The sequence below is a fragment of the Chroicocephalus ridibundus genome, chromosome 17 (assembly GCF_963924245.1).
Source record: "Chroicocephalus ridibundus chromosome 17, bChrRid1.1, whole genome shotgun sequence".
Taxonomy (NCBI): Eukaryota; Metazoa; Chordata; class Aves; order Charadriiformes; family Laridae; genus Chroicocephalus; species Chroicocephalus ridibundus.
In genome coordinates this window covers 4,833,017-5,976,728 of record NC_086300.1, presented here as the reverse complement: position 1 = coordinate 5,976,728, position 1,143,712 = coordinate 4,833,017, and the positions used below count along the sequence as shown (strand labels likewise).

The 1,143,712-nt window shown below is 48.0% G+C and overlaps 15 protein-coding genes and 1 long non-coding RNA gene across 42 annotated transcripts in view; 10 read left to right on the top strand and 6 right to left on the bottom strand.

Annotated features, from left to right (window-relative positions):
• LOC134524341 (acid-sensing ion channel 2) overlaps nt 1-363,024 on the bottom strand; it is a 532,610-nt gene extending 169,586 nt beyond the window's left edge. The window contains exon 1 of the mRNA XM_063354278.1: nt 362,235-363,024. Within this exon, the coding sequence (XP_063210348.1) occupies nt 362,235-362,798 (564 nt within the window). The 5' untranslated portion in view covers nt 362,799-363,024. The remainder of the gene's footprint in view (nt 1-362,234) is intronic.
• Nucleotides 363,025-419,497: 56,473 nt separating this feature from the next.
• CRHR1 (corticotropin releasing hormone receptor 1) lies at nt 419,498-447,807 on the top strand. The gene is made up of 13 exons (XM_063354615.1): nt 419,498-419,942; nt 428,373-428,457; nt 438,093-438,212; nt 439,476-439,561; nt 440,653-440,759; nt 441,125-441,245; nt 441,516-441,669; nt 441,916-441,976; nt 442,871-442,943; nt 444,071-444,156; nt 445,936-446,071; nt 446,274-446,315; nt 447,518-447,807. The coding sequence occupies exons 1-13, from the start codon at nt 419,889-419,891 to the stop codon at nt 447,656-447,658; spliced, it is 1,266 nt and encodes a 421-aa protein (XP_063210685.1). The 5' UTR covers nt 419,498-419,888; the 3' UTR covers nt 447,659-447,807.
• Nucleotides 447,808-517,295: 69,488 nt separating this feature from the next.
• Nucleotides 517,296-518,995, bottom strand: RPRML (reprimo like). The gene has a single exon (XM_063354440.1). It carries the CDS (start codon nt 518,474-518,476, stop codon nt 518,141-518,143), a length of 336 nt encoding a protein of 111 aa, XP_063210510.1. The 5' UTR covers nt 518,477-518,995; the 3' UTR covers nt 517,296-518,140.
• A 3,657-nt stretch (nt 518,996-522,652) lies between these two features.
• ITGB3 (integrin subunit beta 3) lies at nt 522,653-544,804 on the top strand. The gene is made up of 15 exons (XM_063354622.1): nt 522,653-522,859; nt 528,420-528,505; nt 532,785-532,977; nt 535,045-535,297; nt 535,792-535,954; nt 536,566-536,727; nt 536,886-536,981; nt 537,177-537,266; nt 537,651-537,785; nt 538,227-538,656; nt 540,715-540,937; nt 541,134-541,234; nt 541,359-541,478; nt 542,555-542,721; nt 543,472-544,804. Exons 1-15 carry the CDS (start codon nt 522,802-522,804, stop codon nt 543,538-543,540), a joined length of 2,346 nt encoding a protein of 781 aa, XP_063210692.1. The 5' UTR covers nt 522,653-522,801; the 3' UTR covers nt 543,541-544,804.
• Nucleotides 544,805-556,949: 12,145 nt separating this feature from the next.
• METTL2A (methyltransferase 2A, tRNA N3-cytidine) lies at nt 556,950-579,661 on the top strand. 9 transcript variants are annotated; one of them, XR_010073574.1, is made up of 11 exons: nt 556,950-557,079; nt 558,909-559,000; nt 562,892-563,253; nt 564,635-564,684; nt 565,166-565,226; nt 566,406-566,545; nt 567,297-567,403; nt 567,623-567,688; nt 569,038-575,253; nt 575,774-575,831; nt 575,975-579,661. XR_010073574.1 is itself a non-coding variant. In XM_063354326.1 (9 exons), the coding sequence occupies exons 1-9, from the start codon at nt 556,991-556,993 to the stop codon at nt 569,187-569,189; spliced, it is 1,119 nt and encodes a 372-aa protein (XP_063210396.1). In that variant the 5' UTR covers nt 556,950-556,990; the 3' UTR covers nt 569,190-579,661. The 9 variants fall into 9 exon arrangements, 1 of the variants encoding a protein (XP_063210396.1); XR_010073577.1 differs by having other exon boundaries at nt 569,038-569,665; nt 570,831-579,661; XR_010073575.1 differs by having other exon boundaries at nt 569,038-569,665; nt 570,645-579,661.
• Nucleotides 579,662-580,920: 1,259 nt separating this feature from the next.
• Nucleotides 580,921-626,035, top strand: TLK2 (tousled like kinase 2). 8 transcript variants are annotated; one of them, XM_063354311.1, is made up of 23 exons: nt 580,921-581,464; nt 583,555-583,640; nt 585,473-585,538; nt 592,371-592,442; nt 594,914-594,983; nt 596,029-596,072; nt 597,166-597,261; nt 600,019-600,186; nt 600,770-600,865; nt 603,994-604,086; nt 605,473-605,583; nt 606,959-607,095; nt 608,467-608,619; nt 612,941-613,007; nt 614,904-615,001; nt 615,332-615,413; nt 617,097-617,188; nt 618,207-618,296; nt 618,795-618,964; nt 620,478-620,616; nt 621,741-621,852; nt 622,849-622,956; nt 623,339-626,035. In XM_063354311.1, the coding sequence occupies exons 2-23, from the start codon at nt 583,560-583,562 to the stop codon at nt 623,510-623,512; spliced, it is 2,319 nt and encodes a 772-aa protein (XP_063210381.1). In that variant the 5' UTR covers nt 580,921-581,464; nt 583,555-583,559; the 3' UTR covers nt 623,513-626,035. The 8 variants fall into 8 exon arrangements, with proteins under 8 accessions (XP_063210381.1, XP_063210379.1, XP_063210385.1 ...); XM_063354309.1 differs by having other exon boundaries at nt 583,552-583,640; XM_063354310.1 differs by lacking the exon at nt 580,921-581,464 and adding an exon at nt 581,660-581,806 and having other exon boundaries at nt 583,552-583,640.
• Nucleotides 626,036-631,759: 5,724 nt separating this feature from the next.
• On the bottom strand, nt 631,760-633,806 carry LOC134524676 (uncharacterized). Its single transcript, XM_063354873.1, has 3 exons — nt 633,725-633,806; nt 633,438-633,616; nt 631,760-632,750 (listed from the first exon to the last, which is right to left on the bottom strand). Exons 1-3 carry the CDS (start codon nt 633,804-633,806, stop codon nt 632,103-632,105), a joined length of 909 nt encoding a protein of 302 aa, XP_063210943.1. The 3' UTR covers nt 631,760-632,102.
• Nucleotides 633,807-635,255: 1,449 nt separating this feature from the next.
• Nucleotides 635,256-665,895, top strand: MRC2 (mannose receptor C type 2). 2 transcript variants are annotated; one of them, XM_063354511.1, is made up of 30 exons: nt 635,256-635,417; nt 646,532-646,930; nt 647,187-647,360; nt 647,592-647,756; nt 647,935-648,048; nt 648,796-648,939; nt 650,091-650,279; nt 651,475-651,629; nt 651,901-652,008; nt 654,359-654,474; nt 654,637-654,785; nt 654,906-655,123; nt 655,341-655,483; nt 655,905-656,007; nt 656,128-656,266; nt 656,548-656,583; nt 656,940-657,100; nt 657,658-657,725; nt 657,955-658,055; nt 658,175-658,320; nt 658,988-659,102; nt 659,190-659,353; nt 659,564-659,672; nt 660,138-660,376; nt 660,462-660,630; nt 660,828-660,977; nt 661,215-661,334; nt 661,699-661,878; nt 662,281-662,307; nt 663,098-665,895. In XM_063354511.1, the coding sequence occupies exons 1-30, from the start codon at nt 635,327-635,329 to the stop codon at nt 663,316-663,318; spliced, it is 4,413 nt and encodes a 1,470-aa protein (XP_063210581.1). In that variant the 5' UTR covers nt 635,256-635,326; the 3' UTR covers nt 663,319-665,895. The 2 variants fall into 2 exon arrangements, with proteins under 2 accessions (XP_063210581.1, XP_063210582.1); XM_063354512.1 differs by lacking the exon at nt 635,256-635,417 and adding an exon at nt 645,126-645,246.
• A 2,761-nt stretch (nt 665,896-668,656) lies between these two features.
• MARCHF10 (membrane associated ring-CH-type finger 10) lies at nt 668,657-707,989 on the bottom strand. Its single transcript, XM_063354872.1, has 8 exons — nt 707,963-707,989; nt 706,909-707,394; nt 697,924-697,992; nt 697,347-697,359; nt 695,926-696,074; nt 690,425-690,602; nt 680,620-680,729; nt 668,657-669,697 (listed from the first exon to the last, which is right to left on the bottom strand). Exons 1-8 carry the CDS (start codon nt 707,987-707,989, stop codon nt 669,500-669,502), a joined length of 1,230 nt encoding a protein of 409 aa, XP_063210942.1. The 3' UTR covers nt 668,657-669,499.
• On the top strand, nt 672,087-1,003,301 carry TANC2 (tetratricopeptide repeat, ankyrin repeat and coiled-coil containing 2). 7 transcript variants are annotated; one of them, XM_063354919.1, is made up of 32 exons: nt 672,087-672,325; nt 724,016-724,154; nt 726,999-727,144; nt 739,564-739,631; nt 771,631-771,693; nt 781,343-781,442; nt 834,345-834,416; nt 839,710-839,889; nt 869,180-869,290; nt 886,211-886,359; nt 893,342-893,528; nt 908,193-908,456; nt 921,241-921,366; nt 928,723-929,004; nt 931,323-931,456; nt 943,294-943,525; nt 947,520-947,686; nt 949,654-950,261; nt 965,602-965,710; nt 970,482-970,604; nt 971,577-971,813; nt 973,742-973,927; nt 976,081-976,174; nt 982,200-982,333; nt 982,763-982,886; nt 987,160-987,335; nt 987,871-988,003; nt 988,591-988,620; nt 989,544-989,635; nt 991,139-991,285; nt 993,322-993,422; nt 995,579-1,003,301. In XM_063354919.1, exons 6-32 carry the CDS (start codon nt 781,376-781,378, stop codon nt 997,539-997,541), a joined length of 6,228 nt encoding a protein of 2,075 aa, XP_063210989.1. In that variant the 5' UTR covers nt 672,087-672,325; nt 724,016-724,154; nt 726,999-727,144; nt 739,564-739,631; nt 771,631-771,693; nt 781,343-781,375; the 3' UTR covers nt 997,542-1,003,301. The 7 variants fall into 7 exon arrangements, with proteins under 7 accessions (XP_063210989.1, XP_063210993.1, XP_063210988.1 ...); XM_063354923.1 differs by lacking the exons at nt 672,087-672,325; nt 724,016-724,154; nt 726,999-727,144; nt 739,564-739,631 and adding an exon at nt 740,625-740,931 and having other exon boundaries at nt 839,710-839,778; XM_063354918.1 differs by lacking the exons at nt 672,087-672,325; nt 724,016-724,154; nt 726,999-727,144; nt 739,564-739,631 and adding an exon at nt 740,625-740,931.
• A 1,034-nt stretch (nt 1,003,302-1,004,335) lies between these two features.
• On the bottom strand, nt 1,004,336-1,008,818 carry LOC134524416 (transmembrane ascorbate-dependent reductase CYB561). Of its 2 annotated transcripts, none has more exons than XM_063354442.1 (7): nt 1,008,753-1,008,818; nt 1,007,513-1,007,708; nt 1,006,549-1,006,748; nt 1,006,248-1,006,346; nt 1,006,068-1,006,171; nt 1,005,809-1,005,966; nt 1,004,336-1,005,145 (listed from the first exon to the last, which is right to left on the bottom strand). In XM_063354442.1, exons 3-7 carry the CDS (start codon nt 1,006,739-1,006,741, stop codon nt 1,004,947-1,004,949), a joined length of 753 nt encoding a protein of 250 aa, XP_063210512.1. In that variant the 5' UTR covers nt 1,006,742-1,006,748; nt 1,007,513-1,007,708; nt 1,008,753-1,008,818; the 3' UTR covers nt 1,004,336-1,004,946. The 2 variants fall into 2 exon arrangements, with proteins under 2 accessions (XP_063210512.1, XP_063210513.1); XM_063354443.1 differs by having other exon boundaries at nt 1,006,555-1,006,748.
• Nucleotides 1,008,819-1,016,572: 7,754 nt separating this feature from the next.
• ACE (angiotensin I converting enzyme) lies at nt 1,016,573-1,034,641 on the top strand. Its single transcript, XM_063354746.1, has 25 exons — nt 1,016,573-1,016,961; nt 1,020,459-1,020,626; nt 1,022,054-1,022,141; nt 1,022,395-1,022,538; nt 1,022,778-1,022,969; nt 1,023,129-1,023,226; nt 1,023,760-1,023,932; nt 1,024,214-1,024,437; nt 1,025,899-1,026,043; nt 1,026,343-1,026,441; nt 1,026,675-1,026,797; nt 1,027,275-1,027,486; nt 1,028,032-1,028,168; nt 1,028,470-1,028,628; nt 1,029,063-1,029,150; nt 1,029,354-1,029,497; nt 1,029,729-1,029,920; nt 1,030,267-1,030,364; nt 1,030,656-1,030,828; nt 1,031,261-1,031,484; nt 1,031,719-1,031,863; nt 1,032,068-1,032,166; nt 1,032,551-1,032,673; nt 1,033,265-1,033,452; nt 1,033,731-1,034,641. Exons 1-25 carry the CDS (start codon nt 1,016,752-1,016,754, stop codon nt 1,033,925-1,033,927), a joined length of 3,843 nt encoding a protein of 1,280 aa, XP_063210816.1. The 5' UTR covers nt 1,016,573-1,016,751; the 3' UTR covers nt 1,033,928-1,034,641.
• Nucleotides 1,034,642-1,035,326: 685 nt separating this feature from the next.
• On the bottom strand, nt 1,035,327-1,043,369 carry LOC134524507 (uncharacterized). Its single transcript, XR_010073598.1, has 5 exons — nt 1,043,193-1,043,369; nt 1,036,289-1,036,796; nt 1,036,115-1,036,214; nt 1,035,877-1,036,040; nt 1,035,327-1,035,577 (listed from the first exon to the last, which is right to left on the bottom strand). It is a non-coding gene; the product is annotated as an uncharacterized LOC134524507 (long non-coding RNA).
• Nucleotides 1,042,971-1,077,145, top strand: KCNH6 (potassium voltage-gated channel subfamily H member 6). Of its 3 annotated transcripts, XM_063354604.1 has the most exons (16): nt 1,042,971-1,043,226; nt 1,046,367-1,046,597; nt 1,054,936-1,055,091; nt 1,058,443-1,058,552; nt 1,060,445-1,060,757; nt 1,062,309-1,062,520; nt 1,066,900-1,067,328; nt 1,068,054-1,068,453; nt 1,068,760-1,068,959; nt 1,071,226-1,071,478; nt 1,071,938-1,072,131; nt 1,072,751-1,072,850; nt 1,073,120-1,073,407; nt 1,073,859-1,074,039; nt 1,075,204-1,075,402; nt 1,075,789-1,077,145. In XM_063354604.1, exons 1-16 carry the CDS (start codon nt 1,043,151-1,043,153, stop codon nt 1,076,074-1,076,076), a joined length of 3,630 nt encoding a protein of 1,209 aa, XP_063210674.1. In that variant the 5' UTR covers nt 1,042,971-1,043,150; the 3' UTR covers nt 1,076,077-1,077,145. The 3 variants fall into 3 exon arrangements, with proteins under 3 accessions (XP_063210674.1, XP_063210675.1, XP_063210676.1); XM_063354605.1 differs by lacking the exons at nt 1,058,443-1,058,552; nt 1,060,445-1,060,757; XM_063354606.1 differs by lacking the exons at nt 1,042,971-1,043,226; nt 1,046,367-1,046,597; nt 1,054,936-1,055,091; nt 1,060,445-1,060,757 and having other exon boundaries at nt 1,058,445-1,058,552.
• Nucleotides 1,077,146-1,078,495: 1,350 nt separating this feature from the next.
• Nucleotides 1,078,496-1,095,751, top strand: DCAF7 (DDB1 and CUL4 associated factor 7). Its single transcript, XM_063354521.1, has 7 exons — nt 1,078,496-1,078,932; nt 1,085,167-1,085,325; nt 1,085,738-1,085,849; nt 1,086,915-1,087,033; nt 1,087,657-1,087,866; nt 1,088,463-1,088,580; nt 1,089,135-1,095,751. The coding sequence occupies exons 1-7, from the start codon at nt 1,078,795-1,078,797 to the stop codon at nt 1,089,305-1,089,307; spliced, it is 1,029 nt and encodes a 342-aa protein (XP_063210591.1). The 5' UTR covers nt 1,078,496-1,078,794; the 3' UTR covers nt 1,089,308-1,095,751.
• Nucleotides 1,095,752-1,101,758: 6,007 nt separating this feature from the next.
• On the top strand, nt 1,101,759-1,143,202 carry MAP3K3 (mitogen-activated protein kinase kinase kinase 3). Of its 2 annotated transcripts, none has more exons than XM_063354266.1 (17): nt 1,101,759-1,102,049; nt 1,108,575-1,108,696; nt 1,109,044-1,109,133; nt 1,112,166-1,112,206; nt 1,116,268-1,116,367; nt 1,117,684-1,117,797; nt 1,121,153-1,121,273; nt 1,125,893-1,126,026; nt 1,126,715-1,126,776; nt 1,128,353-1,128,420; nt 1,128,655-1,128,747; nt 1,129,606-1,129,797; nt 1,131,458-1,131,606; nt 1,133,406-1,133,537; nt 1,134,189-1,134,318; nt 1,135,942-1,136,119; nt 1,138,504-1,143,202. In XM_063354266.1, the coding sequence occupies exons 1-17, from the start codon at nt 1,102,046-1,102,048 to the stop codon at nt 1,138,730-1,138,732; spliced, it is 1,959 nt and encodes a 652-aa protein (XP_063210336.1). In that variant the 5' UTR covers nt 1,101,759-1,102,045; the 3' UTR covers nt 1,138,733-1,143,202. The 2 variants fall into 2 exon arrangements, with proteins under 2 accessions (XP_063210336.1, XP_063210335.1); XM_063354265.1 differs by having other exon boundaries at nt 1,126,715-1,126,788.
• Nucleotides 1,143,203-1,143,712: the final 510 nt, after the last annotated feature.

Genomic DNA, 1,143,712 nt, shown 5'->3' with positions numbered 1-1,143,712 from the left:
CAAGTCCTTCTCCTCAGGGCTGCTCTCCAGCCATTCTCCGGCCAGCCTGGACTTGGGCTTGGCATTGCCCTGACCCAGGTCCCTGATGACAGTGATTCCATTCCTGATCTTTTCCCACAACAAATTATACTCAAATAAGGAATCAACGTTCTGCCTTGCAGCTCAGAGTTCAGGGAGGATGGTCTCTACCCACATGGATGGCAAGTCTTTGGGTGGGCTCTCGGGGTTGGCGGAGCTCGGTGTCTCCTTGAGGAGCACCTGCAACTGAGGCAGAACACGGGCACGTGGCACCAGCAAACACAGCTCCCCACATTAAAGCTTGGAAGAGAAGAGATTTGCTGCTAAGAGAGGATTAATTTTATGAGTCATCAAAATCTCAATTGAGATGCAGGGAAAAGGATTGAAGAGAGAACATTGCAGCGAATGAGATTATAAAACGAGGAAATCTATCACAAACTCCCTCAAAGGTAGGGAGCACATTCTTAATTCTTATTTAATGGCACCATTCCTTGTGTCAATAGCTCAGTTAAAGATTAACTAGAGGCCTTGTCCATCTGCATACTGAAAAAGGAGCTGGAAATGCTCTTTAGGGTAAGTCACAGAGAGAAATAAACAATCACTTCTTCAATTTCATCTGCAACAATTTTAGAAAAAGAAACTGTGTCCTACTTTTTGGAAAACTCTGCAGGTAACAAATCACTTCATCTGCAAAATAATCCATCCCGACTTCTGGGAACAGGGAAAATGTTCTAACGAAGAAGTTTTGCTTTCTCCAAAGCATGAAAAGCCTCAGCCACACGGGAAAAAAACCCAGCCACCGTGTCACACCAGGCTTGAATCACAATAAGTGCTCCCATTTTTCAAGTCAAATGCCCTTGGAAGTGTTAAATTTCCTGACAAATGAAGCTCGGGGTCTCTCAGCATGAACTTCAGAACTGCTTGATTTAAGCTTTGCCGGAGCAGACTACTTGTGAAAGACACTTCATCACCGTGTCCCCAAGCCGGCTTTCCAATATGCCTACACTGAAGTCTTCACTTGTGTTTCTACATATGTTTTACCATTTCCCTTCTCTCTCTGCCAATTCCACTTATTCAAAGCCCTCCAGTACTAGACTGTTTTATTTGAACCTGTGCCTGTCTGTAAGTTTAGGGATGTGGAAAGAAACCCAAGTAAAAACCCCACCTATTCTGGAGGGAGGTCACCACAAGGACCTTCCCGTGATACCTGCCGAAGCCTTGATGCCATCTCTCGGTGGATACCATCAGGAAAGGACCCTGGAGCATCCCACCACACGGAAGCAGAAGAGATTTGTGGACACATCTGGCAGCAAAGACCTCAGCTCAGGGCTCCAGCTCCCACGCAACTGTCCCGTGTGGACAAACTTGGGTGAAAGTTTTGCCAGATCATAAAAACCTGAATGTTAGAGGTGGAAAAGACCTGAAAGACCAGTCCTCACTGCCCCATATGTTAACAAGTTCTATTTTCCCATCTGATTTTAATCTTTTTCAAGTCCCCAGGCTCCTGCCTACCCCTCCGGGGAGATCCCTCCACAGTCTGGGAGCTTTTTCTGCTGGATGGAGGGCGCCCAGCTCACTGCAACACTATAAGGTCCCACCTGGGATTTTACAGCTTGATTATTGCAAGTTGAGAGCGTGCAAATTCTGTCACTGAAGTCCCTGGATGCTCAAAAGCTCTGAAAACAATTCTTTTTCTGCAAAAAGTTGAGCGACGTGTTCTAGAAATGCCTTCACAGCCCTTGGAAACCTAAATCCTTTCAGGCAATAGAGCCGAGACCGTCTCCGTGTGCCCGGGCTGGACGCAGTTACGCTCTGGAGTATGAGGTTGTGCGGCTGATACCCCTCCACATGACAAAACCACTCCGTGTCTGATGATATTGGGGTGGAGATGTCACCTCCTTAGTGTTTGTGATGAATCCACCCCCAGAACCAGCCAAATACTGGAACTAGGTAAGAAACACGCAGGCAGAGCGTTTATATGTTGAAAACTGTATTTCACTGAAATGCTCTGGGGAAAGGTATCATTATATACTACATGTTGGGTTTTGGTTTTTTTTTTTAAGAGGGAAGGCAAAGCATTTTGATGGTGTCGAAACATTATGACAATATTATAATGGAACGTTTCAATTTCTCATTTTGGAATACTCTTATTTTGCTGTGCCATTTTACAAATATATACCAGTAAAAGAATATGATTAACAGTAAATATCAGTAACAGCAGAAAATTTTTAGATTTTATAAGAACGTACTGTTCAGATCAATCCTACTATGAAATCATCTTCAAAGGAGGTATTTTCTTAAAATTCCCAATGTTTTGCGATTTCTATAAATCTGGATATTATTCATGGTGGGTTTTTTCACCTGTGTTTTCATGAAATTAAACTGTCTTGGCCTTGTCCTGCTCTGAGTGTTTTGACACACCAAGTCCTCCTCTCTCCTGTCTCCTAAGTTTGGAATGCCCCGTTCCCGCGGGTTCACCGCGAGCTGTTTGGCTGTTCGCACGGTTTGGGTGGTCACGATGCATCCCTGACCAGCTGTGCTTCGTGTCGCCTCTTTGCCTTCAGACAGCTCAGTCTGAGTCTCACCAGGACTCATCGGCCTCTTCATTTGTCACCAACTGCCTGTCCAAGCCCTGGCAATATAAAGTCTCTGCAGAATTCATAACTGTTAGCCAGCAGCTGGAAATTAGCAGCAATTTTCTTAATATTGGCTACGTAGAAGACAATGAGAACAAACACTTTCACTGATTGCTGTGAATGCCCAGCTAAATTTGCCCATCCTTCTGGCCCATCCCATTCGTCAGACCTTCGCCGCCTACAAAGCCGCGTCTGGGGTCATGATCACTGAAGCCAGCAGCGGTCTTTTAGCACAACGATTTGCAGAAGAGCGGCTATGAGCCAACAGCATTTTGTAGCAGCGCTTATCCCCTACGTGCGAATGAGTAGCAGAGCCATTAGCATCATTTTAGCCACGTGACTGTGCTATGTTCATTTTGAATCATAGGATCACAGAATCACACAGGTTGGAAGGGACCTTTCAGATCATCGACTCCAACCATCAACCCAACTCTGACAAGACAAAACCATCACTAAACCATATCTCTCAGCACCACGTCTACCTGTCTTTTAAATCCCTCCAGGGATGGTGCCTCAACCCCTTCCCTGGGCAGCCTCTTCCAATGCTTTATAACCCTTTCAGTGTAAAAATTTTTCCTAATATCCAGTCTAGACCTCCCCTGGCGCAGCTAGGAATGGAATTTTGGACACACCAGACTCAACAGTCTGAAGTCAGGGGGAAACTGCAGCTTTGGGATACATTTGGCTGTGGGAATGAGGCCTAGTCAAAGAGTTGCTGCCCATTCCCATTCCCATTCCCATTCCCATTCCCATTCCCGCTCAAGCCACTCATTCATCTACGCACTCCAGGACACCGACATCCTCAACATGTTGGGATACCTGTTTGTGTAGCCACGGTGTAAAACACTTTAAACCACTCTGTGCTAACTCAACCCTCCCCTCAATGCATCGCATCAACGTCTACCCGCAGCACGTACCTCTCCTAACACAGTGAGAGCATTCAGCTCTTAAAATGCAGAAGATGCACCTCTAAGATCCAGAAATTAGGAACTACCTGCATGAACTCAACAGGGCAACTTCATTGTTGCTCCCTTGTGCTTGTCTGTTGTTGTACAACTGGATATTAACGGTTTGGCAAAAGTCCCGTCTCGGTCAGTGCCCAGGATGGAACTCCTTTAGGGAAACAATTGTGACCGCATAGAGAACACAGGTTTTGAAACCCTGGATGGAATGAGAAGGTCTTGCTGTGCTGGGACACCCAGGTACACACACAAGAGCAGCCCTTTATTTCTTGGCCATTACCTGGAGAACCTGTGTAAAGTGGCAGTTTCTCCTCGTGCATTCCTCCCGGACCTTTTCTGCCTCCAGAGCGGTCCCGACTTTCTGCAAGAAGCCAGTTACATGCCTGGTTTGGGCTGTGCCTCGGTTTTACGCTCTGTCATAAGGTCCTGATTTCTGAAACGATCTCACCACAAGCTCTTGATGAAAGGGTATCAAAAATGCACGTAACATTTTGATGAGCAGAGATCGCTAGACTGCCTGTAGACGTTGAGGGCACTTCTTACTGCGGCAGAATCACTGAAGTGAACATTTTAGATACTTGTACTTCTCACGTGCTGCTATTCTCAGGGATTTAATCTTGTGCTTGTCACAAGAATTGCTGTTTTGTCCCTCTGCAGCGGCATCAGAGTCACTCATAGACCACGCTCTGTTCTCCGCTTGATGGATGGGAAATATAAACACAAAAACTTTCTTAATACAAGAGTTAAGCACTTGTGGATTTCCAACTAGGGATGAATTTAGACAGTTCGGTATTGGATTTTGTCCCAAATGGTGGGAAGGGGAATTGGAATTGTAATGTTCTATTTTCCTTTGTGGAACAGAGTATCAAAACGATTTCAATTTGGAAATGTCAAATGTCACTTATCAGGTGAAATATTTTGTCACTTCTGAAGCTAAACGAAAAGGCATCGTTGGTTTCCAGCCACGATGGCTTGTATAATTTAACTGATGATACCCTCCTTGGGACAGAGTGGCTGGTCCCTGGAGCAGGGCCCAGCATGTAGGACGCTGTGCACAAACGTGCATCAGGCCCCTGTGCGTGCTGGCCCCAGAAATCTTGCATTTCATCTGCACAGCAATGCCCAACCGCCCAGAGCACGGGGAAGGGCAGAGCCACGCGGCCGAGCCCCCTCAGGTAGAGGCAGCTATGGGCAGAATTGCCCCGGAGATGCTTTAGCTCAGGCCACGTGGAAGAGCTCTAGGTATCCGAGTGGGATCTCTGGCATGTCGTGCCTCACAGAGAAGACCCCAGGTGCCTCTAAGGCACTGACTACTCCTGTAGTAGCTTTCTCCTCTCTGTTTTCTGTTCAGCAAAGTACTTAAGATAGAAAACTGCAGAGAAAGATGAAATGTTTTTTCCAGTTGCAGTTGCAACTGCAAAGTCTGCCGTTGTTCCACTCATGGAAGATCTTAGAATCATAGAATCATAGAATGGTTTGGGTGGGAAGGGACCTTAAAGCCCACCCAGCGCCACCCCCTGCCCTGGGCAGGGACACCTCCCACCAGCCCAGGTTGCTCCAAGCCCCGTCCAACCTGGCCTTGAACCCCTCCAGGGATGGGGCAGCCACAGCTTCTCTGGGCAGCCTGGGCCAGGGGCTCACCACCCTCAGAATGAAAAGTTTCTTCCTAATATCTCACCTAAATCTCCCCTCTTCCAGCTTAAAACCCTTCCCCCTCGTCCCATGGCTCCCCTCCCTGCTCCAGAGTCCCTCCCCAGCTTTCCTGGAGGCCCTTTAGGGACTGGAAGGGGCTCCAAGGTCTCCCCGGAGCCTTCTCTTCCCCAGGCTGAACCCCCCCAGCTCTCTCAGCCTGTCCCCACAGCAGAGGGGCTCCAGCCCTCCCAGCATCTCCGGGGCCTCCTCTGGCCCCGCTCCAACAGCTCCGTGTCCTTCTGCTGTTGGTGCCCCAGAGCTGGAGGCAGCGCTGCAGGGGGGTCTCATGAGAGCAAGGCAGAGGCGCAGAATCTTCTCCCCCTTCCTCCTTCTCCAAGCACACATTCCCAGGAGACGGCATGTCTGCAGGGAGCTGGTCTGCTCTTGGAACCTCTGGGTAGCTCATGTGATGCCCAGTATAGAACCACCAGAGCAACGTATCTTCCCTGGCAATGTCCTGTCCTTGGGAGTAAACGCTCCACTTGTGAGTTGGACACTTCATGCTAAGAGGCAAAGATAATTCTGTGCTAGTGGGAGCCTGGATTTGCAGACTCTTCTGGTTATCTGATAAAATAACTCAGGCACAGGGAGCAGGCTTCTAAGCAACAGGACCGCATGGGGGGCTGATAACACTTTCTTTTATGCTCAGGAACATCTGAATCTCACTTGTGTTATCTAGAAGGGAATTATAATGACAACGATTGTGTCTAACTGAGACCAGGGAAACACAAAATGATCTTAAAGCGCTATTAGTAGCAGGACACTAAGAGGAAAATGTCAATAATTTTACTTCCCCTTTCTAATGTGTTTTTCACCAAAAGCTCTCACAGCTTTTTTCAGTCATTAGCTAAGCAAACCTCACAAACCTCCCGCAAGAAAGGCATTAAACTATTTTACTTCTCACTATTGTGAAAGAGCGGTCAATACGAATGGGGATTAGCAGCCCTGTGCTTAAAGACCAGGATGCTGTGAAACGCCCCTGGAATATGTGTAAGGAAATGGTGTCCTGCTGTTCTCCTCCGTGAACACATCGAGTCATTTCTCACTGTATCTTAGACATATCCTTTCTCTAGTGACTGCTTGACTGGAGTTCGGCCTTTCTGATGCCCAAATTATCCCTGTGGAGGCACCTATAGCTTCTCAGAGCCCTTGTGGTGCCTGTCTCAGCTGTGGCGCCAGCAGGTAATTCGCAGGATGAACATTTTTACCTGCCAGCAGTGTGTCCTGCCCCCCACCACCCCACCCCCCCCAAAGGACATTTGGAGAGTGACAACAGCAGTAGCCAGCACATCACAGCCACCTCCTACGTGCCAGCATCATGCTGAGACGTTCTCCAGATGCTCATGACTTATGGCAGACACTAGAGTCCTGGAGCATCTGGCTGTGCATTTCTGATCTTAGCTCATCTGCTGGGCAACTGCCAGCCTGTTCTTGGCTGCTTAAAGGTTCCCAGAGAGGAGAAGGAAGACAAAAAGAGAGGTCAGACGAGTGCAAAAAGCGAAGTTAAGGAATCAGGCAGGAAGAGAGGTACTAAGTGAAGAACAGTCTTGCTGTCCCTTGCAAATGAATTCATGGCAGCATGAGTCTCTGGTTTTCCAAAGGTTTAGCCCTTACTAAGGCTGTTACCAACATGTTCTGACTGAGACTGTTCCAACAAAGCTAAAATTTGCCTTTGTAAACAACCCTCATCTCATCTCAGGTGCCAAGATTCCCCATGTGCCCATGCACACGCCTGTTCCCACAGATGACTATCAACTCCGACCCCAACCTGAGTATATTTGTACAAAAAATGCGTAAAGACAAAACCAAATTCTACAGAAAAATCCAACTTTGCAATTTTCTTCCCACCTTCATTAAGCTTAAAGATTTATGCCTTGTAATTGCCACAAATGGGCGAGAATCCCTGAATCTTAATAATTCTAAGTATGCCAGGAGTAAATTCTAAAATCCTAAGCAAAAATTAAATGACCATAAAATGTGTGTTCACCTCCCAAGAGACAGTTCTGTTTCAACATGACAGCTTAATTAAAAGCTCAGTAAATTGGTCACAATATTTTTTAATAAACAGTCTTTCTGGACAGCATGCGGGAGGGAGATGGTGCTTGTAATGCGGCAGAAGTAATTGAAGTGATCAAAGGTCCCCATTCCTTTGATGACCTCTGCAGTAGCTAAAATCAGCTCGAACCACTGCTAGGGGGGAGCTGAGGCAGGTGAAGAGCTGGAAACCACGTTTCTATTCCAAATATCCACTCAATGCAAATTAACATCCCCCAGATTTAATTACGTGGGAACGCATTTGAAAGCTTGAAGGCGTGGTTGTGTCTTTGCAGCTTCAGTGCTGGGCGCGTGACCTGTCGTAGATGTTCATGCGAGGCTCTGATTTGTCCTGCTGGGAAATATTTGCACTATGTCCCATTGGGTACAGCACCTGGAGACTTGGAGATGGGCATTCCTTGCTCCCAGGGCAGCTCACTCATCCTTAACGAGTGTGTAACCACCAGGCTGCGGGTGAGGTTGGACAGTTGGGCCCTGGGGTCAGGAATGCCCTTTGTAAGAGACTGCCACACATCCAGGAGCCTCCTGGTCATTCGCACTAACCTCAAATCCCTTTTCAACTTCAGGATGCGAAAAAAAATAATTTGGTTTCAAAATCGCCTTCTGTTTTATTTATTTTTAAACACAAAATACCCCTCGGCCACTCAAATGAGATGTTTCATTTCAGGAGAAATGCAACACTTCGTTCAACCCAAAATGACTTTTTCTTTCCCATCCAGAAGAGTCAGCGAACCAAAAAATCGGTAATTCCCTCACCTCTACTTGTTCCCCATCTCCTAAGCAAGACGGTCCTTTTATAATTTCGTCTGAACAAACACATCCCAGGTCCCTTTCTCATACAAGGGAGAGTCGCCCGGGCAGTCAACTCATGCTCTGATCACATCACGCGAGCCTCTTCGCATTCCAGCTCTGCCACAGCACTGAGCCTTCTTTCAATTATTTATTCATAGAATCATAGAATCAGAGAATTGCCCAGGTTGGAAGGGACCTTTCAGACCATTGAGTCCAACCATCAACCCAAGTCTGACAAAAACCATCACTAAACCATATCTCCAAGCACTACGTCTACTCGACTTTTAAATCCCTGCAGGGACGGTGCCTCAACCCCTTCCCTGGGAAAGTGTTTATCTGCTGTTTCCTTTCCCTTAGTTTAGGGTTGTGGGAGGAGGTTGGGCAGTTCAGAGGTGAGAAAAGAAAGAGCGAGAGCTGCCCTTGGGACGCTCCTTCCCCACGGCGTTACGGGACTCACTGCAACCCTGGTGGCCGAGTCCTTTGCCCAAGTCCTTCGTTCATCTCCAAACCCCAAACTCCGTGAGGGGAGGGCTGGGACAGTGCCCCGTGAAGCAGGGCTGTTCCCTCTCTCTCACATACGAGATGTGAATGGAAACCCCGCTAAGATGTTTGCCGTGAGCTGACTTCCACCCCTTGCAGAGTCACTCGCCTTTGACCTGTCTCTCTTCTCCAGTTCTTTTTTCTGAGAGCATCGCTTAGATCACAAGTCCTTAAAAAATGAACGACAAAACTTTTTTCAGCTCTCTTCTATAAATGGTGTCACTCTTCCTAACACTCTGGCAAGAAATCAAACTAAGGAGCCGGTGGCTTCCAAACCTCCTGACATTTTTTCTTTTGCAAAAGTTATGGAAATTAACTTTTCCATCCAGGACAATTTCCTTTGGACTCAAATTTGTGATGTTTTTGCATTTCCCAACTATTTTCACCTTAGCCTCACGAGAACCTGCATTAGTGGTCACACTAGATATAAACCAACCCACCGCATTCTTCTGCATCTGATATCTTTGTCCATCTGAAGTCTTCATGCATGGGAGAACCCGTCTTTGGGACCAATTCACCGAGACATCAAACCACCACTGATGAGAAAAATTCAAATAGAACATCCCCAAAGACACCTCAGGGTGGATTTTTGGAAAACATTACACAACTAATTATGAAATCTTTGTGAATACCCCCCAAAATATTCCAGAACCAGTTTAAAGGCATTTTTCTACCCCTTGCACCTTTTCTTACGATTCATATTCAACCGGTGATGTACAAGCGAAAAGAATTTACTCATAACACTGTGTTTAACTAAAAGGTAGAGAATATTTTCTAAATAACCTATTGAGGGCCAATGCCGTGGACCAGCGGGTGTTTGTGGATTCACATATCGAAAGGCTTAACACGGTTACCACTGGATCCTCAGGACGGTATAATTCAAGTTCGGGAATTTTTTCCTCTATTGAGTCTACCAATCTGTAAATATGAAGATGAAGTTTCTTGCAAAAGCTGACTATCCGGAAAGAAGCTATTCGGCTGAAGATTTATGAATCATATACAGCGCCGTCAGGATTGGCTTGCAAATGATTTACTAAACAAAAATGGCTGTGAGTTCATAATGGCTGTTACTCAAACCAAGAAATTTGACTGGCACTGTATATTTCATCTATTGGGCATAAAATGCATTTGCTGTAATAAAGCAAAGATATAAATGTTAAATATATTCTTTCTTTTTTTCTTTTTCCCCACATGTGGATTTGTGCTTAAGAATTCTTCTCGGCTGCTGGAACTGTGATTGATAACAGCCTTGCTGACAGCTTCACTGACACCAGTTCGGTGTTGGGCAAATTTGCTTTGGAGTATACTTGCCTCGAACAAATATACTTTGGAGTCCATTAAAACTGTTTGTGAACTCGGGTTTGAAGCCTTTGGCAATTTCAGCAGCTCCAGAGCTTTTGGGAAAATGGATTGTAGCATCTGCTGGTTCATAGCTCCTAAAGCTTGGGGCTGGGAGGAGATAACTGGGAAAAGGATTTTATCCTGCTGGTGGCCACTGCTGGAGACGGGGTGCTGAGTTTGAATAGTTGGTCCTACAGCTTATTTCATAGACTGGAGAGACTAGACTTTGCCTGTGCAGAATTCAAAGACATTCTATAAAAATGATGATAGCAACTTGTCTTCCTCCCTTCCCCAGCACGAACATCCCAGGGGCACTGCACAAACGCAACCCCAGCCTGATACCCAGTTCTGACAAAAGCCAGTGAGATATTGCCGTCATATTTCTGCTGAAAGTCTTCATTCAGGCTGTTCTGCCCACAGCCGCAGATGCCGTGCCCTTCCAGGACACAGTTTCACAGCCATGCTAAGTCCACAGAGGTGCCATTTCCTGACAAAACAGAGGTCCTGACCCTGGCACACGTTTCTCTTCCACCCGTGCCTCACTCACACATCCTCATGGTCATATCGGTAATCATCCCATTGCGTTTAAAATATTTTGTCAGAGAGATGATGGACTTTTCTGCCCTTATCTCCACATTTCGGACTCTCTCTTGGAGGGACTATGAAAAGAAACCCAGTGCTTTTGGCGCTGGGTGCTGATGCCCTGATGCTATGGACACAGCCGTATTATTTGTCACCTTGGTACAAACAGGACTGTGCCAGGAATCCTACCGGCTGCATAAACGACACCTGAAATGGCCATACACCCAGACAGACCCACTCCAGCTGCATGGACAATGTCTAAGAGCCGTCTTGCTGGGATATTTTGACGTACACATCCTAGAACTGGCATAGGTTGAGGGATAACATTTCTACCCCTGAGGGACAGTCCTGTGCAGCCCGGGGACCGCAGCTCCTCGGAAGGAACGGGACCTCCAAGCAGCTCCCCACACTGCACCACCGCGACTCGCGTAGTCCCTGTTTAACTTCACGAGGTGTTATTTCATGGGGGTTTGCGGGGTGGCTTCCAGCCAGCCAGGGGTCTGGAAGTGATCAGAGCTGAATCTGAGCTCACGGGCTCAGGCATACCTGACATTAATTTTAATCACAACAGAACATCGGATTCTTCTTCAAAGAAAATTCTTTTAACGTTTCCCTTTGGTGGGATTCAGAAAGCTTCTCCTACAATTTCTACATTTCCAACAGGACAGAAATTATGAATTCCGTCTGGCTTGTTGGAGAAAATAACTCCTCCAGCCCCCGCACCCTGGAGGCACCCCCCGACCTGCGTGCCTCCCCCGGGAGATGCAGGACCGCCTCGTACCCCAGGGGCTGTACGGAAGCCTGCTCAGAAATCCCTGATCCTGACTTAATCCTGCTTTAAGTCCTGGTGCTATTTCGCTAAAGGAAGCAATGTTTTCAAAGACCATGCACGATATCGCATCTCCAGGTTTGGCCCCAGACCTCTGGAGTCAAAAAAGGAGGCTGCGCTGCATGTGAATGAGATACTAATTAGCTAATAATCTCTAACGGTCAAAGGAAAATGAATATGACTAGCTGTCATTAAGATGGTTTTGAAAGCCTTTCTTTAGTGGAAAAAGCACATTAAAAATGATTTCATGATCCATCATGCCGTATGGTTTCCATGGCATAAAAGAGGAATTATCGGCAATCATAAAGCATACAATGACCATCATTTAGCCTTGTCGTTAACCGCAGCAGTGAGTGAATCAAACTCTGGCTGCAAATAAAGAACAACTAGCTTGTATTTTCAGTCCCCCGGGGTTTGCTTTGTCCAGCCTGTGGGACCACATTTCACAGCAACCTGCTTTCACGGATGACAGCTGAATGGGACTCCTTCCGCGCACCGCACCAGCCTTTTCAGTCCTTGCAGGGATGGCTGCGGAGTGGCCCAGGGCAGCTGTACTCGGGCAGGAATCTTCTGCCCATCCTTAAGAGAGGAGGGCTGCACCAAACCTAAAGCTTCACGAGTCATAGACTCACAGAATGGGTTGGGTTGGAAGGGATCTTAAAGATTATCTAGTTCCAACCCCCCTGCCCTGGGCAGGGACACCTCCCACCAGCCCAGGTTGCTCCAAGCCCCGTCCAACCTGGCCTTGAACCCCTCCAGGGATGGGGCAGCCACAGCTTCTCTGGGCAACCTGGGCCAGGGGCTCACCAAGCCCTTCTGCCAAGCGACAGCTGGCTCCTTCCTTGCGAGTGAAGGAACGGGTGTCCTTCGGTTTAGCCCCGTTCTGTCTCCAGCCTCCCTCGGCGCCGTTCCTGCCAGACAGCTACGACACAGGTTCCCCGACTCCAGTTTGCGTCCAAGTTCACGAAAGAGTTGAGAGCGTGCCAGGCTTTGGAGCCTCACATCTTTGATAACTCAGGGCCAAGAACCGTCAATGAAAGTGTTTCATTTTAGACTGTGAATACCAGAAATTTCTCGATGGGCAAGAAGAAAGGAAAAACAAGAAAGAAAGAAAGAAGAAAGAAAAAAGAAAGGTCAATGTTTCCTGCAAAAATCCTTCAGGTGACACTGGTCCCCTCTGCTCTCCGGCACCATCTGTAAACTGACATTCAGGAGGCTCTGAACAGCATGAGAAGATCCCTCTGCAAAGAGCGGTCAGTTTAAATAAATCACGCCTTTCCCCAAATCAGGGCAGCTGCAGGTGGAGTAAACAGCCACGGAGAGCAACCCTGTTCTGTGCTGACAGCAAAATATCCAAACGCAAGTGACTGGGTGGGCTCTGGCAGCCGCTTTTGCAGCTGAAACAAGTTAGAAATACATCCTATTAACTTAAGGTTTTGGTCTAAAGAGACTGGTTATTCTTCCTCCAGCACAGGCAAAGGGAGAACACCAGCCGTTGGGGTGGCTGTTGGCGATTTTAGGTTGAGGAATGATAAATCTTGCTGAGGTCTCGATGGCAGCACGGCCACAGCGACCCTGGGAACAACTCCACTGGGCTTTTAGCGGCACGGCTTTGAGGAACGGCTTCCCGGAGCCACGCCGCCCCACACGGTGCTCTCCTCTTGCCACGTGGCTATAAATCACCTCCAGAGCCCCATCCCCGGGGCAGCTCTCCTGCCTGCTGTCCCCCAGCTTATACTGGGAGGGGAGGGCTGGTTCCCACAGCAAGACTGGCTGCAGTCACTAAACTATTTTTATTATTCAGGGGTTTCCCTGGATCCGAGACTCCCTAGTAATGCAGCTGGGATAGGTAAGAGATGCACTGCATAAGTCCTTGCTCAAACTGTCACCTTCCAGAGTCTGATTTAGTGCTAAATCTTGAAGTGAGAGATAAATCCTCATCAGCATGGAAAAAGCCATGGACCGGCCCAGCCAACCCTCCACTAAACGTACGCAGCTGACAGACCTAAGAAAAGTACTACAAATATCTCAAGGTCAGAAATGCTTTTCTGCAGCCTTATTTCCTTTTATTAGGTCTTTCAGTCCTATTAAAATGTCCTAGAGAGGCTTTTATGCAGGAAGTGGCAAAATTTTAAGTCCAGTCTTTTCCTATTACTGCAACTCTAATGACTTCTTTGGAGTTAAGCGGAGCTCAGGTTAGTCTACTGCTCCCTTACAAACAAAATAAACCCCAAAGCCATCGTTATGCAAATGGAAGAGGAAAGGAGCAATTTAGCTGTGTTAAAGAGAGGATGGTCTGGCAGGCTGAGTCTTGGAAGAAGAGTCAGGAGTTTGAGGAAGAGCCATCAGTCACCTCTGGTTCCGGTGCCATGAACCAGGGAGGGACCGGGGCTGGGACAATGATGGGGAAGAAGGTTCAGGTGCTGATCCTGGAGACGGGTGACACCTGAGTGACAGCTCGGAGGTGGCCCTGGGGCACCTGGAGAGGGCAGGGCTTCATGTCACGCCGCTGCAGAAGAAATTTGTGGTTTGGGTGGTGCAATTTGCAAAATTATTTTCGTCGATCACTTCAAAAGGCTGTGTAAATGTTTCTCGACATCGCCTCCCTTTTCTCTCCAAGCCCCCAAACACAAAGAAATCCCCCAACCCAGCTGAAACACCATTTCTCTGCATTAAGATCTTGTTTGGGTAACAATTTCTTTTGCGCAGGGCCCAACATGGCCCCACACAGGGCGGCTCACGGTGGATTTTGGGACCTGGAAACATGCCGAGCCTGTGGGAAGGTTTGAAACGAAACCTCTGCTGCTGCACAGCAGTTTGTGTTTCTCGGAGAACATTTGTCTCCTGGCAGGAGAGGACAACTGCCGCTGAATCGGGGCCCATGGGTGGAGGGGGCTGGGGTATCGGGCTGCAGAGGCTGGAGGGGGTTTCACATCCGTGCGTGTGGCCAAGCCCATGAGCACGACGCTGCACAACCGCTTCAGCTGCAATAAAGGTGAAAGGAGTGAGATTCGCAACTGCTCCGGTGTCTCCTAGGGGGCTGCTTTTTGCCTTTTGCATTCTTTCTGGGGGGTACATCTCCCTTCCCACACCTTAAAGACCAGACTTTCAAAGATGTTCTTGTTCTGCAGCACCTTTGAAGATCTGGCCCGAAGCCTTCGATCAGGGGCCACTGGAGGCAAGAGAGAAAAATATGTTCTTTCTGCAGGGGATGGAAAAAAAATAAAATATCGCCTTGTGTTTGCTCTGTTCTTCTGAGCAAATGAAGCGTTGCCTCTTGAAGCAGAAGCATGGAAGGAGGCAGGGCTGGGCCGGGCACAGGGGTGGAAAGGGAGGAGCGGGATGTCGAGGGAAGGTTACAGATCTGATAGCGCTGGCAGCACACCCCCAGCCCGGCTCTGACACGGGAGAGAGGATTTTATCCAGCCTGAAGATATTGCCTGCAGCCTCCGTGCAGATGACGCGGATTAATGGCTCGAAATTAAACCTCTGCTCATGCAAAAGAGCAGTGTGAGTTTCCAGCAGAATATTTCTGTCCTGGCAGGAGAAAGGAACTGCCGTGTGGCGTTTGCACAGGGGGCTGCTGGTGGGCAGGCATCTACGGAAGAGCAACTAAATCATTCCTTTCCCAGCTGCAGTAATATTTCTCCCCGCTGCGTGTTACAGCTGAGCTCCTCTGACTCCCTACTACAGCGGCTGAAACTCAGTGAAGACAAACAAATCAAGCAGTGCCTGCTCCATGCCGTCACCTCGATGCCAGATCAGCTCCACCCAAACCAGGATTAAACCAGATGAATCTTCAAAGACCAGTTCTACGTACTGAGATGTTCAAGAGTATCATCCCTTTCTGCTCTTCTAAAGCTAATGCCTCCTGGAGCAGCAGGGCCACGGGAGACAGAGAAACATATAACCATGATCAGTCTTGAGTTGGAGAAACCTGGTTGTGTCCTTGTGCTAATGTGTCAGCCTTTTTTCACCGGTATCCGCAGCAAAAAACATCCAGAGCACTACAGCTCTCTGGGTGCATCAGAGGTTGGCAGAGGGACGGCTCGGCAAACGCTGCCTGAACAAGTCAACAGGGTGTTCATCGACCACAGCTCCAGCTCCAGGGAACCCGGCTATGCCGTACCTCACCTCTCTCCTGGGCTGCAGTGCCCAGGTCAGAGCAGCAACCAAGAGACAGGGAGAAAGGGAGGGTGAGACGTGCTTTTTCCAGCCTGGAGACAAACGAGCTGAAGGATCTTGCGCACTTGCAGCCCAGAAAACCAACCGCAGCCTGGGCTGCATCAAAAGAAGAGTGGCCAGCAGGGCGAGGGCAGGGATTCTGCCCCTCTGCTCTGCTCTGGTGAGACCCCACCTGGAGCACTGTGTCCACCTCTGGAGCCCTCGGGACAAGAAGGACACGGAGCTGTTGGAGTGGGGACAGAGGAGGCCCCGGAGATGCTGGGAGGGCTGGAGCCCCTCTGCTGTGGGGACAGGCTGAGAGAGCTGGGGGGGTTCAGCCTGGGGAAGAGAAGGCTCCGGGGAGACCTTGGAGCCCCTTCCAGTCCCTAAAGGGGCTCCAGGAAAGCTGGGGAGGGACTCTGGAGCAGGGAGGGGAGCCATGGGATGAGGGGGAAGGGTTTTAAACTGAACGAGGGGAGATTTAGGTTAGAGATTAGGAAGAAATTCTTGGCTGTGAGGGTGGTGAGCCCCTGGCCCAGGTTGCCCAGAGAAGCTGTGGCTGCCCCATCCCTGGAGGGGTTCAAGGCCAGGTTGGACGGGGCTTGGAGCAACCTGGGCTGGTGGGAAGTGTCCCTGCCCAGGGCAGGGGGTTGGAACTAGATGATCTTTAAGGTCCCTTCCAACCCAACCCATTCTGTGAGTCTGTGATCTACCTGGACATACAGCTTCATGCTTCTTGAACCCTGAAAGGGTCTCCAGGCACTGCAGACTGCAATGCAAAGCTCTTCTCAGCTATTCTATGGTTAAAGCAGAAGGTGAGGAGTAGCAGAGATAGGAGAAGGAGCAAACCCAACCGACTGAAGCAGCTGCATGGACCTTTCCACACGCCAATGATCCCAGAGAGGCTGCCTCCAGCAAGAGAAGACTCTTACAATGTTTCTTAGTTCATCTAAAGTAGCCCTAAGCCCCAGCAATGAGCACAACCTGCCATGCAGAGGCCTGAGCACCGTAAGCACAAGCCCCATTTCTCCTCCATTTACACTAAGATTCCAAACCGGTCCCCAGAAGCCCGTGGTGGGAAGCCAGACACAGACCCCTGCATCTCCTCAGTACTCCTGCCACCGTCAGGCCGCACAAGAAGCCCGGATCGGGTATTTAAAAATAACCGCAAGGTATTTAAAAAGCAACTTTCAGTTAAGAAATTGTGAGGTGGAAGCGCCCACGACCAGAACTCGTTGCAGAAGAAAGAAGAAGCTCTCGCTGATGAAGAGCTGAATCCCAAAGGCAAGACGCAACCGCAGGCTCGATTTACCAGGGAGAAACGTCTATTAAGGAAGAACACGCATGATCATTTGGACGCAGTCACAAGTGTTTTTACAGCTTTCCCCAAAACATGATTTTTGCCCAAGGCTGACAGATTTTCTCTTCTTGTCAGACATGGGAACAACAAAGTAGCCCGAGAGAGAGGAGACTCCAACTCCATGAACCTGCAGACACGAGTCTCCTCTGCCTTACGCCCGCAAAACCCAGGAGTGACTCTGCTTTTTCAGACTCGGTGATTCTGCTTCTCCATTAGAGTAAACCTGCAAATGTGGTTTTGCCTTTTCATGGAAAAAGAATAACCATATTTCTGCCTAATATCTCACATTTCGTGTTAGCACACACCACCCCGGGTGCCCGGCAAGGGGAGGGCACAGGATGCTCCGCTCCCTCCTCCTCCCCACCGCCGGGGATGCAGTCAGATGCGGGTTTGTTATGATTACTTTAATTCTGCTTTCATCAAAACCAAATGAAAACCCTTCCCCAGAGGCTATTGGCAAGGATAGAAATGGGAAATGCAGACGAGTGGTATCTACTAATAATTACATTGCGTTTCCCAGCCGGCGGTTCCCAGTTGCAGCACGGAGCCCCGTGGCCACCAGGAGCAGTTCCCAGGATGATGCCTGGGCTGGGCAGTTGCTGTTTAACGCCTGGCAATCTCCTCTGCTTGCAGTGCTTTGTTTGGTTTTCTGATTATTCATCGGTTTCAAACGCCAGGGGTGAGCCGGGGGGGTGTATGTTTGTTTGTTTGTTTGTGCTGGGGGAATTGTTTGGGTTTTATTTTACAGATTTCATCTCTGGGATTTAGTGTTTTCCCCAACGACAGGCCTCTTTTACATCAAAAGAGATTTTTCCGCCACTCTGAATTTATATACTCTGAATCTACTGACACAATACAGCTGGACCAAGGAGGTCATCCCAAATATTTTTCACCTTTTCCTCTTGCAGAGGGAGAATGAAATAGCAATCAAATATTTATTTTAGATCCCAGCGATCTAACACAGATGCTTTGTGTTTACCAGGGGTTTTCAAAGCCCTTCTAAATAAACTCTCAGATATTTTATTTTTTTCTTTTTTTTTTTTTCCCCCTCGTATTTGGAAAAACACAGGCATATGCAGTCCTTTTACTGTGGCACTTCCCAAGCTGTTTCTGACTGTTTACTCTCCCTGTAAAGTTCCTCAGCAACGAAGGCATTATAAAACCTCCCTCCATCACCTCCCCCTTTTCCTTCCCTCCTCCCCTCATCCCACCTTCCCTTCCCGTGCAGATGCTTCAGAACAAACCCTCTATCATGCCTTTAGTGGCTCTGGGCCATTAAAACCCCGATCTGGTATTAGTGCTGGGGAAACGGAGGGCTTTCATGGCCACTCCAGAATGGTTTTTTTATGGGTAATTGATGGGAAGCCACAGACGGCCGTTGACAGTGCAGAGAGATTAAGCAGTTTACTGCGCAGGGGAAGCCTGGCCAGTCCATCCGCCCTGCTTCAGTGCCCAATCTCTAAAGGAATAAATGATGCTCATAAACACATCATTTTTCTCCCGATCATTATGCACTTCCTCGCTACAGCGTGGTCTTGCGGGCAGGGCCTGATCCAACACCCGGGAAGCCCACGGGAGTCGTTCCTGCCAAGCTGGCACAGATGCACAAACCGTTTAGAGTCAGAATGACTGAAGAGTGGAGGTGCCCAGGGAGGAGCTCGGTGAAATTTAGACCCTCGAATGCAAAATTACAATTAGAAAATGCCAGGTGTTCAGCTTAATCCTCAATGTGCTGGACCACGGTGCTCCCTGGCATCTGAAGTTGTATCTCTGTGCTCCCAGTCCCAGTTTCGAGCTCACTTCAGCCCCTTCTGGGTACAGAGAGAAAATAAAGCTGGAGGGACCGTTATCTTCTTTTTCCAAGGTACCCTACTGCTACGAACACCTGCAGAACCAAATCCAGGATCATCTCCTGTTCAGTGAAATTCATACTGCATTTCCTACTAGAAATACAGAGGATGTTTTCCCACCTCCCCTTTTGCTAAAGTCCTGCCATTGGACAGGTAATCAGACCGGAGGAAGACGGAGCAGACGAAGCAGGACTCCAGCACTGGGTAATTGGGACATGCAGGAAAGTCCTGTTCTCCTCAGGTTTACTTTATTGGCTTTGCTGCTGCTGCTCATTTCAAGTAATGTTAGAAAGCAAAATGATAATAAGAAAAAAATAACAGTTACAGATGAAGGCTCTCAAGCGCCAGAGCAGATTTGACGGGAAGCTGGATCCTAACAGCTCTGCAGCATTTGGTGCCCGACTTACCTGTGCAGGATGGGGTTCACTGGGGACTTCCAGAAGCTGGGACTTGGTAGAGGTTTAATGAACAAAGGAGACAAATTCAGTCTCTCCAATCCCTTTTTTGTCCTCTGGTAAATATTGCCCTTGAATTTCACGCTATGCTGTGGGCCAGAAAAAAGCTAATGACCCAAGATGTAAACATTTTATTTCCTGTCTCCCAAGCTGAACACAACTTTAACCCTTGCCCAGCAGCTGTCACGAAAGCTTTTATGGACTTAAAGGGCAAGATCCCGGCCCTGCTGAATTCAATGGGATTTTTGTCATTGCCTTGGGGCATTTTGGGAAAAAAGGAATGAGGAAACCACCAAGGACAGAAACATCCTTGTAATTAGACACTCCCCCCCCACCCAGTAGATGCAGGCTGGCTGCAAGCAGGGACCCTGCGAGTCAGGATGCCCCAGGAATTCAAGGTACAGTTACATCAGGACACGACACCCAAATTGGAATAATTAATGTATCAGGCATTTTGTCCTCCAAAGGCGGGCAACCTACAAGGAACGGGGAGGGTGTTTAGAGGAGAGATGCCCTGCTGAGCTGCTTTGAAGGTCAGCAGACATCAGTTCAAAGTCAATACTGTTAATGGGGTCTGGTGCAATTCTTCTCAGCCTAAAGTAGATGCCTTCAGTTGGCCAGTTGATTCCCACCCTAAATTCCACTGTCTATAAAGGCACCTGAGGGTGACCAGCTGTGATAGCCTTATACGTCTGTAACGGAGGGACTTTGATGTGAGATGAATCTGACCTGTTGAGGGAGGAGGAATTAAACCCGATGTTCAATAGAGAAATGATGACTACTTTAATTTGTCATTCCCTTTTTTCTCTGCAACCACCTGTGGACCACCTACGGACGACGGGGCTGTGCCAGGGATCACGCGACCAACCGCCTGGAAAAACGTTCTCTGGGCTTGTCCAGAAACCACAGCACTTGGTTTGACCCTGAACACAGGATGATGCTGTTGCTTTCACCCTTTCCCAGGCTTTCGAGGATTTTCAGCACATTGGAGGTTTCAGCAGCTTGTGTGTGTACACATTATGGCCATCTTCCCTCCGCCTGCTGCTCTACTCTCAGAGACGTCTGAGAGCATGAAGGAAGAAAAATGAGCAGCCGAGCCATTTAATTCAGTCCCAATCATCATTAATAGAAGAACGGGGGGGAAAATGCCCTTGTATAATTTAAGCAACTGTTTGCTTAATGTTTCTGGTCATGACATGAAAGCGTACAGTTGATTATTCTTAGTAGGTGCAGGATTATTTTTGACCTGAAGGATTTCTTGCTTATTGTGCAACCTCTGTCTCAAGCACTGAGCCCTTCTCTGTCTTATCCAGATGCCTTTAAGAGACACAGCCCGAGTCAAGACTGAGCAGCAATTTGTTTTTGTTTACTTCGCCAATTAGGGTCAAGTTAATGAAGCATCGGGTGGAAAACAGCATCTCTTGTTATGTTGCCACAGCAGCAATTAGAGTTCTCTTGAAAGAAGGTTAAGGAATTAATTGCAGTGCTTCTTTAGATACAAAATATAAGCAGAGGTTCTGTCTTAGCTGGTTTGAGGAACTCACTAACTCGTCTGGTTTTGTGGGCACCATTTACTGACAGCACAGTGGAATGAGTTCATTCTGTATTCAGGCCTTGCTGCTGTTTGAGGGAGGACGCGTTGGAAAAGCCGGCAGCAGCCCTCAGACAGACAAGCGCTGGTAAAGTCATGGGCGTGTTTTCGGGAGCTGCTGGCCCTTGGCTGCCCAAACCTCAACAAGACCGATGGCCTGCTGAGGAAGAAATGCCTCAAGAACAGGCTGAATGGTTTAGAGAGCAAACCCAGGATGATCATGTCCTGGCCCTTCGGTGAGGGTCAACTGACCAAGAGAAGAAAAGAGGGGGAGCAGCTGGGAGAGCTCTGCTCCATCCTCTCTCCACCTCCTCCAGAACCTGGGCTGCTTCTGCTACACCCCTGGAACGAAATCAGTGCGTTCTCTACCCTCCCCACGCTGGGCACGTTTTGACTCTGGTGCCGGTGGCTGCTGGAAGGAGCGTAACCTGTTTGAGCAGCTCCGCTGCTGAGGACAACCGCAGCCTGCTCTTATTTTACTGCCTGAACAAAACGCTCTGTTAAACTGGAAGTTAAGCTAAGAGTTCAGGTCAGGGGCTTTCAGATGAACAATATTACGGGATCATTTTAATCATCAAAAAAATGAGACATGCTATAAACCCATGAAATGAAAATGTAAAAAGAAAAGGCATCATCCGCAGAGGTAGAAGTAACCGAGGTGCCAGGCCAAGGGCCAAGGGCAGGAGTCTGGCCCGCTGGGCTGTGATGCCTTGAGGAAAGAGACCAGCTATAACACAGGAGATTCCCTAAAAGTTGTTGCAAGTGCCAGAATTACGCAGTGCAAGTTTATCCTCTACCCATCGAACTTATCCGCTCCTCTGCTGATTTGGCTCTTGGCGCCAGATTTGGAGGAGAGGACACGGGAGTGGGTGACCCTCCCCAGCCTGGGGAGTATTTTCCAGCCAGCAATGAGAATTTTTCAGGAGAATCCCCCAAAATGCTGAGTGGGACAGTGGGAGGATGAAACTATCTTATTTTAAACATTAAAAGCGCATTGCCTAACCTGGAACATTTGCAAAATTCTTTGTAGGGATTGGCACCAGAAAATTTTACCCTGCAGGTAGCTTTAGAATAGATGAAAAAGCTACACTGTCAGCCCTAAATTATATTTTTCTTCTTCCATCAGCAAAGTCGCACCACAGCAGTCGTCCAGGGTCACTTAAAGCTTGCTGGACATTTTCTTCACAAAGAAAACTTAACAAAACTGGCTTGGCTTGATTTTGGATTTTTCTGCTCTGGATGATTCTAAGGCAAGAATGCTGGAAAGGGGTATTTAGAAAGCACTAAGGCTTCACCCTCTTAAAAGTAGTCTTTTTTTAAGTATTTGTAGGTAGGTGCCCCAAATTGCTAAATCACTAGCTACTTGATAAAAAACCAGCATTGTTGCTGACGCTGAGCTTCGGTGCAAAGCCCTTGAACTTTCTGTCCCAGCCACCACAGCCAGAGCTGAGATTACCCCGTTGCCCTCTGCACTAGCCTTTGTCATATTTAAGGACTGTTGGAAAGTCCCCCCTCGGTCTTCTCTGCCTGCGGCCAAACAGCTCTGGAGAAGGTACGAAAGGAAGCAGCGAGGGTCTATTTCCACCCGTCGCAAAATCCTCCCTCAAACAAAACAGGCTCGGAAAAGCAAACGAGCAAGTGAAGTGTCACTGGGGCCAGTGACTTCATCCAAGGCCCTTTGTACCTATTCCCGAAGCCAGTCATTAATTATATCATCACACGCTATTTTTTTAACTCGTGGTCTCTGACTCGATGCACGAGTTGAACCTGCCCTGGGCAGTGACTGGGGCTGTTGCCTGCAGGATCCTCTTGCCTTAGGAAACAAAAAAAAAAAAAAAAAAAAAAAAAAGAAACAAGAAGAAAAGAAATCAAAAAAGCATGTTTGAAATGGAGGAGATATTTTTGAGCAACTGCAGACAATGTTCTCCCCTGCTTCCTCCTGCCACTCAATACATTATAAATGCGCTTTCTCTGCCGAACGGATGGGGAAAGCAGCCTAAGCCCTGCTGAAATTAATGGCCTGTGTGGTTTACTTTTATCTGGCAGGTTTTGTTTTTCAGAGATGGGTAGAAAGCAATTCATTTTTAAATTAAATAGGTAAAAAGACATTTTGGAGCTGGGATCAAAAGCCGTGAAAAAGAAGATTTGCACAGCGTGACCACAGAGATGACCTTCGTCATTTCTTATGTCCACTCCATTTGTCGCTTATCTGGCTTCGTAGTGTGTTAAACATCCGGAGGTATTTCTGCAGTGACCTTCATGGCCCGAGCTGTACCAGGTATCTGCTACAGGGACTGACGTTTGCGAGCTACGGAGGTAAATCCCTGCTTTCAGCTTTCTTCCTCCCTCCCCAAGGAACAAACCTGCTGGGGAATTTTCATAATCATTATATTCTGCTGGAAAAATGGTATGTAAATAAAATTTCAACATGCTTCACAAAGCGTTTATTGATATTGATGAATTTCTGGGGGATGTAATACTTCCCGAAGCAAATATTCATTTTTTCTCTCTCTTGTGCATTTTCATTCTGATACCGAAGGAAAACGTTCCTCGGGATGGAAGGTGCAAGCTTAAGGCAGCTCCATGTGCAGACCCTGCTCCCGGCTCTGAATCTCCCCTTCTCCCGTGAAAGCATCCCTCAAGAACCGGCCTCCTCGTCTCCCTGGAGTCCGTCTTCGCCAGCTCCACCTGAATCCCTCCCAGACCTGATCCCACCACTGGTCCACTCTCACCTCACCCCTTCTCTACATCCTCATTTTCCCTAGAGAAAATCCCATTGCTCCAAATTGCCTGCTGCCACTTGGCTCACGCCAGGACCCTCAAGAGCCTCTCGGTCAGTTTAAAACAGGTTGGATGCCTCCTTCCAAAGCACTCTGAGCAACCTTGAAATAAGACGTCTCTCCTGCTGGATTTTATTTCTTTGTCAGAAATTGATCCTCTCTTTCCTCTCCCTTACTGTTCTTAACAGAGCTTGAAATTACTGCACTTCTCTGCCGTCTGTCGGCCTTTCCCTCCCCGCTCCGTGCCATGCCGCAGCTCCAGAGGGACCAGATCTCCTCATGGTCCCTCGGGGTGCCCAGGGCTCTCTGTGCACTGTGGTTGTCCCAGCTCCCAGGAGACACCTCACCCTGCCCGTGGGATAGGAGATCCTATAAGCTGGAGCTTCCAGACCAGCTGAGTTGCGTTTTGTGGATACCTTCTCTGCCCTAAAAGCCCTCGAGGACAGCGAGACTGCTGCCTCGCCAACCAACAGCATGGTCCCAGCTCGCTTTTCTGGCCTCGAGGCGCTCCTTCTATCCAGAAGCAGAAATAGCTTTGGATGCTGCCAAAAAGAGTCACCCCCAGTAGCTCCCACAGGGCACACATGGCCCATTGAAGGGACCGTGGCAAGGTGACACCTTGTCCCACCCACAGCACCTGCCCGGGGAAACACACCGGCCCCGAGCTTTTCCTGAGAAGCCAGCTGAGCAGGGACCCCTGAACCAAGAGCAGAAGAGGAAAGGTCAGCGACAGAAAGAGAATATTTGAGTAAAACTCCCCAGGAGCTGCTGGAGCAGATCAAAATAATACCCAAAAATGCAATTTTTCCTGCAGGAATGAATCCCCGTACAGCGTGTGCCAAAATACACCCCGGTGTGTACTTTACTCTGACGTCGACTTCAAGAGAAAGTACTAACGTGTGCCCGAGTCACGGAGCTGGGGAACACACTACCTTCCCTTTCCTTTTTCCCCTTCTCAATCTATTTCAGCCTTCCCTAAAGGGGACCTATAGAAGAGATGGGGAGGGACTCTGGATCAGGGAGGGGAGCTATAGGATGAAGGGGAACAGCTTTATACCAAAAGAGGGGAGATTTAGATGAGATCTGAGGAAGAAATTCTTTGCTGTGAGGGTGGTGAGCCCCTGGCCCAGGTTGCCCAGAGAAGCTGTGGCCGCCCCATCCCTGGAGGGGTTCAAGGCCAGGTTGGACGGGGCTTGGAGCAACCTGGGCTGGTGGGAGGTGTCCCTGCCCAGGGCAGGGGGTGGCACTGGGTGGGCTATAAGGTCCCTTCCAACCCAAACCATACTGTGATTCTATGATTCTATTTTCCTTCCCTAGGCTGCAGCCAAGAATTTAATGCACTGACATTTTTCTGTTTGTTTGAGTTTACTGTTCCAATCTGTTTACACTTCTCAGCGAACATAATGGCTTGAGAGATGAGGAGAGGAGTTAATCAGTCCTCGGTCCCAAAAAAAAAAAAAAAAAAATCTGCTGAAATGCTCCAGCGAGTTCGTCGAGTTTGAAGTATGGATTTGAAAGGACCACGCCAAGCTGTTCGCTTGAAACGTGTTTGTGATGCGGAGTTCACTTCAAAGCCAGCGCGTCTGAAATTGCTGGATGCACCCAGCGGGGGACATGGGCAACCAGTGGGGAGCTGATGATCAACAGAGCCTACCTCGGAAACGTCTGTGGGCTGGACGGACAGGTTCAACCCTCTTCATCACAATACAGGACAGATGTAAGGGTGTAAGAGCGGGCAGGGAGGCAGCTGGGATCTGAGGCAAGCGGCGAGGTCACAGATGTAACTGCATCGTGTTACCCGGGATGTGTAACAGATTGCACAGTATTAATTTGAAGGCTGACTGGAAAAGCAACAAAATCCTTAAAATTCCTCCCCTAAACCCCCCCAAATTAGTCCATACCTGAATAACACTGACTTTCGCAATCTACTCTAATATGAGCAGCTTCTCTCAGGAGACAGGCCACCACTTGGACACTTACATCGAGCCATGCAAGTTCCCCCCCTCCCCGTTTTGCTTTGTCTAAAAAAGATTGTTTGTTTTAGATACTTTTTATGCGGACTTTTTTCTTGGCTTCAAGGAGTGTGCTATAGCAGCGAGTTGAAAAGCAAGCATTCACAAACTCCTCACGTCCTTGAGCAGAGAGACACTAGCTGGAGGTGGCCAAAAAAGCAAATTTGTAAGAAATTCCTTTTTTTTTTTTTTTTTCCTTTCGCTTGTTGATTTCTGTCCAAATTGAACTGAAACCAATAGTATTTTTTTAAATTTATCACAGAGTAGAAACTCCCACGGTTTTGCAGCTGCTCCCGTGAAACTACCATCCCCGTCAGCTTCACTGAGGATAGAAATGGGAAAGGCTGTGAACGGCCCTGGAGCGCTGCTGGGGATGATCCTGCACGTCCCCGAAAACCCTGGCCCTGCCACAGACCTGCCTGGCCCGGTGGCTACCAGCTCCCGCTGCTCCTGGCCCTTGAGCCGACTGGAAAGAAACTTCAGAGAAGCCAGCCTTGGCCAAACAAATTTGAAGCTCAGAAGTGTTAAATGAAATAATTGGTGCTGCCTGAAATGGTGTTTTTCGTGAGGATACTTGGTTTCACCGGCGAGTTTTTGCCTGGCTGTAACGCGAGCCCCGCCACTGCCAGCTGGGATGAGACTAAACTGGGTTCTTACAGGCAGCTCAAAGCATCTCGTTATGAGAAAGATTGGAGTGAGATCAGAAAAATGGGAAGGAAAAAATAGTTAAAGCATTGGTGGGACTGAATTAGGAGGGAAGATTAAAAGAGCGGAATACCTAAACCGTGGCTAAATGGCAAGTAGTTTGGAAAGGTGAGGAGGGAGGAATGTGTGTGTTTGAAGTCTGTGAGTTGGCCGAGGGGAAGACTGATTTGAGGGATGCTCCACATCCTGAGGGTATCCAGGGAGAGGAAGGACATCTAGAAATGGGGGGCAGAGGGTCAAGCAATACACAGGTCTGGAAAGACCGGACACCATCTCCAGGCAGCACACCTTCCTCTTGACGCATCTTGGCAGTGTCCATCCTCCTGTGCCAGAGAAAGGATTGCTACCCCAACAGCTCTTCCTCACGGCTTCAAAATTAAACGTTTCTGGAGAGATTCTTTAACTGGTCTGGTTTACGTCTGCCTGAATACCTGGACTTGCAGTTCCCTGTGCCAACAGCATCACCCACCCGCTCGCTGCCCCCTCTCTGCTGCAGGAACCCGGTCCCCATCTGCCTTTTCCAGGGCCACCTTAAGGCTCCACCACCTCCCACTTGTCCATAATCATCTCCTGATATTTCCTAGTTAAATGTCAAGCTTGACTTTCAATTTGACGGCAATACGTTTCCTTTCAGGTCACTTGTACCTTAACGGAGTCACCCGTGGCCAGCAGAAGCCTCCCTGCAGAGGGGACGTGCCGGAGGAGCCACGTGCCCTGCTCATCCTCCCCACGGGGCTGCCTGTCCTTCGCTCATTAAACTCCAATAGATCCAAACACAAAGAGAGTCTGTGCATCATTACAGCTAAATATGTTTTCTTCTTTGGGTTTGTTTTCGAAGGGATATGTTTGGGGACTTGTATAATGAGGAGCTCGTTGGCAGGGCAGCCAGAGAGCTAAAGGCAATGAGGCAAAGAGATGTAAAAGCGAACGGATGGGCAAGCAACATCCTTGTGTACAGGAGCGCGGTGATGTCCCCTCACACCTGTACACATAACAGCGATAGTCACAAGAGGTCACAACAATCCGTCCTGTTTAACTGGCCCCGTTGCTGTGGTGCCTGAGCATCTCCTGATGCTTCACGTGCTCACACGGGCCCTGGGGAAGGGCAGCGCCATTGACTAGAGCCGAAGGAGAAACCCAGCTTTGTCCCAGGAAGATCTCTGTAACGGTGAAACACCTTTCTGTCCTAAGCTGTGGCAAAAATGGTTGTGAATTAAATAAAACCAAGGCAATTTCCCTTCCTGTGGTGCAGGGGGAGGGATTCAAGCACGAATCAATCAAAATGCTACCGTTTGGTTTGGTTTTAATTTCTTTTTCCTAGCCTAAATAAAGCAACACTTTTGACCAGAAAGCCCCTGGTTCAATGCCCAGAGGCTCCTTATTTAAAAACTGAAATGTTCAGACTATGGCAGCATTTTTCTCCAAACAAATTTGAAGTCAGGCAAGGCTTCCAGCCTGCCTCTTCTGGGTGTCACCAGGGGCATTTTTCAGTGTCAACAAAGGAAAATTCACTGAAAAATTCCCGGTGGCCCCAGCCTTCATTTCCAGTCTGCGCCTGTTGAATACATCACAGTCACGCAGAAAGTGGGTTGCGGTGCAAACGGAGAAGCGTTCGTGTTTAAATGATTAAAGAAACGCTAAGCATAGATTAAAAAAACGCTAAACACAGATTAAAAAAAAAAAGTCCTAAACACTGCCAGATCTTCCCCTTTTCTCCCCATGTCCCTCTTCATGCCAAGGTGCTGCTGGACACCTTTGGTCATTTGTAGCTAAAACTCATTTTCAGAGAGATGGAAGGTGGCGCGTGACAATCTGGAGCAATGTCAGCACTTCCCGCGAGCCCATGGGCGAGTGGAAGTCTCCAGAACAAGCAGCGATAACAAAAAATTGGATTGAGGCATCGCACTGTAAAACTTAATCTCCCATATAGAGACTTAGTCTACCATAAAAGAAACACTGCTGGAGGATGTAAGAAAACACGAGACCCTAGGGATGATTTAATGTCCTAAAGACATAAAGACATAAGCCACAGCAATGCAAAAATGAGCTCGGTAACATAGAGGCTATTACGTTTCAATTGGTTATGTGTACTCTACATAAAACACAATCAAAACACTTGTTTTTAAAGGATGTAAATGCCTTTCTCGGGCTGAGCAAAAGCAGCGCTACTGATCTCGAATCTTAAATATCATTTTAGGCTTTAAACTTGAGTGATGCTACCTCCATTCAGCCAAACTGCCCAGTGAATGGGGAAAGGACCCTGCAAACTTCATTTTGGCAGCGTTAGCGTGAGACCTGGCAGCTAAGGCAGGAAAATCAGGTTCATTTTCTGTTATAGACTTTGTGTGTAGATTGAAAAAAAGCTATTTAGTCCCTGGCTGCGCGTTTATGGGCTTTGCTGGCTGGGCTCTGAGTAACTCCCGGCTGTCCTGCTCGGAGGCCGGTCCTGCGTGGACGATCCCACCCAGCTAGAAGGTTTCTCCTGGCATTGAGATGACCATTCCCAGGACTGTCTTTATAAACTGAGCAAGCTGCTCATTCAGCAACTTTGAACCCCTCAGCCTGCGACCTTTCCAGGGCAGGGTTTGCAAAATTTGCCCCTTTATCGTGTTTTTGTGCCCCCCTTTAAACAGCGGTCTTCTGCTTTTACGGTGGGAAGGGTCTCCTCAAGAAAGACAGACGATGGAGTCTCAATGGAGGGCCTCCAAGCACGGAAGACTAAAAGGCGGTTATTGAAGTGAGGAGAGAGTAAAGCCTCTTCTCCTTTCCTTCATCCCCCAATATCAAAAATTATGAAACCAAACCTCCCGTCCTAGGCGAACATTTCTGAGACCTCTTGCTGGCAGCACCGAGAAGAACTGCACCCATTGCTACAACCTGGGAGGGATGTGTAATGAAACAGTATTTCAGGATAAAAAAAAAAACCTTTTTCCAAAATGGGAATGAGTCACCCTTGGAAATGGAAATAATCTGTCGTCAAAATGGGGCACTTAATTTCCAGTTTCTTGTTTGATTTAACTCTGGTTTTACGCTATTGTTTTAATGTAACACAGTGATGTGTAATAAGAATTTAAATAATATAGAAAGTGCTAAATATTTCATAGGTGTTTAATATTTATATATTACATTTGCTTTTCCAAATCATCCTGCTTCAGCATTACAGAATGAAGCATTTCCAGAAGGGGGTTCTGACGTTTCCAAAATGAAATTTCCGCTTGGTGAAACATTTCTAAATTTCCCCTTTCATTCTGATGTGAAGGGAAAATGAATTTCAAAACGCCGAACCGCCCCAAAGGCAGGAGTCGTATTTTATCTCTCCTTTTGTCACACTGCCCTTTTCCAGCAGGCTTTGAGAGAGGCCGTTCTCTGGACGGTCAAGGCTTCTAGAACAACTTTGGAGGCCAAGCCAGAGCCATGAGGGATGTTTAGTTATTTAATTGCCATGGATTTCAGCAGGAAAGGGCTGCCTGAGCAGCTCTGTGGCTACCGCGGGATGAAAGTGCTGATCCCTCTGTTTCTACCTTCTGGTGAAGCATCAGGTTTTTGCATTTTAACTTCTCTGCCTTCCCACATGTCCAGGCATGCTCAAAGACCATGAATCCAGCAACACTTTTGGCCATGTCAGCATAGGGCAAGAAGGTCGCCGCCGGCTCTATTAGCCTCCAGGCTGCTGCTCCTGCGGCTGCTGGGAAGCAGGATGGGTTTGCAACCTCTGGCTGCTCAGCACGGAGCTCTGCCACCCTCTGCCGGGGACCAGGTCAGATCCGGGGCCCGGCCACCCCGGGGGGCAGCTCTCGGAGCACAGCAGTGCGTCCTCCTCTCCCAAACCCGCTGGTGGCCTTCAGAGCCGGGCCAGGCGAAATCCTCCCCTCTGCTGCCTTTTCCTGATCCACCGTGGCTCTTGCCCCACCAGGGGGTGTGAGTTTCGGGTCTGTAGCTGTGTTGTGCCGCACCGTGAATAACTGTGCCAAAAGTTATGAAGAAAGGCTGAGGGATTTGGGTCTTGTTAGTCTGTAAAAAAGACGGCTGAGGGGGGATCTTGTCAACGCTTATAAATACTTCAAGGGGGGGTGTCAGGAGGATGGGGCCAGGCTCTTCTCAGTGGTGCCCAGGGACAGGACAAGGGGTAACGGGCACAAACTTGCCCCTGGGAAGTTCCATCTCAACAGGAGGAGGAACTTCTTTGCTGTGAGGGTGGCAGAGCCCTGGCACAGGCTGCCCAGAGAGGTGGGGGAGTCTCCGTCTCTGGAGACATTCCAACCCCGCCTGGCCGCGTTCCTGTGCCACCTGCTCTGGGTGACCCTGCTCTGGCCGGGGGTTGGAGGGGATGATCTCCAGAGGGCCCTGCCAGCCCCGGCCAGGCTGGGATTCTGTGAAAAGCTTCAGAACTGCCGTGGCGTTGGGGCTGGCGGCTCAGGAAGATGCAGCTGCGCTTGGCACGGGAGGTGCAGCCTCACGGCCTGGAGCCGGCGGGTCAAGACACAGCACGGCGCACACACAGCACCCTTACCCCCACCTCACAGGAGAACCAGCTCCTTCCACCCCCTTTGCTCTGCTGCCCCTCCCAAGGAGCCCCCCCACTTTCTTTCCCTGCACTTGCCACCCAGAGCCAGCGCTGTTACTGGTTTAGCCTGAAGAAAAGAAGGCTGAGGGGAGACCTCATCACTATCTACAACTCCCCAAGAGGAGCGTGTAGAGGGGGATATCAGTCTCTTCTCCCAAGGAACAGGCAATGGGACGAGAGGAAACGGCCTCAAGTTGCACCAGGGGAGGTTTAGGATGGATATTAGGAAAAATTTCTTCACTGAAAGGCTTATCAAGCATTGGAAAAGGCTGCCCAGGGCAGTGGTGGAGTCGCCACCCCTGGAGGTATCTAAAAGCCGGGCAGACGCGGTGCTGAAGGACATGGGGTAGTGGTGGGTTTGGCAGTGTTGGGTTGATGGTTGGAGTCAATGATCTGAAAGGTCCCTTCCGCCCGAGACAATTCTATGATTCTATGATTTTAGTCACTAAGACATATTTATTCCATCATCTGGAGATGGCTTTACTCAGAGAAAAACAGAAATAGAGCAGCTTGGGGGGCTGAGTGGCACGGTGTGTCCTTCAGTTATTGCTTAGTCCCTAATTTTAGCAGCCTCAGCATCCACCCTTATCTACTGCTCCCAAACACATGGAAAAGACAAAGAAAACATTGAGCAAGGAGGAAATCTGGAAGAAAAAGAATTATTAACTCCCACAGGGGTCCTGTTCCCCACAAATCCAAAGGGTCAGCAGAGACCCCAGGGAGCAGAAGGGGCAGGGAGAGGGGGCAGCGAATCTTGGTTCTTGCGGTCTTGGCAAAAATTATTACTGAAATGGAAACGCCTTCAGAGTCGGAGGAATGACCCAAACCTTGTCGTGACTGTCTGCCTTTTTTAACATAACCCCGTCCTGAACTTGGCCAGCCCTGCAGACACAGCGTGCATGGTTTCACCCATCGGCAGGGCTGCAGATGGGGACAGGAACCAGCTGCCAGCCCCGGCCGTGCCACCGAAGCCCTGCACACGCGGAGCAGGCGCTGAGTCACTTCTGACGAGCGTAAAAACCTGTCGCTGCAGATTTCTGCCTGGGGAGAACTTCTTCCCTCCAGATCTTTACCTTCTGGAGGACTTTGTTTTGAAATCAAAACGCAATAAGCTTAAACTGAAAGATTAGCCAGGCTCTGGCTCAGCCGAGAAGGGATTGTTGACACTCTGGGAAGTTCACGGAGGTTAAAATCACCGCGAACCTCCTGCTTCCGACTGCTCCAGGACTTTTGCTCCCAGTGTGTCACACCCATCGCACACCTCATTCTCCATCATTTTTATTATTAGAACCTTCTGAAGACACCACAGTCTCCAGGGAGGTCAAAAGCCTCTCCACCCACGGCCTCAAAGGATTCCCCCAGCCACCAGCCCAACTGGATTTATTTATGCGGAAAGAAGAAAAATTAACAGGAATTAGCTGTGTCTGGGGTTCAGTGATGGAAGCGTCTGGGCTGTAACAGGGGATGCTCTTAGATGCTTTACAATCCTTCCTAAATAGATGGGTTATCTGAATTACAGGTTATTTCCATGACTGAAATGACACATCTGTTTGCAGGAACCGCTCGCTCCGTTCGGCAATACCCAGCTCACGATTTCCGGAAGGAAACGCTCTTTGTAAATCACTCTTTTATCCTGATTTACGTCAGGCAAATATTTGATTTCCTGCTTTTCAGAAGTAACAAAATGCATTAGCGCACGTGGGAGAAGATACGGGATGGCTCCAACAGAGCAGTAAATAGATGTGCAGTGCTCGGAGAACGGGAGCGACAGAACTGCATTTAGGAGCTAATACAGATCCCAGTTGTGCTGGAAGGGAGCTCATTTGGGTTTATCTATTTTCTGGATGTTTTGTGGCATTTCAGAGAGGTTTATATTCATGGACTTCCCTTTGTATTCCAAAACTTGGCAAGCAAATGAGAAACGTGAAGAAAGGGAGAATAATAAGTCAACCACGAATTTGGGATTTCAGCTTTTCATACTCCTAAGAAAAGGGCAGAAAGCAGAAACAATCCTTCTCTTTTCAAGCCTGGGGGCAGTCTTGCTCGAGGACATTTTCTGTGCTTTTTCTTGATAGGAAAAGGGACGTTTCATCATTTCTGAGCCCACGAATCTGCTGCTGCACATTGTCAGCCCGTGGCTGCCTGTTTGCCTACAACTAGCCACGATCTGTACCCTCATTCTCTCAGCGCCACAAAATCTTTTTGTTCCTGTGCTTTGACTTAGTTTTGCCAGAGGAAAGCAACAAAAGGAATTAGTTATCTTGTTATGAATCATGTTCATTACAAGAACGCCTAAGGATCGACTAGGATTAAGTCCCTGCTGTGTTCAGTACAGCACAGAGCTGTAGGAAAAGGTATGGCCCAAAGAGCTCCTCTTCCTGCCTGCGCGTTGCTGGAGCCCATCCTGTACGAATGAGCTTCGAGGTAGGACAAGGAGCACTTGGCTTAATTTCTAACCAGGGACATTTTGGTTAAACATCGGGGAAAAACTTTTTTGCGGTCAGGCCAATTAAACACCGAAATAAATTGCGTCATAGTTTCATTTGGGATAGAGTTAACTTTCTCACTAGCAGCCAGTACAGTGCCATGCTTTGGGTTTGGGATGGGAATAGTGTGATAACGCACTGGTGGTCTGGTTGTTTCTGAGCTCTCAAGGCCTTTTCTGCTCCTCACACCACCCCGCCAGTGAGCGGGCTGGGGGCCACAAGAATTTGGGAGGGGGCAGAGCTGACCCCAACTGACCAAAGGGCTATTCCATGCCATACGACGTCATGGTCACCATATAAAGCTGGGGAAAGAAGAAGGAAGGGGGGGACGTCCGGAGTGATGGCATTTGTCTTCCCAAGTCACCATTAAGCGCGATGGAGCCCGGCTTTCCCGGGGATGGCTGAACACCCGCCTGCCCATGGGGAGCAGGGAATCATAGAATAGAATCATAGAATCTTCATGGTTGGAAAGGACCTTTGATATCCTCGAGTCCAACCATATACACATAAAAGAAAAACAACCCCCTACAATCTCTGCCGCTAGAGCATGCCCTGAAGTGCCAAATGAACCCCTTGTTTCACTTTGCCTGCATGCGCGGCTTTTGCTTTACGCGTTAAACTGTCTTTATCTCAACCCATGAATTTTCTCACTTTTACTCTGCTGATTCTCTCCCCCATCCCAGCCAGGGGAGCGAGCGAGTGGCTGCGTGGTCCCAGGGGCTAAACCCTGACACACCACCAGACTGGAGAATGGATGAGACATGGATCTCTCAGGAGGGAGCAACCTGGATGCTCCTTTCTTTGGCAGTGCAAACACCACCTGACGTCCCTCCCCGACAAGATTTTCTATTATTTTAACAACTGTTATGATCAATAACTGTTTATGACCTGTATCCTTCATTCTACCCCTGACTTCCCAACATCATGAAACCGCCCTGCCCGAGCCGGCTTAGCAGGGCCATCTCCAGCCTTCTCTGTGCCTTTCCTCATGGAGCAACGCACCACAAAACTCACGTTTTTGCTCTGTCTGCACCATTTATTAAGCAGATCTTGGTCTGTACCGATGTCCTGCTTCCTTATGCCCAGGCTCCAGGACACATGGGAGAAAGCACTTAGCCCCAACCCCTGGCTCTCCTCACTGGATGTTTATGGGCAAAGACAGATCTACCTGGCAGAACAACACACATCTCCACATTTTTGTTAAAATAATCAGTTTTGGCACCTCTCGTTTGTGTTCCTGTACAGGGATGCTCTGTTACTTGCACCACAGCCACAGGAAGGGCATCCGTCCTCTGGAACTGCAATAAGGATCAGGGTGGCTTTTAAATGCCTGTTTCTGATCTTGGGTCAAAGAAATAAGAAATTACCGGGTCAGAATTTATTACAGTTAACGGGCTGATGAATTTGCAGCATTGCTGAACATCTGGATTCAGCAACCGCCTAATGGCAAGCAAGTAAAAATGATCCCCGAGGAATATGAACCCGCAGATCACAACGTCAGCACGGCCATTTGAAGAGACTGACCTTGCTTTTTTAATAGCAGAGAAGAGAGCAGTTTCTGTGCCAGCGTCTGTGCAAAAGACGTGAGAACACAACCGGTCACGCTCCGAGCTAATACTTCGGGCCAAGGCAGTGTGTCTTGCAGACATCCGCAGGAGCTGTGCTGCCAGAGAGCCTTGGCTGTTTGCAGTGTTTTGTTCGAAGCAATAAGCAGGTGGAAAACACCTCTCTGCCAAAGCTGCTGTTCTGCTCCCGAGAGGCCGTTATTGAAATTCAGAAGACAAAAATCTGTATTTCAGCCCTGAGATGCAAAATGCTGAAAAGTAAGTGGCCTCCAGTGGCTGAGCTCTCAAAACCTCATCCCTGCTACCCGGACTGCAGCAAATGCCGGTGGTTTGTTATTCCAGAGGCTGGTGCTGTTTAAGAGTCGAACCTCACCCTTCTCTCTCTGTGCCGGAAGCAAAGCACCACGCACCTCGAGAGGCTGATCTGGAAAACCAGACGGTGCAACCAAACAGAGTTTAGTCCAAGAGAGAAAAGCAATTCCCTCGGGAAAGAGGTATCCAGCTTTGCACTGATTCAAAAGGCCTCTGACGTTGTGTATATTAATGTGCGGATCCCTCATCCCAGCACTGTGGCGTGACTGGGCTGGGCTTCGAGGACACGGAGGAACACTTCATCCAGAAGGCCACAAAAGTCACTTTGAAAGTCACCTAATCAAAGGTAACCCTCTATTTTAGGAGGAGATGACTTGTGCCTCTGAAATCATGCTGATAAACTAAGAGACCGCAGTGGATCAAGGACAGAAAATTCATAGTAGAAATCAGCTGGAGATATGGTGTGACCACAGCTTTTAAGACATTTTTAAATTAAAATAAGGGAAGAAAACAATGATAAGTAGAAACAGAGCATGCCCTCCCTCCACATCTTACCGAGAAATAGCTAATTAGCACTTCCTACCTGCACTGCAAGAACTGTGCATTCAAACTCTGCTTTTGCTTAGATCCTAATTTCACGTCTGTACTGGTGGAGTTCAAATGTTTCCAGGGACTGCCAAACTATCTGAAGCTTTGCAAGCTTTGGGCCTGTGGCCGTCGGCACTCTCCCAAGAAATTCAGAGGCAGGGATCAGCAGCCGGCATCAGACCCATCCGGGAGGATGCTCCCAGGGCAGTTTGCATCCAGCCCCCCTGGCATGAGGGCTGTGAAATCAACCCGCACATCAACGTCGCAACGACCCGTCTCAAGGCTGGAGAACATTCCAGGCACATCCAAGGTACCAGCATAGGCAGAGCCTGTATGTGCCCAGTGGAAAGCAAAGCGTTTAACCACCACGCCGGTTCACATGTTTTATTTTGGATCCAGAGACGCCAGCCTGGCTATGAGGGGTGCTTACGTAAAACGATGCATTTGAAGGCGAAAAAAAAAAAAAAAAGCGTTTTCAGAGAGTTAACATTTTTGGATGGAAAAACTTTTCCTTTTTTCAAAAAATGCCCAACTGACTTATTCTCCCGTGCTCATCGGCCGCTCCAAAGGGTGCCCTCCAGCCAGCAAGTGAAGATGTAGCTTTCGGAAAGATGTCCCGTTCTCATGGAGCAACCTCAGGAGAGCGTTTTGCAGTTCGGGCTAAGCTGAGAGCAAGCAGACGCGCCGTGTCTGTGGCAGATGTCTCTGCTCTCTCCGGGCAAGCCTCGAGCATGATGTTTGCTGAGCACAGCTCTTGTACAAACAACAAATCTTGTTGACTTGGGTTGGACTGGTTGTTGTACACGTGAAGATTCCTATCAGGAGAAAGGAGAAAATGGAGAAAACTGCTTTCTCCTCCACTGGGTGATGTTATTATTTTTTTCTCCTACTCCCCAAATTAAAAAAAAATCCACTGATTCTAGATAGTTCAATTACTTCTCTTTCTGGCATCTCAGGGAGGGAAACACACATGTCCAAACGACTGAAAGTCATGGAAAAATCAGCTAGCTCATTATTGTCTTTTAATATTTCCCCTGCCTTGTCAATGTGGTGATACATCGCACCACTGAGACAGCGTTTCTGTACTAAACCTTTGTTGTCAGTTGCTTAAAACAGTCACACCAGAAATACCTTTATTGGTTTGACATTTCTCAGATGTTTTCTGCATTTCAGAAGAACTTAATCAGCTCGTCTTGAGTTATGTGATCATAAAAAATATCTACAGCCCTTAATTTTTTTTCACATCTTTTTTGTGATCAAGTAGCTAAAAAACCTCTTTGTTTTGAATAGAGCTGCGTGTAAAATGTTCACTCCTACCCCTGCTTTCACAGTAGAATTTTGCCTTTTTGTTAAGAGTTATTTGGGTTTTGACTTCAGGGTTTTCTGATGAATATTGAAGAACAGAAGAGAAGCGGGTGTTTTTTCCCAGAAACACACAGGAAAACCTGAAACCTGATTTTCCATTGCAAAAGTTTCAGGTTCAGTTGGGGTCTTTTTAGTCTGTCTTGGGTTTGAACTCAAACTCATTTTAGGCATAAGTATAATTTTAGAGTTTTAACTTATAAATCATTTCTTCCCCACAAAAATCAAAGCCCCCCCGCCCTTAGACAGGCCATCTGCATGTGGAGATATTTGAAACTAGACTTTTGTGTGTGGTATGTTCTACAAGTGGACTAATAGCCCCAAAATTGAGTAGCCTTTCTACAAGGCTGACCATCTGCTGAAGAGAACACCTCCTTGTCCCACTAGCGACAGTGCCGAACTACCAAGGACTGCCACCGTGTGACACTTGCTTTTGGGGGATGTCAACACCGTGTACCCTCTGCACCAGCCGGGCACAGACCAAGTCTCCTCCTCGCTCCAAAGAGCTCGTTACCGAACCGATGCTGCTGAATTCCCTCGCACAAACTGCCTGTTGCCGGCAAAACCCGACTCACGCTACATCTCAGCAGTGCCCAGGACATGGGGAGGGTGCCGTGCCGGGGAGCATGCTAACGACATCCCTGCGAGGATGAGCACGTTTCGGTACCCAAAACTGTTCCCTGGCACAGTGTTATTTACCGACATAGACTTAGCCAAAGGAACCGTGTGGTGCCTATAAATTCCCCTAGTTTCTATGGCTACAAGGATGTTACAAGTACATCGTAGAGAGAGAGATTCGATTGCCCCAGTAGAAAACCTACGAGACAATCACCGTGCTTCTTGCTGGCTTTAAAATCAATTAATGTGTTGCAGCAGGAGGTCTGTAGGTCAGACCTTAGCAAGCTGCCCGGAGGCATGAGACGGAAGCAAACGGCTCCACGTGTAACCCCGGCAGATGAGCCGACTCCTGCTCGTAGGTCAGACTCTCCCACAGCAGCGCTGGCTCCACAGGTCTCCTCGGAGAAAGTAACACGTGAGCTGCTCGTGCTGTCGGAATGGAGGAGCTTTGATTCGGCTGCAGCCACCGGGGAGGAGAAGGGAGAGGACGGAGCCCGGGAGGATGGGGGCTGAGCAGGGCAGTTGGCTGGTGGCCACTCCGAGCCCTGCTTCACCCGCGGCCTCTCGCTAAATGTCAGTGGACTGTCATCACAGTGGACATGAAAAAACGGTTCTCTTTACAAAAGGAAAAAAGAAAAAGAAAAAGCAAAGAAAGTGCTCGGGATCCCCTGCCAGGAGTTGCAGAGCAGTCATACGCTGTTTGGAGGCTTTTATGATCAAAGAGTCCTTCCCTGCCTCTTTCTTCTGCCATCACAAAGTCAAGCCCTTTTACAAGACTAACAATATGCAGACATTAAAACTGTGATACAAAGGAAACAGCAAGGATTATGCATTTGATTAATCTTTACATTATAATCCTAAAGGGTAGGATCTGCTGTTTCTCCCTGCCTGGAAAGCCCTGGCTACTGTGGGCTCTGAAAACTATAGATTTTTTCCACTCGTTAAATTTCCATTAATAAGAAAGTACAATAGACTCTGCAAACATTGCTGCTTTTTCTTGCTCTCAATCTCCCTGGGTGATTGTTTCAAAATCCCCTGGATCTTGGTAGTGCTACTTCAGGCGATGTCTGTACCGAATGGAAGACAAAGCTCAGACCAAGAAAGACTCTGGCCGGGTTTCTGATGACCTTTTATTATCTTTAATACAAATATGCCGGTCGTGTACAACCAGCTTTCTGGCAAACAAGAACAGCATATAAAATAACCCTGGATCCAATTTCTCGTTCCAAGACTCCTCAGCACAGAAGTCTCCCTGCGCGACAGCTACCGATGATAAATGTACTGACTCAGACGAAGCTGAGCTGTACCGAAACAGTCGGGGCTCCTTCAGTCCTCTCCTATTAGGACAAGTTAAATCCAAGCTTAAAACTAAACTGAAGAAAAGATCTGAGCAATCTAAACATGAACAACACCTTTCGGATAACTGATCTCAAAGTCAGCAGAAACAGGCCCGGCTTTTTTGCTGATTTAGCAAGAAAGTCCGGTTTTATTTTAAGGGCTCTTTCGGGGTAGAGTTTGAAAAATGAGGCCCTGTCTACCTTACCAGCACCTTGGGGAAGCTGCGTGGCCAGTTTCTGCGAACAAGCAGAGCTTTATTTCCCCTCTTCTGTCCAAACTCCCATTCGGTCTCCCTCCAGCAATATTCCCAGGCATGGTAATTCCAGCCAGGGAGCAGCCGCATCTCGGGGTCAGCATCTGAGCTTTGAGGAATTTCATAATCAAGATCTTCATATTTAAGCCCATACAAAAACCGAATATTAATACCACAGTCGCGACTTTTTCAAGCAACCACCCCGAGCCTTCACCAGAAATCCCAGAGATTTCTTTGGAGGAGGTCAGATTGTGCGAGGAATGGGCAGCGCCGCTGGTGATTTTACCATTAAACCAAGGCTCTACTCCAAGGTTAAGCCACAACATCTGTTTGTCTCCGAATAAGACCGGACTGTTCCCACCTCCCCTTTATTGCTGAGTTATTTTTTCTGCCCATCCGGTGAGCTAAGTCAAGGGATGCCCAAGGAATAAGAGCTTGTAGGAATGGGACCACTTCTTAGTGCAACAAGAAGATGGTAGATTTTTTCAGCCTAGCTCAGGAAGTCTCAGATTTTAGTTTTTCTACGCTGGAACTAGTCAAATAATACTCAAGATCCAACCAGTATTTTCCCTATTATGAGCTTAACTGTATTGATCTATGGAAATAATTTGTGGGGGGCTGCAGAAAAAAAATAATCACAGGATGTTCAATAAAAATCTTTGGAAATAATGGTTCCTGTCTTTGTCTCATCCATCACCTGCCCCTCCCGCGGTCCACTCATGATTCAATATCTTAAACTTTTTAAGGAGGCAAGGAATAAAAAAGAAAAGGCATTTCCAATACTTCTCCAAATATAAAACCTACACACAACAAAAACTCAGCCGCATTTATTTATATCGATCGGGAAGGTATTTACTTCGAGCACTGAACAAATGTCTCTGCAAACATCAATATTGGTATTAGACTCATAAATGTCGTCTATATTTCATAATGCGAGAAGCAATGGCTTTTGGGAATGCTCAGGCCCTTCATTCATTCCATCGCCTTATTTATTTTTTTCCTCCCTTCTCTGGAAGGCGGCTGCAGGGCTGCGATATATTTAGACCCATACTTCTGAGCTTGCTGCCACGGCTGCCAGGGAATATAGATTTAGCCAGTTGGCTCAACCCCGAGCAGAGGCTGTTTCAGGAAATGGACGGTGATTTCAAAGGTCTCAGTGCAGTTTCACTTGGCATTAGGTATACAGTCCCCGGAGGAAATGTAAGAAAGAGTCATGATAGTTAGGAGTTCTTGCTAACTTTCGGCCCTGGGACGGTGCCTGGGTATCTTTGCCCCAGCAGCCCAAAGCAAAGGGCACACAAGAGCTCATGCGTTATTTCCAGCCCACAAAGGAAATGGAAGCTCTAAAATTCAGGCTGCTAAATTTGTGGTCAAGAAATTAAATAGGCACTTCAGTAGCTGCACCAGCTCCAACAGCTTCTATCTTTAGACCAGTGTCTCTCCAAGATTCCATTAATTTTTTCCCCCATTCCTTCCTAATTTACTAAAAATCACTTCTTGTCTTACAGCATCACATCTGGAGGAATACTGACACAGTTGAGGTGAGGTTTGGGCAGAGAGCTGAAGCAGAAGGAATGAACACTGTCATCCTCAAAGCTGCCCGGGAGGCTGTGTCTACTGGGGGGGTCCCGAGCTTTGCTGGCCCAGCTGATGGAGACAAACTCTTTGCCACCACTCTTCTGCAAACACTTGAGAAAAGCAGGCAGAGTACCATCCCTTTTTTAGAAATAACTCCCAATCTGTTGTTTTAAGAGCTGGATAAATCCTGTCCTCCGCAATGGCCACCACTAAAGCTGCCACTGCCCTTGTCCCAGCCTTATTTTTGAGTTAAATTGCCCGATGCAGCTTGGGGAAATGTTTGGGACGACAGTGCAGGAGCCCTGCCTCTGCCTGCGCTTCGGTGCCAGTCAGGCATCTGTTATCAGAGTGCTGGAGCTGCAAGGAAGAACTCCCCTGCACACTTCAGAAGCTGTCAGCCAGAAATGAAGGACTATATTATATTCTTTTGGGCACAAAAACATCTTCTAGGCCAAGAAAGGAAACGAATATGTTAATTCTGAAAAAAAAAAAAAAGGGGTGAGGAGGAAGGAGGAGGGTTCTGGTTTATTTCTTGCATTGCCTCGAGAGAGAAATGCCATCTTTCATCTTCTTTCTCTCTTTCTTTTCTTGGTATTTCCTTGCCCTGCTTTCCTCTGAGTTTCTGAAGAATTAGGAACAGCCACCCAAGTATCAGCCTGGCTGTGATGTGTCCCAGGGGAACAGGGATGACACGTGGCCAGCCAGGCCTGAGTTGCAAAGGCCACATCAGGCCACAAGCAGGGCTGATCTAGGCTGTGTCTATCTCAGAAGACACCTGCTATGACAACCTTGCGCTTCACCCAGGCATTGAGAGCCCATGCGCTGACTTCTCCAGGCTCGTAAGGGGCTCAGCTTATTAACGATAGTCAAAGAACATGGGCAAGATCCAGTTTCAACCTCTGAGAGGCAAGAGAGGGAGCCCAGGGAGGCTTTTCCCCACCAGAAGGTCCTGCAGAGCTCAAGGTGCCGTGGGAGGTAGCTCAAGTCAGCCCATTCCCTCACCAGGGGAGAAAGCAAAAACCTCTCTCTGCTTAGCTGCCATAATCCTCTTGAGCAGTCGTGCTCACCAGCTGCAGAGCGGGCTGGTAAGGTGCGTTTGATGTCTGCAACGTGCTTTGAAATCCTCAGATGAAAGGCGCTTGGGAAGCACAAAGTATTATTTTGACAAAGTGTTTCAATAGCTACCGCCAAGCAGGGAAATCGGACGGGCCATGCTCCAACAACACCGCACCCATGAAGGTGTTCAGCGCTGCAGCTCAGGCTGCTTTCTGCCTGGTGCCCAAGGATTTCTGATTAGGGTCTGGGGATTCTGGGATGTCTGTGTCTATGGAAGAGAGAGGAAGACCATGGAAACACATGGGAAGCCATGTGCCTTGGTTTCCTTACAGTAAAATGAAAATGATACCATCTTCCTTTGCAATCTACTTTATACTATATATACAGACAAGAATTTTTTAAGCCTTATGACTGCCCTCCCCTCCTCTCATCTCTGTCTCCTCAATTGTCCATACAAGCACATCAGGACACTGAGCTTATTACATATTGTGGACAGCAGGTCGAGGGAGGTGATTCTCCCTCTCTGCTTCACTCTTGGGAGACCCCACCTGGAGTACTGCGTCCAATGCTGGAGCCCCTACTACAAGAGAGATATGGACATGCTGGAACGCGTCCAGAGAAGGGCCATGAGGATGATCAGAGGGCTGGAGCACCTCTCCTGTGAGGACAGACTGAGGGAGTTGGGGTTGTTCAGTCTGGAGAAAAGAAGGCTCCGAGGAGACCTTCTAGTGGCTCCACCAGTATCTTAAGGGGGCTACAAGAAAGCTGGGGAGGGACTTTTTAGGATGCCGGGTAATGGTAGGACTAGAGGGAACGGATTAAAACTAGAGATGGGTCGATTCAGACTGGACGTTAGGAAGAAGTTCTTCACCGTGAAGGTGATGAGACACTGGAACGGGTTGCCCAGAGAGGGGGTGGAAGCCCCATCCCTGGAGCGGTTCAAGGCCAGGCTGGACGGGGCTCTGAGCAACCTGATCTAGCGGGAGGTGTCCCTGCCCAGGGCAGGGGGGTTGGAACTAGATGATTTTTAAGGTCCCTTCCAACCCTAATAATTCTATGATATTCCTCGTACTCAGAACTGGAGAATGACAGCTTTCCAAGACTATGTTACAATCCTTATACTCTTTATACCCTTTACAGTCCTTCTAAAAAGAGTGGATTAAATGACCAACAAACAAAACTGAAATCTCGATATTATTTAATAGGATTGTCCCTGATATCCAGAGAAATTTAAAGCTGGCAGAAAAAATAACATTTAAGAATATAAGAATATAGGAGAAGGCTTCCTGAGCTGATTCAGGTAGTCAGAGATCACCTCTCCAAGTTTCACTGGGAGTTGTGATGTAGCTGTGGTTTTATTAAAGTTTCCAGACTCAAAGGCATGTGATGAGATTCAGTTTTCAGTTCAGTAACTTCCAGCGCTGCTGATAAAACCCAGCAACTTAAAAATAACACCTCCCCTCCAGCTTCAAATCTCACAAAATAAGTTAGAAAAATGAGAATCTGACAAATTTTCCATTTAAAAAGTCACATGCTTCAAAAGACAACCTCCAGATTCTTTAGAAAGTGACTTCTGAAGTTTTGGAGGTTGCAATACTTTGCAGGTGGGTCTCGGATGAGCGATTTCAAGCGGTTTCCCTGAGCAGAGACCAGCACAGGGGCAAAGTGCTTCCCAGAATCCAGGCTGCTGCAGGGTGATGCTCCCGGGAAACAGTTGTGTGGTGTAGGCAGAGCTGAGTGACGAGTTCTGGATGTTCGGACTTGGTAATACTAAAGAAAAAGCAATATTATTACCCCTTCGCTTCCTTCAACTTAGGCATGCCTTCCCCCACTCCCTGGTATTTCAACAGCTCTTCTGCTCCCCATCGCTGAAGCATGGAGACAGTCAAACCCCTCAGAAGATCATAAGAAGGACAGCTGAGAAGATTTCAGGTCCAGCTCTGTATCTCCAATACATCACAAAGCAGGGGAGGTTCCTGAGGGAAATTTTTCTCTGAAATAGCTCCTCCAGCTCTACAGGGTAGCTCGGAGAAAGGGAAGCTGCAGTTTCTCAGTACCATGAAAACGCAAGGCTTCAATGCCTCACTTGGAAGCATCACTGCAGTAGCGCGTGGTGTACCCCTGCTGTGGGCTATATGAGTGTCCTGCTCAGGGAGGTTTGCTGGTCTGTGGGTTTGCACCTATCACAGAATCATAGAATCATCTAGATTGGAAGGGACCTTTCAGATCATCGAGTCCAACCATCAACCCAACTCTGACAAAACCCATCGCTAAACCATATCTCTAAGCACCACGTCTGCCCGGCTTTTAAATCCCTCCAGGGATGGTGCCTCAACCCCTTCCCTGGGCAGCCTCTTCCAATGTTTGATTACCCTTTCAGAGAAGAAATTTTTCCTAATATCCATCCTAAACCTCCCCTGGCGCAGCTTGAGGCCATTTCCTCTCATCCCAGCGCCTGTTCCTTGGGAGAAGAGACTGACCCCCCCTGGCTACCCCCTCCTTTCAGGGAGCTGTAGAGAGCCAGAAGGTCTCCCCTCAGCCTCCTCTTCTCCAGGCTGAACACCCCCAGCTCCCTCAGCCGCTCCTCACAGGACTCATGCTCCAGACCCCTCACCAGCTCCGTTGCCCTTCTCCGGACACGCTCCAGCACCTCAATGTTTGTCTTGTTGTGAGCAGATCAAAACTGGACGTAGTACTTGAGGTGGGGCCTCACCAGTATCCTATGGGTTCTCCTTCGCATGCTCTCAACATGTCCAGGGTCTGCACCTGAACCCTGGCGTATCTTCAAGGGTGGCGAGAAGTATCTGCGCGTTGCCATTACATGAGCAGATATTGGTATTGCAGCTTGTAGAGGACAAAGGGACGAACCAGGACTCCTCTCTCTTGAGACAGGAGCATGCTTTGTCCGGAGAGATGAGAAATGCTCAGCACTTAGTTAATAAAATAAAATGGAATGGAAAACCTACAGCCCTGCACGTCATTAGGCTGCAATTCAAAACCCAAACACAAATAAAACAATTTCCCTGTTAAGTGAAGCTTGCAGAATGAGAGTCCTGAACAGGTTTGCATATGCTGTGGTTTCAGATGAAAAAGAGAAGGAAAAAAAAGAAAACACACCTCTTTCTAAACAGATGAAGTAATTTTTCTTTGTAATTTCTGTGATTTACATAGTGACGGAATGCACAGCGAGGTTGGCATAAACCGCAGTACAAAGAGCAAGACTGGCCACACCAAGGCATCTCATGGCCCAAAAGATGATTTTCAGCCTTGCAAACCTCCCCCCCAGCCCGGTGTAGTCAAATTGTGTCCCCTGGGCGGAGGTGACGGCAGGGACCTGGCTCAAGGATGCTACAGGAGATGCCCCCAGCGAGCGGCTGCAGCCAAGAGCCCGGGCTGGGGGGAGACTGGGACGGCGGCGAATTCCCAGCAGACACTGTGGCCATCAGGGGCTGGGACAGGGCCCTGTCCCCACCACCCCAACCTTCAGAATTAATTAATCAGAGCAACTACAGATACACAAGTCTTTGGTGTAAAAAGCCCGCTTCAACAACCACAATATTTGGCCTTGTTTTATAAATTATAGCAATAATTATAATCTAATGATCACTCCTATAATTATGACTAACTACAAATGTCCAACCTTTTGTTTAAATAAAATAACAATAATATCAATACCTGATTGTTATAGCTAATGACAAATATACGTGCAATGCAATAACAAGCAATTAACACAATATGTAGATTATTAATGTCTCTTGTTTTCACTGATGTTATTATCATCTGAAGAATGTTTCAGGAACGCTCATTTTTTTGGAATGACCCATGACCTCATTTAGGGATTTTTGTTTGTTTGAAGCTGAAACCAAAGAACAATTTCCATGTCCAGTGCTGACTCCTGGCTTTCTGAGACGGGCAAAGCTTGCAGGGTTTTTCAAGCTCTGACTTTGCACACAGAGAGGCTCTGGGCAGCTTTTGAGCGTAACCGGGGCGGCTCTGCCCAACGCGGGAGAAAATTCAACCATTTGGCTTTTTGGTCTGCTGAAAAATCCATTTGTTCTGACCGGAAAGCGAAAGACGGCAATCAACTTTTTTTTTTATTAAAATAAATTCCTCCCTGACCGATTGTAGCAGCGAGGGCAGGGCGGCAAACGCCAGCTGTGAGAGAAGCACGCCCACGACGCCGGGCCCGAGGAGGGCAGGGGAAGGGGCATGGCTGGGGCAGGTTTTTCTCTGGCATTATCCGCAGGGGGATGGGATGAACCAGCTGCTCCATCAGCTCCGACCCAGCGCAGCCCTTGGGCTGCTGCACTGGGGAGCTCAGGTCCCGGCAGCCACTGGATGCGAGGATGAGGATGAGCTCTGCTTCCTCCGTGCTTCAGCCAGGGAGTCTCTGAACCAGGATGCTCAGTGGCAGGGCATCCTGACCAGCCCTCAAGGGCATGAATGAAGACAGTACCCAAAATCTGTCACGTGGCTACGGTCACAGCCCGGTGACCCTTTCCAGATGAAGATGAGAAACTCAACATGAGGCAGCAACATGCCCCCCGCAGCCTGGGCTGCATCCCCAGCAGCGTGGGCAGCAGGGCGAGGGGGGGATTCTGCCCCTCTGCTCCCCTCGGGGGAGACCCCCCTGCAGCGCTGCCTCCAGCTCTGGGGCACCAGAAGAAAGGGGAAAAAGAAGAGCTGATTATGCACCGTCTATCCCTGCAAACATAAGACATCAACTGGAGTACATCAACTAGGCATGAAGGAGAAACAAATTCCTGGGCACTGGGAGGCTTCCAGTCAATGTAACAGAGGAGACGGAGGAGGAAGCTGCCAGATAAATTGTCAACAGCAAGTAGTTGGTGCAACTCTGCTCCTCTTTGCAGCACATATTCTTCTCCAGTTCCATTCACACTTGCAGCTTAAAAATAGCAGAGTCTCTGTCCCTGGCGAAGAGGTGTCACCCTCAGGTGCTAGATTCACTCAGATAACCCAGCCTCTTCCTCTGGAAAAAGTCCTCTGGGTATGTTTGGAAATGATAAGCTCTCCCAAGGAATGTCTGAACTGAAGGACCCTCTAAAGGCTCCGAACCCACTGCCTGGCCCCAGAGATCCCTCGGGAACCTGACTCCACTCTGCGGCTCTGCTCTCTGCTACCATGCCTGCTTTCTTAAGGTTAGGGTGAAAGGGACCTAAATGTGACCATACCAGGGAAGATCCACCTGCAGATTCAGTGTTTGAGCCCTTGCTCTGTTTTCCATAAGAAGCTGAAATGCCACCGGCTCACTGAGGCAGCTCCGGGTGTTTGCAGGTGTCCCTCCTTGTCTCCGGCATCAGCGTTCCTGTCCTGGGGGTCTGTGTGCTCCTTTCTGTCACCGTCCCACACGGCACTGCCCTGCCAAAGAGCCTGGGCTGGTTTGGCCCTGAAGGCACCCTTCTGGCAGCCTCAGGGGCTGGGGTGGCAGTTCTGCAAGAGGGGACAGCAGCAGGCTGGGAGGCAGAGAGCTCCTGCCAGATGCAATCGCATTGTAATGAAAAATGAAGCATGAAGGTAGCTGGGAGGGATGCTGGCTTCTGGCACTCCCATCCAGCGCCAGATCCGCCGGCAGAGGATGAGGAAGGCATAAAAGCACCTGAAGGTGTCACACAATGAGCAGCTCGGCACCCGGACTAAAGGAGAGCTTGGCTGGCTGTAGGAAGAAAATTAGACAGGGAGAGAATGAAAAAAAGACATCAGGTTTTGCTGCAGGTTAATTAACCTGGGAGGTCATCAGTACCTTGGCTGAGCTGTCTTCAACAGCTCATTAAGAGGTTTTTGACAAATTGATTCCTTCTTTGTCCTCTCTTTCTTCTCAGAACGGGAGAAAAGGGCTCCTGTCCAGAGTACGAGATGCGCCCTGGAGGGTGGCCAGCCCCTGGACCTGCCCGTGCTGCCCAAAGGGCGCTGGAAGCTCAGGGCGAGCTGTGACAGCAAGCGTGTCTCCACCAGCCATGGGAAGAAAGCCCTCCAGTTAGAAGAAAGCAAACAGGCTCTTCATTAACAGCTCTGCTTCTTGATGAAGAGCTGAGGGAGGGACTCCTGCCAGCTGAATCCACAGCTAAATGCCCCATGTCTCTCCCAGCCTCTTCTTTCAACTTCTTCGCGCTCCAGCTCCCAAGGTGGCTGCAGCAGGAGGATCCGGGCGCTACGATGGGCCCGAGCTTGGCTCATCGCTCTCCCCACCTCAGAGTTTGACTATCCCCTCTCTTTGCTTTCTATCGACCGCTGAAGCTCAAGTTGATACCACGGTCTTCCTCATCAGAAAGGATCCTGACTTCGGCATTCCCTGTTCGTGTCTGCTGGTGCAGCCCCACTCAGATGGCTTCCCAGGCACGACGCCAGTTTCCTTATTTTATGTATCATTTGATGAGCGGCTATGAGGTTGTTCTCCCTTTAATCTCTGTAATTAGAGCCCCCAGCTGCCACAGCTATAGAAGCGATACAAGTAAGAGCAATCTAATAATACTCCATAACTCACGCCCCCCCACCTTCTTCCTCTCTCCCTGCCTCTCTCTCTTTGTTGATGCTCTCAGGTGCGACACTCCATCTGGGTGGTGGGACTTGTGAGGGAAACAACAGACCTTTTGCTGGTCTAGCCCGATTCCAGGAACGTCACTGATGCAGCGCAGACACCCGCTGAGGCCAGGGAGAGAAGATCTAAAGGCAGAGTCATTTCATTTCTGTGTCTGATGAGTTCATTTGTGCCAGGATGTATCATATCTCCAACAGTTAAAACCCCTTCGTTCCCAAACCTCATCAACAGCCACAGATCAAGCAACACGGTAGAGAAGTGATGAAGAACCAGAGCTGAAATTATACTGACACAGGAGACAGCAATTTAATGAAATTGGTTCGTGTGGCTTCGGAGCCCTTCAAATTCTGCTGGTCCAAATGAGATCACTCCCTCTCCCGTCCTTTTACTTTACTACTTCTTAATGAACTCAGTGTTAATCAATGGAATGATGTGAGTGGAGTATTACTTCTCCATGGTTCAAGTAATACAGCACGTTTACTCCGTTCACAAGTTATCTGATGGCCAAGTCTCTGGCTCAGAAAATACGACGAAACCTAAACTCTTCACAGGAACCAAAGGCATGCAATGATTTCACTGTAATTTCATGATGAGGGAGGTGATTCTGCCCCTCTGCTCCGCTCAGGGAAGACCCCCCTGCAGTGCTGCCTCCAGCTCTGGGGCACCAACAGCAGAAGGACACGGAGCTGTTGGAGCGGGGCCAGAGGAGGCCCCGGAGATGCTGGGAGGGCTGGAGCCCCTCTGCTGTGGGGACAGGCTGAGAGAGCTGGGGGGGTTCAGCCTGGGGAAGAGAAGGCTCCGGGGAGACCTTGGAGCCCCTTCCAGTCCCTAAAGGGGCTCCAGGAAAGCTGGGGAGGGACTCTGGATCAGGGAGGGGAGCCATGGGATGAGGGGGAATGGTTTTAAGCTGGAAGAGGGGAGATTTAGATGAGATCTGAGGAAGAAATTCTTTGCTGTGAGGGTGGTGAGCCCCTGGCCCAGGTTGCCCAGAGAAGCTGTGGCTGCCCCATCCCTGGAGGGGTTCAAGGCCAGGTTGGACGGGGCTTGGAGCAACCTGGGCTGGTGGGAGGTGTCCCTGCCCAGGGCAGGGGGTGGAATGAGATGGTCTTTAAGGTTCCTTCCCACCCAAACCATTCTGTGATTCTGTAATTCTATGATTCTGTGACTCTATGAAGCTGTTCCTTTGTTTTGTCAGCACGGAGGAACACAGCATTCATCTTCCAGGCAGAGGAACGCCAAGCAGAGACTGAACCCATGTCTCCCATGGCTCAGGTAATGCGGGAATGGAGCGGGTCACAGGGAACAGGAGCATGTGATGCTCAGCACAGTCTGGAGGGATAGCAAGGGCCAACATCGCTCAGCGGTGTCAGCACGGTCCTGCAGCACGCTCAGCCAAGGCTGCCTGCTTTGGGCTGGCCCCGGGACACGCTGCACTTCACGGAGCCACAGGATGTGGCTGCAGTCTGACAAAATCCTCTTTCTTTGCCCCAACTTAAGGTCATAACCATCTTGCCTTAAAGAAGCCCATGGTTCCCCGAAGGCTTTTTTTTCCCTTTCCCTCCGCTGTGAGAGCTGACGTTTATCTCCTGTCTCTCATGAGGAGGAAAGGATCAGACAATCTGCCCAGCTGGAGCAGGAGCCCCGCAGGGGCTGGGATATGCGAAGGAAAATCTGGAGCCATTCCTTGTGTACTGTCATATACTTGACTTCCTTCAAAATTTAAAGGATTATTTCTCCTCTAATCCTCTGGGTGAAGAGCTGAACGCAGACCTGCGAACGCTGATAAGGATCCGGCTCTTCCAGGTGTTCCACACCAGCAGCTCCCGAGTGGTTTCTGCCCCTCAGAGGCATTTCAAACAATTCGGATGGTTTTCTGTCCAGCTTCCATGTCTCAGTGAGCAGAAAGTCTGCCTTGTACTGGTGTCTCAGAGGTCTGGCCACCTGGATGAGTTTGAACATCTTTTTTAAGATGTCCTGCTAACGGGGCCTGGGAGACACGGCAGAGCATCACCCCCAGCGGAGCTGCAAACGCTGCTGCCATTAAACAGCGGAGAGACAAGGATGAACGCGGGGTGTGTGATAGAGAAATATGTCTGCAGATAAGGCTTTAATAGGGTTTTATAGCACCATTAAAATGCCCGAACATCGCCTTTATTATAATCCTTCTTTCACAACCCAAAATAAGATTTCTCTAGACCTGAATTATAGGGGTTAAGTTTTACTGGAGCAGGTCGTTATATCACAGAGAGAAATGGGTCCCGGGGTGAACGTGGCAGCTCCTCTCCCAGGGCAGCGCTGTCTGAGCAGGGGGGCAGGATCCTCACGCTCCGTCCGGAGTCTCCGCGGGAGCCCGGGAGTCCCCCTCACAGCCCAGGAGCCCAAAGGCATCAACCTTGTTTTGTGACAGATACAGCCAAACCAAACCAAGCCATCTTCATTTTCTGGTTTCTATTTTATCTATTTTCAAGAAAAGCACATTTTTTCAGCAAAGGAGAAAGTTTTTCTGGTAAATACCTAATTCAACCTCCCCCAAATTAGCCTTGAATCAGCCTTAAAACTCTGAAACATTCTGAATATTTCTTCCTCCCGATCAGCTCCAAACCTTTCTGCTAATGTCTACTTTGGTCTGAAACCACCAATGCCCAGAGAAGTTCTTCCTCTGCTGTCATTAATCATCTCTGATTATTGTTTCTGCTTTCTTTCCATCTTTTTATTACACACACGGCTCCGCAGATTACACAGGGAGACGTTAGGAAATGTGTCACGAGGGAGACAAACATTTTTGTTTCATCCCGGAGCCGCTCAGCGAGCAGAAAGTGGATGGTAATATCGGCTCCTGAGGAGAATTTTAGCGGTTTTCCTTCCTGCAGAGAGGCATCACTGCCATTATCAGTAGGTTTGATGTAAATACGCCATGTCACATGTGCGACTGGCTGAAGTCCTACAGCTTTATTTACAGAAATGATCTTACGTCAAGCTCAGGGTTTTCTTTGGGGCAGGGGAAAAAAAAAAAAAAATCACGAAAAAATGCTTCTATTTTTTAGCAACAACCACCAAATAAATAAACAAATAAGTAAATCACAGAGTTTTCATTCCAACCTCAAAAAACTGCAGCGCATTGGAATTTTCTGCTTCAAACATCTTGTTGTATTTATTGACTCTGCACTGGCTTAAACTTCTAGTTGCTTTTCAGCACAATAATTTCGGATTTCTAAATCCGATCATCTTTATAAAGGCAGCCGTATCTGTCTCTCTCTGGTAGAGCTTTTTTATTTAAGTAACATAATTTCAAACCGATTTAATTGGATGTGTAATGAGCAAAATAATTGTGCCAAACTATGCATGCTAGTGATAAGCTTTACGTGCGTCATATGACATTTCCAAATATTTCTCAAGTTGTTTAAAAGCATCCTCAGCCACCGGCATGGCAGCACGCATGTTTGCTTGATTCGGCTGGGATCTGGCAAGACAAAGCTAATGACTTTGGGGCAGGCAGTGCATGAATCCACGGGCGCGTTAACGACCTGGCCTTAACAAATAAGTAGCCACAGAAAGAGGCAGGTTTGTCCTCGGCTGCCGCTCGTTTCTGAAAACCTCCACCCTGCGGTGAGAGGTCCTGACACCCAGCATGGTCCTGGCGTGGATGGGGACAGGGTGCAGGCACAGGACAGGTCGGGGGATTCAATGTCAGCGCCCAGAAGGGAGCCGAAACATGCATCAAACACCACAACGGTGGTTGCCGGCATGGGAAAAACTTCCCTGGATTGTAGACCCCTCCAGAGCTGAACAGATGAAGGCACCCCCTCTCTCCTCAGCATTAACACACATGATCTGTTATCCATTCCTGCAAAGGTGGCTTCCTCCATTCTTACTTCTCCATTGGTTTCCCTTTTCTCTCCACTCCGGTCACCCTTCCTTCCACCCCAAACTCCACATCTCCTACAGACACCTGCACCCACCCAAACCACAGAGAAGGACTAACAGCGGCAATTTACCCTCCACGCAGGGCACAGAAACTCTCAAAAAGAGCCAGGGTACGTGCAAAGAGCATCCAAGAAAGGCAGTGCTTTCCCTGGGTGGATCAAGGCTTCCAATTATGTTTCAATAAAGGTTTCTATGAGCTGCAAAGAGCTTTACGTGCAAGAACGTCTTTATAACATCAAAAACTAGTTAAACACTGGGAGGAAAAAAAAACCAAACAACTCACCCGGACAGAGCCTTCTATAACTCAGTGCTGACTTTATGCCTATAATCTTTACATATATACATATATCTTAATTTACTGCCACTAAAAGCCTTTTAGGAAAAATAAAAGTCATTACAGTCTCTTTGTCTGTTTTTGATAACTGCATGAGTACATACATTAGCAAAATTACCGCAAAAAAAAAAAAGGTTTTAAAATTATTTTAATTAAAATGTGATTGTACAATTGTTTAAAGAGATAAAAATAATTCTCACTCATTTTAATTAGTCTTCATTTTTGCATGCCTGGAGCGTCTTCTCCTATGCTAGGGCCCTCGAACGCTCCTCTGACTCCTCCTGCCTCTCCTGTTCCCACGGCTCCTTCCCGCTGCCCCTTCGCAAGGGGCAAGAATGGGGAATTTGGGGCGTGGGCAATACGGGCAGCACAAAAAGAGAGAATTTCCCTGCCACCGAGAGTAAATCTGCTCAATCTGCCACACTCACACCTGCAGAAAGGTGGTTGCAGGTGCATGTGCTGCAAGGAAGAAAAGAAGGAAACGGGAGCTCAGCGTCTGGACGTGGAGGGTTGTGTTGGCGCTGCCAGGGAGCAAAGGAGCCGAGCAAATCCGAGGGATTTGTCGGACAGCACTTTGGGGTTTGACAAAATGTTTTCATTTGGAAAATTTGTAGAAAGTGCACCTTTGCCCCCAGTCTCTCTGAGGCAGGGCTCGGCATCTCCTCCTTTGCTGGGAATGGGATGTGTGGGTGGAAGTGGGTGTCAGAGGGGAGCAAACTAGGTAGCTCCGGTGGGGCTCGGGGAACCCCCGCGGCCGAGGCTGACGGCTTCCGTCTGCCTCCCTTCCCTCCACGGGTGCCCAAGCCGCCCCTCCAGCCTCGGGGCTGTCCCCTCTGCGCTGGGGATATGGACTGAGGTTGGGGACGGGACGGTCTGAGCACCCTGTCCCTAAGCAGGCACGGCCCAAGCGTGTGCCAGTCAAAGGCTCTGACCCGCTCCGTTCCAAGCCAAAATCCACCATTACAAACCATAATCCTTGATTAAAGACACAGAAGAACAGAAACACGCCCAAGCATAAAAAAAGCGGGGCATTATGGCTTCATTATGAACAATAACCCTTAATGCCTCTCCCTTTCACGACAGAGTTTTTAAGATAAGAAAGCATCCCGCTTTGTCAGTCCCTTAGCTGAGAGGAGCAATTACTGCTCTTTTTACCGGACACAACGAGAGAGCCCAGAGAGCTGTCAGGTCTGCTGTCTGTTGTTATTACAATCTGCTCCCGCTTCAGAGAAAACATATCAGGGAGAAGAAAGAATGTGCCAGACTGGTCAACAGGACCAGAGTAACTGGGAACATCTCAATCCTCCGTGCGCAGCGCTGCTGCAACCAACTGGTGCAGCCCTGGAAAGGAGGACGCAGGGGCCAGAGCGGAGCAGCCTCTCAGTGGGACCGTATGATATCTATGATGTCCGATTATTTTTTTCGCAGCACAGCACTGTTCAAGGAGGGGACAAAAATGCAATTTTCTGTGGTTGCCCGAGAGGGATGCCCCGCAGTCTGGAATTTGCCATCTCTCTATCACTGCCTTTCACACCTCCTCAGCCGGCTTTGTTCGGGTTTGTGCGCGGGATCGGCACGTAGCTCGGATGGTTTAGCAAGTTGCCAAGTGCGTTACGCAGTAGCCACGTGATGGGTCTGCTTCGCCCATGAACGTAGTGCCAGAAGGATACTGCTTTTGGTTGGATTCAAACTGGAGAGCAGGTGTCCTGAGAATGACAGAAAAAGCGAGGCCCAAAAAGCACAACCCTCCCGCGGGTGCAACCTGGGCAGCCCAGGCTGGGACTTCTGTCTGAAAAAGTCCTCTGGCCGTTTCTGACTGGGAGTTAAATACTTGCTTTCAGGTGGTGAGGACTGTAGCAGTGGAGGGTCTTAGGTCTAAATACTCTCACTATAAACAAGGACCCCTGGACTGTAAAATGTCCCTGCTCACTGCAGGGGGGTGGGACTAGATGACCTTTAAAGGTCCCTTCCAACCCAACACATTCTATGGTTCTACGGTAAGGTGTCAATGCCACAAAAGCTATTGCAAACCGGCGTCCGGTTGGAAGTCCCGGTGCCTGCGCGATGGCTGCCGGGGCTGGAAGCATCCCTGAGGCATCCTCCCCAGAGGGCGATGCTGGCAGCAGTGGTCACAGCATCACTGGAGTGGGACGGAGGAGCCAAGACCATCTTTCCCAACAACTCACTCCGAAGTTTAACTCAAATTGGACACAGAGATAATAATGCCCTCCCCGTTCCTGGTTATGATGGTTGATTTGTAGCTCATATTCCCCTTTCCCAGTAGGCACGTTAGAAGCATTGTAGGAGACGCTGAAGCAATGATTTTTTCTCCAGGGGTGCTGTCCTCCTGTGGAATTCTCATTTCCTTCCTGTTCTGAGCACCGCTCTCCACGACCGGCACAAAATACCGATGGGTTTTGCAAATACCAGGAAAATGGCAGTACTGCAGACTCCCCCGCCCACCCCGATTTAATTTCTCAAATCATTCTCCCCGTTGCAAATATTTTCTGGTTTGTAACAGCTGAGGTTTGAAAACAATGCTATGTGCACAGATCCGACATCTTTCTCTTGTTTGCTTTTATTCCACTGGAGAAAATAGAACTGATTCATTTATTCATTGCATATAAATTAACCAACTGTTTGACGCTTCTTTTTTTAATTATTGTGTCGCAAAACAAGCCACAGTTTGATTTTTTACAAGTTTACTCATTACTCATACTTGTTAACCAGGATACGTGAGCACTCAGGTGCTAATCATTTATTTAGTAATCATTAGTCTTCGCCAGAATTTCTCATCCATTTCTTGTGGCATTATTTCTGCTTCTCGATTTGACGTCTCAAGCTTTTCTTTAACAGGGGAAGGACAGATCATTAGTGGTAAATAATAAACAATGAAAGATAATTGTCCTTCTTTTCAAAAGTAACTTTGTTCTGTACCTAGAGTTTTTGAATAGCTTTTCTTTACGTCAAGAATAGCCGCACCCTTGATATAGAAACACACTCGTTTTTATTCCTCACTCGGGGCGGTGGGGTGATGGTGGGGTGATGGTGGGGTGACCCTCCCTGTTTTACTGCAGATGACCTCCTTGAACGGCTGTCCCATCCGTAGCTGTCCTGCTCACCTCACACCAACATTTTCCATCAGATTCCCCCCATCCTCCTTTCCTCCAAAAGCTGCGAGCCCGTGCTCGTGTAAATCACCCCCCATCGTGATGCCGACACAGCCATTGTCCCCGCAGCCCTGCCCGCCGGCGGTGGCTCGGGCAGGGTGGTGGCACAGCAACGGTGGCCCTGGCAGACAGAAGCGCAACTTCTCCTCCTCCTTCTCCTCCTCCTCCTCCTCCGCATGGGGAGAAGCTCTGACCCACCACAGCGGGGAACAGCTGGGAAACAAGAATTGCCTTTTGCAAAGTATTGTCAGCGTTTACACTTTCATTTTCACTCCCTGCTGATGTGAAAACAGGACCCTTCAAAACTCTGATCAAAAAGTTGCAAAGAGAGAAGCTGTTCCCCTGCCCGAGGAGAGCCCAGCGGCAGATCGTTTCACCAGGACGCAGGAGAGTCTCGATTCAGGTCCATACCCTGCCTCCGCGGCGGCACAGCTTTCAACAACTACCCCCGGCGGCCGCTCACGCTGTCTCCCGACCGTTGCAAAGCAAGTCCTTCACTATCTACCCACAAATTCAATCTGAATCCCAAAAGCTTCACTGAAAGAGACTTATTTCTATTTTTTTAAATCGGTCTCACTCGTCAAAGTACCATTTATTGCTGTTTTAAAAAGGAGTATTGGCTGAAAAGTTGCCCACTAGGTCTGAGAGGGATTGCTTAGGAAGTTCCACCAGGATGGTCTGGCAGGGAATGAGTTTTCTCTGGGATGCTCCCTAAACTGCAGCAGTCACTGACCCAACCAAGGAGCAGGGAAGAGTTTGCCCAGACCGCGATGGAGCAGAGGGATGATCGGTCAGGAGCTCTCATGGGAGAGCAGGGCACATCAGCAGGGTTAGGCGCAAAAATAATCTCAGCCTTTGCACCAAGTGGGCTGGAACGGCAGTCATCCCTACGGTGGGAAAGCAGCCCAGCACTGGGAAGCCAGCAGTGGCTGTAAGTGTTGGCCCTGGGTTGTGTAGCACAGAGCGTGTCCTCCTGGATAATGGCTCCAGCAGGAGCAAGAGATGGATTTCTGGAGGCAAATGGGGAGTAAAAGCGTCTCTTGTGTTTTTCCACAGCCCTTGCGCATCCAAAGTGAGTGGGGCACCTCTTATGGGTTGCACAGGCAGCAGGGAGTGAGGGAAGGGCTTCGCCAATCAGACGGTACAGGATTTGGGGGTATTTGCAAGATGGTTGGTTAGAGAAGCCAAAAGCAGAGATTCCTCTCCTATCATGGACCCCATCCCAATCCTTTTCTACCCATGCTTTGCTAGTCAGGGATCGGCACAAGTCTCTTGCACGAGGTAACACTGTGAGTTCGTCATTGATCAAGGAAAATAACCCTTGAGTTCTGCATCACTGCTCAGAGCTGCACTCCCAAACCCTTCCTCCTGCGGAGCTGCTGGCAATCTCTTATTTTTCCTTTCTCATTCCGAAGTTGCCAATATCCACACAGAAGCAAAGAAGTACTATTTCACCGAGAAACCTCGTGTGTTTTATGAGATGAGAGTTCCCTCTTCCTCAGCAGCGAGGAACATTCAGAAACGCCCCGGGCTTGTAATTTCCTAGATGACCCCACATTTAAGTGGCTCCATTGCTCACTGTCCTGAAGCACAGCTATCGCCACCCATCCCCAGTCACCGGAGGCACTTCTGGCTATAGGTTTTCATCACTGCATTGAAATCAGAGAGAGATCAGCACTGCTGTCACCCTCTGTGAGGGAGTGATGAGAGGGGAGAGACATCTCTGGGTGCCTCCCTGCCGTGCTGGGATCATTACTGGGCCCTTCCTTGCTAGATAGACCGTCACATTAACCTTCCTCAAAAGCCCAAATGCATTGCTGTGGCATAGTCAGGAAAATAAGTGACTCACTGATGGCTATTACACTGATTATTCCAGAGTGTTTTGAAGTTCCTATTTCTATGGGAACAATGGCTGCAACCAGCCTCACCTCCCACAGCAGCCAGGAAACCCTGAAAACCTCCCAGGAGCGATGCATTAAGCACAAGGGAAGGCAAAGGCCCATTAGTACTTTTTGTGTTGCAGCTGCTGGTAGTAAGGAGAGACGGTTCTGGCCATTATCAGTGAGGCAGGGATCCATGCCGGCTTTGCACATGTCGTGGTTTGGGCCGGATTGGCCAATGAGAACGACAGATGCTCCCCCCCAACCTCTCTCTCCAAAGGGAGGAGAGAGAGAAAGAAAGAGATTTATGAGTTTAGAAAAAAATTAAACTACAAGGTTTTCATGCACAAGGGTTTTGCTGTCCAATTCCCACCGAGATAGGGACTTTGGTGGGAGTCAGGCACTGGTTAGTGAAACTGTAGCCAGATTTGGGAGCCTTTGTTTAACACTTGGGCTGGTGAGTCCCACCTTCAGCCCCAGGGACCATCACCCATGAAGGTGACCTTGCCGCCGCGGTACAGCGCAGGTTCCATTGCCCACGCAGGCCACATGAAAGCTTGCAGTGCTGCAGGGCACAGGGGTACCTCCATGGGGCTGGGGAAAGGGGGTAAGTAGGGTAAGAAGAGCACCCCACTTCAGAGATGGGGCGAGGAAGAATTCAGTAGATGATAATGCCTCCAAGTGTTGCAGAGCGAGCCAGAGAAAGCCTCGCAACAGCACATTTTCTGATTACATTAATGAGAGCGTGTGAAGCAAGAACGAGCCTCACATCATGAAGCTAATGTTTGTTTTCGCTCCATTTGCCATTGAAGGCAATGTCTGAAAGACATGAAGGTCTCATGTCCCATCCCGCCCCCTTCCCCCTCATCCGCCACAGAGACAGAGTTAGATCATGTCTCTCCCGGACGCGTGAGCTTCACAACTCCTCCCAGAGCAGACCCAGACGCTTCCTCACAGCACTGGAGGGGCTCGTGCTGCTCATTTTCACTGACTCATCTCTGTTTCTTCACCAGGTGGCCCACGGCCACTGGACTGGAGCAGGGGGGAAATGCAAGCCAGTGAATGGAGCCAGACCACTGAGACCTCGATGTGCCAGGAAAAGGGAATACGGTTTGCTCTGAAGTCAGATCAGCTCAGGGCAAGATGGGTAGGACGAAAATGAATGGCTCAGGGGAAGACAGAAGGCAGGACTAAGTAATTCCTTTTTTATTTTTGTTTCACTGCATCCCTTAGTGAATACTGCCTTTGCCCCCCGCACAGAGAAAAGGCAGCCGCCGGGGGCCTGAAGAGTCTGGATCAGCACTGGTGAGAAATTTCAGTTGAAGAAGGAAAAAAAAAGCAAGCAGAAAGAGAAATTCATTCTGCTGTTTCAGTTAGTGAAACTCTCTGGGGTTTGTTTTGAAATGACCCAACACGAAGCTCAAACACCCAAACAGAATATAACTGATAATGCCTCTGTTGAAGGGACATTTTAATTCTGTGCCTACCATAGTGCTTCCGAGGATTAACGGGTAAAAGGAACAAGGTAGGAAAGAAACCTGCCTTAATTAGAGGACCCAGAGTGTCATCTGAAAAAGGAACTGAAGAGTCTTTGTCTCAATTACCTGGCTTGTGCCATTAAATTTACAGAGATGGGGCAGGACAACTGTTGAGAACTGGTGGAAGGTACAGGGGGACTCGGCCACAGGCGCTGCGGGCTGGCTGGTCTCTGCCATCCGCACACACACACACACAGACGTGGTAAATTGATGCTGTGGATTACTTGCTGGAAGAAATGAGAGAAGAGCAGAACAACAAGGAGGGCAAAAGGACAGAGAGTTGTGACAGTTCACCGCTTTTCCTGAGCTCCCATTGTGTCTGTGATGGGATCCTATGAAAACAATTTCCCAGGGAAATAACTATCTTGTCCAAAGATTTTCAAAAGGGAAAAAATATTCAAGGGGAGATTTCCAGCCAGTTTTGTTATGGGATAATGAGACTGTCTCAGTAACAGGATGTAAGGGCAGGATTTCTTTGGAGGCTGTGTATCATGATGCCCTTTTCTTTCCTGCTTGGCTCAAAGGAAACCTGTGTATCACGGAGGGAGCAGCTCTTGCCTTCTGTCTTGGCAGTCCATGTACACTGCACACACCCAGGATGGCTCTGCCTCACAGGAAAACTCCAGCTTGCCACCAAATGGAAAAATCAATAATGACAGAGAGAAAGGGGAGGAGGAGATGGGACAGAAGGTGAGGGTGGTGAGCCCCTGGCCCAGGTTACCCAGAGAAGCTGTGGCTGCCCCATCCCTGGAGGGGTTCAAGGCCAGGTTGGATGGGGCTTGGAGCAACCTGGGCTGGTGGGAGGTGTCCCTGCCCAGGGCAGGGGGTGGCACTGGGTGGGCTTTAAGGTCCCTTCCAGCCTGAACCGCTCTACGACTCTCTGGGGCAGACTGCAGGGCTCCAGCAGGTAAGAAGCCAGCCCTGGTGTTTTGTATGTGTGTAGGGAATTCAGTCTGGAAGGTGAAGCACATGGGTGGTGTCCACCACTGCTCAGCTGATCATTTAGTTAGTTTAGTTAGATCATTTAGCTTAGCTGATCATTAGAAGGGGTAAAGCGAGGCACAGAGCGAGGAGGGGTGTACCCTGACTCACAGGGAGTCACAGCCAGTCCCTCATCGCAGACTCTGCAGGGACTACAGGAATACGGTCAGGAGCTCCCAGCCCCATGCCGACCTCACGCAATGTTATTAAACCCAGGCGGGTTTGCCTCATCCATCCCATGGCCACCACCAGCGTGGAGGTGAACATCACCTTCTGCAAGGGCCCCCAAAGCACCTCAGGCTGACCAGCACACGCTGTTGACATCTCTTTTGGAAAGTTTCTTAGCAAGGAAGTAACACAGAAATGCCAATCACCTCCCCTGTTGGAACACATATTGAAATGTTTTTCCAATCTGTCAAATTATTCAGTGCTTGTTAATTATACATATCAGAATCTGCTCTCCATCACATGCTCAGGCCACTGAGCTGAGAAGACTGGCCCTGCCAGGGTCCGGACTAATGAAGCCTTAAAAATCCTGCCTGCCTACATCTTTTGTCAGAAAGTAATTCACCTTCATATTTTGACTAATTACCGGAGTTCAGAATGGCTGGGCTGGCTCAGATCCAAAGAAAAGGAAACCCTCTCTCCAGCTCTAGGCAGTGACTGAGACTTTGGAGAAGGGACTCAACCCCGCTTTACGTCAAGTTGCCTTGGGGTGAGACCCCCAGAAGGGAGAACAGCTTTGGGCTTGATGCTGTGCCCCTGATCCCAGGCAGATGCGGCATCTTCACGGTGCAGGGTCCAATCACAAATAAATTAATCAGCCATGTAAAACACTGGGGAATGAACTCAACCTCATCTAATCTCCAGGCTCTCCCCATTCAATGTCTACCTGGGACCGGGGCTGAGCGTGACCCAGAAGTTCTCATTTCTCTCCCCACGGACACACATACCCACGGCTGGGAGGTGACACTCCCAGCTTTGAAGGGAAGAACTGAAATCAGGACAAGGTTCTGTAAAATTTACGAGTCCAACGCATCAGCTGGTAACTTCACTGATGCAAGCAGCAATTTGTGTGTAAAATATTAGCATGTAGGTAGTCAAAGTCCCCTAACAGGGAAATGTCTCTTTAACTGCCTTCTTGAGGCTTCCTAGGATTTACGGTCTGACAGAAAGTACACTCGCTCACTAGCAATTTTCAACTAAAAAAGTGAAAATAAAGAACAGGCAACTTGTAAATAAACACCTACCTTAAACCTAAAAATTACTTAAATAGAGAAAATCACGACTTAAATCAAAACCATTATTTTTTTTTCCTAGCTCAGTAGCTGGCCTATTCAGCTTCACAGTCTATATACTTTTGTATAGGAGCATGCCCGTCGCCGAGGAGAAACAGTATCATATCGACTGAGGAGATCAATCACACTGGGAGAACAGCAGAGAGATGAACAGGGAGAACTGGAAGCCTCAGGAAAGAAGTTGTGAGCAGATCTACAGCCTGAAATACCTTCCCACCAGCCAGTCTTCAAAACAAGAGAGGCTTGCAAGCATGTCAGTGAAAAGGAGAAGTCATTTGCCATGATCAGAGGAAGTGGCAGAAAGGACTCAGTAAGTGCTTTGCTTCAGAGAGCTCACCTCACTCTATTAAAGAGAGAAAACAATTTACAGTGGTGCTCTCTATCCTTTCGGTTTCAGCAGGGAGGGGCAGCCGGGCAGAGCAAAGCTGGTTTCTGCTGTCCTACATGTGAGACCCTCACACGCAACTGCTTGGACCAGCCTCTGCATCCACCGCCCCCAGCTGCCTCCGCCTGCTCCAAAGCCACCCCCCCAAGGCAAATTCAAACCCTTATCCCAACCCAAGGCTTCTGCTGCAGCACATAGATATAAGGTTGTGAGGAATTATTGGGTCTTAATGAGTCACCACCTCCAGCTGAGCTGCTGTGAGGGCTTGGGCCCACGTGAATGGCTTCATTGCGAATGCAAATGAAACTCCAGACAGCCTGAAGGGATGCGCGCTGATGGCTTCCACAGCGAGCAAGTGGTTGTGAATCCCAGTCCAGGAATCTGACTCTACTGCAGTTAAGTCTTTTGAGATTCAGGCATCAAACTCAGCCATGATTGGTTTGATTGGTTAAATTTTCATTGATTAAATCATGCAGAAAATTGTCTGGGCATCAGGGAAATGAACCCCACTCTCTCAAACCCCACTCCAGCCACTACCTACCGGGTTGGCCTCATTAGCTGCCAGTTCCAACCAAATATATTTCCCGTTTTAAGCAGAAAAGGACCAGCAAGATGAGCTACCCTGCTCACAAACGCGTGTTTGGTGAATGCTGCAAGCCTGGCGTAGCGTTCAGGAGAGGCAAAGTGCCTTTGCGCTGGCTGGGCGGCTCCTCTGTGTCCCTGGCACAGGGTGCCCAGGAGGATGCTGCGGGTCCATGTTCACTTCTCACATCTGCCATCCCTGGGTCATTTAGGCTTTGATTGACAGCGGTGGGGACGTGAGGACCTCTGCCGGTATGTGCCCAGAGAGCGCAGCCCCCTGAGCCCTGCAAGAGCCAGGAAGGGGGAGGAAAGCGCTTCGTTTAGCAAAAAGCCGTGATAAATGACCCTGGCTCTGCAGCTTGATTATCCTAGTGACAATGATTTGTCACCGCAGGATCCGGGGTGGAATCTTTGCGTTGACAAATGAAAGCTTTCACGCCTCTGATGGGGCGGTGGGGGCAGATCCCACTTCTCCCCTCCCTCGCCCAGCACCGGCTCTGCCATTACCCAAGGATACGTGCCTTGGTGGGAGGCAAGGAGACGCTGCCTTCTTTCATGAAAAGCTAATTTTACAAGAAGAAAAAAAAAAGGAGGGGGGAGGGAAGCCTTCACAAAGCCTTTTCTGGTGATTGCTGTGGTGGTTCAAAGCAGAGGAAAGGCCTCAGGGATGTGTCTTTGGGGTGGTGGGAGGCTGGGAGGCTCCTGGAGACAAGCGGGTGCTCGCGGAACCCCAAGAGGAGGCAGGGCAGCCTCACGCATAGCACGTCAGGGTAACGTTAGTGATTCTCTAGCCCCGATTCTCCACAAACCTGATGGATTTCCAGCACATCTCTCCATGCCTCAGTTTCCCCATCTGTAGACCAAGGCTTGGTGACATGCTGTTCCTCCCTGTCCCCCGGGGAGGAGGGTGAGGTGCCACCTGAAGGGCTGGCCAGGGCTGAGCCTGCTCCGAAAAGCGCAGCCTGGGAAGGTCTGCCCCAGAGCGGAGCTGCCCTTGCTTTGGTTGGGGGCTGAAATTCTTAGCTGGAGGAGCTGGTTCTGCTGAAAATCAGTGTGTGTGAACGATGCATTGCAAATTTTTGCAGGCAAATATTCACTCTGGAAATGGATAATACGCACTCCCAGCCACGGATCAGAAATGATACCTTGGGCTTATCAGAGCAATCATAGCCCAGCAGCAGAGCTCAGGTTTTGAATACTGCCGACTACAAACATGATTCAAACACAAGGAAGGAATGAACTGGAAGAAATTGCAGTCCTGAGCAAATTTCAGCTACCAGAGAAATGATTGTTGTGAATGATGTCCCATCCTCAGGGCTGACAGATCGACAAAGCCCCGAGTGGTCTGCGCCGGCTGGGGACAAAGTTCCCAGCCAGTATTTCTCCTCTGTATTTGGAACATTTGGCTTTCCTTTCTCGTTTTTGTCACCTGCCAGCTGAATTATTGCAAAAAAGGGGTTTTAGTGGTTTAGATGAGGGCCGCAGACCTCTGGAAATACGTGGAGCAGGACTGCAGATGCAAATATCTGTACAGCCCTGGAGCACACACAGCTGCAGTCCCTCCTCCTCCCCAAATCCTCCCCTGCTTTGCCCCTCGAGCCTCTACAGGGTTCAGCTGCCACTTTAATAAGAATCACGTTTTAGCATGGCACAGGGAGAGCTTTCCAGCAGATTGGGGTTGGGGTTTTTTTTTGATGGAATTAAAGAAAAAAGACAAATAAGTTCTGACAGAGTGTGTTAGTCTTCCTCCAGACCAGTGGGAATTTCTTTCTGTTGGAAAATTGACTTCTCCGCTCCCACAGCTCATCAAAATCATTCATTTTCAACGCAACACATACATGGGTTGGGGTGGGGCGTTTTTTGTTTGTTTTTGGAAAAGACTGTGTTTCAACAAAAATTCAGCCGCAAATGTCCAAGGAAATACTCGGAAAAGGAGAGTGGGGAAATGGTTTGGGGCTTGTTTTCCACAGAAGCAACAAAATATTCCAGCATTTTGTAATACTTCAGTATTGAGAAGACACTCAAGTCTTCCCTGGCTTTCAAGCTGCTCCCTAATGCAATTCAAAGTATGAGCACTCATCTCGGCACCGAGTGTCGGGGACTGGCCCCAATTCAGCAAGTTCTCAGCCACATGTGCCATCACCATATTGATTTTCCTGGCTTGGCGGCAGAGGTTAAACTCCGCTGAACCGAGGTCTCTCTACTTCACCCACTTATTTAGTCTCAGGCAAGTCCCTTCCTCTCCCAGTCTCAAGATTCACACTCCACTGGGAAATTTTACTTGAATAAAGACTTTGGGGTTTGAGTCCGTTAGCACCTTAGAGCAGTCATTACTTCTGCAAGTCTCTGGAAAGGTCATCGCTGCTCCCCGCACACCTCTGAGCCGCTCCGCAGCTCTTTTGGAAGATGAGGAGCCCAGAAGAAAGCCAGGGCCCGTAGCAGCGAGAGAGCTAAGCGGAGGCAGGAGCCATGGAGAATTTGCAGGGACCTGGCTCGACGGCACAGTGCGGGTTAAGGAGAAGGGGCAGGAGAGGAGGAAGGAGAGGTGGGGTGGACTGTAAGGCAATGGGCAGAGCACCGGTAAAACATTTTGCAATAAGCTTTTCCTGGTGCCTCCCTCCATCACCCGAGGACTGTCCCCTTCCCGGCTCCTTCATCTTCCTCATGTCAGCATTGCCCCCCTTGCACACCTCGTCTGATTATCGCTTTCCGCGTGACACATCTCTAATGTCTCCTACAGCCAGCCTGAGCTTCCCTGAATTTCAGCAGCTCCTCAGCAAACTGTCAGCAGGACCAGCCTTATTCTCTTATCTGCAAACAATATATCTGTGTGGATGTTTCCCTGTCTCTTTATCAATGGCTCCAAAATACATCATAAATGAGATCTGGAAGAATAAACGCAAAACATGTGTCAATAATTATCTTATTTTTCCAGCCATACGTTGCCTCATCCCCCTTTTGCTTCCATAAGGGTGACATGCAAGACACCACACACTGTGTCCTACGAGACGAAAGGCATGTCAGACTTAACCTAGTGCACTTTAAAAATTGTACTGAATTAATTTCCCGTAGGTTGGCTCGATGCAGAAGGAGCCTGTCTGGAATGCAAAGCAGCCCCGAGTTTGCACGGAGAACTAAGAATTCTGGGCAGAAAGTGATGATCAATTGAATTTCCTCTTAAATCAGATTGAAAAAATATTATGCACTGCAGAGCGATCATTAGCTGGAGTGATCACGGAGAGCAGCGCAAGGAGCCAGTTTTCCATGGCCAAGCCACACTGGTTTGTTAAGCCTTCCCTGGGAAAGAAGTGGGTTTAGCGAATATATCAAGTAGGGATGGATACTAAAGTCAAAGACTGTAGTTTGGCTCCTCTTCCCCAGCCCAAGCGGCTTCCTAATCCCAGATGCTTTCTATGTTGCTATAGAAATAATACAAAGCTCTCCTTGAGCGGTGCATTACACACCTCCCCCTGCGTTCAGGCATTTTGGGGTACGATGTGATGAACTGGCATCTCACACCAGCCTCTGCCCCCCCTCCGCCGGCACCGCCTGGCTCCGACACCCCCAGCAGCCCACAGACCATTTCCCTCTGCTTTTCCCCAAATAAACCAGAAAAATTCCTGCCTTCCTCACCCTGGGAGGAAACTCTCCAGGAGCACTGGTCTGCAATACATGATAGGCATTATTCAGCCCTGCTTAGCGACATATTTAAGGCCCTATTATTATTATTTATTATTGGATCCTGCAAACACTCCCCATGCGGAGCCAGTGCTTTATGTGCCTGGGATCGAGGGTGAGTACTCCCTTTCCAATGGAGCATGCAATCTACGTCCAAATCTTGCAGAATATGAGATACTGGACCTGAAAATTGCATTATAATGTGACAGCAACTTTAGATCACTTTTAATTCCCAGCATTCATCATTTCCAATTTTTCCTCTCCTTTCCAGACCCACAGAGTGGCACTCAGCTCTGGGAGGCCTTGCTTAGCTTGCAGGAAGGGAAAAAAAAAAGTAGTCCTATTAAAAAGAATAAGCCCCAAACTCCCAACAACCCTAAAACATTTGATGCATTCCCAACATCACTTGAGGAGAACATGTAATGTAAATAAGTTATGAGCCGGGGAGAGTCTATTATCCCTGACCAGGAAATGATTTTTAGCAAGCATTAATATGGCTTTAGGTATTGCAAGGAGGAAGGGATCCCAAAATCAGGTGAATGAACCATCCCACACGATTTCACATGTGTGTGTGTGTGTCCTGCGAGCACACGTCCGCACCCTGGGGAACGCCCAACACGGATGTGGCCGTGGAACGCATCGCCTCGGGAGGTCGTATGAAGCCAGAGAGGGAGAATAACCTGAGTTGTAACAGTTAATGATAAACAAGATATCAGGAGTCAGAGTAACTCCACATCTCAAATCAGTTGTCGGTTATAAAGGATTAAGAAAGTGGAAAACGGATTATTTCCCATCCGTTTGTTGACGATGAAGCGCAGCCTCCCTGAGATGCAGTAAAGGTCTAGATGGATCTCAGGTCTAATCTAATTTGACAATTCTTATGTTCTCAAGTGAAATCTCCATAAAGTTTGGAAAAATCTCCTCTTACACCTTGTGAATTTTTCCGCTGTATCCCTCCCTGGTTGGGGAAGGTTCCTGCTTCCCGTAGATCCCGGGCAGGTGCTTGGAGTGACAGCTGACAAATATTCAATACAACTTTACCATCCACTTTGACTCTCACTATATTATAACCGAAGCTCTTCATCTGTGCTTTGCCCTCAAATGAGTGAGTCACTAAGCAGTTAATAAGCTTCTCTAAAACTTAATTAGTGGTCATCTCAGATGATCCTTTCTCATCCTTTTTGTTTCTCCCCTTGCTGGAACCGGAAGAAATACTTGCTCATGTGATTTTTTAAAATAGTTGCTCCTATTACAGCTTATAAAATGGCAACTCACACAGGCAGGAACACATGCATTATTGAAATGAACTATTCATTAGAACCACATCTAAAAGCTGCCCGTTAAACACAGGAATTATGGGAGCTCCCAGGTTGATGTGGAAGAGGAGACGGAGATCTCCACGGCCATGTGCAGCTTGAGACTTCAATAAATCCCTGCTCTAGCCTCAGTTTCCCCACTCGTAATGCTAAACTTACAAGAACATAAGTATTCCCTTAATGCTAAACTTACAAGAGTAGGTTTACAAGTAGGACTTTTGCCAAATCCCATGAAAAGCAACTTGCAGTTGTTGAGCTGTGGCTTGGAGCAGTACAAAGAACCGCAGCGTAACCCGGTGATTTCTTTTGTTATGAAGAACAGAACATAAATCGATCCCGATTCAGGAAGAAGTGGTAGCTAAACACTGAATGATCGCGCAACAGGAAAGGAATACTGTGTGCAAAATGAACATAATTACTGGATAGGAAACAGTGTGTTGTTTATTAAAACACAATATTGTTACCAATTCTGCACCTGACAAGAGGGGACAAGAGAATTTGATGCTGGGGATTTCAAAAAAGAATCGACAAAAGTATTACTTTGAACAATTCATTTTCTTCTGTTATGAATAAGTCAGTGGCTTAATGTGCAACTTAATTTCCCCAGAGATAAAGGAAAAAAAAAAGTCTTAGAAACACTTCTGTTCTTTTTAAGCTTTAAAATAAAAATGTGATCCTGTTGGAACTGCTCTTTGTTTTATGGCTTCCCATCACAGTCAAAAAGCATCTGTGCAGTCTCCAGCTGTATCACTTGCTCCTGCGTCTAGTTAAACCCTGCCCTTCAGAAAACCAGCATCCATATTACATGTCTGTGTTTGCTGTAACTCTCCACTGCACAATTTAAAATCTGATTAATGGAATTTCTTCCAATGGGATCTATTGAATGCTCTAATTAAAAAAGAAATTGCTATCTCAGGAGCTCCCCCTCAATCAATCGCCCTTGGTAACGTTGGTTACTATTGCGCTGGCCAATATTAAAAGAAAAAGAGACCAACAGGAAAAAACCCATATAATTATTGTAAGATAAATACAGGCAGTTGCGAAATGCAAAAAGTTCAGCAGAACTTTTGGAAGAAGACATTAGAAGAGCTAGAAGCGCGTGATGCGGTGAGAGCAGTATCTTAGGGCTGCCTGATGAGAGAACCCTACCCCTTCCCCCAAAACATCTCTCTGCTCTTGGGGTGTCTCAGCTCCATGTGGGTCTGGGGCCACACTATAACATAGATAAACCCTCAGGCACAACATTTACACGTTGACTTAGCTCCAACCCTGGAGTCTGATGTCTGAGTCCCCTGGTCTACGGTTTAGGCACCCAAAAATTATCCTCTGCTGACTAAAGGGTGCCCAGCTCCCACCTGGATGTCTGTGTGCCTCCAGCTGGGACACACTATCCTTGAGGCTCCACATTTCCTGTGTCGTGTGTTTTGTGGATGGATTTAGGGAAGGCTGGATGCTACAGCCTCAGATCTACCCAGAGTTTAGCTCTTAGCGCAGAGTGCCATGTCCAGCCAGCGCGGACAGACAGCAGAGTAGCCCAAAGGCACCTGGGCTTGGACTTAATGGACTTATTTCTCCTCTTGAGCCTGCACTAGATTTAATCACAGTGACAGGATACGATGATGTCCAGTTTCACCCCACCTACCAAGCCCTGCGTTCCTCCAAGGGCAAAATGAGAGCAGGTCACCAGAGGACACAGGCAGTAGCCGAGGGGAGGGAGACTGTGCTGGCGCAGGGCTCAGGTGATGTGCCGGAACCAGGCACTTCTCGCTTATTAGAGTTTCTTTGAAGGCTTTCATGCTTATCCTGCTATAATCCTTTGCAAAGAAGTTCTTTGCTTTGGGATTTTTGCTGAAATCTGTTAACCCGGGCTTTCGTGTACTTTCCTGTGGTCAGGACTATTTGGAAAAGCTGAGCGGGGGGGAGAGGAGAGGGTGTTTTGCGAGAAGGGGACAGGCAGGGTGACATTACTCCTCGGCAGCTCCACCTGCGAGCTCCAGCTGCTCTGCCAGCCCGGAGCAGAGCCATCCCCAGCCATGGGCGGGTGGGGGACAGCCTTTGTGTGCCTCTAAGAGCTACGACAAAGCCCCTTAGGAAATGGGGTCCCTGCTCATAAATTTAATAACCTTGTAATGCACCCGGCCCAGCGGAGTTCCTCCAGACCAAGGTGGGCATCACTGAGAGCAGAACCTGCGCTTCAGTGCCAGCTTCACCACCACCACCACCAGTTATTTTTAATTAGATCATGTCATATATTACGTTCAGGACTTTGCAAGATGGTGTGTTGGATGAGACAGGCCCCCCAGCCCATGCTGTTTCTCCACAGCTGCGGTGCGTATACAGTTATTTATTTGAATTATTTGCTCCCATGAAGACACATCATCCCCAGGCCTGGGGCACTAAGGTCCTCATTCCTTTTCCTGTGTAGTCTCAGGAACTTCAGGGCTGTCACTGCTGATTTACACCATTTCAAAATGAAAAAGATTCCGGCTCAAGACTCAATAAATATTCATGTCTCTGGAAAGACTAGGGACCAATTAACTCTTGAAAGGAAATTCTGTTTTGGAGATGAACCCAAGAGCCTCTAGCCTTGAGAGGAATAAGTTTTTGAAAGGATCTCTTTCTTAATTTTTGCTCGAGCATCCAGGGAATCAGACAGAGCTTCCAATAAAACACTCTCCGGAGTATTCGGCCCATCAATCGATTCAGTATTCACCATTCTAAGTGCTATTTAGACTTAATTAAATTGTGCTGGTTTCTGAATAAGAGAGAATTGACTGCTCAATGTGCTTCCCTTATTCATTTATTTCTACAGTAATCAGGCAACAAATATATAGAGTGCTCATGCGTTCCTTCTTCATTAGCAGAGTTACTGGGAATCTCCCTGTATCCTCCCGGGCCTTTCAGCGCTGGTAATTAAGGAGTTATCAGCAAACGCAGAAGTTCCTGCCCTGCGAGGCTCCAGGATGGTCCTGGGAGCAGTTTGCCTTCCTCACTAGCAAACACTTGGCGAGCAGGACTTTTCCAGAGTGCTGTTCCTGAATAAATAACATGGCTTCCTGGGAGCTGTGCAAACCTGGAGCATCTCTGCTCTCGTTGAGACCTTCTTAGTTATAATCATGCAGTGCCTTGTGCCACGAGAGAAGACACAGAGCATCAAAATACAGCGGGCTTCTTACTGAAATCCTTTTTTGTTAAAAAGGAAACAAAGGAAAAAAATCTTCAATCCGGCCCAATAATAGGATAGCCTTTGAGCACCTCTGCTGAATCCGGGGTAGCTGCACACCATTAATGGGCTGCAATGTAACAAGTCCAAATGCCGAATTCTGCACCTAGGAGGGAGTAACGCCAGGCACAAGCATGAGCTGGGAGAGGAGCGGCTGGAGAACAGGCACTGGGCTCGTCCCCTTGGAGAGAAGGAGGCTGAGGGGCAACCCCATGGCTCTGCAGCTCCCTGAGCAGGGGACATGGAGAGGGAGGTGCTGAGCTCTTCTCCCTGGGATCCAGGGACAGGATGTGTGTGAATGGTTCAAAGCTGCACCAGGGGAGGTTTGAACTGGATACTAGGAAACATTTCTTTACCAAGAGGGGGGTCAAACCCTGGAACAGGCTTCCTGGAGAGGTGGTCGATGTCCCAAGTCTGCCAGTGTTTAAGAGGCATTTGGACAACGCCCTTAATAGCATGCTTTAACTTTTGGTCAGCCCTGAAGTGGTCAGGCAGTTGGACTGGATGGTCGTTGTGACTCCCTTCCAACCAAAATAATAGTCTCCCCTCTCCCTCTCCCTCTCCCTCTCCCCTCCCCTCCCCTCCCCTCTCCTCTCCTCTCCTCTCCTCTCCTCTCCTCTCCTCTCCTCTCCTCTCCTCTCCTCTCCTCTCCTCTCCTCTCCTCTCCTCTCCTCTCCTCTCCTCTCCTCTCCTCTCCCATACCATACCATACCATACCATACCATACCATACCATACCATACCATACCATACCATACCATACCATACCATACCATACCATACCATACCATACCATCGATTCTCCAGGACCCTCAAACCTCTCCCTAGCGAGGCCAAAACCTACAGAACACCCGCAAGGAAACCCCATGTCCCCAACGTCACAAGGCAGCCCCTTATTCCACAGTGCTGAGGCCTTCGGTCATAGGACCAAAAGTCTTAAAAACTCCAGTATCCCAACTGGGGAGCAAGAGCCACACAAGCTGGTCATGCAGGGACCACGCACAAGCCAGGACCTGGTGAGGTGGAAATGCCCTGATGGAGAAATGTTTCTCAGCTGCACGGGGGAAATGAGAGCAGCTCGGGGTTCCAGGTCCAGCTCTACTAGTGAGAACCCTTGTCTGCATCCACACACATAATAAGATATTTTTTCTGTTTTCACTTTAGCTGAAGAAGAGTGAAAATGAAGGTTGAATTCACACCTTCACTTCTAACTAAAAGCTATAGCCCGCAAGCAGGACATAAGCCCTTTGGGGAAATTTCCTCTTATCTTACGCTGTTCTTGCCCCTGGAAACTACCTTTCTCAGGGCCATGTTGAGGTCAAAGCCAAGTGCAACAACTCTTCTTTTTTTTTTTTTTTTTTTTTTCTTTTAAATTATAAAAGAGGGCCAAATTCATCCTAAAAAGACCACATCCTTCATTCTGGGAAAACTCGTTTACTCATGGAGTACAACCCTTCCAGACCCAGGCCAACGTTGCAGCACAGGGCAAGAATTTTCCACTGGATGGTTTTGCTCATTGAAAGAGCCCTTTTTAAGCAATCAACTTCCATGGACATTCCTCGGAGGAGTTTTCAAGGAGATGTGACTCTGGGGAAAGTCTCTGGAAAACAGGAGAAAATTGTTTCCACGCTGGAAGGAGAAAAAACAAGACAAAAATCCAGCTTTTCAAAGTGGCTTAATTTTTAATGATCCCCTTCATCAAGGACACGTTAATGAATTTTCTTCCCATGTTACAAAAACACGCTGAGTAAAACTCACAGTCCAGCCTAGTTTCCAAGACAAAATAAGAAGAGACACAAAGATACGTAAAAGGTTTGATTTGAAGGAAAAAAAAAAAAAGGTCCAAATGTAGCTGTACCTGCTTGGTTCCAACTGCGAGATTGCAATGAAAAGAAGAAAAAAAAGTCCCAAGCCAGGCTAGATCCGTGCCCCTTGCCTGAGGCTTTGGCAGAAGCTCATCGCCCAGGAGCCTTGTCGCTCTGCAGATGGAGATGTATCAGCCCCTTCAGAAATCAATTCCTCCTCCTTCCTACAGCCACTTCCAGCCAGACCCAGCCCTTTGACTAGGAATCAGGTTTTAATCCCCGCACAAGGGCACTGGATACAACGCTGGTAATTCTTATTGTATAAAAAGGTTTTGTCCTGCCGTATTTCGTTATTCTGCAGATTTTCCTTTTGTCCCTCGTTGTCTGCTCATCCTTGCAAACTCAAAAACAAAAAAACTCAACCCATTCAAACCGGAAGATTTTCCTGCCTTTCATGTGTGGGGGGAAATTCAGCATTAGCCACACACACACACCAAAAAAAAAAAAAAAGCCCAAACCATAAAACTGACACCGGGCACATGTTTGGTTTTTTTTTTTTTTTTTGCAAAATGAGAAATGTGTTGATGGCACTTCCAGGCTGCAAATGGACATCAGCTGGTGGAGTATTTTTAACCACACGTTGAAACACTAAAGAAGCCAGTGCCGCGGCTTGGAATCCAGTCACACAGCAAATTGGACCACGGATTAAATTTGAATCTTGCTTTGGAAGCAGTAGCGATCTGGGCAGCACATTGCAGTTCCATCACGTACTTGTTGTGGGCTTGTTATGTGCAGAGTCAGGGCCGGTGAAAACAGGCCGCCCAGAACCTCAGAAAGGAAAAGCTAAGAAACATATTTCCCCATTTAAAAAAAAAAAAAATTCGCAACCAACTTGAAAACTGAACCAAAAAATGAGAAAAATCTCTGCTCGTTAAAAGTTTACCACTGTGTAAAAAGTTGTGAAAAACAGAAATAAAGGCCCTTTGATTCACGCTGGCTAAGAACTGCCTTTTCCCCACACTCACATTAACATGCGGTTCTTCGGATGCCAAACAAAAAAGGGTATTTTGAGTCCTAGGAAAAGCGGTGTTTCGGACCAGCGGCTGTTGTCTGAGAAATCTTCCTGATTTTCCATTACTGGGACAGTTTGCACCCAAAAGCAGGTGGGTTGCTGGGGAGCGGGACGCGCTGTGGCGTGGGAAGGCTCACAGGTAAAGTGTTAATTCTTTCCCCAGTACTGTGCGGATTACGAAGGGAAGACTTTCATAGTGATGGAGCTGGTGTAGCTGGAAAGAAATCTTCCAAGGTTCAGTGTGGGGGGCAAAAAAACGCCCTTCAGTTGTTTCAACCATTACATATAAAGTTGGCTTTTAATTTTTATTTAGAAACATGCCATCGGGATTCAGGGACAGCAAGAGTGAGGTTTCAGTTAAAGCAGGAATTAGAACTGGCTGAACCTCCCTCTGCCCTGAAATCACACAACCAAACCGCGATTTTCCTTGTAAGCTTTTAGGACTAGAGACGTCTCTTATGCTGCATCTCTAATAGGTCCGCCACGACGGGTACTAAGTTTGATTACTGCTTCTTTGGTAGAATTGATTATGATTATTAACCATATTTCATAGTGACATTTTCCCCACTATTATGTCACTTTTGATATTTACTTTGCTAAGAGAAAATTAATGGCGTATGAGATCTTGACAACAGAATAAACCCTACATATTTCAAACCGCTTCCAGGTACAGAACATGCTGTCATAGTCTTTTTGCGACCCATCTCCCCTCCCAGCAATACAATTGCCTTGTTCTACAAAGAGAGGTCATATAATTTCCCTGAGACAGCTTCATCAGGGACTTACAAAATCTAGATGAAACTCCTCCAGCTTCTTTTAATGCCTTGAAGTAAAAGGAGCAGTACCATGTGTCCATGTGTATAAAATTACAACAGTTGCTCAAAAACTCTAGATTCACTCTCATGATGCTTTAACAGTGTGGGGCAGACAGTTTTAGACACATCCCACTTATTTTTCCTGGTCCAAAGATGCTCTTTTGATAAGGTCAAGAGGCAAAGACGCTGTCTGGATGAGGGAGATGCTGTACCATGGCACAAGTCTCCCATAATACGGCTATCAATGTTGCCATATCTCATGACACAGTCTTCAGGCTACCCTTTGTTGACATTTATGGCATTTGTTTGCCAACATCCCACTGCGTGATTCACAAGACGGATGAAATATCGTTCCTGACAGCATCCAAGAATGGACTCCTCCTAGAATGAGGAGTCTAACCCAGAGCTTACACTGGTAGGAGAAGAAACTTTAGGACTTGACGTTATCAAAAGTCGTACTATTGAAATGTCCCGCCAACTCCAGCTCCATTCTCCCAGCACAAATTCTGCACAATCCCACTGCATCAATGCTGTCACGCCGCCCTTTTTGCCGGGTCCAAGCACTGCCACACCACTGTCCCCTGCAACACAACTGCCATCTGTCTGCACATGAACTGACGCGTGGCCTTCAAGAGCTCTGCCTTGGTGAATACCAAATATCTCTGACCCTTACCAGTCGGGAGAAAAAGGAGTTGAGTTTAACACGGGGTTTGAGCTCTTTAAAACTGGGAAAATCTGGTGAGGAGATGGTCTGGATGTGACCAATGGGCTGCAGAGGAGTTTGCTGCATTCATCTATGGAAAGCATACCCTACGGGGCTCCCCACCTCCTCTCAGCTCAATTCCCCCCGTGCGGTGGGCTGGCTGGCTCCGTGTACGTAGAGCAGCTGCAGCAGCATTTACTCGGCTGGAAATGAAGCAGTTTCCCAGTGCCGTGCATCCCCCACCACCCTGGTGTCTTTGGGGAGCTCCGGAAATAGGAGCTGCCGACAGTGCAGCAGGGACCAGAGCAGGCAGCCAGCTGGAGGCAACACGGAAATTCAGCTGGCACTGCCAGGCCTAATTGAATATTATCTGATGACTTTTTTTTTTTTGGCAGAAAATGGTTAAATTAAATGTTGGTTTGGCGGGGGGCACCTCTACTATGAGGACAGGCTGAGAGAGTTGGGGGGGGTTCAGCCTGGAGAAAAGAAGGCTCCTGGGAGACCTTGGAGCCCCTTCCAGTCCCTCAAGGGGCTCCAGGAAAGCTGGGGAGGGACTCTGGAGCAGGGAGGGGAGCCATGGGATGAGGGGGAACGGTTTTAAACTGAAAGAGGGGAGATTTAGGTGAAATCTAAGGAAGATATTCTTTGCTGTGAGGGTGGTGAGCCCCTGGCCCAGGTTGCCCAGAGAAGCTGTGGCTGCCCCATCCCTGGAGGGGTTCAAGGGCAGGTTGGACGGGGCTTGGAGCAGCCTGGGCTGGTGGGAGGTGTCCCTGTGCAGGGCAGGGGGATGGAACTGGGTGGGCTTTAAGGTCCCTTCCAACCTAAACCATTCTGTGGTTTTAAAATACAAAGTTTATTGCTTGTTGCAGAACAGCATGATGCCAGCACTCAAAGCTACTTCAGTGGACACCAGAGTGGCCCGGTTTGGAAAGGCCTGGCAGGAGTGTAGAGAAGCTGCAGCCCGGTTGTCCCTTGACCCCAGTTTTGCTGCAGGGAGGTTCCCAGCTCACGTTGCATTTGCCATAATACAGCAAGATGAGGAAATCTCACAATCCCCCTCCTTTTTCTGAGGCAGGAGGCGGTGGTGTACCATGGCAGATGCAAGATGCGAAGGCAAGGGTGGAGTCATAATTCCCGTGTGGACTGAGGAAATAGTGTTAAGAGGAAGATATTTCAGCAAATCAGTTTTGTCACTGCAAAAGGACAGGAAAGAAGCCATTTCTGCATGCCTGGATAAACCTGGGCCCTCAGTAAATTACTGCCCTTCAAGGTCCAGATGGACCTTTGCTCTTTTTCTGTACCATTCAGACGCAGGGGAGCAGGGGACACGGGGCTCTGTCCTCCAGCAAACGCCAACACCGCCCTTCCCGAGCAACAGCGCTGCTCGCACCAGCCGAACCAGCCGACTCTCCTCCAAATCCCCAGACAAAAGCTTGAGAAGCGACCGGTTACTCTAACGGAGGGCGTGATAATTAGCGCAGAAGTGGAACAAGGCAGGAGGCTGGCTGCAGTAAAATGGCCAAAAAGCCTGTGTCCGCAGAGAGACTCGGTGATTGATGCTGTGACTGACGCTAGCACCGTCACGAAGGCGAAGACTGTGAAATGACGGATGCAGCTTCCTCCCGTAAATCTCCCAGATATATTTTCTCCAGAGCCAGGCCTGCTTTTGCCAGCATAACCAGTAGCAATTTCTCTGATAGATAGCAAGGCCATACAGCGAACGTCTAAAATCTGTCCGACAAAGAGACGAACGCTAATTAATGCTGCTTCTCAAGAGCTCGGGCAGCCCAGACCTGGAGGGAACCTTGGGCAAGGAGCACGTGCAGCCAGAGAAGGGAGACGGGACTCGCCAGAGGCTGCAACGCCGGGGAAAGCACCGGGATTTATTCGCGTGCCCACGATGCAGAAACCACACCGTGGAGAGACCTTCAAGTAGGGAGTCAACCTGCTACAGAATATTTTAACAAATATAATTAAAAGGGACTATTTTTGCAGAAGGCAGTCTCTGGAAGGCTAATTAAAATATCGCTGGCCCGTGCTTTACTTCCTCGGCTTTCTTCTAAGAGCTAATGAAATGCAAAGTATTGCTCCCTGTTTTCATCTGTAAGAGAGTTCATCAATGTACCTCTCTGCACTGGATTAAGCCAAGTGCTCAGAAAGAGAATAAATTGAATCTCAGTAATTGAAGACTAACACTTTTTGGCTGCTAGCCGATATTGGAAATGAAATCTTAAAAACTGGGAGGTTCACGTGTAAAAAGAAATGTTGTGGCTTTGGTTCCATTAAGAAAAACTGAGTGTTTTGGGGGCAAGCAGGCACTTCCCTCAAGTTTTATCTAAAAAACTAAGAAAAGTTTCATGAAAAAAATGTTTGGCCAGTCCTTCGACAGGCACTTTGGATGGAGAAATCCCTTCAGAAAAGATTTTCTTTGTTTCAGCTTTAGTCCTGAGGATACATAATACCACGCGCGGCAGGAGGGGATGTTCACTGAGCAGAACAGTTAATTCCTAAGCTAAAAATATCACCTATTAATATAAGCAGGTAATTTTTTTTTTTGCTGCACCAGTGGTTTCTAGGAAGTTGCTACACTCTTCAAGCCTTGCCCTGCAGTTCAGATTTGAAACTGCGTTTTGCTTCGGATTAAAAAGCAAGTAGTTCCTAGAAGAGCAGAATAAAGCCTGGTTTTCAAAGCTGGTTCTTGTGTGGACTCTTTGGTGTCTATGAGGAGGTGAGTTAAGGATATTTTTTCTTCCACAACTGCATAAATTAGCCCATCTTCTTGAATGTTGTTTCCACTAAACCGTAACAGCTTTGAATCCTTAACCGCGAGGTCAGGTTTTACAGAAATTGGCCAATTCAGCAGAGGATGGGGACTCACGGACACACGCACGCACACGTGCGCCACCGTTACACAAACCGTGTTCCTTTGGAAACCGGGCTACAGCCAAGCGACCCCCCACCGAAACCCAGCTACATTCGAACCCCGGAGAAACTGCCTGAAATCAGTAAAAGATTCCAAAAAAGCTTTTGATATTCAAGCTGCCATCTGTACAAGCCTAGGTCTCTCCTGTTTGGTGAAAGTGGTAGGTGTTAATGTCCACGCCTCTGCTGAGCCACTTCTTGGCACAAACAAAGAGACTTTGCTCTTATTAGCAGCATCTTATATCACATCCCGAGCTTCTGTTGCAGCTTCATCTGGGATTTTTTTCCTTATTTTCTCGATAAGGCCACAATCTGCAACTGATAGCACAGATTTTTTGCAATGATTCCAATTAATGACAAATAAACCCAGCCAAACAGATCACAACCAGCTCTGGAGTCTGTATATTAAGCCTTTTTCCTCGGAAATAAACGTTCATGAAAAAAAAAAAAGATAAAATTCTAAATTTGTTGCTCAAAACCAGTGTTGCTCAACAAATATTTCCGTTTAAGTATAACTCTTGAACTGGGCACCGTGAGTTCTCTATATTCATGAGACAGTATGTCTCCGTAGTCGTCTGCTGTTATTTTTCTCTCTTATTGTGTGGTCTCGCCAGACTTCAAAATATATGGAAATATGAATGAGATTGCACTAAAGGAACAAATATGGAAAGTCCTAGAGACTGTCAGATTTGCAAGGGCAGAAATAAGGTTGTAGGAGGTCTGAAATTTTATTTCCATACTCTGTCTTGTTAGCTTTCCTGTAAATCTAACCAAACTCTGAATTTCCTGGAGTATTACATGTTAGCTCAAATCATTCCTGCAGCATTCTCCCAAAACATTTTTTGACCGGGTTACTGCGTTTTGCATTCCGCCTTACCTCCAATTCGATAATTTTATTCTCATTTTGGATGGGGATTTCAAAAGATTGTCAACCTAATTTTACGTCCAGCTAAAAAACAATCTCATCTTGTGATCAAATGAAGCTTGTCTCCCAGGACACAGGTCACATCCTGCATAAACCACCGACCGGAAAAAACCACCCGCTGCTGCCAAGGTTTGCGCGCAAGTGAAGGAAAAGATGCTGCAGCGGCAGCTGAGCAGGATGTAGCCCGGGAGTCACTAAGGTATTTACCAATCATTTTTCTCATCGTGCTGGAAATGTTAACTTGGATAAATAATTCATGGAGTGAGTTCGATGTTGAGATCACTCCTGTAAGCTTAACTAATTACCCCCATAGCACCTGTCTGCATTCAGCTTTCCTTACCCGCTTAATGAACGGGGAAACTGAGGCACGGCTCTCAGGAGAGGAGAGTCGGTTGGAGCTGAAGAGCTTCTTGATCTTTGGAGAGCCTTTTAGAAAATAATTCCTAGTTAATGGTACTTATTGGTTTCTTTTTGACATGCAACTGGTTGGATGGCACTTTATCACCTCGGGCATGCTGTCTAACCCTTCCTGTTCCTTCTCCCCTTTGTGTGCTCCAATAACAAGCTCTTCCGGACAGAAGAGGCAATGGCATTTGCTGGCACCTTTTGGCTTGGAGAGAAGGAGAAAACATTTTCAGCTTGGAGAGAAGGAGAAAACATTTTTGGTGCCAGGAGGTGTCAGCGAGCAAAGGATCCCTTTGTCTCCTCGTTCCGGAGGTGCTGCTGCTGGATATTCACAGCCCTGTTCAGGCTGGAGGGGCAGTATTAGGTTTTCTGAGAAATCATATGCGGCACTCCTGATTTTCTCTGACGTGCTTCAATTTATGCAAATCCCAACTTCAGAGTTAGGGGAAATTCTGAAGACAGATGATTTACATGCCCAAAAATACCAGTGGAATTTGAAATGGACTGGAAGTAGCTGCATATTTGTGCTTACTCCAAGAAAACATTACAGAAACCCAGAAAGAGGAAAGCTCTGGGGCTGGAAGGTGGGATTGGACTGGGGGAGACTCTTGCAGCCCTCGGTGGGATGCCCTGCTCCTCTGGTGACTATGTGAAGACAAACACCATACAAGGGGACTCGGGCTGGGGACCATCATTTCACACCCAGGGTCGGGATGAGGCAAGAGGAGAGCAGCGAGGAGCAATGCAGACGAAGCCTTGAAATTGGTAGGGCCCTACAGGGAAAAGCCTACATGGCGCTGTCTCCCTGCGCGCTGGCTGAGAGCCTGTCGTGTGTAAGATGCATCATCCCTTCCTCGGAGACAGAAGAAGCCCCTGTCAGCTATAAAACACCCCTCATCCTTCAGCAGCAGCCTAACTCACTCAGCATTATGCAGAGCTGTGGTTTCAGCTCATGACTTATGTCTCCCCAGCCGAGGGTGAAGATCCATAATGGGGTCGTGACCAATTATCTCATCCTTCAGTTCTTTGCAGAGGGACACCGATGGGATTCAGTTGCCTGAGGAAGGGAGAGGAGACAGGCATATCCAAAGATTAAATACTCCTGGGAGGTGACCAACCCTCTGCAGCTGGGTGACGCAAGTGAGCAAAGCTCCTGGCAGAAGCCCCTGCAAGGTCTTGGCCAAGGGTTGTCCCTCAACCTGGTGCCTGGGGCTTAGCAAAGATGTTGCAAAAGGCCCGACGTGGGTGGAAGCGCATCTGATTTGGCACTTGCGGGTACTGTCATTTGGGGAACCTGTCAGCTTTTCACCAAAGCTTGCTAGGATGGAAAACGGGCTGCCTGTGGAGAGCTGCAAACATGATCCATGCAGCTGGGGCTGGCTCACCAGCACTCGTGTCGCCCCAGCTCTTTCTCTTCTCACAGCGAGTTGGCATGAGCCAGTGAATTACAAAGAAGGGCAATTAGTCAGACAGGCTGCCATTTACTCTGCATCCCTGTTCTCTTGTAGGCATATCTCTCTGCCAAGCACAGCCGGGCTCATGAAAGCAAACTAAAAGGAAGATGAGACAACGTTTCTCTGATGGATTCTTCTCCCTTTCTCCAAATGCTACCCAAGTCATTTTTCAGCCATCGAAAGGGATCATGATGAAAACGTCTTCTTTAAATCACTAGTACTAATGATTTCTAGCTTGAATGGGAAACTTGTAATTGTCGGCAAGGACAGATAGATAGCAAGGAACAAATTCTGCCAAGAATTGTCCCAATACAGGTCTCTGAAATGTCTTGCTTTTGGTGGAGTGCAGCAGTCGTCAAAGCCTTTCAATGTAACTTTGTAGTTCAACTTTCCTTGCTTGCCTGAGCGAGAAAGGACCATACACCTTAAGTACTTTCCAGCCAGAAACAAGGCTCCTGCCTACCTGCCTGCCTGCCTTTTTGTTGGCACTCAGTGTTCACAGAAAGAGGAGCCGTTTCAGCATCTGCCAGTGGTCTTCCACGTACTTGGGGAGCTTTAATGCTGGCAGAGGTCTGTTGTTCTCCTTGGGGTATTTTCTGAGGTCCAACTTATTTCTTCAGCCATATGGTGATCAAGTATCTCTCGGCGCCTGCGGTGCTTTCAAGAACTTGGCTTTGTTCTGTGACTGGTTCTGGCCAGCTTTGCCTAAAAGCTTCTCCACGGCTGCTCAGCTGGATGCCTGCAGATGGTGTGACACTGCCTGGCTAATGAAGACGCATCACATCACCAGGTCCCATGCCCGGGACAGGTACGCAGCCCGGCACTGGCCTCTCGGAGCCTGTCCTGCTGCTGCATTCACAGAATGTGCTTCCTCCCTGGTGACTTTCTGCAACAGTGCTGTGTCGGTACAGAAAGACACCGATTTGTAACGCTGAATATGACTTTCCTTCATCTTTCCTTGCCTCTAAGGTATTTCCAAGCTTTTATCCTCAGCTCTGATTATTTCTCTAGCAGTTCCCATTTCCAAAGATGTTAAGTCTTGCTCCTGCTCTTCAGCTCAGCTGTCATCGCTGTCAGCCCATCTCCAATCCACTTGCTTTTGCTCGTAGCAGAAACAACACTGGAATCACACAGCGAACAAGAACTCATTTTCCCCTGGGAGACCCATCCTTGCTGGCAGGAACCGCAGAACATCAGTCACGCACCACCAAGCCGGGAGGAGAGAGGAGGGTTCTGCCGGTTACCGCTGGTGCTTCCCTTCTCTTTATTTTGGATGAAGGGCTCTGGTGACCGAGGGACAGTGTGGGACAGTGCCCACCGGGGCAGAGGGCAAGGTCCTTGGTCATGCTGTCTGTCCCTTGCGTGCTGTCTGTCTCTGTTGAAGGGACTGCTGAAATGCAGCCTGGCTCCCCAAAAAACACAGCATCCACTCCTAAGGACTAGGAGAGACCGTAACTTCATAGAATCACAGAATCACAGAATGGTTCAGGTTAGAAGGGACCTTAAAGTCCATCTAGTTCCAACCCCCCTGCCCTGGGCAGGGACACCTCCCACCAGCCCAGGTTGCTCCAAGCCCCGTCCAACCTGGCCTTGAACCCCTCCAGGGATGGGGCAGCCACAGCTTCTCTGGGCAACCTGGGCCAGGGGCTCACCACCCTCACAGCAAAGAAGTTCTTCCTAATCTCTAGCCTAAATCTCCCCTCTTCCAGCTTAAAACTGTTCTCCCTCGTCCCATGGCTCCCCTCCCTGATCCAGAGTCCCTCCCTATCTCTCCTATAGGCCCCCTTTAGGGACTGGAAGGGGCTCTAAGGTCTCCCCGGAGCCTTCTCTTCTCCAGGCTGAACCCCCCCAACTCTCTCAGCCTGTCCTTCTCACCAGGATGATCTCCTGTACATCAGAGGCCCTTGTGCTCCTCTCCTGACCATTCCTCCTTTCCTGCAGTGTCACCTGACATCCACATGCACATCTATCCCACATCAGAAGTGTGTCCCATCGCTTGACGGGAGCCGTGTGCAGTTTTTGTCGTAAGAACACTTTACTCCAGGTCACAGAATGATGCAGGGAGGGAGCTAAACAGCCCTGGAAAGAGGATGAGAGAAAATGGCTAACAGGTCAGGCACGATGTGCTGCTGATCCAGGGGTGGTTTGTAAGGTTTGTAGGTTGAGCTGCTCCAAATTGTCTGTTGCTGCCCACTCCTGGAGACAGCATCCTCAATCAGTCAGCGTATTGCTCTCATCTGGTGTTTCCTCCGGTCCACAACTGTGACAACATCGGAGTAAATCTCTGCACCTCAGTCCCTGGGCGATATGGACCTGCTCAATTACTAAACCCTGGCAAAGTACAGTGGAAACTGTGGGCTATAATACACCCCTGGGGCTTGCTGGCTTTCAGCTTGCTCCTGAAATCATTCTAGAGGGCCATTTATTCGTTTGTATGTATATATATACTCTTAAGTGTGTTTGGGGATGTGAATACGTGCGTATGGGACAGGAAACGAACAAGCGTATTGAATAATGCATGAGAAAAATGGCAGATTACAATGCTTTTTCTAAAATAACTAATAGCGGCAATAAAGCAAATGCCTGAAAGGGCTGTCATCCCATTTGTCAGGCGTGAGACAGATTTTTCAGGCCTGTACCCGAAGCTCCCTCATTGCGGCCCACAAATAAATCACTGCCTCACCTCGTCCCCCCTCCTCCCAAACTCCCTCCCCACTTCTGCCTGTTGGTGTTCTGCTGTCCTGCACCCCGTGGCTGCCTCTGCTGCTCCAGCCAGCTGGGTCCTGTGTTTGGGAGCAGGATTTCTGTCCAGGTCTCTGCTGTGGAAGGGGAGGTTGGGTACAACCCGCTTTTCTCACGCGGTGAGCTCAGCCTCTTGCACTCCGGGCACCAAAACCCCACGTTCTGCTCAGAGACCTACTTCCAAACACCGGCCAGCAGCGAGATCTCATGCAAATAGATGGGAGTGGTCAGAAAACTGACGTGGTGAGATAAAACACACTGTTAGAAGAAGAAGAAAATAAATTTCTTTAATGTGCCAAAATAGAAGGCACGCGCACGGAGAGATTCTGTAACCAGACAGTGTAAAATGGAGAGCTGGAAAGACGAGGACCAAACAGAGAGGGAAAACAGGTGGGGTTAAGAGATGATTCAGACAAAATAGAAATACCTCCAAATTTAGAAAATTCAACCCAATAAGTGCGAATGTAAACTCTTATGCTGGTCTTACGTGTGTTACCCTCCTCAACCTGGAAGGCTGGGTCCCTCGGGGACTGCTCTCAGCATGTCTGCACAGTCTGAAAGCCCCTGCGGGCATCCAAACCAGAACCAGAAGACAAGGGGCTCGCAAGCGACACATGCAAAGCTAACAGGGCAGACCAGCAGACAGAGGGATGGGAATTGGTCCAGAGTATAAATTAGGACTCTACTCATGCACATTTTATAAAAAATTAATTACTGATTAAAGGCTAAAGCTGCAGTCACTGAAATTTCAGAGGAAATGTGTCAGTAATGCGTTAGTGTCCACAGATGGAGCTGGGGAGAGGGAGAAGGAACGTGCTCTCCTGTGCAGATGGCACCCACACGCACATCAGTGCCCCCGGGTCTCCACAGCAGCGCGGGGAGATGGATGGGCTGCACCGTACAATTAGGATAATTTAGTGACCTATTGATAAGAGGTAACAATTTAAATGGCATTAAGCCAGTGCTTCCTGCCCAGGTTGACGGAGGACTCATGGCAGAGGCTGCACTCCCGTCCCCCTCGGCCACCTGCCCTTTCCATTATCCAACAAATCAGCCACACGTGGTTGTTCCTAAAACTCCCGGTCCAGGTTTCTTGCAAGCAAAATGTCTCTTCCCCAGACAATGCCAATTTGTTAAAACCAAAAATATCTGTGAGAAAGGATTGATTTGATGAATCTCCTCTTGGAGGAAAAAAGATGTCGAAAAACTGTTGAAAGCCCATTTTGCCATTTTCAACAAAGCCAGTATTTTTTGTTTGGAATAACTTCTAGCTTAGAAATGTAACTTAGTTTATACTACAAATGTTTTTTAAAGGTCAAATGGAAATAAACAGCTTAAAGACCCAATGTTTTGACTGGTTCAAGTTTTTCCTTCCTCAGTTAGTGATAAAAAAATAGAGATTTTTTGATTCTTTCTTCCCATTCAAAAGAGGAAAATTATTTAAAGATTCTGTCACGATGAAAAGACCGTTCCCATGCAGCACAAATTCCACCTGAATTTTGTTTTAGGGCAAAGCGAAGCACAAATAAGAAAGGATGAGGACCATTCAGAGGTGGTCCACTGAGAAACATGGTGTTGAGGACACAACAACATCTCTAGGGAAAGCGCATGCCCTGGGAATTGCATTCTGCTTCCTCTAAGTCCTCATCTTACTGTGTGCATGTACACGGTTTACACTGAAAGAGGGGAAATTTGCATTAGATCTCAGGAAGAAATTTTTGCCTCTGAGGGTGGTGAGCCCCTGGCCCAGGTTGCCCAGAGAAGCTGTGGCTGCCCCATCCCTGGAGGGGTTCAAGGCCAGGTTGGACGGGGCTTGGAGCAACCTGGGCTGGTGGGAGGTGTCCCTGCCCAGGGCAGGGGGTGGCCCTGGGTGGGCTTTAAGGTCCCTTCCAATCTAAACCATTCTGTGATACTATGATTCTATGTATATATGGGTTTCATATGTGTATAAGATTCTTTCACTATCTTCAGGTCAGGATTTTCCTCCTCAACGTTTTCCATAAGCCATGGGAGATGTAAGAGTGAGCAGTGGATAGGGAGGACTCGGGGGAGTCAGTGTCACAATAACGTTCTCTCGGTGCCCAGGGTCAGCGCCGCCGTCCTGTTCTCATGCTCTGGGCTTCTTTGTTCCAAGTAAGGCCTGGGCTTTTCCCCTCCAAAGAGCATTGCCTGGGAGACATCATTTTTACAAAGCATGTTTGCCTTTTCCAAAGAGCATTGCTACGGAGACGCAGCCGTTCCAGAGGAATATGTCCAGCAGCATTGTCTGGAGAACAAGTCTCTCCTATCTGTGGGGTGGGCGAGGGGTGGGTGGGACATTTCCCAAGGCCTCTTACAAACTGCAGTTTCCTCCTGGCAGCCCATGTAGATATACGCATGTATCCTGAATACGGGGCTGAAAAACTGGGGGAAAAACACCAACCAGGACGGTATTTCCAAGGCTTCCAAGTTTCTGCTCAATTTACCATGGCAGTAGGAATAAGAAACACAGCCACAACCCGATGTTCATCCCTTGCCCGTGTTGCCTGGAGCCTTCAGTGATGGAGGCATTTTGCTTAACACAATGAGGTCTTCCCAAACAACATCTTTTGTTTCCTTTTTTCCCTTTCAATCAGCCCACTCCTCTGCAGGTCTGCCACACAGGCAATTATTTCTCCCCTCAAAGAAGGGAGAATTCAGCCTGATCTCTGAGAGCACAGCCCCTTTATGATGGCAAAAAGCCATACAGAGAATAGAAGGTACTTTAAATATTAACAACAAGAAAACAAATGGAGATTCATTAAACAATGCCACTATCACAGCAAAGCCTTGGTTGCAAAGCTCTGCAATAATTAGCTGTCAGGAGACAGAAATACAGTTGTATTAGGATTCATCCTAATCACTTATAGACCACTTCTCTTTCAGGCGGCTGCGAAGCTCAGTTCCTAGAGCTGGGGGATTTTTCTCCGCAGGCTGCTGAGCTCAGGGACTCAGAGAGCCCTTCTCTGGCAGCAGGACGGGCAGCTCAGTGCTCCGTCCCCTGGTGGGACCCCTCCACCTTGGCCCCTCGTGCCTGCAGCTCAAGGAGTGGCCATCCCACCGCTACTACCAGAGCCACTGCCTACTTTTTTGGTTGTTTTTTTATCATAGAATGGTTCGGGTTAGAAGGGACCTTAAAGACCATCTAGTTCCAACCCCCCAGCCCCGGGCAGGGACACCTCCCACTAGACCAGGTTTTTCCTCGTTTATAACTGGCTAAAGAAAATATAGAAGGTTTGTGCAGATTCTCCAGGGGCAGCTGTGCTCACCCCTGCAAAGCCTCTAAGTCACTCTGGTGTTCTGTAAAGTTACTGCTTTGTTTTAGCTGCAAGAGGTTTTCATTACCCCCAGCCCCGAGTAGTAAATAACCCAGAGGAATTTGCTTCTACCCTGCCTGGAACAGAATAAGATGCTTTACTGGCTTGGCATGTTGTTGCATCTTTCCTTTTGGGAAACTGAAAGTCCTTACCAGGCTGCTTATAAAAGCCAAAAAGGCAGCGGGAAGGAGCCTGTTTCCCTTGAGGGAGTTTGGCAGCTTAATCCACACTGCGAAGGAATTCGTTGAATGGTCGATGAGAACTCACAGGGGTACCACCAAAGCCCATGTCTTTAAAATATCATTTTGTGTGATTTTGCTATTTAGGAATATTTTTTTTTTGATATTTCAGTGGACAGCAAAGTATTTTTTGACAGCTCACAATGGAAAAGGTGCAGTGAAAGACCAAACTGCAGAGGTTCAGTTTTAGTTGTTTGAAACCTCCTCCTTTGACTGGGTGAGAAAGGAAATTTTTTTCATCCCAGATGTCAGTAGGAATATTTTCATCAGAAAATAGCTGCAGAGAAAATTCTGCTTTCTCTTGAAAAGCCTTCACTAGTAGAGAAAAAATGAACTTTGCTGTGACAAAAGACAAGCCATGGGCGTGTATAAGGGAGTCACAGATTGTGAGCTTTACAGCATGGGGTTGGTGAGGGATCCCAGGGTCTCCTGCCCTTCACTACACCAGTAATTGCATTGAAATTGCTCTTCCAGATGAGCCTAGACTTTAGTCTTGCATCGATGAGTAGAACTGGGAGGTTGTGGCTGCTGTAGCCATTTCAGTTCACTTTCGAGATAGCGGGTGGGAAGAAAGCACCATGGTTCGGGGTTACCTTTCCTTCTGCTGGAGGAGATGTTGGAGCTGAAAAACACTTGCTCCAAAGTATCCTGCCTGGGAATCCCTCCCCACACACTGGCAGCTGCTGTGCTTGAGGGGAGCACTTAGGCGAGCTGCGACATTAACCCTTCTCCAATGCTCACACGTGTAAAGAGAAGGACTTGTTTTATGGTTACACCAACCGATTTTCCTTCCTTCATATTTGCTGGCTTCTGCCCAAGATCATCTTGAAAGAAAGTGTTGTGTGAGGACTGAGCTGCACATGCACGTGTCCCCCAGATGTCCAGTGTCATTGGTGGTGATGTCCAGTGGTGGAGTCACCATCCCTGAATGTGTTTAAGACTCGTTTAGATGTGGTGTTGGGGGATATGGTGTAGGGGAGAACTTTGTAGAGTGAGGTTGATGGTTGGACTCGATGATCCCAAGGGTCTTTTCCAACCTAAATGATTCTATGATTCTATGATTTTCTACTTCACTGTTCCAGGGCCAAAATTTCCCAGACTCCTTTGTCCACTCTGCAAACAAACCTTCCAGACGTGCAATGTAGGTTGAGGTGGAGTGTCCACACCTATGCTGGAGGAAAGCACCTCCCTCCACCCTCCTGTGCCTCAGTTTCCCAACTTGGGAAACTTCCAGACTCCAGTCTGAGAGTGAGCCCATGGTGTGAAACCAGTTTATGACTGGGAACTTTGGGTTGGAATGTGACCTCAAGCCCTGGGCATCGTAAAATAGCCACCCCAGGAGAGGAGCTTTTCTTCATAAAACCTGGGTCACTCCTGGGACTAATGAACACAAGTTTCAGCGGCCTCAATGAAAAGAATATAAACACAAGATGAAAATAAACACCATATTTCCAAAACCAATCCAGCGCTTTTGGTTTTTAAATAAGAACAAAAGATTCACAGTTTTGTTTGCTTGCTACAAAACAACAGAGAAGGATCTTTGCTCAGATATACTCTATTTGCTGTTGGGCTCCACTATTTTGATAGAGAATCTAATTCATTTGTTTGCCTGGAGAGAAATTCAATAGAGAAGAGACTTGTGATCAATACCTGAGCAGGTGCTGGCCCCGCACGCCGCAGACAGTCTGTGTTCCAAGAGAATGAGGCCCAAAGCAGTGGGAATCTGAGCTTCCAGAGAGACAGGAAAAACAGCTTGTAGCTCGTAGCTGTAGTTATTCTAGTTACTGGTTATTTATATGATCAAGGTCTGGGAGTCTATGACCCAATTGCGCCAGGTGCGGTACAAAACACAGAAGAAGGATGAAAAGCTGGAAAGGTTTTGCACCAAGGCCAACAGCTGGCTCCGGCGAGGGGAGAACAGGCAGGAGCAATGCGGCAGCGGCGCGCAGCACGGCAGTGATTGCTCCCTGCTGATTAGCAACTGCTGTCAAGTTATTTCACAGATGCCAGGAAAAGGATTTTAGGAAAGGAGGGTTTTGGGAAGGCTCTGATGGGTCTGAGTTGTCTGCACAGCTCCTCTCAGGCATAAGGAACAGCAGGGGAAGCAGCACCAACACTCGTGGCTGAAAACCCAACGATGGGTGATGGGGCATTGTGGAGAGGTCTCCCCAGGGCACTGAAGTTGTCTAGAGGGAATGGGAGATGACAGTAAAGATCCCCAGGTAGGTCTCGCAGGCCTATAAAGCCGAGACAAGTAACTTATGCTTGACACAAGAGAGGAGGAGACAGCACATACACATTCAGAGACCGGGGGGAAAAGCAGCCGGGACAGCCCAGCCCTGCCAAGCGAAGGTAAAACCCCCATTTACTTCACTCATTATCCACGACAAGCATCGCCTCCCGATTACATGAGAGACCATCCTCGGTGACAACAGAGTCAATTGTTTCTTCCTTAGTCTAGCACAGGTTAGATTGGGCTTTGCGTCTGTGTACCCAGCTCTCAAATGTGCGTGCAATGACGAAGCAAGCCCAGGCGCCAGCCCCTGCTTCAACGCCAGCTGTCCCTGCTCCGAGCCTCCCCCAGACAGACACCCCATCCCGCGGCACAGCACAGCTCGAGCACCGAAAGTAGCCTGCAGGAAAGTCTGCTTGAAGAAAAGAGTTAAGACCCGATAACCTGGTTTAGAAGGTGAATAAGCCTGAAGACCGGTTTTGCTCAAAGTCTGCAGCAAAAAAAATAGGGCTAGAACAGAACAGGACGCTCCATCTTCTTTCTGTTCACTTGCCTTTCTTACGCTGCCTTTGTTTGTAGACGATTTTATTCAAGTAGAGCTGAAAACCTGTGGGGATGGCTGTCTTTCAATACAAATTTATTAATACGTAAATATCTCCAGCAATTTCGTTTTTAAAAATCTAAGAAAACGCTGGCACTCTCCCTCCTTCCCAAAGCCTTCCAGTTCAGTACAGACAAAAAGCAGAGCACAAAAGAAAATCTATACAGCCTTCAAAGAAATCACTTTGCTGATACACAGAGCAGAAGGCAATAAATAAATAAATGCTAGGCATACGTAAGCAGATATTGTAGAAATACTGGGAGCAATATCTCCAGATTAACAAACAGCCCGGCGATAGTTGGGAATGCATGTCAGTGCGGCTGCGAGTGAGTGGCAGAAACCACCTTGGGGCAAGACGCAAGTGTGTGGGGTGTGTGAGCGTATGGAAATACATATTTCTGTGAGAAAATTAGGTTGCATCTATGGTGAAATTCTTCATGCCCTAAGGTCAGTGCTTGTACAGACCTGGAATGCAGATACCTGGTTTGTAGATTTCTGAGGTCAGAAGGGATGAATCCCACTCTGGCCTCCTGCGGTCTCGCCTGAAGGCCTCCTCCCCCCTGATTTTCTGGCATTTTCATCAGAAGACACTGGACTGGGGCGGTTCCCTACATGTCCCTGCTTGTAGCAAGCCCTGGTGAGTGGGTCCATGAGAAGGCAGAGCTGCCGGAGGCTTGGCCAAGAGCAGCCCAGTTACTGCTGCCCAGGATGGAAGTGAACTGGTGTGTGGAAAAACAGAAATGCAAAGAAAACACACATCGCCCCCGTCCCAGGCTGGTAACTAGGGCAGGGACTGGAGGAAGCTTCATGCTTTCTCCAAGGCTCTAGATTTGTTACCATTCCTTTGCTTTCTTTTGCTTCCAGGAGAATTCACTCACACTCTTCAAAAGGGAAGGAGGGAGATGACTTGCATTAAGTCGCATGGAAATTCTCTCTGTGCTGCCTTTAATATTTATCTGCAGCATCAGAATAGCTGAACCTATAAATTGCTTTCTGCAGCAACTTCCAAGACACTGAAAAGACTTCACAGGGGACAGGACCCTTTCCTGAGATGAGGAGAGCAGGTAGAGCTTGTAGGCAAGGAGAAGAAGAGGCTCCGCTCCCCCCTCGTATCCATATGTGCCCATTTTCCTTGGACTGCATTCAGTGCCACCGTTCCATGAACAGTGGAGAAGCCCAACTGCATTCCTGTCTCAACTGCTTCCACCACCTTTGAACTTCCCTCTATTAAATGTAATGCTAATTTCATTTAGAATACTTCCAAAGCAAAATCCTGGGGATTTCAGAGCCCATTAAAAATTGATCTCAAGGCATGCTTACCAAAGGGGTCTTTACAAAAACCAATAAACACACTCAAAACCAGACTTCAGAAAATGCCCTTCCTCCGACTCCATGCACACCTTCTCTGCTGCTATTTGCTGTATTCCCAGCCCTGATCTGAAGCACTAACCAAGCTCCTCTGGACACAGCATTTTACAACTCCGTGCTTCAGTTCCTGCATTTTTGTAACTGGGTATAAAACTACAGACACATCCACTTTCTATCTTTCATTTCTTACTTTCCCTAACACGAAATACCAATAAAGATCCTGCAGAGAGCTTTGGGCAATATTGCACCGATAAATATTCACCTATTCCTTCTATTTTTCTTCCCCCTGATTGCTGTTCTTCTTGCTAGCCATATTTGCATGAAAATAAGGTCTTTATTGCTTATGTCCCCAACATGCTATTGCATTTAGAAGCTACAAAGATTATAAAAACTGCAGGAGATGAATAACCACTGGAACAGATGTCTGGAGTAATCAAAAATGTGAGAATATTTTCATCTGTTAAATATAGTGCAATGGACAGTATTGTTTCCAAGCAGAGCCTTTCCTGTGAGCTGCCCACAGAGATCATCTGCCTGGAAGGCTGTCTCATGGAAGTAAAACCTGGCTGGCTTTAAGCTGGCACAGATGGATCCTCTAATTTCCGATCCCTCTGCCCCACGTCAGCTTCTCAGGAGCTGGGTACCCACTTCTGAGTGAGCAGGTTCAGCACAGCCAGTGCTGTGTGTGAGACCCTCTTTTTTAAGCATCATGAACTTGGTCCAGCTCCAGCTCCTACATTTTGCCTCCCTTGTTCTGCTCACCACCGGCCTCCGACTTCATCCCCCTGTCCTCACAGAAAGAGTACTTCATCCCTCTATCCTCATGGCAAAAGAACTTCATCCCCCTGTCCTCACAGAAAGAGAACTTCCTCCCTCTATCCTTATGGCAAAAGCCTCCCTTGCAGCTCCCTCCTCGTTTCATGTTGGCTTATTGTACCTTTTTGACAAGCTTCAGGCTCGGAAGGCCTCAGCTGTTAAATCCTAATGCCTGAAATCAAAGGGCTTGTGATCCTGCCTCTAAAACACATCCTTGGACTGTAAATTGTTTCGGAAGTAGTCTGTCTTTCTGCATATGAATCCTGTGGCGAGGTAGTACAGGGATGTGATTGACTGAGCCCTTAGGCAGAACCGGAGTGTGATTAATGACACTCTGCTCGTTTCCTTTCTCTGTTAGTGATGAGCATATTGGAAATGCCTTGATCAATATAGATTACAGGGATCAAGTCTTCATCTCCTTTCAAATCTGGTCTATAATGTGCTTCCTCTACTTTTGTTGAGCCTTTCAATGCCTGCCTTTTTCCTTCTGCTTTAATTATTTATCTCACTAACATCATTAGCTCCCAAGTACGTTTTGGATGGCATTTGTTTGTGTTGCAAGACACAGACTAAACTAGCATTGATTTTGAATGCTGCTTCTTCACTTGGAAGTAACTGTAGGCAAGTTATAAAGTCTAAAAGATACAGAATTTGTCTCTGATCTTCTCTACATAGACACAGCTCCTCTGTTCTTCATTATAGGCAGGTTTGGTGGAAAGGGAATTGGCCTATGAAACTTTTGTCTCACTTCTCCACTTGAGGCCTTTTATATGCTCTACTTTTGAGACAAATCTGAGAGAGGCATTGGGTACAGGACTTATTAGCACTAATTGCCTCCCAGGGTAAAATCAAACATCCAGATCACTAAAATGTCCTGCTCTGTTTTCATAATAGCCATTTAATTCAACGGGCAGAAGAGCAGGGAACTTTCCCAGGAAAAGGTAATACATGTAAATTGAAAATGTAATGGGATATTGGGACACATTATACCCAGCAGGTCTGCCAGATGTGATTAAACTCACTTCCTTTACAAAAGGATAATAGTTCTCATTGTAGATCAGCAAAAAAAAAACCCCAATTATTCTTATGTTAACACTAAACCAACCCTATACGATGGTACCGTCCAAGTTAAAAGTAACTTTCCCGTCTCTTGTTTCTAGTGCAGGAAGATCCGAGGCAATAGAATGTGATTGCTCTTGGTTTCCAATGATCCACCCTGATTGAAAACCTTATTTTTCATTTGCTTTTGGTTTTATTCCTGATACCTGATAACCATCACCTGAAATTAGTTACACTGGCTCTATCCACTCAGAAAACATCTGGGCAAGTGCTGGATTGGACTTATGCTGGTTCTGGATCATCGTGTAGTTAGAAAATGCTAATAAACTCTGTGAAGAGAGAGACTCACTTCTTTTACGCTTCTCCTCTGTGTCAGCTTCTTCTGAAAGCCCAAGCAAAGTCCCAATAGGTCACAGTTTGATGTCCTGCCCAAGTGAACAATTTAATGGCAATGCCAACTTAGGCAGAAGAGCAAAACTGAAACACATCCACTGCTTAAAATGGTAACCTGAGCGTTTCTTTCTCCTCAAGGATGTCAGTCTGGACCTTACCTTAGAGGTCCCTGCAAGAAGCTGCCTTGGGAAACAGGTCACAGGGCCAGCAGACAGAGCTGATCACAGAGCTGTCTCAGTGTGTAGTGCCTCCTTGGGAGAGACATTCACAGTACTCGAGGGAGTGAGGGAGGATTGATTAGCTTTTCCTTCCATCCCCCCTATTCCCTATTAGCTCAGCATTATCCAATTTTATACTACGGACACGTGTATTCAGTGCTGCTGGATCCTGTCCTGCTGCTGAAACCAATGTTTCCCACTTGGCTGCTTTTAAACCTTCCACTAAGCACAACACACAAATAATAAAAGCAGGAACATCACTAGAAGAATCTCAGTGCCCCTGTGGGCCAATTTCCTCCTGGTTTGTTTCCTTTGCACAGTCTGGTTAGGGTAATCAAACAATCCAGGGCTTGCTAATGACCCAGCCTAATCTCTCCTACCAACACTGCAGGCATAAAATGCCACGTTCACCTGAACCAAGCTAAACCTCCTTCCTTCCTTGGCTTTATCCTCCACATTTCCAGGATGGATTCAAAGCCAGTGGCAGGGGCAGCAGAACATCGGTTTGAGATTCTGAACATTTTATCTCTGTATCTGTGCATCTTCGGCTCTGTGCATTCACCCCAGACAAAGAGCACAGAGGTACAGAGGCCTTAGGAAAGGAATCAGACTGCTTGTTCCATTAAAGTGTTAATGGAAACAGCAGAGGAGAGGACTATGTTGGTAAGAAGACACAAATATTGGCATGTATTTACAGCAGAAAACTCAGCACAAGTATCCAGCTTTGCAGGTGCTCACTATTTTATAAGGAATGCAGCAATACTAAAGCCTCAGTTCTTCAACCCTGTGAAATTCTCAGGTAGCATTAAACAAACAAGAAGTCTAAATCTTGCAGGCTCAGAAGAAAGCTCTTAAGTATAGCCTAAATAAGCCATCAGGTTCCATAAAGCTGGGAGCAAAAGATAAAAGAAACCCTAAAATATCATTTAAAACAAAAATCTCAGTATTCTTTCAAGGCTTGATTCATATTTTCAAATTTGGGCCAGGGCAGGAGTAATTCTCTCCCTTTGGTGCTCTGCAGAAGGTTTGCAACAGTTTTGCAAACTGTAGCTCCAAAGGATGCTTCATCCCTCTTGGGACCCTGAGTTTATGTCTGGGAAAACACAACCGAAAGTCACCTCTCAGATGTGAGATCTCCATTCCCCGCACCAGCCTCCCTGCCCGCAGCGTGTCTCTCCTCCAAGCACACAGCCATTGGCATCGCTTCTGGCACTGCTGGTTTGGGGGTGTCACTCTTCGGGCCTTAACGTACAAGAGGTGCCATCCCTGCTGTTTTCCGAGTTGTGTTTTTCCCTATCCAAAGTTGCTATCTGTTTCGGTACCATGAAAAAATCAAAGCTCTCATCCAAACAATTACCTTCCCTGCACGGCGGAAAACATCACTGATGCACAGCCACGATTCAAGAGAGCTCTGAATTGGGCACGTATCACTCCTGTGGGTATTTATGGGATGATATCTTCAATTGCAGGCACTTTGGGAGGGACCATGAGAGAGTTGTTTTGCCTCCAGATACGGCACAATTTAATAAAGGTAAGATTATTGCCTCCTATTTTACGAGAGACCTTTCATGTTCACAGAATGGGCAAATTCCTCTACTAACAAGTCCTGAGAAAGCCAGTATCTCCAAACACTTTTCATGTGGATACCAAGCAGCGTTAAGCTGCATTTTGTATTCAGCCCAGGGGAAGTGCCTGCTGAAGGGAACTTTTTGATGGAAGCAGCAATGCTGGCTCCGAAGGTGATAATCACGCATGAAATTCCGGGCCCTGCAAGGTGCCAGCCCCATCAGACAACAGATTCAAGGCTGGAGAAGAGGGAGAGACGGAAAGGAAGTGCAGGAACCAAGTATTTCCAGGAATATCTGAACAGCAGCAAGTTTAATTCCAGCCTCCCCCACCCCTCCAGGGGATCTGTTGTTTTGGGGTTTTTGTATTGCTCTCATTTTCTGTGTGTGAATGGCAGTAATGAGGGCAGGGAGTGCACGTCCCTGGCTGCAGCAGTAATGTGCCTATTTATCTCCACCGCCTTCCTTGTCCCTCATGTACTGAATCAGGCCTCCGCACACAGGGATTATTTTGGTTACAAATGGGATAATTTAGGCTTTTGCAAAAGCTCCCTTGCACTCAGGGTGGGCTGGTGCTGGTGTGTCTGGCAGGTGCAGCCTTGAATTTCCAGCTGCAGAAATAGGTAACATTTCCAGGTAAAACCAGAAGAGGTAACAAGGCTTTCCCAATTGGAACAGGTCACTGAGACAAATTCCCTGGAAACAAACTCCTTGAGACAAATTCCCTGGCAACAAGTGGCTAGTCTTTTTGACTTGGTCAAAACCTGCCACCTGCAAACCCCATCCAAGGATGGATGAAGCTCCAAAGGCAGGAAGCTCCAAGGATGAAGCTCCAAAGGCAAGGAATGCGTTAAGCTTGTGTTGGCCCACAGTGAGTTTGACTCAGGACAAGAAGTAACGGGCACAAACTTGAGCACATGAAGTTCCACCTAAACACGAGGAGGAACTTCTTTGCTGTGAGGGTGGCAGAGCCCTGGCACAGGCTGCCCAGAGAGGTGGGGGAGTCTCCGTCTCTGGAGACATTCCAACCCCGCCTGGCCGCGTTCCTGTGCCACCTGCTCTGGGTGACCCTGCTCTGGCCGGGGGTTGGAGGGGATCATCTCCAGAGGGCCCTTCCAACCCTATGATTCGATGATTCTATGACAGTACCCGTGGATGGGGTCCAAGGGGCACTTTGTATAAAGGGTACAGTTCAAATAATTTCTGGTATGTAAAGAATGGGCATGATGAGAAAATCCTTTGTAATTGTGCCTCTTTATGGGAGATGGGAACTAGTCAATGCATTCAAATGAAGGCCAAGATGCCATTTATCTCATCCCCCATTGTCTGTGTGATCTGAAATGCCTACCAGCCTGCAAACATGAGAAACTGAGAAAACATGCCAAGAGAAGGCAACTGATCTGACCCTTTTTTTTTAACACCATTTTCCAGCTTCAGCCCAGATTTCCCAAATGCATTCCCAAAACACTATCATTCGGGGCGAGGCCAGGAAATGAATGACGAATCATCACGACCAAGAGGTCAGCTCATCCCTCATACCTCATGCAAGGTGCAGCTGGTGGAGGCAACGACGGGCAGAGCGGGGGGAATTTGCAGTGTTGCTAACATGGGCATGGGTTTCAGAACTCTCGAATATCAGACTAATGAAACTGAGCAGCTGTTGGAAGAAAAAGCCATTAATGCGTTTAAGGATGCAGTGAAAACCCGTGGCAGAGCAGGACGTTAGATCCAGACCTCCTGATTCTTAGCAGCTTTCAACTGGAAGCTCCATCTGGACAACCCCTGAATGAAATTAATCCTGGAAGATGGTCTAAAAACCACTGTCAGCACATGCCTAAAAGAAGCACAAGCTGCTCTACAAAGGCTCTGTCCTCTGCTCATCACTGCAGGATCCCAGCATCTCTCAGCAGCGTATTAAACAGCGTGATTACCGTTTGTCATGTGACATTTTTCCTGTAGCTGGAGGGAAAAGTAGTATCTGGCAGGAAATCCCCTTTTGTTAAGTGGTATTTTTCTTCTCAATATAGAGCAGCATTGCTTGCACTTTGAACGGTAGACGGTAGAGTTTACAATGGCCCTCAGCTGCTTGAGGCCAAGGGTATATTGATATTGCTTCTAAGGAGGGATGTTGGGCGCAGCACAGAGTGTTCCCTGAGGTGTCCATCTCCTGTTCCCACCAGGGCCTGGCAGACGCCCCGCAGAGCGCTGGCACAGTGTCCGAGGACAGCCCGGCCAGCAGCGCCTGGCAGCTGAACCTCGATGCAGACCAGCAGAGCTTGCTGCTGGGGGGCAGCTGGACACCCCCAGTGCCACATGCTCCTGATGGTGTCCCCAGCTGTGTCTCTACCCGTGCCTGCAGCTGAGACCTGGGCAGCCAGACAGTCTGTGCTCGTTCCATGGGCAGCTCAGAAAAATACACCTAAAATATATTGACTGAGACCATTTTTGGACCTAATGCCCAGCCCATGTTTCTGAGCATCATGCGCAGGACTGGGGCTTCACAGGCCAAGCTTCCGAGTCCCGTGGAAGCGGAGGGATTTTTTGGGAAGCCTTTTATTTGTTGCTCACTCAAGGATGACAGCAGGCAACCAGGGAGAAGTGTACTGTGTGTTTAGTGCCCTAAAGCTATGGCTTTATTACTCCAGACAGAGAAAAAGTTCTCAGGAGAAGGGAATAGTGACTAGAGGTTGAAGTTCACCTTCAGGCTGTGTTGGTTTGTCTTTCTCTTTTCAAAGGAAGGCTCCTGGGGAGAGCTAATATCCTTTATTAGCCCAACAACCCTCTTTTCAGCCTTTCCTTGGACAATGGGACTGATGCTGTGCTACTGTAAAGCAGCCTCATGCAAACCAGACAAGAGGCTTCCCCCCTCTGCTTCTGCCTTCTTTCTAATGTGGCTTCAAGAGCAAGAATGCCTGAACACAGAAGAAAAGAGGAAACAAGATAAACTGTATAATCCCACTTCAAAGGCTCTTTTAGCTGAGTTGCACTGGATGGGAAGAGCAGCCTGAATAGATGGAGTTTAACTGTTTGTAGGGTGTGTTGCACCCTGTCTGTGTGCCACGGGGCAGGCAGGGTGGAGGGAGCAGAGCTGCCCCGTGTCCGTACCTCCAAAGTCGTCTTGGGGAGCAGCCACACTCTTTGAATTCTTTATTCTTTCCTCGACTGCACGTTAATGATACAATCTTTAGTCCCCTGCCGAAAGCAGCATCCTCTCTCTGGCCTATAACCTATAAATTGACCTGTATAACACCAGAGCTGGAGCTTCCCAGAGGATGAGTGCCACACTCACGGGAAGGTGTGAGACAGGGCAAGTCAGGGCCTCTCTCGTGAGACCCCACCTGGAGTGCTGCGTCCAGCTCTGGAGCTCTCAGCACAAGAAGGACATGGACCTGTTGGAGCGGGGCCAGAGGAGGCCTCGGAGATGCTTGGAGGGCTGGAGACCCTCTGCTGTGAGGACAGGCTGAGAGAGCTGGGGGGGTTCAGCCTGGGGAAGAGAAGGCTCCGGGGAGACCTTGGAGCCCCTTCCAGTCCCTGAAGGGGGCCTACAGGAAAGCTGGGGGGGGGCTGTTTGCAAGGGCAAGTAGCGATAGGCCGAGGGGCAACGGTTTAAACTAGAGCAGGGCAGGTTTAGATCAGCCATTAGGAAGAAGTTCTTTCCACTGAGGGTGGTGAGACACTGGCCCAGGTTGCCCAGAGAGGGGGTGGAGGCCCCATCCCTGGAGACATTCAAGGCCAGGCTGGATGAGGCTCTGAGCGACCTGATCTAGTTACAGATGTCCCTGCTCACTGCAGGGGGTTGGACTAGATGGCCTTTAGAGGTCCCTTCCAACCCAACACATTCTATGATTCTATGATTCTATGACACGTTTCTACCATTGCCTTTAGTTTCATTTCCCCAGTTCTCAGTTTACCTAGAAAATGGGAATAGTGTTACATTTCACTCTGGGAGATACAAGAGGAGGAAGCTATGTAGGAATTAACAGCTTTTCCAAATATGATGCTGCTAAAAGCTTTTGAAGAGACACAGGAAAAGATTTATATTTCAGTGTCTGACAAACGTAAAGAAAGGATGTGTCTGCTAGAACTGTGCTTCCACCATGCTGTCATTTAAGCTGTAAGAAAAATAAATGGTGATTTTCAAAGAAAAAAAGCAGCCAAAGGAGGAGGTTAGGCACTACGAGCCTCATGTTCCCAATGAGACTGGTCAAAGTTCATCCATCACAATGATTTTTTGGCGTACAAGTGAGGCTTTTTATGCTAAAAAAAAGTTCACAAAATGTGAGTTGTACCCAAGCAGAGGTTTTTTTGTAAATGAAAAGCCATTTCTTGGCTGAAAAGTAGTGTTTGGGGGCCAAAAAGCTGTTGAATTTTTGATGGGGAATCAATATTTTCAGTGAATAAACCATAACAAAAAAAACCCAAAACAAACAAACAAACAAAAGACAAAAAACCCAAGAACAAAACCACCCCAAATCCTCATCAGAGCAAGAACAGGTAGGGAAAAAAAATTTTAAAACCACACGAATATCCTCAAATTCTAGATAATTTCCTTCCACAAAGAACTAATTTACCAGAAAGCAAGGGTATAAACCACCCTGGAAAAAAGGCAGGAATACAGCCCTCCATCCCGTGTCACCCTCTCTGCATTAACCAAACCACCTCCTCACTCTTGATGAGGGTGATCAGTGACCTCTGCTTCTTTTGCAAACCCTGCAGACCATCGACATCAGAAGGAACGCCCCCCTTCCCACCACATTCTCCTCACCGGGAGACAGATGCCGAGACCCATGGCATTCATCTTGCCTCGGCTAGGGCCAGAATCCAGATTCTCACCAACAAACGCGAGCTCTGCAGCGGAGGCAGGGGTCTGGCATGGATTGTCATGCCATGGTGAGAGGGACTGTCACCAGGGGCTATATTGCATCCTCTTCCCTTGCTATGTTACTCTGTGCTGAGATATGTCTGATGTGTCACAGCTTTGTCTTTGTGACGCAAAGCCAAAATGGCCTACAGTAAATTTTGCTGAGCATGATGGAAACTAATTCTCCAGCTTATGTGATCAGGACTGCACTGACAACAACCAGAAACCATGACAGAGAAGGTAAATTACTAATTAATAAATGGCAGCTAACCGGGTATCAGGGAGGCAGTCAAGGCTGCTTGCTATTATTTATCACTTGTATCGCAGCACCACCTACATGTCCCTGAGACAGAGCACAACTCTGTGTCATCAGGCCCTGAAGAACCACAAAATATAAAGGGCATTTGGGATGTGTTGTAGTTCAAGATTAAAACATTTAAATGCAAACATACATATGTGGGCTAGGAACTTGGCTGAATCGCTGAACCTGAGCACCATGCCATGGGAAATGGCCTGTATCACTCTCGACTTCCAGCATCCACAAAGGTCTGGCCTAGGTCTTAGGTGATGACCGACAGGCATCCCCTGTGCAGATACCTCGATCTCAAATGGCACAGTTTGGGCAACTCAGTCAAGCCCCAGATTTTCTTTGACATATATTTGGGTGTCATCTTTGGGTGCTGAACCCATCTGTTCTACCCCAACAAGTCTCTAAAAGGAAATACAAAAGCAGATGCACAAAGGTTCAATTCTTCTCATCCAGATTTGGGGATGAGAATCATCTGAATAAATGTCAGAGAGACAAACACAGAGGAGCGCATTTCATCTGTTTCTGGAAAGGACACCTATATTTAGACAGATGGATGGTGTTCTGACGTCCATTGCCTGTATTCAGTGACCACCACGGAACTCAGGACAACTCGCTCATTCGGAGACACGCTGTAGGTATACAAAGTCCTTGAGATAAATCCCATCCCTTGTGAATTCAGAGGGATGGAAAGGATCAAAGCCACAATGGAATCATACTTGTCACCTCAGTATAAGCAGTCTTAGCCTTCCACATTTCTTTTCATTCAGATTTTCTAACTGCCTTGGGGAAGACAAGTTTTTGTTTTGGAAAGAAACTGGATAAATACATCAACCCAAAAGATCTGGATTGCTCCATTAAAAAGAAAAGAAAAAGAGTCAGTTCAGTCAGTTCTCCATAAAGAAGAAGAGGAAACGTTGAACATTAAGTATTAGCCCAATCGTGTTCTAAGCCTTACGCTGGAGACGCTATTAATTGTAATTGCAATTCAATTGCTCTAGCGCTGGGTAGCAGCCAATACCGTAATGGATGTTAAAGACAAAGTAGCTGCACTGGAAAGAAGGTGCCTCAACTGAAGCAGATTTGAAAGATCAGCAGTAAAGCCAAGGCACTCATGAGAGAAGAAAGGGGAAGGAGAGAGGAAGACTGTTTAACAGCACCAATATCAAGGCAGAGAAGCAAAGATGCCTCTAAGTACACAGAGCGTTGTTTGGATAGAGTTCTTCCAGCTCACCAGTTTTCCCATTCAGGAAAAAAAGTAGCATAACCATCTTCCACGGTCAACCTGCTTCTGGTGTGTGAGGGAGGGCAGGGGAGCGCTGGAAGCACTGTCTTCTCTGAACAGCCCCTGGAACTCAGCTGGAGAACGGCTTGGAGGTACCGCACGGAGGGATGTGTCTTCAGCCCCCCTCTAGGTGCCGGAGGCTGGGAGAGGTCCGGAGGCTGGGAGAGGTCAAAGAACACCCTGAAAGCTGCAGGCAGTGAGAGATGTGCCAGCATTAGGGAGGAGAAACCTGCAGCCAAGAGTATGGAGAAAGCACTGATTCTGTTCCACGCAAATAAAAACATATTTGGACGTGGATAAGGCATCTAGCATTGCTTCAGAGCAACCATTCTTCTATTCTTTGGAAAAGAATACCCTTAAAGGGCAACAATAGACCAAAGCGTGCTCCAAGGGCAAGTAATATTAAATGTGAGCCAGATAGTGGCTCAAACTAAAAGTCTCTACCCATGGCTGGGAAACATTCAGCTTTAGCTAATGAGCTGTTTGCAAAAGACCAGAAAGAAAGGCAAACAAATGTAAATAACGGCCTCAAGCTACGGCTTGTAGTGAGGCATTTTGTATCTGCACTCCCAGACTGTGAAAGATCTACAGTTACAAGCAGATCACTATAAACTTACAGCATTAGTCCCAAAGTTAAGTTTTCTCCTCTCTCCATACAGCCTGCCAGTTTAAAGCTTTTTTTACAGCTTCTGCTTGATCTGTGCTTCAGCTCTGCTCTCTCTGAGTTTTTTCATTACTTGGGATTGCTTATTAAATTCTTTGTGTGAGCAAAATTCCAACTGGAACTGAACTGTGATTCCCTGACTGCAGGGTATTGTGCTTGGTTATAAACTGTAAAAGGAGGCGCACTGAATAAATGTCTGTGATTCTGAAATTCTAAGAATAGAAAGGAGGAACTCTGGGCAGAGCAGACCTATGAGATGTGATGATTTTTTTTTCCTCAAGGTTTTTCCAATAACTCCATGAATAGAGCATAGGATTAGGATGTGAAAGCCCTAAAGAAAATCACTGCTCTGCCTTGGGAAGAATAGGGACTTGAGCTAAACTCTGTCATTGCAGGTGAAAGAAAAAGCATTGAAAAGTTATCTCACTGCTCTGAATCACTAGACGGGCACTTCTCTAAGAAAAATCTATCTGGACCCATTAAACATGAGACTCCAAGGCCAGAAGTCTCAAATTTGATATCATATGCTCCCGTATAGCCATGATGACACTGATTCAAAACCTCTTCCCAGATTCCCTACCACTGATTTTATTGCCAATTTGACCACGGTGAAAGAACATATTTTTTTAACTGAGTGTACACCAGTCTATAGTGCTCCCTCCATAGAGTCCAGAGGAGGTGGTTTCTCCCTGCCCCCTCTGGCACAAGGTAGGTGGGACCTGGTCTGACCCGGTGAAGTCCCCTGTGGCTAGTCATTAACCACAGGAGCACAATAAGGTCAGAGGTGATTAGAAGTGGCAGAGGAAGGGTGATACTTCCGCAAGGAGCGGTCCCTGGAGCCCAGACAGAGAGGACAGGGCGGATGCTGCAATGGCAGAGAGGTCACCTCAGTCCAGGTGTAGGACTGGGCCAGACCTCGTCACCTCTGTTTTTCACAGTCCCTGGGCTTTGATTAGAAACTGTTATAAAGCAGATGGAAAATGGTAGGCATCTCCACCGGAGTCAATCTTCTTAAAATTGCTTAGGCTCTTCAAATGCCATCTATTTTCACAGGATTGCCCTAAATGTACAGCGTGAGGGGAACCAGGATTTGCTCCGCCAACACTGGTACTTGGGCCTGGTGGCGGGGGGGATGTGCTGGAAACCAATAAACCCCCTGGACTCCAAAATCTCCAAACTGACCGAGCATCTCACCTCTCCAAAGGACATTCACCGTGTTCTGTAATCCCCCAAGGTAATGGACAGATGCCTGAAGTAAACAAGGTGTCCATATGCCTGTCACTGGGGCACCAGTAGAGTCAGTGTGCGAAGCTCCTGTGGGTTCTGCAGAGACCAGGGAAGTCTTACTTCTTTGAGGGAACAGAGGAGGTAAATATCTATATGTTAATATAGGTAGATACAAATAACAAATGAAGCATGCAAAAATAGGAATTTGTTAGTCACGATGCAGAAAGGAATAAACATTTCCTGGAAACAGTTGCAATTTTTCTGCGTTCTGGTTTTTTTCCATTGGATTATCTCTGCTGATTAGCCTTTTCCGTGGGAGTCGGAGAATGACCGGGCTTGAAGGCTGAACTCCTCTTCATCTCAGTAGAAGTGCTGCATCCACTCAGACTGGGCAAGAGGCTGGAAACTGGTCTTGTCCCTGCTTGACCTGTTTTGCGAGCACAGGACCGAAACCCGCAGATCTCTTCTTGGTATTTTTAATTACCCCAAAGGATTCCAGATGAGAAAGAGAGGGGGTTTGTTTATTTTGCCCTGATGAGAAATCCTCCTTCCTGTAGTATTTTTAACCAGTTTGCTCCTAGAAGTGCTTTGGCCCAAAGTCAGGCCCCGAAGACCCAAGGCAGAGGAATACGCCACAAGTTTCATGGTGGGTAAGGCATCACTTGAGGGAGACCTTAGCTGCAAACGGCTAAACCGAGATGGGAAATTCTTCCTCAACTTTTATGTTTGTAATCTAAAATTATGTTGCTGAAGACAGGCTGATTTATGTGTCTAGAAGGGAACACGATTATTATTTTCCAGTGCCTTTCAGAAGCACCTGAGATGAAGCAAGGACCAAACAACACTGCTACAGCAGAAGAATTAAATTGTCTCTTTATTTTAAAGCGTCACAGTAAAATTAGCAGGCTTTGAAATTTCACTGCTGCAAAGAGATTGGTTTCTTTCTTTAAATCTCCCCAACGATAATCTGGTTAATACATTTTTTAAGGATACAAAGTCATCTAGTTTCATTTCCTACTCACTGGGGGGAAAAAATATGCTTTTAAATGGAAAATTATCCATTTTGAATGGAATCTGGATATAAAGGCCAGTTAAGCCCCTTCAGAAATAATCAAACCCATATTATTGTCAACTCCTTTAGAGAGACACATTTCTACAATAATTTCTGACTGATATTCTTTATCCCTTTCTTGTTGCGAAGCCTTTCTTTCCGTTGCTAAAAACCATGAGTGTTGTGAGTTATGACGGTTCTTTCCTGGGTGTTTTATGAGATAAATGCATAGTCCTGGGCAAGCTGCAATATTTCAGTTGAATCATTTCTATACGGGCGGCACATTCAGCATTGTGTAATGTCTTTCAAACCAACCTCACACTGATGAAGCTGTCATAAATCACGGTGTGGGTTATTACCCTGGTTCCATTTATAAGGTAGTTCAACCACTCCACATGACACAGAGCCTACAAAATAAGCCTAGCTCTTCCTCCCCGCTTTCCAAGGCACTCCCCTTCCCAGAGCAGCACACAACAGGCACAAGTGGAGACATCTGACCTTCTGGTGGATTTGGGATGCTTGAGGAAGAAGGCTAAGAGAAGGAGAAAAGGCCAATTTTCCTACTGGGAGAGAATTAAAGCTGTGGTAGGTCTCTGTGCTGTGGCTGGTAACAGATTGTTGTGGTTTGGGAAAAACGGCACATGGATGTAGAAATCCAGACCTGACCTGGAAAACTCAGCTGCTCGACAACCCAATAATAACCTCCAAGATAGGAAGGAAAAGTCCTCCAAAAACCTCCTCAGCTTTCTCCATCCTCCTTAAAGCTCCCTCCTCCTACAATGCCTGCAAGGCTCAGCAGTTGCTCAGTGCTCAGGAGGGTGGAGGATTCCCAACCAGGACTGAGCAGGACAGCAAAAAATGAATCTTCAGATAACATAACGATTGCTTCCAAGTGCCCCTAATATCTCTTAGAGGCCTAGTTCCTCACGTCACCTTCTCCCACACAGAAAAAACAACTGTCAATCAGCATTAATGTGATACCTACTGTCAAGAAAAAACAGCCTAGTCAATGAGTAAGTCACCCATCTGCAGGTGCCCCGAGCTGTCATACAGGAGGCCAGGTCTTTGGTGTGACAGCAGCACGATCATTGCTAGGCAAAGCTAAACCCAGGAATTTTGACTGGGACATGCCCTGGGAGTCGGTGGTTCAGATGCTGTTATTGCAACCTTGTCGAGACATCATCAGGAGGAACGAGCTGTTTCGTTTTGCTCTCCTCACCCCCCTTGTCAGAGATGGAGAGAAGGTTCCCATTTTCCCTGGAGGAACTGTCTCTAAGGTACCTGTCTCATCATACCGGAGCAGCTTGTCTTGCAAAATCCCTGCTCTTTGCACCCACTCTTACCCACAAAAGGGATTCTCATCTGTATTTTTCTGAAGTGCAGGGCAACTCTCAGACCCCCAAATCTTCCTGAACATTTGTTATCCGATAGCTGTCTCCTTATACATCTGCAGGCCCCTAGCATCAGTTTCCAGGGATTCTCATATCAGACAACGTCAGACCTTGTTTACAGGTTTCTGCTAAATAAAAAGCCATCAGGTAGCAACGGGGATCATGCCCTCGAATGCACTGATACAAAATCCAGATCAGAGTCTGATTCAATGCCTTTTGGTTTTGGCAGGGAGCGGGTGTTACGCTAAGTGGAGGTAAATCCACTTGGTCAACTCTTTATCTTGGGCAAAATGAGAAGTCAAGCACCTAAGGGTAGGCGTCTACAGTGTAGGCATCTCCACTGGAGCCAGCCTTGTTAAAGCATCACATAGTCACTGGAGATGCAGTCACCATGGTCAGCTGTCCCTACAACAGTGAAGTCTGATAACCCCATGCACCGTGTTCTCTACGAGGAACTCAAGCCCTTAAAATTCCAAGGTTGGTTCTTCAGCTTCATACATTCGTGACTTTTGTTCCCCATTCCCCCCAGTCTTTTTTCACTCAGTGTGAGCCACACTTTTCATTCTACCTAGAGTGCAAAATTCCTCAAATTTCTTCACTGCAGTTTCTCCATTATTGTCCTGCTTGAGACAGCAGAAAGCTCTTGTGAACAGAAAGTGCTTCAAAATGATCGAGTGTCACAAAAAAAGCTTCCTCCTACCACCTTCCTTCCCAAGAGAGCGTAAGTACAGCAGGTCTTTTGAAGGATGAGGAAGGGATCTCATCCTCCACATGGCCAATGCAGAGATGGTTGCTGAGGGAATACAGACTCAATTAGCAAATCACACTAGTTCCTAGGACCATTAGCCGCAACTGCGGTGGTGTATGCTGGGGCAGCACCCTGCTCTCCCCCTAGACCATACTGGCAAACGACTGACCTTCTACCACTCCACTGAGTGACATTGACTGCCACGTGGCGTGGGTTTTGCTGGGGCAAGAAATGGGAAGAAAGAAGGCAATTTTGCTCTGCTTCCTGAATGGACCCAATTACAGCCTGATCTGGATGCCTTTATTCTGCGTTAAGTACACCCTGAGGCAGTGCTGAGAGGAGGATGCATACACGGGGCATACACCACCTGAATGGGGGAGAGCTGAGACGGTTTCTAATCAGTGACCATTACACTGGCTTGATTACCTCTGGATAAACCCTCTTCAAGCCCTGGCCTCTGAGCTGAAAGAAAAGTCAGAGGTGACCTTTAAAAGCTGAGCTGAGATTACAGTAATTGGGCAATAATATGAAACAGTAAATACGAGTCAAAATGATCCCTTTGACTTCAGTGAGAGGAGCAGCTAATGCATTTGAGAGTGTTCTCATTATTCCCACTCGGCATCAAGATTTCAACCACATCTGCTCAACACGTTAGGCTGTTAAGTGGATCGCTCTTTCATACAAGGGAGTAACATCACCTCTGAACAAGAGCGAATCAGTGTGATTGACGCAACCAGATGTCTGGAGTTCTGTGATTAGAGCCGCATAAATAACCAATGTTTCAGTTCACTGACCAAAACCCCCAAAATGGGGAAAAAAAAAATCTTTTTTTTTTTCCTTTCTTTTTTTCCTGGTATGATAAGCTCTTCAACGTAATTTCTTTTGGGTCAAATTAAATCTTCTGTATTGTCTGAAATGAATCATTTCATTTGGCTTTCAAATTGTCAGCTTCATTCCTTTCTTTTTGTTTTCTCATGTATGAATGGGAGGACCTTGGACACCACCCACTCAAAATATTGTTTAGAAAAGGCTGAAATGGGAAGGTTCGTCTTTTAAGTTTATTTTTCATTGAAATAGTCAAATGAATTTAACACAAATGTGCAAAGGCATTTGATCATTCGGATTCCTGAATTGTTACCAAAGAAAACACTTGATCTATGCATTTCTCTTTATTCTTTGCCTTTGTTTTTGTCTGATCTCCGTTAAATTTCCAAATTATTTATATTTCTAGATGAAGGGTTTCGCCTCAGGACATATTGCCATGTTGAACACCCTGAAGGAGTGATACAAACCAGACGAACATCAGGTCCCCATCGCATGGTGCCTGCAATCCAGGCATCTTTGCTTCATCTCTGCTTGTCCTGCAGCTTAATCTGACTGAAAGAGCCTCAGGACTAAGATCCTCCAACACTAACCCACCTCCCCCTTGCCATCGTCAGGCACCTGGAAAAGATCAACGACCAACTCTTAAAGCATTTCTTCAATGCCAGATCTTAGTAGAGTCTCTTCCCGGCAGAGACATGATGGCACCACAATACGTTTTCAGGCCCAGCCTCAGTGAGATGCATTCGGGGTTGTGACACCTACATGCGCGCAGGATTTCTACGTGTTCGCTTGAAATATTGACAGGCTTCACGCGTGCTTGATCCTGTTCATTCTTGCCCTTTGACAGTAGATGGACCCTTTGCTCTGTTCCTTGTCCACCACCATTTGGAAGGAGAATTTTGAATGAGTGCCCGCAATGCCAAATGAGTGTAGCTTTTTAACGACAACGCAGTCATTACTGAGGCTATTTCTCTTCATCTCTTAAGGGTAATCCATATTCAACCACGATTTACGACCTTGTATGTGAAAATACATAATCTAATCATCATATACCTTTAGTCTCCAGTGAATGCATCTCTTCAGTTCTGAGCAGACAGACAAGTAACCAAAAGTGTTGCAAAGTTTCGCCTTGTAGGACTGAAATGATATTGTTCCAGTCAAGGACCACCGTGTTTTATCACCATGAAGGCCCCTGGTTCATTAGGTGACCTTAAACAAATCGTTTAACTTCTTATGTGTTTGTGAACCCAGCTGGAAAACTTCACACAAAACCATCCAGCAGGCAACTTAGCGCAAGCCACATGCAGTGCTTGCATTTGAGCTTTCCTCGGGGAAATAAAGCACAAATGAAAATTGCAAACCATCATCAACCCATAATAAATGTTTAAAACACATGCTGGAGTCAAGAGGAAAGACTGAAATTTAAACATGAAGCAAGCCAGACTACCAGTTACTTTTTTAAAATGTGGTTGGGGTTTTTTTTCTGTAATTTAGCCCCGCTTAACTCTTCCTGAATCTCAGTTTCTGCACACATGCTTGGTACTTTTTATATTATGACCATATGGGTTGGATGAACTAATTGATGAGCTGACAGCAAGCTGCACCGCGTTCCCCATCTTAATGATTTTACCCTGATATATCTGTCACCTTGGGGCGTAAACAAAACAACCTAGTCCTTCCTTGGGTGAAAGAGGAGAGAAGCGCACACACCTCAGCTCGCTGGCTGACCTGCTCCCGGCCCCGGCGCTGCTCTCATGGCACGGGGTAGGGAGGGAACGTCAGCTTTGTTTGGTTTGACCTATTGGTTGGCTGCGTGGATCATGTCAGCCTGGAATATACAACATGGACATAAGCAGAAGGTGGCAGATGTCCCCAAAGTGCTGCTGCTTTGAAGAGATGTCAGGATAGCCAGCCCTGTCTGATTACACTTAATCTTCAGCATTTCATTATATGGCAGAACTAAAGCCAACACTAGAGCAGGCAGCAGGATCGGTTTCACAGGGAGAGGCAAGACCAAAGGACCACGCAAGGATGGGTAGGAACCGTATGACAGTATTGAAATGCCAAAGAGCTGGAAGTTAGCGCAGTAGTGGACATCTGGCATTCCCCCCCAGCGCCTTCAGCCAGGGCTCGAGGCGTGTGCTAGTTGCACGCTGGTGTCTCACCCAGAAGATTCACAGTCAAGCTAGAGCTTACTGCAAGTTTGGGAGGAAAAAAATAAACGAAGCAGAAGAAAAAAAGCCTTTATGATCAGAGATAAAGTTAAATACCAGAAATAGTCTGAAAATACATGTTCAAGAATGTCGAGCTGGGGAAAGTGCTCTTAAGGTAATGAAAGAATAAGTGGAAAATGCAAACTGATAATGAGACATTTTCCCCAGAACCCGCCCTGACGAAGAGCTGGTGGAATTGGACTTTGTCTTCCAGAGATAAACCCAGAATCACATTTTGGGTTCAGGGCAGATGAAGAGGTAATGCAGAGAAGTGTCATCAGGGAGCTCAGCTCCCAAGGAGGTGGATTATCTGTTGGAGAGGCGATGGAAGAGAAATCAGAGAACAAAAGGTGAGGCAGCTTGCTAAAAATCAGGGGCAAAATGATGAATAAAAAAACATTAGCAAAATACATGCTATTCTTATTATGTGCCAGGCAGGAGGGAAGACAGTAACCTAGGAGTCACTTTTAATTTAGCACAAGATACTAAATTGTGCTAAAAAATGCATCATAATTCTTTGATTCTTCACAGCAGATCCAGAAGCTTTGTGCAAAAAATAAGAAAGCAAGCCTCATCTGAAGCGAATAGCTAACGGCCAGTAAATGTTGGGCCGTATTCAAACAAAAATTCTTTTCGATGTGAGAGGCTTGCTTCAAATGCATGTGGGGTTCTTCTCGCATTATTACGCATGGGAGTGAGTGGATTTGAGATCATAATTTGAAGGAAAGGGCTTGGAAATGTACCCAAAGCAGAGCTGGTCTCAGGCCTGAGAGTCCCGGGAAACACCTCGCCCAACCGTCAGGAGTGCGGCAGCACGTGTGAACACTAACCTGGCAAGTCTTGTGGAAGAGTTTTGGGTTTTGTTGTTTTTTTTTAATTAAATTGATTATTATTTTTTTTTAAATTGAAGACTAGATTTTTGTTGCCTTGTGTGCAAAATACCTCCTCTTCCTCTAAGAAAAACTTTCTACATAAGTCATAAAATGGCACACAGAGATAAGTATGGCGTTTTTTTCTGAGGAATATTAACAACGAGCACTGTGTGGTAGTTTGAACAGAACATTTGGGAATTCTTACGAAACATTTTGGAGGATTTAAGGATATGTCACTCTTTCTACAGGCAGTCCATCATTTCCTGCTCAGTTCTGCAGTACATATTCCCAAAATAAGCACTGCTGAAACACAGGCAGTGGGAAGGTTATTGTCTTCCCTGGCAAGCTGATAAACGAAGAGGCGAGGTAGTGAAACTGTGCATGGATAAAACAGTATTTAAGGCAGCATGAAGACAGCGGTGAAATTGTTTCCCGCAAAGCAGCAACATGATATAAAACAGGACACCAGCACGTGAGTTACCCAGTGATACACGGTGCACAAATTGGGTTTCCCCTTTCTCCAAAGCATTCAAAGAATGGAAAATCAAGTTTACAGCCCCTACCAGTGGCAAGAAATCTGACTAAACATAGATCAAATGGAAATAGTGATTTGCAGCATGCCATTCCTCACCAATAGCATTTCTGTGCTACACAGGCTATAAGCTAACTATCTCCATTTTTCTCCTAGGAGATAAGCATGCTGTCACATCTCTCCCCACAACTAACATCCGCTCCACCGCATACGTACCACCTACCTTTTCTTTCAGAGATGAACTAGCTGATATATCTCTAATTAAACTCTGAGCAATCAGCCTCAACTTGTATTTAGCTTTTAAATCTGATGTTTCTATTCCAGACCTGAATAATGGCAAGTGTGCCCAAAAGCTTCTCTGCTTTTTCCAACTATACTTGATCTAATACAAGATAATACTTCTACCTAAAAGCCTGGTCTCGCAGTAGAAAATCAAACCCTTCATAAAAAGCATTCTAGTTGTCCGTATGGTTTTAGTTAGCATGCTTGTACCAATTCAAATCCATATGGCAATGGGACAGTAGGTGTATGGCCACTGGCGACAGAAACAGGGGGACCAATGTTTGCTGCTCTGAGGTCTAAAGAGTTAACAGGCTTTGTGCCTCCAGGGGATTTTATCAAAGCTGTAGGACCTCAAGGAGGACCTCAGATCAAACATCAGCTCAGGTTAGACAAAGCTAATCTGTTGCTGGCCACACACTTGCTCTGAGGTACTGCCACTTCCCACTGTCCAACGACGCACTGGCCTCTGCCCTTTTTGGCTCAGTAAATCCCAGAGACAGATGCCCAAAAGCTGGCCAGAGTCGCTTGGTTTTCTGACCTTGTCCGGGGTGAAGCAGTCTAGCAACTGCTCTAACTGAAGCTGACAGGAGTATTCAAGGGGCCCATACATCAGATGGCTAATTTAGAGGCTTCTGTGCATCCGTACACATCCCGCTCTGCCAGACAACACCTGCGAAGGGGCATCGGGAGCAGGTTTAGAGCCAGCAGAATGGCAGGTACCACCCACATGCCCAGTGCTGCCTGAACTGCAGCCAAAGATCTAAAATGGAGAACTGACCCCAGAAACAGCAACAGGGGAAATAATCAAAGTCAGGAAAGGCTTGGGGGAAAGCTCTCAGCAACGCGAGACAGAGGACTTCAAACTGTCCTGTTGTCGTGAGGGCCTTTGCTTCCCAGCTGTGTCGTTGTGGCAAAGGCAAGCCCCACTACTGATGCTGCAGAAGGGAGCAGAAGAGCAGAAACAGGCTGGGAAGACCCGGTTTAGGAAGCTTGTGCCCCCATTCTCTCCCTCATGGTGCACTTGAAGCTCTCAGTACACTGCACCCCATGGGGTCCAGCACCATCCTGGTGAATGGAGGCTGCTCTAAAGACGAGGAGCCCCCAGAAGAGCAGAAGTCTGCTTGCCTTGCTGACGTTATCGTTAAGTCTGCTGCATGGTGAACACGCCCCTACTCACCCTGAGCACAGCCAGCTTTCAACTGCATCCACCCTTGACACCCTGTCATAATTACTATGGTGGCTTCCATGCCTGGGCAATGCAACGATGGAATGCATTTGGTAAATTAACTCACCTAACGTGCTTCTGATTAGGGCTGCATCTCACTAGGCTGTTGGCCAAAGGGCTTTCTCTGCTGTCTCCTCTGTAGGAATGGCAAAAGCACAAGGACGGTCCTTGCACCAAGTGCTGCAAGATCCTTTCACAAGGCTTATTCTCCAGAGCTCCAAGTCCAGCGTGGAGCAATACAGTTCCTGCATTTTCTCTGTTAGACTAACACACAGTGTAATTGCTCTCCCAGTGAAGTTATTTTCCTTCCAATTATACTCTGCAAAGTTTCTCCCGTTAAGTCTTTCTTGTCTCACTTCAATCAGTGACTCCTCCACCCCTCTGTACTCAGTATATCACCCTTTGAATATAAGGGATGCCCTGTGAAACATAATGAGACTGTTATTCCCACGCACTCCATGGCAGGGCTATCAGTTTCATTCAAACTCTATTAGCCACTTACAATTGCTCTCAGAAGATTTTCTGTAATGAATTCACCCACCTATTGAGAAAGATTCTACAGAACTCAATTTCCTTCTGCAAACCTTTCTGTCAGCCTGTGATTCCTCTCCTTGCCTGTTTCTGCGTTGCCTCATTCATTCCTGCAGGAGGGCAATTGGGAAACCTGCAACCAAACCCCTGTTAAGCACAGGGATTCTCAGCCTTCTCTGGTGCTCAGCTCACTAAAGAAGGATTCCCATTGACTCCAGTGAGCCCTGGATCTCCGCTCGGGAATACCCCATGGACCCAGCACTAAGCTCCCAGCGCAGCATCGGTGGACGGTGACCCCTGCAGAACCCTGTCCAGGCACTGCCAGGGCAGGCGGGAGCTGGCAGGAGTCTGTCTGCTCTCCAGGGTTAATCAGTCCTTGTTCTCTCTGCTCTGCCTTTTACCACCGCCTGGTGTGGGGGCTGCTTCTCTGATGCGGCTCATCAGGAACTACGACAGGGCCACTGCTCTCTCCAGCTGGCTCGCCAGAGCCAGCATCAGATAGAAATAACGAACAGCCATTTATTGCAGCAAGTCACCTTCAAACCAGAGAGCTGAAGAAAAGCCCTCCCCGACCAATATCCTTGCCTTGAGCCTTGCAGACTTTTCTGATTCTATTAATTTCCTTTAGAAATAGAGTAATGTCACCTGACATCTCTCAGGGCAAACACTGGGAAACAATTTGAAGTTTTACTCCTAATGAGAAGCAAATTGCTGTCTGCAGCCTGTGTTCTGGACTAATGATACAATCACATCAGGCACCATTCATAATTCGGGGGAGGAACAGACAGACAGCTAGAGAAAGAGCCACTGAGAAGCCAAGTGTGGTGAACTGTACATCACTGCACCCATTACGGGGTGAAACTGGAGTTACTGAGTGTAAATCACAACATCAGCTTTTCCTGACAGATGAAGAACGCAATTATCCCTTCACTAAACTGATACAATTTATTCAGCGTGGGTTTACCTCCCTTTTTTTTTTCAATTTAAAACTAATTTGTTGAATGGATTTGATTACAGGCACAAAGATTAGGGCAGAGCTGTAGAGAAGCAGCTGCTCCAGGTGAATACTCCCTTCCACCAAGAAGGGGAATTGGGGTCTCACAAGCCCAGGCCCCTCCATCGCTCCAAGGCCCAGCGACACTCGACAGGTGGGGAAGCGGGGACAGAGAGAAAGCAAATCCTAACCCCTTATAATCCCTTACTAATGAGCACTGGTTCTCGTCAACATTGATGCTTTTTTCAAGACAAAGGGATGGCGTTGTCTGCCTTCATAAGAGTGGGAAATTCAGGCATACGGCAGGGGAATGGCTCGCCTGCGGCCAGACAGGATCGGTGAGGGACTACGAAGAGAAGCCAGGTCTCCTGAATTTAGCTATTGGAAATTGCTTTCTTGTTACTAGCATTTCTGATTAATTGTATGGTGTCACATCAGAGGCAGAGGGGGTTCATTCCAGATGCCTGCAGCAGTTTCTGTATCGAAGCATGAGATTTGATTGTCTTTAGTTCAGCTACCAATTCTAATAATGAGAAAATCCAAGGGCTGTATTTAACACGCTGCTTCTGGTGAAACTTGCCACGGCTCCTTCCTTTTCGCTGCATTCCTTTGTTCGCCGTTCTTTTGCTCAACAAAATATCCTTTGGATTTGGTCTCTTCGTTTCCATGATACCTCTGTTCTCTGCCTGCCCTCACCCCGCTCCTGTCCTGGCTGAAGCAGATAAACTGCAGGTATATTGTAGCGTTATTTGAAGGGCTCGCCTGCATCACATTGCCCTGGCCCAACAAGTGGCCAGGAATCAGCGCAGGGCTGCCACAGCGTGCTCTCAGCCTGCGGCCTCTTAGGGTTACATGCAGTTGAATTCCACCACGATCACTCTGAAATAATTGTATCCTGTGAAAAATGGTGTGCTTGGTGTGAGAGGATGCCTAACTAATTAAGAAACAGCAGTTTGTTTAATGTATTGCAAGGAAAATTCAGAATCAACCCAGACTTCGGGAATATTCCAAGTAAACGTTTCATGAGAAATTTTGCATGTTGGGGAGTGTTGAAAGAGTAGAAACTGCTCTCCGTGACGTTAGGATCATCCTTTTACACAGCTGTGCCCCACAGAGCAACAGACCTCTTCCCTTGGAAGATGAGATCTCAGGAGAAAAAGGAATCTTGAGCCCATCTAGTTCCTCTTTATGAGGACAATTATTTTATGATTGCTTCCAGATGTTTCTTGCCGTATCACTACTGCCAGCGATGAAGCTTTGGACAGACCCCGTGGGAAATCATTACATTCTTCTGATGCCGCTTTACTGCTAGGGTACCTTACTGGAGCCACATCCATCCCTACTGCAAACCAGTCCTGCAAGCGAACATTGAGGGCACGGGCTGTAGAAGAGCATTCAGGCGGGGGTGGAAGGAAAGGAAGAGCAGCTGCACTGCCAACATCCACATCGTTCACCCCCAAACCACGCTGGCCTTGGAGCTGCTCTCTTGTTGCAAAGAGCAGCATCAGAAAAGAGGTGGTTTGGTGGTGGGTACGAGTGCATCCCCTCCTAGAACAAAAGCCCTGATCTTAGGGCCCGTGGGCACTGCGGAAATGAAAAAGAACTCCCTTAAAATTAGACCATGGGCCATTCTGAGAGACAGGGAATGGTTCCTCTCCAACAGCTCACAGTCTTCTCTCTTTTCTCTACCCCAGCTTATTTATTTTGCTTCAGCCACAGATGCTAAGCAAACCACTAAACCAACCAGAGCTGAACAACCAATTAAAAATGGCAGCTCCAGGCCACAAGCAGCTTTTCAATTATTCGTTTGTTTACACCCCTCCCTCCCAGCCCTCTGGTATTGCTTTATAATGGATAATTTGTTGAAAACAACCTCACAGATTTCAAATCCTTAACAGCAAGTCGGCTGGAAAAGCAGATCTTCCCACCGCAGCTGGTGCATCTACAGCTGCTGTGAGCGCTGCGCTGCCAAAGAGGATTTGGGGATTCTCTTGTAAAGCTGGAGGACCTGGGGAGAAGGTGGGGGTCACTCCTAGAAGGAAATATTTGCTCTGCCTCTGTTTGATGAGTGTTGTTGCAAGCAATATCCCTGCTTCATCTTCTGGGTAAACTGGGACCATTTATGTAGGATGTCTACCGTATTATCTTGGTTGCCATGCAGCCCACGATGGGTACCCACCTAAAGCACGATGCCCTCAGCATGCAGAAGGTGGCTGACTCTTAGTCTGTCACAAGAAGACGGCTTCTCCATTTCCACATTTGGACCAAGCACATAGTCCTTGCTTTCAGTCTTGTCTTATCAGTAAGGCAAAAATTTAAGGGTCCACCTCTCAGTGGTGGATATTGGACAAACTTCCAGCAGCTGCAGTCCAAGACAAACCGCAGAGCTCCCCCAAGCCATGGCTTTGGAGAAGAGGTGGCTTATGAGCCCCTTTAGAGATGTCATGAAGCCCCAGGCAAAGTGTGTGGATATCACATCAGTGATGAGATATCCCAAATTATGGCAGCTCCTCAAAAATTACACCAGATAGCCAGAGCCAGGACCCGAGAAGAGGTCAGAGGGAATCCATGCATCAACCACCATATGGGCACCTTCAGTTGCACCACGGGCAAATGTTTGTGGGGCTGTGCTGTAACCCAAGGCTGGGAACGGACCTAACTTTCAACCAAAGACACAACTGGGGATTCGGTGCATTACAGCCCAGGGAGAGAGAAAGCCAGTAGAGGAGGCACAGATGAGGAAAGAGCAGAAATATGTTTCTGCGTGTTGTGCCCATGCAACCATGGCTTTAGAGACACAGAAAGTCCAGGAAAGCCACTGCACAGCTGCAAATTCACTGCCTGCCCAGAGCCCAGTATCATCAGTCATTCGGGGAATTAGTGGAAGAAACTGTCTAAGGCTGAAATATGATTAAAATTACTATCAGCTTAAATGTTACCCTGTTGAGGGCTCACTGGCAGCAAAATGTGATTGCGCATCCTGGGTACTATGATCAATTGGCCAATGCTTCCATTTTTAAATCATTTGTTCTGTTAAGCTAATTTAGAGCCAACACTTTTATGAACCAGTGGTTGGCGGGGAAGCTCTCTTCTGAGCAAAGCTGGGACTCCAAACTTAGCTCCGTGACAGTTCACATGCCACCAAAGCTGCTTTTTATTCTTTTTTCTTTTGACACTTCATGTGTGTGTGCAAATAAAAAGTTTGAACTGATGCTATCTGAAGGGACTGGAGGTCCATAGACTTAAGCTGCTTTTCATCATATCTCAAGATTCTTCTACCGATTTGGAGTTGTAACACACTAATTATTGCCAGGTACTTTGGCAGGAATGCCCAGTTCAGTTTTCAGAAGCTTTTGTGATTCCATTAATGGCTTTCTTTTATGGGACATTAACTAATTTGGAACCTAGTACCAGAAAAAAAAAACCCAGCAGCAGCATCATTTCAACTTCTGCATCATAAGCTAATTTGATCATTATTTCTTTTTAAAGTTATAGCCCAAGCACTTTGGAAATTACTCATGAAATACCATTTCTCACTTCTATTTCTAGATTCTCTGCTGATGTAACCCCATTGACTTCAAAGCATTTTACACTAACAGTGAATTTGGCCATGCAATCAACTGAAGAAAAAAAACCATACCCTGGTACGGCCATTTTGCTCTATTATTTGACGCCCGGGGACCATGTCCCTTGCATATAGCATGCCTTTGGTGCTGCAAAACCCTTAATGAGAAGGTTTTCCCAGGCTTAATTTCTGAAATGCCATTCCCAGATGTCATAAGCAAGCTATAGAAAAGGGGGTAGAACAAACCAAGGTAGAGGGGTGAAAACATGATTAGACTCATATTTAAGATAGAGTTTTCAATGACTGACTATCAAAATGAAAGGGTGCATTGACTGTGTTTCCATGTGGGTCTGTGCTGGGCACCATATTTAGTATTTCTCACACAACCAGGGGCAGAGCAGAGAAGAGCCTTGTGAAACAGATAGCAAGTTGAGAAACAAAAGGAGACGGTTCTTCATACAACAGGTAACATCTCTGAAGCTTCTTGCCAAAGGTGTAGACACAAATCACAGCAGGGTCAGGAGATACTCAAGCAGCCAAAGGCTGGGAAGGCACCTATGGAAAGTTTCACGTACACTTCTCCTGTTCTCACACCCCCCCTGTGACTGGCCGCTTTTGGAGGCAGGATACCGGGCTGGAGTGACCCTCAGTCTGAAGCAGAAGAGCATTTCTGCTATTTTCAGGAGAATATAGGCACTCTAGAAGGATGTTTTGGAAAAACTGGAGAAATTAACTTAAAAAAATCAGGATGACATTCAATAAGAAGTTGTCCTAGGTATTACTTATGCTTACACTGGAACATCAACTGCGTAAATACGTGCTAGATAACACTTGTCAGGCTGAAGTTCTGCACAGAAGAATCTGAACGGTTTAGTGCATCCTTAGGGGAACAGAAATGAGCAACGCGATGCTGTTGTACTAATGGCAAAATCCCCCTTGGGAGGCACCATCAGGAGAACAAGGCAAAGAGCAATCTGTCTGTCCTTCTGCCCATCAGCCCCCAATGGGTCTGAGCGTGAGTCCCAGGTGCGGTACTGGGCTGTCTGTGGACCAGCTGGAAGATCCAGAAGAGAGTTGCGAAATTATCAGGACTCTACAAACCAGCCTACAATAAAAAAATGGAACGAGCTTCTTTAATATAATAAAAAGAGAAGGGCAGAGATAATAACAGTGCACAAATACATAGCGAGCCGCCGCAGAGAGGACAGGAACAAGCTGTACTATGTGGCCAGTGAACGGGACAAAAAGTTGCAGCTAGAAATATTATGTTAAACGTTAGGAAAGCATGAAATAATGTACAGTAAGCACTGAAGTAGATTGCCTGGGGAGACGGTGAGAGTCTCCATCGTCAGAGACATAAGCACAGACCAGACAAACACATAAAGGTTTGGCACAGCCAGTCCTGCCTTGAGTAAGAAAAAGAACTACGCAACCTCTGTGGGCTCCCTGCAAACCTTTGAACACTCACAATTTTCCAAAGCCTCGTGCTGACCCTTTCTCAAAACGCTCTCCATGTGCCCCATCCTGCCTTTTTCATGAGTAGGTATTTTATAACCTGGCATTTTCAGAAAAAGCTTGATACAGTCAACTCACAATTAGTTCCAGTAATGAGGGGGTGGGTTAAACACCCAAAGCAAAATACGTCTGCTATGCAAAACATATGTAAATTAGGCTGCAGCAACAGATTGAGCACATTCACCTTTGAAAAACTTCTGAAGACATTAACATGGCAAGTGGGAACAGCTTTAAACACCAGTCAGCAGCCCAAGAGCTGGAGTAAATTAACCGTGCTCTACATCACAGCGCTTTGAAGCTACAGCGTAACCGAGAGCGCTGGAGGAAAACAGGGCACAAAGACACCACCGCACGGACACTCGGCCTAAGGATGAAGGAGATTTTGATCTAGGTGGGTCCTGCAGAGGATCAGACCCTTAACTGAAGCGTTTAAATTAGGAGCCCTGTTTACATTTGGTGTCGGAGCTCTGCCCATGGACAGCAGAAGGAATAAAGCCCTTCCAGAGCGATTTCGGCCCAGACAGAGCGAGCCACCCTCTGTCCCTGCTTGTACAGGGATTCCTTGCTCCTTATTTTTACCAGGTTTCTCGCTTAGGTGCTTCAGTTACAAGCATTAAGTTAGGTGGGATGTGTCCAGACCTTTGTGACTTCTCCTTGGCTCAGAGCCTAGAGTTTTCAAGACTATGACATTATTCTAGCACAATAAAAAATAATAACTAAACCACCTGTTCTAGGGACCATCTGTCTCAGGGGAGTAGTACAAAATATGATTAATGTAGGACTGGAAAGGACATTCCAGCCGACTGCACCCTGAGAACCATTAACACCATTTTATGAGTCTACCAAAATTCATTTTTAAATTATATATATATTTCTTAATCTCTGCTGCTTGGGTCGGGTAGCTGTTCCACAGCCTCCCTTCCCATTTTCTAGTCTATTGGTGCAAAGTCTGTCCTGTAGCTATAGGAGTTCCTCTGCCACCCTGGGGCCTGTCCTGCAGTGTCTTTATGGAGTTGATCTTATCTTTCTCAGCTGAAAACAGCTGGACTCACTCTTGCCTCTTCTCGCGAAGAGTTTTAAGAGAGAAGCCAGATGCTGGAAAGGCTGTGGGTCTTTATCTCTTGGTCTTAGTGGTGTCACCTTGCAGCCAAATAGTGGTGAGATCCAGAGGTGACACTTTCACGTGTCCTGCCTTGCCCGCTGTCAATCTCCACCCCACAGTAGATACATGGTGGGCTGGCCCACAAGCTGCATCAGGCAGTTAAACTAACATAAACAAAAAAAGAACAAAAAAATGAGAATTATCTCAGAGGCTGGTGTGCGATGGCTGGGCCTCATGTGCAACATGGCACGGGGGGGGTGAATGAGCACTAAACAGGCAAAAAGGCCGAGTGCCGGGGGGGGGGGAAATACCTGACCTGGGATTGAGATGAATTCTTCAGAGAGCGAAACCACAGCCTGGTTTCCATCTCTCAATACCATGGTTTCCATCTCTCAATCCACCCAGCAGGAACCAAAGCGAGTGTAATAGAAAGCAAATTATAGACAAACCAGCAAAGAGATTAAGGTTAAAGAGAATTGTTGTATATCGATCCAGTTAATGACTTGGAAATAGAAGTTTAGAGACACATGAACAGTTTTCTGCACAAAAACAGTGTTGAATTTAATAGGTGAATCCTGGCGAGGACATGTGGGCCTGAGCGGGCAGGCCCTTCTGCAGGGGGCCAACTGCTGGTGACAGCAAGGAGCGCTCTGAGCCTGTCCCTGGCTCTCACGGGTGACACAGCCACCACAGGATCATTACGCCTGTTCCCCAGTTTGCTCCCAAAGCTGGTTCTGGGCCTGATCTCGACCTTATACTGGCACTGAGGCCATGCTCTGGCACTGTCTCATACTTTGGCTGTTCCTGCCTCTCTTGCAGTCCTGCTGGAGCAAGGAGCTGGCTCTGGTGGTGTGGGCACTCAGTCCCGGGATGAACGGGAAGAGAAGACTGGGAGATAACCAAAGGGAGGGAACCACAGAGGTGAACGCTGGCACTGACATGCCTGCTTCCATCCAAAGCTTTTCGGGGTTCATGAAGGCAGGGCTGAGGTGCTCTGCCTTGGGTACAGGGCCAGTGGGGCCGTTCCCTGGACACTGTGCCAAGTGACAGTTACGGGTAACCCCGGCGGCTTCTCTTTGATGCTGACTGAAGTTCTCCCCGCTGTGAAGAAACTTCAAGCTAGTCCTGATCAAAGGGGTTTGGGCTGAGCTGCCTCAGCGCCTTGGCGCCGGAGCAGAGCCCTGCGGCTGACCATAGGACAGGGATGATGGATTCAGCGTCAGGCTCCACACATGCTGGAACCCGCGTCTTGGACTCTCCTGACCAGAAGAGCTGAAATCAGGTCCCTGGCTCCCTCTCCCAAGTCTAATGTCAAGGGCTCTCCTCCGCTCTCTTGTGCTTCTGGCATCACAGGGGTAATTCACTAAACCCGAATTTCCAGCTGGTAGAAAAATTCAGAGTTTCTGTCTGTTCATTGCATTTTTCATTGTGTGATATTAGCTAAATATTAAAAAGCAATCTTGGCGCCAGGCAGCACTGGTAAAGCTGCACAAGGCTCTGATTTACTGGTGGAGAGTGCTGGGCTCATCAGCATCACGTGATATTTTGCAGCATTGAGCCTCCATCACCCACGTTATTTTGTCTCTACCAAAACAGCCTCTATGAAATGCAAAGCACAGCCAGTGAAAGGCCACACCATACAGCAATGGCTTTTTTTCTGCTTGGTCTTTTTCTAACCTGCAGTTAATTGATTGTCAATTAACTTGCAAACCCGGTCACTCCCTGCACATTAATAGCAGAATATAAATGCACGCACTCTGCCCTGCAGAGACATGAAATGTTCCTTGCCTGGACCAAAAGTTAGGGGGAGGACGGGGCTCAAACTAACCTTTACAAATGTGTTATTAACCATCTAGAGTTAATTGGTTACAAATTAACTCAAGGGCAAAACCCTGCACCTGAAGGCCTTAAGACAACTTTTTTGAACATTATTTTCAACCCACCTGGGGGTGAACTGCCTGGGCCACACCAAAAGAAACATGGCCAGCAGGGTGAGGGGGGGCATTCTGCCCCTCTGCTCCCCTCAGGGGAGACCCCCCTGCAGCGCTGCCTCCAGCTCTGGGGCACCAACAGCAGAAGGACACGGAGCTGTTGGAGCGGGGCCAGAGGAGGCCCCGGAGATGCTGGGAGGGCTGGAGCCCCTCTGCTGTGGGGACAGGCTGAGAGAGCTGGGGGGGTTCAGCCTGGGGAAGAGAAGGCTCCGGGGAGACCTTGGAGCCCCTTCCAGTCCCTAAAGGGGCTCCAGGAAAGCTGGGGAGGGACTCTGGAGCAGGGAGGGGAGCCATGGGACGAGGGGGAACAGTTTTAAACTGGAAGAGGGGAGATTTAGGTTAGAGATTAGGAAGAAATTCTTTGCTGTGAGGGTGGTGAGCCCCTGGCCCAGGTTGCCCAGAGGAGCTGTGGCTGCCCCATCCCTGGAGGGGTTCAAGGCCAGGTTGGCCGGGGCTTGGAGCAACCTGGGCTGGTGGGAGGTGTCCCTGCCCAGGGCAGGATTTTGGAACTGGATGGTCTTTAAGGTCCCTTCCCACCCAAACCATTCTGTGGTTCTATGAAGAAAGATAAAACACAATGTCACTGATATGGCTGCTCTGGCATTGGGACAAGCACGGAAATGCATCTTCTGTCCACCAACTCCGGGATCCTGCTCCCTGATTCTCTCTTTGTACCCACATGCCCTTGCCCTCTTTTGCCATGCCCTACAATATGTGTGTGGTTTACACGTGCAAGAGGCAGCTGCACACCCAGGTACTGGGCAGACATCAATGAAACACCAGAAAATCAATGGGCTTATCACCTCGCAGAATTGCCAGATAGAAAGAGCAGCTTCTTCAGGTGGGAGAGTGGGTGTGCTGCAAGTTTTTCTCTTCTCACAATGAAAATGGTGTGAAGAAATTATGTGAGCAAAGGTAGGATGGCAAGAGTAATAGTGCTACTACGCCTGCCGGGCCTGCCTAGTTTTACAGACACATATGCACACAGGCTTTGCAGTTTTGGCTTGTTTCTGAATCCTGGAGTACAGTAAATACCACTGGAGAGTTCATAAACTTTTTAAGAAACCACGTGTTAGTAAGTGTGTGATACATTTATTTCCACAGACCAACAAAACCTTAATTAGGAAGCCTCTTCAAGATTTCTCTGAAGAGTGCCTTGTAATCTTTCCAGCCATGTTGGCCCTCAACACGGTCTTGAGGACTGCTGGACATCCCCGTCAGCATACCTTCGTTTGGGAAAAATTCAACATGCTTCTGCAAGCCACTTACTTACAACAGTTTCTCAACCTATTCATTGCAGGACTACGGCTTTAGGAACCACTACTTTGGAGACATCTTCAGCCTCCCCCAACCCAGGATCACAGCACTACTGAGCAGGACTGGAGGAAGGAGAAGAATTAATGTCATGCCACCTCCCCCACAGAGCCCGAGAGCTGGCCAAAAGTCCTCCTCGTACTTTCTATAAAATTATGTCTGTTTCAGATAAGGACTTTAAGGTAAATAGTTTACAAAAGTGACCTTTCAGAGGTTTTTTGGGGCAAAACTTTCTTCTTCAGACCAGCCTCTAAATGATGGTATTCATGTAGGACTCTATAACCAAAAAGGAGCCGCTCTCCAGCACGTGGGAGCCCGGCTTAGTCAGAGCCCGATTTTCTCAGGTCATTCCAGTCCTCGTAGCCCTTAGGGAGGGGAACCAGCAGGTTTTTTAGAAACCACTATATCGGACCACTTGTACTTCACATACTGTGGGACTATTTATGTGTTCTTGAGATCGACTTGCCTGCATTGCCAAGTCCGATAATAACTAGTGAGACACAAGAGTTAAAAAAGTTTCCTTCCATCACCAGCCCCAGCGCAGGTGGAGGAATGAGAAAAGAACAGATTTGCGAGTAACACATTTGGCAAGCAAAAGATACATGCCTTGGCTGAGCTAAACAGTGGCTGTTATTTGACCACTGGTAGGGTTGAAAACAACTTGAACGTTACAAAAATGTCGAGATAGTTCCAATAATTCATGTAAGAGGTAATAGAAATGGGGCCAAGTCTTCTCAGGAGAGACGTGCTCTGCAGCAAACTAAATTAGATAAAATTAGCTGCAAATATAATGGTAAACAACTCCAGCTCAGCCTTCTTTTTGCTTAATACTGTTGTAATTTCTGTCTAGGAGCACTGCAGCTGGACCAGAATCCCGCTGTACTGGATGAACCCCTTTCATCCCTAGCCAAAGAGCTCTGAATCGAAGAAAACCGACGCATGCCGAGAAAGCAGACAGCAATACCAGTCAGCAACGCAGATTGCAGCCGGCTCCCCGGGGATACAATCGCACACCTTTTAACTCCGCGCCACCAGAGAGCCTCTTACACAGAGGCAGTCGCTCCTTCCAGTAATCATTGCCATGGGAACGAGCAGGTCCCCTCCACCTTCTTCCTAATGGCTCCCCAGCGCTATAATTTGCCCCCTGCTCACCCCCAGGCTGCGCCCCCCCACTGCTATAACAAGGCTTCCAGAGCCAGCAGAGAAACCTTGATCCAATTCCGCTGCTCAGTCAGGAGTGCTTGGATCTGCTGACAGCTCACAGGCGGCAGGAGGCTTCCAGAGGGATGAGGAGGGCAGGGAAGAAAGGATGCTCAGAAGAAGGAACGCCTATCCCCACAACCCCTAACTGTTTTGTTGGTGGCTTCTTCAATGAGAAGAGCTATTCTTGGAAAGGGATTGTTTCATTCGCAGATGCAAGACATTTTGAAGAAACTATCGGGTCAAGATTTTTCTTAACAAACAAAGCTATTTAACACCTGGTTTGGTTTGGGTTGGGTTTTTTTTTACACAACAAAATCAGACATAAAATTGTTGGCCGTGAGTGGGGGCACACAACTTACAATGGAAACTATTTTCAGAAGTTTCTGAGATATTTGGTATAGAAAAGAAAAAAAAACAACAGCATGAAAACACAAAAGACAGTCATTCAACTTCACATGGTCCAAAATGTTTCATCTAGAGTTTCAGCTTTTCAATACTTTTTTCTTTTTTTACAAATTCAGAGTCTCTTTTGAACAGAAATAGAAAAATTGAAGCTTTCTATTTTGCAAATGTCAACAGAAAACATTGTAACTTCTTCAATTTTTTTCAATTCATTCCTGGGGATTTTTTTAACCAGATGATCCATTACTGACTTTTTAGTTGACAGTATTATTTAAAATGCTACGCTCAACCTAAATATGAGCCTCCCAGGGGAAAAGAAGTTAATCTAAAAATATCATCTCCCTCTATAATAAAGTCATATCTCATTCTTTCCCTTGCAAAATGTGGTTCATTCTCCTGCAACCTGTCTTTGGGCATGGTGTCCAGTCACACTCCAGGTCCACGTGGACACGCAGCAGAGCTCATCCCTCCATCTCTGGGATGTTGGGAATTCAACCTCCCCACCTCTGTGCAAGGAGCTGGGGGGGCTCCAGTCACTTCACATTCAGTAGTTACAGAGCAGACGGCCTCGGTTGTCACTCCCAACTCCTTTCATGCTCAGGAGAAAGAAACAGGCAGGATTCACCTGAGTGAGTTCAGAGGTCAGTTAAGGTCCAGTTAAGGAGGAACTAAACGCGCCCTGGAAGTGCCTGCATCTCCACTCACCATGAAGGGTGCTTGGCACAGGAGAGCCCCATGCGTCCCAGGTCCCTTTGCCCACTCATCGAGCCGGCCAAATACAAGCCGGCTCCCACTTTATATCCATTATCCCAGCAAGCTGGTGAAGCCTGGCGCAGTGTAGCTCCAGCGCCCTGAGCACCACACCGTGCTGGTACAGCCACACAGCTTTCCCGTCAGAGCATCCAGCATCCCAGGCGAACAAGCTTGTATCTGCCTAAGCACACTGACGTGGCCCAGATCCACCCAAAAACCTTGTGGCACGATGTGCTACGTGGAGGAAAAGGTCCGTATCGCTTAAATAAATTAAATAAAAAATTTAAAAATCTTTAAGACTCCAGCTCCCACCTCTTTCTCCTTCACATATTTGACATAATAAATTGCCGTTTCCAGAGGATGTGGAGTTAAAGATCTTGGAGAACAGTGATTTTGGTGTATAGAGAATGTTAATCTATTCCTTTCCTAACACATCAGCGTCTGTGAATTTTAAATGAACTGTATTAAATATTGATTTCCTATAGCTCTAACTGCGCCCGAAGGTAGATATGTCCTGAGGTGATTCAGAATGTGACAGCACGTTTCTCAGACACCCCTTCCCCACCCCCGTGGTGCCTCCTCTCCATCGGGGTAGGGAAGAGGGCTTGCTACGGCACTGAGACGGTTTCCCAGGGAATTCAGGGTGTCCTGGTTTCTAACCCGTAATTGCCACCACCTTAAGCAGTTCAGCTCACTCCTCTGTTCCACAAACCACTTCCATCTGTACAAGGGGAATACAAATAATGCATTAGACGTAACTTCTGTTTGCAGAGTTGCTAGCGCCAACAGCAAAGGGGAATTAATATTATTCCAGGATATTTCACATTGTGAGCAGAATAATTTTTCTAGAATAAAGCCCTGAACAGTCTCTATATAGGCACAGCCTTTATTGGAGGACATCCTCTGCCAGACCCGTGCTGGCCAAACGCCCCAGCCGATGAGGATGCCGTACTCCAGGCTGCCTATGAACGGGCACCGTTATCGTCTGAGAAGTGAGTCTCAAAGTGTATCTAATCTAATGAAAGTGAAGGCAGGATGGGACGTTGCACTTTATTTATTGACTAATTTCAGCCTCTTTCTGTGATCATTACCCGAACTATTCCTTCCTTTAAATCAATTGAAATTGCTCTCTCATTGCAAACTGGAACCAATGCAATTCACTTTTCCTATTAATCTAGCTTTCAAGATTAAAAAAAAAAAAAAAAGAAACAGTAAAGCAGAAAAAAAAGAAAATCTGGGAAAAATGGTAAGGGTTTCCTTTGTGCATATATAGGAAATAATCTACCTTTGGTTTAACCCCTGAGAGTCACCATGCTGTGTGCAGAGATGGCATCTGGCTCTGACTCTAGCTCTCGCAGCGGCTCCTGCAAGGAGGCAGCGCACACGCGGTGCCCGTCCAGAGCAGGGATAGTCGCAGCACGGCCGGGAGGGCTGCTCTAGCTGGAACGTCACTTCCCACTTGTTCTTCCCTGCACAAAAGCTAAATTTAAAATGATGTCTGAGGAAGAAGTTCTGCTGCTGAAAGGTTACCGTCACCTTCAAAAGGAGAAGGGAGCAACTGAAGAGTGTGACACTTCTCTGGCTCAGGGTAGGAGTCTTTCTATTCTGACAATACGGCACAAGTTCTGGAAGTCTCTTATTATCAGAGAAATTAGAAAGGGAATTTGTTGGCTGGGAATGAAAGTAAGATTATTCTTAAGGGATCGTTCTCCGGGGCCTTCTACGTTCCAGCTTAATGCAAAGCAAGCAACAGAACTTCCCTACCTACTGCCCAGGTACAGCATTCACTCGGACCTCTGGTCACCATGAAAGGTTACCTTCACTGGAGCTGGGACTGAGAAAACGAGGTTTTAATTTCCTTCCCTCCTGCAACATGCTGGGCCCACCCTGCTTGTTTCCCACTCTGGGCATCCACCAGGATTTGGGGATGTACAGAAGCCTCTGGTTTTGCCCACCATCACTTCGCATCAACCTAAAGGTACATCTAGAAGTTTTCAAATCCCCTTGGCAGTTTCATGCTGCTCTCGAGTTTCTCCTTTCAGCAGGATTTCAAGCCCTGCTGAATTGCTCAGTCAGCTCCTAGGGCAGGGACCAAGATCACTGACGTATCTTGGTGTTGGTATCCGATATTCATGGCAAGGGAAAGGAGCTGCCATAAAGCATACACGGAGCTTTGTCAGGGAGCTTTTGCCGGTTTTACAGCAGCGTGTGCTCTGCTTTCCTCGGGCACCCAGCGCAGAGTGCCTCCCTTCGGGGGGGCTCGTCACATATCAGTGCAGGAAACACCTTCATTGTAAGAGCAGGGGGAAAACATTAAAGCATGTGGACATAGTGAAACACAGCAGAATTTCCCACCCCTTCTTCCAGACAACAGCACGGTGGTGTGGCTCTCAGGAAATTTCCTTCAAAATACTCTGAAGCGCAAATGGTCATTGATAAGCTTTATATTAGAATCATAGAATAGAAAAGAATCATAGAATCGTCGAGGTTGGAAGAGACCTTTCAGATCACCAACTCCAACCATCAACCCGACACTGCCCAAACCCACCACTACCCCATGTCCCTCAGCACCACATCTGCCTGGCTTTTAAATCCCTCCAGGGCTGGTGATTCCACCACCGCCTTGGGCAGCCTCTTCCAATGTTTGATAACCCTTTCTGGAAGAAATTTTTCCTAATGTCCAGCCTAAACCTCCCCTGGCACAACTCGAGGCCGTTTCCTCTTGTCCTATCGCCTGTTCCTTGGGAGAAGAGACTGACCCTCAACTCTCTACACCCTCCTGTCAGGGGGTTGTAGAGAGTGAGAAGGTCTCCCCTGAGCTTTATTATCAGGCTTCAGGTCCCAAGAGCTACCGTCCATCCTTCTGCAGCCACTCTGTAGAAGCCTAATGATGCACGAGCGGAGCTGAGCTCCTCCGTACTCAGCACACGCACCCTGCAGCCGCAGCCAGACCCCGCACTCCAGGGCACAGCTGGGGGGTGGGGAACCCTCTCCCGTTAGCCCAGGCCACGGCACTGTTTTTTTAACAAATTCACTCTGCACATCTTAATCCAACTCTTTCCAGTTTTCCCGTCAATTAGCTCAAATTCCCACACAGACTTGGGAAACGCATTCCCATCCATTATTTTTCCACTGTTAGAACTGTAGACAGAGGCAGAGTTGGAACTAAAGCATCAAAGATGATGCCTGCTTCCCATTTACTTACTGTGGTATAAATTAGAAACAATTAATTTCTTCAATTTTCTTTAAAAAATAACCCAGTTGAAGTGGATTATTCTGAATTTTTATTTTAAAAACCTGATTCTAGGTTGTCTTTAAAGCAAATCGCGTGCTTGCTCCTGGCAGACTGCCAGGGCTAAATTAGCTTGATACATTTAATGCAACTGCAAGCTAATAGGCAGTCTGGTCCTCTGTCAAACCTATGCAATCTTTTAAATGTTTAATCAAGAAGCAAAATTAGGACTTAAAAATCCATTTCTTTCAACATTGTTTTTCTTCTAAGTAAGCATGTAAAAATTTAAAATCCCCTCTGCCAGGGCAGCACTTTCTGTGATGCTGAAGGCGTCTTTCCTTGGTCAACAGGAGATAGCGCTGGAGAACCAAAGCCACAGAGAAAAATGGGCAAAACTATGCTGACGGCTGGGAATGAAGGCTCTGGGCGAAGATGGCGGCAAAGAAGCTGTTATATATACATAAACACACACACATACATGTATACTCCTACACGCAGCTCTGTACGCCCTGCAGCCTCCTGATACACCAGACCCAGCGTCCAGCCCAAACCCGCTGCATCCCTCAGGAACCAACCCCTGGCATTCCCGCATCCTGCCCAGATAACACCAGTCGTTCCCAGCCGTGAGTTCCCCCTTGCACTGTGAAAATGTTGGGCCTCCACGAACATGCAGCAGTGATTATACACCTCCAACACCCCAGGAAGATCTCAGAGCCCATAGGTGCTGCCATGCCTTTACTCCCCAGCTCCGGGTCTCTATAGCGTGGCCAAAGCAGGGATTTCTCATGGCTAAGAGGTATCATTACGGTATTTTCTTTTCCCTCTCACACATGACAAGAAGAGTCTTGCCTCCTCCAGCAGCAATATAACAAAGCAATAACATAGCTAATATTATACTCCCAATCCTCCTCTAACTCATTTCAAATGTTTGCTGAAGCCCAAGGGAAGCTTTGCCTATTTAGAAAACATATTAACTACATGTGAGCCTCGGTACATTCAATGTGGAACCCCAAGAGAGCAGCATAAATGTTTCTTAGTCATCTTTAAAAGAGAAAACACAGCAATATCTCCTAGTAAACCAGAAGCACAGGAACAATATATATCCAATAAACTGCATTTGGACTACTGTGGAAAATGTTTGAGTCGGAGTTAGCAGGCGAGAAGCCTGCAGGGGTGTCTCAGGCTGTCTGCCCTGCTTTCTCGTAACAGCCAAATCTCAGGCTTCAATGTAAAAGCCGCACCACGACGCTTTGGTACACACCTACAAACCAATTTCTTTCTGCTCTTCGTTCAGGGGCAGGATGTCCACCTTGGCAGCACGCTGTGCTGCTGCTTACGTGAAGATCTCCGAACAGGAGACGAAAAGCAGCATCTTCACCTTTTGCAACACTTTGGTAACCTCCCAGCAGGCTGGGCTCACACCGCCTGGGGGTTAATAACTCAGTGGTCCTCGGCTGTAGCCGAAAAAGCACTCTCCAGTTTGGAGCCGGCGCTTTCACGTTCACGTGGCTACAGGCACAGCTGCTCAACACAGGATAAAAACCACCCCCACCACTGAGCAATGAGACGTGGTGGCTTTTCACTGTGCTGGAACCTCATCCTCTCCCGTTGGCATGCCCCGCAAGCAGAAAGCTGCTGCATGGCTCTTCCCTTAACCCACGCATCTTCCCCTTTAAAATGCAACACGCTCACAAGATCGCACCGCGGGGAGACACGAGACTGTGCACAAACATGCCCTTGGGAAGGATTCACTAGAGCTTTATTGAGAAGGAGTTCTGGGGAGCACTTACGGAGAAGGATGTTATCTCCTGAGATCTATCACAAATAGGATGCCAGGCAGCCTTCGGGAGGCAGATGCTCTCTCTCCTCTTTCACAATAGGTAAAAAATCCCCAGATCCTGCCTTGTCACTCCTAAAAGTTTCTTCTGGCATGCTGCTAAATTAAAGTGGTATTACATTTTTGGAAGGTGCTGGAGATGGATGGTTCATGCTGCAGATTTGGATTTGACAAGCAGTAGTAGTGTATGGACCAGGCGCAGAGCTCTCCCATGGACTGGCATGGGAAAGCTGCACGGAGCTTCCCTAAGAACAGCACAAAGTTTTCCATTTGGGAAATACCTGGGCTCTCCCTTTGCAAAAAGTCAATTCTGAACAAGCAGTGGGAAGTAAACTCTGAAAATTACCTGAATGTTTTTATGATGACTTAGTTCAAGAGAGGACTGAAATCAGACCAAATATGTAAAGAAAGTTATCCCTTAAAAAAAAATTCTGCATTATTTCACCTTTCCTTACCCCTCTGGCAGGGGAGGGGAATAATTCAGTATCCAAAGCTGGTTTGATAGGACCATCTGCCCTGGCTAATACGACACTGGCAAAGGGGGATTCCTCACGCTTAATTTGGTTTTTTTTTATCACGGCAACTGAAATGAAATGTGTCAATACAAACCTGATATGGTTAGCAGGAATAATGTCATAAAGAGCAGACACTCTGACAATCTATGGAAAATCCCTCTTACCCCAGGGCAGACTTGAGTATTATGTATCGTCCCAACGGCATCTGCAGAAATTGTATTATGGCTATAATTTCAGAGAAAATACAACTAACAGTCAAAGGAATTGTTTCATGCCAGAAGGTAAATAGATTTTCTAAGTCTCCCAGCAAACCCCCATGGTTCTGAGTCACTCGTGTTAGAAAACAACCTTAGTCAAAGCGCCAGCCATAGAGCCCCTGCATGCCTTTGCTTTATTCAAGTTTTCTCTGATTTCACTTAGACATTGGATATTTCCAAGAGCTTCCTGAGCTAAATACAATCCCTGCTTCACCACTTCACCACAGTGTCCACTGACTGCAAGGAAATTTCTCATCCTTAAAGTGGGAGAAGAGCTTTAATAGGTCTCAAAATGCAGTGTTTGACACGGGGGAGGATGGTACAGAGGCAGGTTGGGATGGTGGGAATTTACTCCAAACCCGTGGAGCCTCAAAGCTCCACCTTGAAGTAAAAAACTCATCTGAAAGCCATGGCTCAGACCATTCTTCCGTATAAGCATCACACAAGACATGCAGGTTTTAAAGAGTTTTCATGATAAATTGAGACAAGAGAGTTTATTCACGCCTTTTTGGAGATGACACGCTGAGACACAACGGGTGGGATTCAGCTCACTTAACGTTAGACACCTAATTGTTAAATGTCTCCATCTAGGCAAGTCACCCGTCCTCCACCACACACACGCACAGTTTTAAGCCTGTATATAGAGAGATGTGGGAGCACCAGACGGCAGCTCATCTCCAGGTGTCTCAGATGCCTGTCTTGTGAGGGGCTGTACTGCCCCGGGGGCATCCTTGGCTGTCTCGACTAGAGAGGAGCTGAAATTATCATCTCAGTCGTCTGCTCACATCTGGATCTAAGGTGACTCCAGCTTGGAGCAACTTGCTCCTGGGCCTATTGCAGGCCAGTGCAACAGTCAAGTTTTGAACTATTTCTCCAGCATACCGTGCCTTGACCGTGGCAGCACCCTTCCTCCACAGGCAGTGAGATCAACCCACTCACTGCTGGGCTGCTGTGACTCAGCAGTGGGGGATGCGCCAAACCATCTTTAAAGGTCAATAAGTTCCTCTGCCAAGGCTGAAAACAGCAGCTTGGCCCTTTCATCTGTCAGGTCTGGTTTATATCATCTGCCAATTGCTGGCATCCCATCCTAAAATAACTCGCTTCACCTCTGTTTCCAGCCTTGAGCCCGTCAGGCTGCTCCTGTCCTGTCACCCCCTATTCCCCTGTGTCACATCATGGGCTTGGTCTGACGTGACAGGCTGAGACACACTGAGCCAGGGAAGCCGTAACCATGGTTCAACAGAGAGAAAGAGAGAGGAGAGGATGGGTCAGAAGTGCAATTAAACAGACCACATTTGATCAGCACTCTAAACTCACAATAGATGTGTTTCCTTTCAGCCCATGGCAAAGAATTTTACAATAGAATCATAGAATCATAGGGTTGGCAGGGACCTCTGGAAATCATCTACACAGCAGGGTCACCCAGAGCAGGTGGCACAGGAACGCGGCCAGGCGGGGTTGGAATGTCTCCAGAGACGGAGACTCCCCCACCTCTCTGGGCAGCCTGTGCCAGGGCTCTGCCACCCTCACAGCAAAGAAGTTCCTCCTCCTGTTGAGATGGAACTTCCCAGGGGCAAGTTTGTGCCCGTTACCCCTTGTCCTGTCCCCGGGCACCACTGAGAAGAGCCTGGCCCCATCCTCCTGACACCCCCCTTTCAGTATTTATAAGTGTTGATAAGATCCCCCCTCAGCCATCTTTTTTCCAGGCTGAAGAGACCCAAATCCCTCAGCCTTTCTCCACCAGAGAGGTGTTCCAGTCCCCTCAGCATCTCGGTGGCCCTTTGCTGTCCCCTCCCCAGCAGTTCCCTGTCCTTCTCAAACCGGGGAGCCCAGAACTGGACACAGTGCTCCAGCCGTGGCCTCCCCAGGGCAGAGCAGAGGGGGAGGATGAACCTCCCTCCACCTGCTGGCCACAATACTTTCTCTCTGAATCATGCTCATTTCTTACAACTCCCTAAGGCATCTTGTTCTTCTCTTGCATTGATCATCAGAAGTCAAAGAGAATAGATTCCCTCGGCTAGTCTGTGTGGACCAGGGTCCCTCTCAGCCCTCCAGAATGTTTCTATCACCAGAGACTTCAAGAATGAATAAATGACTTTATTCTGTAAGGACTTTTTTTGTGCCCAGTTGGAATGATAGAGCAAAATGGACAGCAAAATGGAAGTCCCACAGCTTATAAATTTCACGAGGAACTCCAAACTGGTAGATGAGGTCCTTGGATACACTTGCACAGTAACATTTACACCGATGCAGAAAGCCTGAAAGAGAAATGTCTGTTACTCGCTTTGCAGACATGTTAGACGGGGATGGATTTATGAGATGCCCAAAGGGCAGATATTCAGCTGATGCAAGGAGACAGCTACCTGAAAGCCAGGTGATCATCTGCCCTTCAAGGTCCAAAGGAAGAATGTATCATTCCCTTGGCTGGGAAATGTCAGATGTAGAGGAGAACGAGTGGAAAACACTGTGTATCTCTACAGTTTCTGTGAGGACAGATGGCTTTGCATGCTGCTGAAAGAATGATCCCCTTCCTTATCTTCTCAGTCTTACTTTTTAAAATATCTCATCTTTGGCAACAGGGCAGACTCACTGGACTAAGAGAGGAAGCATGGTGCTGCAGCATGGTGCCTCCTTCCCAGGATGGCCACTGGGAGAGGGGGGAGCACTGACCCCCTGCAGGGTACATGACATCCCCCTGTAGAGCCCAGCCTTCCTTAGGCAGGCGGTAGCCAGGATACAGGCACGTTGGCATGGGCAAGAACTGGCCCTCCATTAAGGATGTCACCTCAATCTTCAGCTTCCCTCCCTGCAATGGACTTCTCTCAGTGGGGAGCTCCCCATCACAAAGCGGCACTTCAGGGATTTTCCCACCTCTCCCGTTTCAGCTACGGGCTCTGCTCTATGCCTTGGTGCATCTCTCCTTCTATTGTACTGTGAGTTTGTACATTCAGACGCAGCGGGGAGAAAAGGTGTGTGAAGGTACGCAGGCACTTCAGCTGCCCACTGTGATGTGGGACTGACAGCACCGTTCAGCTTCACAGCGCTGTTGTGAGCACCAGCATTAAAGAGATTAAACTGATGGCGGCCTTACGCGGATTGGAGATAGGCAGAGACGCTCTCCTTCGAGCCTGTTGCTACTGAAACAGCCAGGCTAGTGCTGTGCAACAATGTCTCCCTTCTGCGTGATCAGAGATTGCAACCAGGAGATGTCTGTGTCTCTTGTCATCTGCTCTGATAGGCTTTAGCAGGAAGAGAACATCAATCTGTTTCTTCAGGTTAATGCTTTGTCTGTTCTACCTTATCAGGTGTCTTCTCCCACCTTCTCCTTGAATGGATGATAGATTCCAGCCAGCGCTCACATCTTAAGGAAACCAGAGACTGAACGAAAGCATGACGCCCCTGCACGCAGCCCCCGACCCTGCAGGTACTGTGCCGTATCATCCCACTTTTATTGAACCCCAGCTTAAATGTTTGATTTCCAAACGCACTCACTCTGGGCCAAGAGCCACAGCCTGCGGGGGATCAGAGGGCACTTCGAGTCATTTTTGAAAGGACATTAATTTCAGAGCTGTGGCTGCCTATAGAATCATAGAATTGTCTAGGTTGGAAGGGACCTTTCAGATCATCAACAGTCCTACACCAAGCCTTGCTGGTGGAAGGTGTCTTGCTAAAGGTGGCCAAGCTCTGCTGCCACAACCCTGCCAGCAATGGAGACAGCACCCAACAGCCAGGTGAATGACACAAATAAGCTGTGCACAAATCAAAGAGATGCAAACCCTCACCTCAGGCCCTAGTCGGCCTCCCAGCTTTTGCTGGGGGTGAACACACTGAGAGCAAGCTGGAGCTTTCCCAGTGTAAATCCAGTGCAGTTCACTGGAGTCACTGGAGTCACAGCAGCCTGTGAGAGCACAGTCCCTAAGGACAGCGAGATACCTCCAAAATCCTCCTTTACTCTTTCGGCAGCCCAGTACACGCAGGCTTCGTGTTTGCACTCAAGTGGTCCTCACAAGCGAGGTTCCTTGCCCAGAGCTGCTGCTGGCTTACTCTGCATATGAATAACCCTGTACACTAATTAACAGGCCTGTGGCTTGGATGAGAAGGGGGGGTGTGGCCTACAAGTGTAATCAAGGCTCAGAGAGATGGTGACAACAGGGACAGAGCCTCCATGGTCCCAAGTTGGCAGCGGGAAAGCTGAATTAATTAAGCTGTTGGTGAGGTAAATCAGGATGGTGGAAGGGAAAGTGCCCAGAGAAATGGAGTGGACTGGGATGGCCTGGAGCAGGCACCGAGCGCCTTTTAACTCTGCACTACCGCTTTCATTTCGTGGTTTGGAGCAATCACTGTTATTACTAAGTATTGCTTCTAATTCTGGGCTCCACTTCCTCTTATAAAAAAGCTTTAAAAAACATCCTCACTGAACCAATTACCTAAAGTAAAAAGCTATTATATAATCGGGCAGCATTTAGAAAAGCGAGTTTGATGTTCAAAATGTCCACAACCTCCAGACGCCAGCTGCAAGAGCAGGACCTCTGCCACAGCAGAGACGCAGATTCTGATGCAGGCTTGTAAAATAAATCTCCGTCCATTCAAACACCTGTGTTTGTCCCGTCACTTTCTTACTCTCTTAATGCAACACCTGTAGCGTGTCCTCTCTGCTGGATGACCGCAGCACAGCTGAATCAGCCCCGCAGCAGAGGAAAATGTGGATCCAAAGAGAGGTGGTACTGTTTGACCATTTAACTTCTGCACAGTAACCCTTTACGTCAACTGAGATGGATTTTGCCCCACTGCTTAGGAAAATTTTAACTTTCGCAGGGCAAACCGGCAATTTCTGCATGTGTGCTTTTCCTTTGGGGAAAATGCACTGAGCTTCAGGGATGCATGGCCATTTCCATACACTCCTGTGGATGCATCACTGCAGAAGAGCAGGCACAGCGCAGGGCACAGAGCAACAGCATCCTTGTGGGGATTCATTGATCCTGACGGCTGGAGAGGCAAGTGTTTCCAATGTCAGCAGGAAATACTTCAGATCTCTGCTTTCCCCTCAGCGTAGAGAGGATTTACCGCACGCTTAGGCAGCACTCATGCTCTGAGATCACAAAACGTCATTCAGCAACGTGCGGCTGCTCCCTCCAAAGCCCCCTGCAAAATTGCTGAGGTTGGAGAGAACCTCTGGGTATCGTCTGGTTGAGCCCACCTGCTCAAAGCAGGGTCAAGTACCGCGGGCTGCTCAGAGCTGTGTCCAGCCGAGTTCTGAGTATCACCAAGGATGGAGAGTCCACAACCTGTCTGGACTGGCCCGGTGTTCAGTCACCCTCACAACAGAAAAGGTTTTTCTTATGTTTAATGGAATTTCTTGTGTTTTGATTTCTGCCCATTGTCTCTTCTGTCGCTGGGCACTCCTGAGAAGCATGTGCCTCTGCCTCTACTCCCTCCCACCAAACATTTACACATTGATAGATCCCCTGAGCCATCTCTTCTCCACACTGAACAATCCCAGCTCAGCCCCTCCTCGTACGGCAGATGCTCCAATCCCTTAAGGATCTTTGTGGCCCTTTGCTGGTCTCACTCCAGTACACCCATGTCTCTCTTGTACTTGGGAGCCCAGAACTGGATGCAGCACTCCAGATGTGTCTCACCAGTGCTGGAGAGAGGGGATGGGTCACCTCCATTGACCCTGTTTGCCTTCTTTGCTGCAAGGAGAGACGCTGGTTCATGTTCTGTTGTTGTCCACCAGGACTGCAGAAGTCTTCCCACTGAGCACTTGGACAAATGCCCCCACACTGATGTCTCAGAAATGCAAATTTGATGTAACTTTGACACTTACACTTCAAAAAACACAAGCTCAGCACAGTACAAAAGGGTATAATTACCATTTCAGAAAAAAATAAATGTTAATTTGACATTGTGCATTATGGCTTTGACAGCTCCCAGGCTCTTGTGAAATGAGTGTCAGAGAGACATTACGAACAAATACAGAAGTGTTTGTTTTTCCTCTTCCTATACTGAAGAGAAGGACAGGGGCCAAGCTGAAGCAATGAGTGGAAAAATCAACTGTTAAAAGAGGAGGCAAAGTCAGTACAAAGCAGTTTGTGATTTTCAGAGCAGGCAAGTGTGGGAATGGTTCTTCTCTAAAGCCCTTGCAGAACAGAAGTGATCACAGATGCACAGAGCTGACTCCTGCGGGCCTCACTTGTTCCTTAAAATCCTCTCAAGCAACCAACCAAAGTCTGCCCCAGAACCAACTCTCCTCTCCTCCTTTGTCCCCTCGGTGGGACAGGAATGACACGTGCTCGGCGTCTGCAGAAGAAAAATGCAGGAGTGATTCTTGGAGTATCCTACTCAAAGAGGTACCCTTTGCATCTACTTACAAGAGAACACTTCTTGTTAACGCTGAAACATTTCTTCTCCATCAGAAAATTGTTTTTAGAAAAAATTGAGGGTGTTTTTCTCTCTTTCCCCAGCACTGCACGCTTTCCTCTCAGTGCAGTCCCTGCCTAGGAAGGCGCTAGAGGAGCACTGTCAGGAGTGGTGCGTGGGGAGCCGATTCCTCCTTAAGAGACAACCCGAGGGTCCTTCTGGCCCTCAAGCCTATGGGTTTTGTTTATTCCTCTTTTGCCATAAAAGCGCTTTTTTTTTTTTTTCTGTTACCACTCTAGACCCCCTCTACAAAAGAATTTAGAGTTTGGAATTTTCAGTAAAATGATAAAAAATGTCCATAAGGGGAATCCTTGAGTTTTCCCAACCTGATCTTCTCCCTAGGGAGGAAAGTGTGTGGCACAAACAGCAAACACGTTTGTTTTGCTGCTGAGAGCACACTGACTTGAGCCTAAACATTTCAGACTGAATTGGTTTCAATGGGTCCAGTACCAGACAGGCTGGAAAATTACCCTTGCAACACAGAACAAGCAGAAGCAGTGAATAAATATTTCAGTTCTGTATTTGGAAAGAATGTGGATGATGTATTCATATCCTACAAGGATAATGAAATACTTCACTTTCCAATGGCCCTAAGCAATGTTTGATTGCACAGAAAGAATTCAATATAATTAAAGAGGATGTTAAACAACAGCTATTCAAGACAAACATTTTAAAACCTGCAGCTCCAGATCATTTACATGTAGGAGTACAAAGAGAAGCATTTCAGGAACATTCCAGAACCTGTTATAATTTTTAAGACATTGTATATGCAGGATATCCAATTCAGGCACAAGATGGCTTTAAAGCTAGAATTTTATTCTCCTAAGGGAATTCCCTCATCAGCAGATGCTTTGCTCTCCTAGTGCGATGTTGACTCCATCTTTCTACCTCTCTCCTCCTCTCCTCCATCACCCAAAGGGATTTCTAAAGGACTGGACTCTGTCTCAGACAGCAAAGATATCACTTATCAAAACCTGCCCCTCCGTGCTTCATTGGCTAAGTCCTTGCCCAGGCATCCTAGAGGGAAGACCCAGGGACGCAGTGGGCAGATGCAGCAGATCTCAGCCACAGAGTGAGAGTGGGAGAAAACCTGCAGAAGCAGGACTGGGGTGAGCTGTGTCTTCCCACCTCACACCAGATCAGGCACTGGCTGGAAGGGCTGGATGTACAACAGGTCCAGTAGCTGAGCCATGCCGAGAAAGCCGCAGACACACTATTGCTGGAGGGAGGCACGTGCAGATGGGGAAGCACTTAAAGCCTCAACCATGACCCCAGCAGGGAATTTCCTTTCCTAGCAGGGAAGGCAGGGTCCTTTCCTCCAGTTCTGACAAGGCCTAACTCAAGGAATATCCAGAGGCATTCACAATGTGCCCACTCTGCCCTACTCCAGGACTTGTCTCATGAGCTAGGCTGCCGACCACTCTGTATCCTTCTCCAGGCGCTCCTGCCCTATATCTGACCTCCAGAGTCCCCACCACCCGACCCCACAGAGACCCCCTGCTCTCTCATGCCCTCCTGACCACTTGTGTCCTATTGCATTGAATTTTTTCTTCTTGGACATCAGTCAGTCACCAGCACATTTAAATATCTCTTACCTTTGTTCAATTCAGCCCCTCAGTGAGTAATTTATTAAACAACTGAGAGACAGTTTACGTGACCTAGATGAACTTTATTAACATAGTACAAATAATTCAGGATTTCTAACAAAAGAAATGGGCCTTGGAAACACTCATTTTGATTCGTAACCAGCTTTGGTGTAGCTGCCACATGGGGTCACATGATGACCTTTTTAGGGGAGTTGTAGGCCAGGGCACAGGTGTCCCAGATTTCTTCTGAGACTGAGCCTGGGAGGACAGAAAGCTGCCTGGTGAGGCTGGGATGGCTGGGAGTCACTGCTCCTGAACTGCTTGTCACTTACCTGCTGAACAAAGGCCCAGCACGGGCGGTGGGAATTCACTATAAAACACTGTGCTTTGAACTCCACCCGCTCAGGACACGACTCGAGCATCTCAGCAGAGGAGAAAGGGAAGCAGGGGGTTGCCACAATCTAAGATAATAATCAGTCCGAGTCCCAAATCTCACAGTTACTGGTTCCTGAAGGGGAGCTTTCCTTTTAAATCCTTAGGGCCCAGGCTGTCTGGACAGAGGACAGTCAAAAGATGTACTTAAGCAAGACTGAACAGGAATTCAGACCCGTATGCCTACACCAAGGTCAGAGCAGGGCGGTGTTCGGGAAGTCTACTCTTGAACTTTGATTTGAACATGCAACGAATAAAGCAAGGCTTTACACAAAGCAGGATTATCCCGGGTTGCATCCACTGAATGAGCCCCATCAGCACTGGAAAACCTAAATAAGTAGATAGAGAAATACTAATAATTTTGTCAGGAGCTGCCGCCTTACTCCTGGAGGGAAGAACCCAAGGTAGATGGTGCTGCAGAGCAGCTGAGAAGCTGGTGTCAGCTGCACAGCCCAGAGATAAGGAATAAAGGAGGAGCCCGTCCATTGCAGATGGATGCTGGCAGCGAGGATTGAGCCTGCGATGACAGAGGGACTTTGATGTTCCAATGCACCAGCAGCCAATCAATAAGTAATTAGGATGATTCAGTGAATTTACTACACAGAGCAATTGATAAAATGAACTAAAAAATGCATATGTAAAGTCCATGGGACAAGTTAACCCTTGTTGGCTCCCGTACTCCAACTCCCACTGCTCGACGTTTCACACATTTCTAGATTTTTAAGGTCCCTACAGCATCTAGCATTTTAATCCCCATAGCATCTAGCAGGAACTTCTGCTCCACTCAGGCTCTGAAGGAAGCTACTAACCCCAGCACTGAGCCCAATACCACGAAGCCAAAGATTAAAGCATTTCTTCTAGTCCTCATTCAAAAAATTATATATAAAATGAGGAAGGTGCAACTGAAAATTAAGATTATTTTTTTTAATTCCAGGGGAAAATAATCGGGATTGAAAAGAAAAAAAAAATCTTTCTTCAAAACAGAAAAGAAAACTGAAGAATTCATAGATTAATAGGGGAAATTAAAATATCCCTCCCAAATATGCAAATATTACCTAGGTATAAATTAAATACTTTATACCAATGATTTTGAAGAGCTTAATTTCGCTTTTGAACATTCTGAAAAGCTTTTGCCCACTTATGTAAGATACACGTCAAAGCAAAAAGCTCTTTTGAATGGAAAACCTGAACTTTGTTTTGAGAACATTCTAGATTATTTTTTTTACTCCTCTCTCTCACAAAAGAGAAAAATGACCTCTTACTTTGAAAAGCGATAATTGTGATGCTTTTTTATTTTCAGTGCACAAAGTTCTACTTGAGAAACTTCAGGGCACCCTAACTACATCTACCTCGTTAGTTTGTTCCAGCTAGGTTAATCAGCCTGACTTTTAGAAAGGTGTGATTTAATTCACTTAGGACTTTGTCTGGCTCTCGGTAACGGGGCTAATGAGAATATCACACTGCAAGCTGCGTAAGGGAAAGGTTACCTTCTCTGACATATCAAATCCAGCACGTGTAATAACACATTCTCTATTCCACTGATCTGGAGGTTCAGCACTGCAAGAGCCTGAAAAAAATAATAATATTGGGTCGCTGGAAAAGGTGTGATGTGGGTAGATCTGGGTGGAACAACAGGTGAGTTTAGCAGTGACTATCAGAATAACTTCTCTGACGTGGAATGGCAGTAAGTGGCACTTCATTACCCTCCAGGTCTAAGTCAGGCTGAACAGCCTCTGTCTTTTCCAGCTGTCCACCAGCCACACCTTCAGCCTGGCTTTCTGTGAAGCAGGAGTTTTAGTTTGGTTTTTTTTCCTGCAGAGACAAACTTCAATGGTAATCCGAAAGGAGGATATTTGAACATTTCTTTCAGAGTCTATTCCACTCCCTTTGTGAGCACACCCCCTATTTTAATTCCCTTTGCTATGAGGTTTTCTCTGTACTGCTTGAGGAGGATACTATTCATATTACTTGGATTATTAAGGATTCTGTATCTTTTTAATATTTTGGAAAGGTGACCTGAATTTCCAAAATTATCCAGGTGACCACCTTTACTGACTCCGAGTCAGCTACGACGCATAAATATTTGTGGGATTCAGAGCTATGGAAGCAGGTATCAACTATTACTTCTGTTATGTTAAATAGCTAAGCTAAGCATTGTAGCTATCGGAATTCCTTAATTATTTTTGATACATTTTTAAAATAAATCTTTTAGGGAAGTCATTATGGCAAAGCTGAATTTTCCACAGACTTTTTTCTAGGAGAAAGTTTCCTCAAGCTTCGTATGGATTTCTTGGTTAAAATTAAAAAAAGACACAGCCTTCAACAGACAACTAAAAAGTTCAGTGTGTTCACAGCGGGGATGAGATTGTCCCTGGCAGATGTGTGTTAATCTGTTCTTAAAATTCTCCTGATCATTTGAGGTTTACAGAAAGGGGCAGGACGGAGCTCTCCAGGAAGGTGCAAGACTAGTTAATCCCCCCGACCGAGCACATCATCCAGACAGCACATTTGTGTCTTTCTGCTTTTATGCTTTCAGCAACCTTGGGTCTCTCTCAACCCCGGGGAGCTCTTTGGCTAAAAGACTGTCAGCACTTGCAGCCACCGGGGTAGAAGCTGTTCCGCAGCCCGCTCTTTAGAGCAGCAGGTTCAAGGTCTACCTGCCGTTCTCCTTGGGAGCACCCTAAAGCATCAGGAGATCAGGTGCCTCTCTGCCTTTTGTTCTTCCTCCACTTTGTGAAAGGCATTAACTATTCCTTGGGGGAGAAGGTGTAACATTGTCAGGCTGTGAAAACCACTTCTCACCCAATTCCTGAGAAGGCTTTCTCCGGAGATCACACGACTGTGAAGACAGTGTGTGATAAGAGGCCTGAAGCATAGGCTCAGACTAAGCAGAAAGGTGAAGGTCTCCATCCTTTTTTTGAAAGGATTCCGTCTCAGATGCAGAGGCTCTTCATTATCTTTAACTCCAAGCAAAAATTAGGCATATTGTAAACTACACAAATTAATTAATTAATTCCCCATAACTTTTCCTTTCACAGGAAGGCTGGAATATAATCAGAAATATGTTAATGTGCCATTTGCTAATTTCACTCTTATTCCATCTGGGGACAGTAAGATCTTCTCCTCTGATATGTTTTCAATGTACTTGTCAGAATTATTAGATCTTGAAGAAGAAATAAAGCATCCTGCTTCTTGCAAGTATTTTTTCATTCTTATCCCTGAGTCCTCACGTGAGGCAAATCAAGATAAACTTTTTTTTTTTTCACCAATTAAGCTAAGACTGTTTCAGCTGCTGCTCATGCTCTATCTTCTCTAGATATCTGGAACAAATTTTTATTGTTATTTTTCTTTCAAGATCTTTTTTTGATCATAATTGGATTCTAAAATTAGCCTGAGAGAGAGACAAATTCAATTTTGTGAATTTAAAGATTGGTCTTTCTAACCATAGGGTGCATTACTGCTGCTTACAGAAACAATATCAGACCATTACCTAACAAGAAAGAAATTAAGGGTTGAAAGATAGTGCTCTCTGACCATTCAGTCCCTTCTACTGCTCCCACGCAGAGAAATAAATTCCAGCCTAGGACAAATTCAGGTCTTTCAGCCTGCCAAGGCTACACAAGCACAAGACCCCGACTCAGAAAATAATCCCCTTGGTCTCCTGGAGAGCCGCTCCTTACCCTCTCTGAAACCAGGCAGAGTGCTCTCACCACCTGCCACAGCTAATACAAGTGGTTAATTTTCCCTGATTGCTCCTACGGTCACTGATGAGAGAGTGGCTCCCCCAGGTGAAGATCCAGAGCTCCCACCCTACAGCAGGTCCAGGAAGGCTGTGGCTCTGCACTGGCTACAGCTGGAGACAGGGAGTAAGTCAGCTGGCAAAGCATCCCCAGCCTCCCACGCTTCTCCAATACCAGCAAATATTCAACTAATCCTCACAGTCTGAGATTGTCAAAGTCCCAAAATTTGGGCTGTATGTCTGTCACAATGTTTTCAGAGATCTACATATGCCTCTGGCTCCTGTCCTCCAGGCAACCAGATTACTTTGATAAATTCACACATATTAATTCACAGCCCAGACCATGCTTCCCTTTCCAAGCAAGATGGAGTAGCTAATTAAATGCTCTTCTAAATCACTGGAGATCTCCCTGCCTGCAGAGAAGGAGACCATGGAGAGATGCTTCTGATTATAATTTTGCCCTTTCTCGCTGATGATTTGATACATGGAGCCCTCACCCCCAACTTCTGACCCACTTGTTAAATTCTCCAGGAGTTTGTAAGTGGCTGTATGTGACATGCAGGCAATTCCGAGGGACAATTCCGAGTTCCAAGGGAAGGGAACAGTGGGTGCGGATCCAACAGTCTGTCAGGCACTGACTTTCCATGTGACTTTGGGAAAGCCGTGATGCTTTTCTGTTCCTCATCTCTACAACAGGGCTAATGCTATTGGTCTCCTTTCAAAGTGCCTATGAAAAGTGCCTATCAAAGCAAGACTTTAGTGTTCTTCCTATTTTAGTACTTCAGCATTTATTTATTTTTCTATTTTTGTTCTGTTCACAATACATTTTTGAGCTTGCTATCAGCAGAGTTCTACAATAGAGGCTTTAATAGTAGAGGGAATTGATACTGATGGGAGCCCTGTTACAATTTGTTAGGTTTTTATGTTCCATGTAAAAAAAAAAAAGAAATTATGTGCTCAGAATTGGTGAAGTTATTTTTTAAGGGTTTAGTGGAGCTTAAATTATGCTTTGGCCTTGTTCTTCTCAGGGGTGCATTTCACCTGGGGTGAAACAGAATGGCCTGGTTAGTGAGGATATAGATTTCAAATAGTAACTCCTACTGGTTAATGATCGCTTCAACTTGTGCTATCATGATACATAACCGCTATTTCCCTTGAAGGTTTCCAGCACGGAATTCAGGTTACCTATTACAGAATTGGGAGGGAGCGTAGATGCTGAGAGTGCTTCAAGGTAGAAGGGAAACAGAAGCTGATATCACATATTACAACCTACGAGCAACCCTCCTCCAGCCCGCCGTTACAGTCAGACGGTAGCGGCTGCTTTGACTGTACAATGATGTGGGGAGCACGTCCAACCGCGCGGCACTTTTGTGTTGATTTCTGCCTTGACAGAAGCACTAATTAGAGCCATGGGCTTCGCTTTGGCCAATGTCATGCCTAGACAAAAGAAGTTTCTCCCGCCAACTTACAGAATCAGAATCAGCTGGGAGGAAAAGACTGATTTTTCAATGAGGCACTTTGAAGGAAGTGAAATTTTGCTTCCGTTTTCCCTCCAAATCACTGGAACACCAATTCCAAACTTTTTATCAACTAAAACTTGATCACCTGTCCATCCGTTAAACTCCCCATTCTTTTACAACATTCCGTGATCCACTATAATTCTTAAGAGAAGGGAAGGAGGGGCGTAAATAAATAAATAAATCCAAAATAAAGGGAACCATTTTGTTTTAACAGAAATCAAAATATAATTTTTCATTTTGATGACCTAATCCATAATCCTGAGCAATGTGAAATCTCTTTAAAGCAACTTTCACTGGCAGACGGTTCTTGCCCACCTCCCCTCCCACCGCTGCGGTGGGGGAAGGCAGCTCTCCCGGAGGGGAGGTGACAGACAACCTGATTTGTGTTTGTCTTTCCATCCTTTCTGTTGCTTTCTTTGTCTCCATCAGATGTTAACTCACTCGTGCAGCTATCAATCTCCTGGGGTGACTGCAGGGATTTATCTGCCACGCTGCGCTGCTGGAGCTCACCACTTCCCCCGGAGGAAGCGGAGTGCATGGGACAGAGCGGGTATGCTCAAGTGCAAGCTATTTTTTGGCTAAATTCAGTCTTTATGAGTCCAGTAAGCACATTTCACCGCTCACTGGTGACAACAGCCAGCCTCCTCCACAGGAGGCTTCAGCCGAGAGAAGTGGGGTCAAGGGACTGACCGTGGAGGAGGTGGCAAAAGACCCGATACAGAAATTGGGGGGTTTTGTACGTGGTACACGAGAATGAGCAGCCCCCAGAGCTGTTCATCTGCAGTAGTGATTCCTGACTGCTTTAGATTCAAATAATGAAGGACATGTGTTTGGGGACTAGGAAATTCTCTCTTTTGTTTTTAAAGCAGTTCTATTTTTTCCCAACTTATTTTTAAATGTGCCTGGAAATATTTGCTTAGAAGTGTTTAAAGAACATCTTTACAAAAAGTTTCTGCTTCCCACATACATTTTTGATATTTTTTTGCCTCCTGCCCTTTGCTGCCAAAAAGCAATCCTCAACACAAATATGTATTCTATGAAAAAAAATGGAATAATTAAAGAGTAAAATGGACTATTTCTAGTGCCAATGCATGGTGTTGCCACAAGGAAGGTGTATCTTGGATGTGAGATGCTGCTTTGGTTTGTTGGGTTTTTTTGATTGGAGACTCTGGCCAAATATCTGTCCTCTGATACCAGACCTGGGGACCCTCCTGTTGCGTGTCCACCTTCCCACCCAGAGAGGCGGCAGCTGCTTATCGCAGCAAGCGTTGGCCCAAGGCCCAGCTCATTTTTGTTTAAAGTTTTCTTTCAAAACCTGCTCCTGTTGTCAAAGTAACTCCAGTTATTTGAACAGTGTAATCCAGCACAGCCTGCTCACAGCAGTCCCCCCCAGCACGGATGCCACCCCGAGCAGGACATCAGAGCCACCAGTGACGTAGCCTGCAGCGAAGCCCTGCCCTGCAACAGAGTCTTGATTCTCAGCATCATTTTCTGCAGCGTATTTCATGTTTTGAATTTGTTGGTAAAACTCCCCATTCCGATCAATACAAACACGTCTGAGAAGCCAGGCAGCCTGCTGAGACTTGGAGGTAACGCCACTCGGATGGGAAGAGAAGGACAATTTCCACTTTGTGTGCGTCTCTGCAAGGTGTCCTGATGGCCATGGGAGAAGGAGGAGAAAAAAGATGGCAATGCCACTTCATTCTCCTCCAGGACTGAAAGGATCAATAAAAAGCATCAAGGATTAAAGAATTAAAGAGGGGAGGGAAGCTGAGATGAAAAGGTAAGAGATTCTTTAACTGAATAAATGGCACACCTGGCTGCTGCTCCCACATGCTTCAAACAAAATGCTCCACACTTCTCACTGCCTCCTCAGAATACGAGGAAACCTTTGAATGAAGCCACATTTATCTTACACCATCGCTTGCTTTGACTCAAAAATGAGGGCGGATCGCTGGCAGACACAGGAGCTCTGTGCTTCATGCTTCCACCTCAGCAAGCAGTACCTGCAGGTGAGTCTCCATCTCTCTTGCTCACTGGTAAAACAAGAAGAACCAAGTCTCTTTCCGTCTGTTGACAATACTATAGATGAACAACTCCAGGCCAAGCAACGTGTGTTTGCTTGGCTATCATCTCTTTTAAAGGATTGCTTGGCTATCATTTCTTTTAAAGGAAGTAACTTTTCCTGAGACTTTTTTTTCTGCTCAGTCTTGCTCCTTTCTCTTTCCTCCCAATGCTTGAGTTACATTAAACATCTAATTTTCAGCTACTTAAAATCTTTCAAAATCACTATGGAAAGCAAAATTTCCAGACAAAACTCTTTCAACAGGAGAATTCAAAACTCATTGCAGAAACATCAAAATAGCATAATTTCAGCTTCTCAAAAGAAATCCCACACCCACTCCTATACATATTTATAGTGGTCAGAAATACATACCAAATTTGAAATGAATTCTTCACTGAGTCAAAACAAACGCATAGGCAGATTTGTTTGCTTCTAAATGGGAAATCTGGCAAATAAACCGTTTTGGTTTTTTGACCCAGTGGGAGGTCACTCAAGCCCTGCAGAGATTTCGGGGCTGGCCGGTGGCTGAGCAGACGATGTGACACGCCGTGCTCCAGCCCCAGCCGGAGGGAGGGCTGCCTGTGGTGCTGCACATACCACTCAGCCGTGGTTTGCTTAATTCCAAGGCTGCTCAGTACCCAGGAAGGAAGGCCACGTGCTTTGAAAGGCTGTATATTAAGTAGGAAAAGACACAGGGAATATCCATCCCCCCAAAACTAAATCAAACCTTTGCTCAGGATCTTCAACACAAGTTTAACCACCATACAATACTCTGAAGAGGAAGAAGAGCAATCACATGATTTGAATGCAAGAATCTGCGCAAGAAGAAGAAACCACTGTCCTCATTGCCCACAGCTACTCTCACATCTCAGCCCTTCAGCCTGAATTTGTCACAGCCTGAAACAAAAGGGTATTACGGCAATCCCGCCAGAAAGCACGCTCAACTGCAACACTGTTTTCTCTGCCAGTAAAAACAGTTTAGTTTATTACTTTTGCCTGTAACAGACAGACGCTCAGATGCTACAGCAGTGAAGTGAAGTGTGTACATGTAAATAGGGTGGGTAGGTAGGTAGGCAGATAGATAGATAGATAGATAGATAGATAGATAGATAGATAGATAGATAGATAGATAGATGGATAGATAGATAGATAGATAGATAGATAGATAGATAGATAGATGGATGGATGGAGACATGCATGCTAAGTGATGAAATAAAACAAGATATAGACTCATATTCCACACAGAGAAGAGATAAAGGCAGGTTCTTCCAAAGCCAGCGACAGTGAGCCTCTGACACAGAGCCACAAGGTCAAAACCACTGACAGATGAGCAGAGGAGGAAGATGAGATTAAAAGAAACAAGGCTTTTTCAGATTACCAGATCAAGCTCTCAGGAGCGTGGGTGACTCTAAAAACGTTCCCTGCTAGCCCTCAGTGACACACAGCCACGTGTCCAGGTGCTGGTAGGAGCGTGTCACGCTGTCATAGTCACCTGGGCTTCGCAGCAGGTTTCTGTGGCTGACCCATCGCTGCTGCTGATAAAAGACCGGAGGAGGGCAGTGACGCCTCTTACTTTTTGCTTTACTTATATATATTTTTTTCGCTATTAAAAAAATACTCCTTAGGTAATAGGTTCCAGAAAGGGGAAAAATGTCCCATTAATGAGGAACCAATAGAGACTTTTCAAAGCACCTGACAGGGCTAAAGCCATAAATTCTCTGAATTAACTAGAGTGGAGTTATGGATGTAAGTAGGAACTCAGCCAGGAATGAATTAAAAGAATTCAGCCTCAAATTCATCAATGTCCTGGTTAATATTTTAGTCCCTCAGTGGTCCAGAAATGATGAGGGAGAGAACGGAATCGACAGTAATAACAAGGCTGTTGAACACTCTTTGTGAGTCTTATCGGCGAGGAGATTGGTGAGAGGTGGAACAGCTCGCCCAGGGCTGGGATCACGGCGGGCGGGCGGTGACTGTCCTCCGGCCACCGCTGCTCTGTCACCCCTCAGGCTCTGCTGGAAGAGAGGACTCGGGGCCATTTCACGCCAAGCCCACGGGAAAAATACAAGAGCCAAGGAAAACCCACCCAAAAGGCAGCTTGTTTTTACCACAATGAGAAAAGGAGGAGACAGATGTAAAATGGTAACAAAGATGTTTCAAAAGAGACTATTAATAGAAAAGCAAACACTTTGCCGTGAAAGTTGGAAGCTTTCTGTTTACAGCCCAAGCAGGTCAATCATCCCAGCGCAGAATTGTTTGACTTCATTTGTGAAATGGTGCTTTGGCAAGGTGGGCTGAAATGTTTCATTTCAATTTTTCATCATGATAAATGACCCTCCATCATTGTTCCTTACATTTAATTTAAATGCGGGCCCATGGTTACACATCCAGGTTTCAACAATATATTAGCCCATCTGTGTTAAAAATGTATGATATCTTTTACGTATTTATTCATGCAACTTGGGAAAAAATGTCAAACCACCTGTGAAAAAATCAAGATTAGGGTATTTTCTTACAGCCAGTTCAAGTGGGATCCTTCACTCGGTGACGGAGTGTGTGGAGGTCGAGGTCCAAAAATGTAAATGTTGCCTTCTGAACTAATTTTTTGTAGTCTCTTGAAGAGATAGGCAGCTCTAAAGCATGATTTACTTCACGCATGTTGATACTGACCGCAAGAGAAGAAAGATGTGCCTGTTTCTTTCAGCTCTTAAATAAGTCCAGACAATTGGCGATGACTGAACTCCTACACTACAGACATCTAAACTGAGACTCAATGACACCCCTCTCTTGAGACCGTTGCAAATCCTTACAGGTCACAGGGCTCCAGGCACAGAAAAAAAGCAAATTCATTGCTTTTTATTCACACAAATATTCTCAGCTACATCAGGGACAATTCAACCAGCTCTAATGAACACTTGCCCTTTTTTCTCAAAGCAAGCGTGCTGGGATGTAACATGCAGCTCACTAAGTTTACTCAAAGCTTTTGAGAGAAAATAATTTGGGGGTTTTTTCAAAGTATTAATAAAAGGTTCATCTACTCTGAAAGCAAAACTGACATTAGGGATAGCAGGAGTGGAGGTTGAGGTGGGGAAGATCAGCTATAACCCTTACTTTTTTACAAAGAAGTTGCTGTCTACATTAAAGATGTAGTTGTCCTGCGTCCCATCAACAATTCTCCTTGTGCCTCACTGATTCCTGGCCACAGTGGAGCCATCCATCCATCCATCCATCCATCCATCCATCCATCCATCCATCCATCCATCCACCCGCCCATCCATCCCCTGCCATTGCTGTTCACTAACACCAGAAGGCAGAGGGCCAGAAGGAGGATCTGCATGATCCCACAAGGCTTTACAGCCCGAGGTCGGTGCAGTTTCCGGGTTTTCATCCAATACCAACATTTGTCAGATGAATCTCACTTTTCAAGAGGTTAAATAGCTATTGACAATTCCAGTTGCCCTCATGCTCCTGCATTTCACCCAGCATGCAGAACTGGAGCCATGGTAAACTCATCCTGTGTCTAACAGCCTTGGGTACCAAGAACGGCGGGACGGACTTCAGCCCTGCCTGAAAGAGCCCAGCGAGCACCGTGCAGAGACACTTGCAGACAATGCTTGTCCAAGTTTGGCTTTATTCACTTTTTGCAGACTTTGTGTCACTTTACATCTCATTTCCACCCCTGAAGAATCCTTGGTGCCTTGCCATGGCATTTAAAACACACACGCATGCCCACTCCTGTCACTGGAGACGGAGTCAGGGCAGGGCTCACCTCACCACATTCACCTGCGGAGTTACGGCTGAGCAACCGGTGGCTCATCATCTTCGCTCTCCAGAGGATGGGAAGGGAATCTAGACTTTGGCACGGAGACTTACACTGCGCACAGCAGAAGTGTGGTGAGATGAATCACACCATCTTTGTCTCCCAGCTTCTCTGCTTACCAAACTGGGTCCTATATCAAGCCCTGATGTGCCTCCCTCTCCCATCACCCTGCCTGGCCGGTCTCACTGAACGCTGCCCAAGCTATTTTGTGGGGGTTTGATGACTTGGGGTAATTTCAGAGGTATTTCGGAGGTAAATAAGAGATAAGTACCTAGACGGATTGCATTCACCCTTGTTTACGGAGAAGCCCAGGCTTGAAAAGGGGTTATACATCCTTTCCTGTGAATTCAGCTTATGACCAAGAGCTCCAGGCTCTGGCATATGATGGGACCCACGCAGGTTTCCAGAGCACACAACTCTGCTTCTACTGGAGATGTCATGCAAACAGATCTGCACGCAAACGCCACTCCACTCATTCTCACAGGCCGTTCTTCAGGCTGGCGCAGCAGTTCCTGTTTGGATATCATAGTCTTTTTTTTTCCCCCCTCCTTTCTAATCAGTCCTTTAGACTTTGTACCCAGGACCCTAGAGTTGATGGTTCTCTGGTAGGTGTAACACCGTAAAGATAAGGTAATGTTAATGTCAGTAATGATGCATAACGTTGGCTCTTCTGCTCTAGGATCCAGGTTTATCTACCTGCTTCCCTGCTCCAAAGAATTATCTATCTAACATCCTCAAATGTGTTTTGTTTTGTGTTTGCTCTCGATAATGCTGACAATGACAGACAATGTAATTTCTTCTGCAGGCTTCAAATACAGACTTACCAGGGCTGGCACCAGGCATCTGCCCAAGCATATGACTTGTCAGAGCTTCACTGCAGGAACAACAAATTGTTTCTCATTGATTTCAGCTCCTTCCCCAGCTGGGGATTTAAAATTGGAGGAGGATATAGCTAGAAAACATGTTCCTCAGACTCTAAAGGGCAATTACCACTTGGTGGCCAGATCCCGAGGAGCAAATACACACTCAGATATTTCAGAGGTAAATAAGAGATAAGTACCTAGAGACACAGACCAGGTTACGGGAGAAACAGTTGTGGTTGGGTTTGTGTAAGAACCAGTAGCGTCAAGCACAAACACACAGAATCATGTGCCAGGTCCAGCAATTGCGATCCTGCCTGAAAAATCATGAGGGCTTAGGGGATTTTTAATAATACATTTTAGGCTCCATTCACTTGGAATCTGGTTTCTGGCCATTTGGAGGGTATGTATTTCATCTTGTCAATGTTTTCTTCACTGGCATTTAGAAATGTATGGAAGGGAAGGGTCTCTCTGAACCCTGGAATTAAAAGATACAGACTTTAAAACAAACCATGCCATATTATAAGGTTGATAATAATAATGAAATTGTAACTGGCAACTGTGAAGAACTGATCTAAACTTTTTCTATGAAATTTAAGCTCAGTGACGTCTAATAAAAATTTAGTGTAAAAAATATCTTTTATCTGGAGAAAATAAATATTAAAAATGCATCCGTTGATTTCTTCCCTAACATGAATCAAGGACACTTTGAAGGTTTAAGTTGGTCCTTGCAAGTTCTGGGACTCTTGTTAGCTACTTCATCTGTTCTTAGTCAAAAAAACATCAAGGTGAGCGCTGCTACCAGCAGTGAGGAGAGTGTGGCAACGGTGAATCACACAAGCCCTCAAGATAAGGTAAAATAATAACAAAAATTATTACAAAACTTCCATTAATTTTGGGAAGGAAGAGAAGAGAGAAGGGATCAAAATCCAGATTTAAGTAGATTTGTTATTAGTTGCCCAGACATAGATTTTAGTTATTCGATGTCAGTCTTCCAAGTCTGAAAATATGGCCCTGTAGCATTTTATTTTATGTTTAAGGCAGCTGAATGGGAATTCATTTTCACATACACAGAGACACTGGGTGTCTCAGGCAGAGATGGATTTTTCATCCCCTTCTTTTTTTCTTTCCTTTTTTTTTTTTTTAAGAAAACTACATCAGTGCCTCAAAGCTAAAGGAATGTCAAGGGCCATAAAAAAACTTTATTTAAACTCCGCCTGCTTCTCCAGGGAATGTGTCTAATCCTGGCTCTGTGACCTCCCTATGCACGGTACCAAGGGAAGCGGTGCCAGCTTACTCTTCCAAGTTTTCATTTCATAATAAGCTTGCACAAAGGATCAAAGAGAGAGCACCCCATACAGACAGAAAAGCCAACAGATAGAGGAAAATTGATACAGTGCAGTTCTCTGTCCTGCAATGAATCCCTGAAAAAAAATCCTTTTTATTAGATTTTTTTTTTCCTCTAAGCATCTTCTTGGCGATTGATGTTGCTGGCAGCCCTGGGGACAAGAGCTCCCTCTTCTCTTGCAGCAAAAACAACAAGGTGATGTATTTCAATGTTTTTTTGGAGTTAGGCTCTTCTGTGACTAGGTAAAACAATCACTCACTTTATTTTACTGGGAATAAAGGACTCAGGCAGAGAGAAGCGAACAGCCCAGGCGAGCAGGCATCTTTCCCTCAGCAAACTCCCTCCTGTTCTGAATTCTGCATCTGTGGAGGACTTTGTCCCTGCAGGAACAAAAGGTGCCACCCTGCCGTGTGGCTTCCTTGTTGCTTATGGCATGGCTAATGAGACTAGATCTGGAGGTTTTAGGAGGGGGACAATAATTCTCTTGAGCTGTTTGGAAAATGCCACTGCACCTAACAGCATTCCTTCCTCTGGATGACAAGGGGGGCCAAAACACTTTTTGGGGTGCAGTAGTGTCGTACACTGAATGTACTGGATGTGCCTTGTGCACCGAATGGGGAAAACAGGAGACATGGTTAAACCACAGGGGGGCTCTAAGCCTGCACTTGCACACCAGCAACAGCCAAATGGATCCTCCTGCCTCCCTCTCCTCCCCTTCCAACCCAAAACTGATGTACGTACATATACCTATATGTATATTTATGCCATACCAGGGCCACAGCCCAGCTCTGCTAGCGAAAGCACATCACGAAGCCACATGCCGATGCTGAAGAGAAGAAGCAAGTGCCATTGCCACTGCCACAGCCCTTCCTCTGCCAGCAGCGTCAGACCGGTGGTGAGCCTGCAGTGCAGTGACCCGGGAACTGATTCCGTTTAATCAATCATTTCTTTTTTCTCTGGGTTAATTTTGACATGGATCGATTCTGCGTGCATCCTCAGCGGTGCTGGCTGGCACCAAGGGGAGGGCTGTGCTTGTGGCAGGAGCTTCCCTTGTGGGAACAGGGGGTAAGAAGGAGCTTTTGGGGCTGGTGTGAATCTGCATTTATCAGTGGCAGAATCAGAACTGTAAGAATGCCCTGAGTTTAAATAAACAGCACCACACAGCTCAGTTGGAGAGCTGTGCCTAAAATCCTGAATGCTCGTCTCTACCACGGTACTAAGTATAGCTCCAGATTTAAATTACACTAGAATGCCTTTTTTCATAGACGGCCACTCTCACCCAGACTAAGACTCTGTCTGTTTGACATACACACACACACACACTAACACCCATGGCACACTCTTGCAGTCTCTGTCTGTCTTTCATGCTCCCTCCTTCCCTCACCTTTTTAGGTTAAGGTGCTAATTTTCTGTAACTAATATGGATGCTTACAGAGCAAACAGACAGGCTATCCCTCTCTTAGAAATTATGAAGAAACTAATAATATATGTTTGCATGTTTAGAGGTGTGGTGGGTTTGAAGACAGGGGGTTTTTACCACCTTGCTGGTTTGCTGCTGAAGTGTAAAATTTCCGTGTATGTCCATTTTACACGCTGTCACACACGCAGCGATCTCTTTTCACAGCCATTTACCTCTGTGCCGTGCCTGTCCATCATGGAACCTCCTTCTTAATTAAAACGATGTCTCTCAGATTGCTTTCTAAACACAGAAATTCAAGCTTAGCTCATGGGAACGTGCCTTGGGAGGCTTGGCGAAGATGAGGGGGAGCTGCAGAGATGACTTGATTTTCTCCTTTACCAGTCCCGTAGGACGGGACCGCAGGATGCCCAGATCTCAGAACAATTGCTGAGGCACAGGAAAGTCCTGACAGTATATTCCTGAGTTCTGTTAACCTGGATGTGCCCATCCGTCAGTCTGAATCCCACAGGCAGCACAAAGCAGCTGAAATCACAACCTTGAACTTAAGAATTTTTAACTTCTCCTAAATTAATGGCTATGGTAGCTCCTCCACGGCCCATCTGTGGATCCAACAGCAGGACTCTGGGAAATATTTCTTTAGACCTTCTAACAAGTTCCACGGGAAAAACATGACAAACTTTGCTGGGGTGTCTAATCTCCATGAGATGGAAGGTTTTCCCAGCCAAGATCTTTGAGCATAGGAAGTTCCATCTCAACAGGAGGAGGAACTTCTTTGCTGTGAGGGTGGCAGAGCCCTGGCACAGGCTGCCCAGAGAGGTGGGGGAGTCTCCGTCTCTGGAGACATTCCAACCCCGCCTGGCCGCGTTCCTGTGCCACCTGCTCTGGGTGACCCTGCTCTGGCCGGGGGTTGGAGGGGATGATCTCCAGAGGGCCCTTCCAACCCTATGATTCTATGATTCTATGATTTGCTTGAAAGTAGCTTTTGTCCTCCAGACCTCATTAGCGACACGGTAGCTAAGCCAACGTGGTGTCACACGTGGTGTCACAAACACAAAACAGCTTTGTGTGAATAGAGGGAGCTTCTCCAGTGGGTGCCTGACAGCCCGGGCCTCGAAGCTCTCTCTAATGTCACAGAGAAAGGGGAGTGCTGGTCCCACCGCTCAGCCTGGGGTCCTGTGCCCGAGGTTAGTGCTTCGTCAGGCCCCCAGACTCCCTCATGGTTGTTGCACAACACTATGAGAGAGTCCAGCTTCCCAAGGCAATTTCCTTTTTAAATGGCAAAAAGGTGCTTTGCAAGAGCCTCCAGGAGGAGGATTTCAGGGGAGGATGAGGAGGGAGCGAAAAAACTCTTTCAGTGCAACTGAAATCTTTGTGCAAGGAGAGTTTTCCCAGGAGAGGTAAGAGCACACGGTGCCTTTCTGCCTCCTGCGGGTCCCCCACGGATGCCTGTCCCAGCTTGCAGAGCCCAGGAGCTGCGCAGGGCTCCCGGCAGAGGAGGAGGAAGGGAAGATGGTGCCTCTGTGCTGCTTCTCAGGATACGTGGCCTTCCTCCCAGACAGAGCGGAGGCTACGAAGGTGATCACCACATTGGCTTCTCCTGGTGAGTGGGACACAATCTGCCTGTAGCAGCAATGGACCAGGATATTTTCCAGCATAACAGCCAGGCAGGTGTCTGGACAGGAGGCCGGAATGAGCTGCAGGCTACAGACCAGCTTCATCACCAGATGGCCGAGGCCCTCGGTAGATGTTATAAATTACTGTCTTCACAGGCAATTTGCACTCGGCATCAGGTACTGACTATAGCACAGGAATGTATTGTGGATTTGACACAAGAGATGTGAAGCAGCATGTTATCGCTACCCCGGAGACCAGCACTGGGAATGTTTTCAATGGACAGAAATGGAATTATCTCACTTCATATTTCCTTTTGCTCCTTTAGCATTTTACAATTAAAAACTTCATTTTAAAGTCTCTCCCTTTTTCCTTTCTCCATTTTCTTTCCTTTGAACAGCCCCTGCCTCCATCCTGTATTTCCACTTTTTTCTCCTTTCTTAAGGACAAAAAGAATGAGCTGAGAGAGAGTCCCACACCTTTCCACTGCAAGTCAGAGGAAATCTTTTCTTTTTCTCCTTCCTCAGATCACTTATTTTTTATTTCCCTCTTTTCTGGACTGTCCCCAGTGTGATTAGTTTAGAACTGTTTTCTTCTCCCGCCCCTCTTCTTTCAAGGAAACCTTGTTGTACTGGGGCAGGAGGGAGAAGCTTTCTCTTCTTTCAAGATTTTGTTCAAGTTCGTTCTACCAGATCTCTCCCAGACCCACAGAGCAGAGAGAGAACTGACACTTCTCAGCCTCTAAATTCGGGGCTTCAGAGAAAGAGCAGCTCTTTTGGGTGACTTTTAGGGAAAGGAGCTCTTCTGTTTTCCAGCTGTTCTCTTAGTTCTGTCCATCTGTGACTAAAGACCTCGTGAAAAATGAGCACCCACTTTTCTCCAGAGACTTGAAAGAGCGTTTCCCATGCCCTCAGCACAAATCTGGTACCCACCAAAGCACCAGGTGTTCCCAATGTATTGATGCCTGCTAGCTCACAAGTGAAACTCAAATTCTGCCTTTCTTCCACAAACTTCTTAATTAGCTAACTGTGAAATTAGGTACTCAACAGCTGCCTTCTAATGTGTCCTGGAGATGTGGCATGTCCCCAGCAGCTGATATTTTTTCCAAGTATTCATCTTCTCTGTCAGAGTGATGAATCAAATGAGGAAACTCCTGCACTCCCCTCAACTGACCCAGTGAGCTCTGGAGGCGAAATGCAGGGAGAGGAAGGCATCCTGCTGGGAATGGCCCACTCATTTCCACAGGGAATTAAAATAAGCTCCTTTTGTTCTTTATGTGAGGGATAGCAGAATGAAAAGCTTTTCCTTGCGGAGCTCAGAGGCGTGGGCAATGATGTTTCCCAGTGCCAGCCGGTGTACAGAGTCGTGGCTTCTCAATGAGACAAAGGCATTTAATGCAAAGAGCAGATAACTGATTTTCCAAGGGACTTAAAACTGAGGGTAAAACTCACATTTGCACCAAGACCACCCTCTGGAGCTGGGCTTTCCTGGCGCCCATCAAACATCCTCTACATGACAAAAGGGTACAACCATGGTGAACACTGCCAGACCAGTAAGTGTCTTGACTTCCACTGAGTCAACACATAGTCTTATTTCTGCCCTCCTTAGCTCCTTAGCTATTATTCAAGTATTTCAGGGGTTTGGGGGTTGGTGGTTTTTTTAGAGTGAATTTTCTTTCCATTTTTGGAGTGAATTTTCTTTCCAGTCCCTTCGTACCATCTAGTGGGGGATTTAGGTAAAACACATCAGCAAAAGATAAATGCTTAGAAAATACCAGCTGGTGCTAGACTGCCTAATATTAACATTTCTGCACCTCTAATTAAATGCAATGGCGATGAAGGTGATAAGTAAAAAGCCCTCAGGTCATACAAACCAATAAACACCTTGGAAACCCAAAATGTACAGGATTTATTCTTCATTTGCAGGAGGAAAAGCAGAAACATGTGAAATGTAAAATGAAATAAAGATTGGAAACAAAACATGAGGGTGAAAATTGATTTTTGGAAGTGAGTGGATGTATTTGATCTGGAAATCATGTGAAAAAACACTGTCATAAAGGGGTTTTTAGTCCTAAGATTGAGCTTCCTTTTTACTCCCTGGGCAGTCTGGAATATTGTTGCTTAAATTGTATAAATACACTGTGAGCTGCAGAAATCTTCACCATAGATGGAGGAGAACAAAAGGGTCCTGAATTAGAGGCAGAGACAGACGTTGAGGCACAAACAAAAATAACCAGTAAGCTTCAACTCATGCAGAAATCCATCCAAGGCCAGAACGTGGAACTTCCAGCTGCTACTTTTACCATCAAATTCCATTTTCCTTTTATCTTCTGCTCTTTGAATGGCTTGCAAAGCCATCAAATCGGGAATTTCATGTCTACACCAAAAAACCATGGCTCTGTGCAGGACTGCCAGAGGAGCCAGAGCCTTTCTGAAGGCTTTTGTGAGCTTGGGTTTTGGTGGTTTGAATGATGCTTTCCACAGAGGGCTGCACAGCTACGAACAACACAGGGAAAACAGGAGATCTGACGGAAATCTTTTGACAAGTTTACATGACAAAACACAGAATATTGTCAAAACGGTTAAAAAGCTTCTGAATCAACATTTTGAAATTTCAATCTGTCAAAAATGACATTTCTCTGAAACTAGGTATTTGTTTTGCTCAAAACAGATGATTTTCAGGTTGCTGTTTCCAAACCAACATTTTCCCGAATAAGTTTAATGCCGCTAAAATGTTGATATTTTGGCCTTTGACCCAGTTAGCAGATAAAAATGAATGCCAAAATAATGGAACTCCTAGTTACAGAAAATCTCTTCTTTTTGTTCTCGAGGGTGAAGGAGCTGCCAGTCTGAGGCCAGACTTTCCCTCGGGTGTCAGAGCCCCGAGCAGGGCAGGTCTCACCCGCTGCTGGGCTGGAGAACTAATACAAAATGAAACACTGCCGTAAAGAAAATGATGCTGGAAATGCTGTTGTCTGAAAGTGGTAAAGAAAAGCTAGTTTTCTGCCTTTAGAGGAACAATTCAGTCCCTGACTAATGACAGTTTTACTTTAGATTAAAAGAATTCAAACAAAAAGGCAAGGGAGTGGCTGATGTATCGGAGGGAACATACCTCCCATAGTTGCACCTCATGCTGTGAGAGGTGCTGGGCTGGTTTTATCACAAATCCAAAGCATCGCTACTATGAAGAAAATTAACTCTATCCCAGCCCAAACCAGTACAGAAGCTAATGTCTACTGAGACTTCATGTTCCAGAAATGTCAAAGGCACAGAGGGAACTCAGGTCACAGAATCATAGAATCGTTGAGGTTGGGAGGGACCTTTCAGATCATCAAGTCCAACCATCAACCCAACACTGCCAAAGCCACCACTAACCCACCTATGTCCCTTCGCACCACGTCTGCCCGGCTTTTAAATAGCTCCAGGGATGGCGATTCCACCACTTCCCTGGACAGCCTCTTCCAGTGCTTGATAACCCTTCCGTACAACATTACATATTGTCCACCCACTAGTCTGAGAAGACAATTCTACAGTTCCTTACTCTGTGCTTGGGGACCCAACAAAGGAGCTGGGAGCTTACAGCATAGACACTGTATTGGCAAACACATGAGTTGAAGCCAGAGACCTCCACAGAGAAATGTGTGCAGAGCAGATCATCTGTTGTGTTAATTTCTGAAACCCCGTTACTATTTTTAGGTCCCTAAGAAGTTTATAAAAGCGACCGTTAGTCCCATTTCTCACTTGCAAAACAGGAGCCATGTTCAGACCACAGAAAGCGAGGTGCTCGACTTGTCATCGCAACCACTCTCCATCCTCTGTACAAAAAGGCCACGGCTGGCAGCAGAGACCAAGGAGCTCTGTGAATCCTCTATGGATCTCAGGACCTCAGATGTCACAAGTACTGAGGCCGGCAGGGTTTGGTCCCTAGAAAGATGGTCAGAGTCTGACTCTCAGGTGACAGTGCTCTGGCTGATAAGCTCTGGCAGCTCTAGCTATGGTCGTTTAAGTCTTTTCTCTCCCATCCCACAGCAGAGCTGACAGCAGGAAACACGTATGTGCTCTCCAGGCCTTGCTGTTCTCAGCCCAATGTGTTAGCTTAAACTGCTGAAAAAAGTGAGTTTACGCAAATATTTCAGACAGAGCTAAAGCAATGACATTTCTGCCAGTTCTGTGATGAAGATAAGGAGAGAGCAATAATTTCTGACTCAGGGTTGGAACAGACAGTGGGGGAAAAGGAAAATCTTAAAAACACCTCAGCTGATTGCTTCAGCGATGTGAATCAGAGACGCAAAAAATGAAGCTATTAAATGAGATTCTCAAGAGTCCAAGTCACCCTGAAAATGCATCTTAGACTCCTAAGTCACTGTTGGGGATTTTACTCCACACCTCAAACCTTTCAGCGTGTTCCAAACCGACACAATTTATTCACAGATGTACTCTAGCCACATCGCCGGAGCACGGTGTCCTGTGGCCAGTTTCCCATCAGATACGATGAGACTAATCCAGCACAGTGGCAAGCATCGGTAAACATGGAAACAGGGACAAACCAGAGCCACTGAGCATTTTGTTGGCTGGTTTGGGGTCCAGAAGGTGAAGCCATATACTGACCCACTGCTTTGGTGACTGAGAAAGTGAACTGAAGGCAAACTGTAACTAATGGGTAAATGATTTTATATTGTTGACCCCTTTCTAAAACAAACCAAAAATTGAGAGCAATCACAGTTTTATAAAGGAGCTTTCAGCAAGGGCTCTAAAAATTTTTTTAAATCTTGACTCACCTGCCCACAGGGGCATGCTAGAGGCCTTGCTATGCTGGGAACAGCAGAAATTCTCTTTAGAGGAAAAAAAAATCTTTCTTCCAAAGTCCGACACTGAAATGTCCTCAGGGGCCCTTCTTCAGATCAGAGACAGGACCAGAAATTTTCCACAGAAACCTTACTATGTGTTGCCATCACAGGGTGATTTCAGCAGAATCAAAGATGATTTTGCTCTTTCTGCCAAATTACCTCCTCAGAAACTCACAGTGATCAGATCAACCCAGATGAAAATACTTTATTTGGCGTGTCTGAATACCAGTTTGCCCAGTACCTCACGAACAATCCCTCAGCCACCCTTTGCACAACCCGGTTTCATGTTAAGGTAGTTCCTTTCCAAGAATAAAACTATTTGGCAGAAGCCAGCGCTGAAGCTGTGATTTCAGGCACAAGGGAAGAGGCCAATCCACCCACATTCCTGCAACCCTTTCTACACACGGGGGAGTTCAAATGGGATCTAGACGTGAAGAGGCTGCCCTGTTCCTCCATAGAGACGGCAACTCCTCCTGCACAACACCCCCAGCCAAAAAGAAAACCAGCCCCCAGCAGCCCCCAGCTGCATTTAGGGAGTTGGGCACCTAAAAGCTTTTAAAGGCATTTACCTGCTGAAATGTTAAGGCACGGGGAAGGAGAAATAGCAGGGAGAGCTGGGAATAGGTAAGGCAGGTGGCCAGAGAGTGCAGGGGGAAGGCTGCAGATGTGTCCAGGCAGATGTGTAAACTGTGGGATAGACACGTCTCTTCAGAAGCCGATCGGTACTTCCATCTCATCTGGAATGTGCTGGCCCAAAGGATTTCTGGAACGCTGCGGTAGTTAAAAGCAATGTGCGGGTGAGCTGACCAAAACCAGACGTGAGTCTGTGGCGCCTGAAGGTTTCCGGGAGCATCCTTGGGCTTTGATATGTGGAATCAGTTCTATGTAATGGTTTCTCAAATGCATCCTGACGCTTATGTATGGTGTCCTGGAAACCAATGGGATTTATTCAGTGTCTTAAGAAGTGTAACACTGGAGCCGCATTCTGATACAGCTTTCTATATGACAAGCACACAGCTCCTGAATCAGCATTCAGCTCTCACGCCTCTCCAGCGTAGAAGAAAAAGCGTGTTTTTCAACTTAATAAACGCAGGGGACTGTTCAGGCTCATAGCAGGAAAATACAGGGCACTGGGGCAGTTGGTGTCACTGGGGAGAGCACAATTTGCTGCACGAACAGAGGTGCTTATCTTGTATCTATAGGATACAAGAATAAGCATTTCTATAGCAGCAGATCACACAGACACATACAAGCTTGCTGTAAAACAGTCAGCTCATAATAGCGCGCACAACTTTATTAGCTATCGTGAGTTTTTTTGCTCAAGCAGTGCCACAGAACAAAGGCAGTCAGAAAATGACCATGCAAACTCTTTTTCATTAGGAACCAGAGTTTTCAGCTGAAGAAATCTTTTGGTCAAAAGTTGCAAAGAACCCTTGGAAATTATAAACAAACCAACTCCCCAGATGTCAGAAAGCAGAAAGAAATTTCGTTACTAGCTTAAATACCGTGATTTTAACATGCAACCAGGTTCCCCCACGGGAATCACAGCTGACTCCATCACTTCTCCATTTCTTTTTCACGGTCCCAGCACAAATAAACAGCCACAATGCACAGGTCCCTCAGCGAAATGCTGCCGAGTGCTCAGACGTAGCCCAGATGCAGACCAAAGCACAAGCCGAACACAACACTCCCTATTTCCATTGTAACTTCAGTCCCTGCCTGACCTGCTCATTGTCACACCAGATTGGACCCCTGTGTCACCTAAGCCCAAAATGCCACAGTGCCATCGCTTCCAAAGGACCAGACACTTCCAAAAAATGCAAAACCTTCACTTTAAAGAACCTTCACTTTAAAACAAAATCAAAACACATCATACCCAATTTTAATTTTTTATCTGCTATTTCACTTACGTGTTTAAGGACTCCTATCTGACCAGAAGGACACGTTTTCCTCTGCAATTTTCCTCCTGTTATATCCTGGTTCCTTTATGTGATGCCAAAGTTAGTTTTAGGTAGAATTTCCAACCTTCACATACACACCTCTAAGTTTTGTTTTTAATTTCCTGAATTTAGTCTTAATTTAATGAATAATTGGTTATTTGGGTAGCGGCTCAGGCACTTGAATCTTAAGATCCATCAGTATTATTGTTCATTGATCCAGTATCTGACAGAGTTAATGGAAGTCTCTCCACTGGAGACTTAGTGACATATTGAAAGGTCTAGTTAGCATCTCTATTTCTCTCTCTATCACTAAAAATACAGCTGAGCTTTGATGTGAGTCCAGCAGTGGATTAGTCAGCTTTGACTACCTACCTCTGCCCCAGTTCCTGCACTTTTACTGGTGCCCTTCACCCGCACAGCAGGTTTTTCTGGTGTCGTTTTATTTCTTCACGGGAAAATTTCCATTTATTGAAACCAAAGCGTTTCTTCACTGAGATTCCTTGGATCCAAAGGGAATCTCTCATCAACAGCAGGAAACAGAGAGAGAATGAATCAGCAGTTACAGGCTGCATTTCCCTCTTGAGATTTCTCAGTTCCTGATATTGTCACTGGCCATGGAATGTGATGGCAAACGAGCCTGGTTAAGGGGTCAGCAGCAGAGAGTGTGGGATTATTATATGGACAACAGGTTACACGCGTTCAGCAAGTGATACACATATCAATTGTAAAGTGTGCAGTGTTCAAACGAAAAATACACATTTTTAAAATTCTATGGCAGACAGACACAAATTTAACCAAAATCTGCATTTTCTGTGAAAAAGCAGTTGAGGAGAGAGAATATTTACCCAGCATTAGTATAAAATAGCTGACACAGAGTCATGAATGGTTCTTGGCATAGGCACTACTTAGAGCTACCTAAAGCTTTGGGTAAATACGCCTCCGGCGGTACCATTAACAATTTCCCCAAGCAAATGGAATTATCACTTCAGACATCCGCAGCATGGCAGAACACCCAGGAAGGCGTTATACAGAGATCGTTTTCGTAAGGCACAAACATGGCAAACAGGGGACTGCAGAGAAGCAGCACTCCCCGTTTTCAGTTCTCTGCTGCAAGTAAAATAAAACACCGAGCGGGAAGCGGCCGGGCCCTGCAGGACGATCCGCAGCCGCCGATGGAAGGAGCCCCAGTGGCCCCTGGATGGTGCTGTTGTTTCACAGCTGGGTTTGCTGCCGGGAGAGCAGTTTGGACTTCACACTCGCAGAGTTTTGTTGTGAGAAAATGAAAAAAAAAAAGCTGAAAAAGCATGAGAGGAGGCGAGGCTGTAAGATAGCAAGGGAACAATCTGTCTTGGTGCTGAGATTTATGGATCAGCCAGCTCAGCACCTGAAATTTGTGAATTCTCACCTGGGGGATTTCACGCTGCTAGAAATAGGAATTGCTGGGTCACTGGGCAGGATGAGCTAATGGCTGAGAGTCGAAGACTTTAAATGCCGTATCGTTGGGACTGACACCCTTGCCTGTCAAAAAGTAGTTATCCAAATTAGAGGCTTGAGGGACCGCAAGAAGGTCTTTTCTCACTTTTATAAGCAAGGAAGAAGCAGCAAGGGGAGGAAATAGAATTCTCAGTCCAGTAAAAATATGCTACAGATCAAAACAAAATCCTCCTAAAAAACTCAGTCACACATCACAGCAAACTAGAATATTGGAGACATTTTCACACAAAAGAAAACAAAACCCATCAAAGAACAGAAAACAGGAGTTGCGTAAACATGAGTAGTCAGACCACTTCCCTCAGAGGTGACCACTTACTTCATCTATGGCCTAATTCAGGAAAATAGGAAATTAAGCTTATGCACTCTAAGCTCATCCACTGTACATTCAGTTACTGCGTAACAGCTACCCCAGAGAAACCATTTCCAGGCTTCCCTTTGAAGCTGCTGTGCTTTGTAGGCACCATCGTGATGAGGTTATTGGATAAGTGATCAGGGCACTGGGATGGGCACTGGAAACATGCCTTATATATATAGGTTTTATAATTATATATTTACAAATTTAATATATGATGTATTTATAGAATTTAAATCCATGATGGAGTAAAGCAACTGTCTCACTGGTAAAAAATCAGGCAGCCACCATGTGTCCAATCTTTTTGCGATAGAGCAAATTGTGCATTTGGCACATTTCATTCTCCTTTCCAGGACACAAAGCCCCATCTGCACCCTGGATTTCTCCTTGGGCTCCGTATCCCACAGGCAGAAGGCTGCGGGGAGAAAGCCCTCCCACACGGGCTGGCTTCGGCAGCCTCTGAGCCTGCGACATCTCCGAAACCCAGCTACGGCAGGTGCTTGGAAACAGCCTTCAAAGAAACTCCGGTTCATCCTTCCTCACCCCAAAAGGAAAGGGAAAGGGAGAGAGGAGAAAGATCACTGCAAACCCATCCCATTGCTTGGCTAATATCTGTCAGTTCTACCTGGCTAAAGGTTTGTAGCGCCTTGTGGGATGGGTGTTTTAATGCAAATTATGTAATAAGGTCATTTTCCTTGCTGCAAATAACCTGCATTCAAATCTGTCTTTACAAAGAGGGAAGAAACAGGTTATGGATGAAAGACTTCTGCTGATGAAAGGAATCCAGTGTACACGCAGAGAAGCAGGCAGAAGGGGAGATTGCTCCCTGCCCTGCACCCCACAATGCCACTGTCTGCTCTGACGGCAGGTCTCTGCCCAGAGCCCAGTCAGGCTCTCTCCCTAACCACACTGCCCCTTCGCATCTCCCCTAAGTTTAACCAGTCTTGGAAAGCTTGTGCAAAACCATGAAACAATAAATAGAGACAAGCTAAACTCCATTAAAGGCTGTCAGGCTCACATTTTGCCAGCTAATGAATGGGGGGGGATTTATTCTCCAGTCTGGAGCATCTCCAGATGCCACCCCAGTTTCATGCCTCCCATTACCGAACAGCAGAGCGGCTGCAACACAAGGCTTCTCCCAAAGGAAGGGTCTTTGCCTAGACTCCTTTGAGTGCAATGTCTCCTGGGGAAAGTCCTGTTCTAGGGCACGCACAGTGGACACAAGCTTGGGGGGCCGATTAGGCATATGTTAGACGAGGGTTTCTTGGGCCAAAAAGCCAGCATTTTAGCCCCATGCGGGATGAACAGCCAGAAACAACATTCTTCATCGGTAGCTTGACAGAGAGATATGTGCAACACAGGGCAATTTCTATTAGCAGAACCACAAAGCTCTTTTCTACTTCTCTATTAAAGGTCATGTACCCGCTGCACAGAAATAGATAAATTACTGGACCCCCAAGGGCTGCTGGAAGAATAAACACTGTTCAGAGAGCGTCACGCTGTGCAGGTGCTGCGCAGTGCTGCTTGTCGGGACTGATAGGTCATTTTGTGCAGAACAGATTGTTGGGCTCTACAACTCCAGTGGAAGAAGCAGTCATGGACTCAGGAGCTTCTGGGTTTATTTTGAGCTGGGAGACTGTGGCTTTCCCCTGGCTCCTCATTACCAAAACTGAGAGAAGAGTTTTCGCCAGAGCTATACACAATACAACAGAGACTGGGACAGTCTTTGACCAAGGGACTCTGCTGCCTCCAGGCAACAGCTACAGATGGTCAGATACAGTTCATTTGCTTCTCCATCTTGCCTATGGATCAGCAGATGCTGACTTCAGACTCCAAACCCAAAGAACTGATGTTTTCCATTTTTCCTCTTAAAATACCAAGTTTACAAGCAGAATGGCATTTCCTCATTGTGTGAAAAATTCAGCTTTTCAGCACAAAATATTTTGTTGTAAAAATGTCACGCAGTACAGCCTGGTTTCCATTGCAGTATGGTCCTTTGGGTTTGGTAGCAGAGAGGAATGAGTTATGACTGATGCTTTCTCTCCCCTGTTCTCTGCACCGGATAAGGGTTAGACTGTAGGAAACAAGCACAGAGCAGTTCTCCCCACAGCTGCAGCATGTACAAGGTCTCCGCCTCCTGCTGAACCACTTATTTCTACAGTTGCAGGAATTAAAAGTGAAAAAAAAAGAAATACAAATATTCTTAAAATGCAGCCCTGTCTGTACATCTCATTCTTGCTGCTGAGCAGCTCCGAGGTTGTTGCCTGCATGCTCTGGGGTCTCCAAAGCACTGACAGTCCAGCTCTCAGCTTGATCAATTACTGCAGCCTCTTGTGATTAGTGCCTGCATGTCAGATGCTAATCAGTTGTCAGCAGCTATGCACAGCAGAAGAGAGAGGAAGATAGGTGTGTGCTGTTGAGCTTATTAAATCCTTAGATCACAGCTGATTAACTTGGGTGTGAGGGTCTTCTTTCCAATACAGTGAATAATTTAGACAAGATTGAAAGGAAAGAATCAAGACCTGGACTGCTTATAATTTTTTCAAAGAAATAACTGTCATAGAATCATAGAATGTGTTGGGATGGAAGGGACCTTTAAAGGCCATCTAGTCCAACCCCCCTGCAGTGAGCAGGGACATCTTCAACTAGATCAGGTTGTGGGGTCCTCTAATTCATAACTGCTCCTCCGTGTTCAGCAGCTGACCAGAGCAAAGACGCCTAAGTGTGTTTTCCATTCCTCTCCCTTTCTCCATCCATCCATCCATCCATCCCTCCCTCCCTCCCTCCCTCCCTCCCTCCATCCATCCGTCTTAGTCTTCCCAAGGAGGCTGGCAGCCCTGTTCTTGCAATGGAGGGGCAGCTGAAGGGACATCTGCAAGCTGGGGACATCCCAGGGAATGCTTTAAAAATGACTTTGAGAGCTCTGCAAGAACCAGGCCACTGCCTTGCTTTTCTGTGGCTTTTTGACAGGGAACTGCACAAGTGAGATCACATGGATTCGAAGTAATGATCCTCCTAGCACAGCCAAGGACAAGCATGTCCTACTTAGCTGGCTCTACTCCCTCTTCCCAGCTCCTTCACAGGTTTTGCGTTTATTTTACTGGCCTTCTGGTCCATTGCCCCTCTGCATAGATTTGTCTGGAAATTCACATGGCAGACGTTTCAGGAATTTAGCTCCATCCAATCCAGCTCTCTTCTTGATTATACTGATTTTCTACCAATTCCATTTTGTTAAGTTTAACAAAACGGTCTGTTGTGTTTAAGCCATGCGTTACAAGCCATAGGAAAGCAAGAAGATAGTGGGCTGGATTCATCTCACCTGCCTTGATCTGAGAGAGATACAAGCACCGCAGGTATTTAGAGTCAGCCAAAGTCTAATCTCAGAGTCAATGAAGGGAGACAGACAGATAAATTGCCTAATTCAGACATTTTGGTATGAAGCAAATCTTGTCATAAAAGTGCTTATTTCTCTGTGCTGCCCATGAAAAGGCTGAAAGGTTTCATCACTCCCTTTCCCTTCCCATAGAAGACACTTGGTTTTTTGGAGTTCAAACACTGAGGCAGGAGAAGTTGAATTCAGCCAGGACGGTGAACACAGAACATCCTCTCACCCCAGAGCGAGCAGCCCCACAGAGGGGCTTTCTCCATCATTTCAGGGATGCTAAAATGTTTCCTCAGTTGGAAATCCAATATGTTATTGGTCAGCACATGCACTACAAGGAGATACAAATTTAAATCCTTCATTTAAAAGATGTTTAATCAGCTACATGAGCTAGTGGGAAGGCAGGTATGAGTCCCAGAGCAGAGCACAGTGCCCAGAAACCTGCAGGAGACAATCACTGGACCACTTCTCCAAGGACATGGTGCAGCCCTGAGACAGCAACAGGGATCTACGAGATGCAGCTTCTTAGTTCATACTAACAGAGAGACACAAAGGTCTTGGAAAAAAAAAAAAGGCAGGCAAAGAAACGTGCAGGATGAAGTGATGTGTCACAGTTTGTGTCTGAACCGTCTCCTGTGGAGTTCAACCCTGTGACCTCAGCACACTTGGTGCCTTTGGCTCCCACTTCCCTCTGGCTCAAACTGGGGAAGGACAGGATGTAACTCGGCGAGAGTTGGTGTCTGCCAGCTCAGCTTAGATCAGTTCCCATCAACCTTGCCTGCAGATCAAAGCAGCCTGCCAGCATGACAGGAGATGCTCCAACTAGAGATTCTGCTGATTAAACAAAAAATCTCATTCAAACTCAAAGACCAGGAAGGACAAGCGTTCTCTCCAAGCACCTGCAGAATCATTCCTTGCCTCTTGCTGCAGCGTCTAAGGGCAGAGGAATGATGCTCACACAAGGGATGAGGGCCAAAACTGACCATGATCTCAGCAGGAGATGCTTAGTTTTGCCTCACAAGCCTGGCAGTGCATGTGCGAGTGGAGGGCTTTGCTGGTGGGGTGCCTCTAAAAGAGTGTGGGGCTTTGAAAGCCTAAAGGAGAAACTGCAGAGGCAAGTAAGGGAGCGCTGCACACATATACCTAATGGTTTAGTTATTGCAGAGACCAGGCATAGCCCTGTGATCCATTAAACTTGACACTGGTTCCCAGTTTGCCCCAGCATTCACAGCTACTGGGCCTTGAATCTCCAGATGCAAATGACTGCCTTAAACTCCGGTCCTTCAGTATCCAGCTTTTTTTTTTTTTCCCAGGCAGGTTTGTCGCATCTGCTTTCCTTTTGTCTCCTCCAAAATCAGTTGCAGAGGAATATAGTTCTACAGTTCTCTTGCTAACCCTAGATGGTGCAATTTAGTTAGAAAGCCTCAAGAGAAGAAACATTGATTATTGGAATCAGAAAGGTTTCTTTGCAAGTCAGGTAGGACACACGGAGAGGTGATGGCAAGGACACATTGGATAACCTGCCCCAGGCGCAAGAAGCCATGGCACAGTCAGTAGCTGGGCCAGTATGTCCATGGCTTGACTGCCTCGCATATCCCACGCCTGCGGTCCCTCCTGTGTCAGCGGCGGATGTGGACGTACAGCTCCATTTGTAGAGTTGGCAGTGACTGTTGTTGCTGTGCTGTTGTTGGTACAGCAGCTGAGGATCAGACCCTCAAAGGTAGGGAACCATCTGTACAGCTCAGCTCTTTCCCTCTGACTTGCGATGGATGGAAACCCCTGTGCTAGCCAAGGCCTACACCTAAGGACCGACTGGCCTCCAAGTTCCAAAAGATATTGCTCACTAGGAGTTTATGTTGTGGAAGTAGGAATTCTTAAATAAATAAATAAACCCCCCTAGAGTAAATGCAGTCTAAGCACAGCAATGAAACATAAGAACATGAGCATTGTAAGAAGCCAAAATTACCTGTCAAGAAGCTTTTCATCCTCCTCAGTGTGTCTCTAAAGCCCTAGCTCTGGGACCTCTCTTATGTTTATTTTGCTTATTATGTGGCTAAAAAACACAAAGAGATGGAAACAAAACACATTAATTCCCCTTCCCAGTGGAAACAGAGCTGGAAAGTCAAAGCCCTAGTCTAGCTCCTCTTGTTTGGCTTCCCCGGGGAACATGTTCACAGCGCGTCACCCGCCTGATAATGCAGATGACCATTGAGTCTTCATTTTAAGATCTTTTAAATGACTAAAATATCAATTAATATCCTTTGCCGCTGCCATAAATCCTCCCATGGGAGATGTGCGTGCTTATCTTTCACCTTTATCCATCCCCCTAAAAAAACCCCACCCCAAGAGAACAGGCGCCGGAGCGCTGTGGGTCTGGTGGCTGCTGCTCAGACCCTCCCAGAAAGCACCAAACTCTACACTTGGGCCAGCTACAAACAGGACTTGAATTCCTCAATCTCAAAGTAAGAAGAGCACAGCTTTGAAAAGGTTTTGCAGCATCTCTGGTGCTCCCTTCCCAAGAGTCTCCAAAGGCTGGCCAAGGTCTGGCATGAGGAGGTTGAGCCTCAACACTGAATCAAACTTTCAACCCAATGCGAAGGACAGGACAGCACCAGCACACATTGCCTGGGGAGGCTGTGGAATTCACTGGAGTTTAACAATTTAGATATGCTTTGGGTAGAGATAACGTGAATTTAGAGCAAAATAGATTGAACTCGGGAGAGCTATTCCAGGCCTATCTTCTTTCAAGTTTTAAATGAATGGCAACAACCATCTTACTATCCGAATTTAATCCACAGGTCTAAACCTGCTTTGGACCTCCCAGAGAAAGAACCTGATGCAAGGTTTGGAAAATGTCCTCATTTTTAGGCCTTACTAAAGTGAGAATGCCTCATCACCTCAGGGTTTCATGACAATCAAGGGCATGGCTAGGCAAGGGTCTGGGACCACAATCAATAGATTTCACCCTAAACAAAGGCAACAGATGTAACAAGAGGAATACGAACTGCCGGCACCGAGAACGCGCAGTCCTTCTTCTCTAACAGACTCTGGCTCAGCACAGCCACAGCACACAAAGAATAACCAACCATAAGAATAGGGGGCAGGCTCTCTGATACAAAAGCATTTAATGCTTCCAATAATATACCATTGTAAATAATTTAATAATAATAAATAAATAGTTAATTACAAGAGCTCTTTCAAATCACTTTTCCTAAGATGAGATATGACATTTTATACAGACATGAATACATCATTTTAAACGCTTATTAAAAACCCATTTCAAGCTACTTGTAAAATGGAGTGCATAACATTAGTTTTATATGCTTCTATAAACATTTTGCCTTTTTTAGTCATTCATACATTCAAATTGCTGTCGTATCCAAGTCACTAAAATTAATATTAAAATAAAGCACAACTCTACATTATTATTAGCATAATTGCTCCACTATACAAACAATAGACTCTCTTACCCTGAATGGCTTTTTCAAAAATAGAAGGAAACAAGTCACACAAGTGGTCTCCAGTAGAGAGAGCAATGTATGCTCACAACTTCTGACAGCCTGCACTAAACTGAACTGGAAGCCAGCTGCCCGTCTCTGTGGACAGGCATCAAGGGCAAAACGAATTTGCCGTTCTAATGATGAGAAAATTTGTCAAGCAATCCCTTTCAGTGGACCACTACTCACAGCATTAAAAAGATTTCACTTTCTAATGAATCTTCCTGCAATTTCGTTTCACTACAGGTTCTCCTACATAGCAGGGGCACGGAGAAGAGACTTCTCCCAGTGAAGACCACAAGAAGACTATAAAGATATTTTCAGATTAGTTAGGCCACGATATACACCAAGAATTTCATGTAAGGAATGTAGAATAAGGAAGGTGATTTATGCAAGAAAGTGTTAGAAACTGAACTTCTGACACAGAACAGTTTGATCTCCATTAACTACAGGATACACAATTAGGTGGTAGACGGCAGTGAAACTGTTGCACAGTATGGGAGTGAAGTTGATACATTGCTTGCTAAACTGGCATTTCTGTAGCTGTAATCAGCAGTCAAATTACATCAGTCTCTGCCCGGAGATGCTGTTCCTCTGACACACAGCTTCTCTTAATGTTGGGGTCTCCACCCAGAGGTGCAGGAAGACTCTTACATCCTTGGAACTTAAGCCATAGTGCTTGGTTAAGACAGAACCCCAGCAGTTGCCTTAATTGCCATCATTGCTTAGAAACACCAGGTGTTAACATCCCTCTCTCCCCGTTAGGCTTGCAGCGATGGGACCAGGCACAGGATTCCCATTGCAGTGTTCGTCGTTTGCTGTATTCTTGTTTAAGGATTTTTGCAAGGTCTTTTCAGTGTGCACCTCTGAAATGATCGGTTCTGTTGGGGTTCCTTGAACTCCTCTCAATTTTGAAATGAACCTCGGTGGTTGAGAGGGCCGAGAGACCCTTTGAACCAGTTTTTCATACGATTCCTCATCCCTCCTGAGCCTTTCTTTAGACCTAATACCTGTTGTAAACTCAGCTGCTCCCCCCCTCCTGTCCCAAGTCTGTATTCCTAAATACACATTTGTGCACCTGATGAGCACTGGCTGTTTTGCTTAGCAGTAGTTGCTGTATATTTGTATTCTAATGAAACCGTTCCCCAGCACGCTATTTGTCAAGATCATCCATCCAGTGTTCTCCCAGCCTTCTGAAAATGTAATAAATGCATTTGCTAGCACACGGTTCAGATAGTTAATGGAAGTACTGAGCAGATCTGGACACAGGACAATTCCTAATGAAACCTGACTCAATTCTTCCAGCCTCCTCTGGCCCACCCTACTACAGTTTTATCTAGACTACATTTCTCTAACATGCTTATAAAAATGTCATATTTCTTGCACTTAAGTACATTGCTTCCCATGACATCTGCTTTTCTATTATCCAACAGGCTTTTCTCTGTTTTAGGAGTAAATTCAATTTGTTTGACATGATTTATGCTTTTCTAATCCAGGTTGGCTGTTACTCATCTTCTTTCTATCTTTCATGTGTTCAACAAACAGTTAAGGTGATTTATTCAGTATTTTCCAGATACTGAGGTCAAGCTGAAACCCCTGTCTCCTCTTTCAGAAAGAAAGCCTTTAAAAAGGCACCCCAGTTTCGGCTGACTTCTCCTAACTGCTGGTTTCTGCCTCTCTCTCCCCATTGAACATTGTTCTCTGGCCCTTCGCACCATACAGCTTGCCCCTTTAAACTGGGTCAATAAAAAGGTTTTGGTTTTAATAAAAAACTGGCAGAATTTCAGTGCCAACCAGTGTTATCAGGACAGCGGGACAAAGAAAGAATCTCAGTGGGGAAGTACGGACGCAAGGCCAGGCTGTGGGGGGTGTCTTAAACTGGTTATGCCCGTGCAGGAAAACTGGAGTCAGGCTGTACAGGTCCCTTTGAGTTCTCCAGTATGTTTTCATCCTGCAGAAATTAACTCTCTCCTCCTCATCATCACTTGACTAATGTCCTTCTGAGCAGCTCATTTGACCCAAATTGCTTCTCCTCTGATCTCTCCTTGGTCTGGGCTTTGTTGCTATATGAGTTACACCAACCTCTTCCTCACAGCATTTTAGTGAGCGGCTCTTTAGCGTTGTGGGGCCCATCTGTGAAAGGTTTTTCCATGGCCCCTTATAGCAATCACTGTATGATCTCATTTACTCTGGGATTTCTCTCATCTCCTGTGTCTGATTTAGTGCTGCCTGTTCTGATTGTGTCCCTCCACACATTGACTATTCTTAAAGTCCATCTTTTCTGATCTAACCTACTTTCCATTTTCTGCAAACATGGTAAGGAAACAAGAAATCAATGCAAAGCTTTTATTTTGTCGAGCTGCCTTTTATCGAGCCTTCTATTCTTCCTCTAAATTGAGATGATTTGTGTTCATAGTCCTACTATCAAACGAAAAATGCCTAGCTCTCTCCTTAGTTTCTTCCCCCTAGATCTACTTCCCATGAGATCTCATCTCCTGCTTTTGCGTTCATTGGAAGTTACTCTTATTCCATTTTTCTTCCTTCTCCTCCTTAGAATAATCATGCTCATTCTCACCCGACCTCTTCACCTTCACGAGTTCCTCCTTCTGTGGGTGAGAATCAGTTTTGTCTTGGGTTGTTCTGCCTCTCTGTCCCAAAGCATTTCCACTCGTGTGTAACAGGGACTTGTTCTTGCATCAGTTTTCCGCTCTTTTCCGTTCCTAAAAGTTTATATAGATAAAATCTCATTTCTGTCCTCCTTACCCATCCTCTCCTTTCCATCAGGGGTAAAGGAGAGTGGGAAGGGAAATCAGAAGGAATGAGGGGAAGAATGGCCTCTGTAGCCCTTAGGGTGGTGACATTAATTGAACAATCCTGCACACCAGATTGAGGACTGAAGGTCGCTGCCACTCTACATAAGCAATGTACGCTCCAGCCTGCTGCAGTGCCACGCTTTATTGTTATGGTTCATAGAAAGGTGAGTGCACATTCATTTTTCAAGCTAAGCCAAATACTTCAAATAAATGCTGCTTCCATTTTCTATTCAATATTTTCCTTCTGTGGTTTAAGTAAACACTTCCAAAGAAGAAGAGAGAAGAATCACTAGTAACAAGAAAACCAGAAACCAACTGATCAAATGAGACAACTACAACTGGATCAGACATAAGGGTCTGAAATGAAGGGTAGTGAAGGGAACCCTAAAGAGTGTTGCTCCTTCCCAGTGGCACGCAGGCTCTGTGTGCCTCAGGCACGCTGCCAGAAGGCTCTTGTGCAGCACACAACCAACCACAGTGAACCAGACCAAGCTGGAGAAGCTGCCAGAGCCGTCCCGGAGGCTCGTCTTCCATGTACGCATCCATTCTCAGGGGTCTCAATCCGCAGACTGAATCCCTCCCTCGCACAGCCTTTGCCTTTCCCTCCCTGGCCATCCCTTAGGGGATGGGCAGGGAGCCACGAGAGTGGCCCTGGGAAGCGCGTGCTTCTGGGTCACACAGCAATGGCTCTGTGCACAAATTGTCTTTCCATGTTTTCTGTGCAATGCCTGTTATCTTGCAGCCATGAGTTTAAATATGCTATAGCAAACTGTTCTCTAATATATCAATGCAATCTATAATCTAATCTTTTAATTAAACTACTAGGAAGAAGCTCTTAATGGGCTGTTTCATCCCAGGCAGCAGATTTATTCCCACTTTCAACTCTCACATCAGGATTATTTAAAAACTTATCCTGTCCCAGCTCTATTTGGGAGCTTAAAACAAGCTCAAAGTCAGAAGTGAAACATATGCTTCTTGTTTGCTTATCTTAAGGAAAATTAAGATTTCTTTGGCATAGATAAGGAAGACATTGAAGTGCTTATATGTAAGAAAATAACATTTATCAGCACTGAGGTGTTGAAGAAAAGCATGACTTAAGTCAACATTTTAACTGGAAATTGAACTTTTGTCAGGTTATCAAGACAGCCTTTTCAGTATTTTGGGTCAAACATTTCCTATCAGATTTCTCTTATTTTCAGAAGGAGAATAAAGACTTGAGTCCATTGGATTATTTCATTTACATTCCTTGGGAAATTCTGACCTTCAGAATAAATTAATTTGAAATAAAAAACAACAATCCAGATTTAGAAGTTTGACAGAATGAACTTCCCCAAACAGGCAAATATAGTCTATTTCATGATAAATCAAGTGGTTTTATTTTGGTGAAAGAACATATTATTAAAACTGATAGCTTAAGTCCCCCAGACTGAAAACTTGTGATTAAAACATGCAAAGTCAGTCATATCTATATCCAGGCTCTGAAAAACACTGGGACACAGCTTGTTGTGTCATAAAACGTATTCAGTTTGTGATTTGCAAGGTCTTATAAAGCCAATAAAATTTCTCATGTTATAGGATGGAGTCATAAAGCTATTTCAATTTACTTCCTAAGCAGAAGGATAAATCTAAAGAGGGAAATACCTATATCAAAGGATATTTTTGTATTGATGTGAATCATTTCCAGGCAAATTAGCATTGGTTTATGTGCATTCTCACAGACAAGGAGAGGTCAAAGCAACCATGCAATAAGTCTTCCTTAAGCAGTAGAGAGGGAGGGAAGGTTGTCCTACAGAAGCGCTGTGCATATCTATTTGCACGCAGCAGCATTTAGGCAACCTCCAGGTTACTATGGCCACTCCAGGAGTGGCCAGCAGGCAAAAATGAGTCAGTAAAAGTTGTTGTTCAAGCGCTAAAGTGCTGCTGAGTGAATTCCTTCAAGACTTCCACCCTTGAGAGGTGAGAGGAACTCTTGGTGAGGACCTGGGAGAGACGGCAGGTAGGTTATACCCATAGCTTATACTTCTTATGTTTCCTTTGCAATTTAGTAATGAAGAATACAACCCTGAATTTTGCTAGAAGAGACTTTTTGCTTAATTTTGTTTTCAAATAGACTCCAAAATCTGGTGTACTCAGAGGTCTGCAGGAGTACCAAAGTGCTTTACTTGCAACTGCTAGCAAGCACTAGGGTTAGGATGTACGTGCCACCAAGTTTCAAATCCCAAGTCTTGGGAGGAAATTTCCCAATAAATACCCAGTAGTAAGATAACTGAAGGCTATAGCTAAGTGCATTTTGTCAGAGAAACATTTGTTTTAAACATTAAAGCAAACACATAGGAACAGTCAAATGAATGTAGTATAGTGTAAAAAGTATCAAGAAACAGGATAGCTGTTTATACTTCTTAAGGCAGGTAAAAACTTGTGTTACTGCAAATGTTGCAAACTGCATGTCCTGACAAAAACCTTTTTATAAAGTACATCCATCTGGGTTCAATAAGGACAAAAGCCAAGTGCTACAGCAGGCACTTGAGCTGAGCTGCAGTGGTCCAGCAAATGGGCAACATTCCCATTTTTGGGTTAGGATGAGGGTGAACTCAAGCTCAGGCGTACCTGCATGGCCATACCCCAAAGGAACGGACATACCAGACCTCCAAAAAAGGCATTCAGCATTTTCAGCTCTACATTTGGGGAAGGAATGCAAGTGGTTCAGAGTAGATAAAACATCAATAAGCTGAAATTAAAGGGCTTTCATTATCACTCCCCCATTTACATGCAACAGACTCCAATCCCAGAGGTTGCCGAAGCGAACCATTGTACAAGCAATGAAATGCCAAATTTTGAGCAAGAAAACAAATTAATCACTGGAACGAGCTAATGCAGTTTGGCTTGCAGTTAAAGTGAAATCTATGGGGTCACTTTCTCTGTTTCAGCTGATAAGCAGGAGTAATTTAATCATTTGCCACTGCAGATCTGTACTCAGAGTCTGATTAAAAACTCAAAACTTACTTGCGGTTGAAACCTAAATATCTTCTGATAGGACTGTCTGCACAATCTACATTCACGTAGTGACACGACTACAGTGAGCAAGGGATGAGGTTTACATTCATCTAGCACTTGTCTCCCAGCAATGGTACACTACAACGAGGACGGAACATGCTGCAGCCTCAGCACACCCCTGCTGAGGTGTGTGAAAGAAGGTGCTTTGCTCTACACGTGCAGAGATCTGATGCTCAGCACTCAGACAACTCTGTGCATGGCTGGGCTGAACAGTTGCAGAGACCAACCCCGTCTTTGTTTCCCATTGGAAAAATGACAAATACTTCTTAGCAAATAATCTATCCAGTTTTGGAGGCTGAGATCCTTCCTCTCACACTAGGTTGCAGTAATGAAGTTTACTACTCTAAGGAACTGAACAGCACAGCCTCTGCCACCATGCTAAAGCAAGTACTTTGTGAGCAGCAGTCCCACAGGCAGACACAACTACGCTTAGCAGAGCGCATTCATACTACCCGCTTTTCAACAGCATCCTCCCTGCTCCGGGGAACTGCTGTTGGCTGCCATCCCTCCTGCTGAAGGAGAGACGCTGATGATGGAAGCAGGCAGAGCTCTATCCCAGACCTCCCCCGTTTAACATGGATAGGAGTAGAGAGACGACCAGTTACCCAACAGCTCAGAGAGATGTTGTTCCTTATCCCACTCCATTTTATGAGCAAAATGGGCAGCTACCTGCTGTCCCTCTTCCTCTTCCTCCTGGCATTGCCTAGCCTGGTAACGGGGCTGAGGCTCTTCTGTAACACAATTTACCATTTATCCTCCTTTACAGGTTTAAGAAGGACCTCATCTACACATCTGTGAAGAGAATAACACTAATGCTGGAGTCAGAAGTTCAGTGGAGACTGCAGAGACAGGATTAATTTGGAGGCTGGTGCTGCTCTGTCCCATTGCCTCCAGGTACCTACAGTTAAAAGAGATGAATTCCACCCAAAGTAGCAGATATTTCTCCCAATGAAAGCAAGATCATTCCAACAAAAAAAAAAGAGGAATCGAGTTTAAAGATATATAACTGCAATGGGATGGGATAGAAAGCAAGAGGAAAATGAAAGATCAAATAGAAATAACCCCAAAACTCTTGACTCTAAATTATTCAAGCTTCTCTCAGCTAAAACCTGAGCAGAGACAAAGCAAGCTTTGCAGTAAAGCCACTGAAATGAGTAATTGCTCAGTGAGTTAAATCACTCAAGAAAAACAGCCTCCTTTTTCTCACTGCAGCTGCAGGAAGGGGGTCTTGCCGTATGCACCATTGCGGTGCCAAAGGGCTACTTTCCTGCACAGGCTGCAGCGGCTGGTTATTAAGCAGCATGAGGATGGGCAGCTGCATTAGTGGGGCCTGATTTCATTGAAGCTGACAACCATTGCACAAGGCCTGTTGAGGGCTGAACTCTTAGGCCTCTCTCAGCACAGCAGAGCAGGGTCTGGCAGCGTTTGCTTCTCAAGTAGAACAGCGGATCAAGCACCAGGAAGCTCCTCGCTGAGCTCTCACTCCCTGAGATATAGGCAGCAGGATTCCAGATACTGCCTAGCCCTCCTGACTGCACAGTGTCTCAGAGATGCCAGGGATAAAAACCACCTTTGCCCTCATCAGGATCCTCGAGGCTTCAGTAAAGAATAAAGTCACTGTCACACATCGCTGCTCTAAAACCAGAACATAGGAGCTCCCAAGCAAACGCTCTCCTTACGAGACACTTCTTTCTGCCTGCTGAGGCTTAAATACCCTTCAAAGTAGGGCAAGGCTGATGGGACTAGTCAGGGACATGGACAGCTGTCTAGGTCCTTCCCTTTCTAGACAGCACCTCCCACATTAGCTTCTCTTCCTGTCTCAGGCTTTTCTCTAGGCTTGCTGCCTTCCCTCTCTCTTTCTCCCCCGTGCTGAGCTTCTCCATGCAATCCTGTTAGCGCTGGCCCATGGCAGGAGGAAAAAAGCTTCACAGCACCTTTTCTGGGTCTCTCATGTCTCCATCTCCTCTTGCTCCCTCACATTGCTGCTTCTTATCCCTCGCTGTAATCCAACAGCTGCAGAGACGCCAGGGAGGAGAGCGCAGACATGTGAATAAAGGCTGTTCCTTCGATAAAGGAAGCTCCAGTGTTGATGGGGAAAATTAAGTGGATGGAGGAAGGGACACATTTTCCTCTCCAGGAGATGGCTGCTGCTGTTTACCAAGAGGTGAAGACTTTGAGTACGAAGAGCTTGCTCAGCTCCTGAGCAAATGAACACTGTGCAGGCGATATATTGACCAGCCAACCAACACAAAATGGCCTCCTATTACGCTTCAGAAACCTTACTCTGTTCTACTAACTCTCCCCTGATGAAGAGCTGTCAACATCGTATCTATTTCTTGACTTCTAAAAGCACCTTTCTTGTAGAGTTCACAGACCCTTTCCAGAAATCTCCTCTTTCGCCAGCTGGAAATTTTATACAAGTGGATTCTGCAGGTGTTGTGCATTTGGCCGAGATGGAACGCCTTGAAATGGCCCCTCAACACCTAGCAATGGGTATGGCTTTTTCTGCACTGATCAGCAGATTCCAGGGGTCGTGACAGGAGTCAAGAGGACAATAAACCAGCCAAGAGTGTTATGACGATGGAGAATGCTTGATAAAGTCTGTGGGCCTGAGCCAAGGTAGAAGCGCAGCATGATTCACACTGTGGTTCTTGCACTTGAAGTGCCTCACCGGTCTTGCATGACATACAAACTAGAAGAAAACTACGTACCGGTTCCTTGTAACTACAGAAAAGTGCACACCCCAGGATGTTTATGCAGTTTTACATTGGTTTTACATTGCTCTTTAATATGCAATTAGGTCTACCCTGCTAATTACTTCCAAAGGTTTGCCCATTGCAGTTTGACCTGGGTTAGCTCAGCATTGGCTGAACTACATGCTGCTTGGGTGCCACAGGCTGTGCGACGGCTACCCTTGAAAGAGTTAAACGGGAGATCTCTGGAGCTGAAAATATGTGCAACTTGCAGCAAAAAGCTAAACCCCCATATCTGCAGTTCCTAGCTGGTATCCCTGGGGGCTGACTTCTAACACAGACACGTTGGTGGGAGCTGTAAGCCCTGCCAAAGGCTGCTTACACAGACAAGTAAAAGCGGCACAACCCTATTCTTAGGCACCATGAGCCTCCCGACAGGTTTTCTCATGGTGGGCTGCAGACGCTTGCAGAGTCTGGGAAACCCCCAGGAGTTTTACTTTGTTGACATCTCACATGTTATCGCTGAACCCCTCAGAGAATCCCTGATCCCTCTGCGCTGGTACAAACCTACTCAACAACAAGTCGTTATCGCAGCAGGTTTGTCCCCCTGCCCAGTGAATCCCAGTGCTCCAGTGCCTCGACAACTGGTGCTCTGCTGCTCATCCACCTCGGCACTCCCAGCTCTGCCCAGGCAGGTCTGCCAGCACATTTCCTGCTGCCAGAAAGCACCAGAAAGCAGCCAGACAGCATCGCATGCCTCTCCTGCAGGCTGCCTCGGGGCTACTGCCTGTCTGGGTCACTTGTGCAAAAGAAACAGCAGGGGCTCAAAATGTAGAAAATCAGTGATTGTAACACCAGCAGAGCCAGAGAGAGCTTGTCAGCATGAGGACAGGGCGCAGAGAAGCCCCAGGCTCACAGATCCTCCTTCCAGATCCCCTGTCCCTGCCTTGCCCCCAGAGCCACCCTGCCTGACGTGCTTTCTGTTCTCACTGAAGGCTTTTCTCTCTGCAGTCTCTCTGTAGCTCAGAAGACCCTTCCCTTACGCACAGGTGAAGAGGGCACATAAGAACGGAGCTGTGTGAACAATGGCAATTTTACTTCACTAGCCATATCAAAAATGGATAGACAGACAGAGAGAGGGAGAAAAGAAAACTGGTTTTCTCTGCTCAACCCGAAAAGATGTATTTGGGTTTGGGGTTTTTTTTGTTGTTTTTGCAAACTGAAAGTAAAAAGAAATCCCTTTCAGGTTCAACAAAAACTGAATTCCCTTAAAAATACTTCTTTAGCCTATTATTTCCTAATTAACTGGAATAATTTCTAGAGTGAAAAGCTCTTTTGAACTGAAATAATGAGAAACCCCAGCTCATGAATATCTAAATGAAATATTCGCATGTTTCAGAATTGCTCAGTTTTACTTTTATCTCACATTTCAGAGTTAACCTCTTGGTCGCTGCCCCCCTTCTCACAGAGTGGGACTGCAAGGACCCATAAAGATTTTCTGATGTTTGTGTGCTATACAAACATATTTATGTTTATCCCCAACATTTTACCTCTACTAAAACATCTCTGACTACTTCTGGGACAGGATGTGAGGCCGGGGGGGGTAGGGGGGTGTCAGTGGGTTTTGGTGCAGGATGCAGCTCCTTGCGAAGGTCTCTCTCTGTACAATCCTTTACTCCACCAGTCCAGGCCTGGTTCCAGTGAGCAGCTGGACAGAGGTGGTAGATGTCTCTGCTCTCCCAACTGACTCTTTATAAATTAGAGGTTTTGTTCTTAACTCCAAACCTTTCAAGCAAAACAGCTGGGAAACTATCTCCCCCCACCAATAAAATACAATCTCCTCCATTCCCTCACCCCCTTTTCTTGCGCCAATTAAAAATTGAAATAACACCCGGCTACAAACCCACAGCTAAATCCCTGGGAACACATTATAATAATTACCTTAAGCAGTATTTCTCTTTCTTTACATCATTCATTAATATTAAAAGATATCATGGGAGCATTTAAGCCAAGCAGTACGAGCACACAGGTAGCAGTCTTGCCCCACCAGATGAGATTTCTTTCCACAAAGGTAAATTCTGCAGTGCAGTCCGGCAGTCTAAGGAACTACAGTTCCTGGAAAGAACCTGAAAACCACGACTGCAGTGTATATATGGGTATTTTTTCACTTTCATCCATTCCAGTAGTAGCAAAGAGCTGTTAGAGATGAAGCGATTTGCCCTGTCACTGCTATTTCTACGTATCAGCAACTGGTAGGAGAAAAAAAAATAAGAAAAGGGAAGACAGGAAAAAAACCCAATGTGTTATCTCATTTCAGTAGCATCTAGATACTGCCCATTTAATAGCTGTTATTTATCCAAGCATTTAATCATGCTGTAAATATAGTGAGTCCTTCGAGTCACAAAACACTTCAGTTAATGAGATTAAAGAAGGATTTACAAGTCAGCTCTGCCTTTTCATTCTCTCCCTTCGGCTGTGCCCCAGGTTTTTAGAGTAAACGTTTACCTGTTTTGGGGAAAGCTCTGAAACCTGTCCCCCAAAATCGCTATGACTGACTACAGAAATAAAGATGTTTAGTACTTGCCATTTTGCATTGCAATTGCCTAGTCTCTCTTAGGGAGAGGCTGGGAAGAGGATAGGGAGAGGTGTTTAAGGCAAGACAGATCCTCAGAAGTAATGGGACAACACCCACAGCATCCCAAAAGGCAGGGGGGATCTTCAGATCCTGCTGCAAGCAGCTGATGGTACTTGCCCTGCGGTGCTGATGGGGAAACTGCCACAAACCCATTGAAAACCATAACGTAACAAATGGCCAAATTCTGTTTCAGGCTGTTAGAAATGCATCTGGAATTCCGCTTAAAACCCTCGGAGCTTTTCCCTGCTTACCCCAGCCCCACTGAGTGACCAGGTTTTGTCCTGGGAGGCTGGCGCTTTATCCACACTTTTGCTTCCTATGGATGGAGCAGTAACAACGCCCCAGCCTCCAGCAGATTTAATCTGCATTTACACCCGTCTAGGAAGGATGAACCCTGCACATGTCCTGATCATATCTGCTGACATGATGATCCGTTTTTACCCCTGTCAGCACCATAAAAGCAACACAGCTCTAGAGCCACAGTCCCCTCTGCCTCAGGCACCCGCAGCACAAATGTGTCAGCAAGTTTCTAATCTTGGAGCGTTTATTGCTCAAGATGGGGCAGGAGAAGCAGCACAGCTTGATTCATTAGCTAATGTTTGTTCAGCGCTCTGAAGGCTCCGAAGTGCTGTATAAGGACTAAGAGTTACTATTATTATTTTTCTGATCTCAGGATGAGTTTTCCTTGCTGGTGGTTAGAAATATTTTGCCATGTAAATTGAACTAATGTGAGTGGGAATAGCAGAGATGCTCAGAGGAGGGACGTGCTGGCAAACATCCTCTGATGTGCTTATCCTCCCAGGAGCGCAGGCAGTTACAAAGCCTGCCTGGGGGCAGTTTCTCCTTCCCTGAATCTGTGCTCAGCCAGGGACCCCCTTCCTCTGCACATCCCTGGTGGCCTTTCCCCACCATGGTCCATGCTGGAGCCTAAATCTAGGTGCCAACTTGTTAAACAAATGCCTGAAACAGAACTACATACCAAAGAGCTCTCAAGGAACAAGTCACTGTGGTCACAGCTTTGCCTCCCCAAGCTGTCAGTCATTCTGATACCTGGTGGCCGAACTACCATGTTGCTGCTTCCCATCTTTTGTAGCACACAGCCTGGTACAGAAAAATTGCAAAGGTCCTTCCCAGAGGAGACGTTACTGTGCAGATCCATCCTGCTGATAGCAACACACCAATACCACGGTGACAGCACGGGTCTGAATGCGACCTGGCGTACGTGACATCCACTGATGTGGCAGTGTGGCATTGTGACATCAATGTGACCTCTATGGTGGTAATTCAGTAAATCATTTGGGTAAGCAGTTCTTGACAAGACTATGGGATAGAAGGAACAAACGGACCTAAAACCAGGTACCAGAAGCTTCAGTGGGCCAATTGCCCAAGAAACTTGGCTATACCTCAGAAAATGTGCCCTGTAGGTGAACCTGACTAACTATACTATGAAAACCCCTCCTCTAGAAGTTGGGATACCCACCTCTGCTTGAATACCCTAACCCACTGGGCCTGCGCAGTAAAATTAAGAGATGCTGTACCTTTAATTGAAGACGAGGACATTTTACAGCAATCAGCTTCAAGATCAGGAATTTTGAGCACCAGTAAAAGACCGGAAACAATGACTATGTTAATTACGTTAATTTACAACCTATAAATGAATGACTGTTTCAATGCTGTGTGTGCTAGCTTTGTGGGCATACCCCCTAGCACCCATAAATAGCAAACACCTCGCCTCTGTGTGTTATTGGCTCGCACACCAGGTAAATGACCCCACCAGTTTGGGGACAATAGCATCCTGGGAGCTGCTGTCTCCCAGGACAGACTGCAGCATCTGACCAAGAACAGGCTAGAGAGGAGAAAAGGCTCTTTGCCCACACATTCACCACCCCTGAAGGCTCACAACTCCTTTGTCCAAAAGATTAAACGGAATTGAAAAACCTGGTGGCATCATCAAAATTTAAGTAGCCGTGACACAGCCACGCAGAGCTTGGAGCCCGTGTGCTGCTCCGACTCCCCCGAGCCACGGGAAGGGCCAGTGACAATCTTGGGCCTGTTTCACATCACACCTGTCACTGTTTCACATCTGCCTCCTTCAATCAAGGTCCTGCCCGCAGAGTTCAGAGGCAGGTCTGCACACCCCTGGTGCTCCGCAGGGACTTGGGCTTCCTTTACTTTTCCTTTTCTTCACACAAAGCAGTTTTCTGAGGCCCAGAACAGGACTGAATCCCAGAGGCAGCTGCCAGCTTTTGCTGGTTAATGGTAAATCCAGATATATTTTTTTTTTCTTTCTTGATGCTCCAGTCTGCCGAATTATGATTCAGTGCCTGAATTTATATGAAATTAAAATGAGGAGAGCCAAACACACTTGTGTGCTAAAATGCTTCTACTTAATTTGATCAGACTTTGGGGTATAGAGTCCCAATAGACCAGCACAGATTGACTGGAGCTCATTTATATTCTCGTACTTCAGATGGAAATGAACACAAAATAGTAGTTAGGTCCAGTCAAAAGTGCTTTGGAGATCTCTTTGCTGGAACCAACAAAACTATAACACTTGAAATAGTTCCCATATCCCCATAATAGCCTGCTGAGCCCTTGATTGACTATAACAGGGCTCTGGGCTGCTGACAACAGGTCGGTTAGAAGCTTGCTGCTGGTCTAGAAAGTTGTTTATACAAAGATGGGAGGCTGCAGTCCTCGCATAGCTGTTACTCATTTACTTTCACCTGCCACAAACTGATTTTTGGCAGCTAAAGCTGAAAAAGCTTTTGTGAATCTTGGCAGGAATTTTCCTTTGTTGGAAAAGATACCGTGAATCTTCTCCAGCTTTATCGTGCTCCATAGGGTCAACCAATAGGCAAGGCTTGTCCATTTTTTAATAGCTCCTTTTCTTGCTGTTTGATTCTGCCAGTGATGAGTCTGTTCCAGATTACACTCATCTCTTCTTAAATTTATTTTTTGAAAAGAACCTGGCTTTAACACCCATCACTCGTATCGCTGCTTTGCTTTAGTGGCTACTTGCCAGGTGATGTTTTCTAGGGAGACATCAACAGCCCCTGAAATGGACCCCACAAATGGTAAAGCATTTGTTCCTTTGCAGGAAGCATATGGCTGGAAAGGAGCAGCCCTGGCATTGCCCGTGATTACATCCTCTCTTGCATTTGCTGTCCTGGAGGTTTTCAAGATCCAGCTGCAGCCACCCCTAAGCAACCTGGTCTGAGTTCAACACTGAACCTGCTTTGGGCCAGAGGATTGACTCGATGATTTCCTGCAGTCCCTGCCACCTTTCCTGCCCCCCTGGGCCACTCCACAGATTCCACAGACCCAAGAGACTCCAATAAGCCAGTGCAGAGTTTTTATCTGGACTTGCTTTCCAGTGATTTATGGAGAGCTCCTTGACAAACTTGGCAGTAGCCCTTAACGCTCTTCCCATCTGAGCCAGAGTTTGTTGGTTGGACGGGGAATATCTGAGCTGGCTGTCTTTGTGAGGGTTGAAGTTTTAGTTCTACAAATAATCTTTTTCTTTCCCTCCTCACACTAGCAGTCCATTAGCACAATGAAGCCAGTCTCTGTGCAACTTGCTCATCCTGCTTACTGTGAGCCAGCGGTGGCACTGGACATTATTCTCATAGGAAATAATAAAGGAAAGAAAAAAAAATAGCATAAGAAGTTTTGCCTGCAGTTGCCATGAAAAGTAGTTGGGAGTTTTCTTGGCAGAATTTCCAGTGTTAAGACATATGTGAAATGTTTGGTTTTCAGGAGTTCAAGTTTTCAATAAAAAAAAAAAAAAAAAAAAAAATCTTTTTGTGGAAAGCAGCCACTTTTTCTCAAAGGCATCTGCTCAGCCACAAATCCAGCATACTGTCAAAAAGCCATTTCAGTGAAGTAGTTTCAACTAGTCCTTCTTAATCACCTGTTTCAGTAATTGATTGCACACCTCTGCAGAGCAGCTTCTTTTCTTCCCCTACAAGCATTTATATTTTTCCTGTCAGTGCCCACAACTCAGACACTATTCACATTTCTCTTCAGATCACTGCTCTGTTTCTTGAGCTGTTTTCGGCTGCCTTTCCTGTCTGATGCAGATCGTCTGTCATTTTTTATGTTCCCAGGTTTGGGGCTGTTTATTTCTCTGCTCTTTGCAACAGTAGCTACAACCAACATGACCAAGATCCACCCTTCAGCCGGTACCACTGATGTCACCTAACGCTGGTGATTTCTGAGGGAGTTTGGTTCGGGATCTCCCTATCGACACCTTGGTTAGGGCCAATAGGCCCCAGAGAGACCAGAGCACCTTCCCTGGCTGGAGGGGGGACGTGTTCACTGATGGAGTGACCAGGTCTCTAAGAGACCCGGTTATGATGCCTGAACTGCCACATCTCTAAAAAGCCAATCTCAGTGACAAGTCTGCATACAGCCCAGCTACATACGAGCCCGTGGTTGCCAGGTTGTTTGATGAGATGCAGCAAACGTTGAATTCCCATGTATTATGTTTCTTTTTCATTTTTCTTTTTTTTTTTTTTTTTGTCCTGACACATCTGAGATTTTATAGAGTACTCTGTTCTTCTTTCAGACCATTTTCCAACTCTTCTGTCCCTGATCTCGCCCTATCTTTCCATTTATTCTGGTCCTGGTATCCTGCCATATCTGTTACATCTTCACTTGCTCTCCACAAGTGACTCGGGGTGAGACCGCTCTCACCTGATATGGCAGTCTTTAGTGAAAGAGACTGAAGCCCTCCCATTACGGCGTAAGTTTTCAGTGTTACAAGAGTCAAACCCTCCTTCACATTAAGACAAAATCCCCTTCTAATGGGTCCAACTGCAAGTACATTAAGAATCAGTCAATCTATCCATCCACCATTAACATGCTCCAGTGCAGGCGCAGTTCCAAGGGGGATTTTCCCCATGCACTGATATTATAACAGATGGGACTAAAAATGGCTCAACAATGTTGTGCAACGGTCAGCGCCGCTCAGACCCAGCACAGCTGAGAAGTAGCGAAGAAACAGCCCAGAACCCATCTACGTGCATGAGAGTCTTCCCATGATTATACTGTGAAAATCGGCTCTGCTTGAAGAAACAAGGACTCATTTTTCCCCAAAAAAGGAAAGGACTCTGCTTGAAGAAACAAGGACTCATTTTTTGTTCCAAAATTTTCACTCTGTAACTTAGCAACATTTTTCCTCAGACAAGGAGCTGTTCTCAAATATATTCTGAAATGCAAAAGTCCTTGAATTTGGAGCAGGTTTATGTTTCCTTGCATACAGAAACGCACAGCAGACAAACAGACAGATGCATCACTGCTACAGACAATTACGGCTTCTTCCTCCAAGATTCAAGAGAGGTCAATTACTTCCAAGCCATTTTGCCTTTTCCTATCTGCCACTGTTGCTTAATCGATGGTCTGCGTTTAATGAGGCAGAAAAACAGCAGAGAGAATAGCAAAGGCTTCGTTCAGTAGAGGAGTGTTTCACATTTAACCATGTCGGAGGGAAGATGATGAATTTGCCCCGGAGCTGGGACTGTGACAGTACTCAGACCGTACAGCCCCCGAGGTGCACCCAGGCTCTGTCTGGTAAATGTAAGCCAGGACTCCACATCAGTCCAAAAGGACTCTAACTCTAAAGGGGCAAAACTTCTAGGAAAAAACCAAAAAAATTAAAAAAAAACCCAAAACTTGTCACTTTTGACAAAGTGTCTTCCTCACAGGGTAGCCTGAAAAGCATGACTGCAGAAATATCCTCAGTTTTAGCCCACAGATATGATTCCTGACTTCCCCCTCACTTATTATCTCCCTGGAAGTTGTGTCTTTTTTACAAAGCTGCTTTTCCCTGTTCTAGCCCACACACAGCTCTTTCTCTGTCAGCGAGAGGTGTCAGGGCAGTGATTTTGGCTCTTGAGCACTGAGTGCTGCTGGTGAGCGCAACTCCGAGTGGACTGCTGCGTGTACAGGGATTTACACAGTGACAAAAAAGCTGTGATATGTCATTTCAGGGTATGGAGAGAACATGAAGAAAGAAAGAAAGAAATACCTGAGATTCATCAAGTCTTGCAGCATAAGGAAGAGGGTGTGAAGGTACTAGAAAAGCCTGGAGCCTCCCTCTACACAACAAGGGTCACAGGACCCAACTGTCTTGTTTCCTCTCCTTCCTAGGAAGGGACTCAGCATCCCTCCCACTGCTTCCTTCCATCAGTAAGTAACACAGGACTCCTCTTTGCTGGAATTTGAGGAAAGGCTTTAAGGGGAAACAGGAGGAAACTGGGAGAAAGTCATGCCCAGCCCATAGAAGCAGCTGTAACTTCCCAGCTCTCCAGCACTTCCACAACTGAATTTCAATTTTACAGGAGTGCCGGAGGACCTTGAGCTGATTCTGTTGGGAAATTCCCAGTGATCTCTGCCTTCCCAAATCCCAGCACTTCAGTGTTGCTGAGAATCCCACAAACCACATCATGTCTAGACCAGTGGAAAAGCACCACGTTCTGATTAGCTTACATCTAAATAAAATGAAATAAAATAAACCATAAGAATTGCGATACGTGGGCTAGTCCTGGGTCCAGTTGGTAATTCACAGGCTGTAGCTTTGCAGCTGCCATTGCCTCCAGTAAATACACAGGGATAGCAATCAGCTGGTATTTAATTAAACCAAAATTACTGTCTTGTTAGGTCTAAACAGAATTCTTATTACGGAGCCTTCTTTTGATCACTGGCACACACTTCCCCAGGAGGCTTTGTTTTCTTTTGGATGGGGTGGAGGGGGGGGGGGGGGGATAGATGAATCGGAGCTTGTGCTGATGGAGATGACCCCTGGCAATGCTGAGATGCCAAGACCACACCAGTGTTTGTGGCATCAATAAGAGAGGTAATTTGAATACTTTCACAGATCATGTTTTGCGTGCAATCGGTAGAAACATCTAAAGTATGCTTAGAGTCAACAGCCCTTTGTTTCTTGAGCAGCGGGGGGGTGGGGGTGTTTTGATTGGGTTTTTTATTACTGCTGTTGTCATGTGATTGTTCTAAATACTCCATCCCTAGAGAGACAAAGACAAGGGGATTTGTATTAAACCAAGTACATTGACATGGTTGGTTGTCTTACACACAAGATAACTAATTGGTGTCAGTCAACTGACAATTCTTTAGCCACTAGCTTTTCTTTTGTTTTCTTTGTTTAAAGCCCTAGTATATAAATTACTTTGCATTTGTAATTTACATTTTTTTTCCTTTCTTTTTCCTCTACAGCAAAAATAATACCAACAGCCTTCATAAATCACACAAAAAGGTAAAAAAAATCCAACATCTGCCTATGGAAGTGAAAGGGGGTGAGGGGGAACCAAACGAAACAAAGAGGAAGGTTCAATTCACCTATAAAAGCATTTGGCTAGCGGATAATTCTCAGTACCTTAGAGAAAACCCACAAGCTTACCAACTGGAAAGAGCCACAGGTAAATTCTGCCACTAATTGGAGAGTATTTCTGTCAGCAGACAAGAAGTGGAAAACATTTTAAAGGAAACAGCGTAAGAGTTGTTAAACTACTACGTTCCTGGATGTTTACTTTACACATCTCAGAGAAACTTCCTCTGTTTTGGGCTCAGTGAGTGTCTTTCACCATTAAGAGAAAAAGAAATTGAAAGACTCGGGTTCATCCCAACATAGAACAAGATAACTTTTGAGCTCCCCAAATTCCTGCAGGATGAGAAAGCTATTTTCTTCTCTGTACAAGACCAGGGAAAACTGGTGCATGACTATAGCAAGAATGAGTATTTTGTAACAGCACAGGTATCTCAAGAGCTTAGAACTGAATCATGCTGTCGTGGTTGCTGTTAGTTTGGGGAAGCCTGGATGCACCCAAGACCGAGCCGCTGCACCTGCAAATTACATACAGCATCTCTGTCCCCGTGAGACACTTGGTCCCTTCTACAGTAGACTCCAAGCCAACTTGTCAACTGTCTGGCTGCATTAACTTAGATGTAGTTATACATTCTCCCTGACTTAAAAGTAACCACTTCTCTCAATTGACAATCTTTCACTAGAACTGGTATGTTTCTGGGAAAAGTTGATTTTTTGACAACTCAAGATTTCACTGAAAAGTCTAGAGACAGGATCTCTCTAGAGATGGGACCTCTCCAGAGACAAGACCTGGACAAAATTCCGTCTATTGAGATTCTCAGTTTGTGTTTTGCTTAATACCCTGGCTCCTAGAGATAGGAAATTAAATGAAGTCTTCTGCATTTCACTTTAAATGTTTATTTTTTATACTTAATGACTTTGAAAGAAATGCAACCCTTAACCAAACAGAAAGAAAGATTCCAACAGTGTATCTTTTAAAATATTTCTTGATTGTTCAGTCCATGCCGTGCGTGGTAGGAGAACATACACTCATGATTTCGGAGTGACTGAGTCTGGCAAATCTCAAGCAACACATGAAGAAACCATTCCCAAGACAACACCAAAGCTACAATTTGTTATTTCAGAAGCTATTCTATAAAGAACAAAGGCCCCAGTTCAGCACATTACATATGGTTATGTCTGTCTTTAAAGATATGTGTAGTAAATCCCCTTGAAAGCACTGGAACTACTCATACACTAGAAGTCGGGCACACGCTTAGGTATCTTGCTGAGCTGATGCCTAAGGATCACGATAAGCTTAATAAGCATTCATCCTAAACACTGTGAAAATATAAGCTGTGAAATTCTCATCAAAAATAAGAGGCCTCAAGACACCCAGAGATGAATCACGGAAAACAAATTGGCAAGCCTCTTATTAAAACATGAGAAAACACAACATCATGCAATCAGAGCAATAAAGAATCTCCAGCTCCACATTGGCTGGAATAATCAAATCAAAGCAACATAAAAGAAATAATGGCAGACAATCAAAACCAAAGGAGCGCAGCACCTAATGACTCCTGCTTGGAATAGTGTGCATCTGTTTTGGAAACAAATTCTTCCCCAACTCATCAGAAAAACTAAAAACTGCTGAGTGTAATCCATGAGTGACAGTATCTGAAGGAGCTGTACATCTTGAAACCATGCTGGTGGCCTTCCCAAGCAGGGCAGGGCTCCCTGGCCATCAGTAGCAAATCTCTAGACCTTGATCCAGCACGAGCAAGAGGATTGCATTTCTCTGAATTTGCCAAAGCATGCAGAATTTCCCTGAGCAAAATCAATTATCCATGGGTTTCTAGGTTGTGTTCCTAGGCTGGAGTGTTGCTTGGGGGAGGTTGCATATTTCTGATGGAATTGAGATGATTTCAATAATACCAAAGAAATTTGACAGCTTTCCCCATTATGGGCTTTACTGACTAGTTGAAAGTAAGAAAACATTGTTTTCCTTAGAAAAGGGTCTGTCTGCACGAAAACTTCATAAAACTGCATACTCCAGCCTTACCTGAAATAGGAGGTGCATGCAAAAAAATCGCAGCTCTGGAGGAGGGGCTGGTAACGCAGTGGTGGAGGATTCAAAAGTAGAGACCCTTGACTAAGAAGGGTACGTGTTAGCAGTGCTCAGTGAATGCCAAGTGCACTTCATGAAAAGGAATCCATCAGCTTAGCACTTCCTTGCAAGATCATGCAGTGAGGTTCAGCAGCTCCTATAATACAATTAGTCTCTCCAAAAGACCAATTCAGGAAGCAATTACACACCATTAGCGATCTATTTCCAAAGGCCTCAGCTCCCCCAGGAGAGCCAGCCACGCAGCTCGACTAAGCTACTCCTCGGTGCCATTTATACCTCTTGGTCCTGAGTCAGGAAGATACTACTGAGAGCTCAGCGCTGATGATTTTACACGGAGAGGTTCAGACGATTAGAAAATGCAAGGCTGGACGGGGAAACCCCAGCAGTGTAAATATATCATTTAGAGACCTACACAAAGCCATTTTTAAGGTTTGCCTACACCAAAGGCAAAATAAAGAGAAGAGGATTTTCAGGTGTTAGCTCCAATTTTCCTCACAGGTGAGTTCTGCTACTGTATTTTTCCACACTAGTTATGTTTATGAAGCATCACTTTTAAACAGAATTAAAACTTTTTAAAAAGACATTTTAAATACAAGAGTTCACACATGGCTGGTCCAAAATAGCTGGCCAAGAACGGCTTCATCTGGAGACAAGCCCTGTGCAGCTGAAAGCATGTTAGCAGTTAGCTAACCACATATTAGCTTCCATCCAGATGCCTTGGCTAGTGTTGGCATTGAAGCCACGGCAGCATGGTTTTCATCATGGATTGCATAGTTTTCATTGGAAACACAAAGGATGCTGGGCCCCAAGCTTATACTATCCACACCTAAAGCTCCATGTGCTGCTTCATGCTATGATTGCCCACCTCAGTACGCGAAAGCCAGCAAGTCTGTGTCCCTCCGTAACACAATCACTTCTCTTGCAGCCACTTAGTTGTACCGCAGAAGCAGCTCACATGTCCCACTCAGGTCCACTGGCAAATTTAATGGGGATAGTGGAACCCCATACCGTCTCCAGCAAAGTCCCCCTACCCATACGTGAGAGATTTCTGTCCCACACAGAAGTGAAGGCTCTGTGAGATTATCTGCTGCAGAGCTCCACAATTCATAACTCAAGGCATTCATGTAAATTCCCACAGATTCCTATTAAAGGTTTGTCAAACTTTAAGATAAAAAGCACCTTTCACCTCTTATACCCTTTACCACGCATAATCATATAGACTGAATAACATACATATATTTACATTCAATTTTTCCTGATTGCTTTCAGACCTCTGAACTGTAAGAAAATAAGACAGTTAAACTACCTGTTCTTTATTAGATTTATTCTTCATCCAAGTTATCTGAAGATTATGAAAGTTACTATGAGAAATATTACACATTTCCATGCTTCAAAACATCAAAATACATAGTTTATACCCCTCAGTAATGTTCACAACAGAAGTTTCTCAACCAAGCCATGCATTTAGCAGTTTCTATAGTCAATAGTTTTCTCTCTGACTTGACAGAAACAGTTTAAGGGATGTGTCAAAGATCTCTTCTTAGCAGAATGGTTTTCCTGTCTCTAACTGCTCTGCTTGTATCTCCAGATACAAGGGAATTTATATATGCATCAGTAAATTCTATCTACTGGTTAGGTACTTCACAGTATTTCTCATATATCTTCCTCTATTGGTTACAATTACACTTGCATTATATCACTAGAGGAACTCACTCTAAAGATTAACTTAGCAAACATTTGGAAAACACAGCCTGACTTCATTAACGTCTTACAAGGACACCCACCAGACACCAAACTGTCTCTATCTCCTACAGTACAAACAAATCAGCCGCATGCAGAAGTGTCTTACAAAGTCAAGTGCTTTGTTAGGAAGAAGCCCCCGACCTCTGTTACAGCAAACTCTTACAGCTTTACTACACTTATTTATTCAAATGTCCAAATTCTCATTTCCTTTGCAGAATTTATACAAACTGCAAGGGAGGAATCTCAGCTGGCTTATAGTTTTTCCTCTTTCTAGGCCTATTACAGCAAAGCATAAAATATCTTGCTGTTTTTAGCAAACTGCTGCCAAATGGTAGCATAATGAGGATATTTATCCCTCAGTGTAACTGTAGTTACGCATGGCTTCTTTGCAAACCACCTGAGAAAACCTCTCCTCAGAAGATCTCAACTAAAATCCAGCAGGCTGATGAGACAAAAAGTTTCCAGAGGAGCTTTCTGTGGCTCAGCTAGCGAGAACCCTGTGCCAATTCAGAAAATGCTGAGGAGCAGGAAATAATACACCAATAAACTCACCTAATAAGCAAAAGAACAGCAGTTGTCCAGACCCTACGGACCTTTCTCCTATTTTTAATGCTTTGTTCTGCCTTGTTCAGAGGCATGTGGCTTTAAAAGCATATGGGAGCCAGGGGATTGACTCATAGGAGGTGGTAGATTCACCTGGGATGCCCACACTGTTAAATTTCTGTCTTCTTAAAGAAGACTTGCTGCTCTTCCTCACAAAGATAATTAAGATAACGTAAGACCAGGGAGGAGATAGGAAACCTACCTTCCAGAGCTCCCTGCCCACCAGCCTTATCTAACTCCAGGCCTAGATGGGATGTACCTCTAAAACTGTTTCCCAGATTATCCTCCTCCACATCCTGCTTTCTACTGAACTCTGCCACTTGTGTTAACCCCTTCCTCACAGCCAAAATCAGCCTTTTCGGGGTGTGTGTGTGTGTGTGTGTGTGTGTGTAATATTTATAGTTTATTTATAGTTTACTCCTTCCTGTGTCTTCCCAGCCTTCACTTTCTCTTAGCTTCTCGCAGGCAATGCATCTCCCTTCTTGATATTCCCTTTAGTTTTGACAAGGTTTATTAAAGAATAATTAAGGAAACCTTTTGCTACCACAACAATGAGACTCTTACAGGCCCCAAATTCCCTGTTTGTCATGAAATCCAGAAAGAAAGAAAAAGCGCAAATGGCAAAACATTAAGAATTTGACTATTCGAACCTTAGCAAGGTGTACCCGTGCTATTATGTGTCAGAGAAATACCAAAATGCTTTGCCAATACACTTGCAGAAGTAACATAAATCTGGTTTTGGTACAAAAATAAACACAGTGGCAGAACCTTCTAAATAATTTGTGGTTCCCAGATGAGTTTTCTGCACCAAGAAGGCAGGAGATCATTCAGGGAGAACCGAAATTATAACCCCAATCTCCTTCTGTTGAAGAGAGGCAGATACTTCAATTATTTATGTGGGCTTTAAATATTTATCTTGGCACTTATACCCTTAAGGAAACTATAGTTACCACTTCATCATTACAAGGAGCCCATCATTTATTCATGGAATCAATAGGAACACAGAGCAGCACTACTGCTTCGTTCTCTGTGTGCACCACAGGGGTCAGGGCATGCAGAGATTCTGTCCTTCTGGAGGAGCAACCTGATTTCTGTGGTCAATGCAGTTACCCATCAGACAAGTACCTTGTCTTGAAGCTGTCTGGTATTGAAAAAAATAAGTCCAAGAAACAGGCAGCAATCCAAAGAGGAGGTGGGTACCACACAAGGATCTCAGTGTGCTCAAGCGTGTGTGTGATTGTAGAACGGAGGAAAAGCCACATACCTGCACTGAGTGTAATAACTGAAGTCACTGAAGATTTTTGGTGGACTACTGGACTTTTACTGACAGGTGATGGTAGGGATGCTGACTGTGACCAGATTTCTACCAGCTGGAACTGAACCTGGGACCTTGTAACCTGAAATCAGAAATATTTATGGCTTCCCTAAGAATCTTGTTTTTAGCAAAGCCTAAAGCAGGACTATATAAAGGTATATAAACAATATTTTGCTTTGTCCTAGGTAACCTCATTCCATAGTAGGGTAGGAAAGTCTAGTTTCCATTGGCATCCTTGGCACATTAACTCATTTTCAACAACCAGAGTGGGAAGCATCCTTCCAAAGCATGGTAGTACAATACAATGTTAACCTATTTTTATTATCCTTAAAGCCCTTTATAGGTCTGTCTCTTTGCTTTGCCTTTTTGTTTCTTACATTTTCTTTATAAACAATGGATAAGGTTGGCACAGAATGAATTCAATGCAATCAACTTTGTTTGAGGTTTAACCAAATGGAGAAGAGCCAAGCAAAGGTGTAGACTCAGCTATTTATACTGTTTGTAAGTGTGGCTCAGAAGCCTTACGTGTCCCCTTTCTCTTAAGAAACCTACAGCACCACCCTGTTAGCTTATACACTTACATACAAAGGAGCTTACACTGATGATGTTTGTAGAACGAGCCACTCTATGATTACCTCTTCCCTGACACACCGATGGCCATTTGTAGCTCCTCGGTTCCCGGGCTTTTTGCCTTGAAGATCACCAACAATACCCCTGCTGCAAACATTTGGGCACCTTTACTTTCTACCATCATTTATCACGGCCGCTTCTTCTGGCACCCATACAAATATAATTTGACATGCCGTAACATCTGCATTGCATTTCATCTGTATTATTTTATTTTGAAACATTACCTGCTCCAGGAATTGGACTGCTCTATGCCCCATTATAAACGAGACAGGAAAATAATGAAAATTAATGGTACTCAGGATGGGTCTCAGCAGATGTTAGGACACTGTCAATGGAGCTCTTTGGGGAAATAACGCTCTTATGAGAAGAAAGGGCAGATGGATTTGTAACGTGAATCATAATTGCATTAACACTCATCATTTCTGTAGTGTGAAAGAGGGTGGTGATTTTTGTAAGCCACCTAAAGGCCTGCTGACTGGTATCCTGCATCTTAAAAAAAAAAAAAAAAAAAAAAAAAAAGAGAGAGAAAGCATTTCCTATTCAATACAGCTGTGAAACACATATGTTTCACACGTGTCTGGCACCTAGGTACCCAGTGAGTCTTCTATTGGATTTACTTTTAATGTCCCCTTTGAAAAGGGAAGTAATTGACTGTAATATATTTCTTTATTTTTAGGTGCCATGTTAACAAATTCACTCTCACTGTAGCTGCACTCTCGCTCCTGAGGTGTAGATTCACAGAGGCAATGCAAACCACTAAAGAAATCCCTGATGGAAGACTCACAGTCCCACAGCCCAACTGGAAATAACAAACAATGTCACGAGACAGGAGAGCCTGCTGAAGCCATGCTTCCCTCACTCCTGCTCTCTCCTTAATCTAATTCTTTATAATCTAATTATAGAGCAGTGCAGGGATGGAGGGGGGTGCACCCAGACAGGTCACAGCCCAGGCTGCAAGAAGCCAAAATCCTGAATGTTTCTGATCCCTCCCTTGCGTCCCACACTCCCTCCCCTCTTGGTTTTGTCAAACATTAGTAAATCCTTCTATCACTGACTCAGAATAAAATCTCAAATAATTGCTAATTTAGCAACAAATACAGCATTCTGTGAAATGGAAAATATTGATGAGGCCAAGGTTCCAATACAGGGCAAGATGGAACACTTGGTAAATGAAGATTAATTGAACTTCATTCATTTTAAAGAAGAGAGGAAGGTCATAAATCAAAAAATAAAGGCAGAAAAAATATACCTAATGCTTGCTGAGGTGATCAGAAACCGTTGTTATTGAATTGGATTTTGCAATCTGAGACTGAATTCTCAGTAAAGGAAAATTCAATTGGTGTCACAAAGCATTTAAGCTTTGGTTCTCTGTCCAGGTTCTGGCTATACAACCAGGACAGTGGCACAGAGAATGATTCCCACCTTCTCTTGTTCGCTTGCTACTGTATCCCATGTCTGGCAGAAAACATAAGAAAATTTCTTCTTCAGACTTCCCAGTGTAAATGGAGAAAAACAAACACTTTCCATGCACATTTTCAAACAGTCAAGGAAGGCCTAATTTCATTTTCTATCAAAGAAGTTCTTACTGGAGAATTTTGCCTATGCCATCTCTGTAGGTACAGATTCTCACATTTATTTAAAAAAAAAAAAAAAATTATCTGCAAAGAGGCTCCAGAAAGATAAATCTCAGGGACTAGAGCCTAGTGATTGAGGATATTTATCCTGGTCCAGTCGCCCTCTGTGCTAGGCAGCGGTAACTGTCTCACTTTCCTCCCACTGAAGCTCTCGGTAAAATCTCACTTGTTTCCCTTTCTGTGGAAAGAATTAGTGGTATTTTAACATTTTAAAAAGCGAAAACTCCTAGCGTGATGAGGAGCACGGAATGAGAATTTCTGTTGGTGCATGTTGGCTTTGATGTCTTTTCCTCTTCCCTTGCCAAATGCAGCAGCAGAACCACTGAGAGTTTGTAATATTCCTCACAATGCTTTCTGGTGACTAAATTGCATCATGGACATCTTGTGACCATAGTGTAGGGCAGAAGATTCCTCTTGGCAGAGGAGTTTTATCCAAAACGCAGTTTAAAAATAAAAAAAAAAGTAATCATGAGGCACACAATCAAAACCCCTACAGCTCCCATGTGCTATGAGACAATTCAGGTCCAGATTGATGCCTAAACGAACACAATACAATTTGTGGATTGTTTCCTGGCAGGAAAATCAAAGCTGGTTTAGTTTGTCAGCTTTGGCTGTATTGATGTTTTCCCACATGAGGGTTTCATTTTGCAAGAACCAATTCTCCTGCACAGAAGCACCGACTGGGCAGAGGAGCCCCTTCAGCCCCACTGCCCAGCTGAACCCATGCCCCTACCAACCGGGCTCCAATAACCCTCTCAGCCAAAGAGGCTGGAGGGTGAACTAAGACCGAAGATGGAGGGAGGGGGAAATAGGTAGTTCCTGTCATTTCCACTTCAGCTTCTTCCTTTTGCTCAGAGATGAGCTAGGAATTAATTTCCTCAAAGCCCAGTATTTAAAAGTATATCCCTAAGTTTGGTTCATTCCTCCAAATTTCTTTCTCAAATCTGAACCTCTCTGTCAGTGAAACGAAAACCAGGGGAACATGACTGCCCTTAAAGCAGGTTTAAACAAAAACTATAAAATAGCAGTGGCTATGGAACCAGTTACATCCTTCCTTTCCTCTAACGGAAACGTCTCCTTATTGCATTACAGTACTGTATTCTTGCAAGGGGATAATTACATCAATATTCCTTGGTAAGACAAACCTGCTGTCACTGTAAATTTGACACAGATTAATATTAAACTGCATTTAAGATGCTGTTTTTACATGATGGGCTTGTAATTACCTGGCTAATAGCAATAACTGTGATAGAGCAGTATTGGTGGTTACTCAAGGAAAATTAAAATCCCAGTTCCACGCTCACTGAAAGGATGTCTAAGACATTCAGTTGAATTCACGTGAAGGATTTCCTTTCTGTTGCCACTGAAAGCACAAGTGGTTCTTGTCTTCAGCTACCGATCTGCAACACCAGCGTAGCCAAGCCTGAATAACATCCACATCACCTCTTTGTGCTAGAGCGGCTGGCTGCTGAGGGGGGCCTTCTCCGAAGCAGTAACGATGACGCATTGTCAGGAATAACAACCCATGATGAGCAGAAAGGGAGAGAAGTATCTACGGGAAAACTGCTGCAGTGGAGCTCTGCATCTTGTCCAAAAGGGAAACTGAGAGCCAGAAACAACAGCAGTGCTTGGAGGAAGAGTCTAAATCTGACTTGTAAACCACTTGTAACACTTCTGTTACTCCCAACTACAGTCAGAAATAAGAAGTCAGGCTCAGGTTGTTTCTCAGGTTTCTAGAAGTCACTGGTAGCTTCTTATATTTATAGCTTGTCTTAAAAAAAAAAAATAATATACAAACACATACACAAAACAAACTTTCTCTGTATCGAGGCACAGTACCATCAACTCCTGCCAAATTAGCTTGCAATATCGTCACCACCACTGTTTACTTCTTTAGCATGTCACTCGTAACTTTCTATACTCAACCATCAAATTATCCCTTCACATAGAGAGAAGAAAAGAGAATTACAGTCATCAGCAGAGAACACAAATAGAAAGGAAGGTTATAATTCAAAGAAAGCTTCCAAAACTTGAAAGTCATTAGCTCTCCTTTCTAGAAAGCTCTGAGAAAAGTTCATCACCCTCTTGTTAGGGTGACAGCAAGGCTGGGGGAGCAGCTTAGATGCTGATTTCCTGGTGTGTCCTACCTTGGCCAGATTACTTGGCTCATACTAATTGTCTGGCGAGTAAATCCCCTTTGGGTCTTCACTCTCAGCCTCCAGCAACACAACCCTGAGCTCGGTGTGGGTAATCTGCCCCCCTGCCTTCTCCACATCGCACACACCACACACACGTGTCCAGTTAACAGAGATGGCATTTGAGTCCTTCACAATAACCAGAGTAAGCCCCAAATCTCAGATTCTGACTTTCCAGCTTAGGAACAGTGGTCTTTTGGAACTGGGTGCATCCCTTGCCTTCCCCACCCCACCTGCTCAGCAGTGCTAAATAGCTACAACAAGACAATTAGAAAGCCCAGGTGAAATTAATTGGTTTTAGAGCAAAAGAAAGCACACAGAGTATTTGGTCCATGCTATATTCCTACTTGATTGAGGATTTTACTCTTAGTTAGGGAAGAGTATTTCTTTCTTAATTAAACAAATATCTGCTGGCTTGGTAGATTACATCTCAAACTTTAAACGGTAAAAAAGCATTCATATTTCTTTTCTTTTTTTGTTGCATTGTAGACATTCTGGCTTAAGTTGAACGTTTGAAGTTAGATGCCCTGTATTTAGCAGCTTAATTGCAATACTTATTACTGATATTACAGAGGGGCCACTAAAAAACAAAGCACAAACACAAGAGCCGAGTACTAGACCCCAGGCTGAGCCCCAGCATTAACGATTCAGTGGAACTGCAGGGATGCAGATCAGCACAGGACTGACTCCACAGCAGACACGGGACTGCAATCTGAAGCTCAGCCCAACTGTGTCCTGGAGCTCCTTTCAGTGAAAAAAAAGTGTTAGAGATTTGATATGACACAACAGCAACATTCCACAGCAAAAGCCAGCGGTGATGTACACACATGCACCACACGCACTCAGATCTCTGCTTCTTCCTCAGCTACCCATACACCAATCTGGGAGAAGTTTCTAGCCCTGATTATATCCCAGTAATCACGTAACTCAGGACTGCTGCTAAATGAGCAATGTTGCCTTACCTCTGTGCTCCTATAACAGCCATAAAGATTTTATATGTTCCCTGTTTCACTTTAGGCTACAGAAACTGCAGAATTTTCACTTGTACATATCAGATTTAGCAGGGATGTCAAATGTGGAGTTGGAAGACCAGATTTAAGAACCATAACTTTGTCTGTCCAACAACCAGTAGTATCCTGCTACTGACTGTATCAGCAGACATTGGCCTACATAGATATCGATACCTACACTGTGTTAAGAGAATTTTTTATAAAACACACATGAGCCAAAGGGCCAAACTCATCTTTTTCAGTGCACTTGTATGTCAGGCCACTGTTTAACTGAGAAATAAAAGATCATCAAGCTGCAGTCTCGTTAGGTCAAGGACAGAATTTCATCTTCAGTGTCCTACCATACAAATAATGATGCAAGGCCAGTAGCCTCGTGTGGTGTCAGAATACTCAACAGCATCAGAAATGGTTTCCTTAAAGCACTATACTTTGAAAAATCACCTGGTTCCAGCAGACGAAAGAATCTATGGTTTTCCATTAGTGCACTTACTACCATAGCATTCAGAAAGGCATACAGTCTTCAAGAGAATGAACTGACTTTCTCGGAAGTATCAGGTATCAGCCACAGCTGGTGGTAGACATTAGATTTGCTAAGCAGGTCATTGGTTGAGAAAAGTGATCAGATTCTGCATTCTTGCACAAAATTGAAATGTAAGTACCAAGCTGGGGCCAGCCGTAAGTATTGCACTTCTTTCCAGAAATTATATTCATAATGGTTTGGATATTCAAACAAATCCTAATTGTGATTTAATGGCTTGCACTGTAATTAGCCTCCAGGGAAAAGTACTTTCAATTAACCAATGTAAACATACCATCTAGTTACACCACTACATGTTCTGCTAAATTTCCTAATTAAGAGATGGAAGTCATATAGCATGGGGCCAGAACTCATGGCACAGAGGAAACGCATGGCTGTGACTTGAAATCATCCCTTTCCTCCTCTGCGTGGAACAGCCTGGTCATCCCTCATGTCCCCTGCTGCCATGGCTACGAAGGAAGTGGTGTGGTCCAGGAGTTTGCTGGTTGGCAATGAGACACTAAATTCCTGCCTACCAAGACACAGTTCTCTGATGGATAACCTTGCTCTTACGCCTAGATCCCAGCAGGCGTACAGCACAAAGTACATCTGCATATGCTTACGCATGGGGTATGTAAGAGGAGCACCGGGGCCATGAAGCACAGGAAGAACTTCACTGCCTTAGGTTCTGACTTTATTTGTTCTCATCATCTGACAAAGCAAAACAATTAGAATGAGTCTCTTTCCTCTCGCATCATTCTTCCTAGAAGCAATAAAATAAAATTTAAAAAAAATAAAACTAAAAATCAGAGTGAACATACCACAGGTGTAAGCTACTTCTGAAATTTACCCAAAGGCCAAGAGAAATTGAATCAGAGCTACTGACTCCAGCAGTCTCTGGCTGTGGAAGCAGGAGCCCCCGTGGTGGCTGAGCGCTGGTCTAAGACTCTTCAGGTTTCCAGCAGGCTGCATTTACTATTTTGCCCCTCACCCGAGTTGTGTAGGTTCAGCGCTTTTGTAAACTGCTTTTCCAGCATCTCAAACAGGCAGTTCACAAGTGAAAAAAGACCGAGGGAGGCTGGAAAAGGGACTCTCTGAGGACTGAGTTCACGTGCCGGGGGGGAGGTACATACCCGCCAACGTACCTGTAAATGCTCTTATCTGGGAGACAGGAGGCAAGATTTGCCTCTTAGGCAATGGGCAAGGCTTATTGCAGGATGTCATTTAATTCTGATCTTTATTTATTCCAAGTTATACTGTGTTATAAAGCTTAGTTTAGGAGCCAAGGAAGGGGAGCAGAAGGCCAGCACACACCCCTCCTTGCGCCTGCTTCACTCCAGGACAGGTCTGTGTCTTCTGCTCAGGACAACCAGGACTGCAGAATGGAAAAGCCGATTCTGTGACATTTTCCCCAGGCAATTCCTTTCTAGTTCTGCACATAAGCTGAAAAGCCAGACTCGGCAGCTTCCCGGAGCTACAGGGAAGTGCAAGACATCCCACTTGGGATTGTAATGTACCTTTCTTTAAGATATTCAGCAACAGGTACAATTTACACACAGCGATAACAGCCCAAAGTCACTGAATAAATTGCTGATTTTGAAATAGCGAATGACATGTTAGCAACAGTGCACACTGAACAACGTGTGAGAATAAAAGAATAGGTTTCATAGCTCTTTTTATCCTCTCATCATGTATATTTGTGTGGGAATTCTTGCTGCCAGAGAGCCAGCATGTCTGAAAGTATCTTGAAGAGTCTTTGACAAGCAGTTCCAGTTTATAAATAGAAAGTTTTGATGGCTCTTTTTTTCTTTTACCATTTCCACAAAACATGAAATTTACATTTTCTACATTTCTACACTTTATTTTCTACCCATTTTTTATTTCCTCCCTCTAGCAAAAGTAAAAATCTAAAAAAAGAATAAAAAGTAAAAGACCAGGACTCAAAAACAGCAAACGTTCAGGGTCCTATCCACTAACAAGCTTTTCAGGAACTGTTTTTTTAAAACAAACAAACAAACCACCAAAAACCCCAAAACACATAAAACATAACAGCAACAAAAAAACTACACAAACACACACCTCACTGGGGAAAATCTGCCTGCAGAAACAAAGGGTTCATGTTCTGCAGGATGAACTTTCTGAAAATGATTGATTCCCTCTGGAAAGTCCTCATTTTTCATCAAAATATGTAAGTACTATTTCAATGAAGTTTTTGTGGAAATCTGACTGCACTTCTCCGCTCCAAGTTATTATTAGCCCAGCACTGGTGGCTGCAACTGGTACTCAGCACAGGTGACTTCACTCTTATCTCCCCGCTCCACCGCTGTTCTCCTTCTCTTGGACCAACTGCCCAAAGAGCAGGGGCCACGCTGCACGACACCGACGCGTTGTGAGTGCTTGGCACCTGGGCTGCTGCTTCAAGCAACAATTTTGAAGCGAGGACATACAATTCGCCAAGATCATCCTTCAGCCAAGCTGTCTTTCTAAACCTGAATGCCTCCAACATCACCCTTCCTGAGCTTCAGCTACTTCTGTGCAAATTTTGACATTTTAAATTGCTGATGAAGCCATCTTGAAGGCAAGATTCTGGACTATGCGTTGAATACATGGAGTGCAGGTGCGTATTCCTTCCTGCCAACCCTAGCACAAGAACACACCACCAGCCAAGCGACAGGACAGAGATCTGAAGGCAATATCACTCCCAACGTGCTTCTCAAAGACCAGACCTGGAGCCGACTGTTCAAAAGCATTTAGGTGTCAACGAGCCGTTGCTAAAGAGGATTCTGGGCCTGGCTGTATCAGCAGCAAAACAAGTGGCCTCTTGTTTTCCTCACCTTTTGTGCCAAGTGTCAGATCACCATGACAGTTTTGAAGAGCCTTTGCCCTTCTCAAAAGAGGCTGATAAGCCCAGGGAAATTTCCACCCTTTGTGAAAAACTTCCAATAAACTGTCAAGAAATTAAAATACAGATTTTTTTTTTTTTTTTTTAAAAACAGAGTCATGCAATAATTCTTCTCCCAAAGAGAGGAATTCTGCTGAAAACAGTGAGCTCATATGTATCCATTTGCTATGCAACTGCATCCCACATCTCCGACAAGATTTTATTTCACCTTGAATATGGACTATTTAATAAACGAAATGTTAATGCTAGGTTTCCTTCCAAGAGACTCAAGATAATGCCTCTTGTGGAAAAAAAATAAATTACAAAATAAAATGAGGGCCCAAAATAGATTTTTGTTCCAACAAAAAAGAAGAAAAAATTGAGGCCTTGAAAAACTTGTCGAAAGACACTGCCCTTGTATCCCCTGCCCTTACTTTTCACCTAGTCCCTCTGGTCACCCGTACTCCAGGAATTAGGGAACACACTTGCAAGACATTTATTAACCAGGATTTACCTGCAGGACATTATTGCCTTGCCCGATAATTGCATTTTGTGAGCTTCACACTCCAAACTAGGGGAAAAAAACACAGATCTCCCACCAAGGGACATCCAAGCTCGTGTCTGCTCTGGTCAGGTAGACAGAGCAGGATCTCGACCTTGCAGGTCCGTTGGGTGGCTCAGCCCCAGAAAGCAGGGCTGGTGTCACCCCACTGACCCCCGGCCCTGGGCACGGGCAGATCACTACTGAAGTGGCAATCCTGCACTTCATGACCTAGTTATGGATTCCTTGGATGTTCTTGTCTGAGTTGACTTAAAAATAGAAATTTATCTCCAGACTTTAGAAAGAGCCTCCCTCTCCCTGCAAAAAAAAAAAAAAATTAAAAAAAAATCCCAAAGCCAACACTTTGTTTTTCCCCTCATCCTTTAACGTCCTTTTCTGTTGTTTTCTATTCAGTGAATTACAATTCTCTAATTTGAAGATTTTTAACTAGGAAAAACTCTTTTCAACTCCAGTATTTACTAATCTTCTGACCTTCAGAATTCATTTTCAGTGATGGAAATCAGAATAAAGGATTTGTTTTTATCCATCTTGCTCCCTTGACACAAAGAAAACAACTGCATTCCCTGACTTTTTTTTTTTAAAACGAAAAATGAAGATGACAACATTATGTTCGTTGTTGCACCATCCCCCAGTACTCTCAATACGCCAAGGCCAATTTAGAATGAGGCATAAACTATCAGTACCAAGAGTTTAAAGGATTTAATTTCTCACTTTCTATACAACATTGCAGGAGAGAATATTTACAGTAAGAACTCAGTGACTTACTTATACTTGAGCTGAAATATTCAGTTCTACTTCTCATAGAAGCTTTGTAGCTTAAAATAGTCTGATCTACTGAGAGAACTATCCCCAAATAGTATATCCACTTCGAATATCAGATAACATAGACAAAGTGTAGACAGCTAATGTGAAGACGATACTGTCAAAGGAACTGCCTGACATGACAAAGATAAAGGACAAGTAACAGGGACACCAGTTAAAAAGCTTAAAGATCAGAGCTGGTTCTGATTTTCGTTCAGAAATCAACCTCATCATATATGAAGTTTCAAAAGGCTTCACTGAGCATTTTCTGCAAGTGTGACATTCGCTTCTGAAGCCCACCCTACAACACACACTTCCCTATGCGTGGCAGTCCCCTACCAAAACTGCGGGGCCATCTGCCACACAGAAGCAGCCACAAAAGTCCGAATAAATCAATGCCCATTCTCCAGCTGTGACTTACATCCTTTTTGTGTGACAGGGCTTCATTGCTTCAAGTCAGTCTTCTCTCAGCAGGTATCAGTCGGTCCTGTCTGGCTGTTCATTCATCTTCAAATCTAACGCATGTTCCCAAAAGCTTTCGTTTGCTGGATACATTTTGCAAGCATCAACATTCAAAGCAGCAATCCTAATGTCTTCCTTTCAAAGGAAGCAAATGGCCCTGTCGGAGAAATCAGTCAATTCCAGTGAAGTATCCAACTACCTATTTTTCATTCCTTTGAAACATACTTACTTGACAGGTTGGTTTCAGTATCAGTGCGGTTCCCCAGACCTATTTTATCCCAGTTACAGACAATGGAGAACATTCTTTGTCTCCCATTCTTGCCTGCTGCTGCTGCTGACCTGCTCCTTGAATCCGTCTCCCTACACACAGGATGGGAAATTAATTTCCGAGATTTGTGATCTGTTTGAAGTGCGTGCAGTGGCAGACCTCACCATATCACTAATGGGCCATCTGGTAAGTGGCATTATCAAAGGAGTTAGTTTCCTAGTCGTGTTCTGCTCTTGCTTGAATATGGAGACATGACTACGAAAGACAGAACCTTTCCTGTCCCCTTCAAGCATAAATATGAACCTAAACAATTTGCATGAAGCATTAAATCTCCTCCACTGAACTCCTTGTTTGAATTCCTAGAATGTGCTCTCTTCTCTTCCATTTATTACCTAGTAACCTATTCTGTTCAGACACTGCCTTCATCTCATTTCTCCTAGAGCCAAGTAAATTTTTGGCACTTAAAACAATAATAAATATTTTCTGCTCATTTTGACATTTTGATAGCACACACAAATCAACTGTCTGGCATCCCCCAGCAGCAAAAATACCGTGAGAAAAACCAAACCGATCTCAGGAGTGAACTTGCCACACCAAGGAGGGATGAACGGACAACAATTTATTTCAACGGTTCATAAAACACGGCTTAAGTTCCTGCCCATCAACAAGATAAAAATAGTCCTTCAGGAAGGTGAAGTTTCCCGAACAAGGCATCTGCTTTTGCTGAACATTTGTCTTCCGAGTAATTCTAGCACCAGCTGAACAGTAAAAAACCCAAATAGTTCAATGTAAAAATAATGTGAGGAGCATGGCAGGTGCTTCCTAGAATCTACACAGATGTAACTCATCCATGTGTTTTCAAGTGACCACAAATTTCATGACAACTTTTGGAATTGAGAGTAAGACATTTCACAAGTCTCAATATGAACTCTTTTTTTCCGTTTCTTTTTTTTTTTTTTTTTTCTTTCGGTGCTTCCCCTTGAGTAGATGAGAAGCCACACATGCCTTCAGCAACACAGTACAAGGATGTCCATCTAGAAGGAAGCTGGTCATCTAGGTCGTATGGATACAAGGAAGTAAAAAGACCTAGATATATAGCTTGTACTTCCTCGTTAGGCAAAAGAGGATGTCGAATTAATAATATGTGTCATCCATACTGAGCTGTTGGAGCTCTCTCACACATCTTCCCATTGGGAATGTGAGAGAGGCTTTTCTCAGTGAGGCTTCCAGATGGTTTGCTCACTTGCTGGATACAAATGAACCCGTTTATGAGCTACCCTTCTTTGAATTTCACAGGATTGCTTATGCTTCCAACATATGGGCCTTGAGCTGACTTGCTTAAGTTTTAAGAGTCTTCAAATGAAGCTGGGTATGTTAAGTTTACGACCAAGGATCATGATTTTCTTTCTCCTTTCTGTTTGCACACCATTCAGCACAAAGAGGCATCTAGTCTTCTACAGAAGATTGTTGGGCATCATGGAGCAGCTAACGAGCTGTACAGACCTATGTCAGCAGATCCAGTACAGGTTCAACATCACAGTTTTAAATCTCATCTTGCAGCACTTCCAGACTCTTCGCTGCTAACTCTGTCCTCACACACATTTCATAACATCATTTTTCTTAACTGTAACTCCCTGATGCCAAAGATAGTCAGCAGCTGGTGAAGACAGATGACAGACTAGAGCATGAGACAAAAACAAACTCTGCTGTCCAAGAATCAGGAAGAATTATGAAGCAAACTGCCAATTCCTTCAATCGTGACCAAAAGGTCCTTTGAGCCCATTTGCAAGACAGAATCGGCAGCACCCATAAATGCTTTGTATGCACTTTGTATGCTGCCTCCCTTTGCACCTTTCAAATGCAATCTCTCCCTCAGTCACCTCAGAAACCTATTTAAGACATCACCACCATTTTGGCAGTATTCATTATTTCAAAGAGAATATTTATTCCATTTTCCCTGGGCAGACAACATGGTTAATACAGTGGGATGGTGTGAAGGAAGCAATACAAAATGAGGGCAGTGGATTATCTGCACTCATAATGCCTTACTTCTCTGTGGAGGTGCAGAAATACAGACGTCTTCCTTTTGTGAGATTTCATTCATGACTGTTCCATTTAACTTGGCGTTCCTGTGATCATCTTAATTTCTATACAAAGAACATACCTCTGGCAAGATTCTGGTCTTTAATAACTGCATTGTAATTCTGATATCTACATCTATTACTCTTTATTTCCATTGCTTGCATCTCTTCAAAGGCCGAAAGAACCAGGGTCCCAAAGGATAAGATTTTCCACACTTCATTTCTAACAATACCAGTGGAGTTGCTCAACAGTGAGCAGAATTAGAGTCATGGTTATAAATTGCTCCTGGGGATGGGGGAGAACATGCAAGAAGTCAGGTAATGAATGCTTGCTACCCTTAGGGCAGGGGTGATCTCAGTTTTATGTGTCCATAGTGATCCTTAGTCACTGAAGGGAAACACTTGTAAGGTGCAGTTCAGCTTATGCTGCAGCAGGTCAGATGAGCTGCAAACTAACATACCCGTTCCCTCCCAGGGCAATTTAAGGGATTCTGAGATTGTGCGAAAGGAGATGTCCAGATGACAACTCAGACATCTAAACTTGGGAGAATTTCTCTCCTATTTGTCTCCAGGGAAGAAGATGAAGGCCTTATGTAAATCTGTCAGTTCTCAATCTCAGACAGCAAGTCCAGCATGGCAGAACTTACGGAAGCCAAGCACCATTGCCTAGATTTGGTTTCCTAACCCTAACCTTATTACAGTTTGCTGGTTGTTAGCGATTTCAAATGTAAGGGAACCACCCGCTCTGCAAACAGAGACATAGATCATTTATACTCCCTGGGGAATGACGTGCCGAGGATTGGGGTCTTCAGAGGTCTTACGGCACAACAAGCACCAGCAGACAGCAAAAGGGCACAGCTGGTACAAGGATGCTGAGCATTGTCACTGTTCTCAAACGATAAGTCTATTCAGATTCTTCCCACATTTTGGGGACCTTCCTGCCAAGCCCCCACTTGCTGGAAGATATATCCAGGAAAGTTTGCCCAGAGACTGTACTATTCCAACAGAGCCCCAGCAGGGAAGAGAGAACAATCAATTGTCTACCTAATGGGTTTTAAAAGAATGGGAACATCTGTTAGCATGAGGATGACAGCTTGTTGGCAGCCTGCAAACAACTAAATCCACTATCATAGCAGGGTATCAGGTCTGCCAAGCAAACACACCACACAATACATGCAGAGAGCACAGTGGAAGCTGGCTATGGCATCTGTGGGTATGAAATAACCCAGCAGTGGGCAGATAAGCATGGAGGAGTGTCGCACTCCTGTTCCCAGCTACCTGCAACCATCACAAGCCTCTTGTGAAACTCTGATGTTGGCCGTAGGACTAAGCCGAGCCCTGCCTCATCCTGAACTTTGGAGGAGTCTTAATGGGGGCAACCGGTCAAATTCCTGTCCCAAAGAGAACTCTTAGGATCTAAGTCTAAGCCAGTCATAGAGGCGCTGTCTGCAGTCGAAGAAGAGAAACAGGTATTCCTGAGGTGTCCCAGGTAGATAAGACACAGTGCTCCCCAGAGAGGCTGTTTCTCTTCATTGCCTACAGAAGGGGCATCGGTCTCAGACATCCAATAATTAGATCACCAAAACCAGGTGAAATATCAGGCCTAAGTGGTGAGCTGATACAGGAAGACTTTAGCATGATAGTTATCTCATATCACTATTGCAGCTATGTGTCTGCATGCCTCTGTAGCAGTCCCAACCCCCAGTTCCTCAAAAAACTCAGCAGAAATTATTCCTATTTGTAGGGCAATGCCAGAAAGAACTAAAGAAATAATTTCATGTTAATTGCAAATATGTGGTACTTACCTAAAGCTTTACATTATCTGAACAAACACTGGGACATCTCCCTCCGTATAATGAGGATTACGGGCCCAGTAAGTGACTTGTTCACTGTTAGAGCAAAAGGTATCACACAGTGAGGACCTGAGCCCAGCTTCTTGAACTACATTCACTTGACCTCTTCCTCTCCCACTGCTATAATCTGTTACTTTCAAATTCCTGCATAAATGAAATGAAACTCTGGCACTTTAATTGAGGCCAGCATTTAGTCAAGGAATCTCCTCTCTCGGTCTCTACAGCTTTTGCAGATACTCTGTATAAGAAGCACGTGGAGTGAGGGAATTAAGTGGATGTAAAAATAATCCATACAGAACAGCACAGCAAGAAACACACTGAGAATCTATCAGTCTGAAATGCATCTGGATACCCTCAGCATGGATGGCAAAGAAAGATGGAATTCAACAGAGCAACACTTAAAATTTGGTTTTTATCTGAAGAGCAAAGCACTTAACAAATTAATTGAGCTTAGCATCCATGTTGAGAGCTCAGCACTGTTATAATCATCACAGGAGAAAGTCTATTTTATGACTGGCTGAAAGAAGCACAACAAGACCTGAACAGACTAATCACTGCCCCGTAGAGGCCAGTAAGATAGAAAAATGGCAGCCCTTGCAATTTTGGCACAGCATAACTCTGGCCTTTTGCTTTTTACCCAAACATTGAACCCAACACTGTCCAAGCACTGTCCCCATGAAGCAACACATCTTACTTAGTCAGGTATGTGACACAGTCTCTGCTATTGCCTTCTTTTTCCCATCTGCTTACCAAAATATAATATCCTGGGCATGAAAGACCTTTTAAAAGCATTTTTTTTGTTGGTTTTTTTTTCTAGCTTTATGACCACTAGCTACACATCCCAATTGGCTACTGAAAGCTGTGAGAAGCCCGGTAGCTCTCCTCCCTCACAATCTACTTCTCTCTTCTTTTTTCCCCTCCCCTGCCGGACGCTGGTGGAATGTGCGTAGTTAGATAGATATCCACCCCTCCTTCCTCCTGACGTGGTTTGAACTAATGTAACACCAAATAGACAGAACAATAAGGTTCTGTTCCAATGAACAAGATTTATCATCCCTTTAAGGAGATACTTACTTTGTCTTTGCTCGGTCAGTAACTGTTTGCAGGCACCTGCAACTCCCCTTACAATCTGCAACCCACCACTTACCTTCCTACCTCCAGTCCCAGAGGAGCTGAGCTATTAACCATTTTTTCTGGATCACAGAAAGAATAAAATATCCTTCCCCCAGAAAGAATCATCACAGAAAGGATAAGGGCACCAGGTATATGACCATTTAGTGATACTTGGGTAACTTTTCCCACTTCACTAACTATTACACTGTATGCATCTAGCCATAGAATATTTTTTATGTGTTCTGCAAAGCATTCAGTATACAAGGATAATTCCATACTAAACAGTACATTAAAGAAACATTAACATTCCAAATCAGCATGCTGAAAGTTGATAAATGCTAGCAGTAAGGTCACTGTGGCCGCCCTTTCCTCTCCAGCTACCTAATGATATATTTTCTCCACATCTCATTCTCAGAAATAACTGAAATAGCTCAGATGGAAGCAGGCACATACACAATTTTAACCCAAAAGCGTTTGGCAGAGTGATAACTGAAACTCCAGTAAGTGTAAATCAAGTGTCATCGTGTAGTACAAACTATCTCAAATATCCACCAGTTCCATCTACAGCAGGTAATTACTGTAGGGGTCACTGACTCTCTGTTTGTAAATTGAAGCACTGAGCATTTCAGCAATTTTCCTATGGTGAGACAGATGGCAAAGGGAGAGCACAGTAATCCCTATTCTCAGTCCTCTGCACAGAGTCCACCTTCCTTCTACATAGATCTTGGAATGGCAAGCTCCTAAAATGTCAAAGGGATTTCCATGGAGCAACCAGGACAAGAAAGTAAGAAAAATACCTGCTCTTAGGAAAATTCCCCAGCAATAGGCTCCGTTTCCTAGAAGGAAGGAAAGATCTGACCTGGGGTCGCTGTGTACTCTGAAGCCACAATATTCGAGTGCTGCTTTCACAGAAGAGTGGAAGAACACAACAGCAAACAAAGAGTTAAAAAGGTAGTTCACATCAGGCCAAACTTTCAAGCCCAAAGTGTTTTTCCTCTCTGCTTCCTCAAATTCCTGAAACCAGCTGGGCTCAACACATTCTCTCTGTTTCACCCTGCATGCAGGATCTGAAGCTGTTTATTTTCCACATCACTGATGAAAAAGCCAACTGCATACAAGTGATAACAAGCAGGTTTTTCAGGATGTCTGGAGATGTTTATCATAAACGCTATAAAGTCCGTTCTCGTTTGACAGAAGACAGCAGCGCATCTCCGAGCCACAATTTCAGGCAGTTGCAAAAGATTCAGAAAAAGTTATTCAGCAAGCACGTAATCTCCCGTGATAAGAAATACCAACTGTCTGGAGCAGGATTTCTCTGTGTAAATTGAAATCAGGTCTGTGTAAAACTGAATTAAACCTTTGTCAGGAAACTGCAGACCTGCCAGTTATATTCTTCCAGGTTAAGCTGGCAATATCCATTGAGAACACAGCCTTTGAACAGTACTTTTACTGCAGTAGTTGCTTTTAGAATAACAGCAACAATAGGATGATCTGTTCTTCAAAATCCTTAAATGATATTGATTTACAGCACAGAATAATGAACTGCACCATGCTGTGCTTAGATAACTGTTTCACAAGCAATACTGATTTTCAGCAATAAAGCTGCTTTATTTCCATAACTGTCCCTCTTGAGAAATTATGTTAATTGTTCCTCCCTCTTCCCTTAGTTTTAATTCCAATTTTCCCTCTCCAGCCTAAGGGAATAAAACCAAACAGTTTTCATCTAGAATTTGGAAAGCTGGTCAGCTTTCATTATGGCCTCAGTCACTTTTAATCAGCTGGCCCTAAAAAAAAACAATTGAAAATAATTAACTGAGTTTCTCCTGGGTGTTTGGGTTCAATAGAAAGGTGATCAACTGAAGATAGACAGAAGGACAACACTTCTATCAAAATCTGGACACTTTCCAAGGCCTGAGCTAAGGATATAAGACCAAGCTTCAAAATTTCTGTCCGTATCAGTTAAGAACCTATGCAACAAGTCTTGCAAGATTTGTATATGATTTATAAGTGTTGTTTATGCTGCTGGTTCCTCTGGCTTTGTCCTGGGCTTTACTTCTCTAACAACATGGGTAAAAGTCGGTGAAGTGCTCTTGCATAGAGACATAACCTAATTTTCAAATCTCCCCAGTGCACACTGCAATCATTTACCTGTGCTGCAGGTAACTGACAGTCAAGGGCTGAGGTGCTTGAAATGAAATGTGAGGCCTACGGTGGCTATTCCACATGGAACAATGCTCAGAAGAGATAAGAACTCCAGAAGCAGCAGAACAGTCACAGTTTCTAAGAGCAGCAGGGAAAAATACAGCATTGCAGTACTTAGCTTAAAGGCTTTGAATGCTTCAGCTTCACCAGATGGGATAAGCTGATCTAACAGCTCCTAACAGCAATCTCTGCTTCCCCTTCTCCCTCGGCTCCCAGGTCTCGCATCTCTCCCTTACCTCAAACCAGCTGCAAGCCTCAGGCAGTCCTTCCCTGAGCAGATTCATCTCACTAACCCAACAACAAGCCTGTTTTCAACTGGCTGAAGTGACCCATCAGACAGTTAATGAGCAGCACCACCACCAGAGCTAGCCCAAAGGAAGGATGAATATCCCATTCAACAGTAATGAGTCATGAGCTCAGCCCAGATGCTTGTGAAACAGGCTTCTGCTGTGCAAGGGCTGCAGAGACAGAAGGTGGTGATGGGGTAAGCAATGCACACTGAAAAGGAACCAAGAGACAGATCACCCATGGAAACTATGAGGCTGTTGTCCAACATTATCAATATTACTCCTCAGAATTTATTTTTATGTTTATGGAGAGGAGGACTTAATCATCATTTCCATCTCTATGCTGCAGCTAAGAGATGGTTATAGTAAGTCTTTTGTTATTCAGAAGTAACCTTCTCTGGCTGCAGGATCTTTGTAGCCATGGTGTGAGAAAGGCAGGGGCCAGCAGGGCTGTCAGTACCCGGGGAAGCGGATGGGGCTTGTAGCTAAAGAGTAGTGCTAATTTTATTCCTAGCTGAGCATGTTCAGAGAGCCAGTCACAAGGGGAATACCCATAGAAAAATGAAGCAGCCCCATTGGCATGTTTGTATGGTGTTTTTATCTGAGTGGAACTGTATTTAAAATGGCTATCACAAATGGGGAAATGTGGGCAAGACTGGTGAGATCCCCCAGCAGAATTTAAATTAGCACTAACATTTACCAAGGGTCTTCCCAGCACTCACCCATTACACAACCCTTGATCCCTCAGTGTAAATTTGCTTTCTGAATTCCTTTGCAGCAGAAATACACACTTAAAAGAATCCTCATTCCCTCTTACTTTTCTGCCTTCTTCACCGTAAAATCCCTTACTACAGTGAAGACAAATCACTCCGAAGCTCTTGGCTGTTGCAGTGCAGGAACAAGAAGGTCCACAGGCAAATGGGGTACTGGGGGCATCTTCATTGCACTGTCAGCCAGAACTGCCTTCCCAGAGCAAAGCACCACGATGGCCGGAGGGGCTCGGCTCTGCTCCAGCCGCCGGTCACCTTCCCTTCAAGCAGGTTAAATACACAGACAGAAAAACCTATCTCCATAGATTGTGTGCCTAGCTTACCAGCAATTAAACTGCGGTTCGAGAGAAACATAAATGTGTATGTTGCTTTGCTTATTAGTATCAGCCCTGTCTTTGATTGCCTGAAGGCCTTTCCAACAACATTGACTTTAATTACTTTAATGAGAGAGAAAATGATCTGAGGAGTGTCAGCTCAATGGGGCAAGGTCCCAATGAAAATGCTAGGTCTAGGATCATTAGTTTAAGCAGTTAATAGTACATTATCTTATGTTATTGGAGCTAAATGTAAACAGCTACTGAAGCCCAACTACTGTCAGGATCGAAGCTGGGGAAACAAATTAGAAGAAGCTTTGAAATATGGTTGTATTGGTTCTGCTACCCACTTTCAACAGAGACTGCTCTTTGTTGATCCATTGTAGAGAAAAAAATGCTTGTGGAGAGAAAAGAAAAGAAAATTTAATATGCTGTGGGCTTGTCTTCAACAAAACACTCATGACAATCATTTAAAATGAACTTTTTGAAGTGACTGAGTTTATTTAAAGCAAATTAAGATAAAGCACGTCAAGGCCACTTCAATTCTTAAGGGAAGCCCAAGCTGTTAAGTAAGATGCCCTACATGGGCTCAGTAGTGTTAGCAGTCCTGTGCGCCTCCTCTCAAGCCATGGGAAAGATGGAGCAATTTAGCTTCATTTACAATGAAAAGGGATTAAATGGCATTGTATGACCTGGTATCTGCTGCAGGTGAAAACCATTCACAGCTATGACAACTCAGCTGACACGTGATTAATTTTAAGCAGGGGTAATGTGATTATAATTCTAAGCCATGAGTATTTGATACCAGGATATAATATGGTTAAATTAATCCCATTTATTTTTTTATTAGACTTGGTGGTGACTGCACTTGTATCAGCCATTCCTTGTGTTCCCATTGTGGAGGATTAGAATTACTGGTTGTTTCAGCTTGGAATTAGAAAGGGAATTGCACAAAATTAGATGAAACTAAGAATTTTACTTCCTGAACTTTCCTCTGATTGCGTAGTCCTATGCGTGAGCCAGGCACAGCAGGCATCAAAGATAACCAAAGCCATCCTTGGAGATTCCAGCTCATCAGACACGCAGCTTCTTATTTCAGGCTTCATGTTTTCTCTGTCTTGGGAATAATTTTGGGTTTTTTGTACAAGTCCTTTGAACAACTTTACTGGTTTCTGGCTTGTGGAAGCAAGCTGCATCTTTTAAGTAACCCTCATCTATTGTGAAAGCCCACTTAGAGAGCAGCCCTCAAATACATAAGTAAGGTCTAAGCAGCACAGCTGAGTGGGTGATTATTGAGAATAAAGACACTTCTGCAGGTAAATGAATGCATTCAGCAGTTTAAAGGCCACGGCTGTCATGCTCTTTCCCAAAATAAGGAAGTTCAGTCTTGAAGGACTGAGGTGAAAAGCTCTAGGCCTAGTATTCCATGTTTTTCTTTAGAGAGGGATTGTAATGGCTATTTAGCATATAGCAGAAACAAGAATAAGTTGTAAAGAGGGAAGTTAAGTAGTGACCTGCTGACTGCAGAGAGGTAACTCTTCATTCTTGCTTCGAAAATGGCCAGCTCCAATCTCTGGTGCAGGTTCACAGGGAAAACGATAGCACTTCAGGCTTACCTGCCTCTTCCCTGTCTGGGACAATGGGGGTCCATAAATAGTTGACTGACCATTAAGATACAAGGCTTGTCCAGGTCTATCTGCTAATCCAGACAGCACCTTTTCTACAGTTTTACATGCTTTTACATTTACTGAAAGGAGTAGCAGTATTTAGTATTTGTTTGCAGGTGTGAGGAGGAAGAAGAGTAGTCCCAGGTGTGGAAGGCCAGACAGCATGTGAATCTGAATACATGGCAGAGGATGAGAGCAGAGAGGTGGCTGCATTACCCCTGTGGAGTAATTATAAATAAGTTACAGACGCTGTCCCTAGGTCTGTCATGCAGAAATGTGTCTTGTCTTCCTCGCTTGAGCACCAGCAGAGAGCAAAAAAGCTGCTGCAGCCTGGACAAATTGGGCCAGGCTTTCAAGTTCCTGCAATAGAGACTAATTCGTCTAGCTCCAGATGGTGTAAGGTTTGTACTCATGCTGCTGTGGAGCTGCCCCCGAGCTGCCTGTGCCTTGCTCACACGTGGTACTGTAGATGCTCTGTGTGGCAGGTACAGCACCCCAGAAAAAGGGCACTTTGAAAATCTCTTGGCTCTCTGAAATTACAGTCAAGATTATTTTTGCTTTTTGCCATTTCTATCCATCTATAAATCCAAAACCCTGAATTATCACCAAGAAAACTACACCAGGTTTGCAAGGAGCTATAAAAACCTCTTCAAATGACATAGTGCAGCTTTGCTGATCCGAACAATGGCACGATTTTACAGGTGGATAGCTCAAGACATTGCAGGAAAGGAAGCAAGTGGCCATGCACCTCATTAGGAAGCCAGTAATTGGCTCATTCCAGTGAGCTTAAATACCTGTTACCACCTCTACATATCAGTGAGATATGAGCCTTCTGTCTCAGCTATGGGCTGCCTGTGTTGAGCTTCAGGATGGAACCAAGACAACTAAGACAGAAATGAGGGAAGGAAACTCTTCTGTAGATTGATCACTGAAATAAAAGTGGCTGTTGGAAGTTTCTGAGTGGTTTTGGAAGGGGGACAGTGCCGGAGACGATGGATGAGCAGGCAGAGTGCTGGTGACCAGGTCAAAGCATAAACACCTCATCCAGACCACTGATGCTTCCTAGTGCCTAATATCTTTGGTCATCATCAATCCTTGAGCACTTCCTTGCTGCTATAAGAGGAAAAGCCAAAGCCAAATGCTGGCTTTTACAGTCTTGAGAGTTTATACTGCAGCTCTGAACTTGATCGTAGGTTTATGTGAGTGTGTCTGTGTGTAATCTGGGAAGTGCCTGTTGCCCGCTCCATGAAACATAAATGCTACTGTCACAAAGCCCAGTTTACCTCTCAGAAGTATGGTACATGTTAGGTTGTATTGTAGCTCAGTTTTAAAGGCATAATACAAGAGATAAGACAATTTCTGTGGTGGAAACGCTGAATCTTTTTGTGGTATTTTGCCTGCTGGGTTGTCTCTCAAGGCTGGCTCTGGTCCTCTGCCTGATCCTAGCATGTATCTTACCTGAGAGCATCACAGGAAGGTCCATGGTGAGGCTAAAAGATGGAAACTAATAATACGCACTTCCAGTGATGTTAATGAGGAAATAACAGATGGTTGTAAAAAGATACCCTGCAAAGGACATACAGGTGCTTCTGGAGATTTCCGAGCTTAAGAAAATGGGAGAGGAAAGGAGGAACAGACTGCAAAGCTGAGCCCAAAGGACGCTTCTTTGCAGAGCCGGGGCAGGAGCACTGGAGAGCAGAGCCTGACCTAGAATTTAACTGTGATTCCAGCCAACTTGAACCTTTGGTGGTTCTTATCCCTAATTCTTAGGGATGCTTTAGGATCCCTCTGTGCTGATTGTCACCACAGGGTGCTGTGTGCCACCTAATACTTTCCTCATCCAGCTGAAAGAAAGAAGACACAGAACATGGCACTACCTCTCCCACACCTAGCACTGTGAGTGGGAGGAGGAAGAGTGGAGCCAGAGAACACGCAGGCATAGCACGGCCTGTAGCTTTTTGTACAAAAGCAGTTTTATGTAACAAAGGAGCTCAGAGACTTTCCAGCCTGCCCTTTAAGACCATGTTTGCAAGGGGAAAGACGAACATATTGTTAACCAGAAACAACAGAAACTGAAACCCTGTGATCTGAAACATGACCCTGATTCAACAGCCAGGAAATCCTGGGAAACCTTCAGAGGCAGCATAAAATCCATTGCCTTGGGGTGAAGGAGGAGGAAACAACCAACATATTTACCCAGACTCAGAAAGGATCAGCCATTTACAGAAAACAAGCAGAGCATGTGCAATGACAGGAGTGAGGATCATAATTACTAGGGCACCCAATTTGTCTGCTTCAAGGCATAAGCCGATCAGCAGATGGCATCCAAAGGAGCTCTCCTGTTCTGGTGGTGTACACGGCATAATTAGCCAGGGCGTGGAATATCTCCGACATGAGTCTCACAGTCACAGCAGCCCAAGAGACAACAAGCGACATTTTCTGATGCTGAAAACAAGACTGCAAGAGAAAACTGTACAAATGCAACGATGCTTGAATGTGGAGCAGCAAGGGGTTGATGACCCAGCCATTTATACCTGCCTGTGTGGACTGGAAAAAACAATCAAATGATGAATGTGTTGGACTGATCCACTTAAAAGTAATCTGCTTTACCCATAGCAAAATGGGAGTTCATGAGCTGACAGCCCCAGGGAGAGCTGTACTAGGAATCTCAGATACAAGAAATCATGGGGCTTACTAGTAGAAGCAAGACTATAGAGAAAAGTTAATTTTTGAGAGGCTGGAAATGGGCAGTGTTGCCCACTTCAGCAGTAGTTGATTTTTTTCTTGAAAATCTCAGATAATAGAATTTAATGGGATAAGGAATATATGTATTTTTTTTCCTTCTTTAATTCAAGTCCTTACGTAGATCTGAATGCAAATGCTGCTGTGCTTACCACTGGAATTGCTGTATATGCCAAGTAGCACTCTCTGCAGGGATAGAGCGAGAATTCCAGATGCCTGAAAGGTGCTATATAGCAGATACGTCACTGCCTCTTTTCTTGTAGATGGGGGACAGAGCCTAGTCCTTTGTAAAGTGTCCACAGATCTGAAATGTTTTATGTTTAAGAAGTGCTGAGCTGCCTCAGTTTGTCTCCACTTCTGATCGAGTTCTCTGGGCTTCACAGACAGCCCTAGAGTTTCCCCTCTGAAGCTACATCTTTAAGCTCATCAGAAACCAAGTTTCTATTTTGCTGGAAATACCAGTCCTTTAAACCCTACTTTCATCTCAAACCTAAGGGAAGCCCAGCATTTTCTAATGAAGGAAAGAAATGGCTTGTTTTCGTCCATGTGGAGTCATCAAGGCATTTCATAAAGATGGTGCTGGCACTTTCATGCACATATTGCAGCACCATTTTAATCTGAATGCACTACACAGATCGTATCACATCCATTTTGTTGGGATCAAACAAAATACAGGATTAGTCAACCATGATTGCTATTGACATGTTCTCCTGAACAGCTTTTAATTCAACAAAATGGCAGCTTCTGATGAAAAAACCTACTATTGACAGTTTTCCTTCTGGCTTCTCTGTCACTATCTGTAGCCGTGCCAGCTCTGCGTTTGGATCAGCATTCAAGCTAACGAATGGGAAAAAGCTGTACCAACTTAACCTCTCTGCAGTCCCAGTATCCTGGTTCACTCTTATGTCCACCATTATGGTTTCCCCTACCGTTTATCAGCTACATTTAGTAGACTCCTGATGGGCACGCCAAGGGTGTACCTGCTTGGGCTCCTGAGGTGTTCTTTAGGGCAAGCAGAACATCCTTGACAAAAGTTATTCCCTTGTATTTATGCCTTAGGCATTGTCTGGTTCCAGCAATAACTGCAGCTTCTGCCGTTTTATTACTTAAGAACTTTTGCTGCACTAAATTCAGGACATGAACCACGGGGATTGCTCATCTCAGGAGTTTAATTACCTCTTTGATTGAAGTAAATGTTGTATCAAGTGGATAGAGGGAGGTCATGGTTGGAATGATCTCCTCATATACAGATTAGAAGCTCAGCCTCCTATATCTACCATTGGCTTCTAATAAGGAATTTCAGATTCACCAGCTTCAAAGTAATCTCAAAAATACAGATGAACAGTGCTGGGAGAGGAGATTCTACTTCTTTGCTGCTCTGAATTTTGCCACCATGCCTCTTTTTTCTCTCCTTTTTTAGCTGTTTGAAATTGTCTGTATTCCTTGTGCTCCGGACACTGTGCATCAGAGACTTTGGGAGCAGCAGCTGGATGATGAAAGTGATTAAACAAGCCAAAGGAGTTGGTTTCTCTCTGCTTGGGTTTGGACAAGGCAAACAAACTTGGCACAGCTTCACAGAGGAAGGGTTATTAACAGCCCCACAGGGGAGGAGAAACATCTTGTTGACATTATTTATTTAGTGTCCCACCTTCCCAGCCCTGACACATTCCTCATAACACTAAATCCAGCCTTACCTGAGCAAAGGGTGAGTGAAGAGAAAATACACCAAGAAATGTTGCAAGAAAATAAAAGGGAAGAAATGCAATTCATTGAATCTGAAAAGTTTCAGTACAAATCTCCAGTAGTCGTGGTGGATCAGGCCAAGGGCTGGAGACTGGGAAACCAGGCCCTAGTCTACTACTTGGTATGTCCAAAGCCAAAGTGTTAGAAGATGTAGCTTATCAGCCCTGGCGACAGGCATGCTGGAAGACAACTGTCTTGAGCTCCAACGTAAGTGGAAATTCATGCTGAGCACTGTACTTGCTTCCAAAGTTCCCTTTTAGAACATACATCTTAAAAATCAGGGAGGAAGGTTGTTCAGCAATAAAACTTGCCCCTTGGTTCTCATCTTTAGACTTCTTGAACTAGGTCCTTCAGAGCTATAAAACTTATTGCAGGAAATTCAACCCCTGAGTGCCCGAAGCTGGGAATCTAATAACTGAAGGCACTTAAAAAGTGCCTAAAAGTAGGAATTTAATAACTGAAGTCTGGTTTTGATCATAACTCTGGAGTATGGGTACCTTGAAGATCAAATTGTTTAATAAGAGATATCCTGGAGGATGGTGTGTTTCTTTTTCAGCAGTTTCCTCAAGTATTTAATGAACCAGAATTCCCCTCCACAAATATACAAATTTCATTCTGTACCCACTCTTGACATGCTGCAGCAGGCTTTCACCTGCGATGCATCAGCGCTTCTCAAGAGTAAAAAGCTAGTTCCACTGACCTTTTAGGAACAATTCAGCTCTTCCAAGTGGATGTTTTGTCCTACATCCAGCCCCTCCCTTGTGATTGCCCTTCTCCTGCCAGGCTATTTTTTTTAGCAGAAAAGTACAGCTGAACAAAGGCACTTCAACCCAGCCTTTTAATGTCCTCCACAGAGAATGCGGAGATTCCTTTCAGCTTTAAAGCCACGGTACATCTCCACGCCACTGAGTATGCCCTTTCCCTTCTCCGTATTATTCTGTCTGTGTGGACAGGGCCAGAGAGATCCTGTCTGCCCCAAGAGGGCAAACAGAGGAGACGTATCCTGCATGAAGACAAGTCATTGCAAAGCAGGTTGTGATGATGTCGGAAATCCAACCCCAGCACAACACAGACCTGATTCTCCCTGATTGCTCTTTCTCCTCCATCAAGCTGCTCTCCCTCCAAACACAACTCCCGGGCAGTCTCCCTCAAGGAGGATGTCAGCTAGGGCCTAACATCTGCTTACCTCCATGCCACATTTGCTTGAAATGGGACCAGTTGACACCAGAGATGCAGACGGATATTTGACTCTGTGAGCTGTTGTTATATATGCTGTTCTGGGCTCAGCTGAGGTAGGTTAAGAGCTTACCAGCCCCTGACATCAGCTGGCATAACTGATCATATAGCTGCTGTCTAACCTGGTTCTGTCAAAATGGGTTTAAAAAATTCAACAAACAAAAACCTACTATTAGCAATGTTTTAAGCTAATCCAGATCATTTTGATAGAATTGGGCTAGTGAACAATGCTCGTTGTCAGATCAGAAATGCTAACCTCTGGCAAGGGACACAGCAATGAACAGGTGGAGAAGGGCAGAGATCTGTAACTTCTCGCTCTGAAGACCACGCAGAAAGACTCGGCTGCTCACACAGCCTGTTTCCAAACCCTGGCCTGCCCAGTTTGCTGCAAAGCATATTCCACAGACAGGTTCAAACCGAGACTGCATCTAAATTAAGTGTAGAACAGGACAGACGGATCTGATGGAATCAGTACAGGTCATACACCGTGCTTTGTCCCCTCAAGTCAGTGCTGAAGTGTCCCCAGCCAGCCAGGAATCCTGGCTGTTACAGAGATCCACCCTGGTTAGTCCAGGAGCAAGTACAAAGGAATGCATGTGGGGTTGTGACAAGGCAATGAACCATGCCACAAACGCTATTCTAACATAGGGTTTGTAAGATATTATCAGGGTGACAGCAGCATTCTGGTTATGATTCACCCTTGGCCCATGGGGCTGAATAATTCAGTATTTCAATGATACCACACGAGTTCAAGCAGATCACCACATACTGCCTAGGACTGAAACAGCGGACTCGCAGCTCCCCAGCCCTGCTGTGGCACCTGTATCTAGGTGATTTTCCTTGAGAAGCCCAGCCTTTCCCACCACTGTGACTAATAAAGAATTTGGCTATAATGAGAGGACATCCTTGACCCAATTAACAATCTAGGTAGGAGAAAATGTGTAGGGAATATTACCCTATTTGCAGATGGGGCACTGAATCACAGAGACTTTGAGGAGCAGATTTCTGGCTGCGCATTAATCAGAAGTGGGGACAGATTGTTTTTTTAAGTGACAAGTTCCCAGCAGCTAAGCTTACATCAGTTACAGACAGATTTCCAGTCAGTTTCTGACTGGCATGCCAGTACAGGTCTCCATCAATATATCCTCAAGTGACTTCTAACTAATAGCAACCTCCATTCAGACCAGCTGTTGAACAATCTCCGGTTAGCCATGTGTGATCATCAGTACGCAGCAGTGACCTTGCTGTGATATTGCTAGGACTTGAATAAATTCCTTTTGGCTCTGACTTGCAAGTGGTTGTGCCAGTGAAGACACCAACCTTGCAGACAGTTGTAGCTGAGCACAAGGAATATCTGTGCTCCACACGAAGACTGCTTGAGCATTCTCCTTCAATCCCTCTGTCGACCCCATTTTAGTCCAGTGCTACTCTAAGTAGGAGTTACAGGCTTTTAAGTGGATGGTTTGAAGTGAAGCTCCACAGAGAGCAGAAGATCTCTGCAGCTGCCTGGGGACAGCAGATGTGTTTCCAAAGCTCTCTACCTTAATAGCTGCTTCAGCATTTTCAAAGAGAGTGGACTGGGGGCCTTTACTCAAGATCCTTCACAGATTTCCTGCATGCAAACAGGTCTCTCCTGTTTTATTTATACCTTGCAAACACAGACACATCCAGCAAAAATCGTCCTTCTTGACTTGAGTAACTAATTTGATGTCATAGGCAACTGTCAGACACCATGGTACCATCTGCCACATTCACATGACTATAATTTGCAAGACACTGTGCATCACCTCCCTGTTTAAAATAATCCTTTCCTCTGAACAAAGACTGTCTTTAGCATATGCACGGTACATCTAAAGGAAAGGAGGAATATGTAATGACTATTTACCATTATCCACAGCAATACATTATTCATGCTTCCCTCTGCTAGCAAAATCTTTCCTTCCCTAATATTAAAGTGGTACATATTGAAGTAGAATGGCAGACCCTCTGGGATTCCAGATGACTTTGCACCGGTCTCATTAGCATAGGCTCTCAGCTTAATCAGTATATTCATTATATAGCAATTTCACTACAAGGACTTATTTGGGAACACGTGCCATGCTGTTTCACCTGGAGTGAGAGCACAGCACCAGTAGCAGCTTTGATGGCAATGACAGAACAAACTGGCACCACTTGCCACTGATGCAGATAACCAAGTCAGTGGCGCACCAGTTGCCAGGTGGGGTGCTGAGGGGCTTGGCACTTCAGAGAGTGTTGGTAGTTACTCCAATCAGGAACAGCTCCAGAAGGCAATGACATGCTGGAAATGTCCTTCATATGAGATGCTATGCAGGTCCTGTCAGCTCAGGATTACTTAAAAGGAACTTAATTTACAGGAAGTTAAATCCTTGCCCCGCTGTCTTGGCAAAATCTCAGCTGCCTTCCTCAGTTCCTGATTTGTAGCACACCATCTTCTTCGCTTTCTATCCCAAAATGGTACTGTGATGTAACTCTACTGTGTTTTACTTTAGAGCTGTGTGAATATGGGTCAGGATTTGATCGTATGGACTCCCGCCCAGGTTGCGGTTTTGAGAAAAAAGAAAAGCATATCCCCTTGAGCGTGCTGCAAAGCCTCTGGAAACACACATGGCCTGTGAGCCAAGCTGTGAGTCAGGTATGCCAGAAACCCAACTCATCTGAAATTATGCCAGGCTGGATGTGGACAGGACCAGCTATTGCCTGTAGAATGGCAGGTGTGGCCGTGGAGCGGCTGGGTCACAACAGGGTCTGGGGAGTTGCTCCCAGTAGCAAACCAGACCTCTGATTCTGATCTTGCACTGAAGTTGGAAACATTCCTGATACATGTGGTGGTGAGAGGCCAAGATGACGTAGCCAGAATAAAGCTCTGAGGGCAGCAGTCTTCAGCACATGAGCCAGCAAGACTATCCTATCTTCCATAAAGCCACCACAGCATCACCTAAGAGGACAGAAATAGCCAAATGTGGCTTTGCTCAAACACAGCTTTGCCCAAACACATTGCTACTAACACTGTTGAAATAATTGTTATTTTACTTGCTGGTGCACCAGAAATTGAGGGGTGTGTCACAGAGACATTAGGTGACAAAGATTAGCATCATAATAGTGAGCTCTTACAGCAGTGTTGCAGCTGTGATCACCTTAGGGTTTTAGACAGACAAGGTTTTCAGGGAGAGGTAATGCATTTTACTTGAACAACCGATGGATTTTGGGGGAGGGGAATATGATGAACTTTCAGGTACAAAAACCTTGACGGATTTGTTTGTTTTCTTCCAGCTGTATCAGTAGAACTAATAAAAGATATTACCTCTGCCAGAAACTTCAAGGGCTGCGTGCCTGAAAGCCTGTCAGTCTTTTTTCTGTATCTATCAGTTACTGTCACTGCAAACCTCACCTCTTACATCTTTGATTTGCACTTTCCCACCAGACCTCTCAAAGACCATGGCGAAATATCATTATTTTCATTTAGCAAGCAGGGAAACATATGCCCAGAGCAGTGATGTGACTTGCAGCAAGGGCAGGAATACGCTGTGAATCCCCCCATCCATTGCAATATGCTGTTGCAGCCTGAACCTGGGGGCTGAAATCGCTGTTCTGTCCCACATCGTGGCTGTGGGGTTGTCCCACGAGTGTGTATGTTGTGACCATCTCTGGGCACTGCTGTAGTCCATCGCAAGGCTGAAAGAGGGCTGCATTACTGTCCACAATACCCAGAGTGCAGCCGCTTCCCTTTCTCACGGATACACTACAAATATGCTCTCATTTTGTAACTGCTGTATAACACTGAAGTAAATTCCAGCCTTGTCTCCCCACCTTATACCATTTCACAGTTTTGTGATAGTTTCCAGTGATGTCAGTACTTCCCAGGTTTTTGATGCAACCGCTAAACGTGCGTTGCTCTAATGTTTGAATTAAAAATCCTAAAGTGAGCTTTGAGTACCATCACATCAAAATGTGTGAGTCTTCCCTCAAAGCTCACTATTTAGAACACAGTTCACAGCAAACAATGTTAGCTCTGATAGGAAACAAAAAATGTTTCTCAGCAGTTAGTATTTACCTGTCTTAGAGGAGCAGCCAAACGGTAGAAAACATTTATTTTGAGAATAATTTATTTTAAAAGTGATGGAAAAGCTTTGTTCCAGGTCTTTTTCTCTCATTACCCAAACAGCTCCTGAGCGATTCAGTGTGAATTCTTGCCATTTCATGACCTCCTCCTCTTCACGTGTGCAGAGAGGCCATGTAGTACAGACACAGGCAATATTGAGCCATCTACAAAGGATTTTGTATCAGCTAATCCACTCATAAAAAATGCAGTCACCTCCAGGAAGCGTGAAGTTCTCCTTTATTTCATCTTCCCTCTTTTCAGTTCCTCTGGGACCATGAGAAGCTGTGTTAAAATTGGTTTTGGTAACAACGTTTCGAATAACATGACAAGGTCTTCATCTCTTTCAACTTATAAAAAAGGGCCCTAAGCATAAATGCTAATGAGGTGCGGAGAAGGGGGGAGTTGTTGGTGAACCATCACGTGTCTCACAGCAACTTCTACTATGACCAGACCTTTACAATTTATCACCACACTCCCCACTGCATTTAGGTCCATATCTCACACCAATACCAGTATCAAGGCTTCCCTCTTTTGTCTAAGGAGCGCACGTGCCAGACACAACTCATACCGCTGAGATACAATTCACCAACCCTGCAGGGTCCATGAGCAGTGAACAGCCACAGAACAGCATTCCACTAAGAGCAATAAGAAAGTGGCAGGGCAGGTGCAAGAAAAACAAATAAAAGCAGTCAGAGAGCTGGAAAGCAGATTCCTTAAGCCAAGCACTGTGTCTGTTAAGGCTGTTACATCTATGAAGAAGAGATCAAACAGTGGTTGTGTGAGATCACTTGCACAGACACAATACTGGGTCCATAAGAAGTCTTGTCTGGAAATGAAAGACCCACTGAATCAAGATGAGAGCCAGAAAAAGGTGAAAGACGACCCACGTATTAAGGACAAACTGGAAAGAAGTGATTAAGGGAAGTGGCGCATTCCAGTTTTCGTGATGCCTCCAGCTAAGGAGGAGCAGTTCCTCCTCTTCCAAATTGAGACATTTTAGCTCAGTAGCCATCCTTGAGGAGCCAGATGGATTTCTACAGTTTCCATTTTGCTGGAGCCAGGGTGGGAGAGATGATGGAGGATGGCGTGCTCCTCTTCTAACTACCACGCTTCAGTGACTTCTTTATAAAATCTTAAATAGTTTCTTCATAAAACAGAAGGTCAAGGACTTAAAGTATAATAACTGTGACCTTTCACAGCCAAACAAATTCTCCAGACAAATGAAAACTTCCAGCACCTCCTGGATTCTAGAAGCTTTCTAGGTTTCCAACTTTATCCCTAGGAATAAGTCACAGTGCAATTTTTTTCTGCGTGTGTATTCTTGCAAATAGCAAAGACAGTTGTTTGCAATTTGACAAAAATCCCCCATCTTTAATCAATTTCCAGAAAAGACAGTTCAGTAAGCAGTGTTCAGACAGAATGACCAAAGCTGCAGTGACAAAGGCTGGTGCCTCCAGCTGCTACAACATTCAGATCAAAAATCTAAGTCCAGGAAAATCAGAAACTAAGGAAAGTGCAAATTGGTCTTATCCCTCCTGCCAAGCCTCGCTCAGCTGCTTCTAAGGCAAGTACAAAGGAAGAATTGCATAAAGTTTCAAAGCAATCTAGCACATACAAAAGGGATCTTCTTTAGATGTGAATGGTAGAGGTGAAACAGAACTGCAGCCAGTTGGAAAATAGTGCCTACACCCCTCCTGGCCCCTTTCTGTCTCCATTCTGTCACTGGAAAATTTCTGATCTTACAATGAAACAAAGAAAAATTGTAAATATGAAAGCTTCTATATACTAAAAAGCAAAACTGTAACTTTTCTCCTAAAATTATTCAGTTGGGAATTTCTGCCAAAAAATAATACAATACAAGGAGAGAGAGAGAAGGCACCGTGTTTTTACACATTCAGCTTGCTCTAATCTAAGTCCCCTTAGACTGTTCTGAGAATGTTGTTTCAAATTCCACCGTGTAAATACACAATTTATTGAAGCTTTATTAAATACAATCTAGTATTCCTGCTCAGATCTGCAAACCTTTTACAAGTTGCAAATGATCTTTTATTGATTTTTCTTTTTATACAGTTTTTATTATTTACTTTTTTTTTTTCCAGGAAAGCCTTTACCCAGGAGCTAAAGCCCTGCTGGAGAGAAGGTTCATTTCACTGCAATTTGGATGAAAATAACTCCATCAGTAACTGCTTAATTGTTTTGAATTATTATTGTTAATTGGAATTGTGTCTTTGATTTGCTGAAAGGCAATGATCAACGATTCAACTTGCACTGCAGCTAATTAGTACCATTTATGATTACTGTGAGCTTCAAGTGGCACTAACCATTTGCAAACAGATTCTCAAGTGATTATTTTGCCAAACATCACAGGAGGAGACAATGGCAAAGCTGCCATCAGGAGAAAGCAGAAGGACACCCAATCAATGGAGAATGATACTCAGAGAGTGGCTGAGCTCTACAGACAGAAAAATCATCACAACCAGGAGTATGAACTGCTGATTGCATAGGAAAGGAAGAAGAATTGTGGGCTGGAGTGCAGGTATGGTGGTAAAGCTTAGCCCTTTATATGAGCCACGCCGATATGTTTGGGAGCGGAGATATTTTTTCTTCATTGCCACATTCACGTTTAAATTTCTGTGCATTTGAAGGGGAATGTTCCCATAATCTGAGGGAACGGGTTTGGCTCCATTTTGAGGAGATCTAGCATTGCTGGAAGGGGAGATGTTGGTGTGTAGGAGGTTTGAAATCCAGACAGAAACAGGATAGAACAAGGCCAACAAGGAAATCAGCACAAGAACCACTAGGAAGAAGACAGACATATATCCTTTTTTTAAGATCCTGTATTTCCTCTCCAATAACAGCAGCTGCTGCCTCCATGTGTGCTTTTAAAATACCTGATCAAGAATTCTCAGTGCTTGCTCCTGTCATATAGAGCATGAGTTAGCTCTGCATCCGGAGCCACGACAGGGCCCTGGGGTTGTGCTCAGCACTGGAAAACTTTTACAATTCATGAGTGGTTCCAGGGTGCTTCTATTAATGCTCCAGCTCCTGGGGTCACACAAAAAATTGAGCTTTGAAAAATAGATGTAAAATGACTGGAAGTAGGTGTCTCAGTTCTTCATCACTGACTTGAAGAACTCGTTTCAGATGTCACAGAGCTATTGTTTCAGGCTGCCTGCAGATTCAGGAAGAGAGCTCTGCATTGCTTCCAGTCAGGTCACAAACTGGGGTGGGAGAAGAGAACAAACATTTGAACTCAAGATTGACTATCTTTTACAAATGTTTAATTAAGTATTTGGAATTGAGACAAAGAGAAATCCTCATTCTGTTGAGTTAGCTGAGAAGGGAGGGGACACCTTTTCTTCTTTTGTACTGAAGGAGTCTGAATTTCCTCTCCATGTGCTCCAGATTAGCCAAAAGCAGGGACCAAAGTTACTGCCGAGAGTTCTCCATGTGCTCAATGAACCCACAGCCAGCCCCTCTGGTTGCAGAGGAGCTCTGCTCATCCCAAGCGCCATGCCAGGCCCACGGGAAGGGGCAGCTTCCACCACAGGACCCAGTTCACAAAAGCTGGCAAATCAGAAGGGGCTCTGGATGGATTAGCGCTGTATTTTTTTTTTCACGCTCTTGCTTTTGCCTCCAATACAGCAATCCAAAAGACTGACTTTTATCACAACCAGGATTCAGCATTCTTTAAAGTACTAAAACAAGAGGTGAAGAAAAAGAAACATGACAAATACTAACTCCTAAATCATTACCGGGCAGGATGGGGAGTACAAAGCAGAGCCACTGTGCTCAGTCCTTCATTGATGTGTCAGTGGAAACTCTTGTTCAAGGAAGACAAGCTGCCTTTGGAGCCTGATTTTTCATCTGTCATGAGGACACTATTTTTTCCCATATGAGCTGGCAATATCTCAGCTTCATTCTACCCTGAAGGTGTTGGCCCTGTTTGCCAATTAGAGATAGGAAACAATATTTATTTGGTGGGTGGGAGGGACGAAAGGAGACTGAAGGAGTATTGGAAAGCTAAAAGAAAAAAAAAAAAAGACACTGAAAGCTGTTGGCAGGTTAAAACCATCATCTTGACAGGATGCTTGACCATTTTTTCAGTAAATCCCAAAGATCTACAAGAAGCTAGGGTAAGGTAGTCCAAATGACTGAGGCATATTAAACATATAAAATAGTTACTTTAGAAGTTAAAAAGGCAAGTCTGAGAAATAGTTTGTCCCCAAGATAAGATCTCTAACATTTCTCCATTCGCTTCTGCCAGGTGAGGTAGGTTCAGGATAGAAGAAGGGTGAAGGGCCAGACAGGCTCTGTTTGTTAAATTCTTTTCTTAAATCTAGTGAGAAAAGATAGTCATTCGGCCTTGTAACTTATGCTTAATCAAAATTCGGACTGTAATAACGTGAAATGAATCACTTTAAAAGACAACAAGCTGCTCTGAAGCAAAGACAAGCTGTATTAATTGGCCCCTGCCCATTTTCAGTCCAATCGGACAGTCAGCTCTTCACGAGTTCCCTACTTTCTGTGATTCCTTGAGTGCAGTCAGTCAGTGCAGGCATAGACAGAATGAACAGACAAAGCACTGGGTGTTACACGACACACAGACATACAATACACAGCTGTAATTAGGAGAGTGCTGTAGGTGTGGGACTCTGGATTTCTTTATCTGATGCTACACCGCAGCTCTGCAGCCTTTTCTGTAGGCTGCACCCAATTCAACAGAGAACCACAAATCTGCCCAATATTGTCCTCAGAGAGAGTAAGAGAAGCCACAGAGAGAGCTGCCTTCGGTGTATGAGCTTTAACTACAACTATGCAGAGACTTCAGTGGACTGATGTTTGGTGAGTGAAACTTGACAAATCTCTTTGCATTGCTGTGACATCACCACTTCCCCAGCGTCCCTCAGGACAGCACTGTGCCAGGCACTGCACATACAGCTCCCAGGCCAGCGCTCCCCCAGAAGACAAGCAGCCTAAATTGCACTGATTTTAAAACACCAGGAAGTGATTTCCTCTGCAATACAAGTGTTTTATAATTCACTAGCTAGCACTGCTGTGTTTAAGCTGCATCTCAGATGACTATAAAAGAAGGAAGCGACAGAGAAAAAGGCCAAATATGTCACAAGGAATGTCCTCAGGGTTGTATTATTTGGAACAGGAGTTGCCTGGCTCCTATCACTGAAGAATCTCTTATGGGAAAGAAAACATAATCACCACGGTATTGAATTGCACTGAAAGATTTATGATCTAATTTAAAGGTATAGGGTTTTATTTGTTAATTGTAATAAACAGCAAGTTCATTACACTCCAGCTTCCAAAGAAATAGCATATTGTAGACAGGGGATAAAGTATTAGTTTCATTCACTTGCAGGGTAGAAGTTAACCACACAGATGCCAAGAACTGAGAACAAAAACACTACTATCACTCTGCCAGTAAATTGTCTTTCAATACGAACCAAACACACATGAAAAGAGGCTCTTCCTTTGAGTGAAAGAAATACCAGATTCCTAGATAGCACTTTCATCTTGAAGCACTATGCAATGGAGGTAGTTATTTTTCTCTCCTTTGTACAGAGACACGAAGACTCAAACAAAATGAATCAGGCTAAAATCCTCTGGGATTTTGCATAGAGTTTGACAGCATTTTACCTGTCCCACATCACCTTCTACCACAGCATCGTATTTCCCAAAGTCTCTGAATTTATCCATGGGATCAATCCCACATGCTGCCATTTTGCCAGTTTGGGAGGAGTGGTCTGTCACAGAATCCCAGAATGGTGGGGGTTGGAAGGGACCTCTGGGGATCACCCAGTCTCACCCCCTGCCAGAGCAGGGTCACCCAGAGCAGGTGGCACAGGAACGCGGCCAGGCGGGGTTGGAATGTCTCCAGAGACGGAGACTCCCCCACCGCTCTGGGCAGCCTGTGCCAGGGCTCTGCCACCCTCACAGCAAAGAAGTTCCTCCTCCTGTTGAGATGGAACTTCCCAGGGGCAAGTTTGTGCCCGTTACCCCTTGTCCTGTCCCCGGGCACCACTGAGAAGAGCCTGGCCCCATCCTCCTGACACCCCCCTTTCAGTATTTATCAGCGTTGATAAGGTCCCCCCCTCAGCCATCTTTTTTCCAGGCTGAAGAGACCCAAATCCCTCAGCCTTTCTCCATCAGAGAGGGGTTCCAGTCCCCTCGGCATCTCGGTGGCCCTTTGCTGTCCCCTCTCCAGCAGTTCCCTGTCCTTCTTGAACCGGGGAGCCCAGAACTGAGCACAATACTCCAGCTGCAGCCTCACCAAAGCAGAGTAGAGGGGGAGGATGACCTCCCTCAGCCTGCTGGCCACACACTTCTTGATGCCCCCCAGGATGCCATTGGCCTTCTTGGCCACAAGGTCCCATTGCTGGCTCATGGTCATCCTGTTGTCCACCAGGACTCCCAGTCTCTTTTCACAGAGCTGCTCTGCAGCAGGTCACCCCCAACCTGTCCTGGTGCAGGGGGTTATTCCTCCGCAGGTGCAGCACCCTACACTTGTCCTTGTTCCCAACTCTCCAACCTGTCTAGGTCTCTCTGTATGGCAGCACAGCCTTCCAGTGTGTCAGCCCCCTCCCCGCCGCAGCTTTGTGTCATCGGCAAACTTGCTGAGGGTGCACTCTACCCCTTCATCCAGGTTGTTGATGAATATATTGAAGAGGACTGGACCCAGTACTGACCCCTCTATGATTGATGTTGGTACCACCAAACAGAAGAGAAGCCCTCAGCATAGACAGCACTGACCCGCACCTTTACCTGAATTCCCCAAGGAGCTATTCAAGTTGCCAGTGGGAATGGACTAGATCTAGGCTTGAGCATTACAAGCAAATTTCTGTGTGTGAATAAGACCAAACTTTTGTAAGGAAAAAGAGACATGTTTCCCTACACGATATTCCTCTGAAAAACATAACTTTTTGCAGAGGAATAGCACCCTGAGAAGCCTTCCCAGTTAACTCACTTAGCCACTTTGGTGTTGCAACATACTATTGCCTTTCTCAGCACTCAAACCGTTTTCAATATATTTCTATATGTGAACTTCAGCTCTTCTTTGCAACACAGAGTTAGTCTTGATGGTTAAATACTTTTATTTACCTGCTTTTATTTATATACCTTTTGATGTCACCTGTTAACAGCACGTTTTCCTCTGACCATGAATATTCACTGGAAAATGGCCGTGGCCTCTTACTTCAGTCTGAATGCAAAGATTTATGAGCTGGTTCATTCAAGAGCTCACTTGCTTCAGCATTTGGATGCTTGGCAATGATTCATTATTAAGGGGACCTGCAATTTGTCATGGGCTTTTGTTGTTGACTTAATTTGCTGATTATATCTGCAAATCACAATTTAAAGTTTAATCTGATGAAGAGGATGGGCTCCCTATGACATGCTCTGGTGAAAATCAAGGAAGCCTTCGAAGTAATCCAGTGAACAAAACAAAACAAAAATATATCAATCAGATGCTAAAAAAAAGAAACCTCTCTTAAAAGTTGAAATACTGCCTATCAGAATTAATTCAGTTCCCTTAGGAAACAGCAGAACATTGTGCCTGGAACACAGGTAGTCAGAATTACTGCTGGGGTGAAGATCGAGGGTGTTATTTTTTTCCCTCTGGAGTTCTTGCAGGGAAATTATCATTTGAATTTTCCCATTGGGAAATAATATCCCACTTGAAATGTCAAATAGGAAAGCCCAGAGAAAGAATACACCCTTTCCCCATTTTTTTCTGGCCGCCTTTACAGTTTTTTGGCTGTCTGGAACACAGCACTGAAAGGAAACAAGTAGTTCCATAACTTGCTTTCAGTCCCACCACTTGTGGCTGGGTTTCCACTGGGCAAAACCTGGAGATACATCAGCGAGAGAGAGGAGTGTACATTTGACAGGCTTGGATGCTTTTCAATTCTTCAGACAGACCTGGACTTGACAGCAGTGCTCTGGGCCCTTTGTCTCCCCATTCCCTTTTTTTCCTGCCTCCCACTCTTGCCACAGAACTGGCACCATCCCCAAGACCATGAATGATATCAGTTGCATGGCATAACGACAAGCAACGGGATAAGTGGGAAGGGTAGAAGCCTTTCCTTTCTCTGCAGCAAGGGAGAAGGGTTCGTTTCTCCCTCCCTTCATTAGTCACATCGAGTTTGCATCTGCCCTGAGCTGGAAAACACTCAACAGTCGTTGCAAGTGTTATTTCTCACACTTTCACCACTCAATACCAGTCAGATTTTGCAGTTTAGGAAATGAAAGTATTGTTCCTAAAAAGGAAAGCAATATCCTACATCATCTTCAAAAATAAGTTTACCCCAACTTTCCTAAGAAATTAAGTTGAAAAGTGTTTTCTTTCCTTGAGGGATACAATTGCTGTCTGGCTTTCCAGTATTTTTATTTGATTCCAAATTTTTTGTAAAAATTCCAAATATTTTTATTCTATTTTCAGGAAAACTGTTTTTTAATTAGCACAAATTCACTGTGAAAGAAACAGGCTGAATATGGAGGGTGGATCCGCCATCTGGACAACAGACCCAGTGTCCACAGGAAACAGAAGCAAAATAATCTGGTACCATTATTCTTCAAAGTATCATCATTTTTCTTTTGCAACTTTACACTCAGGGAGATTTTTGACTAGACAGACCGAGGTTTGATGTTGAAAATTCAGGTACTGTTCAACTCTACCCAGGGTTTTTAACAGGCATGCATAGGAGGACCATGGACTACACACTGAAGTGAGAGCTTCGCTTTAAAAGACAGAGTTTGGTTTTGCAGAGATGTGCTTAGGGCTCACTGAGCCAGGCCCTTGCTTGTCTGCAGGAAACTGCTTTGACTGTATTAATATGCTTCACCTAATTGTCTCAAGTCCAAAGTAGTCATGTCAGGCAACACTTGGAATGGGGTTTAAATGCATTAAACCTCTGCCTCTGTGGGATTAATTTTCCAGCACATTTTCTACCTTTACTCAAAGCATTTTCAGCTCTTTGAAACTATATTAAGTCAGATTTGGCTATGACTGGGAAGACCATTCTAGCTACCACTGAATGTGCTTACGAAAGTGTGGAAATAGATATTCTTTTATCTGAATCAAAGCTGGATCAATGCTACGACATGGAGCTAGAAGGTGCTGTGCCGTTGCAGATGCTGTAGCTCAGAAGAGATGTAAAAGCAAGGGCTGCTTTGTTTTCTTTTGTTATGGCCTGTGGCAGCACCTGTATGAACTCTGGTATTAAACCTGCGCAAACTCTGTCACAGCTAATCAGGTTATGTTTATTAATCTGTCCTTCACAACAGAGGAGAGACAGAATATAAAAATAATAAATGCAAAGGTAGGAGGTTACAGAGGCTGCTGGACTGAGACTCATCCTATGGTTCTGCCTGGTTTTTTATCTGAGTATCACTGCCATAAAGCACTGTTTCCTCAAATCCTCAACCATATTGGATGGGGAAGAAGATACCGAATAAAATAGCCATAATTTTAATTGAAAATATTGATGATTAAGTGCCTGAGAAGGTATTTACACACCATAATCAAGTCAACTCTTTTAACACAAATCCCAGGTAAACAGTTCAGACTCGCAACTGAAACGAGTAAATCAGAAAAATTGCTTCATTAAAGACAAAATACAAAAATATTTACAGAAAAAAGTTTTTGAACTTCAGCTTTTGAATCAAACATATCTTAAATAAAGCCTGTGGGAAAGAATCTGGGGATATGCTTTAGTGAAGTTGGAGAGAAGAAAGGTAAGTCCACTAAAAACCAAATGAGAAAACTAACTATTGATATTCTATAAAGCACTTTGCCATGCCATAAAGTCAATCAAAATAGTGTTAGCAAATCCTGCTTTAACACATCTACTTACATGCCCTTCTGTGACACTCTCTCGCTGATGCAGCAGTGCTGGTCACGCAAAGAAAATAACCTGAGACTGCCCAGAGTTCATAGCGGGTGAGCAACAGTTGGCCAAAGCACAGTTGTCTATATAATTTTGCACAACCTTTAAACTGTTAACCTACTCCAGAGATCTACTTAACTTGCTCTATATCCATGATTGCTTCACCTGCAAATGGAGTTTGTGAGGAGTTTGCTAAATGGTTTAAGAGGCCACTTCGTATCTCGCTGCGCCTCCCATATGTGACACTTGCTGTCCCTACTGCTGAACAGCTGTTTCATAACCTGTAAGAGTTCATTACACCACAGGATCGCTTAAGTTAGCCTCGCTGTCTAGGAATCTACAGAAACTTTAGGATAGAGCTATATGGAGACAATCTAACAGCAAAGGAGGAGAGATAACATGAACCTGAAGGTTACGTATGAAAGGCAGGAGCTGGGTCTCCAGGACAGGATATTTTCAGGAGGCTGAGAAGGATGAAACCATTCATACTGTCAAAAGAACAAGCTTAGAGGAACTCTACACCAGGACTGTCCCTACCTCCAAGGTAAGAGGCCAAGGGAAGAGCCAGTCAAGAGGAGAATTCCCTCCCAAAAGGGTGTTGTGATGGAGAAAATCCTGAAAGAATCAAAGCTCATATATGGGAGAGGCAAAGGCATTACACGCCTGAGAAGGTTTTTTCCCAGCACTAAGGTGGAATATATAAAAATGACTGAGGACCTTAGATGGTTTCTAGCACCTTTGTGCGTGTATATCTTACACAAGTCATATATTGTATTTCTACAGAAGGGTTAGCAAATCACAAAGCTACTTATGATTAATGCTTATTACTAGAGGTGATAGGGAATCTACAACCACATCAGGTGCTTTATTCCTGCCTCAGAGGGCCCACAACTCAATTTTTGGGGAAAAAAGGCTACTAGGGGGCAGGGAAGGAGAAAAGTAGAGCAGACTCTTATCCTTTATACGTATGAGTACGGTACTCGAAAGAAGTAAGAGAGTGGTAGTGGGTAAGAGACTCATTTGGAAGGAAAACACTTTTCACGCAGTTAGGACATCATAATTCCTGCCATATGTAGCAAGTCCTAGTTCTGTCTTCATTTTCCTCGGTGGAAGCCAGAAGCGTTTGTTGAAAAGATAAAGGTGATACAAGCATAAAATTAGTTCATACATCAAAGTGCAGCACAGGGTTCACTGGGGCTGTTGGCATTACTGCCACACCAGGAAAAGAGCTATAACTGCAGCTAAACCCCCTTCTACCAGGTAGCACATGGAAAACGAGGGCCGACATTTGTCAGAATTTTTTTTAGACTTTGTACCTGAGTAAGAACAGCCCAGAGGAGCCGTGGTAACAGCTGTATAAAGCCAAACGTACTGCTCCAAGTGGCCAAGCCAGCCCACTTTGAAAACCACACCTGAACACAGTACTTGCAACCTGTAGGATCAGAGACTGTCTAAAATACAGCTCAGAATCAGGCCCTCATTTTGGGAACTATTTCTCCCCTCCTACAGTGCAATAAAGGCAACCATTCTCTGAATACATACTGTCAGGTCATTCAGATCTCTTTCGGGAGCAACCCCCTGCTCTTGTAGAGGCAGACATGTTTCCTCTTTCCTTTCCTCTCTTCCCAGAGCTTCCAGAAAGCCTCAGAGCAAGTATATCAGGTTGGGGTTTTTTTTTTTAAAAAAAAACAAACCCTGATCACTATCAGACTTCAGGCCAGAGCTGATGGATAGGTACTTTCAAGACTTTCTTGGGAAACCAGGTGGAAAATGTCACTGAGCATAACATCATCCGTACTGCAGATGCAGGAACTGTCCTAGCAAAGGAGAAAGGTAGTTCAATGAGAAGTACCTGGAAGCAGTGTGTACCTCAGATTTTTCATTTGGCCACTGGGCAGAGGGGAGCCAAGGTCAGTAATTCCTTAGATCAAAATTTCATTATCAGACTAAAGCCTTCTGCTGTGATTATGAGCTGACGTGAAAGTCTGTATATCTGAATTCAGGATAAAAGGACTTAAGAGTTTCCAGACAAGATTTTCTGCAACTCTGAGTCACAGAGAAAACAGGACACTTCCCTTGTTTAATTCTGGGCAACGAGATGGGCTGTGCATTGCTTTCTTTGAAATTGCTCACCCCATCTGTTTGCTGCTTTATCTGTAAACTATGTTTGCCTAGTTTCCAGCCTTCCCCATTCTCTTAGGCCTTGCTCCTTATGGTATACAGCTCCTCATGGTTTCCAGCTGATAACAGCAGCCCTGAAGACAGCAGCGGGCAAAGGTCAACCCTGTTCTAAAAATCTTCCAAGGACAAGTCAATGTATAAAGAAACAATAAAATCCTTCCTTTCTATGCTGTGGTTTTCTTAGAAATAAGACTCACTGAAGCCAGAGGGGCTTCAAAAGAGTCATTCAACAAAAAAAATCCCATGAGAAATCACTGCCTTGGGACCATCTACTTTTTCTGTCATAAAAAACACCAAATAATATTTGAGATCATCCACAAATCATTCAGCATTAGAAGGTGGGCTGAACCAGTGGGTACAAAAACTTTGGAAACAGTCACATCCTTATTCCTGGGGTGATACTTACTGACAAATAGAATTAATTTTCTTAAGCTCGTCAGCATCCAAAACAAAGGGACAATCTACATGGAACCAAGAGATCTCACTAGCTAAAGGCTTCAGATCCTTCAAATGAGATTTTTTGTTTTTAAAGAGAAATAGTCAAAAAATAAATTAATATATCCTACCCTCCTTCCCCCACATACATCCTTGTATTATACTTGTAGACTTTGTGGATTTTGTTCTGCAAGAATGGAAAACAACAGATCTCTGTGGATAGTGAAGGGCAGCAAAGTTCATGTATTTTGGAAAGACGTTCTTTGATCTGAACATAAACTGGCTGCCTGTCTCTCTGGACATTTGGTAAAGATTGATAGCAGTTCTCTCAGTAATAACATCAAGCTTGGTCCATATGTTTAATTGCACAGTCCAAATTCACATGTTCAAGTGCTTACGGACCCTTCACTCCTTCTCCATCTACACTGCTCAAGGTCTCTCATCTATGCTTTGTGCCACTGCGTCCCCCCAGCACTCTGCTCCTCACTTCTTTGCACTTGAGGCCACCAGCAATTATTTCTCCTGAGGCTCTTGACTGGACAGGACAGTTCTGCTGCTCTCAGAACTGGTGCCCAGCAGCTGCTGAAACACATATTGGCAGGAAAAGTCCCCTTCAGCACCCAAGTGCTGGGGTACCACAGGCTCCATCTAATGCATCAGGCTGGCACTCCACACAGTCTCGTCACCAACCTCAAAGCTGTCATGTTAAAAGAAAACTGCAAACATGATCTTAAAAAAAAGAAATGATGATGTAACTTCCACAGCAGATGCTAATCCCTCCTCAGATCTGCCAGCAGTAGCTCTTCATAGCTGATTTCTTTAATTTCAACTTTCTTTTTTTTTTTTTTGTGATTTAAAGAGACACACATAAAATCACCTGTGATTCAGGAGTTTCACTGTGCGTGTTTTTTTTAAACCTTAATCCTTTTCCTTGCCTCTACTCTGTCAAACCTTTCTCCTTCCTCACCTTCAAGTTCTCCTCTCAGTTGCCTGGTTGCTTCTTGCATTTTAGCCAGCTCAGAGGAGAAGGCAGACAAACCATTTTCATTCCCTATATACAGTCTGTTTCACCATAGCATCCTCAGCTTCTTAATAGCTTTATTCTACCTGGCTTTCGTAGAAACAAATGAGTCTCTACATATTTTATGTGCAGTACTCTTGAGAATCATACAATCACTACATTTTCAAGTCTTAAGGCTTTGATTAGCAAAACTGAACAAATACCAAATAGAAAGGCATCATTTTATCCAGGGGATCTTAAACCTTTCAATGTTTACTTTTTGATTTTGGTTTGACTTTTTTTTTTTTTTTAATTTTCAGAAAAACAAAACCTTCTGTTTAAGTGTAAATTAATTAGCGGGATTCCTTTCAACATTCTCCAACTCTTCATGTAGCTCTCAGCTGGTAATGTATGTTCTACATCCTTTGGACTTCTATACTACCTTTCATCTGAAAATCTCAAAGTACTTTGGAAAGGACTAATTAATAAGTTTCAGCATGGGTCTCAGCGAGGCAGGTAAACTTGACAAATAGAAGTGCTAACATTCCTGCAAGAATCAACACAGATAAATTCCCTAGACATCTTGGGCAATCGTTAGACCCACAAGAGTTTTCATGCTCTTTGGTTTAACGTAGCATGTTTGACCTTGCTCTGTGGAATGCAGCACAAGGGCAGCCTGTCTCAACACACAGGTCTTTGCAGCTGTTTTAGTCTCTGTTTGAAATGTCTGCATTAAACTATGTATTGAGCGTTCCCCAAGGAGGCAGACACTCTAACTGAACAAGCACACAAAATAGATGATTCTCTCAAGCCAACCAAAAAATTTCTAGCTATCTGAAAAATATCTGAAAATCCAACAGATTTTCCTGGACTTCTGCAGAACTTCCAGCCAAGACCCTCACACACTCTTCTTGTTTTTATTCATGGGTCTTTTCCCTACCACACATTATTTTACCTAATGTGATACTGGATGTAGGAAACTCAAAATACGGAAAGAAAAAACTTCAACATGCTTTGTTCAAATATTATTGACATGTGAATTTGATCAGTAAAGTGGGATTCATCAAACAGGGTTGTCTGCAGTGTGACTCACTAAATGCAGACTTCTACTCTATGAGAACACAGTTCTTACTCTGAGCTGCACTGACTCTCCAAGCATTGGCTAATCACTCAAAATCCCCCTTAGCACATGTCAAATGAGAGTAAACCTATTTATTATTCAAAATCTCAATACAGACACCATTGTTTCAAGTGTCAGGACGGAGATGAACAGGCAGTAGCAAGCGAACATCTGATATCTGCGCATTAAAAGTGCATATCCAAGAGACCTGTCCCTCCTCGTTATCCTGCTAGCGCTGTTTATCTAACCCTGTAGTTACCGCTCCAGTTCTGGTACATGTTCACATCCTTGGGTGGCATTCCCAGAGGAGGATCTAAGCTTAGGGGAATAAACTTGTTTTTATCCTCAGCCTTTTCCTTGTGGAGATGTTCCCCAGAAGTAACCTTGCCCATCATCAAAATGCATGGGCCCATTCTACAACCAAGACACAAAGGCTACACCTCCCAACACAGGGATGTACCTTCCCTATTTCACAACCCAAAAACATGAGATAGGCCCCTTTTATACAGCCCTGCACTTGGCATAAGTTCCCTTTTCCATGACCTGTGCCTAGCCCATCATCTTTTCCTCCAAAAGGCAAACTGGACAGCTTAGTTAAGTCCACATCTGGAAATGTGTTTGCACATAATACAGATAGTGGAAGAATCTGGACAAGTGGTCTCAGAAGCCCAAACAACTTGAGTGTAGACAGATGCCCTAGGATGATTATTGCCCTAAAACAGGAGGCCCCAGCTTACAGCTGCTGGAACCCGTTAGCAAGTGTACTACAGTAAAGGTATGCTTTGTGGCAGCAAACGGCCCTCAGTCAGAGACGAGGCAGAGCACAACAATCTTTTGGTACTCTTTCACCGGCAAAACTTCCAGACAGCATCCCAATACTATAACCATCATCCCCAGCTCCAAATGAGTTAGCTCTATGTCCTGACCGAGCATTCTGCCCTGGTTTTGGCTTACAAGCCTCCCTCATCCCCTTCACACCTCTAGAGTCTTTTCAGAATCAAACCTCACTTCCACTGTGCCCTTTGCACTGGTTGCAGTTTACGTATTCTCACTGAAATCAGTTCATCAGAGCCCTCACTGGTTTAAGCCAAATGCGGAGTGACAGCTCTGAGTCTGTTGAGGAAGCGGGGTTGTCATCTCTGAGCAGTTTGGCTTGCTGACAATGCCATGGGCTAGAAGACGCTCCCGTCACTTTGAATTACCGTCACCCATGCTCCACGGATGCAGAGATGACCCTTAAAGCCCTGCTGTCACAGGAGATGCTTCTCCAGTTGTTGAATGCATAAAGTCACTTTTGAGAAGCGACATGGCAAAGTGCAAAATAGCTTCACACATGCATGCCCAGTCCCCCATACACACCCTCCTGCGTCCTCAGACATGAGGATGAATTGCAGCTACCCATGTTCTGTCTGGACAGCCGCCTGCCTCACTGCTTGCTGCTTCCACTTTAAGAATGCACATCCTTCCCCTGAAGGTTAGTTATAATTCACATTAATGTCTCCACCCTGGAGGGACTGCAAATGAGGAATATATGCTATACCCATCATTTAAAGAAGAGCTATTGTGTTTATAGGTTGATCCAACACTCTTACATATGGCTTGACATCCACACTTGTGCTGGGTGGAGATCTGTAGCATCACACTGTGTAATCCATTCCTGAGTGTCTCTGTTCATAGGTGGATAAGAACTGGTGTCTGTTCCCTGGGACCCCCAGCCAGAATGGCAGAACTGGGATTTTGAAAGTAAACCTCCTGATAAGGTGGGATTCCTATCCTGAAATTTTACGCTTTCCAGATTTATGTTAACCCCAGTGCAGGAGAGGTTCTGAGCAAATATTATAAATTATGTTTGGCTTGCTTCCTCCTACACAGAGAAAGGAGACACTACATGATAAAGCCAAAACATGTCCTCGTGATTTCCCAAAGAAGTTGACGAATGTCAATATCATGCTATGAAGCACAGAGCTGGTGTTTCTCTTACAGAAAATTGGTCTAATAGAATATTTTTGGCACACCTTTTTAAATAACTCTGGTTCTGCTAAACAAACTGAGAAAAGTGAGGTTTCCTGTCTCTCTCGAAAGAACAGTTCTATTGAAACGAGCAGAACAACTACCATGAGCAGAATCCCCTGAATAAGCTGGAGGCTGGCAGGACTAGGCTTTGTGCTTTTCATGCAACAGAAAGGAATTAAGCTTTTTCTAATTTGGATCTGTAGAAGTCCGATAACTAAATCTCACGCTGGGGTTCAGATCTGGAGCTGTGCTCTGGAACGATGGATGATTTTTGCTGAGATGTGCTAGAAGATGGTACCAGGTATCCTTGCCCACAGCAGGGGCATTGGAACTAAATTATATTTTAAACTCCCTTCCAACCCAAACCATTCTATGATCTATGAAACTGGAAGCAGAGAATGTCTTAATTTAGAAGCACCTGAACATTTATTACTTCAGAAGACTAAAGCCTTTCATAGGATGTACAAAGACCTTCAAATTTATATTTTAACTTTGTCACCTTCTCCTTAATTATACATCCACAGAAGGTTAGAAGAATTATTGGATTTAGAATTGCCTATTTCCACTAATTCTGAAAACAGCATCGTTCTGAGGTAGATGCCTTGCTGCTGGCATCTCAAGTGAGACAAGTTGAATCCCTTCCCCACGTTTAAATTCCAGCATAAAACCATTTCACAAGCAAAGGAACAATGTAAGCCTGATTCCCTATGGATGGGTATCCTATAAGCGAAGCTTTCTAGCAATCACAGAACACACCTTCATGCAAGCTTTTTCCCCTTAAGAATCCTCTTATGACTAGTCTGTGAATTCACGTCATTGCCATCTCCTCAGTGGAGACACTTATGGGATCTCTTGCCTTTATCTAGCTTCTGATTTTCATAAAATTCATAGGACCTTTATTATCCTCGAGACCTCTAACTCCTCACCCAAATTCACTTGAATTTGACTGATGGGTTCAAAGCAGACTAATGGAAAGAAGCAGACAGGCATGTGCACAGGCAGCCCAAACACATCAGCCTCTTTTTTTAAGAAAACTAGGCTAGAGAATCTGAAAAGACTTATGAAGCTCAGAATTCCGATTTCACCAGAAATTAACATTTGACAATTCCTTTTCAAGGTATAATACTTCATTAAACAGAAATTCTCTAAGATATCAGCTTTCTAAAAATATTCCCTAGTTTCAGAAAAGGAATTATGTTCCAGTTTATATTAGTTTTATTATTTCCCCATTATTTCATGAAACACACTGCTCCCAGTGGCATAGATAATATGACATCATATGAGTTAATGTAGTCTGGTTTTTAGGTTTTTTTCACATCATTAAGTGCTGCTGCTATTCAGCACTGATTGAAATGTCTCATCTCTTTCTAGATGAAAATGTCTGCAGCTAGGTGTAATCAAACAGTTTGACACTTTACAGTATAAGCAAGAGATATTTGGATGTAGAAAAGATGAGATTTTCAATCAGTGCTAAATAACTGCCGCACTTATCATCTGAAGTATTATACAATTTTTAAATAGTCATATTGCATATTCATTAATAGTAGCGTCTGTTAAAGTCTACTATTGACAAACAATGAAATAAAAAGTAGAAACAGGAAAAATGGACACTATAAATGCTGGAAATGGGAAACAATGTCAGAATGTGCTTATACGAATATATACATCTATTAAATATTTTCTTATAGGAATTTTTCATTCAAATCAAATTAGGCTTTTACATTGGGGAAAAAGCATTCAGCTAGCTATAGCTGCGTGAAACATGACATTGTACCCTGAGCTGGACAACTGTTCCAGAGAAACTGGTCAGCTACTTGACCTGGTTTCTTCCTCACTTGTGGGAAACCTCCGAACATGTCCGGAGCTTGGGCTTCACTGACTATAGATGAAGCTGACAGAAATGAAAGATCAAGGAGATAATTAAAGCAGACATCTAAAACAAGAATGTCCCCCAGAGACAGTAACCATCAGTGTAACACCTCTAATTCAGTGCTAGTTCATTAGTCAATACTTGTTCTGCTATTAAAGAAACTACCCGTGTGTTAAGTTCTTTAGTGCCCAATGAACATAAGGGGTCTTACAAGAAAACCTGCAAAGAATCTGAAGAAATACAAGCTCTCTAAATAAATACAGCTTCATCTAGGCCCATTCTTAAAGTTCCTGAAGCTGTCACAGCAAGCACTGATGCAACAACCCTTCTGCTGGCAGAAGACTACTGCAGCACCAGACAACCAGACGTCTATCCCTTTGCAGCTCTCTTTAACACTTTCCTCAAACACCCATCACTTCCTGTGTTTCAAGGATCTTAAAGTCAGCACTGTTACCAGAGATAACACTAAATCATCATCTCCTGTTCATTTACTTCCCACACACACTGAAGAAAACCCTTTCTCAAAAACCACATCTCTGTCAACATGCTGTGTCCTCAATGCATAATAGCCAGATCCCTAGAGTCACAAAATAATGGCTAAGAGGAGGGGCATTTTCTTCAGGGAGGGAGGGATTTTTGAAAGGAAATAGAGGCATTTACAAAGACACCTTAATCACTTGCAGCAGAGAGCAGTCAACACAAAGGCAGCTTTAGGCCACTTGCAAAGGCAGGAGGAAGTGTTGGAAGGGAACTGTTGGTCACCCAAAAGGGACCTTGGCATACACACAAGGGTGAGAAGAATCAGGCATGCCTAGAAGGAGCCTTCTTACAGAGCTGAGGAACATGTTGACAGGCAGGATACATCCTTCTGTATCACTCAGAAGGATGAGGCTGTGTGAATGGGGGAGTTCCTGGGTCAAACATTTGAGGAAAAGCAAGGTGCAGGTCTGGTGCTTTCTGAGAAAGGAAGGGCTTGTTCTGGAAAATCACAGCTGGCTGGAAAGAACCAGAATGATTGGGCAAACCTAACAAGAATGAAACACAGCTGAGCAACCTGCAGGTCTCATACGTTTATGCAGAGTCACTATGGAAACCAGCAGGCTAGGCCTGCTGAGGAGAAGATGAATATTCAGGGTGCTAAATCCCTCAAGGCTTCCCCTACGTGTCTAAGCACACCAGTCATATCTGCACATTGTCAAGCACACACGTCACCTGGAAGCAGGGATATACAGGTGAAGGATGAGACATGAAGTGTGCCTATGAATGCTCTACAAAATGCTTTTTCAGACAGGCATATATTATAGATTGATCTTATTTATGTTGCCTCCTGTAGTCAAAAAGCAGCTTGTCCTGGGCTGCTCTTGCAAGGAAACCCAGCTTTGCAGGACTGTTCATTGGGATGTGACCAGCAACCAGCATGCTGCTATCAGGTCCTCCCTCCCTGTGACACTACCCTACAGGCCTTCTGCAAACACAGCCCTTCATACATCCTGGGGAAGAAAAAGCACACCTTCACCTTTCAATGTTGCAACAGAAGATGCCAACTTAATGCAGTAAATAGAGAAGAGAAAAATTACTGGCAGTTTTTACAACAGATAAGCACTGTTCCCATATGAAACAAAAGTAAAACTTTTCAGTACTCAAAAAATGAATTAAAAAAATAGGTCAAATTAAAAGTTTAAATTTTGTATGGTTTGTTCTTTTACAAACTTGCATGTTTTCTCTACTTTAGCATCTTTTAAATAAGGATTTAGAAAGATTAAACTCAAAAGTTTTGCAATGAAAATGGAAGTTAAAATGTCAAAACATTTGGATTAAAGATTTTACTGTTCAGTATTTCCATTTACAAATGCACATGCACTCCTCCCCTCTAAACATATTTCAAGTGAAAAGCAAAAAGCTGTCCCATAAAAGGGTAAGTTTACGTTAATGAAAAGAGATTGCCATTTACCATTCTTAGCAAAATCAGCATCTTTGCGCGAAGTGATTCACATTCATGAGTTAGCAGTTTCTGGCTTAAGTTTCCAATCCGCTTTACGCACAGTTTGTGATATAGAGCTTTGTAGCAGTTGAGCCAGGGTGCACAAAACCTGGGAAGGCTCTGATGCAATGAGTCTCTCTTGGAATTGCTTTTTAAAGGCTGAAGAGCAACACATACTCTGCCTGTGGAGTTACGAGTAGTCTGTTTAAATGTATCTCACAGTGAGAGAGCACATTATCCATGATGAATACGGAATAGCGAGGAGCACTCACTAGAAGAGAGGCTGCTTTGGGGATGCAAAGTTCGCCATTCATTTGCTTTGCCAATAATGCACCTACTGTGTGTATAATTGGAGTAAGAGGGTTAATGTATTTTCTGACTGGTGTATTAGGCATTTCATAAAAGTAAGTGCAAGCTGAACTCTAACAACGGCAGGTTCAAGATGGCACAGTGTTTAACAAAAAACCCGCTTATTGTGGAACACGTGTTGAAGAGAGTGAACAGAGTGAAACCCTCGTCAATGATGAGGTAATCTTAGAAGAGCTGAGGGCTCTCATAACAAGCCAAAGACTTATGGATTCTCTCTGCTGAGTTTGTGGAAATATCTTTGGTTGAACTCAACAATATACAGATTGTCAGCATTCAAAACATCATCGTAAGGGCAAAGGAGCAGAGTTTATGGCTGAAAATGCTGCCGTAGGTGAGAGAAGCATTCACTTAGAGCTAGAAAAAATAAAAAGTGTCAGTCAAAAACTGAGACACTGAAGATTTGTTTTGATCCCAGAACTCTGGTGTAACACTGTTTTGTGCATATACATATATCTACAGACTGAAACAGACATTTCAAGCTTGTCTGCTTTAAGTGTTATGGTCTGAATGAGTCCAGCAGTGATTTGTATTATCTTCCTGAAAGAGTTCTTGCTTATGTGCAACTGTTCAAAAGCCAGGTGCCTCAATTTTCGCAAATTGGATATTTTCTTCTTGCTGGACTGAAGTCCCTAAATGCACAGACTGAATGATAAACTCCAAAAGGGGCTTTCGGAAGAAAGCCCATAGAAAACACAGTTTCCCTACATAGCCAGCCAGTCTCAATAGGAGAGAAATAACAATTCAAACTACAAATCTCATAGGTAATAGCTGGCAGGGAAACACATTTCAAGTTCTGTCAAAGCAAGTCATAGACTTCAGGGCAAAAAAGGATCACAATGAACATGAGATCTGATTTTCTGCATAATACAATTCATTGGCTTTGCCTGAATTATTTTGCATTTCAACTGGAAAATATCTTTGCAGGGAAAAAAAGTGATTTTTTTTTTTTTTAACTTAAAAATTGCTAGTGGTTGAGAATCCAACACTGCCCTTAGTGAATTGTTCCAAAGCTTGATTAACCTCTGTTAAACATTTATGCTTTACTTGTTTAACTTCCACATGCTTGATGTCTTGTAACTTTGCCTGGTAGGCTAAGTCAAGAGGATGAGTTGATCACCAAAGTTTTATGCCCCACACACTTAAGTTTAACTTAAACATCTGAAGTATCTGAGTCTTACAGTCCTGGCTCCACTTCCTCCTTGGTCTGCATGAATGAGATCTGATTTCCAAGGCTCTTAACATTTCATTTTGCAATAGGTGTTTTTTTGGGGGGTTGGCTTTGTTGTTGAGTTGTTGATTTGGTTTGGGTTTGTTCTTTTTGTGGGGCAGGGGGGATCTCTCCCCCCTTTAATAGACTCAGAGTCTAACTTTGGGAGACTTTTAGAACAGACCCTTTGTAATCAACGCTCCCTCTCCAATGATCACATCTCTACTGCAAACACTTACAAGCTCCCAGAAGGAGACAAAGAAATGATGAAAGTGAACTATTCTTACAAGTAATTTTCTTGAAGTAACAACGCGACAGACTCTTTGCTAACATCAGGTAGTCCCATTTCATGATGCTAAGCCAGGAATGACTGTAATCCCCTGTGCCTGAGCTACTGAATACTCAAGCAAAATGCCATGCTTTATAAAACAGAGTCCTCCATACTTAAATATACTAATTTGTTTAATTCTCCACAATTGGCCTGCTCCAGCTGCTGAACAGAGGGTTAGATCCAGCCTAGCCATACTGTCCATTCTGTGCTTGCATCACTTAATACCTCTAAGATTTTTTTCACTTCTGGTTTTAAGGTTCCCAACCACCACAGTGATACACTCATGTTCTAAAGTGGCTCCTTCTGCATCTAGGGTATTAAGAAGTACCTGCACCCCTTATCCAGCTGGAAAGCAGTGGGACTACGTACATGTGCAACCAGTCCTAGGGAACAGCTTAATTAGCTGTGATACCCCTCAACAGCGTGAGCACTGCTGAGCAGTACCCCAGTGAGGACAATCTGGCAAGAAAGGAAATTTCCATATTCCTCTGATTCCACCTAAGGCTTTATCATTACCCAAGAATCCCACAACTATACAAAAAACAGAAGCTGCAAACATCAGATAACTGAGCTTTGACTAAGCTGCAGCTTGAATAGAATTTACTAGAAAGGAATAAAGTTATTTGGAGAGATCACTAAAAACAAATCATTCTTTTCTTGGGCAGGTGTCAAATCAGGAAGGAGGGCGGCACAAATAGGTTTTTTCTTAAAGTTACCAAGGTGCTGTGTCTCCCTGCAACGGGAGGAAAAGCCTAATCCCCTATCTTGTTTATCAGGAAAGATAATACAAACGGCAAATAATTCCCTATATCCAATTACGCCAGAAGCAATAAAGACAGCGCTCTAAAACCAAGCCATCTCCATCATATAAAATCCCAGAGTGTAGTTACCAACCTCTCTCCTTAATTACAGGGCCCCAGGAAAACAAAATAATGACCCTACTTACATTGCATAAAGCTTAGTCTGATCTCAGAATCATAGAATGGTTGGAGTTGGAAGTGACCTTAAAGATCACCCAGTTCCAACCCCCCTGCCCTGGGCAGGGACACCTCCCACCAGCCCAGGTTGCTCCAAGCCCCGTCCAACCTGGCCTTGAACCCCTCCAGGGATGGGGCAGCCACAGCTTCTCTGGGCAACCTGGGCCAGGGGCTCACTGCCTTCACAGGAAAGAATTTCTTCCCAATATCTCATCTAAATCTCCCCTTTTTCAGTTTGAGGCCGTTACCCCTTCCCCTATCCCTACATGTCCTTGTAAAAAGTTCCCCTTCAACTTTCATGTAGGTGCCCTTCAGATACTAGAAGGGGCTCTATCGTCTCCCCAGAGCCTTCTCTTCCCCAGGCTGAACCCCCCCAGCTCTCTCAGCCTGTCCTCACAGCAGAGGGGCTCCAGCCCTCCCAGCATCTCCAGGGGCCTCCTCTGGCCCCGCACCAACAGCTCCGTGTCCTTCTGATGTTGGGCAACCCAGAGCTGGATGCAGTACTCCAGCTGGTGTCTCCCCAGAGCAGCAGAATCCCCCCTCTTGCCCTACTGGCTACACTGCTGGGGATGCAGCCCAGGCTGCAGGGGGGTTTTGGGCTGCCAGTGCACCTTGCTGGCTCATGTTGAGCTTCTTGTCCACCAACACCCCCAAGTCCTTCTCCTCAGGGCTGCCGTCCATCTATTCTCTGCCCAGCCTGCATTTGTGCTTGGGATTGCCCCAACCCCCATGCAGGACCTTGCACTTGGCCTTGTTGATCGCAGGGGCCGACCTCTCAAGCCTGTCCAGATCCCTCTGTTTGACATCCCCTCCCTTCAGTGCATCAACCATGCCACACAGTTTGGTGTCATCCTCAAACTTGATGAGGGTGCACTCAATCCCACTATCCATGTCACCAACAAAGATGCTAAACAACACCAGTCCCAGTACCAACCCCTGAGGAACCCCACTCATCACTGCTTGCCACTTGGACAGCGAGCCATTGACTGCAACTCTTTGAGTGCAGCCATCCAGCCAATTCCTTATCCACCGAGTGGTCTATCCATCAAATCCATGTCTCTCCAATTTAGAGACAAACATGCTGTGCAGGACAGTGTCAAATGATTTGCACAAGTCCAGGTGGATGTCAGTCGCTTTTCCCTTATCCAGCCACATTCCCTTATTACCAGCCATATCCAGTAATGTTCTCTTTTTCTAGGCTCTTTGAAATCCACATATAAAATCTACCAGAAAGACATGCTCTATGATCAAGAACAGGATTATCTCTTTTCAGCCAAGCTTTGTCTTTTATTTTTAAATTATTTTTTAAAGTCAGAAATTTTAATTTATTTCAGATCTTGGTCAAAATTCTCCAAAAGGACTCTAAAAAATAAAAACACAAAATAAGGAGTCTTACCAAAAAAAAAAGGAAGAAAATAAGAGGAAAGCAACCATAGAGGAAGTTGAGACATTCACTTTGAAACATGATAAAGTTATCGTTTGTAAGATGTTAACATATTGCCCATCAGCTACTTCTGTGAACAATGAGTTGTGATTAAGAGGTATGTATTAAGTGATCTGTAGGAGGTTTGTGCAGAAATTTCTTTTGCTGCACAGAAGCTCCATCCCCACATTTGAAAATGCATCCTCCTAAATTTCTCAGAGTCTGCTTCTAATTTAACAAGAACCTAATTGCCTGATTATTGATTATCTCTTTGAAGTACAGTAATCATGATATTGCAGCAAATTTGCCATCTGCCTGTCTTGTTAACAACCCGTCTATTTTCACCACAAGCTGTCTTACCAAATGAAAACACATATGGTTTCATTGCAGTGCATGTCCTTAAAAGGGTTGCAAACACAGATGGCTTTGTAGAGGAACACAATGGGGTGACAGCTCAAGTTTGCCACTCCTCTGGGACTGTTGTGATCATCTGCCTCATATCAGTGGGTCTCTGTCCTCCTCTTGTGGTGCCTGGGATGCCTGTGGAGGTTGCTAAACTTCCAGGCTCTGGCACCAAGAACAGGGCTTCGTGGCTTCAGCCGTAATTCTCATAGATCACATATAAATATCCAGAGACCCCTTTGAGCCAAGCAGTTGATTTAGCAAGAATAGGCAGAATCCAGGCTTACAACCTATGAAACTGAATTTGTTTTGGTACCCTAATTACATTCAGACGAGCAATGATTTCCCTAGGATCACCATCTTTGGCATGGGAGCCACCGCCCTAGTTTGTTGAGAATTATCTCAATGGAAAGGGCATATTTCCTACATCCCAGCAGCTCCTTCAATTTCAAGTGCTTTTGTACCAATACAGTTGTCTTCATGCTGAGGGTGGGATCTGTCTCCATTAAGGTTAGATGCCTATAATATAGCCATTGCTGGACACAACTTATTTCATTCTAAGGTAAACATCAAAAATAAGCGCTGTTCTCACTGCTACATGTCCAAAATTGCTCTGGAAAATACACTAGATAACCCACCCAGGTACTCCCAGCCCCAGAAAGACAAATTCCACCTCTTTTGCTGCGACTGCCAAAGTGATACTCCTTGCACATGTGGACAAGCCTTCAGAGAAATTAGAGAGAAGCAACAGGCTGATGATGAACAACTAATAATTAGTGGAGTAATTAGAGCAGGCAGTGTAAGGAAAGAACTTGCTGGCTATGCTCCATATGACCCTGAATGGTAAGGGCCCTAGAACATAATTAAGGTAAAATGGGAAAAGAAAGCAGAAGTGATCCATGTGCGAAGCAGAATGGCAATACTCCCAACTAGCATACTGGTTTCTAAACCCTGACAGCAGAACTGCGGCTGTGAATGCTCTTTCGGGCCCACCACCAGTCTCCTCAAAATGGCATTTTGGGAGGGGTGGGAGAGATTTAATCTTCACCTAAAATATTTGTCCTCCTATTAGCAAGAATTACCTCATGCCTCCATTATCATTCTAGGTCCACTACAAAGCTTGCTGAGGAGCAATATGTTCAAGACACCATTTTTTCAGTTACACCATGCTCCCTGCAGCTCTTCTCTTTTTCAAGAAGCAAGTCTTTGGAAGGATTAGTTCCACCACTGGCTTACTATTCAGAGCTAGGAAGTTCCAAAATGTGTGTATGACAAAGATTAGCTTGTTCTGGGACTGAGCACTATACTGGGAGATTCAGGTAGCTGCCCCCGACCTTATACGATGCACAGGAGCAAGCAAATGATGCCAAAATGAGGATTTTGTTTTATTACAGTTTTATCCAAATGTCAAATAAAACCTGCTAAACTTGACATCTCTGAAATGTGAGCTGCCGGGAAAGAAGCATGTAAAAGCAAAACCTAGTAGTCACTGAGGTTAGCAGGGCTTGTTACAGCCATCTGCAGAGCTCAATGTCTGTGTAAGAGGAATTTCTCTATAACTAGAGTGTGACTTTAGGAAGAAAGATTACCTAAAGTTGAGAATCATGCCTATAATGGTTTTCCAAAGTAAGCATCAAAGCTGTGCATCAAACCAGATGATGCAGCTGGGATGCTGTTTTCATGGAAGTCCTAAAGATTCACAGCTGAACATCGGGCTATCCCCTTCCTAGGTAAAATTATGATTAAATCAGCCCCTCTACATCTCAGTTCATTTTTTCCTTATCTGCAAATTCACAGAAAAAAGGCACCCTTGAACATTCCTTAGAGATCCCTGGCTGCATTCTTGCTCTACCAGTAGCAACAGGAATTGGGAGCTTAGGACAGTAACATATTGCTGTTGGCCGTATCAGAGGGGATTGGAACCTTCCCTGAATGTGTACTTTTTAGATCACATTTTGGAAACATCTGACTTTCTCCATTGACCATATGGGGAGAAGGGATACACTGTTTCAGTTTTTTGGGTACAACTAATTTGGCAGAGACCTCAAGCACTTGGGATCCTAAGTTGTTTACCAAAAGTCACGCAGAAACTTTTCATAGACGCACACTGCAACCAAATCACCAAGCCCATCAGTGCTTCAGTCTCAACACTGTTCTTTCAACAAACCTCCTTCCTACCCCTTAGTTATCAAGCTTGCCCATCTGGTACTTTATACCAGTACTTATGGTTATAGGGGACAAATGAAGTTGTCAGACTTCAAATGTAATTTCATCGTCTGAATTGATTTGCCAAAGCAGCTGTACTGTTTGGAAAACACTCATAAAGGTTTAACATAATTGGATCTTTGAATAACAATTTCTCAAGTCCCCAACTGAATCTCCAAAGCAATAGCCTAGATGTAGGCATAAATTGGAAAGCACAATCCCCCAACACCAGTGCTTGCAAACCATACACAGGGGAAAGGTTTACACCAGAAGACCTCCATACCCAGGACTCTTCCCTCACTCCCCCCTCTTCCACCTTTTCACTCACTCCACACACTGAATACTAACCAGTGATCCAGCCGTCCTCCTCTGTCAGCTGCAAGCCCTTGCACGAATAGCCAGTGGCTGGATGAATACACGTTACAGCTTCCAGCTTTAACTGGTCCTGAGGCGCCTTCTGTAGCGGGTAGCCTTCAAAAGTACGTTTCCTGCTCTTTACATGAAATGACGCCCTCTGGATCAGACTTAAAACACCATCATATTGCGCTGTTTAGCCTTCAGAGAGATGTGTCAAGTAATTGCTGCCCTCTTAAATCATTGCTGAGCACTTTAAATATACAGGAGATTATCTCACACATTTGAGACATGGGTTTTAGAAAGTGTTCTGGAAAATGTCCATGATACAATTTGCCTTGTTAAACAGGCACAGTTCTTCAGGCAAGAGAATCCAAAGATTCTTGGAAGAGAGAGCACGAAGAAGATAGCCCCTGTAATCCAACTGAGTTAGTTACTCCAGTCTTGAGCCTGCAAACAACGCCGTGTGGGAGGAAGCAGGTTTTTCTATAGAGCTGTGTGTATCCAGGGCACATCGCCAACACGGACTGCAGTGGGGATACCCAAGCAAGCTTTCCATTTGTTTGCTCTAATTTTGTACCAGTTATGGTAAGCAATGGCTTTTTCTGGGACCTTCTATGTGTTCGCATTCAGTCTGGAAGCTGTGCATTACCAAAGCTCCAGCCTAGGACTTGCTCCTTCTTGCTAGAGCTGGCCTGTTCCCATTCCTTGAGGCTTTTATCTTAAAACTGTCCCCACTGCAACACCAATTTTCCAGCATGATTGCACAGCTGACTTGAAACAGAGAAACCAATACATTTAGACCTTCAGTCTCTGATCTAAACACACCTTATCTCTGGTTCCCTGTGATTTCTGGCCACAATACCATGAGTGATAAATTAAGCCTGACCAAAGATCATTACAACTTTTTGTTAGCTCTGGGGCAGAGCTGTACCGAAAGACATGGTGCCAGCATCCTTCAAACACTGGCATCTCCTTCCCACACGGCCCCTTCATCTGCTATTAGCCAGACACTTCTCCACAGAGCTGGCAGCAGAGTTGCAGGTTTGCTTCTACTCAGAGGTCTTAGATACTTGCTGGAGTTTTTCAGCATTTAAGCAGATCAGGCACCTGCAACTAGTATTGTGAACTGTCTGTCCATTGTGAAGGTAGAAGGAAAAGTGAATCAAATTTTTCAAGAGAGATCATTTGGTAGCAGGGAGATGATGCTGAGCAAAGACAGATGTCCTTTTGGTTGTGCCAATTAGCTGAAAAATCCTCACCTCACAGGAGTCAGGCAGAGCTGAGGGGCTCTCCATCCACAGGTGTTTTACAATGGCTCAGAAAGCATTTGCTGGTCTTTGAGAGGCATCCTAGAAGTCTAAGGCCAGATTCTATCTGGAGTTGCAATTTCATTCAACAACAACAGCAGCAAAAATAAAAGAGGCCCAGAGAGATGACGCCCACGAGGGCAGGGCGGGTACCAACATGGCGGACGCTGAGGAGAGCCCTGAGGGGGCCCGTAGCCCCGCGGGCACTGAGGCAGCGGGGCCAGGCACGAGTCCCGGCCTCCCCCGGCGCGGCTGGCCCCAGGCCTGGCTCCCTCCCGTCAGGGGCCGCGGCGGCGGGAAGCGGAGCGGGGGAGCTCCGACAGCAGGAACCGACCGTTAGCAGCGCGGCTCAAACCGGCGAGAAACCGTTAGCGGAGCAGTTCAAACCAGCGACCGTTGGCGGGGCAGTTCAAACTGGCGCGCGGCGATGGGCGGGGGTCTCCTCGCCGGCCCTCAGCGCATGCGCCGGCCCCGGGCTCCTCCCTCCGTTCGCCTCAGGGCCCTGCGGGGTTGGGGCACGCGGCAGACAGGTAGGGATGCGATTGTTGTCACGGCCTTCTGTTCGTGACGGCTTGGAGGTTGTCCTCGTCACGTTTTCTAGTTTTAAATGGGTGACAGCACACTGAGGGGAGTAGCGGATGGAGAGCAGCCCTGAGGAGAAGGACTTGGGGGTGTTGGTGGGTGAGAAGCTCAACACGCCCCGGCAACGTGCGCTGGCAGCCCAGAAACCCCCCGCAGCCTGGGCTGCATCCCCAGCAGCGTGGGCAGCAGGGCGAGGGGGGGATTCTGCCCCTCTGCTCCCCTCGGGGGAGACCCCCCTGCAGCGCTGCCTCCAGCTCTGGGGCACCAACAGCAGAAGGACACGGAGCTGTTGGAGCGGGGCCAGAGGAGGCCCCGGAGATGCTGGGAGGGCTGGAGCCCCTCTGCTGTGGGGACAGGCTGAGAGAGCTGGGGGGGTTCAGCCTGGGGAAGAGAAGGCTCCGGGGAGACCTTGGAGCCCCTTCCAGTATCTGAAGGGCACCTACATGAAAGTTGGAGAGGGACTTTTTACAAGGACCTGTAGGGATGGGGCAAGGGGTAACGGCCTCAAACTGGAAGAGGGGAGATTTAGATGAGATCTGAGGAAGAAATTCTTTGCTGTGAGGGTGGTGAGCCCCTGGCCCAGGTTGCCCAGAGAAGCTGTGGCTGCCCCATCCCTGGAGGGGTTCAAGGCCAGGTTGGACGGGGCTTGGAGCAACCTGGGCTGGTGGGAGGTGTCCCTGCCCAGGGCAGGATTTTGAAACTGGATGGTCTTTAAGGTCCTTTCCAACCTAAACTAAACTATTCTGTGATTCTGTGAGTAATCAGTACACTGGAGGACAGTGTTGTTATTCAGAGGGGATCTGGGCAGGCTGGAGAAACAGGCTGAGCACAACCCCATGAAGTTCAACAACAGCAAATGCAAGGTCTTGTATCAGGGGGAGGAATAACCCTGTGCAGTGGTATGGGCCGGGGTCTGGCTGTCCTGGAAGCAGCTCTTCAGGAAAGGATTGGGGATCTCAGTGAGCAAAAAATATAGGAAAAAAAAAAACAACTTAAAAACAATCCTTAAGCTGTAAAAACAACATCAGCATGAGAAGAAGTGCTCACTGGAGCACTGAAGGATAAGTGATTCCTTCAGACTCTAGATTGTCTCTGAAAGGAGCTGGTGTGGTTGCTGCCAGGGTTAGGTGAGACATGAATGAAGTGGCTGCTGAGCTCTGCACAGGTGGGAGTGCCTGGAAAAACTCCATGAACACTGGAGCTCTCGCTCAAACCACAGTTGTTATACATCTGATCTGGGTGTATCACATCTGGGATGTGATAAGGGTGAAAGGTTTCAGACACACTATTCATGTTGAAGAGCTGGGGTTATTTATGTTTCCAGGCATGGTGCTATTCATTTGCATAAAAGATTCTATGTAGTGAGACGGTAGTTGCATGCAAAAAGTGTAATTATGGAACTGCTGAATCATTATTCCTGTCCTTAACGTGGCTGCAGAATGAAGTCAGTATTATCACAGGTTGCGGGTTAATTGTCAGTATCCCTGCACTAAGAATCATTACTGAGGAACTGCTGGGACATTTAATTGCCTAAGCAATTAATTACTGGGCAAAAATGGAGAGATATATGTTTCCATGAGTGATTCCCTGCAAGTGTTAAAAGTTATATCAACTAACTGCAAAATGAACCATAAATGTGAGCAGTCACCATCAGTTATTACATACAGATACTAAGCAGGGAGTTTGCAGGAGAGTTTGGAGAGAACTAGCAGGAATTGCAGTGGGAGAAAGTCTCTTCTAGGGCCTCCTCAAGGAGGACAGACTAACGTTTGCTACTCTGCCTCCTGCAGCTTGGATAGGAAGGACTGAAGCTCATGACACGAGTTCTGATATTCACAGGGAACATAAAGGAGACCTTTCCAAGACCCTGCAAGCAGTGCTGGCTACTACTGGGAATGCTGCCTCCAATATTCCCCAACGTTAAGGTCAGCCATAAACCAAAAATAGCCTTGGCCCTTTTCATTTAGTCTTAAGTGGTTAGAGCTCCAATGAGTCACTCCACCGCCTGAAATGCCCAGTGATGGGGCAGCGTGCTCATGCCCTCTGACATGAGTGTGCTGCTTTGGAGAGACACCACTCCTGTGGGTGGATGTGGATTTGCAGAGGGTGAAATTCATAATGAGCTTGCTGCCTTGTGCTGCTCCGGCAACTGCAGAGGAAACCGGAGGCCAAATTCTCCATGGCCTCCGAGCATGCTGTGCTAAAGCTGGATAATCCACTCATGAGGAATATGCTGCACAGCTGTAAATAGTAGTAAATGCTCAAAGATCAGAACAGCCCCGGGAAGCAGCTAATGGCTAGTGTACAACAGAGATCCTCTCTGGCATAACTACACCAGCAGACTCTCCTCACATAGACCCAGCGTATGGCTGTTGCCAGCTTCATTATACAATGCCCCCAAGTGCCATGAGCTGAGCTGACAAAAGTGGTCTGTTGCCAGTATAGCACCGTCCATGCTGGGAGTTTTGCTGGCATCAGCAGGATGATTTTTTAATTTTTTTTACATTTCTTAGCTAATGTAGTTACGCCAGCCAAATTCTGCAAATATCAGTTCCTTGAATTCAGAAAAACGTCTAAAGTATGTAATCCTCTCCTCCCTGCAAACACAGCTCTCAGATTCATCCATACTTCACACTCTTCCACTTAGCAACACTCCATCAGGGGATCAGGCATAAACACCACGGAAGGGAACTGGGCATTTCAGAGCCACTAGGCTTCAGTTTCAGAAACATAAATGGGTGATAGTCATCCCTCGTTTATTCCTGAAAGCAGTGATCTACCATTCACAAGCTAGTATTAAACTAAATGAATGTACTGGTGGCAGTTACCCTAGAAGTCACCAGTAACAACAAGGAAATTTGTCTCTTGGTAAAAAATGGTACCATATATGCCTATTGTGAAGGAAGAGCTGAACGACAAATCCAAACGGGTCTGAGTCAGACGCAAGTGCTATTCCCCCACACCTAGGACTTGTTCAGAGTTGAAATAAAGAGCTGCAAAGAAGTAATTTGTAGTAGAGAAAAAAAAAATGATGTTTTCGGTTCTTTTAAAGCCTCAAGTACAGTTGCATTCTTTGCGTACCATTTTGTAGCACCTTAGCTATTTGCTGTTTAAACAAAGAGAGGCAGAAAAACTCTTGTAACCTGACCCAGCTCCATCAATTGGTTTGAGTTTCTTGGCAATCTGAAAATAAAGACTGAACAATACACTTTTTGAAGTTTCTTTTCTGGTCATCCCTCTTCTCTGTGCTGTGCTAAAAAAAAAAAAAAGAGAATGTATGCAAGAGAAAGAGCCCAGGTGTTGTATTTTACTTTAGTGAGAAGGGAAGAGGGGGGACAGCTTGTGAATGCAATTAAATCAGCTAGCAAAAAGCTGAAAATCAGCATGCGTGAAAAGAATTTGAAACAGTGAGTGTGGTTCTATATTTAGTGGAAAGTTTCCTTTTTCCTTAGCAGCTTTTGCGTAAAGCCCAAAGGCATTAAGAGAATAGATCTGTCTATAGCAATCTGTAGCCCAAAGTGTCAGAAGTCTACAGTAAATATGTAATGCCACCAAAGGAGGCTCTTAAAAGATGAATGCCCCAAAGCCTCTGAATTCAATGAATTGAAATCTTTGTAATGCACAATACCACATCTGTACAACTCAGGGTAACGTTGCCTAAAATAAATCTGTGTATATGACTCACTAACTCCCTCCTACTTACGCTAATGGGTTACCCATGCATACACTGCAGATACTCCAGGAGCACATGGCATAAGGTCAGATTCAGAAGCAGACACTTGCTTTAATCCTGGGTCATTTCTTTTGCTGGTCAAGAACAGAGCTCCAAGACCACTGTAACGTTCTTAATAGATGGTTGTTGTAAGAATTTTCTTATGTACAGCTTTGTGTTGAATTGTTTTCTGAGGAAACTGCACCATAAGATTCTCTTGTCTATTTTAGGCAATGTATCAGATTGGCTTATTAGCTGGTCAAAAATAATTGGCTCACAGGTGAATGATATTTTTTTGTAAACAGGAATTTATGACAAAAGTAGGAAATCAGATTACAAAACTGTTTCTGGCATTCTTACTAAAAGACTGTCAAACACAGGCCGTGTTTGTTTGATCAGGCAACTATAACTCGAGGTCCAGGAGCTCATGTTTCATGTATCCTTTCAGCAGAGCAGTGCTATTACCCACTCTTTATGGGAAGATGGACAATCATAAGGAAACCTGCTATTATAGCGGTAATGATCTTACTTGATTTTGGCTATCTAAAAGCTAGGAGTCTAGGGTAATCTAAGCTAGTAAGATATGCTACTTGGGAGAGAAAGGTCCAGGGGGCATTTCATCACACCCTAAATATCTAACATAAGTGAGATGTGAGAGGTTGGAAAAGAGGAAGAGGTTATATGGTGCCTTCCTGCATTTCTGAGCACTCTGAGATTACAAGGACAAAGGCCTGTGGCCATATACACACTGCCCTTGGACAGCCACACCCAAGGTCCCTTCCTGGATCCCCATCTGCTCAAGTCTGCTTTGAGGTTTGCTGTAAAAGTGACTGGGGACTTGCCACCTTGTGAGGTATGATGTGGTGGCAATGCAGCACCCCATGAAAATGTATCATGGGGATCTATACAGCAATCAGACCCAAATTCAAAGCTTACACTGTGATTGACCTTCAGTGCACCCCCAAACATGAAGGCAGTAAGGGAAAGCAGCAAATTCAGTTGGTAGGTGTGGGTCTGCAGCTGTGGACACAGGGCAAATGCTTTTATGGGCATCTTTTCAGGAACTCTACCTGAGCTGTGTTTGAACCAAATACCCTAGAGGGACAGGCCTGGTCACAGTAATACTGCTCAAAACCATTTAGATCCCACCCTGAACAAAGGTCTTTGAGCATGTGTATCTGGGAGCAGACTGGCATTCTTCCTCTCACTCCACAGCATTAAATGGCTCTGGCCTGCTCTGAAAGTTTGCTCAGTAGCCAGTCTCACACCTCTGATCTGGCAGGACTCAGGGAAGCTGTGAGCACCCTCAGTGTCTGCCAGACATTGCAGGGCTTCATTTAAAATGCAATTAACAGGCTCTGCAGCTCTCCGTGGAGGAGAGAAAAAGCTGCATTTAAGTCTGCAGACCAGGTGAATGAAGAAGTTGTGAGTAAAAATGAGTGCTGGTGGAAAAATTTCTTTCAACTAAACTTCCTCCAGTTGGAGGAAGAGGGAGGATAACAAAAGAGAATTTTATGAAATCCTTTTCTTTTAATGAGAGATTAACAGGTAAGCTTTCTTTGGATACAGTGGGATTGATCCTTGGAGCAGGAAACTGAAAGCATTTCTGGACAAGGAGAGCATGGTAGGATTCGTGTGACAAGGCACGAGCCCCTCTTCCAGTGCCAAAATAAAAAAGGCAAGGCTTTATTGGAAAATTACTGTTTGCTATTGCAAACCTTAGCTGTTCCACTCAATAGAAGGTGACTGCCTTACCAAGCTCTGTCACGCTTATCCTTTCTTTTCTTGGAGGAATAGGGAGAGGAGGCTAAAACAGCTGCACACTGGACAGCACTAGCTAGGCAAACTGCAGCATCAGTCTCCAACTGCTTGGTCAGCTGCAAGATGACATTAGCAATGGGCTCCATTGAGTCCTTTTACTGTGTCATTACTTATTTACTCACATGCAACTCCCTGAAGACCAGTAAGTTCAGTAAGCACCATTAAATAAAAGAAGAAGATTTGGGAATAAAGCTCCTTCCCTGCTTCTGATAAGCTCCCACTTCAGTCCAAGTTTCCTCCTTTTAATTCGTGAAATCAGGCCCAAGTTGGTAGTATGGATAATATTTGCCTGGTCACACAGTCCCAAATTATTACAGTGACAAAATAGAATTAATTGCATGGGAGACTTTCAAATGAGCTTCTAAGGAAGAGTTTATAGCACAATTTTAACCAGCAACTCTCATCCTCCTGAGACTATCTGCATGCTGTGTGCTTCTTCAAAAAGATAAAGGTCCCTTGTCCCTCCTATGTTTTTAGGAAGCGTGGCTGTCATTCGATCTGAAAGAGCCCCTGCGTTGAGCAGTGTGGGTATCAGCAGGCTGCTGCCATTTGACAAACAACTTGAGAAACAGCCCAGGAATTGAAAACGAGGGGAAGAGGTAAGGGGGCTCGAGCAGAGAAAATGGGATGGAGGAAGCAAAAAGAATCCAGAAGGGAAAGAGGGAAAGTGATGGATGACCTTGGCTTTTGGAGAAGTGCTGAAGGATTTGAATTCCAGCACCTTGTCCCAGGAAAGACATAGTCCCAAGCGACATAGCCCCCAACTCCCAGAGGCTTTGGGTTGAATTCTCACAGCAGAAGTTCCTGGACAGACCCCTAGACCCATAGCACCCGCGAGGCTGTCATAGAGCAGCCTGGGCTGACAGGTTCAGCAGCTACGTGAGCAGAGAGGGAGCCAAGTAGCCCAGCAAGTAGGTTAGGAAAACAAACATCAGCTCATCTCTCAATTCTAACTCCCTTGCTGGAAGGGGAATGTGTTTGCTCATGTCTGCCAGCAGAGCTGCTCTGGTGCCATCTCTGCCTGCCTGCAGAAAATGTGTATTGTCATTTTGTAGAAGCCGAAAAACACCTTAAAGCTATATCACCCTGCATTTGTGCATGGTAAGTCTGGTACCTACCTCTGTTCATTCTCCATGGTCTGATTTTGGGTTATCTGTCATTTCCAGACCAGCAGTCTAAAACATCCCTTCTTGCAGGAGCCCTGCTTGCAAATCTAAGGGATTAAATATTACCATTAAGAGAAAGAGGAATTTAGAGCTACACCTGCTGCATTTCTGGTGCTTGCCAGTCAGCAGGGCTGCCTAGCCAGAGTCTGCAACTGCACCCTCCCAAGAGTAAACAAAAGTCTCCCAAGAGGGAATTTTTCAGAAAACTCCAGATTTTTCCATGTCACGTGGTCATGTGAAAGTTGAGAATGTGCTGTTAAAATTAAAAACAACAACAAAATAATTTTGCTGCAAAATTAATCTGAAGTTACAGTAATTGTGTACAGGGAGAAAGTCAATTCAGGAACTATACAAATAACATGAAATAATTTTACTCTGTTTAAACAGAACACATTGATAGTGTAAAGTCAAAGATAAAAGTTGGAATAATTTGTACTGATTTTTCCTTTAACAAATGGTTATGAAAAAACTAATGTGTTCCCATGAAATGATTTGATTTAAATTAATCTGTATTTTCTAACAGAAAGACATTCTGTCGATGTGTTTTCCAGGCACCTCTGACAACAATAATTAATGCAGTGTTGAAAAGAGGGATCTTATGACTGAGCCATACTGAGGGCTCATCTTTGGTGTACAGAATAAATGGTATAAATCTATAGAATGAAGAGGTACAGTGTCTTTACATTGCTTCAACTTTGGTTGTGCTTCCAAATTCTCAGGAAGAGAAAATGTGACCAGGCTGTGACTACCACAAAACAATAGCCTCTTTTCTACTTCTATGACTATTTCATTGCAGCCCATCCACAAGGACAAGTAGTAACAGTGGCAAATTTTAACCTGCTGTAAAATCATAGCAGCGACACTTCTGTCCTGCTGCCACCCAAAACATTGCTTGAAAATCCAGAGCAAGATCTCCAAGCTGCATCAGTAATCAAATCCTTACAGTGCTAGTGCTATGTCCTCACAGGAGCAAGTGATGATCCCCAAAAGGGCTGAACTGTACATTTAAGAGTACTTTTGCTAAAGCCCTGGTAACATGAGTTAAGTGGTATAGACTGGAGCCCATTTTCAGAGTGCTACAAGTTTTATGCATGGTGAATGGTACAGATAAAATCAAGCATGACCATATATATGGCTGTTGCCCAGGCACGTAAGAAGTATTAGAAATAACAATGCTGATTGTTTTAACTGAGGAATAGTGTGAACGGTTTGTTCACAGTTGCAATATAAAAAGTCACTTACTTTCTCTGCAAGAAAGATTTGTCAGGCCAACAAGAGACTTGTGGCATAAACATCGTCCTTATACAACTGCATAAAGCCCCTGGAGATTTCTCTTCCTGCCTCTTGCAACCATCTGTGCACCACAGCAGACCATCTTTTGATGTCCCTCCCTGTTCTCTTCTCTTCTCTATGATTCATACGAGTTCTTCCAGCAATGCTTTCCTGAATTTATGTTCCAAATGCACTTGCGTTTTCTGTCTAGGCATGAAAGAGTGTGGCCAAGTCAACAGCTTGTGGCCCAAAGGGTTCAAACACTAGTGGACATGGTCCTGCTCTGTTTTCATTCATTTTTACTTAGGAAATCCTGGCCCCACAAGCCCTGCCCTCTGGAGAGATCAAGTTTGATCTTCATACTACACACCAAAGAACAGCTTAGGGAGGGGAGGATAGCGTCACTGGGGCTCAGAGGGTTGGTAAAAACACCACTAAGCTGAGGGGACTGAATTTTCAGTTACAAATTATGATTTTATTGGGCTCAAGGAAGAACACAACACCGCATTTGACTATTCCCTTCATCTGTGAGTGAGAGGGAATTACATTAGCAGCAGTGCAGGGAACTGGGCTGTCGTTAAATCCCCTCAAAATGTTCTGAAATACAGGAGCATGAGCTACTCTCAGGGAATGTGGGGCTGTTTTGTTGTGGGGAATGGAATGGGAATTCACGTCATTGCATAGACCACGCCAGTCTTTTTGCTGAATTTAAACACACCAGACTCCTACATCTTTGCCTAGCCTTGACATCTGGATCCATTAGGAATTTGCAATTCTAATTTGAATCAGCCACACTAATTGTGCTTTTTTTTTTTAATTGGCTGCACTATTGATTTTACAAGATAGTCATGCTTTTCCACCTGTGTGCAAGGCTCCTGCTGGGAGCTGCTAATGGAAAAAGACACCTCAATTAGCAAGAATTCCCTCTGAAATCCTTGAAAATCCAATATTGCTGATTAGTTTGTTAAAAAATCTTATTAAGAAATGCTTGGTGACTTCCCTAATAATATCAAGAAGCAGATCCTCATGCTGGGCTCCCTAGAAGACTAATCTCTCCCTCTCCTTTTTCCTTCCCTGCCTCCAGCAAGGTTCAGAATTTGCAGCATGCAGGAATTAATTTCCGAGCCCCTCCCTAGTGAACCATGGAGGAGGAGAACCATGCTTCCTTTTTTAGCCCCATGCGGGAAGTGTAGCTGTGTAAAGAAATTAATGATGTTAATCCAGATTCAAGGAAAGTGGTGGAAAGTAACAGAAAAAAAGTCCCTGTCATCCCTTTAGTGCTTCATCAGGCAAATTAGCTGTATCCCTTCCTTATCCCTTTCCTACTTCAGTCTTGAATTCCTATTAGCATAGTCAAGCATCTGCTCTCGACAAATGGAAAAGGTGTGTTCTTCCTGCATCTTCTCTTGCCCATCACCTTTTCACAAGAGGTGGCAGAACCCAGAGATAACAAGGCAGTTTGTGCTTGGGACACAAGCTAACGTTCGCTCAAAGCTTAATAATCTCTCTCCCACAGGCGTAAGTTTGGCTTCCTTTGCTTTAACTTGTGCCCACGGTATCAGGTAACAAGCAAATTAATACAATGCAGAATAAAGGCAATATATGCATCTGCACACAGTTTAGCCTATTCCTTTATTTTCAGATAATCATTGCAATTTCTGTGAGCCAGCCAGACTTTTAACTTTCTTAGGAAAAATGACTTTTTCCTCCCTTTGTATTTACTTTGGTCGTATCCGCATTAAAGATACATACTTGGAGAAATGGAGGGATCACAAGTGGGTCCTTCTCCTTTGGCTGCATATAACTGCAACCAGAGGTCTGCAAGAGAGACTTGGCTTCATGATGGTGCTCTCTGCAGCCTCCTAATGTGGTTTGAACAAGTCTGCGTTGGTGCCCCTGTCAAGACAGCGGAGATAACAGTTCTATTTCCAGAAGCATTGCTAGGTGAAGGAGAACTCAAGCAAGTAAGCACAAGCAGTCCTTCCCCTTCTTACCCATCTTAGTTAACATACAAACAGCTTACAGACATTCCTGAGGTGCTGAAGACACTTCAAGTCCTTCACATCAAAGAGATGTGAAGCAGTGCCTCCTATCAGAAAGGCTATGCATTAGTCTAAGTGCATTCCTCATTTCCTTAGCCAAAGAGTTTGGCTGAAGCATTTCCACAAAGTTTCTACAAAACTGCATTTTGTACAAGCAATAAGCCACCCAAGGTTTTGGGAAAGGACTCCCTGACCAGCTCTAAAATTTACAAAATACCACGCCTGCTCCAGTTGTGAGTTGTTTTGTTCATTTTGTTTTAAACACAATATAGGCATGGTGAAAATGAAAATGGTAAGTCAGCAGCTGGTTAGGAAGCAGTGAGACTGAACATAAAGGAGCCTTCCCTCTCTTGGGGGAACCTGGGAGCTCTGGAAATGAGCGTGGGAACCTTCATCTTTTCTTAACTTTAAAGCCTTCCCTTTATTGAGGAGACATTGCTTCCCCCATCAGTTAATGGGGAGGGAAGACACTGCCACAAGGCAATTCAGAGCAAGAGCCAACTTTTGGTCTTTCTCTTCTCATGCTACCACTCTTGAAAAAGTACCAGCTCTGGCAAAAATTGTCCCTGTGGTGGAGTAAGTGCTCTGCAGAGGGCAGGTAGGAGCAGCCACGGCGAGGGGACTGTTTCCCTTCTTCAGACTTTCCTTTCCTTGCTCCTTCTGAGCTGCTGGACTGTAGCTAGGGCCATCCAACATTCTCATTCAGCACATGCTAATTTTGACATTTCCATAATGTCTGCTTGTCATCACCAACTCTTAATTTAACCTCACTGCAGAAATGCCTCCTGCATTTCAACCAGACAGGCTGGAGTTTAATTACACAGCCAGGCAGCTGGACTGTGTTGCAGTATATCCAGCCAGTCTCTTGTTTCATGTGTATAATTGCCAAAATACTTCATTTTCTACCTTTCTCTCTCCCCTCTCCTCAATCTGTGTTCTCATTTAGCAACCACAGTCACTTGAAAATATTTTGCTAGCAAAACAAATTGCTGCTGAGTTCAAGCGGGGCTTTTTCCCCCCCTTGGATTTCTCTATCAGCCTGTTGACATGGAGAGGATGCTGCAGGAGTCATTGAGTTAATGGGGCCCAGAATCCTGTTTTTCTTCAGACCCAACTGATGCCACACCTCAGCAGCGAGCGCTGTTACTCTCTCACATCTCTTACTCCTTGACAAAGCACAGCACAATTCTGAATTCCACCTTTTGAGATGAACGGGGGCTTGTGCTTCTACAGTCTTTTTTTAAATGCTGCAAAGTCTCCCCTGCCTCTTGAGAGCTTCATCTGCCTTTGAATCCCCGGCTCTGGTTGCCCAAAAGACAAGAGACCACAGAAGTGGGCAGCCCCAGGAAGGCAGGCAGCTACACAGCCACACCAGCGCTGCCAGAGCTCAGGGTTACCCAAGGACTTCGGCCAAATCAACCCCTTCTGTCTGATGCATTTTCCCTTTGGCACATTGGGAAGCCCCCAAACCCCAATGCTGCTCCAGGAAAAAAAATTAAATTAAATCTTACTAGCTTTACCCAGTGGGCCTTTAGTAGAACAAACATCTAGCTCTTACCAAAAGGCAGGAGGAGTCTAGCCCCAGTCTTTGCAAATACCACCACTCCACACACCTACTTACATCTTTTGCTGGACTAAATCCATTCATAATTCTGGCTCCCACTTCATAGCTAGTCTTTCTAAACAACAGTCCAGAAGATTAAAAAATAAATAACCTTAGTACTGAGCTGAACATTGTGGGGTTCACAACGTCTCACAAGATCAACTGCCCTTGCAACAAGGGTGGAAATCTTGAACAGAAGTGAAGGCATAAACTGCCAGCAGGGCCGTATTTCTGTTAATTAATGCATCAAACCCCAGACTGAGGACCTATTAAGTACTTAGCGAGGCTCTTAGGACCTGACCTTATCCATGTGCAGGAATTATATCAGCCACCTGTGAATCAAAGTCACTGCTGGTTCAGGGCATGGAGAGAGTGTGTCAGAGGGGTGCTGGAATGGGATACGCCAAGGAAATAGTGAAATATACTGTATCCAAATACAAATAATCAACTGACCTGCTGTGTGGAAGTAATCACTCTTACACTCACCCTGTACATCCCATCCCATCAGGGGGCTATAACAAAGTGAAGGCAGGGAATAGGCCTATCTATTGTAAATAGGAGATTTCTCTATCATTATTCAAATCAGCCTCAATCAGCTACTGCCATTCCTTTGATCTGCTCTGCTAAACAACAGCTAACGTCATTCAGGCGCATTCAGACTCCTTGGGATCCACAGCTAAAAAGTACTAACACCTTTGAGTGGCAGCTAGAATCAAACTGCTTAGGCAAAGAGGAGGAGGAAGAAAAGACAGTAAATGGAAAAATGCAATTCTCCAAGGAAGCTGTGCCGTTGAAACACCTGACTTCCCACTGCTCTGCCAGGCAGCAGAGAGGAACTGAAAAGGGAATTAAGCTGTCTCCTGTCATAATCTTAACTTGTGCTTTTGCATAATCAGCTGGAGTGACTGTGTCTCTACTTTAACATTTTACTATGTTTAATCCCAAAATTTGACTTATTCCCTCTCGCTGCTGGTGATGAGAACGCCCCTTAGCAATGCCTTTGCTTAGGGCTTATTATAAAGATGCCCAAATTTCCAGGAGACTCCTGTGAACATGCCACTACCTCCAAAGAGAGCCTCAGAAATTATATTAAGGCTAGCAAGCCAAGTTATATGGGAATTTGAACTGCTGTGTGGACCCATAGTCACTTTCCCATTGGCAATGGAATTCCTTTAATTAATTCCTTTTTAAATTAGAGCACTGATTTTCAGAGCCAGTATCAACCAGTCCCTCTTGGCCTTAGAGCCTGTTACTGTATGGAGTCTTGAAATCAAGATTAAATGTCTTTCTAAAAGCTCTGTGGCCTAGAAGAGGAGAGCAATGGAGTGGTGTCTTGGTTTAGGGTAAAACAGAACCATTTTTCTTTTCAGTAATTCTACTTTTCAGTTAAGCCTCTTCTAACCCTCTGAAATGAACAGCATTTGCTGACCTGTGCTATTCAGCATTCTGCTAATGTTCAGTTCTAGCTTTAAACTATGTAATTCTCTAAAACTGACTCAATCCATACTCCACAGTTAGGAAGTTCATAAAGAAAAGATGGCTTTGCCCCAAGCACTCTGCACCTTTATCTACCGAGATGTCTGCTTTCCCTTGCATGTTTGTAGGAGTGCTCAGTGAAATCCCTGAAGACTTCAGTGGAGGAAGCCTGTTCTAGAGAGAAATAATAGTGCTCGTAATTGTTCTGCAGAATCCTGGAAAACGTCTTGTTTCCATTTTCCTTTGCTAGTATTAAATTTTAATGCAGGAGTGTCCATTGATATTCATTATTCATCAGCCCTTGAATTTTTAACCAACATGTGCTCGAGATTATTTCAGAAATTCTGTATTTATAGAGAGCTGGGAGTGAACAACTATTCAGCTGGGCTGATAACTGCTGTTACACTTCAGTATCCATTTTCAGCAAAAAATAGGTGGCTGATAACCATAATCAGAAAAAAATTGTTAAATTTCACAAACGAAAGGATGCCAGGAGTCATCTGCTCAGTAAGAGTGAAATTCATCTCTTCTGGGAATCTGTCTCAAGAGCTGTGTGATCTCCAACACCCCCAGTGTGAAGACTCTGTGATACATAGGCCTTGTGTTGGCTCTCAGCGTGATGGATTTCACTTTGCAAGAGACAAGTTACATGATTAGTTACAGAGATTTTTTTTTTTTCTCAAATATAGCTTATTTCTTCATTATTTTCCTCAGGAATAATCCAAGTGCAAACTGCACCTTTCTTTAAAAGCATTTGGAATTCAGCTTTATTTTCTCTTTCCTTTTTTCACTCTATAAATAGTTTGCAAATCAGTATTCACATTTCAGTTGTGTTGACTTGATGTCTATAGCACTCTTCACTTTTTAAATAAGAATCATGATGTTTAGAGTGTGGGGGTTTTTTTCAGCCGCAGCTCTTGGAATCAAGTAGCTGTGTGAGAATCTCAGTTTGCACTTAGAAGGGTATTTGTAGCTTTGTAGCTTTTGAAATGCAGGACACCCAAATCCCATTTACTAGATCTCCAGTAACTACAGAAAGGCTCCTGCATCTGGGCTGGTCCCCCGAGGGTCTGTAGGTTCAATCCCATCCTTTAACCTTTCTGCATAGTCAGGGGAAGGCAACAGGCAGCTCCAGAAGAGAAGTATCTTAGGTGCCTTCAGGAGAGATGTATTTTCTATTTCCTTCTCCCACAAAAACTTCACATAAAGGAGAAAAAGTTGGGGGGAGGGGGGAAAGTTGTGCAGATTTTATTTGGAGACCCTTCTGAAAGGGTCACAATGAAAAGGCAGGAAAGCAGAACGCCTTGCCCCAAGCAAGGAACTGAGTGACTTCTTGACTTAGAGAGGTTTGCCATAGCAATGTGGCACACTACACTGTGTACAGAGAAAATGACAGAGAGAAACAGTGCAAAGATGCAGATTCCACCTGAAAGGCAACAGCATTTTGAGACATACAAGCAGAAAATTGAATGGGCAATTGGAACAAATATTTGCAAAGCTTTTATTTCAGAATTCATAGCATTATGGACATTTTCTTATGCAAATCCTGCCTCCTTCTCTTTGATGAAATCATTTGATTGCTGCTGTGGGTCAATGAATAATAAAAACATGAAGATGTGGGCATGAGTTTCTTGGGATGCTCTGGGCAAGAATCTACTGTGGGATAAAGAGGAAACAATCACCTTTGTGATTCAAAATGGAGACATCTGTTTAGCTTCAAGTATTCCCGGGAGCCAGCTGGTGAATAAGAGCAGATGAAATGAACTACCCTAAACTCAGATGCCAAAAGCCTGCTATGGCTAGGGTTTAAACAGTACTAAAGGCAATCTGAATCTCCATCTCCATCTAAGGAGATACCCTATTTACAAGGGAAATGTGTTTGCCTGTGAAATAGATAGCAACAATGGAAACTAGAGCTCTTAATAGACAGAACGGTGCAAGCGCATCTCTCCAGACACTGGTCTCGTGCCTGTTGTTATTCACCAGAAGAGCTGTCCTGCCCCTGCCCGGCCAGTCTCAACCACTCACCGTGCAGAAGCCAGCACAGCTTGGACCCAGGCCACTTGTAGACAGGCACTGATTTGCAGAGGCTCTGAAAGCCAGGCTCTTTGCGAAAGTTTTTATGTATTGATCAGTCCTTGTCAACACATACCGTGTGCGAGGCTCAAGGACCAAAGAAAGCACTCTCCCTGGGTTAGAAATTCTCCACAGCAGCGAGGAGGGTTCTGCTTAGGGATGTACACACCATGCATTTGTAGAGCTTGGTGGCACCTGTGTGTTCACTAAAAGGCAGGCCACTGTGCCTCCCCTACAAGCTTGGCAATTTCAGCCCTGACATGGCTGTAGTCAGGTGGGAGAGAAAGGAGGGGGGTAAACCTGCTCAATAACCACTTCATAACAACTCCATTGCACTTCATTACCCCATCATCAGGCACTGGTCTCCTCTCCCCAGTTATACTCAATCTCTCTCCATCTTTGAGGGCATTCTCGGCCAGGCCAGTGATTTCCACTCACAGATAATGCCCTGCCACACCATCATTTTATGACTCTTAAAGTGGTTTTAAGACAGCATTGCTGCCAAAAAAAGCTGCTCATACCTCTCCACCCACCTGGGTGTTTGTTCCCATCCTGTCCCTGCCCTGTGCTGGGGCACACGTGGACATGGGATGTACAGTCTGGGAATGTGTGGCTGGGAACGAAGGGGACAGAATTCCATTTCCAGTGGTGGTATGGACGCTACCAGTGCCATGACCAATGCTCACTCTAACCCTGGCTCCGCAGGGCAGTGACTGACAAGCACTGTAGATCACCCCAGGCTGATGTTGGGGGTTACTGCCACAGCAATCTCCTTATTCTGGCTCATTTTCCACTGGGGCATAGCACATAAGGCAGCAGGCTGTAGAAACAGGGTCCCTAACTATGATCCCAACTTTAGTCACCAGAACTTGTGGGCCAGACCCCCACCCTTGCAGGGAAAGCCCATTGCAGCCAGCAGACACTGGCCATCTCAATCATACCCCCACCACAGCTTCCTCCTCTTGCCAGGAACTACTGCAGTATTGGGGTTGGTTTATACAGCACCTTGCACAGCGGGTACCATATTCATGACTGGTCTTTCTCAGTGGGTATAAACCACTGTCATCCCCCCAGCCTCTCTCCTTCCAGATCATCTTTTCCAGCAACTTCAGACTAATTCCAGCACACACTGACTTCATCCTAGACCGCCAGTCCCTTTTTGACTGCAGGAGCAGTTACAGAGCTTAGGTATACGCAGTGAGCATGGGTGACCTTCCCACGCATTCCTGGCTTTTTAATGTATTGCTTGTCCCACGAAATATCAGGCAGGATTCTGTTGTAATGAACTCAGAGGTGACCCTCTCTCAAGGCCCAAATAATGAGGCATAGATCCAAGCGAATTTATCTAAGTCATATTAAAAATCAATGACAATTATGTATTTAAATGCTTTTCAGACTTTGTCTTCTCTGGTGACAGCTATTGAGAAATATTTGGGTTTTTTTAAATTAAAATCTAAATTTTCCATAACCATGGCAATAAAAAGACGGATTGCCGCTAAAGTTTTCAGTTTTCTTTTTTCATTATTATTATTTCCCTGAGGTCAGAAGCGAAAACAATGTTCTGAGCAAGGAGAGGCTTTTCCAGAAAAAGTTACAGATATTTAAGCTCTGTGGAGAACGGAGGAGCCATTCACAAGGGATTGTGTGATTGTGTATCTCTGGGAAGTGACTGTATCATTTCTGACCAGAATGAAACCATTATCAAAAATGTGATCTGAAACAATATTGAATATACGTGTTGCATATTTTTATTAGCATAGGTGGTATATATTTTAGATCAACATTTCATTCTGAGGCTTTTTTATTTTTATTGTTTTGTACAGTAGTACAAGGCACTTGGTTTGCACTGAACTTTAATCCATCGACGCCTGAGTATTTCACAAGATAAATGTGATCCAGCAGAAGTTCATTTTGTGTTGGCCTGCATAGAGCATTTTCTAACATGGCCTAACCACACTATTATATGTTTCTTGATGGAAAAATACTGCAGAGATCTTGCTGAAAGAAAAGAAAAAATGTGAGGTTGAGGTAGACATATAGCATGAAAAATCTTTGCTTAAATTTAGAGTCAGACACATTCCAAAGCAGATGAAGGCTGGGTACTCTAATGAAGAGCATTAGGAAATATCAATATCATTACCAGAACAGCATGCAAGAGATAGAAAGCATCAGTTAACACGGAACAAATTTGTTCCAGAGACTGTTCCATGAGTTTAGTAACAATCAATCTTATTCTTGTGAGTCTCTTGAATTTGCTAGTATAGATACAGCCTTATTTTCTCAGATAGTAGCTTTTATTGCCCTTGAAACTTCACTCTAAAACGGCTCCTTCTATTCACCTTGAAATAACAGTGGTTTGTAAATTCATTTGAAAAGCACAACAATTCCCATTCACAGCAAGTTTTGGACTTGCATGTGAAACAGCCCAGATTGTCTTCCCGGACCTTAGGGAACATCCATGTGTTCAACAGCAACATGGGACCACCGTGACACAGAAGGACCAAAGTAAGGAGATTTTCAACAGCATGTTTCAACAGCTCACAGCTACTTCAAACATGAAGTAGTTTTCCTTGGACCAGCAAAACTGACTTTCTTGATTCCAGAATTACATTAGAAGTGACAGCTAAGTATCAAGATCCTGTATCAAATTTGTTTGAGATCTTCAAAACCAGTCAAAAAAATGGACACCAGAAAGATTTATATCTTGAATTCCTGCTGATCTCTGAAGAGTTTTAACACCTCCACAGCTGATAACAAGCATTTAGAACTGGCCTTCAGGAAAAGTCTATGCTAACTCTGTAAAAAAATCTATCACTTGTGCCTCATGTGCAAGAGTACTCTGTTCCTAATCGTGTTGTTCTTTGAAACAATCCAAACAAACATCATCTCATCCTAATACACTGAGCTTGGCTAAATAAGCAAAAGATAAACCTACTGGTAATGCAATTAAGTCATAATTATACAGAAATACATACGCAATTACTTTCCCATCCTCATTAAAGTTGAATGAATGCTTAGGGGTTTAACTACCTTTTAACTACAGAGCAAAAGAAAGTTAATTAGATAGTTGCAAAATTTTACACTTTAACTTTTCCTAGTAGAAGAGCGACAATAACTGCCTTTGAAAAAGGTTCTTTTAGTTCTTGGAGAGAAAAATACAGCTAAAAATTTTGTGCAGAGAAATTAAGAATGCAAGCAAAGTGTATTAATAAAAATTCAATTACACACTTATTGCATGTGCAATTTTCAACTAATTGCATTGCGGCAAGATTGCTCTCTTGGATAGGCACTACATTTCCACCAGAAAAAACAGCTTGAGATGATATCTAATGAAGCTTTGTTAAAAGAGGGCGACAAAAGAGATTAAGTCCTGTTAAGGGCATGCCAAATGAGGAGTTTCTGAGCATCATGTCAGAAAGGCCCCTGAAGAACAGTGGAGCGTATACAAGGAAGCGTTTACTGAGTTATATCCACCTGTGCAGACACAGGGGGCTCACACAGGTGTCACTAAATGGCTTTGACCAACTCGCTTGTCCAGAAGCATGGGAGGGGTCCTGCTGCCAGGCATGTGGGAATGAGGATAAATTCTAGTAACACCCCCAAAACACACCCTACCAGTTAGGGTTTTCCCTTGATCCACAGTTCTAAGTTTGTAGCTTTAGGGTGCCCGCCCCTGCGTACAGGTGGTGGATGATCAGGATGGTACATTGTGCTCCCAGTAAGAATTTTACAGGAATTAGATTAAATCCTCTTAAATCCCATGCTAGAACAGGAGGACCTAAAAGACCTGCAGCAAGGAAGTTGAGGTTTCTCGACTCATTGCTCTTCCTTGGACAGTCAATCTGCTGAGCTAAAACCAAGGAAAATTAGCTCCAGCAATCCCCAGTCCAAGGGCCCTTGATGACAGGAAACACTGGACAAGTGAGAGACACCTCTCACTTGGTAGGAGAGCTAATTAAATACCTGATAAAGACTGGCAAGGTGGACAGAGAGAGGAAGAAGAGACTAATTTGAAGCACCTGACAAGGCTGGCCACAGCAGGAGTCTTCCCCAGAGGGAATACTGTAATTAACATCTCTTAGAGACATGGTTTGTCACAGAATTGTCTTTCCCTCAGGGAGAAAAATGCAGTACTTTATTATTCTTTCTCCCCTCCCCAGATGATTAGTTGGCTGATGAAATTACACGATCAGTATGTCACACACAGACTAGACCAAAGTCTGGCTAGACAAAATCAGTTAGCATGCAATTACCTTTGGTGTATTAGGGGTAATGCACTTCAGCAGGCCTTGCCTGTATTTTGTAAAAAAGCTAACGGTGCAGTGTCACCTTTGCTCTCTGCCAGTTCCCGTCCTGTGTGGTGGTGAGCACCCAGCTCCCCTCTAAGTCCACCTGAGATGCAGAGAACAGGACTTCTTGCTTGGAACCTGTTTTGCTGTCTCAGCACTGCTAGAGCAGCGGCTTTCCGTCCACTTGACTTGCTTTCTGAGAAATGTATTGCACAGCCTTTGACGCCTAAGGAACAACCATAGATTTGTACTGGTGCAACTGGGATATGTATCTGGCCCTTAGGTCTTGTTCTTTCTCTCCTCCACTGTCAAGTTCTCAGTCATCACCCCAGTCATCCAAGGTGCAGGTTTGCCGTTGCCTGCACCGTCAGTGCGTTCATTTTGCCAGGTCCTTTACCAGCAGAAGATAACTTCCAAGTAAATCCAGAGAGGCAAGAAAAAAAATCACAGCTCTTCGGAGGGGCTCTGCTGAAAGAAGCAGTAAGCAAACTGGGAGTTCCCTCTGTTAACTGTATACCCTCTGTGCCTTGATCTGGTGACCGTGCCTGCACACGGGCGTGAGCAGCAAGCTGTCAAGCTGTTTTACTGGGATGACAGATGAGTCATCCAAGCGGAGATGTACATTCCCTTATGGCATCTGAAGTGTGGGTTTTTCCAGAGCAAAGAAGCAAGCAACCTCCTTTCTTCCCTCCTGCGCCCCTGCTACTATCCCTGGCTAAAAGGCATCAGGCAACCTGTCCCAGCAAACCTGGCATCAGTAAACAGCCTGCTGAGCGATTCCAGGTTGGAGCAGGATGTGTGACAGAGGGCAGATAGGCTCACGAGGGTATAACATCCTTATCTCCAGTCCTCCTCACCTCCAGTATCTTGGGCTTATCCTCAGAGGAAAGATCATTGGCCAAGAGCACGAATCACTTTTGGTGACACTGAAAATAAGCCCAGAGGTATCCACGTTGCTCTGTTGGGTCTAAGTCTTATTTTAAGACATTTAGAGGAAAAGCGGGGAAAGGCATTGAGTGCCCACAGGGTTAAGGACAGTCAGCAGCTTACTGTGAGTCCATCTGTCCTCGTGGGGCCTCCAAGGTCACGGTATGTGAGCTATTCCCTGCTCACAACTGCAGGAAAAGAGTATAAAACCTTAGCTTTGGCAGCCAGGTACCATGATGATTGGTATACCTGGGAGAAAGAGCTTCATAGATAGATAGCAGTAAGTCAGACAGGTTGTCATCTAGGGGTGTCCAGCTAGACACACATGTACAGTCTCAGAGTCTGTCTCACTTCTAGCACGTTGCAGCCACAGAGTCATGACCAAAGCAAGTTTCCGTCCCAGAGATAGCTGCCAACCAGGAAGAAAGTTCAACACCATAACGACACTCGGGCCATGAGAAAAATATACTTGATCAGCTGTTCATTCCCATCGCTGGGAATTTATGGCTGAGAAATCATTCAAGGCAAAGCTTTCCAAAGGGTTTCAGGGAGGGGATGATCATGGTAGAGCCACAGCTTCGGTACCATGTCTGCAATGCTAGGGACAAAAAATGGGGTAGGTGTATGAGTGGATTAAGATGGTGCAGTAAGAAATATCTGTTGTACATGAAGCTTTTGTATCACCAGAGGGGGATACAAGTGGAAGCACAAGAATGAGTATCCCTGTAAAAGTACCAGGGCCTGCTGGTGTAGATCTGAATGATCTCAGGTGTCAGGTAGATGTTCATCCTTTTTGTTGGATTTTCTCTGTTTTTTTGCTTTTTGCCCTTAAGCACCTCAACCCTCAGAACAAAAGGTAACGAAAAGGCACTTGCCTAACACATTTTTTAATCTCCTAGTGATCCGTCAGGTGGAGTGCCTTCCTGCTCCAGCTGGCAGCACAAAGGAGAAATAGGAAAGGCCAATCTAACTTCTTTAGACTGGCATTATTTCATGCATTCCTTTATTTTGTTTTCTCCTGAAGCTCACAATCTCAGCCTTTCAGCCTTTTGTCATTTCTACTGCCTTCCCTCAGCCAGAGTGACTTGACCTTGGTCCAGAACAGCCTGGCAGAGTGAAATTAGTCTTTTGTTAGAGACAAAGAGCTAAACTGATTTGAGGAAAGGTAGATGATGGAAACTAATTCAGGAGATTTTTTTTTTTTTATTTTCTATGGAAGTAGCTTAGAAGATGGGTAGCGGTAAAAGTCCTCAATGACAGGTATTTTCATGGGCATCTTTCATTAGTCTCTTGTATTACTGAAAGCCACAATATTGCTATACTTTTATTAAAGTGAGTGAAAGCAAACAGAAGGAATGAGTATCTTACTCTAACTCTTATCCACTCTCTGATCTGCCAGAAAATGGTTATTGCCTTTCAGAAGGTTTTCTGAAGCCAGCTGCAGTCAGTTCAGAGGCTAAGAGCAAACCATCTCCTGGGCCACAGATAGATCATAGTCACATGCGGTGTTAAACCATCAGCCCTGCTACAAACCGAATGTAATGTATTGTCAAAAGCCACTTCGTTCTTGCCCTCCTACTTCTCACATGCAAGTAGACATTTATCAGCGGTCACTAGTAGCTGTGAGCTTCAGTGGCCCATGCTAAAATGGCTCACTGATAAATGGCTTCTTTTATTCTAATAAAATAGCACTTTACTGGACTGCTGCAAAGGTTTTGTCAACACCGGCCTGCTCCCAGCAGCTTGTATCGCTACCACCACTTACTGGTGCCACTTAACTGGTACCGTTGCCTGGGCACGTACAACGAAACAGTCAGAAGGGTGGTCCCTGTGCACATTCATTGAGGTCTCAAAGATAGAGAAGTTTATTCCTACGTTATTTAGGTCCAGTAATATAACCCTTTTATAGAAAGTCAAGGGATTGGTGTACGCATCTTAAGTCAAGCTGTTAACCACTCCACACACCCCCCCAAAAGTAGTGTTACCTGGTTATCGTCTCATTAGCATGCTCAGCAAGATTGAGGACAAATTCTTCTAACTACGTCTCCATTACAGGCATCTACAGCCCTGCTAAGAGTCACCTGAGACTACTGTTACACCCAGCATATAAGACGGCTTTCTCAAGTGAAGGGCCTGGAGTGATATGGAGGAATTTTTCCTTTTCTGTGGCCATTAATGCTCTGCTTAAAAACAGAAGGACTTGTTTTCCAGAGCTCTCGGCCCTGTACTTCAAAGTGGATGGGGATTGTGTGTCAAGATGGATTTGCATTTCAGGAGAAAGAAGGCTGAGAGAAAAATGTGGCTTTTCTTTCATATTCAATGTTTCAACATTTTTCCATGGGAAATGCTAAATTTTTCATTTTTAGTTGGGGAAGTTGAAACAAAACAATTTAGAGATGGGGCACTGGGGCTGATCCTGAGTCCATCAGATCCCTCACATGAATTTCATCATGGATACCATGCGCTTCTCTTTTCAGATGTGATGCACCACGGCGGTACAGGAGTGATGCATCAGTCCAAAGAGGACCATGAGTTCAAGGTAGGAATGAGTGGGAATAAGGTGCAGAGTATCAATTCTAGAAGGAAACACTCACGAACAATTGAACTGACTAGTATAGAAAGTGTTCTGTGTGGTAGTGTCAAAAAGGTCTTTTTAATGCCAGTCCTTTGATGTTTTCCTTTTTTATCCTTCGCCCAAGTACAAACAAGGGAGAAAATATTGGTAGTTCCTGCAGCCAGAAAATTCCAATTTTCAATCAGCTGCTTCTGCTGCCTTTTACTCATGCTCTGAGAGATGCCTGGGTTGCTGCTTTCCTTGCAGATCGAACAAGGGATGAGATGCTTTGATCTTTCACATTCTAATGGATTAATTTGTTGCCTTCGTCTGAACTGCAATGAATAATTTGAATTACAATTAGCAAACCTCTGTGCAGAGTCAGCACCTGGCAAAGAACAATGCTAGGAAAATAAAGGACCTTCTAGGTGAGACATGATGAAAATATTATAAAGAGAAGGAGCAGCTGGGCACTCGGCACGCTTCCCAAGAGATGAGGTGAAGACATCAGACATCATCACCACAAGGAGTTGTGACAGGCAAGCTAACATGCAGGCGTGATTGAGATCAGAGCTATAAATCCTGTATGTCATAACTCATGGCTGATACACATTTTTACTTAAGCCAGTCAGTTTGTCCATCTCCCTGCTCATTTGGAGTATAGTCACTTCTAGAATCATAGAATCATAGAGTCACAGAATGTGTTGGGTTGGAAGGGACCTCTAAAGGCCATCTAGTCCAACCCCCTGCAGTGAGCAGGGACATCTGTAACTGGATCAGGTCGCTCAGAGCCTCATCCAGCCTGGCCTTGAATGTCTCCAGGGATAGGGCCACCACCCCCTCTCTGGGCAACCTGGGCCAGTGTCTCACCACCCTCACTGTAAAGAGATAGGTGTCTATTAATGTGACCAATGCTATGAAATTTGTCCCACTTCTGGGACATCTTGGGGAGGATGACTAGGATCTCATGAGGCCACCTGCCGTTGAACATTCATTAGTCTCACGGCTTCTCTGGCTGCACAGCCCGTGTAGCAGCTCTGGCAGCTGCCTGTAAAACCAGCTGTCATTTATTTCTCCCTCAAACAGCCTGGAGCTGCGAGGAACAGGGTTGACCCAGTGAATGACCCTGGCCTTGGATAAACAAGCAGGAGGAATGACAGCGAGACATGCTTTTCAGCCGAGAGACCCCTCTCGTTCCTTCTCCTGTTAATCCACACTCTTTCCCAGGGGATCCTCCAGGGGTTCCTTGCTATGCTGTGATGTCTGCAGAAACGCACCACCATCACTATCAGTTTGGATACTGTCACCAAGAAAGCTGGGCCAAGAATATGCCCGAGCACATAGCTACTACCAGGTGGGATGCCCCGAGAACAGACTGGTACTTAAACTTGCCAGAAGACCATGGGGCCTGGAGGAGGAGGAGTTGTATTTCCCTTGTCGTGTGTATCATCTGTGTGGGTCAGGGGTATATAAAGAGGTCACAACTGAGGCAGCCGCAGGATCTCCTTTCCTGGAAATGCTGTACTCCAGAGTTTTCCTTTCTTGATACACCATACCTAAATCAAGTTTAAAAAGTTAAATTTCATTTAAAATAGTATTTTCAAACAAGTGGATAATGAGTTAACAGTGACCATAATGTTCTTTTCCTGTGCCATTCCCCATATGAAACTGTGATGTTTCCTGAGAAAGCAACCTCCACAAACACCCTACATAAATCTCTCATTTTGAGCAGCTCTTGAACCTGTGAATGAAATCTAAAAGGACTGCGCAAGTCCCAAACGCAAGCAGATTCTTCAACACAGGGTTGAATTAGAGAACCTTTTTTTTGTCTTAAAAGGTTCTGGTTTCAGCCTTAAATTCTGGGTCTGTTGCACAACAAAGGAGTCACTGAATCAGACAAAGAAAATTAATTCTGTCATCATTTGGGGACAGGATTTCACACATTTTTGTGCATCAGCATTCAAAAAAGGCTACTGCAAGTGTTAAATTCAATTCAGTGTCCTGCAAGACATGTGTATGTATGACTGCCTAATTATAATTAGAACCACAGAGTTTAAAAAAAAATCTCTTCATTATAAGAATGTAATCGTCTTTGTTAATTGCCGTGAAGTTGCAGATCTTTCTCTTAGCTCTGGCCTCAATGCTTGACTTTGATTTTAAATAGAGACATTGTACTCTAGAAGCTTTGTTTAAATGATGTGGGGTTTGTACAGCATTCTTAATACTTTCCACGATGACTACACATGAAAAAAATACAGATGTCAAGGTTACCAAGCATGCAAAATAATAGCATTACTGAGAGTTTTCTGTACTGTGATGCTGTGTCTGATGAGAGATGTAGTTTAGAGGCCAAATCCCCCCTTTTCTTGTAGGCATGGGGCACCAAGCATTTCCCCTAATAAGCAAACTTGACTACAGTCCAGGACACTAGAGGTGGATTCACCTCGTGGCCTTTGGTCAAGGACCACGGGCGTACACATCTGAGTGCTGACACCAAAGCAAAGCTATCAAAGCTATATAGGCTATAGCATAAGGACCTCATCAGAACCCAAATAAGCTCTTATCCATCCTTAATGGCTTTGTGACATGCTTCAAATGTGCACCTAGGGATTCTAATCATCTAAATCCTATTTATTTAGCTTAGTACTTCAACACAAAATAGGACAGAAGACTCCTAGAAATAAATTCAACCCAAATTGGAAAAAAAGAAAATTCTCTACACAGAAAAGCAGAGTAGACCCGGCGTGTCCTGCCTCTGCCATGCAGAAAACCTTTGATTTAAAGCAGCATTTAACACAAAACTATGCCAAAGGCAACCTGAAGATGTTCTGTCATATCTCATTTATGCTCCAATGCCACAATAAAAAGGAAGAATTCCCTGTCAGCACAGCTGTCCTTCTCTTTCAAAGGCTAAACAAAAATCACCAAGGAATTAAAATTCATTGATGAAGGCTATATGTGAAATATCCCTCTTTCTGACCCTGTGGAGAATGCCTTTCTTCAGACATCAGAAAAGTAATAACAGAAATTGTCAGGGTTTGCTACAGATATTGGTGACTTCCATGCCACAGGAACTGGCTAGCGTCTAATTTGCTTTCAGTTTGCAGGCTGGGGGCACGCTGGCTCATCAATACTGACAAAGTATGCTTAACATATGGTTGCATCTCCCCAAGGTATGCTTGCACCACTCTCAGGCGTTGCTGGAGCAGCAGAGGCGCACGGGGAGCTACTCCTGGACCTCTGCTTTATAGCTCGTAATATTACACCTATGATCCAAGGGGAGACTATGAACTGTTGGACTTCAGCAGCACTTTGAGAAGGAAACACCACCCTAAGGAGGAATGAGCCATTCCCTAAGGTCCAGCTGCCTTTTCTCTCCCAAATACCACATATAACTATTTTTTTCTTATCACTGAGGAAAGTTGTTTCAATATTTCATCAGAAATGAAGTACTGCTTAGCTTCTGTCCACTTCATTTCCATAAGACCACGAGCCAGGATTTGGTTGAAAAATCAAACATGGTGAATATGGGAAAATGCAAATGCTATGCTGAGTTAAATTCTGCCATGTTTGAGTAGTTGGGGCACCTGCCGTGACTGTTATGTGGAACAATTATGTTAGTCTGCTCGGAAATATTTTGTACTGAAAATTATTCAAAAGCTTTTGTGTTATCCATCAGGAACAAGTCTGTGCCAACGATGTAGATATCTCCAATGTCCCGAATCTTGCTGTTTGATGCATTGAGAAAACATGTGTATGTGCATTAAGCTGCCAAAATGAGCAAGCAGAGTTAGTGTTTCATCAGCTTGTTTGTTGGCTGTCAGGGGAAAAGTCCTTTGAAAGGCTTTGGGAACAAAGAATCAGAGAACCTGCTGACATTTTTAGGATGAGAGAGGAGAGATTATAGAAGACAAGGCCTGAATAAACAGTCTGGATTTATGCGCAGATATATTTTTCTATGAAAACTCAACCATATCTTTTCTTGTCATTGTGCTGATTAATTAGCCTGCCTTTTTTATGTCAAAACTGAGACTCTTTCAAAACAGTTTTGCTGATAATTTGGACCCTTCATTCCTTTGCAACAGTTAAGAACTGATGACAAGGATTATGAGAAATATCCCAAAGCTATCTCGCTTTATGAGAAGAGGCAATTTGGAAATTTTAAGGCAACAAAGGATGATCTGGCTCATTCTACATAATCTTTAAAATTTTCTGACACTGTTGTCTCTTAGAATTTTTTGTTGGAGATGCTGATAGGAAAATTCATCCTAGCCCTGAATGTGAATTCGATAACTATGATGAGAATCTGGAAATGTGTCCCTTCAACGGTCTCCTCAGATACTCGATCTTTGCCTGTGGGCAGAAATGGACCGGTCTTCTCCTCTAGGCTTAGTTCTACATGAGTACTTCCAACATCCTCAGTTCCTGTCTTGATTCCTCACTTCTAATGGTGTCAAAATCAGGTTTGCGTGGTGTCATGGCTAAAAAGGACATCCAGAAACCCCACTAGACTGCAATCAAAACATCCTGATTACAGTCGGATTTATTCTGCATTAATTATAATATAGTGCAAACTAACTTCCTACTCCTACAGTGCTTTCGTCCTTTTTAGAAAATAATCATCATAACATCCAACAATAATAATGCAACAATCATAAAGCAGTTCCAGGGTCATTTCAGCGTCTGCCTGGCGGGCAGAATGACCACCATTGTTTTAATACATACATTATATATCTGAAGAACAGATGTGAAAACTCCTTGAGATTAAAGTAAAGGGGAAAAAATCTTTTTTAATATGATTAAACGACCCAAATGTCTACATCAGAATTGGAGCTAGCAACGTTAATAATGACTTGAAATCCTAGCACAACTGTCTAACCGTAAATAGCCATTCTGTCTGCCACACTTTTTTGACAATGTGGTAATGAGCTCTAGCAAGTTATTAAAACAGTATAATAAGGAAAATAAAATACTTTGGGTTTGCTCTGCCTTGTGAGCCTGTCAGGCTGGTTCTCTAAGTGGGCAGTTATCTCACAGGCTCTTGGCAAATGGTTGTGGTGGCTCGTGTTCCCTCCCTCTCCCCTGCTATCTCCCTTCTTACCCATTCCTCCCCTTCTCACAGCGACAGTGCCCCACAGTACGATTGGCATTGTGAGTTCGTAACAGCATCTGAGTCACCACAGGGAAAAAATCACCTTCATGAGCACAGGGCTCTGCCCAAGGTGGTGGTCACCCCAGCTGAGAGGCATGGGGAGGCTGTGAGAAGAGGAAGGGCATAAGCCATCCTTTGCACGTGGAGAGGAAACCTCATTTGGAATTGGAAAACAGACAATTGCTTTTCTAAAATGTTCAAGCAAAGCATTTTTTTTCTTTTCTTTTTTTTTTTTTTCTTTCTCCTTTTTCTACATTCAAAAAGCTCCATTTTCATCCTGGAATAGGAGGTGCCCTATTACCACAAAAGTGTTTGTCTTGGTCTTCTCCTTGACAATAAATCCTCTTGATGTGTTGTTCTCATGAGATTTCCTAGCAGGGAATCTTGGAGAACTGATCTAAAACCTGATCTCTACCACAGGAATCAGCTCCTTTCCTGTCATTCACACCTGATACATTGAGAGAGCATCAAACTGTACCTGCAGTTGATGGCATTGATGAAGAGATACCTCAAAGTTCCCGTCTTTCATGACAAATAAGGCCTTTTAATCTTTCAGATCCTGTCTCTTCTCCAGCATGTCTCATGCCATAGGAAACCCCATTCTGGGACACTTTTCTTGAACATATAAGGTACAATTTTAAAAAAATAAGACCATTTAAATATTCTGAGAGAAACAGAAACACATTAAAGTGTGTTTGCAAAGTACCTAGTTGTGCCTGACATACATATAACCAAAAATTGCATTAAGCTGGTGAATTACTTGTATTCCTTTTCTCCTACTAGAGTTCCTCTAAGCAGTAAACTTGGGTCTATTGGAGTTGTCCTTTCCATTTGACAACTCCTTCCACGCTCTGACTAATGTAATCAGATACATTCAGAGAACTACAGAATGTAAAGACGCTGCCATTACAGCCAAGCCTGTGGATGTATTTTTGCAAATTATATAGCAAAACAAAGCAGTAAATCAGTGTCTGATTAGCTCTGGGATTTGAGGAGGTCCTGATTTGAAAACTGATGAGAAAATTCCCCTCTGGAATGATAGATGGGCGAACTTGTAAGGTCTTTGTTAGTTTTTGGGAGGGCAGACTGTATTATCTTCCCAAATCACAGCTGTCCCATGGCAGTGGTTAGGGGCTGGAAGATCGTGTCGTGTGTTTTAACTGCCCGGGGACATCAGGGCTGTGTTATGCTGCAGCAAATACTGCAAGCATGGACTAGTTGAGGCAGGACCGAAAGCTGCAACCTTCCCCTGTCACTAAAAGGTCTGTACCTAACCTGACACTGCTCCCAGGGTCCGTAGATGTGCCCTTTTCTGAGCTTCAATTTGATGCCCTTTGGTCAGGGCTCGTCAGTCTGGCATCTGAGGTACCCTGGGTCTCAGCTCCGTCTTTCCAACCCCTCCTGGTTCCTGCCTGCTGCTCAGGCAGCAAACTCGTAGGACCCGACACCGGTTTTGTTTTCTGTTTATTCAACATCTAAACACACCAGGATGCTGCTCCAGCACTGTAACACTGCTATTAATAATAACGAAAGATGCAAATTACCCCTTGGATTTCCCCAAAGCCAAAGCTTCCCTGCAGTCAGAGATCACCTCACCTATCACAACTGAGAGATGATTCACTGCTCTCCTTTAAAGATCACATGCCGGTTTAGTTTTCAGTCACTGACATTTTACCCTATCGATATTTTCTGATTAGTCCTCCCTGTTTTGGTGTCCATGGCGACAACTGCTTTTCATCTGCAGCCAGAATCCCAGTGCCAGCGTGGGAGTGCTGATGAGATCCCTCCGACTTAGCAGTGACTCTTACAAACGGGGGCTGCTCTTTCCCCCGTGCTCAGCACCTGGGGTGCCGCGCGAGATCAAGGGAAGCAAGGAGGAGGCACCCCCAGCTAGCTGGGCTTACTCGTTTAACAAGCCAAGTTAAGCATTAACACTTCAGAGCACATTCAACAGCCTCCAGCATGTTTTGGAAAAACAGTGGAGACAACAGTGTGTGTTCGCTTTTACCTGCTGTCTGCTGTTAAATTGTTGGAAAAGGGAGGAAGAAGGAATCAAATATGAGCATTTTATACTGCCTGCTTTAGTTAATTGGACTGACAACAATTCCACTTATACTGGACTTTAATTAGTGACAGTAAGTGAGTTAATATAACATTGCAACTGTCTTTTCTGTATTTTATTTCAGTGCACCTCAGATGCTCACTGCTCAGAAAAAAAAAGCCACACTTTGAAAACACCAACACCTCCTGCAATGAAAAAAAATCAAGAAGCGTTGATCGGAATTGATCTGATCAACTCTGCGGGATTTCAGCCAGCCAGCTAGATGCTAAAGAAAAACATCAGCATCATTTCTAGCCGTGCAGAGCTCCACAACCAGAGTATCTCGGTGCCTTGTCAGGAATACATTAATATTCAGATGGGTAAACTGAGGCATCAAGAAATTAAAATGAAATTATTAAGTGAAGAATAGGACCCTGAAGGTGCGGTTCCAGTGTCATGCTGTTTCGTAAGACTGGCCAGGAATTCTTAGAGGATTTCTGAGATGTCTGGTATAAAGCAAACATTGTATATTAACAGAAAAGATTTAAAGCATGTCTACAGTAAAGACAGTGATTATAAAACGCAGTTCTGTACATGTGCTCTACTTGAGCTGGCGATATGACTCTGGCAAATGCATGACCATTTCACAAATACTTGTTAGAATGTTAGAATTAAATGGAAATAACCTGATAGAGAGTACATGAGCCATACCCAAGTCACTCGCAGCCCACCTTTCAGCTATTCCTCATGGATTCCCCTAGAGAAGAGGAAAGAAAGCAGGCAGTTCAATTTGTAAGGCAATAATACTTGTCCTGCTACCTGGAACTGCTAGCAAGAGAACGTCTGAAAAGAACTGCTGCTAAGCATTCAAGAAGAATGAAAATATAAAGAGACGTTTGTAAGAACGGAGAGAAGGGGAGTAAATGGTTTTTTTCCTCTCTCTAACATCCTCTTGAAATGAATTTTGGATTTGAGGAATGAGTTTATAACTGCAACAGACAGCAGCCGGACCGGGGCAGAACTGAAATGCAGAGGTTGGTACAAGATGTGGCTACCCCTCTCCAGTGTGGGGAATGCCCAGGAAGAATGGGACGGTTGTACCGAGCTGCAGAGCTACAGCCTGACTGGGGTCACCGAGAGGTGCCCGAGGGCAGGAGGGCTGTGGTGGGTGGTTACGCCTCCCTTCACCCATCTAATAAATCTCATGATCTTGGATGAAGCAACAGCGACTTGGAAGAAATGAGAACGGCCCAAAATCCAGGGAGGGGAAGGAATAGCAAAGACAGGACGCATGAAACCGTCCACTGAAACCTTTTGTGAATCACGGTCCCTGCCTCCTGTTCTTGCTTTTGACTTTATAATACATGATGTAATTTTCAAGCTGATTTGATTTACCAGAGCATGTACAGTACTTCATAGGCCTGCAAGTACTTTAATTCCAGAGCAAATAGTGTGAGTGCTATAATCGCTCATCTGACTAGGTAATTATACTTACAGGAGATAAAACAACAGTTTTTATATTTATATGTCATGCCCAACACAAGCAAAACCTTTCATTGTCTTCCAAATCCTCATCCGTTACCGAACCAGGGACTTCGTGCGATTGTTTCAGTCTTCAAAGAGCTAAATGAGGCAATCAATTAGCTCAGTTCTGCCAATTGCAGAGTCCTCGGATGCCCTGCTGTGAAAATCAAAAGAGTAATGGTGCTACTGGAAACCGGAGAAAGCAGCAAGTCACTGGGGTTTGGGTAGCACCAGGTAACAGACGCAAAATGAACAAATGGGAAACCAGGTGCAGAGCAGCCTGAGAAAACATGGAAAGGTTTGTTATTTAAGGGAAGATAACAAGGATGGCCAGAAACAACAATATTTTCAGGGGTAATTGATACATGTTGCACCTTGGGATGAAAACAAGCTTCAAACAGTCAATATTTCTCATTTCCTGTGGAACAGGTGTGAACTATGTAAATATTTTTGTTTCATCTATGCAAAATTCGTCATCAATAGCAACATTCAGGTTTTAACAGAATGCAAGTGGTTTTAGCAAAAGTCAAAATAAAGTCTTTTAGCTTGTTGCAGTGAACCAGCAGCAAGAGGAAATGAAAAGGTTGGAGTGGACATTTCAGCATACTGCAAACAGTCAAAATCCAAACATCCCCACAAAATGTTAATTTTTTTTATCATTTTAATGGAAATCAATTGGAGGGATTTGAAAGGAAAAAAAAAACACAAACAAAACAAAACAAAAAAAAAGACCCAAAACAAGACAGAGTTTTTCATTAGAAATACCAAACGCCTGGTGAGCTGAAATGATCCCAGATCTTCTGGTGCTCGTCTGAACCACTGAGCACAAAGCAGCTGAAGCTGTCAGTCTTCTAGAGGGATATAAGGAGCACAATGAAATCTTAACTCTTATCTATATCCCTTATTTTCCATAGTTGATGTATTTCAGGAGAGCCAGACTCCACGCTCATGCCAGGCTTTGCAAACCTCTGCTCTCCTCTATGGGAGTCACTATTTAGGACTTTTAAGTCAGGTTTGAAATGCGGCACCTAAAAGTTCCCCCAAAGCCATGCTCTGCCCTCAACAGCAGCAGCATTAGGAAGCGGCAGAAAGCAATAAATAAGCATTGATGCCAGCCCATCACATTCTGCTATTACAACTAATTCAGTCCTTTGATGTTTATATTGTTGCTGAAATTAACTTAATGAGTGTTCACTTCACTAGAGGCGTAATCAAATATTAACAGCTGAATGGGATGAAACTCCCTGCCAGGGCTCACCATAGAGAAAGAAACGGGTCTGTAAGCAAGAAGGATCAGACGAACATCAGCGGGTGGCCAGAGATGACTAAGGGAGGCGGCAAGGAGCCTGCATGAACTGGATGGTGGCAGCGGGAAAGCCTTCCCCAAGGGAAAGGGCTGACAGTGCAGCTTGGTGCCTTCATTCCCTGGGTTGTGCTGGGGCACTGGGGATGTTCCCCAAGAGGGCAGCTGGCCAGTGAAGTCCCGGGGGTAGGAGCAAGAGGCAGTGGTGTTTCTCCACTCCCTTTGCTGCCCAGTGGGTCTGATGTTACCGGCAGAGAAAGATGGCTGAGTAGAGACCAGCTGAAAAAGCCCTCACCTCATAACACTGTGTTTGCCAAACCTGACACTCGCCTTTTCTTCTGTTTCTGACTTCTCCTGCTGATTTTCTGAAGCTCAGTTGCAAAGAAGGGAGGAACTTTTGCTTCATCTGGAGTAATTCCTTTTCATTATTTTTACCTACTGAGAATAAAACATGATCTGCTGAAGGCAACACGGTTTAATACAAAAAGGAGAAAAACTAATTAAGTAAACAAAGGCGCATATCAACTTTTGCTGAAAGGATGGAGTGTGCAAAACAAACTGAGCCATTTGCTGGCTGTGCAGGTTAAATAGGGGTGCTTGCGCTTGCATTACAGAAAGAAACTTTAATTTCAGTCTGAGCATCCCTTCCTCATCTGGGAATGAAATAACTACAGCGTACCTGCATCCTTCTGTTTCTTAGTAACCATGGAGCCAGGCTAATGCATTTAATTTCTGTTATGGCCACATATTTCCACTCCAATTAGACAAAGACCACAGCTCTATTAGTAATTCAAACACACATGCAGCATTTAATTTCCACAAGGATGTTTTGTCTGGTCTTGTAACAATAGCAAATGTGGGAGAATCTTTTGCTCCTGGAACAGTACGTTAACTGGATGTGCATGTGAGCCTTTCATAAAGCAGGATGGATTGGCAGGGACTGAACATTGTGTCCAACAGAGAATGGAGGCCCTTCCGTATCTGGATAGCCACATCCAGCAACCCTTCAGTGAAAGGGTTGCAAAAACCACAAGACTGATGAAATTCAAGGAAGGGAGGTCACAGCTGACATCCTTAAGCATCACAAGGTGAAGGTTTATCCACCAGGAACTGGGCGGGCAGGACCTGACCAGCAGCAGCAGCATGGGCTTGGTCAGAGGCAGGGTCTTTGCACAACCTCTCATTTATCGTAGAATCACAGAATGTGTTGAGTTGGAAGGGACCTCTAAAGGCCATCTAGTCCAACCCCCCTGCAGTGAGCAGGGACATCTGTAACTAGAGCAGGTTGCTCAGAGCCTCGTCAAGCCTGGCGTTGAATGTCTCCATGGAGAGTGTGGAAGAAGACAGGACACTTACAGATCCAAAGTAAGCAAGAAGCAAACTCCTAGTAAGAAACCCAGGTACCCCACTGAAAAGATTAATGACAGACTCCAAGAATCTGGCATGGCTGGAAAAGATGAATTGTGAAACTATTTGAGGTTTGCATATTTGTTTTCATTTTGCATCAGAACAGTCAGAAGCTTTTGGAAAGTGTCATTAAGAAGAGAAAAAGACCAATCCATCCTAGAATGATGAACAGCCTGAGCACCGGAGCGCTCAGCGGGGGTGTGGGAGACTCCACTTGGAGCCCTTGCTCTGGGTGCGTCGAGAAAATGCAGTCCTCAAAGTATCGCGTGTTTTGAACACGGTGCCGTCACCTCCGGGCTTCGAGCCCCACGTGCTGCGGTATTAGTTATACAGATGGGAGAATCTTTCATTGCTTTGACCAGAGACTGCTCCAAGGATAGATTTAATAAAAAGAATTTTTCTTTCCAATTAGCAGAGCTTTCTCTATGGAACATGCAAGAGTCAGGCTTTTAGCTAATTTATCTCTTTTCAGCTTACATTTGCCTTTGTATCCATCCTCACACAGTCGTCTATTTGCTTGCTGCAACAAAATCTCAATTTTCTGATCCTTATATAAATATGAAACCTGTACTGAACTGAATCCCTTTTTTATAAAAAAAAAAAAAAAACCACCAAAAAACCCGAACCAACACAACTTTTACAAAGGTTTTTCATGTCTCAAGGTCTTCAAGATATCTGGATTTTTGTCTGGTTGTTCTCCTTTATACAAATACTAACAGAGAATTTTGAGATAACCTTAAACTGCATTGCAAAATCTGAAGTACATGAGTGAATGAGACTTGGGTGTGCATTTTCCTACTGATCTGTAGCCAAAAATTGAAAATTCTGTAAATGGCATGAGAGGAGCAATTCAGAACTGAGAGGTTCAGGGCAGACTTCATCTGTCCCAGTGAGATACCCCAGGCACACAGGTTTCCCAAACACCCATTTTTAAGGCTGGGACTTGACCTGACCTTAGGCAGCTGCCTGGAGTGGCAAAGTGGTCCCCCAGGACCCCATTCTTCGCCTTAATTATGCCCAAGGAAGTGGTGGCCAAGTCTTCATACAGAATAACTGTTTTATGTGTTTCATATCAGAACAGGGCACAGACATGCAGTGCTCTGATGACGGCTACCACCAAGGCAAAGACTGGGTGCAAGGCATGGAGGCATCATGTTTTTCCCAGCACCTTGCTATCCCCACCTTCCCATCCCACCTCGTTATCCTAAATCCTTCCACCAGCTTTCTATGAGCACAAGCTTTGTCTTGCATAAGGTTATAAAATGCAAAAGCAGGACCCTGCATGGCCTTTCAAGGCTTCCCAAGCCTTAAATTTATCATCAGATTGATAAGGCTCATTTAGAGGTCCTGACCTCTCGCCTCCCCTCCTAATAAAACTAGTAACTGGTTAATCTCCAAGGAGCCTTCGGGTATATGGGGAGCGCAAGGCATGGCTCTGGCAGCTAAATAACATTTCAGTTAAAACATAACATATGATGCTGACCTCCTTGCCTGTAAATCTTGATTTATAAAGATGAAAAGGCAAAACAAATTTCTGTGAACAAATACAATACTACACATCAGCTTCTTGGACCTTATGCATTGGCGAGGGGAACGTCACACACCTCATCGGTGAATGCATATGGCCTGTCTTCCAGGCAGCAGGGTTTGAATCACGGATGCAAAGAAATAAAGAAATCAAGGACCGAGGGGTGGCAAGTGGCTGCTTCCCCTATTTTAAGAACTATTTCAGTCTTCTCACCTTTTGCAAACTGCACAACAGGGAAGCACTACAGTTGTCATCGCTGGCAGCTCCAGAGCCAGAAATTTTCAAGCAGATGAAAGGATCCTACAAGGACCCATTTCTGTGACAGTTACCCAGGCGGACCCAGCCAGTGTTAAATGGTTAATTAATGCAGGTCCTTCCTTCGGAGATGGTCGTCCTGGGCTCTGTTGAGGGTTAGTGAAGAGAAAGAGGGATTTCAGTTTGTTTTGCCAGGAAGTATTGAGAACTTGGGGAATTTGCCCAGGACTACAAAGGGAGCATGGATTGCTAGCCCAAATGGGAGGGCTGCGGCTGGCGGTATGGGCGAAAGCCCAGGAAGAGTCATAGTTCTCTACTAAAGAATATGAAAGGCACAGGGTAAGGTAAGACTGAAATCGGCGCCAGGTGACCAATTTCACTTGGTCTACATGAAATGGCTTCTACCATGGGAAAAGTAGGTGGCGTGATAGCCATTCCCATGATACAATAGGAAATGAGGCATGAATAGTGAGATGGACATCATAATTTCTAAAAAGTCAATTATTGTTTGCCTATAGCAATAAGAGGTTCCATCAGAACTCAATAAAAAAATACTTATATTGCAATTTATCTCCCTCCTTTCAGTCAGAAGGAAGGCATAAAATAAATGGATGTGAAGACAGGAGTCTCCCCCAGAGCGAAGCTCCTTGGTTCAGGTAGAAGAGCCTTTGTCAAGAACATGCCTATGGCAAGAGCTTTTGCGTGTACGTGAGCCCTACTGCTTTCAGCGGGAGGTTAGACTAGATGGATCTCCAAAGTGGCCTTAATTGCAGGTAAAGAAACAACAGATGGCCCTCTAGAATATATCATAAAGCTTCTGGGGTTTAAGACCACTGAAGCAGGCAACCCCGTACGCTCTTTTTCTATTACTTCTTAACAAGACTTCAGCGAAAAAGAGCCCTACAAACAAACTCACAGCTGAGCCAAATTCTCCAGCCCATCAATTTAGAATTATTCAGCCACACCAAAATGCACAATAAAATAATAATAATAATAAAAAGATTTAAAATAAATTATGAGATGAAATGCAAGTGGAATTGTACCCTCTCCTTCTGTGTCATTAATGGATATTGAAATCTATGGATTAAAAATGCTGTATAACAGCTTGATATTACTGTATTACCAATACCCTAAACCACCTTCTCTGCTTGTAGAAAGAAATACTGACTCAATTCTCTATGGAGTTAGAATAACATAAATTTGGTCTAAGTGGAAAATCAGGCCCATTTTCTTTCAAACACAGTATCTTGCATGTACTTCTGTATCACCTTCTTTGCCAAAGTCTAAGCATGTGAATCGAGACCACGTTGACTTCACCCATTATGGTTACAAGTGATGTTCAACTGGGGCTACATGCTACTCTCTTGCATAACAGCCTAGAGTTACTCGGTTATTTAAGTCATTAAACATTCAAACGTTTTTGCCAGGGGTCAGACCGCCTGCTTCAGATTCCTACCAGATGGAGATTGTTGCTAAGGTAACAGCCAACATCAGCTCCCTCTGCATCTTCGGTGTCCCCCCCCCTTCCCCAGCAGCACACTCAGAGGCTTATTCCTTTCTGAGTGAGCTATTTGCATGTTTAGAGATATGGATGCCTGATGTGAATCTTCTATTTGCTGCTAAACTGTTGTGACAGGACATCAGAGTCAAAAGGGCATTGGATTTTGGTCTTACGATTGCTAGCGTCTGGGGAAATTCAGTCATCAAGTTCAGAAGGACCAGACTCTGGTGGGTTTTTTTCCCTAAACCATCAGCAGCAGAGCAGAGCCAGACGAGCTGCTGACAAATGATGATGTGTGACCATAGACTTGGGCTCAGCCATTGCTCTGCAACTGCATGAGGCACTTCAGTTCAATTCCACCCTGAGTCATCTACAAAATCTGTATTGACATCTCAGTTAGCCACGTTGACTCCTTTTATAGCCAAAGGATAGATTAGTCATCCTCTCTTTCGAACATCCGAGGATGAGTTGTCTCTGTTGAGGAAGAAAAAAGTCTAGATGCCTTAGCTCAGCTGTTGACATCCACTCTCTGGACACCTAAAGCGTGATGAGATGAATCTCACCCCTCAGACACCCTGGACTGATATTGTTTTCCAAATGTACATGTCCTCAGTGTTGACATCTCCATCTGAGCAAGTTGTCTGGACTCACTTGACAGTTAATGGAGAAAAACAGGCACCCACAGGACACAATTCGTCACAGTGCAAGGGAGATGTGTAAAAATAGGTTAGACAAAACAGGCAAGAGGTGCCCAGAGTTGTAACGGAGATAAAAACAGGAGAATGATAGGAGCCCAAACCAGCTGCTGTTGGTGTTCTTCTCTTGTCAGCCATTGTAGTTTGGAGAGGAAATTTAGTAAATTGGAGGAAGGATTGGAGAAAGAGAGTTTGATTTCCAGAAAAACCTCCTTAGCAGTGGTACGAGACACAGGAATGGAGGCTAATGGTCAACTTGTAAGGGAAGAAACACATTCCTCTCTCTTACAGCAGCTCCCACAAACGTTCAAGGACCCTAGGTGATCACTGGAGGTGATACAAAGAATAGTAAAGGCCTCTACCAACTCGCTTTTCATTCCTACTTAGTTTGGTCTCCATCTGCAGGAAGTGCCAGTTGAGGACACAGAATAAACAGCCAAAGTCCGTTGGAGTTCGTTGTATCAGTTTTTTCAGAGATCTTCTTGCCAGAATGTGTTTCCTTGGGCAGTGAGAGAAGATCAAGTTGCTTTGCACAAAGAAAAGATTCTTCCAAAGTTTTAAAAACTTGAGTGAGAGGGGCTGCTGCCAGCAAAGGCTGCTGGAAATGGAAATGAAATGTCAGCAAGGTTTATGTAGTGGCACTTGGCCAGAGCTGGACTGAATTAACTCAGCCAGGATAACACTAAACACGATGTACTAATAGGCTCTCGGAGTATATTTCAGGCAGATGAAAGCAATTGTCCCTTGACCTTATGCACCACAATTCACCTATGGCATTTACAATTGCCCAATAATATGCGTTTTGGAAGAAGATTATTGCTACCTTGGCAAAACTGCTTCACTCTACCCAGAGCTCTTGATAAACTCCACAACAAAATGGACTTTTCTCGATAAACCCCAGATGAAGCTTCTCTGTGTTGAAGATGTCACACCCTGTGTGGGCTATCTAGAGATTATCCTGCTAAGTCATTAGGCTCTTTTCACAGTCTGTGGAGGAAACGGAGATGGATTCTGCACCTCTGTTCTGTGCCCTAACTACTGGACACAACACAGAAGAGATGCAACAAGAGGCAAAGAAAGTCTTGGGCTGTTTTTCTATTTGTGCAAATCCCCAACCTAGCCTTCAAGACTTGCGTCCAGTAACGTGTTTCAGCCGTGCGCTATTTTATTGGCTGCTCACAGCTCAACACCATTTCTCTGTTGTTCCTTATGGAAGTGTCAGTGATTTCCAGGCCTTCCCTGGTGATGAATGCCCTCTACAGAATCACACAGGGACGCAAGACCGAACATCTTTGAAGCACACATGAACTCTTGGCCTCCATTTATTTACCTCCTCTTGTGATGGTTTTTACTTTGACATTATCTGTTGGAGCATATTTATAGTTTATATTAACAGAGTGGATTTGGAGTGGACTCAAAAGTGGTAATGGGCATGATATATTTTTACTGTGAAGACTTAAAGAAACTCAAAGACATTCTGCAAGAACTGCATGTTTGGAAAAGATGTTGTTCTGCTCATTTATCCTAACGATGAAGCAGCCATCACACGTATAGATTCATATTCAGTCTCCAGCTAATTACAGAATTTTACTCAGGAGACACTCCATGAGCTTGGGAATCACCTCGACCAGAACAGAGGGTTGTGAGTCCTTCTCAGCACAGGCACTCCCTGGATTTTAACCCTCTACAGATTCATTAACATTTGGCAAACTTGACCAACACGGACTGAGGCTAGTGAGAAAAACAACTGTGGAAGTCTACTGGTGTGAGCAATTTCTGTGAGCCTGGAAGGTACCTGCTTTGCAAACTCAGTGCTGGCAGAGTGCAGAATGGTGGAGGCCCTCAGGTGCTGCCCTGGGTTGACGTGTAATTGCAGAATACTCTTCTGGCTCATCGTAGCAGCTCCTTGCCAGGATCAGAATCAAAGCTACCAGCTCAGTTAAATCAAGACAGATTTACTGCTGCCTTCCAGCCTCCAGTGGCGAGCACAGTCCTGGGAGATCTTCACTGGAAGTTCAGTGATGTTGGAAGCAATGCCACCAGAGAGACTTGAAGTTTGAAAGACCAGTTAAACAAAAGCAGGACCAATGGGATACTGCAGGTACCGGGGCTCTTGCGCTGCCTGGTTTATAATCCTGTCACAGCACAGAACACCTGCATTTCCCACAAAGTCTCCTAAATGCATCATTGGTCTCTGTACCTTTGGGGGTTTTCCTTGAAAAATATTACAGCATGCAAGTCTCCGTGAGAAAATAAGCCCAGGGGGGTATAACAGCAGTTGGCATTTCTCATCAGCTCCTGCTGGCCTTGAAATTGATTTCATGACAGCAAAGTTAGGAATAAAAATAAGAACTCTAATAATCAGGTATTCTGTAAAACTGTTTGGTTGAATGGGCCTATATAGCTGACATATTCAAGAAGCAGAGGAAAATATAATGACAGAACTGCGGAAGTTTTACAGAAACAGCCAGGGACAAACCTTGCCCAATTCAGGTATTACATAGGCTGGCAAAGGGTTCATAAGGCTTAATTTCTAGATCCCAGAAAATATAGGTTAGTATATCCAAACCTTTGTGAGAAAGGGTACATCAAAGATCTTGTGCCAATGCATTAAATGGGCAACACATGCCAACAGGGTACCTTGAGATGTTCCTCCACTATGGGAAAGACTCGGCATAATTTGTATTTTGTGTTTGGCTTTAGTATCTCCCCGTGCATCCCGGACCCAGCAGGGAACATGCACGTGCCCTGCTTTGAAGATGCAGATTTACCTTGTGCCAGGTGGACGCGGGTATTCTGCAAGGATAAAGTCTGCTGAAATCCTTCAGAGTACAGACCAGCCAACAAAGAAGTTTAAAGGTTTTGCTAGGACAGCTTTTCTTGGTCGTGCTTTCAGATGGTTTGAATCCTGGGAGCAGGGAGCTAACAGACTCCCGACCTAATCTATGCCTGAACAAGAACAGCAATTCCCATGTAACACTTGTCATGGCTGCATCTTCCAGAAAGTTATAGAGGAACGTAGCACTTATCTCCATTTCACAGATGGAGCAATTGAGGCATCAGATCAAGCCATTCCACTTGGCACATGGCAGATTTAGGAACAGGAGCCGCCTCGGTGGCTGCTCAACCTGTCTTACTTCATGCAGCAGCAGATGACAAACTCGCACAAAGCAATTACTCAGCTGAAGGGACGCACAGAGAAAAACAACTTTCTGTGCAGATCTGGCAGGATGACCCAGACACGTATTGGCTCAGTTTTCCAGCGCGATGCAGTACTCCATCACACAGCCATCACTCTGCAGCGGCCCATGGCTGCATTGACACTAGCAAGGCTGTCATGTCCCAGACTGTCCTCTGGCACCGATGGCAGGCGATGGGGAGCAGCCCAGGTCACTACAATTTAACTCTTACTCTCCTCAGCACGGTGGGAATTGTTCCTTGAACCGCACTAGGGGTTTTTATGAGAAAAACTCATTGGGACCGGTCCAAAACCATGTGGGGGACCAGGCCTAAATCTACCACTGGGGATACTTGAGTCCTTATGCCCAGGGTTGTTCCTTGACATTGTAACTCAGTAGTTCAGATGTTAGAAGTGACACAGAAATGTGCAAGAAAGCCCTCATGAGTAATCAGAGCAGGGGTCTTTCCTGCCAGCTTGCCTTTTCACCAGCACTGTAGAGATGGTGAACAAGGAATTCACAGCCCAGGTTCATTTTGCATCCTCCTACCCAGGAGGAGTTTATTATTCTGCTGGATTGACTTTTTCAGCCTCCTCCTTTTCCTGACTTCTCTCTCCTGGGTGATGTCTCCCAGCACTGCTGATCTCAGTCAGGGCGTCTGCAGTTAATTAATGGAGTGTTTGTTTGTTTGCTTTTGAGAGGACAGGGAAGGTGAGAGGCTGGAGTTCACTGGCTTTGCAGTCGGTGCTGGCTGTGTCTGCTCTGCAGCTCCCACGCTGAGGGCAGCTCAAGGCTAACGCACCAATTAAATTCCACTTAATCCCTCCAATAATACTAAGAAAAAAAAATAAGTAGCTTCACCCTTGCTCCATGCACCACGTTGCGGGGGGGTTTAACCCTGTCCTTCGTGCTCTGCGGCTATCTGTCACTTCTAGCCTCCCACACATCCCTCCCAGCTGCAGCGGAAAAGCCAACTCCACCTCTGCTCTTGTTGTTTGGCTGGACCAGCCCTCTCAATTAAGAGATGAAGATGCTGGAGCAACCACTCTGCCATGCTCGTGGCTCAGGCTGAGCCCAGCCGCGCAGGGAGCATCTCCTGCCCCATGAGCAAGCCCTTCTACCGACCACTGCCAACGACAGAGCATCTTTCCCTCGCCAGAAGAAGGAAAATAACTCTGGGGCTCAGAATAGGGGAAAAAAAGAGACACAAGTCAGAACAAAATGAGCTGAGAGCTGGCACTTGCACACAGACTGTACAGCACCTGCTTCCACCCGCAGCTGCAGACGTATTATTGCATGTGCAGCATTTGAATTTCCATCATGGTGTGATCTTACATACAAGGATGTATTGAACACATGTAAATGGATGCTGAAACAAGCAGAGAACGGCCAAAACCGGACCCCAGTGTCTATGCAAAGACGTATAACCCCACACACAGCCAAATATTTATGCTTTGTATTTGTATTGGGTTGTTTTGATACATGGAATTGTTCTTAACCCTTCAAGATCCTTTCTACAAAGCCCAGAGCATCAGGTAAGATGTTGTCCCTCGTGTTACTCTGGCAGAGGCTGGATCTGCCTGTGTAGGTTGGCAGTGGATTTATGCAAGACTCATTATACTCAGATTGAGCAAAACTTGCTTTTTCTCCTACTGAAAGAATATTTTGGGAAAGATATTTTGTGCAGGACACATTGGAATGTTAATGCATGTGAACACAGACACAACTTGCACTTAAGTATTATTTATATACAAACATTCATCAGCTGCCCCATTAATAAAGTCTCAAGCTGTTTTCCTCAAAAGAAACATAAGTTTGGTATATGTTTAGAATGTTTTTCCTGTATACATTTGAATTTCCATGAAAAGGCCCATAAACTGCCCTGTGCTTTGCCCGGCACACACGAAAGGACAATAACCCGCCCCATGGGAGAAGCTGCACCAGCTCGAGTCCACCCTGACCTGCTGGAACCTGGGAAAGCTTTGACCTTCCCGAGGAATTCTGGCAAGTCAGGCCCTGGCACTTGGATCACTTGGAAAAAAACAGCCCTCGTTTTGTCAAAGTGCTGTCTTTCCCCTGCAGAGAGCAGTAATCATATTTCTCATTTGAATTTCCCCTAAACAGGAGTTATTGCCCATACGTTTGATTTGTGAGGCAATTAAGCAGGTTGGGATTCTCTTCTCATACTTTTCCCATTTTCAGGCTCGACTGCTGACTCCGGTAGACGCAGCTTATTTGTTCTTGCAGATAATGTCATTTATACTGCTAAAAAAATAATTTCTGAGCACATGGATTCTATGGCCCATAAGCTCTGATTGTATTTTCACAGATGCATTTTTTTAAGGCCAGAAGGAAATATTATCATCGCCGTCTAGCGTGACCTCCAGCGTAACACGGGACTTAAGAAATTCACCCCGTAATTTCTGTGCTGCGCCTTGTAATTTCTGCTTCAGCTGGAGACGTGAAGAAACATCCATCCTTCCCTTCATCTCTCGCGGTAAGAATATACCATGTCACTAAGCAAGGTAATTCAACCACTTTGATATTGAAAGAATTTGATTGACACGTGTGAGTATATTTATATCAGATATATTACCTCAAACTTTCTTTGACATATATGGTGCTTTTCTGTGACTGATGAAGATTCGGTGTAATATTTTCTTTCCCCCAGCAAATTTATTACTCTTGAAATTACTGTTAGAGCTGGTCAGAATAGTTGCATTTTTTTTTGCAGGCATGATGGCTTGTTCTGCTGCTTGTAACTGAAAAAAAGTCGGTGTTCACGAAATCAAGTTCAACATTTTTCATTTCTCCTGCTGGAACTTTCCAATCAATATGAAATGAGAAATTTTACGTAAGAGGGATTTTTCTTCTGGTGTGACATTTTGATTTGTAATTGCCAACATCTGAACGTGTTTATTCTCACCTTGAAGAAAGGAAACAGGAGGAAGTTTGCACCAACACGAGACGTTTCCCTCTCTGACCAGGACCCCGCGAGCCCGACAGATGTGCTCAGCAGGGTCAGTGTTTCTGGCGAAAAAGGCTGTTGAGCATTTTGCTTTAAGGTAAAAAGGTGTAGTGATTCAGAAGTCTGCAGATGGCAAAGTGCTAATACACACAGGATTGAAGTTTGGTAGGATTATTTTCTTTTCCTCCACAATATTTTAATTAAGCTGTAGCTATAATTAGTTGAGTTAAAATGGGATTTATAATGCAGTTAAAAGGCCTTTTCCTGCCTTCTCACATTTGCCTAGATTTCTCAGGTGCTTGAAAAAAAAAGCAAAAATCAAGACAACTTGGTACGTGTACACACTTAATGAAGCCAGTGCAGTCCCGCGAGCAGCGCTGCAGGGTCTGGATCCATTGCATCTAAGCTGCAGAGTAACATGCAGTTAGAAAAAGAGATGCAGAGGAGCCTGTTAAAACACTGCCGTACACGGTATTTTATTGCTCTTACATGGATTCCAATTCATCTCAGCCAGAAAAGCTCTTGAGTCTGTATCAGAGGTGAACAAGGGAGATTTTTAAATTAACAGCAGCTTAAAGACTGAAAGTCAATGAGACAATATATGAGAAGCCAAGGCACAAAAGGCCACAGTCATAATACTGTATCCAGCTAGCAGGAGGCTGCTGAGGAGCCATCATGCAGTCGGTATACCTCTCTTGCAAATAAATTGCGTAAAATTGTTTGTCTCCGGTATTTTTCCACCTCTAGTTACTGTGAGCTTCCAAACATCTGATCTCTGATGTATTTACTTCAGCTCACCAGCTGTCTTCTGGAAGGGCAAACATACACCCAAGCACACCAAGACTTGAGTCCACCTTGCTGTCAGTGTGGACAGGTCCTGCAGCCTCAAATATTTCCCCTGTTGTAGTATATTGCCCAGCATTGCCTCTTCAGAGAGTCACTGTCCTGAAGACTAGAGGAACCTGAGCATGTTCCAGCATTGGAGATGGCCAAATCCTTATGCCACATGCCAGGCAGGCACCTGAACATGGCACAGTTGAGAGCCACGGGGTAACTGAAGCAGAGTGGTGGATCTTTGAGAAGATGATGGAGAACATCTGCCCCTGTGACACATGGGCAAGTTGAAAGAGGAAAACTGCTACTATGGCCAAGTAATTGCTAAAAAAAGTCTTATGATACTGGGTTCTAACCCTAAACTGGCTCATGTCTGTGTGAAATGCAAGTTCTTTGGAGCTCTTCAACTCAATTTCTGAATCTCCCAAATCACCTTCTGAGAAATCTGTCCCTCTTCATGCCCAATTATCCAACTTCACATAGGGCTCAGGCGCTTTCCTTTGCACCCTAGGGTGGCATGAAGAGCCCTAAACCTTACAATAACAAGGTGCAACTGGGTCGAAAACCAAAAACTTTTCAGACAACAGGACAGCGCCTCTGACTGATTTGTGGAACCTTTTCAACAGTCTTTGTCTTCATTGTTTTGGAGCAAATGGTGGAGATTTTAACTGCTGCCGCAGTGGCAATTATAACAATGATGTGTCACTTTTAGATTTACTGGTTAAAATCATGCTAGCTGACACTGGCAATTTCTTGTGCGATAAATTCTAAAAAAGAATTTAAACCAAGCTTCTAATTATGTACAGATCCTGCTTTGGTGTTGATTATAATTCCCAGTCCTGCAGAGCGGGGTGTAATTATTATTTTCTCATATGTTGACAGGGGAATAAAATATTAGAAATGTTGACTACGTCCCTGTTTATCAAAAAGGAAAAATGATGGAACTCTTCAGGGCCAACAATGTGAGCCCATGGCCACGGTTGCAGGGTATGGAGATTCACCGTGATGGACCTCATTTAAGATGATACTTCCATGAGGCAACAGCTGAGACAGCACGATTGTACAAATGGCCATATGTAGTGAGACCTGAGACCCAGAAAACGATCGCTGTAAAGAAGGAGGAATGAAAACGATGTTCTGAGAAGTTGAAACGGACCCTGGAGAATCTGACTTACAGTTTATCAGAAAGAGTGTAGAGAGGAATGGAAATAACAATAGTGGCAAACTTGGTTTTCATTAAAAGTTTTTAGTTTCTTGCCAGAACTTTTTGATGTCTTGTTAAAAGAAGTCTGTGGCCTTGAGGATTTTGATTTGTCTGGAGAAAATAATACAATGACGGAAGTCAGGCTCATGCCATGAACATCTCTGCCTCATTAAAACTATGGGTTTTCTCTTGAGAAACATCATTCTGCTTTGAGTAATGTCGATTTGAAGTACTTCTTAGAATCAGGTCTATATCTAGTAAATCAACTTTGGGCAACAACTTTGATCACCAGACCATCCAGAACTTGCATCCAGAACATCAGTTGCATTAGTAGCACTAAATGGTGTTTCTGACAAGGTTTCCTGGCTTTCTGATGAAATAATCCTCAGTTTGTCCTGCATTTCTAAACTGAAAAGCAGGTCAGAAATGTCCAGCCCTGGCATAGCCGAACTGAAACACTTTCATCAGTGATGCGTTTTTACTCCCTCAGAACCAAGTTTGGCACAAAAGTGTGGATGGTCCTTACTGAAAAGAAAGATTTTCTTATCTCTGGCTCTGAAAGAATCAAAGGATTTTCTCCCCCCAGCCAAGTAAAATCACAAAATCCACAGATCTTTGCATTATTCAATGTTTTCCATCTTCAGACTGCAATCACTTATCGCTGCTATTTTAACAAGCATTAGAGAGCCCTCATCCACTGAAGTGGAAAGCTGAAATACTAAGCTATGCATGAAGATAATTTATTGACCTAAAATATCTAGCAAGGTTACCAGGTTTAGATTTCACTTATTTATTCTTTTGCTTGCTACTTCAAAGAGAAAATTAAGACAAATTATTATTTGTAAAAACTGTAAACTAGGTCATTGCAGTTGTCATAGAGGAAGCATTACAGCAAAATACCCACCATTAAACTGCCAGAAGGAATTATTTAGGATAACTTTAGACTTAAGCGGAGTGGAGTGTACTTTTAAACTGGTCCTCCGGGAATTCATTTGTACATTTTCAGCCCTTTTACTCAATGTCATGCGTAGGACTGGGGGCTTTTTTGGTTGATTATACAGGTGGGGGCATTAATCTGCTCTGACTGAGCCAAATGAAAAAAACATCTAGGTCTGAGCGGCCACCTTCGTAGTTAACAGAGAGAAGGAGGCAGCCCTGAAGGACAAGAGATGCCTCTTTGGGAAGTGGAGGTAGGACAGGGAAGATGAATTGCCCTCTAGGAGCATCTCGCTCCTTAATAACTACACAGCAAGCCCGGAATGACTACTTCAGCCTTACACATCTGCATCTAGATGAGGTGAATCTTGTACTCAAGAAAAGAAAGTGTGTGAGAGTCAGGGCATGGCAGGATCGAAGCAGGAAGGCAGCAGCTCAACTGCGTAGTCTGCGTCTAAAATACTAGTGAGCGTCAGCTAGTGCGGAAGAAGAAAACACTGGCAAAGGGGGGATGCCGTGGTATTTTTGAGTAGTGCAAACTGGGCCTTGCTTCCCAGAAATATTTTTGGGTTGGGATAAATGTGATGTTCTCACTCAGCAAGCAGCCTACAGATTGAGGAGACAAAACCTGAACACCTCTCAGCTCTGAAGCTCCTCCAGGCATGAACAAGCTTGTTTGGGGAGGGTGGGGGAAGAGACCTGCAAAATCCAGAGCAGCAAAAGAGCTCTAACGGGCTTAAACAGAGCACGGGCTCAGGAGGGGCAGGGGGTTGGGGTGAAGCTGACAGACAAAACAACACAATAACAAGGATCCCAGCTTGCAAGCGGTTCTGAAGTTGGTTGTTTTTCTTACTATTAGGAACTATATTGTCTCTATAAGCACAAGAGGTAAAGCCTGCATTCCTACCCTCCTGTCTCCTGGGCAGGAGACAATAACACATACTGTGATACGTTCCTGCCTTTCGCCCAGCTGGCAAACAGAATGGATAAACATTTCATTTGTGCCAAAGCTTTTTTTTTCTCAGCAGAGAACAGGTCTCTCCTAAAAACCTAGATGGGTAGCTACATAGGAAAGACAGACGTAAAGACAATATTGCAAAAGACTTCTGCAAAAAAATCCCTAATTCAAGAAAATGCAAATAAAATTAATTCAAACATCAATATCTTGAAGCCATTTTTCAGTGGTTTCACTGGCCTCCGTTATAGCCTGGCTGGTTACAGCAGATCTTGCCTGGCTGGACCAGGGAGGCTCAGAAAACTCATCATTATGCAAAGCCACATGAAGATCAAGCTTGCTCCTCTCAGCTGAAAGGTAACAAGGGATGGAGCTTGACCGCACCATGGATGGAAAGATAGAGTCAGAATGAAATTGTTTTGGACACAGTAGAAATAGAAAAGTAGATTTGCCCTTTGTGGATGGGTAGACTGTGGGACAGTGAGTTAAATGGACAGAGAGTTGACTTGCAAGCAGAGAGCCTGCGGGACAGATCTTTAGCACTCATGACATTTATTCCTAACCACCACGGCAAGTGATGATGACACTAATTGAAAAAAGACCCAGCTGCAGTGGGGGAAGCTGTCACCTGTCACACCCAAGGGCACCCTGTGTCAGGCTCAATGTGGCAGTGGGTAGAGCCTTAAAGCAAGCCATCCACCGCAGCACTTTCTTGGCAGTCACTGAAAGAAGGTGTCAAACCTGAAGGAGAACTTTTTGCAAGCAACAACTTGAGAACATCCTTCGATTTCATTATGCCCCACCAGCCTTGCTGCCCTTAGCTGTACTCTCCTAATAAATCCTCTCGCGAGAGCTATTTTTTTCCCTTTAACCTACAGATGATTCAGGAATCTCTTCTGATGACCAAAAACCTTCAATTGTAGCTTTTATTCATGAAAATAGAGACTTAACTTTCAGGTGCCTGCACTGTCTTGACAAAGCTCCAGTCATAACAATCTCGCGCACAACTTGGGCGCTGATGGATTGGAAGCTGTAAATCTTGCTGTTATTAGAGCCACAGTTCTCCACGCTCATTGCAACAAGTACTCACCAGCCATAAATCCTTGTCTCCTTTTCTAAAAAAGCCCGTTTTGAATGCTTCAGTGAGATCTGGATTATTCTTTAGCTATTTGGGTGCTTCTTAAAAAAGACATTAGAGGCAGTCTTGGAGAGAAAACGAGTCTCCCGGTGAAGCTTTCAAAGGAATCCCAATATTAAAACAAACACCATTCCTGAAGCCGCAAGGGAAGCAATGGAGGAATTTTCTTCCTTACAATATCCGCCTTGTTCTCTAAACACCAATTGAACAGAACTGGAGATCAGACACTTAGAGATTCATTGCTTATTTTCAAGTGAAGGCACCCATAAATAATAAACAAACAAACAAATAAATAAATTTTGACCAGATGTAGAGTGATATTTAGATGTAGAGATGAAAAGGTGAGATTGTCTTCAGATCAGAGTAGAAATATACTCCTGAAGTGATTTTCAAACCCCAAAGCATTCTGTGGGAAAAATAAAAAACCTTTACAGCAGCATTTCCTTATCTTTTGTATGACAGTAGCAGAATAATAACCAATTGCTCCATAAAGCAGATATGGCTAGTTACTCTTTCCAGTAGCAGTATCAAAAAAGAGTTAATTCAGTTTATGAATTGAGAAATGCGTTATCAGTTTTGAATTCTGGCTTGTTGCACTGAGTAAAAAGAAATGTTTTAAAACTTTTACAGAGCTTCCGACTCCCTGTCCCTGAAGAGACACAACACATCCCACGGTGCTCCCAAGGCCAGAACTCTGAAAAAACTGTGCGAATAAACCCTTCAAGACAGATGGGAGAGGTGGAAGGAATGAGCAGCAGTAGCACTGACATCGAGCCGCATGTTCAGGTATCGCCCTTAGAGATCTCAATCAGACCTTCAACGAAACCCAGGAGCGCTCTGCCTAGGTAAAGGGTGGTGGAAGACCTCCATCTCATGCATGTATTCATGCAGCGCTGAGTGTATGAACAGTTACAAACACTCATCTACTCCCACCTGTGCATGTTCATGTAGGTATATTCACACTCTACACACTCTGAAACATCAGAAAACTCAGTGCCAGAGACCTCGGCTCAGCCTCACTAAGATGAAGCTTCTCATTTGAAAGGCGATCCATTGGGACCAAAACCAGGGAAAGAAAAGGGACTCAGTGTGCTCCGCTTCCCAAGGTAAGCATTCCTTGTACAGAAGAAAGAAGAATCCAGCCCTAAGTCAAGGCAAGCACAGCTGACAAAAATACAGGATTTTTTGTTGCACTGTCAACACATTGCTTTGTTGAATGGCAACTGAGAGCCTTTGCCAATTCCTGGATATCTCTGGGTCTTTGTCAAGTAATTCTGGGATGTCAGCTCTGGTGGACACATGTCCATAGTGCAGGTACAAGTATGGTGATCTCTAACATCTTCAGTAAGAGGCTCTCTGGAGACACCAAGAGCAAAGTTACGGTGTGTCCCAGCAGGTCAGGGTTGGTGCATGGCAATAAGGTCAGGAGAAGGACAGCAACCAGGGAGCCACCTTACCTCTGGCATAAGGACACAATCACTGGGAAGGAAATGACCTACCCAGAAAATTTCAAGTGTAATTTAATTGGAAACATTAATGTCTCTAAGCTCAAAGTTCTTTTACACAAACAGACGCACACCCCTAAGATAGCCATTATAAGTATTTTCCTCCTACTCAGCAGGAAAAGGCACCAGGGATAATTTAATGGCTTGAGTCATTAGTTGCATATTGATGGCAGGGGACGAGGCCAAATCCTGAAGCTTGGCAAGGAGACGGAGGTCACATTATAGTCTCTATTAGACTTGCAAGACCAGAGTGTGAAAGCTCCTTACTACAGCATTAAAAAGGGTCTCTTTTTCCCCCAGTGGAAACTCTTGCTGACCAAAATTACATCTTCAGCTAGTATATTCCTTTTTTTTATTTTTTTCTTTTTTCTTTAGAGATGAGAGAGCAATGTATATGCAACCTCCTGGCGCAAGTCACACAGCAAACCCAATGATCCCCTCGCGCTGAGCAATGGGCAGCTCGGCCCCTGCCCTTCTGCACCAAACGCGGTCAGCAGATCTTTCTCGTTCCCAGGGCTCTGGGCCACAGGGCAAAGAGACAGTCAGGGCATGGCCCTACAGCAAGCAACAGTCATGTCCCCAGAACACAAGACTTGAATAAGTATTGGCTTCTCTTACTTCTTTTCTGGTGCTTGAACTTTCAGGTCATTCTTGGGTCTCAGTTTCAAGCTTCCCCTAGCAACCAAGTCAGTGGAAAGCTCACTGTTGGGGAAAAAAAGCAGCATTTCTCACTGATTCACAAAAGCATTCAGAAAATCACCAATTATCACAAGGCAATAAAACCATGAGAGCCAGCAAGGGGTGGATTGCCACAGGATATTGCCTGGAACACGTCATGGGGGACTATTTTCAATGACCATAGTTTTTCCCCTGCATCAAAACCCAAGCCGTATCAGATTAATACCCAGGACTCAAATTAAGCCTTTATTCATTGATAAACACAGATTACCAAGCAGGTGGTAACTGAGGAAGAAAATTCTCTGTTGATAGCATATGTGGAACTGCCTGCGACCCCAGCCATATCGAGAAGGAAGCAGATTTTCTCTCCAGATGGCAAGCTTTACTTATTCTAATTACAGATATGTCCCCAAACACCTGAACACTCTCCACATACACACTGTAACATCACTTTACAGGCTGATGATTGGAAACAAAATTTATTTACTTATTTAGCAATTTTTAAAAATCAGAATTTCGGCTCTCTTTGCTGCTTGATGCCTTTCTCCAAACAGCCTTTTGCAGACAACGTGTAGCACAGGTCTCCTTGGCCACAGCATAGGGCATCTCTGGAATAAAAACTTTTAGAAAGAGAGAAATAAGCTTTAAAATTAATCCTGGGATTAATTAGGAGGGAGGTAGAAGTACAGAGTTCCAAACTGCCTTACTTCCTAATTAAAGACTGCTCACTTCACAGCCTCACGATCCTGAAGCAGTAAAGATAGGGCCAGGTATTTAGCAGTACAAGTCGATATATCCCCATTGACTTTGCAAAGTCAATTTATGCCTCTTCTTGACGTACTCGGAAATCAGTGATGAGACTCGCAATGACTTCCGTGGCACTTTGGGTCAGGCCAATAAAAATGATCCATCCTTATTAATTCTTACAGTGTTTGGCTGGTCCTTAGGAGATTTTCCCCCTTGCCTCCCCCTTTCCCTCTTCAAAGTCCACAGAGGCAAATTCTACTTTTTCTCAGCACTGGACTATTTAAAGGAATGTGTTTCATTTTAATTCATCTCACTGTTTGACAAGATGAGCCAATATAAAGCCTTAGTTCTCTGTCAAATAACAGCTTTACTCAATACACGGGAAAAGCCCAAAGTTTGCTGAGGGAAAAAAAAAAAAAGAGTGATTGTCTCAGGCTGCATGGTATCTGAGCGAAGGAGGAAGTGCCTTCCCCGTTCAAAAGGATGCTTGAGATGTCACAGCAGATATAATTTTTTTTTCTGTTTTTACAAAGTGGCAACTAAACTTTGAAATCTTAAAAAGCGTTGTGAATGCGGTCAACCCGAACATTTCCCAGGACATGGTGCCTCAGGCTGTGATTTCAACCTGTGCGAAATGGAAGTTTGGCATAAATTAGTGTCTGTGAATTTAAACTGAGGTGATTTTTTTTTTCTTTTTATCAGGCAAATGATGTTTTCATTACATCTCTAAAGGTGCTCTCTGTTGCGTTTTCGGAGGTGGAGACAAGGGGAATTCATCAGCCACAGTTCCCAACCACTCTGACAGCTCTGAAGATGACAGACACAAAAAGCCAATACCTGAAGTGTATCCAAATGAGATAAAAATCAAGGATTTTTGTTATAACCCAATACACGCACGTACCCCTCTGCATGCCTAATGCCAGGCATTACTCTGTGGTGACTTGAAATCCAGCAGCAGTTTTTATTGACTGAACATATGCCAGAAAATCATTTCGCAAACGTCAGTGAGCTTGAAAGAGAAAATGAAAAATTCATCTAGGGAAAGAGACAAATGAGCTTAACGCATTTCTTCTCCCCGAGTTAACAAGTGTTTAAAGGATTTTATTCACTATTGCCAGTGTTAAATCTGCAATGTGCTGTAATGCAAATGTACCTTCCTTGTAAAGCCGTTCTACAATTATGGGACCTGTCCGGGAGTTTAATGAAATACTTGGTCAGAAAGTGGTCAAGTGCAGAAATCAAAATTACTTCCATGCACGAAGCAGTTAACGGTGAAAACAAAGTGGGGGTGCAGAAACTGCTGATACGGAATATTTGCAACATTCCTTTTAAATCAAAATGTTTAATTTCAGATTTAAAGGACTTTTCTGTGAAGCATTTTGGAAATCGAATATAATTTCCAACCCCGATCGAGATGCTCTGGGTGTCTAAGTATGTGAACCAAATCCTTCCAACTTCCTTTTCATTGCAAGTTGAAGGTGCAAGCTTCACAGTGGTTTAAGCAGAAAGTTTCATTATGGATGAAGAGAAATTTCATTTCATGAACACTGTTGATTTTCATGTTTTCTTGTCTGCTCTGAATGGGAAAAGTATTTGATCTCTCTAGAAAAATTAAAGAGAAATTGTTTCTACATCCAACAAGGATCTTGGGTGTAAAGCATTTATGTTCTACAATGTGTCATGTATGGCCAATGCGTTTTATATTTTTTGGGCAGTTTAACTTTATGTATCTCCTCCTGGCCTCCCAGACCGAAGGCAGCTTGACTATAATGAGTTTTTCAAAATATGGCTTTTGTGCTTCACTAAGGCAGAAAACTGAATTATTAGGGTCAAGTACAGTGTGGTTCATTATCTGTCCCTGCCCTGCTACGGCCTTCATGATGCTAAAGAGTGACAGCAAAAATGGATTGGCCTCGTGACAAATTTGAAGTGATAATGGTGTTGCTGATTTTAGGGCTGATGACATTTTCCACTTGAGCCTGGAAGGATTGTCTGGCCTGATTGGAAAGCAGCACGATGGCCCACAAACAGCAGAAGCATGAGATCATCTCATTCTAGAAGAAATATGGGTTTTCCATGTTGTCACCAGCTATGTTTGTCTACAGGCGAGTTATTTACTGTCTCTGAGCTTCAGCTGCAGCGTTTCTAGGAAGTTGGGAATTATCAAACCTTGACAAATGATGTTAGTCCAATCCCTCATCTCTGATCCCGGTACATGTCTCTTCTTCAGAAGGCTGAAAACACAGCAGTATGCCCAGCCTTGGGGGGGGCGGTTTAAGTGTCTCCTTTAAATTTTCAGAAAGTCTCCTTGTTCTGTTCTTACGGTCTGACCAAAAAGCTCCTGTTTCCCAAGGCTGCAGCTCACATTTGCAGACCCATAAAGGAGCTACAGTCACATTTAGCATCTCTATGGGGTCTTAAAAGTGTTGGTTAGCTAATGGATATGAAAGGGTTTGAGGCGCCTAGGATAGTGGTTTGTTATTTTTGAGCTCCATGGAGCTAATGAAGGTGCAAAGACTTATAAAAGCACAAGGATAGCCCGTGGCACCCTCATCTCTTAAACACAGGAGGAACACCAAGATGTAATGGCTCCTGGCAACCCTCAGACTATTGCTCTGGCCACAGAGAGCCAAATATTTCTACCACCCCTACTAAGCGCAAAACTTCTGCCATCAGGAAAAATACATTTTTGTGTAATCAATGTTTTCTTAGGAAGCTTCTCGGTTTGGATAGCAGGGGGAAAGGACTACAGGCAACTGTAGTTTGTAGCTTCGAGTTTACCAAAACTGGAATGTTCTTTTATTCTTGTTTATGTCATAAAAGGCAGGGGAAGAAACAACCCTGAAACAGTATGCTTCCAGAGCATTTTCATAACTCGTATACTTAGGTTGGATGTCATGATTTTTAGCCTTGGCGTCACAGGATTGCTAAAACTTCTTCCAATCCCAGTTGCCAAAGCCAGCTTGAACAAATTGTGCCTGGAGGGTATAGCATCAATGGGCAAAGATATAAAAGCAATTGTCTGTAAATACCATCTGGATCTACCTCCCTCGGCAGCCAAAGTTTAAGACCCCTCCCCTCTGTGCGCCACCCTCATCTCCCTCCCTCTCTCGTAATGAAGCTCCCCAGGTGTTTATGGAGGTCAGCTCCCCTCTGTGCAGCTGGGGTTGGTGGAAAACACTGAGCGTCCCTCTCTGTAATTACCGGCTCTCAGCATGGCTGAGCAAATGCTTTGATTCCCGTTCCTGGATGTGCTATGCATCAAATTCTTCTGGTAATCACCATTTAAAATGCTTAGAGCTGGAGATGAAAGGAGAGCGTGCTCTCTCACAAAGGGACAGTGAGCCCTGGAAATGTTGTGATCATGCTCATTGAGGCCCGGGGCTGGCTATTGGTGCAGGCAAGTGTGGGGGTGAGCTTCAGAAAAACCCCCTAATAAGTAATGGGACTAGAACATGATAAAACTCATAAACCAGGTATGACGGTGGCACCTGCTTCCCAAATGCAACATCAGAGGGGACAGGGAATGCCCCAAGAGACCTTTCTAAGACAGTGGCAACCCTTTGATCCAGTACATAATCAAGCTGCAGCACTCATTGACGCAGGATTTGAAGGGTCCCAAAGTGGTCTCAGGAGGGGATTAGGTAGGCTCAGAGGTGCAATCGAGCAATAGTTCGGTGACTGCTCCAGCAAATCTGTCTGAGCTATGGGGAGTGACAGGCCAGTGGATGAGTCTATTCCCACCTACTCCTTGTGCTCTACCCAAAAAAGCTCATGGCTTGCAAGGTGATGGGTGCTGCCCGTGCTGGTGACCTATCACAAATAGGAAGGATCCAGATAACTACAGGTGGCAACACATGGAAAAAGGAAGACCTGTATGGGAATGAAGGGGTCAAAGCACAAAGGGGAGGACTAGCAGATGTCATTGGTGAGTGATCTAAATAGACACCTGAACCTGCACAGACATCCTTGTGTGCTCAGGGGCAAGTGAGGGGTGGTTCTACATGAGGATGGGGCAGATCTCTGGGAGCTAGTAAGCCTGGAAACTGGCATCTAGACCCAGCAGCTGTAGGATGCTTCTTGGCCCTGACCCACCACCCAGCTCAGACAATGAGCAGAGGAGGCTGGCATCGAGTCTCTACACAGACTGAGCTTGTTTCTGCCCACAAAAATAGCACATGGACACCACACAAGGCACAGCATCACCTGAAGCATGTTGCATGGAGGAAAACCCTTCAGCTTTACCCACCCTGTCCAACAGCATGGCATTTGGGGGTTATTTGCTTTTGGGAAGGGCGCTGGGCAATGGAAGGCATCTAAAACTTTAATGCAGCTGGAAAAGCATTAATAAGAGAAAAGCAACTTCCCCTCCCAGCTCAGCTGTGGGACAGGGGTTTTGCATCACCTTCAGCATGTAACTTCTTGGCAGCTGTTTGGACTGAATTCAAAAAACTCCCTTCCCCCATACGGTTACAGGACCCTTTCCTGGGGTTTCTATGGAAACCCAGCTGCTTTTAAAAATATCTGCTCCTTCCTCCAGTGGAAGAGAGTCAAATGGCTAATTTCCTCCTGACCAGTTCTCCCCTTTGGATGGGCTGTTTGCTCATTGACCCACCAGATCAAGGGCTCTCCCTTGCTCTGGCTTGGCAATTGCCAAGCTATAGGCTAAAGCAGCAGCTAAATTCCAAAAGCCATCACAGGGCACAAGCACTGGAAACCTGGACCATGAAGAGCCCCCAGCTCCCAGGAGGCAAAACCCAGGAGCTACTTCCATAGTTCTCCAGCGCTTGGTTAGGCCATGGGCTGAAGATCCCTCATCCTGGCCAGTCCCGCATCCACGTGGCTTTGTTCACCGTACAGCCCAGTCACGAGGCAAAGTCTTTGGGGTCTGGCCCAAGTGCATCTTTGCAGCTTTTTTTCATGAAGTCCTGCCAGAAAATAGCCTGATGTGTCCACGCCTGGTGCTCTGGGGTTGGATGCAGACTGGACAGGCAGCATAGAATCACAGAATGGTTTGTGTTGGAAGGGACATTAAAGCCCACCCAGTGCCACCCCCTGCCCTGGGCAGGGACACCTCCCACCAGCCCAGGTTGCTCCAAGCCCCGTCCAACCTGGCCTTGAACCCCTCCAGGGATGGGGCAGCCACAGCTTCTCTGGGTAACCTGGGCCAGGGGCTCACCACCCTCACAGCAAAGAATTTCTTCCCAATATCTCATCTAAATCTCCCCTCTTCCAGTTTAAAACCATTCCCCCTCGTCCTATCATTACATTCTAAGATAAAGAGTCCCTCCCCATCTCTCCTGTAGGCCCCCTTTAGTTACTGGAAGGACGCTATAAGGTCTCCCCGGAGCCTTCTCTTCCCCAGGCTGAACCCCCCCAGCTCTCTCAGCCTGTCCCCACAGCAGAGGGGCTCCAGCCCTCGGATCATCTTCGTGGCCTCCTCTGGCCCCGCTCCAACAGCTCCGTGTCCTTCTTGTGCTGAGGGCTCCAGAGGTGGATGCAGTGCTCCAGGTGGGGTCTCCCCAGAGCGGAGTAGAGGGGCAGAATCCCCCCCCTCGCCCTGCTGCCCACGCTTCTTTTGATGCAGCCCAGGATGTGCTTGGCTTTCTGGGCTGTGAGCGCGCGTTGCCTGCTCATGTTGAGCTTCTGGTCCCCCAGCACCCCCAAGTCCTTCTCCTCAGGGCATCCCCACCTCTCCCAGGCCACATGCAGCCTCTGACCCCGCTGGGTTCGGCATCAGGAGGAAAACCCTCCCCAAGCCCACTGACTTCTCGACACTCATTACTGCTGACAGGCACCGCTGCCTGCCCGTGTTTGCCATAACAACCATTTCCAGGCAGTTGTGCATCCTGGAAGCACAAGTCCCAGCGCTTTAAATCAGTCTAAACAGTTTCACAGACAAAACATCTTGTCAGCATCTACACAATCTCTGCTGATTGAACCAGTGATGGATGTGACACATCAAAAACACAGTGCTTATACTCTTTCTCTGCTTGCTAAATTTCTCTCGGAGGGGCCGGGAAGCAGCTTCGGAAGTGCAGGGCAGGGGACCCTTGCTTTGCTGACATACAGAGAACGTTCAGGAGACAGCCAGTGATTACTAGCTTGCATTAAAGCACAAATTGTTACTTATCCACCCATTGTCTCATGCAGCCCTCACAGTTTCTCTAAATAGCACCGTAGATGATTTAGAGAGGGCTGCAGTGCTTGGCAGGCGTTGGGGGTAGTGGGCTTTGCAGGTGTTTGCATTATGTTTTGCCAAATATCTGCTCTGTCTGGCTCTCCAAATTTCTGGGACAGAGTGGAAAGAGAAGCCCGGGATGACAAGATCTCCAGGGATGAACATCAGGGTTTGCATCATTTAAAGGTTAGGACGTCTGGAGGCAGAAACGTTGCGCTGAGGATGTAGCCTGGAGAACGGCTCTCGGCACTGCGGAGACTCGGCGAGCTGCTTGCAGGGAGCGGAGGGGTGAGAGCTCTCAAGCGAGGGCTGGAGGGCCGGCAGAGGGTTTGCCGTGCTGCAAGGGCTTTGTGGGCAAGCAGCATGCTAGCCCTACCCCTCTCTCCTGCTAATAGCTCACTAGGCTCACGCGTCTGCAGGGGTACATATGTATGTCTGCGTTTACCTGGGTAAGTACTGAGCTCTCTGCCCCTCCAGAAGCCCTGCTCTAACTGAGCTAGCTAGTTATGCACCAAATAACGAGGTTTTTGCTTGAAGAGAGAGTGAAATGAAAGACCATGAGTACCTTTCACTTACTGCCTGTCTTTCCAGCCTTTTCACTCACACTTGCGACCTTTCCTCTGCAACTCAGAGCCCAGAGCCGCGCTTTGTAATGACATCGGCGCGCAAGTTCACATTGCATCAGACGTGCTGAAGCTTTAAGGAAAACATTAAGTTTTGCAAGATTCATAATAAAATCGCTACAGCTGGCAACCATGTAATCTGAAGTGCACATTTCCAGCCCTTTTTCCTGGCACAGACAGCTGTCAAGCTGATAACTCGCTGCCAAAGCTGAAGTTTGTCCAGATTATTTAGCAAATACACACAAGTACTTCGGCAGAGAATCCACAAACAAGCCACTAATCCAAAAAAGCGGAATTCAAAAAGGATGACTGCAAGTTTGCTATTCCGGGCATGCTTAGAGCATAGAGATATGAGTAATTCTGGTGGTAGGATTAAACACAATTTGTGCTTTCAATCATGTGATAGAAAAGCATATTAGGTCTGCGAGAAAAGCAACGGCACTGAGGTTTTTTTCCATTTTAATGGCACGGGACTTTCGCCTGACTTTTTCAGTATAGGGCAGCCTTCCTGCCAACCCCTTGCACGCCAGGAACATTGCATATACCCAAATGGGGGCGAAAAATGCTATTTGCATAATAGGACAAGGCGCTGTTGTAAATAACTCCTGATGAGCTGAATCACAAGGGAACCCAGGGAGTGGGGCCGAAGCGTAGTACCTGTTGCGTGGCCCATTATGTATTGCTTTAATATGTCGTTAATATGCGCCTCCCCAAGGCACTCCTGTATTTTCTCATGAAAGATTAACGAGAAGGCAATTTCTACTAATCACACAATTTTTTTTTTTGCATTGCTCTCTCACATTTTGCTGAAGGGCAAAGGGAGGACTGCCTCTTCTAACGCAGCACTGAGCCTTCCTGCCACAGCGCTCAGCTCCAGGTGAGGTTACTCAAAGCTTCTTAGTGGAAGGAATAGAGGCAGAAAAAAGACTTTTTTGCCTGTTAACCTGTTCAAGGGTCTTTCATGGACTACATGAAATAATACCCGAGGAGAGGGACCCCAAAGCGTGGGGGTGTGACCGGCTCTGGGTGTGAGCATCCTTGGGGCCGAGAGCGCTGCCCGCGGAGGTGGCTCCGGCTGTGAGCAGAGGGGGTTTTGCCCGACCGCTTGACGGCAGGTTTTTTTCTGACTCCTGTCAACCATCTTTCTGCCCCAATGGGGCAAAGCCAGGGGAGGGGAAGGTTTATGGCCAGCACTCCTGGTGCCCCACTCTCCTTCTCCTGCCAAGTGTAAAACAAACTCACAACAAGTGACAAGAACTCGCTGAAGGCGAGTAAAATACAGTGCAATTCTTTTGACAACATGTTTTTTCCCATTAAAAAAATGTCAAGTCATCAAACCCAAGGCTTTTTTTTTTCATCGTAAGGACAGCGTCTGGTGCACAAGGGACGATTTCTTTTAAACTGAAGCAAGCTTTTTTTTTTTTTCAAACAAGAGTTGAATCAGAATAACTTTTCATTTAGCCTAAGTGAATGATTACCTCAAAGACGTAATGATGGCACCTGCAATCCCAATCCAGCCAGGTCCAGACCCCAAGACCAACAGTCCCTGCAACACCACGCTCAGGGCCAGGATCAGTCTTTTCTGCTGCATTGCTTGGTAGACACAAACTTGCCAGACAAGGAGGTTTTTGCACACGAGCTGTTTTTCTGCCCCAAGCTCTGAGCTGGAGCTGCTTCTGCTTCAGCCGGGACAGCCCTGCCTCCTTCAGTGTACAGCCCAAGGGGGAAAGCCCTTATCTTCAGTGAGCACCGTCCCCTAAGGATCCAGACAGAAAATCAATAGGAGTGCTGAGATTTGCTGGCTCTGAAGTGCTAAAGAGATAGGAGCCCATCGTGCATGATCAGATGTTCTGCTTATCTGCTGATTTTTAGCAGAGGGATTCCTGTAGCAGCTGCCTCTGGCTCCTGTATCCGCTCCTCTGTCCCTCGTCTGTCCTTCTCTGCCTCTGCTGTCCCCTTTCTTGGGTCAGTACCAGGTGTGGTTCCCTGTTTTCACACATCCCTGAGCTCTGGGACCTTGTGCAAAGGTCTGCTTGTGTTTTTAGAGAGAGCGAGGGAGCACAGAGGAGGGGTGGGTGCTCCTGAGAAGGCCACGTTTTGTTTTCCCACCAAGGATGCCACCTCTTATTGCAAATTTTGCACCCATGTCAAAACTCAACAGTAAAGACAAACTGAATTAGCCCATTTTAAACTATCCAGGATTCTTGCTCCTCGCTATGTGGGATGCTCTACCAAGTTTCACTGTACTCCAGTTTAAGCTGCTTCTCAAACTTAGTATTATTTCCCTTCATCAAGACGACGAAGTTGCTTCATGGGCTGCAAGTTCTGGCCACGACAAAGCAAAGATTCCCCTTGCAGGACAGGTTTTTCTAGTGAGCAAAGCAATGGCAATAATTGACAGAAGCAGCATGGACCTCCACAGCTGGTTGATGCAAGTCATCCTTTGCTTCCTAAATGGAACTTATTAGCATACGTGCATGGTCATTTGCATATGGAAATGCTAGCTCTACATGGGCTCTGCAGTCAGTTGGATGCAGCTACCGTGCAAAGTGGACAGATTTTCGGTTTCTACAAGTTGAGTAAAATGCCTGGAAAAGTATGATCCACATCTAGAAATATTGCAGCCAGATTTTCAGGAGCTTATCTTGCTTCCCTCCAGGCAGAGCTCCAAGGTCTTCCAGAGACACTGCAAAGGAGGAAAAAGAGTCTACTGGCATAGAGTTGCTCATTACTATTTTAGCCTTTATCTCATCCCGAGACGGTTCCCGATTCTACACAATCTTTAGAGAAGAGGAATAGTAAATGCTCTGAATAGGAAAAGAGGGAATTATAAAAATTCCATATCTTAACTGCTAACAACAACATGATTTCAATTGTCTTTAAGCTTAATAAATTCCCTCTCGTGACATGCTGGGGACACTGGACAGAATAGGGCAGCAAGGGATTAGACAGAGTAATCCACGTAAGCCTCCCAGCGGGGCTCTCTTGGCTGTACCACGGACTCCTGCTACAGCCTCGCAGCTTGTCTGAACTCCCCTGGCCTCCGTTCTCCTTCTGCAGCAGGAGGGTGGTAACAGTTAATCAATCCCCACCTTTTTCTCGCCTTCTCTGCTTCGGCTGCGAGATGTTGGGCAAGAGGCTGCTGTGGTCCATATTTAGCACACCTGTGTTCTGCCCTTCAACAGGGCTTCCAAACATTTTAATGCAAATATCAGGGAATCTATAATTAGATCTGCAATCGTTTCTAATAGTGGCTCATAAAGGCTATTTCGTGTTTCCACCACTTTTGTTGTAGCGCTTAGCGCTGGACTAAAAGCAGCAGGTATGGTAGATAGCAAAGCATTTCACTGCCAGTCAGAGGTGAGAAAGAAAGGGAAAACAGTGAATTCCGCCTTTATTTCTTCTGCAGTCAATCTACTCTTAAATATTAGTATGAGCAGGTACAATCTGAGTACAGTACTACAACGCTTTTGTCTTTATGATGTTTACAGCTGTAAGCCAGCCAAGTATGACATGCAATTTCCCTAAAGAGCTTAAACACTTACAAGCCTAGTCACATCCACACGAGCCTCAGCTCTTCTGAGAATAAGGCAACTGCACTGGAACGTTTCTACCGAACCCCAAAACCATCGCCCAGGACCAGCCTCTGGAAGAAACAGGAGACTCGTTGCAGGAGGAATAGAAAGTGCATTCCTTCAGCTGTAAATCCTGGCTCTGCTTTTAGGCTAAAGGAAATCAATCATAGAATCATAGAATCTTCATGGTTGGAAAGGACCTTTGAGATTGTCGAGTCCAACCATACACACACACACACACACACACACACACACACAAAATGATTGTTTTATTTTTTTTTCCCATTCTGAAAAGGCCGGAGTGCTACGTGGCTCAAAGTACTTACAAGATTAGACAGCAGAGGTCCCTGCTTCAGAATCCATCTCCTTTACCTACTGTTGTAGCCATTAGATAGAAAGAGGCACTGCCTAGCAGTTTAGGTGAGAAGGACGCTCAGAAGAAATAGTTACACACACCTGCAATGATTATATTAAATAGAGATAGCTAGCACTGAAACAAAAATTGAAGTTTACCCTGAGGAAGAGCTTAGATATAAGCATCTATAGCTGGATTCATGGCTATAAGAAAAAGCAGAGAAATCAGAGCCCGCAGCTGAAACCCTGAGCCCCAGGAGGGACCGGGTCCTGCCAGCGCCCTCCCCGCCAGCCCTGAGCCCCCCCAGACTCCATCAACTGCCTCAAAGGAATGAAACTTGCCCCTGTTCGAGTCTAATGTACCCTGGCAGTGTGGGTGTGCCTCAAACAATACTGAAAGAAAAGTAGGAAGAACTAAGAGGTCTCATTAGGAGTTTAATTGCGTAAAGAAAGTCCCTAGGATTACTAAAAGAACTTTTTGCCTAGTGATCAGCTTTTCTTTTCAATTACGGTGGAAATATCTACCTGCTCAGATAAGGCGTGTGCCAGTGGGATGCTCATTAACCTAGATGTATTTGCTTTGTCGGACTTGGCTGATAATTAAAGTCTTTCCTTTTGCTTCCCTTGGGAATGAAAGGGTCTTACAGTCTCTGCATGGCTCTGTCGAGAGCAGTCCTTGAGGCAACAGGCTTGTCTGGGAGCGTGTATCTGTGACAGGCAAATTGTCTTCCTGCCGAGGAGCCTAAACTGGGACCCCTGGGGTCGTCACTCCCTGGGCTGGAACCCCCCAGCCCGGCTGAGCCTTCCCCATCCCACCACCGCCATGGGACAAGGAGCTGCACCTTCCCGAGGGGCTCCCCCTTTCCTGTCATCGGGGGGGGACGGGACTGTCAGCGCCCTGCTAGAGAAACCTGCTCTTCAGAAGGGAGAAAACACCCTCTATTCCTCCTCCCCTTTCTCAAAGCAGATGGAACTCTCCTTTCTTTTTGCCTGTTCCCTGGCTGTGGCAGGTTTTCCCGCTATGTTTTCCTGGCTATGGCAGGTCCAATGGTTATTTGTCCTGACAGTTATGAGGCAAAATCTCTAGCATCAACCACCCTCCCCAAGTCAGAGAATGGAAGCTGAAGAAAAGAGCTGGTATTTTACCCTGTGAGCGTGAGTGGGCTCCCCACACTGGGGGGCAGGCAGCAAACGGGGCGTTTGAGTGTTCCCCATGTCCTTTAATCCTCAGACTACATAGGAAGAAGTGATTGAACACAGTCCCTGTTTCCCTCCAAAGCAGGTCTTCGCCTGCATTCAAACACCCTCCTGCTACACCACCACGGGGCTCGCTGCCGAGACAGCCCCGTAAATCCATCCAGGGCCCTGTCTGCGCATTCGCCAGCTCAGCAACCTCTCAATTAAAAACCTCCCTGCTACGCTCAGGCCCCGCTGAGACACAACGCCCTGTCCACAGGTGAGACTGCTCTGCTTTCAACCCAGCGCCGGGAGCAGCGGTTGGGCTTTGCTGCAGTAGCTCAGCACCTTCCTGCCGTCATTAACGAAGGTTAAGTGGCCCTGGGGTGGGAGTGAGGACCCGTGAGCTCAGCCAAGCTCTCTTCCCCAGCTGGGAAGGGGGGGTCAGCACTCTGCTGCCATGGGGAGGAGGTGCTAACGGGGTTAAATCTATTAAAGGCTGCAAACGGCCCTAGTTCTACCATGGGTTGGTGGCTCGCACGTGCACAGAGGTGACCTTAGGATGGGGGTGGAGGCAGATTCTCTTTCCTGCATTCCTGGAGGCACCTGTGCTGGTTTTTGGTAAGCATTTCAATTATTATATTCTCTGAGCACTTCTTTACCTGTCAGGCCCCTCATATCAGATGGCTGAGCAAATCCATCAAGACCAGAACCCCATAACTCTGAGATACCAGGTTTTTCATTTCCTTGAACAGTCCTTTCTCCTTCAGGCTTTCCAAAGGCACCGGACCGGGGAGTTCGGCTCTGCCCCTGCCTGCTCTTGCTGCAATGAGAGAGAGGGGGCTCGGGCCCGGGGAGATTTTCTGTGTATTTGCTCAAAACCGGCGCTCCTGCCTGCACGCCGCTTTCCAGCTCAAGGACTAATGCTGAGAAAGGCACTTTGAGCACAAAGTTAGCGAGATAGCTTTCATGCCAAACTTGTGACTTATACGCGAGATTAATCCTTACCTCCCAAACCTTTTCATGTTAAGGAGGAAAAGAAACGCTCTGTCAATGACCAATAAATGATTCCAGAGACGAGCTTTCCACTGGAGGCAAACAGAAATAAAATACAGCAGCCTGGGATTTCAGTATCAGATGTTTAACTCCTTCAGAGCTGGACTGCTCAACAGCCGTCAGAGGTGGCGTTTGCTCACACCCAGAGCAGCTCAGCGCCTCTGGGTCACAAACGCTATCTGGGCGATGGCACGGACCCCTGGGCAGGGCAGAGCAGCCCCTATTAACCTCTAGAGGTGGAAACCTGACAGACGAGCTGCCTCTAGTTGAGGAGCACCTTCAGCCAGATGCTGAAATTTGGCATGGCCAGCTCTGAGCCCGCCTTGCTCACACAGCGACGAGCGTTACCAGACAGATGTGCCCGTTGTAATGCCCATGGGCTTGTGGAGCAGCTTGTGCAGGATCCTGTTGTCTGTGTTTTGCTTGCTCTGGCTCCAGTTGCATGTAAAATATTGCTGGATGTTTTTGCACGGGTACCTACACGCTGCGGCCTCCGCAGTGGGTTAACCCTTCCTCTCCTCCTCCACTTGCTCTTCAGGAGCAAGGCACCTTTCTGCGCTGGATTTTAACCCATTCCTCACACAAAGCTGGGGAAAAGGCTAAGAGACATACACGCACATACCTACTTCTCTGAGTTTTGCTTGTGCCCATGCCCTGGGCTGAATCAGGGGAGCCAAAGAGTTACCAGAAATTTCTAGGTGTAGTGAAAAACCCATCTCTGCCCTCTCCCTTGTCTCTGCTCTCTCCTGTTGGGATTCAGTGCCGGTGAAACTTAAGACTAGACCCGGACACTTTGCTCAGCTCCTTGTAAATGCTGAGGCAGGCACTGCTGCTTGGCAAGGAGGTGAGCAAGCCCCGGATGAGCAGCCTCTGGGATTTCTCTGCTTTTTGCCCCATCAGGGTACAGGGTTCAAAGTCCAGCATCCTTGCTGCCCTCCCAGCACTGCCAGAGTACTGCGGAGCTGTCGGGGTCCAGCTAATGAATGCTCCTCAGCATTTCGCTCCGTCCCTGCCGTGCCTTGGTCTCTCTGGGGGCGTCTCTGAGCCATCATGTCAGACCAGGGTGCTCTGCCTACGTCTATGTTGATCCCAGCTTCTGGGCCATGTTATTTCTCAGACACCTGCTATTTCTGAAGCATTTTAATGTTAAAATCTCCAGGAACTCAAAGGAACTCAAGACTTCAAAAGCTTTGAAGAAGTGATCTCTAGGCAAGCATGAACTCGGAGTGATAGGGCATGGCTACCCGAATGAGAAACTCTGCTCCATGCCCAGACTGTGAGCACGTTTTGCGTGCATCTTGCTGAGGTCCCACATGTGCTGACTCCAGCTTTGCTCGGTTCCTCTCTATCGCTCTCCTCCCCCGACACAATGCCTTCAGAGCAGGGAGCATCTGCAGTTCCTCTGCACTGCCACTTCTTTCTAAGCCTTTAAGTGGTTTTCAGTGAAAGAGTGTGAAAAGGCATAGGGAGAGTGGGGTGAAACGTCATCCCCAGCTATTTCAAAGCCAGACTTAGTTGAAGGCACTTCCCGGGTGCCTGTTACCAAGTCCCTCGGCCTTTCGTATAAAAAGGTGACAGCAGAGCCCCTAGGATTCATGAGGTCACCCAGGCAATCTCCCCTCGGCAGGCTCAGCGCTCCCCAAAACCACTTCAGCTGTTTGTCTAATGTATTGTTATAAACCTGAAGTGATGGAGACTCCACTTCCCCAGCAACCTACCGCAGGGTTTCATTCTCCTTTCCATTAGGCAACTTTTCTTAATGTCTAACCTAAATCTTTCTTCCTACAACTTAAACCCATTATTTCTCATGTTATCCCCCATGGACAAGGAGAACTCGTTATTGCCTTCCTCTTCACAGCGCTCTCTCATGCACTTGAAGGCTATATTTATCTTTACAACATCTCTGGAAAATAGAGCAATGCCATTATCTCTAGAAAACAGACAGGAGCAGAGGAGCTAAGGGTGGGGGTTTCTTGCTTAATTTTAGATATCCAGAAGTTAGAAGTCTAAGCTAGTTGGGTGATGCTCGCTGTTGTATCTAGTACAGATGTTTCCAGCTGGAACTACACTGAAAGAGCTGCCCTGTGCCACCCCTCAATCCCACCACTTCAGTGCTGTGATCACAGAATCCCAGCCTGGCCGGGGTGGGAAGGGCCCTCTGGAGATCATCCCCTCCAACCCCCGGCCAGAGCAGGGTCACCCACAGCAGGTGGCACAGGAACGCGGCCAGGCGGGGTTGGAATGTCTCCAGAGACGGAGACTCCCCCACCTCTCTGGGCAGCCTGTGCCAGGGCTCTGCCACCCTCACAGCAAAGAAGTTCCTCCTCCTGTTGAGATGGAACTTCCCAGGGGCAAGTTTGTGCCCGTTACCCCTTGTCCTGTCCCCGGGCACCACTGAGAAGAGCCTGGCCCCATCCTCCTGACACCCCCCCTTTCAGTATTTATCAGCGTTGATAAGATCCCCCCTCAGCTGTTTTTTTTTTCCAGGCTGAAGAGACCCAAATCCCTCAGCCTTTCTCCATCAGAGAGGTGTTCCAGTCCCCTCAGCATCTCGGTGGCCCTTTGCTGTCTCCTCTCCAGCAGTTCCCTGTCCTTCTTGGCCCGGGGAGCCCAGCACTGGCCCCAGAGCTCCAGCCGTGGCCTCCCCAGGGCAGAGCAGAGGGGGAGGATGAACCTCCCTCCACCTGCTGGCCACGCTCTTCTCGATGCACCCCAGGATGCCATTGGCCTTCTTGGCCACAAGGTCCCATCGCTGGCTCGTGGTCACCCTGTTGTCCCCCAGGACTCCCAGGTCTCTTTCCACAGAGCTGTCATCTTTAGCTCCCCCATCACAAAAATTTTTCTTTCAGGATAAGATGAGGGGAAATGCAGGGTGCTGCTTTCCAAAACACGTCTCAATGTCTGTGGTCCCAGAGCAGCCATCGCTACTAACGGGGGTGGAGAAGGGGGTCTGTTGAAGGGGTGCAAGCACAGCAGTGTTGTGGAGCAAGTGCCGCGTGTGCTGCACAGTGTCTGGGAGCAACATCCATAGGTGGAATAGCCATTTTGAGGTCTCAGGAAAAAAAATATGTTATTTTCAAGTTTACTCCTAATGCTGTCTTTCATGTGCAAAGCAACTGTCTCATTTCATCCGAGCAAACAGCATATATTGGTTGCTCCTTCCTTTTGATTACTTTTTAACACTAAGTTTGTGTTATGTTTGAATTTTGGCAGGAGCATAAGGCTGTAATGAGTAGGAGGTAAAGCTCGGTTAGTCTGAAGAAGGGGAGATACAATAATTTTTTCCAGTTAAAGAAAAAAAAATAATTAGTTTGATACTAATACATGTTGTAAATTCAAGCTGTTAATTGGAAAAAATGAGAGCATAAACATTTCAGTCTTTTTAGTGTTTGTGTCAATCTGGCACTTTGGGGAAAAAACAAGCTTTGATTATTTTTCATTTGAAGTGATGTTTCATTTCAGAACTTCCTTCAGTTGGACCTTTTATTAACTGAAAAATCGCTCCAGAAATGCTTGAATCGTCAGAGATGTTTTCGGTTCATTTCTAAAGTATTTTTTTTAATTATTTTTTCAGCTCCTCAATACTTCGAAGGGCAGGGCTTTTTCCCCCTCTTCCTCTAGAACCACCAGCCTGCCATCCGACTGCTTCACCACTCGGCTCAGCGCAGGTGGGGGTTGAAAGGGAATTTCAGCCCCCGGCAAAGCGGGGAGCGGGAGAGCCGGGGCCGGGCAGGGCTGACTCGCTGCCTCAGCTTCCAGAGAGCCCCCGCATTTTGGTTTATAAAACCTTACACCCCCTCTCTGAAAAATCCCAGCGTCTTGCCAGTTGCTCTTTGCTGAGCTCGGACAAAGTAAAACCAAACCCAAATTAAAAAAAAAAGGGGGGGGGGGGGGGGAGAAAAATATCGGTGAGAGGGAGAGAGAGAATTCTTTGAGACGGAATATTTGGTTTTGAGATGCTTTATTCTGAGAAGGGGCTTTCTTAAAATAAAAAGGAGGTTTAAAACAAACAAAAAACCAAAAAAAGGGGGAAAAGCTCACTTAACCTCACAGCAAACCAAAACCGTCAGGGTTTTGCTGTACCAATGGCAAATAGAATATTCCTATTCTTAAACTTATGTTCTAAAGAAGACTTTTCTCCACCACCACCACATTGCAGTTTAGCCCCGAATCCCAATAAAACAGACAAAAACTAATTGAGCTGGAAAACCCTGAGCCAGCTCTGCTGGTGAACTGGAGGACCGTTGCCAAGGAAAGCTGTGCAGGACGACGGCTCCAGAGCCCAAACAGCTCCTACGGTTTTGTCTATTGGCACGTGATAATCCCTGGATCCCGGGACCGCTGGCTTTTGCTACGCGATGTTAATACGGTCTTGTCTGAGAACGGTGGCGTATCCTTTCCCCAGAGCCTTGCTAGAGCTGCCTGTCCCGTGTTGTCTCTGGCAAGCTGCCCCGGGAGGAGACGGGCGTACGTTTGTTGGTGCCGTAGGATGTTAACACTTGCCTCCATCTGCTAACGTGGCCCCCTGCCTCCCTCCGAGTCTCCTGCCCGTTGCGCACAAAGCTTTGCAACGCTTCAAGTACCAAACAAATCTGGTTTAGCAGGGCAGCTTGCAAACCCACTTAATGGGCCCTTGTTACCCAGCCGACCTGCTTCCCCGGGAAGTTTGCCAAGGAAGGGGGATCAGGGTAGTGCATTTCAATGACGGAGTGACAGCTCAGCATCCCACCAAGCATAACGATTTGTGGTGCTCGTGTCTCCTGACTGTGCTAGCTGTGGGTACTGCGGAACCAGGACTTGGTAGGAAGAGTTTATGGCTTTTTTTGGCTCACTTCCCAGATCCGGTCCAGCTAATGCAGAGACCACTGCCATGGCAGGACATCTTTTCTGACAGGAGTTCTATGTAGTTACTAAAATAATTTGAATGCAAAGCAGAACAGTGTCTTTCTCTTCCAGAACCAGGCAGAGTGTGCTTGGATGATGTTCCCTTTCTCTGGGAACATGAAATCTCTGCAGCACCTTCTAGCAAGTGTAGGCCTTGGCCTGGGTCCATGTGAAGATTGGCCTGGCTGGTTGGATCCATATGAAGTAACTCTAGAAGGAAACCAGCCCCCTGAGATCTGTATCTTCTGGGGTGGATTTCAATGAGCTTCAGAGCCTGCATCATCTCCTCAAATGCCACACTGACAAATAGTAGGGTTGGGAAATGGCTGTCCTCTACAGCAGAATCCCTCCAGATGATCATGGGACAAGAGAACCATGATCCTGATTTCCAGAGCTTCCTAAAATATTCAGTGGTAATGACAAACATCCTTAGTTTTTCCCCATCCTCGTAGCAAAGATCTGTCCTCCTGTGGGTCTGTGTCTGGCGGTTGGAAGGACATTCCCAAAGACTTACGAAGGGCAGACTTCTGGATCTGAAGAGGCACCATGCTTCCTGCTTCCAGGTGGTGCTGCACATTGACAACAGACTGTGGGAACCAATTCATTGCTCACAATGAAAAAGCAGCTTGTGCATGGTGGGAAGAAACACAAGCATCGTCCAGGAGAGAGAATTTTTAGTGAAGCCCTCTGCCGTTACCATCAGTGTTCATCCACAGCAAGTATCATTTGCAAAAGACCTAGATAAATATTCTGTGTTTCCAGCCCATTCTGTATTGAAGCAGGGGAAATGAAATTGTCCCTTTTACCATGTGACACAGGTGTCTGAGCAGAAAGCAAAGCAGATTGCACCCTAACATCTCTAACAAGGAGTCTCAGCCACCTTTACTAGCTAATTTGTGCTCAACCCAGACAGGAACATGGTGCTACAGAGTAAGAAGACAGACTGGAGAACCTGAACGAGAACCAGATACAACTGCAACCATCGGTCAAATCTTGCAGCCATCAGTCAAATATCACCACCTAGAAGCAAAACAGGAGATGCCTCGCAGGAGACCAGTTTCTCCTATGCACACTGCACCTGAAGCACCCATGCTATGACATTGTCAACTCAATGTACAATAACACCGCAAGAGATCCTACTACAACCATTGAAATGAGGAACAGAGGGACACATTCAGGAGTATTGCAGTGTCTGCAATTTGGAGGCCATGTGGGCCAGAAAAAATGATGCTGAGGAGCTATGTTTGGGAAAAGTTTTCAAATGACGGTTTAAGTCTGTTGTGCAGCGGCCGGGTCTTCTGGAAGCTGGTGGAGGAGGTCTTGCTTTTGACAATGTATTTTTTTTAGATATTGCTTAACTTAGAGATGACTCAGGGAATAGGGAAAGATGACATCCAAAGGCTGTCTGAAATCCAAAATTTGGTCTAGTGTTCTCTCCTTAAAACACAGACTGTGAAACGATTCTTCACAAGACCATGAGGTATCTGCTGTTGGGGTGCTCTCCTCACGCAGTCACTCCTGAACCAATGTCCTCTTCTTATGGGACTGAGAAGGTGGCAGCTCCTGGGCAATGTCTATGGTAGAGATAGCCATAGTGACATCCCCCTTTGGGATGGCTGGTCCAAGCTTGGGTTGGTGACAAGTATTGGGTTCAATGCTTCTCCTTCTCCCTGCATGGCCACACCACATAGCTGTGGTGTTTGGTGATTCATGTTACTCCCATCCAGTGGCAGCTGTGGAGAAAGGAAACACATGACACTGACATGATCCTTGCTCCTCCCATGCCAACATCCCGTTCTGCCTGGCTTGGGGGGTATCCATAGTTAAAGGGTCGTGATCTCCTTTCCCTGTGTCATAAAGAGCTTTAGCACTCTTCCCTTCCATCTCTTCGACCTCACCGCCCCCTTTCCCTCCAGAGCAAACAACATTCGAGATTCAGGCTGATCTTATTAGTGCTTTGACACTACCACGGCGTTCTAGTCTAACACATCAAGGACAGACTGCAACCGCGTCCCTGAGACGCGCCATCGAATGTCAAACACATCAAGACTTAACTCCTCCTAGGATATACGTTACCACACGCACTCTGCCTTTCACCTCCTCAGTGGGCGTCAGGACCTCACTTATGGACCTCAAGCTGCAGAATAGCTGAACCTTCAGAAGGAAGTGGAGAGGTGGGCTGCCTACTGGCTCTAGCATTTGCTGAGGGGGTGTTTGGCTGTTCCTGCCAGAAGCAAAAGCTGCTCTGCATGGACCTGTTAAAAAAGAGTAAGTCTGGCTGTAAATAGGCATTTCACCATGATCGCGCTGCTTACAAATGTAATTGAGGAGAGGTGACTTCTCACCAACGCACATGCAGAAAGAACTATCCTAATGTAAACCTAAAGGGGATAAAACTTATTCCCAATTAATTATTAGCCCCAGATGAAGACAACAAGGTAGCGAAGCTGTAATAGTGTGTACTACCCGAAGAACAATCCAAACCAGTGTTACTTCAATGGCAAGGCCCTAGCAACAAAGCTCAGAGTAGAGCCTGCCAGCCACCTCTGAGGCAGTGGGTTATGTCCTCCACTGTGCAGTTACTTCAACAAAGCTGAGAAAGACCTGTTGTGACACCCCTTTGAAAGGTTCCTGGGTTCCCACTGCCTGTCCTTGTGTTCCCTACAATATCAGAGAGGAGGAGAGCAGTATGAACTCCCTTGGATCATCAGCCGTGATCAGTGTTTGTGGCCAACTGAAACAAAGCTGAAAAGGTGTCATCGTTTTTCTATAGCTCATTAGCTTCAGAGGACGTGAAGCTGTTGTCCTGTTCTTCCTGGCAGGCTGATGGCATTATCCAGTTTGTTGTTATGTGGCAGAGGTCCCAAAGAGGGCGAAAGACTCCCAAATGTGACCAGAGCCCTGAGGCATCCTTCTCTGTTGGGGATCAAGTAATCCAGGTGTTGATATGGCTGTGGACAGTGAGATGGAGGAGGTAGGAAGGTAGCCAAACTATCAGTAGCTTATCACTGCTGAGAGCAGAGTCTTGCCTCAAGAACATGATGGCCTACCTGTCACCTCAACCTGGAAACATGACATTGGTGGCAAGCCAGATGGGTCGGCTAAAGAGTTGGAAGTGGGTGAATTGTCCCAGCAGAATAGATTGGGAATAAGGTATAAAAGTTGGCTTGTGTGGCATGTTTGTCACCTTCCCTTCCCTTTAGTAATCATGATACGTACCTTTGCCCTCCCCAGCCAACATTTCTTTGGGCAGGCTTGTCAGGTACTTACCCCAAACCAAAATCTGGTCATAGCTAGCAACATGGGTGATTTTAATGTCTTTTCATGCTCATTCTGCAAACAGCGGTCTTGATGACTGGTCACCAGAACTAACACAAGATGGCTATGGCCACCATGAAGCTCCCGAACCCATGGACACTACAGGGACCCTCAGATTTCCACTGCAATCAAAACCATGGCGCAGCTCCTCTGCCTGGGCATCGCATGTCACTCAGGTGAATCAGAAGGGATGGAGGTGGTAATTAAAGGGCTTCTTTCCCCATGGGGCGCAGAGGCCATGTGCTTCCTGCCCAACATTATGCTCCCAACAGGAGCAGCTCTGAGGCTCAATTTGTCCTCTTAGATCCTGCGTACAATATTTGTAGGCTCTGGGCCAACTCTGTTCTTCATGATACTCCAAAGTAGCTGATGCTGCTCATTGCTTCTGTCAATGATGCCAGTTGGTCATGTACAACTAACCAAATGAGAGATTTCCCCATGAAACTTCCTAACGTCCCCACTCCCCGGACTCAGATTCTTCCTGCATGCCAACTGTGAAAGAAACGTTTCTATTTTTAGCTTTGAGGTGTTGGCAAGAAATGCAGCGTATGGATCTGCATTACAAACAGGCAGGTAATAGCACAGCCCCGAATCCTGTGCCTTCCTTGGTTTCTTTCTGCCTCTACCAAGGATTGAAAACCTTGGTGCTTAATCTAAGTGCCCCAATTGCCTGACAGCCACTCTCCCAAATGCAAATAAGATGGAACAATAGGTAAGGTTTTCCATGAGAAAGTGCATGAGGGATTGAGAAAGCTTTCTGTAGGCTGTGTTCAGTAATGTCTGTGTTTAAAGTCTGGAGTGCTTATTCTATCAATTTTCTCCTTTCTCCCCTTCTGAATTTTATTTTCAAACAGGGAAAAATCTTTTTTCAAGGTCACCGAGAGGTTATGTTTTAAGACGTTTGCAGTGCATAGCTTCAGGCTAGGTTAAAATTCCCTTAATGATCGTAGCCTGTCTTGACTGGGATTCATTTCTTCTGCTATCTTTATCTTCTACCTTCCCGAATCCTGTTAGAGCTATGATGCTGCTAACATGGCACGACACCAAGGACAGAAGACACTTTTCTCCCTCCTTTTTTTTTTTTTAATTTATTATTTTTAACCTACAATAGTAGTTTGTTGTCTCTTTTTGTCTTCCTCCCTCTGCTTTCTCATGGCTTCTGGCTGACAGAAATGAGCTGCTTAGCTCTGTGGTCAGGTTGCTGGCAAAAATGCAGCAATTCTCTTTATTCTAGAGGAAACCGTGTGCGTTGTCTGTGTATTACAAAACCCATTTCTTTTTTCCAGTACAAGAGGTTCCTACTATGTGTCATCTTTCAATTTATAACCCCAAACTGGGCCAAAAGCACTGCAACACCCCTGTTGTGGGATGCAAACCCAAAGACTTGACTATATTCAGGAATTAAAGGCCTGTGGCCGTGCGCTGGGGGAAAATTAACTGCAAGCAAACGCATTGAGCCTTCCTCTATGGTGTCTGCAGCTCCAACCCAACCTTCATCCCCCATCACGAACTGCTTTGATTACAGAACCGGTGCAATGCCTTTGGAGAGGAGAAAGATGCTGTGCACTAATAAATAATGATGAGTGATGATCCGACCTGGGGGCTAGCAGGGAGGCAGAGCTACAAATTCAATGAACAGGTGCAATTTGCATCCTCAGAGCCAAGTACATGAAGCAGCCTGCAACTAAATTAATTACTGCTGAAAGGCCAGGGCCTCTCGTGGGACAACCAGGGATACGTTTTGGCTTCTATCTAGATTTAAGGCCTTGACTTAAGAGACCTTGTCTTCACTCTCATGCTTTAACAGGGGCAGATGACCCTATATTTACAAGGACAGAATATAGCACAGATAAATTGCTTCGATGTTAGCTAAGGCCTTGAAGCAAAATCACTGGATAATAGACTGTTGTGGCCATTCATTGCATGGGACAGCTGCCAGGGCCCTGCTCAGGGTCCCTCAAGCACCATCACCGTTATACGCCATCCATCAGCTGAGCTCCCACCCAGCATGGAGCAGCCCCAGACAGAAACGACTTGTGAGCATCACTGAGAGCTCCCCAAACAGCCTCTTGCTGCTCCCGCAGCGACTCCAAACACTTTGTCCATCTTCCTTCTCTGCCCATGCTTAAATTAATCCTCTGCTGGGATTACTCTCTTCTTGGACTTTGGGTCCCTTCCAAACTGTGGTGAGCATCAGGGGCATTCGTCCAAGGTATTTCTTTAGTAGCTGTCCCAGCTTTCATCCCACTAGCTTTGTTGGGACACAGTTACACAGTTGTAAGTGATTTATATGCTTAAGGGCTCTCCTAACTTTCCTACATCAGATTATGCTTCCCTCCCACCACCTTGGGCTTTGGCAGTTTGTCCCAGCAGCAACCAGCTGAATGCAGAGGAACTGGTGGGTCAATAATGATCCATTCATGGGCGAACAACCTCTACTAGGAAAACGGTTGTTTTTCTCACCGGTCTTGCATTGCCATTGCTAAAGATTTATTGCTACTGCCAGGACAGTGTATTCTGGGTGTTGCCAGAAAACAGGCAACCTAAGGCACGCTAAGGGAAATCCATTTCTTCTATGATTTCTTGTTCGTGTGACCAGAATTTCTCCAAGTACAAGTGTATTAACATTCTTCTATCCCTATTTGAAATGCTTTGCCTTGGTCTGCCTTTGCCTCTATCCTGGCTCGATCACAAGTGGTGGCCTACACTTGTCCCTAGGCCAGCGATAACCCCTGTTTCTCCCTCCTCTCTTTTCTAACCGGTGTTCTCATCACACAGCAGAAATAACATAAACATAAGCACAGTCATAAAATACAAATGAAGGGGATAATACGATTTCTGAATTCAGTGATAGTCATCACGACTATATTGGTAATATTATGGTGTTCCATATCTCAGCTGTTAGGTAGCTACCGTTACCGCTGGTGTTGAATATTACCCCGCTCTTGTAGTATAGGAGGGAATTTATACCTAGACCTGTGCTACCACATCAATTTATGGTGTGTACATAGCCTGCCCTTTAGTTACTTGCAATCGGCATTCTCTAGTAAATTCAGCGAATGAATAAAAACCACAGGAGAATCAAGGTACCTGATTCCCCTACGTGATGCGTCTATGCTGTGCTCCAAAATAAAAGCTGAAAGTAGACACGTTGAGCTTAACTTTTCTGGAAGTCCATACAATGTCTCTGTCTTTAACGCTTTCTCTTCCACAAGTGGAAAAAAAACAATCCCTATTAACAGATTCCCTGTTCCTTGACGTGCTCACAGTTCTGTTACGCTCCTCATGCCCTGCGGAGACTAGAAGCAAAACTGCAACCAGCTCACACTGGGTCAGTGACACCAGTACCACCACAAGGGGTGTGAAGATGCACCCGATGAGCAGAGCCAGCATCAATACATTTTGAGACGGGCTGTTACGCGATGTCTGGAGGAGCTGGCATACGTAATTTCCCAGGGTGAGGGAGAGGACTGTATCTGCACTGCAAAATAGCTGTATTATAACCTGTTAACTGCAGGACAGCATCCAAATTATGTCAAGGCAATGATATTAGCTTGTTAAACGCCAGTATCAGCAATAGCGATTGCACGAGGATACAGAGGGAGCCAAACGTGCCAATAAATCCCGCTGAAACAGTGTTAACAACTACAGAGCCCCAGGGCTGATGGGACCTGGCTATATTTTAAACAAAACAATGTAGTGTGGGGAACGCGGATCACCACGCAGTAGCTGACTAACCCCAATCCAAGGCTGACTGTCCTCAGTCCAAGTGAGAATTGTGTCTCAGACACTGGGGGTCGCCTGCGGCATATCCTCCTCTCCTGAACGGTCTGTGCTTTGAGGCAGAAATGACTTAAAAGAGTTACAGGTCACAGCAGAAGTAGCCTCTGTTCTCCAGGTTTCCCAGCTTTGAGAACAGTCAACTTAAACCAGACTGGGACACACACACAGACGTGTTCCCTGAACCTTCTCCATGGGACACGGTCACCACGGGCGCACAAGAGAGAAAGAAAATTTAAACCTTAGACCTATATGGAGAAGGGAGAAACAGCCCCATTTGTGCAAAAGTAAATTGGGAAACAATTACGTGGTGCAGGGGAAAAAATTACAGTAGTAGCCAGCAGGAAGACTTCTCTTAATCATCCCGTATTAGCTCAGTGAATCGGAAAATCGTGGCCAGTCTGCCAGAGAATATACTGCCCAAACCTCATATCAACTGCCGAGCTACATAATATTTAGCTGCTTGGACAGCAAAATGCATTGCTTCCCATAAAGCATGCCTCCCAGAGAATTACAATCTCTTATTTGTCATGCCATGGTGGGTGTGGGGGGGGAGAGGACTGGAAATAAATGCAACAAATGCTCTCTGTTGCGAGTAGGGAGTCAGTTTATCTCTTCAGCCCAGAACATAAAATCCACAGCTGCGAGTGGAAACAAGGGTTATTTACAGCACAACTTTTTTGATGAAAGCCTCCTAGAAGGGGTGAGGAAGGTGTTCCTTCTTCATCACGAGTCTGACCCTTGCCTTGTGTGGATATGGGAGGAATAAAATGTGTGAGATCCTTGAAGGGAGAAGAAAAATAGTGTTTTCCTATGAGATGTCTTCCCAGGGCCACGCTGACAAATCTGCAGTGCTTTTCATTATGGTGCCGTGGAGCCCTTAACGAATGCACCCAGGAAAATGAATTCCTCCACGTCTCCAAAGCCCCAGGGGTACCTGTGGTTGAGAAGCCACCAGCAGTTCAGGAGAGGAGCCTTCAGGGTGCTCGGGCCGAGCTCTGACACCTACCTGCCCCCCAGCATATCCCGGTCAGCCAGGCACGGGAAGCCGCGGTGGTTGCTTTGGTTGTACACCCCCATGGTAGCTCATAACCAGGGGGTTTTTGCAGTGGTTAAACCATCAGGCTGGGGTTCAGGGGACAGTTTCCTCTATCACAGATGGGTTGCAGAGCCAAAAGAAACCTCTTCTCTCTTTCACACATTCCCCACAGAAAAAGCAAAGAAAAATCAGCCCTTGGGGAGAAGGGAGGTTTCTGGTCCAGTGATTAAGAACTCATGTTCACATTAATCCTATGACGATAAAGATTCAGGGTTTCCCCTTCCATTTGGGGAGCCTCCACTTTAAGGTGAGGAGCTCAGAAATCAAGCGCTTCCTTGAAGCAGTCTCAGACCTGCTGGCCCAAAATTGCTTCTCCTGCTGGCTTGTCTGCTTTCACAAATGCGTGTCACTAGAGGAGCCAAGAGTGGAGCCTGGATGTGTGCGACACCTCGTCGCATGTAACCACCAGATGAACCCAACTGTGAGAATTGCTCTGTGGGCTGGGTGACTAGTGCTGGGGTACAAGAAAAAGGAAGCTTTTGGCAGTTGCTCTTGACTTTGTGGGTGTTCTTGCTTGGGCTTTCTGCCTGGGCACCTTCAAGAGCATTCGCAGCTCCTCCTTCCACCGTGTGTGTGTGACTGCAGGGAGAACTGCTGCCCAACGAATTGAGGTATGAGCGGTCCCAGGCATTAGAAGGCTCCTGAGCCTTGGCACCTCTCCATAGTGCCTTCCCTCCAGGAGCACGCTCACCCAGCCCGTGTGCACGTGCAGCTGGGATTAGGCTCTGTTCAGCTGAAAACTCGGCACTTTGGGAAAAAAAGAGCCCATTTCCTGCACAGGGATATGACCTGAAAGAGAACCAAGCTCACACGCATCTGTTTTATGGGAAAGCAATTCACAGCATCTGAGAGCTGGGAAACACGATGCTGTATCTCATGGCAAGTTACTCTTTAAAACTAGCTGAAGCATACTCAAAACAAGATTTTTTCCTTTTTTTTTTAATATGCAAGATTGTCAGAGAGAAGCTATTTGATATTTAATTTTGCAAGAGCTAAAAGAATGTCCTTAGCAATGCCTAGCTGGCTCCTCTCGTGAGAATACCTCGGCTCCTAAGAAAGGTCTAAAAATCTTTTCTAGAAAACAGCTTCAGAAATGCTACTCCTGAATGCAAAGAACTGGGCTTTGCGGGTGGTGAGGGACTTGTAAGGGTAACTCACAACGCCGGTGAAAGAGTGAGATTCGGGGAATATGCACAGAGGCGTTGACACTCCGTAGTCTTTGGATGGAGCTGGCTATTTTTGCGGATTTCCCCCACCAGCCTGGTAATAAGCAGCAGTGAATTGTAGCAGGAGAACCTGGAGATCCTCAGTCATTTCAACACATGTTCAAGCTTCTTCCTGCTCCCAGGCTGTGGCACGGAGCAGAGGAGGAGAAGGGGAAAGCTGTCCAGTGTGGAACCAGCTCTCGGCTTCTTTCTGTGGTCCGGGAACAGTTTAGGTGTGGGTTTGGTGTTAATGGGTGGTTGCGTCCTGCTGCTCTCCAGGAAACTTCTCTTTTCTGCAGCCCCACGCTGGCTTTTCAGAGCTCTTTTAGGGCAAATTAAGAGAGGCGGAGAATGCAGGATGTCCCCTCCTGAGTGCAAGGGAGGGGATGAGAAGAGGTGATGCTGACCCACCACAGCTACTGGTGCTTTCAGCTGCTTTTACAGCACAGATGCACCTGCGAGGGTGTAAGACAGACCCCAGAGCTCCTGCTTCACTCCCCCCTCGCTCCTCCCGTGGCTGTGGCCACCTCTCCTGTATAGGCTGTGAAAGGTCAGGACATGCCAGTCCCTGAGCCCAGAGCTGGAAGAGGTGGATGGATGGATGGATGGATGGATGGATGGATGGATGGATGGATGGATGGATGCTGGAGGAGAAAAGAGCCCCGAGCACTGCCTAGTCCCCCGGCAGGCTTTGGGAGAGCAGGGATCCGCAAGTCCCCGCCACAGCCCACATCCCTCTCCGATGAACCCGGCACAATTTCTACCCCAGGAGGCGGGCACCAAGAGCACACAAACTGGAGAGGTTTGTAGGGCCTTTTTACTGCATCCCTTGAAGGACATATTTGGAAGATCTGCCGGGATGTCTGAGCCCAAACCGGCCATGGTCTGGCCAGGAAAATTTTCATGGCTCTTTAAAAAAACCCTCCTCTTTCTGCTGGAAGCCATCCCTCGCAGCGCAGCGAGGTGCCTGCTGCCTCGCAGCACTTCACACTCCTTGCTTTGCTGCTAATTTTTCCTTAGGCTTCCCCTGGGGCCGTGTCTTGCCCGATAAACAGAGACAGCAGCAGCAGCCCTGCAGGCACCGGGGAGAGCAGAGCAGATTGCGCAGGGTTTGCCGTGCGGCTCTCGCCTTCCTCTGGCAGAGGCAGCCCTCGCTGCTGTGGCGTTTGCGACCACATCTCAACCCAAAGCTGCTTCAGAGAGTTTTTCTATAACCGAATTGAGCCAAAAAGAGCCTCGTGGAGGTTCTTCCAGGGAGGCAAAATAGCTGCCTTCCTCCCCGAGCTTCTCTCTGCTCCATTTACTCGGGCTCTCCGAAATTCAGCAAAATCCCTCAGCTCTTCCGAAATCAAACATCCAGAGACAAAGCTAAGCAAAAGAAATTCCTCCTGTCCCAGGCTGTCACTCCGAGTGGTTTATACCAATAAGGAAGACATTAGTCACTAATACCACAGGGTCCATATGGATGTTTGTGTATTTTATGGCATGTTTTTCCACGGTGTGTGCCCATGGTGGCTGTCTATCAGGATGCTCAGGTGGCTACCAGCTAACGGAGGGTCTTTCGGGACGTCTGGACTCACGGAAAGCCCAACACACGCACACACACACACAGAGCCCTGCTGCTCTCCAGCTGCTTCCAGTAGCACAGAAAGCCCAAGAGATAAGACCGCGCAGGAGGAGGCAGAGGAATAATCCCAAACCTGGCCATTTTTCCCAAGGTGCTGAACATTTTCCTCCGCAACCACTCAAAACCCTTGCTCTTATTCCCACTTTCCCACCAGCCTCCCAGAGCCCACGGGGTCTCGCTCCCACGGCCGGGATGGGGCAGGCGCCGGGTGGAGGAAGGATCAGAAAACACTTGGGAGGAAAAGGTGGTTTCATCTCATTTCTGACATTTCACAGCAAAGTGTCGATTTGATCCAGTGAAATTCACTTCAGGACAAAACTCTACATGAATCACTTGGACTTTCTTGTTTAGTTTCAGAAATGTTGAAGTATTTTCTTTTTTTTTCCGGTAGGTAAAACAGACAGTTCCAGCTTATCACTTTAATCCCTTTTATTTTTAACATGTTGGTGTACTGAAATATTGATGACATTTTAGAAAAGCAAAACCACTTAATTTATACTAAATATCCACTTAATAGTATATGTGCGTAGAAACCTATTTAATATCATATTTAATATAAACTCTTTATAATATATGAAGCCTACAATAACACAATATAAAACCTTATCGTGTTATACTATAGTTTCATATTTTATGGTAATAAAGAAGTAAAATGCAAACAAGCCCACACTAGCATTGCCTCTGCGTTGCTCCGATTTTTGTTCTGGTGTATTTTACACACATCACGGAGCAAAACAACACGAATCGGGTCCCGGCGTGCGCTTTCCAAAGCAGGTTTGCCTGGGCTGCAGTCCAGCAGGACAGGAACCCGTCGTAAAGCGGCAGCATTTCCAAGGGAAGCTGTGAAACGAACCTACCCCAGCTGGAAGATCTCGACTCAGAAGCACTGTTTCCAAGGCCTGTCTAGACAGGGAGAATAGAGGGCTAATTGCTGCCTGGCTCGGCAGAGCTCTGCTGGCTCGGCTGGAGACGGTGAGGGCAGCGAGGGCAAACCCTGCCTGGGGAAGATGTGCTCTCTGAGGGTCGTGGGTCCACATCCCACACATGTGCTCTCCGGGGGTCGGGGGTCCGCATCCCACGCACAGCTGGGCTGACGAACCCTCCTGGCTGCTCCCACCTGGGGAGATGAAGGGAAGGCAGCTGTGGCTTCGTGGCCTGCAGTCCCAGCTCAGTGGATAAAGGGGACCGGGGCTTAAACTGGCTGTTAAGAGCATCCCTCTGAACAAGAAATCCTGCTCATCTGGTGGGGGATAGCGTACAGCACAGAGAGCCATAAATAATGCATAGATTCCTCACGCGGAGTTTGCTTCAGCCTTGCGTTCCTCAGAGAGTCAGCAAACATTATTTTTCTATTCTCTTTTGCGTTCCCGTTGAATGGTGGGCGGCCCTGGGAGAAGGGAAAGCCGCTCCGAGGTGCTGTGCTGATCTGCTCTTACATCTTCCTCCTCCTCTCCGCTCCCCTTCACTGCCTTCCCAAAAAACCTGCGTTCCCACGCCGGTGTCACATCGGCAGCACTGCCAAGCTCCCCTGGAGGGTTTGCAGTTGCAGCTGGCTTTGGGAAACAGATTGGCTCAATGTGTTAAACTAAACGCAGATTTTAGAGCACGCAGCAAACAGGGCAAACTGCAGCTCGGCGGAGCCTGGGAATGATGCCTCCCAGGAAAACGAAGCAGAAGGATTTGGCTGCTGGGGGATGACAAGGGACAAAATGGGAATTTCTCCCCAGGCTAATGGAAATGCTTCCCTCAAAACAGTTTTGGAACTCCCTGGGACTGCTAACAGAGGGGATCCAAAACTCACAGCTGCTGAGCAGGTGCCTGAAATCATGATTCATTGGTGTCTCCTTTCCAATTCCCGAAACACTAACAATCTATTCAGAACCTGAAACTGTTAATTGTGTGTCTGAGACCTAAAAGTAGTGCCCGGGATGCCTTCATGCTATTAAAATAGTCCTGACTGCATTGCTGACAGATTATCCAGAAAAATCTGAGACACTAGCATCTGAGTGGCTAACCAGCCTTTTGGGACCCCAAATCTGCTAAAAAGGTGCTCAGGACCCTGGTGCTCCTCCAGGTCCTTTCCTTTCTTTTTTTTTTTTTTTGGAAGCAGCGTGAGAATTTGAACCTCCACTCCCATGTTTCTCTTGTGCTGTCCTCGTCTCTGCTTGAGTCCATCCCTTCAGGTGGGATTTGTGACCCAGGGGTTGTTCCAGCTGGATGCAGCATTTCTTCTGTGTTACAGCCGCTCTCTGAACCACACGGAGAGCAGCTCTATTAAAAGCTGCTGTACGGGGTGGTGTCACACTGACACGTATTTCTTCTTCTACAGAGCATCCTGAGATGACTTCAGTTCTACGGAGTCTGACCTACTTTAAAGCCAGACTGGTTTTGTCCGAGCAGCAGCTGCATTTGGGGGTAAAGAGATAGAAGTAAAAGCTTCTGAAGTCCGAGTCCAGTTTCCTGGTCACAGGCTCGTGCCCCCAGCAAGATTCAGAGCTGCTCGACTTTGGCGTCTGCTCTTCTGTCCCCTCCTTGGCTTTCCTGACACGTCCTTCCCAAGCACAGGCTGTAGCCTTGGCTTTCACAGCAAAGAAGAAAGGAAAGCAGGCTCTATTAGTCAATGCATCATTTGCACAGCCATCAAATGGGAGAAGTAATTAACTTGAACATGTTTATCTACAGTAATTATGAATTTGCATTGCTCGCTCTATCAACAAAGTGGATTGGGCTCCCAACACCCTCTGAAGTATTCACACAGACCATGCACTCCCTTTTCTGCATGAGTCCTACATCTTTAGAAGAATCACGTTCAGCCCTGGCTCTGTCTATATCCTTTCTGTCTCTCAGTACCCTCCTGAAGATCTGGGGCTCCTGGGATGTTTCTCAAAGGCCACTCATCACCATGCAATCCATAGACCCTGGTTTGCTTCCATTCTCCATCTGGACGATGGGAACAGCAACCCAGATAACAAACCCTGCGGTGGGAGCAGAAGATGGTGAGGTGCTTCAGTGCGGCAGTGACTGAGACTGCATTTGGATTTTAAGGGAATTTCAGCAGGGCCATGATTCTCCCTGGGATTTTTCCACTGCATTGACAAGAAGTATTCAATCTGCATGGCTGCTAGGACTTTCTTGCAAGACTCCCATTCACAGAGTCCCCCTCCGTCTCACACCGCAGGCGGCATGTGTCACATAATATATTCTTGATTTGTTTCCGAGCTTGATTCCTCGCCTTAGATTGTGTTGGAGGCTGCTGGGATGTGGGCTGGCTCTACGCACCACGCACACTCCCTGGAAAACACTCCAGTGAACAAACGTTTATTAAAAAACAGCAAATGTGAATTATAACTGACTGCGTAAAGGTGCTGGTGAATTGACAACATATGCACGCAGTCAAAGCAAATGATCTGAAACACAACGGCGAGAGATGGAAAACTCTCTCGCATCCCAGCCTGACACGTACCTCAGGGGTGATGCTGAGCTGCCGGCTGGGGCAGATCCTTCGCGCTTCTGTCCTGCTGCATTTTCACCAGCATCAACCTTTTACTGCGGGAGAGGTGACTTCAACATCCAAGGGAGCTCCGGCAAAGCCACCCCCACCCATTCGAATGGCTTAATTGTACTTTGTACCAATCAACTGGTACGGATTTACTTTTTAACCTCTCTCCTTGCTGGCTGCATTGGTTGAGCAGAGCATCCCTCCGTTTGCAGCAGGACCAGCCGAGATCTAGCCGGCCTGATCCACAGCTCTCCTCTACAGCAGGGTAATCCCTCCAGAGACGGGTCGTAGGTGAATCTAGCAGAGCACCAAAGGGTTCGGACAGTACTAGCTCTGCCGGCAGCACACGGTGGTGTGAGCAGGGTCATTGCTGTCCTCGCTTCGAGCGGAGCTTTCCAGCACAAAATTTAGGATTCAAAAGGGGACAAAAAGGACTCAGAGCAAAACCCCAGTGCTGGCACTAAAATCAAGAAGAAAGGATGTTGAACTGCACAGTCAGCTCAAAGCTGGGATGCCAGTCACAGATTTGTTAGATAATAGCCCCTAAGCCAATAGAAAGTGAGTCTTAATTAGTCCACATCTGGACCTTGGTTTGTCCTAAATGTGTTCCCGCGTCACTTGGTGCCAGATTGCCAGCTCGCTCGCTCACTCCCTTCGGGCATCACGGTGCGTCTTGAAAGGGACTTGATTTGCGGTTTAAGCCTGTAACACACACAACCCTGCAAGGCGTGTTTGACGTGGCTCCAGGTTGGCCTGCGAATGTTTCCATACAGCTCTAATTAATAGCAGCAACAATCGCTTTTTAGCCGCGGGAGGGAAACCCCGGTGGGCAGAGCGAATATTTCTCTAACTGCTACCACAGCCTTGTCTCTCTAGGAAACCTGAGGGCAAAATTCCAAATTTCTTCCCTCTTCTGCAGTATTTTCCAGAGCGTGCAGCAGCCCTGCAGGGGAGCCAGGCTTTGTAATGAAAACACGGTGCATTTGCTCGCGCTTATTTATGAGATAATAGGCCAGGTGCTCTCTTTCATGAGACAATAATCAGAGTTCCTAGGTGGATAAAATCAAGACCAACTCATTCATTTCTGCAGAGGGAGTGTGTTATTGTCTTTTCAAGTAAGGTTTGCATTTCTATCTCTGTTTTCTTATGAGCACTGGAAAGCTGTTGGTCAGAATCAATCTAGCTGATGCTTTGCCCTCTTTTTCTCCCTTAAATCAGAGAGAACATTACATTATTTTTAAGCAATAGAAAGGACAGACCATTTTTCTGATCCATTTTCGTACAAAGTCTAGTACAGCAGCATTTCAGGGGCTCACAGATGCTATATCAAGAGAGATGATAAACAAAAATCCCACCGCATCTAGTGCCTTGATTTCAGTCAGACTGAGCAGTAGCAAAACCCCCAGGAAGTTTCTTACCGCCCCTTGAAGGTGAAAACATTGAATAACGCTCAGGGATGTCCTCAACTTGACATTAACAAGTTTGAGAGGTTGTCAGACCAGAGATTGTCTGCAGTTCGGGTGTCTCGCATTCATGTTTTGTGTAGATGCTCGTAGCAAGGAACATCAAACACCCTCGACCACTGAAGCTGCTTCAGCCCCCACACGGGATCTTCACACAGCACTGGACAGGGTTAACCACCCTGATGGACTAAATATTAATATCTCCATCCAGACATAGGCAGGGTCTGAATTAATAACATTTCCAGCTCTAATAAGCTGTGTATTAAAATCTTCTAATGGTCAAGAAACACAGGATTCACACTATGTGCCTCCAAGAACGGAGGGAAAAGAGCTTTCCAGGACATGACTGTGTTTTTCCAGGCATCCCACCACCCTGCTGAACACAGATTAGGTGTGCTCAACACCCACGATCCAGGGGTACCCCTCGTCTTTTGTTCAGAAAATTCTGGTGTGCATCAAATTGGAGAGGTCCTTGAATGCAGCCGCCTGTTACTGGCAACCACATCATATAATCCCATCCGCAAGGGATGATCCTTTTTTAAAACCTGCTAGGCTTTTTATCCCCATTATTCCTACCGAGCAGTTACTTCAGGATTTCATTCCTTCAAGCATTAAACCCCCCCCCCCCCAACTTTCTAACTTCCAGCATAAAGTTATCTATGACCAATTTATACCATTTGCTCCAAAGCCAGCATCATCATTTAGCTGAAATAGCTCCATTTCCCTCTCAGCGCTTATCCCCTTGACGTATTTTCTACAGCGTAATCGCAGCCCTTCACACAGCCTTTGCCTTGCTAGATTAAACAAGCTAAATTCTCATAATCTTCCCTCCTAAAACAGGTGTCTCTTTTTCTTAATCCGCCTCGTAGTCTCTCTCTGTACCTGTTCCAGTTTGGGTTCAGCTGCTTTTGAATGCATGAGACCCACCGGTCGCTCTGCCCCAGCATTTGCCACTGCTTTCTCCTGTGGCATTGACATATCATGATCTCCATAAGAAACAGCTTTGTAAAGATCCTTGGCAAAGTACGTAAAGTTAAAGCGGCCACTTAATTAAAAAAAAAAATAGTCAGGACCTCTGCCTGATTCTGGTACTTTACATATCTGCACAAAATTTCTCAGGTATGGACTACTCTGAGTCACTGCATGTATCTGCTGGGTTCCACATGTGCGAAACAAATAGGCAAGGCTGGAGCACTAAGAAGGTCTTTGCTCAGTGATACCTGAGATCTGTAATCATAGAATCATGGAATTGTCAGGGTTGGAAGGGACCTTAAAGATCATCTCGTCCCAACCCCCCTGCCCTGGGCAGGGACACCTCCCACTAGATCAGGCTGCTCAGAGCCCCATCCAGCCTGGCCTTGAACACCTCCAGGGATGGGGCTTCCACCCCCTCTCTGGGCAACCCGTTCCAGTGTCTCACCACCCTCACGGTGAAGAACTTCTTCCTAACGTCCAGTCTGAATCGACCCATCTCTAGTTTTAATCCATTCCCTCTAGTCCTACCATCACCCGACATCCTAAAAAGTCCCTCCCCAGCTTTCTTGTAGCCCCCTTAAGATACTGGTAGAGCCACTAGAAGGTCTCCTCGGAGCCTTCTTTTCTCCAGACTGAACAACCCCAACTCCCTCAGTCTGTCCTCACAGGAGAGGCCCTCCAGCCCTCTGATCATCCTCGTGGCACTTTCTCTGGACACATTTCAGCACGTCCATGTCTTTCTTGTAGTAATCTTCAAAATATATTTTGTTAATGCTCCATGATGGTGCAATCCTGCCCTACATTGCAGGGTCCACAGTCCCTGCTGAAGGTTCATCCAACCTCCAGGGAGGACAAATCTTTGGCAGGATCAATGAGGAGAAGAGCCACCAGTTGGCTTCAGGGCAGACGATGGTTTCACGAAGGCAGGTCTGGCAATACCAGCTGGCAAGAGCAGCTCCCTGCTATCAACTCCAAAATGCTGTCGTAGACGTAACTCCACAAACCAACAGAAACCTCCTCTCTGGAACTGAGCCTGGGCTGCTCCACGTGGCTCATGCAGAGGAATTCGGTTTCTGAAGAGGAAACCTTTTACTTTGCTCTCTGAGGTCTTAAATACTATTGTTCCCTGTTGAGTGTGGGTTAAGGGAGGAAAATAGTGGTACTTTTCTCTTTGCAGCTCTTTTAAAGGCATATAAAAACAATAATGAGCCACTCCACCACTTTAAGCAGTCAGGCAATGATGAATGAGACCGACTAAAACACTTCTGTCTGTGCCAAGGACACTCTGGATTATGCTTGAACCTGTTTTAACCTAAGCACTTAACCTCCCTTTCCACAAAGTTGCCACTTCATGGCAACAACCACGATGGAGCTCAAAATAACAAGTCAAAGGAATGGTTCCCTAAGAGGGAAGGTGTATTTGCTTTACAGTCAGGCCTGGGTTTTTAAGAAGTGTAATTTATCTACTTGCTAAACCTCTTAATTTTAAAGAAACAGGAAGATAATTCTGTGTTACTAGTAAAGGAGAGAGGAAAGCTATGAAATTCAGCACGGAAGCATTTTTTTATGACAGTCTGGGATGAAAAACATGGGGAAAGAATGGAGCTAAGCATTATTTCCAGCAATGGGGGCTCATACAAATGTCCCTCGCTTCCTTGAATTCAAATCCCTTCTTGGAGTCAGGATCACACAGGCAGTTGACCTCAGGGTTGGGAGAATACCAGCTGACAGCATCAGACCTGCTTCTGCTTGTGCTTTTCCAAGGCCACCTGTGCTGCACGAAGTGATGGAGTTCACAGAGACCCCCAAAATGAACTGGCATTGAAGAGCAGAGCCTGGGCTCCCAAAGGTGCGGTTGTGTGATGCTTGCACTTCGGGACCCGTTTCTGCATCCCTGGGAAATGCAATAACTCGAGAAAAAGCTTGCTGTTGATCCTGCCATGCTGTGCCTTGGTTTTACTGTGTGGAGCGGAGGAACACACATTTCCTCTTCATCCTCGAACTCGGCCAAAGACCTGCAAGTTGGCCCAAAGGACCGAAGGCTCATCTGACGGCTCCCTGGTGCCTGCAAGAAAGGAGCAGACCCTGCCAGCGTGGTCCCTAGGGAATATCCTCTGCCGCAGCCCTAGACAAGAACCTCCCTGATCCCCACTCCAAGCAGCAGGATCCCCTTCCCCTGGCCTTTCCTTCCCCTCCCAGCTTGCACTGGGTAGGTAGAAAAACCCAGTGTGGAGTTACTGGAAACTGTCTCTCATCTCAGGAGCAAGACACAAAAACATCCTCTGCGGGGCTGCCCAGATGGCTATCTCAGGAACATGGGTTTCCTCCAAAGTAGCAAGCATCATATGCATAAAACTGGGTTTTGCTGCATCACTGCTGTAATAAATGATAAAAAATCACCATCTGCATCACTGAACCCTCACCATCCTTAACAATCCAGTGAGACAGGAGCCAGCGTCTTGGCTGAAAAACACCATATTGATGTGGCCGGAGGGGCACCACTGGTTGCACACCCAATAGCTGGAAAATGTCAAGCCTGGATGTGCCTGGAGAGAAAAGAAAGAGAAACTGTTCCAAGTGGGACCATGAAACCCCGCGGGGAGATGGAGCCGCTGGGGCAGACAGCTCAGAGGAGGGCCAGACCAAAGCAAGAACGCATGCTGTTTCCCGGGTTTATTGTGTTTAATGAAAGCGCGCGTGTCTTTTTTGAAAGGTAAGTGTGATTACAGGAACATACCTGACTCACACATTTATTTCTCCTCCTGATAGAAGAAAGCACGGAAGGGATGCACAAGCTACAAGGGCGAACAATAAGAGCGTTTGACAATCCGCTTACACCTCTTCCCCAGTTCCGAGGTTACTTTGCAAATGGGGACTGTGTACGTACCTACCTGATTTGCAACAAAATAAATGCACAACACATTTCCCTATCCCCGGTGACTAAATTGTCCTTGCTTGATCTCTTGAAATAGTTTGCCAGATGAATTCACCTGCGGTAGCTGCGCTTTACTTTAACCCCCTGCGACGGGTACCATTACAGCTTGTTTTGAAACACGGGAGGAAAATATTCTGCGACTAATTGCACCAACAAACAGCCAATGGCACACGAAATGGAGGAGTAATCTTAGGCTTAGAAATACCCTTCCACATTTAACAGCATTCCGAAGTGGAAAGGACGGCAGACGTTTTACTTAGGGATGCTGTTTAGCCTGCAGGCGCTTGCAGGAGCTATCTGGGGTTTGCAGAGCTGGGAATAGCTATGGACGCTCAGGTACACTGTGTACCTGCCTTGCAAATAGAGGAAGCAAATATAGGAAGGCTATCAAAATGTTTTTTGAGTGAAGACATTCGTAGAAAAATCTGTTTGGTTTTAATTCCTTCCAAAAGGGAATGATGGATATTCTTGGCTCTGCACAAAATCACAGCCCACGTCATTCTCTGAGGCAGGCTAAAACAAATCCCCTCCCTTGCTTAATTTTTAATCAATTTTAAAAATAAATGTTTAACAACAAACATAAACCAGGAAGGCAGTCCTCGCCCCAAGGAGCTGACAATTTTATCATCAATCCGAATGGTGGTGTGCGAGCGCTGCACCGACGCGGTATTACGGAGGCTCGGAGCTGGGCAGGCGCCTGTTCCTACCCATGGCCCGAGGAGCATGACGCAAAGCTGTGGTCACCTCCTGCATCCCAGGTCCTGCAGCGCAGGTTCTTACCACCATCACCCTCTCCCGCTGCCAGGAATTAGGCAGCCTCAGGGATAGTTGGTTGGAGGGGAAAAGCCCATGGAGTTAAGCTGGGAGCGGATCCTGGTGAGACAAAGCAGCATCACCCCGTATGGGTTTTGGGGTCTTCTCCTAGTCCTCCTCAGTGTGGCCACACGTACATCATCTTTGGCCATGAATGTCAAGGGGAGTGGTCTGCTCCCTGGGAGGAGGCGCGCAGGGCGGCTCCCACCCATGCCACCTGTCCGGTGCATGACATGGGGCAAGATATCAGTGCCCCTGTTTTCAACCCAAGGAAATTAGGTGCTGGCTCACTTCAGGTTGGAGACCAAGAGCTAACCATGGTGGATGGAATGGGACCAAATGGATAACCTGGATGTTGATGTGAAATGAGAGTATTTCTGCTCACAGTCTTCTGTTCCTGGGATGGAGCAGAGGGCACAGCAGGAGCAAGGCTGGAGGGCTCCATACAGGAACCACTTTTGGAGAGCCATGAGCCTCAAGTGCGAAAGAAGTCACACCGGGATGGTTAGGGACTATTCAGAGCGGCAGAGCCCAGCAAGAGAAGGTGCTAAAATGTTTTAAACTCATAGTTTTCCTGCCCTTTCCCAAGCTCTGGAGGGAAGAATCAGATTCATGCCATTTGTTTGGACTTAAGCTTAAAAATAAAAGGGCGTCTCCACTCTCCCAGTCCCTCTTCCACATCCCCACTTTCTTTCGGAGAGACGGGGTGTGGGCATTTACTGCATAAACCACCTAACACCGTGAGGCTCTGGTCCCCTCCAACCCCTCTCTGTGTGTGTGGCCCATATTGTGGATACGGCACTGTATTCCAAAGCCATGCCTCGCTACAAAATCAGGTGGTTACAAAATCAGGATGCAGCACTTGTGCTCCCAGCAAGAACTGCGGTGACAGCCCAGCAGGTCGACTCATGGTAGACACAGGCATGTGCATGTTCAAGTACCCACACATTCAGAAGAGAATCTCTTCAGCAAATGCAAGGGGGGAAATGAATGCTTTACATAATCTGGGAAAAACCAAAGCCACCATAATAAGTTTTTCTTGAAACAGGAGGATTAATGAAGCTTGTTTTCCTAGGGATGAGGATATTTTGTCTCCTAACCTCTCCCTGCTCTGTCTCAGGTCCCTTAGGATTCCCACTAGGCAAAAGCAGAACCAGCCAGGAGCATAACATCCACATCCACGTGCCTACCTTCACACGCACACACATCTACCTCTGGGTTGTTTCTCCCCGTCCCACGGGTAGCACAGCCCTATGCGTAGTGATTTTTTTCTTCGGTGTTCTGTCTGTACTGTCAGAAAAGTGTAAGCTGTCTTGTTATTGCCAGGCTGCTTTTGGAGAAAGTGGGGCACATATGTTTGTTGGACAGCTGGTCGCTGTCAGACAAAATGTATAATATCATCGTTGACCCTCGTTGTCCTCAGTGGTCTTGAGTTTGGGTCTCTCCCAGCTGCCAGTTTTCATGAAACTTGTAGAAACCAAATGTTTTTGAGGCTTCTGCTCTTTCAAATGGAAGCAAAGTTGCAGAAACCTTCTATTTTCAGGAAATAAGGCTGAAACTGAACCATCTCCAGAAATCTCAGAGGATGGTCTATCAGAAAGCGTCTTGCCCTGAAATCCACCCTTTGAAATAGAGGACTCATTTGAAAGCAGTGTATGAAATGTCCCTCTTCAGGGAAAGCCAGATATAGTATTTAACTCAGGGTTCACGCTTACTAACATCAGATGATACCAGGTTTTGCCCCCAAACCCATGTAAAATAGAGCCTGGCTTGCACCTGGCTTACAAGTGCAAGATGTCGAGATTGCACGTGGTGGAAAGTTCCCCAGCTCCGGGTGACTTTTTTCATTAAATAATTCAGAACTGGCTGAAAATCAGAACATCCATTTAATGAGACATCCCAGGGTTTCAAGATTTTATTTTGCTCTGAGATTTTATTTTTTTTTAATTAATTTCATGGAAAACAGAAATGCTTTAAGACAAAAAGCTTTCATTTTTCTCATGGGAAATCTCATCCCAGTCAGTGTTACTTTAGGAAAGCAATTTTTTTGCATTCAAAAAGCATTTTCTGATGGAAAGTTTTCAATGGAAATGTTCAGACCAATTCCAGGCTCATCAATCTGTTTCAAAAACCCATGATTGCTTCTGATGTGATATTTGTTTTTTCTTTGAGCCAACCTCAGGGCTCTGATTCCTCATGCCATAAACACAGTTTTCTCCCACTTTTGTCTCACTTTCCCTCTTCCTCTATTTGCTCTCCCCGATTCCTTTTTCCTGCCTCATTTAACCTGCCTCTTCACGCCCTGCACAGCACCTCAAGATACACAACACTGATTGAGAACAAGGAGTTGGGTGCCACGGCTCAACCTGGCACGACGCGCCAACAGAAGCAGAGACGTAACACGAGTTTCTGAACACTAACGCATCCAGCAGAGAAACAGTTTTTAGAAACTTTAGAGTCCTACAGGCACTATAGGAGACCCATGCACATTGTTCTAGTATCATGCATGAACACTGTAGAAAAATCCTTTCCCTCTCGATCTGTTTTTCCCTGGAGAGATGCAGATGTACAGAGACATCATCATAGGACTGACCTCCAAGGGTCTTTTTGTACTACCAAGTGATAATGAGAAGAGAATGATTTTTCCAGGGATGGGGGAGCTAACAGCATGACCTCACTCTCATTAATGTCTTTAGGAGGCAAACTCCACTGGGGTTCAACAGAAATAGGATTGGTTTGTCAGCCTGGGACTTCTTTTTCCCGCAGCCCATCCTTAAGAGCCGTCTATACCATTGCATCCTCGCACTCACGGCATCCCTCCCCTGTCATTTGTGTCCCTGTGATTACACGCGCCCTGTAAGGAACTTGTTGCAGTTGGTGTAGAGCAGCAAACGGCACTCATGTTCATTCAACTGCAATCCGTTGTCATTGCCTTGACAGAAACGAATTCATTTGTTATTCATGTGGATGTCACATGTATTTCGGGAGGTGCTCCATCACAATTTAGCATTAGTTAATGGCCACTTAGAGCGTTTCTGGAGCATCTGTAGAAGGGATGGTGGCTGTGGGATTCATTACCAGGGTGAAGTACAAAAAACGCGGTTCAATCAACAAGTATAAAGCTTAACATCTGGCACAGAGACTCCTTCTCTTAACGAGGGCATGATATCCACACCCTGTCTGCTCATGCTGCTCACGAAAACTGGTCAAGTTTTTAACATAAAGGTTGGTTTAGATGGGAATATTGTTTGACAATCTACCACCGCAGCAGTTTTCACAAAAACTTTTGGGAAAACACTTTGTTTCTTTTCATTAAAAAAAAAAAAAAAAAGGAAGAATTCCCCAACATTAAATGCTTCAAAGAAAATATTTCATACACCAGGACTGTGTGACTGCTGTAACTAGCCATCACCTCCCTAGCAAAAGAGGAGACACCATGTTATGTTGCGGGAGGTATAATCCAACCAGGGCGTCCAGAGAAAAATGGAAATATGATGAACTGAAACTCCAGTTCCCAGCAGACTTCACGGTAACATTTCTGGTTCATATTTCCAGTAGAAAAAACAAGAAACTTGGTGACAAAAATTCAGTTCTAATCCAAGACACCCCCCTCAAATAAATCATCACTTTCCGGGTGGCTTAGAGTCCCTCCGATCTCCCAAAACATAATGCCATCGCACATTTGAGGTCAAGCTGAAGCCTCTCTGATGTCCTTGTGCAGCTCTCGCAGGTTTCTCCATCACTGGAAAACTGCTGATGAGTTAACAGCGCTACCGGCGCGGCCGTTCACGCATGGCAGGCGAAGAGGGATCACACATGCTGCTCTTCCAAAGCGTAGCAGGTGGCAGTGGAAGAAATACAGAGGCTCTAATGGATGTCTCTATATATACCATCCATTTTAGTGCCAGGGAGCAGTGGAGTGTGGTGTTGAAAGTTTAGCTAATTAAGGGTTAAGCGTGCATTAATCCCTCGCACTGGTCATTAACTCTCCTCTGCAATTAATTTAGCGCCTTATTGTCCTGCCTATGGCATACTGCAGTGACGTTTTCTTGCCTGCCATTGAGCGATCCCACATGACAGTTATACTCTCCTCTCTGCTGTATTAGGGCTTCAGCTCCTCATTTTCTACTTGAACTGGGGGAAATAAGTCACCCATCACAGCCGCAGGGATCTGAGGCCTTAGGTTATCCTGCTCACGGTACAGGCAGTTAAGTCACCAGAGAGCATTTCCTTGGGTTTATTTGTTCTCTTCTCCTGGCCCGAGATTAATTTCCCTCAAACGTTCAGGCGAACAAACAGTGTGAATCACCGTTATGGGATTCAGCCCCAGAAAGTGAAGTCCTTGCATGACTGTCCTCCACCGCGTGAGCGTGGGATTTCGGAAAGCTTTGAAGGAACAAGAATGAAACATGAAACAAGAAAATATCTAAATGGATTGTTTTGATTTTCTTCCTCCAATAATGTCAAAACCTTTAAAAAGGCAAACACATTTTTAATTATTTTAATTTCATCCCCATCTTTATACTACGTTCATTTATATATCAGCCTTCAACATTGTTGAAACAGCACCAGGAAGATTCAGATTTCTAAAGCAGCTAAAACTTCAGCCCACTAAAATTTTTGGCCTTCAACCTGTTGTTTTTTTTTTTTCAGATACGGAAGGAGGATGGTCTCAGAACTATTTGTTTCCCTCAGGACAAACTCCATTTCCTAACAAACTCACACGGGAAGCAAGACTGACTGAAAGGGAAGCCCGACGGCTTTGCATGAAGCTCCCACCACTTGGGCAGAGCCTGGGATCTTCTTCTCGTGCAGTGTCAAACTGCTCTGAAGGAGCACCCAGTGAGTAGATTGAATTTGGCTCAGGCTTTCTCACTTCTGATTTTCTTTTCAAATTCCAGCCTCTGAGGAAATCACAATGCAAAACTGGCTCATCTGACAGGAGCAGACAACTGAGCAACTTCTACGGCACGTGAAAACGCCCTGATGGCCCAGGTCCCGCTGAGACAGGCTCCTCTCTGGAAATCTAACCAAGTGCAGATTAAACCTGCTTTCATCTATCTCACCCTGAGCAAATATATGTGCATTTTCCATTACCATTCACTTCTTCACTTCACGCTCCCTGACTTAACACACAGGCTAAATCCTTTCTTCAACAGCAGCAACGACAACAAATGATCAAAACAATTCAGCTTCTCTTCAAATAATGGAATGTGCTTCAGTTGTAAATATTCATGGCTGGATGGAAATTGTTTCTTGATGGGCCCTGAGCATACTGGTGTCAATCTGTTTAAATGACTCACAGTCTCTTTTACCTCCAAGGGGCAATTTTGCTTTTCTGATGCTGGTTTCATAGATTAATCCGTGGCAGATGGGAGTCAGACATGTCCACCTCATCTAGCTCATTTTCCATCTTAGCTTGTTGAGCTCGTGATCCCTAAGAGGTTTCTTCGCAGCTATTTGCAGGTCTGGAAATCCCAGCGAGCTTTTAGAAGACCATTCAGGTTATGCCAATCCCTCAATAAAGGGAATATATTTAATGCTTTTTTTTCTTAACATCTCAGCAGACACAGGTGGCAAAATAGCCACTGACTTTTGCAACCTGCAAATATAGCCACAGTTCATGTTTTCCTCCCTCTGGAAGACCTGCGTTCGCCCCCCAACCCAGCTCTCTCATAGCTGTGCTCATCTTGTAGACAAGAAGGCTTTTCATGGATCTTTTTCCAAAGAGGTCTTCCTATGGAAACCTGCACAAAGGGTCACATCAGCCCAGTATCACAGACTGACCGGGCTGGGAACGGCCCTCTGGAGGTCATCTCATACAACCCCCTGCCAAAGGAGGGTCACCCAGAGCAGGTTGGACAGGAAAAAGCATCCAGGTGGGTTGGAATGTCTCCAGAGACGGAGACTCCCCCACCTCTCTGGGCAGCCTGTGCCAGGGCTCTGCCACCCTCACAGCAAAGAAGTTCCTCCTCCTGTTGAGATGGAACTTCCCGTGTCCCAGTTTGTGCCCGTTACCCCCTGTCCTGTCCCCGGGCACCACTGAGAAGAGTCTGGCCCCATCCTCTTGCCACCTGCCCTTTAGATATTGCTCAGCATTGATGAGATCCCCTCTCAGCCTGCTCTTCTCCAGGCTGAACAGACCCATGACGACCCAGGAAGCAAAATACTTTCTATATCTTTTGAATACTATATAGAGTTAGTATAGCTGGGGCAGCAACACATCCATCTAGCACCCTGCCCAGGCCCTGCTCAGGTATCTGAGCAATATATTGCCTTTTATTGCCCGCACCCTGACCATGCGTCCCCCCCGACAGCCAATTAATGCATAATTCTGCCGCACCAGCCAAGCTGAGTCTGGCTGGCACTCCAGGTATAAATTCCTTTAACAAATTCTTTTGTGAAGGCGTAGGAAGGACGCGCAGACGCCGGGCTCTGCCAGAGGAGATGGAGATGCCTCAGATGACCTCGCTGTCCCTGCTGCTGTGCAGGCGGCTGTGCTCCTCAGGAGCTGCGAGGCACATTTTCTCAGTCAAGAGGAGCTGAAGGATGGATTTGAGGTTTTTTTTTTCAGCAAATCTCCACTGTCTCCTTCTAAAACAAACAGGGCTAGTTCCAGGAGGTGGAAAAGGACAGGGGCTCGCTCAGAGAAACTGTGACAGGTTCATTATGGAATCAGAGCTGTGAATGCCTCGGATGCTCAGCACAGAGTTGTCAACAACTGTGTGTTTTAGGCCAATTTTTTTCCTCAGGTCAGTAATGTGAACTCGAAATTGTACGCAATGCTCACAGAAAGGAAGGTAACCATCTTCCAAAGCTGGGTCTCATTTTTCACCCTCACATTGAAGACTTGAGAGTGAATTGAGCATGAAAAAATGAGACGCCTGAAAAACAGCAAAAGGGGATAAGACCCAGCAGGTACGCACCTGCTTTTTATTGTAGAATCATAAAATAATTAGGGTTGGAAAGGACCTCAAGGGGCCACCCAGGCCAAGGCTGAAGTCACACCTGTTTCCTCTTTTAATCAACTTCTCCCTTTTCACTTTATGACTGCTGGTTTCGATTTGTGCCCGTTGCCTTCCATGGGGATCACGGACACTGAACCACCGTGGTCAGGACCTTGCAAAGAGTGTTTAGAGTAAATCCACAGAGTGGTTTACAGCTGTCACATCATGTTTTTTCACACAGCATCACTGCACTTGGACAGATAAGCACAAAGATTCTGCAAGAGGGAGCATCTGGGAGGTTATTTATTATTTGTTAGGAGATCTCCAAGGGGCACTTGCATGAGGTGTATGGAAGAAGGTCATGACAACCTATGTTCTTCCAATTTACCTCTCCAGATGGAAACCCTGCTGGTTATTTTAATATGATCCTGGTCTTTCCTGCCTTTCACTTACAGTTTTGGGCATGACTAGATTTAAGTCTGGTTCATGTAGAAAGCGCACAAGTACATATGAATGCTTCCCATGGTTTCACCCTTCATCTACTGCAGACAGCAGCCTGTACCCAAGAGACCTCTGTCCAAGACCTGTGAGATGAAATGTGTTGGTCACAGAGAACCACGGGCTAAGGAAACACCAGGACATGGTGACTGAAAGACATTTGTCATCCTTGTTCTCTTTTTTTTTACAACCTTGCATCTCCACAACTTTCCAGACCTTTAATTCACAGTGTATCTCTGGGAGAAAGGCTATTTCCCCCCCATTTTGCAGGCATAGATGAAGTGCAAGAAGCCGGATTCAGAGGTACTTTCAATGCAAAGGAAAGCACCCTGCAATTCCCAGGAAAATTTTGATAAAGCCTTGCAGCCCTCAAACATCTCCTCTGTCTTTGCAACTCTAATGACATCCTTCTTGTTCAGCATTTCTTCCTCATCTCAAGGGCAGCATTTGCATTTTGCTTCAGCTCCAGATGCTCTTTTGAGTGCAAATCCCTCATCAGGTGTGGTACGGATCAGGGGGACAGACGAGCTCTCACTTGGCCTCCTGGTGAATAATCGTGATGAATGGGAATCACTTAGAAGACAAGAGTTCTTGATCTCCCTCAAACGAAGCAGCCAGGTGCACGGCATAAGCTGAGGCCACAGGCAAGGGAAGGCTGAGCCCCCAGCTGGCTCTTACGCACAGACGTGCTTTGTCTTTCCTCCTCCAGGGCCCCCCCGGTGCCTCATCTTCCTTTGCACTCAAAACCCACTGATCTCCAGCTGTCTCTGATACTTTGTCTGTGCCCATTTCTGAGATATTTCAGAATTCTGAGATATCTCAGAACATTTAGATTATTTCCCACCTCAAACTCCTAGTGAGGGAGGGGAGTGTGCCTGGTCAAGAAAGAGCTCAAATCAGAACAAAAGACAGACCTTTTACAAGAAAATTAAGGAGGAGTTTATCACCGTGCTGCTCAGGTCTTGAGTCAGACCAAAGTCTCAAACGTGGATCACCCACATCCCAAGTAAATGACCTACAGCCACACTTTTGAATTTTCTGTGCTATGGGAGTTGTTTCATCCATAGAACCATAGAATCACTTAGCTTGGAAAAGACCCTTAAGTCCAACTGGCGTGAATACTTTCAGTATTAAAGGACTTCAAATTGGGTTTCCCATGAAAAGACCCCACTGAGGTTCTACAGCCTTCTCTTCATTAGATTTTAACTCCAGGAACAATTCAAGACCCAGGAAGCTTTTTTCATGAACTGACGTTCATCCCAACTGGCACCCTCCCATGAAACGTTCTGCTGAATTTTAAAGCGTTACCCTACCATTTTGTAATAAATCAAGGAAATACAAGCCCAATCAGCTCCACGGGGAAGCACTACCACACTCTTTTTACAGTTAAATGCTTAAGGGACAGAGAAACTTAGTCCAGCCAAACATTGGTCTGCATTTTCCAAGGGCATGGTTTGCATGTCAGCCAGATACATGACCAGGAACAATCCACCTCATTGTAGATACCCAACCGAGACACCACCAAGAGCGACACGGTAACCCAGCACTCCCTTCTGTGCCCGTGCCCATGGCACTGAAACTCAACAGCACGTGAAAACTCAACATGTTGGGTGCAGACTGGGAAGGCTGCACAAAGATTTGGTCTCAGTGCAAGAACTATCTACTTATGTAAAAAGTATCACAGAACTGCAGATCTCATTCTGGCATCTCAGAATCTGGGGCATACTTTGGGAAAAGTCATGATTTTTCCAGAAAAATTGTTAAATAGAAAGAAGCAATGTTTTTCTGAATCAAGCAGCCATCATCCTAATTTTTATTTTGTTTTTTATTGAGGAAGATGGAAGTTGTATAATAGGAGATGAGAATGGACTAACCAGTCTATAAAGCAAAAGCTGTTTACTAAATACTGGCCTCATGGGCGCACTAGAAAGAATGGGAGAAAAAATATGCATGGAAAGAGACAGATAGATTGACAGAAACTTGTGTCTCAAAATAGAAATATTCACATGAGATACTCTCCATTATGCCGATGCTGTCTTTCAGTAGGAATGCGTATTGAAAATAAACGAGTTATATCCTTCGATTGTCACGGCCACTGAAAATAAATAGACGTCCAGCAACGAAGGCATAGCAGGCACAGGCTAAGTTATTGTGTTACCTCTGAAAGGAACTGGATGTGCGAGGAAGCACACGCTACACATTCCATTTAGCAAATGACCTGCCTGAAAACCACGCTCACACACCAGAACGCACACCCGCCGCCACCGTCTGATGTGTCTGGCAGGGCTTGGCTGCCGGGGCTGACTTTCTCAGCGAGGTGGGACTGAGACAGCCCCTGCTGCACATATCCTCTGTGCCTACACCCAGGTCATCCCACCAGTCGTTCTGCCTTTGCCCCACGGGCTGAAACGGTTTCCACAGACTTTTCTTCCCTCTTGCACCGTGCATTTGCTGTGCCACGCACATCTCCTGCAAGGCTCCCCTGCCGCTGCTCAGTTCATCCCATGCTGGAGCAGCAAAGGACCAGGAGCCACACCAAGGGGCCCAGGAAAAAGGCTTTTCTCCAGCACACCCACAGAGATACCTGGAAAATCACAGCAGTGTGTCTAGGGCTGCTGAGACGGAGCTTTGCCACGCTCAGCAGCGGTAGGATGGGAAGACCTTAATGCCATGTCGAGCAGCATGAGCACAGCTCCTCCAGAAAAATGCCATCTGCGAGGTCATTTTCAATCGAGACCTCCCGGGAGGAGCCACGCACAAAAAAAAAGGAGGGGATTTCCTCAGCTGCTGCTGTTATCAGGCTTCCCCTCCTCCAAATAACTCCAAGGGAATGGCTTTGCTAAAGCGTGTTCTGCCAATTTTCTATTCTTCATTGCTTTGCCTACAGCAGAGGTCTGCATTATCTTATCTGCTGCTCGGTGCATTGCAATGCCAGCTCGGGAATCAGCTAAGACCTTACTGTTCCGTTTGGATGTATCCCTGCAGACAAGCTTAGGGGACTCGCTCCTCTGAGCAGCCCATAATGCAGGGAACTGGTGTCTGAGAGGCATTAGACGCCATCCTGGGGAGAAGGAACAGAAAGTGTAAGGAAAGCACAGCTCAAATCCTGTTAATAAAGCCGCGGCAGGGAATTGAAACAGGGAAGTGGAGGAGGAAGGAGGGCAAAGTCACGTTTTACCAAGTGCCAGGACGCTGCCATTCCGGCGTCTGCTTTCCCTTGCAGCAAAAGCAGGGTGTGCTTTGTTCAGGCGACGCACGGCACACACCACGCACCCCCCTTCGCATTAAAAAGGGCCGGCTGACCAGCTGGCAATACTGCACTAACTTCTTCAGCAGCACCCGACCGCAGAGGTAACTGCTTCGATGCAGCCTCCTCCTGCAAAACTCCTGCCTCTTCTGCTCCCAGATGCGTGAATTTGGGGAGTACAGAAAAGGAGCCGGAGTCCTTCGCCATGCTGACGTATGACGAAACGGCTCTGGGATTTACACCCTCTGTTTCCCGCCGGGAAAGAAATCAGGCTTCAGAGATGATGCTTCTGCTCTTCTTTCACCTGGTGTTGCAGCGGAATGGACGGGCTGCCACAGAGCCCATGTGCAGCTGCAACAGGTCCTTGGCGATGAAATGCAAAATTCATCGGGGACGTGAGGTTCTGATTCAGCCCGGAGGCAGTTCAAAGACCTTTAGAGCATGCTCCCTGTGGAAAGACCTACTCAGCTTTCCAGCAGACACTTTTTGCTGCCTCTTATCTCCGAGAGGTGAAGCCTGGAAGGGGAGCGGGGCTGCTGTGCCGCTTTTGAGTCCTGCTCCCTGGATTGCCATAACCTGAGGGATTACCTGGAGTCAGTGAGACGGGAACACCTGCCTCTGTTGGAAAGGCAGAGCAGGCAATGCTGGGAAGATGTTGTCTTCTGGATGCTCTAGGAGCTGCTTTGAGGAACGGACTGAAGTATTTCACTGCCCTGTTTCTGAATCTCCACAGCACTTTGACAAGGACAAGCACTGTCAGTCCGTAATAGCCTCTCTGTTTCCAGCTGGCCCTAACCTGTTTTAGCGGAGCAAGGATTTATTCGGCAGACAGGGAATGTTTAGTCTTTCTGGAAACTACTGTATCCCCCATGGAAAAAAAAAATAATCATTGTTTCTAAAGCGGCTGCCTCGAAAAGCTCAATGGCCAGGGAGATGACATCCCACCGTGTCCCAGGGAGGCTGCCAAAAGCTCACATCTTATCTGACAACATGACCTGCTCTTTTAAGTCCTGCGGATGTTTTGAATGTGCCGTTTTCTCGCTGGCTTTTGAGGCTTTTGCTTTTGGCTGGTGTTCACTGCGTTATTGGGAAGCCCATGGGCAGAATACCACCCTCTCCCCACACCCTCGCTGCGGTCAGGGGAGGGCTGTCCCTCCTGCTGGCATCTGTCCTCACTCCCCGACTCTTCTGTCCCCTCGACTTTCACATTCGTTTTTCTTTTTCTTTCCCATTCTCCAGACGTAGTCACACATGGCTTTTACTTAGCAAGCTCTTCTCCTGGTGACTTGCTTGATACCTTCCTACGACTCGCGTGGCCCAAGGAGCAGAAGCAAAGGAGCAGTTTGCCTGGACATCCAGTTTGAAACGGGCAAGGCATCAGGGCTACGCACAGGCAACAACGGAGGCATAAAATTCTATGTCCCTGCTCAGACATTTAAAGAGAGCACAGTCCAGGTGATGGCAGTGACTTTGTAGCATGAGTCAGTTGGACTCGTTTGCTGAGAGATCCAAAAGCAGCAGAGGCAGAAAACACTCCCTTCTCCTGAAAACCGACAAAAAGCCTGCTGACAAACCAGACCACCGCAAAACCTGTTATGGCACCTGCCTATCTGCAGGACAGCGAGTAGCCAGCAGAACAAGCAGCGAGAAAGAGAAACAACCGGCTGCAAGCTGTAGCGTTACTGACTCCGGGATCACCGAAACCCCCCAGCTGGCTGAATCGATGCGAAGGGACCGACCAGCGTGGCTTGAGAGCAAAGTACAACTTAGCCCGGTCCCCAGCCCGCACTCGCGCATCTCTGCCAGGACAGGGCTCAGACCGCCAGCCTGGGGGGAGCAGACCCCTCCACAGCCCCCAGCCCAGCCCCCTCCCCTGCCCCAGCAGCGCACTGGGGGCATCACTTCTTCCAGGCAACCTACCCTTTATTTTTATTTTAAGCTGATACTTTTTGTCAGCCAGACTACCCAGGCCAGCCAGCGCAGCCTTCAGGGTGTCATCCAGAAGCTGTAAACTGAGCAGCGGCTGCTTCCTTCAGGATCCTCGGGCTCCCCGGCTCGCTCCACCTCCCCCCCCCAGCCTAAGAGCAGGCTGGGCTCAGAGCAGAGCCTGATTTCTTTTCCGCTTCTCTTTTCCCCCCACTCCCCCTTCTCTCTAACACAGCACCAGGAAAGGGACCCAGCTGCTGCCCACACTGCGCAGCAAACTAGGATTTATAAGCCATGACCACCAGGAACAAGCAGAAATATTCCCCCTTCCAAGACTTCAGCGAGGCTGCAAACACCCAGGGAAATGCAACTGGCTAATGGACATCACTCAGACCATCCCCGAATGCTTGCCTTTCTTGCCGGCCTCTTCCCAGCCCTTTCTACTTTCTTCAGCTGGCTAACATTCACTGGCCACAGCAAGAGACTCCCAAGCCCCTTCTGATGCTTGCCAGGACCCATCTGACGCCCTGGTCTGACACCAAGCAGGGAACCACGGGCCTTCTGCAGGAGGGAGGCTGGACCTGCTGCAAGCCCCTTGCAGGGCGTAATCCCCCCTCCAGCAAACAAACTTCAACTCAACAGGCTGCCTCCTCCTCCTCCTCCTCCTCCTCCTCCTCCTTCTCCTCCTCCTCCTCCTCCTCCTCCTCCTCCTCCTCCACCGCGCCAGAGCCCGGCAGGCACCAGTCACTCATCGCACCGTGCCCACACAGGTTGGCCAGTGACCTCCAGTGCTGTCCTGGTTCTGCAACGCCACCACCGTCCGCACACCCAGAGAAGAGAAAAGCAGAGTGTCCGCTCATACTCACAGTTTTGAAGTCCTCATGGTTGCACTCTTGGCCTTTGAATTTGCAGTACAGCATCATATCCTTCAGGTCGTGGCCAACCCGCGCCAGGAACTCCTGCATGTTGAAAACTTTTGGTTTATACTGCTTAAAGTTGGCCTTTTCTTGGAGGATGGCTAAGACAGCCGGGTCAGCCAGGTGAGGGTTGGGGATCTGTAGGTTGACGTCAAGCAGAGCCAGGAGCTCCCCAGCGTGGTACAGGTCGTTGGTGGTGAGCCGGGAAAAGCGAAACTCGTTGAGGTTACAGATGGTGACAGCGGGGAAGACCAGGCTGTTTGCCACGACCTCATCCACTTTGGTCACGTGCTGGTAGGAGAAGTAGAAAGCCACCCGGTCGGAGCTCTCAACCAGCAGGAGACCCAGCGAGCCCACAAAGGCCAAGGTCCAGAGCAGGCGACGGATGGTGACTGGCCCATAGACGAAGACGTGACGGATCCCATGGAGCGTGGAGGTGTTGGCAAAAATCTGGATGCTTGAAGGCTGCAGGCTGCCCATGCTGCCCTCGCTGGTGCTGTCCTTCAGATCCATCGGGGATAGTTAGTTAAATCCTGGCACTGCTTTTTGGGTCGGTCCGTAGCCGGAACTGAGATCCGGATCCCTCCCCTCCCCTCTGGAAAGTAATTAAACCCTTTTAGGGGTGGGAGAGAGAAGGAGAGTCTCAGGCCAGCTGCTGCGAGTTTATCCCACAAGCTCAGCAGTAGCTTTGTAGGGGTAAATATTTATATAAAATCCATTCAAACTCTCTCTCTTGATTTCCTCGGTGCGATAAGAAGGGCTGGTTTTATTTAGGGAGACACCAAGGTGATGTGGAAGAGATGTGGGTGGGCAGCGCAAGCGGAGCCAATGGAAAGAAAGTCCTCCCCCTACACACACACACATGCACTCACACACGCGCCGAAGGGAGACGAGATTAAGCGAGAGAGCGAGCTTAAAACAAGTGGAGGCAGCTCGCAGCCTGTTAACTAGTGCGTAAAGCCCAAGGATGCCGCTTCCCCGAGCTGATGTCTTGCAGAGCAGCGGGGCTTCCAGACCGACCGGCTGATGCTCCCTGTGCTCCGGGGATGCGAGCGGCTGGATTCGGGCATCTCTCCTCCTCCCCACCCCTCCATTTTGGGCAGGGTTTCAAGAAATAACCCCCATAAAAAACCCACCCTGTGCTGCCGGTGATATTTCCAAGGGCTTCTCCCGGGGAAAGGTGGGCAGCTAATTCAGCAGGGGAAGTATGGGAGGAAAAGGGGGAGGGCAAGGCTGAAAAAAAAAATAAAGAAAAGGGGGAAAAATTGCTGCTCATCTCCATGCGTGCGCACACACACACACACACACACACAGACCGAGCAGGGGAGAAAGCAATCGCATGAAGCCTCTGCTCTGTCACAGCAGCTCCGAGCGAAAAATTGGAGAGGGCAGGACTCGGCAGGGAGAGGCAGCGGGAGGAGAGGGGCTGCAGCATCTCTCTGCTCTCCTGGCTCTGCCTCAGAGCTTCCCTTCGCTCCAGGACTCTCGGCAGGGTGAAGCGCTGAAGCCGTGAGTCACGCATCGATCCTCATCCCCGCATCGGGGCGAGAGCCCCAGGGAGGGCAGGGAGAGGGGGCTGCCGTCACGGACCCCCAGCTCCTGCCTGGGGGGTGAGTCCGTAAGCGGCCGTGCCTCGGCGGGACCCGGGGTGGGCTGTGGCGAGCAGCTCCGGTATCCCCCAAGGCTCAGCCCACCGAAGACTCAGAAGACTTTTGGCCAGCGGGATCTCCAGATGTTTTCTTTGCCGCTGAAAGGCAGCTGTGATGGATGAGTTTGGGGAAGATGCTCCCAGATGTGCATTCAGCCGGGAGGGTTGGGAGGAGGAGGCTTCGAGGGGGGGAGGCAAACTGGGAAAGGTTTCCTACCCAAGAGATACTGCAAAATCCTGTAACGATGCCTCCATACATGAGGGCACCCTTGGTGCATGCTGCAGGAGGTGGTAGCGAGCAAGGTTCAGCCCAGAGAAAAAAGGTGCTGAGCAGGGTCTGGAGTAACTCCCCTCCATATTGTCTCGGTGCAGAGCAGTATTTTTGCCTGCTTTTGTTCAGATCCAGAATTAAAAACCAGTTTCTGTCTCTGTACGGCACCCAGCGCTATGGCAGGTGAGGGCCCCAGGGGCCATGGCAGCATCCAGGAGGCGAATTTCCCAGCTTGGATGAGGTGGGAGCAGAGGGTCAAAGCACAGACAGAGCCTGTCGCAGCCTGCAGGGCAATGCCTAGCGACTCTCAGCCACCCGTGAAGTTACCTTAAGGACAAACCCAAAGATTATCTGGGACAAAACGAGCCCTGTTTTTGAATTTATAACCTCAAGTGCTGTTATCATGAGAGCAGACCCTGAAAGAACCTTTGTGCTTTGCTGCATTTGGACCCTTCAGCACTTGCGGTGCTTCACCATCACTGGCAGAGCCCTGAGTCCCTTGTCCCCTGGCCAGGAGCCACCCTGTCCTCCCTCTGATGATTTTCACCGAGATAAGATAGTTTGAACTTTTCCTACCTCCAAAGCCACATTTGGCCCTGGCAGGCAAAGGCAAGCCCAGCCGCGGCATCCCCCAGCACAGGTTATCCTATGGGAGTGCCTCTCAATCTGAGCTACTCATCCCAGCACCGCTGTATGGCAGCGCAACGCTACTCTCTCTCCATTTCACAAAAGGGAAACTGAGGCAAAGAGAGGACAAAAGACTCGTGAGCAGTCACCCAGAAAGCTTGCAGAATAGCCGTGAATTGAATTTCCCAGTAGATCTTTCAGTGTACCGGGTTGCTGCCCTAAAGCTGAACCTCCTTCTGTAGCCAGAAAGCTCCAGGACTGTGCCGAGACCACGGCTGATCCTCACGGACAGCCAGGGTGCAGAAGGAGCAGGAGCTGCCACGCGAGGCTGGTTTCCTCTTTGGACAATTCCCCATCAGCCCCAAAATGCAAAGCATGGTCCCTCCTCCTCCGTCTCCGCTCATGACTGAAAGCCAGGCTCTCAGTGCGAGCCACGTACGGCTAAACAGAGCTGTGCCCCTTCTTCGTTAAGAGAAATTCAGCCAAGGTGAGGCCTTACAAACCTCCTGCATCTTGTCATGCCCTTTCCAGGAGGGGTGGAGAAGGCAGCGCTGAGCAGACCCAAGGAACATGTGAAGCAGAATTAGAGCAGCCGAGGACAGAGTGGCCACGGCACCCTTGTTCCTGGGTTCCAGACCTCGCTGCCTGTCTACCCTTGTGTTCAACATCTCCCCACGGCCGGGAACAAGACCATTCCCCCACTAAAAATTTCCTGGCAGGAATAGGCTCCCTTTCCCACCCATGACCAACCCATCTGCCCATCCATCCCGTGACCATCCCTCCTCTTCCCCCCGTCTGCATTATTTGGCCTGGTGCGTTAATGCTTTCATTTGTTCACCACGCGCGCTGCCTTTACAATCCTGTTTTCTGTAATTCATACCGTGTACCATCTGCTGCCTTTTATTATTTAACTATGTAGAATGCTTTGGCTGCAGTCTGGAGGAAAAGCACCGTGCCCAGCAGTGCTGCCTGGCACCGGCGCCGGCTCACCAGGCTCCGCTCTGCTGCTCATGGGGTTGGGGACAAACGAGGGGGACAAACGCTCTCCAGCGAGAGCCTGTGGCTCTGGTTTTGTCCAGGAGCTGGCATTGAGTTTCTGCCTCTGGAGACATTCCAACCCTGCCTGGCCGCGTTCCTGTGCCACCTGCTCTGGGTGACCCTGCTCTGGCAGGGGGTGGGACGGGATGATCTCCAGAGGGCCCTTCCCACCCCGGCCAGGCTGGGATTCTGTGAAACTGTGATTGACTGGGGGGGCTTCGTCCTGGTGTCTTTGCTGTCCTGAGAATGGAGGAAAGCAGCTCTGGTCATGCCTGGGGCTGCACTATGGGGTGACACCACCAAGGATTGGGGAGATGTGTCGTAAGGGACGGTAAGGGCTGTTGGCACCTCTCACCACCCATGTAAATGGTCTCTGTGCAGCTGGATGTGCGTGGTAAAGACAAAGTAGCCTGACCAGTCCCATAAAAGCCCCCAGGATGGCAGAGCCCAGCTAAGGAGACCTGCACTCCCTCTCCTTGGGGACAGCCAGGGCAGGGCATCCCTTGCGGGGAGAAGCACCAGCTTTGGGAGCTCGTAGCCCAACCTCAGCCCCTGAACGTTCCTCACAGACCTCGCTGCTTCAAAGCTCCTTCAGAAACAAGGGCAGAGGAGGCAGGCAGGGCCAGAAGCCATGTCCCTCGGGAAAGCCCCTTTTTCCCCCCTCACAGGGAGGGAGTGGTGGGGATGGGACAGCAGGGCCAGGGTGGCTGAGGAACGCAGAGCCAGATCCCTCTCTGGTTTGCACAGCCTGCGCCTGCCCTCTTGTGTCTCAAGCCCATGCTGCACTGCTCAGGGTGAGGGATCCCACCCCCGAAATACGTGGGAAATGGGTTTATTGGGGGAGGGAGAAGAGATGGAGAGGGATCCCCCCACCTGTGGGAGCCCCTCCGCTCCCACAGCCCCACCTGAGCCCTCCCAGAAGCGTCTCCCAGGCGAAGCGTTGGCACTGTGAAAGTCAGGACTGGCCCTACAGACAGAGCAATGGGTTGTTTTAAAAATAAAAGGTGATTCTTTGCCCCCCTGTGTTGTTCAGCACGCGGTCCCCACCGTCCTGGGCCAGACCCCTTTCTGTAGCACTGGAGGTTGCTGTGTTTTCTGCCAATTTGTTGGTTTTATGTTTCCCTCTGGGCTTGATTGAGGAAAGAAAATTAAAAAAAAAAAGAAGAAGAAAAAAAAAAGACAAGAAAAAAAAAAGCAATGATGCTTGCAGTCTGGGAGAGTGGTTTGTCTTCCCTGGCCCAGTTGCAGATCATTTGTGTGGTTGCACTGAGCACCAGGAATATGTCCCCATCGGTGTCCCACTGCGTTTCCAGTTTCACAGGACGCTGCTTTTGCCGTATCTCCGTGGGCTTTGCGAAAAAGAAGGCCAACAGGCATTTGGAGGGGAAGCCAGGGAGTATTTGGCCCATGATGATGACATCTGGAAAAAGAAGGACTTTGCTGAAGACGACCATGGTCCTACAAGTCTCCCTTTCCCCGACCTTTTTGGACCCCCTTGTCACCTAACTGCTTACGGCCAGTGGCTTCAAACTGTTGGGCACCCAGAGCTCCACTGAGCAGAGAGAGCTCGGCTACTTAAATGAGCCTGCCTTTCCAGATGGGAACATAACGTTGAATGCCGATGTTCCCCCTGACATTAAATCCGATCCTTTCCAAAGTAGCCTTGGCTCGGTTAAATGGCTTTTTAATATATATAGAAAATTGAAATTTTGATTGGATTTCAATGTATTTAATATTATGCTCGGATTTATAATGGGGCATAAAATGAAAGCAATTAAGGCAATTAAAGAGGGAAAAAGTCTCCTTGAAAGAAAACCAAAAAAATGAAAATGGCTGCGTGTAGGGAAACACCTGCTAAAGGAAGGATTTGGAACACAATAAAATGCTCCATTTTGATGCCCCTGCACCCCTAAAAGAAGGTGCTGGTTACAAGATATTGACAGACAGTTGAATCGGCATTTTGCAGTGGAAGAACTGTTGTGGGGGGAGGATTTCTCCACCAGCTGCTCCTGGCATCCCCCAGCAGCAGGGAGAATGCTGCAGGATGCCTTCCTCCTCCTCCTCCTCCTCCTCCTCCTCTGCCTGCAGAACCATTATAGCACATTAATAGCTCAGTGGTGGCAGAGCCGAGCCTCCAGCCTCCAAATCTGGCTGGTGACGGCGGGGGGAGAGGCTTCCCCGGGGCATAGAGATTACTCTCAGCCCAAATCAGCCCAGAGCCTGCAGACCGAGTTACATCTACAGATTTTATTACAGAAAGGGAATATTGGATTTGCAGTAGTGTTTTTCAGCAGTCGGAGCCTGTCCCACTCGCTCTGACATTCCCGGCTTCTCTGCAATAACTTAGATTTATCAGCCCTTTCTCCGGGGCCGTGTTTATCAGCCGGGGTTCGAAGATATTCGCATTAGCGGTGACTTGCGTGGCACCTGCTCGGCGTGCAAAGCGCACCGGGGGGACTGCGGGGGCCGCCGGCTCCATCCTCGTGTGCCATTGCTTCGCTGCATCACCTCCTGCAAGGGGTTTTTCTTTCTATGCGCAATTAAAGTAATGGCGCTTCTGTCCTATGTCTTGGGCTTAGAGATTCAGGGATGAAAAATGCAATAGCAGAACGATATTTTTCTTTGGCGCCTCCTCGTTTAAATTGCCCTTGAAATCATACTTGTTGGCCATTAAGTTTTACACAATTTTATTTTGACTTATACGTGTTAGTTCTGCCTGATACTCTTGCACCTCAGGAAGTCTATGGAAGCACTTTGAATTACTCATGAATAATTCAAGTTTAGGACCCGTTCCAGGCCCTTGTTTCTGGATAACGCCAGGCATTTGTTCTTGTCAGCACATGAAACACGCCAGGAAAATTCACCGAAATACATATTTTTTCATTCTTTTTCCCAAAAATGTCTTCATCAACTTTTCTTTAACTTCTCCTTCAGTGCCTCTGCAGCTCCTAACTGAAATTCTCTAAAGGAGGCAGTTTTGATGGGATTACAATTCTCAGAATAATTAAGAGAAAGAATCCCACAAATTAAGAAGTCATCCTTTCATTGCTATGGCAACCGTGATTGTCCTTTCTCAAGTGGCTGAACCGAGAAAACAAGAAAAAAAACACAAAAAAAACCCCAATCTAAAAGATAATTCCTATCCTGCTGCCAAAGGAGCAAAGCTGGGAGGCGCGATGGGACAGAAGGTCCTTGGTGCTCCCCAGGGGGGACCTCTCTGTGCTGTTTCCATTTGACCTCAGCACGGCACGAGGCACTTCTTTAAGCTCTCAGGAGCAAGGGGTAAAACCCTGGATGCAAGGATCTGCTTCGGGATGAGCTGAGTTGCCTTCTGGGCTCCCCAGGTTGGGTTGACCCAAACCCCAGCAACTGCAGAGGGGCAGGAGACACCCAGTACATGGGGGACATTGCCACATTTTGGGTGTCCTGATGAGGATGTCCCCCATCAGGACCTCCCACAAGCTGATGGAGCATTTGCTTAGAGAAGTGCTACCAGTAGGAAACTCAAAACCTCTTGGGCGTAATGAACGGGTCAGGCAAAGAGGGATTTACCCCACTGATATAACCCGGCTGGAAGAGAAGATGCTGCTACCCTCATGGAAAAGCTTATCTTTAGGAGATTGCCAGCCTTAAAGTGGGATAGTTTGAGCAGAAGGAGGGACTCAGCTCTGCTCCTGGCACACCACAGTCCCAAGCAGCTTTCGGATCCAACTCTAACCCCCTCCCGAAGCGCCGCAAGGACACCGCGGGGTTTCCCAGCCCTGACTGACTTTGCAAAGCCAGCAGGTAGAAAACTTTTGTTTGCGTTTGTATCGAGAGCAAATCCCAGTTTGAATTAATTAGAGTGTAGTAATGAGGCTGCCCGGGGCTGTGGTGGCAGAGGTGTGATCCTCACCGCTCTGTCACGGGGGCTGCACTCCCATTCGCTTCCAGTCCCCAGTGCCGGGTCGCCCTGACCTGTGACACCGGCAATGCCGGGGCTCAGCCCCAACCGATGCACAAACAGAAGCTGAGCCAACGTTATGGCACGAGTTGTGCTCGGCCTCTGCCCTTCCAGGCGTCTCTGGAGCTTGGGTTAAGTTGGCTGGCGATGCCCTGGAGGACAAGTGTGAACCCAAGGCCACGTCAGCCCTGGGGTGTTTATTTTAAGCCTGTTTCACCTATATTTGACTAAAATTGTTTACTTCCATTTCCATAAATCAGCAGAGATCTCCTCAATGGGGTTTGGGGGCACTGTAGCCGATATGAAGTGACTCGACTTAAGCCTTATAAAGGCTCCTAGAGACGCTGTATTTTGTGGGGACAGATTGATACACCAAGGCTGTGACCCGTGATGTCGTTAGACCTTTCGTTAGGGAAATCAGAGCCGGGGATAAGGAAGGGGTGAAGTTTGCTGTAGGCCACTCGAGGCACACGCTGTCTGGAAATGTGTTATTTAATTTGTTTGTGCCCCCCCCCGGTGTGCTGAATGGGCCTAATCCTTTCCCCTCCTGGGGGAGGCTGGATGGGTTGGTTAATGTTTATTCAATGCTCTGGGAAGCGGCAGGGACAGGAACTCGACCAGATTATGGTATTTACTCTTCAGTAAGATTATACCCACTCCAGAGAGGAGCTGTTCCTGCACTGATAGAACAAGCCTCATCTTAAATCCTTGCCTTTTCTGAGGAGGAAGTATACACGAAATTTCTGAATTCCTTTGGGATATAATTTAAGTTAGTGCAAAGCGACACAGTAATCACTGCACAGAGTTTTTCCTGTGCAGAAGGGAGCAGCACAGGCTTTGTTGCTCTGTGGAGCTGCCCAGGCTAAACAGAGCCCTTCACATTGTCCAAGATGAGACAGAAGAGGGTTTTACCACGAGCCATTTGCTCTTGTGGAGAGACATCACAGGTTCCCGGAGAAGGTACCTGAGATGGCGGGTGAGAAGAAAGGCCCAGAAAAGCTAACGCAGAGTTTTGCCTGCTTTCAGTGGGGAAAAAAAAGCACAATGAGCTCAACAGATTTTTTTTTCCAAGCTCATCTCTGTCTTTTCAAATGCTGTGTGTCCAAACTTAAAAGAACACAAAAAATAAAAAACAAACATTGAAAAATTAAACTCAAAGGAGAAGGACCCAAGACGCCAATTGAAATGCTCTGTTCCGTCTGCAGCTGACCCTTCCTACTCGATATTCAGACTTCCCAAAGAAGCAAAACCCAACTCTCTTTGATGTCAGTTATTAAAAACTCTGCTTGTGCAACCTGGGCTTCGTGACCCAGCAGTGAAAGGCTTCAAGAGTTCACTCTCACCCCACCAGACAGCAACGCTCACCCTCGCCATGAGGAGGCCATCGCTGACATTCCCTATTGACTATGTGCTGTGTTGATCATTCTCACATGCTCATCCAGACGGGATCCTCCCTCTCCGCTTCCCCAGGACCTGCAGGCGCAGCGGGGGGGAAGCAGGGCTGAAGAAGCAGATCTCCTGCCAGCACCAGAAGCTCCTGCCCTCCTCGCCCTTTTGTTGGTTTGTAGAAGGAAAAGCAGAGCCACAAGTGGACACGTGCATGAAGACATTCCCTGCAAACACATCCTTGCTCGTTCCCATCTGCAAATGCATCACCAGTTCTCTACCCTGGTCTCCTGTCTATAGGAGGATGGGAAGTTCATTCCAGAAGATGAAGGAAGGATCAGTTTTCCCTGGTTTAATGGCATCAGAGGGGGGGAAAAAACCAACCTGCTGAGCACTCTTTGTCTGTGGGTGTGAGCTTTGCTGGCCTGGCTGGTGAAGCAGGCTGGTGCTAGGTTTGCAGAGACGTGAGTGACTCACTGCTCTCACTTGGCAGAGCATTTTAGATGAATTATCTGATCAGTGGAAAAGCATTTTCAGGTCAGCCAGAGCTATTTGTAGTGAAGCTGGTTAGTGATATCTGGGCAAAAAAAAAAAAAAAAGGCTGCCAGAGGATTCAAATGAAAAAACATAAACCTTGTGTAACAACAACAAAGAGTCCAAACAAAACCAAAACATTGGGATTTTGTTGTTGTTGTTGTTGTTTTGAAACAAAGAATTAAAATTAGATCAGCCTAAACTCAATAGAAGAAGATTAAGATGCCCTCGCCCCACCATCTTCCCTGCGGTCTTTCCAGCCGTGTCTCAGCCAGAGCAATGTTTCTGGGTTAGGATTTTACGGACGGAGAAAACTAACTCGAATGTGGGTCTCTGCAGCACAAGCATCTACACTTACGAAGTCCATCACTTGATTTACAGGTAGAGGAGATCTGGGCAGCACAGCAAGGCAGAGGCACAGCCCAATTACCTGTCCACTGCCTTCCCTCTGCTGGTCTGAATTACAGCCGAGCTGCCCCTTCGGAGGACGATCTCTGAGCCTTTTTCCTACAAGACCCCGTTGTGGTGGCTCGTAACATTGCAAACTGCAAACTGGCGGCTTCAGGAAAATCCAGGTGCTTTATTAGCATCGCTGCGAGTGCTCGCAACCTCCGTCAGAGACAAAAGAGGCCAATTCCCCACTCTCATTTACGAAGGTAACAAAGATGGCTCTGTAGGCAACCTGATTTAGAGTTTTAATAACAGCAAGCGAGGAACAGAGCCCCATCTTTGCTTTCCCTGTTATTCATGATTTAATACAGCAACAAATCAACTTTTAATGGAAGAACAAAGCCAGCGCCGCTGATTTAACTGCCGTGGCTCAGTGTCTGGCCGTGATTTTGGCCAGGTGGGATGTGATGGGAGGTTTGCTGCTAGCCAAAAATGAGCCAGGACTTAGATGCCATACGCTGGTCACGGTAGTGAGGAAGCAGTTCTCCGTGGCAGATGGGAAACTAAAGAAGCAAAACCCCAACCAGCTAAAAATTGGCCTTTGCTCACCTTCATTTGGAAGCCAGACATGATAGAGTTATTGGCTCATTATTTTAAGATTGGAAGGGCATTTCAAGGCTTTTGTCTTTAACAAAGTGGCCAGGAAAGCCCCCACTGACCCCGTGCTTTGTGAAGGTCAGCACCAGCCGAGCACAGCCCAGCAAATGGGCAGGATCCCCTCTGCAGCCGCTGCAGCTGACCTGGAGAGAGCAGCAGAGATGGAGGCAGCACGGGAGGCTGAAGCATCTTCCTGGAAGCATCTTCCTGGAAGCATCTCCCTGGAAGCATCTCCCGAGGTGGCATGAGTCCAACCCTTCAGAGATCCACCCTTGCCATTATCATTTCCGCTGTGGTGCCAACAGGGAAGCCCCATCCCCAGGAGCCCGGCTGGGAAGGAGCTGTAAATACAAGACAGACAGGTTTGCAAGCAGCAAACACCCTGAAACAGAAAACTGTGATTCGGTTGAGAGAACCTTGCCAAAACCTGCTTTGTTTCCTCCTCTCGGGGAAATTGCCGATAACTGCAGGGCTGACACTCATTAATCAAAAACAGGACAAAGCAATGCAAGCCATCCTCTTCCAGAGCTCGATGGTCAATCCTTTACCTTTACTCATCGTTACATACCCATCATTTGCAGCACTCAGGGACCGCCTGATCCGGGGACGGCCCCAGGCAGGGGGGAGGTCATCTTCAGCATGGCATAATTTTTGGCTGACTTTCCGGGGGCGGGCTGCTCCGTGGTGGTGTAATTCAGGTATTCAGGAAGCTGAAGCGTTTCTATTTTCCGCCCCCTGCCCGAGTTTTACAAAACCAGCCTATTTCGAGCAGTGGGATCTGCTGTCTGGATGAATCCATCCAAATGGCACTTTTCCATTTACCTTGTTTCAAACCAGTTGAAGAGGAGTCGACACAAAACCACTTGAAAGCAAAGTCGGAGTCCTTGCAAAGCCCTGTGATAATGATCCACCACATCCCCTCTGTTAAATCACGGTCTTCCTGCAGAGACCAGGTGTAAAAATCCCTGCTAGGGATTTCACCAGGATTCCCAAGGCACAAAACCTTTGGACGGTCGTGTTGTTTTGTCACGCTTTCATTCAAGGGTTGCTTTTTATTTGACAAATATCAAATTCAGAAATCAGGGAAGATCAGTACACAGAGTGTATGTCTCTGCCAGGCAGCAGGGGATGCTCTTGGTATTCATTAGGCAGCACACCCTGTGGCCTCTACGCGCTGCATGTTACAGCGGGATGAAATTTAAAGTGCGTAGTAGTTGCAGAATAACTCTCTGTGTGAGTACATTATTCCAGAATATAAATGCCTTGCTCTGGGGAAGGTTAATTTGGTTTCAAAGGTTAAACCAGAATAAGACCCTTTGTTGCGGTTCAAGAGCATCCAAACAGAGTTATTCCAAGAATAATTATTTTTCAGAAAGGTGTATTTGGGGCTGTTTGGTAGCGAAGTCAATGCCAGCAAAATGATATAAGTCTTTGGTCTCTGATCAACACACCGCCATTAGCAAACAGGGCTTTAGTCATCTGGTGGACGGGGAGTGTAAAACGAGAAGTCAAGTGCTTTCTGAGAGCCCCGCGGCTTTTTGCAGGCTTGCCGAGTTCAGCTCGAAAGAAAATGGGTAGAAAGACGTTGGAAAAGTCAAGACTCTCTGTCCTGACGCTTACAAAATGAAAAGTCTTCATTTCTCATTGCAGTGCCTTCATCTCCAAGACTGACACAATGCAATATTGGGAAAACCGGAGAAAAACAGAATTTGAAGGCCTTCTAAAGTAAATGGAAACATTTATATTTTGTTGAATTAAACTTTCTGTTTCACTTACTATTACTGCTGGTTTTAAGGTTGCTAATGGTTTTACTTATAATTTTTTTAGTTCACCTTGTAGGACAAAATTATGTATTTCAAGGAAAAGCGAAGCAAAGCAATAATTCCCGAGCCCACGTAATAAATAAACGAATATTTTAGTGTTTTCATATGATTATTTTCCGGTGCATGTTCAGGAGGAGGAAACATGACTTTAGTTTCATTTGCAGGCAAAGGGTTAAAGTCCGTTAATTCAGTCCCTACAAGAGATTTAAAGTCTCTCGAACGTTTCATGTTCGCTCCCCTCTCATGCTAGTTCTTCCCAAGTTTTAAGAATAGATGGTTTCTAATTAAAACTGGCAGAAACCAATATATTTTTACTGAAGCCGCGGAAAGACAATGCATTTTTCATGAAATCAACTCTGCCTGGAATAATGTCTTTTTATTTCTGCTTGAGTGTGAGCAAACGGCAGGGATGGAGGGCTGCCCCAGTTAGCTATGGACCAACGCTGCAAACAGGCTTGGGGGGCTCTGCCCCACGCTTCACTCCCCCAAAGCACGTCACCCCATCACTCCCCCGTGCTCAGGTCGTGACCGCGAGCAGGCTGCCACAGGATGGGGAGAAACGGGCCACATGCCGTAGCTTTGGATCATGCTTCACTGGGCAATTGTCCCCAAACTCCAGAGTTGGGGGGCCTCTCTGTCTTCTTCTTTGGGAAAATCACCTTCCATTTGAAAGCTGTGCTGGAGGAGTATCTCAGGGCAAACAAAAATAGAAGCCTGTTTGGTCTGTAGGTGAGTAACAGTCACATTGCTCCCTCTTTACCTAATTTGGGGGGATGTGCCAGCACACTGGGAGGAAAAGAAGGTCCTCCAGCTTAGCTGGTAGCCCCTGCGAGTATTAGATCTGAAGGTCCTTAGTTAAAGTCATGGCATGATCCACTCAAACACTGAGACACTTCTCAGAAAAGGAAAAGCCACCCTGGCTCTAACGAACCTCTCCATTTGCACCTTCCAGTCTCACCTTCTACAACTAATCCAGCAACAGGGCTCCGGGAGTCAGGAGGAGTCAGTGGTGGCTCAGCAGCAGAGACCTCCTGCACCACCATGCCAGTGTTGCATCCTTTTGTAGCAAGTCATATGAAAAATTTGCCAGATTGCAGGAATAAGGAGAGCTTTTAAGAATAAATAGGTAGGGTACCAGCCGCCAAAGGAGAGGGCTTGTCCAGGTGGAAGGTGCTGTCTCAGCGCACCTCTCACCAGCTCTCTTGAGAAATGTCCACACCCTTGACTTGCCTGGGGTGCGGTTCACACGTGAGCCTCACAAAAGGTGATGATTTTCCCTCTCCCTCACCCTCACGGCTATCCTGCCTGCCTAGGTCATGCGAACAGGGACTGGGTCAACTTCAAAATCCAGAAAACGCCCTCAGAGAGCAGCCGGTGCAATCACTTTTCAAATTCCCTTTTAGAGCCAATGAACCCAGCAGCGAGTGTTCCCATCATCAAGGCTGTAGAAATCCTGCCCACTTTGAGAACTGTTTGCTGTGGTTAAGAAGAATAAACAGCTCCATGCAGTGGCTCATTTATTAAGCACCAGTTATTCCACCAGCTCCAACGATCGATTGCAATTGCAGGGTAACATCTAAAGGGAAAACATGAAGTTCCAGTGCGCTGCACTAGATGGTGGCGCCTGCAAAGAAAAAATCCCAGCGTGGCTCTGCGGGATGCTCAGCGCCCGGCAGCACATCTCTGCACCTCCAGGTCAGTCACCCAAATTTAGGGTGAGGTATGCAAGAGAGACACATTCCCCCAGTGTGTAGGAGGACAGGATTTGGCCCTTTCTGGTCCTCTACTACAGAGAAATTTGCCAGCATCACTCAGAAAGCAAACAGCACTACGCATCTAAGGAGAAGCCTTCTAAGAAAAAAATCTTCACACTGTAAAGTAATGATCAACCAAGAAATAATTATCCTGAGCTGAAAGTATGCACCTCTCACCAGTAAACCTCTTAGGGCGTCACAAAGCACCACAGTAGCATGAGCTTCGTTGTATGAATGAAGGGAGAAGATTAAGCAGAGCCTGGGGGGAGATGTCTTTCCCCAGATTTCCTCCCTGGCAAGGAAATGATGATCTCCTGTGTCACAGGGGACATAGGTGATGGCAAAACTGCATATGGAAAACTTCAGCTGGCTTTAGTTAGTGACACTTTCTGGGTTGAGCTGGTGTTTTCTCCAAATGCAATTACAGGAGACCCAGGTACATCCATCCATCCTCTGCTGAAGACGCGGGGTATCGGTGCTGTCACACGGGCCAGCATGAACCCTGTGAACTTCTGTCACCAGACGTGATTCACAAAGGAAGAGAGCGGCTGGGCTCCGGCAGCACAGGCTGAGCTTTTGGAGATGGGACTTAATGAAAGGAGAAATCCTCTTGTAAACCCTGAGCTTGTTTGCTCCGCAGTCATTGTCCAACAGCAAATATTTCAGCCTAACCCCACCGCCTGAGAGCTGTGGTATGGGGTGGGGGATGAAACAGGAGTTATTTCAGTACTACCTAATTCCCAAGGAATATTTCCTCCTATGTCAGCATTAATAATTCACCTGGTGAACAATATTTTACTGTCAGCTTTGCCGCATGTTTCCCTACGAAGGGATCCCAGTCACTCCACGTTACCATCTTTTCTTCCTGTGAAAGGCCAAAACTCAGTTGAAAAAGTTTCTACTTAACTCTGTGTCATCAGCTGGAGCCCTGGAGAAATTAAATATAAAATAACCAAACATATCCCTTTTCTTTGCGAGCTGCTCATTTAACCCTGACCCGCTGTGCCCTGGTGTGCTGCCCCACGGAGACGGGGTAGGAGGAGTGGGTGGGGGCAATGGAGGAACGTCAGGATGTTCCTGGCCCCCAGCAATGGACCTGGATGGACATCCTCACCCTGTTCCCAAAATCAGCCACATGGGAAGGCCTGGAAAAGACCAGAGCTTTTATGGAACAGGAGTTTTCATGAGCAGTAAAATGGGTATTAAAACGCTTCAGGGTCTGAGCATCTCATGAACAACCCAGCTGACGCGTTTAACCAGCTTGTTTCCCTTCTCTTTAAACAAATGACCCAAAAGCAATTGTTGGGATGCAGGGAAAATGCAAACGTTGGGAAGAGATGGAGGAAAGCGCTCATGTTTGCTTCTGAGCAGGCCAGCAAAGGGATCCACCAGAAATGCCCTTATAACAAGGCATGGACAATTCCCATGGTCACACTCAGAGCAGAGGGGTCTTCTGATGTGCAAGTCTCAAATCTCTGCTCTGACTTTTCACCCCAAATTGAAATTACTTTTCTGGAATTTTGAAATTCCTGGCATTTGCCTCAGAAATATCACACTGTTTTGTTTTAATAATGTCTAAAGGTTTGAGTAAAGAAAAAAAGCCAAAACGTTCAGTGCTCTTAAACATCCGAGTATATTAAAAAGCACTTCAGTACATCCTACAAAGTGTATCAAAAATACCAGCATCAATATAACAGTGTAAAAATGTAAATGGAACAAGGAGGGCAAGGATTTTCATTCTGTGGGAGTGAGTTTACAGGATTTTTTTTTAACTTTTTCCCCCGTGCGGTGTTAGCCAACCCAGCGTGTTACTATAAAACGTTTCCAACAGATTTGGGCAACTCCAGTTAATTTTGCATCTACTGAGGACACGATACCAAATTTGGCATTTGTAGATAATCAACCGGGCAAAGCATGGGGAGTAAAGTCATATCTTTTATTAGACTAGCTAGCCTAGTTGGAATAAAAAAAAAGAAAAAAAAAAAGAAAAGAAAAGATTTGGGAACAGCAACACAGCTGTCACCTAAGCAATGATATTGCTCTCTTGCTCAATTTTATATGAGTGAGCCAGTAAGTTCATTAAGTTCATATCTTCCCTTCCTCTGCAAGAGTCTGTTTTTCATGTTCAACTCCTACTCAAGGCTAGTTCGTTGTGACTTCTCATCTGCTGAAAGTTATACAGGAAAATTGCTCAAAAAAGGAATTTTTCTTTTCACTCCAGAAAAGTTCAACTCTGTGAAAACCAGCCTGCTGAAGTTTCTCCAAATCACGACCATTTCTAGACCAATCCACAGCCTTTTCGGACCACAGCCATTGAAAAAATAGAACTGTCCTCAGAGAAAATTCTTTGATGTTCCCTCTTGGGGACTACATGGGGTGGAGAACCATGTTGGTCTTGGTGTTTCCCACCACAGTGATGGAACCCATGGCATTGAAAACCTCTTTTTCCACCAATTCTGATGGGAATTTTCAAGATCCAGGTAGAAACAATTCATGTGCTGCTCTGTGAAATCAAGACCCATGAGTTACAGAGTCTGGGAACAGTTCTGCTTGGTTTCCCCTGCCTGTTTGGTGCTCAAGGGGTTACCAGTAGGTCCGCCCACTCAATACCACCAGTCCTGGGCAGCTCCTGCCCCATCACCGGCTCAGCCCGGAGTCAGCTGTGCTGGGGGAGAGCAAGAGCCCATTTCCCAGGTGAGGGCTGCGCTGTTGAGGTCTTAAGTCCTTCAAATGTGGGCCATCCAGTCCCGTTCCTTCACGCAGAAGACGAAAGCCTTGTTACCTGCGTTGTTGGATGGCGATGGCTTGGCATTAATTTTTCTCCCTTGACTTTAATTCCTGCAGGGAGCATCCTCTACAGCCTCGTAGCCAGGAACACGGTTGCTTGTGCGGCTGTAAAAAGCCACATAACATTTATCGACCTGAAGAAGAGAGAGGTGTGCGCCAAAAGCTTTTCCGTTTTCAAACGTTCCAATAAAAGATACCATCCCTCTGAACGTACTCCACCTTTGTCACAACATTTATGGTCTCACCGTGAAAGACTGCGTTATTCTGAGGCATCAGGCGGGAGCGCTGCCCCAGCGACGGCTCCGCGGAGATGCAATTCTCAGCGACACAAAGGCAATCTTACACAGCTCCTGCCTGGAAGCCAATATAAATTTGCACCCTCTTCAATGCTCCCTAACCTGACAAGCAATATAAAGCTATCTTGTTGTCAACAGGAATCAGGGCTAGACATTAAGTAAACCCCTGACCATGAAATCGGCTCTGGGATTAGGGATTTGTTGAGCCAGAGGAAATGAAACTCAGCAGCCTGCGAGCAGAAGGACCAGGGAATGGGGAGGGATGCTGGGATGGTTGGAACTGTCGCCAAGATGCAGCTTTTTCCCCCCATCAGAAGATCTGCCCCTTTTCTTCTATGCAGCATACATTTGCAAAGCCCTCAAGTGATTTTTCTGTGAATTTTCTTTTATCTTTTCATGCTTCAGCTGGAGGTGAATAGTCAAAAGTCCAAAATTTTTCACAGATGAGGAACCTGCTTAAAAGTGCAGAAATTTGAGTGCTATCAACTGCTGTGTTCCTTCATCATTATTTTTTAATATTTTTATATTCTGCTTTATATAAATTCCCAGATTGAAAGTAATTTTGATCCAAAATGGAAATTATTATTATGATCATATCAAAGCAAGCAGTAGATAGTCTCAGAATTTCTTTTTTTCCCAGCTTTTATTATAAATATGACCTTTTCCCACAAGTAGCTGTAAATCCACAGAAGCGGCATTTGGGGAAAAGACTTTCATCAACAGATTCCCAGCCAGCTATTACTCCAGATTTGGAAGCAACATCACATCGTGTCTCCAACTGCCCATTCAGCCCTGCTATAAGAAATCACACAGCGCTGCGTGCCCCATTTCCTGCATTAATCCGACAGCTTTTCCAATCTGTTGTAGACCAGCATGAGTTACCATAGCATTACATTTACCACCAGGTGATCACACTAAGGCTCAGACCTCGATAAGCAAAAGTATTGGCCAGGCCAAGACATGAATCCCGTATTTTATTTCTGCACATGGTAATCTCCGGCTTTTTTTTTTTTTTTCCTCCTTTTTCAGTAGCAAGGCTGCAGTTTCAACAGCAAAGGGCGCGGGGATTTATTACAAGCAGAACAAAAACTGAGTAGCGAAGGGAAGATTAACAGCAGCCCGCTTGCTGAGTCCTGCTATCGGGGACCTTATAATTCACTGGCTTCTCTCAACTTTATGCCTTTAGTGGGATACGCTGAAGCAGCTCGACAGAAACCAACCCTAGAGCGAGCGTGATAGATGGGTTTGCTGCAAAGAAGTATTGCAGAAATTGTGCAGTGGCGGTGGGAAGGTGCCAAAGCTTCCCCCGTGTACCCTGCCGGGCACTGCTGGCCAGACGCAGCAGCCCTAATGCCCTGCGGGTTCATTTCCAAGCGGTCCCTGGTGCGTCCTTGACTTTTTCCTTGAAGATCAGGCACGCTGCAGAGCAAATCACGCGTCCTCCTTGCAGATTCTTTGGAAGGCATCCTCGGCGTGGATCTTGGTGAGGGTCAAGGGGACGCTTTGGCCATCATACCACTCTGCTATGGGTTTGCAGCACCGGAACAGGGAGCGGGGAGGGGAGCGGACTGGTGGGGCTGGGGGAGGGTTTCCAGGTTGCGAAGATGTTTGCTGAGTGCAGACCCCTGGGATTTCCCTCGAGTGAAACCAACCTAAATTGACTCAAGCTGCCAGGCTGTTCCCAGTCCGGGCTTTATCTTTATCTTTTATTCAGCAGGCTAAACGTTCTTGCCAGTGGCGCGTCTCATGTTGCAGCGTTTGCTTGGCCGCTCTGTGCCTCATCAGCCCTTACGATAAAAAAAAAAAGAATAAGCAAACCAGCCTTTCCCCCAGACTCCGGGCAATTTGCTATTCTGATTCAGCGGTTTGTTTGGGTTTAATTGCAATTATGTTCTTGTGTGTTTAATTAACCCGGTGATTTTGTTGTTGCTGCCAGGCTAACAGCAGCACCGAGACACTGCAGAACCAAATGTCTTCTTGGGGAGAAGCTCTGGCAGGTGGGAAAGGAGGGAAGCTGGGCTGTGCCGGCCGCACAGAGATGCCAGAGGAGGAGTTTCTGCCTTGCTGGAGCCACCGTCTCAGCTTGCCTCTTCCCATCGCGACTCCGACCTCCCTTGATTTCCAGCTGTCCTGTGTTGGACCTCCACAGCCATGCAAGAGCCGTGCCTGCCTCCTGCCTTTCTCCAGAGCAGCACAGGGACCAGTGCAGGCAGCGCTGGTGGGCAAGGCAGAGGAACAAAAGGGTCCTAACAGCAATACACCCCTCGGGCTCATTTTCACCCAGGATGGTTTTATGGAGCTGTGCTCAGCCAGGTTCCCAACAGATTCACAAATGGGTTTTCAGCTTTCTCTGGTAGTAACAAGTCCAGGGCCGTGAGTACATGGATACAAGAATAAGAGAGAAAGCACTATGGATGCAGAAGAAAGTGGGGACAAGGACAGCATCTTCTTGGAATGGACCTTCAGGTGTGGCCATGTGTCACCCAGCAAGAGCCATCACAGCGCTGGCTGCTGCATTTTCTGATGCTCTCCGTCTTGCACATCCAGTAATACATCTTGTAATCTTCCAACACTCAGGACAAGTTGAAATTTCTCACTAAACAAAGTCTCTGTGAAGTGTGACGGGTATTGACAAACCTTGAAATGCTTCACTTCAACGTGGTCAGCTGGGTCCATTCCAGCAGCAGCCGTTTGGTTCTCCACCTGAATTTTACAAAAGCGGAAGAAAAGGCTTAAATTCCCACTTCAATCTCTTTCTTGACAAAATCAGTCCATTCAGGGACACACTCTAGTTTCTTTAAATCCTTATTTTCAGCTGAAAAATGGAACCTGTGGGGGACTTCTAGCCAGTGGTGTAAATTAAGAAGAAACTCCTTTGGAAAGCAGAGGAAAACTGCCTTTTGTGTACCCATCAAGTTCAGAAATGTCACACAAAACAAAAAAGTGCAGGTTTCACAGTCCCCTGCGTGGTTCACAGCAACGCTAAGGTCTAACATTTGTGTATTTTCCCCCATTTTTCCCCAAGGACATTGATTTTCAATTGTCCCTAAACCATCTTTTGGTCTGGCCAAGGGAGTGAAAAATTGCACATTCTTTTGTTTGTTTTTTTTGTTTGTTTGTTTTTTCTTTTCCTTTTTTTGGCCTGTAACTTTTGGTCTTTAATACTTTTATTTCCAGTGTTCACGCATGTGTTTAGCTTCTTGAGGCAGCTTTCCCAAGACATTCACCAAGTTGCAACAGTTCAATGTGCGTGTGGTGGTTCCATCCCTTCGCGCGTATGCTAATAGAAATGCAGCCACCCAGAGCCAGAGACACGCTTTAAATCAAATCAAAGAAATAAGTAACTGAAGACTATTAGCCTGAGAATGATTCACAAAGTCCACAGAAATTAATCACAGGGAGCAAGAGTCCTCAGAGGTGGAGAGCCTTGATGAGAGGGTTGTCGGCGTTTTCAAAAGCTTTGGTCAAACACAAGGACTTGAGAATCCGGTGATGAACAAACACTCGCTTTAACCTTCTCTTCATGTCATTACAAAGCGTCGAGTCTCTGCTTCTACAGCCCTCCAGCTATCAAAATAATAATAAAAAAAAAGCTTCATATTAATCACACTCCGAGTTATTAATTTCTCCAATTTTCTTCTGGCTTGTAGTTTAATAAATTAAAGACTTTTAAAATATATCCCTGCCTGTTTCTGCCTCTAGATAACATTTTCTTGGTTTAAAGAGTATATTAAAGAGCAAAAATAATCAGCTGGCAAGAAAGGATTGGCTTTTCCATTGAAGCTGAAGCAAAATTGTACTGGGAACTTTTTTGCGTGGTTGTATGGGCATGACCTGCTGTGTTTGTTTCCCCACTGCTTAAAAAAGGCAACGGGAGGAGGAAAAGGCTATTTCCTACATCTGAAACAAATTGTGACCATTAATACATTGACATTTATGGGCAGGCAGATAAGAGAACAATTCACAATGTAGAAAAGTCTTTTAATAATGTTTCATATTCAAATTGGGACTTAACATGGCTTTCTCTAGCTGTACTTAGAATAATTGCTGTGAATATAATGGATCTTTCTTTTCAGGGATTAAATAAAAGAGATGAAGAAAGAATAAATAACCTTTGGGCAGATCCAGTGCCAAATCCTTGTTCTGTCCACAACAACAGAAAAAAAAAAAAAAAAAAGAAAGGAAAAAGAAAACTGCTTACTTTGGGTTGATTAAAGCATTTTTCTCAAGCTGAGGTGAAATTTTTTCTCCTCATTTTCAGGCTCACCTTTTGTTTTAATTTATCCAGAGAACAGATACATTGATTTCTGAGTCAACATTTTGTTCCAAAAAAAGCCCAAAATAAAATGCTCCAACCACTTCCATGCAAATCCAGAGGCTGCAGATACATGTGCACGCACGCTTTGTTTTCCTCCATCGTTATTAACGAAAGTCATTGTGCTTCAAGGGTCACAGCTGAGACTGTAGGTGTGAGTTGCTCATTCCTGCCAGCAGTGTTTACCTACTGTATCTTCCTAATGAGCCGGTATCATCATTATTGTTTGTGCTGATAACACAGATCCTTATATGAGGAACCGCGCAAGCACTCAAGAAGAAAATGAATCTTCATCCTGTTCTGCCCTTCCCTTCTCTGCCTTTCCCATACACTTATTGCCATATTTTTCTCTCCTGCAACACTCTTTGGCATAATTAGTAGCATTCAAATAGCTGTAAACACTTTTTATTTGGTTTCTTTTGTCTTCTTTCATTAAGTCAGTGATCTCATTGCGTTCATAGATTGTGCAGCGAGGAAGAATCATTCTCCTCTGCCTCGCGCTTCTTGCACAAAACACAAGCTTGGGTCAAACAATGACTTCCGAGAAGGTGCATTAACTTCCACAAACTGTTTTCTAACAGGGAAAGAGTGGAAACCTTTTAAAGATGCCAGGGAACAAAATCTTTCCTCCCCACCCCCCAATTAAAAAATCATTTTCCAAGCGAAAATGACATTTTCTTTGGAACATTCTTCTTTTATCAGAAACCGGTGGGGAAAAGACTAGAAGACGTGCCAGAAGAATTGTCTGAGCTGAGGTCCAAAAGACACTTGTTCGAGCCAAAGTAAAGTCTCATTAAACTCCAGATCAACAAGTATGTTTTAAATGAGCGTTCTAGGCAAAATACAAACAAAACTGAAGATGATGACGGTGGTGTCAGAGCTGTCACTCAAGTGAGGCCACTGGTTTTGACCCAGCCCTATGCCTGTCCCAGTACCAGTACCCTTGTGCTATGTTTTCATCCATCTGAGTGATTTTCCTGCTCTTGCTTGGCCCCGCTACCCACTGCTGGCTCCTCCTTGCTTTGAAAAGCCCAACAAGGGCTCCGTTCTGCTCTGGGTTCCCAAGAAAGCCGTTGAGATGAGCCATCCCTGCCCTGCAGGAAGGCTCTGTGCCTGAAGCCTGTCTTCTCCAGCTCCATCGAGGCCTTTAAGAAGGGCAACACCCTCGTCCTGTTGCCGTTGTCTCGGCTCGACCCGACGCCCGGCATTTTGATGACTAAATTTCATTGAGTTTAATTCCATTTCAGTGACTTAGACTGCAAGAGAGTCATGTACTTTTTAATGCATGAATAATTCCATACAAAATACTTTAAAATTAGCCACTTTGCAAATCCCAGGCACTCAATGATTAGGGGATAGCAGACTTCACTGTTCATTAAATATTAATCTGCCCGGCTCATGCATATCCATCCTGATAGAGCCTCTCATTATACCACTGCACTGTACTTTTTCCAGAGTCCCTGCCTGGAATTGCTATTCCCAAAGAACAGCCCTGAAAGACATTAGGTCTGCCAAGAAACTGCTCATGATATTTCATTTTCATACAAAATGTATTTTAATGCCCCTTCCTAATCCAGCCCTTTAAATCTGTCTTGACAATAACATGGCTTGTTTTACAGAAAATAAATCTTGTTGTGCCCTTAATAATAATGACAATAAAAAAAAAATAGTAATCCTAGGGGAGAGGAGAAAAAGCTGCAGCAGCAGTTTTGTCAGCTAACTTGCGTGTACAGAAAATGGTGGGGAATAAAAGAAATGCAGGTGCGAGCTCGTCTGCTCCACAAAAAGCTTTTCTAAGTGCATCTCCACGATGGAAGGCGCAGCCCCAGATGCACCTTCTGCCTTTCTCCTGCACTGCTCTCTGTTTTGATGACAGTAATTGAGAAAGGCTTCGGGTAGAAAGCTATCCTTGAGACTCTTAAGGTTCCTTGGTAATATGTGCAACACCAGCCTGTGCCTCATCAAAGTGCCCTGCAGAAAGGCTTGCTATTTTGATCCATTTGCAGCTGGAAAACAAAAAGGGGGGAAAAAACGTATAATTCAGTTTTAAAGTCAAACCCCTAAGTTCTCTGAAGGCTTTCTCTAACATTGAAAACTGTGTTTGTCTTCCTCAGGCGTCCCGTAGAATCACACGGCTGTGGTTCATAAGCCCTGTCCTAGTTTTAGGTCCAATATCCAGCTACAACGGTGATGCTGGAGCAGGTAATAAGAAGCATTCCCAAGGCAGAACCGGAGAGGCCACGCTATATCACGGTGACCAGCTTGGTCTATGTGGCCTGTGCCTCAGGAGGGAGCTCAGCCCCTGGCCGTGCCCCAGCTCCTCCTGGGGGCATCGTGCTCTTCAGCCTCAGCCCGATGACGGAGAGTCACAGGACAGAAAGCATCGTTGATATTTAGCACCTATAAAATGATTTAGCAGTTGGCCATTCCGTCCAGAAGCATCCACCCTCAGGTCTCCAGGACCCCCAGCAAGCATCCTGCAAGCCAGAAACCCTCCTGGATCGGCATGAGGAGCTCCCCTCCAAGTTGCAGCTACGAGCCGCATGGCCACGGCCCTTTTCCAGGATGATTCTAATACGAAGGGGCAAACCAAGGTAGCCTGGCAGCCAGAAGGAAGCTGGCTACTTCGACATCCCCGTCAGAAATGGCTCAGTCTTTTTCCAGGTAAACGAGAAAGAGTTAATCTGCCTCCACCGCGAAGGGCCGTGGGGAGCAAGAGACAAAACTTTCCAGTCTTAGGCAAAGCAGCTCATTTCAAGGGGCTCACTCCCAAGAATCCAATTCACAGGTGCCAAACCACTTCCTCCGTAACCTCGGCTAGAGATAATTAGAGAGCATTTAAGGCAGAGCCTCTGACTTCCCCGAGCTCACGTGGTGTGCTGACCCAGGATAGCAATTCTGCAGCTTCCATAGGTAGATATTTGCTTGGAGGCTAACGAAGCGAAGGCAGCGTTATTGAAACCACAGGGCATTAGTTACAGGGCTAAGGAAACAAATCTCACAGCATAATCCTGAGGTGCCTTTCGTGTTCTAATTAAACCTATATATAGAAGCTGCAGGCAGGAAAAATTGCATGAGAAGTTTCTCATGTGCTGAGTATTTTTCCATCCTTCCCCCCACGTACACACACCTCCCTTAACCTGGAGAGGGGCTGAAAAAGATCCCTCGCGTTGATTTTGATGGAGAAAAAGAGTGAGAAATGCCAGGCAGATAGAGATCAGCAGCATTTCCATTCCCTGAGCCCTGTTTGAAAGACAAGAGCCCTGCCGACGCTCGCCGATAAGACCGACTTCTGCCCTGATGAGGCAAGGCCAGCCCAAGCCTCTCACAAGGGGTTGAGCCCAGCATTGTAGGCATCGGTTTTTTCTCTTTCTCTAAGTGCAAGGAAGGGCTGGAGATGGGACAATAAACCTGAGGAGCTGGGGAAATCAGGAAGGCTGGCCGGGAGAATTAGTGTTCAGCAAAGGATGGGAGGTGGACAGGGTGAACCTCGCTGCCTTCCAATTTAGGAAGGGACACGGGAGACAGATGAGGAAGGAGGGCACAAGCCTGTTGGATCTTTTGCCACTTAGCGGAGCCATCAAAGTGATGGATGATGACTTTGGGAGATAGGAGACACTTTGCACCAACAAAGGCTATTTTGTGGGGGCGAGACCTGCTGGGACAGCAAGGCCACCCCAGGATCACGGTGTCTGCAAGGGCTTGGCGTTGCTCAAGCTGTTAAACATTCACATCTTGGATAAATGGTCCTTTTTCATGTAACTTACCATCTGTGTTTGGAGCTTTTCTCCACAATGCAGCATACACATGGGGGCTCATGGAGGGAGCACAGGGACATGCAGTGAGGTCGCGCTTCCAGGTTCATGCGACGTGGGGAGGCTGGAGTTAGTTTAAACGGCAAATCCTGAAGAACAGAATCACAACGCTAGCTGAAACCTCTTCTAATCATGTCAAACGTTACCCAAAAACATTTTTTTTGTCACTTGGAAGAAATGTATCTGCTTTAGCAGAGCTTTCACTAATAGTCACAACCCAGTTTGGGGTCTAGCTCCAGGTGGGAGCTCCCGAGGTTATCCATGCTGTGACAGACACGTCAGTGAGATCCTATTTCTTCATGCCAGGGCTGCCTGAGACCTCTTGCTCCTTTCTTTTATTTCCCTTCACAGGGTCTGCTTCGGAGCTAACAGCCAGGGGTATCTTTATCCCTAAGGCAGCAGAATGAAGGGCTGAGCCTGCTGACAAGGAGGCGGACTGAGATGTTCATTACCACCCTCTCCATGCCACAGGAGCCCCTCCCACAGCAGGAATTATTCTATAATTAGCTTAGAGAATAAAGCACTTTTAATTAAGGACTGATATTCAGCAGGCCATCTGCCTGGTTTTATTTGCAAGCAATAGACATTTCTGCTGGCAACACCATTTTTCCCAGTTCCCTGCTCTAACCCTCCAAGGGTCTCTCTTGGGCTGAGACCAGGACTGAGCATGTGGGTTGGAACCAGGACATCGCACCCGCGCTGCCCGAGACAGCGCACTGCGATTTGTTGGTAATTACATTGCAAGGCTGCTCTCGGAGACAGGCACGGCAGCAGGGAGGGCAGCTTGCTCTCCTTACGGTCTTGCTGCCGCCGCTTCTGAGCTCCACGACAGCGCCTGCTGCAAGAAACCCACCCGGAAAATCTCGGCAGATGATCTTGCCGTTAATTCCTGCAAGATCCCTTTACTCTGCTCTGCAAATACTCAGTGAGCTTCAGAAAAGCCAGAAGTACAATTCCTGCAGCTTGCCCGTCCTGTACATTTGTGGGAGGTAAAGCAAGTTGGGTATCTGCTGATTTGGAGGCCACCTTGACCAACTTGCAAAAAGATGCAGGAGCCAGGGGGGCTCCTACAATTATACAACATTTTTAACCGCTCATTGCATTTCCTTGTATGCTCTATGGGATTTCCGAATCACATGGAATAAGCCATTTCTCATTTTTAGTACCCTTTCTGTAACTGCCATCTCGTTCTTCCTACTCACTTGAGCAGAGGTGAAACAGCACTTCATGGTCTTGTAACAAACACAAAAGAGACATTTCCATTTTTACAATGCTGAGAACTTTCACATCAATCAAAAACTGTTAAAATAATTTGACATTTCCAAAATTACTATTTTTTTTCAGTCCTTCAGATTTTCCCTTTGTTGTGCTTGTAGAAGTAAGTCATATTCAGCTTGGCTGTGCAGGAAAGAGGAGAAGGAGATGCTAAAATAAATCCTTGGTTTGAGGTTTGGATCCCATAGGAATGTCCATGGGCACCTTATAGCCAGAAAAGACCTCACTAAGAGATGCTGTCCTGGTCCTGCCACATCCACCTTGACACACCTTCAGTTCCCACAACACAGCAGCCAACACTGCAATATTTTGGCGGGGAGTAGAAAAGAAAATTGCAGACTATCTCTTCTCCCCATGCCATTGCCCTCTGCCTTTTGGTTCCTTCTCTAGGAGGAGAAGGTCTCAGACTGGGGCAGGGGAATAGTCACTAGCCAAGGCTGAATTAGGATGTTACCAGACTGACCACATGAAGATGGGTTAAATGGTCCTACTGTATTTCTTAGCTGGGCTGATTAAGAAGGGGCAAATGGTTGACTTCTATATCTCAATAAAAGGAGAAAAGCTGCTAATTTGATAAACTGAGACTCCTACTATTCCCAGAATGAAAACCAGCTCATTTAGTAGCAGACATTGGATCAAGTCCACACACAAGCTGTTCACCAGGGCATCCAAAACATCTCTGACATTCATTCATTCTATTCACGTGAATTTATCCAGATCCACTCAGCAGGTACAGTCTGCTACACAAGGAGCAGTCCCTTGACAAGAACTCTGCACCGTGCCGTACCGCCGAGCCCCACCACCCAGCCTCATCCCTCCTCCTTGCCCTGCTCCTCACGTCTCCTACCCAAAGTCTGTCATTCTGGAAGAGATACCTCCTGGGGGTGAAGCGAAACATCCCAGATCTGAACCGCCTCTGAAACTCTTCGTAATATCTGTCATCCGGACTTAGAGGCATCAAGCAGCTTTTCAGCGCCAAAAGATAAAAACAAGTATCAGTCTGCCAGCCATGCCTGAACTGAAATTCAGGCATCTGAAGTAGGTTCATAAATATATTCAGCCAATTTCCGATGGGTAACTAATGTACAGGAAACACACTTCGCTTATTGTGTGAATGCAGAGGCATGCAGCAAATCCATCTGAGGAATTACGTCCACAGACCACTTGAACAGCTCATAAAAACACCTTTCTCGCCAGGCAGGCTTTCAGAGAGACACTAGTATTTCGTGTGGTTTAGTAGCACAGCTGCTAATCTTCATTCACTTATTTATTTTCCCTACAAAGGAGAACAATTAATTTTTAACCAGCCCATTATTAGCTTTCAGCACCTAATCCTCAAATCGAAAACTGCTTCCAGAGTAATATGAGGGAGGAATTATGAAACACACAATAATGAGAAAATCAGATAGTCAGTGACTTAGTCAGGCTTGAAACAAAAGATCCCCCTCCTGAACTGAAGAACTGGGACCGAAAAGACAGTGAAGGTACGAAAACAAAAATTAAACAAAAAATTAAAAGGCAGCTGAAAGCTTTCCCTGTTGAGAGGGGTGTTTGCAGAGCACTTTCCACTGTCTGTCACAGTGACAGCTTCAAAAATCAATAGGAGAAAGGAGAAAATAACATGTCGAGATATTTTTGGAGGCTGGTGAGGCTTAGAGGGAAATTCCTTTGCAGGCAAAGAACAAATATTTATTGCCCTTGCTTTATTTTTCTTCTGCCCACTCCAAGACACAAAGGACTCTTGCTCAGATCTCGATAAACAAGAGCTGACACGCATCCTCTGAATTCTTGCCCAGGTTTAGATCAGTGCTGAAAGCCACTATGAGCTTTTTTTTTTTTTTTAATTTGGGGGGAATTCGTGGAAAATACCAGCATTAGAATTGAGGGAAAAAGGTAATTGGGATTGGGATTTGTCACAAAGTTTACAGAGATTCCCAGCCAGGGATATTGAATGCTAAAGATGCAAACACTGCTCCATCCTGAACGAAATGTCCAGCCTGAGAATCTGCTCCCAGCCAAGACGTGGAGAGATGCTGTGCAGATCTGGTCCCATCTGAAGGTTGCTCTTCTGAAAACCCAACAATTTGTTTTCCCCTTACAGTGGAAAACTCAGCTAAATTCAGTGGCCAAATGGAGTTTTACTTTTTTTAAGTCCACGGGCACAGTGTGAAACTGGAGACCCATAGGAGCTGACACGAAAGGGAGATCTCTCTTGTGTTCCTATGGCCCTTGGAGGGGCATAAGGTGAGTTGATCTCACACTGGAAGGCCGTGGATCACTCTGTATCTAACCCACCGCTGCCCAGTTCACTCCAAGCATGTCAGACATGCAACCAGGACCAGCAGTAGATCCATCGGTTGGGTTTCCCTGTTAGGTAGCAAATGGCAAGTGTAACCTCCTTCTGCCACCAGCTGATAACAGCAGGGCAGTGTAAGCTACCCAAGAACACAAATGTAACCTGCATGTTCCCTTTGTGTGCATTAAGCCTGTCCCTCAGACATAGTGTCAAGCTCATTATCTTCTGTCACGTGTCTGCTTAATAATCTATGTATCAAATGCGCAAGCAAAAAGGCGTACCTTGAATTCATGCTAATCCTCCTTAAAGGCTACATTTGGACATTTCACAGTGTCCACATCCTTCTCCATACAATAGCACAGAGTCTTTCAGAGACCTGTGTTATTCCTTTGACAGTCTACAGTAATGTTGTTTGCTAATCATAGAATCATAGAATCACAGAACCATTCAGGTTGAAAAAGACCCTTGGGATCATCGAGTCCAACCATCAGCCCCACTCTACAAAGTTCTCCCCTACACCATACCCCGCAACAGCACATCTAAACGAGTCTTAAACACATTCAGGGATGGTGACTCCACCACCCCCCTGGGCAGTCCATTCCAGTGTCTGACCACTCTTTCTGGGAAGAATTTTTTCCTAATGTCCAGCCTAAACCTACCCTGTTGCAGCCTGAAGCCATTCCCTCTTCTTCTATCACTAATGACCTGTGAGAAGAGACCAGCGCCAACCTCTCTGCAATGGCCTTTCAAGTAGTTGTAGAGAGTGATGAGGTCTCCCCTCAGCCTCCTCTTCCTCAAACTAAACAGTCCCAGCTCCTTCAATCGCTCCTCATCAGATTTATTCTCCAGGCCCTTCACCAGCTTCGTTGCCCTCCTCTGCCCTCGCTCCAGCACCTCGAGATCTCTCTCGTGTTGAGGTGCCCAAAACTGGACACAACACTCAAGGTGTGGCCTCACCAGTGCTGAGCACAGGGGGACAATCACCTCCCTCCTTCTGCTGGTCACACTATTTCTAACACAAACCAGGATGCCATTGGCTTTCTTGGCCACCTGGGCACACTGCTGGCTCATGTTCAGCCACTTGGCAATTAGAACCCCCAGGTCCTTTTCTGCAGGGCAGCTCTCCAGCCACACTGCCCCAAGGCTGTAGCGATGCATGGGGTTGTTGTGGCCCAAGTGCAGGACCCGGCACTTGGCCTTGTTGAAGCTCATGCCGTTAGCGTTGGCCCATCGATCCAATCCATCCAAGTCTCTCTGTAGAGCCTCCCCGTCCTCATGCAGATCAACACTCCCGCTTAACCTGGTGTCATCTGCAAACTTGCTGATGATACACTCTATGTCCTTATCAAGGTCATCAATAAAGATGTTAAACAGAAATGGTCCCAACATTGAGCCCTGAGGAACACCACTTGTGACCGGCCGCCAGCTGGATTTAACTCCATTGACCTCCATTCTTTGGGACCCTCCATCCAGCCAGTGCTTGATCCAGCAGATCGTTTGCTCATCCAGGCCATGAACAGCCAGATTTTCCATGAGGATTCTAAGGGGAACAGTAATCTAGCATCTAATTGCTTATTACTCATTCCCAGCGCCCTTGTTATTCCAGTCGCACAGCTACAGCCAGCATTTCTCAGACCAATGCACAGCTTTGCCAAAAGGAGCCAGGGTATTTCTTCCAGTCACAAAAACTGGAAGAAAGTCCATGAAGCTGCTGGGGAGGGATGAAGACACCTTTGAAGACCTCAGGGACATAGCACCAGGAGCAGAGAGACAACCCAGAGGGCAACCTAGTGAGCTTTTCCCCAGAGAGCTTTGGAGAAGGGGTCATGCTTGTTCATCCCTGGGTGAACTGGTGTCTCACACCATCATTCACTTGGTGTTTGAGGCTCCTGGGCTGCAGAGCGTTAGGGACAAGGAAATTCCTGGAAAACAGAAGAAGCTTCTACTCCCAACAATCCAAAGCTGCTGAGTTCCTGCCCCATTGAGGTAAGATCTGTAGGCAGGAGCTCAGCCTTGTGGTGGTTGTTCTTTGAAGTTCTTGATAAGGTGCAAATCCTGAGTACCGCCTAGGCACATGCTTGTAACTTGGCTGCTCAGTATGGGCAAGTCTATCCATGCTTGAAATGTTTATCGTTTCCTCCATTTGCTTCGGGCCAGCATGAACCCCAGTTCCTGATTGCTCCTCACAGCCGTGTCTGATAAGCTTTGCTTCCTTCTCCCTGACAGGTCCCCTCCACGCTCCTTTGTTTCCCTTTGCAGCCACGCTCATTTTGCAGGGACGCTCGCGGGCACCAGAAAGTACAACTTTCTTTTTGTCGTTGCTGATTTCCCAAGAGGATGGAAATCTGCAGAGCATCAAGCAGGGGCTGAAAAGGTCACAGCTCAGTGGGTTCCTTTCACAAATGTAGAGGTAAAACGAGATAATGACTTGCCCAATGTATTGAACAAGCCCTCCCATTTGCTGAGCCCCTCCTCCTTATGAGAGGCAGGAAAATGGTTACTTCTTCCCTGCCTAATTTGGACTCCGGTCTCTTTTGTCAGCTTCCTATGTCTGCTTTGACCTCTCATCATGTCCACAACACGATCTCTCCCATGGTGAGGTGGATGAGGTAGGGAGAGATTTAGGCAATACAGAAATAGGCATTTCTGTATTGGGGCTGCAGCCCTGTGTTGTGCGGAGTGGGGCTTTGGTTTAGGAGGACGAGTATGTTTGACGAGAAGATGTCTTAGTTTGCTAAGCAGGATGTCTTTTCAGCTTCTTTTACCTGCAGATGACTGATTCAGGGGAGAAGATGAGGCAACAGGGGTTTTCTTGCAGTGGGGAGCAGTGATGTCAAATGCTTGGAGCTCATCAGGTGAAGAGCACTGTTCTCCAAGCAGAGTGGACCTCAGCCCTTTGCTCCAGACCTCAATTTCAGGTTCAGTTCTGCCAGAAGAACACTTTTCTCTCATTTCCACCTTGTTAATTTGCATGATTTCTGGCACCTCCCCCAGCTGCCGGACCACAGCCACCGCCACCACAGCTCAAACAATACTCCAGTGGAGGAAAGTACGCCCCATCCCAATTAGGCTGGCAAAGACCTGTAGCAGTCCTGATGAGAAACTGCTGTTGAAGTACTATTTATTCCACTGCAAAACCCACCCTTGCTTTCACAGCACATTCAGCAGCACAGCTTTCAGCAGCTCTGCAGCATTCAGAGTTGCCTCCACGTACTGGAATAAATATGAGAAGTGCATTCAGGAACAGGACCTGCATCCCATCGTGTTTTGCTGCATTTGCTCATGTCACAAATTCAGGCACTTGAAAGCCGGGAGGGCTGAGTCATCCTCCTCGCCTTGGCTGCCAAACACAAGCCGAGGGATTTTTGTCCATTTTTTTCTCCTGCAAACTCCTGGTGAGTTCTTTTCTCTGGCAGCCTACTTCAGAGGGTGCGTTCGTCGCAGGTTCAGCGCTGGAAGCTGGCACGAGGTGCCTGCACGTCTGTCAGCACATGGGCTTCCCAGAGAGGTGGGGGAGTCTCCGTCTCTGGAGACATTCCAACCCCGCCTGGCCGCGTTCCTGTGCCACCTGCTCTGGGTGACCCTGCTCTGGCCGGGGGTTGGAGGGGATGATCTCCAGAGGGCCCTTCCAACCCTATGATTCGATGATTCTATGGTTGGTGCCCCACCTTCAGCTGCAGGGAGGCAGTGAATGGAGCAAGAGGAGCGAGGAAGCTCACCAGCCACGCAGACTTGTCGTGGCTGCCTAAATGGAGGTGTCTAGCTCCATGTTCGATGCAACAAGGTACTCCCCAGCCTTTGGCTGTCTCTTTGGAAGGGTGTAATATTTCCACTGGTCCTATATTGTATTTTCCTGCCCCAGGGACCCCACAGATAGCTTGAGGTACCTCAGACAGCAATAGCCACCCAGGTTTGGGCAACTGAACTCAATGTGTCTATTTTAGGCAACCTCTGTTGCAGCCATGTGGCATGAAGGAAGCACTCCTGAACCAAAACCGTCAGAGGTTTTGCTGAAATATCTCCATTTTCTGCCAGATACTCTAATTCTACAGCAGCACCCTCCCAATCTCAAAATGTGGCACGGGAAAAACCCGTGTTGCCCTGGCTCCAGACCTGTGCCCCTACTTTCCGGTGATTCTCTGACCTTGCTGTGCCTCAGACGAAGCCACGGGACGAAGGTGATGGCAGATGCGACAGTTGCCTTTTTGGTTTGCGCTCCATGGCGTCTGAGCTGCCGAAGTTCACGGTTGTCATGCGAGGAACATCATCGTGCTCAACGGCTGGTGGGCGGCTGTCTGGAAGCGGAGTGGAAGTTGTTTGTGGAATATGGAATGAGGATTATGTATGTATGCAGCTCACCCAGAGATTGGCTGAGCTTGGCATCTGGCAAAGATGCAACATCCTTCTTGTCTCATTTTGGTTTTCTTAAACACAGGAGGGCCCTTCCCCCACCAGGCTGAGAAATCAGGATTCATCCTTCCCCTCTCCACCCTCTCCATCAAATTGAGGTTTGTGACTGATTCAAGTCACAATATTTTAGAAATTATAATCGACTCTTGGTGTCTTTTCAAGTTGCTGCTTGATTTTCTAAGCCGGGAAAAGTAAAGATTTCAAACTAAACTGCAAGTACAAATTACCACCCCCCCTGCTTCAAACTGTGTTGGATTTCCAGCACCATCCCTGATTGGTTTTTGATGGGACCACGGAAATCCATGAAAGGAAGCAGCACGGATTTCGTTTTATTGCCTGTTCTCAGTGCTGCCGTCTGACATGTCAGAGCAGCCTTACAAGAAAGACAGCGATGGCAGACAGACACTTGAGGCTTTGAGCTCCCAGCTCCAGGCTGGCGGGGTTCAGCCGTGCCTGCGCCCACCGCCCAGGGTTTCTAAAGAGCACTTTGCTTCCCATAACTGCATTTGCAGGTAGCTCACAGGAAGAGGATAGTCATTCTTTCCTCAAGCCTGGAAATCAGTCTAAACTTGCAGAGCTGGCCTGGGACACGTGAGCTATCCTGCCCTAAATTTCACAGTGCATTTCTTTGGGCAAAACTCCGTTTTATTTTGGAGCTTATTTATTCCTATGTCCACGTGTGTATTTGTTATTAGGAAGTGGCAGAGTGTCTGCCCCACTCCCTTCCTTACAGCCCGGACGGCGCTCACCCCCCACCCTCACTCGATGTACCTGGACCCGGGGTCTGTGCAAGGACCCCTGCTCCCCCCTGCTTCCCGTCCCACTTCGCAAATCCTTCGTCCCTCCGCCTTTGAGCTGGGCTTCGAGGCAAGGGCTTGCTATGGAAGCGTTGGCTCAGGATGGAGACGTGTGGAGGGAGAGGAGGGTGAGCCTTCACTGGGGAAGACATGGGGAGGGGATGTCAGCAATGGGGCGGAGGGGAGAGAAAGGCAGTGGAAGGGCAGAGGTAGGAAGGATGTATTTATACTTTCTCCTGCGAGTTTCTGTTTCGTTGACCGTGAAGACCCGTCAATAGAAAGAGAATAAGTTTTTTCCAGTAAATCAGCTGCATATCCACTACAGCACAAGGGTCCAAGTTCCCATTCGCACAGTTGTGCCGACCCTCAGCAAAGCACTTCCACCAAGAGACACTGAGGTGTCCAGAAGCACCAGGAGTGTAGCTGTACTCACCCCCCTAGCCCTTAAATCTGACTCTAGTCAGCAAGGGAAGCAGGGAGGAAACCTCTGAAGTGTCTGCAGAAACTCAGATTCATATTTCAAACCACTTTTCTGCTGAAAGGTGTTTCAGGGATGAAGCAATCCAGGGCACGGGAATTATTTTGGCAGCCTTGGATATGAGGAACGCTCACCCCTTCCACCGCTTCAGCTGCGTGCTGGGGAGGGAGGGCAGCTGGGTGGGTGTCTGAGATGTCAACGTCCTCCAACAGAAATGAGTGAATAGTGGGATAGTTACTCCATCACTTCTCTTCCCTTCTTCCTTTTCATTTAGCTTTTCCTGAAGGCTTCGTTTTCTCACATCATGTGCTATAAATGATCACTTGGGGCTTTAATGTGCTCTGTGTAATTGTATTATTTCCAGAACAGGAGTCAGAGGTTGCCTTTGGTTCTTCTTTTAAAGTCTTTTAAGAAATAGCTTCCTCTCTCACAAAAACACTGGTCATTTTTTTTCCGTAAGAACATTAACTGGGTTATTTCCAGACTTGTCCTTTGATGAGGTTTCATTCCTCTGTACATCTCTGAGGAACAGATACTTGCTGTCTTGACAAGATCTCCAATAATGTTTATTTTTTATATTTGTGAAGGAGCAGGAAAATATGCTTGTATGACATGAGAGAAAGAAAATACTTTTCAGTCCATTAGTAACTAAGGATGCTGTTAAGCAACGCCTGATAGGAACAAAACTATATTTATATAATTTCAAATTGATAATCCAAGATAATTTTTATTCAGGAGTCTTAAAAAAGCTGGTCAAGCAGTTCTCCAGCAGGCTGATATTAAATACTAATGAGTGAGAAATCCTTCTTATGGAGGAACTTGCAGAACTCAGTAGGGCATTGTGCAGGGAAGACAAGCAGGATGTCCCAGACCACAACACATTCAGAGAATCACAGAATCATAGAATCGTTGGGGTTGGGAGGGACCTTTCAGATCACCAACTCCAACCATCAACCCAACACTGCCCAACCCACCACTACCCCATGTCCCTCAGCACCACATCTGCCTGGCTTTTAAATACGTCCAGGGATGGTGATTCCACCACCGCCCTGGGCAGCCTGTTCCAGTGTCTGACAACCCTTTCTGTGAAGAAATTTTTCCTAATATCCATCCTAAACCTCCCCTGGCACAACTTGAGGCCGTTTCCTCTTGTCCTATCACCTGTTCCCTGGGAGAAGAGACCAACCCTCAACTCTCTACACCCTCCTTTCAGGGAGTTGTAGAGAGTGAGAAGGTCTCCCCTAAACAGGTGCCATTCACTAAACAGGTGCCAGTCAAAGGCAAAATAATGGGGAAATTCATCATGGGATTCAGTTAATTGGGAATTTAAGGCTGGGAATGTCTTGCCGTTGATTGATTGAGGCTGTCTCTGGTCAAGTGGATTTTCAGTCTCACACTTACAGTTGACAAAAATACCCGCTCTGATACAGTAGATTTTCATTGCTGCAGGGCCTTTGGCTTAGTACTGGTTAAAAGATGAGCACTGAGACCGAAAATTACTTCGTCTGCCCAACTGGACTGAGAAAAGATATTAGCTTTCCTGACAAAGCCGGGCTTGCCAGTGCTAATGAAGCAGATGAATAAAGAGCTGCCAGGAGGAAATCACCTTTGGGTGGGATGTTTCTGGTGGAGCGCTGCAGAACCGCAACCAGATGCTTTCTTCCTGTTTCATCACCATCGTTCAAGGAGATAGAAAACCACATGCAATAAATTCATGTGCAAAGCTTGACAAATTGGTGAATAGCAAAGAAGAGAAGACAGGCCAGTGATTACAAGTCCCCCGTACAATAAGCCTGTTCTAATCCATCTCTTTATACCTCCTCCTTGCCCTCATCTCTCCCCAGAAACAAAGCTCTGCATCAAAGGAGAAGCCAGGCTTACCTGTGGGGGGCTGTATCTTGCGATTTGACAGCTCAGAAAATGAACCGGCATCAAACACCAGCCTTGCCGAAAGGGCTGGAGGCAATACGTGTCTGCATTAGAGCCAGAAATGCCCAACTAATAAGTATGTGCTTCCCTGGCTCTGCCTACACGGGCAGCTCAGGTGTTGCCAGCGTTTGTGGTCCTTAAGCGAAGGTGAAAAATCAGAAGGGACTGAGAGCAGGGACCAGGCGTGATTGGAGACCTAAAGAAAATGCCATACTGTGGGAGATTTAAAGATCTCAATCTGGTTAGCTGATCAAAAAGAAAGAAAAAAAAAAGAAGCCTGATTGAGAGGTGATTTGATCACAGTGAATAAGTGTCTCCCTGCAGAGAAAATACAAGGTACTCGAGTGCTCTTGAATGTAGAGGAGAAGGAATCAGTGGTGAGGATCTGAACCAGGGCAGCTTTGCATTGGAAATGAGGCACACGGTTCTTTTACCCCTGCAATGAGCATGACTAATCCATGCAACAAGGCACTAGCCATCCTTCCGTTGTCTCCAGAGCAAAGCTGGGTGCCTTCCTAGCAAAGAGACGGTGTCCAGCAGAAATGATCAGGCTCAAGAGCTCAGCGGTGTGAAAACAGCCTAGTGACTTTGCAATCCCACCTGCCCGTAACAGGCTCTGCAGCAGCGGTGAGGCTGGAAATCATGGGCTCAGCCACGGGAATGAGCCTGTGGCTGGAGCAGCCCGGAGCTGGAGTTTGTCCGGCAGAAAAGCAGGGTCCTCAATACACGCTCTTTGTCAGAATTTAGGTTTTCTGCAGAAAATGGAGGGGGAAAAAAAATTAAACACAAAAAGGTTGTGATTTTTTTCCTTCCAGCCGGCGGGAGTGTCGTATTAGGCCATTAACCTGTGCTGCAGTGATCCAGGTATGGGGAAGTGGACACAGATGTGTGCCCCTACTCCAAAAATTCCGTAGAAAGAGCCCAACTCCTGCCTTTAGCTTCCTCCTCTCGGCAACATGGGGCTCTTCCCAGACTTAAATAATACACGTGCCAGGTTAACTCCTGCTGAGCAAGTGCCCTCCTGGTGGGGAACACGCCGCAGCCGGGCGGCTGGGAGTGACTCAGCCTGAGTGGGAGAATGTGCTGAGTAAATGGCATTGGGGGGGGATGACTCACGGCGCGGGAACGGGGGTGTCTGCAGGTCCGAAGGCAGCAAAGGAATACGCCATCCCCGGCACTGGTGGATGAGATGACTCAGGCGCAACTTCACCTTTATCATCCATTAATGAAAAGCAGAAGTGGGCCGGGTTTGAAATACCTGGAAATTGAAGCCCTCCTTGGGCAGGGCTGACTCAAACGCTGATTTAGCTCTTTGCAGCTACTGCAGTTGTGTCCTTTGCTGCTCCTGAGGGTATTTCTCTCCACCTCTTTGGAAGCGGTACCTATGGCAAGGGAGAAATTCCTGCAGCCTCTACCCAGAGCAGCTGCCAGACGGCACCAGCCTCCCGCCATTTCGAGGAAAAACATCACTTCCCTCCACGCATGGCTCCCCCAGCGCTGCCCGCTGCACACCAGCGACCGCCCGACAGCCTCTCCTAGTCCTGAGGACCCTTAACACGGTTAAAAAAAGACGCACGCGACTCCTGCAGTGAAAGCAAGTTCATCAGATACATGCTAGAAACAGCACAAAACTTCACAAAGGAGCTAATATCCCCCCTTCTGGAGTGCCGTGCAGTTTAAATGAAATCTTGACGACTAATTAAAATCCCTTCATCCATCTCATAAACATCCTGGAATCGTTTTTCTCCCTGACTGAATTATTTAAGAGTTCATTCTCTCAGGATTCGAAATGATTGTTTTAGTGTTGCATCGCTGCAAGTTCAGTGCGGTGAAAACCCTTTGGCCTCTAAGGAACTTCGTTTGTATAATAAACCAATAAAGAGAAGCTGTTGCTCTGCATTCAGACGACTTCCCTCGGTGAAACCCGCCACTGGTCCTGGAAAATAATTAGGCAGAGCCTTTAGGGACACCTCTCCTGCACTTGTGCTGGCAGAAGTACGTGAAAGAACACGAGAGAAGGGGGCAACTCAAAGCTTCAGCTGGTTCCCCCATCCACTTGGCTAAGCAGACCCAGAAATGGCACCTCCAGCACAACCGAGAACCTCGTATGGGATTGGGAGTGAGGGATGGGGTGAGGAGGAGGAGGAGGAGGCAGGAGCTGCTTGGTTAGGCACTGCCACCATGGAAAATAACCCTCGGATCACGACCAAATGGGTCACCAGAGAGAGCTCAGAGGACTTGCAGGATACAACTGCACAGCAGAACAGGAGACCCTCTGCTAAACTCCCCCAACGGACTCCCAGGTTGGTCTCTTCTTCATCTCCGGTTGCATCTCAACCACTTAGAAGGTGGCATGGACACAGTAGGGCATTGAGGACTGCCAGGGCTGGCTGAAGCCCCCAGCCAGCCTGTTTTGGAGGTCTGGAGTCCAGCCACACCTGCTAGTGTGTGGTGGTACCATTAGAACCACGCAGTCTGCTCAGGGGATGTCCCCCTCTCCTGGGCAAAGCTGTCACAGAGGGATTTTCAGCCTGCTGTAGCAGACCCATCCATGGGGAAAGAAACTTCTACACTTATGGCTTAAGCTGTACCTTTACCTACGGCTAAAATTCTTGCCAGCCCAATCTTTCAAAATCCTCCCCTAGTCCTTTTCATGACCCTTTTGGTCGGTCTTGACCCACGAGCAGACAGACCGAGGCTTTCAATTCAGGCAAAGCTCCACGGCCCCAGCAAGAGACGGGCTTACTTCATAGAAAAGAGCAAAGCACTTCCCATCCGCTTAGCTTTTTGGCCCATGAATGATGTCTTCAGAGCACACATTTCCTGGGTCAGGCAAGTGTGTGCCAATGGCAAGGAATGATGCTTCCAAATGGCTTTAATAATGTGGAGAAGTGATTGAACAAGGCATTTCACATGAGCACTATCACTCTGCCTGTCTCACATTCACCCTGGAATTGCTAATCATGGTACATCAAATGCAATTTAATTTCAATTACAATCTCTCTGATAAAGTTTATGGCTTCTTCCCCATCCCCCTTCGAGCACCCTCCTGCACTCCTGCTCTCAGAGCACAGAGCACTTTCAGAACAGGGAAAAGCCAATACAGCTGTTGCATTAACAAAGGCTTTGTGCTGGCATCATCTCCCCTCCATGCATATATGGCATATTGAGAAAGTAGGAACATTATTAAGTGATCATTGCACATAACATTAGGAGCGAATAGATTCCCATGGGAAGGAGACACAGTTCTGACTTCAGTCTGACACTTTGGAGGAATCAGAAGGGAGAACATTCCTTTGTTTGACTGGCGCTCAGCTTGGAAAGCTGCAGAAAATTGTATTGATTTCACTGAGGCTGTAGAATCATTACAAAGGCTCTGGCTAGAACATATAATGGCTATTTATCTATTCTGCAAATGACATCTGCAAGCCTTCGTATGTTCAACAGAAACTGGGAGAGTCAAGGAAAGAAAGAAGTGTTAGGCATCAGCACGGCGCCATGGCAGATGTCGAGGGTGGAGAATTGAGGGGGACAACCCAGACTGGGAACTACCTTCTAAAACTGGGGACACTGGAGAAAGTCTGGAAAAGACCAGAGGGCACGAGGCCGTGGCCAACAGCAACAAGATGGCATTTTTTTTCCTGGCTTTGGTGGGCATGGCTCAAAGCCGACTTTGTCAGACAAACTTCCAGATGATGGATCTCAGTCTGCAACCCCCTTCTCCTCTATTCTAGGCCTGACACATGCACTCACATACGTGTGTGAATTTTATAATTAATTCCTACGTTTAGCCCAGTGGAGCTTTGACTCTAGCACTTGCACTTTATTTATATTTTTTTCCCTCCTTCTATTTGGCAGCTGCTCCTGTCTGCTCTAGAAACCTAGTTCGCTTTGGAAAAGAGGATAAAATGTGGAGAAGACAAAAGCAGCAATTAGGCACAGGGCCCTGCACACAGTCGTTAGACCATGGGAGATCAGAGCCTCCCTCCAAAGATCAAATTAAATGGTGGCTTCGTGGGGGCAAAGAGACTCAGGCAGCTTCCAAGGAATGTCACATCCAGGGCTGTTTACATTTCAGTTCCTTTTTCAATTTATTGCAATTGATTTTGATTTGTAAGGTGCTGTTTATAAGAATAACAAATAGGAAGCCCTAAGCTTGCAGTCAGTGCAAGGGAAATGGTTAAAAACTGAATCTCCAGGCAAGCTCAGGTGGCTCGGGGCTGTGTGTTTGTGGGCTCCCTCAACCCCAGAGGTTGCACAGGCAGACCACCACCAAGAATAGCTTTGGCCCTTCTCCACTGTCCGGGAGCAGGGGAGTGTGTGCTGCACCCTGGCTGCGACGTGGCTAGATCCCCCCAGTGCAAAAGGATGGATTTTTGAAGAGGTTACTGGCTATTTTATTGTGTGCCAGCAGAGCACGAGAGCCTTGAGACTCTCCAAAAGCACCCTACGCTCTCCAGAGGTGACGGCTCGTAGGACAACCTTATAATGTGTGTCTCTTCCCTCACATAAAAGAGAAAAAAATTGCATTTCTCTTGCAAGAGATTGCAGGAAAGGGACACGTTGCAGCACACTGCTTTCTCTCTCCCCTGTATCTGTCTCTTTTTCACTTTTGCTTGTTCATTTCCTCTCTACTCCCCCTACCCAACACACCTTTTTCCTTCTTCCCCCTCCCACAACGCACCGTGCTCCCAGTTTCCCAATTTTTGGGAGTTGGCCCTAGCTAGCTGCAGCCCTTTGGCACTTCTCCCTGAAATAAGCCTTTTTTATTTCATGTGCAAATACTTTTCAAATTGCAGCAAAGCCAGGCATCTGCCTCCAATTGAAAGAGCTTTTCAGAAAGGTGTCTTGAACTGAAGTGTGAGGCCCACCGGAGCCCCGGTACCTGCACAAGTGAAAATGGAAGTTGTCAGGAGAAAATGAGATTAAATCTTTGCAAAGCGTGAATAGCAAATGACCGGGCTGCTGTGAAAAAGAGAAGGTTGAAGACACAAATTGCTTCTAAACACAATTTCCAAGATGAGGTACAATGTAAAGGAAAAGGAAAAGGAAAAAAAGGAAAAGGAAAAGGAAAAGGAAAAAAAAGGAAAAGGAAAAGGAAAAGGAAAAGGAAAAGGAAAAGGAAAAGGAAAAGGAAAAGGAAAAGGAAAAGGAAAAGGAAAAAAAGGAAAAGGAAAAGGGAAAAAGGAAAAGAAAAAAAGAAAAGGGAAAAGAAAACCAAGGGTGGTAGGAGAAGCATTGACTACCATGGATGGAGAAGGCACCCTGGCTGTCTCCAAGCTGTTGCAGGCGGGGTGGCTCTTTCACAGAGGACACTGGGGACACCCTCCTTGCTCAGGTCCCCAGTGGCACGATGTGCGTGGAGCTGGTGAACCCAAACCCTCCAGTGTCTGAGCCGAGGAGGGGACGGCCTGGATGTCCCCAGACACTACCCTTGGTGCAGAGATGCAAGCTCTCCTAGGGACATCCTTTGGCCTGTCTCAGGATCCAGCCCTAGGACAAGATGTAACGTGACCCAAAAATCCCCTAGACATCCCTTCTGACTTAAATTACTCTGGGATTCCTCTCCCTTAATGATTTTAGACAAATTCTTACAGCAATGACTTTCTTACTCAGCAGCTCACCCTTATCCAGGAGGTACCTGGTGCTGGAAGAGGACTTGAGTGGGAATAAATCCTGACCTGGGGGTCTGTGGGGGGTCTGCTGTGAATAGAACCAAAGCTTTCCACTCCTCCTGTAATGAGAGCTGGGTTAGGAGCAAAGAGCACCTTAAATCAGGGCTGTGATGCTTAAACGGTGGAAAGAGTGTGTGGGAACTGATGGCCATGCATATGTGGACATCGGAAATGACTTGGCTGGAAACACTGCCCAGAGCAAGGAGTTCTGGGGCAGCTGCAGCGGCCAGGGCAAGGGCGATGGCACGTTCTCTGCCACCGCCTGGGACTGGCTCATGTCCTCCGGCGTGGCATGCTTTTGTCAAGTCAATTAAGTGCAGAAATGCTCCGCTTTCTAATCCAGCAAAGGTCCCCCCAGGCAGTTCCCCGTGGAGCAGAGCAGTTATCACAGCTGGGCCCACGCAGGGCTCTCCCCCCCATTCCGCCTCCCCCAGGCGCTGTCGCCGGACCCGGCGCTCTGCCTGCCCGTCTGGCACCGCTCAGCCTTTTCCATCTCATCCTTTAGATTTGCTCTTTTGCCTCCGGCAATTCCCTCCGCAGCGACTGCTGCGCTGTCAGCCTGCCTGAGACGAACAGGTCTCCACGCTGTTTGCAAGGCAGCCACGGATGCCTGGAAAAGCCCCTCCATCCCAGCCCCTCTTGGGCTACAGCCTGACACTGTCCCATCACCATCCGGGGAATATTTGGCATCCAGTGATGTGTGCTGGTTTGCAGTGAGAGCACGCGGAAGAAAAATGGGATCCAGTCCTTGGAAATGCAAGCTGCAGCTTTAGATGCTGAAAACAGCGTTGGGAGCCTGTCCCATCCTCATCCTCTTCAGCAGCAACACTGCTGGGGGGTAGAAGGGGATGAATTCAGCCTTGACCACCTCTGCTTTCAAGAGGTGGGGTGGACTCTGCCTTGCAGATAATCTCTGCCATCAGTGGGACCTTCTTCAGTTGTTCCTTGGGCCCTCTGAGTCATTCCCCATGTCTTCATTTCGTCTGAATCCAGTCAGTCTGGGCAGACAGAGGATGTCCCCTCCTTGGTCTGTTGGCTCCAGTGACCTGCTCGTTGTGAGGCACCTTCCTTGGGAACACACCGTGGTCCTCCAAACCCTCACAAGCACAAACCGCAAACCTCTGCAAATCATAGGGGAACGAGAGCCTGCTTTTTTTCCAGTTCACACATCACGCTGTGCAATGCGAGCGCCTTTTTTCCCCTGCCGGTACCAACTCTTACATCCCCAGGGAACGGCTGTTATTGAAATAGTGGAGCTGGGGAAATAAGTTCATACATACTGAGACACATACGGGCAGAGAGACAGACACACACACGTCTAATTACTTTTTTAGGACCAGTTTTTTGCTGGTAGGATCTGACTGAGATTTATTGGCTTCCAGGTTACACTGAAGAGCCCGGGGATGTGCTGTAGCTCACCAGCATCCCCCACACCAGAGTTTGATCCTGCCTGGCTGGTTTTCTTCACCTTCAATATTCATGAAGCATCAAAGCTGGAAACCCATCACCCTCGCCCACCCCCCAATTTCAGAGCAAATGATGATCCGAAGTATTCACTGGCACAGCCAGGCTATCTCCTGCCATGGGTCAGTGCCAGTGACCCTGATTGTCTTTTTTGCCCCCTCTGAGGTGTCTCCGCGTCACAGCTGAGCACAGGGGACCTCTCTCGAGCTCTTGCTCATTGACGCTCTCTCTGTGCTGCTGCGTTTAAGCGGAGACCTAATGCATTGCAGCAGGGAGCTTGTCACAACGTATTAGCAGGGCATTTCCAGATAATTCCCTTCCATCAGCTCAACTACACCCCATTTTACAGGAAGATTTTAGGATTTTTTTGTATGTGTTATACCAGGTTCAGCAACTAGCCCTGACTTGCTTTGCAGAGCTTTCGCACAGCCTGGCTGGCCCTTCACTCGACGCTTTTGATATATTCCTTGAGCTGATTGTTTTCCCTTTTTTGATGACTTTCTCTCCTCTTCTAGCTTTGCCTTGCCGAAGGCTTGATTCATCTGACCTAACGCAGGTATCTTGGTTTGGGTGGGTCCCTCAAGGTGGGGAGACCTCCATGGTGAACAGATGATGACCTTCCCGCACTGAGCAATGTAAAAGTTAAAACAAAACGAACCCAAAGAACGAAGGTGAAAGATGCGGTTTTGCTTTACAAAATATTTCAGTGCTTTAAGGAAACTCCTCTCCCAAGCTCTCCCAAGCTGGGATGCCCTTAGGCTTTTTCCCCAGTGAAGCCGTCGTGATCGCTGTTTCCCACTGAACGGCGTTTCCCGGCCCCTGAATCATTTTGTGTTAAATAATCCCAGCCACCATTACAGGGCTGGTTAAATGGCAGGCAAACATCCATAGATCAGTCTGTCTCATCCTTCCAGCACGGTGATTACATGGAAGATGTATCGGCTGGGTAATATCCGCAGAGCAGCCATTAAGCTGACTGGGGGCTGATCCAGGTCCTTTGGCTGGAATAACGAGGTTAATCACACAAACTCGTTTCCCGACTATTACTTTCGCAGCTCAAGCTCCCCACACGCCTTCATCGCAGCAGCAGCAGCACAGTAGAGAAGCCACGGGGCATGGCATGGAGGAGATCCAGGCTCTGGGCTCATCCCGCTATTGGGAAACAGAGGATGATTTCTCATTCCATAGGGCAGATTTAGGGATGGAAATCTGGCTGAGCCATTGCCATAGACCCAGCATCCCACAGCCAAGCCCTGGTCTGCATCATCAGTGTTTCCCTTCCTCACCCCTGATGGGAGCTGCATCCCTACAAAGCTCCTGTTAGAGTAAAACCTAAGGCACAGTCGAGCTCTCACAGAGACTCACATGAAATAAAAGCAGCTCGAAGGGTCTGACGGGATCGCAGGGAAGAAGGGCTGATCTCAAACAAGCTGCACAGGCTCCTTCACCCCGCCAAGCTAAGCCAAGTGCTTTTGGTCCCTGGCTAACTGAGCATGCGAAATGACGATAACAGAGCGAGACTAGGAAAAAAACACAACACATTGAAGATTGGAATAAAAACCACAGTTCATCAAGATATCTCTGGTCCAGGCAATGTTTAAAACCTGGGTCAACTTTGACAATATTAACATTTTTCTGGACACCTGAGGGCCTTGGCAGAGGTCAAACCAGAGCTTTTTGGTTTGCGGTGGTGGACCTCTGCTCTGAGAACAAACCTCCACTCTCTGGTGTCTGTCACCAAGAAGCAATTTGCCTCTGCAACCCCTTGAGCTTGTAAAAGCTGACAAAGGTCCTGGATTGCCTCAGGTTAGACAGGATTGTATCGGCGATGCTATCTCATTGCAGCATAAACGTAATGGCTATGCACATTAGTTATATTCCCGCATGTTTTTCTTCTTCCCTTGCTAAAAAAATTATGTGTGCAGAGATCAGAGTCATGCCTCAGCAGCCAAGGGGTTATTTACTCATCTGTCTTTTTGTACTCCTTTGCCCCGCAAGTGTGGCAGGACGTCCCTGCCATGGCAGCGTGTGACATTCCAGCAAACCCCAGTAAAACCTAAGCCCAGAAGAAACCTCCTCAGGGGCAGGAGTAGCCTGAAATCCTGAACGTTCATCAGAAGGCTCACGGAGCAGCAATGAGCTCTCGTCAGCCAGCTGAGCACCCGGGTGAAAACCAGCAGTTGGTTTTGGGTCCTTATTTTCATCCCTCTGGGATTTATTGTATAGCCCCTTCCAGTTCCTAAAGGGGCTCCAGGAAAGCTGGGGAGGGACTCTGGAGCAGGGAGGGGAGCCATGGGACGAGGGGGAAGGGTTTTAAGCTGAAAGAGGGGAGATTTAGGTCAGAGATTAGGAAGAAATTCTTTGCTGTGAGGGTGGTGAGCCCCTGGCCCAGGTTGCCCAGAGAAGCTGTGGCTGCCCCATCCCTGGAGGGGTTCAAGGCCAGGTTGGACGGGGCTTGGAGCAACGTGGGCTGGTGGGAGGTGTCCCTGCCCAGGGCAGGGGGTGGCCCTGGGTGGGCTTTAAGGTCCCTTCCCACCCAAACCATTCCATGATTCTATGATTCTGCAAAGTGGAGTGAGGTCTTGCGTGTGTCCCCTAGGTGGCATCTACACACTGTGCAGTGACTGTCCCCACGCTGTCCCCGGCGGGGTGGCAGCCCTGGGCACAGCCCCACACCCAGCAGCAGCACGGTGCCGCCCGAAATCCCCACCCAAGCACAGAAAACGCCTCCTTGGGGATCGACCTTTTTCTCAAACGCAGCACGACTCTTCCCCCGGGGCCCGAAGCCGGGTGCTTGTGTTTGTGGTGAGAGACCCTGTGAGGTTCCTGCACACATGCCCCACTGGGATCCCGCGCTGTAATTCACCCTGTTCACAGCGCTGATACGCTCTGCTTTGCCTCTATAACATCCTTTACAAGCTGGGCTTTGAGCTTAGTTTGCAATGTGGGAAAGGAAAGCACAGAGGAGCCCCCGGTTTGCCCGAGCAGATTGCTCACAGGGCTGAAAAACACTGGAAAGGGGCCTGATTTCCCAAGCTGCCGCTGCTCTCCAGCAGACACAGGCGGAGGAAGCTGCACGGGGTGATGCTGGTCCAGATCCTTCTCGTGACGGAGGGGTTGGCCTTTGGGACTCCAGCTTGGTTTAGCCCCATTTTCGAAAGGTTGCCGTCTGCCTGCGGTCTGCTCTTCCAGCCTTGTTGGTCTGCTGCTGTCACTCCTTCCCTCCCTCTCAGCACCCTCCGCTGTTTTGCCAGCCCTCCTCTTCCTCCTCCTCCTCCTCCATCTCTCCACGCTCCTTTTGTGCTCCCTTCGTGCATCCTCGGAGCCAGTCCCCATCAGCCTCCCGGGATTCCTGCACTGTCCCAGCCAGGCTGGTGGCAGCTGCCCCTGTTTGCCCTGCCCAAACTGGGACGGGGAAAGGGGAACCTCTGGGAAATCCCAGCTCTTGAAAGGCAGGAGCTGAGGAAGTGCCAGGCGAGTGTAGACCCCTGCAAGCAAACATCGGAGGGATTAAACACACCAATGACAGATTGCAGGACCCTAGAAATAATCCTGGAATTTGTCCTCTCCCCCACTGGAGGAGGTCAAAGGGATGGAGGTGCCTCAGAGAAGCAGGTCTCTGACCTACATCACTTCGCTGGAGAGCGGGATGTTGTCTCGGACGTGCTGCCCATAGCGCACACCTGTGAATTTTCTTAGGAGGCAGTTCACTGCCCTGGGGAGGGACAGGGTGCAGCAGGCTCCGGCGCTGGCTCAGCACGTTGGCAGCGTGACATAAATCACCGCTGCTCTCCCGGCCCGTGCTGCTTTGGCTGCTGAAAGCGCTGGACACGCGGTCCCTATAGGTGTACCACGTGGGATAATAAATGTCCGATCTCCGGCCGGAGGCAGTGACAGATCGGCGATTCATTTAGTTCTGACCTCCTTGCACATGGCACCGCTCAGGAGCTGAGGATTCAGCCACGGTGGAAGCCATTTGGACATAACTCGGCCAAGGACAAGGACACATCTCTCCTCTTTCAAAAAATTTTACCTTGCTAAGGCATTTCTTGGATCCTTGTTACTTGGCACCTAAGGACACCAAGACCTTAGAGCATCCCTCTGAGGCCGGACCAGGCTCCCATCCTCTTGCAGAGCCTCGGCTGTAAACGCCCAGCAGCTCGGTGTGCTCATCTGAAACCCCAGCAGCCCAGAGAGACTTTTACGCTGGTTCCTGCAAACGCGGCTTGGTCCATAGGAGCAAAATGAACCTGTGGAGGACACTCTGACCTGAGATACTTGTAAACAGGGAGGAGAGGAGATGTCTTGGCGAACCCACCACTTACTAAATTACTGAACCTGCACAAACCAAGCTTAAGGAGACAGGGCAGGTGATGCTAAGAGACCCGGTGCACTCTGGGGCTGTGGTTAGCTGTCAGAAAGATTAACCAGCACTAGAAATCCCAAGAACGAAGAACCACAAATGATGTTACTGGAGACCCGGGTGAGCAGCCCGAGCAGCCGCAGCACTCACGGTCTGACCTGCTTCCCCCTGCCTGCTCCCCTGCCTCTGCTCCACGGCTAATTTTAGGTTAAAGGCCTTTTATCGGCTGCCAAGCCTCCAGAACGCTCCAGGCACTCTGTAAGAACCAAGTCTCCTCCCTGTGGCTTTCCAAAGGGAAATATTCGGGAAGTTTTGAGGGCGGCAGAAGCGATAGCTTCCCAAGAAGTAGCCGTAGCTCCTGCGATCTGTCCTTGGAACTGCCCAGGAAAAATATCTTTTGGACCAGAACTTCTCGCAAGGTATTTCTGTGCCTCACTCAACCTGTTTTGGCACCTTCATCTTCAGGGGAGCCTCTCACCTGATGCTGAATGAGTCACCCCCATTGCCTGGAAGGCCCCGGCTATTAAAAAGACTAAATTTACAGGTGGTTTATAAAAAAAAAAAAAAAAAAAAAGAAAAAGATCCACTTCTGGGTTCTTACCCTACTAGATTAGGTGCCCTTGGGTCACATTTTCTAGCCATCATTTACGAATTTTCCCGTTTGAACAGAAATTGACCATTCCTGCAGGTTCAGGAGCTGGAGCCTGAACACAGACCAGTATTTTGGGACTCACAGTAAACCCGAGCAGCATAAAGTACCTCTGGTTTGGATGGCAAGCAAACAGAGCGGGTTCCTTCCCATGAGGGAGGAATTCATGGACACGGCGACAACTTCCTTAGCAGCCGGAAAGCTTTCAAAGTGCAGAGTCCTTTGAAAGGCAGCGGCTCGCTCAGCCTTAAACGGGGCAAATTCCGCATTGTGCCTCTTGCTGAGCACATCTTCCAGCTGGAGGTAGCTTTGAGCGGACACCGGCGCACTGAAGTGCCAAGCTTGGAGCCAAGCCTTGCAAAATTAGTTAATTTAGATGTTTATGCTCAAGTTAATGGGAATGTGGAGGCTTTAGCTGTGTTGAGTCATCCCTTGTAGCAACAAAACCCCAAGTAGAAAAAGACCCGTGAGACCACGTCCCTGCTCCGGAGTGGATGTGGTTGCTTTTCTGTAAAGCTCAAGAGCTGGGAGGAAGGATTGTGCCCAGCAGAGCTGAGTGTGGGTTTCATCTGCTCGCAGGTAAGAGCGCTGCCAATGCACCTTCTGCTGGCACACGAACAAAGCAGCAGCTCCAGCTGCTGCCCATCTCCTTCCTGTGCTTAAGACGTAAACCTGCAGTTATCTGTGCTGCCATCACGCCTGGTTTCTGAGCTGCTTCTCTGGATCATTGGCAAAACACAAGCAGCGAGATTGATTGTAGAATTGAATTAGATGCTGAGGCTGCTAGCTGCACGTCCTGACCCTGCTCTGGGGTCCCAGCACCCTGGAGGCTGTCATCGCTGACGCAGGCAGGAAAAAGCAGGAAAGATGGATGGGGAGAGAGGAATGAGCTATAGCAGACATCTGTCAATGCATCCGTGAGGCTCTGCTGCTGGATTCAGTCCTGCTGAATTGCAGTGCGGAGAGGTTCGGGGATGGCGTCCTGTCTTGCTGTGCAGCATACCCCGTGCCGAGCAGCTGGGATACGGCAAGGGAGGATTGCCCTTCCCCAGTACCTGAGCCACATCGTGGGCTCACACGGTCTGGGGCTGACCATGGGGAACTGGGAGATTTGCTGCAGCCCAGCATCAGCGCAGATGGAGCCTGACCCAGGCTGCTTTTTCCCAGTGAGCATCATTCCTGCCAGCAGGCATTCCCTGAGATCCTGAGGTCAAAAACTCCCCATGCAAAAGCCTGCATGTGGAAGATGCCTCTAGCTTCATGCCTGGCTCCATCCCAGATAGCCTAGGACATGCACAGGGGAGGTGGGGGAGTCAGCTTGCGAGGAACAGAGATCTTCTGCAAGTGGGATATGCTGCTTTCAAAGAGGTGGGAAAGGAAGAAAAGCAGGGGTTTACCTCTTCTCTTCTCTTCTCTTCTCTTCTCTTCTCTTCTCTTCTCTTCTCTTCTCTTCTCTTCTCTTCTCTTCTCTTCTCTTCTCTTCTCTTCTCTTCTCTTCTCTTCTCTTCTCTTCTCTTCTCTTCTCTTCTCTTCTCTTCTCTTCTCTCCTCTCCTCTCCTCTCCTCTCCTCTCCTCTCCTCTCCTCTCCTCTCCTCTCCTCTCCTCTCCTCTCCTCTCCTCTCCTCTCCTCTCCTCTCCTCTCCTCTCCTCTCCTCATTTTAAATTTTCTTCTTCATCCAGAAAAGGGAGTGCCCTGCTCCAAAGGCAGCTCTGCCCTGTTATTAACTGCTCTGCAGAAGCAATTACTGCAGCTGCCACGGCAATGCTCCGTGTGCGTGGAGGGAGGCACGGGCTGCCACGCGCGACTTTCCCATTCGCACATGGTGCCCACCACAAAGACGTTCAAGAACATATGCTGGCGAGGGAAATGCACCCCCATCCAAACTGGAGCCCTTTCTGCAGACCGGCTTTGTGATTTCCTCTTTCCCTCTGTAATAAACTGCAGTCCTCTGGTTGACCCTCACTCAGCAGTTAATTGTTGCTAATGAAGGACAAATCCTGGTTGAGCAATGGTGGAGTAAAACATGCATGAGAAACATGGTTTGCAAACTGCCCAAAACCTTAAACCCTATGGAATGAAGCGTTACAGGTATATTAATAATCTCTGCGCTTCTCACGGACCAAGGGACTTTATAAAAGAAGAGAACAGACTAAAAGAAATGCCCAGTAAATGACTGTCCTTTTTTATAGTTGCCCAGCTGAAGTAGTGAGGACCTACAGGATCATAATTAACTGAAGAAAAATGTTTGGTAGAAAGAGGATTTTTATCTACGTGGCCAAATTATTTTATCATTGCAACTAGTAGGCAAGCTAGCTTTCTCATCACTTCCCACAATAACCGCATCACCCATACACAGGCTACAGCTGGAGAAACAGAGAAGGTGGAAAGGTTTTGGACTCATCAAATATCAGGAGCTTGTCTGTAAGATTATTGTAAGGAAAAGATGCACCAACATCCCCAAACACACAAAGAAAATGGGCTGAGAGGATGCAAAACTAGACAACACTTGCCAGGCTTTTTTGCCTGCACATGCAAAACATTTTCTACCAGCATCATCCACAGTAGCCAAGAAGGTTTTCCAAGAGCCATGTGCTTGGTCTTAGAAAGTCAGAGGAGTATGGCTTTGGAGGACATAGTCATGCAGAACACCTCAAACAACGGTTAGGCCCATTTTCAGGTTGCATTACCCTGAAAGCAGATGGAGACGGGGCCTTATATCAGCCATGAGCTTTGAAGGGAAACATCCCCACGCCAAAGCTCTTTCCCCGCGAGACTGCCAGTCGCCGTCATGCCAAACGGCGCGGTTGCTACGAGTAACAGCCGGCACCACCTCCAACACATCCACCATCTGGCTTCTTCCCATCTCCGAGCACAGTGGCCCGAGCTGGCTGCTGTCTTGGCACAAACCCACCCTCTAATTAAGGCATAAAAGAAGGAAGGGGAAACCTTCAAAGAAATCCCACCAACAGCCCTTACAAGAAAGCTTGAGACCTGCCCAAGCAATCGCCTGATCCAAGTCTTCCTCATACCCTTCCCCGTACGGTCCTGCTCAGCATCCCAAGTCCATCTGCTTCAAGGGCACTGGGTCACTTCATCTCTGCCCTTTGTGCCACCAGAGAGACACATTTTACTTTATGTTTGATTTCTTATTTTATTTTTATTTTGCTGCTTTTTGCTCTCTGCACCGAGGCCCTGTGTGTCATTCCTTCTGGGTTTTATTTGATTGCCTTTTGGAGATGAGGAGATTAATATTTCATCAAATGCACAGGGAATAAATAACCAGATTTGAAAGACATCCAGAATCTCTCCTGCCTTGACTGGCATTTACAGACCTGACGAGTAGGGAGGTATTTTTGCCACTAGCTGTTTCTGAAGAAGTCCCAGTCCTTGCCGTGATCGCTGCAGGATGTTTCCACCGCCCATGACATGTCCAGTCTTATGATGTTGTGGTCATGCTCAAAGGAAGAGTGTATCGGTGACAGGATTTGCAGCACTGTGGATGTGGCCATACCACTGGCAGGTCCCAGAAGGCACAGGTGTGTCCCTGCATCAGCAGAGCTGCGCCGGCCACCATTCATCCAACAGCATCAAGTGTGTCCATGCAACAGCATCATGCACATCCATGCAACTCGTACATCCATGCAACAGCATCATGTACATCCATGCAACTCGTACATCCATGCAACAGCATCATGTACATCCATGCAACTCGTACATCCATGCAACATCATCATGTACATCCACGCAACAGCATCATGTACATCCATGCAACTCATGTATATCCATGCAACAGCATCGTGTACATCCACGCAACAGCATCATGTACATCCATGCAACTCATGTACATCCATGCAACAGCATCGTGTACATCCATGCAACTCATGTACATCCATGCAACAGCATCATGTACATCCATGCAACTCATGTACATCCATGCAACAGCATCGTGTACATCCATGCAACTCATGTACATCCATGCAACAGCATCATGTACATCCATGCAACAGCATCATGCACATCCATGCAACTCGTACATCCATGCAACAGCATTGTGTACATCCATGCAACTCGTACATCCATGCAACAGCATCGTGTACATCCATGCAACTCGTACATCCATGCAACTCATACCTCCATGTAACAGCATCGTGTACATCCATGCAACTCGTGTACATGCATGCAACAGCATCATGTGCAATGCAACAGCACCTTGCAAGGAAGGGTCCCCACGCTGCTAACAAAGACACAGCCACGAACAGGACGGCTCGATGCTGGCAGGGTCTCTCTGTCACACGGTGCACAAAAGCAGAGCACTTTCAGCTGGTGGATTGATGGGATCAGTCTCCAGAGTAAAACCGCGGAGTTTTTTCCCAACCACAAACCGCGGCGTTTTGTTTGATCAGAAATGCCAGTCTCCTGGTTGGCAAACTTCGGTTGACTTAGCTAAAAGCATTTTGATTGAGGAAAATAATAATTATGACTATTATTATGATTAGTTTAGCATTCTGCCTTGAGGTTTAATTAGCTGTAAAACAAAAGCTTTTGTGTTTCTGTTCTATTCAAAATTGACACTTCTTCCCAAAAGAAATTTGAAAAATATGACAAGCTATTTTAAGAAACTGAGAAATCAAATGAGACGTTTGGTTAGATCCCAGATCTTTGTGGGCTTCCCAGCTTGCTTAAGTTTGATTGTTTTAATTTGCAGTTTCAGTGTTTTTGTTAATATAGTATCTCCTGTTGATGCACGTAGTCTGGGGAGGGGAGGAGAAAGGGCAGGAGAGAATTATCCATGTACTGAAGGAATCAGTCGTTCAGTGCATGGAGCAATGGGTCAGAGCAAAACCCAGCCCAACACGTGTCTCAGTTGGGTTTTCCTCCTCGCAGGAGGACACTGGTTTCTCTCCCTGCATGACTGCATGGACAACTCGGCATCCCCAGCAGAGTTTGAGGGGACGAAGAGGGGTCTGAAGCGTTGAGAGGCCACCCAAGCCTCTCCCAAGGTCTTCAGGACCAAGAAACCTCTCTGCTCTAAGGTAATAACCGTTAAAGGAGGTTGTTGGTTGAGTAACAAGCCTTTGGCTTCCCTCCCTGCAACGTATTCAGCAGGTCTGTGGTTTAAGATTTCCTGCTCTTCCTTTCGGAGCCACCGTAAGACTTGCAGGGCCAGGACAGGCTATACAGAGCGGTCAAATACAACCGGGCAACCCAAATTTGGGGCAGGATTATATGATACGGGGGCCTGGAATGAGAGAAAACTGGTCCCAGCAACCACTTTCTTCTGTCAGGCAGAATTTGAGAGCGTGTTCTTCCCCCCCCTCACCCCAAGTCTAGGAAGAGGGAAAAGGGACACAGGACAGAAAGCCTGAAACTGGATTTTAAACCCAGGGCAAAAAGCGAGTCACCTGGGAGAAACTTGATGGCTTGTGTGGGTTGTTTTTTTTTCACAGCCTGCAGTTTCTAGCGCAGCTCCACGTGCTGGCAGCCCTTCCTCCACCAAGCACCGCACTGAAAAGCATCCTCAGCTTCACTCATTTGTGCAGGAAAGAAAGAGTGCCGACACAGCGGCAGGGAAACTGAGGCACATTGCTGATCTCAGCTGCGTTTTCAGCTCAGAAGCCAAACTCCACTCTTCCACCAACCTGATCTCTATGTCCATGACACCGAGGATTATTTTTTTCCTGCAGATGTCCCCCTTGGAAGCAAAGCCCCGTGGCCCACACTGCTACCGATGCCTCATGCGGGAAGCAGGGACACATGTGCCACATTCCCCCAGTGCTGGGACCGGCCCCAGTCTCGTCCCCATTGTGCAGGACGGACACATGGAATTGCATGTTTTTCCCAAACCAGGAGAGGGGGTGGCAGCAGGGGATAATGTAGGAGCACTGCGGAGGTGTAAGTCACACAAACAGCCCCACAGGGCAGCCGTCATGGAGCTGCTCAAACACAGGAGCATCAACACATATGCCATTACATAAAACAACAATAAAAACACACCAAAGGCTGATAAAGTCAGGCTAAATCGCTCCTCTCCCTCCTTCCTGGAGATCTGACATTTCTCTTCATTCTCCCCATCCCTAATACCCATCTCCCACGTTTGTCTCTGCGCCGCACCGAGGAGTTTGAGATTAACCATGACGAATGTACTGATTTCCTTGTCTCAGGGACTGTTTTATTTTTCCTTTGCCACATCTGACAAGTTGCATTTTACTATAAATCCCCTCAATTAGGCCTTTCAAACAGCACTGCAGCCATTTCCCTGATATATGGGGAAGGAATTATCTTCATGTCCCTGGCAACCGATTCCTTGACTAAATATAGTTGATATTCACTTTTGCTTTCCTCCCGTCACCTGGCACTTTGGGCACCTGAGAAAGAGTGTGGCCATTGCACATGTCCCACTCGGTGGCCATGGGCAGGCTGAGATGGCTGAGGACAACCCCAGGCTCTCGGCGTGGAAATGGGGTCCCCACCTCAAGGTGCCTCCAGTGCCCTGGGGTGCACAAAGCCCTGAGCAGCGCCCCCAAAACCCTAGCTGTGTCCCCCAGACCCATGACGCATTCGGTGAACGGGCTGAACCCAGGCTGCTCGGGGGTGCGGGAGCTTTCTCAAGCCTTATTTTAGAAAATTTTGCATTTTCGATTGGGCTTATTGAAGTGGAAGGTAACGCAAGGGTGGCTCTGGAGTGCGTCTCACCCTGTCACTTGTCAGGGGTAGGGATGTTAGGAGACCTGAGAAACAAAGAGTTTCCTGAATTTACCAGAGCTTTACATATTTTCAAACTTCTTTGCCAAAGCAATGACACACTTGATTAAATCCAGCTAATGCCGGAAGATTTCTGTCTGTGTTGTTTATTCTCTTTAATTACTGGGCCATGAGCATTTACCCTTTGGGGCCTGGGATGGTTGCACCCGCGTGCTGGGGTGCAGCCCTGGCCAACCACTCGTGCCTTGGTCCCGCAGATGCAGGAAGGACCTTGATCGCCTCCTGCCCTCTCCCAAGCTTCAGAGACAGAAAGCGGCTCAGCGAAGATGGATGGAGGCTTCGGCCCTGAATCCATCAAAGGACACTGCCCTCCTATTGATCCGTCTGCAATACGCCATGGTCTGCAGCCACGGAGGCAGAAGCTGTGGCTGGGAAGAAGAGAGGAGCACGGTCCAGCACCCCGTGAGAGGCTGTTGGTGGATGCACCAGCACCAGATAAGGGAAACATCTTTCGTCCCACCAGGATGGTGACCCCCATAGCAATGTCTTCTGTCATACCCTTCCCAGCGGCACACCTTGGCTCTCCTTATTTCCTCAAGGAAAGAAGAAATCGTAATATGCTGCCTGGCTTTCTACTGCCAGGTCACCATGGGGAGATGGAGCCTGGCTCACTCCCTGGGGTGGGCACAGCAGCCACAGCTGGGACAATCCCCCCAAGGCCCAGGTCGGTGCAGAAGGGATGCCCTGAAACTGCCCTGGCACGGGGGAGCAGGTTTCACCCAACCAGAGATTCATCCAGTTCAGAGATGGACCTAAGCCTGGCCATGGCATCCCCAAGAGACACGGGATGTGGGGCACCCCTCCCCATGAGCCCAGGATGGATGTTGCCAGGGGACAGCAGTAGGTGAGACAGAGATCCATGACAGAGACCCTTTAACGTCTGAGGGTTAGGTTTGGCGGGGGGGAAACCATTAGCCAAGACCCCGGCACCATCATCCAGGTTCCCGTGCACCACCCACTGCTGGTCCCCACCCTCCGCAGGGCACATGTCCCCCAAAACAGTGCTCCCCTCCTCTTGCTCCCAAAAGAGTTGAAGACCCTGTGCTCCTGCCCCATCACCTCTGCCCTTTCCACCACCCACCCCATGAGTAAAACCACCCTCCCAGCAGCATCCACACCTCCTCTGTGACTCAGTTTCCCCCTGTTATGATCAAGTGCCCCCACCACAGCCCCACTGCATGGAAAGACCTACGTCATAGAATCGCAGAACGGTTAGAGCTGGAGGTGACCTTAAAGCCCACCCAGGGCCACCCCCTGCCCTGGGCAGGGACACCTCCCACCAGCCCAGGTTGCTCCAAGCCCCGTCCAACCTGGCCTTGAACCCCTCCAGGGATGGGGCAGCCACAGCTTCTCTGGGCAACCTGGGCCAGGGGCTCACCACTCTCACAGCAAGGAGTTTCTTCCTAAAATCTAATCTAAACCTACCCTCCATCCTAAATCCACCTGCTCCACAGCCCCTCCTTGTCTCAGGAGCATCTCGCTCACAAGAAAGGTCTGAAGCCTGTTCCACCCCATCCCTATGGGACGGGGAAGGGGGGGGTCTCACGTCTCTCCGCATTCTCCAGCCAGTTTGCAAAGGGGCCACAAGGGGTGGCGGCGGGAGGGGAAGCCTCCCCTTCCCCCAGTCCCTCTGCCAGAGCCCTGGAGCCAAATCCCGGAATACATAAACCCTCCCACAAACTGCAGCCCCAAGCCCTTTGCACAGACCCAGGAGAGCCCGCAAAACGGGAGTGCGGGGGACAGAGAGGGGAGAGACTGGTGCAGGGGGAGCCGGGGGTGGGAGGACGGTCCCTGGACCGGTGGGAAGTTTCTGCTGCTAAAGATGCTGAGGGAGGGAAGGCAAAAAAACCCAAAAAATAAAATAGAGTTGGAAGGCAGTAAGGAGGTGGAGGAAGGAAAAGGGGAGGAGGAAGAGGAGGAGGGAGAGAAGGGGGGAGTGGGAGGCTGGCGAGGAGGGATGTAGCCCATCGCCAGGCGAGCTGGAAGGTGGGAAGCCGGAGGAGCGGCTGCGAGGGAGGTTATAAAAGGCAGGAGCCGGTCTCTGAGCAAAGGGGAGGGCGACGGGGACCTGCCCGCCCCCGGGCAGCCCCGCCGGGACCCGGACACGCTCCTTTGCACGGAACCCGGAGGATTTTTATCCCCGACGGCAGAAGGAGCCCAGCGGGAGTGGGGACCGCCGCCAGCCATGCCCCGGCGAGCTGGGCGCAGCGGGAGTTAAGGATGGTGCCCAGCCTACGTCCTGCCCCCCTCCTCCTCCTCCTCCTCCTCCTGCAGGTAAGATGCTTTTAAGTCCTCTTCTGCCTCCCTCCCCATCGCCCCTCCGCACCCTCCGCCGCTCGCTTTCTCCGCAATGACTTTTCCATTTCTTTGAAGGAAGGGAAAAGTAAAAGGAGAAACCGCTACACAAAGGGCCCTCCGGAGAATTCCTCCAGTCCAGGCACGGGGGCTTGACAAAAGCTCACGATGCCCAAAAACTAATGGGGAGGGGGCTGGAGTGGGTGAAAGGATCGTTAAATTGCGGGGGGGACACTGACTTGCAGCCAGGTCCTCCCGAGCGCAGCCCAGCTCTCCCAGCAGCTCCCCGCCTCGCACCTCCCAGTGAAACCAGCTGCCACCAGTTTCCCTTACGCTGCTGGGAGGGGGCGGCTGCTCTGGGGGTGTGATGGATGGGGGCAATACAAATGCAATGCCTGATTGTACCCCTGCTTAACTGATTTTCTAAAGAAACCTCTCCTTTCCCCCCCACCCGCAAAGCAGAAGACTTTCCTCTCTGAATTGCTTGCTCTAGAACTGTAGCCGCTGCTAATTTTGCAGCTCTGCACAAAATGCAAATGCTTTGTCAGAAGCAATATTCCTCCTCCCCAAGGGCTCATCGAGAAAGGAAATGTTCCCAGCCCAAAGCATGTTTAAATCGCAAACCCCGGGGGAAACGAGGAGACGAAATGGTTTACAGTGAAATCCTGAACATTATTTGAACAAACCTAAGGAGGCAGTTAAACAAAATGATCAGGTCTTCGATTAAACCTCTGTGTCAAAGAGGGTTAAAATTAAAAAAAAAAATAAAAAAATAAAAATTTGCCTAGCTCGCTGCAAAATGCTGTCTCAGTGGCCCAGTTGTGACTGCAGAGTTGAGACGGCAGAAGGAGCGGAGGGTCAGCCCTCCCCGTTAGCACCGTTGAGGTTCGTACCCCGCAGGCTGGTTTCTCACCAGGCATTGCCGGCAGTAAGAGCAGGGAGGAGTATTTAGCTGCACCTTTGGGATAGGAAAGTTCTCACCTAAGGGATGAGAAGAGCTGATATACGCCAGGTGACCTCCTTGCCAAGTTGGTGTTGCTTTTAAAGGCTCCTCTTCTGAGCAGCTGCTTTCTCCTATAACTGCACACCCCTGAGCCTGTTTTATAAGAGCTCTTTTGCGGTTATATTCCCCTCTTTGGGTTTGGTTTTGTTCTGATGTAAGAAACGCAGGCGAGACAGGGCAGGACGTCTTCCCCCCCAAGCCCAGGTCCTCCTTGGCCAACATGTGGGGACACCCTTGGCAAAGCCACAGAGTTGGTGCAATAGAGGCAGGGGCTGAGATGGGGACAGCCAAGTGAGCATGACAGCTCCCGATAGCTGCTCTGTGAGCGAAAAGTGCTCGGGGAAAAAAAAAGCCCAAAGGCACCGAGACACAGCTCCCATCCTCTGCTAAACCTCAGGGGTTTCCCTGGCCACCTCTGCATGTCCCCCAAGGGTGGGCTCCTTGCGAGGATGGAGGGCCAAATGTTCAAAAACCTTCCGGTTTGAGAGCAAAACCACTCCCGTGCTGGAGCTGGAACCAGGAGGGGGGTCACGAAAGCCAGCCCAAGCAGAGAGAAATCTCTCCCAGCCAGCTCCAAAAAGAAACACCCAAGCTACAAAACGCCCCTTTGCAACCCAGCTGTCTGTTTTTCCTTCTAAATACATGCATTTAAAATTCAGACCCTTTTCCAGCACAATCCCAACCCTCTCCTGGGGACAATGCAGGCTAAAAAACAGTGAAACTCCAGCCTCTTGTGAGCGCATCCCCGCAGCCAGGCAGCATCCAGCAGAGACCTGCAGCGGTCTGGCCCCAACACAGACCTCAGCAGGGGCGAATCTCCCCTGCTCGGGCAGGTTTTGCATCCCACAGATCCCTGGGCTGGCACAGCGAAGGTGTTCCCCACGCATCTGGCCAGCAGCTCCAGTTCAGCATCCATTTGTGCGCCTTGCCTTGCTGGGTAGACATCCCTCGGGGGGGTCGGACAGACAGGCCGGCAGCCAAACTCGCTGCAAAATGCTTCTCCGGCACGCTGCAAGTCATTTAAACAAACTAAATAAGTGACTAAAAAGAAACAGTTCACCTGCAGCTTTGTCAGGAACCGATGACATTTCTGGGGCTGATAAAACTCTTTGCAAAAGCATTTTGGGAAAAAAACCCAGGGTTTGATGTTGGGGGCGGGGTGGTTTCCTCCCTGCCTTCATCAGCTCCAGCATTAGGAAGCCCAAAAACCAGCCCCCTGCCCCTTCGCTGCTCAAAGCCTGGCGTAAGCCGTGGAGCTGCGGTAGCAGGACACACTGACCCTGGGGATCTCTCCCAGTCCTCGCTTTCCTTAAAAGCCAGAGTTGATTCAGCATGTATGAAATCATCCCCGTGGTTTCGCATCTCTCGTGAAGAAGTGAATGGCAATGGCACAGCCTGTTCCCGGAATAGCTGCTCTGTCGCCATAGGATGAATATAGAGAAATACGGTGAGAATAACCTGCACGGCCGCCTCAACCCTGCCCTGAAATACAGCTCTGCTCGCCAGAAATCCTGCACGGGGATGGCCCAGAAGTTTGTTGCGAGCCACAAGCTCGAGCTGAGGTCCCAGTCTGCGGCATTTAGAGAAGCTGCATCCATGGTTTTGTCTTGGAGAACAGTACTCGGACCCGAAGGAAACCACAAGTCATTAGCATGGGGTTCCCTCAACAAACCGAGCCCAGGAGCCGTTGTCCGACGCTTGAGAGCTGTCACTCATGAGCGGGTGGCTTTTTCTAAAGACGGCATAACATACCCAGAGGCCCATCTGTTGTTTTTTCTTTTTTTTTTTTCCCAACCGTATCCCCTCCTCTGCAGTGTCCTGCTTTATCAATGAGTCGCCCACCCAGAGGCAATCGCCTCCCTTCAGATGGCAGAGGGCAAAGGGTGATGGTCTTTTGCAGGTCATAGTCCCTCTTCCGCCCTGGGATCCTGTACTATTCGCCCTGGAAAGACCATGGCAGATGCCGCTTTGCTGTGGCTGAGCTTTCCCTAGCTGTGAACGCAGATAAACCGGAGGAAAATTATCGGTGAATTAAATGGCAGAGGTTCAGCCCAGGGGGATGACCCTAAAAAGGTGATGGGTGAAGGGGAGGGGGGCTTGGGACAGCCGAGATGTGGGGCTTGGGAGGCAGCTGGGGAAAACAAACCTCCAACCCCAAAATGAAAATATCCGTGAGTGCACATGGGTCCCCCCCGTGTACGATCTGCAGAAGAGTTTCATTCCCCCGCCTTAGAAAACCAGCCCTCCCCTGTGCTTGTGTCCATCACTCCAACTCTTCTTCAGCAGCGTTTGCTCTGGCAAATCCCGATGCCATAGGAGCCACTTTGATTCGCGCAGTGTCCCCTTCCCCGGCGTGTTTGTGCCTTTAGCTTCCAACACCTGAAGGCCGTTATTCTTTTTTTTCACCTGTCCCCCAAAATCCACGCCCCTTTTGATAGATAAGTAAGAATTATTTATGGCAAGTGAGAGAGACCAGAGCTTAATCCAGAAAAAAACCTTTAATTGCTCATAAATCAGGTTTTACAGGGCATTCATTTAGCCCTGATTGATATTCTTTTGTTAGGCTCTGCATCCAGCACGCTCAGAGAGCGACTCCGAACAGAATAAATACTCACACCAAAGCCTCTGTCTGCACACAACGGGGGCTGGCCCTCTAATATGGCTAAATTCATAAATTCACAGATTTTCAATGCCAGATGGAGGCGTTCTCGCTGCCTGTTCTTTGCCACCCGCCCCGCCCCGAGTAACATCAGCCACAGAAAATCCCCCCGTGGTTCTTGCTTTGAGCCTCGGTCCTCGGCCTGCGCTTTTGATGCCTTGACGCGAGCAAGGCTTCTGATGGGGCTTTGCACGAAAGCAAGCGGAGGAGCACTGGGGCGGTGGTTACTCAAGCGGGGGTCGCAGAGAAACCTTGAGCTCATGGTTAAGGCAGGGGGTTGTAGAGAGGGTCCTTCACGGGCCAGGTGCTCCCCGAGGGTTTCATTCGTGGCTTGGGCTGGGGATGGGACTTATCCAAGTGAAAGCCCTCAGGGTGGAGGTGGTAAGAAGCTCACCAGCTGCAGAAGACGGTGCCTGGAAGTCAGAGGAGACAAGGGCAAAGGGATCCCCCCAGCGGAGTGAAGGCAGGGGACGGGGGGGCTGGGCAGCAGGGGCTGGAGGCTCCCTGCCCACCTCCAAGCCCATTTGAGGGGGCAGCTCTTTCCATCAGGCTTTTCAAAGCCACCTCCAGCCTTTGGCTTGCGGTGTTGGCAAGACGTGCTGCTCCGTGCCCTCCCTTCCCGCGCCACTGATGTTGCTCTGCCATCCGAGGTTGGCATCCAGCTCTTTTAACGTTCACTGTATTTAACACCCAAAGTCTGGCACCTTTTTCTGCAGGCTCGGGGCCAAGAGCAGGCTCGATCCCAGCCTGATGCCCCAGGGAACCTCAGCGAAGGTCCAGGGCGGAGAGACGGTGCTCAGCCCTTCCCCTCTCCGTGTGTCCCAGGAGGATTTTCTTCCACGTGGAGTGTCTCAGGAGGCAGCAAGCCCAGAGAAGCTGGGGAGGAGAAGTGATGGGTGAGAAAGGTCCCGACAGCAAGGATGCCTCCAGGGTGGCTGGTGTTGACCCCCCTCCCAGGGAGGTCTCGGTGGCCGTCACCATCCATCGGTCCCGCTCACCTCTCCCTGCTTTGTGCAAAGCCGCTGGCTCGCACTGCTTCGTCCCGCTAATCGCTCCGCTCTCCAATTACAGCCCTGTCGGCAGTGGAAAACCCAAGCCCCATCTTAGATTGCTAATTAGGCTACGAGCCATCTATCTCGCTGCTCAGAGCTGTCAGCCCTTCCTGCCACGCAGATCCGATCTTGTTTGAGGCAATAAGATATCAAGAGGGGACAAGCCTGTCTCTGGGTAGTACGGTGCAGGGGGCTGACGTTTGACTCGGATGTGAATATATTAATTAATATCTGTGGATTGCTTTGGAGAGGGAAAGCACTGCAGGGGGACATTAATTCCTAATTGTTATTAATTGAATTTTGCTGCTAGGTCAGTGGCAGGTCACAGAGACTGATGCCGTGTGTGTGCGTGTGATTTTGCTGCTCACACCCACACTGGCAGCGAGACCCCCCAGCCTCCTCGTGCCCAAGAGCCGACACTGTCTCAGCCCGCTGCGCCGCATCTCCTGACCCGGGGGATCTGCCACCCTGTGTCCCTCACAGGCACAGGGAATGGCTCCGAAAACCCCAGTGGCATTGCAGCAGGACGCGGCTGGTGGTTCTGGATAGGAGCGACCTGCCCCGTGTGGTGCAGCGCAGCCTGAGCCACCTCCGGCAAACAGTGCTCCGTGCCTCAGTTTCCCTTCTGGGACTTGGAGGGTAGCGGGACACCAACTGCCACTGGTGTTTGCCGTGTGGGACACTGGAGCAGCGTCAGGTTTTGGTGCCTGAGCCGTGCAACAAGGACTGGTGGGGGCCGGCTGGTCCCGCTGTAGGAAACATGGGGGTGAAAGGAAGGAGTGAGCTGCTCCGCGAGGTCCGAGGTCAACCCAGTCCCACCAGCGTCTGTGGCCATGCCTCCCTGTGTGCAAAACAGAGGTGTTGCAGAGCCTGGAAGGGAGCTGGGTGGATGCTGAGGCAACAGCAGTGGAGCCACTGGGGGCTCCTGATGGAGGAGAAGCTGCTGCCAGTGTGGGGCCTCACGGGGCCCATGCAGTTCCCAGCAGAACCATCGTCCCCATGGGAGCAACTCCCCCCGGGCTGACCGGGACCTCTGTGCACAGCGTCTGCTTCTAGAAAAGCAGATTGCTTTTCTTTCCCCGTGCAGCCGAACGCTCAGCTGAAGCTCTCCGGGATTTTGGCAGTCTGAGAGAGGTCGTGGAGGTGTCCTTCGTTGCAGAGCATGATTTTCCGTAACCTATGTCCAAGCAGGGCCAGGAGGGCAGAGGGACACAGCCCCTCTCTGCCCTGAGCGCGACCCACTGCCGTTTCGGGGCTGTTGAGGCATGCTTGGCTCCAGCCCAGCCAGCCTGGGACCTGCTGGGCGCCATGTGGCATTACGGCAGCGATGCTCTGGCAGACGAAGCTCTTCAAGGACGGAGCTTTGACCTATTCTCTGTGCAAAGCCTGGGGAGGGGTTCAAGTAACCTGCACAGGGCAAAACAGGCAAGAGCCTGACCATCAGGGTACCACATCGGGATGCTTTTGGCTTGTGCAAATCCACCCGCAGCTGCCACCTTCCCCAGCTTGTTCTCCTCGAGCTGGTGCTGACGGGAGTGGGGAAAAAACCTCTGCCTCTGTCAAAAGCATCGGTCACATCGCAGTGAGACAAGACTGAGAGCCTGGTAAAAAAGCTGTTAGGGTTTGTTGTGTTTTGGGGAACCTTTTTCTTTCTTTCTTCCTTCCTTCTGTAGCTGTTGCAGCTCATTTACAAAGCCTGCAAAGAGCCAGAGACTGCGCTCCATCCACACCCCCCTCTAGCTGCAGCTTGGTCCGTGTTGCTGCTCAGTGCCAAGACCTCTCCCTGTGTCTGGAAGGAGAACGGGCACTGCCAGGCTGGAGCAGGCTGAGATTAGGAGAAACGCATCCAATTAACACTTGAAGGCCCGTTCCGGTAGGCAAACCATCCTGGCCCCTTTTGGAGGAACCTTTTTGTCCCAGCTACTGGTACAAAGAGCCACCAGGCCCGCTGGGCATCAGTGCAGAGGGGAGCCAGCCCTGCTACACCTCGCTTACCCCATGTCTGGAGTTCGGGGGGGGGGGTCTCAGCTTTCAGCAAAGAGACCCAGGAGGTGGCCAGCTCCTGCAGGACCAGCACAAGAGGAGCTCAGGGTAGGGTTCTGCTGCCGGATCCCCTGTGCCATCTGGAGCAGTCATAACAAGGAAGCTATTCTCAGCTCCATTTGTACGTCTGCCTGACATCTCTCTTGCTGTCAAAACCAGCTTTCCAAAGCAGTAAATAGTTGTTTGGAAAAGAGCAAGTGGGTGCTGAGCTTGTCTCCGTGTCTGAATAAACCCTGCTAATGCTTTGGTAAGGCGCAGGGGACTGCTGAGTGTGCCAGCAAGAGCAGCCAGTGTTCATGTGGCTAAAGGGCAAGAGGAGGACCTGCTCCTCCCTACTCAGAGCAGTTTCGAAGGTAGATGGCACTCGGGAAGGGAGATCAGGGACCAGCCTGGCCGGTGGGGAAGGCGGAGGTTGTTCGTTGCATTGGCTCAGCACAGGATGGTGTCCGAGCCCACCGCCCTGGGAGCCGGGAGCTTGCTCGCAAGTAGAGGAGGTGAAAGTAGAGGAGCCTTCCCACCCCCAGGCTCGGGTTTGAGTCCCCCAAGGGATCTGTGAGTGCTTGTACTTCGGGGCACGGCTCCACCGCTCAATCCAGCAGCGGTGAGCTTTCCTCCAAGGGGTTTTTGGACAGCCCTGGCAGGGCAGGCTCGGGGTGGGGGAAGTGGAGCTCAGCCTCGCCGTTGGCGTTCGTCCCTTGAGCAGAGGGGATCAGCGCCTGTCACCATGTCACGCGTCTATAAGCCAGAGGAGAAACTGGGCAGCTGCTCTGGTAGAAATCCATGTGTTTTGCAAAACAGCAGGTCCCCTCCTTCCGCCGTCTGCCTCCCTGGTGAGCCCTGGGTCTAACGGCACCGTCCCTCTGCCGTCTTCCACTTGCAATTGCCTTCCTCGGTTTTAGTTTCCCCAAACTCCCGCAAAGGCACAATAATTCGGTAGTAGCTTTTTCCAAAATAGCTCCCCATGCTGATGGAGTCGATGGTTTTCACTAGCAGCAGAGATGCAGAGCCACCCCGGAGCTGCTCTGGAGAAGGGATGGGATAGATGCTGGTCAATGCTTCCCAATGCAATGGGAATGGCAGCGCTTGCAGACAAGCCCTTCTCCTGAAAAAAGGCTTTAGCCAGACTCGGTTGACTGTGGATCAGATCTCCTTAAGGATGTGTATTAACATCTTCCCGCTGACAGCTTACAAGGCTGTGATTTTAATAAGGTATTGAAAATCTGAGCATGGTGTCAGGCTCATCATGTTTCCCCTGTCCGCTCTCAGGATGCAAAGACGCTAAAACTAAAAGTGTTGATTAAATTGCTAAATAGCAGAAGCCCCGTGGCCTGGCAGGGGCTGTGCAGGGCTGCAGTATGGTTTGCTGAGGGGGATAATTGGGGCAGGAGAGGAGTGGTGAGTGGGAAACAGAGCAGAGAGTGTCAGTCTCACCACCCCGGGCTGGATAAACCCAGCTCCTCTGGGCTGGGAAACCCGTCCCGCAAATGGGTACGTGTCCGTCGTGCAGCTTTGGGGGTGGCATCCACCAAGACATGGACAAGTTCAGATCTGACCCCCCTCCCCTGCTGCCGTGTCCGAGGAGGGATCGGGGGCTGGGGAAGCAGCATATTGCACGTATAACCCTGCCTGTGGTCTGCTCTCTCCCCGTGCAGGCGTTTCTCCTCTGGGATAGCCCAGTTGCAGCCTCCATCCAAGAGCAGTACTGCGAGAGCCTGCCGCCTGTCACCAACCACACGGGTGAGTGCCCTGCGTCCCCAGCGCCCACCTGCCATCCCCGGGGGACCCTGGTGGCAGGGATGGCTGGAAGAGGGGGTAAGGGGGTGTCTCTGGGCTGATCTGGGGCTTCCTGGCTCCTTTTCGGGGGGAGGTGGGATGTGCTGAGGCCGCGTTACTGCCCCGTGCTGGCTGCTGCAGCAGCCTCTTTGGAGGGTGACAGCTGAGGCAGGTAGAAGATGCACAGCTCAGAAGAGCCAAAAATAGAGAAAATAAATGTCTATTGGGCTGGGCTCGAGGGGGAGGTGGGCAAAGAGACATCTGCCTGGCCCCTGCTCCCATGCTGCCCTTTCTCTGCCATCCCAAGGACACTAGGACCTTTAAACCCTGTGTCCACCCCCCTCTGCCATCCCCCTGCCCAGGGGTGACAACTGGAGGTTGTGACTTCATGCAGAGACCACGTCACCAGTGCAGTGTGGCCACCATGTGCTCAGGGCTCGGCCACCCTCCATCCCCCAGCACTCCTAGATGTGTGTCACTGAGCACTTCGGGAGGCCACCAGCCACGAGGAGCTTCTGGGGCCATGGCCATGGCCAAGGCTGGCTCAGCCGAGCTGGGTGAGACCAGCAGGGTCATGGGCAGCTCACTCCTGCTCAACACCCGCACATGGGTTTGCATCCAACCAGGTCAGGCCCAAGATATGTTTGTGCCAAAACTGGCTGCTAGCCTATATTCAAGATGTGACTTGGATGTCACCTCAGCAGTGACAGGTCTGGTTCAGTGACAGGTTTTGAGGGAGGAAAAGTGGCTGAGGGAGAGGAAAGGAGCTCACAGGGATAAGGAGAAAAGTCCTCCCCAGCTCAGGGATGCTGCAGAGTTTGTTTTCCCACGTTTGAATGAAGACCAGAGCAGGCACCGAGCAATTTCCTGGCTTGCCCCGGTCCCTGCTGCTCGGAGCAGGTCTCTCCATCAGGGTGATGGATGGCTGCGGAAGTCCAGAGCTGACAGATGGCTGCCCGCCACCCAGCTCCCATTAACAGCAGCATTAAAAACTCCTTCTTAAAAAATTACAACTCGGCACCAGCTGATTCAGTGCCTGGCCGATTGGCAGAGCCCGGGGCACACAGCCCTGCAAGGAGCGTCCCCAGAGCACCCCCAGCCCAGGAGATGGAGGCGGAAAGCCAAGGAAAAGCAGGGCTGCCAGTGGCAATGGAAATGCCCCCATGTCTCTGGCCTGGGCACGGTGCAGACAAGAAACCTGGTGATCGCTCGTGTGCTTTGCTCCCTGAGGGTTTCATCACTCTGCTCAGCAAGGTGATTGTCCTTGGCCATGTTAGGCTGTGATAAATCATAGAATCACAGAATGGTTCGGGTTGGAAGGGACCTTAAAGACCATCTAGTCCCAACCTCCCTGCCCTGGGCAGGGACACCTCCCACCAGCCCAGGCTGCTTCAAAGCCTCATCCAGCCTGGCCTTGAACCCCTCAGGGATGGGGCAGCCACAGCTTCTCTGGGCAACCTGGGCCAGGGGCTCACCACCCTCACAGCAAAGAATTTCTTCCTCAGATCTCATTTAAATCTCCCCTCTTTCAGCTTAAAACCATTCCTCCTCGTCCCATGGTTCCTGTCCCTGCTCCAGAGTCCCTCCCCATCCTTCCTGTAGGCCCTCTTCAGGAACTGGAAGGGGCTCCAAGGTATCCCCGGAGCCTTCTCTTCTCCAGGTTGAACCCCCCCAACTCTCTCAGCCTGTCCTCACAGCAGAGGGGCTCCAGCCCTCGGAGCATCTTTGTGGCCCTACGCTGGCCCCGCTCCAACAGGTCCATGTCCTTCTTGTGCTGAGGACTCCAGAGCTGAACGCAGTGCTCCAGGTGGGGTCTCACCAAAGCGGAGCAGAGGGGCAGAATGCCTTCCCTCACCCTGCTGCCCATGCTTCTTTTGATGCAGGGGCGTTTCTAGGCTGCAAGTGCGCGTTGCCTGCTCATGTTGAGCTTCTCGTCCATCAATGGCATTTATTTTCTTCTTACCCATCTTCCCTGGTGCAACGCATGTCCAGCTCCATGGGTGCTGACCCGCAGAAGCACCGGCCAAGCACTGCAGGGACTTTTCTGTGATGCACAGACCAGCCGGTGGCATGACCCAGGGTCCAAGAGCATCCTCATGCCCAGTTCGTGGCCTTTGCCACCCACTGCTGAAACCCCCTGAGCCCAAGGGAGAGGGCAGAGAAGGGGGAGAATTTCTGCCGTGGTTTTGCTGATGGATGTGCCATGCCACCCTCAAGCTTTCTACAAGGATTGGGCTTTGCTCTGTAGGGATTTATTAGCATGAATCCAAGCAGGATTTAGTGTACCACAGTGCCCATCACCCTGAGACAGGGGAGCACAACATGTCAGGCTTCAGCTTCACAAAATCTCCAGGGCCTCCGGGCACCCAACCCGTCATCCCTGAGTAACTCATTAATTTGGGATGGGGCTGGCACACGTGAGAGCCGCTTCCAGCTCCGGGAGGGGGCTTGGAACAAGAGGTAGAGATGAAATTAATTGTCTTATGTCTGCTGCTTGGTAAGTGGAGCTCAGCGCCAGCCCTCATCCTCGGGGTCCATTTAAGCCCTGCCTGATTCAGGCAGCGATTCCTAGGGAGGGATATTTACAAAACTGCAAACTTTGTTTTGAGGCTATTTAACATGGAGAGTTGTTAGGATGACGCTAATGAGAATTGCAGCGATGCCGGGAGACTTAATTTGTTAGTGCCTGCGTAACCCTTGGGAAATGGCACATGCCGATAACACGAGCCCAGCGGTGTCCCGGCGCGTGGCTCAGCAGGGCATCAGCTGGATGTGCGGCCTCGCGCCCGCGTGCAGCATCCCTCCTCTGAAACGTAGCCCAGCATGGGTTCTCCTCCTCTTGCGGGTCGCCAGTCCCTTCGTTATTTAATCTCACACTTTTTAATGAGGATGCATGGCTGGACAGTGATATCACCAGGGCACCAGCGCGCTCCGAGGCACGTGCACTGAGCTGGAAAAGTCTCTGCTCACAGAAGTGTGGTGGAGAGAGACCCGGGGTGATGCTCACCGGGCTCATGGGGTGCAGGCGTTGCAAGCAAACCTTCATCCTGGGAAGCAAAGCAGCTGAGCCCCGCAGAGCTCCCTTGTCCTGCCCTCTTATCAGCACTGACTTACCCACCTTCCTTTAGGCGTGCTGTCCCCAACACAGGGCAATGTCCCTTGGAATTGAGAGTCCTTGCGCAGGCGTGATGGTCCAACTTCGTATTTTAGGAACGCGTCATTAATACCTCTCGGTGAGCCCCTGATTCTGGCCGGTGCTGGGACACACGGGCATCCACGCACAATTGGCCACTCCTTCAGAAAGGCTGCTTTCCTCAGCAGCAGTGAATGTTTTCTCCTCCAGGCTGAAATCATATCAAGCTGGACTTGAGGTGAACATGGTGCATTAGGAAAGTCAGGTCAGCGGCACCCCCAAACATCTGGAAGCCAAGAAATTCCCAGATTAGGCTTGCAAAGGAATGCAGCGAGGATCAGCATCCCTTGTCCGGGGTGGATAGGTGCCTGTCCCAAGGGCTCCCAGCCAACAGCTTGCCTCAGACCGCAAATTTGTCGAAGTGATGATTTCAGCTCCCCGGGGTCTGTGTGCAGCTGCTCCTCGCCTCGCCCTGCCACGAGGGGAGGGACAAGGTCACTTCACCCATCGGAGCAAAGCATCCCCCGGCAGCTGCAGGACCGCTTCCCGTCAGGGCACTTCCCTGGAGAAGGAAAGGGGAATCTGAGCAGATGGGAAAGCCTCTTCCTAATTAATAGATGAGGCTTTTCCAAAGCAGCCCAGCAGAAAGCACTCGAGCAGAGCGAGCTCGGAGCGCTCCCCGGGTTGTTTGGCTGTTTGTAGCATTCGAGCTTGGATCAGCCCAAGGAGTTGGCACCCCATTGCTAATAGCCCCGGCTGGTCCTGGCTGCACGATTCACTCCTTTAAGCTGTTAAACTGTTATCACAATAAATTGTTATCCTCAGTCCTGTGTGCGTGCTCAGGAGAGAGAGGGGAGCCCAGCTGATTCCTTCCCAGGAACGCAACGTTTCCTGCCATGCAAGTTCTCCTAAAGCAAAGGAAAAATGACACCAAAGCTAGGCAGAACTGAATAGAAATGTCTTTTTATTTTTTAAACTGGAGGCTTTTTCAAGGAGGGGAACGGAGCGTAGCTTGGCATTGCAATAAAGCAAATCAAGTTGGTCCAGATATAGCAAAAGCCTGTGGCTGAGAAGCACAGGGGAGCAGGGAGCGATGAGAGCATTTCCTTCGCAGGCACTTTATCAGACAGGTTTGGAAACACGTTTCACAGCGGGTGACAGTTTGACCAAGAGACTTTCCACACGCTCCAGCTCAGCTCCCCGAACCGCTGACGCTGCTCCAGCAGTCCCCGCTCCTGCCGCTGCCGTTTCATTCACCCACTGACTCCCCCGGGGGAGAGACTCGAATTTAAATTCATAAAGGTCAAATTAACAACATCAGCGCTTCTTTTCCCTTCAGCCTCGTTGGCATCTCTCCCACCAAGGCAGAAATACTCATAAAGGAGCTGAGCAGGGGCTAAAGAGGCAGCAATGAGTCCTGGCAGGGACTTGGCACCGAGGGAGAGCAGTGACACTGGGGCAGGTTTGGGAACCGTAAAATTTGAACTCATCTATATGGAAAAATCATAGTGCCTTAAGTGGGTACTTGTATCGATAAAGCCATTCTGCTCCATCATCTAGGACATGGGAATGTCAATAGAAACTTGCTTATATTCATAGATTTTATTGTAGGGGAGGAGGGAAGAAGGTGATGAGATTTTCTGGTAGGAAACAGTGTCCTGGCATGTCTCAGCGTGAGCGGCAGCTACAGCAGTTAAACCGCGCTTTGGACTGGATGCAGTAAAATCGTTGCCAGCTACTCTGTTCAGTCGTAGCCAAACTCCGAGTCTTTGCTAGGAAAACTCTGCCAGCGAGGGATTACGCTGCTTCGCTCACCCACCAGCAAAGCCTGGGGAATAAACCACTTGCTGCTACTGTTGGTAATAACACAACGCCAACCACTCTACGGGTCGTATCAGGAGAACAAGGTATTCCCCGAAACCCAGCCCGCTACATTATGCATTCGATAAATATATATGCTGTACATGGTCAATCTCAAATGACAACATTGAGCAGAGGCACCAAATACTAATGGCAGAAGCTAGGTTTGATGCCTCCTATTTATTCTTCTCCAGAACAGAGGCAAAGACCCAAGGGGACCATTGGTGATGGTGAATAGCAACAAGCCGAAAATTCATTACAAAGACACTTTGCTATCATAACACTTAATTAGCCCGTGTAATTATTTTACATTGAGGATCACGGAACTTGAATGCTTGGGAGGATTGCTGGGGGTTTTTTAAGGACCGGACTCCTACAAAGATAAATAGGAATATCCAAGGCCACTGAACGCAGTGCTGGAGGTCGGCTGTGAGCAGGGATCTGAGTATTCGGAGGCAACCACAGTGTCTCCCAGCCATATTGAGTAACCAACCCTGACTCAGAGAGAAGGCAAGCAGCTCCACCACCCCAATTCCAACCCCGCGTTAACATCAGTTGTCCCCCAGTGTCATTTCCCTCAATGCCTTGAGGTGTTATTCAAGCATTTAGCTCCGCAGCTGGGAATGAGCCACCCCTCCTGGGTACACCAGCGGCTTGAAATAAGAGCATCCCCCCCAAAGACCCCTGCTTTGGGGAAATAAGGTGTGATTTGGCCCCTCCTGCTCCACCGGTGTGGTGGAGCTGCTCAGGAGGGATAAGCGACCTTTTGCATGCCGTCTTCAGCAAGGATATTTTGATTAGATGGGGAGATGAAGCCCTGATTACCAAATGCAAATGCTGCAGCAGGGACACCCTCAAGGAGCCAGAGGCTCCAGGCAGCTCAGGAGGCAGCAGCAGCAACGCAGTCACCAAGGACATCAGGGATGGACTGCGATGATTGTGGTTGAGTAAAAGCTCAGGACGGGCAGAGATACGAGCTAAAACCTTTCAGCTGTTACTCAGCCTCCTGAGACGCCTTAGATAAATAACCCCGTCACTCCCAACCATGGGAATGAGCCTGTGATTCAGATTGCCATGGTCTCTCCTGGCCCCTTTGCGTTGCGCAAGGGGAGAGAGGCTTGGCCTGAGGTGTCGCTGGGCGCACAGCAGCAAGCTGGGATGCTGCGTTGGTGCAAAGCTGCGCCTGGTGTGAGACGAGAACGCGTTTACTGGCACGGTTATATCAGCACAACCTTTGCTTTACTCCTCTTCATACCCTCCCCGCAATGGTTGGATGGTACGGTAACGCTTCAGACCTCCTGGCATCAGCTCAAGAGCGCCGTGGCCACGCGTCTGGTGGTGCTGGCCCAGGATAAACACGCTCCATCCTCTTTAAATTTGCTCAAAATCTTTGACAGATTAGCTGGGACCGGAGAGCTTTGCCCTGCCAGGCTTCGCACGCTGCACGCCTTCAGCTCGGAGCCATCTCAGGGGCCTCTGGGAGTGGGGGAAGCAGGCTGGAGAAGGATGTTTTGTATAAACAGGAGGGATATTGCTACTGTTATCCTGAGACAGTTATTGTGATACACTTGTCTCTGTGTAAGTCCCTGGACGGCCACTTTTTTTCCTTCAGAAGAAAGAAAATGCGTTATGTTGCTTCAAAGCAACACAACCCGAAGAAAATAGGGTGAGAAGGGATTTGAGTGACTTCCCCCGTGCCACATTCCCCATCTCAAAGCAGGACTGGCTCCTTCCTACCCAAAATGCCATGTTTGTGTGCAGGAGGGAGCCAAATCGGGGGGATGGGGTGCAGGTAGGAAATTCATTGACCTTTCTTGCCGTAACGCTGCAAAGACCAAAGCCGCGTCTGTGCACCCGACGGTGCTGGGAAAGCTGGAGCAGACGTCTGGAGAACCTGGGAGAATAATCCCCCTGCAAATACGGATGGGCCACGAAGCAGATATGAAAGCATTTAGCACTGATACATATAATTTCCATGCTAAACAGTGCTTGAAGTGCCGGGAGCCGCGTGCCGCTGGGGAGCAGCTGGAGCAGATGGTCGTGCTGGGCAAACGCGATGTCGAAGCCCTCACGGCACCCTTCGCCTTCGCTGTTTTACTTAACCCTTCCCCAGCAGGAGATTTTTTTTTTTCTTCTTCTTCTTCTTCCTTATACGCTGGGGAGAACAGAAAGAGCAGCATCTGCTTTCTGCAGCTTTTCTTCATCAAGCATTTCTTAGTGTGAGCCTGGGAAAAATATTACAGGCACCCGCTAGATTAAAAACTGGTGGGTCAGACCTCAAAATGCCGCCTACAGCGGCGGCGGGGGGAAGCCTGCTGTGCACAGGGTGAAGTCCCAGGAGCCTCCGACAGCCTCTGCTCGCCCGGCTGCAGCCCCCAAGCCCCAATGTCACCCCGCAAAACCGACCCATGGGACAAAGAGGGGGCTGAACTGGTGATGCTGCTCCAGCTTCACCCCACATCCCTGCCGTGGTGGGACTGCCAGACCCGTCCACTCCGGTTGTCATCTGCTGGGTGGCCATAGTGCTTTAATAAGAGTGCCAATTAGCATTAAATCAAGTGCCTTGGAGAAATGTGGAGATGTTAAATGCAGACTTGAGCAGACGCGCAGCAGAACAACGCCACCTTTGTCTGACCACATCATTTCCATGAATCTGCCTTGGGTTTGGTTATTAATGGTATTGCTGCGGTTTTGTTCTCCTGACGGACAGTACCGTTGCTGCCGCTCTCTGGCTCTGCTGACTTTTAATTACTGAGCCTTCCTGCTTGTCCTCCCCGAGCAGTCTGCGCCTGTGCCCCAGCACGGCCCCTGGGCTGCGGGAGGGAAACCGAGGTGTGGGCGGCGGGGGGAGAAAATAGAGTTTGTGCTCAGCCCCATTGGTCACAGGGAGGGTTTTCAACGACTGCATGAGCTGCTCTGGGCATTAGCACTCTGCAACCCCCATTTTCCTATGCTGGGTTATTCCAAGCAAAGCTTTTCCTATTCCAGACACTCATGCGGCTTCTCACCTGGGTGGATTCCCAGGTGGCTAACAGGGAGGGCACTCGCAATTTAACTTTGTCCTTAGTTGAAGCAATTACCGCTTGTTTTTTCTCTACCTGGATGAATATTATCATAAAATTTTAAACAGGGACTTCATTTTCTGTGACCCTCTATTTCTCTGTCAAATTTGGGTCAAAAACAACTAAGGAGCTCAACGAATGCAAATGGCTGCAGATAAGCACAGACACGCACACTAGACGTGATTAAATGCACTTTGTTTCCTAAGAAATAGTGTCTTAAAACAGTTAACTTAAAGTGAAGGTTGCTGCAGCAACCATACACATTAGCAAAGCTAAAAGCAAAGGTCATTGTTAAAATTAATTTCTCACTACAAGCTATGGAAGGCAGAAGGTAACACTCACCACGCTCTGATGCTTCCCCAGCTCACACGCTTGGAAGTTGTTTTCCCTTACAAAGACGTTTGAAGAAACCCCTCCTTTTCTTTGAAGATTTGCTCTGAGAACACCCCAAGAAACCAAGGAGCCGATTTTTCCAATAATCAGTGAGAACAGATATTCCCCCGTGAAAACTTTCATCGTATTAACAACACAATATTTTGCCTTTTTTTTTTTTTTTTTTTTTTTTTTTTTGTTCAGTCGCTCTTTAGCCAGCGCTATCTGTAGGAAGTCTCAGGAAAGGCATTCGAATAACAACCATCGAGTCCGGGTGGAGTGGAAACGCGGTGTTCTCACACCCAGAGAGCTGTGAATTGGGGTGTTTTGTCTTAGGAAATGGCAATGTCTGTCTCTGCGCCGGCAGCACAAACATGTCGGGTACCCGGGAGTGGTTTGCACTGAACTCTGCCCCTTCCAGGGGTCTGCTGCCTGTCATGGATTGTATTATATGGATATTACAGCCGTTGTGCTTCCTACCTCACTTGGAGATGTAGCTAGGGCATATTTAGCTACAGTACATGTTGTTCTAAATATACACAAATTATACATAAAAAAGCCTGCAATCTGGCCTACCTAATGCCTCCGTTAGCACGCTTGTGTAGCTGGGAAAAGCACACAAGTCCTGTTTGCAACCTGAAATAGCAGCAACAGACTTGGAGCTCTCTTCCCAGGAAAGGCGGGAAGAGACCAACGGGAATGGCTGGGCAGGCGATCTTGCAGCCGGGTGTGAGAGGACTGGAGGGGCTCTGAGGAGCGTCCCACCAGCACCAGGCTGGAGTCATCCCTGGGAAAGGGAAAACCTGGCTGTTACGGGACTGGGTGCCAAAGTCATGGTTGAAGAAAGGAGCAAGGCTGGAAGACAAGAGCCAGGGAACCCCAAGCTGACTTGGGAAGCTGGGTCAGAAAACAAGGCTTGTGCCAGAACTGGGCCTAACCCAGGTGCTCAGACAGGACCAGGATGAGAGTCATGGTCATGATGGATCAACCAGCCCTTGGGGAGTCTCGGCACAGACCCCCTTTGGTGTCTGCCATGAGGCTCTTCTGGGGGCTGAGCTTGCCATGACCCATTGTCCCCCATTCTCGAGGCAAACCTTGAACCTTCAACAGCCTGGAGGTGGCCCACAGTGGCCCACAATTCTCCACTAACTCTCTACCCTTCTTCCCCACAGGTCCCCACTGCAACGCCTCCGTAGACCTGATCGGCACGTGTTGGCCCCGGAGCGCGGTGGGACAGCTGGTTGCTCGACCCTGCCCCGAATATTTCTATGGCGTGCGGTACAACACCACGAGTAAGATGAGCAGCACTGGGGGGGGACATGGTGGACGAGGGATGGGGGAGTTCAGAGAACCATGAGCATCAGAGGCATGAGTGACAATACACCCCTGGGTGCAGAACTCATTGGGGAGCTCTGTGGGATCCATCAACCGAAAAAGAAAAATGCCCTCATATCCCAAATTTTGGGAGAGTGGTTTCACAGCAGCAGCTTTATAAGCAGGTCCTCCTGGACAGGGCCTCATGAAGGGGGAGGAGGCTGATGTCCCCATCTTGGGGACAGGGGAAGAAGAGTGAGCCTGCCCTGCTGTCAGAGGTGGCACAGAGGTCTGCAACCCCCAGCTGAGCAAGGACTGGGGGACCTTGAGGCGCATCCCCTCCCAGCATGGGTGACTGCGTTGTCACTGCCAATGATGTGCTGGGAACAGGGGACAAAGCAAAGGCACTTGGAAAGTGCCCAAAGCCATTCCTAGCACCTGGTTGAGTTTCTGACCACCCAAGTGCTGGTTTTGATGGAAAAAAAACCATCTTGCTTCCTGCAGAAAACATCAGTTTTTCCATCCCCCACATTTTTGCGGCAGCGGAAGACGGCGTGCGTACGGCTCCTGCTCTGCGGTGCCTCTCATGCCGTTACAGGATTCTCTCTGCGTTAATCCCTACTTGTGCCTGCCTAAGAGCCATCCCCATCCCCGTCCCATCCCGTCGCCCTGATGAGGCTCACGGTCTCTCCTGTTAATAGCTGAAGCCCAGGATCGCCCCAGTGCTGGCATCACCCCAGCGCTGACGCTAATCGGGGGCTGCTCCGAGGCTGTCGTGGCCGTTCCTTCCCAATTAGCCTTGCCACTCGCCGTCCTTGCTGAGAGGCAAAGAAAGCTCCTAACGCAGGGAAAGAAGTGAAAACCTCATGCTGCCATTGAAGCAGCACTCACAGGATGGCATGCGATCGGTGGAGCAAAGGGCGCAGAGGAGAGGAAAAGGAGAGTCAAACTCATGCTGCCCCCACTGCATCTCTGTGGTGGGAGGCGCTGGGGACCCCAAGTGCCGAGGGGCAGGGCTGGTGCAGACCCAAAGCCCTTGAGCGGGTCTGAAACGTTCCAAGCATTTTGGTTCTGCAACCGCAGCCACGGCAGCATCTGAGCTGGCTTCAAAGCAAAACATGCCGCTGGCTCGATGCCAGCGACCCCCTCCGTAAGTGACAATCACCAGGTCATCTGACAATGCCATCTTTGTGCCCATCCTCACACACCGCTAACCCTTCGACATGCACCCTGTCTTTCAGATAATGGCTACAGGGAGTGCCTCGCTAACGGGAGCTGGGCAGCGCGGGTCAACTATTCCCAGTGCCAGGAGATACTCAGCGAAGAGGTAGGACCTCAGCAGCTCCTCAGCCGGGCTTTGGCAGGAGGGTGAGGGACAGGCAATGGAGTTCTGAAGGACAACAGCATCCAGGTCAGGAATGGCCCAAGGGAGCTGTAGGCTGGGCATGCAGCAGCATCCCAGATATAAGGTTGCCTGCAGCATATATGACCCCTTTCTTGATGTGCATTTTCATTCCCTGCCAAAAATAAAGCCACGCCTGTTTCCTTCCCTGTTAAAAATCCAAGAGGGTTTGTGGTGTGAGGTCTCCTGGCCCCGGGGCCGCTGGATGCAGATCAGCATGCCCTCCCGCCCCATCACCCTCCTCCAGCTCCCTCCTAACGCAAGCACTCAGTGCAAACCCCATCCCTCCCTGCTGACAATGAAATAAAGGAGATGTTTAGGAAGCTGGAAAGGATTTAAAAAAAAGGGAACCAAGAATTATAAGCCCCTGAGTAGGTCAAGCCACCCCTCAGAGCAGAGGGGAAGAGATATGGGCTGTTCATTTGCAGTTGATAACCACCTCTGGTATTTAAGATGCTGACATCTCTTGCCAGGAATGGTTTTCTCACTCAGTTAATTGCTAATTCACAGGTTGGATGAGTGCCTAACAGCAGGAGCAATCAATTAATTTAATTATCACTCACATCTTCCTGAGATCCCCTGCTCCCTCTGCCCAAATTCATCCCAGCCTTTCAGCTGCCCTCAGGGCAACGGGGAATGAACTGAGACATCAGATGTCACGTAGCCGGCGAGCTTGGCTGAGTTACAGCAGGATTTCCTCAGACGAGGGGCTGGGGATGTCCCAGCGCTGAGGAGCGGTGATGTAGGGACAGCAACCCTGAGCTGCCCTGGCGTGGGTAGGGTATGAAATGCCTGAGCCCTCTGAAGGGCCAGGTTGCTGCCTCTCCTGTCCTCTATCCAACCAGCCACGTCCCCTTCCAGCCCCACCTCCACTGTCCTGCACCAGGTGGGCTCCAGTCGCCTTGTGAAAAAGGGCCCAAAACGTGCGGTGCAGCTCTTGGATGTGATGTGGTGGTTTTGTGATGGTGGTGGTACCCGGGGCTGCTGCTGACCCTCTCCCCATCTCCCCCCACCAGAAGAAGAGCAAGCTGCACTACCACATCGCCGTCATCATCAACTACCTGGGGCACTGTGTCTCGCTGGGGGCCCTCCTCGTGGCCTTCGTCCTCTTCATGCGCCTGCGGTGAGTGACCTGACTGGCTGGGTGGACAAGCCCAGAGAGGTCACCCCACGGCCATCATGTTTTGCCATATCCACCCCCATGGCCATTGCTTTCCAGTCTGGAGGGATCGTGCCTATCTCAGGGTTATTTTCCTCCTGCTGCTTTTTTTAACGCACTCGGTTATGGAGGCAGAGGGTCCTCCTTGGTGCCTTCCAACTCCTGGCCTTGGTCCTGTGCACCTCACCCAGGGCATGGCCCCAGCAGCTCACGCTTTGCATCCCAACAAAGACATTCAGCTCCACAAACAGTCCTGTCTCCCAGCCCACATGTGTCCGGCCCCCAAACACCCACCATGCTCTGACGGTCCCTTATCTCCCCATCTCCAGGAGCATCCGCTGCCTGAGGAACATCATCCACTGGAACCTGATCACAGCCTTCATCCTACGCAACGCCACGTGGTTCGTGGTGCAGCTCACGATGAACCCGGAGGTGCACGAGAGCAATGTGGTAGGTGCAGCTCTGCCAAGCAGCTGGCCTCAGCCCGGTCCTGAGCTGTTGAGGTGTGCGGGGAGCTCGAGGACCCTAACAATGATGCCACAAAAGCAGCTTGAGGGGCCAAACAGGGCTGCCTGCTGGTTGGAGGACAACCCCAGCTTATAAGGAACATGGGTTCAATTGCTCGGCTGCAGTCTGTGTTGCTCTGTGTATTGGTTTCACCACCGTTAACACAGAGCTCTGCTCTTCACCCTCCACCTCTCCTCCTAACCCCCTCGGCAGGTCTGGTGCCGCTTGGTCACTGCTGCCTACAATTACTTCCATGTCACCAACTTTTTTTGGATGTTCGGCGAGGGCTGCTACCTGCACACGGCCATCGTTCTCACCTACTCCACGGACAAGCTCCGCAAGTGGATGTTCATCTGCATTGGCTGGTGTAAGTACCAGGATTTCCCCTTCACCCACCAGGTACCCGGGGCTATAGTGATGCCCACCCCCATCCTCTGCTCCAGCTCTTCTTGTACCCAAATAGCTACAAGAAGGTTGCCAGGAGCAGGAGGATGGGATTTGCATGCCCATATCAGCTCACCCAGTGGTTTACCCTGTGCGAGAAAATTGCTGTTACAGCATGATTTGGTGGCAAGGTTGCACCCCTGAGACTCATCCGTGTGTTCATCTGCAGGTATCCCCTTTCCCATCATCGTTGCCTGGGCCATCGGGAAGCTGTACTACGACAACGAGAAGTGAGCCTGATCGCTCTCATTCCCCATTCTCCTTCCTATCCCAATTACCCAGAGCCAGGGGCTGTGGCAGGCATGGATCCTACCGGGAAGGGCTGACACAAGGCAGGGAACATGGAAAGGGTGGGAGGAAGAAAAGATAATATTATTCCGTTCCTTCTTTTATCTCACCTTTAGGCTTTCTGCCGCATGAGCCCTGCCTGCGGCCGCCTGCTGCTGCATTTTTCCCTTCAAAGGGCAAATTTTTAAGGGGGGAAAAAGCAAGATTAAGGCAGAGCTCCTACAATGTGTTTGCTAAATGGAGCTGGAATTTAATCTACCAGCAGAGATATAAACTACCACCACCTGAGCCATTTTCACAGAGACTTGCTAATGGAGGACTTAACAGGCACCTGAGAGTTCATCCTGCGGACTGAGAAGTTAAAAGGAGCCCGTTTAGATGAATGGCAGCTTGTCTTGTTTTTCGGTGCTAGTTCTGCCCCCTGACTTTGGCAGCCCTGTGCTACACACGCAGGCAGGGCACTGATTTAACAAAACCCCAACAAGGTGCTCCCGGGACACGGATGCACCTGCATGAGCTCCCACAGGGTTTGCTGGGGACAGAGCCAACCACCACCTGGGGGCATGTGAGGTTGTTCCTGCTTGTCCTACAATAACCAGTTCCCGCATCCGTACGGGGCCCATAAACACCCCCACAAGCCCCCAGGCGCCTCTATACACCAGGTTCCCAGGGAAGCTATTCCATAACGGCTACAGCAGTTTAAGCTGTAGTGGTTTTACCCTGTGGACAGTGACTTACAGAGATTGTGCAAGGACAGGAGTAAATCCAGGTCACTCACACTGCAGGCTTGTCCCCAACACCAGATGTCCCTGACGCTGCTTGTCCTTGCCTTGCAGGTGCTGGTTTGGGAAGCGAGCGGGAGTTTATACCGACTACATTTACCAAGGCCCCATGATCCTGGTGCTTCTGGTAAGAGCAAAGCGACCTTGCTTGCTAAAATTAGGGTCCTTCCCATCTGCACGTAGGATAAGGAACCAGGGTCTCGCCCCCTCCTGCAGCATCGCCCCGCGGCAGCGATGCCTCTCGCCCTGCAAGCCCAGCTCCCTGCACCCAAACTGCACCTTCAGCAAATCTGGGCGCCTAACCCGCAATGAGAAATGGCGTGCAGGGATCCTGATGGCTTGGGATGGACTAGAAAGGGAGCCTGGAAACCTCATTCCGATAGGGGTGGTCCCATCGGCAGACTCCCACATGCATGAGTAATTCCCTCCATCCCTGCCCTGGCACTATTTGGGTGCAGGTGGGTGCCCTGCCAAGCATTCGCAGCAGCCTGGGGACCTCAAGCCCATTCCCCGATCCACATCGCTTTGCTCCTGGCCCTTGGCTGAGCAACGATGCTTGGACCAGGGGCCATAGGGAGCATAATTTGCTGGGGCTTTGCCCTTTTGGGAAGGGACACAGAGGTGGCATGTCACAAGCAGCAGTGCCAGGGCCCAGCCCCTGTTTGTAGGGGGAGAGCCGTGCACGAGGTCCCACAGCTTTTCGTCCTTCCTTGCCCAGTGCTAAGAAAGCCTGAGGGAGTACTAATCACCAGCACCAACTGGCCTGGCTGAATAATTGAGCCTGCTTCTCATTTCCCAGCCCGTCAGGTAGCCAGGCCACTTCTAATTTGTGTCAATTGTGCTCGGGTCCCAGTGCTGCCTTCCCGTGCCTTTGTTAGCGGTTTGGCAGCTGGGAGAGTGGCCAAGTGGCTCCTTGCTGTGACGGCAGCCACTCTCCCCAAATCCCTTCGGCCGCCTTATATTCCCCCTCCAACTTCTTTCCCTTCAGCCCTTTACTCTAACACTTGCTCTCCCTCGCTGATCTCCTGATGTGTCCTGCTGCCCTGCTCCCTTGAAAAAAACCTCCTAAATCTTATTGCTAAAGTGCTTTAAGAATGATAAATGCAGATGTCCTGTTCGAGTGCGTGGAAGGCAGTAGACCAGGTTCAAGAGGAAACATTCCCATTTCCCCTGGCACAGCCTGTTGTGTGTGCTGAGGAAATGGGATGCAACACTGGGGGAGCAGACGCTAACCAGGTGCCCTCTTCCTTCCAGATCAACTTCATCTTTCTGTTCAACATTGTCCGAATCCTCATGACGAAGCTCCGAGCTTCAACCACGTCGGAGACGATCCAGTACAGGTAAGAGTGCGAAAGAAGCAGAAAGCAGACCTAGAAACTTCATTAGCGCAATTAGTGGGGATTGGAAGAGCCCCATCAGCCAAGTGTCTAGGGGATGGGAGCGTGGAGAGACATCAAAGGATGCATGTGGCCATTGCATCTGGGGTTGTTCAAAAATCCTGGCCAGTGAGAGCTTTGTGATGGAGAACATGGATGGCTCGATTTGCTTTTGAAGGGAGCCATTGGGAGCTGAGTCTCTTTGCAAAAGCCTTTGCTGGTGGGACCTGATCAGCTCACCGGGCTCGGAGCTGTAAATCCTGGCGCAGAGGTGAGAATTAAATCGCTGCTTGGCAGCAAAGCAAAGGCTGAGGGAGAAGTCACGAATCAATGCCACCCCAAACACCTCCTCCGAAGCCACAAGGAGAAGGCAGCACTCTTGGCAGCACAAGGCAGGAAGATTTAACCCTTCCCTGCTGGGGAATATTTTGCAGACAACTTGGAAGGTGCACGGTCAGAGCAGCCCTCCGAAGCAGCTGGAACAGGAGAAGACACCCGGGTCTTCATCAGTGCTTCTCTGCGGATCATTTTCTGGGCAGGAATCAGGGATCTCGCTGCGTGCTGGGTCAAGAGAAGCAGGGCTGGGGTGGAGGGTGGCTTTTCCAGCTGAGAATGGAAAAATTCAGATGCTCTCATTGGGAAATGCCAGCTTGCTTCATCACGGAGTGTTGAGCTGGGATGAACGATTCAGCTTGGGGTGAGCAAAGATGAAGGTTATTGAAATAGGCTGGTTGGCCTCAGGCAGCAATTTTGAGAGACTTCTGGTTTTCCAGTATTTGCCTGATTTTGGCAGGGAAGGTTTTTCACCTTTGGGCAGAAGAACGTTTTTTTCCCAGAAAAATTTTGTGGGACAGGAAAGCTTGGAGAGTTTGGTAGGTTTTTAAACCATGCAGTCCTGCTTAAACCAGGCAAGGGACAGCCCTGGAGGGCTCCTGCTCACCTTAGACGATGGCTTTTGGTAAAAACCTGATGGACGCCCTCGCTACCATGGCTGCTCCCCCGGGGAAGCCACACCAGTACATGTGCTGTCCCTGGTTTGACAGCCTGAAGATGCTCGTGCCTTCCGTTATTTCCAGCTCCTCCGTGCCATCTGCCAGCTTGTGTCGGTGGCTATGGCTCTCCTCCAGGTCAGCGATGCAGCACAGGTCCCGGGCCCCGGCCCTGCCCAGCCCAGACCCGCCAGGGATGACTTTTCCTATTTTCAGCTAATGTTGGAATCTGTCCATTAACAGGATTTTTTAAGCAAAAAGCCTTGGCTTGGCGTTGTTGTTGTCCCCTAATCCAAACGAATGAGATGCCAAGCCCCAACTCTTCCTCTTGTATCAGCACTATTACTTTTCACAAACTGCACTTGTAATCTCATCAAGAAAAGTATCAAATTAATTATCTGAGATAAGTTTTTTCATAAACCCATGTTGAAGGGCGTGAATTATTTTATCCTCCTTAATTCCTTTTTAACCGAGCCCTAGATCAGCCAAGCAATCATTTCACGCCAGCTCAAGGTCAGGCCTCCGCTATCCACCGCCCTTTTCTGGATAAAGGAACCACAGAAGGTGCCCAGTGCTCAAACCAGTCCCATGGCTTGGGGATCGCATCGGAAAATAGCCCGGCTCTGCTCCATCCTCCCCTAGTCACTGGTTTGCCCAGACCCAGAGAGACCAGTCTGGTGCTGGGAGTGGGATGGGGAGAGTTCCCATGCCCAGAGCCGCCCTGCAGCAGCTCAAGTCCATGTTTTCTCCCCAGGAAAGCAGTCAAGGCCACGCTGGTGCTGCTGCCCTTGCTGGGAATAACCTACATGCTGTTCTTCGTCAACCCGGGGGAGGATGAGATCTCCAGGATCGTCTTCATCTACTTCAACTCCTTTCTGGAGTCCTTCCAGGTATGGTCCTCAGCGCTAGCTTCCGACCCAGTCCCCCCACCAAGGGATGCGGAGGAGCACAACCTGTGGCTGATGCCTCACCCTGTTCCTGCCCCCTCCCAAAAACAGACCTCCCCAAACCCCAGGGCTGCTCCAAAGCTCCTGAGCCTGGGGGTGGCTGCTGGCCGTAGCTCCATGGTGACTGCTGCTTGTCTCCTTCCAGGGCTTCTTTGTCTCCGTCTTCTACTGCTTCCTGAACAGCGAGGTGAGCACCAGGGGTTGGGGGCGGGGGGGTGGTTTCTAGAGCCTTCCTTGCCAGCAGATGCAAGCTCAGCCCAAGGCTCTGCCCCTGCACAGAGCTCAGAGGGTGCCGGCACCCAATGCCCCAACTGAAGGCGTCTGCCATATCGGTCAGTACGTTACCTCCAGCTCCAGACACAGGCTGTGCCTGGATGGGAATGGCTGTGGTCGGTCTCCTCCTTTGGAGGAGGAAAATCGACCCCTGGGAAGAGATGCTCTTGGGATGCACCCGTGCGATTTGGTGCAGCAGAAGGGCCCAGTGTCCCCTCATCCCTGGGAAATCCTTCCCCAGGGTGATCTCCGCACACCCGGCATATGGACAGGGGCATCTCCCAGGCTCTGACCCAAACCACAGACAGCAGAAAGCGAAGGAGGTGAGAGCAGAGGCTGATCGTGGGGCTGATCATTTGGGCAGCTCTTTCCTCTGTCTCCTCCCAAATGATCTTGCACCTTTGCTGGCTCAGGAGGGTTTGCCCCAGGCAAGCTTGCTTCATTACAAAATCGGAAATAATTGATGCAGGATGAAAAGGGACTGGACCAGGGCTAGCTGGTGAACCAGGAGCATATCACACCGTGCGATTCATGGTCCTACATCTCTCGAGCCCAGCTGGGCTGGCTGGGGATTTCGGTGCTCACCCAACTGCACCGTCTCAGCCGCCGGCATCCAGTGCCCACCTCCCAGGGCCACCCCACGCTGCAGTCAATGGAAAGGCATTTCTTCACCGTTTACCTGCCACACAAAGCACTTGGGCTGTTGTAGGGTGGAATTAATGTCAAAGAAATGCCACTAGCATGAACCAGACAAGCTGTAAAACCTCCCCAACTATCTCTCACTCCCCTCCCAGCCCCTTACAGCATCCGATGCAGCGTGTGAGATGCCGGCTGTCCTGCAGAGTCCCTTCTCAGATTTATTTCACCACCTTGTTTCCATTTTGTGCTCAGAGGCGCCATTGGTCGGGTTCATCTCTCTTCACAGCTGCAAGGGCTGCGTTTCACCAGCATCCCATCAAAGGGTGCCCTGGGAGGTGACAGGGGCTGCCGGGACCCTGCAGGGTTTTGGCAGCAATTTTGGTTGAAAGGCTGAGGATGGGGATGGTTGGTGCCTCTGAACAACTGCAGACAGCTGTGCGGTGACTAAATGTCCTCTCCTCTCTCTCGCACCCCCAGGTCCGATCAGCTGTACGGAAGCGGTGGCACCGATGGCAGGACAAACACTCCATCCGCGCCCGCGTGGCTCGGGCCATGTCCATCCCCACCTCCCCGACCCGTGTCAGCTTCCACAGCATCAAGCAGTCCACGGCCGTCTGAGCCAGCAGCGAGCTGCCCTACGGGATGGGGGAACCAGCGTCCCTGCTGCGTGGGACCCCCGACATGGCACAGCACAGGACCCGGGTCCTGCCTGCACCCACCAGTCTTGCAGAGGACACACAAACTCGCTGCAGCCATGGCAAACCCTACAGAAGCTCCTGTCCTGCTTGCTGGGGCAGACCTGTAGAATAGGACAGCTGAGATGCTGCTTTGTCATGTCCCTGCCAGCGGTGTGACCTGCTGGGGTGGCAGAAGGCGCCAGAGGAGTTCGGAGGGGTCGCAGCAGCCTCCCTGCCTGCCTCCATCCTGGGTACAACGCCCCATGTCCCACCGCTGCCTCTCTCGAGTTTCTCGCTGCTTTGAGGTGACAGGACACCAGGACATTGCTGGGACAGCTTATGGGGCTAATCCCTTGGGAAGCTGGGTCAGCTTTCCAGTGAGTGCATGCTGGGATACTGCCGGGGGGTGAAAAACCCTCTGGGGGGACCAAAGTCCTCTGGGTCGATGGGGGATGGATGGAGAGCCCTGGACTGATGGCAGACATTGCTTTATGTGGCTGTGTTTTTGTAGCACTGGGATTATTTGAGCCCTTCCCCTGCTCCTCGCCTGGTCCCCAGGAGGTCCCATAACTGCTGCTTGGTCTGACCAGGTCATTTCTCATCTCGACACCGAAGACGTGAGGCAGAGTGATGGGGTGGGAAAGGGGAGGGAACCACGCAGGGGACAGGGATGTGTCCCATGGGCTCCGAACAGCTACACAGAGGCGTGACGGTCTGAGGTTTAGTTAATGGTGTGGTCCATCCCGCCCCAGATGGCCCTACAGGCTTTTGCAAAGCCCCTGGACCTCAGGCTGACGCTGTGCCCCTCCTCAGCGGGTGGAAAGGCGAGGGAGAGCTGCAGCAAAGTGGTGGCTCATCTCCCCAAAGGCAGCTACCATGGGGACGTGCCGTGGCTTCGCTCCCCTCCTCCCTGCCCGGCTTTTACTCTTGCAGGAGGGCTCGGTGCCAAAGCTGCTCCTTGCTCTTACGCAGGGGATGGGGCCAAATCATTCCCACGCTGGGTTAAGTGCCTTGGAGGAGCGGCAGCCTCCCTCCCCCTCGCTGGGGACCCCCTCCCGTGCAGTTCCCAGGCCCCACCAAGTCCCCGATCCACCCCCGCTGCCCTGTTTCACGTGGTCACTGACAGCAGAGAGGTCCATGCAAGGTGGATGGGTTTACCCCAGCCTCCTCGGAGCCACGTTTTCCCCGTCCCATATGAGGTCTGGGGATGCTTGGGCAGGGGGAGGATGCCCAAGGGGTCATGAGCTGAGTCTGCTCTCTATGTCCCAGGGATTTTGCCGCTGAGGCCCTGCAGGGTCTGGCATGAGTCCCTTCACACTTCTGTGCCTCAGTTTCCCCACTCTAAAGAGCAGGCATAAGTATTTCCCACCCTGGGGAGTTTTAAGCATCTTGGAAATTGTAGTAACATGGGATTTCCTCCGGATACACCACCAGAAAGGAATAAAATCTTTCTTTATTTCTTTAAAGTGAGGCATAGGCTAAAACCTCCAGGTTCTTTCTTTAAACGTTCAAGAAGTTCAGTAGCTTGAAGCAAATTCCTCACATTTTCCTCCCGCTGAGATTTCTTACCTGCATATCTACTGTGCAGCCAAAACCAGAAATACCCCATTGCCCCCAGCAACGTGCTGGGAGCAGCGACAACTCCCAGTATGATGGAGTGACCACAATGAGGACCGTGCTCTGCACATGGGGAGGGTTTTGGTCCTTGTACAAGTTGGTCCATCACCAGCAGTCCCAGAAACTGCCCCTTATCCAATATATGGGTGAGAAAAATGCCCCCAGAGATAGGCGATAGGAAAACTGGCAGCTCCTGGCTTTATGGTTGATTTCGGAAGGGGCTGATGCCCTGCAAGGGGTAAACTTGCTCTGTCCCCACTGTTGGACAGTTTGATTTCTCTGCCAGGTGCTTTGGCAGGAGCTAATAAAGATCTACCGGCTACAGAGAAGGGGAAATTCCCCAGGGAGCTTTTTCACTGTACATACAAGTGGTGTTACCAAAAAGTGATGCGCTACGTGTTCAACTTGGATTTTTCTAAAGTGGGGTCATTCTTGGTGGAAAAGAAGATGGTAATTGAAAAACCAAAGAAAGAAACCCAAACAGAAGCGTCTGTGTTTGTGTCACTGTTTCTTCCTTCTCCTCTCAGTGGTCTGCTCTGACTGACGTGACTTTGCTCTCCGTAGCTGGAGAGTTGTGTGTATTCTCAGCCTTCTTTGATTAAAATTACTTTGATTCCTCTCACAAGGACTCTTGGGGCATGTTTATCTTTTGGAAAAGATAACCCCAGCATGGCCCCTCCCCGATTTCCATGGGAGCATCCTCACGCTGCTGTGGGCTCAGCATCCCACAGAGGCACCTGGGGCAGCGGGTGGCTTTTTTGTCTCTTCTCTACTCCGCATCCACATGCCCGTCGCATGGAGGTGGGTTACAGGCTCTCCGCGAAGGCATCCACACCATCTCATCTACAGGGGGGGACGAGAAGCACCCCGTGTAGGTCTCCCACACAAGTACCATCAGAGTTAGAGAAACTCCCCCAAGTTTTCCGTGGTGCTCCCTCTCGCCAGCTGAGCTAAACCAGAATAAAAACGTAATGTGCTTTGCAGCAGGAGGGAGGGCCAATTAAACCCGAATTTCATTTCATACATCAATGTTTACACGTGAAATTCAGACACAAACACCTCTTTCTGGTCAAGCTCTTCCGTTGCAGAATTAATTTGCTCATCACACAGAGCCTTGGAGAGCGCTGTAATTTGGTAAGCGCCATGCCCATAAAGAATAATTACAGGTTCCTGCTGATTACATGATTGTATTTAAAGTTATCAAGTAATTCTGAGATTAATGACCTGCCATTCCTGTGCTCTTGACAAGGCTGTAGCCTCTTGAGATAATCCTGTGTTAACCCTTGGTGTTATCCTGGCGCCTCTCGGGGCTGGGACAGGCAAAGTGGAACCGTGAGGATGGGACCTGGTGGAGCTACAGGGCAGCCTGGGCTGGGAGCAAGGCAGACTCACTAGAGCCTCTCTGGCACACGGAGATGGAGTTTAATTGAGCTTCTTTATTTGATTCACACATGAAACCCACCGTCGAGTTTGCCTCCAGCCCTGGAATCGCTCCCCAGCCTCAGCCCTATCATCTGGGGTTGAAGCCTGGGCGTCCTGACTGCCCTGCGCTACTTCTCCAGCACACCAAGAGCTGGCAAAGAAGAAAACCTGCTGTCCGGAGCCTGAACCAAGGAAGGGAGAAGAAAGCTCACGGTCCTGACCTTCTGTGAAGGATCTGAGCTTTCGTCCCACCTTCCAGCCGGGTTGCCCTGGGCAAAAAACCTCATTGCCAGAGCCAGGACCTCCCAGTTCCAGCTCCACTGCCATGAGCATGATGCACTGTCCATCAGTTGGAGGGTTTATAGCTTGTATTTAAAGCCAAGCTGGGACTATCATTCCCCTTCCTCCACCCTGGCTCAGACACGGCATCTCTGTCTGGTTGTGCACAGCTTTGGGCCATTCCTGGATGTTTAACCCTCTCTGTACCTCCCCAGGCTGGCAGTGATCCTGGAAGGGGTGGGAGGCGGGGAGGGAGAGGACATCTCGTGGCGGTTTATAGCCCGATGGGCTCATTCGTGGCTTTCAGCGCCAGCTGCGCCAATGTGCCTCTTGACTGTGATGTGTCGTCCTTCCAGCGCTGCCAAACCCCGAAATAAATATTTCATCCTTTAATTCCAGTGCCCTGCCGCTCGCTGCTCTCCCCCCAGCGCGAGCCTCCCGCTGACATTTGTCACTGCAGCCGCAGTTAAATGGCTTTCAAAAGCGCGTGGTGGCAAGAGACAGGCAGCTCTCTGCCACCTTCATGAAATTTTCAAAGGGCGGTATTTTTCCCGTTTGGAGGAAATCTAAAGATCAGAGATGTACGCGCGGCTCTCCCTGATCCCATCAGAGAGCCCGTCTGTTCAGCCCTGGAGAAAAGGCTTTTCTGGCTGTTCCTTGAGGAGCCCCAGGGCTGTGCCGGCGGCAGCGCGAGTGTGTGTATCGCACAACGTGCTGGAGACAGGCGTCTGCAAGGAGCAGTGATGGGTCGGTCCCACGACTGAGAGTCACCCTTGCTTGTGGCTCTGGATCCATCCGCAGTCGTCACCCACGCCTGAGTCCATCCTCCCAGCCGGAGCCCCCAGTGATGCTCCCATGGGGATGTGCGCCAAGGGTGGTCCAGGTTTTCCAGGTTTGTTCAGAAATAGTTCGGTCCCTTGCAGTCCCCAACAGCCTGTTCCCATCTCAGCCCCAGCAGAGCCCCTGCAAGCACCGTGGCCTGGCTCGCCTGCCTGCCTTCCTCTTTGCTGGGCAAAAGTTCCCATGGGAAACTATTGCTTTTAGACTGCTCAAATCTGCTGCTGAGCCTCCTGGTAGCAGGGGAAACTGAGGCATGGATTTGCACCATGTTGCAGAAGGAGATGCTGGCCTCCGCCTGCTGAGCACCGTCCTGCCAGACACCTCTGCTGCAGAGCATCCTCCAGCCCCAGTCATCCAGGTCTGAGAGCTGCTTCAGGAGACATGAGTGTGACGGGGGCTCGGGACCCTCCCCAGCAGCCCGCAGCCTCCTTCTGCCCTGGAGGAAATAGTCCCAGAGGGACAAACCCTGACCCAAGCAGCAATCCCTCAAACACAATTGCTTTCTGCTCCGACGGCAGCATCCATTTCCAGCAGCCTGCTGATAGATTGAGCTGCCCTTCCTGGCTCTCACGGCAGGAGATCCTAATTTTAGGTGCAGCAGGGGAAGTGTCACAATTTCCCTTGCTCAGCACCGTGCCCATGGGGACCAATGTCCAGTGGGGTCCCCCAGCAGCGCCGGTGGCAAGTGCTTGAGATCCAGAGGTCCATCTCTCGTGGTCCCTCGCTGCTTCATTTGCTTCATTTGCTGCCTCCCCATTTTGGAGGCAAATCACAAACGACTGGTCCTCACCTGCCCTTTCCAGCACATGGTGTCGGTGACACGGCCGTCCCGGCTCAGCCGGCACAAAGTCTTCGGGGTTTGGCTGCAGAGTGTGGCCCAGCTCCCATCACAAGATGTCAGGGCTTGTGGCTCGGTCCTAAAGGATCGTTTCCAACTGCCAGAGACTGGTAGCATCTCTCTGCTTCCAGAAGGGCTTTGGCTTTGCTTGGGATGAAGCCAGCCTTTGGGAGAGCAGATGATCCAGCCGTGTTGCAACTAGGAGGGTCTCCTGCCCTGCGCTTGCAGCTCTGGGTGCGCTGGATGAGGTCTTGGACGCTGGATGAGGTCCTCCTTTGCAGGAGCATGACTTCAGTGAGGTGGCCGGAGAGTCTCAAGGAGCTGGTGGCTCTGGAGAAGCCTGTGGGTATGTGAAATAAGGGACAAAAAGGGGATCCCTGGCTTAGGTGCTTGCAGCGTTCCCCATTGCAGAGGGGTTGTCGGCACAGCAGGATCCAGAGACCTGGAGGAACAGAAACAAGGAAAACCGCAGCCTGAGCAGCACATGGAAATGAAATACGCTGCAAAGACAGAAGTAGGATCTAAGTACAAGCCAGGAAAAAGCAGTGTGACTGTGCCTGCCGGTTCAACAGGAAAATACGATGAGATATTCAGGAAATCCTCGGATTATAGGCTGGAATGATTACATCCTTATCGAAGTTTGACCAGTGCCGCATCACTAACTCAAAGCCGTGGTAATAGAAATGCTTATGATTCTGATGAAAATGATTTGGGTGGCTAATGGGAGCTATATTTTAATGCATTAATGTAGTTAAGATGTGCTTAGAGACTGCAGGTTGACTAAGCAGATAAAATAGCCTTTTTTTTTTGCTCAACAGGGAACAGCTCGTTCCATAGATCTTTCCACACAGGGATCTTTCTGGCTGCTGCTTTTATGCCAGGCGGTGCTAAGGGAAACTCATCCGATTACTAGCGGTAAAAAAAAAAATTTTGCAAGCCGAAAGCAAGCAAGCTTACACACGGTGACAAGGACATGGGCTGAGCCACTGCAGCTTGTCACCTGCATGCCCTGGAGACTGCCCAGCCTGGTCGAGACCAGCCCACGACCACGATTTGGGGGCAGTCTCCAACCTGTGTTGATGTGTCCTGTGCAGGTGCAGCCTTGAATTAGCAGTGACCTCCCCTCCCTGCCATACGGATGCTTCTGGGACTGCCGGTCCCTCGCTGTGACACCTTCGAGATGCCACCACGTGCTTTTTCCCATTCACCCTCAGCATCCCCAGGGATGGCCAGGATCATCAGGCAGATTCCAGTACTAATGTGTTTCTGGTCCAACTCCCCAGGTCGGTTGAGACCCGACACACAAACTCTAAACTGGATCTGAATGCATCCCACCCTCTCCCAGAGCAGCCTCACTGCTTCCACGCAGCATCAGGTCCTCCCAACACGGTTGAATCCTCCTGGATGCTTGTCCCCAGTGGCAGGGTGGCATTTAACCCCTTCCCTCCTTGGTGTTATCCCTTGCACACAAACCCAACCTGAAGATGGGTCAAACAAGCAACAGGACAAGGGGTAACGGGCACAAACTTGCCCCTGGGAAGTTCCATCTCAACAGGAGGAGGAACTTCTTTGCTGTGAGGGTGGCAGAGCCCTGGCACAGGCTGCCCAGAGAGGTGGGGGAGTCTCCGTCTCTGGAGACATTCCAACCCCGCCTGGCCGCGTTCCTGTGCCACCTGCTCTGGGTGACCCTGCTCTGGCCGGGGGTTGGAGGGGATGATCTCCAGAGGGCCCTTCCCACCCCGGCCAGGCTGGGATTCTGGGATTCTGTGACACCCACATATTTTAATTCAGATCAGCCAACATATGCTTCATCCATCTCTTTTGACCCCCTGGGGAAAGTTTTTTTGCTTAAACGCTAAATTCTGGTTGGTTTGGGTATTTTTTTTAAAGAAGGTGTGTTTCTGTCCTTAAAATTTCCTATCTATGTGTAATTCCCATGCTTTTCTACTTCTTTTTCTGAAAGCAGTGCCCCAATACACTGCTTGATAGCAAGGAACAAAGCCTAGCCCGGTCCCCAGAGATTTTCTCCTATAAAAGCTGCATCTCAGGCACGTTACACCTAAATTGCATGGGGAGATTTGAAGGCCCCGATGCAACCTGAAGCATCACAAATCCCAGCCTGGCAAAACAAGACGCGAGTCAAGCACCGCTGGAGAGGAGAAAGTGCGGAGCCAATGCCATGGCAATCGAGGAAAATCTATGCAAAATGGGTAGCAATTAAATGAGAATTAACCAGGTTGCAAGAGGAGAAAATTGCTTCTTTCAAACCCTCTTGATTATAGAGCTGAAATGGCCCAGAGCTCCCATGGCTTATCACCGGCGTGAACAGATGAAGAGGCTGTTAATCAAGACTGTCAGAAGCTTTCCCAAAGCCAAACATCCTCGCTGGAGCGAGGGCTCGGCGGGGACCTTCGATTTGCCGCAGCTTCATCTGCTCGGCTATTAACCGCAGAAGCGCTGGCCAGAGGAAGCAGACAGATTGTTGGTTTGTTCAGAAAAGGGACGGGGATTTCATGCTGCTGGTGGTGAAGGTGACACCTCTGGTGGGGTAGGATGGAGACGGACCCTCCGCAGCCCGTCCCCATCCCACGCAGCCCTTCTCCTTCCATGTGCCTGACATCCCGAAAGGCCAATGGTGTTTGCCATCAGCACGGCGGTTTAGCAGGCGAACAGGGTGTTTTGTCAGCCCACCTTGCCAAAAGCCAAGCCTTGACATGAGCTGACAGCCTGCCAAGATGCGCTGGGTGCCAGGGAAGGGCTGGGGGTGGGCAGACGTGTGATTCCTCCCCCCTGCCCATACTCACCCCCCCGGCACAGGGACCAGATGGACGGTCACCTCTGACATCCGCATGGCCCTGGGGAATAAAAGGCTTTGGGAGAGGACCTGCATCCAGCCAAGGTCAGATCTGGTCCCCTGACCCCCTAAAAGGATAGACCCCAGCTCCCCCAGTCCCATGGGAAGCAGCTGGGACACCTCTCAGCAGCTCCCCTAAACCGCTCTAGGGGTTTGAAGCAAGGACAGAGGGTGGAAAATTGCTTTGCATTGCAGCTGAAGCAAGAGGGAGCACGTGTGGGTGCACAACCAGGGTTTCACACAAAAACCAGCCCATCCAGCACTTGGAGAGGTGACCACCAGCCGTCCCTTCTCACCACGCTCAGATAACCCCCAAAATAGGTGCCACTTGGCTCTCAGCAGCTGAGCTGCAGCTGCCTTCTGTGCCAATTACATACTTACGCTAATGCCACAGCGTTAATTGCGTTAATAGGAGACTAATCGCACACCTAACGGATGTAAACGGGAGCTAATTACCCGACAGCGACACTGTGCTCCGTGCAGAGCTGTCTGTCTTGGCAAAGTGTGGCGGTTGCCAGAAGCATCCCGTCGGCAGCCCCGGGGCTCTCCGGGTGCCGGAGCCCTGGGTGAGCGGTGGTGAATCACAGAGTGGCTCTTGGGACACATCTGCTCCTAACCCGTGGCAGGAATAGCTCCCTCATGCCTCATCTCATTCTTCCTGGGGCAAATTAAGCCTCTCGCATTGGCTAGAAGGTGTACGTAGATGGAGAGCACCTACAGGCAGAGGTCTCTGACCATGGATCCAGATCACCCATGATGAAGGGTGCTGCCAGTGTCCATCGGGCTCTTGCCCTTGTCCCAGGTCACCAGCACTCTGGGTATGACCAGGGGCAGTGGGTCATACCCAGAGTGCTGGTGGCCTGGGACAATGGCAGTGGGTACGCCCTTGGGACACCCAGTTTGCCTGGCAAGAGGGTAGGAATGGGTTATTCCTGCCTGGAAGGAGCTGGCAGGAGGTGGGGAAGGAGCTGACCCGGCTCAGGGGCTGCTCAGGTGCTGCAAGGCCGGGTTTTGCACCGCGTTGCCGTTCCTGATGCCTGGCCCCGCGTTCCCCGTGCTTCGCAGCCACTCGCTAATACCCATCCCTCGGGCTGCTCCGGCTCCCTGCCTCCGGCACATGAAAACTGAGCTGGAAACTTCTCACGCCCCCAAACCACGGCTCCTCTTCCCGAGGAGCATCACAGCCTGGTGCTAAGCAGGCGGCAAGCAGGATGGCCATGCAGGTTCCTTCCCCATGGGCTCTGCGCCCTTCTCCCCCTTGCTGGAGGGTAATTAGTGCCTCTTGGCTTGATGGTGTGATAAAGTAGCAGCAGCAGCAGCTCTTTGCCGTGGCAGAGCAAGGGCAGCCGAGGGGGAGCGGGAAGCAGCAGGGTGTCAGGACACTTGGCTCCGCAATCCAGCCTCAAGCGATTGAGTCACCCTCTGGGGGTTTTGGATGAGTTTAAGCAGGTTTATCCCCCCATAGCACTAGGCTAACGAAGGACAGATCACTCAGGGGATGTTTGACACTTGTTTGGACACCGTTATCAGCCCGCCAAAGCGCTGCGGTCCTCCAAATACCCTTAACTCCGCCCCTGTGATGATGTGCAGGAACCGAAGTGTTTGAGAAAGCAAAACATGTTTGGGAAGGAGGGAAAAACTCGATTTAGAGGTACCATTTTCAGATAACTGGAGAGCCTGTTCAGCAGGTGGGCTAAAATCTACTGGAGCTGTTGGGCCAAGGCAAAGATGCGTGGAGGAAGAGACTGAAGAAGGCTCTTCCCAGGGCATGTGGCATAGTTAAGGTTGGGATGTACCCTAGCGAACTGGTTTTGTTTGAGAAATGCACAACAATTTATTGTCGTTTAGACAATTATTCTATCACCCAATGACCCCTCCCCACCCAGGAAGAGGAAACAGGAAAATACAAAGAAACCCAAGGGTTGAAACATAAACAGATTTAATAGAATAATTAACATTAATAACACTAAAGAACCAGCATCGATCCCGATACCAATATAAAATATACAAGGACTATACTCAGCCCATTCCATCAGCAGGGAGCTGGGCAGCCCCAGCAGTGACAGCAAACGTGGGACACCGTGAGCGCTGCGGCTCTCGGGGGAAGGGAAGGGCTCAGGGCTCCAGCACCGGGGCAAGGAGTTCTCAGGATGGCAGCCATCAAGGGAGAGAGCGAAAACTCCTCAGCAAACTTTCTAATTTATATAGAATGCGACAATTATGGTATGAAATAACCCTGTTGGCAGCTTGGGTCAAGTGCCCGGGTCTCACTCCTCCTCATACCCACACCTGGCGAGCTCGAAAACACTGAGATTTTCATAGGGATGGTAGAATGGTTTGGGTTGGAAGGGACCTTAATGATCATCTTGCTCCAACTTGAAACCCCCATACCATAGCTGACTATAAAGTAAATATTTTCACAAATTCAGACACCAGAGTCTTCTAAAAGTGTGGTTTTCCCAAGCATTAGAAGAGAAATTAGACTTGTGTCGCTCAAACCGGGACCCAAACCAGGAGCAGGAGGAGCGGAATCACCCATGCCGTGACGAACAGGAGAGGTGGTTTCTCTGTCAAACATACATTGCTCCTCACAACCTTCCCCCTGCCGAGCCTGAGCAGCAGCTCTGCGGCACTGCGCCGGTGCCGCGCGCCGCGAGCGCTCCCGTGCTGCAAAGCAATTGCGGAGAAAACCCCGGCCGGGCTCTCGCCACGTTCGGAGAGGGCGATCGCACGGCGTGAGAGGAATCCTAACGGGACGGCAGGCGGCTGCGGCAGCGTTTGTCATCTCGGCAGTCCCTGCCAGGCAGCGCAGGGCTGCGCTGGCGCCGAAGGCATTCGGGGCACTGCGGGAAGGGGCACAAGCAGCGCTCTCGGGGCACGGATGGCACAGAGAATCAGCGCCTTTTTGTCTCACCGCGATGCTCAGTGCATGAACAGTGTCACGGGCTCCTTAAAACGAGCAGGGAAGATGCTGGGTTCCCGGTTTTTGCTGCAAGGGGATAGTCTAGTTCCACCCCGCGTTGACCTGGCAAACTTGGCCACCCGGGCCAGACTCTGGAGCTGCACGGTGGTACAAGTCAAGAATGTAGGTGGGGGAACATAGAAGAACACAGAAGAGGAGTGGAACTCAAGTCTTTCCCCCATTCCCCAGCACTGACTTTGTTTTGAGGTTAGGAATTCCTCAGTGGATGCGAGTAGCTATGCCAAAAAAAAACCCCAAAAAAACCCAACACACACACAAAAAAAATAATAAAAGACTTTGGAAGCAAATTTCTGCCCAAATCAGTATGCTGGGAGGGATCCACATCATGTAATTTGGAATATATCACAGCAAAATATTTCGAGTTTGAAGGAGGAAAAAAAAAGTCCTTCTGGATTTTAGGGGAGTCAGACAAATTCCACCAGAAGCCCTACACACCCCGGTGTGTGCCAGCACTAATCGTAACACAAAATACTGTTGCCTAAATTCATATTTCCAGCCTCCAACAGACGTTTTCCAGTGGGTGCAGACCTGGGCAGACCGGCTGCCTTTTCCTCTCGGAAGAACGTTATTTATTTTCCCACCCGGTTAAACCTTTGTGGCTACGCCGACCTCTCGCTAAAGACGGGGCTGCATTTCATTAGCCAGGGGAAAGCATGCAGCTTGCAAAGGAAAAATCGATACCTGCCATCTGTATTTATGTATGAGCTTTTATTAATGTGGACTTTGGAGTTTGGCTGATGTTCTCTGTATCTGTCCCTAATACCCGCTGCTCCGTGTGCTCTCCCCACTCCAGTCAATAGCCATTCCTGTTTCCAAAGAGATGCACTTTAAAAAGCATCTGCACCGCTTACTTTACCCAAAGGAGTGGGATTTTTTTAGCAGTTCAATAATATTCATGTACAAGATAAATTAATACAATATCCTTTGATGCCCTAGCCAGGTTGATGGTGTTTCTCTCTTTTCTCCATCATCTCTTTCCTACAGTAAAGGGAAAAAATTAGTCAGGGCTCATCAAATCCTCTCAGTCAAAAATTAATTTTTTTCTTGAGAAGCATTTGGGGATTGATTACTGTTTTCTTCTGTAATAAAGTACCTATTTCTTTCTTGTTTTTCTTTCCCACCAGGAGATCAAAACCCCAAGCATTATTTTATTGGCAAAGCTTTCAGCTTTCGGTTGCTAAAAACCTAAGATGTTTTGGCCTGGAACCAAAATCATGAAAGTCTTTCCAAGGAACATTTTAAAACCTCGAAATTCCTCTTAGTTTTGTAGGTTTTTCAGTTAAGATTTATTTTTAACAAGTCCTGGAACAGAGGTAGTCTGGGAGGGGGTAGTGCATTCAGCACCTCTGTCTACAGGTTGTGTCTCCCACTGCGCTCACGCCTAGGGCAGGACGAGAGCTGAGGATGCCCTGGCACGTCCCTCCCCACCCCAGTTCCTCCTGCACCCAGTTCTGGGTTAATTCAGAGCTCTGAGCTGTTTTCACCTTCCCTAAGCCCAAGCAGGGATCCCACGACGGGACATATTGGCAAGGCATGCGTTTTGGGTAGCAGCAATGCGGTAGCAGAGGCAGCTTTCTAGCTTGGCATCTCTCCACAGCAGCAGCAGCAGCAGCAAAAAAATAATCAAAACCGAAATGAAATGGGGAAAGAGAAACTCAGAGACTCAAGTGCCTTCTGCCTGCAGCTGAGCCAAACCTGCCTTTCCCCCACGGTTCCTGAGGATGCTTTAAAGTCCTGGACCCTCCCTGCCACATCTGGATCCTCTTTCTCTCTTCACCTCATTCCCCACCCAAGTGATTTAACCTGCAGAGCTGCTCGTTTTCCTTTGAAGAAGTATTTGATTTAAGCACCCATGTCCCTCGATCCTCCCCAGCCCCTCCAATCCTCCTCCCGCAAAAAGAAAGCGGTAGCTGGAAATCCCGTGTGTGGCACCCTTGGCACCGGCCTTGGCATGCACAGCACGGCACGGAGCAGCGGGCCACGGCAGCGCTGGGAAGCTTGATTGCCTTCAAATTGAAAACTAACGACTGAACATTGGTGTGGCGGTGCTGGAGAGATTTCCTCCTCATTTACTCAAAAACAAAAAAAAAGGAGAGGCAAGGTGAGCTTCGCTCGCACGGGTCCTTGACGAAACCGGAGTGCAAGAGATTTCTTTTCACTGCATTGCTCTCCAGTAAAGGAATTTCTCCAGGAAATATTGAATGCTGGAAAGGTGGTGTGGGTGTGACCCCATTCCCTTTTCTTCTATTAAATGGCTTTCACCTCCCATTGCCATTCTTACAAAATCAGGGTGTTTTTTTTAATTCACCTGGAAAACTCCCTTCTGCTCCTTTCACCTGAAGAGAAGTTGCCAGCAAAGCCTCTTGTCCATGGAGGAAAAGCTGGAGGCAGACCCAAGGCACCCCAAGGTCTTCTCTGGGGCATTTGCATGCCACACATCTGCACCTCTTATTGCAAAGCGGGTTTCCCGAGCTGGCGGGAGCAGCTCTGCTCCTCAGCAGCTCCTGGCACGTGGTGGGAAGGGTCCTGCAGCTCCTGGCTGGTCCTCCAGTGTCACCTGAAGTCAAGGCTCCCGTTGAAACAGCAGCAGCCAGGATAACACACAGATGATGCGTACCAGTACAGGCTTGCGGATCCAGGACTAGAGAAGCGATTGTCCCACTGTACTGGGCACTGGTGAGGCCCCACCTTGGGTGCTGTGTCCAGTTTTGGGCTCCTCACTACAGGAAAGACATTGAGGTGCTGGAGCGTGTCCAGAGAAGGGCAACGGAGCTGGTGAGGGGTCTGGAGCACGAGTCCTGTGAGGAGCGGCTGAGGGAGCTGGGGGTGTTCAGCCTGGAGAAGAGGAGGCTGAGGGGAGACCTTCTCGCTCTCTACAGCTCCGTGAAAGGAGGGGGTAGCCAGGGGGGGTCGGGCTCTTCTCCCAAGGAACAGGCAGCGGGACAAGAGGAGACGGCCTCAAGTTGCGCCAGGGGAGGTTTAGGATGGATATTAGGAAAAAATTCTTCACTGAAAGGGTTATCAGACACTGGAACAGGCTGCCCAGGGAAGTGGTGGAGTCGCCATCCCTGGAGGGATTTAAAAGCCGGGCAGACGTGGTGCTGAGGGACATGCAGTAGTGGTGGGTTTGGGCAGTGTTGGGTCAATGGTTGGGCTCGACGATCTGAAAGGTCCCTCCCAACCGAGATGATTCTATGATTCTATGATCCTCCCTTCCTGGTGCGAGCTGCACAATCCCGGTGGAAGTGCCCGTGCTGCCAGGCTCTCCTGGCCATGACAGCTCCAGAGAGGTGGATACACAGAAAAACAGCAGCACCGTGACCCTTGTACCCCCGGGGCAGAGCCTCTGGTTGCAGCTGTGACCCCCACACCTGGGTCCAGCTGCCCCTGAGAGACACAAAACTGGTGGCCAGCTCAAAATAAAACACAAGCGGCCGGGCAGGCTGCTGACCCACAGCAGCTAAACACAAGCAGCTGGGCGCCTGCCAACGGGGACGGAGACCGGCTCATTTTTTAAAGCACTGGACAGATCGACACGTCTCAGTGAGTTCAGGCGGCTCAGACAGTTCCTTTCCCCGTGTTTTGGGGAGAGAAGAGTGGGGGTAAAGCGGACGCCTGGCCCTGGAGGCTTTCCCCGCGCTGTAATTTCATCACACGGACAGGAGGAGCGTTCATCGGCTGGAGGCGAACGCCCGGCATATTTATTGCTGTCTGAGCCAGCGGTACTATGCGTGGAGCATCTTTCCTCCCAACGCAGCACTCAGAAACGCCTGGCTGATTAACAGAGTAAGCAGCCGAGCGAGGAGATGGGATCGAAACTTAAAAGGGGCAGCAGCAAAGCCGAGAGGCAGTTAGAGATGACAGAAGCTGCACAGGAAAAGGAGCCGAAAAGGAGCCGAAAAGGAGACTTGTGGAGAGCTGGAGGTGGCATCAGATGGAAATTTCCCCTAGGATTGCAACCAGCTGTGATTTTATCCAGCTCCTGCTGCCTCCCCGGGTAACCCATTAACTCTGTGTGGAATAATCAGGTTTTCTACTTTCATTAACATGCAAAGACGATCTCCCTGAACTCACTCCTGCTCTGCAGCGAGCTCCTGGGGGAGCCGTGCTTGCACACCTGCGAAATTAAAGTCATCGCATTCACTCAGCATCCCAAGTGCTGGGGAGAGCATGGGGATGCTTGCACCCGCCTCCAGCCTGACGCAGTGAAACAGCCACGGCAGCACCAGGAGGGTGCCTCCGAGGAAGCCCAGCGTGGTCCCCAGGTGGGATGGGGTGGGGAGTCCAGCCGGAGTCTTGTCACCCCAGCCACGCGGCGTGGTCGTCACCACCAAAGGTGTCAAGGTTATTTCAGAGCATCTCCCCCCGCAAGAAAAGCAGGGCTTTGGCAGGTGGGTTTCTTGGGTCTCCCAGGCTGAAGCTACCGCAACAAATCTCCAAACTGTGGGAAGAGCCCTGCAATGCTTCCTCCTGGCTCGGGTTCTGTGTTCAAACCTCCGAGTGTGACCCTGCGCCTCTCCGCCAAACCAGGTGGCTGCTGTGTCAAACACGTGGGCACGCACAGAGCCATCCTTATCCTCCCTGCATTCCCAGAGTGACGGGGATGCTCCGGGATGCAGGGCTGTGAGCAGGGAGAGGGAGGGAGAAATTGCCTCGCTGCTCTGCCGGTGAGGGGTTCGGCAGGGGAATCCGTGACATCTTTGCTGACAGCTGAGAAAAATTGCTGCTGCAGTCAGTCGTCCTGTTGTTCGCACAGGGACAACACAGCGTTTATTGTCGGGCTGGGTTTTGTTGGCTTCTCCCCTTCCTTCAGGCAGGAGAATGCCAGCGACGCAAAGATGCTGCAGGGCCTTTAACAGCAGGTTAAATAGAACAAATTGCAGGGAATCTTCGAATCGAGCCGTGCCATCGCTCGAAACCAAAACCTGTGAAAATCCAGTTGGGAATTTATGTGATATGGGTGGAGAATTCCTTGGCCTGCATAAAGGTTTGGGCGAGTGTGACAGAGCATTAAAACACCTCTTAGGCGGGTGATAAATAGGAGCTGGAGCGGAAAGCCAGACTCGGCACGCGTAGGACATTTTACTGCTACCTTTAGCTTCTTCTAGTACTTACAGAATTTATTAACTTATTCCCCCTGCTCATTTTCAGTTCCCCATTCTCCATTTCTTACAGATGAAGTTTATCTTTAAAACATCCTAAGCTGGACCATTCAGGCAGAGATTAGTGCAGAAGGAAGGAGCGGGAGCACTGGCCATCGCGGTGTGGCCAGAGGAACGCTCTTCCCCGGGCTGCTCCCCCTTTCCTGCCTGAGATGCAAAGAATTTAAACCCAAGCATGAACTTTTTTCTGAATTACACTCTTCCATGGGAATTTTTTTGCCCTTTATTCACAGTTATAGACCCAGAAAAAAACCTTCATCTTCTGCAACCCCCAAAAGTGTGTTGAATGCAGCGCCTTTTTCAGCAAGTGATCAGCAACAGCAGGTTGCAGAGATTTCCTTTACCTTTATTTACCTCTCTGTTATGAGTGTGGGTATACTTCGTGCGCTAATTACAATAACTGCCCCTACCTAATATTTGCCTCATCATCTATTTTTCACTGCAACTACAAAGAGCCCACCAGCTGCTCACAAATTGGATTAAACTCGAATTGATTCCGTAAGTGTAATCAGAAATACGAGTAACTCCCAAAGGTCTATCAAGTAATCCTGCAGCGGTAACTACCCAGAAGTTCATAGTACGTGGGTACACGTGCATGCTGGTGCCCTGTAAGACCTGTGATGCTTAGGTTAAGGGGTCCAGTTCCATTTTAATCGCCATTTTTCCGTGGCTAGAGGAAGCTGCTGCTTGAAGACAGTGTTACCAAATGAGGATGCTGCTGTTTTGGGCCCATACTTGGGGACAGGTGTAACTTCAGGGGGAAAAAAAAAAAAGCATGTAAAATCTATATGGAAGCTGTGGTGGGAAGGAGACGGGGATGCCTTTGCCACCAGGGCAGCGCTTGGGGTGTTGAACCCTTGTGCGATGGCACAGAGCCATCCCCTGGTCCATGGGGATGAGGCATCGGAGCCCAGCACCTGAAGGGATGCGGGCTGAGCTTGCAGGGGCTGGTTTTAAACAATTGCTCCAAAATACCTTCCTACAGACAAACTATGTTGAAAGATATAAATGTGCAGGTGTTTGACTCCGAACAGCTGCCTTGCCTTATTTCCCAATATTCTGGCAATTTCAGTGGGAGCTGATTTCAAAGCCGTGGGATTTGCCTCTGAGAAGGGCTCCAGTTCCTGGCGCTCAGCTCCAAAATCAACTGAAGGCTTCTGAAAACCTCCTGCCTTTCCCTATCCAGTAAGAATCTGCTATTTCGAGACTGGATCACCCGCCAACCCTGGCGCTCACCTTCTTATCTTGTCCTGGAGCCTTCCAGTCCCCTGCTCCTCTGCATGGGGACCAGTGAGCCCAGCCTGCTTAAGGCTTAATCTGTGGCTCCAGTCTACCCAAAACAACATTGAAAGGAGAGCCGTCCTTGCTCAAAAGCCTCTTAAAACTGCCAGATGGATCCAAAAACCAGCCAGCCCTGGTCGGGCTCAGCCGGCCAGCGCTCCCACTCCATGCTGGCTTCTCCCCAGCAATTGCAGACAGAGGGAATTTGCTGCGGGTCTGAATGAAGTATTTTGTTAACACGGCTAATCTTGGCTAAACCTCTGCCTAGCCCGGCTCCTGCTTGATTTTATTGCCTTACAGGCTAATTGACAGGAGCCCGTTGCTGTCTGTTCTGGCAAATGGATCCTGCTGCCAAGGGATGGGCACAGAGAGTGGCCAGGAGGGACCGGGGTTCGGCTGGTTGCCTCTGATGGAAAACCAGAGTTTTCCCAAATAGGAACACTGGGGCCCCTGAGCCAAAGGCAACACTTGCACAGGGGTTAAGCCCAGTCTTATCTAATAAAAGCTGTGCCGTAGCGTGTGTCAGGAGGGTACTTGGTGTCCTCAAGAGCTTGTGGCAAGAAGATCCAGCTACATCTGCAGGAGTGTAAGGGGGACCAGATAACCAGGCAGAAGGGAAAATCAGAGAGTTATTACACAAAGAAACCACCTCGGTCTCACAAACTCCCTAAGCCACGGATAGCTGGAGGCTAGGAACACACCTTGGCATGCTTCTCCCCCTTTCCCAAGCACTTGCTTTTGGCCACTGCCGATGTGCTATGTGGTGAGAGGGACCTCCACTGCCACCCGTGAGGCTGCTTTTACTCAGGGCAGGAGCACAATTGCGAGGTGGGGACCTGAGCTCGTGGCTCAGACATCGGCTCAGTCCCAGGGCCAAGCTCGAGCTGCCCGTGTGGCTGCAGGAGTCACCGTAGCCCGTGTTTGCTGGAGGAAGAAGATGCAGGAGCATCTCTGACGGCAACGTAGAGGCTCACAGATGACAGCAGCATCCCCCTCCTGGCGTTAATAGGCCTTCAAGCATCAGGGTAATAACTCAGACAGACAGACTCGATCTTTCTTCTTTTGCTGGAAATGGTGAGGAACAGGAACAGAAAGATCCTGAGCCTGCATTTGACATCAATCAACTATGCATGGAAATAGTTTGGTGGCGATAACGAAGCAGCGGGGAGGAGGAGAGCAGGGACGTGCTCGTGAATCAGAAGCCAGGCATGGGGGGGTGGCTGTGCGGCTGAAAGCAGCAGCCTGAAACCCGCTCCCCGCTCAGCCCTGGAGCCCTGCGTGGAGCTGGGCTAATGTCCTTGTCTGAGGTTTGCCCGCTGAGTCCATGCACCCAGCCCAGCGATGCTCTGCCAGCTCAGACCTCAGAGGGTGAGGAGCCTGGAGGCAGACAACATGCTAATGGGCAGTAACGAGCACCTCCTCCCGGCTGCCTGATGGGTTCTGCAGGAGGGAACCACATCGGGCACCCCAAGGGAGTGAGCAGACGCTGTGGGTGAAGTGAGAAAATGCACCCGATTTAATCCCAAAATGCTCTGGGCAGGCTCTGAACGAGGAGAGCTTGGCAGCACCATCCTCATCCTCACCCTGCACTGGTGACTTCAGAAGCCGCCCCAGCGTGACACCAGGACCTGAGGCAGAGAAACGGTGGGTCAAGCAAAGCAGCCCGGCACGGACAAGTCTCCCTCCAGCCGCCCCGGCTCTGGCCCTATCGATCTCCAGCCACGCGTAACCTCCCTGCTCTCCCTGGCTTCTCTCACATTAGTTTCACACCAGAGCTTCTCCCTCCAGCTCTGCCAGCACTTTGCACATGGGTTGCGGCATCGCGGCGTGTCCGTGTGTTTTCTGCTCCCTGCCCGCTCCCACGAGCAGCTGCAGAGGAGCTGCAGGACCGGGAGCTGGTGGAGAAGTCTTCAGGAGAGCGTGCACCAGTGACGCCCCCTTAATAAACCAAACGGGTCAACAGGGATGCGAAATGAGAGCTTCTGTTGGTGGGAAGCGATTCTGGGTCTCTCCATCAGGCTGCTCCCTGGAAAAACCAGCACCCACAGCCCTGAACTGACTCTGCTCCAGTCCATCTGCAGTCCTGCTGCTGGGACTCTACTCAAAATGAACATTTTCCTTCCGATTAGCAAGAGAAAAAGCTGCAAAGGTTCACCGAAATCTTGCGGTTGCAAAGTCTTCAATCTCCGTCAAACAGTCGTTTAGATGTAAACACCCTCCTGTGGATCCAGAGCTGCTTACAACAGACAGCTGATGGGGATTGGGCTTTTTATGGCATAAGGCTGTGTTTTATTTACCTGCCTCGGCAATAAAGTCTGGAGGTCGTTCAGCAGCAACAGTTCAGCAGCAGTTTCTTGTTAAAACTGCCACACTCACCTTTAATTTTACTGTTTTGTGTGCGGGTGCTTTCCTCCCCACACTCCTGTAAAGCCACCGGGTCGGATGCAGTAAACCGGCATTCCCCAGGTGATGTCAATGGTGCAAGGCTGGTTCACATCAGCTACGGATCCGTCCTGCCCCGTGCGTTTGGCTTCTTGGCACAGAACAATAACGACTTACAACTTCTGAAGGAAGCAGTTCTCAAACGAGGGCAGAATTTCTTATGGAACGAGGGGATTTTTGCAGTGCACATGAAGAACGACCTCTCTAACTTCCTCAGTGCGAGGACACTGCCAAGGTCACCAAATCCAACCCACATGAGGGACCTCTCCTCTTTAGGTTTGGTTGCAAAGGTCTCTGCAGCCGTACGCAGCCAGGGAGCGTACATCTAACGGGAACATTTCAGTTCATCGCTTTCCATTAAGAAAAACCACACACAGAGAGAGCCGAAGCACCTCTTCAGTGGCAAACCCGCTGATGCAATCAAGTCCTCCGAAGTAATGTTGTGATCATAAACCTCCATCTCGATGCGACTGCTCCTGCGCCACCAGACGACAATGAGGACGAGTGGCCAAACACCCACCAGCGCAAATTGCCCCAAAAAACACCATTTGCGGCTCGATGCTCTCAAGCATCCGACACTAAGGCGCAGCACCTGCGAACCAGCCTGCGTTAGAAACGCTGCAGCGAAAAGGAAAAGTTCGACACGACCCCGTGCAGCCATGGAGAGGAGTAAAGGGAGAAAGAGATGGAGAATCGCCCCCAACCACCACCTCCGCTCCCCAAGGAGGGATCAGGAACGCAAAAACCACCACGACTGGGGAATCTTCGTGTATGTGTAGGCACAAGGATGGACCGCTCATGTGTGTGATGATGGTTTATTGGCTCTCTGTGTCCTCCAGTCCGCAGTTTCTCTCCTTCGGTGTTTGTGGGTAGATTTTTCTCTCACTGATGGTTTATTGAACCATTTCCAGCTGCTGTGGAGCAGGTCTGAACGTACAGCACCTGACACACGGAGCGCAACCTGGTACCCCCAGATAGTCCCCGCTGGCCACCACCCCCATGCCGCGCAAGGCTAAACGCTGCAGTGGCTCTTTGTGTCCTGCCCAGGAGCTCATTTAAAAGGGGACTGAGCCCCAACAAACTCATTTCCTGCAGGTTAGAAGGCATTTGCAGGTGGCAATAGCTTTCTGCCACTGTTGGCCTAGAAGGTGTTGAATCTGGACTCCCACCCCATTCCTCACACCACAGCTCGGACTTGAAGACAGAATTTGCCACCAATAAGAAGATCAAAAATCCCATGTCCCCATTTGAGGTGTCTCAGAGGCTTCCAATGAGCAGATGCTGCTCCCAGCCATGTAATTCTCCATGTCCTCATCTTTCCCCCACCTCCAAAAGAGATTTTAAGGCAGACCGTGCTCCTGTTGTAATGTTACAAAATTCGTGTTCTCATGGATTTGGTGCTTTATGCAACGGAGGAGTGTGAATGCACATCTCTCCTCCCCGCCACCACTAATATCACCCAGGGTGCAGTGAGGTTTTCAGCAGCACGAGCAGGTTGCCTGAGGATAGCCTTACTGACGATGAGTCAATTATTTACGGGAAGAGGTTACAAAAATATACTGAAAATGACTTGAGATTAGGTGAGGCTTTCTTCAATAACAGGGGCTCTCTTTCTCTGCCTCTATTGATTGTGCAGTAAAAAAAAAAAAAAAAATAAACACAAAGTTTACAAAAAGTTTTCAGCTGCTTTTTTCTTGAGCTTCTGAAAACTTCAGCTCTAGGGGGGCAAGAGGTGGGAGGCACAACTTGGAAAGCAAACGTGGCTGATGATAGGCGTGAGTGTGGGTCTCAGCAAAGCTGCAGAACGATGCCCCGCCGTCCCACATGGCAACTCTTTGCCCTTCCAGCTCCACCACAACCTCCCAGTGATGCGGGGGGTGTCTCACTGCCCTGATCACCCTTGGTGGGCTGGGCTGAACCAGGACAGGCACTTGGAGAGGGTGGTGTTGGTCTGTAGCTCATCTCACCAACAACAGACACAAGAAGGAGGATCTTAGAGGGATTTTTTTTTTTCTATCCTGACTCCTGGCATTGGAGACTCGCTGGTTATCGGGACAGGAGCCCAGCGAAGAACCCAGGAGTCCTGCTGCTCCACCACCAGTGATTGCAGCTTGGGGATGCGATTTTCAGTGCAAACTTTCAGCTGCAGGTTATTTAAACTTTCTTTTAGCAAACAAAGCCTCCAAGGAGAGAATTTATTTTTTTCTGCCACTGTTCTCCAGGGAGAAAGTATCCCTGGGGGAATTTGCCTCCCCATCCCACTGGAAGTCAGCTCAGCTGCCAGTTTTGCCATCCCCTGGGTGTCTACAAGCTAAAAATACCCTGTGTACAACCAACCTGCCACCCGTTAGCCCCTGGCGATGGGACTGACAGGCGCTCACGAGCTGCGGGAATCTAAATGAGAGCTCCACAAACGAAAACGAGCAACGTTTCAGATGTCGCGCTGTGCTGCACTGCGAAACTCTTCCACGCTGGGCAGGGAAGGGCTCTCAAAGCACCTGGGAAGTCAACGCCAAGCAACGAGACGTCGCGCAGCGCGGGGTGCGCTGGCAGGCGGCTGGCCGTGGATTTATTCGCGCTGCTCGACCCTGAGGGCTGGCTCTGCTCCGTGCACAGGAGCCCAGGGATGACGACAGTGAGCAGAGCTTTTTGCGTGTAACGCTTCTTGTAGCAAAATGAGGGTGGCTCAGGGAGACACCGTGTCCGTGATCCTCAAAGTTATCAGCACCAAGGGCAATTGCAGGGTCCCCACATCCTGAGGACACCTTTACAACAGGTCCATAGCACTTCTGTGTTCCTCCGGCCTATTTTAGGCGGCTATTGGGGTGGAGGTAAAATCTCGGGGGAACGAGAGTGCTCCATTAACTGGATCTGCTCCGGCAGCAGAGCGGTTTGGGGACACCAGGTTGTCTGTGGCTGCCGGCATGGTCAGGTGAATCCCATCCCACCCTGATTACCAGCAGTCGCTCATTGGGATTTTTCCTTTTCTAGGGGAAAAAAAGAAGTCTTTTAAGTCGATGCTGCTGGAGAGAGGAGCTGACTGCGGCAGGCGGCAAAAGCAGTACTGCTCGCCGTGTAATGATAGCCTGGCACCAGTTTCCGTGTCACAGTCACTCCTGTTGTCACCCACTTAAAACAGTAACAACTACTGACAACGAGAGATGCTCAAAGTTCACAAAATACTGTATTTTTCATGGCTTTTACTCTATTAGCAGACCAGCCTCTTACAGACTGCCCAGAATACCTGCAAACCCCCCAGGGTCCACCTGCTCCTACTCTTGCGAGCTCTACCTGGGCTGACAAACCTCTCAGACCCCAGTGAGGAGGCAGCCAAGGAAGATCATCAAAGCAGAGCTGTGGAATAAGCTACAGGCGAGACACAGCGACTCATGAATGTGTTGTCACGCAATTTGTCCCTGTGAGAGCTCGTCAGGTACGGGAGAGCGATGGGTCTGTGAGTGGTGGTGTGCTCAGAAGTGCTTTGGTTCCAGGCATTGTGATTTAGACAATTTAGATGTCACAGAAGATAAAGAGGTGACTTGCATACAGTGGATGAGCATCTTCAAAGGGGAAAATAACAGATTCTGAAAGCTTTTTCATCCAGTAGAGAAAAGGCATAGCAAGATGTCAAATGGCTAGAAGGTAGGCAGACACACTGACATGAGGAACCAGGCATGAGTATGAAGAAGTTGCCGTCAGGGCCTTTGCCAGGCCTGGCAGTGACTTGTAAAGAGACCTGCTGCCCTCCAGAGAGCCCCGGGGGCTTGGCCGGGGTTTGCAGGGGCCCAAAACAGAGCCCCACTGCCCCCCAAGGACTCGTTAACTGGAGCAGTGCTGGGCTCATCCCTTACTGCTCTCATCAGATGGAAGCCAGCAGTGGTCCTGGCAGCCATGGTTTCATGCAATACACCACGGGCTCATACCAGGGGACAAGCTGACATTCCCTGCTCTATGTTGATCACAAAGTCAATTTAAAAAAAAAAAACACAGTGCTCCTTTGTAAGGTGTAACGTGTAGGAGTACCTCTGTGGCTTAAACAGCTTTGGTGTTGGTCATCTGAAAACTCCTGCCAAAAATGATAACCACTGCCAGAGAGAAGCTGCAACAGAGGCAACATGCCTGGCATCTGCTGTGAGCTTACCTGGTTCCAAATGTCACAGCAGAGCATGTAAGAAAGGCCCCAAGGTCCAGATTGCCACTGTCACCTGCCTGTCCAGTTCTCAGCCCACCCCCCGAGGTGGACATCATGGTGGCTGAGATGAGTGGGGAGAGACTGGGTATCTTGGCTTGTTTTCCTTCTCTGCTTTGCTTTGACTCACTGAACAATCCCGTCTGGCTGCTCTGAACGGCAGCATCACTCACCTTGCACTTTATGCTTTCCTGGGGATCAGCAATAAACATCCCTTCAGTCGATAATGAAATACCGAGGAAAATTAGCAGCACTTCTGCCGCGAGCTCAGAGCCAGTAAATCCCAGAGAAATGCCATGGAACAAAGACAGGGTTCAGACCCCTGCTGGGACTGACCCCCACGTCTCCCTTCTTCATCCCTACCTCTTTACCTGTGGATAGTCTTCTTCCTGTGATGCTGAAGGATGTCCCCATTGTAAAACCAGAGCGACGGCAAAACCCTTCTGGAGTGGCGCAGCAGCAGCAGTTTGTGTCCCCAGTCTCCCCTGCCAGGATGGACGTGATTCCTTTCAGACCAGTGGCTCCACAGGAAATCTATTATTTCCTGTTTTCCAGCGAGTGATGTTTCTCCCTCTAAATTGAAGCTTTTCACAGGAGCGGGTGGCTCCTCCACGTATTTCTCACCTCAAGGAGACATTTGGCAAAGCTTTAAAATCATCCAAGTATTTGGTTTCAGCTGCTTTGAGGTGAAAAGCTAGTTTTCTGGTTCAAAAGACGTTTTGGCACTAATGGCTAATGATGGTTAAATAAAATCAATATTTAGATGCAAATGGTGCAAGGCAAAATGAGATGTCATGGATCACTGAACTGTTTGGCCTCATTTGATTTTCTTTTTTGTATTGATTCCCAGTTTGAGAAAAGTTCGCCCTTCTCATCCCCGTTTGCAGTATTAACACACTTTGAACATCCCAACTGGTCGACTGTTTTCCATCCGGCCTTGGAATAAGTCCATTGCTGTAATGCGCCGTGGTTTCTACTCCCGCTGCAGTGCCTTACTCAACCATGGCGTAGAGGAGGAACGAGCGTTAGGTGATTTAACTCCTTCATCCCAGGAGCAATGAAGGGGCACCAGCAGCGCTGCTGCCGGACGGCGAGAGTTTTAGTCTCAGCTGCTGTGAGAGCGGAGGGAGCTTAAAGCTTAAAATCGAGAGCGGGGAAAACCTCTAGGAGGGAGCCATGTCGAGCCGCGGCGAGGCAGATCCAGCTGGCTTTGTGTTGACTCAGCTTTAGGGAGATAATTGCAATCTCCAAATATCATGGGATGTTGCTGCCGAGGAAGGAAAGGAAATATTTATGGTGGAAGAGAGTTCAAAGGCAGCATGGCTGAGCTGCTTGGGTGAAAACAGAGGTGGGATGACCTAGGCTGAGAAGCAAGGAAAAGTATTAGCCTGTGAAATTAGCCCCCTGAGTGTGGAACGAGGTAGAAACTCCATCATTTGGGATGCTCAAAATTACACTGAACAAGATCCGAGTGAGTTCCCTCCAGGGAGCAATCATGGACCAGCCGAGACAGATCTCTCCTGCCTCCCCACCTCTGCATTTCACTACATTTTCTCATATAACTGCAGATGTCAGTAAGGAAATTATTAGATCCATGTCCCCGGCAGTGCCATGATGCTTTCCCTCAATTGGCACTACACCCTCCTGCCAACGGGCTGGGAGATGGTCCTGCCAGATGGGTGGGATTTGTTTCCCCAGGGCTGTTGGACCTCTGCAAGAAGGGAAATGGGATGCCCAACCTCTGCATCCCTCGCCGGCACACAGGCTGCCCCACATCATGTCCCTGGGGCACAGTTATCCCAGCACTGCCACTGACCGCAGCCTGCTCCAACACCAACTGGTTGAGGACAAGTGAAGCAGTTTGGCACCACCCGTGCCTTGGCACCACCGGCCTCTGCACCGTGTGTGGCACCGGGGCTGGGTAAAAAAGAGCAGGAAAGGAAAGGGAGAGCCAGAGAAGCTTGGCAAGATGCCCGTCAGCAGCCAGAAAATAAATGCAAAGGCTTTTCCTGAACAGCTCAAGGACTAAAACATCTGTCCTGGGGCAGACAGCATGAAGGCTGGCAAAGGTTGGACACCACCAGATGTGAAAAATCTTTGTAGAGAAAAAGCCTCCCCACCAAAGAGGGGGAGAAATAAGAGCCTCAGCTTTTGGCTGATGTGTCTGCAGTGAGCAGCAGAGGAGAAGGTGCCCTTTGCTTTCGCCGCCAGCTTTCCTCCAGAAACAGCAACAGAAGGAAGAAAGCTTCACTGCAACACTGCTGAGATGGCGAGAGGTCAGGCTGCTCCCACATCTCTCCAGCAGCTCCCTCCTATGGAAAGCAGAGACTGTTTGCCATCTCTGTGCTACGAAATCCTGCTGCCACTTTGGTGTGACTCCTGTGCGTCTCTAACTTGATGTCCCTGGGCTGCACCATGTTCTCTGCACCTTCCAAGTGCTGGGACAGCTGCATCACCTCCCTGATGTAGCTGGACCCAGTGTTTTGGGTTCTGCCTGGTGGGTGGTAATGTGGGAGGACCTCAACGCTTTCTGTTAAGAGAACGGATTGCATCAATGCCACAGCCATCTGCATCCATCTGGTCTCCTGGGGCCAAAGTCTTCCTGTTTCCAGACTCCCTGGGGATTACTACACGGTGTATCATAGAATCATAGGATCATAGAATGTGTTGGGTTGGAAGGGACCTCTAAAGGCCATCTAGTCCAACCCCCTGCAGTGAGCAGGGACATCTGTAACTGGATCAGGTCGCTCAGAGCCTCATCCAGCCTGGCCTTGAATGTCTCCAGGGATGGGGCCTCCACCCCCTCTCTGGGCAACCTGGGCCAGTGTCTCACCACCCTCAGTGTCAAGAACTTCTTCCTAATGGCTCATCTAAACCTGCCCTGCTCTAGTTTAAGCCATTGCCCCTTGTCCTATTGCTACGTGCCCTTGCAAACAGCCCCCCCCCCAGCTTTCCTGGAGCCCCCTTCAGGGACTGGAAGGGGCTCCAAGGTCTCCCCGGAGCCTTCTCTTCTCCAGGCTGAACCCTCCCAGCTCTCTCAGCCTGTCCTCACAGCAGAGGGGCTCCAGCCCTCGGATCATCTTCGTGGCCTCCTCTGGCCCCGCTCCAACAGCTCCATGTCCTTCTTGTGCTGAGGGCTCCAGAGCTGGACACAGGACTCCACGTGGGGTCTCACGAGAGCGGAGTAGAGGGGGAGAGTCACCTCTCTGGATCTGCCGGCCACGCTTCTTTTGATGCAGCCCAGGATGCGATTGGCTTTCTGGGCCTCGGTGTGCTGGCCAGTATTTGCTCCGTGACTTTGGCAGAAGACAGGATCCTTATCCCCATCTTGTCGAGGGAGGAACTGAGATACAGAAAAATGACTTGGCTGGATTCACCCCGGCCATCTCAAGCAGACCAGAGGCAGAAAGCCATGCTTTCCAGCTCTGAGCCAATAACCCGGTCCACAGATCCAACATCCCACCCTGTTTGCCAACCACTATATTTTTGTTTGCTCTCGCTTTCAGAGAGAGGCTAAATTACCCCTAATTACAATTCAAATGAGAGGAACTGTGGCTTCTTCAGCCATCAGCACAGGGAAAAGCAGCTGGAAAGGAAAAGGTGCTATCAGCTATGTCAGGGATTCAGATCGATTTTTCTCCCCATGTTCCAGAATATTTTGACATCAGAGTGAGACCAAGTGAGGGGAAATTTTCATCCCAGAAGAGCAATTGTTTTCTTTAAAAAGGTATAAAGCTGCTGGAAAAGAGACTTAAATTTGAAGTGACCATTTAGCCATAACTGCAACTTTGCCAGCAATTTGCTGTAATGTGGAATGACTCAGAAATACAAAACCAAGGGGAAAAATCTCTTCCTTTGTTCAAGGGGAAAAAAGAGATGTATCCTTCTTTAAAACAGAACTGAAAGGTCTGCAATATTAGTTTGAATTCAAAGCAAAAACTGCAGAGAAAATTCTCCTGAATACCCGGTCCCAGTCCTATCGCTGACTCCGACTGTTAATACTTGGTCCTGTTATTCACAACAGAGGGGTGTAAGATGTGGTGCTTAAATCAGTAAAGAGCCAGATAAATCAACTCTGAAAATCATCTGCACACTGTTATTTTCCTGCATCAAGTGATGTTTCAAGCTGCCGCTTTTCCAGTCGGGCAGAAAGCACTGTATCCCATGGCCGGGGGAGCGTGTTTGGCTTGTGGGTTCCTATGCAAGGAGGGCAGGACGGTAAGTCTCCAGCCTAAATGGGGAATATGGACCCTGTAAGCCCACAAATGCATTTCGCAGTTGCTCTCCGGTTTGTGACTTCTGTCCTGCTCCACGTGCCTGACACGCCAGACCTCATGGCCATGGGTCAAAACTTAAGCAGAGCCTTGTAGTCGTGCAAGCAGCATGTAAGAGGTTTCCTCCCAGACGTTCCTCTACCATCTGTAACCCACTTACTGTGTTAAAGGCTCGTCACAGCCATAAGCAATGAGAATCTCATTAAGTGCCACCCATGAACACTGAAGATACGGCTCTTGCATCTCCTAAGAGCCTCTGTGGCAGATGACATGAGCCTGAAAACTGATTTCACCATACTATATATGCCTCAACGAGAAAGCTCCACTCCTTCATACTTGGCAGAGTCATCTACAGTCGTCATAAAAATAACTCGGGGAGGATTTAAAAGATTTTTCTGTGAAGAGCAGGGAACAGCCTTAACTCCGCCCTGGGATACCCCAGGTGCCACCAGAGCAGGAGCGGCCGCTGCAGCTGTTTTCCCCCAGCACCCAGGGCTCTGTGCCCTTCTCCACCACCTAAAAAATCACAATTCTCCCTCAGCCAGAGGCTGGGAATGGCCTGGCACGCACGGCCCCGCTCAGCCAGCTCTCTCATGAAGATGAATAATCCTATTTGATGTGACGACATGAGCCAGTAGCTGGGGCCACCTCCCAGCCGCTTTAAGGGCAAAACAAAGCTTTGAGTCTGATATGGGTCATCCATCTGCAGGGAGGAAGGGAGACAGATTGCCCAATAATTAGCCCTGGGGTTAATGACACTTAGAACATTCACAATCACCCCCTGCTCAGTCCCTTGCATTACATGGGGAAGCTGCAGCGCACAATGGGCAGCAGAAGACCCTGACGTGCCAGAGGTGAAGTCTCAGCAGGACCAGCTGTGCTGGTTTGCAGTGGCAAGGTGCTGAGCAGGATTTAGGCACAGGGGATGGCTTGAAGTCCTCCAATATGAGTGCGAAGGACCGCTGCGCTTTTGATTCGTACTTGGCTGGCTGTGTCTGTAAGCATGAAGGAAAACTGCTCCGCTTCTGAACCACTGCGACCAGATGTGGCCTCTGGAGGATGCCCAAAGGGAACGGGGGATCTCCATCCTTGCAGTCCACAGGCACGACACCCCAGCAAGAGCTGGGCAAAGCTCAGACCTGGAAAGTCAGGAAGAATCTGCCCAAATAGCAACCCAGATGAAACGTTGCTACCATTCCTGGGAAATAAAATCCCCACATGGAGACGTTTCTTTTCTTTTGGTCAAAACCTTCGTCTCTGATTATAATCAAAGCATCACATTCTGCCTTGCCTTCTCCCTGGTGGTGATGGGGTCACTGGGGATATCTCAGCAGGAAATTTCTAAAGGAAATGTCTTTCAAAACAAGCCTTTGCGGTAAGAACACATCCGTCTTATCAAAACGCCTTGTTCCCTGTTTTATTTTTGAACAAAATCTGCCCAGACGTGCGCAGTGAATCTGTACCAGGCGGCATCCCCCAGCCGTGCCTGTGGCTCACGCCAGCCCTGCAGGGCCAGGAGAGGAATTCAGGCATTTGCTACCCTCTGCTGTCCTCCTCCTGCTACTTCACCTCCCTCTAGCAGAGGCCACTGCTATTTTCCTCTCTCCTTTATGTCACCTAGAGGCCACAGAGGCATCATCATCCTGCACATCAGAAGATGCTGAGCCTCTCCAGCTGCCTTTGGGCTGAGCTTGCTGCCCCCCTCAACCATCTGCTCCCCCGGAGCACTCAGTCTCCCAAATAGTATCATCTCCATACGCAGAGTAGCTGTGCTGCCCTCCGTCCCCCGGCCTGCTTTTTCACACTGTCCTTTCTGCTTCCCGCGTGGTCCCCCTGCCCCTAACCCTGCCCTTGTGCCCCTTCTCCCTCTGCATCGCTCACAGATACGAAACGGGCAGAGCTGGAGAGCTGGACTCGGAGCTGACGAGCACCGAAAGCCCTTCTGCAGGTCCCGGAGAAGAGCCTGGCATCACCAGGATTAATTCTGAGGTGCTATCAGTGCAGCTCCTGCCTTTATTAACAACTTTTGACCCTTCACAGAGGAAAACAAGCCAAGAGATAAATGCCAGCCTTGTTGCTTTGGTGCCTACCCTGAATATTTATCACCAGAAATATTATTTATCACAGGAAGAGAGACCGGGGCATAATTCCCTCCTAATGAGCCGTGTTCAACTGTCTCCTGATAGGATCTGAAGCGTGGAGTCCCTTTCTCTGAATTCAGTTGTTTACGGCAGCTGTGGAACCATGCTGTCCTCCCCGGGAAGCCGCACGCCACTGCCTGTCCCATGGGCTGGGGGTTTCTCAGGGAGAGAAACGTGACCCTGCGCTGCTAACACAACTTGTTGAGTGCTTATGATAACCGGTGTTGCTGCCTTTAGCAGAGAGCGCTCCTGGAGCAGAATATAGTCACCAAATCATCAATCCCGGTCTGAAACCAAGACACCTAGCAGCTGTGGTGACATTTCTACGTTGGTTCTCCTTGGATCCAGTCTAGATGGTGCTCCTTGGATCTGGTCTAGGTGTTGTTCTGGAAGAGTGGGAGCCCAAAGGATCTCTTTAGGAAGCATCACAATCTCAAGAGATCCAGCTCTGGCTTCCATGGGCCCTCAAGGGCTGCAGAAAGAGGCATGTTTCCTTTGTGCTAAAAAACATCGAGGGTTCAGGGTGTCATGGCTAGGAGCCAGCCACGGTCATAAAGCTCTTGTTCCTCTTGTAACCCTGCAGTATTTTCCCGGATGCCCTTGGAGAGTCCCCAAGGGACCGGGGCACCTTGTCATTCAGTGCTGAAGCTGACGATCTTGTTTGACAAGTTTAATCTCCACTAGAGACCAAACTTGGGCACCTCTGTCTCCTTGTGAATCTGGACTTAGATGTATCCCAGCCTTAGCCCGGCTTAACTTCATTTCTGGCAATCCAGGTCTCCCCAGTCAACCAAAGCCAATTTTAGGGGACCGCTGTGGGGACATACAGACTGTGAGATCCTGTGCCATCTGCCAGCAGGGGACAGGGAGGGACAGCAGGAACAGTGCCTGCGGGTCTGTGTTTGTGCGGCACAACAGGATGCTCCTCCACCCCTGGGCACTGCTGCAGTTCACGTAAGCCAAGGGAAAAGGAAACTTCCTCGATGGAAAACGCCCACGCCATCAGTGTCCCTCCCTCCCAGCCACGTAGGGATGCACAAGCTACTGAGCCTGTAGCTACTGAGCCTGAAACTACTACTCCTGTATCAATTCTTATTTACAAAGTGAGTTTGCATCTGAATATAACTCGCTTCGCTCTCTTGGAGGGAGGGAGGAAGGTTAATTCCTAGCCAGGACAACACAGGGAATGAACTTTCTACGTACTTACTGAAGCGGTGGTTCTGCTCGCTGCAAGATAAGCAAATGAATAACAAATGCTGTAAGATGGTAAGAAAGTGAATTTGTATTCTTGGCATTTTACTGTGGATGACCCAACTTCAGCTCCATACGTGAGCCCGAATTCCGCATTTCAAGCAGGGATCCAAGCTCTTTGCTATGTAAGACGGGTATCCCTTCCCCTGATGCCGCAGCACACGTTCAGTGACTGCTAAACACATTTTCTGAGAACTCACAAACAAATCCCTTAATGAGATGATGAGTTCAAGTGAACGCAAAAAAATAGGAAATTTCAGAAACATCACACCTGCCTCAGGTCATGTATATTTTTAGCCTGGTCCCCTCAGGAAAAGAGATCCATGGAGCCATTCGGAGTCTGGCCTGGCTGGCTGCCCTCTTCGTAATAACTTCTGAACACGGGTTTCACTCAAATTGGATGGAGTGGAGATCTCAAAGATGCTATCAAGCTCCCACATGTTTAGTAAAAGGAGGTGACCAGGGAGAAAAGCCACAGCTGTGCCATGACTCAGCCTGCACCAGGCAGGAGGCAACGCGCAGCCCCGTGCTACAAATCAAAAGGAAACCTTCATTCCTTCTGCTGCTCGCACAAGTCTGTTTTTATCCCAGGCGACTTCTTCGGGCCAGACTTGGTTTATTTATGCTAAAACTGTCAAGAGAAACTTGAGAGCTGGGGTGTAGGTTTTTTCTTGGTTTTTTTTTTTTTTCTTTCTTTCTTTTTAAAGAAACACGATGGATTCATTCATCCTATTATTCACCAGGGCGAAGCTTTCTCCATAGGCACAGCCTGAAAACAAACAGCCTCCGGAGACGCTGGCTCAGCCCTGCCCTTTCCGTCGGCCCTCGCTGGATCTGGCCCCCACCCCTCCCGGCCACCGGGCTGGGGAGTTTAAGGTTTTTCACAGATTTTCTCATGATCTCGTCATTCTGGGAGGACAGGGAGGGAGGGCCACCTTCACTTCTCATGATTTTCCCCAAGAATAATCGCTGGTGCTTTCTACTGTCTCTAAGTCGTTGCGTGCTCTGTATTTCTGTTGTATCTTAAATGAAGTGGTGGGTGTTTTCTGATTTCGCTTGGGTTTGGTTTTTTTTTTAACTTGTGCTGTTTTTTCATGTATACATTTTTTTTCACGTATTCTTTTTTTTTTTCACAAGCCAGTAGGATGATTTGAACACATTTACCCTAAAAGCACTTCTCCCTCCCTTTACACCTCGCCTCCAGAAACCCTGGTACAAGTAAGAGGGAGTTTTCAGCTTTACTCTTCCCAAGTTTCTGACTGGCCATATATTTTAACCGCTCACTTTTACTTCTCAATGGACAATCATAAAAACCTAAATCTCATTTCCAGGACAAACAGGAACATTAAGGAAACACACCCTTTTTAAGAGATCCCGATCTGAACCAAGAGATTGCCTGAAGCGTCCCAGGCTTGAATACAAACTTCCTGCTGGAAGCTGTGGGCTGAGCTCTTGCTTAGGATGCAGCCAAACTGGCAGAAAGAAAGGTCCCCTCTGGTACATGGTCACATCTTGCTCTCCTTTGCTCAGCAGCTCCTGTCATTTCTCCCTCTGAGACTTTTGGTGCCTGTTAATTTCCCCTCAAACCCACAATTTCCTTCTTTCTTCAACGTGTTCCTATTTTTTTCAGATACGCTCCACAGCTAGTTCTAGGTACCCTCCATAGCTGGAGACCCTGGATTCTCCTTCTTGAATTATAGGGCAAATTCACCCTCAGTCTAGGCTTTCTGGGGTTTCCCTGCCTTTTGGCCTGCTAGGATTTGCACCCAAAGAGCCTTGCATAGCACCCTCATCATCTGTCTCCTCCTCCTTCCCTCTGATCATCTCTCCTACTATGTCTCTTCTACTAGGATGTCCCCAGCCAGATTTCCTCTAGTGCCCAGCTGGTCCCCAGAAGAAGGGCCATGTTTCCCACAAAGCCCAGACCTGGTGACTGTGACTAAGGTGGGCAGGAGACATGACGCTGCCCAGCCTGTGAGCCATCACTAAGGTGACAGGGAGAAGCAGCAGATTCCTCATTGCCATGGTAACAAGATATTCCACACTGCGCAGCGGGGCAGGATGCTCTATGTTCCACGCATTTGGCCAGACCTTGGGGGACCCAAGGTGTTGGGGATCATGCAGATCCTGACTTTGGTGCTTTGTAGCTGCTCAGGTAAAAGATCAAGTGGATATATTCTGCTCTGACTGCTTGGAGGGCCAACAGGGGCCCTGGAGAGGAGACCAGAGTGAGGTGAGCACCCTCCAAGCTACACCTGAGCGCTGCCCCTCTGTTTTCCTCCTAGGAAAGACAGCGGCCCTGCCTTGGGACCTTCCAGCCAACTCCAGCTGGGAACACCAAGGGGGTGAGATGTGCAAAGCTCTCCTGCTGGACCTCCCTGACCCATGCGCTCCTCTTTCCTGGGTGAAGCAGTCTCCTCATCCAGCCTGTGTCCAGGTGTTGGTGGGAGAACCCTCTCCTCACTGCCCACTCTGCCAACCACCTGGACAGAGGATGTGGCTTCCCAGTCACAGCCAACATGAGCAGAGATGGCCCAGTCTGACTCTATGGTCTCCACCAGCTCTGCTCACGACAGCCTCACTTCTTGCCACTTACGCCTACATCTCCTGGCATTTTCTCTCCTCTAGGCACATAAACAACCTCAGGTCTCCCTGTAGGATCACCCCAGTGGGGCTGGGTCCGTCCACATGCCACACAGGTTGCCAGCCTGCTCCAGTGGCTTCCCAACCATCCTCTTTCCTCAGGTCCAGGCCTGGTTTTTGCAAGGTCCTGAAATTCCTCAAATGTGTCCCCAGCTTTTGTCTCTCTTTCTCTGGTCTAGGCCTTGTCTTCATCCACACGGAGAGCAGCCTGTATTCACTGCCCTGCAGCCCTATTGAGATGGAGGTGGCTCATCCCACCTACCGCTGGGTGCAGGACAGGGCAGGTAATGTCCCGGCTCCTCAGGTAATGTCCCGACCTCCTGCATGGTCAGGAGCGAGCTGCGATGGGCTCTGTTACTGTGGGGCAGGAGAGGGGTAGGAGGGGAAACAGCCACCCAAGGAAGGAGCAGGTCTGTGGAGCAGGTGAGGGGGGGGCGCAAGAATCTGGAATCTCATGATATTGCATGTGTGGGAGGTGTTGTACTCAAAAAGGACATGAGATTATGGGGTAAAACTGTATGGGGTAATACCCCTTTTTCTGTCCTAATAAGGTCTGAGAGGTTTTGTTAAGAAAGTTTTCAGGAATTCACATAGAATCATAGAATCATAGAATCATAGAATTGTTGAGGTTGGAAGGGACCTTTAAGATCATCGAGTCCAACCTTTAGCCTACCCTGACAAGAGCCACTTCTAAACCATGTCCCTCAGTGCCCCATCTACCCTTTTTTTAAACACCTCCAGGGATGGTGAATCCACCACCTCCCTGGGCAGCCTATTCCAATGTTTAATAACCCTTTCAGTGAAAAAATGTCTCCTAATATCTAATCTAAACCTCCCCTGACGTAACTTGAACCCGTTTCCCCTCGTCCTATCACTTGTCACCAGGGAGAAGAGGTCAGCCCCCATCTCTCTACAACCTCCTTTCAGGTAGTTGTAGAGGGTGATAAGGTCTCCCCTCAGCCTCCTCTTCTCCAGGCTAAACAACCCCAGCTCCCTCAGTCGTTCTTCATAAGGTTTGTCCTCCAGGCCCCTCACCAGCTTTGTAGCCCTTCTCTGGACACGCTCCAACACCTCAATGTCCCTCTTGTAGCGAGGGGCCCAAAACTGAACGCAGTACTCGCGGTGGGGCCTCACCAGTGCCGAGTACAGGGGGATGATCACTTCCCTAGTCCGGCTCACCACACTATTCCTGATACAGGCCAGGATGCTGTTGGCCTTCTTGGCCACCTGGGCACACTGCTGGCTCATATTCAGCCTGCTGTCAACCAACACTCCCAAGTCCTTTTCTGTCGAGCTGCTTTCAAGCCATTCTGCCCCAATCCTGTAGCGCTGCATGGGGTTGTTGTGACCCAAGTGCAGGACCTGGCACTTGGCCTTGTTGAACCTCATACCAAATACATAGTTCTCTTGCAGATATTTGTGGACATTTCTGGCAGAGGAGAGGGTACAAGGTTTCTTAATTTCTTCTTCCCTCTCCCTCAATAACTTATCAGAGAAGGAAGGGGAAGAGGAGCTTTGGGTGTCCTTGTAGAGTCTCAGCAGTGGTTTAAGGAGACCAAATCCGGGGCAGTGCAGGAGAGCATGACACAACCACTCAGGAACTGGGTCAGCTCAGCACAGGACAGCCAGGTCCTGGTGATTACCCTCAACCCCTCTGTCTCCTGCACTAGCCTCCAGGTTGTTCTCGGTCACCAAAGAGGGACGTCTCCTCTTCCAACACTTCCAAGCAGGCGACAGTGGGAATTACTCCTGCACCATCTCCTACATGAAGCACGGGGTCCCTGTGTCTCAAACATTTCACTACAGCATCTTTGGTGAGTCCAGCGCCATGCCAACAACCCAACAAGGGCAGGAAGGGTGGAGAGGCCATGGGGTGAGAAGAGGGTTGGGATCATACTCAGCTCTCTGGACAAGGGAGCTCTCTGTTGGCAGGGGGGAAGAGCAAAGCACCTTTCAGGGTTTTCTCCCTCACAGGCTACCATGTGCTCGGAGGCCTGGACACTGTGCTGCTCTTCCACAACAAGCTCTGTGAGGATGAGCGAACCAAAAGATTCCTGCGGGATCTACAGGATAAGTTGAGGCAGCTGGAGATCAAGCAGCACTGCAAACTCCATCTGACTGCCACCTTCTGCTTCCCCTCGCTCAACAACCCTTCGGATGACTTCATTGTCCAAGTACAGCTAGAAGGTAGAGCCCCAGGCAGAAGCACCATAGCGGAGTCCCCAGGGGGCAACGGGAGGGTGGAGTGAGAGGCGTTGAGGCATCGCAGTTTGTGCCTGCAGGGGGAAGAGGGAGGCAGTGCAGGGCTGAAGGGGGAGTATTGAAATTAGGGGCTTTTGGGAGACAGGGGTGTCTAATGGCTAGATTTGTTCAGGGCTTTGCCCATCTCCTGCTGGAGCTGGGGCTGCCTGAGCTGCACCAGTGACTCTCCATACTCTAGTGTCCCCCTTTGGGTCGCACTGGGACGAACACTGCAACTCCCAGGACATGGAGACGGTCACAGACTGCTACCGCAAAACAGTCCGGCACAACCTCGGGCGGGTAAGCCCTGGGGCCTGCGTACCGGCAAAGGAGGGAGCATGGCATGGGGGCTGTGGGGAACTGGGACGGTCTCTCCAGGCCCAGGTATCTTCAGCAGTGCTGGAATGAAGAGGAGCAGCCCTGAGGGTTTGCTCAGTCTCCCTGGGGCCCAACCAGAGCTCCCACGCAGGCTGGTGTGCAGTGCCGTCCCCCTTGGCTCACACACCACAGCTCCCACACTACGGCGCTGGGCAACAAGGTCTCAGCTTCCCCCTTGGACCCCAGCACTGCCCTGCTGAGCTCTGCCTGCTCTGCCCTCCCCAGGTCCAGCTCGCCCTTACCAGGTTCTTCAAGGAGCACAAGTCCTTCCTCATCACAGGGCCTGATATCCCCAGCAGCAACTTCACCAACGAGTTTGTCGGCTTCTTAAAGACCACGCAGTGCAGCGGGGGCTATGGGCAGACCAAGCAGCTGCAAAGATGTCTCGACTGTTGCAGTGAGCCGAGAGTCCACAGCCCTTTGGTCCCCTCTCTTCGTTCCCCCTGCTAGTCTCATTCCCTCCCCACGCACAGCTCCATGGGTCCTTGCTGCTCTCCCCATGCACACCCAGCCCAGAGGACTGGGTAATTCTGAGCCCTTAAGCATCAGGGCTCAGTCTCCCTGACTCTTTGTTGAATACAGCTTTATCAAGCAGCCAGTGCCGCTGCTCAGAAAGGCCTTTCTACATGTCCTCTCCTCAGTTGTATGCCCACCAGGGACGTCCAGCCCTCCTAAGGCCAGCCAGTGCTCCCCATGCCCTGTTGGGACCTACAGCCCAATCTACGGGGTGGCATTTTGCACTCCCTGCAAGGACGGCATGATCACCAGGGTGCCGGGTGCCAGCTCCATGACGGACTGCATCAAGAAGGAAAGGACCAAGCAGGGTACACAGATCATCTGCTACTGAAGCAGGGCAGGGAGGGGACTGGGGGACTCTGAGGGCAAGCACTACAGTGGGACGCCACAGCAGCTGCCCTAAATATGTTGGCCATGGCAACTTTTACAGCCCTTGAGAGTCTCTTTGGAGATAGGTAGCTCCTGCCTCTTCCATCACCATCCCTGAAGAGATCACAGCTCCCTTGCTGCTCCTCACACCAGGCCAATGCTGAATAATCTGATTTCTCTCTCTCCACCTTGGTGTCCCCAACTTGCCTTGAGCTCTGACAACCTCACTGCTAGGAGCATTGTAGGTCACACCATCCCCACCTGTCTCTGGGGCTGGCTCGAATTAGCATCAGCATTATCTCCAGGGCCTTTTGCAGCGGGACTTCTCATTTTGAGTCAGTCTCACCCATTTCTCTCCCCTCAGCTGTCTCCATCGTGCACAGGATCCCAGCCCTGATCCTTATCATGTTGCCAGCATTACTAGCCCTCAACTTTCTCTTCATCCTGTAAGTCTGAGCTCCTTCTCCCAACATGAGACTTTTTGGGGATTGTTTGTTTGTGTTGAGTCCCCCAGCTCTACATTCCTCCTGGGAACAGGAGCTGAAAGAAAACCTGAGCCCACCACTGTGACCAGCAGGAGGTGGCATGCCAGAATAAGGGTGCAGGACACAAACAGCTGGGATGATCCTTGTCAGTAGCTTACACAGGGATATAGGGAGTGGCTGGGTATGGCCCTGGGGGATCCTAATCCTGAGAGCTGGTGCTGGGTGGCCGCAGGGCTCTGGTGCTGGTTCCTGGCACTAAATTCCTGTTTTTTCACTATGGGCTTCTGTCTCTCTGTAGCAGCTCTTGTTACTGGTTCTATAGAGAGTACCGGGTGTCATCTCCACGGGCTTCCAAGATTACAGGAAGGGCCACAAGGATGGAGATGGTGACCAGTTTCTTCAAGATCCCTAGGCAGGGTCCCCAGGCTGGCCCTGCTGCTGGACCCACCAGTGACACCAGCGATGCGGACACCAGCGCATCTCAGGGAGGTAATGAGGAGCCCACAGATGGAGCACCATCCCCTGCCGTGACCTTGAACCTTGCTGCTGTGACTGATGAGCCAACTCCTGTGCTGACGCAGGAGGACAGAAAGGACACTTTTTGAGACTTGCCCCACGTGCACACCACCACCGAGGGACAGCATCCCCCTAGCCACCGCTGTCCATTTTGTTTGTGTCCCCAGCCACCTCACACTGGCTGAAACACCCAGCAACGGAGAAGAGGGATAGCTGCCTTCCGCTCTCTGAATTTTTCTTCCCAAATTAGCTCTGATTACAACGGCTCCTTTTGCTAATAAAGATTCTATTTGCATTTCTCTGCAACACTAGATGCTGCCGACACAACGGGACTTGGGGGTTAGGAGGGGACCTATCATACAGGTTGAACCACCTGTTTGTCTTTAGTTGGGGGAGGCATCATTGCCAGTCAGCCTTACAGTACAGAATGACTCCGTTTCCTTTCTAAACCACTTTTTTGTACAGCCCTGAAAAAGCAGCCCCCAGGAAGAACTTAATCCAGAGCATTTTCTGGGGTCAAGGTTATATAGGGCAGGGCAGGAGAAAGCTCGGCCTCAAACCTCTTCATTTTCAGAGCCAGGCGTTGCCATGTGAGCGACAGAGGGCTTCGGGCCGGATTCTCACCTTCTTGGCCTCTGCTGCTGAATTTTTCCTGCGCCCAGCGGCTGTTGGAGAGTCCAGGAGAGGGCAGCAATGCCGTGCGGGAGGCACCGCTCCAGCACGCACCGGTCTGGGCAGGCAGGGGGGGATTTTTTGCAGAAATAGGTTCTGGATGCAAAATGCAAGCAAGAGAAGGGGCTTGCTCCGCTTCTTGGTATAGAAGAAGCAAGCTCAGAGCAGGGGCATTGGTCCAGCTCCAGGTCTTGGGTGAGTGTGGTAGTTTCAGGGGCACTAAACTGCCCCAAGAAACTTAGCCAGAAAGTGTGGGCGGGCAACGGGTTGCTGAGGCCAAGTAAAAGAAGCAATGGTGCGATTCATGCGTTGCCTGCAGAGCACTCAGCCCAACAACGGCCAGTCCCCAGGGAGGAATGCCAGAAACTGCCGAGGAGAGGAGAGGAGACGGAGAGGGAGAGGAGAGGAGACGGAGAGGGAGAGGAGAGGAGAGGAGAGGAGAGGAGAGGAGAGGAGAGGAGAGGAGAGGAGAGGAGAGGAGAGGAGAGGAGAGGAGAGGGAGAGGGAGAGGGAGAGGGAGAGGGAGAGGAGAGGAGAGGAGAGGAGAGGAGAGGAGAGGAGAGGAGAGGAGAGGAGAGGAGAGGAGAGGAGAGGAGAGGAGAGGAGAGGAGAGGAGAGGAGAGGAGAGGAGAGGAGAGGAGAGGAGAGGAGAGGAGAGGAGAGGAGAGGAGAGGAGAGAGAGGGAGAGGAGAGGGAGAGGGAGAGGGAGAGGGAGAGGGAGAGGAGAGGAGAGGAGAGGAGAGGAGAGGAGAGGAGAGGAGAGGAGAGGAGAGGAGAGGAGAGGAGAGGAGAGGAGAGGGAGAGGGAGAGGGAGAGGGAGAGGGAGAGGGAGAGGAGAGGAGAGGAGAGGAGAGGAGAGGAGAGGAGAGGAGAGGAGAGGAGAGGAGAGGAGAGGAGAGGAGAGGAGAGGAGAGGAGAGGAGAGGAGAGGAGAGGAGAGAGAGGGAGAGGAGAGGGAGAGGGAGAGGGAGAGGGAGAGGGAGAGGGAGAGGGAGAGGGAGAGGAGAGGAGAGGAGAGGAGAGGAGAGGAGAGGAGAGGAGAGGAGAGGAGAGGAGAGGAGAGGAGAGGAGAGGAGAGGAGAGGGAAGAGGCAGAGTAGGGGACGCGTATGTGATGTCTGAGGTGAGGGGGCTGTGGGTCTTCGGGTGGGAGGCGCAGGCAGGAGATTGCAGGAGGGCCTCTGGTTAGCTATAAAGCTCCCATGGTTCTTCTGTTCCTCATAGCTCTTCTCCAGCTCACAAGGCTCCTCTGCGGGATTGCAGCAGGTGATTTGGCATCAGCAAGCTGAAGGCAGGGGGAAAAGCCAGCGATGGGAGCTCTGGCTTCCAGGCTTTCTGAAAGCAGGGAGAGTGGAGACCTGGAGTAAAGCCCGAGGAAAGAAGATGGTGGGAACAGGCAGGTCGGTTCTGGGTCCGTCACCTTAAAGTTGCTCTGCCAGGCTGGAGGTGAAGTCCCTGGAGGATGGTTGTGGATAGCATCCTGAGACACAGGGACTGAGCACGGGGACTGAGGAGCACTGGGGCTGTCCCCCTCTGCTGAGGAGCCTGGATGTGCTCAACCTCCCCAGTCGCTCTCAGCTTCTCCCCTCTGCAAAATCCTAAAGTGGGCTGCGAGGCCCCTTTGGAACAAACCTGCGTGTCAGCAGGGCTGCAGCCCAAACCGCAAGCACACTAATGGGGCAAAGCTACTGCCCACCCCCTGCCTTGAGAAGGTTGCGAACGTGCCAGAGAGACCCAGCAACGTGTGACGGGGCTGCTCGCTTGGCATCGGCTGGGATGAGGAGGCAGCGGCAGCTTGGAGCGAACAGATTCCTTCTGACTAATCTTGAGACAAGTGTAATTAGCAGGTCTGTGGCGGGGGCCGTGGGCGGGAGCCATGGTTGTGCCCTGTCCCCGGCTGTGTGGGCTGTACCGTGAGTTGGTGGGGAAGGGCTGGGGGGAGCTGGCTCGCAATACGGGCTGGTTTGCCCCTGCTATCAAGGGCCGAACAAAAAGCTTGGCAGTGAAATTCCCCATATTCAAGCCAGGCTCCTCCAGGAGGGTTCAAAGAAGTGAGCCGTGGAGGGGGTCTGGGCAGAGCAGGGCTGGTAGCCCGGAGACAGGCAGATGATGCCCAGCTGATGGCATGGCTGCAGATACACATGGTCTAGCGCACGCGTCTCTCAACGCTCTGTCACGGGGCTGGTCAAAAGCCTCTTTCACTTCATTATGTTTTGTGGGTTCCTGGTTCTTTCCTACAACATGTCAGAGTTGCTGTTCCACATGAACACCAAAAAAAAACCCAGAACAGGCTGCTGTCGTTCTGGATTCAATTCAAAAGTCTGTTAAGCACCCACGTTATTTTATTCAGCATCTGGGGATGTTTGTGTTTAGGTGCTTTCCCTGGACTGGGATCTAAGAGAAAGACCAAGGCCATCGGGTTTCTGGAAAACCAAAGGGATTTTTGGTGTGGGGTGATAAGGCAGTAAAGTGGCAGCAGCACAATCAGTTGTAATCATCTGCCCACACTGCTATTTAACCAGACTGAGAGAACTAATTGATGCTTGTGTTTGCAAGCAATCATCTTGAAAATATCCTTATATGTCAGATTTCAGTCTTGCTGGATCCGAAAAGGTCTTCTGTTAAATCAGGGCAGTTCTGTGCATGTGTGTGCATGTAATAGAACCCTTTCAGAAGTGACTCGGGAACCAAAGTTTCGTCTTCCCAAAGTCCCTCAGTAATTGCCATTTTTTTGAAAATGTTCTGGTCCAGAAATTATTTCATGCCTGAAATCCAACTAGAACACTGTGATCAACTCTATGGGGAAAAAGCAATGGGAAATTTTGATTGGCCGGAATGAAAACAAAAAATGTATTGGGTAAATGGGAACACTAATTTCAAATGGGAAATCCCAAACATTTCACCGTGAAATAATCCGACCTCTCGGTTTTATATCTGGGGAGATGTTATCCTCTGAAAGTGAAAACATGGTGAAACTTGCCTGCCTTTGTAAAACTTCTGGAGGTCACAAAGTCAGTCCTACACAGCCCGGGGGGGGGAATGCTGAGTAAAGCTGCTGCCCAGGTCTCTGCGGGGGCCTGAATCCAGCCCAGAAGAGGTTTAATCTCCCCAGTAAATTCAGGGTTAGGGCCTTCTCCCCAAGCTGCCAAACACATTCCCTTGCGTGTACCTCTTCCCTCCTCTTCCTCTCCACCATCAGCAACTGGGTAGCCCAAAACACATGCTGGCTTTGGGTATTTTGGACTGTCCATGCTGGTTGGAGAGGCTGGGGGCTCTGCACTCAAACCGTTGTCCCAGTTTTGCCCTCAGGCAGACTTGTTTGAATCCAAACTCAGCCCAGCGAAATGGGAGCTGCGAGATACAGCTGGATGAATGAGAGTTAGGAACCAAAGCCACATCCGTAGCAGATTTGGATTTTCAAATCCTTTTCCTCTGTGAATGGGGCCTCCACAGATCCCACACAACAGGGCAAGGGAGGACAGGAGGAGCAGAGCAGTGCAGAATTGGGCCCTCAATTGCATACTGGTATCCATGACAACCTCTCATTTCTACACGCTCACAGCAATTGCTGAAACTCTCCTCCTGCACCGGAGCACCCCTTGCTGGGACTGGACCCACTTGCTGGGGGTCCAAAGGAGCCTTGGGATGGCAGTGTCTGGAGCGAACACACGTGTGATGAGTCGGGGGTGGCACAGAGGTGCGATGCTCACAAGGACAAGAAACTTTCCATGTAGTGCCAAGGTTGTGAGCGTCACTGCCATCAGCGCCCTGGCATCAGTGGTGATGGACAGACCCTCCGGAAGGTGAGTGACTCCGTCCCTCCATCTGCTTGGGGCTCTGGAGGCGCCCCCACTGCCCCTGCACCCCAAGCGCAGAGCAGCCAGCGGGCACGGAGATGACATCTCCCAGCTGAGCCTGCCCTCGGCTGCGTCCCCCACGCGGTGTAAAATCATCCGCTCAGAGCTGCCCCTGCCAGCACAGCACGACTCCGCAGCGCAGCAGGAGCCACCCTGGTGTCGGACAGCATCAACCCCCCCAAGAGAATCCCTCTCGGGAGGACCACCCTGCCCTGCACTGCAAACTCCGTGCTGTTTTCCAACACGGAGGTCTGCGGACTCCCAGGCCCACTGGTTTTAATGCCATGGGGAAATTTCCTCCGTGCAAAGGAAGCGAGTGGGTTCCTTTGAAGCCCAGTTCCCCTCCCCGGTCAGCACCAGCAGGACCACTGGGCTCATGTGACGTCTCATTAGGTAGCTCTCCGGGGCACAGGAGGCATCCTCGGGATGCTGCGCCTCAGCTCCAACAATGAGGCAAATCGGAACCCAATCCCCTTTGAGGTAGTCGCTCACGCTGGTAGGACCAAGCTTGCCGAGAAACATTAAAGACCCCCCATCTGGCTCACAGCCCTCCTGCAAGTGCAGTTTACAATTTGCAGTTCCGGTGCCTGCTTGTGTAACCTCAGCCTTAAGCAAGACCTGCTTTGAGTTTGAGCCTGTGGGATTCTTTCTTGTTAAAGCTGACAAAGCCGATGGAGGTATAAACGCCTTGACGGCAGCCTTGTATTAGTTCACTGCAACTCTAGGAGTGTCTTGGATCCCGACTGCCCCTGCACATGTGGCAAACAGCCTACAGACAGGGACCTGGCAGGAAAATCAAGTTGTTTCTTCTGCTTATGTGCTGTGAGACGGACTTCATCACAGCTCTCTGGGGACCTGGGGCTAGGAAAGAGCGTGTCCCCATGCCTCACCCAACACGTTCCACCCCAAACCATGAAAACGCAGTCTGCCCAGACCATCGTGTCCCACCCGGTACCTACTGGGAGATGCACACTGATTCACCTAGGTGCAGAGGGAGAAGATGGGAGCCCCCAGGGAGCTGCACGGGGTGGGTGGCTCACGCTGTTGTCTCGGAGATGAGCTCCGAAGGCAGCCATAGCTCCAGGATCAGTGCTGGCAGCAGGACCTTGCAGTCAGGTCTGTCTTCAGCAGCCTCTGCTCTCTGGCTTGGTTTCCCTTACAATCCCTGGTCCAGCTGCAGCTGAGGACGCCTGCCTGACCACAAACCCTCTGTGGTTTTAAACTGGAAGAGGGGAGATTTAGATGAGATCTGAGGAAGAAATTCTTTGCTGTGAGGGCGGTGAGCCCCTGGCCCAGGTTGCCCAGAGAAGCTGTGGCTGCCCCATCCCTGGAGGGGTTCAAGGCCAGGTTGGACGGGGCTTGGAGCAACGTGGGCTGGTGGGAGGTGTCCCTGCCCAGGGCAGGGGGTGGCACTGGGTGGGCTTTAAGGTCCCTTCCAACCTAAACCATTCTATGATTTTCAGCAAAAAGGGCTGTCTAGCTGGCAATGTCGTGGTAGCACCTGCCACTGTGAGCAAGCTGGCTTTGGGCTGAAGGTCCTTGGTCACACGAGCAAAGCACAGGCTCCCTGTCACAGTCAACTCCTGCCAAAGGTACCAAGGAAGTGAGAAGCCCAGTCATGAGCCCTCCCCAGAGGATAATGTCTCCCTGAAAGTGCTTTGATCCCTGAGCTGGAGACGGCGCTCTTTGAAGAAATGAGATGTAGAGATTTTTCTCTGCAGACAATAAATGACGGAAGAGATTCACTTTGATCTTATCCAAAACATGAATAAATACAGAGCTGCTCCACCATCTCAGGTGGAGTACAGACTTAACTAATTGTCTGAATGCTGATGGGCAAAGGGCTCTCTTGCCAGCTGCTGTCAGTAGGCAGCAATTAATTAAAAGTGTTCCTGTGTAATTTTGCATATCTTTTATTTCCAGCCCAAAAAGACCACTATCGGCTTGGGTCTGTTCTTTCTCCTCCAAAGATACATACTCAATATCGTATGCAAGATGCAGGAGATAATTAGCGCACTTTGCTCACTGCTGATGAGTTCTCAGCTGGAGACTGTCCGCTTTTGAGCAGCATGCTTTAAAAGATGACAAATTAGAGAGGGCAGATGACATCCGGAAGGCCTGAACCACCCCCCCTACAGAACCGAGAGTTCGAGTGTATTCAGTTCAGGTCAGAGAAGGCTAGGGGGGCAACAGCAGGGGGCTCGTTCCCTGAAGGGGGTTGCTGCAGGGGTTAAGGCTCTCAGAGAACTGCAGCAGTTTACCCACTCTGGCAATTTGAAGGAGAAACCACCTGGAGCTCGAGTTGCCAACCCCACCATCGAGTGCCAAAGCGGGTCTGCGGTTGGGAGCATTTTCTGAGGTAGCTTTGGTGAGAGCTACAGTCGTCCCGGACAGGAAGGTGCTTGGTTTCTTTGCACGACCACTTAGGGGCTGTAATTATTTCAGCACTGCATGGTTTTGCATTGCACAAAGCTTCAGGGGGGTCACCCAGTGGGGGGGTCACCCAGAAGGGGGGTCTGATAGGGGATGCGAGCTGGCTGGAGGAAGGAAAAGCCAAAGTCATCAACAGCCTTCCCGCTTTGCTGTTCTTTTGCGATTTCTCCAATTCGTGCTGAGCAGGAAAGGCAGTCACAATTAAAATAACACCTATTCAAGATGAAATTATAATTACTGTGGGTTGTTTATGCAAATTTGGCAAAGCACGTAAGTGCTGAACAGCAGCCCTGAATCTCCCTGGTCTAAAAGCTCTCCTCAGCTACTAGACTTCTACAGGTATGGCTCAACGCAATGCAACTCTCAACCTTCTGGTTTTCTTCTTTTTCATTTATTGACTCTTTTCTGATTTTTTTTTGTTTGTTTTTAGAAAGAGTTGTATCCTGCTAAGCACTCTGTGAATTCTTTCACGGTGATTGCTAGCAGGACACGGACTTTTGTGGCTTCAACAGGAAAGTGGTGCCAGCAGCAGGTGCTTTCTGAAGCATTCTTCAACCAGCTCTTGAGTTTCCTCTGGCACATTTGAGCCATTACAGCTGATTCTCCTGGAAACAAAGCCCCACAAAACATCTCCCTTAACACAGTCGAGTGAAATGGATGCTCTTACGTCAGGATGTGGCAGGCTAGAATCCTCAAGCCTTTGCCCACACTACTGTCTACTCCCACCTTTTTGTCTTTTTCCATGCTCTTGCTCTGAGCAAGTTGATGGTTTGAACATTGTACTTGTTTCTGCATTTGAAGCAGATGTTTCCGTGGTCACACGAGGCCAAGGGGCAGCCTGGCTGGAGGATGTTAGCTACCAGCTAGAAAACATCAACATCACATGAGTTTCTCATTTGCTTATTCTCACTTGACCTGACCACTTGCTTAGCAACTGCTTGGCAACACCTTCCACATTGAGAGGGCTGTGCTGGTCCCCCAGCCTTGGTGGTCATGGTTGTGTGATTGAGAGACTTCATTTGCTTCAACAGAAGGGCAGCAGAGTTTTTCCAGCCTGTGAGAAATGGGGAGCTCGTCTGATGGGACTGTCATCCTGGCCTTGCTCTGCAGGTCAGGTGGAGCACGGGGAGAGGCTGCGGTGAGGGTTGCTTGTCACTTTGAACTCTGAGGCATCCCCAAATAGACAAGGCTATGCATCCCGCCTGCCCCTTCCATCTGCACTGGGAGATTCGGAGCTCATGGGAAGGCAGGAGAGGAGATGTTTACATTGAGAAAGCTGAAGGCCGATTTGAAATGCCTTCCCAGAAAGCTGTGGCTCCCATCTGGTGAGCGGGAATGTTCGATCTGTAGGGTAAGAAAATGCAGATATGGGTCTTACAGCGGGAAGTGCAGTTCCAGTCTCCCTGGAGCAGTCGGGGCGGTAGGGAATCTCTCACCCTGGCTGATGGAGACATAAGCTCAATTCTAGCGGACGCTCCCAAAGTATTCAACTGGGAACCGCTTTTAGTCTGTTAGTGTGGTTTGGCCCCCTGGGAAGCATCAAGTTGAAATGCAGGTCTATAATTAACAACCGACAGCTTAAATAATGTAAGGGAGCTGGGAGGCTGGAAATACATCCTCTCTCCCACAGCGGAGGCTGTGGGGGTGGGCAGGTAAGTCAAACATTGCCAGAAGGAATTAGTCCCTCGCATGGGGGCGTGTCAACTCGCTTTCAGCACAGGTTCCGATGTGAGGCAGATGGCTGTAGGGAGGAACACGGTCGCTTTGGCACAGAGGTCTCGTTGTTGGTGTTTTCCCATTCCATGGAACAGTGTGTACTTGGATGAGGTGATACTTTTCTCCTCCTCTTTTGGGAAGGTTGAAAAGACTCTTAATGGATGCAGCTGAGCTGTGATGAGTTTCCTGTTCGCTGACTGGTGACGTAACGTTTGACTCGACTTCCCCAGTGACAGGAAACCAACCGGCCAGGGTTGACCTGCAGCTGGGCCACAGCAGTTCCACCAGGAGCAAATGAGGTTTGTGTTGGCTAGAGTCTTCTTGAGTTTCTCTTCCCCTCCACACCTGGGAGATAATTGGTAATGGACAGGCCAGCGATGTGGCCAGGGACTTGGACCGCGAGGAAGAACTGGTTTCACCCTACAGATGTTGTCATCACCGTTGATAGGCTTTTCCATGGGTGTCATGGTCAGGTTCATGCCCACAGCAATGTCTTTCATTCCTCTTCCTCCCCTTCACCACTTCCATGACCACCAGCAGATGCATTTCTGTTTCCTTCAGCCAATCCCATGAGGAAGGAGAGAAAGCTGTGGCTGAGCCAAATGGTTGTATTTCACTTGGAAATAAGCAGATGGAACAGACAGATGGGAGAACAAAGCTATATATATATATTTATTGCACAGATATCTAATAACCAATAAAATGGGTCTGGGACCACAAAAATCTCTGGCATGGTTGCCATGGCAATGTGCACACAATTCCAGTGAGATGCAGGAAAGAAATCTTTTGTGTTGTTAGGGAGCTTTCTAAAATAAAAATAAATGAGATTTAAATGAGTGATTACGGCTGTCTCAAGGAGCACCTGCCAAAAATTCTGGGCCAGACCATCTACCAGAGTATGGTGTGGGTTTTTTTAAAAATTGCAACAGTGGCACAGTGTCCTTTGGAGCCAAAGCTGAGGGGCAACAGGAGGACTTGCCTTTTGGGAAATTTTACATATGAGTTGACCTGTGAAATTTTTTGTGTTATTAAGGTGGTAGAAGTTTACATGAATTCAAAAAGAAACTAGGCAAATTCATGGAAGCAAAATCCACAGAGAATTACTCAATGAAACCACAGCAAGGTCTGGAAGTCTGAAAATAATTGGGAGAAGTGTGACTATCTGAGGAAAGAGTCGTTCTTGGTCATACAGGTGTCTGCCTGCGGCCACTGAAAGACTACTTGGGCCAGAAAGGGTTAAAATTACAGGAAGTAAACGACATTAAAATAACAGATTTATAGGGATACAAGCCATTGTCTGCCTTGCCATCAATCTGACATTGAGCTGATCGCTACAAGCAGGTGAAAGGCTGAATTTGGTTCTCCATGAATTTTTCATAAATGAAGTCCTCCGGGGAGACTGCATGTGGGATGTTTCCATTTGTGAGCCTTGAAGGTGGGGCTCATTGGAGTTTCCATGTATTGCCAACTACTCCTGTGAGAGACTGAAATGGGATAGAAGTATTCACAATCTCCCCATCTAAATCTGGTCTGGTGGTGGTAATATCACGGTCTGTCGTCTGCTGTGTCTGGGCTTGCTGGGGTCTCCACGGGTGCCTCCCCCAAATGGCCAGGTCTCTCCTTTTGTCTGGATTTTCACATGTCGTGTCATCGGTCCCCACAGAAGCAGTCCTTGTCCCGCGTATTTCATGGTCGAAGCACAGTTACCAAGTCTTTGCTTGCTGGGATGTGTCCTGTCAGTGTGGGATGATGTTCTGTGTTCTGGATCAGCACATCGCCTTTGTTAATGAGCGCTGGCCTGAGGCCCGAAAGCAGGTGAGATTCTGAACTTGTTCTTCACTTATGCCTGTCGTTGCCCCCGAGACATCTCAGGGGAGCGGTGGTTCACCGAGTCTCTCGCCCTTGTGCCGTGGTAGTGCTGACAGGGAGCTTTCAGGAAAATTAGTTGTGTCTTCTCGAGGAAGGGCTGGGTCATAATCCACAGCAACCAAGGGTGTTTGGGCACTGCCAGGCCTCTTTGCATCAAGGAGCCAGAAAGGAGTTGGGACTCTTCTCCAGGGAGCCACTAACCTTCCGCTATCCTCAAAACTGGTGTTTGCCCGTGGCTTAACAGCAGAGGGATTCTGAGAGGTGGGGTGGGATCTGCCTGGGGCCAGATCCCCAGGTTGGCCCCGAGCACTGAACCCTTTGGTGTTACCACCTGGGACCTGCCCTTGGTGGGAAGCAGGACACAGCTGCCCGAGACCCGCATGGGATGGATCAGGCCTGCAGCATGCTCCCCTGAGCATGGGGGGAAGCGGGCACGCCTGGCTGCCTTTGGGGCTGTCGGGAGACAAGCAGGGAAGCGGCGTTTATTCAGAGCAAGGAAGCAAGCTGCTGGGTGAGCTCTGCGTGGGAAGGGAGCTGTGAAGTGTGACGCTTCGGGGGGATGAATTCTAGGCAGGCTTTCCGAGAATAGACCAGGTGGAGGTGAAGGGAAATGAATGCTGTGGAGATGCACTGGCCCTCCCTTCCAGGCTGAGCTGCCAGGGGTTGGGGTGTGTGTGATGCACACAAGTGCCTGGGTCTGGTCTCTTCCACTGGGTTTCTTCCCCCACTTGCATGCCTCGCTGATGCCCTCTCCATCACTCCTTTACAGAATCCCAGAATCCCAGCCTGGCCAGGGCTGGAAGGGCCCTCTGGAGATCATCCCCTCCAACCCCCGGCCAGAGCAGGGTCACCCAGAGCAGGTGGCACAGGAACGCGGCCAGGCAGGGTTGGAATGTCTCCAGAGACGGAGACTCCCCCACCTCTCTGGGCAGCCTGTGCCAGGGCTCTGCCACCCTCACAGCAAAGAAGTTCCTCCTCCTGTTGAGATGGAACTTCCCAGGGGCAAGTTTGTGCCCGTTACCCCTTGTCCTGTCCCCGGGCACCACTGAGAAGAGCCTGGCCCCATCCTCCTGACACCCCCCCTTTCAGTATTTATCAGCGTTGATAAGATCCCCCCTCAGCCGTCTTTTTTCCAAAGTGAAGAGACCCAAATCCCTCAGCCTTTCTCCATCAGAGAGGGGTTCCAGTCCCCTCAGCATCTCGGTGGCCCTTTGCTGTCCCCTCTCCAGCAGTTCCCTGTCCTTCTTGACCCGGGGAGCCCAGCACTGGCCCCAGAGCTCCAGCCGTGGCCTCCCCAGGGCAGAGCAGAGGGGGAGGATGAACCTCCCTCCACCTGCTGGCCACGCTCTTCTCGATGCCCCCCAGGATGCCATTGGCCTTCTTGGCCACCAGGGCACATTGCTGGCTCAATTTTTTTACTTTACTCTGCAGACACTCGCATCCATGTGTGAAGCTACTGCCGCTGCTTCAGTGAGTGAAGGGGTTGCCTGAGCTACGTTGAACCTGGCTGCTGGGAAGTTTTGTGCTACGCTGATCTGCTCTGTGACGGCTTCCGTGAGGCGGAGGGGGAACTGTTTGCCATTGTGAGCATGTGGAGATGGCTGCTGGAGGAGAGCCCACCCTAATTCTTCACTGGAGGTCACCCATGGAGCCATTTCTTTCACTTTTCCCAGGCGACAGAACACCTTTATTGGCAGAAGGAGGGGGTTTTGTGTCACTGCGCCAGGACTCCTGTAGATTTCCAGGAAATGGGAAAAGAGAGAAATCTGTCAGCTAAAACACCAGACCCTTTTTGAATGGCTGATTCTGCCTGGGCGCCCCAGCATTCTGTAGGAAGTGCCAGGTACGGCTAGATAAAGCAAACGCCTTTCACCCTGGAAAGTAGGCTGGGAGCCACCCAAAGCTGGCCAAAAATTGGTGAGCGGACTGCAGGAATCCTACAGCATCGCACAGAGCTGCGGGCCTCACACCGTAGCTTTTCCCAGTCCTTCACCAGATTTCTTCCCTGCACACGGAAAAGCATCAATACCGTGACCTCCAGGACATCTCTGGGCCTGAGGCTCACATGCTTGCAGGCTATGGTGCTTTTTCCCAAAATCTCATGTTACAGACTAGAAAATCCTTTAAAAGCTGACAGGCCCAAGGGCGTATCGGCTAGCAGCAGTTTGAATCGCAGTGTTCCTTCAATGCACTTTGTTTCCCAGACCGCGTGGGCCAGTGTTTAATGCACAATCTGGCTTTATCACTGGTTTATCTTAATGCAGGAAATTGTCCAAAAAAAAAAAAAAAAAAAAAAGAGAAAGAAGAGAGGGAGGAATCGGCGGGGGGAGCGGGGGGAGGGCTCATGACTGTTGGCAGCAAATTTTAATTTGGGTTTGGCAGATGAGGGGAGTTATTCGTGGAAATCTTATCCCGAAATAACGCTGCGCCTGCCCTGCGTCAGCCAAGGCAGGCAGGCACGCGTGGAATTTGTCTTTTCTTCCCAGCCGTGGGGCTGAGCGGGACGCGGGGGGTGAGAACGGGCACGCTGGGGCCGACCGAAGGGCACGCGGTGCGGCAGCTGCCTGCGGGCACTGTCGTTCCTCGAAGCACACAAGTGACAGGGCAGCAATAGACGGTCTGGCTCTGCTTCAACATTTTCCTGCCCCAAGAGCAGATTAGGGATTGTTTTATGGTTTAAAGTCCTGGTGAGGAGGTTTCAGTGAGTGCGTCTCGCCCCAGGCCGAGCCTGTCGCTGGCTTTGACTCCTGCAAACAAACGTGAATCCTGCAGCGTGCAAAAGCACCGTGGTGTATTTCTTTCGCGCCTGCTGATTTTTCATTTCTTTTGAGTTCTGCCTTGCTGGTTCTTGAAGAGTAAAGAACGAGCAGCGTTTTCTCCCCGGTCACTGTCTGAAGATCTTCCAAACCTCAGCCATTTCTTTCCTGGCGTTGAACTCTCTTCCAGGCTGAAGATTTCTAGGTTAGTCCATCCCTGTGGAGGAGCTGTTCCACACTCCTGATCTTTGATTCGATTCTGTTAGAATCTGCAACACAGACACATCGGTCCCCTGTCCCTTCTTGTGCTGCCATGGGAGAGGAAGGCTGAAACCACACCATCCCTCTGCCAGAAAAGCCAGAGCATCTCCTATGGAGCCCGGGCCCAATCCATACTACGGGAAGGAGGAGGCAGCAGTAATGTTAAAAAAGGATTACAGCTGTGCTGCACAGAGGCTTCCAGGTTGATTCACGCACAGGATAGTGGCTCTTTGTGCCCAACAAGACCTGTGATAGCCCAGAAGCGTCAGATCTTCTGTGTGCACACATCGATATCCACCATATGCTCTTGCTTTCCTATGGGAAGTCACAATTCATAGGGATCGTGCCCTTCCTGCCTGCGCTGTGTTGCAAGGAGTCCTACGTTAATGGAGCTGCTGGTGGCTCATCCACAGTATCTTCATCCCAAACGCAGTTTGTCAGACCTCTGGTACAGCTCTAACTTCTCAGGAGCCTTTTGCAGGGAAAAGGGCAGCCCCTTTTTCCGTGGGAAGAGAGCAATGTGTATCGCTGCCACCAAAGGTCCTGGTTTTTTGTTTCCTTGTGAAGGTACATACGGGAAGTCTGATGAGGTCCAGAGACTGAGGCGGGGAATGGAGTAACAGCCAGGATCAGACCCAGGTCTGCAGCACAGCAAACTGCGTACTGCAGTACCGCTGCAGCAGCTGAGCATCGCTGATTTCCCATTGTAAATGGGGAAACTAAGGCACGCCGCCTGACTGAAATAACTTAGTCGTCAAGCAGCCCAGAGCCAGGTGTAAACGATCCTGAGCTCATTCTACCCTGGGCTGTCATATTGCTTAACCAGGACTGGGCTCCAGCCGCCCCAGGAAAACATGACAGAACCTTGCAATGACGGTGACTTCCTTTTTTAAACAGTCTTTGCTCTTGTGTAACGAACTGGCTCTGTTTCGTTTGAAACTGGCTGTGTTTCATACGAGGTGCTGCCGGATCAGGCCCTGAGGTGCTGACCTTGGCCAAGCGATCGGCAGTCCCCTTCCTGCGGAGGCTCGCTCTCTTCACGTGGTCAGCTCTGCGGAGCGAGCCGTGCTGCAGCGGGGGAGCCACGTAGGCGGCAGCTCTTTCAGAAAGGCCAGGGAGAGCTGGAAAATAGAGAAATGCCTGACAGATCTTATTTGAGCCTCACCAGCCTCTTGCCTCTGAATCATAGAATCATAGGGTGGGAAGGGCCCTCTGGAGATCATCCCGTCCAACCCCCGGCCAGAGCAGGGTCACCCAGAGCAGGTGGCACAGGAACGCGGCCAGGCGGGGTTGGAATGGCTCCAGAGACGGAGACTCCCCCACCTCTCTGGGCAGCCTGTGCCAGGGCTCTGCCACCCTCACAGCAAAGAAGTTCCTCCTCCTGTTGAGATGGAACTTCCCAGGGGCAAGTTTGTGCCCGTTACCCCTTGTCCTGTCCCCAGGCACCACTGAGAAGAGCCTGGCCCCGTCCTCCTGACACCCACCTGACACCCTGAATGACTGTGGGTACCAGGCAGGAGGGAAGGGGAGGATCCAGCAGGTCTAGCCCTCACTGGGAAGCCTCCCAGCCAGCTCTGCTGAAACAGGAGGTGGCTGTGTGTTGCCCTGCCATCATCTGAGCCCAGACGTGCCCCATCTGGCCAGCCCTTCCAGCTATCTTGCTGGGAACACTCGCTGCCTACCAGCCAGCCTCTAACCTCCGGCCATCTGGCCTGAAAAAACCCCGATTAGGGAACAACCCGCAGGTCTCCAGGCTGGGAACGGGGCCGGTGCTGGTACGAGCCATTTGGTTTGGTGTGAATGCTTGGGAGCACATTGGAAGGGAAGAATAAGAGCGGGGAGATGGTTGGGCTGTGACACGTGGGGAACCAAATACCTGTCTGAAAAACCTCTTTACTTCCAGGTGTATAGCTTCACTGCTTCTATTGTTTTTTCCAAAAGGACTTTTATGAGACTGCTCTCATGCTTTGCCCAGGGAGGTAATGTCAGTGCTAGTCTTTTGCTTCCTTCCTCTTCTGCCTCCATCTTCCAGCCCCATTTCTAGTGGGAAAAAGCAGAGAGGGAGGCAACTGGAGTAGTTGGAGGAGCTTTCTGCTTAATTGACTTCACAATTGCTTTGCTGCCAGCCTCAGCCCCATCCCAGGGCACAGTTAAGTCTCTCGTCTTGCAGCCTGCAGAGTGCCACACCAGAGACCTGCGCTCTGTGGAAGTGCTGCTCAGAGCAGACCTGACGAAGGCAAAGAACGGGAAGTACCAAGGACCTCTGCAGCTCAGAGCTCTGCGAGGTGGGCTTAATCCCACCACCCCACAGGCCACCCGAGTCACACCTCATAGACTTTCTCCGTGCCTTTACAGACCCTTTTCCAGGTCTGGGGCAGTTGGCGTGTGGCAGTGTGGAGGGAGATGATGCTCTCCCGAAGCTGTGTCCTCACAGCCCTGCTCTCAAAGGACCCATCATCTCCTCTCTGCCGAGCACGGAGGAGACATCCCTGTGACAGGCCTGACCTTGACATTGCTCCACGCTCCGGGAAAGCATGTGCCCAGGAGGCTGAGCTCTAGGGGCACCCTGAGACGTGGGAGGTCTCCACAACCACGAGCGGCTGCTCAGCAGCTCAGGAGGAGGGCGCTGGCTCCAGGCACGGCTCAGCCTCAGCTCTTGCTCATCGGCCCCCGTCAGCAGATGCTGGCCCCGGGGACCTGGACTGGTGCCTGGCTCTTACACCACCGAGTAATTCCCCCGGGGCCCGGCGGGCGCAGCCACAGCAGTGAGCACCCGTGGGATCGAGTTTCTTTGCTGCTGCCAACGCTACTTCTGTGGGTAAATGAAGCCAGGTCACGGGCTGGCGTTGCTTTTACGCACTCCCACACATGTGTCTCCCCGCGTAGCAGAATGATATTGCAGAATAATGACCGGGGCCTTCTAGGGAGGTCTGAAATACATCCTGGCCTGTTCTGCCACTTGGAGGAAACCATGGCTCTGCGTCTCACACCTTGCCTCGTTCCTCTGCAGCACAGAGAGCCAGCATCCACCCTGCTCCCCCCACAGAGACAGACGGGGGCCCTCCCTGCCCGCTGAGCCCCAGTCTGCCTCCGTGGGGGGAGCAGGAAGGATGCTGGCCCTGTAAATAGCAAGTCATTTCCATTTCAGTGCTCCTGCTGCGGGGAAGGGCTGGGCCAGGGTGTGTGGGTGCAACCAGCTCTGTCGCTGCCTCTCCCTGCCTTGCGCTGCGTCTCCGCAGAATTTTCCTGTCGTTGTATCTGCCCTGCTCCCTCACCTTCGTATCTGCCCACCGCTATCTCTTTTGCTTTGTTCTCCCAAATAAAGATACTGGCAAACCATCGTGAGATGGGGGTTACCCCTCCCAGGGCTTTGAGGTGGCAGCAAGCCCAGCACAACACTAGCCCAAAGCAGGGATGAAGCTCATCGTCCACTTGCCGTCTCCTGGTCCTTAGGGCTACGAGGCTGGAAAATGCTGTGCAAAGCCCTTTGGTGCTCCCCAGGACCCAGCTCCCAGTGGAAATGAGTCCAGTTCATAGCTCTGTCACCTAGTGTGACACTGATTTTTCACCAGCCTTCGAAATTCAGTTCCCTGTCTTCGGAAAAGAGGCTCTGGCTGCCTTAAACACCGGTGATCCCCACTGCTTAATGCCAGATCCTTGAATTCAGGGTTCTGAATTCAGGGATCTTTGAACTCGGGGAGACTCTTCCTCCATCACAGTCAGGGAGACACAGGAGAGTCATTGCTGAGCCGTTCTGGATCCATATATCTGTCCACCCCTTCTCGTCTGTCTACCCGCTGCCAAGGCAGAGGAGTGTGAGATCTCCTAGTGGAAAAACAGAGGGAGAAGGGGGAGAATTGCCAAGTGCAACAAGGCAGGAGCAGGAGGCAGATAGACGCTGTGCCAAACGGAGATGTCAATCACCAGGCAAGCTGCGAGAGGAGCCGGCGTCCTGGCAGCCGAGCTGTGCGGCAGAAGCGGCTCTCTCCTGCCATGGAAACGGCGTGGAGCCACAGCCACCTGCAGGGGCTGTGTCCCTGCCTGTGTCCCCGCACCGGGGCCATTTCTGCGCCCTTCAAGGTAGAACCCAAGTGACAACACTTTACAGTCACCGGCTTCTCTGTGCTCCCCTTCTCTTGCAGAGGTGTGCTTCTCTCCCTGCTGAATTTCCACGGTATGTCAGGGATCTGGGGCTCTGTCTCTCATGAGCTCAGCCCTCCTTGAGCGCTGCCATGATGCTTGTGCCCCGGGAGGGGAGGCGAGTGGTCCCTTGCCCGAAGATACTGAGTGACATGCGCAAAGGCAGAGGAGAGGCAGCGTCACGGAGTTTCAGAAACTGGCTTTTATCAAAGCTTTGGCTTGTCCAGAGTCCTCTCTGTGCAGTGAGCATTGGATCCATAAGAAGAGCCAGTATTGCACACTAGCAGGCAGAAGGAGCCGCTGGCCTAGTTCCAGAGACCCAGTTCTGGGCTTACTGTGTCCAGTGCGGGGCTCCCCGGTTCCAGAAGGACAGGGAACTGCTGGAGAGGGGACAGCAAAGGGCCACCGAGATGCTGAGGGGACTGGAACACCTCTCTGATGGAGAAAGGCTGAGGGATTTGGGTCTCTTCACTCTGGAAAAAAGACGGCTGAGGGGGGATCTTATCAACGCTGATAAATACTGAAAGGGGGGGTGTCAGGAGGATGGGGCCAGGCTCTTCTCAGTGGTGCCCGGGGACAGGACAAGGGGTAACGGGCACAAACCTGCCCCTGGGAAGTTCCATCTCAACAGGAGGAGGAACTTCTTTGCTGTGAGGGTGGCAGAGCCCTGGCACAGGCTGCCCAGAGAGGTGGGGGAGTCTCCGTCTCTGGAGACATTCCGACCCCGCCTGGCCGCGTTCCTGTGCCACCTGCTCTGGGTGACCCTGCTCTGGCCGGGGGTTGGAGGGGATGATCTCCAGAGGGCCCTGCCAGCCCCGGCCAGGCTGGGATTCTGGGATTCTGGCCTATCTGTCTCTTCAGGCTGAAAGCAAACAGACTGAGCCAGCAGTCAGCACAGGCAGGTTGTGAGAGGCCATTCAGTGGCTCTGCAAAAGCAAACACCCCATCTCAATCACCAGATCGCTTCCAAGCCCTGTCTTTGGCACAAATTCCTGCAGGAGAAGGCCTTGATGTAGGTCACAAAGCATGAGAGAGCCAGGGGAGAAACGTGAGCGAGGTGGCCCGCACTTTGCACCAACCCTTTGCTGTCTCCTCGGCTCTGGCAGCACACACCATCTCCAAACACCGCCTCCAGCGCAGGAGACAGCAGAGGAGGAAACACGGAGGTGACATAAAAAACAGCATTTGCTTTCTTGGCCATCTGTCACAGTGTCGGCAGTCGTCTTCCCAAACACATCCCAGCTCAGCGCCGGCTGGGAAAAACAGGGAGTTATTTTGGTTCATCATCACACAGCAGGAGCGGGACGATAGATCCCACGTGGCAAGCGGGCAGGCGGCGTTCAGCATCAGGATGGCTGGCTTCATAGAATCATAGAATCACAGAATGTGTTGGGTTGGAAGGGACCTCTAAAGGCCATCTAGTCCAACCCCCTGCAGTGAGCAGGGACATCTGTAACTGGATCAGGTCGCTCAGAGCCTCATCCAGCCTGGCCTTGAATGTCTCCAGGGATGGGGCCTCCACCCCCTCTCTGGGCAACCTGGGCCAGTGTCTCACCACCCTCAGCGGAAAGAACTTCTTCCTAATGGCTGATCTAAACCTGCCCTGCTCTAGTTTAAACCATTGCCCCTCGTCCTATCGCTACTTGCCCTTGCAAACAGCCCCTCCCCAGCTTTTCTGGAGCCCCCTTCAGGGACTGGAAGGGGCTCTGTCTCCCCGGAGCCTTCTCTTCTCCAGGCTGAACAACCCCAACTCTCTCAGCCTGTCCTCTCAGCAGAGGGTCTCCAGCCCTCGGATCATCTTCGTGGCCCTCCTGCTGGGACAGGACCCGGCACCCGCTTCACCCCGAGCCACCGGTGGGGTTCAGTCACTCCAGGAGTGGCCACTGGTGGGGTTCAGTCACTGCAGGAGTGGCCACCGGCATCTTTGCTGCTCCGTGTCCCCAGCTGCAGGGCTCTTCCCTCTGCCTCACCGACCTTCCCGGTGGAGAGCTGATTTGTCTGAAGATTCGGCCGCGATCTTGAGGCTGTGGTCAGGGAGGCGCAGGCCATTGCCAGACGGAGGGTCCCATGTTCCCACTTGTCTCCCCTGTCATGGCACTGGCGGCAAATGGGTCGTGTCAGCGAGTTCAGTGAGGAAGCTGGTCCAGAGGACAAAAAAAAGGCCAATATTCAGCCAGATCAGCTCTGTCATCTGCCTCACTGATGGGCACAGGAGAGGGGATGGAAGGAAGGAACCCCCTTCTCTGGTGGCTGCCTGCACCTCCACTGGCGTGCGGTCACGAAGGTGTGATTGCGCTGGTGCGAGCGTGCGGTCAGCACAGGACCTGATTTAGCTGAGCAGGGCTTCGCACAAGGGACTGTGCATCCTCAGAGCCTGTCCCCAGCATCAGTGGGTTTCTGACTGCCTGCAGGCAAAGCAGTGAGGTGCTCGGGCGCAGTTCCAGCCCCAGCACAGCACAATGGCCTCCCTGTGTTCAGCTTGAATGCAGCAGCCGTGCCAGAGCTCTCTGGCCTTCAGGAGATGTTTTCCTCGAGCCTTGCTCTGGGCACACTTCCCCCACTGTCTTCTCATTTTCCTAGTCACGAGGCAGAGTCCCCAGAGCAGACACGGCGAAGGCTGGCAGAGTTTTGACACATTTCATAAAGAGCATTAATAGCGCAAAACTGGAGGCTGTTCTGTTGGAGGGCCTCGGCTCCCTCCATATTCATTTCTCAGGCAATTCATTACCCAGCTGAAATTATTCCTTGATTAAAAAGACAGGTAATTCTCTTACATTGAGCTTGGGATTTCAGGAGGAAGTAACTTGCAGGAGACCCACACAGAGTAAAACCATGACAAGAATGGCTTAGAATTGGTTTCCCTAGGATGTTTTTAAGAGGAAGCATTTCCTTGGAGTAGCCTGGATTCACAGGGAGGTTATCCCAGCTGGGCAAAGGGAGAAAATGTCAAGGAAAATGGGGGGAAAAAATGGAGAAGAGGCAAGAAGGTCAGACATTTTGACATAGGCAAAGTGACAAGGGCCAGTTTTGTAACAAAAAGTTATTTTCTTGTCACATTGCAAAAAATAGAGACTGAAAGAAGGGAGAAAAAGCCTGAGAAATGGAAACGACGTGTGGCAGCTGGACTAAGGCAAAGCAAGCCAAGTTTTATCACGAGATTTTAATGTTTTGTCTCTTTCTGTTTATTTCCCAAGCTCCAGAATTACCCATCAGCAGGAAACCAGTGCCACATACTCCCACCATCTCTGCATTGTGATCCAAACTCAAAGCACGAGTAAAACTTCCCGGCTCCGCTGCAGTGAACTGATCGACGTTGAAGACTTGACGCTGAGCACAGGAGGAAGGTCCCACGTAAGATGCTTTGGGCAAGGCATTTATTACCGTTGCAGGTGGCAGACTCGGTGCCATGCTACCTGTTTCCCAAAAACGCCTCATCGCACCCAGAAAAGAAAAACAAGGGAGAAGCTACTGGAAAACAAGGGGCTTCTGCACAAGGACTCTTTGGTGGCTTGAACAAAGGAGACGGGGATGTGTAATAGGTTTGCAGACACCTCACGCTGGGAGGAGAGGTGTGAGTAACACAAGGCAAGATGAGAGTTCGAAAGGAGCCCAGTAAAACTGAGAAACGGAGCTGAAATGGCCCCGGTGATGGGGTTCACTGGAACAACCGCAGAGTTCTGCAAACCTCCATTGATCATCCATCATCAGCTACACAAACTGTGGATGGGGGACAATAAGCAGAAGACCTAGAGGGGCGGTCCTGGGGTTTAAGTGGATCCAAGGCTGAGGGAGAACTCTTCTAAAGCTGTTTTTTGGGGGAGCTTGAGAAACGCCTTTCACAACATGACAGCCTTGCCCTCCTCTTTCCTGCAGGACAGCATTCCTGTTACCTGTGCCAGCGGTGTTGCCCGGGGGCTGCACGGTGAACCAGAGAATGAACTGACCGACATGCAAACCTTTGTTTAGTGATAGTTTACTATGGGGTTTTTTTCAGATCTCCTGATCTCCTAGGCATGAAGTGGGGAGGCACGAAGAGACAGCGAGGGTGCAGGGAGCTGGGGATGCTCTAAGCTGGAGCCGCTGTGAGCTTCAGCGCATGAAAGCACAGTCCTAAAACAACCCCCTCCTCCAGAAACGATCACAACTGGGAGGCTCAGCCAGGCATTTCCACCACAACAAAGAGGAGAGCGCTGACGCTGAGCTTTGGCGTTGCTGTTCTTCGATTTCTTCATCCCACAACCCCCCTGCCCATGAGGAGGGAGCTATAAAAAGGGACTTTGGCCCAGTGCCTCCGAATGGCCAGCTGTGTCTCTTTGTGTTTTGTTGCCAGGTGTTGTTCCCTCCTGTCTGTTAAAGGGTAACCTGGTATATACCTCACAGAGAATAATGGAGCTATTAGTCAGCCTAAAGCCCTGAAATAAGATACCTGCAGGCAGCAGGCCAGAGCCATTTAAAGTAACTGTGCACGGGGCAAATTCCTAAGCAGGTTCTTGCTAACTTCTCTCTCCCGTCAGCCTTTGCTGCTCCATCTGGAGCCAAGAAGGAGCTGGGTTTGCCGTGGCTCGTACAGCAGCACTGGAGGCTTCATCTCTAGCTCAAAGTGCTTTGAAACCAGCACCTCAAACTGGGTGGGAGGGGGCAGAGCCATTCATACCATCGTGCAATGCGGTCAGTGCAGGGGAGTACTTTGGAATTGCTTTGCAGCCCAAGGGAAAAATGAGATGTCAGGTCTTGACTTGAAACTGGAGCAACATCCAGAGCACCCAGCCACCCCAGAGCTGCCTCCTTTCTTTTTTCTTCCCATTCATTTGGGAAGCACATAAAGCTGGAAACGGTTTTAACCCCAAAAGAAAAGAAATACCCGTAGCGATACTGCCCAGGCAGATGGAAGCATGAAAAAAAAGCTGCAAACTACAGGAATGGTGCAAACGCGATTAGTATCTCCCTCCTGCACCCCCTGCCCGCCCCAGTGATTATTACATTTCTGTACAACGAGATGACGAACAGTCGGTGCTGAGTGAAGTGTGTGCGTAATTTTTCATCCCTCCATGCCTTGCTTCCCCAGGCACTTTATAAACTCCGTAATGAAATGCAGCCACCTGGCACACAGCACACTGCCTAGCAGTGGGAGAGAAGGGAAACTCGAGCCAAGGATGCAGAATAAGCCCAGCACTTTTCTAGCCATGATCCTTCAAGATGAAAAGAACGTCATGTTTGTTCCTACCTGTGCAACCTCTCTGAGCCATCCCTGGCCACCGGGAAACTGCCTTTTGTACCAAATACCAAGTCTTTGCTCCGTGAAACGGGGATGTGGAGTCTCACAAGGGACTTGCTAGAAAAATTGTGTGCACCTGGGCAAAGCAACCTATTTCCTGAAGCTCCTCAGCCAGAATCATTGCTTCACTTTGTCTGGTCACATTCGTGGTGGAGATGTTCAGATTTGCCGAGGTAGAAGGGATCTCCAGTACAGCCAGAGGCTACTAAATCTATGGTTTCCTACCAGAAAGCATTGCCAAGGCAGATCTAGAAGTGTCACTGCCAACTCCAACTTGTACCCTAGAGGTTTCCATCAGCCCAGATCATAAAGATGTCCCTGCTCACTGCAGGGGGGTTGGACTAGATGACTTTTAAAGGTCCCTTCCAACCCAACACATTCTATGATTCTATGAAGCAGGGTTTCTGGAAACCCACCAGCTGAGACAAACCCAGCAGCAGAGACAGGAGAAGGGGCAACCAGCACAGCTGATTCAGCACTGACCATACGCAGCCCGTCTTGGAGGCCGGCCAGCTGTTTGCATGCTGTAATCATGACAGAGGCAAGTGGAGATTAAACGTATTGTCCTTTCCAGCCATAATCCTTTGCCATGCTGCAAATGGCCCGTGGAAGGTCCCATCACACTAGGATTGTTGGCTCCTGCCTGGGTGTGTGAAGTTTAACGGTCCACCACCTCCCCGGTTTGTGATGTGTGGGCTGAAGAACAACGAGCTTTGCTGTGTACATGAGTCACTCAGCCACCCTCACTGCAGCCTGGGGGGTTTAGGGGTTTTAACATCTCTCTGGAGAAGAGAAACTGGGCCCTGCAGGGTACGGCAGGTCAGGGGGTAGCAGTGTTGAGTTTCCAGGCTGGTCCTTGTGCAGTGGTGTGGCAGCTGGCATAGCACACACCAAGCTGGATGGCTGTCTGTACTGGGAATTCATTGCAACCAATTAGTCCGATTTTCAATTATCTGAGAAAATGAACTTGGGTAATTAAAGCCTAATTACATTTTGCTTGCTTCTTCAGCTGTCTTGTCCTATTAAACCTGCATTTTGGGCCTCAGCGAGGCAAGAGGGGAGTACTCACAGCTGCACAGAAACCTGTAAGATGGGAACACTTGTGGGGCCTGCCAGAAAGGACGGTTCTGCCGTGCCAGGATGGAGAGCCAGCACCCAGCACCAGCCAGGCAGCTGTCCTGGGAAGGGAACAGTGCCCAGAGCTTGCTTTCATCCACACCATGTTTTCCTGGAAGGTGCAGTGTTCTGCACAATCACCTGCATCCATCTGCACACCCGCGCTTGTGTACCAGCCTTGAACAACATCAACAGAGACATAAGGGAACAAAACTGGCTTTTAATGAAGAAACAGAGTTGTGTAGCTCTGCAGTTCCAGCCCCTTTCACAGACAGGTCATTCTAGTTGCCTGCTGCCACAGGGTAGATGTTTCTCCTTCCTTTTGTTGATTATTGCCTTGATCATCTCCATTTCCACAGTTAGAACGAGGTGATAACTCATGTCCTCACAGTATTGGACCCTTTCAGAAGAACTGGAGCGTCACAGGAAGGACGGAACTTGTCTCCTTTCCCCCTAGAGACTCTCAGAGCAAAACCAGAAGTGGTGGTGGTCACCAAAGGCACATATCAGCAAGGCACAGCTGGTGCTGCATAAATCAGAAATAGCAAGGGAGCCCACAATGGAAAGAAAGGGCAGATCTGACAAGGGACTCTGGTGCCACATCCTCTAATCTCACAGCTGCTTGCAAGGAGTGGCACTATCTTCAAAGCTCATCACTGGGACAGCAGAACCCCATTCATCTTGAGAAGCAATGTTCAGAGAGATCTCATTAGCTCAAAAAGAGGAAACTTGTTTGATTTAATAGCTGCTCCCTGACTGCACCCCAACGGAGAGCACTCATGATCCTGACCAGCTGAGTACCACGGGCTGACAGAGTGCCAAAACTGCTGCCTTCACCTTGACGTCATCTGTGACCTGCAGCCAAGATTGCCAACCAGACCCACCTCTCAGCTTCTTGCACTACTGTGCTAAAATCTTTGTCATTAAAAAGACATTTTTGCTTGTTGTTGATTAACCTGCCTTAAATTAATGATGTGAAAGCATCACCACACACTAATGAGCTTCTGGGAAGGATGAGAGCTGCAAAGGCATCTCTGAAGCTAGACTTCTGTTATACTTACAACCTGAAATACATGTAGATGAGAAGCGCTTTTCAGATCAGAGACAGTCACTTTAGATACGTGCTCATGTCTTTGAGCATCGCCAGTGCCCCCACCACTTTCCAGCACGTTGACAGCAATATCTTCGGGGATGTGCCAAACCATACTGTTTGCTGGCAACATTCTGATTTTCTCTTAACTGAATTTTCCACAGTCATGTCCTCACGGAACAAACAAGTCCAAGGAATTGCCTGTCTCTAAAATCAGAGGAGTGCAAACTTGACCAGACTGCTGGGGAATTGCTTGGTTAAGTCATCTTAATGGGGGAACTGGTGTCAATCCAAAGACTTGTCCAACACCGTGGAATGGGCAGTTGTCAAGGCTGTTGAGGATGTTTTGTGCTTCCCTGTGTTCACTGTTTTTCCAAAGACGTATTCTCCAGGACTAAAATGTGGGGTTTCCAGTCCCTCATTCATATTTGAGAAAACCAAGTTGGGTTCAAAAAGCCAAATGACTGCTTTAAAGACATCTACACTGGCATGTAAATCCATCGATTCTAACGAGACACTCGCCCCGCACAGACAGCACAGTCCAAAGCAATGCACTTTGGTCTTTTAACCCTGTCATTTTGCCACTGCCCAGGGACTGTTCGGGTCAGGTTGTTCGCACAGGTCTGAACCATACTAAGAACCATTCTCACAAGTTAACAGTATCGTCCGTCAAGTTCCAATGCCCAGGGACATCCCTGGCACTGTTCATTTTCCCACTGCAGATGGAGCAGTAAAGCCCATGTTTTCTACTGAGGACTCTAAATGCTCATGCAATCCCGTAACAGCTCTGATTTGGCAAAGAGCAAGAGGAACAACCCAGATTTACTTGGAAGCGAGGAGCTTCCTGCGCCCCAGGTTTTGTGGGGGGTGCTGGGTGCTCTGCCCACCTCAGTCGGGAGCGAGCCCTGTGCCAGGGTAGCAGCTCCAGGCAGGCTCGAGCAGGAGGCCGGGGAAGGAGAGGGGATCTGAGGAGCTCCAGGCCACAGCAGCAGAGCAGCTGGGAAGACACAGGAACTGGGAAACGTTTCCCTTTCAATCAGGGAAACAGGTAGGCAAAGTCACGGAAGCTGTGAGGCGATGCTGGCTCTTGAATTCTGTTTGGCCTCAGCTCTCCCTTGAGTACCTGCCTCTCGTGGCACCAAATTGTCCCTCGCTGGCAGAGCTAATGGACTAGAGAGGCTTTATCTGGAAGCTAATGGCTCTCACACGGCCGATACAAGAGAACCATGCTGCGCGGCAGTGGGGATTTATGGAGCGATGTTCCTGAGTAATTGCACTGCGCGTTTCAAGCCATGTCTCTGCTAAGTGAACCCCTACTAAGAGGTTGGGCTGCACTGCCTCAGCCTCCTCAATAGCAAACGGGCTCGCAGAGCTGCCGATTTAACCAGCACTAAGTTAAAATTCAATGTGAGGATCAGCTGCACAAACCTGACACGCTTGCTGGAGGCTTAGGAGGGGAGATGGAAGTGGCTTTTTGTCCATTGATGCGAGGGCAGGAGGGAGACGCGGCAGATTTCCATTTTGCCTTAGTGGGTGGCCCTTCGGGGAGCGCCGCAGCCTGGAGACCACAGCTCAGGGAACCTGTGTTTTCTTCTTAGGTCTCCCATGAGGCTTTAGGAAAAGTGGTGTGTCACCGCCTTTCCAGTCCCCAAACTGCCTGCCTCATCTTGGAGACCGGCTTTGGGACCTTCATCCCACGGGATGCAGGTAACCATAGGCAGGCCGTGCACTGGGATCACGGCATCCTTCTGTGGGCTCGGCTGGGATGAGGGCTTGTCCATGCCCGCTCTCTTGTGCGTACACACTTGGGGAGATGCGCGTGTCCTTCCCGTTAGCCAGCTGGGGACACGCCTGAAACCAGCCCAGAGGTGTGGAAGGAAAACCAGGTGGTGACGCAGCATCCCAGAACCCCCATGAGAGGGGTCCAGGCCCTCACCCCCATCAGCACTCGGTTTCGGACCTGCGGAGATCCACTCCAGCCATTCCCCAGATTTCCCAGGGCAATGTGTGTCTGGAACAACCTGGTTCCCTCCACCTACCTACAGAACAAGCCCAGAACTGCCAGACAAGAGACAGGAAACTGCTACTTATCTAATTTGATTTTATTTTACTTCTTTTTCATTTTTTGGGCTCTCAGCAATGTGTTCAGTCTGGATTGAGGTGACAACCTGGGTAATGCCTCCCTGCCTGAAAAAAAAGGCTGTTACCATAACAACCTGACTCTGCGCTTCATTACCATGGCAATTCTCAGGAATTATTAAATACTGTGTATGTTTGGTGCACGCGCTCTAGTACATCTGGTGCCAGGCCCAGGTTGGGATCCTCCCTCCCCCCTAATCTATTTGTCTGTCTCATCTTGTTTAACTCTTTCATTGTCCTCAGCCAAGACTGCCAGGGCAAGGAGAAGGAGGTGGGTATTGTTTGGGACTTGGTTTGGGTTTTTCTCCACCACAGGCAGACCAGGGTTGCTGGGTTTTCTCAGGTGGGTCAAGCCACCCCTTTATTTCTCCAATTGTGAAATCAGTGATTACAGAGGTAGAGGATTTCTCTTTGCAGGCAGGCTGCTCAGCAGGGGGAAATGCTCTCACACTTGCCTTTCTCTGCTGTTTCTCTGCTGCCTGTCTAGAAATAAGAAATTCCTGTGGCAAGTGGGAACCAGCCCAGAGATAGGAAGCTGTTCCTGAAGGAGGACTGTGAAGGTCCAGTGCAGGTTGCCCTTGGTGGGGGTCAAGAAGCAGTTGCCCATCAGCAGGATAACTTGACTGACCATGTAGTGCCTAAAATCATGATTATTTTCAGAGCAAGGATGCAGAGTAGGTGGACTAGTGGCTCGAACCAATGTGGCCAGTCCCACAGGATTGCATTGGTATCTTGTATTCCACTGCTAGGACATGATTTTAAATGAGACTCAATGGCTGGTCCTGGCTTTGCCACCGATGTGACGATCCACCTAAGCATGTCCCTTCTCTCCCTGTGCCTCTGCTGTAGTTTATAGCCAGCAGTGTCTCTCAGTCATACTTGTACAGCCCCTGGTACCCCAGTGATGTTCTGGAAGCTAACATGCTACAAGCAACAATTAAAAAAATAAATCAAAGTAACATTAAACCAGCCTCTATCAAAAAAAAAAAAAATGTCTGCTTAAATTTTCTTGGGAGCCAGTACCCACTTGCGAGCTTAAGCTAAATGAGTAGGCGTGAGACGAAAAAACGCAGCTATTTGTGGGGAAAGGCAGCAGAAAGAGCCATTATGGTCCGCGTTCCTTACGCCAGCCCTGGAGTAACCACCTCATCCTCTGGCTGCAGGACTCATGCCTCTGTGGCACGGCAGCAGGGTTTTCAGGGCCTGAGACGGCGGCTCTTCCCCTGAGATCTGGGGAGCATCATGGTGCCCTCAGCACCCTCCTTTCCACCAGGCACGACCTGCACTGGCATCTGCTCTGTGCGAACAGGATGGGGAAGGAATCAGGGCGGTTAAAACAGCAACCAATGACTTAACCACAAGAGGGTCTTTATACCCCAAATCGCTAACCCGAGGGCTTCCCTCACCATGCCAGCCCTCTGTTGCCTTCCTTCTGCTCTCCCCTTGCCATCTCAGTGCTGGCATCAATCCTCCAGAGGTCTTCTTTTCCCCAAATGATACCTCCTCTCAGTGGGGTAATCAGCCTTTTATTGGGAAACTAACGGGATGGAGACTTGCGTGCAGGTGTCTTAAACCCACTGCAAGCAAGACAGAAGCCCAGTAACCCCATGGGGAGAGTTAAACAATACTATATGCCATATAGTATGGCAACGGTGGATGGTGGCCAACAACTGCTTCACTCTGCAGACCTTCGTCTGTTGGTCCACATGACCCAGTAATGTAGAAATAGCCCTTATTGTCAGGAAAGACACACAGCACGATTAGAGGATGAATAAGCCAATGTCAAGTTGTGCTTTTGCCCCAAGAGGCCAGGAGGAAAGTCTTCCCTCTCCTAGTTGACTCCTGAGCAAGCTCCGTCTGTCTCAGCAGGTGCCCAGCTCTGCTTTCTGGGGCATTACGTTGCTCCTCCACCTCATGTGTACGTGACCCTACTGTGGTTGACTTTTCTCCTTTCCTCTGGAAGACTCCGCAGCACAAAAGGGACGAAGACCCCCATGCCCCACCCCTGGATGTGGCCTCTAAGGACACTTGGCAAGTTGGTGACTATGGGGGGTTGCAGGGCCACATTTTCCCACTCATCAGCAGGACCCCTCAACACGCACAACCAGCTCTCCCAGCCCCTAGCAGAGCAAGGCGGGCAGGGATGGATGAGGTAATTTGAGCAGCCTCTTCACTTAGGGCATTGCTGCAGGTCAGGGTTAAGGTGATTTTGAAGCTTCCTTTGGTTCAGCAACTTCTGTGCCTTGACTTGCATCGCTAACATTGGAGGGTTTCTCGGGATTCTCCCTCGCGCTGGGGCCACGGCTGGTGGATGGATTGCCAAGAGAGACCAAACACCAGCTTAAAGCAGGAGCTGGATGGGAGTTTAGTGAGCAGGTCTGGGCTGTCCCCTGATAGCACAGCGACCTGAAGATGCAGTTACACATTTAGGTTATACCCGCAAGTACACTCCTAAGCGTTTGCAGAGCTGGGGCATCGTATGCATTACGGTGATTTGCGTCTCACCCTGATGTGGTGACCAGGCTCTGCTCCCACAGTGGGAGCAATTTGCGCTCATATGCAAAGAGATCAACGGCCATAACACCCCCGTCAGCAGCAGGGACCAAAATCCCCTTCCACGCTGCGGTGAGAAGCCACTTTTACCTCTGCCGGCAGGGCGGCAAACCCTCCGTGCTGAGAAGGCTGCTCGGGTACGCGGAGCTGCAAGCTGCTCACAAAAATCAGAGCCCTGCCTGTTCAGACATTTCACTGGCACCGACGGGACATTTCAGGGCTTTGAATCCCAAAATGCTGGTCCTGTTGCCACACTGTCTTTGTGCTTTCGAGGCGTTAAAGACAACAGGTTAGTGGGAGCAACCAGCGGCAGCGCTGCACCGCTGCTGCTCTGCATCGGGCTTAGTCCATCAATACCCTGCGGGAACCTTGAAGAAGGTGCTCGGCAAATATTGCTTAATTACAAAAGGTACTCTAATTTTCTTCCTCCTTCTGGGAAAGGCAGAGAGCTGTTCTTCCAGATTTACATCCAAGTGCAGCAGATCATCAGCTCCTCCAGTATCCAGGGTTGCTTTCCCACTACAGAAGCGGAGCCAGCAGGAATACTGTTGGCGCAACAAAACTCGAATTATTTCCATCTCACACCCACAGACCGAACTGTAATTCCATCACAGAACAAAGGTTAGGAGTCCTCCTCCTCTCACATAATTTAGTTTTGACAGCTCATCGGGATCAGAGGAGCTGGAGATTTTAATTCGGAGGCTGAAATCTTGCTTTGCAAGAGGCGCTCAGTGCATCTTTTATGAATCTCTGCTTCGGTGCTGTGCACGTATTTAACACAAGCCTGAAATACATAGTTCCTGAGGAATTTATTTCCAAGTGGTAACTGATACTCGCCTGTGAAAAATGTGTGGTTGTTTCTGCTTTAAATAAACATCTCTAATTGGAGTTCAATTGGAAGGTGAGATGATTATATCTGGAACTAGGCTTGAAATACCTGAACTCGGTACACACAGAGAAAGAAAAGGAAGACAACACCAAATTCTTTTGAAACAGGTTCTTTTGTTTCCCGAACGTTCACCAGTTTTCAAAAAACTACAAAAACCTCAAGGACTGTGACAATATCGCACTTGAAAAAAAGGCTGTTGTGTACAAAATCAAGCATGCTTTTGTTTTGGGGTTGGAGTGGTTCTTTTGTATTTGTCTGGGTTCTTTTCTTCCTTCAGCATGTTGTGAAAGAAGAAAGTACCGGTTTCTTTAACAGGATAGCTCAAAACAATAAGGAAGAACATGCTTTCCCCGTTACAAAACTCTGCCAGAAGATGCATGCTTGAGGTCCGATATACAAACACAGGGACACATTTTGTGGCATGCAGACTTTGTTGTACGGCCCCCACGGCACTTCCCTTCCCGTGCCCCATGGTCAAAGACATGGCCCGTGCCGTGCATTTTGCTTTCCCTTTTGTTTGTTTGTTTGTTTCTTTGTTTTCTTTTTGTAGTGAGTTATTTGCGCTTTTTCTTTTTTCCCCCCTCTTTTTTTTTTTTAGCCCTAAATCCCAGGTAGTGGTATCCAAGGTAACAGCAGAAAAGAGTCCAGATCTGCACATTATCACTGTTCCTGCAAGTTTCATGCAAAACTTAAGCCATTTCTGCATGCAACACGATGCTGGTCATTTATTGTACTTCATACAACTCAGGGGAGATTTCCCCGTTCACCACGACAGTTTGTTGACTGGGAAGCGCAGCTTTGCTTTCCCATGGACACAGACACACTAAAGGAACCCTCCCCCCCCGTTTCCACTCCCCCCCAGCTGCCCCAAACACATGGGAATCTGCATCTCAGCACCAGGTCCAGACAATTCACTTGCCTACAAAAGCCCGGTGGCTTCAGTAAAGTCCCATGATTGCAGCTCCCACATCCTTGGAAGGTCTTCGGTCCTTCACCAGAAAGTTAATCATGCTCTCCGACTTGATGAGCAAGTTGCAGCCCAAAAAGAAGATGCCGAACATCACAGTCAAGGAGAGGACACAGAGGACGGCGATCTGCACCACCCGCGTGATGTAAAGGCTCCTCTCGTCGGGCGCCAGGACCGAGGAGCCACCGTCGGTCGCCAGCACTGAGCCGGTCCCGTTGCAGCAGGCCATGAGCATCCCCAAGCCCTGGGTCCTGTTGGGGTAAGCTCCCTGCTCTAAGAGAGTCTGGTTGAAAAAGGATCCATTCATGGTCTAGGAGCAATCCCAGATCTCCGGGGAAGGCAAGAGGGAAGCTTGCTGTCCCCCTGCCCACCTCTCACATGCCAAGCCTCGGCGCTGCTCGGCGGGCTCTGCTCCACCTCCTGCCTTTCTTCTCACAGCCTGGGATGGAGGGGAAACTTCCGCGAGGCTGCGAGCAGGTGGGAAGCCAATTCATGCAGCCGAGGGACAGCTCGGTCCCGGATCCCTCCTGGCACAGGCAGCCTTAGCGCAAGCCCCCAAAGAAGCAAAAAGAGAGAGAGAAAAGGCGAAGGGGGCGCGGGGAAGGGGAAGGCAGCCAAAGATCACCCCATGCCTCCCGCCCTCGCCACTGCCCCGAAGGTGCCACCCCGAAGCGCAGGGCAGCGGAGCGGTGCCCGTTCCCCCCGGGGGCCGGGGGGTCTCCCGCAGGAGGGAGAGCTGATTCCTGCCGGCTGGGAGCTCCACGAATGCAAGTTCCAAGCTAAAGTCTTCGCCGTGTTCAAAGAAAAAAACAGCAACTCCACCCCCTTCCAGCCTCCCCCCAGGACCGCCTTCCTCCCCCTCCACGCTCACCCAGGCTGCCCACCCCTTCCCCACGCCTGTGCACCCCCCCTCTGCCCTGCCAGGGGTGCCCGCACCCACCCCTGTGCCACCCCCAAGCCACCCCCGAGTGGGGGCTGACCCCTGAGGCCCTGCAGAGCGGCACCCAACTCATCCTTCCTCCCAGCCCCCCCACCTGCTCCCCAAAGCAGCCCCCATGCTCAGTGTCCGTCCCGGACCGCTGGCAGGTTCCCGTCCCCCCCCGACGCAGGCTCCCGTGAGCCTCAGGTCAGCGCTGCTCTCGCCGGTCCCCGCTGCTGCTCTGTGCCACCCACTCCTTCTGAGAGCAGCGCTGGCCCAACGCAGCCCGGTCCACCCCCAGCTCTGCTCAGTGATGCCTGTCCTGTGCTTCCAGACGAGCGCTGGATCCATCCCCCTCTCTGCAACCTTGTCTTCCTCGGGCTGGGGGTTTCCTCCCCCGGCACCTTTGTCTCCCTCTTCTTCCCCTCCGGCTCCTTTAGTCCCCTTGGAAGGGGAGCACTGCGATGCTGCACCCTGCTCTCTGCCCAGTACCCCTGCCCTGCCCTGGCCCCAGCTCTGGGTCCTACAGCGGCATCACGGAGGGCTGGAGCATCGCAGACCTTCTCCCTCGGGCCCCTCCGCCCCACGGAGGGAATCCCAGGGGAAGGTTTGTCGTCACTCCCCTCTCCTTGCCTGCGTAAGCTCCCAAAGCGAAAGCACAAGTCGGGGTGTCCAGCCATGTCTGGCTTAGTCCCGACCCTGCCCGTCCCAGGGCTGTGCCCATGGAGCTGCCGTATCCTGGCTTTCCCCTTTGGTGTTTGCCTGGAAACGTGTCTGGATGGCAGAGAACAGGAGATCGCCCTCAAGCCACGATGTGGGGAGCTTGTCCTGATTTATCTGTGTATATCTTGGCTTGCTTTCTTCGCCTAGACCCCGAAGGGGATTTTAATAAACCTAAATGAGAATTGATAAATCGCAGCTAAGGGCAGGAGCGTGAGGCTGGCTGAGGATGGAGGGTGGCATGGAGATAGCGTCAGTCGGGTTTCCTTTTATGCGGCTGGGATCTGTGGCCCTGTTCTGCTGCTGTGACTTTAGGGGCTCAAAAACTGTTTGGCTTGGGTTTTACTTGTTGCTTTTTCTTCCTTGTTTTGCGCATGGCGTTTCTCTCCCCGAAGGGCTGCCCGGTCCGCGAGGGCAGTTTGCAGCAGAAGCGCTTGTGGGAGGGAAGCGGAAAACCCTGATCGAACAAGAGCGTCTGCCCCTGTTTAACCTGAGGGCCAGGAAAAATCCCCCCGGGAAAGCAGAGCATCCCTGGCGCCCCAGCCCAGCCGGGAGCCCCTCTCCCCGGCTCACTCCCAGACTGAAGGAGTTTCTGCTCCCTCTGGTGGCTCCAGCTCCAGCCTCTCCTCTCCCCGCACGGCTGAGCACGGATTCGGACTGCTGCATCCATCGCTCCTGGGTCACAGCCCGCGGTGATGGGGCAGCGGGGACACTGGGGCCTCCCAGCTCCAAACCCCCCTGCCGGTTTCTTGCCTTAGTCCCGGCAGGGACTTCCATACCCAGAGCATCCCACTATCAGTCACACAGTGCCCGGAGTTACCATCACGGCGACGTTTTCAGGATGAGCAGCACCTTCTTGCAGTCGGCAGGGAAACTGAGTCCAAATGCGCTGATTTAAGTTCACGCCATCCCTGTCCTCAGGCAGGACGAGAGCTCAGGCAGGTGCAGGCAAGTCAAATACTTCATTTTGTGACTTTTCCCTTCTTCTTCAAAGTTTTTGCACCCTGCTGGAAGCAAGGGCTGGAGTTAATGTTAATGCTGGTTAATGCTGGGCGGGGATTTTCAGGACCATCCCCTGCTGGTTCAAGCAACCAGCTGCTTGGCAGGATGAGTCCCTCAAAGAAGAGGGGCCTGTGAGACCGATGGCAGGTCAGATCCGTGGGATGGGCAGAGCCAAGCAGGGCTCCCACATTTCTCTCCATAGAAATTTGGACAAATTCCTCCTCCCTTCCACGGGGCATCAGATGTGCTTGTGGGGGGGGTACAGGGACAGGCTGCCGCATGGCCAGAAAATCCTCCTGCAAAACAGGGAAAGGCCACACAAGCATTTTCAGGTAGGGGGAGAAGGACCTGTGCAGGAAAAGCAGGAATTTGGCTACCCTAAAACTGGCTAATGGGATCTGTGGTGCGAAACGGCTCCGGGATCTGGGGCAGGGCGAGATCTAGAGCCCCCCAGAAAGCAGGTTTGGGGTTTGTATTGATGTCCCAGCCAAGGTGCAGCCCTTTTGGACACTGCACGAGGGGTCCATGGGCTTCTCCTACTCTGTTTTACCAAATCCTCATTAGAAGTTTTGGAGAGGGAGCTGGATCCCAGGTGGAAAATGATCCCCCGCGGAGCGGAGCCCAGGCAGCCGCGGGAGGGCAGCAGCACCCCGCAGGGACTGGGCGGGGGGGCTCAGTGGGGAAGAAAAGGGGCATCAAACCTTCTTCTTTAAAAGCCAAGACAAGTCCCCAGCTCCTGAGGCAGGGTCCCCAGCTCCATCTCACCCTCGCAAGCACCATCGCCTCTCGTTGAAAGCCACATGGCTCCGGGGACGATGCCATTATCCCCACCTCTCCCAGTGTGGGGCTGCGGGTCTCGTACCGCCCCATGCCCATGGCCCCGCAGCTTTCGGCACCGCCAGGCTGCGGCTGCAGCACTCGGCACCCACACGAGCTCTTTTTCCGCTGCCTGGTGTTTCTGTGTGTCGGATCGTCTTGACCCAGGGCTGTGTCATTGCTGTCCCCAAGCCCTGTCACCTGTGGGAGAGAGCATCCCGGGGCTCCAGGGAAACAGCCCTTCTCTCCCTTCTGCCCCCCAGCCTCAGTGCCTCAGTTTCCTCTTCTCTGAGTAGGACCTCGGTATTGCAGGGGAACAAGAGGTTTATCACACCCTTTCGGGAGGCATCCACAAGCAGCTCCAGCATTTCAGCGGGGACAATTCCTGTGCAGATCTGACTCCCTGCACTTGCTCAATACCGGAGCAATTATTGAGGACACAGAGGGGAAAAAACAAGACAAGTGAGAAGAAAACCAGGCCGAAATTATCTGACCCAAACTTCCCTCCCTTTGCGATGTCCAGGTTTACACCCAAACTGCTGGTTTCACCGGGTCCAGTTCTTGGCTGGGTCTCACTCGGCTCCCAGCTCCGTTTCAGCCGAGATATTCCCATTTGCACCCGTGCTCTGGGGAAGGGAGCTGCGAAACCACACTTTCACACCCACGTGTATTTGCTCTGTTGGCCCCAAAATCCTTGAACTCAGAGGCAGCCCAGGCTCTGGCAGGTTTAAGACCCAGGCTGCCTCTCATGCAAGAGTTAATAAAAGGAGGGAGTGAGCAGGATTTTGTCAGGAATTAAAACCCAGGCGAAAGAGCCGATGGGAAAGAGCCTCTTACCAGCCCCAGGGCTGTAGGTCACCAGCGCTTCGTACTTGCTGCCGGGGGGGGTGGTTTATTAGGTCCTTGCCTGAGTTGTGAGAGAGGGAAAAAAAAAAAAAAAAAAAAAAGCCTGAGGAGCTACAGGCAGAGCGGGCGGGGGCACTCCTGACTCAAAACGGAGTGACGAGCCAGCGCCGTTTCCTCCGCCGGCCCCGCTCGCCCTGTGTGTCATACACCCAGACTCATGATTCATCTCCTGGACTGCTCAAAACCTCCGGCTGCCCCAGAGCTGCTCTCCATCGCTCACGGCGGGGCTGGTCCAAGCAGCCCCCCAGGTTCGGGGCTCGGAGAAGAAGATGGGAAAACTCTGCGTGGCTGCGGGGATCCTCGTGCTCTGCGCTGCTGGCGGCTGGGGTAGGTTTACAGCCTGTAGCCTTGTCGCTTGCTTAAAGCCAGGTCATTTAGTGGTTCTATTGCCTGTTATTTCCCCAGATCCCAGGACTTTCTGCATTCCCAGGGTCTGTGATTTCCTGGGAAAATCACTCGGAGCGGGAGGTGGCAGCCTGAAACCTGGGCAGAGTTCCCAAGTACAAAGCTCGGCTCAAGCTGGTTGGGCTTCGGCTGGGTCGGGGCCAGGAGGGTTTCTCAAAGATGTTACACGGTCAAGAGATGATTTGGTGCGTTATTCTCGCATCGGGTGCGGCAAGTTTACGTTCCCTACCTACGCCGCGTTTGGCTCCGGACACTGGTTTGTAATGGAAGGACTGGGGCGTGACTTGAGCTCCATCCTTCATAAACAGAAAATACGCTGGGGGAGTTTGCAGGGCAGGTAGTCCCTGTATCCCTGTCACTTTAAGGGCATGGGCTGTATTTATGTCAGCGTTGCTGTCCTGTGTTATTTTTTCTCATGCTACTTTGGTGCTTTTCTTTATAAACTCTGATTTCTGGCATCAGGTGATTTCAGGACCTAAAATACTTTGTATTTTAAAAAAAACCCACAAACTTCCAATGTCTGAAGCATGGAGAAGAAGCCTAGAAAAGCGTTATCTCCTCCCCAGGTGTGTTCCCGGGGCTCAAAGCGCATCTGGCAACTGCAAAATGCTGCAGTGCTTTCAGCTCCTGATTTATAAATCAGTCCCATTGTTTTCGAGGCCCCACTGGAGGAGGTTTGGGGCAACATTGTTCTGTCTAAAGAATTCCAGACTTTGTTGAATTTGCAGGAAGAGCCTGAGGCTCCGATCTCTGCCGGAGTGAGCTCTCATCAGTACAGAGCTCTCATCAGGACAGGACACAGGATAACCCCTGGAAGAGTTTGTGTTTCTAAAGCGGCAGTTTGGGGCCGTACAGGTGATTTCTCTGGTCCTGTGCATCGCTGCCTGTATTCAGCTGAGCTCCGTTTGGGGCATCCCCTCTCCGGGAAGATGCTGGCAGACAGGAAGAGGTTCAGGGAAAAGGCACAGCCCCAGGATGGCGTGGGCAGGAGATCAGCCAGAAAAACCCATATCCTTATCGCTTAGTCAAGCAGAAAGGCCAGAGAGTAAGTCAGTATGGTTTGTGTCTCCATCAAGTCTTCTAAAATATCTTTATCAAAGTTTTCTGTGCGCACATTCTTGCTTAAATTGGCAGAGAAGGGAAAAACAAAGTGTGTGGCTGGCTCACGCGGTCCGTAGAGGAGGTTATGTGGCGTGCAAGCTCGGGAACTGAGTAATTTTCTCCAGCCAGGGAAGGGTGATGCTCAGCCCCAGACGTCTGGGGTATTTCGAGTCCATCGTTTCACCTCACTCGGGGCCAGGGCTCTGCCCGGCCCCAGGCGGGTGGTTCCCGTACTACCCGTTTCCCTATATTTCGTGTGCTAAGATTTCTTTTGGGTTTTTTTTTTTTTTTAAAGCTCGAGCCTTTAGGATCAGATCGTTATGTGAGACCAGCTGCTTTCGCAGTGAAAAAATGCGGCTTTCGTACTTCGGTTTATTAGTTTTTTATGGCTGGAAAAACAAGCCTCAAAAATGAAAAAAGAAAAACCAAACAAACTGAAAAACGCCAGTTTTAAGTGTTTTAAAAAACGCTAGTTCAGGCTGTGCTGGGTTCTTGTTAACCTGCTCATGGCCAAGCAGTGTCTTGAGCCGGGGAAGCGCTGCTGGGCGCCCACAGGGCCAAAGCCTGAAGGGGCTCAAGCCGCAGCATCCTCCGCTCTCCTCCGCCTGTGCTTTTACTCCTACATCGCCCCAGCGTCCCCCCTTCCTCCCGCGAAGCCCTCCTGACACCGCACCCTGCGTCCAGCCAGGCAAATGCTGCTGGAAATGCCAAAATCGAGACATTTCCCCGCAGTGAGGGGGTGAGGCTGCCTGCTCCAAGCGGGACGAGCTGCGTGTTTGGCTGGTGATAACTCCCCTCTGTTAATCACTGCTGGCGCCCGGGGGAATTCGGCCCCTTTCCAGGGGGAAGGGACGGCCCTGCCCCATCCAGCCCTGGGTTAAGTGCAGCCAAGAATGGCTCCATAGGGTGCTGGAGGGTGGGGAAGGGTCCTCCATCCCCGGGCACATGGCTCAGTCATGGAGCAATTCATGGGGCTGCATCTGGGGCGAACACCCCGGGGCTGGGGCTTCAGGCAGCCCAAGGGGGCCGGTACCCACCTGTGGGGATGCCCTGGGCAAAGCCACCGCTGCCAGCAATGGCAAGGTGGCACAGTGTGACAGCAGACCCCAGGGCAGCCTCGGGCATGGCAGCACCCCTTCCGTAGGGACCCTCCATGCTGCAGCCCCGTCTAACCCCGTGTGCTGCTCCCCGGCCGTGGGGCTGCTGCTCTGCCCGGGCGGGACAGCCCGGCTCCTGGCCGTCGTGACAAAATCTGCCAGAAAATTGGGATTACATCTCCAGCATGGCGGGGGGGGCAGATCAAGGCCTCGCTGGGCTGTGGGGTGGTGGCAGGAGGGGAGCAGAGGAAACCACCAGTGCGGAAAGGCTGTGCGCAGGCAGGAGGTAATGCGTACCAGCTGCGGGGGAGCAGATGAGCCCTCCAGCCCAGAGGGACCATCCCGGGCCTCATTAGCCCCAAAGCTCAGGTTTCGTGGCATGCCCAGGCAAAGCGGAGGCAGCCGGGGGCTCGGCCGGCAGACAGGAGCTTGGAAATCCTCCACGTCGTGTTTCGGTGCAGCCGGGTCTGGCCAGGACCCGGCTGGTCCCCAAGGGCTGGGTTTACGCCAGCGGTTGCACGGGCAGAGCTGGTGGTTCTGGAGTCTCTGCGCAATCTCAAACCAGCAGAAATTCCGGTCCCATCACACGGCACCGCTCGGGTGGGGGCTGTAGCTGCATAGCGTGTGTTTCCCTACAACCTCACGCTGCACAGGGGAAACTGAGGCAGGCAGCAGCTGAGAGACCTGGCTCAAGTCGCAGGCGAAACCTTGTTTGGGATAGGATTTGGACCAGTGCATCTCACATCCCAGATGCTGCTGGGTCCTGTCCCCAGGCTGGGAGCAAGGCTGGGGCACCCATGGGTGGCAGGAGCTCCTACCAGTGGGGTGCTGGGTGTTGGGGCAGAGCCAGGTCGCTAAACCATCCTCCAGTGAGCTAAAACCCACCCCTGGGGGGGAAAACCCACACTGACATTAAATAGGAGTCTGGGCCAGGAGCGCTGCTGGTGGTACCGGTGCCATGACCCTGCCCCAGCCAGGGCCGCAGCCACCGCGGCTGCGAGTCAGCAGCTGGACGCGGTGGCTACGGGGAGAGACGTGAGAGCGGAAAGCAATGAAACTCCTGGCACGGGGCAAGCAACTACTTGGCACCTCTCCCCGCGTCCCCGACTGAGGGGCCGTGGTGCTGGTCCGGGTATCAAAGCATCGGGGCTCCCCAGGGACCTGCAGTTTTGGAAGCTGTTCCCATGTTCGAGCACATGGCCCTGGGGGTTGGCAGCTCTGAGAGTTTAATCCCGAGCACCTCAAAAGCCGCCGGGGCCGTCCCCATCCTCGAGGGCTGCCAGGGCAATGCCTCCCCTGCTGTCCCCAAGGGGCTGAGCCGCTGCCAGCCGTGCCAGAACCGGCTCCCAGCTGCACGGCACAGCGCAAATCCAAGGCATGGCACAGCGCAAATCCAGGGCACGTGCCCCGGCATTGAGCTGCAGCTGCCGGCGCTTGGCAAGGCACGAGGGATTTCACAGGGACGCCGGCAGGAGCAGCGTGAGAAGCAGGAGCCGGCGCTGTCGGTGCCACTGCTGCTTTCTGAGAGCCCTTTGCTTTGTCCCCGCCAAGCCCCGGCTCTCCAGACCTGTCCCCCCAAGGACGCAATAGTGCTGCTAACACATCGCTAAGTGTCCTCGGTGCAGAAAGCACTGGAGATCAACCCGTCGCTCTTTTGGGCAACGCTAAATTTAAAATCTTCCCCATCCTCACAGGCTGTAGCTGGGTATTTTGGTGTACGGCGAGAGCTCTGGGAGCGGATGCAACCCCAAAACTGGTGCTGAGCCAGGCAGTTGTTGGATTTTAGCGTTTAGTTTAGCCCTCCCCTGCGTGGGACGAGTGGGGAGTGGGGGTGTCAGAGGTCCAACGGGGCACACTGTCCCCAGTGCCCTGGGGCGCATCCCCAGGCAACCGTTAGCCTTCGGGACAGCCACAGCGTGTCCAGCTCAGCCTGTGACGCCAACCTTGTAGAGACACGCGCATCTGTGACACACTGCACACACGGCCGCCGTGCTCACACGCGCGCACACACACCCCCACACACCCCCCCACACACACCCCCCATGCACTCTCGCGCTCCCGGGCTGCGTGCCAGCGGGCACGAGCGCACAGTGGCGTCACGGTGGTTCTGCCCAAAGATCTGACGATATCGTTTCACCATTTCCTCTTTCTGCTCTGTGTTGCATTTCCTGCAGCTATAGAAAACGCTGCTTTTTCTGCCTGCGGCTGCCGGGGAGAGCCCTGAGCAGGGATGGGGGGACACAGGGCAAAGGGGAGACCCCAGGGCCCGCTGCTTTGTGCTGGCATCCCCCGGGCTCCCCGGGCTGTAGCGTTCCCCCAGCCGGGCAGGCACATGGCTACAGTCTGCTCTGCCCAGGGAATCCTAAAACTCTGCCAAGACACTCGTGTCCCAGAGGGAGGAAGAGCCGAGGGTGACGGCACCGCGGCCATGCCCCCAGCCGCTCGCTGCGTCGGCCATCGGCAGCGGGAACCGCAGAGCCGCAGGGTCCCGCCTGTGCCAGCAGAGCTCCTCCTGCCCCGGCGAGATCCGACACTGCCCCAAGGCCCCTGCGGGCATTTTGGGGCCCTTTAAGTCCCCACACAGACCCGCTGGCCTCTGACCATCAGGACTGGTGCCATTATGCATCTCCCAAAGTCCCCACTGCCACTTCCACCGACGGAGCCCAACCTTTGCCCAGGGCATCGTCACAAACTGCCACCAGCACCTTTGTGGACTCGTGCCCTTTCCCTCCCCTCCTTTCCCTGGGTTTGAACCCGAGCCAAGACCAGCCGCTGAGTTTAGCGTCTGCACAAGAAAGCACCGACCACCCTGGGTCGGGGAAGGTGGGAAGAGGTGGCAGTTCCCCAGCCGCTGGCAGGGCTGTGGGTACCACGCGGCACCCCTGGGAATTCACCCCGGCCCCCTCCCTCCTGCCCCAAAATGTCTGCAGGGAGGCACAAGGGGAGATGTGTGTCCCCACTGGCACTGGGGGCTTTGCTCCAATACGTGTGCAAGGTTGCAGGGATGGGGGGGACCCTTTAAGGAGCTGGCAGGTGGGAAACGATGCTCGGTGCTGAGCAGGATGAAGCCCAGCTGGTACCGGGCTGGGGAGGTGGTTATAAAAGGGGCAGGGAGACAGCACTCAGGTTTTGGGACTGGGGAAGGGTTAGAGCAGAGCCCTGGTGGGATGGGGGGAATGGGGCTGCCCCTGCTCCTGAAGCTGCTGGCTGAGCACTGAGACACTTCAGCACACGTAGGTTTTGGGCTCTGCAGGTTGTAACCGCTCTCTGTTTTGCTGTTTCAGGGGGTAACATCTGCACCACCCGCGGGGTGAACTCCTGCAAGCAGTGCCTGGCCGTGAGCCCCCTCTGCGCATGGTGCTCCGAGGCGGTAAGAGCTGGGGGAGACTGAGCAGGGCTGAAACGCGTCCCTGAGCGGGACAAGGGGGTGTGTAGGAAGGGACGAGCCTCTGGGCTGTGGGATGGGTGCTGGTCCCTGTGTTACAGCCACAAGCTTCGTCTCCATCTGTTCCCACCATGTCTAAACACATTCCTCGGCGGCATCTGGCTCTGACCACAGCCCGAGATGCACGTTACAGGGCTCGGGCTGTCCCTTCCTGCCTTGCTCTGAAAATCTGCCTCTTATCCCAGTGCCTACATCGAGCTGGCTGGGAAATGCTGATGTTTTCACTGGGAATTCGCTTTGTCTTTCAAAAAAAAAAAAAATGTACATTTGAAAACTTAGTTTACTTTTGGTTTGCTTCTTGAAACGCCATTGTAAAGCTCAGGCAAAGGGAGTTTAATTGCTGGAAGGGCTGGAAAGGGAAGGGGGCCTGGGGAGAGGAAGACAAAATACTGATTAGAAGTTAGAGGTTTAAAAGCCTTTTTTTTTTTTTTGGAAAGAAGTGGGAAGGAAGGCAGGGTGCCTGCTTTTGGTTACTGAGCTAACGAGAATGTGAGAGCTGAGCTGTGGCTTTACAATCACCCCGTTTGGGTGGGTGAGAGCCTGGAAGATCTGCCACGCTCCCCTCCAAAAATGCTGCCCTGGGGGTTAGTCCAGGAGGTTAAGAGGAGGGAGTTTCCCAACACCCCAGGGCAGAGACTGGGGAGGTGAGGCTGGGATGGGGAGAGGTGACGAAACCCTGAGAAACCTCTTTCAGGGCTTCGCAGCCAGGAACAGTTTCCCCTCTGGAAAGGCTTTTCTTGCTTTCTGCTTCTCCATCCCTGCTTCGTCCGGCTGTGCCCGTGGTGCCCACTGTGAGTGGGGAAAAAACCTGGGAAAAAGTCATCCAAGCTGGAAAATGCTGTCGGATGGTGCCTACATGGCCCGTTGCTTTGGGGTCAGTGCGTACCTGGAGGGGATGCCTCTGCTCGCTGTGCCCATCAGATACCGCCAGGATCTCGGCGTGAATAAAGATGCTCCTGCCCTGTCTTATCTCCCGCAAGGAGTGGCCGAACCGCACAGCGAGCGTGATAAGGGGCCTTGCTCCTTCCCAGCCACTGATCCTGGGCCGGGTTGGTGTCTTGACGCTGCGGTGGGGGCTGTGATGGGGATTTTTATCCTCCCAGATCAGCAAAGGTTTCCAAAAAAGGAAATATTTCCAGTGCTGCTCCGGGCTGTGCTCGTGGACAGACGTGACAAGCAGCGAGGGAGGCGTCCCGCTGCCAGCAGCCGGCCCCCGGAGAGCCGGGCTGTGCAAGCTCCGCTCAGCAACTCTGCCTCCGACATCTGGACCACATTGGCTTAATTTAGCAAATGAGGGGTTTTTTTCTGTGGGTTTGTTTAATTTCCCTGGGGTGGGGGAGGTCTGCACCCCCCGCTTTTTTTAAAGGGACAGTGCCCTTATTTGTGCTCCATCTGCTCCCACTGCAGCCCTCTCCCACCCACCCCGCCTTTCCAAGGAGCCAGGAGTTATCAGTGACTCCTGCTCCATCCTGGCTTTGGACAGGAGAAGGATTTCATTGTGGTTTCTTGTGATCACTGACCCCACCGAGCGCTGACACAGGGAAGAATTGAGTTTTATTTATTTTTCAGAAACCTTGACCGCTCTTACCAACAAAGTGCCCATCCGCTCACTTTTCCTTTTGGAAAAAGTCAGCCAAGCCCTAACACTAAGATGTGGCTCTAAAAATCTCTCACTTTGGAGATTATCATGATAAATCTTTCAGGGTCTCACCCACTCTGGCTCCCTTGGAGGAAAGGTGGAGGCAAGGCTGGACCAGGGTTTGATTTTTCGAGAAGCTGCTGGAAGGTTTTAGCTTAATCTGCAGAAGCATCTGTGCTTTGGGTCCTCCCGGGAGCTCTCCTGCAGAGAAGCTGATGCTGCATGTGGTTGCCTTCAAGATGAAAACGGAGATGCCCTGGGGTTGTGTGACTTCTTACAGCCTCCCCACTCCCCACCCAGCAGGGAGCTGGGGGATGGAGCTGGGGCAGACCCTGCCCTCGCTTATGGGCTTCAGAGGCAGCCGTCAGGGGATTAAATCATCCCGTTTCCCATCCTGGAAGGAGCCTGAGCAGATACTGAGCTGAAACCTCCTTCCCTGCAGCGGGACAGAGATGCCTGAAGGGGAGGTGGAGCTGGGGGAGCCTCTCAGGCAGGGGCTTGTGATAGCGGGGTGGGAACGGGCAGCCCGTGCTGTCAGGACTGTGCTGATGGGGAAGCGGGGTTTGCAGGGTGTGCGTCGGTGGACGAAGTCCCCGCGCTGCGAATTTGTCACCAGCGAGCCTGGGCTGCCCCCGGGTCACTCCTACCTGGGGCTGTGCCCAAGTTGCCACTGCCCTCCCCAGTAAGGCTGGCGGAGACCGGGGTTAAAAACAGACCGGGGGCTACGAGGGCCCCATAGCCAAATACCCCTTCGATGGCACAGTAACTTTTTCCTTTGCCTTTTGCAGTAGTTTTGTTGCTGGGGAGGCTCCTGTGAGTCCTGAGTCAATCGTAATATTTAGGGCTCAAGGGGAAAGATGCAGCCCTGGGGTTAAATAGCTTCTCCATGGGAATCTCGCAGCAGGAATGATGCTGCTAATCCCATAAGGTGCTACACGGCCTTTGAGGTCCTGGGAACTGCCCAGGATCTCCAGGTATCACCCAAGAGCCCAGCACCACAGTTAAAAACCTGCCTGCCCAGCCTGCTTTTCACCCGCATATTTTTCCAGTGATTTCCCTGCCTGGAACAGGAATGTACGTGATGATTGATGGGATCTGGACTAAACCAGGCACCTCTTTTCGCAGCCGGGAGCCCCGTGGGGCGAGCCTGTGGGGTGGGTGGGTGCGAGGGAGCTAATTTAGAGGGATGACTTGTCCTCTTCACCGACAGCGTGCTGTCCAGGCGGTGAGGGTGGGAGCGGGAGGCCGCCGGGGAGGAACACGCCTGCTGATGTATTTTCTGGCTATCGCCTGGCCACCGTTTCCAGAGGGCTGTGGGCCAGCCAGGGCCTCCTCACACCGTTGGCGTTTTTTCTACTTGTTTGCGTAAAACGCACAAATTTATTCCTGAGTTCAGCCAGCCTGAATGTAGGGGAGATGGTGTCTCAGATGGGCAACCTCCGCAGTGCTGGGAGGCTGCAGCGTTGGGATCCACATTCCTGGGAGCAGGGAGGGAGCTGAACCAGCCCCGCCAGGATCTGTGCCGCCTCCTTTTGCTGCAGGGAAAGGCTGAGCTGGTCATCTGCCGTTGGACTTTGACTGTACAAAGATCTGGGCTGGAGGAGGGAGATGGAGAAACCCTTTGGAGGGGAGGGCGGCTGCTGCCTGGCTGGGAACACGCGGCAGCAGATCCTGGCAGCGTTGGGCTGGGAAAGAAATTCTTCCCCTATTTGTCCTCATGAGAAACCCGAGCGCCGGGAGCCCTTCTGAATGTACCGCGATAAGGGCGAGGAGCCGGGAGCTTTCTAGGAAAGGAGGGACAGGCCCGGAGCCCCACCGTGACGCCACACTTTGTGCTTCCTGCCCCTGACGGGCACTTGACGGCTTCTCCCGCAGCCCCGTTGCCTTTTTGCTCTTTCATTCCTTTTTTGGTTCTCCTTTCTCCCGGCCGGCTCCATCCGGCAGGAAGCTGGAGAGCTGGAGATAAGCCTGACCCGTTCTCGGACAGGAACCGAGCACCACTCCACGTGATGGGCTCACCTGCCGCAGGGCTGTTCCTTGCTCGCAGTGAGATTTCAAAGGGCAAGTGTCAAGAAAATAGGGGGGAAAGGTGGCTCGTCCTTTGCCAAAGTTTAGAAAATAATTAAAAAAAAAAGTCCTAGACTCTGCCCCTCACCCCGAGCCTGCCGTGTTCACATCCCACCTCACCCTCTTCTAGCCATCCCACGCAGATGCGCTTTCCATTTAGCTTTGCCAAAAACCAAACCTGAGGCTCCAGCTAGGAGTCAGGAGGGGGGTTGGCAGGGATATATTATCCATCGCCCCTTCTTGGCAGGGGTTGCTGAGCTCCACTGGGGAGTGCAGCAGACCAAAACCTGCTCTGAGCCCCAGCAGGACTTGCTGATCCCATATCCACCTCCCTCGAGCAGGGACCACGTGCCCCAAAAAGCCTCTTACCCTGGTCTTGTGTTAGGTGTAATAAAGCAGGGGCTTTCTGGGGAAAAGGGGGGCCTTCCCTCCTCCTCCTGGCATAACCCTGAGAGTTCCTGGGGGGAGCTGGCTCCTGACTGTCTCCTCCTCCTGCAGGTTTTTGCGCAGTCGTCCCCTCGCTGTGACCTGCTCGCCAACCTCCTGCAAAATGGCTGCGGGCGCGACTACATCGAGTTCCCCACCAGCAGCGTGACCATCCTGGAGAACCGACCCCTCAGCGACAAGGGCTCGGGGGGCTCCACCACCACCCAGATGAGCCCCCAGAAAATACAGCTGAATCTGCGGCCAGGTAAGAGCCCCCAGACTGCCGCAGGAAGGGGAGATGCCGTGAGAATAACCCAAAGGGCTCAAGCTATGAGTGAGCCATCACTCTGCCTCGCTGGCCAAGGCTGTCTCGTGTCCATCGGGGGCAAGGTCACGCTGGCGGCTGCACTGAACCCTCCCAGAACATCCCTGGTGGGCAGCCAGGCTGTCTGCAAGCTGATTTCTGCTCTTCAGTGTCTTGGCTGAATCCCGTGTTATCCGAAGGGGCGGGATGGGGATGCGACTTCAACAACGCATGGGCTCGTTTTATAAAGCCATTTAGACTTTAGCTGCTGCTGCTGTACTCCGAACGCTTTGGTGGAAGTCAGCTCGTGTCTAACGAGCCGTAGAGCAGCTGGTGGGGTTGGGCTGCCAACAGGTCCCTGTAATTTCCCGGGCTTGTTTCAGCCAGGCAGGCTGGAGCCAATTAACTGTTATGGTCGTTTGCCAGCATCAAGGAATTTCAAGCGCTGCCAGGCAGGAGGCAAAACTAACAGGCACCGCTCACCCAAGGTCACGAAATGGGTTTGGGGAATGTGGAGTGAGTGGTGCCATCACCGTGCTCTGCCCCACACGTAGCGCCCCCCGGCTCCCCAGGCCATCCACCCATGGATGGCTCTTCCAGTCTCAGCAGGAATAATTTTGGTTCTTTGTGCTCATTAAAGCCCTGGGGCCAGATATCGGTGGCTGATAGCACGTGGCACGCTGGGCACATCCCTGGGCCTGGCCGAGAGGAGTCCTGACCCAACTGAATGACAGCAGTCTGAAGTGTCCCCATGCAATGGGGACATGCAGCTTCTAAGTGGCACTTGCTTTATTTAGGTCTGAAGATATTTGGCAGGAGGCAGGTAGGTGTGCTGCTCTGGAGAGGAACAGAGGCAGGACGCAGTGCTGTAAGTCCCTGTTCCTTGGAAGCAGCAGAAGACACCCCCAGCTTGGTATCCTCTCTGCCCAACCGAGAAGGCTTGACAGGAGTTATCAGCCTTGACTCGTGAATCAAGACAAAATGCTGAAGGGTATAAGTAGGACAGGTCACAGCCCATGTCCCACAAGCTCAGAGTCCTCACAGTTTTAGCTCAAGAAGGAGAAACAGATGCTTTCTGGGCACAAAATTGGGACCTCGACTATGTGGTGGTGCTCCAGCAATGCAGCTGGAGGGGGGATGGAGGACTTTGGGCTCTCATAGATTTTGAAACTTTCTCCATCCTGAAAGTTAGAACGTGACATGCAGATTTAGAAGGAAATATGAAAACAATAACAATTTAAGGTCAATTAAAGCTTTTTTCTTCAGCATTTGAGGTGTTCTGAGAAGGCTGGAGCTGTGCCCCAGCTTACATTTCACAAAGCTGTTTCAAAGAACAGCAAGAAAGAACCTTTGTCACTTTTAAAAGGCAGAAAGAAAAGGTCAACCCGAAGTGTTTTCCGCCTTTTTTTTTTTTTTTTTTGAAGTGCAAAAGTCATCGAAACTGGCCTGTTCCCCAGAAGGCTCTGTCTGAGGATGCTTTTGTTTCAATGGAAAACATTTCACAAAAAATTTCCCAGAAGAAGCTGGGAGGAGCTGAGAGGAGAGGGAAGGAACAGGGACGGGGGAGGCCCCAGGAGATGCTCAGAGTCCTTGGGAGCTCAGAGAAGTCCGAAGCAGCCATGCAGCCCCCTGGTAATCCCTGTAATCCCTGCTGCCCACACACTGGGTGTTTCACTCACTCCATTCAGCATGTGTTGGTCACACTGTTCATGCAGGACACCTTGGGGGTCAGGTCTGAGCCGGAGGGCTCTGCTCACGTCCTGGTAATGAGAGGTTTGGAGAACAGGAGCCATGAGCCACATTTGCCATCTCCAAGCGGCGCAGAGCATATCCCCTGTGCAAGCACCCTGCCCAAAGGGCTTTGCCCCTTTTCTGTCTGTTTAACTGTGATGTTCTCCTCCCAGCACCTCTAAACCATCTCCTTGGGTTCCTGCTGACCCCATAGGTTGACTTTCTCCCTAGTCCTGTGGTGAGCCCCCTTTGCTCCTCCCAGGAGATCTCTCACTCCACTGCCCTGTAACATTACAGATGACTCGCAGATCTTTCGCGTCCAAGTGCGTCAAGTGGAAGACTACCCTGTGGATATCTACTACCTGATGGACCTGTCCAACTCCATGAAGGACGATCTGAGGAACATCCAGAACCTGGGCACAAAGCTCGCTAGTGAGATGCGCAAGCTCACCAGCAACCTACGCATTGGCTTTGGGGCCTTTGTGGACAAGCCCATTTCCCCCTACATGTATATCTCTCCTCCACAAGCCATCACGAACCCTTGCTATGAGTAAGTCCCAGGCTGAGGGAGTCCTGTAAGAGCTGGAAGTTAATGGGACGTCACAGGAACGTGGCTGGAAATCCATACCAATGGATTTCAGTAGGGATTTGGGTGCCTGATTTTGGTCAGAGTTCAAACCTTGCTGCACTGCGTGTTCTGCTGGCACAGGGAGGAGGAGCAGGTCTAAACTAAAAGTATCAATGTGACTGGAAAGCTCTTAAGGGAACAAACAATTTTACACTATTTTTACAGGAGAGATGTTGAGGCTCAAAGAAAGTGACCTCTAAAAATCCCAGCAGGACTAAGGCTGGGAGCTGACCTGAGCCCAGCATCTCTAGAACATGTGATTGATTTTTTTAAAAGGTCCTTCACCAGCTCTTGGGATGGTTGGGTCCCTCCAACGCATCCTCGACAGGACCATGAGACGTGGGCTGGCTGCAGGGTGGGCATGGGAGCAGGATGAGCCCTCTGAGCCTCATGCCCTGACTTCTCTCCTCCCGCAGGATCGGGGAAACCTGCCTGCCCATGTTTGGCTACAAACACGTCCTGTCGCTCACGGACGAGGTGACCCGCTTCAATGAGGAAGTGCGGAAGCAGAGCGTCTCACGGAACCGCGATGCACCTGAGGGCGGCTTCGATGCCATCATCCAGGCCACCGTGTGCGACGTAAGGGGCAAGAAGGCCTGGCTGGGGCTGGGAGTGGGTCATGGGGCTGGGAGAGGGTCATCGGGCTGGGACTGGTGGGTTGGCAGAGACCACCCAACCCCACCAGGACAGGGCTGTAAGCCCTGTGGAGCTGCTGTGGGGCTCAGATCTGTGGGTGAACATTCAACTAGGACATTTCTAGACCACTAGGCAAGGCAAGAGGAGGACCCTTACGTGGTCCTGGGACAAGAGAGGAACAGAGCAGGTGCTTGGGAACTGATGATGATCCCACATCAGGCCAGATGGGACATCTTCTCCTGTGCCTGCACCTTGATTTTGCTGGAAATGGGAAGGGTTTCATGCCTCAGTCATTAGCCACCTTGATTAACACTCTAGCGAATTAAAACCTGCCTTTCACCTGTACAAGCAGCCCATGCCCACCTCCCAGGCTCCACAGCCCCCACACACCCATAGCACTTCCCTGGGAGAGCAATCACCCTCGGTTCCCTCTGCAGCGGCAGGTTGGTCCCTATGGCCAAGCCATGACCCGGGGTGGCGGCAGTGGGATGCTGGCACATAGGGCTGCCCTCGGCACATGCTGCCGCATGACTGGGAGCTGCCTTTCGCTGCAGGAGAAAATCGGCTGGAGGAACGATGCTTCCCACCTACTTGTCTTCACCACGGATGCCAAGACCCACATCGCGCTGGATGGCAGGCTGGCCGGCATCGTGCAGCCCAACGATGCCCAGTGCCACATTGATGAGGATAATTTCTACTCTGCCTCCACCACGCTGGTAAATCCTGACCCACACATGGGGCTGGGGAGCCCAGAGCTCCTGTTGAGGGTCTCCATGGGATGGGAAAGGTGGTCTGGGCCTGGTTGCAGAGCATAATGGGTACCAGCATAGTTGCGGGTATGTATTCCTAGAGTATAGTCTCTTCTCTTCCCCAGGACTATCCCTCTCTGGGCCTGATGACTCAGAAACTCTCACAGAAGAACATCAACTTGATCTTTGCTGTGACGGATACGGTTGTTGGTCTCTACCAGGTAACAGCTGCTGTGCAAAGCCACCTTCTTGGCCTGGCGGGTCCTGAGGAGCACCCTTTGCAGCTGACCATGGGTAGCTGGACATAGCTTGGTGGTCTCCTGACCTATCAAAGCTCCTTGGGAAGCTCCTGTGTGCCCAGACAGGGTTTGGCCCAGCCATGGCACAAGCAGACCACATTTATGATATTTCTCCAGAATTACAGTGAACTGATCCCAGGCACAACCGTGGGCACCTTGTCCAGAGACTCCAGCAATGTCCTGCAGCTCATAGTGGACTCCTATGGGGTGAGTGTGCAGTGTGATGGCCCCACAGCTCTCTGCCTCCCAAAAATAGCCACTGCTTCACACTGCAAGCAGCCCACACAGATTTGGCAGCTCCCCCAGCCCCGAGCATCCTCCCTGGACCAGCTGCAAGCACCTGCCTCCACCCACGCCTGCGGGGACCCCGGGGAAGGGAGATCACTGTGTTTCGCTGCCTGCTCCTTCCCATCCTCGAAGGCGTTTCCCTGTGGGGAATGACGTAGTCAAGCCCTGAGAAAGACTCGGGGCACTTGGCCGCTTTCCCATGTGTGTGGGAGCATCGCTGTGGTGCTCAGGGGGGCTCCTCCCCGGGCCTGAGCCCTGCCCAGCCTGTGCTGTCATCTTCATCGCTCCTCTCTCCTCCCTTAGAAAATCCGCTCCAAGGTGGAGCTGGAGGTGCGTGACCTCCCCGAAGAGCTGTCCCTGGCCTTCAATGCCACCTGCCTCAACGACGAGGTCATCCCCGGGCTCAAGTCTTGCATGGGGCTCAAGATCGGGGACACGGTGAGGATTCTGTGCATGGGGTTGGGTTTTCTCCACCTCTGTGTAGCAGCGCTGCCAGCTCGGCTGATGCTCTCCAACAGCGCCGTCCGCTTGCCCCACCACCTCCTGGGTGACACAGACCCTGTGTCACCATCTTTGCGGTGGAGAGAGGGGTCCAGCTGGGTGGGTGCAAGGAGGAAAATGCATTTTTGAGTCTGCTGGATGCACACTCTGTGGTCCTCTAACTCAGCCTGGCCTGCTGGCCACAGTGCGTGGGATTTAGCCTGGTTACTGTGGCAGGCAGGTGGCCTGACCCAAACCAGGCCTGGACAGCTTTGAAAAGCCCAAAGAGACCTGGTGGGTCCCATTTCTGGGCTCCTTAAGCTTGGGTGCGGACTGGAGTGGGTACCCCCATGTCGTGCTGGTGGTACTGCCGCCCCGACGCACCCCTCTGCCCTCCAGGTGAGCTTCAGCATCGAGGCCAAGGTACGGGGGTGCCCGCGGGAGCCGCAGAAATCCTTCACCATCAAACCCGTGGGCTTCAAGGACAGCCTGACGGTGGTGGTGGACTTCAACTGCGACTGCTCCTGCGAGAGCCAAGCCGAGGCCAACAGCTCGTCCTGCAGCCGAGGCAACGGCACGCTGGAGTGCGGCGTGTGCCGCTGCAACCCCGGGCGCCTGGGCTCGCACTGCGAGTGCTCGGAGGAGGAGTACAACCCCTCGCAGCAGGACAACTGCAGCCCCCGGCGGGACCAGCCCCTCTGCAGCCAGCGCGGCGAGTGCATTTGCGGGCAGTGCGTGTGCCACAGCAGCGACTTCGGGAAGGTGACGGGCAAGTACTGCGAGTGCGACGACTTCTCCTGCGTCCGCTTCAAGGGCCAGATGTGCTCGGGTGAGTGCTGGGCTTGGAGGGGAGGCAGCTCAGGGCATTTTCACGCCGACCAACCTCATGGACAAGGAGACACCGTCTATTTTGGGGCTTGTCCCATGCATTGTCCCCACCAGCTTGCTCAGCCGTGGTTCTCCCTGGACCAGCCCTAGGTCTGAAGCGATGCCAGGGAGAATTATTCCCCTTTTGGCAGCTTGTATCACCTTCTGTGCCCAAGAGCCGTGGCAGGGTGATGGGCTCTGAGGGTTAAAAGCAGACCTCGGTCCCTGCTTAGACTCAGGAGCCCCATGGGGGTGGCCAGTGGGCACCCCAGGGAACAGGGACCAGCCAGCCCCTGTTCAAATCGCAGCCCCCGACACACCAGAGGTATTGCTCTGAAGGAGGAAAGCACGGGGTGGAGGGAGAGGGGTGGGGAGAGGCAATTTTTATCCTCCCCCCAGTTCTTGAAGACTCCCCATTGGCAAAAGCAGTTGGGGAAGCAAATCCTCCCACCTCGCTGGTATTACGGCATCGGCCCTCCTGAATATTTATCTCTTCCATGTGCTACCAGACCCCCCACTCCAGCCCCGGCTGCAGTACTGGCGAGAGAGGGGAGGTCCTTGGATACTTCCCCCATGCCAGTAACCGGGGAAGGAGCCCCTCTCTGCAAAACACCCACCCCAAGAGCAGTTTCACATGTCCTGATGTGCCGGGGCCGCTTCCCTATTGGAAACCCCCATCTAGGGTTTATCCCACCCACGTCTCCGGTAAGCACTGGAGCCCAGGCAAGGTGGCTGCTAACACAGTGCCAAAAAAGCCACCGCTTTCGTGCTGCAAGGCCAAAACTCCCCAGGAAAACGTCAGGGGCCAAAGCTGGTCCCATTCTGCTGGAGCCCAGCGCGGGCGAGATGAAACCTGTTGGACAGATAACACTTGGTTCCTGCTCCCCACTGTCCCCAAATTGGTTTTGGGACCCCCCCACCTGCCCCCCAGCCCAACTTCATGGCTCACGGCTGAGTCTGCGCTGCTGGGATTGATCCCTTATCTTAACAGCCTGCTGATAACAGAGGTGGAAACTGAAGGTTTTCCCCCCACACCCGGAACAGTCAGTGCCCTTGGGGAGCCGGACGCCCATCCCTGCTCCCGCTGCCTGTTTGCACAAGGGCTGCCAGGTTTGAAGGGTGATAAGGAAGCGCTGCCCCCATCCTGGGCAAGCTGTTAATTAACCCGATCTGTCTGACCCTGTTGGCATCCATCCCATCCCTTGAGCCACTTCTCCCCAGCCTCCCCGTCTGTTTCCATGCCTTGTCACCCAGCGCGGCGCTATTTTTCCTGTGACTCAGCCCCAGTTCCTCATTAACGGGGTTACACATCTATTTCTCATGCCGGTGCCCCAGAGGCCATGGCGGGGACGGTGCCCGGCCGATCCCCCGCCGGGAGCAGTGTTCCCAACCTACCCCGCTGCGCTCGGGGCTTGGGACGGGTTGGTGTGTGCCGGCTCCGCGGCATTTCCACCGCTCACCGTGGCTTGTCTTTGAGCTGAAATCAAACCGCAATCCAAACAGCCCGGGCTTTGGCAGGATTTGAGCACGTCTGTCTGTCTGTCTGTCTGATTAAACCAGTCTCAGCGAGTGCGCAGAGCTGGTCCAGCTTTTCCCAGCAGTCGGCTTCCCCTGCCTGGTCTGGGACTGGGAAACGAGTGGGATTTGGTGGGGTTTGACCAGATGTCCTGAATCAATCTGAAATTATAAGGCAAAGCTTGACTAGCTCAGAGACAGATCTGATTATCTCCAGCTGCTGCTGCTGCCAACCTGCCAGAGCTGGGGCAGCTCAGCCTGAAACTTGGCATTTTTTTCCAGTTTGGGTGGAATAAGGGTGTTGGGGACATGGCAAAGGTCAAGGTTTGATGTGAGCTGCTGTCTGTCCCACCCCAGGGATGGTTGTCCTGGGAGGCTGGTCTGCCTTGCCGTGCCCACAGAGGTGGAGCTGCCACTGTGGGTACATGGATATCCCACATGGGTGATTGCTAATGGGATCTATGGGGACACTTGAGGGTCCTGATGCCCTCTGGGTTGTCCCCAGGCCATGGAAAGTGCAGCTGCGGGGACTGTCTGTGCGACTCAGACTGGACCGGCGACTACTGCAACTGCACCACCCGCACCGACACCTGCATGTCCAGCAACGGGCTGGTGTGCAGCGGCCACGGCTCCTGCGTCTGCGGCAAGTGTGACTGCACCCAGCCCGGCTCCTACGGCGACACCTGCGAGAAATGTCCCACGTGCCCGGACGCCTGCACCATCAAAAAGTGAGAGAGGGCAGAGAGGTGGGAGACGGGCCGTACCCCACTGGGGAGCCCGCAGTGGTGCCGGCCGGAGCTCTCACCGGCTGCAGCCCGGTTGGGTTGGGATTGCAGCTATTTCCGCAGCCTGAGATGAAGAAGTGTGACGGTTTCCCCGGGGAGAGCATGGAGGAGCTCACAGTACCTCCTTCCTCTTCCTCAGGGAGTGCGTGGAGTGCAAGAAGTTTGAGCGGGGAGCGCTGGTGGAGCAGCAGTCCTGCAGCCGCATGTGCCGCGACGAAATCGAGACGGTGCAGGAACTGGGTAAGAGAGGAGACCCAAACCCCTGCCCTAAAGCGTGGCAATCTGGCAGGGTGCGTATGCCGCCCGCTTTCCCTCCGCGTGTGCATCCCCTGGCACGGGGGGCTCTGAGCCTTCGCTCTGGCAGGCGACAGGGGCAAGGACGCCGTCAACTGCACCTACAAGGACGAGGATGACTGCGTGGTGCGGTTCCAGTACTATGAGGACTCCAGCGGCAAGTCCATCCTTTACGTTATCGAGGAGCCTGGTAAGATCCGTCCGCTGTGGTCACACGGGAGGGGGTGCAGAGCATGCCGTGCTGGGTTTCTGTGCTAAATGGGGGGATTTTTTGAGTCCCCTTTGAGCCTCCCACCCCAGCCAGGCTCACGGGACACGGTGGTCGGGGGCTGAGAGGGGTTAAAATGCTGCTTTGTTCCCTGCTCGGTGCCACTGGGGCTGAAATTTCCTGCCTCTGTCTCACATTTCCACACTTTGCTCGGTTATTTTACCCCCTCATTGAGGCCAAGAATGGGGGCTCAACCTTGCCACCGCCCTGATCCTGCTTCTGACTCCATGGGTGTGATTTTTCTCAAGATGCCATTAAGAGCTGCTGCCTCCCATCAGCCTGGTGGGAGCGATGCTGGGCTGAGATACGGCAGCCCCCCCAGCCACGCGGAGCAGCTCCGGGGTCTCCGCTGACCTCGGGGTCTGTTTTCCAGCTGAGCTGGGGACTGTGTGGCCGCAGATCTTTCAAAAGCTGTCCCGAAGGCAGCTGCCAGCCATCAGCAGGGCAGCAGCCCGCCCTCCCTGGCCCTCGTACCCGGGGAGAAGAGGCAGGCGAGGGCCGGGGGGGCTGCAGAGCCCCGGCAGCGTGTGGGGGGAGCTGGGTGGGTGCTGGGGTTTGTACCGGATCTCGCCGCCCCGGTTTGTGGGTGCAGCGGTGATGCACAGCCGGAGGGCGGGGGCGGTGTGGGGTGTCAGCCCTGGCTGGTGGTTTGGGGATGAACTTCCGGCAGCCCAAGGACCTGGTCTCCAGTGTCATCCCCCAGCGCGGGTGGGACCTGTGATGCCCCTGACCTGGGCTGCTCCAGACTTGGGTGCAGACCCCCATCCTATAGACAGGAGCTTGAGGGTCTCGGCACGTGCACCTCATGGATGGGATCCTCCTTTTTAGAGCCTGCTGCGCTCAAGGGTGGAGGCTCCTGCTCCCTGCCAGGGGAGGATGAAGCCCTCCTGAGACCGGAGGAGCCCCATGTACCCATGGCCAGGCAGCCCCAGAGCTGGTTTTAATTGCCCCGGGGGTGCTGAGGCCCCCCCCCAACTCTGCCCTCCTCCCTCTGCCAGACTGCCCGAAGGGGCCGGACATCCTGGTGGTCCTGCTGTCAGTGACGGGTGCCATCCTGCTCATCGGCCTCGCCGCCCTGCTCATCTGGAAGCTCCTCATCACCATCCATGACCGTCGAGAGTTCGCCCGCTTCGAGGAGGAGAAGGCCAGGGCCAAGTGGGACACGGTGAGGGCCAGAGGGTCAGGTGTGCCGGGCAGGAGTCCCTGAAGCCTGCAGCCCCTGGGTTGAGTGGATCCAGATCCCAGTGTTCCCAGCACGAGAGTCCAGTTGCTGTCTGTGGTCTCGGGACACGGTCCTTAGGGACCAGCGTGCCTCATCCCTCTCTGAAGCACGGCACAGTGTCACAGGCCGGACTCGGAGTGACACTGCCAGCCTGGACACCCCTTCCCGGAGCCCGCGGTGGTCACAGGGGATGCGCACAGGCGATAGCGGATATCCCAGATGCTTTTCCCACCTCCAGCGTATCCCAAGCACTTGTCACCAGCGTGACCCTCTTACTCACTGCCCACACCAGTGTTTCCATCCCATGAGTGAGGTGGAAGGTCCCTCCTGCCACGGGATGCTGGAAGGGCTGAGGCACCTGGAGCACGAGGGAGGGGGCAGGGATGGTACTGGAGCCTGTCCCCCACCTCTCCTCCACCTCCCTGAGGGAGGGGATGGGGTGGGGTGGCTCTTTCAGGAGGCCGCTCTGCTCCTGAGCTCCTGCTGCCTTTCCTCTCCTCCACAGCAGCTTTTTCCTGCTCTCCCCCGTGAAACCTCAGGGGGAGCCATTAAAGTGGGCAGCCAAAGGCTTGAGCGGAGACATGGATCCACCACTCAATGGTGAAATGGTGCCTCAGTTTCCCCAGCTGTAAAGTAGAGCAAATGCTGATGCCAAGCACAAAGTGACGATGCTCTTTTTCCTCCTTCTTCCAGGGCCACAACCCTTTATACAAAGAAGCTACGTCTACCTTCACCAACATCACGTACCGCGGGAACATGTAAGGATGCCGCATCCAGCGCTGGCCGTGGGATCAGCCAAGGATCAAGGATCTGTGGGATCTTCTGGAGTCTGGTTTACAGAAGAGCCTGTGTGTGTGTCTGCGTGTCTGAGTGTGTCTGAGCGTAATTTAACAATCCCTCCAAGGCCCTGTTGTCCGTCACCCCGCTGTAACTGCAGGGATGTGCTTTCCACAGCAAACCTCTCGTCCTTACCTCGGCGGGTCGCCTCGCGGGAGCCGGCGGCCCCTCCATACACTGAACGCAGAGAAATGGGACTTTCTCTGCCTGGCGAGTCTGTGAACTTGTTAGGTGCTCATCGGGCCACGGCGATTTCAGGAGCGGCTGCTCCAACCAAAGGCTGAGCCGTGCTTTCCTCCGTGGCCCGTGCTGGCGAAGCTCTGCCCGCTCCCAGAGTCCCCTCGTGCACTGGACAGACGCGGCCCCCCTGGGTACGGGAGCCATCTCCATGGGGGACAGGGCAGCTACCCTCGCTGCCAGCCCACAGAAGCCACCGCACGGCTTTGCGGGTTGAGGATATACCGCTCAAACAACCTGGCATCCCCCAGCTTCTCGCAGCCACGTGTTTCTGGTACTGCTAGGGCCTGGGACAGTGAAAAGCAAATGCCCCGGCCTCGCAGTGCCCTTCCTCCTTCCCTCCACATGCAGTTTGCACCACTGGCCAACTCTATGTAGCATCAGCTGCGCTGGGCCCAGCTGCAGCCTGGTTCAGCCCCATGACGGTGCTGAGTTCCCCATGTCCCCCTCCACCACCACTACGCCACGAAGCACGTGGATGGGTGGGCAGCAGCCTGGGGAGGGTGGTGATGCCCGTTACCCCTCGAGCCTGGCCCCCTCTCTCCCTTTTCTGTGCTTTTTGGGGCTGCGTTACTGCACCCCGCTCTATTTTCTGTGTAGCTCAGGGTTCTAGAAGAGCAGGCAGGGTTCAGGCCACATCCTGCTGCCTGTGGTTTGGGTGACCCTTGTGGGAAAACCAAAAAAAAATAAAAAAGTCCTAGTAGCAGAGTTTGGCTGTAACGGTGCTGCTGCCTGGTCCATGCCCTGGCCAGAGCATGTTGGCTCTATTCCCTTCGCTCACACCAAAAAGCAGCAGCGACCTTGTGCCTGGTGTGGGACTGGCCCTGACAGCCCCAGCAGTGTGTTGGCTGGGCTGGTGGTGGCCATATGTCCCCATTCCCTAGCTGGCCTGTCCCCAGCAGCCGGGGGATGGGGGCAGGGGCTGGCTGCAGGCAGCTGATGGGAGCTGGGGCTGAGCCCCGGAGCAGGGAGGTGGGTGGGCAGCAGCAGAGCGGCAGCGATTCACACCACGAAAATGAAAATAAAGAAACCTTGAACTACTAACAGTGTCGGTGTCCACGCCAGCTGTCTGTGCCCAGGCTTTCCCCCCCTTCATGGGCACCCCCTGGCACCTCAGCGTGACTCGGGGAGCTGGTCTGGACGGGGGAGCCAGTGCAAGCAGGGCTGTGGACCCCCATGGGGGTCTCTGCTCTGTTACTGGTGCCCTCCTGGGGGTGGGTAACGCACCTGGGGACACAGACCATGGTACTCCTGGCAGCCACCTGCTTCTTTGCAAGTGGGGCGACCCCCAGCAGCCCTCCATCCTGCTCCACAGGTCCCTGTGAGCCCCCCGCTCCACCGGAGAAGCCCTCGGAGGAGGGGAGCGGGGCTGGGACAGCTGCAGGACCATCCTGGGGGGGCCTGGGGGCTGGGCTGGGGGTGAAGATGCTAAACATGGGAGCAGGGTCCTGCCGGTGCCCCCAGCTCGGAGCACCCAGCCCATGCTCAGCACCGCATCGCACAGGGCTGCAGGGACACCCAGTGGCCACCTTCCCAAGCAGCATTTTGGGACCACAGAACGTGACAGAAAAAAACTCTTTGCCTGTCTCTCCAACACCCTCGATGCACTCCCTGGGCCATGGGGTGCCCCCAGCCCATGCAGTGGGTCCAGGCACCTGGGCCAACACTCAGTGTCCCCAGCTGCACCTGGTGGGGCTCAGGGTGGGTGTCAACAACACCCAAGAGAGCTCCAGGGTGGGGTTGGGTTGGGCTCAGCTGGGTTTGGCCCCAGGAGGGTCATTTCAGCTGCAGGGTTGGCCAATGGGAAGGTAAAGAGGAGCCCAGGGAAGAGCCTGGATGCCACACAAAGGACCAGGATGAGCCCCCCAGGCTGGCTGGGGCTGTTCCAACGCAGAGGGAGCTGGAGAGGGAGTTTGGGGTGCAGGGGGTCTGTCTGAGCCCGCTGCACTTGCCCTGAAGCAGCGCTCGGCTTGGGCACCTGCTCCGTGATGCTGCAGAGCTCGTGGTACCACAGGGGCACGGTGGCAGCACGGGGTTCAGGGCAGCCACCTCTCCTGGGTCACCCAGCCTGGGACCTGCCCCGCTCTCCTGCTGACCCCACGAGGGTCCTTCCTGCAGGATGCATCCAGCCTGTGCAGGGCCCAATCCTGCTCGGGCCCAATCCTGCTCAGGTCCACGGGCACGGCACAGGGTCTGACAAGCAGCAGCCGGAGGGGTGGAGGCACGGATGTACTCAAGCCCTGGATGTTGTCCCCATCCCTGTGCCACCCTGTGCCTCAGAGACCCCGTTGGACCCTGTCCCAGCTCAGCGCTTGCTGGTGGCGGGGAGCTGAGCCCAAGGAATGCCACTGGTGCCGCCAGGTGCTCTGTGACATCAGGCAGAACAGGGACGGAGAGGTGGCACCAGGCAGCGAGCCTGGGGGCTGCCCCGCACCTCCTGGGTGCACCCGAGGCCACCGGGGCACTCGCCCAGAGAGTGAATCGCCTGCAGCGTCCCTGGAGCAGGACAGGGGGACACGGCGTGCTGCGGGTGGGGGGGGCCCTGCTCTGCAGCACCCTCTTGCTAGGCAGCCCCTGGCACTGAAGTCACCTCCTGCCTCACCACGGACACAGAGTCCCGGGTCGCATCCTTCCCAGCCGTGCCCTCGGCCACAGCCCCACTGGGTGTGAGACCCCCCCCGTGTGTCAGCGGGTCCCCACAGGTGCCCCTGCTCACAGCGGGGCTGGGACGAGGAGGGCATGGAGCCCTGTGAGCCACCGAAACCCTGTGGCCCCGCAGTCACCAAGGCCCAGTTGCAACCACCACGATGTGGCTCTGCAGACAGTCAGGACATATCTGCCTGCTCCCGACCCCCGTCAGCCCCCAGCAGGACCTCCGTGTCCAGCAGGACCTCCACATCCAGCAGGAGCACCGAGTCCATCAAGAAGTTCACATCCAGCAGGACCCACAAGTAAGCAAGGGGTTGCCTCCTTGGATGGTTTTAAACTAGAGCGGGGTAAGTTTAGATTAGTCGTTGGGAAGAAGTTCTTTCCACTGAGGGTGGTGAGACACTGGCCCAGGTTGCCCAGAGAGGGGGCGGAGGCCCCATCCCTGGAGACATTCAAGGCCAGGCTGGATGAGGCTCTGAGCGACCTGATCTAGTTACAGATGTCCCTGCTCACTGCAGGGGGTTGGACTAGATGGCCTTTGGAGGTCCCTTCCAACCCAACCCATTCTATGATTCTATGGTGGGAGCCCACATTTGCCTGTGTTTCGGTCTTCCCTTCCCTGCTCGTCCTCACGGCAGAAAAGCTGCAGGACAGGAAGGGGAGGGTGACAGAGGATGGTGCCAACATTGCAGGAGGGCTGGCTCGTGGTGCACAGTACTGATAGCCGAGACGTATCCACCCAGGCACGTGGTGCGCAGGAAGGACGTACCGAAGGCAGATAAAGCAATGCAGGTGAGGATGGGCAGCGCTGGGCCCCACACGTATTCACACGACTTCTTTTGGAAGTGTGCCTGCACCCCAAAACTATGTGTCCATCCCACACACACACAATTCCTCATCCCCAGGGACGCAGCTGGGTCATGCCAGGGGCTACACATCCTTACATCCTCCTGGGAAGCACAGGATTTGGCCTGGAGATGGATTTGGCTGCTGCTGAGCACCCTGGTGTGGCACAGTCTGGGGTAGACTCCTGCAGAGGAGCTGGGGACCCTCTAGAGATGGAGGACTGGACCCTCCCAGAGCCCCCCAGATGGGAGCTGCCAGGTCCCTCCTGTTCCCCTCCCTGGGCTCAGCCTGTGCTCAGACAGTGTTTTGATGGTGCGGGTGCTCCCGGCCCCAGACCCCCTCTTCCTTCAAGATGTTACGGAAGGAATGGCAGCCATGGGGCAAGAAGAAGAAGAAGAAAAATAAGTACATGAGCAATGGCCAGGACCAGCCACAGCAGTGTGCCTCAAGGGCCGGCAGTGCCATGGGGAGCTGCTCTGAAGCATCACAGCACGGAGCCCCCGGCCCCCCCACGGCGCCTGTCACACCCCAGAGCAGGTAACGCAGGGACTGTCTGGGGTTGAGCCGGTCCCACCCCTGGGTCTCCCCCCAGGGCGATCGGGGTCCCCACGGCACAGGGACAGGTGCTGGGCAGGGTCATCTCACACGTGTCCATCTGCTCCCTCGGCAGGAAGAGCGTGTCCAGCCTGGGCATGACTACGGGCAATGAGGAGGGAGAAGAGCAGGATGAGGCTGTGCTGGAGCTGGAAGGTAAACCCGCTCCTCCCCATCCCGTTCAACCATGTTTGCTCCATCGTGCTGCTCTGAAATCCTGTCCTGCTTCCATGACTCCGGCACGCTGGAGAAACCAGAGCGGTGCCACGTGCGCGATTTGGGCAGACGTTCATTTCCCATTGAGCTGTGGGATGAGACAAGACCCCTGTTTAGGTAAATTCACCGCCCCTGGATGCAGTGGGCACGGCTGCTTGCAGGATCAGGCCCGTGACCGTGAGGACCAGCTGCTGGGAGTCTGGAGTGGGTTTTTTTCCCAAAAAACTCAAGGCTGTGTTGGTGTGCTGGCTGGTGTAAAGGACTGTGAGCAGCCGGAGGTACCTCCTGGGGCAGGAGCCGGAGGTGGCAGTGGCTCACTGCTCCCCGGCAGAAGCCATTTGTGAGCTGTGGTAACTCCAACCCTGGTGAACCTGCAAATTTCGGGCCACGTTGAGGCTGTTGGTGTTGGGGACCACTAGATGGTGATGTCTGTACGCGGCTCGGTCAGATGCTTGCCACCTTTCTGTGCTGCTTTCTGATCATCTCCCACTGCGGACGGGGATGGATCCTCAGGGGAATTTTCCCCATGGAGGTTTCCAGAGAGCGGGGACATCCCGTAACCCATCCCACAGACACAGCTCCTGCAGCAACACCCCGGGCCGGGGTTCTTTTTTGTGCTACTTTTATTCCTGAAAGCACTACAGTGTTCCCTCTTCTTGGAGCCCATTAACACCTCAATTCCTTTTGTAAACCGATGTCTATTAATAAATCCAAGAATGAGCAAAGCACTTCCTGATGCACCTGGGAGGTGATTTAAGGTGCATTCTGCCCCGTTCACAACCCTGAACTGTGTTTTCCAGGTCTCTAGGAAATTTTCTGAAATGAAACACATTTCCCCATTGATTCTAGTGACGCAGGTCAATGTCGGAGAGGTGAAGTCTCACCTACCCCCGGGGGAAATCCACTTTCCAGAGGAGAATCACCAGGAGGTACTGGAGGACATGGCTGTGGGTGGTGAGTACATCGGCGCTTTGGGATTGTTCAGGATCTGAGGCATCCGCTGGGCAAAAATCTTAAGACTTGGGCAAAAGGAGAAAGCTGGAATTAAAAAAAAAAAAAAAGTCAAAATGCTGACATTTCACAAGATCGCAGAATAATTCAGGTTTCAAGGGGCCTCAGGAGGTCTCTAGTCCAATCCCTTGCTCAAAGCTGGGTCAGCTGAGAGGTCAGACTGGGTTGCTCCGGGATTTATGCATTATAGGATCTCCAGGGCAGTGAAGGAATCGGGGTTAGCCTGGGATGAGAGAGTGCCGCACTCTGGAGAAAGCTTGGACCTCCAGCCTACATCTGGCCAAAAAGGCCCTGGTTTGCGAAGGAGTTTTGGGGTGAGATTCTCTGAAATCACCAAATCCTTTGTGGGTATGAGAGTTCTCGGTGTTATAAACTGCCCTTTTGGTGAGACACGTAAAGCTGCAGCCAAGAGCCTCCCTCCAAGCTCTTGTCTGTATTTTCGGGCTCTCCTTCCTCAAACATATTTTCCCGTTGACTAAACCCCATCTTCCCCCATATCCCAGGGGACACAGTCGACATCCAGGACCCAGACTTTGATGTGGGCAGCACTGAGGTGTCCTTAGCCAGCAAGGAGCTGCAGGAAGCCCTAGGACATGCCGGAGGTGGGGACCGACATTTCCCTCCTTGCCCTCTCCTCCTACATGGCCCCTCCGGCCAGCAACCCAGTGCCAGGGACTCGGGGACGCTGCTGGCTCCCTGCAGCTCCTGTTTGGCCCATGGCTGGCGTGGGACATGCCGTGCGCTCGGCCGAGGTTAAATTCTCTCCACTTCCCTCTTCCCTTTAATCTCACGTTGAATTTTTGCTTTGCCTTCTTTGGCCCAGGGGCCGCACTGGGAACTCTGTGTGTCTCGGCAAGAAATAAATGCCATCCCTCAGCGTACCAAAGGCGAAGGGGGCTGTGTCTGGAGCATGTTACATGTGGTGCAGCGTGTGGAGGGGAGGTGGCGGGTGATGACTGGCCGTGGCAAGGGAATTTGATCTTTCTTGGCCTCGGCATCCCACCCTGCCTGGCGGGGAGGGAGTTTCATTGCATTATTGCGGCTACAGCCCTTTAGATCCTGAGATGGAAAGGGTAGGTGAAAGGCAAAGGAGTCGCTGTTATTATTATTTAAAACATTTTTTTGCCAAGTCTCTCTGCGCTGCCTGCCAGCGCGCAGGGGAAGTTTCCAACACTTTCTTGTTACAGAGGACACAGCCTCTGTGGATACTCTGGGCTCTGACCTGGATGCAGTGGAGACCTGCTTGACCCCGGAGCCGCAGGAGGTGCCCAGTCTCACTGCTGTGGCTGGTACGTCCCTGGCTGCCCTCTCCCTGCCATTGCCAAGGCCTGAAATCTCCCTGGAGAGCCAGTCCCTGCTGCTGGCGAGATGCCCTGCTCCATTCCAGCATTGCCCGGGCTCTACCGTAGGGTTCAAAAGCGACACTCAGGACCATGACTCCATCCAGGGCTCCGTGGCCAGCGAGGTCCACCTGACCAGCAGGGAGAAGCTGGAAGCCGTAGGAAACATGGAAGGTAAGGGAAGGTATCTGAGGTATTTTTCCTTGGAGGAAGCCTAGGAATCTGTGGAAACCAACAGACTAGTGAATCCATGAAGGTGGTGAGGATCTCCATAACCCAAGTTGCTGCTTGTTGACAGCAAATGGGATTGGATAAAAGTCCTTCAGAAGAAAACTCCGGGGCCACCTATCTCGACGAACTGCAAATCTGCTGGTGGTGAAGCTGTGCAGGGAGAGCCAGGGACACACCAGCAGCTGCAGTAGGTTTCCAAAACTTCACTGCAGGTGCTCACTACAGCTGTGTGTCACCAAGGTCAGACAGGCAACACAAATTCCCGTATTCACTCGCCTTCCTTAACACGGGCCCTTACACGTGGCAGTGGCAGCACTTGGGTTGTGCAGCCAGGCTCCCAGTATAGCACGCCAAGAGGATCCGTGTTAAACTCCGACTTCTCATTGAGGGTTCAAACACGCCGTCCCCAAGCCAACTTTCCAACTGAACGCGTTTCCCACCAGAAACCTTAATATTGCTCAGGGCCATCGGAAATTAACACATCGAAGCTGAAGCTGCCGGAAAAATCAAAGCACAACGCTGCTCTCAGCACGCTCCTTGCTCCGTGTTGTAACGCTGGAGCCATGAGGGTGGGAAATCACGCGTGTAGGATGGGCTGCTTGAGACTGACAAAGATTTACTTGACACCTTCTGGTTTCTCTTTCCCTCCTTGTTTCAAGACCCAATTTGTCCACAAGCCACCTCATCTCGCTCTGCTTCCCCCTCGTCGCAGTGGTGGCAGGGTTTTTCCCCTCCCTGCATGCAGGAGAGAATAGTTTCGCTAATGGGCTGAAAAGGTTTTAAATCCTCTGGAGGACAGAGCCGGAGAAAGGCAAAAGATGTTACTAACACTGCTCTTATTTTTATATAACCAATCTCCCTCCTGTCCTGGCTGTGCATAGAAGGTGGTAGCACCCTGCTGACGTGTTTAGGATGGTACTTAAAACACCCACATTTAGAAGGAAAACAATACTCAGAGGGGCTTTTTTATTTTCACAGAGGACAAAGTTGATGTCAGGAGCGAGGGCTCCGTCCTGGCCACCCCACAGATCCATTCAAACCCAGAGGAGCTGAAAGAGGCAAAAGTGAATGGTGGAAATATCGGTGGGAAGGAGCCTCTGGAGGCCTCCAAACCAGCCTCCCACGTGGAGCCAGCTCTTGCCAGCACTAGATCAGGTTGGTCGAGGTTTTGTCTAGCCAAGCCTTGGGTATCTCCTTTGGGACTTGGAAGTCTGGGCATGGCCCAAGGCCCCTTGCCCAGCGTCTCACAGACTTTCTGGGGTGACAGCCAGTACTGAGCCTGGGTCTTTAGCCACACGCGCCATGGACCTTAGTGCTGGGTCACAGTGGTGCAGGGGTGACAGGCTGGCGTGCTGTGATCACAGTTGTGTGGCCATCAGATGAACCAGGTTCTGGATTAGCAGGTAGAGGACAATAACTGTAAGGGAGAGCTTGGTGTGATGTTAATTTTCCCCCTGTGACAAGTCAGCCTTTGGCTATCATGAGACATCATGTTCAAGGGGTAGAGAAAGGAAAACCAGCTTGTCTATGAAGTGTCACCTCCAGGGGTGACAGTTTGTCTCGGAGCCACCTGTCATCCCAGGCGCTGGCTGCTCTGAAGGGAAGGGCAGAGGAAGGGGAATAAAGGACCCCACACATCCACTGCAGGTGGGATAGGCGATCAGAGGCTTAAGTGGCAAGAAGAGGAGATTCAAACTAGCCATAGGGAAGATGCCGTAGCAGAGGACAGGGAATACTGGGAGGGCACAGGATTTCCATTGCTGGATAGCCTGCTGCCCATGAACAGGATGAGACAGTGAGTTGATGCTGTGCGGTAGCACCACAGGGACAGGGTCCTTCCAGCTCTCCTCCGGGGGATGGCTACCGCCTGGAGGGAAGTCCATGAGACTCTCCATTTATTTGTCTTCCCACATTCAGAAAGAATTGCTCCTTCTCCTGGCTGTGCTTCCAAAACCAGTGTGACAGCAAAGCCTCTACCAAAGAAGAGGGTGATAAAACCCCTCCCAAGGGAGACACCCAGGTGAGCATGAAGGTGAAAACCAGGTGTGTGGCACTGCTGCTGTCCCTGGCCTGTTATGTGATCACGTGCGGGGGTCCTACCTTCACGCTCATCCCTACAGTGCTGGGCGTGTTGGCATTGTCAATCTAGAGAAGAAATGCCGAGGCACAGGTGGGGGATTGAGCCAGGCTACTGAGCACCAGCCCCGAACAAGGGTTGTGGGTAACAGAGCTTGGTCCATCCAGCGTTGTGGTGTGGCCAAGGGAGGTTTCCAGGGCTGTTGCCTCCTGGCTGATGCTTCTGCTTCCCCGCACACACCAGGGAGGCCACAGCTGCCCTCTGTCAAAGCTGACCTGAGCTGGGGAAGACGGCTAAGATCCCTTTATGGGTTCTGTGCAGCCTTGAGCAGTTAACGTGAGCTGCCGCACAGCGTTTCACTCCCACCACTGTGAGCGTGGAGCTGGGTGGTGAGCTCTTCTCTGCCAGTCCTTCCACCGCTGGCCCATAGGCCTGGCAGAAGGACCGGCACCTCCAGCTCCAGCTCGCCCCAGCTCCACCAGCAGGAGCTGCGTATCGGTTGGTCTCTTGTCAGGGCGCGCCTCTGAGTTGTCAGCCTGTCCATCTCTCTTTATGCCTGTGTGTGTGGCAGGGACCCCTCACACGTCCTGCAGCAGAGAACTGAGTGTAAAGCAGCAAAGAGCATGGCAAGGAAACAACGGAAAGGTAATGTCACCTTGTTACGGGCTTCCCCCTTGGAAGGCATGTTGCCAGTATGGCCAGTTCGACCTTTAGCTTGGTCCTGCGGCATTGCAGATCCTCCTGAGACAATAACCACGGGTACACACAGGAAGGGACAATCCCCTGTCCCGAGGATTTGGGGACCCAGTGATTGAAGGAAGCATCAATACCCTTTTTGACAGAGAGATAACTGAAGCTCATGAGCGCAGAGCTAGAACTAAACCGACCACTCGCCCTCACATTAAACACAGGCTCACTCTTTGTCTGCCCAGATTCCCCAGCCCCCCTGCACCCCCGGTAGCTGTTTAGAGGTAGCTGCTTTGCCACTGGCAAAGGCACTCCAGCAAAAGCCTCGCTTATGCAGAGATATACGAATTTACCCGATTCTCAGACTAATTGAGCAAGAAATCAGCATCTGAGACCCAGAGAAACTAAGGCCGCTCTACTCAGACAAGACAGTGATCACTCAGTGGGCCATAACAGGCCAGCTCAGGGCTCGCTCTGCCCCCATGGCCAGCCCTCGTTGTGTTTGGCAGTCTCAGGAACCAGGGCAGGAATCCAGCAGTCGCTCCAGATTTTCCTGGCTACAAGAGCAGAGGCCAAACTCTTCTCTTACAAGATGGGGCACAGAAGTAGTAGAAGACCTCACCTTCTTTGGCTAATGATAAGCTTCAGGGAACTGTCCTCCCTGCTAGATACCTAACCAGTGCTCAGAAGAAAATGGGGATGGATCCCCACGGCATAACTTGTCCAGATCTTCCTGCGGGCTGCTGGGATCTCTGGTCCCTTTGAGCTCTGGGAAGGGAAGACAAGGCTCAGTCATGGCTCTGACCGTTCTCCTCCTCTCCAGCCCGTGGGAAAAATGACTTAGACAGCTTTGATTCCATCTATGCCAGAGGAATCGTCTTCTTCAAAGCCTTCTTGAATCTGGTGGAGTTGGCAGCTCTGCCCCAGAGAACTCTGTTTCAGATTATCAGGTGAGCTCTGCAAGATAGAGAAGTCCCCATTTTACCGGGATATTTGTGCCTTATCTAACAAATTATACACAGGGATCCCAAGACTAGATTTCCAGAAATATTTCATACCTAGTTGGACATCTAAAAGCACCAGCCCAGCTCAGGCACCTGCACTACAAAGACCCTGTTGTAAATGCCACCATGTGTCTAGCACACACTTCCGTAGTTTAAATATCCTCACGGACCCTGTCTTTCCAGACACGCGGGTGCACAGCAGGCAGTGGTGAGCTGTGTTTCATGGGACGACGACGCCCTCTTTTGTCTTCTAGTTGCTACCAGCAGAAGCTGAGTGACGGCACTGGCCAAGAAGTCTGGATGGATCGTGACTTCCCCAAGTGTCACAGAAAGAAGAAGCCCCACAAAACTCAGAGAGAGAGTGTTTACTCCATGCCATCCTTCAGAAGTGCTGCCCGCGTCTCAGCCATGAACAAAAGGGAGGCAAGGGCTCACGTGGAGCACCTCAAAGGTAAGGCTTGCACACTGTCACTCCCACTCTGTCCGAAGGGGATGTCACCAGAGCTGTGAGGGTGACAACCTGGCTGGGGCATTTGCCACAGCTGCTTCTGTTGCCTCCTGGCACGTGGACTTCTCCGAAGGGGGAGGACCGGTGCTTCTGGTACTGAGTTCAGCACGGCTCAGGGTCAGCCCTGCGTTAGCACACCTTTGCCAAGGTCATTTCCAAAAGGATCACAGAAAACAGAGCTGGAGCAGGCCTCGGGAGTCCATCCAGCTCAAAACCTTCCCAGGGCAGGATGCAAAATCAAATAGCTGTAGTGGGTTCTGCTCCGGGGGCTCATATGGGTGAAGGAATCGGGCCCCAGAGGTGTCTGTGCAAGGTGGCTGCCCTAAACACCCCACTACAAAGCATCCAGCAGCGAGTGAGCTCTGGGTTACCCCAACACCCGCAGGCACCTCTGCCCCGTGCATTGCTGCAGATACACCTCAACACTGTAGCCAAGGGGTCGGTGTCTTTGCCGCTCTATGCCTGCTGATGCTGGGCAGGCCTGGTGGCAGCTGCTGTGACTCGTGGGTCAGAGTGAGGAATTCAGGACCTATTGAGTCCTTCCCCAGCAAGAGAAGACCATCCAAGAGGCAGCTGGGGGTTGGCCACACAGTCGGTGACTCTGGTTCCCATTTCCCTTTGCCCCATTCAGGCAGCCCCTACGCCCAGGTACCCATCTTCCCGCTGGTTTCTAAACAAGACGCAGCCACACTGGCAAAGCCAAAAGAGGGCTCGCAGAAGGCGGCGAGGCAGAGGAACAAGCCAACCATTTCGTTTGGGAGTCACATCATGCATGAGAGAAACCAGGTGCAGGAGGTGAGAAACAAGCAATTCTTCAGCTGCGTAACAGCACCAGAGGTGTGGGAACAAGCCTGAAAACCTGTGCTTTGTTTAATCAGGCAGCTGCTGCCAAGCCTCCTGTTCACCATAGAAAGCAGACATGCTCCTCTGCTGTCAACACTGAGTGCCCCAACACACCACGTCCTCTGACAACAGCCTCCAACCTCCTCCCAGCCAGCCTGGCCAAGACACAAGCACAAGTGAGTGTGAAACGTAGAGGGAAGATGTGACCTTTTGTCTTACGGGACTGTAATTAGAGCAGAACTAAGCGTGACTGGTCACTCGTGTAACCTATTAATTAGCTGTCTGGTGAATGTTTTACCTAGACACAGGTATTAAAGAGCAATTTTGTCGTAAGTGCAAGGAAAAATGAAACCACAGGTGTAATAATAGCTTGGCTGTTTATTACTGTTAATGGTCAGCATGAATTGGTTATAACCTGCCAGCACCGCATCATAACGAGCCACTGAAGTACTTTTAGTCATGTATGTACATACACGGCACTTGGTCCCACCCGGGCAAAGCTGTGTGATTTCCCCCACCATGGTCCCCTGACTCCTCTTTCAACTTCTCTCCTTCCTCCCAGAAGCCACCAGCAGCCAAGCCGTACAGCCAGAGCCCGGCCCTCCGCCAGCGCCGCAGTCTGCTGGAGCTGTGGCAGAAGATCGGCGGGGCCCAGATCGGCCTGCAGACGGGCAGCGAGTGCTTCCACCAGACTTTCTGCACCTACTCCTGGTCCTGGAATGCCTGCCGGGAGCTGGTGACGGTGACCGACCTCCGCAGACTGGACCGCCAGCTCTGCTGCAGGCGGCGGCCTGTGAGGCAGAGGCGGCGACAGACACTGGGCGGAGGCCGTACTTAGACGCTACTGGCGGCCGGTGAATGCTAGACAACGGCGGCTTGGGCCGGGCCTGCCCCCTCCCGCTGCATGAAATGCGAAATAAAAGCCGGGGAAAGCGTTCTTCTCGCCGTGGTGGCCGTTCCGCGCTCAACACGGGCGCCGCCATGTCTGCCATCCCTCTGAGGCCGCGGCCGCGCGCTTCCCGCCACCGTCCCCACGTGATGGCGGCGCCCCTCACGTGACCGCCGCCCGCCTAGTCCTCTCTCGGGTCGGACGGCGAGGCGACTTTCCGGTTCCGGTGGCGCTCGGCCCGTCATGGCGGCGCCCAGGGAGGCGCCGGAGCGGCGGCCCTTCGGGAGGCGCTTTCTCACCGACCCCGCCCGCCTCTTCCAGCACAACGCCTGGTGAGGGCAGCCGCCGCCTCCTCGCCCCCTCGGTGCCCGGCTCCGCATCCTCGGCCCTTCGCTGCCCGCAGTGGGGAGGCCCGGGAAGCCGGCCGAGGCGCTGTGGGCCGCTGCTGCTCTGTGGGGCCTGTCCGCGCTCGGGCGCGGGGGTTGGGGTGAGATGGCGGGCGGGGGGCTCGTCCTCGCCGCCTCGGGCCACCGGTAGTCCGGGGCGAAGAACTAAATAACGGGGCTCTCAGCGGCCGGGGCAGGTCGGCCCCGAGTAGCCCCGCTCCGCTTCACGGGCGCCCGGCCGCAAACATTGTTCGCCTTCTCTCCCGGCGTGTTGGCCCGGCGCCCGGGTTCGCCTCTGAAGCGTCCCGTGGGGAGCGGAGCGGGCCGGGGGAGCTGTGGGTGCGGGGCTGGAGGCCAGGCAGCGAGAGGGGCCTGTGACAGGAGGTGGCACCCTCCGGACTGGGTGCTGCCAGCGTGGCAGGCGGTGCCGTAAGCGCTTAGAGGTGTGGGAGGGCCCTGGGTGCTCGGGGGTGCTAATCCTTGGGGGGTCCTGAGCCTCCCTCAGCTCCTCCTGACGCAGTCGAGATTCCTTAGGCCTCCTTAGACTTTTAGCAGTGTTGTTTTACTCTGTAGCAATTGTTTCATTGCTATAGTTAATAAAGCTAAATTGTCCTTTCTCAGAAATCTCTATAATTTTTCTCCATCTGTATACATTAGTGACTAATCTATAGATTGAACAAAAATCACTTCACCCATCTGTTGCCACACGATGCTGTAACAGTGTGAGATCCTGCTAGACGTTAGCTTGGAACAGGTCTTTGGTTGGAGAAAGCTGTTGTTTCAGGAGATGTTAGGCACCCAAAATGTCAGATTTTGCATTGTTGGGGTAAATGCATCCGCTTTTGGTCTCACGCTGCTAAGCCCTATTGAGAATTGGGTATGCTTAATTTGTAATAAAGTAATATGTGCATGTATCAGCTTGTCATTCATTTTGGGACTATACTATACCAAACGTATGTTACGAAAGCACATCCTTAATGGTATTTCCCTACAGAAACTCCTAGTAATCTGTTGGTTTTTTTCACAGACTTGACATTTAAGTCTTTGTTTTGTGAGTTAATATCAAAAGACTAGTTCCTCCTGAGGCCAGAATAGTGCTTCTTGATCTTGTAGTCTGCTTTTCATTCACTCGTTCTAATGAAGAAAGGTCAAGTGAATCACTTTAATGGCTACACAACTGCGTATGCACCTTTAAGTTATTAATAGGTTCTTAATGCTTTAAAGCTTCCTGCATATTTTCCTCATAATTGGATTTAATATTAATATAACGCTTTACCTTCCAAATAACCCTACTGCCTTTTTTGGTTTAACTTGAGAAAGAAAATGTAGTTTTCCAAGACAGCTAAATCAAATGGCCTGTGTTGATGATCTGCACACACGCACCTAGCTGGCAGTCACAGGTGCTTCTCACCCTGTGAGAATGGCAGTTCCTCTCCGAGCAGGCCTGTTTGTGCTGAGCGCCCTTGTGGTTTTATAGAAAGGATTTATTTCCTCTAAACTTGGCTGAGCATCAAATAGGGAAAAGGATTAGCGGACAGATTTGGTGTCTCTTGGGATCCCTTCCAGTTACATCTTTTGTAATGCTACGAGTGCAGCTCATTTAGAACTGGGAGCCGTATGTGCCGATAGCTGCTGTACTGCTGCTGAGCTAGAATTAGAGATCGTGGAAAAGCTCCACAGCTGCCAGGCAGGAGAGCTGTCTAGACCTTTCTCTTTTCTCTCTGTCTTCGCCTTACCATTCTCAGCTGAGTAGTTCATCTTATTTTTTACAACAGGGATAATGTGGAATGGTCAGAAGAGCAGGAAGCCAGTGCCAGGAGTAAAGTTCAAGAGAACAGCTCACAGCTATTGCCGCAAGATAAACAAGGTACTTTTGGATACTATTGTAATGCTGAGTCTTAACTTGTTCATACAAGAGCGGAACAGTCTGGCCAGAGCTGCATATGCATCATTATTTATTTCTCCTTCTCCCCATCTCCTGAATCATTTAAAACACATCACCTAGTGGTTGATAACAAAAAATGGAAAAGGATGAATCTTTCTGTTCTTTATTTACCTCTTTGTGACTTTTCCACCTTCTCCAGAGACTCATCCTACTGGAACAGAAATGATCTTGGCTGGGAGGAGTCATCTTGGGTTGAGCTTCTTTGTTCATGTTGTGTACGTTTAAATACTTGTTAGTGTTCCTTGTCAACAAACTTCTTTCAGCGTAGAGCAACAGCCTCATTTAATCTTATTTTCTCTGTTTGCTTTTGCTCTCTAAATCTTAACTTCTAACAGGTAATCATTTGTTTGCTTGCATGCTGTGGAGATATCCCTGATGCAAGCTTGTTTTTTCTCTTAAGAGCGTTTAATAAAGTAGTGTCCGTATTCGCCTTTAGCAGGTTAACAAGCAACATGATAATGATAAAATCAAAAGCAAAGAAAAATTATTTTATACTGATCGAAGTGTGTATCATCAGAGAGGCAGAAGAGGGATTCCAAAGTTTTTATTTCCTCAAACTTGGCATAAAGGATATTTATACATCCAAAATGCAAAGCTTACCTGAATCCGAATCAAGCTAAAGGTGCACAGCTCTACAGTGAAGTAATATGGTTGAAGCTGTTCTCGGTGGGTTAATACTGCATCTTTCCTCCACACCTGTTAGATATCATCCAGTCCCTTGAACGATGGTGAAATGGTTTCCTGTTCTTTGGTATGATAAGAGACTTGTTTGATGGTGATCTTGTTATACCCTGCCGAGCTCTAGGATGGATCTGCTCCTTTTGTTCAAATTAAATTGAGTGTGTCATCTGTAAGGCGATGCTGAACACTACTGGAGCTATTGAGACACTTCCCATATAGCTTCCAGTTGTGTTCACAATAGCAAATTTAATTACACCAAAGAGCAACCCTCCTAATTTCTTGGATTCCCAGAAGTATCCAGCAGTTTCTATTGTGATGCCCATTGTGTTGAGTTCATTTTAAAATCTGGTTAACATTAAAGGGTGCTGTCTGTCATGCTTTGAGAACCTATATACAACTATGAAATTGTGGAGCAATTTGCTGTTAGAGCAGTTTGTCAGGTCTTCATGATGTATTTCCCAGACTGAACAATGGAGGCCAGTCAGATTTTGATGGTTGCTATTCAGTGGTAAGCGTGTGGAGACAATGGGATGGCTGAAACGTAGGGAAGCCAGCCCAGCCAAGTGTGCCTGAAGGGGCTAGTATTTTGAGAATCAGTAATGTCCAAGCAGGAGAACAAAGGCAGGCTATTGGTCATTATGGCTGTATTATTCTGCGGACTTCTTGGGGCTGTCAGAATTTGTTCTGAAGGAGGAGAGAAGTTCTATGGGGCATGTTGAAGATGTGTCTCCTGGCTGGGAACAAAGAAAGAAGCGGAAGAGTTTCTCGGTTTCCTTTTGAGGCTCCATAATTAGCCCCCATGCAATTCAGGGGGTCCCTGGTTCTCTTCCTGTCTTTTGTGAACAGTTACTTTTGTTTACCCTTCTTCTGCAATGTGAAACGGTGAGTATGGGCTTGGCTTTGGGGGTGTCCTTACAAAGACGAGCAGAAAAGTCAGGAGTCCTTATCAAAAAAGTCTCTGGAGGAATCTGGCTCGCATGCTGATGTCATCATGAGGTAATACCACAAAAAGGATCTTGAAGCAAGTATTACGTGAACTTTTCTGGCATAAATTGTGCAGGAAGTCAGACTGAAAAAATTACTATTTTTTTTTTTGCTTTAAATCTGTTTCTTGCATAATCTTTGTCAGCTGGCCCTTGATTTCTTGCATTTATATTGTTACTGATCCTTTATTCCAGTGCTTAGAAAACACTAGTCTACGAGGTAAATGAGCTTTAAATAAAGCTTCCACGCATGTGGGTTGGAGTGTAACAGCTGTTCAACAGCATCCAACAGAATTTCACAATAATTTAACACAGGAGGAGCACAATGTCTTGTTTGGTGTTATACTATTACACTATGGCAAAAATGTGGGTAATCCAAAATGACCGGGCTGGAATTTTGCCCCAGCACCTCGGGTAAGCATCCCATTACAGCCAAGCTGTTACAGGATTTTTAGGGACCAGCAGGAATCAGGACTTTAGATTTTTGTTAGGTGAAAGAGCATTTCCAGCCCCAGCAGCCTCGCATATCCCTACTAGTACATGGAAGAAGTGACAGTTCGGGCAGGAGCATGCCAGGGTATGAATCAATAACACTTAGTCCCCTGACATTAGCAGTCATTGAGTTCTCCTCTGTAAATAGTAAACTGACTTGACCCTGCCTGCTTTGAGCTACAGTGAGATCATGGCACAAATTTATTGCTCTAGTCTAATATCAGACATTAAAATTTCTTTTAACTTTGGGTTTAAGGCCAAGGCTTCTTAAAAGGAGAAAATCCTTGTGGTTGAGGTAAAGAAAGTATTTTTGTATCAGCTCTTTGTGCTTCACATATCTTCTAAACACTGGTGTGCTTTTCAGGAAGACTAATAAATAAACTGCAGTTTAGATGATAACGCTAATCTCCAATTTTAAGATGCCTGCTTTTTCTTTTAACCCTACGCTTGGTAGACGTTGGAGAGGGGTTATCCATTCTCACATACAGTCGTCGTCTTTAATTATGGGAGAATCATTTGCATTCAGTAATGCACTTGTTGCTGTGCAAAGACGGCTAAGGAGTTGCATGTTATTAAAATGCAGTTGGGATTGCTGGCTGTGGATGTTAATGTCCCTAGGTGATTACAAGCACAGGGTGCTATAATTAGCTCTTACTTCCCAGGACAGAGAGCTCATCACATCGGCGAGAATTCAGGAAACCAGCTGGATTCGTAACTTCCCCCGGAAAAAATAGTTCCCCTGGAAATGTACTTGATCTGAAATCTGTGAAGATGTGTGGAAATAATTCTGTGGGTGTCTTGAATTTTATTAGTTCATGGCTTTGTAAGAGTTCTTCCAGCTTTCTGTAATACTCATCTTGCTACTGGAATGTCTCCACTTGGTGTGAAAATGATAATGCTTGCTGCTAAAGTTAACTCTTATCACCTTTAGTCTGTCCACCTTAGCTCTCCACTGTTACTTTATGACAGTGGTCACTTCTGTCGATTCCCCTCTCTTGTTTTAATTTCATAAATGCATGATGCTCTAACATGCACGGAACTATGGAAAACAAAGTGCCGTAGACTGGGCTCTAGCAATACTTGTGTAAAACATGCTGTCCTGTAATCTTGGAGTATTGCACAAATGCTAATTGGGCTTTCTGCCAGGCCTGTGTAGTTGACTATTTTTCCTTTTTCTCCATCTGAAAAAAAGGGGTAGCATGTTGGACAGGACTCTTCAGCTCCAGGCATCTGTCTTAGAATGCCTTATAAGTTGTAAGTGTCTGACACTTAGTGTCATGAGGCTCCAAACAAATTGTTCCAGTGAACAGAACAAGCTAGTGTTAGAGATGGAAGTAAAACCTGGATTTCTTGAATCCAGCCTCCTTCAAAGAGGCCTTTTCTCTTGTCAGCTTCCTTTAAATCCTACCAGGAGACAGACACCTTCCTCTTCTATCTCTTTTACCTTTTTGAGTCCTCACAAAGGTACTGTGAGGAGGCAGGGTGAGTGTTTATGTGTCGTGGCAGAATTTAAATAAAGGTGATTTAAAATCAATAACCTTACTTATTAAAGCAGATTGTTGAATAGATATCTGCAGCGATCCCTCACTGTCTGAACTGATTAAACTCTGAGACCTTCTGATTTGACTGCTGGTGACATTTTTGTTTGTGTTCACAGAGGAATATGAGGTGAATGCTAAGAGGTACTGGGATGACTTTTATAAAATCCATGAAAATGGCTTCTTCAAGGACAGACACTGGCTGTTCACTGAATTTCCTGAGCTGGCACCTAACAGGAACCCAAGTCAAAATGGGGATTCTGCACACGAATTTAGTAACAAAGAAGAATCCAACAATGAGGGGCTGGGAAGCTGTGAAAATGGACATTGTTCACTGGAAACCAGGGCAGAGGATCAGTTAAACGTGATAAAAAGCACACCTCGGATCTGCACGGAGGAGTTGGCTGCACAGAAGTATAGTGAGCTGAATCAAAGCGATGGAGATTACCCAGGATCATCTGCATCTTACCGTATATTAGAGGTAATAGCTCTAAAACAGAGTCACACATCAAACAGTCCCTTGTGTCGGTGTTAGTGTGACTGGAACATAAAAGTATATATCATTGGCAAAGAGCAAGTGAATGGGGTGATTGTCTTAAGTCAGTAAACTGCAAAAAACAGAGGGCAGCTTCGAACTGAATTAAATCTGTTGGGATTCTGTTGGTTCAGGCTGTGAATTGGCAGAGCACAAGGACCATAAGAAGCTTTCACGTTGAAAAGACAAACTATCACTATCAGATGCTGAAACAAGCATTTAAAAGTCATCTTTTGAAGAAGCTGATTCTTTTACTTGTCTGTATAAAGCTTTACCCTGTCATTTATGTTTTGATGTTTGTGCTGACTCTTGTTTGCCTTGGGAGGTGTGAAAGAAAACAGTGAAACCAAGAATGTAAAGATGCTCTCTGGTTTGTTTCTTATGGCCCATGTAATAACGGGGAATCTCAGACTGACACAGGGTTTATCCCAGAAAACTCTGTAGGGCTTCTAAATATTAGACTCCTGACAGCTGGTAATGGCCTTTTACTCTGCCACTTCTAGTTTGTTCACTGTAGATACCGCTGGTTTTGATTAATGCTTCATGTTCTGTGGAAGTTCCGCCCTTCTAGGGAGGGTCAACATGAACTGTTCTTTTGATATTTTATTTTTTTTTAATTTAATCTGAGGCTTTGAGACTTCCTTAGACTTTGTTGTTCTTGGGTCATTGCGGCTTTCCTGTCTCCCCTGAGTACTTTCAGTAATACCTGTCCCTGCAAGGCATCAGAGGTGTTTTCTGATCAGTCTATTTGAATTTTACGGATTCCTTAAACATTGATTGGGCAAATTCCCCAAACCCAGTTGTGTGAGCCATCTTCCCTTCAAATTGGGAGCAAGCAGAAGGAATAATAAGGCAGAATCACGGTAGGCCTAGTTGTAACTTGAGGAAGAGCCATCTAGTGAAGGAAACTCTGAAACAGCAGGATCTAATTATAGTAAAGCAAACTTCTTTCTCCGTTGCTCGGATTTTCTGTGGAAGTGAATGCAACTAATCCGTGGCCTTTGCCAATGCTTCAGTGACTCAGACTGGTTGTTCTGCTTGGGATTCCAGCAATAAGTTTTCAAAAGAGTAACAATATATTGCTTGTTAGTAAGATTTCTACGAGAACTGGCTTAGTGGTTTCCCACAAAGGCTTATATGTGAGCCTGCTCCTCAGAGCTGAATGTATTCAGATCTTGCAGTGAGATTTGCAAATTGTCACTGCCCTTCTCAGTTGTTACTCATGAGTTGCTCTTCGTTCCATGGCTGTAGAGAGATGATTTGGAATGAGCTGCATGGGACATGCTGAAGAAATTATTTTCACTATATGTACATCTACTTTGTGCAGGTTGGCTGTGGTGCTGGAAATACAGTCTTCCCAATTTTACAAACCAACAAGTAAGTAGTTCTCAGTAGGTTTTTACCTGCATGATATACCAGCCTCTGAAAAACAATTGGAAAGTTGTTGCACGTGTTCCTAGTTTACACAGTCCCAGAGAAAGGCCAGATGCAAATGGTCCCTCTGCCGCGTCCGACTTCCAATGATTGTGTTTTGAGCTTGGAAATCTTTGGTCTTAGAATGCAACCAGTGAAACCTAAGGCGAGTTTACGTGTCTCATTCTGAAAGCATTTTCATACAGGCCTTAGTGTCTCTCCTTTTCCAGAAGGAAAAGTAAGCAGTCAGTTCCATATGAGAATAACTGAGGCATAAAGGAGCGATGCGATCCACCAGATTTTGCACAACACGTTATTGATAGAGATAGACTAAAGCTCAGGATTTCTGGCTCCCAATTCTGTGCTCTGTGCGTTCAAGAAACTTCTGTAATTCCTGTGGAGCACCTTCATATAAATGATGATAGTTTATTTGATTTTATTTCAGTGACCCAGGCCTTTTTGTTTATTGCTGTGATTTTTCTACAACAGCTGTGGATCTTGTCCAGGTAAACTCAGTGGTGACTTACGAAGGTAGGAAGTACACGGTGACAATCGCACACTAACACAAATATGTCACAGCTGCCATCAGCTGTGTGACTGTGGTGGCAGCTTTCTGTTTTTAGCTAGCCCTGATGCTGACCCTTGTACTGGTAAACCAGGAAAATAAGCCATCGAAGATTGTAGAAATGAGGGAAGTTGGAGTTCTCAAAATGTCATGTTGGCAGCAGACAAGTCAGCCAGATTTTCTTTCCCCTGTGGTTGGCAGTACTTTTCTAAATCCAGTGCTTTTTTAGTTGAGTAACTGCTGAACCTTGAAAACATTCAGGCAATTTTTTTAACAGGAACTGAAGCTGGTTTTGGTTTGTGTGTGCGTTACTGTCACTGCAGTTCTGGGAACATCAGCTGATTGCTTCTGCACAGACAGCCGAGGAGGGATACTGCTGTCTGTGGAGCGAGAGGCTGTAATTTAGTCAAAGGACAAATACTGCTAACAAATTTCAGGCCAGAAGAGAACTGAGAATATATGAAGTATCAAATGTAATCAGTCTCTTCATGAGATGAGATGGGGAGCACAGCAGCAGAAGCAGCATGCCATTTCATCCTCTTAAGCTGACACAAGCGCTGTTTATAGAGGGCACTGCAATCTCCAGCAGCAGCTTTAGAAAAATATACAACTTCTTTTAGAAGTCTAAATGTGGTTTTTAAGAGCGTAACTTTAGGCAGACAGGTTTGACGTTTGGGATGTAGGGAGTAGTCTGCTTGTAGTTGAAATGAATATTGGTTTCAGTGATGCAGTGAGAGGCCCTGACGCTCGCACTTTTGTAAAGGTACCCAGTTTAAGTGTAAATCCCTCACTTCTTACCACTATTAGTGGAAAACCTGACCTTAAAATTGCAATAATCCCTCAAACCCTCAAACGGGTTTTTGGCAATGCTGATTGTCTGAATGTAACAAGTCCAAAGCTCTTTGTGACTATCCCATGTGTACTTATTTTTCACATTTCACCCCTGTTCCCTGTGTGATCGGAGAGCCTACGGGACCTCATCTGCCTTAGTTCAGTGAGGCTGAAACAGATCTCTGGACATACCACTTTATTATGTGAAAGTTAAAATGCTCCCATGTCCAGATAATATTGAGATCAGGCTCTGCTGCTAATGCTCTAATTTCTCTCCCCTTTAATACAGAACAATGCAGAATATGATTCTTCTCGCTGCTTTGCGTTTGTCCATGACCTGTGCAATGACCAAAGTCCTTTCCCAATGCCAGACGAGAGTCTTGACGTTGTTATTCTTATCTTTGTCCTCTCAGCGATTCTCCCAGAGAAGTAAGTTTTAGTAATTCCTTCTGGTTGCAGAAGATAATGCGTACAGAACTGGAGCTCTTTAATAGTAGGTCCCCTTACATCAAGCAAAATTAAAGTTTGTTCTGTGCCTGGTCCAGTTTTCCATTAAGCCTCTGAAAATGAAATTTGCAGGTACTTTCTGTTGTAACAAATTTTGGTGCAGGTGACTACAGGTGACATTTTGCTGCGCTCGCAGCTGGGCACCTGTTCTGAACCCCAGCCCCACTGAGCGCTCAGCACCCATTTGTGGAAAGTGTGCTGCTAGATGAATTTCTTATATGGGAGGTAGCAAGAAGGGAGGGGACAGGTTCAGAAAACATTTTTAAAAAGAGCTGTGATTGTACTGTGACAGTGTATTACAGCCTACTGGTCTCTCTTTCTTGTTCCCTTTGGTTTTATTTCACAGCGTTTTTCAAGTTCACGTATTACTTGTTTTACAGAAACCAGCGGAGATACTTTTGAAATTAGTAAGAGAGGGCAGTTAATCCCTGCTGTGGCAGGCCAAGTTATCGTTGTAGAAAAAAAAGCAGAATTGAGGAGTGTCAGAAATAAGGCAGCCAAATAAAATCAACCCGCCTAAGTCTGAGAGCTCAGAAAAGTGCTAGCTTTTTGTAGTTTTTTATATGAAATTGAAATATATATTAAACTTTATACCTTCTTTTTGGAAAGTAGGCTAAGGAAACAAGCATCGTTTTGCAGAATGATGAATACTTCTGTTTTGGTCTTTCCTCAGGATGCAATGCATCGTTAACAGACTGAGTCGCCTTCTGAAACCAGGAGGAATGATTTTGTTGCGAGATTATGGCCGTTATGATCTGGCCCAGCTTCGGTTTAAGAAAGGTATTTTCTTTTTCCCCTGGGGATTCTTGCCAGATCACTAATAGATGATGCTTCTCTGGAAGCATCTGGATGCTCCTCCTGTTTAGGAGGCAGCTCATTAATTCTCCTTAAGCACAGCGTGCGCTGGGAGAAGTGCCTCTTGTCTTTACGTGCAATTGGATGGCAGTTGTTGATTTTTAAATGATAGCTGGTAACTGTTTAAATCCCCCTTGCCCTTAGGTCAATGTCTGTCTGATAACTTCTATGTGAGAGGTGATGGCACCAGAGTCTACTTCTTCACACAAGGTAGGAGGCTGGAAAACAGCCCTCTGAGTCTCCTCACCTCTTTTTGTCCCTGTGCCCTCAAGTTTTGCCACTAGCTCTTTCCAGCCTCTCTCTTGGAGCAGTGCAAAATGTTAAGTGTCTTCCAATTGCACGCGTAGCTGGGCTTGTCGCTTGCTGATGCATACGGTGTGGTGAATTCCTTAGCGGAACATCCTTTTAGAGGAAAGACTAGCATGTTTGGTACACTGGAAGGGGTGGGATCGGAGGAGCTCTCCTTGAATCTTGTTGCCTGCAGAGGATGGAGTGAGATGGACACCACTTGAAGGAGCTTCTCTTAACTTTACTGTTCTCCTATGAAGAAATAAGGAGGGCATGGTTTGGCATAGACCTGAGGCAGCTTCTCCAGTCCTGCTGCCGCCTGGTGTTCAGCAGGGGTTGTATTCTCTCTGCTTATCACCAATTACACCTCCAGTCACTTCCACCGCCAGTCCCTGCGCACAGTGAGTTTTAGAGCAGTGGCCCAGCTGCAACGATTCCCTTCCCCACTGCCCAAGTCTTGTTTGTCACAACAAAATTAATGTTTAATGCGTGTTTGGCAAACGCTTCACGATGGCAAGCATCTGATAAAAGAGCACAAGCTGGGACCTGTTAGCCCGTTTTCTACAGAAACTCCATCCAAATCACGTGCTCCCAGGCTGCAGTTGAACAAGCTCTCTGCTGCTCAGCAGGACTGGCTCTGGCTTTGCCCAGGGCCAGTGTGCTGGGGCACTACCATACTTATGTGCTTGGTCAGGAATACCTGCCCCTGTAAGTGTTGCAGCCTCCAGGGCTCCTAGTGCTTTGATTGGGCCCCAGCAGGGTGTGGTTTTTTAAGGATTTTTTTTTTTTTTTTCCCTAACCTTAATGAATCCCGTTCCCCTCCAGCCTATACAGCACAGATCTTATTGCCGCCATTTAAAAGCGTAGGTCTGATCCCATTCTGTGCTCTCGCAGACTCTAAAATTCCTCTGGAGAGAGTGGGGAGGGGGAAGGAATGCATCTGTCCCTACTCACCAGAAGGTGCTCCCTTAATCGGTTACTAGAGGCGATACCCATGTCTGAAACTGTTTTCTCTGTGTCAAGTTTTTATAATTCTAATTGCCCTCCAAATAATTATTTTCTTCCTTGGTAGAAGGGAAACTTGAGAAACTGTGATTCTTAATTCCCCCATAGCACAGTAGTTAAGTCCTGCCTGACCTTTACGTTTCCCTGCAAGAGTGAGACTGTGAGTTTCCTCTGGCCCATCTTTCACATAGTTTAGCCCTCAGTGTGAGCAGGTATCAGTTAAATGAAAGCTGTGGCATCCTCAATCTCCTTCTCTCTGCTTCCAGATGAATTAAATGATCTCTTCACGACAGCTGGGCTGGAGAAAATCCAGAATCTGGTTGATCGGCGATTGCAAGTGAACCGTGGGAAACAAATGACAATGTATCGAGTATGGATCCAGTGCAAATACCGCAAACCTCCTGCCCCTCAACCTTGAGGAAACAGGGCACGGTTTTTAGGTTGGAGCCTCTTCATGGCCACGTGCGGTGTGTCATCCTGGTGAGATGTGGTTTTACGGAGTCCAGCGTACACGGGACCTCAGTGCCTTTTACAGTGCCTAGCATCACTTCAAGTGAGTTTTGCTAAGGACAAATGCCATAAGAGGAGACCAAACAGTATTTTAAATGTGTTGCTACTGGTCTGAGTTTTTAAAATTATTTATGGTTTTAACAACTTAAGAAATGGTCAGGCTGTCTTACAGCAGCTGAGCAAGTTGAATAGTGAGTCACTCTTACTCTGGATGTCCACGTGAAACAGAAGGAGATCTTCGACATCACCTCTGTGTTGTGTACTCTTGTTTTGGGAACAAAAACCATATAAAGGGTAAATCTGCTCCTTTTTGCAACTGGTGACTGTGCCTAATATGGATCCCTTGGCCAACTTACCTCATGCAGCTCTCTTCTGGTCATTCAGGTTTGTGCAAATCCACAAGTTAAAATACATTGATCGAGGGCAGGAGCTGAAAAAAACATGCTAGTTTCTCTGTGCCAGCTTCCCCACGGATGCCTCGTGGTATGCAGATAACCTGTGGAGAAAGCAGGTTACGCTGCCCTCACTGTCCACAAGAGTGTTCATCTGGGGAGGTAGCGCACTACAGCTCAGGTGCCATAAATTCATATCAGGCAAGGTTCAGGCTTTCAAAGATTTGGGGCTGATGCCAGTTTTGGGGTACCTCCAGAGCGCAGAGTATCACAAGCAGCTCACGGGACCAGGTTTTACGCAGAATTACCTGATTTTTGTGCTTGACCAGTGAGAAACTGTTCTTGGTGGCTGCAGCACCCAGGTCACAAACTGCGCTGCCCTGTCACGGTGGTGTGCTAAACCCAAGTAGACAAGACAGCTGTCTTTGATTATCAATCGGAAGAACGTCTACCACTCTTGTTTAATTTCTTAGAGGAAGCCAACATTGTGGCTTTCTGAAGGTATTTCCCCACCTTTGACAGCAAATATCTTTTATCTTAGCCTGTTTTCTTTTGTTATTTTTAGGGTGTGGTACAACAGGTATTAGAATAAATTTTGTGGTGACGCTTTTCAACGCTGGTTTGATTAATATAAATCAGGCTTCTACAGAAACTCACATGCTTCTGCGCCCCTGATCTGAAGGATCTGAGCCACCATTCGGTAACTAGGTTTTTTTCCTCTTCTGTTATTATGGGTCTCGCTAGTGCCTGCTCTCCTCTCAAAAGGGAAAGCCTTGCCTGATATCTCACACCTTGTTTTAGTTCATGAAGCAACAAGGTCTGTTGTGTGTGCACCACTGGCTGAAGAGCGGTTCATGCTACACAAAGCATGGATATTTTGTTAGCTAGACATTTGTGGCTTACAGTTGCCTAAGAATAACCGTCAACTATAGAGACACGTAGGTTATGAAATAACTGCTGTCTTAAAACAGGGGAGAAAGGGTAAAAAGAAGAGGAAATGTCACTGCTGACTTTGGAGAGTCTGCAGGAGTCCTGGAGAGTCAAACCAGGAGCACCCGGATTTGTAAAGCATCGGAAGGGGCTGTAGCAATACTCTCTGCTGGGCATGTGGCAGCATGATCAGTTCATAACTTCTGCGTCGCTGTGTCACCCTGCAGGCATTGGGATGGCTGCTGCTCGAAGGCTTCTGGGTCAGGACATCGCAGCCCTTCCTGTGGAAAGGTGACCCAGCAAACCCATTCATACCACAAAGGCTGCAGTACCGGGGCGCGAATGGAAACGCACCATTGCTTTTCTTTGTGTATCTAGCCCTTTTCAATAATGGTGAAAGGGAGTCACATAACTGGGAAGAGAATTCTTGTTCAATTTGTTGTACTCTATTTTCTAAAGGGCTAAGAGACTTTGCAGCGTCTGCTGATGAAATAGGAGGAGATGAGGCTTCTTTCTTCCTCAGCACATTTGACTTCTGCCAGGCACAAGCCTGACCCAACCCAGAAGCTCTGGAGTCGCTGCTATGTTTTCATGCTAAACCTACAAAGTCTGGTTCCCTGGCAAGGTTGGTACCTCAGGCAAGGTCTAGGCAAAACACAGCTCAAGGCCCCTGGGAGCTGAGCAAGCTCATGTCTTCTCATCTCAGCCAGGCAAAGAGTCAGGCTTAGCAAAAGGAGTCCTGTGAGCGTTTGACGTGACGTGACTCATGTAACCAGCTCTGTCGCTTTCAGTGAAAGACCTCCCGTGTGTTGCTGGTGCCTTAGGCTGTTCCCTTGGGGTCCTTTCCCTCCTTGGTCCCCGGAGGGAGGCCTCCTCCTGGGCTAGCTTTATCTCCCTGGAAGAAAAATTATTGACTGGGGTAAACAAGCAGCATAATTAGTGTGAATTAAAGTAATTTGAAAAATGCCTTATTAATCATCCAAAGGCTTGTAAGCAGCACAGGAAAATATGTTTTTAATTATAAACATGATTTATTTAAAGTTGATGGACTCCTCTTTAAATTTAAACTCCTGAATGGCAGAAAATGAAGGCTAGTAATTTATTTGTTTCTACTTTCAAGGCTACGTCCCAGCTGCCTGCCTGGTTTTGACTTGGGCTTCATGCAAAAACTTGCAGCCCTGTGAGCCTGCAGCCATCGAAGTGGCTCTGTGCCTTTCTTAACACTCTTCGTTCTGCTGGAGTATTTAAGCAATCGCTGAGCGTGAACCATGCTGGGCAGACATGCTTTTGTTTCCAGTCCTGTTGGTGTTCAGAAAGCAACAAGTTAATGGCCTTGAATTGAGCCGGGCCTCCTACAGACAGATCTGAGCTTCCTTCATTAATCTCCGCCAGCTCCCGTTCTCTCTGAAGCATCTGCTCTCCTGCAACTCCGGGCCTTGCCTCCCACACAGCTCTGCTCAGGTACCTTGGTCCTGACTTGCAGCAGATTCTGCCATTCCCACCTTGGGCCTGCTGAGCAGGCTGGGTTGCACAACGGCTCCCTAGCATGTTCAAAGGAAATCGCTGAATTCACTTTTACTGTGTTGAAAAGCCAGGTTAAGTGCCTTTATTTCTTTCTTTTCTTTTTTTTTTTTTTTCCCTCTTTAGCAGTGTAACATTAGCTTTAAAGCCATTCTGAACGTATCTGCTCTGGTTTTGCTCCCAGCATTCCAGTCTTGCGGTCTGTGGCTGACAGGCAATGCCAACGTAGCTCGTCAAACCTCCCAAGCAGAAGAGATGATTTCATAGCTCTTCAGAGGCACTGCCCCTGCAATTCTGGGCCAGACATTGTTACACTTCAGAAAGTCTGGTCTTGGCTTTTGCCAGAGGATGGTGGATTTCCTTGGAGGTTCGTAGATTGTTTTGGCTGGAAGGGAACTTTATCATCACCTATTCTGACCCTTTGCATAACCCTTTCATGTAGGGATTATGGCATCAAGCCTGTGACTTGGGCTGAGCCAGAACTAGTCCTTCAGAAAGGCTTTCGATCCAGCCGTGGTGCTGAGGGCTCCAGCGAATGGCAAAGAACGCTTTGCCTCCCCAGGTACACCGTTCCTCTTGTGGCATCCGGAGTTCACAGATTGGCTAGAAACTGGGAAGCAGGAAGGGAACAGGGGAGGTAAAGAGAACAAGAGGCTGGGGAGTATTTTTGATACCCTCACTTCCAAAATAAATAAATTGTAAATTCCACTGAAAACTGGGGCTTTCCCAGGGTCCTCCTGACAGCACAGGAAAGCAGGAAACGGCAGTCATCCGTAGTGATTTTTATTGTTACAACAGTAGTCATCAAATGCTTCTGGCCAGAAGCATGTGAGACCAGACACAATTGTCTTCTCTCCCAAATACTTCAGCTCCACCTTCCCAGGGTATATCACCACCATTTCTAATCCTGCAGTTAGTTGTAGAGCTCCAGGATAAATGAGACCTGGTTATTTTCAATAAAACAGAGGTGTGAGCAGAAGGAACCTCCATGTACGCATCCCAGCGGCTTTTGGCATCGCATCCTAACTAAAGCTGAAAGAGCTGCCTTTTGTTGTTGGCATTGGGATGAGCCCCGGCTGGTCCCCAGTTGGATTCCCTGCGGGAATCACAGATCCAAACTGAACTTAACTGTTTTTCCTGAGCACACATGAAAGATGCGCAGGTTTCAGTGCCTAAAAGTGAGGGCACGGATGAGGCTGAGGCTGCAGGGATCGAGTTATAAAGGGATCTGGAGAGCATCCTTCCACCTCCGTAAAGACAGATGGAGGGAAACTGAGTCATGCAATCTTCTTTGTTGTCCTCATAGGTCAACTGGATCTGCTTTGTCAATCAGAGCAGTGCCACCACTTCTGGTTTGGTGCCATATTGGGGAAAATTAGTCCAGAAGAGAAAATTCATGATCGGGGTCACTTTTGCTCTTGTAGCTATTCATCTTCCTTGACAGGGCTGTGTGTGCTTGGCACGCGTCTTTTTGCACAACGTCCGTAGGATTCTGATTCTAACAGTGTGGTTGCATATGTTTTCAGGGCACGATAGAAATTACTAAAAAAGCGAGGAAAAAGGAGGAATTATTTTTTTTTTGGCGGGGGGCGGGGAGGACTCTCCTGCAAAGTGAAGTGCTCTAGAGGGAAAGGAACTGTCAGCTCTGTGCTTAATCAGCAAAGCTCTGGAGTTTGTGCTTAGCTCTTGCTGAAGGCAGTAGGTTCCTGTGCGCAAGTGCCTGGCTGAATGGGAGCTTGTGTTGCTGAGAAAGTGGGACACAGTGCAGGAAATTACCTGTGTAGGCAACAGTGAGTGCTTATTTCAACTAAATAGGATGCAGCTACCTTTGTCCGGACCTGGCAACTTGGCTGGAGCACAGGCAGGGAGAAGCAAGAGAAGCTTAGCCATGTGCGTGCCTCTGCTTTTGCCTCCTGCCCAAAGGCTGCATGATATGACAGGAGGTGTCCCACCAGGGAAGGCTTTTGCTTTTGAAAATAGTCTTTGACCCACAGTTGGATGAGTGGGAACTCGCTGTGATTGGAAAGCGTTGATGGCAAAGATCACTAGCAAATCTAACGTGTCAGCACCTGCCTGGAGGTCCCAGCCTGTTGGTCCATGGCTGTCTCCAGGAAGGAAGAACATCCTGGTGAGGTTTGGACCCTGCTGCTCTAAAACACGCTCCCTGGTATTGAATAACTCCAAAGAGTCTTCACTGCAAGCGCCAACACAGCGTGTGAACAAGAACTTGATTTTGGGGTGGAGAGCGCGCATAACTGCCGTATTCAGGTTGTTTTAATGGTTTGTAGGCTTCCGTTCTCATGTTATTTGGGGGTGCTTTCCCAGGATCTGAGGAGTTCTGGGGGATGGCGGCCAAGCCTTTGGCCTATGAAACTTTCTTTCAGCTCATGTGACGTGGGGAGTTGCTGTTTGCAGTCCTGGGTCGCAGAGGCCGGGATGACACCTCTGTGTCGTGCGTAGGGAGCACCAGGGGATCTGCTCTAGGACCGTAAGTGGAGAGGTACCCTGCGGCGCCGCCCCAGGGGCGCTGGATGTGGCTTTCCTCATGTAGGGAGAAAACTGGCTGATCCTCCCCTGAGACTTCTTCATCCATGGGACCAAGCACAAGGCATGGCGCTGGGTGCCCCTCGTCTGGGGAGCACCACCCGGGCAGGCACAGCACACGACACTCTGAAATTACACAGCCGCACGTTTTTTTCCACGTTCAGTGCCAAGGGTGGATGCGAAGAGGTCGATCAAGGTTGCATGGAAAACTAAATCTGGCTTTTCCTTGACTTCAAGTGACTTCTTCCCTACTGAGACGAGCCTGGTTGTGAAGGTTGGTATGTATTTACAGACATTCACACAGAGGCTGAATGTACTCAGAGAAACGTGCACGCAGTAGCTCTAGTTTTACAATAGGATGTTGATTTAATTTTCCTCTTGCACAAATCTCAGAGCAGTTTGTTTAATTGAGGCCTTCAAAAGCCCTGTAAGGTAGGGTGTTATTATGCCCGTTTTATGCAGGAGGAAGAGAAGCAGGGGGCAAATCCTGCTGAGGATAATACCCTCTTGTATTCTAGGAAGCTGGTAGTGAGCGAGGACAGGGAAGGATTTGCTGGCACGTAAAGGAGAATCGCATCGTTTCAGGTGCGTGCGGGGGAAAATAAAAAAGCCCAGTGGGTTCTGGTTCCCCTCGGCAGGGCTGTGGTGGTTGCCGCGGGTCCACGTCCCTCCTCCGGCCCACGGGACACGCGCTCCCTGGGATCAGGGCACGGCTCCGAGGTTGCGCTTGGCTTGCTGCTTGTGTGGAGGTTGAGCCACCTGGATGCTTTCCTACTGGGTTCGGGTATCAAAGCCTCCCTAATGGGATACCTGAAGGTGTAGACAGAGGGAGGGGCAGGAACAACCTCCGAGATAAACTCCATTGTGTGGGAGGGTGGAGGCTCTCCGAATGGCCTCAGGAAGGAGTCAGGCGATGGCATGTTATCTTTGAGTAGGTGAGATACCAACTTTCTCCCCGTCTAATGAAAATGAGGAGAGACCCTTTTAATGTTCCTAGCGAGGGAAGGGCTGTGCCGGGAGGGAGCCCTGCCCTTACTAGATGCTCAGTCCACGCAAGGAGGAGATGTTGTGAATACTCCTTCACTTGCGACTCATCCCTCCTCAGGTACAACAGAATCTGCTCTGCAGACAAGGATTGGCTCTTCTGGATGTGGTGCTTGGAGGTGAGATCTCCCCCCAGTGCTAAAACCTTAGGAAACCTGTTGAGTGCTGAACGCTTTCGTTGTTGGGTTGTTTTTTTTTCTTTCTTAATGGCTGTAAAATTTTCAGATTTGAAATCACTGATGCCAGCTTTTGTGTTTTAAAGGTTCAGGCTTTTTGGTGCTTTTCTCAACTCCCCAGCATCCTTGTTATAACTGAGGAATCTCGGCTCTCTTTTGTGGATGTGTTACATCATGTCAATCCGTTTCTAGACCTCATGGCAGTACAGAAATGCTAGGAAAGATGTAGTTAAGAGTATTTCACAAGCCTGAAAAGCAGAGGCAAAGGAAAAATCACCAAAACCACATTTAAAAGATCAGGAGCTTGATTTCTGGCGTTTTATCTTTTCAAAATTCAAGACAAAGAACTTACACGCTGTGTTCAAATCTCTATAAAATCTTACCTAATTTTGGTGAAATCTAACATGGGTTAAAAGCAAAGCTGTGATGCGAAGGCAGGGGTTTTGCCCTTATTTTGCGGCGCGCGCCGTGCTGGCTGGAGGGGAGCTCTCGGAGACTGCTCCAGCCGAATTCAGTGACAGAAAATGGCTGCTGCAGCTGAGGAGTTCTTCAAAACATGAGACATCAAGTGCAACGTGCCAAGGAGATCGCTGACGTCCAAGGAGACCAGTGCAAGAAGATGAGAGCTGCCACGGGGGATGTAATGGGAAGCATTAACACTGGCTGATGGCAGACCTGGAGAGCAGGATGCTGGACGGGAGGAGTCTGGCGGAGACGATGGTGTAGGAGGGCTGGCTTGCCCCCATGGATGAGATAATATTTGGTCGGCCATGTACGTACTGCGTCGTTCACAACCATCCCGTCGCCAGCGCTCAAACCAGCTCCTCTAAAAGCACCAGGGGCTCTTACGAAGTTAATGAAAAAGGAGGGGGGGAAACGGAATACTTTTCCTGTGTCACTCGAGCGTGGGCTGGAAGGAGGAGTTTTCCTGCATGAGAATTCTTGGAGATCCAAATATTCTCTTCTCTTGCTGGGCCAGAAAGTCAAACGTATTGAAACCGTTCACAAACTGAAATGCCGTGGGGAAAATCAAGTTGAGGTTGATAGAATTTCGGCCTCCTAAGCTTAAGCATTTAGTTTTGATGCTTTATAGGCTTTTAGAGTAGTATCTTAAAAGTCGACATTAGAATTTTTAAATTAATCAAAAAATTTCCTATACAAAATTATTAAATATTTACATATTCCAGACACTTTGAATTAGAAAACCTTTCCCTGTAAAAACGGAAAGTCACAAACTGACCTTTTCTTGCCAGAAGCGCATTCTAATAACTTGGCTCTTCTTGTTGAGAAAGCAGAATTAAAAAAACAACAACAGTCTTCCACTTCTCTGCTGAGTCCCAGCCTGGGGGATTAGCTCCCGCAGGAGATAACACCATAACAAAGAGTCCAAGCGTGCTGTGTGTTATCACCGATAAATATATTTTTACCTTAGAGACCATTGCTGTTGCAGGGAACCCGCTCTTGGTTGCACCGTCACAGCACGGGAAGAAGTACCAGGCTGGGATGGGTGGTGCATCCCTGCTCAAAGGATGGAAATGGAGCGCAGGAGGAAAAACCTCGGAGGTTGCTGACTTACGGGCTCTGGCTGCCCTGGGAAGTCTGTCTGGTAACTTACAGCCTACGGAGGCTGTCGGATAAACTTGTCTGAAATCCTCTTGTACCCATCTGGCACTCAGCAGACAGCAGGACGTACCCTTAAAGGCTGCTCCAAAATTTATGCCTGTGGCCAGAAACACAGTTTCAACTTGATGCCTGGATTCTCTTCTGCGCCACAGAAAGACGAGCTGCCACGTCCTGCAAAGGAAACTGCAGCTGGAAGTGTTGCTCTGAGCTGCTCTTTGGAGGACGAAGGTGGAGAGGACGGTATTTGAGTTTGCAGCAGACGAGTAGGGAAGGATCATAGAATGGTTCAGGTTGGAAGGGATCTTAAAGACCATCCGGTCCCACCCCCTGCCCTGGGTAGGGACACCTCCCACCAGACCAGGCTGCTCAAAGCCTCGTCCAGCCTGGCCTTGAACCCCTCCAGGGCTGGGATTGTATGGCTGGCCAAGGAGAAGAAGAAAGGCTTTGTGGACTGAAAATCCAGGAGCAGAGCTGAGCCAGTGGAGCCCTTGGATAGGAAGCCCCACAGGCTGTCTACCCAAAGCCCCCCCAAAACATACTTTAGAGGACGTGCTCCATCCCTGAAACACAAGCGAGAAGAGAAACTCCAACCCTTTTGCAGAGCACCGAGGTACATGGGGCAGGGCGAGGGGCAGGTCACGAGAGGAGGATGGTGCAACCTCAGCTTATCGGGTTCATTATCAGAAGTCACCACCTGCCTCTGCAGCCTGACCCCGGCAGTGCCCAGGACTGCAGCCACGGGTCCCATGTCCGAAATCGGCGGGATGTCTTTTAGGAAACATTCCTGCAGTAAACTCTCCAGGAGGCTGGTACCTCCCTGGGCATCTGGTCCTGCCAGAGGGCAGAAGAGCAGGGTCGTTGATCTGTCTGACTTCGGTGAAAGCAATAGCGAGCAAAGCGCCGTTAGGAAATTATAACCCCACGGTCTTTTTCTGTTATCCTATCGGAAAAGATCGAGGGCGATGCGATCGCCAGCAACGTGTGGGAGAGGAGGAAGAGCCTCAGCAAAGCTCCCTCCAAAAAAGCAGGAGAACTATTAGATCAAAGCGACCCCCATCACCCCTAAAACACAAAACCGGGCAGATGGTGCCAGAGATCCGGTGTTACGGCACCCGATTCCTGCCCGGCGCTCGAGGGGGTGAAGGTGGAGGCGTTCGCGGGGCTGGTGGCGGGGGTCCAGAAGAGCCGAGGGGAAGTGGGTCCCTTTGCGGAGTGTAAGGGCTCCCAGATCTTCCCCTCCTTCCCCCCACCATCAAACAGAAACGCGCAAATGAAATTTATACCTCCCCGAACAATGTTAACTGCGAATGGTACTAATTAGCGCTCTCCTAAATGGCAGTGATTAGTTTACCAGCTGATGGAATATTTACTCTAGAATTTTTTCTTTTTTTTTTCTTTCAAAAAAAAAAAAAAAACAACAAACAAAACACAACACACAAAACGATATTTATTTATTTATTTTACAAATTCCTGCCGCTGGTTGTGCTGAAAATGTGACTCACGCAGCGGGAGCTGAAACTGGAGTGGCTCTTCTACCGAAAAAAAAAAAAAAACAAAAAAACAAAAAAACCCACACAAAACAAAACGGATTAAAGCACAGGAAACATAGCTTGCGAGAATAGACAGGCGCTTCGAAAGCCATTTGCAACCTCAAGTTAACAAATAAGGCCGGGCTCGATGTGCGATAAATTCACAATTTTTAAATAATACGACTTCCCCCCGCTGCCTTGCGAGAGCGGGTTTTTTCTCCGCACCGTTCCGCCAGCTCTTCTCCTCCGCATCGTCGCGTTTGCCAAACTGGTAGGTTCCAGTTGGGTCATAAATCGCTCACTGTCGGACGCGCTGTGACACGGAGGTGACGGATGTCCCTCGGCTTTCCCTGCCCCGCCAATCCCTTCTCGGGGAAACCTCCATGGCTAATCCGCGCCTGCCTCCCCTCGGACGGGCCCGGCCACTTCCCTTCCCAACAAACCTCGGGGTTTTCGGGTGGTTTGGTTTTTTTTTTTTTTCCTCCCCTTTCTCCCCTGCTTGTTTGCTTTTCAGAAAGCTGATTCAGCCTTAAAGCTGAGCGGGCGTCAACACCCGGCAGCGGCGTTTCGCGTTCGGCCCAGGCCACCCGGGAGAAAGGCGAATAAACAGCGATGTAATCACTCGTTTGCAGCCAGGATGAGCCTTTATTTTGATGATTTTCCTATTCTGGGGTTTTTTTCCCCCCCCCGCTGGCAGCCTGGCCGTAGGAAGGCGAGGGTGGACAATGGCTCTCGGGAGCTGCCGGGGTTGTGTATCCATCTTTGCTCAGCCCCTGAGGAGGGGGCAAACGGGACCAGGCCCCCATCCCAGGGGGGGCTTGGGGGGGTCCTGTGTTGGGGGGTGCTGGGGTGTCCTTGCCCCCTCCCTCAGGGGGGTGAGGGTGGGTTTGGGAGCGAGGTGGCTCCTGGCTATGGGAGATGGAGAGTGGGGAGAGAGGGTGGACACCCCCCCCTCTGGGGACAGTGAGGGGGGGGGGAAGGGGGGTGGGGACAGGTCATCCTCTGCTCCCCTGAGGGGGAAATGCCCCCAGGCCTGCCCTGACCCCCCGGCTTTGCTCTTGCACCCCCACCCTCGCCTGTCCACACCCCAAGGCTGGATCTGACCCCACCTTGTGCCTTGTTTCCCCCCCCCCGCCCCCTGACCCCCACAGGCATCCTGACTCCATGGTCCATCCCAACCCTGTGCTGCCCCCCAGGTCTTTGTGGACCCCCCCAGGCCTTTGTGACCCTCCTAGACCTCCTGCTCCCCCAGGCCTGCCCTGTCCCCTAGGCCTTTGTGATCCCCCCCTCCCAGGCCTGCCCTGTCCCCTTATACCTTTATGGAACCCCCAGGCCTCCTGCCCCCCCCCCCCCCCCAGGGCCTTGTAACCCCCCTCCCAGGCCTCCTGCCCCCCGCTAGGCCTTTGTGACCCCCCCCCAGGCCTGCCCTGTCTCCCCATACCTTTATGGATCCCCCAGGCCTCCTGCCGCCCCTTCAGGCCTTTGTGACCCTCCCGAGGCCTCCTGCTCCCCCCAGGCCTGCCCTGACCCCCAGCGCCCACTGACCCCACCTTGTACCTGCTGCCCCCCCCCGCCCCTGCCCCCCCGCCCCTCAGCGCAGGCCCCGCCCCTCCCTAGGCCCCGCCCCCTCGCTGACCTGCCCCCCCCCCCCCCCCCCCCCCGCGCTGACCTGCCCTCCGCGCCCCTCCCCCGCCCTCGCGCCGCCGTGCAAATCTCGCGAGACGGCGCGCGCTTTCACCAGAGTGTGTGTGTGTGTGCACCAATCGATCTGAGCCGGGCCGGGCCGGGCCCAGCGCCGCGGGGAGGGGGCGAGCACCGGCCCCGCCACCTGCCCGCGCCCCGCCGCCCCCCCCCCCCCCCCCCTCCCCTGCCCCGAGCCCTCCCCACCTGCCCGGCTGCAGCCGCCTGACTAAACCTCCCTCGGGCCTTTGTCCCTGCCCGCCAGGCCTTGCGCCTCGCCTCCGGTCTACGCGCAGCCCGGCCCGGCGAGGTTTCTTACGCGAGGCCGGGGATCCGCGGCCTATCCATCCCTTCTCGCTTGCCCCGTCTCCTTCCCCGCCCCGCAGCCGGCGAGGGGCGAGCCCCCACCTTCCCCCCCGACGACTGCTGCCGCCGCCCCCCTCCCCTCCGCCCTCCTCCCCCGCGTGGAGCTCGGGTGCCCGCAGCGGCGGCGGCGCCTCGCTCACGAGAGGCCGCGGAGCCGCCCCTGGCCTCCCCCTCCCGCCTGTGCCGCCGCCGCTGCCGCCGCCGCAGCAGGTTCCCTCCCTCCCCCTCCTCCTCCTCCTTCTCCTCCTCCTCCTCCTGCTCCTGCCCCCGGCGGCGGCGGGATCCGAGCGGTGCCCGGGGAGCGCTCGGCCCGGGCAGGAGGGGAGAGGAGCGGCGGGGCGGCGGCAGGAGCAGCAGCAGCGGCGGCGGCAGCGCCAGGTGAGAGAGCCCGGGGGCGGCGGGAGAAGCGCGGGGACCCCCCTCGCCTCCCTCCCCGGCGCCGGGCCCGAGGCCGCCCCGGCAGCGGCGAAGCCGGGGGCGGCGGTGGTGGTGTGGTGGGGCGGGGGGAGCCCGGGCAGCGACCCCGGGCCGCGGCGGAGGCGAGGGGCGGAGGCTGTTAAACGCTCGTCGGGGCCGGTCCGGGGTCACGGCGGAAGGGCCCGAGGCCTGTGCCCCGAGGCGGCGGGAGCGAGGCCTGGGCCTCGGGTGCCCGCCTCGCCGGGGCACGGCGCAGCGCAGGCCCCGCGGGCTCGCAGCGAGGCCCGGCACGGCGGGCGGGGGGTAAGAACGAGGCGGGGGGGGGTCGGCCCGGGGGGAGCGCGGAGGCCCCGGGCCGGCGGGGGAGGTGAAGGGGTGGGCACGGCCTGTGGATCCCCGGCCTGGGAGTTGAGGCGGTGCTGCCTGGGGTGCCGGGGAGGAGGAGGAGGAGGAGGCAGGCCGAGGCGGTGCAGCAGCTGGCAGTGGGGCAAGGCTGCTCACTCACCGGCTTATTTTGAAACGCGTGCCTCTGTTTCCCGAGTGGGGAGGGAGGATGGGAGGGGAGGGGGTGGGATGGGAGAGAGGTGCTGAAAATCACCCCGCAAAGGAGCCGGGGAGGGAATGCCATCCCTTGCGGGGAGGGATGGAGGGGGGTCCGGGGCAGGCCCCGGGAGGGAGCTGGGCCCTGCCGTGGGGCTGGGGAGGGGGAAGAGGCTCGGGAACTTGTGGCCGTCCCTTCCCCAGGCCGGCATCCCGGCGTGGGGATGCGATTCCCTCCCGGATGGTCGCCCTGTGCCCCGTAATGGGCGAGAGACCTGGGAGTACTTTAACATCTTTGCGTTCATGGCTTGCCTGTCATTTTCCTCGCTGCACAGATTTCCTGTTTTGAAAACTAGGCTTGTAGCTTTGTTGGGGTTTTAAAACCAATAGTAGAAATAGGGTTCTTTAATAACCGCATTTAGTATCCCATTAGTTTTTGAGGCTTGTTACTGGCTTGGGAGAGCAGTTGTAAATGCCCCTGGATGGATTTGCTTTGCCCCCTTAACTTAGATCTGCAGCGTTTGGAGGAAATGGCAGGGACAAAATGGACAGTTAATAAAAGGAACAATTGTATACTGCCTATTCTAGAGGGCACTTGCTGCCCTTCAAGAACTTTCCTCATCGCATATGCTCTTTATACAGCAAATCTTTATCTTCTGTCTCTTTTTTTTTTTCTACCTTAGTCCAGAAAATGAAACTGGAACAGACATTTCTGGAAATGAACTTGATTGGTGCAGTTGGGAAGATGTGATTCACAGTTATAATGAACGTTGAAATTTGTCCCATTTTTTCGCAGTTCAGTATTCGAATTGTGTATTTTCTGATTTTTAACCTGTTTACGCAACTATGCTGGGTTGGTTTTTTTAACCCTTCAAATAATGGCATCCGTTGTGTTGGATTGCCAGGAGGTACCCCAGGTACATCTAGTATGTAGAGGCAGCTGTTACTCTAGAGGTGTCTTTTTACTTGATAAAGTAAAAGGTTTAAACAAGCATTATTTTCTTCTTATAACCCCTTTCTGTGCTTGGAAGAACCAAAGCTGTTGTCAGTGAAATCTGGAGTTTGGGGAGATGTAGTATTTCCACGATTGGCCAAAAATAAATTATGGGGTAAAGAATTTTGCTTTTTTTTTTTTTTCTGCTAGTCATGCAGCACGGATGAAAAGCTCTGAAGCTTTTAGTCATAACACTCTGGTCCCATGTTTTCCTTCTAATAAAGCATCCAGTGGGAGAATGTGACATAATTGGTTTCTTGGATTTAGAGATCTTGAAATGGCTGGTACAACAGATAGAAGGGGAAACTCTCCAGCAGGGTTATGGTTTAAATACAGTAATATGGTGGCAGAGTCATGTTATTATTGCATGGCTATCTTGCATTTCGCTTGCAAGAAAATGCTTTCTACATGGTTATGCTGCAGAACAGGCACTTTTGAGCCTCGTCAGTGCCACGGAATATTAAATTTCTCTCCGTTCCTTGCATTGCATAATCTGAGTGTTGTTCTCCCATAGCAGCAGAAATGATGGAAGAATTGCATAGCCTGGACCCACGAAGGCAGGAGCTACTGGAGGCCAGGTTCACGGGAGTCGGGGTTGCTAAGGTGAGCGTGAGTACTGTTGGTAACAGGCATGACTGCTTATCCATCCTGCACTGCACTTTGGTTTTTTTCATTTCTACACTGGTAATTTTGCTTTGCAAGCAGAATGTTTTGTGTTAATAGTTGTGTTTTGAATGGTAATTTGCTTGAAATATGTTTAAGAGGAATGAAAATGGGATCTCTATGAGCAGATGTTTTGCTATACAGAAGATTTTTGGGTTCTGATTAAGTTCTTAGGAGTTGCTCCATCTTAAGGCAGCTTGTACACCCCCAAAAAACCATGACAACTTCGTCTTTGGAAGTGGGAATCTCACCTGTCTCTTCCTTTCTCCAAGAATGCATTTGAGAACTGAATTTGGCCACTTGTTAGATACAGTTTCAAGTTTACTGTGTTCGATACAACATGTAACCAGACTTAATATATTCAGGAATTTGTTCACTTCTCTGTGAGTGCAGCGTGCTAAAATTGGGTACTCGGTCGCATAGAACACACACACACAAAAGTATTTGAAGGTAAGCTCTCCTGATCCACAACCTGCTAGTAAAATCCCATCTTTGTCCTCACGTGCAACTGCATAACTGTTCAGTAGCTGCCTTTTTTGAGTAAGGCGCTTCAATAATAACATTGTGTGGTTGCTTTATAAATTAGCATGAAGCTGTTAGTTCTCCAGATGTTGTTGGTAGTGCTAATTGGTAGTCTCTCTCAGAGCAATGAAATGGTGGCAGAACTCCTCTTAAACTAGGTCAGTGATAAGGAGTTTACTTTTGAGGAAGATACTGAGTTTTAAACAACTTCAAGGTAGATGGTAAAACAACGTATCATTGTTAGATAATCTTCAGAAACCTCTTAGAATTATATTGAGAAGAAACTTTGTAGGTGCTGTATTTCTTTAGAAAAATTCAAAGCCAATCAGGACTTGGAAAAGGGCTTAGTCTGAGTTCATACTTGTCTTTCTGATCCGTACTTCAGTCAGGACCCACACGAGGTTAAGTTTTGAAAGGGAACATGAGAAAGTAAAATGTTCAGCTGTGAGGTAGTGTAGTAAGGAAGATTAACACTAGAAGTTGTTAAGGGATAACAATTTCAGTTACTGAAGTAAGAGCGTGGGGTATTTTTGATCTTTTGCCCCACTCTTAAGACTTTTTTAATCTTAAGGCTTTTACTAGCATAAAAGCTTATGCTACATAAGGTATTTATGATCTTGAAAGACTTGTTTTATACAACATTACAACTTTTTATGCACTTTTTCATCTGTTTCTTGTCTCTTCCCGCCATGTATGTCACTTTAACATCTTTAGCTGTACCAGTACAGATAACTTTCTAGACTAGCTAAGACTTAGAAGCATAGACGCTGTCGTTGCTTTAAAACAGTGCCAACGTACTCAGTGCTCACAAAGAATGTTAGGAACTATTCCTTTTAAATTAATAACCTTTAAAAGATACAGGAAAGCAAGTCTTAAGTATGTTTTCAATATGTTTGGAGCAGAAAGTACATGCCCTTTCTCTGTAGGGTGAATACTGAAAACTCATTTTTGTTCCTAAAGAATATCCAAGTAAAAAAGCCTCATTTCTTGGAGGCTTTGCTTTGAGCAAAGCTGTTCTGTTACCAAGTTTTATTTTTACCTGTTGTTATGTAGTATAGAGTTTTACTTTGTACTAGTCAGTAAACTGTTAAAGTGCATTACACTTATTTCAAACAATATATATTTATTTACTTGCATACTTGCTAATTTGCAATAGATCAGCCAACCGTTGATATGAATTAGCATGACTCTACTATGTTGCAGCAAATCTTGGTTGCAATATTAATCTCAGATACTACATTCCCTCCCAGGTTGGTGCTTCAAATTCCCTCCCTACCCCCCCAAGTCTCCGTCCGTCATGCTCCGCACTGGCATTGGTAGGTCATTGTCTTAAAGGGAATATATTGGGAAAGCTGTGATACAATTTGTATGATTCAACTAAGATTTTTAGCTCTCTCCAATTAAATGTTTAAGGAACGCTACGTAGAGTAAGTTAGTGCCATCTAGTGGGACCGGGCCTGGCACATCCTCCTGGGATAGAAGGTATTCTGTTGCTGTTTATTGCATAAAAGGAAGAAATGTCATCTTAGATGCTCTCCTATTGGGTGAAGGCAGCAGGCAGTTGTAACTGAGCTTCCTGCCTTCCACCGACTGAGTGTATCGCTTAGTGTGCTTGGTTAGGATTCTTTAACGTTTAAAAATACAGGGTACATTTTGGACCTGCATAAAACTAATGCGCTAGTTTACGTCCTTAATACAGCTGCCACTTTAAAGCTCACTTTCCCTCCGTGTTTGCAAGTAAAGAGCAACTATATGTGTTTCCGAGAAATGAATGAGACTAAGCTGATCTAGAATAAATTTTTAGGCTGCAAAGTAGAAAAAAAGCTTCTAGCCATCAGAGTCATGGGATTCTGGAAGAGCTTTCCAGTAACAGTAGTAGAGGTCAGAAATCCTAAACTGTTTTGGAAACAGCTGTGTGCTGTCACCTCCTGTGGTAGCTGAAGGCACAACCCCAATGACTGAGGTCGTTTGCAGTCCCAAATGCTTCAAAATTCTGTTGCAAGTCTGTGATGAATTATCTTACTTAGTAGTTGGAGAATATATTTCTCTAGAAGCTTGGAGTTAATACGTGGAAACAAATTTATGAGCAAGGAATGTTTCTAGGCAACTGTTATACTCATGTGGTTCATCCAGGTCACTAGATAGCTTCAAAAAGCCAGTGATGCTTTAGATGTCTATTCTTGCCATATGGTAAAGTGCCTTCTTCCCCAAATTTGCAGAGCAGCTCCTTGAATTAACGCATGACTATCTGACACCTACCAGTATTCCTGCTTATTTAGCTCCTGTTTATGTTTACTTACTGGGGAAAGTCTAAGCACATTCACTTGAAGCGTTTTTCTGACTAATCATCTCAGACATCTTCCTTGGGTCAGTAGGTACAGGAGACAAAATGTAGTTTGTTTCTGTAGATAACATTGTTTTAATTTTGTCTGTTCTCATCTTCTGCCTCCATTGCCCCTCTTTGGGTGCTGCCTTTAAGATATCAGGTGGGTTAACTCCAAAGGATTTGTGTTATTTCCACAGACTTTTCCTGGATAAGAATTGGAATAGGTAGTTGTGATGGGTGACTCTGTATTTGCACATGGCTTGTCTGAGGCTTATCCAGGGTGGATCATCACAGCAGCGTGCATATCTTCTACAAGCTTGGTCTTTAAAAGATCTTCAAATGAAGTTGTGTGCATCCCTTCATTATAGCTAAATTAAAAAGGCTGAAGTATTTCTAGAGAGAGTAACCTTCTCTGTCGTGCTGTAGGAACCTTTTAGATCCAGATGACTCTGCTAGAATTGAAGAAGTATTGGTCTTGGTGGTAGCTAGTGCTCCCTTTCCTCCCTCTTTGAGGTATCGTAAAGACGGAAATGAAAATAACCTGAAGAGTGTCACTTATGCTGCAGAACATCTGCCTGCAAAAAGAGAATTGCTCTTAAGAAGGAACAGAATTTACTGGTTTTATTTTGGTTTTTACCCTTCCTTTGTCACTCTAGCAGTCTTGGTCAGTTAAGTAAGTACCAGTTGTGTGGTCTACTTAGCAAAGTTTTTAGCAGCGAAGTTATGGAGTTGAGAATTTGTGTTTGACAATAATCATGTCTTCCTTGGAGGGAAGTGGTTGCACAGTAAAGGTCCTTAACAGGTGTCACGTGCCACCAGAAGAACTAGTTAATAAGAGATTTGAAACTTAGCATTGAATTTATCAGCTACCACAGAGGTGCCAGGACTTTATGCCAGATACTTGAAAATTGTTTGGATGCTTCCGTGTGCAACTTTACTTATTTCAAATGTGTTGTCTGGCTACTAGAGCCCAGAAATAGTTGTCGGGTCTCAGTTTTCTTTCTGCCCCTGAACTGAGGCTTAGGGGGAATTGCGTGACCCTTCTGTCCAGTTTGCCATCAGTAAAACACAAATACGGTTTTTTCAACCTGAGAGAACTCTTGGGGCATAATGGAAGCCAAGCAAATCCTGTTGCAAACCTGCTTACCCATCTGATACAGGGGAGGTTACCTGTGAACTTCTGATAGTAGATTAACTTCTTGTGGCAAAAAGACCCAGGTGATTTGGGGGTTTCGTTATTGGCTGTAATACTGAGCTTTTCCAAAAGCCCAATTAAGAAGCAGGCTGTAATTCTCATACTTATGTGATGCTTGAAAAAAGATAAGAATATGTTAATTAAACCTGATTTATACAGTAGCACTGGACCAGAGTAACTGGAAAACCATTCAGCCGTTTCACTTTGGTGTAAGCCTGTGTGGAGTCAGCACTAACTTTTAGTGGAATTGAGGATTGACTTTTTCCTTTTGAAATCTCTTGATTTGCTGCAGAATTTAGAAGAACTTGGGCTACCTTGGCTCGAGGTAATGAAGCGTGTCTCCGTCATTGAGCAAAAAAATTTTGCAATGTGTGTGTCGCTGTAAGTCCGCTTTGGAGACTCTGGCTAGGCAGCTTGGAATTCTAGGGCTCTCTTTCAATACGAGGAGTTGGAGAGCACAAAATGGAGACCAACCGATGTAAGAATTATGGACTGGCCTGAGGGATCACTTTTGGGAGCTTGGCAAGGCTGAGGAAATGCACAAGTCAAGCAAGGCGGTAGATAGGCTTGAAGAGGAGATAGGTAGGGGCAGCCTGAGTCAGGCTAGCTTTGTTATGGAAGACCCGATGGGAGCTATTATCAGGCGAAGCAGTTTTTATTGAAACTTCAGCCATTGTGCCTCATTTGTGGCCTTTCCAGGAGTCTTGCAAAGGGAGAAATGACTAACCAACTCGCGTGAGTGGACAGATTTTAATTTCTTGCCTTTGAGTAGGAGTCTTGAAAGCGCTTGCTACTGCTGCATCCACTTCTCAACATGGAGGTTTTGTTGTGCATAGGTAGGTCACGGACTTAGAAGCAGCAGTTGATAGGTGAATCACAAGGGAAAAGAGCATGCCAGCTTATCTCAGACAGAAATTCCTTGCGGAGGAGGAAGTGTGTGCTGTTCTTGTGCTTGTCATTTGGGTAAACACTATAGAAACTATTAGCTTATTTCAGATGACCCACGTATTTTGAATTTTTGCTGAGCCCCATCACCGGTTCTCTTGACAGGGTACAGCGGATGAGTGGGCTGTAAGTGAGACCAGAGAAGTGCGGTATTATCCCAAAGTAGTCTATGCTAGAAAAGCCAGATGCCAGTGCAGATGACTTCTTCAGGAACAAAATTTATAAGCCCTTCCTGTGTAAACTATTACATGTTTATTATCCCCTACTGCTACTTCCCCAGCAATATTCTGATGTTAGTATTTCTTGCCATCGCTTACTTGATTTTTTCCAAAACTCAGGTTTGTTCCTTTAATTCCTTTTGTGTCATGACCACTTGTAATGGTATGCTAAATTAAGTACTGAACATTTATCCAATGTCAGTTGCTGAGTTAAATATAAACAGTTAGGAATGATAAAACATAAATTTGAAGGGTTTGGGTTTTTTTATACACACACTCACTGACTGTTAGTTGAGGGGGAGGTGCTCAGATGTATGGTTTCTCATATCCATTGTCTAAACCTGTTGCTATAAGCAGCTGATAACGTGAGGTTATGTGTGGAACTAGATATCTAGCTGGACGATCAGGAAAACTTGCTTTTCCTTTCTTTGCATAACTAGGTGAGAAGAGGTGCAGCTGAGGACTAGGCCATGTTCCTTAAACCTCCTAGGTATTGCATCTTTATTGCTTCGAGTATAGCACGTTGGAATGAACAATTTGTGTTTCCATAGCCGGAATTCCTCAAAACAAGAGGAATTTTTTTGCCAACTTTGACGTGAACAAGATGCTTCAGCTGCTTGTCTGTAAGATAGGCCTAATCCTTTACATTAAGAGAAGTGTCAGTGGAAGGTCCTCTAGAAGATCCTCAAGGGAGAGGAAAGCTCGTGCAATTTTTGTGGGTCAAAACTTGCCCACAAAAACTTAATTCTGCGTTTTTTCACAATATCAATACACATGACAATGAACTGGCTGGATACTTATAGACATCTGACAAGCTGTTCTTCTCTGATTCCATAACTACGTAGTTAGTTCCTTTTCACCCTTTCTACTACTGGGCTGAGTTCAATTTTACAATTTTGTCAGTGTGCTTTCTCGAGGAAGTTTTAAAATAAAGGAAAAATAAGTGTTTTGCTCTTCAAGTATCCGTGATCAGAACTGAACTGCTCTTTTGTTGATGCAAAAAACGGGTTTGATTCCAACTGCTAGAGCTGTAAATCTCCCATGCGGAATAGTCGGTACAGGTAGTTGTAGTACTGGAAGTAAGAAAAATGTTGTGGATTTTGTATTAGGCATATTTCCAGCTGCTTGCATTCCAGAACTTTACATTCAGATGCGTCTGAGTGGATTGTTTGTACTGGAGAGGGTAAGCTCGTATCTCTGAAAAAATCTGAGGATCGTTTCTAACTGTAGGCAGCCTCACCAGTTTCTTTCTCCAGGTTAGCCTGGAGTACCTAGGGTCGTGGCTGAAACGTTGGCCCTTCGTAAGCCACTGACTTACCCTTTCAACCACAGTGTTCCTGAAAAGCTCAAACATGGCATTTTGGGAGCAGCTGTTCCTGTCATTTGCTATCCATGTGCAAAACGGAGGCAGCGAAATTTAAGCAAAAATGGAAACAACTTTCACTTTCATCTTCATCATGTCAGAACCCCAGCCTGTCCATCTGAGACCCGCAAACGCTCATTTGTTGAGATGCTCCTGCACCTGATAAAGCTTTTCACGCTTGCACAGAAGGTGGATGTCTTGCGTGTGCTGTTGGGGTTTGAGTTCGTGAGAGGAAGTGAAAGATTTTAGAGGACAGCATTTGTGCAGCTTATAAACAAGCTTTTTACATGGGTGAAAAGATTAACTTTCTGCTGCCACTTGCCATAAGATATTAACTTTTTTTAATCAATGAGGCCTTCATGTGGATGTGGGCAAGGGTAGTGTTGGCACTTCTGTTAAGTCCTGTCAGCCAAGGAATAAATCCCTCGCATAACCAAGAGTTGTACCTATAAGATTTGTGAGCCATCGCATTGGGTGGTGGGGAAGCTTGCTGCTTTGTTTAAAAAGCAACTAAATTTTAAGCTTTTGTATTGCTGAAGAGATGAGGTAAAACATCTTTCTGGTCTTGAGCTATTTGCGTGATGAGTTGAAGGGGTAACGGTATGGCTTAAATAATATCATCTGCAATTTTTCTTAAACTAATTTGCTTTTAAAAGGAAATCCTAAATGTGTAGCTTCTTGAGCTGTTCAAGTTGTTGTTGTTTTTTTATTGAAGCAACTAAGCGTGTCCTTTTAGGAGAAACACATCTGGTAGTTAACATTCACAGTGTAATACAGAAGGTAAACGGAATTTTTACTTTCTGCGGATGCCTGCTTGGAAATTGGGGTTAGTAACAGCTAGGTTGTGTCACAAGTTTAATTTGATGGTGGTGTTGGTCTTATAAATGGGGAAGGGAGAACTGCTACCCTCAAAAATAATGATTTCTCTGTGGTGTTAAGGCTTCTCCCCCACTCCTCCCATTAGTCTTCTGCTCAAGTATATAATGAGAAGTGGCTTTGCTTTGAGGAAAGACTGATTGGTGGGAAGTGGTTACTGCAAAAATAAGAACGCTAAAATAGAATGAATCTTTAGGAAAAGATGCTCACAAGTTATTAATGGAGAGGTGGCTTTATCATGTCATTCTTCCTGTTAATACATTCCATCAGTAAATGTGAATCTTGTTTTTATATCTTTGTCAAATTTGTCTAGATTTCTTAAGTTAGATCTGTAGGAGGATACTTTTATGTCAGAGCACTAGGATAAAACACAGTGACTTTGCATGATTCACTTTTCTTTCCTTTTAAAAACCAGTTTTGATAGAGATTTTAAAAAATAATTCCCAAAACTGCTTGGATACGTAAAAATGCAGATGTGTATCCAGTGGAGCCTGCAAAGATGCAGGCAGACGCTCGTAGGTACCTGGATACTATTTCGGTTAATCTGTTCCAGCCTCTTGAATTTGTGTTTTAGCCTGGTAGGAGCAACTGTTCTGTTGGCAGGTCAGCCACGAGTCCATAAAATAGTGGGAAAGATCATCTTATGGGTACCAGTTGTACTGCTGTTAACACAACTTTCACTTGTTCATTTTCTTAGTGTTAAAAAAAGCATTAAAATTTCGCATTTAAAGAAAAATCAGCAGTACTGCCAGCATCTGATAACGGTAATAGCTGCCTTGCCAGATGGAAGATGCTTCTCAATTCTTAGCCCAGGGTCAAGCAGATGCTTGCCTGAAGAGCCGAGCTTGGAACTACTGCTACTCAACAAATCAGAAGTTTTGTTTCTCAAACCGGTTGTCTTAGACTCTTATGAATACTGCCTTGGCTCTTTTGTGGATGTGGTTAAATTGAGCAGTTAGGGTATAAATTGAGATAGAAATTGCAGAGGCTGGATCAGTATACTGAGAAAAGACCGTCCAACGGGCAGTCCAACTTCCGTCTTGCTCCAAGCCACTTCTGAAGTTTTTTAGTGCCCCATCATGTGCCTGGGTGTTTGACCTGTGTTGCTGCTGTATCCACGTGACTTAAGAGCAGCGTAGTTAGCCCAGAGATGCAATGTTTGATAGGACGTATCTGCCTTGTGTGGAAGTTGTTTCTCTAACAGTCTTTGCTTATTTTTCACTAGGGTCCATTAAATAGTGAGTCTTCCAACCAGAGCTTGTGCAGCGTGGGTTCTCTGAGTGATAAAGAATTGGAGGTAAGCAGGCACAAATCCTCGTGGTCATCGGGCTTAAGGTGGACATGATTGAACTCAAAACATAGAAGAAATTGTGTGTGAGTGAGCGGGCGCAAAAGGGACTAGTGAAAGTATTTAGTCTGGATCTTTACAGTCTTTGGACCATGCTGTGAAGCTTCCCACTGTAGCAGGCAGATTTTGCCCAAACCCGAAAGAACAGCATTCCTAAAGCTCATCTTATGAAATTATTTTCAGCTGCATTGTGATTTGTTTCCTGGGTTTGGATACAGTGTTGGCCAAATAAAAAGCCAGAGAGCATTAATGGAAAAGTTTGCCTTACCTATCAAATATGTGAATTTGCAGAAGTCTGTACAAACCGGAGCATTTTTATGAATTGCTCTGTGGAAGTGTGGGGAGGTGAAAATTGATGCTGTGTCCCTGTTTAATCTCACTGCTTTAGGATTAACTATTTCAAAACACTTGCTAAAGCAGCAAAATGAACTGTAGGGTTACATTTTTACTTTAAAATTAAAGCAAAATCTCAAATTTAAATGCATTTTCTTATGCATTTAAAGAACTTCCCACACGGTTATCAGGTAAGTTTTGGATCATATTTCCCTCTATTATATGGCAGTACTGATATGAGGTGTCTGGTGAAGCTAAGTCTTTCGAGAACGCAGTATCTTAAACTCCATACAAGTAAGTATAGTTAATAGTGGAAAACCGAGTATTCGTTCTAATTTTACTTGGTTTCTTTAATGGACTTCTGTGGAGGGATTTAAATTGACCAAGCTGACATAATCCAATCTACCATTCCTTGCTTTTTCAGTTTGTAACAGATAAAGTTGTGTGTAATTTTTGTTATGTAAGTACTTGAATGGAAAAACAACTTAAACTGAATGTCATTAATATGCTTACAGTTCCATGGAGGCTGTAATGGAGCCTGTGGTGTTATAGTCACGCCAACGCTGTTCATGAGTTGCTCTTCACTACGCAGTGAGGAGGTTATGTCACTGAATTTTACAGATACAGGAGCTGGTACAGCAAGTCTCTAGATAATTATGGAGTTTTCAGTCCTCCCATTCTAAAAAGTGTCTTTGCAGACACAATAGCGACCTTTGTCTTAACATCCCCTCCATCCTCGTACCAGAACAATAACATGTCGGTGACTGTCCAGCTGGTAACTTGGGCCTGTAGATGTCCAGCATCCCCTGGGGACGCAGCCAGGTTTAGATTCTGGCTGTGTCAGCTTTATCCTTGTTATCCTATTAAAGGAGGTAGATTGATTTCTGTGCTTACTGTGTGCAAGTCTTTTGGCAGAGATCTTTAAACGGGGTACTTTGGACTTTGGTTTCCAAAGAGCATGAAACTTAGGTTTACCACAAACTTTCTGGCCATGGCTTTCCCTGTCCCAGAGCTGTGTTTTGCACACTGTGGTTTTCTTCCTGCCCCCAGGCTATAGTTTAGTGGTGGCTGCAGTGATTGTAAAGCATATAGCTCAGAAATTATTTGGGACCCTTTGGGATAAGAGATGTTTTTAAAATGACGTTGGTGATGGAAATGACAAGCTATCTTTCTTTCCAGCAACCTCAGTAAGCTGCTTCTAGCCCAGTGTTTCCTAACGTTTTCAGCAGGTCTGGCCACACGAGTGGCTCTGGTGACGGGGAAAGCACCACGCCAGGGTCTCATGCCAGGGTCTCCTCCACTCTCACGTGTCTGGGCTTGCTAGCCTTGTGCAGACGTGACGCTTTTGTAGCCTTCAGGCCTCCCACCTGTGCTCTGTATTGTGCCTGTGCTTAAATATATCACTGTCCACAGATAAACTGCCCCTCGGGGTCTCTGGTTGCTGGAGGAAATGGCAGGTGTTACCAACCCTTGACTTGAATGAGAGAGAAGTCCAGATGAATTGCTGCATCTGTGGCAGCTTCCTCCTGGCCGCCATCTTGGGGAGCTCTGCCTTGTTTTGTGTAAGGTTGAAGTTGTGCACCAGTAGACAGGACAGTTCTTGTAGCCATCTGCAAAGAGCTTTGGGAAGAAACATTAGGTGGAGACAAGATGAATTGTCCTGGTAGATGGCGAGTAGCCACTGGACCGCAAATTTAGATGTCTGTACTCAAACCTCTTGTCATTACTCCTCTTGTACCCGCACTGTGATCATTGTGAAATGATTTATACGGGTTTTTATAAGTGTTTGAACTAGTTCTGCTAACCATGTGAGGTAACTAGGCAGTAGAGGCTGGCTTGCTGCAGCTGAAATAGGAAAAAAAAATTAACCTCATTCCTAACCGTGTTCTCTCCCTTCTGCAGCGCAGATATCAGAAGGTAGTAGCTGTTTGAGAGCAGTTGTTTCTTTAAGTACCAGCAGTAGAAACAAATGCACCAGAGAAGCGAAATGGCCACTGGGGATATGGAGCAGATTATTGTGTTTTTGGTATTTTCTTTAAATCTTGGAATAACTGCAGAAATGTTAATTTTGAAGTATTGTTTAACAGACTCCTGAGAAAAAACAGAATGACCAGCGGAACAGAAAAAGGAAAGCAGAAGCGTATGAGACCAGTCAAGGTAATTCGTTCTCCTGACCCTGCTGCAGGATTTCTGAACGGTTGGTAATTTGTGCACGTTTTGCACAGTCAGTGTCCTAGGAAACTAATGGCTCTTCTCAAGGGTGTGTCAGGCTGCTTGTTATAAACTACTCCATGATGGTGTAGTTCTCTTCTGGGAGCCTTGTTATCCTCATTGGCAGGAAAATACTCGTCCACAGCTTATTCGCACAAACTATTGCATTTTTATGGGACAGACTGCCCAAAGGCTTAACATGGCTTCTCTGGAGTGTTGTTTCGGTCCCGCGACGCTACGTATACAGCAGCCAGGCTTCAAAATACAGACTGTACTCTCTTCCTTGCTTTTTGAGACGTACGCGTGCCTCGTTAGAGTAAGTTCTCACCATAACAAATAGAGAACAAACTGTGCTCAAGTATGAAGCAGGCAGTGCTGTCTCGCAGTACGAAAGAAAAAACGTGTCCAAGTGGAGATTTTCTCGCAAATGGGCATAGGGGCAGATTTCTGTTTCCTTTGTTCTTCATCGAGGGATTGTGTTGACAGAACCGCTTTGATAATATATTAAAATAAGAGAAAAGGGCTAAGTTTTAATGAGCTGGTATTAAGCCACCACTAATTATCTCTCTAACTCTTACGGTAATGTTAGTGAGAGATCTAATATGCAGTAATTTATCTGAAGGTGGAGGACTAAAAGTACCCTTTTCTCTGTCCTTATCTTGAAGGAAATTCTGCGGAACCCATGCAACATTCAGTGATGTTTAGTGTTTTCTAAGTACTTTAGCAAGTGCAAATGCTGTTTGATTGGATTTGACATGTTTGGAATTGAGAGTTAATTGAATTGTCAACTGTAAACCCTCCCAACAACAGCACAAGAGCTGTAACCCTGGGGCAGTCTTTTGTTGTGCAGAAGCTTTTGTTGTGATAGGTGTTGCACCTCTCTACAGTGAAAGGAGTGTCAAAATAGAGGAATAGTTTTTTTAGAATGGCATCATAGCTTCTGTTCTTAAAAATATGAACTCTTATTTTCATCCTTTGTTTTGCTTTTTAGGAAAAGGCACTCCTAGAGGACATAAAATTAGTGATTATTTTGAGGTAAGCATCTTTGCATTGTCTGAGAAGTCTGCTTGAATTCCCATTATGTAAAATCTGTAGATGGAAGTCTGTAATGTGATTTCTGTTACTGATCCAGCACTGGAGTCATTGATTGACGATGTTAACCTGATATGCTCGGATCTGTTTAGGTAGAGGATATGAGATTTTTGGAAGTTGATTTTTAAATTCACGTTTCTTTGAACAATTGATAAAGCAATTTTTTAAAAGAACAGCCACATAAGTATAGGTTTGAGGTTGACTTCCATTGGAGCTTGGATCTCGGGTGAGGCTATCCGAGTGCACAAACCTGTTTCGATAAGGGTCCAGTGCTGCAAAAGAACCTACCTGCAAAGTCACGCTGATTTCAGCAGGAGGTTGTTTTGGGGGTTGCCCCTTTAGAAAAGCTTACCGTGGGAAGCTGGCACCACACAGGAGACAGAGACCCCTCCCCAAAATAACGATGGACATTCTAAAAATCAACGTTCTTTTAATTGCATTTTTCTAGGTCTGCACCATTCAGAGCTCTAGCTTTTATGTTTGTTCTTTATTTTGCTGAGTAGCTTGGAGTCAGAAATTAAGTGCTTGTTAGCGCTTACTTCTTTCCTGGCCAAAGGTTTTTAGGTGCAGGACCATATGAATTTCTGCACCAACTAGACCAGTTACCCAGCTGCTTACGTATCCCGTCTTCAGCAGTGACTGGCGCAGGTGCTTCGGTGGAGGTGTTCGTTTCTTAACCGCCCCTGTGGTGCACAGTTAGACACGTCTCCTCACTGGGAGTGGGCTTTCTAATTCTATACAGTAAATAACAGATCTATAGCCAAGTGTGCGGCTTTATATCTTTTTGTGTTAAAAAGAAAAATGTACTCCGTGCAAATATGAATGTTTGTCTGAAGTATTTCTGCTGTTATTTTTGAAAAGAGTACATGCAATTTTAAGGTTTTCCTCTTAACTTATATTCAGTTTGTTTAAATGAGTCCCTTGAGCCTATAAGGCTTCATTTTTAAGATTAATGCATTTCTTCTGTGTCTGTTAAATTTGCTTAAATATAATATCTCTGTGGAATTACTGATAATCAAATTGTTCCTTTGGCCAGTTTGCTGGGGGAAGTGGCCCAGGAACCAGTCCCGGTAGAAGTGTGCCGCCTGTCGCCAGATCGTCACCGCAGCATTCCTTATCCAACCCCTTGCCGGTAAGTGTTCTCCCCGGGGACGGAGCTGGTGGTATGGCATTGATTAGGCTGGTGGCCATGCTTCAGACAGGTAATAAAAGGTTCTGAACAGGAAAGAAGGGTGTCTTGGTGAGTGATGTGGCTTATTCTGTATTCAGTTCTTCTTTTTTCTTTTTTTTTTTTGTAATCTGAAACTGGGTTCTAGCAGCAAAGCCAGATGTCCAGGACCCTGTAGCAGTGGCTAGTCCAGTTGCAACTGCTGCGAACATCTGATCTTCAGGCATGCAAGAGGAATGTTTTTAGCATGTTGTGTGGTTACAGATAGATCGCTGTCCTTAATAAAAGGTGGAACTGACATATTAGTTATCTTGTATTCTGTTGTAGCTCACGAACTTCTCCATGGAGCTGGGAGTATGTCGTATGTTGTGTACCACCCGTACAATGATATTCTGATCTTGATTGGACCCTTTGGGTGTACTGAAAAACGTACATATTTTAACTATATTGGGAAGGTCTTTTACTTCTGTTTACGTATGTGTGCCTTGTAAGGAGCATTAGCAAAAGCTTGCAAAGAAATGCGTATACATGCACATCTGTTGCTATTTTGTTTTGTTATGTAATTCCATTTTGCTGTCTCGGCATTTCTACAAGATCTGAATGTGAAGAAATAACCGGTATTTTTAAGCCATTTTAGCACAGAGCAGCTAAAGACATTTCTTTCAGCTAGCAAAGCAATATTCAGAGGCTGTGGTGTCTGATCTCTAGTTTTGAATGTTGCCTGGGTCCCTCTTTAAAAAATTTTTGGCATTTGTTGAGTGTCACAAAGGTATGGAGCATTATGGGAAAGGTTCGTATTCCGAAAACCAAATGCAAAGTCTTCCCTGATTACATTATTCTGCAGAGACCTTTGCACAGTTCACAAATGTGTACTGAACTAAATCCCAACACTGAATGCTCTGCTCAGAATTCAATATATGTTGCTAGATTTTGGAAGCTTTTAACGCTGCTTTAAGGGACATCAGATATGCTTCTAGATATATTTGATGTTTACAAAAATTATAATATATTGGTTAATTGAACAGCCCTTTCTCCTGTCCTATTAATTCACTAATACACCTCTTTAAAGAGAAGTTAATGAAAGCAATGCCATCTCTGAATGTTGCAGATGCATGAGGTATTAAGGACAGTTCTTTATTCCAGTGGATGCGATGCCCTGCAGGTGTTTATAATGGGACAAGTTGATTCTTCCTGTGGTTTTCTTCTCTACTTGTATGTATTGAGTAGGTAAAAGTTTGAACAGAGTATTTCTCATGAGGGGAAGACCAATGTTCCGCTCGTTTCAGCTAGGCCAGGTTGTGTCTCTCCTTACGCAGGTGCTCTTTGTGTTTCTTATCTTCTGTTCTTTACTCTTGCAGCTAGACCTACAATGTTTGCTTATTCATAACAAATTATTACGTGCATTTGTAAGATCTGTCCTCTTCTTACAAACTGAATATCAGTGGTTTGAACTAAGCCCCAAAAAACAGGGGGATGAGTGAAAACTGGAGAAGGTTGAGTATCTTACCCGTTACAGATGTCGGTATGGTCTAGGAAGAGAGCAGTGTTAAAATGTCTTTCACGATGAGACAAACCTCCTCCAAACCTGTGAGTTAATCTGTATTGTACTGGAAATCTTCTGCAATCAGAACTTGCGGAGGAATGGTAATGACTTCAGGATGTTACTTCTTGTCTTCGAATCTCTTGACTGCTTTGAATTGCCTTGCTTCTCCTTTGATCAGAAGAATGATCTGCAGGTCTTCAGACTCTTCTGTGGTTACTCTCATATACAAGCATTCTTTTGGGGAAGAAAGCACGCTCTTGACATTCGGAACGTTAGCCACGAAATATGCTTCAGGTTGCAATTTAGGTTTTTAAGAAAAACTGAAGCCTGACCTGACTGTTTACTTTCTATGTGGCGTATGCCTGGCCGAGAGTTACGACTTGGAAGGACTTAGATGATTATTATCTAGACTGCCAATTTTTATCAGTGATGGCCTGGCTTTTAAAGTGAGGGCAATGAGATTCTGAGTGCTGTAATCAATGTAGCTCAGATGATTCTTGTTCTTATTGAACCCAGTTCCTGTATCACAGTTGCAAAATTAGCCTACTGCAGGAGAATGGAGCTGGCCTTTAAGAGATGCGATGCATCTTTAAAAGATTTTGAAAACACATTAGTACTTTACTTGTCTTGCAGGAAATTGGTCCCAGCTATAATGACAGAAATGAGCTTACCGTGACGTCTGGGTCCTAGACATGGTTAGGTTGCTGGCATTTAGCAGTTCTGACTCAGTTTACTTCACCAGAATAATGAATGTATCGTGACATTGGCTGTTTTAAAATGAGTCCTTAAAAACCGTCAAGTAGTATAATTGTGAACGCATTGACCAAAATTGCAATGCACTAAGATTTCTGGATCTACAACCAGGTTTGCCCCACTGGCTCTGAAACACATATATATACAAAGGAAGGGGGTGTGTTAACTGACAAGGAATTATGTCCTGTGTGTTCATTTGTGACTTTTTTAATTGTAAACTTCATGTACTTTTTGATGTCTGCCATTGGAACAATCACTCCAGGAGTCCTGTTTGAGTTATCAGATCCTCACCATGCTGCCTGCCCATTCCTGAGCTGCTGCTTCGCTGACAACAGTTTTGGCAGAGTCAGAGAATTGCCTTTTTTTTTTTTTTTTTTTTAAAAAAAAAAAAAAAGTTCATTGTATTGTTTTTGACTGTGTTACAGCGGCGAGTGGAGCAGCCGCTGTATGGGGTAGACGGCAGCACAGCAAAGGAACCGCAGGAGGAACACTCTGCTCTGCCAACGCTGATGTCGGTGATGCTGGCGAAGCAGCGGCTAGAGAATGAGCAGCTGGCACAGAGGGGAGGTGGCCTCTGTTTTACTTTTGTCTCGGTGAGCAGCTCTGAAAAGATTTGAATCCCAAGGGAGGATGTTTCTAGTTAAGGCATGGGGAATTTGAAGCTTTTCTGCTCAAAAACAGTGGTTCAAGTGCAGCCTGGTTTATTGATGACCAAGTCTACCATCTTCTGGTAAGTTCATCTTCCTTGTGAAGAGTTCTAGGTCCCAGGCTTTGCTTGTTTAATAAAATGATGTGAGTTTTAAGTTAACGACTCAAAATCTTACATAGATCACAATAATAGCATCTGAGAGGCTAAATCTGATAGATTCAAAAGCAAAAGAATGAGGTATAGCCTTGCTGTGAGAAGTGTTTGTTTTGGCCTCGCTTAATCTCAGCTGACATTAATTATATTAGGCTTTTAAAAGCTTTGTCTTTTAGCAGGTTGGGCCAGACTTCTTGAAAGAAACTGACTCTTCTTGTTTTAACGAACTAAATCTCTACAGCATTCTTAAACCTTAACATGAAAGCATGGTACCCAGGCCAGGCTGCACCTCCCATGTAAAGATAAGTGTATCTGCATGGGCACTAGTGATCACGCTGAGGAGCATATAACAATACGCTGACTTTCTTTTGCAGGCCCAGCAAGGCAGCCCATCTTCTACCGGATCAGGGAACACTGAGCATTCCTGCACTTCCCAAAAACAGATTTCCATCCAGCACAAACAGTCACAGGTATAGCTCACTAGATGATACATCTCTTGGATATGAGATTGCAGCTTGATGCAGCTTGTCTCCCACAGCAGAGGATGCCACCTGTAGTAGACATAATGTTTCCAGTGAAAGGAGTCAGCAGTCCCAAGTCGGTCTGTAACTACTGATTGAAGTGAATCGCTGAACTTTGTTTCTTATCCTGTAAGGGATGCTTCCAGTTGCTGCTACTGAAGTTTCCCCAATCTGTTAGTGAGGCTTTTCTGTGCCAGTACTGTGGGTAGTTCTCCAGCTGTGTGCGAACGTGCTCAGGAGAGGAACGCTTTAGCTCTGTTTCAGTTCTGCTGTATCCTGAATGTTCTTCCTCTCTTTGTAAGTGAAGATGTGAAGGAAACCCAAGTGATAGCTGTGAATGCCTCTATTCAAGCGCTGGTCATGGGTGCCTCTGCACTACTTACAGCACAAATATCCGTGGTTTAGCTGGAAGTTCTTTGGGTTCTGCAGAGTACACCCATGGCATAGTTTGTCCTGTCAAGGTGGAACATGATGTGCTCCTGACAGTGCTTCTCAGCAACTCCACTGACATGGAGTCAAGAAGAGGAGTAGCTCCTTTGACTGTGCTGATGCCTTTTTGGTGCCTTTTAAATTGTTAAGGTTCTTCTTGTGGCTTTATGGCAAGATTTACTTTTTAGCTGTGTCATCTTCTTCTGTTGCTTAGAAGGATGTTCAGCTTTATCTGCAATGCACTTTGCTTATTTCTTCTCCAAGCCTGCTTTTAATCTTCTTTTGATTTCCATCTCTGATTTCTCTGTGACTGACCCTTCCCTTGAGTGATATTTAAACAATGAGTTTTGTGTCAATCATTTTCTCACATCAGTCTGTGTCAGAGATGATTTTATTGATGGGGGAAGTTCATTCTCCTTTTCCCCACCAGAGTGGTCCAAGTTCTTTGTGCATGAAGAACAGCAGTTCTACCTCTGGGGTACTGATTAGCTTAAATCTCTGAGCTCTGTTGTGTCACTGGGGTCAGATCTGTTGTCTGTCCTGTTAAAATGCTGGTCTCTGACGATCCCACTTTCTTGCTAGTGCATGGAGAGTTCTTGTGCGAGAACGATGCCGTAACTCGAGAACCTGCCAGAGAGAACTTTCAAATTTCAATCTTTGCTGTCCCAACACCAGTGCTTAAAAGAGTGGTCCCTCCTGGAGCGAGCAAGAGGTTTTTATTCTCTCCTGTGCTTAGCATGCCCACAGGGTCCATCTTCCTTGAAAAGAGTGACATGTTATCTGAGGCTGCCTTCTGCTAGTGCTCAGCTTCATGGTATTCTCCAGGGGTCTAGACGTAGCATACGCTTAAGGCAAAGAATCCACGAAGATGCTTGACTTGTGCGATGAGGACATTTATATATTCTTGGTTTTCCCTTCCAAACCTGTATGGAGTTGATAGGTTTTTAAAAAAAAAAAAAAAAAAAAGAGTTCAGCAATTTCCAGTCTGGATCACTTCTGGCAATGCCAAAAGCAAGTCAGCGTGAGCATGATTTTCTTAGCGTTTTCAGTCAGTGCCAGGGCCCTCCGAGCGCTCTGAGGCAAGGTGAGTTGGGATGAAGTCACGTGTAAGAGCATGCAGCCTGAAACATGACTTCATCTGACACGGTGCAAGCATGGCTGTGCATTTGGCAAAATGGCATAATAACACTCACTTACTAAAGAAACTTTCTGCAGCCTAGGTTTCCAGCAGACAGCCTTCTCGTTGCCTTCAGTGACAAAAGCTTTTGTTGCACGTTGTCAGGAAGCATAAACCAAGCTAAGGCAGAAGTGAGGTGACCTGCCCAGGCCTCCCCTTTGTATCTTGGGATTTAGGATCATCTCGCTTGATGTGCAATGCTGGCACGTGTTCTTTTTGATCTTTCCCGAACTGGGCATATGTAGAGCAGCAACAGCCCGCCAAGTTTGTCTCTTACTTCATGGTGTTAGCTTCCAGGCAAGCCTGAAATTTGGAGAACAGTTATATGACAACTCCGCAGGTAAGTCTCTGCTAACTCTTCTCAGAACCAAGATAGCTGCTTGCTAGCCGTAAAAGTGAAATCCGTGTACGCAGTCATGGAGCGAGGCTTCCTTGTGTCGATTTGGGTATTTTAGATGCGGTGTTCATGTACGTGCTGATTTCTTTCACCTTTTCTTCCGCACCCATTAATGAGAGTGCTGAGTTTGAAATATTTCTACTGCTAGGGAATATAGGGTATGTCTTTTTGTCTTCTGTTCCTGGGTATAACTCTCACTTCGTTGGTGAAGGTATTTGAGATGTGCTGCACCCCATAAAACTTTCCAAATAGGTTTAACTCAAGAACTATAAAGCGTCTGTCCATAGTGGGCACTAATACGTCAGTTTGTCAGAAACAAAGGCTTGTGCCTAATATTCCTGTTCTCAATCTGTTGTAATACTTTAAAATGAAGACCTGTGTTTTCTGTCAAGACCACTGTAGAACCCACAAGTATTGGCTTTTGTCTGGCAGGTAGTTGTCCGTGCCTGTGAAAGATCTCATAAATTTGATATTCCAGCTGAGAGTTGGGATTTGGTGGGGTTTTTCTTAAGCCTTTTTGCTGTATGAGGTACGTTGCGCTGCAGGAAAGGACAGTGAATGTCAGAGACCACCAAGGAGTGGGCAGAACTCAACTATGAAACCAAAATTTGCAGGATGCAGAGGATCTTGTAGCCCTTTATTACCAGTTTGCGTTCTCCAGAGCAGCTTTGTGCTAGCTGACTGCTAGGGTTGAGGGTGGCAGAGCCCTGGAACAGGCTGCCCAGAGAGGTGGGGGGGTCTCCAACTCTGGAGACATTCAAAACCTGCCTGGCCGCGTTCCTGTGCCACCTGCTCTGGGTGACCCTGCTCTGGCCGGGGGTTGGAGGGGATGATCTCCAGAGGGCCCTGCCAACCCTGTGATTCTATGACTGAACCTCCTGTGCTGGAGGAGCCCACCGTGCAATAAGAAAATGAAGAATGGAGAAAGTTCTTCCCCTGATGCAAGGCATCGGCTCCTTCTTCTTAGACCTAACTGTTCAGATCAGAGAGGGTTACACTGTGATGTTACGTGCTGACTATCTGAAATATCAGCTCTTTTTCTTAAATGTGGTTTATGGTCATTTTTCCCTACAGTCTGACCTCACAATGGAAAAAATATCTGCACTAGAAAACAGTAAAAACTCTGACTTGGAGAAGAAGGAGGGGAGGATAGATGACTTATTAAGAGTAAGTATTTAAAGTGGGACAACTCTTTTAAAAGCTGCTATTTAAAGATACCTAGAATGCATGTGCCAGCCAGGCTGCAGAGCAGGATTTTGTATACCGTTTGTAGAACCAAGACTCGCAAGGTAAAACAAATCCGGTCGTCCCTTACTTGCAAGATAACTGCCTGCCTTGTAGATACTCTGTTTGGGCCCGCTTGAATCCACAAGCGGTGCAGCAGCGACTGTGGTGCCAGGTGTAGCTCAGGTGTTTGTGTCCTCAGCAGTGTCGTTGGCCTTTCTTTGATCTGTTGCACAGTTTGATATTTTGCTAGCTAACCGAACATGTTTGCAGAATTATTCCTCTCTCCTAAGTTCTGAGGAGCTGACTCCGCTTTTTGTTTAGCAGCATGTTCAGTAGCCTCTCGGTCGACTGGGAAGTTGTATTCTGAAGTGCTCGTTCATGAGAGTCAGTGACATGTACAGAAATGAGGAGAGCATCTTTTGGTGAAACCAAAAGAGTAAAGCTTCTCTTAACCCATTAGTATTCTTCAGTAAAAGATAAATACCTTTAAATCAAGGATCTTGTCTTAATGGAGGAGTTCTCATTGATTTGGCTTTCATCAGCTGGAGAGGCATCTCTTGTGAAGTGTTGAAAAGGATTAGAAAACACATTAAAGGGAGAAGAGGGGAGGCTCTCTGTGTGTCTGCTCTCGGCACCTAAAAGCTAAGGCAAGCTCATAGAGACACACACGTGGGTTTGTGGAAAACAATCCGTGAAGCAGGAAATTTATTTATTGTTACCATCCGCTGTTTAATCAGAAGTCAGACTTTTGTTTGGAAGGGGGATGGTTAAATGTAACTTTTTATCAACAAAAATGCAGCGCATAAAATCCCGCTATACACTGGTGGTGTTAAAAACAGCATCTGTTACTGGGAGCAGTCTATATAGCAGGGCTAATGGATAGCAACTTGAACAAGAATTTAATTGGAAGTGCAAAGGGAGTTACCCCATCCTTTTCCTCTGCCAGTATTGTGGCTGAAGAGGGAGGATAGTCCAGGGATGACTAAGCTATTTTGAGACTTCGTAGCTGTGGCAAGGTCTTAAATGTTTAAAAAAAATTAAAATATTCCTGGTGCTTGTGTTTAGTCCCTTTGTACCTTAGTTCCTTATGTAAACCAGGGTGATGGCACTTCCCTGTTGTAGGAGGGGTAAGGAGTGGGTTAAAAATCGAAGAGCTTGGCTTGCATGTTTTGCTAAGAGGAACCTACTCTTTTTTCCTTATCCTGCTGGTTTGCTTTCTTTAATCTGATGCCTAGAGCTAGCTGGAGAAGCTTCTTCCTAGGTGATGCTTAGCTTGGCTCTGAGTGATTTTAAAGTCAAAGGCTTTTCTTCTCTTTTCACTTTTAGGCCAACTGCGATTTGAGACGGCAGATAGATGAACAGCAAAAGATGCTGGAGAAGTACAAGGAGCGGTTGAATAGATGTGTAACAATGAGCAAGAAGCTTCTTATAGAAAAGGTGAGCGGGGGACTCTTCACATCTCTGCAGTCACAGTTCATGTCCTTGAAAACTTCTCAGCGCAAACCTGCTCCTATTGCTACAGTGGTAAAAGACAACTGGAATTCTGTCTTGAGTTATTTCTCTGCAAATAGGAATGTAATGCTAAGACTGAAGTGGTTCAGAATGTTTTGATTTCGTTACTTTTCACGGTCTCAAAGAGCGGTCTCTCTTGCTTAAGTGAAATAGTCTGAGCTGTAAACGCGGCAGACATGATTGGGAAACTCGTACTCCTGAAAAGCGACATTGTCTAGCTCTGGCAATACAAGAGCGGTATCCCATTGTGCAGTGAAATTGCCAGATATGCTCTGTGACATGGGCAAGTGATTTAGATCTTTCCTTCTTTCAAACAGCAAAGTTGGAGATCGTTGCTTTGTATAACACTCAAAACAACACGTTAAAGACACTGGGGAAACTGCCAGGCTGCTGTTTACCAGCATCCAGCCCGCTTCAGCGTTGAAAGATTTCCAGATTTCCTGATGGTTAAACAATGTGGGGGTTTGATTGCTCTTTCACCTGTTGGCCAATTACATCTATTGTTTGTGGGCACTGGATGGGCAAAACTACCAGGGTGCTGGCCAGTACGTGCAGTCTGTTTGAGTTGATTTTTGTCACAGAGCTGATTGTTCTTGGCTGAATGGGACTCCCGTTTCTGGGAGGATTTGTAACTCCGGGCTAGGTGTTATGTAGACCTGGCATTATATATGACTCCAGTGAGGAGCTTTGCTGGTTCATCTTTAATCCAAACTGACTGAAGCTTTGCTGCTTTCATCTCAGGCCTTGGAAATTTCCGCTCCTTTACCGGACACGCTCTGTGACAGACACCACCCCCAAGTTTTAGGCGTGTTGATGACCTAATTGAGATTGTGTCACTTCTAGGAGTGGTGTGAGTCTAGGACTGAGCTGGCTCGTCACCCTATCTTAGTCTTAACAGTGATTCAAGGTGCATTTTCTTCCTTCATCTCCTGTTTGAGTGAATAAGGGCCTGATCAGAGCCATGTCTGGAGACTCGCTAAGCTGCTGATACAAAGGGAGAGTTTTAATCCTACTGCTAGACTGATTTCAGCTGATGGGAGAATGGGTGTGAGCTGCCCAAGCAGTAATGGGGAAGGAAAGGTGAGGCTGAAATGTCAGAAAGGAGGAGGTCAAACAAATGCCTGTCAGACCAGTGTGAAGCGCCAGCAATTATTTGATCAATGATTTTCAGCTGGGTTTCAGATAAGCAGTACTGAAACAATGGAAAGCAGTAAGAATTGGTAATGATTTAAAACACAGCACAGCTCTCAGCTGCTAATTTATGGTTTATATTTTAACATGTGTTTTATTTTGTTTTCAGTCAAAACAGGAGAAGATGGCATGCAGAGATAAGAGCATGCAGGATCGATTGAGGCTAGGTCACTTCACTACGGTGCGGCACGGGGCGTCCTTCACCGAGCAGTGGACAGATGGCTATGCCTTCCAGAACCTCATCAAGTGAGGACAGAAATTGTCTTTACCTTCAGAGGCAAAGACAGAAAAACTAAGCAGTTGTCTGTGATGTCTTACATATCAAAATAGAGAATGGTGTGACTGATGCATGAAAGCATCAGATAGAAACTCAGCTTCTGACAATGGGGAACGGTTTCGCATTGTAGTGAGAAATATGTCTCCGCTTAAACCCCCGGAGACTTGAAACTGGAATCGAATTGTTTGAGTTGGCCCCTGGGTTGGGAAGCCGTCCGCTGCCCTGTCGGGTGTTCTCGGTGCACCTGCCCGGCTGTGCAGTGCTTGGGCTGGAGGGGTCGACCAGATTTTGAGTCAATCAGTTTGATTTGCATACTTGCATATATTAGTCATGGAAGGCTAATTAGCTCCTTTTCTTTTTTAAAGTAGAAATTAGAGAAGCTTAAAAGAGAAAATCCATACGATTTAACTTTTTTTGCCTGCTGGTAACAGTGATCAAAGGGGCTGCAGAAACCTGGAAATGAAGATCAGAGACCCTTTTATGCAGGATGTTAATGAAAATATCCAGTGAATTCCCACCTGGCCTAGACCTTTAAGTAGGACTTGGCAAATTAATTGCATTAGAGCTATGTGTGATCCTTTAAAATCATATCACTTCTCTGTAGTCTGATAGGGAGGTGCAGGTCTTGTTAGGCGCAGATTAAGGACTTTATATTTCCCCCTTAGTTTATGCTGTAAGACATGGAAAAAGTACTTCTGGAATATTTACCTGCAGTCTCAGACTCTTTTTAAAAGTGAATTAAGTATGTAAATGCTCAAGTCATTTAGACTTGAAATTTCAAGAGTGCTTTTATCACTGTAAAACGTTTTAAGATGTCTTTTTATCTTGGAGGAGAGAATTTTCTTAGTGAAATCGGGAATGGCGTTGGTTATATTTCAGAGAACTAAGGATAGTTTAACCGTACCCTTGAAGTATAAGGATACTTTCTCAGTGCCAGACTCCAGGAATAGCTTGAGCAGGAAAGCTTGAGATTTAGAACAGAGCCTTCTAGGAAAAAGTGTGTGGAAAGTTAGTGACTTACCATGGATCCCTGGGTTTTCCGTGAGGTTAGCAGCTCCTTGTTCCTGGATATCCTTTTCATGAATAAAACCTTTCACTTACTGAAAGGTTTCTGTGGGCCAGGAAAAGAATCCCCTTTTATGTAAAAATACCTTTCAAAAATGTGAGGCATAATGTTTGGCACATCCCCCTTTACTGTACAAAAATATTTTGTTACTAATCTTACAAGTACAACTGATTTGAAATTCATTGCTCCAATCTGTTAAGAACAGATGCTGAAGACAACTGAGTACATACCAATAGTTCATCCTTCACGGTTTTTTCTACTCTCTTCTTTCCAGGCAACAGGAAAGGATAAATTCCCAGCGGGAAGAAATAGAAAGACAACGAAAAATGTTAGCAAAACGGAAGCCACCTGCGATGGGACAGACCCCTCCAGCAAGCAACGAGCAGAAGCAGCGCAAGAACAAGACCAATGGAGCAGAAAATGAAACGTAGGTTACGTGGCCTTCTTGGTGCACTGCAAAGCTGGCTGCTTTGATTAGAGCACAAAATATCTACTGGAAACGGAATCTTGCCCTTGCCTCTAGGCTTCACTCCACGCGCAAATGAATATTGTGGAATTAGCCTGGCATTCGGCAACATCTGGCTGCAGTTCTAAATAGTTTTCATTGGAGTAAAACAAGGATCATTGCTGAGTCCAGACTTTGTACGAGCTTAACTTTGAATGCAGTAACTTTTTCAGTATTCCTGTTCCTGTTGCATCAAGTTTGAAAAGTGGTGTCTTTTTCTTCCGTGTTGCAACTTCAGGATTTATTTTGATATCGCTGTGTGATACATGGGGCTTTTTTTTTTTTTAAAGGGAAAAAAAAATTGTACACATTTAGAAGCCTTTATTTCCATGTACTTTCTGGTAAGGATTTTCAAACAATTTGGTATACTAAAGAAAAAATATACTCTCTATAAGGACAGTATATTAAGCATTGACCTCTATCTCCAGAGCAGTCCTTCGCAGATACCCGAGTCAGGGAAATGGAGAGGTAGTTGAAGTGCTACTCTTTCTTCTTACAGATTTGTTTTCCTACCTCTTTTGAAGTTACTGGTGCTCTAAGAGTCCCAGTGTTCTCAAAGCTGTGTCTCACAAGAAATTCAGAACATTATTTTTTTGGAAGTTTTTTTGAGTTGGAAATACCCCTGCCTTCTACCAGTTTCCTTTACGGCCTTCATTTCATTGCTGTTGACTCTCAGTGACACTTTTCCTTTTGCACTATTAAATCTCCTGGGCACGACTTGACCTCGGGGTTCCTTTGAATTCTTGGTCTTGATCTTTAAAAGTGCATGTGAAGCAAAAGCTCCCGCTGCCTTTTGCAGTCACTGCAGAAGGTGGCACATGGGTGAGCTGTGGTCTTCGGGGTGCTCTCAGCAGCCAAGGCGGTGCCCCCCAACAGGGTGCTGGTGCCTCCTGATCGGGTGTGTTGTGTTGGAGGGCACTGTGTCCTTTCTGCAAATAGGTAGCTTGAATAGACGCCCAGGTGGCCAAGAAGGCCAACAGCATTCTGGCTTGTATCAGGAATAGCGTGGCCAGCAGGAGCAGGGAAGTGATGGTGCCTCTGTACTCGGCACTGGTGAGGCCTCACCTCGAGTGCTGTGTCCAGTTCTGGGCCCCTCTGTACAAGAGGGACATTGAGGTGCCGGAGCGTGTCCAGAGGAGAGCGACCAGGCTGGTGAGGGGTCTGGAGACCAGGGCATATGAGGAGAGGCTGAGGGAGCTGGGCATGTTTTAGCTTGGAGAAGAGGAGGCTGAGGGGAGACCTCATTGCCCTCTACAACTCCCTGAAAGGAGGGTGGAGAGCGGTGGGGGTTGGCCTCTTCTCCCAGGGGAATAATGACAGGACCAGAGGAAATGGTCTGCAGCTGTGGCAGGGGAGGTTTAGGTTAGATATTAGGAAGAATAACTTTACTGAAAGAGTGGTCAGGCCCTGGACCAGCCTGCCCAGGGCGGGGGTTGAGTCACCATCCCTAGAGGTGTTTAAGAAATGTCTCGTCTAGATGTGGCACTTCAGGGCATGATCTAGTGGCAGAGATTGTAGGGGTTTGGTTTTTTGGTTTGGTTTTTTTTGTGTGTGTATGGTTGGACTCGATGATCTCAAAGGTCCTTTCCAACCATGAAGATTCTATGATTTACCCCTTGTTCTGGCCAAGTGAGCTGGAAAAGAACTAAATAAAGTTCTAAAGCCGTCCTTTTGCATTGCAACTTGAGTTTGGACAAGTAAATTGAATATCTGCGTGTGGATATTTGGAAACGTTGCTGTTGGTTGTGGTCACCTTTCACGTCCAAGGGACACGTCTAGCCTTCCGCGTTTCTGCAGGGATGTTTTTCCCCAGCAGACTGGTGCAGCTGTAGGGTGCCTTACTCTGCAGACATGGCAGCGCAGCTCTTGATGTGCCTGGAAATCATGATAATGTCTCTGATATCCAGTGAGCTCCTCCCTGTGTTGTGAGCCTGCCTTGACATAATCTAGCTTTACTGGGCTTTGCTAGCAAGCCTTCTTGTGCTACCAGGTCTTTTTCTCTGAGTTTCTTGCTGGTTTATCATTCTTCACTTGTATATTTCAGGGTTTTATTGTTGTGGTTTACAAGAGCTTCTTGTGGCATTCTTGATAAAAACTGCTTGCCAGTGTATGGATGTGGTTCATGTGGAGTGCTTTAGCTTATGAAAACATTGGTTTTGCAAGTCAGCTGAAGCAGCTGTACTGACTGACTGCTTCCTTAATCACTAGTTACCCTGTAAATGCGTTTGTTGAACTGATGTGTATCGGGTACAAAATTTTTTTTATTTTTGGAGGGAGGCTTTTTCTTAGAGGCGCGTCTTTTAGGCAAGTTGAATATAAATGTTTCTGAAAGTTGAGTGAGAGGTGGGCAGACAAGTTCCTTCATTTGATTTTCGGTTCCATTTCGGTGGTTGTTTCTGTGTCTTAAAAAGGAGAGGAGGGTCTCATGATGCGAATTTAAACACGCGCTCTTCTGAAACTACTTTCTAGCCTGTGAGTAAGATTTTAGTTCAGGGAGACTAGTCTGCTGGAGCTTTTTGAGGTTTGTGAGGGCAGCCTGGGCAACCTTAGAGTCTTCAGCTTCACTAGTGGTGTATTTCAGGCATGTTTCTGTGAAACAGGGCAGTGTTTGTCTTAGAGCCCCCTTGATTTTTGTAATGCTTGCTGCTAACAGGCAGCTATTTTGAGCAGTGTTAGCCTGGTGGTACTCATTACATCCCTTGCTTAAGGAGTAGCCTGTTGGTGTTTAGCTCTGTATTTCATTTGTGCACTAGAATATGTGGAAAGCTTGGGGCTGGTTTATTCAATTGTCTTTTTATTCCTTATACAGCAACACCAACCAAAGACCTAAACTTTTGGGATGGTCTTTTAGATTAGCGGAATCTGATTCGCTGTCGCTGGGGGAGGTGTGTGAATTAGCATGCTTTTATATGGAATGAGACAACATGTAAACATTTATGGTACGGGCTGTGTTTTGTATGCATCTTTAATTTGTAATGAGCAGTTTCTTATGGTCAGGATTCTTTCAAAGGGAACTTGGCTTGTGAGTTTTGCATTAAATTTATCAGCTAACAGCTGCTTTATCACTTACTTCAACTATGTGGAACCCTCTGCATTAGCAACAGCGGGGAGAAGTTGGGGCATTTCGAGATGAGCGCTTAATCAGCTGAATGCTGCCGCCTCTGAATTTACTGAGCAGTGAGCCAGTGTCCCCTGGCCCTGCACAGACATGGCACTCGGTCCCCTCTTCAAACTAGTTGTGGTGTTGGTGCTGTGGAGACCTCATACACTAACCTCTGTACTAAGTCCTACGCAGGGCATAACTGCTGCAACAGGAATCCTCCTGGGATACGCTTTGAACTCCATTTAGGTTCAAAAAAGATATTTATATGCTGTCACGTGTGTTATCTTGTTTACAAAGTAAACCGATGCAGTTGATAACGGGCTTCATAACTTCATGTTCACATGTGATGCCTTTACCAAACTCCTTGGTGGTGGTAGTAAGAAAGTGAGTATAATGATTGCTTTTTCTAACCTTAGAGATCTCAGCACATCATTGCCTTTCACTAGTGACGGGATCTGTCGTTATTCTAGTGTAAGGCTGTGTTTTGCCTCTGTCCTACGTGACGCTCTTTGGCTATAAAAGACATTGAAAATATTATGAAACTTTTTTTGAGCAGCCATCTAGGATGGAAACTTTGCACATCACTTACCATCAATCAAATGGGGATTATTCCCCTTATCCCATTGCTCCTCCTAACTACACATGAGGTCAAAGAGGTGGTAAGGTGATGTAAAGTTCCCGAGGTTTCCCTGGAAGCCGCTTTGCGGAGCCTGAAGCAGGAAAAAGTTCTGAATCCCAGGTCAGTGCTCTGTTTGCAGTGGCTCTGTGGCCAGGTGGTACTGCTAGTCCCAGAATAAATAGCAGGGTTGAATTACCCAGCTTTTGTTACAAAGAAAACTTTGAAAGCAAGTCAGTAAAGCAAAATTTAAATGGAAAAAATAAGATGGGGAATAATTGTGCTTCAGAGTTCCACACTTAGATTACGATTTAACTCTCTGTTAAAAATCAGTCGCTAGCCTAAACAGGTGTTATTCAGGACTTGGATTTGAAAATAGTATGTGCTTTATCAAGGTTTAAGCGTTTTGTCTCTGTTGACACGCTCTGCGTACTTGTCACTTCCACTGGAGATGTGTATTCTGCAGGCTGTTCACTTTATCCCACGCGTTGAAACCTAATGCATTGGATCTCTCTTCTATGCAGGTTAACGTTAGCAGAATACCACGAACAGGAAGAAATCTTCAAACTCCGACTAGGTCATCTTAAAAAGGTAAGAACTAACCTCAGAAAAGGCTTTTAGGTGGGTTTTTGATTCAGTATTCTATGAACAATAGCATTGCTCTGTAGAGGTCACTACTGTTTGTTTAATAATAGAGAGGCTTTTTTTGCTTGAAAGAGATGGCCAGGATTTTGTAATAATTTTTTTCCAAGGCAGTGGTATTCAGGAAAGATGTTCTTTGCTTCAATAAATAGATTTCTGTGTCCTTAGAATTACGATTTCCTGCAGGGAGTTCCACTGTTTTGACGCGTCTTATTTTTTCACTATGATGGGCCCTAGTGCTGGGCTCTGTACGTGTCTAATAGGGGGGAACAGGAAGGAATGGAAAATTATAAGGAAGAAAATTACAAGAACACAACAAACACTGCAACCGTCATTGGCTTTCACATTTCTTTGCATTATCAAATAATCAGCATTATCAGTAACAGTCCAATAAAATCTCTTGGGCTTTTGGAAACTATCCCTGTTTAGGTCGTTGCAATGGACGTTTGTTTTCAAGTACATTGGCTTCAGTAGGAATTGTACCTGCAAGTGAGGTTATAATTAGATAAGCTGTTGGTTACCTTTTAAAGTGATTGCAATAACCTATAAATAAGTTTTTTGGGACACTTCAACAGATAAAATACTGGGAAAAAAAAATAGATGTCTTCCACCATTTCTTGGTTAGCTGTGATCTCTGCTAAGGCCAAAGAGTTTTCTTTCCCCTATGAAACAAAGAGGAAGCATGGAAATGCATTGCCAGAGTTGTCCTCCTTTTCTCAGGTGGGGCCTGAGCTCTACACTTAGTTTTTCCTGTAACCTTGACACACCAGTTGAATGCAAGGCCTCATTAATGCTACTGCGCTCCTTGTTATTTTCAGTGGCAAGGGGAAGTTAATGCACATGTGGAATCCGCTGGCACTCTGCCCGTTACATTTTATTGACCTATGAGCAAAGATAAGTGATACGAGCAGGACTATACTAAAGGCATGCTCAACTACGGCTTCCGCGTTGCTAGAGTGGATTCATTGCAGGTCCATCTATGCTGGCATGTAGTGTGCCACCCTGGAACAGAGGAATCCATTTGGAAATGGACCTTAATGGAAAATGAAGTAATGTTCCGGGATCGTGGCATTGTCTGAAGCTGTGCTTATCCTTCTCCACTTTTGGAAACCAGCTCATTCTTTGTGCCTAAAAATAGAACAAGTTGAGAAGGAAAGGAAAAGAGTCACAAGACAAATGGGTAACTGTGTCCCTTGAGTCATATATACCAAATAATGCTGCTCAAGGCGCATGTTTTAATTGAGGTTTGCAACCCTGTCCACAGCGATGTGAACTCTAGCGTTGTGTTTGAGGGCAGTAGAACTTCAGCTCTACATCAAAACTTCCCCACGGCACTAAGTTACGCTCTGACCTCTTCTACCTCTTACCGCTAATGGGACCGTGTGTTGTCCTTCCACAATCTCCATCCTCTCCGAATGCTGCCCCGTCCCCATGTGGCATCGTGATGTCCCTGTTTCTTACTTCTGAGGACCATCCTCTTTCTCTTGTCCCAGCAGAGGCTGAGTTCCTACAAAACCAGCTGCACAGCACTTAAATCAAGGAAGGAGCAGGACCAGAGCTACAATGCTTCTTAATTACAGAAAACGTTAAAAACAAGAAGGCGTAAAGATGTGTCTGCTCCTGTCTGTGTGTGGGTGTAAACAAAACTGCCCAGTCAGTTTTCATTCCCATCACCTTCCACCTGACTTTTAGTTGATGATGACCATCTCTCTAATCTCCCAAACAAGTTATTTACCAAAACGTTCTTCACAAGTGGAATTAACGTGTGTTTCTGTAAATCAGGCAGAAGTGCTCACTGCACCGTCTTACAGTGTTGTGGTCTCCTTTTGGTTTTTCCTTGTGCAGGAAGAAGCAGAGATCCAGGCAGAGTTGGAACGGCTAGAGAGAGTTAGAAATCTACATATCAGGGAATTGAAAAGGATACACAATGAAGATAATTCACAGTAAGTACATGGGATTCAGGGACAAGAACACGTAACGATTTTTTATGTCCCCTTCATAATGGGAAACAATCTTTTTTTAAATTGGCATGGTGATAAACTTGAAGTTCATGTAAGACAAAGGCTTCCAAGTGCGTCAAGGCACCATTACATAGTCTTTCATCAGTGCAAAATGATCAAATAGTACCAAATCTGTCAGTCGTTAACACAATTATAATATTTTTCTGTCTTAATATAAAAATGTTGTTTCTAAGCTGTGTGGTAGCTGTAATTTATTGTGCAGTAGATTGCAGTATTTCTGTCAGTGTTCTTAAACTGTGTCTTTCTTGATAGATTTAAAGACCATCCAACGCTAAATGATAGATATTTGTTGCTACATCTTCTGGGTAGAGGCGGCTTCAGTGAAGTATATAAGGTAAATTTGAAGTGGCAATCTGTGGTGTGATCTGAATCTGCAATGAAATATTGCAGTAAGCAGGATTTTTACACTTTTCTCAGTGGTGTGTGTGTGCTTGTGGAGGAAGAAGGGAGGACAAAGCACGTGTCCATCTGGCTTGCATTAGACAGCAGGCTTGAGATTTTGGGGTTCTGCCCTGGTCCTCAGAGGTCAGATTCCCTGCAAATGTATGTTTTGAGAAAATGCTGCGCCAAGTCTGCAAGTTTTGTCCGAACAGATAAGCAAACCACTTGTTTCTTCAAGTGCTACACGCAAATACCTTAAGAGGCAAAGTTTTATTCAGTATGGCATAGCAAGTCTGAACATCAGCGGAAATAAGAGACAAGAGCGCCAATAATAAGAGCAAAGCTTGCATTTCCTGGGGGTAGAAGGCCTTTTTTTTTTTTTTTCCCCCTTGTGTCTTGATTTTACGCTCTGAAGTAGCAGACTGGAGGTGTGTGTGCAGAGTCTTGGGACTTCCTTGGAACTGAGAATTACTTGTGTGTCAGCACTCTTGCATGGCCGAGACCTGCGATACTTTGGTGCTCGCTATTTGACTGTTACGCTTAGACCCCTTCCAGTTCTAAATATTCCCCATCTAGTAGTTTTTAATTTACGTTGAATTTGGCTATAATAAAAAGAACTAGGCCAATGCAAATATTGGAAACTTCACGTTGATTTGTTATTTTGATGCAGTACAACAATAGATATCTAAACCAAGGGGGCTAGACTGCTCAGGTAGTGAAAAAAAGAGCGTGAGCTGCACATGTAAGTACCCTGAATTGCTCTTTGGAGGCTTTGCTGACTCAGTAGAAAGCCTTGGCTCCACAGAGGAAAGCAAGAGGGTACGAATGCTTCCTAGCTGACTGCGCTTAAGAGTTGTAACTGTGTTATTAAAACAAAGAAATGCTTAGCCCTTCTTCTCCAGGGTCTCGACCCATCTGTTAAGCATGAGGAGTTAAGTACACAGCTTTTGAGATGGACGCAGTTTATCCTTGTCTGCTTATTTTGCCCCGTCCTATAAATTATTAGCCGTTGCTGCTCTCAGACGAGGCAAAAGATTTCTGCATTTCTCTAAGAGCAGAATTCCAGTGATCCGTTCTTTAAAGACTGCCTAAATAGCCAGAAACTGGAAGGGAAAAAACACAGCACAAGATTTACACAGTTCTGCCACTGAATTCTCCATCTTCTAAATAAGCTGAAACATTATGCTCCAAGATGGAGAGCTGAGCTACCAGTGTGAAACAAAGTATTGAAAATCCTCTGTATGTTCTGGGTTTATTTCACTGAGTGTAGAAAATGAGTTAGGTGGCTTGGGGGAATAATGGCAGGGTCTTTCCCAGTGTGATTAACTGTCTATATTTTGGTAATTTGGCCTTTCTGGTCTCATTGTAGCTCTGGTGGTAAAATGTCAGAATAAATGCGGCATTAGTTAGATCCCATGGGGCAGGTCAGATCAAAGCACAGAATATTCAATTGTTTTCAGAGTTGCTTGGTTTCATTAGTGAAACTAATTACATCAAAATGTGGGTTTGCTCTTCGCTCAGTATGTCGTAATGCCGATTTCCTGGGTGGGGATATTGGTTTGTTAGAGCTTGTCTGCTTTTGCAGTATTAACTTGAAGTTGTGATTCCTACTGATTTTCAGCTCTTCTCTCTGCAGGCATTTGATTTAACAGAACAGAGATACGTAGCTGTGAAAATACACCAGTTAAATAAAAACTGGAGAGACGAGAAGAAAGAAAACTATCACAAGTAAGTAAGGCTGTAAAGCAGACAGCCGTGTTTCCAAACTCCTCCTTCATTTGGTTCTCAGTGCCTCTGAACAGGCTGCCACTTTTTCCTGTGTTTTGCTACGTTTCGTAAGCCACTCTGTCCCGGTAGCTACTTGCAGAAGTAGTGCCTGAGGGCTGTCCTCTTTCTCTTGTCCCAGCAGAGGCTGAGTTCCTACAAAACCAGCTGGTCAGATTAGAAAAGTTTTAAACACGTGCACGCACGCTCAGTTTTGCATAAGTACTATGACACGAGGTTCTAAAGCACTGGTAGCGCTCTATGAAGAAAGCGTTAAAGTGGCTTCTCCTCCTTGAAATGTCTACGCTCTGCTGTTGTGGGAAACAATTATTCATGCCCATCTTCCAGATACACACCTGCACTGTGCTCCCTGAAAGCCTTCCCCTTCCCTTTGCCTCCTAGAATACCTAATCCTTTCGCAGATGATTAGGACTATAGGTATGTCATGGCCTAGAAGGGACATACAGGAAGCCTTTTGGTGTTGGTAACGCTTGCTCCCTAGTGCCGTGGGTTAGATAAGCTCGGCAGAATGGCAGCCAAGCCTTCTCGACAGAGCTCAAAGATAAAGTTGTTATCTTGATTCTCTAACAAGTCACTGGGACAAACTAAGCCGAATTTGAAACCTGGAAGTTGGGCTCTTGAGCATCTTGGAATTTTTCTAGAACTTGCTGATTTTTGTATTCAGCTATCTTGGATCCCTTAACGATTTTTTATGAGGTTATTCTACTTTGGCAAGCAGTACCATTAATCAAGATTAGTTATTTTGTAGTATTGCCAGCATTTGAGATGCACTCAGATTCTGTGGTTCTCGAGAACTGTTCTGCGCAGTCCCTTGTTTGCTTGCCTTTTCTTAAGCTGTCTGAATAACGTGCATGGGTTTGATTGAAGTTGGACCGCTGCGTGGTATGTCTGGGTTTGCTATCTGCAGAACTTAGGATTAAGTCACTTGTATGACTAATGCTCAAACTTTTCCTATTTTCAGACATGCATGTAGGGAGTACAGAATTCACAAAGAACTGGATCATCCTCGAATAGTTAAGCTATACGACTACTTTTCGCTGGATACTGACTCGTAAGTTATGCTGCTGCATCCTTTGACTTGGTTTGACCCATTCACTACAGACAAAGTATTTGGTCACTTAAAACTTTCCAGGAGAGTCCAGAGAATGTCCACACCAATGTTACAGACTGTACTGCAGAGAGATCTGAGGCAGTTTCAACAGAACATTGGTTTTCTAGAGACCCTAGCTCACACAAACCAGTTAGCCGTATTATGTCAGATGTGGTGCTTTACTGGTAAATCCTACTCTTTGTTGGCCTGGGCAAATGCCCCAGTTGATACAGCTTTCCGCTTCTGGATCTAGCACTTAATGGGGGATCTCTGACCTTTGTACCCTTGAGCACTGAGGACTGTGCTCCCGGTAGCTTATTTTTAGAAAGGGATTAATAGGCTGCAGGACTCTTAATTTAATGTATTGACCAAGTAGGTGAATCTTACAGACAAGCAATAACGAAGTGTTCTGGTTTCTGTCAGGTGCCTTAATTACAACAACTACTGTTTTGCCTTCAGGTTTTGTACAGTGTTAGAATACTGTGAGGGAAATGATCTGGACTTCTACCTGAAACAGCACAAGTTAATGTCGGAGAAAGAGGCGCGATCCATTATCATGCAGATTGTGAATGCTTTAAAATACTTAAATGAAATCAAACCTCCCATCATACACTATGACCTTAAACCAGGTATGCTGTGCTGCTAGCTGACGTGCTTAAGGATGCTAACTAAAGGTAATGGGTTATAAGTAACATGGGGAAGTTTACTTTGGTCAGACAGCAAAAAGGAGACGGGGCTGTCTGGGAAAACTAACTTGCAACAAGAAAAACACTAAAATGCATAGAACGTGCTGTGAAAAGGGTATTGTCTCCCAGAATTGCAACATAAACCAAGGAAATAACATTCTAGAAAAAGTAGACTCCTTGTTCAGAATGAGCCCTTGAACCACCAAGTGTCTGTGTTTGGTTTCTTAATGTCCTGCTTGTATTCTGCTGTTGAGAGCTTCTGTTATTGCTTCATAAAGGGTTCCCATAATTACTAGTGTGTTTCGTGTTCCCATTCTTCCGGCTTATTCCTTCTGTAATCATCTGCCTGAAAATGTGGTGGCAGAAGCGAGCTTGGAAGTACTCGGTTTTTCATACCGGGTGGCAGCTCACAAAGCTGAGGACAGACGGTCGAACTGTTTGCTCGGGTTTTGAATTCTCTGCCTTTGAATTCAGTAACGCCTGCCGCGTAGAAGGTCCTCTCCAAACGTTGTTGCAGATTCCCCTTTATCATTGGGCAGAGTCACGAGGGGGGAAATGGAAGTGCCTTCTTCTGGGGTGCTGCATACAGGCTGCCCAGCTGTCTTCCTACTCCAGTAAAATTCAGCCATCTCTTTGGGCAGTTATCCCTGGCTTGTCTCCCTATGCTGGTGGCACTTCATTGGCATTGTGTAACCGGTATGTGATGTGGTTTATTGCATCAGCATGAGGAATCTGTACGGGAGGTGGTGCTGTTGCACCAGTTGTAGGGACCCTGTTTCTTCCCCCCCCAGCTGCCGACTGCTCTCATGTTGTCTGAGCACGCTGCAGAGCTCTGCCTACAGTCGCCTAAAACTGTGATTCATCCACTGCCATCACGCACGATTCTCCTGCTTTATTGTAGGCTTTGAGAAAAACAGTGATGATCTGACTTCTTGATCCTTGATGGATTTCTAAAAGACTCTTGCCTGCCCAAGTGGTAGTTGTCCTTTTTGAGCTTAGAAAGCCACTGGGGAGCACTGCCAGGAAGGAGAGAGTTTCTGGCTGTTGAGAGGCCAGGGCAAGTCAGGACTTCTGGGCAGAATGAGTCATAACTCTGTATGTGTATTTCTCGCCTTAGTCCTCCTTTTTGACCTGCCCTTCCAATGGGACCTTTGGGAGGGGTCAAAACAGCACGGGTGGCAAGCTCGTTTGGCTAATAGGGCTCAGAATCTGGAGGCTCCAAGTAATGTCGGGCCACTGGGTCGTTCAAGGATGGGCACTGCTAGCGCTTGGTGGGAGCTGACCTGTCTGTGGAGCTCAGGGTATTGAGTGTTAAAACATCTACCCCAGGCTGCCGCAGCTCCCTGTGTGGGTTCCTTGTCCTCTCCTGCAGAGCGCCAGAGTTCAATGCAATTTTATTCTTGTTCTTTTCCTGCTAGATGTATATCCTAAGGGGCTGGTTTTTTCCTCTGTCTAGGTAACATTCTTCTAGTCAATGGTACTGCATGTGGAGAGATAAAAATCACAGATTTTGGACTTTCCAAAATCATGGATGATGACAGCTACAACTCTGTTGATGGCATGGAACTGACATCGCAGGGGGCTGGTACTTACTGGTAAGCATCGCCTCGGGCACTTGCAAGTTACGGATCAAGAACAGTTTATAAACAGCTTTGGATCTATGTCAGCTCTGTATGTGCTGCCACTGCTTGAGACACTGGAGATTTGAGGCCCTGGAAACTGTTCTTGTCCTCACACAGCTCCTTTCGAGGCTGGCAGCTTTTTACTTTTCAGTGGGTTAGTGTTTATACATTTGAAAATCATCTCTTCTCCAAAGGCCCTGGTGAAAAACTGCATGTGCTGCTGAGATGGCGAGCTCTGGAGTGGAGCTTGGCTGCTATTTCACAGTCCATAATGACACTGTCTAACAGTTTAAGCGAGGAGGAGGAGAATACCATGCCTATTTGGAAACCCGGGTACACAGGGAGGTGGAAAGAGTATTCCACTGAAATGAGGAGGTGAAAATCCATAGTTAGCTCTTACAAAAGATGTAAATCTCACAGTGCTGTCTATAGCCAGAGCTTCGCTTTCAAGTGTCATGAGAAGGATGTTTTCAGCAGTACGTTATCGTCAGTGCCAAGTGTTGTCACTGCATCTCCCGTGGCTGAGAGCATGACCTACAGTGAGTGCCACCGAACGTGATTCTTGGATATTACCCAAGCTGCAAACTGTCACTATGGGCAACAGTTGTACAGGAACATTTGTTAAGGCATTTGGTATTGTACAGGTTTGTTGCGTTCCTAAAAATGACACTAGCTGTAGTGTGAGCGAGGCTGAGTGTCTCTAACTAGGACGTGGCATCTGGGGTTGTATTTCTAGAAATATGTATTTTGGCTGTGTGTTTCTATTGTGGAATTGTTGGCCTAGCCCTTTTGACAACAAATACCAGTTCTTGAAGATAAAAGAAAATGGGACTGGTTTATGTGCTCTGGCGAAAAGAAACTGACTGTGCTGACTTGCTCAGGCCATGAGTGTCTGGAGAGTCCTTGGGATTGCTGTCCCCAGAAGGGGTATGTATTGGTGGTCTTGGCCCAAAGATGCACGGAAATAAAATTGGGTCCCTCGAGTCCCAAGCCAATATCTGATCACAGAACAGCTTGTTCCTTGCTTTCAAAAGAAAATTATTGAAACTATTTGGAGATGCTGTTCGTAACCTGTTGCCTCTTCTTTCTAATCTCAGGTATTTGCCACCAGAATGTTTTGTGGTTGGGAAAGAACCTCCAAAGATTTCAAATAAAGTTGACGTCTGGTCAGTGGGAGTCATCTTCTATCAGTGTCTCTATGGCAGAAAGGTAAGAAGGTATTTTAACTCCTTTCCTAGTGGTAATTCCTAAACCTTTAGGGAGGCAGCCCTGGCTTCTGCCTCCTTCTCCTCCCCAGGCTTAGAAGGTGCTTCTGCCTTGTCTCCTTGCCGTCAGTTCCAAGGCAGAGTCCATGCTAATGGAGTGGGGAGAACTCACTTGGTTGTGTTTTCCTCTACATGGCACTTCCTTCAAAAGCAACGTTCTGCAGAATATCTCTTTCCACTGGGCATGTTCCCACTGAGGCCATTATGGCAGGACAAGTGTATCATTCAGAGCCAGACGCTGAGGTTCGTGGTCTGGCGTTGTTTTGTGACGCTTTTGATGCACTCAGTCTTTGTTGGGCCTGATAGTGCTTGACAGCTGCAAGTGTTTTAGGGAAAAAAAAAAGTAGGTACAAAGACCCACCCAAAAGTTTTTAGGACAGCTTTTGGAAGGGAGGGGTGCAGATCAGGAAGAGGTGATTTGTCGTGACAAAAGGTAACTTGTTTTATGACAACAGAAGACCATAGGCTTGAGCAGGAAATGGATTCCATCAACTCTTGTTTTCACAAGTCCTTGGCAACCAAGTGTTGTGAACACCTGGGCTGACAAACACGCTCTGTTGCTTAGTGTTGTCAGTCAGAGCAATGGTGGAACCAGCCCAGCAAAGAGCGAAGTGGGTGAATCTCCTGTCAGCTTAGATGAAGGCCCTCTTGCACACGCTGAAGCTGACCTACGAGGTCTGGAAGCAGGCGGAGATCCCTCCTGTCTGAGCTGGAGACACCCCAGACGTGTTTCAGCTTGGGTCCTTTTTGTTCACTTTAAGCGCAAGAGCAACGCGTCCTGCTCATCTGGCTGGAATCTGCAGCACCTTCACAGCATTTGTGGGCTTCTTGCCTGGAAAAATACTGATGTCAAGGGACGATAAACAGTAGCGTTACGGGTTTTTTAATGCCTGTCATCAACCTTTAACAACTGTCTTCCGTTTGTTTTTTTTTTTGGTAGCCCTTCGGTCACAACCAGTCACAGCAAGATATTCTGCAGGAGAACACAATTCTGAAAGCTACCGAGGTGCAGTTCCCTCCAAAGCCAGTAGTCACGCCAGAAGCAAAGGTAAATCTTCTTGCCGCGAGTTTGATCGCCCTGTGTATGTCAGTCAGCGATAGGCACTGGCAGTTCCTTCCTCTTGGTTTCCCTGAACCCAGTGAGAAGTTCTGCGTTTAATGCTTGCCTCCTGCAGAGTGGTCGGTCGGTGGCTTTGCGTTGTAGTTGTCAGGCTGAGGATCGAACAGAGCGCAGCGTGTGCCTGCGCCCGTGCTTTCTCCTGAGAAAAGATGACCTTCTGGTGTAGGAGCTGGGCTGTCTGGTCACTGGGGAAGGAATTTCAGCGCTGGGGTTGTCAGATTGGCCTTGCTCCCAAAGAGTTGTCTGTCAAAGAACGCTTCCCGTTTCTCTCTGTCTCCTAATTCTTGTTTTGCCTTTGGGGTGTCTGCAGGCATTTATCAGACGTTGTTTGGCCTACCGAAAGGAGGATCGGATAGATGTCCAGCAGCTGGCCTGTGACCCATACTTGCTGCCTCACATCCGCAAATCTGTATCCACAAGCAGCCCAGCTGGAGCTGCAATTGCATCAACCTCTGGAACATCCAATAACAGCTCTTCAAACTGAGACAGAGTAATAGGCCAAAAACTGCTTGAGAAACCGGCAAAAAGACTTTCAGAAACAGCTTTGGAATAGAGGAATCTGCAAGGGTCTCAAGAAACCTGTACCAGGTGCTTTTTTTCTCTTGCTTTTTTCCATCCATAGAGCATGACAACATCAACTCTCATCAAGAAAACCTTCGGCATCTAGGCCAAGCCACGTTGGATAGGAGATGGCTTGAGGTTTATCCAGTAAATGACCACAAAGGGTGGCTGCTCTGAGCAAGGAGGGGAAACTCAAGAAAATACAAAAAGACATGGTTCCATGTACTGTGAACTTCTGAACATGCAGCCTTGGGGAATCCAGGACGCCGTGTGTGCTTCATATGAAGAATGTGGACTTTGGAAAAAGACTGGGCTAGTCCAGTGTTGATATTTAAACATTGTTCTTTTTCTTTTAATAAAGTTTAGGTAACATCTCCTGAAAAGCTCGAAGCACCAAGGTTCAGCTGGGGATGGTATATGACTCTTTGCCCTTTGGAGGGGAAAAAAGTTGATCCTGCCTGTTCATGGCACTAGAGTTAGTGTTTTACCCCTAATTAATTTCAGTTTTTTAAAAATAACAATTTTTTGGAAGAAAACAGTTTTCTGGTCTCAAAGTGAAACCCATATTAGCAGGTTCATGGCAGTGTTCGTTCTGCGGATGGTGCAGCTTTCTGCTCCCTTGGGGTGGCCTCTTAGGAATAATTCACCTTCTCAGGAGGGCGGTGAAGCCCACGGGAGAACAGGCCTGCGTCGATCTCCTCTGATCAGGGTGGATCGCAGCTCAGACTGCCACGAGGTTTTCAGCCGCTGCTTCGTAGCACGCTCAACGGTTGCACCTTTTTAATTTATTTGAAGTGCTGTTCTTTTTGAAAACACACCCCGACATGTTCACGGCGCGCTCTCTGCCCTCGTGAGCATGATACCTGTCGACTGTTGAAAAGGCAGGCAGTGAGCGGGAAGGAATCGGAGCACAGCGCAGTTGGTCACAGGTGTGATCCGTGCTCACGCAGTACTGCACGTGTCTTGTTCGGGTTATGAAAATCTGAAGCTGAAGACTTGTCTGCTCTTCTCCATTAAGTGACTTGGCAGCAAAGCTTCCTCTCTCCCTTAACACTTTCCTTTTAAAACTTGCTGACTTTCCTAACGTGCTGCCGTCGCTGCATCCGATCTCAAAGGAGAGGGAATGAGATAATGTTCTTGGAGGGAGCAAACACTGATTATTGGTTTTGTCTCCCTTCTGTAATCTGCCTGGAGGGGCCTTACACCTTCAGCTGGAGTCTGCCTGCTGTGAAACGCAAGCCTCTTGTCCCCACTCTGCCCCCTTTTCCCCCCCGCGTTGAAGGAAAACTGAAAACACACACGAAAAGCACAGCACTTGAACATGTGGCAGCCAGGTTGGAGCGCTCCTAACATGTGGCAGGAGTTCCTAGCCAGAAATATTTAAAGATGCAGTGTTCAAGAGCAAGGTTTGTCTCGGGAGGGAGCTGAGTGGTGCACTACTGCAATTCGGGGTGGTGTTTTTAAAAAAAATCACCCTGTGCGCACTTCCTCACCCGACACCCAGACCACTGCGGTGTCTCTGCGCGGCAGCTCCGGGGTTGTTCCCGCAGCTCCGGCAGCGCGTGGGCTGTTTGGGACGTTCCGCACCCGAATGGCATTCTCGTGGCAAGCGATGTTCTCCGTTACGCACTTTCAGAGAGAACTACCGCTTGTCTGCCTTAGTGTAAGCCATCGTCTGCAAATATTGTGCTTAAACCTGATCAGGAACTTTTTGATCAACTGAAACATGGCGGAGTCTGTTGAACTTCAGCAATGGACCTGGGAAGCAGAGAACTCTGCCGCTTTCATTTTTATTACTATTTTTGTAGTGACTCTTGGGCTTTTAATTGGCTGTATTCACTTGCAGCTGCATTAAGGTGGTCTCTAAACTGTAGTGTTTTAAACAAAGAAAAGAAATACTGCATCTTTAAATCCTCAGCCGTGATTCCTTAGCCCTCTCCATCCCTGCTGCTCTACTCCAGAAGTTAACTGTTTAGCAAGCAGCGCTTCGACACGTCTGTTCAGCCTCTGTCGGGCGAAAGCAGGGTTGATGCTTCATCCCATTTGCTGCAACCGATGATTCGGTGTCTGTCCGCATCGGGGAGAATTCTAAAAGGGTTTTTTCTATCCCGGTCCCCTCGTTTCTTGGACATACAGTGTGTGCTATCTCTGTGGGTGTGATTAGTTTTGTGTCAGATGCATTTATTCCTGCTGTGCGACACCCATCCGGGGGCCTGGGGACAGCCGTGGCCTTTCCCCGGGGCTGTTAGCTGTGAAGAACCCTGGTAGAATTCTGGCTGCCACGCTTCCTCGTTAATATGGGTTTCACTTCCAATAACAGACCCTATTGCCACACTGTTCATTTACTTAAAGAAAAGTGTATGAAGAATTTGTAACTTAAACCAGGCCAGACTGTTTTGGCTCTACCCAACAGATGAGACATGGATATTAAAATAAGTTTTAAGAAACTGATTTGCCTGGCTCTTACTGTTTTGCTCTTTGTAGCGTTGGCACGAGCTCTCTTGCAGTGGCTGCATGGAGGTGACACGGGACAAGATGAGGAAGAATGGAGGACGGTTGCATTCAACACCTCAGAGCAGCGAGATCTCTGCATGTGAGGTGAGAATCGCTGAAAATTACCATGTTTTATTTAATTACTGGCATTGATCTTGTTCTGGAAGACCGAGACAGATGTCCAAGGTGGGTTTGTCCCTCGTCAGTAGAGTGTCAGCTGCCTTAAGAAGCAATGTATGTTTGGGCCACAAAAAACCACCTTTTTTGTTTGCTGATGAAAATCAGCGTTGAAGTCCCGTGCCCTGGCTGGCTCTGCCGAGCCGGTGGCCACAGCCTAGCCCCGGCCGCCCGGGGCTTTGGTTTCAGTCACCCAGAATAACCACATTGGGCAGTGACGAGAAACTCAGCTCTTAAATTTATAGCTGAGTCTTGTCAGCTTTAAAAACATAGAATAGAAAACAAAAAAGGACCTTGGCAGCTGAAGACGTCGAGTCTGCTTATATCTGGACTAAGAACCGGGGGGAGGGCCGGTTCACATGCCCAGCTCCTCCGTAGGCATCTCCCAACCTCCGTGTGGGGCATCCCCAGCGCGAAACGGGCTGGTGCCCGCCCACCACAGCCTGGTTCCTCCGCAGGAAGAGTTTCTGGGGATCAGGATTTCTCTGCAAACCTGACGTCACCCTCGCTGCACTTGAAGTTAAAGCCGGCTTTCGGCTGAGCGCGAGTGAAACCGAACACCGAGAGCAGCGCGGCTCCCTCCCCGCTGCTGCAATTGATTATTTTTTGGCCCCCTCGGCCAGTTTTGATGATGCGACGCAGATTTGGGCAGGGGGAGGTGGCGGCAGCCTTTCAGCAGCGAATGCACAAACATCCTGCAGTGGCGGCGGTTGAGCCCGCAGGCCAGGTACCCCCCGGGCGTGCATGGCGTGGCTGGGAGCAGGGCTGTAGATGGGATGCCAGCGGGAATGAGACTTGCTGAGGGGCTGCCTGGCTGGATGCTTCGTCTCCTATGCTAGCGGTTACGAGTCACGCTATGAAATGAGCTTCCTTCTGCCAAATGGGCCAGTCCCAGTTTATTTTGTGACCTGGCAAACCCTCGACGCGAGGTTTGCTACCGCTGCCAGTGTCTTCCTGGGGTTTGCTGCTGGAGGATGTTCTTCTCTGGGTGCTACGCGAGCCTGGCTCAAGCAGCCTTGATTTAAACCTTCCCCTTCCCAGCCTGGAGGGGGACACGAGACTTGCACCATGTGGAAGCAGGACCCGGCGCAGCCCTGACTCCCCCCCAGCCCAGAGGTGCCTTTTTGACCAGATGCTGATGAATCTTTGCACCAAGACCCTGAATTCCCATCGCCGCACGTGGCTGTGCCCGCGGCATCTGCTTCGCCCTGGCCCTGCCGCTGCCCTCGGGGACAGCTGGGTGCCCCACGGCCATCGCCTTGGGTGGGGGCAAGAGGCCAAGCAAACGCGGAGCCGCTCGGCCTCCCCTCGCCACGTTCACACCCAGGAACAGGCGTCTTGGCCACAAGGACGCTATTGTCTGTGCTGGGCGGGGGAGCGGGAGCCGGGACCGGGGCTGAGACACGCTCTCATTTCATGCATTAACTGCGTGGGGGCGCAAAGGATGGGAAAAGCCGCCGGCGCGTGCTGTCTGGTGAGGAGCCGGTCGCTGCTGCCAGCACCGCACGCTCCTCCGTGCTCCTCTTCACTCCCAGCCCTGCATCTCACCATGGCGTGGATTGCCCCAGCCTTTCTTCTTCCTCCATCCTTGGTGTTTCTGTTGCTCCTCGTTTCCAAAGGCGGGCCAGCTGCTGGGTCAGCGCAGGGGATGCTCCGTGCTTTGAGCTGATCCGGTAAAAGCCTAAAACCAAAGGTTGGCCACCACCTGCCGCAGCAGTGCGTGGGATGAGCCTCGCCAGCCCACAGGCAGCCCTGGCCTGGAGCTGCTTGCCCATCCCCTCTTACTTGGGCTGCAGGGGTGGGGCAGGGGGGTGCAATGGTCCAGCTGGAGCTAAAAAGGTGAGGGAGGGAGGGATGGATGGAGCTAAAAATGTAGGGATGCTGTTGCTAGCAGCGGGGTGAAGACCAAGGAGATTTGGCCTCATGTGCTGTCCAGATCTCCCGTCCCCACTCGAGCAGCCATGGGGAGCACAGGCAGTGGGTTTATAAGGTGCTTGGCTCTGGTTTGCATTTATGGGAAGAAGAAAAAAAAAAAAACACAGGTCTGCTCAGCCCTGTCCTCTCTTGACCAAAGCTGCCGGCTGTGCAGGAGCCACGAGCACGCGCTGGCCGGGGTCCACGGGACAGGGGCTGCCGTGTCGGCAACCTCCTCGCTCTTGGCCTGGCTCAGCTTTGCATCGAGATCAGGGCTCAAAACCTGCTTTGTTCAGCATTGGCTCATCCCGGCTCCTGCTAATCCTGAAAATACACCCGCTCGCACCCAAACGCAGGAGACCGGCCGGGATTGATGCCAAAACCCCTCCAAGGCTAAAGGGATGGAAAGGAGATGGTGAGGGACGGAGGCGTCCGTGGCAATGAGGTGAGGCAGCAGTGGAGGTGGAAACGAAGCATCTAGGGCCGACTACGTGGCCACTGGACCACGCTGCTGCTCCTGCTGGAAAGGGCTGCGGGACAGGGTGGGAGCTCTGCTCCCTGGTCCCATCCCCGCATCCGGCGGGAGGAAGATGCCGTTTGGGATGTGCTGTCCTCCGCCGCTCTCCAGCTGCCTCCCCTCCCCGCTCCCCGACCCAGCTCTGCTAATTTGCTCTTGAGTCATGCGGAGAAAGTGTTTTTCTAAAAGGCGAAATTTCTTGCAAATGGCTGGAATTCCTCTCTCTCCCCCTTTCCAGGAGCCCTGGGGAGGCCGGGCAGGAAGGAGAACGCAGCGGGCTGGGAGGGCAGCGCTGCTCCCCGGGCAGCCCCCGGCCTCGTCTCGCCCCCGCGGCGGAAGGGCAGGGATCTCGGCGCTGGCCTTCCCCGGGCTGGAGCGCCCTGAAATTCCTCGTGGCAGCTTTGAGCGAGCACATCTGGTTTTAATAAATTATTTGCAGCTTGAACTTGCCTGACTCTTAAGGGCTGCAGAAGAGAGAGCAGCAAAGAGCCCCGAGAGCCGCAGCACGGGGCACCCACAAAGGGACCCCCTTTGCGGTGCTGGGAGCAAGGGGGGTGGGGAGGGATTTGGGGGGGCAGGGTCTGATTGAGCCCCTGGAGGAACCCCAGCAGCTGGCAAAGCCCTGTCTGCTCCTTGCAAAAGCCAAGGGGATGGTCGGTTTGGAGGCAGGGAAACGGCCCTTCTTTTTGGCCGGGATCCTTCTACCCGCAGCTGGGTGTCGAGCAGAGCTGGGGCTTATCTTAAATACCGCGTTTCCGCGCCGAGGCGAGGAGCACGGGGAGCAGACTGCAGTGCAGGGCAGGGTGCCTCCCCTGCACCCCCTGCTCCGTGGAGCCACCAGCACTGAGACCCCCCTCCCGGCGCTGAACCCGTCGGCGCTTGGGGAAAACCAAACCCTCGGGAGCGTCAGCAGCACCCGGACACTCCACGGCCACTGCCGTGCCCGGTGCTGCGGAGGAGCTGAGCCCCCGCGCGGTGTCCCCGGGCTTGTCCTCGGAGGAAAGGGTGCAAATTCATTTTGGGGACGAGTCCCCCTTGCCATAGCCCATGGGGGGGGATGTGTTGAGCCCCACGTCCCAGCGAGGGGGCTGCCGACCACCCTTCGCTGGCTGCGATGCAGAGCCCGGCAGCAGGATCGGGGTGGGGGGAACCCTCTCCATCGCTGGGACCGGGGCTGCCCTGGCTGTCCCCCGCCCGTCTCCAACGGGTAGAGAGCGACGTGGCCTTCCCCTGCCGCCGGCGCAGGGGAGAGAGGAGCCAGCAGACGCCGAGACGGCCTCTTCCCTAAGCAGTGACCTCAGCGCGGCGGCGGCTGCCAGGTGGGTGTTGATCTTGGCCCGGCCGGTGCCGTTCGGGGGCCAGGATGAGGCCGGGGCGGCGCGGACGGAGGGCTGAGCCCGGGGCCGAGCCTGGCAGGTGCTGCCCGTCCCCGGCCGCCATTGCCGCGGCGAAGCCAGCTGCCGCAGCAGCAGCCCCTCGACAGCCGCTGCCCGCAGGCAGGGCTTTGGGCTCCAGCACTGTTCTCCTGAAGCCCCTCAGACCTGCCGAGGAACACGGGAAGTGAGGGACACCCTGGGAAGAGCACGATGGAGCAGGACGTGCAGCCTCCCTGGTTGGATGCGGTACCCCCGTGCCCTCCCCGGGCTCTAAAATTAGACCCTTTGGACCCCCTGCTCCTCGGGGGTGGCTGCTGGGTTTGTAGAGATCCTTCCTGCAGAGCGTCTGCCCTCGAGCCTGGTGCTACGGCCGCTGCTCTCATGGTCCATGGGTCGCCAGATCCTCTCCTCTAACGCCTCCGTCACGAGCAAACACCAAATCTGCCCCGTATCAACCTCAAACTCGGCACCTCGCAGGGTGCCACCCCGATGGCTGGGTCCCACAGCTCGTTAGCAACATTTAATTTCCAACCTGTAGGAAGCTGAGCATCGCCCATTGACCCGTCCTCTGCCAGCGCTCCCGACGAGGGCAGACACTGGTGAGTGGCACGGATCCATCTACGGAAATATTTTCCAAATCCTTCTGCAGGGGCACTTTCGCTGGAGCTGACGCAGTTTCACCCTGTCCCACTGCAGCCCCTCCGCTGTCACCACCCCCATACAGTGTTTCGCTTTGGCCAAAAAATAGCATTTATTTTTCCAACAAGGAGACAGATAGAGATGCTCCGACTGCGGGAATTGGCCGCAGACGCTGAACGGCCCGAGTGCTGGCCAAACCCTGGGCCAGCCCATCGCCCCCATCCCTTGCCGGGTGCTACGAGCCCTCCCGAGCGCTCGGCTGCGGCGCCGTCGGCCATCGCCTGCGCGCAGCCGCCGCCCCTCGTCTGGCAGCAGCTCGTTAGGGCCAGAGAGGTCAGACAGCTTGGAAACATCCCAGGGGAAGGGAAAAATGCGTTTCCTCCCGATCCGCTCCGACGAGTAGCAACTGAACTGGTACGAAACTGGATTAGGAGGAGAGTAGGTGAGGAGCTGTTAGCCATTATTGGGGGAATTAATAATTAGGAAGTGCTAATTATCTTCTAATCACAGGGGCCTCCAAGACATGGGATGAACCAGGCCAGGAGGCAGCAATGCTCCGTGGGATCCGAAGCCTTTCGTCTCTGCCGTGTCCTGTCCTTTGGATGGGACTCGCCTCCTGGGAAAGGGATGTCAGGTTTGCCCGGGATGGATGGAGAGTCCCACTCATGGGACTCCACGGCTCCATCACGTCCAGCCGCTGGCGCCTCGGTGGGTGGGATGCCCCCGGAGTGGTCTCCAAAGTTTAGGGATGGGAGGGAGGATCTGGGCAATTCCCTCCTCTCCTCCGGGCTGTCGCACTCGCTCCCCGCGGGCAGCCCCCGGCGCGCGTCCAGCCCCGGAGGGCGAGCGAGGCTGTTCCCCCGGCGCTGCCTCAATTAAAAAATAATCCCTGGCTTAAAAAGCCCAACAGCCCAGATGCTGATGTACTTAATTGGGCCCCCCCCGGAGGGTTTGCATCCCCAAAGCCCGTCCTGGCACCGGTCTGCAGGTCCTTCCTGCCTTGCTGGGAAACAACGGATTCATTTATTTTCACAAGAACGGCCAAACACCACGTGGCCGGTTTACACGTGTGTGTGTCCCCCCGCCGCGATGTCCCATCTCGGGGCCCGATCCTGCTCCCTGCTGGAGGGAGCGCTGCCGTCGTCTTGGATCGATTAAAAGCATTGTTTCACCCGGATTTTGCGTGGCAGAGTCTGGGTGTCGAGGTCCGACGTGCTTCCCCCTGCGCTGCCCAAATCCCTGGAGAGCTCGAGGAGGAGGTGAGGCTCCCGCGTCCCCGGGGATGCTCCCATGGGATGGGCACTGCAGGCGTCACCCTTTCCGCACCGGTGCACCCAAATCTTTGCACTGTGCCACGTTGCCACGCCACGGGCAACGCCAAGAGCAGCCGGACCCTTTCAGCCATCAGGGAAAGGAGGAATTTGCTGCTTTTTCGGGTGGGTCTGAGCACAACCCTTGAACACGGGAATGCACGGTGGGTGCCAGCCTGCGCCGCTGCCCCGGGGCTTCCCAGCACAATCCCGAGTGAAAAGCTCAACGTTCCCAACCCAGCTGCCACCGCACTTCCCGATATTCCCACCTCCCCTCTCAAAGCTTTCTTGGTTGCTCCAGAAACGGAGGAGAATCGGCTCTCCAGCGGCTGGGTGATGCCCAGGGGAGCCAGCGCCTCGCTGCTCAGTGGGAATTTTCTCCTCCCGGGTTTTAGGGATTTGGGGCTTTTCTTTGGTTCTGGCACATTGGGGTGCCGAATCCCCGCCGGGTGCCTCGTCTGACCCGTTCCCTCCAGCCAGAGCTCCAGGAGGGGGGCAGCACCTGCGCTGTTTTGGGGCTGATGGTTTTCCAAGGTGCAAATGGCTTTTAGCACCGAAGAAACCCACCCCCCCCAAGCAGGAATCCGTGGTGGCCGCGTGGCTCCCGTGGCAGTGGGCATCCTCGCACAGCAACACGCAGCCCGACGGCCGTAGGAAGCCGGGAAAATGCTCATTTCCAACGTTTTCCACCCACACTGCCTTCTTCGCCTGGCTTTCGGGGCTGGGCAGCCCTGCCTAGAGGGGAGGTATAAAAAAAAAAAAAAAAAAGAAAAAAAAAGTTTAAAAAAATATTTAAAAGTTTTCAAAAGCCTTTTCTATCCAGGTCTTGTATACGGGATATATCCGCGTGGGGTGCTGCGTGATGCTCTTCACCCCACGCTCCTCGGCAGGGTCCCGGGAAGCGCCGTCACCCCCAGGGCTGGAGGCAAGAGGCCGCTCTCCGGACGGGGGGGAAGGTGCCACCATGTCCCCCAGGAGTGGAACACACCACACCCAGAAGAGAGAAGCAGCAATCTGTTTTATTGAGGTAAAATGATAATTTGACAGAGTTCAATATATTCGATGGAATTTTAACAAAGTTTAACCGTGATTTACCAAGATTAAGTTTGACGACAAGGTTCACCTTATTAATTACCGCGTGGAAAGAAACATAGAAAGGAAAATGGAGTTAGAATGGAGTTAGAATGATTCACACAGAGACCGGAGACGCAAAGGGTAAGGAAGACCCTCCGCTGAGTCACGACCCCTTTGCTTTCCGAACCCCTGACGGAGCCGAGGTGCCGTAGGTCCAATCTTCGTCTCAGACTTGGACAACGGTTTATGTCTAATGGAATTACCTCTACAAAGTTCATAATAATTGAGTAGCTCCATGGATTCGTGATGTTTCACTCGCATTAGTTCAGCGTGCCATCGGTCACTTACCCAGGACCTGGCGCGAGGGAGGGATCTCTCCGCCTTGGGCGAGGAAGGAGCTCCTAGTCTTGGGTGAGGGACCTCGAACCTCGAGAGGCGTCCCTGCGCGAGGGGAGAGTCACCGGGCGTGCGGGGCTCCAAGTGGGCCCATCCTGATGGTAACGTTCGCAGCGTGAAGTAGTTGGCTGCTAGTCAGCAGTACAGACAGGACAGATGTCTTCGTTTCAGCTCCGGTATCTTGTTCCGTACTTTGGTGATTTTGCATCTTGGGCTTCAAAACCACCTTTCCGAGGCACCTTCGCTCCCTTGTGTGCAATCCAGGAACTCTCCGGCTTGCAGGTTCACCACAGGACGTGGGGCCTGTTGCTCCTTAGTCATCCCGAACCAAGCTACGGCGAGGGCTTGAGTGTATCCATCAGAAACGAGCTGTGTCTGACCTCAGCATCCCCCACCCAGAGGAGAGCCGGGAGCTGCCCGGCTCTGTGCCGCAGGGATGGATGGATGGATGGATGGATGGATGGAGGGAGGGAGGGAGGGAGGGAGGAGGATTGAGCTGGGCTGGCTCGGCAATCCGTGTTTCGGATGAACCAACCCCTCCCAACACCCACGGGTGCCACCCAAAATGTGTGGCAGCAGCTCACACGGCCCTTGGCTCCTCTCGCCGGCGGAGGTGGATTCCCACGCTGAGGTCCCGAGACAGAGAAGGTGCTCGCTCACGGCTGAGCGAGACCCGACGTGGGGCTGGTGGCACCGTAGGCATCTCCCACGCACTGTCGGGGGCACTGGGGCCACCTGGGGGGCAGGGGGATGGTGCGTGGCCCCTGTGCGGGGGGAGCCAGCCCTCCCCAGGGGTTTGCAGGGATGTGCTGGCCATCCTGCAAAGCCTCTGCTTTACCCCCAAACTCCACCTTCACTCCAAATCCCACCATCACCCCCAAACCCCACCATCACCCCTGAACCCACCCTCACCCCTGAACCCCACCGTCACCCCAAACCCCACCTTCACCCCCAAACCCCGCCATCACTCCCAACCCCATGATCACCTCCCAACTCCACCTTCACCCCGAAACCCCACTGTCACCCAAAACCCACCTTCATCCCCAAACCCCACGATCACCCCAAACCCCACAATTACTCCCAACCCCATGATCACCTCCCAACCCCACCTTCATCCCCAAACCTCATCATCAACCCCAAACCCCATCATCACCCCCAAACTCCACCATCACCCCTGACCCCACCATCACCCCCAAACCCAACCTTCATCCCCAAACCCCATGATCACCCCTAACCCTATGATCACCCCCCAACCCACCTTCACTCCTTAACCCCACCATCACCCCAAATCCCACCACCACCCCGAACCCCACCTTCACCCCAACTCCACCATCGCTCCCAAGCCCTACCTTCACCCCCAAACCCCACCATCACCCCCAAACCCATGATCACCTCCCAAGCCCGCCTTCACCCCCGCACCCCGCCGCGGGACGGAGACCCCTCCCCGGGCCCGGCCGCCGCCGCCGCCCCCTCGGCGGAGCCCCCGGGCGGCCGCCGCCGCCGCCCCCCCCGGCTCTCGGGGCCGGGCCCACCGGCGGGGGCAGCGCGGCTCCGGCTGACGCAGTGTCTGAGCCCGGCACGCTGCTTTTTTTTTTTTTTTTTTTTTAAATTTAATTTATTTTTTTAACTTTTTCTCCCCCCCCCCGCCCCTTCTCGCCTCCCTCTCTCCTTTCGGTGTCCCTCCTCCCTCCCTTTTCCCTCCTCCCCCGCCTCCTCCCCCTCCTTCTCCTTCTCCTCCTCCTCCTCCTCCCCCCCCGCCCCTCCGCCGTCCCCCGGCCCCGGCGAGGGAGCAGCGAGGCCCCGAGCGGAGCGGAGCGGAGCGGAGCGGGGCAGCGCCGGGCATGGGGCGCGGCTCGGCGGGACCGCGGCCCCTCCGCGCCCCCCTCTGCTGCCTCCTCGGCCTCCAGCTGGTGCTCGGCGCTGCGCACCCAGGTGGGACCCCCCCTTACCCCGACACCCCCCCCCCCCAACTTGAGTTAATTACCGGGGGAAAGGCGGGAGAGCGGCGAGGGAAGGGATGCGGGACCCCCCCCAGCCCGGCTCCGCGGGGCGCTGCCCGGGGGGGGGGAGAGGGGGGGCGCTTGGCTCCGGCGCGGTTCACATCGCTCCGGTTTATTTCCTCCCGGGATGTTTTATTTGCTTTTATCGCCGTTTGTTTTGCTTCATCCTCCTCCGGTCGCGCTTCGTTCCGCCGCGTTTTGTTTTCTCCCGTTTGGCCGCGTCGGGTTTTTCTCCCCCGTTCCGTCGCCTTTTCGCTCGCTTTTATTATTTTCAGTTTAACTCCCCGCGCCGTGCGGCCACGCAGCGTCTGGCGAGACCGGCGGAAACGCTTCCGCGGCCGCGGGGGGAGCCCCGGGGGGGGCGCCGGGGGGTGCCGGGGGCCCGCAGCGCCCCGCGGCCCCGCTCCGGCCTTTTGTCTCCCCGGGGAGGGCAGTTGGCGGAGGGGGAGGTCGGGAAGGGGCCGAAGTGTTTTGTTGGAGGTTTCCTCCCTCTCCCATCCTGACACCCCCCCCCCTCCTCCTCCCGCCGTGTTAATCCTATGGAAAAGTCCCCCCGCGGGATCGGGGCCCGAGTGGGTAATTCGCAGACTTTTTTTTTTTTTTTTTTCTTTTCGTAAATTCTCACAATAAAGTCAACGGGTTGTATTTTTTTCTTTTTTTCTTTTTTTTTGTTTAAAACCTTCTGAAGACACCATGTGCCAGATGCCTGAGGCTCCTTGGGACGGTCCCTGGAATTGCCATTTGAGACACGTTTTACCCCAGGATAGTCTAGCACAGAAGCGAGGAACAGCTTTTTTGGCTTCCTTGGATTAATTTGGCCCTATTGAGAAAATCTTTTTTTTTTTTTTTTTTTAAAAAAAAGCAAAATTGGCTACTTTTGCCTGAACGATAATAACCGTAAACCCTTGGCCTATTTTATTAGAGGACGTTTAGCAAATCCAAAGCAGATTTGGAAACGGCGGGATGGGAGGGCACCGCTCCCTTCCTCCCCCCTTGCCCCCCACTTTCCCCTCTCCCCGCCGGCGCAGCAGCAGCCGCTGGGCATTGCGAGGGGCAAACCCGGGGTTGCCGTCGCTTCATGGTGATGCCGTTGGGCGACGGTCCCAAGTGAGGGATCCAGCCTGGGATTGGAGGCTCTCGGCTGGGAGAAACTGCTTGTCCGAGAGATGGAGGAAGGAGGCGGCGATGGGGAAGGAGCCCCCCATTCCCTGGGGCGTCCAGGAGAGCGGTGCTGGGGTTTGCTGCCAGTTGGAGACACCTCAGCTGCTGGTTGGAGACATTTCAGCTGACCCTCCAAGGTTCCGCAGCTGAATTCCTCTTCAACCTCCCCATAATTTCCTTGAGGGCCCTGAATTCCTCCTTTTGTGGCTTTTAAGGGGGTTACTTGGTCTCAGCAGGGCTTAGCTACCTGTAAGCACCGATTCTGGCTGTTTCGCCCTGAAAAATGTCGGTGGGATGCAGGTCTGGCGAGTGCCGCGAGCCGGAGGACAGAGGCACCTCTGTGCCGGCGGGAGCGTGGTGGCAGCCGGCCCCGCGCCGGGGCAGGGCGAGGAACAAGGCGGCTTTGAGCTGCCTCCGGCCCCGTGCCGCGCTGCTCCCGCTGAGCGTCCCGCTGGCCCGTGGGCACGGACACCCGCAGTCCCCCCACCCCATCCCCGCTTTTCCGCTGCTCTCCCCAGCATCGCCCTGGCTCGCACCCAGTGGGCGAAGGGGACAGGGGATGGCGCCGATGGAGGTGGCACATCCAAGGTCCCCTAGCGCCAGGCTGGGTTTGCAGCTCGGAAAGGACCCTGGCTGGGATTTTGGGATCGGGGTGGGTTAGTCCCAGGAGTCCCCTGAGCGAGTGCTCTTTGCAAGGACGCCCTCGGTGGGGGCTGGCCTGGCAGACGGCGTTGGGTTCCCCAGGGAGCTGACGCTTCCTTGAGGGGTTTGTGCCAAATCCTCGCCCTCAGGAGAGCCGGGAAGGCGGAGCAAGGCTTTTGGCAGGAGGTTTGTGGCTCCTCGATGGGGTATTGCTCCCGCCTGCCCCATCTCTGCCCCACGGCTTGAGCACCCACGCTCCTGCCGTGGGGAAACTGAGGCAGCAGCTCCCGTCCCACCATGACTACAGGAGGGACGAGGTCCCCGCATCGGTGCAGGGACATGGCGCTGCTGGTGCTTTGGATCAGCTTCTCCCTGGTGCGCAACCAAGTGCCTGCGGCCACCCGGGCTTTGCGGCGAGGGGAGGGGGCGAAGGGGACCCGGGGAAGAATTTCCAGCCTGTAAAACAAACAGAGCCGCCTTTGCGTGAAACTCCCTCCCCGTTTTCCTCTTTGCAATGGAAACGGCTCGTTGCACGGCAAACGCAGCTCCAAGAAGTTGTAACTCGGGCTTCTTTGGGTTATTTGGGAGCAGGAAAGGGGAATGGAGGTGTCGGCTTCGCGGCTGAAAGCCCAGCGGCTCGGTGCCTGGCGGGGTGTAGGGGACAGCCGGGGACCTCGCCGCCCCGGCACGCTCAGCAGCCAGCCGGGCGGGACGGGGACACGGGGTGGCCGCTTGCGCAAGAATTACAAGAATGAAAAGCAAAAGAGACTTAGCCTTGGGTAGCAAAAGTGTCCCCTTCCCCCAGAGCCGCCCAGGGCGGTGCGGTGGCCCCGGGAGGTTTCCCAGGTGAAGGTGCTGCCCTGGGACACCTTAGTGGCGCGCGAGAGGACAGTGATGGTTGAAGCCACGTTGCGGGTTTCTCTCTTCCACTTTATTTCTGGCTGGGTTTCTCACCTCTCCCTGCAGGGCAGAGGCACGCTCCTGCCTTCCCTCTTCCTTAAATATTCTCTGGGGAAACTTTTTGCCCCGAAATCAACGCAAATGGCTGCGGAGGGGGTACGGTTGCCGGCTGCTAACTCATCTTTTCCAGCTGGTAGATCCGTAGCGGGAGACTCTGGCTGTGGTACCTGGGTGGGTGCTCGGAAAGGGGTTGTTGCCCCAGTTGTCGGCTCTGCCGGGGGTCCCGGCGCTGCTCCCCGGTGCATCGCGCCCCGCTCGCCTCCCTCCAGCGCGGCCGGTTCTCCGCTGGGAGCGTGCGCCGCGGCCGTCCTCGCGAGCCCGTCCCAACCCAGCCGTTTCCTCGAAGGGTTGTTCAAGCAATTTGTAAAATTTTGTTCTTCACGTGCAGCCGAGGGAGCAGGATTTTAATTAATTTGAACTGTGCCGAGACTGCGGAGCATCGACATTTTTCTCATTCTTAAGATTACTCACAGCCCAGAAGAGACCCGCACAGATGCTCCCTGTCTTAAAGGACCCATCTTTAATTAATTAAGGATTAGAAAATGATTAGTGGATTGACTTGCAAATTCTTGGGATTATTCTTTAGCCCGGGAGCACAGGTTTGGGTGTTTGCAGGGGGTACGGGGCGTTTTTCAAGCATGATGTTCCCTTCATCCCCATCCCGGTGAGAGCTCGGTCCTGATTTACGCCTCGTGCTGCCGAAACGGGGACATAAATGGGATTTCTCCATGTAAAACAGCGTGTTTGCAGGATGGTGCTGAGACCAGGAACGGGGAGATCGAGCCTTTTCCTCCGCCTGAATCCAGACACGGCGACTTTGGGCTCTGCAGGGAACAGCCCCATTTACCCTGGTCTTGCCCTTGAGGGCTGGGCACGAGGCAGGGAAAGAGCACCCGGTGGGAAGTTGTGTCTTAGACATTTTAATTAAAAGACAAAAAAAAAAAAAGCTGTGGGACACCAGGGGCTGATCCTTGCTGTGCAGATGTGCTTGGCCTTGGTAAAAAAGCGGGGGTCGCTTGTCTGGAGACCCTGATGGTGCCGCTCGAGGTGTTAATATCAGGAATGGTGGAGAAACAAGGGAGGAAAAATCTCTGGGTCATATTTTTTTTACTACTCCTCTTAGGGAGTTTCTTTAGTAGTGTTGAAAATTTTGGGTTTTGGCCAACTGTGCTGGAACCGCGTCTATGGGGACACATGTCGGGGCTGTCCTGCGTGTCACATCGCACCCCCGGACGTGACCACGAATTTGCTGGCCGGGGTGGTCTGTGCTACCGGTGGGAGATGCTTTGGGGCGAGCAAATCGGAGGCGAATCGGTGCCGAGATTTTGTGGCTGGGTGAGAAGACGTGTGTGGGACAGGACATTCACGGCGACGTTGGCACCGTGTCCCAGCAGGGGGGAGCCCCCTCCGTCGCCACTCCTGGCCGTGCTCTCAGGGGGTCCGTCGCACTCCTCCATCCCAGCTGGAGCCCGTTCGATGGACGGCGCTGCCTTCCTGCATTCCCAGGGAGGCGGCAAACCTGGGATTTCCACCTCTGGGTGCGTGCAGCCGCTGTGGGGCTGGGGGCTGGAGAGGAACTGGGGGAAATTTGGGGAAGATTTACATCTTTCCACCCTTTGCTGGGTACCGGAGGGTGGATGCTGGGGCTTCTGGCTCCCTTGTCCCCTGCCACAGCTGCGGGTGAGTCACTTGAGCTGCCCAGGGGCGAGCATCCCCCGTGGAAAACAGCTGGACCTTTATTCGTCCGCATCCCAGACAGGGTGCGGGGAGAATGGACTTGGTAATGTCTGCAGGGAGGCTGAAACGCGGTATGTGGACCCCGTCCAAAACCTTTGCGAGGCAGCAGAGAGTAAGCAGGGTGGTAGGTAGCCTTCATGGTCGCAGCCAAGTAAGGAGCTCATCTCGTACGGCTCCCACCGTATAAACAGCAGCTTCTCCGCGCCGCTGGGCGAGCCAAGAGGAGTTTCTGGGCTCCAAGTGCAGGTCCTGCTGCCTCATACCCTCAACCAGGCCATCGGGAGCTTCCCTTTCTTCCCTGTAACCAGAGATCTGCCCCTGATTGCCCAAGGTTTATTTTAAAAACAAAACAACCACCCCTCATTTTTATTCTGGAGCTTGGCTTGGAGTGCCCGGAGCTGCTTTTGGCCGAGTCCGGCCCCAGCCGAGCCCCGGGGATGTGCTGGGCTGGGATGAGCCTGCAGGACGTCGGGCAGCATCGCTGGTTTGATGCAAACCACGAGTTTAGGAGCGTTGAAGGTGGGGGGGTCGGTGTCTGCCAGCGATTCTCGAGCAGACGGGAGCGGTGCCACTGCCCCGTCCCGAGCCAGAAGCTCACGGCGTGCCATGGGGCTGCTGGTACGGTCTGTGTTTCCTTCCCTTTTAATTATTTTTTTTAGTCTGAAGTTCCTCTTTTAGGGGTTGCAGAGAGTTTATGGACGCCCAGAAGCAGCTGGGGGGGAGGCGGAGGAGTGCTGCCCTCCCCGTGGGCTGGGGCCGCTCTCGCGCCCCGTGGTCGATGGCAGCAGGGATGCCCCAGCTCTGCCCTCGGGAGCTCCCGCGGGCACGGCCGCTGCTTTTCCTATCACCGCGTCCCTTTCCGAGGCCTTGGAGGGGCACACAGGCTCCTTCCTCGGGCCAAAAATCGCTGCTCTTTGTGGCAGCGGCCATGCTTTTACTCTTCTCTCTACGCCGAGACCTTGGGGACGGCGTCAGCGGATGGCGTGCGAATGCCAGCGGTGGCAACGCTGGGCTTTGCCGGGAGCTTCTTTCCAGGAAGAATTTAAGATGGAGCTGGGGCTTTTCCGCGCCGCTGCAGCAGCCATCAGTGGAGCCGGCGGGCGCAGTGCCGGGGGGCAGCCCTGGGGCCGGGGGGCAGCCCTGGGGTCCTGCGCTCCCGGGTGTCCCCGGAGGGTGAATTTTCGGGCCGGGTCTGTCCCCGTCCCGGCAGCTCCCTCCCCTCCTGCAGGGCTGCTGGCGGCGGAGCCTCGCTCTGTCTGGAAAAACCCTCCTGTGTTCAACCAGCAACACTTTTTCGTAGAATAGAATGGTTCTTTTTGGTTCTTTTAATGTTGTTTTTTATTCCAGAGGGTTTTGCTTCTCTGTTGCTGATCTTCGCCTCCCCGAGTTCGGTGCGTCCCCACCTTGGTTATTGTGAATGAGCTACTGCTTCCCACACCTTTTCCTCCATCGCTGCCATGTGGGTTTCGGAGCCGCTGCTCGCCCTCGGGCAGCAATAACAGGCTAAAAAGCCGGTGGTTTGGAGCAAGTGGCTTGGGGCTGCTGTGCCCTGTTTCCCAGTGCGGGGGAGCACATGGAACTGGGAGGTTCAGGCTGAAAGGAGGTTTCTTTCTGCACCGTACGAGCGAAGGGTGGGTTTCTTGCTGCAGGATGTTCTGGGTAAAACTTTTGCGTGGGCTCACAAATCCGAATGAAGGCGTTCGTTAGCAGGTTTGCTTTCCTCACGTGGGGGTCTGCGGCTCCTGAGGAGCTCCCGGGTCTTGGAGCTCCAGTAGAGCCCCGTTTGCTGCCGTGGCTGGGGGGCACAGCGCCAGGCTTGGAGGATGTGCCGGGTGGTTTGGAGCCAGCGACCTCCCCGGCAGCGTCTGCAGCACAGAAACCTTTGAGGAGGGGATCATCCATGTTGCTCTGTGTGTGCTCAGCCTCCCACACAAGCAGGCTTGGAGCTGTTTTTTTCGGGACACCCCAAATAAAGGGCGATCCCGAGTGAGAGCGTCGGGCAGGGAGCACCTTCGCCGGGGCGGCTGCAGGACGGGGTGAGCCCCAGTGCAGCCCTGGAGCTGCACGAAGGGCTCTGCCATTGAGCGGGTGCCACGATGAGACTCGCAGAGGAGCCAAGGGGGTGGCAGGGGATGGGCACAGAGCCGGAGCGGCACTGCCATGCTGGGGCCAGCGTTTGCTTTCGGCTCCGGTCGGATGAAATTGCGCCCAGAGCCCTGGAGCTGCTCCAGCCCAGGATAACCGGGACTGATCCGAGCCGTGGAGATGCTCCAGCTCAGGATAACCAGGACCGGGGTCTATCCGGAGCTTGTGTTGTTGGTGATGGGAGGGCGACAATGCAACGTTGCAGGGGTGCTGCGGGTGTCCTGGTGTGGGTGGCCGGGCTGGGACATGCTCGGGGCAGGGTGATGCCGAGGACACTCATCCACGCCGTGCCGCAGTGCTTTCTGTGTCTGCCACCACCGATGGCCACCTCTGTCCCCTGCAGCCTCCCCGTCGCCTCTCTCATCCTGTGCTGCCCACGGTCCCCAAAATTGTAGGCTGTGAATCTTTCCTTTTTTGCTGTGGGTAAAGCTGTTGTGGGAAGGGTTGAGCTGAGTTCCCTCCGGTTCAGACTTTCTGCTGGCTAAAAAGGTGCTTATTCTAATTTAAAAAAAAAAAAAAAAAAAAAAAAAGAGAGAACCTGGAGGCGGGCACGGGGTGTAAAACCTCCCTTGAGAGCTGCCCCAAAGGATCGCGGCTCCTCCATCTCTTCGGCATTCAGCCGCCAGTGCCAAGGCTGATTTCTCCCGCTGTGCCAAAGCGCGAGCGTCCCGGTGTTTCCCCCGTGGGAAAGGAGAGCGTTTCTGCGGGCAGAGCCGGAGTCTCGCTCGCAGCCCCAACTCCCCACCATCACGCTGTCTTGTAGCACCGGCTGGTTTCCGTGCTCGTACCAGTAAGCCGGAGGCAGCATCCAGTTGTCTGCGTGGCTGGGACAAGACAGCATCCTCGCTGAAAGCGTGGGTTTTCCCTTTGCTTTCACAGTTCCTCCGCAGAGGAGGAGGAGGAGGAGGAGATGATGGAGCAGAGCTGCTCTGAGCTGGCGCTGCGGGGAAGGTGTAGGGTGCAGGAGGGAGAGGCACAGGCTGTGCAGTGCAGGCAGCTCCTCTTCGGGGCAGGGAGGAGGATCTGGCAGTGTTTTTGCACTGGTTGGGTTTCCGGAGCCGGAGGGGGTTGGGAAGCTCTGCCCGGGGGGTTTCAAGTCTGCGGGTGGGTGTGAAAACCCGAGGAGCATCTCTGAAAGGAGTCGCCCATCATTGCGCCATGGCTGCGGAGGGCAGTGCAGGAGAGGGCGCCCTGGAAGGGACGGGGACATTCCCAGTCCCACTGGCATGCTCCTCCGGAGCTGCCTCCTGCAAGGGTTGGGTTTGCTTTGCGGGATACCAGGCTGGGAGAAGGGATTCATCAATACAAACTGGCCCCATCCCACCCAACTCCGCATCCATCCCGTCCGTCTGTAGCCGGGTGGGAGCAGGGAGAGTTTACTCGGGCGCCTGGTTTCGGTGCTGAGCGTCGTTGTGGAGCTGGAGACAGCCGCAGCCGGGCTGGTGCTCGGTGGTGTGGCCTCTGCAGCCGCGTGTCGGAGGTTTCTGCACGAGTGACAGCTGGGAGATGGTCGGGAAGAGCCCAGATTTGGCCGAAGCAAGGGGCACCACGGAAAAAAAGACTGTCGGTGCCCTGGGGAGCCATTTCTTCCGTAGGTCTCGAACCCCATCGGCCAGGGAGGCTGGAAGCTCCTTTCAGCACATCAGGGGCCAGACCAAGCGCCGCTGCCAGTGCCGTGGACACCAGTGGGGGTCAAGTCAGCCCCGAATTCCCTGTAAATAAGGGAAAGAAAAGCATATTTTGGGTGAAGCACAGAAGGTGCCTTTGCTGACATGTGTTGAGCTTGTGTTGGTCGTCCCACCCCGGCCCTGGCTCCAGCCTTGCCTGGAGCAGCTTCCCCACCTGTGGCACACGGGGGTTTTTGCAGGGGGAGAAGATGGAAGCGCCGGGGAGGTGCGAGGGCTGAGCTGATGGTAAAGCTTTCCTGTTCCTCCAGGACTCCGCAAGGACCAAGGGGGCCATTTGATGCCCTCTTCTGCCTGCTTTGAGCAAAGGGGCTGAGCCGAGCCGCCTGCGGGGTGCGGGGGCAGCCCAAAACCCTTAGCCTATAATTTCCTACCTCCAGCTCTTCTCTTTTTAGAGTAAAATGATATTTTGTGCTTTTCCGGCCCCGGGACTGCCCCCTCCAGTCTGGACAGCTTCCTCCGAGCACCGTGCCGCTGCGTGGCTGCTGTCGAGCATCGCCCTTGCCTGGTGCCGCGCAGCCCCGATGCAGCGCTGAGCACCCCAACGCTGGCTCCTGGGGCTGCCTCCAGGGCTTTTCCGACAGGCTATTAATTTTTTTATGCAGCCGGATTAGCAGATAAGCGGAGGAGGGTGTCCCGTTGCTGACCCCTGCTGCTAACGGCCACGGCGGTGCTGGCAGTAGAACAGCTTTTTCTATTCCTGGTACCGAAGTGCCGGTGTTCGTCTCCTTGCGGCACAGCCTGTCACCCAGGGAGGTCTCATCCCTCCCGAGCGTCGGTACTTGGGTCCAGCGGGTCACGGCGCTGATGCTGCATCACCTCAGAAGTGCTCAAAGACACCCCCTGCCCCGTGTCCCCGTGGTGGTGGTGGGTCGCATGCGGGAAGGGGAGAGCGATGGGCTGGGTGATGCCACGGGTGATGCTGGCACGTGAGATGGGTGTTTGGTGGGGGATGAGCCTGTCTCCCGATGTCCAGGTCAGGATCAAGCCAGCTCTAGTTGGGGGAACACCAGCACCAGTTTGAGGGACCTGAGCTTCAGCCAGCCAAAATTGGCCCCGTCTGAATTTTTTCCTTATTTTTTTTCACTTGCCATGATTTGAAAAATACTTTCTGAGAAATTAAGCATTTCTTCTTCCAGTCGCTGCCTTTTTCTGTTGTGCGTGCGCAGAGTCTGCTGCCCGGAGATCGCCGTGCGAACGGCCTTCACTTCTGTGTATTTGAGGTCATCGCCGATGTCATCTCGGCTGGGCAACGGGCCTTTTGCGTCATTTCTTTTCTGGAGCCGGGTCGATGCAGAAGCTCTGAAACGAAATGTCCTTCTTCCTCCATTTCTTTCCTCTTTTCAGAGACAAGTCGGGAAGGTTCGCTGGGCTGAGATGTTTGTTGCTCGACTGTGCTGGAGCCGCCTGTAACAACATAGCTGGGGCAGGGTGAGGTTGCGGGGGAATGGGAAATGAAAACCTTTTTCAGCCCAAAAAATTCATACAATGGCAAAAAACCAAAGCAAACCAAAGCTAAATATAGCAGGGCCCGTGAGTTCGCTTTGACTTCTGGTGAATGCTTGTTGTGTTAAAAAAAAAAAAAAAAAGAAAGTTGCTTTTAAAACAAACAAAAAAAACCCCTGACAAAAGTCGTCTTGTTGATGTGCTGCTTTGGGCAGGTTTTTGCTGGGGCGTTGGGGCAAGAAGCAGCTGCGCAGAGCCCCGGGGGCGGCTTTTTCACTTAGAAAGAAGCATTTGAAGCAATAAAGTTATCTTTTAAAAATGACACGTCAGCTGGAGCAACGCGTCCCAGTGAGATGTCCTGGGTTTGCTGGTTTATAGAGGTTTTGTGCTGGATTCAGGTGCTGGGGTGGCCCTTGGTGATGCTGGGGGTCGGGGAGTCGCCGTGGGGCTGCGGGGCTGGGCTGTGGCGGCGGGCAGGACCGCGGGACGTGCGTGGAGCCGGGGTTGAGATCAGCCTTTCTCCCCTCCGCAGCTGCGCGAGCGCTTTATCTGCTGGCAGCGCTTCCCCTCGCTCTGCTCCCGCCTCCCAGCGCCTGGGCTGGGATTTCGGAGGGTCCCGAGGCGACGTTTCGTGTTTGCTGGGGCCGAGCCCGCGGGAGTTGCGGCTGCGTGCAGGCATTTTCCATCACGCCCTGTTCACGCGATGGGAGACCTTCCCCCAAAGTTCTTGTTTGCTCCGCAAATTTTTTTAACAGGTCCCCAAATAGACATAAAAATGATGGATGCGCTCTCTGTTTCCCCGCTCTGTTTTTCTCCGCCCGGAGCAGATGGACGGTGCCGAAGCCATTGGCGTGGGCTCCTCCGGGGCTCGTTGCGATGCCTCGGGATGCTGCAGCCGAGCGCTGCCGATGGGAACTCTATTTTAAATGGCTTTGCTGATGCTGTTAGAGCGGGCGAGCTCTTTGCACTGGCTCCGATGCCCAAAAGCCACTTGTTGGTGCGTTGCAGGGATGCCACAGTTGGTGCAAACACCCATCCGTGTCACCCTGCCCAGAGACCATCACCCTGAGGACAGGCATCGGGGCAAACCCTGGGGTTTTTTACGCAGGGAAACAGTGGTCCCCAGCGTGCCGGATGCTCTGCACAGGGATGCACCCCAAAACTTGCGTGAAAAGGGAGCCAGGATGCTCTGGTGGGGCTGGGGGCGATGCGTGGCATGACGCAGAATCCCCAGCGATGCTTTAACCCTTTCCCTGTGTTTTTTCCCCAGACTCCAAAGTCTTCCTCATCTACAACGCGGGTGCGCAGGGCTGCCTGGAGACGAAGGACTCGCTGGTGAGACTCACCAAGGGCTGCAACGCCAGCGCCCCGGCCCAGCAGTGGAAATGGGTCTCGCGAAATCGCCTCTTCAACGTGGGGGCCATGCAGTGCCTGGGGGTGTCGTGGCACGGGGCCAACGCCACGGCGGGGCTGCACCCCTTGGCCACCTACGAGTGCGACCGCGAGTCTGTCAACATGCGCTGGAGCTGCCGCGGCCTCGGGGAGCAGCTCTCCCAGCACCTTGGCGCCCGCCCGGGCAATTCCTCCACGGACAGGGGCGACCAGGCGCGCGGCTCGCAGTGGAGGACGTACGGCACCGAGGAGGATCTGTGCTCCGTGCCGTACTCTGGTAATGCCTCGTTGGGCATTAGTGTTAACCCCGTAACCCAAACCAGCCCCGCAACGTGGGCTGAGGCCGCGGTGCTGCAGCGATGGGGTCCTGCCCAGGCAGCTTGTCTGCAAAACCGGGCAGAATCGGTGCAACGGGGATCAGCCCCAGGGAGGAGGCAGCCCCTGCACTGAGCCCCCTGCACCCCTTGCCCCTCGCCTCCCTCCAGCTCCCCACAGACGCAGCCTCAAGCAAGGGCTCCTCTTTCCCCCCACAGAGATTTACACCATCCAGGGCAACTCGCACGGGAAGCCCTGCACCATCCCCTTCAAGTACGACAACCAGTGGTTTCACGAGTGCACCAGCACGGGGCGGGAGGACGGCCATCTCTGGTGTGCCACTACCCAGGACTACGGCAAGGACGAGCGATGGGGCTTCTGCCCCATAAAGAGTAAGTGCGGGGGATGCGTCCCATGGGGAAAAGCAGAAACCTCATGTTCATCCCTCCTGGGGGCGTTCCTGCCTGTCCCCTTCCCTCCTGGCTCATCCCTCCTCCTGTGAGCAGCCAGCGGTGCCGGCGCAGCCCCACTGGCTTCTTTTTATCTTGCATTTGGGGGTTATTGGGGGTTTTTGGAGCCACAGATGGGGCTGTGTTGGGTGCTCACTGTGCTCATCCTCACAGGCAACGACTGCGAGACCTTCTGGGACAAGGACCACCTCACCAACAGCTGCTACCAGTTCAACTTCCAGTCGACGCTGTCGTGGCGGGAGGCCTGGAATAGCTGTGAGCAGCAAGGGGCCAACCTGCTCAGCATCACCGAGATCCACGAGCAGACCTACATCAACGGTGAGATGATGGCAGCCTGGCTGAGCACCCGTTGTCCTCACTTGGGGCAGAGCTGGTGGCACCGTGACCATCACCGGTGCCAGGTTACTCCGCCTGACCTGGGTAGTTGGTCTGGGGATGGTGACGGGCTGGGGGTTCAGTTGGGGCCAGGGGGACTGATCCTGCCCCTCGGTCCCAGGGCTGCTGACGGGGTACAGCTCCACACTCTGGATTGGGCTCAACGACCTGGACATCAACGGAGGCTGGCAGTGGTCAGACAACTCGCCCCTCAAGTACCTCAACTGGGAGAGCGGTGAGCCACGGGGGATACAGTGGGGATGGGGGGGCTGGGGAACAGCCTGTGACCACCGGAGATGGGCCCGTGGCAGGGCAGGTGGCCCGGGCTGCCATGGGGTGTCCCCTTGCTGCCTGGGGATGGAGAGACTCATGGGTCTGCGAAGCAGCCTGGGGCATCCGAGGAGCTGGAGGGGGGACACAGGGCGCTGGAGGGGGAATTGTCCTCCCGCAGACCCTCAGTAGCCCTGTGGGTAATCTGGGTTTGAGCACCCTTGTTTGGAGGGTCGTTGCATCCCAGCTCGGTGCTGGGGCGCAGCTGAGGAGAGGTCCCCAACTGCAGACACCCATCTCTAACCCTGGGGCGCTCAGGGGGGCAGAAGGACCCATTGCGAGGGCTGCTCTGGTTGTGCCCAGTGCTGTCACCCAGAGGCACTCCTGGGGACAGTGACACCCTTGGAGGAGATGTGGGGACAGTTCAGGTCTGGTATCATGTGCCCCCCACAACTGCCATCCAACACTGGTAGGTAAAATAGCGATGCTCCAGGTCCTCGGGCATCGAGGCACAATAAATAATCCTGGGCATGTGAGGTCACATCTTCATCATGCGAAACAACAAAATAAATAGGTCTTTACTGGTGTTGGAGCAGGGAGAGCTGTGCTCTGCCGGCGCCGGCCCTTGTACGGTGCCCTGCCTGCCTGGGCAGTGTTGGCGGCTCTGCCCCAGCTCCTCAGCAGCGTGTCCCCCCCTCACCCCACTTTCCAGACCAGCCCGACAACCCCAGCGAGGAGAACTGCGGGGTGATCCGCACCGAATCCTCCGGGGGGTGGCAGAACCGCGACTGCGGCATCGCCCTCCCCTACGTCTGCAAGAAGAAGCCCAACGCCACCGCCGACCCCTTCCTGACAGGTGAGCGGGGGAGTGGGCAGCACCGGGAATGGGTAGTCCTGTCTCCCAGCCAGCTGTGTTCCCGTCCCGGCGTGCTCAGGGGATGCTGCCGGCGTGCCGGAGCAGCCTGTGGAGATGCCCATGGTGTCCCCAGCTTGCTGGCACCCTGGATGTGTGGAGCAGTGGTCGAGCTCCCCAGGGCGGCCTAGATTTTGGAAAAGGTCCTCCCCGAGGAGCATCCCCCGAGAAGCGCTTGGTGAAATTACGGGTTGAGCGGGAGGGGAGCGTTGGCTTTAGCCCCAGCCGGCAACTAAGCTCCCCACGGCCGCTCGGTCACTCCCCCCCGATGGGATGGGGGAGAGAATCAGTAAAAGCGAGAAAACTTTTGGGTGGAGATAAAGACAGTTTAATAAGTAAAGCAAAAACTGTGCACGCAACCAAATCAAAACAGGGGGTGTTCATTCCCTGCTCCCCATGGGCAGGCGGGTGTTCAGCCATCCCCGGGAAAGCCGGGCTCCATCGCGCTTAACAGTGACTTGGGAAGACAAATGCCATCACTCTGAATGTGATGAAGGGGGGCTTCCTCCTTCTTCCCTGAGTTTTGTATACTGGGCATGATGTCGTATGGCATGGAATAGCCCTGGGGGCAGCTGGGGTCGGCTGTCCCGGCTGTGTCCCCTCCCAACTCCTCGTGCCCCCCCCAGCCCAGTCACTGGTGGGGTGGGGCGAGGAGCAGAAGAGGCCTTGACTCTGTGCAAGCGCTGCTCAGCAGTAACTTAAACATCCCTGTGTTATCAACTCTGTGTCCAGCCCAAGTCCAAAACATAGCCCCATAGCAGCCACTGTGAAAAAAATTAATTCTATCCCAGCCAAAACCAGCAGTGGGAGGGATCGAGAGGAGCAGGAGGTCCCCAGGGGACGGAGTGCTCTCCGCTCTGCTATCGCTCCTCGGCAAACAAAAGGGATTTAGTTTTGTCCCTGGAGCTCTAAAGCCACCGCTGCCTGCACCTTGCTGTTGCGCGTTCTGTTTTGGCCGTAGCCTTCCCCCGTTGCTTTAGCTTGGTCTCCTGAGCACCCCGTGGGACTGTGGTCCCTGCCCGAGGTCCTCTCCCTGCCAAGCAGAGGGTTGGAGAGCGGGAGGGGAGCCCTCAGGCTGCTTTGTGTCCTGCCAGACTCGTGGTCGGAGGTGAAGGTGGACTGCGAGCCCAGCTGGCAGCCCTTCCAGTCCAACTGCTACCGCCTGGTGGGAGAGAAGAAGAGCTGGCAGGAGGCAAAGAAGACCTGCCTGCGGAGCGGGGGGGACCTGGTCAGCATCCACACCCTCTCCGAGCTGGAGTTCGTCACCAAGCAGGTCAAGCAAGGTAAGGGGGAGCCCGCTGTGCCCGTCTGATTTTTGGGGAGGTGACCTCTGTGTGATGGAGGCTGCGAAGTTGGGTTGATTCCTGGCCGCGAAGGCAGCAGAGACCCCAGGCCGGCAGGTGACGTGTTGCTCAGAGGAGCCCGTGCTCCGGGCACAGCCTCCATCCGGCAAGTGTAAAAGCCGTTCCTGGGAGGCTGCACCGCTGGGCAAGAAAATACATGGCTGCAGTTGGGAATGATGCTAGTCCCAGTTGGTTAATGTAGAAAAACAAGGAAAAAAAGGTCCTGCTGGGAGGAGGCTGCACCTCTTACTGCTAAATTTGCCCAGGACACGGGTGTCCCCTGCAGCAGGCCAAGTGAAGGGGGAACTCCTGCCTACTGCCTCCCAGGTTTCTTTTGTGAGTTGTGGCTTCACCCAGGTGCAATTGGGTTGAAGTTTCCGTGTCGGGATGTGTCAGAGCTGGGATGGTACTTGGGAAGTTCCAGCCTGAGCAATCGTGTGTGGTGGTACAGGGGAGCACCCACGCCACCATCCTCCGGACCCCGCTGGTGCCACCCCTCATTAGGGTCGCCCTTGGCTGGCGTTTTGCTGTTCCCGTACGAATGCAGCCCCTTCAGCCAGGTGATGCGCTCCCGCAAGCCCACGGCCCGTCCCTGCTCCTCAGGGGGAGAGCCTGGCAGCAAAACTCACCATGGGGACATCGGGGACCCGGACATCAGCGGGGACCGGGGAGGGGCTGGGGGCTGAAGGGAGTTAGTGCCCCGGGAGGCAGGAGCCAAAGGAGGGTGGAGGAAGGAGGGCGACGTGCTGGTGGTCCCAGGCCAGGAGCGATGGGGATGGGAGGGAATGTTTGAAAACCAGTAGCTTGCTGGACTTGAGCCCACGGGTCCGGAATTTATCGTGTTGCTGCTGCCAGCACCTTTCCGAAAACCGCTGGCGAATGTCGTGTGTTTCCTGCTCCGGGGGCCTGTCCTTGTGGGCAGGAGCTGCCCTGCCTGCCCTGCCCTGCCCTCTCCTGCCTGCCCTGCCCTCTCCCTGCATGGCTGGGGTTAGGGGCTGAGCCCTGCAGCACCTGCAGGGGTTTCTGGCAGATGCTTTGCGGAGCTGTGGTCCCACCACGGGGGCTCACGTCGGGTTTCTGCGAGGTTTCAGGCAGGCAGAGGGAATTTCACCCCCTGCCCCTCCTGTCTCGGCAGACGTGGAGGAGCTCTGGATTGGCCTGAATGACCTCAAGCTGCAGATGAACTTTGAGTGGTCGGATGGGACGCCCGTGAGGTTCACCTACTGGCACCCCTTCGAGCCCAACAACTTCCGCGACAGCCTGGAAGACTGCGTGACCATCTGGGGACCGGTGAGAGCCCAGGGCGGGGGGTTCATCCCGCACCTCCGCAGACAGCGCTGCAGCGTCCTCATGGCTGGGGAAGGGACACCTAGGGGAGCATCTCCGGCAGGGGTTGAATGCATCTCATCCCAGCTGTCGGGATGGGAGGGATCCAGCACGGCATCCTTAGGGATTCGATGTAGGGAAGGGAAGTCTGTGGGCCCAGCGTGGGGGTGGATGGGCTGGGGAGTTCCCCGGGCTGGCGGCTGGGCTGAGTCCTGCTCTTCTCCCCGCTGCGCAGGAAGGGAGGTGGAACGACAGCCCGTGCAACCAGACCCTGCCGTCCATCTGCAAAAAGCCCGGACGGGTGAGCCAGGAGAAGGAGGAGGACGACCACGGGTGCCGAAAGGTGAGGGGGACGTGGGTCGGGAGGTGGCTCTGGCTGCTCCGCGGCTCTGCCTGATGCTCAGGGCTTCAGGGTCGCGGGGGACCTCTCCCCAGACCATTTTGGGGAGCCCTGGCGAGCAGCACCCAGATCTGTGGGTCTGTGCCCGGGGCTGCTGAGCCCCTCGCTTCTGTGGTTGCATGAGGCTGCGGGAATAAACTGGGACAAAACACGTCTCTATCGTCCAAGATCCTCCCCCTTGTGCTTGGTTGCCAGCAGGGATGTTCATTTTTTTTTTCCCCTCTCTGTGCCAAAACCCGGCAGCAAAGCTGCTCCGTGCGGGAGCCCGGTGGGACGGAGATGGCTGCCAGCCCCGCGATGGCAGGCTGCGCTCCCTGGGCAGGATACGGGTGTTTTGGGGAGACGGTCACCAAATCGGCAGGTTCTCACCCAGACCGTGCTCTGCCTCAGTTTCCCCAGCGGTCGAGCGGGGCTGAGGCTGCCCCATTCCCACGCTTGCTGGGAAGTTGCTTTTGTGCCTCTTTGCAAAGTCTCCGAGCGGCGAGCCTGGCATCGCCGCCGCTCTTGAACGTCTCCCAGGATTTCAAAGCCAGCCAGCTCGCGCTCGGACTAGCAAGCAGCCCCTCGGGGCCAGCTCCCAGGGGTGCCACCAGGCTCCTCCGAGGTCTTTACCCCATCGCAGCAGAGACAAACCCCAGCAGCCGCTTGGCTCGGGGGGGAGCAGGGCAGCCAGGCTGGATTCGGGGGGCTGCCAGCCAGAGCCGGAGGAGCCCTGGTGTCGGTGGGTGCTGGGAACGAGGTGCTTGGTGGCAATGTGCCACCACCACCCGTCCTCGCAGCAGTCCTGAGGACTTACGGGGTGTCCCCACACGGATTTAACTCCCTCCTGCCTCTCCAGCTGCAGTCGTACTCTGGCCCTGGGTGCCCAGCAGAGAGATGCACCCGCTGGGAGACAAACCGGGAGTGATAAATGAACTGAGAAAAGGCCTTTTCCCATCCTTCCTCCCCCTCCTCATCCTCAGCGGGGCCATTTGCCACCCAGATGCAGCGGCTGATGGAGAGGAGGCAGCATCTTGCTCGGAGGATTGATTCCGGTCCTTTCCAGCCCTTGTGCTGGTTATTCTTGGTGGCTTTGCTGCTTTTTCTTTCTCTTTTCAAAACCTCTTTATTTTTGAAACAGCCTTCAACAAAGCAATGGGGGATGGAGGTTTGGGTGATGGGGAAGGCGGAGCCGGAGGGGGATGCGGGACCATGCCAGGATCGGGGGCTGGAGGCGCCAGTTGGGGTTGATGGTCCCATCCTGGCCCCTTTTCGGATCACAGGGGCTCACTGTGGTGCTCAGTGTGTGGGAGAGCACCCCTGCGACTTCAGCGGTGCTGAGGTCCAGGGCTGGCTGGGGACCCCTCTGGGGACATCTGGGCCCCTCTGGGGACATCGGGGTCCTGCACTGTCCCATTCTGGGCCCCTTTCCCAGCTTCTCGGGGTGTCCATGCTGTTCCCAGTGGGACCCAGCCCAGGGCAGGGGCTGTGGGTGGGTCTGTGCCTGCGTTTGCTGACTTTGGGGAAAGGCGGCAGGAGCAGGAACTCGGGGAAAAAAAATGGAATTGGGGGTCATTTTCCTCTTGGCCTCCCAAAGCTGCTCTCCTGCTTCCCTCCCCATTGTGCTGATGACGCTGCAGATGGCACGTGTCCCCCACTGACCTTCCAGTGGCCGGGGGACCCAGGGGTAAAACCCCCGTGATGCTTCCTGCTGTGCCAGGGGGGTCTCTGAGCCTGTGGCCACTTGGCCTCCCCGGCTGAGCCCCTTTGCTCTTCCCACCCGGGCTTGTTCTTCCATCACGTGCGTGTCCCCTCTCGCGGATGAGCCCCCCGTGTCCCTCCCCGCGCCGCTGCCAGCCCCGGGGCCACCTCGCTCCCCTCTCTGGCAGAAAACAGGCGCTATTGTGTCTCCGGCCCCGGAGAGTCTCCAACATCAACAAGGCGGGGGATTAAAGCAGGCTGCGGTGGGACTCGCGCTGGATTCGGCCCCGCAGCGTATAGAGGAGGATTGTGCTCCCCTCCCCGCGCCCCGGCCGGGGCTGGACGTTGGCAGGGAGAGCCGTTTCCCTGGCTTTGAAGCCGCCTGGGTGTTTGTTTTCCTTGCAGCCATGTCCTCTGGGGCCGGGGGCTTGTTAGAGCTCAAAGCTGAGCAGGGTCAAGCCGGGGTGGCCAGGGGCAGGAGACCTCCCAGGAGAAGGCGGAGGTGGCAGCAGGGGACACAGGACGCTGCTCTCGCCCCCCGGGTTTGGCTCCTGTCCCTCTGGGGAGGGCTGGGGCGAGCGGTGGCAGACGTGCCCTGTCCCCCTGTCCCCAGGGCTGGAAGTGGCACAGCCCCTCCTGCTTCTGGCTGGGCGAGGACCGCGTCCCCTACAGCGACGCCCGCAAGATGTGCTCCGACTACGGCTCCACGCTGGTCACCATCACCAACAGGTCAGCGCAGCGTCAGCGGTGGTGGGTTTGCCCCAAAACGAGCCCCCCAAAGGAGGGGGGGTGACCCGACAGCGGGTCGGGTCCATGGCTCATGCGCGGGCTGGGGTGGCGCGGGGTGCTCGGCATCTCTCGCAGCATCGCCCGCTCTCGCCATCCCTCCAGGTTCGAGCAGGCCTACGTCAGCAGCCTCATCTACGGCTGGGACGGGGAGTATTTTTGGACAGCACTGCAGGACATCAACGAGACGGGCGCTTTCCGCTGGCTGAGCGGTGACGAGGTCATGTACACCCACTGGAACCGCGACCAGCCCGGTAAGGGGGCGGCCATGGGTGGGATGGGGATGTCCCCTCTGCGTGGTGGGTGCTGGCTCTGCCACCCGACGCGGTCCGACCCTAAGGCTGCCATCCTCCCCGCTCCTGCGAGCGCTCCAGGTTACAACAAGGGCGGTTGCGTGGCCCTGGCCACCGGCAGCTCCATGGGGCTGTGGGAGGTGAAGAACTGCAGCACCTTCAAGGCCAAGTACATCTGCCGGCAGAACCTGGGCACCCCGGTCAACCCGGAGCTGCCCGGTCCCTACCCCACGCCCAGCCTCGCCGCCGCCTGCCCCCTGGGATGGAGCTCCGACTCCAAGCTCCGTCACTGCTACAAGGTAAGGGGTGCTGGGGGGGCTCGCCCTGGCCGCCGTGGGGGTGCAGGGAGGGTGAAGCAGCATGTTTTGGTGCTTCGGAAGGGTAGCCTGCACCCCACGAGCCTGGTTCGGGCTGGGTGGTGGCAGCGTGCCCCCCGGGATGCTGCGCGGTGGGGGACGATGCTCTGCTCCTCTCCCGGTGCTGAGCCCCCTCCGCTGCCGGTTCCTCTCTCCCCAGGTGTTCAACTTTGAGAAGCTGCAAGAGAAGAAGACGTGGATCGCAGCGCAGGAGTTTTGCCGGGAGCTGGGGGCCCAGCTGCTCAGCCTGGGCAGCTACGAGGAGGAGCACTTTGTCGCCAACACCCTCAACAAGATTTTCGGGTGAGAGGCTGCGGCGCCAGCGCGTGTCCCGCTGCCCGAGCGCGCTTGGCACGAGCCCACAGCCCTCCCGCGTGGTCTGGCGCACGTGGATGCATGGACAGGGCATGGATGTGGCTCCCTGAGCGCAAACTTGTGAGCAGAAGGTGCATCAGATGGCGTGGCTGCACCTAAGAGGGCACGTGGGAGAAGCGCAGGAAATTCGGTGTGATTTTGGGGATGGAGTTTGGGTTTAAAACTCCTTCAGCCCTGAGCCAGCGTGCCTGTTATCCGAGCTCCTGCCTTTGGGTGTTGTGGGGACAGCGGGCTTTGAAGACAAACCAAAAAAGCCCAGATTATAAATATATATTTGTATACAAATATAAAAATCTCCGGTTTGGGGGGGGGGGGTTGTGTTCTCACCCTTCCCCCTGGCTCCCCGCAGGGAGTCGGAGCCGGAGCTCCACGAGCAGCACTGGTTCTGGATCGGCCTGAACCGGCGGGACCCCGCGGGGGACAGGAGCTGGAGGTGGAGCGACGGGCTGGGGGTGAGTCGGCGGGGGGAGGATTGCGGCAAAATGAATCCCGTTGGCATTTGGGATGCAGGGAGGGGGCAAATCCGGCGCTGGTGGAAATGCCCAACACCGCCCGTCTCTCTCGACCCCCAGTTTTTCTACCACAACTTTGACCGCAGTAACTACGATGACGATGACATCCGGACCTGCGCGGTGCTGGACCTGGCCTCCCTGCAGTGGATGCCCATGCAGTGCGAAGCCCAGCTGGACTGGATCTGCAAACTGCCCAAAGGTACCCGGCGAGGAGGCCCCCCCAGACCCTTCAGCTTTGAATAACCCGGTGGAGGATGGGCTGTGGAATGGTGGGGCAGGCGTGGGGGAACCCGCCGTCACCTCCCTTCCGAGGGTTGAGCTTTTATGGAAGGATGAGTCCTAACTCGGGGGCTGGGAGAGGTGCTGCCCATCCCGGGGGTAGTCAGGCAAGCATCTCGCCCTTAGAGCCTGCAGGTGAGCCTCAGCGGGAGCATCCCAGTCCCGCATCCCGCTGATGGCTTCTCCTTGCCCTTTTGCCAGGTGCTGATGTGAAGGAGCCGGAGATCACGACCCAAGGTGCGTTGGCCGTGGCCGTATGTCCGTTCGGTGTAGACCATCCTCCCCAGGTGTCTGCCGCCCCGTCACAGTCCCTGCGGGGCATCCTGCAGCGTTATCCAGAGGAGAATGGATGCTGTGTCGGGTCGTAGGAGGGAGGGGAGACCAGGCATCCTGCTGCCCCTTGCTGCATGGCATGGCTGTGGGGACCGGGCAGGATCAGGCCCCTCGGCTGGATGCAGACCCTCTCCCTGCAGGAGAGAGGTGAAAGCAAAGCAGCCCAACCCGCGGGGGACCAAGGGACCGAGGGTGGCAGGCGCTGCTGGCTGTGGCAGGGGGTGGCACAGCCACGGCGTGACACCGGTCCCTGCCTGCAGGCAGCAAAGAGTGGGTGAAGTACCAGGATGCCGAGTACAAGTTCTTCGAGCACCACTCGACCTGGGTGCAGGCGCAGCGCATCTGCAGCTGGTTCCAGGCCGAGCTGGCGTCGGTGCATGGCGAGGCCGAGCTGCGCTTCCTGGGACAGAACCTGAAGAAGGTACCAGGGGGATGGGGACGGGGATGGGGATGGGGATGGGGACCTCCCCGGGCTCCGCTGCCTCCCCGGGCTGCTCCCTCCCTGCCTTAGAATCACAGAATGTGTTGGGTGGGAAGGGACCTCTAAAGGCCACCTAGTCCAACCCCCTGCAGTGAGCAGGGACATCTGTAACTGGATCAGGTCGCTCAGAGCCTCATCCAGCCTGGCCTTGAATGTCTCCAGGGATGGGGCCTCCACCCTCTCTCTGGGCAACCTGGGCCAGTGTCTCACCACCACTCACTCAGTGTAAAGAACTTCTTCCTAATGTCTCATCTAAACCTACCTGAGTCTAGTTGGAGGGACATTATTTGGGGACAGCCTGGCGCTGCTGAGGTCATGATGGGTGTTGACGTGGTGGCAGCAGGTCCCGGTGCCTGGGTGCGGGTTTGGGGCTCGACAAGGCGATGCTTTCTGCTGCAGGGGGGCTGCCCCGTCCCTGTGCCCAGGGTGGCCATGGCTGTCCCCAGGGACACCCAGTCCCTGCAGGGGACACTGATGTGTCCTGTCTGGGTGTGCAGTTCTCCAGGGGCCAGGAGCAGCACTGGTGGATCGGGCTGCACACCTACGAGAACGACGGGAGGTTCAAGTAAGTTGGAGACCGAGCCGCCGCGTCCCTGCCTGGGCCCGTGCCACCGTCCCCAGCTCTCACACTGGCTCAGCGCCTGCATCTCGGGGGTCTCATCCTGGGGTGCTGGGATGGAGGTTCCTCACCCAAGGGAGGGCAGTGGTGGGGTATGCTCCCAGTTAGGGCGTGCGACTGGTCCCGTTTGCCAGCTCGCTGCTCGGTCTCGTGCTCCCACTGGTGCCTTTCCCAGGTGGTCCGACGGGTCCCTCCTCAACTTCGTCTCCTGGGCGCCGGGCAAGCCCCGGCCCATCAACAAGGACAAGAAGTGCGTGTACATGACGGCCAGCAGAGGTGAGAGGCCGGGCCCAGCCGTGCTGGGGCTCTGGGGGCGCTGGGGGTCGCAGGCTGAGTGGAGACACCCCTACCCCCGTGCAGCGGGGGGATCATGCCCGGCCTGTCCCTCCCCGCAGAGGACTGGGGGGACCAGAAGTGCCTGACGGCGCTGCCCTACATCTGCAAGCGGAGCAACGGGACGGCGGCGAAGCCTTCCCCCCCGCCGCTGCCCGCTCCCACGAGCGGGGGCTGTCCCCGCGGCTGGTTTCCCTTCCTCAGCAAGGTACAGTGGGACAGAGAGGGGGCGGCCACCTCCTGGCCTTCCCCCAGCCCCGTGGAGGAGGGTGGCAGGGACTGAGAAGTGGCAGGGTGGAGAGGAACACACGCGTGTTTTGGGGGAAATGCTGGGGGTGCGTGCACAGGGGTTCTGGGAGAGAGGCGCACTTTGGGGGGGGGTGGATGCAGGATGGGGTTGGGATGGGGGTGCGTGCACAGGGGTGCTGGGGGAGAAGCACACCGTGGGGTGGGGGCGCAGGATGGGGTTGGGATGGGGGTGCGTGCACAGGGATGCTGGGAGCAAAGCACACTGTGGGGTGGGGGTGCAGGATGGGGTTGGGATGGGGGTGCGTGCACAGGGATGCTGGGAGAGAAGCACACCGTGGGGTGGGGGTGCAGGATGGGGTTGGGATGGGGGTGCGTGCACAGGGATGCTGGGGGAGAAGCACACCGTGGGGTGGGGGTGCATGCACAGGGATGCTGGGGGAGAAGCACACCGTGGGGTGGGGGCGCAGGATGGGGTTGGGGGACCAGCCAGCATGAGGGCACAAAGGGGAGAAGGACCGTTGGGGCAGAATGGGGCTGCAGAGGGTGGGTGAGTGGGGAGGGCGCAGGGCTCGGGGTGGGGGGGATGGCTGCACCCCCTGGACCATCCCACGCCCCTGCCCGTGCAGTGTTTCAGTTTCAATGGCCACGACAAAGCCGAGATAGTGAAGTGGCCGGAGGCGAAGCAGGCGTGCGAGAGCCAGGGCGCCGTCCTGGCCACCATCGCCAGCCCCCTGGAGCAGGGTAGGTCTCCCCCTGCCCCCACCGGCCCCACTGGCCGGGGACCTGCCGGGGGGGGTTGATCCCCAGCACCTCGCCTGTTGCTTGCAGCTTTCATCACGTCCATGCTGCCCAACATCTCCTTCGACCTCTGGATCGGCCTCCATGACGCCCAGAGGGAGTTCCAGTGGGTGGAGGGCGAGCCGCTGCGGCACGTGAGCTGGGCTCCTGGCGAGCCCTCGGGCTGTGGCGCCTCCAGCCCCCGCGACAAGCCGGTGAGTGAGACCCCTCCCGTAGCATCCCCCATCCCCTGGGAAGGTCTCATCCCTGTGTCCCACCATGAGAATGGAGGGTTTTAGGGTGGATCTCCAAAGGCGGAGCAGGATCCAGCCCGGCAGGGTGGCGGGTCCCTGTGGGGGGGTTGTCCGTGGGGGTGGGATGACCATGGGGAGGGCAGTGCTGACCCTGCGGCTTTGGCTGTGCAGACCAACTGCGTGGTGGTGTGGCACGGCTCACCCCCCCACTTCACGGGGCGCTGGGACGACCGGAGCTGCCTGGAGGAGAAGCACGGCTACATCTGCCAGCGGAGCATCGGTAGGGGGGGCGGGGGGGACAGCCCAGCCTCTGCTCGCTGGGGACTTGCCACCACCGCCCTGGTGCCCCATGCTGTGGTGGGGCTGTAGCTGGGGAGCTTGGGGAGGAGGGCTCAGCTTCAGGGGGGCTCAGGGCACTGCGGGAGCTTGGAGAGACAGACTTTGGGGGGGTCCCTGGTCCCAGCGATACATGGGCCACCCCCAAAGCAGCCTGGCTCGGCGTGTGCTATAGGGACTTGCATCCTGATGGAGAGCTTCAGGGTGGGGATGGCACCAGGGTGTCACTGTTCATCACCCTTTGGGATGTGGCCTCTCCGTCCTCCCCGGTTACACCAGGGTGTCCCACGTGCCCCATGCACAGTGCTGCCAGGGACACCACAGCTTGGGGGAGGATGGATGAAGGGGTGAGCGCTGGGATGCAGGAATGTGCTCCGTGCCTTCTGACCGTGTCTCTTTGCTCCCCCAGACCCATCCCTGAGCCCTGCGCGGACGCCGTACCCCCCCTCGCCCACCGGCACCCTCTTTTACCACAACAGCACTTACCGCATCCTGCAGAAACCCCTTAGGTGGCACGAGGCGCTGCTGCTCTGCGAGACCCTCAATGCCACCCTGGCCACCATCCCTGACCCCTACAGCCAGGCTTTCCTCACCCAGGCCGTCAGCAGCCTGCGGGCTCCGCTCTGGATCGGGTTGGCCAACGACGAGGTGAGGGAAGGAGGCAGGCTCTCGGGTAGGGGGGTCCCAAGGGGTCACAGCAGCTCCCCAGCTTCTCCTCCCCTTGGTTTTCCAGGGAGGCCGGAGCTACTCATGGCTGACGGAGGAGAACCTCTTCTATACCAACTGGCAGGACGGGGAGCCCCAGCAGGTCGCCGGCTGCTCCTACATGGACGCGGACGGGAGCTGGCGCACGGCCGGCTGCGACACCAAGCTGCAGGGAGGCATCTGCCAGCTCCGAGCAGGTGCTGCCCGGGGGGGACACGGGGGCTTGGCGGGAGGCAGAACATGTAGGGAGCAACCAAGGGTTAGAGATGGCATCCCACCGGGGACCTTCTGGAGCTCCATGTGCATCCCTGCAGGGCTGGGTGCCCCAAAGTGCTGTGGGACCCTGACACCCTGTTCTCCCCCACCCACCCCCAATGCACCGTGTGCTCCCCAGATGCCCCCCGCACCCACAAGTGGAGCTACAGCGGCAGCTGCCCCAAGTCGCTGGAGGACTCGTCCTGGATCCCTTTCCGGGACCACTGCTACACTTTCCACATGGAGATCACACTGGGGCAGAAGGACGCCATGAGGAGGTGCCAGAAAGGTATGGGGGGGCTGTGGTGACTGGAGGGGGGTGACTGTGGGTGTATGAATGGGACTTCTGTCCCTGTGCCCAAGTCCAGCCTTGGTCAGCCATCTGCTCCTTACTGTTACCTGTTGGAGATCCCCAACTCCCACGTGTTTTGTGCATGGTTCCTCAGCTTTGTCTTCTCGGGCACTGCTGCTCCGGAGTTCCGTCCTCCGAGCTCCGGGCTCTTCCCTGACACTCTTTTCTTCGCAGTTGGTGGCACGGTGTTGTCTATCCAGGACGAGATGGAGAACGTCTTTGTGTGGGAGCACCTCCAGGCGTACGAGGGCCCATCCAAGGGTGCCTGGCTGGGCATGACCTTCAACCCCAAAGGTACAAAGGAAGGAACAAGGTTTTGTCTCCCTTAGGCAACACCCTGAATTCCCACCAGGTCTGCAGGGAGCAGAGGAAGACCTTGGTGGTGGCACCAGTGGGGGGGGCTCATGCCATGGTGTGACCAAGAGCCCCATTGCCTCAGGCCATGCTGGACATGCCATGTGTGTCCTCCTCTGGCTTGGTGGGATGGGAGTAGTGGCTTTCAAGCTCAGAGCCTTCTCCAAGGGGCTGGAGCCTGCAGGTCCAGGAAAGTGCCTTGCAGCCCCTGGTCCTCCCTGTTGGCCCATCATACCTCCCCATGATTCTGAACTGGGACAAAGATGGGGCATGCCTCTTTAGACCTAATTCTTCTGTTTGCCAGGTGGGACCTTGGTTTGGCATGACAACACCGCTGTGAACTACTCCAACTGGGGCCAGCACGACACGGGGCCCAGCATGCTCAGCCAGAACAGCTGCTACTGGATCCAGAGCAGCAACGGCGTGTGGCGCCTGGGCTCCTGCACCAACGTCACCATGGGGGTCATCTGCAAGATCCCCCGAGGTAGGGCCCCCGCTTTTCCCTGAGGCGCCTGGGCTGATGTGGCGTGAGTTGGGGGTCCGAGGGGGGTGCTGCAGGGCAGAGCTCTGTCCCGTTGATCGCACCAGCCACGTGTTTTGGGCAGTTCCAGTGTAGGGGGGTTGTGGGGGCCAGTGTAAGGGTCTGTAGATCTCCACTGGGCTCAGTGGTAAGCTGCGCAGGTCTCAGTGGCCGGGTCAACGCCTCAGGGCAGGATGAGGTCGGTGGGGTGGTGGTGGGGCAGGACCAGAGAACCCCCGCAGCTGCGCATCACCCAGCGCCTGTGTGGTGCGGTGCTGGGAGGGGTGGAGGACGTGGGGCTGGTGGCGCTGGGGAGAGGGGAGGGTGCCGTGGCCGTGCACTCATGTGTCCGTGTTGTCGTTGCAGTGGAGGAGAGCAGCTTTTCCAGGGCAGGTGAGTGGCACCATTGGCCTGGGCACAGCACTGGGACCAGGAACTGGTGTTGGGGGGGCCGTGCTGCAGCACGACTTGTATTAATAACCAAAGAAATGGTGTTTGCGGGTGGGAAATCCCTCTTCCAGGAGGCTTTGGCCCTGGGTTAGGAATCCCCAGCAGCAGGAGCCATCCCTCCAGGGAGGAGTGTGTCTGGACAGGCCCTTGCCGGGCTCTCCTGCCCTTGCCCACGCTGCCTGGCCAGGCTGGGGGATGGACACCACATAGAATCATAGAATGGGTTGGGTTGGAAGGGACCTCTAAAGGCCATCTAGTCCAACCCCCTGCGGTGAGCAGGGACATCTGTAACTGGATCAGGTCGCTCAGAGCCTCATCCAGCCTGGCCTTGAATGTCTCCAGGGATGGGGCCTCCACCCCCTCTCTGGGCAACCTGGGCCAGTGTCTCACCACCCTCAGTGGAAAGAACTTCTTCCTCATGGCTGATCTAAACCTGCCCTGCTCTAGTTTAAACCGTTGCCCCTCGTCCTATCGCTACACGGCCTTGCAAACATCTGCTGGTGGGATCCCAAAGATCCATCCCAGGCAGCTGCCAGATGTTCACGCACATCAGGAGTGACCCAGAGAGGCCGCCTGGCCCCGGGAGCTCTGCCACGAGCAGGATGTCCCCAAAACAGACTCCAGTCCTGTCCTGCCCCTCCGGCTGGAGACCCACCAGCCAGAGCCCCTCTTACAGGGTGAGATGGCAGGAGACATCAGGCTGCCTTTCACTGGCCTTTTCCCCTCCCTGCAGCTCTGCCGGAGAACACGACGGCCATCGCGGTGGTGGTGCTGTCGACGCTGGCGCTGTGCGCCGTGCTGGGCGTCGCCGTCTACCTGTACAAGCGTCGGCGGAGCGCGGAGCGGGGCGCCTTCGAGAGCGCCCGCTACAGCCGCACCACCTCCAACCCCAGCGAATCCGCCGAGAAGAACATCCTGGTGTCGGACATGGAGATGAACGAGCAGCAAGACTAACGGCAGGGGGGACGCTGGGGATGGGGACCTGGGGAGGGGGGAGGACGGAGAGCATCACACACGCTATCCCCGCGGCGCAGGGGGCAGGGGCGGCAGCGGGACCATTGCAGCAGGGCAGGGAGAGGGGCTGGGGTCGGGGTCGGGGTCCGGCCAGGCGGGTGAGCGGAGGGAGCTGGGGTCCCCCGTGCCCCGCGGGTCACTGCCGACACCTTCGGGCTTGTCTCCAGCTGCCGGGAGCTTGCCTGCAGCAGCCGTGGAGGCAGTTTCAGGGCTAAAAAGTTTTGAGGAAAGTTGCCCCCTCCCAGTTTAAGAGCTTTCTGGTGGTGTGAACAGGCTCCGAGACACCTTCCCCTTGGGAGAAGGCAAGCGCGGGTATTCAGGGCCCTGCGGTGGGCTCGTTCCCCCCAGGAATCGAGCTGGTGTCCGAGAAGACATCCTCCTGGGCAAGAGGTCTCTAAAGCTGATCTACCTCCCCTCCGCGCGCAGCGGCGAGGACCCTGCCAGCCCCCTGTCCCCACCGCCATGCCATTTCTCGCCCCCTCCTCAGCCTCGTCCCCCACCTCTGGGAAAAAAGCAGCGGAGACGCCGTCGCAGCGATCCAAGCGTGGATTCCCCCCAGCAACAGCGATGGGACCCCCTTCTCCTCCCTGGCACATCCCTAGGGCTGCGTCCAGCGCCGGCGAGGCTGCGGCTGCTCCCCCCGGGGCTGGCAGTCAGAGCCCACCCCATTTTTTGTTACTTTGGTGTGTGTCCCCCACAAAATAACTGCACATGATAGCACCGGAGCAAACCGCTGGCCAGGTTCCTTCCCCGGCAGGAGCATCCTCAGCACCCCGGGCTCCGCGGGAGGAGCTGGGTGCTGCGGCACGAGGCGCTGCCGGAGAGCCGGGGCCACCCTCCGTCCCTTGCCGGGCAGGGATGGCACGGGGCTGGGGCCACTTGCCGCTGGTTGCCTTGTTCAGGCCAGAAGGCTGAGCGTCAGGGCTGTAGGGTGGGGAGCGACTCGGAAGCTTTGGTGGTTATTGAAAGTTTGGTGGTTTTTGGGTTGGTGTTTTGGTTTTTTTTTTTTTTTTTTTTTTAAGGAAACGATAGCTTTTTTTGCTATACTGTACTGAGTGCGTGCTGAATATATACGTTCTTTCACACAGCTGGCTGGGGTGTTTGTGGTTGCCTGTTTTATGTGTAGGGTGAGGAGGAGGAGGAGGGCTGAGCCCTGCCTGGCTTCAGAGCCGTGCAGGAAGGAGCAGGGGTGCCTGGGGCTGAGCCGTCCTCCGTCACCTGCCTGCAGCAGCCCCGGTGCCGGCGTCTGGCCAGAGGATGCCTGGCGACAGCGAGAGATGTTCGGGCCCCGAGGGGGGGTTCCCTGCTGGGAATGGGACCCAAAAAGCCCCGTAGACCTTTGAAGCGGGGTGGCACAGCCCCCATGAGAGACGTTGCGTTTAGCTCTCTGCCTCCGAGGCTCGAGTTGGGTTTTTTTATTGTTGTGATGACAACGGGAACTAGCTAATTTTTTGTTCATCTCCTTTTTGTCACCTGTGTGGATTTAAAGGTCTGTTGATTTCACTTAAGCTGGACATTAAGTGTTTAAGAAAGTGTTGGGGGGGTGGGTTGGGGGAACAAAGGATCGTTGGGATTTTGTTTACTTTTTGGCAATGTCCAAAAGCTGCCACAACGTTTCAGGGCGAGCGAGAATCTGGAGTGCACGGAGCTGCCCCGGCTCCGTTTCTCTCTCTTGGCATTCTCCGCATTTATTTTCTGAGGTCCTTTCTGGTTTGCAGCTGTTGGTTTTGACCACGGGCCCATGGTTTTCCGATGTGGGTGCTGGATCCTGAAAAGCCGAGCGTGAATTCCTCCTCGTCCCCAGCAGGCGTCGATGGACCAAGCGGCAAGCTTGGAGTGCGCTGGCATCCCTGCTGCAGGGATGCTTGGAATAGCAGCAGGGAGGCTGAGCTGGAAGCTGTGCTGCTGGTGGGGATGGAGGTCCTGGATTAACTCCTCCTGGATGAGCAGAGCTGTTAGGAAGTCCTAAAAAATAAAGGTTGAGGTTAGGATTGGTGGGATGGAGTGGGCGAGGAGTGGTGCTGAGGTCGAGGGGTGCAGGCGGGCAGGGTTGGGGTTGGTGGGAGAAGCGCGTGAGATCCCAGGCAAGGAGGGCGCAGGGAAGCACGAGGGGTACGGCTGGGACGGTGGGGAGTTACCGGCGCCGGAGGAAAGCCCATACCGTGGAAAGGCATGGAGTGTTGGGAGTTGGGCAGGAGGTCCCATGGCTGTGCAGGAGGCAGCACGCCTGGCTTTCACGCAGCCCTGCCTGGGAACACCTTGTTTAAGAAAGTTTTTTTTTCTTTTTTTTTTGTTCTCCTTGATTACTTTTGTTCCTTTTCCTTTTCCTTTACTTTCAAGAAAAGAAATCTGTACAGTCTAGGGGGAATTTTGTATGAGAAGAGTTTTGTCAGCTGTTGGCAGTGATCAGGATTATGGAAAAAAATGCATATATGGTTAAATGGTATCTCCTATCACCGTTAGAATAATGTGAAGAATTGCTTACAAGGACCCTGTCAATTATATATATATATATATATATATAAAATATATATATATAGTTTTGCATCTTTTTTTACTCGGTTGTTTGTAAGATCCTTTTAGAAGCTCGGAAATAAAATTTCCTTCCCCACCTATTCCTTTTTTTTTTTTTTTCCCCCCTCTTATTTGGGAAAATGAAAACTTGTCTTTCCCCGTGTCCCTAACAAGTAGCAAACGCAAAACTGAAATTACACCTACCTGTCTCTAGCGGAGGAGGCTCAAAGTCTGCCCAGATGAGAGGGGGTGTTTGTATGAATTCCTGGCATTGCTTGGTTGTGTGTCCCATGGGTATGGTGGCTCTGCCCCCCGGTTGTTTGGAAGAGTCGGTGGAGGAAGAAGATGATGGAGAATGGGCAGCGGTTACTTGTGGACGACTCTTGAGTTCAAGGGAGACATCAGGTTGAGTAAGGTCTTTGGAAAAGCAGCAGAACTTCTGTTTCTCACCAAGGGTTGGGAGATGGGGCAGTGATCCAGCCGAACCTGCTCCATCCCGTATCTCGGGAGCGGTGAACAGTGGACGCGACCACCGTGGCACCAAAGAGCGCTTCTGCAGCAGCGAGGTTGGCAGCGTTCCCGCTGGCACAGGGCACGGGCACTGCATCGGGGGTGGCCACCGGCAGCGTTTCCACACGAGGCTTCCCCTGCTCACACCGCCTTCGCTCAGGCTGCTGTTTTCTCACCTCCCTCTGCCTCGGGGCTTCCCCCCATCCCTTCGGCAGCCTGGGGCTGCCCACACCCACCGCGCCCTTCCCTGGGGGACGGACCCAGCACCCTCCCCGCTCCCCCGCCACGCTGGTGGGGTTGGGAGAGATGAGGTCTCAACAAGGTTTCCTTTAGGTTTGCCGTGGCCATTCGGTTTTGCCTTTCATTTGGTGAAGAGCACAGAGCAGGCGTGTGGAGCAGAAGCTCTCAGGATGCCTTTGAAGGAACAGATGATTTTTCTTTTGTTTTTCACCGGAGAGGTGAGAGGAGCTGGCGGGGGGCAGCGGGGGCTGCTCTGTTTAATTGCAAACAGCAGTGGAAATAATGCTGAGCGACGCCGCAGTGCAGCGGGGGAAAGGACACTGGAGTCGTCCTCCTTCCGGAGCTGAAACGCTCTCACGGTGACCTGACCTGAATTCAGGTATGCGGTTTCTCTTCAAAGGAAGCCCAGTGAAACTTGCACTGCTGATTTTAAACAGCAAAGCACAGAGTGCACTTTATTTTTTTTAATTTAAAATAAACGCAGGCTTTGGAGAAGATGATAGTAGTTTGTAGTAACCAAAGGCCCTTTCTCATGGAGATGAAGTGTCTCCTCCTTTTATCTGCTCTTCTAAACTTGAATTGAGCACACCCATTTTAAGGGAGTCATTAGAAAATTCCATGAGGTCTGGTTCAGGCTGGGTTCATCTGGAGAAGGGTACGAAATAGCCTCGTTATTTTAATCCTCTTTAATTTCCCTACTGACTACCTAGGTACCAGACAGAGGGAAGGTAACACCTCCAAGGCAGGCAACTAGGGCGCTCTAAAATTAGCCATTGGAGGTGTGCTTCTCGCCAGCCCCTGGGCTGCAGACGAGCGGGAAGGGTTTTGAAGAAAAATGTCAGTTTTATTTTCAGAAGCAGTTTCTAGCATGTCTAAGAAGTGCAGCACATCACACCTAGACTCCAAGGTGGGCTTCAGCTGATGAATCTGAGTCAACCTGCGCTGCCGGCATAGCCTTGGGCTCCTGCCGTAGTCCGCTCGGATGCACTCACTGGGCACTAGTAGGTCTAAACTGGGTTGTGTGAATGGTGACCTAAAGCGCCCTTTTCTCTTGAATAAAAAAAGAAGGCTGGAGCAGCGAGCTGAGCTGCAGTGTCCATGTCGTACCTGGTCTTAGGTGAGCAGAATCCTTCCCGAAGAGGCTAATTCCCTCGAGTTTGCCTGTGCTGGCAGATAAAAGCAGGCCTGAGCTGCTTAGTACTTGCTCATCATTTGTGTCGAGTACTTTTAGCCCTGCACTGAGGTGGTCCCAGTATCCACAGCGTGGGAAGCGCTCAAATACACCTGGGAGCCTTACGGTACGGGCAGTGAGAAGCCGTTGGGCCATGCTTGGCTCTGCCAAAGACACGGCGGCTGTTCTGACTGCAAGCTATGGCAAACAGTTTGCACAGAAAGGGCGAGGAGTCCGCTGGGCTGACCTCTCTTTACCGCTCCGATCCAATGCAGCAGTGTTTGCGAAGGTGAGAATTCAGTGTTAAATATTCAGGATAAAGAAAACACTCAGTGGCTGTAGCATATGAGAGACTGGGGCTCCTCAAATGCATACGACGTGTATGGACTGTGACCAGCGGACACTGCCTTTTTGAAGCAAATTGCAGTTGGCAGCTGTTTTCATTTCACCCCATGGTAAAAACCGCTACTCTGAAAAGAACCAGTTTGTGCAAAACGAGTAACCACAAGATCTTTGTTTCCTCATTCCCAGAATCCAGGCCTAAGTCTGACTCAGAAGTTATTAATCTTTGCTGGATAAGAAGGAATGCAATGTTCTGTGAATACAGTGTCTGCTTAGTAAGTAATTTTTTTCAAGGATAATGACAAATATGCTAAGTACTCTTCACTCAGGATGGTTATTGGTCATATTGTGTATAGTTCATGTTTAATAATTACCTTCTAATTCATGCTATGTAGCTTGTAAGGACCAACTTGGAGAGGAGCAAGCACAGCCACGCATACGGATCAGGTTTCCAGTGACGGACAATAACCAGCATGGTGTTAGCAAGCAGCACAGGGGACATTAAGTGCCTTCAAACTTGCAAAATTATACCTTCTCATCACACACAGTAAAAAGAATTACAGTTTATTAAGTAATATATTTCACGCTTGTGTGGAATTGAGAAGTTAGGAAATGTGTTAACCAGACAAGAATTCAGAAGGTTCATGCGCAAATCTGAGCATACCTTAAAAGAATTGATACAGCAAATTCGTACTGATCAATTCGATTTTTTGCTGAGATACAATTACTCCAGACTTATGCTGTACAGTACAGTGAAGCCTTCAGGGGCCTTCCTATCTCCGCTTCCAAACAGCAGCCGTTGCTTTGCATGGATTGAACTCAGTGTCTCCACAGGTCAACATTCAAGTCAAGATCTGAGTAACTGCTTTTCTTCTGCCTTCATTCTCCCCTCTAAAACAAAGACCCTCTTTTTTCAGGCCATGTTAGTTGTTAAAGGGAACATTAAATACAAGAACTTCACCAAAAGTTCATCCGGCTCAAGCCGAAGCCAACGCACTCAATGGTTTGTTGTCACGTGCATTCAATCAACAGCTGTAAAAGTGGGCTTTGGACCTTTTGGCTGTAAGCTGTGTACTGGATCACGTCACTTTATAAGCTCAAGCTCTAATCAGAAGAAACTTCAGAAGCAAAGAATGTCAGTATTATATGGGACTCAAAACCCACAGTACAGAAACCACAGGCATCTCCATGGCTTGTGATTTGAAAGGTTAAAGGAGGTCAGTTAAAAAGCCAACTTACTAGCCAGCTGTTTCCAGTTAGGTGAGGCAGTTTTAGGACATAATCAATAGAAATGCCACGTTGACTTCACTACTAGTTACCTTGACCTATGGTCTTTTAAAGTAATTAGCAGTTGGTGTTCGGACTTTCAAAGACATCAGTAGGTCTACAAAAAGGACTGTGTGACATAAACACACTTGTTTTGGCTTTAATTAAGAGAAAAGCAGGGGTATAAAAAACAAGGAAAAGGGTACTTGATATAAAGGCTTCTTGGTGGAATTCAAACATCAGGAGAGTTTTATCTGTTTTTCGCAGAGTCAGGATCTGTAAATGAAGAAAGAAGGGTATTTTAGAATACCTTTCTTCATCAACAAGGAAAATACTAATTGAACATAACAAGATGAAATGTCACTGCATTCTCTTAAGCTTGGAAGTAGAGAACAATCACTGAATAATTATTTTGATTGCCAATTATCTGCACTACTAGCCTGCTGTTCTGCTCTGAGGCACCTGCTCAATCCCTTCTGAACTCTGTTTTGCTGCCTATCTGAGGATACAACAGCCTCCCCAGCATTTAAAAGATATTTATTAAGTGGCATAGCCTTCAGATTTATATAGTTTTAATTACTGTGGGAAAATACAGTCAGGCGGCAAGTATGGTCTCCTTGTTGCACACAAACATCTCCTAAACACCGTGGAAATCACTTGAGCACCCAGCGCCTCAGCCTCCGTTTTCCTGAAAAAAGGGAACTGTGTAATTCTTACAGCACTGTTGTTAAGTTTTAATATGTGGAAAACCTTCTCAAGTCGCTGGTTGCAAATCATGCAAAAACCGCAAAGTCCTGCTTTTTTAGATTACCTTGGTCATTGCTTATAACACAGCTGAAAAATGCAGTTTTCTTTTTGATGGGTTTCTCAAATCTATAGCGTTTGAATTGTGATTTAACTCTTAAATATTAGATAAGTAAATTTTGCGTGTTCAATAACTAGCGGATGTGTTTCTTCTGGGGAACGAACTGCTGGCATATCTGCCATAGCGGGGAATGACGTATAATGTAGAAAGCATGCAGGGAGGTCTCTTTAGAAAGGACACTATCATTAATTAATTCAACTGTCTGATTCAAAGCATGATTTTATATTCTAAGGTATAAGTCAGCGTAAACAAGTAAATTGCTGTTTCTCAGTGCTCGGGACTATCCAGCTCCGAGCACTGGCCCTGATGGCAATCCAAGGGGATTTGCTAGTAGCGCAAGAAGGCAAATCCTGCTGTGGAGGAGGCATTGCTCCCTGCTGGAGCTCCCAGGCCGGAGAGAGCCTGGGGAGGCCGCAGCTGTAATTAGCCGAGCAGTTACTAGGTGTCACTGTCGCCCCAGCCGGCAGAGCTGAAAGAGCCCTCCTTTGGCAAAAACCCAAGGAAGTGGAAGCAAGTCCAACAAAGAACCGAAAAGTCGCTCCAGCTGAAAGAGGTTTGCTATGAGAACATTAGCTGCGTTATAAACATAAGATCTGAAGTCTTCCTTCAGAATGAAACAACTCGTTTGGCATTTAGCATTGTTCCCAGGCATTACAAGTCTGAAATCCTGTTTATATGTGGTATTTTTCCTGTAACTGGCATGTTGGGATTCAGACAGCGGCAGGATTTCATACCTCATCATCAGCTCCTCGGTAAACGGATCTGCAAGACAACAAATACCTGTCGTTCACTGGTAAAATGTCTATTTAAAATATGCATTCTCATTTTTCTGTTCACTAATCCCGGACAATGAATTGTAATGGGACCTAGAAGGTGAAGGAAAAGTAGCTGGCTTGGCCAAAGAAGGCAATTTCACATCTCTGGAGAATATTAACATGCTAAGGTTAATAAATGTTTTACCAGAGAAAGTTTCCTTGCCCTTTTATTTCCATTTTATTTCTACCTTTGAGAGAAATACCAGTCCTTCCTATTGGCTGAGGGACAAGAGTCCGCGTTCTGTAATGCAATTCGGCAAGCATTTACATCAGAAACGGGGAGTAAATCTCTTAGCCAATAATCATTGTCTACACGACTTATCTAACTATGAAGTTTACTTTGGTTAAATCCCCGTTCCAAAATCAGAGTTGAGACAAAGAAAAATATCTTTGTAATGGAAAACGGATAAAATATCTCCGTAATGGAGAGTTTAACTTCGAGGTCAAAGTCAAGGTTGTGGCTAGAAACTTGGGAGGCAGTAGTGTTACAATTACAAGGCAAAGCACAAATGTACGCCGAGTTACTCTTAGATATGGGAACTGGATGATCCCTAACTTACCAGCTGATGGCAAGTAAGTATCAATAAGCAAACGAGTTAAAATAAGTATGCTAACTACCTTTTAAAATTGTTCTTTTCTTCGCATTAATTCATTTAAATACCCCATTGTTCACAGAAGATATTCCAGAGTAGATATCGCTATAAACTTAGAAATACTGTAGGACTGAAGAAGACTTTATTTATCATGACTAATGGTCACATTCAGGAAAGCTGCCTGGCAACACGGAGCTTGAAAGGGTGGGAAAAGAGGGCACAGACTGAAACTTTTTTGTCGAAGAACAAAGACCGGTTTCAGACTGCTGAAGACATATTTTTTTAATCAGTGGTACTAGCACCTCTTTAAAATTCCTCTCTGGAATGTTTCACTAAGGTAAGAAAAATTAAAATTGGGGAATTGTATTATGTTTTTTTTTAAGCAGTATAGTAGGAGTCCCGGCTTCCTTCTGAGCTCGGCAGGGGCGGCCACCTAAAATCGAATGGCTTAATACGGTTCTAGATCTTGAACCCTGAAACACCAGTAACAAACGCAGGAAACTTTCTCGGAGGACGAGGCTTCGCTTGCTGTTTGTTCAGACGCTGAATCTGGTGTGGAAAATAGCTTCGGGCTCCTACTCGATATTTGATGGAGACATGCTCCTTGACATCGTGGGGACCAGCTGCGTGAGTAAGCACTAACCCGCAGAACCCAAGATTATTTTGCAAGTAAAAGCAAAGCATTTTCTTACAGTTTGTGATTACATCTTAAAAAATAATCCAGTTCATTGCCCTGTTTTACATATGTCGATGTCTGGCTGTTAACATTTCTCTTTTAAATGGGTATGTAGAATTTCCAGATCAGCTCAAAGGAAAGAAAACACAGTGACTTTGTTAAAGCAAAACTAGATGAAAACAAAAGCCTTATTAAATGAATAAAGTCTTTAACAAGATGCCAGCCTTCTTTTTAGATGTTCCAGAAAAAGCTCATAAATGCTGGTAAAGGCAATTTAACATCTTATTGAATCAAATAATCAGGGGGAGTGCTAGCACACCAAATGCGTAACAAATCGAATTTTACTGCAATAGACTTTTAAAGAATTAAAGGACTAAAGCCCAACAGCTAGAACTTGTACACTGTGGGGTTTTTCTTTTTTCTTTTCATTGCTCATTGTTTTTGTGGGGAACTTCAATTAAATATCTTTACTGTACACTTGATATCATGTAAATTCTCCTAATTTCTGAAACTTGCATTTCCTCAATATTTTCCTCCCACTTTTTGATGTTTAATGTGTCTCTTTTATATCGAAGTCCCTCTTGCCAATTCAAGAGATCTTGCATATTTAATGAGAACAATTAAACACGAATTCTGTAAAAGTGAGTTTAAACTCCAAAGCTTACTTTCATTTTCCTCTGCTTTAGGCTGTCTTGAGCACTAGGAGAAAGGCAACCAAGATTAATAAAGCGTTCCCGTTTTAACACTGATTAGACATACGATTTAATACAGCTAGAGAAAGCAAAGAGAATGCTTTTTTAAAAAATGAAAGCATGAAAATGCTTAAAAACAGGACAAGTGAGGAAATTACTTAAATACTTAAGATACAGTAAAGCTTTGGATTACTCTCAATATCAAAATGACTTGTCAACAGACAGGACTGTCTGGTTTGCCATTAATTTTACTCATCTGTATTGTTTCATTTAAGCAGCTAATCCTAAAACAAGAAAATCTAAGATTGTAGCTTGCTTTCTATGATTTCTGATCTTTTTTTTTTTAAGGTGTTGGCTTCTAAACTAAAATTTATACATGGGGGGGAAAACTACCAGACCCTCAGAGATTTATATGGATTTAATCACAATTTTGTGCTAGTAACACTTAAGCTTTCATGAGTATGATTGAACTCAAACCTAGGAGTAATGCGTTCTTCTCAGATACATGTGGGAGAGAGTCTGGCATCTGGACTTGGTATTTTTCATTTCCAAGTCCAATCTGAATTGAGACTTTGAAAGAGGAGAGAAGAAAGAACGTGGCATCTCGATGATGCAACTTGTGTGGTCGTTTCAGCCAAAGGTCTTTTGCCCCTTCATCGCAGGATGGCACCTGGAGTATGGGAAAGCCTCTGTCATCCCTTTGAACTTAAAGTGACACTGAGGGGGTGGACAGGATTTTTTCCAAAGCCCAAAGGTCTCATATAGCCGGAGGCTCATGCGTTTCACTTGCTGTTCCCCATCCCAACCATATCAGCGCGGCCCTGTGTGGGAGAGAAGGTTAAACAATGCACGCAGCCCAACAGCAGAAGAGCACTGATGCTTAACGTTTGAAAAATAGGATCAAACACTCATTAATTGTCCATCACCAACGCAGCACGTTCTACTTCTGTGCCACCTCTGGGGGGCTGCCCATTTACTTTTCCTGCTATGATCTGTTTCTATCAAGTGGGCTGACTCAGCTATCAAAAAGCATACATACTTCAAGAATGAATGTACACGATTCTGTATCAAAATATTTGAATGAATAACTAATGACTGATTGTGAAAAGCTTCGCCGAACTACTCTCTGGTTTAATTCGGTATTCTGTCTGAAGTGTTGGTTTGAAAGTGGTTTCTCTTTCATGTTTGCCTGTTGCCGATAGACTTCTTTATGAGCGATTTTAACAAGGCCATCTGTAACCTCTGACTGCTGCAGCAGTCTATCATTTGACACTAAAGCTGTCACTTCAATTCCTGAAGGTTTTAGGAAAACGATGGCAAATAAAAATTTTCAGCATTTTGTACTATTTATCCTGCTTGCAGTAAACATCCCACATCAGATGAGCTTGGCTTGTATTACAGGAGAGGGAGTTAGACTAATTTAGAGCACATTTGACCACCTAATGCTGGGCCATTAACAGATAATTGAGGTTGCTCCGAAAACAGGCTCATTCTAGCTGTAATCCTGTCCCGCTGCTGCACCACGCCAGAGACCTGCCCACAAGAGCAGGTTCCACACCTCGTTCTCTCACCTGTTACACGATTTGGCACCTCGCACCTGATCCCAGATCTTCAGAAGCTGAAATTGTTGCCTATGGGTCTGTCAGTGATTTTAGGGGATGCTCTTTGAGTCCACTTTTACAGTAACCAGTATGAACCAGCGAGAGTGTGGTCTCTCTGCTCCACTTCATGTCTGCAACGCAGGTATTTATATATTACCTATCAGGCCTTTAAAAAAACAAGGGTCTCTTGTTTTTGTGACCGGTTTAAGTCATCTTTTGCAAGGTAAGGTGAACCACATCTAGAATAGAATAGAATATTTCTGTACCTCAGACTTGCCTTTTCTCTATAGAGACTATAACAAAATCGTGGCCAAGCGATGCTGACTTTCTACTGGGGATGTCTAAACTGAGCAGAGATTTTTCTTTTGCCTGGTTCTTTTGCCTGATTTGTTTGGAAGTGCCGAGTTCTTCGCTGACTTCAGCTGGTGCTGGGGCTGCATTCAGCTTTCTGAATGACAAATGGAAAGCTTTTTAAATTATTTATTAAAACAGATAGTCAAAATGAGAGGCAGCTTGTGGAAATGCCAGGTCCTGATGCACCACCACAGACAGGTGGCTTATGTGCTATATATGAAAGCATGATTTTACTTTTTGTTTTCTCATCTGGACCGATGGTTTGTCGGGAGAAAACTGTTTGGTTCTTTGGGGTTTTTTGAGTTGTTTTGTCTTGTTTTTAATGATGTTCAGCCGTAACTAAGCCAGAAATACCCACTAATTGTTAAGGGTAAACATATCATAACAACAACAATAGAGGAAAAAGAATTATTCTTATCACGATGTCAGTATTATTTTTAGACTGGACATTTCCAAATGGCAAGACTAGAAAGGAATCACAAGAATCCAGCATCTCATAGCCTGGGTTCTAATTAAAATCCCTCCCAACCTCCAGACAGTCAGGACTGAAAATCACTATTCCTGCAGTTTCAAGATGACTGATGAAAGACTTCAAACCACAAGCAGCCACTGGATCGGTTGCTGGGACCTTTTTTTAGGTCGGCTCAACTACAGTCATAATGCTCCAGTGAAAAGATGACTTTAAAAACATCAAAAATGTCATTCCAGAGAGCTTTGCAAGGTACAGGACACAGTCCCAGTTTCACGTAGAGTTTGCCTGACAATTAACTGGAAAGTTTCATCTGCAGCTTTGCAATTCATAACAAGCTAAAACAAGGGAAATACATTTTAATTTGACATGTCCATAGCGCTGACCCACAGATTTGGTCACAAATGACAGCACCACAAATGTATTCTAACTCTTCCTGTCTGCACGCCTGAAATGAGTGGAATAATGAAGCATCTCTCAAGATGATGGAAATTGTATTTACCTACAGCCAAGAAAACCTTCCACAGGGGTTGAGATGCTTACCATAAGGAGGAGTGCTGGCAAAAAGGCCTCATCAAAACCCTCATTTTCACCCTTAATTAAGATTCCCTAATGCATCGCTGCTAAAACTATTGAAAGGAGTTGGTGACTAGTTAACATCAACCGGAGAAGCTGGTAGGGATGTGCCTGTACCCATTTAAATTAGCACTGTTGAAAAAATCACTATAGTTCTCATTCCCCAGTCATTCCAGATGCATTTTCCAAGCATGTAATCCTATACAATCCCAAAAGCTACTTGGGATCTCTTTTAAAATTTTTTTTAATGCTATGACTGGTGAGCAGGGTGAGCACAGGTGAAGTCCGTTAAGCTGACAAAACTACTGTGAAGGTCATTGAAATAATTGGAAGAAAGCAAGGAAATAAACTACCTTGCATTAGGGTGTGGAGAAGGATATGAGGATCAGCTGTGATTGCACCTGTAAGAAAACTGCACAACAGACACTTACTGGCTGGTTTTTGAAAAGGAAGATCTGCTGGGAGATACTTCATTGGTTCTATGTGGGTGGAAGGGTTTGACAACAAAAGAAGACTAGTAAACTGCTGTAAGTCTCAGAAGAAAGTGGCGAGGACGGGACATAACTACAAGGTAATGCGAGGTGCTCTTTTTTTTTTTTTGCTGCTTTTCTGGTAATGAGGATGTAGCTCAGTCTCATGAGTTCTGCAAATCTCTATTTGTAAAGGTGATGAAATCCAAGATAAAGACCTGGGTTTGTTAGTTTGGGGTGTGCCTGTATGTAAAAAACAAACCTGTTTTTTCCCTTTTGTTGACTACCTTGTGCTAAACTACACAAAGATGCTAGAAGCAACTACAGTCTTGGGCGATGTTGCAGTAGCGATAACCTGTCTGGTGGCTGGGATAGGCTGCGTGGATATTTGTCCCTGTGTTTCATTGATCTCTCATACGACGCGACTGAAAAGCAGGTGCCCTGTGAGTGAGAGGAGTGCAGTGCGGCCTGGCCAGCCCGAGCGGCAGCTGGCGTCTTCCAGCACGTGGCGAGACAGGCATGACCAAAACGAAGGCACCGCTGTTGTGGGGCACATGAGTGACACCTAGGTATGGATGTATATGCATGTTCCTGTCACAACTCAGCGTGTAGGACGTGATTTTGCATTCTATGTCAGTACTGTAATGGATTTGAGGCTCCAGAAAGAGGATGGAGGGGGTGACCAGAATAACTTGCTTAACGTATTGCTGTTCCTGTCCGTACTGAGAGGCCTTCAAAAAGAAGGCAGTTGCATATGAGCCCTATTCAGCCAGAAAGGCTGTGGGTTCAGTATCTGATTTACCGAATAGCTCTGGATTATTTTCACAATTAGCATTGTATGTAACGATAATCTTTCTTATTAGCAATGGTCATAGCTGTTGGCCTATTGTGAGGATGCAGCATCCTCAGAAGGGAGGGAGGGAGGATGCTGGGGAAGGTCTCTTAGATTTTGAGTCCTGGCCTGCCGAAATGCAGAGTTGCCAGTTTTACTGAGACGCTATCCTGTTAAAAAGGAAAGAATGACGGTTTTGAACCCAGGTAACTAAAACATTTCGGCTGGCCTCAGGTGTAAAATGGAGCATGGGATATAACACTGTACGAGTACAAGACCTGCCCAGAATGGGACTTGGCAAGTCCCAGCAGAGAAATGGGTCTATTCCAGCAAATATTAGTAAAGATTGCTATAGTTCACCAGGAAGAAAGCAAATGTGAAGTACTGATTTGATATGAGCAATTAAAAGGGGAAAAAAAATGGTGCAATTAAAACTACAGAGGTACTATCCAGAACTGTGAGGGGGGGTGTGTGTGTGGTTTTGGGGAGGAGGTGGCTGCTTTCTTTTTTAATCTAGATCAACTACAATGTAGATAATAATCAGTAATATAAAAAACAAGGAGCGAGTTTTCTGCATTTCTAGATGGAAGGTCTCTAAGGAAAAAATCTTGGTGCTGTGGGGAACCAGGTGCAGAAATGCACGGTGTTAAGCTTTCCTAACACAGATCATGAAACAAGGATGAGCTGCTTCTACAAATGTCAGTTCTCAGTGAGATACAGCAAGAGATCTTGACCACCTGTAGGTACTGAAGATTTCATGGCACTTGTAACTGTCATAAAATAAAATGCAGCACCCTGACTGCGTTCCACTGGGGGTAATTGATTTTTGCCTCCCCGAATTTCCACTCTGTCGTTCTAATTGAATACTTTTTTTTTTTTTTTTAAACAGTGAATCTAATCAACCCTCAGGACAAAACACTTATTTTGTCTTGCTCTTGACAAACAAGTGTTTTGTTTGCGTTTTGCCTCTGTAATTAAAGTGCCGGCTGCCAATAGTGAAACGAACTGTAGCAATTAATAATTATTTCCCCTGTAAATACACTGTACAATATTGCTGGCGTGGAAGAGTAGCCCTTATTCCAAGTCAGAGATGGCTGTATTCCACTGATTAGAGACAAAAAAATGATGTGTATATGTAAGTGCATTTATGGGGGGGAGAGAGAGAATGGCAGAGAGGAGGGAGGGGGATTTTTGTACACGTGCACTTACATTCAGCATGCGCATTCTGTAAATCTGGCCTTGATAAAAGCCACCTTAAGGCTACTAATAATGCTCCTGAGAAGCACCGTCATCTTAATTGTAAGTAGGAAGAGGCAGGACCAGCCAGCCTGTGAATGGAAGCAGCATCACCCTTAACCTTGAATTCATCCTACACCACAGGACTTTGATCAAAACACCTTTTTGTTTGGTTGGTTTTTTGGGTATAGGTGGTTTGGGGTGGTGGGGTGTCCCTCTCATGGGTTAGGTATACCGGTACACCTGGGAAAGGCTGTAACCGGGTTGGTGTATTCTTTGTGCTATAGTATTCTATGCTCAAACATGTTTATCAATTCTCCTCAAATGGTTCTTTTAACTGTTGCATCTTTCGCCACCCTTTCCACCTAAATTTCTGTATTCCTTTCGGACATCTCAAGTCATGATGTTCTTCTCCTTTAGGCTTTCAATGAGTGTCTGCCAATCTCAGCCTAAGTGAAAGGCCTTCTGTTCATCTGTATTTTACAGCATAGTGGCAAATCAATCATCTAGAAAATAGTTTGCTGGTGAACACTTCTGTCAAAGCATTCTGGGAAATCATTTACTTTTTTTATGAGTAAGTAAGGCCTGAAGGCATGCAGATGGGGAAATATACACTGTTTACTGCAAATAATTTGAGAAAGACACTTCTACCAGATTGTGCATCTTCTCCAAGTTGATAGGAAGGACTCTGGCACTCTAAATTATTTATTTAGATGAGTAGAAATGCCGAAAAGGGCACCTAACCATATGTTTTAGACGCTTCTGGCATCACTAGGAATGCATCACAAATAATACCCTAAAAGTACAGCAGTATAATATGATATAAAACACCTCAAGAAAGAAACACAACCTATAATCTTAATTACTCTAAATACTCTGGCAATTATTCACCCTTGCAATTCATCCCATTTTTAAAATGCCTGGGGGGAGGAAATGAGCCTTGCAGTTTCTCCTTATGTGGAACGTGTGAGCACGAACGCACTGAATTATCTAACTAGACTCCAATACAGGCATCAGTTCAAATTCTGGAAAGTACTTAAAAGTTTCAAAACGGAACTGCGCGCGCATGGTTCACATGAAAGCCTTGTTACTTGACTATTAGTACTAGAAAGGCTGCGTAGAAGTGGGGAGTGAAACTCCTACCAGGCACTCGGAGGAAAACTGAGACATTTGCAAGGCTTCTGGAGAAGGCAACTTCTATTGCAATTTGCTAAAAGGCCTGGTTGTAAGATGTTATTTACTTACAGCTTGCATAGTGGGGTCCTGTCCATGACTTGAACTCCCTAGGGTTGTGGAAACTTGTCACTAACAATGAAGTGATAGAATTTGTGCATTAAAATTCAAGAATAGTGTTTTGCAATCTTACCAAGAAGATTTTCTTTGGTTGCAGAGCATGTTGATCTCTTTCCTCAGTACTAGCATCGTTTTATAATGAAATCCATACATCTGGCTCTGGTAAAGTTAATCTCTCAGAAAACACAGTATTCTCAGCTATCCTTAAAAAAGGAGGCTATTAGTTGCAATGTTTTGGTCCCTCGTTCCTGTATTTCATTCTTTTAAAGTTCCATGTCCATTTAAAAAAAGAAAAAAAGCCTAACAGGAAGATATTCGATTCTTCTGTTGCTTCGTTTGCTAAATTCCGCGTCTTACATAATGTTGTGAAGGACAAACAATGAAATCCTTGGCTGCTCTCCATTAATCTGCTTCTCTCCTGCAATGTTGTATCTACATAACAAACAAGAATTTTTTTCCATTGCCATGCTTAATTACAGGTTTTCTCTATGCAAAGCCTCCAGATATTGGGCAGTTCTGTGAAATGCTCTGGGATTATACAATCTGAGCCGAAGATGAATAAAGTCTCTTTACATTTCTTGAAATCTGCATAAGCAAGCGTATCTCTTTCTCGCAGTTTAGCAGGTTTCAGTTGACGTTGACATTTCACTACACACTGAAATATTGCAAGGCAGCAGTATCAAAATAGGATTATGGACCCTTATCTGAAGAGAGGCAGTTTCTTACCCGTGACTGTTGGCGACTTCGGCAATATGCATTCACGTTAAAATTGTCCACATCAATTATCAGGTTCTGCTGGCAAAGCTCACAGGTCTTCACAGCCTCCAGATCAGCCCCTGGAATAAGGCAAAAAATTAAGTCTTTAACCTTAAACTACATCAGGCCTGTGATTAAATTGGATTGGGGAAATGTTTTATTTTAAAGCTGTCTTCTACAGATTGCTATCTTTTTATTGGAATTCTCCTGAATCATTTGAAACCACAGCATTTTTTGTACTAAACCCATGTTTAGTATAAAACTAGTAATTAGTATAGCAGGGATAATTGGAATAGTCTTCTGTTAAATTCTGCGTGGTATATGACTGCAATGGATTTTTGTTGTTTGCTTTTAAATGACAAAATCTGTAGCTTTTATGGAATAAAACTGCAGGGATCATGAGCCACACTGATGTAAAATGCAATAATGGACTCCATACATAAACTTCTGTCTAAGGCCTTGTCAGTACCAACAAAGCCAAGGAATTGCCTGGAATTGTTTACTTGCGTCTTCCCCTTGTTATTTTTAAGACAACAATGAATTTCATTTGAGTGCCTTAAAATGAATGGATACACCCACACCCTAAAAACTGATTCTCTTTTCCCCTTTTCTTCTAAAGGAAGCCTTGGAACAGAAACTTCTAAAGAGGAAAAAGGCCTGTTTTCCATGCGCAGCAATGGCCCGTTTAAACAAACAAAGAAATCCTCCCCACACACTTCACTAACCGGAAGCAAAAGTTCTGCATGTTAAGATTGGTATCTCATCAAAATATGCTTCTTGGGACAAGGTTCCCCTTAGTTCTTTCGTTGCTAGACATACCACCACCTCTTTTCTCGTTCTGGCTCCCCAGCTACCTAAGGAACTCTCTCCGAACAGGATCGCATCCCCGTACGCTGTCAACTAGCACTGAGGGGAAACTGGAATTATTCTGTGATGAGGACAGGATTTGGGGAAGGTTTGGGAAATGTGACTCACTTCCCTAAGCTGGGGGCAAGCCAGGAATTTTAATGAACAAGGCCTGGCAGGGAACCAAGTACACAGGATTTCACTGATGTATCATCTGCCTTTTAAGACTGAAGAGACAAAGCTGGCATAAACTATTATCTCCCCACGTAGAGGATTGGCATTTTACACAATCTACACGAGTTAGGGTGTGTGTATATATCATATACCTACTTGCATCCTCTCTGGAGGTTAATTCTCTGCTTATTATCTGATGGTGGGTTTTTTAAATTTGTATTTTTAAGTGCTCACTTCAAGGAGTAAGTTGAAAATTATACAACTCGTGCAGGAACTTCAGAAGCCATACTATACCTGAGTGCTTAACAAACACCGTAGGATGCATCTTTAAAAAAATAAAAACCCCTCAACCTAACTTGTGTTGTGACTACAACATCTTTATCTTGATAAAGATAGGGTCTATCTCGTGAAAATGCACTTATAATCTAAATTTACATTGATATAACATCACTGATAATCTTCATTCAGAATGGAACTAGAAATGGCACAGCAAGAACAGTGCTTAGGGGAAAAAAGCATGCTGACATAAGTGAGGGTGAAATCAAAGAATAATCAACAGGACTGTTCTCTAGCTGGGAGTCGCCTTCCTGAATGCTAAAATTCGTCCTGCTCATATTCCTTCTCCCCTCCCCATCTGAATTCTTCCAACACTTCACACGTTTCATCTCATGTTTTTTGTCATTCAAACATTTCTCTTACCTATTATTCTTACATGTGCAGTTTATGATCCCTGCAAAATTTGCTGTTCGCCTGATACCACTAATTGCTGTAGATTGGCTCATTAAATCTTTTGGCACTTAATATCAAAGATCTTGTTTTAGTCTAAACGAAGCACTAGAAAATGATGGTTTTGGTGATCCGCTCACTACATACCAGTAGCCTCATCAAAGACATTAATGTCTACTGTTATTTCACTGGGAACGCTTGTGCTACAGAAGAACACTACCACGCTGAGCAAGCCATGAGTTAAATGTATCCTTTGAGTAAATTTAAAGACTTCATTTTGTTCAGCCATTAGTATAGAGGAATTAGTTGAGAGGTAAATTTGGCAGAAGCATCTCAACAGAATGTTTTATATCTTGTGGGTCTCTCTCTCTCACCTGACTTTATTTTAGCTTTGAGACGGGTTTTTTTGACATTCCTGATGAACAAACTGCAGGCTTCCCACACAGCCACATGGCCCTAGCAGTGGATTTGCAGGAGAACCTCCAGCAATCTGACAGATACGACACTGATCTCCTTCCTCTTCGGAGTCTTCTGCCAGGAGACTATTAGGACATAACAGAAGAAATCAAACACTGCTCTCAGCAAAGTCTGCAGTTGAGCAATGGACAGTACCTTTGCACTAATGTTCCAGGATTTGGAGAGATTTTAGTAAGGACCTTTATCACACGATGGTGACCTGGAAGTATAATATCCAACAGTTTAGAGTTAATATGTACCTTAAAGCTGGTAAATGTTCAAAGGAAAAACCTTACAGTCTCTAAATCCCCTTTAGGCTTTTGTGCAATCCAAATCCGAGGATGCGTTGCTGAGAATTATACAGCCACTGCTCTTTGAGGAGAATGAGTGCGTTTGAATAATGCCTACAAAGTATGAGAGGCGGTACCTGCTGCAAACTCTCCCCTCCCAGCTGTGTGGGCATTGCATGAATTTTGAATGTTTGTCCTGAGTGCCTGTCTTTCTAGAAACTTTTCTAGATTCAGGGGAAGTTCATTTCTTGGTGAAGAGTTATATTTTAACCAAAGAAGAAAAAAAAAAAAGTTATGTTACAAAACATTTTAATGGCTTTGCATTTATGACATGTGAAGTATTTACTGATTATGATCTAGTGCTTTTTCCATGAAATCTGATGAGCAGATTGGGTTCCTATTTAATAAATAGAATACTAAACCACAAAAATGTTGAGCCTTGGACTGGACTCTAAATTAACTAGTACTGTAAAAGTAAAAATATGAAAATGAAAAATCAATTTGTGACTTTATCACTTCACACATTCATACCTTAACCACATGGAATTACATCTCCATCCTTAACTTTGCCTACTAATACCCCTAGGTGCTACATGTATAGCACCTCGGAACACCAGACTCTTCAAGTTAATGTCACCAGCAGAATGTTGTAGGGGCGGGGGGTTGTGGGGCTTTCTCCCTTTTTCCATCCCCTTCTAGCCATGGTTTGGTTTGCCTAAATGGTTTGTGTTGAGAAAGAAGGAAGAGGTTTTTGTCTGAAAGCTGGAATAACAGGAGGCCTGTTTGCCTGTAAAGCTTTCAGTTTCTTTCTAGTCTGCCCTTTGGCTTTCTTTTCTCCCATTTTCTGGCATTTCTCGGCCAGAACAGGTACCATTACTAACTCCAACTAATGTCATCAGGAGACTGAGGAAACTCAAGAGAAGGGAGGCTTCCTGTTGGCATAGCAGGAAAACTAAATACTTACAACCTTTCAGAGCAAAATTGGAAAAACCTCTTGATGTCCCTTCCATCTAAATTGTTAACCCCCCCACAACGTAGCACGCCTAGTTCTGAATTTACTTAACTTTTGAAGAGAAATGTTTCATTCTGAAACTTCTGTCTAGCTGTCTGCCGTGTCCTCCCCTGGGATAGCTGACAAACTTTGAAATACAGACAGTTGGTTTATTTGGAGTGAAGCTGGGACCAGAAATGTTTTTCCCGATAGCTCTCTGAATCTAATTGCTTAAGCAGTTTCTTGAGACAGAGTGAGCAGCTTGTTGATTACAATGAGCAGCAGGGAAACCTATTGCTCCTTCATTCTGCCTTTATTTGAAAGTCTCTGCAGTCAAAGAAATTACTGTATTTAGACCATAGACAGAAAATAGGACAAGCAAACAATTAAAAATAGCTTTGACGAACAAAGCTGTGTCTCTTAACTAGAACTTCTGATTATGGCTGGAATACATAAAGAAGCTGAGCTTAAAGGACTCGATGCTGGTTAGATGGGATCTATCCCAAAGGGAAGCCTTATAAAGGAATGAAAGGGCAAGTTCTGTGACTGTGCTATTAGCCATGTACACCAGTGCCCAAAGAGACCGTTTGTGGGTTGTGGTGGACTCTGTGACATTGAGGAGTCTATTTTTTGCCTCCAACTCTGTAACGATAAGACCCACAAATCGCCCTCGTGTCTCTGCCCAAGAAAGCTTGGTTAAAGCCTCGGTGGTGTTTATTAGCATTTAGGAATAAAGCAACTGAGTGTGTGACTTGTAGAAGTATCACGATGCAAACACCATCTCCTTTTTGAGTGGTTTTCAGTGTCTCTAGAACCAGCCGAAAGTCGCATGTGACTGATAAGGATGGAGATATAGATGGAAGAACTATGAACTTATTTTCGTGTGTTTCCAACTGTACAGAAAACTTGGAAGTAGAAAAATGTAGCCCTTTCTTTACAAAACAAGTCAAATATCAAACCAACCTATGATAAAAATAGAACTTTGAAATCTACACAGCTTGTCACTTAGCCGTAGCACAGTTTCTTGCAATTCAGCTACTATGTGTTTATGTATAATTCTAGAGTTTGCACAAATATTGAATATATTCCTCACCTTTCATGTTGTTTAAATTCCTCTTGATCTGCCCATGGTCTCTTCACTTCCTCTGTGCTTGCTGAATGGGAGAGTGTTTTGTTGCTTATTGTATTACTTTGGCTTTGTAAATAAGGCACTGCCAGAAGAGTCAATGGCAACTGATCATGCAAAACACAAGCAATATGAAGATCAGGAGTGAATCTTGCCTGAAACAAAGATGGGCTGGAAGACTCTAGAGATGAAGACCTAGGTGAACCGTGTAAGCTCTCCCCAGTGTATGAGGTACCACTGGGAGATGCAACGTTCCAACTGCCATTGATGCCGCTCTCCTGTAAGCTGCCGTCTTCAAGTGTATTGAGAAGAGGCAGTGAAGAATCAAAACTTTCTGAAGTAGAAGAAGGGTCCCTGTAGCATATACAGGACAAGGGTGTATGCATACTGAGTGCTGAACTATCAGCCAAATCCAGTGTTTGTGGAGAATGTGTTGCTGAGCTCCAATTTGCTGAGGACTTGGAGGTACGCGCAGACTGAGCCGAGGGTCCCGGGCTGTTAGGTGCAGTAGTGGTCTGGGAACTGCTGACAGAACTGATGTAACCGTGGCACCTCTGATTGCTTTCATGAGAACGCCGTTCTTTGCAATAAATATGGGCTCTATCCCCATCTCGGTAATTAACATTATTAAGCATCTTTCGAATAGATGAATTGCTTGGCCTATCTTCAAATTCAGAAAGATCTGCATCTTCTAGACAATTCCCATCTGGAGGGTATAATTTGTCACTGTCCTTAGATTCTCTCCGCTGTAGTTCTACAGCGGTGACCATCACTCTGTGCTCTCTTAAAGGCCAATGGGAAGACTTACCACCTCTTGATGATGCATTTTTGTCATTTCCACCTTCTTCCAATCTATGTCACTCACCTTGTGCTAAATATATTTCACTAAACTTGTTCCCGTGTCCCAGAATCCTAGGAAATTTGCTAATGCTCAGGGAAAGACTTTTCTTTAACTGATTGGCGTCTTCAGTATCTTCCATTTCTTTAAAAGAATCTTCCATGGTTAGATACTGAATAGAACAAAAGCTTTTCCCTCTGGACCTAAAAAGGAGTCTTCTATGGTGAAGAAGGGATGAAGCACTCAATTTGTTTGCTATGGAGGAACTGATAGTTCCCTGGGAGGTCAATGTGGGTGGCTGAGTTAGAGATGGTGGAGGTTGTCTCTGTGCTGGAATAGTCCCTATTTTGTCTTTTGTCTCAAGGCCTCTGTGATCTAGACTGAGGTTAGAGGACTGTGTTATGCTCCTCCTTTGAGATCGCCTCCTCTTCTCAAATACAGTTTCACTTGATTTTCTTGCACAATGTTGTTGAACTCCAAGATCTGGATTCCAAATGAAAAAAATGAAAAAAAACCCCAAAACATCTGTCAAAATACCATTTTACTTTTGTATTCAGTGTTTACCAGACATTTGGAGTGGCTTAAGAATATTATCCTGGTATTGATATTATAGCACAGTCAGTTATTGATAATTCTAATCCTAGTATGTTTCTTGTTAACAATATGAATTTATTCATGAACTTCTCTAGGACGCAGACAGAAAATCAATACTGCTTGTCTGGTAGGACATGTGTAGGAACATGTGAAGAACGCTAATAGATACTACTAAATGATGCAGTGGCACCTAGAAGGCCAATTAATATTTCCCTCCTCCCTGGAATGCGTTCTGACCCACCTGCTCCGTGCTTTGTTGAACAGGTAGTTGCAGAAGAAACCACCTCTGTGTAAGCAACCGGAATTGCATTGCCAGCTTGTCTGTATGTAATGTAAGCGATGGGATTTTCGATTTTAAGAATTTTATCTCCCTTGCTTATTATACAGTAATGTAAACTTTCAGTAAGCACTTTGATCTGCCCCAGTTTGAATGCGAAGCTGAGCTCATTTTTTTAATATGTACTCTGGGGGAGGTCTGCTGCTTGTTCTAATCCTCAAGGGCACCCTGCAACAGAACTCGCTGTATGTTAACATTTATACACAAAACCATATGTTATGGTAACCAAAAAAAAAAAAAAAAAGCTTTAGAGAGTCTAATTATTATTTTACAAAAAATGTCACATAAAACATTAGGAAATGTGATAAATCCCATGAGATGACTGCAAATCCTGTCGTCTTGTTTAGCGCAAAAATACAAGTTGTCTGGGTGGAACCAGTCTGCTCATGCTTCATGATAGATCGCTGCCTTCTCAACAGGCGAGAGGCAGCCTACCTTCCTGTGTCGTCTTGTGGAATTGCCTCATGCAGCACAATCTCTCAACCACAGGGAAGAATATAACTTACAGGTAGAGAAAATAATCTCTCTGACAGACTGATTCAGTTGTGGGTTAGATCACCCAGATCAAGCCCGCACTACTACTCGGGTAGCTGATACTACTGTACTTGCTAGCGTGGAATTGCAGCCGATGGGATTCTCCCAGCCGTGCTTTATCCCTTGGCTGCTAAGTGTGTGTGTTTGCCTTTTATCCCAAGGAGATATTTGGACTACTGTTCTGCTTGGGCCATCTGCTCATTCACACAGCGTATTTTTAAATTGCTTGGGGCTGCTTTATCATGTTTCTTCTTGCTACATGGGTGCACTTGAATGTACTTATTTCCAGTTGTAATGCAGTTTTAAAACCACGTGTGCTCTATCTGTGATTGCTGCCCCACATTTTACTGTGGCTATGTCCTTTTCTCTGCTGCGTCAAGTAAACTGCTTTTACTGTGAGAAACCGTGCAGAAACTTAATAGCAACTTAAGAATTCAGTAGTACATGGTGCAGAAGGCAACACTTCCTGCTAGATTTAGTTTTTCTTGTATTTCCTTTGGTCTACTCTCCACTAAAATATGGTCTAGATGATAAATATTTCACCCCCATCTCCAAGGCATCATAAAAAACCATAATGTAAGAGTAAACTGGGGCCACAGCAATCTCATTGGTCTTGAGAAGTCAGAGTATTTCTTTCTCTCCTTCAAAACAAGATGTTTACTCTCTAGATAGCAATTTGAGAGTTCCTGAAGTCGATGAAAGCGGTAATTTGAAGGTGATGACATCGAAGAAAGAAAAATGGCTGTGTTATTTCTCACAGTTGCCTCATTGCCCATGGCCCCGGCAGAAACAGAGCGCTCTCAGCCTCAAACAAGTTCTGAAGAGGAAATATAACTGGTACTCAGGACCCTTATATGGAAGATAAGATGGCTGGATTCAGTTTTGTGCTCTGCTAAAACTTGTCCTATATCCATCACTTATTATGCCTTAGCTTCTCGCTCAAGTGTAAATAAACAAACCCAGGGGTGCTGTAAAGATAAAGTCATTGCAGTGGCGGAGGATAGGCAGAAACAAATTGTGAGGGGCAGATAAGGATGTAAAATAATCAGGCGAGCATGCCTGCATGCATGTTAAGGATGTCAGAGAGAAATAAAAGATTCAGATAAAATATATTAGCAATGTGATGGGCGAGTAGGAGAATATATCCTCAGTCTAATGCAGTGTGAAAAGAACAGACAGAAAGGCCACAGGGACAGGCCTTTAAGATAAGCTTTCCTTTGAACTACTTGTTGCTGAAAAATTAAAGGAAAGTTTGAGTGTTTTCCCTACAGACAAACAGCAAGTTGCACACATAAAAGTATGAGCCTATAGTAATATTTAATTTTGCTTTATTTCTATGCTGCTCTCTGCTTTTTTTTGACCCCGGCCCTGGCTGGAAGGGCAGGGAAAGACAACGGGTCCTACCCTGCAAATGACTGTCTGACTAAGTGAAGGCAGCCCTTTACTCAGGAGACTCCACGTTGATGTAAGCGAAGCTCTGAATGGAAATAAGATTTTGTCCTTACACGGTTACAAGATCAGGGCACTAGTTAATTTTGACTATACATTTTCCCCAAATACCTGAGGCCTATTTTCTGTTCTAAATTAAGTCAAAGACATGAAATAACACTGATGTAAGTGGGATTACGTCAGACCTACATGAAGGCTCACTTAAAAGGGTTTAACCTTAATTCTAAAATACTTATTTTTGCTGAATGGTGTTGGTTTTGAGTTAGTGGAATGCAAATATGCTGTAACTCAGAATTAGGAAAGGGCCTATTCCATTTCCTCCCTAAAACTTAAAAAAACCCCACCTGAATCTTGAATATTCAACGGCATTCTTGATTGTGTGGAGAGCCTCAGTTTAATTATACACGTCAAGAACAATATCAAAATAGTTTTGTGTTTCTGTAAGCTGTTTCTACGATGATATGAACCGGCAAAGGTGGTCGTTCCTGCAAAGCTGTTTCTCTGTCTATATGGGCCTGGGTTTTTGTCTCCAGAGATGTAGCCGTGTTCCCACAGTCTCCCTCAAGGAGAGAGAAACCATCCATCTGCTATGATATTTAGTGAATAATCTTCATTCTATAAATATTGGAAGCTTTGTGCTTAAAAATGGAATATCACTTTAAAAAGCAACTTGCTGGCATACATGCTGACTGACTTCACCGAAACAATAAACTGATTAGCTAATCCTGGCAAACTTCGTATTGTTTTCTGAGAATTTACTCATAGACATTGTTAGGCTGGAACTTGTTTAACGGCTGCTATATAAATTACGCAGGATTTACTTGTTGCTTTGATAACATTAACTATGATAAGTAAGTTTCCTATTTTTTTTTTTTTGCATTTAAACACAAATAATTCATTTTAAATTACCCTTCTTATCTTAACCAATTGCAAAGTTCCATGAAATATGGACTTGATCCTGTTCTCATTAAAAGCCTCGTGAACGTGACTGCAAAACAGCCTGCACCCCGCAGGAACAGGGTGATCGGAAGATGTGTTTTATCTCTGGCCCTTGATCCCATGTTTCACAATTAATCGCAAGGCATGTCTGCGTATTCTGCGATTCCTTATTCCAAGAGTAATTTTGGGTGTCCTGAGTAATACCACTAAGCCGTTTCACTTCATTCAATACAACAAATCTTATAGTTACAGCTGTAATTCCAATTTATATTTTCCGTTATGTGGCAGTTTAAAAAACACCTAAAAAATGCAAGCATGAACTCTATTTTGAAACTTTTTTGTTATTAAACTAATTTTTTTATGTGAAGAAAATAAAGCAAAGTAATAGAAGGATGATTAAATTACAAAGCATCCATCCAGTTTGCTATTTGTAATATTAGGACGACTGACTTGATTTCATGCACCCAGTACTCACCTGAGGTGACTTTATTTGGGTCAAGTACAATTTTCTCGACTTTTTTTAAGCTTATGTTGCATTTCAACTTCTGCTTGACTGATACATTTTCTATAATAGGAAGTTTAAGGCCTGGTCTGTTCCCAGAAGATTTGATGACAGATCCGTGTTCGAATTCAGAACTCTCATTTGTGAAGGTCTAGAAAAGAAAAAGGAAGTCTGAGGAGGGGAAAAAATTGCAATACAAATAAAGCAGTATAAGAACAAATCTTTTACATAGCAGGAAGGAAACCCATGCGCTGTCCATAAATAGAAAACCCCTTTCTCCTCCTCTTCTCTGATCTCTCCCCCAAGTTGTATAACAGGTACTGAAATCCGACTTTTCCACATAATATACTATGTTCTTCAATTTTTTGTTTGCATTTTATTCAGGTTCTTTTTTGGAGTGTGGGACTCTTCACTGCACAAATCAGGGCCTTCTGTTAGAAACCTTTAATCTCTTTTGCAGATGACTTGCCAGAGTGATATCACTATTACAAGAATAAAACTGAAAGCTGTGATTCTGTAATGTAAGAAAGTACCAACAGGACATAAACAGATATACAAGGGAATGTTTCCAGTTAAGTTTATTAGATCTGTTAACTTGCAAGTCTAATTTGGACTTGCGACCTTTTGCATGTTAATATCATCAGGGGAACTACAATGTGAGCCATTCAAAGCAAGTCATGGTGGTTCAATTATGAAACACTTCATACGTTCCTGTTCCACAAAACAATTCTGCCCTCTGTATTCTAGAGGACAGGCCTGACCTTTGTCATTGTGATGTTAGCATTTTTCATTTAGATGTATCCGTTTGTCAATAACGCCCAGAAATTAATTCTGGTCTTTCAAAAATTCCTTGTAAAGAGATAAAACATGTGAACTTTTTATGTTACTGGATGCTCAAATACAAATATTGAGTGATGAAGACTGAAAATAATATTCAAATTAACACATCTCAACAATGCTTACGCATCTTGGGGTAAGAATATAACAAGCTCTTGGAGATAATACAGCTTCATTCTTGGAGCAGCTACACTTGAACCATTAAGTTTAGACTAATGTGCAAGGAAAAGTGGAGTAGCTAATGGACCAGTCTTTCAACTTCTGAATTTAAAAAGCTATGTTAATCCAAAGTGGAAAAAAAAAAAAGAAACTAATATAACAAACTTTCATGCACATCCAACATTTTATACCAGTCACAGACAAACGTGTTTACATAATTTGGCTTAATATCTTTGGATACACAGAAAAAGCTGAAAGAGGAGGCATGTCGCATGTTGAGACAAGGGCTTATCGGTGGAGTCATGTAAATACTTAGCAGATTATGAGATTGTGTCTGATTGCATTTACCTGCTTCATCAGCGTAGCACTTATTTGGATTGTTCTAAAATGCAGTAATCTAAAGCAAAATCCTTTTTTTCAGAAGCTTGTATAAGGGTAGTAACCTAACATTCTCCCATATAAGCATGTTAATCTGATTTATATTAACCAAATGCTACAAGGAACTTCTAAAGCCCTTTTTCTCTTGCAGAGTCAGAAAGTTCATGTATGGCACTGGTGAAAGTTTAGATCTACGTTCATTCCCTGAATAATCATGGGTTTTAAAAAATATATTTTTTTTTATATATATATTTATTTCCTACTACATATATCTGTATGGGAGAGGAATGTAAAAATGACTCAAATACAGAGACTATGCTGATAGTCTTAATTTTAATGGCAGTAAAGTGTTCCTTTCCCATCTTCTTTCGGAGATTTTTAGTACAGTGAGCGGGAACAGAATGTGCAAGAGGAGGATTCGGGTTTTGTTTATATGTACATAGAAAGATTGAGCCAAAGAGCTGGAGCATGTACCAACGTATCCATTACTCACAATCTGGCAAATTCTGTATCAATGTAATCTGCCTTGTACATGGTATAAAGAGAAGATTGATGAACCTTCTTTAGAAAGAAGGAAGGACAACTTCTGTGGAAGAAGATAAATGCCTAATGATCTAGCTAAAAGGCTCTAGTCTATTAGCTGAGACTAATAACCAGAGAGAAACATCTTCCTGTTGGGCCACCGTCAAAATGGTGATAAATATGAAAGCATCTCAGAATGATAATTAATATTATTGTTAATTCTTCCTGAAGTACTGTCTCCTAAGATCTCTCTGATCTGATTCTGCCAAGTCCTTTCCTGATTAAAATTGTTTTCTCTAGTAACTTGCGTATTTTAATGAAGATTATGTCATTAGGCTGTATCACAATTGTACGTTCAACATGTTGCGTTATTTGGTAGTAGTACAGCAACATTTCAATCAGAAGTAGAAAATATCTTGTCACCCAGATTAGTGAACTGTTCCTGGCATGTTTAAAAAAAAGAAAATGTTGATATGACACATCTTGTAAACCTCATATAAGAAATTTAAAGCAAAAAATACTGCAATGAAAAGGATTAGCACATCATTAATTGTTATGAAATTAGAGCCAAGGAGGTAAATTTTTATATGCTTTTTTAATTTCACAGATTTTCCATCTTTATCATTGATAGTTGGTAGGTAAGGCCAGTTTTCTTAAAAATATTCAGAGAAATATCTATTTTTCACTTCATTCTTGGAACATGATTTCTCCCCCCCAAGAAGGAAAGGGTATTATTTTATTCACTAGTTGTCATTTGCTGGCAGGTAGGAGGAGATAACCATCTAGTCTTACTTGCCACAGATCATCTACAGAGCTCATGGCACGGAGGCAGAAAGTGGAAGGGACTTGTTGAAAGATAAAATTCTGTAGAAGCAGTAGAACCTAAATACAAAGCAACCTTTCTGAAGTGAATAGTATTTCTGCCATTGAGCTCACAAAGTCATTGCTTTCTAACTCTGTTTTTTGATTATTTGTGCTGGGAGTGTTGGTTTGTTTGTTTGGAGAGCATTTTGTTTGGTTTTATGTGCAGTTTTTGTGGTCTAAATATTATAATTTAGAAAGATAGTCATATCTTATTTAAATATTCTGCAGGATGGAGTGTTTACCACAATGTTAACAACTTGTTCAACGATTAACTGCCTATCATAAAAACTTTGCACATTTTCTTCACATTTTATTTTTGTAACTTCAGCTTTCAACCACAGATCTTGCTCTCTGACAAAGAAAATAGCTAAGAACAGATAGCTTCTCTCTTTATGTAGGTTCTCCACAAACTGGAATGCTAACCATAGGATTAAGTCTGGTTTTAAATGTGTTGGTACCAAAGTAGGTCTTTTGTACACGCTACCATAGCTTCAATCTTCTATTTAAACCTCTCGGAAAAGTCTAGATGTTCGCTGTTGCTTGCCACTGTGGGGGTAGAGGTCTCCTTCAGAGTGTTTGATGCTATTTCAAAGCTTTGGACAATACAGCCCTAAGTGTGAACGGTCAGTGAAGTGCAGTGTAATTTATTGTGGTGAATGGTAGAAATGAGGAGCAGAGGAGGGATGAAAAATTCCGAAAAGCCACATGTGCTCAGTTGCTAGCTTGGGGTATAAGCTTTAGCCAATAAAGACAAATAATTGTGTTCTGTATCCTCAGATTAGAAAATAAGAACCACATTATTCAGCTTTAAAATGATTTAGATTCTTTTCTCAGGGGCATTGTAATTTCCTTTCTTTTTACCCAGATACTTTTAATGTTTGTTTAAGCTGAGACCATAAAGTGTGCATAATCTTCTAACCTCACAGTCCATTTTAACATACTTAGTTCCACTGTTTTAATTCCATTTGGCTTTCAATTTGGGATAAAAATTATAAACACTGTATTTCAGAATGTAGAAGTGAGACACCAAGATCAATCTTTGTGTTAGGGGGAGATTTATTTTAGTTTCATCCCTGTTGGCAACAAATAGAGCAGAACAAAAACTAGAGGGAGCTGTTGTTCACAAATAATCTCCATTATTGTTTATTCTGAAATAAATTAGAAAACTCTTTTCACAGGGGGAAGAAAAAAAAATTACCGTCCAAAATATGGAGGGGAAGATAGATAATTAAGGCAGAAATATGGGGTACCTGGTCTAACAGAAGCACATTTATTACCTATATCAGGGAGAAAGAGGGAAGCAAACACAAGGTCAAGTGAAAGATTGAATTCACTTGTCCTCTGGTTTAGAGGTATAGAAGAATACATTTTCATTCAGTTATCAACCCATCAAACAGTCTCATTTCACTTTTGAAACAGCAGAACAAATGCGTAGACAAGTACTATACGTTGGAAATTAAAAATACTGAAGCTTTGTTTGATAAATGAATGATAAACTGGTAGATAGCTCCATTCATTGTGAGGCTACTGAATTAGCTCAATAACTAGAAGAAAGCCTATTTAATAAACAGAAATGTTTCTTCTGGAAATAAGTATTAAACAATGCAAACAACCTGAATGTTCACCAAATAGTTTCAAAGCCAGATAAACAGAAATATCTGGAGGGTAAACTCTGTTTCATGAAAAGCTGCAAGATGTAAAGGAATGATCGTGTAGTATAATACATGAAATATGTACAAGCCAAATATATTTATTGGCACAAAAGTCCTAGGGCACGTTGAAATAAAACATCCACATATTTTAGGGGTTATCTGGTAAGATTCTTGTGAAACTCGGCAGTCCTCAGGTCACTGTGGACCACTGTCTTTCATTCTGTTCTAATCGTAAAACAACAGTGAACTTGTGCAGTTCACCACCCTTTCCTGTGAAACACTGAGCAAACATGATGTTGTATGTTGATACAGTCTTCCGGGAGAAAAAAGGCTTGAACTAGCAGATACTCAACCGAGGGGAGTTTGTTGCTTCTTTCTCTAGAACCAAGTTCAGTTACACTAGAATGCTTCCTTAGAGATCTTAATCTAACTCCACCAAAAATAGCATATGCAAATATTTCCGTACTTTTCATTTGAGAATCTAGCTTCATGAATGCAAAACAGGCTTTACAGAGATTTGTGATCTCATTATGGACTTATATTTTATTAAAAATTGTAAAATTACTATCTTTGAGTAGTCATGCATTATATATCAATAATCTATTGATTTTTCAGTGAGTACACACAACAACAAAATTGCTATGTATCCCTTCTTTGTCTGCGATGTGCACAGGGCTGAAAAAATATTTCCAGTCAAGCTATTTGAATTGATGATTGGTATTTAGCACGGAATTTGCATTGTGAATTAAGTTTTCCTCAATATGCTCTTGGTGCGAGGCAGGCAGCCTGAGTCTGCCCTGCACCGACATGAATACCAGCACCACCACTTCACCTGGGAACCACCCAAATGAATTTAAACACAACTAATGGACTGACTAGCGGCAAGAAAAATCTTCTAGGTAAATAGTTGTCTCGGGTTCACTTTTGTGATTGATTGATTGATTGATTCTCACTCAAAGACACTCAAAAAAACCCAAAAAAAACCAAACCCAAACCCAGAAAAACCCCACCACAAAAAAAGACCCCACCCTAAGAAAGCGTGTCTTATCAAGTGCGACTTACAGGAGTTAGTTGGAGGACAGAGAGGGCATCTGCAGTAGCTTTTTGTTCAGGTTTGGGCCTTTTGGTTTTGAAACAACTCTGTAGTCTCCCCTTAACTGTGGAGCAGTCTGGGAGAGCACATACTAAAATGCCTTTCAGATGAAATTTAACTGGAAAGCAGGCTCCAGCTGGTCATTAGCATTCATTCACATGATCGGCTGAGCAATAGGCAGAAGTAAAACCTCTTAAAATGCATATAATGTGGATGCCAAGTCCTTGACACCAACTCTTACTCTGTAAATCCAGTCGGGCTGCATTACTGCCTGGTGAAGATGTAATCCAGAGTTGCCCAGAGACTGGTCTAAAATGGTATGGTGAACTTCCAGGAAAGTAGGGCCAGTCACAAAGCCTTTTCTGACCTCCTCACCAACACTTGGATGCTCTCTTTTTGACTTGGTCTTCCCTACTATGAATCCATATCACAAGAGGTTTTGGTCTGGGGGGAAAAAAAAGGGGGGTGGGATCAAAACATTGTAGCATGTAATTCTGTTGTTGGAAATATGGTGGAAAAAAACCCCATGAGTCAGAAATCATAATTGTATACTATTTTGTTCACCTAATACACTGATGATGGCAGTATAACAACCAAAATAGACGTGAGGTTGGTAATTGAGCAGCGTATTCAAATTACTATCAGAAATATGCATCAAAAACTGAACGCAAGTATTACAAAAGCAATGTCACTTAAAAGAGAAAGTGTATGGGAGAGGCATGCGCACCCAGCCAAGACGTTCACTCATTGCCTGTTTTAATATTCGCCAAGTTCAAGCAAGATTGCTTTGCTTGGTAGAATAGGAAAGCCTGAACCCAGCCAAGTCAAAGTAATATCTGCATTTGCCAATAGTATGCATGTTAGGGAATGACTCTGAGCTAAATGTAATGACCTGATTTGAGAACAGACTCAACCACATAAGAGAGTGTTTACTCTATAGACTTAATTTCACGTTGTAGAAGACAGTTTTTCCACATCTGAAACATGGCAACTCACGCCCTTTAGCTCTCTCTGGGAACTATGTCCACGTTCTCTCCCATGACAGAGGAAAGCACGGTAGCAACATCCCACCTCCGTCTTTTTCCTAAATAGTTTACAACATGGACTGCTTACTCAAGATGTAGGAGAACTGGGTTTGCGTCTCCTTCATACGAATGCTCTAGCCGCTAAGCTGTTGTCTCTAGAGGACAGTTGTTGAGTTTTCCTTCCTACAGTGTTGACTTTGCATGGAGTGTAAACAAATACTGGTAAGGAGGAAGTTAATACAGGTGTAATCTAGCTGTTGGCGACCGGCAAAATAGTGCAGGGATCTACGTTTCAGCAGACTGGAACTGAACTTTCCTCCCCCTTTTTCTGCCTCAGTGAAATTTCCTCCCTGAAACTCCATTACCCAGAGATGTAGGCTAGGGGGATATGTAATGTTTGTAGCTCTTGAGAGGGTTTAGGCACAAATAAGAAACCTAACTGTCCTGAGTGCTCCGATGCAGCTGAGCACGGTCAGTATTGTTTAGCTCTCCTGGGAGCTTTACTGGAAGACTTCGCCCTTCTTGGCTTTTGTTCTCTGGATTGCTAGCTGGTAAATCAATAAATAAAATGGTGATTTCCCAAAGAACTCCTTGTGTTAATATACTTTGACCATTCTTCTACTGTCTAAAGTCTACCACATAACTTTCAAGGGCACTCTGGATTAAGATGAGTTCAATGGAACTACCAAATAATGTTTTGGAAAACAGATTAACCTTTGCTATGAGCCATGTCTGTTTTGAGAAATATCATACTCTGATGAGAGATGCAGCACTAAGTTTTCATGTTTAATGCATTTTAACTCTGAGAATCTCCTTATGGCCATGACAGTAAATGGAAAACAGACTATGAACAGCAATAAGCACAGATATCCTGATCTCAGCAGATTAAAAGATATTTGGGAAATAGCATGATGATTACAGCAGCAGACTCCGCGTTCTTACAGTGTTCTTAAGAAAGCGGGTATCTGGTGAGATACGATGATCCGACATGGTGTACTGTAGCTGATCATCCTACAGGGGGATGAAACAAGGGGAAGTTCTGGCTGGGGGGGAAGCAATTCACTTTGCAACTCATCTCGTGTACGGTTATCTAACTTTGAGATGGGGTTAACTTTTATTCATTGGGCTCATATATGTAATTTCTAGCACTGATACAAGATTTCCTGACATTTTCTATAAGAGAAGACCAGAGGATTTCCCTGGTTTATTTTGAATCTCTAAGAAATCTATTTTTTTTTTTTGTAATTTCTAGCCTTTGAAACATAGTAAACTGGTGGCTGGGAAGGCTTGCACAAAACCTGCTCCGGAGAAAAATATATGAGTTGTGGCAGCCCCCTCCATCCTGGGTTGTCGTCAGTTAAACTCAAGACCAAACTAAAAGCTTGCTTTTCCCTTACAGAAAGACAAATATTAACATAGCTCAATAAGCTATAATAATTTGTCTCTGCCACCTGTAAAACTCAAGGAAAAAACCTCAAGAAAAGTTTCTGGTGTGCACTGTTCTGTGAAAATAGTTTGGGAATGTTTGTTTGTAATCTAGTTTTATAAAGGAACCAATCCTTATGTGGTTATAGCAGGTGTTTTTTATGTCAGTTCATGCTTGCCCCAGCTTTTGTATTATGGATGAACAATTGTACAGGGTAGAACACTCAAAATAATCAAGTTTCCGTTAGTGTTGTGACAGCTGGTGGCTATGGATGACTGAAACTTTATTAATAGCTCACAAACAGTAGAATACTTGAGTTATCAGTGTCTTACACTAAGAACAAGTTCAAGCAAAAACATAACCAAGCTTCGTTCGATGGTCAGTAACACCTCATCCCACAATGCAGATATTAGGAACTGCAGTTCTGGTCCACAAGACGGTGAACAAATGTGGAGAGGGTAACAGAATGATAATATAGGCAGCTCCGCATCACTAATGCATTATTGTGATCCCTTGGACTTACTGATGCTAATCCAGCCATTACGTAAGTACTTTTCTAATATGTAACACACGACGGCTTCTTGCCTTATTCAGCAATAAGGGCTTTAGGTGAGCTTTATATTTTCCTCGTTCTGCTGTGGAAGCACAGTACAGCTTTGGCATGAACGCAAATCTGACCCATGCTTGAGAAACCGAAGGCTGCAGTGGGTGTAGGCACAGCTGAAAAATGTAATTGTTAATTAATTTTCCTTACATTAGTTCTCATGGCTTTTAAAATTGCTTTTCTTTTGGATTTTTAAGGTAGGCACTCTAAAATGGAATCTTTTGCATTGCCAGTTCTGTATGACCCCAGTTTAGTTACCTGTCTGATGACTGGTATGTTTGATGGCCGCGGTGTGTCATAACTGCCTGTAGAAAAGATGGCACTTTGGGTTTCCCCACACTGTTTTTCCCTCGTGCGGTGTTTTTGTTTACTTTTAGCCTATACTCTGTTCTGCTTCTGTCGTCTCAGACATGCCTAAGGAACAAAACTTGTTATTTGGCCGGAATAAGAGAGATTTTCTCTGTGTTGTGCACCTGGATGATATGATCTCATGTCTGAGTGTTCATAATCCATATTCTTTATGAGGTTCATCACGTGATATGACTAAGCTCACCACTAATGAGAATAATTATCTGACCTGGTAATGCAATAATCTTGGTAAATATAAATAACAAACACTGCAGTGGTTTATTGGAGCTTAGTATTGTATTTAAAGATGCCCACTGCTAAACCCCAGAGATAAAATCTATAAAATGAGGGAGCTAATTCTTTCCATGGAGTTTTCTATTCTCCTTGCCTTACTTGTGAGGAAAACGCAAATAAAAATTGCTTGTATTTGTTTTCCAACTATTCTCATGCCAACACACTGCAGAAATGCTGCCATCAATGCCAGTGGTCTTGCTGTGCAACTGCACAGTGGTCTTGATGCTCAGGCTGACTGCACAGCTATTTGCTGTTTGGTTTTCCTATTTTAATGCTGTCATCACTAGTTTAATCAAGTGGAATGACCAGAGCCATTAGATTCATCTGTTTCGCGTTCTCCCAAGAAAAAAGGAATCTCTGGCTAATATCAGCATCACATAGCAGTCTCTATCCTCCACAAATACTTGGCATAGTGTGATAAAGGGGGAAAAGGGAGCGGTGGCAGAGCGTATACCAGCAAGGCATAAGGCTTGCTGTCAGAGTGGCCTCTAAAGCTGAACTATTGTGGGCCAGAATCCGAAGGGCTGACCTGCCAACTGTAATAGGTGTAAAGACAGTGGCTGCTTCTGGCCTCTTGAACCTCCCCCAAGCGCTACTTGACCAGCCCAGATAACATGGGACGAAATTTAGTGCCAGACAAAATCAGTGTTCGACACCGAGCACGCTGAGAATTTTCACAGCGTACAAATACATACTTTCTGTATTACTGTGACTCTGAAATCAGAGTTAAGCTTTTGTGTGCAATTACTAGAAAAAATATTGCAAAAGTTAAAAAACACTGTTTCCACTAAAAGTCAGGAAGCTAAAATGCTGCTCAAGCTAGAAAGCAAGCAAATTCTCGTAGTTTGGGTCTTATGAACATACATTTGTATGATGCACAGTTTGTCCTAGCCTCTGGCTCTTGGCTGGGGCTCGTAGCACTACCCCCAAAATAAGTGAATAAAACAAACTCTACGTTTTTCTCACTGGGTCTTTATTTGAACGTATTCTACAAAGTTTGCTCTTGTAGTGTTTAGTTAGTAGTCTAGCTTAGTCAGAATGAAGTTTTTTCTGAAGTTAGTGGAAACACTTAAATTTGATCCAAAGTCTTCAAAAAATGCTAATTCCTGCAACCTTCATCTACTTAAAAAACTTGCAATTCTCTTACAGATCAGCAGTTGTTTGCAGAGAGTGAACAACTATAATGAAGTTGGTGGTAATAGTTCTGCATACCTTCTCAAAAATATAAGAAATAGATTCACAGTCTTGTCCATAAATATTATATTTTGCACCTGCCTGAGTGAGTAAACTTACCTGCCAAAGAACTATTTAATTTACATACTGGAGACAGACTGTATAGTGTGCTATCCCTAACAAAAGCCCTTACGCTGCTCAATTTTCCCTCCTCCCCTTTAGGCTTTTAAATTATTGACAATAAGATAGCAGCTGCAAGCAGATACACTTATTTCAGTATAGCAATATCATATTCTAGCACTCTTTCTGGATGTTTCCTTTATTGCTTTAGTTTTCCCATTTTAGTTCGTTTAAAAAAATCTATTAAAATGTAACAAGTCAATGGACGGACAGCTCTGCAGAGTTCTAAATTTACTTTCAGTGACTCCATATCAAACTGGCCCGATCTGCAAATCAACAGATGATTTAACTGCCATCTTTACAAATTTCATCTTGGCTCTAAAATTCATAATGTGATCTCTCTGCCTCTTACATAATTACCAGTAATAAAGACTAGCATTCAGAATTTAGCTGAGAATTATTTTGATGATGCATGAAGCAGAAGAGGCTCCAGATGCTCTCTTGAATAGCTATCGCTGCTTAGTAAGCAATTAGGAGTAGTCACAGTTTTTTACTGTATTTAAACAGCAAGTGGGCTACTGGGGCCTAATCCTTATAAAGGCTTGTAAGTGTTACCAAATTGTAAATAATATTTTAAGGCTAGGAGCAGGAATTCTACTTGTGATAGTGTAGCAAGCACATATGACTTTAAGGATCTATTAGAAATACATATATTCAAATTCGGAAATACTATTAAGCCCTGCAAAAAATAAATGTAGTTCTGTACAGGATACAGATGGAAAGGTCGCTGTCTGACTTTCTGTTGCCTTTTACAAATGCTATGGTATAAGATAATGAAATAAAAGTTAAGTAATTTAGAAATAGCCATTACTACTCTCAGACTTCATATAACCAAGTAGAAATAATTTATATGCTGCAGTGGTTTTCTCTTGCTTTCTGGCTTACCTGCGACTCTGAATCCATCTCGAATGGCGCTTCCCTCCCATACTGCACATTGCTTATGAACTCCTGTCTTCCCTGTGCTGCGTATCTCACAGCAGTTGATCAAAGCCTGTACGCAACGGAAGTATTTTTGTTTTCTTAGAATTGATTCTATTCAAAGGGAAGGCTGTCTTGCCATTGGTGGCAAATTAAAGCTTTGTCTTCCTAATTCTAAACCTTGTAGTTGCAAAATTGCCCGCTACCTTAAACAAGCTTGGTCTATTCAGTAGCAGGAAATTAGTGGCATCAAGGTCTAGCAGAGTATTAGTTTCACAGACAGGACACCAGGAGTCTGATCACAGGAAATTTCAGTAACATATTGTCAGAATCCAAAATATACTATGGACAGAATTAGTGTTCTTTTCTGAGCAATCCCTAGACCTTGATGATTCATCAAGTCTTTACTAAAATAATAAATTGAAACATTCTAGGATTAGTATGCTACCAGATGTCTTCAGCCTCACCACAGTAACACAGGGCGCAAGCTAGGAGTACAGAGCCATAAAGACCTCTTGAGGATGGACTGAGCTTCCTTTTGGTAAGCTTGCTTAGACTACAGTGTTACAGCTTTATGGGATAATCCTCTTTTTCATCTTTTACTCATTTTCACTCTGTTTCTCCTTAGAATGATAAACACATCCTGGTATTTATCATTCCAGACTGGATATGAAGATTGTTTTAACAAAATACACTGTTATGCCAACACAATGATTTCTGCAGTTTGGTTTAATTCTAATCATAAATCTTGCCTTAACATGTCTGAGAATGACATTACAAGGTAAGTACAATAACTGGATGACTCAATATATGCAGAAAAAAAACTATGTTCCTGCCTATAGGGAAGGGTGTGGAAGAAGAGAGAGGGCACCTACCAGACATTTTCCCTATGGTTGTTTGAACCACAGAGAAATACTTTGTCAGCTTTGTGGTTTTATATCATGATTTCATCTGTACAAATCACAGGATTGGTTAACATGCCTGATTTACTTCAGGGATTTTGAAGTTGCTAATACTGAAGCACTGTCTTTCTAATTGAAAAATCTGGTCACCTTAGTGCTACCCTACTTTGCCCTCTATTTGGAGCTGCATGTTAAAGAGAGAATCCATCTCTGTCTGCTTAGAAGCTCCCTGCACACCTGAAAATTTATTTGCTACCTGCTATACCGTTTTACCTTCTGAACATATCCAGACGCTTAATCACTTGTATTCAACTAAATTGGAAACAAAGGAGAGGTAATTTGAGAGAAAGTTATAGCAATGTGATCCAAGGAGCAGTATGCAAATTTCTGGAGAGACTATTCCAACTGACCTGTAAAAATAGATGTGTTCCATGCACCAGAGGAGATAATGTGAGCTACATTCACAGAGAAACTAGGGAGATAAATCAGAAGTGCTAAGAGCAAAACTCATAGACTATTGAGCACAATGCAGTCTTTAAGAAAGTACCATGACAACATTTTTCTGAAACAATCAAAGATATCTAAGGAGTTGTCAAAATCAAAGCTTCTTAGATACGTTCTCAGAATATATATTTTGGATTTCAAAAATTGATACCACAAATGATCAAAGGAATCAAGAAAGCTGGTAACAAACTGTTAGTTAGCAACCATCCTGAACTGCTTCTCCTGCTGCCTAAACTATGTAGCATCTGTAAAAGAAAAGAGAGAAAGAAACCTTGTTATAGCCTGTGCAAACAGAAGAGATGAATAGTCAACCTGGATATTCCGATATCCAAAATTATTATATAGACTTGCCAATAACTCAAAAGCTTATCAGAGAGAGATCGTTATAGAAAATGAAGCTATTTATTTTCAGAGGGCAAAATACAATTGAAAAACTTTACACCATTAATTGCGTACCTGCAACTCCTGCCCTGTGAAAGACATGATGTACTCCTATAAACATTGTCTCTTTCACTATGTACAGTGATCATATGCAGTCTGTAAAAGTATCTCAACCACCACAACCTATGCAAGTTTTGCTCTCAAAATTTGTCATGAAAACCCCATAACGCGCTTTCATACTTCTGCTGTTCTCAAGTAATAAACTGCAATGTCATTCGTGTAAAAGGCCAATATAAGATTGAAAATACGTCAGCTAAGCACTAGCAGACAAACAAAATACCTCTTTCTCTATGGCATAAATTGATTGCTTGTTGGCAATCGCAGGAAATGAAAACAAGGATTAAGAGACATGTAAAGAATGACCTTATGCTTTATTTTTTATAACACATTGGGAAGACAGCGTGGACAAAATTCCATTGATTCTGATCATGTCCTACGTGTTTAATAACAGAATAAAGATTTGGTGTTTTCTGCGGGATTAATATTTACATACAAAAATTAAATGACTTTTTAGAATTAGAGAAATGAAGGACTTGTTTCCATAAAATGAAAATCATACTGGCTAATTGTAAATGTATGCCATTTAATAGCTATGATGAAAATACATAACACTATTTCTGCAGCTCATCAGCTTCCGTGTCTGAATGAAAAATGCAGAGTTGTACTCGGTATAGTTACTGGTGTCCAGCGGTATTACCCCTTGTAAAACAGCGTCTCTGAAGGCAGGCCTTGTTCTCAAGGAATACGGGAAGAGGTGAAGAAGGAAAAGGGAGGGGAAAATAGGCAGTTGGAGGTTGAATGGTTATTTAAGAAGACAGGGCAAAAGGCTCTGAAGCCAGGAGCTTTGATTCTCTCCTTAAGATGCTCTGTTTACATAGGCATTTTCAGTGACTTAGTATTTTAAGAACTGTGACACCCCAACGCTTGAGAACATTTTCCATATCAGATAGCCTAAGTCAACCCGCTAAAGTTATTCCCCAAGGGCCAAATTCAGTCATGTTGCATCACTGAAAGTCTGCTGAAGTTAGTCTGTATGCTGGAATTAGTGAAAGGGGAATACAGCTTGGAAAACGTAAATGTTTTCCATTCTTTCTCTTTTTGAAGCTGATCCTGAAGACTATCTGGAATTCAAGATCCGTCCATGTTTAGGCCACATGCTGCAAAATACATTAAAGCATAACTTAATTCTAATCTTGTTGTTCACAAATTAGAATCAAGTGTTTTGTGGGATTAAGGTCTGTATTTAGGAATGAATAATCTATCATCACAAAAATACACACAAATCTCTATTTTAATATCATAATTAGAGACAATACCATGCTTGTAGTACTGTGTAAGAATGTATTTCCATTAGTACGACAGAAATGAGAGCCAGGTCTGTCAGTTGCCTAGGGACCTACATAACACTTTGTCTCCATATTTTTTCCTTATTTATTCATTGTATTATCTCCTGCAAGTGCAAACCCTGCAATCCCGTATGCATATCAGTGTTGTACATACCGGTATCACAAAACTCCTCAAAGAACACCAGGAAATGCAACAGACGAGAGCGCAGATCGCATGGGTCATTTTCTCTCCTCAAATGATTATGAACTACTAAAGAAAGACTTTCTTCTCTGCCTACTGCATGTCTAACCGAATGAAAATGTTCTACTGAAAGAAATTAAAATCCTTTCTATAATACATTGAAGCCTCAAAAAGAGGAGGGGGAGGGGGGAGGGAGGCTTAGGATGGTCCTTGGATACCCAAAAGTCAATATCAAGAAGTTTATCTTTTGCTTCTGCAATGAATTGGTGAGACAAGCAAGAGGACTTTGTATCTGGTTTTCATCCCTTTTCTTAATGAAGGATGTGGAGATGCTGAAGAGAGTTCAAAGAAGGGCCACAAAAATGATCCAGGTCCTGGAAAACAAGCATTAATGATGTAAGGCTTAAGAAGCTTAACTTATTCAGCTTAATTGAAAAGAAGGTTAAGAGGTGACTTGATCACTGTGTCTATCTACACACACCTTTAATGAGCACCTGATAGTGAATGGCATTGCAACAACACTGACAAAAGCAGAACAAGATTTACTGCCTGCAAAGTTGGCAGGCAAGTTTTCAAACAACCACAATCACACAATTACCTGGTGATGAGGATAATAGAGCAGTGGAACAGCTTACCAAGTGATGAACTCACCATCACCTGAAACGTTCACAGCTAGTTCTATACTTAAAAGATACCCAGCTTCTGGGATAAATTGCGTGGTCTCTGAATGTAAGGAGATTGAGCTGGCTGGTTTTCACAGTCCTTTCTGATCTTAGATCATGTGAATCTGTCAGTTCTCCTGTTCATCCCTTTAATTCATGGATATCATAGGGACAACGAAATTGCCGGCAGCTGCAATCAATAGGCTTGTAACACGCACAGCTTTGTATCAACACAACTCAAATCTGTTTCAGGGTATCATCTGTTCAGCCATGGAACTGAGCAAGATTGACCCTGGCCCTAACCCTTCAGTACATGATTGGCTCAATTTAATCTTAGGGCTATTTGCCTTCTTTTTAACTATCAGAGATTGGCTAAAAAGGAAGGGGGTGGCCCAGGGCGGGCTGGTACAGCACAAGAAATGCCAGACCCGACTTATCTTTTTTGATATCTGGCTAATCTTCCCGCTTCGTATGATTAAGGTCAAACTGATTACCCGATTATTTTTCTTCAGGCAGATTACCGTCGGGAAGCTTTGTTTTCCCTCAGAAGCAGGGGCACAGCTAGGAGCTGGGAGCATCCGGGTGTTCGCTCCGATGGATGCTGCTTGCGTCGTGGCTTTTCTGTTTTTCTAATTTGTGTCCGTGACGCAAATGTTCTGAAGGACTGGGATGCTTAAGCCTGACGAGATCCATAGCTTCAACAGAGGGCTAGGAGTGAAATGTGTTGTCTTGCGGTATACGCACAGGGGAACAAAGAAACTTCTGTTCACCTCAGCTTTACGTAAGTGGGAATACAGCGGGAGCCACGCTAACCATCACCTGTCCTGCTGCCAAGTTCCTGCAGAGGTTCCTCCACATTAATCACGCTGTTTAATCACGGCCATCTGTTCCAACAGCCAGATATGTGGCGGTCCCTTGGGAGGGGGGGAACGTACACACACACCGTACCCGAGACAGGTGGAGCTCGGCGAGGGGCGAAGCCGGCCCCGGGGCGGGGAAGGCCGGGCAGCACCTGGAGCCGGCACGGAGGCAGGAGCGGCGGGGAGGCGGCCGGGGGGCCGAGCTGTGGAGGCGGCCGGGGGGCCGAGCTGTGGAGGCCATTTGCCGGCGGGCGGGTGAGTGAGGGCTGCGGGAGTCGCCGCCCGCCTCAGGAGCGCTGCCGCCCGCCTCAGGAGCGCTGCCCTCCGCGCTGAGGGAGGAGCCTCCCCGTCGCGGGGTGGCGGGGCCGGCGGCCGCTGACCTCACGGGATAGTAGCGGGTCTGGTGGCCGCTCACTTCACGGGATGATGGCGGGTCCCTCAGGCGCGGGACGGCGTCCGCCTGTTGCCGCGGCAACCGGGCCCGCGGCCGATCCTCCCCTCCCCGCAATGGCCGCTCGGGCGGGGTGGCGCCGTCGTGAGGAGAGGGCGGGTGGGGGTCGACCGGGAGCGGGGGCTTTTCCTCAGCATCCCGTTAGCCGGGTTCTCGGCAGCGGGGAGGCCGCGGCCTGTCCCTCCCCTCAGGCCTGGGAGGATGGGGGAAGGTGCCTTTGGGGATGCCGGTGCCCCCAGCAAAACCAGGCCCTGAGACGATTGTCGTGCCTCTCCTCGGGGCCTTACAGAGGGCACCAGGGTCCGTCTTGGGGTGTTTCCAGCTCCTTTGGTGAGCACCCAGGGCTGGAGAGATGGAGGTGGCTGTGACCTAAACCCCTCCAACAGCCCTGGGGTGTTCGCAGGAGCCCCTGAGGCGCTGGTGGAGCGAAAATGTTGTTGTGGGAGCCGCTTTGGTGCTGGTTTGGTGCAAGACCTTGGTCAAGTCTCATCGCGTTTCTGTGAGAAATCTCCCTGTGGATGGTAGATACGTTCGCACAAGAGCAGATGGGGTACCGTGAGGTTTCTGTTCTCTCTTCAGAGACCGCACTTTTGGGATTTTTTGTTTGTTTGTTTTTAAAGAATGCGTCCAGAAGACTAACCACGGAGTTGAGGTGTTTTTAATTCTAAAAGAGAGCGTGATTCAGACATACCTTTTGTTTGCTTTCTGTCTTACCCATCTTTCAGAGGAAAACATACTCCGTGTGTTCCTAAACTCAGGTGCATCTTCTTGTTTTGCTATACAGAAAGGAGTTTTATTAGTATTTTGATGAAGTGACGCAGCAGCGTAAGTTCTCCAATGCTCCACTATATGTCGTGGCACACGTATCAGACATTGGTCTGTGACTCCGTCTGGCACATACCAAGATTTTGTGGTTTTGTCCTGCTAACAAGGACAAAAAGAACAAAGGGGCAAAGTACATACTAGCAAAGAACAGTTATATTTAAGGCCTTTGCTTTGCCCTTAGTTTACCTCCACTGTTCTTGATATTGTCAAGTTTCCAGAGCTCAGTGGTATCTCTTAATTTGGAATTTCCTTGTTTGTTGAGGTCAGCCCATGAGGCTTATTTTAATGATTTTTTTACTGTTCTTGCAATCTCTTATTGCAAACAGGAAAAAGAAATAATTTTAAAACACTGAAAAATATTAATTAGGCAAAGAGGAAATATTCCCTAGGAGTGTCAGGTTTCAGAGTAACAGAAATGTCCTCCTTGTGTCAGCGTAATCATGGCTATTTCCTTCACTTACTGCCATCATTATTCTGGTTTTGGTACCAGCACTGCATGTGAATTCCTGAAGTATGCAAAAATAAAGCACTCATTGCCCTGGAGAAGTTAAAGATACAACCTGAGGAGAATCTCCAGCTGCTCTGATAATATAACCTAAATAAGAGGTGTAACCTTGTTTGGCATTCCTGCCAGTCCCATGTGACATGTAGTAATATGCTTAAGTCCCCAAATACTGTTGTAAATCTGGCCCATAATCTACAGTGCACAAGCAGCAGGGATCTGGGAGCAACATCTGTTCAAAGCGTGCACACCAACTACCTCTTAATGCCTTGTGGTGCCGAATAAGGGCCCCACTCTCTTTTTCCACCGAAACCAAGTTGGTTTTAGTAACAATTTTGGTCATCACAGACTCAATTCCATCATGGATCTAGAATTGGCCATTTAACTGTTTGTTTTGCTGCCTTTTTTTTTTTTTTTTAATTGAATCTTTAGGTGCCTTTGTCATTTCTTTTTTGACCTTGCCTTCCCCTTTCTGTCTGTATTATTTCAGGAATGAGTTTTCATTGCTGGCTCTCTTGCTAATGTAGCAGTTGTGCTGGGCAAATGACAAAGGCAAAGAACTAAGAGATGAAAGCCAACTGGTGTTACCCATATGATTTAAAGTTGCTTTTTCTTTATATAAACAACATGCCTGAGGTTGCTGTTTCAGCTTGCTTTATCCCACCCATGAATCTCTGGATTTACATGTCAGTCTGTGTTCTGCATTGTATCTTTTTCCTTTTTCTTTTTTGAGTGTGTGATTCATTATAGTTTAGCATCATAAAGAGAACCTCTAGTGTGCAACACATACAAGTCAGAGATACCATTACAAAATTGCTGTCCTGCAGTGCATATAATCAGGAATATGCCCTGAGAGGAAGCTTTGGCTTCCCTAAGATGCTTTTAGAAGTCTTGTGTGGCAAAATATCTCCAGCATGCCCCTGAGCGAGCAGTATCAAATGATTTTCAAAGCCCGGGTTTCTTCTTTGTGCAGTTTTATTTTAGGAATAAACACTGCAAAATCCAGCTCAGGGCTGTGAAAACAGGAAGGTCTCAGCCTTATTGGTCCCTTTGGCATGACATGTATTTAAAATGTCGTATCAGGATAAGGGTGATGAGATTCATGACCTTGTTTGCAAGGGTGTCCTAAGCTAACAGGCAATAGTGCCTGACGCGCAGTTGCAAATTTTGATTTTAAAGCATTATCAAAGTGGTGTAAAATCTCCCATAAGAGCAACAAACCTCACCTGACTCACTGAAGAGTCACATTTGAATTCAGATTATTTCTGATGTTGCATAGTCTGTTATTTTGTTCAAATTTACAGTGTGGCCACAACAGGAACTTCAATGAAGCTGAGAACAGTGGTATTTGGGAAAACCAGAATATCACAGTATTTATGTTCATGCTTTTTGCAGGCCTCCACACTGCCTAAGGGGGAATCTTTTAAGAGCTAGATCTTCACATGAAGATCTGGTTTCATTTTTTTCCACCATCTGGGAATCGATATATTCTTAGAGGATCGCGACTTGTTTATCATCTTCTAAAGCTGGATTCTCTTGCATGAAAGCTAAAGTGTAAATATAAATGAGAATAGATGGAGTTCAGAAACACTGGAGATGAATGCAAAATTGAACAGCAGAACTTCATCATAGAATGTTTTAAAATCAGGTACTGCTGGCTAAAAATGAAACTACATCTTAGCACTTTAATCGTACTGAGCTTAAAATTCAGAAAAAAAAAAGGCAAAGAAGGAGTAAGAGTAAGTTGATTTTAAAGCATAATTCATTACAATACAAGGCATAGTGTTTGGAATTAGAAGAAACACATTTATTTCCAGTATATCTCAAGGTAATTAAAGTGAATCAATGTTTGGGCCACTGAATTTTATCCCAAGAGTTTTTGTTCATTTTGATGAATAAACCAAGGAAATGCCATGTAATTAAAATATGGAAGTAGTTCCATGGAGGACAAAAGTAGAAATAGGTTGAAGAAGAGATTCTACACATGAATAGAGGATAGGTCCATCAGTTGCTACTGAATAATACAATGGTGTTAATGTAACATGCAGCTCAGGAAACCTGTTAACTGGTTGTTGCCAGAAGCAAGAATGGCAGATAAGCGAGAGAATCTTTTTGTGTGCTGTAGGATCTCTGCTTTCTGTAGCTTTCGGCAGCTTTTGCTACTGGACGTAAACAGGGGAGTGGGCTAGGTGTATGTGCAGAAGCCCACTACAAATGCTGAAGTTGTGATAAAGAGCCTTAATTTGTCAGCTCTGCGTCCCTTAACGTGATAAAGGTTATTTGACTAAGTTTGATAAGAACTCTAGTATTGCAGGACTGAAGCAATGAATGCTTTTGGGGTTTGCTAATTAAAGACAAAAAACCTTATATACTTCAATTTAAATGAGTGACACTTGGCAGGTCTGAATTATGCAGCTGGAGAAGTTCCAACACTGTCGGACTCCAAGATATGGGCTAGTAATTGCCTCCGGTCTGAAACTATTTTTTACCAGGCAAAACACATAATCTGATGATGTTTGTTATAAGCTATATTTTACTTTGAAAACCACAACAATCCTTTGTCCTCTCAGGAATGTGGAGTTGCATTTGTGCCCTTTTGATGGGGTTTTCTGTTTTTTCCTTTGTTCTTAGATTTGCTGTGCAGGTTAATGTCTACTTTGTAAGGATGGGTGCGTTGTGGGTTGGCCCCAAGCACCAGACAGCCCATATTTGTGTAAGCCCTGCAGCAGATGAGGAATCCAGTTCAGACCTTCAGTCCCTCCTCTGGTTAAAGAAAAAATAGTCATGGTCAGTTCTCTGTAAGTAGCTATTATGGCTGGGAAACTGAAATGCAGAACCATGTCTACTTCTTACACCCTCGCTTGCTCTCGTAGGGGTCATATGTGAAGTAGAAGTTCTTCAAAGGCTGTTTTCATCTCTGCACTGTTTCCTATGGTGAGAATCATCAATGCACAGAAACGCTGCTGCGTAAGTCGTGACTTCATTGCCTAGTGGATATAGTGAAACTACATTATAAATGTTGATGGTGCAAGCCCAAAGAGAACTTTATTTCCCCCCCAGGTCCTCATGTTATAAATTACATATTCACAATGTATACTCGAATGGCCTTGTTACCCTGTTCTGATTGCTGGCAGATGCTGTACAGCTAATGGTGTCATTTCTGTTACTACATCAGTTGTTAAGTGGGCCAGAAAACAGCCTTTAAGATTAAAGTTTAATCAATCCAAGTATTTTGAGAGCGAGCAAGTATAGACTTTATTCTTCTTGAGAATTGCAGTCTACTTTTTGAAATCCCTGGCAGAGATAGAATGTTCTGTCAGAAAATGTCTCCAGTGAGAAATAGCAGGCAAAGAATATTTTCTGTGGGATGGCATGAGCAACCTTGTACTTTAAAGCTTGTATATTAATTGCTTGTTAATGGGCAGCTTTTGGCAGACTTTCTTTTTGGTATGGCCTCAAGAATTTTAATGGAGCATCAGTCAGTGAGTGGAGAAAATATACTTTAAAAACAATAAACAGGATATTCGGTGGTTGTGTCAGTTTGTGACATTGGCTGAATCAGTCATGTTCTAGTTTTGGTCAATTATAAACTCTGTGTTAACTTCATTAAGAGCAGGAAGATGCATTACATTCTTCTGACTCCGATGCAATATGTTTTTCTGGATTATTTTTTTTCCCCTGCCTGACATATGGGTTTTCAGAAAGGTTCAGAGGCAAACAGAAATGTTAGAACCCCTGTGGGTAGTAAGGAGTTAATTTTCTCTGTCTTGTTTACAGGCCTCTGAAAGTGATTCCCAAAATGTTTTCAAGCTCACTGAACATTTTGTATACAATGTTTTCACAAGCAGAGAGGCTATTACAAGCTAGAGCATATAGGTACACTAGTGCATGTATGGAAATACGCATAAAATGTCCTTTTCTTTTGAAAAAATCACACCAGTCTATTTATCCTGTGCTCATGGAAAAAAAACCAGTGCTGCCGAGGTGATTGAGCCTCTTGGTTTTGATTCCTATGCTTTCCTTTGTTTTAATGGTTGTTAGTTTAAATTTCCCCAAAGTAGGGTATTCTTCCCAGAAAAGAAGGGAAAGATAGCTCCGATTAATAACATGCCTTAAACCAACCAAAGGTAAAGTGAAAAAAATCCAATGGGAAAATTGTAAAGTGAAGGAAGAACCCTCAGCTTACATTGAGCACAGTCTGTCGCTTCAAAAAAAGGAGCCCTCAGCACAGAAAGGCTTTTTGGTACCCAGCTGTTCTTTGCTGTGTCACCTCCTCTCATGTATTCTGGCCACCTCGTTTGAGAGAAGGACGGGGAATTCTGAATTGCCACGACCTGAATGAGCTTTAAATTCTATCTGACAAATTGATGCATGTTTTGGCATCTGATAACTGAAAGGTGAGAGCATGGAGCAAGTTCTCCCCCTGATCTGGCACGTTCCCATTCCAGCTTGCTGAGCATCATTCCCACAAAAATGTCAAGAGTAACTCCCCCTGTAGAACAAAGGAGGACTGGTTTTGAATTTTCCTCACCTCTTCTAGCTTTGCACCTCATTACTTCTGCTTCCAAGATGTAGATGCAGTAATAGTAATTCTATGGGATGTATGTTGTAACATAGGGATTGGCAAACTTTCCTGGGTGAAAGAAAGGGCTCCAGACTGTTTTGGTTTGTTTTGTTTTTTTTTTTTTTGGTCCCAAATTAGATGTTAAATGTGTTGAGGTCTCCAAGTTTCTTCCATCTTTCAGAGGGGGAAGATGGTAGCAGTCACTTTAATGGTGGTGTCTTGCTTTTTGTGAAAAGCAGAGTGTCCCTGTTGCTGTTACGTGTAGAATGTGATGGCAGCCAGAAGACAAGGAGCTATTGCCCCTCATGGATGCTTCTCTTGGGGTGCTGCGGGTCTCAGGTCCTGGTCCTGCACTGGCTTTACTGTCTGCCACTCAGGGTCTATCTTGTGATGCCTTTTGTGTCGATGCCAACAATTGCCAGTCTTTTTCCTCATTAGCACATACTTTCATAGAATGTGATCAGGAGAAAAATATTGCAGAGCCTTTTGTATTGCTGTATACCTAACAAAGTGATACTAGCAAGAAACTGGAGAGTTAAACTACTTAACAGATCCTGCTTTTCACCTTGAAATACACACCTTATTGTATAAACATAAGCATTGTACACACAGCATGCGGTGCAACCTTAATTCTGCTGGGTCTTTGTCCTTCTGTACGCACTGTTATTGCTGGATTGTATTTTCCTTAACGCCAGGAGCTCTTCATGCTTAGCACAGAAACTAGCTGTTGGAAGATCACAATTTAACAAAGGCTTTTATGCAGAGTGGAGATGAGAGAAGGTTAACATCTTCAGGCAGCAAGGATAATGCTGTAGTCAAGGTCTTCATCTGTTGTAGGGATGTCACTCCCCATGAAGAGGATATTAGGTACGGCCATCAATTTTGTGTATCCCACTCACTCTGGGGTAGGGGCACCACTAGGTTAGCAAAGGTACCGAGTTAGTCATGCTTTTGCATGGGAAGCCTCTGCTAATCAAGTCTGCCTGTGTAGCATACAAGTTTTTATCCAGAACATGGAAAAATACTTGAAAAAAATCCCTTAGCATCTGGTTTTGCAGAATAAATCTACTTGTTGCATTGTATCTGTTAAGGATCTTCCCCTCCATCTAGTTTTAATGGTCTGGAGATGTTCTTAAGTAGTGAAGATTATGACAAGTGAGGCTAAATTTTTACTTGAACCTAATCCCAACACTTCCTTCAGAAAGCTGCATGGAGAGGAGACAAAACCACATGGAGAACAGAAAAGTTTGAAACTAATCCTGTGTGATTAGATGCATAAATTAAAATGTCTCTGGTGTTTTTATTTTGAAATACCATTTTATAGCACAGCTCTAAACTCCAGATTCACTCTCTAATTCAAAATTAAAAGCAAACCACCTACCAGCCATGCGAGGGTTCACTTCACTTGGGTATGTCCTTTGTTTAAAATGTCTTGTGTTGCTTTGTTCATCCCGTTCAGATTCTTGATCCATTCCAGCTTCAGTGAGGCGCTACTGAGCGCTATCTCCCTACGTGTCTTCAGAGCTCCTTTAGCTTCCTAAATCCTCTGAGTCCTGTTCAGTTCATGGTCCTTCTCTCTCTTTCTCCCTCCTTTCTCACTGTTGCTGGTTTTGTGCTTTTTCCTTTGTTCTAAGCCTTTCCATGTGCTTGGAATAGCTGTCCAAGCAGAGTTCACAAAGACCCATTTTTTTCTAAAAATGGTTCTTAAGACTGAACCAATTTCTAGCCACTTTCTAACTCAAAATGCCATACATCATCCTGTGTGTGTTTTTTATTGATGTGTGTGCTCCTTTGGTGCCATTAGGCTGTAAATTTTTGGAGCTGACTCTTATTTGTACAGTACATTTTACCTAGTGCACATTGCTCTGCTCATCTAAAGCTCTATATAAATAATGAAAATGTACAGGGCTTGCTGGCACAAGTCGGTAGAGAGCTGCATTTCCTGAGGCGCTGCTTCAGAGCTCTGCTTTGTTTCCGGGAGCTCTGCTTTGTTTTTGAGTCTGTTGTGCAAGTATTTTACATAAAGCTTCATGTGAGCTTCAGTTCCGAGTCTTGCATGTTACATAAAGCACACACAAACCTGTGTTGCACCAGAGCATGCAGAATGCAAAAAAGGCTGAGAAAGCTTCCTCTCCGCTCCCATCTCTTCCTCAAATGCCGAAATAAAATAGCTGAGAACCCTGCCTCTAGGGCATGGGAGGGGACATTGTTGTCCTGAAAGCATGCAGAGCTGCGGGAGGAAGGTGTGTCACCAACCCACAGAACAGCTGGTTTTGGCCAACAGGCAAGCCGTGTGAACGAGCTCTCAAGAAATACCTGCTTAGAGCGACGGCAGTTGTAGCTTTAGGATATAAAGCAAATTTGGGTTAAAAAGTGTTCATTGATTAAGGAACCCATTTGCCATACAAACAGCGTCTTAAGGCCTGGTCAATAGCAGCAACCCTCCTGGAAGTGTGCCAGGTTGAGTTATTTTTGCATTGCAAAGTGCCTTCAGATAATTTTTCTGAAGGGTGCTATATAAATAAAACAACTGCCTGATTGATTTAAAGTGAATCTCTTGAATTTTGGCTCCCCCTTCTACAAATTACATGTGTCTAAATTTCCCTGCTTCAAAAATTAAACCAGATATATCATGGGTGGAATGAGATTAATTTTATTACACACAATAGTTCATTAGTGAAGTAGGAGCAATTTCATGTATTTATGCATAGCCTGCCCAGAATTTTTTTACTGCAGCTCTTTCAGATGTAAATAAAAATATAATGCTCATTGAATTGCTTATTAGACAGCATACAGTAATAGAAAGTGTTTATGGAATTGTGCTGTAGGTTACATTTCCAAATTCCTAGGGAACATCAGGCTGCAATTGGCACTGGGGACCAAACCCATGATGGAGGGCTGACATTTTGGCCAGCAGCGTGGGCTGACCAGAATAACTACAGCGGCAAAAGGTTGAGTTGTAGCATCCCAGATCCAGGCTCTGCAGTGTGCTGATGAATGGCTTGCATGTGCCCTGTGGAAAACAGAAGCCGGAGCTCAGTTCTGGAAGCCTCAGGAATTCAAAGAGGGGCTGAGCCTTTGCAGCCACTGTTCTGACTGAGTCCTGCGAGGACTCCCAGAGCCAAAGCAAGCCAGTCTCCATCTTTGTCTGGTGCTAAGGAGGTGGCGTGTGTAACCCAGGACTGCAGCAGACTGCGCTGGATGCAGAGGAGAATGTATTAGTGTTGCATAAATTCACGTGGAGTGGGAGCCATACATTCATGGCTGCTCACCGAAGAGTCACCCTCTTTAAACTGCGCGATGTTTACATGCCTACATCTGTTTTTGTCGAGTAGGTACCATATGTGAATATGCTTTTTTTTTTTTTTTTTGATGCCACAAGTATCTTTGTAGCCCAGTTTATTCCTACATACATAAGAGCAGCTGGCAGCTGGATGAGACTAGCAGACCTGTTAATGTCAATCCTGAGTCAGTCAGCAGGATCAATGTTTTGAGGCAGTTCTTTCTCCCAAGTGGCTGATCACAGGAGCTGCACAGAGATTTCTGCTTCTGGAATTGAATTCTTTTTCATTATGCGGTAACATCATGTTGCAACAGAATTAGAGGAGCTACTCCTAATCCTGCCTGCCTTTGCTATTATTTTCAGATCACTATCTACTTGGTAATAAATACGTGTCCTCTTGAAAGACATGCAAATGGTGACGATGAAATTGTCTATTTTCGGCTACTTACAGCGTGAACCTGTGCAACTTTGGTTTAGTGCAGTTCTCATTCTTTTCTGCTCAGAACTGTTAAGACTCTGCAAGGTGACCTTCTGATATGAAGCACTGTGCTGAGGCCATCAAACTCACCTCATGTTGGCCCACGGAAGGAATTAATCTGTATGTTCAGCTGTCATTACTGGTCCTGCAAAGCCCTTTGGATTCATTTGAGCACTTTTATAGAGCCTTTATAAATTTGATTATTTCCCTTAAAAAAGATTTGTGTATTTTTACTTAAGGACTAAAGTGGACGTTATCTTCCTAAAAGACACAGCTAGGGAATGGTTAAGCCTTTTAATATCCCTAGGTGGGAATTAGGGAACAAGAATGGATGCTTTGTAAGGAATTACTGGTTATTATTACAGACTTCTGAAAAACAGACATGAAATTAACAGTTGTGTGTCATTTCATTACTGCTTTGGCAGTCTGCTTTCTTTTTCTTTAAGGCTAAGATGGTTGCTAGGGCTTTGTAGTGAATAACCTTTTTGTGTTCAGCTCAAGGCGGAGTATAATTATTTTATAATTTTGGTTCGTGGGGCTGTTTTAGACATTTTCAGGAGAAAAAGAACTCAGCTTCTGTTAACCCCCCTCGTACTCCGTTGCCAGTCATTGGCATGTCACAGCAACAGAAAGAGAAGCTCTGTGTCTGTCCTCATCGTTTGCACTTGGTGTTTGCCCGAGGATCTGGCTACCGCCAGTGAGATGAATGCGGACTTGACACTGTTACAAGCTGGCACTGATTGACTTTGAAAAGTGAAGTTCCCTGTCAAGGTATGTGTCTGGTTAATGGTGTAATCACTGCGCAGGAATGAGGTGGTGGACGGCAGCTGCTAGAAGTAAAAGCTTTGCACCTTGCGTTGATGCTGACATCCTGCAAACCCACGTAACTCTTTGGCTTCAAGGGGGAAACTTACTTCTAGGAGTCAACAAACTTACTCTTCCACATGGTTGTAGTAAATGTTCCCTCCATCAGACTGGTGTTTTAGGATGTGACAGGTTTTTAGTCAGATAGTCTGATATAGCTGTGTTACAGCTGCTTGCAGTGGGGCAGTGAGATGGTGTAAGGGTAGGATCTGTCAGATCAAAAGTGGGTGTTTTGAACATGGGTATCTCCATCTGAGCCGCTTATCCTGGATCACTCAGCAGTCCTGGAGAGCAAGTTCATGGTCAGTCTCCCAAAGGTGTGATTTGCCCCACCTGCAAATCATCCCTGCTTGGTCAGCTAAATCATGCTTTAAAGTCCAGGCTGTGTGGGCTGGCTGGTGGGCTGGAATGGCAGCAGGTGCCTTGCTCAGATGCAGGGCAGGCACCTGCAGCCAGCCAGTCCCTCTCCTCCGCTCTTGCCCCTCTACTCCACTCTCTTGAGACCCCACCTGGAGTACTGTGTCCAGCTTTGGAGTCCCCAACATAAGAAGGACATGGATCTGATGGAAGGGGTCCAGAGGAGGCCCTGGAGATGCTGCGAGGGCTGGAGCCCCTCTGCTGTGGGGACAGGCTGAGAGAGCTGGGGGGGTTCAGCCTGGAGAAGAGAAGGCTCCGGGGAGACCTTGGAGCCCCTTCCAGTCCCTAAAGGGGCTCCAGGAAAGCTGGGGAGGGACTCTGGAGCAGGGAGGGGAGCCATGGGACGAGGGGGAAGGGTTTTAAACTGAGAGAGGGGAGGTTTAGATGAGATCTCGGGAAGAAATTTTTCCCTCTGAGGGTGGTGAGCCCCTGGCCCAGGTTGCCCAGAGAAGCTGTGGCTGCCCCATCCCTGGAGGGGTTCAAGGCCAGGTTGGACGGGGCTTGGAGCAACCTGGGCTGGTGGGAGGTGTCCCTGCCCAGGGCAGGGGGGTGGGAACTAGATAATCTTTAAGGTCCCTTCCAACCCAACCCCTTCTATGATTCTGTCCCAGCCTCTGAGGCTGCCCTGTAGCATCGCTGCTGAAACCCGGGGCTTGTGAATGCGCTGCCCCACTGGTACCCATTACCCGCTGTAGCTCCGCTGTAGTTCACCTCTACCAGATGCAGTACCCTCCTCTTTCTGTTTTTAATGGACCGTAAGAATGCAGTTACACGTCTGCTGTGTGTTGTACCTTATTGTTTGATGAACTGCTTGCAATCCGGTGCTGCAGACATTATGTTTTGGGTTTTTTTTTCATTGCTAATTGCTTTACTACATGTGCAAAGTCTCAAATGATGTGAATGCTAACAAAACCCCCCATAAGTTAGCCTTGCTGGCAGCTATTTAGAATTGGTGACTCCATGTATTTATGGGTTGGAAAGTGTTTAAAATGAGAGGAAACATATTCTTGCTTAAGGTGTGTCTCTAACTTGGGATCCATCACTTCTGCATGTTGCCGTAGCAACGCTGCAATGGCATGGGAGTTCCTTTTATGGCTGATTTCCGAGCGGATCGTGGCTGGAGCTGGCAGGCTGTGTTACCAAGCAACCCGGTCCTACGCTCCCGTAACTAGGAAATGCAGCCGGTGCTTTTTAATATTGCCCATGATTTTGATCATATGTTCATTCTGTCAACTTTTGTCTTTTTGGTGTGAAATAATTCCTGTGGAGTACTACAGAAAGATCCCTGTTTTGTGGGGATTTTTCCCCCTCCTCTGCTTTCCCTCATTTGAATGTTCAATGTGGGAACATTCATAGGAAGATGAAGACAACAGTCCATTTATTTAAAAAAAAAAAAAAAAGTTCTATTCAACACGTGATGCTGAACAGTAATTAAAGTGATGCCATCTGCACCGTGTGAAAAGAGATGCATCCTTAGCTTCCCAGGTTTGCAGCTGATCAGATGTCATGTCTCGGGACAAGCCTCCCAAAACACAGGTGTTGAAATGCTTTTTGAAAGTTTGTTTTTTCTAGTTCCTGCTCTGATACTAGTTCCTTTTGTGGTTTTATCTTCCCTGTACTTCAGAGGGCTTTTGATAATAACCTGCCTCATGGAGGAGGATGTGAATTATTAGTAAAGCTTAGGAAATCATTACGAAGACGGATGATGAAATTAAAATGTAAAGTTGTGTTAAATATTTATACTGTAGTCATATCCTCCCCGAGGTTGCCTGTCAGGTCTCCCCTGATAGACAAACAGATAGAACAGCATAGTCCATATTGCCAAGAACAGTCAGTCACCTTGATTTGAACACGAGGAAATAGTTTATGCAAGGATTAACTTCAAGCACACAACCCCTCCTATTTAAGCTAATACAACTATGTACGTGCTTAATGTTAACTTTAACGATTTTGTGGTATCAGAGACCTGACAAGGGTAGGTATGACAGACTGTAGACTGTGGGTATAAAAGTATGTGTCTCTCATGAGACCTCTGAAGAGTGTGCTGCGGAGGTGGGATCCTGGTGGGGTGTGGAGTTGCACACCCACGGATCGAGGCGTGCAACATGGTGCGCGTGTTCAAAGCAGCAGAGTACGGGTGCGATGAAATCACAGGGAAACACACTGATTTGCTGGTTTGGCACTGTATTGTGGATTTCCTTGTATTTTGTGGATCTTCTCAACACTGGCGGCTGGAGAAGGAGGCACATTATCCCCAGTGGTTGCAACCTGCCAGCATCTTGTTTCGAGCCAGCTCCTAAATATCCACTAGCAAGTTGATTGCATGCTTTTTATGACCTCCTTTCATATGGAGTAACCCATTCCTTCTCATTTCGTCATGAGTGCATAGGATTTTGAAACCGCAGGGGCCTATATGTCAGGCTCTCAGGTTGTTAAGCATGTGCTGTTCCAAGAAGATAGCTAATGACCTGTTGTGGTGGCAGTTCTTTCTGTCCTCTGAACGAGGAGAAGGAGCAGCGAGGACTTATTAGATATGTTTGGAGTTACAGAGAAATTGTAACTTCTTGTCTGTAGTAACCTTCTTGTAATGGATTTCAGAAGACAGCATGGACAGCATACAGAGGATAAACTGCAGTTTGGATTGCTAGGCGTTGTTTGTGCAGGAGGTCCGGGGTAGTCTGTGAAGTACCACATTTGATGTGTCCATCTTTTCTGGTTTGCTGGCTCTGGTGCTAATCAGTGCTTTTAACTGGGGTAAAAAAAAAAAAAAAAAAAAAAAAAAAAAAAAAAAAGGAAAGGCAAACCAAACCTAAGGCATCTGTTTAATTCTTCAAGGGCAAACCCCATCCTAACCTTGATGGAGTTAGGAGTAGGCATTCCTAACCAGGAATGGCAGGTAACCCATCTACCATCTAATGCTGGTAGAATCCATCCTGGTAAGACATACACCTTGGACTAAATTATATTTACATCCTCTACACTCTTTATGATGGTCATTCCCCTGTGAGTCATCTGAATGTATTCCAGGTTAATGTGGGAATCTCTTCATGGCAAAATGTTGATTTAATGAATTTTGAGCGAGAGCAACGCAACATCAAAAGCCTTGGCTGTAGAATTCGTACATCCAAAGCCTGAGATTAATTTGTGCACGTACTTCTTGAAACAAATGCAAACATTATTTTTGATTGCACAGTTTTTTATTGGGTTTGGTGCTTGTTTTTTTTTTTTTTTTTTTTAACAGCATGTAAGAATTCATTTAGATACAGCAAGACAAGCTCCTAGATGATTTAATTTGGCATCACTCCACTGTCCTGAAATGGGCAGTACTAACTTGTTACACCAACTGTAGATGTGGTCCTTCATATCTTGTATCAATTTTATTTTAAATAACAATCACACCTGCCCACAGTGATATTTAACATTACTCAACCCTGGTAAAAATGACAAACTTAACATCAACACTAAATTGACTGTGATTAGTCACATATGTCAGCATTAACAAACGATGACACTTAAAAATGCCCCGTGTGATTTTATTTCAAATTTTCTGTTATGTTGGGCTGTGCATTTACTATTCCCCCAGGAATGTTCATTGTCAGGGGAAGTAATTTCACATCCCACCTATTTAGCAAATAGTTCGTGAAAGTTGATCTTTGTTATTTTGCGAGAATAGATTTTATCACCTTCAAAATAACTGACCGTCCTTATTTTAATCAGGTGCGTGTGTCCCAGCCTTCACTGAAGCAGATCATATTCTAAATCTTCATACTTTGTACAATTTCAATCCAGTCTGTTGTCAGCTGTAACTGGCTCTTTTCATCTTTTGTAGTAAATGTCAGGTGAGGAACTGACAGTTCTGAAGGTAACAATTTCCCGTTTATCCACAGTCTGTGTAATACATGAGTGGGTACTTACTGCCTGTGAATGACCATTGCTGTCAATCCAATTTAAAATCTGTTCTTTTCTGTACTTCTGGAGGGATTCTGTCTGTATAATTTATCTGTGGATTATAAAGGATAGAGTGGCAGGGAATCAAAGTCTACATTTAATTTATTAGTTGTATTTTAAATATTTGATCCCAGTGGGGCTAAAGAGTCAACACCAAGGTGATACAGTATGAATATGCGTTACAAATGACTGCAGTATTTGAAATGGATCAGATGGGGAAAAAAAATCTTTACACTTGTGAGGAAACTATAGCTACATGTAAACTGCACTTCAAGGCTAAATACCATGCATTGTTTACAAGCTAGGAAAGGAATGTAAGCCTTCAGATAGGAAAAAGAAGAGAAAGATTAAGAGCATCTCCTTGGTACACATCGGCGACAGCTGGGGTGAGGCATGAACAGAAGGTGTTCCTGGGCCAAAGCACCGCGTGTGGAACAGCCGGGGTGGGGAGAGGGTGCAGCTGGGGTCGGTGGCAGGGGACCCGCGCCTGCCTGTGCACCTCCTGGGTGTCCCTGCCTTCCCTGCGCGGCACGGTGTGCCGTGTACTGGAGGACGAGATGGCATGTAACTAAGCTACTACAGCACTGAAGATACAACCTGTCGTGTCTTAAACTATTGAGCTGCCTCAGCTCTCATTCACAGAATGACACTTTTAATAGTCGATTCCCCTTCTTGTGCTCATTTCTACACATACATGAAGAAACAAAGCTGAAATAAAGGCGTGAAAATGCATCCTGTATGAAGCAGGTCATGCCTTTATTTACTGTAGTACTTTCACTCTGTTTATGCAACGAGCTTCACGTGGAACGAGGCCTTACATTTGTATGCACACATCTGCAATGCTGTGTTCTTTGTCATTCCTCTGCCAGTATTCTCATTGAATAGTAAGAAACTAGATTTCAAAAAATAGGCCAAACATCTGGTAAAATCAGAAAAAAAGCTCTACAAGTTTATTTTAAAATATTTGTTCATGAGTGTCACGGATTTGCCAGGTGGTGATCACTGTTGAAAATCTTTCTCTAATTTATTATGTAAATTATGCCATTAGGTTAAACGGATCGGCTTGTAAGTTAGCATGCTACCCAATATGAGTTACGCTGGTAGAATCCATCCTGGTAAGACATACACCTTGGACTAAATTATATTTACATCCTCTACGCTCTTTATGATGGTCATTCCCCTGTGAGTCATCTGAATGTATTCCAGGTTAATGTGGGAATCTCTTCATGGCAAAATGTTGATTTAATGAATTTTGAGCGAGAGCAACGCAACATCAAAAGCCAAGATACACACGGAATAAGTGACTGAAAATGAGAGCGCTTCATCTAAGGGAAAACAAAACAAAACAAAAAACCCACAGGACAAATATTTATCTACTCTTTTGTTAAAAGGATTCATTTTCTTCTCAGACATGAAGAAATCGGCGTAAGACAAACATGCTAGCAGCTGCTATCTGTGTTAGCTCCTTTTTGTGCTCAGTATGTCAAGGAAAGAAAAAAAAGATCTATGACTCATTGTTTTCCAAGGATGCTGATTCCTCTGCAGATATTTACAGGTTGGTTTTTAGGAAAACTTACAGTTTACAGACTGCCCACTGAATTTCCATTTTTATTGCTGGGTCATATTATTACTGCATAATTCATCATATAATCATATAGGTTCTGCATGTAATGCTCGATTCAGGAAAAAACGCATTAGCTATTCTTATATTATTATGTCTTTTACCGTAGATCTTTAAGATAATGTAGTGATACAACCTGTGTCTGTGTTGGTAAGGCTGGTGTTCTTCAACCCCACTGCTCAGTTGAGACTGGAAGGTGTTGACATCCCCTTGCGTAAGCAGTCTTCTCTTTTCCATTCTAGAAACATGACTGTTGATCTACAAGAGCTCTAGAGTCTTCTTTGGAGCAGGAACCTGACATTTTATACAGAAATAGCCTAAAAACAGCCTCAGGGTCATCCTGTCACTTGAAAAGTTAACGCATCAAAGATTTAACACCTGGTAAGTACTGCAAGTGTTACTTTCAAAACTGAAAGTTATTTTCATTTGGAAAGTGTTCCAAAGCTTGACAGTGTTTCCCAAACATTCATACTGTCTTCCAACTGGAAAAATTTGGAAAATAGCAGGGAAGTCTGTGCATATGTCCGGAGGGAAAGCTCACCCTACAGAAGACTGAAAACATGTTTGGAAGCAATCCTTTTCCAATTACAGTTGAAATTAAGGGAAATCTTACTTTTCTAATAAAAATATTTTTGTCAAAAACTTCGGACCTCTTCAAATTCTCCTACCAATGATGAAGCATGGAGGAGAGAAAAAGAACTTGCTTTTCCTATTTCCTCCAAACAACGAATCGAAAGATTATAGGAAATGACATTACACCAATGAAAATGGTGTTAGAATTGCAAAGCCGAGGATTTAAGCAATAGGAAATGAGGGAATTGAGGCTCCCATTTGATTTTATTCGTCGCTTACGCCTGAGCTGTCTTTGCCACGGGCCCCATTTTCTTTTGCGTTGCCTCTTGGGTTGTTATTAACAGCGAGGCAAAGTATGCATAAAACACATAAACACAACTTCTTTAGAAATACTCTAAGTTGACTGCACAAGAATAAGGAACTGCATAAATCCAAGGGAACAATGCACTGGACTCATGTCTTCCAGCTGTTATCTTTTCATTGTGCTTTTAACTTGTTTGCCTGCAGTTGTGTGTTTACACTGTGCTGTCAAAAGCCCCAGCAGTGGAGCTGCGATATTTTCAATGGAGCCGTAGCAGACATAACTAAATTACTGGTGTAAAGAACCTTTGGCTTTTTTGCAGTACTGAATAGGTTTGTCATGAACACGTAGCAAAAATAGCATCTGGAAGGCCAGTTGGAAGCAAAGAAAAAGGGGAGGACCTTTACTGCACATGAATAAAACTGTGTTAGCTGAAAGGCAAAACTCTCGTTAGATTGGCAGCTCCGACCCGCAACAAATGTCCCGACAGCTCAGCAACACTCATCTACTCAGCTCCCTCTTCTAGAAACCGTGATTTTTAGTCCTGTTGTTGGCGATGAGGGTAATGTATGGCTTATGGTAATGGCAAGTGAGCTCTTGAATATTCCCCAGCAGGTTTAGCATTTGTTTTCTAAATAGAGGGAAAAACAAAAGGGAATGCTGCTAAAATTATCCCTTGTATTATAAACAAATGCAAACAGCTGTGGGCGCTCTGGCTGGCTTTGATGGTTGTCCCTAGCTTCAAAAGCGGGTTAATTTGCCCAGCTCTCACCTATAGGTGTCACTGCCGTGAATTAAACAAACTATAGGAAATGTCAACTGAATAAACAATGTGCGTTGAAATAGCGTTGGTTGAATAAATTACTAGTTTTATGGCATCCACCGGAGAATGGTTTTGTCAATACCAGTAACACTCCAGTATTGTAAATAAGGAGAGTTTGGGGACTATATTCTCAGCATTTGTCAGATTATGGATTTCTCCTGTATGGAAAGGGAATATAAAAGAGCCAGTATCAATGCAGGACAACTAAAGCGTGGTTTGCTTGGCAAGGAGGCAGATGATGAGGAGCGGGTTGCATGGTGTTGCCTTTATTGTGTGGCAAAGGTGACGTTGGGAAGACCTAGTGCCTAACCTTAGCCCATGTAATCTCTGTCCCTCCTCCAGGAAAATCACCTCTGGGTTTTTATGGCCAGTTGTAAATGTGTGTTTGAGAACTTAGGAGAATTGTCCCTAATTTTTGAAGCTTGCCTTAGGGGAAGCAAATCAGCATTTTTTTTATTTAGCCATTATTAAGCTATAGGCCATTCAAATACCCCTACCTGGTATATACAGTAGATGCTCTGAAAGCTAATTAACTAAGTAACTAGAGCAAATCCACTATTAGGTATGCAGGGAAGGTAACGCTGACAGAAACCAACAACAGGGGTGAACAATTAAGCAGATGGACAGTTCTGCAAATGACTTTAGAATTTACCGTGGGAAATGCCTTTCGAAGACAAGGGAGTTTTGCTGTTTATTTGAATGGAGCCAGGATTTCACCTTGAGCTTTTGAGGCCAACAGGGACCATGGATGTATCTGGTGTGACCTCTTGGAAAACCTGTGTACTACAGGGTAGAACGGCTTCCCTGGGCTGCAAAACCCCTGGAGAAAAGAGTTCATAGGATGCAAAAGCAGGAAGACTGGGCTAAGGTGGTCTCTGATTAGGGTTATCCAACCCTTTTTTCTTATGTGTTTTTTCTTGTTCCTGTCTGAAGGTGAAGAAAAGGTTATGCTGTGCTCTCAGTCTAATAAGGCTGAAGCCACATAAGCTGTGAGAAAGGTTAATTTGAACACAATCATTCTTCTCTGTACTGTGATACAAATGGTTTTTAAAGCTTAAGCGCTTATTTTTAGGATTGACAATACACAGCTCTCTTTATTGGCCCACAAAAAAAGTAAAAATAGACGGATGGGGATTGTGCAGATGTATGTGAATAATTCTTGGCAAAACCTGTTATATATTCCTCAAATGCTAAATCATAAGACATGTCACTCTCTCATTTCTAGTTACACGTTTTGCTGCACTTAATCTTTTTTTATATGAGATCATTCTCAAATATTGCAGTTTGTAAATGGTTTTCCCGGTGCTGTACCTTTTTTTTTTTTTTTTCTTTCTCCTAAAGCTTCTTGAGCATCATAAATATTGTTTCTATAGTTGAACATCAGATGGATTACTAGAATTAATAGTGTCTGTGTCCTCCGTCACTTGCTGCTGTTGTGGTGTGTCCATACTGATGGACCGCACAAAGTGTGCTTGAAGAATGTTTTCCTCTTTAACTCGTTCAGATTTTTTCTTGTTCGTATACACAGGTTTCATAGCTGAAACTTGCAGCATGTTCTGAAGGCAGCCAAAAAGGAACTTTAATGGCTCTTCTGGAAGTTGTTCAAAAGCCACTCCCATTGACTGCATCAGACACTGTATAAGGCCTCGAAAGCAATTTCCAGGGAGGTATAAGGTAAGGGATAATAATTTGAATGCTATAGGCCTGTATTAAGAATGCTTTTGGAAGGTGACATTAAAACTTCCAAGCGTATCTTTTTGTAAGACAAAAAGTGTGTCTAAATCTTGAACTTCCTGAGCCAGGCACTCTTCTTTCCTGTATTAGTTTGGATCCAGCATGTACTGTACCCTGCTCTGTGGCTTTCTGGAAATCTGGTACCCAGCCATTAGTTTAGATAGTCCCTTTTCCCCAAGGTGTAAGAATTATCTGCCTTTTACTCAAAAGGTTAATAATTGAAAAATTATTTCAGACTCCAGCAAAAATTGGCCCTGCGCACTTCTCGGTGAACCTTCTCTTTCTCCCATAAATCCAGCCTGGGCTCCCTGTACCTCCTGCCAGGGCCTCACTGTCCTCCTCCAACAAAGAAAAATCACCCTGCTGCCTTGACAAATGACTGTTTCCCGTCAGAGTTGCACGGACTCTGAGATATTTTTTTTTATGTTTGCTTACTTTTCCTATTCTAATAAATTCAGCCTTGATCAAATCATCTCGCCAAGCTACAAGGAGTCTCTATTTATTACCTGTATGTAAGGAACAAAGCACAAAACAGAAATATGCCCTTGTGGAGCATTATTGAAATCACAGCTTACTCTCTATAGGAATATTCTAGTTTCTGCTCAAATCGGAATTCTTAAGCACTCTTTCAGGCTTCTTCCTTTCGGGACTACCTTAACTTTAAGTTCTTGAATGCTTTGATTTTGCGATTTAGATTTTTTTTCTCTGAAGTTAATTGTTCTCACCTTTGACTTAATTTTTCTTCTGCACCCAAACTTTTTCAGGACACAAATCCTGAAGCTATTGTTCCAAAAGCTGGGCTACAAGGTTACTTTTGCCTTCTAGCTCATACTCTTTTGCAGGTTTATTAACAATATGACCTGAGGAACTCTTAGAGTCAATCATTAACTCCATATTAGAATGTAAGCCACCTCTGCTGGAAATTCTGCTCTGAGGGCAGACAGCCTAAGAGGTAGGACAGAGACAAACTTAAGTACTGTCCATAGAAGGGCATTAGTGTTACAGTGGGGTTATACTCTCAGATCTCTGGATGTAAAGAGTCACCATGACCAATTCAGGGTGACCTTTATCAGCCACTGGTCTTGCTGCTCTGGAGCGACAGGAGTCCTCAGCATTTCCCTAACACGGGTAGTTCATAAATTTCCTGTTTGACCTTGCCTCAGTCTTGCCTTTCTCCTTGTTCCAGTCTCCACCTTCGAGCTGACCATATTCTTGTAGTGTTTTTTGGTTTGGTACAGTCAGCACTCCCTGTGTGCCCTAATCACGGATGCTTGTAGTAACAAATCAGACGGATCGCCTCTCCTTGATACCAGTGGCCTGGCAGCTGGTTTTCATTCAACAGAAGAGCGCGAATGATCTCTGTCTCCTATAAAAGTGAGCGTAATCTGGAGTGTGGGCAAAGTGAATCTAAAGGAAAACCGGCTGGTTTTTTACTGTCTTTCTCCTGATTCTGACTGGAACAAACTAGTCAGTGGTGTTTCTTGTCTGTTTGAGCTCCAGATGAAGAAATGACGTTTGTTCTCTCTTCGCACATTGCCTAGTCAAGGGAAGTGTCTTTATTCTGCAAGTCACAAAGAAAAGATGTTATCTTTTCAGTTTGCATACAAAGAGGTTCCTTGGTGGAAAAGGAATTGTTCCCTTGGATTATTTTCATCTCTGTGTGCTTAAAACTGACTTTCACCATGTCTCCATGCTCTGCTGAACTACCTCTGCTATACCCTGTTTTTTTCCTCATGTCATTTAGTGCGATTCTCAGAATTCAAGTCCTATTTTCATCAAATCCTATGATTCTAGTTGAAAAATACCTCCTAAATTTGAGGCCAGAATGCTGTGGGATGAGCGTTTTTGCACCTCTGGAGAACTGTCCTAGTGTACGGGCTTTAAAATCAAAGCAAACTCTTGACAATACTGCGTGCATGCAGTCTGTCTTTATAAACCTGTAGAGTGTACGTGTGTTAGCCCTGCCCTACAGATCTCTGTACCCTCCTGGTCTTCTACCTACGTTCTCAAGATTCATTCTTACCTCTTCCCCTCTGGGGAAAAAAAAATCTACATACCGTGTTGACATTAACTAAAAGGGTAAATACTGAAGACTTCTGAAAAAGTTGGCTTCTCCTTTGTATCTGTGTTGTTGCTGTCATTTGGGCTGTGCTGCTTTGACTAGTTAATTCTTTCTTTCTTAAAAGACTTTCTTCTTAAAAGACTTAAGTCTGCCTTCCTATATCTGCTCCTAAAATCTTTCTTAAATAGGAATAATTATTCAAATTCAAAAATCTTTCTTAAATAGGACAAATTATTCAACAGTACAAATTTATAAAAGAAAGAAGTGAATTCAGGCAAGAAGTTGTCTGATGTTTCTTGTGGGGGGCTGTTGTTGTTGAGTTTTTGATTTTTGCACCAAAAGAAGAGGTGGAAAAAATATGACCTTCTGCGATGGTGAGTGAGTACAGAAACATTCTTAATTCCAAATTGGAATGCATACAAACAGCAACTCCACTTGCAGAGCCTCCTCGAGGGAAGGAGTTTGCAGCGTGCCCTTTCACAGGAGAGGAGAAAACCTGGCTGGCATTAATTCACTCTTTCTAGAGCAGCCGGTCTCTTTCCTTTAGCTTATGATGGTATCTTTGGGCAAAGTTGCTTAGGCCACAGTGTATTGACGGCATTGTATAATGGGTATTGCATTACCATATTGTCACGAGTTGAGTGTTTTATTGCAGCAGAGAGATTTTTAGGAAGTTCCTAGGGAAAAAAAACAGCTTCAGCTGCATCAGGTCCAACTGATATCATAGGAGGTGTCCCCGCGGCTGCGGTGAGAGCGATCAAATAGTGTTGTCATTGTTTATGGTGTTTTAGGTGGGGAGCATTGCCGCCTTTTTTTTCTTTTCCTTTTGCCATCTTTTTTTTCTTTTTTCTTTTTTTTCCCTTCATACTACCATCCTGGCTCTGCCAGAGTACTTACTTTCAAATGCCTTCAGAACACCCAGTGTAGTGACGACACTTGTCATGGGTACACTGATCGTCCTTGATCACAGAACTGTGTTGGAGCTATTGTGTTTTTTGTTTTTTTTTTTCTTTTATGTGCTTGGAAATGGCATGCAGATTACTGGTGAATCACTCATTTTTTTTATAACATGAATAAAGTAGCAACTTCAGTTCCTCACAACACACAAGCATTTGTTAATGTTTAAGTTTCCTGAAAACCTTATTTCATCAGACAGGGTCTCCTCACACTCTATGCCCGTTCTGATTAGAGCAGTGATTTTTTTGAATTCTTTTTATAAAGACTTCAAAAATGTTCCACTGGTGATGCTGGTCCCTTGAGAAATGCCCTGTAAGTAGATTGCTGCATGGACCTGTCTGTAGAGGCTGGTGCCCGTTAGGGGGTGGCCAAATCCACTAGCCCGATAGCCCAGGCTGCTGGAGCTCCCTTTTCCCAGGTGCAGCCAGTAGCGCTGGGAGGAGCAGGTCTGGGTGCTCTGTTCTCCGATTAGCTCACTGGAGGGGTTCTCTGCCTGGCAGTTTCCTCTGTGCTCCTTTCTTTGTGTGGAGGGGAGCGTTTTATCCCATAACCTAGTGCTCTCCATGCAGATACGCAAAGCGTGTCCATGTGAAAGCACTTGCTTAGTTATCTTCTGCAGTGCCTCGGTGTCCATGGTCATGAGGATGACGTTAAATGGATGTGGGTTGAAAACGCCAGACTGAGTTGTGTTGCCAGAAAGAATTACTAACCATTGGCCTTTCTCGGTGGCACAAGTGAGGCTATAACGTCTGACAGTTCTTGCTGCCTCTCTGCTTAGAGTTATCTGATTACTTATTTAAAAGGCTTGGTGGAAGAAGAGTCAGGAGCCATGTGTGTCATTGCACATATACCTAAATATTTCAACCGAAGAGCGTTGTGGAGGTTAGAATACTGATAGCAGCACCAAGTGCCCAAAGCTGGCCAAATGTTTTCTGTACTTTTCTTGCTGTGCTTTGCTTGAGTAATCAGGACAATTCTCTGTTAGGCATGAAATGAAAGTAAATGATTAGAATAAAGATGTGCTGAGCTACTTGACAAGACTTGAGTACAGGGTACAGAATCTGTGGGTGTTTGGCACAGCCCCAGCACTGCAGATATTTTAGCTCTTGCTTATTTTTGATTCTGTTCAAATATGTCTTACCTTAAAAAAATTAACTGCAAAGTGTCTGATGTTACACAACAGATATTCATAATGGAAAAAATGGCATGAGAAAGCTATAGGCAGGAGTTGTAGGGCTCGAGTGGCGTTCTGAATTACCCAGGCTCCAGCTCATTGTGGAGCACTCGGGCAGTACTTGGTTGCATACAGTGGTTTGTTCTATCAAATCACCCTCTTTCAGAGAAGAAACCCACAGGAAGGCTTCAGAGAGGCACGATCCACACAGCCATGCTCTCATTGGTTCCGTTCACTTACAATCCTTTGTAGATTTCAAAAGCAACTAGGATGGGATGCTGAGGAAAGCAATAATATTCCCAGAGGAATTTACACGTGGAACTCCTTCCTAGGGACAAAGCAGCAGAGCACCTCTGTTACATCTTCCAGTTGAGTACCCAGCCCCCAAATTCCCTTTTCTCAGGATCCCTGCAAGATGACAACGGTCATGTAGAAACTACATTCCATATTTTTTGGCATCCTAAGGGATACATTTACTTTAGGTGAACATTTCACTCACTCGCTCAGCTTTTGGCTAAAATAGTACTGAAAGGGACTGAAAGCTGTGGCAGAGAGCCCTTCCCTTCCTGCCCATCCCAGGATGCAGATGCATTTTAATGCAGATAATTTGGAGAGATATTCCTGGGATCCTTTGCCAGGAGCATGCACACAGTGAGTCTGGTGGTAGCAGAAGTGATCTGTAGCTCTCTGGGGGGGTTGCCTGGTTAAGCTGTAAGTCCATTACCAAACTTTGTTTCTCAGTTGTGGGTCTCGGCTGTGGGCATCACATCTGGCCCGAGAGGAAGACATGACTCTCTCATGTGTGGGCTGCTGCTAAGTCTCGGTGCAAAAACAAGAGATGAGAAAGAGGCAAGGGTTGGGATAATAACTGCTAGCAGACAGCTGGGATCAACTGAAGTAAGGAAACCGTTAAAAAGGAATTGCAGCATCAAAGCATCATTTTTCACTTTGTAAATTCAGCTCAAGTATGTCTATAGTGTCATTTATCCCGGAGAGTCGGATTCCTGTGCCGCATCACAGAGTGCTAACATCTCTAGCAGAGGGATCTGTCACTGAACTGCGAGCATCTCTAGGGTGTAAAACAACAACAGCTTGATGGCGCACAACAGCAGTTCAGGAAAGCGTAAGAAAAAAGTTTCAGAAAAATAACAGAGCAGCCGGGAAGGACTGTAGGAAGGGTGTACAAACAGAACGCAGCATAACAGACCAAGCAAGATGCATCTTGATCATGTTCTTGCCTTTAAGATACGTGTTTCAGAAAAAAATTTGCCAATAAGTGTTACCAATGCTGGACCGGGGTGAACACACAAGCTTTGCAGACCTTTGTAGCTATCAGCTGACGACAGAAAGCTGTCAAATGAGAAATGCAGTAATGGTTACAGTAGACACTGAAGAGGAACAGTGAAAATGATGAGCGTTTTCATGAAAGGAAAAACCCACACCCCCTTTCATAATAAGAAAACCTTTTGAGGATAGCCCACACATGTTTCGGGGGCAGCTGCTTTGCTGATGATTGCAAGCCAAAATGTTCTATCGGTACACACCTACTTAACGATACCCATTGGGTTAATGAAGAGAAGGTTACATTTTGGTTCATGTGCCTTTTGAAAAGGGGAATAAACAACAATCTTTTTTCCCTTGGGACTAAAAAAAAAAAGTGCAAATTCTGCCAGCTGGTTTGTAATATGAGAGTGCTTTACATGGTGTATTTTCACAGCTGTCTTATCAGTTTCCTAAAATGAATCGGGGTGGAGCAAACAGTTTAGGAATGTCATGAAAAAAGGATTTGGAGCTTTGCTGTGGTTCATGATAATGACGCCCTTTTGGGATAGTGTATCAGAGTTGGAAGATCCTACTAGAGATAGGAATAATGCTTTTAAACTATTCTCACACACAATTCAGCAGGTATTGTGTCTGAGCGCTGGATGGAGGCATCCTCTTCACTCTTTATGGTGGTTTGACTTGGAGCAATTGTCAGACGAGAGGCATTTCCACACCTCCTGCTGTGAGATTCACTTCTGCAAAATGTGGCGGTTTCTGTCACTGTGACTCATTTCAGTGGGAGCCGAGGGATCTCGAAACCCTGTGGACCCGGATGCTTGGCTAGATCTTAGTTGAGATCATCAGCTCCATCTAAACCAACCACTAAAGGTCAGGTCTTTCCCCAGTGAAGGCGGTGGGAGAACCCTGACTGATTTCAGTGGGTTCAGTATCATAAACTAAAACCCAGAAATACGAGGCAGGAACCATTTCAGTGCTGTTACGTCCAGAAAAAGTTACTGTGCTTTACCCCTGCATCGGTGTCGCTGTTCGGTTCACAAAATAACTGCCCAGACCAGCGCTCTCATACAGTGCTTTGGATTTTGGTGTAAGCAAGCAATAATAATAATAAAAAAAAAATCTACACCGATTTATTGTACAAGTTGCACAGGAGACATGCTCTGCTGGAAAAGAATCTGTCGTGTTCTGTTAGCACTGCTAGGGGTTAATGCAATACATGGGACTGTTTTAGCAGTTTCACTAAATATCATTTACTCCATCACTGCTAAGAGTTACAGTATAGTTGACAGAAACAAATTGAGTGAACCAAAGCTGTTTCCTTTCATAAAAAAGACTATAACTAAAATTGAACTCTTTAAAATACAGGTTATTAAAGCAACATATCGAATTTCTGACAGTTTTACTTTAAGTAGCCTTACTTATTTTGTTGGCTTGTAAAGTACTTATCACTGCTTTAGAACTGGTATTTTTCTGAAGATTTCCCAAGTCTGGTTGTGAAGATGAGCAATGTTTATCTTTCTTATGGATACCTTGGGTGTCTGTGGCAAATTTTTTCAATTCAACACATGCGCAAAAGAACATGTATCATTTACATCAACCTTACAGTGTCCCAAGTTCTATGTTTTAATGACAAGATTCATGATCAGCTGGGAGAAATTTTTAGAGTTAATAATTTTCCATATGCCTGAAAATCTTAAGACGTGCTAATCTAGAAAATAGTAATTTGCAGCAGGCCTTGTGCAAAATGCTGCTGCTCCAATTCCTACGTTGCATCTGGTTTCATAGGCCTGCTGTGAATTTCACACGGGATCTCCAAGTCACTACCCCACTGCCCAAAATCAGGCCCAGCTCTATCTATTTTATTTATGACAAATGCTTACGGTTCTTACAGGTCTCCGTGGCTGGCGACATCACAGTCTTTACACGCAGTCCATTTTAATGCTTAACCATCCTTGCAATTAGAAAATTAGTCCTAATTTCCAATCAGAATCATCCTTGCTGCATTTTAAGCCCTTGTCCTGTTCACTGCAGTCATGGAGAACCAACGCTTCCTTGCGTCTCCTGTTGACCTGTGCGTACATGAAGGTTGTTGTCATCGTCTTTTCTTTAGGCTAAAGATGCAAATTTGGTTATTCTCTCAGGGGATAAGAGGATAGGCGGGGTAGGCAGAAAGTAACACAGAAACTGGTTGTCTTTTTCTGGCACTTCAGTTTGGACAAGACTTATTAGTAGAAGTAATGTCTTTTCTTAAACTGATTGCAGTAATTGAAACTGCGAGGCAAGTTTTTTGGGGTGCACAACTCCTTTAAGAGCAAACTTTGTCTGAACTCTGCAGAAGTAGCAAAGGGTTAAAAAACAGAAAAGCTTTTCTAATGTTTTTTTCCAACTATACTATTTGGTCTGCCAGTGAGTCTTGTCCTGCCTCTGTCTTGAGACCATCACGGCAAAGTACCAGTCCATATATAGTATCCTTCCAGAATGCTGGAACATAAATTACAAAGGATAATGTGCTGGAATTTTAATGAATGGACACAGACAAACTGGAAAGGCAGTTTTCAGCTGCTCTCAGTGTATCTTTATCTTTATTCAGGACCATAAACATCACATGTAATGCAGAATTGGTACAGTAGCCACTGAACACAGCCTATAAATAGCTGTGCCAAAGCTGGAGAAAATGGCGTGCAGCTTTTCCTACCCCAAATGAACGTTTGTCTGATTGCCATCTGCAGTCATTAACAGAGGTCTTGTGAACTCTTAAAAACGCAGCTAAGTTGGTCCTGGCAGAATTGAATGGGGAAATACCCAAAGCTGGTACTCTAGTTTGGTCTAGCGCATATCCAAATTCTGCTATCTTTTGTCTAGAAAGAGCCTACTAGTTCTGTAACATTAACAAAGCAGAAGGCACAATTATGAAGATTTTTCTTGGTTTACAACTGAGTGCTGTTTCCTCTCTGATAGGTGAACCCCAGTATGCCAGAGGTGCGTTATTTCGGCGAGATGTTATCTTGATCGCATGCAGTCATGAAAGCTCCTGTAGCGCCTCTCAAGAGGGAAATGGTGAGATTGGTATTGTTGCCAAATTATGAGCCGCATAAATATGTCCTCTCTTTCAAAACTGCAATTACAGTTTGACATATGATGTTCTTCTCTGAATAATGGGTGTTTTCTGTTAGACACAGGATTCTGGACTGAGGCGTGTGCATCTGGTTGGTGGATTAAGGACTCTCACTCAGCTACCTATTTGGAAAAAGAAAACATGAGAAAGCATCAGGCAGCATTTGAAAAGTTTTAGGGTAGGAGTAAACACCGGGCAGACAAGGGACACGATCATCTTACTGAAAAGCACTCTGCTCGCTGCTACCCAAACAAGGCTCTAACATCTCGTCTAACACCCTTCTTTCACAATGTCATTTGTTGCACTGTTGCTTTCGCTGAAAATTTTGTGAGGTCAGTGGGCAAGACCTTCTGCAAAGGGGCTCTGATCACACGGAATTAAATCCTTCTGGAGGTCAGTAGTCTCCCGTTCTGACAGACCTTGGGTGCACGGCGCAAGGCTCATCATCTCTTGGCCAAGCGCCTTTTACCTTCATCTAAGACTCTGGCTTTTTTTTTTTTTTCCCCCCTGCACTTCCATCTGCTGCAAAGGGAAATGGGAATGGCTGCGAGTTGCTTCCTGTTACGGGCAGGACCGTTTGATGTAGGTTTGATACACTGTGGCAGATGTCACCGGCCCTTTGTTTCTACATAGCCTTTAACATTCTTTTTCTCAGTGTCAAAGGGAGTCTGGGGGCTTGGTTATACATATTTCTGAGGAGACAGCTCTGGAAGCTCAAAAAGTTTTGTCTCTGTTGGCTTCGAATACTGAAAGAACCAGAACCTGGGTATTAATTCTGAGATTCCCAAAATGCAGTTCCTTTCATGTTGCCTGGTCGTCTTACTTCAAAACAGGTGCATACAGGAAAATAAAGCTGGTTTTACTCATCCTCTTGCTCATTTCTTCTCTAAAGTTCTGTTAGCAAGCCCCAGTTTGAGCTGTTGCTCAGATGAAGGGTAATGCTGGCATTTAAATGCAACCCTGGTGGTAGATGGGTCATAAAGCACACATTTATTTAGATTCGGACAAACTAGAGTCAGTTATCCACAGCTCAAGGTGCTCTTGCCAAAAATTGCAAAAATTATTAAACAGCCAGCAAAACAGAAATCTCCCTTTCCTTCTGCAAAAAAACCAAATCTATTTCAAAACTCCCCGGGCTACACAAATAGATATGCCTTTCATTACTTACTGAAGGGATGGCAGACCCTGTGTTCTTTTAGACTGCTGAAGTGTGAAGAAAATTAGTATCTCACATTTACAGGCTTATACGAGAATATTTTCTCCACAGGCATATATTTCTTAGATAACCAATATTGTAAGCAGTATTTATTTTTTATATGGTCACACTTCATAGAATCCATCAAGGAGATGATCTGATGGTATATATGATTTAAAAGGCCAAATGTTTTTAGATCTTCCTGTAGGGATTGTGGCTATTTAAGAGACAGCATCTTGTTTATTACAACCAAATTTTTTTCTTTGCTGTTGTGCAAACTTCATGTCAGCTTGCAGTACAAACACAGAAAACATAAAGAGCTGATTGAGGTTTTATGTGAATTTTTTGGCTCTCTAGTTCACCAAAGAGATGTTTGAACAAGTGGTTCTAACGCTAAGGGGTTGGACGTAATAAGGTGTGGATGTGACCAAAATGGAACTTGGATTGGATTTCTGGACCAAATGGTGACCCTGAGAACTCAGCCCTTAACTAATATTTGAAGATTTTAAACGCTGTAGGTGATTTGTGTTGATATTTTTGAAATACTTATACTTGTGCTTCTGCATAGGCACAGACCAGCCCAGCCTTATAGGTCTGGGCAGTTTGGTGCTGTATTTGTACCAAAGCCTGAACAGCTGGGATCCAGGAACGACGCCTGCCTGTGCGTCCCAACCAGAATTCAGAGCACGCCCCTTATGTTCCAGCAGGATCTGGCTCCTTGCAGAAGGCAGGGGAGGCTGTCATTGGCAGGGACTTCAAACCCAAGTCGTCCCTTGCCTACCTGGGGTGTCACGCAGGAGGCGCCAGTTTATATTGGTACGCTGTGCGCGGAGCCTGCTGTGTCATGTTAAGACTTAGGGATCACATGTGCCTCGGGACGTTCTAAAGCCGCAGATGTTGTCGGCTGCCACAGGACTTGGGAGACCTTTCTACTTGGGGGAACCTTTTCTAGGCACCTGCCTGTGCTGAAGGACCTGCTTTTGGCCATGGCCAAACAGGGCAGGGTGGGACACAGACCCTGTGCCATTGCTGTGGTCTTCTCACAGGTGACTGACACAAGTTCTGGATTGGATGTAAATGACTAAATCATAGAATCACAGAATGGTTTGGGTTGGAAGGGACCTTAAAGACCATCTCTATTTCCAACCCCCTGCCCTGGGCAGGGACACCTCCCACCAGCCCAGGTTGCTCCAAGCCCCGTCCAACCTGGCCTTGAACCCCTCCAGGGATGGGGCAGCCACAGCTTCTCTGGGCAACCTGGGCCAAGGGCTCACCACCCTCAGAGTGAAAATTTTCTTCCTGAGATCTCATCTAAATCTCCCCTCTTCCAGTTCGAAGCCATTACCTCTCATCCTATCACTACCTGCCCCTGTAAAAAGTCCCTCTCCAGCTTTCTCGTAGGCCCCCTTTAGGTACTGGAAGGCCGCTATATGGTCTCCCTGGGGCCTTCTCTTCTCCAGGCTGAACAATATTTAGACATTGCGGCTCCTCTTTTCCTATTCGGAAGCTGGTCTTTCGCCATTATCTCATTCCCTTTGACTTCTCCGCTCTGTACTGGGAGCGTCAGATCCTCCCTCTCTTTCACAAACCTATGTCTTGAAATCTCTTTTCTTAGGAATGATATGGGCACATATATAAAGCAGTTGACATCAGTTCTGAGAATATTTTCTTGTAGGTGGAACTATTATTCCTCCTTGGTACTGTAACTGTGCACAGAGTCAGTGATTTGCTATGCTAATAAGTTGCTGAAGGGAAAATGGGAAGTATTCTGGCTATGCGTTCCCCTCCAGTATATGTCGTTTAAAAAGACTAAAGGGCAACAGAAAATAAGCAATTACAGAAAGCACTTCTGCTGGAAGTAATGAAAGAGACAGGAGGCTACAGATTTAGATTAGAATATTTCTGGAAGATTTCCCTACTGTGTTTTTTTTGTTGTTTTTTAAGTGCTTGTTGCACTGGTTTGCGTGATGCCAGTCTCCTACGAAAGCAAAACCCGAGGACTGCAGTGATAGATGATATGGATGACATACGCTCGCTCACTCTGATCCAAGCTTAATTCCAGAAACTTGGCATCTCGTTTATCAGCTCTGCTAACAAACACACATAAAAACCAAAACAGGGCTACCTCCAATTTTTATTAACACTTCCTAGGTAGGATTCTTTCTATTGCAATTTATTTTTTTGTCCAAGTAATTTTCTTGACTCACAAATTAAGATTACCCTCTTGCTTAATTTATTTGGTCATTAATTTGGCACTGTGAGCAGATGTGATGTAAAGCTCATAACCATTCCAGGGTTAGATGGGGGCGAGTAATCTGCACCCAGGTTTAACAAGGCATCCATCCCAAGGGAGTGTAGATACTTTTAATTAATTTAATTAAAGGGAACATTTTGTACTGGACGAAAAAAAGATTCTTTTGTTGAGTAAGACCTAAATATCAGTTTTCTTAAAGGGTAATAACCAGATAAAACCAAAATTCTGTTTACCGTGTATTTTTTTTTGGTGCAAAAATAACGTTGATTTTGAGTTTGATGAGAAAACCAAATTTCTGTCACTGTTATGTTTCATTCACAGTGGAGAATTCAGCAGTGCCGATACGCCGACTGGATCGCTAGTTGCAATGTGTATCTTCAGCTATTTAGGTAATTTAAATAAATGTTTGTGTTAGCTTTAACGGGTAATAGAGCTTTTCTCTTCCTGTGTGTTCCTCTTGCTCCTAGTCTTCAGCTGTCTGCCTGATCCCTTGTAGGGGAGGATGAGCCAAACCTTTTGGTTTTCAGGTATTAGTCCCAGAAGTCTCTTTTTTTAAAAAAAACACCCTAGTAGGCGGCGGCGGGGGATGTTTTCAGAGCAGGGCGATGCGCCCACACGTTCGGGAGATGCCTGGAGCGGCTCGGCCCACACGGGCGGCGGGGCTGGTGGCCGTGGTGGCCATCCATCGCCTCACGGCTTGCGATCGCCACAGCCGCCTTCGGCTCAGCCCGGTCCCTCCGAGCGGTACCTGCAGGGACCGGCTCAGCCGCCGATCGCCCTTTGGACGCCTCGGCCCTGCCGCAGCCGCTGACAGAAGCCGGAGCCGCTGACGGTCTGTTCCCGCCCCACGGGAACCTTTTCGGCCATCCCGCCCCGCGGCGGGGAACGGCTCCCTCACAGCGGCGGCCCGCGCCCGCCGCCTCCCCCCAACACCGGGCGGCTCCGCGCCGCCGCCGCCTCCCACCTCACAGAAGGGACCCGCCCGGGCCCGCCCGCCCCTCCGCTCCACCGGGGGGAGTTAAAGTTTCCTCCCGCCTGGGGCCGATGGCGGGCGGCTATGGCGGCGGGGAGGGGGGGTGGGGAGCGCGCGGGAGGGGAGCGCAGCGCCCCGCCCCCCCCCTCGGCGCAGGTTGCGCTCGGGCGGAGAGAGGAGAGGGCGCGCGCGCGCGCGTTTTGCATAGCCACGCCCCCCTCATGAATAACCCAGCGGCCCCGCCCCTCGCGCGCCGCTCACCTCTGAGCGCCCAGCCGGGGAGGGAGGGAGCCCGGGGGCGCGCGCTCTTCCCTTCCCCCTCCGCCCGCCCGCCCGGGGGGCGCGCGCGCCGCTCCCGCCCCGCCCGCCCCCTTCCCTCCCCCCTCCCTCCCCTCGGCCGTGAGGCGGCGACGGCGGCGAGGAGCAGAGGCGCGGGGGCCGCCGCTCCCCGGGGGAGGCCTCGGCGGGCGGGCGGCGAGGGAAGGAAAGGGAGGAAGGAGGCGGGCGCTGTGGCGGTCGGGCGGCGAGGGAGCGGCGGAGCCGGCGCCGCCGAGGAGGGGCGAGACCCGCCGCCCCCCACCCTCCCCGTCCCCTCCCCTTCGGGCGCGCGCGCGCCCCGGCGGCGATGTGGTGAGAGGGAGGCGCCCCGCGCTCGGCAGCCGCCGCCGTGAGGTGGGCGCGGGCCGCCGGGGAGCCCCGCCGCGCCGCCGCCACAGGTAAGGGCTAGTGGGGCGTGTGCCCCTCCGTCCGTGTGTGTGTGTGTGTCCGTCCCCCGCGGCGACAGATGGGGGGGGTGGTGGTGGTGGTGGTGGTGGTGGTGGTGGGACCGTGAGGGGGCGACGCCCGGCGACATGTCGGCGGGTAGCGGTGTCTGACTGGAAATCGCGGCGAGACCCCCCCTCCCTCCCCGCCACGCCCCTCCCCCCCGCGCGGTGCCGCACACGGGTGTGGGTTGGGGGGGCAGACGCAGCCCCCCGTGCCCGTGATGGCGGGGGGGCCGCTCCCCGCGCCCCCCCCCCCCTCAGCCCGCACCCCCCGGGTGAGCCGGGCCGGGGCCGGCTGCGATCCTCCGTTAATAAAACTTGGGAGAGCGGTGGTGAGCGCACGGTGGGGTGGGTGCGAGCAGCCTGCAGGTAGAGTTCCAAAAATTCCATCTTTTTCCATCAGAAATCACCTAATCTTTTTTTATTTTTTTTTTAAAAAGGGCGGCGTGCGGTCTCGAAAGGTAAGTGAGTATTTGGTGCGCAGACCGCCTGCTGCAGGATTCAGTTCCATCCCTTTAAGGGTGGGTATAAGGAGGAATTTTTCTCGCGGAATGGCCCCTTATTTACAGGGGCTGTGCCGCAGGTAGCGCCCAGGTGAGGCACACACACACCGCCCTGCTGCTGCGGGGGGGGAACGAGGTGGGGAAACGTCCCCCCCGCTTCTTCCTCCCGCAGGGTGAGTAAGGAGCGTGGAGTCTAATGACACACAGAATCTTCCTATTACAGGCGTGGGCTGATTGTTGGGGGCTAAAATGTAAAAAAGATATGAGAGATGATGAGGCGGGCGGCTTCTCTTGGATGTGTGTTTTGCAAGGAAAAGGCAGATTCTCATCCCTGTTTGCGCTGGGAAGTTCAGGAGCGTATGTTAGGCAGTAAGCTGGTTTTAGAGAAGGATGCATCGATGTGGATTTTAGGCTTTTTTTATACAGGTGGAAATAGCGTAAGGTAAACGAAATACCTGGAGAAATTAAACAAATGCTGAGGGTTAATTAGTGCTGCTGGGGAATGTAGCATAGCTGCAGTATACTGAATGAAGGCAAATTAATGTTGGACTGGGAGAAGAGCAAGAAGAAATACAGCGAACGTGCTATAGAGAACAACAACATGGCCATGAAACCCTGCTTGCAGCGTTTCTCAGGTTGGAGCTTGGAATGATTTCTTCAAAATGCTAAAGGTTGGGTGTTGTCTGTTTTTCTTATTTAATCCTCAAAACTTAAATACCAAACCTGCAACTGAAAACATCCATTCCTAATGTCTGAATTAAACAGAAAAAAAAAGGAGCTAGTGAAATAAGTGCGTTTTGGCGAAAACACATTGAAGAGAATTTGCTGGCGACAGTCGAGGCTTTCTTTACTGTAGTGGTGAGAGACACCTTAGATCATGGATACTTTGTGTAGACGTATGTTTATCTAGAAAATGTATGATGAATGTGCAATCGAATTATGAAATTACAATATATTGCTACTTGCCATAATCAAAATCCCATTTTTTGGCTCTGCAAACAAACTATCGTGGGGGAAAAATAGCAGTAGTGCTTAAAGCAAAGCCTGTCTTAAACCATTTGAGGTCTGTGGCCATTATGACTGGGGCTTCTAAAAAATAAACAAACTATTTAGAGTTGTGCTTCTTTTTCGTAGTGACTCTTGCTAAGTGCATCATAGATGCAGAAGGCTGTGTGTACTCCAAACTTACCACCAATTTCATTTGAGTGGAGAGGAGAGGTAGGGCCGTATCTTGTTTGCATCTGGACTGCGGTCATAGAATATTGAAGCATTCTCGCATGCAGATTTAGACTGGTAATTACAATGTGAATTACTAGTTACATATTCAGTGTAACTGGATGACGAATATAATTTTCTAGAATAAACTCCTTATCAATATTGATTGTGTTGTAGCAGTTTCTGTCTTGTTCTCAGATTTCTGTCTTTTTCTACTGTTTTTCCCATGATGCTATGTGTGCTCATGTCTTTTAAATTAAAATACACATTATGAACAAAAATATGTCTTCCAAGGTACCTAACAATTACTTTTTAACATTTTAGGTTACATACGCTAAATTTGCTTTCAATTAAACCTTGATAATACAAGTGATATATATGTTGATGATGAGAAATCCTGTTATTTGCAGTGAATTTTTAAAAGATTTACTTTTTAATGCAACATCACAGATGAGCATGCCTAACTTTCTGCTTGTAAATTTTCATTTATTAATATTACTGTCCATAAATGCAAATTGTGTAAAGCCCAACTCTGCATCATGTACAGTATTATGCACTCTGTACACTGAGTTCTGCAGGTTTTCATTTATACTTACACTTCCAGAAGAACACTTTATCTGCAAGGCCTTCTTTGGTTTGCTTGTGACACATCTAGATTTCACTTAGTATAGAATCCTACATTTTCTTTAATTACAGAATACTTGTTAAAATTAATAAAAATCTAAGATACACTATTATCAGGTAGCAAATGGAAAAGAATAAGAAGGCAGCCAGAAAACTCTAAAACAACCCCTTGGTACATTAAAAAAGAAGAATGTAACCTGCAGCCCTCCCAACTTTGTGCATGTTTTTTTGCGTTTAAAAAAAAAAAAAAGAGGATTGTGTTCATCCTTATGTTTTGGCTAAGTTTACCTCTTCTAGACGTGGTTAAATGTGCGATCAACTGAGAGGTTGGTAGCACCTATGATTCAATGTTGTGAAATATTAAAAAAAAAAAAAATCTTTTGCTTCACAAGTTTTTTAAACCCTCCCCTGATTTCAAGTCTTTGATGTATGAAGCAGTGAGTACACACATTGACTCTTTTTCTTTAAATTTTGAGTATGAATTTTCTTCAGAGCAGAATGATATGTCAACGTGATTTCCTTTGACATCCAGACAAGCAAATGGCTCTAAGGGTAGTTTTTTGATGAGATTAAGCTGATTTTTAAGAATTGGTGCAAAATCAGTGACCTCTTGTCCCTATTCTCCCACCCGCAGTGGAGTAGCATTATAGCCCTCTCTTGTACCAAGTTAAATGCTTGAGCAGCTGCTGAGTGAGTGAAAACTGTTTATTTTTGCAGAGTTCTTTTCTAGCAGGATCAATAAACTGAACTTGACCTGTTGAACATGAGAGTGACAGGAGGAGGATGCAGGAGCGTGAACTAGAGTGGCTGGGCCTGTCCTTCATGGCGGCAGTGAGCTCTTTGAACGGCTGGTGCCAGTTGTGAGCTCATGCCCGGGGTACTTGTACGAAGCCTTAGAAATGTCTCTGCAAATGGTACATTTTGGTGTAGAGTGAGTGCCTTTCCCATGTGTATGTCTTGTTTATGCTTAGTACTACACAAAGAATACTCGTAGCCTTGCATACGTCATTGATTATAATCCTAGTGGTCAGCCTGATCAGTAATTTCAGGTTGTCTTGTGCTTTGCTTCTAATATAATAAATATGTGCCAACCTATAGGAACACTTTTCAGCATCCATAGAACACGCAAAAGCTGTGCGGTCACACAGGACCTAGTGACGTTACCAGTAAGGTCCGTGGGAGGTTACTACTGTCTGCAGTGAGAGCAGAACTGGGCCCACTGGTTGTTTCTGACTGTTATAATTTGAAGTCTTCATCTGGGAATAACATGGCCATTTTAACTTCAAGGTAGAGAGTATGCCTGTTGCATGCACTGGAGATAAATTAGTGTTTAAAGCTCACTGCATCTGCAAATATTTGCAGTGGTGGAGTGAACTAGATCATTCATCTCTGGTTTATTTGCCAACTGGATTTTATGAGCTTTAAAAAACCAATTCTAGTTATGTTACTTAGAATTATTCCAGTCCCATTATTTTATGGGGCTAAAATGCAGTTGTTCGACATTCATTTAAAAAGTAATTACTTTAACTACACACCCTACATTAATTAGAGAAGATAGTGACTTGTTTTGTGTGCTTACATTAAGAAGGGAGAAACTGGGCATTTTGGGCCCACTCTTGAAATTGTCCCATGTGAAGCCGCCCCATCCAAGTCAGTTAATTGAGGTTCTACTTAAGAATCTAATTTAATGATGAAGGTGATGGACAAACTGGAGAGGAATTTAGGTGGTTGTCCTAGTGTGGAATTGGCTGTGGGATTCCGATGAGGGAGCAGAAGTTCCTTTACTGGATTTTGAATAAAAATGCTGCATATTTTGGGAGCTGTGGTGATGGAACTGTGATGTTTCAGATCTTGAGGAAAAGAAGTTCTTGAATAATCCATAGAGTTCCCTGAATAGTCTGGTTTTCTTCCTGGGCAGCATTTATTACTGATCTTTCCAAAATGTGTCAAATAATTTATACTGTGGTGTGAGAAACTCCATCTTGAAAAACACTCTTTAATTTAAGAGAACTTTAATTAGTAATGATATAACATAAAAAGTATCGTATGCTTTTTTCACTCAAACTTGGTTTTGTGCCACGTTGCGTGTTTGTTTAATTTCAAAGGAATCATTACTTATTCATGGTGTTTATAAAATACATGTAATAATTGGGCTTGTATGTATTCTACATAAAGCAAACCTTGGTCTGAGTTTTGCTTCCTCAGTCATTTTTAGAATATTTTTGGTAAAGCTTTTTCTTGCCTAGAGTGGAGGCCTTATTTGCTAAAAGTGATGCTTTTTTTTTAATTTAAATTTTTTTCTTTTCCTTTCCCTCCCACCAACCCTGTCGCTTTGTAGGGATGAGAACTGTTCAGCTTTACCGAAGAAGTAACCTTAGGTAGTAAGTAATCCTTAAGAGCCAATTTGGCAAAGGCGCACGTAGATGCTTGAGGAACACGAAGAATCCCAGTGAGTTCATGTTACTATTCCCATGCAGGCAAGTCCCTGCACGCCGCCGCCTCCTTGAGCTGGGGCCCTCATGCTGATGAGGAGTGATGTTGGATGAGCTAATGGGTAGGGAACTAATCTGTTAGAGTGGTGTTCTCTTTTGAACTGGCATAACTGATGAGGAGGGTGATGAATCATGCATGTTGACATTTCAGCTATTACCAGTATTTGTTATTTATTTGTCCTTTATGAAAAGAACATATTGGTGACTGAAGGAATATCTTCCAGAGCAGACTGATAGCTCTGTAGTATGAAGGCTGGAGTTGCTGTTAATTTTTCTGCTTGGCTGGGGAGTGATTTGTTGTTGGAGATCTTTCGTACTCATAATTTCAAAGTCTTGGAGCAACTTGTTGCTCATTAGTTGTTTGATTGTACTTAATGAGAAAGAGTAAACTAAGTGGTATATGTTCAAAGTGGAGATTCTGGCATTGGATTATTCTGGTATGAATTATTCTTTCTTGCACCACAGGCAGTTCCATTCACGTTGCCCCATTTCCCATAAGTTATTGAAAAGTCATCTGATTAGCATTTCTGACCTTATGCTGATCAAAGCAGAGAAGGCTCAAAGCTGCGTTTGTTCCTGTGCTGAGCTGTAAGTGTATGCAAATAGCAAATGTCCGTCTTCCACTATCCAAGCCTTTCCAAAGCCTGGAAAGATAGAAACAGGCTTTCTTGCTTCTCTTTCCTTAAGATTTTTAATCGGGAAGTTTGTGATCATTTCTTTTAGAGTAGGTTGCATACAAAACAGCAGAGATTTGGTTGCCGTGATGAGTTATTTGTCTTTATGTCCTGTTTTATGTATTTTCTGTTTTTTTGCCATTGAAAGAGGTGACTTGGTTTTCAGAGATCAGTGACACTTTGCAGACTTCTATTGTGTAATACTTAAAACCTGAAGCTTTTATAAATACATCACTAATGAAATTCAGCTGAATAGTTGAACTACATCTTTTACCCTAATTTGTAGGGGATATTTTTAAGATTAAAGTCTGGAATATCTTGACAGAGCAGTTGAGGTAAAATTCCCTAATAACAGTGAATACGGTAAATGTGTGGGCTTTTTTTCTCTGAGTTGCTCACTTTAATGGTGAATATTCTATTGTCTAACTTTTACTTACATCAGCTTTAATTGCTAATTATGGTTGAATCGTAGTGATCTCAAATTTGAGATTTCTAATGATCTCATTAATGAAAAAAGTATTTTGGGTAGGTGAGTTCTTATTTGCAATACAAGTCACACTGGGAATTTGCTATTAATTAGTGAGGGTGAGAAAAGAGATGGTTAATTTGTATTTTATGATAGGGGATCTTCCTATTGCTTGCTTACTTTGGGGTATTTTGGGTGTTAATTTCATTTTCCCTTTCATGCCTGTATGATTTCCAATATTTTGGAATAATATTTTGGCAGACTGCTGCTATTTTTCTGTATTCAGATTATTTTAGTAAAATGCTTATATAAAGCAGCCAGTAGGCAACATCACTGCTGCAATTCATGTTTTTTAGATGCCTTAATGAGTGAGGTTTGTGTGTGAATGGTTCCCCCCCTTTTTTATGTGTTCTTTTCAGCTGAATGTCTTAAAAATTTGGGTTTCCCTCTCGGTTTGGATGAGAAACTTAACACATTTGAAAAAGGAAAACCATCAGTGCATATGAAAAGTATCAAAATTAAAGACAACATAAAATATCCCCTCAGAATGGGAGCGTGAATATTTATAGTGTTTGTGGTTCCAGAAAGCAGTTGTGCGTTGATTCCAATTGCTGTAAAGCATTAACTGGTACTAATGAAAGCGTCTTAATATCCTTAACCTGGAAACAATTACGGTCTCTTCTGTTCACTGCCAGTCACCTTGATGGTAATCTGAAGTTCCTTGCAGGTGAATTTTTTGTCCTCGGATTGCAGATTATTAAGCTGATTGAGCCAGATCCTGTGGTCAGTGTTTTAATGGTTGGCTTAAATATTGGTAAGCCGTTCTTATGGGCTCTTATGTCATGCTTAGCATTTTCAGTGGGCTGCTTCTGTCTGAGTTTGTGAAATTATTATTTCCAATGAACAAATGTGAATTCAGTAGCTTCCTCGTTGTGTATCTAGAGGTATAAATATTAGAGGATGTAGACTCTTCCTGCAGTTGCTAAATGGAAACTGGTTTATTTGGATTTATTGGTTTAGGGAAACAAACAATCAAACAAAAGGCTTATCTTTTATTGCTCTTTGAAGAATTTTTACCTGTCTGTGCCGTCACGCAGCTGTTGATTCGTGCTATCTTCATCCCCTGTTGATCTCTCAGCTGTGCTGGGTGTAAGGTGAAAAGAAGAATCTCATTTTACTGCCTTCTTCCTGGTGTTCCTGCCCTGAAATTATTTGCTGGTGGTGCTGATCAAGTGGAGTTAACAGTCCTGTTTTGTCCCACCAATCTGGCACAGCAGATTCTGGTGATGCCTTTTTTTGTCAATAAAAATGAGCTTTTGACATCTTCCCTTCTTGGGTTGGGATCCCATAAAGTTGGTATTTTTAATGAAGAAATATTAGAAAGTAAAGGAACAATACTGAAGAGTGAAATGAACAATGAAGTGTGCTTCTTTCCTTTATTTACCTCTTTAAGAACAGATGATTTTACGTTTTGCCTTATCTCCCATTCTGTCCTGTGGGGATTATTCTGTGTCAAGAAATTATTTTTGGTAGTAGGATGCTCTTAATGTTCCAGATAAAGATTTGAAGAGGCCTAGAAACTAGAAGATAAAGTGACACAGCGCTTTTGTAGAAATGAGGTACAGGTTTTTAATGCTGCAAGATGCCAAAGGAAAAGCCTACGTGTTCTGTAGTTGACCAGGACTTTGGGAGTCACTAGCGGATGGCACCACGGTGCTTGTAATGTGAGAGAAATTGGTTAGAGTAGTCATGTCCTTTCAGGCCTAAGCCCCCATTCCATTCTTCTTTCTCTAGGCTCCCTTAATAGTATGCAGATTTCTAATTTCACATCTTGGCTCTCTTCTCAGAGGTTAGTGTATGTCTGTGAACGTAAGGGGTCAGTCACTGAGTAGATAATTGGGATAGGCTTAGGCAGGATGCTGCTTCTAAGTGCTGCAGAAGAAAGTCTTCAGCAAAGGGGAGATTAGTGGACAAACAGATAAACAACTTTCTATCCTTCAGAGATTTTATGGAATATACCGTGGAAGGGTTCCATGAGAGGGGAAAACCAAGTAAAATATCGTGAGGCTAGATTTTAGAAATATGTGGTGCTTGGAGGACAGAGCCAAAAGGAAGTGTGTCTGTCCAGCTTCTGTGACAGTTGTAAATCAGAGCCTATGGAGGGGGGCAAATGTAAGTGGATATAGTGATTTGAATGATCCAAATTAGTGTTTGTGCTTGTGGATTTTGCTGGCGTGCCCCAAGCTTGCAGGCCGTGTTGTTATTCATGTGATTTTATTTTTACAGGTATTGGCAAAATGATATGGGTTCAGGCAGTTACTCTGTGCACATACCTCTATGTTGCTTAATCTGTTACTTTCTGTAGATGCTTAAATTGCGGTCTACTGCTTGTTATCTTTTCTAGCAGCTCTTGCATTTCTAAATAATCCTAGTTTAATAGCTAATTTATATTTTATGAGGGGAGAAATCTCCCATTTGCTAATTTAGTGGGGATTTTTTTGTCATTTAAATAATTTTTCCTATTTTCAATGTAAGATTTGATTAGAGGACCCCAACTCAATTTTCTGCTGTTTCACACGGTTATTGGTATGATATACTTAGCTTCACAGTTAGAACGTTAGTGATTGCTTGAAATCTTTGTGAGCAGCTTTCCATTGGCACCAACCTTTGGTTAATACTTGGGTGTGTGTCAAGGCATCCCTGGCTTTTTTGTCTTCAGGAGTGGAGATTTAGAGTAACAGGCACCATTAAAGAAAGGAATATTGTTCTTTGAACGCTTAAGCTGTAATGGAGCTACATATGCCCACCCGCTTTCTCTTCAGACTGGTAATATTATCTGTGTCTTGATTTAAAAAAACATAAAATAAAGAAAACGCAATGCTGACAGCAGGCAGTGCTCCTACACCTCCTCAGCAGAGGTGGAATGTACCATCTGGCACTATGTGGGTAGTAGTTATCCTAAAAAGTAATAACGGTGGGAGTTCTTGCCAGTTACAAGTTGTGATCACAAGCCAAATGGTGTCGTTCTAAATTAGTGTACGTTTCCAAAGAGAAAGAGATGCAAGTATTTATTTTTGCGAACTTGAGAAGTATTTTCAGTCATGGGGGTCTTAGCTGCGGTTTTGGTTGCTAGCATTTGAAAGAAAGTGTGAGGGGAGTAAGGCAGGGGAATATGGGCTGTGATGCTTGCTAGACCGTCTTCTAGGCACTAAAAAAAGTTGGCTTTTTTTTGTATTATGTAAGCCTCAACTTGGTTAGTACATGCAAGGATGAAACTGAGGAATTATTTTATGAGTGAATAAGAGTGGTCTATGAATTTGATTTGAGTTCTGCTGAATGGGAACTGAAAGATCTCAGTTCTTCATCCTTTGGCACTACTAACTAGTCTTGAACAAATCGCTGCTACCTGCTGTAAGAAGATGAGAAAAACTTTGTAACTAGATGGAAAAAAATCCCTGTCTTGCATTTAGTAAGACTTTTGGTATGGTGGCCCATGATATCTTTGTCTAAGAAGTTAGACATAGCATAATCAAAACTGCTGTGAAGTGGATGCAAAAACTGGTTAGCAAGTTGCTTAGTAACCTGGATGACAGAACTGAGAGTGTTCTAGTAAAACCTGTGGATGACATCAGCTTTCAAGGGGTTGCAGGGATAGGAAGAAAGGATTAGATTCAAAAGGATCTTGAAAAATTGGAAACTTAAAATATGAACAGATTAATTTCTCAGAGTTCATTCTGAATAAAAAGCATGGTCAATAGTATAAAAACAGGAAAACAGGAACAGAACAAAGCTCTGTAAAATGTCCAAAATGAAAATTAAAAAATCTCAATGTCATTTGCATGCATGTATGCTTGCATGCACACAGAACGAGGGAAATTCAGAGGGAATTGTGAATTTGTGACGTTTTTTTAGATCTGGGTTCTTATCGCAGATGCTGAAAATACTATGTCTCAGCGTGGACAAAATTCACGCAGATAGGTTTTCACAGAGGGCTTTTGTTGTTCTTTCCCAAGTTATTTGGGTAGACGATTTAGCTGCTCTTATGTCAGCATACATTGTCTCTCTGCTAGGGGACTTTGCCAACATCTTCCCCCCGCCCTGGCATAGCTATAACTGCAGGAGTCCTCATCAAGTAGATAAGCTTTGCATTGGACTCTTATTTCTTTGTGGGCTTTTTTTACTGCTTCTGCCTCTTGTAAATGTCCATAGGACTACCTAACAAATCTAGTTAGTAAGGACTGCGTCTCTACATCTACTGAATGCATTCACAGGCCTGGCACTGAGGTAGTTTCCCATGTTGTGTTGCTGTAGTTTTGATCTGTGGAAATGCAGACCAGCATGGAAGTTGGTGGATGCATCCATGGATTTTTGAAGTGAATTAGTGACTGTTATTTAGTAAGCACCTGAATATGCTTGTTTAATCTTTTACCAAGCTGTTTATATTCAGAAATACAGTTTAAATCAGACAGATAGGAAGACACCATATCTGAAATAGTTGCCTCAATTAGGTATTTTTTGTGAGAAATTTCAGCATTCATGTAAACCAAAACCATTATATGACTTTTGTGTACCTGATGTAACTCTATGCTGTGTATTCTCTTATGTGTCTTGGTTACAATTAAAATTTTGCATTAAAGAAAGCTATTATGATTAACTTCAAACTCTTACATTGCTTTTGTCCTCACGAATAAACAGTTTTGCGGTCAGAAAAGCAGATAAGGCACTACTAGGGGCTGTGTTTACTGCTTTGTGTGTGCTACGCTTTTTCATGTAGTCAAGGTTTTTCACTCTAGCAAAACCACTGAAAAGCATAGGTGCAAATTAACGTTCTTCATAAATGGAGGTGAATGAAAAATTGTCCAAGTTTGGATAAAACCATCTTTAAAGAAAGATTAGATCATATGACATAAGACTATTTGGCTATTCATCATTATCAGGAAACCAAGCAACTGTAAAAATCTTCCAAGTGATGAGTCTGTCTTTACAGTATTGTGTTTTACATGAGTATGGCCTGGGTTGGTTTTGTTAAGAGTAATACTATATGGAAAGTAAATCTTGTTGTATTAATTATTATCCATTTAGCTATGGATATACAAGAGCTGACTCTGGCATACGTGGGGGATTTACCCTTCTCAGATGTTACATGCTGCCACCTGTGTTCTTGCATCTGATGCACACAAGTGCTTAGGGAGATCTGCAGGTTTGGAATTTGGGCAGCTTAAATCTATACTTGTCAGGCGTCTGTACTATAAATCTGCAGATTTATATCTGGTGGCAGTTTGCTCATAGTCTAGACACTTGTGCTGAACTTCTGCATGAAGCTTGTCCCGGCTGCTTACATTCAAGAAATCATCTTTCTGCATTGTATTAAGAGCTTATCCATATGCTACAAGCTCTGCGTGCAGGAAGTCTGCTGGCAGCAGTCCCGCTATTCCATATTCTGATTTCAGGCTCTTTGTGGATCGTCAGGAAAAAAAAAAAAGCATAAAGCGTGACAGGTTGTTGGCTGACTGATTTCTAGATAAGTTTTGCAAGAAAATTTGAATAAATATTAATGTTATGTGTAAGAGATGATGCCGCGTGGCTGGTTCTGGTGTGAACTGCAGGATGTGATTAAAAATAAGATTGAGCAGTGCATGGGGGTCAGTTCGGAGAACAGTCTCCATGTTGAGCCTCCGTATCGCGGTGGTGGAGGAGCGGAAATAATGGCTGTTAGTTGGAGTGGGTCAGAATGCCATGAGAAACTATATATGTGTTTCCTTTTGACAATAGTTGCGCTTTGTCATTCTTGTCATCGTTTATTGTCCCCAGAAAGAACATCTGATTCTTGCAATTAGTTTGGATGACTAATAATTTTGATATGTTGTCCTATTTTAGAACTTCATAGGAGCAATACATAAAATAATGCATTCTAAATAAAAATTCTCACTTCTCCCCCACCCCCCTTCCAGCATCTCTCCCAGAGGAAACAATCATTCTGGTTTCACGTAGGTTGTATATAGTGACTGTTGAGTTCTCTTTAAGAAACAAAACCCAAATCCCCTTGAAACTGTGGCTGAAAAACTATGGCTGAAGCAAAGTGTATGTTTTCTGACTGTCAAGGCTGGTTTTGTTTGCGGTATTTCCCAAATCTGGGCTAAACTTTCAAATGGTTTTGGTTTTCTGAATTTTTTTGTTATGTTGTGACACCCGCATAAAATGGAAAACAGTTGATATTCATTCGTGTCCGTTTTCCTAATGTAGCTGGCTTACAACAGTTTATTTGGGCACTTTGGCACATAAAAATGGTTATGAATGCTAAAGCTGTAACCTACCGATATTAAGCACTGATGTAAGTAATTCAAAATAATATCCCATATTTCATAAACAACAACAGAGGGAATAAATTCTGCAGTGTCTTCTAATTCTGTGCAAGGGCACAGAGTCTGACTCCAACACTTAAGCATATGGAATAGTAGATGCGGCTGGACCAAGCTCAGAAGAGTTTAAGAAATAAGCCCATAGTAACGTCTTCATTGTGTTTGGGGAGAAATAGCTTTTAGTTTGATGTAGTGGGTGCTTGTATACATTAAGGCAAGTAACATAGTCTTCAAGTTTTCTGGAGTGCCTGTGTAGGAAGGAAAGTTCAGTCTCAATCTGGAATTAGTTTGGATAATTCAAAGAAGCAATGTAATTGTTATGTAGGGGGATTTTTTGTATTTTTAAGATGCTCTGTAACACATCATTAAAATATAACTAAGAAGGGCCCAGTAGAAAGTGCTGTGTGTCAGTGCACTCTCTTGGAAAAGGCTGAGTTTACATTCCTTCCTGTTTGTTCCTGGTGTCAGAGTCGTTGCATCTGAAATGCTCTGCTAATGGGAGGTGGACTGATTTTTTTTTTTTTTTGATAAAGCACAAATAAGAAATGACTATTGAAAGTATAAATACTTCAGAAAACGTAAGTTTATGACCTTCTTCCAAATAAGAAACCACTTAAAATATTAATAACTCTGTTTACATGTTTGATGGGCCTAGTTTGATTGAAAGAGTCAATATTTATAGCTGGTTGCTTTTTAGATAAAAGAAAGAAGTCTCCAGGTTTCATATTGTGTTATTTGTACACCTCTGTGAATTCAGCGTTTTCCTTTAGGAAATTGCTTTTATCGGTCTGCAGCTTGCTAGCAGGTTTTTACTAAATATTGTTTAGAAATACTCTAGGCAAAAATGTGAAGTACTCTGGAAGTATTGTAAGAAAGCTAGAGAGAGAACCTGGTATTTTTTCAAATGTGTTCTGTTTGTTTTTCTACTAGGGTTGTGTTTACCTCTGGTATAGATATCAGATGGCGAGCTTTTGCATATTACTCATTATAGGAACACCAGGTTGGTTTTCCTTCCTTTATTTGTGCTCTTCCTCTTCCTCCTCCCTCCCCCTCCTCATCCTGCTGTTGTTTTATCTTTGCAGCGTTGTTGAATTTGAGTAGCGGGGCCAGAAATTGATCTCTTGTCCCTCGAGTGTAGCATGAGCCATGTGCTGGTTTTCAGCAAAGGCTGGGGTGGGATCTGCTTCACAAACACCATTGATTTCTTTTCTGTTCACACGTGGTGACTTAATATGAAATCTTCTGAAATGAAACCTTTAGTATGAAATTAAGTACCTCACCTTTCCGTGCCTAGGTGATTTTTATGATGCTTTCCATTAGCAATTGGAAGAATTTAAGTAAACTATTGCACACAAAAACACTCTTTCCCATTTCTCTTTTCCATCAATGTGGAAAGCTTGCTGTAAGCCTCTGAATCATTAAAAAAATGGGCAAATACAACCATGAAAAAGTGTTTTTTACCTGGCCATGTGACAGTTCCTAAGTGTATGGGAAGCCATTCTTCTGCCAGAGAGGCACCAGTCTTTGCTGGTGTACAGGACTGGGAGGCTTTGAGCGGTGGGTCTGCTATTTGCAGTACCGTGTTGCAGAACATCTTTGAGCTGAGCAAATCTGTCCTGATTGTCCTTTATGCTGTTCGCTGCAACAGCTATGGCCCCCCCAAAATATGTCTGGTTGGCATCCCTGTCCCAAGGGCATCTGCTTTCTGGGAGCTCTGGCTTCTGCTCGGTGTCTTTCAGTGGGCTGAAAGGAAATCTCTCTAGGGTGGCCATCTCCATCGTTTTCCCGTGCCCCTTGGTAACCTTGCTTCACAAGACAGTGCATATCATGGGGGAACCGGGGTCTGCGCGTGGTCCGAGTGGTCGGCGGGCTGCCAGTACATCAGAGCAAGGTGACTTGCTTTTCCCTTGCTGTGAGTTGCTGATGCTGATGTACGTGTGGATCTTTAAATAGTGGGTTTTATGTTTCTCCAAACCGCCTTGTGAATTCTGAGGAGAAAGGAAGACGTGAAAATAAATTATTGGAGGAGAACTAAATTAGCAAAGATGAAATTGAGAAACAGAACAGCAACAAGATGTTTCTGGATCTGTAAATATGCTTCCTGAATAGATAATTGCATGTAAATAAGTATGCAGATCAGCTGGTGGGAAGAGTAACTGGAAAGTGGTGAACTTAATAATAATGCGTTTTGAAAAGCTTGTACGAAAAAGGCTACCGATCTCATAATGAAGAGGTTAGAGATAACAAAAGCTATCTGAGGATTAAGACTGACTTGCTTGGTTAGTTTAAAAGTCAAACAGGGTTTTGACGCATTTATACCTGTGCTACTGATGGCAGTCAACATCCTTTTGAATAGAACAGATAATTGCACTTATGGTGACTGGTTGTCCAAAGTTGGATGAATGTGCAGCTGCTTTTTCTCCTTGAATGCATATATATTAGCCTTTCATGGCAGCTTGGATTAAGAATTTTAAAAATAATTATTTTAATATTCAAAGAAATGTGAGGAAAAATATTTAAAATATATTATTTAATATTATTGTAGTAAGCATTTATATCAGGACTTTTTGTGTGGGGCAGTGGGTGAGGGTAGTAGGTATGTTAGTATTAATGCTGCTAGGACTGAGTGTTTCAAAGAGTCACAAGGAATGTGTTTGTGTATTTGTTTCAGATGAATATCGACTGATATTACAGATGCATTTCTTTTATCTGTGAGGTTGACAAACTTGAGATTGAACTGGAATGTGAAACAGCATTATTTCTCGAGACATCCTGGTAGTAAAGATTCTGTAGGCCCCGTTTTGCTCTAAGCAGCATCTTTTCAGTGGATTTTTTTGTGGATTTTCACATATGTAATTATTAGCTCAGTATTTAGAAGCTGGTAAATCTTCATTACTGTGTTTGGGGTTTTTTTTTTTTTCAAGGTGTTCTGAATTTACCATATTGTTTAGGTATCTCTGTGTTAAGATCTTTGGGTGACTAGGTTGATTGCACTCACTTTGTTTAAAATTTTGTATGTATATGTACTTATAACCATAATTTGTATTTCACTGTAGACTTGGAAAAATGGAGCAAGGCCACATGTAGAGAGGACTAAATAGCACTTCTTAGATGGCAGCATGGAATGTAGTAAATTACTCTCCAGTATTAGACATTAATCTGTCTAATTACTGCCTGAGTTTTCTACAGATGTTTCGGAGCAAACTAATAAAATGTACCCTGACATAAATATTTTTATACAAACAAATATAATTAAGAATTAGAAGGAAGGGGTATTGCTAATAGTATTAAAATTCATTCCTTATCTTCCTCTGTTTTAATTACTTCAGTGGTGTAGTTATTTTAATTTTGCTTACATAAATTAAGCTAAGTGTTCAACTTTCCTGCCAAGTGTAGTGTGAGTGCTTAAAGCACATGGAGTTTGTAGCAGAAACAACCTGTGAAGAAATTTCTTCTGAACCTGCTGACAGATCTTATTTATTAATTGATGCAAAAGAGTCATATAATAATAATTTTGTAGTAGTAATCACTTTTGAAAGGATTTCATGTTATGGATCTAATTCTCTACTGTTAAATGGCCTAGAACTAACACCGAATCTGTATTACTTTTTTCCATATTGGTACATCATTCAGAACTGTGCTGGGAAAGTACACTTCAAGGTATAGTTCATAGTGGTAGCTTGTGAACCCAGTCTATACAAATTGACATGAAATAATTCAAAAGTTCCTTTTTCTGTTGGTTTTGGTGCTATGGTCAGAGCTGCTGTGTAAAAGAATAACTTCTTTGTCTCTTACCAGAGAGATAAAAACGTGCTTCCTCTATAAAAGTTTTGTTGTCTCCATCCCTGTACTGTTCCAAGTAATCTAATGTACTGTGTTATGCTGCTAATGAAACTTCTGCATCTCGGAGTGCACAAAGCTGGGCTGGTTCCAAGCTTATCTTACGCATGTCTGAAACATCAAACGTCTTGTATTACTCTTTTAAAGATGATATTCAACATTAAAAATGTGTATTCTAGGATTTGGGTAGGATTCATGTACTAATGTGATGACAAGCAGCTGCAGATGGATGGAAATGGTTTCATACAGATAGTTATGCCAGATAACAGCTCACATTATACGTAAAGAGAAAGTGGCAACATTTAATTGTACCTTCAAAAACAGAGAGTGGGAAGAATTTGTTATATTCTCTGGCAGTAACATTTCTGAAACAAGCAAGCTGGTTGAATCTGAAGGAAAGATATTCTTGACATGAAAGAGAATTTTCTTTTTTTTTTTTTTTTAAGCTCACAGTGCATTCCATTAGAGCCTTTTAAAGCCATTTTAAATGTGGCTTTTCTTATACAGATAATGTCTGTGGGGATGGTTTTGGAGGGAGGGTCATCTTAGTGGACAGAACAGTACTGTGCTGTGTATTTTGACCAGATAAAGTTTCACAGAAACTTAACCAATTTCACATACCACAGTTCTCAGGCAGTGCCTCATTCACATGTCTTCATTAATCTTCAGCATGAGAAAGGGAAGATGTGACCAGAATTGGAAGTTACAGAAACCATTGTAATTTTACATGTGAAATACTATTCTTATGGTGTTTCACTGGCATTTGAAAAGGCTTCTAGGGCATAGGAAATGGGAATGGTGGTGTTTGACGTTGTTGTGTGTCTCTTTTGATGTGGCTATGATTTCATGCTCGTCCTGTTAAATATTGCATTGTCATCGGTACGGGCTTCCCAAAGAAAGGCTTAGACATACTCTGAAAAATTTAAAACTCGGTGAAAACATTTAACCTATTTGATAGCTTGAATAGTCTTGATAGGGGCCCCAAAGGGAACTGTTTTACTACTTGTGGTGGAGGATTAAAGCAGAGACTTGGAGAGGAAGAGCAATTAAAAAGAAAAAGAGAGAAGTAGGGACCATAATCCATAATGAAGCAGATAGGGGTACTGTTGTTGAGGAAGGTTATTTAAATCATCCTCCCATATTGCTTTTATTTTCTCTTTTAAAAAAAAAAAAAGTTAATCTAAAAGTATGTTGCCCATGATAGCTAAAGAATTGAATTGAAGAGAATAAAACCTAAAAGCCAGAATATTGTTCCAAAGTAAATTAAGCTTAAAATTTATTTTTGTGGGTACATGCCATCATTTAAAAATGGAATACCAACTACCAATTCTGAATTTTTAACAACTTTTTTCTTAGATAGCCAGCAGTTACACATGGAGATAGACCGAACGCTCAGTTACAACTTTAAATTCTGGTTTTTAGAATAATTCTACTCTTAAAAATAATTAGTTGCCTGATGTGTTTTTTAATATATACATGCATTTTTCTTTTCTAAGGATAGCTGTGGTAGAATGGTGGTGGCTTTTGTTTTTACTAAGGAGGTAGCTTCTTTACTGAATTGAAACCTAAACTCCTCCAACCCATCAACTGGAATCACTCTTAACTTTTAGGGAAACTAGAAATTTGAGTCAGGACTGACTGTCCTAAACTGGTATTTAGGAATGTCCTCTGGCCTGTGCTCTAGCAGCATATTAGATGGTGGAAATGTTCATGTTTCAGCGGTTTGTCTTTCACCTTTAAATATGAAGTGTGTTTCAGGAAGCCTCCTTATTCTCATGCAAGTGGAATGATCCATATTTTTCTTGAAGGCTGAGCCACCGGGGCTACAATGAAACCTTACTGTTTGTGCCTATATGTATTAGTGTTTTAAAAGTAATTGTTATACAAAAGTCATTCATGAGTGGAGTAACCTTTTAATAGCACAGACCTCAGCTTGAAACTGAAAGAGTAATTTTAGGTTCAGTGTTGACTCAGTTGAGATTTTCTTTTTTTTTTTTTTTTTTCTTTTTTTCTGTTCTTTGTTGCTGTGTGAATGTCTCCTATAAGGGGCTGTGAGAATAGCTGAGGAAATGGACTGACTATACCCGGAAAACCAAACGCAAAGACGGTGCTCTCAGCTCTGCAGAATAAGCTAACTGGGAGAAGGAAGATCTTTTTTTCTTTCTGCAAGCTTTATTTGTGATAATCTTAACTGCCTGGACTTTACAGGGGAGAGAAATGATTTCTTAGTTGGCAGTTTTCCTGTGTTGTGCGTTATTATTTTAATGGTTTCACCTTAAAGGAATTTTTGAGATATGTATCAGTTATTATGGAAGTATATTGTAATGGCTCACTGGTTTGGTTAATCTAAAATGACTTGATTTTATAAATAAATTAAAGCAAGAAATTTTCCTAAGAGTTACTTTTATGCGTTTTCAGTTATTTTGTGGGACTGTCAACAACACGTTTACTTGATTGAGAAAAATTCTGCATTTGTGTTTTAAGCAAAACTTGGTGTTAGAGTTACATTTTCTGTTGTTTTTTCTTTGGAAAAAATAGTCTCTCGCACATCCATCTGTGGCACATGAGAACCTTATTTCCATGTAGCGCTGGCAGTGCTGAGAGCAGCATGTTGTCCCTCAAGGCTTGCTTTGTGGTGTTTCCACCTCGGGTAGCATGAGAGACGTGCCAGGCACCACCGAAGCTACAGAGCGTGTAAGCAAGGAGTAGCTTCCTTGTTTTAGGTCTGAAGGAGAGAATATAGTGCGTTTACCAGGGTGGAATAGTGTTGTTGATAAGGATAAGTGAAAGAACTCAATGTGAATATCTGAATGTCTCCTGATGGAGTTAAGGACTTAAACTTCTTAATTGATTTTTTTTTTTTAAAGTGAAGACCTACATTATTGTAATCATAACAGGTGCCGGAATATCAGTTATAATTAGCTGAAGTCCTGATGCCTCCATTGCTTTAACTTGACTCGTACTGCATTGAAAATGGGAAGTTGGTTGAATTCCGCAAGCACAGTCATTGTGAGCAGCCATTAGGACAGTGGATTCTGTAGACAGGATGTTGGGTGGATGGCAGTTTATTTGGCTTTTTATAGTCAAGTGCTAAAAGGCTTAAAGAAACTAATTTGTATTTATCACTTTTTTCTGGGGAAATGGAAAGTTATCTCAGCGAATGTGAACTGCTCATCTGGCTTGTTGGTTCAGAAAGATGGAGGTAACGTTGTACTACCTTCACTTTTGTGTATTACGTTGTGCTACGTGAGGTCACACTTCATGTCACTTAGGTGACAGCTGGAAAAATACAGGAAGCTTCACCATGGGTTTTGTAGAAGGAATTCCTGCTTTATGAACTACAAGAAGTTCAGCTGAAGGGGCCAGCAAGTCAGGGAGGAGAGAATCCAGTTGATTTTAATCCACTTGGATTTTCAGAAGAGTTTCATCCCAAGTTTTTCACCAAAGGCATTTTAGAAAATTGAGTGGGCACAGTGAGTATCCTGCCATGGAGAATAATGGGCTAAGACAAAAATGAGGATAGAAATAAATGGTCATCTGTCACGGCAGAGGGATGTCACCTGTAGAATTTGGCACTGGGCCCTGTACTGAGGATCGTGCTAATTAATGGACTCAAAGACGAAGCAGGCTGGGGGTAATCAGTCTCTCCAGTGATACAGACTCAGTGCAGTAAAAGCAAGGGATGACTGAAGGGTTGCAGAAGGGCCTTAAGTCTTTAATTACTGTTTAATAACGAGTGAAATACCATGTAGATAAAAGTGGTGCATGTGCAGGAAAAACAAATCCAAGTTATAGAAAATTATGATTCTAAACTGACTGTTACCTCTCAGTAGAGAGTCTTGGGATTATGACTAGTAGAGCCGTGAAAACATCAGCTGAGTGCTTGGCAGCTTTAAAATCAAAACAGAGCAAAAACCCCTCAATGTGAAATGTTAGGGATTAATAGGAAAGAAATAGTGAATGATGCAAAGCATCATAGAGCCTTGTTAGAGATTTGTGGAATGGACATGTCTTGGAGACTGTGAAGTTTGCTTTGCTCGTATTCTAAAAGATATCTTAGAGTTGGAGAAGACTTAGAGCAGGGCAACAAGGATGATCAAAGATACAGAAGACTTCTACAGAAGAGGAGTGCTTGAGTAGACAGGAACTATCTAGCAGGGGAAAGAGAATTGTTTTAAAAAAATTATTTGGAAAAGAGTAAATTAAGTGCAAATTTCAAGTGAAATGTAGGCAAATACCATGTATATCTCTTGGAACGCTTCTGCAGACACCCTTAAATCTTTATTTGCAATACAGCCATTAAATCACTGCGGAAAGTAAGTTCGTGCCAATTTTCTTCGATTGTTTAGTATACGTGTCTATCTTCTTGACTTGGCTGCATTCCGGGGAGGTGTTACTGAGCCAGTGAGTTGCTTCACTCGTGGGTTAATGAAGGATTTGTTCATGGGTCTTGTGCTCTGTAAAGGCTAGTGTGTTAAGTGAACATATCGCATAACTCGGCAATCGAGATTATGAATATTGCTTTAATAGCAAGGTTCCAAAAGCCAACAGCAGAGTTCCTCCTTCACTTTCCTTGTGTGCTCATAAAACATAAAAGAGCCTTCTGTGGTAGTTGAGGAAATATGCCTTTTTTTGGACTTGTAGTAAGAAGTTCTTAAGTGGTTTTCGCAGTATTGCATTATTGTGCTGTAAAAGCGGTAAACTTTGGAAAATATGATATCCATACCCAATTTAGACTTAAGATAATCCAGTCTAGCTACAAGACTGTGAATGTTAAACTATTTGCTTTTTCAGACTCATTCTTGTTAAAGAAAAAAAGGCTTCCCAATATGGATCGTAACACAACAGTAGAGATTACTGTATTTTCTGTAATGCATCTTGATGTCAGAAATGTTTTTCTGCAGAACTTGCCTGAGGAAATTTCAGACTATTGTTTCTTAATAGACATTGCTCCAGAGTGTAATAAAGGTGAATCAGAAACTGGCTTTGTTGTGCTGCAGTGAGGGTGAGACTATGCTGCTTTTTAAGCCTAAGACAAGAGAAGTGGGAATGTATACCAAGAGGGAGGGGGTTCCTCAACCCTAAATTCTCCCAACTCTGTAATAAGAGTTTGGGTGGAAGGGGAGTCTATGTATGAGAGGTGTATGTGTATCTGTGGCTGAAGTATGTCAGTACTGCTGCGGAATACATCCCCCTACAGAAAGTTCTCTACAGCGAGAAGCTTTGGACCCCTGGTAACACTTCTATTCCGATCCTCCTTCCAGGTGCTTAGTGTCAGGGTAGCATCGGGAGTAGTGATGGTGCCACGGCAGAAAGGAGAAGTAAGTAAGGGTAAGGCTTAGGACTCCCTGCTCTCACCAGCAAATCTACCTAATGGCTTTAGAGAGAAAACAAGTTTGAGTAGGTATGTATTATTTCTTGACCGATCTTTTCTTTAAGAAGTATTTGGATGCTTTAGGCTTCAGAAGGAAAGCAAACCAGCCATTTTTGCTGTTTCTTCATGTTTTCCTTGGTTGTGCACGCTCTTCTCTTTAATGGCAAGGGTTTTCATTTAGAAATGGGCAGGATTTGGGATTTACCTCAATGAATGGTGACATAAATTGTTCTAGATTATACATGGCAATTGCAATCATTTATGTTCCAAATGTAGGGAAAAACATACATCCTGTCTCTGTCTCTAGAAGGCATTTAGATTTCTTCCATGTGACAGACTATAGATAGTGGTTAAAAAAATCAAATTGGTTTTATAGTTACGCAACTTTATGAGGAAGCCTCACCCTTCAGTGCCAAAGTTTTAACAACGCTAAATGGGGGAGGGGTGAACGCCTTCTCTAAAACCAAAACCAAGCCAGCACTGCTGTATTCTGCTCTGCTACATTATCTATAAGCTTTGATGCACAGTTTCTGATACTCTCTTAACTCTATCCATGAGTCATGGATGGAGCATTTCCTTTGCCAAATGAAAGAGAGCAGTGTCCCCAAGCATTCCAGTTCTAGGGAGACTCAGAAAAGCACCCGTACTATAGCATTGCTACCACTCATCTTTACTTGGCTCTTCGTGAAACAGGCTGAACAGACCGAGCAGAGGAGAAGATAGAAGGGAGGTACCATACAGTCGGAGGAGAGCAAAACAAATTTCAGGTCAGGTTTTTCAAATGCTCCTGTACCAGTCTTCGGAAATGACTTAAGTACACCTGAGCCAAAGGCAATGGCTCCTGTGAGCCAATATGTTTTGTTTTGCAATTGGGATAAGTTAAGAGGATACTCACTATTCTCAGCCTACCTTTTAAGCCATGGTAATGTTGTAGATTTCAAGAGTCACATTGAAAGTAGCTAAGTCTGGTGTTTGGGAAGTGCCCAGCTCACTTTGGTACTCTCACTATGACCGTCTTCTTCCTGCTACTGTTTGGTTCCTCATGGCTTAAGTTCTTAACGGACCTGTAACAGTTTGCTTTTAGGTTAGCTGGTTTCTCCAGTTAGAAAAAGCCTCAAAATCTCACAGGGTTTTCAGCGGTCCCTTGCATAAAACTAAGGAACTGCAGTTCCTCATGCCAGAACTGCAAGTCCTCGTATCTATGTTTTCGCTGCCCGTTGCAGGATGAAATCAGAAACCTCTGCGTTGTTAGCTGACTAGAACAGTATGAAGCAGAGCTCATATATACAACACGGAATTCTTTTGAAATGTGCTGTATGCTGTAATTTCAAGTGTGCTGATACAATGGCTTCATTTATAACTGCTTGTAGTTTAAACACATTGTCTTAAGTAGTCAGACCTATTTTAAATAGCACTTTATACTTCATAAAAGGTGTATAAATATGCCCTTTCCTTCAAGTACTTACTGATATATGTATTCCCTTGTTGGAAGGTTTGAAGAAGTGACTTAAAGCGGAATATGCACTTCTGCTAAGGCACAGTTTTCCTGCATGGAATATAGTTAGCCAGCTACCAAAAAAATGAAAGCCAAGTGAAAAAAAACTATCACTTAAATCCCCTTTTCAGTGCTGTATTTCACACGGAATCTAAGCTATGGTCTGTAGCGTTAGCAGATTAAGTTAGGAACACGAAAAAGCTGTCCTTTTTAATGTGGGTATGGCTTCACACATGAAAAATCCTTTGTAATTTGTAAGATATTTTTTTTCTTTTTTCTTTCTTTCTGTCTTCCCTCTTTTGTTTAAACCCAAAGCCCAAGTTGTTTGTGTATGTTAAACCTTAGTATTATTGATTATATCAAATACAGGGAATGTCTGAAAAAGAACTGTGACTATACAATATGTTTGAGTAATTGACTTTTTATAGGGACACGATATTACTTTTGTTTCGTTCAACTGCAGATAATTCTGTCCTCTGGCATTATAAAAACAAATGAATTCAAATAAAATATTCAAGCTACTTGTAATATTTTTGTTAAAAACAAAACAAACCCCAAAACACAAAACAAGACCCAAAATGCCTCATTCAGTGTTTTCATTGCTCTGATTCCCCCCCACCCCCAGTTATCTGTGTTTCCTGACTGTCCTGTTTCATGTCACTTGCTTACAGCATGTGAGGTTAGACATTTGTTGGTGCAATCATGTACGTGCATTACGGTGAAAGCATCGGCATGTTCCTTCTCTCAGTAGCTTTGTGTACTGAATTACACAGCCCTAATTAGGTCAGCCGGCGCCGGTACCCACCGCGTCTGCTAGGTGTGATGCAGAAGTAGGTCTTAGTGTCACAGCAGTCACTGCTATGTGCAAACCCATGTTGGTGGAGTGACTTCTCTTTTATTTCTTGCAAGTTTTTTTCCTAGAATCTCTTTCCAGAAACATTTTTTGGTCATGATTACTTGTGTTCTTACTTTCATTCATTTTCACTTTTATCACTTCCCTGTGTCTTTCAGTCTTCCTTACATTGTGTGACACTTCTGCCTTGTTTCTCGTTTAGAGATTCCATTCACTCCCCCCCAGTTTCATTTTTCCAGTTTCTTCCCCCATCTGCACTTGCTTCTCTCTCCTGGTAATTGCATTCACCTTCACGTTTTTCCACACTGTTTCCACATGGGTGTATTCACGAAAGAGAAAACAGGCTGGGAAGAAGAGTTGTGTTTTGAAGTACTTGAGTTCTGGGTGCGTGCTTCTGAAGGAGCAGAGAAAAGGGTTTGACTTTCTTTGAAATTCGTTTGTTCTGTAGGAGCTGGTTAAGGACGTTTGGAGTGGTTATTTTATATCCTCAATATCCAGGAGTCTTTGGAGATAAAGAGCACAGTAGCAGCTGTGAGGTGCCTTCTTGCGTTAGAAGCAACAGAAGAAGTTCCTCTGCTAGATGAGGTCCTGTCCGTGTGTCCTTTTCACACTCCACAGAAAAGTCAAGCGAGACAAACTTGTGAAAATTGAGCACAGTTCTACCAGGAATTAAAATAAAACAAAAAGAGAGCAGGGAGAGGGGGGATCTGTAGAAGTCTGTTCTGGCAGCCGTCTCCAAAGGCACTGGCTGATCCTTCTTGTTTCTCAGGCCGCTTTCTGACCAAGAGTGCCTGAAGCAGCATCAGCCGTGATGGTGGTGTATGGACACGGGAATGTAAATGTGATCCTTGGGATAAAGCTATGCTGTGAATAACACTCTTGGCATTTTAGTCATTTGATCATTAAATTTGATAGGTTGCATAGGTTTGAGTGGTGTTGTCAGAATTTTTTGTTTGGTTCTTACTGAAATCCCTGGCAAAACTTTTACAGCATTGGAAACACTGGAATAGGCTTGCGATGTTCAAAACGACCACTGTGTCAGATGTCTTTTCAGTGTCATGATATCTGTGGGCCATTAAGTCTCCTCTTCTAGTTATTTGCTGACATCTCTTAAAATGTCAGATAATTATCATAGGTCTCCTAACCTTGAATTACTCTGGAAGGAAAATATTTTTCTTGGTGCATACTTAACATAACCCATCATTTTATGGTCACGTTGGCATGTGGATTATGAGTGCAGTACCCAAAACAACTAGTTAATAAATAATGACCAATCTGTAGATAGAGCAGAGAGGGAGAACAGACAGGTTGTATTTAATGTTATTAAGCATGTTATGGTAATTAGCGTCTGAAGGCATTGGAAAGGTGAGGGCTTTGTAACAGCAGTCACTGTAACAACAAGACGATGACAGCTTCTGCCCCAAAAATCACTGTGCTGGTAGATACGTTTGTAAATTTTGATAAACATTATTAAGATGCTGAAAAATAGGATACTCCATTAATAGCTTGGAACTATTTGTTTGTTAAGCAGGAAATAAAATGGAAGCTCATTATAATTTTCATATAAAACCACGCGTCCTGAGTTGTTCAGATAGCAGAATGTAAATGTCATCTGTATTTAACACACAGAGTGGGGTGGGTTTTTTCTTTTGGTTTTTGTGTTTTGAAGGCACATGGGGTGAGCAGAAAAATCTTAATTTAAAGCATGGACAATTTTTCTGATTTTATTTTTTTCCGTAATTCCATCGATGTCTGGATGCTTTTGCATAGTTATTTAGAGCAACGATCATGAAGAAACTGTTGCCAACTTAGAATATGGTAGAGTGGATGCTTGCTTAATTCTGTTGAAAAACAGCCAAGACGTATCTAATTATGGAGTGAAGTGTTATGTTGTTGTATGGTTTTATTTGTGGAGTTCTTGATTTATCAATGGTATACGTTCCTGTGTAATGAACTCTGCAAGTACAGTAATTACGTATGGTAACATATGATTCAAATCTTACTTCTAATTAGAGAATAAGAAATTGAGGAGACAAACTCTTTATCAAGATGGAAATATGAGACTTGTTTTCCAGATTAGTCCCTAATAAAGTTAGGTCAGCCATATTTACATTACTAAAATGTAAAGAATATTGCCATTTTCCTGATCTTTGGTTTGTTAGATGACAGCCATCATTAAAACGCGCATTTTGCTTAAAAATGAATTTGTGAGTTAAAATTGGAATCGAGACTTATTTTTTTTGTCATTATGCGTTTTGTTTCCAACATGTATGTATGTGCAAAGAATTTAAACTGTGATTTTATTTGATTTTAGAATACCATCCAAGCTTACTCAATTTATCAGATGAATACCAGCTGGTGCAACTGACAGCCAAAACTAGAAAAATAACCTCATTTAAAGATGGAAATCCCTATTCATGAGACCAGTTCGGAGCTTTTCTTTCCAGCAGGACTGGTTGAGCAACATGTTCTGATCATTGGTGTACTGTATGATTTTCAAAGACAGATGGTCATTGTGTTTAATGTCTGTGTATTAATGTTCTGTTGATAAAAGTATGAGTAAGTTGTTAATTTCTCTGGGAAAATATAATTAAACTGTCGAGATCAGGGTACATGTGACCTATACTACATTTGGGTTCGAGGCTTCAAATTCAATTAGCTTTGCAAAATTGCTGTGAATTTTTACCTGCTCAAATGCAACATCTGCTTGCGTAGATTATGGGAAAAAAAGATTGCTTTGTTTGCTCTAGGATGAATAGAAAACTGGCCTTATATTTCATCCTGTTAATTGGAATTTTGCTTGATACTGATGTTAAATTATTTTCAGATATAGAATGAGGACTGTTCACCTCAGGATATCTCAACATACTTCTCAGACTTGTTACTGTGAAATCCACCCTTCTACTATCATTTCGTACTGTACCTCTACTGCTGTAATCAAGTGACTGTGGAAGGCAGGTTTTCTGTTTTGTTTCTTAAATCTTAAAACTTTAAGTCTTTTTGTCATGGATTTTTAGCTCGACAGGAAAACATTGCAGCTGGAATGTGTTCCTGTACTTGAAAGTATTCGTTCCTTTTGTATGTACTTGTCTTCTGGGTTAGAACAACGGGAGGGTGCTAAATTCCATCAGCGAAGTGTTGACAACGTTGTGATTCTGTCTCGTAAACTGTTCTTACCTGTTTCAATAATTCTTATATTAACTGAGAGCCCTTCTTAAGGATAGTCCATTTAGCTAGCTTTTCTTTTATGCTTTTTTTTTTTGGTGCACTAGGCTGTACGTATTTAGAAACTGAGTTTGACTTGTGACCATATACTTATGTGCTTAACAGAAGATAAGGAAAGCCCTTTTAAAGAAATTATTTGAAGCTAAATGTGAAGGATGTTAGAGGTATGGTGAACGTGCATGGTGGTGGTGTTTTACACTTTGGTAGTTTTTTAACACCTTCTTCTGCAGAAGGATATACACAGGTATATCCAGGAAAGAAGACTGCAGGTCTGCAGATTGACTGCTTTGTCTCTGTGTTACTAAACTACCTCATCTACTGAGCATGCTAAACCTTGATTCTTCTATTTCTTAACTTTGTGTTTACTTGGCTTTGTGTCATTATTAGTAACTTGTACTTTTTAATAGCATTTCTTTGTTTCTTATTTTGGAAATTACATCATGTCCTTTCATTCGCTGCTGTCGGAGCAGCTTTGTCCATGATGGTTTCATTCAGAAATTGTCTACATCAGTGAAAATGTCCCAAATGCAGTGAATTATCAAAAACTATTGTAGGGGGATGATTTCTGTTATAGTGGATGTAGTTGAATGAAGCGATGGATATACTGGAACGCTAAACATAGTATAGGAATGTATAGTGGAATTGGAAGTCACTAGCTGGCTATTCCTAGTTGGCTTTTATGGGCAAAATTCCTAATTGACAGTGATTGGCTTCTTCACTGATGGCCAAAAGCAGAATGAGTATGAAGACTGAACCACATTTTCCAGTTGGTAGGACAGTGCTGGGTGGTTTTTCTGCGGCTGTTTCTGCCCATTTTACAGGTATGCCGCCTTGTGCTAGTGGGGAGCAAACAAATAGAGCAAGCAATAGTCAGTTATTTCTATTGGTTTTGGAGACAAGTAAGAATCAAGAAGTAGGGCTGTTACAGTCTCTCTGCAAAGTCCAAGAGAAATGGCTGGTAAAAATTATACTGATATAATGATAACAATAAAAAAAAAGTAAATTTTTTTTATATATTATGACTTGCAGCCGTACCACAGGACTCTTAAGAATATATGGGGAAATCCTGACTGTATGTTGAAACACACCATAATTGTGATTTATATGTTTAATCAAGAGGGAATAAGTCTAAAATTGACCCCCCCCAAACTGTTTGTATATTAGCCTCTAAATATATTTGTTGTGATACAGCATGTCAGAATTTATAACTTTCATACAGTTAAATAGTAGAATTTACAAATATAATTAGAGGGTTAAAGGCATTTAAAGAATAAAAGCACTTTAATGACATTCAGTTTTTATTGACAACCCACTAATATCTGCTGCATTCACATAAAGATTTCTAATGTAATAATATGAGCAGATGAAAGCTCTGCTATTTAAAAGCTCAATGCAGAGCATATTCATCAAATATGCTCTCTGAATACAGATGGAAAGTTATTGAGCAAATTATGGGTAGTCAGCACTCATCTACAGCCTACACTGCATAAGCCGAATTCTGCTCTGTTTTACAGGGGATCTTATTAAGAGAGATGTATTAAGAAGATAGATGGCAGCAAACCAAAACGTTTATAAGGAGTTATTTTTAGTTATTCCAAAGTTCTATGGATGTTTTCAATTTTCCAAAAAATTCTCTACGCTCATTTACTGGAGGTGTTTGCAAGTTTTTGACCTGTTAAAGGAATTGTGGAAAATGCCAAATAAATGTTTTAAGATCCTTTCTTCTTCTGTTTCTTTAGGATCGTAAGGAAGATAGCGTTTCTTTTTGTGAAGTAATGCCTAATAAAAATCTTCCTTGATCTGAACGTGTTTGGATTCGGCCTTCATACGGGCTCAGTTAAAATCAGTTCTATAACTCTGGTCTTTTGCTGTGTGTGCTTGGACACTCATTCGGAAATTTTTAGCTGGCTCTTTCTAACGATATAGCTTCTACAGAACGCAAATGCTAAGGCAGTCGGGTGGTTTAGAGTGGGAGCAGAAGTTTGCAGCACCCAGAGAGGGAGTTTGGTGAGGGTGGTGAGACACTGGCCCAGGTTGCCCAGAGAGGGGGTGGAGGCCCCATCCCTGGAGACATTCAAGGCCAGGCCGGATGAGGCTCTGAGCGACCTGATCCAGTTACAGATGTCCCTGCTCACTGCAGGGGGCTGGACTAGATGGCCTTTAGAGGTCCCTTCCAACCCAACACATTCTATGATTCTATGATGTCCTCTGGCAGTGGCGTGGGGCAGCCAGTGGGGCAGTGTCCCGTCAGTGGTGCCCGAGCTGGATGGAGGAGGCTGCGGCAGAGTCGGGGAGCAAGGGGCACTTTGGCCAAGCATCCCCTTCCTGCCAGCTAGATCAGGAGTCGCTCTCACTGCGGTGGGGTTAGAGCGGCGTTTGCATCTTCTCTTTGCTTGACTGATTGAAACAGCCACGGTCCTGGTGAGCGTTGTTTGCTGGTTACTTAGCTATTTAGTTATTTTTCCACAGAAGTGAAAAATTGAAAGCAGGGAGGTAATTGGCAACCCTGAGAAATAAAATAGGATCGCTTCATGAATTTATGGAATGTCTTACAGTTTTAAATATACAAAATTATTTGTATAAGACCATCTGAGAAATTTCTGTTAAGGTTCTGGAGAGCTATGTGAATTACAAGCGAAGCTGTCAATTACTTTTCAGCATCCTCTTGCAGTAGAATAAAAAAAACCCTACTGAAGAGGTTGAATATTATTCTACGTTGCTTTAAACTTGCAAACTTAAAGTGGCCTCAATTTACTGTGATTTTTCTTTTGTTTGTTTATTTGATGACAAATGAGTTGTGTCTGTATTTTTCCTTTTATTTGCTGTTTCTCAGATGAGATTTCTAAGAGAGTAGATTGGTAAAGCAACAGAATAGATTGGTAACGCAATGTCATCAGCACAAATAAACACACATCCTGGTACTGAAATAGGTGCTCTGTCTTTTTCAGTAAGTAGCAAGATACATTTCTTCTGGCTCTTTGTGGATGAACTTGTTACAAGAATGTGATGACAGAGCAAAGGGCCAAGTACTGAACTCTTGATTTAGGGTTGAATCCCTCGTGTGAGTTGTGTTTATGTAAGGAGTGGGTTGTAAAAAAAAAAAAAAAAACCAACAAAACACTAAGGGGAGGTTGCAGGATTTTAGCAGGAAAGCTTGCTAGGTTGAAGGAAAATATTTGCGAGTAACGTATTATCTTTTAAATAGTGTACTGTATGGTGCGTGTCAAAGGAAAGTGTTACCTGCTTTTCTCCTCCTGTTTCAGACATGGGGAGAGGGAAGAGACAAGTGGCCGAAATGAGTATTGATGAATGGAGATTTAAAAGCATGAGCATTAACTTTTTAATTGTGATGATAAAGGGTGGGGGCTGTCTGATGGCTTATGCAGTCATACTCTGCAAAAGTTGTGGATTTATTCCTGGGATGAGATTGTTATAGTTCTGTGCACGCAGCTAGACAGCATGGGATACAGTAGTGTGTTGAGAAGATGCTACTAAATTCTGTTGTGTTTTTTTTTCTTTAATGTCTTTCAGGACTTTCAGTGAATGGAGGAAGACGCTTTTTACTAGAGATTTAACTTGTCTAAAGATATCAAGGTAGGAGAATTTTTTTTTCCACTGTCCCACATTTTCTTTGCGTTTAGTTGTTTAAATAGAGTTGAAGTTGTCCTCTGTTGTTTCTTTGTTAATCTGCCATCACCTGGAAATGGAACATGGAGCATGGACACTGTTGTCCTATATCAGTTTTACCAAGTTTTAACCTCATTGTTTCTGTATTTAGAGAAAAAGGTGTAATAGCTTTCACATATTACTGTTTGGTCATCCTCTGTCTTTTCCTACTGGAGGTGATCAACAGGAAAACTGATGTAATAAAAATATTTCTTTATGTAGTGTTCTAAGTTATTTGAGGGCATTCTAACTGCTAGTTAAAGTATTTATACTTTTTTTTGTAAACAAAATGTATGAGTGACACAGCATTCTATATAAATATACTTTGGTGTTTTCATTTTTCAAGTCATCTTTTGTAAAATACAAAATCTTCTGTGTTCTGAGAAAATCTCCAGTGCTTGCCAATGGATTGAACTTCACTTCCATAGTGAATATTCTTGAGACTTGAGCAGATTTGCAGAACAGTCTTACAGCAGCTCCTTAATTAGGGCTGGGTTTTAATATGTATTTTTCATCACTTAAAAATTATGAAAAGAATTCAAGTTTCCTTTAACCTCTTGAAGTAGTCGAGTGCTGCAACATTTCCTGCCACTTTATACATTGCCTAGTTTTTTGTTTTCATCTTGTGTCGTATCTTCAAAATTAACTAAAATTGATAGGAGCCTCAAATAGTACATGTAGTATGTAGCCGGTGTTTTTCCGAGTGATGGATTTTTGGCTGCTCCACGTCATAGCTAAAAGTTGAAATGCAAGCGGTTCCTGATGGAGAAACTCGCTGTGCTTCAGTCTTCTGCTGATTTGGGGCAGAATCAGGGTTGTTGGTCCTGACAGAATGAAGCTTATGGATTCCAGCTGTAGGAAGTGCCCTCAAATTTCTTCCAAGGCAGACAGTTGAACTAGGCTCAGCTTCTGCAGAATGGTGCCACGTTTTATTTCAAGCTTAAATACCTAGTTCAAATGGTTGTTGACGGAAGCAGCTACTAATAATATTTACAACCAAAGCAATGATTTTGACTGTTACAGGCAGCACAGAAGACACTAAAACCGCTGAAGACGGGTTGATGAAAGTGAAGCGATCGCATTCCTAACTTTTCCTTGGTTATCGTTTTTCTCAGGGGCAGTATAATTGACATTGTATGTGGAGAACGCAAGTGTCCCTTATGAATTCAGTCTGTATCATTAATCTAGAATTAGAAACCAGGTTATGCAAAATGATAAAGTCCTGTTCAAAATTAAGTTTCCTTAATTTCAAGGTCACCACATTTTCATGTTCAAGAGAGAACTGGTTCTGACTTTTGACTTTCTTCTAGTGAGTGCTTGCACTCTCTCAGTAGTGTTCCTGATCCCATTTTAAACAGCTGTTTAGTTTTCTTTTGGAGTTAAATCACAACACGTAAATAAAAAGTATCGTTGGAGAAACTCTTTTCCCCGAAGAATAAATCAAGACCTTGACCAACAAGTTCAGGTTGCAAAGTAGTAGTAGTAGTAGTTAGTATTCTGTGATCAGTGAGCTTATCTTACCAGAAGTGTTGTTGTTTGAGCATGGTAAGGTTATCTAGATGCAGAGTGACTCATAAGCTGTCTGTCAGTGGCATCTCTCTCTTACCAGTCGGGCTTTTATTCTTCATCCTTCTTACTAGCAGTATGACTGTGTTCTAGACAAAAAAAAAAAAAAGCAAATGTGTCTCCTGTTAATGGAGGTGAGAGAGCTCAAGCCTACAGAGAGTACATCAGTGCTGAATGATGGAGAGTTGCGCCTTTCTCCTGGTGTCCTCCTGCTGCCTTGCAGCTCTAGAAGCAAATAGCTGCTTTAGTCCAACACTGTTGCCAAGCTAATTAGCCCTCTGGAAGTGCCATTTTTCAAGCACCATACCAAAATGAGCTGTTCCTCAGCGTAAGTTTTATGGGTTTCCAAAGTAATACAGTACTTGTCTCATTCCTCTCAGGCTTTAACTGTATAAAAGCTCCCTCTGAAGACAAACAACACAGACTTTAAGTGAACATAATCACCACAGAGTCATAAAGAAGTATATTTGGCCGCATTCACCTTAAGGCTGTTGTTGGGAACTCCACATACATGGGAATATTACCGTGCTATGGTCTCAGAATTACTTTTCAACTGCAGCATTAAAGGCTGCGTGCGTGAGTGCTGTTAGTTATTTTTATGTATCTCCATCAAGGACAGTTGGAGAAGCAAAGACAGTAAGGGGCATATCTAGCTGGTCATGGGAGGAAAGGAGAGAAAACAAATACGGGGGCTCTTGAGTTACGGGGGTTAGTGGCCGGATCTGTAGGAAGGGTAGTCAAGAGATCTCAAAGTATTTTGAATGAGGAGGGGCCAGAGTGGATGGAGAGATAGACCTTCACGTCAGCCCCTCTCATCATAATGATTAGTGGTCAGGCTTTCACGAGGGAACATGAAATGATTCATTTTTTTTAATATTCAGTTTTTCTAAATCCTATTAGTTTGGAGAACTTTGTCTAATAAACTCTTAATTGCCTAAAAACCTGTAATTGGTGAGGTTTAGTCCTTTTAATTCCTTTTTCCAAATAATCCTTGAAGTTCTTGGCACTTTTGCTAGATTACAACAATGCTTTTTTCATTCCTAAAGTTCCTGGAAATACATAATCTCTAAATTCTGCTCCTGTGTTTTTAAATGTGCATGGACCGAGCTTATAAATATACATTTCCTTTGACTTCAGAGTTGTTATAATCAGTTATTCACACTCCTGTTGTGAGTCAGAGCTGTTCTGTGAGACGGAGAGTTTAATGCACTTGATCGTCATGAAGTTTGTGGAGCTTCTGACATCCGCTGACAATTACCAGTTAGGACGTGCAGCAGTCCTCCTCGTCCTGCGAACGTCGGAGCTGCTTAAATGTGCTCTTCAGGGCTGCTAGTCCTCGTCATTAGGTTGTCTCTCCAAACAGCCTCTTGAATTTCAGGGCAATTTAGAATAAGAGTGTAGGTTAAACTTTGAATAATTTATTTGAGGAGCATGGGAAGTTTCGGTCTAGCAGCTGTTGCAAACGAACGTGGAACAGATTTCTGTGTGCAATACAGGTTATACATGGAGTAAATGCTCGAAAGCCTGACTCGGTTTATGTTGTGTGTCTTCCTTTCATTTTTCAATTTCTTTCATCTTGTGATAATTAGCTTTCTAAATCTGTCACTTGTTTTTAAAGAAGTCCTTGTTACTTATTAATTTCTGAAGTTTGAGTGCTCTTTGAAAACAGTTTGCTAATTTGTGAAAGGTTAGCTTTTTGTTCACTAAATGTTAATGTAGTCTTTACATGTTGTTAATCCTGAAAAGTAATATTCAGAAAGGTACCTTTTTTGGTGTCTTAATATACTCTTCTTACTATACACACTTCTTAATTTCTAATGTAGTGAGTTCAGCTTCTCTCGTGAGAAGAGACAATCTGGTGCTCCCTGGAACTTTTAAAATAGAATATTTTACGAGTAACAAGCTTTTCTGTTATTTTGCATAACTGGGTATGTATTTTCTGTCAGAGGACTTTCTTCTTTTTCAGAAAAACACATAAGAAATTACCCTTTTAGTAAACCTTATTTCCATCATTCCTATTGGGAATTCAGGGAAGATGTGCTAAAGAAATATGATGCCTCAGGATCTTCTGAGATAGCAGAAGCAGATGAATACGAGAATAAGCAGTGAGATACGGACTAACCGTTTTCCTGCTGGTCAATACAGACTATTGTTGTGGTATTTATCAGCAGCAGAAGTACAGGAGTTAAGGATTATCAAATTAGTTTGTTTTTAAAGCTTTGTCATGATCTTCTATGTGTGTTCCTTTGACTTGGTGCTGCCAAGTCCTGATTCCAATTTACAAAGTTTTCTTTTGTCTTTAATGATAAACTCCGATAGACACGAAGTATGAATGCCTGCCTGCCTTCTGCACGGAATGAGCAAAAGTGGTTTGTCCCAGCGGGCTTTCCGCGTTGTGTTTGGGTGGGACTATCGCACTAAGCAATATTGTAATGCTCCCATCTACAGCATGGCAAAGCATTGCCTGGAGGGAGGATGCCCTGAGATTTACGCTTCTTATGCTCTTCTGAATTTCAGAAGTGGTTTGTCACTGAGCCATGGAGCGATTTCTCATTGGCAAATGTGTTTTGACAGAAGTTTGCAAATATTTTTTACTTATATCTATCTATCTTTAGATATAATGTTTTGATAATTTTTTACTAGAATAGTGTTCATAAACTTCTGCTGAATATTGTGGCGGTTCTGGGAGTAAGGTCTGTCTTAATTTGCTACAGTAGGAGCTGCTGCCTGAGCCGGACAATGAGCTAAAGGGATTGTGTGGTCTGGTGTAGAGGTGGTCTTGTTTACAGGCTTTTACTTCACTTAGTTTTGAATTACAAATTAATATACCAAGAGGCAGCTGACAGAAATGTTGAACCACCTCCAATTTGGAAGTATGGACACTTTTTAAGCTGTCCTTTGCGCACACAAAGCTCCGTAGTGGCGGTGCCCTGACTGCTCGCTAGTCTGACACTTGGAACTGCTAAACCATGAACATCAGCGTCGTGCGCAGGCAGCCTATTGGGCTTTCTCCTAACGGATTTCAAGGAGGAAAATCGTGAACATATGTAAAGAAATCTGTTTCCTTTAAAATGTTTGGAAGACCAAAATGTTTGCAGTTTTTTTACTTTCTAGAAACACCTTTTGAAATGCCTGTCCTTTTACGTAGGTATTTTCACTATGGAGGCAAGGAAGGAACTGAAAACTTAAGGGGGAGATAAAATTCTTAAGAACTGTGCATTGTACATATGACTTAGATTGCATGCCCTTAATACTTTTTTATTTAGAAACTTTTCATTATTGGAAAAAATAGATTAGAGTTCTACTCTGAAAAGTATATATTTAATAACTTCTAATGCTGACTTGCACAAAACTTGACAGCTGTGGCCAAGCAATGTTGGTACGTCTCACTGGACTTCAAACAGTTTTTTGAAAAAGAGCTTAGTTTTTACTAATCAGCTTTATAGAAAAAATAATTTTATTTTTAGTAAGCTGATCATAGAAGAGGAAAATACTGGGATCTAGCTGGTTTTAGTGGTGGTATATGGGGCAAAAATAATTTGCTCTCATTTTGAAATTCCGTGTCTGACAGGCAATATCCTTCCCTATGACATCTTTAAAAAGAGGCAAAAATGACTTCTGTGGGCTGTAATAATGGGTAGCCACCCAAACCAGGAAGTAGTTTTCACAGCCTGTCTACAAACTCTGTCTTAAAATTAAGAAAACAAAGAAATAGGCCTTAGTCATCCAGGAGGGTTTAATGGGATATTGCGGACTTGTTCCAGCTCAGCACTTGGTGTAAAGTTGCAGCTTGCAGCATTCCCTTCTTGTTGCCTTTCTGTTTTTTTTCTCATTGTGTTTCTACTACTGCTTTCTCATGCTCCAGAAACTGTTTTTGTTTGTGGATTTCACTGAAATTTAGCTTTGTTAGAAGATAAAACAACATGTGGTGGAGTCTGTCTATACGTAAACCAGAAGGTCCTTGAGCTGCTTTTAAAAAAAAAAAAGGCTGCTTTTGTAAAGTGCCACTGATGCTATAAAACAGAGCTCATAGAGATAGTACCTTTTTATTTACCTGCTGATCCTGTTTGGAGACTTCTGCTTGCATAATATCTTCATTAGATTTGATAAAGTTAAAAATGACAAGCTAAATGACAAATAAAGTGTAGTAGTTCTTGGTGGCTGGATTTGATGACAGAAGTGTGCCATGGGTGGCAGTGGGAGTGTAGAGGATCCCCATCAGCATCCTGCGTCTTTAGCTTCTGCTGACACAGCTGCTGGTGAGGCTGGAGAGGAGAACTGGAGAATTAACCTGCGCTGTAAGATATATTGAGAGTTCGTTGGAGGTATGAAAAAATGCCTGATCCAGCTCCTCCTAATACTGTAATGCCATTTACTATTTAATCCTTCTAATTCCATGAGCTAATACGACCAACAGAATTTTTAATTTAGAGTCCTTATTCTTAAATATTATTTCTGGCTTAGTAGTAGCTAAACAGAGGAAGAGCTGTGACTGCATTTGCTCAAAGCCACGAAATAATGTGGTTGTGCATGCAAAAGAAAAACAGCAGTTGATTTCTGCTACTCTATATTGTGAAAACCTCAACTACTCAGGATATAAATTTAGTGAGTTCTTACACTTGGAGTACCACGGCATTGTCTGTAAGACACAATGAGAAACCAAGTAATGAGTTGATGCTAAACCAGGTCTATTACTAAAAGGCCTTTCTTTCCATCTCCCTCCTGTGCAGGGTACAAAAGACCTGGCAGTCCTCTGAGGTTTCAAGGTGAGCTCCGAGAATACGGAATTGGTCCTTAAGGCATCTCACGGCTGGTAGCTCGGGGTCTTAATGCAAGACATGAATTCTTTCTCTACCCCATAGCTCTTCAGAGCATATTCACAGCCATCCCATGAACGCTCTAATGCAGAGACTTAATTCAATCCCAGTAGCAGCACAGCAGTTTCTGTCAGGGATTGCCATGTGAAGGCTGGAGGTAAACATCATTAGCAAACTGTCATCTTCACCTTTGGCACTGTTTAGGCTCAGTCCAATTGGCTCCTTCAGCATAATTAGGTTTAATTAGGTTTTACCTCAGCGCTGATGGCACAGCTCCACTTGGTTCTATTCTCAGTGCAAGCTGACGTGGGGATAGTTGCTAAACCTCCTTCTTAATTCGTAGGAACTTTGAAGTTTTGGGCTGTCCGCTGCTACTTTCAGAGTTCGATTCTGAGGAAAATGCCATATAGACATTGATTGTCTTTCCAAACTTAGATGGGACTCAAAAGGGATACCTGGAGAGTAGCTTTTTTTAAAAACAAACAAGAAAAGAAAAAGAAAATACCCTACACTTTTCTGTAGCGGGATTTTAGCAGGATCTTTCTGCTCTACCCTAGTCTCACCAAATGCTGTAAGGTTGTTTATTTATCCTTTTCCTACCTAAATCTGAAATAGCAAGCTGAGCACTTTACAGTCCCTTTTTGCCCTTCCACCTGCATTGGCTAGCTAGTACGCTTGATGCCATGGGTAAGAGATGGAAAACAGGATGTTATTCCTGGCTGGTGATAGAGTGCGATGTTACTCTGTCAGCAGCAGTGGCGGTGATTCTGATTTACTTCTTCACGAAGAGAATCAAACCTGTCACTGAAGTCTGGGGGTTGGAAGTGGGATCATTGCTTAATTCACGGGAGTTGCAGGCTCAGAGTATGAGTTCCGTGGGAATGCCTTCAACACCGTACCCAGATGTGTGGCAGGACGGTCACCGCACTCGGGTGGTTAGGGCAGGCGAGTTAGGTTTGGGTAGAGGAGCTCTGTGCAGGCTGCGTTATCTGCTATGGAAGGGATAAATTCGTAATCAGCCTCCTCTTTGCGCCATGCTCCACTCTTGCAGCTATGCTTCCAGACTTACCTCAGTTTGCTTGTTGAAACACTCCTGTAATCTTGCAAGCATGATACATCAGTGAGAATCGTTATTAACCCTGATAACTTGGGAAACTTCTCGTTATTTTTACATATTACTATCATAGAACACAAAGAAACTACCTCTCCTTGTTTTGCCTGTCTTGGAAAGATGTTGCTAGGTGATAGTTATATTTTTCTGTTCATAAACTTTTTAGGAAAAAATTAACGTCACTGTGGCTGTGACACTTGGCTTAATACAAGAACCACTGGAGTCTGCTTTTTCTAAATAAATGAATCGATCAATCAAATATACACATTATGTTATCAGCATAGTGCTCAATGTTGTAGAGGAGGAAGAGGTAAGTTGCGTTCAGACTTGAGCAGTTCTCCTAATAGTAGCAGGGGGTGTTTACGGCTTCCTTGTTGTTGTCCTCAAAGCCTAGATAAATACATGTGGATTAGTAGGATGTTGGAGGGATTATAATATTATCACGTTCCAAAATAAATAATACTTTTGAGTTTGGTTGCCTCCTCTTTACATTTACTGCCTGCTGCTTATTTGCTCCTTCTGGTGTTGCAAAGGATGACGTATATGGAGTTTATTAGTAACAGATTGGAGGAGAGGAAGGGTATGTAAACCCAGAAGTTTTCTTTCTGTGCTACGAGCTGGAACACAGCAGCCATCTAAAGAAATTAAATAAACAGAATTCAAATTTAAGACAATCGTGTTTGTGCCCAGATGGAATTTTTTTTTTTTGTAGTCATATAGCAGTAGGATGCTCCGAAGAGGGGCTGAAGCTTTGTTTCGGAGCCCCAGGAATGAGCCTCAATACTCGCTCGTTGTGCTTTGAGGTCCTTATGCGAGGCCTCAGGAAGACGCCAGGTGATACTCATGCGATTCATAGATGAGAAGGAAATACCAGTACTGTATTTTCTGCTTAATATTCATGCATGCAGATGAACATGCCCCAAAATCTGTTTGTGGAATCTAATAAGTGAATGGGAACTTCTGAAAGCTGGGAAGGGCTGAAGTTAATGTCATCCTTGCACGCTTACGGGTGTTTGCTACGTGGGTGCTCTAACTTGCTGCCTTGGAATGTTAGTATCTCTCAGTCAGTGAGTCACATTAAAAGGACTTTCAGTGGCTTTAAAGACACATATAAAGCTCTTTGAACTGGGTATCATTGTATGAATTTACTTGAAAGTTTTAGATAAATGTGAAGAAACTCAAGATCGCATTTCCTGAGCATCCTCCAAGAAGAACGTAATATTGTTGGAGGAAGAAATTTCATTATATATTTTTGTAAGATGAATGGAATATTATGTGTGTAATAGAAGGAAGGTTGTGGTTTATTATATGTCCTGATCAAAGATGCTTTACTATTCTTTTGGTCTAGTTATGAGCTGCTTTTGTTGTTGCTGTTTTGATGGTTTACCTACTTTAATAAGAGGATGTTCCACCAGAACAAGCTGTCAGTGTGTCTGGTGAACCCAGCAGCTTGTTCTTTTATCTTCAGCAGCGCAGAGACAACTTTCTTTTTCCCTGAGACATACAGAGCAAGAAAAATATATGGATAATGTTTCTGTTTGATTTTTTGCATCAGTTAAGTCTGTGTTTGAGTGGCTTTCCTCCTTGTGACAACTTGTTCAACTCTCAGAAGAATTTGACAGACAACTAGCCCAGGAGCTAAAGACAACAGCTTTTGTAGTCTGGGGGTTGTTGTCAGCAAGGTTGACTTTTTCTGAGCAACGTGAAGGGAAGCAACTCTTTCTGATAAGTTTGGCTTTAATAGTAATGGGAAACGGAGCCAGAGTTTGCTAAATGCTGTGTCTTCCCCAGTTTAGCGTGATAATAATTTGGTAAGTAGTTTGACAAAATAGGTAGGTCATGCTGGCAGTGCCGAAATTGTCTTGTCCTGGAAATAGCCTGCATGAATGAAAGCAAACGGGATGGCAGGTTTTATATGGATGTTAATTTCTATTGTTAGGAAATGTGTTGGCAAAATAGCTTTTTGGCATTCTAAGTGGTTATCTTGTTTTTAGCACCTCCTTACCTCTTCTCTGTCATGTTTTCCTGTTGACTATATCGGAGTGTTGATTTGTTACCTCTGTTGTTGTTCTGCTTTACACAGTCTTTGGGATACACAGAGTGGAACAGGATCGCCATGTTTCGAAACAGTCTCAAGATGCTTCTTACAGGAGGGAAGTCAAACCGCAAAAACAGGTCCAGTGGTAAGTAGATGTCAGCTCCTCATGCATGTGTTTTATTTACAGTTTTTGAAAGTATTCCTTTTATGTGTGTTTTGGTCTTGCTGGGTTTTTCTTCTTTTTCATGAATAGACGTACTCAGTTGATCATCTTGTAGATTCAAAACATCATCGTAGGACGTTTTAATATTGCACTGTGATTTAATATTTAAAAATATGTGTATATTTATTTAAAAATGTATGTAAACCACAATCTCTTTTTATTGGGGAGATAAGATGTAGGGAAAAACAAACAATAGTTATACTTAATCCTGTAGTAAACTAACATCAAGGTCCATGTTTCAATAAAGAAAACAATTTTTCTTTTTTCCCTTGAAAATGACTGTGATAACTTGTGGCAGTGAGATCTTATTCATTACAGACAATACTTGTGATAGCGGTAGCAGCTGTTTTTATTTTTTAAACAGAAGGGAGAGAAATGAAATTAAGGACAAATTGCCCAAATTTAGTCACCATTTCTGTTAGTCTCCTCTTTCCGCCGTGCCAGGGAAGGAGTTTACAGTCAGCAGTGGCTGGTATGCCTTGGCCTGTTTGATCCATGAAGGAGGTTAGGGGAGATTGTAATTGTGAAGCAAAACATAACAAAAATATTGATATGCTTTAAAAACATTTTTATTTAACTTTTGTATTTATTTCCAAAAATGGAGTGCTGGCAGTGCAAGAGCTTTTAATTAGATCGTTCATTTTTCTTTTTAAAGCCATCTGGCAGCACATTTTGAATATTTTGGGATAAAGTGTTTATTTGTGCTTGTGTGTCTGTGTAAATAGTGCGTATGTATGTTCCATGGGAAACCCCAAGTGAAGCCGCAGAGATACAATGGTGATAAATGCAATGGAAAAAATGGGCTGTTTGGTTTGGGTTGAAACAAGTTAATATGTATTTCTCACAGTGCTGGAATTTTCCCCCCCGCTTCTAATATCTTACTACCCCAAGTTTTATCTGGGGAAGGGGAGTTGCGTTTTTCAGCAGTACGGCTTCCCTGTCTCCTGAAGCTGCCTTGTAGCAGCACGGACTTCGGTTTGCTCCGTAGACGTCAGTAGTCTGTTAGTCTGGTTTCTGGTGAGAGTCCCAGCTTGGGGTGGTTGATCCTGAAGAGGTTTGTCATGAAAAGCTGAAGCAGTGCATCCTGGTGTTGGCTTCCTTGCGTTGGTTACTGTAATTAGTGTGTGTATCATACAGTGGGAAAAATGTCTGTTTTGCAAAGACGCCCTTAGTAATTCCAGCCTGAGGTCGTGGTTGTCACTCACTGCTTTTATGAAGGAGACTTTCTCTCCTCCTGAACTCCTTAGGCTTTTGTTGCAGGAGTGGTTAGTCTGAGGAAGGTGCCTGCATAAAAAGACACGTAGGTTTTGGGAAGACACACGAGCAGATGGCTCTGGCCTCTTGTGATTTTGTATCTCTGTGAAGTATCGCATTTACAGTGTAAAGCCCAGGAAAGTACAAATCCTCTGATGATACGCATAACCTTTGGGAAACTGTACATAGACAAATAATCTTAAATTGTGGCTCCTTTACAAAGCCGTATCTTTGTCAGATGTTCTGTTATCAGTCCCAAGTATTCCTTTTGGCTTATCTTCCAAAGCAATATTAAGGATCTTGTGTATGCAGAACTTTGCAAATACATGTTTCTTATTTTGTGAATGAAAAATGTCAGTTCTGAAGTAACAAGATTAAATACGGCTGTATTTCTGTCTTTGAGCAAAATGGAAAAAGAAATGTGTCGTCTTGAAAAACAGTATGACAGTATTTAATAGCTGATGTTTCCTCTAATGCCTAGTGACTATACCGTATGTTTAATCAAATTTATCGCAATTCTGCCTTTGAAATAAGTTGCTTTATTGCAAAATTCCGTTTGGAATTCTTCAGGGGAGGAGAGGGAATAAAAAAGGAGATTGTAAGGTGTGTTATATTAACAGTGTCTAAATGGAGAGCATCCCTCCACCGGAAAATAATTTTTTGGATAAGTGTTAGTCTATGAAACTATAACATGGCATTAGATGAGTTCATTGCTGCCTAGATGTTTTGTTTTTTTTTTTTTTTTAGTAAATATATTTAATTCTGTATTTCTTTGCAACACAGTAAGGAAAAAGATCAATAAATCACCTGCACAGCTGTTGCCTTCGCTGTTGGGATTTTGTGGAGGCAGAGGTGGGACTCATAAGGGATTCTGGATTTTTTTTTTTTTTTTCCAACCAAGTGCTTAAAAAAGATTAGGCATTTACTTTTTAAAAATTGTATTTCTCATAAACATAATGATTTAAATTGCAAAATGGGTGTTGGAAATGAAGCGTCCCATGTGGTTTTGGTGCTCTGATTTGCCTGGTGGCCTCAGAAGGCACATCCTCACGGGGGCGGTGGGATGTGGAGGGCAGAGCCGGGAGCGGGAGCTGCCCCAGCGGCAGAGGCCGATGTCTGTGGAACAGCCTGTGTTCACAGGGAAACGCTGACACCGAGCTACACCCGTCTCTGGGAATTGGGAACAAACTCAAAATCATAAGTTCTATGTTGTGAAAATCATGTAGTAGAGGTTTCAGGTCTGCTGTTGATTCATGTCCCGTGTAGTGATTTGAAATTGCCTAGGTGGGTGACAGCCCACTGGGGCCTCCGGTGGGTGTGGGTCTGGGTGAAATCGCAGTGTGGGTATCACGGCTTCCTACACTCCGGGCACTGCGCCTCCCAGGGCGGGAGCAAACCTTTGAAGCAGGGTTAAAGGTATTGTGGTTTTTTCTTGGGGAATCCAAGTGAGCGCACTGGCCTTTGAAATTACTGCTCTTTGCAGTTTCTTTCATTTGCAGTAACATAGTTAGCAAACAGGGTCAGGGAAGTCAAGCTAACAATCCCTAGATGTTGTGATGTGGTTTTGATAATTCTTCATGATTAAAAGAACACTGGTAGTGGTAAGAGTAAAATGCCTTCTTATTATTCCTCCTTCAGAAACTGCTGAGCCACTTCTCTGAAGAGCTGTGGTTAAAATTTATTTTGACTCAGCTGGGGTGGTTTTTTTTTTTCTTTGGTACTCTTTATGGTATTGTGGTTCAGTAACACAAAATATTTATAAAAGAAGAATACCAATTACGTGCATATGAATGTACAGTTACATGCAGTAATGCCAATTAAAATAAATGAATTTCTACTGCAGCATCGGATTGTGTAATCTCCTGTGGTTAATTTTGTGTGTGGGTACTTTCAAAACTCTACTGGTAGGATTTCATAGTAGCGTACTGTATATACACAGTACAACCCTGTGCATGTGTATTTGTGCACATATTTAATCCCTTGCCTTAACAAAAATTCTCTGGTGACTCAAGGGTACTCAAGATATTTTATAGCAATGCCTTAAGGACACATTATGACTGCAATAGTATTTCGATTAGGCTGTATTTTATTCTGTCATAAATGGATATTCCACGAGGCTACCAGACAACAGTGTCTGTGAAGCTGAAATGTGATCTGAATATAAAATATTACCTTTATTTTTCTATTCTAAATTAATTTACAGAGATATGCAGACATTGCATATCTTAAGTTTGTATCCAGGACTACATTTACTTAGGATATGTTTGTTTTAAAGCGTTAAGAGGACTGTGCTTTGCTCCACCCTTTTATTCCTTCTGGGCAAAGATGCAGCATGATGACTGTGGCCAGAAGCCCCCTGGCTAGGGCCAGCAGTGTCATTGAAACCTGCAGGTAGCCACTCCTGCCTGCTCCAGCTTGTCAGCAAGCTTTTTCAGACTTTTTCCCCCTAACTGAGCCCTTCCAGGGTAATTCTGTTCTGCCCTCGGAATCCAGAGACTATAAAGTGCTCTATTGTTTCTATCTGTTTTATCACGGACCTGTCTCATATTTATCTGCAGTTTGCTTGCTTATACAAAACATTCATTGATTTGGGTATGTATTTAATTAGTTTACATCGGATCAGTCAACTAGTATATTCATTCCAGTGTCGTGTTAGTGAAATAAGCCTGTGTAATGGATCCTATCTTTCCACCTATTATGATTATCCTTATTTCTTTTCTAAGCAGATGGACTATTTCCTTCTTGCGTTGTCGCATTAAATTAATACTACTGTAAGAGTTCAGATTCCCTTTAGAACCTAATAAAATTCAGCTGTAAAATTGCACAGTTTATATTTCTCTTCACTTTGAGGTGTGAGTCCAGGAATTTTTGCCTTTTATTTCTGGCGAAGGCTGAGGTAGATTCCTAAAGTACTCTTGTCTTTTTTTCCATGTTAAATTTATCTGAGGCATGTAATCCTTTATAAACTAGCCCAAAGGGTCTGCTTTTTTCTTCTGAGTTAGTTAGGAATTGTATCTTTCTTGTTCTTAACTGATACAAGACACACAATTTTTATCTCAAGCTTACCAGCTAGGAGCTTGCCTGTCGTTATTAATATTTTTAGTGTAAGGTTTTTAAAACCTGTTCTTTCCTGGTTCATAGAAGAGCCAATTATTTCTAACTTCCAATATATTTATAAGGCCTTTTGGAACCTGCCAGTTAATATTTTAATTCCAGGACTAAAAGAGCCCCTGTCAAATGCTCTTCTCTTTTGGTTCTTGCCTTTCTAAGATCAAAGGCATTTCCGTGGAGGTTTCATCACTGCTTTGCCAGAACTCCATGCAGTTTCTTCCCTGTCTCATCTCCTTTTGGAAGTCTAAGCATAATTTTTACCCTGAAAGAGTTTTCGATGGTCACAGTTGCTTTTTGGATTTCATTTCTGAAAGAAATTGCTGAGTGATGAGATCCACCTGGTGGGTCCTGTAGATGTTGGGATAACTTAATTTAAGGAGGTATTAGAAATGAGATATTAAAAGACCCCTCACAGAATGTATTGTGGTACTGAGTACTGAATGCATCCACATGTTCAAGGTATTCCATCCAAATAATGATTCAGATCACTTTCTTCCAGAAAAGTTTGCTAGTTTTTCATAAATCCATTTTTAAACAAGTCTCAAGTATGTTGACAAATCCATAGCTCCTCTGACCACAGTGAAGTCTCGTCCTTAAGTTTATTAAGAATGAACTGACCCTTCCTGAAAGTTTGTTTTTCATTTATGTAATTCAGTGTATTTCTTCTTAAGAAGGAAATTTATCAGGAAGATAAGTGTGTACACATGCACGCATTTCTCTTCTTAGCAAGGCATATTTATTTGGTCAGAATGTTTCATGTTCATTTACCAAGCTCGTTTCCTAGACATATAAAAGGTGTTGGACAATAAAGCTTCTGCTTTGCTGTGCAACTATCTTAGAGAGAATTTTAGCAGCTACTGCCCTTATTATTCTAACATGTATTTCTTTACATCTGATCAACAAATACTTGTTTTTTTTTTTTGTAACACCACAGATGTTAGCCTAACTTGCTTTATAGCTCATAAATAATTCTTACTTGGCAGGTCTGTTCAGTCCTCTACTGCGCTTATAATTTTTTCATTAACTGACTCGACCGTTCCTCTGGAGTTTATCAACCCGTATTGTTCTGTGCTTCTGTGTGTGAGCGTATGGGGGGATAATCCAGCTCTGTCAACCTAAGCCTTGCCAATATTTTCACAAGTTTGAACATCCCCAGCTGTAACAACAAGCGTGTTGACCAAGGCTGCCTCCGTCCTGTGATGAGTAACCAGCAATGGATGTCCTCACCCCACCTCTCGCGTTCCCAAAGCCCTAAAAGTGACTTTATTACCTGAAGCACCATTCAGGGAGTTTTGTTTTCACATCCTCTTTGCAGCTTTTTCCACCCTCTTGAGATTTAATTGATTGTTTTAATCTTTTTTGCTTGCATCAAATACAGACGTATATGATAGTTTTTCTCTGGAAAGGAGTTTTTAATCCTTTCTCAGCATTTCCTGATTGTCCTCTCATGGTGCTATATGGCGTTCTTAAATGACTTGCATATGCAAAGTTTCTCAGAGCCATATTTTTTAGCCTTCCTCCTTGCCCCGACCCTCCCCTTCTAATTTCCCATATTGCAGTACACTTATAAAACTCATTTTGTTTCTTTGCACCTGTTTTCAAACCGATGTGCCTTTCTTCCATTTTCCTCAACGTTTCAGCCCACCAGATCATGCATTAGTTCTGGAATCTGGAATAGTTCAGCTTCCCATGCTTCCTTTGAGGAAAGTAGTCTTGAATACTCATAATCTTATAGTTCTCCTTCTCAGTATTCCCAATTTTTTGACTTTATTTTTTGTGAGGGAATTGGAAGAATGCTGTGTTTCTTAATGTCTGATTTCCCCCCCCCGGCCCTTTTTTTTTTTTTTTTAATGATAGAGCAGCATCTCTGTCTTTAAAATGCTGTATTTTGGGCTCTTTACTACGAGGCTTAAATTTTGGAGACTTCTAAGTCCTTTTTCCTCACTTACATTGTACTGTTCTCTGCAATATGTAACACTGTTTGAAAGGCAGGCCCTCTGTATCATGTATATTTACTGTTTTTTGATACAGACGTGGTTCTTATTTAGTTCCATTTCATTAAAGTAGCCTGTATCAGAGCTTGAAATGTTGTGTTTGTTTTTTTTTTCCTCCCCCAAAACAAAATGAATGAAAGAATCTTCAGGCTGTCCCATTTATTCAAAAAGGTTAAATAATAAAATTAGGTACATGGGTTTGGGGAGGTGAGAGATTTCTTCTGTGCTGATTGCTGTATTTATTTCAAATAGCTGAAGAAGAGAGGAAGGCATGCTCTGAGTATTGGAGAGGATTGTCTCCTTTATGCCTGCCAGGGAGCTTTTTCTTCTGCTGTTTCCTCATCTTGTATTTCTCTCAGTGCATCCACAGGCACTCCTTTTCCCTCGGTCATCCACATTTTATTTTTTCAGATGTGCTCCTACTTGCTGGTTTTTATCCAAGATTTATCTCTAGGTCACTGAGCCCATTCTCAAGTTCTTCTATCTCAGCTTTAATCCTTCTCAAACCTTTCCTTTCATTAGCGATTCTACAGATCTGATTGCTGAGATTAATTCATTGAGGTCCCTTCTAATAGCGGGGGCTGGTTTGTCCTCCTGCTTCTGTTACGGCAGCCATCTCCCCCTCTGCTGTCCTCATACGTTGTTCTGAGCTCTTCAACCTCCAGAGAGTTTCTTCTGGGGAAAAGAAAAAGGCTTTTTAAACTGGTCCTTTATGTGAGCATCCATTCTGCAAATAAGGAAATTGATTTTTTTGAAATTACAGAGGTCAGGGAGTGGGAATGTTTGCAGGTTGTGCCGTTTCCCCGCCGCCCCTAGAGCTCTGACCTCGGGCCGTGGTCGGCTCCACCAACACCACGCCATCGACCACCTTTTCTCACTCCCACCTCGCCCGAAAGCTGTCACTGTGTGTGCTCGGTTTGGAGCTCTCAGAAACTAGAGTAACAACGATTGGCCTTTGTGGATTATATGTAATGCTTTCCATTGAGAGTCGTACTGGCAGAAAGCAGTATTTGATCTCCAGTGGTCCCTCCCAACCCCTGCCATTCTGTGATTCTGTGACCAGAGCTCATGGACTTCACTGGTCTCTCTGAGCCTTGGTTTCATGCAGGAATGAGTGAGACGAGGAAGCAAGAGGTGCTGGTGATGGATGTCAGGGACCGAGAGTATTACTGTGGAAGCTGCTCTTGGTTCTTACTGGAGAGGGAAGGTAGGAGGCTTGGAAGAAAAGAGGGAAACAGGGCGTTGGAAGTATCTTTCTTCCTCATATTCCATGGTGTTTGTTTCTACTGCATTTGCCAGCAGCTTTAGTGGAGCTGCATAGTGAATGTTGTAATAAGTTTTTTGAAATAAATTTTAAATTTCCTTTTTTATCAAAAAAATATTTTTAATAAAGAGAGCTGTTCGGTTGTGCAATCTAGCTGCTTTGATCCCTGTTGACTAACCGCTGAATGCTGCTTCAAGAGCACAGCTGGCTTTTTACTGTACTGATAACTGCTAATAAACCTTTAAAGAGCTTTGAACAGCCTCTTCGTGCAAAGAATATCAGTGTAGATAGTATAGCATGAAAGCTGTAGTAAGGTGGTTGTGAATTGGAGCTCCCCAGTCATTCTCCAGATGCTTTCCACCAGACCTCACTTCTGGCGTCTCTGTATCTTCACAGGAGAGTGTAGGAAGCTGGAAGGTACGTGCCAAGAAGCATGAGGAGGTCCCTGGGGACTGGAAGGGGCAGGCGTTCTACCCGTCTAAGGGAAATGAAGGGCTCTGGGGAAACACAGGCCCAACAGCCTCCGCTTGGTCATGGCAAAAATTATGAAGACTTTTTCAAAGCCGTTTCCAGGGAAAAGCCGACACAAAGATTTTATCAAGTTACAAATTGTGCTTGAGCAGCCTCATTGCTTTTCATGATGAATTGACTGGCTCTGCAGATGGGAATGGGGCGGCAGACGCAGCTTGCCTTGACTTTAGCGAGGCTTTCAATGCGGTCTAAAGACGCTTGTGGCCGGCGGGAGGGGATGTGGGCTAGGTAGATGGACTGCAGCCTGCGAGGAAAGCTGGCTGGGCTGTCAGGCTTGAAGGAGAGTGATCAGAAGTTCGAAGTAATAACTGGTGGCCAGTTACGAGGAGCATTCCTCAGGGGTTGATACTGGTGTCTGTAGTATATAGTGTCTTTCACAACAGCCTGGACGAGGGATGGAGAGCGTCCTCCCCAAGTCTGTGGGCAGCGCGGTCTTGGAGGCAGCAGCTGATACGTTGGAGGGCAGGGGCTGCCAGGCTGAAGGACCTCAGTGAACCATAGGAACCTTATGGAGTTCAACAAGGAGAAATGCAAAGTCGTGCCTGCGGGACAGTCTACCCCGAGAACAGGTAATGCTATGGTGTCTTGGCTGTGTGCTTGCAAAGAGGTGTGGTATCAGGGTTCCAGACCTCCTGACAGTTTTTCAGGTATTTAGTTGTTACGTGCACAGAAATAGAAGCATATTGGTAGGTGAAGAAAGAGACGAAAGAGAGAAAGCAATGGCTGAAAGTACGAAGGAGCAAAAAATGGTCAGTGCTCTCAAGTACTGACTTTTTAAATGATTGAAGTTGAGTCCCAAAAACTGGTAGAAATATTGTCTGTAATCTGTGTGCTTTAGACAGACATTTGTAAAATGGGGATAATACCTCATCCCATCCCCTTGCAAACGAGCAGTCCTTTTTTGTGCAACACATCCATATTTTGATGACAAGTACTGAAGAAAAGCTCGCAGCGGTTACCGATTTTGTCAAAATCATTTTACTGTGTACTCTGTGAGTCGATGTGAGTCGACGTGTCGAGCTTCAAAATGCAATACTGCAGAGGTGCTGAGCAAATCGGAAGCATTAATTCTGTTACTGAATCTAGCAGAATTTTTTGGGCTAAGAAATAGATCAGTATACTCTTACAGTCAGACTGTAGCGACACAAATGTGTAAGGGGAACAGAATAAAATATGGATGTTCTGTGCAATTTTGGACACGTCTGGGATTTTGTGGTGTTATTCACCTCCGAGTGGGTGTGTAAGAGCCACCAGTAGCTGCCTTACTCTGGCTGAACCAGTAGAGGGAGCAGAAGTTTTCTGACAAATCATAAATCAAAAGCTGTGCTGAAACGCACCGTGCTGATATGCAGAGGAGATAAAGTTACAGTTTTCCACGTCAAATGACCTTGCCTTCTCTTATGCCTCAAAGAAAAGAGTTTTCTCATATGCAATTCAAAAAGAATAGCTTCAAAAAGCAATAACATAATCAATTTGAGTGATCTGTTAAGCCACACTGTTGGGAAAGTGGAATGTCCTTTCCAGATGTCTGAGGAAACCTTAATAACTACCACATCTATAATAGTTTTTAAAATACAAACAAGTCAATTAAGAACAAAGGCTTATATCTGCAAATTCAGCTATTTCATCTGTATAATCAGTAATGTCTAATGACTGATCTCTGGCTTTCTGTAGTAGAACGAGCCTAGCCCCAGTTCTTGAGTAAGAACAGACTTGGATTCCGTAACTTACAGGATGATTTAAACGGAATGACTAATTTCGGTTTTTATACAAGCAAACTAAAAGTAATGTTTCTCACAATTCTGGAAACTTCCTAAGTGTTGAATGTTTATAAATAAATAGCTCCAGAAATATTCAATACTTGCATGTTGATGTTGCCGTTTTACCTCAGTATGCTGAAAATGTAATGTCTGTTTTCTTGTAATCAGAACTTGCTGTGGCACAAAACCAAGCAAACATCTTAATGTGCAGGAAAGATAATTAAAATGGAGAAAAGTTCAAGCTAAATATCAGGCTTTGTATTTTTGTTCTTATTGAATGCTGAAACTGTAATTTCTGTTTGCAGTGAAATTCTACCTGCAAGGATTTCAAATTAATCGATGTCAGTCATGGAAAGCCGTAGGTAATTTCCTTTACTAATTAGCTGGTGAATTTTCTCATCACACGGCTTGGCACAATTTCAGTAAGATTTTCCAAGCAATAAATGACATCGATGGATGAATTGGGCAGGTCTCTTTCTCGCTGTATAATGTGTGAGGGTGCGACTCATGGGGTGGGTGAGTTGAGTTCATCTCTTAGGAATGAATTCATCTCTCTGGAAAACGTTCTTTCAAGGTGGCTTTTCGTGACTTTTAGTACTAAATTTAGCTTTTTTTGGAGTCTACATATCAAGAGATTTGTGAAAGGCTTATAGTTCAGTGTCATTTCTCTGATTAACTTGTAGGAATAGGTTCAATGAGACCACAAGAGGATAATCTTTTGGCAACAATATGTAATTTTTTACACAGTGTAGGTAATATGAAGAATATAAAGTAGAAACTTTGAGCGGCAGAACTCGTGGCAGAGGTGCTACAATGCCAAAGTTGTGGGTTTTATATTTGGGGAGGGGGAAGGAAGGTTCTTCTCCATGTCCTTTGAATATTATAAAGTAGTGTGGAAGGAAGAACTATTAATTGCTGTGTGGGATAGAGGGAGTCTGTTCCCAGCTCTACTGTGAATTCTCAGGATGCAAAATCAGCCTCTCGGCTCATAATTTCATTTTGTCTTCAAGCTTCTAAATGTGATGATAAAAGTCAAAGTGAGACTGGAACTGAATGGCAGAAGGTTTTATTAGGTTGTCACTTTATTAAATTTCATTTTCAATATGTTTGATTTTTCAACTATCCAGTTACAAAGTAAGCAGCAAAGAATATGGGAAAAGAGGGATGAGGTGTGATGACAGGCAGGAGAGTTGTGGGTATTGCTCTGAAAGAAGCTTTAGAATGCGTCTGCGTGTCAGAGTTGGCTTTGAGAGGAGGTGCATATGCTCTGGCTATAAGACAAGCTGAACTTATGTCCCAGGGTGGTTCTGGCTTGGCAGGGTCCGAAATGCCAACCTGGAAGTGCTGGTGCTGTGGCAGGAATTGAAACAGCTTTAGCAAAGGTACATCAGATCATCATGAGGAAGTTTCGGGGACTTCACAGTACTGCTGATTTTTTTTTTTCTTTAGGTTTTTTAAATTGAAGTTTAATTTTGGTATTTATTCACAGTTAAGAAACAATCTGCAGTTTCGTGCCCTTTCTCAACAAGGAAGGGCAGAGACTGTGCACCGGTTCTGTGCTCCATGTGCAAAACATGGACAGACAGGCTGAGAGAGCTGGGGGGGTTCAGCCTGGAGAAGAGAAGGCTCCGGGGAGACTTTGGAGCCCCTTCCAGTCCCTCAAGGGGCTCCAGGAAAGCTGGGGAGGGACTCTGGCGCAGGGAGGGGAGCCATGGGACGAGGGGGAAGGGTTTTAAACTGAAAGAGGGGAGATTTAGGTTAGAGATTAGGAAGCAATTCTTTGCTGTGAGGGTGGTGAGCCCCTGGCCCAGGTTGCCCAGAGAAGCTGTGGCTGCCCCATCCCTGGAGGGGTTCAAGGCCAGGTTGGACGGGGCTTGGAGCAACCTGGGCTGGTGGGAGGTGTCCCTGCCCAGGGCAGGATTTTGGAACTGGGTGGGCTTTAAGGTCCCTTCCAACCCAAACTGTTCTATGATTTTTTGGTTATCAAACACCTCTCCGCCAGCTGGAATTGTTCTCTCTTACAGCGTGGTAGGAGTATTCTCAAAAAAAATGAAACAAAGCCTACCTCATGAATTATTTTTCATTTCTCTGATAAATGTAAGGTCGTGTTGCTTGATGCTGCAAGAAGTGCAGGGAGTTGCCACTCGGGGCCAGGCCAGTGCTCCCTGTCTCTGCCCAGCTTGTACTTTCATAACAGTGACGGAGCAGCTCCACTCGACCGGCTGCTGGTTTGCGTGTGTGGACCCGGTTGCTGGATCCCTGGTGGCCTGTCAGTGTCTGGAGCGTGACTAGAGGGCAAACAGCCTGTTCTGCTGGTCCGTGGTGGGTGCGTTTTGAGGAGGTTGGTTTGTCGTCAGCGCTGAACCCTCTGGCCTTGCATGTCTGTTAACCAGATCCATTTTCATCATGCTCTCCTCAATATTATTAATCCGTATTAGTCTAAGCATCCCTTTACATAAATTTCCACCAAAGATGTGGTATTTTTCTATATCACTTTTTTTTTTCCAGTTCCTAAAGATAAATATTATTTATATTCAGTGTGACTTATCCATGGGAAGTGTTGATACAGATTCTTGCATTTGTTTATTACATTGACAGATGTTGAAACCATGTCGCTCCATCCTAGAATTATATTCCAGCTATGATTCATAGTTTTATTTTTGAGGGATTTCTGTGCACTGAATATTGGCCAGCTTATATAAAACCTACCCATCTATAGGGAATTGTTCTCATGTGTGATGTATACAAATGTGATCAAACTCAATTCGGTAAAGGTTAAAATCGTCTCCCTTCTGCATCCTCTTCCCAGCCTCCAGGGTTTTTCTATGGTTTTGCCAGGGTGGCTTTTGTAACGTGCCTTTGCAGCTCCCAGCTCTGCACTATGTATGTAAAGTTACTGGTTTTGCGAAGACATATGTTTAACTTTATTCATATAAGCAGCTCTTTGATGCGTGAAGTACCTGTACTAAGTGTTGGCAAATCAATGTCTAATGTTGTTATTACATTCTCCTTATCGGAGTTGCGCTTGCCCTTCCCTTTTTCTTCTTTCCTTAAGGAAGAGTAAGTGTCTAGTACTTACTAATACTTTTAATGGGAAAATTATCTTTTCTGTCTAAGAGGATTGTTTTTTTTTTTTTAAGCTGTCATCGCTTTAGAAGCTTCTCCTCTTCAGACTGTTTCTATTGCATGCACAGAAACTTTTACTCTCTCAACATGCGTATAAGGACTTTTTTTTTTTTAGTATTGGATATATTTTTAGGTAACACACGGACAATTTTTGCTAAAGCTTCCATTTTTAAATGACCTATTTGAGGGAATTGTGGAAACTTTTGCCGCGAGATCTTTCTGATGTGGAAGGATTTATTTTTGCTTTTCTATCATCGTTTTCTTCTTGAGGACGTGATTGGTATAGAAACCGACCCATACTCTCTTAGTGTACGAAACCAGCCCCAAAATCTAAGCAAGCTGAGGACGTGATTTTACAAGAAGCTTTGACAAGGCGTCCAGATCTTAGCAGAAGGTGGTTTGTGTCATTTAAACAGGTTTGAAAATCAGCATCTTCTGTTAGGTGAATTATGGTAAAGTGGTGCATGAAGCCATTTGTTACACTTTGGGGTGGTTCTCAACCATCGGCGCTCCCCCGAGACAAAACATAATGTGATGAACTGGCCCTTTGCTCCGTTCTCAGAGGAAGAAATGAAGATCCCGGGTTGCCTCATGATTCCAATATACTGATTTAAAAAGAGGCATTTAATTTATATTTGGGTTTTCTTTTATTACCATTTCAAGTGAAGTATTAATACATTAATTTATACTGAATACAATTTATACTGCTTTTAACTTATATTAAAACGCTTGCTTTCACAGATACCACAAGAATTAATAGTGCATTTAAATGATTTATTCGTCGCGTTGTTCTTGTCTGATTTAAATGATTGAGTCATCCACTTACTTTTTAAAATATTCCTTGAAGTTGTTCACAGTGAAATCTCTTGTTCTGATCACTGGGTTGCCAACGCTGTTTTATTAAAAGGCCTAAAAAGCTATGGAAAGCATTCTTGGTGGGGTTTCTGCGTGTATTTTTTTCTTGTTTGTTTAGAAAGTCAAGTTCAAAAAGCGTTTGTATTTTTAAATAGTAAGTTACATGAACAAAACTTGTTTGAAAGTTTACAACAATGCTATGTTATTAAATGCAGACATCTAGAAAGACTTCAGTAGCGCAAAGTTCTAAAATGTAAGAAAAATTTGAACTCCAGGTGTCTAAACACTACAGCTGCCTTCTAGTGCCGTCTGCTGATCCAAATGGCTGATAAACGATCCTTAGCTAGGAAATGCTGCCTGGAAGCTGGCCTGCACCATAAAAGCCCACTAACAGTTTATAAGCTGAATATCCAGCTATTCTTTATCTTCTCTTTATCGACAATCAAACAAAGAAGAACTTTTTGCTTACTGCACGTGCCCAAGACACGTCCTTGCCGTTAAGCGGAGACATTTGTCTCTGGTTATTCTCCGTATGGCTGACAAAGTTTACCTCTTCTTGCCACGCTCCAGAGGGAAGATCGTCACTTCAAAATCGATGTGAAGTCGTGAAAATAAAACTTCTTTGTTTATTCTCTGCCGCAGCTGGGGAGGGAGCGCAGTGTTGGTTCCTTCCCGTTTCCATCGCGCTTGGGAAGGGCTGAGCTGGGGTAACTGCGGGAGCCGCACCTGGAGCCACTTCCAGAAAATTAGGGCACAGTGAGAGAAAACTCCCATGAAGCAGAGGCTACTTTGAGAGCACGTAATGACAGCGAAGCAGGCCCTGTCATAATCATTTGCTTAATAATTCAAGGCAGTTTTCTTAATTTTCTTTCCTGTTTTCCTAGGAGAGGTATTTCCCACACTGCATATCATAGCACTTCTAGTGTTACAGTTGCAGAAAAGTATCGTGCACTGACTTTGAGCTTTTAGACTCTGTATTTTATAAACCCATATTTTAACAAAACTGGGGTGGCTATTTTAGTCACAGTGTGACAAGCTTAAACTGAAAGAGGAATTTTCATTTTACTAAACAAATTGATCCAATTTTCAATTGGGATAAATTCATTCTTTGGACGTGGGCCATTTTAAAAGAAGTATTTATAACCTTACTTTTGTCAGATTTTCCAGGAGCTCTTATCTATTGAAGGAGGAGTAGTATGTAGGCTTTTTGGGCACTTCTGAAAATCCTGTTGTGGGATTACCTGCATTTTTAAGTGACTAAATTTAGAGGAGTTTGAAATCCGGTGTTCTAACTAGTTCCTTTTAAATTCAATAGGATAACAAATAAGAGAAGTGTATTTTGGAAAACTACAGAATCTAAATTTATGTTGTTCTTCTCTGATTTAAACAGACAAATGTAAATTGTATGTAAATTTAATGCATTCATGTTGAATATGTTTCTTATACGGTTATTTCTTGGCTGTTTGGTCAGTGGGTAAGTGTATCGAATGCACGTTCTCGGGCATCGCGGCACACAAGAGGTTAATGTCAACTTTGGGGTTTGTCTGTCTTTTTGGGACAGAAAAGCCTGTCAGTGTTTTGTAACTGCACTCGGCAACAGTAATGATTTCTCACAGGGGGCTTTTCCAAATGTGCCTCTTTAGGACACTGTGCATGACAGAAAGCCCGGCGCTGGCCTTCCTCCTGCTTCTCCAGCGGGGAGGGCGAGCAAGGGGCCGGGGAGCCCAGTGAGGCTCCTGTGAAGGGACGAGGCCTTTGGGGCTGTGGAGGGGAGAAGCCAGGGAGAGGGGGGGTGGTGGAGTCGCCTGGGCTGTGCGCAAGGTGTCCTCCTGGCCCGTGCTGGGCTGGCACCATCCTTTGGCACGTGCTGGGGGTAAAACAGTGCTGACAACAGAGAGGATGGCTTGGCCGTTGGTCTTGGCCGGTATAGCAAGAGGAGAACGTTGTGAAAGAGCTCCTGCCTTTTCCGTCCTTCATTGTAAAAGCCCCTTTCAGGGCGTGTGGATGAGCTTCCTTGGGTAAACACTGGGAGCTCTCAAAGATGTCCACAGGCCTTGGCTGCGGATCTGATCGAGGATTAAAGAACTCTTTCACTGAGCATGGTTTCTTTGTGCCGATGTTTTACTTCCTCCGTATTTGCAGGTAAGTTGGGGAGAATCTCCTGAAGTCTGTTGGTGGAATCCTAGAGATGAGTGTCTGTGTAACCGGAGAATGGCTCCCTCTTATTTCTGAACGGGAGGATCTCCAGAAATCCGAATTTTTAACTTAGAAGCAGCTGGTTTGCAGGCTGTTCTATGTAAGAACTGTAATTAACATGTTCTTCTCTTGATGTGCATATGAATTTCTCGTTAGGTATATGAACAAAAAACTCATAGTTATCAAGCAGTGAGTACATTCTTGACATAAAAGTTGCTCTTTACCTTGCTGTCTTCCTTTCTCTCCTTATGATCTTACTAGTGTGGATTCCTTATTCATATAGTATTTAACATATTTGTGAAGTTACAACCAACATAAAGTGGCATTGCAGAGTTCTCTGAAGTCTTAATGTTTTAAATGAATTTCAGTGAATTATCAGTATTCTGACGAAGTTAAAACTAATTTTAATTTTCCGATGCATTTTCCAGCATTAGAAGTCAGTAACATTTTATTATGTTACGCGTTTGTTTGTGCTCATCATGTGTTCTATTTGTAGTATAAAGCTCAGTCACATGAGCACTTTTTCGGGCTGGAAGTGTTTTTCCTAATTAGTGAGTGTTTTGTGGTGTGGTACTTGGCTTTCGTTGGCCAGTGATGTAAAAATATATGTAAAATAATGGCAATGAAGAGGTAAACCCATTAAAAACGACCCATTTTCATGACACAGAGGATATCAATTCACCAAACATCCTCCCTGAAAATAAATTCAAAACTCCATCTCCTAATTTAACCTGTACATTCCGGAAGATGTTGTGATTTTCGGATACCGGTGTGAGCTGTAAGGCAGGAGTGCAGCCAACAAGCCTTTGCCAGGATTGGTTCGCTGCCAGCTTGGATGTACTTAAAGACCCCTTTTATTTCACGTCACGTAATTCTGATGTTAAAATTGTGGCGGTTGCTTACCTGCATCAGTGATACTGGGAAATGTTCATAAAATGTGGAAGAGGATTTTTACAGTAATTTAGAAGGGTGTAAATAGTGCAGGCTAACTAAAATGGTGCTGCTGCTGCTTTCTTCGTGCAATGCCGCAGACCTCTGCAGCCGCTGGGAGATCTATAGCCCCTGGTTTGGGGAGTTCTGCTCAGCAAAACTCATGGAAAGGGAAGGTAGATAATAACTATAGAAGTGCGATTTCAAAAAGTTCCTGAGCTGCCAGCGTGTGAAGTGCTTAATAATTGAGCATATGAGGAGCCAGACCACTATGATTATTTTAAAGTCGTAATTAAATCTCTGTAAATCTGCCTTATATGTAAAAATCTTAACTGAGTTATCTAGTTTCCTGTTGACTTTTGAAAATAAATATTTCAAGTTAAAAATGATGTATACAAACTTACATTACAGACTCTTAAAGGGGAGGTTAAGATGAAGCTCTCTTTCTGAATGGGATGAGTAGGGTTGATGGTAGGTGAGGTTGGTCCCGTGGTGGCCGTGCTACGTGCCAAAGCAGGAACTTGCTGGGGTGGGCACCAAGATGTCCCTGAGTCTCCTCCCAGTGCAGCGAGTGGTGATCCACGGCCGTCGTGCAGATGGGAGGAGGGGGAAAGGAGCTGTAAAACATGCACTGAGCTGGGTTTGTAGGACACACAGGAGTCCCGAGGCTGTTCTAAATGCTGTGTTGTCACCTGTCTGTTGTTTGCAGCAAGCTATAAGAAGGAAAAATGTGGGTAATGAAAAGGTGCTTAAGATTGGCCACAAAGAATTTGCTTAAAATGTTTTCCTGTATAGAGAAACCTGCTCAGAAGTTTTTAGGGTCCTTTTTCTAGACTTGGAGCAGTTTTAAAAAGCATTTTCAGTGAAAGCTGCTCATAAAGTGTGTAGTATTGAGCCATAGCTGAGCCGTTTTGTGGGACAGCACAGTGATTAACCCACAACGCAGGAAATTGAGTTGTGATGATCAACACTTAAATGTGTATTTCTAAACTTCAGATACAATTTGTTTTAAATGGGGGAAATCACAATCGACAGGAAGGCTGACACCCACTTTAGGAACAGCTCTGTAACAGCTTTGTGATAAGTTGCCTGTAAAGTGAGTGTCCGCCCTCCTGTTAGCTCTTACCTTGCACTAATTATCACATGGAATTGGTACAAAAGGTAACAGAACTCCACAAATTATTTTTTAATCTGAAAAAGGTCAGGATAACTTTGTATTTCATTCTCTTTAGTGCTCTCTGTGACGTTCTTTTAGCCTGAAACCGAAGGGGCGATACATAACGAATGCAGAGCAGAAAGAAAATCAGAGCTTCCAAAGGAAAGATCCTGTGCTGGGAGGTGATAAATGTCTGGTGAGAACCTGAGCGGTGGGAGAGGAGGCACCTAAGCAGGAAAGCCTGAAGTGCAGTCAGTTTTACTCTAAAGGAAGAAGAAAATCACTTCTGTCTTTCATGTGGACACTTGTATGTAATAGCGGACAAAGGGTTTTGCCAAATAGCATGTTGACATAAATGACCGTACTTTGAAGAGCAAAAGCTGATTACCAGGTGGGCATAAAATGAGTGCCCTGCGCCACAGACCTGAACAGCAGGTCTGTAAATCATGGAGCTCAGCAGGAGGCCGGCTCCTAAATTTCACATTGGGTGGTGGCTGTTAGAAACACAGCCCCGAAGCCCCAGACTCTGCCCCGGAGGGAGCAGGCAGCACTGCCAAGCGGAGCCGTGCTGGGATGGTGGCCGCTCTCCGAGCTGGGGGCTCTTGCCCAGCCCAGTGCCTGCACCTTCCTTGCCAGGGGGGCCAGGGCAGGCGAGAAGATGCCGGGCGCCGCAGGAGCCCATACAGCTGACGGAGATACTGCTGGATGTTTCACAAGTGTGGGGGCCAGGGACTTTTATAACTTGGACATATTCTTTCTTAGTAGGAAATTAGTAACTAAAGGCTGAACTGTACCATCTGTGTTACGAATGCTTCAGCTGAGAAAAGCAGGAGCACCCAGGGACCATGCTGATGTTGTCGTTTGCAGAAACCTCTGGGTTTGGTGATGGCACCTTTTTTTCCCCAGTGTGACATAGGAAGTTCCTGTATGCCTCAGTTTCTGCGTCCAGCTGTATGATCACTATCTATATTTTAACTACATAGGTACAGTGTTTTTAAAATTGATGAATAAAACATAGTGTATAACTTCCAAATACTGTTAGCGATACAATTTTTTATTCCAGGTATTCATCTTGTCATACAATCACCTTCCCACCTTTTTTAAAAAAAAGAAAAAGAGAGAAAGCAAAGGATATAGTTTCTGATTAACATACACTTTGCGCAGTATAGGTGTCTCCAGACGAAATAGTGAGTTGTTGCCAATAGGAAGAAATGAGGGGGGTGAGCCCCTGGCCCAGGTTGCCCAGAGAAGCTGTGGCTGCCCCATCCCTGGAGGGGTTCAAGGCCAGGTTGGCCGGGGCTTGGAGCAACCTGGGCTGGTGGGAGGTGTCCCTGCCCAGGGCAGGGGGTGGCACTGGGTGGGCTTTAAAGGTCCCTTCCCACCCAAACCCCTCTATGAAATAAGGTGCCACTTTTTCCCCATGACAGAGACAAGATGAGTTGAATCCCAGACTAGATGTACCTGGTTCTTTCTGGTGGTAATAGAAGGACTGAGCTGATGAAGGTACAGATATCTCTGTCACTGATGCCTGAACTTATTTAGGATTCATTATGTTCCAAAATAACCCACATGGTGGTTTATATGCTTTCTTAAGCAGTGTGTGTGCCTGTACATGCCAGGAAAAACCCCGACTTGTCCTTGTGTCTAAAATTCCGGGCAGCGGTGCTGACAGTGGGTCTCGTAGGAGCAGGATTTAAGCTAATAAATTTATTATGGAGAGGGTTTTTTCTTACTGTGTTTTTGTACAAGCTGCCAACGCAGTAGGACCCTCATTTCAATTCAGGCTTCCAAGCACTGCAGTAATAAAAATAAACACAAACATACTTGCACGGGAAGAGAGTTCTTTTTAATTCGGCAGTTGCTCTTAGTAGCTTTGTGGCCCCTGGCTGCGTGGGTGGGGGGTTTTTGCATTTTTTTCAGAGCCGATAATCAATGTGGGTAATTAATCTAGGATATCTATCAAGCAGGCAGTGTACCTTTACGTTTTGAGGTGGGTTTATGAATTGTGCGTACGATCGTACACAGTTCAGCAAGTGTCTGTTCTGTGCTCCTAAAGAGATGGAATTACTGTCATAAAAATGTAGGAGGAGGAGGGGAAAAAAGCCCCTTTTTGGAAGGGTGCTGGGGCACCGGCTGGGTGATGCTGGACCCCAGTTGCAGCTCCGTAAACAAAGCAAAGCCATAATTCATACTCTGCTCAAATGACCTTCCGTGGTGAGAGGAACCTGTGTGATAAATGGACGGACTTAAGTATGTTTATGAATTGCCAAAGCCTCTTAAGCCAAATTGCTATTTTTACTTCATTAATTAGAATGTCTCCATATTGCAAACATTGATGGTTTTACCCCAAACCAGATGGCTTGCTCGGTAGGAAATCTAACAACGTGAAAATACCAAATGCGCTGTTCGCTGATTAAAGTTTTACTTACGTTTGTACCTTGAATGAGTTTGCGTTTCTTTCCATTATAAAATATGGAAAAATTACAGCTTACATGTTAAATAATTTATAGGCTAAGGCAAAGCACAAAAAGCAAAAAGTTTTGCCGTGCAGGAGCTCTGGGGTTCCGCAAGGAGTAACCTTCAGTGTGACTCGGAGGTGGGTTTGCAGCGCCGGGCGAGGTTAATATTTCTTGGGGGATCTTTTGTTTCTTGGCTTCAGGATGCAGTTATAGGTGTTGGAGCACAGATGTTTAAAATTTTGAAAAGCGGTGTGGTCTTTTTCTGAGCTTAAAAGTCCATGAAAATGCGCGTGCCTCTTGTGTTTAAGTATTTGCAAAATGTCTCGTGGAAATGTTGATTTGCATGTAGAAAAGAGTTATCTTTTAAATTACTAGTTATGGCAAACAATCAAATATAAGATTTTTTTTTTTTCCTTTTTAAAATGAAACACACCCTGCATGTCCCTTCATCCTTTCTTCCTCCTCCTCCACCTTTTTGTTTGTTAATTTGGTTTTGTGTGTATAATAATGCCAGAGAGCATTAACAGAGGAGTCTCACCTGAGATGTGGGAAGTCATGGGAATGAACGCTTCATGTTTTATTGATAAGCATAAACACTGTTCAGCTTGCATTGGGAATAACAAGCTTTAAATCATTACTGGCTTTCTTTTGAAAAAAAATACTTATAAAAGTATGTCTTTGCACACTGAGGAAGGAAGTAGGGATTGGCTTGGGGGTCCTGAGGAGCCCGAGGACACAGCTATGAAGGCTTAAATAAAGCGGACTTTTTACATTGTGGTGCAATTCTGTACGTATACATTTATAACTCTGTATAATTTAGCTCATTAAGCAGCGGTAGTAGTAACATTGCTGTGAAACTTAACTGACAACAAGTCAAAGTATAATGCTGTTCTGCAGCCTGGGTAGGTCTGGTGTTATCTCGTAGCACCGTTTGTGCGCTGTGAGTGGCGTGAAGAGGCAGAGTTCCAGGGGCTTGGGGCGCGGGGTGCCTGGGCTGGTGGCCATCGACACGGGGGGCTTCAGCCCGCTCTGCGCTGTCGTTTGGGCAGTGGGTTTCACTTATAAACTTTTAGGTGTCTGATGTGATGTGTTAAGACCTATGAAAATGCAATGTCTACATAGCCAAAATGTCCGGGGAGATACGTATTTATTGCGAAAGGGCTCTTCCGTTTAGGCTGTTAAGCCCTGACTGCGGAGAGGGAAGGGAAGGAGGGCAGAGGGATTTATGTCATGAGGGTTTGTGTGTCTTCATGAGCTTGAATAAATTGGAGGGTGTTTTGTGATGAAAATGTTGACTCTTTAAGTCTGGGTAATGCTTGGCGAGACAGTTTTAATATTGTATTTAAGGAGTTTGTTTTATTTATAAGTGGATGATTGCATGCATTAATATTTTTACTTACATTACTGAAGTATAATCATCTATTTATTCATTCATTTTTGTTCTGTTTGATTAATTTATCATGCATACCTGTTCCGCACCCCTTATTTACTGCAATGTAAACTGTAGTTCAAGGAAGAAAGCTCCAGTTTGAATTTAATAATGCTCTATAGTGCGTATTTCCTGGTTCAATTAAATACTCTGGATAAAAAGAAAGACATCCCTGCTTCCTCCCTGTGCCTAAATCATCATATTTTTTCAGATGCCACTTACTAGTAACTGGGATAAAACTAGAATGATGCATCAGATCTATAGGTGCTAAAAATAGTTTGCAGTAGAAGCAAGAATGCATCTGAAGGTATATTCTGCATCTCGTTAGAAATCTGCTTTCCCTTGTTCTTAGCCATTTTATGTCTCTTGGTTGTTAGATAACTGAGATTTGCAGATGAAACAAAAGAAGGTGAATTATCCCCATTACAAAGTGCAGCAATAATGAGTTTATCTGTGTTCTCACAGCAAGGCTATGAATTGGCTAGTTCCATTTTATTTAAGAAGTAAAATGAAGTTTAATGGTAATAATCACTTGGACATCTCCATCAGAGCCTCACATCTCCCAGTTTCTTTTTGTCTGAAAGCATCCTGGAAATTTTCATCTTAGTCCTTAATGGTATCACGGCACAGCCCTAGCACGCTCTGCACGGCTGGATTGTACCAGATGTATTCTCTGCGTTACATGGACAAAGCACAGATAGAGGGCATGAAATCTTACAGAAAAAAAGGAGGAGGAAGTTTCAAGTTAGTCTGTTAAGTGTGAAATAATCACAACTCCTGGAGATTTTATTTTTTAAGCGTGGGCTGATGAAAAGCCTTGCAGCAAAGAGAGAGCCTCCTGGAAACAGGTTTCACCATTAGTCTCAAAAGTAGAATCGCAGAATGGTTTGGCTTGGAAGGGACCTTAAAGCCCACCCAGTGCCACCCCCTGCCCTGGGCAGGGACACCTCCCACCAGCCCAGGTTGCTCCAAGCCCCGTCCAACCTGGCCTTGAACCCCTCCAGGGATGGGGCAGCCACAGCTTCTCTGGGCAACCTGGGCCAGGGGCTCACCGCCCTCAGAGTGAAAAATTTCTTCCTCACATCTCATCTAAATCTCCCCTCTTCCAGTTTAAAACCCTTCCCCCTCGTCCCATGGCTCCCCTCCCTGCTCCAGAGTCCCTCCCCAGCTTTCCTGGAGCCCCTTTAGGGCCTGGAAGGGGCTCCAAGGTCTCCCCGGAGCCTTCTCTTCCCCAGGCTGAACCCCCCCAGCTCTCTCAGCCTGTCCCCACAGCAGAGGGGCTCCAGCCCTCCCAGCATCTCCGGGGCCTCTTCTGGCCCCTCTCCGACAGCTCCATGTCCTTCCTGTGCTGAGGACTCTAAAGCTGGACTCCAAAGTAATTAAATTTGGCTTTAAGAATTTGTCATTTTTGGTTCCAGTGACATGTCGTAGGAGAACCCCAGGTAATTGGCATTTGGCAGCAGGATGTTGCCGTTGGAGCAGGTGATGGATTGTTCCCTGTCTGCTCCCTGGTGCGGGCACCCTGGAAAGGGGGAGAATGGCACCTGTTAGCCTTTACACTGTTATTATCCATCGTTAGATGGTCCCACAGAGTACAGCTGGAATGGCCTGAGCAAATGAGTGCCCTTCTTTCCTTTAATTGAAAATATAAGGAATAGTAGCTGTATCGTGCAACTGCTTTATTCCCTTTGAAATCACAGTATTTCAGCCCTCTTTTTAATACTTAACTACTCAGGAAGTGTGGAAATAGCATAGGCACGTTAGTGATGGGGATTTAACGAGGGAAGAGAAATCTTGCTGACTCAGAGCAGCAATAGTGAATCTGAAAAATCAGGTAACGGTCCTGTCTGTGCAAGTAGATTTCCCATGATAAAAATCGGCCATTACTGCTACGTTCTGCGTCTGAGCTGATTTTCCTAAATTATGTGATACGCTAACGGAGAAGTGGGCTGGAGACAGCTGTTTCTTGGTGTCACATGCTGGAGACAAAATGGCTGGTGCGTATTAGCACTGCGAAATTGCAGATGAAGAGCTGCCTGCAATTAACTTATTTCTATTGAATAGAAATTAGGCAGAATACAATGATTTTGACTGATGGTTGGGCAGCTGTTACTGGGATGGAAGAAAAGGAAACCAACTTAAATTAAGTAAATTTACAAACAAATCTGCAGTTACGAGAGAAAAATAAGAAGTTTTTCTATTCAGAAATAGATCCTAGATATATTTTTCAGCTATGCAATTATGCGATGTTATTTGTGTTTCTAAACTTAGGTTGACCAGGGGTTAGAGCTGGGTGCTCGTGCGAGAGAGATATACACGTATACATGTGTATACAGCGGGTAGAAGAAATGCTTCAATTTTTCCTCTTTTTTTTAAAGTAACTTTCCCCTCCCAAAATAATTGTCTTTGCTTTTGGGAAGCCTCTACCTCGAGATTTACACAGCCGCCTTCTGGAGAACTGGTTTTTCATCCACTGAAGCAGAACGATCGTTACTGACCTGCAATACGGAGAGTGGGCTGGTTTGGGATAAATAATTGTAAATACCCTTTAATTTTAGGTCCATGTCTGGGTTCAGCTCAGATGAATTTGATTTAAAATAAGATTTAAAAAAAAAAATAATAACCTTGTTTGATAACCATATATTGAGTGCTCAACTGAACTGGCCTTTTTTGCAAATGCTACATTTGTTGGGTGTATAAATGCTCTGGTACTTGCACATGCTTTTACCCGCAGCCCAGTGAAAGGCGTGCTCCCATCCTGCTCGAAGGAAATATTTAGAGTTTCCTAAAGGGTCAGTAGAAGAAGGTGGGGGGATCACAGGTGTCGCCGCTGTAGAACACTGACAGGTGGCTGCTGTAGCTTTAAGGCTGAAGGGTTTCAAAGTTTTAAGTATTTCAGGTGGTGAATTGTGGTAAAATACTTTTGGTTTGTACAAAACTACGGGCACAAAATTCGTGGGACTGTGGAGTCAACAAGACAGACTGAGACTTTTGTAATGACGTTTGCTATAATGGGCCCTGTGCTGTGAACTGTGGAGCTTCTCACGGCGCCTTTGATATTTGTCCCTTTTGATCTGACGAGTCCAGGCTCCGTCAAGATTTTTAAATTTTAAGTGTTTTAGTATGGTGTGTTCACAATATCGTGAACCAAATCCCAAAGAGTATTCCAAATACTCTGGAGGGCTGCGCATGTTTGCCGGAGAAGCAGAGGTTTGTCGTGTTGGGGTGTGCTGTAATTCTGGGTGGAATGATTTCTGAGGTGCCATTGGCACCGAACTGTGGGAACGGGGAAGTGTACGGTGCTCGGGGCGGCGAGCTACGCTTCCGGCCATTTACCTTATTTCTGGACAGACGGTCGGAACAGGGAGTGTATGGCTCTACCGTCACTCTGGGGAACTGACCTGCTGCTTTCTGCTGGTCAAGCACTCGCATTTCAGATGGGCAATGTGTTTTAATTGTAAATAGTAAGATAAAAACTGGGGACGTTTGAAAGACTGGGAACACGCAGTGAGAAATGCCAGCAGGCAGAGTGCTCAGGAGGACGCTGACGTTTAGTGTAAAAGCACAAGTCTACGTCTGTTTCAGCGCAATCCAGTATGTTAAAGAATTTTTAAGGTCTAGTAATAAAAGCCATTATATGGGATTATTTTCTCCGGAGATGCTGATTTAGTGGCATGCAAGGCAAGAAATGCAACTTGTATGTTGTAATAGTGCCATTGTAAGGGTAAATCAAGCGTATGTCATTGAAAAATAGTAGCTGGATATACCCCAGTGAACATACCGTAAATGTACTGATGCTGCAGTAGTAATTTTGTGGTTATGAAAGGATTCACTAGGAAAAATTAAGACACTGATGTTAGGTATTATACGTTTAAATTTTTCTTTAGATAAATTCTGTCAGAATAGCGTGGAGTATATTCATTTTAGAAATAATTGTTTTGAAGACCTCAGAATTACTTAAGAGAGAGAGAAAAGGGGCACATCCATTATCATAGAAGTGCAAAGACTTTCATGACAGAGAAACTTTGAACAAAGTTTGGATGTCTTGTCTGGAAGTTCTTCAACAGCTCTCTGGCCAGGAGCCTCTAATATTATTTGATGTAAAGTTGGAACACGTGGAAATAATCTCTGAAATGAAAAATGTAGCACGTAACGTTGCTATAATACACCAAAACGTCACTCGGTAGCACACGTTCTGTGGGAGCAAGGCTTTAATGTTTTTTAAGTGTACAAGTTATAGATTAACCTTTAGCTGATTATTTCTTCACAACGCACGTGCGGTACTTACAATGACCGCGGCTGGTTTTCCCCTTTGGAAAAGTTTCTCCATCTCATGGGGGTGCCCATGTAGCTGTCACCGTTGGGGACACATAGGTGTCTTCACCTTCTCATCTTCACCTTCCACCTTCTCATCCACTCTTGATAAGACTTCATTTTTATAGCGAATCTTGATGGATGATGATGTTTGATAACCTTGCAGTCTTACGAAAAACAAAACCAACCACAACTCCAACACGGATAAGGACTTTCTTAAAAAAAGTTGCTGAAATGAAGGAACGCCCCTCTGTTCCCCCTGCAAGAGGGCAGGCTTCTGCTACGGTAGTAAGTCTAAGTAATAGAATTTAATCTTACACAGTAAAAGTTCATGTTTTCAGGGTATCGCGGTCTTAAACGACAATTAGCCCACATGGGGAAACTGTGTGTGTTGCTGCCTGTGCATCGCTGAGATAACCTGGTCCCCAGGAGGGTGCCCGATCCCACCGACGTGTGCTGCAGTGACAAGGTCCATGCTGCGTCCTCGTCCGGGTGCTGCCCGTAGGTAATTTTGAAGATCACATTCTGCAACAGTTCGTGGTCTCGGGCCTCTATATGTACCACAAGGCTGTGTTCAGAGAGACCGGGGCCAGAGGGAAATGCCCCTGAAGGCCAAGAGAGCAGGTTCCTTCCTGAGTATCGCCAGCCATTGTGTGTGTAAGGAACGAGCAATGCTGTGTGGTGTCGGGTGGTTGTGTGTGTGAAGAGCTCAAAGGGAGCTCTGGTAAGATTAAACTCAAGAAATGCCCTAATTAGGGGACTGGAAGGACACAGAGTGTATCACCAGCAAGTTTGCAGATGACACGAAGCTAAGCGGGAGTGTTGATCTGCATGAGGATGGGGAGGCTCTACAGAGAGACTTGGATGGATTGGATTGATGGGCCAACGCTAACGGCATGAGCTTCAACGCGGCCAAGTGCCGGGTCCTGCACTTGGGCCACAACAACCCCATGCATCGCTACAGCCTTGGGGCAGTGTGGCTGGAGAGCTGCCCGGCAGAAAAGGACCTGGGGGTTCTAATTGACACGCGGCTGAACATGAGCCAGCAGTGTGCCCAGGTGGCCAAGAAAGCCAATGCCATCCTGGCTTGTGTTAGAAATAGTGTGACCAGCAGAAGGAGGGAGGTGATTGTCCCCCTGTGCTCAGCACTGGTGAGGCCACACCTTGAGTATTGTGTCCAGTTTTGGGCACCTCAACACGAGAGAGATCTCGAGGTGCTGGAGCGAGGGCAGAGGAGGGCAACGAAGCTGGTGAAGGGCCTGGAGAATAAATCTTAATGAGGAGCGATTGAAGGAGCTGGGACTGTTTAGTTTGAGGAAGAGGAGGTTGAGGGGAGACCTCACCACTCTCTACAGCTACTTGAAAGGCCATTGTAGAGAGGTTGGTGCTGGTCTCTTCTCACAGGTCATTAGCGATAGAGCAAGAGGGAACGGCTTCAAGCTGCAGCAGGGTAGGTTTAGGCTGGACATTAGGAAAAAATTCTTCCCAGAAAGAGTGGTCAGACACTGGAATGGGCTGCCCAGGGAGGTGGTGGAGTCACCATCCCTGGATGTGTTTAAGACTCGTTTAGATGTGGTGTTGGGGGATATGGTGTAGGGGAGAACTTTGTAGAGTGGAGATGATGGTTGGACTCGATGATCCCAAGGGTCTCTTCCAACGTAAATGATTCTGTGATTCTATGAAATGCTGAGGGATTTGGGTCTCTTCAGTCTGGAAAAAAGACGGCTGAGGGGGGATCTTATCAATGCTTATAAATACTTCAAGGAGGGGGTTGTCAGGTGGATGGGGCCAGGCTCTTCTCAGTGGTGCCCCGGGACAGGACAAGGGGTAACGGGCACAAACTTGCCCCTGGGAAGTTCCATCTCAACAGGAGGAGGAACTTCTTTGCTGTGAGGGTGGCAGAGCCCTGGCACAGGCTGCCCAGAGAGGTGGGGGAGTCTCCGTCTCTGGAGACATTCCAACCCCGCCTGGCCGCGTTCCTGTGCCACCTGCTCTGGGTGACCCTGCTCTGGCCGGGGGTTGGAGGGGATGATCTCCAGAGGGTCCTTCCCACCCCGGCCAGGCTGGGATTCTGTGAATAGTGCCTCTCTGTTTTCCATCATTGGATTAGATAAAGCACATGGATTCTGTTGTAGAATACGAGGAGGGACTGGGCACGGGTTGGCAGCAGAGCTGCACGAATAAACCACCCTCCCTGCCAGAAAATAATACCCGGCAAAACCCTTCACCACTGTGGCTTTCTTGTGTCGGGTGCTGCTGTTGCGAGGTTTGGCCTATTATTAACTTTTGGTGAAAAGTTGATTTTCTCGGTTGAGCAGGAAAAACTAACGGGGGCCCAAGGAACATCTCTCCTGGCATCCCAGAGAGCTCATAACCTTACTCACGGGTTCTCGGCAGGACAGAAGATCCACAAGCGTGAGCATGCAGGCTTTATTTTTAATATTAGAAGGGGGAGGAAGAAAAAGAGGTGATTTGAAACGTTTATACCTTATGCATTAGGTGGGCATGTGGAACAGGAATCCAGCTGGGAGAAGGTCTGGGGATGGCGGAGGGTGTGAAGCGGTGGTTTGGAGAAGCAGCAGTGCTTCCCTCAGGGATGGAGCGAGGAGACGTGGGCAGAGTCCGGGCCACTGTACCGGGGCCAAAAGAACAGCCTATTTTTCAAAGAAACAAACCAAACAAAAATGTGGTGAGTTGATAATGAGAAAAAAATAAAAATCAATGTACTCAGTAGAAATTATACATATTTTATCTGCCTTCCAACGTAAAGCTTCTTGTGTCAGTTGAAATTTTTTTTCCCCAATAGCTTCAAGTTGTGCAGCCTTTTCCCTTCAGAACAGCAGCGATCCTTAATAATAAAAACCATAAAAAAAAAGTAAACCCCTGGTCCATACCATGGCATTGTAATACTTAAGTTCTTAACGTTCACGTCCATATTCCGGCAGGCGCGTCTGGGTCTCCTCTGCCGCGGAGCATTTCTCGCAGCACAGATGTCTGTGCGTGCTGTAGTTATGATATATGATGGTCCATTATTCTTCTTTAAAAGAAATTCCCCGAACGTAATTTATTTCAGAGAAGCTGTCCGAGCACATAGTTTTGCTGGTATTTAGGTAGATTCTCTTGCGCGCCCGTACTCTGAATAGCGTAAACGGCATTTTTCTGGGGTGGTTGGGGAGGGGGTGCGTGAGGCACAGCCACTGAACAGTGAGTTCAAGTTTTGCTGTGTTGCCTCTGCATTTTTCATGCGTTCGTAGCTCTCACCTTCTCGAGAGGGGATCGAATATGAAAATCCATTTTTGGGAGGGGGAAGATACCCCCTTCATCTGTCACGAACAATACTTTAATAAATGCCGTGGGGTAATTAAAGTAATAAAACATCACTGGTTTAACTAGGATGTTGTATTTTTGCATTTCGGCACTAGATAAACACAAATGTGGTAGATATACAAACCAGTTTTGGAGAAAGCCAGCATACTTTTATGGAGAAGTTTCAGCTCACGTATGCAGTAGACGCAGCGCTCCATCTATGGCACTGAGTTAGTCAACAGGTATTTGAAATAAACCCCAATATTTGCAAACCCCAGTAGGTGCAATATTTTGCAGTGGTTGTGCAGTATTATACAGCTATAGCTATATGGTTTTTTTTCTTGTCTGAGATTCGGCTTAAGTACGCGTTAGCAACTCGAGGCATTAATTTCTTCATTCTCGGATCATCCGGTGTTTCTCTCGTGGATGCTGTTGGTAACGCCACAGTTGTCTTTGGCACTGTGTGCGGGTACCCTCTTTCTGTTGGGGGGGAAGAAAAAGTGATTCCTTGCTGAAAATGAAACTCTTCGGGGGGGATTCTTGGGGATCTTACAAGTAAATCCTTTATTTTAACCTGGACTTAATTTAAAAGGTCATGCTCTAGTGGGCACGGTGGTTGTGTAGGACTTTTCCTTTGACCTGTAAAGGTTTAAGAGTAAACGAATCAAAGTACACGCTTTTGGGTCTTGCTACATTAAAATGAGTTGCTAATTTGAATATAGACAGTAGAAAAAATTAGTTGTAATTAGGCTATTTTATCGGCAATGACTTACTGTAGTTGCTTCCCTAACCTGGGCAAGTTTGAGGGGCTCAGCCTTGAGGTGGGACCACTCCAGCGTCCTGCGGCGTCAGCTGCTGCGTGAGGGGATGTCTGCCCTGGGTCCTCCTGGCTCAGGAGACTGTGTAAGAAATGTTTAAAACCCAAAAGGAATGGTTAGGCATCTCCTTACTAAAGAACGTGCGTTGTTATGGTTTGTTCAGAATATTTTATGTATTAAGAACTCAGTTTTAAAGATGGCTCTCTGCTGATTAGCCCTTTAAAGTTTTGAAAAGTGTTTTGTCTTTTCAAAAGGTAATGAAAATGTAGCTTAAGCTTTGAAATGTTTTCAAAGCAAAACTGGTTCTGTCTTTCTTTGCAGGTGTGTCGGAGTGGGGCTGACACCTCGATTATCCCTACTGACAGGCCGAGAGATGGATTGTCAGCCGTTAAACTTGGGGCTGGCTATTGGTGTGTGCTCCGTTTGCCGTGAACAAGCGCGCTTGTCTGCTCCTGCTGTTAGTCACTGTGGGTGACACCTAGTTACATCATGGGAACCAAAACATTGCCTTTGAAATAAGATGTTTTCTTGGAATATGGCTGAATCCTCCTTGGTGGAATGCAGCTCGGTGGCCTGGGGCTAATGCACTTGGTAACGCGGGCACAGCGTTATTGCTTCCGTGCGTTTGTGAAAGCCTCGGTGTTTCTTTTTGGGGTATAGATGTACCTTTGGGACACGGTTCCTTATTGACTCGATACGTAGAGTGATGAGGGGGAATGGCAGGTGCCTGAGAGACCCTGCGGCTCGCTCCCTTTAAGCTCGTTTTGCTGCAGCCTCAGCCCTGGTTCGAAGTTTTCCTTTCAGCTCGGGGTGAAGAGGCAGAACGTGAGTCACGCAGGGACTGCGCTTGCTCTCGGCAGCTTCGCACAAACCTCTTACGGAAGGAGCGAAATGACGAAGAGTAAAGCTCCAAGTGACCTGACCTAAATTAATCGGCGTTGCTTTGGGCAGCAGGGTTGGACCTGCTGAAGGCCGGAGGGCCCGGTGCACGTTGCTCCGTGAGCCCCGGCTCCTGAGGTGGAGGACGCACAGTCCCAAAGTACTTTACTTAAAAGATAAACAAAAAAACCTTTAGGTTAAAAAAAAAAAAAAAAAAAAAAAAAAAAAAAGCCAAACCAACACGCATTTCTAAATAATCCTGTCTGTGATTCAAGCAGAGGGTAAATGAACATCTGTTCAAATAAAACATTTTTTCCTTCTTTTGCACCCTAAGTGTTTTTTACTGTTTAAAGACTGAAATGGAGCCCTGGGAAAGGATTCAGGGATTGATTTGTTCCTGTACTACCAGGAGTATTAAGGAATCTGCGGACTGAACTATGCAGCCCGTCAGTATCCCTCTGTCCTTTAAGGGAGATGCATAAATATAATTACTGGCCTGGTAATGCCTGATGTCAATTAAGAAGAAAGGATTGAGTCTGGTTGTGTAACGTATTTGACTGTTATAGCTAACCTAAATACAAGATGTAGCGATTGGAAAGACTTAATTTTCATTAATTGCTCAAGCAGCTGTGTGGCTTAACAAATGCAAGAAGAGTTAGGTATGAAGATGATGCTATTTTTATGTAAAAGCAGATCATACTAAAACTGAATGTGCACAGATTATTATTTTTTGCTTGTTACCTCCTGCTCTCCAAAACCCCAAGGAACTGAACACACGGGGTATGGTACTATGTGCAGAGTTTAGGGATAGGATGGATCTTCTTAAACCACAGAGAAGGGATTCCTTTGTCCTTAGGAAACAAAATAAGTATATTTTGAAGTGTGCTTTTGCTTGGATAATGCAATTTGCATATAGCTTAGATTGCCAAAACTACTCGTTTCCTATTGTGTTGTGAATCAGGTGTGTAGGACGGGTGCTTCTGGGGCCCTTTGGGTGGAAGTCCAGCAAAGTCCGGGGCACGAAGAGACTTCGGCACCTCCATGGGTGTTTATAGCGTCCGCCTGTGGCCTCCCAGAGCAGGAGCACCAGTTGCCTGCCCAAACGCCATGGACACGGATGCAGCTGGTAACGGTGGTCTCTGTCCCCTGCCTTTGAACTTGAACCACGTGCGTTGACAGAACCTTAACCCAGGTGCTGGTACTTCAGGAGGCTGCCCAGATCGCTTTGATTCTTTGTTTGTCGCTAGCTTTAAAAGCAGTAGGTAATTTGTTTACAAGGCTGTGGCTCGCACCGTCCCTGCGTGTGTCCCGCGGAGTGGGCAGCGGTGGGAGGAGGCAGGTCCGTGTCTGCGGCCATGGGTGCCATGCAGGTAGCTGGTGTGGCCACGGGTGCCACGCAGGTAGCCGCGCTCGCCAGGCAGCCCCGGGGGCTGCTTTGGCCATAAATGTCAATGGAGGGATTAAGTGAGGGGGGTCTTATCGCTGCAGAATTGAATTCTCCCAGGCAAGCAGTCGGACTGTGTCCGTACAGGGATGCGGTCGGATTACAGGGTTTGTTTACTGTATAAGCAGTTTAGTCCCATTAAAAGGATTGGGTTTTTCTGTTGATACTGGGAGAACAGCAACTTTATCATTATTTGAGGCTATACTATTTGCTTGAGATTTGCCTAGCTTTTTGCCACTAACCTCCACGAGGATCGTGAAGTGGGGGAGTTTACGTTTTAAGGAGCAGAAGTGGCAGCGTGCTCAGGTATCCCAGTAAGAAGTACTTCAGTTTAGATTGTCCAGTGCTATTTAAATTCAGAAACACCGTGAAATGGCTGCGGAAGAGTTTTATTTGTCAGCACCTGTGTTCAAAGCCTGCGTGAACAGATAAAAACCGTGTATATTCTAACAAGACTACGACGGCAGGGAGATGCGTGGAAAGCTCTTGCTCTCCCCACTTCACACAGCCAGTTGCTGCTAGTTGGGCGCTCGCAAGCTTTTACCAAGTCTCCCCAGTTGGTTTTCCTTAAGCACGGTTTCCCATTCAGCCTGGGTCCTGATTAAATAAATATAAATAAATATAATATACCTGCAAAGCAGTATGCGTGGTGAGGGAAATGGGGGTGATGCTATGCCCGCCCGCTTTTATTCCCTCATACGGTGCATTCAAATGATCAATGTAGTGCAAGTTGGTAACGGTTTATGGCAAAATTCTTTCACTTTCCTTCGCTTTCAACTTTTGCCCGTTCCTTGTAAGTGCCAGCCTGTCCTTAACGCGCTGCGGGGCGCTGGGAGCCAGAGGAAAAGTCAGCTCCGGAGCATAAAGCACCTGGCCGTAAAATGTCTCAAAAATCATTTTAAATGGATGGGTCTGTAGTTCTCCAGAAATGCACGGGCTGGGGGGGTTTTCTCAGTGGAGGAGTTTTGGGCTTTAAGTTTTTTTTCAAAAAGATATTTCAAATGGTCTTACCTGCGGTCTGAATTTAAACATATCTCTGGAAATCAGCGTTAGTGCTGGCGGTCCCATGGCGTGGTTTTGCTGGGGTTGTGGATGGAATAGATTTTGGTAAAACCCACGGCTCTCAAAGGCTTGGAGTGCTGAGCGCAAGGGCAGGGAAGTTAGACACGGGGGGTGCAAACCCATCGTACTGTCAGTGAGATAATTAATACTCACTAATCAGATAGGAGGTCATGTACGTGGGCATGCATATGTACGCTGGCAAACGAGAAAATAATGTCTTGGACAACAGCGGTGGCGACAAGGTTGTGTTTGGAGTCAGACGTGGTGTCAGGAAGGGCTGATGGGGTATGTGAGCCTGGTTGCAATAAATTCTCAAGCAGGGTGAGCGAGATGGAGTTTTTTTTACGCCAGCCGTCGGTGAGGTCAGTCGCGCTGGGCCGCAGTCAGCGCTCGTGTCGGCTTTTTGCAAAAGGGGGGGCAAAATTAGGCAGACTGCGGCAAACCGCAAGGGGCTGCAGGGTGTCGGGGGTGAAGCGTCGCAGCCTGGAAGATGAGGAGTGCGGGGTGTGGAGGCTGTCGGAAAGGGGGGGCTGACTTCACTCTGCCGTGCAGGGATGGAAACGTGGGGACCGTAAGTCTACTCAGCCTATACAGGGATGTATAGCGTGTAGCACAAACTGCAGGGAGGAGTGGCAGGGGTGCTTCCACAGGGTGGATAATCGCTGAATTGGACTGAATGGAAGGGATCTCCTGGCAGCAGAGGAGCAGAGAGCTTCAATCAAACCCCAATGAATGAAAATACGCGGCTTCTAGGCTGAGGGGAGTCAGGCTGCGGCATGGAACGGGCCGTCCTGGATTTCAACATCGATCTTATTTTAAAACATAAATAATTATCAAACAGAAAACCAGCATTAATTGTCTATACATATATATATACATGTGCATGTGTATATATATATAAAAAATTACCACTCAGTTGTCTACAAGGAAAATGTCTTGCCTGCTCTTCATGCGCTGCTTTCCTGGGCTGGCTTCTCACTGAAGACTGCTGTGCCCTCTGGTTCCGAGAGGTTTGAAAATTGCTTCTCAGAAAACAAATATTCGTTTGCCTTTAGCTTTGCAGCCCTCGGAAGATCGGGGAAAATAAGGTACCATGTTTCCTAATGTTTCTATTACAATGCGCAAAGCACTTGAGTTATTACGTGTTCTTTCTTTTAAGGAAGCTGGATCCGTGAAAGCCTGAAAAGAATGAGATAATCGGATGAATTTGTACCTGCTCATAAAACCAAAATACTTTGACATATGATTTGGCCATTAGGTATTCAGGTTAAGTTTCCCTCCTTTTGACTTCTGCTCCATCTTTGCGGGAAACCTTTCAAGTTTATTACTGCTGGATCAAATCTTCTTTCATCTTTATGACTGAGCTGAGCTTAAATGTGCAGCAGCCGATCTGGAGGCATTTACATTTTTTTTTTTTCTCTTGACCTTAGGGCTCCCTGTGCTAATGGGCGATAATGCCCCAGCCCAGGAGGGGCTGATGCTCTCCTGCCACCATCTGCGGAGCTTTTTTTGGAGCTTGAGAAATAAATTGGGACAGATTCCCCCCCCGCCCTTTCTTTTTTTTTCTTCTCCACTTGTGACCTACTGCGAATTTGGAAATGGGGTACGAAGCTTGAAAAACTAGCTCTCCTTTCGTTTCGGCAAGGACAGTTTTTTTGGGCACTCCTAATTCGCTTGCTCATTTAAATCTGATAAGTCAAACGCACAGATACTCTCTTACACAGAATCTGCAGGTTATTTTAAGACAGGTCATAGTGTTAGGAAATCTTCAGAATATTTCATCTGCGTCTCCAAACAAATAGTAATCTTCTTTTTTTAAGTCTGAAAGCCACTTAAAACAACGGATGGTTTGAATTCGGCTTATAATTTTGCCTGTTCGTGTAATAGGCTGCACATCTTCCTGCGTTTCATGCTTTTCACGCAGTTGGTCTGCGCGGCTTTTTAATAGCTGTCTGCTGGAGGGAGCGAACACGAAAACTTAGTCATAATTTATTTAATCAGCAGAACAGCTGTTTCAGTGCAAACTTTCATTAATAAACTTCAAAGTTTGTCTACATAAATAGAATAATTTTAGCACTAACAGGTTTCTCCATAGTCTTCTGTATAGCAGTCATTTTTAAAGTGTAATTATTTTACATAATGTGATGCTATGCAGAACTTGGCCTCATTAAATTACATGCTCAACAGTCTCAGTTTTTTAAATTGCCAAGCAAAACAAAGATAAGTATAAACAAATTTTTTAGCAGATAATTTACACCTCATCCAGGTAGTGGGGCAGCAGGAGGGAAACATAACAGCTAATTAAGTCGTGATATAGCAAAGGCATGAACTGAATGCAAAGTCATTGCTGAGCCTGGTCGCAGACGTTTTTAGCAATATAAATCAACACACAAGGAAGATATATCCGTGCATGTGGTCTTGATTTAGTTTAAATCCTAAACTATTGATTTGGGTTATGTCGATAACATTTTTCAGGTGAAAATAGCTTGTTTTCCCGGCGGTAAATGGAGTGGTGCTGGCAAACGTGTCTGTACCTACCAAAGGGAAACATCTTCAGGAGGTATCAGCAAAATTATTCTGGTGAAAAATTACACCCTGTAACCGGTAGAGTCATGCTGAAAAAGCTGGCTAGGCCTAGGATAAAGAAGAAAAAAATTAAAAGTTAGCCGAAAAGTAGGATGGGGTGAAATGGTCCATGTGCAGCACAGCAGGGCGAGAGGGTCCAGTGGGTCTCCAGCCCGAGACTTGATCTCGCTGTCGGCTGTGGGAGAGGGTGTTCTCCGTCCGCGTTTGAGGTGGTTCTTGTGGTTCCGTGTCGCGCGGTGCCCGTCCCCTGCCCGGCGTGGCGGGGGGCGCGTGGGGTCTGCGCCGGGCTCGCTGCTCGCGGGGGTCATCCTCCTGGCCCCTCCGTGCACATGAGCATATGGAGATCATTGAAGGAGAAAATGGGAACTACTGAGACTAACAAAGCTCTCCCAGAAGAAATCCTCGGATTAACACCGTTTTCTTGCCAAGTCCTGCCTGCAGCTGTGAACCCAGGTGGGGCGGAGCAGGGGGAGTTTCTGCAGCAGCCACTGAGGCGCCCGGGTGGTTTTACCCACAGAAATGCATCTCTGGTTATGGGCCGTGATCTTCTGTTATTAATGTGAATGTGAAGTCCCAGCTAACGAACATTGCTGTATGAAAGCAACAGTGTTATCAAGATGGAGGCCCACAGAGGAAAACTTGTACATTGCTGAAATGTCTCAGCACAAGAAGGACACGGAGCTGTTGGAGCGGGGCCAGAGGAGGCCCCGGAGATGCTGGGAGGGCTGGAGCCCCTCTGCTGTGGGGACAGGCTGAGAGAGCTGGGGGGGTTCAGCCTGGGGAAGAGAAGGCTCCGCGGAGACCTTGGAGCCCCTTCCAGTCCCTCAAGGGGCTCCAGGAAAGCTGGGGAGGGACTCTGGATCAGGGAGGGGAGCCATGGGACGAGGGGGAAGGGTTTTAAACTGGAAGAGGGGAGATTTAGATGAGATGTGAGGAAGAAATTGTTTGCTGTGAGGGCGGTGAGCCCCTGGCCCAGGTTGCCCAGAGAAGCTGTGGCTGCCCCATCCCTGGAGGGGTTCAAGGCCAGGTTGGACGGGGCTTGGAGCAACCTGGGCTGGTGGGAGGTGTCCCTGCCCAGGGCAGGGGGTGGCCCTGGGTGGGCTTTAAGGTCCCTTCCAACTCGAACCATTCCGTGATTCTATGAAATGCTGTTGAATGTGCCTCAGAGGACCCACCCGTCCCCAGCTGTTCTGGCACTGGTTGTTAGATCATAATTTCACCTGAAGGACTCCAGCACGTCTGCCAGTCTCTCTGTAGAAGCGTGGTGCTGTTCTCTGGAGTTTTCTGTACGTGGGCTGTGCTCAGTTATTGGGGTGGCGGGTGCTGCTTGCTTTTCTCTGGGACGGGAGGAGCAAATGCAGTGAAATGCCCCGTGGCTGCTGGGTCTGGGCTGTCCCGTGCTGTCTCTTGACTCTAAGCCTTGTTTCTCATGTGAAAGATCAGCCCGTGTTCTGGAAGTTTGACGGTTCTTTGCTGTGTTGCGCATACTCTGATTAAGTAAATTTCCTTATAACCTTTCCACAGAAGAAGTTTGTTCGTGATCCGTTATCCCTGTTGCCGGCTGGAGTGCCACCCCAGCTGTGGGGTTTCTCGCTCCTCCTGTCTTCTCCTTGCGAAGTTTCCTGGCGCTGCGAGGTTTTAGCCAACCTCTGACACGGGTTCTGGGTTGGAATTTTGTACCATCTGCTGTCGTCAGATGCTTGTGTGCGTGGCGGTAAGATGCAGGCAGAGCATGTGAAAACAAAGCATCAGACTGTTTCTACTGATTTTTTTAATAATTTTTTTTTTTTAACAAGAAAAATGGCAGGGTTTTTGCCATAAGGCGATTACTTTTTGCTTTGATTTTAAAACAATTTGCATTTAGGCTCTTGGTTATTTACAATGTAAGTAACTTCTTAATTGTTTTTGATTACACTTTCTATCTGTAAGAATTTTTATTTGTAGTTTTTTATCTTCTCTCTAATTGAGAAAGGATTTTTTTGTTGTTGTTGTACACACTAACAGCATTACATGATCAGGGCAAACCTTGGTTTCCTTTAGCTGCCGGGTTGGTTATTGATCTGTGCTCCATGACTTGCATTTCTTTGAGGAGTGGGTTTCGTACTTCACAAAACGCTCTTTCAAGCGGATAGCTTGCATAGCAGAATTTGCTGGAATATTGACGCAAGGGAAGTTCTTTGTTTCTAAAATTGTCTTCTTTCACTCTAGCAGCTCCTTGCCCTTGTCCGTGAATATTTCATCCTCCTTTAGAAACGATGGAGGAAAAGGGAGCGTATTCTTACCTTCTAGGATGTGAGCAATCCACAACATCTTTTTAATTGGCAAAAAATGTTTGTAAGCCATCATGTGTAATGTGCTCGTACTAGATTGATTGTACCTCCTGCTTGATAAATCAAAAAAAAAATTACTATAAAGAGCTTCTGTAATTGTGTTAGAGAGATTTATGTCTGGGCTCTGCAGAGCAGTTTATGATAGTGCCTGTGACTCAGCAGCGCTTGCTTGGGCTGGTGCTGCAGCGCCGGCGCGACCTGGCAGCCCTTGGCATGGGCAAACTCCTTCCCGACAGCCGGAGCTGACGTAGGAACACTGGGCAATTCCCCCGCTTCCTTTTCCAGGCCCTTCTGTATCGTTCCGAACTAAATCCAGCGTCGTGCAACACTTGAGACGGGCCGTTCGTGGTGGTGCAGGGATTGCAGTGGCACTTTAGGCGGTGCAGTGTTGGAAAGTGCCATCCAAAATTAATCCAGGGATATCTAGAAATAGTGGAATGGGTAGGAAATCTGGCACCCGATACGAAGTGGCACTATGTCTCTGTGTATTGCCTTTCCTTTCGCATGTTTCTTGAATACTTAATTTCTTTAAGAACCTGTCCGTTTATTTATAAATGTGTATATGTGTGTGTGCGTGTGTATACATTACTACTGCTGCTTGAGTAGTATCTGGAAAATAATTTCAGAAATAATTACTCATTCTTCTAACTAAGTAGAACTGTTAACCTCTTTTTATATTTTACTGTATAATTGCCTTAAGTAGGAGCCTGAGTGGTATTTATGATCAAAGGCCATAAATTGTGACTGAGAAGCTTCTTCTGTCGCAGTGTAGAGCCACAGGAGCCGTAAGAAAGATGATTCCTGAGAGCGTTTGGGTTGCGTTATTCCCACTTTATTGTTTAGGCATAATTTCTAAAATTTAGTTATTTGCATTCTGGGAGGTAACAGACTGGAAGAAGGATTTTGGTTGCTTTTGGTGGAAATACCTTTGATAAAAAGTTGTAATGTGCTTCTAAAACCAGCGGTGGTGCATTCACTGGAATGGCGTGGAAGAATGAATTCAGCGGCAGTATGGGAGTGCGGAATGCAACCAGAGCTGATGATGGAACGTAATACTCGGTGTTACATCTGTTTGAGAAAACAATCAAATGCTGAGAAATGCAAGGTTTTCAGATGGGATTTTCTGTTTTCTTTTCCCTTATTTTTCCTTAGTTATCGTACTGTAATTTCGCTGGCACATTCAGGCTCGAACAGCAGGGACATCTTTACCTAGATCAGGTTGCTCAGAGCCTCATCCAGCCTGGCCTTGGTAGCTATGGAATAATGGAAGGTGTAGGAAGTGCACTTTGGTCCTTTAACTATAAAAAACTAACACTTTAACTATAAAATACAATGTGCTAGAAATACAAGAAAAAAATGTTTTGAGTTCTAAACCAAGGTTAACTTAAACCTTTGCAAGTACTTGAAATATTTCGCTTGGAATTTTGGTAGGTGGTGCTTGTGCTATCCCAGGGAGGCTGGGCATCCACCGAGCAAAGCATCTTGGAGGCAACAGTGGGAGCCGGCTTTGTCGTGGAAAGCATTCCCATTCCTGTTTCCATTCCCATTCCCATTCCATGCCTGTGCCCGTGCGGGCGTGGGTTTGCTTTGCCCGTGCCGTTACTGCCTCCTGGCTCCGAGTGCCGGGCACATACGGGGAGCCTCGCTGCTCTCATGGCGTCAGCGCTCTGGGTAGTTCCCAGGGACAGGGCTTGTGTGGCATTTGGATCCCCATGGCTTCAGCCAAGGCCAAAACCATATTTTCAACATGTAGTTGTGGGTTTGGGTGATTTCAGGGCTTGCTGAGTGCTCACAGAGCCTGCCTGTCATCAGAATAACCTATTTGGAGCTTCAGTCACTTGTACCGATTTCTCAACTAATTTTAGGACAGATGACCACTAAGCCATTCTAAAAATGCTTCTTGAACTTCTAATTAGAGGAACACGCACAAATGCAAAGACAAAATTTGCCCTACAAAAATAGGTAACTCTTGTTGTAGCTATCAAGAAAAGCGTATGTTGTATATAGTGTTAATTGTTGTTAGTTAATTACATTTTAACATATTCAGTCAATTGGAATAATTAGTATATCTGTCATGCTTTTTATTTGAAGCTGAGAAGGCTTGTGGTTGCTAAAGGTCCCAGACAGCCTTATTAGAGCATACAAGTGTTTTATAATTTGCAGATGGAGAGCAAAAGCATGTTGAGTCAGTGTTGACAAGGAGGGAATTGGGAAGTCAGTCACCGCGGATCCTCCTTCGCTCCCATCCCCTTCCCTCGGCGCCACCCACGCGTGCGCTGCCCGCCAGGCACCGAAAGCTCTCACGGACAGAGCAAAGGGGTTTCCCACCTGGTAATGGGTTCTAAAAAATGAACGCCTGTACTGTCTGTAGAGCTGGTCTTTGATTGGCTTTTGAAATATTCAATATTCTGGCTATTTTTACATTTTCCTACCTCTTCCCCCCCATAACACATTCATGGATTACATAAACTAGAGCAGGGCAGGTTTAGATCAGCCATTAGGAAGAAGTTCTTTCCACTGAGGGTGGTGAGGCACTGGCCCAGGTTGCCCAGAGAGGGGGTGGAGGCCCCATCCCTGGAGACATTCAAGGCCAGGCTGGATGAGGCTCTGAGCGACCTGATCTAGTTGAAGATGTCCCTGCTCACTGCAGGGGGTTGGACTAGATGCCCTTTAGAGGTCCCTTCCAACCCAACACGTTCTGCGATTCTGTCTATTCAGATTGGAAGGTGTAACAGTACACAATTTGTTCTGCTCATGTGCGCTACCATCAGATTCAATTCCGTGTTAATTCAGTTTCATAGAATGGTTTGGAAGGGACCTTGAAGACCACCCAGTGCCACCCCCTGCCCCGGGCAGGGACACCTCCCACCAACCCAGGTTGCTCCAAGCCCCATCCAACCTGGCCTTGAACCCCTCCAGGGATGGGGCAGCCACAGCTTCTCTGGGCAACCTCTTAAGTTTGAAAGTAAGACCTCCTTATCCCAAAATACAGGAGACCACATCTTACAATGGTTAGAATATTTGGTTCCGCTGCGAGAGAGGAAACAATTTGTGCTTTAACATAAATGAAAACATGTTTGTTTTCATATCTTTCTGTTTAAGTTCTAGCTCTAGATTATGCCTCATAGGAGTTGCTGGGTTACCGAATAAGGATAACTGAAGCTGTTTCCCTGCTGTGGAAGCTACTCTGGGCATTGTGTCGGAGGCACATTTATGATGAGTTGGTTGGAGAAAGCCTGAGGCACGGTTGGGCAGAGTGGGAGAGCGCCCGCCTGTGCGTTGGAGCAGCTGGTGAGGTCCATGGGAGGTGGCGAGGCTTGGGAGAAAGGGTGCTGCGGGCAGGGCGAGAGCAGGGTGCCGCGAGGGGGTGCTTTCTGCTCCCCCCCGCAGTTGTGAAGATGGATTTCCATTTCACCCTGGTTGAAATAGTGTGGGGGTAGTCCCAGCAGTAAGTGAGAAGCTGTACCTTGGAAATGGTCCCATCTCTCTTCTCTCGGGGCTTCAGTAGGGTTGACATAGTGTCCGCCTGTTAATTACTCCAGAGTGACTTCTCCAACTGGCTGGCTTTTCCTAAACACCTAATTATGGGCATTTTTAATGAAGTTTCTTGTAAGATAACACTCGGTCGCTCCAAGCTACAGGTTCTAGTTAGATCACAGATACCCTGCCGTGGATCAAACTGCCTATGGGGTCAGCAGTAGGAGCAGCGAGGAACGGGGCACGAGTGCTGACGTCTTGGTTGAAACAGTTTCTCTCCGTAGCAGTTTCCCAGGTTGAGTTGTCTGGGCTGCAGATGTTGGAAGTTTGGATTCCAAGGTGTGTTCCTCAGGTCGGAGTTACATTTTTGTCGTATGATATAATGCAGATTTGCTAATGAAGAGCCTGTCATTTGTCAAAGAGAAATGCTTGGGAAAGACCCCCTGGGCTCTGAGAAATTGCTGAGGCGGTGGCGGTGGCGCGGTTTGCTTTTGAGAAACAAAAACGCAAGGGAAAGGAGGTCCAGGTTAACAGTCTGGGGAGGCAACACGCCTCATTTACCTGTTAACCTCACTTCTGTGCGTCATGGTTTGGTAACAAAGCGTCTTCATCGACTTGTCAGAACAATTATAAAAGTTAGAACTGAGATGCAAAATGATGCAGTGGTAACATCTTTGTAGGTGGTGCTCTGAGTGAGGTATCAGGTCCTCTGATTTTGATAGCTAAATTGATAATGTCTTACCATTGACTGTGTTTTCCATCTCGTGTATAAGCATAAATTTTAAATTTCTTCCAAAACAATTATCAAAGTGCTGTTTTGAGTATTTGCTCACAAATTCTGACACAAACATTTTCTATTGTCAATATCGCGTCCAATTATCAAACCTGTTTATTGTCTTGTAAAACAGATAATGCTGACATTTAATCCCATCTCAGTGAAGTTCCTTCTGACGCCGGTGGTTTGATCAGCTTTCTCCAGGCCATCCGTCACGGTTCCTCAGGCTTTATTGGGTGGGTGGATAAAATTCCATCTCTTGTATCGCATTTGTGTTCCCTTACAATGACTTCTGAAGAAGCGAGTGCGTCTTGTTCTGTTGGAAGTTGTAACCGTGGCTCTTTTATCTGCTCATCCTGGGTGATTCTCTATTGCCCCCATAGGAGCTTGGAACATCATTTCTGAAAAATAATTATAAGTTGATGCACGTAGATTGCTGCAAATTAGTACCTTTCTGATTCAGTGACAGTAAACATTACATTCAGCTGATTACTTCCTACGCTGCCCCATTAACTTTTATGTAGTTTCCAAAAAGACCAGCTTTACATTTATTTAAATGATTAAAATAGCGAACAAGTGAGGCTACTTCTATCCCTTTTAGTAACTACATTGAAAGATTGGTCATCAAAACAGTTTTGGGGGAGTACTGAAAATTTGAAGAGTAAATCTAAACAAAGTTACTGAGCGAAAAGGCGGGGAGCTTAGCTGGGTTATTTGGCTGAAGTTTTAGAAGCGCCGATGTGATTTAACCCAAATGTCACCGACAGTGAATGGAACGCAAGGAGTCCGACAAAGCACACAGAGAGTCTGAAAAAGTCCAATTCTTTTGAAAAATTACTTTGCTAATCTAATTTTATATTGAGTTTGCATCCTGTCGTTTGTCCTGTTTTTAAATGAATATATATATATTTTTAAGGGGAACTATTACAGTGTACGTTTGGTCCGTTTAGGGATGTCCGCATTAGAGGAACAGAGTTATAGTGAATTTTAAGTTTTATTCTACCTAAAAGATGATGGATCTTTCAGACTTTTTAAAATAAAAAGGTTATGGATGAAAATAAAAAAAAAAGTCACCGAAACTTTCAATGTGAAAATTCCTGCTTCCAATGGACATTTTTAAACAACTAATCTTGAGGTTCTGAATTGAGTAGGGGTAGATTGACTTGTGCGTGGTCTTTTGTGTTCACCCTGCTATTCAGAGTCCCCGTACGGCTGCTTTTGCCCTTTCTCACAGCTGTTGGGACAAATTAAGGCATGATGTTTTCTCTACAGATGGCTTTCTGCTCTCGAGATTGTTCCTTAATGAGCTTGGATGCGATGCAGGTACTGAGGGTGGCTGGCCTTTGTTTATAAATTTAGATAATGTACTTATTAGTGTCATTTTAAAGTGCACGGAGTATAAAGCGCGCACATCTTTTTATAGTTATGGATAAAATCTGTAATGTAATTTCATGAGCTTTAATGGAGTAACCCAGCCAGCGTGCCTGCTCCCGTCCTGGTCGGCAGGTGTGTTAACAGCAGTGCTGGGTTCTGCGCCCCATCGTGCCCCGTTACAGCCACCGCTCCAGAAACGATTTGTTCATAATGTTGAACATTTATGATATTCAGGGTTATTTTCAAACCACGGACTCGTACCTTATGGCAGTACTGACTCCTCGTTTGCTTTACTGCTCGTATGGCCGGTGGGACTATATTTAACGTGTAACGAGGGAAACCGCCTTATCTGTATGAAACCTGCGTTCATTTTCCGCTTTAGCTAAAGTATTTCAAAACACAGCCTGGCGTTTCCATAAGTACTAGCGTTTTGTTAGTAAAAAAGGAAGAAAGTCTTTTGATGACCCATGGATTAACAATTACCAAATGGAATATTATCTTTATGAAGACATTTCTGGAACTTCCATCTCCCGTTGCTTTGCGTTATAAACGGTACAAAGCTGAAAAGCTTTTAACGTTTTGGGTTTGTGTGTGTGTGGTTTTTTATTTATTTATTTATTTTTAATTGGGGCAGTGGTGTGATTGAGGTGGGCTTTTAGTTTTCTGACATTTTTAAATTTCACTGCTCAGCTTACCTCTGCAAAATACCTGCTTTTGGTGTGTTCTCTCGGCCACTGAATGAAGATCTGTTCATTGGGGGGGTGTAAAAGTCTGGGGGTTTGCAGTAGTTTATATAATGTTGTCTTTTAACATCCATTGCAGAAAAATAATTCTGCGCAGAAATAGTATGTTTTGTAAGTCTTTTATGACTTGTGTGAGTTATCAAAGTTGTGCATACGGGATTCGACATGTAGGAAAGCGGTTGGCGAGCTCTTTTTTAATGATACGGTGATTAATAACCCAGGTCTGTCCTGTAGTGCCATCAGTACGAATCATCCACCCCCCACACCCCGGCACTCCCACGGGGGAGTTGTTTTGGTGAGGTGGGTGCTTTATTCTGTTAGTAAATGAATACAGCTCTTAACAATTTTTATCAGACTAATACTAATTTTTATAATAATACTAATTTTAGCACAATAATTTTTGTATTTGTTTTCTGCAGCAGAAGACCCCCCTCGCAAACTAAATAATCAGGGAGAGTTTTTGATTAAAATGACTCTTTTAAGTCCCAGACTGTGTCTGCTCTCCCTTCTTGCTCCGTGGGGCTCCTGTTTGCCCCTTCCTGGGCTCCGCTCCCCCCGGGGTGGCCGCTGGCACATGCCATTGCTCAGCCTGGCCGGTCCCTGGGGACCGCTGAGAGCTCTGCTCCGTCCTCCGCCCATCCCGAGCTCCCTCGCCGCACACGTGGATCCGGCGTGCTCTCACCCCCTGCGGCACTCTGATTTTTATTTATTTTATATTTCCCCCCCCCCGCCCCGTGTGTCTTGTGTTTCGGGAGCAGGATGGCAGTCAGGAGCCACGCTGCCGTGTGCGGGGATGCCGGGCTGGGCTGGGATCACATCGGTTCCTAACCGCTGTGCTGCCTTTGTGTGAGTCTTCTCTCTTTTCCAAATAGGGTTTCGATAACGGTGCAGGTTTAAAAATACTGATTGACAAGGCGTTGTAGCAGAGCGCGCTGTCAGAGCCGCGGCACAGCTGATGCAGTCAGCCCTTGCAGCAGATTTCCCAGCATGCGTAAAGCAGGCTGACCCACCCTCGTGTTTTTTCCGCGTTAAAAATTGCTTTGTCAGATAAAAGAACTGGGAAGGCGTTGAGTCACGTTGTGTGTTTTAGACCCTGCTTTAGTTAAATCGGGGAACGGGAATATCGGGCTGCTGGTTCTTGATTGTTATTGAAAAACGTGTTGTTTTTGCCGTTACCGCGAGCACCTGGCAGCGAGGGGCTGAGATTTGCTGCCGGCGGATGGTGGGGCTGCGGCTGCGTCTCGCGGCTCCGTCTCACGGCTCCTTGCAGACCGGGCTCGCTCTCGCCGCCGCACAGGGCTTTCTGCAGCGGATTCATTCGGTAGGATTGCCGAAACCCTCGGGATTTTCTTTTCCCTTCGGGAGCGGTCCATTCAAGGAATACGGTTGTTCGGTGCCGTGGAGAGGATTTGGTGTGTCATTGGTTTTCAACGGAGAACTGGTAGAATAAAGAGGGGGCAGACAAGCGGGCGAGGGGGGACGGGAAGCGGGCGGTTCTCAGCCCCATTTATAGTAGGAGAGACTGCTTTCCTGAAGCTGCTGCTAAACATGATTGTGCTGAGATTAGTTAATCCCTGTGTAACTGAGAGAAAGAATTAACAGCTATGACTGTTTGCTCTATGCTTGCCACACAGTCGCCCGCTCGGACGGCTCTCTTTGGATTTCTGACCCCTGTTTGGGGGATGTTAGCTGCTGATGAGACAGCATCTTTCCGAAATTAAAATAATGCGTAGATCTTAATGGACTTTCTTAACACTGAGATATTTAAAAAGAAAACAATCACCAAAGTTTTCCTCCCTCTCATTGCTAGATACAAGAGAATACGGATCCCTGAGCCAGTACGTTACTGTGTCATTCACTTCCCTTTTGGCGTTTGCAAAAAATAACTATTTTCTGTTTCTGGTGGCAACTTCTGTAGAAGGTCCTTAACCAGGTTTATCTCGGTCTGTTCTGATCTTTATTTTAAATTAACACAGATAGCTGTTTTCTAGCAATGATTTCACAACCCATTTGCTTTCGGTGACCTCTTTTGGATGTTGCATCTGAGGCTTTGTCAATAACTCTGGTGTTGCACCGTGTTGACAATCGTTACAGCAGCTGAGTTGATTGCGCTTGCATGAGTGATACTGTGTGCAGACTGTTGTCCAAAGAGGAGGTCATGCCTATAAATAATAGGTATTGCAAAAGGAAATGCTAGCACCTGAAGTCATGCCTAAATACAATAACTTACAGTACTGTTGGAATGACGGAGTCCTGATAAGCACACGGGGGTGAACGCTTTCAAGACTGTAAACTCGAGCACTTGGAAGTTTAAAAAACGTGGGAATTAATGTTCCCTTAGCAACAGTAATGTGCCCCTTTTTTACATGTATATTAAGATAACTCTTTAATTATGTATGGTATTGTTCCCTAGTAACCTTGCTCCTCCACTGTGGGGAATGGAGTGTGCTCAAAATTTTGATTTGTAGCAAAGAGAGGAAAAAAATTAAACACTTCAGTCGTTCAACTCTTAACTGCAGGCAGTTCCTTATCTTCCTGCAGTCCTCTGCCTGTTCACCACACATCTGTAATTCTGCAGGTACCAGCCTTCCCCACTACCTGGCATTGGTTTGTTTGTATTTTTTTTAAAAATATTTTTATTGCAAGTATTCATCATTTCACAATTCCGGGCTGTGAGGGAGAAGGTGCCCGCTCTGCCCTGGAGCTGCCTGCGGGAGGCTCCGTGTTTTCTGCTGCCTGTATTGGAATGTGTGGGGCGGATGGAGGGGTTGGTGGGCCGTGGGGCAGAGGATGAAGGGCTTCCTGGACCAGCCCCTCGCTCGCCGGCCCATGTTACCTTCATACAGCAAACCTGGGGGTTGGTTGATGCACACGGGGTCTGCAGGGACTCGCGCTTCTGCACAGCTTTAGCATAGAATGGTTTGGGTTGGAAGGGACCTTTAAAGGCCACCCAGTGCCACCCCCTGCCCTGGGCAGGGACACCTCCCACCAGCCCAGGTTGCTCCAAGCCCCGTCCAACCTGGCCTTGAACCCCTCCAGGGATGGGGCAGCCACAGCTTCTCTGGGCAACCTTTACACTGTTCGCAATTTGTTCCCAAAATACTCTTCGTTAAAAGCCACTGAACAGCTTTGTGTTGGGTTCTGCTGGGTTTCACCTAAGCTACAGCCTTCGCTGCAGCAGCAATGGGGGAGCACAATCTCACGCTGACCAAAGGCGTAATAGATGCTGAGTCAGCAGATTGCTTGCTTCCTTCCCCACCCGCCTCAGTTGAGTTGGGAAAATCATTTACCGTGATATTTCTCTCCCCATTACTGTATTGTGTAACTTACAAGTGACCCGAGAGCTCCATACCAGAGCCTGGCTCCTGTGCAGCAGGTCCCGATCTCAAACCCAGTGGCTTTGGAAGGAGTTGTCACCGTTGGCATCCCTGGGGGAGCAGGGCCCTGGCTCTGCCCAGCGTCCGCCAAACGTGTGCTCTTGGCGCAGGAGGGATGGGTTTGTGACATCCAAACAACTGTGCGGGAGAGATCCTGCCCTTCCAAGTCATCCTGAACAGCTTAATTCCTACCTAGGCATGAAGTATTCCAGCAGTTCTGCCGCTGGTGGGTTGCTGTTGTGTCTCCTTAAGCTCCCATTGTGCCTTTTATAAATTTACTGCACTTAGAAAATACCTGTTCCGCTTCAGTAGGGAAGCTGACTTCCAAGAGACCCAAACATACTCATTTGGGGCTAAAAGCTAACAGTTTGGTTTTTTTTTTTTCTTTTAAAATAAAGAACATGCTTGTCTTTTTAGATTTATTCCATTGTAGAGAAATCCAAGTAGGATTTAGGTTCCCGCTAAAGCTGTTGGGTAAAAGCTTTCTGTCTTCCGAACAGCAGCTTGCGTTTCCTCCCTGCCAACAGTGGTGTCACGGAAATCCCTTGTTGCCCCTGTAAATGGGAGACCCAAGTTTTTGGAGGAGCCGCAGACCAGCTGCGGTGAAATGCGGGTCGATGCTTTGGTGCTCTGGTTTCCCTGGGGCACCTCCTGTCCTAAAAGCAGGAGCCGCTCTCTCCTGTTCTGGGGCTCCGGTCCCACAGCGGTGGTGGCGGTTCCTGCTGCTGAGAGAGAGAGAAGGAGGTGCCCAGAGAATGAGGTTTTATCTTTCACTCATTTTCTGAATGCGGGGGGTGGGGGAGAGATGCCGACTCGAGTTGGGCTGAAACAAGCAGGTGGGTGAGCAGGGAGGACCTTCGGAGCCCCGCAGGAGACGGGGCTGGGGCTGAACTAAAGCAAACCCACGCTGGGGGCGCGAGGGCAACCCAGGTTTTATTTAAAAGAGTCCAGTTATGTGAAAGCAAAAAAAAATAATAATGGAGTGAGCACGGGTTCCTACTTGGTCTGTTCCTTCGTCTCCAGAATTCATCCCACCCAGCGGTGCTGGAGAGGTCGGGCAGCCCTTACTCTGCTATTAGGTTTTAAGCCCAATTTAGTCCTTAAAGTCCTTTATTAGTTTGGTTTTTTTTTTTTTCTCCTAACTTTCGAAACTCTTCCATCTCTGTCAGGCATGTACTAGAGTACTATGTAGCTCTTTGAGATGAATAAGGCCATTTTAAAGTTAATTTGGAACATCTGTGTATGGTAGTGAAAGTGTATTATTAACATAATGAAATATTAGCTGCCTTTGGTGTTCAGAAGTATTTAACGGAAATGAGAGCTAAGCTGTTGTCTAAATCTCATTGCAGAGCACTGTGCAAAGAGTTACTCTATGAATTCAAGAAAAACTTACAAACCAGTTTCATGTCACCAAACGTGCTGTTGTTTTACCGTAGCTTTAAAACCAAAAATTGCATTTTTGCAAGATTTGGAAGTTTTATTTCAGAGCTTTTTTTAAAAATGTAACCCGACTGTGCCGCCTCTTCCCGTCCCTGGGCACCTCCTGGGTTACCCTCGCGGCAGGATGGGGCCGTTGGTCCATCTCTCCAGGTCACCGGCCCTTTGTATGTGTGACCCCCCGTGAGGTCGCGTCCTCCCGCTTCTCCCCCACCAAACCCAGTCCAGCCCAGCCTCTCGCCAGCTCTGTACTGGGGGAAGGTTTGCCAGGACCCGCCTGTGGATTTACTGGGCTGGGCCGACCTGGCATCGCTCACAACTACGCAAAAAAACATATATTGAGCTTGTCTTTTGATGACGATTATGTGGCTTTTGATAAATACAGGGTTTTACTCCTGATTTTAATCTGTGACTTTCCTTTTGTAACCCTAGCCTTTTGAAACTTTCAGTCCTTGTAATTATCGCTTATTGTGTATTTATGTTTGGAACTCAAAGGTTTTTTTGTTTTCTTCATAACTTGGAGGTTGTCGGTGTGGGCTTGTAGCGGAGTGCCCTTTAGCAATGATGATGCTATCTGCATGCAAAGCAGCGTTCAAAACCAGCAGTGTGTATTGCAAGGAAAAACACAGAGATAACGATCTATTAATCCTCCATGAGATTAATGCTCTTCCACGCCAGCCGAACTGTAGGAAGACTCGGTGTAACTAACCCCAAGAGGGCATCTCCGGGCTAATGAAGGCTCCTCCAATAAGTCAAAATTTCAGTTGTGTTTGCAATGCCACATCCTTCCTGCAACCAGCACAGAAAATGGGGAGGGAAAATGTCGTGGTCGGTGGCCTCCTCGACACCTGGCCGTTGCGATGGCTTCTCGGGCATGAGCAGCTGATATCGAATATCAGCTGCTTGCCCTGGTGGCCAAGAAGGCCAGTGGCATCCTGGGGGGCATCGAGAAGAGTGTGGCCAGCAGGTGGAGGGGGGTTCATCCTCCCCCTCTGCTCTGCCCTGGGGAGGCCACGGCTGGAGCTCTGGGGCCAGTGCTGGGCTCCCCAGGTCAAGAAGGACAGGGAACTGCTGGAGAGGGGACAGCAAAGGGCCACCGAGATGCTGAGGGGACTGGAACCCCTCTCTGATGGAGAAAGGCTGAGGGATTTGGGTCTCTTCAGTCTGGAAAAAAGGCGACCGAGGGGGGACCTTATCAACGCTGATAAATACTGAAAGGGGGGTGTCAGGATGATGGGGCCAGGCTCTTCTCAGTGGTGCCCGGGGACAGGACAAGGGGTAACGGGCACAAACTTGCCCCTGGGAAGTTCCATCTCAACAGGAGGAGGAACTTCTTTGCTGTGAGGGTGGCAGAGCCCTGGCACAGGCTGCCCAGAGAGGTGGGGGAGTCTCCGTCTCTGGAGACATTCCAACCCCGCCTGGCCGCGTTCCTGTGCCACCTGCTCTGGGTGACCCTGCTCTGGCCGGGGGTTGGAGGGGATGATCTCCAGAGGGCCCTTCCCACCCCGGCCAGGCTGGGATTCTGGGATTCTGTGAAATACGGGGTTTTTAGCTTGCTTTTGCTGGCTTTGGGATGCTGACCTTTATGTGCAGCTCTTGTATGAGCAGGGAAAAATGCAACGGTGACAGAAAACTATATTGCTGGCCCCATTCAAGGTGCCTGAACGTCCCTTCAGGGAAACTGGGGGCTGGAAGAGTTTTGCCAAGGGAAGAGGAAACAAAAATCCTCTCCATAGCCTGGGCTGTGGTCAGGCTTTTTTGGGGGTGTCGGGAGACTTAAATTTTTGGTCAGTTTATCAGTTCTGCTGTTGTGCTCCGATACACAACTTGCCTTTCACGCCAGAGTAACAGATGCAACTCGCGGGTAATATGGGTCGATAAAGTTGAATTATTTTATGGCATAATAGGCCCGCCCAAGAAATAACTTCAGCAGAGTGCAGCGGCTTTTAGTATAATCAAAGAGTTTAAGTGCTAAAATCAGCTATGGAGTTTTTAAACAGCTATTCAAGAATTCAATTATTTCAAAACTATTTTTTAAAGATGATAAAAGCCTCCCCTCCCCCTGCCGTAAGGTGTAATAACCCCTGAAATACATCCTGCCTTTGAAATGCCCGCTTGTGCTTTTTCACAAGCCGCGTAGGTAGAGTTCTTTGTGCTCCCAGCTTGCACGAACCCTGTGTGCTCGAGCATCTCTATCGATGCGCGCATCTATTGTTTCTAATCTGGTCAGTTGATCAATGAAGACCAGCATGTAATTAATTGTATAATATTGTACACAATGTCCTACTCCACACTTACCCAGATGGAGCTGTTATTTGTTAACTATAGCTGCTTTCCTAAACAGTTTCAAGAGGATATAATGAGAGCGGTTTTGTTCTTCCCAGCCTTCCCGTTTTTTAGCTGACAAATAATTTTAAAGGGGAACAATTTCAAAGAGCATTCTTTTTTTTTGTGTGGGTTTTTTTTTTTTTTGTTTAGCCTGGACCTTTTTCATCTTAATATTTTTGATATCCTGATATAACGGTGCGAAGTGAAGGGACTAATGGAAGATGCGCAATTTGGTTACTATTTCATTCAAATATCTGTGGGGTCAGTAGGAGAAATTAAAAGCCTACTTTATATCCTGCGGACCTCCCAGATTTCATGGGCAGTGAGCTGGGGAGAAACTGGAAGGCTCAGCAGAGGAGGCAGCCAGCGGTTTGCCCCCGTTTCAGGCTGCAGGAGGGACCTTTTGTTCCGCTGCTCCACGAGATAGGTGATGGGACTCAAGGAAAAGTTGCGCCTGCCTGACCTGTACACTGTGATGTTCTACTTCTGCTGTTTTGGTTCTCATGCAGATGGAGGGAACGAGGAGCCGCCAGACCGAAGACAGGCAAGTGTAGACTCCCGTCAGAGCCGATCTGGGCAAGGTAAACCTGAGTGTTGTTCTGCCTCAGTGACTCATTTCTCGTTTGTTCGCCTTTTGTATATACGTTTTGTGCTTTTCATAAGACTGTGTCATCTGACGGAGTTTTGTAACCATCATTATTACCCACACAGCTACAAATTTACTAATATTCACAAAACAGACTGTCTTTGTATAGTTTGAAGGAGCTTAGGCTAACTCATGGGCGCAGACTGCGGAGTGCGGCATCCCCATTCAGCAGATGGAGCTGGTGGTGTGAGAAGTCTCCAGCACAAACCAGCACAAACCAGCGGGCCGCTGGCATACGGCAACTGCTTGCCTTCCCCGCTGACCGCAGAGGGGAGAGAACCTGGCTGGTTCTCAATAACCAGGTCGTCCTTCGCCCCAAACCCCCCTGATGTGACAGAGGTGGGACCGGCAAGTTCCTGCCCCGGGGGCCGAAGAGCCACCTGTGGCGCCTTTTGCTTTGTTTCATCCTACAGGAACAGGGCAAAAGGTTCTAGGAAGAGAGGAGTAAAAATAGTTTTTATATTATTTAAATAATGATTCTACAGACTCATTTTGTTGAGTATCCATCGTTCACAATAGGCTTGGTGGGTAAAGCCACCACTAGAGCCGTGTGACGGGGATTTCTGTCACTGACAGCGGAGCTCTTAGATCTGCGCTGGCTTAGGTCTCCTTTGAAGTCGCTTACTTGAAGTTTGAAGCATTTGCTCATTTGTGAGGGCTGTGAAAATGCTGATATTTTTTTCACACGGCTCTTGAGACTAAGCAGCATTTTTTGGAGGTGTGGCTCTAGTAGGTGCTACATGCGTTGACTTATTTTCTCCTTTGGATTGCAGCAATAATTTTCCTTTCATTTAGGTTCAAGTCTGTTGTTGTCATGGTGTCCTAATGACTTATTACGGAGACATTTTCTCCAGAGCATTGTTCTTTTTCTGGCAGCGTTCCAGTGTTGCCCGGGCGAAATTACTGCAAGTGATTGAAGCCTGCGATCAGAATTAGGGCGATCGGAATTTTGAGTTAAAACCCTGAAGCCCTGTGAAACATCGACAGCTGAAACCGCTCTGTTAACACAGAATCTTATTATTATTGTAAAATGTATTATTTTAAATTTTCTGATGTTAAAATAGAAGAGTTAAATAAAATTAGGAAGGGGCAAGGGAATTTATAACTGCGCTTGCCCCATGATGGCTTGCGTACAAATAGCGTTGGATTTCTGTGCATCGAGCAGACGGAATGAATGGTTGCTCTTTTCCAGCCACCGTTAGCTCAGATGGAGTTACCGACATGTTCCTCCTGGAAGCCGAGCCTTGCCCGCGTTCCCTGCCCTCGGTCCCTGTGGTGTCCGTCCGTATGTCTGGCTCTTGGCCCGTGGTTTGTCCTTAGCAGATGCTGCTGGTGGGGTCTGTACCCCCATTGCAGACACTGGGTTCTCTCAGGTTCAGCCTCTTTACTCAGCGTCTCGGCTGCTGGGGAAAAGTACCAGTTTTGGGCAGAGGACATGAGGCTTTTTTTTTTTTTTTTTTTTTCACAAATACCGACTTGCCAAAGAATGACCAACCTGTATCTGTTTGCCTCCGCAAGGATGGCTCTAGGAATGGCGGGAGCTGGCAAGAAGTTTCAGCATGAGAGGGAGTAGAGGGGGAAACGGGTGAAAAAATACTTCCAGCTTCTTGGAGAAACGACCTTCTGCGCGAAGTATTTCCGTTTGGATCAGTGGATGTGGCTGTAGATGCAGGCTTTCTACAGCGTGGAAGTCTCTCTGCTCCATAAAAGTATTATCTTTAGCTTTGCCCTCTTCTGTGTCCGTAAGTTGCTATCTGTCTGCAGACGTTAACACGTAGTTTTCGTAATGACGGGTTAAGGGTTTTTATTATGCTTAGATAAACCGGCCAACCGAAATGAGGCGGTCGTCTTATCTGTGTTTAAATTTCCCCATTGCCGTGTGTGATGCCCAGCTATCACAGCTGTTTATAAAGCTTAGTTATCTTGGAATACTTAAGGAAATAGTTTATTAGTTCAAATATGCGCTTCGTAGTAACGTTTTATTTAAATATATTCTATAGACAAACTGCCAGAGTTCCAGTTCAGCCAGGAGTGATCCCTAATTCCAGGGTTTGATAAATCAAATATTCTTTCTTACTGAAACAAATTTAAGACTGTTTCAGTGACCGTGTTTGTGTGTTCGTTTACTCTGGCAAGGATGAGAGAGCAATTTTGACATTTGTGGAATGAGGCTGGTACGTTGTGGGTATTTTGTGAGTTCACTGGTTTTGTTGTAAAGCATTTGAATTTTAAGAGGGGAAAATACTCCTGAAAACTTTGTGAAGATATCATTACTTTTATTTCTGTACAAGATACTGCCCCCAGTTGCCCTCGGTTTTATGTAAAGATTGGTCACAGATACTGGGAACTTACACCGTAAGAACCAGTGAAAGGCACAGTCTTTGCAGGAGCTGCCTCGTGTATATAGTTCCCTCAAAGCCCGGAATCTAGCCTGAGCAGATTTAAACTTTGCTTTTAAGAATCAAAATCAATGATGGCAAATCGTTCTTTGTGTGTCTGGTGCCAACTGTATTTGAAAAAAACCACCGAGGCTTGCTTGTGTCGATGCTGGTGCCGACTTCGGCACTGATGGCGGTTTGCCTTTCCCGGCGCCGGCAGGTGACGGTTTGCAGAGTCAGCAGAGGTGCTCAGCGCGCAATAACCCTGGGAAAAGCAAGGTCCTCGATCAGCTTATGTCAAGTAAGCTATATATGGAGCCAATAATTACAATTGGCAACGCACAGCTGGAAGAAGTCAATTTTTTTCTTGCTGTATTAGCAGCAGGCTGTCAAATCGTGCCCTCCTGGAAAAATTACGGCCAACTGCACTAAGAGAGCCACCGCATCTTGTGGATGACTAGCAGGAAAAACTTAGAAACAAGATCTTCAGACTTGAGATTTTGACCTCTGCTGGGCAGTAGCACTGTCCCGTGCGTTGTGTGTGCGCGAGACTTGGGTTGCTCTTGAGAGGACGTGTGTGTCTCCACCGTACCTCGTCTGTCCTGTGTGCTGCATGGCGTGCGATGGAAGGAGATCAGAGACACGGCGGGGTTCCTGCCGCAGAAGCTGTGGTCATTGTGTGTGTCTCAGACGTGTCCAACGGGGACCCCGGGGTGGTGCTGAGCTGGCCGAAGGTGGGTGGGTGCAGGGGGGCTGCCTGTCAACCTCAACGCCCTTTGTAGTCCATGGGGAGGTCACGGGTGGATCCGGTGGAGTGTCCAGGCTGGGATTCTTCTCTTCCTGAAGCAGAACCCTAAAACGTGTCATTAGATGAGTCTTCTCCCAAACTCCCTGCCTTCTAGAACTGCTTCTAGACAGCTTGCTTGGCTGCAGACACCTCTTTTGGGGACACCAAAATGACATGAGAGGAACGCACTTTTAGCACACCAAAGTACCTCTGGTGTGTGTGACTGACGAGGAGCGAGGAAAGCTTCGGAGGCGCCCATAAGTGCCGACTCTGAGTCAGGATCGAAGCAGTGCTGATGGCAGGTGGGCCACAGTGACACACGGCCACCTTCACTGGGACGGGCTCAGGTTGAGAAGCGAGGCTGAGCTTCGCTCTGCTCACCTAGAAATGCTGGTAACCGTGTTTTAAATTTTAACAAATATCTACATACATATATAGGCATATAAAGGCATGACATTGTCAGCAACAGCATCTTTTGATTAAAAAAAAAGAAATAAAATTTTCTGTTCCCCCTTGAAGGGATGCACTCCGTTAGCGCATTCGTATGCACGCTTAATTAAGGCAGCATGAAATGAATAGAAAAAGATCAGTGTCTGGCGGATGGTTTGTGGCAATAATGACAGTCTCTGATGAATAAAACATACCAACTGTAGCGTACTTACTAGAGTGTACGGGAGTTAAAGAGAATCACCTCTGTAAGGATTAGGCTTTGAATATATGTTCAGTAAACTGCTGTGGATGTGGCAAGTAAGCAAGAGAGCAGAAATTCCTATTTGGAACTGTCAAAAATAGTGTATGTGTAAAGTGTGTTAGTGTTTGGTTTGGTTTCTTGGAGAGAATGATACAAAAATGCTGAGAGATGTTCCCGAAAGCTGCCATCGGTAACGGATGGATTTTAGCCACAAATGATAGTGCCTCTTAGTACACTCCAGGAGCACGTCCAAGATTTTTGACAGTTATTTCAATATGGGTTTTTCCTCCGATCATAAACAGTATGTTGGGTCGTTCACATTGTCCTTTGGCTATCTGGAATAGTCCATCGTCTCCTCTGGAGTACTGCGTGTTTCAGGCATATTTACCCTTTTGTTTTCTCCCCACTTCTTTCTGACTACTCTTCTTCTGTCCAGGAGTTACATTTTTTTTCTTTTAAACGTATTCTCCCCAGCCATTGAGAAGCATAAAGCTATCTGATGGAAATCAAGTAATAAATGTCTTTATGGAGGAAAAACATTAGTAGGCACTAAAAGCTGAAATCCATTTGTTAAAGGAGTGGCACGAGTGTGATCTTCTTACATTATCTGTAATGAAATATTAACGTTAGCAGTTTTAAGTTGGTTTTGCAGATGAACGATGAGTTGTCTGTGTTGGGTTGTTAATCTTAGCGACTGGCCGTGGAGAACCAAGTGCTCCTGACCAGAGGTCTCCATATTCTGCAGCCAACGGGAGGAACCTCACTGCTCCCACCTCCTGCGGCTCCGGAGCACCCGCCCTTTGTTTCTCACTGCTTTTTATGGCAGCAATTAGCGATATGTGCCTTTACTGTTCTGTCTCCGCTTGTTGTGTTATTTGGTGTCTTCCAAGTGGATGGATCCGTAGTGATGGGACCCCCATCCAGGCTTTGTGGGTGCTCCTGTGTGTCTGGTAGGAGAGCGCTGGAGGTGGCTGCTTTCGGGGGCTTTTGTGCTTCTGTTTTGGGGGTTTTTTTGGGTCCTCATGTTGAAATTGAATTCAGCTGGAAGTTTTTTTTAGAAATACACAATCTAAATGCACAAACAACTTACCAGTAAAAGGATTATTGCTTTGTCTGAATTATGTTTAAAACTGGTGACTCTAGGACTCTGAAAGCCAAATTAAAAAAATAAATTCACCATGGTGGTGCTGTTTGTAACCTAAAGAGGTGTGCTGAGATGCTTCTTCATCTTCAGGGGGGGCGTCATTTCTTCAGGGCGGGCGTCAAGCCCGTGCAAGCTGCAGAGGAGAAAGCAGCTGGCTTTGGGAGTGATAAAACCAGGAGACTCCCTTGTACTCTGACCACTTCCTTTTTATTTTTGTCTTCCCACCAGGCACCTCCACAGAGAACGACTGTGCTTTTGAACCAGACTACGCTATTCCGCCACTCCCAGTGACCGAAGGTATGCAGCACATTCGGATTATGGAGGGCATGTCCCGCTCCCTTCCATCCTCCCCCTTACTCACACATCAGTCTATCAGTGTTCGGCTCCAACCTGTGAAGAAGTTAACTGGTAAGGACTTTAAATAAAGTTCCGTGGGGCTTTTAAGGTCCGGTGGTGCAAAAATCTGTAAGACAAGGCTTTGAGCAAGCTTCTGTGTACAAGTCAGCGTTGGTTTATTATAGCAGCTACTTTAGTCCAACCCAGGAACGGATTGGATTTCACGCTGACAGAGAAATCTTTCTATTCTGAAAAGGATCTCTCTGTTTTACAAACATTCTCTAGTTTTCTGAGAAATTTCTAGCAGAGCGTGTTTCAGTTCCACTTTGTATTGTGGTTCATGCACAGTGGAAGTGTTGCAGTAATTTGAAAGACCTTTATGCTAAAATTTTGAATGCTGAGAGAATACATCAGAAAAAATGATAAACTTACATAGAGAAGTGATTTTTTTTTTCCGTTTTTCATAGTTCATGCATATTTTTAAACTGTTTTGTTTATCTGATCTGCTGGGATTGTGGTTTGAACACCTAGAGATTTTAAAGTAGTTGGATTTTCAAAAGCACTTGGACTCTAACGTCCGTGTAAAAGCCTGACATCGTGTTTCTGCTGGTACCAGTTTGAGAAACGTGCTTCTTGCCTAAAGTCTGACCTCCCTCCCTGCCCACCTTTAAAACCCGCCAGCCAGTGGACTGCATTTGTACAGAGAAACCTCCAAAAAGAAGTTTTACCGGGTATAATCTGATCTGTGCTTACAAAAGGGAGCTCTGATACACTTTGTACCTTTTGTTTTCCCTGCCCCCTGGTGAAGGGAGAAATGGCAAAGGGCGGGAGGGAGAGATTCCTGGATCGCGACGGTCACTTTGCAGGGGCTCGTGGTGGTCTGAGCTCCAAAGGTGCAGGAGAATCAAGCAGATAAAGAATTAAAAGGACGTAAAAATAGTTTAAAAGAAAAGTTTCAGTGCCTTACTCTGCTGTCTTTAACGTGAGTTTCCCATCACTGAGAACTCTTAAAAGCGTGGCTGAAGCTCTGCCTTAAAATGTGAAGGGTTATTCAGGAGGGTTGATGTGACACTTGGAGGATTTGTGGCGTTTTGTGGATTTTGGGTTTTTTTTTTTTTGAAACATTTTTCCTTTTTGAGAGTACCGTTCAGTTTGCAGTTGGAGTCAGGGCTGTGCCGCTGGATGTTCAGAGCTCCTCTCCGTCCGTTGGCGTTCCCTTCTCTTTTGCGGAAGAGCCAAGAACACAACGTAGTGCGCTTTACCGGAGTAGCTGCTGAAACAAGCTTGGCTTTTAAAAGTTTGGTTTTGACTTTTGGAATCATAAAATTCAGTGACGGATTACAAAAGCAGTTTCAAAATGCAACCCATTTCAGCTTAGTGCCCCTAAAACCTTATTAGTTTTTATTGTAGTTACCAGTGCTTTCCTCTGGTACGAATCCACTTCGCGGGTGGGAATTCTGTCTCCGCTTGCCATGAACTCTTTTTTCTTTTTTTTTTTTTCTTTCCCTGTCACAAAGTAATGGGTAGGTGTGGAATCCACAACCCTTCCTGCCACGAAAAACATAGGTTGTGAAAAATGACAAAAATAAATCAAGGCTGTTTTTTCTTCGCAGGGCCTGTCTGTGCTTGTTTAATTTATTGTGTAATGTATAGCTTCCTTTGTTCCTGCTTTCCCTGAGTTTCCTCCCATGATCCTCACGTTCATCCAGTTTCCTCTTCCTTCTAGTTTTTGAGTTACTTGCAGGGATTTTCTTTGTCTTGTGTGGCTTCCTTGGGAGGGGCAGGTCATAGGAGCCAGTTCCATAGACCTTTGTTTTCAGTTAGGATGAAAAGCATTATATTGTACAAATAGTTTAGGCCTTTGTGGTACCTTTATCTCATGCGTTACCCTTCTGTCCCCTTCTTTTGACTGTAATCCTTTGTGTTTATATGCTCTCCTCTTGTAGCTCTGAGTGACGGTGTATTCACGTATCTACTCGAGCAGTTCATTGCTCCTCTCTGAAACACGTAGGGGCTTTGAGGGGTGCCCCACGGAAAGGGCGATTTTTCTTACACCGCCCCTGCAGCTCCGTTGCTCCTAACAACTCGCCGCCGTGGTGCCGTCCGCTGCACCTCTGGCTTGTCCACAGACACCGACTTCTCCCACTTCTCAAAATCACAACAGCTCAGCCGAGCAGATTAGGCTCCATGTACTCATAGTTCTCTTTTTCCAGGTGGAAACAGGTCAGGCTCCGTTTATCTTCCAACTCAGCAAGCTTTTGTTGGCTTTGGCAGGGCTGCTGTTTGGAGCATCCCACTAGTTCCTCAAAAGCCCAGAGAGTGGAATTCCAGCAGCGGCCTTTGCAGGTAGCAATAGGAAGAAAGGGGACGGTGGTTTGTGTGGACCTGAGGGGGTTCAGGCAGCCCCAGCCCCAGCGAGGTGTCGTGTAGAGCCACGCTGTAGAGGTTCAGGTGGTGAATGCGTACTCCTCTGTCAGTCTGGCTTGGAGACTGTACGCGATGAAATACAGACTTGAACAAGTTGTGTACAAACCAGGGTGACGGGGAACGTGGGAAGTTCCATCTCAACAGGAGGAGGAACTTCTTTGCTGTGAGGGTGGCAGAGCCCTGGCACAGGCTGCCCAGAGAGGTGGGGGAGTCTCCGTCTCTGGAGACATTCCGACCCCGCCTGGCCGCGTTCCTGTGCCACCTGCTCTGGGTGACCCTGCTCTGGCCGGGGGTTGGAGGGGGTGATCTCCAGAGGGCCCTTCCCACCCCGGCCAGGCTGGGATTCTGGGATTCTATGTTAACAAAATGCTAATAACTGTTACTACACAAAAGCAAGAGAAGAAAAGGGTAGGCTCCAGGTTTTGTTCGGAGTCCTGTTTTGGGGCCATACACAAGAATCTATTGGAAGTTGATTGGGAAGACGACTACGTCTGCCTTCTACTTGCATGCTTTTCCATCTGTTTTAGATATCCTGTTCCGGCTAGACCCAATCTGGTGTAGCATGAAAACACATGCTCGTGTTTTGCATGTACGTGTCTCGATGACTCCAGTGGAGCTCCTGATATACTTAGAATTCAAAGTGTGTTTCAGTGCGTTGGTGGATTAGCATGATTTTTAAAATTATTAGTTTAATTTACTGTTGATATTGTAAAAGGAAGGTGTTTATTTTACATCCTCGTGCAGTCATTATAGGAATTTGTTTGCTTTCATTAAGGTACCATGTAAAGGAACTGGGAAAGTAATGCTTTCCGCCCTTTGTTATTCGTAGTATTTATCCCGTTTCTTCAGCTATTCCGTATCATCTGTCTCTCTTATTTACTACTAATCTGAGAGATTTTAAAAAGCAAAAAAAATCCCACAGCTGCAGAGAGAAATGGCTGTTTAATGACTATTTACTATATCAGCAAATAGACAGTTTGTGGGTTTTGGGGTTTTTTTTTTTTTTTTTTTCCTAGTGGCTGTCAATTGTCAGTTTGAAAAGACCCTCCTCATTTTTATTCATTGGTGAAACAGCATGATCTGTAAAGGAAAGAAGATTTGGAGTTAATATTGGATTTGTGAAGACAAATTCACAGCCTTGCACTATTTTTTGATGTGTTTCTCCCCAGTTGCGCAAAATACCCCGCTCTGATTTTACAGAAGTCTTGTAAGTGCCATCGTGGCATACTCGGAATCTGGTAGAACTGATAAGCGACCGGGTTCAAGAATCTTCGTGTGACTGTGGGAGCTTTCAGATAAAAAATCAGCAGCCAGCGGCTGGACAGTAGACGCATGGAGACGTCTCACACAGTCTCGCTGCCCGCGATGGTTTCCTCCTCTGCTTTGTCTCCTCGTCCCGTCCAGTGGTTAATCCTGCACAATAACAGCAGTGATTCCTTTTGGAACAGGGATGAGGGCGATTCTGGGAAACCGAAGTATTACAAAGAGGGGCTTTTGTCCGTCTGACAGTTGCCACATGGATTTTTCAAAGCGACCTTCAGAGCATAGAAAATTGTTGAGAAATTATCCAATTGTAGGGGCTTTTTCATGCTGTTTGCTTCTTACATACATTCGTGTGTGACTAACCCATTCATGTCATAATTTCCATATCTGTGGAGTGGTTGGATAGCAGAAGGGTACTATTTGTTACATAAAACACTTTGTAGTCGCTTGTATTTTTTTTTTTATTATTACTAAAGATTTAATTTCTAAGACCATTTGCAACAAAATGCGACTGTACCAACTTCTGGATTTATGCTTTCTGGCATTCTTCAGAGATCAAAACGTAAATGAAAAAGACTTTTCAGGCTTTTCACAAGATGACTTGCTCACATTCAAGGGATGAAGTGTCTCGGGTCGTTCTGGCCCTGTGTTTGTCCCTTTCAGCGTAGTAGAGGAGATTTGTCAGCCCCCACAGGGAGCGGAAAGCAGCGACTGAGATGGTCCCTTTTCATGGGCCATCAGGGGGGTGTCATGTTAATTTGGGGTTTTAAAAAGGAAAAAAAAACCTGTATGGTGCAGAGAGCCTTGCCCAGTAGAAACTGCAAGGCTGTTTATCCGTCCATCTATCCGTCCATCTATCCGTCCACCCATCCGTCCACCCATCCATCCATCCATCTATCTATTTATAATATGGTCTTTTAAAGTTCTTAACCTGGCTGATTTGTAAACAATTCAGCTTTTCATCCATAGACAAGTTAAAAGACCTATTTTTGGTAAAAAGCCGTAGGAACACGTTGCGCGGTGCGTTAACGTTTCTTTCCAGAGGAGGTGAGGTCTCTTGCTGGTGTTGGCGTCTGGGTTTTCTGTGTGGGGACACTCGGCTGGATTCAGAGGCTGATAAATATTCAGCGCGGCTGCACTTTTCACTTGCTGAATAGGCTGGTGATTAAGAAAAACCGAAGGTCATTGTGGCTGTACGGGGTGAAGTCCTGGTAAGCAGAAGTAGTCAGCTCGCCCTCTCCTGCCTGTACCACCCATCGTTCAGCAGGGGCTATGGACCTATTTTACATCAGCATCTTCAACCTCAGCTTATGCTGTTTAATATCTTTTTTTTTTTAATAGCAACAGCGGCTTTATTAGCAAGTGCCATGTGAAAAATACGGAATAAAAAGAAAATAACAAAAATAACCCCTAATAAGTATGTAGAAGACACCATTTTGATTTCTGTCTGGAATAAAATGAGCACTTGAAAGTTAGCATGCTTACGGCACAAAGAGAGCAACCGTTTTCGAAACCGTTGGCTTAAATACTCCGCTGGACATCAGAAGCGGATCGTTGGTGACTGGAAGCCATGGCTGCGATGAAAATAACGCCCTTGCGTTGTGTACCTCCATTCAGGACAGCAGCGCTTCTCAGGAGGGTGCTTACAGAGATGGATGTGTCTAAGTGCTTTCCTGAATCCATGCCAGAAATAGTACCCAGCGTTGTATTAGGTTAAAAGATGAGATATGGGGCTGAAAGACCGGGCTACCGATGCTTTTATTCTATTACTGTGGAACCCACCACGTGCAAAGAGTTTGCACAAAGCCCTGTGCCACACCTGACTCCTCCTCAGGAAAGAGCTTTCATTTACATGCTGTAAATTTCTATGCGCAGGGATAATTTTATTCGTCTTGGCTATTTCTGTGGTTTTTTTTTTTTTTTTCTATTGAATGACAGATTGCAAGCTTTAGGATTCTCTCCGAAAGAGCGCGTGTGTGTGAGTGCCCATGCACAGAGGGAGGAGGGGGAGAATATCATTAAGAAATTTAGGGAATAAATCATGTTTTTCTAAAAGTGGCATAGATGCTTGGGTTTGGATTCTCAAAGGCCTCGTTCCTCCTGTGTCCAGCGTGAATGAGACACTTCGGCGTCTTTGAAGACGCAGGCCTGAGGAGTCGCTTTTATTGCAAACCCCCTGCTTTGAGAACGTTCCTCCCTTGTGCTTTGGGAATATGGGACCTCTCCCTAAGAACAAACTTCATAGCAAGGAGCAGGAATGTTCCTAGGTGTATTCAGGCCATTAAGAGCATCCTCTTTCCTAGGGAAAATGTGTGCTTTTCCACTAGATCCGTCAAAGACGTCGAGAGCAGAGCTAAGCAGCACAGAGACTCCTGTGTGTGACAGCAGTGAGAGCCCACCATCACTGTTCCCAACACCCTCCAGAGCCAGCCGGGCTGGGGACACCCACGGTCATCGTCCCCTGTGCCACCATCACCCATATCATTTGTAGTGGTGGGGTCTTGTCACCCCATCCCTCTGTGTCCTCCTCGGTATCTCTTGGGAATAGCCAGAGGGATTGCAATTTCTTCTTTCTCTGTATCTTCAGCAAATGGTTAAATATTCTTGATGATAACTGTAATTATGGGACTAAACAAGCTGAGATCTCTATTGAAAATTCTAATTGTTTCTTGTTTAATGGTGACAAACCCAGATTAATAATTGCAGCCCTCTGGGACTTCTTATTCTCTGAGTGATGCACTAACTCTGCTGGCCGTGAACGCGAGAGGTGATGGGGCTGTGGCTGGGTGAGTGCTGGGGAGAAGCTGGCCGTGCCGGTATATGCTTGGTCAAATAAAATAGGGTAGTAAATGGAAAGGGTTTCTACAAGTTTGAGCTTTGATTGCTGAGCAAAGACTTCAGACCTACAGTGTTGTTGTCAGCTTTTGATGAAATAGTTGCAGCCCTCTTGATCACGGAGTATTGTCCGTTTGAGCACGTGTATTAAGTGAAAAGCATCTGTTGATAGTGTAAAATAACGTGTTTTCTTCCCTCCTGTGGTAGCACGGAGTAGAAGCCTGGCTCTTGCTGGTAGCTTGCTATGGCAGCTGTCTGGGTTGGCTTTCACCACGCGGCTTTATCCGGAGATGCTTTAGGGGCACTGTCAGCCTTCGCTGCACAGCAGCGCCCGGTGTACCGGTTAATTTGGGGATATTTTCCGGTCTGGAGGAGGAGTGGCTGGCTGGCTGGTCGGTGGCAGTGCCGCTCAGGCACTCAGCCACCTGATGGTGCTGCAGTTTGGTTCATCTCCGCCTTGCTCCCGGAACCTCCTTACCTGCACGGAGCTGCGCGGTGGTGTGGGGCGCGTCGGTGCCTAGGTTTTCACAGACGTCGGTTGGGGTCATTGTTAGCATCCTGCCATTTTCCTTACTTCGCAATTTCAATTATTTCAATCTAAATTATTTGAAAGTGCTGCAAAATCATGTTGTTGCCTTGCGTTTTGGTACAACGCTCCCAGTGCAAACCTGTCTGGGATTGACGCGATTGTGCGTGTGATGGTTTGTGCCAGCTTCGGTCCGAACAATGAAACCTGTATCCGGCCGAGGAGATGGGGATGCTGCAGCTTTAAAGCATCCAGGGGCTTACAGCCTTTTAGTATAAATTGTTCCCAGAATCCATGTCACAACTCCTTATATGGTGCTGCTTTTTTTCCTCTTAGTTGCCATGACAACAGCAGCACTGCACCATTCATCAGCTCTGGTCCTGGGCTGCATCGCTAGCCCTTCGGCTTACTCCGAAATGTTCGGGAGAGCATCAGTGAATCATTCACCCCGCTATACTGCGCCATTATTTACCTATTCTTTCAGCAGTTTGCTCTGACAAAAGAGCAAATTAAACTGCGCCACAGAAAGAAACTGTAAAAATACTTCATTCTTCCCCCAAGGGAGGCGTGTAGTCTACATTTGCTGCAGCGTTCTGGAAGGAAAGGCTCTTTAATGCCGAGAGACTTAACGAAGAGAGGAGGCTGTGTGTCTGTAAGCTTTTCCGAAATCGCCTTGGAGCCTGTTCCCCGGGGACAGGGAGGATGCAGAAGTGATGCTCGTTAGGGGCAGTAGGCGCCGCAGGGAGATGGTGGCGGTGCTTTTGGGAACGGAGCTTGCCATCAGCAGCGGGAGGTGGCACCTGTAACATCACCCTGGCGTCGGGAGCAGCAACATGGAGCTGGCGCTGGGGAGGGGGATGGACCCCAGCAGGGGCTGACGGAGGTGCCGCTCCGAAGGCGTCGGACCCGTGAATTACCAGCCTCTCTGACTCCTGCTGCGCGACCGCGCGCTCTCGGGTGATGGGCAGAGGAAACAAAGCCTTGTGAGTATTTTGGGCAATTTGTCTTGTGTGGACTTTGATTTAAATCATGTTAGGCGTTCCTTGGCCTCCCTTTAACTCTGCGGAAAATCAATGTGGAATCGGGATTCTGATGCTCCTAGTTTAGCAGGAGGCCATTAGAAGGTTTTTAGTGTCGGTAAGGGTTATGCTGCTTGGGTTGTTTTTCTTTTAGTTGTTGCAATACTTTTACATAATCTGAGTTTGTCCCCTGCTTGGTAGGATGTGCAGAATTTCACACACAAAAATGAATGTGCAATGAAAAAATTCCACTCTTCAGCATTGCTAAAAGAGAACTGCTGAGGAGGGAGTTGCAAAATACTACAGATATCAAGACTGTTTTGTTTTTAAAATTTTAGAACAATGGCATTGAGATAAGGTTTTCTGTTTGTATTACCAAATGAGCACAAATTAGATTTGAGTGGATTATAAAAGCCCTGTGTGCTTGGGGGAGAGATATTTGCTTCTCACTAAGAATGAGATTTTTCTATAATTCAATGCTACTAGAAGAAATACAAATATATAACCAATTGTTTTCAAGGTAGAATTTGAGGAAAAGCTATTCAAGTGCCCAGTGCTCGTCTTGCATCTGATTTTTGAGGGGTGTCGTGCTGAAAATTGTTGGCGTCGGGACAGGCTTTCATCCTTTTTAGGTATTTTGATGTCATACTGTTGGCGGTGTGCTTGCATTTCTTTTTATTGCTTTCTTTGGCTGTCGTGCCGTGGGCATGACATTGATCTGGAATTCAGGGGTTCGGTGTAGGAGTGGCGGTTGGATGGGAGGCCCACTCGGCGTTTCTGGTCGGCACAGCAATGGCAGGGACGGAGTTATCTGGAAAGTGCTGTTAGATTCAGGGCGGGTTCAAGATGCCTAATGTTTTTTTGTCGTTTTTTTTTTTTCTGGGCATAATTCTTTTTCCAGTTAGTTTTCCCTGATGCAATGCAATCCATGGCTATCCAGAGGGTTTAACGCAAGTAGAAAACTTCTATTTTGTCAGAATTATTGAGTCGTCCCTTTTAAAAAATGACGTAAAACACACCCACCCCCACCCACCCCCATTTCAGTGTGGTTTTGGCGCCTGCGTTTTCACACCCTGGTGTGGCAAACCCCAGTGTCCCCAGCAATGAAACCTGCTGGGGAAGGAGGATCCTCTTCCATTTACAAAGATGTATGCTGAATATTTTTTTTTTTTTTTTTTTCGTGTCGTGTGGATTCTTCCTATTCATTTTTGGGATGCTTCATCCATTATTTTTGGACTTGTGATTTGTTTTGACAGGCGCGTACTTAAATGGAAACCAACTGGGCTTGCAGAAACGAAACAGGTGGATGAACGTGCCTCTGCGCGTACCCACATATGTACCTTGATCTTTATTAAACAAACAGAATTCTTTATGTGAAGTTGGTAAATTTCCCACCTGATTTTTTTTTGTGGGCTCCAAAAACGTTCCTGAAATTTATACAGTTAAATAGTACGTCTGTTTGTAACTTTCTGAATTAAACCACATCCTGTGATGAGGGCTTTTGTTGGAGGCCTGTCAGACTTGTGACATTTCTGCATTAATTTCAGGGTAGTTTGGATGTAACTTTTATTTTTAAATGGAGGGAAGGAAAAACCTGGCATATCGTATGTACTGGCTTTTGAAAGTCACTAGCCGGTTTTAGCATGGATTTTCCCCAATGCTGCTTACAAACCAAACCCTCTTCTGCCGTGCTCTGACAAACAACTGCCTTCCATATTGACAGAATAGAAATCGTCATAGAGGTATGCAGAAAATCCCACATGCTTTCCCTTCGTGTTTGTGTGCGTGGCCTGCAGAACCTTCACAATTTGTTCTTCCCCAGCATATATATATTTTTATTTTTTTTTTAAATTTTTTTTTTTTGCATTGAGGCTGTTTAGCTGCTCAGAGCGGCAGAGGATGGGGTAAACATGTCATCGCAGCACGGTAGCTGGGAAAAGGTGGGTAATAGCTTTTCATTTCAGATATTTGTGTGTATGCTTAAACAAAGGGAGAGCCCCAAAGGTTTATGGTTAGTGCAGGTAACACTAAAAAGGCAAACAAAATAGCCCCGAGCCTCTGTGGCTTTTCCGGAAGCTCAGAGCTAGAAGCCTGTCCTTATTTCACACTGGTGCTGCACAAAATGGAGCATCTGTCACGATTACACTTCTGGTGTGTGAGAATTTTAATTTTTAGACATAGCTAAGAGGCTGCTGTAGCAAGAGAAGGTGGTGTAGGAAGCCTCCTGTGGAGTTAAATCAGGCCATTGCTCTTCCCTTTGCTACATCTTTCCTCCTCCTGCTCCTAGAACGTGCCCTCAGAGCTGTTCTGTGCACTTGATGGTGGCTGTCCTTGTGAGCAGAGGGGCCTCACAGGACATTCTTTTTGAGCAAGCCCTTATCTCCCACTGGGATCCTTGTTTCCTAATCCTTTCCTGCTTCTGTAACGAGACAACCTGTTTTGGAAACTCTCCTTCCTGTGTCCTGCCCGATCGCACTGGGTTGTTGGCTTGGATTACTTGTCCAAAGAGTGACCGTTACTTTTGCAAGAGTTAATTTTTGATGTGATCTGTACCTGGTTGGCTCTAATGATGTAGGAAGCTTTGGTCAGGCTTGTCAAGACTCTCAGTATTGTTGCTAAGTTTGGAGTGATGCCACATATTAAAAGTTCCGGCAGCACGTGTACAGCATTACAGTGGGGTCACGCAGTGCAGAGCTTCACGATGGGTTTTCATCGCGGACCCCTGACCAGTGCCCAAAGCAGACAGAAAGTTGATACTGGAGATCGATCCATGGCTCTGGGCCGTCGCTTTGGCGCCTGGTATCTCTTTCCATGCTCTGTGGCGACTTCCCTTGAGGAGGTGTTGGTGCTGTGTAATTCCATTCCTGGATATATTGCTGATTTAACCACATGCATATCATTTGGAGTTGTATCAGAGATGTTTTTGGCCCAATGTTCAAGCTGTAGTCTATATTCCTGCTTGTCTTCTGCAGGCAGAAACCTTAACCAACAGTTCTTGCACCACAAAATATGCATTATAGAATCACAGAATGGTTTGGGTTGGAAGGGGCCTTCAAGATCATGTCGTTCCATGTGGCGTGACACCAGGTGTGACACCTCCCACCAGCCCGGTTGCTCCAAGCTCCGTCCAACCTGGCCTTGAACCCCTCCAGGGATGGGGCAGCCACAGCTTCTCTGGGCAGCCTGGGCCAGGGGCTCACCGCCCTCACAGTGAAGATTATTAGTATTATTAGTATGATTTAAAAAAAAAAAATAAAATATATATATATAATTAGTATGATCCATGCCTCTTCCGTGCACTCCATTAAGAAATAACACATTGTTTCTTACCGAGACTTGGTTCTTGATGATTTTTTTCTCAAGTAGAAAATGTGTGTATACATTTCTAAATGAGCTGCTTTCTTATTCTAGCATCAGCATTTTTAACGGTTTGAACCATAGCCCTCGGAGTACCCAGTCTGCTGAAGTACGGCCACGGTTGAGAGGTCTGAGGTTTTTATGCTGCATGTGGAGATGGACGTTTTTTTCGGTCAACAAAGAATAAACATCCTACAGCTAAATGAAATGAGAAAACAAATTGACCCGAACTGTTTTGAAATGGTACTTTGACTGAAAGGAAAAAAAAAAAAAAGAGGCAAACCAAATCTTCATTTCCAATGTTTATTTGGTTGAGTATCTTTGTACTTTTTAAACCAGATATTTAGGGTCCTGCCATGTGCCATGTTGTAACTGAAGGTGAACGTTAATCTTGGAGATCTCCTTCAGCACATCCCCTGGGACCCCCAGGTCTGGTCCATGTTGGTCACGGTCCAAACTTGGCTGGGGCTTGTGTTGGGCTGCCCAAATGCCTCTTCCCTCGGGACTTTGTCCCATGCAGACGTTGAGACTGATGAGTTGGTGGGTACCAACGTGGCTAAAGGTTGCAAAACAAGGCTGGGTGCAGGGTCCTGCACGTAGGTCGGGGCAATCCCAAGCATAAATCCAGGCTGGGCGGAGAATGGCTGGAGAGCAGCCCTGAGGAGAAGGACTTGTGGGTGTTGGGTGATGAGAAGCTCAACACACCCTGGCAACGTGCGCTGGCAGCCCAGAAACGCCCCGCAGCCTGGGCTGCATCCCCAGCAGCGTGGGCAGCAGGGCGAGGGGGGGATTCTGCCCCTCTGCTCCCCTCGGGGGAGACCCCCCTGCAGCGCTGCCTCCAGCTCTGGGGCACCAACAGCAGAAGGACACGGAGCTGTTGGAGCGGGGCCAGAGGAGGCCCCGGAGATGCTGGGAGGGCTGGAGCCCCTCTGCTGTGGGGACAGGCTGAGAGAGCTGGGGGGGTTCAGCCTGGGGAAGAGAAGGCTCCGGGGAGACCTTGGAGCCCCTTCCAGTCCCTAAAGGGGCTGCAGGAAAGCTGGGGAGGGACTCTGGAGCAGGGAGGGGAGCCATGGGACGAGGGGGAAGGGTTTTAAACTGAGAGAGGGGAGATTTAGATGAGATCTGAGGAAGAAATTCTTGGCTGTGAGGGCGGTGAGCCCCTGGCCCAGGTTGCCCAGAGAAGCTGTGGCTGCCCCATCCCTGGAGGGGTTCAAGGCCAGGTTGGACGGGGCTTGGAGCAGCCTGGGCTGGTGGGAGGTGTCCCTGCCCAGGGCAGGGGGGTGGGGACTAGATAATCCTTAAGGTCCCTTCCAACCCAGACCATTCTGTGATTCTAAATGGAGGCCTGGTTTCACCGAGCGGTTTTGAAAGGGTTACTGTTGGCTCGTGGGAAGGAGCTCTGTGTCTGACAGCAGTGGCACACTGCGCTGGGCCTGGTGCCTCTGCTCTAGGCCTTGACAGTCAGTTGTTCTTCAGCATTTTTTAAACACGCAATTACGATTTCTTTATCCTCTCCCTCCCTCCTCCCTACCCCCAATTAGAAAAGATACTTTGGGAATCGTGTTCTTAAATCAGCCTGGTTATATAGGCAAGAGGCATGGAAATGGCAGACAAAAATTTTCTGAAATGTTACAACATTTCTCAAAGCTTTTCTGTTTTGTGCAAGAGAAAGGAGCGATGTGGATCCCGACCTGTTGCTGGTGTTGCTCTGGAAAACAGACAGATTCTTGCTGCCCACTTAATCCGAGGGCAGGTTGCATGAGGGGCTGGGGATGAATGACTCCACATTGTCTCCTCGTAAAGGAATCGCTGCTGCAGAACATATGGGCTTAGTTTTATCTTGTACCGTGTTTGTCAAAAGTTTATATTTGGACAGAAGGCAGTTACGCATGTATAAATACATTGTTGTGCTGAAACGTTCTTTCTGATTGCCAAATACCCAGCACTGCTATGGAATAACCGTCTAAACATTGCACATTTGATTTGTTTATGCACACAAGATTAAATTTCTGCGTTTGTGTTTGCATCAAAATAGTACTTAGTACATAGATTTGTATTATAGGTTGATTTCAGAAATAAGTGGTTTTGCACTATAAATATTTCATTGCATGATAATCGTGCAGCTATAACTCAGCTTCACGTCGAGTTTCTTCTAAAGCTGTAGTGCCCTTTGTTTTACGATGTTGGAGACCATAAAATGTAAGCGGAGGAAATGTATTGGTCAGCTTTTGTAAATCTGGAAGGGCAGATGCCAATTTCAAGCTAACATTGTTCTCTCCCAGTGTTTGAAAATTTCACCTCTTAAGGAAACGAAGACTTGCCTCTGCGCCTTTGTTTTCAGCAGGATGTGTTTGAGTATCACGTTAGTTCATGTCGAGGTGAAAGATCTGGACTCTTGTTTGTTCTTCTGCGTTTGCCTGGTTTATTCTTTTACAGCGTTTCTGTTATTTTTCTCCATAAATGTAACATAGACTTTTTTTTTTGTATACGGATTCCCACGTACCCTGTTTCTTTAGGAATCAAGAACTAGAGAAAGAGTTTCTTTCTGTTCAGTGGTGGAATCTTTCAGATCAAGATCTATTTAGACAAGTTGGTGGTTTAAGTTCTTTGTGGTTTGTTTTTTTTTTTTCCTATTAGAATGTCCAATTTTCTGTTTAATGAGTATGTGACTACAGAGAATGGTTTCTGAGTGAATTTAAACAGCCCCTTAAACTTAAGCTTTTGTCAAAGGTTTGCATCTTTGTTTCTTTTAATGAACAAGAAAAAAAAAAAAGACGAAGCACTTTGCTTTCTGCAGTTCTTCCTAGGGCGTGCTTGGAAATTTCTAGAAACAGTTTGAACAGGTGGATAAGCTTGTCCAGCACTTAATTCATATTACTGTTGTTCTTGTGAACGATGTAAATCTAAAGGAGCTATACCCAAAAGGCAGTAAATCCAACCTCTTCTCAAGCTGAGCTCCTATGAAAAAAAACAGTTACTTTTTTAAAAAAGGAACTAAATGCAAAAAAAAAATAAATCCAGCTTCAACAAAACCAACCAACTGTCCCCCTCCAAAAAAACCCCAACCCTACCTTTAAATGAATTTACGATGAGCACTATAATTCTGTATGTTCTGTTAAATTATTATTATGAGTAATGCTGTTACCGTTGATGCTAATAATTATCAGCTGCGGAAGCTTTCACACAATGAGACCTAACTGGAAGATTTTCCAGCAAAGGATACAAAACCCATGGAGAATTGCTGTGGATGTCCACCGGGACACTGCGCCAGCTAACGCTGATGTAGAGACGGTTGGTACCGGACGTAATGGGATCTTTCCTGTTGTCTCAGCAGGGGGTTTGGAGCTTTTGTATTGAATTTCTGTCTCTTTTTGCTTTGGACTCCTCAAATCGGGGAATAGGAGAGCGAGCAGCAGAGGAGAGCTGGTGTGATGGGGCGGTTGAAGGCGCGAGGAGGTGGGACAGCTATCAGCTACCCGGAAAGCGGGATAGGGAGAACGCGTATATAGATAAAATGAAGCTTCAATTTGGAGGGGGGGAAAGAACACTCAATTTGACAAAGGATGAAGATAAGGCAAAAAAGGGAAGATAAGGCGCTGAAGATGCAGAGAGGAGCCGAGGCAGGTGCGAGCTGGGATAAGGCAGCGCTTCTGAGGCAGGTTACGAAACAAGTGTTTGTTCTGGGAGTTGCCTTTGTGGAAAATAGCACACTCGGGAGCTTCCGGAGGAGTGGGGATATCTTTGATCCTCTCATTGTAACACCCTACTTTAACGTTTCTGCGATGGGTAGGAAAATTGCTCGGCAGAGGAAGGAGGAGCAGCCACCAAGCCCAGTGTCACCAGCAGTTCTTCAGCTGCCGGAGCTGGACTGAGCTTCACTCTGGCATTGCAGGCTGATTTTTAATTTCTTTTTTATTTTTCACCCCCCCCCCCGCTTTAAAAAAATCTGTACCTAATGGTGCTTATCTTGGGCACGCAAATGGCACCTGTGGCTGTATTTTGTGAAATCAGCCGAGCACCATGTGTGTTTAGACCCAGGGATGGATGGTGCGTTGCGGAGGGAGCTGTGGTCCTGTGTGTCCGTGATGAGGAGTCCTTGGTTTGGTTACCGTTTGCAGGTTGTGGAAAGCTGAAACTTGCGACTTCTACAAGGTTTTTCTCTGCAAAGATGAAGCCAGGCTTAGGAGAATACAGGGTTTTTTCCTCTGTTACACTTTTCTTTTTACCTTCTCAGTCATGGAAGTGAGTAGGTGTGAGAAAATGTTTTTTGAAGGCAAGTCACCAGATTGGTGTGTTTCTTTCAATAAATGGTCAATGCCTTGTTGCGTGCCACGGCTGGTGCTTCTTCAGCTTAGAAATGGGCACTGGAGCGCTGCCCTCCCAGCAGTGGTGACATTATTTTCACTTAAGGGACTAGACAGGACCTGGCCCTTCATGGGACATCTCGCTGCTCTCACAGGACACACGTGCCACCGAAGCCTCATAGAGATTCTTGGGTCTTAAATCCCGTGGTGGCTGACACAGCACAAGTCTGTGCTGCTGCACAGAGACCTGGACAGGCTGGAGAGTTGGGCAGAGAAAAACTGTAGGAAATTCAGTAAGGGCAAGTGCAGGGTGCTGTACCTGGGGAGGAACAACCCCCTGCACCAGGACAGGTTGGGGGTGACCTGCTGGAGAGCAGCTCTGGGGAAAGAGACCTGGGAGTCCTGGGGGACAACAGGGTGACCATGAGCCAGCAATGGGACCTTGTGGCCGAGAAAGCCAATGGCATCCTGGGGGGCATCGAGAAGAGCGTGGCCAGCAGGTGGAGGGGGGTTCATCCTCCCCCTCTGCTCTGCCCTGGGGAGGCCACAGCTGGAGCTCTGGGGCCAGTGCTGGGCTCCCCGGTTCCAGAAGGACAGGGAACTGCTGGAGAGGGGACAGCAAAGGGCCGAGATGCTGAGGGGACTGGAACCCCTCTCTGATGAAGAAAGGCTGAGGGATTTGGGTCTCTTCACTCTGGAAAAAAGACGGCTGAGGGGGGATCTTATCAACGCTGATAAATACTGAAAGGGGGGTGTCAGGAGGATGGGGCCAGGCTCTTCTCAGTGGTGCCCGGGGACAGGACAAGGGGTAACGGGCACAAACTTGCCCCTGGGAAGTTCCATCTCAACAGGAGGAGGAACTTCTTTGCTGTGAGGGTGGCAGAGCCCTGGCACAGGCTGCCCAGAGAGGTGGGGGAGTCTCCGTCTCTGGAGACATTCCAACCCCGCCTGGCCGCGTTCCTGTGCCACCTGCTCTGGGTGACCCTGCTCTGGCCGGGGGTTGGAGGGGGTGATCTCCAGAGGGCCCTTCCCACCCTGGCCAGGCTGGGATTCTGGGATTACAGACAAACGTTGCTTTCATGTGTCTGCCTGCGTCATTGACAGAGGCAGGTCCAGTTGGTGTGTTTGAACTGTCTGTGTTCACAGAAATAATCACATGTTCATTAGATATTTTAATTAAATCATTTAGGCGTGCCATGTTTCCTTGTCCCTGTTCCACTGTGGAAGGAAAGGCTGATGAACCGTCATCTCTTCTCAGAACAGAAAGTTCTAACAGCTCATTTATTTCTACAAGTAAATAAAGAATTTTAAAAGCAAAGAATAAATTACTGAAAACTAAAGGTGGTTGAATGGTAGCTATTTCCTTAGGTGAAAAACCTCCTTGTAAACACAGCATAATGCGGTTTTTCAAGTGTTAACAAACAAGTTCAGCTAATTTAGGCTTGTGTCGTGCCAGATAGGCAGCTTCATTTTAAGGATGTAATATTCCATGAAGCTCCCACCAGCAAAGCAGCATGGATCCTAAATACAGTTTCATATCAATGAACAATTATGCCTACACGTCAGCGTAATTACAGGTCTGCCTTTATCAGCTAAACCAACTAATTTAGTTTTAGCTTAGCAAAATTTGAATGACTGACACATAAATAAAATCACCTTATCTAGTCACATCTTTTGCCTTCATTTTAAATGCCGTTATCAAGTAATGAGTTTATATTAGCTTGTGTGCGATATAGTCCTGGTCATAAACAATGGTATTGTGGAGTGAACAGGATCTAGTTCGTACGTGCTTTAACATGGCATTACTTGGGCTTTGAATGGAGCATGTGCTACAATTTAGCCTTCTCTCTTATCGTGGTTACGATATCTTGGTTTGATCTTAGGGATATGGCGGGAGAAGGAATTTGATTTTGTTTATGTGCAGCGTGGCCTTACTCCCGGCCTTGGCCCCTGCCGCTTCTCTTCAGATTTCATTTGGCTGTATAATTCGATGCCTACCTTTGATCGTTCTTGGCTGCTTGTAAAATACTAAACAGCTTTCTTGCAGCAATGTCTAGAGTGAGTAATTCCTTCTTGTTGTTCCTTTTCAGATCCCTTGCAAGCCTAGCGCAGGGTCTGATTTTTTACTGCTTCTTAACAGGGGAGCACTAGAATTCCCAAGAGCCCGACCTCCCGCGTAGCGTCAGCGGAGGCAGCAGGTACTGGCCTCGTGGGTGCAGAGGCTGCGAAGGGAGAATGACGGAGAGGTGGGTCTGGCCCCGATGGCAGCACTGGTAGAGCAGGTCCTAAAAAAGGTGACAAAGCACGAGGACCAGAGGGTGTTCAAGGATGCTGAATTGCTGTCTTTGCTGGGTAACCTCTCGTTTCTGAATTGCTTAACACCAGGTCGCTGAAAGGTGGTTATTATGGCATCAGGTACCAAAAAGGGCTCCGAGGGAGCTCTGGGAAACTACAGACCTGGTGGCCTGACATCTGCATGGAGCAAGTCAATGGGAAGTGGTGTGAAGGGCAGAGTTAATGCTCACCTGGATAAACAGAATGCATTAGGGAATAGTTAACGTGCCGTTGGGCTCCACCAGTCTGTCGGGATGTCTTTGGCAGAGCCATCGCCCGCGCGGAGGGGAATCCAAGCTGGTGATTTCCCAGAGTTTTCAGAAATGAGGTCAGCAGCGCAAAGCCAGGAAGCAGTTTTTCAAACTGTGCAGTTAATTTGCGGGAAGGTGTGCTGCGAGGTGCGGCGAATGCTGAAAAGCTGCCGCAAAAAGTGGCTGGTTACGTTAATGGGAGGTGAGTTTGTTGCAGAGTTCGGGGGATACCCCTCGGGCTCAAAGTCCTTGGTATGACAACGGGCAAGAGTCCACGCAGGACTCTCAACTCCCCCTTTTCCGTGCGCCTTCCCAGGTGTCTGGAGCTTGGTGTTAGCAACAGGTCACTGAGCTCCATGGCCCCGATGCTCCGTTCTCGGGGGCAGGACGGCGGTTCCGAAGGCACTCCATTTCCTGGCCCAGCCCTAGAAAAAATGTCGGTGTAATAGGGGAGGAGACAGTGATTCTGAACACTTCGTGGTTTAATGTGGCTTCACTGAATCACAAGGTGTAGCTGATTTTATTGTAGTCAAATCTCAGTGTAAATAAAAAAAAAAAAAAAAAAAATTTGTGCAGAAGAGGAAAACACACGCTACCAGGAAGATCAGCCTTATTTTGGAAGTGTTACATTGCACGTGCTCTTTCCTTCTATGGGAAGACTCTTCAATTAAATCTATTTTCTCTTTTTCTGGTGACTTGAGATAAACTGAGCTATGTTAAATGTTCAGATGGGTTTCTGCAGCCTGACGTGTTCAACATGTACAATTTTAGGAAGCCCCATAAAACGAAAGCCCCTTGTTGGGGGCACTGCAGCCACCGGGCGTTTTTTCCTGAGATCTGTCTTACAATCAGCTTCATACGGAAAGGAGGAAAAGGTGTTTGCTTCGGTAGTTTTTTAATTAGTTTCTGATTTCTCTCATGAAAGTTTATCTTGAAATCTGAGCATTGTGTTTTGATGAGTCGGGCTTTGTGTTTAGAAAATGGTGAAATGGTTCCTTTCTAAGCAGCAAATTCACAGGATTAACTATAATTTGATTGAAGTGACCAAGCTCTTTGCTGCTTTCTTTAGAATAGATGTCCTTTACAGTATGTCCAGGTCTTCTTGGCAACTTTTCTCATTTTTACTGCCAGTGTAATATTTGAGTCACCGCATTGCTGAAAGAAGAGCTCCAGGATAGTAGGAGATTGAACGGGAATAACGCGATTCAGCACTCGTGTTTTGTTGCATTCTCCTCTCATCTGTTCTAAATTTAACATTTAATGAAATAAAACTGTTGGGAAAAGGGATGCGGAGCGGGGTGAGGAACGCTTTCCCCTCCAGCTCTGCCCTCCCCCGTTTCTGCCATTTGGGAGGATTCTTTGGGCATTTGAGCAGATCTTACGTAAGCTGAGTATTCTGGTGGCGGTTTCATTCTGTAGTCCCAGCTCTTCATTCACTCTAATTTATTTTTTTTTAAATAACCAAAGTCTGAAACTTGAAAAGGCAAACTGACTGCAACAGAAATTTATGAAAAACGTCAGTGAGGGAATTGCTTATTTTTGTAACAAGATGACTTAGGAAGCTGGAGCAAGGGATGCTGCCTTCCTTTCTCTTCTTTCATCCTCCTCTTCTTTACACAAGTTTCTACCTTGAGTCACACGTGAGGAATTTCTCCTAAAAAAGGCAATTTTAAAAGACTTCAGCAGCTGCTGAAAAGAAGAATTTTAGATGGGAAATGACGTGGAAAAGTCTACTACCGTGACACAGCTCCAAGGAGTCAAGAACAATTTGACAAGTTTGAACGGAAAGATGAAAGTACCATATCCTCCCCCTGCCATGTCTATATGTTCATTAAATAACTGGCTTCTCCTCAAAGCTGTCTTCGCTACGGGGATAAAGCCTTTTTGGCAGCCCACGTTGGAAAGAAACTTATCTACAGGGAAAGAGAGAGGGGTTTTTTTTGTTTTTTTGTTTTTTTTTTTTTGTCTTTTCTGGGATCATTAATAGGAGCAAGTTTCTTCCCAAAGGCTTGCCAGAGTATTCCAGGCAACAGCTGCTCGACTGATTCACGCTGGGATGCTCCGACTGGTCTAACCTCAAACTAAACCACTCGGGCTGACCCAGGAGAGGGCCCTTTGCTGTCTGTTGTCTCCAACAGCGATAAGTTTAATAACAAATCGCTATTCCGCTTACTCAAAATGCCAGAAAGTAGTTGCATGGTAATAAGCAAAATGGAAATGGGGCTAAAGTTCTTTCTGGAAGTGCAGACTGTATATAGGTTAGTATTTTAGGTGACATTATTTTCTTTCAGAATACACAAATTTGTTGCAAACGTCGTCGTACTAGCCATTATCGAACACTTCACACAGAAATCTGTAGTATTTTGTTCTGTATATATTCAAAATACATATTAACCTTTCAAAACCAAGTCATTTTCTCCCTTGAAAATTGATGAGGAGTGCCTGTTTGTACAGAAGGCGATTTTGATCAATTATTTGGTTTTATTTGGGAGAGGTTGTTGTAATTTAAGTAAGATGATTTAATTTAATTAAATTACTTTTTCGGAAGGCTCATTGCTTTCCGGTGTTACAGAGGGATGTTCGGTGACATTACTGCTGTGACTTGCTGTTCTTGTCCGCGCCTGCCACAGAACTGTTCAGCTGGGGGGAGACAGGGAGGGTGAAATCATTTTCCAGGGGGTCTCTGTGGTCCCACAGGATTTACAGAATCCACTCCTCCAGAGAAGGTTAATCCTTGTTTTTACAAAAATCATTTTCAGAAGCGTTAATAGGCAAAACCTTCATGTTTCAGACTTCTTATAGTTTAAAGAAGAATTTTTAAATTAAGACAATTTTTGATAGTTGCTTGGTTTAACTCCTTTCCCTTTGCCATTATTCCATTACCAGCTCGCTGGACTCTTTTCCTGCTTTTTTTGCTCTTTCCACCTTCATTTCCTTCAATTTTCTTGTTTCAGGAGCTTATCTCCTAAACTAAACATGTTTTCTGAAAGTTTTGGAACAAGTGTGATGTTCCCAGACTCCACATTGTTCTAACTTGTATGTTCTGCCCTGCCCACGACGCTGCGATAATCGGGTGATGAAAGGAGAGGGGCTTTAAAACGTAATTAAAAAAGCTTTTACGCTCTTAAATAAGAGAAGGGAAAAAACTGTTAGTGTTACACAGTGGTTTCTGTAAAATAATGCCAGATTATCTAAAGAAGGATGTTAACCTGCAATTTCACTATTTTAATATAAATGATTTTTTTTTTTAAATTCATACCTAAAAATCCTAATTACGCATCGCTGGTGTATTAGTGCCACAGCGAAAATAATCACGTGGTCTGTAGTTTTCTCTTTCTCCGGCTCTTACCTCAGCAAAATAAAGAGTGGCCCCACGGAAAGCTCCACCTCTGGTGGTTTGGGTGTAGTCTAGCTGTGCTGAATCTGACAGTTATTTGTTCCAGGAGCTCCGCGGATCAATAGCACTGCAGCACTTAAAACATTTTAGTACGAGGGAGACTTCAATAAAAGTCTACTCTCTGCAGCATTACGTAGCCATTGGGCAGCTTCCAGCACGTGAGTCAGCCTTTGGCCCGGTGGCGGCGTTATTAACTAAAGATGGGGACGGGATGATGTGCAAAGCGCCCGCTTTTACTCTCTTTAAATACGAATTTCCGAAGTTTGTTCTTCCAACCGGTGCTCTGGCTCTTCCCATCACAGCCTCACTTGGGCAGGATTTAAGCTGGAAGAGGGGAGATTTGGATGAGATCTCGGGAAGAAATTTTTCCCTCTGAGGGCGGTGAGCCCCTGGCCCAGGTTGCCCAGAGAAGCTGTGGCTGCCCCATCCCTGGAGGGGTTCAAGGCCAGGTTGGACGGGGCTTGGAGCAACCTGGGCTGGTGGGAGGTGTCCCTGCCCAGGGCAGGGGGTGGAATGAGATGGCCTTTAAAGGTCCCTTCCAAACCAAAACATTTGTGATTTTTGGGGATTGCATACTCTTCATACAGAATTGATGTTATAATATTGTGCTTCTAATATCTACAAATACTATGTTTAAGCGCAAAATTTGGCTCCTCTTCAGCTGAACCGGTCGCTAGAGCTGAGCGTGCAGGACATCCAGAGTGGTTTGCTTGGTTACATCGTTGGTGGCGCCGTTTCACCTGTGATAAAACCAGTATTTCTACACAAAGATAGCAAATATCATTAGTTCATCCTCTTCTGGCAGAGGAAGGCTCAAAACAGAGTTGAAATTCAGCTGTTCTTGTCTGTAAGGTGGGAAGAGGCAAGAACTGGGGTGAGAAGCTGATTTTGAGTCGAGCTCCTTGGCCAGACTCTGCCCAGGCCCTGCCCTGTGGAGCGAGTCGGGAGAATTCAGGTGTGTGGCCCTGCCGTGTTTGTATTGAGGATGATGACGGAGCCTGGGAGTCTGTAACAGCAAGCTGTAGGGGCCTGATTTATTGTCGTTCAGGGCGTCATAATATACATTTCTCTAATGCTTGTGAGGAGCTGACGCAGGGAGAGGCTCCCGCGTACCCTGGGATGGTCAATCCATCGCTCGTGCTATGGAGAAAGAGTCCGTGGTTGCTCCAGCATCTTCCACGTCCGTGGATAGATTGCGTTCTGGTGTATCTTTGTGGGTGTACACACACACACACAGCCGCGCACACAAAGGTCTAGGTGTGGATATTGTAGTCAAACCATGGAATGAGGTCAGATCTACTGAAATTGCTGCCTGGAAGAGCGCTTTTGTCAATCAGGTCATTAGATGTTAATAACCCTTTTTTAGTGAAACATTCCTTTCGGAGCTGAAACTGATTTTAGTAGATGAAGCCGTTTGCTAATCTATGATAATTTCCTTTTATCAATGTCTCTTAATCGAAAGAAAACCTTTTTTTAATTAAAATACTAACTCACCTATAAATTATATGACAATGAAATGGTAACACAGAAAATGCAATGGAATTAGGAGGCTCAACAGGCTGAATGAGAACACAGTGGTAGTGGAGATAAAATGATTACTCTGGAAGAATAAACACATCCTGGTTTTTCTTTGGTTTATTTTTATTTGGTAGCAGACAAGATGCTTGGCGCTGATCACAGACAGCACCGGAGTTGATCCCAGTGCTCCACACAGATGTACAAATGGATAAACCATCAACAGCTCCCGATAGTTGGCGTGTTTTCTGTGTCGGAGGGGCCGCGCAGCTCTCCCGTGCTGCTCCTTCCAGCCTCGGGAACGAGAGCTCGGGAACAACTAGTATGGGCAGACAAGTTTGAGGAATGTTATGAATTGGGTTGACAGTTTCTGTTTCTCACCTGGGCAGAATTCCCAAATACTCTCAATCTCTGTTTGTAAAGAGACTCCTAAAAAGCCACTCAGCAAACTGCTTGACATGGCAGCTTCTCATACGATGTTTTCCCTAGTTTAGTTTAACAGTGTTTTCTTGCAGTCCTGTGCATCTATGATAAATATGTGTTTGCTTTATGCTTTTTAATTTGCACCTGGCTGTAGTGTTAGGTGACAAGATGATTTCTGTCATCAGAGAAAAGAAAAGGGAGCATCTCCCATCCCCGCTGATGGAGAAGCGTTGGTGGTGGGCAGCAGGTCTTTGCATTTTAGCGGCTGGCTTCCCTTGGATGGCTCGTCTGGTACAAGAGGCCGCCTACGGGTTAATAACCAACAGGCAATCCTGAACGGAATCCTGCTTTTCTAGAAGGGAGGTTTCTCTCAAACATGCATCTTTCCAAAAAAATACGGTTTACACCATTTTAAAACTAGTTTAGACTCCTGTCTGTTTTGAAGACTGGGACTCAGTCATTGGTGACAGCATTGTGCTTACGGTGTCCGTGTGGATATGAAGGAGAATTAGCGTGAAAACTGAGAAGCGAATAAATTATATCTTTGTCCCCACTGGAAGATAGACCACCTGCTGCAGAAAGTGTCATAAATGAGCCATCTAATTAAACTTTCTGAATGCCTGCCCTGGTAATTGTTTTGCATTACGTGGTTAATTCCTACCCTAGAATTACCGTCGTTTTCCTTGTGCAGGAAAAGTTGCTGTCAAAGTCAAATGAGAATTTTATTTGAACTGAAGGAAGGACTTTCAGTTTTGCTCCACTGGTTTGGATCCCAGTGGGGATTAATCTCACCAAGAGCTGCAGGAAGTAGCCCTAAAAATGGGCAGTATTTGTTTTAAATAACTTCCCTAGCTATTTAAGTTCCTACATTAGTAGTAGCAAGTCTTGTATGACGCTGACGTTATCTTTGTCATCAAGCAGGACTGTCCCGTTGGGTGTTCTTACAGCCCGGGCTACTGCCATCCGCACCGAACAGAATCATGGAATCTCTGGAGATCATCCCCTCCAACCCCCGGCCAGAGCAGGGTCACCCAGAGCAGGTGGCACAGGAACGCGGCCAGGCGGGGTTGGAATGTCTCCAGAGACGGAGACTCCCCCACCTCTCTGGGCAGCCTGTGCCAGGGCTCTGCCACCCTCACAGCAAAGAAGTTCCTCCTCCTGTTGAGATGGAACTTCCCAGGGGCAAGTTTGTGCCCGTTACCCCTTGTCCTGTCCCCGGGCACCACTGAGAAGAGTCTGGCCCCATCCTCTTGCCCCCTGCCCGTTAGCTCTTGCTGAGCGTTGCTGAGCTCCCCTCTCAGCCTGCTCTTCTCCAGGCTGAACAGCCCCAGGGCTCTCAGCCTTTCCCCAGCACAGAGATGCTCCATCCCCTCAGCATCTCAGTGGCCCTTTGCTGTCCCCTCTCCAGCAGTTCCCTGTCCTTCTTGAGCCGGGGAGCCCAGCACTGGCCCCAGAGCTCCAGCCGTGGCCTCCCCAGGGCAGAGCAGAGGGGGAGGATGAACCCCCCTCCACCTGCTGGCCACGCTCTTCTCGATGCCCCCCAGGATGCCATTGGCTTTCTTGGGCACCAGGGCACATTGCTGGCCCGTGGGCAACTTGTTGTCCCCCAGGACTCCCAGGTGCCTCTCTGCAGAGGTCAGCCCCCAGCCTGTCCTGGTGCAGGGGGTTATTCCTCCCCAGGTGCAGCACCCTACACCCCACGGGTGGTGGGATCCAGGGCCGGGGTTGTGACTTAAGGCTATCTGTAATCAGGGTGGTTTTCTGAATTAAACGTGCATTTTGCAGTTCTGGAGAGACTTGTGTTACGAACTAGTAGCCTCTTCACTGGATTTGGTGTGTTTTCATAGCTGGTTATTGCAAATATCCTTTTTTCCAGTAGTTTTGGAAGAAATCCCATTCTCTGCTCAAAAAATAGCATTTCTGTCTACAGGAAAGGCTATTTCAGTGCTTTGTAATGCCTAGAATCCATCCATTTCATACAGAAAATGTTAAGAGAAATGAGGCCTAATGAACGGGCAGTATCGAATACTTCATATAATTATTTTCATGCTTTTGTTAGTTTTTATAGTATGTGCCAAATGCTCATCCCATGACTTCGATTGTAAGGCTTGTCCGTGCTCATGGGAGGATGTCCAGGACCCAGGCAAACTCTTGTGCGCGGAAAGTCACTTATATAAAAAGATCAGTGTTATCCTTTAACATTTGGCTAAAAAATGGCAAAACAGATTTCTGAATATATGGCGTTTCCATTTGTTATTTATTCCAGTAGAAAACTAATGCGCAAATATGTATCTGTCAGGATAATCGTCATTTGGACAGGAGTCAGGAGTGCTTAATTCTTTTACGTGAAAATCCTCCTTTCGTGTAATCGGGTTACACATGAGTTAGGAGGGCTCTTTGTCTTTTTCAGGTTCAGAATATCTGAAATAAAAGAAACTATCGCTCTGTGGCTTTTTCCCCGATCTGCAGTTACACTGAGAAGATTATATTGACTCGAGCCTTTTTAACTAAACTGTTTTCTCTAAGTCATGTTGACATAGCCTGTCTTGTCTGGTGGTAGCATGCGTTTTTAAGACTTAAGTCACGCTTTTTAGGGAATAAAAACATAAATACTGTAAAATGACATGTGTGACTAAGCTTGCAGTACAGTGAGAATTCCCCACGTTTTTGATAAGAAGTTCTTTGTTGTCCTCAAAAGAAAACTTGGTGGGTCAGCTTGGTGACTGCCTGGGCTGATGGCTTCTGCTTGGTCAGTTGTCTGGAGACGGCAGGAATGAATTGGGTGAACATCAGTTGGGGAGAGTCAATGGGGAATAAAGAAGATCCAGAAGATTTGGAGAAATAAAAGCTAAGCTGAAGTGGAAGTTGCTGTGTTCACCCCTTAGGGATGGGAGCCAACCTGTTTAGAATCACAGAATGTATTGGGTTGGAAGGGGCCTCTAAAGGCCAACCCCCCTGCAGTGAGCAGGGACATCTGTAACTGGATCAGGTCGCTCAGAGCCTCATCCAGCCTGGCCTTGAAAGTCTCCAGGGATGGGGCCTCCGCCCCCTCTCTGGGCAACCTGGGCCAGTGTCTCACCACCCTCAGTGGAAAGAACTTCTTCCTAATGGCTGATCTAAACCTGCCCTGCTCTAGTTTAAAACCATTGTCCCTTGTCCCATGGCTCCATGTCCTTGCAAACAGCCCCTCCCCAGCTTTCCTGGAGCCCCTTTAGGGACTGGAAGGGGCTCCAAGGTCTCCCTGGAGCCTTCTCTTCTCCAGGCTGAACCCCCCCAGCTCTCTCAGCCTGTCCCCACAGCAGAGGGGCTCCAGCCCTCGGATCATCTTCGTGGCCTCCTCTGGCCCTGCTCCAACAGGTCTGTGTCCTTCCCGCGCTGAGGGCTCCAGAGCTGGACACAGGACACCAGGTGGGGTCTCACGAGAGTGGAGTAGAGGGGGAGAGTCACCTCTCTGGATCTGCTGACCACAGCTCTTTTGATGCAGGTTCTTTTGATGTTTGGTGCTTATCTATGGAAACGGGTGGGTTCTGCGTCTCCTGCAGACTTCTGAGTCCGCACGGGAAGCGTCAGAGCCGGTGCCGTCACCCTACTCTGTGTTGGGGTTGTTCCTCCTCTGTGGGTTCGTCGCTCACATCATCTCTGGTGCAAAGCCTTCTGGTGACAGTCCCATTGCCGTCACTGCCATCACTTCAACTAGGAGAACCATGTTTGCTCCGTATTTCAGAACACAATGAGCGTTGCCAAGTGTCACATCGGATGATTTCTCGTTCTAGCGTTAACCAGAAATGATAAAGAAGGAAAAGATGAGCTATTTCTAATATATATTATAAAAATGACTGTTACTGGGGCCGTGGTACAACATTTGAAATAAACATATTTGTTAAAACTTCAACTCCAAATGAAATGTTAGTAGATTGGCCTGTGCAGAATTGGTATTCTAAACAATTTTCCTGCCATAGTAATAATCTTTTCAATATTTACGTCTTTTCATTACATCAGGATCTGGCACAAGATCATTCTTACTCTGAAGAATTTTTTCAGTGCTGTTGGCCAGTTTGCAAGCCGATCGGGTGCTTGTATGCGCGTGCGGGGCGTTTGGGGGTGGGTTTTTAATACAATTGACTACTGCCTTGCGGCGTTCGGCATCAGGTCGTGTGTCCGAGTGGGGCTGACGTCCCTGAGCTCCGTGTGCCGGGGGGAGACGGGGGCTCGGGGCTGCCCTTATCTCCTCCGGTTCCTGCATTCCTTCTGCCAGGCTCCTCTTACACCGGCCCCTCTGGGCTCCGCAGGGGAATGTGCTGTAAATATAGTGAATATTCATCCAGGATTTTCTTGCGCAAAATGGTAGAGTGGTACTTTTTTTTCCTTGTCACATCAGGTCTCCTGGGCCGGATCATTAGGGGAAAGACTGGGTACGGAGCGGGGACTGATTCCTTGCCTATATTCTGCTTCACAGGGACCTTCTATTGAAAAGAAACATCCCCTAATCTTCATCTCTGCATTCCCCACCCCCCTTTTAAAAATTCCTGTGCTGGTTTATGTACCGGTTGCGTGGAGCCATTCTGGTTGCCCATCGGCAGACCTGCTGAGCCCTTGGGCTCCTCCAAAGGCAGAGATTTACTGCAGTGGTTTGACCCCTGGAGCCTTTATTACAGGAGATGCACGAGAACGAACGTCCGTCCCCCCCCCCATATCTTTAGTTTCAGGTCCCAAATTCAATTTGCAGGACAGAGAACTATAAATATCAGTGATGTAAATGGAGGGGGTTACGCTGGGAAGCAGAGAGGCACGCAGCGTGCTGACCCACCCTACCCGCTGCAGAGCGGCTTTCCAAATTAGCCTGGCATTTAACGGGCACGTGAGTTTAACTTTGAAATGTAATATAATAACCTCTGCATATGGCTTATTCGCGAGTTTTCTCTGGCCTGGGAGGAATAGCTGTTTAAAAACTTTTATTAATAAAAGTGTTGTATTAATTATTTTATTACAAGCAAATGTTGCACAGAACTTTGTGGCTTTTAGAATTCAGACTGTTAAAACATGCGGAAAAGCCCAATTTCTCTAGCAGTAGTGGTCAGTACTGCTTCATTACAGACAGTTTTACCTTTTCCCTGTGCTTTATTTAAGTCTCTTGAATCTTTTCTGGATTTGTGAGGATAAAAGTGGAGCGCTTGGTTTTTTGTCTTGGACAGCATTAGCTTTACTCTGATCTTTTGTGTTGAACACCAGATCCGTCTGGTCGGACATTCACACTGTTTTGAAATGGAAATTTTATGTTCAAAGGAAATAATTACCGAACACAGAATTTGTGTATTCATTTTAGATATTTGTAGTTAAATATCTTAAACCCAGATGGGCTCTGTGTATCTCTCCGGGATCTGGGCTTTTCTGCAGTTGCTGAATCCAGGCCCGTTTGCTTCCTCTAAAAAAAGTTTAATAAAGTAGGAAAAAAGGAAGTGTTTAAGAGTATCAAGAATGTGCCTCGGTACTCGCACACTTTAAAGTAAGACTGTACACTTTGAAAGCTTTAATAAGGGCCATCTCCTTTGTAAAGAATGCAGATAATTTTTTTTTTTTCTGGCCAGAAAAAAAAAAAAAAAGGGTAACCTGATATGAGTCTGACAGTGTCGTTTAGTTAAGTGCTTCCATCTGGTGCTTGCTATTTCCCTTACTCATGACCTCTCTTTCTCTCTCCCCCTCCTTCTCCTTAGCCCCTTTGAGGAAAGCAAAGTTTGTTGAGAGCCCTCGGATCCCCGAGTCGGAGCTTGGCTCACCGACGCTCTCTTCAGCGCAGAAACTGGACGTCGACGCGTTCTGCCCTGGTAAGCTGCATGCGACGGCGCTGCCGTAAACGAGGAGAACGGGCAATTCCAGCCCAGAAATACTCTTTAAATGTAGTACGGCTCCTTCTTACAGGTGGTTGATTTGGACCTTCCCCAGCCAAGTTTTATTCACTTGGGAACTTGAATATTAGTTCCTAATTGATACCCCTTTGCAATTTTGTGTGTGTTCTGGGCTGGCCTCGTGGCCGCTCTCCCCTCAGAATAATTTAGAAGATCTAGAGAGTTGCTTTTGGGAAGATAAAAATGATTCAATAAACATACCTCTTTAAATTTAATTTTTAATGCTGGTCTTCAGAGAGGCTGGAATAAAACTACATTTTGGAAATATCATTAAATCAACTGATGCAAAACCATGGGATCTTGTTTACCTGCATCCAAGAATATTGCTTTTTTTGATTTATTTTTTTTTAAAGAAATAGCTTCTAATTTATGTATCCTGTAGTAAGTGCTCTTAAAAGTGTACATCTTGCTGGAGGCCTCTGGTTGAAACGTAAATAGAAGTGGGTCGTGTCCCTCCCTGGCTTAACCCCGCGTGCGTCGGAGGGTTGGGGCCGGCAGCGGCAGGAGCACCCCGAGCCCGGCCGGACCCTCGCGCAGGTGTGGGAACACCCTGAGATCCATCTGTAGCTGCGTCTCCCTGTCACTGCCCACATTCTTCCCAACTGGGACATGTTGACCTGGGGAGGGCTGGATGCTGCGGTGGAGGTGGAGGCTGGGACCGAGCGGCATGGTCTTAAAGCAGCAGCAGCAAAGGTTTCAGGGGATTTTTTGCTAATTTCCGCATTTCCCCCCCCCCCCCCCCAGCTTTCCCTAGTTTATGAGCCAAAGGGACACGTGTTTAGCGTAGGCCTCCGATGGGGTAAAAGGATGTTGGGTATTTTGAAATGGCATGTAAATATGTGACATCTTCCTCTTAAATCTATAGATACAGTAGAAAAGGTTATATTAATAAATGATTCTCCGAAATCAGGGTACCATTTATTTTGGCAGATGGTGAGCTGATAGCGTACTCGCAGTTGGAGGAATTAATTGAATGTTGTCCAGATTTTGAATGTGGGCTTTCTTTAATGTATTGTGTTTGAAAGAGGAGTTGTCTTAGGACAAAAAAAAAAAAAAAAGACGGTCCCTGTGCTTGGAAGTGCCTCCTTGGAGGCCATGGCTGCTGTGAAAAGTGCTCTTTTCTTTTTCAATCATCATGAATTACAATTAAAATTTTGCTGTTGCAGTCCTTTCTTCTTTGAACTAAATAGCTTCTGCTGTCATGTTTATAATTGTTAATAATTACAAACTTATTATGATTGCATCCGCAGAGAATTATAATTGAATTGTAAATTTGGCTTAAAAAGCATCAATTCCGGATTCCTGCGTCTCGCGTTACGTCTTGCGGGCGTCCTCGCCCACGTGTCCCCTCCCTGGCCCCCGCCTGGCCTGTCGGGCTCTTTGGGAGGGCAGGACTCCTGCCCAGCCCGGCAGCGGGCTCTCACAAGGGGATCTGTGACGCCTTATTTGCCTTTTTCATCTCCTTCTCTTGCTGATGGTGTAGGGACCTGAAAGGAAAAGTGGAGTTCCCTGCTGCCTTCAAGTATCATTAAAGAAACATGAAACATCGTTAAGGAAGGAAAAAAAGTGAAAGCAAGAGAGTTGCCTTAGGAGATGCTGGCGAACTTGGAGTAAAACTTCAAGCTGAGGGGTTGCAGAGCGGTAAACGTGGGTGCCAAGGGAGCGGCTCCCTTGTGTCCATGCGGGGCGCCCAGGACCTCGCCTGGCTGCGTTTGCCCAGAACTTTGGAGGAGCCCGGCCGGGTTTGTGGTGGCGGTGTGAGACAGAGGAGAGGGAGCGGGGGAATCCACTGGGGAGGGGTTTTGGAAACTGTTCGTAGAAGGACATTTGTGAAGTTTTCTTCTGGTGATGCTGCAGCTCCTCGCTTCTTCCCCCCTGCTCCGAGGTGTTGGCCACTGGTCACCCCGTGGTCACCATACGTTTACTCAGCTTCTGCGGCAGAAATGGATCACGCTTTACCTGCATGGATTATGGTTCCACCTGTGAAAAGAGCGGTAACACAAGGGCTGGAGGTTTTGCCGGGCTAGAAGGTTGGATAAAAGGAGCTCAAGAGATGAGACCTTGGAAAGAAGGAGGTGGCTGGGGAAGGATCCTTGTGTAACGAAGGAAAAAAGAGCAAAGATCCGGACAACTCCCAGGGACCAAATGCGTTTGAGTCTCGGCGTAGCATCCAGCTCCTGCTGGGAAGGTGGAGGAAGAAGCACCAAGTCCTACTCTGGACTGTGGCAAAGCCTGCAGGCACTGCCTTAATCAGTTTTCCAAGGAAATACAGCTCCTTTCTTCAGTGTTAGGCCTATTTTAACGCTCCTCTAAAAGGTGTGCGTCCTGTGCGGGATGTTAGCACAGAGCGTTAAATCCCGAGTGTCGTCAGGAATGATGGTAGGAGTTGAAAGAAGGAAAAAAAGCAAGGCTGGAGATATGCTGGAGCCTAGCAATTGAGTGGAGGTGGAGTGGTTTGTAAAAGCGATCCCTGACAAGTGATGTAATTAATTATACACTTAAAGGCAGTTTAAAACACTAAATAGCAATGAGGAGAGAACATTATCTACTCTGCATATAGAAATGATTATTTCAATTTGAGATGCCTCGAGATGAAATGCTGCTCGATGCGAAAATGTTTATTTTAAGGCTTCATTCGGGCAAATTTCAGCACATTCCAGGGAGGTGGTTTCCTGAGCAACCACCCTGACAGCGCTCGGCCTCTCCTGCCGCTGCGGGGAGCTTCGGCGTTTGACATCTTGCGGCGTGAATCGGTGTATGAGGGGATGCGCTCGCGATGTTTTAACTTTGAGGAAGAAAAAAGCAGAAGGAGGTGGCTAGTGTCTTTTGAGGGAGGTTCTAATAGGAAGGGCGTAGTAAAGCTTTACGCTTGATACGGTTTTTTGTTTTGGAACCGTATTCTTTGTTTTGCCAAAGGCGGCCATTAAATTCTGTAAGATGAATTTAATTTATTTAAGTGAAAGCAGAAATTGGGCCACATTTTGTAGTTGTTGCATTTGAGATGATGACCAAAAAAAAGACGTTTCGTGGCTTTGAGAAACCCATTTCTGTCAGAATTATATTTCTGTGAAGCTTTTGTGATTGTGGGGGTCATTTAGAGTTCAATCAAGCCCTTTTTGACTTGGAGTGTCTGTGGCGGAGAAGGAGCCGATCCTTGTTCCTTGGCTTAGTGGTGACTTTCTAAGGAGGCTCTGAAAGGAGTTGGGTCCGTCCTCCCTCCCTGTGCCCCCATCCTGCAGTCGCTGTTGGGCAGAGGCCTTTGCGATTTCCTTCTTGTCAGACTTTCTCAGACAGTGGGACAGCTCGGGGGTGACGCCCGCAAGGCCATCGTTGCCCTTTAAGGGGCATAACGTGGAAGAGCAGGAGTTGACTGTCAAACCTCTGTTCAGCTGTTAAACCTTTTCTGTAACGGTCTGGTGATTCACAATTTAGCGTGTAAGATTCCCCCCCACCACCACCCAAAATTTATCACGCCTCCCTCCTCCTGCCTAGTGGCACTGCTCCTGCGGGGAACGGCGTCCTGGCTTCTCGGTCCTGCTTAGCTGCCTATCACGAGGGCATCTTTCTTTGAACTGCGTTTTGTTTTAGCTACCACGATAAAAACATGTTTTGACTCCTGAGTACTTGGGAAACCTATTGGAAACAGTCTGAGACGGACGGTGCTTTCAGGTAACTGCATTTTGTCTTAGAGCTGTGTTTGCGGTTGCATTTTGCCTGATTTATTACCTTGTCATTAGGTTTCAAAGGCTAAGTATGTTATGACATTATCTTTTAATTTGATTAAATTCTTTTTCAGAAATTTTGGGACACAAATCTCAAATGTCTGGTCAGGGGGTGTTTGCTTGTAGCCCATTAGGCTGGCAGGCGTCTGTTTCCATCCCTAATTGAGTTAGGTGCTGCGCTGGTGCCGCCGCCACGGCCAGCGAAGGGTGATTTACCATCCCAGCGGCGTTTACGTTCATCTCATCGCTCCTTTTTTTCTTCGGTTAAAGAATCGTTGAGGTTGACATCTGCTTGCTGCTGCTTCTTTCTTTTCATTATGTAAAATGTGTATTTTTCATTTTGCACAAACCACACACTTCACTTAAACACAACAGAACATTTCTCAGGTGGTAGAAAAAGGCCTTTAGCAGGGAATGCATGAAACAGCCCTGTAGTGTGACTTTTTCATGGTGAAAATATCGGCAGTGAGCCAAAAACCCCACAAAACTCCAAACAAATTCAGCCAGCAGGATCCTTGTCCGACCTCTGTCACAGAGGACAGTGATGAATTGGGAGGAAGGCAAGGGAATAATCAAACCCTCCATGGCCTGACAAATGGTTTTACTGTTGAATCTTGTGGTTGTCCCAGCGTTATCAAGCCCACTGACCTGAAGGGAATGGGAAATCGTTGTGATCAGCCCTAATTGCAGAAGAGTCGTGGCAATTCGGAACGGCGGTTGCTATGGAAGCCATTGACTTCTCTCGCGCTTCTCTTGGGAGGACAGTGCTGGTTCCTTCTGCCGTACAGGGAGGTGGAAACAGCTTCAGAATAAATTCCTGGATTAACCATCCAAAACTTAACTCCCCCAGATAAAACAAAACAAAACAACCGCCACCCTGGCCTGAAATTCTGCTGCTGAGAGAGGAATAATGAAGGCAGTTTTAGACTTTCGGGTGTGACTCTGTTTGGGATTAGCCGTAGAGCACTTGCCGTTAGGTGTAGTTGGGTTTGCTGTAAACTGAAAGTTGCAGCTTGGAGAAGAGTGGCTGGGGTTACAATCTAGGGCTTACTGAACCTTCTTGTCAAAGGGGAGATGCTCGAGACAAGAACTGAAAATAACACGAATCCCATGTGCTATTGCCGTATCTTTTAGCTGTTAAATAATTTCAGATAACACGGCATTCTCGAAGCTTCCTGACATGCTCTACTAACAACCAACTTCCCTTTACAACCTAGGTTTTGGTTTCATCTATTTGGGGGAAAAACAAAAAGGGAAAAAGGGCAGGGAGCAGGCTTTGAGTGGTCCAAATTCTGTTTATGTGAAGAACTGGCCAACTTTGAAGTGCTGTGGCTACTGACAAAACCTAGATGGCCCCTGAAGTGTGTTTCCCATCAGATACTACAGCAGCAGAATTTCCTGCAGCCCAGCACCTCTGGCTGCCCGTCCGGATGGGTGCTGGGGAGTCTAACGAGTTCTTTTGCCTCGTCAAACAGAAAAGTTTTGCTTTTGGTTGGCCTGTAAGGAAACCATAACTTTTTTGTGCTAATACTTTGGATAATGGAATATTCATAGCTGTCTGTCTTGCCAGTAACTACGCACACAAGCAAACCAACCCTCTTGATTTTGAAACTGTTGGTGATGGGCCAGCATGGATCAGTGTAAAGCTTCCTTTTCTTCCACGTCTGGGCAGATGTGACTTAGGGGCTTGATATGAGACTTTCTTGTATGGATGGAGCATCAGAGACCTTCCCTGTACTTTGTACTTATCTGTTTCATTGCTGATGGACAACGTCAGGCTTCTCCTTGAATGAGTAACTCCGGGGAGAGGAGTTTCCTCTTCTAGTGTAATATTTTTTAAAGCAAGGGCAGCCTGCCACTGATGCTCCCAAATATTGCAGCTTGGGCAGTATGGCTGCAAAAACAGGATGGTTTTTGAAGCAAGGTACTCAGAGTTATAGGATTAGTCAGGAGTCAGTTGTGTTGGGAAGCTGATGGGTAGGGTTTGTCTTCAGTGCCGGCGTGGGTCACTGTTTCGCTCCAGGATTGCGTAATGATGACCATCCATGCCACATAGCTGTCTTTGGGTGTAGAACATCGTACTTTAGCTGCAAGCAAAAATGAGGGATTAGGTAAATTCAGGGACTGTTCCAGTAGGCAACATACGTGGGACGGTTGCAGGTATTGTGCCCTCAGTCCAACGCAGACCTCCAACACTGTCCCCATAGGCCTTGCATGTTCAAGTACCTTCTTACCACCTCGTCTGCAAATGGTTCCATCTTCAGCTCCTTGCTTGGCCTGATGGACCCATCTGTAAAACAAAATTACCCATTAGGGGTGGGACAGAGACATGGCTAATAATGAAACGTTGCCGTATCGTTCACCAGAGTCACTGGACCTTCTAATGGAAGATAACTTAGCTAGAATTTCAGTCTGGAGCAACTTCAGTTCTGGCTTACATAACAGGACATTGATTTATCTCTAACCTAAAATATTTTGCAAAGGTACAAAACATCCTGTCTCAGACCAAGAAATCATTCATACTGAAAAGTTGGAATGGATTCTTTTTTTTGCCCTGTAGGTAACAGGTAACAAATCTGTCTCCGTGCTTGTCTTCTGCTTAATTTCTTTTGGAGTATTTATTATGCTTGGTCATCAAAGGCGTCTGCTGAATCCTACTGAAATCTTCAGCTAATTCTCCACCTTCAGGAACTCAATTTATTGCTGACAGAATTGGTAAAATGTGCCTTTTGAACTCCCAGCAGTGCTGCTTGCTTATTGCGAAAGACTCCGGTGTTTCTCAGTGTCTTCATGAAGCGTCAGAGGAGCATTGGTCTGCACTCGCATTTTATAATTATGAATTCCAGCCAAAACTAAATCACTGTCCCCAGATTTTCCTTTCTTCGGGAGAAAAGACCCTTCAATGCTGCCAATTTGGGGAAGATATAAGCTCTCTGTGGGCTCCTGCTTCAGTGCTGCTGACGTCTTTACACAAACCTAATCTTCCATCTTAGCTTCTGGAGCTATTGATTTCCTTAGGAGTTCTTTAGGCTGCATTTAATTTGAAGTTAGCCTTCGCCTTACGCTTTTGCCTGTTGTAAGTGGAAATCCTGGGATGCTCATCCAGGCAAAAAGGAAGGAAATGATGGGTGCTGGAGTTCTTTGTCATGGTTGCACGAATTACTCTTCCCTTTTCCCTTCTGGCTCAGGTATTTATTCCCAAATATTTTACAGTCTAGAGGAAGTAATCAATAATTCTCCTTCTTTTTTTTCCTGCAATGCTTTGAGATATTCTTATTTTGTTTCAACTCTTGATGGAGGCAGAAACCTCAACACTCATTTCAGCAGCTCTAACAGTCGAGGGGCGGGTGGTTGCGTTTGCAGAAAGCTGCTCAATCCTTTGCTAAGCCTGCGTCCCGCGTCTTAATGCGGACAGGAGACCAATGGGTGCTTTTTCTTTCTGTCCTATGCAAAAAGTACTTGAACTTCAGTGATGCTATGGAGAGCTTCTCCTAAGGGAAACTATGCGGGGCTCTGAAAGCCACACCATTACTTCTGCCCTCTTACCAGTTGCCTTGACTTCCTAACCCCCCTCCGGCCTGCAGAACAAGTACTGCTTTATTCTTACCCAGCGTGAATATTGTCCCCCTTGCTGTAATTTGTTCTGACCATCAGATTCCCCCCATCCCGTCTGCTCCTTTCCCTTGGCCAGCACGGCTGCCCTTGGACACTGAAGAAAGGAGATCACTTTGCTCATAACCTCCTGCACCGCACTCCGCTGTCTTAAGCCAGATTTTTGACATTTTATGTCACTAATTATTTGACTCCTGATCGCTTGAAAAATAATTACTTTTGAATCCAAACATGAAAATTTCGGCCAGCTGCCAGTTTGAAAGTACGGCCTTGCTGGGAAGCGTTGATTATACCACCAAACCTTCACATTCCTGCATTCCCATCTCCCCTTGGCGTCTGTTTCCCTTGCCGGGCACGGGAGGTGTGACGATGTGCGCTTCTCCCTGCGTGGCTGTCACCCGTGCCGTCCCCCCTTCGGTAACTCCAGCGCTGGATTTCCACCCGGGTTCTTTGGGTGAAATTACAGATTGTAATTTAAACGCGCTGTGGGGACGGTGTGCTCGATTTTCTTTTTGAGTGGTGTAAGATTTTCATTACTTTGTTTTACACTTTAGAGAAACAAATGGATCTCGTCCAAATGGATGGTAGAGTCTTCCCCCTCTGATCGTTGACGGGACGCTAGTTAGCTGCAGCCCTAGGCGTTGGTTCTGTTTGCAAATAGCACCAAAAAGCGTAGAAAATTCACTGTTGCCTTTGTGGTTGCTACTGGAATGGCTGTTATAGTTTGAGGAACCCACAACAATTTATTGCCGTTTAGACATTTATTCTCTCGACCAACGACCCCTCCCCACCCGGGAAGGGGAATCGGGGAAAAAATTTATTTTTTCAAATGCACGGGTTGAAATATAAACAGATTTAATAGATTAAGGCTAAATAATTAACATTAATAACACAAAAGAACCAATATTGATCCCGATACCAATATAAAATATATGAGGATTGTACTCAGCCCATTCTGTCAGTTGGAAGCTGTGCACTGAGTATGGTCTTTGCAGATGAAAACCCAAATTGATTTTATACACTGATGGAAATGCTATATATATTGGTATATATTTGTATTTCTGGAGGTTTCCTGCAATTTTCTTTTTGCCCTGTCAGTTGAGCGGGGCTGGCTTGGCCAGGAGCGGGCAGGGGCGCCGGCTGCCTGCAGGGGCTTTGGGGGGACGCCCCCTCACAAAATTCCCACCACAACGCCCATCATCCCAAAACTTCAGGAGGAGGGTATTTTTCCAAGCTTCTCTTGAAGCCGTGCCGCCTTCCGGTTGACTGTGTCTGCACCGTCAGCTTCTTTGTGCTCCATCAGAAAAGTAGACCTCGGTACAAAGTTGGCCGGGAGCAGAGATCTCCTTCCTGGCTCTTAACAGTCGTGGAGCGTAACCTGCGTTTGTGAGATTTGTGCCGGGTTTATGACGTGAAAAATGGTAAGAGGAGGGAATGGGAGAGGTTTTGAAAAGCAATTGCTGGAATTAAAAAAAAATTGTTTGGGCGGGTGCTGTGCGACATGCTTAATATAACAAAATTAATGTGCAAAATGCTGTTTACATATCTTGCTCAGATTTTAGCAAACAAACAATATTTGAAGGGAGTATTTGTTCTTTTTTGATTGTGAATCATATTTTTAAAACCCTCTGCGTGAACAAGAGCCTAAGATACCATCCTTAAACCTGTCTGGAATAAAAGGTCAGCTCAAAGAGCTAAAAAATAAATACCAAACGCTTTTATTTAAGAGCCCTTTGGTCGGTCGGTGTTTGATGAGAGGTTGTGTGTTGAGAGCCGGGAGCACAGACCCACGGTCATGATCAGGTGAGGTTTTTAGAGATAAAATGCCAAAACTGGAAAGGAAGAAATAATTACATCTCGGCTTTCCAGCGGTGGGGACTTACTGCCTCGGTCACGGCGTCCTTGGTGTGTTAAAGAGCTCGGGAACCTTTTCAGGGATCTGAATGTAATCCCGCTTTTAGGAAATGTTCCGCATACCCAGGCTCATCTTTATGATAATTGTGGACTTTTTTTTTTTTTTTTTTTATACAGAAGTTCAGTGATCAGCGCACTGAATGTCCTCTCGTTTCCCCCATTCCCTTTTCTTTGGTACTCAAATGGCAGCTGAAATCCAGGAAAATTCATCCCCAAATGTACGTGCAGAGGGTTTTTTTTTTTTTAAAATCTAGAACATGAAATGCGTTGAATTAGATTTTATGATAGCACTGAAATTACGTTTGCTGCCTGTCTCTGGCTCTGTGTGGCTTCTGATTAAAAATAACTGTCTTTCTGACAACCCATTTGAAGGAATATTGAAGGCCACCAGCAGCAGAGGCGGGGGGAAGGAGTGCTTAGGACGCGGTGTTTATGTGCCGTCAGAGGAGAATTTATTTTGTTTGAATTTCTTCTTAGAAATGAGGCTGCGGAACTCGTGCAAGAGACTGACTTGGTGGAATTAATGATGGGGATTTGTGCCGTTTCTTCTGGAAATGATGGGACGGAGCAGCAGCGGCCAGTAAAGGATGGGGGGCTGGAGCCGCGCAGGGGCACAGGGTCAGGGTTGAACATCTTCGTAGTTCAGTCTTTGGTTTTTGGCTACCTAGAGAGGGCTTTGGTATCAATATACAAGAATATATTTACTTTAGTGCTTGTCTGTGGTGTCATTTCAGTTGGTGGGACCATTTTTCCGGTGCTCCCACAGAACCACTAAGTGTCTGAAGAGCAGCAGTGCAAAAATAGACATGTAAAGCCACGCATCTGGGGTAGCCCACACCCCTTACCCGGTAAATTTTTCAAAATCTCTTCTTGATCCAAACAAGACTAATGAAAAAATTCTACATTAATGCTGAGATTAGGGGGAGATGCAGAAATGGTCAAGGGCGTTTTCCAAATATAGCTCAAGTGTATTCAGAATAATTTAAAGCAGATGTAGATAATAACGGGACAGATTCGGGTCACAGGGAGAGAGGGAAGTTGTTAGATAAAACTCTACAGTTACGTAAATGGAGATCAAAATCATAAACGGTATCATTTATTTCTGGCCTTCCTTAGGTGCTCGCCCTTTGCATAGAACTGTTCTATTTTTTTCTTTGCTAATATAAGAAGTTTTGATTTATCAGACAAAGCAGTTTCATATTCAGGCAAATTCTGTTCGCTAAGTGAACTGTTACCCAGTTCTTCTAGTTAGGCACTCGGTGAAATGGATTTCAGATGTAATTTAAATTATATTCAGAGTCTGGTTTTGGAAGTAGAAGTATAACCAGGAAACCAAAAATATCCTCTGGAGGAAAGACACGTTGTTAGTGTCTCCCAGGGGCGCTACCCTACATCGCTTATCTGAAAGATTAGATGATGCTAGCTATCAAACAAGTCACAGAATTACAAAATAAATCATAAAGAAATTTCATTTGCTTGTAAGCAATTGCAGCTGAAATATGTGGCAGATTTCATTATAGGAATTGAAAGGACGGAACAGAATCGGTATTTTAAAATGATAATGTTCAAAAACATTGTGGGTTTTGAATGCGTTCTTGAAAAGAGCAAACCTAATAATTCTGCTTATAAAATGATATATTTGATTTTCAAGGAAAAGCTATGAATGTTTACGAGCACTTACGAACTCCCCAGGGAGAAAACCCACAACCAACAAACCCACCCGAAGCACCGCCAGCCCCGGCTGTTCCCAGCGCGGTCCCCGGGTCGGTGCTGGTCCCGTTACTGGCGGGACCATTCCTAAATGGGAATTACGGGGCGGGAACAGTTGTTGTTGGGTTTGGGCCGTTGCGCGTTCCCCAGGGGAGGCTGAGCTGTCCCGGCACCCTTCTCAAAGTTAAAACTTCTGATTTTGGGAGATAGGTTTTTTCTTGTGCAGCCAAGAGACCATCCTGCTGGATATGACATTAGCAGAGGTGCTCGAGTCGGCCTTTCAAAAATACTACGGGTATATGTGCGTAAGACATCAGAGAGCTGCCGGGATCCATAAAATTGCTCCTAAAGGGCCTAAATCGGGTAAATTCCAGGGTGAATTGCAGAGGCCTTCTGACGTATCTCATGTGGGTTGAATTTTTTGAAGGGAAGAAGGATTAGAGGTATTAAATTGCTTGACAAGCTCAGGTGATAATGTCTCTAATTTGCATTTTTGCAGTTCCCGTAAAAAAAAAATAATTTGTCATTATCTTGAAAGGATGGCAGAAGTAGCTGGAAAGCGCGGAGGTGTTCATGGCACTGCTCAGGTCCGCTGCAATGCCGGAAGCTAAATTATTGGTGGTTTTTTTTAAAAAAAAAAGCTGTATTTCTGTGCCTTAGGTATCTACGCTCTTTTTGAAGCTTCTAAATCATCGAGTGCTGGATTTAATTATTTATTATTACTAATTACTTAGGTGTAATATTGGAAAATTGTTCTTGTGCTGTGAGGTGGGTGAGGAGCTCTCGGGCGGGTCCGTGGCAGAGGGATGCTCCGTCTCCTGCATCCTCCGCTCCCCTTCGTCCCCACGGAGCCCCTGCGACCTCGTGGCTCAGCCGCCGATCGATCCCCGCTCCCCACCCTCCTCCCGGTCGATGGATGGATCCATCGATTCACCTCCGGACCCGGCACTTCGGTCCCTGCCTCGACGGGCTTTTCTGTCCCGCAGACGGCCCTGCCTTTGGCAATACAAGCTCTCTCGGGCAAAACAGCCTCCCAGCTTTCCCCACCCCAGATCTAATTAACCTTCTGCTTCTCTCCCTCTCCATCCAGTCCTTTTGTGTATTCCAGTATAGTGCAATCCAGAACAAAATAAGTAAATAAGTAAAAAAAAAAAAACCACAATATGCTTCTCAAGGGCTAGAGATGGAGAAATCACATGGTCTCGATTTTTTTGTTTCTTTTACTTCATGTTCTCGTTTCAGAGTAATTAAAATCACGTTTATGTTGGATTTTTGAAGCTTTTTCCATTGCCCCAAAGACTCGACTTCTCGTACGGGAGCACTGGGTGCAGGTGCGGAGCTCGGAGGGGCCGGGGCCGGGTTGGGATTCCCTCTCTCCCCTCTGGCTCCGCGCCGGGCAGGGGGAAGCTCTTGCCCGGCTGGTTTTTGCTCCTGGTCGTTCCACTCCCCATCGCTCTGCGCTCGCAGTGGCATTAAGGCTGCGGGCTCGGATTTGCTGTTTCCAGCATTCCTCTGCTTCAAGAGATAAAAACGCCGGGTAGCCTAAACACCTGTAGTATTTCAATCTAAAAGGACAGCCTTTTTCACATCGCTGCAGGAGCCCTTATTTATTTCTGTCGTATAATGCTGCAGTTACCTGTCTCTTCTTGAAGATTAAGGATTAAAAGAAAGAAGTATCCTTTAGTCTAGCTTTTTGGTGACTCTACCTAAAATTTGATTACATGTGTCCTGTAGCCTTTCGGTTATTACTCTTTTTCTTTCACTTTTTGGAAGATACCTTTAATTTATGTGCAGCTCACTACTAAAGAACCTGAACGTCTTATTTTCAAGTTCGTTTTTGCAGTGCAAAGTAAGGCTGGTTGCTTACATTTTTCTTCCCCAAAAAAGAAAAATAATCCCTGTACTGCTTCAACAAATTACCTCTCCTTCCAGCCAGGCTACAACTTTTGAGACTAATCTATCTTGGAGCTGTTCATGGATTTTTATTTATGTTATTAGAAATAAGCAATTCACTGCAGTGTGTTTGTGCTCCGTGGACTATATCCGTGATGAAAGTCCTTGGACTAGTGGCAAACGTCTAGTAAATCTCTTCTGGTTTTGACGCCGAGTTCAGTACCTGAAATGCTGACTCCAGGTTTGGAGCACTTGCCTTGAGATAAAACACAATAAATTCCAAGTGGGAAAAAGTTTCTCTATGAAATTCTTTGGAAAGAATTTTTTAGTAAGATTGAGAAAAGGCTTTTATCATGCGGGGATCGGAAAATGCAGCAGTGGGTGTAAAGGCGATGTAATCAGAAGTAATTAATCCCTGGCTAAAGCCGGCTGTGGATGGGGTGAGTCCGACAGTGTCGGGGTGTCCCAGCGGTGCCAGGCGGGTGCCGGACGGGCTGGGTGACACCACCGTGGGTCTGGTCTTCCTTCCATGGCCATTCCACTGCAACGGGGCTTTTAACCTCTCGCTTAAAAGCAAGTAAGACATAAAGGACATAAAGAAACAGCTAACTGAAGGTGTCAGCTGGCAGGAGAGTCCAAGCCTGGACTCCAGGATCCCACCAGAGACCTGGATGGGTGGTGGGTGGGGATGGTTCACCCTCCCAGCCCGGCAGCGTGCAGCTACCAGCAACCCTCTCCCTCCTATTGATTTAGCTGTTTATATATAAAAATATAGAGGTTCATCTTTCTGCTGAACATAGAATCATAGAATGGTTTGGGTTGGAAGGGACCTTAAAGCCCACCCAGGGCCACCCCCTGCCCTGGGCAGGGACACCTCCCACCAGCCCAGGTTGCTCCAAGCCCCGTCCAACCTGGCCTTGAACCCCTCCAGGGATGGGGCAGCCACAGCTTCTCTGGGCAACCTGGGCCAGGGGCTCACCACCCTCAGCATAAACAACAACTTCTTAATATCTCATCTAAATCTCCCCTCGTTCAGTTTAAAACCATCCCCCCTCCTCCCATGGCTCCCCTCCCTGCTCCAGAGTCCCTCCCCAGCTTTCCTGGAGCCCCTTTAGGGACTGGAAGGGGCTCCAAGGTCTCCGCGGAGCCTTCTCTTCCCCAGGCTGAACCCCCCCAGCTCTCTCAGCCTGTCCCCACAGCAGAGGGGCTCCAGCCCTCCCAGCATCTCCGGGGCCTCCTCTGGCCCCGCTCCAACAGCTCCGTGTCCTTCTTGTGCTGAGGGACATAAAGTCACACAGTCTCTAGAACTCCTTGAAATGCTCGTGCACATGCAGTGAGTCGGGCAGTTAAGTTTTTTTGTATTCTTGTTTAAAATTCCTGGCACTGAGCACTTTGATACGGCTTTTAATATTACTTTATGCAGAAGCGCGTGCGCTGGTGTAGCAGAGTGCAGCACCGTCAGAGCACGCACCGCCTTGGGATCCCTCGGGTCCGCTGATTGACTGTAGGCCGGCGTGTGTTGGCTGGGCAGCTCGTTACTCTCCATTGGCATACCGGAGGATGTCGTGTGAGCTGGCTGTGGTGCGTGTGTGGAGCTGCTGTGGTTCGTTACAGCACTGGTGTCAGAAGACCTAAAAACATCTCGGGCCGGTTCTGTTATCTGCCGTGCGCTCAGAGTTCCCCAGTGGGGCTGGGGGGAGCCGAGTGCGCCCAAGTGTGTGTAAATTTGGCTGCAGCATCAACACGTGGTGAGGGAGGAAAAATAAAATAATGTCCTTTCCTTGAACCTAGAAAGAGAGTATTAGGTCTTACTGTCAACTTTGAAAGGCAAGTTATGGCTTCTTTCCGTAATACCCATTCACGGGCGTCTCAGAGCTGTTACGTCTTTTCTGTGACACTCAATTAAATGACTGCACATATTTTTAAGGACCCAAAACCAAAAGAGGGAATAATCCAGTACAATAGTGCTTCGCTCAAGTTCAAAGTTATCTTGTATTTGTAGCCACGTTATAATAAAATAATTGATAGTTCTACACTAAATGCGATGCTCTCGGAGCTCAGCTGCTTCACTTGCAGCTCTTGGTACCTTGTGCCATGAGCAGCATCTCGCAGGTGAATTAGGGCTGATATCAAAGCAGACAATTATTAGCCTCTATATCTTCTATGGTCTTACGCAGTGACCTGGGATAAACCGGGAATTTTCTTTATTTTAGAGGTGAAAGGCAGCTTTGTGCCCCCTTGGAGATACTTTAGGGGTGGTGTAAAAGAGGGGAGGTTTAAGGGCAAGGTTAAACCCAGCCTCCAAGGAGCAGGGAGTCGTGTTTGGTTGTGATGTGGATGTCTAGGATACATTCTAAACGTCTACTTTTTAAAGAAAAAAATAACCTTGGAAATAAAAGTCTCCATAATTTTCATTTTACGTAAATGTATCTGTTCTGGATTTGACTCCCAGAGATCATAAATGCCCACAGATTGAATGTGGGTGGTCAGCAGTTTGGAAAATTGGGCCATCCATCTAAATTTGTCTCTCTCTTAAATCTATCCTGTTCGCGTCGGCGTTGTTTAAAGCAGTACAATAGGGATTCAGTAACTCAAAGACAGCTTCTCTTATCGCACTCTATAACCCATCTTCATAACGGTGCAGTCACAACGTAGGGATGGCTCCGGCTGCTCCTCTCCCAGAGCTTATGGACGCAGACTCCGACGCATGTGAGAGGCTCCAGGGTTTATGATTTGCAGTAGTGCAGGTGAGACACCGAAAAATTGCTCTAAGCTTCCGTGAGAGCTACATTATGAGTTTAAATAGGAATTTCTGGAAGCGACTGGCTGAGATTTTCTGAGGTCTCCTACATACCCCAGTTTCTGTGATTTGTGGCTTTCAGTTATCAAAAAGCAATATTTAAAGTAACATCTTTTTACTGTAGCCTCAGGCTGCGTGCTGGAGCACCCCCGAGCCAGGACGGAGCTGGGAAACGGAGATGGGCTCTTTTCCAGATTGTACATTATCAGATGAATAATTAACTGTAGACTAATTGCAGATCCTAATTAGTCTCCTACAACTGCACTAAACACAGTATTGCTTCAGCGTAACGTGGAAAGAAGTTGACCTTCAGGCTTTAATACTGCTGCTGGTGTCAGCGGGGAGGAGTTTGACTTTCAGAACCCGACTTACCGTTGTCATACTGTGAGTCAAAAACCTCCACAAGTTTTTGTTATAAAATTAAAAAGATACGGAAATGCCAGTGTATGTGCCTGGCCTTTTTCCCGGTGTGCGTCACTAGCCGGGAGCTTGTCTGTGCTGCTCTTCCTATAGATGGTGGGGAAAAAAATTAGGAAAAGTTATCTGGAATGTTGGTTTTGACCTGTTTTGTAGACTTGATGGGGAATTTGCAGGTGACTTGTGTTGTGGCCTGTAGAGTGAGCGCTCAGTTTGGTGTCTGGAGAGCAGAGCTTTCTGCCTAACCGTGAAACTGCGGGTGATGGTGAAGATGCTCGTGGGTTTTCTGTCCCGTTCTTTGCCGTTAAGCACTTGGTAGCGCAGGTCGGCTGCTCTGCATCTCCTGGGGTGCTCTCAAACTAGCACGCGTAGCCTTGGTTTCTCTGCGAGTACCTTGGCGGTAGTTCCGACATGCAAGAGGAGAGGGAAGGCTCTTCCTGCTCCCCTGCTGCTCCAGGAAATCTCGTTCCCCAGTGGATTTGGTACGGGGAAAGCGAGATGGCTGTGTTTGCTTCCATGGGAGGTGCTGAGAGTACAGGTAATGGGAGGATAAACGTTAGAATAAACACGTATTGACAGCTGGAACAATGCATAACCTGAAATTAATGACCAGCATATGGTGTTAGAAACAGACTTGAATAACGTGAATAACCTGAAAACCCGGATACTGACGTTGCAGCATGACAAGGTAGCGGTGTTTTGTTGGTAAAAACACTGAGCGGTGGCCAAGGTAAACAGTTCTGGTCTGAATCTGTTTTTCTTCCCGTTTAGGTGACGCTGAGCAGGAGCTGGGACCCCCGCCATCCGTCGATGAGGCAGCAAATACACTCATGACTCGCCTGGGCTTCCTCCTGGGAGAGAAAGTCACGGAGGTACAGCCAGGGCCCCAGTACAGCATGGAGGTGCAGGACGAGAACCAGGTACGGGCCCCCCCAGCCCTTCCTGCGAAGGCAGAGAGTGGTGGTTTGCTAATTATACGGCAGCTGAAGTGTCTCATCATGGTGAAATAATTGTTGTGAGGTAAAAGGTTGTATCTCCTCGTTGAGCGGTGAATCATCGTTCCAGCGCAGCGGTACGCGTTTCGGGGATCAGCTGCTGCCGTGTGAAACGGCTTCTGTTGTTTTTCTGTTTCTGCCAATGTTGTGGGAGTGGGCAGCATTTCTAATCAGATTATAGTGACCAAAATAATCTGTACTTCCATGGCATCTTATGTGTAACATTTCAAAAGTACTTTAGCGATGTTACATAAAGGCTCGTAGTTTCTCCAGAAGGAGAGGTAAGTAGTAAGAGCCTGATTTTACAGATGGTCACAGTTTTTGCTCATGTTTGCTGAACAAGGTGATTTCATGCTTGAAAACAGATAACGGAAAGCAAATCGTAAAATCTGTATTGTGATGGAGCTTGTTACATCCCCTCCGACGGGCTGAAAAGCAAAATAGCAAAAAACCTCAGGGCTAAAATGTAGATTTTTTTTTTTTTTTTTTTTTTTTTTTTTTTTTTTTTTTTTTTTTTTTTTTTGGAAAGTGCCTGAGTTTCTTCCTCCTCCTCAAGGCTGGACAGTATGCCCACTCCCAGCAGCACTGGTGAGATGAGAATGAAACTGGGAGAGAGGTTTTGGTTTGGTTTGGTTTGGTTTTTTTTAATTGACAGATGGATAGTCCAGCATGCAGCAGAAGAGCATGGAAGTCAGAAGCCCATTTCCAGTTCTCTCTCCTTTTAACCGTCATTGCATGACTCTGCAGGAGTCACCTAGGTAATGACATAGGCGTTAGTCAGAGGACCTGACTTAAGGTCCTGAATTCATTAAAAAAAAAAGTCAATGAAAAGTGGCAGCCAAAACCAGTCCTCAGCACAGGAAGGACACGGAGCTGTTGGAGCAGGGCCAGAGGAGGCCCTGGAGATGCTGGGAGGGCTGGAGCCCCTCTGCTGTGGGGACAGGCTGAGAGAGCTGGGGGGGTTCAGCCTGGAGAAGAGAAGGCTCCGGGGAGACCTTGGAGCCCCTTCCAGTCCCTAAAGGGGCTCCGGGAAAGCTGGGGAGGGACTCTGGATCAGGGAGGGGAGCCATGGGAGGAGGGGGAAGGGTTTTAAGCTGGAAGAGGGGAGATTTGGATGAGATATTGGGAAGAAACTCTTTGCTGTGAGGGTGGTGAGCCCCTGGCCCAGGTTGCCCAGAGAAGCTGTGGCTGCCCCATCCCTGGAGGGGTTCAAGGCCAGGTTGGACGGGGCTTGGAGTAACCTGGGCTGGTGGGAGGTGTCCCTGCCCAGGGCAGGGGGTGGGACTAGATGGCTTTTAAAGGTCCCTTCCAACCCAAACTGTTCTACGATTCTACGAAGCTGGCTTCTGTACGTTCCAGCTGAATGCCCATCATGGCCCTGGTGGCACCTGTGGATCTCTCTCCCAGCCTGTGCCACTTGGGAGGAAACTCGGAGACACATTGTTCCACTGAGCCCAGGCCTGCTCCTGGCAGAAGTAGGATGTGCTCTTGGCAAGCAGGACGGAGGGCAGGTCCTGGGCTCTATCGGTCCCGCGCTGTAGACTAAACCAAAAGGTTTTTGATCTTCTTCATGGGCTAAAGCACGCTCGAGAGCCAAGAAATGTGGTTTTGTAAAGTTTTTGCCTTTAACACATTCATTAAGCTTTTAATGCTTTCATTCAGTTTCTTATGCAAGTTGTGGTGGATTTGGAATGTACTTTACTATACATTGTGCTAGAAAACGTACTTTTAACAGGCACCTATTTGAACTGAATACTTCAAAGCCAAGCAGAGCTTTCTACTATAAATGGTTCCTTTTGTTGTTGCCTTTTGACAAAAATTAAAATCCCATCTTTTCCCTAAAGCAAAAAGATGTCTTTGGAGAATAAATAAAAGAAAAATCTAAAGAGAAACAGCAGAGAGTTGTCCTCTAAAATAGATTGATATCTTGGGCTGTGTGCTAATTTTTGCATGAAAAAGTTTTACAGGGCCTTTGAATGCTCTTCATGTGCTGGTGAAGATAAAGAGAGGCCGGTTCCTCAATTACCAAGTTAATTTTTGTCTTTCTTTGTGAGCGTCTCCTGCTGCCAGCGCTTGCCTGGAATGGCAGAACGCTCGAGGTTGGACATGACCTCGGGAGGTCATCTCATCCAGCCGCTTGCTGAAAGCAGGGCGGGCTTCAAAGTTGGACCGTGTTGCTCAGGGCTTGTCCAGGCGAGGTTTGAAGATCTCCACGGGTGGAGAATCAAGAGGCTCTCTGTTCTGGGCCGCCTGTTCCCGGGCTCGACGACTCCGATTGTGAGGGACTTCTTTCTTCTACCGAATAGAAATTTTCCTTGCTACACCCTGTGACTGTAGTGTCTTGTGCTTTCCCTTTGTGCTTCTGAGAGGACCGTGGTTGTGCCTTCCTGACAGCCCCCCGCAGACAGCGGAAGGTGCAGCTATCCCTAGGTGCAGTGTGGCTGTCTCTCCTCCACCAGCATCTCCTCCTCCATCGTGAGCTCCAGCCATCTGACGCTCTTGCTGGCCCTCCTCTGGCTTTTGCCACCTGCCAGTGGCTGTCTCAGGACGGCAGCCCGGCACAAATCCTGTCCGAGGCAAAGCTGCATCCGAATTGCAGCAGATCTTCTGAAAACCTCTCCAACTCGCCTTCCCAAATTGAATTTCTTCAGCTGCCCTGCTTAAAGTAGTGTTGAAAATCATGCAGGGAGACATTTATGGGATTTGCAGAGATTAATTCTTCCATTAATCATTGATTAATTAAAATCTGATTGAGACTTTGACTACTAGTTTGCACTTGAATTTAAAAACGAGAGCAATTTTCTAGGTTTTAATGCGTTAATTTACGTGGCCTGGGCAAGGAAAACGTTCTTTGTAGCAGAAGCTGGGGCTTGGCTGCTGCTTGTTATTCTGCCCATTCGTCGCCTTCTCAAGCGAGAAAATAATTATTTGCAATCTCGCCAACGCTTGAGCTCTAGTGAAGATAAGGAGTAGAGGTGTTTTCACTAAAACTGCCCCAATCTGCAAATCGGCACACTGCAGTTTCATTCACTTGCCTTATTTTGACTATGTCAGAGGATATATTCTCTAATCCAGATTGCTGTGAAATGGCGTGTTTTATGTGCTGTCTCTTTCTTAATCATGCTTTCCTTAATGAGAGATCACAAATGCTGAAAAATAAATCCTTTTTCCTCCTACTTTTTGGGAAACTATTTTTTTAACCGCGCTGGCAGCCAGAGAAGCACAAAGGACAATGAGACTGTGACAGAACAGTTTAATTTTTCAAAGCTTAGTGAAAATGTGACAGATGAAACAGCAGCAATAATAATACAGAACGTTCTGTCAATGGAAATTTATATTTAAAACTCGCACAGAGGAACATTTTTCTGTATCAATACGAAAATAAAACATGTCAATCAATGCCAAGTGATACACCGTGTTATTTAGTAATTTCTAGTTGCGAGTAGGTTGTTCTTAGGGAGCTGCATTGATAACACTACAAATAAGAGAATTTATAAGAATATCACTTTTGGCATTTCACGAAACAATGGTGTGAAAAGCTGGAGGGAAGATGAGTGTGCCGTTCTTACACTGAATTTTACTTTGCTTTAAAGCGTAATTTTTCAGTGTTTTAAGGTTGGCGGATGTTATTTTGTTAATACTGAGATTAGTTTCGGTGGGGATTTGTTTAAAGTAACGTTTGAAACAAGGACGTAGGAAAACCTCGCCACAAAGAACTTATAATAGTAATAATGCATCACCATCTGAAAGATGCCAGATGCGAGCTGATTACGTGTTAGATGCTGTGGTTTGAGGTTGGAAGGCACCTCTGGAGATCGTCTAATCCCCCCCGCCTGCTCGAAGCAGGGCCAGCTCAGGACCGTCTCCGGTCGGGTCTTGGATATCCCTGTGTGTCCTGTGGCAGGTGCTCCAGTCCCTCAGTCATCTCTGTGGTCCTTGGCTGGACTCGCTCCAGTATCCCCATCAGCCCCTTGTGCTGGGCAGCCCAGCCCTGGGCGCAGAGCCCCGGGTGCGGTCCCAGCAGCGCCGAGCAGAGGAGAAGCATCACCTCCTCCCGCGCCGGCATCGCTCCTCCTAACCCAGCCCAGGGTGCCCTGCGCCTTCCGCATCCAAACCGCAGGAATTACATTGCCTTGGACTTGAGGCAGTTGGTTGGACCCTCAAAAGAAAATGACTGTTAACAGAAAATGAGTATTGGAAAAAGCTAATTTAATATCTCAGGTGCGCTGATGGAGCCTAATCATCTGGGATAGATCAGAAGAGACAGCGTGTAGCTCAGTGCAAACATCTGCTCGATACATAGCAGCAAGCCAAAGCCAGCCCCGCGTTAGGTTATATTAAGAATAATAATAAACCCCAGCAATTTTAAGGCAGGAAAATAATGGAATATTTTCATTGAATACTGGCGCACCAGTAGTTTTTGATTTGGCCACTAGAATGAAAGAGTTAGAAATCACTTTGCAAAAATTAAAAACAGGTTTACAAAAATCAGTGTGGTATTTAGACATCTGAAAAGATTGCGGTATGAGAAGGTGAAAAAGGTTCCTTAAGAGAGAAGGCGCGTGGCAGGTGATGCAACAAATGTGCGAAACCGGAATATACAGGGGGCCAGAATTTATGGAGCAGTCAGCTTGCCTGCAATTCCTAGAAGCCTACTGGGGGGAAAAAAGTGTGTTTGTTAAGTACCTAGAACATAAAAGAATGGAAAATAACAATAAGCGTGATCCACTAGTGGCACCGCAAATTGGATGGGGAGAGGAGAGCATTGGTTTGCTTCTCCTGAGGGCCTCAAAAGACGACGATGTGGTGGCAGCCGTCTCATTCACCGGTGGATATTTTATATGGATACCGGAGAGAGGTGATAAATTATCGTGGAAATACTGACATGGTTCATTTTCTGCTGTGCCGCAGTCTCTCTGTTTAATACATAAACACGCCGGTGGAGCTGTCACATTAGCGCCCCGTCCCCGGTTTGTCGATGTGCTAATCCACGTCCGGGGTACTCTCTAATTAAGTTAAGATCGATGCGGTCACGCTGGGTTGAAAGTGAGAGCGTGGGGCGGTGGAGGGGGGTGCCTGCCCCGTCCCACCATGGGCAGGGATGCTCCCTTCCGCCTCAGACGCCTCCCAGTAAGGATTTTTACAAGCCCCGTTGGGATACCTCGGACAAATTAGGTGGCTTCCCTGTAGCTACACATGGGATCTGCCTTCTAATTTAAAAACCAGTAAATCTTTTGCATGTTCTACTTACAAAAGTCCATCCCAGGCATTTTTTCAACTTCCAAGTGTGAAATAGTGAGGAAGAAAAAAAATTAGATGCCAGACCTGTTCTGCAGTTTGCAAGCATGAACCTTGGGTTCAAGTGACATGGAAAAGGGAATACAAATCCATACAATTATTGGGGAGGTATTCACACAGAATAGAAGAAATCTCGTTTGAGCAAATTCCAAATGGGGAATTAACCTCTTCTGTTTCTTTCCTGGGAAGAAAATGAAAAAAATGCTGCCCGCCGAGGCTGGCTACGGAAAACAGCGTCGGTGCGAGAGAGAGGTGATGGTGTGCTGCAGCGTCCCCTGAGCCGGGGGCAGAGGGGGGGACCTCTTGCTGCAGAGGCCGAAAGAGAAATTTAAGGGAGGATCCCATGCTCAAAAGCCTGTTTGTTTTTTTTAATCCTTACCTCATACATCCCCAGCTGCTGGAGGGGAGACGGAGCCGCCGCGGGGGCGCCTGCTCCTGCGACACCCACGTCGTGAACAGGGTGCCTCGGCTGGGCTGCGGGGGTTAGTTTTGTGGAAGGGAAGTAGTGAAGTTGCCCATTTTCAAGTTATTTCCGGATGATTGCGCTGAAGTACAGCGTGAGGGTGATTAAATTGCTGTGTTGGGTCAACAAGAGTGTCTTCCCATCTCCTGCCCTTGCCATCCTCCGGTGACTGTTGCCTGCAGGTGCTCTAGGACAGAATTCCGGAGAGGAGGACCTTTTCCCAGGGAAGCTTGTGTACCCGGTCGCCTGCGGTTAAATCAAGGCTCTGTCGTGTATCGCAGCTTTTCTCAAATTGAATTCAAGAATGATTTTGTTTTCCTAAGAAACTAATCTCCCTGAACAGCATCAGATGTATAAACTCTTGCAGGTTTCTTGCACGCCGTATCTTACAGCATCTTTCCAAAAGAACTTTTAAAACCCCATCTTTTTTGTGCTGCTGCATTTTTTTTTCTTTTATTTTGTTCATCCGTTGGAGAGTGCCATTTTCCCCATTATGTTTCTTTTTAAAAACTTTTATCTGGTGGGGAAAGCAGGCCTGGGCAGGGAATGAGGAGGGATTTCCAGCTTCCTCTTTGCAAGGGCGTAAAACCGTTGTTGTTTTTTCTTGAGTGGAGGAAGCGTTTACAGAGCAAAATCAAAATTGCAGCCCCGCGGAGGTTTCTGAGCAGGCGGAAATGGCCCAGAGGTCTTTGTAGGATTTCCTGGATGGGATGTTCCTTTGCCCTAAGTAAAGGTGAGGTCGTGCCGTGTACTCGCCACCCTGGAGACGCCACTGAAACACAGGCACAGGATCTACCTCATTTAATCATAGTTTTTCTTTGTGTTTTTTTTTTTACTTTCAGTTCAGTATTAACAAAATTGTCCAAGTTCATAATAAAGTATGGAATCAGGCTTTCAGTAAATACCACTTGATTTGTTTTCTGTGTTTCCTGTTGAACATGGAAGGTGGAATCTGTTGTCTTTGAGGAACGAAGTAGGAAACAGGCGCAGGGTCTCTGCGTTTCCCACAGGTGTGGGGTGGCGCTTTCCCTTTGACCAGTCAGGTGCTTTTTTAACATCCCCGTCCAAAGCAAATCCTCCAGCGCGAGCTATAGAAAGGCTTGGACAGGCTGTGGTGAGTGATGTGTTCCCGGTTGCCTTCCGCAGAGCTCGGCGGCGACGCAGCGCATCAGCCCCTGCTCCACGCTGACCAGCAGCACGGCCTCGCCGCCCGCCAGCAGCCCCTGCTCCACCCTCCCGCCCGTCACCGCCACCGGCACCCCCAAGGACTGCACCTACGGCCCCGTCACCAGCCCCACCTCCACGCTGGAGAGCAGGGACAGCGGTATCATAGGTGAGTGCTCGCCCTTCTCCTTCTCACCCTACTGCGAAGCCAGGTGGTCATCGGCCGCCTTGGTTTGACAAGCTTTATTTTTGTAATCTGTGCGCGTTCGCTGATTAACGGCACGGTTTTGCATTATTCGAGTTAACACTGCGGTGACCCTAGTGAATTGTACCCATCCATCTTCCATTCGTCGCAGGTAAAGCTACGGAGAGTTGGTCAAAATTGGGATGGAGGAGGTTGAGAAGTAAATTATTTGATCCAAAGTTTTGGAACTTGTTTAAATGGTGAAAGAGGAAGAGTTTTATCTTTCTTCTTTTATTTTTGCATTCCATCTTCAGCTTTTGGCTTCTTGCAATCTTTCTTCCCAGCACATTTTTGCCTCCTTTAATTCTAGTGAGGTTGTTGGCTTTTCCTCTGCCAAGTTCTTCTTTTGTTCCGTGTCCTCCCCTTTGGCTGCTGCCCATGCCCGTTGGTCAATGTGGAGATGCTGATTTAGAAAGACGTGAGCTTTTTGGTCCAGTAAGGGAGATGGGATGGTCTCAGTGCCAGGCGATGGTCGTTACTTGGGGCTGCCATCCCCTCCTGCTACCTCAAGTAATTTTAGAGGCATCTTTTTTTTCAGCGTTTTCCTTCCCTTAATGCCGCTCGGTTCGTAGCCACTCTTCTTTGATGTCAGAGGAAAGAGAACGGATGATGGCATCACGTTCGTAGTTCAAATATTGTTGGTTTATATTATTATAAATACAAACGACTGATTCCCTTCTGTGCCTCATGACTGTCACTGCCGCCTTATCAGGGACTCTGTGCCTCAAAAATGCCTCTTAAGCTCGGCCTTGGGCGGGAGCCGGATTAAGTGAACACAAATTTCAGTGAATTTCTGTAGCTGCTGTAGCAGGTTTTTCATTCGAGTGATCTGTAGGTTGCAAGCACAAAGGGTCTTGGGAAAAGAACGTACACAGATTAATTTCTGTTCCATAACTGTAAAGGCACAAGGGGAGAGAAGTATTGTCTCCGTACCATCGGGCAGGACGGTCCTCGCTTGGTTGTCCTTGCCACGTGTTTTATGTTGAGCGTTTCTCCAGCTAAGATTTTTCTTTGCCAACAGTTTATGCTGCGCTTAAAAAAAAAAAAAAAAAAAAAAAGAAAAAGAAAGGAAGGTTGGTAATTTAGGGAGGTTAATTTGGTACTAGTGATTAATATTTTCCTTGGCTGATCAGGAAACCTGGGTTTAGCGCAGCTCCTGTGTGCCACGGCAACCTTTGTAGCGCTTCTGCCTGCGTGATCTTAAAATGCAAATACGTAAGCTATTCTGAGCTGCGTGGCAAAGTAGGTTAATGAATTCTGGGAAAAGTCATTGCGGTATCCCACACCCTTCGTCCTCTGCTCGCAATGTCCCGCGATCGGAGCTTCACCCTGTCCTACAGCAGCCCCTTGGAGCCTGCTTGGGCCGGAGGATCTCGGTGAGTAGAAGCGGACACTCGATTCCAGCTGGGTCTCACCTCTGCCGGAGCTGGGAGTTGGGTCCAAGACTTGAACGAAGCCTGAAATGGAGCCGCAGAATCGATGAAAAAGCATGTCCTCTGCTTTTAGAGCTGCTCTTCCTAATGATATCTGTCGGTGCACGCTGTGCTGTCGGGTCGGGCTCGCCTGGCCGTGGTGGATGGTTGGCAGGTGCCAACCTGGAGGCGATGAAACCCTAGGTCCCCGTAGCTTGGTTTCACCTGGAGTTTCTTGTCCTGGCTTGGGAAAGGCAGAGGAGGAGCGGGTGGCCTTTGTGGCACACCTGTGTGCCAGAGGAGCGTCGGCGTCATCCCAATTCCTGACGTGATAAGGCACTGAAGCTCTTTGCTAAGACTTTTGCACCCATTCTTTTCTCAGTAGGTCTATAGCAGTTCATTTTTAAGTCTGAAACGTTTTCTTTCACCCCTCACAAGGAAGATTCCCTCGTAGAGGTTCTTCTGTTAGGAACTTAGATTTTCCCATGGAAACTTTGGAACATAACAGAAGGTGGCTTATCCCAAGGCTGTGTTAATGTATCCCAGATGGAAAAGTCATGCAAAAGTATGTTTGTGTGGAGTAGGGGAAGCACTTTCCAAGGTTTTCAAAAAGCAAGGCTTTCATCTGCTGGTGTTTGCACTCGAAGGAAAACAAGAGCCTCTTACTCCCCTTCTTTTCTCCCTCCTTTTACTTTGACAATAACATTTTCAACACCTTCTCATTCTGGCATTTGATGGAAGCTGGACAGCTGTAACAAATTGCGGGGAAAACGGTCTTCTCCAGTCACACTTTCCAGCAGCGAGAAAAATGGGGAGGTTTTCCGCTAAGTCTGTATTTCTATACCTCTGTTGGCTCCTGTGAGCGTGAGGTCGGCCGGAGCGAGGGGCGGCTGTTTCCCCGCGGGAGGTGGACGCGCACTTTGGTCATTGCCCTCCTGTTGGGATGGGAACTGGGTGTGCAACGATTCTGCAAGGTGCTCTCTGCGTGACAGCAATTCCCTAGAATTAGTTTCACTGCAGAACGGGGCAGGCAGATTGTCCCCGTGCAGGGACCAAAGCCACCCCGCGCCTTGCCCTCCCTCTTAGGGACACATCGGCTCCTTTGTTTCTGGAGGGTCAGGGATCTGGTTTCCCTTTCGGTTGCATTCCTCAATTATTGGATGCAGATCTTCTTGTATGCGTATCCCTTCCTCGGTTTGTTCTTTGCAAGGATGACTGTAACGACGTGGCTTTTGGCCTCAGCAGCTTCACGTGGACCCTCAAACATGTAAATCCGTTGGAGATTTCCTTGTCAAAATTACTTACGTTTTTGTGCCATTTCTATGTGTAGAGTAAGAGTAAACATTTCCCAAGGTGTTTTATGTTTCCTGAGTCACGGTCCTTCCTCCTCCTCCCAAATCAGGTGATTAGCTCCGGGAAGGTGTATTTTCATAGTAGCCAGCTCCAATGTATTTCCTATTCATCTTGATCAAAGTTACGGTTTTGGGAAGATCTCTTGATCTTTGCCACCTCTCAGCCCTGAGCGGCAACAAGCGTCACCTCCAAATCTCACAATCATGAATCACTGCTGAATTTCGTATTTTAAAAACACAGAGGCTTTAACGCCTGCCCTGGAAGGTCAACGTGCTATTTGTAAAATATTTTGGGAATTGGCAAAGGACGGAAAACAGTTAATCAAGGTGGGAAGCCGATCCTTACACCGTTATGCATAACTGCTTCTCTACATGTGTATTTTGCTTGGCATAAAATGTTTTTGTACATTAAGCTCATTTTACGTATCTACAGTGCTAGACACAGCTTTGATTTGTCGAAGTTAAATCAGAGCGTGTCTCTCTAGACTCCGAATTAACCGCGTTAAGAGCATCACTCTCCGCTGAGGTGTACGGAGCGGGCATTTTGGTGTTCTGATCTAGATGTAAAGGCCAAATTGGAAGCAGGCAGGTTTTCCCTCATGACTTCGTACTTTTGGAGTTATTCCCGTCCATTTGTGTGTCACCTCTTACATAATTTCAGTGATGAGGGAACAAGTGTGACCTGTCGCTAACCTGCCCAGCGCAGGGACTGTTCCATGCTTACTGAGGACTTCAATAAACGCAGGGTTAGAACAAAGCCATTATGAAATTTAAGATCCTCTAACAGTAAAGGGAAGTTGACTCGACTTGTGTTGAAAGGGTAACAAAAAACGTTACAAGGTCCAGATCTTCACATTCAGATGCTCTTATTTGTAAAAAGAAAAGACATGGGGAAGGGGGAGGAGGAGGAGGGAGGAGGTTGAGCCAAGAGGAGAGATAGGAGCAAGTCAGCCCTTTCTCCTGGAAGCCACTAAATCCCTTCCGCGTAGAACAGAATGGCTGGTGAAAATGCTGACCTGACTTTAACCTCTGAATAGCTTCCAGGATTTTTTTGGCTCTCACTGTGTAAAAGCAGCCAACTGTTAATGTTCAAAACCTGCTACTGAAAAGAAAACTGGTCAAAGAATCACGTGCTGCCTCGGGAGAACTTTGCGCTTCGCGTCCCCACAGAAGGGGACTGTAAAGTGTTGCTGCTTGAATGCAGCCGAATATAAGAAAATCTCCAGCAATCTTAGTGCAAGCCTGTAAAATAAAGCAGAAAGCATTTCTTGCCGGTATGTCAAGCTGCCCCGGTGCTTGCGATGCTCAAGCAGCACTTTTGTCATTTAGCAGCAGTCTCCCAAGGGTGTGAAAAGAACGACTGGTTTCCAGCTTGAATCTTCCTGCGGAAATTTACTCTGTAAATTCCTGCTGTAATTTACTCCGATATGGAACGGGGCCGCGCTTTTATTTAACGTGGAGTCCCGTGGTGATGGGCGCCGTGTTCCCCGCTTCATTGTTCGGGGGATTGTCTCGAGCAGGGCGATAGGTACGGTGTTAAAGCAGCTTAAAGGGAAAGCGGTGAGCTGCGTAAATCCCCTTGCCGCGGTGATGTAGGTTCGGTCTAATGCCGTGTGGAGCCCTGGCCTTCGCTTAGATTTTGGGGATTTTTACAACGAAGAACGCCATGTAAAGGACCCCCGTCCCCTCCTGGAGGTTACGGGCGTGTAGTTTTTTCACATTCTTTTCTTTTTTGCTGTTTTTTTACTCTTGACTCTTGAGCTTTTATTAAGCTGCCGCTTTCTACAGATTTCTGCGTTCGTGGGTTAAAAATAGGTTTGTTAATAAATTCCTCTAGAGCGCGTGCTAAGCAGGATAGATGCTGCTGACAATAAAACAAGATAGATTTGTTTGCAAGTTCAACTGCTTTGAGAAGGGAACAAAGAGCAGCTCGAAAGGCATACCAAGATAAATCTGACTCAGGTTAAATATTTTTGTGATCTTACAGCTGAAGCATTTGAATTCTGACATTCTCATCAGCGTTATGAAATGCTCTGTTAATAACGAATAAGATTTCTAAGAATTACAGACCTTATTTTAAATCTAGCCAGCTTCCATTTGGGCTCGTTCCCCAGAGGAGGAGCTCCCTGAAAAATGTCTCATGTTGATGAATAATGAGATTTTGTTCGCTAATGCACCTGCATGTTGCAGGTGACGGGGCTGACAGCTTGGAGGTGAGAAGGGAGGCTCTTAATCAGGCATCTCATCAGCTCTTGACCAAAACCAGTGGGGTCGCAGAATCCCACCCACACGGGGTACAAAAGGACACCATCTCTGAATCCCGCTTCAGTTCTTTCTCCAGTTCATTAGGGGAGGACAAATGAAGCAGAACGCAAACGCGTGCGTGCATGTGTGATTTGATCCGTGGTCAATGTCAGGGGTGAGAAACCATGAAGTCATGAAACTTCGTGGGGCCAGGCTCTTCTCAGTGGTGCCTGGGGACAGGACAAGGGGTAACGGGCACAAACTTGCCCCTGGGAAGTTCCATCTCAACAGGAGGAGGAACTTCTTTGCTGTGAGGGTGGCAGAGCCCTGGCACAGGCTGCCCAGAGAGGTGGGGGAGTCTCCGTCTCTGGAGACATTCCAACCCCGCCTGGCCGCGTTCCTGTGCCACCTGCTCTGGGTGACCCTGCTCTGGCCGGGGGTTGGAGGGGATGATCTCCAGAGGGCCCTTCCAGCCCTGGCCAGGCTGGGATTCTGTGAAACACCAGTTCTGCCTTCTCCCAGTTGGGCCACTGAGGTGTCAAGGGTTGGGTTTGTCACCAACATCTGGCCCTTAAATACTGGGTAGAGAATGGGTCGGCTACAGGTGTTTGTTACGTTACTCCTTAAAAAAAAGGAGAAAGAAGAGTGTTTAAAGCTGAAGGAAGCGGCACAGGACAGATGTTACATTCAAACTGTGAAATTTGCTTCAGTTTATGGTCCAGCTCGGTAGATGGCAAGAAAATGGAGTGAAAAATTGAAAGAAAGAATAAACTGAAAAGACAACTCAGAAGACAGCTAGAGGAAAATTCAGTGTTGTCAACTCCCACGGTGTTATTTTGGATACTGGGATAAGTGACTTCTCTGTAATGTTTTAGCTGTTGATGGCGTGAGATTAGATGGGACTCTCAGCTTTTATTTTAAGAGCAGCAAGATTTTAACCTTCAGGGTTATGAAAAGCTTCACAATGATCCAAGCTTGCCCAAAAAGTTAATGCCAAATATACAAATAGCTTCCCTCCCCTTGTGCGCACACCCCCACACATGTCTCCTTTCTGCTTTCTTGTTTAAATCTGATAATTTTAAACCCAGTTTCAAGACTGGTGGACTTAAAAAAAAGAAGAAAAATTGTCCTTGCTGGTGGTAAAGAAGGAAAAAATGGTGAACTGATGTTGGTGAGACGGGCAAAAATAAAGAAGCATCCGAAACGGTAAGAGGTGGATGAGGCAGAGAGGGCACTGAACCAAGACGGTGATGGGAGGTGATGTAGGGCTAAAGGGATGTGTGAGTGCAGAACCTGCATTTCTTCTGAAGTCTTAACAGCCCCATGGTTAAAATCCCATGGTTGCCTGTGGCTGAGACGTGCCGAGAGGTGGGGGTTTGTAGACGGGGTCGGTTTGGGCAAGGAAAGGAGCGTGTGGCTTATCGCAGAATCCCAGCCTGGCCAGGGTGGGAAGGGCCCTCTGGAGATCATCCCCTCCAACCCCCGGCCAGAGCAGGGTCACCCAGAGCAGGTGGCACAGGAACGCGGCCAGGCGGGGTTGGAATGTCTCCAGAGACGGAGACTCCCCCACCTCTCGGGGCAGCCTGTGCCAGGGCTCTGCCACCCTCACAGCAAAGAGGTTCCTCCTCCTGTTGAGATGGAACTTCCCAGGGGCAAGTTTGTGCCCGTTACCCCTTGTCCTGTCCCCGGGCACCACTGAGAAGAGCCTGGCCCCATCCTCCTGACACCCCCCTTGAAGTATTTATAAGCGTTGATACCATCCCCCCTCAGTTGTCTTTTTTCCAGAGTGAAGACTTCTGCAGCTCAGGAAGCCCATCTCCATGATCAGTGCATCCCTGTTGCAGAGCTGTTGCTCCAGGTGTGCGTGTGTGCGTTTGTAGGACGACAGCTTTAAATAATAGTACTTAGGAGCACGTGGGTGGTTTTACAATGCTTTGTTTAATCAGCCATCAAGATTGCTACCTCTGTATTAAGTTTGGAACCCTTTTAACAGCTCTGTCTCATGTTTACGATAGTGGACTGTGGTTAAAAACATTCATTACCTTGTTTCTGCCAGTGATAAACTGCAGTTTATAAACGCAGGCTTTGCGGCGCTGCTCTGTCCCCCGAGCAGGGTGTTTGCAGGGTTGTGCTCTGACGCCGGGAGTGTCTCGTGCTGTTGAAAATGCTCTTTTGCCCTTACGCCTCCCGCCTCCGGTCCCAGCAGCGCAGGTACGAGCCCTTCGAGGCATTTCATCCCGCGCTTCATCCCGCTTGTCAGCCGGGACAGCGGGGAATTCAGATTTAGAACAGAACGAATATAGGGTCAGCGTGATGCTGCCGTCAAGGTATTTTTCATTACGTTTCGAGACCTTTTGTGTGCTCACCGTGATTTATAATACCCCGAGGCTTGAAACAAAGTGGCTTTACCTGTTTAATCTCTGCCTTTTTACAGGATTGTTTATATGAATTAAGACAGTGATTTTTATTTTTTTCCCCCGTATTTGAGACCAGTGTTGTAAGAGAAGTTAAAGACACCAAGAGCGGTGTGGATTTTGACCTCAGGCCTTGAGCAGGGGCAGACCTTAAGATTTTGGGGGGTTTTTTGCATGGAGAAGCCTTAAACTCAGTGGCCGATGGTGTCAGCAGAGAATAATGTTCTTCTGAAAGCACCGGGTGCTCCAGGGGCTGGGGGGGCCTGGGTTGCACGTGAGCCCCCGAGGCTGCCGCCTTCCCCCAGGAAAGGTTTGGGCTTACGCTTTCTGCCTGCCAAATTCTTCTGTTTGGCAGCCGAGCTCCCCGGAGCGGTCTGGGGGGACACGGCTATATTTAGGTGTATCCTTTTTGCGACTGAGTTTATGAAGGCTTCTGTAGATTCGGGTAAAAAATTAATTTTACTCCTTGCCGACTCGCAGATGTTCGCTAGGGCATCTCTAATGCGATACGGCAAGTGGCGTTTGAGTCTGTTACTGGGGAGGAGTGAGACGAGGTCAACTCGCAGAGTTCGCACGAGTGTTTTTAAGTACCTAATTTCAGCGCAGCCTCTGATACCGTGCTGCAGTTATTTCTTTAAAGCAAGAAAATCCCTGTTTCCTACTCGAGACGTTATAAATCTTTACATACAATTAACGTTACAGCTGTTGGTCATCGAAAAGTGGTAACTGTAGAAAACTGCTTTCTGCTGCGGTTCCATCTGAAAGGTGAACGGAAAGGTTGACGTTTTCCAGGCATGGTCTCTGCCTGAGGGAGAGCTGGATGGGGTGGTAAAACCCCCTCGCGTGCGTGACTCGGGACAAGTACAGTCGAAAGCCTCATGCCCCAGGGCACGGGCCAGCTTGCAGCTACATGAGAAATAATATTTACTATCCTGTAAATACATGAAACTCTCCGAGAAGTGAAGGGTAGTACTGGCTGCAGTGACATCCACGATGCTGTCTTGGATGAACTGCTGCTTTCATACAGCTCTGGGTTGTTTTTTTTTTTTCCCCCTAAGAAATAAAAATATTTTAAAATATGTTATTTGCAAAAAGTTCTAATCAGAATGTTTCACCGAGGGAAGCGAGCCAAGTTTGAAAATGAAAGCTTGACGTAGGCAAGTCCTCTGCCAAGGCAAATGCAGGCGTGAAGCGTGAGGGCTAAAAGCAGGGTGAGATGGCAAAGTGACGCCGGCACCTGGAGCGTGTCCCCTTCTGCCATCAAAGGCCACGTGTCTTCCACGACGCCCAGGCTGCGCTGCTCGAAGCTGGTGCAGGTTGTGCGGTTACTGAGGCTGGGGTGGAATTCTTGTGGGAAGCGATGACGGCAAATCCGCGGAGGGGATTGCAAGGGGGCACGGCGCTGCCTGCGTCCCCTCCTCGGAGGGGCTTTCCCCCCTATTATTCATTAATGTGTTTTACAGCGCTCAGGTGCTGCGGATGCCTCAGATTCCGTCTGTGTTCGCATTAAATAGTGTGAGACTGCACGTTGGCTGAGACCGGAGATTACATATATATATAAAAAAATAAATATATATGTAATACATATTATAATATATATTACTTATATACATACATATACATATACCATATAATATATATGCAATATATGTATTATATATATGTATATATGTAATATATATTACATGTACAGCTCACACATGTAATATATATTATGTATATTATGTGTATATATACATATATAATGTATTATATATGTATATATGTAATATATATTACATGTATAGATCACGTGATATATGTTATGTATACTATGCGTACATATGTGTGTATATACATATATAATATATATTACACATATATAGTATGTGTATATGTATGTATATATGTAATATATTATAATCTATATTACATATATATTTATATATGTATGTATATATTATGTAGTGTATATATAATATACATTACATATATGTAATATATTTACAGATGTATAATATATATGTAATTATATTACATATACATGTAATATATTTGTAATATATATGTGATAATACTATATATAATATATATAAAGAAATACGCATCTATATTTATATACATGTGGTGTTACTGTAGGGGTGTAGGGAACCTCAGCTCTTTCTCCAGGGCTGTCAGGTTTCTCGTGCTCGGCGTGTGACTCGTGTGGTTGCTCCCGTCTTGCTCCGTCCCCTGCGATGATCCTCTCCGTGCCTCCACGAGGCAGTGACATCTCTTCTGCCCCCGACAGCCACCGACACGCGCCGTGGTCTGTGTCATCGCAGCCCACCAGGCACTGCAGTGTTCTGCTGTTTTTCACCGGGGTTACTCTTTCTGGCTGGATTCAGGGATGAAAAGAGCCTCACATAAAAGCGCATTCTCTCCGGGCATCGCTGCAGCCCTTCTCGCATCCCTGCGTGCTCCTGTCGTGGCGGCTTAACGTGTCCCATCACGTACTGCTGCGCTGGGTGTCGTCTGTTAGAGACCGTGGTTGAAAGATCTACCTCTCAGCAGATGGCTTAAGGCAAAAATTCCTGCTCTTTGATGGATTAGAGGTCATCAGTTTATCTTTCCCAAATTTAGAGCATGCTATCTGTTAAGAGGTTGCATTTTTTTGAGCTTTCAGTTAATTAAGTATCTTTGGGTTTAATAATCGTAGAATTATAGAATGGTTTGGGTTGGAAGGGACCTTCCTAGTTCCAGTCTCCCTGCTGTGAGCAGAGACACCTTCCACTACTAGACCAGGTTGCTCCAAGCCCCGTCCAACCTGGCCTTGAACCCTTCCAATGATGGGCAGCCACAGCTTCCCTGGGCAGCCTGAGCCTCACCCCCCCCATTGGAAAAAATTGATGGGACCCATAAGATATCTTCTGGCACTGTCTGAAGGACCATTTGTTTCTTTTCTAAACCTCGTATTACAAAAGGGTTAATTCTGTCATCTCCGCCAGTGTGACAGTTCCATTGTCATTGTCCAGTCTCCCGTGGCAGGGATGCTCTGAGCCCCCTCGGGGGTGGGGGTTCTCCTTTTCCTGAGGTGTGACACCCCTCATCCTGCAAACCCCGAGCGCGTCCCGCGAGCCAAGATGTTCCCAGTGATGAAAACCCTCAGATAGTGGGTTTCTGGCCTGCGGGTTAAGCCGAGTCCATGCGAGCTCCTGCAGCCGCTTTTAGCAGTGACACAGTTGAAAAAATGTCACGTAGAATCGGGCTCTGTGGGGGCTTTTCACCGTGGGGACCTCCTTTCCGCAGGTCGTCGGCTGGGTTAGCCGGAGTCATAGTTGGGAATTGCGGAGGTAGGAGAGCTCAAGGGACGAGCACAAAATACTTGTTTTGTGGGTTAGATGTTCAACCTAACCAAAGTAGTAATATCAGAAGGAATCTTACTGCGAGAGCCAATTTTTAGTATAATCTGATATTCTGGTGCTCTCATTGTGTATTTTTTATATATATAGAGATATATATATATAAATCTGCTTGCCAATAGAAGCACGGGCAGCGATGTCGTCGTGTTCGTTTGTAGCCGCGGTTGCCCATTTCAGTCGCCTTCTCTGCATCTGGATTAAGGCCCTGAATATTTTTAACACGTAGATATAATTTAGATATATTAATGATGCAACAGGAGTCCTGTTGTGACTGTGGGTAGGATTCATCCCCGGGGGGGGGGGGGGGGGCTTCATTCCCCAGGCAACCCCCCAAAGAGGTTATTGCTGCAAAGCACGGTTAATCGCCCGCGGGGGCCAACGCGTGCTGGGGAGCTGCATTCACACACCCGAAGCGTACGAGCACAGACCCTGGCCTGGAACACCCTCTGGAAAGTTCAGGGTATTGAATATGGCAAACTTGCAGAAAGAATGTTATTTTGCCGATTTCCTTCAGGTTGTGGGTATTGATGGGCTTGATCCTGTTGGGGACTGAGATAAAGTTCTTTCCGCCCAAGGAAAATGAGAATAGAATAGAGTAGAGTAGAATACAACATAATAAAATGTTTTCACTTGGAAGGGACCTACAACGGTCATCTAGTGAACATCGGAAGTTCCATCTCAACAGGAGGAGGAACTTCTTTGCTGTGAGGGTGGCAGAGCCCTGGCACAGGCTGCCCAGAGAGGTGGGGGAGTCTCCGTCTCTGGAGACATTCCAACCCCGCCTGGCCGCGTTCCTGTGCCACCTGCTCTGGGTGACCCTGCTCTGGCCGGGGGTTGGAGGGGATGATCTCCAGAGGGCCCTTCCCACCCCGGCCAGGCTGGGATTCTGGGATTCTGTAACTGCTTGACCCCTTCAGGGCTGACCAGACCTTTGCGCTTCCTTTGTATCCAAGCACTACCAACTTTTTAGCCCTGGGTATCGGGCTGCATCAGCCTCCCTTGGTGCAGGTGATGGGATTGTTCTGAAATTAGATGTTGCTTTCTCGAATTTTGACTGCGAAGTTGTAATTCCGGAGCATCTCTCTGGGTGGGTAAGCTTTAGTTCCCCCGGAGCCGTGCTCTGCGCGCCGATTCGTGTTGCTGGCTCGTAGCTGGCCTGACGCTTTTGCCTTTTAAATAAAGTCAAAATTGGTTTGGTTTAAAATAGCTCATAGGAGAGATTAAGTCCATGGAGCAATCGCTTCCAGCCTGTGCAGCAGTACTTATATCATTCAGGGCTGTTCAGAAGGTAAATTAATCCGCAGGGAACAATCCTAAATACCTGATTCAGTGAAGAGTTTGCACATAAAACAGCTTTAGTGTAAAACAGTGAAAATTATGTTTAAAATGAACACAAATTGACAATTAAAAAAAGGGCCAGCAGGATTTATTAGCTCTTTCTTCTCTTTTTGTTGCTTCGTTTAGAGAAAACTTATTTTGACACATAGTTATTTCGGTTTTCCCCAGTTTGCTGTACGGGAAGATGACTGATTGCAGCTGCTGATGTGTTTCAACAAAGATTAATTAGATACACTGAGATAGGTTTTTAAAATTGATGATTTTTAATGGATCAATGGATTATTTTTTTCTCTAAATAGGCAACGTTGTATGCCTGGCACTGCAGACCCCGACTTTGAAATGGAGATTTTTCTAGAAAACCATTTCAAACGTATTTCTCAATATTTAGCGATTTGAAGGAGCAAGAGAAGCCTGTGAACATCTGTTTCTTGTTTTTATCTTATTTTCCAGTGCTAAGGTGTAAGTGTGTTTACCTGACAGCAAACCTATGTTTAAATGCCAACAAGCGAATGCTGCTTCTTAGCAGTTGCGTGTGTTGGTTTTAAATTTCAAAATATGTTACAAACAACTAAAGTTTGGAACTCTTGATGAGATACGAAGATACTGATCCCACTGCACGGCTGAGAAACCCAATACTGAGAAATAAACCGACAGAAATAGGGGTGAAGGTCGAAGCTGCGTGGTCGGGATGGAACAGGCGCAGTAAGAATTACGGGTCTTGATTTTTAATTTTTTTTTAAATGATGATTTTGTAATTTTAGAGGTAACAGTTAATTGTAGTTCCTATTATAATGTCACTTAACATGCGTAATTAAGCTTGGCACCTGGGTGAGCAGAGCCGTCCCGAGCCCCTGGGTTGGAAAGTCATCACTTGCCTATTTTGTCAGGTCTGTCTGGGTATTTCGGAGAATTTAAACGGAATGCCTAATGTTAGGCAGGGAAATCATTCCTGTATTCAACATGTAAACAACAGGCTAAAATATGTAATTCTGCTCTTCTGGATGCATTTAGAGAACCAAATGAAATAACCCTTCCCCATTTGCAGTTAAACTGCGTCTTCCTTTAGGTGCTCTTTGGATGAAACTTCTTCTCTAGGCGGCTTTCTTTTACAGCTTGGCATAGAAAAAGCATATGAGTCTGCGGAGTAGTTTACTATTTGTGTTTATTGATATAAAAATAAATGCTGCGTTGTTTGTTACCGAGGCAGCATCTCCCTTGGTTTGGGAATTGGCTTTCGGGAAGGCAAGGAGGCTGCGGAGACGTTACAGGGGGATTTGTGCCGCCAGCAAGGAACGGTAGGTCCACGCTGTTCTGTCCAGGGACAGATGGCACAGAAATTAGCAGAGAATTTGGACTGGGAAAGGTATTTACCCCCGATAAGGGAAAATGACGGATTTCAGTGGATTTAGCAAGTAGATCTATGAGCACAGGGCATGTCTGTCGCTTCAAAATATTCAGGATCGAGTTGAATTTCAGGGCTTGGAACAGCAGTGGAAATGTGCGTGGTTGGGGCGATGAGAGGGTAATGAAATCTGGTTTGTCATTTCTTTTTTTTTTCTTTTCTCTTTTTTTCTTTTTTTGCCCCCTAAGTTAGGGAGCAGGCAAGTTTGTCACACTCAAGAGAAGCTGTTCTGGGTGTTGGGACCTTCTCCCAATACCTGAGAGGTTGGCATATGACCTTGAACGAATGTGTGCGAGACTGAAGATGAAAGGAAAATCAAAAGCCCGAAGGGAGGTACGGCCAGGGATAATGGCACCGGCCTCCAGAGGAGAAAATACCAGTGGGGAGAAGATGTTAGTGGGGGGGATGAGTAGAGTATTGTCCCTTCCCAATGTGAAAGTCAATACAGCAACAACCCCGACCTGTGAAATGAAATGAGATAAGTGAAAATGTGTGGATTACAGTTAAAGCTTCGTAAAAACCTGCCGTCACTCACATGAGATATTGGGTTCCGCTTCTGAACCAAACTAATCCACGGGAGCTGGTTGTTCGCGTGCGTCGGGGGGGGCTTTCGGCGCCGATGGCATTTCGGCATCGACATTGCAAGGTTATGAACTTCTACGAACGTTCCCTGAAAAGGTGGTAACTGCCACGCAAATTAAAAGATATGGGAAGCACTGAAAATGTTTTTTCCTTAATAATTTCTGCTCTTTCTCGAATTGCGTATTCGAATACAATGCTGCACATAATTATTAATGCTCTTTGTGATTACAAATGGCTTTTAACAGTATGAGCCAAAACACTGTAGCCTAAATGTTCTTTTAGAAGGAGTAAGCAGAAACAGTATCATTAAACTAAATTCCATAATCTCTGATTTATGTGAATGTGGAAAATATGATGCACATCATTTCTGGCTCTTGCATTGCACAAGCCGGTGTAGAGCAGCCTGTGTGCGAGCAATTCTTCCTCCGTTACTCATTTTGTTTATCATTTCTTCCTTTGTCAAAGCCACTTTGACAAGCTACTCGGAAAATGTGGAACGCACCAAGTATGGAGGGGAGAGCAGTAAAGAACTTGGATCCGGAGGAAACCTGAAACCTTGGCAGTCCCAGAAGTCCAGCATGGACTCCTGCTTGTACCGCGTGGATGAGAACATGACGGCTTCCACCTACAGCCTCAACAAGATCCCGGAGAGGAACCTGGAGACCGTCTTGTCCCAGTCAGTCCAGTCCATTCCTCTTTACCTTATGCCGCGGCCAAATTCAGTAGCAGGTAAGAAATCAACACTTTTGCCTTTAGGTGAGAGCGAGACACAGTCCATGCGTGTCACAGCCGTTTCCATGTTCTCATTATCCGAAGAGAGTTCTCTTTTCTGTAGTCATCATCATTAAATGTGACAAAATTGTCTTTTCATTTGATTTACCACTTCTAAATGGAAAATTCCTGTGGGGAAAACTGGTTTTGATGGTGTTTAATGGTTATTTCAGCAGTCTGTGGGCGCTCTTTTTACAAAACTGTACAACTGTAAGATTATTGGAGAATACTTTTTTTTTTAAAAAAAAAGAAAGAGATTCTTTGCTATCGTTACGATGCAGATAATGTCGGGTTTAAGGTACCATGTAATTCCAAGGCATCATAGCCGTTTCTACTGTTTCAAAGGATTCGTTATAACTGAAATGGAGTGTCTGATCTTCTCTGAAAGATCTTAAGGACTTTGGAGTTTGGAGAATTACGATGCTTCCTCTGGGCAGAGAAGTTGCTCTTGGTGCACTTTGCCCTGGCCGTCGCAGCACACGGGTGTCCACGCGCTGCTTTGGCTTTCGCAGCATCTGGGGTTTGCGAATTAATGATTGAAATGTTTTGTTTTGGCGTAACATCACCGTTTCCTTCATTTAATTTCATGTCTGCTGTTCGAAAGATTCCTGAATGATGCTGTGACGTGTCTTACCCTGCTGAGTTTCCCCCTGAAGTTGGTAGCGGCAGGGCAGAAACAAGAGGGAGGATTAAAAAATATTACAGCTTTGCTGAAAAGCTGCTTGCCTGGAATTATTCTCCTTTGCTTTGCTGCCCTGTATTTTTTTTCTGGCTGGGTAACTTCTCTGGGGTTAAATGTCGTGTGGAGGTGGTCTGTCTGTACGGACACATGGAGAAATGCAGTCTTTGTCTTTCTGGAGAGCCCCTGCAGGATTCCCCCCGCAGCCGGCTCCGGAGAGCGCGGACTGGGATATTGGCTCTTCAAACAGCATCTCTGGGCAGCCCGGGCCGCGTTGCGTAACTACATCAGATTTCCTTTTTAATCCCACTTTGGACAGTCACGGGCCTAAAAGCAATGTAGAAACGAGATTTTGTAGATGCGAAAATCTGGGTGCCCTGAGCATGGAGGTGCCGCCACGGCGTGCTCCGTGCATCTGAGAGACTAAACGCCCGGGATGCCAGAATGGAAAGAGGGGATGGGAAAAGAGTGGGAAACTCCGCTTGCGCAGCCTCGCTGCTTTAGGTTCCTTTCTCATAAATACTGCGTAAACACCTCCCGGAGAAATCAGGGCAGGCCAGGTACCATAGGGTTAAATACGTGTGTGTGTCTCGGTGTGATTGGCCTGGGGAGTCGCGTGCCTGGTGCCTTTAGAGACAAATCCTGTTTCAAGAGAAAACTACCTAGCAGGGTTCGGGAACACCTTTTCCTTCCGGCTGGTTTTGTTTTGTGGGGATTTTGCTGCTTTTAAGTAGTATGTCCGCTAACACACTTCATATCCCAGGATAAATCGTTGTGATAGTAACTAAGGACAAGAACACAAGATTTGGCTTGACCTTTTATCATCCAGTGCTGACATGTTACCTCCTGTAAGTTCATTGCACCAGAAAATGGTGTTTTCTAGGTAACAGATTAGTATGGTTTTTTTCCCCAGACCGGTTAACCCTCGTGGTCTGTGTACTTGAATGATGGGAGAGGGAACCCAGATGTAGTTTCATGGTTGATTTTGGTCTATCTGGAAAATGTGCCGTTGCCCAAAGAGTTAATCCTGTGCCGTCTGCCAACTCCACGTCCTTGCACCAGCGCTACGCGTTGGGTAGCCGGTTGATAAAGCAGACCAATAGACTAATCCCCATGAAAATTAACCTGCCAGAAAACACGTGTATTAATTCTGAGCCACAAGTTCGATAGTTTGGAGGCAAAGCGTGGCTGGGAGCGGGGCGGAAAGCTGCCATTCTTTTAGTGGTATTCCACATCTGAAGGTAATCATGAAACCACACGTTTGCTAAAACAGACTGTTCTTCTCTTTTTTTTTTTTTTCAAAGCAGCAGAATTGATATACAACCAGTCTATTCTTGGGAACCAAAGCATGGCAGCGCTTACACCTTGTGGCTTTTTTTTTTTCTTTTTTCTTCTTTTTTTTTTTTAAGATTCTCCCTGAATATCTTCCAAAACGGCACAAAAATGTTCTTTCTTGCAGCAGGCTTACAAACAGCCCTCACTGCCCTGTGACGCAGCCCTTCGCTCACCCGACGGCTTACAACTGGAAGCGGTTCTTCCAACACCTGTTGATCTCGTCTTGCGCTTCGTTGCGTAATATTTCTTCAGAAATAGTTAAAAGCACTTTTTTGGGGAAATAGTTCTCTTGGGGAAAAAAAAAAAAAGAAAAAAACAACCCAACCGACAACACTGCAGGCTCTCGTGTCCCGTAAAATGCCAAAGTGGGATGTCAGATTTGGTAGAGCACGTCTGGGTCTTGGCAAATGGTTGGGATGCCTGGGTTACCCTCTATGGCATAGGAGGTTCTTTAAAAGCCCGGCTGCGGGAGCAGACAGAGCGTGTCTTTCCCGTGGGCTCGGTGGGAGCACATATGGTGAGCCGTACCCAGTGCCTTCCTGCACGGAGGACAGACGCCGGCCGGCAATTTTCTGGTATTTAGTCGGAAGCAGCTGTGAAGGGCAGCGAGAACGGCAAAACCCTGACTGGGAAGAGAAAGGGGAGCTGGGCTGCAGAAGGGACGGAGCAAATGATCCCTCGTGCAGTGGCAGGAGAACTTAAAGGTCTCCCCCTCCGGGTCACACGTAACTTGCAGACAACAGGCTGCTCACAGCTCGGCTGCGAGGTAAAGCACTAATCATAAATTAGAAGAAAATTAAGCAAAATGTGAGCATAGTCACTATGCACTAACACCGTGTTTGAGGAGGAAAAAAATAAAGGAAATTCAGGGACCGGAGCTGCTGGTTCTTTTCTCCTAATTTCCCACATTAACAGCTCTCAGTTATGTTTAAATTAGTGCCAGCCCCCCCTTGAAAGTCAGCGGGGGCAGCTCAGGTGCTGAGTCCATTCCACCTTCGAATTTCATCAAGCCTTTTCAAAGCTAAAAATGCAATTCAGCTCCTGAAATTGGTTTCGTGCCCCGTTCGCGGACTGTCTTTATAAATGCAGCGAGGAGCCCGGCCTGGCTCCGTATTGTCTTCTTTGTCTTTTGATATAGAAAAGGTATTTTTGATCTCCGTAGGGAATCTTTTAAAGACCTTACTGAGTTAGCATTTCTCGTGCACATTTTTTTCTCGCAGGGTGGGGGAGCTGAATATTCTTTCAGCATTTTTTAGTTATGTCTCTCTGGAATTCCGAGGGTTTTTAACAATCTGAAGATTTTTTTTTTTTTATATTTTCTAGCTCATACTATTTCTGCCATTTTACTTATAAAGTCCCTATCGGTTCAAAAAGGGAAGTGGTTCCCTCCACGTATTCCTCTTACCTTTGGAGGGAACACTCGTTGCCACAGCGCAGCCTGAGAGATTGAGATTTTTGTCAGCTGAACTGCATAAACCCAGCTGGAACGAAGGGGTTTTAGAGCTTTTTATCTTGACAACTGCACCATATCCCACTCCAGGTAGACGCAAGGAACCGGGAGCCCTTCGTGGATGTTGGCCTCGATTTCTCATAGTCTCTCGGAAATGGAGATTTACCTGGCTTTACCGAAGATTTTTAATGTTGCGCATATGGCAGCTTGTAATTTTACCAAAGTTACGCTGTTTGAATTCAAAGTTTTAAGGTCAGACGGATGAATTTTCTGAAGAGCTTTAGCATAACTCTTCAGCCACTTCGGACAGGAAAATAAGGGGAAAATGCGATGTTTCGCTGGAGCTAAATTCTGTACTCGCCACATTTGAGAGGTCCCAACACCTCCGCATGGGCACAGCCGCGTTTCCCTGCTGTTATGCTGCTTTCGTTAAACCCCTCTTGAGGCCCTAAATTGGAGTAAATTCTTGTAATCTTACTGACCTCGGTGATCTGAGACAACTTCATTTACATGATGATCATATTATTGGGGAAAGAGTTGTAAAAATCTAGTTTATACTTACACTTATTTAAAAACTCGCTCTATTGTGCTAAACTCCATCCCCAACTATGTAAAACGGAGCGTATTATCAGATTAGAACCGCAATCAGTCATGTTGACATTTCAGGATTTTAGAGTAGTACTTTAAATAATTTGCACCCGGGGAAGTGATTCTATTTTCTGTTAACCTCAATGGTGCAACTCAAATCCATTAACGCACGTTTTCCTTTCGTTTAACCAATGCTGCGTTATACTGGATTAATGTAATGGGGGGAGACACCCACAAAAAGGCAGATTAAAAATTCTCTTAGTTCTAATTAAGCAAATTCCCTTCCTACGTAGCCAAGACAAGGGTTGGGAGGTACGCGTTACCTCTCCTGACCGCGGCTTTTTCAGCACAAGGAAACGTTGCTTCATTCTTCCAGTATTAGCAGCAATTTTTCTTGCTGGGTGGCATTCAGAAAGCGTAACCCGGTAATCACCAGTTCCAACTGAAACCCCAAATCTTGAAGCTTTAAAAAACAAAACCAAACAGAAAGGCAGGAAATGGAAAGGAAGAACGCATTGGAGTCAAGGTGATGAGTGTCCATGTTAGGGATGATGATATGGAAAAATCTCTGTGTTTCACCAACACGCCCACAGCCGTGCGTCCACCGGCCGTAATGCTGGCCTGATGCGCACCTAGGGCACCGACGGTAGCACCGAAGTACCAAAAAAGCAATTAAAATGCCCTTTTTCATTGCATTTACCTGTTCTGCAGTCATTTGGGTGACAGTTTCGGGAGAAGAGTCAGGAGTTGGTAGGAAAATTCTTTCCAAAAAAACCCCCCAAAAGTTAAAAAAAAAAAAGAAAAGTGATCTTTGCTTCTGTGTGGTGCGGAACTTTTGAGCTGTTGGGAGAGATGGTGTGTGCTTCGAAATGAGAGGGCTGCAGTTTTTGAGAGGTTATGATCCAAGAGAAAACCCTATGAAAATAATCTCGGGTCTTCCAGTAATTCTTCAAAACTGGCTTTTACAGTTCAGCGCCGTATGAATCCCTTCGCTTTGCTGTTTTATTTTTCCCGGGAACCGAAAGCTTCGACTATGTTTTCTTCCTACCCCACCCCAGGCAAACACGCACAATAATTCGGTTTATATACTTCAACATTTTTCGTCCCAACGGTCAGAAGAGGCTTGGCACGGGAGTTGGGCATTCAGATCTTTTGAATGAAGCCGGATTTCTTAGGAAAGGTCGCATTTCGTGTAGACAATGAACGCCTCGTCCTATTTCCATTACCCGTGAAATGGAACATGAAATCTTGTGTTATTTAGACCACATGCATGGTTTATAGGGTCTGTTTAAATGTTAATAGAGAATTAAAAGGCCTTTATATAATACCAGCTCCTCTCTTTTTCCTCCTGGAGAATATGAAATAGCAGCCAATATATTATTAGTTATTAACTTTACATTCTTTACCCATTAGAAGAGTATGTCTTTGAAGGTGAAGGCAGGATTTGCATAATTGCCTATAAATTATGTCTTTTTGGGGGACAGCGAGCAGTGGTTTATCTCAGGGAGCATCCTGTGTCCCGGTATCTGGCAGCTGGTCCTCTGAGGCTGTTTCTGGCAGAGATCTGAGTGTCTGGCGGACTTTGCCTACCTCTGGTGCACCGCACAAGGGAAAAAACCAAGCTAATAGTACAAGAAAGGTTCTAAAATGTGAGTTGAAAAGTGCGATGCTCAGAAAAGCGAACGCCTCTCTCTCTGCAGGTCAGAAAAACGCACAGTCAGGTGGCGGTATTTGAGCAGGTGATGAAAGTGATTGGAAGAAAGTGGTCATAAAAATGGGTTTCATATGAAATATGTTTGGATTTCCCTCTGTCCCGTGGTTGCCCTGGAAGAGTCCAGGAAAGGTCATGTAAAGGGGCGAGAGGGGTCGATGCGGTGCAGGGTCACCAACCTGGGCGACGGGTCACTGCAGTGAGAGCCCTTGGGGGCCACGCGGGGGGAAGCAGAGCAGCAGCTTTTTAAGAATACCTTCAACTCTGCCCCGGGGAAGAGAACCGATACGAAAATAGCACGGAGGGAAACGTGGCGTTAAATGAACCGCACTGCAACGGGGGGAAGGGAAGCTCTAACGAGATCTGCCGTGGAGCACGTGCTTCTCCGCCAGCCCTGCAATGGGCGGTAACAACAATTTCCGCCTCTTTCCTTTTTTTGCTTTCATTATGAGGTATGGATAAACTTGGAATGAGATGCAGCTCTTCATATGAATTATCCCAAGGAGGGAGACGAAATGAAGATGCTTCGGATAAACCCCAAAACTTAGCGTTGTCCTGTTTGTGGTTGGCTGTTTCTTGATAACTGAGACCAGGTGCCCGGCCAAAAATTAAGTCTTTAAATCTGAAGCATGTTTATTAATACAGCTGTAAGCAATCCGATTTTGGGGTACATGGAGAATTCCTTGTAATAATGCAGTCTGGTCCGTTCATCAGTCATGGCAAGCTGAAGCCGTTGACTGGGATGGGAGCAGGATCCCCCCCTTGTCCCCGTGTCCCCCAGGAGACGTGGCGGCAGAGCCCACCCCCTCCTTGCACTGCCAAACCCCAGTTTCCAGTCAGGTCCGTTTGTGTTTGTTGTTCAAACAGCGCATTGAAACTGAATTATCTTCCACTATTTGTTTGCCATTTCCTTGGGAGATTTGTGCTGGCGGTATGCAAATATTATTTTTGAGGAGGTACTTTTTTTTTCTCCCTTGTGTTTTATCTGCAGCCACCGTGTCTTATTGCGTAGGATCAGGTTCAGAATTGAGGGGAAGCTTTCAACCGTTTTGTGTTATATTTTCTAAGATAAATTAGTCTTGCATAATTTTTGAAGTACTGAAGGATATTCTCGGGGAAAAATTACTTCTGGTTCCTCTGGCCTTAGATCTCTTTCATTATTCCTCCGTTCTCAATCAGGAAGATAAATCTCGGTTCATCAGCCCGAGAAACGGCCGGATAGTTGTACCGACAATTGCAAAAATAACCCGTGGCAAAATGTGAAATGAATCTGGCAGCTCGCGCTGACTGCAGGACACCATGTAGGAGTCGCCTTGGTTGCGGCTGTAGAAGGTGATGATGATGATGAAGGTGGGAAGAGAGCCAGGCGTTGGGTTGCTGAGGAGTAACTCCTCGCTTCTTGTAGGACCGACAATAAATGGGGCCACTGGCCATCGTCCTGCTCTTCTCTGGCAGCGCACAAAGTCCACCCCTGCAGAACATTTGGGATGGCAGCCGGCTGCTCGTTTCCCAGACAGGACGGAGGTGGAACTGCAGACTCTTCAAAGAAATGAAAGAAAAATAAAAGGCGTCGGCAGGGTTGCAGTTCGTCCCAGGAAACAAAACAATTCTTCTTCCAGGAGGCTGCATGCGTGTTGTAGGGACTCGAAAAATGTTCAGCAATTAATGCCATCGGGACGCCGTCGGAACGGCCGGGTCGTTGTGCCTTTGCCGTTTGCTGGTTTGGAGCAAGCAGAGTTGAGCGTCTTTTCTTGCTTTGTAATAAAAGACCGAGTGCTGTCCCTCTGTAGACCCCAGTTATTGGGGGAGTGTGAAGAACATCTCCCAGGCTTCATTCTGGTCTTGCTGACCAAAACCCATCTTACATAATTAATGCAATTTTGAAAGATTGTTCAGCCCTTTGCATTAGAAAAGCTTTTTAATTACACAACTCGGCAAGTGCTGGCAAAATTACGTTCCTTGGAACCTATCATGAGTCCCACGACCATGAAGTTTCCGTGAAGGGTTGCCTGAAGGAACCCTCCTTCCAGCTGCTAGCTGGGGTGGACGCGGTCTAGAAACCACTTTCAAAGGATGTCTCCAGAGTCCGTCTGGGCATTAACATCTGCGGTGACCAGTTGTCCATCACTTGGGCTCCAAAAATCTTGGCTTTCATGTTGAAAACCTTTCCCTGCATAAAGTAAGTCGGAGAATCCTGCAGCCCGTAAGAAGGCAGTAAGGAGGAGATGGGACTGATGTGAATGAGGCACTCGGCTCTTTATCTATTAATTGTGGCTTTTATGTAAAAGATGAAATATCACAGGACTCCATTCATCAGGAGCTATTATAAAAGCTGGTTTTGAGGACTTAAGGAGAAAAAAAAAAAGAGAAAAGACCCCCAACAAAAGCCCTTAACGGCAGCCTTCTCGGAAGAAAAAAGCAGAACTGCCAGTATGGCAAAGTAAAGAAGATCCCTGTGCTGGTTTTCAGCCTCCATTGAAAGCAGGCGATGTGTTGAGCGGGGAGACGCCGTGCTGGGCCAGAGCAGCCGAGAGAGTTTGAAAAACTGGGCTTCAAAACCTGGGCGTGCTCCCCCCGCGGGTCTCTTCATCGAGTTTTTATCCGCAAAGTTCTAAATGAAGACGATTAGCGCGGATGTAAGAACACTGCGCGCTGGCGGGGAGCTGCCGCTAGTCGATGCTTCCGAAACAGTCAACTAAAACAAGTCACGTACGGTTTGAGGGTCACACGCGGTTTGGGCAGTAGGGGTTGCGTACGGCGGATGATCTGCGCCTCTTCGGGATAACAACGGGGCGTTTAAAATCCTGTGCAATTAACAGGAGCAGCCTGTTGCCCCGGAGCATTGCAGGGCTTGCTTCTTGGGCACGCAGCGTGTCCCTCGCACAGTGTTTTCTCGCTGCGCACAGGATCGGCTTCTATCAGGGTGTTTTCCTGAGGAGTGAAGTAAAAAACAAATTGGCTAATGATCATATTGTAAAACTAATTCTCCATTCAAGGACTAATGTGAATTTTCAAAAAAAAAAAAAAAAAAAAATTATTTTAGTTTTTTGTTGATGAGTAATTAGGGAGGAAATAATTTGGGGGCTTAACTGTTGTTATATAAATTGGAAAAATGAGCTTTTAGCAGTTCGTTGCTCCATTGAATCATCTTCTATAAAGAAATGAAATTACCATCAAGAATAATGTTTCTGGTCATCCTTGATGGCTCTGGTTGTGCTTGATAGAATTAAAACGGGACTGGAGCAGGACCCGGTATGGAATTTAGAGGGAGGAAATGTTGTCCTTCAGCAGCTGATAGATATATATAGATATAGATATAGACACAGGCACACGCTCTCCTATACATATATATTTAGGAACAAGTCCAATATATGGGGAGTTTTGTTTTCTTTCCTTTTTTTCTTCAGAGAAGCAGGAGCAGCTTCAGCAGGGTAACTTGACCCGAAGTCAGGAGGACGTTTAACAGAACTCGGTAACGACAGTGTGTGGTGTCTTCACGAAGAAACAGTAGTTCTTTCAGCCTGGCAAGTTTGTTTATTGTATGCGACGAAGCCTTGGCACAGCAAAACTGCTGAGCTGTGTGCGGGACACATTAAAAACTCCCATTCAAGGGGAGAGGATACGCCTGGAAAGGACGATAATCCTTATCCTCATTAATTGGGCTGCATAAGCTTACTGCAGTGTCATTTACAAATATGAAAGAAAAGCATTCAGACTTCGATTATTTTTAAAATTTTTTTAAAGGGGGTTCTCCTTTGCCTGAATATGCCCTTTCTAAACTCTCCCAGGATCAGTTAGGGCTGTTTCTGGTATGGATTTCCAGCACACCCGACATGCGCTGGCCGGCGGTGGGCAATCCTGGCTGGCTGCTTTTTGTCTTGTTCCCTGACAATCAGCCGCAGTGGAAAGGGGTTTTTATTTAACAAGAGCTGATTATCAATTAAAGGAGGAGGCCCCGGAGATGCTGGGAGGGCTGGAGCCCCTCTGCTGTGGGGACAGGCTGAGAGAGCTGGGGGGGTTCAGCCTGGGGAAGAGAAGGCTCCGGGGAGACCTTGGAGCCCCTTCCAGTCCCTAAAGGGGCTCCAGGAAAGCTGGGGAGGGACTCTGGAGCAGGGAGGGGAGCCATGGGACGAGGGGGAAGGGTTTTACACTGAAAGAGGGGAGATTTAGATGAGATAAGAGGAAGAAATTTTTCCCTCTGAGGGTGGTGAGCCCCTGGCCCAGGTTGCCCAGAGAAGCTGTGGCTGCCCCATCCCTGGAGGGGTTCAAGGCCAGGTTGGACGGGGCTTGGAGCAACCTGGGCTGGTGGGAGGTGTCCCTGCCCAGGGCAGGGGGGTTAGGACTAGGTGATCTTTGAGGTCCCTTCCAACCCGAACCATTCCGTGATTCTATGATCTTTAAGATCCCTTCCAATTCTAACCATTCTTGGATTCTCTTAAGGTGTGGGTGCGTGGATGGTGGGCTGAAGGCTGAAATGGGAAGGAGGGACCTGCCTGGTACCAGGCTCCAGGGCAGGATCTCCCTGGACACCCCCAGGACACTTTGGATCTGCCCCTTGTTGCTGCAGGAACATCTGCTCTTCCACTGCAGATCCTCTGGCTCGGTGACACTGCAAAAAAGTGGCTTTGAATTCCACACGTGTTTACGTGAAAGGCACGTTTCCTTGGCCTGTGCCACCGTGGTGTGAGGGAAACCTGCGGCTGAGCGCTGGGGACGCTGTGAGCGGGCTGCAGGGGTTTAGCGCTTACGGAAAATAACTCCAACCGCGCTACAGCCACAGCTTTCTAATTGCAGCATTTCAGCCCTAATCTGCTCCTGCGCAGTGAACATCTAATCAACTTTACAAGAGCAAAAGAGCATGAAGGACTTCTAAAAACAGACTTTGATGGGTTTATCTCCTTTTTTTTCCTCACTCCTGTTGTTTGCCTTGTGTCCGTTCTCTCTGTCTGTCTCTCTTTTATTGTTTTTTTTTTTTCTTAAAATTCATAGAGAGAGTTCAGGCAATTTGAAGAACAGCATTTAAAATTGCTGCCAAATTTAAAGCCCTGTTCCCCACTTCTTCTTACAGTTTCTGAATCTTGCTTAGTTTTTGACTGCAGCACAATCTTGTAAAGATTTTTACGCGGTCATTAGGCATTGTATGGAAAAAAATGTTTCTCTTAGTTTTGAAATTTTCTGCCTTTGACTTTTGTTGAATCGTTGACTCTTGTATTGGGTGGCAAGGAGGAAGGATGCAGAGTCCAGTGCCGGGAGCTGCTCTAGAGAGCTGTATCCAAACATTTACCCATCTCACAGCGGAGAATTAATGTCAGCTTCACAGGCGGTCTTTGAAGAAGCCATTTAATTAATTAGTTCGATTTAAAATAATAATCTTGTTGTGGTGAATGACCAAAAACTAAAGAGAGAAAAACACCCAAACACTATTGCCTACAGAGTACTGAGCGGCTTAATACTGCGTAGCGCGATTTGCATCGATAAATGTTTAATGTGCGTTTTGGAAACGGTTATCAGAACAAGAGCGGAGCTGGTGATCTGCAAAGACTATTTTTAAGTTTTCTGGTTATAATCAGGAAGATTATTTCATGCAGTGGAGTTTTCATTCCTTCGTTTTATAATGTTCTCTGAATTACTTGGCTGAAAAGGGTTCTGACGTGGCAGAATAGAGGGTGAATTCAGATGGAAGTGATCCAGATTTGTTTTTTTAAAACTATGTTTTCTCCTCTCTTCCAATCATCAATTGTCACCATATAAAAAAACTAAAAATCACTAGTTCTTGTACTGATTGCTGGCAGCTTTGTGGCCAGTGTTAACTCAGGTCATTCCCCTCTGGTACGGCCCGGAGGCATTTCCCACCGAGCCATGCAGCACCCATCATGAAATCCAAGTTTAAAAATATTTGTAATCCTTGAGCAGCTGTGGAAAAAGCCTCGCTTAAAAACAGATTGCCGAAAACGATTGCTATAAATGTCACATCTTGGTAGGAAGTGCCGCGTGCGAGGTGATGCTTGAGGCCGTGGGGGTTGGAGAGAAATTCCTTCAAAATCAGGCTGGTTGTGCCCTTCCTGCTTCTTGCCGGTTTTCTCGGTGTATTTTCCCCAGGGTAGAGCCCCGGGGGTCGCTGCTCGTGGCTCTGCCCCGCAGGAATTGCCCTGCTCTTCGGGAGGTGTCGCTCGGCCGGTGGTGGGACCATCTTCCTGCTTCAGTTGAAGAAGGGAATAAAAAATAACTTGCCCTGTATTATCTGCCAGCTTCCGAGAGAGAGAGAGAGAGAGAGAAAGTTTCTAGCTGCGGTTTCTGCTCCAGCCATGCGTATTCACCTAACGGCGGCACCTTCAGCGGAGCCCAATAAATTATGCCTATATAATCTAGCACTGTAAAGAAAACCAGATTCTCCCGTGAGCAAGTAACGTTGGAATAGTAAAGTTATCTTCTTTAGTGCAGATAACATTTTTCTCATTTATTCGTGCATTTTTGCTGGTCTGTTGCAAGCTTAATTTTTCCGCCACTAATTCTGGCTTTATGAACAGATAAATGTTAATATCCAAACTAAGTAACTCTAAAATAATTGAAGAGGAGATTGTGGACTTCAGCGTAAAATTGCGCTATTGAGTTGTCTTTTATGTAGTAGGAAACGTTGACTGGCTCTGCCAAGCCTTGCGCGCACACGATTGAGTAAGTTTTGTGATGGGGAGAACTTAATCAGAGACGCCATTTCTCCATTTTTCATGTGTCTTTTTTTATTTGTGAATGTCAACAGGAGACCAAACCAGAGCAAATACCGATGGGGCGTGAGGAGGAGTTACCAAAACACTTCTTTACTCCTTGCTAGGGGAAATTAGACTTGCTTCATCTCAGCTGCATGGACTCAATGCAGTTACAACTCTGTATTTTGCTTAAAAAATGAAATTTGCTTAAAAAAAAAAAAAGAAATGAGATGTGAAAGCCAGGCGTGATGCAGTTGTTTCCTTTCTCATGGCAGCCACCAGCTCAGCCCACTTAGAAGATCTGGCTTACCTGGATGAGCAGAGACACACTCCCCTGCGGACGTCCCTGCGAATGCCGCGGCAGAGCATGGCCGGCGCCCGCACGCAGCAGGACCTGCGAGGTAGGAACGTGCTGGTGGCTTCGGGGTTTCACCGGGCCCTCGGGGGTGGGACCTTCCGCTGCAGCCACTTCGTCCACATCCTCGTGAAAATGCTGGAGCAGGACTGTTGTACCTACGGGTGTTAAGCAGTGCCTCTCCGGCAGGATGTGAACCAGTCGTCTTTATTTCCAGCATCCTTCTTGGTGGCACGGCCAAATCGGCAGGGAGAGAAAATAAATGAAGTTTTGGACTAATTACTCCTCCTGTCTGGTGGTGGCTGGCTGGCTGATGCCCTGCTGCTCCGTCATCAGAGAAGGGAGCTGGTGTAACATTTTGGGGTTCCTTTTCTGGGCTGACTTAGATATCCCGGTTGCTGGATACAGGCTGTATGGAGCCGTGGTGTAAAGATGCGTTCCCATCTTGGTCCTGCAGACACTACTGGTATTACAGAGGTTCTCACACCCACCCCCAGCCCCCCGTGATGTTCTGTAGTTGCACTCTTTGGAAGAGCCTGTGCTTTAACGTGCTTGAACTCTGTTTCATATGGATTATCACAGAATCAGGGAACAGCAGGGGCTGGAAGGGCCCTCTGGAGATCATCCCCTCCAACCCCCAGCCAGAGCAGGGTCACCCAGAGCAGGTGGCACAGGAACGCGGCCAGGCGGGGTTGGAATGTCTCCAGAGACGGAGACTCCCCCACCTCTCTGGGCAGCCTGTGCCAGGGCTCTGCCACCCTCACAGCAAAGAAGTTCCTCCTCCTGTTGAGATGGAACTTCCCAGGGGCAAGTTTGTGCCCGTTACCCCTTGTCCTGTCCCCGGGCACCACTGAGAAGAGCCTGGCCCCATCCTCTTGCCCCCTGCCCGTTAGCTCTTGCTGAGCGTTGCTGAGCTCCCCTCTCAGCCTGCTCTTCTCCAGGCGGAACAGCCCCGGGGCTCTCAGCCTTTCCCCAGCACAGAGATGCTCCATCCCCTCAGCATCTCCACAGCCTCCGCTGTCCCCTCTCCAGCAGTTCCCCGTCCTTCTGGAACCGGGGAGCCCAGCACTGGCCCCAGAGCTCCAGCCGTGGCCTCCCCAGGGCAGAGCAGAGGGGGAGGATGAACCCCCCTCCACCTGCTGGCCACGCTCTTCTCGATGCCCCCCAGGATGCCATTGGCTTTCTTGGGCACCAGGGCACATTGCTGGCCCGTGGGCAACTTGTTGTCCCCCAGGACTCCCAGGTGCCTCTCTGCAGAGGTCAGCCCCCAGCCTGTCCTGGGGCGAGGGGTTATTCCTCCTCAGGTACATCCATCCTTGTTTCACACAGGGATATTCCTGCAAAAGAGCCCCAAATTTCTCTCCCTGATTGCTCCCCCGCCAGCCCTCTGTCAGTCTCTGAGCGCTGCAGGGCTGATACTTTGATAGTTTCTAAAAAAATGAGAAATGTTGGTGGGCTGCTATTTTTTTTCTTCTTTTTTTTTTCCTGCACAAAAAGCAAAGGGTTACAGCCCCCTTCGCAGCGCACCGGCGGGGCAGGAGCCGAGCGCGGGGCATGGAGCCACCGTCCCCACGCGTCCCTCGTCGGGACGCTCACAGTGCCGCTATTCAGGCAGCCCTTTGACTTCTGAAAGGCCTTTTGAGAGAAGGGAAATTTTTTGTGGTTCTTCCTGGCAAATGCCACAAAAAAGCCGTTAGCAATGAGAAGAGGAGCCAGGGCTGACATTTTAGGGTTTTGTTTATTCCCAGGCAGCTCCAGCTAGAGTCACCCCACGTCCTCGGCGTTCTAGCCCCCCCTGTAACTTCCATCTTCCATCTGAGCACGGTCTTCGGCTGCATCCTCAAGCGGTCACCGTGATGTGCAGCAGGTTAATGCTTCCTCCCCATCATTTGTCGTTGCACAGATGAGTAAATGGCCGAGAAAGCTCATTTGGGACCTTTTCTGGTCGTTGCTGTGCCATGACGCCAGTTTGTTCTCCCTCATACATAGGGAGAAGGGGGTTCTGTTGGCGGTATTTTAAACTTTTCTTTTTTTCTGGGGTTGTTTTTTGAGCAAGTGCCCACCGTCCTCGGGGAAGGAGATCAGGAGCCGCAGGGCGGCAGGTTGGGTTTTTGCTCAGCGCCACCAGCACGACCTGTCACAGCCTGGTTGGGATTTCTACCAAATAACGAGCCCCCGACTGGAAGGAAAAAAAAAAAAAGTGGTTTTGCGTGGCTTTGGATCGCAGTCTGTAAAATGGAATCATACTGGCGGGTGAGGCAGTTATAAAAATGTATTAGCAGGCAGTAAGCGAAGAAAGCAAAGTTTGACAGACAAAATTTCCATATGTTGGGATGGAGGAGCTTGCCAAGGCTTCGTAATTTGCAGTGATTGCATCCAAAACATTAAACTTTATTGTAGGAACAGAATCAAATTGTTTTCCAGACACGCTTTTAAAAGCCATGTAGCACCACATATTTTCTTTCTTCTTTTTGTGTCTTTTTTTCTTTTTTTTTTCCTTCCTCCTGTTTTTGGGAAGGTTGCATGAGAATAACAGCAGGGTTTCCATTTTTTTGGGAGTTGCTTCTGATCCTAGTTGAGGTGCTGTGCTATTTTTAGAAAGAAGGGGGAGAAGACGAGGATGTGAAAAAACCAAACCACCGCTATTTGGAAATATTTTCATTTCATTGAATATGTGAGGGGAGGGTTCTTCCCCCAAAATACTACATGTTCCAGATATTAGTGTGGAATTGCCTCAGTCTGCGCTCTCGTAATCACCAGCTCTTCGTTCCAACTGGAAACCCTAAACTTGGGTTTAACTTTAATATCTCCAGTCTTGGCACTGGGCTGAAATGGCGAAGCGATTCCTGGCCCTGAGTCGGGGGACACGTTACAGCCGGGCTTGTTCCCGGCGTTCCAGAATCCCAGTGCGGAGAAACCGAATGGGAGACAGTCCCTGCTATTTTTCGTTAAATCCGTTATTTAACCAGGGGATTAATTTTGCAATCCCGACAGCTAAGAGCATGACAAGTATTCCTACCAGTGGCAGGTTTTTAATGGGATGGTGAGTGCGTTTTTTTTGCTTTCACTGCTTCCAGCCGGCGGGATTTGGAGCTGTTCGGGGTTGCTGTGACCCAGAGCGCAGGATGGTGGCTGCGATGTACCGTGGAGCAGGAGCCAGATGGCAACCAAATTATATGGTGTTAGAACGTCCTGATTGTTGCCGTCGTGATTTTGTTTTCTCCAAAAAGCAAAGCATTGGGGCTGATGCGGGGTGCGAAGGACTGTGGTGTTTAGCTGAGGTTTGGAGGGAGGAGAGGACTTTGGAGGAGCTCAGACTCCCCCAGCCTGTTATTTACCAACATAAGCAGTTGCGTGTTTTCCTTAAACTGGCTTTTATAATTTTCTGTTGGTTTTTTTTTTCCCTCGTGATGTGTGTTTAATGCTATCACCTTTGGGGTAGGAGGGTTTCATACACTTCTTAAAGATGCTGAAAAATAGTTTAACCTTCTCAGGTACACGGTCTGTGAAAAATAGGTGCTGGTTTCATCCTGGTGGATGTATACGTTTTAGATGACTCTGGAAAGAAGTTGCAGTCTAAAGCGAGTGAAGGAAACAAACTCAGACATTTGGCTAATTTATGGGTTCTTATTTAATGAAGGACACGGCAGATGCTGGGTTATTCAGAACCACAGAATGGTTTGGGTTGGAAGGGACCTTTAAAGGCCACCTAACCCAACCCCCCTGCAACAAGCAGGGACACCTTCAACTCAATCAGGTTGCTCCAAGCCCCATCCAGCCTGGCCTTGAACACCTCCAGGGATGGGGCATCTCCACCTCTCTGGGCAACCTGGGCCAGGGGCTCACCACGCGCAGTGTAAAACCTTCCTTCCTTAGATGTCATCTAAATCTCCCCTCTTTTAGAATCATAGAATCACAGGATGGTTTGGGTTGGAAGGGACCTCAAAGATCACCTAGTTCCCACCCCCCTGCCCTGGGCAGGGACACCTCCCACCAGCCCAGGTTGCTCCAAGCCCCGTCCAGCCTGGCCTTGAACCCCTCCAGGGATGGGGCAGCCACATTTCTTTGTAATAAATATTAAAGTGCATCTCACCTGGGCTTCCTCTCAGTACATTGGCAGTACCCAGGCTCTGCAGCTTAGCCCTGTCAGGGCTTGCTTTGGGCAGCAAGATCTGTCTTCCCCCGGGGAGACCGAAATGGCAACAAACCACCCAAGATTTGAGTCCAGGTCTCCACCATCCATGTAAAGCAGGAGTTCATTGGATCCCGTAGCTTTTATATTTAATCAGTCTTGACTCTGCATCAGCCCCCAAGACCATTTGGTACCTGTTAGGCTTCTGGCTTTCAGAAGAGCATTATTGTACATTTTCACTTATTAACACGACATATCCCATATATACACGCGTGCAGAAGTAAAGCTGTAGCTTATCAAGCAGAAATCTTAGCTCGATGTTTTCCAAATGGAGTCTTTTCAATTTTTTTTATTTTTTTAATTTAATTTTCTACATATAGTATTGGTGGCGTGATGGAAACAAAATATTTCCCTCGTCAAATGCTCTGCTGGAATGCGTAATTTGCATCAGTTGGGCCGCTACAGCTGGTTCCCTCTGCCACGTCCGTGTGCTGTTGCTCGTGCAATATGCCATCCTCCGGTGGGAAGAGCATCAGTCCTGCCGATGCTGAGAGCCAGGAGCTGTGATGGGGACATGGGGACACGCGGCCCCAGGGCTGCCTGGTCGCCTCCCACCGCCAGCCGTTCTGCTCCTCCCGTGCCAGCGCACCCCGCTGCGCTCGCGTGACGGGCCCCAGCGAGGGGAGTCAAACGAGCTGCGTGTGAGCTCATGCCAACTCAAAAGCCATCTCCACCCTAGGATAAATTTAAAGCATATTCATCATTTTCAAGTGGGAATAAAAACACAGCTCCTGTCTGCAGCATTTTTCTGTATCAGTTAAAAAAAAAGAAAAAAAAGGAAGTTCAAAATGCCTAATGCTTTTAAGTATAAGTTGTTTTCCTCAGGCATATCTGATGGGACATTAAGTCCCAGCCCCTTTATCAGCTCTGGTTTATTGGATCAGCTCCCTGGTCAGGTCTACAGAGGATTTCAAGGTGCCTTGAGCGGTGGGCGTCAGTTCTGTGGTTCCTCAGGAGGGTCCCAGGGAGCAGGCGCCGGTGTCATTGTACGGATTCATCCACAGAGCACCCGGCTCGACACAGCACCCCGGTCCCTTCAAAACCCATGTGTTTATATTTACAGTAAGATCTTGATAGAATGATAGAACCATGGCATGGTTTGGGCTGGAAGGGACCTTAAAGGCCACCCAGGGCCACCCCCTGCCCTGGGCAGGGACACCTCCCACCAGCCCAGGTTGCTCCAAGCCCCGTCCAACCTGGCCTTGAACCCCTCCAGGGATGGGGCAGCCACAGCTTCTCTGGGCAACCTGGGCCAGGGGCTCACCACCCTCACAGCAAAGAGTTTCTTCCTCAGATCTCATCTAAATCTCCCCTCTTCCAGTTTGATCTTACTGTAGCACAGCTATAACCTCTTCCCACGTAGGTAAAGCCATTCCCCTGTTGTAATTTGATAAACGATTTTCAGTGAGTTTGGTACAAAGCCTGCGATAGCATTATCTGTCCCCCCGAGGACTTCTGGCCGGAGCAGGAGGGTGGGAGGGCATGAAACCACCCCCACGCGTCCGCATGGAGCGTGAGCGGGCGAAGGAACGACACCCGTCAGCAGTTGCTGAATGATGGGTGGGCTTTTTGGGTGTCTGAGGGCTTTTAAAACTTCAGGGAAACCAAACGGGCTCCACTGGAAGCAGCTGCTGTAAATGATGGGAGCGTGATCATGCCAGGAGATAACACGGAGTAAACCAATAGGTTTTTTACTTAAATCCTTTGCAGGCCTGCTCAGGGAACTGCTTCTCTGCAGTTCACGGGATTTCTTTTAAAATACGCTATGAAGACACGTAGATTTTGTACAGTTGTTTTCGTTTGCAGCGTACCATATGATCTCAAAGCAAATTGAATTCAACTTCTGTGATCCACAGCTCACATTTTCCAGAGCTTTCCACGTGGGTTTGAATACGCGTTGCGTGTCGAGCACGATACGTGTTTGGCAGTTGGAAGGTGTGTTCAGAGCTGCCATTCCAGGTCTGGAATTGTGTCCCACGGATGTAGCTCCATCCACATCCCTTAGCCCCGACTTGAAAGAATTATGTTCTAAAATTCAAGTTTTGCAGCTCAAACCGGCAGTGTGACTAACCTCCCCCGCAGTGGGGCTCACCTGCTCTCTTGGTGGCCACCTTCGGAAAGTTTTTAATTAAGGAACCATTTTGGCAATGAAGTGGGAAGATCCAGCAACTGTCTCTGCCAACACAAAGTGCTTCCATCACTTTCTCCCTTCCCCCCCCCCCAGATTTATACGTGTCATCTCCCAATTACAGATCTCATGGGCAGAACGCACCAGATGAGTTGATCTTGCTAATAGCATCTTTGCACCAGAGCTGTGCGGAGTCGTTACTCTTTTTTAGGTGCGCGTTCCCTAGATAGCTTGTGCCAAATGGAAAGAACGGCAACTACCCTCTCCCTCCGCCCCCAAAATGTTCCTGAAAGAAGTTTCAAGGCAGGTTTGGGTTGAGTTGTGCGCTTTAGTACAGTCTAATGCATACGAAAATGGAAAAAGTAACACGATCAATAGCCACGTTTTCAGATGTTCGCGTTGCACCAGCATAGTGATTTGTTGGGGAGGCATTTCTCGCACTCCTTGTTAACTTCGCGTTGCCTGCAACACCGCTTTTGCTTGGGAAGAGAGAAAATGTTTTAGTTGATACACAGGAAAATCCTACCGGCAGTCTGGTTTCATTTTCATACTTCGAAAGAGCTGCAATAATTTTGCTTGGGCTGATTTTACGCTTCTAAGTACTCAGATTTTCCAACCTTATTGTACTGAACAGGTGAGCACATATCTGTAAATCATATAGATATATGTACACCCATATCTATATGTACATATCTCTATATCTATGACATATCTGTATATGTGACATACAGTACCACGTCACAGGGGCGTGGGGACAGCTGCCTTGGAAAGCGGACTGTTCCGCCTGTGGCACGGCCTTCGATTATGGTGGATTTAAGCAAGAAATTCTATTTTTCCAGCTTCCCTTTCCCCAGCTGTAAACGACCTCCTCCTGTAAAATTCTCTGAACTCCTTTGGTGGAAAATGCTGTGAACGAGCCAGAGGCTTTTAACAACAAACCCGTGGGTAATAAACAAGCTTGTACTTTTTTCACCTCTTGCAATGAAAAAGATTTCTGAGGAAGATTAAACAGCGATTCCCAAACTGCAGTTTTACTGTTAGCGTTGACGTTCATGCTCTTTCCCTGGGTTTCTTCTCTGTAGTACGCTTCGCACCTTACCGACCTCCCGACATCTCTCTGAAGCCGCTGCTCTTCGAGGTGCCCAGCATCACCACCGAGTCCGTCTTTGTCGGCCGGGACTGGGTTTTCCACGAGATCGACGCGCAGCTGCAGAGCTCCAATGCCAGCGTCAACCGGGGGGTGGTGATCGTCGGGAACATCGGGTTTGGGAAAACCGCCATCATCTCCAGACTGGTGGCACTCAGCTGCCACGGCACGCGTATGAGGCAGATTGCTTCTGATAGCCCCCATGCCTCCCCGAAACGTAAGTACGGCAGTGTGCACACCTTCAACAGTCAGCTTTTCCACCAGCTTTTATAACGGTTTTGGCTGAAAAGATCCCATTTCCTCTTCACGCCCAAGAAATCAGCTTAGACTTTGTTGCCAAGCAAAGGGAGCGCCTGTCCGCACAATATTTATACCGCTTCTGTTCCAAATCTACTTTTTGAAGATTCAAAATAGTGTGTCTCTCATTTCCCTGACTTAGAAGCGTTGTGGATTTTCTCCGATTGGGAAGACTCCAATTTTAATTGCCAATATTCTATTACTACAAATCCATGGCAATGCACTCTCCTTCCCGTACGGTTTGTTTTTCTCGGTTGATCAGTTTTGTATATAACTGTATAAATGGTCAGGGTGGGTCGCAAGCCCGCGCAGACTCGGCGCCCAGGGTTGCGCTGCCTCTTGTGGTCCCATCCCATTCGCATCGCTCTGTGCTGACATGTTTGCAGGTGGGGATGACAGCATTTAAAAATCACTCAGCAGACAGTAAGTGAATAAGACAGGACTAAAAATACTGGGTTAGGTACCTAAAGGTATCTTTAAGGATGTAGGTCACTGGATCTCAGTGAAACTGCAGCTAAATCTGTTGACTGGAATGCGGTACTCTGTAGCCATGTCGAAATATCTGAAATGTCACTGTACGTTGGCATGTTGCATCGTGTCACTTGTCAGGGCTAAATGAACAACGCGTAGTGAAAGGCAGGGCTCGTTTCTGTATTTTAGCTGCAGCTCTGCAGCGCACCAACTGTGCGTCTCCCCAGGCTGCTCAGGGGGATTGTGGAGATTAAAGAGACTACTGTAATTAACTGTTTCTGCACTAAAAGCTTGGCTATTTCAAACGCACATGCACAAAGGACAGAGATCCTTGGTCACGCTGTTGTTTACTTCGCACTCGGGTTTGTCCATGAAGTTGAAAGTTGAATTATTCCTCAGTGGTAGTTGCTGGGATGGAAAACTTCAGAATCAGTCGACTCCTTTGGCTTTATTTCCTGAAGAGATCACAAGTCCTAGTTTAGCTATAGAAGATAATAGTTATTCTGCAAGTTTCTTTGTTTTTTTTTTTTCCTGTGCTAAAAAAAAAATAATCTATTATGCCTAGTATAATCTCGGTTTAATAATAAATGCTAATCAGGTGACCTGACTATGCTACAGCAGTCGTGCTATCAGCATTAGTAAACTGGCATAAAAACGGCCTCATACTCTTTAATTCCCGTCTCAGAGAAATAATACAGGTGAAGGGGGTGTTGCACGCTCAAAATCAAGAATGGGCATCGCTGCTGACAGCTTCAGGGTTTAATTGTGTAGGCAGCAGTCGTCCTGCTTTGTTGTCTGCCATTAAATGGGTCATTGTTTGCATTAGGATTTCAAGTCCAGCCCGAGGACGCATCGCAGCAACCAGTCAGGAAAATCCTGGGCTGGTACAATCTTCGGGGGGACTGTTGCTTTTAAAACGTGCCTGAAATAAAGAAATCAATAATTAGCCATCATCAAGTACCGCGTATCTTAGCGTCGTTCAAAAACACTCTGTATGAGTACCTACGAGTGGAAATAGGAGTGGTTTGACAACGTTACCCGCAAAGGCCAGGTGAACGGACTGTCGCAGCAAGCTGCTGGTAAAGCCAGTTTCTGCTTTGCCAGGCAAAAGAAACAGCTAAAGCGCCATAGCAAGCACTTAATCTTGACAGAGATGATTCCAGTATAATTCATTATTTGCTTGCAAGCCTTTTCCAGATCCTGGTGCTACTCCTGCTTCTCTCCCTCTGATTACATTAATGGGCTTCAGATGGGTACGTTAGCTGTGGCTTTCCATTTATTTGTGTTGTAAAATAGGCACATAATTCAGAAAAATTGGCTGTCTCCACTGAAGAAGGACTTGGAACCAAATTAACCAGCGATGGTTCATAATGAGGGAGGATGTATTGGCAGAACCGCAGGGCAGGAGAGCACTGCGCTAAAATACACCAAACGTGACGGCAGAGCGTGCCGCCGAGAGCACGCAGCTCACTCAGTGATTGTGATTATTTTAAAGTCAACGAAATTACGGTGGAGAAGACAAATAAGACGAGCCCAACACTTTGCCTTAGCGGTCCTTCCCAAAAATTGCTGCTTCCAAAAGCAGTTTCTTGGGGAGCCTCTGGCCCGGCTGGTCAGTGTCACGGGCTCTTGCTGCCTGGAATCCGAACCGGAGCGTTTGTGGGAAGTATTTTAACTGCTGTGCGTGACCTGCTAGAAAACAGTCTGTGATGATAACGTTGGTCGTGCGGGTCCTGCAGCAGTTTGTACCCTCTTTCCTTGGGACAGATGTGGATGCGAACCGAGAGCTGCCCTTAACCCAGCCGCCCTCTGCTCACTCCTCCATCACCAGCGGGAGCTGCCCGGGGACGCCCGAGATGCGGCGGCGCCAGGAGGAAGCCATGCGGAGACTCGCTTCCCAGGTATGGAGACGTTCCTCGTGGGAATTTTTTTTGGTCCTCGGGAAAATGTCCATTTTAATGGGGCCTGTTGGAAGGTCTCCTGCCTTACGTCAGCTGGTGCGCTGGAAAATGTGTGCGTTCAAGTGCTTACTGGGAGGGTCTAGAGAACAACATCTGGAAGAAGTTTTATTACCCTAGGAAAGTTATTTCTGTAATATGGAATTCCCATTACATCAAATACACTCCCCTTCTACTCTGAGAGTTTATCTTTCCCAGCCATCGTACTTTATCCTTACACATAGAATCACAGAATCATTCAGGCTGGAAAAGACCCTTGGGATCATCGAGTCCAACCATCAGCCCCACTCTACAAAGTTCTCCCCTACACCATATCCCCCAACACCACATCTAAACGAGTCTTAAACACATCCAGGGATGGTGACTCCACCGCCCCCCTGGGCAGCTCATTCCAGTGTCTGACCACTCTTTCTGGGAAGAATTTTTTCCTAATGTCCAGTCTGAACCTACCCTGCTGCAGCTTGAAGCCGTTCCCTCTTGCTCTGTCGCTAATGACCTGTGAGAAGAGACCAGCACCAACCTCTCTGCAATGGCCTTTCAAGTAGTTGTAGAGAGTGGTGAGGTCTCCTCTCAGCCTCCTCTTCCTCAAACTAAACAGTCCCAGCTCCTTCAATCGCTCCTCATAAGATTTATTCTCCAGGCCCTTCACCAGCTTCGTTGCCCTCCTCTGCCCTCGCTCCAGCACCTCGAGATCTCTCTCGTGTTGAGGTGCCCAAAACTGGACACAATACTCAAGGTGTGGCCTCCCCAGTGCTGAGCACAGGGGGACAATCACCTCCCTCCTTCTGCTGGTCACATGTTACGATATGACGGAGTTACCAGAATAATTGTAATTTTTTTCAACAGTGAAAACAAAATGGCCAAGTGTTTGACTGGTGTTTCCTTTTGAAAAGAGCGGGTATCACCCGGTGGGGAAAGGCGCAGCCTGTGAGCTGCGGGTGCACTTCGGTGTTTTTTGGAACAGTCTACGAAACAGATCCTAGCCTTTTGAGCGATACACGAATCAGTTGCTGTTACAGCAAGAGTGGGTTGTGTATAACACTGTCGCTTACTGTAGGTGAGATTTACGGCTTGAATTTTATTGTATTGCTGCGATGTAGCCCTACTTCCGTGGTGGTGGGAAGGTGCCTGTTATATTGCTTTGAAATCGGAGGAGCTTGCGGATGTGAGCAGTTAACGCTTTCCTGTCGCCTGCTCCCACTTCGGAGAGGAAAATGTCAAGCAAAGTCTTTGTTCTGAGTTATTGCCAGGATGTGTTTTGCTCGGCCTTTTGGGCCAGATACGGTCTTGTCCGCTCTGCTTTGCTGCTGCGCCCAGATGGCACGGCAGAGCGCGTGTGGTATCTGCGGTAAGTACGTACCAAGACTTGATACTCTCCTCTTCCACGTGGAGTTCTTGAAAGGAATGCGACGGCCAGGTCTGGTTTTGTTCAGGACGCATTAGTCATCGTACTCCTCGCAAATCTTTGCATTACAGACTACCAGAAAGGCCAGTAAAGTGTGCTATCTCTGCTTAAATACCTCATCTATCTCGACTTTCTTCCCCTGAGTGCTTAAGTAATCCTGCTGGATACGTAATTGATAAATGGCTTCAGTTTTAGCTTCAGTTTCCTCCTGGAAAAGGTAAGGGATATGACTCTTTCAAACGTTCTGTCATATCCACAGCATAGATCATGCACCGGAGCTATTTTACATCTCTGATCACTGGAGAAAAGGGCAAGGAACAACCTTTATAGCCAAAAATAAAGTAAAAATAGGTTGTTACACCTTGGCTGCAGACTCCTTTGGGAAGGCGTTTTAGAACCCTGCTCGTTCCCTAGCCAAATTTTTTTTTTGCAAAACCAATCCTGTGTTTCGCTGTCAGAACGTAACAAATGACTTAGGGAGATGAACTGCCTCTGGCGCTAGGAGCAGGATTACCCGCTTTTTGTGTGATCGTTAATCTCCCGGTAAATCGCCACTACTGTAAATGTAGGCAGGTTCCAGAAATAACTGTCACCGGCTTGCGAGCGTTAGGCCTTCATGAAAAGCTCAATGCCAAGGCTGATGAGTTGACCTTAGAGTACTTGGAATCGCTTCTTCTCCCCCAGGAGCTGACGCAGCATGCGGAACTTGGGAAAAGCTTCGCAGTGTTTAGCAAACAGTTCCCGGGATGAGTCAGAGCAGCCGCGGCACGGCTTGACTCAGCACTCGGAGACCCTGGGTCTGTTCCCAGCTTTGCCATTAGCTTTGTTGGGATCCTTGGAGACCAGCATCTCGTCTGCCTGCCTCCGTTTCCCTGCCTATTAAAAGAAAAGCGATGCATGCAGATAACGGTCCTTTGATAGCCGATGCTGGAAAGAATACGTAACTCTGTTTTTTGCTTTTCTCAATTCGGAAAAGCAGTTTTCTTCCAGGTGGTGCTGCAGCGTGTGCCTGGGTGAAGCCGTGCCTTGAAATCAAGCACATAAATCCTGATTCAGAGCTTCATTTCCTACCACAAAGGGAATTTTTTCTGAAAGCAGAGGAGGTTTTTTTGGTTTGTTTGATTTATTATTTTTTTTTGAACTCCGTGTTCCCGCTGATGATTCTTTATCATAAACAGCAATTCTTTTTTATTGCATCAGAGCCTTTTCCAGAACTGCTGTGCAGCACGCTACAAACAGTAAGTTTGATGGATTATCAAGCCTCAGGAAGGGAAATAAGGGAAATAAAATGGTTTAGGATGTTTGTCAAATTGATGGCTGAAAGCCGTGTGCCTGGTGCACTCTTAGCAACCTCCCGAGCGGTACAACTCGGCATCACCGCTGGTGAATGCTTGCTGTCAACAGCAGATAAATTGATTTGCGTAGAAAGAGCCATGCCGTGTGATGTCCTCCTAGATAAAACAAACACCGACTCTTCCACCCCAGCTGTGGTTTTTTGAAGTCTCTGAGTGACACTGGGAGAAAAAGGATTACTGACCTGGCAACGGAATTGAAAAATCCATTAAAATAACAGCGTTGAGCTCTTTGTTGTGTGTGCGATCGCCTCATTCAGAAACTCGATCACACGCATCTAACTTGCCTGTGAGAGATCAGGAGAATTTGTTGTTCGTAAGAGGCTTTGAAGATGCTGAACTCTTAAACAGAGCCAATGCACTGAACGTCTGGGTAGGCAACAGTAAAAATAGACGGGTAAAATAATTTAGCTGCCTAATCTGAATGTCTGATGGCATGTTCTCCGCCAGGCGCTCTTGGGGACAGTTTAGGAAAACCCGTCACATAGATAAGAGCAAAGTCTGATCTAAAAAAGAAAAGAAGGTGGGGCGAAAAAGTGGAATGTCCTTTTGCAGGAGGAAGGGAGAGAAGAGCATGTTCCTGTATCGGTAGCTGCGGAATAAAAAAAAAATTGCTGATGCCCTACTTAAAAGAGTTTTTGTTCAACTGGCTGAATTAAAAAAGAGCCCAAGGAAGCGAAGGAAAGGCTGACCCGTAGGTTAGGCTGGTTGGAAAAGTATTTCTTGGACATGTGTGTTTTATAGTTGCATTAAGATTAGAGTCAGGATTGAAGTAGGGAAGAAAGTGTTGACAGTGAGGGACAACCACAATTGTCAGGAGTATTTTAGCAGGTACGTGAAACGTGTGAGGAGCTAGGTAAAGCTCTGTGCAGATGTTCCACCTCTGCTGGCACTGAGCAGAGCAGGATGCTCTCAGGTTGGGCTGTGGTCATTGTCCTAGAGAAATTCAGATCGTTATGAAAGCGGATTAATAATATACCAACGGGCTTAAGTAATGGTTGGCTCCAGAATGCTAGTGGGAAGCACGCCGTGGCTCTCACCCACTCCCTTCCTTCTGAAAATGTCACTTGTCCCAGATCTCAGAAGTTGTGTGTTTATGATGACAGAAATGAAAGGTGAACAGTTGCTTTTCCTCCTCTGGATTATTCAGGGTGGTACTTTTCTGCCTGTTTTTGATGCAGTACGTTCTTGGGGGCAAGGGTTGCTTTTAGCTCTTGTTGTCAGAGATGAACAAATCATTAATTTCAGAAATAAGTAACCGAAGGCTGCCTACCAGGAGCTCTGCTCAGTCTTGCCATGCTGGAAAAGAGCATTATTTTCTTTTATTCTTAGGGAGCTGTTTGGAGTCATAGATGATTTCTATTTATCATCAAACTAATGGAGAAGAAAAATGCTGAGAAATGAGGCATTTTAGAAAACTGGTATCAGGTGTGGGTTTTGTCCTCAAAAGCTATGCCAGGAAAACTGTATCCAAGTGGTTTAGGAGTTATCTGAAGATATCCTCACCATGGGTCCTAGCAGGAGAAAAAACATCAAAAACAGAGGGCAAAATTCCCTTCCAGATCCTTACTGCTGTGTGAGCGGCTGTGGAGGTTTCTCGTGTCTTGGTCCCGCTCTTTGGTCAGAAATGGAGTCTCTCAACCCATCATGGTGGGAAGGGTTGGATACTTCTCAGGGTTCGCAGTAGTTTCTCCTGAAAGAATGAGAGAAAATGAGGAGCTTAGAAATGAGATTGCTCTGTTCATTTTGTCATTTCTCTTCCCAACAGCCCACCTTCCTCAGAGTTTGGAAGGGGAAACGGGGTGATTCTGCCTTGAGAGATTAGCGGGGAAAATACGGGAAGTACAATAACACCTTTGTGTGACTTACCTGGAGCTCACCCCGGCCTGCTCTGCCTGTCCTGTTCCAGCTCCCAGGGATCATTTTGGATACGTCGAGGGAGAATATTTTTAAAAGGGAAGGTTCATAGTCTTGCTGTCACACCGGGGTCACATTCAAGGTTGTGGTTGGCGTTGTGTTGAGGGCTGTTATTTAGAGAGGGATAAAGAAGGGTGCCAGGAAACTCGAGGCATCAAGAGGTAAATGCGGGGCCTTCCATTTCCGTGCAAGGAAAATATGAAGTATATGGCAATGTTAATAGCGTCTTAGCAGGGATTTTTGTGAATCAATTTCCTAATTTTAAAAGTAACATTAATCCTTTTGCCGGGAACTGAGCTGGCACCATCCCCTTCTTTCCCTTTCACTCACGGGCTTCTCCTGCCTCCGAGGAGGAGCCAAGGCAGTGGCTGCTGATGGACTTCCCACCGGTCGTGGTGAGGAGCGTGGGGACCTGGGTCAGACCCCAGCTCTCAGCAGTGGGTTTCGGAGCGCTCCTTGCTGGGGAGGTTTCTCTGCAGCTTTTCCTCCAGGGGTTTGCACCGTAGCTCGGAGTGGAGAGCCTTGCAGGGAAGGAGAACAGGAGCAGCTGTCGTGCCAGATCTGGCAAACTCAAAAGTCGTGAATAAAACTACTCGCATCGCAACGCCCCTCTTGACGCTTGCGAATAAAACATAAGCATTTCTGGCAAAACTGCCTGGTTAGTCTTTTGTTTTAATGTATATGCATGTATTATGGAAATAAGTTTGCAGGATTCCTGAATTTATTTCAAGTCTGCCCTGCGACAGTGAGCAGGCTGCCGGTTTTTCTGCAATGCCAATGAGTCAAGCCAGACTTGGCTCCTTCGCTGCGATGGATGCCTACCAGCCTTCCTGGTGAGCCTAGCCACCTCTAGCTTCGTGTAGCTGTTAAACCCATCTACTGTTGTCTAGTGCTTGTAAACATATTGCTTGATATCACGGAACGACTAAGGTGAAACTGAAAAAAAAAAGTTGTGAATATGAGCAGTAAGGCTTTTAAACCTAAGATCCCGTAAAAAGGCAGCACTCCACACCTCTCCCATGTTGCGCCTTGCTTTTTCTGCCTTTTTACTGTTGAATCTTTCATTCATTAAAATATTTCTCGATTCACCTCTCCCTGGCCAGGGGAGGTGAGTGACCATGGCCAAGTCACCACGTGGCTGTTCTTGCAGTGCCGCCTCTCTCTCTCCAGATGATGCTGGGCAATGTATAACTTGGGCCGATGCATCTCAGCCGGAGCATGACCTAATCATTTAGGTTGGAAAAGACCCTTAAGATCATTGAGTCCAACCGTTAACCCAGCACTGCCAAGTCCACCACTAAACCATGTCCCCAGGCACCATTTCTACACGTCTTTTAAGGACATCTGGGCATGGTGACTCACCCTTGCTTGCCCAGAGCTATTCCTTCACCTCAGAGAAATGAAACGAGAGGCTTTCCCACCAACTCTAGCCTGTGTTGAGAAATACCGACCCAAAAATACGTGCTCTAGGTGACCTTTGCCTTTCAGCAAGGGGCACCAGCGCCATTCAGAGGTACGATAGCCCCAGGTGAGATCAGTTCAGCTCAAGGGAAGAAGCCTGAGCTGTGGCCCCTTTGGTTAGGGTCACCTTCCCCATTTTCCCTGAAGGTTTTATCCTTTACCCGCAGAGGATTTTTAATGGATTGGCCTACACGGTTTTAAATAACCCATTGAACAGCTATATTCTTTGGGTTCCTGGATGCCGTGTGGTTGCTTGTGGTAGCAGCACTTAAACAAATGGACCTGAAAGCCAGCTCTGCGGCGCTAATAGGTCGTACCCTGCGTAGAGCAGCTGGTGGAGGAGCTGTGCGTCCGTTGCATTAGCGCACTCAGCTGATGCTGAGCACGGTTGGTGGCATCAGAGGCTCTTCTCCACATCCTCCAAGCCAGAAGCCAAAGTGTCATTAGCGTTGCTGCAGGCGTATAAAAAGAAAGGGAGAACTCCTACCTTACACAGAGGTGGAGGGATTCATTACTCCGGAGCCTTGATGCCCTGGGACACTAATGAGTTTCAGAGGGCATTTACTGGCACGCTCGGCTATGGAAAAGTAATGAACGTTCCCAATAAACTGGGTCACCACATACATGCCGAGTCATGTGCGATGGATGAAATACAGCAGTGCTAATTTCCATTTACATTATTACAAGCAGCATTATGCCTGGCAAAGGGCGTTTCGGCAGGGAATAGCATTACACTGATGTTATTTGAAGCTATTTTGTATGGGTCAAAAAAAGATAAATCTTATTAGGTGCAGAAATAGGGTTAAAATACGAGGTTGAAGCCCTTTAAGAGCACTGGAGGAACGGGGGTGTTGCTGTGAGCTCAGGGATCAGTGAGGTTGGTCCTTTCAGGGGGGGTTGGCGGGATGGCCTCCTTCCACGGCATGCTTACAGAAGGCAGGTGAGACAAGTCACACCAGAAGCACGATGTCAAAGGAATGCTTCTAAAATGGAGGATTTTCTTTTTCACAAATAGTGCCGGAGAACTGCTTAAAATTGGCCTGTCCTATTAAGTAAAAATAACTTATTTCCCTTGAGCCATCTTCAGCCCCTCTTTCTCCTTTGATGTTCACACTGTCCTTCCAGCCTTTCTCATATTACTGTTACCTCCTGCCTCTCCTGACGTGTCATTTTCTCTTTTCTCTTTCTCTTCCTTTCCCCCCTTCACGGTTCAGTCTCTTCTCTCCCTCTGTACCCAATCTCTTTTCATGCCTTGGATTTTTCCGCCCTCTGTGCCCTCTCTGGCCTCTTCCTGCTGCATTCATGCAGCTCTTCCCCTCCTCTTCCATGGCATTTTCCATTATCCTTGGAATAGCCAATTTGCTTTTAACACATATGTGTCTCCCATTTTCTTCCAGCAGCTGTTTTCCTAGGTCCTGACCTATATGAGGTAACCTCCCCTTTTTTTTTTTTCTCAATTTCATGGAATTCTTCCATACCTGCTCAGCTGAGCCCGCGCCAGGTGGAATCAGTAGCTTGGCCTTGGAGATCTGGAGCGTAGTTTGCATGGGCGTGATGTAGAAAAGCATTTTGGCGTGGGGAGGAGAGCTGCAGGAAAGCCGTCCGGTGTCTGCGTGTCAGGATGGGGCACTGTTGCCGAGTCCTGCATCCGCGAAAGGGGTGGGTGAAGGAGTGAACCCAAGGGAAGGCAGAAGGGGTGGCAGGAAGGTGAGGGTTACTTGGGGCTGGATGAAGGGAGAAATGGGAACGGTTGTGGCAGAAAGGCAAGAGTAGGATGGCTGGTGTTGGAAGCATTGGGAGAAGAGATTCATGAAGACGTACCAGATTTAACACCTAAGCATAGTATGAGTAATGCCTTTCATAATTCTGCTTTAACGGGTAAGAAGACGAAGTTTGTGTCATTTCTGAGTAAATGAGAGTTTTGGGGCTCCTTGACCCCAACTCAGGAGAGAATGGGGTTGTGTTGATCATTGGCTGTGGTCTGTTACAGCCGGTGCTCTGCCGTCACCGCATCTAGTCTTTCTCAAGCCTTGTAACACCTAATTAATGTTTAAAAAAATCAGCTACCAAAAAGCTCATGATAAATGTACTTCTTTAGTGTGCAGCCAGCTAAACTCTCCGAGTCATCTTAGGAGGGCAGGTAATCGCGGGAAGTAAAATATACATCATACAAGTGTGAATTATTTTGAAGCTCCCTTTCAAGAAAGGAAATTATACAAGTTTGTAAATTCTGGCATTTGATATTTAATATAAACAACAGAATGCCTTGGTTTCTCAGCATGGAGTCACTCGACTTGTCGAAACTGCATTCGCAGCCCTTACAAAAATGACATAAACTGATATTTTGAACAGTTCTCTTGATCTAGGTGTTACTTTTCCCATCCTTCGTTGTAATCCATTTCCCTCGAGTTAGGGTTGGTTACAGGCGTTGTGTACTTAAATGTTTGCAGTCTGGTGATTTAAATTTAATCAAACTTTAGAGCAAGGAGTTTTTCAGCTTCCAACTTTGTACAAACAAACCTGGTAGCTGACATAAAGGTGTAAAAGTTCAGGAAGTTCAAATTAGTGGTTATAGCGTTTAGTGCTATGTGATGACAAAGTTCAAATTGAAAACTACGATTAGAAGAATTACTTCTTAAATCGTACCAGACAAAAAAGAAATGTTTACTGGTGACAACATCCAGGTATGCCCATACCTTTGGAAGAGCATGCTGTTCCCTGGGGATTTCATTTATTGTAACACAGTTTCAGGATAAAATTAAGTGTTTAATTCAAGGATTTTGTTTATGATGAGAGCTGGTCGTAACTTTTTCAAGCATTTTTTTTAAAGAAAAGTAGTTCAATTTATGGGAAGTGAGGCTTTTATTGAGAGCACACCTTTTTCAATGAAAGGCTCATTTCCAGCCCATACAAGATCTTCTTTTGTTTTCTTGGATGTACTTCTTGGCTTGTCCAGTCGAGCAAAAGGAGGAGAGACTAATGAACACCCCAGAATTGCAACTAGCGTACGGAATGGTCATTTCAGATGCAGAGCAAGGTCTGGAGATGGTCTCCTGTATCTTAGAAGGGAATCCTAAGCAGTGGAGATGTTAATCCATCCCTCTTGCTGGATTCTTGAGCAATTAATAAAGCATATAAAGTGGAATAATTGGAAAGAGACCTCCCCCAGGGCATTAGTGGACGTCTATCAAATGTGTTCACCTAATGCAGTGGAGAAAGAACTGGGTTTGGACCTGTTTGGGGATGGGGCAAGTCAACACTAACCCGTTGGTTGTCCTGAAGTGTCTTCCATTCACTTTTCACTTTAGCCCCGGTCTCATTCCCCAGGGTGGAACAGGGAGAGTCTTTGAAACCTTGAGAAGTTTTACAGGGTGAGAAATCTGTTTCCCACCCAGCTCTGGCTGTGTAAGTGAGGAGCCTGATTCCTATCACCGGCCTCCGCTTGCAGCGCTGGCTTTTGGCAGTCTCTCTTTGGTTTGAAGAGAGAGAAAATGTCACCGAGAATAAATAACATCAAGATGAAATTTTGATGCAGTTGCATTTCTGAGAACATCGTAATGCCTTTCCTTTGGTTGCCTTTCTAAAATCTTCATTGCTTACTGCTTTAGCTTCAGATCCACCTCTTAAGCATTGCATTTATCCTACTCTTTAAGGCTTGGTCAATATACCAGTAAATCCAGCAGAAGGATCAAGAATGTACGTGAAGGGGCTTAAATTAATTGAGTTGTAACTGTGTGTATGGCCCAATATGTCAAATTAATTGAGTTGTAACTGTCTGTATGGCCCAATATCCAACAGTGACCATTCCCTTCATGGGTACTAGGTGTGTCCCCTTTTCCGTGACGTGACTCTTCAGATTCCTGGAAGAAGTTAATTGGTCTCTTGTAAAGAGGAGACTATTTTTGTGTCTACGCATCTATTCTGCAGGAGACAAGAGCTCTGCGTACAGCGATTTGGTTTCTGTTACTGGGAACCTGATACCAAGGGACGGCCGCTTAAGAACTTTATACTGTGGAATCCACAAGTTATAATCCCCAAATAAATAGGATTGTTGAAAAGAAATCACTACCTTTATTATTACTTTACCCAGGGCTGTTCTCGAAGGGAATACTTTATGTTTTAACTGGCTGGTAGGAAAAATTCTGTTAGGAATTTGGAGGTATCCATTAAAGCTTAAGCACACGTATTAGGCCCTGATGCTTGAAATAACAGCCTAGCTTTATCATCGCTGCATGCGTCACACCTCGTTTTGACTGCGAAAGGAAATTATTGCATTATACCCCACTGGTAATTTCATAGATTTCTATTTAAAATGAAAAGCCAGTGCCGAGGCAGCAGTGTGTGTGAGGGCCCCACAGCCTGACGCTTTCGTTTCTGGGTACCATCCTGCGCAGCGGCAGAGCTCCAGGCTGGATACGCTGCCCGTCTCCCCCGGAGCCTGCTGCGAGCCGCGGGCTGGGTATTGCAGGTGGAGAGCCAGGAAGCCTTAATCACGGCCAGTAGCCATGGGCCACCTTTCATCTGAGCTCACCTGGCCTCCGGAGAGGCCACAACAATCTCCTGTGCGCGGTGTCCTCGCTTACATTGTCCTTTCCAAATTCAGAAATGCGCTTTATTTTGTAATATTTGTATTCTGCGCTACCACGCTCCGGGGCAGTGGTGGGTTTGATACGAAACTCATCCCACCTGCCTTGCCGGGATATTTTTGGATACTATGGGTGACATTTGGAAAGAAAACCTGGTGAGTGGGAGCTGGAGAAAAGCTTATTGAGCTGGCAGAGGCTCGCACCAAATGGCCGGGCGACGCTGCGAGGAGGCTGGTGCCAGCAAGGGAGCAGTGCTGGAGCAGCCTGCCCGGGGCTTTACAGGCAGGGAGAGACGTTTGTGGGCCTTTTTTTTTTAATGTTGCAAAGAAAACGGGAAAGTTGGCAGATTGGCGTGAGAAGATATCGCTGGTTTTCTGCTTATTTTAATAAGTGGGCAGAATTGAGTGGATTCTAGCAGAGTTTGAAGTGCTGGGAAAATCAGGTGATCTGGGAAAAGAAGAAGGTTTCCTTTTTTGCTTTTTTAATTGAATCGATTTGCTGAATGAGGAGCGGGATCGCAGTGGATGAGTAATGTATAGTAAGCCTGACATTCCCCCCCATTCACGGGAGTCTGTCGTCTGCGGATGCTACCTTGCTGTAAGGTGCTCAGCCCGAGCTCTCTGCCGGCTTCTACAGAGCCTGACATTTGAAAGCAGCAAATAAAAAATAAGTGCAAGAAAACAATCACAAGTTATTACTGACTGCCCTTAAACGGGGCTCGGAGCACAATCCTACCACTCCCTGCTCAGCGCGGTGCTTCAGAAATGTCAGGTACTGTCAGTGTCCGTCTCCGTGAGCAGCTACAGCTTGATTTCATTTATTCCTCAAGTGGCAGGTCCAGTCATTTTTCAGGATCGGTGCCTGTTTTTACCAACTGATTCGTCTGGATTCTTGTCATGGGTAGTTAACACTCGCTATTCGTAAAGACTTCGCCTGCCAGAATGCATCAAACTCACCCAACAAAAAACGCTGCTTTTAACAACTTTGCCCGACTCCTGTCTGATGAAGATGTGTGATTTTTTTTATTTTTTTTTCCCTTGTTCTTTTTCTCTTCGCCAGGTTGTCGCTTACCACTACTGCCAGGCTGACAACGCCTACACCTGCCTGGTGCCCGAGTTCGTGCACAACGTGGCCGCCCTGCTCTGCCGCTCGCCGCAGTTCGTGGCCTACAGGGAGCAGCTGCTGCGGGAGCCCCACCTGCAGAGCATGCTCAGCCTGCGCTCCTGCGTGCAGGACCCCATGGCCTCCTTCCGCAGGGGCGTCCTGGAGCCCCTGGAAAACCTGCACAAAGGTACTGTGACCACGCTCCCTCCGCTTGCCCTCCGCTCCCGCACGCTTCTCCATCCTTCTTTTATTATTGTTTTTTAAATGCTGCTTAGATGCTATCTGGGCATTTAAACAAAGACATAGATTGGTGAGGCACTGGCCCAGGTTGCCCAGAGAGGGGGTGGAGGCCCCATCCCTGGAGACATTCAAGGCCAGGCTGGATGAGGCTCTGAGCGACCTGATCCAGTTGAACAGATGTCCCTGCTTCCTGCAGGGGGGTTGGACTAGATGGCCTTTAGAGGTCCCTTCCCACCCAACACATTCTATGATCCTGTGATTCTGTGGTTAATCCTTCTGTGTCGCATCTCAGAACTGCAGGGAATCATAGAATCTTAGAATTGTCTCGGTTGGGAGGGACCTTTCAGACCATCAAGTCCAACCATCAACCCAACACTGCCCAAACCCACCACTCACCCATGGCCCTCAGCACCACGTCTGCCTGGCTTTTAAATCCCTCCAGGGATGGCGACTCCAGCTCTTCCCTGGGCAGCCTCTTCTGATAACCCTTTCAGTGAAGAAACATACCGAATATCCATCCTAAACCTCCCCTGGCACAACTTGAGGCCGTTCCCTCTTGTCCCATCGCCTGTTCCTTGGGAGAAGAGACCGACCCTCCCCGGCTACACCCTCCTTTCAGGGAGCTGCAGAGAGCGAGAAGGTCTCCCCTCAGCCTCCTCTTCTCCAGGCTGAACACCCCCAGCTCCCTCAGCCGCTCCTCACAAGGCTTGTGCTCCAGACCCCTCACCAGCTCCGTTGCCCTTCTCCGGACACACTCCAGCCCCTCAATGGCTTGTTTGTAGTGAGGAGCCCAAAATTGAACACAGTATTTGAGGTGGGGCCTCACCAGCGCCAAATACAGGGGGACGATCACTTCCCTAGTCCTGCTGGCCACACCGTTCCTGGTACAGGCCAGGGTACTGTTGGCCTTGGCCACCTCGGCACACTGCTGGCTCATATTCATCCGGCTGTCGACCAAGAGATGGGAAGAGATGGGATGTGGAGAAGCTGAGAATATGCCACGGTGCGTGTTTGGAAGCGAGTGGTTAACCATCCCTCTCCTCCTGACCCGCGTTTCAGGGCTGTAGATGTAACGCTAATGACAGCGTGAGTTTGGGTTTCTCTTTTCTTGCTTCCCCATCCCAAACCTGGCCTCGCAGCCCTGAGGGTGACAACAAGCAACAGTTTCCATGCACAGCTCTGCTTGTGGCAGCGTGTTCTGCTTTATTTGTGTAGAGGGTGAATGTTTTTCCCTTTCCCTGCCATTATTTAGTGAGCTTTTGAGAATCTGAAGCTCTGACCAAAGAGCCGATACCAGAAAAGTCTCTAGATACCCTCTGTAAAGCTCCTGGGGGAACTGGTAACAACCTTACCCTGACTACGGATTTCAGAGCTTTTTCTAATGCAGCATTGGGTTTGTCTCCTTTTCTTTCTTTCCTCTGCAAGATATAACTAATTCATTGTGACAGTCGCTAAATTTAAGATCTTTGCTCGTTGCCATGAAAACCGTCGGAGCGTTGCAAGAGTTCAGGCCTGTTGTCCTGCAAAACGACGTTTGTTAAAATGGCGCGCTACAAGTTGGCTGCAAAAATCGTGCTGTTAATTTTCTGTTAGCACCCTGCAGATGCCAGGGTAGGAGCCAACGTGAAATAGATGCAGTTTCTGCCAGATTCAAAGCCCCGTCGTATCAAATCAGTCCTTCAAAACCCCGTGTCCACGCTCTGAGCTGCAGCATCTGGGTCCATCCCGCACGGTTCCACCAGGCTCAAAGCGCACGTAGCGCCAGCACCACTCGACAGCCCTCGACTTTCCTGGCAGGGGGAAATGTCACTGTAGGAGTAGCGTGGCTACTCTTCCCTACCAACACTCCTGGCAAAAAAAACCAAAAGATATATTTAGGAACCGCTGTTCTAAAGGAAAATACTTCGTGGTTATTACAGTAACTACTTGGGAGGTTTTCCAGCTATTGAGTTCAAAGCATTTCAGAGGATGCTTATTTTTCTTGCCAAGCAGGTTGACCCCCATGTGGTCCTAAGTTCTGGAGGGGTGGAAAAATTTTAGATAAAAGCTTTTTTTTCTCCCCTCTTGGGTTGTGCTCTCAACATGGCTCCAGTGGAGCCAATGATCAGGACTCCCATCTTTCAGCCTTGCTGATGGAGAGCGCTGGCAAGGTAATTTGCGCCGAGTATTTCATACCAAAATGAGCAGTGTCTGGAAATTGGTTTTAAAACATATAACGTTTAAGACTCTGTAAATATATCAGCAGGTCTTTTACAAGGTGCTGTTGAAGCTTTAATGCTACTGGGACAAAATTATTGCGCAGCCGTTAATGGTGAACGTCACTGAGAAAGTTAGATTCAGGTTTCTCAAATATATATATTTTTTTAATCTCAAGGAATCTAAATAATATATGGGAGAACAAAGTTCTGATTCTTTCACTGCTCCCCGCTTTCTCCTCCCTCCCTCAGGCTTTATGAGAAACATGAGACGTGGGTATAAAACTCAGGCACTATATTCGCGCCAAGGTTTCAGAGAGTCATAAAGTGTATTTTCTAGTGTACCAAATAATCTTACTGAGAAGTTCACTGAAAAAGGCATCTTTGGTAATTTTAGTGCAAAATATGTGTTCTTCATATGGATATTAATAGCATGGTGGGAAATAAATGCAACTTGGTAACGTAAGGCAAGGGCAGGGTGGGATTTGGATGCTCAGCAGTGCCGAACGCAAGGTGTTTACGCATTGCTGTTCTCCCTGCAACACCGCAGAGACTGCTCCTGTCGTCCATGAACATGTCGTGCTGCGTTTTTACAGAAAATTTCCTGACGCAACTTAAAGTCGAAGGGAAAATCTAATCTGCTACTGGGAATACTGAGCTTTTTGATAGCAGGATTTATCTGTAGTACTTTACAGGGGACGAGCAAACTTTATACAGATCAGAACCTGTCGTACGTCTTAGAGCATATACCAACAATAGACTCTTGTTTCCCACCTGTTTTTGAGTTTATTCAGCAAGATTACCTTTGAGAAGATACCGCTTGAGCTTGAGATGCAAGTCTAAAAGAATCTCTATCATTGGTTATAAAGCTCTACTCAGCTCCCGGCGTCTGACACAGAAACGCTGACTTCATTGTCTACATCAGCTTGTTACTGATTGTTACCAGCAGCAAAAATACCCTGTTTAAAAAGTCCCTGATTTGCTTTTTGTAGGATCTTTTTTATTCCTCCTGACCCATTTATAAACGAGGTTTGGTTACAGAGTTGTGATCAAACTGCTTTACGATGCTGGGAGCTCAGAGAGGTTTCGAGCAGTCTCTGCTGAGCGGAGGCTGTAACCTCCAGAACGCCCAGCCCCCGGCGTGCCGGCTGCTGGTTTGCTCCCCTCAAATCCTTGTTCCGCCTGGCCATCAGGTCGGCTTCGGTTCCAAAACGCTTGCCCAAACCCCCGTTGGGCAAGAAGCCAGCGCCCAAAGCGCAGCTCAGGAGGATCTAGAGGCGTTGGGGAGGTGGATTTCTTGGTGAACCTTCATTTAGCACTTGCAAAAATTAAGGCAGGCTGCCATCAGGGTGAGAGTTTAACACCAAAACTATAAAGAACCGCTAATAATGCGTGTATTAAAACTTACTAGAAAGATGCTGATTCACATCAAATAACATCAGACTTTGTGAAAGAGATAATTCTTACAAAGAGGACTAGCTGTTTTTACCTGTGGGGTATCACAGTCGTGTGTATCATAACGAAAACACATGTTTTATAAGAATTGAAATAGTGTATGTGTGGCCTCCCTCTGTGTGTACGTGCACGTCACGTATCATAGCAAAGGTGCTGCTCTGTGTCTTTTTTCTTCTCTAGCAAAATCTGATGATGCTTTAAAGCACTGTAGTGACTTTGCAGTACGTTATAGTGGCGTGTCTAGCCTTTCAAATAAATGCTTTTTTCTTTTTCTTTTTCTCTTTCTCTCAGAGAGGAAGATCCCCGATGAAGATTTCATTATATTAATTGATGGTTTAAACGAGGCTGAATTTCACAAGCCCGATTACGGAGACACTATAGTATCATTCCTGAGCAAAATGATTGGAAAATTCCCTTCCTGGCTGAAGCTGGTAGTGACAGTCAGGACGAGTCTACAGGTATGAGACCAAGAATGGGGATAAACTGTGTCACTGTCACGATGGGCTTTGATAAAGAAGATCTTAGTGGGTATCTGCATTTGCATAGGACCCTTTATTTCAGGTTATCCTTTTGGCTTTTTTGTACTTGGATTTACGTTCATGTCCCCAAACTCCCTCTGCAGCCTTGCAAGGGTCTAATCCAGCATCACTTGCCCATGTCAATAAATGTTCATCAGCAAATGATTTAGTTCATTTGAGGGAAACATCTCACGTGCCAAGTGTGTTGGAGGGCAGGGCCGATGTCCGCCGGCCTGTGCTGCTCGAGAACGTCCTCTCCTCCCTGTGGAAGTGGGAAGGAACGCGCACCTTCCTACCCCTTCCGCGTGACCCACAGCGCGGGGTGTGACTGTTTCAGCCTGGAGGAGTCAACGTCGGGCCAAGACATCATTCGGCTTCATGAAGAATATCCTGAGCAGGTGCTGAAGCTCTAAGCGGAACGTTGTTTGGGTTATTCTGAACTACTTCTATTGTAGTTTGCAGCTGGGCAGGTTTTTGCCTTCACCCTGTCTTTAGCTACTCGTCACCGCTCCCTTGGCACAAGGATTAAGCTGACCTTAGTTCATTGGCTCAACTGCTCGTCTGCACGGAGCAAGCTGGAGAGCAAACACAGTGACCCAGTTAGGGCAGACCCGCTCCTTCGACTGTTTCACAGTAGAGCCGCTCGATTCGCAGCATCACTTGTGGGAGCACACACTGAGCGTCGGAGCCAAGAGCCCAGAGGAGAGCGACGTCAGAGGGACGAGAGGCGTTTGGGAGCCAGCTCAGCCCCACGCTCCAGCTGGACCAGCTGCTCCGGGCACAAAGGCCTGTCTGCAGCTCTGCGTTTCTCATTTTGTCATTATTAGCCATTTTTTCATTAGCACAGGGCTGCGCAGTTCATTTTTACCGAGCTCCATTAAGCAGTTTTATTGAGATTCTCTAATATTTCCTGAGCTCCGCAGGTTGATTTACTGTGGTCCTGCTGGCAGGGAGCTGAGGGCAGGTTCCAGCTCCATCAAGGCAGCCCAGCTGCTGCCCGGGAGCTGGGAACGGCGACTGCTCCCCAAGACACCAGGAGAGCACAGGCTATCTGCTGTTCTTTTTTTTTTTTGCTCAGTAATGGAGTAGATTAAACATCATTTGGAAGAAATCTTTTTGTAACTGTAGGGAAATCGCATCCCTATGGCTTGAATTCCTCATTTCATTAGGCCTTCTGCAGCCCTACGGTCGTCACTGCAAGCTTTAGTTTTGCGCTGTGCTCACCCTCTTTATTTTGCTGGAGAATTGATGGCTTCGCCTGCCTTGTCCAGCTCTGTTGCGTCATTTTTCCACGCTTTGCGGTGCCTGAGAGCCCATGACACAAGAACTCCTCTGAAAAGACCTTTGATGATCTTCAATTTACGTTGCATGAGCATCATCAGTGAGCTCAGCAGATGAGAGAATCCCTGGCCACACTATCCTGCAGCAGATAAATGTATTTATTTTGCAGCGGAAAATACTCGCTATTCTCTGTCTTGATGTTTCCGTGCGTTTCCGTGCACTTAGCTCGGCTTCAGCAAAATTTCTCCTGGCCTCAGATCCGTCATCTGGTTGCCCGTTCCCTCTGAGAGGGCAGCAGAAGGGATGGCATATTGATACGTGGTTGGGATGGGGTGGGAGTAACGAGGGCACTGCGCTGGGGGAATTTTCCAGCCCTTTCCGTGGATGCAGTACGAGGAACCGTGTCCTTCGTTTTTATTTCAGTCATGTTTCACACGCAATCTACTTGATTATAGATGAGATCGTGAGGTCCTGAGGGCACAAACTGCCATCTTGTGTGCTTGCCCTGATGGAAGAGGTCTTAAAGGAGTCTCAAAGGTGCTATTGTAATGTGAATTAAGTTTACTTAATGAATAATAAACACTGCCAGCATGAGTATCCTTTTTTTTTTCTTTCTTTCTTTGTAGGAAATAATTAAGCTGTTGCCCTTCCACAGAATATTTTTGGACAGACTGGAAGAGAATGAAGCCATAGACCAGGACCTGCAGGCGTATATCCTTCATCGGATACATAGCAGCTCGGAGATCCAGAACAACATCTCGCTTAACGGCAAAATGGACAACACTACGTTTGGCAAACTCAGTTCTCACCTCAAGACCTTGAGCCAAGGGTCCTATCTGTACCTAAAACTCACTTTTGACCTCATAGAGAAAGGATACTTGGTACTAAAAAGCTCCAGCTACAAAGTCGTCCCAGTGTCTCTGTCAGAAGTGTACCTGTTGCAGTGCAATATGAAGTTCCCAACGCAGTCTTCCTTTGATCGGGTTATGCCTCTCTTGAATGTGGCAGTGGCATCTCTGCATCCATTAACAGATGAACATATTTTTCAGGCCATTAATGCAGGTAACATTGAGGGCACTTTGGAGTGGGATGACTTTCAGCAGAGGATGGAGAACCTTTCTATGTTTCTTATCAAACGTAGAGATATGACGCGAATGTTTGTTCATCCCTCTTTCCGAGAATGGCTTATTTGGAGAGAAGAAGGTGAAAAGACCAAGTTTCTTTGTGATCCTAGGTAAGCAAACGCTCTGAGAAATCGGAGCTTACAAATGTGTTCCTCTCATACTGTTACCTGAATCCGTTCATTTGACGAGGTCGCGTATGGATGCGGTTACCTGACTTTGGTCTGTCTACACTGTAGATATCTACATCTGGACTAGTCACCTTAGGTATTTATGTTGTTCGTGGAAAGAAATAAGCATACAACTGACGCGGCAAACCTAACAGTCATCTTCAGAAGGAGATGAGCTGTTCCTCAGAAGGCCCCAAGCTGACCAGCTCCCGTCCAGGCATCACCAGGGCTGTCTGCGTTTCAGCAGATTACTCCTGCCAGCTCAGTCTGGAGAAGGGGAGTCATCCTCCCTTTCTCCAAAGGTATCGAAACCACGTGAAGTAGAGGATAAGGAGATGGAAGATGAGTAGTGTGGATGCGTCTTTTGCAATTGGCTTCTTTTTGAAGTTGTGTTCCTCGTAGTCCTACTGAATGTCTTTCTGAAAACAAAATAAGGAACAGAATCAGGCTGGAGCGATTTTGGACTGTAAATGCATCCGTAATCTCCATCCTGATAGCAGACGAGTTCCTGGCTTAGCTCACAGGGAGCAGAATTTAATCATGGCTAGATTTATATTCTCTAAACCCAGTGATCACTATTAACAATGTTATCTTTGTTTCTGCTGAAGAGTAGAAACAGACGCTCTGACTGTAATTCTAGTACTTTATCTCCATGAGCTTTGCTCCATTTTGTCTGCCCCTTTCTTAAAATATGATTATAAAAATCAGGGAAACACTGGGACTCAAGGCCGTGCCGGTGCATCTCCCAGACCCTGTGGTCAGTCTGAAGAAAATACGATGGTATCTGCTGGAACAGAATAGCCACCTGGCTGATGAAAGCAGCTGTACCTCTTAGCGGTGTCGGAGTAATTTACCACTTTAAATTTTGTGGTAAACAGGCTGCAGTAGAAAAATACTATATAGCTCCTCCCAACGGGCTGCTTCTCTGTTTTAGTAGGTTCTCCACAACAGTCATGTCGAGCGAACCCTTTGTAGAGCATCTCACAGCAGCAGGTGTCGTTATATCAATCAATGTTACTTATTTAATGTCCTTCCTCGGGGTCATTAAGTGCTTGTCACTGCGTAACGCTTTTCCGCCCTGTCTGCAGTGCCTGCGTGGTGCTCAGGCCTGTGGAGCTGAGAGCTTTCTCCCTCCCAGTTGCTCCCACCCGGTGCTACTGGTTTTTGTCTGCCTCCTGTGGTTTTGGCTGGCCTGGCTGTAAGGGAGATTGTCGTCAGCCAGGCAGGGGACGGCAAACAGCAATTAGCACTAGTCACACAGCGCTTGCCGTAACGAACCGTAATCATAGAATCACAGAACATGTTGGGTGGGAAGGGACCTCTAAAGGCCATCTAGTCCAACCCCCTGCAGTGAGCAGGGACATTTGTAACTGGATCAGGTCGCTCAGAGCCTCATCCAGCCTGGCCTTGAATGTCTCCAGGGATGGGGCCTCCACCCCCTCTCTGGGCAACCTGGGCCAGTGTCTCACCACCCTCAGTGGAAAGAACTTCTTCCTAATGGCTGATCTAAACCTGCCCTGCTCTAGTTTAAACCATTGCCCCTCGTCCTATGGCTACGTGCCCTTGCAAACAGCCCCTCCCCAGCTTTCCTGGAGCCCCTTCAGGGACTGGAAGGGGCTCTAAGGTCTCCCCGGAGCGTTCTCTTCTCCAGGCTGAACCCCCCCAACTCTCTCAGCCTGTCCCCACAGCAGAGGGGCTCCAGCCCTCAGAGCATCTTCATGGCCTCCTCTGGACCCACAATGAGAGCGACTTGGAAAAATCACTACTTTCCTTCATTGCCAGGAAAATAAAATTCAGGTGCAGGCTGGGTACCTGGTGGGTGAGGCCCCGGCGTGCGTTGGGTTCTGCGTGTGGTGTCCGTGCGTATGGCTGGGGAACCGGGGGGCTTTGCTTCTCAGGGTTCAGAAATACTCGGCATTCTCACAGTGGGCAAGGGTGTTCTCAGAACGCCCAAATTCGGAGTGAAACTCAAACATGCTACATTTTAGGTGGTTTCACACTGAAACCCGGCGTGCGACCACGCGTGATTTTAGCATGAAAGCAGAAATCAGCCCGTATTGACTCGACGAGTCAATGGATCTCTGCTCAGCGTTCAGCTCTGGTGCTGCCTTTCATGAACACGACGAACATGTCGCGCTGCCCTAAAGACCGTGCAGGAGACTTTCAGGCGTCACTTTTCATCCCGTTTGTGCCATTTCACGTGATAAATTAATGGTGACTTTAAAGTCCACGGGGAGCACTCGTGCTCTTTGCAAGGAGGGAATCCCTGCAGAGCTCACCCGACTCGGCTCCTTCCTGCTGGTGAAAAAGAAGTTACAACAAATATAACGGGCTCCCACCGCCTTGAGCGCGAGTCCATACGTACTGGAGGCCTAATAAATATCTCCACCGTATAATGTGCACTAATTGCATTACACTCTGATGGTAGATAATGAAACAGGATACATTTCAGTGATTAATAGAGGGGACCCCCTGAGATTCAGCTGCTGCGCTCCTCAAAATCCTCCTGTCCAGCTCTCAGGGAAGAGCTAATATTGAGATGTTGAGCTCAGAGCACGGTAAACCCTTAGCGGCGATTAAGATAAGTAATGATTTTTCATTTTATTTCTTCTAAAAGAAGCACAGCTTGCCACTGCCGGAGCTCATAGGAGTAGCCTGTGAAAATTTGCCTGGGTCTGGTTTGTTCACAGCAAGTTGAAATTCTCTCTGCTCGCTTGGGATTTGAGAAGAGGTGGCAACTGTATGGACCGCTCCCGAAATTCGTCCTCCGATGTTGCAGGAACGGGCCGTTAATGTGAAGCTCGTTGACCGTGCCGTGTTGATAGATAAAGAGTCAGGTCGCTGAGGCCGATTATACCCCGAGAGAAGAGCTTTGAAGTGAAATGTGGTTTTGTGAAGCTGCTTTTAATTGACTTACCCTGACAGAGTGTCCAGGTGTGAGGACGTTACGAAGGAAATTGGGATAATGGGCCTCGTGTCGGTGGCACTGCAGCTGGGGTCATCGCCCTCGTTTCATCGATGGCAGCGAGTTCCCATGTTCTCAGAAGCGGGGAGGAGAGGGGAGAGGAAGAACACAGCGTCCAGAAATTACCACATTTTTCTACGCTTTTAAGATAAACAGCACGTCTCCATCCTCCAGATTTTTGTGTTAGCCCGTTGAGATGCTAACCCTCTTCTTTGAACGCTCGCCGTGTGTTTGCTGTCCAAAGCAAAGGCTAATTGGCATTGGGACGCTATCGCTGCAGGCTGTGCCGCAGGGGAACCCCCCCGGCATCCCCCGTTACTTAATAGCAGGGCACCAAAAAAGCGTTTGTCAGAGCGTTTAACCAGCATTGCAGTAATGACCCCCCCAGCCTGTCAGCGTAGCACGATTAACCAAGTGTCTTAGTTGACAAATAACATAAAATATTTTAGGGAAAGACCCAATCCTTTGTGACTGGTCGATGGAGAAAGTGGTTGTTATTGTACGTTCACTCTTACGCTTTTATTTCGTAACCTAAATTCTGCTATAATGCTGTGCTGTTTTCTGCCTAGACTTAATCAGAAACTTCCATGCAATTATTTTCCATGCTTTTACAACGCTAATAAAATGTTTTATCCCTGTGCTGTTGCTGAAGGGACTGAGAGAGAGACAGAAGTGAAGTGATTTGCCCTGGCAGGGCAGTAAAAGAGCTGTAGGCAGATATGGACCCCAGAAGTTAAATTACTCTATCTGGATTTAAGTGTCAGCGTCTGAGTTACTTGTCTAGACTCGCTTTATAGACAGAGGAGAGAAATGAGAATGATTCATTTCATCATGACCTAAAAGGCTAAAATAGGTCAGATGAAGAGTGCCTGGGAAGCGTCTCCTCCTGTTGATTTACGATGGGAGCTCGGGGTGATGGGCTCACCAGGAGATGTCTCCAGTATTGACAAATAAAACTGGATGAAATTAATCTGTCCAGGCTGCTCTTCAAACCAATGCATAGGGGTTTGAGGTTGATTCACGGATTTTCTTTTCTTGTACAGGAAAGCTAAGGAAGGAAAAAGATACTCTCTATGCTCTTGCACGCATATGACTGTCTTTCTTCAGGCTTTTGCCTCTCGGGGTGGCACTGGACCACCCAGCGTTGTGCGTGCTGGTGGTACGTCCCCTATTGTCACCGCTCAGTCTGGAGCAGGGTAGAAACAGGCTTTTTGTCTGCACTGCTCAGGGAAGTTCCCAGCATGTGTGGGATCTTAGCAAAATGAAGCATTTAGGTCTTCACCTCAGATGCTTCACCTCAGGCTTGGGTTCATCTCACCTAATTTTCAATGCTTGCAGTCCGCGCGTCTCTTCCTCAGGCAGTCACTCTGCTCTCCTTTAACGCTTGAAGCAATTCATCTGGCCTGTTTTAGCTGCTGACTTGGATGAGCTGAATCCCATCCCCGATCCATCCGAGTCATACGAGGAGAGGCTGAGGGAGCTGGGCATGTTTAGCTTGGAGAAGAGGAGGCTGAGGGGAGACCTCCTTGCCCTCCACAACTCCCTGAAAGGAGGGTGGAGAGAGGTGGGGGTTGGCCTCTTCTCCCAGGGGAATAATGACAGGACCAGAGGAAAGGGTCTGAAGCTGCGGCAGGGGAGGTTTAGGTTAGATATTAGGAGGAATTACTTTACTGAAAGAGTGGTCAGGCCCTGGAACAGCCTGCCCAGGGCGGGGGTTGAGTCACCATCCCTAGAGGTGTTTAAGAAACGTCTCGTCTAGATGTGGCACTTCAGGGCATGCTCTTGTGGCAGAGATTGTAGGGGTTTGGGGTTTTTTTTTTTTGTTATTGTTTTTTGTGTGTGTGTGTGTTTATGGTTGGACTCGATGATCTCAAAGGTCGTTTTCAACCATGAAGATTCTATGATTCTATGATCCCCTCTGCTGCCTGGAGGGCAGTCCAGGGTGGCTCGCTCAGGTGTGGACATGCTGCTCCGGGGAGGTGACCTGCGCCAGGCTAGACCTCGGCAAAAATGGGACACTGCAGAGATGGTGCTTTCAGTGGAGGTTTGCTCCTGTTTGCTGAACTCTGGAAGTGCAGCCCAAGGGGTTTCTCCCAGCTGGAGCTGCGGCGTTGGATAGGCAGAGCAGAAGCTCTGCTGAGCTGGACTTCATTAAGGCCAGTCTGCAAGTAAGCATAATGAAGAATGATTTTTGTCTGCAGAAATTAAACTGTTCCTTGACACGACGAGGACTCTGTTCTGCTTCTGTCTCCTTGCTGTTGCACAGATGTTTGGTTAACCGCACTCACTTTGTGGTTTATCGTATGATGGGGACAGAAGCTTTTCTGTTTCCGTAAGAAGAGCGAGAGCAGTGAGGACAGCAGTCACTGGCGTGATGATGGAGGAGAGTCTCCTGGTAGAGAACTTTGGAGGAATATCCTGCTGCACACAGGGCATTTTCACTGGGCGGAGATGCAGAGCTGTTCTCATGGATACTAAAGATGCGGTTAGTCTGAAATCCCAAATATCTGTGTCCAGGTTTCCAGAAAAGCTGAATGCTCAGGTGTGGGGGAGAGACTTGGCGGGGGTTTGGCATCTCTCAAGATCAGGGTGTCGGTGCCTTGTTCAGCAATGGCACCGCTGGGCTGACGTGGCTCTGAAACCCAAGCTTGGAAATAACGCTTTTTGGTACTCTTCAAGAGATGTTCTCTTCAGGGCACCAAGACTTCATAGAATCGTAGAATCGTCTCGGTTGGAAGGGACCTTTCAGATCATCAACTCCAACCATCAACCCAGCACTGCCAAACCCACCACTACCCCATGTCCCTCAGCACCACGTCTGCCCGGCTTTTAAATCCCTCCAGGGATGACAGTTCCACCACTGCCCTGGGCAGCTCCTGCTCCTCGACTTTATTAGAAGGTATCTAATAACCAGGGATATCACAAAAAAAATAATGATCAGGGAGAGGTACTGGTGGGTCCATCGTTGAGGTTGAGGGCACCTCCTCACCTCTTCCCTCCTCTTCTACATCCACAAACCAAACCTGTCCCTGTCCCTCAGACCCCAAGGGAAGGCCCCCTGCGTGGATTAGCGTGCGCAGCCATCCCAAATGAAGCGCGCGTCTCTAATCCAACACGGCGAGTTGCCATGGTTTCGAGCAGAGCTGTCTTTTAATACAATACAGTATAGATGTTTTGCATTTGCCTTTTTCCCTCAGAGGCATGCTGCAAGTGGAGACTTTCCCTACACAAAATTAATGGGTTTATATATTACCCAGCAAAATGATACAGTGTATATATTGAAAACATTATACAAAGGGTTTTTTTTTTCCATTTTGATGGACTGCTTTATCTGATTGACAAATAACAATCCCCAGTCAAAAGATAATTCATTTAGAAAGTTTGGAGGAAAAGAGGTCGTTGAAAATGATATTTATAAAAATTCAGGGATACGAGAAAACAGCTTTAAGTGGGTCTGGGTCCTTAGATTATGCATCAGCTTCTTAAAAATTACCCACAGTTAGCTCCTCTGTGTGTAGCTCACTTTGTCGTTATGGGGCATGGATTAGTTGACATTCTTCCTCTTCTGTATTACAAGATTCTGAAAAGCTCTTGAAACACACTGTGCTTTGTTGTTAGCTGAAATGCTCGAGCGTTCACCAAAACTCAGGCTGGGTCTGAAGGGTTTTCACTGCGTTCGCGTGGGATGGATTTCACTCAGCGAAGCAAAGGTGCAGTTTGAATTCAAGGTGAGGCAAAAGACGGGCCTGGTGATTTATTTGAGTCCCTTGTGTACTTACGCAGGAAATTAAAAACAATGCGGTGCCCGCTGGCACCTTGTGAGATGAAGGAATCAGATAGTCACAAGCGGAGGGCGGTCGGTGGCAGCGCCGGTGCTCGAGGTGCAGCGGGGAGCTGAGCACCGCCGCTTCCATGAGTATTTCGCATTGCTTTTCCATGGGAATTACCTCTCTGGATGTGTTTTTCCTGGCTCCACAGTGCCAGTCTTTCAGCTCCGCGTGTATCATCACTCCCGGGGGCTGTTGTGGGTGCCCCAGTACCGGAGCGTGCGGCACCGGGCGCATCGGCAGAAGCAGAGGGATGTGCCGTGGTTTGTTTTCCCCTCTCCAGCTGTGGGCTGGATGCCACGTGTCACCGAAATACACGAGGTCAGGTTTTGTTCCTTGCCCAGCCTGCTGTCCGGTCGCCTGCGCTTGGGCAAGGCCCGCGCTGAGTTAGTGTAATTAATTACCGAATCACCACGGGATCTGGTGTTTTAAGACCATTTCCATGGCTCTACTTTTGGCAGAAGTGTGGAGCACGGTAAAATCGGTGTCGTACCTGTGATTAGGGGAAGGCCTTTGTCTGTACCCATAGCGTAAGAACAACAGTAAAATGTTTCTTGCTCTTTGAATTTACTCCTCAAGCGGACCATAGTGAGTGCCATATTTTTGGATGACAAAGACGAATCCATCATAATGTCCTCCAGTTAATTGGAGGGGCAAACGCAATCTGTTCACCAAGCGGTAGAGACTTGATGGAGTGCTGGCTCAGAGAATACAACTTTTAGGCTTCCCATATGACTTCCAGAATAAAGTTTTCTGATTCCCTGACCTGTAACCTAGCGCATTTTGAAATGTAAAAAAGAATGGGCAGTAGCTCAACAAAATGAATGTAGGAAGCTTATTTTACACAAGTATCCACGTCGCCAGCATCTCTGGATGTTAACTCTAATCTCATGCAGAAATACAGAGCTAAAAAATAAATGATTAAAGCTGGCGGTAGCAAGTTGGGCAGCTGTAACGGGGACTTCTCTGAGCATCAGAAGCCAACGCCTGTGTAAGATGAGGGTCAAGACAGGGTGCGCGCAGGAGAGAAGGAAACTCGAACTCCTTGATGTGGTGGCTCTGCGTCTCGCGAAGCGGTGAAGGGGTTTCGCTGCAGGTTTTTCCTCGGAAATTTGGGCAGGGTTGCCGCTGCACGTCAGTTGGAAGAGACGAGGAGAAATGGGAGACGGAGTATGAATCATGAGAGATGAGATGGAGAGCAGATGTGATCGCTGCCACCCTAAAGGACAGCAGCAGAGCAGCTTGCTTTAACTGGCTCGTTAGACATGCCACCTAAGCATTCGGATGCAGAGGGGGTTTTGAATATATTTAGCGTCTTGAGCTACTGTGCTCATAAAATCTTTTCTTCTGGCCTGTAAACTTCTATATGCTGTACCATTTCCACCTCTAAGTGGAAGAAAATATTCATGGAATAACCCGTTCTGTGGCACTGAGCCACCAAGAAGAGAGAGGTGGAGTTAATCAGAGGCATTATCAATGCTGACCAAAGAAAGAAATGTTGCTTAATTTCTTCCTGTTATTTCGTTCCTCAAGTCTTAAGACCCACGTACGGAGCAAAGCCATCTTCCAGCAGTTCGGTAGAGAGTAGCCGTGACTTTGGTCCATCCTGCTTCTTACGTGGTCATTTACTCCTGGTCAAAGCGGCAGTAAAGCACTTCCAAATCACATTCCCCATTCTTTTATAATCCTGTGTGTTTTAAATTGCTTCAGGTTGAATGAGAACAGAAAGCGCGTCACCGTTTGCCTTTTGAGATCTTCTCTGTGGGTTAACTGGGTAGTCACTGGAGAGCTTGCGGAGAGACGTCGTTATTCATTTTACCCATCCAACATATTTATTAAATATGCCAGGAGTCTTTTCACACTGCTCTTGGACAACGCTTCTTTTCTCTGAATATAAAGTAATCTGTTCCTGGCAACCAGCAGATTTTCCGAAAAGCCTTGTGAACTGATCGGAGACAAGGGAATTGCATCTTTGCTCTCTGGATCTGGATTTTTAAATCTCATTAAGTCAGGGCTTGTAAGCGTTTGGAAATGCTTTTTTTCCTCTCCTTTATCCTTCCTTTTTTGTTCTATATTTTTTAAATCACCGTAAGTATCTTTTGTTACCTTGAATGTGAAGGGTGCCATCGGAGTTGTCTGGTTTTTCTCTTTGCTGCCTCTCTTGGCAGTTCCTGGCTGCCTTTGTTCATGTAGCGTAGAGGTTCTCCAGGACGAGCTCCTGAGAGGGATGCAGCGCTGTTATCCCAGATAAACTACAGACGGACTCGTTCTCTGTGATAGCCACGCGTGTAACGTAATCTGAGGCGGGCTCTACCCACCCTTGATAAAATACGGGTGCGGCACGGTTCGTACCTTTGGGATTTTAACGGATGTCCTTGAGAAATACAAACTGAGACCAGGATTGTGTGGTTCCAGTTTCAGCTGAGCTGCCCCAGCGAGGTTATTGCCGTTACATCTGCCAAAGTTACTTAAATAAATTTTCTACCTGAACGCAATACGGTTGTGGATGCTGTTAATACCAGTGGTATTAAGACCGCTGCGGTAAGGAGGTTTCCAGCTCGTTCAAAATGAGGAGTCATTAAGCTTCAGGGTGCTCTAAAGCATCTCTCAGTGCTGCAGCTCTCGTTACCTGCCGGTTGTTCCTCTCCTGGCTGCATCTCCCGGGGCCAAGGACATGGAACATGGTACCGCTGCCTGCCTTTGGAGCTCACGGCCCTCCAGATGCGAACGGGATCGTAGCTGTGCGGATGGTATTGGTTTCGCTGGTGTTCAGTCACACCCTGGCCATGAAGAAGCATCCAGTGAGCCCATTGATTTTATGAGATGTCAGAAACTTTTTAAGTCCTCCATCGCCAAGATGCTGTCACTTAAATTAAAATTGCTCTTAAGTATAGGCCAGATGCTGTTAAGTGATTCCATTTCTGCTTTTCAAACGCTCACGGAGTGGTTTGTGCAATGCTTTAGCTCTCCTTTACTCAGATCACGGGTTTGCTGCTTTCACTCCTTAGGCTACACGAGGGCGTGGGGAATGGTAACGAAGCACTAGGAATAAGGGCGATCACAGGATATGGGGTTTTTTTGTGCAGTGCTTTGGCTCCTGCAAACCAGGAACGGTCGGTCTAGCACTTCTGCTTGGCAGCAATAACATCACGGTTGAAATATTAAATTACGAGCGGATGGCTTTCTAAGAGCCGTGCTGCAGTGAAAGCGGGGTGCTGGGCTTGGTGTGTGCGTCCATGGCTTGTGCATCTGTAGATGGTACAGGTTGAGCCTCATCACCTCTAGATCATCACGTATAACCCATTTTAGCATGGAAAACTCACATTTTCTACCTGGAGTGATGGATTTCTAGTTTATGGTTAAGGCCATTAGGTGTTGCCCTGTGTAATGAACAGTTGTGATGATGGTATGAGTGGGTCAGGGCAATAAGACAACTGTTGGGTGCAGCCCAGAAGGCCAGTCGCATCCTGGGCTGCATCAAAAGAGCTGTGGCCAGCAGATCCAGAGAGGGGATTCTCCCCCTCTACTCCGCTCTCATGAGACCCCACCTGGAGTCCTGTGTCCAGCTCTGGAGCCCTCAGCACAAGAGGGACATGGACTTTTTGGAGCGGGGCCAGAGGAGGCCATGGAGGCGACCAGAGGGATGGAGCCCCTCTGCTGTGGGGACAGGCTGAGAGAGCTGGGGGGGTTCAGCCTGGAGAAGAGAAGGCTCCGCGGAGACCTTGGAGCCCCTTCCAGTCCCTGAAGGTGCTCCAGGAAAGCTGGGGAGGGGCTGTTTGCAAGGGCACGTAGCGATAGGACGAGGGGCAATGGTTTAAACTAGAGCAGGGCAGGTTTAGATGAGCCATTAGGAAGAAGTTCTTTCCACTGAGGGTGGTGAGACACTGGCCCAGGTTGCCCAGAGAGGGGGTGGAGGCCCCATCCCTGGAGACATTCAAGGCCAGGCTGGATGAGGCTCTGAGCGACCTGATCCAGTTACAGATGTCCCTGCTCACTGCAGGGGGTTGGACCAGATGGCCTTGAGTTCCAACCCAACACAGTCTATGATTCTATGAAGCAAGCAAGCAGCAGCCATGCTGGCATAGCTCTCGTCCCGCTGGTAGGGACCCGTGTCTGCAGTGTCCTAATGCCGTAGCGTTGTGTCCTCAGTTGCTTCTAGGTGGGGTGGCTGGTTTTGATCGGATGCTCCATAGCATGTCTCTCTGCGATGAGCTCTGACCCGAGGGACGGACGGATTTTTCTTGCTTGTGAACTTGGCTGTCCCAGTTAGTTAGCTTAGCAAATTAAACCAGTGTTTAATTCTGTCGGAGAGAATATCGCGTGCTTAAGAGCATTCCCCGTTTTGTTTGAATTTTCTTGTATAATGTTAATTCCTTCCAAGTTAGCTCGCAATTATAACATCAGAGGGAAACTATGTTACAGAAATCGATAAATCCATTTTGGTGATTAAGTGATCCTTCAAGAGTTCACTGAGCGCTCTGCAGTCTGGACAGACATCCTTCCGAGAGCGAAGGAGGCTCCGGGCTTTGTCAGAGCAGACATTATTCTCTCTGCCGAAGTTATAAAATTGCACTCTGCAGAGCTGAATAAAATATAAATACACATCTCTTGGAAGACCAGATTGGCTGGGCACAGTGTCAAATCTCTGGATTTTGGAAAGGTTTTGTGGGATTAGCTGACAGAAGGGAGATGTGGGTGTGAATCAAGGAATTTGGCCTTCAGTAGATTCAGAAGTAAACGGGACTGATTCTCACTGATATTTTTGCCTGTCCTTTACTCCAGTAGTGCAATGCCTTAACACTAGAGTAATTTTGCACCCTTTAAAATCTCTCTTACTTTGCCCGAGGGATAGAGGAGTACAGATAAAGCCCAGAGCCGGGAACTTTCAACATTTTCTTTTGTGTTTCCCCACGCTCCGTCGCAGCTCTTTGGTCGCGCTGGTACTTTATTAGTGACCCCTTGCCCCCTTCCACGGGGGACGGGGGGCACGATGAGGGATGCGCTTGAGGTACCAACTCCCTGCGTCGCCTTGCTCTGCGCTCAGAGCTGTGTGTGCCTCAGTGTTGGGTGAATAAGGGAGCAGATGTGTAGGGACCACGCTGCGGAAGCCAGCGTCTCCCCTTGTGCCCGTATAGAGCCTTCGCTTACGTTACTCTTCCTTATAGCTGCTGTGTGCGTGCACCGGTTCGTGCTATGCCGGGGCTTGCAAGGATGAAGACTCATCTTTAAGTCTTTATATATACATGTGTGTGCACATCCACACAGGCAGCCCTGGCCGTTACAGGAGCCTGCGAGAGCAGACAAAGGCTGCCGGGGCTGGGCCGGCAGCGCTATTAATTTTTCACAAAAAGATACCTTACATTAAAAATAGAAAAAAAAAATCTCTGATGATAAACTCGGCAGTGGTGAAATTCAAAGCAAATCATTTCTCTGAGCTCCTTGATGTAGAAATCATTACTGCCATCCTCTGCTGTATTAAAAGAAAAAAAGCCTGTGCTGTTGGAGTCTGGTTTAGCATGCAATTAACGTTGACAGAACAAGTGACTGCAAGTGTTTATCAACAAGCCCAAAGCCAAGGTCTGGGAAACATTGCAGAGGTAATGTATTACTCATGAATACTGTACTTCATTCTGGAATAGTTCGTACATGCCTTATTCATAACAGCCAAAGTCATGCATATAATTAAATTTAGGTAAATACCCTACCAGCTGCAGCTGAAAAGCAATTTAGGAGCTAACTGTGGAACCTGGGCGCGTGTGTCAGTCAGGAGCCGCACTTCATCTCTCGCCGTGAAGAAAAGGCACATTAGAAGTTTCTGGATCTTCAGCTTGTGCTTGGGATTAATAGAGTTACAGCTCCAGTCAGAGCCTTCCCAAAGGTTTTCGAAGAGTTTTCCATCAACAAGCAAACGACTGGCATCGTTTCCTCTTCTGTGATGCGAAAAACAGGGGGTAGAGGCGGTTGGCTGCGGGGTCCCCTTGCGCAGCGGCGCTCGGATCTGGAGCAGAAGGCCGCGGTCGGTGGTCACCAGCCTGACGACTCCCCCAGAAAGGAAACGAGCCGATGGCTTGGAAGGAACTTGCACCACCCGCCTTTCAGTGGGGTAAATGCGTTGGCTCTTCTCCAAAGCATGAGCCCAGCGTTGGGAAGCTGATGAGCTATTGAGAGGCGTTGAGTGCATTAGAGTGATTATAGGTTTTCGTAATCTGGCTGAGTGGGGACGGATGAAATCCAGCAGTTGCTGTGCTCCTTGACTTGCAGCTGTATCTAGCCACGCTCCAGCTGTGTTTCACAGTCGCTTGGTTCCTCCTGATCTGTTTCTCCTTTCCACGGGCATTCCTGGAGGTTAATCAGCGTAACGAGCAAATGCATTTGTCTGTCTCCTTTAAAAGGATGCGACCTCATGGTCTTCTCCCACTCCAAAGATGGGGTTCAAAGAGGGGAAGAGCAAAAGGAAGGAAAGGCAATAAGCTGGAGATAACTGAAGGTGCTACAACCACTTCCAAGGCCCTTCTGTTTTCCCAGATTTTTACTTTTGTCCCTCTGTTGGTGCTATATGGAGAACTCTCACAGCACGGACGCGTGGCAGTGGGAGGCACTGCCCTGCACACAAGGCATCCTGACGAATTTTAAGCACTCAGCCGAGGCATCTAAGCTACATCTTGATGAGCTGAGTCACCATCTGGAGGAGCTTCTCCTTCTCCAGTGACGGGGAGTGTGGAGCTATGGGATCCCAACACGGACACCTCGCCATGTGCCAAGCCAGGGTGTGGAGAGGAGATAACAGGCAAACATGCAAAAAAAAAGTTTTTCTTCAGTTTCTGCTTAAGCTCAAATCACCCTAAGAGTGAAGGATACCATCAGTCAATAAAAACATTTCAGACAACAGTTTGAGTTGATGATGCCTCTATAAATTTAATTAGATTTTGGAGAGAGATGTAATAGAATTACTCACCAGTGAAGGAGTTTATTTTATTACATGTAAATGGGATGCGATGCTCTTTCACCTGTCAAGACCTGAGGATCGAGTCCTGCCTTGTAAGAAAAAGGCCATTTGTTTTTCATCCCACTCCTCCGGCGGGCACATGTCCACATCCTACCAGTACCACGAGGTCTGGCAGAGCAGCATCGGCTCCGCTCGAATGAATCCGTCTGTTATCCGTCCAAAAGGAGGTTCATTGGCAGGGCTTGGGGGAGACCTTGCCAAACACCTGGCTGTGGCAGTACAAGTCTTTCCCTTTTATTCTGAGTTTATTTTGAGATGGGGTAATCATTCTCCCTGGATGTGGATGGGCTGGTGAATCCCCACCATTGTGAAAACTTCTGTCTTCTGTAATATTTACTTGATGTTTGGCCGTCCTAAGTACTTCTGTGCTTTCCCAGATAGTGATGAGCTAATGTTCCGTGTCCTTAAAAGCCCTTCTAAAGCCACAGTTGATATCGTATTTTGTTTTCTTTGGCTGGAAGGCATTTGATGCTTTTATGTGTAGTCACATTCTTATTTAGTTCCCTAAATGAAGTGGGTTAAAAAAGGACTCCTTTGGGAGGAGCCGGGGGCTTAAAGAAGAATACAAATTTGTTAGCGAAACCAAGAAAACTGCAAGTCCCCAGACCCCTGAGGTCCAAGCGTGGAGCCTCGGTGGCCTCCTCCCCTGCCTGCCCCGTCTCCTGCGGCGGCATCCACGCGTGCCCGCAGGGGCGGGTGTTTGCCGATCTCACCCAGAAATGTTTGCGATACTTCACATTTTCCCACCGCACGTGTTTTGTGCGCGTATGCAGGATCGGCTTCTTGCATCTTTGAGAAGACTCGGCTGCGGTGAAACTTTCGGTGTTATAAGTTGAAAGTCTGTACGTTTGAAAATGTCAGTAAAAATCACCGTTAGTGAAGGAAGTTACTGACTCTTTTATTATGTTTTGCCTTAAACAAGGCTCTGTGTGTAGCTCACTTAATTTGCTTCCATTGTCAACTTGGTAGGTCATTGCCAGAAGCATCTTTACTAGCGGAAAAGCAGGAGAATGTATTTAGAAGGAGTTTTACATGGAAATAAAGTTGCTTCCCTCTGCAGGACATGTCGCAGGCTGGAGAATGTAGATGTCATTTAAAGGACATTCTTTTCCAAGTGTGGATATTTTAAATGTTATTTTCTAATGACTTCAGGTGGCACGCTTTCAAAGGACGGTTCTCCTCTGCAAAATGACTACAAAAGTAGGACTTCAGCTTTCATGAAGTTGTACCTCAGGGGTTTCCAAATTTACATCCGCTCATAGAAAATACATTGTTTTAGTTTTGCTGTCCTCCAGTGTTTGGGGTTTTTTGAGCTATCAGTGATCACCGATAATAAAGGACGTAATTACCCAAGCGAGAATTAGTCCAGCTCTGTTTCCCAAAGCTGGACGAGGCTGAAGGCTCCGCAGGAGCCAAAATTATTGTCAAAAGTTCTTGTGGTGGTGTAAGAAGCAAATGCTGACATACCCTTTCTTCTGATTTTAGGAGTGGCCACACGTTACTTGCCTTCTGGTTTTCCCGACAAGAAGGAAAACTAAATCGACAGCAAACTATTGAACTGGGACATCACATTCTCAAAGCACATATTTTTAAGGTAAGAAAAATTAAAGTGAAGATTTATGCCAAGCTCATCCCCGCGGCGCATAATCTGCCAGCGCTGGCAGCGCTCGGTCTCTTCTTGTTTTAGGGTTGCTGTAAGAAGTGTGATTGCTTCAGGCTGCTGAAACGTGTAGAAGTGAGCTTTAGAAAATTGGCAGTGGTATATAAGACATCCTTGAAATTAAGCCATCCTTCAGACTGTAAATTCAGCAGATGATAGCCTTCTTACCTAAAATCACTCTTCTACCGTAAGAGGTTTCCTCCCATGTAAGATGAGTTCCTTGTAACAACATCTAGAAAAACCAAAATCGTTTTAAGAGGAGTGGTTTTGAAGAATCCAACCCAAAATTGAGGTTGTAAAGGGAAGATCCGACGGTGCTTAAAATCTGATGGTGGGTCCGTTTTACTCTTCACACAGACATTGAAGACCTGGGTAACTGAAAGGCAGACTTGAATGTGAGCATCAAAATGACCCATAAATTAGGTATCATTCTTTTGCCCGTTGGCCCACGTACCAGAAGACGGAAATGAGGAGGGATTTGTAAGCTCACAGGAAATACAGAATTTATTAAAAGTGGTAGGATCTGTGGGCGCTTAACACTGGTTAAAATCAGGCTATGTTTTTATCTGATCTGTATAGGATTTTATAGACTTCAGAACTTTAGCGCCCCTGTATTTCTAGAGCAAACAGATGCTTTGAGTCTTGTGCCAGGTCAGTCCTGTTGGATTTATTTATTGAGTTCCCTGTGCTGAATTCACCGTCAGGTGTAGTAGCAAAGTCTCCTCGTTTGGGAAAGCGATGGCTGGAGCCAAAGGGAAGGACCCCACATCGGCCCGTTACCCGATTAGTGTATAATTTTCGAATTTAGAGTACATTCCCATGGCCAAATTCAGCCGTGAGTTTACTGTTCGGCTGCCATTTACATCTAAATCTGGTTCCAAATCTTCGTTTCACACTTTCACGGCAGAAACAAATAACAGGGTTTCAGGCTCTAAACAAATGACAATTTTCATTAAGTGGACAAGTTGCCTGTAGATTCCAGATTTAACTGAGCAATATTTACAATAGTAGAAAATGCCAATTAGCATATGAAAAATGTCAGTACAGCCTTCTGTTTCTAATCACTCGGCAAAATCCGTGGTTTTGCAACACCGGGGTAAGAATAGTCTGTCTCGGTGACAGATAAGCATAGCAGTACGGTATTTAGCAGTACTACAAAGTTTTGAAAGGGTTTGGCTTAGCTGGATTAGAAACACTGCAAAACTTAGGTTTTTCGCTTATCCTTGAATTTTTATTCCTTTTTTTAACAAGTGTTTACTGTGGATTTGTGAGTGTTTACTGACTGAAACAATGGCTGCATTAGTTTTTGAAGGAGGTATTGAGCTGGACTCTTGCAGACCACATTTAAGATCTTGAGCATTCTTAAAGGAAAATATTTCCGAGAGTACGTACACAGACCCATTTTCCTGTGTTCACTGACTGTATTTGTTTCTAAACAAGCATTTTTTTTCCAGTCAAGCTTTTCATTTCATCTGATCTTTTAGTGAAGCCGTTACCGGTACGGCACGGGGTTCCTGCCAGGCAGGCAGCATGTCGGGTCATCAATTGGGTGTGTTTTTCCTGAAGTATCGTGTTCTAGCAGCAGCTTTCCACGGACACAAAGATCCTAATTTTGAAGGTATTTGCGGAGGCCTGATGCCATTGTAATTCCATTTTATCTACCCATCATGAAGCCAGAAGAGGATTAGAACAGAGCTAAAGCATGTTTAGCTTGGAGAAGAGGAGGCTGAGGGGAGACCTCATTGCCCTCTACAACTACCTGAAAGGAGGGTGGAGAGAGGTGGGGGTTGGCCTCTGCTCCCAGGGGAATAATGACAGGACCAGAGGAAATGGTCTGCAGCTGCGGCAGGGGAGGTTTAGGTTAGATATTAGGAAGAATTACTTTACTGAAAGAGTGGTCAGGCCCTGGACCAGCCTGCCCAGGGCGGGGGTTGAGTCACCATCCCTAGAGGTGTTTAAGAAACGTCTAGATGTGGCACTTCAGGGCATGCTCCAGTGGCAGAGATTGTAGGGGTTTTGGTTGGACTCGATGATCTTAAAGGTCCTTTCCAACCATGAAGATTCTATGATTCTATGATTCTATGAAAGCATTTCGTCCAGCCGGGGAGTACCGAGAGCTGGGTATAGCGACAAACTTTGATTAAACAGTGCAGAAAACATATTTGTCCTTCCCCAATCCCTATGGGTTCGAATCCACCGGTACCTTCTGCAAGGTGATGATGGGACACTTGGAATTTCCAGGTGTACAAAAACTGGAGTGATGCAGAGGCACAAGGGGACGACCTGCCACGCGGGTGGTAAGAAGCTTCCACGCTCCCCTGGCCTCTTGGTGGCTGAGATCTGCTGGGTTTCTCTTTTAAACACAAACATCCTCAAACAGTTGGGTGGGGGGATAAAAAAAAAAAAGTACAAATGTTTTAGTCTTTTAAAGCAATTACCAGTCTTAACAGGAGCATATGGAAATCCAGCTTGGAAAGCCTGGCATGGAATGAAAGGGCAAGAAGAGAAATGTGCAATAATGATACAAGAAGACCCAAACTTCAGGCTGACGTATGTTTTGCAAATCAACCAAAGAGAAGTCTTTAATTTCATCTTAAATTAGTTAGCTGAAATGTCAGTAATCCAGAACTGGGTGTCCCTCGTCCCCAGACTGAGCACATAATGACAATTACAGGCAGAAACACTCACTTTGACAGCTACGGGTATGTAAAGGTGTTTGATACTCCTTGAAAAACAGCCGCATAAAGACCTTGTGTTGAAGGCGCCAACAGCCAAATAGCAGAGGAGGCGATAAATGAGAAGTTAAGGATGCTGGCGGCTGCTTAAAGAGTGCAGAAAAGCCAGCCTGTGTGAAAAGTGGGCTTGCGGGGGGTTGGCAAAGTTATTCCCATGAAACGTGCACGGTCAGGCCGTGCCTTGCTCCTGTGTCGGATGGTCCCGGTGAAGTGGAAACCAGTGATGGCGTTTCGGTTTGGTGTTGTGTCTGGTTGGGATTTGCTTCCGCTGAAGGATTCAACCCGCTTTATGGTTCGGGGCAGAAAAGGGAAACAGAAGAGAAAGATACGATCTGTAAAATGTGAAATAGTGCCGTTTTGTTTCAGCAACTGAATGATAATGGTGTTGGATGTATTTATTCTTTAAAGGATAAATGTCATCTTTTATGTCTTGCGCTAATATCTAAGTATATACATTCTAATACAGCGGTTAAGGTTTTTATAGCGTGTGTGATTATCTTCAGATGGCTATTCTGAAAATACATGCTCTTTCCTCAGTCCTAATGATAACTCAAACAGTTTATTTATGGCTTTGATAGTATTATAGCTATTTTTAAATTATGTTAACCATTTATTATAAAATTGTTTTCCATTTGTCCAGTTATACTGTACTGACTTCACTGAAATTTAATATTGACCTCTAATGTCCTGTATTGTGTCATTTCAAAAGCAGCGTTTAATGGTGGCTGAAATTCCTGAGCTCTTTCTGCCTCTTAACACGATATTTTTCTCTATTTAACTCCCTGAATTGTGAAGGAAACAAGCGCGTGGAGTTGTTATTTATAAGAGCCTGTCTAATCTGTTCCTTCTTTTTATGGTAAAACCATTTCAAGTGACAAATCTGTTGACGGCTGGTGCGATGCTTCAGAATATCTTTCACACGTAGGTATTAGAGGTCTGCAGCTGAGTCCAGCAGCGGGCGCAGATGGCGATTCCTCCACATCTTCCTTTAGAGGAAACAAATCCCACCTTTTGCTGCTGGTTTTCTTCCCGTCGCCCCACACCGTCCCTGCCAGTCTGTCGCATGAAAGACTTTCCAAACTGAAATGCGATCCTGCTGCTTCGCGCGCACGGAAATGACCACCCGGCGTGCAAGGAAGCAGACATCAGGGTTTGCATATCAAAACAATTAAAGACGTCTGTACGGTTTCCATGGAAACAGCAGACTTTAATGGTAAATCGATAGCAGAACGTCAATATACAGGGCGTACCCGCATCCCACAACGGAGCCCAACGCGCAGCAGATCTTGGGGCTGGAGTTGCAAACCCATTCATCGCTCTCGTTGTCCGTCCAGCCGTTTGCTCCCATCTGTTGGCTACAGAGCAATTATTGCTCCTTTGACAGGAGGGGGGAGACTTGCCCAACAGTTCTGTGCTCCGCCAGTTAGTGTTGCTGGAAAAAGATGTCAGACCTCCTATAGAATACGTATAGCCTGATCATGGATGCCAGCCGGAAGGGTTGGCGACGGTCTGGTATGAGATACGGGAATACTGTTCTAGGTTGAGGTTGAGACGTCCTTGATTTATCTTTTTGTGAGCAGATATTGGCATCCGGTTTAACCGTGTGAATAATAAGGAAACTTTGTGAATCGGTTCTGCCAAAATAACGTGTACTTAATTAAAAAAGAAAAAAAAAGAAGCGTGCGGTGTTCCTTCACATGACGTTTTCTGAGAGTGTTGGATGGATTCAGGTTGCTCACTGTTTAATCCTGCCTTTCCTAGACCTTGGAGATGGCTACAGTATCTTTGCAAGTTATTTCCTACGAGCTTACTAATTCACTGCCAAGGTCAGATTTGGCAAATTGTCACGTTCTCTTGTGTACTGCCGTTAGTGTCTTGAAACTTTTTGAAGTCCAAAGACAAGGAGGGGTCTGCCCGGTGTAACTGAGCCTATTTGTACGCTTGCATCTAAGTCATCTTTTCCTTTTTAGGGGCTGAGTAAAAAAGTTGGCGTATCTTCTTCCATCCTGCAAGGGCTTTGGATCTCCTACAGTACCGAAGGTCTTTCGATGGCTTTGGCATCTCTGAGAAATCTCTACACCCCAAACATAAAGGTACTGGAGGAGGAGGAGGAGAGCTGGGGTGGGTCAGAGCTCGCACAAGAAGCTCCCAGCGATGCGCAGTAACCACACATGGAGTATTGGCTCCGGCAGTGGTCCTACCTGGGCAGCTTGCTGGGTGTTCATCTTGAGCTGGGGAGAGGCCATCAGTTCAGTTGGGATTTTATCATAGAAACATAGAATTGTTGAGGTTGGAAGGGACCTTGCAGATCATCGAGTCCAACCATCAACCGAATGCTGACAAAAACCATCACTAACCCATGTCCCTCAGCATCATATCTACCCGTCTTTTAAATCCCTCCAGGGATGACGATTCCACCACTTCCCTGGGCAGCCTCTTCCAGTGCTTGATAACCCTTTCAGTGTAAAAAGTTTTCCTAATATCTCATCATTTCGTTACTGTCTGGGATGATCCCTCAACTCTTCTACACTGACCAGGGATCTCCTTTTAATGGCAGCGAGTGAATAGTGACTTTGCGCCTGTGCAAAATGGTTCACTTGCGTTTTTCCTCCCCAAAGATGTGGGATGTGACAACTGGTGTTGGAATTCGACAGCCCCCTAAAGGGCCCTGGCTTAGACAGGCACTAACTTGGAGATGACGCCAAACTCAACGGCACGTGCTCACACGCCAGTTCAGGCACTTGGTGCCCATTCGCGTTGGTAAAGATGAATGTGTTGGCGTAAGTGACTTCATCTCTACAGCAAAAAGGATTTCAGACATTGATACAGATTTCAAACTGTCCTTCATCTGGAAGGATGTTTGCCCCAGCTCCTTCCCATACGGGTGAAAATGCCTAAAATGGGACCGTACGTTTGGCAAGTGTTTTTACTGGGCATTTTACGTCCTTCACTGGTTGCTTGGAAGCATGCAGAGGGCCCTGGTTTAAATTCTTTTGTTGTTCTGAAAATAAACTAAGGTCTCTCCGTCAGACTCAGCTAACAGGAGCTCTTCTTTCCCCGTGCAGGTCAGTCGGTTGCTGATTTTAGGAGGTGCAAACGTGAATTATCGGACCGAAGTTCTGAACAACGCCCCCATTTTGTGCGTCCAATCCCACCTGGGTTACACAGAGATGGTGGCTTTGCTCTTGGAGTTTGGGGCCAATGTAGATGCCGCTTCGGAAAGTGGCCTGACCCCCCTTGGCTACGCGGCTGCTGCTGGATTTCTCAGTATTGTTGTGCTGCTGTGCAAGAAACGGGCCAAGGTACAGTGACCATGTTCCTCTAAAACCTTATTTCAACTGTTCCACGTTGATGCCTGGCAGGGCAGAACCTGCAGGCGGGATACGTAACGCTCGCTGAAGGATATCCTGCAGGAGGTGAAGGCAGGATGCTGCTGTGGAGGGTTGGCTTTTCTGCTAAAATGCAGTGGCTTTGAAAATCTCATGTTGACACCAAAGCTCGTTAACTCCTGAGAGTCACAGAATCACAGAATGGTTTGGGCTGGAAGGGACCTTAAAGCCCACCCAGTGCCACCCCCTGCCCTGGGCAGGGACACCTCCCACCAGCCCAGGTTGCTCCAAGCCCCGTCCAACCTGGCCTTGAACCCCTCCAGGGATGGGGCAGCCACAGCTTCTCTGGGCAACCTGGGCCAGGGGCTCACCACCCTCACAGCAAAGAATTCCTTCCTGAAATTAGTCAGTATTCTGGAATTCAGGTCTGAGGTAGGAACTGGCTAATCTCGCTGCACTGGTGGCCTGCTGAAGGATGTTCTGGAGAAGTCCTTGACCTACGCGAGGTTAAAATGGCAACGTTGCTTTTGCAGCATGGAATGTTCTTTAAATGTCTTCTTGAGACATATTTTCCAAAAACTTCTCTCAGGCTTGTCCTAGAAAAATACCCTTTGTTTAGCTTTGTGGTGAGTGTTTGGAGTTTTAATTGTGTATGATGAGTCAAGTTTAAATATTTTGTCGAAGAAGAAAATTGTGCTGATTTTTGAAGTGGAGCCTCCTGGAAACAATTTGTGGTTTCTCTATATGTTTAGCTTCAGTTCAAAATCAAAATGTGGGTTTGTATAGTTTTGGAACGAAAGTCGGGATGACTGAGGGACCCGTTTAGATCTTGCTGTGCTGTCTGTAATAATGCAAGGAGAGTACGAAGGAAAAAAAGAATTCTGCTTTTGTTGGGATATTTTGAGGAGTTGGGTGACTCCCTGACACTCATTGGTAAAGAAACAGAATTCCCTCTCTGAGAACAGGAATATTTGGGCTACAAAATGCAGTGCAAGAGTCCTGCCATTTTCCCTTGAGTATCCCTAACTGTATTGAGGGAATACCCTAAAACCAGCTGGGTTTAGTTTGAGATTCTGGCATAGAAAACTGCGACGTTGATTGCTGCCTAAGTTGAGAAATAAGAAATATTAACGTATTAATAATATCAATGTATTACGAGGAATATTTCTCATGTGATTGCATAACTATAATTAATATTAGTAGGGTATACTAATGTAATAATTCTTTCTTATAATACGAGAAATGAGAAATAATACGTTGTGGAGCACTGAAGGGGTTAACCGGCAGGAGGGCGGTAGTTGTCCCGTTTTCTCCAAATTTCTGGTGTTGGGGTAGGACCTAGAAATCTCGAGTGAAAACCGTGCCTGGTCCTGAAAAGCCGACCAGATACGTTCCCGCAGGGCTGCCAAGCGCAATCTCTGTTTCCCATTGACTTCTGCCTGCGTTGGGTTCGTGTCGTGCCTTTGACTGCAGGCTGGGGCACTTCTCCGTCCCTGGAGAGAAATGGTATCTGGAAAACGAGCTGGTTTTCCTGTTGTGGATTTGGATAAGGGAGGTGATATCAGTGTGTGTGATTTCAATCCCCAAGAAAATACCGTTGCTGGACTTCAGGACACAAAGGGGAAAATGCTTTTGCAGCCTTTGAGTCTGAAGAAGACTAAAGAAAGCTAAAAATTATGGTAACTTACCCAAAGCAAACACTTGTGGCCAAGAGGATGCCTAAGCCTGGGGCAGAGCTGCTTTAGGAACGGTTGTTTTCTGGTTGTGGAAGGATAGTTTACCAGAAAAATGCAGATTTTGCGCATGTGGCATTATGTTGAAACCGGGGCTGGAAACTCCGAAGAACCAAAGAAGTTTTGCGCGTGATTTGACTTAATTGTATTTTGTCGTCTCTTCTCAAGGTGGATCATTTGGACAAAAACGGTCAGTGCGCGCTGGTTCACGCTGCTCTCCGAGGACACTTGGAGGTGGTGAAGTTCTTGATCCAATGTGACTGGACCATGGCTGGGCAACAGCAGGGAGTATTTAAGAAGAGCCACGCCATCCAGCAGGCGCTCATCGCGGCGGCCAGCATGGGTTACACCGAGGTGAGACCTACCAGCGCATCACTGCCTCCATGGGGTGGGAAACCAGGGGTCGACTCTGTTTTCTAGCCAAAACATTGACCAAAGAGGTTCTTGGAGATGGAGTCAGTACCTCTGTCCTACTCTTCCTCCCCTTCCCATCCCAGGCTGCGGGGTTCAGAGATCCCTTGGCAAACCCTGGGGTCTGGGCAGGCGTCCAAGAGAGGAAGAGTAACAAGCCTTTAAGTTGTTGGAATAAACCTTAAAGCAAGGGTGGATAAACAGCGTGTTGCTGACGCCGCTCCTCCAGCGCTGTTAGGGCAGTGTGAGACCACGGAGCTTTGGACTGTATGTTGGGGGGAGAGAAGAGCTGAAGAGCTTCATCTTATCGTACTGATAAAGATTTGTGATGCGGGAAATGATGTATGTTTTCCTACCGAGAAGTAAGTCTTTGAGGATTTTTTGCATTGGTTGATTTCTTTGCTAAATTGAGCTCCTCCCATTTACTGGAGTTTAGATTTTGCCTTTGTTAAGCGTAATCCGTGAAAACATAGGTAATGTGCTCAGATCAGAGGAGCTAATTAAAGAAAGCTGGGAAACTCTTATTAGCTAAGTGACTGTGAGTTGAACCGATTAGAAGCAGATGTGACTTCAAAACCCTAAAGATCTGCACACCGAGGACGTAATTTGTAACAGGGCACAGAATTTTTTAAAATGGGATTTTCCCCACACATAGCACTGATCACCTTTATAACTTAGAGAAGGGAGTTTTGGAATTGTTTAATATTTCTGTTTTACCATAAAAGGTCCGTGGCTGCTGATAGAAAAATACGGCGCCTCCCTGTTTTGAGGTGCTTGCAGTCGTAGGAGACGCAAGCTGATTTGCTCTTTTTTTCCAATTTCAATGGTAAAACAAGTATTTAGCATGTTTATGAAGTGACCTTAATGGCTGGTGGAGCTGCACTGGAGTCCTTGCTGTGATTATACCCTGGTGTAACCATACCAGACGTGGCTTTACGGTTTATCCAGGCCACTGAGGTCCACTGAGCCGCGCAGCAGCCGGGTGGGAGCAGCCGAGGCCCAGGCGTTTGTTACACCAACCTCACGCTCTCCCACGGAGGCAGCAGCGTAACACACACGGCATCTGCCGTGGAAGCACCACGAGCATCGTCCACTTCAACAGCATCTTTCCCGGAGGCACCCTCCTGGCTTTCCTGCTCCCCCCCGTGCTGCTGTCGTTCCCGATGTCCCACTGAGCACCAGCGCATCACTGGCGGGACACGGGGGAACAGCACTTGTCACCCACATCCCTGCTGCCCTGTGCTGGTGCCTCCCTCAGCCTGTGCCCGCAGGCGGCGGAGCAGGCACGGCTTCCTCCCAGGTACTCAGAAAAGGCTCGTTGTAGCCTATACCCCAGCGGATAATTGTTTCTCCTGGAATGAGAAAAATGTTTTTGTCCTTCAGTCACTAAAGGAAAATCTCCATTTTCTTCTTAGCCTCTTGCTTTCTCGCATCATATGATCCAAACACTGAAATTTTCTAGCAGTTTTCAGTCAATTAAATCCTTTAATTTACCCTTTAAAGAAGTTAATTTGCTTCTCTGGGGTTTCAAGCATCCACAGCTGGAAGAAAAACATAGTGGTATTTTTTTAACAGTCTGCTTAAAAACGGCATTTGCTAGAAAGGAGCTAATAGTTTCTGGAACTAACTTCGTCTTCGCTGGAGCTTAAGCGAACGGAGAGACTAACGATTATAACTGCGCCATTACATCCCTTGTCCGTGACTCAGTTTCCCCAGCGGTGAAAGGGGACGATCATACTCGTGGTACAGACGGACGCGGCGGCGTTCCCTCACCGCTCAGGGCAGCTGGAGCTGCAGACGGAGGCGCATCCGCTGTGCGCACCGGGCCGTCTGCAGCAGGACAGACACCCGTAGAAGGAACTGACACTTAAAAGCTCCTCATGTGCAGTCGCGTCAGGACACTTGGGTGGGTTTTTTTGCTTGCACAGGGCAGCAGGTTCAGCGACTGATCTCTGGAAGAATATTTACTTGAGCTCAGGGTGCCAGGCAGAGACCGTTCCTTTTCCTCTGTGTCTTCAGAGCAGCTCGTGTTGAGATGTCAGCAGTTTATATATAACGCAGCCGAGTTCGTGAGCTGACATGTCGTTTTGTTTTAGATTGTCTCCTACCTGCTCGATCTTCCAGAAAAAGACGAAGAGGAGGTGGAGCGAGCACAAATCAACAGCTTTGACAGCCTTTGGGGAGAGACAGGTGATTTCTGTAGATGCTGTAGCTTCTTTTTGTCTGTTTGTGTTTGTATTTAAGGCTCCCCGTCACCCGATGCATCCCTGATCCCGGGTGTTGCTTTGATGAAGGGAGAGGGATCAGTTCCTCTGATTTGGTTTCAGGGGATTTACGGGTGCCAGGGAGGAGCTCGCACTCAGCTTAAGTAAAACAGAAAAGTTCAGGGGTTGCAAATCCTGAGCTTCTGCAGCTCCTGGCGCTTTCCCGGAGCGTGCAGGCATGCAGCAGCTCTGACAACCGGGCCGCTGATTTCACTGAGACGTCTCACATTAAGTGAGATGGACACAAAATTCTGCTCTTTCTCTCTTGATGTTGGGCGTATTTATCCAAACCATCTCTCCGTTTCTCTCTGCTCTTCCCGGTTACATACAGCACCATGACTGTTAAATTAGCCATTGATTTTCTGAAAACTTCTCATTATTTAGCACCTGGTAATTAAACAGATGTCCTTTTGTGCAATACTGCATTTTTGTATTGATGGGTATGGTACAGAAGCCCTGCTTTCCGAACTTCTACCAAAACAAAAGCGGCCGTTCACCCCTTCCACACCACGGATAAGAAAGGCACTATCACCTCCATTTTTTGAGATATTCCAACTTGGAGTTGTTGGCTTTTAACTCCAGTGACCTCACAAATATTGTCCACTGTCTTTTGTGCTTAACTCACTAATCTGCTTGCATCGCTGGTAATGTTCCTGTCAGGTTAATACACCAAGGCGATGTTCCTGTCTGGGTACCGGAGCACTGATTTTGATTCTGTCAGCTTTGCTTAAAAATGACACGATCCAAGGGTACGGACGGTGGCTGGCGTGTGGCTTGGTCCTTGGTCAGGTCATTTCTGGTTAGAAGGGTGGAGGAAAAAAGCAGGGTTATGTTTTGAGCTGTTTGTACACTGTACCTTTGAAAATGTAGCATTGTTAGAGCCTTGTAATGAACAGAGTCTATCAGAAAGTATTTGCCCCTGAGCTTTAAGGGGCAAAGATGGAGGATCTTTGATGCCACACTCGCAGGGCATCAGGGAAGGAATCGGCTCCTGCATCCACGGGGACGTAACTGAGGAGCAAGGACGTTGTGCCATTATTAGCGGAAATCAGGGCAACATACAAATAAGCAATTTAAAAGTGCCCCGAGGGTGTCATGGGAGAAAAAAGAAATTGGGTGTGGAATTAGCCAAATGACATGACACAGCGTTGGTAGTAGGACAACGGCTTTGCTGCCGCTGAGCTCACAGTTTGAAGTGGTGACCAGGCCAGAGGCGGCTCGTCCAAAAGGTTCTCTGGTGTTTGGGTCCTGAGGACAATCCTGTAAATAAAAAACTGTCTTGAGTAATGTCTTGTAAATATCTGGAGCCAGCTCCAGATGGAATATTTCCCCCTGGGACAAGACTTCCTATCAAAACCCAGCGCAAAAGTATCTGAGTCACTTGTAATAACTCCATCGGAGTTGGAGGTGCAAGAGTTTGATCAGAGGGCATCAGAGTGTGAGCAAAAGCCACTGAGATGTCCCCCTGCACAGTAACCTCCTGGGCAGCATCAGACTCTACGGATAAGTTCTTAGTTACGACAGTCCTGGGCTGCCTGGATGAGTCTGCCAAAGCCTGGCGTAACGCCGTAGGCGTTTGCCGAACTGGCGTCTAACCCTGTCCCTCCCCGGAGCTCCCTGCCTTTGCAGGTGACACCATCCTGCTCTCTCCTGCTCTCCGTGCTCTCCGCTCTGAAAGCTGAGCGCTGCATCTTCTCCCTGACGGCATCCAGCTCTTCTCTGTCCTCATTCCTTCTGCCCTGGGCAGCTCTGCCATTCCCAGCCTGCCCGTCGCCTCGAGGACTCTTCAGCAGGAGCCTTTCCCATCTCCGTTGTCCCCCTTCCCCTACCTCTCCCCACAACGATGCCAAAAGCTGGACTCACACAGACACCTGGGAGTTTCTCGTATCTCAGAGAAACTGGGTAACTAACTGGGATAGTTGGGAATGTGGATTCGTGAATTGCAAATCGCACACAAATTGAGGAGCCATCTCGAAGGAATGCCCATTTATCCCATTAAAATTGGTGGTAGGTAAGACGGGAAAATGAGCAAAAACGAGCCAGACACCAAATTCAGCAGTTTTTTGTCCCGTCACAGGCAGGACGAGTTTATATGGATCTCAAGTCTCCCTTTCACATTGATTTGCTATTATTTTTTTACCAAAAGTAAACAGCGAATTTAGATAAATTTGAAGAGAAATGCTGATTTCCGCCTAAAAATAGCGATCTGCTCTAAAAATCTGTATCATGCCTTGCCTGGTTTTTGATACTCGTTGCTCGTGTGTCTAATCTTGCGCAGCGCAGAGCTGCCTGCCTGGCTCAGTGCTATCAGCCTGATATCATCCGAACGGCAGCGCCAAGTTACATCATAAGTTTAGGAATTGCTGACAGCACGCTACGGCCAGCTCCAGATGGAATATTTCCCCCTGGGACAAGACTGCATATCAAAACCCAGCACCAAAGTATCTGAGTCACTTGTAATAACTCCGTCAGAGTTGGAGGTGCAAAGAACGACTCCATCAAACTGCATTTGACTCGCTGCCAGGCTGTGAAACAGCTACACGTGCTGTATAGGAGCAATTCAATGATTCCTTCTCCAGATAAAGTTGGTTTTTTCTCCAAGAAAACAGACGTGCTCTGCACAACAGCAGAGGCAGAATGTGCCGTTGCAGGTCCCTGGTGTCGGAGGCTGTGGCTTCTCTGACGTTGCTCGCTGACGGAGGGGGGCACATCCGCACCTGAAACTCGCCTCAGGCTTGGTTTGTGCCGTGTTTTGAGAAATGCAGCCACTGGTTTGTGGCGTTTATGCCAAGATTTTGTTATTGCGCGGTGAGTTGTTCTCCTGGCACTAAGTCCTCAAGGAAATGCTGCAAAGTGAACGTTCCTGCTTTCCAGCCCAGGACCATAGAATCATCGAGGTTGGGAGGGAACTTTAAGATCATTGAGTCCAACCATCAACCCAACACTGCCCAACCCACCACTAACGCATGTCCCTCAGCACCACGCCTGCCCGGCTTTTAAATACCTCCAGGGACGGTGATTCCACCACCGCCCTGGGCAGCCTGTTCCAATGCTTGATAACCTTTTCGGTGAAGAAATTTTTCCTAATATCCATCCTAAACCTCCCCTGGCGAGACTTGAGGCCGTTTCCTCTTGCCCTGTCACTTGTTCCCTGGGAGAAGACCTCCGACCGACGTCCCCTCACTACACCCTCCTTTCCGGGAGCTGCAGAGATTGTGAAGAGCAATAAGTGATAAGTTGTTGATAACAATTTTGGACCTTCCTGGACCAAATGTCATTGCAGAGGTGCCCGTTGCGCAACACATGCTGTCCTACCCAGCTGTCCTCTCTGAAACAAGGATCCTGGTCACTGCTCCTTGGCTGGGCGTGATGGACTCACCTCCTTCATGCTGGGCCACAGGAGCTGTCTGGCGGACAGTAAAACTTCAAACAAAACCATTTCCATTTCTCTTGTTTCCTCTCATCACCTTTCCTTGGCTTTTCCTATCTCCTTTCAGCACACAGGCACCGTGCCGTGCCTCGCCTCGTGCCGTGGGGTTTCTGGAGACTGATGGCCGTTGCAAGGCGCATTGGTGATGGGGGAGACAGGCGGATAAGTCCATGTAAAGAGTGCTAAAAGGTTTAAATAAGTGGACACTTGTAGAATTTTTCCTGAGGTGGTTTAATTGAGCTTTTTGGAGAGTTGGACGCCAGCCACAGGACAGTGCTCTGGCCATGAGGTGGCCAGCGGTGGAGCTGGAGCTTGCAATCTCGTCAAAAGCCGCTTTGGTTGGAAGGCTGGAGATGGAGGGGTGAGGCACCTCTGTTCATTCACAGCAGCAGACTGTCCAGCTCTTGGCCGTTGGAGGGACCACAGGGGGTTATCTAGTCCAACCTTCTGCTCAAAGGACAGGTGCTGATGAAGTCTGGGTGTACCTCAGTGAGTTGGTCTCCTAGGATTCCGGCTGGACTGAGCTCCTTTAGCTCCTTGGGGAGTTTCTCCATTTCTGAGGATAGATGCTGAGATATCTGTGCAGCGTACAAGACGAGTTTGGACAGGTTTCTCTCAGCAGCAGGCAGCAAATCCAGGTCATCAGTATGGGATGATGACCTTCCTGCAGCAAGGTCTGACTGCTCAGTAGCACAGAAGCTTCTGAGCTTCCCTTGAGTTGGAGCTGCAAAGGCCAGGCTGGAGCTACGTACCCCCACCAGTTGCTGTGACCCTGAGGAGCAGAGTAGCAAAAAGACGTGTCAGACCAGGTAGGGTGGATTGCAAGGCAGAGGGGAGAAGGATATGGCCATGGATCAAATCATCCCGTTCCAGTAAAGTCTTTTCCAAAGAACATTTCATGGTGAACACCAAACACTGAAGTGATTTACAGTATTTTCAGTGTTGCAAGCATAAGTCATTTTGACGTGAAATACCTCAAATTAACCTGCAACATTTGAAGTGCAGGCAGGTTTCGAAATAGAACCCAAAAGCCCTGCATGCCGATCCCTCTGCTGTGCACATTACACACAGTCCTCCTTCTATATTGGTAGCTTACGTGTAAAACCCACATGGATCTGATTATAGATTTTGCAGTATGTTCTGCTTGTGGCAGCGAGATGATTTTTCTTTTAACTCTTGGTGTCTCTCAACCCCAAGAGAAGAAAACTCAACCATAATGTGGAACAGAATAGAGAATTAATTAAATCCCCCAACATTAACGGCGTTGCAGTTGGAAACCCATCAACACCTCGTAATCAGCCAGCCCACAGAAATGTACTTCAAAGAAAAAACAAGCTACGTCAGTTAGAAATAGACTCCCACCTTCTGCTCAAACTCCTACTAGAAGCGGCAGAGCATCGAGCCAGGGGAGCCATGCTCAAGTGCACAGAAAGTTAGGGAGAGGAGGGAGGAACTGAAAAGTCTAAAATTAATACCAAAGACGAGTCGAAGGCAGGTCCTGCACTTGGAACTATTTTCAGATTGAATGTGCCTTTTCTAACCCAACCATACTTTGCGAGTTAACAGAGCACATTTTGTCAGGGAAAGAGCTGTCAAGTGTTACTTCTACCCACCTGTGATATTGTGAGCGTCTTTAATACTGGAAATAAGAGTTAATTTTGGTTTTGCCCAAAGACCCTTGCCGGTAGGATTAGTCCTGGCCAGAAACAAAGCCCAGAATTAGCGTTTTTCTTGGAGAACAGGTGAACATACTCATACCATTTTTGCATTCCAGTTGTTTCCCTGGTTTCAGAGATCTACAGGCTAAAGTGGGATATTAAAAGTCCTCCATCTGAATTATACTGCTCTGTGCTTGTTCGGTTGGAGAAAAGCCACAGATCTGACTGACACCCATTGGCTGGCAGCGATCTGTCAGTGCCTCCAGCTCGATCCCTCGCTTGCTCTCCTGTAGTCATGGTGGGATGAGTCAAGGCCAGGTTGCAGAAGGTCTTGCCAAGACGGCGCGTACCTGAAGGCCTGTGTTCTCTCTGCACATTGTGCCCCTACTGAGACTCACTCAGGTCTTGCAGCCTGTGGCTTCTGCAGTAGGGAAACCTGCGGGGAGGCACGGGGGAAATGGCGACAGTTTCATGTGACAAGGCGCTGCGTTTCTTTGCGGCAACACCTTGAGCCTCGGTCACACGTGCCCGTAGATTATTTTATGCGTATTGCCGTTCTCATCCGGTTGCACTGCGACTTGGAGAAAATAATAAAAGCTGATTGTCCCAATCAGCCTCTTTCCATAACGTTACGAGATCTTTTCATGGAAGAGTTGACCTTTGAAGTAAACTAAAATGACAAGTAAGAGCTGCAGCTGTCCTGAGCCAACCCATTTCCTTGGTTCGTTTTGCCCGTCGCGAGCTATGTTTGGCATTTCAGGCACCATCGCTTCGATAGCCAGCAGAAAGACCTATCTCTGCGTATGAAAAAACCCTGTGGAGCGTGTGGCTCTTTCCCTTCACCACTTTTCTCTCTCCTGCAGCTCTGACGGCGGCGGCGGGCCGTGGGAAGCTGGAGGTCTGTCGGCTCCTCCTGGAGCAGGGAGCCGCGGTGGCACAGCCCAACCGCCGCGGGGTCGTGCCGCTCTTCAGCGCCGTCAGACAGGGCCACTGGCAGGTGAGTGGGGTCCTCGCACCGCCGGGTTGGCCTGAAATGTAGGGTCAGGCCAGCCCTTCCATCTTGCTGAAATACCGGTGGAGAAGACAAACCTCAACTCTTGGGGAATGATCAGAGTGAGAAGAGATATTGATGCTTCCAGCACCCTGAGCTCTTGGTGGCTGCAGACAGCTTTTGCTTATGTACTGTGTTATCTCACCATTTGGGAAGCAAATGGGATGCTCTTGATTTAAAAAGTCATTTTTCCTGTCCTTATATGCTTCTCCTATGCCCTAATCTGGCAGCAGTAATCTCAGAGGGCACCATGCCTTGGGGTTTCAAGACATGGGGACCACTCTGCCCTTCCTCGGCTCTGGTTTCTCTACGTACGACGAGTGTTCCCAGCTGGATCTCCACATGCAACGTGTGTTCTCGCTTTGTGTGTTGCAGATTGTAGATCTCTTACTCACGCACGGCGCTGATGTGAACATGGCAGACAAGCAGGGGCGGACGCCGCTGATGATGGCCGCATCTGAAGGACATCTGGGCACAGTGGAGTTTCTGCTCGCACAAGGTTAGAGCATATGCTTGGAAGTGTGTTGGAGACGGGCCACGGCGAGTCCCACCGCACCGTCTCCTGCACAGCTGGAGTTCGTAATGTCAGGGTGGGGACTGTAATCCCACTGCTGGATCGGGCGGTGGAGAGGTTCTCAGCACCGTATCCAGCTTGTTGGAGAACGAGACTAGAACTGTCATGGCGTTAATCTTGGCTGTCGGTTTTGCTGTCTGCGTTTGGTGCTCGCAGCCCCAAAACCACGCACTTGGGTCAGAAAATAAAATAACCCAGCACAGGTGCTTTGAGCATTGAGTTAAGAATGTGCCCTTGAACCATGCTTGGAGCTTTCCCCTTAGACAAAAAAAGGAACGAGCGATGTGATTGAACCGTCAGCATCGCCATGGAACAGGCAGGCAAGACTCAACCGCCGGACCAGAGCCCGGGACGCGTTTTAACACTTCCATTTTTAGTGCTAGTATTGTTGCCTGCGTTTTTGACGCCAACATCAGCAGGAGGGTAAGGGCCCGACACAGGCAAGGGTTTGGTGTGTTTGTTGAAAATAAACCAGAATTGTTTTGAAGATAGTCTGCTCTTCGGCTTTGCGCTCGCAGGTTCCCTTTGCTCAGTACTTCCAGTGTCTAATAATTCCCCTTCCCTGGGAGTTACTCAGTCAACGGGAACATGTTTCAGTTTTACTCATTTCTGCTGTACATGTTTGAGGTGAGTCAGGACAACACCCTGCCTGCAACCTGTGTGAACGCGATTATTTTGTATTTCTGTAGCTCCTTAGAGAGTTCTCTCTTTCTTTTTTTTTTTTTTTGACAAATAGCCAATGTTTGTTTGGTGTGTTTCGGTAATTTTCCATTCTTTTTTGGCTAGAAATAGCGTTTAATTCTTGTGTTGTTATCTGATATTTTTATTTCAGGTAAGATCCCTCTTTGGGAAGGGATATTTTCTTCATATCGTAAGTGACTGTGGCTGACCTCTTAGCCAAAATGTGAGACGCTTGAATATTTTACATAGTAGTTTTAAGAATATTTTTCACTGTAAAATTGCCAGGCTTCCAAGAGCAAGTTTCTCATTGCCTGTCCGTCCTGAGCCAGTGGGGTCCTTGCTGCTCAGCGCTGTAACCTGCGTAGGGATGTGACAAAGATCAGGCATGAGTTTCTTCGTGAATTAATCCAATTAATTCTTTTCTGGCGTTCTGGTTTTTTAAAAATTTCAAATTAAATGGTCTCCATGTTTGAGTTGCAACGTGGCCCCTTTTGCAGCTTCACTGCATCTGTGTAAAAGGCTTAAAATAAGTGATTCTTTTTTTTGTTGGCCAGACTTGAGAACTGTGCATGTTGCTTAAGACTGACTGGTTCAGTGGAGGATGAAAATTCCGGGTAATCTGATCTTGGCCGTGGGATCGCCAGCAAACGCACGTCATGTTAACCTGGCTCTTAGGACACCAAGAAGTCAAACATACGAAAATCTTTTTTACTTTTAAAAGGTCCATTCTTCTAAATAGCTTAATAAACTAAATTTAGCCACTTAAATAGGCTATAACGCGTGGTTCTGAAAAGTTAGCTCAAGCCTGGGCAGAGTACAGTGATATATGGTGTATTTTAATTAAAATGGCTTTGACAATCCTGTTCAATGTTTCATTAAAATCAAAGTGTGTGAATCATAAGCCATAAGCATTAATTAGTGTGTTGCAAAGCAAATCTCATTTGACTGTACTTGATTAACACAGTCGGCGTTTGTAAACACTTTTTATTAACAGAGTTGCAGTCATCAATCAATTTGAAATCCAAATTTTTAGAGTTACCTACTGCTCTTGCTTTAACACCCGGAAGCGATGGACGTGTGAACAGTGAATTGAACTTTCCTGGTAACGGCTCCGCTAAAGCTGATGTTTATACGGGTCGGTGTTACACGAAGCAAAGTCATTTCTGATGCTCGTTCCGTTTGGAGAGAGCTTGACCCTGAATCTCATTTTGCTGCGAAAATCAATCCCCCGATGTTTTTGCTGCCGTGGGGTACGTGGTACGTGTGGCTGCCGCCCCTCGCTGTCTGTCTCGTGCCTGTGACACACGACGCTGAGCCTTGTCCCCGCAGGGGTAGCCCAGCATGGGCACGGCGTCTTCTCCTGCGTCCTCTGCACAGAAAGGGGCCGACCCCCCTGCCCATTCCCGCCTCCTTTTTGATGCTCCAACTGTCAATCCTTTCTTTTTTTTTTTTTTTTTTCTCTAGCCGGCTAATTGTTGTGTGTCTGCTGGATAACATTGAACCATAAACTCTTGCATTTAGCCAGGTAATTTTTTTAGGGAAGGAGCAGCCCAGCTGCTCTCCAAACCCCCTCTCCGAAGCTGGGTTTGCCCAGCCAAAATCTTTCCCACCGGAGCTGGGATCCATCCCATGAGGTCACCTTAAGCCACTTGCCCTCGAAACCATCAGTTTGTTTCGTGTCTGACTGCCTTAACGCGAAGCGGGTCAGAGATCCCCGAAGGAGCGAAAGACGCCTTCAGAGAGGAGCAGAGGTTCTGCCAGGAGCTCGGTGCCTCTGCGGAGGTCGTGCCCAGCCTGCCTCGGAGCAGCCTTTGGGCATTTCGGAAGCGCCGCGCATTGTCCGCTCACTTAGACCTTCAGCTCGCATCGCTGCAGTGATGCCCTGGAGTCTGGGCACGTCACCCTGCGGTGTGGTGTGTCTCTTCCACCGCACTGGCGAAAGAGCGGGACGGCCGAGTGATGATGTGGTTTTCCAGCCTTCCCTCTTACTGCAGGAGCTTCCTCGCCAGCTCCAGAAGAGTCAGAGGGAAAACACAAGAGAAGACTTTGACGGTTTGATTGCAATAAAGTAGCTGGTACAAATAAGAAGGCATGAAATGAGGCTTCATCCTGCTTTTCTGAGCAGTAGCTGGCCTTGGGTCAGTTGAGGATCATCTGGAGGGCTTTCACAGAGCTTCAGAAGGGCTCCTGGGTGCAGTGTGGGCAACGTGAGGGAAGGCTGGCGAGGTGTCAGGAGTTTAGGTTGTCGCCCCTTGTCCTGTACAGCCAGTGTCCCTCCTCGGCACACCGGATTGCCCCAGACGTCGTTTGCCACCTCCCTCCCTGGCAGCCCGCGCTGCGGTTCGGAGGCCGGTGGCGAGCGGGGCGCTGGGGCTGAGCCGAGGGCTCCGGGCGGAGGTTTCTGAGCACACCCTGAGCAAACGTTCACGCGTTCTGCTCCTCCGCAAACAAAAAGCTGCGGAGGCTGGCTGGAAGACCTGTCAGTTTGCTCTCGACTGGGCGATGTGTGCTACCCGGGGGACGTGTCAGCTGGGATGACGGGGAAGGCGCAGGAGATTCACATTACTCCCCCGCTTGCTGAGCTTTCTGGAGCCAGCGAAGACCTCACGCTGGGCGGTTGAGAGTTTACCTACAGGAGAAAAATACTGCAGCGGCAATTCATCCCAGGCTGCTGGCAGGAGCATCCCGCAGGTAGCCGCAGTTCCTCGGAGGAGCAGAGCTGATACGGATCTCTTCTGCGCGCTCGAGAGCCGGAGCCCTGCCTGTGCCATGGCAACCGGAGTTGTCTTCGTGCCACCAAGAGGAGTGTTCACTTAATGCTGCTGTTCAGATCTCGTACGCGTATCCATATGCCGTATGAAGCAACGCTGACCCGTTGGTATGGCAGCGCGATTGCTTCATCCAAGAAAACGTCAAGTCCCTCTCTCCTTGGCTTGCAGTTGGCAGTAGTTTCATCCCACAGCGTTGTATTTATGCTGGGTGAAGTTCAGGGAGAAATACTGCTGGAAATTGTGTCGATTTGGGTAAAGGGGAGGGGGAGCGAAGAGGGGAAAATACGTGCTTTTGTAGAAGAACTGAGCTGAATTGACTTAGTTCCCCTTGGTACGCCGTGACCTGCTGAAACAGCAAAATGGTTTCATCTCTGACTCACACAGGCTGGAATGGGGTTTGATTTTAAAAAAAAACCAAACAGTTAAAAAGAAAGATTGATGTCTCAAATGAGGGATGTCGAATCCACCCTGCTGCTCAGAAGGTGCTTGCCAGAAAAGCCTACGGAGCTAGGTGCGAAAAAGTTTGCAGCTTGGTGTGAATAAACTCGTTTGCCACAGTTCCTGTCGGTGCAATTGAAGTCACCATGGAGGGTGGGATCTGCAGTGGGAGAAATGTTAATAAAGTAATTAATAATTATCTACAGAGATCGCTAAAAAATAAGCTGTTGTCACCGAGCGGATGGTTTGTTGCATCATAGTGCTCAACAGGAGAGAGCTCTTAAGTGACCTGATGCTGCTTCTTTCAGGTGCCTCCATTTCCCTGATGGACAAGGAGGGCTTGACAGCCCTCAGCTGGGCTTGTCTGAAGGGACATCTCTCCGTGGTGCGTTCCCTGGTGGAGAACGGAGCTGCCACCGACCACGCAGATAAAAACGGACGCACTCCGCTGGACCTGGCAGCTTTTTACGGCGACGCAGAGGTGGTAAGTGGCCTGTAACACATGCAGAAGGAAACGGGCGGTTGGGGTAAAATCGTAGAATCATAGAATCGTTTTGGTTGGAAGGGACCTTTAAGATCATCAAGTCCAACTGTTAACCGAACACTGCCAAGTTACCACTAACCCGTGTCCCTCGGCGCTACATCTGCACGTCTTTTAAATACCTCCAGGGATGGCGACTCCACCACTTCCCTGGGCAGCTGTTCCAGTGCTTAACAACCCTTTTAGTGAAGAAATTTTTCCTAATATCCAATCTAAACCTCCCCTGGGGCAACTTGAGCCTTAAAATAGTACAGTTCAGCTTGATGTAGCAATAAGCATATAGAGTCCTGGCCCTCCATACACGCACGTGCTTCCATAGAGGCCAACGCATGATTCTGAGGAACCCTCAGACCCTGTAGAGGTGGTCTTAGCCCAAGCAGTGGAGCAGAGCGAGCTTCTGCTGGTTGTACGTCACCAGCAGCACGCAGAGCTCCCGCCCCGGAGCAGAACTGACTGACTGTCGGGCTTCTCGTTGCAGGTTCAGTTCCTGGTGGACCACGGGGCCATGATCGAGCACGTTGACTACAGCGGGATGCGGCCCCTCGACAGGGCAGTGGGATGCCGCAACACCTCGGTCGTCGTCACTCTCCTGAAGAAAGGAGCAAAGATAGGTAGGGACAGGGGGACAATCCGCTGTCGGCTCTGTGCCCAGGCAGGACTCGAGCAGTGGGGCTGGCTTCCTAGAAAATGTAAACGTAACACGGAGAGCCTCAGCCCCAGCTGCTGCTTCGGACTCCGAAAGCAGCCGGCGAGTCACGACTGCCTTATTCTCTTTATTAAAACGGGGAATTTTATTTTTTTTTTATTTTTTTTTTCCTGTCGTATTACTTAGCAAAGTTAATCAATAAACGACTGTTTCTTTGGCAAGGTCTTTCCTCTGGTAATGCTTTTTCTATCTTTACTAGTCCGAGTCGACAAAACGTACTCTGTCCATGCATTGCTGTGAGCTGCTGCGTTCACTTGCTCTGTGTATGCTTCCAGACCTTAGTGTTACCTGCGCTGCGCCACACAGCTGCTCACGTTACGTTTTCCTGTGAAAGGGGATTTTGCTGGTGCATTGGCTTCTTTGCTGCCTGCCTCTCACGGCTGCTTTTTTTCCTTTCTTTTTTTTTTTTTTTCTTTTTTTTTTTTTTTCACCTTCATCCATTTTTTTTTTCCCCTCTCTCCTACAACTTTTTGTTTTCTCCTTTCTTTGAAGGTTGTCAGACGTTACCGAGTCGCCCACGAGGTATATCTCATTGCTGTCAGCATCAGCTTCGATCTGATAGCTTTGTCAGCCTTGCTTTCTCCTGTTTGATTTAGCCTGCATGCGTCCCCAACACCTCTAATCTTTTAATTTACCTCACCTTCAAATAATTTTTTGAATGACTGTTGCAGAGAATAACTTGAACTCAAAAACTAACCTCCTTCCCCCAAAACGTACTGAATCTACTTATAGAATATTGTTGACTTATTCTTCACCCACACTAATGAGTTGTCCCCAAACTTTTGCCACCCCTTCCCTCCCGGTATTAGACCTTGAGGTGACGACTGGCTCTGCACGTCCCCTGCGCGGAGCCAGCGTGTCCCCCCAGCCCAACAGACGGCTCCGGCACCAGCAGCACTTAGACACCACCTTTCCTTTGTCGTATTTTCCGCCTTAATGGATTTTTCTGCTCTAGTATTTCACATCTTGTGAAGCTGGAAATCACAATCCACTTAAACACAAAACGCCTATCGACAGTCGAACTGCAGATTTCCTAGTAGACTTCCAGAGATTTTAATTTAGAAATGCTTTTATGTAACCGCTCTGATTTTTCCTTTGAGATAACGTTTTATTTCCCCACCGCGCTGTTTCCCCCACCCCGGCTGGTTCCACAACCAGCACTGCCCTCTGGTGGGAATGGCTCCCATCGTTTCCCAGACCATGGCGGTGGTGGCGATTAGGATTAGCCTTAATGACAGCAAAGGAAAACCATTGCAATGAGGATGACGTTAATTTAAGTGCGAGAGGAATTGTCAGCTCAATCATTGGGAGCGCTCTGCCCTTTGACCATGCCAAGTTGTTCTCTCCAGCAGAAATTCCCACCCCAGGATATTTTTTCCACCCAGCTTCCTACCACCCTTGCATTGTATGAGTTTTTTACCCATCATGCATCCTGTACACTACAGGTCCAGCAACATGGGCGATGGCAACCTCCAAACCAGACATCATGATCATCCTCTTGAGCAAGCTGATGGAGGAGGGAGACATGTTTTATAAGGTGAGAAGAGTGGTTTGGGGAAAAAACGGAACAGATGCAGTTTGCAGCGTAACTTTGTATGAGGTTTTGACTCATTCGAGCCATGCTGCTGCCTTCATGCGTGGCAAGTAAAAGCTACCGCTCGCAGCGTTCCTTGTGTTGCAAACTCTTTGGTTTTGGTTAGTGGGGTTGGGGAGGGGGCGGGGGGGGACTGCTTGCCCGAATCTGTAACGAAGCTGAAGCAAAGCCAAGTCTCTGTGCAGTCTGGATTTGAGCCAGCGCTTCATTTCCTCTTTGAAAACACCAGAAGCCAAGTGTTTTACAGAGATTCAGAGTGCTGATGTCATTGCGTCAGATCGGGCAACCTTGTCATTACCTAGCAGGCTGACTGCTGTGGAACAAGGCGACGAGAGAGTAGATCCCAGAGAAACTCGTGGATGAAACTTCTTGCAATGAAAACAGATCGTCAGGACACAGATGGCTTTATCATGTCCTTTAGCCCATGGGAGACGTTCCGCCATTAGAATTAGAGAGTCTTTTTTTTTTTTGCTCTGTGTTTATTTTAAGCCGATCTTTAAAACCTGGAGATTTGCACACACACACGAAATGTGCAAGTACAACAGTGATTCACTGCTAAGCTCTAAGGGTGAAGCAGAAAATATGCAAAGCTGGCATTATAACTGGAGTTATCTGCCAGAGATACACGATGCAGCTGAGAAACTTGAGTCTAAAAGGTTTTAAAGCTTACTATTCGTAGCTGCAAAATTTATGTCTGGGTCATCACGAATTGCACGCGTCCTAAATCTCGTTTGATCCCATTTTGCCCTCTTTCTCTCACCCTGGCTGCCGTGGCTGCCCCCCTCCAGGGCGCAGATCATCCCGTCCCAAAAACAGCTGCCCAAAATAGCAAAGATGAGTCACCCTTTGAAGGTGACTGTTGTGTCCCAATAACTATAAAAGGAACCCAGTTGACAGGCACCTGTAGACACCTGATTTTTAGACATCTAAAGTCCACGGAGATGAATCCCAACCCATTTGTCCAACTTGAGAGCCACGTCGGCACCGTAACCTTTATCTTTGCTGTCGCGGTGGCGTTTCTGAGCCCCAGGAACTCGCCCAAAGTCCCACACTTCGTATTCTTTACGCTCCCTGGTGCTTATTAAGCTTTGGGTGTAGGGTGTGCTCCAGAAATATATTACTGATCACCCAGCTCAAAAGACCATCCATCCAGAAACCAGATGGAGTTGTATCGAATTAACATAACACAATTTCTGCTGTTTCCCACTGTAGCGTGACAGCTCTGTACCAAGTGGGAGAACTCGACACGCACAAGGCATCTATCTGCATTTCCAGATCAGATGTTCCCTTGATCAAACGCTCTGGCTTTTCTTTCTAGAAAAGAGCTAAATGGTGGAGTCATGTTCCCTTCACCACCTAAAACATTGGTGGGGCTGGTGAGTGAGTCCTCTGCGGTGCACTAAACTCAACCCAAGGATGTGTTTTGACATGTTCTCCTTCTATTAGAAAGGTAAAGTGAAGGAGGCTGCCCAGCGCTACCAGTACGCTCTGAAAAAATTCCCCAGGGAAGGGTTTGGAGAAGACCTGAAAACTTTCCGTGAGCTGAAGGTGTCGCTCCTTCTCAACCTCTCCCGATGTCGAAGGAAAATGAACGTAAGTCTCCCCGCCCTTCATGGCCTTAAGCACAAGCTGCCAGCATTCTGCCGGTGCGCAGAGACGTGTCCGTCCTGTCATCGTGCTTTGACCTCGGAGATCTCTCCTCTCTGTAACCTGGTTGTCCTTCACAGAGCGCTGGCATTTTACAATTCAAAAGAAGTAACGATTTAATATGCATTTCTGATGATTAAAAATTCATGGCTGTGTTTATAGCTTTTTGAATTTTTTATTACTCCCTTTTGATGATGATGTGAGTTGGGGGTGGAGGCATTTTCCAGATTTCTAGGGCAGCGGTGAGGGAGGAGCCAGGAGATGCGCTCCTTTGAATACTAATTAATTTAAAATGAAGGAGCATATGCTTAGGGGGCTAGCACTTCCCCAGGGCAGTGACTCATCCACAGACACCCCCACACGCTCCCTCTCCTCCCAGAACTGCCAGATCACCGTCACTCCTCCCCGCTCCCATCTAGCAGCATCTAGTGACCGGCTCCTGCAGCCTGGCCGTCCTTCCCCCTCGCTCTGCATTCAGGGACTTTCACCTCGACAACTTAAAGTCTCCGTAGACTCAAAAAGTGAAATCTCTGCCAGGGCCATGAGCCAGAGAAGATGACACCCGAGGGGAAGGGGGTTTTGTGACGCCTTCATTTCTTTCAGCTGTGAGGGAGGCATTTGAAGAGCGGTGGAAGTAAAACCTTAACGCTGGTGAGCAAACACCACAGTTTGTAGAAAAAGCGTGAACCTTCTCTTTAAACGAGCCAACTCGCAGCAAAGCCGGTGATTTAAGGACAAGATTTTCAGTTTACTGTTAACTGGGGAATCCCAGGTGCTGTGATAAAAAATTTCAGGGGGGCGGTGTCATTGCTCCTGCAGTTTTTGCATCTGTAGACGAGACCATAAAAGATACCTGCCTCTTGACTGCATTCCCAGTTTAGTCTCTTAGGCGATATCTCTTCAGTGACTGCTACTGAAGGTACAAATCAAAGTATGAGCTTCCCCAGGCAGGGCATCCAGATAGCGAGCTCTCCTTAGGGGAGATTAAACCTCACCCTGGGCTTTTGCTAAGGTCCAGCTGACCCTGCTCACTCGCACGTGGCAGCTCCCTGCAGTCTGAGCCGCCATCTGTGTGCTCGTAAACTTTGTTTCTACAAGGTGGAGTTTGTTTACTGACTTCTTGAACAAATCAGGAGTGCTTCGGTGCGTTCTCCCAGTGCTACTCAGGGTCACAGCCCAAGTCAGCAAGCCAAAATTGTGTTTGGTTGCAACCTGAAAGCCCCTCCACGGGGAAGAGGTCTCCTTTGCAAGCGCTGAGCTTGAGCCTAGCGGTCCGTGAAGCATTCGGGACAAGGCGAGGGAGGAGAGCGGGCAGGGTTTGAGCTGTAGCTCATAGTCTCGCGGCACTGCCACTCGAAGGCAGCCAGGGCGGTCTCCAGCCCGTGCTGTCACCCTCTCCCACCCCAGGGGAGGGAGAGGCAAGGAGCAGTGGAACGGGTTGGACTGGTGAGAGGCCTTTGCCAGGTGAGTCCTGTTTGTAGCTACCGAGACACCGTACTCCCTTCCTTCATGTGCAGTTTTACTCAGCCCCTTCGAAGTGTGTCAGTGTGCAGCAGAGTGGGAAGCGGAGGGCGTGGGAAAGGTTTCCTATTGCTTTCAACTGTGGAAAAAAATCCTTCGTGAGATAACATTCCAGCCTCTGCGAGACCAGATGTTTCCTCAAGGCTGTAGGTTGTTGGAGAGGGGTTGCATGCCCTTGTTGGGGACACAATCGGTGAGAACGGAGCCAGTGGCACGCTGGCCTCTGTGGGTGCTGACAGCATCCGGCGTTAGGAGAGGGCTTTGAGTCTTCGGACATGCCATCATAGTTTTCTGGCCATAAATGATGTCGAATCCACGTGAAACATTCCAGTACCATCAAGTTTTCCGAGTTTACATGCAAAATAAATGTCCGTATTAAGTTTGTTTTCTTCCCAAACTGCATATGTTTTTTATTTCTCTATCTATTCAATTACTTACCTGCACACCTATTGTAACGACAGGATTTTGGAATGGCGGAGGAATTTGCTACTAAAGCACTGGAGCTGAAACCGAAATCTTACGAAGCTTACTATGCAAGAGCAAGGGCCAAGCGCAGCAGCAGGTGAGGAGCGAGAGAGAGAAAAGCGCGAGGGGCTGCTCTCTTCAAGCCTGGCCAGGCTGATGTAGTCATCCCCCGTGCAAAAACCGTACCAGGGTCCCCTCTGAGCAACCTGGTCTAGTGGGAGATGTCCCTGCCCATGGCAGGGGGGTTGGAACTAGGTGATCTTTAAGGTCCCTTCCCACCCTAGCAATTCTGTGATTCTAAATGGCAAAGGGACATTCATTAATGAGATCACAAACCTCTCAAACTCCCAAGTAGCGCCCTCCCTCCCTACTACTAACTTGGTAGTTTCTGGAGAGGGCTGAATGCCAACATTTTGAGAGGTTCATCTTAGTTGAACTTTGTCTGAACATCTTAACTACACCAAGATTGGGTATTCTTTTAAAAAAAGACACTTCGGTTCAACCACAACTTGGACTTGAAGCAAAATATGACTCATGGAAGCCCTGTGGCCTGTGTTACGCGAGAGGGCAGGCTCATTCATCACAGTGATCTCCTCTGGCCTTAGAACCTGTGAATTTCTCTGTCCTACAGCACTTTGGGGGAGGCAGAAGCTGCTGATGGCAGTGGCCGTGCAGGCAAGCGCCAGCCAGTGAGCTCTTAGCCATGGCTTGTGCTCCCAGCACCGCAACCAGCTTGTAGAGGGCTCCAGCGCTGGGATCTCCACATCTCAGCTGGAGCCCGGAGCATTCCCTCCTTAACCTCCCTGAAGGCTAAAGGATGTGAGGTTAGATTAATTTCAAAAGCGATCAGTGGCATTCCGAAATGAGGAGGAGGCCTTGCCTTTGAGTCATACGCTCACGGGCCGGACGTGCTGTCGTCTCAGTTGTAAACGGCAGCCGAAATGCCTTGGATGGCAGCACGGAGAATTGCCAGTAGCCGGAGGTGTGTCGAGTCCGCCTGGGCAAACATCGTAGCTCAGCAGACGCCACCAGCACCATTGGACCTCCCATGCTGGAGGCGATGTGTGGAACGGGCCTCCTGGCCCAGCTGATGCTGGGCTGCCTGGTCCGCTGGGTCCTGATGTGGGAGGTGAAGCCGTGACCTTCTGTTACCGCAGAGGAGTCCTGCTCGCTGAGCCGCACTGACCTAATGCCTTTCCTTTAATGGTTTTCCTCTCCATTGTTTCCAAAACACTTGTAAGGAAGCCTAAGAGCTGGGTTCCTCCCCAGATGGTATCAGCCTCCCTGCGTACAAGGGTCCTTTTCTCCCAGATCTCTCCAGCAGAAACCATTACCATTTTGGCTTTTCTCCTTCGTTTCCCAGTTGGTGCCCGGCAGCACCCCGAGGTCAGCACAGTCCGGGGAACAGGAGGCTTTTCCTTCCTCCACCTGGTTCTCAGTGGCTTGCGCAAAAGCTTAGGCTGGGGCTGGGAGGTGCTGGGGAGCTTTCCCCGGTGATCATCCTTCCCCCAGAGGACAATCCTGTTCAAACAGTTGGTTTTGCTCAAAAGCCAAGTGTCCCTGTAAATGACAACCCCCTTCCCCGAGCCCCCCCCTCCCTTTGACTCCTCCCAGCCTTTCCCTTGCAAAGGCTTCCCCGGGGGGCTGCAGGCTCCCGAAAGGGGCTCTGCTCCTTCCTTCTGAAGACGTTAGCCAAATCCCTTGCAAAATCGGAGAGACAAGCCTTGCCCAAAGCGCTGACCCGTGGGAGCCCCTGAGCTCTGGAGCCAGCCCTGACGCTGTGTGGTCTTGGCATCAGGCAGAAGTTAAATTTTCACTGGCGCAAGCGGTTGCAACTCCGTCAACGCTCTGCTTGTTTACAGCAGTGGTGAGCTTGGCTCTTCCTTAGTGGTGCTTTGGTTTCCCCTTTGTGAACGCGGGGGCAAAGCTCCATGGTGGTGCTGTGAGGAGTAATTAATTAGCCCGTAACACGCACCGCAGAGGACGGGCGTCTTTGCTAGTCTGGGTTGTGCCATCTCAGGACTCTGTTCCCCTCTTCCGCAGCATGGCTGGTGGTGTTTTCCTTCAGTTTGGATAAAATAAGTCCGAGGGAGGCGCATGGGGCAGAGTTTGAGAGACGCAGCCCGTGGTAGCAATCACAGACGTCTCCCTCAGTAACACGGACAAGCCACTTAACCCGCAGGAGCCTCCGAGAAGGGCTCCATTCAAATCCAGAGTAATTTCAGTTCTCGTTTCTGTCCCTTTGTCAAGCAGGCAGTTTTCAGCAGCCCTGGAGGACCTGAACGAGGCCATCAAGCTGTGTCCCAACAACCGTGAGATCCAGCGGCTGCTGATGCGGGTGGAAGAGGAGTGCAGGCAGGTGCAGCAGCAGCAGCAGCAGCAGCAGCCGCCGCCGCCGCCGCTCCCGGTGGAGCCTGAGCCCGAAGCCCAGCACGAAGAGCTCTATTCTGTGCAAGACATCTTTGAGGAGGAGTACCTTGAGCAGGATGTAGAGAACGTTTCCATTGGCTTGCAGACAGAGTCCAGGCCGAACCAAGGGCTGCCCATCATCCAGAGCCCGCCCCCGTCCCCAGCTCACAGGGACTCAGCCTATATTTCTGGCTCACCTCTTGGCTCTCATCAGGTCTTTGATTTCAGGTCCAATAGCTCCGTGGGTTCCCCAACCAGACAAGGGTACCAGTCCACGTCTCCTGCTCTGTCTCCGACACACCAAAACTCGCATTATAGACCCAGTCCTCCGCACACGTCCCCTGCCCACCAGGGCTCCTCTTACCGCTTCAGCCCACCTCCTGTTGGAAGCCAAGGGAAGGAATATCAAAGCCCACCACCTTCTCCTCTTCGTAGAGGTCCTCAGTATCGCGCCAGCCCCCCAGCAGAAAGCATGAGCGTTTATAGGTCACAGTCCGGTTCCCCGGTTCGTTATCAGCAAGAACCTAGCGGAGTCAGCCAGCTCCCCGGTAGACCGAAGTCTCCATTGTCCAAGATGACACAGAGGTCCTTCCAGATGCCCCAGCTCCCCGTGGCTGTGCCACAGCAGGGGCTGAGGCTGCAGCCAGCCAAGGCGCAGATCGTGAGGAGCAACCAGCCCAGCTCCGCCGTCCATTCGAGTACTGTAATCCCAACCGGTGCTTACAGCCAGGTTGCCCACTCGATGGCCAGCAAGTACCAGTCGGCATCAGGGGAAATGGGGGTTAGCCAGAGCAGGTTGGTCTACCAGGGCTCCATCGGCGGCATCGTAGGCGACAGCAGACCAGTGCAGCACGTTCAGGCAAGCCTCAGCGCAGGAGCGATCTGTCAGCACGGAGGGTTGGCCAAAGAAGACCTTCCGCAGAGACCGTCCTCGGCGTACAGGGGAGGTATGAGATACAGCCAGACACCTCAGATCGGGCGAAGCCAGTCCGCTTCCTACTATCCGGTGTGTCACTCGAAGCTTGACCTGGAACGTTCTTCCCTCCCCGCCAACCAGCTGGGCTCTCCAGATGTGTCTCATCTCATAAGAAGGCCCATCTCAGTTAATCCCAGCGAAATAAAGCCTCATCCTCCAACTCCAAGGCCCCTGCTCCACTCTCAGAGCGTTGGCCTCCGCTTCTCTCCTTCCAGCAATAGCATCTCCTCCACCTCCAACCTGACTCCCAACTTCCGCCCTTCTGCTTCGATTCAGCAAATGGAGATTCCTCTCAAGCAAGCTTATGACAGATCGTGCGATGAACTTTCTCCGGTCTCTCCCACGCAGGGGGGTTACCCCAGCGAGCCAGCCCGTTCCCGGACCACGCCGTTCATGGGAATCATAGATAAAACCGCTCGGACTCAGCAGTACCCCCATCTCCATCAGCAGAACCGGACCTGGGCCGTGTCGTCAGTGGACACTGTCATTAGTCCTACGTCTCCTGGCAACCTCCCCCAGCCGGAATCATTTAGCCCGCCTTCTTCAATCAGCAACATTGCCTTTTATAACAAAACCAACAATGCACAGAATGGCCATTTGCTAGAGGAAGACTATTACAGCCCCCATGGGATGCTGGCCAATGGGTCCCGGGGAGACCTCCTGGAGAGAGTCACCCAAGCCTCCTCGTATCCCGACGTCAAGGTGGCAAGGACACTGCCAGTGGCACAGGCCTACCAGGACAACCTGTACAGGCAGCTCTCCAGGGACTCCAGGCAGGGGCAGACATCCCCAATCAAACCAAAGAGACCATTTGTGGAGTCTAATGTGTAAAAGACGCTTGTTGGAGTAAGACCCTCATGTTTTCAGCACACACTTCCAAGCTTGATTTCCATGCATATTATTATTTTTATTTCTCTTTGGTAGCTACATGACCAAGTTTCTCCGGTACTTTGTGTGGTGGTCAGACAGCCATGCACGTGCTCCAGCCCTTTCGTTCCCCAGCTGACCGTGAAGCCAACATCAGCTGAGCCAGTACGGTTTGCCCAATTCCAGCTGAATTCCCAACCAGGATATCTTAGTACGTGGTGCGGGGTGGTCCAGAAATATCCCCTACGCAGCGGGAGGTAATCGGCACTTTTTCAAGAGACAATCGCATTCTATTTAAATCGGTTTCTTTTGTCTCGATGAGCTCTTACTCTGTTCTGATGGGAATTCCTAGCGGGAGCAGAGCAGGGATCACAGGAGCCTTTCCCGAGGCCGCATCCGCAGGTCCCCGTGCCAGCCGGGTCCTTTGGCTTTTTGCCCCCAAAGAGCAAATTGCCCGCGGCGAGCAAGGGCACGAGGCGTTCCAATACCGAGTAGCTATGCACAATAACCATCCCGCTTCATCTGGTTTGTAGCGGTTTAATCCGAATTGGATTCCTTCGTTGTTTGATCGCGTCATGGGCCAGAAGGGGCGGGGGACACACCATGCTTTGCTACTTCGCAGGCTCCCTGCCGGCTGCGTGTCCCCCCCCACCGACGCCGATTCGCCCTGGGGCACTTTACAAGCGTTGAGTGATGAAAGCGGGTCCTTGGTAGGGGTTTGAATCAGCCGAGGGAATTGGCCAGAAACCTCTTGCGCGCGAACTGGGATCGCGACAACTTCTTCTTCTCGCCGTTAGCAGACGGCTGCACCTCACACACAGCACCGCGTTTTTCTCCGGGACGGTTTAACGTTGCGGGGGGGGGGGGTGATTTAGTGGTTTTTTGTTTTTTTTTTTTTTACTTGCAAGGAAGAACCAAAACCTGACTTAGAAAATGGTGTTCAAGGAGGCAAATAGCAATGTTGAATTTTTTTTTTTTTTAACTTTTTTTTACGATGAGGGTGCGTAACGTGGCACGCTGGTTCCCGAGACAGGAAGGGTCCTTCTGCAAACCCAGCCCCGCAGCGTCCCTCCGCAGCGTCCCTCCCCTGCGGCTCGCTCCCGCCCGGGCAGCCGGTGGTGCCACAGCGAGGGCTGCGCTCCGCTAAGATCCGCTCCCGAAATCTTGGAAAGCGATCGCCGCGTTCCGTACCTGTAAATGGGAGAGACCGTGTTCTGCTTTTTAAGGACCTGTAGTTAAGAGATATTTATAATTTATTTATGCAATCTGTTTTGGGACATTGTTTGATTTGGGATTTTTACTTTTTTGGTTTTTTGTTTGTTTGTTTTTTAAATCAAATGCAAATCACGTCAAGACAGCATGAAAAGCAGGGGACGCTTCCAAAATTATTCTTATGGGATTTTCAATAATTTCTCAGTTATTCTCTGAAATTTTTTTTTGGGGGGTGGTGGAGGGACTTTCTTTACAGCTTCATTTATTACTGGCGGGTTCGTAATCTGCCTTTTCAGGGCGAAGGGTGGGAGGGAGGGGAGGGGGAGCGATGAACGCTGTAGCTTGTTTCAAAGCGAGTTAGTGCCTGTTGCCCGTGCTGATCCTCCCTCGCATCGGCTCTCGGAGCGACGGCAGCGCTGAGCAGGAGGAGTGATACCTTTCGGTCTTTCCAAAGGGCTACGCGCAGAGATCGCCAGACTTCTTGAACCAAATCGTGAGGTTCCAACCTCTGCTGGTGTAAATGAGCATATCCCCAGCGCGACACCAGTGCAGCTACATCCATTTACACCAGATGCGGACTTGGCCCGAAACTTTTTAGCAAACCCTGGCTTCGATGGGGCTTTTGGGGGTTTTTTTGGTGTCTGCGTGTGGGTCGGCACATCTCGTCGCTGTTTCATTGCCTAATTTGCTCCGAGCAAACCGGGACGTGCACATCTTGGGACGGTGGAGGCTTGTGTCTCATAGACACGGTGAGAGCGTTCGGGGGTGGGGGGGAGAGGAGGAATTCCTCCATGTTTGGAGACCTTTGTGCCCTTTGGGGCTCTTTGGTATTTGTCCAAGCCAGTATTTGGATTGAGTTTGGTGTTTTCTTTCTGGAGGTGCAAAGCGCTGACTCTTTGCTTTATTACAGGGCTCTGTAAGGCGGGGGGGAGGGACTGGGAGACCCCCCACGGCCGCGGGGACGCTCAGCTCCGTGCGCTATCTCTCTCCTTGCAAAGGGGGTCTGGTGATTATTTTTTTTCTTCCTCGCTTTCGTTTTTTTGAAGCAGCGTGTTCTGCTTTCTGAGGAATAACCGGTTTCTCCTCCTCCGCGTACAGTGCGCCTCTAGCTCCGACATGGCTCGGGAGCAGCACCAGTTGCTTTCGCTCGACGCCTCCCATCCTCCAGCTTGACCGAACCAGTGAGTGGCTTCCTACCCTTTAGTTGCTTCTTTGAAAGGAAAAAAATTAACCAAATTCCGCCCCGTCCCTATTTGGTACGGCCGAGCAAGACGCACTCCGGCCGTCAGCCGGTTCTCTCCGCCGAGATGCCAACGGGATGGTCGGGGAGCGGCGATGCCAGAACCCCCCGTGCTTTGCTTTGGCTCTTCACTGCCTTGTGCTCCCGGTACTGCCCCTCGGAAACGTCCCCCCACAGCGCTTCTGTGTGTAACTCTTTGGGTTTATGAAGATGTTTTAAGGGAAAAAAAGAAAACAGCTCACACTTCTAACACAAACACCAAGCTGAAAGAAGGCTTAAATACTGCAGCGTGCAGGTTTTTTCACGATACCACGTGTTACATTTTTCACAGGATTCTTGCACTAATGGTTTTCCATCCGTTCTCTCTGTAAATGGGTGCACTTTACTGTTTGAATTTGTTACTATGATAAATACTGGATATTTAAGCGTGAGTAGTGTCTTCATTAGAAAATAGCAAAACAGCTCTTGTCTCTTAGTGTATTTTTCAAAAAAAAAAACCAAGAAAAAAGAAAAGAAACTAAGCAATGAATCATAACATTTATAGCACAAGAACTGACTCTTGTATATAAGCATCGACAGATTGAGTAATTTTTAAATACAAAATTATTTGCAGTGGTTTTAAAGCGCTTGCCCAGCAATTCTCTTAGGGACGGTTGAGGCAGGATGGCTGCTGCAGTCCCCGGGTGGGTAAGGAGCACACCTCTCCCTGGAAAAGCCGTTCTTTCCACACACACCCCCGCCCCGTGTCCTCAGAGTCAGGGTTGGGATTTGGCCCGGAGGAGGACGCCGAGGTGGTTGCGCGTTGTGCTGCCGTGCGGGGTCCCGTTGCGGAGCGCTGCTGTACACGGGGCTGGGATCTCGCCTGACGTCCCTTCACCCTGTCATCTCAGATCTCCATCCGACGAGCCCGGGCCGCGTTGCGGGAGCAGGCACAGTGTTTCAGACACGGTGTTGTGTTGTCCATCCGTGCCACGCGCTTAATTACCCTTTTTGAGTGATTAAGATGTGGGGCGATGCTGCCAGCCGGTGCCTCCGTCCCCTCCCTGGCTGCAGTGGCACCGCTGGCGAGCCCCCATCTTGCGAGCGAGTGGGATTCTTACGTGCACCGAGTAAACCGGGTTTTTGATGACATTGGAACCTCTGGGGTTGGTTCTTGGGGTGCGCTGGGGAGGCGATGCTGAAGCCGAGCCCTGTATTTGTCCGGCCGTCCCACCAGGTGTCTCCCGTCCTCTGCCCGCAGCTGCTCCGAGAGCCGCCGCAAAGCTGGAATCTTCTCTCCCAGCGTCGGGTGTGGGTGTCTGCCGCATCCCCGGGGGGGTTCGCCGTCTCTTCTTTGTCTCCCAGGCTGGGAGGATGCTCCGGTCCCAGGGGAGGGGACACCCGCCTGGTGGGGGGCTCCACAGGGGTCCCCACCGGGGAGGGCTTGGAAAATAGTCGTTGGTGCTTGGGAAAGGGAGGGGTTTACAGGGACAGATCCCTTGGGATCCGTCACCGCACAGCCTGAGCCGCCGTCGCTGCGTGGCTGCTGGGGAGGGCTCCCGACAAACCCAGGGCTGCGTCTGTCTGTCCGTCTGTCTGTCTGCGGTGCCCGTCTGAGCACTGAACTTTTGGGGTTTTTTTTTCCTTTAACCTGGCTGTAAAGAAAAACCGCGTGGCTGGTGTGAGCGTGGGGTGTGCGTATGACCGACACCTGAGCCATACTTGGGTTAGGTCCGGAACCAGGGTGGCTACTGAATTTGGAGCGATTCCGTCCCCTCGTACGAGGGTTGCTGTATATTCAGGGTTACCCAGGAGAAGTCTAGCTAAAACCGAAGTGCCAGCTCCGCCTTATCTCGAGAAAAGCAAGCCGGCGTGCCTGCTCGTCCTCCGCCTTCCTTGCCAAGGGGGGGGTCCGCGGGGAGCTGTCGCAAGCTCTTTGGTGGTTGTACTTTGCTTTCAGTCTTGGGAATTCAAGATAACTCTTCTACCGGGATTAACGGTGTGTAACCAAGGGCTTAGGGGAAGAGCTGTTGTACCCGCTGGGACCTCTGCAGATAAATGCCTTCACCCCCGTGCTGGTTGCTCTCCGCGAAGTCTGGTGGGGTGCGTGTTGGACACAAAGCACAATGGTTGAAAGTTAATCTGCGTTTTTTTCAGATTTGTGTGAATAATTGCTGGATTTTCATTCAATCAAACTCTTTTTTCTAAGATAAACCACTAAGGGCTCAATTCTTTAGCAAGATGCGTTCGTGTCCAACTCCTGACTATACAGCTGGATCTCACCGCAACTCTTACAGACCTACCCGAGAGAAATCACAGCTAGCGCGACCGTCACCGGGAAAGCCAATGGGACACCAAACCCATCCGCCGTATCCTTTCCTCCTGCTCATTTTCTAGCTGTCACGGTACTGGGGAGTCAGCAGCCGGGTGCCGTCCGACGGGATCGCATCCTAGAGTCGCGGAAATGGAGGGCTGCTTTGCCAAAAGACTTTGTCCCTGCCGGGTGACACCAGCGGGGACGGCGGTGGGGCTGCGGGGCGTCTCCTCCGGCGGGTCGGGGTCATGCTGGGCGGGTGGGAGACCCTCCCGCCCGGGGAACGGGGTCACCGTTCTGCCTCGCCGTGCGCTGATAAGCCAGACACCGAGAGCAGCACCGCGCGCTACATCAAGCCCATTTTGTTGCTCCAGCGATAACCCAGAGACTCGCGTGGACTCTGCCAGTACTGCCGGTGTCACCCCCCTCCAGCCTTTTCTTTCCCATAGTGTTGCATTCAGCGTTTTGTCTCCCTTCTGTCTTCACATCCGAGAGGATCCGAGTTTGGTACAAACGCGTACAGTACACGCACCTTGTGCTTTGTACAGTTCCCTGGTTGCCATCCTCTGAGACACTTGCTGGGAAGATCTTTAAGACACTTAAATTTTCCTTTAGCTTTTCTATAATTCTGATGTAAAGGACTTTCTCTGTACAGTATATTATTCAATGCATGTTCTGTTCTCTCTACTGATATATTGAACACCACACAGTTGTGATATCGTGCAGTGGGAAGAGCAGCCCCTGCCGACAGCGGAGGCCTTCGCCTCTCATGTATAAGGAAAGAAGAAAACATATTTTTTCCTTTGCTGTATTTGCTTGAGCAGAGTTTTCTTGTCTGTACATGTGAGCTGTGAGATAGATGTGAAAAGTTCAAAAGAATGCATTTCTTCCCCCCCCCCAATGTATACAGATTGTAATCTGTACAATGAAAACTGTATGTATGAAAAAATGTACTTATTTATAAATGGTTAACACTTGGAAACGGCATCTGGCCTGGTGTTTTTCTCACACTACGGAGAACGAAGGAGGGTGCTGTGTGTCTTCTCGGCGTGGAAATAACCTGGGGACGTCAGGACTGTGCGAGGGTCGGGTCTGGCTGTCACTGCCCGGGGATGGGGACGGGGATGGGGACCTGGCACCGCCGGGAGCAGGAGGGGACGGAGGCAGCGCTGCTGCTGCAATTAGCAAAGGGGCCTTAATAAAATAGGGGAGGGAACTGCATCAGGGAGTTTTCTGGATTAAATTGCAGAAATTTAGACATTAGGAAGAAGTTCTTTCCACTGAGGGTGGTGAGACACTGGCCCAGGTTGCCCAGAGAGGGGGTGGAGGCCCCATCCCTGGAGACATTCAAGGCCAGGCTGGATGAGGCTCTGAGCGACCTGATCCAGTTACAGATGTCCCTGCTCACTGCAGGGGGTTGGACTAGATGGCCTTTAGAGGTCCCTTCCCACCCAACACATTCTATGAAAGCACAGCTCAGTGCTGTGGACACTGGAGCCCCACAGCTCCTGAGAACGTGAGCGTCTCCTCGCTTCATCCCTGCCCGAACGCAGGGGCTGTGGTGAGCAAAAACCCCCGGCTTGGGCTTGTGCCGTTGCTGGGGCTGGGGCTGCTCTTGCTTTGCAGCGCTGGGATCGGGACATTCAGGTTTCCAGCAGCTTCGCCCGCGCGGCCGCCTGTGCCGAAGCCCAGAAGGAAGAGGGGATGCTCTCAGCAAAGGAGACGAGCCCACATCTCAGGGACGCACCTCCTCATGGCCGTGGGTCTCCCCCAGGTCCATGGGCACATCCAGTGCATGGCCAGACCCTGGAGACGTCCCCGTGGGGTCCCTCATGCAGCCACTGCTGAGCTCTGTAGCACAGGATGTATGGCACGGGGCCCGGACGGAATGATCCCATCCCAAATCCCACCTGCCCTCCCCAGCTCCTCTCCCGGCTGCCTGTGGCGCGTGGGAGCTCTGGGGTACCCTGAAACCATGAGCTGGAGGAGGACAGGGTTAGCTGCAAACATTTATTGGGTCAGGAGCATCCACTGAGCAGACAACACATCGTACGACAGGGGAAAACATTTCGGACGTGAAGATGCTGAACCCACACAGCTGCCGGGTCGCTCCGAGCCCCTGGGGAGCTCTGTGGGGAGAGCAGCCCCCACGCGCGGCTGGGCTGGGGGCCAATGGGCTGCCGGAGAGTGGGAAATCTGGGTGATGGCAACTATCCCCTCTGCCCGTGGGCGCTGGGAATGGGCCATGGGCTTTGGCCGCTCTCAGTGGAGAAATCTGGGCTCCCACCCCCCGGCCCCCAGAGCAGGGCAGAGCCCAGGGACCCCCGTCCTTCGTGCCCCAGCGATGCTGCCAGCCCCTGCCCCTGCCTGTGGCACCGCTGTCCCCATGGGGCTGGGGTCAGGCTCGGGGGGTCACCGGGGGCTGCGTGGGACAGAACTGAGAAGGATTAAGGCCAAGCAAGGCTGAACCCAATGGGCAGCGATACACCAACAAGCGTGTCCTTCCCCAGCTGTCCTCGTCACCCTGAGCCGGTCAGAGCCCCAAGACACTGGGGACGAGGTAGACAGGGACATTCCACAGACACCACGAGGTGCCCGTGCCGGGGACAGGGGAGCTGGGGACATCACTGGCTGCTGCCGCCGGGGCTCTCACCCTCCGTCAGGGTCTTGAAGTCCATGGAGAGGGCCAGTTCCTCGGCCAGTGGCGGGCGCTTCCAGTCGTCCCGTGTCAGCACGTAGCCCACCACCAGCCCAAAGGCCACCAGCAGCACCCCCAGCGTGTTGGCCAGGACGCCCTCAGGCACAAAGCGGCTGTAGGAGTCACTGCAGGGACAGAGGGGGATGCTCAGACCTCAGGGTGTGGGTGGCCTGTCCCTACCCTGGCTAGGAGCTCCTCCTCGTCTTCATCCTCTGGGCACACTCCCTGGGAAAGGTCCTTTTCCCCCAAATCAGAGCAAGAGGTGACTGCCTGGGTGCTGCTCGCTCTGGGGAGGGACACTCTTGGTGACAGCAGAGAAAACTGGGGGCACAGTCCTATAGCGGGGCTATAGGCACCTCCCCTGCCAGGTGTGGTCCCCCAGCCAGAGGGAGGTGGGGTGCCCCACAGCCATATCCCCACGGTGCTGGGGCTGTAGAGTTGGGGCCGTCACTGTGTCCTCCAGCTCCAAGGGCAGAGGCCATGGGGACATGAGCGTCCCGGGCCGGGGGGAGGGTGGCTCTGAAAACACCTGTCTGCAGAAAGGAGTCGGTGGCTATTTTATCCCCACCCCCAACAAAAGCTGTCGCAGGACCCAGCCCTTGTTAAACACCATCTGGGAAGTGACTCAGCAGCAGCAGAACTGAAGGCTTCAGGGGGAGACTTAATAGCCAAGGAGCCATGGCCTGAGCAGGGGCCAGACTCTGCCCCATGGGGCTGGAGCAGCCCTTTGCTGGGGGTCAGAGGGATCGGGGGGCTACTACTCCCCCCCACCCAGCTTGGTCACCCACCTGATGTTGAAGAGGAGCATCTCGGTGATGCCCAGCAAGCAGGTGGTGATGGAGAGGGCAAAGAGGGCGATGCCAAAGAAGACGTGCTGGGGTTTGTACCGGCTGCGCAGCGAGAAGGAGGCGCGGGGGAGCAGGAAGAAACCGCAGCCCAGGAGCCACTGTGGGGGTACGGGATGTTACGGGGCGCTGTGGGGTCCCTTTCCCCCACGGGGGGGGAGCGGGGGGGGGGGGGGGGGGGCAGGGGCTCCCCAGCCCTCACCTGCAGGAGGTAGAGCACGAAGGCGGCCATCCCGCACCAGCTGTGCAGGCTGTACATGTTGGGGATGCCCTTGCTCCGGTGGGACTCGAAGACGGCGACGATGCCTGCGGAGAGGAGCCCGTTAGCGCCGGGGGCCGGATCCAGCCCCGTCCACCCGTCCCGGCCCCGGCGCCCGCTCACCCACGAGGGCGATGAGCAGCGCCAGGCCGTGCAGCAGCGCGTGCAGCGCCTTGGTGGAGCGCTTGGCTTCCTGCCTGAAGACCCGGTAGACCAGGAGAGCTGATGGAGAGAGGGCAGATGAGCATCCACAGCGGGTCCCCCACCTCCCCGGCACCCCGCATCACCCAGGGGTGCTGCAGGCAGGCGGGGTGGTCCTGGAGCATCTTCCCTGTCTTGTTTGTCACCGTTTTGTCCCCTTCGCCCGGCCGCAGTCTGGGGGGCTTTGAGGCTGCAGCGGGGACAGGGCGCTTGTCCTGCTCACCGTCACCTTGGAGGAAAACCATGCCCAGCACCATGCAGAGGGGGTGGACGTTGAACTGGAGGTGGCCGTGCCAGGCCACGCCGCCCCGGTAGCGGCCCAGCCAGGCGCCCGTGGTGGCCAACAGCGTCAGCCCCAGCAGCTGCGACACGGCCACGTAGGCCGAGAGCCCGGCGGGCGGCGGAGCCCCGTCCATGCCGGGCCTGCGGGGACAGAGCGGAGCGGGGAGCGCGGCCGGGGGGGGCCCGGCCGGCACCGCCCTCACCTGCCGCTTCCTGCCGCCGCCGCGTCACCCCGCCCGGGGGCGGCCCCCGGCGGCCACGGCGCGGCCCGGCCCGCTCCTGCCCCCGGCCTGCCCCTGCCCTCACAGCCCTCCCGGCACAGCCCTCCGGCCCTCTCCCTCCCACGTTATCCCTGTCCCTCCCGCCCGACCCTCCCGCCCTGTCCCTCCAGCCCCATCCCTCCCACCCTATCCCTGTCCCTCCATCCCAGCCCTTGTCCCGCCAGCCCCGACCCTGTAGTCCCATCCCTCCCACTCTATCCCTGTCCCTCCAGCCCCATCCTTGTCCCTCCACCCCTATCCCTTCCACTCCAGCTCCATCCCTCCAGCCCCATCCCTCCCACTCCACCTCCATCCCTCCCACTCTATCCCCGTCCCTCCATCCCGATCCCCCCCAACTCCATCCCCATCCCATGTCCCACCCTTGCCCCCTCCCCACCTCACCCACCCCCAAGAGCCCCACAACAAACACATCCCCCCCCCCCCAAACCCTGCTAGAGGAAGGCAGTGCAGGGATGAGCAAGGTTGCTTGGCCCCCCCCCCCCCCCCCCCTCCCGACAAAAGCGATGGCCATTGGGGACATGGGGCTGAGCAACCCTCCAGGCTGGGGAGGGGAATGGACACCCCACGTTAACCCACCGCGCTGCAGCCACACCGGAGAGCCGTCCCACGGCCCCCACAACCCACCTGCACCCGCGTTGCGCTCCGCGCCGGGTTATCCCCCGATGCTCCCCGCTGGCCTGGGGATCAGAGCCACCGGCACGGCCACCTCTCCTGCTTCCCCGCCAGCCAGGGCCAGCGCGTCCCAGCCCCAGGGGCCAACGTCCCTCCTCTGCCCCGGCCCCGCTGCGGCTGCCCCTGGGGAGGAGCACCCGGCCAGCTGCTGCAGACAGACCCACGGTGCTGTCAGGACGGGGGGGGCTTTGGGGAGGGAGTCAGCCATGCATTAAGACCACGCACACACTTTATTCCCAGCCACCTTTATTGGATCAGCCGGATAAGTGAGTTAAGGGAATTGGTTTATCCCATTAGGCTGCACTGCAAAGGCCTCACTGCCCGGGGGCATGGGATGCTCTGCGGGGACCATGCCAGGGTCGGGGGGGGGCAGCGAGGGGCACCGTCTCCTCCCTGAACAACAACAGCCCCCCCAAACCCTCACCACTGCCGGGGGAGGGGGGGGCTGCTGGCTGCAATGGGGGGGGTCCCAAGTGGGTACCCGTGTGGCCCCATCCTCTTGCCAGATGCAAACAGCTGGCCCCGCCGGCACAGGGGGACAGCCTGGTCCCCAGCTGCCCTGGGGACAGAGGGACAGGGGACGACCCCCCCCCGAGCATGGGAACCGGGAGCGGGGCACAGGGAGGTGCCTGTTGGAAATGGGCTCTGTGAGTTGCCCGATAGCCCTAAAACTATCCCGGCTGCGCTGGGAGGCAGCCGGGCCCCTTCACAAAGCCATCCTGCGGTGGGGACCTGCCTCTGTGTGTGTGTGTGTGTCATTCCCCCCCCCACCCCCCGCCGCCCCCGCAACAGCGTCTCTGCCCCCCCTGCACCCCCCCCCCCCCGAAAGCACAGCCCCAGTCACCACCCACCCCAGGGCAAAGCCAGCGCTCCCCGCTTTTGGAGGGGGGTGATCTCCGATTAAACCCTCCCGATGCGGCCTGGGGGGGGGGCGTGGGGTGGGGTGTGGGTTTTGGATGGTGCATGCACTTTGCATACCCTGGCAGCCCCTCACCATGGCTTCTGGCTGGGCCCCCCCCCCCAAAAAAAAAATCCCTGGGTGGGGCTTGGGGGACGTCTCTGCTCTCGATGGGAGCTCATGCAGGGGAGGGGGCTCACTCCAGCTCGGCGCTGGGGGGCCTGGGGATGTATTGAGGGAAGGGTTGGATGTGACACCCACGCAGTGCCCCCCCCCACCCCCCCCCAGCCCTACCTGTGGGTGTCGGGTGGTGCTGCCTGCGCCAGGCCCAGCGGTGACAGTGTCTGAGCCACCGCGTTGGCAAGGCAACGGAGCGATGGCAAAGCGAAGTTGGGGGGGGGGCTGCAAACCCCCAGCATCGCTACAGAGGGAGGGTGCCATTGCAGGCTGGAGAGAGGGAAAGGGGGTTGCAAAATTGAGGGGGGGGGATATCACCATGAAGGGTGGGGGGGGATGTCTGTGTATTGTGGGGATGGTCCCCAAGGGAGTGAGTCACTGGAAACATGCGTGACCCCCCCCCCCCCCCCCCGGCCCCGAGCTGTGCCAGGCCCTGCCTGCACCCCCCTGAGCCCCCACACCCTGCAACACCCCCAGCCCCAAACCAGGGACTCCCACAGCCTCCCTGGATCAGCCCCCGGGGGCCCCATCCCCTGTGCAGGGCACACCGGCTCTGTCATCACTTAATTTGTATTTAGGCAGCACTAATGAGGGATCTGGCTTAATTAACCATCCCCTGCATCCCACCAGCAGCACCGGGGTGATGTGCCAGGAGGCAGCACCCCTGCAGGGTGGGCCTTGTGGGTGGGGACACGGCAGCGGGGGTGACATGTCTCCGGAGACCCCCCAACCTCCGCCTGCACCCCAACCCCCGGGTCCCCTCCAGCACCTCCGGCCGCATCCTGCGCTCCCCCATGGCGTATCCCCGAGGGAGAAAAGCCCGGAGATGGGATATGAGAGGAGACGGGGGGAAATTTAGGGGGTGTCCCCCCGCTCTCCCGGCTCCTCCTGGCCCCGCTGCGGGCAGGGTCCCCCGGGGGATGCGGGGATGCGCAGCGGGGCGAGCAGCACCCCCGGGCCGCCCCCTCCGCCGTGTCTGTGTGTCTGTCTGCGTGTCTGTGAGTGTCACACGGTGCCACTAGGTGTCACCAGGAGCCCGCCGTGCGCAGGGCCCGGGGGAGGGAGGGAGGACCTGGAGCAACCTCGGCCCTGGGTCACCCCTGGGATCCAGGTACGGACCGGCTGGGATCGGCACCGTCCTCGGGTCTGGATCCCCGGAGGGACCCGGAGCACCCCCCGAGCCAGACCACCCATGGGAGCCAGCGCACCCTCACACCTGGAGGGGTCTGGAGCACCCTCGGCCCTGGACCACCCGTGGGAGCCGGAGCATCCTGGGACCTGGAGTGGCGGGGGGGGATGCGGTGCTCCCCTGGTGCAGGGTTGTCCCCCCCGGCCCTTCCCCTTGGGCACACGAGGCTGCTGTCACCCCCTCAGACCCTCCTGAGCAAAGGCACCCCAAAGACCCTCCTGAGGTTTCCCCCCCCCCCGACATCGCCATCACCTTCTCCTCCCCGCTGGGCACCTGTGCTGTGGGGCACAAACCCCAGGAGCTGGAAACCCACCACCCCCCCCGTGGTGTGATTCAGCAGAGCTGAAATGCCGGTGCAGCCCCGGGGCCTGATGGAGACTTGTCGCACCAAGAGCAAAGTCCGGGTCCCGCTGAAGCCCAGGGCAGAGTCCCAGGGCTACCACCCCGAGCCCTCGCCCACGGGGAACAACGGGCCGCAGCGGGAGGCTGCGTAAGGCACTGCCACGGGAGCCGCCTCCGCCTCCCAGCCTGCGGTCGGGCTTTATCACTGCAGCGGTTGTTGGGAAATGGTTCACCAGAGTTAATCAGCCAAGCCATAAAAGCCACCATAAACTGCAAACCTTGAGCCGTTGGGCTGTGCCCCAGCTGGAAAGGGGCGGCTGGGTATCTGGGCAGAGCGGAGGGAGGATTTCCCTGCTGTGAGACCCTCTGAAAAGCCTCCAAGCGGATGAAATTTGTTGGGGGGGGCCGTTCGTCTTTTGGGATACTTGGCAAGATGAAAAGCTTCACCCCCTGCAGGGAACAGCACTGTTGTAATACGATAAGGAACAGCTTTATAAATGTTTACAGCAGCATCCAGCCAAACTATTTTGACTTTCAGCAGCCAAAAAGACATTGCAGCCCTCAACCCTACGTGATTAAACGGACATGGTTGCGTGTCCCATCCACAAAGCAGGGACAAACCCAGGGGTCACACATGGCAGCCTTTGACGAGGGGTCCCTCCATCCGCTGCCACCTGCAAGGGGACTCGGTGGCCAATCCAGGGACAAATGAGCCCCTTCAATACTGGCCAGCACCCTCTTCTTACCGGGGAACAGCGAGCCATTTGTAACCAGCTCTTTAATTAAAGACATTGCCGGGGGCATAATGGCTTTATTAAATCTGCCTGAGCTTTCTCCGAGCTGGCAATAATGAAATCCTCCCTGCGCTGCTGGGATGGTGACGTGCCGGTCGGGTGGCAGAGCCAGTGCTGGCTGTCCTGGCATGGATCCACGGGGCTTGGGGATGTTCAGGGCTGTTTGGGGCTGCTCGAGGATGCTCAGGGATGTTTGAGGACGCTCAGGGATATTTGGGGCTGCTCAGGGATGCTCGGGGAGGCTCAGGGATGCTTGGGGCTGCTTGGGGCTGCTCCAGGATGCTCAGGGATGCTCAGGGATGCTCCGGGATGCTCGGGGCTGCCTCAGCATCCTGCAGATCAGTGAGTCGAAGCAGCTCAGCGGAGGCTGCTCCAGCTTCCCGGCTATCAGCCAAGCCCGACAGCCATTCTGGGTTTGTCCCGGGCTGCTGAGCGCCAGCGGATCGATAGGAGCATCATCAACTGATAACTCATCATAAAACCAGTAGTTCCTGCCCTTCCCCGGCTGCTCACCCCCACCCCGGCACAGGCAACTTCCCCTCCCTGCGCATGAGATTATCAAATTACCATTTTGCTGATCTAACCTCTTCTGCTTTGGTTTTGGTTTTTGGTTTTTTTTTCCTTCCTAAATCAAGTTTTTATTGCTAAGAAATGTTAATTTGCAAGACGCCTCCCCGGAGGACTGCAATTCAAGAGCCCAGCTGCCTCGGAGGAGCCGAGCTGCTGCCTGAAACATCCCCAGCCGCTGCGCTCCCCGCGAAACCCCAAACCTGGGGCAAAATTAACAGTTTTTCACTAAATATAAAAGAAAAAAAAATACAAGTCATGCTGGGGGGCTCTGTGGCTGCCAAGGGGTTGGCTGTGGGGTAGCTCAGGGTTAAGCACAAATTGTCCTGCTGGGTCATGTCGGGGGGTCGGTCCCCAATTCCCTGAGGTCCAGTGAAGGCTGGAAAATGGGTGATTCTCAGCGGGGATGAAGCTCCCCGTGGAACCCGGCTCCTTCCCGGGCTGGGGGTCGGAGCAGCCCGTCTGGAAAAGACCCTGGTTCTCCTTCTGGCAGCAATTAAGCCGCCCCATCCTCCTCCTCACCGGGAACACAACTTTGCTGAGCCGGGCGGGCGATACGATCAGTGCAGCCAGTGCAAACACTTAATCTCTTTCAGAAGAAGCTGAAGGCGCCTTTATGGCGATTTTTTAATAGCAGCTCGGATAAACAGCCACGATAACCCGCACTGGGCTCGCAGCAGATGATTAATGCTCCCAGAGCAGTCACGCTCGCTCGCCTCGGGGCTGGGATTGTTTTCGGTTATTAAAGGAGGGGGGGAAAAAAAAAAGAAAAAAAAAAAGGAGGGGGGGAAATAATGGACTTTGCCGTGTTTTATTGGGCTGATGGGTGCGGAGGGAACACGTTGGCCTCTTCACTCACCCCGTATCCGTGCCCAGCTGGGGAGGAAGCGGGGATGGAGGGATGAAGGATGAGGAATGAAGGATGAAGGATGAGGGAGGAGGGATGAGGGATGAAGGAGGAGGGATGAGGGATGAAGGACGAAGGATGAGGGATGAAGGAGGAAGGATGATTTCTGGCCAGGCTTTTACTTCTTGCCCCGTGATGCTCCCGACCGTGTGCCTGGCACTGGGCACATCTCCGCACCGTGGCCGGGGGCTCCCCAGGGGCTGACTATCAGGGTCTTGCATTTATTTATGACCCTCCCAAGACGTGGGCATCGTTCAGGGCCCCTGCGCCGATGGCTGCCCTCAGCACGCTGCATTTTCAGGGCTTTGCAATGTCATAGAGCATCCTCGGGCTGTTGGCGCCGGTCCCAGTCTGGGGGACGGAGCCAGAGGAGATCCTACAGGGGAAAGCACATCTCCATCCCCTTCCCGTCCACCTCCGGCCCCGCCGAGCCACCCATCACTGAGGCTGGGGAAACACTCGGTCCTGCTCGGGCTGCCCCACGCGGCCAGCCCCGCTCACATACATCCCCCACACCCCTGCCGGGACCGTTCTCCCCAGGGCCATAAACCCTTGTCCTAGGGCAGGCGGGTGCTGAGAGGTGTTTTCACGGGGTGGGGAAGAAAAACGTGATAAGGAGCGTTTCTGCTGCGTTCAGCCCCCGGCAAGAGCTGAGTGTGCGCTTCTGGTGATAAAGCAGCAATCGTTGCTCCGGGGCCGGGGGTGAGCTCCCCGTCACCCATTGCACCCCGTCCCCATGCAGAGGGGTCATGCCAGGCTTTAAATACACCTTTTATCCAGGGAAAAGCTGGAAACAGCCCCATGGTGTTGCCAAAAACCCTCAGCAGAGATATTTTGCAGTCAGACAGCAGCACCCGGGAGCAAGAGGTCCCTCTTGCCACCCCAGTCCCCAAGCCCTGGTGACATTGGGTGGCTGCCTTGGCCACAGCACTTACTCTAAAGGTTCATAATCATTTTAGCCCACACAGGTCTGAAATAAATGGAAAAAAACACCAGTTGCTTGGGATGTTTCTTTCTTTTTTTTTTTTTTTTTGAAGGATCACAAAAAAAGCTGTTTGTTTAGATGAGAAATTTCGACTGGAGAGGTGGTTTTTCCCCTCTCTCTCACGGCAGCGTCACCGCATCTGGGAAAGCAGCTTAGCGAATTATACACTATGATAATTGATTGAATTCATCAGTAAATAAAGCAGGAGCCTTTAAACTCGGGGTCTGGAGAGGGAGGAAAATAATTCTCCACGCAGTGATTTGTACCACCCGGCACAGGCACCGCCGTGCTCACGAACCCACAGCCGTCAGGAAAAGTAACACATGAGGCTGCACAGCCGATAAAAAAAAAGCTCTTTTTGAGGTTTAAATCAGGAGGGAATCCTTTCTCTCCCCTCCAGAAGCTCCTTGGTTGCTCAGAGAGAGGGATCAGACAGCAGTTTTGAAGCACCCTTGGACGCTTTGAGAAATGGGATGGGGAAGCCAAAAAATGTAGTTTATAATAAAAGAAGGGGGAAATGGGCTTGAGCATCCCCAGCCAGAGGCCCTGGGGCTGGGATATATCCCGAAAAATCACCAAATCTTCCCAGCCAGCACAGGGGCCATCCCCAAATCCCTGCTCCTTCACACAACCACCCCTGCCTGCCCTCGCCCATCACACCACTACCACGGACGATACCTTACAGCTCCCGTAAGAAGTATTTGCTGTCAGACTCCTTATTTTCTTATTCTGGGGGCTCTGGGGCCGGGGCTGCAGCAGCGGGTGCCCCTGCCAGCGCTGCCGGCAGCAGGCAAGGAGATTTTGCAGGTCTGGCAAGCCGAGGGGCTGATCCAAAATGCTGAGAGCAAGTCGTGCTCCTTCGCGAGCGAGGCACCGCCGTGGCGGCACCCCCCGACATGCTGCAGTGACGCTCCGGCCATCGCACACGTGTGCGCGCACACACGCTCCGGGTCGGGGGTGGGGACAGAGTCTCCATGCGACATGATGGCGATGCAAGCCGATGGGAAGCATCCTCCCGGCCCGAGGACACCGCATCTCGCCCAGCGTCCCCCGAGCCCACGTCCCCCACGAGCGGTTCTGCATCCGTCTCCGTGGCAACACACTTTGCACATCCTTCGGTACCTCCTGTCCCTCTGGTCTGCGGCGCCGGCAGCCCCAGGTACCCTGCGCGCTGGGAGCAGATGGGCATCCATCACCCACCCCAGCACACCTGAGAGGGGTGGGGAGAGCGGGGACCCGTCTCCCTGCTCTGCAGGGTGTCCCATGGGTGTCTCTGAGCCCATCTTTGGTGGATGCTGGGACACACATGGATTCGGAGTGGCACAGAGGCACCAATGGGCATCTTCAAGCTTGCAGGCATCTCACCTGCCCTCCTGCCCAACAGCCACTTCACCTGCCAGCACTGGCCCACACATAGGATGTTTCCCTGCCTAATCCCAGCCGGAGATTTACAGGACAGGCTGCCACAAAGCTGTGGGCATCCCTGGAGATGCAGCTGTCAAGAGGACCTCTTGCCCAACACAAAGTCCCGCAGCAGCAGCCCCTCTTGCACCAGCCTTGGAAGATGCTTATGTGCAAAATGATGGAGAGCTGCCCTTCCCCTGCCGGGTCACCCATCGGAAACACCAAGCGTGGAAAAGGTCTCCCTCGCTGGGATTTCCTGATCCCAGCACCGCGCTGAGATTGCAGAGCCCGGTTCGGCCATGCCGCTCACCCAAGACACCCACCGGTGCTGCAGGCTGCACCGCAATGCCCCGGAGCCGGGAAAACCCCTCCCCGGCGCAGCTGGGAACGGAGGCTGGTGGGGCGCAGGAAATCTCCATTCATCGGCGCTTGGTCACCAGCCAAATTGGAGCCAAACCAACCATTTTTTTCGAACTTCCCAGTAAAGTGGAGTTTCCAGAGACCTGCGGCCAGTGGGGAAGGGGGTCAGCAAGGGGGGCTGCAGGCGGATGCTGGCTTCGCCCCCGGCTCCGTGATGTCCGGGCTTGCAGGCTGTGCCAGTGCTGTTGCCCACACATATGGGCTCAGGGTTGGGGGACAAAGGTTTTTTGGGTGCCCACATTGGCCGGTGCAGGAGGTGGGTGGTAGGGCAGGGTGGGAAGCTGTGATTTTCCCATTTTTTGGAGGAGGTTTAATAGACATCAGAGTATTGCAGGCTCCTAAATTCCTTTCTTCTTTATTTTGGAAATGGGTCTGCAAACCCCTTAGGGTCCCCAGCCCTGGCAGGAGGACTTGTCCCATGTCCAGGCGCCATGCTGTCCCCAGGGGTCACCCCATGGACTCACGCCGAGGGGCTGTGTCGGTGCCCATGCTGCAGTGCCCAGTGGGGTGTCCCTCTCTCCCCAGTCAAGGGCTTTCCCCAAAAAAGCTCTCCCCTTTGTGGCAGGTGTCTGCTGTGTCCCCATGGGGTGGTGGCCCTCAGAAGGGATGATGGGCTCAGCCAACCCAGGGCCTAACCTCAGCCTGGGCACGGCTCCCAGGGCTGGGGCCAGGCCCTGGGGGAAAGGGATTTAGTTAATTAAAACTAAAAAAAAAAAAAAAAGAAAGGAACTCTCAAGCCCACCAACACAGGTCTGGTTTTCATTTTGAAGGAACTTTTCATTACTCATTTGTCGTGAGCCTAATTCGTCCAAGTCCAAAACACTTGGTGTGATGTGATGGGATTTCCTTCACAGCCAGCAGAAACACTCCCTTTCTCCGAAAAATGAGGTTATGCTGGGAGGGGGGTCACTTTGGCAAGAGGCAGCGGGAGATGGACCTTGGCTGCCCCCCAAGTGAGTGTTTTCCCCGCCGTGCTCGCCCTCGTGCCTCGCGGCGGGTGGCCGGGGCGCTGCCCAGGGGTGATCGCCGCTTGATGCCGGCGTGTGGGGGGGGATGTCCTGCCAAGCGCCATGGTCCGGTTGAGCTGGATCCCCCCTGCACCGAGCCAGGAGGGAACCAGGACCCTGCAGGGTTGGAGCTGCCTCCCACCCACCCCGTCCACCCCAGCCTTTCTCCTCCTTTCTCTTTTTTTCTGCCTTCCCCTTGATTCCACTCCATCTCCTTCCCTCCCTGCTGTCCCAGCCCCTTCCCCTTCCCTCCCGGCGTGGCCAGGCGCCAAAGGGACTGTGCACCCCAAGGCAGTGCTCGCTCCCCGCTCCTTCCCGCAAGCCCGGGAGCCGCCGAAGGGAGAGCAAAATGCTCCGGTCTTATCTGCGAGGGGAGGCAGGCTCGGTGGGCAGGGTTTGCGCGAAGGCTGCTGGCTTATAAGCAGCCGGCAGCGAAGGCAAAGCTATCTCGCAAGGCACCGAACGGGTTCCCCCCCCTGCCACACTCCTTCTCCTGCCACGATGCCCCCAGCGCTGGGGCTGCTACTGGGGCTGAGCCTGGTGGGTGCCCTTCAGCCCGGCTTCGAGCCCCCCGAGTATGACCCCACCGAGGAAGGGGCCGTCCTCTTCGCCAGCGCCTACAACAGCACGGCCGAGCAAGTCCTCTTCAAGAGCGTCTCGGCCAGCTGGGATTACTACACCAACCTGACGGCCGAAAACGCTGCTCTGCAGGTGTGTGCCGGGACGGGGGCGACACCACCTCGGGGGTGTCCCCAGCACCGGGGACCGGGGGGGGGGGGCTGGGGCATGGTGGGGACACTTGGCGCGGCCCCCTTCCTCCCCGTGGGCTCCTGTCTCAGCACCCCAGGGTGGCAAAGCAGGGCTAGGACTTGTAGCCTGGGAACCGCAGCGTTTTGCCCCAAATTGGCCCTCGGAGAGGCTGCGTCCCAGAGTGACAGCCCTGGTCCCGCACCAGAGTCTGGGTTATTTTTAGAGGTGGTTCCCTCCTCCCAGCACCTTCCACTTTCCTTCCCCCCCTTCCCGGACTGGGGTCAGGTGTCAAGTGTCCCTGTCCCTGCCCAGTGCCACCACGTCCTGGTGCCGTGCCATGACAGAGCCCCACCGCACCCCACTGCTGGGGGATTTTTGGTTTGGGGCAGACACTGGCAGCCCCAGGTGTGCACAGGCAACAGGGTGGCATCGGGACCGAGTCTGCCACCCCATGTCCCTGTGTCCCCAGCTCACGGGGACGAAGCCAGGATTGGGGAAGCTCTCCGGGCTATGGGGAACTTGCCCTCAGCCCAGCGACGTGCGGGCAGAGCCCCGGCGGGGAGCGATGCCGTGTGCGTCCCACAGGCGTGTGCGTGTTTGGCCCGGGGCGGGGGAGCTGCACATCTTTCGGTTGGATTTAGCGGGGCAGGGATTTCACGCAGCCCGGGGGCTGCTCTCGGTTGGGCCGGGGCATCGCGGTGCCCGGGGGGGCTGCGGAGGTTTCCCCGGCTCTTGCTGTGCCCAGGGAGCTGCTGGCTGTCCCATCGCGGGGGGCACGGCCATGGCGCTAGGGGTTATACCTGCCACCGCATAGAGCTAGTGGTGTCTGGGGGGTCAGTGCAGCCCATAAGTTACCAAGGTGCGTTCAGGGACACCGATATCACCCCCACATCCCAAGGGCTGCCATATAGCCTCAAACCCCTCCGGATCCCATGGGGACGGGGGGGCACAACATGCCCCGCAGCAGGAAGAAAACACATCTTCCTGCCCGGGGGGAAGACCGCTGCCAGGTCCGGCCGCTGCCAGCTTGGCAGGACACCCAAGAGCACCCAAGTGCCCCTTCAGCCTTTTTTCGGCGAGCTGACGTGATGTCTGGGCAGGCGCCCAGCGTCTGCTGCAGATGTTGTGGTGGGGCCGTGGAGCTTGGGGCAGAGCAGGAGCATCCCGGCCGTGCTGAGTCCAAGGTTAGGGCCAGGAAAGCACCTTGCATGAACTTTTCTCAGGAGGCATTACCACGCCAGCTTTTACCCTTTCCTGGGTTAATAAATGCCCGAGGATCACAGCCAGGTGCTCCCTGCCATGTCAAGTCTTCCAAGCCCAGCAAGAGGAGGGGATCCTGCCCCTGAGATCAGCCCACCGACGGGGCAGCGGGGAGGCCTGCGGTGGGACGGGGAGGCACTGAGTACTAAAGGGTTAACAGATGGCCAGCACGACCCAAAAAGCTGAATTTGGGGGATCTGGGGAAGCCTTGGGCAAGGCAAACGCCACATGTGTCCATAACACAGGAGGGACTGAGCCCGCCACGGTGTGGGCCCCTCCAGGACCTGCCGTGAAAGGTGGCCCCAGGACAAAGTGACACGTAGAGCAGGAGGCTGAAGGCAGGGCAGCAGCCCCTGGCCATGCAGGGACGGACAGAGGGACGCTGGAATGACAGAGAGGGAGCTCGGCCGCGGAAGAGGGAGATGTACCATCTCCTGCAAGCCAGGGCTCGGGCAAGAGGCTGGGGACGGTGTTTGGTGGTCAGGGGCTGCTCATGGCCGTGGGATTTCTCCACGTCCCCGAGGCAGAGCAGCCCCAGCACCCCGGGCCCCATCCTGCACTGCTGAGTCTTCACTGCGCGTCCAGGAGCAGGGAGGGACTGGGGTGGGGGGCTTTGGTAGGGAGCCTTGGGGGCTGCGGGCATCCAGGGGCCTCTGAGCCCCCCAGAGGGACACCCCCACAGAGATTGCTCCCAGCTGCAGGGGCGGCGGGCCAGGGCTGGTGGGCACGGCTGCAGCGAGGGGGTCTCGGGCAGCACCGCTGGCCTCGGCTCGCTCCGCCGGAGCTGTCAGGAGAGTTTAGGGTACAGTTCGCCTGACCAAACACAGGCGCTCGCTCAAGGAGAAGACGAAACACAGCTGGACTCCGCTTCCTACAGCTCCCCCGGCTCCGCAGCGGGGTCTGGGAAGGGGTGAAGATATCCCTCATTCGGTGGGGGTGATGCAAGAGCATCTTGCCGCAGTGCCGGGTGTCCGTGAGGCTGGCACACGCCGGCATGTCGGGGGAGTCAGGGCCAGTTGGTACCCAGAGTGATGCTGTGAGTGCTGGGATGTCTGAGGGAGGTGATGGGTGCCGGGCAGTGGGCAGCCAGGGGCACACACAGCACTTTTGTCACCCCCACCGCCGTGTCCCCTGGCCATGTGGTTGCCCGCCCCGGGCAGCCTCCTGCCCTGCCGCACCGTAACTCCCTTCCCTCCCCACTGCCAGCCGAGGGAATGTGAAGATTAAAATAAAACAAACCAGGCTTGTTGGAGCCGGGCTAAAAATGTCACGAATAACAACTAATGAGCTCCATAAATCACGCTGGGACGGCACACGGTCAGCCTACAGGCGCGCTGCACCACCTCACTCCTTCCCGTGCATCACCCGGGCTGGGACCCTCCTGAAACATCAGCGTTTCCCAAAAATACAGCTGACACCAGCCAGGCTGGGATGCGACCGCCTGCAATACACCCCGTCCCAAAATCATGGCCAGAGGCTGCAGCTCCAGCTGCCTAAATAACCCCCCGCAGCGCAGGCAGCTCCCTGCCGTCCCACGGCCCTGGGAAGGGAGGTCAGGGTTGGCAAGAGATGGGTGATGGTGAGAGACCCAAAATTGGTGGAAAAGGGTTCCCCTCTGCAAGGTGAAACCCAGATATGGCACTTAGAGGGCATGGGCTGCAGATAGCCAAAGGAGAAATGTCTAGATCTAGCAAGGAGGTATAGGAAGGAGAAAAGTGACCGTGGCATCTTCTTTTGGCCTTCTGCAAAGGTGAGGAACAGCAGGAATAGGAATAAAATGAAGCCAGACCTCAGAAATCCTTCTGAGCTGGGGTCTGGCAGCTGCCAGAGACAGCCCAGGAGCACATAGACACCCTGCCCACGTCGGGTGGACACCCCTGTCCCCACATCTCCACCCCATCCAGGCCACAATACCCTGGAGCCACCTCCAAAACATCCTCAAAGGCCACCTCGGCGAGTGCTTGCCGGGAGCGCTGCGGCTGAGCAGGGGCTGCAGACATTGCCACGTCGGCTGGAGGCTGATGTCTCTATCTATGAATGTCACAGACGGGGGACAGCCCTGCCTGGCACCTCGTCTCCTGTCCCCTCTGGCTCTCACAAACCCTCGTAGCTCTGAACCCAGCCCCCAAACCATCGCCTGGGTGGTGGCATGTCCCAGGGCTGGTCCTCAGTCCCTGTGTCTCCTCTCACCGCGGCAGGTCGAGGCGTCGCTGGAGGAGCAGAACTTCACGGAGCTGTGGGGGAAGAAAGCCAAGCAGATCTACGGCAACATCTGGAGCAACTTCAGTGACCCGCTGCTGAGGAAAATCATCGGCTCCATCCAGACCCTGGGACCCTCCAACCTGCCCCTGGAGAAGAGAGAGCAGGTAGGAGAGGTGCCAGCGAAGCCCTGGGCACTGCTGGGGTGCTGCGAAACCCCTTAAAGGGATTTTCCCCAAGCCCCCAGGTTCTGTTGCCGGCCCGTTGCCCCTCCATTGCATTTTGGAGATCCTCCCCGGTCTCTGCACAGGGAAGACAGTGATGGAGGGGGAAGATGGGGTGCTATCTCCGGGGGAAGTGGGGTGCCTGCTGCCCCCATTATCCACCCCTAACCTCATCTTGGAGCTATCCCAGTGGGAACCGGAGATTTCCTGCTTACACAGAGTGGCCTTGGGCGTCACCTGGAGTCAAGCCAGCTGTGCCCATGGCCGGGGGCCAGCTGGCTCAACCCCCTTCACCCGGTGCTCCTTGGGGACGCAGCCCGCTGAAAAGGAGGGCTGCTGCAGCCACCCAGCTCCTGAACCCTCCCTGCGAGCCCAGAAATGCTGTGCCTTGGTGACACAGGTCGGCACTAGGGACACCAGGACGTCCTGAGCCTTCCCCATCACATTCCTGAGCTTTCAGGGTCACGTACCTAAACGCGACGTAATTTCGATTTCCGTCCATGAAAATGTTGCCCAGGCTGAGGTTGGCAGCCACTTGCTCTGCAGGAATGCAGGGACGCTGGCACTGCTGTCCCCTCCCGCCTGGTCCGCGGCTCCCTGACAGCCCTCCCCACCGAAACCCTGGCAAAGCCAGTGATACAATCCTTTCCGGAGAAGCGTCTGTCCCAGTTCCTTCCAGGAAACCCATCCCTACCCTCTCCAAGATAACAGACAGCATCATGTCTCCTCCCTGCACATCAGCCATGTCTCACCCATCCCCGGGCAGCTCCATCCCGCAGCCACCACCATCCCCTGTCACCGTCCCCTCTCGCCATCCCCTCCGCCTGGCCGGAGCAGAGGGATGGGAGCGGAGAGAGGGACGGAGCAGAGGAATTTCCTTCCCTGGGAATGGGCTCCCCAGGCAGGTTCCAGGAAACCTCCTGTTGCTATTGTTTGCTGTTGTTGAAGTTCACAGAAATAAATCCCCCTCCTCCTCCTCCTGCTTTTCTTGGGTTTTTTGTGTTTTGTTTTTTTTTTTTTACCCGCTTAGATAAACAGGTCATGCTGCAGCCCTGCTGACAAAGAGTTTTATAAATAGCCCCGCTCGGGGACACTGCGAGCGCTCGCGCCGTGTTTGAGGGGGGCTCAGCGAGTGGCTGTGCATGGGTTTTCTGTCCCAAAGAGACTCCCTGCTCCCACCGTGCGGCGGGTGCAAAAACTCTGGGTGATAACACGCTTATCTCACCCGAACCACGCTGTGTAAACACACTGATCCTCCTCCACATCCCTCCGGACACACACACGTGCTCTGGAGCTGGGAATTCTGTCAATCCCTCCTGAAGGGCCGTTCCCATCCACTTCCAGCCCCAACATCTTCTCCTTCCCTGCAGTACAACACCATCCTGAGCAACATGGACAAAATCTACTCCACGGCCAAGGTGTGCCTGCCCAATGGTACCTGCTGGGAGCTGGAGCCAGGTATGGTCCTTGTCCCCCTGCTCCTGCAGGTGCTGAGCACCCCGTGGCCATGAGCTTGTCCTGGTCCCCACATTCCCAGTGGGTTGGGCTTGGTAGGTCTGACCCATGTTCATCAAGGTTGCCCTGGGGCGAGGATGGGTATTTGGGTCTGGGGCAATGGTGGTGGCACCTCTGCAATGTTGCTGTAGGAAGTGACACACTCCCCCCCCTCTCCTGCCCTTCTCTCACGTTCTGCTTGTCCTCTCTGTCCCAGACATCTCAGACATCATGGCCACCTCCCGCAGCTACAAGAAGCTGCTCTATGCCTGGGAGGGGTGGCACAACGCCGCGGGCAACCCACTGCGCGCCAAGTACGAGGAGTTTGTGAAGCTGAGCAATGAGGCCTATCAGATGGATGGTACGAGCAGAGTTGGGGGAGGCAATGGGTGGTCAGGCATCAGGGGTGGGATTTGGAGCCAGGACAATGGGGTGCCCTGTTGCTCTCCCCATCCCACATGCCGCTGGGCATCCAACTTCCATTTCCACTTTGGGGAAGGGGCAACAATTCTACCACTGCCCCTGGTCCCATCTCTGGGGGCTGGGGGGGGGCAGCCCCTGAGGGGCCAGTGCCGTGGCTGATCACTGCCTCCCTGGCAGGATTCGAGGACACGGGGAGCTACTGGCGCTCCTGGTATGACTCACCCTCCTTCGAGGATGACCTGGAGCATCTCTACAACCAGCTGGAGCCACTCTACCTCAACCTGCACGCCTTTGTCCGGAGGAAGCTGTACGATCGCTATGGCCCCAAATACATCAACCTGAAGGGTCCCATCCCTGCTCACCTCCTGGGTAAGAGGAAAGACACCCCCCAGGCTGTGCCCAGGGATGCTGGAGGGTCCAGAGTAGCACACATAGGGCCATAGTGGGACAGGGAGATCCCAGTTATCAGTGTGTTTCTCTTCCTCACAACCTACCACCAGCTCTGCTCCAGCTGTTTTCTCTTCTCAGGCAACATGTGGGCTCAGCAGTGGAACAACATCTATGACCTGATGACCCCGTACCCCGAGAAGCCCAACCTTGATGTCACGAGCACCATGGTGCAGCAGGTGATGGGCTGAGGGGCTCCCTGGTGGCACCAGGGGGACAAAAACTGAGGCGGTGTTGGCCAAGGCTTGCCCATAACATTGGCCCCATGGGAGTGGTTTCTCATACCTGCATGAGGGACAGCAGAAAAGCGATGTCCAAGAAGGGAAGGGAGAAAGAAATGACCCTACTCCCTCACTGGCAATGACCAAAGAGGCAGTGGGTGGGCAAAGAGGAAGGACAGTGTGGTGGGACTGGTGCCAGTCCCTGGGCTGGGGGCTGCGTCTACACCAACACAGCTCTAAGCCCTCCTAGGGCATCAGCCCTGCTCCCCTCTCCTGTCCATGCTGGGCACCAGCAGCGCTGCTCAGTAGTTCTTAGGAGTGCTCACCCCATTTCTGGGGCCTGGGCTCCCCATTAGGGTGAGAGGGGCAGGACCCCCAGTCCCTTGGAGGGACCCACCTCATCCCCGCAGTGCTGGGAGAGCATCAGAGGTGATGTCCAGGGCACGGGCAGCCCCTTCCTCGGCCGTAACCTACTGCCCGTTACCCACCAGGGCTGGAACGCCACCCACATGTTCCGGGTCTCAGAGGAGTTCTTCACCTCCCTGGGGCTGCTGGAGATGCCCCCTGAGTTTTGGGAGAAGTCCATGCTGGAGAAACCAAGAGATGGGCGGGAGGTGGTGTGTCACGCCTCAGCCTGGGACTTCTATAACCGCAAGGACTTCAGGTGCGTGGGGCATGCAGGGGCATGGGCTACAAGGTAAGACCCTCCTCCATCCCCCTTGGTGGTCACCATTTTGGGTACCCCCAGCCTGCCCACGCAGACCAACCTGTTACCTTCTGGGGTAACGTCTTGGGGCACCACACTGCCTTGCCTTCCCCTCCACCCTTCTCCATGGGGTGCTGCCACCACCTCAAGGACCCTGGAGGGTCCTTCCCGTCGAGGGGGAGCACAGGCAGCCAGGGTCCCTCACCCAGGTCAGGCAACGCTCTGTTTTCACCCATCAGGATTAAGCAGTGCACAACGGTGACCATGGAGCAGCTGTTCACAGTGCATCATGAGATGGGCCATGTCCAGTACTACCTGCAATACAAGGACCAGCCCGTCTCCTTCCGCAGCGGGGCCAACCCTGGCTTCCATGAGGCCATCGGCGATGTCCTGTCCCTGTCTGTCTCCACCCCCAGCCACCTCAAGAAAATCGGTCTCCTCAGCAGTGCCACCGAGGACGCAGGTATGGAAGGCACCCTGGGATGCCGGGTGGCCTGGAGGGCTCAGGCAGTGCCTGTGGCACCAGGAAGGGTTTGGGACGTGCCAGGGTGGGCTGCAGTCTGGCAACACAACCCAGAGCAGGCAAGACCCCATGGCTGATGTGTGCCTTTCACCCACACTTGGTTCCATGCACAACCCCTTCTTGTCTCCATGGGTCCACGTAGGAGCTATCTTGTCTCCATCCATCCACTCATAACCCCTTCTTGGATCCATGGGTCCACGTAGGACCCTTCATGGCTCCATCCTCTTCACCCCTGAGGGCAGGAGGAATGCTTTCCAGAGCTTGTCTGCGCCTTTCCCTTCTCTATCAGAGCCCCAAACCTGAAAACAACATCTTTGTGCTTGATCGGCTTTGACCTTTACAGCATTTCCCTTTCCCTCGCCAAGAAACAACCACCCCAGGAGCTCCTGGTGTAGCTCTGCGGAGGTGGCACTGAGCACTTACGTGCACAGTCACAAGGACAGTCAGCGGGTGACGTTTCTGCCTGCCAGCCGGCACAGCAGAGGAGGACTTGTCACTGCAGGGCACTGCCCAGCTGGGCAAGAGTCTCTCCCCCCACCCAATGTCTCTCAGCCGACAAGTCAAAGCCGACGGCAGCAAAGGAAACCAAGCGTTTGCAGATTCCTGCCGCAGGCAGCTGCTTTGCGGAGGAGGGACAGTCCTGGGATCCTCCTGTCTTGTCATTAAATACATTTCATGACGGGGAAGCCATCGCAGCAGCCAAGAGCACTGGGCCGATGCTGCATAAACACCATGGAGCAGATGGTCCCTGCCTCAAGGCATCGCTGCCCAACTATCCAGCCCTTGGCAGCCATGCCACCATAGCGATGGCAGCCAATGGCCCCGCAGGGCAGTGATACCAACCCCTCTCTGACCCCACAGCTTCAGCTGGGTCTCCAGCAGGTCCTTCTCCAACCTTCCTTCCATGGATTTCCTCAAGGCAATGGGGAAAGCAAATGTCACCGTCCCTTGTGCTCCCCATGATATGGTGGTGACTGTCCTAGAGTTGACTCTGGTTCTGGGTCTAAACCATGAGAGCCTTTGCAGTGGTGAGACAGTCCTGCAGATCAAATCCCTTTCACCCTGAGGCCCCGGGGTGAATGTGTGATGAGGGACCCGTTAGAGTTACACTCACCAAAGACCTTCTCACTCAGAGTCAGGCTGAAGGCAAGGGGACACCACGCTTGTCACTCCCATTGTCCCCATTTAGTAAAAGGGCATGTGTTGCCCCAAACAGGACTTGTATCTAGAGAAACCTCCTGTGTCCTACACAGCCTTCTCCAGGGAGTAAAATTATATGTTGAAATGCTGTCCTCATTTCTCATCCGGATCTGCTCACTCTTTGCCCACAAAAAGTCTAGTGGCCATAGTGCTGTCCAGCCAACCACCTTCCCAAACTGGTTCAGGCTCTTTTTCATGCAGAGAGCAACATCAACTACCTGCTGAAGATGGCCTTGGAGAAGATTGCCTTTCTGCCCTTTGGCTACCTCATTGATCAGTGGCGCTGGAACGTATTCAATGGCCGCACACCCCCAAGCCGTTACAACTACGACTGGTGGTATCTGAGGTAGAGGAGGGTCAGCAGGGGTGGATGGGGTGTGGAAGCTGGGGTGTGCAAGGAAGGAAGGCAGGAAAGAAGAAAGTAAGGAAAAAAGGAAAAAGTAGCTATGGAGATGGCTGGAGAACAATGGATAGATGAGTGGGCGGATGGATGGACAGATGGATGGATGGATAGATGGAAATACATGGAAGCATGCTCTAATTGTGCAGATTTCTTCAGCACTGTGCCTTCCCTTCCCATTCCCTGCCTTGACTCTTCTCATCCCTTATTTCCATGCTCATGCTCTTGTTCTCTGTTGTTTGCAGAACCAAATACCAGGGTATCTGTGCTCCGGTTTCAAGGAACGAAAGCAACTTTGACCCTGGAGCAAAGTACCACATCCCTGGGAACACCCCTTACATCAGGTAAAAGAGATGCTGTCAAGGGGACAGAGGTTTGGGGAGCTGGGGGAGTGGGGTTCAGCTCTGTGGTCAGGGACTGGGGTGCGTTTCTCCTGCTCAAGACGCAGAGACCATCCAATGCTTGGGACAACAAATGGTGGGGAGCTGACATGTGGGCTGGGTGCCTTCCCCCACTCCCTGGGACTTGTCTGCTTCCCTTTGCCCCCAGTGCTCACCTTCATGGACTTCCTTGGCAGGTACTTTGTGAGCTTCATCCTCCAGTTCCAGTTTCACAAGGCCCTGTGCCAGGCAGCCAACCACAGCGGTCCCCTGCACACCTGTGACATCTACATGTCCAAAGAAGCTGGAGCCAAACTCAGGTGGGGACAGAGGAGGGTTGGGACAATAACCATGGGCACATGTGTGCGTGGAAGCTGGTGGTGTGCAAAGGAAGGAAAGAAGAAAGGAAGGAAGGAAAAGTGGCTGTGGAGATGGCTGGAGAAATAGCTTTGCAGATGGATGGATGGATGGAAATACATGGAAGCACTGGGGTGGGGTGAGTGGTCCTCACCAGAGTACTGCTACTGTCCCTGTCATGAGCTCCCACCCAGACAAGAGGTCACTAAAGCACATTTGGTTCCTATCGACTCCCTGGACGTAACAAATGCATGAGTATGTGATGGGCAGTCCTCAGTCCCCACATGCAGGACAGAGAGGGGCTTCAGAGGCAGTTCCCAGGCTCGTGTCCCACTCAGAAATAGCATCTTCAACCCTCGCGGCACTGAGATACCATCACCACTTTTCTCCCATCCATCCCCTGGCCTCATGCTGGCTCTTGCTGTCCCATTTCTCTGCAGGGAAGTGTTGAAAGCTGGATCTTCCAAGCCGTGGCAGGAAGTCCTGTTCAACCTCACTGGCACGGATAAGATGGACGCTGGGGCCCTCCTGGAATACTTCAGCCCTGTCACCAAGTGGCTTCAGGAGCAGAACAACAAAACCAATGAGGTGCTTGGCTGGCCTGAGTTTGACTGGCATCCCCCTATTCCTGAAGGCTACCCTGAAGGCATTGGTAAGGCTGAAGCTCCATCCTGGTTCTGGGGAGGGGGAGGAAGAGGTGTCCCGAGGGACGTCACTACCCCTCAGGCAGGACAGTGCTGAGGGAAGTCTCAGCTATGGGTGGGGGAGGTACCCGTGCCAGAAAAGAGAAATAACCAGGTCCATGTGGAGTCCCACAGGGTGTTGCTTCCCAGGGAGCAGGTGCCATTAGCCAGTCCCGTGACGTACCATTTTCTGAAGTCGTGGCCTTGCCGCTGTAGTAATGTCATCAGTCATGGTGTGACAGGTCATTTGTTTTCAGCTGCATCCTTTCTGCCCAACTGGGAGGCTGTAGGGAATGTAGTACGTCCTGTTATCCCACCCCCCGTCCAATGGGACGTCCCCCAGCAGCATCCCTCTGCCCCCATTTCTTGGGTCAACCTGCTCCCAGGTTGTGCCAAGTTGTGGACCTGCAGTTCTGGGAAAACTCAACCATGGCTTTGCCATGGGGTAGTGCTCTTGCAAAGAGAAGGACTCTCCTGACTCACCTTCTCTTCCTCCATTTAACTCTGCCTCTAGACAAAATAGCAGACGAAGCACAAGCTAAAGAGTTCTTGTCTGAGTACAACAGCACGGCCGAGGCAGTGTGGAATGCTTACACCGAGGCATCCTGGGCCTACAACACCAACATCACTGACCACAACAAGGAGATCATGGTATGGGAACGACCCTGAGCCTGTGAGGGGAGAGGCAACAGCCAAGGCAGGTGGCTGGTACCCAGGGCAGGTTTCAGATGACCTCTGAAAACCAGGGCAGCCTCTGCCCTTAGCCAAGGGGTGTGTTCTCACTCAGGAGGTGCTTTTTCCATGAAAAACCTCATCATGCCACAAGGTACCCACAGGGGTGGCCATGGGCAGGTTGCCAGTCATGGCATGCCAGGCGGTGTTTCTGGTGATGGCCTGTGTCTCAGAGATCTCCTTCAAGTAACCCTTCTCTTGTCCCTTCCTGCCCTTGCAGCTGGAGAAGAACTTGGCTATGTCCAAGCACACCCTTGAGTACGGCATGAGGGCCAGGCAGTTCGACACCTCCGACTTCCAGGACCAAACTGTCACACGCATCCTCAAGAAGCTGAGTGTCATTGAGAGGGCAGCCCTGCCTGAGAATGAGCTGAAGGAGGTGAGCTGCAAGGGGACAGAGCAGGACGGGCTGTGCCTTGCCACTACCTTGTGTGGAGACACCGGCTTCTCCCAGTTTCTGGGAAATGCCACTGGGCAGCCACCCCTTGCCCTTGAACAAGGTGGTAGTTTGGTACCTTCTACACAAAGCTGTGATCCTTGTCTCCAGGATTTTCCACACAAAGGTTGCCTGTCCCAGGCTGCAGTGGGGCCTGGCAGGTTCAGTGGCAATGGCACAATCCTTGCTGGTCCTAGACCCTCCTGTATTGACTCCACTTCACCTGCGTTCAGGGTCACACTGAGCCTTGGAAAGTGTGCAAAAGCCCGGTGTGGAAAACTGGGGGGAAAACACCTGGGGACATCTTAATGGGCTGTGACGTTCTCCAAGAGCAGAAGCAAGGACAGTCAACTCACATGATCTGATTTTCTTTGCAGTACAACACGCTCCTCTCAGATATGGAGACCACATACAGTGTAGCCAAGGTCTGCAAAGAGAACAAAGTCTGTCTCCCCCTGGATCCTGGTAAGATCTGGCAGGGTGTTCAGTGAGTCATCTGCAACAGGCCCAGAAAGGAGATATTTTTTTAATAGGGGCATGGAGAAAGGTCACAAAGGGCCTTCCCACCTTCTCTGTGATGGCCTCCGAGCAGCATGGCGGGTCTAGCACCATTGCATCAGTTCAGCCCATCCAACAGCATCGCTTTGGCTTCATTGCTCTCTCTTCAGACCTCACAGACATCATGGCCACCTCACGGGACTATGACGAGCTCCTCTTTGCCTGGAAAGGCTGGCGGGATGCTTCTGGGAAGAAGATCAAGAACAACTACCAGCGATACGTGGTGTTGAGCAACAAGGCAGCTGTGCTCAATGGTCAGTGTCCCACTCCCTTAGAGACCCAGCATGGTCTTAGCACCTTGTAAGCAGAGAAGTGGACTGATCGTCCAACTCAGGGACAAAATCTTGAGGGTGTGGAGGTCGCACCAACTACCATGAGATCCACTGTCTCATAGATATGGAGGGACCTGGGGTATCTGAGCAGCAAGACAGACTCTTGCCCAAGAAGAACAATATCTAACAACTTCTACTCTTTCCTTTCCACAGGATACACAGACAACGGGGCCTACTGGAGATCCCTGTATGAGACACCCACCTTTGAGGAAGACCTGGAGAGGTTGTACTTACAGCTGCAGCCCCTGTACCTCAACCTGCATGCCTATGTACGCCGAGCCCTATACAAAAAGTATGGTGCAGAGCACATAAACCTGAAGGGTCCCATCCCTGCTCACCTGTTAGGTAAGGCCTTTGGTAGGCCCTCAAGCAGACCCATGTCTCCCACCAGGTATAGTTTGCTCCAAGTCATGCCAAGAGTTGAGGCTGGTCTCTGTTCAGCTCTGGCCGAAGGGCCGAGGCCCCATGAGATGGCTCTGCAGAAACCAGTCTGCCCCAGGGAAGGGCAACAAACTCAGCATGACTTGACCTTTCATGCATGGATGGGCTCTTGCTTGCATCACCCTTGTGCAGGCAGGGCAGGGACCAGGCAGTGTGATCCACTCTGTGCACGAGCCAAGAGTAACTGGTTGCGTTTGCTCGTCTCTCCTTGTCTGCCTCCTGCCATGCATTGTCCTCCTGTGCTCCCCAGGTAACATGTGGGCCCAGTCATGGTCCAACATTTTCGACCTGGTGATACCTTTCCCGGATGCCACCAAGGTGGATGCCACACCAGCCATGAAACAACAGGTCAGTGCTTTTCCAGGCTGCTCTGGGGAAGCTCCTTGGGACCCAGCACCCTTTGGCCGTTGCCACCATCCGTGTTGTCAAATGCTCTGGTACTACCAAAAACCTCCATGGCTCATCTGTATTCTCTCCGCACCTGGATATGCCAAGGGCTGGATCCAGCTCTAGCTGCCCCCAAAAGACCTCCCCTGCCCAGAGGAACAAGGCTGTCCGTGGCCTCCCATCCTCGCCACCCCCCGGCACCCCTCACATCCCCCGTTGCCCCTCACCAGATCCTGTCTGCTCTCTCCCCAGGGCTGGACACCCAAGAAGATGTTTGAAGAATCGGACCGTTTCTTTACCTCTCTGGGCCTCATCCCCATGCCGCAGGAGTTCTGGGACAAGTCCATGATCGAGAAGCCGGCAGACGGGCGGGAGGTGGTGTGTCATGCCTCAGCCTGGGACTTCTACAACCGCAAGGACTTCAGGTGCCCGTGGGGAGCAAGCGGTGGCCTCAGCTGATGTGGTGCTGGGGCAGATAGCAATGTCTTGGTAGAATAAGAGCACATGTCCTGATGCCACCAGTGTCTGCTGTCCCATGGCTGTGGGGCAATGGTACCCAGGATGTGGGCATTGCTGGCAGGAACCCACACGATGTATGGAGGGCAATCAATACCTTCCCTGCTCTGCCACGGAGAACAGAAAAGCAATGAATGGGCAGGGGCAGCAGGAGATGCAGGAGAGAGAGAGACCAACACAATGCACCAGCACCAGTCTGGCCTGGCATCGGGTGGGGGGTGGGAGCATATGGAAAGGGAGACCAAAGGGAAAAATAGCTCAAGGGGGTGTGATCATTCCTGGAGATTTTTCACCCCAGCACTGTCCTCCCTTCTCCCCACATCCCACATGTCCTTGTCCAGGATCAAGCAGTGCACCGTGGTGAACATGGATGACCTGATCACGGTGCACCACGAGATGGGCCACGTCCAGTACTTCCTGCAGTACAAGGACCAGCCCGTCTCATTCCGCGATGGGGCCAACCCTGGCTTCCACGAGGCTGTTGGGGATGTCATGGCCTTGTCTGTCTCCACCCCCAAACACCTGCACAGCATCAAGCTGCTGGACCAAGTCACAGAAAACTTAGGTGAGCTGGCAGGGGAGCAGCACGCAGAAAGGCGGGGTGCTGGGGACAGATGGGAATGCAGAGGTTCAGGATGGGCTGGGCAGGATGCAAGTGGTCAGGGACACGCACAGTGGTTTTGCATGCATGGAGGGGACAGGACGTTGTGGGGACACCCTGCTCAGGTGGAGGGCACCCCATACAGGGTGGAGGGGGGAGCGCAGTACTGCCTTGCTCACACCTTCCCACCCCCAACAGAAAGTGACATTAACTACCTGATGAGCATCGCCCTGGACAAAATTGCCTTCCTGCCCTTCGGGTACCTCATGGACCAGTGGCGCTGGAAGGTGTTTGATGGACGGATCAAGGAGGACGAGTACAACCAGCAGTGGTGGAACCTCAGGTGTGCTTGAATTCTGACCCCTCTTTAGTGCAAGGGCCTTGGCCATTGTCCCACTAAACGTTTCCACCCGTGGCCCAGTTGGCTGCAATAGGCCATGATGGGATACATAACCCCTCACCCTGCCCTCACACCCCACTGCGTCCCCTACAAGCTTACCTCACCTTCTCCTCCCCATGCTGGGCTAACTCTCCTTCTCTGGCCCAGGATGAAGTACCAGGGCTTGTGCCCACCAGCGCCAAGGTCTGAAGACGACTTTGACCCTGGGGCAAAGTTTCACATCCCTGCCAACGTCCCCTACATTAGGTGAGTAAGCAGGGCTGGGGCAGGAGGGACACCACTCGGACACACCTTGTTTCATGGCTGGTGGGATACCTGGTAGTACCATCCTGAGGGTACTGGAAAGCTCTGAGGACCCTGACAGAGCTTCAGAGGAGAAGGCTGGATTTGGGGGGATTCCTCCCTATCTGAGGAGGATGGGCTCATCCACCCAGGCAGCCATAAAACACTTGTCAAAGGAGAAATGGCATCAGCAGATTGGACCAAGTTGATGCAGGTGGAGCTCCGAAGCCAGCGGTGCTCCTCCAGGCTGGGAGGGTGCAACCAGGGGATGAGAGGGACCACATCCTCCCTTTCACAGGCACTAGTAGGGTCCATTCCCACGTCCTCACCCCTCTCCACCACCCCCAGGTACTTCGTCAGCTTCGTGATCCAGTTCCAGTTCCACCAGGCACTCTGCACAGCAGCCGGGCACACGGGTCCCCTGCACACGTGTGACATCTACCAGTCCAAGGAGGCTGGGAAGATCTTGGGGTAGGTGTGCGGGCAGGGCAGAGCCAAGATATTTATGTCCCCAAATGCCTTAAAGCCAGCCCCTCAAGACAGGAGGCAAAGCAACCCCTGGGCATCCATCCCCTCCCTGCCCCAGCATGGGATGCTCTGGTCCTTGGCGCTGGGGTGCGGGCAGGGGGGGGACACCGGGCTGGGGCACCTTGGACTGGGCGCTGGGACTGTGATTGCAAAAGCAGCCACTAGATGGTAGCTGGGACCCTGGCAGGTGGAAGGCTCCCTCCCTCCTCCTCCTCCTCCTCCGCAGCCCCCTGTTCCTTAGGGAAAACAACCCCCTTGCTTCAAGAAAAGCACCTGCAAAATTAACCCTTTTCACCCAGGAACTGCTCTGCATCAGGCTGGATTCACTGGAGGGCTTTAATCCATGTAAAACCCTCCTTTCCCCCAAGCAAAACCTCCTTCCTTGTGCACTGGGCTGGCAGCCCTGCGGTGCCGGGGGCACAGAGCGTGCTCAGGGCTGTTGACACCAAGACCCCCAAGCACTGGGGAAAAGGGAAGGGCTGGTGGCCAAGAGGGTGATGGGGAACCCACGGGAGCCGATTTCTCCTGCCACAGGGACGCCCTGAAGCTGGGTTTCAGCAAGCCGTGGCCCGAAGCCATGGAGCTCATCACAGGGCAGCCCAACATGTCAGCTGATGCCCTGATGAACTACTTTGAGCCCCTCATGACATGGCTGGTGAAGGAGAACGAGAAGAACGGGGAGGTCCTGGGCTGGCCCGAGTACAGCTGGACTCCTTACACAGGTATGCAGGGCTCAGCCAAGCACGGCACATCCACGATGGGGCAGAGCTCAGCCCTCACCAGGGCCAGGGTGGGGCACGTGGGAGAGATGGAGCTGTCTTGATGCCCCTTGGCCACCCCAAAAACCACAGGGTGTTTGGGTGCTTCTTGATTTCCCACGGAGCTGAGTCTAAAGGCGACACAGCATCCAAGAGACCAGCAAAGGGAGAACTGGTGACCCAACACGCCCCAGCCTAGAGCCACTGACACCAACCATGTCCCTTATTTCTCCATTTTCTAGCTACTCCATCCCAACCCAGCTCCGATCAAACCAATTTCCTGGGCATGTCCCTGGCCAGCAATCAAGCCACAGCAGGCAGCTGGGTCCTGCTTGCCCTGGCACTTGTCTTCCTGATCACCACCATCTTCTTGGGCGTCAAGTTCTTCTCAGCCAGGAGAAAGGCCTTCAAATCCAGCTCAGAAATGGAACTGAAATAAGGCAGCCATCAGCAGGGGAGCATGGACAGGGTGCAAGCATGGGCATTTGGGCAAATGCCATGGGCACATTTGCCAACAAAGCCATGGGTTCCCACAGCCCAAGACTGCTTTCTCCAGTCAGGTCAGACTTCTTTTTTCCACTATGCAAGAGCCAAAGCAGAAAAGAGCTATTTATTTGTCAACGTCTGCATCAGAGGAAGAGAAATTCAGGCACCGGCAGGCACGGAGCCATCACGGGCTGCCCCTGCGCCCAGGGCTGGGAGCCAGTCCAGCCTGGGCAGCCACCAGCCACCTCTGACCTGCAGGCAAAGCCATAGGGACTTCAAGTGACAGAGGGCAGTTTGGGGAGGGACAAAGCACGTTCCCACCCTTGCTGCCGGGCTGTTTGCTTGCATGGATGAAAAATAAACTCATGTCTTGTCACCCCCGGAGGGCAGCTCGGCTCCTTCTTGCAGGTGGGCTCGGATCTCAATGGAACAGGGCTCTCGAGCAGGAGAGCTGCCACCCCAAGCCAGCGCAACTACAAACCCCTGGGGACCAGCCTGGCTTTGGGGCAACACGCCTGCAGCCCCCAATCTGCCCCATCCCCAGCCTGAAAGCTCAGCATCCCCTCGCAGCATCCCCATCCTCCCCTGAACCGCGGCTCCCATCGCAGCTGACAGCTTATGGAGCATGTGCCTAAGGAAGGGGCTGAATCAGGGCCAGAAATCCCCAAAGTCCAGGCCTGAAGTGTTCAAAGGGGTTTGGGGGGGGGGGGGGGGGGGGTCACCAAGCCCAAGCTGGGACCAGGATGGAGCTCACGGCTGTGGTGGTTCCAGCGCAGGAATGACACGTGTTTATGTAAGCCGGCGGGGGGCTCCAAGGTCAGCGATCGCCTCCCATCCTCCAGCTCCCGATTATCTTGGGATCAGCCATGGTTGAGGCTTTCCCCCCCCGCCCCGTCTTTCTTCTGCTTCTGTAAATAAAACTTTGTATTTGTTCTGCAGTGATTAGGTGCAAAACTAATCCCAGGCTGGGGATTATTGCAGCCTTAAAGAGCCGTGATCTGCTGCAGCCCGGAGCAGCGGGGGAAATTAAGGGATCTGGGATGATCCACCCGGCCCCCTCCCATCGGATGGCCTCTGCCCTCAGTCAGGTCTTGCTCAGGGAAACTGAGGCCCGGGAGAGGTTCACCGCACCCAGGAGAGGAGCAGAAGGCAGGTGTCTGCCCACCCACGCTCAGGGTTTTGTTTGCTTTCAGTCCTCCTCCGAGCACAGCGCACCCACGGGGAGGTGAAACCCCCCCCATTCGTCTTTCTGCCGCGATCCCCAGAGCCAGGGAGCAGCCGCCCCGGCCGCCCACGCTCACCCCATGTGCTTCCCATGGCCATATCCTGATGCGCCTGCTTTATATCCCGGCACACCAGGCGCCCTCCTCTCCCCCCTTCCCGGCAACGCGGTGCTCATGGAGCAGAGACCTGGCACGGTGAGAGCTGGGTTTGAAGCCAAGTGTATTTTCAGCCTGGGAAAATGGGCTGGTGCAGGTGTGCTCCATCCAGCTCAGCTCCTCCCCGGTAATTTGGAGCTGCCTGGCTGCTTTCTGCCCCATTAGTGGAGGAAAAGAGGACTCCAAGATCATCAAGATTCTATAAGTTCCATGAAAATTGCTTTCTGGAGGGAAAGAAGAAAAAAAGAAAGAAAGCCCCACTGAACACTCTCACTCAGGGACCGCGACACAAGCTCAGCCCTAATTAGACATCAGAGAATCCACATAGAAGCTGACTCTATCCTGGAATAGACACGGCTACAAGGGTGACTGATGGGTGCACTGAGCTGTGACCTGCTGCTCAGAGACAGATAGACAACCCAAGCCCACAGTCCATCCAGAAGACAGGGCTGGACACCAGGCTATCTTCAACACAGGCCCAAGGTCCATGGAGCAGATGGGTCGGGGCTGGATAGCAGGTTACCTTCAACATAGGTCCAAGGTCCATGCAGATGCAGCAGATGGGACGGGGCTGGATACCAGGCTACCTTCAACACGGGTCCAAGGTCCGTGGAGCAGATGGGATGGGGCTGGATACCAGGTTACCTTCAGCATAGGTCCAAGGTCCGTGGAGCAGACAGGATGGAGCTGGACACCAAGTTACCTTCAACACAGGCCCAAGGTCCATGGAGCAGATGGGATGGGGCTGGACACCACGCTACCTTCAACACAGGCCCAATGTCCATGGAGCAGATGGGATGGGGCTGGATACCAGGTTACCTTCAACATAGGTCCAAGGTCCGTGGAGCAGACAGGTTGGAGCTGGACACCAAGTTACCTTCAACACAGGCCCAATGTCCATGGAGCAGATGGGATGGGGCTGGATACCAGGTTACCTTCAACACAGGTCCAAGGTCCATGCAGATACAGCAGATGGGATGGGGCTAGACACAAAGCTACCTTCAACACAGGTCCAAAGTCCATGGAGCAGATGGGATGGGGCTGGATACCAGGTTACCATCAACACAGGTCCAAGGTCCATGGAGCAGATAGGATGGAGCTGGACACCAAGCTACCTTCAACACAGGCCCAAGGTTCCACCCAGGAGATGGGGCTACAAGGTTACGCCCAGCCCAGCTCAGGGGGAAACTGAAACTCCCACCTTGACCTTAAATGGAGCTGGTGGGCCAAAGCCTGGGGGGAGCAGGTGAAGCTTTTCAGGGCAACGAGGGCCTGCAGGTGCCATGAGGGCTCTGCCAAGCCGGCAGCAATGTTTTACGAGATACCTTTAAACCGAGGATGATTTCCCTTCCCCGTTGCGATAACATCTGGAGAGATTTTGCTGCCTTCTGGCTCCTGCATCATGCTTTCTGCTGAAATTAGGAGGCTCAGCGAAATTACTCCCTAAGGAAGGAAAGATAAAAAAAAAAAGGAAAAGAGCAGGAAAAAAGAGGAGATTCCTCCTCAATTCATGTGACTCCTCGACAGGGAGCTCAGGAAGCAGCGGGGACCCCAGGCTGGCGGGGGCCTGCCCTGCACCCTGCCCATGCACAAGGCTCCCGGAGAGGAGATTTGCTTTAAAATCACACAAATTCAAAGCAAGAAAAACCTTGAGTTCCTATCACCGGCTCGGGGACCCTTTTGGCACCACAGAAAGCCGTTTTCCATTTTTTTAATGTTCATTATCCATCGCAGGAAGGTGTCTGGGGGGGGTTCCCACACCCCTCGGCGCTGGCAGGGGCCCAGCCAAGCCAGGTCTATTCTTAGCCGGCGGGTGGCCGGGCAGGAGCAGGCAGGGTACACGGGGCCGCGTTCCTCGCATTCCCCTTCCCCAGGGACAAGGAGCGCCTGGAAATATGCAGCCGCAGCTTGGCAGCAGCCGGGGGCCATCAGCGGGGGCCACCCCGGGCAGGGGAGATGGGGGGAGGCAGCCTGGGGGGGTCCCAGGAGACAGCAGAAGTGTCGCAGGGATGTGGTGAGCCATGGTAGGGACCGGGGACTCCCCATCCCTGCCAGCTCCCTGCCCTTGGCATCGGCCCCTGCGAGCCCTGGCTGGCACCATCCTTCCCTCCCTGCTGCTTGAGCAGGGCTGGCGGGGGGGTAAGGATGAATTTGGGGGTGAGGTGTAAGTGGGGGACCCCAGCGACCCCTCCCAAAGCAAGCTCAGGCTCCCCCCAGCCCCATGGCTTAGCTACAATTCCCTACCAAGGGGGACAGGTGCCAGGTCCAGCCCAAATGACACCGTCACCCTCCCGATGTCCCCTCCATCCTTCATCAAGCGCCAGGCACCCGGGCGCTGCCACACTCCCCTGTGGACGCATTGCCCCGGGCACCCAGCTGGGTCCCACCCTCACCGCGGTGTAGGGGGGTGCACCTGGGGCTGTGGGCCGGGCTGACCCCTTCCCCAGCCCCACAGAGCTACCACCCTGCATGGGCAGCATCCCCCAGCCCCACAGAGTCCCCACCCTGCAGGGGCAGCATCCCCCAGCCCCACAGAGTCCCCAGCCTGCAGGGACAGCATCCCCCAGCCCCACTTCTTCAGGGTGCCATGGCAGCAGGACCCCAGAGCAGTCTCTACCCGTGTCCCCAGGCCAGTGGGGACCATCCCCACCCCTTGGGTCTCCCGCTCGAGCTGACACCGTCCCCGCCGAGGCCTCGCAGGCGGCAGGGAGAGAATTGCTGCAGACTGAAGGCGCAGCCGCCCCGAAGGCCAGGGGGGGAGCATGCGGCCAAGCCTTTGGCACTGGGCTGCTCTCCCCCCCGTGCCCAGGAGGGTTTCCAGCCAAACAGACCCGCTGCAGCAGCTGCCAGCATCCCCCTCCCGCGGCCGTGTCCTGCCCTCCCCGGCCTTCCCTGCAGCATCGCCGTGAGTTATTGCAGCCGCCCGCTCGCCCCATCCATCCTCCCGGCCCCAAGGACGGCGGGTGAGTCATGAGCCTGCCCTGTGCCTCAGTTTCCCCCGTTATGCGGCGAGGACGGGCAGGATGCCGGTGTAGCTGCCGTGAGCCGAGCGTGCCGCATGCCCAAGCCAAGTCCCCGCAGCTTTTTCTGCCACTTCCAAGTGGGAAGTGGTTCTTGTCGGGAAATAACATCTATGACTTGGTTTAATGTCACCGAGTCCTTTCCAGGTTTGCAGCCTCCCATTGGGCCTCCCCTGGGATGGCGTGGCAGAAAGCCCAGGCTGATGAGGGTTAATTTTGGCTGCACATTTAACGGTTGTTTGTTTTGGGTGCATTTTCTTTTTTATACTTAGCAAACAAACAGTGCCTCGGTGAAAGCCTGGAAAAACCACACCAGGATGTGGAGTGGCAGGGCAGAGGAGGGAGCCAGGACAAGGAGCATCCTTCCCCCTGCAAAACCCTCTTACAGCCCCAATTCCTTCCTCCCCTGTCACATCCCTGGAGCATCTTCCAAAAGTGAAGGGCAAAGCAGGGGCATGAACCGTGCCAGGCAGCCGGGACACCCGACCCTGTCTGGGGACAGCCCTGGTGGCTGCAAACAGCTTTGGGGACGGCGAGAGCCCCGTCACTCCCTTGCCGGCTGTGTTTGCAGTGCGGCTCTAATTACAGAAATGTGGAGAAACGCCGTCTCTCGGTTGGCAAACATTTCTCTCGGCAAGCGTCAGCCGGCAGCTGCCGCGTTGGGATTCCAGTGGGAACCTGTCCCCTCCATCCCACACCTCCCACCCCAAATCCACACCCCGTTTCACGGCTGTACCCCCTCGCCCGACGCGCCTGCACCTCCCAGGGCAGCCCCTCATTGGGTGGGTGATAAATCCCTGCACAGACTATAATAATTCCCTGCACAGATTATAATTCCCTGCTCTCCCAGGTGGCTCCTTATGCACTTGTGCTGCAGGAGCCGGGAGGGGAAGGACACCCTTGGGAAGCACCCAGGTCTCCTTTTGTCCTGGAAATGGGGTGGTTTCCCACTGATTCCCTGGGGTGTGAAAAGGAAGGAAAGATGGGGAAAGGAGCAGAACCTCAAAAACACTTGAGGAGGAGAGGGAAGAACTGAGTGGAGGAGCAGGAGGAGGAGAGGAGGGCAGCAGAGAGAGGATTACTGCTCGGTTGAATTAGAGGGAGCCCTTCAGCTGCCTTGAACAGCAGGAGAATTTGCCCAGAGACCCCAGTTCTTCCTCTTTGGGATAAAATGTAAGCACAGGATTAACTGCAAGCATATGCTTAAGACCCAGGGAATTGAAAGAAGTCTGGGCACAAAGTGCTCCAAGGAGGGCAGGGAGGCAGGGCATGGACCGGCAGCCTCGTGGATGAGCTGGCTCTGCAGGGGTGCACTGGGGGGACTGGGAGAGCTGTGGGCAGACTGGGAGAGCCATAGGGGAATGGAGAGAGTCATGGGGGAATGGGGAGAGCCATAGAGGGATCAGAAGAGCCATGGGGACACTGGGATGCCCCTGGAGCTTAGTCAACAATAACGTGGAGGGAATGACATGACTCAACGCCATCTGCGAGGGCTGTGTGGGGAAGCGGGTGGGTAAGAGAGGCTCTTCCATCAGCCACGCGATGGGATGAGACTCCCTGGCTGGTGAAAGGGGAATCAAAGTGGCCCCACTGCCATACCCAGAGCAGGACAAGCCTTCCTGGGGTCACTCCATGGGCCCAGCCCTGGCAGAGGGGCTGGGGAGGGGGGGCCTGTGCCCTGCCCCATGCCCAAAGCCCCGCTGGCGCCCCTGCGCTCCGCTCTGCGGACCCGCTCCCCGCCGGGGAGGGCTGGGAGCCAGCACGTGCCCTTATCATCAGACACATCCGCGTCCACGTGATGTGTCCATGAACATCCCGGACTGATTTATGGGATGAGAGGAGGGCAGGAGGCCAACCTTAAATCCTGACTGCCTGATGATTAATAATCATAATTATGGTCATATTAGCTGTAGTAATAATAGTTTGCTTTCCCTTGCAGAATTGGTCATCCAGGAATCTCAGAGAGGTTTCACAAGGCCGAGTGACCAGCGTCCCTATTTTCTAGCAAGGAAATTGCAGCACAGAGCTGTCTCCCTCGAGTCACCCAGTATATCAACAAGAAAACAGAGAAGGCAGGAGCCTGGACTCCATGTCCCTCTCCCTCCCCCATGCTATTAAGCTGCATCTGTGTAATATAGAGCAAAACATCCTCCACGACTCGCAGTAAATCACGGCAGAGGCAGTGCGCAGAGTGGATGGGGGGAGATAATGGGTTTTTCACCCTCTTCAACAATAGAACAAGTTTTTCTCCGCTGGGGGAAGGCTTACTTCTATGAGAGACGGAGATAAAAGCTGCACCAGGGCTCTGAAATGGGCTTTCAGGCCACCTGCCTTTGCTCACCCACTCGCACTGCTGGCCCGGGGACAGGAGGCAACTCCAGCAGGCAACGCTGCGGGTCGAGTGCCCCATGGGCACGGCCTGGCCCCCATGTGTATTGCTGAGGTATACTGGAATATTAATTGAAAATCCCAGCAAAACACTCCTGCTGATGATAATGGACCATAATCCTCTTAGACCAATTTCATGCCTGAAAAATTGTGCATAACAAAATAATAATAGAAAGCCCCTCCGTGGACACTGTCCTTAGCAGTGGGCCCCCGGGAGAAGAGGGCCGGCCAGAGGGGATTTCTCAGGGAGGAAAGGGAGCTGCTCCCCTCAGCCTTCACCCCTGGGGGGCACGGAGAGGTGGGCAGGAGAACAGCTGAACCTGGGGCTAGTCTGAAGTCTTCTCCAGCAGGGCAGCATCCCCGTGGGACCCCTGTGTCCCACAGAGACCTGGGTACCCACGGGGACCCCTGTACCCTACAGACCCCCCGGGATCTTCTGTGACCCCACAACTCCGGGACCACCTGGACCTTCCTTATCCCCCAGAGCTCCCAGGACCCCCTGGACCCTCCATGTCCCCCAGGGACCTTCCGTGCCCGCAGAGCCCTGTGCCGGGCCGGGTCCCCCCATGCAAAGCGCCCCCCATAACAGCAGCCGCCGTCCCCCCCCGGCCCGGCCCTTCAGCACCGCCTCCAGTGGACAGCGCCGGGCGCGGGGCCCCGCCCGCCCCGCGGCCCCCGGCCCCCCCCGAGACCCCCGCAGGACCCCCCGGGACCCCTCCGGGACCCCAGGACCTCCTCCCCAGCATCCCCAGCACCCCGGCACCGCACGCCCTCTTCCGTGCCCCCGCACCCCATCTTCCTCCCCCTGCACCCCCCAGCACCCCCTACTCTGCCCCCCTGCGCCTACCGGCACCCCCTCCCTTGCTGCACCCCTGCACCCCCCCTCCGCACCCTGCGCCCCTCAGCACGCCCTTCTCTGCTTCTGCACCCCTGGACCCATTTCCCCCTCCCCCCCCCCCAACACCTGCGCCCACCTGCACCCCCTCCTCTGCCTCTGCACCTCGGCATCTCCTCCGCCGCCCCTGCACCCCCCCACACACCCACCCCCTGCACCTTAGCAATACCTGCACTCCCCCCTCCACCCACCTGCACCCCGGCATCCCCTCCTCTGCCACCCCCGGCACTCCAGCGCCCCCCATCACCCTCTCCTCCACCACCCCCTGCACCCCATCACCACCCTCCTTCACCATCCCCGCCCCCCAGCTCCCAGCACCCCCCAGCCCCTCCTGCTCCAGCACCACCCCCAGCACCCCAGCACCCCTTCCTTCACCCCCCCCCAGCATCCCAACACCCCTTCCTTCACCACCCCCTCCAGCACCTCAGCACCCCTTCCTTCACCACCCCCTTTCCCAGCGCCCCCAGCACGCTTCACCTGCACTCCCATCAATCCCCCCCATCCCCAGCACATCCCCCTGTCCCAATACCCCAGTCCTCCAGTGCCCCCTGCCCCAGCCCCCCAAGGACCCCACCTCCATCCTCTCAAATACCCCCTGCCCCAGTCCCCCAAGGACCTCACATCCATCCCCCCCATAACCCCAAGGCCCCCACCTCTATCTCCTAAAGGATTCCCTACTCCAGCCCCCAAGGACCCCATTTCCAACCCCGCCATCACCCGCTCTCCCAGCCCCCCAAGAACCCCACCTCCATCTCCCCATCACCCCCTGTCCCAGTCCCCCAAGGACCCCACCTCCACCCCCCAGCACTCCCTATCCCGGCCTCCCAAAGCTTCCACCTCCACCCCCCCTGCACTCCCTGTCCCAGCCCCCGCAAAGCCCCCACCTCCACCGCCGCAGCCCCCCAAGCACCCCACCTCCCCTCCCCAGCACCCACCTGCTCCCCCCCACCCCCCCGCTCTCGCCCCGGAGCACCCCCCGCCTGCGGGGCCGGTGCCAGGCGGTGCCGTGCGGGTGCCGGTGCCGCGGGATGCCGGGGGGTACCGGGGAGACCGGGGGGGCGCCGGGGGGTGCCGGCTCCCCGGCCGGCAGCTGTTGCTGCTGAGAGCTCCCCCGGAGCCTCCGGCGGGCCGGGACAGCGGTGACTAAGCTCTTTGGGGATTTCTACTCTTATTATTTTATTCTATTATTTTCTCCCCCTTTCAAGCGGGTCCTCCCCCCTTTTCCTCCCCCCTCCCCTCTCCATCCTCACCCTCCCCGGCCGCCCCCGCCCGGAGCCGGGCGCGGCAGGGCGGGCGGAGGGGTTCCCCCTTCCGGCCACCGGGAGCATGGGAGCCCCGGGCCGGCTCGGCTCCAGAGCTCGGCCAGCCCTGGGGTGAGGCGGAGCGGGGCCGCGCCGTGCCGGGCCGTACCGAGCCGCTCCGGGGCCGGGCCGCGCTCCGAGCCGCCCCCGCCGCGAGTTCCGCCGTTCCCGGGGCGCTCAGGGCGGCGGAGCGATGCCGGTACGCCGGGGCCATGTGGCCCCCCAAAACACCTACCTGGACACCATCATCCGCAAATTTGAAGGGCAAAGTGAGTACCGCACCCCCCGGCCCCGCTCCCGCTCCCTCCGCGGCTGCGGGCGGCCCCCCAACTTCGGGACACAGCGGGGAGCGGGGGGGGCTGGGGTACAGGCGGGAGGGCAGCACCCGCAGGGTGTCCCCGGGGAAATGAAGGCGCCCCTGTGACCTCCCCGAGGGGAGGGGGGGGGGAGAGGGGTGGGTGACAGCCAGGCAGTGTCCCCGCGGGTATTTATAGACAGGGACACAAGGGGGACGAGCGGTCCCAGCACGGGGGTCCCCCGGGGGCTGGGGACACCGCGGCCCCCCGTCGTCCCCGGGCGGGGAGGGGGGTCCCCGGGGTGGCGGGGCGGGGGGAGAGGGGGGTGCGCCAGCGCGGACGGGCTCGCTGCCTGTTTGCCTTCAACTCCGCGCTGCTCGGAGGCAGCCGTCCCTGGTGAGATGTTGCCATTTGCTGTTGCTCGGAGTAATCCCTTTATATGAATTTTTTGGGGCTGGTTTTCGTGGCGAATATAGCGAAGAGTTCGTGCGCGTCGGGGAGGGCTGGGGTTTGCGTGGGGCTGGGGGTGGGGGGGGGGAGCTGTGGGGTGGAGGCGGCGGGGGCTTCGCTCCCAGTTTGGGCACCCCGATGGGTCCCCCCGACGCAGGCAGGGACGAGGGGAGGGGGCACAGGGGACTGGGGACACCCAAGAGCAGTGCCCAGGGTGATGCTGTGGGGCGCTGGAGCTGTGCACCCCCCACCGCCCCAGCGCGCTGTGGTTTTTCTCTCCGGTGTCCAAGTTTGCCGGGTGGGCAAACATCCCTGGCGCTGCCATCCCTGCCAGATCCGCGCTGCCTGCCCTGGCAGTGAGTGACGTGACCCTGGGGACGGAAAGCGAGAAAAACTGTCCCTGGTTCCTATCAGTCCCCGCTGGGGAGCGGCGGCTGGGGAGCAGCGGGGGCACGCGGCGAAGCGTGCCAGCGGGGAAGCGGCCAGGCCCCCTGCTCCCTGCCTGCTCCCTGCCTGCTCCCTGCCTGCACTCTGCCAGCCATGTCGGGCACCAGCTGGGCTCTGCCCAAACATCGCCCCGCGCTCCCCCGCAACAGCTCCGCGGTGTGACAGGTGTTGGGAGACACCAAACCAGCCCCCCCTCCGGTCACATCACTGTCACCAGCGGCACGTCCTCCCATCTCATGGGTGCCTACACGCCCCCCCTCCCTGCAGCTCCCATGGGTGCAGCTGCACCCGGTGAGTCCCTGCTGGAGCTGGAGAGGCCCAACGCTTCCCTGCCAGGGCTGGCGCAGAGCTCCGGTACCATGGGGCAAATGTGCAGGTGAGGGCAGGGCAGAAAGCAAATCTGGGGTGAAAATCCCCTCCAAAGAGACCTGGCTCCACAGCTCCTTCCCATCCCGGCCTTGGTCACATCCCCTGCGCTCGGCACAGCTTGCTCCGGCACCACCAGCCCTGTAAATCCTGTCCTGCGCCAGCCCAGCCTGGATCCAGCCTGGATCCGGCCCGTGGCGCTGGCCCTGGATGGGGAAACCTTCATCACAGGCAGGGAGCGCGCCCCAGGAGTGAGGATTTGAGGGAAGGTCCCTTCCTTGTGCCGCCTTCCAGCTGGCAGAGTGATTTGGATAGAGAAGGATCGGGAAGAGGGAACTGGGAAACATTTGGCCGCGGTGGTTTGTGCTGTTTGCAGCTCTGGCACCAGCGTCAGCCCGGCGTGGGCGAGGGAAAGGTGCTGGGATGGGAGTCCCCCACAAAGGGCCACCAAGGGATGTCACAGGGTGGGATGAAGCGGGAGACCTCCGTGCGGCATCCCTGGGGGGGCACTGGTTTTACTGGGAGGCATCCTCCAGTGTGGGGACTCTGCAGGTGACGTTAGGGAGAGCCCCGATGTGCCGAGGAGGGGTCCCCCCACCCCACCGAGCCGGGCGCTGGGTGCCGCAGCCATGCGGAGGTTTCTCCTGCATTTGGGTGAAATTCCCCGCGAGGCTGGAGCGCAGCGGGGCTCTGGAGCGCGCAGGCTGCAGATGCCATTCCTGGGTAATCCAGGAGATTAATTGGGGTCTGGGCTGGGCGGCAGCCTCCAAATGGACCCTCTGCTCCGACCAGCCTCCGGCTCCAGCCCGGAGCCGATGCCAAACGCTGAGGGAGATGCTGCAGGGGGGGCGGGGAGCAGCATCCATCGCATCAGCATCTGCAGCCCCTCGTCACATCCCAGCAAATCTGTCCTAGAGAGGGTCCTCCCCAGCCCAGCAGCCCCCAGTTTCCTCGAGAAAAAGCACAAATCAAACCAAATCGAAGCTCTAGGATGGGTCTCCCCCAGGATAAAGACGGAAGCGGCTCCATCCGGGCTGGACGATGTGGGCTGGGCAGCACTGCCACACACCCCGGCACGACAGCGAGCCCGGCCCCAGCCCAGCCCGGGTGGCTGCAGTACCAGGAGGGGATGGGGCAGCACCGCTCCCTGCCTCAGTTTCCCCTTTCTTCCACCTGAGCCCTTTTCTTCTCGAGTACAGGGGCCGGGCAGCCCAGCGGGGTCTGGATTTCAGCTTCAGCCCGAAGGCACAATTATCCTATAAAACATTAGGAGAATCATTAGTGTGATGGGTTTCACCCGGCTGCCGCGAAGCCAGGCCTCACGCTCACTCCTCCTCTCGCCCCTTGCCTGACTTCAGTCAAATCTGAGCAAGGGTGGGAAGTCTCTGAGATAACTCAGGTCCCTGATAAGCTCCCGAGGAAGGACGGACGCTGCAGCTCTTCCCTCTGCCTGTGGTGCCGGCTGGGGACAGATCGCCCATGTATCAGACGGCAGCAAGTCCCCACGTGCGTGCGGTGACACGTCGAGGCTGTGCGGGTGGGCCCACCCCAGCAAAAACTGCCTTTACTGGGGACCCCTCCGTTGGGTGCCCCTGTCCCCATGGTCACCGATTCACATGAAATTGGGTGAATTTTCTCTCTCTGAAGAGCAGGGCAGCACCCAGGGTGGTGTGGGCTGGTACCAGCCATCCTCCCCCCAGACCTGTCACCGGTGTCCCTGGGGAGCCCGTCCCCACACAAGCCCCAGGGCGGGTGGCATCAAAAAGCCCAAGCACCCTCCCCATCTGCCCAAGCTGTCCCTTGTCCCTGCGGGTCCCCACCACCCTCCTAAGCCTCCTGCTTCCCCGCAGACCGCAAGTTCCTCATCGCCAACGCCCAGATGGAGAACTGCGCCATCATCTACTGCAACGACGGCTTCTGCGAGATGTTTGGCTACTCCCGCGTGGAGGTGATGCAGCGACCCTGCACCTGCGACTTCCTCACCGGCCCCGACACCACCAAGAGCTCCATCGCGCAGCTCACCCAGGCCCTGCTCGGCTCCGAGGAGTGCAAGCTCGAGATCCTCTACTACCGCAAAGACAGTAAGAGTCGCTTTTTGGGGCCATCCGGTGGTGGGAGGTGTCACCTGTGCGGGATTTGGGCTGTCGGAAGCCGGCGGTGGGAGGCGAAGGGGGTCTGATGCCACCAGGGCATTGGGATTGCACCCAGACCTGGGGCTTTGCCGAGGGTGAATCCATGGTGGCTCCCAGCGGGATGGAGCTGACTCTGCTGTGATGGGGCACTGGGGGTGCTGGGACCTCGAGTGGTGGAAGTTGTTGCCAGATTATTTGGGAATTGGTTCATTTGTGATGGCTTAGAGCTCCCGTGGCATCACTGGTGGGATCCCTGCATCATGAATGAGGATCCCGTGGGAAGCCCACGGAGGAGCCGGGCTGGGACATGGGTCTCCTGGTGTGTGCTCTGAGAAAAGATGAAACAGACCCCCCCTCTCTGCCAAAAGCGGGTGCAGCTGACGGCCTCAGAGCCGCCTTTCCAGCGAGCTGGATGCGGCTGTGCGTGCACAGATGGAATTATGTTAAGATGAAAATGAAGCTTTGATGGAAAATACTAGTGATTAGTTCTAATACTGCAGGAAGTTAAATAAATATTTTGTGCTTGATGCTGCAAACCGAGAGGACGGGGCTCCCGGGGGCAGGGGGAATGTAGATCGGGTGTTTGCTAGTGGTTAAAAATGTTAAGGATTTCCTTTTTTCAACCTGCGGAGCTTTCCCATGGCTTTAGATTGTATTGATGGGGGTTCGGCCTGAGCAAGGGGCTGCACCCCGCCATCAGCAGCTCCCGGGGCAGCAGGGTGCAGGGGAAACAACTGGAAGTGAAGGGAAGGAGAAGGCAGGAGCCCTGGCTCCCAGCCCGGCACCCTATCTCTGGGGCTGGGACCCGGGTGTCCTGGCCTCCCTCCCAGACCCTATCTCCTGGGCTGGCATCCAGGTGCCAGCGTATCGGCCCCGGGAATTATCCGCCGGCAGCAGCCCTGCCTGTTCACCCGCGCGGTGAACCCAGCGGGGCTGGACCCTGCGTGGTGGCAGGATGAGGCCGCTCACCAGTCGTGTTTCCCATAGAATTTTTCCTCCCGTCCTGGCCGAGGGACCCAGCCAAGGTTCTTCCCTGCGGGGTCGGTCCTGCGAGGCAGGGGAGCGGGGCCAGGGCTGGGCTGCGAGTCCCCCCTCGGCCGCTGCGGTTTGCAGGGGGCTGGCTGGAGCCCAGCGCAGCCCGGGAGGCACGAGGAGAAGCGGGCACGTGCTGTCCCCCTGCTCCCATCCCAACGGGGACACATGGCCGTGGCGAGGACAGCCTGTGCAGCCCTGCTCCCCTCCCTCGGGATGGTTTCCCCAGCCTTCCCTGGGGAATGCTGGGCTGGGAGCCCAATCCAACGCCATCCTCCTCACTTTGAAGCGCTCCCGCCGGGCTCGCGGGATGCTCGGCGCTCTCCTCGGAGCCCTGCTCTTCCTCTAGGCCACGGGAAACTCGCAGCGCAGCTCCGAGTTGCTTTCTTCCCTTTTTTATTAAAAAAAATTAAAAGAGAGAGGGGAAAAAAAAAAGAAAAAGCCCAGAAGCAAGCCCTTCATGTCTATTTTTAAAACCCAGCCCCACTAGCAATACGCTTTCCGATTGTTTCCCCCCAGCACTCAGCCTGCAACCGCTCAGCCCATTATAAATGGGTCTTATCGGCAAAGAAAAGGCCGTCGCATTATAGGGAGCTGCTGCTTAATTAGCCGGCGGAGGCTCCGAACCCGCCTGTCCTCCTTTTCATACCGGCAGCACCAATCTCCAGCTTCGACCTGCTGTTTATCACTGCGGTACTCCCGGCTCTGCAGCTCGCGGGGTTGTTTCCTCGCTTTTCTGGTTGCCAAAGACAATATTATAGCCTGAATCTGCCTGTCGGAGCCTCCCCGCCCCGGCAGGGCCAGGGCGGGATGGATGGAGGTAGGTGGGAAAGGGGGCACCCATGGGTGGCTCTGCCCATGCACGGGCAGGATGCTGCGCGGTGTGATGCGTGTCCCTGAGGGCAGCCCTGCTCTGTCCTCACCGGGACACCCCTGCTGTCATTAGACAATTATAAAAGGAGCCATGGGTGTCGGCAGCAAGCCCACCCCCGAAATCGAGCCAAGAACAGACCCCAGCTGGGGAAGATGGGACCATCCCAGCAAGGGCAGTTGTCCCTCCCTGCCACGACAGCCCCCAAAGAGCCCTCGGAAAGAGGGGAGAGCCCGGCCACGGCACGTGTGGGCTCTAAGTCCCCGCTCAAAGCCTGGAGGTCAGTGAAAAGTTAATTTCCTTACAAGATGCTGCACAGCTGGGGCTGCCCCAGCCAAGGGGGGGTCACTACGGGATCAGCTCCCACCGCAGCAAGGAGCAGCCACGGGCCACCAGCCCCGGCGACACGCTCCCCGCGGTGTCCAGGGCTGAACTGAGTCTGCTCCAGCATCCCCTGGGGACGATGCCAAGGGGCTGGCGGGGCTGAGATGCATCCAGGGTTGGCGTTTTTTCCCCCCGAGGGTGACGTGCTTTGCAGCGAGAGCCCTGGGGGTCCCCAGAGCGGGGCTGGTGGCCACAGGTGCTGTGTGCCACGGCGCTGGCATGGCCCTGGCGGCAGCAGCTGGCAGCGCCTGGACCTGCTTAATCTGCGTGAATGCGCTGCGTATGAATAGGAGAGGGGAGATGTGGGGCTGAGGCAGCCGGAACAGCTGGTGGGGCAGCCGCTGCCTGCAGCCCCAGCCCCTCTGTCCCCGTTCCCCCCCCGCCGGGCAGAGCCCACAGCTGGTCCCCTCCAGCAGCAGCAGTTTGTGCCGGTCCCCTGGGACCGGGGATTAGGGACCAGATCAGCCCGTCAAACTCGTTACACTGGTGCTGTAAAACGGGATTTCCCTCGGGGGCTACGGGAGGAGGGGGGACATTGCAGAGCGATTGGGGCACCTGGTGTCACCCAGGATGTCCCCCCCCGGCAGCACCCCGTGGGGTGCCTGCGGGGCTGGTGGCCGGGCAGGGATGGGTTTTGGGGTGTCACTGCAAAGGGGACAGGGGGACTCTGTCCCCAGCCCGGGGCACATCTGCAGCGTGGCAATCACCCCTCCATCGGCTGCTGCCAGGAAGCCCTGGCTGAGGCAGACGGGGATGGATCCGGCCAAGGTTTCTCCGTACAGCTTTATAAACAGCAATGTGCGATGTGCCCCGTGGGCTCACTGAAAGCAGGAGGGCAAATCCCACCGGTGGCTGCCGGATCCTGGCATCTTTGGGGCCGGGGGACAGTGCCGGCAGCCCCAGGGAGCCTCTGCTGCTGCTGCGTGGGGTGGACAAGGATGGAGGGGACCTCCCGGGTGGCGGAGGAGCAGGGAGGCATGGCCAGCTGACAAAACCCCGACCCCAGCTTGAGCTCTTTGCTTGTGCAAAAACGTGGGGTTTAAGCCAAGCCAGGGCCATTTGCTTTGCGTTTCTTTAAGGGTTGGGCTCGTCAGAGTCGGGCCGTGACCTCGGGAAAGGGACATACACCATGGCCCGACTCCAGACGGGGACTTATAAACATCCCGCCTCGCAATGACAAATCTTCAGTCCCGGAGATCCTGCACTGCGGGGCCGATTCTGCTGTCCTTGGCACGGCTGCACCGCAGCTCCAGCCACCCCCATTGCCCCGGCTCTGCTCTGGGGATGGTACGATCGGGGCGAAAAGCTGCAAGAGACACGTTTTCCATCCTCTGCTGCTCCTTGGGTGCCTTGTGCCCTGACCAGATGTCCCACTAACAGAGGGACAAGCCCAGAGCATCCCCAGCAGCCCCAGGGATGCTTCCTCGGGGGCTTTTTCCTGAAATCCCTGCCCTGGCAGAGCCCCCGGTTCCCACCCCAAACCGTCCATCCCCATCCTGACCGGCTGCTGCATCCCCAGTGCGAGGTGGCCCCATGTGCTATGGGGACGGGGCCCTCGGGATGGCCGGACAGCCCCGGGAAACGCCGTCAGTGCTGCAGCTTCGGCCGCACAGCCCCGCGCTAAGCTGGACTAATTCCTGCGGCCGGCGGGGATTTAGGAAGGGAAGGACCATGGGCCTGGATGCGGCCGCTGGCTTCACTTGCGGCAGAGGTTAAGCTGCGTTTTTCCAACCCCCTGTATTGATCCGGGACCCCTTTTGGCTCCTGGGGATCGGAGCATCCTCTCGCCTGCACCCCAAAAACATCCCGCCGGGCTTGGAGGCATCCTTCTTGTGCCACGTTGGTGGTGGGTACCCTCAGCCGCCCGGCGCTCCTGGTTTTCCCCCTCCGCTGCTGCTTCCGAGCAGCGAGCTCCCCGCTCAGTGCGGGAATCCCTGCTGTTCGTCACCGCACAGGGGTAACCTCCGTCCCGCCGCCGTTACTTAATAAGGTCATTTTAGCAGTTCAGGGGTTGCTGCAAGGAGCATTTTTGCCAGTCTGGTGTCCCAGCGGGATTCAGTCTCCCGATGCCCGTCTTGGGTGTGGGGAGAGGGGCCGGTGTAGGGGGATGCAGACCCGGGTGCGGGTGCTCCCCAGCACCCATCGCTCACCCCAGGCCCCAAGGGCGACCCGTCTCCCACCGGCTCAGCCCCCACCTCCGTCATTTTCCATCCCGCCTGGAGGATTTGCTTTAGGGCCTCCCAACGATCTGCGCTTCCCTTTGAAGTTTCTACCCGGCCCCGACACTGATTTATCCCTGGATGGGAGCAAGGCTCGGCCCTCCCGAGCATCTCCCAGGGCGTGCCAGCCAGCCCCGGAGCACAGCTCCATCCCCATCCCTGTCCCTGTCCCCATCCTTGTCCGCTCCGTGCCCTTCCCAGCCCCTCTCCTCCCCTCCGTTATATAATGCCACTATAGATTTAGCCACTCTGCCATGAGACCCTGCAGATTAAATCTCCCGGCCGGGGAGAGGGAAGGACTCGGTAAGAGCTCCGAGGGCAGATTAATAGCTTGCTTTTTTAATATTCATAACAATACTGGTTTGTGTCCGGCTCTCGGAAACCCCCGTGTCCTGTTGATTAGTTTAATACTGATGATACCGACAAATGCATTAACCACCGGCGGCCGCGGAGGATAAGAGGGCCGGGGAGGGAGGGCCCCCGACGATGACATTTTTAATGTTATTAAGTGCTTGCTTTTATCAAGGTCAGAAGACAAGATGGGTCGGAAAGGGCAAACCTCCGAGCGCTCGGCCTGGGGGGAGTTGGGCTGGGTGCTGGGAAGACCCAACCCAGCCCAGGGTTTTAGGGAATGAGCTGTTTTTCCCAGCCCGTGCCAACCCGTCGCATTGGGTGTGGGACCCTCCAAAACAGTATCCATGTCGCATCCCTCCTGCCGAGCCCTTCCCGCAGCCCCCGGCCTGGGTTTCGCCCCAGACGGGCGCGCGGGCAGCCCCACGGCAGCAGCCACGGAGCTGCGAATGCCCCCGGGGCTCCTCCAAGAGATCATTTGGCGGCTGGATAAAATTAGATGGATGGAGACAGATTAGCTGAACAGCTGAAGGGAAGAGTCGGGCAGATGGATGGAGACAGTCGATCGAGGAACGAGGACGGGAGCTGGGGTCCCTCCCAGGGCCGGCTCAGCCCACCAGCGCCGTGGCAGGTCTGGGGTGCCTGGTTTTTGGGGGAAAGGAGGAGGACACTTGGCATTTTCAGAGCCCAGGCTGGCTCGCTGCAGGGAAACCGAGTCATGGCAGAGGGTGCCAGGGGTCTCCCAGCAGCAGCCTCTCCACAGAGCTGGGGGTTCCCCAAATCCCAGCTCCCAGAGACCCCAAATCCTGGGGGACTGCCTTGTCTTTGGGCTGAGGGAACACGCTGTTCCCACCCCCGGCGCCGATGCTCCGTCATCCCCTTGACGCCGTCCATGCCATGGGGCACGGGTCTGAGCAGGCACCGCGCTCCCGGCATGCGGGGCTGCTTTTGGGGCAATTCCCCTGGTTTTGGAGGGTCCCACACCCAATTAACTTTTGGTCAGCCCGGAGCTGGTCCAGCAGTTGGACTAGACGGTCATTGTAGGTCCCTTCCAACAGGAACAGGCTACGTATTTAATTTAAGAAGGGATCAGCACGGGGGCTCGCAGCAGCCCCAGCCAGGGCTGCTCAGGCTCAGCACCTCCCAGATTTGCAGGATCAAACCCGGCACCAGCTGCCTCCCAAACCCAACCCCAGCCTCCTCCCAGCTGCTCCCGATATCCCTCCAACTGGATGTAACTGGGGCCCAGTTTTCAGCTGTTCAGCATGGGCCACAGGATTAACCCTTTCCATGACGCGGGATCCGGCCCCCGTGAGAACGGCTCAGAGGCACCACCACGGAGGGGCTGAGGAAGGAGAAGTGGAGCAGGGAAAGGGATGCAGCAGGGCAGAGCACGGGGGTCAGGATCCAGGCCATCTGGACCAGGATTCCCAGTCGCGGGGAGGAAAACACGGAGCTGATGCCATGAGCATGGAGCCCATGCCAGTGAACCCCGCTGGGCTTCAGGTCCTAGGGAAACTGGTGATGCTTTGAAATCACCTGTGGGGGGAAAAACCCCCTCATTTTATAACACACCAAAGGAGAAAGCATCAAGTGCCGCTGGGCATCACACGCGCAGGCGAGTGGGCGCGCACGTGCGCACCCCCTGCACACACCAGTATCGGCACCGGCAGAGCCACAGCATCCCAGGAGTGGCACCGGATCATCCCGCCGGGCACGTGCCACCTTGGCATCCCGCAGGACACCTCCCTCGCTCGGCATCACCCAAAGGACACCCCTCGCCTTTTAGATCCCTAAAAACCCTGACAAAGGGAGGGAAAAGAGCCCATTTCTTTCCGTCCCTGCTGGCTCTGCACGCGGGGAGCCCGCAGTGTGCCCGTGCATCCCTTCGAAACCGCTTTATCTGCTGAAAATCCCCCCCCCCCACCTCCCGCCTCCTCCCCAGCTCACGCGTTTAAGTGGATTTCGTCTCCCTGTGGTGAACAACGACGAAATAAAGAAAGAAAGAAAGAAATAATCCCGGTTGCCGGGCCCTTTAAACGGATTTCACCATATCCATTTCTTTCCCGTTCTTGTGCGTGTGTGTGTGTGTGTCTATGTGCACATCCCTGACGTCACGGCAGATTTTGAAGTTGCCCGATGCCGGCCATCTGCTCCTGATTACGGGAGGCCCTGAGCTCCTTAAAATTATACGCAGAAAGGCCGACATCCCCCTCCCGGCCGGAGCCCGGCCGTGGGGAGAGCGGGACAGCGCCGGATCGGGCAGCACATCCCTGCCGGATCCGCTAATCCCTGGTAATCAGAGCAGGGGGAAAAGGGAAAAGGCGAGATCAGGGATCCGCAACGGGCAAGAACTGCCCCGGGAGGAGGTGGCTTTGCTCTGCACCGGCCGACAGCGGTACCTGGTTGCTCCATCCTTTCTGGGAGGTTTGGGGTCGGAGCCCGGGGGGGGGTCAGGGGGGTTTTCCAGCTGGGCTGTGGCTGCAGCTCGGGGGGTCCTGCTCCCACCGGTGCCAAAGCAACAGGAGACAGCTCAAGGAAGGAACACATGGTGGTTATACCTTCGGGTAGGGTTTTTGAAGGATTTGGGGGGAATAAAGCTGGCAAGGGGCGTGGGAACCCCCCTGTATCCTCCACTTGCTGCTTTGGGAAAGGCCTGAAGGTATTTTTGGGTGCCTGGAATCGCAAACTGGTGCCTGACTGCCAGGACAAGCAGGACCATGGGATCAAGCTGGCACCAAACAGGCAAATCCACACAGCCTCATGCCCTGTGGCCATGTTCGGGGTCCTCCTCACAGCCCCCCCCCACTCCCAGGACACTGAGCCAGTCCTTTTGCCCCTCTGTGCCTCAGTTTCCCCATGGCAGGAGTGAGATGAGCCTGTGCCTGACTGCCCCATGCCAGTGCCTTTAGAGGATGTCCCTGGGGACCATCACACCAATCGCACCAGGTCCAGCTGCCCGGCGTTGAGACGGGGCACACGGTTGCCCCCCCACCTCTATTGCCCACATCCAGGACACGAGATGGCTGAAATCAGGCCCAAAAAGCTGTCTGGTGATTGCGGGGCAATTAGCTATGACGTGATTACAAGCAGCATGCTTAATGAGGTTAAACCACTACCTGGGATTTCCGAGTTCTTAATTACCTACTCTTTAATTGCTGCTCTAAAGTACATTAATATAAATGACTGTCTGGGACAAAAAAAAAAAAAAGGCAAGATGCGACCGGTGCGAGCTGGGATGCTGCAGAGATACGGCCCTTTCCCAGGGCTCAGATCGGCTTCCAGACCCTCCAGTCCCCACCAGCAGGGATTACACCCATCCCAGGGCTAAAAAAATGTATTTTTATTGCCAGAAGTGCTTTGGGGGGGGGCAGGTGGGTGGTCAGAGCCCCCTGCGCGGCCCCCCCCTGAGCCTGTCTCTGCTCGGCAGCCTCGTGTTTCCGCTGCCTGGTGGACGTGGTGCCGGTGAAGAACGAGGAAGGCGTCGTCATCATGTTCATCCTCAACTTCGAGGACCTGGCACAGCTCGTCGCCAAGAGCGCCAGCCGGAGCCTGCACCAGCGCCTGTCGCAGAGCTTGCGCAGAGGTAGGTGTCAGCGGGGATGGCGGGGACGAGGGCAGCGCAGCATCCTCGGGGACGGTGGGGACGAGGGCAGCGCAGCATCCTCGGGGACGGTGGGGACGGCGGGAGGGCCGTGCAGCATCCTGGGGGCTATCCCCATCCCACGGTTCTCTCAGGAGCTCGTGGGGGCTGAAGGATGCACCAGTGGCTGGGCAGGATCCTGCGCTGTGGGGCTGAGCCCCACAGAGTGCCCAGGAGCTGAGGTTTTGCAGCCACAGCTCCGCCGGGTTGGGGACGGATCCGGCCAAACACGAACTGGGTGAAAAAAGGGGTTTTGAGCCAGCTGTGCTCCCCCCGCTGCCCCTGGCACGCAGACCTGCCCGCACACCCCTCCCGAACCCCCGGGGACATGGGGACAGGGTGGGGACAGACCCCCCTGCATGGGATGGTGCATTTTTAAGGCGAGGGCGTCTCGCTGCGAGCGGAGCCATAGAGCCCCTCCGTGCAACCCCCGCCTCACTGCGGCCTTTCCATATTTAATGATGGAACGTTCTTTTCCGCTCCTCCTTTGTGTAGTACAATGTTGGCTGGGGCAGGAGGTGCTGGTGTGGGGCAGGACCCGCTTGTGGGTTCACCGGGGGGTGTCAGGGGGCAGTTGGTGTCACCGACAGCAGGGCTGTGCTATGGGGACATAACCACAGGCGAATGGCACAAGGACGGATGCACTGGGACGGCTCTGAGCCTGCCCTGGGTTTGGGCTGTTCCTCGCTGTCCCAGGCTCGTCCCGAGGTTTTGTGGGGCTTTTGGAGGCAGTGGAAAATTCAAACTCCCTTTTTTGGGAAGGCTGGATCAAAGGGAAGCCGTGGTGAGGCTCTCCAGGGGATGTGGATCCTCAGGGATGCAGATGTCAGACCTGACCACGGGAAGGAGAGCTGGAGCTTCTAAATATCCCCCTGCCATACACTCCTCAGTGCGTCACCCATATTTTATGCAGGGAAATAATCCTACCTATATCTTCATGCAAAGACTCCCTGGGGACGTGGGTCGCTATAGGGAGGCTTTAGGCAGGGCAGGGCTCAAAGTGTGGGAGCAGCACAAGTCTGTCCCCCCATAAGGAAGAATTCTTTTACACTGAGGGTGGTGAGACCCTGGCCCAGGTTGCCCAGAGAGGTGGTGGATGCCCCATCCCTGGAAAAATTCCAGGTGAGGTTGGATGGGGCTTGGAACAACCTGGTCTAGTGGAAGGTGTCCCTGCCCGTGGTTGGACTAAATGGCCTTTAATGGTCCCTTCCGACCCAAACGATGCTATGATTCTATGCTACGGTACATAGGGTGGCACAGCGGGACCAAAGCCAGGGCCAGGGCCAGGGCCACATCGGGGACCAACGGAGACCCTTCACACTGCCCGTCGTATCGGTACGGTGATGTGAGTTTTAATCTATTCACACTCGGTGCATATATACATCCCGGAGCCACTAAGGTGTTTGCGTGCGTGGCAGCGGGTACCAGCGGAGCTGTTGTGTGTGGTGATGGGTTTTATATATCCTCAGGCCAGGCATCCGCACACGGGGCTTACGGACACATGCGTGTGAATGTATATATAACCTGTGCACGTGTTCTCATGTCTATGAAGTGACGAGATTCATATTTTTGGTGTATTGCTTTAGTACCAGTTAGCCTCTATGCATGGACTGCGGAGGAAATCCTAATTCCTAAAATTAGGCTGCTTTGCAGCCCCCTCACCTCTCAGTACGTCTCGACATACGATGCATCCGTACCCCATCCCACCCCGAGATGTACCTTGGCCTGCAGAAGGCACCCAAAAAAAAAGGGTACCTGCTGCTTTCCTGCCTGTTGGAGACTGTGCTGCGCATCCCGAGGAGCGTGGCGCGGGTTTCCCACTCCAGCGCCGGGGAGTGCGGAAAGGCCAGAGCTGCTGGCGCCAGCCCAGATCGGTCTCTCGTGCACGGGTTTTCTGACTCAGTCTTTAATTACACGGCCGCAGGCGGCTGCGCTGCCGGTCCCTGGCTCACTGGTGTGCAAGGGAAGGCGGCTGCTTTCCTTCTTCCAGCTGAGGGGCTGCTCTGGATGGCAGGGATGGGGCGAGTAGAGGGAGCCCGTGCGGGTGCCCCCATCCGTGGGGGACATTTGCGGGGAGCTGGGCAGGTGGGGAGCCTGCCCGAGCGGCTCGGCGGTGTGTCGGGGCAAATCCTGCCAAAACCAAACAGCTCCTCAACGTGCTGCTTTTTCCCAGCGAGGACGATGCCTTTGCGGATCGCGTGTCACATCCCACGTGCCCCGGGATCCCTTCCCTGTGCCATCAAGAGGTACTGCCGCAAGCGGGGTGACAAGACGTAGGGGAAGGCAGCCACAGGAACACCTAATGCTGGATTTAGGCAACTTAACTTTTAACGTAGGGTGAAGCCGAGCTAATCCAAGCCTTGTCACCGCGTAGGGTTTCTCTGCTCAGCTCTTGCGCCGGGGTCTTGGCTCACCAGCCCTGGGTTTTGCCTGGGGAAGGTTTTGGTCCAGTTGGTGAGTACAACTGGTGCTGCTGGGGGTCGGATGAGGCCCAGGGCTGACCCGGGCCCCGAGGCAGCGGGGTGCGAGCCTGGGTGCTCACACTAACCCTGTAGTAGCAGGTGGCCGCCGTCTCCCCCACAAACCAGCTCTAGAAGAGGATGAGCGACTTTGTACTGGGTGTCGCGACCCGGGGCATTGGGTCCCGCTGTGGGCACTGCTGGTTCTTCTCCATGTCTGGCACTTTCCTCTCCTGAACGCCTTTTGCAACCTCTTGCAGCCCCGGCTGCCCTTGCCTCGGCCCCAGGCTCTGTCAAGGTGGTCTCCTGGTTGCCTGTGATGGCGGCAAAGGACCTCCACTCTTTGGCCCAGCACCTCTCACCTAAAATCCAGAACAACTCTATGAACAAAATTGCCAGAACTACTTTTTTTAATGCTTTGCTAACTTACCGTCTCTTTCGCGTGTTTTTTTTCCCCACCAAGTCCCACCAAGGAGATTTAGAGGCTCGATTTCCTCCAGGTCCAAATCCTTTAAGTGGCTTTAACCTCTTTAACCGGCTTAGGGATGCTCTGCACCTTTCCCGTCTTGCATCTGCGGTTGTAGGGGACTCTCCTCCCGCCCAGCGGTGCTTTCTGCCAGGTCAGGGTTTCCCTTGAGCACACGGTGATGTGATGGCATGGGAACAGTGAGTGTGTTGGAGGAGGAAGGGCCATGCGGCACCTAGGTCCCCCAAAGCCACCCAAAATTCTCCGTAGCCTCTTCCCCTGCCACCGCCCTGCCCCATCTCGCTCCGGCCGTCACGTGCAGCTAGGTTACATCTGTCTCTCTTGTGTTTTGTTTTTCTTTTTAACAAGGTCAAGGTAGGAGGTTGAAGTTTAGTCTCCCGTCCCTGCGGCGACTCACAATCCAGCGGAATTCTCTGCCCACCAGTGAGTTTGATGGAGTAGCCATTGACTATGGAAAGGTAACCGTAGCCTTTGTCTGATATAAGCCCATGCCTCAGGCCAGGTCCCAGCGCTCTTCCTCCGCTCTCCCCATCCCGCTCCCCTTCGGCTGCTGTGGCTCGGGCCGTACCCGGCGGTTGGGGCTCCGGCGCTGGGTCAGCGCTGGGCACGGGCCCCAGCGAGGGCTGGCGGTGAGCGGCGGCGCTTTGGTGGCATGGGATAGAGCTAGACGGTGCTGCTCCTTGGGGTCAGCCCGGTGCGGCACGTGCCGTGGCTCGTGGCTCGTGGCGGGAGCGGGAGATGTGCCGAGCTGGTGGGTGCCGCCGCCGAAGCTGGGAGGAAGGTCTCGCTCCGTAGTGCAAGTTGTCCAGGGTGGTGGAGCTCAAGGGAGTTGTCCCCACCCCGAGGAGGGGACGTGCTGGTGGCTGCAGGAGGCTGGAGCAGGTCTGGTCGGAGCAGGGAGTGGCAGGGACTTGCAGGCAAACCTCGAGAGGGCACATTTCCCCATGTTCTCCTGGCAGGGGACAGGCGGCTCTGGTTTAGTCCTTCAGCAAAGACTGGGCTTTCCATGATGGAGGGTGATGCTGTCATTGCTGACATGGCGAGATTGGAAAAATGTTGGCGGGACCTCTTTAGAGTTTGCTGTTCTCAGTGGCTTCTTGACTCTCAAAAGTGCTCAAGGTACCTCTGGGCAAAGACGTGTTGTTTTCTGAAATGCTGCAGCTTGAGGCAGAGGGCTGTTGGCAGGAGGCTTTTGCTGTGCTAACGCATCCCCAGGCACCAGGCTCTCGCTCTGCTGAGTGTATCCAGACAGCCTGGATAAAGCTGCTTCCCAAAATTACAGATCTCATGAGGTGAAAGGTGCCTGTCTTCTCAGGGGTTGAAGTTGAAGTGGCAAGTTGAAGACTTCTGTAGCGTTATCAGATGCTCTGGGTATGTCGTTCCTACAGACACCAGCGCTGCTAAAGGCTCTGGGTACCCCCGGGCTGAAGCTGCACGGTGCGCTGCAATGTTTCAGGTGCACCCGCATGGAGGTTGGGCGTTGAGGACAACCTGATGACCCACCACTTTAGTGGAGCCTGGTCCAAGTCAGGGCAGCCCAGCAGATGCAGGGGCAGCCGGCAGCCATCCCCTCCATGCACCCCATCCTAAAGGATGCTATAAGGCCCTTAGGGATGGTGGGAAGTGCCGCAGTGTGCCTTGGGCACGCACGCAAAATCCCAGTCCCTCCCGTGGGTGTGACTGGTACAGGCATAGACCTACAGGTTTCTGCCCTAGAAGGTGGCTGTTTTGTGCACCCCATTGCGCAAGTCATTAAAGGCTGGAAACTCTGTAGGTCTCCAGGAAAAAATGTTTAGCAATGGCCAAGGGGTGCTGTAGGAGAGGGAGGACGACATATGTCCCAATTTGGAAGCCCAGCAGCTCCTCCAGTGCTTCCTGGTGCAGAGCATATCCCCTCCCATAGACACCAGCACAGGACCCTGGGCACCAGCCCTCGGTGGTGGCCTGAGCTCTTGCAGCGGGTGAGGGAAGGGCAGGTCCAGTGGTGGGACGCAGGGACACCTCGGAAAAGCGCATGGCGAGGCAGGTACTCCAGGCAAGCCTATCCCTAGGGTCTCCTCTTCTCTTCTTGCTCTGGCCTGCTTCCCAGCTACGCAGCATCGCCTTGCAAACTGCCCCGCGGCCGCCCAGCCTCCGGTGGGAGCTCGCAGGAGGTAGGAGCTGCCAAGTGCCCGAGGACTCGGTCGCCCCACCGCAAAGCAGGTCCTGGTCCCGGTTGGAGGTGACCTCAGGAACCGCAGCGCTTCCCGGCCCTCTGTCCCTCCTCTTACCTTCCCCGGCTCCCCCCTTTCCCCTCCCCAGCACGCGAGGACTCCTTCTAATAAAACGCTTTCTCCTGGCTGTCTTAAAGCCTGGTGGTGACTCCCTGATTTTGAGGGACTTGAAGACATCGCCCAAGGAGAACTGTGTGCAGTCAGAGACCGAATCCCTCCTGGAAAAGGAGCGGAGGCCGAGCCTGGAGGCCGACCCCACCCTACAACACTCGTCCCCGAAACAAGAGCCTCCCTTGCTGGGCCCACGAGGGTCGTACTCTGCGTGGGGTTTCTTTCGGTCTCGCCCTGGGGGCAGCTTCCACAGCCTCCGCAGGGTCTCCTCCTTGGACAACTTTGAGGCTGCGAGGTCTGAATTCCAGAGAAAATTCAGGGAAAGGAGGGCAAACTCAGGTAGGGGAAAAACCCTGGAGTTGTTGGTCCTACTGCGGGAGCCACGGTCCTGGGCAATGGCCCCGGCACGTCGCGGGGGGGAGGTCTCTTACTCTGCACTGCTTTTCCCTCTGCAAAGTGGAGATAAGCTGGGGTCTTCTCCCCAGAACCCACTGCTCTCCATGTGATTCCCTGCGTAGGCAGGTCCTGCTCTTTGGGTAGAGCCATCCGTGGTGTTGTGCCTGAGACGTGCGACCGCGTGAAGTTGTGTTTGGCTTCCCCACATGAGGGGCATCATGATGCCGTCCCACCTCCCTGGGAGGGAGGGAAGGGGTCTGCAGGCATGTACAGCGTGAGCTGTGTCCATGTGTTGGAGGTGGACAAGACACCACCCAGGCCACTCTGTAGGGCTGAAGGAAACCTGTCTCCACCATGATGTTCCTGTCCAGACCTCTCGTTCTCATGATGGAGATGATGACAAATAAGATTGAGGTCAGGCAAGAGAAGCCTCAGTAATTGGGGGTGGAGAGAGATCAGTCTGCAGCGTCTGGCTTGAGAAAACAGGGTGAGGGATCACAATCCTCAAATTGTCACAGGTTACAGACCCTCAGGAGGGGACACAACGTAGAGGCAGGGAAGGAGAATGGGCAGGGAGGAGAAGGGTGGCATCAAGATGGCTGGTGCTCACTGGGCGCCTTCACAATGTCCTCGGACACCTCCTGCCATGGGTCCACCTCTTGGGTCAATATTAGAGTGCAAGGGATAGAAAGGGCAGACAACAAAATCTAACCCTGCCCTGCCTGTAGGAGGTAGAGAGGTTGGGACACACTGGTTACGGTGCTTGGGGATGTTCCTGAAGCCCTGGGTGTGGGTCCATGCTCCCTTCCATGACTACACATTGCCATAAGACTGACCATGAGCCGACCACCTCTGGGGCTTCCTCCCTCGTCCTGCACTGGGATGACCCAGAGAGGCAGTTCCCCAGGGAAAACTGCTGGGATCCAGCCCCACTACAGCTCTTCTTCAAGGGAAAGCTCCAGCCTCCCTACTTGGAGCCTGTGGATGGAGGATACATCCAAGTGGGAACATCATCCAGGTCCTGGCTCAGTTTGGTGGCCAAAAACCAAGGCAGAAGCTCAAGGAGCTATGCTGGTCAGGCTGACATGCAAGGGTGGAGGAGACCCACCTCCTCCTTCATCTGTTTTCATGCCAGTTTTGGCATCCCTTCCTGGTGGGTCTCACTGGGGCTGGTCCCCAACCTACCACAGTCTTCTGGGGTAGCAAAGGGTATTGGGTGCCTCTGTATTTTGGCAGCTGGTCTGAGCCCCCTGAAGGAGCTTTAATGGTGAAAAGATGGGTGATGTGTCTGAAAAGCAACCCCCTCTTGGGCATCTGGCGTTGGGTATCCCATGTCTGAGCCACCCTGAACAAGCCAAGCCTTTACGGCCAGGCAGACATTGGTACCTTCTGGTGGCACCTTGTGGTGGTCCCCAGCTCCTGGATGTCCTATGCTGAGGTCGGGGCTCTACGGTCACACTGCCCTTCTCAACGCTCCTCTCCATCCTATTTCAGAGGCTTCCCACGTCAAACCCAATCCCCCGAACTCCACCTCGGACTCGGACCTCATGAAGTACCGGACCATCAGCCAGATCCCCCAGTTCACACTCAACTTTGTGGAGTTCAACCTGGAGAAGCACCGCTCGGGCTCCACCACGGAGATCGAGATAATTGCTCCCCACAAGGTGATGGAGCGCACCCAGAACGTCACCGAGAAGGTCACACAGGTACGTGGGCAGTGAGATACCACCAAGGCAGTGGTGGGGTGGTGGTGCTGCCACCAGGGTACAGTCACAGCCGTTCCTGTGATTTTGGAGGAGAGGAGCCAAGAGGGCAGTGATACCTGGAGTCTCCATCCTAGGAAATGCCAATATCCTTGTGTTTGATTTTTTCTCTTTTCCTCTGAATGGTCGAAATGCTCTTTTTTCCCCTTAAATCAGTGTTTCTGGTAATTTGTGGCCAGGGGAACACCAGCATGGTGTCATGGTGTGATGGTGGCCTTGAAGGGGACACAAGTGTTTGCATGTTTGTACATGCATGTGGCTTTGTTGGTCGGGGAGGCTCTGGCCCTGAGGTGCCCGGCCGGGGACCCCACACCAGGAGCACGAGTGGCCATGCCAAGGGCCACAGGATCCCCTGGGAGACAGCAGGTGGCACTGCACTGTCACCAACACGTGTGACACTGCCCTGTCACTGCGGGGAACGCTTGTGGCAGTGCACTGTCACCGAAAGGGACATGCGTGGCACTGTACCGTAACCACGGAGGACGCACGGACATCAGTGTGTGTGAAAGGTGCTGCTGTATCCTGCAGTCCCGAGTAGGGAGCTCTTGCCACTGGGGAAACTGAGGCACAGGAGAGCCACGATGTACAAAACACTTCTAAGGGCACCTCCCACCGTCGCCAGCAGCAGCCGAGGGCCATTTTAATGAAAATGCAGCCATCTGACCCCAGAAAAGTCTCCGGGCTTGACAGTTTTCTCCTTCAGAGTGGGATGCTCTGTGGGATTTTCCTCCCGTCTCGGTGCCAGCAAACCTTTACCCTTGCAGCCTCCATGCACGGCAGACAGGCTCCCTGCTCCCCCATGGCATGGAACAGTTTTTAGGCTTGTTGTCCCCTTCGTCCCAGTCCCTCTGATCTGGGGGTGACCACAGTGACCCAGGATCAGCTCCTGAACACCTCAGGGGGATGGCAAGCCGTCGCCATGCCCTGTCCCCATCACAAGAGACACCTGCACACTGGGGACCGCTGCTGCGTGCTGGGGTGACGCTGGCACAGTGGCACCAGCTGCTCGATGCGGGGTCATTAGCTGATTGCGGGGTGACGGGATGGGAGCTGACGGGTGGTGGCTGCAGGGCCCCGCGGTGCAGCCATGCGGCACCCACAAAGGTTGATCTTCCCTTCGCATTACATCTCCAGATGGGATAGGGTGGGATGGGATGGGGTGGCATGGACCTCTCCTCCCTGCCACATCTCCCCATGGCATCGGGGGCCCCGGGCATCCTGCCTGTCCTCACCTCAACGTCCCCCACGCCTCCCGCCAAGCCATGGCTCCCCGCTCCTGGCCGCTAAATAATTCACGGGTGAGGCAGAGACAGCGGCCAGACACCGCTAACGGCATCTAAAAATACCGCTGGCGGGCAAGGAGAGGCAGACACGGGCTGGTCGGGTGGTCGGGCCCCACAATGAGCAGGCAGGCAGGGCAGGTCACAAGTGCAATGAATGTGCCGGGCTCAGCCTGCCCAGGCTGGGGCTCCAGGGCACAGCTGGAGGCACATGGGGACACCGTGGGGTCAGTGCCACCAGGCCAGGGTCCTACCTTGTTGGTGGCACCTCTGCCAGTCCCCCCCGAACTGCCCTGTGGGCAGCGGCTGGTGGTGGAGCTGGGCAGGAGGGTGCTGGGGACAGGAATGGGGGGGCTGAGTTGGGACAGGATACGTGCCAGGAGAGACACTGGGTCAGTGCCTGCCTGCAGCCAGCACCATGGCCCTGATCCTGCCCAGCCCCTTGTGCTTGAGGGTCTCCTGGTGGCTCCGGCGTGGCTGCCCTCCACACCTTGGTGTCCCCATCCCCATCCCCAGCACGGGGCAAAGGAGGCCCCACGGGGCAAAGCAAGGGCCTGGGTTTAGCCAGGGCCAGGGGACCCTCCCCCCTCCATCGCCCACAGCCCGCACGCACCCTGCTCCCTCCTCCCTCCCTCCTCCTCCTCCTCCTCCCTCCCACAGCTGCCTTGCTCCCTCCCTTGCCGCCCAGCACCCAGCACCCAGCACCCCGCAGCCAGCACCCAGCACCCTGTACCATGAGCCTGCGGCTGCAGCTGAAGCCGGTAAGTGCAGGGGAAGGGGAAAAGGGAAGGGGCACCCAGCGGGATCACCACGGGGGGCACCCGGCACTGCCACCCATGGAGATTCCCGATGCCATCCAGGCCACCCAAGGGTGCCACTGGCAGCCCTCCCCATCCCCAAGGGCAGAGAGGGACAAGGCTGCAGCTGCTCTCTGGCTCTGCGTTGGTTTTGCTGCTCTTTTTGGGGCTGTTTCTTTTCCCTTTTCTGCCTCAAATCTTTGGGGTTGTGGTTTTTTATTAATTCCTGCCTAGAAAACAACAGGGCTTGACTTGCTTTTGCTTCTGCTGCAAGAGCCGGGTGCCAGGAGCAGGGACGAGGAGCAGGGCAGGCATCCCAGCATGGGGAGCAGCATTTGGGGGCCCAACTTCAGGACTGGCCCCACAGAGCTGCTTCTGGCCAGGCAGGACGAGGGGATTCGGCTGCTGAGGGTGGGAGCATTGCTGGTTTTCCCAGACATAAGGTGTAGGACCCCATCTCGGGTCTGCTGGACATGTCTGAGCTTTGGGGCTGAGCATTTTACCGGCATCTCCTTGTCCCCTTCCCCGCTGTCCCCGCGGGAGCTGGTCCCCAAGCCCAGCGCCTGCCTCATTCCCCTCCGCAACGATTGCGTTTGGGTCACTTTTTCCAATCCCTCCCCTCTCCATCCGCCAGCGACGTCGGCAGCTCCCGCTGCCCCATTGGTGCTCTCATCCCCACGGGGGCCCCAGCATTGATTTGGTTTGATTAATCCACACCGGGCTCCCGAATGCCCTTTGCAGCCGCATGTCTCCCACCCGCCCGTCCGAGTGCATGCGTGCTTGCGTGGGCGATGCTGCAGCCCCAGTGCTGCGTCCACCGTGCCGGTCGCTGCCTGGGCGCGCGGGGTTGGGGGCCCCCATGGTGGACACCCGGACTTCGAGAGTCAGCTGCCGCATGGGGCGCCGGGCAAGCTGCAGGCAGGTAGGAGCTGGGGACACCCCCAGGGCGCGGGACCCACCAGTGTCTCGGGGCTGTGGGACGTGGGAGCGGCTGCTCGTGGTGGGACAGGGCTGCAGGGCTGGATCTGCTCTGGGTTGCAGCACCAGAAGCCCTTGGGAAGCCCTTGAACCCTTGAACAAGGTGGGTGTCAGTGCAAGAAAGATCAGGCCCTTCTTCCAGATCTGTTGCCAGAATCGTGGTGTGCCCATCACCATGGCCTCGGGGCATGTGAGGCATCCTCCCTCCTCTCCTTCGCAGCGCCACAAAGCATTCTTTTAGCTGGGGGCTCGGCATGGGGAGGGGGCACCGAAGTGCCCCTCGCCCTCCTCTGCAGGTGTCACTGATGGCCAGCACCACGGGGACACCCAGGGGACAACAGAGCAGCAGGGTCAGGCAGGGGGGTTCCAGCTGTCCCCAGCTCCAAATAAGCCCCTTCATGCCACCATCTCTCAGCATCCAAAGCGGGACTGACCCAGCCCTCCTGGTCCCCAGCACTTTGCTTTGTGTCCCCAGTGTGGCTTCAGAGCCCACCAGGAGCTGGCATTGGTCCTGGAAGGGGGAGCTGGGTCGTGTGGGGACTCACTGGTGCCGTGGAAACGTGTCCCCATGAGGGCAGACAGACCTAGGGACACATAACAATATGGAAGGGTGCCTGCGCGCATGAGATGGTGTTTGCACGTTGTTGGCCACAGGTCACCCCCTCCCTGGGGATGCTTGGATGGGAAAAGGGCATTGACCAAGGTCAGGCTTTGCTGTGGGTGGCCCAAGCTGTCCCCTCTGCTTGGAGGACAGCTGTGCCAGAAGGACATCAAGGGGAAGGTCCCCACTGGGGCTGAGAAAGGCACTGTGCAAGGCTTGTGGGATGCCTAATGTGCCTTCACCTTCAGAGCCACGCCACAGCCGTGGGACTGCATCTCCAGGTTTGCTTTCCCCAGAGCCCCGTGCCAGGGACACCCAGCAGCTCCTGGGGTGGTGGCACAGAGCTGAGGGCACAAGGAGGCATTGCAGGAGGCACTTTCCTCCCTGCCAGAATGGTAGGGTCTGAAAGGCATAAAGCAGGAAAATGCTTGCCCCAGTGCTCTGGGCATTAGAGATTGACGAGGAGCTGGGCTTGGCGTCAGCCATAATGGGCAAATCACCTTGTGGCCTCCTGGACAAGCACACATGAAGGTGACAAAGGTGAAAAGGGTGTAGGAAACCCACTGCATGCTCCTCGCTGCCCTACCAGCACATGGGAGGCCCTTGCCTGGCTCCTGGCCTTATCCAACCTCTCTTTGTGTCCTTCTCACACCTATCTCCCGGCAGGTCCTGTCCCTGGGTGCTGATGTCCTTCCCGAGTACAAGCTGCAGGCACCACGCATCCACCGATGGACCATCCTGCACTACAGTCCCTTCAAGGCTGTGTGGGACTGGCTCATCCTCCTGCTGGTCATCTACACAGCTGTCTTCACCCCTTACTCGGCTGCCTTCCTGCTCAACGAGGAGCAGGTGGAGGAGAAGCGCTGGGACTGCAGCTACTCCTGTGACCCACTCAACATCATTGACCTCATTGTGGACATCATGTTCATCGTGGACATTGTCATCAACTTCCGTACCACCTACGTCAACATCAATGACGAGGTGGTGAGCCACCCTGGCAAGATCGCCATCCACTACTTCAAGGGATGGTTCCTCATCGACATGGTTGCCGCCATCCCCTTTGACCTGCTTATCTTCCGCTCCGGATCTGATGAGGTACAGGCGGGGCTTGGAGGTCCACAGGGACAAGAGGGGACTCATGGGTGGATGGGGAGCGATGTATAGGAAAGAAAAAGGGATATGGATCACTTGGTATAAGCAGTGGATGGATAGATCTGCAAGGAGAGGGTGGCTAGTCAGAGGGATGGGCAAGGATGTCATTAGAGATTTTTATTAAGCAGCTGGGACCCGAGATATTATTTAGTAGGGTCAGAACAGCCACACAGACCCCACTGTAAGTGCTAAGAGAGTGTCTAATTGGGAGCTAAGAGCTCATTTTAGGGACTGGACTCACACGCCAGTGAGGCCAAATTTGGGGTTGCATTGCCAGCCAGACTCAAAACGTTGGCAATAGGGTGGCCCCTGTGGTTACTGCACTACCTGGAGGCCCCACCTCGGCTGAGAGCCTGTGGGATGGGGTGGAAGGCAGCTGCTTTGGGAGCATCAGTTGGCAAGGTGAGGAACCATCAGGAAACATGAGGTTGACCTTGGCTCCTCTCACTTTCTCACCTGTAATCCCAGGGCTTGTTCCCTTTATAGTCAGCGGAGGGAAACTGCCCTTTCTGTGGCATGATTCATCTAACCTATTTCAGATGTCACCTCCAGGATGAGGTGATTCACGCTCTAGAAGTGCATTTTTATCCTTCAAAGAGAGCATGGCTAGGCCTTTGGCCAGATTTACCTCCTGCTTGTCCCTGAGGTTTCTCACCTCTGCTTTGCAGACCACCACCCTCATTGGCCTCCTGAAGACCGCGCGGTTGCTGCGCCTGGTCCGCGTGGCCCGCAAGCTGGACCGCTACTCTGAGTATGGAGCAGCCGTGCTCTTCCTGCTCATGTGCACCTTCGCCCTCATCGCCCACTGGCTGGCCTGCATCTGGTACGCCATCGGCAATGTGGAACGGCCCTACATGGAGCACAAGATCGGCTGGCTGGACAACCTGGGTGACCAGATTGGCAAGCGCTACAATGACAGCGACCTCTCCTCTGGCCCATCCATCAAGGATAAATATGTCACTGCCCTCTACTTCACCTTCAGCAGCCTCACCAGCGTGGGGTTTGGCAACGTCTCACCCAACACCAACTCGGAGAAGATCTTCTCCATCTGTGTCATGCTTATTGGCTGTGAGTGTCTGCCCGTGTCCCGCTGTCCCCATCCTTGCCTTGGAGGTTGGAGGGGCTGCTCTGGGGAGAAACAGGGAGACACCCACCAGGTTGTAGAATGTGGGGTTTTACAAGAGCATCTCCCTCTGCCTGTGCCTCTTCTGCACAGACCAGCGGATGGGGAGATAGATAGAAATACAGATTTCAGAAACCCACTGGTTTTGGGTCCATGGTAGATAGGGGCTTTGGAAACCTGCTGGTTCCAGGTCTGAGGTTGTTGGACACCCGTCTCCCTGTGTCCTGCTGAGTCCTGCCCTCTCGTTGCAGCTCTGATGTATGCCAGCATCTTTGGCAACGTCTCCGCCATCATCCAACGCCTGTACTCGGGCACGGCCCGCTACCACACACAGATGCTGCGGGTTAAGGAGTTCATCCGCTTCCACCAGATCCCCAACCCCCTGCGCCAGCGCCTGGAGGAGTATTTCCAGCACGCCTGGTCCTACACCAACGGCATCGACATGAATGCGGTGAGTACAGGGCGGGGAGGTCCCATGTCCTCATGGCACCTCGTCCTGAATGACCCAGAATCCAGCTCTGGGTTCACCCAAACTTTTCCATCCTTCCAACCAGAGTGGAGAGGAGGCAGGAAAGGACTTGGGAGGCCGGAGACAGAGTCTGTCTGCCCGTCTGCCTCCTGCATCCCCTTTCTCCTTCTCTCCCTCTGTCCCCCACATCCCTCCACATAGCCATCTTCCAGGGCTATGACGGCATTTCTTGGCTGGAGAGCGGGTTTGGAGCCGGCATGCTGGTGAGGAGCTCAGAGCCCCCATCGGCGCCAAGCACTTTCAGGCCGGTGTCTGTTGGTGTCACAGAGACGCGGAGCCGGTATCGATCCAGCTCCTCTCCACACTGCCGGTTGCTAAGCAAAGTGCATCCCGCTCTCAGCAGCAGGGAAAGGAGGGCATTTAAATAAACCTCGATCCATTTTAATTAGAGCCCAGAGAGGCAGCTGTTTGTTAGCAAAGGGGGGATCAATGGCGGAGCCGCGCTGGAGAGGCGCCGTGTCTCCGAGCCCGGCAGGGAGGCTTGTGCCAACGGCAGCGGGACACTGTGGGGGTGAGGAGGGGGCTCAGCCGGGGAGTCCCGGGCTGGGGCCGGGGTGGCAGGACTCAGCTCCCGGCTGCGGGGTCCAGAGCACAAACTTTCTGGCTGTGAGGCAGAGAGAGGAATGAGAACGGACAAGGCAAGGAGAGAGATGGGACCTGGTACTCCCTGTCTCTCTGCCCTGGGCAGACCATTAGCCCGCTTGTTCCCAGCTCATGCTCCCCTTTTTCCTAAGACTTGGTCCTTCTCCATCCTTGGGCACTACTGGGACATGGATTCGCATGAATTCAACCTTTCCGTCTTCAGCTGCTGCTGCCTCATTAAACAACTGGGCAGCATTTGGAAGTTTGCTGCTGGGAGAGCTTCAGGTTAAACCTCTCCCCTGGAGGAGACACCCTGGGCTGGACATCAGTGGCAATAACGAGAAGCAAAGCCGTGGCACCCTACCAAGCACAGGCTCTCCTGGCTTAGTGCAAACCCAGGTCACAAATCCCCTGCGACAAGATGAGCTTGCGGCTTGGACGTGCCGCTGCTCACACCGATTCCTGCTGGATGCTGCTGAGACGCAATATGATCTAATCAATCATCCCACGGCCCGATCAATTCATCCGCCCCCGATTTCCCAGTAGGGAAACTAAGGCACTGCTGCCAGCCTGTGAGATCATGACGGAGCTGGGAATGAGCCGCGCTCACCAGCCCCAGCCTAGTTGTCCCAGATTTGGCCACCAGCGGGAAGTGAGAAGAGAGCAAGGGGGACCCTGGGGCCATATGCTGCTCTCTAAAAAAAACCCAAACCCAGTAGCTTTTACCCTGGCACCATGAGCCATTGGTGGCAGCGGCTTTCTCCATATTGCGAGTTTTACCTTGATTTCACCTTCAGATTTAGCTTTTGTTCAACACGAGGTATTTGCCACGGGTATATTTAGCTGTTGCTGCACACAGCTGGCCTGTGCTGCTTCTTGGCATTCAGGCAGGTGCTGCTTAATTAGGACAGCACCTCGTTACCAGTTTGTGCTCTCATTCAGCCAAGATTAGTGGGCGGAAAGATGAAAAGGGGAATATGCCACCAGTGGGTATAAATAGATTGATCTGGTTGTTATTATTTATTGTCCGGGAGTGCTCTCATCCCCGGCAGCGTGCAATACAAGCCAGGGACAGGCAGGCAGGCGTCCACCAAGGGAAGATCAGAAGATGTCCCCAGCTTTGGCTTTCTGGGCTCGGAGACTCCCCATTTGGCCCCGCCATGTCACACTGCATGTCACACAGCCTCCCGGGGCTGTCACGGCCATCCTTGCTGGGAACGGTGGCCTCATTGCCCTCTACAACTACCTGAAAGGAGATTGTGGAGAGGTGGGTGTTGGCCTCTTCTCCCAGGGGAATAATGACAGGACCAGAGGAAAGGGTCTGAAGCTGCGGCAGGGGAGGTTTAGGTTAGATATTAGGAAGAATTACTTTACTGAAAGAGTGGTCAAGCACTGGACCAGCCTGCCCAGGGCGGGGGTTGAGTCACCATCCCTAGAGGTATTTAAGAAATGTGTAGATTTGGCACTTCAGGGCATGCTCTAGTGGCAGAGATTGTAGGGTGTTTTTTATTGTGTGTGTACGGTTGGTCTTGATGATCTCAAAGGTCCCTTCCAACCATGAAGATTCTATGATTCTATGATGGCATCTCTCCCTCGCTCTTTGCAGGTGCTGAAGGGTTTCCCCGACTGCCTGCAGGCAGACATCTGCCTTCACCTCAACCGCACGCTGCTCCAGAACTGCAAGGCTTTCCGAGGAGCCAGCAAAGGCTGCCTGCGCGCTCTGGCCATGAAGTTCAAGACGACTCATGCACCGCCCGGAGACACCCTGGTGCACTACGGAGATGTCCTCACCACACTCTACTTCATCTCCCGGGGCTCCATTGAGATCCTCCGGGAAGACATTGTGGTGGCCATCTTAGGTGGAAAAGTCCTTCCTTCTGAGAGGGCAAGGGGTGATGGGCAAGGGGAGAAGGGTGGTGGGTGAAGGGTGATGAGCAGGGGACAAAGGGTGGCAGGGGAGGGGTGAAGGACTTCTCCATGTCCTGGAGAAGGGAAGGCGGTTCCTCAGCCTCTGGCTGGTGGCCACACCAGTGGACAGGGGGTGGAGGATCCCCTGTAAATGCCAGGAAGAGACCACAAAGTAGTGCGGAGAGCAGGGGAGTGAGGACAGCTCAGCAGTCCCCAGCCATCACTGATGACCCACTGCCCTGGTTCAGTCTCCCCACCAGTGATGGCTTTCATAGCATAATCCCCAGCGTCCACAATCAGTGTCGAGGTTGCTGGGCGTCCCCTTGTCCTTGAGCCCCAAAATGAAGTCTGGAACTCCTGGAACTGGCATGGGTGCCCACCTCCCCCTAATGAGCTTTCTGTTGGCACAGGGAAGAATGACATCTTTGGGGAGCCCATCAGCCTCTATGCCCGCCCAGGGAAGTCCAATGCCGACGTGAGGGCTCTGACCTACTGTGACTTGCACAAGATCCAGCGAGAGGACCTGCTGGAGGTCTTGGACATGTACCCAGCCTTCTCTGACAATTTCTGGAGCAACTTAGAGATCACCTTTAACCTGCGAGATGTGAGTGCCAGGGCTGTCCCAGGGAGGGATCTGGTCAATGCCTTAAATTTGGCAAGTGGGAGGGCTGAAGCAAGGGTGTCAACAGGTGCTCCTCACTCAGTCCTTTTTAAATAATCGGGTTTGTGATGCATGGAAGGCTTGGAGCATTTTTTACATTGCTGTTTGACTCTTAAACTTTATGACTGGACTTTGTCCTTTCCTGGTATTTTTTCAGAGACATTTGCCTGGCAAGACAGTAAAGAAATTCAAATTCCCTCTATGTCCATTCCCACCCCAGGACATCCTGCCCCACTTCAGGGTGCCCCTTCCCTCCCCATTGCCCTGACACCCTCAACTCAGTCTCAGAGCACCCAGGCCAGCCTCTAGGGTCCCTTGAGCTATGCCACTGGTCCAGGAGTCACTGTGAGGGACAGGGCAGTGATGGAGAGCCAGAGATGGCTGGAGACCAGCCCTAGGAGGATGCTGAATGGGCTGTAGCCCCCATGGCACCCAGGGCCGTGGCACCCATGGATGGGATGTGGCACCTGTGGATGGGACATGGCATCCACGGATGGGCCTTGGTACCCCTGGATGGGACATGGCACCCTTGCCCTGGTGACCAGCCCCTCTCATCCCTCAGGCAGACAGCGTTCCCCGCTCACCACTCAGTGAGGAGTATGACTGCACCTACCGGCGGGCGCGCCGACGCAAGCATTCCCTTTGCCAGCCCAACAAGCCTGGTGAGTCCCACAGCGTCGGCAGAGCCTGGTTTGCAGGGCTGGGGAGCGGGATCATCGTTTAATTACTGCCCTAGCAGGCACCCCAAAGCAGAGGTGACTGTCAGTGCCTCCATCCCTGCAGACCAGTATGTCCCCACCCTGGGGGCACCCATGCTGTCTTCCCTCCCTCTTCTTAGGATGCCCCAGCCCTATGGGCACCCTAGAGGGGATGGGGGCTGATTTTGCCATGTGCGGTCCTCCCCAAATTAACCTGTTGTGCTGCCCCACAGACCCAGACACAGGCATCTCTGATGCAGAGCAGTATCACACCTACTCAGAGCTCACCAACCCGCAGGACCCGCTGAGTAAGGACCAGTGGGATGACCTGGGCAGCAGCACCACTCCCTGCTCCCAGACCAGTGACGACGAGGCCAAGACTGGCAGCCCTACAAAAGCTGAGCCCTTCCCCACATCCAAAAAGGATGACTTTGCTCTGCCCACACTCAGCCTCGTCACCACCAACGCCGGCGGCACAGAGGTTGGCAAGCAGGCGGTGGAGAGCAGCCAGTCCTACGCAGGTACCCACAGTTGCAGACAAAGCTGGCAGGAAGGGGGTGAGAGATGCTTGGGCATGGTGGCCTTGTCTTGGGGAAGAGCCAAGCTTGGGGAAGCCATGCTTGTCTTTGCTGACTTTTGTCCCCAGTAGTATTTGCTCTGTCCTTCCCGTGCCCTGCAGTTTCTCTTAGCACCCAGGGACCCCTTTGGGGCTGCCCCAAGGGGCCAAATGCCATAGGCGTGTTGGGTGCCCGTGTGATGGACTGTCCATGAGCACCTTGGGTGCCAGGGTGATGGATCCCCACAAGCACCTCAGGTGCTAGGGTGATGGACGCTCCCTGAGCACCATGTACGTCAGGGTGATGGGTGATGGCTCTCCATAAACGTGTTGGGTGATGGACTGTGGAGCACCTCCATGCCAGTGGGCCTGGGGGATGCAAGACAGAAATGCTGAGATGTCTCCTCTCCTTCCAGCCACCCCCCTGGACATCCCCAACATGTTCACCTTCTGGGAGGACGGAAGGCCGAACCACCACCCGGAGCCTTTGCAACACATCTCCTTGGTACACAGCTCGCGGGACATCCCCCTGCACAGCGACTACAGACCGGGGCAGATTGAGTCCAGGCTGGAGCTCCTGCAGGCCCAGCTCAGCAGGTAGGCAGGTCCCCCGGGGCACAGGGTTGGAGAGCACCCAGGGGGGCTCTGGGCCATCAGCTTCTCCTGCTCTCTAGGGGTGGCTGCAGTGGGGTCTGTGTGCAGTAGGTGCCACCTCCTGACCCCCAGGGACACTGCATTCCTTGGGGAAGTGGTGGGAGCACTTTGCAAATGCAGCAGCTTCTCAAACTACAAGTCCTGGCCCTGGCTGCAGCCCAGCACCTCGTCTGGTGCTGTCCCACCACCACCCCTGGGATCTGCCACTTTGCCGCTGCCTCCCAGCTCGATGCAATTGCAGACATGAAACCACCTACGGGCTCACGACCTGAGACTTTTGCAGGCGTCCTCTTCCTGTGGCAAAGAGCTGCAAACATCCTCTTGTGCAAGCAAACGAGCCTCATGCACATTGTTGCCCTCTAAATAAGAAAAAAAGAAGTGATGTTTGAATGAGGAGGAAGAGCCCACACTGGAGATGTGGGTTTAAAGGCCCCAGGCAGCACCCACACGAGCGGCTGGCTCTCCCACCCACAGCTGCTGCCCAAGTTAAGTTCACTTCACGGCAGAGCCCACGCACGTATTTCAGTGTCTCGCCATCCCTGGCGCCAGGGGCTGGATCTCCCACTCACTCTCTAAGTGCTGCCAGGACCGCTGCCTGCGAGGGGGGCTGTGCCCACTCCTGCCGGGGCTGCTCATTGCACTCAAGGACAAGGCAGAAGGAAGAGACTTATTCTACTTTTCCATTTCCTTCTAGTCCTCGGTTAAAAATGGTTGGCACCAACCTGCCTTGCTCTCATCAGTCAGCACGGGCAGCTGGCCTGGAGAATTGATCCAGATTAAAACTAACCATTGCAATTTTTTCCCTGCTCCGGGGTAGTTCTAGCTTTGTTCAGTTCCCCGCTCCAGATCCCAGTTTGGCTGCACAAAACATTGGGCAGGGGATGATTGAGCGTGGCAGTAGAGAGACGGCAGGATTGATCTCTCTGTGGCAGCGCTGGTTTGAAGCTCTGCTAAAAACCTCGCCAAGCAGCACCAGGCAAAGCATCATTGCCCTCGGGCAGCTGAATCGGCACCTCCTCCCCAGTGCCTCCTTGCCCCGCCATGGGTCTGGTTCCCGTGGGATGCAGCAGGATGCACTGCGCTAACACTGGGCTGCTCTGTCCCCAGGCTGGAGTCCAGGATGTCGTCAGACATTAGTATAATCCTCCAGCTCCTGCAGCGCCAGCTGTCCCAAGTGCCGCCCGCATACAGCCCCATCTCGCCGTCATCCCACAACCTGGCCATGTATGGCATTCTCCCACGGAGCATGGAGCCGCTCACCCCCTGTGTGCCCCTGGAGGACGAGGAGCCGACAACCCCAGAGCAGGTAAGGCCACCCCTCCTGGCTCAGCACCAGCCAAGCTTCCTTCTGCCCCTCGCAGACAGGTCCTGGAATGCCAGCGGGTCCCTCCGCCCTCCCTGCAGGCAAAGCACAGCCAAGCTCTTTGTCCCCAGGCAAAGCCCAGGGGTCTTGAAATGGGAGTAGGTCTACCTAGAGATGCTTCTGCCCAGTACATCGCTGATTTTGGGGCGCAGCCTACCATCTCCAGCACTACCAGGTTGCCCCATCAGTAGGGAGGGGAGTGGGTTCCTCTGCTCTGAGGCTTCCTCAGGCAAAAAATAACATTTTGGGGGCCTGATGGGGTGAGGAGAGAGCGTGGCTACTTTGTTTTGCTTTTGACATAACCCACCTCATTCCTCGTTTCCCACCAGAGCCCGAACTACACGGAGGTAGAAAAGTTCCACTTGAAATCCAGGGACTCCTTGTCAAGCGGGATGCACCTCACTGTGGCATCTGATGAAACCATGACGGTCTACTCCGAGCAGGAGCACCATTCCCCGCCTCTCCCGAACCCAGAGCCTCCCCACCAAGAGGCAGCAAATACCCAGGGACTCTTCCGGGGCTCTCGTTTCCCTTCCCTCCCTGAGCACTTGGAGGCATCCTCCGAGCACCAGGACATTCAGAGACACCTCTCCGACCCAGTGCTTCCTGGAAGTTAGAGATGTGGGGGCTGCGAAGCAAGTCAAGAGGAACCTCAACTGCGAGCTCAGTCAGTTGATGTTGATTCTGACTGCAAGGGTAAGACGGAGGACAATGCCAATGGCTCAGGGGTATAATTTGTAGCTGTCTTCTGCCACCGTGAAAGGAAGCGTAGAGTGGCTGGCTTCCAAGGTCAACGTTTTCCAGCGGTTCCCATAGAGTAGATTTCATTTGCACATTATAGCGAACCCAGAGCAGTTCTTTCTTACAGCCACCAACAAGCTGGCTAGGCCAAACGGTACCCACCGCCTCTTCCTTGCCAAGGCTTCCTCTCAAGAACGGCGCAAGCCAAGTGAGCCACAGCGACCAGAGGAGAGCAAATCCATGGCTCTTAGCTGCGAGGCCACTTTGCTGTCAGCTCTTTGGAGCAGGGACCATTGCGTTGGTACCGGGCTTAGCCCGGCAGAGCCTGTGGGCATTACAGAACGGGTAGTCACCAGAGGAGGAGGAGATCTCCACAGTGTGGCACTGGGGGGAGCTGCAGGGGGGAAGCCCAGGACAAGGACAGAGGAAAGAAGCTATCCTTGTCCTACTTGACTGCCACGAGAAACTAAGGGCCAACAGCCCCTGCCACTTCAGCATGCTTCAGCATGAGTCCTAGGGCACTGACTTCTCCAGCAAGGCTGATCGCGCCTTGCAAACCCCAACACACATCCCACAACTGACTCCCCAGATAAACCCAACTGGTCACTGGCCTCGGCATAAAGCACAAAACTCAAAAAAAAGCACAATCCCAGAAAGCCGAAAAGCCCCAAACACCTCACCTCCAGCCCTTCCTCCCACCTTCTCTCTTTTGATAAAGGTTTGATAGATGCTTCCTCCTCCTCAGCCCTTTCCCCAGCAGACTCCCGCAGCATCCCCCGTAGGAGAAGCCTACTTAGCACTGCCACCTTGCCGTTCGGTTAGATGCTGTGACAGTCCTAGGCCGCCTGCTCAAGTAATGTATCGAGCTCCCTTTGAGAGTAGTAAAACTGTGAGCATCTCTTTCTCTGGAGTTTTAGTGTACACTTTGCTAATAAAGATGTTTTTGGCACCTAACATGGATTACAGCTGTGTTTGTTGGGAGCCTCCGTGAATTCATCTCTGGCAGGTGCTAATCTGCAAAGACCCCCGAAGAGGCTGTGGTCAAACCTAGTTGCTTCACCCAGGGAGTGTGGGGCTAACAGAGCCCACGTGCCGGTCAAGGATGGGGTCTGGAGGGGCTTTGTTGGGCAATTCCTTCCCAATAGGATGCAGTCCAGGCTCAGTAGCTATTTGCCAAAGCTCTTCTACAAGACCAGCTTGCTGCTGTTCTCCTGCATGTAAGAAACGACGTCGCAAATATACCTCAGGCAAAGATTACACTAAGAGTCCTGGCAGCAAGCGGGACTTTGGATGAGCACAGCCATACCTAGAGCCCAAGCTACATCCCTCGCTGAAAAGGCACACGGATCCCGTCCAAATGGGGCTGCTCCTTCAGGAGGGCCAGACCCAGGATGGCCCATAAGAGGCCACAAGAGGTGAGGACAGACCCCTTGCCCTCAGCGGGGGGTTAAACCTGCCTCTCCCCAGCTGATCTCTCTCCATGGCGGGGCAAAAACCAGCCGGCAGCCCCTGCCCAGGCCCCAGGCCGGCACAGTCCCAGAAAGGGGCTATTTATAACCGGGGCCAGCCCAGTTTTGGCTGGCAGCGGCCAGGACACCTTCTCTCCCTGTCGTGCCTCAGCCTAGAGAGCCAGCAGGCCTCGAGGCCTTCCCAGGAGGTGCACAGCCCCTGGGGAGCGCTTGCATCCCATGCAGGGGCCCGGGGCACCCACCGGCCCTGTCATGAGGGAGCTGAGCTGCCGGCGGGGGCTCGAGCCAGGCACTGAGCCTCAGCCTGCCCTGCTCCAGGCAGGAGCTCCCTGGAAAGCCAACGCCCCTTCCCGGAGTAAGGCACCGGGCACATGCCAATGCTGCTGTGTGCTACCAAAAATAAAACCCCATCATTAAATTGCAGTTAATTAGAGACAAGGCAAGCCCGTCCCCGCCCGCCACTGGGCAGAGACGGGACTCGAACCCTCGGTCCCAGGGTGCGCCTGAGAGCCCCCCGCCCGCCTCGGGCTGACGTGACTGACACCGCTTCCAGCCAATCGGTTATCGGTAAGGGCTCAAGATCCCGCCTGGCGCCACTGCGACCCCTGGTAGCCAGTAAGATGCCGAGAACGAGCATGGCCTCCCCCCGGGGCGGGGTCAAACGCAACGGTAGGTTATCCCAGACAGAGGGTGAGCGTCCGCTTGGAATGAAGGGCAAAGCAACCAATAGAAGACCGAAGAGGGCCAAACGGACGGGCAAACCACCCAATAGATGCCCCGGATTCTAAGTGACAGGCAATACAGCCAACCCGCACACAGTGGGCGGGGCGCCCCGCGTGGCTTCCGTTCCCGTTGTGTGAGGGGCCGAATCCCAAACGGCCTCCGCGCTGCTCCTGCTGCCGCCGGGGTCTGGAGCCGGGCCTGGGGGCGCGGCGCCGTGCTGCGGCCTCCCCCGCTCCCCGCCACCTCTCCGGCACCGCTCCGCCTCTCCCCCGGCCCGCTCCGCCATCCCGCTCCCTCCAGTCGGGCCCATCGCTCCCTTCCCAGCCCAACCCGGGGCCCCCCTCGGCCAAGCCCGCTGCCCCCCTCAGCCCCGCCGCCGCCCGGGGCCCCCTCGGCCGAGCCATGTCGCTGCACGGGAAGCGGAAGGAGATCTACAAATATGAGGCGCCCTGGACCGTGTACGCCATGAACTGGAGCGTCCGGCCGGACAAGCGGTTCCGTCTGGCGCTGGGAAGCTTCGTGGAGGAGTATAACAACAAGGTGGGGAGCGGCGGCGGCAGGGCCTGGCCACACCGGTATCGGGCGTCGGGGCCGGAGCAGAGTGAGGGGGGAGGAGGGGGCCGACCATCTTCATTCCGGTGGTTTAAGCGACTCCCCGTCCCCGGGCCGGGCCCCAACGGGTGGTGTGGCCGGAGGGAGTCCTCCTGCCTTGCCCTGGGCGCTGGGAGCTGTGTAGAGCCTTCAGGTGTATCCCTGAAGCGCACGGTGCCGGCCTGGATTCCGGCTGGATTCCTTCCTGTGACTCCTTAGCTGTTGGGACACTGAGGGACTGAGGGTGGGAAGAGCCATGGGGGTGCTGCTGGCTGCACCTCAGCCGGGAAGGTCCCCTCGCTTGAGCATACCTGGCTTTTTTTCCAGTCTGAAATAAAGTTTATGGCCAGGACTAAAGTTTGCACATATACAGGGTGTCTGAGGCTGTGTTAGAAATGTGCCATTCTCATTATAGTTTCTTGCTGTGGAAGACTTCCGTGTGATAACTTTTTTCATAAGTATATAAACCACTTTCACTGATTCCTCAGTACCTCTACTTTTCTCTGAGAACAGGGGTGTAATGAGGCATGAGATTATATCTTCAGTGTTTCCCTGCCAGATACAAGCGGAGAACCTTACATGGGTAATAGAGACTACGTGTTCACCTCTCCAAACACTTGTGCAGTCATTTCTGAACAGACTTTAATGTGCTAGTCTGATATAATGAATTCCTGTAAATGGAAAAGAGATGAGGAAATGGGCATAGCTATAGAGCATCCTGAAATTTGTATGAAACTAAGATTTTGCAAATACAGCTTTGTGTGTTTATAGCGTGTGTGCTTTGTAGCTTTGTCAAGCTGCATAATGGGGATTGCAGAAAATGTCAGAAAGTTGGTGTTGGGGATTGGGCTTTGTGCAAGGATATAATGAGAGGGGGTGACAGTAAGGCGGGGGTGACATCTCTGAGTGGTTAAGTTACTGCAGCAGTCCTAGACATGATACTTCTCCTGAGCACGTTGTTGTTCAGCTGGAATGAGTTGGCTGCGTATGAGTTGTCTCCTTATGCTGGTGAGCACTCTTGTGGTTCTGGCAGTACTGCTGGGGAAAGGCAGGTCCCTGAGCTTGAAAACTTTTCATTTGTTTGAAGACCAACTTGAAAATGTTATTGTAGTATGTACTCTGAGAAGCTAAAATAACAAACTTGCAAACGGTTGTTTGTTTAGAAGTGGTAGAGTTGGCTAATAAGAGCATATGCGTTTATGTTGCCTTTACCTCCTTAAGTTTGGACCATTCCCTAGGGTTGCTCTCTATTACAGTGTGATCAGGTCTGCTTTTCACTTCAGGCTTCAAGTGTAAAGCAGTTGAGTCAACCCCTCTCTTTTCTACCCTTTATGCTCACATTTTGCAGACAGGAATTTTGTAGGACTATGTGAATTACTGCTGTCTGTAAATATTCCCCAGGGCTTCTCCTGACCTCTGAGCTTCAGGAATAACTATTCTGTTGGCTTCAGTCCATGTAAGCCCCACATGCTTATGAGATCTACGTGGTGTAAAGAGATGGAAACTAATTGTATGAGAATGAGATGCTAGTCTGGGTGCTGCTGCTGCTATAGAAATAAAGATGATGTATGATTAAAAATTAAAGTTGTACAATAAATGCAGTGGAACATAACCTTTGCTTTGCTGAGAGGTTTTGCTGCGTCTCTGATATTTCAAAGAGCGGTGGGTTTTCTTTGTGGTTTTCTTGTTTGCTGGTTTTTATAGTGCTTTCAGTACAGCCTTCCACTGTAGGAAGACAGTTAACAGTGAGCTGTCTTGGGTAAATGCAAGTGTTATTGCTTAGAGTATTGATGTTGTCCCCTTTACTTTGGGGACCAAAACAAGCTGGGGAGTGGTGTTTCATCTGCGCTGTCTTATGATGTCTTACTATGACTCTCACAGCTTTGCTGAATCTTTTGGAGGATACTGAAACATTCAGGGAATGGCTTCTGCTCCAGACTGGGAACTCTTGGACAATACTGTACGCTTGTGCTGGATGCACACTCATTGTAAACTCTTCCATCTCCAGCTTCTGTCTGTCTAAATAGTATAACTAAAGGAACAAAGGGAGAGAACCAAAGTTGCCCTGTTTAAGTAGTCCATAGCATTGTGCTGGAAAGGGCCTGGAGCTGTTGGTTTTACAACCTGACTTCTGGGGTAAGCAGAAATTTAAGATTTTTACAGGGCATGTGTGAAAGCTTTGTCCTCCTGCATAATTTGCCCTTCACAGTTGAGATGTTTTATATTGCCGGCTTCTGACATCAAAATACACTTACAGGTACCGTTGGCACTAATTAAAAGGGTAATGAAAGCTCATTTTCATTTCAACTTTCTCTTTGCACTCATAATCTTTAGAGGTTTCTGACAAGCTCCAGACAACATTTCTGTTCTGATGTTGCAATGGTTTGTTCCAAATAACTGGATTTCTTCCTTACCCTTAACATACTTAAAAAAAATAGTCTGGAATAGCAATTTTAGCTTGCTTGAAATCTAACTGAATAAGTGTATATACTTTTTTTCTTATGACTCTTCTGTTGTAGTTTGTTTTGTTTTTTTTTTTTTTAAAAGGTGCTTTTAAAAAGACTTAATGCACTGTTTGTTGCAGCAGAAGTGCTCACTGTGAGGGAATTGCAGTGAAAGAGAGAGGAGAGATTCTTGTCTCATTTGTCTCCGATTTTCTGTTTCTGTAGTAATTACCAGAGCTTGAAGTACTTACGGGTTACATGTATAAAATGGCTGTTGACACCTCTGTTTTGTGGGGAACTCAAATCTATTGACTGCCAATTTACTACTATCCCTAATTCCCAGACTCTTCTAACCTCTGTCAACCCCCACACTAAACAAGCTGTGTAGTATATCAGAAAGCTAGTTGCCAAGAACCGTTTGAACCCCAAAGGAGGCTTGTTTCAGGTTGTAGACCTTTGCTGATCAAATCACTGGTACAAGAAGAGAGATGACTTGTTTCTGTTGGTAGAACTAAAATTATTTGGGGTAGTGTTTCCTGAACTTCTTGGGTTAGGAAACTGCTGTCAGCCTTTATAATGTGTCATGGGTCACTGGTGTAATGGGAGGGAACGAAGGCGTTCATAAATCTCACTGATAATGCTGTTCCGCAGGCTCCTGACTTTGGCTTCATGGATCAGGAGCAAGCTGTGGAAAACATTAGGAAAGGCTGATTTTGGGATTCTGCAAGAAAAAAATGGTGACCAGTTCAGAAAACAGTAGAGGGTGATGCCGTATGCCACCCGCTCATTCCCGTCACTGGAGTGAACTGAGAGGTTATGACCACGTGCTTCCCAGGCTGCCACCTTCTCCTGAACAGTGCCTGGAATCAAAGAGTGTCCAGGGCGGTTGTTTTACCAGAGGGTTATTTTTTTCCTGTAACGTTTAGAGTTACAAAGAAAAATTGATTGCATGTTGAAGATTAATTGGTGCAGTGAGATCTTTCTGATTGTACATGACCCTAAAATAATTGTGAAGTGTCATTCTTAGTTGTTACTAATTAGATTAAAGGAATACAGTACATTTTAAAAAAACTATGAACTTACTTCACTGATCCACAAACCACGCAAGAAAAAGAAGCAAGCTGTTACCAAATTCTGCATTGTTTATTTCTGTGTCTGCTTCTTTTGGATCATGTTGGAGAGATGCAATTTTTTGGGAAGTTAAGAAATGCCGATTAAAGGCACTTCTTGACTCAGATGCACTGTTGCGATTAAGCCTTAAGTTAATAAAGGCTTGGATTATGATAGGAAAATCCACATCCAAGTTTAGCATATCTTCATGTATTGGAGAAACAAATAATTATTTAGCACTCCTTGCTACTGTCGTAGCATAATTGTAAAACTAATGGAGGCTGAACACACTGGTCCTCATTTTCCCACTGGAATGAGTTACAAGTAGATGTAGAATGGTTCAAATTGTGTCCAGACCGACACAATTTCTGTTAGCATCACCCCAGTCCTAGCTGGGCTGGACTTCAGGAACTCCTTCGTGCAGTAGCTGGCAGCAGCAAATCTTTCCTCACTTGCAGGAGGGAGAGACAGGGCTCTAATATAATCAGCATCCTGAAAATAATTCCATCATTCCATCTCCTTGTGTTCAGCCTGCCCAAGAGCATGAATAGAGGGATGCTGTAATCGCTGTACGTGATCAAGTACGAAGAGAAGAGTCATGGCTTTGAATATGCTGAGCTAGGAAAGAACAGAGCTTCTCAAGCAGTATTTTCTGCTCCTATCTCTGGGCAGCCCAATGCTTCCTGCTCAGAGTTAGCACAGGCTGCTGCCAGGTCTGACAATCGGTGTCAGACACCTGATCTTCAGCAGTTGCCAGGAGCTCTAGTGTTGCGAATGTAATTTTTGTTCTCTAACCTGGCCAGCACCTAAAAAGATACTGGTTTGCTACACAGTCATTGCTTTTTCTTCAGGTCTGGGGAGGGGTTAAGCATGAACATGCAGGGCAGGAATATATAAATTCACACCAATGAAAGTGGGTCCTTTGCAGCTTGAGATTTGCTTCTGGTTATGAGTACATTGATCGCTTTGTGTAGGCTTAACGCACTCAATATTGAGATGAAAACAGCGTAAGCAAAGGAGAAGAAATGATTAGAGGTCATTTGTCTTCTGATCCTGACCTCGCCACAAGATTTTCTATCACCAAGGACAACTTGTTTCCTTTGTAAAATCCGCTTAGTATTTCTGATCCCTAAAGGAGTTAGAAAGCTATTTGTCAATCATTTCAGAAGACTGGGAGATTCTTGACTGATTCATACTGGTGTGAAGTATAATGAGTAGCTGTAATAAAGAGAGTGCAAGACAGACAAATACAGAGTTTTTAGAAGCATAGTTGGATACGTCTTTCGGGGTTTGTTATGGGGTGAAAAGGATGGATCTTCTCATTGTGGCAGGGAGCGAGGTTTGCATTTAACAGCATCTCTAAATGGGCTTATAACTGCTGATGTTATAGTTTAAGATCCATTGAAGCATTTGTTGTTTTTCTGTTATGCAGGGGGGAAAAAAAAGGTATACTTCTGATCTAGTTTAACTGTGTAGTCCATTAACCAAATTGCTTATCCCAGAATATTTAGGATTTTTCCAGATAAACATCTTAGGAAAAAGTCCATTAAACCACTGTTTCCAGGAGGAAGCTGCTGTGTGGAAAGTACTAGGAAGTTCCTGCCCTGAGCAGCTTCCAAAGTAACTGTAGTGAGTTGTCCCCATAATGTTTGTGTTTGAACAGCATTTAACACAGTGGGGCGTTCATCCTGTTTAGGTCTGGTAGTCACTGCTAGGTTAAACATATCCTCCCAGCACCATATTGTTCTATGAACACTTTCTGACATGTCAATATTTTTCTAATAACATAATGTCTGAGACTGCAAGCATTACTTCAGGTGTTGTCATCGCCAAGCTATGTGGAGATAGTTTCTTGTTTGCTCTGTCTTGCATCTCTCTCGCAAGTTAGTCCTTCCCACTGTCACATTACTGTGCAAAAAACCTAATTTGGAGTTCAGTTACCTAGAATCTTTCAGCAGACCTGTTTTCTTGGCCTTCTCACACAAAACATTTGAATAATTATGTAAATATTTTAGCTTCCCAATTCTTCTTTAAGTTTGAATTATATTTTACTTTCTGACTCTGTGATGTGATTAATCTGTATCTTAATTTTGTGCAGTTGTGACAGAACGTTTTAGTTAACGTGATGCTGAAAACAGTTTGGCAGCTGGCTGATATGTTCTGACACAATCTGCAGGGTTATAGCCAAAAACCCTGTGAGAGGGGCTTTAATTGTGGGGGGTTGTTGTGCAAATCACAGTTTGTCCTGCTCTCTGAAGACGACATTGTCAGCATCAGTTCAGTTAAAGATGACTTGGAATAATGTTTGTGCAGTTTAAGTCTGTGGTTTAAACTGGGCTTTGCGATGTGGAAAAGAGAAGGGTGGTCTTTAATCCTTTAGGATTTGATTTCGATTCATTTGAGATCATCTCTTCAAGGCACTGTGGTCATTATGTATACTTTGTTTTGCTTACATGCCCCAGCTAGGAAGCAAAGCTTTAACGATTTCTCATTCCATTGGCATGATGGTCCTTTTATATTGTCCTTGAGGTTACAGAAGGTGTCCTTCTGAAATACACTCAGTCTTAATGCTTTAATCATAAATAAGTATTTTGATAAAACGCTTTCTTTTAAATATGGCTTCTTACAGGTGCAGCTTGTTGGTTTGGATGAAGAGAGCTCAGAATTCATTTGCAGGAACACCTTTGATCACCCCTACCCTACCACAAAGCTTATGTGGATCCCAGACACCAAGGGAGTTTATCCGGACCTGTTGGCAACCAGTGGTGACTATCTGCGCGTGTGGAGAGTGAGTAAACAGAAAAAGATAAACCACGATATTAATTGTGTTGCATATTGATCTCATTTTCACTGGACCCCAGATTCTTTTTTGAGTGAGTTGTTTTCCTTTCCGGGTATCCTGCTCTCGCTACAGTGTGGAGGTTAAGACATAAAAACAAGTCAGAGCACTTGATAACTTGTTTTCTTAACAGCAGGAATGTGACCGAAACATGAAGACTGTAGGAGAAGCAGAATTATGATGGTAGTTGCTGTTTTAATTGCCTCATTGAAGATAGAGATGGTGATTGTGTTTTCCAGAGCTTTAGGATGTAAAGCTGAGAGGAAAGAAACCCAGGATTAACACCTTATGTTTTGGAAGTGCAAGTGGAACAAGTCATGTGATGTTGCTATTTAAGTCAGATGTTTTGCTTTTTCTAAAGGTGGGTGAAACAGAGACCCGGCTGGAGTGTTTGCTGAACAATAACAAGAACTCTGATTTCTGTGCTCCACTAACATCATTTGACTGGAATGAAGTGGATCCTTACCTTCTAGGTGAGACTGATAAAATGCTACGTTTTTCGCATGGAAAAGACATGCTTTTGAATTTAGTCTGGTGAAGTCTAGGCCCTGACTGCTGTGTCGTTGCATGTCACGGATTAATTCGATAACTAATGAGTGGACAACCTTCTGCATTATAGAAACTGCCATTGTCTTAGGTTAAAAATTTAAAAAAAAAAAAAAAAGGCAGTTCATTGAGACTTTTTTGTCTTGAAAGGTGCCCTGTCCAGTACAGAATGGGTCACTTAGGTTGGATTGGGGGTGTTCCTTATTTGCAGATAGTCTGAGTCTTCAGGGCTGGGAAGCTATTGTTGTAGTGCCAAGTGATGACGAAAATGAACTCCGCTTATTTCAGTGTGTTCTGGAGTGGATAGAAAACTATGTACCGAGCTTTTTCTTTTGTGAAGCAGTTTCAGCTGCCGGAGTAAAGCCAGGATCCCTTAATTCAGTTGGAGGAGGGGGCTGAATGCTTAAGGCTTAATTACAGCCTATGGGACAAATTGTGAATCCAAGATGACTGATCCAGCAGAGGTTTGTTTCCCAGAAGAGTACAGCCATTTATGTCAGGGGGATTTGCTCAGAGATTAACAGTGATAATATGTCTTAGTAATTATTTACTACATGATTTATTTTTCGTCTGTTGCATCTCTCATCTCTTAAGAGCTTTACTGCTAGCCCCACCTTCAGTCCACAGAAACAATCAATTAATCAAAATGTGCTATTGCAACACTAAGACTGAATTTTGGTTTTGACATGCACATGAGACTTACAGGATGGGAAAGTTCATCTCAGTATTGCATAAGGCTTCTGAATAGATTGAAGCAGACATGAGCTATTTACACTTTATTCCTGTGTGGAAGACTCTTTCTGCAGCTAAAAGATTTGGGTCATTTAAATGCATGGTAGACTGTGAGCTGTTTGACATTCTTGATTTTAATTGTATGCTGTTCTTGTAGCTGGTTTGATCTGTAGATGCCAGAGGATACTGCATTAATCCAGTAAGCGATTAAATAATTTGTGAGAATATTAATTTTTCTAACAGAAGTGTTTTTGTTTCAGGTACCTCTAGTATTGACACAACCTGCACAATTTGGGGTCTGGAGACAGGCCAGGTTCTGGGAAGAGTAAATCTGGTCTCTGGCCATGTGAAGACCCAGCTTATTGCGCATGACAAAGAGGTGATGGCTTTTTTTTGGCTGTCTACATTGTATATTTTTTTAAGCGGTAGAAACAGAACTTTTCTGGTTTCCCCCTTTTTCTTGAAAAATCTAATGATCCAAAAAGATAATTTACCTAAGATTAAGATATACCGTTTTGAGTACCAAACTAAAACTATACTATTAGCTATCAAAACTACTCAGTTTACTCATCATAGAATCTGGAGTTGAAAATATACTTGGTTTACTAGATTATGCTCCAGAATATTTTAGAAAAATGAAGTAAAACGTCTGACTGGAGTTGAAATCAATTGCATATCAAAGGCAATAAAAAAAAAATTTGCAAGAATCTTTCATTTGAACATAATGTTACTTTTCAGCAATGAATATAAAAAAATCTGCGTCTGGGAAATCAATATATTTAGTTCCAGTGAATGATCCTATAATGACATAACCCTTAAGTTTTTTCCCCCTCCTCTTGGCAAGTGTAGTAACTAAAAACTTGCTAGGGACGTGAAATATTTGACAGAATATATCGCAACTGGATCGTCTATCCATATATCAAATCCATTTTACTGCAAATTAAGGGGCAGTGTGCTCACTAAAACTAAGGTTATGTTTTTCTCTGTCTTGTTACTGAGCAGGTGTATGACATAGCATTTAGCCGTGCCGGTGGTGGGAGAGATATGTTTGCTTCAGTTGGTGCAGATGGCTCGGTGAGGATGTTCGATCTCCGTCATCTGGAACACAGCACCATAATTTATGAGGATCCACAGCACCACCCATTGCTGCGTCTCTGCTGGAATAAGCAGGATCCCAACTATCTTGCTACAATGGCCATGGATGGCATGGAGGTAAGGGGGCAGCTCGTCTTCTGTAGGTGCTAGTGGTTGTGATTTTTCTTTTTTTGGGGAGGTGGCTTGATAGTAATTAGCTCTTTAAAGAGCTAAGGGGCAGTGTCAGTAAGTGACATGAAAAATGATTAAGGACGAATTCTTAGTGCACTAACCTCAGTAGGAGTTAAAGAAATAACTTTGGCATTATAAACTTGAAGATCTCTGTGGCTTGTATGTACTTCATCTGGTTTTTAAGAGAGGTCTGTGAGCCAGTTGAGCAATAGTTTTCACGTAATATCTTAACTGCAAGTGATTACTCACTTTGTTCTTGATTCAGCACACAAGGCAGTGTATCTTAGTTTGTCACCAGTGCCACTTCAGGGAAGCGTAATTTGTTTGTCCTTGTTGTGTAAGTCACAAGCCCTTGTTGTGAGGTCCGACTGCTTTTGAGACACGCTGAGCAGCGAGAAGCTATTCTTTGAGAAGAGTGTTTGCTTGCCAAGCGCATCCTTTAGGAGAAGACTGTATTTATAGCTTTGGCTCAAAATATTTCATTTTCTGAAGAACAAATAAAAAATTTAAATTATTCATTTGGTTGGGTTTTGTTTCTGCAGGTTGTGATTCTAGATGTCAGAGTTCCCTGCACTCCTGTTGCCAGGTTAAACAACCACAGAGCGTGTGTAAATGGAATTGCTTGGGCACCTCATTCTTCCTGCCACATTTGTACAGCAGGTGAGTGTGATCCATCCCTGTCCCGCTGTGTTGGTGAGTCTCTGTGAGTCTTTCACTGCGTTTGCAAAATCTTCTCTCTCCAAAAGCTTGTGCAGTTCTCTGCCTGCCCTTTGCTAAAGAATACCTGTAGTTTAAAGCCCTTTACTAGTGACTTTCCTAGAATTTTCATGGAAATAGACACCTACTGGAGCTTATTGTGTGCAAGTAGTGAGCCCAGTGCCCAAACTGTGCATCTGCTTTGGCTAAGCTATATTATTTTAATGCTCTTTAGGTTTTTTGCAATCTAGTTCTTAAATGTTTACAGTTGATATGAGTTCCACCTATCATTTGTTTTTCAGCTCTGTCCTGGATAATGTGTAATGATCCAAGCTTCTTTTTTTTTTTTTTTTTTTTTTTGGAGCATAGTTGTACAATTGTATCTCTGGCTTGGACACTCATCAGGACTGCAACAGCCATATCCTGTAGAGCTTCTTGGACTTTATGCCTGTTAGTAGTCACATGTGGAGATCTCGTTATACCTTGATTCTACTTATGATTTTCTCCTCCATTTGCAGCGGATGACCATCAGGCTCTCATCTGGGACATCCAGCAAATGCCTCGTGCCATTGAGGACCCTATCCTGGCCTATACAGCAGAGGGAGAAATCAACAATGTACAGTGGGCATCAACTCAGCCAGACTGGATAGCTATCTGCTACAACAACTGCCTGGAGATTTTGAGAGTGTAACATTAACTGCTTCATGCCACAATGAGGCAGGGCTGTATAATTTCCCCTCCCCTCTAAAGTAAGAACAACACAAGTGGCCAGTATCTGTTGTTGCTTTGCATCTACTGTTACAAGAAACTGTTACAAGAATCAATGGCAGGTGTCTCCTGTCTCTCCAAGACTCTAAAATGCAGAGACGTGCTGAGCCTCTTGGACCTTCTGGGTTCTGGTTTTCTTTTTTTGTTTGTTTCTTCCCTCAGTTAAAGTTCTGTATATTTGTTTGTTGACTGTATTAATAAGCTTGCAGGCGCTTAAGTTGCTGCATATGTCCCTGTGTTTGTCAGCCAGCTGAGGCAGCACGCCCAACTAGTTTAATAGATGCAAGTGCAAAACAAGGTGGGGAAAAAGACATTGATGTTAACAGCCACCTTGGCAGGAATCTTTATCATTCCTGTTGTTGCTGCCTCTAAACTGTTTAAACATTTGTATGGTTTTTATATATTGGGCTAACTTTCTATTGAGTAAGGTTTTTCTCCCTGATTCTTACTTTTGATATGTGATCCACTTCCATATGCCCAAAAGAGGATCTGTTCGTTGATACAAATCACGATAACGCTGCGGGCTCCCTGGCAGTAAAGGCCTGCCAGAATTAACTGTTGCCTTGGCTCTCTATACCTGGTTACCTGGGCAGAATTTTCTGGTGCTGTGAAGTACGAGTACTTGTTGCACAACTTCTTTACACTTTTCTGATGCTAGAGGCAGTTGTTACTATGGTAGGCCTTATTTTTAAATTATAACTGAATTTGTGTGTATCCTGCAGTTGAGTTAGCTGACAGAATGCTAATAGGTTTCAGAAAGAAGATACGTGCATGACTTAAGCTCCCGGAGGTTAAACGACTCCTGAAAAAAATGTGATTTGTAATGGTCTTGGGATTTACACTTCCAATCAGATTATTTCCCCTCGGAAGACTTACTATCTAAACCAAAATAAAATGGTTTCACACCTTGTAGCTCACTTGATTGGCAAATAATATGAGCAAGATTTTGTGGTTAGCCTGTACCTTGGAGCTTCTTTGTGTTTGGCCTGTGTTCCTGGGAATTCTTGAAAGGAATGACAAGCAATCTTTTTTCTGAAGTGTATTTGCTTTGTACTGTCAGGTCTTGTTGAATGAGCGAGATGAGTTGGAAAAGCTGGTCCACTATCCAAATGAAAGCTGTTTCTCTGAAAGAAATTATTCCCTAATGTAATGCACAACGACGGGTTTAAAAGGAAAGAAACAGTGCCATAGAGGCTATGGTTTAGCACTTGTCATCCTCCTATCTTTTGGGGATGTGCCCAAGGGCTTCTGTTTCTGTTTTGAATGGTGCATCGCTCTACAGTGGTACTTTTCAATCAAAGCTGAGTGGATTAGGCAAGATAAAAATCTTTGATAACATAGCTATCGGCTGAATGCTCCGCGGTACTCTCCCAATGAAGACATGACAAGCGTAGCTGGTCTGTAAAGGCTGTCCCAGCTGAGTTTTGATATAAGTGTCAGAAACTATCAAAATTGTCTTTCCACCTAATGACTATTCACCTGCAACTAGAGGCAGCGTTACAAATAGTAGGACACCGGCAAACCTGAATCTTGTCAGTTTATGCAGGAAAGGCAAGTTGGGAAAAGCGATTGCTGTGAACCAGTGAAGCTGTCACTGAAAGCGCTGTCAAATACAGAACAGAATTTGAAAAGTTTTGTCATTCTGGATACAGAAATGTGCTTCTACAGGCTGCTTCTCAACATGGAGCTCAGAAAAGCACTGCCTTGTGAATTTGATAAGAATTCATTAGGGACAGCTTTATTCCATCACCTCTTTTAATATCAGAGAACCAAGAGACTCTAACATGGTTCAAGCTCATGTTTTGCCAATGGCATTCTGTGGTCAGTTGGGGGATTTCTGACGGAAAGCTTGATTTGACTTGAAGGTCGTTTTTTCTTATTAGCAGCAGAGCTGAGAGTAGTGTATTCCACAGACAGATTTGATCTAGATGTCAGAACAGTGTTAGCCAGGCAATTGGGTTATCACTTCTTACAACAGCACTTCATCTTAAACTGGAAAATACTTCCGTGAACTTTAGGTTTTTCTTAGCAGAAGCATATAATGGCATTCACAGCTTTAGATACTCTTATAAAAATATGTACACAGGCTTGTCATGTACTGTTTAATTACAAACGGTAGGCATAATATGCTGTGTTACCAAGAAGGAACTACTTGTAATACTAGGACTTTCTGTAGTCCCCTTTATGCTTCAAAGTCTCATTTTTGTATAGATGGCATGAGTAAAGGATGAATGCATCTGTTGCTTAGCTTCAAAATGCATCTTTTGCAACTGTAGAATTGTTCTTTAAGAAAGACATAAGATAGTTTCGTTAAAAGTGAAGTCACTAAAAAAACTCCATAGGCTATACTAAAATGCAAATGAGTTTTATTCCTAGAGGAATACAATCTGTTACTCTAAGATGATAAGAGAACATGTATAAAGGGGCTAATAGTCTGAATAGCCAGGTAGTTTTTGCTACTGTTGGAGGACAGTCCTGTTACAACCCTGAAGAGGATCCAGTGTCAGTCCTTCCATCCATAAAACTGCTTGAAGTTCATTTGTGGAATTGGGGGCTCATTCCAAACTCATCAAAGGCAAGCGAAGGAATGGTGTAGGCTCCAGTGGATTCTAAATAAGCCTGTATCCTGTTTGTTTAGCCAGTTGGGCTACCTTCTAGGTCTGTAACATATTGCTTTGGGCATAATCCGTTGTCATTCTTCATATGAAATTACATTTGAAATCACTAGAGGCTGTTTTGGAACAGGGAAATGCTACTTAAAATAGCTTCTTTTCAAAGAAGTCACTTGAAAGGTTAATGACTGAAAAGACATGAAAATCCTCATGGGTGAGATGTTCTGTAGTGCAAATGGCACTTCCACATAGAGGAGGAAGTGAGAGACTTCGGTGCCCTTTTGCCAGCGCCTGCTGCCACAGTGGAAGGGAGTGAACTGTCTACTTGCTGGTTCAAGTTTATTTGCAAGATAAAATAAAACGCTGAGAATTGTCATTGTTGCCTGCAAATCAGGAGATACAGTTTATCATATTTCAGCTGCTTAACATTCAATTATGTTGGGTGTAAAGCCCTCAGAAGCATTATTTTTTTTCCAGTTTATGAAAATAAATACCTTGATATTTGATCTCAGTTTTTTAGTGCTTACTGCACAAGCAGAGGATGCAGAGCAACTGCTTTCAAATGCCTCGTATCCCTTGAGTATAAAGGAATATTAAGGGAAAAGCCTGAGCACCAGTGAGGTTAGCAAAGCAGAAAATCACATGCTATTGTTGGTACAGGCAAGACTGATTCTGGGATAGAAATATTTTTTCTCTGACTGAAGTAGTTCTGTTTCATTTCTCCAGTTGATTAATTCAAGATACTAAGCTATTGTTTGGTTGTTATGTTCTGTTTAAACCAAGCTTTCCATGGAATCCTACTATTATGTGGACAGCCTGTTGCTAGTACATTGGCTCTCCACCAGGAGATCTTGATCATGTAAGACTCATTAGTGAGGTGAAAAGCTACAGAAAACACGTTGGATGTCAAATTAGCGTGTAGTATGCCAAGTCTGTTAATTGTCTAAAAGAAATGGGCTGTGGTAGGTTGCATCTATGGGAATTGTACTTCTGTGTGCAGGGATTTAAAAGGCAAGGATGTGAGTGCTTTGACAATCTATTTAGAAAGAAAACACAGTGGTTTTAAAGAATGCTACGAAAGGAGACTGATAATACAGGTTGTTCCTTGTGGAACCTTGAAATGTACTTAACGGGGGAGGCATTGCCTCTCATAAGTCAAAGTTAATGATCCTTTCAAAACTTAGCTGTAATTACTCTCCTGAATGTTCTGGATAATAGTAAAAAGATCTATTTTTGCCTGGTGTTGCAGTGAGAAAGCTGCATCGGTCTCAACTGCAGATCACTGCCTGCCAGCGACTAGGTGAGGGGAGGAGTCCGATATATTAGAATTCGCAGATGCTCTTGTGCTTGTTTTAAATGTAAATGAAGAAAGCTGAGTGTGTCTGTTTTGTTCTCTTGCAGATGGCACTTTAACAAGTATATTTTTGGTAAGATTAGGGAGAGAGTCATCTCTTCCTCGGCCCTTTTATGGTAGGCGTTTGTCTATGTTCTGTATAAAATGTTAAATACAACAGTCACCGAAATCCTAAACTGGCTATGGTCGTCAGTGTCTAGTGCACCCTCATCTGTTTCTACTGAACGCCAAAAATGTGAGCGCTTGACAACACTGTTAATTTTAAACTGAAGCTCTGTTTTCTGAGGCTGACACAATCTTGCAAGGCCAATCTAAGTAACGTAGTGCTGCTTGTTTCTCCGAGAGTCCCTTTCGCTTTGCTTAGGAACTTGACGCATTTGGGAACCCTCTTTTCTGCCATCTGAACGTGGCGGCAGTAGTGGCAGGTTGGTTGTGTAAAGATGGAGCTGGATTCTTTGGATAACTTATTTTTGTGATAGAGAAAAAAAAAAATGAGGGTGCTGTCTGTAAATTCACACAACTTAAATTCTTGAACTTGTCCGTTCCTTATGTTAGTGATGGTTTAACTCTTTCAGGACGTACCGAAAAGGATGAATGGCAGCAAGGGTAAGCTCTTGGCTCAATAGATTGCGCAGTTACAGTTCCGTCAAAGTACTGAAGGGTTTAGTCTTCCCGTTGCTGGGTAGCAGAATGGTCCTGCTGCCTCAAATCCACGCTGCGTTATCCTGTCAGTTAATACAAGTTCTCTCTGATACATATTTTCTGCTTTCTGCTGTCAGACCAATGTTCCAGAGGAGGCCTGTATTTATTGTACAGCGGACATTAAAAGGTGGTGTCCAAAATCAGCCCTGGAATGGGCAAGGTACTGTCAACAGTGACCCTGTTTCTCCCTGTCTTTGCAGAGAATCCAGGGAATTAATTGTATGTGGCACTTAAAGAGCACTTTCTCATGCTTACTTAGAGATGCAGAAATGTCTTATTCTCAAGGATATCGAGAGGCATTTAGCATGCCCCTGACTCCTATTTTTAGGAAGAGATCTCCAGAACTTCCGATCAGCACCTTTCACCAGCGCCAAAACACAGTAATTGAAAAAGGAACGAAATAGCAGTCACTGAACGCTCATCTAGCGATTCATGGCAGACTCCAGAGGCAAAGGCGCTTGTGAGACTTGCTGCTGCCTGATTTTGAGATGATAACTTTGTCTGCCAAGTATCTCAGTGGCCTTTTGTGCAGCCTCTGATGCTTAGCATCAAGCTAGAATTTCCATAATCATAAAAATAAATAGAAAAACCTATGTGGATTCCATCACGCTTATTTCTTTTCAGAAAATCGAACAAAATTAAGAAATAAGCTATTTCCTGAAAAAAAAAAATCTTGCGTCCATGAGTAGCTGTAAGCCCGTGTTGCAGCTGGGCTTACAACCCTTACAAACCCTTGGAGTTTGCTTTCCCGTTTGCAAGACGTGCAGCTCAAATCTCTTCTGTTAGAGATGAGGATCCGTCTGTTGAGTCTGAACAAAGGCAGAAATGCAAGAACCGGTGAATGAGAGAGTCCTAGTACAGCTGAGAAGCGATGCATTGCTTGCTTTTTTTTTTTTTTTTGAACAACCTGGTAAATATGAATTACGAAATCTATTTAATCGTTTTGTTTTTTTTTTTTTAAACTTGGGTTGCTAGCAGTGTAAAATGTAATTTAAATCTGTTGCGCCGAAGCATTTTTGTTACCAATAGTCAAGTAGGAGATGTTTACTTTTCTGTGTGTTTTCCCCTCTGCTCTTCCCATTCACGGTCCCGTTGTGGTAATTTCCTGAAGGTGTAATCTTTGTAGCATGATTGTACAAACATCCATATGAGATTCCTGACTTCTTGTTCTCACTAAAATATGTTAAAGCAATAGTAGTTTTACTTCTGTCCTTCTTTTCTCCACCTTCCGTATTGAGATTTGCAACTTCGCTACTATACTGTCCTAGAGGAATCCTAGTATCCTGCTATCCAACAGACATATGTTGTTGACATGGATAACTGCAGTGTCCCTATATTCCCTTATTTTTATGGAGAAAATACAAAAGGTTTTGTTATAATGGATTTTAACACCTGAGTCGTGGAACCATATTGTTGAAACTCTGTAAATTTTAAGGCAATTTTCTGAAATCGCTTGAAAGTGGAATGTTGCATCCTTTTATGCTATTTCCTGCTTCCTATGTAGTTTTATTCAGATTTTTTAACCTTCTTTCTAAGTTTCAGCCTCCTGTGTATTAGGTACAGTATTTTCTGCCTTTCATACTTTGTAATAAAAATGGAACATTTGTAGATTGACTGCAGTTCACTGTGTGGTGAGTTAAAAACTGGTACCTGGCGGGGTGAGCATGGAACTCCTTCAAATAGGCTTTGTGTATCTTGGAAGGAGTTTACGGCTGTAAAAGGGAGGGCGATCGCTTTATCTTGTCTTGAAGTGTATTAGTCTCTCATCCTCCTGATAACCAAACTTGCTCATTCTAGCAACTCTTTTAAGTTGCAAGTTACTCTGAAAAATTGTATTGTTAGGAACCCGCCCACAAGAGAAGTTGGTTAATATTTCAAGTGCACCCGCATTTACTTTCTTAAAGCAAACCTTCTGCGTGGTCCCTGCGTATTGGTGGCGTTAGTGCTTGTTTTCCAGCTTCTTCGCATCGTGCTTGTTCCCTACACAACAAAATGGTAATTATCTGCCTGCATGTTTCTGGTTTTTCAGATGAGGGGAAGAGGGATTTATTTATTTTCTAATTCAAATAATTGGTCTCTGAGGTTTTTTGAATACAGGCAAGTTGAAGACAAAGCAATTAGGCAGTTATTTAGCTTCTAAGTCTCTCCTGTGTATGGTTGACCTCTGTTAAAGGGTGTTTTCTTTACAGGCTCAGTCACTGGTGTCGTCGCTGCTGGAACTGGAACCTAGAAAGGAATAATGTGGCACAACTCGGAAATTTGTTTTTACCTCAGACCTTGGTGAGCAGGACTGATGGCTTCAGTATTTAGATTAACTCTAGTTCAACTAAGCTGTTGTCCGACAACATAGGATTCCTCTCTAATTCTTTGTGTACTGGCTTTGAAATAAAAGCTTATTAAGCTTCATGACCACAGTGGAAAGACTTGCCTGTAAAGATGCTACAGGGTTTTTAAGCTATATATGGACTTTGTTCTAGTAATCCATATTTGGAACAGATGCGTTCCTTTGAATAATTGTTTGTCTTTTACCCTAGAAATGTATTTACATCCCCCTAGACTTTTTTTTTTCCTCTTTTCCCCCCTGGATCTGTGCTTCAGAATTCTCCAGAGAAACTTTCTCAGCTTTCGCTCTGGTGGAAGAAAGCAAATTCTGCAAATTGGAGCTGCTAGTGCAAAAGGTCAGGAGCCGGTAGATGATAGGAGAAATGGATTGCCTGTCAGTGTGGCAAAACAAGTGCCGTAACGTCCCGTAGAGGAATATAGGGAGAAAAAGAGACAAGGAGAAGTTCTCTGCCTTTTGTAAATACTAGGGAACAGCTGACATCTGGCGGGGCTGACTTGCTCTGTGATCCCGGGAAAGCCACTTCTTCTCTGATACCAGTCTTAAGTGAAAAGCACATAATTAATCACTGATCAGTAAGTGGCTTGAAAATACTTGAAAATTAAATCCTCCACGGTAACAGAATATACTACGCATAGGTGTAGATTAAAAAGTGATCTCTCGGATGATTTGAAGCCCTGACACTGTAACAAGCATTTAATATTGTGCTTTTTCATGAGTACTGCTCCATAAACAGTCCGGACTGCCAGCTCGGGCACAAGTAATGAGCTAAAAACATACAATATTTTTAATATCCTTCCCTCTCTTCCTTCTCTTTAGTTTTGCCCGCTCCACAAGCAGAATGGCTCCTGGTTTTTTAACCAGACGGGTTCAGAGCCCCCTCTGCTGGAGTGCTGTCAGCAGCAGGAGAGGCGCAGGCTGGGCGGTGGCACAGGACAGGTAGGCAGCAGGGGCTGGGAAAAGGGCTCCACGCGTGTTTTTTAAGGAGTTTCACGCAATTGATATGTCCTGCTGGAGGTGGAGTAAGGTTTGGCCAGTATATATTCTGCCACGCTCTCCTGAAGTTGGATAATGGATGTTAGTTTTCCAAAGCGGAGAATGCAAGTGTTAGCAGAAGCAGAACTGCCCGGAATCGGTGAGATTACTCTTCTCTCAGATCCGCAGAAAAGAGCGCAGAACATTTATGTGCATCCTCTGAAGATTTCCAGGGTTTCTCCTCCTCCGCTCCTTGCATTTTTATTTCTTCTCGCTGTTCAGTGTCTCTGGCTGCGGAGTCGGAGATGTGGAATAAGGAAGTTTTGGCATGGGCCGGGGCTGAGCCTGGAGACTGCTCAGCTCCCCAGGAAGGATGTGTCTACCTAAACAAGAAGGGGAAAGGGAAGGAAAGAAGAAATAGTACATCTGATAGCAAGGAGAAGAGGCTCTTTGAGTCAGGCAGGTATGCTTCAGAAAATGGGAATACTACCAAAATAGAAAATAAGATGATGGCATAGCGATTACGAGACTGGGAAAAGATGCCAGGAGTTAAATCCCAAAGGTCTACTCCAGACTTCCTGTGTAACTTTTAACAAGTCACTGGCTCGCTGTGCAATGCCTTCTAATCCCTAAAATAGGGATTACGTTTCCTTTTTCTTGCTTAATGCTGCGTGACGGCATTAAACAATTAGGCCTCTATAAAGTTCCTTTAAAACAAATGGGCTAACTATAAACACAGTAGCTCCCGGAGAGTCTCGGTGAATATCTTTACTGATGATTTTATATGAAGTGCTCTCAAACAATTTGAATAGCTTTAAGTTGAAGAATTAAGTATGTTTTGTCATTGACGTTTACAGGAGTGAAGCTTCTCTTCTTGAAAGCTGCGGCTCTGAAAGGATGTGGGCAATCTGGGTGGAAAACCACAGAATATCAGCTTGTACCATAGTGTTATTGGTGAAACAAATAACCTGATTCTTATGCATAAAACTAGTATAGCGTTAAGTAGACAGTAAAGGCAAAAAAATGAATTATTCATATTTTTTTTTTCTCAGGTTATACAAAATACGGGCACCGATTTTGGCAGAATCTTTGATTCCGGTTCGAGAAGGGTGTACCAGTTTGTGTGGGGCAGTGGGGGAAAGGCCTAATGGCCCAAAAAAAAAGGGCCTAATGGCACTCGCATATGGATAGTGTGGTGATAATGGCTGTAAAATGAGAATAGAACCACAAACTGGCAAATGAAAATTGCTGGCTTAGACATGAGGCTTGCTGGGTGGGTGAGGTGATGAACTGGTAAGGACAAAGTACTCTATTTCAATTTGTCAAAGGAGGAAAAAAAGCTTCAGTAAAATCCAGATGTTCCAGGCAGTCGGAGATGGAAAGAGCGTGTTTTCCCAGGGTGGCTGTCCCCTACCGTCTGCCGGGAACGCCTGGCTCGCTGTCACAGGCTGCTACTAGCTGGTCTAGTATCTTTTGGGCTTAAGTAAGCCAAGTTTCTACACGAAGGACATGCAATCGGTCTCACTTAACAGAACTTCAACTGAGAATTTTTATGTTCAAACACAAAAGAACTGGAAGACAGACAAAAATACCAAATGGTAAGGTGACGATGGAGTGTTTTGACATCAGGGCTGGTGCGGTGGAGAATTAATACTGAATTCCTTCAGTTCTGGTCTCAAGAGTAATCTCGCTGAAGCCTTTTTATAATGACCTTGGCACAAAAAGCGAGCGTGATAATTAAATTTGGTGAGGAACAAAAGTGGGAGGCTTCAATAATACGAGGGAACTAGAATATCTTAGAGAACTGATGACTTTGAAGAGTGAGAAATAGAGATGAGATGAAATGTAGCAGCAGAAAGTGCAAGGCTGTGAATTTAGGGGCGAAGAGAAATTTGCGGAGGATGCGAAGAGTTTTTTTCACTTCTTGGAAATCAGTGAGGAAAGGAAGCTGGGATTTACTAGTTGATAAAGGATAGGGATGAGCCACCATGAAGCTGTGAAAAATCATGTAGAAAAGTTGGTCCAAGAGCAATAATGATGCTGTCAAACACGAGAGAGGAATTCAAATTGGAACAGGGGCAAAAAAAGGCAGCAGGAAGATACCACAAATACAAAGCTTGTATTATGGAGAGAGAGTGGCTTACTTGTCTGTGACAACGAAGCCTGAAAGGAGATATGATTATCTTCTTGATGTATTTAGAGAGAAAATACCAGGGAAGAGGAAAGGATTAGGTAAAAGGATAATCTTGACATGAAAACAAATGGCTGTAAGCTGGGCACGAAAATGGGATCGAATAGACAGGAAAGCTAGAAACGCTTTTCTAGCATTGGAGCGGTAAGACAGGAGGGACTGAAAAAAGGGAAGTCTAAACACTAACAGCATCAGAGTCTGGTTTTAAAATGCGAACTTCAAGGTGGAATCTATGAAGTCATCTAGCCCAGCCTCCTGCTCCAAGCGGGCTGGCTTCGAAGTTAGATTTTTGGCTTTGTCCACGGCTTCTTGCTCTAGAGAGGCCGGATCTGTTGACCTAAGCATTCCTTTACGAATTTGCGTGTCTACCTAGTATGACACTGTGAGATCTAGACAGTTAAAAAAATATATAAATTAGTGATATCACTGCTATTGTTGTCATGCTTTGGCTAAGTCCTGAATTCCTCCTGGGGTGAGGGTTTTAGATTCCTGCACTTGCCCACCCTTTTGAGACATTTCCCACTCCAATCCAGTTTTCTTCTTTGTGTGGCTTATCCAGTTGATATAACCTCTTTGACATTGCTGCTGTGTTGCTTGCGAGCAAAACCACTTAAAAAACAATACACTTGCTGCGAGACGTTTGCCAGATTGAAAAGCAGCTGCTAAAGCCATCTGCTCGAGGTGGCTTTCCCAGCAGCAGGGTGGCCGGTGCCGAGCCAGGGAAGAAGGGCCGTACTTCTTCTTAAAAATACAAAAACCCCTCCGTTGTCCCCCTTGCAAAAAAAAAAAAAAAAAAAAAATCATCCTGCAGGTGGAATGGAAGCAGGAGCTGGGAAGGAGCAGCTGAAGCCTGGATGTCACTTCAAAAGGTACGATTTGATTTAAACACAGTTTATGAACTTTGAGTATGATTTCAGGGTTACATTGGGCAATCATAGCAGTCCTCCTTTGCCCTAAAAACTATGAAAATGTATTGCGTGGCATCTTTGGTTTGTTTTGGGGCTTTTCCCCCTCAAAGTTGTTTGTATTTAGCGTCACTGGTGAGCTTTTTAGCGAGAATGTGTTCTGCTTATGGTCTGTGTGTCCCAGTTGGCTTGACAAACCGAAATGCTAAAGCTGAAAAAAAACTGTCATCGAATGCCTTATGTCAAGTGAGTGAATGCAGCAGGTCAGCAGTTCCACTTCTAACAAAAATGCTTTCTCATTAAGATAAACTCCTAAATGAAAGGGGAGGAGATGCTGAACTCTAGCCTAGAATTCACTCCTGCAGGATGGATCCAGAACTTGACTTTCACATGGGGTAACTGGAAGAGCTCTAGAAGTGATTACCGCGCTTAAAACAGCGTGGCTGCGGAGAAAAGGGAATAGTGGTTTTGAAGGCTTAAAAAGCAGAAGAGGTGTTTATTCTTTGACTTTGACATTTGTTACTTATTGCAGTCTGTGGGGGACGTGTGATGGCCTGGGGCCAGTCAAGGTGCGGTGGTTAAGAGGGTTTTTTTATTAGAACAGCGTCTGGAAGATAACATCTCTTGCGGCAACTGGCCTGGGTGCTGCGCTAGGAAACTCACTCACACTTTTCTTTTGAAACAAAAAGAATCCTGCATTCAGTGTCTTTTGGGCTTTTTAACTTTTGAACTAGTTTTGGTTGGGTTTGTGTCCCCCTCCGCCCCCCTTTTTAAAAAGGTGCTTTTCAAGCAAGAATTAAAGTCAGTGCTGAGCTCTGCTTGTGAGAAGAGCAAGCCAGCAGCGTCAGTGTGCCTGGGACGTGTTCCCGCCTCCAGGACACTTTGATGCCCACCCGAAATAGTGGCGAAGGGCTGACCTGGATGTGGAGGGCGGTGGGATGCGGATGGGGTGACCCTGGCTGCCCGCAGTGGAGGACGGGCTTCGTTCCGGGCCGGGCGGGCTCTAGGACCAAGCGGCACACCCCGGCTCCAGAACCCGGCGGAGGGGGCGGGGCCTCAGGGCCGCCCGTCACCCTGATTGGCAGCGCGCTGAAGGCGGTGTCTGAACTGCTCCCGCCCAGTGTCGGGGAGGGGGCGGGGCTAACCCGCCAGCGGAACGGGCCTCCGTGATTGGCGGCGGGTGGGGCGGGCGGCGCGTCTCTTCGCACGTCGATTGGCCAGCGACGCCGTCGGGTGGGTGGCTCGGGGGCGCGGATTGGTGGGCGGCGGCGGGTCGGCCCCTGTGATTGGCAGGCGGCGGCGGCGGCGCGGCGGCCGCCGAGCGGTTTGTTTTGCTCGCGGCCCCGGGCGCCCTGAGGCGGCGGCGGCGGCGGGGAGCGACCGGGACCGCCCGTGCCCCCTCCCACCCCCGCCGCCGCGGCGGCACCCGGAGCGCGGCCGCCGGAAGGAGGCGGCGGCGCGGGGCCTGGGAATGTGGCGGCGGCTGTGAGCCCTCCCCCTCGGCCCGGCCGCCATGGAGCCGCGGCGGTGACAGCCCCGTCCCTCAGCGCGCCGCCGGGCGCGGGCCCGACGCCCGCCGAGATGGGTGAGAGCGGCGGCGGGGGTGAACGGGCCTCGGCGGGGCCCTCAGGGGCCTGCGGCGGAGGGGGCGGGCCGCGGCCGGGCCTCTCGGGGCTGGGGAGGGGGAACGGGACCCCCCTCGGTGCGCGGCCTCCGGGGGACGGGGCCGGACGTGGCCGGCGGCAGCTCCGTTCCCCCGGGGTGGGTCCATCGGTCGGTGGTGGGGCCACCGTCAGCGCGGAAACCGGTGTATTTTCGAGGGTTTTCTTTTAAATCTTTCAGTAAACGTGCAGGGCTGCAAGGCGCGGGGAGCCCCGGCTGCGCCCCGAGCACGGACGGCCCCACCACGGGTTTTTACTAAAATTGGCCAGAAGAGAGTGACTGAGGATCGGTCGGTCAGGCCTAGGGGGTGAGGGAGGGTTTGCTGCCTGTAAAAAAAAAAAAAAAAAAAAAAAAAAAAAAAAAAAAAAAAAAAAATCAGGTTGCTTGTTTTTGAGCCGGGAATGTACGTGCTTAAACTTAATTGGAAATTTTTTCCTATGGTATTAATTGTAGCTTGGGAGTCTATCAAAATAGCGTTTTCTCTATGAAGCTTCCATTGAGTTCCAATTTGCCGTACTTAACCCAGACAATAACATGTAAAAACAAGCCAAGGAGTTAGAGAAACTCTTTTTCAAGAGTAAAATGGTGCTATCAGAAGTTGCCATGACTGAATTTGAATGATTAATTCTTTTGGACTGTATGTCTTGTATAAAGAACTGCGTATGGAGGGTTTGTTTTGTGTTACTTCATTCCCTTTTCAGTTTAAAGAGGGGTCTCATGTACTAGAACTAAAAATTTAATTGCTCTAAACCAGAACTTACCCATATTTGCATACTGGCAAGAGAGTTACTATTGCTGTCGTTAAGTGCTGAGTTGCATGGTTTGTGGGCTACCACTTTTATATTTCTTCCCTCCAACTAAGTTTAGTTTTCTGAGACTGTCCTTTGTTATTTAGTCCATGTGCATAATTAGTTCTTGTATTTACATTGTAAATTCATGAAGCATTGCAATTGTTGCTCAAAGCAAAAGTAAAACAACTTCATTTCCTTTGTACTTCACTTTGATTTCATAAATACAACAAATACATGCAGGTCCATCAGTAGACTTCTCTTTTACAGAGAGTATAGTATTACTCGATCCCTGTCTTCTCTAAAGGAACCGGCCAGATGGTATATAAGCTTAAAATAGTTGAGAAGGAAGAAGTTGGATTTCCATGAAAGTGTTTTCTGAGGGCAACTGGACGCGTGTTTGTAAACACAGGAGTGCAGAATGAAAAATAATTACAATTTCATGGACCACTCCACCGTAGCATTGCATGCTTGCGTTGTATCATGGGTACAGCTGCAAGCGGATCGCTCATGATAGGAAAGATCTAAATTCGTTAGACCATTGGGATCAAATAGTCTAAATAATAATGGATAACAGGCTATATCGCACTCTGCTTTTCATAAACTAGTCTGAAAGGTACATGGGGTGGTTGACAGTAAGAGCTTGGCATCGCAGTTTGTCATTACTCCTTTGGTGTGGCTGAAGCTCACTGAGGGTCATTCTCTGGCCCTTACAGAAGGGGCTGTCACTGAGGTTTATTTCCCTACAGAGAGCTCCTCTCCAGCCTTTAAAATACGGATACCTGCTTCTAATACTGAGAAATATTCATATATCCAGGAAACAGAGGAGACCGATGTTGGGGCTGGCTGGTGTGCGGCAGGCCCGGGCGAAGGGCTCGCTGCCGGCCCAGCTGCAGTTGAGTCTTTCCCTCGATCTGCTCTTTTTTCCTGCCTGTGTCACTTCCTTCCCCTGGCTCGCACGCGCACCCAGAGCTGGGCTTCAGCCGTGGTGACAACCCCGGAGCGGGGCTCAGCTGGCAGGTTTGGACCAGCTGAAATCCCAAACTTTGGGGTTTTTAATTTGTGCGAGAGAAGAGGTGCCCCAAATACGCACCACATGGGTCAGGTTCATAGAGAAGCTCTGATTTCTCTTCTGAGTCTACAGGCCAGGTCATTTGCTATTTCCTAAAAATTGGGCAGACCAGCATTTTGTTACCACTAAGACTGTCCACAGTGAAGGACTCAAAATTAAACTTTTTCAAAAAACTTTTTTCAGAGCTTTAACATAGACTCAGTTTGTCTTCCGAACTTGTGAAATTCGCTCATTGCTCTGGGATCTGCAGATCGCTTGCAGAAGTGATCAGCTTTGCTATTGTGGTTGTAGGTAACAAACACACGCTTATTTGTTCACTTCTTTCTTTTTTTTTTTTGCTTTTAAAACAAATGTGGCATCATGTCTTCTATTATCATGCTATATAAAATAGCATCCTGGTTTATAGGGGTTTACAGACTTCCTGTTTTTACCAATGTGCAGATGCTTTTACTGTGTTTGAACTTCGTGATTTTTTTTCAAAACTGTTTCCATTCCTGCCACAGCAAATACACTGGCTTGCTCAGACCTGTGTAATAAACCACCTATTAGTTGAAATAAATGCTTTATGCAGAGGAATAGCTTTTTCTGTGAGTAGCAGTTCCCTTTTATCGATGTTATAAAAATCCTTGAGTGTAGTTTTTAAAACATGAAAAGCATTTCCTGGACAACATCTTTCCCGCACAAAGCAGAACTGTGTTTCCCAGACCTACTGGAGACCTAGCAAAACAGGGTCTCTCAGTGCACTTCAAACATTGCCTACTTTTCATTTGTAATAACTTTTGCATTGTGTGATTAATGCGATGCCGCTGCACATGCTTCTTTAAAGTCAATCTATGGAAATCCTCTATTTTGATGGAAATAAAGAAGTATTCATGCTTCTCAACATTAAATCTATCGCAGTGCTGTCCTAAACGGAAACATTTTTTCCATACATAAGTTCAGATAAATTTTTGGCATTAATTTTATGTTTTAAAATGATAAATTCTCCTTCGTTTCTTACCTCACCAACATAAGGATGAATTACACAGGGAATGTTTTGGTACTAGGGAGCCAGCAGCTTAGTGTCAGACTACTAAAAATTTTATAATCACGTAAGCTTCAAATTCACCTGAAGTTGTTCTGTCAGCCTTTGATAGCACATTAGGAATTCCTTTTTGCATGGTTGTAAGTAAGATTTCCGCATTAACACTTGTCTGCGGAGGAAACTGAGTTTACAGTGAGCGAGATACAGACCCCGCAGTGGACTAGCTGGGCTTTAGATGCCAGATGCTGCCCTTAAGAGTTTAATGTCTTAGCTTCTTGTAAATTCACGAGTTGCCTTAGCTAATAAACAAATTCACTATGTAGATGAGCTACAGTCTTTATTAAGAGATGGATAATCGGTTAGACGCGTGTCCTCTTTGCCCACTTCCTCACACAAATGTGGCGCTACGAGCTGACTTTATATCCCTGGGTTTTGGGATCAAACACCTGTAGCCCACGATTGCATCGTAACCATTGGTCCTTATTTTCAAGTGATGTGCCGTACTGTTTAGATGCGAATTCTTATTCGTAGACGTATTCTTTGACTGACTTGATTTCTTGTCATGAGTGCTTAGTTATAAACTGCTTTCATAGCTGTTTTCCTTCTTGCCCAAAGGAACTCTGCCAAGACAAGCTCTTCTTCATCCTCCTGGTATCTGGCCAAACCCAAACTGTGCTGTAGTGGAAAACTTGTATCCCAGCTCTTCACGGCATGTTTTGGGTGGTAGGCACTCCAGGGATATGCCAGTCCGTAACTTGGAATATTTTGTTGTGCAGAGTTCTAGTCTCTGTCTGCCAGGTAGCTCATAGGCTATGCTTAATATCAAACAAGATGAAAGCATAAGAGTAAATTGGAGACGCTCCAGTAAGGTAAAAGGTTAAACATTCAAATGTAAAGTTGGAAACAATTTAAAAAAAAAAAAAAAAAAAAGGTAAAAAAGTAAAGTTGTGCTCTTAGTTACCTGGAGCTCTCACTTCGTTCACAACTGGTTTTTCACATTTTCACCCACAAGGGGTTACTTAGTGCTGAGATAGAGCCTAGCAATTATTTCCTTTGGCTGATGTGCTTTTCGAAAAGCAACCTCTTGCTTTGGTTGTGTTACTTATACCCCTCGCTTCTTTTGCATGCAGTTGGAATTTCAAGGAGTGCTCTCCCTTCTCCACGACCACAATGTAGGTATTGTCTCATTTGGCTTGTCTTGGACAGCAGAGATCTGGTGGGTTTTGATTTTGGCTTTTTTCAAGTAACTTTATTTTCACTGCTCTGTTCTCCTTTTTTAAAGAGTTTTACTCTAATTAACACCTTCTGCAAATGCGTTGGGAGATTTCTTTCCTTTCCCCTCTATAGCCTGGTTGAAGAATCATCCCTTGATGTTTCTGGTTTTCTGGTAGTACATACTGGAGTCCGTGGTGGAAGTCCCTCTGCTCTCGTGCTTGGTATTCTCAAAAAGCTACAGCAGACCTGGGTCCTTCTGGGCAGAAACTATTTTTTGTACCAAAGGTAACGTTAGTGTGACTTTTGTCCTGACTGGGACTTTTTAAAATGTTGCCCCCTTACAAATAGGTGTACTCCCCCCCTCCTTTTTTTTTTTTTTTTTTTTTTTTTTTTTTTGCTTCTAAATTTTGGTAGCATTCACTCCCTGCAGGCTGTAGGAGCTGTACATGTCCCACATCTGTCATCTTTAAGCATTACGAAAATTTTGTTTGTTATTCAGACATTGATTAATTATGAACCCAGACTTCTGCATAAAACATAAGCTTCATTGAGAGACACTCATGAGCAAATGCCTAACATGAAATTGAAGAAACAAATAGTCCCAATGAGTCCCCTGTACAGAGGAATACAGATGTGAAACAGTCCGTCATTATGCACAGCAGCTGTTCCTGGGACAACACTTCCAAATGTAAGCCATTACCCATCCAAACCAGTGCCGTGGAGCAAGAACCAGTGTGTAGCCATGCTGGATTTTTAAAATCAAGTTTCAGTTATTTACAAATCAGCTTCAAAAATTCTGATTCTATTCAAAATTCTATTCAGGCACATCAAAGTGACGTGTTTAAGGACTTTGGGAAGACAGGAGGACTGTAGCAACACTGCACACCTGATACACAGTCACACGAGTAGGAATGTGATAACCTCATTTATGCATTTTCTGGTTTGCATCACTTTCAAAAGTTCTAGTTGTCCAAAAAAAAAAAAGCTTTCTATCCAAAACTGTTAGTCAAGTCCAGCCAGACTCTTTAGAAAGGGCAGGTGGTTCTTCTGGGCATGTTCAGAGCTGATCTGATCACTGCTTCAAATTTCACTTGTGCCTCAGTATCAGGAAGGATTTAACTGGATCTATTATTTGCTGAGGAAACTAACACTTTATCCCTAAAAACTCGGATATTGGAGTCTTGCTATGTGAAACAGCAGCCCCGCAATCCGTAGGTGTGAGTGTGCCAGTAGCAGATCGTCTGCGCGGCAGCGTCTGACGCTGCTTTGTTGGTTGGTGGCAGTTGATGGCACAGCACCCAGGAGTGAAGCAGCTATTGCAGTCCCCTTTTGAACCAAACTTCACCTGTCAGCTTTTTTCCCTCTTGCAGTATCGAGGAATTCAGGATTGTTACGCTTGTTTTCAGTAGCTCTTGGACCTTACTTTATGCTAGTATCCATCACAGCCCAGCTCCTATGCATTTCTCTCCTTTTGTGTCTTTTTTTTTTCTCTAGACTTCGTACAAAGTTTTGCTAAATACCACTTCTGTCCTCAAAACTAACAAGCAATGGAAGAACACTTTAAATTTGTTACATCAGGCATCTTAGCCTCAGAAAGTAATTTTCAACCAGTAGTATGTATAAGAATTATTCCAATGTGTGTTTTTTTGTTTTCCTGCATTTGCAAGAAGCCTTGAGTTGAACCTGCTGCATTATACTCTGCCAGGAGACAGTTCTTAATGCTGTGAGATTTGAATCTGTTCAGTAGATCTTGAAGTCTCATTAAATGGTTTGAACTTTGTTCCATCAGTTTGTTTTGGGGGAAGAGAGGAATGTGTTGGGGAAATCAGTGCAAGCGGATTTGAATTCAGAGCGATTCTAAGATGACTCTTTGTCCAGATTTTCGTTTTTCTTTCTACTGGCCGTGGTTTGTTCCACTAGCAAGCAAGAATTCTAAGTTAACAGGATATAAAATTGGAAAGAACAGATTCTTACCGGGTTTTCCTTGGCAGAAGCACGTCAATTTGTCCTTCCTAAATGACCTATGATGATCTAGCAAATCTGTCCAAGTTGTATTGTTTGTTGTGAAGCAATTTGAACCGAACCAGGGGCCAGGGATATTTATTCTGAACTTTACTATGGCCACATCCTTTTGGAACATTGGACAAGTGACTTAAAATGTATCCGTCTGTTTACTACTTCATGATATAAGATTAACTTTGGGCTTTTTATGACTAAATGAAATTACAGTGTATTTGCAAAGATCCTAAGAAGGATTGTCTTTCTGTGAGCCAGCAGAAAACAAGCGCGGACGTGTTACGGCTGGTATCCACCCAGGTGACTTACTACTAAAATTCTTGTGCATCACAGATGAACAAGAGGCCTTGAAATCCATCATGAAGGACCTGGTAGCCCTCCAGATGGGCCGACGTCACAGACTGCCTGGATATGATACCATGAAGAATAAAGACACTGCTCACTCGAACAAACAGGTAACAGGCCATTTAATGAGTACTTGAAATGGTTACCTGGAGGCAGAAGGGACAGAGGAGGTGACAGCGGGTCTGCTGCCTGCGTTCTGCCTTGTGCTTCTGACTGCTGAAGCACCCCAGTGGATTAGATCCCTATTCTTACTTGTTAATTATTTTATTTACATAACCTTTATGGTCTAGGGAGGGCACAGTTTTGATAATTCGCAACGTCTTAGTATTCTGCCTTCTTCCCACACGTGTTTTTGTTGGGATTTGATCTCTGTAGATTAGCTAAGAAGTTTACCAAGTAGTTTTCTGGTTTCACGGTCATATTGCCATTTTTTTAAATTACTTTATTATTTTTAAAGAAAAAACACAATGCCAGCAGTCCACCCCTCTTGGGCAGCCCTGCAATAACAAACCAGTGTGCCTCTGCAGTGGAAGAAAAAAAAATTCCGGTAAGAAAACTGATTTCCCATTCAATATTAGCAATTATAAATTAGGAGCATGTTTTTAAGTTGTGTGCAGTGACCTTTATAGAATTTAAGCAGATGTGGGAGGCCAGGAAAGCCTTTCTTTGCTGACTGTGTCATGATGTAGCAGTATGATGCGCTTTTCATTGTAGTGGAAGTAAAACTTAAATTCGAAAGGAAGCAGGGAACTGAGCAGCATAATGATGAACAGGAAACAAGTATTTCCATTTCTGGTGCAAAAGGCGGCCACTGCAGTTTAAAGCTGCGTAAAGCAGTGTGTCGGATAATGAACTAATGCTGGTCTCATCTTCACGTGGTTCAGACTGCATGTGAATGCAGAATGGAGAACCCGATAAAAGGTAGTCAAACTGAAGTTGATCCAAGAACAGTGAAGGGGATTGTCTGAAAGGCCTGGCTTTAGTGAAACTGTAATGACCTTGCTTTGGTGAAAAAGGGAACAGCTATTTACAGGTGTCTAACAGGGAGGGTTGCCTGGAGTTACCCAGTCATCTGTCTCGTGAAGAGGGGAACAAAACTAACCCTTATTTGGGTATGGGGGTATGAAGTCCATTTTTCCAAAAGAAATACTTTTCCCGAGGTATTAAGTGTCAGGGCCAATACGTGAAAGTCTCTCTAGGTTCTTCTGACATCGCTAGAGATTTTGTAGAGAAGACTATTACATTGACTTTCTGGTAGAAAGGACGGACAGAATAATATTGCTCTGTCATTTGAATGAAATACTTCAATGCCAAAGCAGCAATTTCAGTGAAGAATTGTTTGTTCATTACTGTCGTAAAAACTTAAATCAAGTTACTGGCAGTTAGACTAACATTAACAGGAGAAGTTACCTATATCAGTAAAATAACTCTTTCCGGTTATATTCCTATTACAGGCTTAAGCTTTTTAGAGTGGGCTTTAAAGTTCATGTCTGTCTCTTCCTTATGCTTTGTCTGCTCATAATCTACTTGTTCAGCTGGGATCTGGGATTTCCTCGAATGTGCTGGACAAATCTGTAGATGGAGTAGTACAAAATCCTTTCCAAATCACTTTGAAACGTAAATTCAGAGATGTCTTAAACTAAAATCTGTAATCATTATTTATGACACTGCATCACAGAACTGGAACACTGAAGTACTAAACTTGGATTTGCTTTCTTACTCGTCTCTTAGGACAGTTTATATGAGTTGCTTTAAAAAGTGGTTTATATAGGTGATAGGTTCACTGCTTTCAAAGGAAACAACAGTAGATGTTTAACTCCTCTAGCTTCTCTCTGAATTGTAAACACTAAGATCACTTTGAATATCTTTTCTTGGATCTTTGAAAAATAGATGTGAATGGCCAAAGTCTGATCCTTTTGGAAAAGTCACAGGAGATAGATGCCAGATTCCACTCCACCTTTCCCCGTGTCACAAATTACACATTTGAAAGCGTGCAGTGCTGTTGAGAAGGATCTTTTAGTTTGCTCGGGTACCAGCAAGTTGAAGAAAGGTTTCCAAAGAACTCTGAAGATCTTTTAGTGTTGTCTAATTTTAACTAGCGAGAGCTTTGTCACTTAGCTGTTTCGTGACCTAAAACACATCTTGAGGTCAGAAATCTAATCTGAAAAATTAGCTTGGTTGAATTTAATCCAAACAGTCCTGTTTAGTTCCCTTAGATTGGACTACATGGAATAGTATAGCATTAAAAAAAAAAGATCTAGAGCCTTACTTCCCTGAAAATCCTAATATAAAGGGATCATTCCTCCATCCATTTTGTCTAAGCAACAGCTGTTTCAACAGTAGTTGGCTGGTGGACATCTTTTATAGTTGATTATTCCTATGCTGTTTGTTGCATTTTTCTTTTACTGTTCAATTAAAATGTGTTCTTTAGAATTTGCTTCATTTTGGTGTCATTCTAGGGTGTGTTCTTTCTCTTCCCACATCGGAGAAAACATCTTTGGTAGTTATGTGTGAATTACCCACCTGCAGGGGATTGTGGCTCTGATTGGGAAGCTCGTTTGTCATGATCAATTCTGTACCTACAGTATCGCTGCAGGAATACTGGGAATACTGTGTACTCGCAGTGATTGCACGGGTCCCTTTGAACTGCATTCTTGACCACTAGGCCTGCCAGATACTTCCTCTAGCTAAAGAGCATTTCCTGGCCACATTTTTTTGAAGTTCCTAGATGTATGATTGCCTATTGTCTCAGGCTTTCACAGATGGCTTAATCTATTCCAATCACATAAATTGTGCAGCAGAAATTATGGAGTCTTATCAGAGCAGATTTTTCCCTTTTATTTTTATCTTTGTGACCTAAATTGGGATTTGAACTTTGATCTCCAGAGTTGAAAGTTCAGCGTGTTGACTCTTCCGTGCCACACAACATCTCCTGAGTTTACAGTGGAACACACAGGTTGCGCGGTCAGTGCTTTTAACCATCTGCCAGATATGGATGGTGACCCCTTTGCACTTATAAAGATGACACATCGTTAACTTGTTTGCAGCTTCATAGTTTGAGTTTCAGGGGCTGCATTTTTGCGAAAACAGAGATTTAGTCTGTGCCTTAAAAATAAAGAATGTAGCACATTCTCTGCCTGTCTCGTTTTTGCCATAGAATATGTTTACTTTGAGAATGCACAAAGAAAATTAGCTTCAGTTCAGATGAATATTCAGCTGGACTCAACTTCAGATTTTTGCCAAGCAGTGTTAAAGATGGACTGATTTTCCTTAAAGTATATTTCAGTGTCCTCTGTTTAAGTGACAGTTAATAAAAATTACAACTAGTTTTTACCCCTATCCTTCTCTTTCTCCTTTAGCAACTTTTTCATTCCTCATGGTGCTGGGTTCCCATATCAGCCACTTTCTGTCCCCAGTCTGCTTCAGCTTCCATGGAGAAAGCTGTGGGACCTAGGTTCTGGCAATCACAAATCGACCTGCTTTGTGTTTGGGCCTTAAAATCATTATTAGATCCACTTGTGTGCTTTTACCTATGCCAGAATTTCGTTGTGAACTAACCTGTTGTTCTTTCTTCTGCAGAATGATGTAAGGATAAAGTTTGAACATAACGGGGAAAGGCGGTAAGTCTGTCTTCGCTACTTCGGTTCTTTGCTTAGCAGAATAATTTAGTCATTAGCAATCCAGGTTAAATGTTTTGTTGGCTTCACTTTCCTTCCTCCTGAATGAAAAACACACGGTAAAGGCAAACAGGTCATACACAACTTGGTTATTTTTAAAAATCAGTGTGTCATAGAACACTTTCCTTTGATTTGTTTTCATAGTATCTATTCGTAAGTGAGTTGCAGTAATATTAAAAAGCTGTCCAGCCTGAAATAAATTCAACCTGATAGGCTTATTTCAGATGTGTTCCCTGTTTGTTTCATTTAACTAAAACCAAATGAAACTGATCAAATTAGTGTCATTCTCTTCTAGTTTCTCACTTCCTGATGACCTGTCACTATCCCTGTCCTGCTGTGACTGGGCAACAGATACAGCCAGGGAAGACTTTTTCATTGGTCTAAAAGTTTCCTTGTTATTTCCTCTGATACTTAGTTTTGAGACACTTTCTTTTACAAAAACCAGAATTGACTTGATTAGCATTTTCCATGTTTGCAGTGTTGTTTCCAATGAATAAAATTACCTGGACATTTCAAAGTAGGTCTCAAAAAGCTCCTTACCTGCCATCTCATTGAGAGGAACTCCTGATGTGGCTGTTGAGGGGCTGTGTAAACGTACAGAAAGGCTCCAAACTTGTTTGCAGCCGCTTTGAGGCTGCTCGCGAGCTCTCGCTGAGGGGAAAAAGGGATCTTCATGCAGGTTCTGGTTTCCTTTTTCCGAAGAAATTAATTGAATTGTAAGCATGAATTTATATGCTGCTCTTCAGAGACATCCTATGGGAATGCTTTCGTTTCTCCCATCCCAGACAGTACTTTCAACATGTAGTTCATGGTTTCATGATAAAATGCAAGTTTACTGTTGATAGTGCAACAGTGCAAGTTGTATGTAGTGATCCTAATTGTTAGCAGCAAAGGTTACTGGCTGAGCTGCTTAAGCTCCTCCTCAAGTATCCTCCTCTTTAAAATAAAGGGATTTTTATTAAAACAGAAAAGTGGAGTCATTCTTCGTTGATAAAGCAGGCGGCAGAGGATAATTTGTAAAGTCTTCCTCAAAAATTGAACTGTTTCATTCACCAAAGTACTACGTGGTGAATTCTGTCACTAAAAAAACCTGACTTTTGGGCCTCGAGGAGAAAATACAAAAGTAATTGTAGCTGGGATCTGATGCCGCCTTTATCACCCAGATCTTCTCAGCATTCTGCTGTGTCACAGGCATTGTGTGGACTACAACAGACCCACTGTGTGACATGTCACGATTTCTTGTGATACCGTGTTAGGACAAGGTAACTTGGAAGCAAAATCTTGTCACCACAGTCCTATCATCTTGCATGTCTTCTGCTCAAGGGCATTTAAGATGGCACAGAGCTCAGGGGAGAAGAAAGGTGGTTTTTTTTCTGCAGTAACATTAAAATGAAAAGGTTGATTGTGTGTTAGTCTAATTATGCAGTTACGCTCGCCTGAATTCCCCATTCCCAAAGTGGTATGCAGTTACAGACAGCAAGCTTGCACCGAGAATGTAAGTGTGTGTGCTTGGTTTCAGAGGAGCTGCCAGATCTAACCACAAATATTTAAGGTGGTCAGGCAGGAATGGGCTCCTTAAACCCTGCAGTCCATGATTTTGTGTTAGAAGAGTGCACGGAGTTTTTAAACTAATAGAATTTGTGGCACCTGAGAACAGCTCTGCTTTTTAATGCATTGAGTGTAGAATGGAAGCCTTTATAAGGGACTTCGGTTCAACTGAGAGCTAAATTACGTTTGTACGGTGCCAGAGTACTATAATTTCATGGATGGGTTTCTTAGGAATACGTAGAAAATGTTATTGTGGGCTGCTTTTTAACAATTATATCTAAATAGCTGAATGTTGAAGGTCTGGTAGCAAGATGAACCCTTCCTGGGAAGGGGCTAAGGAAGCCAGCTAACACTAGAGCTATTTAAAACAAAAGCTGCATATCGTGAAAGGATACTGAGTGCTGGCAAAGCAGCTGGATGGAGGTTTTGGAAGCTAACCCTTCTGTCTAAAGCATGGATTCAGCACGAGCTTGTGTGAGCTTCCCCAGAGGTGATTTGGGGTTTCGGTGAGCTCAGAGAGTTGTCCTAGTGAGCAAGATGGATCTTGAGTTTCTGTGGTCCATTCAGGTCTTCCTGTTTCTGCCTGATGGCAAAATTGCTACATGGTGCTGATAAAGAAGCTTTTTGTGGCAGCATTTCAGCTATGGCAAAGCGGAGTTGTTCCAAGTGGCAGCAGTGGGGCCCGCAGCTATCCGAGGGGCCTTGGAGCTTGCAGGAGGCTGGTGGCTGCCAGCTGTGGCCCTGAGCTCTGTGTTTCACTTGCCGGTAGTGGAGACGCGGTGTGGTCTCGTGGCCCGTGGAAGCAGATGGCGAGAAGTCTAGTTGCAGGAGCCCCAAGGCAGGAAGAACCAACCATCTGGGCCTTGGGCTGCAGAGAGATGAGAAGCGGGTTTCTGAGCAGTAGATGTCCTTGGTTTGCTACAACAGTGGGTTGGAAACTACAGTTCATGCTTGAATCCTCTAGTTCGTGACCCAGGATATTTTACTCGCTGATTCTTCTGAAGAGGGTGAAAATCTTCCTTTTCCACAGCCATCAAGGTAGCGACTTTCTGAGTACTTGGCCACTTCCTACAGAAGAACATTTCAGCAAAATGAACAGTTTTAGATGCTTTGCTGGAACTTCATCTTACTACTTTGCCTAAACCATTAGAGTTTCTATTCCAAGGTAGGCAAAACAGTAATAAAAACCCAACAAAGGAAAGCATACTGTCGTTTTCTGCAAAGCATGCACGTGCCACAGGGTTCTTCAGGGTTCCCCTGGGACAGCTGTGCCGGTTGCCAGGTTGGATTTCTTGAGGCCGTTTGTGTCGTGAAGTCCAAAACTCCTGCCATTCAGCTGGCGAGGAAACAGCTGAGGGCTAGAATTGGGGGTTTGGTGTGTCACAAGGTCTGGGCTTAGGAAAGTGATGAGAATAACTTACATTTGTGCATATTTTGTGTGTCAGTCAGTCGGTGAAGGTGCCCAGAGATGCGTTCCGTATGAAGAATACTCATGAGGAAGGAAGCATGAGGGGATGAGACTGATCGGCCTTATATGAGTATTCTGTCTTAGATATCTGTCTTTTATGAATATTTTGAATTATTGCAAGTCAGCTGTGCCGTTGCTATTACAGCTGAAGCAGTATTTACATTTTGATCTAGTAGGTCTCTGTAATTAAAAAAAAAAAACCACTAATTTTTTAAATAAAGCAAGCCGTGAACAAGAAATGGTTGCAGAATTACAGTTAGATTTGCCATCAACTCTTGAGAAAAAGCCCCTGCTGTGTTGCGCAGGATTTGAGGGATAACTGCAGAGACGGTGTAGTGAGTCTGTGACTCGGGTGTTGGGAGATGTCTGAGCTGAGGGTAACGTGGAGCTAACACCACAGGCCACCTTTGGGAGAGAGGGCTTTCAGATTCCTTTGTGTCCTGCTGGTGCCTTCCCGCAGGAGGTCAGGACTAACTTTGCTCTGGGAATGTTTGTTGAAACCTTTCAACTGGAACGCGTTCTGGAAATTTTTAGGGAGTGAGTTGCGAGTTCGGCTACTGGAGTACTTAAACCAAATACTGTTTTGTTCTGTGGGCCTTCTGCAGCTTTTAATTCAACTCTCACTGGATGTATTTGTTTGTGTTTTGTGCCTGAGGCGGTGTTCTTTAAGCCAAAGTGCATAGGAGATTTGTATCCTGTTACATGAAAGAAATTTACTCAGTAAAGGATACTTTTCTATCCAGGGATAAAGGCATTCTATTTGAAATCTTCAGTTGAACATTGCATTTTGACAAACCACTTGGAAATGGATCAGAGATCAAGAATTCCTTGCTACAATAGTTAATATCAGTTCAAATTAGAAAGGTTCGCTACCTGCGTGAGGATGAAGGGAGAACATTCAAATGTGTTTTTAATGGTTCAGCTGTCTAATCCGGTTGCGTTGTCAAGTATATCTCTGAATTTAATCAGTGATTCTCTTTGGTTCCAGAATTATCCCATTTGTCCGTCCCGTGCGCTATGAAGACGTGCAACAGAAAGTGAAAACAGCCTTTGGGCAGCCACTGGATCTCCACTACATGAACAATGAGGTACAGAGTGTCGTTATGAGCGCTCAGAACATGTAATGCTCTCTCTGGATGAAACCTCCTTTTCCCATCCCAAATTCTGTACCCTTAAATTTAATTTTCAGTTCTTCCCTCTAATACAAACCATAGTTGAATTGCTCTCCTCCAGAGGAAAACATGCTGATACTGACAAAACCTCACACAGTGTGCATCGTACGAGCAGCAGCATCTTGCTTCTTTGTACTGGTATTGTTTGGGAGACTCTTGGGGAAGTAAAAAAAAAGAAGCTGAGGTATTTTTACCGTTGAATGCAGCTATTGCAGGCCAATATATATACAGCCTGAGGACTGCAGGCAGTCCCAGAGCCATTTCTTCAGCTGCCCGATAGCAGGGCCGGTATTGTTTGTGTTGTTTGACTGCTGACCATCAGCAGCCATCCAGCCTTTGGAGGACGTTTACCTCCTGCTGGCTGCAACACTTTCTGCTCCTTGCCCAGCTACGAGGCGAACAAGAGGAGTTAGAGAGCAGGGGAGGCTCGCTGGTACGAGATGCTGGAGGGGAGCTGGGGACACTGGCATTGGTAAAGCAAAGTGACATGGGGAATGGCGCTGGTCTCTGAGGAACTGGGTAGCCCCGGTTAATAATCTAAAGTATTTTGTTAGCTTTCTTGTTCTGGATGCCCTGGTTTTGCCTTGGGTTTTCTGTTGTGGTGTTGCCCTCCCACCCTTTGGGGCTGCATCCCTAATGAGAGAGATGCAACTCCCATTCACCACTTGGAGTCGGACAAAAATAGAGGGGTTCTTCAGTGTTAATAACACGTTTCGAGATGTGAGTGGGCTGTAGAATAGAGAGCGTCTGAGAATAATTTCATGGGGTCTTACTAGCAAGTTTTAAATTCTTCTTTGATTCCCTCTTTAAAAGGCTTAATCTTCTTCCTACTAGTGTCTACCTGAAACCCAATTTTCACTTGCTCGTTAGGTCCGGATTCATAAGTATTCTGAGACAGTGTTCTCATCAGGCAGTCAGGGGCCTTTGTCTGACTTGTTCTTTGCAAGCAACAAAGTCAGGTAGCAATTAATATTTTCAGGGATGGTGCTTTAGAGAAATTTGCATAGGGTCAGCCATTTCTCTGATGGCGTGCAAGGAAAATCTTGTTAAAAAGGACAGTAATACAGTATTGTAATGAAAATTTGTGGAATAATTGAGCAATCAGAATCCTATCTTATATTCTGTGTTGGTTTTTTTCTTTTTCTAATGTTTGTTGGAATACCTATTGTGGAACGTGACTTATTTTTTCTGTCTTTTCTAATGATTTTTTTTTCCTGTTCTTTATTTTTCAGCTGTCTATTCCTTTGAAAAATCAAGATGACCTGGATAAAGCAATAGATCTCTTAGACCGAAGCTCTAATGTGAAAAGCCTTAGAATATTATTGCTGTCTCAGGACAGAAACCATGTAGGTAACAACTTCTGTGACTGCAACAAAATGAAGTCTCTGAAACATGATGGTAGCCTTACCTCAGAGTAGCAGGGATTAGTAAAATCACTCTTCACAAACACGAATGCATATGTTTATCCTCTTTGCTTTGGCTTAGTTATAGGTATCTTTTTTTTTCTTTTTTCTTTTTTTTCTTTTCCTGGCTTCGGCAGCTGTTCAAGGACTAAAACATTGCAGCTTTTTAAGCTGTAATATGAAGGCCATTTTATATCACATACCCAATGACTGTATTCAGAAAACACTTAATGAGTTTGGTTGGCAGAGAACTTTTTTTACCTTTGATTAATAGCACAGTGTTGAAAGTGTGTGTAATTATCTTGCCTTAAGAAAGCACAGGTTGTCCTTGAAGACAAGCTATTAGCACTTTTTTCCTGGGTGAGAAGCCTGAGGACGGCTCCCAGTGATTTTTCAATTCTGTAGCTTAATTCATTGAATCCAGCCTTATTCTGTAGAAACTAAGTCGCTTTTAGCTAAACAGTGGTGTATTCACACCTAAGATGAATTTGATTGTGTCTTGGTTCACTTTCCTATAGCACAGGTGGCTGTGGCACTGAGTGTCAAAGTAGTTTGCGCTTTTCAGCAGAAAAGATCATAACATGAGATAAATCTTTAAGTCAAGCTCCCGAAGCTGCCCATTTTGGACAGTGAACTGAACTCCAAGCTGAAGAGGGCAAAAAGAGTCAGAGTTTCCCTTATTCCTGATCTGTGACTGGAGAACTTTGTTCACTCTACCAATGTCTTTTTTTCAAAATTAAGGTCATAAAGCTTTTCAAGGCAAAGACCTCGGTAGTTTAGATATTTTATTTTCAAATTACCAAATTCTCTTGAAGAGTGTGACACAAAAAACTGCTTTGTCTTGAAAGACCTATTGGTTGTAGCTTGTCGATCTTGAACATTCATCCCTGTTCAAGTTCTGTGGACTCTGAGCTCAAACTCTTGGAATAATCACACCTGTAATTGTTGGAACCGTCAGGGGAACTTAAATATGTTTCTTTCTATTTTTGAATTTGATAATCCATGTTAATAGAAATACGAAGACCTTCAGGAGTGTTAACTGCCCTTTCCCAAATGACTGGATGCCAAAAGCTGGAAAGGTGTAGGAGGGGATGATGCTGTTCCTTGTCCTGTGCCCTTTCCCTAAGCGTTTGTTTCTGGCTGCTCTGAAGACAATACTTGGCAAGAAGGCCTTTGGTCTGACCTAGCGCAGTCAGGCTTTGTTCTGTGTTGTCAGGAAACTGTAAAAGGTGGCCTCAACTTTTGGTATAATACGGTAAAATAAGCCTATTTTACAGCCCTCTGTTAATTTCAGTGTCTTCAGACTGCAAATCAGATGTTGGATGATACTCTCTAAACTTTACATAAGCTACCTACCGTAAACACCTAGTAAATCTCGTCCTACGCCAGCCAGTAGCCAGTACTGTGGTGTTGTCCTTTTATTAGCTGTTTTTTCCTCTTTTGCTCAAAGCAGAAACAAACAGCGAAGTCTTCAGTAAGTGCCACTGTTTCCCCCCTCTCCTCCGACTTCCTCTTCGGCTCTGAGTTGCCTGACAGGAGAGCCCTACATGTGATAAAGCAAAAGCCCACAAGTCTGAAGGAGGTTTCTTGGCTGCATGATCTCATCCCACTGAGGGAGCGGGAAGCATTATTTTTCCTGAAGTACAGGATGCAGATTTTGTTTTGGTTGTGCTCTTTTCTTTTTCTGGGGATGGAAAGGTAATGCCGTGACTTTGGCACAAGTATGTATATAAACCAAATTAACTTTACAGCAGTAGCTGTATGACTAGTCCTGAGGGCCTCTGTTTGTGATAGCATTTATATTAATTTTCTTGTGCCTCTTTCTGTGGCTCATTTGTGTTTTCTTTTATCAAGCAACTCACTTCTGTTGTCAGTCCGTCCTTTCTGTTTAGAAACTAATGGGAGGAACTGGTGAAGTTGAACACCTAGAGTGCTAAAGCCAGACTGCCCACATAAATAGTGTGACCTCTGCACCCTTTTTTCGGCTCCCATGACTCTCTTCATGGTAGTGTGTATGCAGTTTAAATCAGACTCCCTCCTTACTCTGTGCAAGGGTAAGTGCTTATTAAATGAGCAACTCTTTGATACTTTGATTGTGTGGCCTCACACCTTCTTTGCCGGTCATACTCAAATAATTTCCAGAAGTCAGAATTAATTTCCTTGGGGTGTCTTTGGTTCTGTTCATCTGAATACAGTAAGGTAACATTAGTTAAATTCTGTAACACACAAGAGGAAGAGAATATTATTTCCTCTTGTAAAACTAGGTACTTTGGAACAAGAAGATTAAAATTGAACGCGTCCGCTAGTATTGAGCGCCTGCTTTGACATGCATAGGATCTCATTTGCTTGGGGGAGATGTGCACTTCACAGTATTCCATACGTTCAGACCTTAGCGCACCATCCTTGGACACTTGGTGTCCTGTTCAGTCCTCCGTTGAGAGCTCACGGTCCCTGTATCAGCCATGGAGAGAGCACAGAGGTGTTGGCTGCCTGAAGCTGAAGGCTAAATATTTCAAAGGAGGGCAACAATTCTCCTGGGCAGCGTCCTACTGCCCTAAACTGCAAAACCATCCTGCAGATCCTCTTCCCACAAAACATGCTGGAGTTACCCCTTCCATCGTTGTCAACAAGTGGAGGAGAAGTCCTTTGACATGCCTCCTGTCATTGCTCTTCCTGATTTGGATGGGAAGATGACACTGTGGAAAAATGATCTTTAATTAGATTATGTCTGCGTACATTCAGGGAAGGGTGAATAAAAGCAACACAAGCAGCATTCATCTTGGCATTTCCAAACTCTATGCGCTCTTAAAATATCTAGAATTTATTTTCACTTAGACTGTCTGAATCGTCAGTTTACTATTTTAAAAATTGTGAGGGCTCAGGTTGCTACCTAACTGCTTCTGAAAAAGTGGAAGATTTGTAATTTATCTCTGCTGGCCAAGGAGGCTGATAGAAATTGTAGGTTCTTCCATGGTCTGGTCTCAAAGAGAGTTGGCTTGATAGGTACCTGCTGATAGAAGACGAACACTGGGACTTGTGAATCCTGCGTTCGATTTGAGGCTGGAGGGCAGCATGCTCTAGTTGTTCGACTCCTGTTGTACACAGTAATTGTGAAGCTTGCTCTCTTGCTGCCTTTATTGTTTGTGTTCTGTGAAGTTAATAAGATTTCAGGCTCTAGAACTGTTTCTCAGCTACTTTCTTGCTACTAAACATAATGACATTTTTGAAACTATGGCCAGACTGCTTGAGCTCCTCAGTCTCATTTTTTTAATTTTTTTATTTTCATTTTACCCAACAGACCAGTTCTTCACCCCATTCTGGACTGCCCAAGCAAGTCAGGATTAAAACTTCCCAGTCTGTGGGGGATGTGAACATACCCTATCAGCAGCCAGAACCCAGAAGTAGGCATCTGTCTGTCAGTGAGTATTTCTGCCACTTCTGCTTGTCTTTGTTTTGTGAAACGTACCTTTTGGGCACTAGTGTTTATGGTATATAGCTTTATGAAAGCCATGAGAAATGGAAAGGTTATTCGAGGACAAGGCAGTTCATTTTCAAAAGCTCTTAAAATGTTTACAATAGAATGTTTCAAAGTTCCTTGCTAAGTTGTTGAACAGCTGAGGAGCTGCTAAAGGGGATGTCCTAAAGCCAGATTCATTGAGGTTAGAGACTTGGAAAGCTTACGCGAGTCCATTAAGCTTTTTATTTAGATTGGCAATTTCAGTTCATGAAACCTAGATTTGTTAGGTTTTGTTTTTTTTTTAATGTTGGGCTTTGGAATCTGTCCTCACTCCTGTAATCAAGCATTTCACTAGCAGTGCAGGAATTGCCACTGCATGTCTAACCAGTGCCCTATGTACCGAGTTCCCTCACCTTTCACTCTCCTGATTACCAGATGAGTAAAGCACAAGGCTGATATCTTAAGTGACTGGCACAACTGCACAACAGATAATGAGAAAAGTCAGAGGAATACGTACCTTTGTCTCATTGCCTTTGTGTTTCTGTTAGCTTAGTGAACAGGTCCACATAAGACTCCCGTAATTTTTATGACTTCTATCTCTAGTAGATTTATCGGAGTCATTCCAGTTTCTGTGTTAGTTATAACCCCCTGTATAACTATGCAGAAGTATTCAAATCCATTGTTGAAGGATGTTCAAAGCTGTTAATTTTTTATATGAAAAGATACTGCTTTAAAGGCTTTTGGATCCAAAAGAAAAAAGTCTGTGGTTTAGAATCTGGCTCCTTGGTGTGAAACTGAGCGAGCAGGGAAAGAGCAGGAAGAAGGTGAGCAATAATAGGGGTCTGCAGTATGAAGGCTAGAGCCTAAGGTGGTGTTTTATGGAAATGACTTTCCCTTTAGGACTGAGAAAAGCTAAATTTTGCCGGAAACAGCAGCAGAGGATGGCTGTGTTTGTTACGACAGCTATTTTAGGGCTTGTCAGACCTAATGTTTCAGATGGCAGGTGCTGCAAATCACGAGGGCAGAATTAAGAGCTGGGAATATCGGAGTTGTTTTGTTTCCAAGTTCTAAACCAGCTCCCTCTGTGGAAGCGGAGAGTTTCGGTTTCATTAGCTGTGTAAATTTGATGCATAATCATTACAGGATTTTTAGAACAGTATTTGCGATGCAATCTTAATGTCAAATAATAAATCCAATTGGGGGGTCTAGTCTGGAAACAAATCCTTGCTGTTCTGGCCAAAGGCAATTGGGAGAGGAAGCTCAGTAGGGAAGGACCTGAGAACTCGAGCAGTAGTTCTCAATACTAGACTTGTCTAGCAAACCTTATTGTATTCTGCCTAGAGGCTGCTGATCCCTTTCTATACAGTTCGCCTTTATGAAGTAGGAAACAAACAGAGAAGTGCTGAAAGCTTGTGAAATACGTGACTGAAACTGGGACAAAAAGGGTTTTCCCATCCTTTCCACTTTGAAGTTAATATACATAAAAAGAGCAACATTCCTCAGTCCTGTGAAGAAGGCAGCAGTATCTATGCAAGTCTGAACACCACGTTTCTTTTTTCACAGACAAATTCAATGCCAAAAATATTTCATTTGAAAAAAATAAAAAAAGTCTTTCTCCTTTATTGGCATTCTAAGGTGTCCAAATAATGATGCCAAAGCTAACAGACTGTACCGAGTGTCGCTCGTGGGTAAACTGTATAGTAATAAGGGGCCCCTTCTGTATCTCAGTTGTACAGGCTCTTTCCTCTTATCCCAGCTTATGGATGCTTTCTGATCAGCCTGTCGTTCATCAATCAAGAAAGCATTCGTTTTATTTTCTGAACATGTTGGAGTACCAGACTGAAATGATTAAGAGGTCCAGAAGAGCTCTGGTTCTGTCAGAGGTCTGATAATAATTTGGCCATAGCTCAGTCTTGAATCAGTTCTTTCTTCCTTCTCTTCTCCTACCTTTGATTTGGAAAAGGAATGTAGCCCTGTTTGCTAGCATTTCAGGCACAGAGATTTTCTTATTCATACCATGTCATGCAATGAAAGTCGAAAGCGGTGTTCAACAAAAGTTGTTTGCACGCGGGAGATATATCTGTGTAGTTCCTGTCATCTTAAGTGGTTGGGCCTCAAGCCTGCTGTCACCAATTCAGAGGTTTGGAAGTAAAGATAACTTTTATTTAAAAAAAAAAACAAAACATTGCTAAGCATTCTGGCAGCACTTGTGTTTTTTCCACTCACTTCCTTTGATATACATTGATTTAGTACCGACTTCCTTTTCCTGCCCAGTGGTGGTGGCCTTTCCACAATAGCAGCTGGGCCGATGCCAGCGGGACTTGGGCTCCCTTTGGCCAGCCGTGGCATTGCATCGGAAAGAGTGAAAGTGTGCTCCCGTGACTCCGTGCCGCCCCAAAGCACGCTCTCTTGTTTATCTCCACGCCAGTTGGCTTCTAATGTCACGTGAGCCCCACAGAACTGCTTGGAAAATCAGGTGGTAGCTCTAAGCAGTAGCTTTATTATTATTTTTTTGCATATTATTCACCCCCCCCATGCACTCTAAGCCATGCCAGTGTTGGGTTGGGGTTTTTTTTCCTTCTCTGAAAGGTGTTTGCACTGCTTTTCAGTTAGCTTCTGCTGATGTTTACCTTCACTCTTTATTACAATAACTTCTGTAGAAAATATTTTCCTTGGGAGAGTATTTGCTGATCTCTACCCATCTTTCATAGCACCTGAGTACACACAGTTAATTAAAGACAGCATGGTAAAGAGCACAGCTTGAGAGCTGATCTTAAAACGCTGTCTCTGACTTCATGGGTGACCCTGAGCAGATTGGCTGGACCACAGCGTTTCTTGGCGCTCGCGGTTTGACTCGGTGGGAGCTGCAGGTGGATAAGTCACTGCAAAAAGGGATTTTGTATCTTCCTGTTTCTCAAAGTATCAGCTGCTTTGAGATCTGCAAGGAAAAAATAAACCCTAGGGATGAAGTTTCTCTCAGTAGGTAGCACAACAGAAACTCTTTAGGTAGTACTGTTAACAGGTGACTAAAATGCTTTTCTCATCTTTTCGCCCCTAAATGTACTCTCTGTCCATCTAGCTATCTCATCCAATTAACAGAAATTGCAGAATTGACCTCCATGTAGTTTTGCCCAAACTAGTCATAGAATCATAGAATTGTCTGAGTTGGAAGGAACCTTTCAGACCATTTAGTCCAACCGTCAACAGTTTCATTTTTTCACTCAGTAAACCAGAAATTTTGGGGTTACAAAGGTAACAGCGCTCCCATGTGATATTGGAATTGCTCAGCGTCAGTGTAATTAGTTCAGCTGATGATGACGAGCAGGGATAGTACTGCCACTCAAGGTAAATGATACCAGTTGAGGCAAACTTATAATCAAGACAGAAGACGGCTTGCCCTGACAAGCTGGGGAGGTGGCTGACACACCGGAAGGCTGTGCTGCCATACAGAGAGACCTGACAGGCTGGAGAGTTGGGCAGAGAGGAACCATATGAAATTCAACAAGGGCTGACCTGCTGGAGAGCAGCTCTGTGGAAAGAGACCTGGGAGTCTCCTGATGGACAACAGGATGCCCGTGAGCCAGCGATGGGACCTTGTGGCCAAGAAGGCCGATGGTGTCCTCGGTGCATCAAGAAGAACGTGGCCAGCAGGTGGAGGGAGGTTCATCCTCAGGCCACCGCTGGAGCACTGGGGCCAGATGCTGGGCTCCCTGGTTCAACAAGGACAGAGAACTGCTGGAGAGGGGACAGCACAGGGCTACCGAGATGCTGAGGGGACTGGAACACCTCTCTGATGAAGAAAGGCTGAGGGATTTGGGTCTCTTCAGCCTGGAAAAAAGACGACCGAGGCGGGGATCTTATCAATGCTTATAAATACTCAAGGGTGGGTGTGAGGATGATGGGGCCAGGCTCTTCTCAGTGGTGCCCGGGGACAAGACAAGGGGTAACGGGCACAAACTTGCCCCTGGGAAGTTCCATCTCAACAGGAGGAGGAACCTCTTTGCTGTGAGGGTGGCAGAGCCCTGGCACAGGCTGCCCAGAGAGGTGGGGGAGTCTCCGTCTCTGGAGACATTCCAACCCCACCTAGACACGTTCCTGTGCCACCTGCTCTGGGTGACCCTGCTCTGGCAGGGGGTTGGATGGGATGATCTCCAGAGGGCCCTTCCAACCCCAGCCAGTCTGGGATTCTGTGACAAGCGTTTTGTTTAGTGGAGATCAGCAGTGAAGTGAAGTTCATGCCCAAAAGCTGGGGGTTCCTGGGGTGCTCTGCCTTCCCTGAGATACTGAAAACCTGCTCAGAAGGTTGAGCAGAAGAGGTTAGAAATAGGTGGCTGCTCTGTTAAAAGCTTCAACAGTAATCTTGTAGTGGCTGAAATGACAGTACAGATGTTCATTGAACGATTTGTTTTTTGACGTGGCACCTCCTGGTTCCATATCTGTCCGGACTGTAAGGTTCACTCCGGAGTTGTTGTGATCAAAGAGGTCTAGCGTTAGAGGTGAATATTTGGATTTTGTGTACGTGCACATGCAGTCTCATTTCAGTAAGCATAAATATCAAAAATGTTCTTCTTTCTGGCCCAGGTTCCCAGAACACAGGCCGAAGTTCACCACCTCCTGGGTACGTTCCAGAGAGGCAACAGCGCATTGCTCGGCAGGGGTCCTACACCAGCATAAACAGTGAAGGCGAATTCATCCCAGAAACCAATGAACAGTGTGTAAGTATGAGCATTAGGGTGAAAAATAGTAAGTCCAGCTGTTAAGGAGCTCTCTGCTGCTCTCCGGGCCCTCTTTTTCACTCCGGAATGTTCACTGGCTGTAGTTGCGTTAGCACCTACTAGTACTGCTTTGTTCATTTAAACTCTGCTTCAGACTTGTTTGTAGTTGTATAAGTTCAAAGCCTTTGGTGGACGGCCAGAAGCAGTTGCCATGTGTCTTGGGCATTGTCTCTCCACCTCTGAATGTGCAGTTTTCGTGTGCATTACACACGTATGCTCAGGTTTCCTATTACCGGGTTTGTGTGACCCTCTTGCATTTGAAACTGCGATCTCCATTCAAACTAGTAGGAAGCAAGGGCAAAGGGCGACTTGCAGGTGGAGGCAGCGGTGCAGGAGCACCAGCAGAGACTCTGTTCCTAAGTCAGTTGGGATCAAAATGCAGCACAAGACTGACTTACACTTTCATTTTTCCCAGCAGAGTCCGTCGACACCTAAAGCAATGTCTCAAATTCGCTATGTCCTTAATAATTTTTGTGGGAGATAAGGGAAAAATGTACATTCCAAATAGTTTTAGACTCCCCTTTTCATCTGGACACCCTCCAGGCAAGCAGCAGTAGGCTCTGATCCTCTTGCTCTTCCAGGTGCTAGACGGAGCTGATGTTAGCGTGTGATTTCTTCTGTGTTGCAGATGCTGGACCCTTTAAGCAGTGCCGAAAACTCGGTGTCAGGAAGCTGTCAGTCCTTGGACAGGTCAGCAGACAGGTACAAATGTACAAGCTGGCAGGAACTGAAGGCCTCAAATTGAAATGCCAGTTGTTCTTACGCAAAAGTCTGTTTTCCATCTCATAAATTTTCTTGGCGAGAAATAGGAACTTATTTCCTACCTATATCCCAATACATTTCTTAGAGAGAATTAACAATGTCTTAAGGCTGTTTTATTTTCTGGAAAAACCATACACCAACAAACTTGTGCTTCAGTAGCTCTATGTTATAAATACAAAGTTCTAAAGCGTGCCGTCTGTGTGGAGCCCAGGCTCCAAGAACATCTGGCTGCAGGGTATTTAAATCTCTTTTAGACAAGGCTCTACTTGTTCATTAAAAAAACCCCAACTATTCTAAGATTACAGAAATATATCATTACACTAGATTCCTACGTCCTGCAAGATATTAATTCCAAAGGTAAATAAGGGGGCTCTTCCTTTGATTAAGAGTTTGTCATAGGCTGATGCTCGAGATCTTTTTTTCTTCCCTTTCTTTGCTGTTGGTGTTGCATGAGATACTGGTGGGCAGCGGTAGGTCCTATTAACTTGAATAGTGATTGTGGCTTCCCAGCACCTGTAATATTGGACTTCAGCGGGTTTTTAAGATTCCTCCAAGCTGATTCCTGTAGGTAGCGTATGCCTTTTATGTCAAGCACTTGAGGTTTGGTTTCGTAGCCGTTGCCTCGCTCCAGTTTATGGAGTCCCAAGGAAGCACTTAGAGTTAACCTGTGTGTATGCATGCATTCGTTTATTGGGGGCGGGGGGCATTGCTAATTTTTTACCTGTCCTTCTCCCTGCCTTCCCCTGACCTAAGTTGAGGAGGGGGAAAAATAGAAAGAGCCTTCCTGGTTATTCCTTGTAGGAGGGGCATCTTCTGGGGCAGCTGTTGTTCTTTGTGTAGTAGGAAAGGAATCTCGTTTGGGAGAGTCTTAAAGCTGTATCAGGCTTACTCCATTTACACTGGTTAACAAAAAAAAGTGTGAATAACACGGCTTTGGCACAGATTGAGTTTGTGCAATCTCTTAAGAGATGTTAAAGGCCTTCTGCCAAACAAGGGGCCATACTTAGGCTTGCTTGAGGAGTCCTGCTTTTTGGGGAGAAACGTGAGAGTCGTAAGCAGTGTTTGTGTTTAGGCTCATCTGCTGCTGGTAGAGAGGAAAGTGCACACAAGTTTTCGTGAGAGGAACTCTTACCCCTCCTGGTAAATCACTGGGGGCAGTAGTCCCCGTTCTCCGCTGCCCTGGGAGCAATGTGCTGCAATCAGTACCCTGTTCTGTTCCCTAGCCTTGGTTTTACCCTTCCACTTCACGTGTCTGAAGGAAGCACTGGGTCTTAGACCACGGACTGGGGAACTGCTGAATAAATGGCACAAACCGAACAGAAAGGATGACTGCCCACACTGGGAAGTAGTCTGGCCAGCTGGGGCTTAGCCTGAGTTAAGCTTTGCAGATGCGGTGTGAAATTATTGCAGGGACACGCATTTTGAGAATCACCATTACTTAAAGTCCTTGTAGGTTTCACTCCAGTAGATAGCAAAACTTATTCTTGCCTTCTTTCTTTAATAGTCCTTCTTTTCGGAAGTCACGGATGTCAAGGGCACAAAGCTTTCCTGATAATAGACAGGAGTTCTCAGGTATGTCAGTGTCCAATATAAAGATTATTTGGTCCAGACGTTTTCTACTGTTTGCTGGCAACTCTCCATGCTTGCTGGGATTGTATAAATAGAAGAACTGGGGATATGTTGATTGAAAAGCTATGAAGTTATTTATTACCTCTTCCTAAAAAAACTGCTGTTGGAGGAAAATTCTGTCATTAGTATGTATACTTTTTGAAGGAGCCTCACTTCTCTCTTTGCATCTCGTTCCAGAGCGTGAGAATCAGATCTATGACAAAGCAGGGAAAGGTGGGACCTACCCCCGGCGCTATAATGTCTCCATGCAGCACAAAGACTACAACGATGGTGAGTTGGTTTCGGACCTTCAATTCCAGGCTTGGAAAAGAAGCTGAGGCAACGTCAACCTCCAGGAGCGAGTGTCACTCCTAGTTGAAGAGTCTGGAAGTGCTCTGGTCTTCGCAGTTCCTGCTGGAGTTAATGCTACCATGCATGGTGCCACGTTTTGTAGCAACCTGTGATGGCTGTTTGCAATTCTTTGTTTACTTTGCCCTTTCTGGGGAAATCCAGGCTGATCGGTGACTGCTGGTGTTGAGCAGTGGACATAGTTAGTAGCCTTGGCCACACATAGTGGGTTCCTACCTCAGGGATTTGTTATACTTTGCTAATTCGCAATGCAAACTTGCTTCTGGGTCTTTTAAATAAACGAGAGACTTAAAGAATCACATCTCTGCTCATCAGATGGCTTTATGCAAATTAATTTCTCAGAGTTTCATAAGAGGTGCGGGTTGTCATAATCTCTGTTTATCATTTTTATTTGCAAGTTCAGGCATGTTACCTAGAAAGCCATTCTGTCTGTGTAGTTGTTACCAAGCCTCGGAGCTTGTGTGGTAGCCTGTAAACTGGATTTTTGCTTTGGAAGGCAAGCTTAGATCTCGCACTACTGCATTGAGGGCATTACAAAGTGTTCTCTCCCTTCTACTTTGGGAATGATCCAAAGCTGTACTGTACTCAAGCAGCATCAGCCCTGAACTGTTATATTTTTGCATCTTGCGTGTTTTGGCAGTAGATTCTACTCCATGGGAACAGACCAGAACACGTTTTTTTTTCTCTCCCCTCTCTTCCTTGCATAACCTCCAGCCATTACCTTCCACTTGTAAGCATACGCTGTTTCACTCTTTAAAAAAATGTACTTTTTTTCCCCAGGCCGGAGGACATTTCCCCGGATACGACGTCACCAAGGGAATCTTTTCACCTTGGTCCCTTCAAGTCGTTCCTTAAGCACCAACGGAGAAAACCTGGGCCTGGCGTTGCAGTACCTGGACCCCCGGGGGCGCCTGCGGAGTGCCGACAGCGAAAACGCCCTTGGTGTGCAGGAGAGGAACATTCCCACCAAATGTAAGCAGTCACCCTGGTGATGATAACTGGGGAAACACCTCCTGGGCTTACGGGCAAGAAAGGCTTTTAGAGATGAACTCCAGACCCAATATATCACCATAGCTTGATTTTTAACAAGCCATTCAAAACCACATACTTACATGGCTGTGTTTTGAGACCAGTCTCTCTCACCTGTAAGACAGGTCCTCTTTTTCTTCTGAGACTATGGAGTCTTGCACTGGGAGCTGGCCTTTCCTGTAGAAAGCATTGGAAATTCGGCAAAGAAGGAAAAAAAAAACCTCAAAGTTGATTGGATCTAGGTGATCTACAGGGTTCTTAAGGGTCAGACAAGCTTGTTTATTTTCTTGATACATTAACATTTGTAGTCAGGCTTGTGGATTACAGTTATTTTACTCATTAAGGGCTGTATTTATTTCACTTGCTCCTTAGTAGAAAGATTTACTTCTGTATTAATAGCATTCCTGGGTTGTTTTCTGAGGAACTTTATATTACGGAGAAAAGAAATGGAACATAAATCATTACTGATGAACTTCAGATATCCCGTGCAGTAATTTAAGGATTAAAATGAAGACATTAATGCAGCAAAGTAAGCAACACACTAAAACGCCAACTGGCAGTAAATCTGATTAAATTAGACATGGCAAAGCTAATCTCTCAGATCTTCTGTATTTTCACACTGTCCAGATGGCTGGTTCCTGTCTTTGTTTTTAGAGTTTCTTATTAGAAACAACGTAATCGGATGCATTGCACTGCGCGTGTCTGGTGGCGTTGTTTTTAAAGTTAGAACTAAAGAACTGGTCTTAGAGCAGTATGTTGTGCCATCTGGAAAACTGGGTTCAGGTGTTAATCTCTGGGTCGGGGGACTGCTGCTTGTGCAGTGCCCTCGCCAGTGCAGTAGAACAATGAGAACTCGTAATTCCCTGCTGACGTAACCTCCTGCTGGGGTATTGGAGGTGGCTGCGTTAGCTGGTTCGCGTGTCTATTTTTATTAGAGTCTGATTGTTCAGCAGGCAAAGAAGATACCTGTGCTCTGCTTATGTTATAGCCCTTACCTTATCAGTTTCTAGTAGGGAATTACGACTTCTAATTTTTCTGGTGTAGAGATAGCCTTGCAGTGAAATCCTCCTAGCGGGAGAAGGAACCCTGAAGTAACCAATGTTTGGCAAAGAACTCAGAAATAATGTCCTTCAAGTTGCCCCAGAAGCTTAACAGTCATTCCCAGCTGAGTGGGATTGATTTAGCAAGGCTGATCCAGCTCCTCTTCATCCGCTGCATGTAGTAACTACAGATCAAGGCTTGGAAGACGCTGTTTAATTGCTGCCTCATCTCTTAAGATAGGGATGTTGTAGAATCCACTCTGCTGGTGGAATGAAATTTCATCAGCCTCATTGAATAACTTGTCTATAGTATATCTTTGCAAAATGTCTCGCGGTTTTGTTTTAATGGGACATGAGTCAGCAGGTCCTGAGAGTCTGAATGGTTGGATTCTGTTCAGATTTCTGCCGCTGACTCCCTTATACCGGGAGAGTGCCTCACGTCTGTTTCTTCAACTGCAAAATATCTGTTTCAATCCCAGTCTCAGGGGGATTGATCTTTGAAAAGGTCACCATTACCTTTAAATAGTATAACGAAAAGAGAAATTGTTACTGGTCTTTTTTAGCTCCGAGTGCTCCAATAAACTGGCGACGAGGAAAACTGCTGGGCCAGGGTGCCTTTGGCCGTGTGTATTTGTGCTATGATGTGGACACGGGCAGAGAGCTTGCAGCTAAGCAGGTCCAGTTTGACCCAGAGAGTCCTGAAACAAGCAAGGTAATTCTCATCGTAGCTTCTAAAATTCATTATGCAGACTTTGAGATGCTGTAAATTGCCTGTATCTGTCTGTCCTCGAAAGCTAGTATCTTATTTAGTTTGTACTAGGGTTTCAAGTCATGTGAAGAGGAATAAGAGTCATTTAAAAATTACTTTTCCGTATTATTAACTCCAGCCTGAAACTAAAATCCATTTTCTGGCTTCGTTTTTGGCTCTCCCTTCTCAGCTTTTTTGGTTTGTTGCCAGGTTACTTGAGGAATACTAGACTGCCCTGTGTTCCTGGTTAGACATGGATGTGAATGAAACTAAACCCAGAAAGACTAGAACTTTTTTTTCTTTTTAAACAAAAAAGCTGCATGCAGTTGCAAAATCCACTTTCTGGGCTTACATGGTAGGTCCTGTATCAAGTGTAGTAATTACCAGTTTCTGCTTCTGAATTGTCCCTGTCCTCAAAATAAACTGAACTGTGGTGCGTAAATTAGTCAAGAACACATTAGAAATAGTGGAGATGGAAAGGGGCACCTTGAAATTATAGGTCAGCACACGACTTCCTGCGCAATGGATGCAGCCAGAGCTCTGTTAGGTTCTTTGCTAGTGTTTTAACAATGTACCAGTCCCCAATACTGAACAAATTCACTTTGAGCTGGAATAACTGATCCCTAAAGATTTAATTATTCTGATTTCATGTGGGGTGTTGGTGCCGAGGTAAGTCCTAACTTGGTAAGTTCTAAGTTTTACCATGTCTCTGTTATAAATCAGACAGTAACTCTGAGCAAAGGAAGAACAGGCTGGAATGTATTTTGATGGCACTGAAACTCCAAGCCTTAAACTACCAGTTGGCCCGATTCAGGAACTCCCTGTGGTTCCGTGCATCTGTGCGGCAGCCGGGTCCTTGCTCTTGAAGAGCGGCATCCTCTCCCAGAGCGAGAGAAGGGAACCTGGCACCTTCCAGCGGCAGGAGTGGAGAGTTAAGTGGGACTAATTTGGGGGAAAACATCGTTCCTTTTTCCATAAATCCTTGTGCTCCGGTACCTTTGATGTTCCACCTGTTAATTCCCTGGATTCAGCAAGAACCTGATACAGTTCCCAGGCAAAAAAAATCTCTGATTCAGCCTGGAATTGTTGGATAGCTTTTTTGCCTTTGCGCCGTGATACCCTGTTGTCTGTGGCAGGAATAAAGCAGAGAATCGGTTTCACGTGCATAGCTGCAGGTTCTTTGAAGTAAGTAAGAGAGGAAGCCATTTCTAAGGTTGATTCAAGCAAAATCATCAGCATGAATCAGAACAGACTGGGTGACAAAAGATGTTTAGGAACTCTTAGGACGTGTGCTCTTGCTCCCTAATGGGTTGGGGTTCCTACAGGAAGATTCTTAGCAATTCTGTAACTGTATTCAGAGCTTTTTCATCCTTGAAATTAATGGTTACTGCCCTCAGCTTAGTTATGAGAAGATTATATCTGTGTTGTGCATGAAGAATGCTTTAACCTGCTTGGCTGAAGCCATTCAGCTGACAGAATCAAGACAAGAAACAAAGCTTTTTCTGGTCCTAAATCCATGTATGATACCGCCTGCATTCTAACTATCAAAGCTTCTGCACCAATACTTACCTGCTTATTATACAGTAAGGATTAATGGGAAGCATTGGTAACGTTGGCCTTTCCCAAGAGGTGGAAGAGCCAATGCCATGGATTAGACTTTTTTGGTGTAGTAGTGGCCTCACCTTTCCAGTGACGTGGACAGATTTATTAGGATGGAATATTTCCTGGGGAGAGAACCTTATTTTCTCCTTCAACATCCACAGGAAGTGAGTGCCCTGGAGTGTGAAATTCAGCTGCTGAAGAATCTCCAGCATGAACGTATCGTTCAGTATTACGGCTGCTTACGGGATCGAGCAGAGAAGACCTTGACCATCTTCATGGAGTACATGCCAGGGGTAAGAGCTGACATGAGAGGCACAGTTGCAGATCATAAAGTGAGATGGGTGGGTTTGTTAGTTGGATTATTAGTTGCTGTGATTACCCTGACTGTAGTCCACCATATGCTGCTTTTTCATACTGACTTTATAATGCCACCACTTTCTTCTTATTTATGCTCAAACCACCTCTTTGGGTTTTTTTTCGTAGTGTCTTGTACTTGAAACACATTCTCTTAGTCACTAACAGCAGTTCTTTTCTTCAGTCTTGGACCAACTTGTAAATCGGGCTAACTGAATTAGCAGAGTCATATAGTACAGCAAATTAGGCTAAAACTGACCCCACAAGACTGCTGACCCGGGTCAGTCTGCTGAACTATTTTATTGCTTGTCTTCACAAGCAGTTGTACCAGCACAGCTCAAGGATGGAGGAAGCAGACAGAACCTCCTTAAGCTAATTTTGCCATAAAGCGTGTCCTTGCTTTTCCTAAAAGGGGCTTCATAGGGCGAGATGCTCTGAGCGCCTCACAAAAAGGCTTTAGAAGAGTCTAGAATTCACTACTGTGAATAACAGTGTCTAACACAGTCACAGCTCATGGGAATTGAATGGAGACTGCAGGATTTGTGGTTTGTCGTTTCTTTGCCAATCCCTTCCGTTTGCTTTCGGCGCAGGGGTCAGTGAAAGACCAGCTGAAGGCGTATGGTGCTCTCACGGAAAATGTCACCCGGAAATACACTCGCCAGATTCTCGAGGGAGTCTCGTACCTTCACAGCAACATGATTGTGCACAGGGACATAAAGGGTGAGATCAGACGGTGATTTATGTGTATACAACCTGCTAAAGGAACTCTGTAAAAAGAAACCAAGTGTCAAGAATTTCAGTATCCTTGCAGGGGCTTTGGAGCATTGCTTTGCTCAGTTATTCCCTTTTGGTCGTATATCCTTGTGCAGGCCTTAGGGAAGGTTGTGTTCTGCACTGGGTAAGGGAAGTGGGGCCGTTTTCTCTACAGGACCTGAGAGCATGGCAGTTGGTTATAGTAAGGATGACTGAAAGCCTCTAATTCTTAGGAACGCTCCTCTGTAACTCCTCATCTTCCTCTCACACCCCAGCAAAATGAGGCTGAGTTGCCGCCTGACTGTCACTGCCCCCATAAGGCACACTCCTTTCCCTGTGGATTCCCTTCTGATTTCCTCTCCGCTTGGCCAAAATAGTATTTCTCAGCTGGTAGGCATCCCTGTTGCCATAGGAGCTCCATGCCTGCTCTTGACAGTCCTGCTTACCTCAGGCGCTTGTGACCAGACCGTCCGGCCTCCTCTGTGTAAGAAACCTCTAATCTTCCATGTGGAGCCTCTGGGATGAGTCCTTAATCTTCCTCTTCCCAATATAACCCTATGGTGCCAGCCAGTCTCCTTAAGAGTTAATGTCAACAGATGTGGCAGACACCACACAAATTTTTCTATGCTCTAGAGGGACCAGGAGGGTTGCATGCTGCAGGAAAAATATCCTCTTGTTCCTGCCCATAAATCTTCATTGCATCCCCTCTAGGCTGGCAAAGGGAAATGAGCTGCTGATTCGTGAATAACACCTTGTATACTGCTCACGTGGTGCTCTTTACCAAGTGATTTCCTACCTGGTGGGTTATTCGCTAGTTTGCACTCATCTAAGCCAAACTTAACTTGCCTCTAGGGTGCTGGATGGACAGACTTGTTATTCTGGATTCAGCTCTTCCAGTGGGGAAGTGAAGTGATAAAGCTGTCTCCCAGCACAAGTGCATTTTATTTGAGGGCAGAAGGAGTTCACATAGGCACATACCCGATAATGGCAACACAGGGTTCTTGATCTTATTGCGGATTTGGGGGAAGAATTGTTTTTGATGTCTAAGCCTTAGTTAAGCTTAGCTAAGCTCTTAAGTTTGCTTTTTTCCCTGGTGCTTCATGTTCGGGACCTCTGACCAAGTAAAGTGGAGATTGACTTGTTTATTGTAGGAGTTCAAAGTGGTTTAATTAGCTACATCTGTTACCCAGCTGACCAGAAAGCGATGGTTATGCTCACCAAAGCAGCATCCCAATAAAAAATCCTTTTCTACACAGCTATGTGCTATCGGAACCATTGGCCTGGGGGCCCTGCATGGGCTGTTTACGGGCAGTGTAACAATGACGCTGCTGACTCAGCTCTCATTTCCCTTCCCCCTTCACTTCCTTGTGTTTTTCCCCTGAAGTTTTTCCCATTTGCAGCCATTAGCAATTGGCTTGTCTACAGCCTGAAATAAAGCAATGATGTTTAGCAGGTCACCTGAGGCTTAATGGGGAAAAAGCCATACCGTGAGCATGGGTATTTCTGGGTTGGATATCAGCTCTGTAGGCTGCGGATCCAACAGCTGGATTGCATGAAAACAGCTGTCTCAATTCTTTGGTTTTTGTCCAGGAGCCAATATTCTCCGTGACTCTGCTGGGAATGTGAAGCTTGGGGACTTTGGGGCCAGCAAACGGCTGCAGACAATCTGTATGTCTGGAACAGGCATCCGCTCTGTCACTGGCACGCCATATTGGATGAGCCCAGAGGTGATCAGCGGAGAAGGCTATGGAAGAAAAGCAGACGTATGGTGAGGCTTTAACTTTCTGTCCGTAGATCAATTTACAGCTTTTCTGGAGCCAGATAAGACATATACCTTCTGTCATTCGTACATCCAAATTCAGATTTTGTCTGGATCAAAAGTTTAAGGCGACACAAAGCAGTTGATTTGAACTCAAGACGTGGCCTGCCACAGGCCATGTCAACACACAACTGCTCGTTTAGTTTTCCAGGGGCAAGTTCCACTCATTCGTCCCTTGAACTGATAACTGATTTTCTGTTTTCTGACTTTTTCTGGTGTGAGGTTTCCATCCTTCTTAAACCCCTCATAAAAGAGAGTGAAGGTTGTTTAGAGAGCGTCCATTCATTTTGTTATAAAATGAGGGGTATGCTGATAACACTGTGGAAATGAAAGGAATAGAATTTGAGTATGTTGACAAAGCTCTAAAGGAAAGATGCGCAAACCTGGAATAACACAGAAGATACAGGTCAGATCAGAGGTGATGTGCAGAATGCATGAATGGAAACTGTAGCCGTGCTGCTGTTGGCATAGCCGAGAAACAGCCTCTATCGAAAGGAAAAAGCAAAATGTTAGTTTTGGAGGCCTTAAAAAGGTGAGATTATAAAACCAAACTGAATGACAGCAACAAAAGGTATGTTTGTCTCTCCACATTAAAGCAAGACCTCCGCTATTTCCTGTACAAGCAGGGAGTGGAAACGTAGCTGAAACTTGTCTCGTATGCAAAGGGTTAAGTTCCGCAGACGCTCCCAGTTGGGATGCTTGGGGAGAGAATGGAGCACGTGCCCTTCCCCCTGGGTTGCTGCAGTTGTGGATTTCCTCTTGGTGCTGACATCGGTCCATTCCCATCAAAGAGACGCTGCCGTTGGCTGGGCTCCAGTTCCTACAACCCTGATCATTATTTAGGGGGGTCAGAATTTTCCAGTGCAGCGTTAGTCCCAGGGTGGATGCGTATGGCCGAGAGGCTCAAAGACGTAACAAATCTCGCCACCTGGCTTTCCGCCACCGCTGCAGGCCCCTCTCCAATTTTCTTTTTCCTAAATAGCAGAAAATGTGAGCTATTTGTTATTGCTGGAGTGACTTGACATGAAAAACATTCCTGCTGTTTGCTGAATATCTTAAAGAAACCGGATCTGCTTAAACGGTATAAATCAGTCTAAACAATAATATATCCCTGCTTGCTCTTGAGCAAACCCCCAGCACTTCGGCACACATGGTTTGCATTTTCTGTACTCTCTTCTAGTAAGTCTTAAATGGCTGGAAACCAGTGTAAAATTTTCACGTTGGATTTTAAACCTTGTCAAGAAGTCATTTCTTGCATATTCGCTGGATTTGATTCCTTTCCTTCCTTGTCTTGGCAATTGATGCAAGTCTGCCTCTGAAAATGTCGTTTCTTTGCTTTTCACTTCGAAAGAGGGTTTCGTTTAAAGGTAGAAGAGGCAGTTTTGCCTTTTTAATGGAATTATGTGATCAAAACACAGGGCTGGATATTAGAAGTTCGCTAACTGCTTTTGCTTAATCTGTGGCCTGGAGGAAGCAATTAATCCTTTTTTGAACAAAACCCAAATCACCGCAGTACTACAGAAACCCATCTTCCCTGGGAAAGCATTGCTGTCACGCTTGCTTCGGAAAGGTGGCTCAGCCATGTCCGTCCCCGTAATCACGGTCTTGCCTTGAATTAGCCTGCGGAGACCCATTAATTTTACTGGGAGTTTTGCCTTAACGTTAATGACGCGTCTGCCTACTGGCGTTTCAACTTGCTGCCTTCTCAGTTTGGAGCTGGTAAGGCTTTAATTACTTTTTGATTGTCTATGATACATGGTTTCTTGTGGAGTGGAGATCTTAGGTTTGGTTGTGTTTTTTTTTTCTGGGGCTGTGCACTGAAAAGGGATTTTCCCGAAATGGCTTTGTGGGGTCAGCCAGCTGCGGTTCACTGGACCGTGGTTAAAAAGTACATTTTCTACCTTGCAAGTCAGCCTTTGAAATAGCAGCACCCAAAACACCACTGAGGTCAAACGGTGCCTTCGGGAACCTCTCGTGTGCCCTTGTCCCCTGTCGTTAACACAGATGGTTACTGAGAGCAGAATTTGAGGAAGGGAGAGCTGGGCAGATGGCACTTCACGGCTCTCAGTGCAGAGAGAACCGCGGTGGAAAGCAGCCTCCCTGTCTCAGCGCTTTCCTGCAAGCCTGACAGTAGGAAAAGCAGCGACGTTGGCAGGTCTGGCTCAGGCTCTGTGCACACGCGGGCTTTGCTGAGCACAAAGGCATTTTATAGCTGTTTTCAGAGCAGAGCTGTACCTTCACATTGGCTGCTTGGAAGTTCTCTCTGAACACTGTGCATTATTGTGTGAGTCAATTCTCACTTTGTTATTTTCCCCCCCCGTGTGCTTTTCCAGGAGCCTCGGTTGTACTGTCGTGGAAATGCTGACGGAGAAACCCCCCTGGGCAGAGTACGAAGCCATGGCAGCCATTTTCAAAATCGCCACCCAACCAACCAACCCCCAGCTCCCCTCTCACATATCAGAACATTGCCGGGACTTTCTAAAGCAGATCTTTGTGGAAGCCAGGCACAGACCCTCTGCTGAAGAGCTGCTCAGACATCAGTTTGCACAGCTCCAGTACTGAATTACCTCCCTTGCTCGCAGCTCCTGCTGGGCTTTCGGTGCCCCGTCTGGTCTAGTTGCAACTGCCCGTTGTGGTGCTGCATCTTCAAAATGCCAACTCAGCTGTCCTAGTCCTTTGGGGAAACTACGCCAAGGAACCTAGTGTCTGCTCTTGTGCCTGATACCTTTGTTTGCTGGACTAATGTTTATTCTACTGACAGCTGTCCAAACAGAGCTGCATTTTTGCCCTGGTTACCTTGATGTGAAATTGCAGCTGGCTGCATGTTTTCTGCAGGCTCCAGAATGGGAATCTTGAAGAAGCGTCTCACTGCGTGAACACAGGAGAAATCTGAACCAAAGTGGGAACTGGAAGAGCTACACTCTTCAGAACAGAAACGTGCAACAGCCATCCAGACCAGCTTTCCGCGTGTGGGTCACTGTTTTCCAGACTGCTAGGGCTTTAGAGGCATCTGTAGTACATGAATCCAGCAAAAAGCCATGTGTCATTGAGCATGCGCTCGCTATATAATTATATATTTTTCTTCTTAAGTATTCAGCATCTGAAGGTGTTCAGAAAATATTGATTCAAAAGTATGTGAATAGTGTTATTTTATAATGAAACCATGGATTTTTGGGTGGGGGGTGAGGGAGGTCTTTCTAGCTAAATGTCAGGATAATCAGAAAAGTTTCAGCAGAATGCAATCACTCCGGGGCCTGAGATAAGGCCTCTCCCACTGACATTAGAAAATCCAGAGCTTGATTTCCAAGGCTTGATCTGTCCTGGCATTAAGACAGTGCCGGTTAGTTTGTGTCCTCATAGCCAACAAATCCGTGCTCCGGCTTCATCTCCCTGGGCCTGCTGGGTCTAAACAAAACCCTTCTGGAAGGGAGTTCTGCGGAACAACTTTCTGTTGCACCGATCTTTTGGGCTGGTAACTATTTACCATCCCTTAAACCAAAGAGAGTTCATCTGGTGCCCAGGAATTTACTTCAGGAAAAGCTTATGTGTTTCTCTGAGGACCTGGCTTAATGGAAAATGGGATTTTTCACGTGGAGAATTTGCTGGACACTAGTTGTACTTGTGCACAGTAAGCTAGAATCAAGCTCAACCCTTCATTCATTGTGTGTGTTTTGTTTTACAGGTGTGCAAGAGTTCATTTAAGGTTTCCATAAATCGTTAGGGCCCTATTTAAATAAGCTGTTGTACGAGTTAAGTCAAACGGTGAACCAGAGAGAACATTTGTTATGCTAGCGTATTTCTAAAATGAACTGGGGATCCCCATGCAGGTACCAGCAAAATGTATCCGAGTGATTTTGCGTGTAAAAGGTACCACATCTCTGAGAACTGGGTTCCTGATGGCTTACTGGCCTCGAATACTGTATGTCGACTGGGGCGCCGAGTCCTTGTTTCACTCGTAAAAGAGCAGCAGTTTTTAACTGGGGATTCGTAGAGTAATTAGAAGTTACCTGTGTGAAGTGGAACTAAGAAAAACAAATGTGTTATTAGCTAAAATCCTGCTTTATAGAGCAACGCTAAAGGTGTTCTGCTCTTGCATTGGAAACCACGTTAAAGATCCACATGCCTCCAACTCTTCCCCCCCCCAAAGAAAACTTGAAAATTGCTTTCATAATGCAGTAAAATTAACAGTTTTAAGTGAATGCTTGTAGCAGGAAAAGACAAGTTTTAATGAAACCAAGCTCCTTGAACACGTGATAAATATCGTGTTTAATGAAAAAATGAAAAGAGGGGAAAAAAGAACCTTAAAAAAAAAAACCAAAACCCAAACAACCAAAAGCCCTGAAAGGGTTTAACAATCTGAAGTGTTTTTCCTGTGCCAGACTCAGAGCGATGTGTAATCGGTGAAAGCGAGATAGCGTTGGTTTCACTTTCAGGCTCTCCTGCACTACTACAAGGATGCACTGTTTAGGTTGCAGGCACTTAGGGGTAGATCTTTTCTGAAAGCCCTTGTTCCATAATTTATTTAATTCTAGTGAGAGCACTTCTATTATCTTTTCCAAACCTGGAACTTGACTCCAAATTGTCAAGACACGTGGCCCAACTTTTGGCCTGCACTTCGCTGTCGCTTGCACCGAAGGGATGTGAGGACATGACACTACTACTCTGGTTTAGGGAGCTTTTTACACCACTTCGCCGTGGCGTAAATGGCTGTGAATGCTGCGGAGGAATGTGGAATCATTCCTGTAGTCTCGATGACAGAAGTAGGGTGGTCAGCACTCCGGTGGGGCTCTTCAGGCCTTGTAGCTAGCACCTAAATATACCAAAGATTGGAATGTTCTACTCATCACGCTTTGCCATGCGGACGTCCAGCAGCAATCGGGAGCGCGGTGATCCTGTCTGCGTAGGTTTCTCTCTACCCTTGGCTTGTCCTCACCAAATTGCGACCTACTTTTCCTTGCTATCCCGCACGTCGTGTTTTGGGAGAGAATAGGGCATGAGGAAATGGTGTAACTTCCGATGTTTTCAAAGCAACTAAATCCTCAGGATCTGTTGTGGCTTTTACCTCATATGCGTCATGGAAGGCTGTTCCAGAGCAGAGCAAAGAGCATCGTGGACTGATGGGCTCAGTCCTCTCCCCGCCAGAGCTTCTGGTCCTTCCCACCACCTATGCTGAGATGTGCCTCCTCTGTGTATACACTTGTATTCCAGGCCGTAGTAATGAAAGTAAATAGCGATTGTACAGCGACAGAGAACATGGGGTGCCAGCTTGGACTTCTCGTATTCCAGTACCTGACCCAATGCCACCCGTTCGGCACAGGAACAAGCCAAAGCATTACTTGTATGTTTGGAGATGCACTTTTATGAATGTAGTTTATATCGCTCTTTTTTAGCTCTTTTTACATCATGTAAACGGTGATGCCTCATACTTTTTTTTTTTTTTTTATTTATATCGTAAAAGATCATATTTGGTGATTTTTATATATATCGACTCGACTGTTACGGGGTAAGGGGGGAGGATGGGAATAAATTTGACGCCTTTATGAATTTAAAAAGGAAAAAAAAGCAGCTGGTTTTGCAGAGAATTTGCTGATGGTTTATAACGAGTAGAGCCAAGCCAAAATGCGTTCTTTGTTTCCTCACAGCCCTCCCGATTATGGCAAAGGAAGATCTGGATGCCTAAGTCCACTGCTACAGTGAATAAGCTTGGGGCCGACAATTATACTACAGTCTCTTAACACGGCCCTGGCAGCAGCAAAGTTTCACATGGACATAAATGTAATTATCTCTCTAAATTGAATTACATCTGGCCTCTTCAGCCTGGCAGAATTTGAAAAAACTGGGAATAAACTCATTTGGGGGAGAGGGGAGGAAGAGTGCCAGGCTAACAGTAAGCTGCTGTGTCCATTCCAAATGTCACTTTGTGTTTTCTGCTGTTCCTTCCAGACAGGGATGTGTAGTGACTATGTGGGATCCTCGATGGAAGGTGCTGCAGAAATGGAGAATGTTCTATGTGAAGAAAACTACCTTACAGGAGTCTCGTTATCCTGGACCAGTTGGAACTGTGACCAGGATAACGTCTGAGATTCCCATCAGAGATTACCTTGGGGGAATGGGGGATTTGACTGTCCCTGAGCTTGTTAGGAAACAAACTTGGCATTTTGGGCTCGGTGTGACGATTCTGTGCATTCCAGGTTATTTGCTTCTTCTCCGGTGAACCTGATCTTTGCCTGTTCTGGTGGCAGTAGGTTGCAGCAATTTGATTTTTTTTTTTTTTTTTTCATATTTTTGGAGGAGTATTCCAAAGGACTCGAAGAAGCTCCAAACGGTTCCCATTGCCATTAATTACCAAAAGACATTGACCGAGAGGGAAATTGGTACCTGCTCGGGTGCCACATGGTCTTTCCAAGTGCCCAGAGAGCCAGGAGAACTTGTGAAACCTCCGTAAATATAGACACCCGTGCTGTACGAGCTTTCGCTGGTAGGCAAAGGCCAGATACTTAGAGCCGTACAGGGGGGCTGAGTGAGATCCCAGTGATTTGGTGCTTAGGTTAATAGCTGCTGGATGGAAAGGTTTTATGTATTTCAGGACTTACAGTCCTGTGGCTGTCGCCTTGGTACCTGCCCTTGGAGCTGGGAGTATTGAGTGTGTCTTTAATTTTCAGAAAAAAAGAAAAAAAAAAATAAAAAATGTAGGTGTCCTCTGTGGATTAATGGAGTTTGGGCTTCAGGTCTTTAAATTCCAGCCTTGTTTAGGAGCAAATCTCACTGAGCAGCTCAGAATTTCCCAGTTAGAAAAGGCAGACGTGCCTGAGGGGCAGCTGAGAAATGGAGAGAAGGACTTTCTTGTCTGTCAATACCTGTCTGACATAAACTGTGCAGAGCAGGGAGAAATTGCTTTAACCTGGATTGTGCAGAAGACCTTGAACCAGTAGTCTATATATACCGACCGGGGGCTTGCAGTGCAAAGCCAGGCCAATGTATCGTTTTATTTACAATAAAATTATCATTTATATGAAAGCCTTTTTGGTGGTGGTTTGCACTGCAGTGTCTCTTACTTCCTATGGAAATGGTGCCTCAAAAGAAGACAATAAGACGATTAACTGTTTTCCTTCTAACCAAGGACTTTAACTGAAGGAGGAAATTTTTCCTTTCAGGAATTTTTTCTTGGGGGACAGATGGAGAAGCGTCCTGTTGGTGAAGCATTGCTTCTCGGATCGGGTAGGTGTGTGTCCTCTACAAGGCTGCCTCTGAGGAAGGTCACGTTCATACACTTTCACTCTTCAAAGAGAAGAGGCAGAATGGCTCCGTCCCTCTCGTTAGCGGGTAAAAACAGCACCATCTTCATTTCACCTTGCAGGAGAGTAGCCAGACTGGTTTATTGGCTCTTCATGTGGGAGACCTCACTGGTGGAGAACAGGAGCTGAGGTTTGCATTTGGATTTTGCTGTGGTGGTGAGTTCTTTATTCCAGGTCTTGGTCTGTGAATGTTCTTGATTTATCCATGCTTAATTGGGTAGATCGTCATCAGGTGGGGAGAAGGCAG

Bases quoted from the DNA above. Each gene is read 5' to 3' on its own strand.
- CRHR1 (XM_063354615.1), top strand. From the start codon at position 419,889: ATGGTGCCCAGCCTACGTCCTGCCCCCCTCCTCCTCCTCCTCCTCCTC. The intron at 438,213-439,475 runs GTAAGATGAGCA...CCTGTCTTTCAG, and splicing joins CGTGCGGTACAACACCACGA to ATAATGGCTACAGGGAGTGC. The intron at 441,246-441,515 runs GTAGGTGCAGCT...CCCCCTCGGCAG, and splicing joins AGGTGCACGAGAGCAATGTG to GTCTGGTGCCGCTTGGTCAC.
- RPRML (XM_063354440.1), bottom strand. From the start codon at position 518,476: ATGAATGGATCCTTTTTCAACCAGACTCTCTTAGAGCAGGGAGCTTAC.
- ITGB3 (XM_063354622.1), top strand. From the start codon at position 522,802: ATGGGAAAACTCTGCGTGGCTGCGGGGATCCTCGTGCTCTGCGCTGCT. The intron at 522,860-528,419 runs GTAGGTTTACAG...TTGCTGTTTCAG, and splicing joins CTGCGCTGCTGGCGGCTGGG to GGGGTAACATCTGCACCACC. The intron at 536,982-537,176 runs GTAACAGCTGCT...ATATTTCTCCAG, and splicing joins CGGTTGTTGGTCTCTACCAG to AATTACAGTGAACTGATCCC.
- METTL2A (XM_063354326.1), top strand. From the start codon at position 556,991: ATGGCGGCGCCCAGGGAGGCGCCGGAGCGGCGGCCCTTCGGGAGGCGC. The intron at 564,685-565,165 runs GTAAGTAGTTCT...ATTTTATTTCAG, and splicing joins CCAATTTTACAAACCAACAA to TGACCCAGGCCTTTTTGTTT. The intron at 565,227-566,405 runs GTAAACTCAGTG...CCTTTAATACAG, and splicing joins CAGCTGTGGATCTTGTCCAG to AACAATGCAGAATATGATTC.
- TLK2 (XM_063354311.1), top strand. From the start codon at position 583,560: ATGATGGAAGAATTGCATAGCCTGGACCCACGAAGGCAGGAGCTACTG. The intron at 597,262-600,018 runs GTAAGTGTTCTC...ACTGTGTTACAG, and splicing joins CCTTATCCAACCCCTTGCCG to CGGCGAGTGGAGCAGCCGCT. The intron at 618,297-618,794 runs GTAAGTTATGCT...TTTTGCCTTCAG, and splicing joins TTTTCGCTGGATACTGACTC to GTTTTGTACAGTGTTAGAAT.
- LOC134524676 (XM_063354873.1), bottom strand. From the start codon at position 633,806: ATGACTAAGGAGCAACAGGCCCCACGTCCTGTGGTGAACCTGCAAGCC. The intron at 633,617-633,724 runs GTGCCTCGGAAA...ACTGCTGACTAG, and splicing joins TTGCACACAAGGGAGCGAAG to CAGCCAACTACTTCACGCTG. The intron at 632,751-633,437 runs GTAAGTGACCGA...CCTCCCCTCTAG, and splicing joins TCCCTCGCGCCAGGTCCTGG to GCAGGGCTGCCCAGCCCCGA.
- MRC2 (XM_063354511.1), top strand. From the start codon at position 635,327: ATGGGGCGCGGCTCGGCGGGACCGCGGCCCCTCCGCGCCCCCCTCTGC. The intron at 661,335-661,698 runs GTACAAAGGAAG...TCTGTTTGCCAG, and splicing joins CATGACCTTCAACCCCAAAG to GTGGGACCTTGGTTTGGCAT. The intron at 661,879-662,280 runs GTAGGGCCCCCG...TTGTCGTTGCAG, and splicing joins CATCTGCAAGATCCCCCGAG to TGGAGGAGAGCAGCTTTTCC.
- MARCHF10 (XM_063354872.1), bottom strand. From the start codon at position 707,989: ATGGGTAAGACAGAAAGCAAACAAAAG. The intron at 697,993-706,908 runs GTACGGTGTGTG...ATCCCCCTGTAG, and splicing joins CCGAGCTCCACCTGTCTCGG to GATGATCAGCTACAGTACAC. The intron at 680,730-690,424 runs GTGAGTACTGGG...GCCTTATTCCAG, and splicing joins CCCAAATAAAGTCACCTCAG to GGGCTGATCTGGAGGCTGTG.
- TANC2 (XM_063354919.1), top strand. From the start codon at position 781,376: ATGTTTCGAAACAGTCTCAAGATGCTTCTTACAGGAGGGAAGTCAAAC. The intron at 921,367-928,722 runs GTAGGAACGTGC...TCTTCTCTGTAG, and splicing joins CACGCAGCAGGACCTGCGAG to TACGCTTCGCACCTTACCGA. The intron at 987,336-987,870 runs GTAAGTGGCCTG...TTCTCGTTGCAG, and splicing joins TTTACGGCGACGCAGAGGTG to GTTCAGTTCCTGGTGGACCA.
- LOC134524416 (XM_063354442.1), bottom strand. From the start codon at position 1,006,741: ATGGACGGGGCTCCGCCGCCCGCCGGGCTCTCGGCCTACGTGGCCGTG. The intron at 1,006,172-1,006,247 runs GTGAGCGGGCGC...TCCTCTCCGCAG, and splicing joins GCTGCTCATCGCCCTCGTGG to GCATCGTCGCCGTCTTCGAG. The intron at 1,005,146-1,005,808 runs GTGGGTGACCAA...CTGTCCCTGCAG, and splicing joins ATGCTCCTCTTCAACATCAG to TGACTCCTACAGCCGCTTTG.
- ACE (XM_063354746.1), top strand. From the start codon at position 1,016,752: ATGCCCCCAGCGCTGGGGCTGCTACTGGGGCTGAGCCTGGTGGGTGCC. The intron at 1,022,142-1,022,394 runs GTATGGTCCTTG...TCTCTGTCCCAG, and splicing joins CTGCTGGGAGCTGGAGCCAG to ACATCTCAGACATCATGGCC. The intron at 1,026,798-1,027,274 runs GTGGGGACAGAG...ATTTCTCTGCAG, and splicing joins GAAGCTGGAGCCAAACTCAG to GGAAGTGTTGAAAGCTGGAT.
- KCNH6 (XM_063354604.1), top strand. From the start codon at position 1,043,151: ATGCCGGTACGCCGGGGCCATGTGGCCCCCCAAAACACCTACCTGGAC. The intron at 1,062,521-1,066,899 runs GTACGTGGGCAG...ATCTCCCGGCAG, and splicing joins TCACCGAGAAGGTCACACAG to GTCCTGTCCCTGGGTGCTGA. The intron at 1,068,454-1,068,759 runs GTGAGTGTCTGC...CTCTCGTTGCAG, and splicing joins CTGTGTCATGCTTATTGGCT to CTCTGATGTATGCCAGCATC.
- DCAF7 (XM_063354521.1), top strand. From the start codon at position 1,078,795: ATGTCGCTGCACGGGAAGCGGAAGGAGATCTACAAATATGAGGCGCCC. The intron at 1,087,867-1,088,462 runs GTAAGGGGGCAG...TTGTTTCTGCAG, and splicing joins TGGCCATGGATGGCATGGAG to GTTGTGATTCTAGATGTCAG. The intron at 1,088,581-1,089,134 runs GTGAGTGTGATC...CTCCATTTGCAG, and splicing joins CTGCCACATTTGTACAGCAG to CGGATGACCATCAGGCTCTC.
- MAP3K3 (XM_063354265.1), top strand. The intron at 1,128,748-1,129,605 runs GTGAGTTGGTTT...TTTTTTCCCCAG, and splicing joins GCACAAAGACTACAACGATG to GCCGGAGGACATTTCCCCGG. The intron at 1,131,607-1,133,405 runs GTAATTCTCATC...CAACATCCACAG, and splicing joins AGAGTCCTGAAACAAGCAAG to GAAGTGAGTGCCCTGGAGTG.